This window comes from Sciurus carolinensis, chromosome 1, assembly GCF_902686445.1.
Source record: "Sciurus carolinensis chromosome 1, mSciCar1.2, whole genome shotgun sequence".
NCBI classification, from domain to species: domain Eukaryota; kingdom Metazoa; phylum Chordata; class Mammalia; order Rodentia; family Sciuridae; genus Sciurus; species Sciurus carolinensis.
Window position 1 is genome coordinate 71,292,436 of NC_062213.1, and position 1,153,433 is coordinate 72,445,868.

The window sequence follows — 1,153,433 nt, forward strand, 5'->3', positions numbered from 1 at the left end:
ATCCAAAGTTGGTGCCTGAGGGAGTGGAGGTGTCCTGCCCCTTTTATTCTTTCTTCTTATGCCCCCCCTCCTCCTCTTCTCTTGGCCAAAAGGGGAGAAAGGTGCCTCTCCATATCTGCCCAGAAGGGCAGGAAGGGAGCAGTCCAGGAGGTACTTCATTAACAACTCCTTGTTGAGAGGAACAATTCCCTGAATGCAGGTAAGCTTGGTAACAGATTGGAAGAGGGGAAGTACTCTGGGGGCATTAGCATTTTATTTCCTTTTGAATCAGCACCCATCTTCATGACCCAATAATCGTTACCTACACTAACTGTCCTTTTGCCCCCCCCCCCACTGGCCTCAATGTCCCTTCTGAGAAGGGAACCCTTACTGCTATAAGAGGACATGGATGACTATTGCTCTAGCTGCTGCTGGTGGAGAGGGGGTGACCTGAGGCAAGCAATTTGGGTTTCCCTTTTAGGAATCAGGTCGGTCAAAGGGTCCACAGTAAAAGTTTGGTTTGGAAGCAACAGGTTATAAGATCATTTGAGAGGTGGGTGATCTATGAGGGAAACAAGAAGATATGAGTACTGGAATAAGATTAATACAACAATAAATGCTGCAGCACGTGAACATGCCAATGGATACAATGATGATGACAGAGATTAACAATGTTTTCCATCAGGAGTTACCAGAGAACCAGGAACTAAGAAGTTGTTCCCATGACAAGGCCAGTGAGGACATGGCCTCTATTTGGAAATATAAATCTTTAAGGATATTAGTTTACATTGCCAAAGGTCTGGAATGTAAACACAATACTTAGTTTTTATAATGTCATAGATGCCTCCATAAGATATAGGTAAGATATCTAATATCATCTGATTTTTGTAAAATATCTTTTTATTGACATAATCTCTGTGTTTAGTAGAGATCCCTTTGTTTCTGTAACTTAGGGTTAGATAATCATACTAGCAAACAGAATAAGTCAGTTTATATAGGAGGTTAGGAAGATTTGTAAGCCTCAAATTGACTAAAAGAATTTCTGACTCTGATAGTCCCTTTTGATAGATTTTAGGTACTCCTGTCTAAGAATTCCTCTTTTGTAACCTTCAGTCTTACTCTTGGTGGGGTTAACACATCTGTAAATCTTAAGATACATTAAAAGAACTATTATCTTTTCCTTTAAATGCCCAGGTATGGCTCTATTTTGGTAGTAACTTGTTTTGATAGGTATTTAAGATCAAGCTGGTCAAATTTACTTTGTTTCTATCTATTGTTATGAGTCAGTTGAGTTTCCTCAGCAGGTCACTCTTGGGAATTTGATAGCAGCCTCTTAGCCCCTCTAGTGCCATCTGCCAGGATGGGTCAAAGTCTTGTTGACAACGTGGCTTTCCTTGATAGCATAAGGGACATTTCCTTCTCCAATGACCCTCCTCTTTGCAGCATGAGCACTGACCATTTTTCTGTTTTCCAGGGTCTCATCAATCCCCCTGATTGGGAGGTCATGTGTTCCAGAGTCACAAAGCCCTTAGAGAAGCCCCCTCACTTCCTGAGTTTGAGTTGACCTCAGAGGATAAGAGCCAAATATTGACTATTTTCTTTCTTGATCTTCTTATTTCTTAATTTTAGTCTCCAAGTTTTGGCTGTAAACATCTAGCAAGCCAGTTTCACCAATATAATGTAATAATATTGGATTTTAACTTTAATATCTATAACTTTACAGTTATTTACCCCTTCCATTTAATTGGGGTCAGTATTAGTACTGGAAGTTAGACTTACATCCTCTCTGTCCTAAAGATGACGGCCTATTATCTCAAATTAACTCTGGTTGTTATAGTAGTGTAAGGCACTAACAGAACTATAACTTCTGTTATAGTTCTATAACGTCACTAACTTTCCTTATAAAGTTTCTAAGGAAAATACAAAGTGAAATTAATAAGAGTAAAAACATATTTAGTTTATAAAATAGCTATGAACTAAGAAACACATTTTTTATAATCCCAAATCCTTACTTTAAACTTTAGTTTGAAGAACAACAGCTTGGTAAAATGTTCTTCTAAACCTTTTACTTTAAAGACTTGCATACTTGGAAGATATGAATACATCTAATATGCAAAGAAGCCAATAACAGTACCACGATTGCACTGATATTCTTATATTAACCAAGTTTAGCATTTAAAGAAAATTTTTGACTCAGTAATGCAGTGTAATACTCTAAAGTAACAGTTGTTTAACCAGAGTTGTACAAATCCTAATTCCTCTAAGACTAGTTCCTCTAAAGAATAAAATTTAACATAAGAAGTTATCTTGATAGATAAGAGCAGATTAATATTTTAAGAAATATTTGTTACTTCAACCCATAGAGGATTAAACTTTGTTCTTTATTGTACATTAATATTTGACCTTAGGAAAAGGCCTTAAATAACTTTAACTGATTGTGCTAATTATATATAACCAATTTAGTTACACACAAACTCTTTGAGATTTACTCTCCACAAACCTTCTGCAACTTCCTTAGACATTTTACAACTTTTTACTTTACCATACAAAGACTTTCAGAAACATTTATTTTTCCTTCTACTTTCCATATTAAAATTTATTTCCATACCTAGAACCTTCTTGTATCGCTTTCCTAGTTTTGACCCCTTTTTAAATTCACATTCTGAAAGAATCCTTATGAAATTTCTGAATTTAGACAAATTACTCCAAATAAATAAGATAAAATACTTTTATGTTTTATAGTACTTTAATTGAAACCCAACTTAAACCTCTTATACTCTTTGTATATAAATCACACCTGATAGAATCTTAACTCTTAGTAATCTTGTTTTTAGTGAAGACACAGAAAGAAAGTAATCTCAAACTTTTTTTCATTTACCAAGTTATGAAAACACACATAATATTTAAATATATTACCTTATGGAATTTAAGAAGTCAAGAGTACTTGATTTGATTTTTAGCAGGTGATGTTTTAGCACTTTCATCTTGCAAATTATTCAGATATCTCCTCTAGCAAACATTTATGATTAATCCCATTGTGGTTAAATCTAATTTACTCATTTTTACCTGTAAAAAACAAGATATTAAACAAGTGTAGTTAAAAGTACTAACCATCTCTTCCCTGGTGAAGAGAAATCCTAGAAGCAATGGACATTACATTCTAGACATTTTATAGAAACCAACACTGTTAATTGTCTGACTACCTAGAAAAATTCACATCTTTACTCTGGTCTGTTTATGTAGTTTAAATCGAACCTTTCTCTTTAAGTCACATGAATGTAAAGGTATGTGGATCCATTTCTCATTTAAATTTTAATTTAGGAGTGCTCATTTATCTATGCCAATTTTTATACCATGTACATGATATATGGACAGAAGCACATATGTAGACACAACAATACACAGTTGTGCGCATGTACATAAAATAGGAAACAAAGATCTTGTAATTTTTTGTAGGTAGATCTTCACAAGTAGGAGGCAATGCTACAGATGTTTATTAAAGCCTCTATTATACTTAACTTGTTAGAAATTAAAATATAGCCTATCGTTTTTACATTATGACTTAAACATAGGGCAGGCCTGTACAGTTGGAAATGCTAGGTATAAAGTCTGATAGCCATGGTGGATACTGAAATCAAAGTTTCAGGTGGCCACTTGTCCTTGATGGCCATCAGATTCATTCTCAACATCCCCATGTCTATGACCTTCTTAGGAGTTTGTAACAGAGATTTTTTTCCAATGTATTTGAGAGCTAACTTTTGAAAAATTGGCCTGTGAACAAAGAGTGTATAAACCTCTAGAGTTACATAAAATAAGACCTATCAGAAAAAATATATTAATTTAGGTGCATAGGATCAAATGTGGCTCCACCATAAAACCATGAGCTCAAAAATGGAATTAAAAAGAAAAAAAAAATAAGTCCTAAAATAATGACATGACCATAATCACTCTAGTAAAGGATAAACATCGTTATCAGATCAGAGTTTACTTTTTGGCTCAGATTAGAGTCAGTTCAAATATTCAAAGAATGTGAGAGTCCTGAAATCCTCAGGTAAAGATTTTCAAGGTAAACACTTGTATGTATGAGATCATTCCATTTTTCATCCCTGTGCTATAGTGTTTAGGGAGGAACTTGTTAAGAAATCAGGGTGGTAGAGTAAGAGAGTAGATAAGATAACCAGCCATTTCAGTTCCACAGAGGATTGAATTTAAAGGTGACATGTTTTTTCTTTGGTCTCAAATCTGTTCTCTGCAAGCCTTATAAGTCTTGAAAGCTCTGCAAGCTTGCACAATTTACATTTCAAATGCAAGCTTTGAAGAGATAGAGATCTGGCAGAAGAAAGGGAAGCTACTGTTTTGAGCAAAACCTCATCCATAGGGCATTTTAACCACTTCTTTTCATTTTCCCAAGTTGGCAATCAGACCAGGTTGGATACAAAAAATTACAAGACATCATCTCTCATTACTTTTGTGGACAAGGCTCCCCTCTGAACAACAATATGAAAACGAACAACATGAAGAGAACAGAAGCACTGAGGAATTGTCTCTTTAGCTGGGGGATGTCAACCAGATATTGGAGCCTCTGATTCCTGGAGCCTCTAGCACCCCCACCCCACTCTTTCCGTGCACGACCTCTGAATTTAACTGCTGCCTTACTAGTCTGGTCATAAACCCATGTGCTTTTTCATGGGTAGCCATGAAAAAAATGGAAGCCTACAGATTATCCACACTTACCACGTGACTAGAAACTCTGAGAGAACAGGGGACCCCTTTTCTGAAACGAATCTTGATCTGTCTGTGTTGAGCCTCCCATTAGTTAATGAAATTTTGAAGGGCGGAATTTGGCCTCACTTAGGATGGAGGATCATAGCTGAGTCTAATTTACATTTTTGGTGCAATTTGGGTTTTTAAAACAAGGTCTGAGAAGTCCTTAAGCCTGCACATAGGAACCTCAGACTATTTCCTGCCTTTTTACAGAACAGGCTGGGCTGTAGAATGGTATTAAAGTTTATATTTCCCTCTGATGGCCATGATTCTCTATCCAATAGAGAGTTGGTATTTGAGACCATGTTTCACAGCAGAAGAACACTAGGGGTAAAGGCTGGAATAAGCAGTTTATGCTTGTGGTAGGCCAAAGGAATCTTCAGAGGGTTGTGGGTACAAATCTCCCATTTTTCAACCAAAGAAACTCACAGAGCACACAGGAGCACTGAAACAACAATGAGAATTTCTACAGGCTTGTAAAGGCTTAATATGGAAACAAAGGGAACCCAGGCATTTTCTTACAAACTACTCCGTGTCCCTTTCTCAACCCTAGAGTCTGAAGGGCTAGAGTCTGATCTGTGAGAGGAGGGGAGTGCTCTGGAGGAGTGAGTGCCAGGTAGTGCAGCATGGCTCCTTCAGAGGTGCATGTGTTACTGGTGCTTTCACTCAGTGCTGCTTGATCAACCAGTTGCCACAGGATACCCCATAAGGGTGGTTGGGAGAGGAGTTGGGGAAGAAACCTTTAAGATTCACCAGTGAGCGGCCCTGGCCAGAATCTTACGTTGTTCCAACCCTTTGTCTGTTTCCACACATCCAAAGGCAGACCGGTATTAGACATGGTGTACTCACCCCAGATGCACTCTGAGCCTGGATAGGATAGTAAGAAATGACTTTGGCAGAACCCAATATGCCTGACCTGCAGGACAAGTGATTAGGAAGCACCTAGGCCATGAATTCTGTCACCCAAGTCTTGTAGAATAGCAGCTTGCTCTAACTGCATCTAATTAGCCAAAGGATGCCCATTATTGTCCTCCAGAGAGAAAGAAAGAGGCACTTCAGAAAGATGTGGGGTGTGTGGGAAGGAGATAACTTCAGAGAGTCCTGGCTGAACCCCCATCTGAGACTAGAGATGATACTGGTGTTCCAAGTCCTGTTCCCCGAGTGTTGAAAATTGAACATCTGAGAAATACCAAAGCAAGCACAAAAAGTTTTATTTAAAGGATAGAACGTGAGAGACTGAGAGAGAAAGAGAGAGAGAGAGAGGGAGAGAGAGAGAGAGAGAGAGAGAGAGAGAGAGACTCCTCTATAGAGGAGGAGGTTCAAAGCTGGTGCTTGAGGGAGTGGGGCTGTTTTGCCCCCTTATCCTTTCTTCACATGCCCCCTCCTCCTCTTATCTTGACTATGTGGTCAAAGGGTGGGAAAGGAACCTTCCAGGGGTGCCTCCCCATATCTGCCCAGAAGGGCAGGAAGGGAATCACTCAAGAAGTACTTCATTAACAACTCCTTGTTAGGAGGAAGAATTCCCTGGATGCAGGTAACCTTGGCAACAAGTTGGAGGAGAGTGAAGTGCTTTGAAGGTATTTTAATTTTTTTCCTTTTGAATCTAACCCCATCTTCCTGGCCCAATCATTCATTTTCTACATGAACTCTCTGTCCTTTTGTCCCCCACTCCACCCCATCTCAAAAACATAATGTCATTAAGATACAAACAGGTATTTTAAAATAGAAAGGATTCTCTGGTTTGAATACTGTAGATTGTACCCAGAGATTCCCTCCATCATCCTTTGGGACATCAGAAAATTATTTCAACCTTTTAGGGAACAGACAATGAGGATGGTGGGAACATGAGGTTAACAGAATATTTCTATAAAACGGGCTTGCTGTGCTGACCCCCACATGCTTTCTTTGCCAAAAAACAATTTATCTGCAGCTCTGCCTGGCCTAAATAGACAGGATATGTCATATTCCTTAGCACACTACCTGCTATCTGCCAGGAAATGCAGGCAGGAAATACCACTGGTAAGAGGAACAAACCCTGCTTTGAAGAGACATATTTGTAACCCTTTTCACTGACCAGATTTTAGAAGATAAAGCTAAGTTCTTTTAACCATAAAACCTGTAAAAAAGATCATTGTAGAGGAGGCGGCTCAGCACAGCGCTTGGACTCGGAGCAACCACTGGGGCTCCAGGCAGCTGCCTGAGGAGGAGCTGCGTGGTGAGCTGTTTGGACTCAGAACGACCGCTTCTGAACACTGGGGGGTTGCCTGGAGGAAGAGGAGAAGCGCGGCGGGTCGCTTGGTCTAGGAGTGACTGCATCAGAGCCACAGGCGGTTGCCAGAGGAGGAGGCGAGTGGTGAGTTGTTTGGATTCAGAGCGACCGCTCCTGAACACTGGTGGCCTGCCTGGAGAAGGAGCGCGGTGGGTCGCTTGGTCTCCGAGCTACCGCTCCTGAACACCCGGGGGGCTACCCCGAGGAGGAGGAGGAACAGGGCAGGTCACTTGGACTCGGAGTGACTGCCTAGGGCTACGGGCGGTTGGCGGGAGGAGGAGACGTGAAGTGAGTTGTTTGGACTCCTAGTGACTGCGTCGGAAACCGGGCGGCTGTCGGGAGGAAGAGGTGTGTGGCGGGTCTCTGGGTCTCGGAGCTATTGTACGGGGCTCCAGGTGGCGGCTCAGAGGAGGGGCTGCATAGCCAGGTGATTAGGTGCAGAGCAGGGTCCCAGGACCGGCTTCTTGGTGGAAGAGCCGCACAGAGACACGCCTAGGGGCGGAGGGAAGTTTTCAGGACTGCGGGCAGATTCTCTGAGGAGAGGCAGCCTAAGGAGACTCGTCTGCGAAGGGTGAGGCTCCCAGGCCCAGGAGGTAGGTCCAGGCCCCTGGGAACATTGCAGAGGAAGACAGCCCAGCCCAGGTGGTAGTTGTAGATTGAGGGGAACCTCTAGGAGAGGAACTGACCAGTGAGACGTTCCCACCAGGTGAGTCTTCCCTGCTGGGTGAGGTTTTCCCACAAGGACGGTAAAACCAGAGACACAGGCTCAAACAGGCCTTGCCACAGCCTGCAGCCTAGTTCCCCTTTGGATGACCATTGGTCAACAAGTGGAGACACCTCTGCCCACTATCAGGGAATATACTCCACCTGAGGGTCACCAACCCTAGAGAGGCAGCTTCCTTGTGGAGCACCGCATTATCAACTTCCTCCAAGACTTCAGGCTACTGAAGGATAAGAGGGGATATACTAGCAATCTTCAGGGACATTATAAGTCAATAGAGGAAATCTGCAATATCTTAATGACCCACTGATTCCTGAACAATATGAGAAAACAAGGGAAGAAAATGCCCCAAACAAATCTAGATGTTACATCAATAAAATCCAACGACAGCATGGCAGAAGAAATGACAGAAAGGGAGTTCAGAATGTACATAATTAAAATGATCAGGGAAGCAAACGATGAGATGAAAGAGCAAAGGCAGGCATTGAATGATGAGATGAAAGAGCAAATGTAGGCATTGAATGATAGCACCAATCGACAGTTAAAAGAGCAAATACAGGAAGCAAAAGATCATTTCAATAAAGAGTTAGAGATACTGAAAAAAAACCAAACAGAAATCCTTGAAATGAAGGAAACAATAAACCAAATTAAGAACTCCATAGAAAGCACAACCAATAGGATAGAACATCTGGAAGACAGAACCTCAGATAGTGAAGACAAAATATTTAACCTCGAAAACAAAGTTGAACAAACAGAGAAGATGGTAAGAAATCATGAACAGAATCTCCAAGAACTATGGGATATCATGAAAAGGTGAAATTTGAGAATTATTGGGATTGAGGAAGGCTTAGAGAAACAAACCAAAGGAATGAACAATCTATTTGAAGAAATAATATCAGAAAATTTCCCAAATCTGAAGAATGAAATGGAAAATCAAGTTCAAGAGACTTATAGGACTCCAAATACACAAAATTACAACAAACCACACCAAGGCACATTATAATGAAAATACCTAACATACAAAATAAAGACAGAATTTTAAAGGCTGTGAGAGAAAAGAACCAAATTACATTCAGGGGGAAACCAATATGGATATGAGCAGATTTTTCAATCCATACCCTAAAAGCTAGAAGGGCCTGGAACAACATTTTTCAAATTCTGAAAGAAAATGGATGCCAACCAAGAATCTTATACCCAGCAAAACTTACCTTCAAATTTGACAATGAAATAAAATCATTCCATGATAAACAAAAGCTAAAAGAATTTACAAAAAGAAAGCCAGCATTATAGAATATTCTCAGCAAAATATTCCATGAGGAAGAGATAAAAAATAAAGAAGCAAATCAGCAAAGGGAGGAATTATCCTAAAGGAACTCTCAAATAAAGGAGGAACCAAGGTGTGTCAAAAAAATAAATAAATAAAAATTAAAAAATGAACGAAATGACCGGGAATACAAATCATATATCAATAATAACCCTGAATGTTAACGGCCTGAATTCATCAATCAAAAGACATAGACTGGCAGATTGGATCAAAAAGAAAGATCCAACAATATGTTGCCTGCAAGAGACTCACCTCATAGAAAGAGATACCCATAGACTAAAGATGAAAGGATGGGGAAAAACATACCATGCACATGGACTCAGCAAAAAAGCTGGAGGATCCATCCTCATTTCAGATAATGTGGACTTCAAGCCAAGTTAGTCAGAAGGGATAAAGAAGGACATTTCATACTGCTTAAGGGAAGCGTAAATCAGCAAGATATAATAATCATAAACATCAATGCCCCAAACAGTGGCTCATCCATGTATGTCAAACAAATTCTTCTCAATTTTAGAAACCAAATAGACCATAACACAACAATACTAGGTGATTTTAACACGCCTCTCTCACCACTGGACAGATCTTCCAAACAAAAATTGAACAAAGAAACCATAGATCTCAATAACACAATCAATAATTTAGACTTAACAGACATTTATAGAATATACCATCCAACGAAGAGTGAATACACTTTCTTCTCAGCAGCACATGGATCCTTCTCTAAAATAGACCATATATTATGCCACAAAGCTAATGTTAGCAAATACAAGAAGATAGAGACACTACCGTGTATTCTATCAGATCATAATGGATTGAAGTTAGAAATAAATGAAAGAGTAAAAAACAGAAACTATTCCAACACCCAGAGATTAAACAATGTGCTATTATATGATGAATGGATAACAGAAGATATTAGGAAGGAAATTAAAAAATTCTTAGAGGTAAATGAGAACAAAGAAACATCATATCAAAATCTCTGGGACACTATGAAAGCAGTACTTAGAGGAAAATTTATTTCATGGAGCACATTTAATAAAAGAAGTAAAACTCAACAAATAAACGACCTAACACTACAGCTCAAAGCCCTAGAAAAAGAAGAAGAGAGCAACACCAAAAGTAGTAGAAGACAGGAAATAGTTAAAATCAGAGCCGAAATCAACAAAATTGAAACAAAAGAAACAATACAAAAAATTGACAAAATAAATAGTTGGTTCTTTGAAAAAATAAACAAAATTGATAAACCTTTAGCCACACTAACAAAGAGAAGACTACAGAAAACCCAAATCACTAAAATTCGGAATGAACAAGGAAATATCACAACAGACACGACTGAAATACAAAACATAATTAGAAGCTATTTTGAAAATCTATACTCCAACAAAATAGACAATTTCGAAGACATCAACAGGTTTCTAGAGACATATGAATTGCCTAAAATGAACAAGGAGGACATACACAATTTAAATAGACCAATTTCAAGTAATGAAATAGAAGAAGTCATCAAAAGCCTACCAACAAAGAAAAGTCCAGGACCAGATGGGTTCTCAGCAGAGTTCTACAAAACCTTTAAAGAAGAGCTCATTCCAATACTTCTCAAAGTATTCCATAAAATAGAAGAGGAGGGAACCCTCCCAAACTCATTCTATGAAGCCAATATCACCGTGATACCTAAACCAGACAGAGACACATCGAGGAAAGAAAATTTCAGACCAATATCCTTAATGAACATCAATGCAAAAATTCTCAACAAAATTTTAGCAAATCGCATACAAAAACATATTAAAAAGATAGTGCACCATGATCAAGTGGGTTTCATCCCAGGGATGCAAGGTTGGTTCAACATCAGGAAATCAATAAATGTCATTCACCATATCAATAGACTTAAAGTCAAGAATCACATGATTATTTCAATAGATGCAGAGAAAGCATTTGATAAAATACAGCACCCCTTCATGCTCAAAACACTAGAAAAAATAGGGATAGTGGGAACATTCCTTAACATTGTAAAGGCCATCTATGCTAAGCCCATGGCTAATATCATTCTAAATGGTGAAAAACTGAAAGCATTCCCCATAAAAACTGCAACAAGGCAGGGATGCCCTCTTTCACCACTTCTTTTCAATATCGTCCTTGAAACTCTAGCCAGAGCAATTAGACAGACCAAAGAAATTAAAGGGATACGAATAGGAAAAGAAGAACTCAAACTATCCCTATTTGCTGATGATATGATTATATACTTAGAGGAACCAGGAAATTCCACCAGAAAACTTTTAGAACTCATAAGTGAATTCAGTAAAGTAGCGGGATATAAGATCAATGCACATAAATCTAAGGCATTTTTATACATAAGTGATGAATCTTCAGAAAGAGAAATTAGGAAAACTACCCCATTCACAATAGCATCGAAAAAAATAAAATACTTGGGAATCAATCACACAAAAGAGGTGAAAGACCTCTACAATGAGAACTACAGAACACTAAAGAAAGAAATTAAAGAAAACCTTAGAAGATGGAAAGATCTCCCATGTTCTTGGATAGGACGAATTAACTTTGTCAAAATGACCATGCTACTAAAAGTGCTATACAGATTCAATGCAATTCCAATTAAAATCCCAATGGTGTACCTTACAGAAATAGAGCAAGCAATTATGAAATTCATCTGGAAGAATAAAAAACCCAGAATAGCTAAAGCAATCCTTGGCAGAAAGAGTGAAGCAGGGGTTATCGCAATACCAGATCTTCAACTCTACTGCAATGCAATAGTAACAAAAACGACATGGTATTGGTATCAAAATAGAAAGGTGGATCAATGGTCCAGAATAGAGGACACGGACACAAACCCAAATAAATACAATTTTCTCATACTAGACAAAGGGGCCAAAAATATGCAATGGAGAAAAGATAGCCTCTTCAACAAATGGTGCTGGGAGAATTGGAAATCCATATGCAATAGAATGAAACTAAACCCATATCTCTCACCATGCACGAAACTAAACTCAAAATGGATTAAGGACCTCGGAATCAGACCAGAGACCTTGCATCTTATAGAAGAAAAAGTAGGTCCAGAGCTTCAACATGTCGGCTTAGGACCAGACTTCCTCAACAGGACTCCCATAGCACAAGAAATAAAAGCAAGAATCAACAACTGGGATAGATTCAAACTAAAAAGCTTTCTCTCAGCAAAGGAAACTATCAGCAATGCGAAGAAAGAGCCTACAGAGTGGGAGAAAATCTTTGCCAATCATACTTCAGATAGAGCACTAATCTCCAGAATCTATAAAGAACTCAAAAAACTCTACACCAAGAATGCAAATAACCCAATCGACAAATGGGCTAAGGAAATGAATAGACACTTCACAGAAGAAGATCTACAAGCAATCAACAAACATATGGAAAAATGTTCAACATCTCTAGTAATAAGAGAAATGCAAATCAAAACCACCCTAAGATTCCATCTCACCCCAATTAGAATGGCGATTATCAAGAATACAAGCAACAACAGGTGTTGGCGAGGATGTTGGGAGAAAGGTACACTCATACATTGCTGGTGGGGCTGCAAATTAGTGCAGCCACTCTGGAAAGCAGTGTGGAAATTCCTTAGAAAACTTGAAATGGAACCACCATTTGACCCAGCTCTCCCACTCCTTGGCCTATACCCAAAGGACCTAAAATCAGCATATTACAGAGATACAGCCACATCAATGTTCATAGCTGCTCAGTTCACAATAGTCAGATTGTGGAACTAACCTAGATGTCCTTCAATTGATGAATGGATAAAGAAACTGTGGTATATATATACAATGGAATATTACTCAGCCATAAAGAATGATAAAATTATGGCATTTGCTGGCAAATGGATGAAATTGGAGAATATCATGCTAAGTGAGATAAGCCAATCTCAAAAAACCAAAGGACGAATGATATCGCTAATAAGTGGATGATGACACATAATGGGGGGTGGGAGGTGTTAGTGTTAGGGTTAGAGTTAGGGTTAGGGAGGGGGGCAAGAATGGAGGAAGGAAGGACTGTATAGAGGGAAAAGAGGGGTGGGAGGGGTGGGAGGGAAGGGAAAAAATAACAGAATGAATCAAACAACATTACCCTATGTAAATTTATGATTACACAAATGGTATGCCTTTACGCCATGTACAAACAGAGAAACAACATGTATCCCATTTGTTTACAATAAAAAAAAAAAGAAAATGTTATAATTTATATATCCATTCACTTGTTGGGCATTTGTGATGTTTATAGTTTTAGGTTTCTGTGAATAAAGCTATTATGAATATTCAAAAAAAAAACCTGTAAAAAATGATTAAGAATACAATTAGAACCACTCAGCATGGGCCAAGGTGATACAGAGTTGTCATGGCAGTGGAGATTTGAAAGTCTGATGTCGTCACCCTTCTGTCAGTCAAAAGTTAAGAGGTGGACCTGGATGAGACTCTCTGGAAACTTCCCAGGGATCCCCAATAAAATCAGCATGCAGGAGAAGCACATTGTTCCTCTCTTCTCTGAGAGGACCCACTCTCTCCTTTGAGAGTGTCCCCTTTCCCTTTTTCTATCCCTGCAATAAACTCATTCTTGTTATTCTGATTGACAGGTCTGAAATCTTTCTGACTTGATCGCAAGAATCAGGATTTGAAAGAGGGTCTTCATGCTGCCTCAGTTTCCCAAAAGGCCCCAGCTCTGTAACAAATCCATTAATATATCATTACTGCGTCTTATTTGAGAATCCTAAATTAGTGGAACATAAAAATTGTAAGTCATTGGAAAAACATGTTACTTCTGGTAGATTTATCAACTAGTTTTATTTTTTCTGGAAGAAGATTTAGCAACATGTATTAAAATCTTCAAACTTGCTTGTATGCTTTGACTCAGTAATTCTAGACATCTAAAGTAATAGCTTGAATTACATATAAAGACCGAGCAGACATTGCAATAACAATAATAAAGATTAGACCTGATATTAATAAATAAAAAAATGTAAAATCAAGAAAAAATTTGAAAACAGCATCTGACTTTCAATAATAGTATGGCAGAAGATACCCATTAAATAGGGTTGAACATTTTAACTTAACCAGACCAAATAGACATCCACAAACATATTATACCTGTAACAGTGGTCCACCTCATGCTTTGAATATAGGCTTTGTTCTGCTCTGAGATTTATTTTAAAAGGAACATGTTTGGGGTTTTTTGTTTCTTTGTTTGTTTTTGTTTTTTTGTTTTTCTCTCTTTCCCCTCTTCTGGTCCCTAACCTGGGAGCAGGGAACAGTATTACCTTTTTTTCCCCCCATCCTAGGCTGAATTATCTGTCTTTGAGAACACACAAGAACCAAGTAATCCAGGCATGGCCTCAGAAGAATGGCTATTTCCCAAATTAACAAGTGAATCACAACCCCCACAGGGAACATTTGGAATAGATCACTTCTTTAAAAACCCTCTCTTCTCCTGGAGGGGTAGAATCATAATCTCTGGAAAGGAGAATCTCCTGTGCTAGCAAAGCAATAAATCTTTTTTTTTTTCTTCCCAAAACTGTGTCCTTATTAAATTGTCATTGGGGACAAGGACCAACAAAAGAAAACATCTTCCTCTCAAGAGCACAGTAAGCATTCTTCAGGGTGGACCACATGTTAGTCCATAAATTAAGTAACAGTAAATAAAGAAGCTTAGCCTCAAAATCATGCAAAGTATCTTCAATGAATGTGGTGTTTGGAAAGAAATTTACAGCTGCAAATACTTACCTTAAATATATCAAGAAATATCTCAAATCTATAACCTAAATTTCTATCATAATAAACTAGAAAAAGAGGACCAAACCAAACCCCAAGGTAGCAGAAGGAAGGAAATAATAAAGATTAGAGTGAAAATAAACATATATAAAAAATTAGGATCCATGAAATCAAAAGTTGTTTCGTTGAAATGAGCCACAAAATTGACAAAAGTTTAACTAGACAAAGACAAAAAGGGAGAAGACTCACATTACTAAAAACCAGGAATAAAAGGAGGGGACATTATCACAGATCTTACATAAATATAAAGAATTATAACTCAATGCTATTGTTAGAAATAATGAGGTGCCACATGAAATCCAACATGTGCTCAAAAGTGGGTGGACAAGGCAAAACTATACAAGCACAGGGAAAATTGGTGTAAAATTCTATAACTGTGTATGGTCTCCAACTCTAGCCTAGCTCCTAGCTACTTCTGTTCTATAAATATTAACTATAATATAATAATATAACTCCAGACCAAAGGTGGCTATCTCTGCCTGTGGAGATGGCTCACATTGTACCTTGAATGTGTATTCCTTGCTTTACGCCCAAAGTTTCTCACTTTCAAGATGGCCTGCATTCTCCCTTGAATGTGTAACTGCTGTGTCTCTGGTACATGCTGAAATTTTTTATTTTTCCATTGTGTAAGTCGAGGAACTTACTTGTCCCGAGTCAAAATTCCTCTTTCCAGGAACTCCTCTGGTGACAACATGATCTTGTATGTAGAAAAGCCCAAGAAATCCACAAAAATACTAGTAGAGATGTTAAGCAAGTTTGGCATGTTTGAAAGACACAAGATCAATGTGTAAGAGAATCAATTACACTTTTCTATACTACCAATGGATAATCCAAAAATGAACTGTAAGAACCCAGAAACCACTCCAGACACGGGAACTCACATAAGAGGGTTTATTAAGCAAACAGAGTGTCTCCCTGCAGGGTTAAAGAGAAAATGAGAGGAAAAGAGAGTGTGCACAAAAGAGAGTGTGAAAAGCGAGGAGAGAGAAAGAATGAATGTGAGAAGAGAGAGAGAAAATGGCAGGGGAGCTATCCTTAAGCAGTTGAATTCCACGGGCTAATGGGACCAATAATGGAGAAGGATGCTTGCAAGCTGACTGATGAACCAATAGCTAGCTAGGATGTTCACAGACTGACAAGAAGTTGGGAGGTGGGGAAATGACTGCAGCGTAAAGGGCTGGGGAGCAGCTTCATATTATATTCTATGAACAAAAACATCACATTTTCAACATATATTCCATGTACAATGGCAATAAAAAGAATAAAATGCTGGGTGTGGAGGTTCATGTTTGTAATCACAATGACTTGGAGGAGGAGGATCACAAATTCAAAGCCAGCCTCAGCAACTTAGTGAGACCCTGAACAACTTAGCAAGACCCTATCTCTAAATAAAAAATAAAAAGGCCTGGGGATGTGGCTCAGTGGCTAAGTATCAAAATACACAAAAGTAATTCAAAATAGATCATAGACCTAAATATAAAGGCTAAAATTATAATAACATAAACCCTAGGTATAAATCTTCATCACTTTGGGTTAGGCAAAGCTTTCTTAGATATGACACCAAAAACATGACATTAAAAAAAATAAACTGGATTTCATCAAAATTCAAAACTTTGGTGCTTCATATGATACCAAACAAGAAAGTGAAAAAACAGAAAATGGGAGAAAATGTATACAAATCACATATTGCCTTGGGGACTTACATCTAGAATGTATAAAGAATTTTTACAACTCAGTAAGAAAAAGAGAAATAACTCAATTCACAAGTGAACAAAAGATAAGAACAGGCATTTTTCCAAAGAAAGAGATATGAGTTTCTAATAAGCATATGGAAATTTCCTCAACATTATAATAGGAAATGAGAATCAAAGTCATAATCAGATATTGTTTCATATACAGTAGAATGGATATAATTTTAAAAGCTAGATAATAGCAGTGTTGGCAAGGGTGGAGAAAAATTAGAATTTTCATACGTTGCTAGTGAGAATATAAAATGTCCCATCCCACCTTGAAAAACATCCTGGTAGTTCCTCAAAATGTTAAGCATAATGTCATAAGATATACAACAAATTTACATTAATTGCTATTAACAGAGCATTCTTCTGCCCTCTGTTCTACCTTATATTCTATTCCCCTTCTTCTCTGGTTCCCTTAAATCCTGAAAGGTCCATATACAGGAGATGATGTTGGATGTGTGAAACCGTAAGCTTATTCCTCTACAGAAAGCTCTAGTTGGGGGTCAAATGAAAATCAAATTTGTGGTTTTGATTATTGCATAAGACTACTAAATATTTTAATTCCTCCTCCCCCTCGTCCTCCTCCTTCTCTTCCTCCTCCTCCTCCTCCTCCTCCTCCTCCTTCTTTTAATTCTTTGCTGTGGTGGGGCTAGAACCCAGGGCCTCAAGCATGCTACGCAAGTGTTCTACCAAAGTTACTCCCCTGGGAATATTTAGGGAAATATTTTAATTTCTAATTTGAAGCTATTTGGTTAAATTAAGTGATCATGGGAATTACTTCCTCTTAGTACCTAAGAAGGAGGGAGAAAGAATTTCCTTCAGACTATTAAATTCGCAGTGGGACATAAAAATAAAGTTTCCCTCTGATTAACTTCCATGAATCCTGCCTATCCAATGAACTGATGATATATGTTAAAATTTTTTTCTATTGTAAATTTATTTCTATGATGACTATGGTTTTATAACAATTTTATTGGGATATAATTTACTATGTAACTCATCTATTTAAAGTGTACAATTTTAGCATATTTGTAGAATTATGCAAGCACATCACAGTCCCTTTTCTGACAGGTGTTTAATACTGACTTCTTTTCTCTAGACACAGATCAGGGTTTCTCAATGTCCACACGCTTAACATTTGAAGCCAGATTGTTGTCCTATGCGCTTTTTGATGTTTAGTAGCATACCTGGCCTTTACTCACTGTGCCAGTAGCATGCCACCCCCAACCCAGTGTGAAAACAGAGTATTCTCAGATAATGCCAAATGTCCTCAAGAGTACAAAATCATCCCTGGTTGAGAAACCACTGATGTAGATGAGGAATTTCGAACAGTTGAACTTGTTCAATAGAACTCAGTCTATAACATTCTACTTCTTTGGAAATACGGTCCCGCCTGGAATCTCTCTTGGATAGAATTTAAAGCAGCTCCAGGCTAGCTCTTCTCACAAGTGTGGCCCAAACCTCATTCATTATCTTTTTGTACTGATAAGCTCTGAAGGTGGGAATGCTCAGCTTATCTCCTCTCTCTCTGCCAGTAGAGCTACTTATAGGTCTCTGTCATATTTTTTTTCCTCCCAACCAAGAATAAAACACTAATCTACTAGGTTTCTTTAACTGCAACTTCTATTATCTCTCAAGTGACCCCACCGAAGGGTAACTTGGTTTGAGGAGAACGCTTGTCCCAGCGTTCTCAGGACTCAGCTTGAATCTCTTCAGAGAACTACTCTTTATAAAGTTTTGTTTCATCTCTACATTTTTCTTTCTTTACTTTCTTTTCTGGTACTGGGATTGAACCCAGGGGTGCTCTACCACTGAGCTACCTCCCCAGTCCTTTTATAAGAAATTTATTTTGAGACATGGTCTCACTAAGTTTCTGAGGCAGGCCTTGAACTTGCAAACCTCTTACCTCAACTTTCCCAGTAGATGGGATTACAAGTGACTGTAATCCCATGGTGACCTAGGGATAGGACATTCAAAAATTATAAGCAATTTTTAGAAAATTACTTTGATATTCTACAGAGTAGTTATCTCACAGTTCATTTGGGTATCTGATATCTAAATGTCTTAGGGCTAGAAAAACTTCCATTTTATTATACTATTCTTTGTTTAACAAGGTTATTTATTTATAGAGTATTTCATTGAATATGATGCTATCATCAAAAACTGGCCTATAAAGAAATGTTTGCAGCATATGTTGATTGAAGAAAAGGCTGTAAAATCGGCTTTTGCCTTATGATTTTAAAATAAAAAATATATTCATAGACAAATGAAGACTAGAAAAATTTGGAGACAGGAATAAAATAAACTTAGATATTATTTGTGATTATTTCTAGGTATCAGGATAATTCTATTATTAGCATTTTTGCTTTCCCTGAATTTTCTACTGTAAGCATGTTTTGGTTTTTCAACAGAATAAAATTTTAAAAATATGTTATAAGAAAATAAAATGGAAGATCCACAGAGCCGGAGCCGCTGCCGCAGTCACAGCCACCGGCACTGTGGCATCTGGAGTTACAGTGAATGATGAAGTCATCAAAGTTTTTAATGATATGAAAGTAAGGAAATCTTCTACACAAGAGGAGATCAAAAAAAGAAAGAAAGCAGTTCTCTTCTGTTTAAGCGATGACAAAAGACAAATAATTGTAGAGGAAGCAAAGCAGATCTTGGTGGGTGATATTGGTGATACTGTAGAGGACCCCTACACATCTTTTGTGAAGTTGCTACCTCTGAATGATTGCCGATATGCTTTGTACGATGCCACATACGAAACAAAAGAGTCTAAGAAAGAAGACCTGGTATTTATATTCTGGGCTCCTGAAAGTGCACCCTTAAAAAGCAAGATGATTTATGCTAGCTCTAAAGATGCCATTAAAAAAAAATTTACAGGTGTTAAACACGAGTGGCAAGTAAATGACTTGGATGATATTAAGGACTGGTCAACACTTGGAGAGAAATTGGGAGGCAATGTAGTAGTTTCACTTGAAGGAAAATCATTATAATATGACCATCAAGTGCCATCTGGATCTTAAGGGGGTTTCATTTCTCCAGCTCAGTCCATTGGAATAGCATTAGGTGTTTTCTTGTTTTTGTTTTTTCCCTTTCCCTGGGCCCTTCCAACACAGTGAATGAAGGAGATATCATTCATTTAAGCAGCCTATCAGTGATTGACATTAGACTCTAATATGGTTACTTTTATGTAGAACCCAAGGAATGCCTTCCTATCTTATTTTAGTCAAAACGACTGGTTATATGCCTCCCTTGCAGCAAGCCCTACAATGAATGTGATTGTCAACATGAATAGTCTAAAATACTGCAAAGGGTAAGCAGATTGAATGCCTTGAAAGTATTATCCACTGGCCAGATGGTGAACTTTTTTCAGTATTATTTATAGTTGCACTTGATTGTAGTTCTGTTAGGTGCTGGAGCATTCATACACCTCACCTGCCTTGGCAAGCCTTCTTTTGTGACATGGCAGCACGAATATAACACTATGCATTAAAAGCACTTTTTAAAAAATGAGTTTAATTCCCCAAAAGGAATGCCAATTACGTTTCATTAACTGTCATCAATTTATCCTAGTACCTCAATGTTCATTCCTATTACCTGCAGATGAGGAATTTCGAACAGTTGAACTTGTTCAACAGAACAAGTTAACAATTCTTAAAATTCTTAAAAGAAATAGCTGTTATTAACACCTTTCCATTGAGTGTACACTACCGAATACATGTAGGTTTTTTATGTTTACCATGTGAGTCTTCCAACACTAAAGATATTTTGAATATCAGTCATGATGGCAATTTCTGTATAAAAGAGCCTTAAATGGAACATTGTTTTGAGATCAAACTCCCCACCCTCACAAAAATGGCCACATTGCAATAAAAATTGTGGCATGTTACAAAATAAAATAAAATAAAATAAAATAAAATGGAACTTGCCTATATTTATATCCTCTTCCTCTTTTAATTTAAATATTTTTAAAACTCAAGTTCAAGCTTCCAGGACATTTTATCTATTTCTTCTTTATAAAGCTTCTCAGTGCCTCAACAACGAAGTGCAGAGTGTTTAGCATGGTATTCCAGGCTCTTATCAGCATGGTCTTCTGCATGTCATCTGCCTCTTTGCTCTCTGTTCATATGCCCACTTGTCCCCTCTGTGTTGGGAAATGTCTTTTTGGAGTGGGAATTTTATAAGCTTGGTTTCCCAGATTCCTTTGGCTTCTGGTCAAACTCCAGGTGCAAGGAGAGGAAAATGAATTTCCTTATCATTCCTTCTATAAATATTTCTGCAACAGCAGCAGCAGCAGCAGCAATCAACTATTGAAGAGTATCTTTTAAGTATGCCATTACCTGTGGGCAAAACCTCTTCCTCAATTCCAGGATCAGCACTCAGATCTGGCTCTCAAGACCTGGGCCCTAGCACATGCTAAGGGCCTGTCCCCCATGATCTCTGTGGTAACCCCTTGACCTTTCAGTAGGTCTTGAACCAGCTAAAACACTTACTCAGTGGTTTCAATAACCCAGGTAACACCACTTCTCCTTTCTCCCTCTAGGTTTGCAGGTTGGTCCATGCTTCCTGAAATTACTAATTCTTGATTGCATCATTATATTCCTTTTCAAAAAAAATTATAGTTGTATAAGGGCAGAATGCCTTTATTTGTTTATTTCATGTGATGCTAAGGATCAAACTCAGTGCCTCACACTTGCTAGGCAACTGCTCTGCCACTGAGCTACAGTCCAGTCCTGTGCATCATTATATTCTTTATTTTTTTTATTCTCAGCCTTTCCCACACCTGTGCAAGCAATAATCTCATTAATTTTTCTTTCTTGGAAATGTCTAGAACTATGTCTGTTTTTCTGATTGGCTGCTAACATCACATAATCACATCTGCTTTTTCCACTGGTCAGAATTCAATCACATGTCCCACCCAATTGCAAGAGGATGGTGAACTGGGTCCAGATGCATTTACAGAGGGGAACACAGATATGGAAGGGACCTGTAGTCTTCTCCAAGATGCCCAGTGAGGCACAGTAAGTTGACCATAATGCAAAACTAGCAATTAGGAGATCAAGAAAACAATATAAAAGCAAGACAAACAAAAAAACAAAAGACATGATTGCCTAAAGAAAATCTAGGAATACATAGCTAAAGACTTGAAATAAGCTGATATTTAAATTGGACACTAATATAATTATATTAAATTATCACACAATGCCCTATAAGCATGTACAATTATTATGTCAATTAAAACCAAAAATGAAAATTTAAAAATAAGTAAATTGGACACTGAGTGTGGCTCAAGGTTTCCTGGAAGTTAAGGAATATAAAGACATATAAAGTAGCATATCTTACTGCGGTTTTTAAAAGTGTGTTGGACAGTTTAAACAATGTTTATTCTATAATGCAACAAGCATTTATTCCATTGATCACTCTATGGTAAATACTGGGTTTTCTATATTTATTTTACAGTACTGGTGATTGAACTCAGGGGGGCTGTGCCACAGAGCTACATCCCCATCCCTTGTTTTTTTTTTGGTGGTGGTGCTGGGGATTGAACCCAAGTTTTTGTGCATGCGAGGCAAGCGCTCTACCAACAGAGCTACATTCCCAGCCCAGCCCCATCCCTTTTTAAAAATTTTATCGTAAGACAGAATCTGTCTTAAGATAAATTGCCATGACTGGCCTGGAATTTGGAATCTTCCTTACTCAGCCTCCTGAGATTACATGTGTGCACCACTGTTCCATCCATGTGGTAAATATTAGATTAATACCCACAAATAATATTTTGAAAATATGATTATACATGTGTTAATAAACCTCTTTTCAGTTATGAACATCACTATTTCTACTTTAGAAGAAGTATCAATCATTTAGACATCAAATTTGTATTGGATTATTTTCTAAAGTTCAAAGCATATAGTACAGCGTTTACAGTTAACATAAAATATTCAAAACTCGAATACCTGATATTGTTTACATTTTTTTCTAAGAATATTGGTTAATTGTAGTACCTGGAATTTTCAAATTACTACTATTTCTTTAACTTTTCTTTTAAATTTTAAAACTGAATAATGTGATCTGTACATGACAAAAAGTAATTTGATATGCTATTGTAGTAGGTACTTGATATGTTTGCAGAAAGAAATAGTTGAATCCAAAAATATTTCATCTGTGATTGCCAATTGTATACTCAATAGCTTATAGTTTGTATGCAATTTCTCACCTCTCTAGATTTCCCCTGTTTGTAGATATAGATTAGGTCATATTGTCTTACTACCTGAATATCTAATGCCTGGAAAAACTCCTCACCCTTACGTATTCCCTATAGGTCCCAGGTGTGTATCACCCATACTCACTCATTGCATTATACATGCCTTCAAACCAGATGACCAGTTAGCTTTAATCACTCTACCTGGGCATCTGCCCCCACAGATGAAAGAGCACTCAGTTCATTCTCCAAGGCTTTTCTCCCCCACCATGAATGTCATGTCTTAGTCAGCTCTCCTGTACCTGGAGCCAGGAGGATACCTCCTGTCTCATTTGTCACATTCAGTTAGGGAATCCTGCAACAGAGATTTCAGGCCTTAACTTCAAGTACACCACCTTTTCAATAAACATCCTTGTATGGCATCATTCTTATTGTTATAATTGTTATTATTATTATTATTATTTGGTACTGGGGATTGAACCCAGGGTGCTATACCACTATGCTGTATCTCCAGCCTTTTTTAATTTTTATTTTGAGACAGGGATTCACCAAGATGTTTAGGGCCTTGCTAAGTTGCTGAGGCTGACCTTGAATTTGTGATCCTCCTGCTTTAGCCTGCTGAGTCTCTGCGATTACAGGCATGTGTCACTGCCCCCGACCAGACCTTGGTATTCTTGCTCAATTATTTTCTCAGGCTAAATTTCTGGGTCAAATTGCAAACACTTTGTCAGTGCACTTGATTACACATTGCCAAGCAATTCAACAGGTTGTGCCAATTCACCTTCCCCCTCCCCAGCTGTGTGTTAAAGTATTGGTTTCCTAATGTTTGTATCAACAATCATGTGGATCTTTCTTTTAACCAATCCTAATCTGTTATATTAGAAATAGCATGTATTTCATTATTTTATATATTTGATTACAGTTTATGTAAGTTTCTTAAAGCTGTATGAGTACAGTTAACACAAAAATGAATTTTGGAAACTTTTAAATCATAAAAACACCAATTTTATATAGTATAAATTTAAGTGAATACTATTTTGAAGGATTTGACCTGACTAATAGGATGAAAGTTAATTTGAATAAGTGATTCCCAGAACTAACTCAAAGGGCAAGGCTAAGTAAACACATGCCAGAGTTGGTCTTTGGATATTTACAACACTGGGAGTGTACTAAAGGCCACCACTGAGTAAACAGACTACAGATGACTCATTCCTTCTAAAATCTTTGCATACAGACATGTATTCCTGTTTCCAGAGTGTGACAATCAATAAGCGATTTTCATGTAATAGAATTATGTGTTAACATTTATCTATAAAATATGGCAACTTAGTCTTAATCTGGTGTTAAATAATAACTAGAGCGCAGGAAATGACTTTCCACATATAAAACTTCTTTCTCAACTCTCTCTTTCTCTCTCTCTCTCTCTCTCTCTCTCTCTCTCTCTCTCTCTCTCTCTCTCTCTCGTTTCTTTCTCTGTCTTTCTTACTGGGGCTTAAACCCAGGGCTTTGCACTCTGAGCTGCATACCCCGTCCTTTTAAATTTTATTTTGAATCAAGCTCTCTCTAAGTTACTCAGACTGGCCTTGAACTTGTGATCCTCCTACCTTGAACTCCTGAGTAGCTGGGATTCCAGGCACCATTATGCCTGCCTCAACTCCCATTCTGCCGCCATCCCTCTGCTTGGTGGATGGGGACCATTCAAAGCAATTTTCTTACTATTAACTCTACATATCACAGCCTATAGATCTAGCTAATTAGGTTTATTACCCCCCCACACACACCCCAGAAAGTCTTTCATGACAAAGACCACTTTTATATTTTCTAACAGATATAAGGTTATCTACTAAATGCTGTCATTTAAAACATTATAGGAAAAAAAAGCAAATTTTGGACTGATAGAATTCTCTAGAACTAAAAAGTAGATAGCTAAGAAAATATCTAATCCAGTTCCTTCCTTGAATATACTAAAATTCTGCTGAAGTATGTGTCAAAGATCCAGATTTCTAGAAATCTTCCCTGGAGATTCTGATTAATAGGTCCAGGTGAGGCTAGAAATCTTTGTCTTCAACAAAACCCCAGGTAAATCATTCTGATGTTTGGTCAAGTTTTGGAAATACTGTCTTGATTATCATGTTTTAAGTGGAAAAACTGGGCAAAACTCCTGTATAGATCAGAAATCATCTGGGTTGCAGAACTTATTTCACACCTGAAGCTCATCTATAAACTGTAGAACTTCCATAACAAAACCACCAACAAGCTTAAATAAAAAAGAATTTGCTGGTTCTAATCATCAGGATTTACTAGCATCCATATCCCTATATTGATCTATTTAGAATATTTAAATTAAAAAAATTTTGAATTTTAAATAGAAGATCAATACAGAGCTATGGATACTGATAGGCAGGATTTAATATAAATTAAGACCAAACTAGGAAGTGAACAAAATCAAAAGTACAAGTGAACCTGATTTTAACCAAACTAAGCTGATTTTAGTCAAACTAAGCTGATGAAACCAAACTGTTCATACAAAGACCGATTTTAAACTTAATTAGAAAAGGATTTTTATCATATATAGCTCAATAACTCTTAGGAATACATAAACAAGGTAAGTGCTATATTTTATTGAGTCTAAGACGTGTTTGTTTCACTTTTTTTTTTTTTTAATTTTCTGCGGTACCCAGGGCCTAATACATGCTAAGAAAGCATTCTTACCTCTGAGCTACACCCCCAGTCCTTTCTAAAAGGTTTTTATTTTGAGATAAGCTCTCGCTAAGGTGGCCAGGCTTACCTTGAACTTATGATCCTCCTGCCTCAGCCTCCCAAGTAGCTGGGTTTATAGGTATGTGCAATAGCCTGTTTCACATTATTGTATTGCTGAAATCGGGTATCAGGAGATACCTTATAATCAGAAGTGCCTCAACGTGGTACTATCTTTCAACGAGTGCTATCTTTCAGAACATGTCTAAAATATGGCTTAAGTTTGATTACCCCTGCAAAACACTTTTCTGTGTCCTCATGTAGTATAAGAGGCAAATATGCTCTACTAAACCTCTTTTCTACAGGTACTAATCCCATTTCATGAGGGCAGATCCCCCAAGATCTAATCACCTCTTAAAGGCCCCACAATACTATCACATTGGGTGTTGGGTTGTTAGGGGGTGGGCACCAATACTTAGACTGTAGCATCAGGGGAAAATATTTTTATTTTTAGTGGTCTACATGATTCTTACTGCATAGCTGAAGGATTGTATGCAATGTTCAAAAATTGACAAAGTGGGATGTGGTGACCCATGGCTGTGGTTTCATCTACTTGGGAGGCTGAGGTGGGAGGATCATTTGACCTACGAGTCTTAAGACCAACTGGGGAATAGAGTGACACTCTGTCTTAAAAAGAAAACAACAACAACAAAAAAAAACAACTGTCCAGTCCACACATCTAAATAAGGTCTAGATTCAGAGATGTGGGGTTCCTTGATTGAAGGGGAAATCAGAACCATCTAAGAACTTTTCATGTAACAAGTGTATATTATGAACCTTCTCCCACATCAAAGAAAAACTTACAGCCACTTTTTGCGGTAGCAGAGCAATAAGTAAAGGGAAATACTTACTGATTCTGGGGATCACTAGGTATTATGGAGCTAATCCCCAAAAGACCACCATGGTCTCCTGCCAGAATGGGGTATTTGAAGATCAGGTCTTGGCCTGTTTATTTTACAATGAATTTGAAGGGATGAAAAGACTGAGTTGGTGGTCATTTCTACCCTCACAGAATATATAATGGGAATAAACTCATTTAGTATCTGGCAGAAAACCCATATTAGTCCCTGACCCAGCAAAAACAGCAAGCCAAATGGAGTACCACACTTAAAGGTAACTGAGGAGATTGGCACTCTTTAACTTGTTCCTTTGATTAGCAAAAGTCAGATGTTTTAGGAGTTGACTATAATCGAAAATTTAATCAGACAGTAATGCCAATTATAGCTGACTTTCTAGATGTGGTTTCTTGACTGGAGCATGTACTATTGTGCTAACTCTCCAATTTTTATCATTAAGATAATAAAGTTTTGTCTTTGTGTGGTAAGGACTATTCTTACCTCAGGGCTATAGAGACTCCTGCTTTCTTATATGACAGAGTCCTGATAGACCTTGAGCATTTTAATAGCCTATACTGGTTGGTTAGACAGAGTTCTGACAAGATGCAAATAGAATAATCAAATCGGATAATTAGGGTGGTTTTAACAAAAGCACCATTTACAACTGTGAAGAGATGTGAAACCCAAGGTCCGTACCACACACAGACCTTGTCCTAGGTTAAATAATGTCCTTCCAAAGTAAACATCCTTCCCAGAACCTCAGAATGTGACTTTATTTGGAAATAGGGTCTTTTCAAATATTATAAAGTTAAGATGAGGTCACACTTGATTAGGGTGGGCATCAATCCAATATGACTGGCGTTCTTCTTTTTTTCCCTCCAGGGCAATAATGGGCTATTATTTAACTTTTTCAAACCCAAGAACACCTAATTATTTTTATTATCTATCAAACCCAGAAAAAATTAATGGATTTCATTAGTGTTCCCTGTAGCTACAAAGTTCTGAATGATAAATTTTCCATGTACAGCATCAGCTGACTGACATCAGAAGCAGTTACTAAAACACCTACAGTGACCATTTCCACATGTCTAGCTACTTCTGAGGGTTATCTGGTATGCCATGGGATACTGCCAACAATATGGTAAATGTGCTCCTCCTTTCCAGATAGCAATATTTACTCCAGGTTAAATAATCACATATGTATGCAGTTAGGGTTCAATGTAAGTTTTTTTCCCTAACTGAAATATATACAGAACCCCAATATATAAAAGCAAGTTTTAGGAAATTGCATTGGCAGTGGTGATTGGCTGATGTATATCCTCATTCTGCACACATGCTGGGGAAATTACAGGCTACAGGAATACATGCAGTATGAGGTGGGAGAAAAGAACACACATAAATACAGAATTTGTATAGAACAAGTATAAAAGTCTTCCTCAACCTTTACATGACTGGTGTTGTTACAAGAGGAGAAAACAGACACCCAGACGCAGATATATAGGAAGAAGACAACGTCACAATGAAGGTGGAGATGGGTGTGATACAGACACAAGTCAAAGAATACTAAGGATTGCTGGCAAGGAGCAGATACCAGGAAGAGGAATGTAACAAATAACCCCTCGGAGTCTCTGGGAGTCAGGGGAGAACAAATCTTATAGCACATTGAGTTAGACTTCTTCCTCCAAACTGAGAATGAATTTCTTTTGTTTGAGACACTTGGTTGTGGTGTTTAATAGCAGCCCTAGACAACTAATACAGACATGAATGGACAATGGGTAGGTTGTTACGGACATCTAAAGAGAGAGGAGCTATAGCTTTCAGAAAGGGGATATAGCCAATCTCTGTGACCCCTTGGGGAAGTTGCAAGGGGAATAACACCCTGACCTCAAATTACCCCAATCTCTGGCCAGTGTCTCCTGTTGGCCAAACTCTACTGACATCCAGAAAGCAAGAGAGCACACTAAGGAAATCCATAAAGGTCAACAGAGAAGAAAGGAGAAGAATGGAGAGCAAGCACATCCTGGTTGAAATTAGAAAATGTCTCAGTATCTTGCTTGTTACGTTATCACATGTGAACTGGGCCTGGTGAGTGGGATAGTCATCAATGGGGTTCTTTAGTAAGATGCTACACACCAGAGACTAGATGAACCCCACATTACATTGGGTGCTGCCACATCAATGACACTCTATCAGGAACAAGGTGAGATATTCCCACTAAAGTGAGAGACAATTTGCTGCTCCTGCTATTTCCCACCACAATAAAAATGACAACATTTTAATGATTCCTTGGATTTTGGAGGCAAGATATTATAGATGAGCATCTCTAATCTGAAAATCCAAACCCTAAAATAATTCAAAATCTAAAATTTTTTGAATGCTGACATGATTTCCTCTTGACATGATTTCCACAAGTGGAAATCTCACACCTGACCACATGTGATGGGACAGTCAAAATGCAGGTACACTAAAAATATCATATAAAATTACCTTTGAGGTATGTGTATGTGTTTGTGCATGAAACATAATTTAATGTTTCAACTTGGGTCCCATTTCCAAGGTATCTCCTTATGTATATGAAAATACTATGATTTCATTGTGGTCTGAGTGTCCCTTAAGAGTTCATTGTAATAAAAGCCTTGGTTCCCAGGGTGACACTGTTGGGAAGTAGTAGAAACTTTAGGAGATAGGGCCTAGTGGAAAGTACATAGTTCATTGGGGTTGTGAGGTGATTCTTGTGTAACCACTTGAGGTTTCATAAGAGGATTATTATAAAATGAGTGAGTCTGGTCTTACCCATCCTTTCTTTCTCTCTGCTCCTATTGGAAATATTACCACTTGCTCCTACATAAACTCCTGCTCTGATATGCCAACTTCACCAAAAGCCAAACAAATGGGACCTTCCAGATCTTGGACTTCCCAAATTGTGAAATAGAGAACACTTTTTCTATTTATAAGTGAGCTGCCTCAGGAATTTTGTTTTAGTAATGAAAAACTGACTAATACAATAAATGTTTAAAAATCTGAAATATGAAACACTTCTTGTCCCAAGCATTTTGGATAAGTGATGCTCAACCAGTACCACATTTGTGCATGTTGTCTTAAATCATTTACCATCAAGCTCTTAGGTGGCCAGTGTTAATGGGGCATGAAGTATGAAAGGGATTAGCAGTAGGTTCAGGCTGCAGTACCAACTGCACTGCCATCTGGCTGTGTGATTCACCACAAGGTACTGGAATTGTCTATGGCATTAGGAGAATCACAGTGTAGACTTCTAGGGTTTTTCACTGAGGTCATATATGCCCCATTCTGCACACAACACTCCAATCAAACATCAACTCCTCACTTGCTATTGGACCCTGGTGGAAACTGAATGCCTGACTATGGGACATCAAGTAACTATCTAACCTGAAATGCCCATATTAACTGTGTGTTTTCTGATCTACTGAACCATGAAATTGGATGTGTGCAGCTGGGTAATGTTATTAAAGGTAAAGTTTCTACAAATCCAGGCTCTAGCAGACCAGGAAACACAGATAAATTTCATATGTATGTAGCTTAAATTCCCATAGTATCTACCCCTACTGCTTTGCTACTACCTCTTCTGAAACATATCAGTAGCCTTATGGAGACTCCCTATAACTAGTTAATAGAGGAAGGATGAAATATGGCCCAGTTTAGGAGTAGGTTTACACTGTAATGATACCAACTGTACGTGGAATTCTGCTACATTATAGCCCCACTCAGCGTTATCCCTCACAGGGATGAAGGGGAATCTTCCCTGTGGGCAAAATTCAGGTGGCATGTCTGGTTGTCTGCTTCATGTTGGAGGAGAGAAGGCCTGAGATATAAATCTATTTTAACTGTGGGCAGTGGCTAATGGCTTGCCAGATAAAGGATATGGAAAGACCAATACTGGAGAACTGGCAATCTGGTAGATGGGTAGAAATGTATGTGTATGTACCTCTTGAGATAGGTACAGACTGGGACTATAAATGTCCTTTGTTGAAAAGGATTTATGGTGGAAATGTGAAGATAAAGGGTTACGGAAGGGCTTCACCACAGAGGGGGCTCTTAGGAGTCAAGTGGATAAGATGACCCATTTGGTGGATAATTTGCTTCCTCTCTCCCCAGGCATCTTGTGGCCTCTCAATAGGTTCAATCACAAAGTATTCATAGTGACAGGAATGTAGTCTGTACATGCACTTGAAAATGAGGAATTCCCATTACTAAGTCTGATCTGGCTCTTTCCCAACTTGCCATCAGTGTAAGCCAACCACAAACTCCATTCCTAATATGGCTCCATTCCTTAGAGAGACAATTGAACCACTGGTCCATTGATTATACTAAGCCTATTCCATCAGGAAGGGAGTGATAATACACCTTCATGGAAAAGTTACCTATTTCAGATATAGGTCTAATTTTCTTGCCCAAATGGTTTCATAAATACAAGTACAGGTTGACTTACAGATACTGTATCACTGTGGTATCCCACACATCATTGCCTCTGACTGTAGAATTTGTCTTATAGCAGAGGAAGTGTAGCGAAGGGCTCATACAACAGAATCCATTGGTCTTAAAACCTTTTCCCCAAGCTAGAAACAGTTGAGGGACCTAGAATTAACAATTGAAAAAAAAAAAAAGAAACCTAAAATTCAGCTACAGCCAGCACCACCTGAGAGACAAAATATTCCAAGATTGGTGACCTTTGCTGGAGGATATAGCTATACCATAAAAATACAGCCAATGGGGCTGGGGAGATAGCTGAGTTGGTAGAGCGCTTGTCTTGCAAGCACAAGGCCCTCGGTTCGATCCCCAGCACCGCAAAAAAAGAAAAAAAAAATACAGCCAATGAATCAACACAATTGCCATAATGCAAGGGTACAGGAAACAAGGGTCAGCTATGATCACAGTCCCTCTTACTATTACATTTAGTAACCTGCTTAAAAATGCTTTGCTGCCGGATGCAATGGTGCACACATGTAATAACAATGACTTAGAAGGCTGAGGCAGAAGGATTCCAAGTTCAAAAGTTCAATCCCTAACCAGTACCCACCCCCTGAAAAAAAAGAAAATAAAGAAATTCTTTGCTTACCACATTCAAAACATTTGGCATAGAAAGTTTTAAGGTCTAACATTGAAAAGGAGAATTGTTTCACTAGGGGACACAATTATTATTCCAATAAAATAGAAGAGAAAGCCATTTGGGGCTTTTCTCTCTTCTGAGTAAACCATCAGAAAAGGAGAGTCATGGTATTAGCCAAAGTGATAATTGTGAATGACTAAGGGGAAATTAGTTTTCTGTTACACAACAAGGACAAGAAGGACTGTGCTTGTAATCTAGGGAAGTCACCCAGGAGCCCTTTGGTCTGTGGTAGTAATCAATGAAAAACTCCATCAACCAACCAGTCAGGGTCATCAAGAACCTGGAATTTGGAAATGAATGTGGAAATGCATGTTTGGGTCACCATCTGTCACACTGGTAGAGAAAAAAGGCTCCATGGAATAGGTAGTGGGTGAAGGTAGCTCTGAATACAATGTAGATCAGATGAACAGTGAATCCATTACCTTTCACCAATATCATGTTGCCAAACAAAGAACCACACAATGTTTATTGGTCACATCTCTGTGATTAGCTGAGACTGGCTCATTGGCTCTTGTTTTGGGCTGGGCTCACTCACAAGACTGAGAACGATTTAACTCTTGGCCAATCTGGAAGGACTTCAGTTAAGTTGACAGGGCATGTAGATCTGCTGCAGGTATCCCTCATTCTTCAAATGGGTTAGCACTGGCACATTCGCATGGTGATGGCAGAAATGCAAATGAGCAGATGCACACACAGGCATTCTGATATCTATGCTCAGAACTGGTGATGTAGGATAGGTGTAATCAGAAATAGACAGTAAGGAGACATAAAGGAAGGACAAAGAAGTAAGATTTTAACTCAGAAGTTCTGCATAATTCCAGGCCTGTCACTCTTTAAACCAGTCTCTCTTCTAAGCCTGTCACTTCCAAATTCATGGGAAATCTGCAAATACACCTGTGCACTACTAATTAACCATTAATACACCATTAATACATATATTTAGTAAAGAGAGATTCAATATTTTCAGGAACTTATAATTTAGGAAACTCTCTGGTGCTATCTGCTGACTCAATAATGAAGACCATGTGAGCCTGAGGACCCTGAGATTGACCGGTTTATCATATACCATAATGATATCATTCCTACATACCTTTTCATATCCACTACTTACCAAGTTTTCTTTAAAAGAAGAACAGGGAACCCCAAAATGCATCTCTCACTCTTGAGATGGCCCACATTCTCCTTTGAATGTATACTCTTTATTCCCCAAAACATCTCTCTTGAGATCACTCACATTTTCCTTTGAATGTGCTATATACTTTCGTAAATAAACTTATGTCTATGTCTCTGACTGGTATATGCTGAAATTCTTTTCCAGCGCGTAAGTCAAGAATCGTATATGGATTACACACCTGTAATTCCAGCGGCTCTGGAAGCCAAGGCAGGAGGATCTCAAGTTCAAAGCCAGCTTCAGGAAAAGTGAGGTGCTAAGTAACTCAGTGAGATCCTGTCTCTAAATAAAATACAAAAAAGGGCTGTGGATGTGGCTCAGTGGTTGAGTGCCCCTGAGTTCAATCCCTGGTATCCACCCCACAAAAAAAAAAAAAAAAAAAAAAAAAAAAAAAAGAATCCTGTTGGTCCTGAGCTGAGTTCCCCCTTCTCTTGGAACTCCTCAAATCCTTTTTGGAGACATCTCGTCTCTCATGATACTGACATATTAGTGTTACTGCTCCTTTCTGTTGACAAGCCCAGATATAGGGACATCACATCTTTCATGAGAAGTACTGAAAATTCATATGCTAAGAGACATGGACACAGGATGGAATGGAAATTTTGGGTCATAGTTGAAGACAGTTTTTTCCTTAAAATGTTAGATCTCAATGGATTCTATAATGGGTTCTTTTGCTCTTTTAGGTGAGGGGCAATATTAGATCCCATTGTAGTTGACTCTGTCTCTGCTATACCTCACCTGCCCTTGTTGGTTTCTCTGACTGCTTCTTTTAAGTAATACCCTTCTGTAAACTCTATTCAACTGTCTCTTTTGAGTGTCATATGTTTCCTACTGGGACTCTAATACAGTCTTAAATATGTGAATGAGGAAAGTAAGATATGAATATTCATGCTATGTCATCTTTTCTATTAAAAAAGGAGGAATATCACTAGATATAGGTACTATTTACCTTGAACTCTGTACTACACGCAATAAAAATCTGTGTATAAATCTGAAAACTTAACTGCTAATAGCCTTTGTCAATGGGAAGACTTCCTGATAGTATCAAAAGTTGATTTTCACATATTTTTTATGTTTTATGTATTATATATGTGAGATATGTGAGAACAGGAGATCACTTTTTGCTACAACATACAATTTACTGGAGAGAAAATGTGCTCTCATGGAAATGATTAGCAGCACACAGCATTTTAAGCAGATGTTAGTGATGTTTGTGCTCACCTTAACAGTAATAGGAGGTGGCTACAAAGCTACTACAGTAGAACAATTATGGCTAATTGTATGCACTTATTTAATAATGCATCTTTATGTTTGTTTACATTTCTATCAATTGGTACCACATACAGTCCATGTTTGTGTGTTTAAATTTTGATAAATGTTAACCTTTCATAATAGATTTGTGTATATTTATGGCAGCAAATGATAAAACTATCACATACACATATTTTATGCATCTATATCTTTTTCATATTTTTTCAATATTTCTGGGCTATGTGTTCATCTGTGAGGTTTTTCAAATCATAATCCAAATAAAATAAAATCCAGGTGTAGGTGGAACTGCATAGTTCAAACTCATATTTTTCAAGGGTGAACAGTATTTGCTTTTATTTTCAAAAGGAGAAAACAGAAGCATTAATAAACACTAAATAATAATGAAGGAAGAAAAAAAGTGAAGGGGACAGATATTGAAATCAGATTTGGAGATGAAACCAGATTCTCTGTTTCTGATGGCAGGTAGGGACTGTGTGTTATGGTTTAGATAGGAGGTATCCCCCAAAAGCTCATGTATGAAACAATACAAGAAAGTTTAGAGGCGAAATTATTGAGTGATGAGAACCTTAACCTAATCAGTGCATTAATCCCCTGATAGGGGTGAATTGAGTGGTGACTGTAGGCAGGTAGCATGTGCCTTTGTGTATATATTTTGTCCTTGGTGAGGGGAGCCCTTCTCTCTCTCTCTCTCTCTCTCTCTCTCTCTCTCTCTCTCTGCTTCCTGGTGCCATGTTCCCAGTTGCTTTTCTCCACCACACACTTCTGCCCTGATATCCTGCCCCACATTGACTCTGAAGATTGGATTCAGCCTCTGTGGACTGAGACCTCTGAAACCATGAGTGCCAAATAAACTTTCCTTTCTTTAAAATTGTTCTCATCCAGTCTTTTGGTCACAGCAGTGAAAAAGCTGACTAAAACACTGTGTAAATGAGAGCCTTCAGCAGCCAAGAAAGCCAGTTTTAGTGTTAGCAACTAATCACGGCAGGGAAATGCCTGCCTGTGTCAGCTCCACAGGTCACAGAGGGCAAAGCCAGATTCTCCTCTGCTACAACAGCAGTGGTGTGTCACAGCTGCTATGTGGTAGGCTATGCCTCCAGTGTTGTAGCAGGCTCCAGCAGCTCACTGTTAATTTCTTTCTGGTTTCTTGTCTTATGAATTCAAAGAATGAAATCCATGGACAATGAAGAAAGAGTGTAAAAGAGTAGGATTTATTCCAGTGAGAAAAAAAAAAAGAAGCAACACTCCCTCCAAGTGAGAGCAGGTTTTCCATTTAGGTTTGCTAGTCTAGGGATTAATATAGTTACAGGTAGAGTCAGTAGTCAAAATCTATGGCAAACAGGTATTGGAAAAACTTAAGGCTGTTGGTTCAGCCCATGTCCTTCTTCTGATTGTGCTCTTTTTAGCAGCTTTCCTATAGACTCTATTGAGGCTCACTCCTACTTTCATTTTCCAAGGAAAAAGGGCTCTTTTCCTGTCTTTCTGGGACAAAGGCGTGGCTGGAATATTTGGAATGTTTCTACCAGTTAATTTCATTGAGTGGCCTTTACATTAAAAAAAAAAAAAAAAGCTTTTTTTTGGGGGGGGGCCCATTACCCCAGCTGCCAAATACTATCTATCTATCTTATTTGATATGAAAATACAACTCTAAATATACCTTCACTTATATATTTTTCTGACTCTGGAATCAGTTAATGTTTTATATACTTATAAATTAAAATAAAATTCTAAAAAAAAAGGAGAAGTAATTTCTTTAAAAAAGATGTGTGTGGGGGCAAATAAACATATATATTAAATTGGTTGCATGGTTCCAGGAGAAAACCATTTAAGTAAATTTAAAAAATTTTTCAAGATGGTGTTTTACGATGTTGCCCAGTCTAGTCTTTATTGCCTGAGTTCCAGTGATAGTCCTACCTCAGCCTCTTGAGTAACCAGAACTATAGGCTCATATCACCAACCCTGAGTTTAGATTTTGATTATATAGCCTTGATAAGATATTTTTGGGTTTCTAATGTTCATTTTTATTAATTTTAGTTTGTACATGTGAGGTGTTCTGGGTGAGAGACAAAGTCATTATTGCATACCTTACAGTAAATAAAAAGTGGGTTAGCACCTTTGAATTTACTTCTCCTGGACCCCAGAGTGATTTAATGTGAGTTAAAGAAAAATGTTACCACATGAGTGGCCAAACATGCCCCATGGAGTGGGATTGAGGAAAAATTATTTTTCTCTGTTTATCTTGGTTCTCAGCTTTTACTGTTCTTAGATTTCATTCTTCCTTGAGATGTAAATTCTTACAAGAATATTCATTCTAGTCATCCTGGCATCATGGAAGAGACTTAACCTAAGGACTAAGCTGAAACCTTGTGACTCTCTCCAGGAGACGAGAATAGTTTTACTGTTCACTCAGGTCAGACCCATTACAGTGTTTTAGTCAACTTTTTCATCACTGTAGTCAAAAGATCTGACAAGAACAATTTTAGAGGAGGATAAGCTTATTTAACACAATTTCAGAGGTCTCAGTCTATAAATGCCCAGTTCTATTGCTCTGAGCCAGAGGTAAGAATATCATGTGAAAGGATGTAGTAGAGGAAAATAACTTGGGACATGGCTATCAGGAAGCAGAGGGAAACTCTGCTTACCAGGGACCAAATATATACCCAAAGGCATGCCCCCAGTGACCCACCTCCTCCAAACACACCCTCTCTGTCCACAGATACCACCTTGTTAATCCATTCAGGTTAATGCACCGATTAGATAGAAGGCGCGCATAACCCAATCATTTCACTTGTAAACTTTCTTGCATTGTCTCACACATGAGGTTTTGGGGGATACCTCATATCTGAACCATAACAACTAAACATAGGCTACAAACTTAATTCTCGGCATCTGTGAAGATGTTTCTTGTGAACTGAAACTCTTCTTTATAGGAACACTGGACAACCCAGGAATGTTTTACTTACTCATACATATTCTAAGGCCAAAAAGTGCCACAAAAAACTTTAACAGCATCCAGTAATCTTATATTTAGTAGATTACTGGAAGTATATTGTAATTGCAGGATTAAAGCAAATGAGTAATTATATCACTGTTACGAGGCAATATTATTTTCAGCATAATATGACAAAGATAAAAATATAAAACCAAAAGTGAGAAAAAAAATCTTAAGCTTGATTTAGAAAAATTAGGATGAACTCATGATGTGTTTTTCCTTTTAATAATTCTAATTCTCTCCACTAAATACATCTAGAAATTATGACAATTTAATAGAAATGAGCAAGAAAGAGAACCTTCTTATAAAGTCTCCTTCAAGACACCACCGATAGCATAAATTCTTTTGTGCCTGTAAGAACCCAGAAACCACTCCAGAACTCACATAAGAGAGTTTATTAAGCAAACAGGCAGAGTGTGTCCCTGCAGGGTAAGAGAGAAAATGAGAGGAAAAGAGAGCCAGAGAGCACGCTGCAAGAGAGAGTGAAAGTGAGGAGGAGACAGAGAGAAAATGGAGGGGGAGTTATTCTTAAGCAGTTGAATTCCGTGGGCTAACAGGGGACCAATAACAGAGAAGGATACTTGCAAGCTGACTGATGAACCAATAGCTAGCTAGGATGTTCACAGACTGACAAGCTAGGTTTTAAGTTGGGAGGCAGGGAAATGACTACAGCTTAAAGGGCAGGGGAGCAGCTTTATATTATCTTATAGTGCCTGTCTTCTTTAGTCAACTTCATTTTGGGGTGATGCATCTGCATTATTAATGAGCATTTAGTTTGTTCATTCTCTTCATATGTAGTATTATACTATATGATAATAACAGATGTGAGTGGTGGGAACATGAGGTTAAGAGGATAATTCTATAAACTGGGCCTACTGTGCTGATCCTCACGTCCTTTCTTTTAAAAAACAATTTACCCGTGGCCCTGCCTGACAGGATATGTTGCATTTCTCAGCAAATGATTGGTTATCTGTAGGAGAAATGCATACCAAAAAAACTCCTCCTGACTGATAAGAACACATTACCCTGAAGGGGATTTTTGTAACCTTTACACAAACCCACATCCCAGGACTCAAGGAGATAGGATAATTAAAAACAAAGCCCCCTAGCCATAAAATCTGTCAAAACAAGTTCCAACTAGAACTGGTCAGCATAGGCCAAAATGATCCAGAGTTGCCTTGGATCTCTAGCATGCCATTATAATACAAAATCTCCCCTTCATGGAGTAAGATGATGTGCATGGGGACTTGAACATCTGATGCAATCCTGCTGTCAACCAAGTTAAGAGGTGGACCTGAGTGGGACTGTCCTGAAACTTCCCTGGGTCCCTTTATAAAACTGGAAGGCAGGAAGTGCATGCCATCCCTCTCCTCTCTGACCTCTCTGTTCTCTCCCTTGAGCATCTCCCCTTTTTCCTATTCCTGTCCCTTCTAATAAACTCATGCCTGCCACTCTGAACAACTCATCTGAAATCTTTCTGGCATGATAGTAAGAACTGGTGAGCAAGGACATGTGTGGTCGCGTAGGCTGCTCAGATGGCCTTACTCTGTTATACCACAATTTATCTCTTCTACTATTTATGGACATTTTTTCCTCATTCCAACTTGGGATACTACAAATAGAGCTCCTTTTCTTTTTACATGCCTTTTGTTGAATCTGTGGTATATGCATAAGAGTAGGTAGATGGATAAACATGAGTAGGGGGATGGGGCAAGAATAGAGCTCACTCCATATTGACTGACGAAGATCACTCCATCTTGGGTCTGGAAAACCCTGCCCATAATCCTAATCCTTCAAGCTCAGATGCTATCTTCTTAAATCTAAAGAAACCAGTTATAACCAGTCTAAGGGACTTACCAACTTTGGGACATTTGCAGAACACTGAGGCACTGTCCTCTGGATGATCCTGGGTTCATGGCAAAATCATTTACAGTGTGGTTTTAACTCCCCGGCTCACCTTGTGGGGTTCTCTTAGGGACTGGTGATAAATTTTCCAAACATGGTAAAATCAGTGCTGATGAACTAAGCCATGCTGGGAGACTGCAGTAACTGCCCCAAATACATAATACATGAGGAGGGAGGTTTCCAAGACCAAATATAAAAACCCACCACATGGAAAATTCAAGGCTGCTTCTTCTCTTGGACTGGCCCACTTCATGTTCCCTGAAGTGTACTTTCACTTCCTAAATAAGTCTTTTACAAAGCTTTCTCTGTGTTTCCAAACTAAGATCTTTCTTAGGAAACGACAAGAATTGAGAAAGCTATCACCTGATAATATATGTAGTGCATTTTTTTTCAGCAAATGGTACATATGTTACATGTATGATCACATGTACATATATTTAGGAGTTAAGATTTTAAAAATTAGTAAACATTGCCAATCAGCTAATGAAAACAATCAAGCATTCATCTTTCATTTTCCATTAAAACTGGATTTCAAGTTAACAAAATAGTTGATAAAAAGTTTCTTTTCAGCAAAAGAAACAATCAATTATGTGAAGACAGAGCCTACAGACTGCACCTCAGATAAGGCATTAATCTCTAGGATATGTAAAGAACTCAAAAAACTTATTACCAAAAATAATAATAATAATAATAATAATAACCCAACAAATAAATGGGCTAAGAGACTGAACAGACACTTCACAGAAGAACATATACAATCGGTCAACAAATATATGAAAAAATGTTCAACATTTCTAGCAATTAGAGAAATGCAAATCAAAACTAAAATTTCATTTCACTTCAATCAGAATGGCAATTATCAAGAATACAAGCAACAATAAATGTTGATGAGGATGTGGGGAAAAAGGTACACCCATACATTGCTGGTGGGAGTGCAAACTGGTGCAACCATTATGGAAAGCAATACGGAGATTCCTCAGAAAACTTGGAATGGAACCACCATTTGACCCAGTTATCCCACTCCTCAGTTTATACCCAAAGAACTTAAAATCAACATGATACAGTGATGCAGCCACATCAATGTTTATAGCAACTTGGTTCACAATAGGTAGATTATGCATCCAACCTAGATGCCCTTCAAAAGATGAATGGATAAATAAAATGTGGAATATACATATGATGGACTATTACTCAGTTTATAGAAGAATGAAGTTCTGGCATTTGCTGGTAAATGAATGGAGTTAGAGAATATCATGCTACGTGAAATAAGCCAAACCCAAAAAACCAAAGGCTGAATGTTTTCTCTGATGTTTGGAAGCTAATTCACAATAAGGTGGGTGTATAGGGAAAAATAGAGTTATGCTATATTAGGTAGAGGGGAGCAAAGGGAGGGGAAGAGGTATTGGGGTAGGAATGATAGTAGAGTGAAACAGACATTATTACCTCATGTGTATGTATGACTGCATGACTGACGTGATCCTCAATATGTATAATCAGAAAAATGAGAGATTATACTCTATGTATGATTTATCAAAATGTATAAATGCATTCTATTGTCATGTATAACTAATTAGAACAAATAAAATTTAAAAATTTAAAAATGTTCTTATTTATAGAAAGTTTCTAATAAATGAGGAAATAAGAGTCAGAAAATGACCATTTTGCAACCCCTGTCAATAAAATGGACATAGCTTTGGGTAAAGGGCAAAAGAAAACTTTAAAATGCAAGGATCATGGTTGAAGATGCCTAAGCCAAATCATCTTATTACAGTACTAACATGGTGGGGGTACAAGGACAGCATGTACCTCCTCCTGTGATGCAAAGAAGAGTCACCTTTTAAACACTCTTGCCAGAGTAATTGAACTTAGTCAAACCACTAGATCTAACTATTTCTTGCCAGAAATACAGGGAAAAGAGGAATACTTTCATGACACCAAGAAAAAGCAATCAGATGAATTCAGAATATGGTAAATCCTAAGGAAAATTGACTTGGTTACTCCAAAGAATTAATAGGATTAAAAAACAGAGAGGGGGAATTTTCTTCACATTTACACAAAGCAAAATAATTCAATGTATGGATATTATGTACTTCTTACTTTAAATAATTTAAGAGATATTTTTTAGACAATTAGGGATATATCAATATAGCCTGGGCAGTAGATGATATTGGAAAACTTAATTTTTTTCTTAAGTATAGAAAAGGATATTTTAATGATAACTCTCATTGTTTACCAAAAAATTAAAAGTACATTTTGTTGTATTTACCAGAAAAATGATACACTATATGGTATTTATTTAAAATATTTCAACTTATTAAAAAAGTAGCCTCGTGAAAATCGAAGGAAGACCTGTAAAGTAGAGAAGGGAACCAAGGGGAGGGAAAGAGGAGGTTCTAGGGGAAAAAATTGGTCAAATAATATTCTTCTGTATGCATGTATGAATGTGTAACAAAGAATTCCACCATTAGTTATACCTGTAGTGCACTAATAAAAAAGTTTTAGAAGGAAAAAAAAGTAGGATAGATAGATGAGATTGGCAAAATAGCACTGATTGCTGAAGTAGGCTGTACATTGGTATTTGTTCTTATTTCTACCTATGTTTAACATTTTCCATGATAAATACTTTTTTAAAACATTAAAAATAAGGTTCCCCAAGTGATACAGGGTAAAATTTGTGTTTCAGAGGAAAATTATGCATTGTGTAGACACGAGATGACACTTCTTGGGTTATTGAATTGTGATTCTATCCAAGCTATTTCACAAATCTATAAATTGTAGATAACTGATAGCAAGGGGGCAAATAAGTCCTGTTTAAGAACATGAAAATTCTGTCTTGCCTTTCACTGTGGAAGCAATTTGTCTTGCTTCTATTTTCACATTAATTTCAACATGCTTGGCCTCATGTATATGTATGCTTTTTTTTTTAATTCTTCTTCAAAGTTGGTATAACACCTGCCTGGGTTTTCTTCTTATGAATGGAAAAAAATCTTTAACACATATTCATAATTTTACTATTTTTTGAAAATTTTATCTTTTACAGTGATTAATAACATTCAAGTATTTTCTAGGAATCTGAAAGTAAAATAAATCAATTTTTATAAATTATTATGTGTGAATGAATAACTAATTATTAAATAATTTCAAGAGTTGCTTGTAAACTAGTCAAAATATTTTTAACTGATTTTTTTTCTTTTGTTTTTGCTTTTATTTTTTGATGCAATCTGGTATGGTTAATCTTGGTTGTTGATTTGACTGAGAGATGCCTCAAAAACTGGTGAAGTACACTTTGGGGTGTGTCTGTAAGGGTATTTCCAAAGATGATTGGCATGTGGGTTAATGAATTTAAGCCTATATGTGGGTAACATTCTCCAAGAGACTGGAGGCTTAGATGGAACAAAAAGTGGAAGAAGATAAATCTCATACAAGCTTGATTCTTCTTGAGTGGATATATTTTTTCACTGCTGCTATTGACCACAGACATAAAATTACCAATTCTTCAGTCTTAGAACTCAGACTCATACTAGTGACTTTCCAGGAAGCTTCATGGTGTTTAACTTTGGACTGCATCATTGGTCCCTCTTTTTCTGCAGCTTCTGGTTTTGTGGAGTTAGTAGTTACTGGTTTCCCTGACTCTGCAGACCATAGATGGCCATTGTGGGACAATGTCTCTGATTGGGTAGACCAGTCTAATAAATTGCCACTTATATGTACATTCCACTGGTTCTATTGCTCTAGACAACCCTGACCAATGTACTATTAGTTCCAGAAACCCCTTTGGAATTGTTTGTTTTCCTTTTTTGTGATACTTGGTATTGAACCCAGGGCTACTCCACCACTGAGTTATATTACCAGCCCTTTTTAATTTTTATTTTGAGACACAGTCTCACTAAGTTGTCCAGATTGGCCTTAAACTTGGGGTCCTCCTGCTGTTGTAATTATAGGCATATGCCACCACACTTACTCTTTGAAATCTTTATGTCAGCAGCCTGGATGTATTTTCAGTAAGCATGAGCCCTCACCAGTGTATAATATGAGCATAGCAAATTTCAAAACACTTCAAAACAGAACTGGAGTAATATATCTTGAAAATGTATGCCAAGAATTCAAGTTGTTTTTTTATTATAGATTCAAGAAATATTGTCAAAAGACAGCACATCTGCATTCTTTACCAAAAGTAATCAAGTTTTAATGTAGGAGTGCCACCTTGTATGTCTACGCTACCATTTCTCCAACTTTTTTTCTTTCCCTTTCCCTTAATGGTGCACTCTTTTTTGGAGGTGGGGCAGTGGGTACTTGGAATTGAACTCAGGGGCACTGGACCACTGAGCCACATCCCCAACCCTATTTTGTATTTTATTTAGAGACAGGGTCTCACTTAGTTGCTTAGCACCTTGCTTTTGCTGAGGCTGGTTTTGAACTTGCAATCCTCCTGCCTCAGCCTCCTGAGCTGCTGGGATTATAGGCATGGGCCACTGCACCCAGCTGTGCACTCTTGTTTTACAAGTGGACTAACTGCCAACATTGAAATTGCTTCACATTCTAATTATAAGTCTCTGTTGTTCCCACTGCTATTTCTTAGTGTGGTATTTAGGAGTCTACTGTCACAACCATCTGGACTGGCTCTAGTTTCAACAAGTTTCATGACAATCAATCACTTGATATAATTTTGTGCAGGAATAACAACTTTGGATTCCACATTCACAATATGGTAATGTCTTCAATATATCTTCCTGGAATTTCTATCCACATTCCAAGAGGAAGATGCTATTACTAAAAACAAGTCAGAGTGTGTTTTTGGAAAAAAAAATTTTTTTTTCTTCAAGAGAAGGAAACATGTTATATGAACTCTCCCAATAATTTACTTTTAAATACTTAAAACTTCTTGAGAAGACTGGCTTCCCTTGTCTTGTTAATCATTCAGAGTTTTAAGTAAGGTTTTGCATAGTGTATCACTCTTTACTGGTACTTTTCTTCCTGTCCTCCCCATCTCCTTCACATGGCAAATGCTCCCAATCCAACCACTAAGGCCAAGCTGCTGGGTAATCAGGAGGTCTTCCTCTGTGCTCTCACAGACTGGACTACATTATTCTTTCACACACTTTTCACATTGATTTATCAACCTTTACTCCTTTGTCTCACTCCAAGTATAAACCACTATTTGGAATCTCCATCATTCATCATCATTCATCTCCTCACTGGCATCTGATTACCTCCTTTACTGATGCTCCATCTCCTCCCTCCCAGATACCCCTGGGCCAGCTCCCTAATTCTCTCAGTAGTTTGATAACTACAGACACTTAATTTCCTGCTTCAGTTTGTTTACTTTCCTCATGTATCACCATCTTTATACCATATTTACTGACTTACCTTCTTCATTGTCTTCCTCCCCCCCAACCCCAAGAACAAAAACTCCCCAAGGCAAGAGTTTTGTCTGTTTTGTCCACAGGAGTGTCCCTAGCACCTACAGAGGGCCTAGGTCTTTCTTTAATGAATGAAATGTCAGATTACATCACCACCCTCTGAACTCCTCAAAGGCAAGGATTTGGTTTTGCTTTTGCAAGTCCAGCATTTTCCTGTCACACACTGTACATTTAATAAGAATTGGTTTCATGACCTTCTCATTGGGAAGACAGGTCAATTCTAGGGTAGTTTTAGCAGATAGAAATCAAGAAAAGGTCTGCTTAACAACTGCTCAGTTTTCTGCCTCACTTTCTTGCCTCCTCCTCCTTACCTGAGATCCCACAGATTCTATCTTAGACCATTGAACTAGTCACTGTGAGACTATATGTGCTTTCAGGTCAGTGGTGGTGGAGTTTAACAGAATAGGTTTATGGCATTTAAAAAAAAAAATTTCCCCCCACTTGCTAGGCATTTATTTGCATATGGTCCTAACAGGGCCAGGTGCCAAGAACTCAGAAGGGATTCCCTGTATTGGGAGCGGAGAAACAGGAGGCGTCTGTTATGGTGGCTTTGTGGAACTACATTTTAGAAACAATGTTATAATACAGTTTAAGGCGCCATATGGAAAGACTAGGGCTCAGCAGCGACAGAGCCTTTAAGTAGGTGTTCTAAGGCTCTTTCCAGCTGCAAGATTCTAGGAAGGAAGGAAAGAAAAAGATGTTGTGGTGGTGGTGGTGGGGGGTGCGAACAAAAGGTCCTCTGGCAGGTGATTTTTTTAAACATCCCAGGTAACTTTTGGACAGCATGCTCTTGACGTTGAACACCAGTGACTTCCCTCAAGGAGGAAGGGCTCGAATTACTACTTAAAACTACTAAAGACTCGATTAGCACGCACTGGGACACCACTGGGTTTTTTTAAAAAAGAGGTGGCTCTGACCCTCCCACCGGCCTAGTGGAGAGGCCCGAGGAGGGGTGTGCGCGAGTGGGTGTGCGCTGGCAGCGGCCACCGAAGGAGGGGCTGAGGGTGGCTCGGGGCCCGCGCTTTTCCCCGCCGCCCTGGCAGCGGCGGCGGCGGCGGCGGCCACTGGCATGGCAGAGATGCGGTCGGGGCCGCCAACCGGGCTGCAACTCAGCGCGCTGCCGGACCACTCGCCGCTGCTGCAGCCCAGCCTGGCGGAGCTGCGGCGCCGGGCCCGGGAGGAGGACGTCCGGTTCGCGCCGCTGCAGCTCACCGACTCTTTTCTACTGCGGTTCCTGCGCGCCCGGGATTTCGACCTGGATCTGGCCTGGCGGGTAAGCGCTGCGCCTTGCCAGCGGGGCTGGGCGCCTGAGGCTTCGCCTAGATCCCAGTGGACGCTCAAGGTGCAGGCAGGACCCACTGGATCCTAACGCTATCGAGCGTGGGCGCTGTGCTGTAGGTGTTCCAAGAAATCCCGCGCGGGTCCTTCCAGTTCTTTTAAGTTAGTGGAAAGAGGGAAACTTAGTTAAGTGTTGAAGCCCTTGGGGGAATAGCAAGCACTGGAATTCGACCTAGATAAGTCTCCCGAGCCCGTAATGTTTTGAGGGAAATGCCTTCCTCTCCCTGGAGGAAAAACCTGTGATAGTAAAGCAAACAGAAACAGGCATGTCAGATCTTCTGATCTCCGAGTTGAAAACTACGTGTGGTGAGGAAAATGATATTGCCGGTAAAACTGAAAATCCGAAACCATACCCTAGCAAAATGGTATTATTAATAGTAATATTTAAATGTCAAGACAGTAAAGCAGCCCAGTATATTTTGAATCCAGGGGAGCCATGGGGGCAGTTCTTTTTATGTTTTCAACTGTGTAACACCAATTTGAAAGAAAGGGTGGAATTAGAGAGATGCGACCTTGAATTTGTTACTTGGGGTTCATTGTCCTCATCTGTTAAATAACGGTGAGAATGCTTATCTTGTTGATTGGTTGTGAGGATTGAACATTAACCAGTTTAACGGTTAGAACAAGATGTGCCCAGAACAGTGCCAGGCACATGGTAAGCACTAAGCAATTGGCCGGATCTAGCCCTTTTTCTGAGCGCCTTGCTCAATGTCGTGCTGCTTGGGACTACATTCCTCGAACAGAATTCCAACTTGCCTCACTGAGTTGCTTTTTTTTTTCTTTTTTCCTGTTTTAACAAAAAAATTATTGAAAAAAGTAATTAGTGAAAATATCGCAGATAATACAAGATAGTAAAACGTGCAAAGTAAGTTAAAAACTTACTTTCTGAAAGTAACTTTCTGAAGGAAATTTTTTTTTTTTTTTTTTTTTTTTTTTTTTTTTTACGTCCAATACCCAGGGGCCATGTCTGTCGTCTGTTTCTTGTTTACCTTTTCAGCCATGGTCTACGTTCACATAAGCAGGCACATGTGTGTTTTGCCTTTCTTAGCCGACTTATCAGGGGTATCGTCTCATATGATCAATGTTCACATACATCTTACTCATTTTGGAGCTGATGCTAAGTCACAAAATGGATATATTACATATTAGGTAAGATATTCATTTACCTAACCAGTCCTCAGCTTTTGGATGGGATTTTTCCAACTGATGCAAATGCTGCCTTCACGCTGTGCATTTCTTTCAGTGATTATGTTTTTGGACTTCTACTATTTGCCTAATAGTATACAAAGATGCAATGAGCAAGGCTTCTGTGGCTTCTTTCATCACTGACTGTGCATTCTGGTGTATCTTCATGCTTCATCTTGTGCATAAATAGGGACACACCCTTATTGAATAAATTCAGCTAGCAAAATTGCTGAATGAAGTGAGAAATGCACTTTTCAGTCTTGAGGAATATAAAAAGTGATCTTCCAGAGGGTTTACAACTAATTTTATCAGTCTCATATTACAGAGTAGATTTTGTTTGTTTGTGGTTTTGGGGGTTGAACCCAGGGCCTCACACATAACAAGCAAAGTGCCCTACCACTGAGCTATCTTCCATCCTTTATTTAAAAACAATTATTTTGAGATAGGTCTTGCTAAATTGTTGAGGCTGGCCTTGTATTTGTTAGAAGCCTCTGGAGTAGCTGATATTGCAGGTGTGTACTTCCATGTCTGACCGAGAAATGGCTTGTCATTGTTATTATAACTTGCATTAATTTTGTTAAAAAGTGAGGAAAATATTTAATATAGCTAATCTTTAAAAATTATTCTTACCTTAATTGCCTATTTTGCCGTTTGTTCATTTTTATAACTTACTGATTCATAAAGTAGTCTGTGTATATCAAGAAAAATAGCTTGATGCCTGTCTTTTGACATTATTATACTATTTTCCTTCAGAAGACTTGATATTATTTTTATTGTGATCAAATGTATTGATTGATTGTTTTTTGATTGCTCTTTGTTGTTTTGCTTTTGATGCTGGCAGTTGAACCCAGGGCCTCATGCATGCTGAGCACTTGCTCCACCACAGAGCTATACTCTCACCCGCTACATTTGGGTTTTATAAACTCTTCAATCCAGAATTTTCCCTAGAAAGGATGACTTCTCTTTTTTAGCTGGTATGGTTGATCTACTAAAATTTATTTTGATTTTAGGAGTAAAATAAGAATACAGTTTTCTTTATTTTTGTGAAGTTCAACGGTTATGCAAGTGTCCTAACATCATGAGTAATAAGCTATCGAGTACTCAGTGGTAACTGAAAATGAAGACTTAATCTCAGGTCTTGTGAAGAATGCAGTTTAAATGAGATATTGAACATATATGTATGGAGATAACTGATAATAAAATGCTGTGATTGGCTGATTTCATTTTTGCTGCTTTTTAAAAAGTAATGTCGAAGTACAAAAAGAAATAAAATTTACCTTCATCCTCTGAGACTTAGATATTCTGTCTTCCTCATTTTATTGAATGTTTTTTTATTTCACTGTGCCCTTGAAGAACTGGCCAGCAGGACTGTGTCAGAATCCACTGGATAGTAATCAAGTTTCTGTCTGTGACCTCTTTGTCTTAACTTTTCTGCCAACTGGAGAGGAAAAAGGAAGGGGTAAAAGTGTGAAACTGGCTTTTCTTTTTCCTCCACAGTGTCAGTTAATTCAACTCAAATTCCCTATTCATAATATATAAGTCCTACTGTTTTTGTAGGAAGAAACCTTGATAAAAGCACTGGTTATAATGAAATTTTTCATTATTCTAGTATTTGTATTTGAAGTTATAATAAATAAATAAGGCTTTCTAGTCCTAATAGCTAACATGCTTATGAAATGTCAGGTACTTTTTAGAGTAGTTTTTGCATTATTTTTTCATTCTAGAAGAAATTGAGGTACAAAAGGTAAGTAACTTGTCAAAAATCATGTACCTATTAAGTGGAGCAGGGATTTGAACTTGGGTGGAACTCAGGAGGGCCTATGCTGTCAGTTACATGCACTAGTCCTTTTGGTTTGAAACAATGAAAAAAAAAAATTCATCCACTCCTCTGTTTTACAAATTCTCATGAATTCCTGTCTTTTATAAGTGAATATTTCAGTTCCTTCTATTTTTGCTTTCTATTGTTGTGGTTTGAATATGTTTTGTCCCCTCCAAAACTTATATTGGAGTTTAATCCCCATTGTGAGGAACTTTTAACCAGAGTATGGTGTTTGGAAGCAAGGTCTTTGGAAAGTGATTGGGATTTGCTAAGGTCATCAGGGTGGAGTGCCCATGACAGAATACTGATTGATGGCTTTATAAGAAGAGCAGGAGAGCCTGGCTACTCCAGAGGCCATGACAGGAGAATCTGAAGTTAGAGGCCAACCGTGGCAACTTAGGAAGACTGCGTCTCAAAATACACTAAAAGAAGGACTGGGATATAGCTTAGAAATCGAATGATCCTGAGTTCATTCCCAGTTAAGAAGAAGAAGAGGAGGAAGAGGAGGAGGAGGGAGGAGAAAGAGCAGCAGCAAGAGGGAGAAAGACCACAGTGCACACACTTGCTATCTCTTGCAGTCTGATGTCCTGTGGCCCCTTGAGACTCTGTCAGGGAGAAGGCCATCAGAAGATGTGGCCCTAGGACCTTGGATCAGAACCATGAGCCAAAAAAAACCCCCTTTTGTTTATAATTTACCTAGTTTGTGGTATCATTATTACCAACAGAAAACTAAGATGTGATTTTTTAAAATCCTTTAGTTATCTTCATAGTTTTCCCAAAGATTTCAAAACTTTCAAATTTCCGTGGATTCTCCCTGCTAATTTCCCTCTAAATGTAGCTTCTTTTGTGAAACTTAACCATATCACATGGCAATTTCAGTCTGTACTGTGCTCTTGAGAGTTATTATCCTTAAATGAATGTGTAATTTCTCAGAGCTTTATTTGTCTTATCCATCTAATGGTCTCACTAAGTTGCTAAGGTTAGCCTTGAACTTGGGATCCTTCCGCCTCAGCCTCTGGAGTAGCCAGACTCTCCCACTCCTATTCAACCATGGGGCTCCACTCTGATGACCTTAGTTAATCCAGTAACTTCCCAAAGTTACCTCTCAGGGTAATTGTGAGAACTTGAAGTTACTCTGTTAAACCCTGTAAGAGTGGCATGAAGACAATTATTTTGTTTGAAAATACATGAAAAATGTTAAGAGGAATCTTTACAACAAAGCATGGTTAAAACATAACACTTTAAATATTTTTTCATTTCTAATTTTTAAATTTTTTTTTATTTTTTTATTTTTTTACAAAACAGGCACTTGCCCATAATGAATATCCATTTGCAACCATATTTTGGTTGTCGCGGACATAGGGTAATTTGAGAACTGCTCAATAATAGTTCATTTTGGACATTTATTTAATGTATTTGCATCAACAGGATCTGTGAGTTTATTTATCAGTGGAAGAGTAATAGTCAAAGATCTGGGTTTAGATCTTCCACTTTGCAAAAGTTAAGTGTCAGAGGTATGAAATTTATTTGTGCATCTTTACAGAAGTCAGTTTTTCAAATGTGTGGACTCATCTGATTTATTCATGCATTGATTCATTCTTTTGTTCAACACATATTTTTGTCCCCTGGGAGCCAGCTATCTACAGAAACAAATAAGCTGAGCACCTTGTCCTTATTACCTAAAAGATTTCTTCTAATGAAGCCACAACTGTTATCGTTCCTCAGGAAAATAAAGGCATTATTTTTAGATAGTTACTAATATTCCATTTTTAGCATTTTACATGGATCAGAATTAAAAGTCTTGCTTTTATGTCTGGGGAAACTCTCAAAAAGTAGTGAGCATTGTAAATTGCTGTTGATACCTGTTCTGATACTCCCTAGGACAGGAGAGGGAAGGGAAATTCATCTTATAGAACAGGATGAATATACCAGAACCTACAAAGTGCTGTTGTTCTTTTTGTCTTTGGAAACTGATATTTAGGTCACTGATTATTTCTTGGTTGGCACACTGACTTTTTTTTGTTGTTGTTGTTAACCTCTCTGTTGCATTTAACTCTCGGTAATATTCTTTTTTTCTCTTTTAAAGTTAAGAAGAGTTCATTAAATAACAAGGTGAAAGAGAGGGAGAGGGACACAAAGAGACGGAGACAACATCAGAGGAGGCAGGCAGGGTGATGCTGATAACTTAGGACACAAGGATGCTCCTCTTCTCTAGTCAAGCCAGCCTCTCTCCCTGAGCCATTCCCAGCCAAGGACACTTTCTAGGGCTCACAATTTCAACCTCTACTTGCTATATTATTTGTAGTTTCTCCTCCAGATCATTACTACTTTTTGTGACTACAGGTACCATCTTTATTCTAATGAATTTCAGATATAAAAATCTGATTTTCCTTTTGTCTGAACTGTGATCCCACATTGCTAACAGGTCTCTTTAAACTGAAAAAAAAAAATTACTGTTTTTTTATAAAAATTGAGAAGGATAAAAATCATAAAGAGGAAAATTAAAATAATTTTTAAATGCATCCTTTACTGCAGTATTCTTTATAATAATATGTTGATTAGCCATCTCTGGTTTTTCTTTTGGGGTTGGGGGTGGTGGGAACAAAGTAGGATTCCTTCAAACCATGTTTTGCCAAGATTTTTTATCCAGGTGTACTATTCCTTAGGCTCTCCTAATTCAGTTGATTGATTTCTATTCTTCCTTATTTCAAAAATATACTAAAGGTGGTATTTCAGTTATCTTCTGCTGAGTAATAAACATCCCAAAATTTCTTGGCTTAAAGCACAACTGTTTGTGTTCTCCAGTTTGGGCAGGGCTCAGTGGGGATGCTTCATCTTTGCTAAACATGATACTAGATGGGAACTCGGCTAGGTGAGCGTAGCCAGGATGACCTCTCAACCTCCAGGGCTTCTTTCCACGTGAACTGTTATCATTCAGTAATCTTACATGGTATCTGAGTCTCCAAAAATAAATTCAGTGGGAGGCCAACTCACACACAGGTGGAGGGAACCAAATAGATCCCACTGCCTGCTATAATGAATGCGTGTGTACACCAGGAGGGGAAGACATGTTGGTAGCTGGCTTTAGACCCTAGCTACTCTAGGTGACAACTGAAAATTACTAGCCCTTAAATTTATGATGAACTCCTCTTACCTCATACCCTTGAGGATAGGAGCTTGGGTTCTAAAGAGGGATGCTATGGTGCCCAGCTAAAAAGATACCCCAGATTAAGATCGAGATACAGTGGATTTAATGAATGGCAAGGTTCATACAATGTCAAGGCTTTCTTACTGTTTTCACAAAATGCTTACCAGGTATACAATCTATGGACAGTATTAATTTTATTTTTCAGTTACTAAAAAACTATTATAAATGGAGAGCAGAATGTCCAGAACTAAGCGCTGACCTCCACCCTGGAAGTATTCTTGGCCTTTTGAAAGCTGGCTACCATGGAGTTTTGAGATCCAGGGATCCCACTGGCAGCAAAGTTCTTATTTACAGAATCGGTGAGTCACACACAACTCTTCTTCCGACCTACCTTCCACATCCTCCTGCTCTTCCTTCTCTCTCCTCCTTTTATTTTTTATTGATGAATTGAATGTTTTAGTGTCTGTCTTTAAGAATTAAGGTTTCCATTTATGTTTTTAGGTCTTAACATTTACCAAATATAAGAAAAATGTTGGCAGTTTTGGGAAAATTAACAGAAACTAGTGAAAAATCCTACTTGTACTTTTCCAAAGTCAACTGTATAAGAGAAAATAAAAATGGGAGGAGCAAGAGTGGGAAAAAGTGAAAAAGCTCAAGATAAGTGTTTTAAAAATGTTTAGTAGGAAATGCAAAAAAAAAAAAAAAAAAAAAGAATTCTGAACTATAAGATATAAGCTTCATATAATCATAGATTTTATCTGTTATATTCACTGATATATCCCTAACACTGAGCACAGGGCCTGGTGTATGGAAGACTCTTATTAAGTAAGTATTTGTGGAATGAGTGAGTGAATGACTAGTTCAATAATGCCCAGGGCTGAGGAGCAAGGGACCCATTTCACTGGTTGGAGGAGGGTGCAGTAGAGACCCAGAACTCCGGGGAATTGTTGCAGAAACTGTATTCCATTAGCACCTTTTTCTTTTCACTGCTTCCCTTTTTCATTATCAGGTGCTCCTAGTGATTTTGTGGGTTAGTGTTTTATCCATCCAGTCTTCTATAACTGTCATAAACTGGGTGAACTAAAAAATAGGAATTTATTTCTCACAGTTCTGAAGGCTAAGAAGTCGAAAATCAAAGCACCAGCAGATTTGATTCCTGATGAAAGCCTGTTTCCTGGATATAGACAAACATTTTCTCTCTGTAACCTTGGTCTTTTGAAAGCTGGCTTTGGAAAGGACAAAGGTCTCTCTTGGGCCTCTTTTCATAGGGCACTAATTCTGTTTGTGAAGACTCCTATCCCCATGGTCCGATCATTTCCCAAAGAGCCCATCCTCATGACCTGATCATTTCACAAAGAATTTCCTACTAATTTACTGACCTTGGGAGTTAGGATTGCAACATAAAAATTTAGGAGGTGGGGGAGTGGGACACAAATATTCAGACTACAGCATTTGTGACCAATAACTTCTACTGCCTGTTTAGTTCTGTGTATGATTTTAAAAATGAGGTAAAAGAGAACTCCTACAGCTTGGTTGAAAGAACAGATATAACCAACTTCTCGTGAGTTGAATCTTATGAATTATTATTTTATAGAAGTTTCATCCTTTTAAAAATTTTTTGTTTTTTAAGATGGGGTATTTCTGTGCTCCCCAGGCTAGCCTTGAACCCAGGAGCGTTCAAGTGATCCTCCTGCCTCGGCCTCCTAGTGTAGCTGGGAATATAGAGTGTGCTATGATGCCCAACTAATTTCCACATCTTTAAAGATTTAAATTTTATGTATTTGCCTTAGAGATAAGATACTTGCCTGTAAAAACAGTTTGGTATCTGGGAAAAAGATACTGTATTTAATTCTTGAAAGGGTATCAGATGATCTAATAAGAATTAATCTGGTGGTTTTTTTTTTTTTTTTTTTTTTTTGTCCCAGCTTGTTTGTCAAAGAATACTGAGTTAATCATTAAGCCATGATCTATAAAACAGACAGTAAAATGTCCTTTCTGTTCTTTCATTACTCCACTAGTGCCAGAGACTATCGAATGATTTGTCAGCAATAAGTTCTTGAGTTCCTCAGGGATAGGGTTGCCAGTATTTGTGTTTTATTTAGCAAAGAAACCTATGTATTATAAGAATATAGGGTGTCCAGTTGTTTTTGAATTTCAGATAAACAATATTTCTTAAATATGCATGGGGCATACTTGTGTTAAAAAATTATCTCATATTTATCTGAAATTCAACTTTAACTGTGTGTTCTATATTTTATCTGGCAAATCTACTGAGAGGTCCCAGGAACATAAAACTGAAACCAGCAGCATGTATTTGGGCTCTGCAGTGCGTGTCTGGATTTCTTTCTCTCTCTCTCTCTTTCAGTTTGCTCATGAATCACCTGAGCAAAAGAAGTAAAAATGACATTTGGTGGTGAGAAAGAAAAGGTACTCTTTTGACCATAAGTAAGGCACTTAAATTCTAGCCAGCAATATCTCATTGAATTTTCTATGATGAAATTGTTCTATAGTAGCCACCAGCTACACATGGCTACTGAGCACTTGAAATGTGACTACTGCAACTAAGAAACTGAACGTTAATTTAAATTTATATAGTTACAGGTGACTAGTGACTATATATTGGACAGTGGATATTAGATAATTAAGTCAGTTGACTCAGAAATTTAGGTCATGGAAAATTTTTTAATCTGCAAAGTTTGTTTGGCTCATATTTTTCACCATTGTAGCCATCACTCAGTGTCTGAAGTAGTATAGCATTTTTTGAATTGTGTTTATTTTTCAAATGCTCATCTGAAGGTTTTTAAAAGCAAGGATAATCTCATTGTACCCTCCCAGGAGTCCTGATTATTCTTTATTTTTCCAGGTCTATAGGGCTTTCCTTGCTACTAGATGCTACCAATCAATATTTAAATCTGTTAAGTTCAGTCATCTAAAACATATGAAAAGTCCTCCTCGATCCCACCCCTGCCCAGCCTCTGTCCCATCCATCTCCCCAGCTCCCTCTCCTATTCTGAGCTAGACTTCTTAGGTTGGGATGTTCACCATCCATACTTTTCAATCATTCCTCAGCCCATTCTGCTCTGATTCCACTCCCAGATCTGCTAAAAAGACATCAGTGACCCTTTCACCAAATCTCATGAACACATTTAGTCCTATTTTATTTGGCTTCCAACACAGTGAGACACTTCCTCCTTTTTAAAAAATATTCTCTTCCCTTGGCTTCTCTGATGCCACATTCTCTTTCAGTCTAACTAGTGGTTCCTTCTTCTTCCTCTCCTCCTCCTCCTCGTTCTCTTTCTAAAAACAAAAAATTCAGTCCTGTGGATAGAATCCAGGGCCTCACACATGCCAGACAAGTGTTCTACCAATGAGCCACATGCCCAGCTGGCACTGTTTATTGAGATAAAATAGAAGCATTTTGGGCAGAAAAAATCATAAGTAGGACCATGTCAAAATGATAACTGTGAGTGGGGTGCAGTGGCCCATGCCTATTATCCCAGAGGCTCTGGAGGCTGAGGTAGGAGGATAGTGAGTTCAAAGCCAGCCTCAGCAATTTAGCAAGGCTCTAAGCAACTTAGCAAGACCCTACCTCAAAATAAAAAATAAAAATAAAAAGGACTAAAGATGTGACTCATTGGTTAAACACCCCTGGGTTCAGTCCCTTATACCAAAACAAACAAACAAACAAAAAAAATGGTGACTGTGATAGATCCAAATAGATACAGCTAGAATAGAGAGCACGTTACATGAACTGGATTCCCAATGTTTGCCTCATTCTTTAAATTCTGAAATCCCTTAGGACCCTGGCCTTAGCCCTGCTTCATATGATTCTTTATCTCGACCATAACAGAGAAACATGGATGTAAGACAATCCCTCTTATAGATTGTCATATAAGTGTGAACAACTCCCAAATCTGTATCTTCACCCCCATCTTCTTCTTGGGAATCCAGTTAATGTAACCAGTTCCCTATTCCACCTGTATCTATTTGGATGTCTCACAGTCACCATTTTGACATGTTCCTACTTATGATCTCTTCCACCCAAATGCTTCCTTTTATCTCAAATGGTGCCACCATCCTACCCAGTTGCTCATACCAGAAACTTTGCTTCTTGAAATTTTACCATTACTTCACATTATGAATAATTTTTCATTCATTCTTTTAGGCACTCCATCAACCTTCAGTCTGAAGACTTATATCTTTTTTCAGCTATGGAAAAAATTTCTCTACTATTACCATTCTTCTCTTTTGTTTCATGTCCTTTGCTATTGCTTTCTAGATCTCTTAATAGTAGGATGTTGAAATTTCTAGGTTTACCTGCATTATTTTTTAACTTTTATTCATACTTATCAACTCTTGTGTGCTAAATTTAAGAGAACTCTTCAAATAGATCTTCCAAACCATTATTCACTTACTGCCTCTGTCTGTCATTTGTTCCATCAGTTGAAATTTTTTTGATTTCACCTGATTTTTAAAAATCTTTACCTGTTCTTATGATAGTTTTCAACATCTTCTTCCTGACATATTATATTTCTTTTAATGTCTCTTGCTTTCTTAACTTTCCTCAAGCTTTGTTGTCTTTATCTATTGAGTTTGGTTCCTCTGTTCTTTGCATATATGTGTGTAATGTTACAATTTTTGACAGATGCATATCTTTTTTTTTTTTAAAGATTACCTGCCTGTCAGTCGATTACTGTCATTTCTGCCTGCTGTGTGTGGCCTGTCCCAGGGATGTTAGGGGATGGGTGGGATGTATGAACAAGAAATGTCAGTACCCGCTTTCAGCACAGGTCCTCCCTGTTTTCCCTGGGCGTGTGCAGCTACCTGGGTGTGTGTGCAGCGAGCTGGCTATTTCCTCAACACTTCATTCCCAAGCTCACATTTCCTGCTCAGGCCTGTAGGGACAAGCCTTTGCTGTGTGCTGCTTGTCATTGAGAGTTGAGAGGATCAACCTGTCTGTCTGCTCCATATATTTCTCATAGCAACCTCTTCAGTTACTATTGGATCCTACCTGCTCCTCAGAATCCAGGCCCTCAGTTTTGCCTTGTCCAGCACCTCTGAACCTATAGCTAGCCACAGGCATTCCCATCTTAAGACACAGCTCTCTCCTGCATGTGAAGTCACGATTGCCTTTAACAGTCAAATACAGCCTGCAAGCATTCTATTTTTCCCCCATGCTTTTTTTTTGGCAGTGCTGAGGATTGAACCCAGGGCCTTGTGCTTGCAAGGCAAGCACTCTACCAACTGAGCTATCTCCCCATCCCACCCCCATGCTTTTAAAAACCTTTTCTTTGCCAGGGATTTCAGGAGGAAGGGAGAAACAGATAACCTTGGCCCTTAATTTAGTGTTATTCAATATGCATGATTCCTCATACATAGAATTAGTTTCCCTTTGTAAATCTTTCTGGTTCTTTATACAATGTTGAAATACGATATGCTTTTTTATTTCTTTTTCTTTTCAGCATACTGGGACCCAAAAGTTTTTACAGCTTATGATGTATTTCGTGTAAGTCTAATCACATCTGAGCTTATTGTACAGGAAGTAGAAACACAACGGAATGGAGTCAAGGCTATATTTGATCTAGAAGGTTGGCAGTTTTCTCATGCTTTTCAAATTACCCCATCTGTAGCCAAGAAAATTGCTGCTGTACTTACTGTAAGTGAATATTTTAACTCTTAGTTATCATACTCCCAAATGCTAGTTTTAAGTTTTGTTAGTATATTTATTAAACTTAAATAAAATTTCAAAAATGATTCATATGATTCAAAAATGCTAACAGGAAGTAAAATGGAATTAATTTATGTAAAATATAACAAGCCACAGAAATAAATGTTCAAAATTGCTAACCACAGAATTTGTACATTTAAATAGTAATTTGGTGAAAATCTTGTCCTAAGTTTAAAAAACTGACTCAAAGATGTTTATAACAATGATACAATAAAACGTTACATAAATCTTGGTGCAGGTATAATAGATATGGCTTTTTTCAAAAGTTTTTTAAAATGGTTATTATCTTTGACTCAATAATTCTACTTCTGGGAACCTAGCTAAAGAACAATCTTAAATATAGTAAGGACTTTTTTCACCATCATAATAATATAATAATAGTTTACTGGGGCTGGAGATGTAGCTTGCCTAGCATATATGTGAAGCCCTGGGTTCAATCCCCAGCACTGGAAAAAGAATAAATATTTATTTTAAAATATAAATTTAAAGGGGGAGGGAGGAAGGGAGGGGCGGAGAGAGAGAGAGAGAGAGAGAGAGAGAGAGAGAGAGAGAGAGAGAGAGAGAGAGAGAGAGAGAGAGAGAAAGTTAGCTTTACAATGTGGCAGGTACTTTGCTAAGTGTTTCAAATATATTACCACTTAATGCACTTGCTGGGCCTATGTAACATCTGACCATTATTTTCTCCATTTTACAAATTAATAAACTCAGAGAGATAACATAGCAATGCCCAGGTACAGAGTTTGTCAGCAGTGAAATAAGGATATTGAGTCTGGTAATCTGAATGTACTAGTCATGTTTGTAACCACTATACTCCTACCTATAAAGACAGTTACTACAATATCACATTTTTGTTTGGTAGTACTGGAAATTGAACTCAGGGGCACTTTACTACTGAGGTACATTCCCAGACCTTTCTTTAGTTTTTAATTTTATTTTGAGACAGGGTCTCACTGAATTGCTGAGGATGGCCTTGAACTTATGATACTCCTGCCTCAGCCTTATAAGTAGTTGGGATAACAGGCATGCATCACCACAGTATAATTTTTAATAGAAAAAAAATTTTAAAAACTTAATTTGTCCAGAAATAGGAAAATGGTCACTTAAATTATGGAATATCCATTTGATGGATTATTATAACAATATTAAAACTCATGATGTTCACAGAAAAAACTATTTGAACAATGAAACATGATAGGTTACAAATTATTTAGGGAGCATATTAGCAATTGTGTTTAAAATAAAATTATACATATAAAGAACTTGGGAGAAAAAAATTAATACCACATCCCTAAAAGCTAGGCATGAAAAGAAAAAGAATTCTGCATAACAAAATGAAGAAAAGAAAGAAGAAAAGTCTGTGTATTAACCATCTAACTTTTAGATAGGGAAACTATCTATGATGAGGTTTTTTTTTTTTCTTTCAATTCTTAACTTTTTAAACTTTCTAAATAAGCCTATATTACTTTGATGCTAAAGATGTATCTAAAGTGTTTGTTATGTTCTTTCAGTTTTTATGAACTTTTGATTTTCTATCTCTCAAAAAAAATTTGGCAAAAATGTTAAATTATATTTGTCCAAATTAGTCATTGGTTCCCTAAGAAAACATTTGTATGTGATAGAGTGAAGGAATTTCTAGTGAAAGAGTGTAACTACTTTATAGGCAAACTAATAAGTATTTTAATACTTTACCTAAGCTATAAGGAGAAACCTTGTTTAAGATCTCTTCTTAATCTAGTGACAGTGGAGTATCAACCAGATTTTTGGTTGCTGGAATAAATAATTTTGGAAACAAAATAACACTGTAGTTACTGCTATAAGTTTGGAAAGTGTTTAAAGAACATATTTGTCTTAGGAACATAATTGCAATATTAATTTATGTTTTGTTAAGATGGGTTTTTTTCTTTATTTTTCAAAAGGATTCCTTTCCATTGAAAGTCCGTGGCATCCATTTGATAAATGAGCCAGTAATTTTTCATGCTGTCTTTTCCATGATTAAACCATTCCTGACTGAAAAGATTAAGGAACGGGTGAGTAAAACACATTCAAGTTATTGTTTTTCTAAATCAAACATTCCAAACTTTTCATTTAAGGATTGTTTTATTATCTTCCCCCACACCCACCCATCCTCTCCATTAGTTAAATATCTTGAATACTTATTTATCAATCCAACTATTTTTGTAAATTAAAATTTATTTTTAATTTCAGAAAATCAAGGATATTAGTTATAAGGCCCTGGGAAAACTGGGTCACTCCTATTTCCCTGGCCGGATTGCAAATTGGTATTTTCCCCGTAGAGGGCAGTGTGCCCACAGTTATAAAAATGACAACCTTAGCACTTCTGGGAATTTATCCTACAGATATGTCTGTATATAAACAAAATTACATATATATAGAGATATTCATTGCAGGAAAATGTTGGAAACTACCAAGTGTTCATCATTAGGAGACTGGTTAAAAAACAAAAAGCTACGATACATCCACACAAAGGAATGCAGTAAGTTTTTCAGGATGTGTTGAAAAGTGAAATGCACAAAATGAAAAAACAGTGTTGATGTATCTTTCCTATAAAAAGGGGAGAATAAGAATAGGTCCTCATATTTGTATACAATTATATTAAAAGGATATATAGGAAAAATAAGTTACACCTACATGGAGTAGAATAGAGGTATAGAGCCAAGCATAGATAAGGATAGGGTTGATAGCAAAACATCTCACTGTGTATCTTTTATCTTGTTTTGATTTCTAACCATGTGAGTATGCTATTTGTGCATTTTTATAAAAATCCATATTTTCTTTAATTTTATTTATTTGGATTGAATCCAGGACCTTGTGCGCATTGCCATTCAGTTACATTTCTGAACCAAAATTAGTATTTTTAATTAAATGTGTAATTGAAAACCATAGTACCTGACATATATGACTTAATGTCATGCTAATTAAAGCAAAAAATGTGATTTTTAAAAACATCCTACAGAACTTTATCTCAGATATAAATCTAATAGTTTTAGAATTTTTGAAAGATTGAAAATGGAGTCGAGTTCTCAAGAAAAGCAACCACTCTTGCTGCATTAATCTGTAACATATTTTGAGATCTTTGATTTAGGGTATTGCTGTGTTGCCCAGATTGGTCGTCAATTCTTGGGCTCAAGTTATTTTCTTACCTGAGCCGCCAGAGTAGCCTCAATTATAGGTCCCATCATGCTACCCTGTGTGATCACCAAGTATTTTTAAAGGCTTTGACAAATTAAATCTCAAATTATTTAAATATAAATAGTGATATCATGGATTCTCTTGCTATATTTGAATTTTAGAAACTATATTCTTTCATTTTAAGAAAATGTAACATTTTGTACCTGGTCAGAAAACTATGACCCTAGAGCTTTATCTGATGGGTATTTCTATTTATCTTCAAGAACCATCCCTCAATTATCTGCCCTAGTGATGATGGCTACTTTTCATTCTAGTATTTTTATAAAATCCAATTTTGTTGTTTCTTCTTTTTTTTTCTTTCTATCCAGTGTAGCTTGATAATAGCTGACCACCCTCTTTAACTCCTAAAGATCTAAAAATAAGTATTTCTATTTTAGTTTATGTTCTGAGCAAGTACAATTTTTTTTAAATTGGACCTAATTTTTAAAAGACAAAAAAGCAAGAAAAACTTAAAAATTGAGAAGTTAAGGAAAGCAGTGAAAATCAATGAAAAAACTTGCCAAAATAGGGGAGAAAACTCAAATCTACTTTTTTCCTTTTCAGTTTTTCAGCAACACTTCACTCTTCCTATTTCTCCTTTCCTGATATGACAGAATTTCTTCTCAGTTAACTGATAATATTTTTAAAACTTTGGAGAAAATCAAGAATTGGGATTGTGTGGTTCCTCAATGTGGGATACTCATTTCATTCATTGGTCCTCATATCCTAATGCGGTATACGTGCTTATTAAATGTTTGCTGAGTGCACAGATAAACATTTTGCCTTAGCAATAGGAAAAAGTTATTTATTTATTTTAGCAAGATGTATTCTTAATTTCTACAACTTTTTCTTAACTTCAGGTCATTCATTCGATGATCAACTTTTAAAGTAAAATATTTGAAAATTAAAGGTTCTCAACAATCATAATTACCTACTTTTGAACTAGCTCAGAGTATCCATTGACTATACCACATAAATCTTTCCTCATGAACCTGTGTGCTCGGATGTATGCTTCTATTTGAATTAATACCAGGTAGTACATTTGTGTTATCTTCTAATAAATCTTGTGAGGTTGAGGATGCAAGTCTAAGAAAGTAATAAAATTAATAGAATCACGGTAGCACAATCTAAACATAAATAAAATTCTTAGATCCACAAGCAGAATGATAAGAGTAGTACATACCCTACTACTTTGGAAGTTATTAGAGTATCTTGTTTTATGAGGTTGATTTTTCCCTTGGAATTGCATCCAATTAATGAGTGGCAGAGGGGGCACTTTCTAAAACATTTTGACTGTTTCAGATTCACATGCATGGGAACAATTACAAACAAAGCCTACTTCAGCATTTCCCTGACATTCTTCCTCTGGAATATGGTGGTGAAGAACTCTCCATGGAGGACATTTGTCAAGAGTGGACAAATTTTATAATGAAGTCTGAAGATTATCTCAGCAGCATTTCTGAGACCATTCAATGAGAAGAAGCTATTTCATATGGAAGGTTCCTCATTAAAAATATGAGAGATCCTATCTGATTACATAATGAAAGAAAAAGAACAAATCTTTTAAACTAATTATGCTTGTCTTATCTTTTAAAATGTTAAAATCTCTAATATGAGCAAAATGGGCATGTGGGAAGCTTTTTAATTTTTTAATTGTATTTTTTTAAAAAAACTTAAAAGTAATTAAATGTTAGAATGCCTGAAGGACAGAGAAGAGATTCTTGATTTTTACACTTGAAGAACTAACATAGTTATTTCTCAAGTGACTGTTCATGTGTATTTTTGTATGTTTTTGAAAAGTTCCATTTTAAACAAGTTTTCTGATTACATTGGTTTGGTAATAGGTTTATAAATAGTTCAGTGAAAAATACTATATAAATCAACTAAAGATGAAAACCTATTAACACTTATTTTGGGTGCCAGATTAAATTATAATTCAGATTAAAATCTGAATATAGCTTTACGGCTATTTCTATGGGCCATCTGATGGCTCATCTCAGGGAAATTCTATTTTAGCTTATTTGCACATTAGAAACTTTTGACTGAAGAATTTTTACGCCATACTATTCTAGTTAGCATCTACAGGTTTCCAGGAAATTAATGATGTTGATGTAATTAATGAAACAAATTTAGAAAATACTTCAAACACAGTTGATGACTTTCAATTTATTCTCAAATAAATAAAAAATAATTTTGACTTCTGTTTATGGTTATTCTTATAATGACTACACGGATATTTAGAGAGAGAGTAATATTTAATTATCTTTTACATGGAATGTTTTAGTTGAAAAATCAATAGAACACAAAGGAAAGGAAATGTTTATATTTAAAAATCATTATCAATTACTGCTGTTCAGATTATTCATAAAACAATTTGGGTTTTACTATTATATTAGAATATTCTAAATCTCACAATTTATATTTACTTAAAAAATTTTGTAGTTGGGATGTACTGTTTATATTGTAGTTAATGTCAAAGAGTATTTCAGTTATCAATAAAGAAATAATCTTATTCCTCATATTCAACATAGCTTTTAATTTACCAAAACTTGAAAATGAAAGAATATGGGAGGGCTAGGGATATAGCTCAGTTGGTAGAGTGCTTGCCTCGCAAGCACAAGGCCCTGGGTTCAATCCCCAGTACCTCCCCCAAAAAAAAGAAAGAAAGAATATGGGGTACAAAGTTTCTTGAACATTTGATCAGATGGTTGGGTTTCAACCTTAATTATATAATAGTATCTTTGTACAAAAATACTTTTCTTTGTGCAAAGGTGTTTTTCTTTATAAGAAAATTAGTCTAATCAGGTGAGCTGATACTTACAATTCTCTTACATGTATCTATGATAAACCTGACGGTAACTGCAGATGTTCTTTAGAGAACGTATTTGATTTTGATTTAGCATCGGGAAATTAACACTACATTATAATTTTTATAGAAAAATTAGATTCTACCTGTTTTCTTAAAAAAGTTTAGGTGTTCTTTATAAAATCATATAACTCAAAATTGTATAATTAAAAATATAATAGAAAAAATCACTTGAAAGAATAAATAATAGCAACAACAGAACATCTCTAGCTTATCCAACTGTTATTCCTAGAAGAAGATTTATATCACAGGTTCCACTTCCTTTATATTTGACTATTTAAAACATATGACTGTGAAGGAATGAGTAGTTTAGCACACGAATAAAGAACACTTAAAAATGCCTTTTAAATGTGATTCATCAGTAATATAATCAACAGTAAATGAAAATAAATCAATTGATACAGGTACAATTTATGGATGGGTCTTTGAAATGTTTATAAAATAAAGCAACATTCTAAAGAACATTAAAGAACAATGTGAAATGAGCAGGCCATTTTACAAGGTGCCAAGGTAAATAACTGTGTAATTGTATTACCTTACTGTGATTGTATGAAAAGGTCAACTCCATATGTGCTTATTGTGTTACTGAACTGCACAATAATTTATTTAATATTGTTCAAAAAATTAAACATCTTTCACATAAACCATGGATGTAAAGTTCTTTTTTTCCATTTAAAAATACAAATATGGGGTGTTTTTTTAAAACTGCTTTTCCTTTCACAAAAATTTAAGAAAAAACTTACTACCTTCAGTTGTTCAGTACATAAATGTCAGTTTTTCAGTTTTAGTTGCAGACTGGTTTTTCCTGCTGTGTGGTCTTCCCATAATACCTTTTGGTATAAATAAGGACCACAAACCAATTTTATAAAGTTAAACTGTGAATAATTAAGAAGTTAAAACTCTAAGCAAAAAATTAAAAACAAGTGAATAAAAAGTCCCCCCACTCAAGAAGGGTTTTATCTTCTTAAGTATGCATGACTTAACTTTATGAAATTAATCTGTAGTCCCTTATGTACAGCACAAGGCATTATGGGAAGAATAAGCAGCAGGAAAAACCAGCCTGCAATTACCTATGTCACTTAATAAGGTAATTTGATTTCTTTAAAAGACTGTTTTAAGAGCAGTTTCAGGTTCACAGCAAAATTAAGCACAAGGTAGAAGATAGTTTAGGATTAGAGATGAGGCTAGCTGGTAGGCAATTGACTAATATGCAGAAGGCTCTGAGTTCAATACCCAGCACTGGGTGGGGGATAATTTAATTTTGATTTATTTTTATTTTTGTGGTACTGGGGATTGAACCCAGGACCTCACTTGTGCTAGGCAAGCACTTTACCACTGAACTCTTTCCCCAACCCAGATAATTTAATTTTGAAACAATCTGTTATTAGCCTAGATTATGATTTTGTCAAACCAGATATTTATTACAGAAATAGCACTGAAATTCTATTGGAAATATTGTCTTTTCCACTCACCTAAATTAAGACTTTAGATTTAAAATTTCTGGATATGTATATATTACATATCTGGATATATATTATTTATATATATATTTTATATATATAAACGCTCAGGCAACAAGGAAGATGATGTTTAAAACATTCCTTCTGGGCCCTATATGCTGAATTTTGCCATACTTAGGTGGTCTAGCAGAACTATAAGTTACAAAGGTGGATCTAGAAATGAAGGCCATAAAACTGATTGGCGGGTACACTGCCACTAATTTCTGATTAGCAAGGACAGCTAACATCTTCCTCCCATTCTCATGATTTGCACTTGATGACTGCTTCCTTCTTATCTATCCAATTCGAGATTATTAATGTATTAGATATTTACTTTTGATAACACTGTACATTGAATTAAGTGATAGAGCGAATAGAAAAAATCAGACAGATGCTACAAAGAAGAGAGACAACATCCAAAATAGCCAGATCAAGTGCAGCATAGCATGTTGTAGAGGCCATCAAAGTAATTCCAGTGAAGTGCTTTGGGAGTTAAGCAGAAAGGAAAATGATTTATACCTGTAGTGATTGAGGATTCTTAAAGGAAGCAGTCTGTAAGTAGCACTAACTTTCCTAGCCAGGAATGAGAGAGGAGGGAAGGACATTTCAAGAAAAGAAGTAGCATGAGCAAAGACTTAGAGATGAGAAAGAATAAAAGATGTTTGAGAAATAGTAAAAACCCTGCAATATTGAAAGGAAGAGATAGGTACACAAGAGTGGGTCATTTGCCCAGAAAGGTCCATGTTATATCATGGGAGGCCTTGAATACCATGTGAAGGGCACTAAAAATTACATATTACTTACTTTGTGCAAGGCACTATATTAGATTCACATGACTGCATATTTGATTTTCTTTTTTTTTCTGTGATCATTAACAATTTTATTTTTTTCAAGCAAGGCAACTAATCTATTTTCCAAATTATTTTAAGTCTCTTCTCCTTTATCCCTTGTCCTGGTTCATGCTGATATGTGTAATAAGGCATTCCTGAGAGGTAAACATTTTGAAATAAGTTTTCCTTTTTATATCAACATTGCATTTTGATTGTATTTTTAAAAAGTATTTTTATTTTTACAGACTGCATTTTGATTCATTGTACACAAATGGGGTACAACTTTTTGTTTCTATGGTTGTGCATGATGTTGATTCATACCATTCATGTAATCATACATGTACATAGGGTAATGATGTCTGTCTCATTCCACCAACTTTCGTACCCCTGTACCCTCCCTCCCTCTCATTTCCCTCTATGTAATCTAAAGTTCCTCCATTCTTCTCTCACTCCCCCATCCTCCCACCCCCATTATATATCAGCATCCACTTATCAGGGAAAACATTTGGCCTTTGATTTTTTGGGATTGACTTATTTCACTTAGTATGATATTTTCCAATTCCATCCATTTATCTGCAAATGCCATATTCTTCTTCTTTATGACTGAATGATATTCCATTGTGTATGTATACCACAGCTTCTTTAGCCATTCATCTGTTGGAGGGCATCTAGGTTGGTTCCACAATCTAGCTATTGTGAATTGAGTTGCTATAAACATTCATGTGACTGCATTACTGTAGTATGCTGATTTTAAGTCCTTTGAGTATAAACCGAGGAGTGAGAAAACTGGGTCAGAAGGTGGGTCCATTCCAAGTTTTCTGAGGAATCTCCACACTGCTTTCCAGAGTAGCTGCACCAATTTGCAACTCAACCAGCAATGTAAAAGAGTGCCTTTTTCCCCACATCCACACCAACATCTATTATTGTTTGTGTTCTTGATAATAGCCATTCTAATGGGAGTAAGATGAACATAGGGGTAAATGACATTATACTCATTTTATATTCTTTGCTCAGAATCACAGATAGTAAATGACAGAATCAGACTGAACTTGGCTCATTTATCAACATGAGCTGCACACTGCATGACACCACAATGCTCCTATTAGAATGAATTCTTCAGGTCATGGGGTCAATGGCCCCAGATTCTATCAGTCCTACCTTGAAATGTCTGATTCTGATCCATTTCTTATCATCTTTCATACAGTCTGTGACCATAGCTTCCTCTTGAACTGTTCCTTCCTTTACCCACTTCTTCCATACTGCCAGAATCATCTTACAGCAAGATTCCCTACTTTAATTTTCAAAATGGTAGTACTGTGCGTAGAATAAATTGTAAATTGGCACCCAAGACCCTTCACACCCAGGCCCAACCTTTTTCCAATCTCACATGGCAGGACTTTACTCCAGGCATATCTACCTTTTGAAAATATCTCCCTTTCCACACAAACGTAGAAGACAGAAGGGATTAGATGTATTTTGTACTATGAAACTTTGCTCTTAATGCTTCCTCTGCTCAATGCCTTTTTCCTCTGGTTATTGTCAGTTCAGCCCACTTGGCACCTCTGTGGAGCATTCTCTGACCCTACCCAGTAAGAATTGCTTGCTCCTTTTTGTGTGTTCCCTGAGTTTATAGCTGTTTACCTACCTATGTTCCTGACCTCTTCCCTGTATTTTTTCATTCTCATGTTAGATGTTAGCTATCTTAAAATGACAAGTTTTTACTTATTGGACTTTATTTTTTGTTTACTGGGGACTGAACCCAGGGGCAGTCTGCTCTCTATGAAGTTGTTCAGGAGAATCATAAAATAAATAAAACACTGTTGTAGTTTAGTTCTCCTGCTGCACATCTTCCTCTCCAGCTAACAAAATAACAACAATAAGAAGTGTCTGTTATGTCAAGCTCTTCTGGTGGGTATCTCACAGCAATATTGTATGTCGTGTTTATACCAGTCTTGGATCAGGATCAGGTCCTCATTCCACAGTTGTTGAAGATCAAACACCCAAGAAACACTGAAGCAAGCATAGAAAGCAAGTTTTATTTAAGAAAGAGACAGAACAGAGGATAAAAAAGTGGGCCCAGAGTTGGATGCCCAGGGGAGTAGGCATGTCTTGTCTTTTTACAGATCTTAGATTTACTCTCCCCCGCCCCACTTCCTTCCTAAGCGCCCAAGGGCAGGAAAAGAGCAGCTCAGGGGGTTAATCATTAGCAACTCCTTGTGTTGGGAGGAATGATTCCCCAGAGGTGTAGCAACTGATTGAGCAGGGAAAGTGCTAGATGGAGGTGTTAGCAACCCAGTTCCTTTTCTTTGATAATTAGCATCATCTTTTCGACCTGATCATTCACTATCTATGCTGACTAGCTGTCCTTTGCCCCTGTCTCAATGATGTTCCTCCCTTTCTCAGAGTACCATGCAGCACTTGTGGAGATGTTGGGATCTGGAATGGAGAATGGACAGGCATAGCCCACACTGTACTCTGCCTTCCTTCTCTACTGATTAGTCTCATTCACTTGTGACTCAGGCCAGCCTCCTCTGAGGACTCAGTCACCTCAGACGTGTTTGATGCCCAATATTACCTGAATTACCTGAATTCAGTAGGTAGATGACCTTATCTTCAGCTCAATGATGATTATCAACACACAATGTTTATTTCAAACTCTTGTCCACAGGAACATAACATCTCTACACGCAAAATGCAATGAACTGGGTTGGGGGTGTAATTCAGTAGTAGAACATGTCCCCAGCATGGGGGTGTTAGGGGGACTTGAGTTTTCATGTCAGCACTGTGGGTGAGGAGCAAGCAATTAACAGTCATTAAGTGCTACAACAAATATCCCTGGAAAGAAACACTTCATCCTTTGAAAGAATAGTACCAATTTCTCTTCCCCTAAGACTAAAAGACAACTTTGGCTTTCTAGGATTAGTTGGTTCATTGCCAATACAGGATCCCTGTTTTTTTTTTTTTTTTTTTTTTTTTTTCTGCCATTGCTTCTCCTTTATAACAACAACTAAGGAGATTGTCCCCTTGAGACTCTGGGTTTGCATTTCAGAAATCTCAAGTGCTCTTTATCCTCTTCTCCCACCCTTAGATTCTCAAATTAGTCATTATCCATTTTCTTCTTTTTATACTTGAAAGGGATGAATATACATTACAGATCCTCAAAGAAACACAACTGTCCTCATCATCAGAGTTGCTATAAAATTACCAAGAGCACAACCTTGGGTTCACATTTTACAATTTAAAAAATATAAGCCTTACTTAAAATAGAAATCCACTCAATAGGAAACCTTAAAATGAAGGTATTTCAAGAGTCCCCAGTAGCAGATGATGACCCAGGCAGACTGCTGTCCCAAGAACCAGTGTATGATCCCAAGAAGAAGTCAGCTTCCACCCTAGACAGAAGACCAAGATCCCCTGAGTCCTAGAGTTCCCTCTATATTCTCCCTTTGTATCATTCTCTCTGTCCTTTTTTCCCTACCACTTGTATTAAAATTTCCTTGTGCCATGTCTTCTCTTTTCCTTTTTGCCTGCCACATAATTTTCCTTTTCCCCTATTCCTCATTTATCTACATTTAACATTCCCAAAACTTTTCCATGATTTTTACTGAATTTATTACTTCATCTCAAAGTATGTTAAAATTGTTGCTTTTAATCATCCTTTCTCTCTTGACTCAACTTTCTTTCCTCAAATTCCTCTTTCCATCCTTAAATTCTCCACAGCTATTACTTTGTTTTCATTCCCACAATGTAAAGAAATTCTTCATATATTTTATATGAAAATTAAATAAGTATCCAAATCAAATTTGGAGCACTTTTAGAAAAAGTCATGTTTATTTCTCTAGCAATTTCACAGCAACTTTCTTTGCTCTGATTTCTTTCTATATATCATTTTCCTGTCAACTTTGATTGAATTTGTAATTCTTTGTTTTCACACAGCAAATGCAATTTTTAAAATGTGAAATAACTTTAACATAGGGTACTACCATCTGAGGGGAACAAAATTTTACCAATGGGAAAGTCCCAATCAGGATATTCTCTTACAGCCATACCCTTCTCTCTATCTTGTATGGTAGAAAAGATATCTCTATGGAAAAGGGTTGCCCCCATTTTACTTGGTTAGCCCCAAAAGACTTGAATTTCATTTGGAGTAGAGAAACCCATTAGTATCTCCTAGCACACTGAACAGGTTCATGCTCCCTATTCCATCTTGTTTGCCTTTACCACACGTTTTTTCAATTTCTCTGCCCTCTGGTGCTCACCATTGGTCTTGACAATGCACTAGTCACTGTGTCTCCTGAAGATGCAGAAGCTGAAACCAAAATGCTATTGCATTCTTTTTTCACTACTTGATCTGAACACACTCTTGAAAAGGAAGCTGATAGAGTAGTCAAAGATCTCCAGGACTTCCTGCCGTAGAGAAGACTTTGAACAGTTTCAGAAGGCAGTTGAAACTACATGTATAGTGTATGGGTCCTCAGGTAAAAAGTTGGCATTAAGGAACTCACATTTGAATTGTTTAAGACAAATAGTTGATGTAAAAATTAGAATGGTGTATCTAGCTAGTCAATAGATACAGGGAATTAAGAATTATCTTTTTTGAAGTAGGGAAAACTTTGTCCTAGGCCCTGTCTACTATGGTACTACCATTAGAGTTATTTAAGAAGAACATATTACTGACAATGAGCCTTATTATTTAAAGAAGTCCTTAAACAGATCCAAGAGCAAAAGGTCATTGGGAATCTTTGCTTAGCCACATCTAAATACCAATAGAGTGGGAAGGGTTAGGTATAAGTTGGTGACTGGGATCTCTACTATACTCTTGACAACTGTATTAGATATGTATAAGTTTGTTTGTGGAACTTAGAGCCTCTCTATTTCTATTCATTAGGTTTGTATATATCCTGGAAAACAGACTCACTTCCAGCACTTACTAGATTCTGCTGATCTAAATGAAGTATCTGTCTCAACAATTAAAAATGGGGCTTGTTTTAACCAACTGTCATCTGCTGAGGTCTAGCTTTCAATCCTTAAGTAGCATATCTACCAGGAAACTTTTTATAGCACTTAAAATCTCTTACAATTCCCTCTCAGTGAACTAATCAATGAATTTATTCAATAGTATGTGATCCCTCAAGTTACTCAGTTTTGTTTTTTAATTCTTTGAAATTTCAATTGTGATTATTTTGCTTTCTTTCCTCCCCCACTTTTTAAAAATTAACATTTGATGTGTTTTATTCTAGGTGTTCACTTTAGATTTTCATTTTGCATGAAACTTCATTAAATTTAATAAGGTTTGTCTACCTGTTTTCATTTACTTACAGTGCTTACAGTCTTACAAACAAGAGTATTAATGAAATGGGATTCTCTTAGAGTATAATGTCTGGCAGTTAAAACTATTATAAAAGATAAGGAAATATTCTTCAGGTAAATAGGGAAAACTGTAAAATTTCTTTTTGTAGATTTCCTTTGTTAAAAAAATCTCTCATCCATTTTGCCCATCTTTTTCCTTATTTTCTTTTTTTTAATGTTTTTATTAGTGAATTATAATTATACAAAACAGTGGGGCTATTGTGATGTGTTCATGCACATACATCAAATAATTTGCTCTTGTTAATTCCCAAGAACTTCCCCTTTCCCTTCCCTTCCCCGTTTCCCTGAGCCCCTTCCTTTACTGGTCTCTCTTCTTATTTTTCTCTAAAATTAATCATATCTTATTTTTTATTTTTATTTTTATTTTTTATTTTTTTACATTTACATAGGGTAATGATGTTTATTTTATTTTTCCCCTCCCCCCCACCCCTCCCACCCCTCTTTTCCCTCTACACAGTCCTTCTTTCCTTCATTCTTGCCGCTCTCCTTAGCCTAACTCTAAACCTAACCCTAAACCTAATGCTAGCCCCTCCCACCCCCATTATATGTCCTCATCCACTTATCAGCGAGATCATTCGTCCTTTAGTTTTTTGAGATTGGCTTATCTCACTTAGCATGATATTCTCCAATTTCGACCATTTGCCTACAAATGCCATAATTTTATCATTCTTCATTGCGGAGTAATATTCCATTGTATAAATATGCCACAGTTTCTTTATCCATTCATCAACTGAAGGGCATCTAGGTTGGTTCCACAATCTGGCTATGGTGAATTGAGCAGCAATGAACATTGATGTGGCTGTATCTCTGTAGTATGCTGATTTTAAGTCCTTTGGGTATAGGCCAAGGAGTGGAATAGCTGGGTCAAATGGTGTTTCCATTCCAAGCTTTCTGAGGAATCTCCACACTGCTTTCCAGAGTGGCTGCACTAATTTGCAACCCCACCAGCAATGTATGAGTGTTCCTTTTTCACCACATCCTCGCCAACACCTATTGTTGCTTGTATTCTTGATAATTGCCATACTAATTGGGGTGAGATGAAATCTTAGGGTAGTTTTGATTTGCATTTCCCTTATTACTAGGGATGTTGAACATTTTTTCATAAATCTGTTGATTACTTGTACATCTTCTTCTGTGAAGTGTCTGTTCATTTCCTTAGCCCATTTGTTGATTGGATTATTTGCATTCTTGGTGTAGAGTTTTTTGAGTTCTTTATAGATTCTGGAAATTAGCGCTCTATCTGAGGTATGGTTGGCAAAGATATTCTCCCACTCTGTAGGCTCTCTCTTCACATTTCTGATAGTTTCCTTTGCTGAGAGAAAGCTTTTAAGTTTGAATCTATCCCAGTTGTTGATTCTTGCTTTTATTTCTTGTGCTATGGGAGTCCTGTTAAGGAAGTCTGATCCTGAGCCAACAAGTTGAAGATTTGGACCTACTTTTTCTTCTATAAGATGCAGGGTCTCTGGTCTGATTCCGAGGTCCTTGATCCATTTTGAGTTGAGTTTTGTGTAGGGTGAGAGATAGGGGTTTAATTTCATTCTATTGCATATGGTTTTCCAGTTTTCCCAGCACCATTTGTTGAAGAGGCTATCTTTTCTCCATTGCATATTGTTGGAACCTTTGTCTAGTATGAGAAAATTGTATTTATTTGGGTTTGTGTCCATGTCCTCTATTCTGTACCATTGATCTACCTGTCTATTTTGGTACCAATACCATGCCGTTTTTGTTACTATTGCTTTGTAGTGGAGTTGAAGATCTGGTATTGCAATACCCCCTGCTTCGCTCTTGCTACTGAGGATTGCTTTAGCTATTCTAGGTTTTTTATTCTTCCAGATGAATTTCATAATTGCTTGCTCTATTTCTGCAAGGTACATCATTGGGATTTTAATTGGAATTGCATTGAATCTGTATAGCACTTTAGGTAGTATAGCCATTTTGACGATATTAATTCTGCCTATCCAGGAACATGGGAGATCTTTCCATCTTCTAAGGTTTTCTTGAATTTCTTTCTTTAGTGTTCTATAGTTCTCATTGTAGAGGTCTTTCACCTCTTTTGTGAGATTGATTCCCAAGTATTTTATTTTTTTCGAGGCTATTGTGAATGGGGTAGTTTTCCTAATTTCTCTTTCTGAAGATTCATCACTTATGTATAAAAATGCATTGGATTTATGAGCATTGATCTTGTAACCTGCTACTTTACTGAATTCACTTATGAGTTCTAAAAGTTTTCTGGTGGAATTTCCAGGTTCCTCTAAATATATAATCATGTCATCAGCGAACAGGGATAGTTTGAGTTCTTCTTTTCCTATTCGTATCCCTTTAATTTCTTTCGTTTGTCTGATTGCTCTGGCTAGAGTCTCAAGGATGATGTTGAACAGAAGCGGTGAAAGAGGGCATCCCTGCCTTGTTCCAGTTTTTAGGGGGAACGCTTTCAGTTTTTCACCATTTAGAATGATATTAGCCATGGGCTTAGCGCAGATTGCCTTTATAATGTTTAGGAATGTTCCCACTACCCCAATTGTTTCTAGTGTTTTGAGCATGAAGGGATGCTGTACTTTATCAAATGCTTTTTCTGCATCTATTGAAATAATCATGTGATTCTTAACTTTAAGTCTGTTGATATGGTGAATGACATTTATCGATTTCCGAATGTTGAACCAACCTTGCATCCCTGGGATAAAACCCACTTGATCGTGGTGCACTATCTTTTTAATATATATTTGTATGCGATTTGCTAAAATTTTGTTGAGAATTTTTGCATCGATGTTCATTAAGGATATTGGTCTGAAATTTTCTTTCCTCGATGTGTCTCTGTCTGGTTTAGGTATCGGGGTGATATTGGCTTCATAGAACGAGTTTGGGAGGGTTCCCTCCTCTTCTATTTCATGGAATAGTTTGAGGAGTATTGGAATGGGCTCTTCTTTAAAGGTTTTGTAGAACTCGGCTGAGAACCCATCTGGTCCTGGACTTTTCTTTGTTGGTAGGCTTTTGATGACCTCTTCTATTTCATTGCTTGAAATTGGTTTATTTAAGTTGTGTATGTCCTCCTCGTTCAGTTTAGGTAGTTCATATGTCTCTAGAAACTTGTTGATGTCTTCGAGGTTTTCTGTTTTGTTGGAGTATAGATTTTCGAAATAGCTTCTAATTATGTTTTGTATTTCAGTCGTGTCTGTTGTGATATTTCCTTGTTCATTCCGAATTTTAGTAATTTCAGTTTTCTCCCTCTTTCTCTTTGTTAGTGTGGCTAAGGGTTTATCAATTTTATTTATTTTTCAAAGAACCAACTATTTATTTTGTGAATTTTTCTGATTGTTTCTTTTGTTTCAATTTTGTTGATTTCGGCTCTGATTTTAACTATTTCCTATCTTCTACTACTTTTGGTATTGGTCTGCTCTTCTTTTTCTAGTGCTTTGAGCTGTAGTGTTAAGTCGTTTATTTGTTGATTTCTACTTCTTTTTTTGAATGCACCCCATGAAATAAATCTTCCTCTAAGTACTGCTTTCATAGTGTCCCAGAGATTTTGATATGATGTGTCTTTGTTCTCGTTTACTTCTAAGAATTTTTTTATTTCCCTCCTGATGTCTTCTGTTATCCATTCATCATATAATAGTGTATTATTTAGTCTCCAGGTATTGGAGAAGTTTCTGTTTTTTATTCTGTCATTTATTTCTAATTTCAATCCATTATGATCTGATAGAGTACAAGGTAGTATCTCTATCTTCTTGTATTTGCTAACAGTAGCTTTGTGGCATAAAATATGGTCTATTTTAGAGAAGGATCCATGTGCTGCTGAGAAGAAAGTGTATTCGTTCTTTGTTGGATGGTATATTCTATATATGTCCGTTAAGTCTAAATTCTTGATTGTGTTGTTGAGATCTATAGTTTCTTTATTCAATTTTTGTTTGGACGATCTATCCAGTGGTGAGAGAGGTGTGTTAAAATCGCCTAGTATTATTGTGTTGTGGTCTATTTGAATTCTGTAATTGAGAAGGATTTGTTTGACGTACGTGGATGAGCCAATGTTCGGGGCATAGATATTTATGATTGTTATGTCTTGCTGATTTATGCTTCCCTTAAGCAGCATGTAATGTCCTTCTTTATCCCTTCTGAATCGTTTTGGTTTGAAGTCCACATTATCTGAGATGAGGATGGATACTCCAGCTTTTTTGCTGTGTCCGTGTGCATGGTATGTTTTCCCCATCCTTTCACCTTTAGTCTATGGGTGTCTCTTTCTATGAGGTGAGTCTCTTGCAGGCAACATATTGTTGGATTTTTCTTTTTAATCCAATCTGCCAGTCTGTGTCTTTTGATTGATGAATTCAGGCCATTAACATTCAGGGTTATTATTGTGATATGATTTGTATTCCCAGTCAATTGACTCATATTTGTTTTTCACATGATTTGGTTTCTCCTTTATTTGGCTATTCCTTTAGGCTAGCACCTCCTGTTGCTGATTTGCATCGTTGTTTTTCATCTCTTCCTCATGGAATATTTTGCTGAGAATGTTCTGTAATGCTGGCTTTCTTTTTGTAAATTCCTTTAGCTTTTGTTTATCATGGAAGGATCTTATTTCATCGTCAATCTGAAGGTAAGTTTTGCTGGGTATAAGATTCTTGGTTGGCATCCGTTTTCTTTCAGGGCTTGGTATATGTTGTTCCAGGCCCTTCTAGCTTTTAGGGTCTGGATTGAAAAATCTGCTGATATTCTTATTGGTTTACCTCTGAATGTAATTTGATTCTTTTCTCTCGCGGCCTTTAAAATTCTGTCTTTATTGTGTATGTTAGGTATTTTCATAATAATGTGCCTTGGTGTGGGTCTGTTGTAATTTTGTATGTTTAGAGTTCTATAAGCCTCTTGTACTTGGTTTTCCATTTCATTCTTCAGATTTGGGAAATTTTCTGTTATTATTTCATTGAATAGATTGTTCATTCCTTTGGTTTGTTTCTCTAAGCCTTCCTCAATCCCAATAATTCTTAAATTTGGCCTTTTCATGATATCCCATAATTCTTGTAGATTCTGTTCATGATTTCTTACCATCTTTTCTGTTTGGCCAACTTTGCTTTCAAGATTAAATAATTTGTCTTCAATGTCTGAGGTTCTGTCTTCCAGATGTTCTATCCTATTGGTTATGCTTTCTATGGAGTTTTTAACTTGGTTTATTGTTTCCTTCATTTCAAGGATTTCTGTTTTTTTTTTTTTTTCAGTATCTCTAACTCTTTATTGAAATGATCTCTTGCTTCCCGTATTTGGTCTTTTAACTATTGATTGGTGCGATCATTTAATGCCTGCATTTGCTCTTTCATCTCCTCCTTCAATGCCTGCATTTGCTCTTTCATCTCCTCATTAGCTTCCCTGATCGTTTTAATTACGTACATTCTGAACTCCCTTTCTGACATTTCTTCTGCTGTGCTGTCATTGGGTTTTATTGATGTAGTATCTAGGTTTGTTTGGGACATTTTCTTCCCTTGTTTTCTCATATTGGTCAGTTGTCAGTGGGACCCTGAGATATTGCAGTTTTCCGCTATTGGCTTATAGTGTCCCGGTAGATTTCCAGTGTATCACCTCCCAGCCTTCAGTAGCCTGATGTCTTGGAGGAATCTGATAAAGCAGCTCATCCGAAGAAAACTGCCCCTAGCCCCCTACTGGTTCCACGGTTTGGAACTGGCTCTGTGCGGAAATGCTCTCACTGTGGGCCTGCACCGTGCAGCTGGCCGTGTGGGAGGAGCCCACTGCCGGAGTGTGGAAGGCTACCTTGGGAAGACTCTAGCTGCCCTGCCCGGCTCCAATAAGCCACCTCTATCTGTGCCTGCCACCCGGGCCGAGCTTTACCCAGTGGGCAGACTCACCCGTGGCTCTATTTCAGTCCGAGTCTCTCAATGCCTCCCCTTCTTAACTCCTGGGTTCTGGAGCGACTTGGAGTGCAGTCTCCCTCTAGGCCGCCATCTTGGATCGCCCCGTGAAGAGAGCCTGCAGCCAGAGTGGGCAGAGCCACCTGAAGAGGTCTCTGGCTGCCCTGACCTAATCCCAGAGGCTGCTTGCGGATCGCGGCTCTCCGCTGGTTCGTTGCCGGAGTACGCTGCGCTGCAGGGGCTCCGGGACTCGGAGCTTGTTCTGGTCAGAAAGGCTCTCACTAGCGGGCCAGTTCTGTTCCGAGAACCTGGAGAAGCTGGCTGTGTGGGCGGGGCCCACCGCCGGAGTGCGCAGGGCTGCCTGTGGATGACTCTAGCTGCCCTGCCCGGCTCCGATAAGCCACCTCTATCTGTGCCTGCCACCCGGGCCGAGCTTTACCCAGTGGGCAGACTCACCCGTGGCTCTATTTCAGTCCGAGTCTCTCAATGCCTCCCCTTCTTACCTCCTGGGTTCTGGAGCGACTGGGGGTGCAGTATCCCTCTAGGCCGCCATCTTGGATCGCTCATATCTTATTTAATATAAAAGTCATGTCTTCTAACTCTAGTATTGGAATCATCTATGGGTCTTCCACTTTTCTTTTTAGATACCTTGTTATTTCTGCTTCTTCCTGTTTTTTGGTAATCTTTTACTGTGTGCTGAACATTGTGTCTAACTGTAGAGGTTCAAGGTAATATTTTTCACAGTGATAGTCCTTCCTTTTTTTGCCAGATAGATTGAGAGGCTAGCAAACACAATGAGATCTTGAGCTGGTTTGGGCTGGATGGAAGATACATTAAAATTCATTCCACCTGTCCTCAATCCCCAATCCTCAGGATTGGTCCTCCTGGCTTTTGACTGACATCCTGGATATTCTCTTTATTCTCAGCCTTGAAGGTTGTAATTTTTTCAACTCTTAAACTTATTTCCTATCCTTACAGATGTGAAATCTGACAAATGTCTTGAAGGGAAGACCCATTATATACTACTTGCCAGGTCCTCCTTCTAGTGGGACTTTCTTTCCAAAGCTGTGTGTGACAATTGCAGGTTTCACTGTGCCTTTCCTGCCCAGCCCCTCCAATCTCTGGTACTATCTTGGAACCCAGCACAAGTCATGAGAAAATCAAACCATGTATTTGTCAGGGTCTCAAGCCCCCTTACTCTTCTCGACCAGTGACAAGGGAAGGGGACACTCCCCAACAAGGTCAGACCAGGATAGGTAGGGCCGACTGACCGCCTGCTCCCAGCCCTCAGGGCGGAGGACAATCAGACACAATCAGACATGCCAGAGACCAGTCACAGCAGGAACTCGTTTATTGAGGAAATCACAGAGCTTTTATGTAGGGTGGGGGCTAGGCGGGAACCAATCAGCTTAAAGGTCAGCAAGGCATGGGGGGGGGTGTTTCATGCAGGTGAGAGTTCCATAGGACTATATGGCAAGCACGGGCTGATCAGTTCACGGAAGTGTTGTTAACCAATCCCTAATGGTGGTCCCATTTATCGTCATTAACCTTTGAAACCGCCTTTGAGGCCTTGATCTTGCTCATCCTCCAGGGAGTAAGGAGGCAGCCTGAGTTAGTTAACGTGTCATTAGTCATGTGTTTTATATCTTCCAATACTTTTTTACCAGTACTATATAACTACAAAAACTTCACTAATTTATCTTTTCCCCAGCAGACTCTTTGTGCTAGAATGTATCTCTGTATCTATCAATCATCTATGTGTATGGGTGAAGATATTTATAACTTTTTTATAACTGTCATCCTTCACCCCCATTTTCATAGCTTTTTCTAGCTGGTTGGCTAGTTTTAAATGGCATCTTTTAACTTCTATTATCTATAAACAATTAATAATCTCATTTTCCTTCCCTGTTTCTCTTTCTTTCACTCTCAATTATTTATGTGCATTCTATTTGACAGAGCATATAATGTCCAGTCTTTTTTTGTTGTTTTTTTCCTTTTTGGTGAGACAAGGTCTTGCTGTGTTGCCTAATCTGGTCTCAAATGCCTACCCTCAAGGGATCCTCCTGCTTCAGTCTCCCAAGCAGCTGAGACAACAGGAGCACACCTGGATTTACATTTCATTCTTTGACCCATGTACCCATTCTTTTATTTTGATTCTTCCATCAAATGTATTACATGCTCACCATCAGTTACTTTGCTAAATTTTTCCAGTGATCTTTTGTTTGCATGAAGCTCATATTCTAATCAATTTTCTACTAAAAGATTGTGAATACAGTATTTTCTCCATTTATAGTATGTTCAAAACTGTTTCTGTAGACAGTTTGGTTGTATATGTATATAGAATTAAGAATTTGTTTGAGTTTTTTTTTTAAATGATGCTCCATTATGGCCTTGATTTTGGTTTTGGTCTTGGAAAGTATAAGATTATCCTAATAGCTTTACCTCATAAGTGAATTATTTTGCCTGATGACCTTGATAATTTTTTCTTTTCCTTAATGTTTTATAATTTTATTAGAAAGTTTCAGAATTGATAATTTAGGTCTCATTTTCCAATTTTCTTTTATTTACAGGTATTCTTGAATTATATACAGTCCTGTTCCATTGTTTTGTTTTTTCTCCTATGGCTATCCTAAGACATGTGTTGGATCTTCTTTGCCTGTTATCAATACTTTGTTTTCATAACTGTATGTCATTTAAATTGCACTCAATGCTTCTTTTCTTCATTGATCTTTATTAAATTTCCATTTGAACATTTTCTACCTTGAATAGTGGCAATTTATTCTTTGTTTCTGAGATGTTATATTGTTTCTTTCCAGTTTTTTTTTCAGGTTGATCAGCTCTTGCAATCCCTCCTGGTTTTTGTTCATTTTGGTTTTGAATTTTTGATTCAAGTTTTTACAAACACAAAGATCACTATCACCACACATATTTAATGATGTTGAAGATATTTTAGTTTGGAGCGTTGTCTTAGGTTTTACTTGGTGAGAATAAGTTTTCATTAGGTAAGAAGCAACAATCCATCTTTTCTGTTTCTTTGAGAAGTAGTTCTCCATTTTTTTTAAAAAAATTATGCATTTATTTTTATTGTCCTGTTGTGGAGATGTTTCTAGGTAAAAAGGTTTTCTTCTGCTGGTATAATTGAGTGGAATTGTTTTTTTTTTTTTTATTGTAAACAAATGGGATACATGTTGTTTCTCTGTTTGTACATGGCGTAAAGGCATACCATTTGTGTAATCATAAATTTACATAGGGTAATGTTGTTTGATTCATTCTGTTATTTTTTTCCCTTCCCCCCCACCCCTCCCATGGAATTGTTTTAATAGGTAATTTTGTAGTTGTGGCAGTGGTATATATATGGAGGTGAGGTGGGATTGCTGGCATCAATTTTTAAATTTTGTTTTTCCTTTGGGTTTTTTGTTTTTGTTTTTGTTTTTGGTACCCCCAATTGAATTCATGGGCATTTATCCACTGAGTCACATCCCTATTCCAACCCACCACTGCCCAGCCTTTTGTAAACTTTTGAGAGAGTGTCATGCTAAATTGCTGTGGCTGGTTTTGAACTTGAGATCCTCCTGCCTCAGCTTCCCTAGTCACTGGAATCACAGGCATGTGCCACCACACCCAGTCTTCAGAATCTTTAATTTTCCCCCTTACTTACTTCTTTCCTTTCACTGCCATGTCTTTGAGGGTCATACTTCCTCACCAATATAGCTGATTCACCCTCAAAAGCAATTCTTATCTGCAGCTTTAACCTCTGATTTTACTCACTTCCAAGTCCTTTCTTGTAGCCAATGCTGTAACCTACCAAGATCTAGGATTGTCCAGTGTTTGGGCACTTAATATTTGACATCCTCTTTCAGGGCTCAATTTTGCCTCTTCTTAGTCTATGTAATCTACTCTCATTTTCTTTTTTTCAAGGTTTCTCTAAAGTCTTGCTTCCCCCATGCTTCACATTCAATTTTATAGCAGGGTAGCATGCTTTATTGGAAATCTGTTACTTATCAATTTTTTGGCAATTTAATGTTTGTGGTAGGCTCTTTCTCCTAGAATTGCTTAAGGCATGAATTATGTGTAACTTTATTTGCATTTTCATATACCTCATGGCTTTCTGGAGAAGACGTGTGGAGAAATACTGGTTTAGGCAGTTAATTATCTTCTAGACCCAGGTATAATTTATATTCACTTCTTTTTAATAGAGACTTATCTCTATTAACAATTTCTTTCAATTCATTCATTTCCATGTTACACCCTGATAGCCTGTTAACTCATTTATTAATTTATTCTCTCACTGATGATCACTGAGTTTGCATTAATATTTATTACAAAATGCTACGAAGTACATATTTGCACTTATTTCTTTGTTAACATATGCATGTATTTCACTAAGATATTGTTTTAGTCTGGTATTTTTATAACAAAATACCTCATGCTAGGTACTTTATAACAAGAATAGTTTTATTTAACTCAAGGTTATGAATGTTTAACTGGCATCTACTCTGCTCCGGTGAGGGTCTCATGGTAGATGCTACCACAATGGTGTGTGTGTGTGGAAGTGGGAGAGAGGGCACATGGCAAGACAGGAAGCAAGAGATTGGGAATGTGGCCAGGCTTGCTGTTTTTTTTTTTTGTACCAGAGATTGAACCCAGGGGCACTTAATCACTGAGTCACATTCCCAGTTCTTTTTCTATGTTTTATTTTTAGGTGGGGTCTTGCTAGGTTGCTAAGAGCAGATTGGATTTGTAATCCTCATGCCTCAGCCTCTGGAGTTACTGGGATTACTGGCATGTGCCACTATGCCCAGCTAGTCTTGTTATTTTTATAATATCTCACTCTTCTTCTTTTATTATTTTTTTGTGTTCTTTTTAGTTATACACGACAGTAGAATGTTTTGACATATCAAACATACATGGAGTATAACATCCCATTCTTATAACAACTCTCTTAAAGGAACTGATTCATTGCTACCAGACCATACCCCCTCCAGTTAGCCATGAGACTGGCTAATTCTTAAAGGTTCCACCACCTCAATACCCTCAAACTGAGAACTAAGTTTCCAGCACATGAACCTTCGGTGGACAAACTATATTTAGCTCATAACAGGTATAACTACATCTGAAAAGTGCTAGCTAACAGACTATGTGAATCTTTAAGGCTATTAGGTAATATCCACATATTAAAGATATGTAATAGCTATGTAATAACTTTCAAAAATAATTGTAATACTCTACAATTCTACCACCAGTAAACAATTCTCATTTTGCTATATCCTTGACTTTTATTACTGAAGGCTTACATTTTTGTCAATCTAATGGATGTGACATATTATCTTGTCTTTATATGCATTCTTTTGATGATTAGTCAAAGTCTAGTTTGTTTCATATTTCTTCCTTTCTACTGTACTGATTTTATTTCTTTATATATTTTTCATTATATATTCTAGAAATACATAAAACTCTACATATTGTAACTCTATCTTCCAAGTTTGTGCCTTACCTTTAATTGGTTTAAAATTAAAAAATAACAGATTTTTTTTTTACTTCTCTTTCCCTTTAATATCCTTAAACACCATCCACTTAACATAAAGCCCCTCAAGTACACATCCACATCACTATTCTACTAAATTGCATATAGATTGGATCTTGTATATGACTAACACAATAGTTAAAATAGAAATGTTTTAAAATTTAACATTGTCAAATCTTTTTTTCCCACTAACACATGTTTTGAGGTGGGGTGGGGGAATATTAGGGATTGAACCCAGAGTCTTTGAGCTAGAGTCCCATCATTGTTTCTCTTTTATTTTGAGACAGGTTTTCACTCAGTTGCTTAGGGCCTCCCTAAATTGCTGAGGCTGCCTGAAACGTGTGATCCTTCTTTTAAAAAAAGGTTTTATGAAAATCTTCTGACACCAAGGTTAGAAACTATACTGGGATATTATAGTATGTTGCCTTTTGTAACTACTTTTTACTTCACCTGGAGTAATGCCAGGTAATAATTTAAATTTTTTCACTTATGGATAGTCAATTGCTCCAGCACCACAAATTCATATTTACAAAGGCTCCTCTTCTATTTAATTATGCTCAAAATCAGCTTGGCATTTTCGCAGTATCTTGCATCACACCCTTCGAGGCTTATCTCTCACCACACCCTCTACAGTATCACTTCCTAAACCAGGCTACTTATTCAAATCTTCCTGGAATATGTTGACACTCTGCCCAGTGTTCACTCCACAAGTCACGTTTTCTTTCTTCCTCACTAAATTGTGAAAAAAAGACCCTCTTGTGAAAGAGGCATTGTCCAATTCATCTTTTTATCCTCAATATGATCGAACAGGTTTTCAAATGCTACCCAATTTTAATCTAAATTTAACATGGCCTGTGTAGGTGGGAACTTCTACCTCTTACAAGCTATCCATATATTTAGAAATCTTCAAAATACTTCTGATAAACCAAAGTTGTAATTTCTGCCCCTGCAGGGCAATCCGTGGTAGAGGCAGTGAAGTTTATCAGGACAGACATCGTTTGCAGGGGTGGCCTGGATATGCCCCTTTGGGAACAGATGCCAGGAGTCACCCCTCCTTGACCCATTTCTGAGGTGAGGTGGCGCTTGCACCAGCGAACGTGTTCACATCCTTTTCCTACCCTCTTCTTCACTTCCTCCAGACGCCTGTTCCCCCCCATAAGCGGCCTTGATGTGGCAATCACTTCTGAGGTCACAAGTTCTCCTTACATTGAACGCTGTCGGCATTCTTTGAGGCAGGCCCTGACCTTTTAGGCAGCAAAGTTCTCAGGCGACTTCTAGAACCTCTCGCCAGCCTCCTTGGCTGCCTGGTTACCACACTGGGCCAGGCGGGGACCCAGAGCTCACCCTGGAGGACCCTGGGCGGGCCGCCGCGCTTCGCACTGGCGTTTCAAGGCCGCGGAGACAGACTGCAGAAGAGTCCCAGCAGGAGGAGCCTAGCCAGTGCCCGCCTCAGGCCTTTCTGGAGTCTGGGCGGAAACCTCCTGGTAGCACTGAGTCCGGCCGCGCGCGGGCCAAGCCATGGGTCAGGCGTGCCGTGCGCGCTCCCTGAGCCGCTCGTGCCCGCCCCCCGGCCGCCGCGCGTGCGCGCCGGGACTACATTTCCCATAGGCCTGCGCGGCGCAGCGCCGTCCACGCCTCCGCGAGCCAGCGGCCGTGAGGCCGCTGTGGCTGCAGCGGCGCTAACCCGCCCGGCTGCAGTGGCTTTGAACTGCGGCGGGAGGTGGCCGGAGTGATGGCAAGTCTGGGACGCCTGCTGTGCGTGGTGGGCCTGGTTCTCTGCGGGGCAGCGAACTTGGGGCTGTGCAGACCCCACACACCCACCCCCAAGAATCCTATCATCGGTAAGAAGGCTGTGCGGGGCCGCAGCTGGGTGGTGACTGGGTGTCAGCGCCGGGACTCCCGCTGCTGGGTTCCAACTAGCACGTCCCCTTACATTGAGAACCCCCAGTACTGGGTTACGAGGTGTGTCTTTATTTTTTAGTACAAGAGCCCGGGCTAGCCATCTTTTGAGTCGTACAGTAATGTAGCAGGTGCCTCGTAGATTTCTTTGGACTCAAATGGCTCTTAGGAGCCTGCGGATTTTCCTTTTTTTTTTTTTTTTTTGTATATAGCTGGGCGTTTCTACTAAAAGAAAAAAATTCCTTTTTTCACATAGCTAGGAATTTCTATACATGCATTATTATATTTATTAAAATTTCCCTGGTTGAGGGTGTATTTCAAGATACAGTGCATTAAACATTAAATGAATGGAATAGATTAGATAATCAAGAAATCGACCTTAGTCGTTTTCAGCATTAGGTGGCATCAGTGGTTGGGATGATCCTAATGTCAATTTTATCTAGGGTTAAATTGAGATATGTAATTTTTGTTTCCAGCACGCTTATTTTTAAAGAGTAAAATCAGTGTGCATTAACAGAACAGACATTTGATACAGAGTCAAGCAAAGCTAACTAGGAGATATCAGCCTTGGATTAAAATTTGCCAAAAGAAATTTGTGTGTGGACAATTAACAATAGTTTTATCCCAGTCTGTGTAGGATTATTCCATTCTTATATTTTTCTTCACAAAAATAAACAGTGTATTCTGTAATTAAACATAAAGTAGAGTAGTATTTTTTTCATATATGTGGGTAATACTCAATTTTCAAATGGGTTGCTTACTAATATTTGGTATCTGAAGTGTTTTATTCTGTAGCTACTTGCAATGATGGTCATGGTATTCAAGGAAATTATCTAATTATATGTAGAGAGCTGCATATTGAGCCCCCAGGAGGAGATAAAAAGGAGAGAGGAGATTCATTTTCCTTTTTTGGAATTGGGTGTAGCCCTCGGTCAAATATAGAGGAAAGGGAGTATACTTTTGGTCACCATGATCAATTAAGACAGAATAATTATGCACCTTGGTGTGCAAGACATACGCTCCAGGAAGGGCAAAGGATTTGAAGACCAGGAATTCCAGAAGTTATGACATACCTTATTATATGTGTGGGATTTGGGTCACATGTCAAGAGACAGAGTACATACAGCTTGAGTTCTTTTTTCCAGGGATGGGAAAAGTGAGTATATGGGGGTTATGGGGGCAGGGTGGATGTTGGTGGAATTTATTCTAATGTCCTTTTTTCTGCTTCCTGCACCTTGTATTCCCATGATACCCCGTGATCTCCTTTGTGGCACCTCCCCTGCCTGCTCTGTACCACTCCGTTTCCTGTGGCACTCCCTAATTCTTCTTTTCATAGCCAAATTTAATTTTCCATAATGAAGACAGTCTTACCACCAAGGAGAGAAACAGTCTTACTGAACACATTTTGACATTGACATGTTAACTGAGTACCTGATATGTACCAGTTATTGGAAGAAGCTGGGAATACAGACATGATAATACGACAGGCTCTTCCTGTCAGGTGGCCTACGGAGAAATTGAAAGTGCTCCAAATGAAATGATATAGGAACAGGTACTCACCAGGCAGACTTTTTTTTTTTCCTTCCTTCTCTTTTGGTGCTGGGGATTGAAGCTAGGGTTTTTTGCATGCTTAGCATGTTTTGTTGTGTGCCTGATACCAGTACTGTGCTGGGCTTGGGTTTCAGTGATAAGAGGAGGCCAGAGAGTTGGATGGGACAGAGCATGCAGAGTCTTACATAGTGTACTAAAGTTTAGGAACCCATTGAATGCTTAAACAAAGTCATGGCCCCTACTGATCTGTGTCTCTCTAGCTCAGATCCTTTGCCCGCTCCCTTCCCTTACATGGTTCTAGTCAAATGAACTCTTTATAGTGTGACAGGCTGACTGGTGACCTTTGCTCTTCCTAGGAGGCCCTGAATTGCTCTTCTCCCGGATATTTGCAGGTGGCTTACTCCCTCACCTCTCTGAAGTGCTGGCTCAAATATTTTCTATCTTTTAGGAAGGATTTGCTTGGCCACCCTGGTTAAGAGACTAGAAGTGAAACATCACCACCTTTGCTTTACATTTTCTCCCTGCTCGCACTTAACCACCAGCAATCACACTATATATCTTTTTATCTTGTTTATTATTTGTCCTCCTTTCTTTCTCTCCCACCCTCTAAATTTAAAGCCTATAGGGCAGGGAGTTCTTTTTTGTTGTTGTTGTTGTTGTTGTTCTGTTTTGTTTTGTTTGTTATTTTCATTCTTGTTTCCCTAGTTTGGTGCCTGGCATGTAGTATGATTCAGCAATATTGAATGAATGAAATACTGGTGATAAGGTCAGCTTTGCTTCTATGTGGAAAACTAGCTGGAGTTGGAGGGTTCCTTAAGAAAGAATAGAGACCTTTTAATAGTCTGATTGGGGGAGAAAAGATGGTTGCTTGAATTTAGGTGGTGTTAGAGAGATGTGGATGGAAGATATTTCCACACCGTTGCTTTGTTGGGAAGAAAACAGTTCTTTCTTTTGAGTGTGTATGGGAAGGGATGGTAGATATAGGGATGTGTGCTCTGAGATGGATTCCAAATTTGAGTTTGCATAAAGGATGCTAGTGCTATTGTAGACCTCTCTGGGGGGCCTTTTTGGCCCAGATGTGGTGAAAGAAATGAGGCTGCCTGAAACTCATATCAGCCTCCACCGTTCCTTTCCCAAATTCAGTGGTGGACTTGCAGGAAATGCTTCCTATTTAGTTCTGTGAATTGAAAGAATAAAATAATGATATTTTTAGTTTCAGTTTCTGAGTAAGAAATAAAGGGATTTGCTTGAACTAAAACTTTTCTTAAAATTTAGGAATATTAATGCAAAAATGCCGTAATAAGGAAATGAAAAACTTTGGAAGATATTATATTGCTGCATCCTATGTGAAGTATCTAGAGTCTGCAGGTGCAAGAGTTGTACCAATAAGGTATGTTTCAGTGTTTTTATACTATATATAAAAATTTCAGTGTTTTGTCCTCTAGAATTATTGCTTTCGCTCCTATGATTGTATCACTTAAATGTAGTAATATAGCATGCGTTTTTTCTCCCACAATCCTAATGCCTGAAGTCTTTCGTTAAATTGTTTAATGTATTAAGCTGTTTGTATCTGTAATGTCATTAGAGGTATGTTGAAAATGAGGTGGTAATTTCCTTTGCCCCAGAAAAGATGGTTCCCACAAACATCATGAAAGTAATGGAATAACAGAATTTACAACTTAACCAGCTTTATTCCATGATGTTAGGGTAAGGGAACAATTAGGGAGTAAAGGAGATTTTTAAAAAGTGAATGGTAAGAAAAGTCTTCACGTTCTGATTTAAAAGTTTGTAAGGACTAATGCAGCAGTGTTGTTGCTTCAGTATAAATTAATGGAATTTGCAAATTTAAAGGAGATACATTATTTTTGTGATAAAATAGTTCAGTAAGAAAAAAATGATTTCATCTCAAATTTTCATTTGGAAAGAACAAGCAAGCAAAATCTTATAAGTGTTACATTATCAGCTAAAATTAGTGTGTTAAAATCTCCCAGAACCCTCATCTAATCTGTTGTGATTTCACACAAAAGCACAATTGTTTATTCTGTACAGTCATTTTTTTTGTATAATTTCTCAGTAAAAATTAAAACAAATATTCTGTCTACATATGATAATAATAAAAATCAAAGTCAAATATTACAATTTGGAGAACTATACCACAAAGTGTTATGTTTAAATTCATAAGAATTGTCTTCTTGTTTGATCTTTTGCATTTAAATTAGCTGTCTCTATACTAAGATGAACATTTGCTTTTAACATCAGTCTTTAATCTTTTAGTAGCAAATGGAATTTTTCTTCAAATGAAATCTTACTTGGAACCCAGATGTTACCAGAGTTTTAAAGCTGAGGAAGAGACTCCTGAGAGTCCTCAGCAGGACACAGTATTTTGAAGTTTTGGTTAGGGAATTATTTTAATGCAACTCTTCTTTCAGGATGTTAATACTGATAATGTAGGCAGGAGAGAGGAGAGACAAAAGCAGGTGACCCAGCTCAGAGGCTGTTGTAGGTCTGGGTGTGAAGTGATGAGGACATGATGTAGAGCAGTGGTCCTGGGGTTGACAGACAAGTCCTTAAAGAAGTGAGCCAGACATGATGACTAATACAATAAAAGGGCACAAGGAGAAAGAAGGAGATGAGAAAGACGGAAGTTTTGAAACCAGGCACATTTTGAAACCACATGACTTGCAGAATACTGGAATTTATGACAGAGATGTTGACAGTGTGTCTGTCAGCATATAAGTTAGTCTCCAGTTTGGCTTTTTACAGTTCATCATAAGGTGTATTGCTTGGAATTATAATCATGTGGTCCTGTAGAAATGAGGAAATACGAGGGAGCTAGATTCCCAGACTAGCATATAAAGGATTACCTGATACAGAATAAGAATGAAAGGATCACACCTTTACTCTGTTAGGTTCAAATCTGTATTTTGGTTGTTGGGGGCTTTCTCCTATAGCTTAGAAGGATGGGAGACAGGCAAAATTCAGCAGTTGTTGAACAAGTTTTTCTTTGGTCACCTATCTTCTTTCTACTATCTTCTCTCTCAGGCACAGGTTACTGTCAGGTTACTTCTGATTTAAAAATGGGTTTCATTTACATAGTATTTTAAAACATATACAAGTCAGAAGAGTTTACAAAGTATGAATTTCTGGCTCCTTTTGAAGATAATTATCTGGATTTTTTTTTTTTTTTTTTTGCTGTAGAGTGTCATTATATTGCCCGGGGCTTTCCTTGGTTACCTGTACTCAACTGTGATCCAATATTAAATGAGTCAGGTGCTGTTCATTAGTATTGGTGCCTGCTACTCTTTTTCATGCTGTTGAAACTGCTTGTCATTTACCATCATTACCATTTTCTTTTAGTTAAGGAATTAACTATTTCTCATATCTTGTTGAGAGAGGTTTTTTTTTTTTTTTTTTTTTTTCAAGAAATGTCTGACAATATGCAAATAACATTTGTGTTCAAAAAATGGGACCTGGCCTATTTTTTGTCATAGGCCCCTGGGGCAAGAGAGTTTGTATCATACTCACCAATTGGCCTCCTTAATAGTGATAAGTGGGGCTCAAAGATTCAGTCATGGACATTGTGGGAGCCAACTGTTTAGACTAATGACATGACTGAAACTAGCCTGCATAGCTAGCTGGCAGGATTCCTTGGCATGCACCTGAGTGATCTCCATCCATTCTGATTCCTGATGGTGGTGGTTTACTCCTTCTTATTTAAATATCCATAGGGAGGATTCTGAGTCTTGGCTGATTGGTTCCTTTTTTATTGGCACAATCTGGAGAAATTGGACTGGCACATTACTGAGAACATGTGGATTCACATTTCACCTCCCTGTGACTTTCCAAGGCATGGCCTCCTGCCAGTTTATTCTCCATTTAAGATAGTAGTAAGCACCATTCCACTGTCACTCACAGCTTTGTGATTCTCTGCCAGAGAAGATTTACTATGAACTTCTGAACCGGGACTTGCAGAGCTTTCTTAGACTTAGAGAAGAGCCCAGAGGGGTTTGTGTGTAGAGGGTTTGTGTGCAAACCACAGCCAAATTCTAGGCATCACAGGTGTCTGTTCAATAATGGGAGTGTTCTAACTCCCTATAACACTTGTCCCCAGGTGAGAAATGGACTGAGGTTGGCATTGGATTATAAATCTACTTTTTTAGGAGGTGGAAAGGGCCTCTACCTTGCTATTCTTTTACAGAAATAAAAGACTGCTAAATGTAGGAGTGGTTTTGGAAGAATTTCACAAACATGATGTTCTTTTCCCTTGTTCTTGCATTTTGCTGAATTTTAGGACAACATTTAGAGGTTGTTTTCAATTTTCATAGATTTATTGCATTGGATTTTCTCTGTAGACAGGATAAAATTATCAATAACATACTGATAATTAAAAGATCCTTAAGGGGTATTTGATGAATGGTACTTCAGAATGATTAGGCAAGTCTATAGTGAGCTGTGTGTGATCTGAACTGTTTTGGCTTTTGAATAGATGGTAGTCCCCAGACCATTGCAGTTGGTTGATGAGGATAGGATTTGGCATTTATTTGTATTGTTTTTATCTTTTACAGATATTGAAGTAGTTAAAGTAGGCATGATAATAAAATTCTTTATCTAATCTTTACATAGACTACTGCATATTCTTAGATTTCTTTTACAGATTTTGGCTAACAAATATTACCAGTGTCCATTTGTTATTTTTTGCTTATTAACTTGTGTTTTACAATAATAAATTTCATTAGACCACAGGTAAATCCATTTATCTGTCTGATTAACAAAACAAGGTAATATTGTCTATCATTTAAGAATTATTTTTCATTTGACCTTAAAAAAATAATGTGGTAACTTCATTTGGAGGTAATTTCTTCATTAGGTTTTAGAAATAAATATTTTATAAACTTTTTGTTTTCAGGCTTGATCTTACACGTACAGAATATGAAAAACTTTTCAAATCTATCAATGGGTAAGTTGCCTTGATACTTTGTGTGAGTCAGTCAGTTGGTTTGATATGATGGATGAGTGTGTGCATATCTGCTTTTGCTTTTTCTATATGACTATCTTAGAATGGCATGAAACCATTTTTCTGAACTGTTAAAGCAGATATTTTGCTGGTAGATGTGAAAGTCCTATAAAGAGTAGGAGGCAGGTTAGGAAATATATAATTGTTATATGATATTTTTTACATGTGTAACATCTTTGTTGTTTTAATGCGTATCTAAAATAATGAAGCCACTTTGAATGGAAGGGCATTTTGCTTGCTGAGGGGATTCATAAGTCCTATATCTGAGGATATCAATGGGTTATCTTTCTGAAGTAATTTGAATAGAACTTGGATTCTCTAATTTCACCACAAAAGATATGATTGGGTAACTCACTGAAAAATACTTTTAGTCATTTGAATAAAGGTTCTGCATTACTCTTAATTGAAGGAAGACAGTTAATGAAGCAATTAAAAACCATTTTAATTATCAGGTTGGCAAAGATCAGAAAACTTGCTAATACTCAAAGGTGAGGTTATGAGGAAACAAGTACTCTCATACTTTATTAGTGGGAGTGTAAAGTATATAGTATTTTGGTAGGCAATTTTGTAATATGTATTAAAATTAGAAATAAACATGTCTTTTGATTCAGGAACTTTAAAAAGCCCCCAATTTAGAAGTTACTCAGTAATGCACCAGATGGATATAAAGACTATAAGCATTTAATAGACTACCATGTAGAAGTTAAAAATTTAGTACATCTAAGCTGGTCATGGTGGTGCATGCCTATAATCCCTGCAACTCTGGAGTCTGAGGCAGGAGGATTGCCAAGCAACTTAGTGTGACTCTTCATCAAAATAAAAAGTAAAAAGTGCTGGGGATGTAAGCTTCCCTGGGTTCAATCCCCAGAACCAAAAAGAAAAAAAAATTGATATATCTATAGATACTGCTTTGGGTTGCTATTGTCATATGATTGTTAATGATATATGAAAAACATAAGACACTAATAGTGCATATTGTTTATTTACTATTTGGTTTTGGTTTTAAGATAGTAGTGAAGAGATATACATAGCAATTTCAATCAAATTAACAACAAATTTTGACATTGTTACTTGGAGTGGGGTGGGAAAGAATGTTTTTACCATAAAGCCTTCTTAAAAACAGTGTTGTTTTTACTATTATTACTTTAAGAAACCATGTTCATGTATTGCTTTTTTTTTTTTTTAACAAGTTACGTTCAAGAAAACTATCTTTAGTTCAGTTTGGTTCAGTAAATGTTTACTTTAAAGTCAGTTCAATTTAGTAGAACATTTACAATGCCTATTATGTGCAAAGTACTTTGGCAAGGACAAAGACAAATCCAGACTAGAATACAATGGTAGAACCCTCCAAATATACTTTTTGAATTACTTCATCTTTTCCCACTCTATCCTCAACTGCATTCCTATTTGGAAAGGAATCTGAAATAGTTGTTGTGTAGACAGGAATTAAAAAGGTTTTGGTAGCCAGCTTGTCCACATGCCAAGTGTATCTTCATGGAAAACTAGACAGTGGTTATCTTTTCACCAATATTCTGTATTGACACCAGTTCTTCCTCCCATGTAACCATACTTCCTCTTCAGCAAGGCACTGGAAGCTGGGTAAGAATTGAGGAAAAACAGGGACTGTAATTTACTGTTTCCGAATGTCACCAGGAAAAGAGCAATACTCTAATACAACTTGAGAAGTACCTTTTTTGAGCTCTTTTTGACCCCATACTATTTTGTGGGGGAATACATCAATGAAAAGACAGTGCCCTGCTTTGAAGGGGTTTGTCATTTGAGAGGGAAAATGAGGTTTTCCTATATGAAAGAACTTTAATGAAGTTGGACATACCAAATTTGGTTAAAGGCAACTTTTTAAATACTGAGTTAATAGAAAGAACTGCTAATGTCTTGATTCAGTCACTTTTTTAATTGTAGGGTTTTCCTCATGGTTTGTGACCAATGTCCTACCACATCAATATTTAAAAGTTCTCTACTATACTGTGGTCTTCCTAGCAGCACAAACTGCTCCTCTTTGTCTCAGGATTGTACCGTGCCTGACTCATTCAAGAAGCAGAACATATTTGAATGAACAACAGTCTCCAAAATTATATTTTACATATTTCAAATTCATATTTAAATATTTTCAAAAATTTAATGTTTAGTCCAACTTTTATTGATCAGAGAGGCCAAACCTCTTTTGAATATTCTTAGTTATTTCAAAACCTGTTATAAAGTTTTCGATTTAAAGTCTATTTAAAAAGCTGGTATAAAAAGATGGTAAGTATTTTTTCTATATTTCATGTTTATGGGTAGAGTAAAATGAATCAAATCTTTGTAACTCTTCTCTATTCCTGGACTTTTAAAAATAATATTTGTATTCTTTTTCAAGATTTTCTAATACTCTATTTACTTCTGTAAAGATCTTAGGGTGATAATCAAGAAGTAAAGTCTTTTAGGTATTTAATTCTAGTCTAAATGCATTTTTATTAGTTCTTTGTAGTTTAAAAATTATTTGTGAGTTGAGCAATTGTTTTCACATCTTTAATCACCTTAATTTAAATCTAACTACATATGGAATTTTGTGTCTATTTATTTTCTAGCTCTGGGTACTCTCCTGCCCCTCCCCAATTTTTATTTACTTTTAATTTATCCACACTATTTCATAAATGAATTTAGTTGTTGAAGAAGTTTTGAAAGAATGTGCACTGAAGGGTTGTTAACTGCTATAGTTTCTGAATGGCTAGGAACTGTCAATATTTAATATATATATTTTTCCTTAGTTTTAAAATTTTCTTTGATGGGTTTACTGCTTATAGAATAAGGAAAAAATTGCTTTAAAATGAGAAGATTATTACTGGGCATGTTGGTGCACACCTGTAATCCCAGCAGCTTGGGAGGCTGAGGCAAAAGGGTAGAGAGTTTCAAAGCCAGCCTCAGCAAAAGTGAGGTGCTAAGCAATTCAGTGAGACCCTGTCTCTAAATAAAATACAAAATATGGCTCAGGATGTGACTCAGTGGTCGAGTGTCCCTGAGTTCAATCCCTGGTACCCCCCTTGCCCCCAAAACGAAAAGATTGTTGATTTTGTGTGTGGGGATGTGTGTGTGTATGGGGGCAAAATGCATCTTAATTGGTGTTTCAGAATCCTTTTTCCTGGAGGAAGTGTTAACCTCAAGCGTTCAGGTTATGCTCAAGTAGCCAAAATATTTTACGACTTGGCCATACAGGTAAATATATGTTATTGCTTATCATTCCAGATGGGTTTTGTCAGTTTCTGTGAGGAGGATTCTATTTTTAAGCACATGATATTGTTTCCTTCACAATTACCCTAGCCTCATACCCCTTTCCCTTTGAGGCCCCTGTTCTCTAAGCAGTCAGTGGCTACTCCCACTCATTTTTTTGTGTGTGTTTGTGTTTCCTCTAATTCTTGGCTTCTGTGTGTGAACCAGTCTTCATGTGACTTAATAATTCTAATAATCTCCTTCTGCTCTCTTACCTTTTTATTACTTACTGGGCATCATTCCTATTTTATTAATTATCTCCTCTTGAAATGTGCTTTGCTTCCTAATCCATTCAATCCTATATGACCTTTCTTTGCAGTTACCTTAGACCACATTATACCATGCAAAGCCTCTGAATTTTCCTTTGTAATGTCCCACATTGGGCCCACCTTTGCACCCTAACTTAGACCCTTATCATTTCTCCTCTTAACTCTAAATGCAATTTCCTAATTAATCATGCTGACCCTAGTGTCTTGCCAACTCTTCCTTAAATATTTTTTTTTAAGTGACTGCTTTTAGCATTTGAGACACTTGCTTGAAAACTTTTATAGTTTCTGGATCAAGATATATAATATGTCATAGCTTGCTTTTTTCAGCCCATGTGGGAGTTTGAGCTGAAGACAGACTGATAATTTACTTATGGATCCTGGACAAATCTTTAGATATCCATGTATAAACCTGGTGCTTGCCTGGTAATGACAAACCATATGTGTAATTTTTGTTTGAAAATTTTGAATAAACTTAGTTTTCTTTTTCTCTCACTCTGCAAAGAGTTATGATGATGGAGACTATTTTCCTGTGTGGGGCACATGCCTTGGATTTGAGGAGCTTACCTATCTGGTTAGTGAGGAGTGCTTATTGACTCTCACAAAAAACACTGTTGCAGTGACATTACCGCTGAACTTCACTGGAGGTGAGGAGACTCTTCAACCCTTTTGAAAATATTTATTGAACGGAATTAGTAAGCAGCAAGAATCAAAGCCCAAACTGCTTATTGCCTTGATTTTTAAATTATCTATCTAGACTGAAGATGTGAGTGATGACGTTTGTATTCATTTTTGAGAATGATTTAAAGAATTTTGAATTCTGATACCTCTTGATGCCAGTGATAATCGAGACCATGTGTGGTTAAGAACTCTGAAATTGGTCCTGGTTTTGAGTCCTAGTTTTCTTACTTTGGCATTGGGGAATTGTTTAACCTCTCTCCTTCTTTCAAATTCCTCATTGAAAAGGGGGTTCTACCTGTTAGGGACTTTTCGTGAGAAAAGATGATATTTTTTTTTTTTTTTTTTTGGTCAATGTGTTAAGTGATTTAAATACTACTCTATAAATGTTAGCTATTATTACTATAGTATCAGCATTTTCCCCATGGTTGCCTACTTTGTTTCAACCCCAACTGTGTATACTGTAATTTAATTCTGGCACTAAACATCTGGATTTAGTCCAGACCCCACAAATGAAAGGGCATGGTCCCCAGAAAGAACACCCTATTTCAGATGTGATTTGAAAATCATATCCCCAGGCCACCCACTCTTCTTACCACATTCTGCAAATTTGGGGTTTCTCAGACATCTGATGTTTGTAATTCAGTAGAAGTACTCACAAAATTCAGGGAAATACTGCATTTGCTTAACAACCAGAATATCCGGTGAGCTTTGGTGCCCAGGGTTGCTTTTTGTTTTGTTTTGCAATGCTGGAAATTAAACCTGGGGCACTCTATCCCTGAGCTACATCCCCAATCCTTTTTATTTCTCTTTTTGAGACAGTATTTCTCTAAATTGCAAAGGTTGGCCTTGAACTTGGAATCCTCCTGCCTCAACCTCCGAGTTACTAGGATTGTAGGCATGCACTCCCATTCCTTGCCTGTCCAGGGTTTTTGTTGGCATTTCATTGCAAAAGCATGATTGATTGAATCATTGACCACATAACTGAACTCAGTATCTAGTTTTTCCATTCCCAGAGGTTTGTCCTCTTAAAAGTTACAACCTTTTTATCATGTGGTTTGTCTTGGCAATCAGTCCCATCCTTAGATAATTATGGCCCACCCAGAGTCACCTCATTAGCAATAACAAAGACACTCTTATCACTCAGAAAATTCCAAGGGTTTTAGAAGCTTTATCAGAAACCTAGAATGAAGACCGGCAGTTTCTTTGCTATGTCACTGAGTATAAATAGATAATGATTCTTGTACCTTCTTGAATCTATAGAGCCTCAGAATTGAATGCTACCAACTTTTCTGATTCTCATAAGAATTTTGGAAGGATAATAGTGGTAGGCATACATAGAATTTACAAAATGCTTTATGCTTTTGAAAGCTTTCTTATTATCTCAATTATTTCAAGAACTCTGTGGCAAGTATGTTTTTTCAGACTATTTTGCTTATGTGGCAAAACCCAGTTTGTACAAAAAAGCAGTATTCAAGATACTATTGTTCTCATGGAAGCTTTTAGCTACAGTGAGGTGCCTGATTTGGAACAACTAGCATCAGAGCCTTGTTCATATCATGATTTTTTAAAAAAATTTAATCCTCAGTCGTTATTTGAGTCTGTGTCTGACTACAGAGCCTTCAGTGTACTAAGATATATTGCTGCTTTGATCTGTACCAAATAGAATTTTTTTGGAATAATTAATGTTCTGTTCTACATTGTTGATATTTTTAATCTTTTAAGTTCTAGCTACCTTTGGAAATATGTTGGAAGTTTTGAATTCTTTCCTGGGAAAACAATTATATAAACACTTGGAAAACTCTACAGGTTTTTCATTGATGTCTAGGGAACTCAAGTTAAGATTCTCTTCTTACTCTATGGCTAGCATACAAGTTCTTAGAAGAATTTTACCTATTCATATTAATACTCTATATGAAAAATACTGGAGCTTGAAACATATTTGGATTTATGTTAAACGTATTTTGTGCTTGTTTGGAATACTTCTGTAGTATTGACTATTTTAGTTAGTTAGGTAAGTTGTTTATGTCTTAATAATGACCTCTCTTTGGCTGCAAAATATGACTTAAGGGGATTTTATTTTTCCTGAGTTTAAATTATTTCTCTTGTGCCTAAATTACTTCAGGTACATTGCAGAGCAGAATGTTCCAGAATTTTCCTGCTGACTTGTTGCTGTCACTAGCAGTAGAACCCCTGACTGCAAATTTCCACAAATGGAGCCTTTCTGTAAAGGTATCACATTAGATATATAGGAAATTAATATATTTACAGTATTACAGAATTAATAATTTTGTTTTATTTTATACTCTAGAATTTTACGAAGAATGAAAAGTTAAGCAAGTTTTTCAGTGTGTTAACTACAAATAGAGATGACAAGATTGAGTTCATCTCGTCAATGGAAGGTATATGTCATTGGATCATGTATGCTTTATTTAATTCATTAATTTTCATTTTATGTTTGCCTTACAAATAAAATTAAGTTACTTTGGGGCCTGAAGATGGAAGTAAGGACATTTTTGGAAATAAGAGACATTTTTGTCTATATTTCAGATCAGTTATAATTTAATTGAATATTTTCTAGGATTCGGTGATGAAAAACAAAAAAGCAGGGGATGGGGAGAAGATGAAGAAATAAAGAAAGTGACTTATGTTTCTAGCGCTATTACAGATTAAGTAATTTGATGGCTTCTCCTCCAGACAACAACAGAAAATACTGTTGAGAGAAAAGCATCTTTCTAAAATACATTGATGAAATGCTAAGAAAGTAAGGATATTCAAGCTTAAAACTCTGAGTTGACCAAAGTATATAAACCAGCATTCTTGTTGAATCAGGAAAATGTGAGAGAAAGTTCAGGAACCCCTCCATGGAGAGTACTACATGGAGCAGGACCTGAAAGGCTGCACCTTATATTAAAAGGTGAGCTTAGACTATACCCGGAATTCTGTCTGCACAACTGCTAGAATTTCCCTTCTTGAATATAAATTAAGGGAGTGGAGTGTATGGAGTCAATAGGTTTTGAACACTCTGAATGACAAGTTGGTCTCCTAGTGTTGTCTGTGTTACGCTAACTAGGAAGCTGGACAAAGCTTAAGAATTTTGTTTGAAGTTGTTTGCGATTGGTAGTGTGCACACATGAATGATAGAAGCAAATAGAAACAGTTCTCTTGGGAATAGCAGTCATTCATTCCAGGCTTCAAGGAATGACTTCAAGATTTGAAGGAATATGAGCAGTTCTTAAAAAAATTGCTAATGCACAAGGAAGCAAAGTACCATGTATGAGAAATTGTAGAAACAACAGATATAGAGTCAACTCGGCACAAATCTTAGGTGTAGAATTATGAGGAACAGTGTAATACAATTATATTTTAATTTTTAAAGAAATAAAGGACACTTAAAAACATAAGTGTGAAACAGTCATATTTGAACCAGATTCTGCTATTAGAATGAAGACGTAATTGAAATAATTTCAGAAGACAGGTTAGTCTGAAGGTTAGACAAAGTTAAAGAGAGATTAATGAATTAGTGAAGGTAAATCTGAAAAAAATGTTCAGACTTCATCATAGGCAGAAATGTGCAATGTATTAACAGAAAGAGTAGAATCTGGAGGCTTTAGTTGAAAAATTCTAACATATCCAGCCAGACTTTTGAAGGAAATTGGGTTGGAGACAAACTCTATTTCCATATTAACAACATTCTGGCCAATAAAACATTCTGGCCAATAAAAGACCTAAGTGGAAAGGAAAACTACAACAAGGTTTTAGAGGAAGTAGAAGAGAATATCTTTATGATCTGGTGTAAAGGAAGGAGTTTTCAACACAAAAAAGAAACACAGACCATAAAGTCAAATTAAGAAGTAGTGATAAAAAAATAGAGGAGAAACAAAAGAAGATATGTGTAATGCATATGATAGAGGATCACTATCTTATATAATGTGAAATGATGAATTAATAAGAAAAATCTACTAAAAATGGTTGAGAGGTTTATTTGCATAGGTGCCTTAGAAAAGAAACTTGATTGTCCTGTATGTATACAGCTCCCTGAGATAAATTGCTAGGTATAGTTACTAATTAGAGGAATGCAAATGGAAACCACAGTGAAAAGCCATCTTACACCAGCAAGATGGGCAAGATTAAAAAGTTTGCTGATAGCAAGTGTTATTTGGGATGTGGCACAGTGGGCACATTCATATCGTTGTTGTTGGAGTATAAAAGCAACAATTGTGTCGGAAAACATTTTGGCATTTCTTAGTAAAATTGAACATTTTCTAGTTTTGTTACTAGTTCTATTCCTTGATTAAAAAATACCTAGTTAAACTTTTTATGTACATAGAAATGCACTTGACATTATTGTTCATTTTAGCAAAAAAACCCCAAAAAACAAAAAGGGAAACAATCCCAATGTTCAACAGTGAAAAGGATAAATTAACACAGTAGAATACTGTATAGCTGATAAGATCAATGAGCACACCTGCATGCATCATTCTAAATGAATGTTGAAAAAATTCTAAGTTAAAAAACATGGAAATACATACTATATGTGTTTTCTTTTTTATGATGTTCAAACTTTGACAGAAAGGAAAGAATATATTGACCGGTGGTAAATCGAAGGCAAAAATGAGGTGATGGATAATTTACTACAGCCATTTTCACTGTGTTGAAGGGAGGGGGATACAGCTGGGAAGGGCTTTGGAAGTACTAGTCATGTTTTATGGCTTAGTCTGGGTGATGGATAATCATGTACTCCATTTTGTTTCCTAAGCTGTATGTATACATTTTTTGGCATTTCAAAAAATAAATCATGTTTTTGAGTTGGTAAGACTAGCTTAGAGGTACTTGAGAGGACAGTGTAGTAGAGTGGAGTAAACTCTGGTAAAGTAGAAGTAATACATGCATTTAAAAGACTTGTCATATCTCTATGTTTAGTCTGTTTCTGTTGCTGTAACTGAATACTAGAAACTGGATATTTTATAAAGATTAGAGGTATATTTAGCTCATAGTTCTGGAGACTGGCAAGTCCAAGAGCACATAGTGCTGGCATCTGCTTGGCATCTGGTGAGGGCCTTCTTGCTACATCATAACATTGCTGAGTGCATCACAGAGACAGAGCAAGTATGCTAGCTTGAGTTTCTCTTCTTATAAAACCACTAATGCCATCATGGGGGCTCTGCCCTAATGACCTCATTTAATACTAATTGCTTCCTATCCCATCCTGCCTCAGCAATTTCCACCTTCTACCACAGTCATCTCTAATTGTTCCATACAAACTTCCAACCAGTCACTGGTGATGCTTCTGAAATAACAGTCTCATCTTGTTGCTTCAACAAAACTCAGTGACTTTTTCTCCATGTCTTCCCCCCGCTAGCCTGTGATCCTGTGGGACCTGTTAGGCACGTGCTGCCCTCCAAAAAACAGTGTTTCTCCCTCCTCCTTCTCCCCCTCCTCCCCCTCTACCCTCCCCTTCTACTCCCTCCCCTCCCCCTCATCTATCTTGAAATACTCAAGTCTGTCATCTCTGAGAAGCCTTCTTCTCTACCATTATTCCCCCTCTACATCTCTAGTGCTCCTTCTTCATACTTGCCTTATATTCCTTGGAAATATTTCTTCTTGGACACTTGAATGTTTTCATTCAAATTTTTTCTTCCCCTCTAGCCTAAGAGCTCATAGAGAGTTGGAACTGTATCTAGCCCTGTTTCTCCAGGGGTTTAGGTAAACCTCAAATATTTAATGAATGACTGATCATTTAGATGAGTATTGGGTTGAAATTAGGGATTCAGGTTTCTTATTGGTTTTCATGACTCTGTCATCATACCAGGTTCATATGGAAATTTTATCACCTGAAAATTTTCTGAACCTCTAAGATAGGGAATCTTGGGATGCTCTATTATTTGCATATTTTCTTTCTACTCTGGATACTTTTGTTTTAAATTAGTGAAATAGGGCATGCTTCTTACAATTGCAGGAAACTGTATGGGTCTTTCAGCAATGCAGTTTACTGAAGAAAAGTATTTCCAAATGTTAGTGTGTGTTTATCTATATATCTGTCTGTCTGACAGAGAAATTCTCATTATAGTTTATCACCCAAGGCATATTTTATTCTCAGTAATGCTTTTCACATCTCAGAGAAATACACTAGAAGGAGTGTCTGGTTACAGTTATTTTCCTAGTTACCCAGCCTGTGGATCTTTTGCTGTTACCTTTGTGTGCAGTCCCAAGGCCAGAGAGAAAGTGCCCTCATAAGGAAGTGGGAGGCAGGCAGCGGGAAGGGATGAGCACCGTGTCCAGAGCTGCTTGCTGGTAGACTTTGCCTCCTGTAAACCCCAACTAGGCTGCCAGGAAATGTTTCCCTTCTTGTGACATGCTCTCCAGTGGAAGAGACTGATAGGATGTGAGAGGACACTGCTCTTTTCTCTGAATATCTCTACTTTCAGCTGATTCTCTTCATTTCTCCAGGCACTTTCTGATGGTAGTCGTATTTATAATTACAAAGAAAAAAATTATAGCAGGGAATTTTTTTTTCATTAAAATGAAAGGCACAGGTGAAGAAATACATATAATTTTTCCAGAAGGTAACTATTATAAGTCATGCATGGTGGCACATGCCTGTAATTCCTATGACTCGGGAGTCTGAGACAGTGCGATGGCAAGTGCATGGCAAACTTAGCAACTTAGACCCTTTCTCAGAATTAAAAATAAAAGGACTGGGAATGTAGCTCAGTCCTAAAGTGCTTCTGTGTTCAATTCCCAGTGTCAAGAAAAAAGTATACATTTTCACCTTTTAAAAAATAGTGTAAATTTTTGAAACATGTAAATGTTGAGAGGGTCACTTGAGTCCCAGGGTACCTATCTCACCTTCAACAACTGTTGGTGTGTCCCCATTTTTGTTTCATATCTACTTTCTCTCCACACTGAATTATGTTTCCAGCCTTATCCCAAAGCTCATACCATTTTTAATCTATAAAGATATTTAAGAGTTCTAAAAACAGTTGAATTTTATTACCGAACTATCCTTAACACCAATTTTAAACTTATAAAAACTGTTTAAAAAATTATATCACAAAGTCATGAGGCACACAGAGTTTAGGCTGAGACAAATTAGCTAATGTGAAAGATGCCAGAAGTGCTGGCGTAGTTCACGAGTCATTATGGGATGAAAATATGGTTTGAAGCAGTGGGGAAGAGAGACCTATCTGAAACTTGTGTCACTAATTAAATATGCACTTGAGGCTGGAGATGTAGTTGAGTGGTAGAGTGCGTGCTTAGTATGTAACAGGCCCTGGGTACAATCCACAAAAAGAAACAAAACAAAGACACCATGCATTTGATTGTTGAACTGGTATATATTCCATTACTAAACTATTTTACTTTGTTGTGATTATCTTGAAAAGCAGATCATATTACAAATGGCAAAAAGTGAAATTGAATTGAAATTAAAATTGTGAATCTGTGAAATATTATTGGGAATATTCACATTGACTGAACAGAAATTATTTTGTATCTGAAAGATTAATCATAGTTTTACTTTGTCTTTTGTATTGAGTAATGAAATACTGTTTTACACAGGACATGAAATAATTTAAAAGAATCATCTTGAACCATTCTTAATAATTACTAGTTTGTGTTTTTTTTTTTTTTTTAAGGATATAAGTATCCAGTATATGGTGTCCAGTGGCATCCAGAGAAAGCACCTTATGAGTGGGAGAAATTAAAAGGCATTTCCCATGCGCCTAATGCTGTGAAGACTGCATTTTATTTAGCAGAGTTTTTTGTTTCTGAAGGTAATATGTGAATACATACTCTTATCACTCTGGTGTAGTTTTGAAGGAAATTGCCTTTATCTGGACTTCTGTGTATTCTTTTTGTCTGTAACTGTCCCACAAAGTCTATAGGTTAACTTTAAAAAAAAAAAAAAAAAAAAAAAAAAACAGATACTAAATAATGTTAAAACTCTGTGTTTGAGATGCTAGATAGTCAAATAAAACCAGGACAGTTATTTATTGGTATCAGATGCTATGTGGGCGGAGTTCTTGAACAACAGTTTAAAGAATTTTCTTTTTCTTTCTTTCTTGAATTTAGTTTCTCCTCCATTTTTCTTTTTAGATATACATCAGTAGAGTATATTTTGACATATTATACATACATGGAGTATAACTTTTTCTATTTAGAATCCTGTTCTGTAGCAATAATGCTTTAACAACCTCTCAGAATTAAGATGTTATTTTTCTGAGACAGTGGTGTTAATTGAACATATACCTGCTAGTCTGTGATTGTAAGGCATTTTCACATTGGAGAAAATTAATAAGCTTTGTCTGCTTTTTAATGATGAAAACAGAAATTTTCGTGCTATTTTATGTTTGTGGGTAAAATCAAGAATTTGGTTGTAGATACTTTGGTTTTTTTTTTTAGTTGAGCGATAGGTGTGAAGGACAGAGGTAGGGACACAGCTTGCAAGGAACAGAGTATCACCTAGGTGGGGTGTGGCCACTTGAAGACATTGGTGAACCTGATTTTAGTCTTATCTCTAATCTTGCCCTGTTTTTATCTATATTCCTGTCCTTACTGGGAAGTCAGGTATCCCCTACTGGGTTCATTCTGGTTTAGAATTATGTATAGTTGAATGGATGGTTTCACAAGAGTCTCTAAATTAAAAACAAAAACAACCTCTCAATATGCAGCATTAGTTCAAAGGAACATTTTTCTGTCATGGGCAAAGTGCCTTCACTGCAGTTTTAATCATATGGCAATTGTTGGTTCTTTATTGCCAATGTCCTTCTTTCTGAAAACGCCAGAAGAGCCTATATTTACTTTATCTGGACTTTAGGATAAAGTCTGGGTTCTCACCCCATCACCTGCAAACTTCACTATGCCTTCATGTTTTTTTAGAATTCTGCCTCATCTGTGAAATGCCTCCTTTTCATTGACTCCCATTTTACCTGTGCCAACTTCTTCATCCTTTTTACTCTTGTAGCACCTCAGTGAAGTATACTATAAAATCATTACACTGTGTGGTTACTAGGCTAAACTTGGGCAGACAGTTTTTGCCCTGTTTATATTTCCATCCCCAGGCTCTGTATCAAGTCTTCTACAAAAGTAGCCTCTTTAGTCAGGGTTTGAATGAATTGGGGATCAAGCACCACAGGGATCTGATGCAGGGTAAGTACAACTGCTGCATCAATAGACAACTGCCTAAATCAGGCACTGCTATATTTGGGGGGAAATCCTGAAAACCATTGTCTTCTTATTGTTTTATCACTTCTTCCTGCTGATTTCAGGAAGAAATATTATAGTCTTTTGAAAACCTTATCATACAATCTTTTTTAAAACCAAACTTTCTTTTGCAGCTCGAAAAAATGATCATCACTTTGAATCTCAATCCGAAGAGGAGAAAGCCCTGATTTATCAGTTCCGCCCAATTTATACTGGAAATTTTTCTTCATTTCAGCAATGTTATATGTTTGATTGAAAAATCTTTGATGTGTTAACAAAACACTTTGAATAATTTTGTAATTAAACTGTTACAATAACTTGTTACTAATGGTAATATTAGAAAGCCACAGAGATTCCCTTTCTATGTGATTAGCTCTGATTCTTAATTCAATATATTATTTTTAAATCACATTTAATAATTCAGCAGAAACAGATAATCAGCGTTTTTCATGGTAAACATTTCTGAAAATAGAAAAAAATGTATTGAGAATTCAAATTTTTTTTTCTCATTTACTGATTTTAGAAATAAATACCACCCCTAATCCACTCATCCCATTTTGTTGGGAGATTCTTCATTTTTTATGATTATTATTATAATTTTTTGTGGTGCTAGGGATCAACTTCAGGGTCTTGTACAAGCTGCCATTGAGCTGCATTCCAGCTTTAAGGATTTAAATCCTACCTCTATTCCGTGGGGTGCCTCCCTCCTTTGGGCTCGAGAGTATGTTGTATGTTGTTGGGTGTGTGGTATGTGTGTAGAAAAACATAGATATCTCCTTTTCTCTTCCATTTTAGCATCAGAGTTAGAAGGCACATCTTGCACTTTTATCTTCTACTATGTCTGGTATACAAGGCCCTCGATGAATGTCTGTGACTACTTGTATTTTCCATGCCCATAGAAAATAATTAAAAAACTGTCATACATTTATTTCAGTGCATTTGATATATTTCTCAATCTGTGCTACACTCTTTCATTCCTTATTATCCCATACAGATCCTCAAAAGTCTGAAATTTAGGAATTCCTTAAGGACAAGCAAGCATTTAGAAAAAAAGAGAGGAAGCCAGGCATGGTGGCACATGTCTGTAATCCCAGCAGCTTGGGAGGCAGAGGCAGAGGCAGGAGAATTGCGAGTTCAAAGCTATCCTCAGCAAAAGCAAGGCGCTAAGCAACTCAGTGAGACCCTGTCTCTAAAATAAAATACAAAATAGGGCTGGGGATATGGCTCAGTGATCGAGCGCCCCTGAGTTCAACCCCTGGTACCCCCACCCTGAAAAAAAGGAAAAAGAAAAAAGGAGGCGTTTTTGACCTGTATTTAATAAAATGTGTTTATGCATCTTTTCTTTGTGGTCATTAGAGCTTCAGTTACAGAACAAAAACCTCAGGAAGCTAGTAAAAATGCTGGAGGACATTATGAGTAATATTATTTACAGAAAAATAAGAACAGTAATCTGAAGATACTGAGAGGTAAATCACAATCTTTGGATAATAGGGATGAATGGAATATAGAAATTGAAAGGATTGACAAATTTAGTCAGTCAAGAAAGAACTTTAATAGAAATCTGGCAGATTTAGTTATTTTTTTATTTTTTTATTATAGCTTACTGTTTAATGTGCCATTTCTGGCCAAGCTTACGTCTCCCACCCCTAGAAAAGGTACTGGTACTATTCCTACTCACCATACCAGGACTTTTCCTGTATTTTGTTAGAACCGTATAGATTGGTTTGTCTCTGCAGAGCCCTAATGGCACTTTACACGGACTGCTCATTCATCACTCATGCTGCGTTCATCCTGCCCATGAATATTGACTTCCATTTGTTCCCAGTGGTTCTTTTGGACTTTATTGATGCCCATAAATGCAAGAAAATGTGAACAATTGTTTGTTTCTGCTCATGTTAAATTTTCCATGTACTTTTTTAGAATCTTCATGCTAGAATCACTTTATTCCAAAAATGAGATCTGTTCCAAAGGTAGGTATACCTTGCCTTCCATACTCCACCACAGCAGTAGGTAAGGGTTTGAGGACAAGTGAGAAGAGCAGGCTGTTCAGGTAAAGATGGTCCATTGTTCAGCTGGATGCCACTACATCAGTGGGAGCAGGAGGACATTGGTGAGAAAAGCCTGTTGATGCTTTGAGCAACAGTCTGGAAAGCCCTGGAAGATGGGTGGCCACTCCTGGAGTTCTGCTTTACAGTGTGGAGAGAGCAGAGGCTGAAAGAGTGACTGAAGCAGTGTGTATGGATTAGGAAGAGGCGCTATAGGAAAGAACTAAAGGAAGGATTGGGTAAGCCTGGGCCTTGCTACATGGAAGAGACAGAAGATGTGTACCCTGCCCCAGCTTTCAAAGCCTTTCAATTCCAAGACTTTTTAGAAAAAGGTTTTTAGCTCCAGCATTTCTCATTCTCTTACTTATGTGAAATATCACAAATAGAATGAAAATGTTGGTATTAAGGGTCCATACTCATTTCCATTCAGCTAGATAACCCTAAGGGCCCACAGTTACATATAACTCGAGGCCTGGCACAAGATGTTTTACAAGGGCAGATTAAGTGTCTCCTCATTTTCACAATGCAGAGTAGGGGAATCCTCAAAACCTTGTGCATAGGCTAAGATTCCATGGTTTAGAATGGTCTTGGAGAGCTTCTAAAAAAGCACAGAGACAACTACAGTGGAAGTCTACACGTCCAGCACCTGACACACAGTAGGACCTCAGAGAGTGTTCTTCCTTCATTTCTCTACCTCTCTGTGATAATGGAACACCTGCATATGTGCTGGGTCTCTATTTTTATTCCACAGAATTGTGAGAAAATATATCGTTATGGGAAGAGTTAAGAAAAAAAGAACCATTACTTAGAAAGAGAAGCTTTGTTATTATTTTGTTTGGAACTTTATTCCTCTTAACAATTTGTTTTTCTCAAATGAATTTAAAGTTTTTATTCCATGTGAAATTTTCATTCTAAGAATAGTTTAAAATTAACATTTTGCAATAACACCTGAGAAACACTAGATGTCAGGAGAGAACCAGCTAACCTAATGTTCTGCCTGTTGTGTTTGCATTCAACCATTTACAATAATAGATTTTAGGAAATTGCTAGAAACCTAAAAACAAGGATTATGTTTATTTACATAAAATTATTATGTTTATTTAAGTATTAATGATTGTATAAACATTGACTTATAGCTACAATCTGATGTTTGCCACTGTGATGAATGAGAAGGTCCTGAACAATTCAATAAAAATAAAGTGTCTATTAGGGGCCAGTTGCTTTCATATACATAAATTTGTGTATCATATATAAAATTCCTACTGCCTTTCTCCTGCTGCCAAACTGGAAAAAAATCTAGGCTACAGAAGTTTTTTTCTGGATGTGCAAAAAGCCAGATCCTCATAGGATGAAAGATGTTGCTGGGGGAACCTTTAGAGGAGGCAATAAATTCTTGATCATCTCCTATAAAAATATGAGTGGAGAAGTACTTTAAGTCAACATGCACATGGTTTATAACTTTACCCCTACAGAAATTTTTATCATAAGGTACTCTTAAACATTGTCATGTTTTCTCCTTCAAATTTAAGGAAATTTTTAATTACTAATTTTCCTGTGAAACTTGTTTCTTTTTGCATAAATTTGGCATGATTTTAGATTTTCAGTTCTTTGGCATTTATTATAGTTTCTCATAAACCTAACAAGTCATTATTTAGATTGTCTTTAGAATTTGCAATATCACTTAAACATCTTTTATTATAGTTAATTCAAGGTACACCCCATAACTCCCTGACAGGTTTCCTGGGAGAAACTCAAGGGTAAGGGAATTTAGATAATTATGGTAGGCAATGGGATTTATTATTCCCATTAATGAGTCCTAGACAATATTTGTTTTAGGTTAGTCACATTACTTGCAGATTATGCTGAATTGTTCATAAAGTCACAAGTCTTTCTTGACTAGTTCATGTGTCTTATCTTCTAGCTTCATAGTGGATAGGAGTACTCTTTCCCAAGAGTACCAGAATCAGAATGCCAAAGATCAAGTCCTACTTCTGCCACTATCCAGCTGCATAACCTTGGACAAATCTCATGAGACTAACACTGAGTACTTCAGAGCCTTTGAAATCATCCTACAAGTTTTTAAACTGTAGATATTTTTATAGTCTCTGATAAGCTAAAAAATTATTTCATATACTTTTTATAAGGTTAAATAGCACAATAACAGTTTTCAACTTAAATTAGTGGAGTAATTTTACTTTTCAATAAGTAAATCTTTTCAATTTTGTAAAATAAATTAAGGATGGGCCTTAAGATCTTTTTTCTACTCTAGTCAAAAGAATCTAAATTACTTGGTTCCTCTTTACTAGTCTCTACCCAGGGACAAAGGAGCTAATAGATAACACATGCAGATCTGTTGGTATAATAAAAAATAATGATTCACCCTAGTTTTGAGAGGAAATAGCCACATAAAACAAGTTTTGAACTTAGAATAGACTTCAGAACATTAACAATACAACAATTATATTTTTAAAATATCATTCCTCTGGTTTTCTTTTTGCCTTTGGCATATTTTCACACAGTTTCAAATACAATTTGTGTGTTCCTTCTTTTGTTTAACTTGATCAAAAGCATGTTCCCATGTTGCTGCTTGGCCATCCCAACTGACAAGATCTTTGCCCTTTGGGAGGGTTGGATGGCTGAGATATTAAGGATTGGTCAGTGTAGGAGGCGGATGAGGAATTCTACTTGCCAAGGTCCAAAGTGGGGCAGTGAGGTAGATCTGAGTCAGAGTACACAAGTGGAATCAGAAAATGCAAGAACAAAAGGACCAGAACAAGTTAGGTACTGGACAATGGGGTTGAGTACCTGAATCAAAGAAAGCTTCAAGTATGAAGCAAGTTTCAACAAGCCAGCACAGTCCAGAAGTGGTCACAGGTCATTTATGGTGTTCAGAAGGGTGACAAGTGCGTGTCTCACTGTCTTGGAGATATGGTAGCAAGGCTTACACTAATTATTTTCTGTAACTTCAAGACATCTGTAAATTTACCAGCATTTGTCCATTTTGGGCACATAGACTGGTTATCTAAATGCCAGCACAGATGAACTCTTTAGCTCTTGTTCTCCCAAATCTTAGTTTGTGGGCTATCTGTAGGAATCTCCTGGGTTAAAATTGCTCTGAGTCACCAGCCACTGTGCATGCCCTCCAAACCTCTTTCCTGTTCTCTCTGTCCCTTTCCCAGTGGGTGTGTGGTATGCAGGGTGTTTTTTCTTTGTCTTACCCGGTCTCCTGGGGCATTGGGGCATTGGGGCAGTCAGTCTAGCTTTGTGGTTCATTGCATACTGTACAACATCAGGCTCCAGCTTCAGTCTTGGGCTCAGTCTCGTGGTAGGTGACCGGAGTTGAAAGTCCCCGCATGTGGAGAAGACCACCCAGTCCAGCATTCACTGGACATGTTTAGTAGGAAGAGGCCATTTTTGCCTTATGCTTAAGCTATGATCTCCAGTACAGCTTTAAAGAGTACTAAAGTGATAACCGTATTTTAATCCTTTCCTGTGTGTGGGGGGAAGTTTGAAGAACTAAGCTTCCTCAGATTCCCTAATGTCTACAAAGGCAAATCACTTAAAGCTCTTTGCCCCCTTTTTCGTAGGTTTCTTCTCAAAGTCTCAGAATGAGATCTGCTGCAGTGGTCTGAAATTGCTGCAGCTTCTTGGGGTAAGACCTCACTGCCCACTTCAGAATGCACCTACTGCACTTTCAGATGCTCCCCTGGCCCAGCAGGAGCCTCTTTGCACATACCTATGAAACTCCATATGATGTTTACCCAGTTCTTGCCACAGGAAGTGGTTCCAGGTCCAGATTGAGGGACTCTTAATCCTCTGGGATGTCAGGCAGTGTTTCAGAAGCTTTTATGGTGTAACAACTCTCCGTTCCCCCAATTTGGTGGTTGAAGATGACTACTTTATTTACTTTCTGCTTCTTTGGGTCTGCAGGGCAGGCCTTGTGGTTTGGTGAGGGGATGACCCAGATCTTCCCAGAGCAAGTATGAAAAGTGCTCCATGCATCAAGAGGATCAATTCAATTCTGCATCTAGGAACTGTCTTTGTTCAAGTTTGGGGCCATTTAGATACTGTGGCCCCCTCGCAATGTTGAGATATGTTATGGTTTGCATCTACAATGTATCCCAAATGCTCAAGTATTGAGCAAGTATCAGCTTGATACCCAGATGCAGCAAAAGTCAGGGCTTTTGGGAAGTGATTGGATGGATTATAAGGGCTCTGACTTTGTCAGGGATTAATCATTGATGGGTTCATAACTGAATGTATTATTAGGAGGTGATGGAAGCTATAGGAGATGAATCCTAGTTGAAGGAAATAAGTCACTTGTGGGCATGCCCTGGCAGGATAAATCTTGTCCTTGGTCACTTCTCTCTCTGCTTCTTGGCTGCAATTAGGGGAACATCTTTGCTTCACCATGTGCTCCCTGCCATGCAGTTCTGCCTCACCATAGGCCCAAAGCAATAAGGCCAAGGAACCATAGATTGAAACCATGACCCAAAATAATCTTTCCTCCTATAAGTTGATTTTCTCAGGTATTGTGTCACAGTAGTGAAAACTGACTAACAAGATAGAGGTGATAAAACTTGTCAGTCTAGATGTTGGCTTGTCAATCTGAAAGTTGACAATCTGCCCATCAACCACTGTTTTAAAATTTAAATTCTATTTTTTATTCAGGTAAGAGGAAGCCATTAGATCAGGAGACAAAGCTATTTAAAAGGTACTTTTTTATTCTCAGTTCCTAAGAAGAACTTAGGAGAATGGCATGCCACCCACACAGGTCACAGGAGGGACATTGAGGTGGGCAGCTATAGGCACAGAGTGTTGGGAACTCTGAGGAAGAGCCTGTGGTTTTTGTGGGAAGAATTGGGTGAAGCAGGCTAAGCAGGTTAAGCAGGTTGAAGATTGCCTGGTCTGCATAACCAGTTGGTGGTACCTGGCTCTGGGGAGATTAGATCAAAGGAATGATGTCCCTCATAGCATGCTGATAAAGGGGGAAGTGAGAGTGGGCTCTGAACTGGTTCCTTTACTCATGGATGGCACACTGACTTGCAGGACAGTTTGTTATCTCTAAGAATTAGTTAGCCCTGCGAGGGACAGTCAAGCATCTGATCCAGTCACCTATGCCTTCTAAGCCCAAACCAGGCTATGAGTCATGTTCTGATCTCCAAATGCCCCCCAGGAGGTTGTAACTTGGATTTATTTTCCTATTCACTTTCTCTTATAGTTATGAGAGTTGTGTGCCACCCTCAAAAAAATGGGAGAAGTCAACTCCTAGAGTCCCCACCCCCTCATTCATTAGTAAAATGCCTCCATGAACAGTTCAGACAACTTCTCCTGGCAGTCTTCAGTTTGTGCCTGGATTTTGGAGTCTCTGCTTCAGATCTATCTGTTTATTGATCCTTATTAATAGACTAAAAGCCTAACAGAGCTTTCAGATTCACACCTTCAGCAATGAACACCTCATCAAGCACACGTCCACCTCTCTGTCACCACCAACTCTCCATCACCACGGTAGGAATGGAAGGGCACTTCCCTTTCACAAGAACTGTGGTTTTGCCCTGACTACTTCCTCACTTCCTCACTCACGTATACCTCGGATGGTATACATACCTGCCTGCTGGTCACTGTCTTGGACAGCCACAGGTCACTCAGAGGGATCCTGTAGATACCTCTGACATATCACAGATTGGATATCAACCTTCCTTTTTTTTTTTTTTTTTTTTTTTGCTTTCCAAGTTCTTTATTTATAGCTTTTTCTAATTAATGACTGCATGTCAAAATAGAAGTTGTTGAAATAGTGATTAAAATAACTTGAAGAAATAGGTTGACGACAGAGATACTTTTCAAATTGAATTGCTATTCTCCTGTCTCTGGCTCAAATCCTACCATAATGCCTGCTTGCCTGGATGCAGAACATTGCTGACACAGACACAGTAGCTTCAGTTAAATGTTTGTCTTTTTATGGATGTCTATTTAGTCTTTTCTAAACATGTCAGTTGTTATAGATACCGATATCCAAATTCGATGGTGTTTATTTTTCCTCTCATTGTGTAAAAAGAAGCACAGTCAAATCATGCAAACACGAGCTCATTCCCATGGGATTATTGTTCTTGTGTGACACTTTTGTTGCAGAACAGTGGTGGAGGAGATGAAGTCTTAACTCACATTTTCATGTGGTCCACCTTCTGTTGGGGGCTTGAGGCTGCTGTCTGTGAGACATGCAGATCACAACCCTTGGGCTTATATAATATACTACAAGACAAAATATATAGTGGCAATATGTAATATTTAGTATGTGATATGTGATATATAATAACTGTTATCTCATTTAATCAAGTTATATACTGTTTTATGTATTATTAGTGTATAAAGTATTTATCTTTCCTTTTCTTTCAACTTATTAGTGTTGTTGCTAATCCAAGATTTGATGGGTTTGAAATTATGGATATCCTTGGCCTTGTCTACTTTTGATCCTAATTTGCAGGGTTGGGGAGGTACCGGAGATTGAACTCCAGGGGTCTCAAGCTCTGAGCCACATCCCTGACCCTATTTTGTATTTTATTTAGAGTCAGGGTATGATTACACAAATGGTATAAATCTAAATTGTGCACGACCATAGAAACAAAAAGATGTACCTCATTGTGTATAATGAATCGAGATGCAATCTGTAAAAATAAAAACATATTTTAAAAAATAAATAAAATTAAAAAAAAAAAAGAAATTAGGATCAGTCAGGCACGGTAATACACACCTTTAATCCCAGCAGCTGGGGAGGCTGAGATAGGAGGATCACAAGGTCAAAGTCAGCCTCAGCAGAAGCAAGGCACTAAGCAACTCAGTGAAAACCTTGCTCTTTGTGAACCCAGGCCTTATGTGCTTGCGAGGCAAGCACTCTACCAACTGAGCTATATCCCCAGCCCAAACCTTGCTTTATAATTCAGCATTTTCCTCAGGTAGTGATGCTATTTTCTTAGTGTCAAGTAACACCTTCTTCTGGTTCCTGTTCAGGCTTCTGTAAGATGAAACCTGACTTGGATAGGCAGTTTATGACTATAATAAATTATTTTGTTCTGACATTTTTGTGCCCCCACCCCAACTCTTCATCTTTTGCATAATTTCTTTAGACTCTCCAAAATGGAATTACTGAGAAACTTGGTTCTTGATTCAATTGTCAAATTGCTTTCCATAAGGATCAAGGTAGTTGACAGTGTGTCTGGTAATGCATCACTGCACTAATTTACCAGAACCTTGGTAGTCTCGACTATCATATTTGAATGCTGTTATGATCTGAAGGTCTGTCTGCCTTCTTCTAAAGTTTGTATGTTGAAATCCTTATCTTACAGTGACAATATTAGGAAGTGGATTTTTGGGTGGTGATTAGAGTGGAGACCTCAGGAATAGAATCTGTGCCCTTATGAAGGAGACTGAGAGACGCCCCTGGCCCTTTCTGCCATGGGAGGTTGAAGTGAAAAGACAATTGTGTATGAACCAGGAAATAGGTCCTTACCAGACACCAAATCTGCTGGTGACTTCATCTTGGATTTCCCAACTTCAAAACTGTGAGCGATAAGTTTTTGTTGTTATAAGCCACCCAGTTTATGCCATTTTATTTTTATAGAAGTCCAAATTGACTAAGACTTTAATTTTATACCAATAAATAAAGAATGGTATATCAATACTTCTTTCATTTCTTTCATCATTAGTGATATTGAATGAGATCAAAATTTGTTTATTATGTATGAACCATTCCTTTTGCTTTTTAACTGTTTTTCTTATTTGGCATGTAGTTCTTTTCGTAACATTATTAACCCATTGTTTGTTACCTTTTTGGAATATTTTTGTTGAGTCTTCCTTAACTATGTGATTTTTCCCCCCTTTGATATAAAGGAATTTGCATCATGTGCTTAAAAATGTAGGTAATTTTTCCTTCAATGTTTGTTTCATTTTTCTGTTTCATTAAACCTAGAAATTCCTTCCCTCTTTTTATTTCTATTTTTTTCTCCTGATTTTCTTTTTTCTTTTCTTTTCTTTTTTTTTTTTTCGCGGTGCCAGGGATTGAACCCAGGGCCTTGCAAAGCAAGCACTCTACCAACTGAGCTAAATCCCCAGCCCTCTCCTGATTTTCTAAGGTATAATCTTTAAAAAAAATTTTTTTAAATTTTTTTATTTGTTCTAATTAGTTAACCAATGCTGATATTGGAGTTTTAAAGTTATGTTAGTAGCTAAATTTTTGTTCCATATTTACAGTTTTTCTAGTATAATCTTCCCCTTTCCCAATATTTCAGTGTTTTTAATAGAATATATGAAATTATTGTTACTGTTATCTGTTTTCTGTCATCTATTTTATTTCCTTAATTTTTGCTTATTCTCATGTCAATACATTTAGTTTAATTACAAAATACCCTTGAAATGTATTTTAATATAGATTTATTTTTCTCTTATTGGTTTTCTTTTAAAGAGATTGTTGTGATATTCTTTTCTATTCCTATGTTAAGGTAGATTGGGGGATTATTTTCTCAAATTTATCTTTCCCCAGACATGGAATTTTTTGTAGTATAATAAGCCTATATATTAATTTGAGAAAAACTCACATCCTTACAATATTTAGTTTTTTCTGGTATAGCACTATACAATGTATCTTTTATATTTCTTAATTTAGTTAATTAAAGTTCTTGAAAAACTTTTTATTTGAAAATAATTTCAGTGGTTTCATATACATTTCTCTTTAGTTTTAGTTATTTTATTATATAACCAAACTATCATATAACTAGTTAATTTCACAATTGGATTTATTTATTTATTTAACTTCTTTAATAGAATGTTTTGAATATACACCTCTTTTTTAAAAAAATATATAATTTTTTGGTTGTGGATTAAGCTTTATTTTTATTTATTTATTTTTATGTGGTGCTGAGAATTGAACCCCGGGCCTCACACATGCTAGGCAAGCACTCTACCACTGAGCCACAACCCCAGTCCAACATATACCTCTTGATTCCATCAAAATGAGATCTCTTTAGAAATTTTTAATGAGTTGTATTTGGGGAAGTGGGATAGAGACCTGGCTTCCTAGCATTCTACTCATTTTTGTCTGTGAATTCTATACCTGTTCTTTTTATTAAGCTATTTATTAATTCCAGAAACTTCTTAATTGATTCCTAAGGGCTCATTATATTTTGCTTATCAAACATACATATACATAAATATATAATGATATATATTACATATATATTGTATACCATATATTAGACTAATTAATTCATACTTTTTGCATATGTGCATTTTTCATATTCTATTTGATTTCTTCCCCTAGAAATAAAGGATTGAATGTGCCCATTAATTAAGAGAAGCTGAATCAGTCTGATACTGAACAAGTATAATTAAAATAGTGTGGTTAAGGTTTGCAGATTCTGGCTTCACGTTTCAAGAGGTGATAGAGTAATCACAGTAGGTAATTTTCTGAACTTCCTTATCCTAGCTATTTAGAGGTAGGTTCCATTGTGTGTGGATTATTGCTGCTCTCCTACTATAATTAAGCTTTTACCTTTTCTTTGCTTTCAAACAGAAAGGTCTGAAAAACCAAGTAGTGGCTTCTGGGTATCATGGAAACCACAAAAATTGTGCCCTTGCGTTGAACTCTACCTCAAAGAAAGAACTGATGCCAAGCTAATGAGAGTGTGTCAAGGTATTACCAGCACAGGTCTCATCGCTTCTAATTATGGTCTCCAGAATGCTATGAACCTTGCCAGGACTCTGACTTGGGTCATTTGAATGTGTTTCCATCCCAAAGTCTAGCTGCTAATTTGGGTTTTTTGTTTTTTTCTCTGTAGGATTTCTTGAAACATTATGATATAACATTCATTTACTTTACTTCTTAAAAAAATTAAAGTTCTTGAAAAACTTTTTATTTGAAAATAATTTCATTTTTTTTAGAAAATTCACATATTGCACAAAGAATTCCTTTATACCCTTCATCACAGTACTCAAATATTAACATTTTACACATTGTCATTATCATTATCTTTCTCTATGTGTTCGTGTATGTATGTATATGCATGACCACACACACACACATATTCCTTTTCTTAACCATTTGAGGTTAAATTGCAGATGTATTACCTTTTCCTTCTAAATACTTCAATGTATATTTTCAAAAACAAGGACATTCTTTTCCATTAAAACTGTATCATTATCAATATCAACAGACCTTATTAAAATTTTACCAATCATTCCACTACTGTTTTGTATAGCAAATGAAAAGAAATATTATTGGGTCCAGGATTCAATCAGAATCACAGTTGCATTTAATTATCATGTTTCCTTGGTCCCCCTTATTCTGCTCTTATCTTTTTGTGACCATAACGTTCATGAAAGTGTATTGGTGAGCTATTTTGTGAAAACTTTCTCTTAATTCTATATCTGCAACTGATTCCAAAGGCATGACCTTTAACTTATAATTAGCTCTGGTTAGCTTAATTTTTCCAAGTCTAACCTGAAGACATTAACCCTCAACTTATAACCAATGACCTTACACATAAGGTCAGAAACAAGGGAAGAGAATTGTCATTTGCTGAGCCCCTGCAGAGCCCCTTGTAAAGGCAGTTGATAAACATCCCATTTAATTAGCACATTCTCCACCTTTTCCTCACTGGACTGTGTTTAGTTCCTGAGAAGGAAGGACTGTAAGTTATTTATGACTCCTATGCCTAACTCAAAACCTGGAACTTGAACTTTATTTCTTGAATGAAAGCATTTGAGTGTACAGTCTAAGAGGAGTACAAAATGCATCCTGTGCTCTCATGTGCATATGATCCATATCCCCTGCCTGAGACTGGTGCTATCCCTGTGCCCTGTGTAGGTGGAAATTGCAGCATCACCCACTGTACCATGGCCCTCTCTGCTGTGGGCACTGGTCTGGTGACCTGACATTGTTGTTTGGATTTTGATATACAAAACATTAATTTTTTTCTACCTTATAAATCAGAAATAACCGGGGTAAAGCACATGAATTTCCAGGGACATTCAGACCATAGCAAATCCACAAACTCATATGACTGGTGACCATGTGATTCTGGTGACCACAGGCTCCAACCACTTCTAACACTCTTGCCACCACTGCTGTGGTGGAAACCACCCTCATCACTCTGTGGAGTAGTGTCACAGCCTCTTTACCTATCACCTGCTTTTGCTATTAGTCCTCTGTAGCTCCTTCTCGACAAAGGAGTCAGAGTGATCCTTTGAAAACCTGGGTGCTGTAATATTACTCCCCTGCTCTGAATACTCCTTTTGATTCCAGACTCACTCAGAGTAACCCCCAACCTCGCACACTGGCCTGGGAGTCTTCGGGGATCTGGCCCCTGAAGCTTTTCACTTTACTTCCACCCATCCCACCCTTTCTCCCTCCAGTCCAGTGCACTGACCACCTTGCAATGTGACTTATCCTCCACGTCCATCCCCTGTATTCGCAGTTCTCTCAGACACAAGCAGCCTTCAGCAGAGAGCTGCCTGGCTGTCTCACGCTTTCCTTCCTGCCTTTACCTAAATGTCACCGTCTCAGGAAGGCCTTTCCTGAGCACTCTACATAAAACAACAACTCTTGTCTTGGCAACTGCAGCTCTCCTTCCCTTGTTTCATGTGTCTCCACAGCATATAAAACCATCTGACATCATTTTATTTACTTGCTCATGTAATTATTTTCGGCCTCTTTACCTAGAATGCAATTTACATGAAGACAAGGATTTTATTTTGTCTTATATCACTGCCAGCGTGTGACTGGTGCTGCATAAATAACTAATGAAGAGCTGTATATTCAATGCCAGAGAAACTCCTGACTGGGCTGAATGTGAATGAACAACCAAGTTCATGAGCACTTTACTTGAGGGTGGAATTACAGTATTTTTTAAAGAAAATTTTGACTACACTTAGCTTTGCTTTATGTACTCACTTTTCAACTTATATACTTGAATAGGATTTGACACCGATATAGAAAATGGCTTCCATATGGCCACCATATGACTTCTTTCATAACATAAATGACAACCTGGTGACCTGATCAAGCACTTAGGTCAATGACACCAAACAAACTGGAAATTTGTACTGCATTCAAAGTCTTTCCAACTCAATTCAGTAGCACATGCAGAGAGAAACCAAGAGTATGTTTCCAGAAAGCACTGAGTAATAATATAGGTCTTTGGATGAAATTTTGTTTTATTTTTGATAAGATTATGGAGGAGGGGCAATTACATCATCAAAAATACCCTGATTTCCTAATATACTCTCTAAATATCATTCTTTCTTTTTTCCTTCTCCTCTTTTTCTCCTCTTTCTATATCTTTTCTTCTCTTTCCATCTTCTCCTCCTCTTCCTTCAACTTTTCCTTCTCCTTCTCTCCATACCCCTCCTTTTTTTTTTTTTTTTTTTTAAAGAAAAGAGCCTTCTTATTCAGTACACTGAAAATTATTAATAGCTAAGGTAACACTGCACATGTATTATCTCTCCTTTTCCTATGACAAAGTAAAATCAAATGAGAGGATGTAAATTCCTGATGTTTGGTGAATTATCCCAAATGATAAAGTCACAGCTGATGGATCTGGAACACTAACCTGTGGTTGAAGGATCGAAAGTAACAGCTCTTCTCACCCATGAAGTTATCACCAATGTGACCTTCAGGTGAAGCATAAGCTCCAAATACTATTACCTTGTTTTTCTTCTCATTTTTTAACTTAAACATCTTCAGAATTTGGTATTTATGTTTAACTTTCTATTCATATCCATTGCTATGTCTTAAATTAAAATTAAAAAGAATCTCTAGTTTGTGTTTATTAACCCAAAACACTTCTAGTAACTCTTGCCTGTTCTTATTATCCTTTCTCCATCCAATGATTTGAAAATTCTGTTTGAACTGTAATTTCTGGAAACACTAGTTTCTGGAAACAAATGATTGTTTCTTTGTTTTCAGAGGGGAAAATTTTTAAATTTTCTTAATAAATTTTCTGTTAATGGATTTGTTGCCTACCAAACAAGTCTGTGGAAGACAGTTTCTAGCAATTTTACAACATTTTTACTTTTAGAGGGAATGTTTACACACAGGTCAAGTTGAATATCCTGTTAAGTAGAAGGTGTGGGCCAATGGTTCTCAAACTTGAGAAGTGACTCGGAATCTCCTGGAGGTGCTGTTAATGCACCTCTGGGGACCAGCCTCAGAGTTTCTGACCAGTGTGACTCCGCATTTCTAACAAGTTCCCAGGTGACACTGATGCTGCTGATTAATAGCTACGGTAAAATTTACTGTTTGTAAATTTCTTTGGTCTATTTTAGACTCTATCTTTTCTTCTTTTTAAAATTTATTTATTTTTAATTTTCCAGCATTATTATTACTGACAAGTAGGAGTTGTATATATTTAAGGTGAACAACCTGATGTTTTGATATATGTATACATTGTGCAATGATGGTTCCCTCTTCCTAAAGTTCCTGTGTCACTCCAGTATCCTTTCTTTTCTGCTTCTCCATGCTCCCCACCAACCTTTCCTTCTCCCTTGTCCACGTCCCCAGGCTTCTTTCCACCATGTATGTCCATGACATTTCTAATACAGATCAGTTCAGCTCTTATCTGCTTTTAGTTCAGCAAGAACCCGAGTCTCACAACAGAGTCTGAGAAGTGTGAACTAAGTCCTCCTTTCCTTCTCAAGCCTGCTGAGCAAACTCCACTATAACTTTCATTTGTGTACACAATATGAATTGTCATTCTCTGCTGTCTCCACTGTTAGCCTGCTTAATATCTCCAGGTCTTGCCCCATGGCCATTTGGAATAAACTCCTGAAGAGTACAGAGGGCGAATGTTAGAAATATCCATTTCCCAGGATTAAACATGCAACAGGCTATGCCTCTGCCACACCCATCTAATTGTGGTTTATTTGTTTAATATTAAAATGATCTCAGATCTGCATAAACCGTATGCTTTTCCTCCAGATTTCCTGAGCCCTGCTGCATTAAGCTATTTCATTTTATGTCATTAAGGATGGGAATGTGCTAATGTAAATACCAATTGGAAAGCTTGAGTAGTTTTTTACATTTTTCAATCATACTGTTTGCTGTATTATTATTCTGGATTAGTCTACTTTAGGTACAATTTCACAGTATGATCAAATTCTTACTCCAATATTTAGATCCCAAATGACAAATTTAATGGCCTTAGTTAACATCCCAAAGATGTAAGTTTAATTTTATGGTTCACCTACTCTTGCTGTTTACTTTTCCGAGCTGTAGCCAAGCTGAAGAAACTGTAAGAAAGTAGAGTATGATTATCTATGAAAGAAAATGCTTCCTTTCTTAGTAAAATGAAAACCTAGCTTCTCCTTTCAAGTTGGCTCCTGAAAGAAGGGACTCTCCACACAGGGACAGAGGAAAGGGACACCACAGGGCTCCCATTCTTTGAGGTAATGCCTGAGTCAAACTGGCTTCCACATCAGGCTTCTTTCCTGGGGTATTCCAGCTTGAATGAGGAGCTGTGACTCTTCTCTCCATAGCCAATGTCTGGTGTAAGAGTAGAACATTTAATTCATTAATTACCAACTTGAACTTTCCTGAGTAGGTGGTACAAGGAGAGTCTAAAATGTCTACTTTGATTTACACTCCCACCTACCCAGTCCTCCTTCCCAGAGGCGACCAGAGTAACTGATTTCTTTCATATCCTTCCTGGGACATTCTATACTTAGATAAACAGCATATGATCCCAATTCTTCCTGTTCATGAACATGTGACACACCATGACCGCTGGCACATGGTTTTCCCCTTATTCTGACTTGCAAATCTGCCAGTGCACAGAGGTCCTCATTCTCTTCTGAAGGCAGTGCAATGACCGGTCACATGGCTACATCATAATTAATTAGGAACTTTGTATTGTTTCTAATTTTTTCTTTTCATTCATTCTTTTTCACTTTTTTTTTTTTTTTATAAACTGGGGATTGAATCCAGGGGTACTTAACCATTGAGGCACATCCCCGGGCTTTTTATTTTGAACCAGGGTCTTACTAAGTTGCTGAGGACCTCACTAAGCTGCTAAGGCTGGCTTTGAATTTGTGATCTTTCTGCCTTAGCCTCCCAAGTTGCTGAAATTACAGGCCTGTGCCACCACATATGGCTCTAATCTTTTCTTGAGAAGGCACTTTAATGAAAACAATGAATAGCTTTTTTATACATACGTAAGTATATCTGTAGGACAACTCTCTAAATATTACTGAGTCCAGGATAGATGCATCTTTAATTAATACATAGTATCAAATTTATACTAATATTCCAATTTACCCACAAGTAATGAATGTATTGAGACAAGAGCTTATGAAAGACTCTGGAATACTGTAAGGCATACGTGAGCAACCCAAATTTAGCAACTGTGTTTTATGAGCTATGATGTCCTCTGGTTCGGTTTGTGATAAAATAAAATGTTTTCCCGCCCTGCTTCTCAATTGCTTTTACAAAGCAGATCTCAATGAGGCAGAGTAGTTGTTTTTTCCTTCCTCTCCTGCCTCATACCCTTCCACCTCTGTAAGCCAGAGGTAACATAAAGATGCCTTAGGTAATGGAATTCAAGGACTATAAAGCTACCAAGACTCTTTTAAAATAGAATTTTTCCCATCTCCATCATATCCCCAGTGACAATGTCTAGCCCGAACAGAACTGATGCCAGAGACTGAGCACAAAGGGTGAGTGGTAGCAAAAGATTAAGAAGACCCCAGGCTATGGGAAGATCAAAAAGAGAGGAAGGACAAGGTTGAAGGACAAGGATACAGCGAGGGGGTGGTCTGGTGCCTCATTTCTTCTCCTTGTTGATCTACATTGTTTTTGTAGGATGTGTAGAAGGATTCAGATTAAGACAGGTACTTTTATCCTATGAGCACTTCAAGTTTAAGGACTATTTCTTTGCTACCAATCCTCTAATTTTCTTAAATATAGGTGAATCCCAATATAACAAAAAAATTCATTAAAATGAAAAAACATACTAAATAAAACTATTTGTAATAAAGATTTTTGTGGCAGAGTTTGTTGTATGTTCATCATATTCTATTACTTTTCTTTTTGGGCCAGAGCTAGATTCTATTGTTCTGCTTTCCTTACTGGCTGGTGGCAGCATGTGACTGTGCTCTGGCCTGAGGAAGGTGGGTAAAGGGACATGCACCCTATCAAGAACTGCCCCCAGCAAAGTGCCTAAACAATCACTACGATTTCTCTTTTAGCTTTTGCACACATGGGGAAGCAAATGACTTGGAAGAATCTAGGTAATGGTAAAGCCAAACACAGAATGACATTGGGTCCCTGAGTTCTGCTTGGAGGAGGGCTCAGGAAAGCTGTTTTATACCTTTGTTAATGCATGTTAATTCTTTCTTGGATTGGCTTCCGCTGGGGTTGCTGTCTCACCCAGGTATTTATTCATCTCTGAGTAGGAAGACAAGAAGGCAAGTGTAGGACTCAACTTCACTAGATAGGTTTCCCAAATTAAAAAAAAAAAAAAAAATCCTGTCTTCAGTTAGCAGAGGGGGGTCAGGAAATTATTTTAGAAATCTCTTGAAATAAAAGCAAAGTTTACTCTAAATGCTGATATATGCTGTTGAGCACATTAAACTCTATTCTGGTGGCCCCTTAGCCCTTGCCAATGAGGGCCACAGTGAAGCAAATTAATACTGATTGACCCATGGCATGGGGGGAAGAGGAAAAAAGGGAGGGTTGAAAGAACTAAGTTGGGCGAGGGAAGACAAAGATTTATAGGGACTCATCAGCATTTCTAGGCCTGTTATCTGCTTTACATGCATTTTCTCACTTAGCAATCAAAAGGGGCAGGTGCCTATCTCCTTTTATAAGGATATTCCAGATCTGAGAAACTTCACTGATCAGAATACAAGGAATTAATGAGTGGTAGAACTCAGTACTAAAATAATGTGGAGAGGGGGATCCTACAGAGTGCAGAAAACTTAGAGATGGGAGAAAGGAAAGGTAGAGTGGAGAAAAGAAAGGGAGAGGGGGGCCAGAGTGGGGCGTGGGACGGGTGTCACTCTAAATGGCACCTCTCTCTAGCTACCAATCCTTCTTTCCTCTGAAGCTGTTTGTTCTGTAACTGTATCTACAACCAAGAAAATTGTGTTAGCCAGTTTTTATTCCCCAGGACTCTGTCCCTGACAGACTTGCCTAATTAAGCGTTCTGAAAGGATTGCATTAACTGGAGATATCCAGTCTTATTTTTCATCATCAACATGACAAAGACAGAATCCAGCACCATTAGTGCTGATATTTCTACCCTTGTAAATTCTCATTAAGGCCCTTTAACATAACCATTGAAGGAGACATCAGCTTTTGGGAAAATTAGTTTTTGAAAGCAAACTTGATGAAGTCACTTCTACAAAATGTAAAAGCACAAAATGTCTTTTGTGATTCAATTTCTATTTCCAACATATTGACTAATGTCAGATTATGATGTGGCCAAGTGAGCTGAACAAGCACGTACTTTGTTCTGGGATGGTATTGGTGTGTTCTCAATAGCCTGAGATGACAAAGCAGGAGGAAGGAAATTAAATTTAATCGCTGCTTAAGTAAGGTGCCCTGCTCTGTGCCAACTGTTCTGCTTCTTAAAGATACATACGATTATTAGTATTTGCTGGTACTTATTGCCCAAAGAGGTGCCATTGAAAGCAGTTCATGCCCTCTAGTGGTTTAGTGGTTTCCTAATGAATAAAACCTTAACCTCTTGCCCTGGCATTGAAAAGCTCCTCAACCACAGAGGGCTTCTTACAGTTTCCTGAATGTGTCTGCATCTTTTGCATCTCATGGCCTTTGCACTTGCTCTTCTCTCAGAGCAGAAGATGTCTCCCAGTGTTATTTACATTACTGATCCCTCTTTTTTCAGTTCTCAACTCAGGGATCATTTTTTGAGAGAGGTTGGTCACTCTGTTGAAGGTAGGGTCCCATTGTCCATTCATTCTCTACCACATCATTCCATTAGTTTTTCAGGACACTTAATCATAATAGGAATTAATTCGAAAGTGTTTATTGGTTTGCTCCAGTTTTACTTTTTTAGTGAGTATTACCCATTAACAGTCTATCACATCATTTTTTAAAACTTTTTTATGGCACTTATTACCATCAGAAATTTATTTATATTATATTTACTTATTTAAAGTAAGGAAGGCATCACTAATTATCAGGGTATCTTTGAGTAGGTGCCAGGATAATCTCTGTATTGTTTCAATTTTTGTGTATGTGCTGCTGCTTAAGTAAGCATAGGAATTTATTTTTAATTTGTTTATTGGTTTGCTTCAAGTTACAATAAGGAAAAAAAAGATCTACCTGGTTCCTCAATGCATAATCTTTCAAGGCCCAGAAAATCACTATGTGAGCTTTTTGATTGGATGAATTGAATTTATTTGACTCAAGATAAATGCCAGAGTTCAGTGCAGGGTCTGGCACACCATGGAGGTTTAATAACTACTTGTTGGAAGGTTGAATAAACAGGTAGAATCAATGCTCTTCATGAACTTGGAGGACCTTAGAGGAAGATATAGGTACAGAAGACTAAAAATAGGGTTAACAACATGAAAATTTTCAAATAGTAAGAAGAAAGATTGCACCTACTGTAACCCAGTGAATTTAGAGTCAATCCCAGGACAGATGTTAGGATATAATTTATATCATACAAAAACCAGTGATGGTCTTAGAAGCCAGTATGAATTATCAAAGAATACCTCAGGTTGGAAAAACAACAGGAGGGTCAGTCCTGGAGAGACAAACCCAGAGTAGCTGTCTGCAGTGAGCAAAGACAAGTCACTGGGCAGGTTTGTGGAACATTTAAGCCCTCTTCAGGGTTGTTATGCAATTCTTGGGGAAGAGTCTGAGTTTCTTGTAGTCACGAAAACTTGAGGCATTTGTTTAGGAAATCTGAAATCTGAAGAGTACAAGGACATTCAAGACACATGTTCTGTCCACGTTTACTATAATATATATATATATATATATATATATATATATATATATATATATATATACACTACAGGTCAGGTGTCCCTTATCCAACATGCTTGGGACCAGAAGTGTTTCAAATTTCAGAATATTTGTATTACTGCATGAGGCATCTTGGGGATGGGACCAATGATTAAATACAAAATTCTTTTATGTTTCATATATATATATATATATATATATATATATATATATATAGGCTATACATATATATATAGGCTGGAGGTAATTTTATGCAACATTTTTAGCAATTTTGCGCATGAACCAGGTTCAGGGTTTGGAATTTTTGACTTGTGGCATCATGTCAACATTCAAAGAAAGTTGGGATTTTGGAGCGTTTGGATTTCAGATATTTGGATTAGGGATGCTCAACCTGTGCAATGAGGAAAAACATTAAAGCAATAGTCATTTTCTATTTCAATGTACAGTTTTATTCATAGTTGAAAAGAATAGTCTATTACTGCTAACATTGTAAATTTACTCAGAATCAAAGGGTTCAGAGAGACATAAAAATGTATGCATTTTCTATTAAATAACAATTTCTGCTCACTTTAGAATATGAGTATAATATACAGGAATTATATGCACAAAGAATGTAAAAAGTAATTGTGAAAACAAGTCTCATTACCAGTTTGTATAAGAAAAAAGACATTCATTTTTTCACAAGCTACCAACATCATATAGGATAGTTCTGATCTGACAAGATTCATTCTTCTTCAGTTAATTCATCTGGTAGCTCAAGAATCTATAGAAAAAAATTTATATACAGTGAAGTCACTACACAGTGTCGTGGGACAGTAGAAATTCATATCAGTACAAAATATCATTCAAGAGTTTTACATGGAGTTCCAATGTCAAGTTGGAAAGACATTTTGGTTGGCAAGCAATCTAAGCATTATTGAAGATTGAAAGGTATTTTTAAAAATAATTTCTGCTGGCAAAAATGTCAAAAGTTTAGAAACATGTAGAAGTAGACAGATGTTGTTATGTCCTGGTCTTTTCATCATCTTACCAGCAGATCCTTGCCTTTGAAACATATAATGAAATGCTTTATGTACTTCCAGTATTTTCCATAAGATGGCAGAGTTGGAATTACAAACATGAGAACAAACTCACTTCCATTCTGTTGGTCACACAGCAAGAAAAAGAGCTTTAGAATCATTCTTACCATTTAAATATTGCTATCTTGTAGTCAATAATGGTAAGTTTAAAAGAAGCAATAATAAAGTAACAGTTATGTGTTAGTTCGAGATTATGGCATAGTTCTATGGGAATTCCCCTTTTGAGCACTGATTTTGCTTCTTGAGTGAATTCTTTTAACTGTCAGTTGCCTGTGCTGAGTTTTATTTAAGTACTAACCAACCAATCTATGCCCTATGCACTACTTTCAAATCACTACAGTTATGACTGGAAAAAATGTTGGTATCGATGAAGCAAATAGTGGTCACAACTATTTTTGATTGTTAGGAACTGCAGTCTGGCTATATTTAATGCAAATTCAGAGGTCCTTCAGTCTTGCTTTGATTTACTTTGACATGGGTGACTGATTCAGGAATCTGTTCCTCAGGTCCTGAATGCCAGGACCTATTTTGTCCATTTGCTCTTTTGCAGAGAGTCACAAAAACACACGCAGCACACAACTGTCCAGAATAGGGTGATTTGGGGCTGAGAGAAACTTTAGAATCAGAGTGAATAGATGTTGGTTGCAGAGACTAAACTCAAGGAAAGTGATGCATAGATTGACTAAAAGCTACTCAGATTTCTGTTGGAAACATCTCAAGGAAAAGCTGTGCATGTGATTGTTTTTATTACTCTCCTAGCTTCTTGCACAAAGCAGATGCTCAGGAAGTATTTGTTGAATGTGTAGGGATACAACAAAGAAATGTTGCAAATGGACTTTCCTCCCTTCTCAGCTTGCAGGAGCTCAGAATCTGGAAGAAGGAAAGTCAGGGCATCTCCCAGCAGGTCCCAGCTTGTGCAGTGCACAAGGACCTGGAGCTCTTCACCACTGGACTGTGAACTCTCTTTTGCTTTGTATCTCTAGTGTCTGTCCAGTGCCTCACCCATAGGAGGTGCTTGACAGGGATGTTTTGAAAGAAAGAGGTGGACAAATAAAACTTACCATCAGTGGACTCTGTCATGTGTGTAGCTCGGAGTTCATTGAATCCTGTCTTAGTCATGTGTCTGGTTTACCAAATACTAGTATGGTAGCTACCTGAAGTGAAACCTCCAGATCACTAGTATTTCCTGAGTATTGTCAGTTTTATATACCACAGGGCAAATCAGACATCCATAAATGAATAGGAAACATGTTCTAGTTTGATGTAAGCTGCTACTATCCACAGAGAATACCCAATGCTGACAGGATCAAATTTGATTTGGTGAATGTAGGCAAGATCTTGTGGAACCCAGGAAGAAAACATGCCACACCCATATTTTCTGTACACATTTCCCTTTTCTGTGAAATTTCGTTAGACTCTGAGATCTTTGAAATGAAAAAAATTCAGGGCATTGTATCAGAAGAGACAATTTGGTAACTGCCAGATGGAAAAATCATCAAAGGGGAAAATTCCAGGGAACTAGTTATCAGGGCTCACAATCTTGAAAATATACCCACCCCTCCCATCTGAGATAACTTCTTACTGTACTGTGACTCCTATTCTATACACGCATAGACTACACCTGGGTTGTTACTGATCTTTACTCTTTTAAATACCTAAGTACCTTTTCTTTACCATTTTGGAAGAAGTCTTCCAAAACAAACTTGACATCAATCCAACTATGTAAGAAGACTATAATGACCATAAGGTCACCACATATCACTGGACAGTTTATGCAGGAAGCAGTAATGGTACATTTGAAAGCTTTCCATTCACACTGTAGATGTTGAGAGATGTATGGTCATCTGAAGAAAATGTCCAGTTGATGAAAGTAAATCATCTTATTTAAATAAAAGTCAATAATTAATATAATTTTAAAGCAGAAAAAGTGTCTTCAAACAGTAGTTTCTGTTCCTAATTCATACAAAAAAAGTTCAATGAATAATTTGAATTCATCATAACATGAATAAAATGTTTTGTAAAATGATACAGCACTGCCTTTAGGCTGTGTTAATATTCATTTTTACTTTAAATATTCCCATAAAACTGTGATCTAGATCCTTATATTAGTTTTTTTCTCTCTGTTCTTTTAGAGATAGTGTGCTTAATTACTGTCAGTATTCTTGCCCATTTTACATTGTATCTCCTTTTCCTGTTTCTGCTTCTAATCTTATCTTGAAAACTTTTTTTACTAAGGGACACTAGGACTGTGTATCAATTAAGAGTGAGTAGGAGTTAAGTAGTAGCTGGGAGAGCTTTCTCATGAATACAATTCAGGAGTTTCAGGGTATAAATTTTGTAAAACCTATTGGGATATCAGACGACCTTTTAGTTCGATTTTTCGTTCTTGTTTTGTTGTGGATAGATGAGTTTGCCAGGTAGCAGAGTTCTTGTCACATATAGAGAGTCTCAGAAAACTTGAAAAGGTAAACACAATGAAGAAGATCATTTTTTGGGTATTATTGTTATTTTTACCTACAGTGGCAGAAATTCCTTAGTGTTTTCAGAGCAGAGGTTCTCAGTGGGAGTTCTCACCTACAAGTTACAACCAGAGGATGAGAAACAGTTTTGTTATTCTAATGTATCAGGCATTTTGCTTTAGGAACTTTGTGGATATTAATTCTCTTTGCTTCAGATGTTCCCCCTAAGGATCTAAAAGTATTTTGAAGTGTTAACACCCACATTTCCTTTGAGTTATACTGGATGAAAAATGGAATGTCTATGTTTTTAGAAGAAAAGGAGACATTTGTTATTACAATTATCATTGATGCTAATAATACTCTGGCCTTCTAGCAGCATCTGTCTCATGGCATCTTAGATTTTCAGGGAAACTTTAATGAAAACTCTTCATTTTTTTAAAGGTTGTAATTATTATGCAGCACCGTATTTGTAGGTAGGGAAATGTGAGACTCAGGCAGAATAAAATCAAGGAAGTTTGATGGCCATGGGCCCTGAAACAAATGGGAAAAGAATAAAACAGGAGCAGACTTTGTCTTCCTAATCCCACCCTGAAACCACTGCCCAGACCTTCTTTTTGACAAAGATTAATGGGACCAATGCGACTTAAGCCCAGACATGGCAGGCCTAGGAGCACAAAGACATCTTCATGCAGGGCCACGTGATTTCGATTTCGGGGAGAACTTTAAATAATTTGAGTTCTGTAATCAATGACCTTTCTTTGTGATGTTAGAAAGTCCAACACTAATCAACTGATTTTTAAAACTCCATTACTAAACAAGTGGTTAAAAAGCAATAAAAGGAATTAATGAGTTTTCACTTGTCTTATAGAAACAAATACACCACAGAATTGTCCCAAATTCCATTCTCTGAAGATGTTTAACTTGTTGCTTCACACACTATATTTTGCCTAAAAATGTAATGTTCAGAAAACAGTTTTTCTTATTTAGAAACATGGTAAAATGAAAAGTTATGAAAGAATAAATATTTATATATATTGACTGAATAAATGGGTTAAATAATTACTGTTTATAATAATAAAAACCTTGGACAATACAAATAAAAAATCTACTGGATATGATGGCACATGACCATAATCCCAGCAATTTGGGAGACTGAGGCAGGAGAATTGCAAGTTTGAGGTTAACCTTAGAAATTTACCAAGACCCTGTCTTAAAATAAAAGAACTGGGGATGTAGCTCAATGGTAAGATGCCCCTGGGTTCAGTCCCTAATAATAATAATAATAATAAATTCTACACAGTATAAAGCAAGTTTTGATGAAGGAACCAGAAAACCAATTAGCATTCACACATATAATAATATCCATTTATATTATTATTACCTTAATTCAGTAGTAATGATTGCTATAGTGAGGTTTAGAGTTTCAAATAAGATAGGTGATCCTAGTAAAGTATTTCGTAAAATTTTATGCAACAACTTGCTGTTTTAGGTTTAAAATAGACTTAAGAAGCCAGAAGAGGGAAAGACCACCCCTCTTTAAAAGAGACTTAGAAGAAATGAAACTTTGAGATAGTTAAAAAGTGACTGAAAGCAATTATTTGTAAAATCACTTCCCTAGAAACAGAAACCTTTAGAAGGGTCTTACATCCAGCATTTAAAAGTAAACTTTCTTCATTCTGGCTGACAAAAATCATCAGGAGGCTTTTCTGGGGCATGTGAATCATGTTTAGACACAAAAGTGTAAAGTAGAGAAAAAAGACAACAGCCAGGAACAAGCTGTTCAGTATTTTGGAAAGCAAAGACCATTGATTGGAAGTCTCAGATTTCTTATTTGCCCTGAGAAAATACAAGCAAAAATGAAAATAAGCAAAGACAATAAGCCCATAGAAAGGCCACTTTCTGACACTTATATCCAAGCAGGGGAAAGGTGAAGAGCCAAGGAGCCCACAGCAGGTGACTTCTTGTAGCCTGGATATATGGGGCCAGAGGAGCCTCTACAAACAGCAAAGGCATCAAATTGCAGTCAACAGCAAAGGTATGGTGTAGTAGAGACAGCTGATGCCACCAATGTTGTACTTAGAACTTGCATAGCAGACCTGATAGGTCATGGTATAGACCAACTGCAACTACCAGCCTCAGTCTCTTCATCTGTGAAACTGGGCAAACAAATCACTGAGGTTCTTTTCAATGCAAACATTTTATTTCATAGAGAAATTGCACATTGTTCTAGACACGTTATTTCTTTAAACTTTCACTTCCTAAAATAATCACATACTATTTGTCGTTTAAGGAAATGGATCACATTCTAACAACGTAATTGTGTGGAAAAGGGTACACTCACGTGTTGAAGTTTGTGTGAACGTGAGTGCACAACAGGAATAAGTTACCCAATCATGTTAAAAACATCAGTTAGTCCCTGCTGCAAATTTGGAGGCATGGGGTGTTAGGACAATAGAACTAACACTTTCAGTGACTAAAATCACTTCTTGAGATATTGTTGAATAAGTAGTAGCTTCAAAAAGAGAAGGTCCTGACCAAATAAAATAGCTTAACTTTTATGGCCATGGAAGAATTAATTTATTTATGTATATTTACCCTTCTTACTAAGAAATGAAGCCCCTAAATTGTAGATGGCACAAGGTCATCAAGAATAAAGACTATAATTCCCAGTATTTTGTTGTTGTTGTTGTTGTCGTTTGTTTGTTTTTTGCAACAAGTTGGGGGTGCATCACATTTTGGCCAATGCAATACAAGCAGAAGTAGTATGGGCAAATTCCGGGAAATGCCTTTTGAGGAAAGAAGCATTCTTCCTTTTTCCTTTTTTCTCCTCTGTGACTGGAATACAAAAGCAATGGCTGGAATTTCAACAGCCATTTTGAATCATGATCTGGAGAACAGTAGTCCCTTGGATGAAACAATAAAGAAGGATCCTGGGTCCACATCTCCAGGAAACCCAAATCTAGTACTTTGCTGACTATTTCTAGAATTTAGAACTATAAAAAGGAATAGACATCTTATTTAAGCAATTGTATATTTTTCTCCCTGGTAAGGAAACTTAATCCTCACTAACATAGATAAGTGTTATCTATAATCTTGTTATAGATAACAAGGTTGGTTGTCTGTCAAAGCAAATTCTATGAGAACTAGATAGATAATAGGTTTCCCTAAACTATTTCTTAACAACTCCAAAGAGGAAAAGGAAAGTATGCCCTAAATGGAGAATGATTCAATGTTAATCAAAGGAACAAGAAACAAACAAACAAACAAACTGTGAGTTAAGGATTGACACTGTCCAAATCTAAATTAGGAAGACTATGGATATTGAATTCTTCTTCCTACCTCCTCTTACTCCCTTTCCTTCTCTTTTTTGTCACATTCCTTCCTCTCCTCCCTAGTTTTCCTTTTATTTCCTAGTTTTTAAAAATTATTTTTACTTAACTTGGATCTCAAGTTCAAGTCAAAGAATATTTTGGATTCTTTGAATATTTCATTTTAAATGTTTTACATTTAATTTAACTCTTGCCCTTTTAATGAATGCAAGCTCAATGAAAATGATTAATTTTTCACCTGACACCAAATTTTCTACAAATACCAATATTTAAAGAGTTTGATTCACTTTCTGGAAATGACTTTTTCAGACAGAAAAGAGAGATGCCACCCACAAATTTCTTGTTCTTTTTTTTTTTTTTTTAAATAATTCCTCATTTTTGAGAGATCTTAAGTAAGAAATATATTCTTCTAATACTTAAAATATGTTCTTAAGTTGTGGGCCTATTTATTGAAAATATTTAACCATGACTTGTAGATGCTTCAACAGACCTTCTATCAAAAAACAAAACAAAACAAAACAAAGTTGCAGACCATTCTTAAATTGAAAGGATATGTGTGTGTGTGTGTGTGTGTGTGTGTGTGTGTGTGTGTATTTAAAACCCAGACATTTAAGATTGCTACATTTTGAAGATCAATTATTTGTATTTTTTTTCCTACTTAATTCAACTATTCCTTGAAGGAAAGCAGATACTACCTTGGGCTAAAATGTCAAGTTAGAATATTTGAATTTTAATCAACTCTAACATTTCCCCTAGTTACATATTAAAGTAACTCAGAAATGATAAGTGACTGCTTCAGAAAAAAATCAGTCAGGATATTCTCAGTCTGCAGTGAGTCCTCATTTTTGGACGTCATAATTTTTTTAATTTGGTCTAAAATAAAGGTCTATTTATTCTCGGCAAGATCCCTTTCTAATTTGCAAAGATTGAAAAGAACAATAATGCTTTTTGTTTTCCTCTTGATTTAGCAGAGTCATGATGGTTTTCCTCAGCCCTGCAAGGTGCATTTTAGCTGGTTCTAATGAAGACAAATTCTGCTCAATTGGGAGTGTCCCATTCATTAAGTGAGACAGATGGCAGCCTTGCCACGTTTTGTTAGATTCAGCCACTTGAACATGGCTGCCTCCCTTATTTAGGTCCATAGGACTAGAAGGGCTTATTTTTTTAAAGGAAAAAAGGAGAGGAGTCAATATTTTGCTAAAACAAGATGTCACATTGTCTTCAAAAAAAAATGAGCCGACTACATCCCAGGTTTGGAGAGATACAAACATATGTGTCAGGGACACATCCTCTCACTTTATACGGTGGGTGGAAGGAAGGCTAACATTCATGGGACATACTTGCTTAAAGATTTTCCTAAGAGATACCTGCAATTTCTCTGATGTGAACTGTTCCATGATTAAGGTATTTTTTTGTCCCCTGGGAATTCTGTAACCCTCACTCTCTTGCTTATCTTTGGCGGGCTTTGAAACATGACTAGAAGCTCTGTTAAATGAAAGGTAAACTGAAAGCATTCCAGCTTCTTGTGGTCTCACACAATGCTGGCAGAAAACTCTTCAGGAAGGATCCATCAGTCATTCATACAAGATAGAAGGTACAACCTGGGGAGGGTTGGTCAAGGTTTAAAAGACTTACTAACAAGGTGACTCAGAGAGGAAGAAACACTGGCTGAACATTTTCCCTTTGATGTTCTGCTCAGCACTAGGGGCTCAAGGTGGTGGATGTCCATTTCCTGTTTTACAGAGCTGCCCCTGTGGAGAGCTTTTGAGCCTGGAGACATGCCCTCTCTTAAGATGGTAGGTAGGATTCTGGTAAAAGAGTACAGGCTAAGGAATGTTTTCAGTTTCCCTTACTCTGACCAGATACACAATTACATATGGAAAAGCCAAGATCTGATTTGTCTGTCCAGAACACATATGTAGTGAACAAGTCATTGTTAAAAACCCTGCTGCATAGGTACACAGTGTAGAGTGGATTCTCTAAGGAGGCAAAAGCTAGAACTGAAATGCCAATTCCCAAGGAACAGCAGTCACAGTACTGCCATGTTGGAATTATCCAGATTCATGGGTGAAAGTTGAGTGCCACTGTCCAAATCTCTTTATCCCTTTGTAACAGAGCCTCTAAAGTGTAGCCAGAAAAATGAGCTACCATGAGAGAAAAAGGAGAGGAGGTGGAAGATCATGCTGATTTTTCCAGAATCTGAGAATAATTCTTGTGGATTACTAACAATCCTTTCTAGGGATGGTGATTGAAATAGTTATACCTTCAAGTGAACTGTGGCATATATATACAATGGAATATTACTCCGCAATGAAGAATGATAAAATTATGGCATTTGTAGGCAAATGGACGAAATTGGAGAATATCATGCTAAGTGAGATAAGCCAATCTCAAAAAACTAAAGGACGAATGATCTCGCTGATAAGTGGATGAGGACATATAATGGGGGGTGGGAGGGGTTAGCATTAGGTTTAGGGTTAGGTTTAGGGTTAGGGATAAGGAGAGCGGTAAGAATGAAAGAAAGAAGGACTGTATAGAGGGAAAAGAGGGGTGGGAGGGGTGGGGGGGAAGGGAAAAAAAATAAACATCATTGCCCTATGTTAAAAAAAAAAAAAAAAAAAAAAAGAATCTACACTATACCAACCTAAGGATAAATTGAATACTATTAGATTGCCAGTGAGTTCTGCGTGACTGAAATTCATGAACAGTGAAATAAAATAAACTTTAGGTCTTTACATTTTATCTACATAAATTGCTAAAATAGAGATTTCAGAATAGACTTTAGAATCCTTGTAATCCATCTTGCATCTAAATAAGAAAAAAACACTTAGGTATCCAGATGTAGCACTTAATCCCATGTATCCATTCTTTCTTTCTTTTTTTAAAATTTATCTTTTAATTGTTTTACAGACTGCATTTTGATTCATTGTACAGAAATGGGGTACATCATTTCATTTCTGTGGTTGTATGTTTCCTTCTGAATTAGCTATACATCTTTTATGATAGTGGAAATGTTAGGTAGCAGTTAGACAAGAGCATTGGGTCAGAAGTTTAAGAAAATAAATGAGTTGATCACTAACCATCCTTCTGTGGCCCCTCAAGTTCTGACAAGATAGCTATTTCAGGCCCCTTGCCCTATCTCAACCCTATAAACTATTTCTCTTACAACAGGAGAAATATAGATAAATTCAGGTGGTAAGAACCAAAGGGCAAAGGTATGTTTGTTCAAAAGGGTATAATTGCTGACATCTTAAGCAAGAAGATCCTACACACGCAATACAGACCAGAGATTCTCAGACCTAAGAAAGCTAAATGTTTAACACTAGAATCAACTGACCATAATTTCTGTAAAACCAGTCCAATTAGGACCTGTCAGCATGGCCAAAATTTGTTCGTAGATTGTTAGATAATGTTGTTTGTCAATCTAGAGTCAAGAGAGCTGGTACTTGGGCCAGGCCTTCTATCGTCTCCTTCTTACCCAGACAACAGCTGGGACACAAAGAAGTGAGATTTTGCTTTCTTCTCTGAGAGGACCCATAAGAGAGAGGGGGAGAGAGAGAGAGAGAGAGGGAGAGAGAGAGAGAGAGAGAGAGAGAGAGAGAGAGAGAGAGAGAGAGAGAGAGAGAGAGAGAGAGAATCGAGAGAATCTTTTTCCCCTTCCTCTTTCTCTTCTAATACACTTAGCCTTACTTTTACCATGTTTTGTGTCTTGCTTAAATTCCTCTCATGAATGAACACAAAAGTAGAGATCATAACACAATCTCTGGTACCAGAAAGTGGCATATAATTGTAGAAAATTGACATTTCATCTAAAAATACTTTGATCAGCTCTAACTGAACTATTAATAATAATTCAAATTTCTTTAGTAAACATTCATTTCTATTTCAAGTAATACCAAGCAGTATGAACCTCTGTTGTTTTCTTGCTTTTCACAGGGGGGAAAGAAAAAAAAAAAAAAAAGAAATAGTTATACCTTCAAGTGAAGAAAAGTTCTCATATATGCCACATTAAGTAGTTGCCTACATTTAATATTCCTAGAAAAATCACTAATATAAGAATCTCCTCCTTAAATCTGTTACTAGCAATTAGCCAAGGTTTAGAACTCTGAGGTGCATTTTAGAAGAACTTGAATCCATGTGAATAGAAAAGGAAAACAAAACTCAATATAGGGGCTGGGGAGATAGCTCAGTTGGTAGAGTGCTTGCCTCGCAAAAAACAAAAACAAAAACAAAAAAACAACAAAACTTAATATGTGACTATTTTATGAAATGCTAACTACGTTTTTATTTGAATATGTGGTGAGAATGTAAGGAAATGGCAACTTCAAGTATTTAAGTATTAATTTTATCTTGTTTTACTAATTTTCTACACTTTTGATGTTTTATTAGCTTTTTCAATAAGATCATGTATTACTTTTGGAATTTCAATATAAAATTTATTTTTTCAATTAAAAGTACCATTTAAAATCTGCATTATTTCACACTGCTTAAACATGGACAAATTCTTTCACTTTTTAGAGAACAGAAGAGTTGGTTGTTTCTGTGGACTTTTTATAAACTTGAGTGGGTCTCAAGAGCTCCAGACCTGGCCCAACTTATTGCTCTAACACTACTGATAACAACTGCCTCTTTTAATTATGAGGTGTCTCATAGTTTCTAGAATATTTTTATATTTTCAGTCAAATCCACACCCTTGGAAGGTAAGTCTTATAGTTCCACTTCCTAAATGAGAGATGCTGAGATGTCAAAAGCTGCCCAAGGTCACAATGGTGGACTGGGACCCAAGCCCCAACTTTTGGCTTTCATGTTTTTTTGTTTTTTTTTTAACCACAGTTCTTGCCCCTCTGCACAAATGCAAGGCTCTGGACAAGTCCACCAAAGCCCTTAAACCTTGGTGCCTTCAACTGCAGAATGGTGGCTTGGATTTCACCATTTCCGAGGTCCTCTTTTTTATTTTGAATCTGGATTTATACAGTAGAAATGAAAAATGATGAGACAAGGAGGGTCAGCTAATCAAAAGGGCACAATTCTCAGGCACAGGAGTTAAATAAACCTCTAGGAAGCCCACTGTGGTTATCATGGACTTGGAGGAACCTGGTGATGTTGCATTAAGTTCTGATTTTTAATAGAGTCACATGAAATCTATGGACAGAAGAACTAGAATGCAGAGAAGAAAGACTTAACACACGTTCCAAAATTTGCAATGATTTTAGGTGGTTTTTAGATCAGTCTTAGTTATATGCACGGACCAAGTTAACAACCTCTATACTTAAGAGTGTGCAAATGCACAACTTTGTGACTTAACGGGAAACTTGATTTTGGTTGCCACACAACGTGAGCGAAACTTATTTTCATGTAGAAAATAGTGATTCAGAGATAGCGAGAAAAAAAATGTGAAGAGTGTATACATTACAATTAACAAAATTAACCAACGATGAAAATGAGCACAGTGGTGGTCTATGTTTGGGAATGTGGCAATTGATTAAAAACCGAGCATGAGGGAATTTTCAAAAGTAATGGAAATGTTCTGGTTTTGATGGAGGCATTGGTTACAAGGGTGTGCACATTTTCCAAAACTAATCAAATTGTACATTTAATATCAGTGCACTTTATCATATGTAAATTTTATATCAATTTAAAATAAAAACAGTCATTTTTTCCCACAGTCCTTTTTCCACAGAAGATTGTGGAACATTTCCCATATCATTTTCTTGGCTATTGGGATAAGGATAGGAGAAATAAAAGTTGATGTAGCTCAAACATAAATATTTTCTTTAGAGGTATTTGTGGAGAATTCCACAGTATTTTAATGTTCCCTTTGAATATCCTCGAAGCAAAGTTGATTACAGATTTATGGCCATGATTTCTGTCCCACAGCCCATGAACTGTGTGTTTAGGTCTGACATGAGTGTTAGGAGGGGGATAAAGCATAGCAAATATGGACCTCAGAGAGTTCCTTGCTCTCTCTAAAGGAGAAAGGGGTTTCACAAATCATTTCGGCCTTTCATGTGCCCCTGTGATACATTAATTTTTTAAAATACAAAAAGAACAAGATATCGTGCATGAGTTCTGAAAATTTAGATAGCCATAAGATTTCTCTGTGTTTTGAGAAGTTGAGAACTAGGGAGGACTCCATGTTTTGTCTTATAATATTGAAACAGAGATTCATAATCAGTCTGAAAGCTGGACCCATTATTTGTACCCATGTATGACCTGTCACAGGGTCTGCCTTTGTGTCTGATGACCACAGGCAACAGCAGCCAGTGCAAACCCACTGGGCCTAGAATTACTTCTGCAGCCAGCAGCACTGATCTCACACCTTAACAATACACTGGTGTTTCTCTCAGAAATGAGTGTTGAAGTTTTCACAGATTCCCACCCCCATTTTGCATGCCTCACATTAAATATTATTAAAAAATTAAAAACCATTTTTTTTTTTTTTTTTTACAATTTACAAGGGTTCATATAAGAAGAAAATGACTAAAAAAATACCCACCCAAGCACCTAGAACTCATCTAGCAAACAATGCTAATAATACACAGGCTGTGACTGAAGAACTCCGCGATTGGTGGGAGGCACAGTCCATTCTCTGGAAGGAAGGTGACAAGGTCGGATCCACAGAATGCTGGCTGTCAGTGGTGCTTTGTTCCCTAAGTCAAGTTCAGCAGCCGAATTTCAGAGTTAATGTCATTACTTATTTCGACCTATAAAAGAAAATATAAATTGCTTTAAAGAATTTCAGTATTGAAAGCAAAAATCCTTTCTATTCACTCAGGCCTATTGAATGCAAAATACTTTCTGGGTGTGCCCCAGCCCATCTGACACCTGGACTTTCCTGCTTTTCCAATTACAGTGTGGCAATAAGTTTTCAAAATGTAGGACTGATTTCCTGGGACAGAAATGCTGACACATTGCAGTTGCAAAGTGGCATGGAGTCATCAGTGGCCTTTGAGGTAAAAAGATTAGGGTGGAACTGTGTCTGTACATCACCACACACACCTCTAACCTGATCTTCCTCCAGCATCCTCTTGCTTGACTGCTCAAGAATCACCCTCATCTGGCTTTCCTGTCACCTAACCATGGACCTGTGTCCCTTACATATTTTCTATCTCGTGATGATAAATTTTATGTGCAAACTTGGCTAGGCTATGGTACCCAGATATTTAATCAAACACTAGTGATTTTAATCCAAACATTATAATTACACATGATAGTAGGATTAATTGTGCTGTATGTGTACATGCACATAATATAATTTGGTTGATTTCATTCCCCATGACCTTCCTTTGCTCTCTTCTTCATCCACCTGATTCCCTTCCTTATTCTACTCGTTTACCTTCTATTTTCGTGAGATCCCTTTTTATTCCTTTTTTCTCTTCAGTTTCCACATATAAGAAAAAAAGTTATACTTTTTTTGGGGGGGAAGGAGGGGTGTCAAATGCTAATTTAAGTGTCAAAGTATCCTGTATCTTTTTGATGAGAATGACATTTAAATCAGTAGACTCTGAGTAAAGTAGAATGCCCCCTATAATGTGGGTGGGCCTCATCTGATCAGTTGAAGGCCTCAAGAGAACAAGACTGAAATTTCCTGAGAAAGAAGGAAACCTGCTTCCAGGCTGCCTTTGGACTCAAACTGCAACTTTAACTTTTCCTCCTTGGGTCTTTGATCTGCAAGCACAACCTACAGATTTTGGACTTGCCAGATATCATAATTGCATGCTCTAATTTCTTAAAATCTTAAAAATATCTCCACCTCCCAGTGTGTGTGTGTGTGTGTGTGTGTGTGTATGTGTGTGTATTTATGTCTATCTGTCTCTATTCTTTCTCCCTCTGCATGCACACACACCTCCAGTAGTCTAGCGGTTCTGTTCCTCTGGAGAACCTTGACTATTATACATTCCTGTGTTCAGTCACACTTGTCTCCACACTTTCGGTGAAGTCTGCATATTCTTTGATTTATACTAATTGGTAAGTTTTTAGAATATAAGAGCTCTGATCATGCATCTTTGTACAAAATCAACTTTAGTATAGTCTGCTACACAGTTCATACTTAATGAATATTCGTTGAATACTTCAGCTCTTACTGTTCCTCTCATGCAAAGTCTTAGCTCATCCAAATCCCACTGGCCTCTGAAGGTTTAGTTGAAGTTCTCCCCTGTGAAATCCTTCACTTCTACTCAGCCTTATGGTTTTCCCATCCTGCTAATAGCAACTCTTATGCTATCAGCACTACCCCATGTGCAGCCAATGGCAACCAGTTTCACGACAAGTGGTGCTCTAATTATTTTACTGAGGCATGAAAGTTTTTCCCTCCAACCAACTTATAAGCATTACACTAATAGAGACTATGTTCTACCCTTACTTTATACCCCATCTAGAAACTTTTCTTCCACTAGCTCAGTATAATGACTCTATAGAATGGAATGTAATTTTTAGTCATAATTTGAAATAGTTGAAAAAATTCCAGGTTGCCGCTCTTTCAACTGTAAATCATGTTCCCTCCTGCACAGCTTAGGAGTTGAAGGGCTTCTCTTCTCTCCCACCCTCCTATTGCATTTCCTCTGCTCTTCTATTACTCTGTTCTGAATGACCAGATCATATATCTACGCTTTTGCTTTTTAACAGGGATTTAAATTGAAAGACAAAGGGATGAGAGTATAATGATGGAATTTTATGATTTTGTGCAACCTCTAATTTAAAAGGGAGATCCAATGTCCTCAAGTTCATTTATCTACTCAGCACGTCAATCCTTTCCAGGTAAGAATAAGGTGACCAAGGGCATGTGTTTCTTTGTTAGTAGAAGAGGTTTGGAGAAATTTCAAAATAGCTTCTATGTTTATTGTTTTATTTTTAATTTTTTAATATTCTTTTATTTTTTAATTTATAGCTGCTACATTTATTTTTAATGCCAACTGAGTTTCTAGCAAATATCTTATGTTCTTGGGCTTTAGCAACATGAATTGGTAAAGTAGTGAAAGCAGGTGGAGACTCTTCCTTTGGTGCCAGGTAAATATTCTGGAAATGTCACTTCAGTTGTTAGGAAATATGTCTGTGAGAAATTTTTGAAGAAGACAGTGAAGTAACTTTGAGAGGAAGGATTGAAAGCAAGCCTTTGGTACCATGTGTTGGGCTTTATTAACAAATCGACTTCTACAAATCAAACAGAAGAAGAGAGAGCAGTATTATGAATCCCTATGTATTCATTTCTCAGTTTCAACTAAAATAAAAATTATGGTATTAAACTGTCATCTCTTCACTGCTACTTTTTTTGTGTGGGGGGGTGTTAAGATATTTAAAACCAAGTCTTAAACATTTTGCCATTTTATTTGCATCTCTATACATCTGCAGTTCAGGGATTCTTAACCAGCGAAATTTGCCAATGTCTGAAGACAATTTTGGCTGTCACAATTTGGTAGGGAGTGGTGCTACCGGCATTGAGTAGACACAGAATATATAGGATGCTGCTAAATATTCCCACTGTGGGACCAACCCACTTTGGAGAATTATCTGGTCCAAAGACAAAAGTGAGTTTGAGAGATCCTGCTCAACTGATAAGAACTGATTAATTAATTAGATTTTTACTTATTCATTACCAACAATTTCTTAATACTATTTAGTTTCTAATATGTATTCACAATGTCCCAATTGTCTAGAAACATCTCATTACAATTGGCTTGTTGAAATCAGAATTCAATAAGGTATACATATTGCATTTGACTATTATGTCTTTAAAATCTCTTCTAAATGATAGTTTCTTCTCTTTTTAAAACATTTGCCCCACATTATTAATCACATTTTAGATTTGGCTGATTACTTCCTTGTGGGGAGATTCAACTTATTCTGCTATTTTTGTATTTTCTACACTAACAGTCCAAGGTCAGAACTGACTTTCTGATGAGATGACTGTACTTCTTATGCAGCACACCTAGGAATACATAACTTCAGGTTGTCCCAGTTTTAATGATGTTATAATTGATCCATGGGTCTAGGTTAGAACAGCTTGAGATCTGGGATCCTAAAGGTCATATCTTTAAAAAAAAATTTTTTTTTATATAAGTGTTTGAAGATTTTAGTAGTTATTTGAGGATACCTGACCTGAAGGCAGAATGAAATCAAGTAATAAGATAGTGATATTATTTCAAAGGGTGTCTTTTGACAAGTTTTACTGAAAGGCTTGCAAGTATCTCTAATGAAGTTATTTCTCTAATAAAGTTGTTTGTACTTCTTTGGCTATTGATTAATTTTGGAGGGGGTGGATCATATTTCCATACCACTACATAAATCTACTTTCTTGCCATTGGCATCAATGACAAATGCTAAGGAAAAACCTGGTATTCACATCCCCTCTGGAAAGCATCATTCAGATATCTTCCATTTAGATATGGGCTTCCTTGTCTTGGAAAAGGATCCATGTGCTTGACATGACAGCATGATAACCAGTCTCTGCAAGGTTCTGGGGGCAGAGAGTGAGGTCACATGTCCAAAGAAATGGTCTTTGTGTCCCCCAGTGAGAACAGGATGAGTGACTGACCCTCCAGTCACAGTAGTCACATCAGACTCTTGCATCTGCACTCCCAGCAAGGACAGGGGTGCACAAAGTATTACATTACAGTGAGGAAACTAAACCACACAGGCCATATAGACCCAGTCCTTCCATTGCCACATAATCAAATGGCTACATATTAGCAATGTGTTCTTAGTGTAGTCTCTAAAATGGTGCAACTATTTCATATGATGGATCAAAAACTTATTAATGCCAGTTAAAAATAAAGAATTCCAAAGCTAGGAAGAGCAAAGAGCCCTAATGCTGCTACCATTGAGCTAAGTAGGACAGGCACAGAGCAAGGCCCATCTCTCCTTTGGGACAACTAAGATGACGCTGAGTGCTTTGCAGTTGTGGTGCCTTTGAGACAGCCTCAGAGAGTTAATGCCTCTGAAAGTGCCTCCCATTTCCAAGGGACTGATGGCAGGGCTAGGGGGATGGAATGCCTTCAGTAATGGGAACAGTGAGCCAGCCACGGCTATGAGCAGATCTCAGTTACTTCACTCGGTTTGCCATGGGGAATAGGGGGAGCACAAATGTACACAGCTTGGCATCCCCTCTGCAGAAAACTATTAAAGTGTGAAAGCCATTCAAGGACAAAGGAAAACAATAAAGACAGAGTTATCATGTCATTCATCTTTAGGTTCCTCCAGTCATAGTTTGCTAACACATAGCTTATGACTGTTGGTGTTTAAATTAGGATTTGATCTAAGGGAGACCTGTAGAGTAGAGGAAAGGAATGAGGGGAAGGCAGGAGGGGAGGACAAGGGGAACTACTTGGAAACGATATTGGTCAAATTATATTGTTATATTGCATGCATGTACAAAAATATAACAATAAATCCTGCCATTATGCACAACTATAATGCAGCAATAAAAATAAAGAAAATAATTAGGATTTGAAAGCACATGACCCCCAACTCCTACATACATGTGCATGCACACAGATACACACACAACGTGGACACACTTGATTTGTTCTATCAGCTAGTGCCTGATGTAGGTGCTATAAATGGAAAATGTCCTAGCATGGCACCAACTTACACATGGGGGTACAGAAAGTAAAGAGCTGTTTTGGGGTTCAGACACTCGTAAGCACTTCTTCCTCTGTCCTACAGTCTGATCATCAGAGGTGGGTTACCTGTGGGCCTGGACTCTTAAGAGAACCAGCAGTGAGGACACTGTGGAACTGGCTGCAGTGCCAGTTTGAAATGGGGATTAGCTGCCTCTGTCTTTTAGCACTTAGTGGCAATAGCAACCACTCGATCAGCAGTGGCTACGTAGCATGTAGCAATTTTTGTGAAGAAAAATTAGCCTCCGGCAAAGGCAATCAGACAAGTCAAGATACCAAAGAAAAGTCAAGTTCTCCTTTGGAAGCCTCGAAAGCGATTGCTTAAAAGTGGTGGGGGGACGTCAAGGGTCAGCTTTCTCATCAAGTCTTTTTTAACTGCAGTCGTGGGGCGTCTTCCTCATGGAAATTTCTAACGTAATCAGATCTAGCTCCACCTCTGCTGTACAGCTCAGTTCAGGAATGCAGTTGCTATCTTTCTTTGATAAACTGCCTTAGTCTAATTATTTTTATGTGAAAAATTACTGCTACATGGAGCTTCATTTCCCCACTACCCAGTTGCTAACCATTTTGATGGAAATAGACTAGTCATAATTTTGACAATTGTTAATTTAGTTGCTCACTGTGATGGTCTCTGAAATTCTGTCTTGCTTTCATAGCCGCATGGATTCACACCATGCTATTTTTCTTCCCAACAGTAAATCTGCTTTTGTGAGCTCCTTTCCCTGGATGTCGCTGCTGCCTACACTCTGAGCCACTGTGTAGGGGTTCTTTTCAGTGCCCTGCTCACCACTTGACCTCTTGGCTCTCTGCTCTTAGGATAAGATGATCAGATCCTTGTTCTTTGCCCTATGAGAGATGGGATCAGTGCATGGGAGCAGTGATGGAAGAGATTTTGGTGGAGACCCAACTGCAGCCATAGTGAGTAGCCTCACTAATAGCTGTGGCAAGATGAGGGACCCCAGAATAGGGGTTGTCCCCCAAAAGCTCATGTGTAAGATAATGCAAGGATGTTTAGAGGTGAAATGATTAGATTATGAGAGCTATAACCTTGTCAGTAGACTAATCCATTCCATGGATTAATAATTTGAAAGAACTACTGTACTGGGTGATAACTATAGGCAGGTAGAGTGTGACTAGAAGAAGTAGGCCCTTGAGTTGTGCCTTGGGGTTCCTATTTTGTTCCTGGTGTTTCTCTTTCTCTCTTTTTCTGCTTCCCAGCTGCTATGAGTTGAGCAGCTTTCCTGTGCTGCATCCTACCATCATGAAGTTCTGCCTTACCTGAGACCAGAGCAGTGGAATTTTCTGACCATGGACTGAACCTCTGAAACTGTGAGACTAGAATAACCTTTTCTCCTTCTATTTGCTCTTCTCAGGTATTTTGTTCACCCGTGATGAAAAGCTGACTAACACAAAAGGATACTTCGGACCTGTGTGTTACATGCCCTACACCAGACCCAGATGACAGCCACTGAAAAGCATTTCTATGGTTTCTGTCACAAAGAATGGGGTGGTTTAGAATGTGGAACAATGGTGGCTACAATCTCCTGGTGTCCTCACCAGGAGCTGTCAAGATTCCTGCTCTGCTTTCTTACAGGCATTTGCTTTCTTACAGGCTTTGTTCACTTTTATGTGAGAACTCCAGAAATACTGGCTCGGATAATCGTAAGTTTTGACTTTGCCCTATGTAGAAGGGCCAAATAAATCAACCTCCATGCTGGGGATGCCTGTTCTCTTTGGCTTTTTTCTTTAAGACAAGAAGTTTTAAAGAGAAATTTTAGGTTCATAGCAAAATTGAGAGAAAGGTACAGTGATTACCCATACACATGCACAGCCTTCTTCACTATCCCCATCCCCTAGTAGAATGGTACATTTGTTACAACTGATGAATCTACACTGACACGTCATTATTACCCAAAGCCCATTATTTCTTTACATGTGGATTCTTGGTGTTTTGTATATTATGGATTTGCACAAATATATAATGATATGCATCCATTGCTATAGTATTATATGGAATAGTTGTAATGCCCTAAAAATCCTCCATGCTCCTTCCTCTCATCCTTTCCTCCCCAAACTCCTGATCTGTTTATTGTCTTTTCATAATTCGATTGCTCATTTCTTTTTAGCAATGAATAAGGTCACACTCTCTGGATTGCCACAGCTTATTTGTTCATTATTCTCATCTACTATAGCACATCCCAGTTTCTTCCAAGTTTTGGGTAGTTATGAGTAATGCTACTATAAACATCTACGTGCAGTGTTTGTGGAGACCAGTTTTTCAACTCCTTTGGATAAATACCAAGGAGCTCAATTGCTAAATACCAAGGAGCTCAATTGCTAAGTCATATGGTAAGAGTATATTTAATTTTGTAAGAAAATGCCAAACTGCCTTCCAAAGTGACTATACATGTTCTTTTGATAACTCATCTCCTCCTTATGATGTCAGCATCATCTTCCAGAGGAGCCTTCTTTGCCAAGTGCGTAGTATCCATTTCTTGTTGTATATAGAATGGCTTTGGGGACATTATTTTGTGTTTAGTTGTTTGTATGTAGGTCTTCCCCGCCCCCCCCCCCCCCAGATCATTAGCTTCTGGAAGTCAAACCTTAAGTGTTATTTATCTTTATATCTCCAGCACCCAGGACAATACCTGGTATACACTTTGCAGGTGATCAGTCCATGGCTTTAAATTGAACTAACTTGGCTTATTTCATCAGTGGGACTTGACAACTTAATGTCATTTCCTTAGAGACAGAGCAATGTAAGACCAAACCCACATGTGAGCCACCTCACTGCTATCACAGCTGTACCCCCAGTATATCTATTCACACACAATATGTCATTGGGAAATTTGACACTGAAACATGAGAATTAAGGCTCCCTGTACATTTCTGTTGTGTTACCTATGTCTACTCATCTCAAGTTGAAAGCTATGTGTTCATATATGTGCCTGGGAACATGCCAAGAATTCTTCTGATTCCCTTAGCAAACCTGGCTTTGTACTCCATGGAGATTAAAGAGGCTTAATGAAAGTTAAAAACCAGGGCTCACACCATCTCTAACCCAATTTAGCACAGCAGGTTGGCTTGTTCTTCAAGCTGTTGCAAGGGGTAGGGTGTGATGTGGTATCATGGAGCTGGGTACAATGGAATCCAAGATAAAGGCCTTATTAAAAGAAATCAAGAAGGCTGACAGATACCGACTGGATAAATGCTACAATATTTACCTACTGGTGAGGAACAGATATGGACCTCTTAAATTGTTTCATGCACAATGATTTCAATTCAGCTTTAGTTTGATCTTGCTGATTCTTACTCCCTTCATGGTTGAAAGGTGTTCCATATTCGTCTGACATGATAATATGCATAATCTGTCAAAGCAGAAACTTGTTCTATTACTTTCTGTAGCCTGAGGTTTATGTTACATTCAGCTAAAAGGTGCAAGTTCAGCAGTGAACAGGGATGTTGAGAAAACCCTTTGAGGAGAGAGCAGAGTTGATCAAAGCCTTGTAGGTGATCTGAAGAGGATGTTTTATGCGTTCTTCGTTCACAGAGATGGAAGGAACATCAGAGAACATAACTGGGAGTCACTTGCCCTGGGACATGCCACAGAACACCCTTTTAAGGTATATAGCTGTATGTAAGTCCCTTCTTTACAGCCACTCAAGGAAGTAGATTCCATTATTAACATTAATCAATTGAAATTCTTAATAACCCTCCCTAATAGAAAGATCTCTCTTACATTGCATCATTTTTCATATCACAATTTCTCTGCAGTTATTATTTTTCACAGTAAGATGAAACAAACCATTCATCATCTTCTTATTGCATAACAAATATATAAAGACTTTCCTAGTCACTAGTAGGCATTGTTTCAGTTTTTGCTTCCAATGCACCCATCTTCCTTATTATTGTCACAATCCCTGCTAAGCTCCCCAAATCCACAAATATCAACTTTTAGAGTACATCATTTATGAGCACTCAGAAGCATGAGTAATGTGGTGGTGACTACTTGCTCCTGGAATGTTATATAGGGCCAATGTTTCTCCCAATTGGATTTACTTTAAGAAACCAAAATTTATTTAAACATCTATCATGTGACAGACATGGTGCTGATTTGTGCAGCCTGTGAGCTATGTTTACTTTATATCATTCTTCCAGACTAAAATGAATTCACCCTGGGGAAGTAGAGGAGCCAGTGCAGTCTTTTTAGGTCTTGTATCCCCAAAGATGCTGGGTAGAGTTTGCAGATTTGGGCAGGAACTACTGTGAAAAAGGCAGCAGGGGAAGTCTTTCATGCATGTTTATTATACCAGTGACTGTTTTCCATGATTCCTCTATCACTATGAAATTATAAAGCACTGGGTTTCAAAGACAGGAGGAACATCTAAGCATGTCTACACTATCAAGCTAGGTTTATCACTCAGGAACGATCCCAGTCAACCACTTACTAATGGTGGGACATTGAGAAAGTCATCTAACCTCTATGAGCCCCATTTCCTTTTTCATAAAGTGGGTATATCAGTTACTATGGTGCAGTATTAAGTGAGATAATATAGACAAAATACTTAGCATAGGATAGCTATTGTTATTTAACACAGTTGTTTATTTGCTACTTAGAGTTTTCAAGGAATAAAGTTAAATTTCTAGTATTTTATCAATCAGGTGACCAAGATTCCTTCTTCATTCTCAAGTGATAGTGGTCCAGTTTTAGGTGACATATTTTTTGTTTTGTTGTTGACCTTTTCCCCATGTTCTCTAGGGATGTAGAAAACTTATTTCCGAACTCCTTAGCCAAATATTTGTGTACAAAGAACAATAATATGTAAGTTGCTATTAAACACATTATCCCATTCAGTTCATCCTTCCCCCTGTGAAGTCACATTGTGGCCGATAGAACAATTCTCAGAGATGTCACATGTAGAACCTGTGACTAACCCAGGTCTTTCTCCCTTTTCTGCTCTGCTATGCTGCCCTACAATATATATTTAGTCTTCTCTTATGCAGAATAAATAGTCTCATCTTTTTTCAGTTTCAATCAATGTGATATGCAATCAACTACTGACAAGGAAAAAAGACAAAAATATTTAAAAAATTTAAACCAAGTAACCTACTTCATTCAGTTCCTTTCTGGAATGAGTAATTATAATGATGATGTTGGGTTACATGTGAAAGGTGTGTTTTAGGTATGAGTGAAAAACTAAACCGATGATTAGTAGTAGCTCCAAATTACTTCAGTTTTGGTTAGTTTTGGCCAGGTTAGAAGGATTAATATTTTCTATATCATCACACCTTTACTTACAGGTTTAACAGGCTTTAACTCAACATGATCCTGGTAGTAGGAGTGTGTATCAAGTCCACCTATGAAATCAACTGAAAATATAACAGCCCAAGTTGAATAAAATGGGAAAACAAAAATAAATGTAATACTAAATGTTTAAAGTTGAATACATACAAAAATAGTCACAACATATCTGTTTACCATAAGATGGGAAAATGCACGTTTAGTATAAAGGACTACTGAAAACATTGTCAATGACCAAAAAAAAAAAAAAAAAAAGGAAATTTTAAGTAACACACTAATAACCTGGGTTCTTAGAGTCCCCCCAAATCACAGTTGTATTGGTTTCAGTAGATAATGGAGTAACATTAAATTGCATGAGATTTAAATGACGCATTTGTCCATATGTATACAGTCATGCCCTTTTCCCTACATATCAAAAGAGTCATTTCTTTCTTCTTGTTGTCAGAATCCATTTTTTTTCTTACGACTATCCATTGCATCACAAATGAAGGTTTTAGAGAAGTCGTATAATGAAATCTCTATTCCTTCTGTCCTCAAGCCACCCCGAAGAAGTGGCATCACCCTTTTGCAAATGTATCACGTCCTCCCTGATAGCATGGAAACTGTCTTGCATTCTCTACAGATTTGCTAGTCTCTATAATAGTCTTTCTAATTTCTTTCTGTTTAGATCAAAACCTCAGTCTTTTTTTCCTCAATTCTTTGTTTCTCTTGTTCTCTAGTCTGTTAAAAACATTAATTATTTTAAACGAAGCTTTGATTGTATGGTGACACTTTACTATTAACAGGTATATAGGCATATGAGAACACCGGACTGTCAAGAGTGTGTATGTGTGTGTGGTGTGTATGTGTGTGTAGGATACACAATATGCAAGTATTTTTCCATATCCTCAGTTCAAACTAGGCATTTCAGTAAACTGTGATTTAGAGAGAGATAAATTAACCTAGAATTTCTATTGAATTCTTGATTAGCTGCAGCCTCTCTTGCCAATTCCTCACTCAGTCCATCCCTTTACTTTCTTTGGAGGAGCTTTAAATCAAAGCTTTACCAGCTCACTTGCATGGATGGGAGTTTTGCAAGCCTGTAGAAAACCCAGCGATCAGATGGCAAGGGACATCTCCAGGCTTGCTCCCTATCAGGTCACATAAGTTACTTGGACACCACCTTCAGGAGAGAAGCTGTGAGAAAAGAGCTAATATGAGACAGTGAAAAAAATTTTCCCTAGTCAGTTTGGACTAGGTTTTTCTTAAATTAGATAAGTAATCAAAATCTGCTCCTTTACCCTGTGGATCAATGGGTGGTATTTTAGAAGGAAGTAATGTTGATTAAAAATTGAATGAGGTAATTTACAGGGTCATTTTAGATGTTTTTAGAGAGGGTGTCAAAAATTCAAAAATTCATAAAATTACATATATTTTTGAATAAAATGGTTCAATTTGAAAATTATGTTCAAAACAAAATTATTTCTAAAAACAAAGATAAGAATGTATCCATATACATCAAAGCAAAATGAAAAGAATACATCTCTATGTTGATAATTTGGACTTTAAATTGTAACATTAACAGAATCATTATTTTGGCATTGATCATTTGGACATTAAAATAACATTGTCAGAATCATTTTTTGTATAAATTCATAGAATTTGATTCTTGATCATCTCTGTTTCTAATATAACATATAATTGATATTTTGGGAAATATATATTATATATTTATGCATAATAAATATATATTGTACATAATTTATTTTTATTTATTTATAATTTATTTTATTGTGTATAATTTATTTTTATAAATTTCTTTACAGCTTTAGTCAAAATTTTCTTGTATGGTTAATAAATTTGAAAGTGTTGATACCTTAAGTGATTCTATAAACCTTACTTTTTTTTTATAGTAGTGGTGATTGAACCCAGGGGGGCTTAACAACCCTGAACTACATCCCCAGCCCTTTTAAATTAAATTTTTTTTTTTTTTTTTAATTTTGACAGGTTCTCACTAACTTGTTTAGGGTCTTGCTATGTTGCTGAGGCTGACCTTGAACTTATGATCCTCTTGCCTCAGCCTCTGGAGACAGTGGGATTACAGGTGTGTGCCACCGTGTACAGCTAAACAGTACAATTTTACTGAAGAAATATTCTCTATTAATGCTGGTAAATGCCAACCATGTGTGTTAAATGTAGACTATGTGTAATTATTTTAGTCCAAATATTTTCCCAGGTACAGTCATTTTGCCTCCATACCAGTATCTTTTCTTTGTCAAAAATTTTATAAGACAAAAAAAAAAAAAACAGTTGCATCTATTGATGATTATTTTCAATAAATACAGATGCTCTCTCAAATCATCTTCTTTTCATTCTGGTTCAGGATATGAATTTGTACAATTAAATACAGGAACTCCACCAAAAGATTTTTTTCTCAAGTCAAGTTGTTTCAAAGGAAAATTATAAAAATGAAAACCAAATTGTATGTAACAGTTGAGCTTTTATTATTCAATTTGTCCTCTTTTGTTTTTTGAGTGTATAAAATTCCATATTTTCCTTTTTAAAGCTTTAAATAATAAAGTTTGCTAAAGTCTTTGAAACCTGGCTTTTTCAGGTGCTTTGTTGAATAATTTTTTCAATTGATATTGAATGTAATGCAACTATAGAAATATATAATTATAATTATATAAGTATATGTAATATAGATACATTAAACTTATATAAGTATATGTACATATATGTATGTATAGAAAATTAATTCATAAGAATACTCCCAGGCATTGTAGAAAACAATAATTTACAAAGCAATTCTTCAAAGCCTAAGCGATGAAGAGAAGGTAAGAGAGAAAACGTAATCTTCTATGCTAAAGTCCTTTTGTTCTCATCATAAAAACATTCTAGTTTATTTCTTCCAAATGTATATATGCATATATATATTAATTTTGAAAATTATATTTTGTATGTTCATTGGCAAAATTTTAAATTTTCTGTTCATCTGAATCCCAAATTCACTTTTCATGTCTGAGTCTTAGTTACATGAATGTTTGATTTTAATTACACATATTTAAAATTGATATGTTCTTTGCTTTTATCTTTGAAAAGATGGTTTTAAATTATAAAATACTTCTAATAACCACAAAATCATATAATTCGAAAGAACAGACACCTATGTTTTCATCATTAGGATTAAGTAGATGTAAGTAGTTCGACATAGTTTCTTCAAACTTCCTTTTAAGAAATACAAGTCGCATACACAGGTAAAACTCTTTCCTCCATTCTCTTGACTCAATTTTACATATCAGGCATCTTATTTTAAGTTCTAGCTTTAACACTAAGCTTTTGGAAGTCTGGGCATATTATTCAACTTGTTAATAGCCCATATGGATAAATTGCTCGTTTTACTTATCTATTATGATAAATCACTCCAGGCCATAATGGTTTTAAGCAATCATATCATTTATTTTTCTGATGAATTGGTCACTTAAGTAGAACTTAGCAGGAAAGGTCTATTTCTGCTCCACACTATGTGAGTTGGGGCACTTTGCAGGACAGGAGGAGCAACTTCTGAGATGGCCCTGTCAAATAGCTGGCAAGTTAGTGCAGGTTCCTGGCTGCTGCTCAGTCAGGGATGAGGACTGGAAACCTCCTGGCTCTCTACCCCAGTCTCTGCATGTGGCCTGGACTTCCTTACTATGTGGTAATTGGATTCCAAGGACTAGTGAGGCGAGATAGAGAGCCAAGCAGAAGTTGTGTCACCTTCTATGACCTAGCCTGGAAAGTCACATCGCTTCCATAAACTCATATTGGTCAGGATAGTTACCAAGCCTGATTAGGCCCAAAGGAAGGGCAGAGAGATTCCACGTCTTGATGGGGAAGGTAGATATGAAATGTTGTGGCCATTTTTGGAAAATAAATTTTCCACAATGGTTAATAGTGATTTCTAAAAGGCTAACTATGAAGATTAACCAAATGAATATAGCATATAGGATAAAGCCTATTGGCTCTTGATAGGAGCTCAAATATATTACGTTACTGCTTTTTTTTCACTAGAATTAAATTTTCTGACCTTTGATTTATTTGTTTTTCCAAATTACATCTCCCAGTACCATGGAAGTACTAAGCAATCAGCAAGTGTCTGCTCTATGAATGAAATAGGGGAAGGGGATTAATAATGGTAAGGTTTGCAAGAATTTTGTCATGATCTCTATTGTTTTTAGTATTAGAGGCCTTTTTTATAATTCTGTGAAACTTATGGGATATTTTTGTAAAAAATGCACACTGCTCTATTCATCAAACAATTTCCTTATTATTGCATATGGTTCAGAGCCCTTCGCATTCATGGGCCTCAAATTAAAAACCTCAGATTTGGAGTTTAGCCTTTAGTTTCTATACATCTAATGCTGGAACATGCCATTTATGGGGGGGCACTCAAACTGTCATTTATGTCCTGGGATTAACTACAGTCACCAAATAATTAACCAGAATGCAGGTGTTTTATTTCACATCCAGCTATGTCACATGCTGCCTTGTCACTGAATTGAGGAACGCATAAAGCCCCTGTAACCCTGCATTGAACTCAGAAGACAGACTCAGGAAGATGAGGACCAAATGATACATACATTTCCCCTCCTTTTTCTTCTTCTTGTCAGAGATAAAACCCAGGGTCTTACACATGCTAGGCAATAGCTGTACCACAGAGTTACACACCCAGCCCTGATGCACTTATTCTGGAGTTGCTTTCTGGTCTACCTTCGTTCCTGTTGTGTAGTTGTTAGGCCTTTTGAATAGGCACTTATTTTACAAGTTGCTGAGTCCAGCAATACATTTCTTAAGGAAGAATTGCCTAGGCCTTGAAGGACTCCATGATTGGGCCATTACCTTATGATTTGCTTTTTCTGTGATATGAACTCATATGAAAAAAGCTGGGATGGAATCTCCTCGACATCAACCTAATCTAGGCAGAGAAGATTTTGCAGCACCCCCCACCTGTTCCCAGGAATATGAGCTTTTAGGAGAGAACAGTTATTTCAGAGGTAGCTGCAATTAAACTCTGTTAAACTCTGCTCTGCAGTGTCATTAATCTGAGGCTGTTTCCCTTCCAAAGAATCTGAGCTTTCAGAAGGCCCAACCTGCCATCCAAACCACAGGCCATAGTTGGTCTGATCAGAGCACACTGAGTGGCCACAGGGGCGCCATGATGTGTCTGCTGGGCACAGGGAACTTGACAGCTTCCTAAAACATTGCTGCTGCCCAGAGAGGGTGGCTGGGTCTCTTCTGCCACCTGACTGAAATTACTTTGTGAATCTTAAAAGTCATCCAGGAAGGCAGATGACACCCAAGTGCCAGGTTTATGGATATTCCTTGTAGCACTCTTCATGATTCTGGAAGTTTCAAACAAATCTCTTCCACTTTTCAGCAAGCACATGAAACTGAAAAAAAAAAAAAAAAAAAAAAAAAAAAAAAAGCACATGGCACTGGTGAGATGTGTCTGGACATAAGAACTCCAGCTGGAAGAGTCGAGTAGGCAGTCACAGGGGCTGTGTTATCCTGATTAGAGTTCTCTAACATCTTTACCTTTTACTCTTTGGTAATAATCATGCAAAATGGACTCTTCTTACTTCTTTCTTATTTCTCTCACAGTCCCAGGCACTGAGGTGCAGAACTAATATGGTTCAATTGTCCTTGATGACAATCTGGTATGACAAACCCTGAGAGCAACCACCCAGAGTCTGGAGGTTCAAGAAGCAGCCCTAGTTCTGATGGGGATCCCCAGATCTTTCTTACCCTGGGGATGGAGAGAGGAGGCAATTAAAGACCAGTGGGCTTCAAACTGCGAAAGGTGTACCCCAGGTGAGTGCAGACCTCCCAAATATTGTGTAGGCATGCATTGTGGTTGCTGCTATCACAGAATACCTGGGTTAATCCCACCAAAAAAAGAGACTGGATAATTTGTAAATAAAAGTTTGTTTGCCTCATGGATCTGGACATTGGAAAGCCCAAGGGTGTGGAAGCAGCTTCTGTGGGACTTTTGTGCTGCTTCATAGCATGGTGGAAAGCAGAAAGGCAAGTGAGTGTATGCAGAAGAAAGAGTGCTAGGAGCAGCCCTGCTTCTCTCCAGAAAGATGTGAATCCTTCCCAATGACCTAATCACCTCTAATGGCTCCACCTCCTAACACTACTACAATGGCAACCAAATGTCAACATGACTTCTAGGAGGACAAACCATAGTCAAAGGATATAAGTGGTCAATTTCAAGAGCCTTAATTTCAAAATGTCTGTGTCTTGGAAAAGCATCCATAACCATTCTGCTTCTTGTTTCTCTCATTCCCTTCTACAATCTTCTTCTTCTTCTTCTTCTTTTTTTTTTTTGTACTGGGGATTGAACCTAATTTGTTCTGTTTTGTGGGGACAAGTGCTCATTTCAGCCTCTTGAAATCTTACATTGGTGTATCACCTTGGAGGTGAGAACCTACCAAAGAAAATGGTAGTTTTAATTTTCTATGATGCTGTTGATAAATTAATGGCTACAAAAGACAAGGTAAGTGGTTTTCAATTTTTCACTTCCAAAACCTTTGAAGCATCTGATTCACCAACTAGTAGTACTCTAGATAGAGTTTTTGATAATACATCCCTATGTGGAAGGATCCCTAGGTGGCCCTTCAGGTTCACAGGTTCTGTATTCATGGATTCAACCTACTACAGGTAGAAAATATGTTTTTAAAAAATTTTCTTTTGTCATTATTCATGAAACAATGTAATACAATAATTACTTACATTGTATTAGTTATTATTAGTAATCTAGAGATGATTTAAAGCATGAGGGGGAATGTGCATAGGTTTTCTGAATTACTGTGCATTTTAGGTAATGAACTCGAGCATCTGTGGATTCTGGTATTTGTGGGGTCCTGGAGCCAGTTCCCTGTGAATATGAAAAGACAATTCTAGTTTTTGGAACATGCCTCTGTCAGTCTAGAATGTGACTCCTTTGCACATATTCTGTCTCCTTCCTGCTTTTAGTTTTTCTCTTTGTACTTTTCAATATTTACCATGTGACTTACACAATCTCATTGTTGTCACACTCTCATATTATAATTTAAGCTTTGTGAGACAGGAAATTTTGCCCGGTTTTATCTGTTTTATTCACAGCTGTATCCCTAGCATCTAGAACAGTGCCTTGTACAAGGTAGATCCCCCTGAAATATGAGAAATCAAGGGATTAAAAACATTGTGTAATGTTGGTATAACAAATTCCTTCCCATTCTCATATTTTCTTTCCTGTGAATAAGGTTTCTGTAAATAAAGACTAGCACCAAACATGGAAAGTATATGAGATAGTCTATTTTGTTCTAAAAATAATAATACCTATGAATACATGAACTGATTGAAACAAAATTGTTCTATCCATTTAATTATAAGAGGTTTCTCTCTAGTAAATATTTCATTTAATATTGTAGACTTATTTTTCACAATTTTAAATACATTTATGATTACTCAATCATGTTGATAGCCAAAAATTGCAATTATAACTCCATCCAAAGAAAAATTCTGGTACTGAACTAATTCTACCAGATATCATGACTATATTCTAAATGAATTGTGGTAACCAAGAGTATATGCTGTTTGCACAAGAGGAGGAAACAGGGAAATGAAACATGATGGAGTTTCAAAAATAGATCTACCTGATTCATGGCAAAGTGTCATCATAGGGGAAAGAGGTACTTTTTCTTTTTTGGTATCAGGATTGAACCTAGGAATGCTTAACCACTGAGCTACACCCTCAGCACTTTTTACTTTTTGATACAGGGTCTTGCTAAGTTGTTTAGGGCATGGGTAAGTTGCTGAGGCTGGCCTCAAACTTGCAATCCTCCTGCTTCAGTCTCCAAAAGGCTCATTTAAAAATACATGCATTTGGATCGATTGGATTCATTGCAATATGGAAGAAAAGGAGAATGTTGATTTCTACCGAATATGACATAAAAATCAATAGATCAAAATGTGAAATGCTAAATAAATAAATGGACAGATGACACTAGTTGGGGTCCTTTTCACAGCTCAGTGGATGCCAGCAGGATGGCCTTCCTGCTCCCTCCCAGCACACGGCATCAAATCAACCCTGATCTCAAAATCAGTGCTACAGGGAACCTCACCACTCCTGTGGCTCCTCCTGATCTGCCTGGCAAATCAAGGAGATGGCCCAGTTTTGCATAAGAAGGAAATGCTAGGTCTGCCTTTTAAAACATAACACAAGTTACATTTTTTGTTTTAAAAAAATCATACAAATTATGTACCCCATTTGTGTAGAATGAATCGAAATGCAGTCTGCAAAAAATTAAAAGATAAATAAAAAAATCATACCCACAACATTTGTCTTATATCGTGTTCTCTTACATTGTATTGAGCCAGACTTTAAAATGCAGTCTTTCTGTTTCATTGGATAGCCACACAGAATTTTGCAGCTATTAAAATTAAACATAGTTTTCAAAAATTCGGTTGCTGTTTTCACAATTTTGTAGTTTTTGAACTGGATCCTGAAGTTCTTCTATTCTAATAATAATCTTCATTTATCAAATGCTCTGTGCTGAAAGAGACAGATGCTTTGGAGTGAGTTTTCTGGGTGTGCCTCCCCACATCCACTTAAATTGCATGGGCTAGTCCATTATTTTTCTCTACATTGTGTCAGTAATTTGTATTGTCACTCAATATTTAAATATGAATTCTGGCTTTAATTTACTGTATAATTAATGTCTCTTTTCTTTACCTATTCATGAAGAATTTTGTTATCTTTGACTATTGCATATTAGAAAACATGCACTGTAGTAGCTCAAGTATGGAATCAAATCTTAGTTCCATTTGTTACAAGTTGTGTGAGTTGGAGGAAATCTTAGTTTATTCACTTGTAAAATGAAACAATGACTGTCACAGGCTGTCATTATCCTAAATGAGATAATCACCATGGAGTACAGAGACTATGTGCAGTAAACTGGGAACTGCTAGCATTATCATATCTTGAGCACACATTTTCATCAGCAACTAATTTCCAAAAGTTTTCCAAAATGTCAAAGACTTTGTTTAGGTTAGGTCTACATAATGATTTTCAAAAATTCCTATATTCTCTTCTCCCTGTTTTTCCCCCAGAAAAACTTTCTGTCCTTATGGAAAATCACACTGAATGAGAGACCAGTTTTTCTCATATTTGGAAATAGTAGCTAATTTGGAGGAAGGGGAATGAAATTAGTTGACATTTTGAAGCCTAGAGTTTTTACCTTCCATGGACATTTTTTTTTTTTTTTAAATTCTGGAAAGATAAGTTTGAATGAAGACAGGAAAGAAAAGAAAACTCAGAAATCTTGATATGTCATGTGGGAGGGGTGTGATCCTAGACAGAGGTGTCTAGGACTGCTGCATGTGGCAGAGAGGGCGGAGAGTTTAGCGAGTAGGGAGGCTAGGAGTCAGGAACACTTGACCCTCCCAGATGCCTTTGTGGTGATCTCCTTCACCATTTCTTTAGCTTTCATCTGGCATTGATTTTATTCTCTAGTCTTTTTGCTTTTTTGGCTCTGGGGATTAAACCCACTGCATTCAAGACAAGTAACTGTACCACTGAGCTATCTTCCTGCCCTCTCTACTCCCTGCCAGTAGTATGACCCCTCCGGGGAGTTCTCCCTATCTTTTATTAGTATTTTAAGTCTCTTCACAGAATTTCTTTGTCCATAACACATCCCCTTTTTGCAAAATGCACTAGTCACTTTTCCTAATGTATTCCTTGAAATGTAGTTTTATTCTTATTCTGGTAATTCTCATAGTATCATCCCCTGGACCTTGCTGGTTTCTGTATGTTGTTTTTGATCCTTGCTTTGGGATCTGGTTGCCCTGCTTTGATGATAATAAGTTTCTACCACTACTGTGGCTTCGCTCCTGGTCTTTGTTGAGAGAGTTTGCCTGTCTTTACAAAAAGGCCTATAATACACCTGCTCCCATCCCCTCCCCGTCCCCTAGCCCAACCATTCATATACCTTTTAATGTTGATTTTCTCATATTTGGAAAGGAGCAAGGTTTTTTTTCTTTCGTTTTCATCTTTAATAGTATATTTCTTCTTTTTAAAGTTTCTTAGCTCTGAAAGCTACACAAACAGTGCTGTATTTCACTGGAGTGACCCCTCCAGTTCATCTTCCTCAGTAGCTGGGTAATTGGCTAGAATGGCTCCTTACAGCTATCAACTACAGTTTGGCTTTACTGAAGGCCCTTTCAGAGTTTTTTGTAATTTTTCAATTACTGTCTGTTTAGATTCACTGATGACTGGAGGCCTTTGTGTCAGTATTGCTGGGCTCATTTGGAGGATCTTTTTATTCCGGATGAAACAAGCTTTTAAAAAAATTTTGAACACACTTCCGTTTTCTGTTTTTGGTGCAACACTACATTTTTATTTGGCTGTATTTCTGGCTTTTGCTCCTCTTGTGAGTCTAGATCTCTGGAATCAGAAGTTTCCTATAATCAGCGCTTTTCATTTTCTAATAGGTATGTAATATTCAAATAATGTGATAATTTCTAGAATCTCTTTGGGAGTCAATGAAGCACATAGAATTATAGAAAGGTAAAATCATGTTCAAAAAGGCTTGTAGCTAAAAACAGTTCTGAGAGTTTGTCTAAACAGCTCTAGATAATTTTTTTCCCATGTGACATATTTTTCATAGTTACCCAGTTTTTTCACCCAATACATTTTTATCATTCTAGCCAGTGTTTTACTTAGCTCTATAAATCAAGTGACAAATACTTGTTGGCTTTGAAGTCTCTCTATAATTCCCCTTAAAGTCTGCTTCTATAATTATGGACATTTCCTTTCTGAAATATTCTCTTTTTTTTATAGCCCCAATTGTTACTTTTGTTTCTCCCTTTCCTAAGAAAGAAATGCTATTTTCTCATTGAGAACTCTAAGTCCTTTTCTTTCTATGAATCACTGTTAAAATAAAATTGAATCTGATTATACCATTCTCAAGATTAAATTTATTCACTGACTCCCCATCATCCAGTAGAGCCCCTCAAATAGTATGACCTGTGTGGGTGCAGATATGACAAGATATCAATTCACTCATTCCCTGATACATGCTTTCATGTGTATGCATGCTGGCATACTTTGTGTCTCCGTGTTGAGTGGAGCTTAAGATAGCTAGCCCCCTGGGCCAGTTATTTCTTGTTAGGAGAATAGTAATTTATGTACCACTAGGTGTCTATAAATGTTGGTTTTCTCTGTGTGCCAGTCACGGAAGAGGTTGTAAATCACTGGTGAAAAACAATCCAAGGTCCCACCCTTCACTTAGTAAACTGAGCATACTGAACTACTCAGAACTTCCTGAGTGGTTCAGATATTCCATGGTTTGTCCAAGCTCTAATGTCTTAAGATATACTTTTCTGGTATGTGAAATATGTTTTCTTTGTTCCTTTTCTGGTGATGTGATAGTTTTCAGTATAGGACCATGTTCATGTGCTTCTAGTATCATTTTTCATTCCCTAGAACACAAGTTAGGCTTCACCTATTTTTCCTATGCATCTGATTCACTTACATAGACCATGATCTCTACTTTGCTCTTTGGTACCTACCTATATCACTTATTAGGATGTAAGACCTCCTGGTATCCTTGTGGTCTAACATGCGGAAGTCACTCAATAACTGTTCATGAGTGAGTAAATCAATAAACTAATGAAAGATTATCTATTTAAGCTTTTCTGGACATCTAAAACTAAGTAAGAGTATGTTGGATCTGGACTACAAATACATTGGCATCTGGATAGGTCCATGACCACAGAATAAGAAAAGCTACAAGAAATGCAGCTAAAAAACATTTAAATATCTAATAGAGTTGGCAACCTACCTAAAAAAATGTGGAAAGAAAATACAATACCATTAGGCAATATAGATAAAAGAAGCAAATGAAATCTCAATATAGGGTCTGTCCAGTTAAATGTGAAGACATCAAAATGTTCTATAGAGCTAATAAATATCAAATCAATCAAAGGAAGACTCTTAATAGGAGGGAAGTCTTAATCAAATCTGATGGCATCTTAGTTCTGGTGTGTGGGCTTCTATATTAATCACATTTGAGTGATATGAAATGAGATTTCTCCTTGTTCTAACAACTATGTTTTCAAAAAAGCTCTTTAAGTTTATTAGTGGAAAGATAGAATCCTTTTGAAATTTATATGCTGCTTCCCAGATGAAAATTCCTAAATATGTAGCAATCTCAAGTTGTTTGAGATGCTTACTAATTGGACAGGTTTATTTCTAACCTGGGAAACTGACCACAGGGAGAACAAAATAAGCTAATGTCACAGTGTTAACATTCTTCTGTGAAGTAGAGATTGGGATTTTGTAATCATTGGGATAAGCTGAGTCTGCTCATGTGTAAAATCTTTGTAATTCTTATTTTAATCAGATAGAATATGCTAGTTTCACCCTGTAAAAACAGTTCAAGATTTTAATTGGGTAACTGACTTTTCACATATGGTTTTAGGTTAAGAGACTTGGAAATTTGTTATTAAATTTCTGTGACAGTGAAGAAAATTTAAGTTTTAATTTATGTATAAGTTAATTTTATTAGATTTGTTAAATTTGCTATAATTTAATAACAATAAATATTCTGTTTATTAGGATTAATATTTGAAGGGCATCAAAATGACAATTATGATGAATTTAGTGTAAGTTAAATGTTTAAGTAACTGCAGTTTGAGTTGTAAATGAAACAGATAAAAGATTTAGAGTATTGAATTCAAATAGGTCAAATGGGAATGAAAGTTCAGTGGAAGATTATTCAGTCTTAAAATATATTAGAATGAAATTCTATTATATGCTAATGTGGTGAACCTTGAAAACATGTGGAAACAAATAAGACAGACATAAAAGGACAGATATTATGTGATTCCACTTACGTGAGGTCCCTAAAATAGCACATTCATAGAGGTGGAAAGTGGAATAGAAGTTACCAGAGGCTGGAGGGGTGGAGACAAGGAGTTATTGTTTAATGAGTACAAAGGTTCTGTTTAGAATGATGAAAAAGTTTTGGAAACAGATAGTGGTGATAACTGCTATTGTGAGTGTACTAAATGCCCCTGAATTGGTCACTTGAAATATTAAAATGTCAATAAAAAGAAACAAAAATCCTCCCAAAATGATCATTGAAATTTACTAGATTTATAACAGGAATACTGACATTTCTATGTAGTGTTTGGAGCTTAAGAAAAAACAGTTAAAACATTTGTCACTTTAAGAAATTGCATACTGATTGAAAACTGGAGTAGATGTAATTATGATTTTTTGTGCATAAAATCCTCCCTTGGGACATCAGAAAATGAGAGTCCTAAAGAAACTCTGGTCTCCGCCTATTTCCTTGCAGCTTTGTTATCTTGGTTAGGAAGAACACAGGGTCAGTATGAAGCCCTGGCTTCCAGGTTAGGACTAGTAACTTTAAATTAAAAGAAGACATAAAGGTAATTTGCTTTTCCAAACAAATGTGCAGGTGAGCTTAAATAGAAAATAAGGAAAATAGAGACTAAAGTAAAAGGAATCAAAACCTAAGCCCAGTCTGTGCACCTTTTCTCAAAGCAGTAGAGTGCATCTCATCATATTCATGTAACCTTCCTGCTCAACACAGGCTTTAAAATGAAGTCCCAGATGTAGTTCACCCTTTAATTCACTCCTCTTTTGAGAGGAAGCAGGTCAGGAGAGTAGCTCACCCTTTTGACCCTTCAGAGCAGTTGATATAAAGCAGTTCCTGAAGGCAAATCCTTTGTTTTGCTGGAAGCTTCTCCCAGGAAGTGATTTCCAGTGGGCAAGGTGTTCCTTCTGCCAGGAATGCTCTTCTCACTCATTGCCTCACAGGCTCCTTTTTGTTTAAATGTCATTCCCTCCAAGAGACCTTCCCAGGCATACTTGAACACTCCAGTGCTTGCCGAATGCCTGAAATGCTAAATTTCCCCTTTAGTGACAGAATTCCTACAGTTTTATACTCAGGGGTAGCCCTCTATGTGATCTCTTCCCTTATAGAACCTCCTGGGTTCTCCTCAGTGCCTGATAACCTCAAACCTTTTACCATATGATTCTCAGGTTTTGTGACCAACTGTCTTCTAAGCAGTAACTCAAGAGACTCAGACCACTTGGACACTGTGGCTCCTCCATTTTAAATATGGCTTCCATAGTTTCTGTATTAGTCTGTGTCTTACAGATAGGGAAAGAGTATGACTTGAAAGAAGAAGTTATTTAGGGGCCAGGCCTGGAAACTTCATTCTAGAATTCAATATCATGGGACACCTAAATGCATGGAAGTTGGGATATAATGGTATGGCTGTGTGCCTGGGAAAAGATTTAAAAATCAGGTTTAGTGAATAGCAAGCCAGTCTCTGACACAAGCTCATATATGGCTGTTACAAAATTTCTGACAATGATATTCAATGAATAAGAATTGGGAAACTTTAGACATTTGCAGTTGATTGAACTGGCAAAAAAAGATGTCCTTGAAATACACCATTAACTCTTTTCTGGGCTTATAATCAAAGAGAGAGAGACTGAGAGAGAGAGAGAGAGAGAGAGAGAGAGAGAGAGAGAGAGAGAGAGAGAGAGAGAGAGAGAGATTGAGATTTCTATGAGGAAAATACGGACAAAATAGGAAAACTAGTTAGGTGCAATTCAGAAATTATTTATAATAAATTTACTTTGTACCTCATGCAAATTTCCATGTTTGTATCCAGTCCAGTGAATACTACCTAAGACTTCATGCAGTTTCCAGTTTCAAATATTGCTCCCAGAAAGAACACTAAATTATTATTTTTTCATGGTCAGTAAAGTAGTTGATATAAAGAACATAAGATGAATGTTCCATATATGCCTTTTATTGCTAGCTACTTATACAACATTTCTTAAAAGGAATTATAAAATCAGAACTTCATGACATATCTTAAATATTTGGTCCAAGACTATAGTTTTTGAGACTATTATGTGCCATTTTGTTATCTAAAAGGCATAAATATGTCTTTTATTGTCTGGTCTTTAAACTCTTCTCTTTTATTACCTGATCCTTCTTGAATGCTTTGGTAAAACAGCATGAGTATAAACTACATACTAGGAATGGCTAGTTAACATTTTAAGGACTTAATGATAAATCATCACTTTACATGTAGTTGGAAAAAATGCCTCAATATTTGTTAGCTATATCTGCTTCAGAAATTTGTTTAGCTTGGATAAGGATTTAGAAGTAATGTTTAATTGGTAAAATATGTGTTGTTGAAGAGGTGGCTCTTCCCTGACAAAACTCAAGAGATGTGACTGCCTGGAAAACCAGAAGAGAAAATTTTCAAAGCCAAAGCCTTGAATTATAATGAACCTTGATAAGATCTAAGAGAATTTGACAATTAGAAGGTTGTTGCTGGCCTCTGAGACAGGGTTTTCACTGATAATGCAGGACGGAAGGACTGACAGTAGCAGCTGACAGTGAGAAAGTGAACGCTGTCAATCTGGACTCCTTTTTAGAAAAGTCTAGAAGTGAAAGGAAGAAAATTGAGAGACAGGGAAGTAAAATACATACCAGGTGGGGAGTCAGGGGTCATTTCTCTTTCATTTCTCTTTTTCTGTTTTATGTGATTTTGTTTAAAAGCTGAAGAAAAAGAGTGCAAGAAAAAAACTGGGTGACAGGGGAAGGGCAGAGAGTAAGAGCAAGGTGCCTGCGTATGTTGGAGGGATGGAGGTAAAATCCACAAAAGCCACAGGACAGAAAGAAGTCTCTTATTCTATGTCAGGAAGAAAATAATCATGGAGAGAGCCTGGGAACTTGAATCTGTGCCTACCGTCTGCTATTTTCTCATAGTCTTTATGTTAAGGGTGGAGGAGAAGAAGGGCCAGGAGTCACATTGTCTCTTTGGGCATCCCTAAATCAAGGGTAGGGGACTCTAATGTCTCTAAAAGGTGGGTAGGGTTCTCTAAGGCACTGGGAGCTCATGGAGTTCATCTTTAAGGAATCTGGAGAAGGTGTTGACAGGGAATGGTACCCTGGTGTGGAGGATGAGGCACTGGTATAACCAGTTCACATGGGGCACTGGAATTCCATCAGTGCAGGTGCTGCTTGCAGCACCACTAAGCAGCTTAGAGGCGAGGAGTCTCAGCATACTCCTGGCAGCACTGGCAGAGTCAATTAGTGGGAGGATCAAGAAGGGTGGGAGGAGTGTGGGGATTAGGATACTGAATTTAGATTTAAAATAGAAACACAGGGATTCTGGCAGAATGCTGTTGCCTGCTTTCCCCCCTGGGCTTCTGAATTTTACCACTGGTAACTGGGGTAAAACTTTTGCTTGGGAATTTCATAAAATCCTTATGGAACTTTGTTTTTTCTCCCTTTGCATTTGGGTGTGCCACAAGAGTGTGAATTCTCCCCCCCGCCCCCCTTAATTTGTACTCTGCTCCCGCCTTATCACATCTGGTTTTCAGATCTCTCATCTTCGTTCTGTACCATCTGGATGGCAGATTTTTCATTCTTCCTTCTCAAAATAAGGACTCACTGCACAGCTTGAGGCTGTTGGCAATGGTGAGAGCCTGCTCGCTCCTCCCAGTCTGAAGCGGGGAAGCGGGAGTGGGGCAGGTGCTGATTGAGAGGGCTTGTTTCAGGGTGAGGCTGATGTTCCACACCTCTTCCAGAGACATCTGGCTGTTTTGAATGACTCCTGATGTTGATCATAAGTCAGTGAAGAATAAAGTACGGCACTCCTAATTATACCCTGAAATAACTCCCACCTGTGGGCATCACCCAAAGCATTCCAGTGTTGGAGCTGCAGAGTGCCTTTGGGATCCCCCAAGAGGGAGCATGACCTGTTAACAGTCCCAGGGCCAAATACTGGAAAAGGTATGATTAACTTTATTCAAATAATTTCTAATAGTTGGTTTCAAGTGGAAACAAAAACTTAGAAACTCCTCTTGTGTGTCGGTTTTGTTTGCTCTCTAGTGTCAATCTTCTGTCAAAACAGGCCATTCTTAGGGACCATTATGGCTTGAATCTTAAATCTGCCCCCAAGGTGTATATGCTAAAGGGTTGGGTTCAGGCCTGAGGGGCTATTGGAAAGTACAGGACCACTTGGAAGTGGGGCCTATTGGAAGGAAGTTAGGCCATTGGGGGTGTGCCCTTGGTAAAAATGGGACTCCTGTCCCTTCCCATTTCTCTCTTTGCCTCTTGGCTAATATGAGGTGGGCAGCCTCTTCTACTTTGCTCCTAGCACAGTTTACTATCCAGCTACATTCCCATAGTGATGGGGCCAAGCAACCATGGAGAGAAACCTCTGAGACCATCAGGCAAAATAACCTTTTTCTCTTTATAAGTTGATTATCTTAGGTATTTTGTCATAGTGATGGAAAGCTAACATAGTCATCAATGAAAATAAGGTATAAGGGCAGCATGCTCTGGCCCGCAAGCGGCTTCAGGGACCAGGACAGGGCAGCCAGGGACTTCCCCAAGCAGCCCGGCCCCCTCCGGCGGGAGGTGCCTTTCAAGGCTAGCTCTCAGAGCAGACCACCCAGTGAGAACTTTTCTACACAGAGCCAGCCACAAGTCCCCGAGCCAACAGAGAGCTTCGACCTGCAAGCAGCCTCTGGGATCAGGGTACGACAGCCAGACGCTTCTCCAGGCAGCCCTGCCCCCTCCGGCCGCAGACTCTTTCCACGGGGCAATCCAAGATGGCGGACTAGAGGGTGACTGCATCTCCAGTCGCTCCAGAACCCAGGATTCAAGAAGGGGAGGCATTGAGAGACTCAGACTAAAATAGAGCCACGGGGTGAGTCTCCCCCACCGGATAAAGGTTGGCCTGGGCGGCAGACCTGGATAGAAGTGGCTTATCAGAGCAGGGCAGGGTAACTAGAGTCTTCCCCAGGCAGCCCTGCGCACTCCAGCAGTGGGCCCCTCCCACACAGCCAGCTTCTCCAGCTTCTCAGAGCAGACCCCCCCAGTGAGAGCCTTTCTGATCAGAACCAGCTCCAAGTCCCGGAGATAGCGCGGTGTGCTCTGGCCCACAAGCAGCTTCAGGGACCAGGACAGGGCAGCCAGGGACTTCCCCAAGCAGCCCGGCCCCCTCCGGCGAGAGGCGCCATTCAAGGCTAGCTTCTTGGAGCAGACCGCCCAGTGAGAGCCTTTCTACATAGAGACAGCCACAAGACCCTGAGCCAATGGAGAGCTTCGACCCATAAGCAGCCTCTGGGATCAGGGCAGGGCAGTCAGAGACTTCTCCAGGCAGCCCTGCCCCCTCTGGCCGCAAGCTCTTTCCACGGGCGATCCAAGATTGCGGACTAGAGGGTGACTGCATCTCCAGTCACTCCAGAACCCAGGACTCAAGAAGGGGAGGCATTGAGAGACTCGGACTAAAATAGAGCCATGGGGTGAGTCTCCCCCACCAGGTGAAGCTCGGCCTGGGTGGCAGACCTGGATAGGGGCGGCTTATCAGAGCAGGGCAGGGCAGCTAGAGTCTTCCCCAGGTAGCCTTGCACACTCTGGCTGTGGGCTCCTCCCACACAGCCAGCTGCACAGTGCAGGCCCCCCAGTGAGAGCCTTTCCACACAGAGGCAGCTCCAAGCCCTGGAACCAGTAGTGGGCTAGGGGCAGCTTTCTTTGGAAGCACTGCATTATCAAGTTCCTCCAAGACTTCAGGCTACTGAAGGCTGGGAGGTGATACACTGGAAATCTATAGGGACACTATAAGCCAATAGAGGAAATCTGCAATATCTCAGGGTCCCACTGATATCTGACCAATATGAGAAAACAAGGGAAGAAAATGTTCCAAACAAACCTACATACTATATCAATAAAACCCAATGACAGCACAGCAGAAGAAATGTCAGAAAGGGAGTTCAGAATGTACATAATTAAAACAATCAGGGAAGCAAATGAGGAGATGAAAGAGCAAATGCAGGCATTGAAGGAGGAGATGAAAGAGCAAATGCAGGCATTAAATGATCGCACCAATCAACAGTTAAAAGCCCAAATACGGGAAGCAAGAGATCTTTTCAATAAAAAGTTAGAAATACTAAAAAAAAAAAAAAAAAAAACCAGAAATCCTTGAAATGAAGGAAACAATAAACCAAGTTAAAACCTCCATAGAAAGCATAACCAATAGGATAGAACACCTGGAAGACAGAACCTCAGACATTGAAGAGAAAATATTTAATCTTGAAAACAAAGTTGGCTAAACAGAGAAAATGGTAAGAAATCATGAACAGCATCTATAAGAATTATGGGATATCATGAAAAGGCCAAATTTAAGAATTATTGGGATTGAGGAAGGCTTAGAGAAACAAACCAAAGGAATGAACAATCTATTCAATGAAATAATATCAGAAAATTTCCCAAATCTGAAGAATGAAATGGAAAACCAAGTACAAGAGGCTTATAGGACTCCAAATATACAAAATTACAACAGACCCACACCAAGGCACTTTATTATGAAAATACCTAACATACAAAATAAAGACAGAATTTTAAAGGCTGCGAGAGAAAAGAATCAAATTACATTCAGGGGGAAACCAATAAGAATATAGGCAGATTTTTCAATCCAGACCTAAAAGCTAGAAGGGCCTAGAACAACATTTACCAAGCCCTGAAAGAAAACAGATGCAACCAAGAATCTTATACCCAGCAAAACTTACTTTCAGATAAACAAAAGCTAAAGGAATTTACAAAAAGAAAGCCGGCATTACAGAACATTCTCAGCAAAATATTCCATGAGGAAGAGATGAAAAACAACGATGCAAATCAGCAACGGGAGGAACTAGCCTAAAGGAATAGCCAAATAAAGGAGAAACCAAATCATGTCAAAAAAACAAGAATGAGTCAAATGATTGGGAATACAAATCATATCACAATAATAACCCTGAATGTTAATGGCCTGAACTCATCAATCAAAAGACATAGACTGGCAGATTGGATTAAAAAGAAAAATCCAACAATATGCTGCCTGCAAGAGACTCATCTCATAGAAAGAGATACCCATAGACTAAAGGTGAAAGGATGGGAAAAAATATACCATGCACAAGGACACAGCAAAAAAGCTGGAGTATCCATCCTCATTTCAGATAATGTGGACTTCAAGCCAAAACTAGTCAGAAGGGATACAGAAGGACATTACATGCTGCTTAAGGGAATCATAAATCAGCAAGACATAACAATCATAAATATCTATGCCCTGAACATTGGCTCATCCACGTACGTCAAACAAATCCTTCTCAATTCCAGAAATCAAATAGACCACAACACAATAATACTAGGCGATTTTAACACACCTCTCTCACCACTGGATAGATCTTCCAAACAAAAACTGAACAAAGAAATCATAGATCTCAATAACACAATCAACAATTTAGACTTAATGGACATATATAGAATATACCATCCAACAAAGAACTAATACACTTTCTTCTCAGGAACACATGGAACCTTCTCTAAAATAGACCATATTTTATGCCACAAAGCTACTGTTAGCAAATACAAGAAGATAGAGATACTACCTTGTACTCTATCAGATCATAATGGATTGAAATTAGAAATAAATGACAGAATAAAAAACAGAAACTTCTCCAATACCTGGAGATTAAATAATACACTATTATATGATGAATGGATAACAGAAGACATCAGGAGGGAAATAAAAAAAATTCTTAGAAGTAAACGAGAACAAAGACACATCATATCAAAATCTCTGGGACACTATGAAAGCAGTACTTAGAGGAAGATTTATTTCATGGGGCGCATTCAACAAAGAAGTAGAAGTCAACAAATGAACGACTTAACACTACAGCTTAAAGCCCTAGAAAAAGAAGAGCAGACCAACACCAAAAGTAGTAGAAGACAGGAAATAGTTAAAATCAGAGCCAAAATCAACGAAATTGAAACAAAAGAAACAATCAGAAAAATTCACAAAATAAATAGTTGGTTCTTTGAAAAAATAAACAAAATTGATAAACCCTTAGCCACACTAACAAAGAGAAAGAGGGAGAAAACTCAAATTACTAAAATTCGGAATGAACAAGGAAATATCACAACAGACACGACTGAAATACAAAACATAATTAGAAGCTATTTTGAAAATCTATACTCCAACAAAACAGAAAACCTCGAAGACATCAACAAGTTTCTAGAGACATATGAATTACCTAAACTGAAGGAGGAGTACATACACAACTTAAGTCAATTTCAAGCAATGAAATAGAAGAGGTCATCAAAAGCCTACCAACAAAGAAAAGTCAGGGACCAGGTGGGTTCTCAGCCGAGTTCTACAAAACCTTTAAAGAAGAGCTCATTCCAATACTCCTCAAAGTATTCCATGAAATAGAAGAGGAGGGAACCCTCCCAAACTCGTTCTATGAAACCAATATCACCCTGATACCTAAACAAAACAGAGACACATCGAGGAAAGAAAATTTCAGACCAATATCCTTAATGAACATCGACACAAATATTCTCAACAAAATTTTAGCAAATCGCATACAAAAATATATTAAAAAGATAGTGCACTACGATCAAGTGGGTTTCATCCCACGGATGCAAGGTTGGTTCAACATCTGGAAATCAATAAACGTCATTCACCATATCAACAGACTGAAAGTTAAGAATCACATGATTATTTTAATAGATGCAGAAAAAGCATTTGATAAAATACAGCACCCCTTCATGCTCAAAACACTAGAAAAAATTGGGGTAGTGGGAACATTCCTTAACATTGTAAAGGTCATCTACGCTGAGCCTAAGGCCAATATCATTCTTTTTTTTTTTTTTTTTTACTAGTTTTAGATTTTTTTTTTTTTAATTTTATTGTGAACAAATGGGATACATGTTCTTTCTCTGTTTGTACATAGAGTAAAGGCATACCATTTGTGTAATCATACGTTTACATAGGGTGATGTTGGTTGATTCATTCTGTTATTTTTTTCCCCTTCCCCCCACCCCTCCCATCCCTCTTTTCCCTCTATATAGTCCTTCCTTCCCCCATTCTTGCCCACCTCCCTAACCCTCACTCTAACCCTAAAACTAACCCCTCCCACGCCCCATTATGTATCATCATCCACTTATCAGCGAGATCATTCTTCCTTTGGTTTTTTGAGATTGGCTTATCTCACTTAGCATGATATTCTCCAATTTCGTCCATTTGCTTGCAAATGCCATAATTTTATCATTCTTTATGGCTGAGTAATATTCCATTGTATATATATGCCACAGTTTCTTTATCCATTCATCAACTGAAGGGCATCTAGGTTGATTCCACAATCTGGCTATGGTGAATTGAGCAGCAATGAACATTGATGTGGCTGTATCTCTGTAGTATGCTGATTTTAAGTCCTTTGGGTATAGGCCAAGGAGTGGGATACCTGGGTCAAATGGTAGTTCCATTCCAAGTTTTTTAAGGAATCTCCATACTGCCTTCCAGAGTGGTTGCACTAATTTGCAACCCCACCAGCAATGTATGAGTGTACCTTTTTCCCCACATCCTCGCCAACACCTGTTGTTGCTTGTGTTCTTGATAATCGCCATTCTGATTGGGGTGAGATGGAATCTTAGGGTGGTTTTGATTTGCATTTCTTTTATTACTAGAGATGTTGAACATTTTTCCATGTGTTTGTTGATCGTTTGTAGGTCTTCTTCTGTGAAGTGTCTGTTCATTTCCTTAGAACTTTTGTCGATTGGATTATTTGTAGTCTTGGTGTTGAGTTTTTTGAGTTCTTTATAGATTCTGGAGATTAGTGCTCTATCTGAAGTATGATTGGCAAAGATTTTCTCCCACTCTGTAGGCTCTTTCTTCGCATTGCTGATAGTTTCCTTTGCTGAGAGAAAGCTTTTTAGTTTGAATCTATCCCAGTTGTTGATTCTTACTTTTATTTCTTGTGCTATGGGAGTCCTGTTGAGAAAGTCTGGTCCTAAGCCGACATGTTGAAGATCTGGACCTACTTTTTCTTCTATAAGATGCAGGGTCTCTGCTCTGATTCCGAGGTCCTTAATCCATTTTGAGTTTAGTTTTGTGCACGGTGAGAGATATGGGTTTATTTTCATTTTGTTGCATATGGATTTCCAATTTTCCCAGCACCATTTATTGAAGAGGCTATCTTTTCTCCATTGCATATTTTTGGCCCCTTTGTCTAGTATGAGGAAATTATATTTGTTTGGGTTTGTGTCTGTGTCCTCTATTCTGTACCATTGATCTACCTGTCTATTTTGGTACCAATACCATGCCGTTTTTGTTACTATTGCTTTGTAGTACAGTTGAAGTTCAGGTATTGCAATACCCCCTGCTTCATTTTTCCTGCGAAGGATTGCTTTAGCAATTCTGGGTTTCTTATTCTTCCAGATAAATTTCATGATTGCTTGTTCTACTTCTGTAAGGTACATCATTGGGATTTTAATTGGAATTGCATTGAATCTGTATAGCACTTTTGGTAGTATGGCCATTTTGACAATATTAATTCTGCCTATCCAGGAACATGGGAGATCCTTCCATCTTCTAAGGTGTTCCTTAATTTCTTTCTTTAGTGTTCTGTAGTTCTCATTGTAGAGGTCTTTCACCTCTTTTGTGAGATTGATTCCCAAGTATTTTATTTTTTTCGAGGCTATTGTGAATGGAGTAGTTTTCCTAACTTCTCTTTCTGAAGATTCATCACTTATGTATAAAAATGCATTGGATTTATAAGCATTGATCTTGTATCCTGCTACTTTCCTGAATTCACTTATGAGTTCTAAGAGTTTTCTGGTGGAATTTTCTGGTTCCTCTAAGTATATAATCATATCATCAGCAAATAGGGATAGTTTGTGTTCTTCTTTTCCAATTCATATCCCTTTAATTTCTTTGGTCTGTCTAATTGCTCTGGCTAGAGTTTCAAGGACGATATTGAATAGGAGTGGTGAGAGAGGGCATCCCTGCCTTGTTCCAGATTTTAGGGGGAATGCTTTCAGTTTTTCACCATTAAGAATAATATTAGCCATGGGCTTAGCATAGATGGCCTTTACAATGTTAAGGAACGTTCCCACTATCCCTATTTTTTCTAGTGTTTTGAGCATGAAGGGGTGCTGTATTTTATCAAATGCTTTTTCTGCATCTATTGAAATAATCATGTGATTCTTGACTTTAAGTCTGTTGATATGGTGAATTACATTTATTGATTTCCTGATGTTGAACCAACCTTGCATCCCTGGGATGAAACCCACTTGATCATGGTGCACTATCTTTTTAATACATTTTTGTATGCAATTTGCTAAAATTTTGTTGAGAATTTTTGCGTCGATGTTCATTAAGGATATTGGTCTGAAATTTTCTTTCCTCGATGTGTCTCTGTCTGGTTTAGGTATCAGGGTGATATTGGCTTCGTAGAATGAGTTTGGGAGGGTTCCCTCCTCTTCTATTTCATGGAATACTTTGAAAAGTATTGGAATGAGCTCTTCTTTAAAGGTTTTGTAGAACTCGGCTGAGAAACCATCAGGTCCTGGACTTTTCTTTGTTGGTAGGCTTTTGATGACTTCTTCTATTTCATTACTTGAAATTTGTCTATTTAAATTGTGTATGTCCTCCTCGTTTAGTTTAGGCAATTCATAGGTCTCTAGAAACTTGTTGATATCTTCGAAATTTTCTATTTTGTTGGAATATAGATTTTCAAAATAGCTTCTAATTATGTTTTGTATTTCAGTCGTGTCTGTTGTGATATTTCCTTGTTCATTCCGAATTTTGGTGATTTGGGTTTTCTCTCGTCTTCTCTTTGTTAGTGTGGCTAAAGGTTTATCAATTTTGTTTATTTTTTCGAAGAACCAACTATTTATTTTGTCAATTTTTTGTATTGTTTCTTTCGTTTCAATTTCGTTGATTTCAGCTCTGAGTTTAACTATTTCCTGTCTTCTACTACTTTTGGTGTTGGTCTGTTCTTCTTTTTCTAGGGCTTTGAGCTGTAGTGTTAGGTCATTTATTTTTTGAGTTTTACTTCTTTTATTAAATGCACTCCATGAAATAAATCTTCCTCTAAGTACCGCTTTCATAGTGTCCCAGAGATTTTGATACGATGTTTCTTTGTTCTCGTTTACCTCTAAGAATTTTTTAATTTCCTTCCTAATATCTTCTGTTATCCATTCCTCATATAATAGCATATTGTTTAATCTCCAGGTGTTGGAGTAATTTCTGTTTTTTGCTCTTTCATTTATTTCTAGTTTCAATCCATTATGGTCTGATAAAATACAAGGAAGTGTCTCTATCTTCTTGTATTTGCTAACATTAGCTTTGTGGCATAATATATGGTCTATTTTAGAGGAGGATCCATGTGCTGCTGAGAAGAAAGTGTATTCACTCTTCGTTGGATGGTATATTCTATAAATGTCTGTTAAGTCTAAATTATTGATTGTGTTATTGAGATCTATGGTTTCTTTGTTCAATTTTTGTTTGGAAGATCTGTCCAGTGGTGAGAGAGGTGTGTTAAAATCACCTAGTATTACTGTATTGTGGTCTATTTGATTTCTGAGATTGAGAAGGATTTGTTTGACATACATGGGTGAGCCACTGTTTGGGGCATAGATATTTATGATTGTTATGTCTTGCTGATTTATGGTTCCCTTAAGCATTATGAAATGTCCTTCTTTATCCCTTCTGATTAACTTTGGCTTGAAGTCCACTTTATCTGAAATGAGGATGGATACCCCGGCTTTTTTGCTGGGTCCATGTGCATGGTAAGTTTTTTCCCATCCTTTCACCTTTAGTCTATGCGTATCTTTTTCTAAGAGATGAGTCTCTTGCAGGAACATATTGTTGGATCTTTCTTTTTTATCCAATCTGCCAGTCTATGTCTTTTGATTGATGAATTCAGGCCGTTAATATTCAGGGTTATTATTGAGATATGATTTGCATTCCCGGTCATTTGACTCATTTTATTCATTTATTTGCTTATTTTTGACACAACTTGGTTCCTCTTTATTTGAGAGTTCCTTTAGGATATCTCCTCCCTTTGCTGATTTGCTTCTTTGTTTTTCATATCTTCTTCATGGAATATTTTGCTGAGAATGTTCTGTAATGCTGGCTTTCTTTTTGTATATTCTTTTAGCTTTTGTTTATCATGGAAGGATTTTATTTCGTCATCAAATCTGAAGGTAAGTTTTGCTGGGTATAAGATTCTTGGTTGGCATCCATTTTCTTTTAGGGCTTGAAAAATGTTATTCCAGGCCCTTCTAGCTTTTAGGGTCTGGATTGAAAAATCTGCTGATATCTGTATTGGTTTCCCCCTGAATGTAATTTGGTTCTTTTCTCTCACAGCCTTTAAAATTCTGTCTTTATTTTGTATGTTAGGTATTTTCATTATAATGTGCCTTGGTGTGGGTCTGTTGTAATTTTGTATATTTGGAGTCCTGTAAGCCTCTTGAACTTGATTTTCCATTTCGTTCTTCAGATTTGGGAAATTTTCTGAAATTATCTCATTGAATAGGTTGTTCATTCCTTTGGTTTGTTTCTCTAAGCCTTCCTCAATCCCAATAATTCTCAAATTTGGCCTTTTCATGATATCCCATAGTTCTTGAAGATTCTGTTCATGATTTCTTACCATCTTCTCTGTTTGTTCGACTTTGTTTTCGAGGTTAAATATTTTGTCTTCAATATCTGAGATTCTGTCTTCCAGGTGTTCTATCCTATTGGTTGTGCTTTCTATGGAGTTTTTAATTTGGTTTATTGTTTCCTTCATTTCAAGGATTTCTGTTTGGTTTTTTTTCAATATCTCTAACTCTTTATTGAAATGGGCTTTTGCTTCCTGTATTTGCTCTTTTAACTGTCTATTGGTGCGTTCATTCAATGCCTGCATTTGCTCTTTCATTTCATCGTTTGCTTCCCTTATCATGTTGATTATGTACATTCTGAACTCCCTTTCTGACATTTCTTCTGCCATGCTGTCATTGGATTTTATTGATATAACATCCAGATTTGTTTGAGGCATTTTCTTCCCTTGTTTTCTCATATTGTTCAGGTATCAGTGGACTGCAGAGATGTTGCAGATTTCCTCTATTGACTTATAATGTCCCTGAAGATTGCTAGTGTATCCCCTCTTATCCTTCAGTAGCCTGAAGTCTTAGAGGAAGTTGATACTTCGGTGTTCCCCTAGGTAGCTGCCTCTCTAGGGGTGGTGGTCTTCAGGTGGGGTATTTTCCCTGCTAGAGGGCAGAGGTGCCTCTACTTGTTGACCAATGGTCATCCAAAGGGGAACTAGTCTATGGGCTGAGGCAATGCCTGTTTGGGCCTGTGTCTCTGGTTTTACCGTCTTTGTGGGAAAACCTCACTCAGCGGGGAAGACCCACCCAGTGGGGAGGTCTCGCTAGTCAGTTCCCCTCCTAGAGGTTCCCCTCAGTCCACAACTACCACCTGGGCAGGGCAGCCTTCCCAGGCAACGTTTCCAAGGGCCTGGACCTACCTCCTTGGCTTAGGAGCCCTGCCCTTTGCAGACGAGTCTCCTTAGGTGGCCCCTCCTCAGAGAAGCTGCCCGAAGTCCTGGAACCTTCGCTCCACCCCTCAGCTGGTCTCTGTGTAGCTCTCCTGGGCCTGGGAGCCTCACCCTTCGTAGACGAGTCTCCGTAGGTTGTCCCTTCTTAGAGAAGCTGCCCGAAGTCCTGGAACCTTCACTTCGCCCCTCAGCTTGTCTCTGTGTAGTTCATTCAAGAAAAGGTGCCTAGGTCCCTGGACCAGACCTTGCTATGCACCTAATCGCCTGGCTATGCGACCCGCCCTCTGACCAGTCACTTGGAGCCTCGTACATATGTTCCAAGCCCCAGTGACCCGTCGCTCGTCTCTTCCTCCAGACAGTCACCCGGTGCTCTGTGTGGGCGCTTGGAGACCAAGCCACTCACTGCGTACCTCCACCTCCTCTGGGCAGTCCCCTCCCCGTTGCTCAGGCGGTTGCTGGATCCAAACAACTCGCCGCCTGGGCAGGGCAGCCTTCGCAGGCAGCGTTCTCTTTCTCTGGCAGCCGCTGGAGCCCTGGCAGATCGCTTCAAAACCAAGCGGTGTGTCGCACAACCTCCTTTGCAAAGTTCCCCGCTTTCTGAGTTCACTGCTCCAGCGGGGGAGGTGTGTCTTGCCACCTGGGCAGGGCAGCCTTCGCAGGCAACGTTCCCAGGGGCCCGGACCTCCCTCCTGGGCCTCACCCTTCGCAGACGAGTCTCCTTAGGTTAGAGAATCTGCCCGCGGTCCTGGAAACTTCAATCCGCCATTTTTCGCTCCGCTTCGCTGTCCGTGTTTACCGCTCCGGCGGGGGAGGGGCGACCCGCCAAGTCACTGTACTTCACAAAGTTCTCTGCGTTCCGGGGCTACTGCCCCATCGGGGACGCCTCCCCTATGGGAGAAACTCACCCGGCGGCTTTGAGTTGGTCCCAAGTCACTATCTCCTCTTTTGAATCTTGAGTCCTGGAGCAACATGAAATGCAGTCCTCCTCTAGTCCGCCATCTTGAACCCTCCGCCAATATCATTCTAAATGGTGAAAAACTGAAAGCATTCCCCCTAAAAACTGGAACAAGGCAGGGATGCCCCCTTTCATCACTTCTACTCAACATCGTCCTTGAGACTCTAGCCAGAGCAATTAGAAAAACCAAAGAAATTAAAGGGATACGAATTGGAAAAGAAGAACTCAAACTATCCCTGTTTGCAGATGACATGATTATATATTTAGAGGAACCTGGAAATTCCACCAGAAAACTTTTAGAACTCATAAGTGAATTCAGTAAAGTAACAGGTTACAAGATCAATGCTCATAAATCCAATGCATTTTTATACATAAGTGATGAATCTTCAGAAAGAGAAATTAGGAAAACTACTCCATTCACAATAGCATCAAAAAAAATAAAATACTTGGGAATCAATCTCAAAAAAGAGGTGAAAGACCTCTACAATGAGGACTACAGAACACTAAAGAAAGAAATTAAAGAAAACCTTAGAAGGTGGAAAGATCTCCCATGTTCTTGGATAGGCAGAATTAATATTGTCAAAATGGCCTACTACCAAAAGTGCTATACAGATTGAATACAATTCCAATTAAAATCCCAATGATGTTCCTTACAGAAATAGAGCAAGCAATTATGAAATTCATCTGGAAGAATAAAAAACCCATAATAGCTAAAGCAATCCTCAGTAGAAAGAGCGAAGCAGGGGGTATCACAATACCAGATCTTCAACTCTATTACAAAGCAATAGTAACAAAAACGGCATGGTATTGGTACCAAAATAGACAGGTAGATCAATGGTATAGAATAGAGGACATGGACACAAACCCAAATAAATACAATTTTCTCATACTAGACAAAGGTTCCAACAATATGCAATGGAGAAAAGATAGCCTCTTCAACAAATGGTGCTGGGAAAACTGGAAAACCATATGCAACAGAATGAAATTAAACCCCTATCTCTCACCCTACGCAAAACTCAACTCAAAATGGATCAAGGACCTCGGAATCAGAGCAGAGACCCTGCATCTTATAGAAGAAAAAGTAGGTCCAAACCTTCAACTTATTGGCTTAGGATCAGACTTCCTTAACAGGAATCCTATAGCACAAGAAATAAAAGCAAGAATCAACAACTAGGATAGATTCAAACTAAAAAAACTTTCTTTCAGCAAAGGAAACTCTCAGTAATGTGAAGAGAGAGCCTACAGAGTGGGAAAAAATCTTTGCCACTCATACTTCAGATAGAGCACTAATTTCCAGAATCTATAAAGAACCCAAAGAACTCTACAACAAGAATACAAATAATCCAATCAACAAATGGGCTAAGGAAATGAACAGACACTTCACAGAAGAAGATGTACAAGCAATCAACATATATATGAAAAAATGTTCAACATCTCTAGTAATAAGAGAAATGCAAATCAAAACTACCCTAAGATTTCATCTCACCCCAATTAGAATGGTGATTGTCAAGAACACAAGCCAACAATAGGTGTTGGCGAGGATGTGGGGAAAAAGGAACACTCATACATTGCTGGTGGGGTTGCAAATTAGTGCAGCCACTCTGGAAAGCAGTATGGAGATTCCTCAGAAAGCTTGGAATGGAAACACCATTTGACCCAGCTATTCCACTCCTTGGCCTATACCCAAAGGACTTAAAATCAGCATACTACAGAGATACAACCACATCAATGTTCATTGCTGCTCAATTCACCATAACCAGATTGTGGAACCAACCTAGATGTCCTTCAATTGATGAATGGATAAAGAAACTGTGGCATATATGTACAATGGAATATTACTCAGCCATAAAGAATGATAAAATTATGGCATTTGCAGGCAAATGGATGAAATTGGAGACTATCATGCTAAGTGAGATAAGCCAATCTCAAAAAACTAAAGGATGAATGATCTCGCTGATAAGCGGATGAGGACATATAATGGGGGGTGGAAAGGGTTAGCGTTAGAGTTAGGGTAGGTTTAGGATTAGGGTTAAGGAGGGTGGTAAGAATGGAGGAAGGAAGGACTGTATAGAGGGAAAAGAGGGGTGGGAGGGGTGGGGGGGAAGGGAAAAAAATAACAGAATGACTCAAACAACATTACCCTATGTGAATTTATGATTACACAATGCCTTGACTCCATTTACATATAGAGAAACAACATGTATCCCATTTGTATACAATAATTAAAAAAAAATAAAATAAGGTATAAGTACAGAAGATATAAATACAAAAGTCATTTGTACCTTATTGTGAATTAGTCATATTTTTTCAATAGTACAGGGGTGAGAGGATTAAATTTTCATAAGGACTGAAGAAGAGACATAAGAGATAGTATAAACACATGGAACATTTGTCTTACTATGTAGTTTGTGTAACAAATATTCACCAATTTCCTATGTCATTGCATATACTAAAACTTTCCAAGATCCTAGGGTAGGCAAGATATGATCCCCACTTTCTATGAGTGAGGGAAGCAGAGATATGTTGAGGGTCTATTGATGCACTGAGAAGAAAGTGTGTGTGTGGGAAGAGAGTGCTTTTGAGGAGAATGATAAGAAATATGGAGGAACTGTTAATCACCTGAAGGAAGGTGCTGAGGTCTGAATATTTGTGTTTCCCCAAAATTTAGATGTTTAAAACTATTTCCCAAAGTGACAGAGTAGGGATGTAGAGTCTTATGATATGATTAGGTCACAGGGTGAATTCCTCATAAATAGGATTTGTGCCCTTATAAAGAGGCCCCAGAGAGCTGCTTTGCTCTTTCTACCATGTGAGGATACAGTAAGAAGACATCATGCATTAACCAGGAAGTGGGCCCACACCAGTCTCCAAATCTGCCAGTTCTTTGATCTGCCAGTTTTCAGCCGGGCTGAAAAGAGATCCAATCTATGCTACTCTTTTATAGCAGTCCATAGCACTTCACCATAAGACAGCAGGTGAAGATGTCTTGTTTGGTGACTGGATGAGGGAGGTAAGGGAAGATTCAAGGACTATACTCAGGTTTCTAGCTTGTGTGAAAAGTAGTTACTTATATAAATGGAGACAGAGACTAGAAAATGGAAGAATTTCTCTCTACTCTTTCTCAATCGAAACACGAATCATTCCTATGAGTCCATTTTTTCATACCTTGATTCATTCAGTGCCCACTCACTTAACATTGTATACAGTGTTGTTAAATGTCAAGAAATGAACTTGGCCCTAGTGAATATTTTGACCTTAAAAAATTATAGTTGTGATGACTTTAGAACATCAGCCATGGCCCCCTTCTTCCTGCCGGGAGAAGTCTGTATTATTACCTTTAAATAAAACCTGCTTCATATGCTTTCCTTGGCATGCTTCTCTAGTGTTCAATCTTCAACATTAGAAGGAGCAGAACTCGTCACCGGTAAACGGCGGTATCATATTTGGAGGTCCCACGGAGACTTGTGCCGAGAAGCACCCACCCCCAGATGACTTTACAACCTGCTCTTTCTCAACCAGACTTCTACCTTGGACCCCTCGATGACCTGATTTTTAAAAAAAGGATCTCCAAACTGCTTGCCCCTCGCTGCCCCCTTTCAACTTCAAAGCAGCCAGAATCATCGGTGCCCCCTTTCTTTTCCTTACAGCAGTTAGGAGTTCCTAAAGCTATAGGGGGGAATGAAGCCAGAATTAAGGACAGGTAGTGTAGAAATAGGAAATCAGGTCAATTTGAGGAAATGAAGCCATGAAGCCATCTGCCTCTGGAAATTGGAGACTGCCCCTGGAAGAATGGAATATCAAGGAGCTCCAGAGCCCATTGATTACCAAATTTACCTGCCTTTATCAAGGAGTGCAAGCATGGAGCTGCTAATTAATGTCCCCTGTGCCCTTGCCTGCCTGAATCACCTTGGCCCTCCCCCTGCCCATGGCTTCTCACTTTATGCAAAACCAGGCCTAGTCACGTAAGCAGGAAGGAGAGATAAGGGGGAGAGAACTGGAGAACAAAAGAGACCCTAACCTATAAAAGATGTAGGGTGAGCTCACTTCTTGGGACTTTAGGCCCCCTTCTTCCTGCCGGGAGAAGTCTGTATTATTACCTTTAAATAAAACCTGCTTAATATGCCAAAAAAAAAATTATAGTTGTGTTAAATGTTTCCAAGGAAAATGTGCAATGTACAATGAAGCATATATCACAGTTGTCTTCATCTAGTCTTTGAGGTGGGAGGAAAGCAGCCACCACATTTGGGAAGAGAAATTTAAGCTGGGATTGAAGGATGTAGGTAAGATAGTGGGTCAATAAAGGGAGAGAGCCTCCCTCAAATACCTGGGTATGAAAGAACTTGACAGAATTCAGGAAAACACACTTTACCAGAGATGAGTAAGGTAGGAGAGTAGAATAGCATGACTGGAGATAGTCCCTAGGCAGGTTGAATAATAGGAGTTCTGACTTATCGAAATAAGTGATAGCCTAGGTTCCACTTCACTGTGAGTTTAGTGCTAGCTTGGAACTGGTTTCTAGTAAAAGGGTTTCTCTTATCTTGTGGAGAATTCAGTTTGGTTCACTGGTTTGGATAATTGGATGCTTATGATTTTCTTTGGAGAGACTGTCTTGATAACCTACCCAATGACTGGAATCCTGTGATGCAACCACAGTATTGGGTCCTATTCGGTGCCACGTGACCTTCCCATGTGTGGGCCACCTGTGATAACCATCTGCTGGTCCCCACTCTTTGACAGTATCTCTGTCCCCTTGGTAATAGTTTGCAGATGAATTCACTCCCAGATGTCTGCTTCCTTCTTAGTGTATTTATCTTCCAAGTCTCTGTTTCTCAGCAATGTCTTGTTCCAGAGTCTACCAAAGCAAGCTCTTTTTCTCATGTGGTACTGTGAAGGTTTAATCTGAAGGTTTGTCTCTGTATATCCTGACCTTCAAATCACTAAATAGCTATAAAATTATGTTAAAGAAATTCAGGAACTCCACTTTTCTCAAATCAATATTTGTAAATGCATTGAGCATCTCACTAAACCCTAAACATCTCACTAAATTCTCAACATAAGGTGGAATCATCTTATCAAACTTGAAAACCTTGAAGTGCTGAAATCCATTTTGAAAAAATGAGTTGCTGGCCCAGAGAATCTATGTAACAATATGAATTCAACAAACATTTCTTTATTGCATCCTGTGTGCAAAGAATTTTCTTCTAAGTTGTGGGAACCAAAACAAAGATACTGCCCTCATAGATCTATTCTAGTGAGAAACTTAGTTAGCAATTGTGTAGCTGTTTGGTAGAATCATTGCAGCAAATTACAGAAATGCTTCTGGCTCTCAATCTGAGCTCTGGTTAGGAATATAGGGAAATCAGACTTTAGGATCATTATGTGTGACCAAGCAAAAAGTTGCTCAAAAATAAAATTTTACTCCCTGTGAACCAGTAGATTATTAAAATCATAGTGAGTGAACACTGTGACTCCTTTGAAATGCTGACTATGACTTTAGGGTCACCCTTACTAGGTTTCATGCATTTCTCCATCTTTTTTTTTTCTCACATTTTCCTGTCCTCCCAACCTCAAATGTCCATAAGCTGCAAGTGACACAAAGCAATGAACAGTTTTCCATTCTGAGGACCATCCAGGTCTCCACTGTGTCCTTCTCTAAGTGCTCAATGTTAAACTCGCCTTACTCCTCTGAGTCTTTTCTATACATTGAAAATCAAGGAAAGGACGTTTGAAAATTAACATTCAAGCTAGTAAATTTCATTACTCTTAACTTCTCTAGTAAATTTTTAGGAGGAAACTTTTAGGGTTTAAAAACCTTTCCACCTCTCATTACTATGGTAACATCATTTTATCCTCTCAGAAGGAATTCATGGACAGACTGGCATATATGTGAACATCCAGCAGGATGCCTCAAAGACTTAGAGGTGTGGGATGTTTTTCCAAAAGCCATCTTCGTTCCAATGAGAAGTTTCATAAAGTTATACCATAAGGGTCAAATGGTTCCATAAAGAGCTATTTTAAGTGTATGGAAACTAGATCTCGGGGATTTATTTCCTTTTCAAAAACTATCAGGGTTTTCAATATGCTTTTCTTTCCCACCATTCAACCTACACAACCCAGATTAGACGTTGTGAGTCCAAATAAATGTCCCAGGTGTAATTTGCGTCGTAATATGAAAAGTGGTATTAGAATAGATCTTCTGAAAACAACTGGCAGTATTTACCCAGCTTTTCAGCATATTCTGCCTCCATACTTCTCTGGATTAAGGTGAGTAATAGGCTGGCAAGTTCATTTTCAGCAGCAGGTGATTCATAAACAAGACATAGACAGGTTTTTATGATTACAGATTCCACAGATCCTAGTCTCATAAAAGTATTCACAGAGATTTATAGGTACATAGAAAAGAAATAAAAAACAGAAGAGATATAAATTGGTTTTTGCATTAGAACAAATGATGGACAGCACTGACCACCAACTACCACTCTTTTTGAAGCTTTTATTTCATTGTCTTCGACCTACTATCATAATCTTCATACAAAATAGTAAAGAAACCAAGAGGTAACAAAGATGATGGGTGACTGGAGATGAATGTTTCCTCAAGCATTTATCACCCTTTGTAAGAGATGCCCTCCTAAAATGCTAGTTCCATGGAAGCACTCAAGCAGTGTAGAGGAGAGAAGTGGGGGCTGCTTTTCATTTTTAAGGTCGGCTGACAGCTTTCAGTCCAAGAACAAGGCTTAACTTTGCAATCTGAATAATGCAGACATTTTCATTAGTTTGAATAGGAATGAGAATGATCAATGATATATTGGCTGCCAAAATACAGTGACATTACATTGTATTTGCAGTTACATTTCAGAATAAGCTTTCCAGAAGTACACTTAGACAACTTAGAAATCTACCAGTATTGTTTCTTTATTTCACATTTGTGTTTTAGGAACACATTTCAAAGGATACATCTTCCTGACTGTGAGTTTGTAATGTCATATCCAAAGGGCAGTTCATTATTGCACCTAAAAGCTAAGTGTTGGCACAAATTGTACTAGTCTATGAGATCATTGCTATTGGCCACAGACTTTGCTTTTTACTCAAATCTGCCTTTTGAAGATCCAGAGACAATTTAATTACAGTTGCACTTTTGATTCCTACTTCTTTCAATAAAAATGTAAAATTGCCCTGCTTGAGAACTATCAGACTAAAAGGTTTGTGATTACTTTTCACTGTCATCTCTCTTCCAGCAGATTATCATGTTAAGTTGGTCATATTTACTTTGTTTTGAGCACCGAAAGCTTTCTGACTCTATTATTGGAATTGATGGCAGCAACACAACTACTATCTCCTGATGTCTCCAAGTAACTTAATATATGATCCCAATAACAAACACAAGAATTAAACCATTAATAGAATAGGCTGTTAGCAGCTACTTCAATCCCAGTTTCACAGGCATTAAAATAGCTGATTCAGAGATTTCTATAGAGAAAGTTAAGTTAGTTAAAGTCATCAAAGTCAATGGAATTACAGTATCTGCTAGTAGCAATACAACCCATATATACTGACATTATTACTCTAATAGAAGGCTGTAGAAGGTAAAAGAGTATTTGCCCAGTTTAGATGAATTTTTTATTTTATATATCATTTTGTGTTCCCCACTTTTACTAAAAATCTCAAGTGGTAAGGAAAGATCTTTCGTGTATTCATTCTATTAGATAAAAGGAGACTAATGATCGTTCTGCTTTTTCTTCCATAATAAGGTAAGATTGAGTACTGGTATCTTTTGAGAGCCTCCAACCTGTTCAGTGAGGAGAAAAAGTGAGTTATTATTATTTGTGTGTGTGTGAGAGAGAGAGAGAGAAAGAGAGAGAGGAGCCAGGGTTGGAGTTTACCTATTCAAAAGTATTTCATAAGAGATTCAGTTTGGATTTATAAATGTATCAATTTTTTGTAGTATTTATTCCAATAATTTCCTTTAAGCTCCAATTCCAGTTAAAATTCTCCATGTTCAACTAATTACTTCTGGCTGTGTGGTCCATCGTGGCTGTGAGTTGAAGCATGTTGTTGACTTTCTGGACCTTAACATTGTGAGATTGTGAAGCTACTAATGGAAATCCTAAAACCATAATTTTTAAAGTTAGCCTTGAAGTAAAATGTGTTGTCATTACAACTGTGCATCTGAAGTGTCAAGAACTCTTCGGTTCATCTAGCATTAAAAAAAAATATTCCCAAGTAAGTATAAACTATATGATGCAATGTTTGCATATTTTCTTACTTGATATATATAGTCTCAAGGTTTAATATTTCATACTTTGGGTTAAATAAAATGAAAGGGCATCCCATTGTCACTGGATTCCAGTTTGTATAACAGGCACTGCATCTGTCAGATGGGGAGATCAGACCTGTTTGATCTTGCATCCTGTTTGAAGTTGCATTCTAGAAAGAAGTTACTAGCTATTTATTCTCAATTTGTTAAAGCATTCATTTTATAATTCAAACAATAATTGCAATGACAAATTCAAATCTCTAGTTTGACTAGATATGATTTATCTAAAAAATTATTTTTAAAAATTTCTTTGGTATTATTTGAGCCTGTAAGTGAGTTGTGGGAAGATACCTTACACATTAGCAGGTGCTCAGTAAATGGTATTTGTTCACTTGTGTTGTTAAATCTCTATAACAAAACTTTGGGTCACAATATTTCTTCTTTTGGGGGGGTGGGGGATGTTTTGTTAAAACATGATTTAGCTTCTAAGCATCCCATTAATTTATTTAGCATCTCTATCTCTTTCTTTCTTTTTAAAATTCCACCTTGAAGGTTATAATTTTTAGTTTTGTCATAGTATTTTAGTTTATATGCACATAGATCTTGCCACAATGTATGGTATTGATATTATTATTAGTAGTCACATTCAAAATTCTGCCATCAGCATACTCACAATTGGTGATAGATAAACCTCCCTGATTATCTACTCAGCATATTGTTTTGGTCTTTGGTGGAAAGTCACTCAGAATCAATATGACAGCAATTCCCAGGCTTCTGAGGTTCTATTCACACTTCTATATAACTCAAACTGAGGATTTCAATATTTAGTGACACCTTATTTTTGTACAGTTTAGTTTGTCAATCATTGATTATAACTTTGCTATGCTGAGTCCAATCATTTTAGATTCTAAATATGATAGATATTAGCCCTGTACTGATTAGTTTTGGAAGCTGTATCTCATCCAAAATGAACCCGCAGGGAGGTGTAACAGTACTTACAGGTGTCTTCTTCTTCCATGGAAATGCTGATCACATAACAGGCATACACAAAGCCAACCAACTGCAAAGGAGAAAATATAAGCACCTTACAAATTTATGCCAAATATCCATGAATAGCCTATATAATTTGAGAGGTGGAAATGAAGTATATTTATAAGTAATGTCTATGAATTCATAATTAAAAAGTCTTACTTTGACTATGACTTTGTAATTAAAAAGTCTTATTTTAAAAGAATTGTGATTTAAAAGTTTCTTCATTTTTATGTTACCTTAATAACTTTCCTTAAAGTACATAGGAATGGGGAAAAATCCCTCAATTTCTAGACTTCACTTAGACTTTGATTTGGGGCTTATAAATCAGCACAGCTTATTCATAGTATATATTTTTAGGTTTTTACTATTTATAGAGCAATTTGTACTACACTCATTATTACTACAACTATTTTAATGTTTAATAGCCACAAAAGGAATCAAAGCATCCTGCTTATAAATTAAATAGCAATCATCTATTTAATTATTTAAAATGCTCTGAGAATATAAATTCTATCTAGCTACTAAATTGTTTTGTTAATTATATCATAGGAAAATGCATTAGCTTTCTGGCAATTCGTTAGTGTAAAATGAAATAGAAGAGATAATTTATACTTTGGATACTAGTTGTTCAAAGAATAAATGCAAATGTGGAGTGCAGCATTTATAACTTTTCATATTGTTTCCTGTACTTATTATACTGAGAAGATATTTTTGTGCCACAGAGGCAGAGACACCACAATTCCTGGAAGATGAAATTGTCCATGAATCTAGTCTGGTCTAAAATTACTCTTAAGTTCTTTGAAAAGTATGAAAATTAGCTACCTTGATAGGTGCTTGCCTTTCTTTCCATTGTCAAAGTCTGTTTCCCACCCCTTGCTTATTAGAAAATAACGTTAGAAAAAGAAACTTTTCTGATAGTCTTGGTAGCAAAGTCTGAAGTTTCATGGCAAAGAACTGGAACTTCAAACTTCCTTAATCTGTGGATTAAGACTTGGAGCTTTATATACCCAAAGGACTTAAAAACAGCATACTACAGTGATGCAGTCACATCCATGTTTACAGCAGTTCAACCCACAATAGCCAAGCTATTGAAACACCCTAGGTGTCCTCCAACAGATGAATGGATAAAGAAAATGTGGCACATATATCCTCCCATGCCATGGGGTACTTTCCCCCTCATCTCAAGTCAAGTGAAGGACTGCTTCAGAGAAGCTCTTGGGGAGCTTGGCACCCAACTCACATACAGAAGAGACAAAACACAAGGGGCTGTGGTTTGTGGGGTTTCTAGTTGAGTGTGATGAGACAGTGTGGGTGGGCTTTGCAGCTCAGAGATGTCATGAGTTCTCACAAGACTAGGAACCGAAGCCTCTAAACAGAATTTCCCTTGCTGAACTACATTTTTAGTCTATCCAAGAGGACTTCCTATCAGGAACAGATGACCTCAGAAGAATGATGGTACTTTGGGTTCAGAAGGTGGGTAGGGGCATTAAATGACCTTCCAGGGGTCTGATCATTCACAGAAACAGATGAGGATCCTACAGGAGGGGTGGCATGGGATTCTGAAGAACTCACAAAATCATCCCTCAAGAGGTCAAGAGGAAGTATCAGCTTGTGGAAAGTGTCACACGTGGAGATTATCTCTTGCCAGCTTGTAACAGAATCAGTCAGGTTAAGACCTTATTTCTTACTTCTTCTTCCACTATTTCTTCCTTTCCTTTCATCCCTGGAATAACCTAAAAAAGCAACTGATGACGGGTGGAATGAGAAGGGGAAAAAGCAGGTATGTGTCGCTTGAAATCACAACAGATCTGTAAGTTGAAATCGGGCTCAAATCATGGAGCAGTTTTCAGTGGGTGAGTTTATATTGACCTGGATTGGACAGTTTGTTATCTGCAGGGGACCAAAAGGCACTTAAAATCTGTTTGAAATATCATCCAAAGGGTGAGATAGAACTTCACCATAGAATGTACTTGAAATGGCACTGAATAAAGTTGCCATTTGATGATATTCTACCAAATACAGTTCATTCAACAAACCAATTGCATATAGAAAAAAAAACCAGTCTGTCATCAATTACAAATAATAATCAATCATGAATAACTTTCTAATGAATTTCCTTCCAATATTCTTTCACATAGTTACTATATGTCACAGTTATACTTTTATGACCCAATGTTCTTCATAAGCTTAAGAACTTATTAACTACATAAATTTGGATTATTTCAACATGCTGCAATGTATTTGAGCAACATTCTATTCTTGAAAATTCATTTTCAAATTGTAAACAACATCATGACAAATATCGATGCTTTTTCTATAATTTTCATTATCTGATTCCCAGAGGTATAGTTTTCATAGTAAAAGTGCCATTGGACACTTCTTATGACTTGTTTTCACACATTACTGAATTGGTTTTCAAAAAGTTTGTATCATTCCTCTGTGGTAAAAACATTCAAAATCCTCTCTTCTAGCTATTTAGAAATATTCAATATAATAAATATGTGCAATTACTATGTATCAGTTAAAAACAACAAAAAAAGTTTGTATTATTTCTACAACAGGAGTAACCAACAATACTTGATTTGCTATGCTCTTAATATCACAACATATTTTCATTTAAAAAATGTCAATAAAACAGAGAAAATGGTACATCTTCATTTATTTATTTTGAAATAGTTTTACTTAACATTCTTATATTCTATTAGTCATTTTTGTGAATTGTCTACAAACCTTTGTTTAGCCCATTTATTAGTTTGCTGTTGCTTTCATTAATTTATATGGAGTTTTATGGAGTAAAGCTATATTTATTGCAATTTTTTCCTTTATGTCAGCAAGTGTTATGGTGTCTTCACAACATTAGGACATTTTCTTACTAAATCATACATTGGGAGGTATCTGTTATAAAACAATTTTCTTGTTTTTGGTGGACTTTCCCTTAGGGGTATATGTGTGTTTGTGTGTGTATGTGTGTGTGTGTGTGTGTGTGTGTGTGTGTGTGATTCATCCATGCTATGATTAAAAGCTTTCTGAAATAGTTCTGTTTTTTTTGTACACAGACAGAAATTTAGATTCTGCAGTGCTAATTTCATCTTGGAAGTTGCTTATTGGAGAGTAAGCCCACAGTTGCAGGATAGCTTTTATGTTCCCCGTTTTTTGTTTTTGTTTTTTCCCACATCAAACTAAGGTAAGTTAAAAACAATATTTTAAAATCATGTCATTATTTTTCATCAAGATGGAGAGAGGTAAGAAAAGATACATCAAAATATATTGGTTGACTGATAAAGACTTTTCTAGTGTAAAACCAAGGACTTCATATGATAGCTCAGTATTACAACGAACATTATTTTTCTACCGTTCTAATGAACTACACCTTTTTATTTTTTTTAGAAAAAATAACCTTCTTATCTATACTTTCATGTTGATTTAACAGTGAATTATTATTATTTTTAATGATGTCTTTTGGGATAAGAATGATCTCTAAAGTATATTTTAGCATATTGTTAGTTTCTTTGACAGGGAACACATATTTTGGTATTTTCTATATTGGCTCATTCAGTTTGGCATGCCTGGGTCTTCACATTTATTGGTAAGCCTGTCAGCATTTACTGGTTAGTCTATTGGCATTTACTGGAAAAAAGACTGGAGGATTGATGAAAAGGCCCCTTGAGAGCAAACTTAGTCATGCTGAAACACTATTCTTACATATCGATATGCAGAGATAGTGTGGTTGAGCTGAGTCTGAAAACTCAACACAAGGTCACTTCCGCTTGAAAATGAGATCCCATTCTAATGGTGAAACCTTGACCTGAAACTCAGTATACACAACCCACTTCTAGTTTGCTTTCTTGCTGTTGTGACAGGCATGGAAAATATTAACTACTAATAGTTGATTAATAAGTTGTTTTGTTATATGTTTGTACACTTAAATGCACAAATTTAAGTATCCACTAAGGAAAATCTGTGTAGTATAAAATAAAATATTTTTCCCTCAGGAAACTTTTATATGATTTAAATATAAAATTTCTTCCAAGCTAAACAGAGGGATTGACCAAATGGCTAACATAAAAAAAAAAAAAAAGAGAGAGAGAGAGATCCCAGTTTTATAGTCCTATTTCATTGTTCAGATAGGGGCAGTTGAAATTCAAGGAAAGGTTTGGTAACAGGATGAGATATTGAGAAGGTCAGAAGGTATGAACAAGAAGATCATAGGTGAACATTTATGAAGGCAAAAGAAAGAAAGTTCTTTGGATAATATCTGTTTACTTAAGTTCCTGCAACTTGTATTTCTTCCTTATAATTTAAGGTTATGAATTTATGCTAAAAAGATTGAATTAACTGTTTTCTGAAAATATCCACTGTGTATTGAAGAGAACTGGTCAATATATTTATTTTTCTTTTTCCAACTAACAACTCTTTTGATGGGTAGAAAGTTAAAGTCAGATATTGAATCAGAGTGACAGCACACTGTCCTTCCTATTCAGTAAATATTTTCTTATGAAATGTGGGAATGCATAGTTTTAAAAGAATAGAACATTATATAGCAACAAAATATTTGCCAGATCACATTTTTCATTAATGGGTTTTCTATTGTCTTGATAGATGACATAAAAAGAATTTTGGTGAGGTAATTGAAATATACAGTGCCATTAAGCTGGAAACAATAAAATGAATACATACCTAGAAATATTAGATCATTCTCCAGGCCCTCAAACAGAATTTGCCAGCCAAAATCTCAATATTATTACAAATAGATTAATTAAAATATTTCCTTTTACTTTTTCTTTTTCTTTATTGATGGACATGTTCATAAAATATTTATTCTAAAACTACTTTTGCTATTGTGATTAACCAAACTGCTGTTTAATTAGTAATGTTATTCTCATGAGAACCTGTCTAGACATCCTGTTAATCACCAAATTGTAGATGGCTGACTTGTGTATTTCTGGTTTCCCAGAACATGAATTGAAATAGTCCCTGTAGCTTTCTGCTTGTCCGTAAGAAATGGAACAAAATGCCTTCTTGCCAATAGTAAGCACATGGGAAGTAAATAATATCAGGATTATAATTATTTCTGTTTTCTATAAAGGCTTGAGAGTTATTCCTTTTAAGGACATCTTTTCTCTTTCCACTAAAGTCATCTATTTCTATTTAGTATTTTAAATTATCATCTCCTCTGTGTTATAAATTTTGACAGAATAAATTCCATCTACTTTGACATGTTAATGAATGTAAACAGCATAAGACTAGATTCCAACACCATTTTTTTGTCTAAGAGATTGATTAGTTTTTGCAAATAGTATTTGTACTTGAGAATTATTTGTTTTGACCTGCAGTCCTTATATAAAGATTGATAAGATTGGGTCTCACACATGTAGACACTAGGTTGACAACCATTGGCAGTGTGTCTCCCTAATTGTGGATTTTATTAAGAATGAATCAAAGAATTTAGTCATCTCTGAAATCATGAGAATCTCAAGGAACCACTTCTAGGTGAAATAGATAGATCAGAAATGCTTATATAGGAAATAGAGAGGAAAGTTGTCAGGTAAGGAAATTGGTGGATATGTGGGAAGCCAAAGAACCCCTTCTTTGTATTTTTTGAATTTGTTCTTTTTAGTTATACATTATAGTGGAGTACATTTTGGTATATTTATACACACATGGAGTATATCTTATTCTAATTAGGAGTCCAGTCTTATGGTTATACATGATGTGGAAATTAACTGTGGTGTAATCATATATGTACATAAGATAGTTATGTCAAATTCATTCCATTGTCTTTCCTATTCCTATCTTTCCTCCCTTCACTTCATTCACCTTTGTCTAATTTACTGAACTTCTATTCTTCCCCTCCCCTTCCCTTATTGTGTATTAGCATCAGAGACATTTGACCTTTGTTTTTGGGGGGATTGGCTTATTTCACTTAGCATAATAGTCCCCAAATCCATCCATTTACCAAGAAATGTCATAAAGTCATTAATTTTTATGGCTGAGTAATATTCCATTGTGTAAATATACCACATTTTCTTTATCCATTCATTGGTTGAAGGGCACCTAGGTTGGTTCCATAACTTAGCTATGTGAATTGAACTGCTATAAATATTGATGTGGCTATGTCATTGTAGTATGCTGATTTCAGCTCCTTTGGATATATACTGAGGAGTGGGATAAATGGGTAAAATGTTGGTTCCATTCCTAGTATTTGAGGAATCTTCATACAGCTTTACAGAGTGGTTGCACCAATTTTCAGTCCCCAAATTCTCTCCAACAATTATTGTTACTTGTATTCTTGATTATTACCATTCTGCCTGGAGTGAGATGAAATCTCAGTGTAGTTTTAATTTGCATTTCTCTAATTGCTAGAGATGTTGAGCACTTTTTTACTTATTTGTTGACCATTTGTATTTCAGCTGTGAAGTATCTGTTCAGTTCCTTTGCCCATTTATTGATTGAGTTATTTGAGGGTTTTTTTGGTGTTAAGTTTTCTGAGTTCTTTATATATCTTGGAAGTGAATGCTTTATCTGAGGTGCAGGTAGCAAAGATTTTTTCCCATTATATAGCTCTCAATTATTTCCTTTGCTGCGAAGAAGCTTTTTAGTTTGATACCATTCCATTTGTTGATTCTTGATTTTACTTCTTGTGCTTTAGGAGTCTTATTGAGGGAATCAATTCCTAAGTTGACATGATCGAATGTTGGGCCTATATTTTCTTCTGGTAGGTGCAGAGTCTCTGGTCTAATGCCAAGGTATTTGATGCACTTTGAGTTGAGTTTTGTGCACGGTGAGAGATTTGGGTTAAATTTCATTCTGTTACATGTGAATTTCCAGTTTTCTCAGCACCATTTGTTGAAGAGGTTATCTGCAAAGTATCCTTGAACAGAAGAAACACCCCCAAAACTTTCCTAAATGTTTCATCATTCCCACGAAGTTTGAGTGATGAGAAACTTTTCTACTTAACACAAAGTTCTAGAATGTTCTTTATGAGTTAATTTTTTCCCCCAAATTCAAAACGACTCCATAAAATCCTTGACTAAGGCTGCCTATGGGAGGCAGGTAGAGGCTGACCTACTTTGCCCCAAGCACAGTTATGTCCTTAGGAAAGCTATTAATTTGAACATTTGTGAGTAGAAAGCTTCCCTATGCAGTGTATTTGGGTTAAGGTATTAAATTTCTTATAAGACAAAGCATAGCTACCTAATGTCAGAACTGTGCATGGTTTGGGATTTTGCCCTACTCCTAAATTAACATATGCGCCTGTTATTGTTTCAGAGATGCTGGGTCAGAGACAAAGGACTTAATTACTCACAGAGATCAGCATAAGCTTCAAATATCTTTGCTACAAGCTCCTTGAGTCATGATGATACCTGCACACCCAGAGGGCTGTCTTGCAGGAAGGGAACACTTTCATAGGAAGGGGAAGCAAGTCAACTTTTGCTGGGAATGAGAAGGGAAAGAAGTCACTTCATCTCGAAAGGTTGCTTGATGAAATACTTGTTCAGGCAAATAAAAATTATGCATTTAGTGTAATTTAGATGATACATAGTACAGATAATATTTAAAGACACATTGCTTGCTGGGTATGGTGGTCCACACCTGTAATCTCAGCAGCTCAGGAGGCTAAGGCAGGAGGGTCGTGAGTTCAAAGCAAGCCTCAGCAATGTAGTGAGGCCCTAGGTAAGCAAGACCCTGTTTCAAAATAAAAAATAAAAAGGGCTGGGGTGTGTCTCAGTAGTTAAATATCCCTGGGATCAATCCCTGATACAAAATAAATAAATAAAGCTACATTGCTGAGTTAGATCATTAAGAAAAAGTGAAATCAGAGAAAGGGGTTTGTTTTGGAGTATCATGAAATTTAGGCATTGGAAGACAATAAACCAATATACGAGACTGAAAAGACAGAAATTGAGGACAATCAGCTGGGTCAAGGACACAGGTCCTTGACATGTAAAGGATAATGAGGATTGAATGTTGGCTACTGGATTGGGTGAAGTGGAGAACAACCTTGTTAAGAAGTATCTTGGTAGAGGGTCTGGCAAAAATCTGATCAGAGTGGGTTTATGAGAAAACAGGATGTCAACAATTCTTTCAAGGAGTTTTGCAGAAAAGGGGAGTAGAAAGGAGTAGTGGTAGAGAAAAATGTAAGGCCAAAGGAATTTCTTTCCTTCTTTTTTTTTTTTTTGCGGGGGAAGATGGATAATATCAGTGTGTATTTGCCTTCTACTAGGAATAAATGCTTCCTTAAACTTTGATGCACTATTTTAAGAACTCAATAAAAAAGTTATTTTGTTGATCAATTGTATTTCTTCTGTGAAGTGTCTGCTCAGTTCCTTAGCCCATTTATTATTGGGTTATTGGTTTGAAAAAATGTTCAACATCTTTAGCAATTAGAGAAATGCAAATCAAACTACTCTAATATTTCATCTCACCCCAGTCAGAATGGCAATTATCAAGGCAATAAATGTTGACAAGGATGTGGGGGAAAAGGTCCATTCATACATTGCTGGTGAGAATGCAAAATTATGGATTTTCCATTATGGAAAGCAGTATAGAGATTCCTCAGAAAACTTGGAATAGAACCACCTTTTGACCTACCTATCCCACTTTTCTTGTTTTATACCCAAAGGATTTTAAAATCAGCATATTACAGTGATGCAGTCACATCAATGTTTATAGCAGTTCAATTCACAATAGCTAAACTATGGAACCAACCTAGGTGTCCTTGAACAGATGAATGAAAAAAAATGTGATCTGTATATATATGGGAAGCCATCCTTAGCAGAATCAGACTAGGTTGAGCCATGGGATGCAGAGGACTGACTTCCAGGAACTGCCGGGAAGCATGTGGCACTGCATCAGAGTGGTTCCCTGTCTCCTTCTGGAATTTTCCCCCTAAAAGAATGGTTTCTCTAGTTCTATCCTGTCCTGTCCATCACAGAAGAAGCTCCTCCCCATTCTGGCCCCCTTTACCTGTATGTTATAAATAAAGGAGAGTTGGACCAGTTGTTGTTGTAAGAGACCAGAGCTGGTATGGTCACACCCATCTTGCCCCCTCTCATTTGAAAAGAATACTGACTTTTGTGTGTTTATTGAGTAGATAAGTTTTTTGGGTAATAGAAAAACCGCCAACATCCTCCTCTGGCAGTTAACCTTTTTCTCCTCCATGTGGAATGTGGCAGAGGGGACAAATATATGTATATATTTGCATAAAAATATATTTGCATAAAAAATCATGACATTTGCCAGTAAATGGATAGAGCTGGAGAATATCATGCTAAGTGAAATGAACCAATCCCCAAAAACCAAAACCAAATGTTTTCTCTGATATGTGGATGATAATTCACAATGGGGTGGGGGCTAGGAAAGAATAGAATTACTTTAGGTAGAGGGAAGTGAAGGGAGGGGAGGGCACATGGGGGTAGGAAGGATAGTAGAATGAATCTGACATTATCCCATGTACATATATAACTATATGACTGGTGGGATGCTGCATCATGTATAACCTGAAGAATGAGAAATCATACTCCATTGTATATGATGTATCAAAGTGCATTCTACTGTCATGTATAACTAATTAAAACAAAAACATATTTAAAAATGTTATTTTTCTTGTCTAAGCACTTACATACTTCTCCACTAGCAGACCATCTACAGTCTTGCCTCAACTTGGCTTTGAGGCACATTCTCCACTCTTTTCTGCCTTGTGCCTGTGCTCTGGCTCCCTGAGCACACTCATTCTTTGCTTGCTCATGATCCCCTCACCTCGTTCTCACATCTCTGCTGGCACAAACCCCTCACCCTAGAAGTTCAGTTGTAAATGTCACTTTCTTTGATGTATCCAGTTGATCTACCTCTAGTCTGAACTGTATCAGCACTTTGTTCTTCTAAGTGGCAGTTCCCAGGCACTGCTTTGCCTCACAGCTGTGTGTGCATAGATTCTGGACGGCAGGGACTGCTCTCTGACAGCTGATGCAAAGGCAGTGTCCTCTGGGAGTCCTGCTGTAGTTCTCTCAGGAAGAGGATCTCCTGCTGCTTCTACTTTGACCCAGACCCCCCCATTAAGGCACATCTCTCATATGATTAACCTATCTACTTGTGTGTCTATCTCTACCACTAGGCTCTTCAGAAAAGGTTTTTTTTTTTTAAATCAACTCAACTTTTTAGTTCTGAAACAGTACTTTGTTGGGTAAAAAGAAGGTACTCATCAATTTCTTTAAAATGAATAAAAATGAGAAGTATTGCATTTTGAAGTGAGGTGAGAAATAGGAAATAGTATGTCTGAAATAATGTGGATGAATTTCAAAATTCTAGCATGTTAGCCACCCTGAAGTTCCCATGTGGGTCACCATGTCACTCAGCCAGTATAAAGTCAGCTCTGCCCATGTATATTACAGTTATTGCCTTAATTCAATAAGTTTCCTAGATTGTTGCTGCTTTGCTTTGATACCATCTGGATCACGCCACCATCATGAGGATGAGGTAGTGATTATACCATCTTGGACAGATGAATGAAACATAAACATGTACAAAGAAAAGGGATATTAGGATGTTTTCACTCGTGAATGAATTATTGGTTGGTTTTACATGAAATTGAACATTTGAAAGATATTGAGAAGAGTTACAGTTATTCCAAAATACCCATTGCTTCTTTCACTGGAGAGAGGAGAAATGATATGGCAGGAAGAATTTTTCAGCCACAGTGTTGAACAAGGTCATATTCCAAACCCCACGGCAAGCCTGAGTTTAGCATCCCCTCATGTCGTAAGTAAGGATGACAGACAGCAAAATGCCCACACACATCACATGCAGCTACTAATTTGGGAAATTTCTGACTCCATCTTCTAGGGGGTTGGGGGTTCAGTTTTGTCTCAAGGCGTACCCTCGGTTTTGGGTTGGACAGCTGGCATCTTCTTCCCTTCTAGGAGTTTTATCAGAGAGACTGAAGAACTGGTAGCAGGTGGACAGTTTCATCTTACCGTGCTTTGTGGACACATTTCTTTCTCTATGGCTCCCAGGAGTGCCTTTCTGAGCAACTGTCACCCATGCCCATCTGTTTTCTCTTGCATGCCCAGCATAACAGAAATCTAGGGTCTTAGGATACTCAGGGGAAGAAACCCTGGGAGGGACCATCTTCCTACTTATTTGGAGCACTCTGGGGAGTGTGTGAACCCTAGTAATGCCTAACCTGTTAGTTTTTAATCAAACTACTCCTTTAGGAATCCTGAATGAGAGTTGGGTTTTTTGATGGAGGTGTCCTATGCCAAGTGAAGCCTGAAATTATGTGAAGACATTTGGTTCCCTCTCCTAAGAGTCCCACTGGCACCCTGGACTCCAAATGAATCAATGAATATGGAAATAAGTTGTTTCCTCCACAATGACCATAAAAATGCACAACAGCAACAGCATTCCATTTATTTGGGCTCTGGGGATTTATGGCTCTTACATGTATGGGAGGTACTTGTGTAGACAACTTTAGAATGGAAAACAAGTGATTTGCTGGCCTCCATCAAGGAAGATACAACTTTTAATGACACGCTTTTGTGATGCAGATGCTCTGCACAAACCAGCTCAGCAAAATCATCTAGGACATGAATGTTACTCTTGACTCTCAGAGAATGTTGTCATCAGGTAATGCATTTCTGGTGGCAAGTCACTGAGGTGAGTAGTGTCTAAAACTTCTTTTTAAAAAGGTACTTAAAAAAAAAGGTACTTAAAGGTATTGGATCTATTTACATAGATCATAGGATCTATTTATGAAGATCAAGGACACTTTTCTAAGTGTCCTTTGTGGAATTCAATAATTCTTTAATGGTCTGACATGAAGAGTGTGATGGGATCATTGTATCTGAGTGTTAAGAAGTCATTGGAAGAAAAATGTTGCTATCAAGAAAAATTTCTTCTAATATTTATCTATTTTACAACACACTAAATGGAAATTAAAACAATTGGTAAATGTATGTTTGGCTAAAATAAATGTATTTTACACTTAGAGAAGTATTTTCCTGTTGGTGTCTGTTATGGTTTGGATATGAGGTGTCCCTTCAAAAAACTCCTGTGTTAATGTAGGGGGTGAAATGATTTGATTATGAGAGCTATAACCTCATCAGTGGATTAACCCATTTAATGGATTAATAATTTGAATGGATTACTGGGTGATAACTGTAAGCAGGTGGGGTGTGGCTGTAGGAAGTAGGTCACTATGTGTATTCCTTGGGGATTATGTATTTAATCCCTGATTCCTCCCTTTCTATGTTTCCTGGCTGCCATGATCTGATCCTTCCAGAGAAGACATCTCAAGTCCAAGTACCAGCCTCCATCATAGTGAAGCATGTACATACCTAACGAAACTCCAAAAGGAGATTCCTGAACAGTGTTGGGAGTTGGACTTCTACCGTTCAAAATGGATATGTGGATTGAAGAAAGTGAATTAAAACTATTTTAACCATTTTTCTGGATTAAGATGTTATTTTACTTTAGAAATTAATGCAATGTCTAGATGCTTTAAAGGTCTAAATGATACTTTTGTTTAAAGAAGTCCCGTAGATATACTATATCTCATACAATTCTTGAAATAAAAAAATGGGCTTTATCTTGTGTAGTTGTAAGTGTAAAACAAATGGCACCTCTGATTTTTTATTTCAGTTGTTATAAAACTGAAGAGTTGATTATAGGTCTGACTACTGGTTTCTAGTTTCAGTTCTCCCATGTTTGTTAGGCTGATACTGTCCAGTCACATGGATGGAGTGGAGAGGGCTGCATTAGGCTTGGTTCAGCATAATTAGAACTTCGTCTTGCTGTCATATCCTGAAAGGCAGGAACTTTGTGCGATGAAGCTTTGGTGGCATGTAAACTCAATGGGAAAGAATGGTGTTCAACAAGTGTCAAAGACACAATATCATAAAATGGCATTCAAGTTCTCCAAGACTGTCTCCCTCAGAGTCACCTACAGAAAGTCCATATTCCCTACCAAGTTTGATGGTTTTCATCTTTTCCTCATGGTGGTAGATGAGTTGAGAGAATGTCCACTCATCATAGAGAACTATTGAGAATATCTTCATGAACAGTTCACACCACTATTTTTCCAGCAATAACCTGATACTTCAAGACAGGTTGTATCTCTTTACTATATTATGTTGTATGTTTGCATCTCATTAGGAAAACAGAGTTAAGTATTTTTGAGTTTGCCTGGGGCTACGTATCAGCTAAGTATTTATGTGGAACTTAATGCTAAATCCTTGGTAATTAATATTTACAACATTTTTGTGAGGTGAGCATTATTATCTTTCTTTTGTGGCTGAGGAAACCAAAGGTGAAAATTACTTATTTCATATCCCTAGCTAGTTACTGGTGGAATCAGGAATCAAACACAAATATTTAATTTCCAAAGGCTTATGGCCTTTAACACAGTTCAAACTGTCTCTACAATCACCAGGCAAGATCAAGAAGATGAAGTTTGTGTATTAGTGATTCCGCACCTTAGGAGGTACCTGATGAGCCACTTTATACTGCTGTCCCTGTGGTTGCAGGTGTTCACTCCTTCCTGCTCACTGATGGCCACACCTACCTCAATCCCGATAAAACTTCTGCCTCTGATTTTTTTGTCCCTGCTCTCAGGTCACAGAGGAGAGCAAAGCTACAATGCTCAGGCTCTGCAAGTGAGAGCCAATTAATTTTAACTTTCTCAGCTGTTTCTTATCTCCATTCTCAAACTCACACTTGACCTCAGCCTTGACCATGGCCTCAGCCTTGACTATGGCCTCAGCCTTGATTTCAGTGACTTGGCTTATCCCATCTTGAGCCCTAGCTCCTGGTCTTTGGAGATTCTTCCAGATGATGTTAAGTCCTGATGGCCACTAGATTCCTCAAAACACATCTTGGCAAATCTCTTTATCTTATCCACTCATGATGTCCCATTTCTTCAAATAAAGAGAGTATACTAACAGATTGTTTCCTTCAGCTTTTTCTGTGATAATAATTTTTGAATTAATGAAAACCCTGGGTCTAATTTAAAGCACCCTTGTTCTTGCCTATTACATTGTTGAGTGTAAAACTACTAAAGTGAGCTAATGGCAGACACACCTGCTTGTATTTTGTTTATAGATTTATTTCTTCATTCTTTCTTAATGTGTCTGAGGATGTGGAGTCTTTCCTATTTAAAAGTCACCCTAAGGGTTTTTCCTTATCTTGATTCTTGAAGATTTTTCTTTTGCTCTTTTGGGTTTGTCTTCAATATCTCCTTTGCACAGATTATTTTCTTTTTGCCTTCAAAAATGTGGAGTTCTCCCTTATCTTACAAAAATGTCACTTGATTCTGTTATGTCTCATAACTTCTTTCTACCCAAGAATGTCTGAAATAAATGTTGGCTGCCTCCTTTCTTCTGCTTTCCATTCCTCCCTTAATTCACTGCAATTTGGCTTCTGGCCCCACTTTTCTGCTGAGATTGCTCTCTTAAAGGTTAACAACTTACATTTTGTCAAATTGAATGGCCTTTTTATCTATCCAAATTCACACAGCATTGACACTATGCCCCACTAGACTACAGTATTAGGTTTTACCCAACTTCCATAGCTCCATCCCAACTGGGGCCATGGAACCTACCTCTGTATTTCAGTCTGCCCTCCATTCCTGGAAGCAATTCTTGATGTGATAACAGTGGATTTAAAGAACAGTGGGAAAAAGTGCATACGTGTTAGTCAGCTTTCAGTTACTGTGACAAAATACAGTGGCTGATAAACAACTTATAAGGAAGAAAGATTTGTTTTGACTTGTACTTTCAAAGGTTTCAGTCCACGGTCAGTTGGCTTTGCGACTATTGGGTCTGTTATGAGTCAGGACATCATGGTGGGGGCATGTTGTGGAGGAAAATGCTTTATGGCAACTGGGAAACAGAGAGGAGAGAGAGAGAGAGAGAGAGAGAGAGAGAGAGAGAGAGAGAGAGAGAGAGAGAGAGAGAGAGAGAGAGAGAGGGAGAGAGAGAGAGAGATAGGGGGCCAGGGTTCCAAAGTCTCCTTCTAGGGCGCACCCCAAACTACTTCCTCCAACTAGTCCCACCTCTTAAAGGTGCCACCGCTTCCTACTAGCACCAAGCTGATGACCAAACTTGAATACATGGGCCTTTGGGAACACTCCAGATCCAAACTCTATTAGCAAGTTACTCTTTGATATCAGCAATATGGGTCCAGTGTGAGTGACACTGATTTCCCCATGGGCAAAAGAGAACAATCAGGAACAATCCAGACTTGGTAAAAACTTAGGGTAGGAAAAATCAGGTCAATGTAGGCTGGCCTGACTCCAAAATGAACTTTAGGAGTCTATCACAGTCAGCTGTGATCCTGGTTATGGTCAACAGACAAGTTTTATGGACTGAATGTTTGTACCCGCCTCACTCCCAAATTCCTACGTTGGAACGTTAATCCCCAATTCAGTGGCATTAGGAGGTGAGACCTTTGGGGGTAACTAGGTCATGAGGGTGGAGCTGTCATGATGGGTTAGTGACTTTATAGGAAAAGACAGGAGAGAACTTACTTTCACTCCTCCATCACATGAGAATATAGCAAGAAGCAGTCACCTGTGAACTAGGAGAAGAGTCTTCCACAGAACCTGACTATGCTGCACCCTGACCTCACCCCTCAGAATTGTGATAAACAAGCTCCCCTTGCTTATAAGCCACCCAATTTACTGTAATCTGTTATAGCAGCCCAAACCTAGGGAAACACCAAGGTTGCCCTGACTTGAGAAAACAAGATAAGCCAGAATCCAGGCTTCAGGGTGGTGACAAACTTTCAGAGCACTTGATTTTAAAGTTAAAAACCAGTGACATTCATTTGAGAAGAGTCAAGAAAACTGCAAATGAGGACAGTTTCCTAAAGAAGTGGGAGATAAAATTCAGGAAAAGAGGAGCTGAAGTTGAAAACTATCTTCCTTCCAGTTTGGGAGAAAGGGTTGGGAATAAGAGGAAAGGGTCCAGCCCAAGAAATTAGGGCAAAGTGCTGGCACACCTAGGAATAGGTTAGGGAGTCTGTGGCTCAATGCTCGAGGCAGTCCTGGTTTACACCATGGTTCTCATGGGCACCAAGCATAGAGCATGGAATTGCTTTCAAACCGTAAGAAGTAGTCAGGACAGGGCTCTTGATGCACTGTTAGACTTGTTTATAACAAATCTGGGGCCTCAGAAGGGTTGAGTGTGTGTTCTGCTTCCCAAACTGAGGTCTCATCCACACCACCTGAAATAATATTAAACTGCAAATTCTGATTCAGTAAATTTGAGGTAGGACTTGAGATTCTCTATTTGTAGCTAGATCCTGGTTGACACTGAGGTTGCTGGTTTGCAGGTCACTGTTTGAGTAGCAAGGAGTGCAGGAACCAATGGCTATAATGAGCAACAGAAATAGGGCAGAGTCTGTCTTTTAAAGGAACCGTCTCCAAGTTTGGTCCTTTGATTTTGGTACTACTAAACTCTAATGAATGTACAGTATAGAGTCAAAAGCAAAGTGTATAGTATGCCATTATTTGTTTAAAAAATGTGGGGGAAAGAATATTTACACACTTATACTTGTATATTGTAGGGTTCTAGTTGCCTAGTCAATATCCATTCTTTCTTTATTGTTTACCAACGGATTCTCTATATTTTGGAGTTGCAAATATCCAGCTTAAAATGTACTACCTCAGACAAGACTGAACAATTGGGTGTATCCTTCATCCTGTCTGGAATTTTGATGTGATGGATTTCACTATAACAGCCATATTGTGTTCATGAGGTGACTTCGAGGATGAAAACTGTGACTATTTAATGGCAAGAAAAAAAAAATGACCAAAATTTTAGGAGTATTTGAATCTTATGATCCTTATATGTCTACTTCTAGATCTTTTTATTTGAAAGAAAAATAAATAAATCTTTACTTTCTGAATAACTATTATTGGGCTTTCTTTTACATGAGGCTAAATTCAATGATTGTATGATTCTCTATACTCACAATGTTTCTGGAAGTTTATCCAAAGAACTGATGTCAATTGGTGCCTCTGGAAAGGAGGACTAATATACCCTCATTTAAAGGCCAGAAGGGAAGTTTAAATTTTATAGTATGTCCTTCTGGAATCAAAATTCCAGGGAGATAGCATCCATAAATGAACATAATAATAATGAACAATGACAACACCCAAACAAGAAAAGCACACAAATGAAACAGACACAATAGTAATGTGAAAAGCTCGAGTTCTTGTGAGTATTCAAGAAAAACATACTTTGAATTTTCAAACCATGTTTTCATACCCTTTTAGTGATATTTTCTTTTCATTAAAGATGAAAGTGGACCCAGCTGCATTATATGAATTTAATCAGATATTTGTACATGAATGGAAATTGCCCTGCATAATTGACATTCAGCTCAACTCTTGGTTTTTCTGTTTTGCCGGCTGGAGAATTTTACATCAGGATCATGATCCAAACAATCAAAACTCCAGTATTTTTACCACTGATCTTCCGGATCTGATTTATGATTGGTAACAAGTGAACCAACAGCTGAGGTAGAAATGTATCTCGAAAATGTTATTCTTCATTGAATCTTGATAAAATTCAGTTCATCTATTTAATGAGGTCTTGGGTTTTCACTGTTGGTGTCATTTATGGCAAATATCCTGGGAGGCACAAATTTTTATGAATAATCAAAATGCAATTAATCATGATTGTTCAAGAATCTTCTGCATATGCTGACATCCTCATAGGCCTTTCAAGGTTCTGTTTAACAAGAGTCCATTTTCTCTGTGCTCTAGCTAGAGGAAGTTTCTCCTCCTCTGCCCACACATCCCATACTTTCTCCTTCTCCCAACCCTTGATCATGGACTTTTTCAGGGTCTGGTAGGCTACCTCCCTGTGCACCTGCCCAGTTGTCATATCCTCATGCTTGAGTATCTACACATGTGCACACACACACACAAACACACACTTAAGAAGTAACGTGAACTCTGTAGGTTAATGCCATAGGCTTCCCTTGACTTCTTTGAATCCCTGGAGCAAATGACACAAAGGGGTCCAGATACAGCCCATGTATTTCACTTAGTTCTTACGTTAGTTAGTTCCTTAAAATGTTAAGATGATTGCCAAAAATTAGAATGATATTTTGAAGGTCATTTTGAATGATTTTTACATCAACATAAAAATTTCTAGTTTTCCTAGAAAAACTGGACCTGAATCCTGCATGTCAACAGTTAACTCAAACTGAACAGCAGCCGCTCCTTGCAAAGTTTTCTGGTGACCTCCCACTTACTCTTAACCTCTGAGTCATTTGCCTCTTTATAAGGACTTGAGTGTCTTTAAAGTGGGGCCATAAATGCACAGTTGGGAGGTAAGGTGAAAAATCTGGGTAGGCATCTCTGGAGAAAGAACTATTGCTTTAATCACAGAGTCAGGCAAGAAAAGATTGCACAATTTAGTTTTCCCTTATTAAACCAACCTTTATACTAATACACACTTTTAAGATGAGATGAAGTCATTAGAGTAACGGAATTTCCCCATCCCTGCATTTTGTAGGCCAGGAAACTCCCCACAGGGCTAGTTATCATGACCTAACAAATCACATTGCCATTTCTTAATTCTCATGCCTGTATGACTGACCTTTCCAAATTCATGACAGGCTCCCAGAGGGAGGGACATTATCTTCTTTAATTTATTTGTGAAAAGTTAACAGAAGACCATGCATCAACACATGTGAATAAAACAAGTACTTAAATAATTGCTGCCAAATTAAATCACTGGGATTTGGACATGAGAGTACCTTTTCTTCCTAATATTTATATTTGATGTTTCCTTCTCTTTGTATTTGAATTTTTATTTATTTTCTTTGGAATATATGTGTATCTATATTTTCAAACATCTGGTTTGAGCCTTTCACTAGGGGGCTAATAACCACAGCCTAGAAAGGGAAATGATAAATCTTATTCACACATCATTAGATCAAGAAACATTTTCTCACATCAGTTAATATGATGATAGTTTTAAAAACGTCTGCCTTCTCCCTCCCAGGGTGCTAATGTAAAGTGAAGTTATTCTGAGACTGGTACAGAAGCAGATTTAGAGAGAGATTCTGCAGATGTCATTTGCAATGTTAATCTCCCTATGTTAGACTCTGTGATGAAATAATGTGATCTAGGGCAATAAGCTGCTTCCTTTCTTTTTTGTTTCTGTTTATTATTGTTTTGTAGATTCTGAATGGTTTTACCTAGAGATATCTTTACTCAGAAAAGTAATTAAAAGGATGTAAAACAAAGAAGTATTGAACTATATTTAATTGTTATTAAAATGAATAAAAGTAGCCTCAGGTACCTCAGTGTAAACACACTCGTGTATATTTATCAGTTCTGGATTTTTGTTACTTTGGTTATTGCTAGCAGTTTGCATCCTGCAAATAGAAGAGCTTAAGCCTTATTCCACTGGCTGATGGATTCTCAAATAGTTTTCAGTAGGGACTTCTCTAACATCCCTTCTTGGCTCATTCATTGAACAAGCATTGTATGAGGATTAAAAGGAGAAGGAGCAGGAGAATAAGAAGAGTGCGGTCAAGAGAGAGGAGAGAAAGAAGTTGTATTCTTAAGGCTGAAACCATATCAGAGGGCTTTGAAAGAATCTAATCTGTATCTTAGAAATAGCAAAATTGCCATGTAAATTGGTGAGGGAGGAGGGAATTCTTTTCTCTGTTACAAGGTGAACTAGTTAATAGTGAAGCCAAGCTGACTTTATCTGTTCCCCATCCCTGCCACATTTTCTTCTGCCCCCAGCCTCAGAGAGGTTCAGTGTCACTGCACCCTTCTTCCTTGCCTGCTTATGGATATTCTCAGATGCCTCATTGCTATTAAAGGGTAAAATCACAGCCATCTGGTAGTCTTTGAAGGATGAAACATTACTGGGACCCAGCCATCTATCAACCATAAAGGGATAAAGTCTGGGAAGTGATACATGAGCTAGTGAGTGTGGAAGGACTTTATTTGGTGATGAGCAGGTGGTACTAATGACACATACCAAACCCCAAGTAGGCAGTAGGTACCCCACTCAATGGCACCCCAGTTAGGAGGAAGGAAACGAAGGAGGCTGGAATGACCGATTTTTATGTTGGAATACATTTCATACCTGGGCACTCTTTCTTTCTACACAATTATAAGAGGCAAAGCAAAATGAAGTACATTAACTGTAAGTAGGGAAATTACCTTTCAAAAAATTAGAAAACAACTTCATGAAATGTAAATAGGTTGAAAGGAAGAACTGATCCCAAAAGCCAAGTTTCCACCTATATACTGAATGTCATGAAGCATACATCTGTTGAAAGGAACTAGGATTCAAACAGCAAGGTTTTACTTGCATCCTAAATGTAGCAGTGGGCTTGAATGAGGAAAGTACCTATAGGATATATCCTTTCATCATTATTCAAGTTATCTAACAATAGAAAAAATAGAAGCAAAGACAGCTATCAATCTTATTAGCTGAAGAACTATTTGCTGATGAGTATACATACCAATTTGTAGTCAGAGCATACAAATGTTCCAGTAATCTCCCTTGAAGGGCATCATTTTTTGAAAGTTTAGTAAACGTAAGCCTATTATCTTTCCAAGAGAATTTATTAAAACATTCTAATTATGTTTCAACCAACTGATACAAGAAAGGTAATATGGATTCTAATAGCTAGGATTGTCAGTAAATCTATAGATGTATTCATCTGAAGAATATGTTTAAAAAGAAATTAGTCTTACTGTCATTTCTACATAGCACACTTTAATTGGAAAGACAAATAAGTAACTTGTGCTAATATGTGTTTTCTTTGTCTTGAAACAAATCAAAATCTTGTCAAAGGAAGCAGTTTTTATCATGCTGCTCCACTGGGATTTCTCAACACAGAACCAGAAATATTAATGAGATGATTTGATTTAAAAATCAAAATCTGATTAAAAGTCATTCCATGGTCATCCCTGTGCCAGACTGTTGAACACCAAGTTCTCATTTTTGAATGCAGCCATTGTTGAAAGTCTATCCCAAGTGTTCTGACTGAGGATTTCCTGAGTTATTCTTTGTCTTTTCCAAAATTCCACGCCAAAGTTAATCTATATTTCTAAATTACATATTCCTATACTAGGTTTTCTCAGTTTTTGAGAAACAGAAAAATATTCCATCTCTTCCATGGGTACCTTTTAGTCATTAAGACTGTATTTTTAAAAATGCTCTATATCAAATCCTTAATAATGGTGAGAAGTTATTAGTGGGAAGTGATGGTTTCCTCCTTAGTAGACAGAATTTATGATTTGCATCCCTAGATTATTTATATTGAATTATTTTGGTGTTTTCTTGAGGGATCTCTTTTGATGTTTAGCAGGATTTTAAACTTTATTGTGCATTACTTTATCTTATTTTTCTTTGTAACTCTGTACTTAATCAATTACTGACATACAGCATTTGTCTAAGAAATTCATTTAAAAAAAGTTGAATATAATTTTTTGGAACCCCTTAGATATGTGCAAAAAAGGGTAAGAAAGAATCATTAAAAACTTTCTTGTGGAAAACAGAAAGCAGAATAACAGATAAATACATAACTCATTGCTATAAATAAGAAAGACCAATGTGTGTTAGGAAGAGTATTCATGTTACAAATCACTAAAAATTGATTTATGGACTGAATAATGGAGAGATTCAAATAAATTTGATTAGAAAGATTCGAAAATGACACCAAAAAAACTAAATCACATGAGATATTCACTTTTGAAGATTTCTAAAGTGGGCAAAGAAGCCAAGGTTTTGGTCTGGCATGTACGGATCTTGAGGTCATGATTACATCCTCATGATCATAAAAAGCTGTATATATTGAATAATGAACAACTCTTAGATACATCAGAAAAGTGAAGTTTCAGGGAAAACTCTGCTCCACAAATTGGAGGGACAGAGAGGCAGTTATAGGCACAACTTAATGGAGCAGAAATGCTACTGCAGGAACAAGTAGCAGGGTTGGAAAACCCAAATCATAATCGAGAGTTGCTTGAGGTCCATTCACAGGGGTCCTTCACATTTCATGAGTTTTCCTCTAGGAGCTAGAGTAGGATCTTACTTCTCATTACAGTGAATTCTGGAGGAAAATCCTTTCATACTTCCAACAGGGGGAATGGAAAAGAAGCCATTTTGAAAGACATGAACATTCTGTTCTTAACAAGTTCTACCCTCAAGAAAAGATCTTTAATCAGAACCTAAACTATTAGTGTCTGATCAGAGTCTAACTGTAATGGTTAATTAGAATTGTCAACTTGATTGGATTAAGAGATGCTGATGATTAAGAGGCCTTTGGGTGAGTCCATGAGGGTGTGTCTAGGAATGAATGGAATGTGGGATGGGAACTGAAGTGGAGCCCTTCCCTAAGTGTGGGCAGCACTGCCCAATAGGATGGAATAAAAACTGGAAGAACAAGGAAGCAGATGCAGATGCAAGCTTGGCTCTTCTTGAACGCGTTCTTGATCGCTCCTTCGATTATCTGATAATATCAGATTCTTGCTTCTTCACTCTTCCAAAGCGGACTCTGCTACTACTACTCCAGGTAGTTTCAGAAGCCTAGTCTCCTAGAGTAGCATTGTTGATATTTCTTGTTCTGGGGCTTCTGTGTCTTGGACTGCGCAGCAGTTAGTTCTTCCAGCTCTCTAGCTGCAGACGGCCATTGTGGACTATCCAGCTTCTGGCCATGCAAGCCAATCTAATAAATCGCCTTTTATTATCATATTTACTGTTGATTCTGTTCCTCCAGAGAACTCTAACTAACACACTAACCATTCAACTGCAGTTTGCTATAGCTGTGCTATCTAAGGAGGGTTAGGGAAAACTGAGAAGTACCTGTGAAGTTCCCAGTTCACAGGCCAGAATAGGCTCACAAAACTAAGACTTAATCCCAGGGCTATAGATTGCTTCACTTCCCCTCTCTATCTTACCACGACATTTCAAAACCCATTTATAGTGTTTCCTTCTGTTTAGTACACATATCAGATTATGGAAAAATAGTTACAAGACACAATAAAAGATAAAAAAAGTTCGAAGAGACAGAAAGAATATCAGAACCAGATTTAGAAATGGGAGGGATCTTGGGATTATCAGAACAGGAACTTAAAAGTAGTATGATTAGTATGCTAAGGACTCTCCTGGAAAAAGTGTTGGCAGGCAAGAACAGACGGACAATGTAGGCAGACAGTAGGAATTCTAAGAAAGAATAAAGATGCTAGAGACCGATAACTTTGAAAGAGAAATGAAGAATGTCTTTGATAGGTTCACTAATGGATTGTACAGGGTTGAGGGAAGAGTCTCTGAACTTGAGCATATGTCAGTGGAAACCATAAAAATGGGAAAACAAAGACAAAAAATACTGAGGAGAAAAATAGAGTAAATTGTTGAAGAACTGTGAGATAGTTACCAAAATTATGACATTTTTGTAATAAGAATACTACTAGGAGAAGAGAGAAAAGAACAGGAGAAATGTTTGAAGCAATAATGGTTGAGAATTTTCTCAAATTAATATCAGACACCAAATCATAGATCCAAGAAGTGCAGAGAACACCAATCAGATTAAATGATTTAAAAAAGCTACCTAACCCTATCATATTCAAATAGGAGAAAATCAAAGAAAAAAGTCTTGAAAGAATTCAGAGGCCAAAAAATATTCTGGGGTAGCAGACAGGCAATACAACTGGCTTCTTAGAAATGAGCCAAGTGAGAGGTGAGTGAAATAAAATATTCAAAGTGTTAAGAGAAAAATCCCACCTTCCCAGAATCCTATACTCTGTGAAATTATCCTTCGGAAATGAAAGAGAAGTGAGTAGTTTCTCACACAAACAAAAATTGAGAGTTTGTTGCTGCAGACTTGTTTTATAAGAAGTTTTTTAGAGAGAAGGCAAATAACAGAGGTCAGAAATTTGAATCTATGTAAAGAAAGAAAGAGCATCAGAAAGGGACTAGTGAAGGTAAAATGAAACATTTTTCTTATTCTTAATTGATCCAATTAAAATTTCTTCATAGTAATGATAGCCACAATGTATTTGGTTACATATGCTTATGTATGAATGAAAGGAAAGATGCCATTGATAGAGGGAGTATAGGGAGAAGGATGTTTCTATTGTTACAAGGGACTCACACTACTTGGGAAGTGCTACATGGTGATACCTGAAGGAGGACCCGAGGGTGTTGAGAATACATGATATAAAACCAGGAGCAACAACTAAAAAAGGAAGAAAATAAAAAAAGCATAATTGATTGTAAAGAATATAGAGAAAATAGAATCATATAAAATGCTTAATTAAAGCAACAATAAGCAGAAAGAGCAGAAGACAATAATGGAAACCCAAAACAAGGGCAACAAATAGAAAACATTAACAAATGTGGTAATTATTAATCTAACTATATCAGTAGTCACATGTCATTGGTCTAAACATATCCACTAAAAGATAGAAATTGTCAGAATGGATCTAATGTCCAGCCAAATTACATGTTGTTGACAGGAAATCCTCTTTAAGTATTAAGATACATATAGATTAAGAGAAAAGAAATTTAGGAGACATAAACATCAGAGGAAACAATGAGATTAAAAATAGGAAATCAATAAAGAAAATCAATAAAATCACATTTCCATAGAAAACCACTGGATAGAAATAAAAGAAAAATATCAATAAGACTCATAAGGCTGCAGCCAGGCTTAGGGGAAAAAAAGAGAGAAGACACCAATTACTAATATAAAATATAAAATATATCACTACAGATCCATTGTCATTGAAAGAATAATAAAGGAATATTGCGAACAATTCTATGCCCCCAATTTGAATAATGCAGATAATTCACCATACCTTGAAGGTTACAATATGCCAAATTCATACAAGAAGAATCAGACAGTTTGAATAGACCTAGATCTTTTGAAGAAATTCAATCAATAATAGTCTGCCTATAGAGAAAACACCAAGCTCCAATGTGTTCACTGGTGAATTCTTTCAAAAACTTAAGGAAGAAATAATATAAATTCTCTATAATATTTTCCAGAATATAGAAGCAGAGAGAATACTTTGTAATTCAGTTTAGGAAGCCACATTAGCTGTTAATGGTTTGGATGTGAGTTGTCCCCCTAAAGCTCACATGTGAGACAATGCAAGAAGGTTCAGAGGAGAAATGATTGGGTTATGAAACCTTCAATACAATCAGTGAATTAATCCCTAATGGGATTAATTGAACAGTAACCGAAGGCAGGTGCAGTGTGGTGTGAGCAGGTGGGGCTTTGGGGACATGACTTTGGGGTATATATTTATATCTGGCAAGTGGAGATCTCTCTCCTGCTTCCTGATCATCATGTCATCTGCTTCTCTCCACTACACTCTCCTGCCACAATGACCTGACTCACCTTGAGTCTAGAGGAATGGAGCCAGCTGTCTACGGACTGCAACCTGTGAAATTGTGAACCCTCAAATAAATTCCTCCTCTGAAAATGTTCTGGTTTGGTCTTTTAGTCACAGCAGTGAAAGAGCTGACTAACATTAAACAAACACCAAAACCAGACACACAAGAAAGGAAAACTATAGATAAATGTCTCTCGTTAAATAGGTACAAGATATTAACAGATTAAATTCAACAATGCCTCGAAAGAATTACATATCATGACCAAGTAGGATTTATCCAGGTTGTGTAAGACTATTCTAATGACCATTCTAATATCAACTAATGTAATCAATAATGTCAGCAGGCTAAACAAGAAAAAAAATCACAAGATTGCATCAATACGTACAAAGAAAGCACTTGAGAAAGTCTAATAACCATTCATAACAAAAGAAATCTCAGGAAATAAGGAGTAGTGAAGGAATTTCTTCAACTTGGTAAAGGCAATCTCTAAAACCCAATAGGTGACATCATACTTAATGGTGAGACCATAGAAGTTTTTATACTAAGAGCAGAAGCAAGGCAAAGATGTCCCTTCTCTCCATTCCTTTAAACATTGTATGGGGATTCTTAGTTAACACAATAAGACAATAAAAGGAAATAAAAATATAGAGAGATTAGGAAGGATAAATAAAACTGTTTTTTTCAGAGGTAATATGACTGTCCACATAAAAAAATCTGAGACAACTGACAAAAATAACTCCTGGAAATAATAAGCAATTATAGCAAGGTTACAGGATACAAAGTTAGTGTACAAAAGGCAACCACTTTCCAATGTCCCAGCAATGAATAAGTGATATGTGAAGTTAAAAACATAATGCCAATTATTTTAGTACCCCCCAAATGGAATATTCATATATAAATCTAACAAAATATACACAAGATCTTTCTGAGGAAAATTACAAAACTCTGAGGAAGGAAATTAAAGAACTAAATAAATGGGGAAAAGCATTCATAGTTGTGGCTAGAAATCTCAATATTGTCAAGATGCAGTTGTCCTCAACTTCGATTGTAAGTTCAATAAAATCTCAGTAAAAATTCAAATTAGTAATTTGTGGATATCTGCAAACTGAACCTAGAGTTTGTAGGGAGAGGCAGAAGTCCTGGGATGCAGATACTATGAAGAGGAACAAAATTGAAGAATTGTCTCTTCCCAACTTTAAGACTCACACAGCTACTGTAATAGAGTGTGTATTGGCAATAGACAAATAGACAAATGTAACAGAATAGAAAACTTAGAAATAGTCCCACACAAATACGTCAATTGATCCTTGATAAAGGATCAAAAGTATTATAGTGAAGCAAAGACAGTCTTTTCAATAAGTGGTTCTGGAATAATGGTTCTGGAATATGCAAAATAATGAACATATCCTTCAAAAAATTAACTAGAAATGCATTATAGATCTACATGTAAAATGTGAGACTGTAAAATTCCTTGAAGATTATGTACAAAAAAATCTAGATGACCTTGGGTATTGGTGATGTCTTTTAAAATACAACATCAAAGGCATGATCCATGAAAGAAATAATTGATAAGTTGAATTTCATTTAAAGTAAAAAGTTCTGTTCTGCCAAAAATGATTTAAAAAGAAAGAGGACACAAATCCTGGTCTGATAGGAAATATTTGCAAAAGACATATCTGATAAAGAACTGTTATCCTGAATATGCAAAGAACCCTTAAAACTCAGCAGTAAGAAAATGAACAACAGAGTTAAAAAAAATGGGCACAAGATCTGAACCCGAACAAGGTAAACAGATGGTAAATAAGCAAATGAGAAGAGACTGAACATTATGTAACTAAGGAGTTTCAAATTAAAACAACAATAACTATCACTATGCACCTATTAGAATGACCCAAATCCAAAAACATTAATGACATCAAATTCTAGTGAGTATGTGGTGAGTATTAGGAGTTCAGAAGGACCCCTGATTTGTTGTGTGTGGGAATACAAAGCAGCACAGCTACTTGGAAGAGTTTTGGAGCTTCTTACATAGCAGAACATACCCTTCCCACATGGTCCAGTTATCATTCTCTTTGGTAGTAATGCAAAAGAGTTAAAAACATATCCACACAGAAACCTGAACAGGAATATTTGCAGTAGCTTTATCAATATGTGCCAAGACTTGGAGGCAATCAAGATGTCCTTCAACAGAGTGAATGGCTAAACAAACTGTGGTGTATCCAGACAAAGGAATATTATTCAGCTTAAAAAGAAACGAGTTATAAGCCATGAAAAGCCATGGAAGGAATTTAAATGCTTATACTCAGAGCTGCCAGTCTTAAAAGACTATATACTGTATTAACTCAACTATATAACATTCTAGAAAAGGCAAAACCATGGAGTTATTAAAAGAAAGATGGAACAGGGACAGTTGAATAGGTGGGACACAGAAGATTTTTAGGGCAGTGAAAATATTCTGCAAGATACTACAATGATGGAGACATGTCATTATATATTTGTGAAAACCCAGAGAACATACAACATGAAGAATGAACCTTTACAGAAACCATGGACTTTTGGTAATGATGTTCAGTGTACAATTATTGCAAAAAATTGTACTACTGGAGTGCATGTTTTTAAAGTTAAGATACTCTATCTTTTATAGTACTTTTAGGTTCATAGAAAAATTAAGCAGAAAGTAAAGAGCATTCCCATATCCTCTCGGATGTGGGTTATTGATGGTGTTGGGGGAGGCTGTGCTTATGTGAGCATAGGATATACATGTGAATTTTACATCTTCTGTTCAATCTGTCTGTGAACCTATATTTACTCTAAAAAATAATGTCCACTAAATGAAAGTCATTATGGAATTTGAATATATGGATTAAGCTAAATATAGAAATGATTTTCAATGTGAATCTTCAATTGAATTTTGTTCTATTTCAAATCCCTCAATAGGTTTTATTTATTTTTTTTCTAAAGTTAAATAATATTAATTTCCTTTCTAAATTAACTTTCTCCCTGGATGAAATACAGATGGGGTATAGATCTCTGAGTCCTGATCATTTTCCACAGAAAAACTGGTGGAAGTGGTAATTTTAGTGAAGACATTACCACCACCTCCAGCTGCCTACCCCAGGCCCTGCTCCACTCCCCAAGCCTGAGTTTCCACCCTGCCCTCCTCCCCTGAATCCAGCTGTTTGCAGTCCCAGCACCAGTCCTAGCCTTTCCTTTAGCAGGGAAGTCAGGGGAAGAGTATTTACTTTACCTCTTATATCTATTTGCTCAGCTTTTCTTGACTACTGGTTGAAAAGGCAAAAGTAGATACCATGTCATTAAGGTAAAGTAATTTTCTGTTGTCTTTAGTGTATAGAACCATTCCAAAGCAGAGGGCTGTATCAGAAAAATTACCTCCAAAAATTCTTAAAGAAAGAAGTAAATAGAGGGGATTTCAAGATGGCGGACTAGAGAGGGGCTGCATTTCATATTGCTCCAGGACTCAGGATTCAAGAAGACGAGGTTTTGAGAGACTTGGAACCAACTCAAAGTCGCCGGGTGAGTCTCTCCTGTTAGGGAGGCATCCTGGATGGGGCGGTAGTCCCAGAACACAGGGAACTTTGTGAAGTAGAGATGCCCAATGAGACACCCCTCCCCGCGCTGGAGCGGTGAACTTGGACAACTGGGAGCATTGTAGAGGAGGGTCGCTCAGCACAATGATTGGACTCCAGCTACTGCCCCAGGGCTCCCGGAGGAGGAGGTGTGCGTGGATCACTTGGACTCAGAGTGACTGCACGGGGCTCCAGGTGGTTGCTCAGAGGAGGGTTCGCACAGCCAGATGATTAGGTGCAGAGCACGGTCCCAGGACCTAGGCGACTTCTTGGTGGAAGAGCCGCACAGAGACATGCTTGGGGCGGAGCGAAGGTTCCAGGACTGCGGGCAGCTTCTCTGAGGAGGGGCAGCCAAAGGAGACTCCTTGGAGCAGGGTGAGTTTCCCAAGTCCAGGAGGTAGGCCCAGGCCCCTGGGAATGTTGCAGAGGAAGGTAGCCCAGCCCAGGCGGTAGTTGTGGATTGAGGGAAACCTCTAGGAGGGGAACTGACAAGCGAGACGTCCCCACCGGGTGAGTCTTCCGTGCTTGGCAAGGTTTTCCCACAAGGACGGTAAAACCAGAGACACAGGCACAAACAGGCCTTGCCTCAGCCCGCAGCCTAGTTCCCCTTTGGATGCCCCTTGGTCAACAAGTGGAGGAACCTCTGCCCACTATCAGGGAATATACCCCACCTGAGGGTCACCACCCCTAGAGAGGCAGCTTCCTTGTGGAGCACCGCATTATCAACTTCCTCCAAGACTTCAGGCTACTGAAGGCTAGGAGGGAATATACTAGAAATCTTCAGAGACACTATAAGTCAATAGAGGAAATCTGCAATATCTCAGTCATCCGCTTATACCTGAACAATATGAGAAAACAAGGGAAGAAAATGCCCCAAACAAATATAGATGTTACATCAATAAAATTCAATGACAGCATGGCAGAAGAAATGACAGAAAGGTAGTTCAGGATGTATATAATCAAAATGATCAGAGAAGCAAACGATGAGATGAAAGAACAAATGCAGGCGTTGAATGATGAGATGAAAGAGCAAATGCAGGCATTGAATGATCACACCAATCGACAGTTAAAAGCCCAAATATGGGAAGCAAAAGATCATTTCAAAAGAGTTAGAGATATTGAAAAAAAACAAACAGAAATCCTTGAAATGAAGGAAACAATAAACCAAATTAAGAACTCCATAGAAAGCATAACCAATAGGGTAGAACACCTGGAAGACAGAACCTCAGATATTGAAGACAAAATATTTAACCTTGAAAACAAAGTTGACCAAACAGAGAAGATGGTAAGAAATCATGAACAGAATCTATAAGAATTATGGGATATCATGAAAAGGCCAAATTTAAGAATTATTGGGATTGAGGAAGGCTTAGAGAAACAAACCAAAGGAATGAACAACCTATTCAATGAGATAATATCAGAAAATTTTCCAAATCTGAGGAATGAAATGGAAAATCAAGTACAAGAGGCTTATAGGACTCCAAATACACAAAATTACAACAGACCCATACCAGGGCACATTATAATGAAAATACCTAACATACAAAATAAAGATAGAATTTTAAAGGCTGCAAGAGAAAATAATCAAATTACATTCAGGGGGAAACCAATACAGATATCAGCAGATTTTTCAATCCAGACCCTAAAAGCTAGAAGGGACTGGAACAACATTTTTAAAGCCCTCAAAGTAAACGGATGCCAACCAAGAATCTTATACCCAGCAAAACTTACCTTCGGATTTGATGGCAAAATAAAATCGTTCCATGATAAACAAAAGCTAAAAGAATTTACAAAAAGAAAGCCAGCATTATAGAATATTCTCAGCAAAATATTCTATGAGGAAGAGATGAAAAACAAAGAAGCAAATCGGCAACAGGAGGAACTATCCTAAAGGAATAGTCAAATAAAGGAGTAACCAAGTCATGTCAAAAAAAAAAAAATGAGCCAAATGACTGGGAATACAAATCATATCACAATAATAACCCTGAATATTAATGGCCTGAACTCATCAATCAAAAGACATAGACTGGCAGATTGGATTAAAAAGAAAGATCCAACAATATGTTGCCTGCAAGAGACTCACCTCATAGAAAGAGATACCCATAGACTAAAGGTGAAAGGATGGGAAAAGACATACCATGCACATGGATACAGCAAAAAAGTTGGAGTATCCATCCTCATTTCAGATAATGTGGACTTCAAGCCAACATAGTCAGAAGGGATAAAGAAGAACATTCCATACTGCTTAAGGGAAGCATAAATCAGCAAGACATAACAATCATAAATTCTATGCTTCAAACATTGGCTTATCCATGTATGTCAAAAAAATCCTTCTCAATTTCAGAAACCAAATAGACCATAACACAATAATACTAGGTGATTTTAACACACCTCTCTCACCACTGGACAGATCTTCCAAACAAAAACTGAACAAAGAAATCATAGATCTCAATAACACAATCAGTAATTTAGACTTAACGGACATTTATAGAATATACCATCCAACCAAGAGCGAATACACTTTCTTCTCAGCAGCGCAAGGATCCTTCTCTAAAATAGACCATATATTATGCCACAAAGCTAATGTTAGCAAATACAAGAAGATACACTACCTTGTATTTTATCAGATCATAATGGATTGAAATTAGAAATAAATGAAGGAGTAAAAAACAGAAACTACTCCAACACCTGGAAATTAAATAATACCCTATTATATGATGAATGGATAACAGAAGATATCAGGAAGGAAATTAAAAAATTCTTAGAGGTAAATGAGAACAAAGAAACATCATATCAAGATCTCTGGGACACTATGAAAGCAGTACTTAGAGGAAAATTTATTTCATGGAGCGAATTCAATAAAAGAAGAAAAAATCAACAAATAAATGAACTAACACTACATACAGCTCAAAGCCCTAGAAAAAGAAGGACAGAGCAAAACCAAAAGTAGTAGAGGATAGGAAATAGTTAAAATCAGACCTGAAATCAATGAAATTGAAACAAAGAAACAATACAAAAAATTGACAAAATAGTTGGTTCTTTGAAAAAAATAAACAAAATTGACAAACCCTTAGCCACACTAACAAAGAGAAGGAGAGAGAAACTCAAATTACTAAAATTCGGAATGAACAAGGAAATATCATGACAGACACGAGTGAAATACAAAATATAATTAGAAGCTATCTTGAAAATCTATACTCCAACAACATAGACAATTTCGAAGACATCAACAGGTTTCTAGAGACATATGAATTGCCTAAAATGAACAAGGAGGACATACAATTTCAAGTAATGAAATAGAAGAAGTCATCAAAAGCCTACCAACAAAGAAAAGTCCAGGACCAGATGGGTTCTCAGTCGAGTTCTACAAAACCTTTAAAGAATAGCTCATTCCAATACTTCTCAAAGTATTCCATGAAGTAGAAGAGAAGGGAACCCTCCCAAACTCATTCTATGAAGCCAATATTACCCTGATACTAAACCAGACAGAGACACATCGAGGAAAGAAAATTTCAGACCAATATCCTTAATGAACATCAACGCAAAAATTCTAAACAAAATTTTAGCAAATCGCATACAAAAACATATTAAAAAGACAGTGCACCATGATCAAGTGGGTTTCATCCCAGGGATGCAAGGTTGGTTCAACATCAGGAAATCAATAAATGTCATTCACCATATCAACAGACTGAAAGTCAAGAATCACATGATTATTTCAGTAGATGCAGAAAAAGCATTTGATAAAATACAGCACCCCTTCATGCTCAAAACACTAGAAAAAATAGGGATAGTGGGAACATTCCTTAACATTGTAAAGGCTATCTATGCTAAGCCCATGGATAATATCATTCTAAATGGTGAAAAACTGAAAGCATTCCCCCTAAATACTGGAACAAGGCAGGGATGCCCCCTTTCACCACTTCTATTCAACATTGTCCTTGAAACTCTAGCCAGAGCAATTAAACAGACCAAAGAAATTAAAGGGATACGAATAGGAAAAGAACTCAAACTATCCCTATTTGCTGATGACATGATTATATACTTAGAGGAACCAGGAAATCGCACCAGAAAACTTTTAGAACTCATAAGTGAATTTAGTAAAGTAGCAGGATATAAGATCAATGCTCATAAATATAATGCATTTTTATACATAAGTGGAATAAAGAGAAATTAGGAAAACTACCCCATTCACAATAGCTTGGAAAAAAATAAAATACTTGGGAATCAATCTAACAAAAGAGGTAAAGACCTCTACAATGAGAACTACAGAACACTAAAGAAAGAAATTAAAGAAAACCTTAGAGGATGGAAAGATCTCCCATGTTCTTGGATAGGCAGAATTAATATTGTCAAAATGGCCATACTACCAAAAGTGCTATACAGATTCAATGCAATTCCAATTAAAATCCCAAGGACATACCTTACGGAAATAGAGCAAGCAATCATGAAATTCATCTGGAAAAATAAGAAACCCAGAATAACTAAAGCAATCCTTCACAGGAAAAATGAAGCAGGGGGTATCTCAATACCATAACTTCAACTATACTACAAAGCAACAGTAACAAAAACGGCATGGTATTGGTACCAAAATAGACAGGTAGATCAATGGTACAGAATAGAGGACATGGACACAAACCCAAATAAATACAATTTTTTCATATTAGATGAAGGTGCCAAAAATAAGCAATGGAGAAAAGATAGCCTCTTCAACAAATGGTGCTGGGAAAATTGGAAATCCATATGCAGCAGAATGAAACTAAACCCCTATCTCTCACCGTGCACAAAACTCAACTCAAAATGGATTAAGGACCTCAGAATCAGACCAGAGACCCTGCACTTATAGAAGAAAAAGTAGGTCCAAATCATCAATATGTCGGCTTAGGATCAGACTTCCTCAACAGGACTCCCATAGCACAAGAAATAAAAGCAAGAATCAATAACTGGGATAGATTCAAACTAAAAAGCTTTCTCTCAGCAAAGGAAACTATCAGTAATGTGAAGAAAGAGCCTACAGAGTGGGAGAAAATCTTTGCCAATCATACTTCAGATAGAGCACTAATCTCCAGAGTCTATAAAGAACTCAAAAAACTCTACACCAAGAATACAAATAACCCAATCAACAAATGGGCTAAGGAAATGAACAGACACTTCACAGAAGAAGATGTACAAGCAATCAACAGATATATGAAAAAATGTTCCACATCTTCAGTAATAAGAGAAATGCAAATCAAAACACCCTAAGATTCCATCTCACCCCAATTAGAATGGCGATTACCAAGAATACAAGCAACAACAGGTGTTGGCGAGGATGTGGGGAGAAAGGTACACTCATACATTGCTGGTGGGGCTGCAAATTAGTGCAGCCACTCTGGAAAGCAGTGTGGAGATTCATTAGAAAACTTGGAATGGAACCACCATTTGACTCAGCTATCCCACTCCTTGGCCTATACCCAAAGGACTTAAAATCAGCATACTACAGAGATACAACCACATCAATGTTCATTGCTGCTCAATTCACCTTAGCCAGATTGTGGAACCAACCTAGATGTCCTTCAATTGATGAATGGATAAAGAAACTTTGGTATATATATACAATGGAATATTACTCAGCCATAAAGAATGATAAAATTATGACATTTGCAGGCAAATGGATGAAATTGGAGACTATCATGCAAAGTGAGATAACCCAATCTCAAAAAACTAAAGGACATAAATGATCTCCCTGATCAGTGGATGATGATACACAGTGGGGGGTGGGAAGGGGGTAAGAATGGAGGAAAGAGGAACTGTGTAGAGGGAAAAGAGGGGTGGGACGGGTTGGGGGGGAAGGAAAAAATAACGTAATGAATCAAACACTATTACCCTATGTAAAAGTATGACTACACAAATGGTATGCCTTTACTTCTTGTACAAACAGAGAAACAGTATGTATCCCATTTGTGTACAAAAAAATAAATAAATAAATAACCCTAAAAAAAAGAAAAAAGTAAATAAAATTACTATCTTGAAGAGACTTGCACTCCTATGTTTACTATAGCATTATTCTAGACAGTCAAGATACGGAAACAACCTAAGTGTCAATGGATCAATGGAGAAAGATAATGTGGCAGATACACACAATTGAATATTAACCCTAACAAAGAAGGAAATACTTCCATTTGTTATAGTATAGATCAACCTGGGGGTATTATGCTAAGCAATATACTCCTGACATAGAAAGATAAATACTGCAGAATCTCACTTATGTTTAGACTCTAAAACAGTGAAACTCTGTTCCCACTGTTTAGAAGAAGGGTGGTTATCAGGGGCTGAAGGAAGGGGATAGGTGATGTTGGCCAAATGGTATAAACTTGAAGTTAAAAGATAAATAAGTTCTGGAGACATGTACCACTATAATCGATAATGCATACTTGAGATTCGCCAAGAGATTAGGTATTAATTGTTCACTTCACACACAAAAGTATGGTACTGATGTGAAGTAATGGATATGTTAATTAGTTGTGGCAATCATTTTATGGTGTGTAAATATATCTAAGCATCACATTGTACACCTTGGATATATACAACTTTGTCAATTTTATCTCACGAAAGCTGAAAAACATCAATCTTTGACTCCAGTTTTCTCAGCATGATTTTTATTGTGCTAAAAAAGAGAAATCTAAAACTAAGGCTTTTCCTCTAACCCCTTTTCCAAAGCTAAATAGTAAGAGATGGTTTCATGTAGTGATTTCCATTCTTTCTAGACTCTAATGACTATCTCTATTTCTTTTCAAAATCCTATTTAAATTTTGCATTTTTTTTACCTTGTTGGTTCAAAATACTTTCTTACTCTTCCTTTTATTCCTTTTAAATTGGAATGGTTCTGTGTGATTTGAGTACTCCCTACATGAAATCACTCTCTACATGGAGTCTACCTAGTTTATTTCTGAGGTTAGATATCATTAATCATTCTTCTAAATTAATTTGCCTACTGAAAAAAACACCACCATAAGACAACTTTTTACTCCAATATTTCACCTTAAAATCACTTTTGTAAAAAGTTCCAAATATCTTTTTAGTATTAACATCTCTTTCCCACAGTGTTCTTAGCCAAGTCTTCTCCAAGGACTTGTGGCCAAAGGAATATGGTTCTCCTTATGTAGCTGGCTTCTTTTTCTCTCCTTTTTTATGGCGGGTACTAGGGATTGAACTTAGAGGTGCTTTACCACTGAGCTATATCCACAGCCCATTTTTTAAAAAAATTAGTGTCTTATGGAATGTACATGATGGTGAGATTCACTGTGGTATATTCATATATGTACATAGGAATATTAGGTCAGATTCACTCCATTGTCTTTCCCTGCCACATCCTTCCTTCCTTCCCTTCATTCCCTTTTGTCTACCCCACTCATTTTTCTTCTACTTCATTTTTTATTTTGAGACAGGGTCTCACTAAGTTGCTTAGGGTCTTGACAACCTCAACCTTGCTGAGGTTGGTCTTAAACTGCCTCAGCCTCCCAAGTTGCTGAGATTACAGTGTGAGCCATTACTCCTGGCTTCTACCTGGTTTCAATTATCAGGTTTATAATTCTCTTGTCCTCATCAATTTCTTTCACACTGTCAGTGTCCAGCAATAGAATCTGTCATCAGAAGAAAATTACAAGAACAAGAAGAAAAGATCAAAAGCTAAGCTGCAATTTGTTTTTCCTTTCTTCTGTCTGCACTCTAAGCAATAGTAACAAAGACCTAAATACTAATCCAGATGTCTTCATCCAGCTGTGGAACCATCAGTTGAAGTCTACTGGCCGATTACGAAAATGCTCTATGTGATGTTGTTATGAGACAAAGTACCTGATGATAGCACTCCTAGTCAACAGTATTTAGAAGTGGGGCTTATCAAAGCTTAGAAATGTTGAGCATGTGCACTTTTTCCTTACAAAGAATTTGAGAGTTGAGTAGTGGTGTTCTAATGTAAGCATTCCTGAACATGATTAAGTTGGCGTTTTCACAACAGGGCCTCAAAGCACAGCTCAGACAGAGTGCACTGGATGAATCAAAGTTATAGCACCACAGGTGTCATTGCTATTGTGTGTCTGAATCCAAATCAGGTCTGTGGTTATTCTAAGCAAAAATTCTCTGTCGTCTTCTTGCTCTTCCAGGTATGAATTATTTTTGCCTGAATTACTCAGATAAATGCCTCCTCGTTCCATTTCCCTTTGTTAGTCCTAGCTTGTCATAGGAGCAAATACCAGCTCATGAAGAAAAAGGAAAAAGAAAACACCAAGAATGAATGAGAATAAGGAGAAAACATGAAAAAGAAAAGTACCCCCATGGTTTTGATGACGTAATGATTTTTGCTTTCACTAAAGTTTAAAGTTCTTGTGTTGCACCCCAGAGGGTAATTTAAAGCTGTTGTAAAGCTCAAAATTTTGTAATTTGGCTTTTTATTCTAGTGAGAACATCTGTTTCCTCTTCTAACAGTCCCACTTCTCTTTCTTTTCCCTTAAAGATATTTTTCAAACTCCAGGCACCCTGGTCTCTGAATGCATTCTAGTTAGATCCAGTATCTTTTTTGTGGAATGACATGGGAATCACGAAGAAAGTTTCTTGTCTGTCTAATGAATTAGTTGCTGATTTGCTGATGTTTTAAAGCCATTTATCCTTACACAGCTGGATGGTCTACATTTCTCTTTGCATATGTATTCATGAATATATGTGTGTGTTTTCAGTGAGGATATACTCATGCACATATGACCAAGTGATCTCTTTCATTTCAGGATATGGCCCAATTGTAAAGAAGCTTTTTATTCTGTTTTCAGATTTCTAGTAAAGAATAGGTATCAAAAGTACATAAATCACAACTTTAAGTATCTATATTAAATGCTAAGGAATTTGAATTCATCATCGTCAACCAATATTTCTTGCAATGAGACAGTGCCCTTCAGAATACAATTTACTGTGGAACCTCACAATTCCCATCCTCTAAATTTCCTTTGCACATTGTCAGTGTGATCATAGGCTTACTGAGAAAAAAGCAGTCAGGGATGCAGGGTCCATATTAGTTGAAGCTATAGGTTCCTCTTAATATGTGTTGTTTGAGCTAGGACAAACATGGATCAGTTATGTCTCAGTTCTCCCCTCCTAGCCCCTATTCTTTGCTGGAACTTCTGTTGTGTTTTATTTTGGTTTGATTTCTAGTGTGTTCAACTAAAATAATGATTGTAGCACCTGTTCTTCGGGCTTTGTGTTAGGCTCTATTTTAGGGCTTTAAACATGATCTTGTACAATCATTAAAACAATCTCATGAAGATCTACCATTATTCTCATTTTGTAAATAATAGATTGTGCCATGGGACAATTAATTAAGTTGCTTTATGTGATTTGGTGTGGAAGTGGCATATCAGAATTTGAACCCAGATAGATATGATACTATACTATATGATCATGTTTTTAATCCATTGAGGAATTCTGCCTTCTTTCTGAAAAATAATAAATAATCATAATAGAAAGAGGCCCTGTGGTTACTCTTGCTTTATCTCTTTCAAAACTTGAGACATGTATGATATGATGGACTGAATCATCTAGAGTCTCCATTATCTTCGCACACATACACATACATATTTGCACAGGTGAATACCTGCATGTACATGGTATGTGCACACACTTACACAGATGCATGCATACACATACAAACACACAGATACTTTATTTAATGGAATTTATTATTCCTGCAGCATGAGATGGGAAAATGCAATTATTTTCAAGCTTCTTTTAGAGTTTATGGAAGGAAAAAAACTTCCTTCCACTTTTTTCTTTTTCCTGATCTGAGATCCCAAAACTGCACTTGTATTATCTAACTTTTCTGTAGAATATTCTTATTCTTCTCAGTCTCTGTGTTATTTCTCAAATCTTTATTCTTTCCATTTCCTCAGATCATTGACTTGTATCCTCTCTCTCCTAAAAGCTATAAATCACTCTATATTATTTTATCCAATTCCAAAATGATTTCCAGTGACCTTTAAAAACCTTTAAATGCATCTTATTTAGAACTAAGAATTTTTCATGATTTTATGCACTGTTTTGCATGACAGAAGAGAGATTCAGATATTATAATGAATGTTAAATATTTCTTTTGTCTCTGAAAGTCTTTTGAATTATTTTTCAACTGTACCCTTTATTTCAGGTTTTAATATCTGATTCTTTTCAATAAACCAGTTTTCTCTAATTTCTTTATGCTTAACTTTTGAAATATTTTATTTTTATTTTTTATGTACAAAAAATCATGATTTCCTATATATTATTATGATCTCATTAGTTACATAACATATTTTTATATTCTAGTATTTTTGCAAATTGCTACTTTCTTTCTAAAACTGAATGGCTTTGTATACTGCTACCTACAAGGAAGACTTCTTATCCCATTTAATGGTTTTGCATGATGCATTGACTCTGCCACACAAATGGGAGGCCAAATCATGTTTTTATTGCCTTAAAATTCAGAGAGGCAGCTGTCTGGTTTTATTAATTTTGTTTTTATGATTGGATTCCCAATGGCAAACTCACTTTTTGGCAATCTATATCAATACCCAAACTGAACTGCAGATCAAACAGATTGTAGTAAATACAATATGGTAACTCTAGAAATTTGTTTAGGACTAGCACAGTTCTATAATAAAAAAACAATTGGCGGCCCAAGTGTACCTTAGGAGAATCAAGAAAGCCAGTTGCTTTTACAAGTGACACCAAAGAAAAAATGAAGAAAGTTTCTGTATCTTATCCTTCACATTTCTTAAGATGAATCTGTCTTCTTTTTACATTCCTTCATTTAAAGTGATCTTTAAATGTGAATGTGAAGATGAGGATGCTGATTCAAACTCATCCATTGTTGAATCCTAATATTCATAATCTCAAACATTAATTAAGTGGCAAACTCCTAATGGTAATAACGCTGTAGTTTATTCACAATGAATATGCTAATATCCTAATATAATCAGAAATTATTAAATAGCTTTGTAGTTATATTATTTGGAAAGAAAGAATATGCCATTGCTTTTACAAGGCAGTGACTATGTTGACTCCATCAAAAAAATACAATAAATTGTCATAATATTTTGAAAATGATACAAATTGAGAAAGTATATGAGGTTGTTCTCATTCTGGTCTAAAAGATACCCATGTACTTTTTGTGAGATCATGATCAAGAGAAATGCTCTTTCTGTGATCTTACTGTTGGTTCACCTGGGTAGGTGGAGTAGAAGAACAAGGAGTTTAATACTGAGTCAAGAGCAACTGAAATCCCAGAAGGTTAGTTATGAAAAGGGAGCTTTGACAAATTCAATGATGGGAGTGGAATAGAATTATCACAGTTCCCGGCAAGACCAAAGAGAAAGGTACATTCTCTAATGTTACGGTACATACGTCCAACAAAGAAGATGAGACATTAGTTTTGGTGCAGGGAAAGAGATGCAGTAGAACGGAAGCCCCAGCTACATGTCCCAGACAGCTGTGAGAAAGGGTGGCTCAGAGAAAGATCTGAAGCAAGTCTCTTTTCTATGAGAGTAGTCCAACCAACTCTACTCTAGCATCTGGTATGGCTGATCTAGTTCCCTGACACCAGGGTTACCCTCTCTATCTTTTAGGTCATCTTTGTTTCTATGTCTGTGGTTAACATTATGCTCATCAAATTTGGGTCTCTTAATGGATGGCATGACAATTTCTGCTTTTCCTCAGAGTCCCAATTAGCCTGCTTTCTCTGTGATTACATGCGTTAAGTGTTGAGTGAGACATTCCATATGCAATTCAGTGCCATGAAAGAAGAAATGGGGAACGTAATATGTGATGTGAACCATGACACTCTGTAATTTGGATTTTGTATGCCTGGGACAGACAATATCTGCAAGTTCCCCAAAGTTGTCCTCCCTCCAATATTGTAGTCAGCTCAACAAATGTATATATGCATGACTGTAATTCCAGAAACTTGGGAGGCTGAGACAGGAGGATCTCAGGTTTGTAGGCATCTTCAGCAACTTTGTGAGGCCCTGTCTGAACAAAAAAAAGGTGGGGCCTGGGGATGTGGTTCTGTGGTAAAGTGTCCCTGGGTTCAATCCCCAGTACCAAAAAAAAAAAAAGTATGTATGAAGTGGACCATCAAATTTGATTTCTAATCGCAAAAACTTTTTTAGAGCTTCTTGTAGGTCAAAGTAGTTCTCCTGGGTATGTTTGCATCTGGGCCTTAGAATGGTAAAGAGGCAAAGGGCAGTGGGTATTAAAAGTAACAAGGATGGAATTGGAGATTATATGGCAAGGGTCTTCCTGATGGTAGACGACGGAGTGATTGAAGAAGCTGGCCTCATTTTCTCTGATGGATGGAATAAATTGAATGTGTACATTTCCAAGTATAATCTGTTCTGCTACAATGACTTCCCTGAAAATGTGCATTTGTTCCAATAAGCTTGGTATATTAAGAAACAATCTGAAAATGGCATTTAGAGAAATAATAGCAAACGATTGAACATAATGCAAGTTTTGCATTCTCTTATGCATAATTTCACCTATGAGAAACAACAGGTGAATACAGAAAACTATACCCAGCTGAACTAAAATATACAATAATGCACAAAATGCACACATCTCAGACATTTATCACACGTGTTTTGAGTCATATCCATCCATGTCTAGAGTTCCAATTTTCCATCAAATTTCAGACAATTTTTTAAAAATATATTTTTTCAGTTGTACATGGACACAATACCTTTTATGTGGTGCTGAGGATCAAACCCAGTGCCTTGTATGTGCTGGGCAAGGGCTCTACTACTGAGCCACAACCCCAGGCTCAGACAACTTTTAATAACTTACAAACTACAACTTGTAAGTGGTACACTTACACAAGAAAATTGCAGACATTTTTCAAGATAAAATACCACATATATTGTACTATAAATGTATTTCTCAGTCACCTAATGTGTTAAAACTGTGACATCATTTTTAATAGTTTATTCTTTTTTATATGTCACTGATGAGGTTTTTGAGTGTTGTTCCCCTGACCATTCCCTCCCCCCACCATAAGCCTGGTGGTTTTGACTGTATAATTTTCCAGAAATATGTAGATAACGTTAGAGCAGAATTTATGGAACAGTTTATCTGCTAATCTGATTGGAATGGGTTTAAAAATTTGGAAAAATTATTTCTGATTACATTCTGGGATTCTGATGGAAGAATCCTGCTCTATCATTCTCAATGGCACGATTATTGATTTCTCAGTGGTCACAAATGAAGATGTTTTCCAGTGCTCTCATAAAGAACATGATGGAAACCAATGTGCTTGAAGAGCAATGCAGACACAAGATGTGACTGTGAGAGAGGGGAATGATTGGTGATGGGACCTCACTGCGAGTGCTCCTTTTGGCTAGCAGGTGCTTCCTATCTGCCTTTTGCTATTTTAAAGTGAATGATGCTGAAGTTCTTTGTCTATTCAGGGCAGCAAGATGAACTAAATCTGTGTATACAGCAGGCAATTGATTAGCTGGGTGCCTTCATAGAAATTAAAATGCAAGGGGTTTGGAATTGGCTTTCTGGCTTTGTGTATTGGGAAGGTACTGGATCTGGCAGCAAGAAGTAAAAAGAGGGCCAGTAAATAAATTGGTTCTTGGCTAACTTGTGCATGTCATTGAGGTCCTGCTGATCTGTGCTTTGGCTAATGTGAAGTTTGGCTCCCACCAGAAAGTACTACCAGCACTTTGTGAGTTGATGATGAGGGTTTCATGGAAAATAGCTCATTCTCCCAAGTGATGCAGTTAGACTCCACAGAGATGATACTTAGAGACAGTTCCATTACAACTTGACAGCCTTACCAGTTCCCTGATAGGGGCCATCCTCTATAGTGAAAATAAGTCACAGGACCTAGTTAAGATCAGTTGATATTAAATTGATAAGCGCCAGGCTTAACTCTTGTTAGACCTCTGCAACTGTTGCATACCAATTTTGTTGAAGCATTTTTTTTTTAAAACTGTGTTTTGCTAAGCTTGGTGTTTTGGAGAGGTATCAAGAGAGACAAAGAAGAAAAAATAGAGAGGAGGATGGGGAGAGAGAGAGAAAGAGAAAGAGAAAAAGAAAGAGAAAGAGAGAGAGAGAGATCTTGTTTCTTTATCCCACTACAAGGTAAGCTGTTTCACCTTGTTTTGTATTAAAGATTTGTTATGGGTCAAAATGGTTAAGTCCTGATTTGTAGTACCTGTGAATGTGACCTTATTTGGGATCAGGGTCTTTGTGGAATATCAGATTAAAGCGAGGTTGTTTGTGTGGACCCCAATCCAATAAGACTGGTGTCCTTATGAAAAGCCAAAGTCTGGACACAGACAGAAACACACACAGTGAGAGCACCATATGGGCATGAAGGTGGGGAATGAGTGATGCTTCCACAAATCTAGGGCACTGAAGAATGCTGGCCAGCCACCAGAAACTGGAGAGAATTCTCCCTCACAGTTCTCAGTGGGAGCCAACTCTGTCAACATCTTAATCTCAGATTTCCAGCTTACAGAACTGTGAGACAATAAATTTCTCTTAAGTCACCCAATGTGTGGTACTTCTTTATGGCATCTGGAGGAAATTGATAGAGGCGTCTTGTGAAATTTCATTTGAGGAAAAAAAAAAACAAAAAGAATTTTAAGGTTTTATCTTAAAATTATTGAACTCAAGAGAAATAGGCCAGGTGGAGAATTATGGGTACTTGTAATATAGAGCTATATTCTTCAAAGGACACAGACTTGTGTGTCCCCAGGTCCTACCAAGGTCAAGTCAAATGTATATATCCTAACATGGGTGTCAAGTTGGGATTTCATAGTATAGTTCATACTGTATGGTTTTGAATGAATTGTGAGAGGAAACAAAAACTAAAAATTTAATTGTCATCTAAACATCAAGCAATGCAATAACCTAATAGGATCATGTTCAGAAAAATATGAAGGGTTTTAATGTATATTCTGAATTTCCATAATAAATTCAAAATAGAGCCTTTCATTTTTAAAAGTGGTTCTAACCAGTGCATGTTCTCAGGAATCTCTGTTTTGTATAAACTGTAGCTCACCTGTGCTAACACTGCAAGCCTGAAGTCAATGGAAAGGTATTGATTTTGGATAATGATTTCATTTAACACCTGATGCTCACTGCACAGATGTGCATCCTTGCTTCTTCTTGACAAGGAGGAGAGACAATAGATGGGCAGATGGGGCTCTTTTGTAGATGCCTTTTATTAAATTCTCCATGGGATGCCATCTTTGATTGATCATGAATATATGTATCTGGCAGGAGATCGATACCTCAGGCAGAGGGGTAGAAGTCAGGTGGGTTTTTGGCTTTAAAAGTTCAAATGGATTTTGAAGTTCTGTGATTTCCATGTCTGTAATAGCACATTTGTTTTCTTTTGTACTCCAGTATGTGTACCTGCCTAAGGCTGATTGCTAGAAGTGATGGTGAAATTTTCTGAGCTGGCCTTGGCTTTTGGTGCTTTCCAGTGATAGAGGGTAAGCTTTTGAATCTCCAGAATGATCAGGTTGTATCCAAGTATTTCTGGTGACTTTCAAAATTACTAGTGGATCTGGAAACTCTTTGACATTGACCAAAGATTGGGATTGTCTTTGGATGTTGGTTCATGGTGTTGTCACCCAGCTGAAACAATTACCAATCATGACACCATCTTTTGTGTGTGTGTGGATAAGGCCAGCTGTTGAATAATGGTCAACATCCTTATTGAACCAAAGCAGAACTTTGAGGATTCCCACTTTAATATGTGTGCCCTAATACCCTGCCAGTCCAATGGCATCACCACTAATGAAGGTACACACTTATGCTGAATCTGGAAGAGACCTGGGAATTCTTCTGCATGTAGCTGTCTGGACAGCATGCATGTCAAATCTATTTGCCTTGTTTCAGGTGATTGGATAGGAAGCTGCTAACTCTTATCTGGGAACCATGTTCCACATAAGAGTGAACTTGGACAATGGGTTTCCACTGGCAAGTCAAGGTCAAGCAGTTGGGCTCAGACCACTGTACATCATGTAGAGGAATTTCATCAGATAGCATCACCTTGTAAACTACTGATCTCAAATCCACAAGCAACAAAACATGGGCAAGTACCATTGATGGTTCAGATTTCTTCAGTGTCTGACCAACCAAGAACATGCTCAGTGGAAAAGAGTGGGAACGAGCCCTCTGCAGTGACTTACCGACTATCTCCCAGTCCCCACAATGGCTTTGGACCAAGTTTTCCATCATCCATTGGTATAAATGATTTGCAATGTAAAAATAAAGAGAAGCATGGGAGAAAAGGCAAGCTGGCTTCTGTGGAGCCTGGCACTTTTCATACACAATCTCATTAGTTTTCTCAATAGCTCCACAAGGTAGGTAGTATGCTTCATTGGACAGCCGAGGAAGGTAATGCTCAGACCATGAAAGCTGCCCAAGGTCACAAGAAGGAAGGAACAAAGGTGAGATTGCATTTAGGTCTGTGCCCAGTCATGTCTTCATTCTTAGGGCATGTGCTTCTGCCACATTACATGGCCTTGCTTAAGAAACAGCCATGCCTACCACAGTGCATATTTTGCCTCTTCCAGCTTTGAGCCAGAGTCTCATTATTGTTTCAGACCCCTATCCTAGAGTCGACATTGAAGCAGATTGATAAAACACTCTCACCCATCTATCCAAGCTTAAAGGCTGCCATTGGTAATAATGCTGACATTTCTAAGGTCACCCCTTCTCTTCCCTTCAACACTGAGACACAGTCTGGCTCCACAATTCAAAATGAAAAAGCAAAATGGCAACAAATGTCAAGTGCCAGAGCGATTCTTTCAGTCAACGTACCAAGAGAGCAAAGCTATTAAAAATTTCATTCTCCTTTGCCCTTCCATTTACTGGGCTACATCCTCTTTATGCTACTGAAATCAGCACCATCGGAACCAATATCTACTACCCCTACCCAGGACACAAACACTGTCTCTGTAGATGTGGATCTAAACAGTGAGACCTGCAAACAGTGCATTTAGTACTGAGGATTGGTAGGAAAAATTGAGTAAATCTTTTACTATAATTTGTAAAAGGGATATGAATAGGAAATAGAGGGTTTCTTATTTTATTATCTTTAAATTAACTTAAACATATATGCATATTTATTTGATTTTGGTTAAATGGAACTAGGCTCTTTCCACTAAGATTTTTCTTTTTTTACTTGAAGAAAGGTTAGAGCACAAGTTAACTGGAAAAAGAAAATCTTATGATTGAAAAAGGAAGTGAACTTCCTTTGAACGTTCAAAAAACAGCAAGAAAATTATGGTCTCTTACATGAATTTGACATTTCATCATTGGCAATATCATTTCATAGACTGCACACTAAAACATAATTAGAGCTTGAGACAGGTACTTAAAACATGGTACAGGAAAGATACTAGTTTTTAAAGCACCAATGGAAAAGGATAAAATGAATCATCCCTTTGTTTTTTTTAAAATGGAAAATCCGAACAGCTTACTGCACTTCTTTTGTTTTTGATGGATCTTGCTCCGGTGGTCCAATCATTGATTTCTAAGAAGATTCATTTGTCAAAGCTCTTTAGTTCACGCTTCTCTGTCACACATTCTTCATTTACGAGACCAAAAGCACATGGGCTGCTTCTCCTGCACTTTACACATCATGTTAGTGCTTTTGATCTTCAGTTTTCTTTAATAGTGATATAATTGTATATGGATTTTTAAAAAACTCAAGTGCTGAGTGGGACTCTTCTACCTTGTGGACAACAATCAAGTTTTAGAAATTTAATGTTCTGAATTCACTCTGTCTGTCTTTCTAAAGGTCTGAGGACCCTGGTTTGTACCTAAGAATCACAAAGCCTGTGTATTTTTTTCTTTGATGAAGCAACAGAATACATGATGTATTTAGTAAGATTATATTGCATCTGGTAGCATGTTGGGTATGTAGTAAATCCAAAGGATTAATCTGAACAAAATCTGTCTTTTCTCTTGGTCACTATTTTTTTTTTTTTTTTTTTTTACCTAATTCACTGTCAGAACCTAACTTAAATAATGCCAGTTTCCCTTACTCCCTCCCAGCATTGCCTGCCAAGATATTGTGCCTGGTCAGCACTTTGCATGTCTGCCTCGCTTATTATGTGAATGTCTGTCTGAAACTTTTTTTCCTCTGATTTTATTTCACATCTTCTGGGATAACTGTGATAAGCCCAGGTAATAAATAGAAATGCTACATCAGTCACTTAGACAGTTTTTCATCCTGCAGTGATCTTCCGTTATCATTCCTCATAGGTGCTGTAGTCACTCTGTTCCTGCTCATCACTGTTCCCAGATAGGACTCATATTCAGGTCTCTGGGGATGTGAGGACAAGTGAGCTAAAGAAACCCTGAATCTGCTTGTGTCAAACTTCTTGTCTGAGGAAGGGATGGATGAGGTTTAGTGGGGAGGGTGTTAAATAACTATAGGCCAAATAGTCAGTGTAATTTTTTTTTTTCCATCCTAGCAATTGAACCCAGGGGCACTCTACCACTGAGCTACATCTCCAGGCCTTTTGATTTTATATTTTGAGACAGGGTCTCACTAAGTGGTTGAGTCTGGTCTCAAACTTACCATCCTCCTGCTTTAGTCTCCTGAGATGCTGGGATTATAGGCTTGTGCCACCACACCTGGTTGAAATATATTTTTTTTAAAATCAGTTAACCCAGCAGCTAAAAAAAATCTATGTTATAAAGAAGATTTATAAAACATACCGTTAATTAGGAGAAAGAGAATTGAATATATGTAAGCAATGAAGAATGCCTTATTTGGTATATCTGCCTTTATATTAACACTAAAATATCCAGCACATGATAGATTGGTCATTAGAATTTCTGATAGTATCTAAATACATTTGAAGTCTGAACAATTTTTTTTTGATGAGTTATAGTTGTACACAATATGCCTAGTGGGTAAAATAGACACTGTTTCATCTAAACTTCCTTCAGATGGGGGTCATGAAGGTATATCACACATCAAGACCTTTTAAATAAGATTTCCTCCCCGGGGAGTAGCAGTGTGGTTCGTGGAGTGTCAGAGGTACTGGGATTCATCGATTACCAAGACTCAGTGCTTCTGCCCTTCACAGTCCTGGCAGCGATCATGTTTATGAGGTGGACAAATGGGGCAGTCTCCAGGTGAAACTGGCTCCTTTGGCCATGGATTCTTTCTCATTTGTCTTTGGCTTCAGTATTCCCTTTAACAGAACTTGAAGAAAAAACTCACATTTAATTCTAATGCCTTAGCATTGTGTATTGATAAAACTATTAGAGAACAAGAGAACAAAAAGTTCTCACTGCAACTCAACTGTAAATATCTGATCATATTGAAGTCAGATATCTTTTGAGGTCAACCCGGGGAAAACCTTCTTATTAAGCAAATAGCTCCTCCACTGTGTTCTCAAAGGAAAACTCCAAATTATCATTTATCCCAATTTTACAGGGTAAAGTGTTATAAATGCCAACCTAAAGATTAAGTAAGACTCCCAGAGCTTAGCAGTTGATGTGAAGTTTTTTGAAAGAATTGTGAAATCCTTACCTTCTCCAGAAATAAAGCATCCCTCATAGTTGGACATGGATATAGCTGGTTTTTAAGGAGTTGTTTTATTCTGCAGATACTCTCACTTTCTACCCAACATGATAGTCAGTGGACCTGGAGAATTTTCCCATTATGCCTTTTATAGAATAATGGAATTCTTTTGTTTAACAGATTAAGGTAGAAATGCAGATACATTGAGTTACCACACACACACACACACACACACACACACACGCACACACACAAATCTTTAGGGTCAAAGAGTGCCTGTCCTATAAGGCAGGCCAATGATGTACATGTTCGGGGCATTTAAGTTCATGGTTCAGATTTTGCCATGGCAGTTATGGTTAGTAGGCATTATTTGGCATGCAAATAACCTTTTATATTAAAGTGGCAAAAAGCCTCAACTCCTTCTTTAGTTATTGGTCTTAGAACTTTTGTCATTAAGTGTTGGACCTCTACCAACTAATGAGTTGGTTTTCAATCTTTCTCACTTCTTGGATGACATTTGATTTGCTCAGAGAGGAAAGGGCATGGATTGTATAAACACCAGCAAAGGACAGGAGTGAGACGCAGTGTAGGTTTTCCTCTTGAGGCAGAAGCTCCCCTCAGAAGGAGATGAAGAGCTTTCATGTCATAGGCAAGAATTTTTTTTTTTTAAGGCATGAAAAAATACTCTGTTAGTTTTCTATTGTTGCAACAAATCACTACAAACTTGTTCACAAAACAGCACAATAGTCTTACAGTTCTAGACGTCATAGGTTTAACATGTTATCCTTGGTTGGTCTAAATCCAAAGTATTGGCAAAGCTGTGCTCCTTCTGGTGGCTTCAAGGACAGAATATGATTCCTTGACTTTCCCAGAGCTTCTATAGGATGTCTGTGTTCCTTGTGTCATCCTTTGGACAACAAGAACCACATCCCTAAAGTGTCTTTCCCTGTTCTTCCAAACATAGCCAGGGTAAGGGAAGGATGAAAGTGAGTCTGGGCCAGGAGAAGGTACAAATACATATTTTTTTGAAGGACTCTGGCTTCCTTCCCTGCAGGCCAGGTTAGACATGTATCCTAATGCATCTGTAGAAAGCTGATTTCTTGCATACACACCAAGTTCCTGGTTGTACACTGGGATGAAGGAAGTAAACTGATGCTGCTTCTGTAACTTAACCTGTAAACTCCACCCTTCCTCCCCATAGTAACTGGTATGGATCAGAGCACCATGGAGAGGGACATGCTCAGTTAGCCATCTGCCACTGGCAAAGGGCTGTGGGAAATGGAGATACTATTTTCTGATGAAGCACTAGAGAAACCATTTGAAATGGAGATGCACCTGTTCAACCTATCACCATTGGATCTTCCTTGTAAGCATTTCTCAATAAACCTATGTCTCATGTCCTATCTCCAGGTATCTTCTTTGGTCTCTTAGCAACCTATCCCATTGCCTGCCCGTGTACAACTGGGCTTGCTCAGTACACCTGGTTTCAGGCCATCTACCATCTTTGAAGCCAGCAGTGGCAGCAGGTTGAAGGTTGAATTCTTAAGTCTCTTCTCTCCGACTTACTCACTGTTTTTCCGTCTTTTCTCAATTTTAAAGACTCTTAACTGTATTGGCCTATTCCATATAATCCAGGATAATCCCCCTATGTTGTGGTCCTTAACTACAATCACATCTGCAAAGTCCCTTATTTTATGTATGGTTGCATATTAACAGGTTCCAGGTACTAGAATATACCTGCCACAAATGTTTGGCCACAGTGGATATGTGTACTTTCTAGCTGTCCTTTTCAATTTGAAAATCCCTGGGAAAAAATGTATTACAGCAAGCTTATACACAACTATTCCTGAGGTGTTATGACTATTAAGTGCTTTTTTTACCCGTTTATGTGACTCCTCTTACATAGTCTCACTGAGTCATAAGTTCCATATATTTTTTTTTCTCTCTTTCCTACATCATAGAAGCATTTTTCCCTTTAGGTAGGCTGGGTTACTCTTATGGTTCAGTATCCCCCAAAAGCTCACATGTGAGACAGTGCAGGAAGGTTCAGAGAAGAAATGATTGATTTGTAAGAGTCTTAACCCAAGCAGTGAATTAATCTCAGATGTCCTGCCTCACCTAGAGCCCTAAGGAATGGAGCTGGCCTTCTATGGACTAAGACCTCTGAAACCATGAACCCTCAAATAAACCTTTTCTCCTCTGTAATTGTGCTGGTCACAGCAGTGAAATAGTTGAATAAGACAGTTATCAACTTTTTAGTGTAGAGACTGGAGACTAGACTAAAAATACTATTAGAATGATGACTGAAATCCCTCCAGTAATATTGGCTTTGCTTAGAATTAAATAGCATTTATCTGCATAACATCTTTCATCCCGGAAGGCTGGTTAGCATCAGGACAGTAAAGGACAGATTACCAAATCTGACCCTTTCAGGCACTCTTACCCTCTGGAGGGCTTTTCATAAAAACATTTTTTACCACACATAACGCTGAGAATAGAGAAAAAGGACAGGAGTCAGAAGAAAGAAAATCTTTCTTCTTTGATTTCTTTTCTTTATCTTTGACAGCTTTCTCTCTCCCAGAATCTCCAGATTTAAATAAAATCAAGCCCTAGAGAGGAAGGCAAAGACCACATTTTCCAATTAAAAATTAGTTTCTTAGAAAGTCTGATGGATGTGTCTAGAGTGGAACTGAGCAGATTGTGTTAAATAGCAGTATATACATTGTGAACATTAAGTATGTAATCAGGTTACTAAATAAGTAAACAACCCTTTAAGTTCCCTCTATTTTTTTTTCTCATGTAACAAGCAATTTAAAGATAAAGTAGGTTAGGGATGAGGCCAGAATTTTTTTTCCTAACGATAACAAAAAGGTTTGTCTTCTATTTGTAATATTCAAAATTACTTAACAGATGCCTACTAAAAATAGTCTATGAGATGTCTATGAATGTGAATATGTGTGAATGAAAATAACATTCACTCCTATCAATCTAGTTTACAAATTTAGTGAGAAAATACTGCAACTAATATGTGTTTCCAAGATGTGGAGAAGAATTTTTTATAAGTGTCTTTGATCTAGTCTGAAATCAACTTCTGATTTTATTTATGTGATTCATACCAAGTCATCAAAGATGAGGGCTCTGAAAAAAATTTTTTATTTATAATTTTAAAAAGCTCAAGCATCACTATTTGAGATATGAAACTTTTGATTTTTTTTCTTTAATTTATAAGAGACATTTTAGTGAACCCAAATCCATTTGAGAGAGGCATAAAGAGTCTCTCTATTCCACTTTGTGGTAGAGTGAAAGCCTGTTTTAAAAAGTATAGGCAAAAGACACAATAAATTTTAAATAGGATAGTCTGTCAGGCTTAACATATTTTTGACTGGTTGGAAAAAAAAGTAAGTGTATGCATAAATAAGGGAGATAAAGTTGATGATAGATGAGAAAATTCTTGTTAAGCCAGTGGAAGGTGGAAATAAAGAATCAAAACCAATCTGACATTGAAACCTCATCGCTGTCAGACTTCTGGGTGTTAGGGACATGCAGTGGGTAAGTGTCAGAGGGTACCAAATGCATCAGCAAGGTCCACATCCAGTGGTGCTCGGGAGTGGACTCCAATCCCAACAACACTTCTACTCAGAAGCAAGACACAAGAAGACTCTGGTGTGCATTGAAATATCTCCCCTAGTAATCCATTGCTATCAAAATTAATAAAAATCACTATTTTTGTTTCTATTAGAGGAGCCCAAGTGATCCCATTGACCCCTAAGAATAAAAATGTCATCTGGTTCTTATTGGAGGGCTTCGAGTATGTTTACATTTTTATTCGAAAAATGGAATGACTCCTCAAACACTAAGGAGTTATTCCCTTGAATATGATCCTTGGTTATTTCACGTAAATTAAAATAAATGTGTAACTGTGTTTCTGGATCTTATAGCTAATAAGTGTGTCTTACAAATGAAAAAAATATCCTTATATGTGGTTAATAGTTGCCTGCCAACCAATGCCCTTGTCTGCTCCATCAGAAGGGTGAATTTTTTTTTTGAATTTTATTTTTGTTGTTGTAAACAAATGGGATACATGTTGTTTCTCTGTTTGTACATGGAGTCAAGGCATACCATTTGTGTAATCATAAATTTACATAGGGTAATGTTGTTTGATTCGTTCTGTTATTTTTTTCCCTTCCCCCACACCTCTCCCACCCCTCTTTTCCCTCTATACAGTCCTTCCTTCCTCCATTCTTACCACCCTCCTTAACCCTAACACTAACGCTAACCCCACACACCCCCCATTATATGTCCTCATCCGCTTATCAGGGAGATCATTTGTTCTTTAGTTTTTTGAGATTGGCTTATCTCACTTAGCATGATAGTCTCTAATTTCATCCATTTGCCTGCAAATGCCATAATTTTATCATTCTTTATGGCTGAGTAATATTCCATTGTACATATATGCCACAGTTTCTTTATCCATTCATCAATTGAAGGACATCTAGGTTGGTTCCACAATCTGGTTATGGTGAATTGAGCAGCAATGAACATTGATGTGGTTGTATCTCTGTAGTATGCTGATTTTAAGTCCTTTGGGTATAGGCCAAGGAGTGGGATAGCTGGGTCAAATGGTGGATCCATTCCAAGCTTCCTGAGGAATCTCCATACTGCTTTCCAGAGTGGCTGCACTAATTTGCAGCCCCACCAGCAATGTATGAGTGTACCTTTCTCCCCACATCCTCGCCAACACCTATCGTTGCTTGTGTTCTTGATAATTGCCATTCTAATTGGGGTGAGATGGAATCTTAGGGTAGTTTTGATTTGCATTTCTCTTATTACTAGAGATGTGGAACATTTTTCCATATGTTTGTTGATTGCTTGTAGATCTTCTTCTGTGAAGTGTCTGTTCATTCCTTAGCCCATTTGTTGATTGGGTTATTTGTATTCTTGGTGTAGAGTTTTTTGAATTCTTTATAGATTCTGCAAATTAGTGCTCTATCTGAAGTATGAGTGGCAAAGATATTCTCCCACTCTGTAGGCTCTCTCTTCACATTGCTGATAGTTTCCTTTGCTGAGAGAAAGCTTTTTAGTTTGAATCTATCCCAGTTGTTGATTTTTGCCTTTATTTCTTGTGCTATGGGAGTCCTGTTAAGGAAGTCTAATCTTAAGTAAACAAGTTGAAGATTTGGACCTACTTTTTCTAATATAATATGCAGGGTCTCTGGTCTGATTCTGAGGTCCTTGATCCATTTTGAGTTGAGTTCTGTGCAGGGTTAGAGATAGAGGTTTAATTTCATTCTGTTGCATATGGTTTTCCAGTTTTCCTAGCACCATTTGTTGAAGAGGCTATCTTTTCTCCATTGCATATTTTTGGCCCCTTTGTCTAGTATGAGAAAATTGTATTTATTTGGGTTTGTGTCCATGTCCTCTATTCTGTACTATTGATCTACCTGTCTATTTTGGTACCAATACCATGCCGTTTTTGTTACTATTGCTTTGTAATAGAGTTGAAGATCTGGTATTGCAATACCTCCTGCTTCGCTCTTTCTACTGAGGACTACTTTAGCTATTCTGGGTTTTTCATTCTTCCAGATGAATTTCATAATTGCTTGCTCTATTTCTGTAAGGGACATCATTGGATTTTAATTGGAGTTGCATTGAATCTTTATAGCACTTTAGGTAGTATGGCCATTTTGACAATATTAATTCTGCCTATCCAGGAACATGGGAGATCTTTCCATCTTCTAAGGTTTTCTTTAATTTCTTTCTTTAGTGTTCTGTAGTTCTCATCATAGAGGTCTTTCACCTCTTTTATGAGATTGATTCCCAAGTATTTTATTTTTTTCGATGCTATTGTGAATGGGGAAGTTTTCCTAATTTCCCTTTCTGAAGATTCATCACTTATGTATAAAAATGCATTGGATTTATGAGCATTGATCTTGTAACCTGTTACTTTACTGAATTCACTTATGAGTTCTAAAAGTTTTCTGGTGGAATTTCCAGGTTCCTCTAAATATTTAATCATGTCATCTGCAAATAGGGATAGTTTGAGTTCTTCTTTTCCAATTCGTATCCCTTTAATTTCTTTGGTTTGTCTAATTGCTCTGGCTAGAGTTTCAAGGACGATGTTGAATAGAAGTGGTGAAAGAGGGCATCCCTGCCTTGTTCCAGTTTTTAGGGGGAATGCTTTCAGTTTTTCACCATTTAAAATAATATTGGCCATGGGCTTAGCGTGGATGGCCTTTACAATGTTAAGGAATGTTCCCACTACCCCAATTTTTTCTAGTGTTTTGAGCTTGAAGGGATACTGTATTTTATCAAATGCTTTTTCTGCATCTATTGAAATAATCATGTGATTCCTAACTTTAAGTCTGTTGATATGGTGAATGACATTTATTGATTTCTGAATGTTGGACCAAACTTGCATCCTGGGAAAAAACCCACTTGATTGTGGTGCACTATCTTTTTAATATACTTTTGTATGCAATTTGCTAAAATTTTGTTGAGAATTTTTGCATCGATGTTCATTAAGATATTGGTCTGAAATTTTCTTTCCTCGATGTGTCTCTGTCTGCTTTAGGTATCAGGGTGATATTGGCTTCATAGAACGAGTTTTGGAGAGTTCCCTTCTCTTCTATTTCATGGAATACTTTGAGGAGTATTGGAATGAACTCTTTTTTAAAGGTTTTGTAGAACTCGGCTGAGAACCCACCTGGTCCCTGACTTTTCTTTGTTCGTAGGCTTTTGATGACCTCGTCTATTTCACTGCTTGAAATTGATTTATTTAGGTTGTGTATGTCCTCCTCGTTCAGTCTAGGTAATTCATATGTCTCTAGAAACTTGTTGATGTCTTCGAGGTTTTGTGCTTTGTTGGAGTATAGATTTTCAAAATAGCTTCTAATTATGTTTTGTATTTCACTTGTGTCTGTTGTGATATTTCCTTGTTCATTCCGAATTTTAGTAATTTGAGTTTTCTTTCTCTTTGTTAGTGTGGCTAAGGGTTTATCAATTTTGTTTATTTTTTCAAAGAACCAACTATTTATTTTGTTAATTTTTCTGATTGTTTCTTTTGTTTCAATTTCATTGATTTCGGCTCTGATTTGAACTATTTCCTGTCTTCTGCTACTTTTGGTGTTGGTCTACTCTTCTTTTTCTAGCGCTTTGAGCTGTAGTGTTAAGTCGTTCATTTGTTGACTTCTACTTCTTTTGTTGAATGCGCCCCATGAAATAAATCTTCCTCTAAGTACTGCTTTCATAGTGTCCCAGAGATTTTGATATGATGTTTCTTTGTTCTCGTTTACTTCTAAGAATTTTTTATTTCCCTCCTGATGTCTTCTGTTATCCATTCATCATATAATAGTGTATTATTTAATCTCCAGGTATTGGAGAAGTTTCTGTTTTTTATTCTGTCAATTATTTCTAATTTCAATCCATTATGATCTGATAGAGTACAAGGTAGTATCTCTATCTTCTTGTATTTGCTAACGGTAGCTTTGTGGCCTAAAATATGGTCTATTTTAGAGAAGGATCCATGTGCTGCTGAGAAGAAAGTGTATTCGCTCTTTGTTGGATGGTATATTCTATATATGTCGGTTAAGTCTAAATTGTTGATTGTGTTATTGAGATCTATGGTTTCTTTATTCAATTTTTGTTTGGAGGATCTATCCAATGGTGAGAGAGGTATGTTAAAATCGCCTAGTCTTATTGTGTTGTGGTCTATTTGATTTCTGGAATTGAAAAGGATTTGTTTGATGAGCCAATGTTCAGGGCATAGATATTTATGATTTTTATGTCTTGCTGATTTATGCTTCCTTTAAGCAGTATGTAATGTCCTTCTTTATCCCTTCTGACTAGTTTTGGCTTGAAGTCCACATTATCTGAAATTAGGATGGATACACCAGCTTTTTTGCTGAGTCCGTGTGCATGGTATGTTTTTTCCCATCCTTTCACCTTTAGTCTATGGGTATCTCTTTCTATGAGATGAGTCTCTTACAGGCAGCATATTGTTGGATTTTTCTTTTTAATCCAATCTGCCAGTCTATGTCTTTTGATTGATGAGTTCAGGCCATTAACATTCAGGGTTATTATTGTGATATGATTTGTTTTCCCAGTCATTTGACTCATTTTTGTTTTTTGACATGATTTGGTTTCTCTTTTATTTGGCTATTCCTTTAAGATAGTTCCTCCCGTTACTGATTTACATCGTTGTTTTTCATCTCTTCCTCATGGTATATTTTGCTGAGAATGTTGTGTGATACCGGCTTTCTTTTTGTAAGTTCCTTTAGCTTTTGTTTATCATGGAAGCATCTTATTTCGTCATCATATCTGAAAGTATGTTTTGCTGGGTACAAGATTCTTGGTTGGCATCCGTTTTCTTTCAGGGCTTGGTATATGTTGTTCCAGGCCCTTCTAGCTTTTAGGGTCTAGATTGAAAAATCTGCTGATATTCTTATTGGTTTCCCCCTGAATGTAATTTGATTCTTTTCTCTCGCGGCCTTTAAAATTCTGTCTTCATTTTGTATGTTTGGTATTTTCATTATAATGTGCCTTGGTGTGGGTCTGTTGTAATTTTGTGTATTTGGAGTCCTATAAGCCTCTTGTACTTGGTTTTCCATTTCATTCTTCAGATTTGGGAAATTTTCTGATATTATTTCATTGATAGATTGTTCATTCCTTTGGTTTGTTTCTCTAAGCCTTCCTCAATCCCAATAATTCTTAAATTTGGCCTTTTCATGATATCCCATAATTCTCATAGATTCTGTTCATGATTTCTTACCATCTTCTCTGTTTGGTCAACTTTGTTTTCAAGATTAAATATTTTGTCTTTGATGTCTGAGGTTCTGTCTTCCAGGTGTTCTATCCTATTGGTTATGCTTTCTATGGAGTTTTTAACTTGGTTTATTGTTTCCTTCCTTTAAAGGATTTTTTTCCGCATCTCTAACTCTTTATTGAAATGATCTCTTGCTTCCCGTATTTGGTCTTTTAATTGTTGATTGGTGTGATCATTTAATGCCTGCATTTGCTCTTTCATCTCCTCCTTCAATGCCTGCATTTGCTCTTTCATCTCCTCATTTGCTTCCCTGATTGTTTTAATTATGTACATTCTGAACTCCCTTTCTGACATTTCTTCTGCTGTTCTGTCATTGGGATTTATTGATATAGTATCTAGGTTTGTTTGGGACATTTTCTTCCCTTGTTTTCTCATATTGGTCAGATGTCAGTGGGACTCTGAGATATTGCAGATTTCCTCCATTGGCTTATAGTGTCCCTGTAGATTTCCAGTGTATCACCTCCCAGCCTTCAGTAGCCTGAAGTCTTGGAGGAACTTGATAATGCAGTGCTTCCAAAGAAAGCTGCCCCTAGCCCCCTACTGGTTCCAGGACTTGGAGCTGGCTCTGTGCGGAAAGACTCTCACTGGGTGGTCTGCTCCAAGAAGGTGGCCGTGAAAGGAGCCTGCCACCGGAGGGAGCAGGGCTGCTTGGAGAAGTCCCTCGCTGCCCTGTCCTGGTCCCTGAAGCTGCCTGCGGACTGGAGCTCGCCACTGGCTCCGGGACTCTGAGCTGGTTCTGTGCAGAAAGGCTCTCACTGGGGGGCCTGCTCCAAGAAGCTGGCCGTGTGGGAGGAGCCCACCGCCGGAGGGAGCAGGTCTTCCTGGGGAAGACTCTAGCTGCCCTGCCCTGCTCTGATAATTCACCCCTATCTGGGCCTGCCGCCTAGCCCGAGCTTCACCTGGTGGGGGAGACTCATCCCGTGGCTCTATTTTAGTCTGAGTCTCTCAGTGCCTCCCCTTCTTGAATCCTGGGTTCTGGAGCGACAGGAGATGCAGTCTCCTTCTAGTCTGCCATCTTGAATCACCCCGTGGAAAGAACCTGCAGCCAGAGGGAGCAGGGCCACCTGGAGAAGTCTCTGGCTGCCCTGTCCTCGTCCCTGAGGCTGCCTGCAGGCCAGAGCTCTCCGCTGTCCCCAGGACTTGTGACTGGCTCTTTGTAAAAGGCTCTCACTGGGCGATCTGCTCTGAGAAGCTAGCCTTGAAAGGAGCCTGCCACCGGCAGGAGCAGGGCTGCTTGGGGAAGTCCCTGGCTGCCCTGTCCTGGTCCCCAAAGTTGCCTGTGGGTCGGAGCTCACCACTGGCTCTGGGACTTGGAGCTGGTTCTGTGCAGAAAGCAGGATGAATTTTCTCTAGCTAAAATTTAATGCAGATAGTTCGAAGCAGAACATTTACACATCAAATAAGATGATTATGGAATAACTTGAGAGCTAGCCTAGCTACACAATTTTACTTGTTTGCATCTTCTATTTCTAATTAAGTTTTTACCCAATCCACCAATCTCTTTCTAAATATCCCAGCTGTCTCCTCCTGTGTTCAAGAGACTCTTTGAATAGTGCCTTCCTGTATATATTGATGTCCTTGCACACTTCTATATCCTAGCGCTTAACTACTTTTTCCATATAAATATTGTTTTCATGACAAGTTTTTAAGAGTCGAGAGGGATTATCCTTACTTTCATCATTCTGATCAGCATTAAAAGTGCCTTGCACATTGTGGACGTTTAATAAATACCAGTCACACAGCCAAACCAATCTCAACTAAGTTTGAGGTCTCTCTTGATGTCAAACCCCCAGTCATCCTATAGCTCCCAGTGACAGTATTCCCCTTAGAAAGGGAGTCTATTTGATCTTATTTAATTAAGACAAATTACTTTTTTAAACTCAAATTGTTTTTGGCGTGAGAAACAAAATAAATTATCTCAGCGTCTTTTTTCCAAAGACATACTGAATTTAGAAAATAGTGTGGACATTATTTAATAGTGCACATTATTTTGTCAATTCTACTACCTATTCCAAAAATTACTCTGTTACAAATCAGTAAATAGACGGAAAAACAGAAAATGCTCATATACAGAGTGTTATGATTTGGATGTGATGTGTCCCCCAGAAGCTCACATGTGGGAAAATGCAAGAAGATTGAGAGGAGAAATCTTTGAGTTGTAAGAGTCTTAACCCAATCAGCAAATTAATTCCCTGATAGGGATTAACTGACTGGTAAGTGAAGTGGGAGGGTGTAACTAGATGAGGTGGGAATTAGGGTGTGACTTGGGGGAACATATTTGTATCTGGAAAGTGGAGACCCCTCTCTCTCTGCTTCCTGAACATAATGTGAGCTGCTTTCCTTTGCCACACTCTTCCTCCATGATGTTCTGTCTCACCTGTAGCCAGGAGGAATGGAGCAGCCCTCAATGGACTAAAACCTCGGAAACCATGAGCCTGCAAATAAACTTTTCCTTCTCTACAGTTTTGCTTGTCAGGTCTTATAGTCACAGCAGCAAAAAAGCTGACTAAAACACAGAGTTCAAACAGAAAAAGCATTCTCTGCTCACCAAAAATGCCACTACATCTGGGCATTATAATACAATGTCATACACATTGTTCTCATATGTGGAATTTAAATTTTCACCAAGCAATTAAAAATAACTCTGAGATAACTTTAAAATATTACTGGAATTTTTAGGCATAGAAAAAAGATCCTTTAAGTTGCTCACCAATTGTGGGGGTGTTTCCTTGGCCTATACACTACTAAATATCCATTCTACAGTTCAGCAGTTGTGATCACTATTAAATCATTAATCACTGACTTAAAAGAATCATGAAGTAATGTTTTAACCTTAAATGGAGTTAGTGTTATCTTCCCTATCTCATGAAGATGCACAAAATCAATAGAGTGCAAACATTTTAAATAAATTGCAAGTTTGTGAAGACAGAAAGAAGATAACATTCATTAAAAATAAATGCCAATTCTTTATACATAATGTCATTTGGAAAGTCCTGATACTGGGGAAGCCTTGCTAATGTATTCTTAGAAAACAAATAGTGTAATCTTGAGGGAATGTCAAACATAGGCAGGACTATGAGTCTAGTGTCTTCTGTAAGTGAACTTGACAGAAACTGCATTACACCTTTTAATAATGAATATACCTATCACACTTCCATTTTCCAGGCAAACTCATTTTTGTTTATTAAAAGGTTTAGGTTTCACTCTTCAAACAGACATTTGTGTCTTTAACTCCTTGAATAGACTAAATGGTGCTTAAGTTCACGTACAGGTCCCTGGATCCTGTTTCTTAATTATCTCTGGTTACTAGTTTAGATCCAAGTCATCTCCAACATTGACTCCAAGAAAGATCTTGGGGCCTGCAGAGCCAAAGCTAGACAGACAAGGAAAGAGGCCCTGTCCAGCTCCATTTGTGAGTCAGTCCACCCATGCTGATGGCTTTGTTGGTTTTCTGCTCTCACTGTGGCAGAATAATGCAATTTTAGGTATTTGACAAGAGCAGCTTCTGCTTTGTATTTTGGTTTTTACTAAAGGTGAATCTTAAGGACAATTAGAAAGGACCATATTATCATCATGTCACTTAAATAGTCCTGAAATTTGCAGATAAAAGATAGAATTACATTTAACGAATTTGGAAATTTCTTTCTATTTACTGTTGTGGGATAGCATATATTATATTCAAAATTTAAACCAAAATGATGTATTAAAACATTTATCTTAGACATGAAGGTTGAGGAATAATTTTATGTTATATTTTCTAGCACAGCGTTTTCAGTAATGCAGGTACTTTTTATAGTTGCACATGCATATGAAGTTATAAAACCAAACTATGAGAGTAAGCATATTTTGAAAATCAGAAAAAAATGGACAGAGATTATAAGAAGCAAAAGGAACTAATTTAGCTTTTAGAAGGATTTAAAGCAAATCATATTAACCAAGCCTTTATAATGTACAAGGATCTATATTATTTATTCGCAATACAATTCAATCCCTTTATGAATGTTATTTGCTGTTCAAAACAACCCTTGCGTTCACTGCTAAAACTCTGATTTAATTGTAGTCCACTTTGGCTTATTGAATAGAGGGAAATATTGGGGTTTCATTTCTTAATGGGGAAAATAGTAATAATTGAATATGAATCTTAGATACTACCTGATAAGTAGGTACTACAAGACCAATTGACTCTTGAAAATGTTGTTGCCATGTAACTTATAGCCATGGTGAAACAAAACCAAAACCAATTCTGGTTCTAAATCTATATCTAGATATTTTCTATATTCTGTTGTGAATCTCAGATCCCTTCTTTTTCTGCCTTTCAGAGACTACTTTTATCACCTTAAGTTTCAGACATACAGATCTGCAATAGAAGTCTGGGTTTGCCTTTGATGGATGCTTTTGTTTTTAGCAATTGAAACACAATGACTATTTCTTCAATTTATTTGTGTCTCAGTTCATTTCAAAGTCAATTTGAAGCAGATGTGGCAATGTTTTTCTCTTTCTCTTTCATTTTGTGATGCAAGATGAGATGAATATCTTCTAGGAATCTAGTACGTGTACAAATGCCTTTAATGATTAAAAATAGTATTTACATAAAGAAAGATAAGTGGTTATTTATATTTAAAATTTTTCCCTTTTTCTATTTATCTATCTGATTTAGCACTCATATACCTAATCACTGAACAAAACTATAGAAAAAAGAATTTAAAAAATTAGCATTGTTAATCTTGCTGCCATGTCAAATTATTCTTAATCTGTTAAAAATTGAAGGACTTAAGTATCCTGCTAATATGTGTCTCTTTCATAAATAAACATATTACCCATTTTTTTGCAATGTACCTGGTCTCATTTTAATGTGCTTAGAATCAACCTTCTGTGGGGTTCCATTTTGTCTTGTAGAACAAGTATACTTCAGAAAATTTGTTATAGTATTTTTTTCCCTCACTTTTCTAGTGCTGACATACAGCATCACCCCCTGGTCCAAATACTTACAGTTATACTTTTCAGTGTGGCTGAAATGCTGGGAGTCAAACATTAAGATGAATAAGAATCGCATGGGTAACTTTTTAAAAATGTGGGTGTCTGGATCCCCAGTTCAAGTAACTGACTCATCAGGTTCAGCCTGGTGTGAGGGTGTTTCAGTTTTCAAAATTTTTTTCATCATTCTGATTCAGGTTGTGAAGATTGACAAACAAACAAACTCTGAATTAAAACAGTAACTCATGACCTGGGGCCTACTTTTTCATGAGGAACTGTTTCAGTTTGACACTATTACAATATAACACACTCTTAGTACATTATCTATAACAAATAATTCCAAGTTTAGAAGCTTGAAACAACCACAGCAATTTATTTTGCTCATGAATCTGTTGATTTGGCAAGGACTTGGTGGGGTTGTTTCACCTGAGTCCATGGGTGTTAGCAGGGCTGATTTGCTTGGAGCTGGATATTCAATTCCAACATGGCTCACTCACATGGCAGGCAAATGGCTGCTGGAAGTTGACCGGAAGTTCAGCCAGGAGCCTTAGCCTCCTCATGGGGTTCTCCATGAAGTTGCTTGGACTTCCTCACAGCATGGTGGCTGGGTTTCAAGCGAGTTCCCCAAGAGAAGGTAAGTGGAGCTCTCTATTTTCTCGAGATCTGGCTCCAAAAATTGACACAGAATTGTTTCCTCTGCATTCCATTTGTCAAAGTATACACAGAGTTTTCTCAGATTTAAGGAGAGGCATATAGATCCCAACTCCAATGAGAGAAGTAATTTTTGATTATTTTTAAATTGTCATAGTAACCTAATTATTACAGATTATGATTATCAAAAGGAAATTTAGAGGTTATGTAGCCTCTTGGTTGCCAAATTAAGGTGGGTGATGAGCCAGAGGAGTGCAAACATTTGAACTTGGTTATATTTTTTAATTATTTTTATGACATTATCATATAGTAAAAATTTTTTTCTATGACATTTAATACATTATAGATATGTGTAGCCATCAGTGCAACAAGAATACAGAAGGTTTATCACCTCAAAGAACTCACTCATGCTATCCTTACCATACCTATGCCATTGGCAAGCACTGAATAATTTTCCATAACAATAGTTTTATCTTTTTGAGAATATCAGAAGATAGAACAACAAACTATATTAATCCTTTGAGATTGACTTCTCAGTGTTTTTGCAACTTATCTGTTACATATATCAATAGTTTGTTCTTTTTCACTATTGAGTAGCTTTGCGTTGTATAAATAGACTGCTTTGGTTATTTATCTATTGAAGGACAATTCGCTTATTTCTTGAGTTCAGCTGTCACAAATAAAGCTAATATGAATATTCATGCATAAAACCTCTTTTTATTTTAAAATTTATACTTGTAGGTTTTAAAATGTGCATAATACATTAGCACAGTAATACAGGTTTATAATTTACATATAAGTTTTGTGTGCATGCTCATTAACCTAATGATAAGGGTATAAGACCAAAAAGTGAGCTGCTAATGGAGGAAGCTGGTTGACAGACACATGGGGCTTCATTACATCATGATTTCTGCTTTTATTTATTTTAAAATGTATGTGGCACAAACTTTTTAAAGTCTGTAGACCTCTCTTTGGTCCACTCTCTGCCGGGATAGAGACATGAGATTGAAATGGACCAAGGAGCAGGTGAGAGAGAGATACTCAGATCTTCTGCCTCCTTCCTATGTGTTATCCTTCCAGGCAGTAGCTAATTTAGGTAGAAAGATAACCCATGTGAAAATTTTAAGTTAACTATACATATTTTTTGCTCTCTAGCATTTGCTTACCACATATTTGAAAGAAGTGATGAATACCTTAAAAAAATCACATTATGAGAGCAAACTGGGTCAGCAATGCTGTTCATGTTCATCCTCTGTGGTGTTTGCTCTTGCCACTCTAGACTTATGTACTGGAAAGAAAGCAAATAAATACCTAGAAAAACAGAAGTTCTGGCTCTCTGCCTTGTGTGGAGAAAGCCTACTGCTTCTTAGACTTTATTGTTACTCATGTCAGCAAATAATAGAAAAGTAATGTATAACAACCTTAGCATGGGCAAAGTTTGACAACATTAAAGCAAAGAAATTTAATTTGTCAGAATTCAGCACACGACAAGCTGATACCCCTCTGGTGTCACTGGCCCTTTAATTTGTGCTGGGAAATTTTTTATTTGCTACGTATTGCTTTTTGTCTTTTAGTTTCTTTTGCAAAAGAAACATTAAACCATCCAAACCAACTTGGTTTGGCTAAAACCTGTCAGATGATAGAGTAATTTCCTTTCCACACTCAGACCTTGGTAGTTTATCCTGATGGACCGGGGTAAAGATGGGGACACTAGTAATAGAAGGCCGTATCCAAACCAGCAGGGGAACCCGGATTCAGAACAAATGGCTGTAATGCAATACAATTCAGCCTGTCTCAGCTATTTAAGTTCTCACTTACTTCCTCTGTTTTCCAAGCTATAGGACAAGGAGAGCATTGTATTTCCAATAAATAATGTATAATTAATTAGCATTTCCAAAAGCATGGGACCCTTCACATACAATTGTCTTCTCTCTACCCAAACAGCAGGTACTAATGAGATCAGGTTTTTGTCTTGGAGCAATCAGTGCCTGTTATTTGGTAATTATAGAGTGCTTAGGGAATGGAACTCAATTTCTTCGGGTTTATCCATTTAAAATCAACCTTGTTACTATGGAATGGATAGAATTTTTTACATGGGAAATCTTATTTAACCAAGTTAGAGAAAAGGGACCCTTGCTCTAAGGAAATTTCAATATGTACTGCCTAAGAGAACTTAATCATTCTGAATAAAATAGAATAAAGAAGTCAGGAGAGACATTGTTCGCATGTTTGAGTAGGGCTCTGTCTACTATTGTAATAAATATTTAGCCTTACTCGGGCAAGTTTAAATGAATACAAGTGTGTTCACGTTCTTTATTGAACTAGGCTTTTAAGTTTACACACATGTACACATATACTTGTTAGACATAAGTAAACTCTTATTGTAATATCTATTTTATTTATTCCCTTAGGGCTTCCAATATCCTTCCAGTTCTTTTCAGCGATCTATCCTTCCCTCGAGTTAGGAAATGAGGCTAAAACAGGTCATTGGAGTGCAGTAGCTATTTAGGCAATTTTGAGTATGATGGTGAGGGAAGAGCAGAGGAGGACGTACAGTCAGGCATGATGATGCTCTTGGAAGGGGAGGCCTGAATGAGGAGCATGTATTTTGATTTCAGAGTGAAGCATTTGTTGTAACTCCCTCTCCAGAGTGCTACTGATGTGCATATACAATGTATACTTATCATTTTTGAGTCATGGCTGCTGCTGAGTCCTTTATCCCCTTACTTCTGACCTCTTTTGACCTAATGGGGAGTGTCTGAAGCTGACCAGCAGACAGGGGCAATAAGCCAGAGGGGCAGGGCTGCTTTATTGTCTGTAGCAGTGCCATGGTAGGAATGAACTCTGTCACATCGTAGTTCACAACAGTTTAATTTCTACACCTGGCTGTGCATGAGTGTTACTTGGAGAGCGTCTCACGTGTGGCTCTCTGGATATTGTTTCACACCTAGTCAATGAAGATCTCCAGAGTGGGAAGCAGGAATCTTTGAAAACATCTCTGGGTTGTTCTGATTATCAGTCAAGTTTAGGGACCATTGTTTCATTATGTTTGTTTAAGATGGCTTAAGCTTAGCTATGCATAAAGATAACAGAAATATATACACACATATAAAAATGCTGAAAACTAATTAAATTGATGATTTATTTAAATCTCCTGAAATTTATCTTATTACAGCACTTAGTCCCTTTTGGAGGCAGATTACAGAGATTGGAGAAAGAACAAAAATATTTCCAGTTTCTCTATAGTTTCTAAATTGGATATCCACAATTTATTATGGATTTACCCCAAAGATCTGTTCAATATACAGTAAAGACACTTTTTTAAAATCAAAATGTCTAATAAAATTGAAAAAATGCATAGAAATAATGAGTATGATCACTCAATTTTATTAAATTTGTCTGTTATTTTGGGGGTAAAAATATACTTCCAAATATATACTTCAAAGTTTCTTTAAGTTGTTTAAGACTGAGACTCATGAAGTGTTTCATTGATTGATGGAGAGAGTATAAGACAGTGAATAGAGGCCCATGAACTTGGTACTAATATCTTTGCAAGAAAGCTGTATCTTCTTTTTTGACTTTTTAAACATTTTTTTAAAAAATTTTGGATTCTTGATCCAGATAACTTGTATAATCTCTTTGAGCTCCAGTGGTCCTTAAACCTGACTGATAATTAGAATGATCCAGAGCTTGCCTAGTAAATGTTACCATTTATGTAGCGTAAGATACCTCAGTGACTTGGCATCATAGGTTAACTGGAGTAATGCGAGGGAAAGTCACCAACATCACAAGGTGACTTGGTGAATGGTAGAGTCAGAACTGGTGGTTGAGTAAGAACTGGGTCAGAAAGAGGATCTGAGTAAGTCAGAGTAGAGAAGACATTCCAGGCTCAATACTGACAGAATTTCTCCAGGAAGTAAAGTTCTCCTCCTTTTCAGTTCCATAGCTCATTGTGGCTACCATTATTAGAGCACACACTTCCATCCTTTTCCTGTGATCTTTCTTTTAGATAGCAGAATTGTTTTACATTCACTTTTATATTGCTAAGATCCAACAGATAATCTTGTAGCCAGTAGGCTGGGTAGCTAATAAATATCTATTACATTAATGGATGGGGGAAACAATGAGAACGCTGGGAGACAGTGCTAGTGTAGTGAATGTTGTGGCATGTCACTCTTATTTCCCTGCAGGAGAAAGTACTCATTCCCCAGCTTTTGGAAGTGTGGTGGTTGATGACTATCTTCACTTTTTCAGAACTGATCTCAGATTAAGAAAGTGTCTCACCCAAGGTCATAATACCTACCCAGGTTTATATTCAATGATTCATCATGAAATCTCAGTTTCCTCCTCCAAAGTTAGTATTTATAAAGGAATAACCCAGTTCAGGGGCTCCTATGGAATTGTCTTATGTCTCTGTTGAGATTGCATTGTGGTTGAGTCTCCCCTCTGTTCAATGCTACTTCTTTCAATCCCCCGGCTGTCCAACCAAGGGCATACTTCACTGCAGTCCTCTATACAGACTTTAGAGTTTGTTTCTTATGGAATCCAGTCTAAGGCAGCTGGTATAGGAAAATAATTTTGGCTACTAGAGAAGATGATTCTTTTCTGAGAATTAGAAGGAAATACTCATCTGTCAAAAGTTATCGCCTTAAAAATGCAAACAGTGATTGTGTAGGTTGAAGACATGACTACAGTTGAGCTACATAACAGAAAGTGTTGGTCCTAAGGTGGAAATGTAAATTTGTGCCAGATCCTGAAGGGCTCTGCTATGCAGTCTGTGGGTTTTATCTTCTCAAAGTGACATGCTCATTTTTCTGAGGGTCTTAGTATAATGGTAGGCTTAAAAACAAACTTAAATAATTATTCATTTTATCAATACTATGTAAATTCACTGTTAGGCTTCAACTCTGTAACATCTCTAAAATACATGACTGTGAATTTTTCTGCTTACTGTTAAATGAAATTTATCTGAATAGTCTTCCCTCAGTTTCCACAAGAAATGGCTTTATAACCCCCACTGAGCATGGAGATACCAAAATTCATGCTCAATTTTATACAAAAAGACTTAGCATTTGCATACAACCTACATACATCCTCTCATATACTGTTTTTTTTTTTTTTAATCCAGTACAGGGGATTGAATCCAGAGGCACTCTACCACAGAACTACATCCCAAGCCCTTTTTAGTTTTTATTTTGACACAGGGTCTCACTAAGTTGCCCCAGATGGCCTCAAACATACTATCCTCCTGCCTCAGCCTACCGAGTAGCTGGGATCACAGGCATGCACCACCCCACCCAGTTTATCCTTCTATATACTTTAAATAATGTCTACAATATTTATAATACCTAACACAATGTAAATGCTATGTAAAATAGTTCTTACCCTGTATTGTTTAGGGAATGACAAGAAAAAAATGTCCATATATGTTTAATACAGATGCAATTTTTTTTCAAGTATTTTTGATCCACTGTTGGCTGAATCCATGGATGTAGAGCCCATGGATACAAAAAAGTGACTTTACTTAGAACTGCAACATCCAGGAGGAAATGCTCTATTGTTTCCCTTGCATTTGCATTTTTTTTTTTTTTTTTTTTTTTTTTTTTTTTTACTGAGAAGCATTTCAGCAGAAGCAAGCCCTCTTAAGACTGTCCCTAGGACTTCTGAAGCTACACGTTACAGTGTAAATTGAATGCTTAGTGCAAGCAAGACAAGTAATTTAACACCAGCTTTTCCGACATCAGTGCAGAAAATGTGAGAATTGAGAATCATTTCCCAAATTTGCCTAAAATTTGGTGTCTTTCTTAGATTGTCCTTACTTAATTTAGACGTGAAGGTATTCTATGATACTTCCCTTATGATATGCACTAAACCTCACAACATTAACATATGTATTATGTACATATACGTTATACTGTTAAAACCAAATGCTTTAAAATTAAAGAGCACATAATTTACTTCATATTTGTTTTTTATTGAAACACTCTTACTACATTAAGAAAAATCTTTCACCTGTTTTCTGTTTTCACTTTTACCCATAGAATTTTCCTTTTGATTACTCAGAATCTTTCAAATATTCTCTTCCATTCCAGTGAGAGGAAATAAATTATGCCCTGCCATCAAAAGATAAAATCAGCAATAGGACAACTGCTATAGATCAGTTGGTGCCTTTTCCTTTTGACAATATGCTTCATTTTGATAACAGAAGGATTTAGCCACCTTGCTCAACCCAATTTAAACTTCACACAGGGTCATATACTAGTAATGAGAAACTGGATTTTCACAGTTGCATCCTGGAAGAAACTCCCCAGCCCCCACCCTGAGACTTAATCTGTAGCTTTGGTCATCGGCTTCTATACAATGACTTTTCAGTAGCAAGACCATAGGAGCATTACCTCAAAAAGTAGTTCTTGTGGGTTTCCTTTTTCAATGTTCAGCAAATAAGAAACATTATTTTCCCAAGTTTCCTTTTTTAATGGCAGAGTCACTATGTAAAACTTAACACACATGAGCATATAAATGTAAGGACTTGGCCTGCTGGGCTTCTCAGGTATCTCTCCCCTGTTTTTGTTCTAAAGGAGATGGATATGAGAGCCCAGAAGATTTCTTTTTAGCAATTTGAATATGATATTTTATAATATTGATTTTTTTTGTGTTAAAAATGTGGCTCAAGACATGTAGGTATATGCCCTTTAGTGTATGAGTTAAGAATTCATAACACTTCACAAATAATGACACAACTCAAAATGAACTAAGAAGGAATATTATCTTTCAAATTTGCCATCATGCTCAACAAATTCTACTCATTCTGCATGCCATTACCTATCACACAGATGGAAAGCACCAGCCAGCAATCAACTGCTCTTTCTCTTTCTGAGGTTATATATGCTCCTCTGCACAGAAATTTTTCTTCATGATGGGAAAGTCATTTCAAAGACTGAATGTTAAAGGTGAGCATGGGTATGAAGACAAGACCTCAGTCTTGATGTAATGAAAGAGGAAAGAAATAAGTAAAATAGAAGTTAAACCCCACCATTTTCCAATCTCTGTCTTCATAGATTGTGAAGTACAGGACTTGACCAGACATTATCACCTGTTTGGCAGTAAGATATTGAAGAGTTGGTTTGCCAGATACAAAATAAAAGGAAATAATATTTATAATCATTAAGAAAGGGAAAGCCATTCTAATAGGGATTATTCCTAACCTAACTCTTCAAGTTCAAACTCTTTAGTTTATATTTACAAAGAATATGTAGGCTTCAAATTTTGTGTCTCAAGGTAGAACACAATCAGCATTAAAATACTCTTGCTTATAATTATGCCCATGATAGATTCAGAAGAATATAAACTACCAGAAAACAAATACTACAAAGATAATTAAACAAAAATAAAGACTTTGCTTCAAATTATTTAGCTAAATATGCAGATTCATGTTTAGGTTTGTTTACTTAGGGTTTCTTCTTCATGGATTGTTAGAACTTCATATAATGTGGTTTCTAACATCAAACATTTCTTAAATTCTCATCTACTTCATACAACTTACCTGAAATTACCAGGTAACAATTCTCCATGGTTCGCCTTATCTCTGCCTATTACTTTTTAACAGAAACTCTGTTCATATATTAGTTTGTGGGTTCACTGGAGTTTTTCCTTTGGTCCTCTTATCTTGCTTTACATATTCTTCTTGGGTTGCTTCAAGAAAGGACAACTAACCTCCAGTTCTAAATTGCTATGGTAAGCTCTGTCCAGTTGTCCTGTGGACCGTCCAGGTGAACATATCTAATAGTGTACTCATTATGGCCACCTTTCCCAAATTTGCTATAAATTTTGAATTCTCAAGTGTAACTAATGGGGGGTTTCAAGATGGCGGACTAGAGGGTGGCTGCATTTCATGTTGCTCCAGGACGCAGGATTCAAAAGAGGAGATAGTGAGAGACTTTGGACCAACTCAAAGCCGCCGGGTGAGTCTCTCCCGTTGGGGAGGTGTCCCGGATGGGGCGGTAGCCCTGGAACGCAGGGAACTTTGTGAAGTAGAGTTGCTCGGCGAGACGCCCCTCCCCCCACAGGAGCGGTAAACACGGACAACTGGGAGCATCGTAGAGGGGGCGGCTCAGCACAGTGCTTGGACTTGGAGCAACCACTGGGGCTCCGGGTGGTTGCCTGAGGAGGAGCCGCATGGTGAGCTGTTTGGACTCAGAACGACCGCTTCTGAACACTGGGGGGCTGCCTGGAGGAAGAGGAGAAGCGCAGCGGGTCACTTGGTCTAGGAGTGACTGCATCAGAGCCACAGGCGGTTGCCAGAGGAGGAGCTGCGTGGTGAGCTGTTTGAACTCAGAGCGAGCGCTCCTGAACACTGGGGGACTGCCCAGAGGAAGAGGAGGAGCGCGGTGGGATGCTTGGTCTAGGAGTGACTGCATCAGAGCCACAGGCGTTTGCCAGAGGAGGAGACGAGTGGTGAGTTGTTTGGACTCAAAGCGAGCACTCCTGAACACACGGGGGGCTACCCCGAGGAGGAGGAGGAACAGGGTGGGTCACTTGGACTCGGAGTGACTGCCTAGGGCTACGAGCGGTTGGCGAGAGGAGGAGACGCGAAGTGAGTTGCTTGAACTCCTAGAGACTGCGTCAGAAACCGGGCGGCTGTCTGGAGGAGGAGGTGTGTGGTGGGTCTCTGGGTCTCGGAGCTATTTTACGGGGCTCCAGGTGGCGGCTCAGAGGAGGGGCCACATAGCTAGGCAATTAGGTGCAGAGCAGGGTCCCAGGACCGGCTTCTTGCTGGAGGTAGGTCCAGGCCCCTGGGAACGTTGCAGAGGAAGACAGCCCAGCCCAGGCAGTAGTTGTAGATTGAGGGGAACCTCTAGGAGGGGAACTGACCAGCAAGACCTCCCCACTGGGTGAGTCTTCCCTGCCGGGTGAGGTTTTCCCACAAGGACGGTAAAACCAGAGACACAGGCACAAACAGGCCTTGCCTCAGCCTGCAGCCTAGTTTCCCTTTGGATGACCATTGGTCAACAAGTGGAGGCACCTCTTCCCACTATCAGGGAATATACCCCACCTGAGGGTCACCATCCCTAGAGAGGCAGCTTCCTTGTGGAGCACCGCATTATCAACTTCCTCCAAGACTGCAGGCTACTGAAGGATAAGAGGGGATACACTAGCAATCTTCAGGGACATTATAAGTTGATAGAGGAAATCTGCAATATCTTAATGACCCACTGATTCCTGAACAATATGAGAAAACAAGGGAAGAAAATGCCCCAAACAAATATAGATGTTACATCAATAAAATCCAATGACAGCATGGCAGAAGAAATGACAGAAAGGGAGTTCAGAATGTACATAATTAAAATGATCAGGGAAGCAAACGATGAGATGAAAGAGCAAATGCAGGCATTGAATGATGAGATGAAAGAGCAAATGCAGGCATTGAATGATGAGATGAAAGAGAAAATGCAGGCATTGAATGATAGCACCAATCGACAGTTAAAAGAGCAAATACAGGAAGCAAAAGATCATTTCAATAAAGAGTTAGAGATATTGAAAAAAAGCCAAACAGAAATCCTTGAAATAAGGAAACAATAAACCAAATTAAGAACTCCATAGAAAGCACAACCAATAGGATAGAACACCTGGAAGACAGAACCTCAGATATTGAAGACAAAATATTTAACCTCGAAAACAAAGTTGAACAAACAGAGAAGATGGTAAGAAATCATGAACAGAATCTCCAAGAACTATGGGATATCATGAAAAGGCCAAATTTGAGAATTATTGGGATTGAGGAAGGCTTAGAGAAAAAAACCAAAGGAATGAACAATCTATCAATGAAATAATATCAGAAAATTTCCCAAATCTGAAGAATGAAATGGAAAATCAAGTTCAAGAGGCTTATAGGACTCCAAATACACAAAATTACAACAGACCCACACCAAGGCACATTATAATGAAAATACTGAACATACAAAATAAAGACAGAATTTTAAAGGCTGTGAGAGAAAAGAACCAAATTACATTCAGGGGGAAACCAATACGGATATCAGCAGATTTTTCAATTCAGACCCTAAAAGCTAGAAGGGCCTGGAAGAACATTTTTCAAGCTCTGAAAGAAAATGGATGCCAACCAAGAATCTTATACCCAGCAAAACTTACCTTCAAATTTGACGATGAAATAAAATCCTTCCATGATAAACAAAAACTAAAAGAATTTACAAAAAGAAAGCCAGCATTACAGAACATTCTCAAGTGTAACTAATGATGTTACTATGATCTACAGTCATGTGCTGCATAATAATGTTTTGGTCAGTGATGGACCACATATACCATGATGGTCTCATAAGATTATAATGAAGGTGAAAAATTCCTATCACCTAGAATTTTCACTGTATGGTTTCTCTGTTCAGATACCCAAATACTTACCACTGTGTTACAGTTGCCTACAGTATTCAGTAGTTACATGCTGCACAAGATTGTGGTGTAGGAGCATTAGGCTGTACCATATGGCCTGGCTGTGCAGGAGGATATACCATCTGGGTTTGTGTAAGTACAAAATTGTCTGACATCTCATATTTCAGAACATATTCTTGTTCTTGGTGATGTAGGACTGTTAGCTGATCCTATTCCTCCCTCTTTTCCAACTGAACCTATAAATTTCAATTATATGTGACTCAGAAAGAATTTTCTTCCACTTCCAAACCTGTGGTAGCAAGCCCCCATTGTCTCTTCTCTGGGTTGTAAGAAGCCTCCTTCCTTTCTGACATCCCTGAGGCATGATCTTCCCACCCTGTTCCACCCTCTTCACCATTACTTGACACACATGCAAAGCAAATACAATTCTGTTATTCCCCCATTGCAAAACTGCACTGGTTTTTTTTTTTTTTTTTTTTTTTTTTCACCTCTAATACTAAACACAGATTTGTAAAAAAAAATTTGGGGCGGAATAACCCTGGTCATGTGGTTCCTAACAATCTTTCAATTTCATATCTTCCTTTCTCCCCTATTTGTTTCCCAGTTGACCCTTGGCTCCAGCCAGTATTTCAATATGTCCCTAACAAAAATTAATTTTCCCTTTAAATCAATACTGGTTTCACTGCTTAGGTTGACTTTCCTTTTCTTACTTCATCCAGCAGCCCTATCCTAAACTTTTTAGACTTAAGTTTTTTTTTTCATAAAATGTGATTACAGAGACTAATTGAAGTTTTTAAAAACTTTTGTGCATTCCTTTGAGTAGAAAATTTTTAAGTCCTATCAGTATATTCTCAGGATCAGACTGTGTGTTTACAATTTTAGAGCTGATAATAAAACAGTCATAAGTCTAACAGGGAGGAAAAATGATCTTTTGCTTAGTAATTTCTGTGAAAAAAAATTTGACTTTATCCAATCTATAAAGAGGACATAAATAACTCTAATATATGTGTGTATGTATATATGTATATATATGTGTGTGTATATATATATATATAGATATATATATACATATATCTATCTATATATATATTATCCCTGATGCAATGGTTGATTCCTAAATGGAATACAGAGATTGTGACCCAGAAGAAGGAAATATTACTACTGAGACTGAAGAAATTAATCAGTGTTGTCTGCAATTCAGAATAAATTAAAATGAAGATTAGGTGCTAAATAATCTGAAGCTGTTATGTAAAGCGTTAATAATTGAGGAGATGTTTCACTTTTTATTATGGAAATACCAAACATAGAATTAGCATAGGAAGAATAGTGTTAATGAATTCCTATTCCACATCAACCAGTTTCAACATTTAGTAACTTTGTGTCAATCATATGTCATCTCACCCCAAGTCAATTTTGCTGGAGTGGTTTGAGGAAAATCCCTATTATCAAACCGTTTTATTTGAGCATCTGACTTAAATAATTTTTTATTTTTTAGAAAACAACAATACCATTACTGTACCTAAGGAAATTAGCAGTAATTCCCTAACTACCATGATTATTAACACTATTATATCTTTAAACATATCTGTATTAGTAAGTCATTATTAGCTGTAATTACCTACTACCTTATACAACCTGTTTTCAAATTTCTTTGATTATTCCATAAATGTCTTTCTGTAGTTGTGTTATTTAAATGAGGATTACATATGACATTTTAAATGCATTGAAGTATTTTTTAATCTGTAAAACTTCATGCAGTTCCCTTTTTAATTTTATCATTTATTTGTTGAATGCATCAGGCCATTTATCCCATAGAGTTTTTTGTATTCTGAAAAAATCCCTACTTACCCTTTAAGATCTAGCTCATGTGTTCACTTGGGAATATTGTCACTGATTCCTGAGACATTGTCTCTCTGCATCTCTTAATTCATAGAATTACCAGTTTATCTTGTAGTTGCTTACATGTCTTTCTTTTTCAGTAGATTGGAAGACCCTTGAAGACAGACCCTCCCTTATTCATCTTTAAATTCCCAGGCCTTCATGTAGTGCTCCACTCATAAATGGACCTTCACAAATTTTTACTAATGAATGCATAAATGAATAAGACAGAAAACAATCTTGGAAAGAAAAGTTGGCATAAGAACATAATCATTAGGAAAGAAGATAAAGCACAATTTAATGAATACTTTCCATGCATCGTGTACAATACTGCATGGCTTGTTAGCATGTATCATTTGTTCCTTTCCAGAACTATCCAATTCTTATGATAAAAGTGATTGTGCTATTCATATGACTTTATAACCCCAGCTTTCTTTTATGAAGTTTTTATAGTGAAATAATTACAGTCTTATTGAAAGTTGTAGAAACAGTACATTTAGTCCTGGGAAACCCTTATCCAATTTCCACCACTGATAACATATATAATTGTTGTAAATATCAAAAAAATGAATTGACATGAGTACAACACAATCGTTATGGGCATTTTCAGTTTCCTTCAGTTTTTACATTAACTTATTGTGTTTATACATGTGTTTGTGTGTAAATCTATGCAATATAGAGTACAGGTTTGCATAGACCTGTGCAATTTGATAGAACTCTAATTTTGATGGGCAGATTTGTCTCCCAGTTTGAAATGACCTGAATCATGAAGTCATACAGAATAAATGGTATTAACTCTAGTTTAGATTTTTATCCAAGTGACACAATTTAAATTTGACTGCACTTCTATTTCTGATGTACAGTTAAACCTACGAAAACATACAATTCAAAACCACATTGATGGGTTCAAAAGATGAGCTAGAAATACATAAAACCAGAAATAGGAAAGAAACTCAAAGTGGTGAGTGAAAATGAAGACTTGGACCTGCTGCACTTTGGTCTGGGAGCAGGAATGACTAAGGGTTTTGGTTTCTGAAGAAAAATGTGAATAGGGGCTTTGCACGAAATATCAGGAGAAACTCACTGAAGTCTAAGGATAAGGATGTGGTTTCTTTTTATGTGGGGTAAGGGAAGAATGGTTCAGCACTTGCTGCCTGAAATTGTGGCTTCAAAGGAAGCTCCCAGAGGATCTGGGGGATGAAGGACAAAGACTCACCTCCATAAAGGGAGCAGAATCTAGATGCATGTTGGCTAGGTAACTGAATCTGTGATAGCCTCAATATCTAAGGGAGAGAGGGCTGATCAATCATTGTAGAACTCAGTTCTCAACGGAAAGTCTGGAGTCAGTAAAGAGGGGAAGGAACTGACAAAATGCTAGACCTGGAAAGCGTGACTTCATGAAAAAAAAAAAAAAAGAAAGAAAGAAAAACAAAAGTTTCCAACTAAAAATGAATTCACCAGCTAAAATTCAAGAAATATGGAAGCCCCCTCTCAGAAAGATCATCAACTAAATCAAGTATTGGAAGATGAATTTATTTCAGGTAGAAGAAAGAGGATGAGTCTGAAAATTGATTTAAAGTATGCATGCCCAAGATGCTTTAAAGGATAATTAAAAGACATCCATTTAAAAAAGAGAGGAAAAGTTTATGAAAAAGGAGACAGAAGTAAAGAAAGAATAGTTAGGAGAAAAAATTATTGGAAATATTTAAAATAAGAAAAATCAACCTTTAAAATAAATATTAATGAGAGTTCCAGTTTGGAGAGACAGACTTAAGATATATATATATATATATATATATATATATATCTCATACATAGATCTATATAGACATAAATATCTGTCTGTCTCTCCATATATGACAGAATAAAAAGCTCCAACATACTTTAGTTAATTGACCTATAGAAATAGAGCTAAGTGAGAGAGAAAGAAATAAGGTTTGAAGAGATAATAGTCATTATACATGGCATTGAAATATGTAAGTTTTTACATCAGAATTGTACTTCAGGTGTTAATGAAAATAAATTTAGACCTAGACATGTTGCAGAGAATCTTGAAAACTAACAGAATAAAAACAAAAAACAATCTACAAAGTAACTAGATCAATAGCAGATATCATATTTTCAATTAATAATACCAGAGGTAATGTTTCAATAGCTTTAAAATGTTGAGAAAAAAATGCTCAGTTCAGAATCTTCAAAATTTTCTATTGAAATATTTCAAATATATCTTAGGGTCAATCTAAAATTATATATTCAGCTAACCTAACATACAAGAATGAGCACAAAGAAAAAGTATTCTGTGTGTAGGACTGAGGGAATTTACAATCCATGACCCTCACTTAATAAATAAAAACAATTATTAAAGGTAGTTCTTTAGGGAGAAGAAGTGTGAACTTAGAGGGAAGGTGTAAGTTGACAATAAAGGTGATGAACAGAGATGGATGACATGTCCTGTTTGAATATATAAGGTGTTCCCCAAAGTTCTATGTGTTAAAAGTTTATTTCTCAGGCTGGCATTATTGGGAGGTGGTGAAAACTTTAGCAGGTGAGGCCTGGTGGGAAGTTCCTAGTTTATTGGGAGTATACCCTGTAAGGAATAGTGGACCCTCAGTCTCTTCCTCTTTCTCTGTTTCTTGTTCATCAGGTGAGCAATTTGCTCCACCATACTCTCTACCATTGTCATCTAGTAGCCACATGAAACACCCAAAGTGATAGGTCTTTGCATTTAGAACCTCCAGAACTGTGAGCAAAAGAAAACTTTTACCTTTATATTCATATAGTAATGGAAAACTGACCAGTACATTATGTTAATAGTTTTTTTTTTTCTTTTTAATTTTTTAAATGTGATCTAGATAGTTATATATGGCAGTAGAATGCATTTTGGCACATCGTACACAAATAGAGCACAACCTCTTATTCTTCTGGCTGTATAAATTATTAACAAATTATTGATCCTATTCAAAAAGCAAAGACTATCAAAATTTGTGTGTGTGTTTAAAATAGGTCAAACAATAGTAGGCTAAAGATAAAATTTGGCATGGTCTTGTCATTCAGGGAAGAGAATAAATATATTGGATAAATTTAGACTTAAAAATGTATAATTCTAAATCTTAAAATTAAGGGTAATAAAAAGCATACAGAGAAAAAGGAAGAAATAAAACTGTCTCCATTTTCAAATGGATTAAATGTCTACATAACAAAATTCCATCAAAAACTATTACCCTATGTAAATGTATGATTACACAAATGGTATGCCTCTACTTCATGTACAGAGAAACAAGATGTATCTCATTAAAAAAAAAAAAAAAAACCAAAATTCCAAGGAATAAAAAATAACCCTTCTAGAACTAATTGGTGAGTGCAACAAGACCATAGAATACTACATACAAAAATCAAACTTTATATCCTAATAATGTCAATTTATAAACATGAGCTTATTCTAACATTTATATTGAAATGAAAATACCATAGACTAAGCAAAATATTCTTTAAAAAAGTGAAAGGAATCACTGTATCCAGTATTAAGTTCTGCTATATAGTTGAAATTGTTAAAACAGTGTAATATTGATGGAGAGATGGAAGCAAAAAATCAATGGGACAGAATAGAGAATTCAGAAGTAGATTCACACAAATATTTGAAGGTAAAAAAGTAATTCATCAGAAGAAGGAAAGATCCTGTAAAAGTGGTGGACATCTATAGGCAAAAATAATGTTTAATCTAAATATCATACCTTTTTCAAAAATTAACTCAACATGAATCATGGGCTTAACATATAAAGCTTAAAACTATATAACCATTAGAAGAAAAAAAAAGACAGGAAAACATCTTTGGAGTCTATGTCTGGGCTGACTTCTTTGACTTGACCAAATCCATGATCCATAAAGAAAAATGGATACGTTTGACCTAGTGAAAATTAAAACTTTTGCAATGTGAAAGATCTTGTCAAGAAGATAAAAAGAAAATATGGAAGGAAATATATGTAACCATGTATCCAACTTAGAACTTGAATATAGAAAATATAAAGCATTGCCCAAACATGGTGATAAAAAAGCAAATAACCTAAATAAAAATGGCAAAATGAACTATATTAGTTAGTCAGCTTTCTGTAACTGTAACAAAATACTTGAGATAATAAACTTAAAAAGAGGAAAGGTTTATTTTGGTTCACAGTTTTGGAAGGTTTAGTCCATGATCAATTGGCCCCACTGGTTTTGGGCCTGTGATGAGGCAGCACATCATGGTGGCAACATATGGTGTAGTAAAGTGTATTTTTCATGGCCAGGTATGAAGGAGAAAAAACAAAACAAAGCAAAACAAACAAACAAATAAAAACCCCTGGAAGATGCCATAGTACCACAGTCTCCTTTGAGGACATGTCTCCAGTGATGTAAAACTTACCACTTCCTCCTGGGTCCCAACTCAAAGATTCTATACATGTGAATGGTACCACATGCTGGTGACCAAGTTTTTAACTGAGGGAAACTTTGGGGGACATTTCAGATGTCCCCCAAGACAGGCTTTCTACTGAAAAGGTTATATGGATGGCAAGTAAGCACGCAAAGCATTTGGAATCATTGTCATCGGGGAAATGCAAATTAACACCATACCTACATGATGATTTAGAATATTAAATAATGACAGCACAATGGTACCATCACTCTAGAAAACAGTTTGACAATTTTATTTTAACTTAAATGTGCAAATACCACACAACTCAGCAATTACACTCTTGAGCATTTATTCTGGACAAATGTAAACTATTGATCCCACAAAACCTTGTACAAAAATGTTCGTAATGGCTTTATTGATAATGGCCCAAACCATAAATGACTTAGATGTCCTTCTACAGGCAATTAGCTAAACAATAGGGCATATCCAATCCAGAGGAAGGAGGAGTACTAATGCAACTCCAAAAAGGAAGTATGTATGAAACCACTTGGATGAATCCAGGAAATATATAGAATGAAAAAATCTAATTCCAATCCTCCGTAACCTAGCTAGACTCTATCTTAAAATAAAAAATAAAAAGGGTTGGGGATGTAGCTCATGGTAAAACACCCCTGGGTTCAATACCCAATATCAAAAAAAAAAAAAAAAAAAAAAAGGCAATTCCAAACATTTACATATGGTTAGTTCATTTGCATAACATTTGTGAAATGGCAACATGTACAAGTGGAAAACAGTGTAGTGAAAAATCAAGGATGGAGGAGATGGGGGAAGAGGAGGAGTTGACCATGGTGATAAGAAAGCAATTGAGGAGATTTTTGTTGAGATGGAATTGCTTTGTGACTTGACTGTAACTATCTATTCTGGTTTGAATATGGTACCATACAGTTTTGCAAGATATATTTACCATTGGGAAAAACTGGATAAGGGGAAACAGGTATTTTCTTCATTCTCCTTGTGCCCCTTGTATGTATACTATTGGGGACAGGAGCTCTCTGTGTTGCCCAGGCTGTTCTTGAACTCTGAACTAAGGCAGTTTCCCAGTTTAGCCTCCTGAGTGCTGGGATTACAGTTGAGTGCCACTGTACCTGGCTTCTTTATTTATAATTTATTATACTATAAGCAAATCTATACTTATCTCAAAAAAATTTAATTAGAGTAGAAATGCATTAATAGTAATTTCAATGACATATATATATGCAGTGTCCAAATGAGCAGCAAATACATACATAGAGGCACACACTTGTACATATGGAAAGATTGATAATATTTTTAACTCTCAATGTAGGAGAATTTGGGAAAAGAAAAAAAGCAAAATAATTGCCTACCTGCATACTTGCATAAGTATTTTCTATGAAGAAACAAAAACATAAAAAGATCAAATTTTGTCCAATAAATAGTAATGTATTCAGTTCACATATTAGAAGTTTGACATTTTCTAAAGGAGAAAATTGAAGCCCATGGACCTAAATGAGCAAATCTGATCCAGGGTCCAGACTGAAACCCAATCTCTCTAATTCCCATGTTTGCATATGGTAAATAAATTTAAAAAAAAAATTTTACCCTAGAAATGACCTGCTCTTCCAAGTATATCCCATTAGATTTGCTGGTATGCCCTGAGAACTCTTCAAATCATAAAAGAAGTGGAACATGCCCAAAAACTGAATTAAATTTTCCCCCAGAGTAAAGGCTCTTCTGAATTTCAAAGGTCATTTAGTTTTCAATTTTGCCATTTTTCAATTTCTCAGCATGTGGGTAAGGAAATCTACTCTGAATCTAAAACTCATGAACATGATTATTCAAAGAAGCAGCTGAGCTCTGTCTGAGTCCACAGCCTTCTAAATTTCTGAGGCTTCCCCATCCTCAGGGCATGCTGGATTTTCTGATCCCTGAGGTTGGGGTCTGATTTCCATTCTGGACCTGGTGAGGAAGACTGCATCACAAACTACGTGATGGTTGCGTGAGGTTGACCATAGTCTCTGTATCTTAATACTATTCTCTTCCCTTTCCCTCTCATAAAAATAAGTTGAGGGTACAAAGATAAATATTATTGACCCTAGAGACAACTATACTGGACTCAGATCTAGGTTTGCATGCCACAGATGCCAAGTCTTTGCTCTGTGATCAAAACTAAATTATTTGGCAATCCTGGGTTTTAGTTTCTTAATCTCATTAAAATAATCTGCTAAGATTCTGAGAATCAATAGGTTTAACCTGTGAAGACATAATTTATGAGAATTTGATATATTTTTTTAAAATATGATTTGAATTATTTTGAGGAGATTTAAATATAGTAGTAGTAAAACTATTTAAGTGTCTATTGCACTGTTTTCCTATGACAATTTCGGGTCAAATACTTCTCCCACACATACATTCTTCTGTGAATGTCTATGGAATGAGTGTGATTAATAACACAGAAATAGATATGTGAAGATGATATGCTAAGGAAAATGACTGTTGACCTACAATGACCATGGAGCCAAACTATAGAATGAGGCTGAAGTAATGACACTCAGACTGACGAAGAACTACTAACATGTTCACAAGTTCTTGGTGAAAAAACTATTACAGCATGTACTTCAGGAAGAGGGAAGTTGAACTCAGAGTAAAGGCTGTGACATATGAGAAGCAACAATGACCAAAGAATTGATAAGAATGTAACATTAAAATTATTTCTATGAAGATATTAGTTATTAAGCTGTACTCATTAAGAATAAAGTAGACCTAAAAACTAGATAAAGTTAACATGTGAGTAATTCCATCATCAAATAGAATAAAAACACAAGTAGAAGTCCAAACATCCACCTTAGGGTAATGGTTACTTCTGAGGAGGAAAGGAAAAAAAAATATGCAAGTGTCCTTTATAAAATCGCAAGTATAAACATTTGTTTAATTTAGGTATGAAGACATCTGCAATCATATTTTCTACTTATTAAAATATCTAATAAGATCCATAAATTGCAAATATTCACAGGTATGTGTGCGTACAAATTAACAAAAAGAAAATCTATCTTTTGTGGTAAAAATGTTTGATAAACTAAATGCATGATATATGAAATAGTGAAAGAATAGTATAGTCACATGTCACATAATGATGTTTTGTTTAATGACAGCCTGCATATACAATGGTGGTCCCGAAAGACCATTACAGAGATGAAAAACTCCTATTGCCTAGTGACAACAAAACTGTTGGAATGTCTTGTGATAAGTCTGCTGTAAACACAGTGTCTACACTGCTGGTTGTATAAAATAGAGCACACACAATTCTTTACAATACATTAATATATGATAATGATAATGAACCACCATATTTCTGGTTTATGCATTTACTATTTATCATTATTTTAGAATGTACTTCTACTTACTTAAAAAAAATCCCCAAATTAACCAAGATTAACTTCAAAATAGCCTCAACAGGTACTTCAGGAGGGATTCCAGAAGAAGGTAGTATTATCAGAGATGAGAGTTCCATGGTGTTACTGCCCCTGAAAATGTCCTATGGGATGAGATGTGGAGCTGGAAGACAGGTATGGTCTTAGCCTAGGTAGGCCTAGGATAATGTGTGTATTTTTTTTTTTCAGTTTTTAACAGAGGTTTTAAAAAGTAAAAAATTAAAATTAAAAATTTTAAAAAAACCCTGTCAAGTAAGGGTCTAATGAAAAAAATATATTTTTTACAACTGTAACTGTATTTATGTTTTCAGCTAAGATTAGTCCAAAAAAATCAAAAGGTCAAAAAACTTTCAAAGTAAAAATGTTATAGTAAACTAGGGTTACTTTATTTTTTAAAATAACTTTATTGGTAGGAGGGGTGGGGGGTATGAAAAATGGTGGACAGACATCATTACCCTATGTACATGTACAATTACACGGATGGAATGATTCTACATCATGCACAACCATAGAAATAAAAAGATGTACCCCATTTGTGTACAATGAATCAAAATGCAATCTGTAAAAATAAAAAAATAAAGTAATTTTAGTGCAGCCTCAGTGTGTGTGTTTATGAGGTCCACAGTGGTGCACAGTCTAACCCTAACCCTAACCCTAACCCTAACCCTAGGCCTGAACCTTCACTCATGGTTCACTTATCCACCGACCCAGAGCAACTTCCAGTCCTGCCAGATCATTCATGGTAAGTACCTGGTACACATGTACCATTAAAAAATCTTTTATACCTATTTCTTCTGTAATTTTCCCATGTTTAGCTATATCTAAGACAGTATTTACCAATGTACTATTAAGTCCTATAACATTCACTAACATGCTGTATAGGTTTATAACCTAGAAGCAACAGCTATACAACATAGCCTAGATGTGTAGGAGACTCTATCACCAAGGTTTTGTAGGTATACTCCATGATGTTTGCACAACAAAATCACCTAACAATGCAGTTCTTGAATAGATTCTTGTTAAGTGACACCGAACTGGTTGTATTTTAGGGAATGTTCTAGTTATGATTCTGGACAGGTTAATCAGGCTACCATATTGTTTATCACCCATCCTCCTTCACCATCCTTTCCAACATTCTGAAGACAAGCATTAGTCCCCAGAGAAACACTTGTTTTGCTTAATGTAGACAATTTTCCAATTTCAAGAAATTCATATGATGATTTTATTTTTTTAAAGAAAGGATAGCTTGGTGTGATGGTGTATACCAGTCACTCAGGAGGCTGACTAGAGGATTGCAAGTTTGAGGCTAGACTCAGCAACTTAGTAAGATCCTGTATCAAAATTTGAAAAATAAAGAAGGGCTGGGATATAGCTTAGTGGCAAAGCACCCTGGGTCCAATCTCCAGTACTGCAAGAATTAAAATAAGGACAGTTATACCAAGATTCTCCATAGTGATTTGATGATAGAAAAAAATCCCTTGAATGTGCAGACTTCATGTCTCATGACCTACACCATGATTTTTAGTTCTGTTTACTGTAAACTCTCTTTTTTAAGAATAAATCTGAGATTGAAAAATAATATTTAGTACTAAAGTGGGATTCTATCACAACAGATAAGCAACAGAGTGGTAGGGTTTGTCTTGGGTCTTACTCTGCAGTCCTATCAATTTTAACCACTGTACTAGAATAGTTGGTTCTGAAAACAGTGTTTATCAGAGAGCCTCATAGGCACTCCCTCATATATGCAGTAATTGGTGAAATCAATTACTGACTCATATGAAATAATAACCTAGTTGTATGTGTAGTTTAGTCAATTTAATTTCCTATGTCAGTCAACTTTCTCTTACTGTAACTAAATACCCAAGATAAACAAACTTAAAAAGTGGAGAAGATTTTTTTTTTTTTTTTTTTTTTTTTTGGTTCATAGTTTCAGAGATTTAAGTCCGTGATCACTTGGTGGTTTTTGTGTCTGTAGCAAGGAAGAATATCATGAGGGAGGGAGCTGCTCTCCTCATATCAGCCAGGAAAGAATAAGGAGAGGAAAAAAGAAGGGACCAGGGTTCCAATTTTCCCTTTAAGGGCATACCCCGCAATGATATAGGCTTTACCTACTAATAATTCCACTACCTCCCAATAGTAAGTACCACAGGCTGGGGAACAAGCCTTCAACACATGGGCCTTTGAGGGACATTAAAATATAACAGCCCCAAACATGACATTCTTTTGGGTAGAATGGTTGCCTGGAAACCAAAGGCCATGTCAGTATTTCCTAAATCTCCACATGCACTCTGCTGCACTTCCAGGTCCACATGATCTTGAGGAAGACAACATTTAATCTAATTCTAACTCTGAAATAGTTCTGTCACATAGGCCTTCATGTGTTCCTGGATCTACAATCTCTTTTGGCAGTTCCCTTTGTCTTTCTCCTGAGTCCCCATCGGTCACTACCTGGTATTACAGGCCAGAGTCCTGCTTATCCCTTCCAAAGATTATAGTCCACTTTTGCATCTCAATTAGTGGTGGGACACTCCATCTGGTAGACATGTTTTATTGATAACTCCTTTCGACATTTTTGGAACTCTTCCTACTTCCAAATTCTTAATTGCTTCATGCATTTAGTTAGCTAGGGCTGCTGTAAAGAGTGGTCCCACAAACCGAGTGGTTTAAAAAATAAAAATTTATTCTGGAGGCCAGAAGTTCAAGATCAAGGTGCAAGCAGAACCACACTCCCTCTGAAGGCATTTGGGAAGGATGTGTTACAGGAGTCCCTTGGAGCTTCTGGTGGTTCCTTAATCTGTGACTGCACCACTCCAGACTTCTCACGGCATTCTTGCTGTGTGCAGGTCTGTTATCAAACTCTCCCTTGGTAAAGTGGTACTGGTCATATGAGATTAGGGGCCCACCCCAGTCCACTGTGTTCTCATCCCAGCTAATTATATCTGCAGCAAGTCTGTTTCCAAGTATGGACACCTTCTGTGGCATTGGGGTTTGGGACTTCTACAAATAAATTTGGAGGTGGGGTAGGATGTAATTCAACCAATAACATTGATGGTTTCTTTAATTCATTGAGATACTGCTACTCATTTAAACATTTTTTCATTCATTCATTTATTCATTCATTCATTCCACTGATATTTATTGAATGTTTACCATGTCTCAGAACTCTAGGACAGGCATTAGAAGAAACAAGCAAGGCAGCAAAATCTGAAGGACTCACTATTTGGCAGGAGACACAAGTGAGCCATCTATTCTGGGTCCTTTGTTCCAAGTGTAATAAGGATGACTCCATTTCCGTGATTATTTTTACTGGACATGATCTGCTGGGTTTGGAGAGAACTATCTGTTTAACTTACATGCCTTCAAATTTCCTAAAAGTGCCTGTTACTAAATTTACCTGCAACTAAGAACTCTATTATACTAATTCTCACCACTTTGTAATTTGTAAATTGTATTTTCCTGAACTTTGGCAGGCACAAGGGCTTATTTATTTAAGTTTCAGGGTCTGTAAAATCCATTTACCATGCTGTTGCTTAGCTATGAACACAATTTCTGATAAAGAAATCACTATGAGAAAAGAGTTTTAAGCCTCCTAAGAGGGAATCCTTCTCCAAAACAAAATGTTCTGCCTGTTTCAGAAAATAAAATAAATATGAAGTCAGATGAAAAACATAGAAGAAACAAGTATATTAGTCAACTTTGCATTGCTGTGATCAAAATGCCTAACAAAACAACTTAGAAGAGGAAAGGTTTATTTTAGTTCATTGTTCCAAAGGCCTAGTCCCTGATCAGCTGAGTCTATTGTTCTGGGTGCAAGGTGAGGCAGAACGTCAAGGTTTCAGAGTGTGGCAGAGGAGCTGCTTCATTCATGGCAATAAGCAGAGAGAGGGAAGGGAAAGAGGCCACAGGGAAGATGCACCCTTCCAGGGCACACCCCCTGTGACCCACCTCCTCCAGATACACCCCACCTGTCTACAGTCACCACCCAGTCCATTCATACTAGGATGGACTGATTAGGTTACAGTTCTTAGAATCCAATCATTTCACCACTGAATATTCTTACATTAACACAGGAGCTTTTGGGGGACACTTACTATCCAAACCATAACAAATGGGTAGAAGATATTTCAGTCTAATTCCTGTTATATCACTATGTATGTTTTGTGCTTTTTAATCTTCCAGTCAGATGGAGCAGCTCTGTCCACTTTGCTGGAGACAGTATTGGTTGTCCATTGCTGACCTTACTATCACCATAATGTCCACCTTGATGAGCCTTCAAATAAAGGTGAGAGATGAAAGGCAGTCATTTTGTTGGCTAAATCAGTGCACTTTTTGGAATAGTCTTTGAAAGCGTTTGAAGCTTGGTGGGATCTGGATGTTCAGTGGATTTGTAAATAATCATGAATTCGAAGGTTAGGGTCATTTTATACGTACACATATATTATTTGAAGATGTGACTAATAAATAGTAATTTCAATCAAAAGCAGGACTTGCTGATGTGGTTAAAGTGAGCTCATTATATAATCTTGGTTTTCTGGGTCTAGGGATATTTTAGGTGAATAAGATGATCATGGGATGGAGTGAAAGAAATAAAGGAAGCAGTTTTGAACATGCACAATGTTCCAGGCAACTATGTCACCCTTTAATTTGATAGCATATGTAGCATTATAAAGTTATTAATCATCTTTTGGTTCCATTTAGAGTTTAAGAAATACTAAGGGAAATTAAGTAGCTTTTAGTTAAAGTTTTTACAGATAGTGAATTCTGGAACTGGAATCAAACTTAAGATAACCTTATAAGTAGGTTTTAAAATCTCTGCTTAAAAACTCGCCAACCTGGGATGCAAAGGCATTCAAAAGATTTATCCTTGTAATTCAGGGGATCCACAAACATGATGGGAAGAAAAGTACATCCTTCTTTTCATTAACCTCTCACTAAATGTTAGCATTTATTTCAATTATAAATGCTAGCCAAAACATTAGAAATATTATTGGATGTTTGTTTTTATTGTTTGTCTTACATTTATGAGGGAGGGAAAAGTTAAGGACAGTATTCAAATAGTAGATAGGAAAGATCAAAGAGGACCTTGCTTAGTGATAGGAATTCCTATCATACACGTTTGTAGTCCCAAAGTGGGACTTAGTCATACCTGCCAATCGGCATCTTTGGAGTTTGCTGAATATATGAATTCCTGGATCTTGCTCTCTAGAAATTTTGATATACCTGTTCTAAAGAGAACTTCTTGTCATCACCGTCATGACATACAAACAGAAGGTACACAACAAGAGCTCTGAAGGTGATGGATGGATGGGTGAATACTTGCATAACACGCTAGAAGGGAAAAACAGTGTAAGAAGAGGTGGGAGCCCAGAGATAGCTACATGCTGTGTTCCTGCAGCTGCACTGTTGTTCACTACCTCTTCCCCCAAGGTCCCTTTTTGGAAGCTACTCTGCATTGCCACCAAGTTAGACTCCCCTTGAGTGCTATAAAGACAAATCATACATAGTATCACAGAGCTATAGGCAGATATCTGGAAATCTCACATTGCTGACAACTCTTCCTCAAATAAATAAAAAGTATAAGAGATGGAGAGGAAAGAAAATGAGGCTAGAAGGAGGGTTGAGCTTGGAAGCCCTTCATCTCTCCAGCTCACCACCTTCTAATTCCCCTTCTCAACTCTTCACCTCAAGAAACACTCATTTTAACAGGGGTGAGAACAGTGTTTTTAAGTATCTTTGGCAGGGGAGAGGGTTATAGATTTTCCTATAAGTAGCTTCAGGGTCAAGAACTATTTTGTAAGTGCAATACTATTTCTGAGTTCCACATTTACCTGATAATATTTTATTTATTATTAGCATTTATTAGTGACAGTTGAATGGATTTTTCTTGTACTTATATACCACATTGGAAGTGAAAAAGGGATTTTCTGTGACATTTATCTCATGCTCCATTTGCTGTTTATTGGAGCCAGAGTAGAATCTACACATGTTAAAAATAATCACCTCGTTATGGGGTCATTTATTGCTAGTCAAGCTACCTTACTTCCTGTAGAGAAATGGCATGCTATGTGTGCAAAGGTGACTAATGGTGGCAAAAGGAAAACCAGAGGTGATAAAGAGGATCAAAACTACTGCAAGCATTGGAGCTCACTTGTTCTCCTAGCAGCTGTTGTATTATAAGAATATCTTTCTGTTATAAAAGCCAGGGAGCAGATATTCATGCAAGTCTAATGTGGGTAGGTAGAAAAGGAGTGACTGTCAACTATTGCTTATATTCTCAGAAGGATTTAGTTAATAAAATGGGGCATCATTCTGTTGTGACTTAATTAGCGACTTCTCCCCCTCAGGCTCAAACTTCAGCAATGATAGGAATTATTTAATGCAGAAATGTCAGGTTCTATGAAGATAAGAGATATTCTGAGCAATGATATGAAGGGTGCCTTTTTTAGATATTCTTAGAGCTGAAAATGAAATGTCAGAGATTAGATCTTAGATCTGCAGAACTGACTCAGGGGATCATATACCAATCTTCCTGAGGAAACGGTGGTGCTGCTCATCCTGGAAGGGTCTGCCTGCCACATCTGCATCTAGAGTGACCCCACACACCCCTCCTACCTAGGGTAGTCACCTTATTCCCACAATCACAAATAACTGACCTACTGGTAGTACAGCCAGTTTACAAACTGGTCAGTGACCTGCAGCTTAGTATTCAATGCTGAACTGAACCAATAAGACTCATCTTCTTGGGATTTTAAAACCCGCTTGCAAGTTCTTGGTTGATGGATAAAAGCTAAAGCTGAAGGGTTTTGATCTGGAGAAGAGCTGGGGGTGCTGTATCTTTGGTAAGCTAAGGGCATGAGGAAGAAGAAGCTAAATAGCTCAAAGAAGGCAGAAAAAGAAAGGTGGAAAAGTTCAGTTGAAAGGATAGCAATGTCATGGAGAAGGCAGGGCAAAAGTTGTTTCTACTTCCTGTGAGTTTCAGTTGAATCTAAGTCTTGTTCTTGGATTCCTGAGAGAGCTGTTTCTATTTCCACAGTAAACTACCTTTTATCTGAGGATCATTTAGGTGGGCTGCTTCATCTCACAGCCAAATATGTCCAGTTAAATGCCAAAGTTGAAGGTAATTTAAGAACCCTTAGATCACTTTTAGTATTTCAAAGCTCTGAAATTCTACTATCTGACTCTTGACCTACAGAAATGCTACTTTCATACAGTTCAAACTAAGACACTAGTTCCCTTTTATCCACAGGAAATATATTTCAAGACCTACAGTGCATAAATGAAACCAAAGATAGTACGGAACCCTAAATATACTGTGCTTTTTTCCTGTGTGTATATATACCTAGGATAAAGTTTAATTTGTAAATTAGGCACAGGAAGGTATTAACAATATTAATTGATGATAAAATAAAAATATAACAATATACTATAATAAGAGTTATATGAATGCATGTTATCCATTCTCTCTTTCTCTTGCTACTGATTCGATAAGAGAGATGGCTACTAAGTGAATAATGGGAAGGTAGCACATACAGCATAGAAACATTGGACAAAGGAATGATTCATATTCTGGGAATGATTTAGCTTTTATGTAGTTGTGACCAAAAGATCTGACAATAACAATTAGAGGAGAAAAAGTTTATTTTGTCTCATGGTTTCCTAGGTTCAGTCCACAGACAGCCAACTCCACATCTCTGGGCCTGAGATAAAGGGCATGGTGGAAGAAAACAGCTTAGGATATGGCAATAAGAAAGCAGAGAATGCTCTGCTCATTAGGGACAAAATACAAAGGCACACCCCAGTGATCCATTTCCTCTAGGTACTTCCCATCTGCCTACAGTTACCTCCCAGTTTTTCTACCCAATATCTCTACTCAGATAATTTTGCTGAGCATACTGCTTGAATTATAGGCAAGGAAATAAGTAGTCTGGACTTTGAAATAATGAACTAATTTCACTGAAAATGTATCTACTTTTTGTGTTGTTGTTGAAAGAAGAATATCTTAAGTTAACTTTAGTTTATCCTGGAATCCATTGACACTATTGGTTTGGAATGGATTATGTAGGTAAAATAGAGACATCACCTTTTTTTATCAAATAGAGAAGTTAATAATTGGATTTGTATTTTAGAAACATGCAGATAATAGTCCCCAACTGGGGAGATAAAAGAAGGGAGACCTGCTAAGGATCTGTTCAGCCTAAATTCAGCCAGTGGCTGTAAAGATAGAAGAAGACAGGGAAAGTTTCGGAGAATTGAGAGTGAAGCAACCTAATTTCCATACACATGTAGGGGCAAGGCTAGAGATTTCAGACTACTGTAATATTTTTTGGGGGGGGGATACTGGGGATTAAATTTAGGGGTGCTCGATCACATCCCCAGCCCTATTTTGTATTTTATTTAGAGACAGGGTTTCACTGAGTTGCTTAGAGCCTCACTTTTGCTGAGACTGGCTTTGATCTTGAGGTCCTCCTGCCTCCACCTCCTAGAAGTTGCTGGGATTACAAGCCTGCCCCTTGGTCATGAATTTAACTCAATAGGTGGTAATACATGTAACTATGTGAGGTTACAGTTACGTTAATTAACTTCATTGTGGAAACATTTTATGTGTACATATATTAAAACACCAGTTTGTACACCTTGAACATATCAAAATTTTGTCAGCTTCACTTCAATAAAGCTGAAACAAAACAATTACCATAAAGACAACAAAAACAACAAAAACAAACAAGAAAAGATCTGTTCCGTTATTCTTATTTTCAAGGCCTTTTGGTAAGGTAATACTGTTAAATTTTCTGGAACCTGTGTTACAGATATAGACAGTAGTTTTGTCACAGACCCTTCTTAGGATGAGTTAATTCTCATAAGTGAGGGACAAGCATTTACACTGTTAGGAGGATTGCATTGAGGGATGATGTGAATGCATTTTTCACTACAATTGCTTGGGAACTGAGGGTACAGGAGATTACCAAGAATCACTCATTTGGATATAGCTTTGTTGAAACTATTTCCTAGCAAGTCAGGCATTCATGTTTTGCTCACAAACAACACAACTGAAATAAATCAAGGTATATGTGGAATTTGTTCCAAGGCACCTCCTACAAATAATTCATGTCTTAGTCTTCATATCAAAGAATATTTTTAGCATTTTAAGACCAAGTCAAAGAAAATTTAATAATATTGAAAAATCAGGATTGTGACTCTCAAAATAGCCTGAGTCGTTGATTTACACGTTTGAAAAATCCCACATAATAAAAAAATTCTAAAAGCAAAATTTAAATTCTAAACTGATTTTCAATTCAGGCAAGTTGACTATCCCTTATCCGAAAAGTTCGGAACTACAGGTGTTTCAAATTTTGGAGTTTTTCAGAATGGCACACTTTTCTGTTCAGAATCCCTAATCTGAAATCTTATATCCAAAACCCAAACTGCCCTGAAATAACTGTATAAAGTGATTTGCAAAAACATTCATTTTATTTGCTCTGGACAGAAAATTTGGTCTTGTCATTGGCTTCTCTTTCATCAATTTCCTCGCATGCACTCCAACACTAAGATCTGTCCATTCAATGTTCCTAGTAGTCCTTTCATATCTAATATCTTGTGGAAAATTGCAAAAATGGCCACTGTACTTTGCAGTTCCTCCTTTGAAGAAGTGGAATCTGTTTCCCCATTTCTTTAATCCATACTGGCTTTGCAATACACTTTGACCAATAGAATGCAGCAGAAGGGAGATCTGAGAAGCTCTAAGACTAAGGACTCCATGGACCCTAGAGCTGCTATTATGATCTTAGAACCATGTGACTGCCACGAGAAGCCCTGTTTAATCCTTGCAATAACATAACTACTTAGGATGTAGGCACTATTATTATTTCTACCTTGGAGATGAGGATCTGAGAATAGAGAAAAGCTAAAGTTCTAGGGCTAGTCTGGTCATGGCAGGATTTTTTTTTTTTTTTTCCCAACACTAACACAGGTTTATTCAAGACCTGCTGAGAAGGGGATCAGTAGAGACTGAGACCCATCTTCCACTTACATCTTGAGGATACATAGGGGAATTCTATAACAGCCTTGTGACTCCGAACCTGTGCTCTGAACCAACACTTAGGTGGAGATAAATGCTCTGGTTCATCAGATCAGGTCAAATTTCCTTGCTGCTTGTGGCAAGAGAAGTGTGTATCTACCACTTTGGGTAATGTTTGTCAGAGCTGCAATTAACTATTCAAATCTGTGTCTTTCTCAGTAGCTTTAAGTACCGTGTGGAAAGGACCATATCTGCTTTGTTCTCTCTGTTCCCAGTGCCTGCAAAGGGTGTAAACATGTCGCAGATTCTTGAGAGAAAATTGTTTGTTATTTCCTGTTTAGAATTCCTGTTTTAAAAAATCATAAATCTTCAAATTTACAAACAATCTCCCCTTTAAATGTTAGTAGAAATGTTCATGTTCTCTTTACACACACACACACACACACACACACACACAAGTTGGCTGCTCTCTCCCTGTTGGACATCATCACACCAACACAGCAAGAAAAACAAATGGCATATTGATGCATATTTTGAGACGTTCTAATAACTTTTTAAAATGTGAAGATAATAGTATTCATTCATGGAGCTTTCCTCTTTGTTCTGATTTTGCAAAGGGTGTTTATAATTATCATATTTAATTACTGGATATTTTCTCAGCTAGCAGGTTAATTATTTTTTTCTCTACCTTTCTCTTCTTATTTTTGACCATTTTGTTTTATTAATAGTTGTTTTGAGCCTTTTATCTTTTCTGTTCTTATTATTAGCTGCCTAAATCTTTTGGGGAGTAGACAGGATATGAAAATATCTGCAAAAAATATCTGTTTTTAATATTTGTTCATTCGGCACAGCATATGAAATTGAAAATGGAATATATTGCTTGAGTGCTACTATGCCTTTCAAAGAAAGAATCAGTGTATTTCTTCCAAGCTGCAGTGAAGGATTAATATTATGTAATGTGCACAGATCCAGAATCATCACAGGGAAAGTGTTTCCTTTTTCTGTCTTTCTCTTTCTGTCCTTGTATTCAATCTATTCAAAAGGGATTGATCCTTGTTTCAACCATTCAAGGTTAGGTCTGCTAATCTGTGGGTTCCACATTGTCTTGCTCCAGGTCTGGGAGAGAGCAGCTGTGGGCTCCTGGGGCACATGCTCACAATTGCCCTACAGCAGTGGGCCTGACAACTGCAATCAGCCCATAAACATGTGCCAAGTGCAGGCCAGCCTGTAACATATTAAGAAGTAACCAAATCATCAGGGTTTCATACTTCGCTGACACCATGCATGTTGCGGCCCTTTCTTAAAGGGTAAAAGCCTATGCTGCTTTCTTTAGTTCAGCAATAAATATTTATGGGATTACCAGCCCATTGTAAATGGGATAACCAAGTGCATTCTAATGCAAAACTGCTGGCTGCTTATCTAGCTGTTTGACAGAATGCAATTACAAGACAATTCTCTTTTTTGTGCCCTTCTGCTACTACTCTCTGGATCACCCATGATGGACTCTGAAGGTGTTTTTTCTTCAACTTTGCTAAGTAATTTGACACGCATCCTTCTATATAAGTAGATGTTTAGTGAAGCAGAACTTGGACACTGTAGGAGCAGGTGGCAATCCCTAAGGAGTATGGGATGGGGCAGGGTTTTACTGGAAAATCCTGCTCACATCCAAGATACCCCTCTCCCAATACACAAAAATAGAATGTACCTTTAAAAATATTACCCCACATGGTATAAAGACAATTCAGTACTACGCTATTAAATGCAGCTATTTTTAATCGCTTATTTCTTCCACAATTATTTGTGATAATAGGCTTTAATTATGATTTTTCATCTGTTTACAATAAGTAGCTCTGTAATATTACTAGAATTTTTAGGAGAGATTCTATCTCCATTCCTTGTTTATATGTTTGGAGAGAATAATATTTCTTTCCTGAATTTGAAGGCACTTAAATTCATCTCTTTCTTTCTTTTGGGGGGTAATCAAGATGGAGATGAGAGAGCCCACCTGCCTGCAGATTTGGTGTCTGCCATTTATTTCAGTATTGGCCCCATGGGGGATGCCAGCTGTCCACTTGTTAGGGTGCTGAATTTGAGAGGCAGGAACTAGAAAACCAATTTAGATGCCTATCTAAAGCCATGCTGTTCAACTGAATTTATAAAGAATAAGGTTCATATTCTCATATCCATTGTCTGTTTCCTGTGTTGCCTTCAAGTTTGATTTTAAACTAAAAGAGTACTATCTCTTAAAAACTTTCTAAAAAGATGATAATATCTTTATTCATAGTATCATTAACAGAAAAAAGAAGCATGAAAAGACTGGATATTTGAATGTTAACTAGTTTTGCATTCCTCGAATTCATTTACCTTGGTCAGGGTATATAGTAATCTTTTTGGTGAACAGTTTTATTGGGATATAATTTACATACAACATAGTTCACACATTAATAGTATATCGCTCTGTTACTTTTATCATATCCACAGAATTCTGCAACCATCACCACAATCTAGGACATTCACATCATTCCAAAAAGAAATCACATTTCCATTAATAAGCACTGCTCATTCCTTCCTTTTTCCCTAACCCCAACCACTGAGCAGCTTTCTGTCTCTGTAATTCACCTGTTATGGACAAAGAATATAAGTGAAAACATGTAATGTGTTCTGGTTCTTACTTTATTCTGTGATCTCCAGGTCTTCCTTGCATAAGCATGCAAATACCAGGTCAGTCACAGACGTTTGGAGAGCTTGGGTCTCCTCAGTTCTCCACCGCACCAGGGCAGCCTCCCAGACTGATGTAATGTAAAGTAATCATGGGAGTGACATCTCAGCACTTTTGCCATATAACCTAATATGTCATGGAATGGACTTATCATCTTTGCCATATGATACTGGTTAGAAGCAAGTCCCAGGTGCTCACACTCCACATGAGAGGGGTGGGTTATGCCTAGACATGAATACTAGAAGGGAAAAATTATTGAAGGTCACCTTAGGGTCCATATAGTATGGATACTAGAGAGAAATGTCATTTGGGACTGCAGTGCCTGGATATTCTGTTGTAGAAAAGGAGAAGGTATAAATTGGGAAGAATTTCAGAGGATGATTAAATTCCTAAACTGCTGAGAGGAATCACCTCAACCCTTTTGATTGTCTAGGAATGCTCTAGGAAAAAGGAGATTTTAGGAACTTTGGGTTTGATAACCTGGACAAGACTCCTGGAACTTGGGGAAGAGAGGCCCCATGGATGGCAAAGATCATGTATTTTATGCAGAAGAAAGGAGCAAAGTAACTTATTGATAGGAGATAAGATAGGATGGGATCCCTGGCTTTTTAGACTTGTTTCTATAAACCTTCCTAGACTGTCTGATCTACTACTTTGGAAAAATTTAACTTGTCAATTCATTGATGTAACTTTTTCATGTTGAATTATCTGAGTTGAATAAGTTGAATTAACTGAAGGTTTGAGCGTTGTGTAGATAAAGCTTCTACATGTGATTGCTCATCAAAATTAAAATAAGGCAATTATGGGGTAGAAAAGGCCTTAGGTTGCCCAAGCATCCGTGGATACTTTGAATTAAATTTATTACCAAACAATTTGTTATTTTTCAAGTTACATATATGGATAATTGGGGAATATTATTGTGTCAAAAATCCCAGCTGCTCTAATTAGTGCCCAGCATGAACTTTAAAACTTGTCTTATTTAACTTTTTCATTAGGAAATTTACTTGTAATCAAAAGTTTTTCCACGGACCAGAAAAATTTTTGTTTGCTCATGAGACAGAATTGTCAATTCTTGTGATTAATGATGCAACATAAGTTGAAACAATGAGAAATGAAAAAATAGATTTAGGACAGATGTGCTTTTATTTTCAGGAGAATTAATTTGCTGACATAAAAAACATCCAAATTTAAAAGTATTTAATTTAACTTAGAGGTCACAACATTGCAATGAAAATACTTTGAATATATCAAAACTATAGAGAACAGATTTTTATAAAAATTATTTTTTTTTAGTTGTCAATGGACATTTATTTTTTATTTATATGTGGTGCTAAGAATCAAACCTAGTGCCTGACAAATGCTAGGCAAGCAGTCTACCACTGAGCCACAACCCCCCACAACTTTTATAACATTTTTTCCTTGAAAGATTTGAATTCTGTTTAATCATAAGGATAGGTTTCAAGAACTGGAAACTTGAAGTCCTCATGACATACTGCAGCACTCCATCTTACTTGTTTGGGTTTTTACATTTAAAAATAAAATTAATGTTCTTGGTATTTTTTTTTTAATTTTTTTTTAATTTTTTTATTTTTTTTACATTTACATAGGGTAATGATGTTTATTTTATTTTTCCCCTCCCCCCCACCCCTCCCACCCCTCTTTTCCCTCTACACAGTCCTTCTTTCCTTCATTCTTACCGCTCTCCTTAGCCTTACTCTAAACCTAACCCTAAACCTAATGCTAGCCCGTCCCACCCCCCATTATATGTCCTCATCCGCTTAGCAGCGAGATCATTCGTCCTTTAGTTTTTTGAGATTGGCTTATCTCACTTAGCATGATATTCTCCAATTTCGACCATTTGCCTACAAATGCCATAATTTTATCATTCTTCATTGCGGAGTAATATTCCATTGTATAAATATGCCACAGTTTCTTTATCCATTCATCAACTGAAGGGCATCTAGGTTGGTTCCACAATCTGGCTATGGTGAATTGAGCAGCAATGAACATTGATGTGGCTGTATCTCTGTAGTATGCTGATTTTAAGTCCTTTGGGTATAGGCCAAAGAGTGGGATAGCTGGGTCAAATGGTGTTTCCATTCCAAGCTTTCTAAGGAATCTCCACACTGCTTTCCAGAGTGGCTGCACTAATTTGCAACCCCACCAGCAATGTATGAGTGTTCCTTTTTCACCACATCCTCGCCAACACCTATTGTTGCTTGTATTCTTGATAATCGCCATTCTAATTGGGGTGAGATGAAATCTTAGGGTAGTTTTGATTTGCATTTCCCTTATTACTAGAGATGTTGAACATTTTTTCATATATCTGTTGATTACTTGTACATCTTCTTCTGTGAAGTGTCTGTTCATTTCCTTAGCCCATTTGTTGATTGGATTATTTGTATTCTTCATGTAGAGTTTTTTGAGTTCTTTATAGATTCTGGAAATTAGCGCTCTATCTGAGGTATGGTTGGCAAAGATATTCTCCCACTCTGTAGGTTCTCTCTTCACATTTCTGATAGTTTCCTTTGCTGAGAGAAAGCTTTTTAGTTTGAATCTATCCCAGTTGTTGATTCTTGCTTTTATTTCTTGTGCTATGGGAGTCCTGTTGAGGAAGTCTGATCCTAAGCCAACAAGTTGAAGATTTGGACCTACTTTTTCTTCTATAAGATGCAGGGTCTCTGGTCTGATTCCGAGGTCCTTGATCCATTTTGAGTTGAGTTTTGTGTAGGATGAGAGATAGGGGTTTAATTTCATTCTATTGCATATAGTTTTCCAGTTTTCCCAGCACCATTTGTTGAAGAGGCTATCTTTTCTCCATTGCATATTGTTGGAACCTTTGTCTAGTATGAGAAAATTGTATTTATTTGGGTTTGTGTCCATGTCCTCTATTCTGTACCATTGATCTACCTGTCTATTTTGGTACCAATACCATGCCGTTTTTGTTACTATTGCTTTGTAGTAGAGTTGAAGATCTGGTATTGCAATACCCCCTGCTTCGCTCTTGCTACTGAGGATTGCTTTAGCTATTCTAGGTTTTTTATTCTTCCAGATGAATTTCATAATTGCTTGCTCTATTTCTGCAAGGTACATCATTGGGATTTTAATTGGAATTGCATTGAATCTGTATAGCACTTTAGGTAGTATAGCCATTTTGACGATATTAATTCTGCCTATCCAGGAACATGGGAGATCTTTCCATCTTCTAAGGTTTTCTTTAATTTCTTTCTTTAGTGTAAGGACACGAATAACAAGAAAACCATCTCACCTGTTTTCAGCACCAATCTGCCTCCACAAAGACTGGACTGGAGCAGGTAATGTTAGAAGAGACTACTGTGTGCTGAAATGGGTTCAGAACTGCCTTCCCCTTTTGATAACTGTTTCTTTCTCAGCTCAAAGTCTATGCTTCATTTCCCATAATAGAACTCAGGGCAGGGAATAGCATCCCTGCTGGATAACCTTAACTCCTACCTCTCTTCAAGCGACAGAGGTCTGTGCCTCATCTCTGCTTCTCATACCAATAGAGTCAGGTTTGACATTAGATACAAAAGACCATGGTTAACAAACCTGCCACTATTGCTAATGCAAATACAGGATCCTATCATCAAAGCATCTGTCAAAAATGCCTGTGATGCTTATTACATAAGACTTTGAGAATTGGGTTAAATGAAAATCTTCCAGTAACAAATCAGAAGAGCTGGGTATGAATGAGGAGTAGATCTACACAGGAGACAGAACTATGCCAACAGATGGACATTCCAAATGATGAATTTTTGAATTTACAGGCAAAAAATAATTTTTAACACTTAGAACAATTTAATAATAGATGGAAATGCCCAGAGTGGTAATAAGCTGCATGTTTAAACATGGGTTGCACCAACATTTGTTAGGGATGCCAAGGACTAGCACTGCCTAATAGAAATGTGATGTGGATAGAATATGTGATTCCACATTGTGTAGTAGCCACATTAAAAGATAAAAAAGAGTAGGTAAAACTAATTTTAATGATATGTTGTATGGCATTCAATATATCAAAAATACATTTATTTTAACATATAATTGATAAAAGTAAATTTTTAGTGAGATATTTTACTTTCCCTTTTGTGTACTGTTTTCAAAATTCAGTGTGTATTTTACACTTACAGTACATTTTAATTTGGACCTGCCATGTTCCATCTGCCCTATAGCAACATGTGGTTAGTAGCTGCTACATTACAGAGTACAGATATGCACAGACATCCTACCATGTGAAAAGATTGGGCTAGCTAATTTCAAAGGTCCCTTTCAGTTAAAAATCCTAAGGTTCTAAGCAAGTGTAAAATTAACAGTCAGAAACTAAAACACTGTAGGCACTCAAACATTTCTGATGAAGAAGTATGACTGGTAAGAGAGAAATCCTCTGATTTGAGCACACAGGAGACTTTACTGACTCCTCTAACAGAGAACTCCAAGTGTAGAATTGGGTTGGGAATGAGTGAGCCATCTGTCTGTCTGCCTCTTTTTCTCTCTGGTAGGTGCTCTCTACAAGGTGGCCACCAGCATCTCCAGTGCATGCCCTCCTAACTCAGCAGCCTTATAGAGAAGAGTCTGTCTTTCCTCATAGTTGACAATGATTGAACTAAGTCCCAGGGATCAGTCTACATCACATGACTTTCCCTGAACAAATCATTACATTTAGGGAAGGAATGTGCTGATTGACAACTCCATGTCCAATCTGGGAACTGGAGGGTAGTGACGCCAGCCCCACCCTAACACAATCCACCTTCACAACAGCAGAGGGAGTGAATATGTAGCTCTTCAAAAAGCAATTGAAGTGTTGTTATAAAAAATGGAGGGCATGGAAGCTGGTAGGCAGACTATAGCTTTCTGCTGTTCCATTTGGAACACCCTTCTGTAGCTCTCCATTCCCTTAGTCCACTCGTGAGTTGACATTAAACTATAGTGGGCAGATCTTTTGTATAATGATAATTGCAATCTTAGGCCTAAGGGATTTCTCTGATCCAACTGGAGACTTCTCAAGTGTTGGGCAGGACATCAGAAGCTGCCAGGGATTTAATATTCCCAGGAAGCTCTCAACCAAAGAAAGAAAGGATTTGTTAAATGCTCCAGTTTCTCTGCTTCTCAGTGGGGATGTTCTGAGCTGTACAGAGCACATTCAGAACTGAGGATGAAAAGTCCCAGGGTATGGAGCTCTATCATGATAACTTGCTCAAGAGCCCACCCTTCACCAGCTCTTCACCTTCATTTCTCACTTTACTTCTGAGTTTACCTCCTACATCAAGGATCTGCACTTAAGCCTCTGTTTTAGCATCTGGTTTAGGGAAAGAAAAACTTTGTCTCATCCCTGAATTTCAAAGAGGATTCAAAATGTCATTTGTCTCTCCTTGGAAGACACTTCTGGTAAACTTTATGAAGAAACTCCAAAGGTTTAAAATCTCAGTTCTGCCATTTGTTAGCTGTGTAAATTCAGTCAAGATCTATGGCACTTTCTGGTCTTCGTTTTCTTATTTGTGAAATAAGACTGATAATAAAATTGCCAGAAAGATTAATAAGTTGATATTTATAAAGTACTTAGAATAATGTCTGCATCAGAAACTCCCCCCCCTCTTTTTCTCTATACTATTTTGATACAATAATCATCTGTATGGGACAATGTCAACATGTTTTATATCAGTTATATTGAGTTACTGAATTTACCTGTTTTAGTGCAAGGTGAAAGTAAATTCTCAATATGTGTTGTACGTAACTTCTGTGGCAATAAAGCAGACGATGAAGATTCAAGTCTTCATTGCAAATCAGAATTGAAATATTTCAGAAATAAATGCTTTGACATGAAAGTGAAATTTTAGTCACATTTTCCAAGTATATTTTAAAAAATCATACTGAAATAGTATTACTTGAATTCTAATACTAGTCCTATAAAAACAAGTTCCATATTGGAGTAGAATATAAAATATTGAATTTAATAAAAAAAGTATTTCACATAATGGTGTACATATATTTATATATTTTGTAATTATATATTGATTATACATGAATGTGGTTTAAAGCTTACTTTAATTCAATTAAATCTAACAGACTCATCTACAGTAGCAAGAAGCACATTACAGTTAATGTATTTAAATTCTTACTTAAGTGGTAGTGCATTTTTACTAATTCATTCTTTTTTACAGCTTAGTTCCTATAAAAAGTCTGACTCAATGGTCAAGAAAGATCAAAACTGAATTTACTACACATAGTTCAGGAAGAAAGAATTAAAATGAAAACACACTCTACATTAAAAACAGGAGAATTTGGAGTAGGCAGGGACTTTCCATCCATCTGAAGTTAGATGCTCAAAGAAGTGCTGGCATATCTGTGTGTGTGTGTGTGTGTGTGTGTGTGTAGAGAGAGTGAGAGAGAGAGAAACTAGGCTTTATTGTCTCTGGTATATATCACATTAACTTCTAATAATGTTTCACATTATGTATGATAGCACTTCAAAGGGAGATGCCAGGCACATAGGATATGTTTAATAAATGGCAACTATGGTTCTTGTTATTATAAGCAATGTCTTTAAAGCCCTTTGGAACAGCACCTTACACCACAGTTCCAGTTTATTTGGATTAGTGTAACTCATTAATTAAAAGCTGTTGTGTATCCTGAAATTTTAATTTGTTCATGTTTCATTGTATACAGGACTTTCTGATTATCTTTGCTACTAAGTAATAATTATGCATTACAAATATTTTCTTGAATTTTATATAAATCAATTTTAAATGAAAGTTATTTGCATTTATCAATTTTTTGTTAGCAGTTTTATTCTTAGTTAAATGTGGATGGCTGATACTGAACTAATTGCTTTAAGCCATAATGAAATTACAATCAATTTTGACCTACTGGAATATCGGTGTTTCCTAGTCTGAGAAGGCACACCTTCAATTTCTAGTAGATGTTTCTTTTAGACTGAACATGTAAGTTTCATGATATGTTTAGAGAGTTTTTTCTAATTATTTAAACTACTTTGAAAAATATATGTATATTTTACAAATATATATATATATATTACAAGAAGAGAGAAAAGGTATCAGTAGAGCATAATTCCTGGGCTCTTTCTTTTTAGTTACTATCAGCGTCATCTATTACTCAAATGCAAAACCTAAACTCCAACCTATTTCTTCCTTTTCTCACCAACCACTTTTTCTCTTCCTGCAGGGCCTGTTTAGGCATTTCTCCTTATACTTATACCCATGTCCAAGCTGCCACCTTGTGTCTTGTGGACTGTCATCATAACCTACTCTTTGTTTTTTTGTCTTCTAGTTTTTTTTTTTTTTTTTTTTTTTCTCAGCAGTTTCAGAGTCACATTCACAAATACAGACAATGCCAGTCTCCTAATGGAGACACACTAACATCCCAGTGTCTTGGAACTGAATTGTGTCACCTCTTCTTTAATGCCTATCTGCTTTCCTAGACATGTGAACTGTTTTATTTCAGGACTGTTCTTAGCCTTACTCTTTGAATGACTTCATTCATGTCTCAGCTCAAACGTCACCTCCTAAGAGAAGTCTTTCTGGGCTACTCTGACAAGTATTGACTAAACCAGTTTGATCACTGATAAACCATCAAAGTCTTTTTGGGGAGTAGACATTTACAGGAAGTCAAGGGCCAAAATTTTCCTCTCCTACAACTTTATTATTATTATTATTATTATTATTATTATTATTATTACCAAAAATCCAACGAGTCTCAGTATAAACTCTCTCACACATACCAATTTTTATTAGCAAATAGCATAAGGTCAGTCACAGAACTTGTTCTGTAATAAGCTCTATGAAGCTTCAACTCTATTCTTTTTGGTGCTCTGAAAAGCTGCTTCTAATAATAGTCTAGAAGCAAGATGCAAATCCTGAGGATCCGGAGATGGTCAGAAGCTATACCTAGAGTCCCCTTCCAGAGCAGGCAAGGCCAGGACTCAGATGCCATGTACATATACAGCCTAAGTCACTCCTTCACAGCATAGTTTTATTTCCTTCATGTTACTTTTCAGTCCCTAAACTAACTTGCTTAATTTTGTATATCTATACATAAATGTTTCACATACCAGTAACTGATGCAATGTCAATTGAATCTGTTATGTTCAAAGCAAGGTGTCAAGTACCCTTGGGTAAAAAATGGCAAAAAAATTTTGTATTTTAGGGTAAACCTACAAGGATAAATAAAGAAAGTAAGCAATTGTAGGATGTAATAGATATAAAATGCTAGGCAATATCTCATATTGCCCACTAAGAGAAAACCATCCCTCCACTCTTATTGCTGGGTCCAGAGGCTTCAATCCTTCCCAGCATTGGTGAAGGTCCCTGATTTCCAGGAATCTTTTCCTTAACCACCTCATCAAATTAAACTCTTGTAATGTTTTATTTTGTGATTGATTAAATGAAACGACCAGAATTTGCCTTCTCATGACTTTTGTCCATTATTTCTCTCTTTGTGTAATGCACTGTAATTGTATGTGTTGCCTGGTTTCAAAACCTGAGTATTATATTTGAGAGTTTTCTTTCCATTCATTGCTTTCTAATCTAATGAGTGACCAAGTTCTCCTGATTTGACCACTGTCCCAGATAATTTTAATTCATTTTCTCCCTTGCTATTCTGTCTCTGGCTTTCATTACCTGCCTTCAGGACTGTTCTCTGAACCCTAAATTTCTTCTGGATTCAAGTCCACAATGGCTATGTAATTCAACTTCTGCACACACCCTTCTGATTGCGCTCTGATGAAGTGTTAAATTGGTCTCTATCTTCACTAAGTTAAACATTGTTAAAATGTAGAGAGTTTTAATACTGAAGACTAATTATGTTTAGATGTCTGGAAAAACTTATTCCCCAAAAGTTTTATATAATTATCCCAGTGACTTGGGAGGCTGAGGCAGGAGGATTTCAAGTTCAAAGCCAACCTCAGCAACTTAGTGAGGCTGTAAGCAACTTAGCAAGATCCTGTATAAAAATAAAAAAAAATAAAAAGGGCTGGGGTATGGCCAGTGGTGCACTCCTGTGTTCAATCCTTAGTTTCCCCTCCCCAAAAAAGTTATATATAATTAAATCGTTGTGGCATTACATTGAATAAGTTTTCAAAAAAAATAAACATTTATATGAGAAATAAAAATTTAGAAATGATTTTTTGTGTGTGTATGGGGGGGTGGGTAACCCAGGGGCAATTTACCACTGAGCTACATTCCCAGTTCTTTTCATTTTTTATTTAGTGACAGGGTCTCACTAAGTTGCTTAGGGCCTCATTAAATTGCTGAGGCTGGCCTTGAGTTTGTAATCCTCCTACCCTCAGCCTCCCGAGTAACTAGGATGAAAGTCATCCTACAATGCTGGGCTCAGACAATAATCTTGATGCTTTAGCCATAAATTTGTTATTTTCATTATTTTTAACCTGATAGTTGGTCAGGGAACCTTTCTGACTACTTGATAAAGAGAATACAATTTTGAAAAAAACTTCATTGTATATCTTCATTGTTTTATAGGTACCAGATAAATGAAGATGGGTAACCCTGTCTATACCAATAATATTATGGTGCTAGAATTTGAGGAACCATCTGAGAATCTTCAGGGACCATGTTTAAAGTGGAAAATTCCAACCACTTTAATAATAAGCGAATGTCGTTGTTAAGTTCTGAATTATGTGAAAGAAGAAAATAAATTCATGTTCTCAAAAATTCATATTTTGATTCTCATGAGTTCTTTTGAATAATGTTGCCTCTAATTTCTCTTTCTTAGCTTCTCATTGTAATGGAGAGGTTATACTGATCCAAAGAATAAGAAGGGAGTTCTTTATCACAAATAGGCAATTAGTTATATATATATAACTATATATATAAGAAGAAAAGCTGATTCTGATAATAGTCTAGAAGCAAGATGCAAATCCTCAAGGATCTGGGATGGTCAGAAGCTACACCTAGAGTCCCCTTCCAGAGCAGGAAGGGCCAGGACTCAGATGCCATGTACATACACAGCCTAAGTCACTCCTTCTCTTTCTGTCAACCCAGTTTTTTCTCCCAACTCCTCTATGGATATAAAGTTTCCTCTGTCCTTGCTGGTCATGCAAGCCAAATATTGTTTTGTTCTTTACCTGTCCATGCATTTGGTTGCCAAACCTCAGTAATGTTTTTAGATTTATTCTTTGATTTCCATTCCCACTGATACTTTATGACCTTAAATTTTTTCATTATTTATCAAAGCATTTCCTTTAGAAAATTGTTTGAGAATGCAGGTTTTTAATTATTTAAAATACTTTAAAGTTTCACTTTGAAATAATTTCGGACTTAGGGAAAATTTGGGAAAATTGTACTAAGGATTCTCATATATCCTTTATTCAGATTCCTAAAATTTCAGAATCTTACACAGTCACAGTACAAGGTTTTTACAAAAGAAAACCAGCATTGGTGCAATACTGCTTTTTAATCTACAGATCTTATACAAATTTCAACAATATTCTCACTACTGCCTTTGGTCTAGGATCACGTTTCACTTAATTGTTATATGTCCTCATTCCTCTTTAATCTGGAAGAGTTTCTCCCCTTTTCTTTGTCTTCCTTAAGATTTTTTTATTCAACAGCAGAATTCCTCCAAAAGTTTACTGTGCTAAGTTACATAGTGAATCTCCCAGGAGTGCATAGGACACAGCATTAGTCAAACTTACGTATTAAATGTGGCAGTCAAGCCCTCCATGTTTGTCATCAATCTCTCTCCGGCTTTAAGCCACTGCTTCTGTGCCTACATGCTTCGCTCAACCAAAGTGAACTGCACACTCTTCCCCTAATTTCTTTTTTTACTTTTTCTTTTTTTGGTACTGGGATCGAGCTCAGAGGCGCTTAGCCACTGAGCCACGTCTCCAGCCCTTTTTACATTTTATCAAGACAGGGTCTTATCAAGTTGCTGAGGCTGGTTTTGAACTCATGATCCTCCTGCCTCAGCCTCCCAAAGCACTGGGATTATAGGTGTGTGCCACTGTGCCTGGCATTCCCCTAATTTCCTATTTTTATTTTTCCTTTTCTGTGGAATTCCTTTTCCCTTCTTCTCATCCAAGACAGAACTCTAGACAGACGTTGAACATCAAAATTTCCCTGAATGCTACTTTCCCCTGTGAGTCACAACAGCACTTAGAAATTAATTTTAGTACTTTTACTTTTCATCCAAATTTGGAACCTTTTGATTGCATGCAGGATCTCCATAGTAGAATCAAAGACTCTGTGGGTATGATCATGTCAAATTTGACTTGATTCCATTTATTTCCATCACATCACCCCAACCTCCCAACATAGTGCTTTTTGTGAGTTGTGGCTTATTAAGTATGTTTCTTGGAACCAAGGAAATTTCCTGCTTTCATTCAGAAAGGATACAAGATGTGACATAACAAATTTTATTTCATGGAATTTATACAAAATTTGGTCTTTTAAAGAGAAAGTGTAAATGTTTTTGTATTAATTCTCTTTATGCAAAACTATATTTTTAATCTAATAGTTATTCTAACGTAGGGATAAAGAGGAAAAATCTTCCAACATCTCAATGACATTAAATTACCCTAAGTAAAGTGTCAATAAAATTAAATTTCTTGCCTCTAATATCTCCATAAGCCTACAGTCACAATGTTTGTTTTGATTAATTATTAAACAGATTTCCGATTTTATATATTAATGGCCTTTGTGCTAGATATGGTTTCTAATTAAGTTTCACATTTCTCTGATGAAACTGTATTTAAGTCTACCAAATGTCATAACTCACATATGCATTTAAAAATCAATGTTTAGGAGATTATTTAAAAATACAAGAGCAGCAATAATTTATGAAGATCTGCAAACACGTCTAGGGTAATCATGAGCTTCAGGGCTTAGGGGAATAAATTCCATTGTTTGGAAATGGAATGAGATTTGTGGTTGAAGACACAAATGTCTGTGATAACTTATTAACTTACAGAATAAGATCCAATCATATACATATCGTTACAGAGAATGTTATGGTCAAACAGGAATTTGACCTCTAAATGTTCACATGCTTTTAATTATTAAAATTATACAACACCTATGACAACAATGTGATTGACAACATTAGTTTTAAGTTTATACAAGACCAAACATCTATATAAGAGCTAAGAATTCTATCTGTAATCCAGATATTTCCAGAAGAAGGCTATGTGCTATTATGTAGATGAGTATAAGGGAGATTGTCTAAATTTCACTTAGGGTTTTATCAATGGGAAGGTGAGGGCTACATAAATTTAATTATAATTCTGAAAATTTTGTTAAGTATTGTATGTTTGTTAAGTATTGTATCCATAAAGGAACAAGCATTAAAAGCAAGTGTGATAGAATATTCTTCATCCATATAAAGGAACAAAGTGCTGACATATGTTGCATGGGTGAACCCTGAAAGCACCACACTAAGTGAAAGAAGGAGGATATGAAAGAACACACAGTGCACTTTCAATTATATTAAATGTTCCTTACAGGCAAATCTAGAGACAAAATGTAGATTGGCAGTTTCTTAGGGTTAGACAGGGGACATAAGCTGTCATAACTAAGGGCTAGGGGAAGGGGTTCTTTTCTGAGGTAATGAACAAGTTCTAAATTTACTACAGTGATGGCCATACAAATCTGTGAATATAATGAGAATTACGGAATTATATACTTTTAATGGGTGAACTACATGGCATGGGAGTTACATCTCTGTAAAACTATATAAAAGGTATCTGTATTTCAAAGAAACAGTACTGAGAAAAAGATGACTGAAAATCTCAGTTTGTCAAATAGACACCAAGTCCAAATGATTTTACTGATCAGACATATTCTGGTTCTTGAACACGAAGTATTGCCAAAACCTTTTGCATACAGTTAATGGTAATTCTTCCTCACAACCACAAACTCCTCTGGATATTTTGATTGTCTAATACAGGATTCCTTGGGTGAGTGGAAATTTAAACCAGCTGTTGATATTTTGAGGATGAAACTGAATACACAGTCCAGAGGTGGTGTATAGGGAGTAGCTGTTCTAAATCTTTAATATTTCTATGCAGCTCTGAGAGGTTGCTCAAAATTGGCATAGGTAGAAATCATATATTTTATATAAAATAGATTTTCTGGGTAAAGGGATAATTCTGGTAAGAATTTGGGGGCAGGAGAGGTGAGTGTAATTTCCTTTCTCATTCCAGCACCTAGAAAGCCCAAGCAAGCACAAAAACAAAACAAAACAAAAAAGTGTGGTATATTTAGCATTTTACAAACAGCAAAACCTTATACTATTTAAGCACTAAAAGGTGGAACAGAGATATTTCCAAGGATAATTATTTTAAATTATTCACTCTACACATCTTATAACTCTCAGATAAATATACTCTTATTGTTACTTTCTAATAATGGAACTTCCAAGAAAGCCCCATCAACCCAGCAGGAGATTTAGAACCTTATAGCTCTGAGAGTTTACCACTGAACTCACCCAAGGGCTTCAAGAAAATGGAAAGTTCTCCTTTCCCAAGTCATGAGGATGCTCAGTGATGTGGTTAAGAAGATGAACTGTGGAGTCCATCTGCCTGGATTTGAGGTTCACTTTTAAGTACTAAAAAGATATGCGAACCTGGGAAATTAACCTCTCTGATTCTCAATTTCTATGTCTGTAAAATGAATATAAAAACATTTACTTTGTGGGTCATTTTGAGGATTAAATAAGTTCATACTTTTAAGCACAGAACAGCTTCAAGCACATGCTAGGAGTTCCTTAAATAAATGCAAATATTAGTAGAGAGATTAAAAAACAACTTTTAACAGGATTTACATTTTTGGAGGGATACTATTGATAGCAATTGAAACTTACGTCAAAAGCTTAAATGTCACCATTTTTTGACTTGCATTCTTATACTCCTGAATCTGTGTGACTGAATTAGCAATAGTGTTATCTGCTCCTGTGATTGTGCAACTGATTCTACAGGTGGAAGAAGCAGATGTCCAGTCTTTTGAAGGAAGTATTCACAGGATCCCTGGTGTTCTACCATTACTTTTTATCCTTCTTAATGGAGTTTTAATTTATCATCAGACTGAATATATTTGGTATAAAGGGCAGAGAGAACAGATGGATGAATATCTATGTGGCCAAAGAGATACAATGTGAAGGACACAGGGATGATGGAAAACTAATTGGCAAAGCTCTATGACTTGCAAGGTGACAACCTAGAAGATGTTAAAGAAGAGGTCTGTCACCCATCAGATCTAAGGAGGAATATCTTAATACTAAGGATTCAGGACAACATATGAGGAAAGTTAGCTCCAAATAGAGATCCATGAATTTTATAGTTTTCCAGGTTCCAGAAAGTCAGTGATCAGATTAGCACATTGCTAACATCTCCCAGCAGTAAGCACATACATGATGGGTGGGGCAGAACTGGACCACAGAATATTATTTAGGAACTTAATAGCCATTCTTCAGGTGAGAAATAATAAATGAAGCAGGAAATCTGAAGCTAGAGATGGGGATGCATATCATCTTACAGCTAGATCCTGGAAACAGTCTTTGATTTCTCATCTTCTACATAGATTACATTTTTTTTTCTCCTCTCACACTGTCCAGAACCTTTGGATTCTACACTGATCCTCAACTTGGAGTTGCTGACAATTTGCTGGAGCCCTGGAATAGGATTGAGTGGGATTAGGTCAACACAAACCTTCTCTCAACCTTGTACTCTTCTCTCACTTCTGAGAAGTGAGTGCTTGGAACAGGGGCATGGGCATGAGTGCTGGATTCCTGGGGGAATGAGAGGGTGACAAGGACACTCCCTAATGTTCCTGTGACAGTCCCTTACCAGAAACTCACCCACGGCCACCTTCGCAAGTTCTGATACATACATACATATATATATATATATATATTTTTATTCATTCATTTGCATCAAGCCTGTATACTGTTCCTGTGCAATGCTCATTACTGGGGTGTCTTTTATTCCAATTTTAAGCTCTAGTCTTAAATGCAGAGTTGTTTAATTCACCTGTAGAGTTGCATCCATGAATAAATCATTCGAATACTTCCCTCTCATTTGGTAGAGACCTGATGTCTTGGAACCCCAAGGGACCTTTCCTACCCCACCCCTATCCTCCTGGCCATCTCTGACAGTTCCTCCCCTGGGTTCTTCTAGGCATTTTTGTCCCTCTAGTTAAAGAAGTATCAGAGACTCCAGGACTCTGCCCCATCTCAAAGCTCTGCACTTGCTGGCTTGACTATTGCCTGTCCTACCTTCAACAGGCTGTTAAACATTGTGACCATTGTCTGTTTTACAGTACTAAGGTATTGAATTCAGCACAAATTAGGCAAGGAATACAGGATACAGGAATAATACTTTTTGTCACCAGATTTTAAAAAGTTAAAATTCGTATAATACACAGAATCAGATGAAATAAAAGATAAATATAAGAAACCTGTGTAAAATGAAGCACAATAATACACAAATATTCCCTTCTTATCTGTGTTTTTTTTTTTTTTTTCTTTTCAGGTTTCAACCTCCATCTAAAAATATTAAGTGGAAATTTCCAGAAAAAAGCAAAACACAGTTTCAAATTGCACGTAGCTGTGTTGAGCATCAGGGTGATGGAATCCGGCATTGTCTGGCTGTAACCTGCTCAGATCATGAATCATCCCTCTGCATAGTGTATCCATGTTGTATACACTACCCATGCATTTGTCAATAACTGTCTTGGTTATCAGAATAACCACCATAGTGTGGCAGTGGTTGTGTTCAAGCAATCCTTATTTTACCTAATATTGGTCCCAAGACACAAGAGTAAAGATGTAGACAATTCAGATATGAAAGAGAAACTGTAAAGTACTTCCTTTAAGTAAAATGGTTAAAGTTTGTGACTTAAGAAAAAAATAAAATAAGATCACATGCTGAGGTTGCTAAGATCTGGAGTTTGTTATTGTTTTTAATCTCTTGCTGTGCCTAATTTATAAATAACACTTTGTCATAGATGTATATGTATAGAAAGAAACATATTTCAGGATTCAATAATATCTCTAGTTTCAGATATCCACTGGGGGTCTTTAAATATATCCCCTGAGAATAAGGGAGGACTACTCTAATTTCACAGTTGTGAAACAAATTCAAGATATATTTTATTTTAATATAAAAGATGAAGTATTAAACATGTTGTCTTGCAGGTGTATTACACAAGAAAAGAGCAGTGACTAATCCTTTTATGTCCTGAAGGCTGAATATTATAGACAGACCTACATAAGCAACACTGGCAGCTTTGAATGGTCACTAAAAAACATCAAGGAATTCATTTGTAAGTGAAAAGTACTTTTAGGTGGCAACATATACCCTTTAGGGTATGCGTTATGTGATAATCCAAATCCTTATCAAATACTTTCACCTTGCTGTTCATTTGGGTTGGATTTACTATGGGAAAATGACTTTTTGACTCCATAGCATTCTGTCACATTGTAAAAACTTGGACATCATGCATCATTCACAAAATGGTTTAGCAATTCACTTTGAAGTTTTTTAAAGGAGGATAATTTGTCCACATATGAAAGATTCTAGAAAATGATTTCTAAGAACCTTTAGAGTCTAGTATATGATAATAGAATTCTTTTATTTCTTAAAATAAACTAATAAAAAATTTTAAGGGGAAATTGGCTTCCAATTAAAAAAATATGTACACATGTACAAATTATATATACTCATATGGAACTGCTGATTTAAAGAAAGACTGATGAACCTACATGAACAAATGACAGTATTTTATATGCACATATGTAAGTGTAATTACATAAATCTAGAATAATCTGATTTCCTAACACATGTCAGAAAGGAAACTCCTTAGCATTGATATATAATGCCTTTCTTTGGATTCAGTGTCACATTTGCTCTTTGATCTGGAACACTAAAAGATCTTTGATTCTTTTCTTATGTTAATCTTTGTTCTAGAAAATTGCAATTTGAACATGGTCTAATAAAACACCATTTTAAAACTTGAGACATGCTGGTTAAAGTCCAATAATTTATAGAATAAGCAAATGAGGAAAGGTTGCTATGTTAGCGACCTTCAATGTGACATCCTCCAGGCATTCTTGCCTCTCTTTTGCTCCCTCCCTTATTGAATCTAGGCGTGGCCATATGACCTGCAGTAGTCAATGGGAGAGCAGCAAGCATTTCTCAAGAACAGGCTTGATAAATGCTTGCATCTTGGGGCTTCTCTTAGAACCCAGCTACTTTTCTTTAAGAGAGACTATCAAGTTTCCTGCAGAATGAGAGGCCAAGTGGAGTGGAATGGGAACCAACGGCCATCACTGGGCAGGTGAGTGAGGCCTCTTTGGTTATATCAGTCCTGGCACAGCTTCAGTTAATAAGGCTCACTCATGTGACTCTAGTCAACATCAGTGGAAAAGCAAAACTACCCAGCTGAGCCCTGCCCAATTTCTGACTCACACAACTCTAAGCAATACATTGTTAGTGTTTTAAGTAATTGCATCTTGGAGCAATTTTCTATATAACAGCAGATAATGGATACAGTAAATGATAATAAGGATTTCTCAAAGTACTTTATAGAAGCAATTTCAAGGTACATTCTTTACTCTCATACCCCACTTATATTTCTGATTTGCTTATTATTGAGTCACTTCTGATTGACTATCCAACTGGGTAGAAGAACTGAGATGGTCAGTTTATGTGAAAAGTGTGTTTGATAATGACTATATTGTATTTTGACTCAAACTTAAATGGCAAATCCTAAGTAGGTTTTAAAGGAACACCATTCCTGAAGATGTTGTGCCTTTTCAGTTAATTCCTCTCCAGACTATGGTCAAACTGAGGGTAGGACAGTCTGGTGGACAGAAGTGACCTTTAAGGAATCCTGGTGTATAAGTGCTCTGTGGCCTAGTCAAATCAATTTCCTTTCTTTATTTTTCTATATGGAACTGAGTTCCAACACCAAATACTGTGCATCTCTGGAGGGATTTGATCTTTAGCAATGATTTGAAATGTGACATTTATTAGATGAGCAATCATTGAGTACATATGTTTCCATCCTTTTTCTCTGGAACTAATGCATTCAAAGAAGAATATCTTAGTAGCAGATCCTGAGCTAATGAGCAATGTACCACTTCTCAGGGATGATGACATTATTCCATTGAATAGTGTGGACTGTACCTCAGGTTAGAAACCATAGCAACAAGCTGGTTCTAAACAAAAATGTGGATACCAAGAAGAAAGAGGTGTCACCTTGCCATTATGTATGACTAATGGCACCATAATTGCTGCTATTTCCTCTGTTAATGTTTTCTATGTCCTTAGCTGTGGCATTGTCTACCAGGTAGGTGGATATAAAATACCAATACAGAAGAGTCCTGATCAGATAATGAAGGAAAAGTGACACTTACTGAGAGTAGTATCTGGACGGCACTGTGGATAACCTCCAGGTACTGGAAGTCAAGGACACAGCCTGTAACAGAGACGTAGGTGTAATCATCCATCATGCCATGGGCTGATGGAGGAAGCACTCTCCGGACACAACCAGGTCCATGTTCCCTCCACCATGACCGATGTACAGAGATGTTGAATGTCATCAGGTCTGTATCCTAGGTGAGCAGGACACAAAAGAACAAAAAGGACAATTATATTATATCATACATTTGACTTTGACCTTGAGAAGAATTCAGGATGAATAAAATTGCTGACATAATTTCAGTTTCAAATGAAAAGAAACAAAAGACAAAGTCATGTTATCATGTCTGCACTGTTAGATTATAATTATTCAAGGTAGAAATACAGTCCTTTGAAAGATGCTAATGTTGTAAGGTTAGCATACATCAATAACCAGAGGTGAGACTGTCTGTATGAGTTCATTGAAAATGTATTCTGCTTTCAAAAATCTTTCCACTGTATTTTCGTGTGGGATTGTCATTGATATCACTATCACAGGCTAATTTTTACTGAGGACTTTGTGGCATAGTGGACATTGTTCTAAGGAAATTTCATATACTACAGCTGTTCCTAGGTATGTATTGGAAATTGGTTTCAGGATCTCCTACACTTACCAGAATTTATATATGCTGAAGACCTTTATATAAAATTGTGTAATATTTGCATATAAACTGGGCACATCCTCCCACAAACTGTAAATCATCTCCAGATTACTTATACTACTAATCAAATATCAGTACTATGTAGACAGTTATACTATATTGTTTAGAGAAAGATGAGAAGAAATGTGTACATGTTCAGTAAATAAGCGTTTTTTTCTTATTTTAATCCTTCATTGGTTACACCAATGGATATGGACAGTTGACTATATATTCTTTAATACTCATGTAAGTAATGTTATCAAACTAATTTATAGTGAGCTGAATAATTGATCCCCTAAAGGGGGGATGATGACATTATCTTTTGTGAATCTGTGAATTTTATCATATATGGCCATAAAGGACTTTGAAGATTGATTAAATTAATAGTTGTAAGCTGGGGTGATAATCTAGGTAAAACTTAAATGCAATCACATCTATTACTTCTAAAAGAAAAAGCACAGGGATATTGGACCTGAAAAGGAGACAGTAAAGTGACCATAGAGGCAGGGATTGGGGTCATACAGTCAATAACCAAGAAATGCTATTGACCACCAGAAGCAGGAAGAGGCAAGGATGGATTCTCCTCCAAACCTTGAGAGAGAGCATGGCTCTGTCAACATGCTGAATTCATCTCAGTGAAATTCATTTCAGATTTCTAGCCCTCAGAACTGTGAGAGGAGACATTTCTGTTGTTTAAGTCACCAAGTTTGTGGTAATTTGTTACAGCAGCCATAAGAAACTAAAAGAGTTGAGTGAAGTAAGTCATAGAGAATTAAATTAATTTGCTCAAGGCAGCACAGCTAATTAGCACTAGAATTATGACTTGATCGTATGCAGTTGTAATTTCAGCTATTGTGGTTCTTTCTCACAGTACCTGATGCCTTTCCCCTCCTCTTATCATTCCTCATACCCTGAAGTAATCTAGGCCCTTTATCCTACCTTTCCAGAAAATACTGCCATAGTCAATGGAAAGAACATAGAGGGCCCTACTAAAGTTGTACATATCAAAGGTTTCTGGAATTCTTAGTGGAGAGAACAGCCCAGGATCTTTGATCTTTAAGAGAAGTTAAAAAAAAAAAAGGGGAGATGTTTTTAATATAGGGATGAGCATCCCTAATCTGAAAATCCAAAATTCAAAGTGCTCCAAATCTGAAATAGCTTGAGTGCCAACATGATGTCTAAGTGGATTATTCCACACCTGAGTTTATGTGGTGGGTTGCAGTCAAAGTACAGGTGCACTAAAATTATTGTATAAGATTACCTTCAGGTTACCTTGTATAAGCTGTATGTGAAACCTAAGTGAATTTCATGTTTATATTTGGGTCCCATCCCCAAGATAGCTCATGTTATAAAATATTACAAAATCCACGCCCCCCCCCATATCTTGTATCTGAAGTACTTCTGGTCTCAAGCAATTTGGATAAAGGATACTCAATTTGTGTTTCTGTGATTATAAGCTGCAAAGGACGTAGACCATAATATTGTTGAAATAAACAATTGATTAAAAAGACTGGTTGAGGACCCAGCTCTTGACTTCCCAATATACTAAAGACTACAGTGGCCCAAGAGACGCAGAAAGGAGATGGACTGATGATGAAAAGGGCAGGGGGTACCTGGTCCAGGGCACTGCACGGCACGGCAGCTGTGGATGCAGGATCAGTTAGTTTTTGTTGAGTTCCCAGCCTCTGTTCCCTCTGAGAAACTCTGTGCCTGGGGACCACACTGGAGCAAGCACCATCTAGTGCCTTCACTGAGAGGCCCAGAGGCTGTCTGCTGACTGACCCGGTGATGCTTGTCTGTGCATCCCCAGGCCCTGTAAAGGACAGTCTCCTCCTTGGCAGTCAAGGACCCTCCTAGGTGCCTAAATTAGAGGTTTCAACACTCTGAACCTAGGAGAAACTGGTGGGAAACAGGAAGCCCTTGAACTTATGAATGGTGACCCTGAAATAACCCGTGTAGAGCTCTCTGAGCAGGGGCAGTGGGAAAACCTGCCTCTTACACTCTGGTATAAATGGTTAAGTGAATTGAGATTAGAAATATTCCCAGGGCGTGTTAGTGGGTGTATACACTTTTAGATTTTCCTCAGCTGGAAGAATTCAAAGTACCTTTATAAGTAGGCCTCAAATTATATCAATAATAAAACATTTTATATCTTTTTTTTCAGATTTTGGTTGCTGGTTTGCTATTCAGTTACCTTCACAGTAATAGCGTTTTATTGATAATAAAACATTTTACATCGTTTTGGAGGGTTGTTGATTTGCTACATGTATAATTTGCAGTTACTTTCTGAAGGGAAAATATTATAGAAAAATAATTACTCTAGCTAGTGAATTCAGTTTAGTACAAAGCAATTTACCTGCAGGTAAACTTCAGAGATGCACACTGACTGCTCCCTTTCCTGGTCATCAGATTTAATCTCTTATAGTTAGTTCTGATCACCATACAAGAGCTTTGCATTATTTCATCTTAATAGAATTCATTAGGTTCAGGATGAATTAGCATGATCTCAAAATTCATAGCAATTTCTACTCTTTAAGCATTCATATCCAGTGACCTTTTCTATTGCAGAATATAGTTCTTTTTAATGATTTTGACTCAAATTCATACAATACAAATAAAACACAAATCAATCTATGAACTAGTTGTACTTATTTGTTACACATAAAATTTCTCAGTATATTTCTCACTTAATCACTGGAGCTATAACTATTTATAAACTGCACTATTCTTTGCAATGATGATATTAAAATTTGTGAACACGAATAGCAAAAGTTGTACTTAAAGTTCAAACTTGTAAGTTTGCTATGGAATTTTATTTTTAGTTTGTATCTGGTTTCTATCCCCTTCAGCACTAGATTTTAAATATCAAAAAACAAAACATTTAACATGTGACAACTCAGTTTCCCATACAATTCATGTCAGATCCAATGCAAAACAAAAAACTGCCAGAATTTTATATGAATAAATAAGTAAATAAATGCATAAGATCACTAATTTTGTTGAAGTTTTGGAGTTACTATATCAAGGCCTGTAGATTTGAAACACATAGTTTAATTCTGAACCATAGATAATATTAAAAGTAGTTTTGAGTAACTCAAGTATCATTTCTCTTTCTGTTCTTGGAATTAACATAATATGTGATGATTTCAGCAAACTATGTTTAAGAAACTTGACAACTGATGCAACTCATATCTTTTCTTCAGAATTTAAGATTATAAACATTGGTATTTATATTTATGCAAATGTATGTGAAAGGTACCAGAATATGCCACTTCCAAAGATGTCAGTTCGGAATAAAGACTATTTTGAGTTTAAGGAAAATGAAAAGAAAATTTCTATTGTCTTCCCATTTGCTTAAAATAAGACATAAATTTACAAAGGTGACCCACCTTCCATTTCTACCAGCAATGGCAAAGATTGATTACTGAAATAACCTTAGTCCTTCCCTGCACTGAGGAATGTACACAACAATGTTTACTGACTAACCCTCATCTATTATTAGTTTCCCATATTGGCCTTCTTCACAACCTACTTTCTTTGTTTTTGGCTAAATATGCTATTTAAGTCTGAATTCTAGACCATCTCTTTAAGAATTACTTATTCTCAGGGAATCTCCCATGTGCACATAAAATATGCATTACTGAACTTATCCTTCTCTTGTTAATCTTTTCTTGTTATAAAGGTCCCAGCTAAGAAATCAGAAGATTAGAGGGAAAATAATTTTCCCTCCCCCACTTATATGATTGCTAAAGGACAGTTTGTAGAACAAGGAGGAAGAGAGCAAGCAGAGAGAATAGAAACCTGAGAATGGAACCAAGCAGGAGTGTCTGGGAAGAGTGAGGAGAGTTGGAGAGAGCACACGAGGGCTGCTGGGGAGAGGATTTGGTATTTTTTTTTCATGCAATTTGGAAGTCAAGGTAATAAGAAAATAGAATGGTGGCTTCATGGGTGGACAAGGAGAGTAACCATCAATACATGAGGTATCAGATGTAAGAGAGAGAGCTTCACACTCACAAAGTTGTGACTTAACATAAATTTATTCCAGAATAACTGCTTTTTCTCTAATATCTATTCAAGTAAATATTAACTGTTTATAAGTTCTTTAATCTTATTACTGTGAATTCAAAATTCATTCCCATTTTCTTTAAATATTTGAATTTCAAAAATAAGTTCTGAAATCCGTTGGAATGTTGTTAATTGTGTATGCAGACCTGCCTGTCCATATGTTATTCCTGGTAAGTGTAGTTACAGTATTAGAAAGAATTCACATCCAACCACATTCAATATTCACTTCTTTATTGTATACTACTATACAATTTCTCATTAGTCAAGGTACTATTCTCTTTCTTCTCTGTTCTTTTAATCATCTGCTTTTTTTTAGTATATTTAATTGAACAACCAGATAATCCTCTATGTTTCGGGACATATACTCTGAACTACTAATGTATTTTTTTCTTTCTTCTCAGTTGCAGCTCAAAGGATCATTGAATCCATTTTTATATAGCTATCAATCTCCTTTTCTTTTCATTTTATTTCATCAGAAGACAGCCCATCTGGAAGTGAAAAATGTGATGTTACACTCAGTCCATATGTACCAAAGAAACTAGAATTGGCTTAATTTAGAGAGTTAGCTTTGAGCTTACATTTATATGATATTATTCATGTCACTCAAAGTTTCTTTTGAAATATTTGTTCACCTCAGAATATTTATTAGAAAAACAACAGAACTTTCTCATATTTCTAATTGTTTTCTTTTCACTGAATCACAAATATTTCAGAGAGTACTATGTGTGTGCATATAAAATGGGGATAGAAGAGAACATGCAGATATAGACCAGACCAAAGACACTAAGAGTCTTTCCAATGAGATAGTTAACAGAAAGCTTCCCCATATCAGAAAAGAGATAGACATCTGCATATAGGAGGCATATAAGACCCCACATAGACAAGGTAAGAACAGCCTCTCCAAGACACATTATAATCAAAATGTCAAACACAGAAAACAAGGAAAGAGTACTAAAAACTGTGAAAGAAAAACATCAGTTTGTATTTACAAGTAAGCCAATAAGGCTCATTTCTGACTTCTCAACTCAGAACCTAAAATCAAGGAGGGAATTAAATATTATAAGCTCTAAAATAAAACAATTGCCATTCAAGATTGCTATATCCAGCAAAGTTCTTTCGAAATTGATGAGAAATTAAAACTTTCCATGACAAGGATAAACTAAAAGAATGTATGACCACCAAACCAGGACTACAGACAATACTCAAAGATAAACTGAATACCAAGGTACCTAAAAGCAGAACCCAAAACTCCCAAATACATGAAAAGCAGCCAACTAAATGGAAATTAAGAACGAATTAAATATAGCAAATGAACCATAATGGCAGAAAACTACAAACATATATCCATAATAATGCCAAATTCAAATGGTCAAAACTCCCTAATTAAAAGACAGATTAACAGAATGGATCAAAAACAAGATCCAAGCATATGCTGTTTGCAAAAGACTCAGGAAAAGACACCCATAGGCTGAAGGTAAAAGGACAGAAAAAAGTATTCCAAGCAAATGGAGATTAAAACCAAGCAGAGATAGACATTCTCATATCACCCAGAGCAGATTTCAAGCAAAAATTAACCAGGAGAGACAAAGGAGACCACTACATCCTGGTAAAGGGACACTTGAACAAGAAGATATAAAGATAACAAATATATATTCCTCAAATATCAATGCACTTACTTACATAGAAAACACTTTTTGACATGAAATCCCATATAAACCCTAATTCAATAATACTGGATGATTTTAGCTCACCTTCACCACTGATAGACACGTCTTTCAAACATAAAATCAATAAATATATTTCTGGCCTAAAAAAAATACTATAAATCAAGTGGGTCTAATAGACATCTACAGAATATTTCACCCCAAACAACTGAACTTACTTCTTCTCAGCAGTACATGGAATTGTTTCCAAAACAGACCATATTCTAGATCATAATGTAAGTCTTAACATATACAAAAAAGTGATATAATCCCATGCACCCTCTCAGATCATAATGATATGAAACTAAAAATCAACAGCAAGAGGAAGAATAGAAACCATATAAACCTATGGAGATTGAACACAACTCTTTTAAATGAAGAAAGAACCATAGAAGAAATGAAAGAAAAAAATCAAGAAATTCTTAGAAACAAATGAGAACAGGGATATAATGTATCAAAATCTCTATGATAGTATGAAAGCTGTTCTAAGAGGAAATTTATAGCATTGTTTATTAGAAAGATTCACAAATAAATAAGCTTATGTTCCACCTCAAGGAAATACAAACTCATTCCAAAGCCAGTAGAAGACAGGAAATAATTAAGATCAGAGTTGAAATGAATGAAATTGAGGATAAAAACAATACACAAGATTAATGTACCAAAGTTTTGGTTCTTTGCAAAGATAAATAAGATTGATAGCCCTTTATTCAAGCTAACCAAAAGAAAGAGAGAAGACCCAAGTAAAAAAAATTAGAGATAAAAAAGAGATATTATCACAGACACTTAAAATTCAGAGGATCATTAGAAACTATTTTGAAAATTTATAATCCAATAAACTGAAAAGAAGTGGAAGACATTGAAAAATGTCAAGACACATATGACCTGCCCAATTGAACCTGAGAGATATAGAAAATCTACACAGACAAATATCAAGCCATGAGATTGAAACAGCAGTTAAAAGCCTTTAAACAAAGAAAAACCCAGGACCGAACATTCTCAGCTGAGTTCTATCAGATTTTTAAAAAGGAGTATCATACACTTGCCTAGCTTGTGTGAGGCACTGGGTTTGATCCTCAGCACCACATAAAAATAAACAAATAAAATAAAGGTGTAGTCTCCATCTACCAGTTTCTGGTTTCTAAAAGACACTGTAGAGAATTGGCATAATTTTTTCTTTAAATGTTTCTTAGAATTCATTTTTTAAAAACTCATTTAGGCCTAGTGTTTTATGTTTTAGAAGGTTCTTAATTGTTGATTTAATTTCCTTAATATTTATAAACTGATCCAGATTATCTGTTTCTTCTTGTGTAGCATTTTGAAGATTGTGTCTTTTAAGGAATTGGCCCATTTCATTTATATTATGAATTTATGGGAATAAAGTTATCCATAGTATTCCTTTATTATCCTTTAATGGCATGGGATCTGTAGTGTGTCCTTCCTTTTATTTCTGCTACTTGTAACTTGTATCCTTTTTTCCTCCTTGGTTATCCTTGTTAAAGACTTATCAATATTATTTATCTTTTCAAAGAAACAGGTTTCAATTTCATTGATTTTCCTAATGATTTTGCTTTCAATTTCATTGACTTCTTCAATTTTTACTGTTTCTTTTCTTCTACTTAATTTAGATTTATGTTTTCTTTATTTTCTAGATTCCTAAGTTACAAAATTAGGTTATCTTTCTTTTCTATCATATGAATTCAATGTTATAAAATCTATCTTGCTTTCTATGTATTCCACAAATTTTGATAAACTCTATTTTCACTTTCACTTTATTCTAAAATTCTCTGAGTTTTATTCTTTGCTTCATGTCATTTAGAAGTGAATTGTTTAGTCACCATGTACTTAGGATTTTTCAGCTTTCTTTGCTATTGATTTCTAATTTAATTCCATTGTAGCTTGACAGTAGACATTGTATGATTTCCAGTCTTTCAAATTCATTAAATTGTTTGGTGGCTCAAAATATGGTCTATCTTGGTGAATGTTCCATATGAGCTTGGAAAGAATATGTACTCTGTTGTTGAATGAAATAACCTATGAATGCACATTACATCCAGTTGATTGACAGATTTAACTATTTCTTAAGGATTTTGTTTGCTGGATCTGTATATTTCTGAGAAAGGAATATTTAAGTCTTCAATGATAATAATAGGTTACTCATTTCTCCTTGAAGTTGTGTCAGTTTTTGCCTCATGTATTTTATGTACACTGATGTTTAGGATTGTTATGTCTTTAGGAAGAACTGAAACCTTAGTGTAGTTTTTCACTTTATCCCTGCTAACTTTCCTTGCTCTGAAATAAACAGTCATTCCCACTATCTTTTGATCAATGCTAGCATAGCATATATCCTTTTTTATGTACTTTTACTCTAAAGTGTGTTTATATTTAAAGTGAGTTTTTAGAGAAAACATAAGTTGGTTCTTGTTGTAGATAAATTCTGACAATTTCCATTTTTAATTGGTACCTTCAGAAAACTGTTGTACAAAGTGATTATTGATAGAGTTGAATAAATATCTTCCATATTTTTTACTATTTTCTTTTTGTTGTTATTACTCTTTGTTCTTATTTTTCCTTCCACTCTTTTCTGCCTTTTGTGGTTTCAACTGTGGATTTTATATGATTCTATATTTTCATCTTTCTTAGAATACTTTATATTCCCTCTCTTAAACCATTTTTTAGTGGTTGTTCAAGTTTATAGTATATATTTACAACTAATTCAAGTCTACTTTCAAATAACACTACACTGCCTCATGGGTCATGCAAGCACATAATTTATGACAACAAACTTGTCCTAATTCCTCCCTCCCATCCCTAGAGGTCACTCCTATCATTTATTCACTTATATATAAGCATATATAGGCACAAATACATGCATAAGTATATATAACCAAAGAGATCATTGCTGGTATTATTCTAAACAAATTGTTACTGGTTAGATCAATTAAGAATCACAAAAATAAAAGTTTTAATTTTACCTTCACTTTCTTCTTCATTTATTGTCTTTATTATGTAGATTCAAGTTTCTGAACTAAACTGTTTTCCTACCCTCTAAAGATTTCTTAATACTTCTTGTAAGTCATTTCTACTAGCATCAAATTCTTTCCATTTTTGCTTGTCTGACAAAATCTATTTCTCTTTCAGTTTTAAAATATAACATCTCAATGTATAGAACTGCAGGTTGGAGATTTTTTTTTCTTCCTGCACACATTAAATCAATAATTCCATTGTTTTACTGCTTGGTTTCTGAGGAGTTGGGTATAATTTTTATCTTTGTTCATCAGTAGGAAAGATGTTTTTTCCTCCTGCTTCTTTCAGGATCCTTTTTCTTTATCTTTGATTTTCTGTTGTTTAAATATAATATGCCTAGTTTATCTTTTGTGGTGTTCCCTCAGTTTCCTGGATCTGATCTGGTATCTGATATTCGTTCGGAAAAATCACTCAAACATTTTTGCTTCAAATATTTCTTCTCTTTCTTTATGTAGGAATTCATGTTGTGCTCATGTTACATCTTTTGTAATTTTCCACAGTTCTTTAGAATTCTGTTCTAATTTCAAAAGCTTTTTGTCTGTTTTATCTCTGTTTTTTAGTTTTGGAGGTTTTTGTAGAGGTATCCTCCTCATTCTCAGAGATTCTTTTCTCAGTCATGTTGAGTCTACTAATAAGATCATTAGTCATTCTTTATTTCTGTTGAAGTGTTTTTGATCTTTAGCATTCCTTTTTGGATTTTTCTTAGAATTTCCACCTCTCTGCTTACATTGTCCATCTATTAATGTAAGCTGTCTGTCTTTTCCATTAGATCTCTAAGCACAATAATCACAGTTGTTTTAAATTCCTGTTCTGATAATTCCAACATCCCCTTCATTTCTGAATCTAATTTTGATGTTTGCTTTGTCTTTTCATAAGTGGGTTTTTTTTTCTTTTGGCTTTTTTTTATTTTTAGTGTACTTTGTAATTTGTTCTTGAGAGCATAACATAATGTAGTAGAGAAATGAAACTGAACTTTAGTAAGGTGGTGGTAAGATGTGGGGTAGGGGAGAGTTCTATAGTTCCCTGATTAGGTATTTGTCTTTTAGGATACTTGTTTCTGGACTGTGACTTTCACAAGTGCTTTCCAGTTTTCCCCTCTGAAGTGGGGCAGGATAGCTGAAGGGAGTATTTCCCTCCTCCTACTTGGAAGACTAGAACTGGCTGAAGTTGGGTACTTGCCTTCCTCTAGGTCAGCTAGGCTGTAATAACACTGCGGCAACTTAGGTTATGGTCAAAGAAGTTTCTCTTGATGACAGACCTTGTTAAGAAAAACAGAATGTTTTGCCATTCAGAATGGTTCCTTTTCCTCTCTGCCTGCTGGCAGCAAAAGGGGATTTTCTCAGCTATCACTGTGAGAACTTTGTTGAGCTCTAGGAGGTGATAAAAGAGTGAGATTTCCCTAGTGACTTGATCCCATGTTTTTTAATTCCCAAACTTATCCACAATAGAGTCTCTGGCAATTCATCAGGTATGCGTTCTATCAGGGATTTCTAATCACTGACTTCTACTTAGTATATTGTGATTCTCTGTACTCCTATATCTCCATTTTTGGGGCCGGCAATTTTCCTTGTAATCTCACTTGTTTTACAGATCTAAGAAGACTTGTTGATTTTTCAGCTTGTTGTACTTTTGAACTTCTTGTTAGGAAGGGTAGTTAATTCTAAGGTCTTTATATGGTGAATCAGAAACAAGTCCCATAGCATAAGAAATAAAAGCAAGAATCAAAAACTGGGATAGATTCAAACTAAAAAGGTTTCTCTCAGCAAAGGAAACTATCAGCAATGTGAAGAGAGAACCTATAGAGTGGGAAAAAATCTTTGCCACTCATACTTCAGATAGAGCACTAATTTCCAGAATATATAAAGAACTCAAAAAACTCTACACCAAGAATACAAATAATCCAATCAACAAATGGGCTAAGGAAATGAACAGACACTTCACAGAAGAAGATGTACAAGCAATCAACAGATATATGAAAAAATGTTCAATATCTCTAGTAATAAGATAAATGCAAATCAAAACCACCCTAAGATTCCATCTCACCCCAATTAGAATGGTGATTATCAAGAACACAAGCAACAATAGGTGTTGCCGAGGATGTGGGGAAAAAGGTACACTCATACATTGCTGGTGGGGCTGCAAATTAGTGCAGCCACTATGGAAAGCAGTGTGGAGATTCACTAGAAAACTTGGAATGGAACCACCATTTGACCCAGCTATCCCACTCCTTGGCCTATACCCAAAGGACTTAAAATCAGCATACTACAGAAATACAGCCACATCAATGTTCATAGCTGCTCAATTCACCATAGCCAGATTGTGGAACCAACCTAGATGCCCTTCAATTGATGAATGGATAAAGAAACTGTGGTATATATATATACAATGGAATATTACTGAGCCATAAAGAATGATAAAATTATGGCATTTACAGGCAAATGGATGCAATTGGAGAATATCATGCTAAGTAAGATAAACCAATCTCAAAAAAACAAAGGTTGAATGATCTCTCTGATACGCAGACTGAATAGAAGGAAAAGAGGGGTGAGAGGGGTGGGGGGAAGGGAAAAAATAACAGCATGAATCAAACAACATTACCCTATGTAAATTTATGATTACACAAATGGTACGCCTTTACTCCATGTACAAACAGAGAAACAGCATGTATCCCTTTTGTTTACAATAAAAAAAAAGTGTTTCACTAAATGCGTTTTAGGGATACACATATCTGAAGAAAAATTAAAATGATAGTATAATAAATAATTAATGAAGAAAAGTTGTCATGTCTGAAGATAGGCTGAGAAAGGGGACTGGGGAATAGTAAATGAGAGATGTTTAACTATGTTGAAAAAGTTTCATCTTTTTATTTCAATGGTAAGAAAATGGGTGGTTATTGATTTATTTTATGACTTTGTATTATTATATATAGCTTGAAAATAAAAATTAAGATTGAAAACCTCTTATTTGTTTCTATTACAATTGCTTCTAAACTCAACTCCTACCATCTTGTCTTTTTATCCTCCAATTTATTTTACATCTTACAACCAGAATAATACTTTTTAAATTCTGATATATTGATGCCAGTACATTGCTTCAGACATGTCAAGGGCTTCCCATTGCCAGAGCTCAATGATTACCTCGTTGTTAGAGCTGAAAAGCTCTTTTCCTGCTCTGCTCCTAACCAACTCTCTGAACTCAGTGTTCCTCCCTTCCCACTCCATGCTCTGGTCTTAGTCAACTTCCCTCCTTTCTGTCAGTCTTCAGAGCTTCAGTTCCATCTTTTTTTTTTTTTTTTTTTTTTTTTTTTTATTGTGAACAAATGGGATACATGTTCTTTCACTGTTTGTACATAGAGTAAAGGCATACCATTTGTGTAATCATACGTTTACATAGGGTGATGTTGGTTGATTCATTCTGTTATTTTTTCCCCTTCCCCCCACCCCTCCCATCCCTCTTTTCCCTCTATACAGTCCTTCCTTCCCCCATTCTTGCCCCCCTCCCTAACCCTCACTCTAACCCTAAAACTGGTAGATTGCTTTTGCATTTCCTCCCCTCATCTCCACCCTGTGCTCTACAATCAGCCCTCCCCATCCTGGCTATCTGGCTATCTCCTATTTATTTTTAGGTTTCAGCACACACAACACTTTCTCAAAAGTCTTCCCTAACCCCTGAGTCTGGACAATATAACCCTTCATGTGTTCCTAAGTACCAATTCTTTCATATAATTTTATATTATCATGTAGGGGGATGAAACATTACTTTTTAAAATCAATTTTCTGACTCAATTGACCAGCTTGTAAAACAACTATAACCTGCACCGCTTTCCAAGCACTAGACTCAAAATTACAACGAAATAGTTATTTTTATTCAATAACTGAACTTTCCAAAATGGAGAAGATATAAAATAATAGAAGTCACTACACATTCCTTGTAATGGTGTGCATTCTAGTAGTCCCTTCAGGCAAAGTTTGGTATTCCCTCTGGAGCTATGTGTACCTTAAGACCTAGTAGTCCTTTTTGGCCAGGAGAGATAAGTGAATACATCTATCAACGAACTTTATGAGAATGTTCATGGCAATTTTCAATAGCCAACATCTGAGAGTGGTCCAAATGTCCATCAATAGTAGACTAGGTAAATAAATGTGGTATATTTGTACAATGAAAATCACATGGCAATGAAAAATGATGAACTTATGGTACACAAAAGGATAAGGTTGACCCTGACAGTTCTGAAGCTGAGTGAAGGAGATCAGACCCAAGATTGTAGATGCTATATGATTCCATTCTATAGGGTCCTAGAAGCATAGGACTGATCTGTGCAGAGTGAAGAGGATTGAAACAGATATGGGTATTACTGAGGGGGGTTTTTGCTGGAGTTAGGAGTTGAGAAATTTCTAATGAAGAAAGTTGTCATGTTTGAAGATAGACTGAGAAAAGGGAAGATAGGAATTGGTGTTTTAGGATTTTTTCAAATTTTTACTTCTTCATCTCATTCATTTTGGAATTATCATGAGTCTTATAAAATGCATTTATTTATTTATTTATTTATTTATTTTATGGTACTGGGAATTGAACCCACGGCCTTGTGCTTGCAAGGTAAGCACTTTACTGATTGAGCTCTCTCCCCAGCCCATAAAATGCATTTCTTAAGAAAAAGTAAGTAGAGAGGATCAGCAATCTTTCTCTTTTATAATTAAAATAATTGTGGAACTAGGATAAAAACCCTAGTTTCCTTTCTTAAATTTCCTTGACTGTGCCATTTGATGCTATTGGAAGAAACCTACTAAATCTCTCAATATTCTAATAGTGACTCTGAAGAAATAAGTTTAATTAGAAGAAATGATGTGAATGCAGTCTGTAAAACTAAAAAAAAAGTTAAATAAAAATCCAACAAGATTATAATTTTTAAAAAGTTTAGATACATATTAATAATTAATTTTATGGATTTGTGGGGTGACATTTTGATATATATGTACACATACACAATGTGTATTGATCAGATTAGCATTTCCTTCACTTCAAACATTTATTATTTCTTTATGTTGGAATATCCAAGATCCTCTCTTTCAGCTCTTTTGGAAAGTATAATGAATTGTTGGACACTCCATTCACCCTGCTCTGCCACATAACACTGGAATCTACTTCATTCTAACTGTGTTTTGGTGCCTTATCCTACCTCTTATCCTAGTTCTTATCTGTCTCCCCTCCCTGCTACCATTCCTAATTCTGGTGAGCACTATTCTACTTTCTATCTCTATTAGATCCATTTTTAGCTTACACATGAATGAAAGCATGAGATATTTATCTTTCTGTGCTTAGTTCATTTCACTTAATATAATGTCCTTTAAGCTTATCTGTGGCAAATGACAGGCTGAAAAATATTCCATTGTGTATATATATGCACCACATTTTCTTTATCCATTTATCTGTCAATGGACACCTAAGTTGATCTTGGCTACTGTAAACAGTGATGCAGGACCACCTTGAAAAGGTACAGGGAAGACCAATGAGAAGTTAGCAAAAGTCTGCAATTTGCAGGAAAACTTCTTTTCATTTTTTTTCTTTTCTTTCCTTTTTATGTCTTTATTAGTACATTACTGTTATATATGATAATGGGGTCTTTTAAATGTCAGGTTTCCTCTTCTCTTATTGGTGTTTGCTTTTTAGTTGTCCACTCATCTATGAAGTCTTCCTTTCTGTTGGTTTGTATCCCCTAAGAGGTCCTTGGGGCAGAATCAGGGATGTCCCTGAAAACCGCCTTCCAAAAGCTTGAAGTACTTGAGTAATTGTAAACATTTAATTCCAGTGTTGTTCCAAATGATACTATTATACAGGTGCTGATATAATGCACATTCAGAGATATTTGTGTTACGGTATGTTATTGCTGTACCTGAGTGCACCAAGATTTGCCTACAGATGACTTTTTAAAAACTGTCATACATTTCATTTGTAATACATGAATTTTAAACATCTGTAGTTTACTTAGTTAATTACTATCCCTTTCAACACATCTGGCTTCTCTGTGTTTGTGATAATCAATAATTATTTGATTACAATGTTATGCCTTTTATGCTAATTAGGATTTCGAGACCATAAAAGTGTGCTACCTTTGTGCTTCATGCTGGCACTAATGTGTTACATTTATAGTTTGGTATTTATAGTTTGGTGTATTCATAAACCATGCATGCATATGCATATCTGTACCTGTTTTACCTAATTTGTACAATAGAAATTTTTCTGTTCATATTTGTTTTTTGTTACATTTATGACCAGGAAAAAATATCCTAGCTTTTTTTTTCAATTTAAGTAAAAAAAAAAAATTCTTCATTTGAGAAAAAAGAAATAGATTTTTTTTTTTTTTTGGTACTACGGGTTGAACCCAAGGTTATTTAACCATTGAGCCACATCCCCAGCCCTTTTTATATTTTATTGTGAGACAGGGTCTCTTTATATTGCTTAGGGTCTTGCTAAGTTGCCTAGGCTGACCTTGAACTTGAATCCTCCTGCCTCAGCCTCCTGAGTGGCTGGAGTTAAAGGCATGTATCACCATGCCTGGTTAGGGGTTTGTTTTAATGTGACATAATTCTTAAAAAAAGGAAAAGTCATATAATACTTTTAGTTGCTCTCCTTTTGAAAGGTAGCTAGATAAATAGAATAATATTGGTGTTTTTGATCTACAATTTGGTTGCTAGGGTGGTTTCAAATCTTCTGCAAAAGAAGACTTTTTTTAAAAAATTGCTTCCTTTGTTCAAATAATTATGAAGGCTGAGAAAAGTCTGATTAACTGCAAAGTTGAATGTGGTAAAAACCTCTGGCAGGTTCTTATCTGTCACCATTATTCTCAAGCGCTGATTGGCTACCTTGGATGGCTTTCAGGAAGTAGACTCTTGGGATCCAGAAATTTCAAGACAGTGACTCAAGTACAATTCTTTGGGTGGATTTCCACTGTAGTAGCAAGTTGTACATTAGCTCATTCTTCTTTTCTTTTTTTCTTTTTTTTTTTATTTTTGAGACAGGGTCTCGCTGAGTTGCTTAGGGCCTTGCTAAGTTGCTGAGGCTGGCTTTGAACCTTTCATTCTTTGGTTTCTGCCTCCAGAGCTGCTGAGATTACAGGTGTGTGTCACCACACCTGGCCGCATCAGCTCATTTTTGATTCCTTTATCCTCATTCAAGTCTTCATGGTACCATACAAATCTTGACGTGTATACCCGGGGAGGAAAGGTGCTATTCACTTTGCTGTAGAGAGGGGAGAGCTAAGGTTAAACCTCTACATGTGTTCTCTATGGCCATATTCATTTTGAAAATATTTCTCTTCATTTCTCCATAAATCCCTTGATTCTACTATATGTAATCATACCAAGTGAGGAGGTTCTTCATGTCAACATTAGCTCACTCTTTCTCCTTCATCTGAACAAGATTAAGTTATTACTAGCCCAATATTCCACAGGTGTAAAAAGTCCAAAGGTCACAAAGGAATTACCTAAATAACATTGTTTTACTTTATCGCTATTTAATTATTTTAATTATCATGTGGGTCATTTCTTTAAAAAATAAAACTTAACCAAGGATTCAGTCATGGAAATATCTATTATCCCGGGGAGCTCAGGGTGCTTCCATACCATTAGTTAATTCATACTAGAAAATGAATGATTTCATTACTATTACCTATGGGTGATCCCAATACTTTTAATGTCCTTAATTGAAATGAAGCACTTTTAGGTCTTTTTAAATAGAAGCTTTATTGCTCCCTGAACAATATTTAAATTATTTTCAATTTGCAAATCATGGGGAGCCCTTTTGTCTAATGAGGCACTGGTCAATTTCAGTTTATTTTTCTTACAAATAGTGGTCACTCTTCAAAGAAAACGCCCATAGTTTTCCAAAAGCGTACGTAGCTATACTTTTCATAAGTACCTAGACAAATGCATACTGTTATCAAAAGCAGAAATATGTCTCCCTTATATAGTTCTGCCTCTGGCCACAAAACAATTCTTCTACCATGAGCTGGGATTATTTCCATGGGGCGATTTGCCAGTGAAATCTTCAAGGGATGTTGGGTAGGTCACTTTGGCTACATCTTTCAGCATCTGAAGTGATGACAATAGGAGGCCACCGTAAAGGATGACCAACATAAAGGAAGACATGGCGAGTGAGTGAATAACTACAAAATAAACACCCGAAAGAAAAGAGGAGCTTGACATTGAAAAGAACAAGTTTTCCTACAAGCAGCTGATTTTTGCTAACTTCTCATTGTGCTTTTCCTGCACCCTTCACGGGGGTCCTGCAGCAGCACTATTCATAGTAGTCAAGATATGGAAATGCTTGACTACCTTCTGCCCTGGTTCCCCTTAGTCTACACACAAGGGTCTTCAAACCATGTAGGTTTCCTCCTTATGAAAATAATAATCTCACTATTCAAACAGATCAGTTTAAATTTAAAATCATATTAGGCTACAAGATCTCTGCAAAGGATTGCATAATTTTTTTTTTCTTGCTCATCTCTTCAACAGAATGGCAGTTTACAGTCATTGTTCTCTATTCATAACAGTGCAAAATACTTTTGTTTTCCTAATTAGCACTTCATAGCCTAAGATATATAATCTATGGCAATTAAAATATATTAGGGAATACCGAGCAAAGGTATGTAGAGTTAATTTTATTCAGAGCCATTTATGCATCAAGGGGTTTATACAGGTTAATATAGGCTACAGAGTGATGCTTTGAGTATCTTTTCAACAAATGATCAGGACTGGTGGCATGTTATTTATTGTTTAGGATAAGCATTATGCATCAGGAATTCTGTATGTACTGAGAACCATTGTACTAGAGCCAGGGTTTGGGAAATTGGCAAGTGGTTCTGTTAATAACCAGTATTTGCCACACAGTCTCCATATATTATAGGTCCTACTCTTTCTTAGAATGAAATTCACAATTTTGGGGAATCTGGCATTTTAAAAGTTAATTTGGAGACTACCCAGAAGTACATCAAACCTAAGACTTTTTTCTTTTTACTGTCATTTCTTTTTACTGTCATAATTATTGTTTCTTTAAAGGTCTATTTCTTCCGTGAAGGGCAATTTTCTAAGGGCAACATTTGACTAAAGAAAGACTCACAACTTAAAGGCAAGGCAGACCTCATGAGTGAGATTTAAAAGGCATAGTTTTCCCCACATCCTCAGGGTAGTTTCAATTTTAGAAACAACAACAGAAATCTGTTTTTGTAGCAGGTTATTGGCTGAATATTTTACCTTGAATGGAATGAAAATTAAAATAGTACAAATTACACCCTCTGTATATCCTTTAATTTTCACTTACATGTTAAACATTCTCTAATTTCCAGGTAGCTATGTCATAAAACTTTAAGCAAGTTGCATAAAAGTTCAATTTCAATTTAAATGTTTGTGTAGTTTCCTCATATTTTAGAATTGAGGGTATCTTCCAACAAAGGATTATGGTATCTCTGGTACATCTGCCTCTCTCTAGGGAAAGTTGTATTTTAAATATCTAGGTTTTATATGTGATTCTGATAGGGATCTTTTATACCAGGATGGACTGGGTCATTAGGAAGTAACTGGAATTGGGGACTATGTGTGATGAAAATTACATAAGGGCAGAAATCTTTCCAACTACCTCTTCCCCATGAGTTCACTATTCCAGAGACTAGTACATGCTATAACAACATGGTCCTTGGTAAAGATCGAGGGGATAAGGGAAGGAACAGATGCGTAATGCATGCCAAATATGTTTCAGGTAGTGCTAGGTTGACATTGGGAGATTGAAGAAGTACTATTAAGTGAAAGGTAGTTAAGCACATATGAGACACCTTTTCCAGTGGGCCAGGTAACATGGGAAGGAATAATTTCCCTTGTTTTCTCAATTCCTCTCCTTTGCCCAGCATGGAAATATTATCTTCTTCCTGAGTAATCCAACAAATTAGACCAATTTTCAGTAAGAGGCCAGATAAGGATAGCTTGGGTTATCATAGGCTCTGGGGAACAATGTGTGGAAAAAATGACTAGGAGGAGGAAATAAAGGCTTCTATTATCAGGGGAAGATTGACTGCCAGGCCCAGGAAAAAAGAGAATTTTATAGGAGTATTCAGAAAATCTGGAATCCATGAATCAGACCCGGCATTATATACAATTAACAAAAGACAGAATTCAAATTATGAGTCATCATTCCTTTGGGAATTTTGGCAGCTAATTAATGATGCATGGTATTTTTTTGGTCATTGATTTTACTCACGACCATGAATACTGCTCTCCAATTCAAATGACTTCTAATAGAATATACCACACACAATGCATATTTATTTAACATTGAGAAATAAAGGTGTTTCTGTAATTTAGTGGAAATGCATAAATGTGTTAGAGCCATCATCTCATCATAAAATACCAGGAATTATTATTGAAAACATTATGGCCATTTATATAATGATTCTCATTACTAAAAAAAGGTTTTACCTTGGGATGTATAAATTATACCTTGGTTTGATAAATACTCAATTTGGTCATAATTACACATAAAATGGGGTCTTTCATTTAGTGTCTGTGTCTGAATTGCGCTAATTTATTTGCTAGGTCAATGCTTGCATCCGATGGAAATGTATGCAGAGGATTAGAGGGACTGTAACACAACATTAGTGTGATGGTTGTGACTTACCTATCAAAGTACATGGCAAATGGATTATTTTCTGTCATTTTGCTGAAAACCAATTGAGAACAAAGCTACACTAGTGCTCATGGTGAAAAAAAAAAACCAGATGATTTCAGTTGTTTATAGGACAATGATTCATAGGATTAGATCATTTCGAAAATTTTCAAAGCTTCTCATGGTAGATTAAAGTCTTGAAGGTTAGCTCTCAAGAGAATCTAACTGGGCTCTTAGTCAACATGAGGAGTTGCACATGCATAGAGAGAAAGAACACTAACAGCAAAAATGGGGTCTACTTTCAGTAGGTTAGTTGCTTCTTATGGTTCTTTGATTTTTAATAAAGAGACATATTGCAAAAATTCTGAGGACCATCCTATGCCTAATATTTACCTGGGAAGAAATCATGATATTCCAATAGTTTTGGAATTTATGAGGTGAAAATGGCTGTAACAGTGCTTCTCCAGCAATATACATTATTGTCCTTGTCCCACATTGGCCAGCAATACAAAGTCAGTTCTCAGTCAATAGTATGCCTGCTTTTTATCTGCTAAGGTGAGTTCCACTCTGTTACAATAGTTCACCATGAACTCAGGATTCAGGTACACCAAGAAACAGAACCCTGGTCAATGGAAAAGGACCACCATACTCTCCATTAGCTAGGTGTCCCCTCCTTACTCCTTGGAATTTTCCGTGCTGTAGTGTGGTTTATCTTTCTATACCCTATCTTGCCCACTGATTTTACATTTCTCAAGAGATGGCATGAATTAATCTACGTATACATGTTGTTGAAATCCAGACATATAAGAGGCCTGTGATAAATATTCATTGGATGCATTATTGGTTCTTAAATGAAATTCATAACATGGCCATTTAAAAATGAAATGGTAAATTCTACATGTATTAATAGAGTTAAGCATAAAATATAAACTAAAAAAAGATTTAGAGAAAACAAACGTGAATATTTTCTTTAGAGTGAAGAAGTACTCTATAAACAAAAGAAGCAAAGAAAGAAAACAAAGATTGAATAGAAATATAAGTTTGCTTTAGACGTTAGCTAATATGAAGTGGAATTTGCATTGGAATCCAGAGTTAACTGCTGCCAGACTGTGTTCTGCAAAGCTACTTTGAAAAACGATGTTACCACAATTGAGTATTTTCAACTACATGTAAAAAGGAATATCAGTGTTTATACAGATATATTGGCTTAATAAGATAAGGAAAATGCTACATAAATTAAACAGGATGTGTTAAACTGTCTTTTAAAAACTCATCAACAAATAATTGATTTGATTGTATTTCTTCGAGTTTAGTCAATAAACCTGGTGTCCCATAGGTGTCATCCCAGAGTTAAAGTACTGGAGAATTGCTGAGTGCTTAATATGTAGTTTTACAGCTCCACAAGGATATAACAAGTAAAGGTCCTTCGATTACCACAATCTTTTTTGCTGAGATTGTTTTACAAGTAGTATGTCATGCTAACTGAGAAAATTTGTGACCATAGGTCAAAGAGACTAAGATGTAATCTAAAGAAAGTCATGTTCTAGAAAAGTCATATACTTTATTTTTATACCTATATTTCTGCCAACAGATTCACTACCACAAAGATTTTAGGGAATATTATTATGGTCTAATAAACTTAAAAGGGTTATCATTGTATTTAAAAGTCTTATTTCCTATACTCATAAGACAGATTTATAACAAATTAATAAAGCTAAATACCTCTTTAATAAGAATCTCAATCTGTGTACCTATTAATATTGGATACTTAAAAATTAACTTTACCAATTTTGAATTAAAAACTCATACATGATCAAATTAGCTAGATAATGATTACACATTATTTGATATTGTGTATTGGTCAGGTTTTTGTTACTATAATGAAATACTTTAGGGAGATTATAAAGAAAAGAGGTTTATTTAGCTCACAGTTTTGGAGGCTGGAAGTCCACATTAGCATTGTTTAGGCCCTTACATGGGTTTCCCCTTGGCTGTATCATACCACAGTGGGAACATGTGTATGTGTGTGTGTGTGTGTGTGTGTGTGTTTGTATGTGTTGTATGTGTGATTTCTCTTCATCTTTTTTACAAAGCCATCAGGATTCAATCATGAGGGTTACACCCTAAGGACCTAATTTAATATAATCATTTCAAAAGGTCCCACCTGTAGAATCATTGTTTAGTTAAGGTCTTACCTATTTGGTAAAATTAACACAAGACTTTGGGAATTAAATTTTTGCATATGTTTGTGAGGGGTACAAATCATATCCAAATCATACCAATATTATAAAGATAATTTTAATTATAAGTCATATAATGCACATTGAAACACACAACTTTGGTTTGTGTCAGTCTTACAATAGGTAGAAATCGTTAATTGAGCAAAGCAAAGACAGAAGCTGAGGCAAATAAAAAATAATCACCTTCTAAGAATGAGCTTAATATTCTACTAATGCTTACAGGAAAATGACCAAGGGAAGTATTTGCAAGATATCAAAATATACTTTAGTTAGAAAATGAGTACTCCTTGCATAAATAAATGTGACCATTCACTGATAGAATCCACAAGACAACTTAAGGAGTTCTAATGTCTGTACATTTCTCATTTTGCCCATGACACTTTTTAGTTGTAGCTAAACCCCCATTTATAGTAAAATGCAGTGCTATCTCCTAATCAAAAGTCCTTTTTCTGCAGTAATTTAAAAAGTAGAACTGAAACTTTAATAATTCAGTTGTTGATTTAGCCTCCTTGCTAATTTGGCATATCAGGCATTTCTTTGGGAGCAGGTGTTAATTTTTAGGCAAATTTTGGTTGGACTTCTTGAGATGTGATTCCTAATAGCTGTTTTTCTCTCAGTCTCTTTTTGAGCATTTCAGTTTCCAGGTCAAAGGCAGCAACTCTCCATGTGTGTTAGTGTTCTGATGCCAGCTCTTTAGAATGATATTAATCTCTATGTCACAGATTCATGTATTTTTAATCTACTTCAAGAACAAAAAGGATATAATGGCCCATTAGGAAACATTAAATCCTGATCATTTTGTTAATGTTCTTGCTAATATGTGTTCTATAAAGTTGCTCACTTTTATAACTGAGACGCTGGTGTCATGGGTTAATGATCCACATAGCTTCTAATGTTCTACATCTGCCATTAATCCATTATCAGGAAAGGACTAATCTATTGCCCCAGCAGATGGATCAGAAGTCCTGTAGGGGTAAATTAACCCCCATCTTTTATTACTGTATAGCGTCTTACAGATTCACAGAGCATTTTCACATATATTATCAGATTTGATTTTTTAAACTACTTTCTGAAGTTAGGAGACCATGTATGATGAGTTTTACTTGATTGTAGGGCCTGATTGGGAGGCATGGCATCTGAGAGTACACGCCCAGAAAGAGCCATGGAGGGCACTTTGATTGGGAAGGATATTGGCTGGTTGTGCAGTTTCATTGGAGACACACTGGGAGGAGTGAGGGTGGAAGAGGATGCACATCCAGCCAGTCAAAACAGTCATGGATGCTCTTATCCCTATTTCTGGATGAGGAGCCAGTGTTTCTACCACAGGAGAATTCCATGGCAGAGGTGGGAGGCCAACTCAGGCTGCTGACTAGCCCCTTGATGTTTTCATCTTGTCTTCTGCAAGTTTTTAGGGCACCCCACACTGACAGCCTCTGTGTCATATTCACAACAGATGAGAGAGGTAGCTGCAAGCTTGTTCTTTTTATGCCCCACCCCAGCATGACCCTGTGCCAAAGGAAGGGGACCCTGCTCAGTTCCTAAGTGTCCCAATAGCTGGTGTAGGACAAACCTGTTATCCTATCTGATGATTGTTTCAGGAAAGGGCTTATAACCTGGCTCCTGTCAAGCAGAGATGTAGAACATCCTCAAAGACTAAGAAATACACTTCATATCTGAGAGAAAACCATGTTTTTTTGTTTTTTTGTTTTTCCTGCTGGACATTGTCACCATAATATGACTATTACCAACAACAGTGATGAGCCTGTGTGTAGCACTTACAATGTACCAGAAACAGTTCTTAGCACTTTATTTTATTTAGTACTAGGTCTTGAACCCAGTGACATCTTACCACTGAGTTACACTCCCAGTCTTTTTTGTTTTGAGATAGGGTAGTACTAAGTTGCCCAGGTTGGGCTCAAACTTGCAATCCTGCCTCAGGCTTCCTAGGAGCTACAATTACAGGGGTGTGCACTGTTTGTATTTTAACCACTTTAATTCTCACTGCAACCCAGTGGGTGAGTAATATCATTATGTGGACCTCGTAGACGAGGAAACTGAATGACTTAGAGAGCCTGGAGTTGCTGTGGCCTTCTTATTTTCAATCCTAAGTCAAGACTGCAGGGTTGTCCTTCCAAGTTACTTTGAACATACTCAGGCTCAGAAAAATCTAAATAACTTGTCTTAGTTGATATCCAGCGAGGAGCATACTTAGTTTTGGAAGCCAAGCTGACCTGGCAAAATAATGAGGGGAATACCTAGGTTCATGATGATATTATTGTATAAACAGACCTTGAAACCAGCTCTCTCTCTCTCTCTCTCTCTCTCTCTGGATTTTGTGATGTGAGACATGAAATGCCCTCAGTGTTGGAAGCATTTTGAGTTAGAGTTTCTGTTAGAGCATAAAGTTCCCCAGGGGGTTCAGTCAGCACATCTTAGAACCAACTAAACATTCAACTACTTGGGGTTGAATTTGGCTTCATGATTTTTGAGTCAGTTGCCTTCCCTCTGAGCCTTCCTTGTTCATTTGTAAGATAGGAACGATGATGGCTGCCTACCTCGTCCATGTGGTAAAGATCAAATGATGCAAAATAGTGTCTCTCCTCATCCTCCAGGGATATGTTTCAGGATCCCTGGTGGATGCCTGAAATCACAAATAGTACTGAACCCTACGTATACCTTGTTTTTTCCATCTGAAAATTGAGACTCAATGACAAGTAGCATCTGTAGCATGGACATGCTAGACAGAAAGGGATGATTCTCATCCTGGGTGAGGGAGAGTAGGACCATGTGAGATTTAACCATTCTCCTCACAACACTGTTCAACTTAAAACTTATAATTGTTTCTTTCTAGAAATTTCCATTTAATATTTTGAGACAGCAGGTAACGAAAACCATGGAAAGCAATGGAGAAAAGAGAGGATTATGGTACAGAGAAAGTACCTAAACCAAGCCCTAAGTGTAGCTCATATTCACTGAGGATTACCTACTGTTAATATTATTACTGCATTATTTTAGTTTAATTGCTGGCTTTGGCATTTTTCTAATCTATAAAATGGGAATGACAGTAATTTTTTAAAACTGTTATGAGGAATAAATGAATCTGTAAAAATTATTCAGCAAAATATCTGGCCTAGATAAAATGTTCAATAGATAACGGTTATTTTTAAAAATTATTTTAATTGAAATATGTGTGGTCAAATAAAGGCTAAAGACTTAACAACCAAAAAGAGTAGTCCTATCTTTGAGTTTGCTATGCTAGCATATTGTTTTATTTAAAAAATATATCCATTAAAATAATGCTGCCTTTCTATAAATGTCTGCCATTCAATAAGCTCATCTGAATATAAGCTTCATACTTACTTTGTAAATGAAAACCAATTACAGTTTGTACAAATGGTTACATAAAAATGCCATACTTTTGTGTGAGCAATTGATCTATTTTAAAATGAAGAATGGAGAGATCCATGGCAAATTATATTGCCTGCTGATCCATAAATTTGTATAGTTCAAATATTCAAGTACAAAAATTAAATATCTAATATTATATCCCTAAGGAAATATTATACTATCTGCATAGACTGAACTTGATTTATCAAAATCTACTGGTTTTAAGTATAATTCTGGTTGAAATAAATATTAATAATGGTGACCTGATTCTAACCAAATTCCAAATGCATTATAATTAGCCTTCTAACCTTCTCAAAAACCTGATGAAGCTTTATATGGAAGCAATAAACTAAAACTCCATTTACATTATTACATTTAGTAATAGAATGAAGGAGTCTATATATCAAAGTTGTGTTTAGTGACACATATAAACCATAGAAATGCTTACTTCAATCTGCCCTTGTTTGGGAGCTGACAAATATTAACCTATAAACATTTATTTAGGGAACATTCCTACTAATTGAATGACATCCAATTTATAATAGAGATGCTTTGTATTAAAATGCAAATATTAATCTCAGTGATTATTGGTGACATTGTGCTTGTTCAACAATAGGTATTGAATCAATAGAACATAGGAGTAAATAAATGCTCACCCAAATTAATATGAACTTTCTCTATTAGAGACTTTTATGTAAGGAGCTATGTAAGGAGTATTATCATGGTTGGGTAAGAGATATTTAGTTTTATTAATTTGTCAAATGCATAAATCTATAGTATAAAATGCTATGTTTTGGATATTTTTAAAGTATCCATCTATTTAACTCAACAAATACCAATTTAGTGATTGCTATGGGCAAGACATCATCATATACTATGAGAGAGTAAAAATGAAAACTAAACCATTTTGGTCTCTTACTAAGAGTAAGAGCATACTCACAAAACCATACTAAGGAATATATTCTAATGACAACACACAAAAATAGAGATTATGGGAGCAGCAAAAGGCACACAGTTTTCAGAAACTAGAAAAAAATTGGTAAGTGAGAATTGACATCATTATAGAAAAGTATGGACAGATCCTAGTTACCCTTGCAGAATAACAGAAAGCATTACTTCTGGAACAAAGGTGAGGGGGTTGTTCTGAACTCAGTCAGCCTGCATAGAATATATCGAAAAATAGAGCTCTTTCCAAAGATTCATCACTTATGTATAAAAATGCATTAGATTTATGAGCATTGATCTTATATCCTGCTACTTTACTGAATTCACTTATGAGTTCTAAAGTTTTCTGGTGCAATTTCCTGGTTCCTCTAAGTATATTAAGCATCTCATCAGCAAATAGGGATAGTTTGAGTTCTTCTTTCCTATTCGTATCCCTTTAATTTCTTGGTCTGTCTAATTGCTCTGGCTAGAGTTCAAGGACGATGTTGAATAGAAGTGGTGAAAGGGGGCATCCCTGTGTTGTTCCAGTTCTTAGGGGGAATGCTTTCAGTTTTTCACCATTTAGAATGATATTGGCCATGGGTTTAGCATAGATGGCCTTTACAATGTTAAAGAATGTTCCCACTATCCCTATTTTTTTCTAGTGTTTTGAGCATGAAGGGGTGCTGTATTTTATCAAATGCTTTTTTCTGCATCTATTGAAATAATCATGTGATTCTTGACTTTAAGTATGTTGATATGGTGAATTACATTTATTGATTTCCTGATGTTGAACCAACCTTGCATCCCTGGGATGAAACCCACTTGACCATGGTGCACTATCTTTTAATATGTTTTTGTATGTGATTTGCTAAAATTTTGTTGAGAATTTTTGTGTCGATGTTCATTAAGGATATTGGTCTGAAATTTATTTCCTTGATGTGTCTCTGTCTGGTTTAGTCATTCACAATAGCTTCAAAAAAAATAAAATACTTGGGAATCAATCTAACGAAAGAGGTGAAAGACCTCTACGATGAGAACTACAGAACACTAAAGAAAGAAATTAAAGAAAACCTTAGAAGATGGAAAGATCTCCCATGTTCCTGGATAGGCAGAATTAATATTGTCAAAATGGCCATACTAACTAAAGTGCTATACAGATTCAATGCAATTCCAATTAAAATCCCAATGACGTACCTTACAGAAATAGAGCAAGCAATTATGAAATTCATCTGGAAGAATAAGAAACCCAGAATAGCTAAAGCAATCCTTCACAGGAAAAATGAAGCTGGGGGTATCGCAATACCAGATCTTCAACTCTACTACAAAGCAATAGTAACAAAACGGCATGGTATTGGTACCAAAATAGGTAGATCAATGGTACAGAATAGAGGACATGGACACAAACAAAGATAAATACAATTTTCTCATACTAGACAAAAGGGCCAAAAATATGCATGGAGAAAAGATAGCCTCTTCACAAATGGTGCTGGGAAAATTGGAAATCCATATGCAGCAGAATGAAACGAAACCCATATCTCTCACCATGTACAAAACTCAACTCAAAATGGATTAAGGACCTTGGAATCAGACCAGAGACCTTGCAGATTACAGAAGAAAACGTAGGTCCAGATCTTCACATGTCGGCTTAGGACCAGACTTCCTCAACAGGACTCCATAGCACAAGAATAAAAGCAAGAATCAATAACTGGGATAGATTCAAACTGAATAGCTTTCTCTCAGCAAAGGAAACTATCAGCAATGTGAAGAAAGAGCCTACAGAGTGGGAGAAAATCTTTGGCCAATCATACTTCAAATAGAGCACTAATTTCCAGAATATATAAAGAACTCAAAAAACTCTACACCAAGAATACAAATAACCCAATCAACAAATGGGCTAAGGAAATGAACAGACAATTCACAGAAGAAGATCTACAAACAATCAACAAACATATGGAAAAATGTTCCACATCTCTAGTAATAAGAGAAATGCAAATCAAAACCACCCTAAGATTCCATCTCACCCCAATTAGAATGGCGATTATCAAGAATACAAGCAACAACAGGTGTTGGCGAGGATTGTGGGGAAAAAGGCACACTCATACATTGCTGGTGGGGCTGCAAATTAGTGCAGCCACTCTGGAAAGCAGTGTGGAGATTCACTAGAAAACTTGGAATGAAACCACCCTTTGACCCAGCTATCCCACTCCTTGGCCTATACCCAAAGGACTTAAAATCAGCATAGTACAGTGATACAGCCACATCAATGTTCATAGCTGCTCAATTCACAATAGCCAAATTGTGGAACCAACCTAGATGCCCTTCAATTGATGAATGGATAAAGAAACTGTGGTATATATATATATATATATATATATATATATATATATATATATACAATGGAATATTACTGAGCCATAAAGAATGATAAAATTATGGCATTACAGGCAAATGGATGCAACTGAGAATATCATGCTAAGTAAGATAAACCAATCTCAAAAAAACAAAGGTTGAATGATCTCTCTGATACGCAGATGATGACATATAATGGGAGGTGGGAGGGGTCAGTGTTAGGGTTAGGGTTAGGGTTAGGGAGGGGGGCAAGAATGGAGGAAGGAAGGACTGTATAGAGGGAAAAGAGGGGTGGGAGGGGTGGAGGGAAGGGAAAAAATAACAGCATGAATCAAAGAACATTACCCTATGTAAATTTATGATTACACAAATGGTATGCCTTGACTCCATGTACAAACAGAGAAACAACATGTATCCCTTTGTTTACAATATAAAAACAAAAAAAAGGAAAAAAAAATAGTTAGAGCTCACTTGTCCTCACTGCTATGCCTTCTCTCCCCCAAAAGTCCAGAGATGTGTTCACAAAAGAGGAAAACAGAGATCCTTGAGCTGGGGTAGTAAACCCATTGTTAGGGTATACATACCAAAAAATCAGGAAACAAAGTAAAGCAACTTGGAAAAACATTATGCAGGAAAAAGCAAGTTTTAAAAACTAGCTGCAACAGATGAATGGATAAAGAAAATGTGATATATATTCACCTTTAAAGAAGAATGAAATTATGTCATTTGCAGGTAAATGGATGGAGTTGAAGAATATTATGCTAAGTAAAAAAAAAAAAAACCGGAAGGCTGAATGTTTTCTCTGATATGTGGATGCTAATTCACAATAAGCAGGGGACAGGAAGCATAGAGTTACTTTATATTAGGTAGAGGGGAGTGAAGGGAGGAGAAGGATTATAGGGGAAGGAATGATAGTAGAGTGAAACAGACATTATTACCTCATGTACATATATGACTGCATGACCCATGTGATCTTACAATATGTATAAACAGAAAAACAAGAGGTCATACTTCATTTATGTATGATCTATCAAAATGTATAAATGCGTTCTACTGCATTTACAACTAACTAGAACAAATTAAAAAATTTAAAAAATAGCAATATGCCCAAACTCAAATAGGATGCTACTAATGCAAAACACCCATGATAACAGCAACAACAGCAGCAAAAACGCCAGCAATTAGAAACATAAGGGCATGCATGAAAAAGTTCAGTAGAAGGAATGGAAAGAAACATTTTAAGGTATCTACTAGAAAGTAGAATAAAAGACATAGGAATAGAAAATAGGAAATAGAAAATAGGAGGGAAAAGGCAAGAAACTTAGATGCACATTCCAGAATGCTCAACATTTACATAACAGGAGTTCTCACTAGAAAGGAGAAGAACAGGGAGGGGAGAAAATTTTTGACAAATGATTTTTTAACATTTCCAAAATTTTCCAGAAAGAGTACCTGCTAAATGCCAAACCTGAACTGCTTGGTCTAGAATGTGGCCCAGTCCTCTAGGACTTGTCCATTGCTGGGTCCAGTAATGTCTAAAGGCTTTACAATACCTCAAGCCAGACCGTGATGCAGGGTTCAGTTTGTCTGCTCCTCATTAAACTCTCCCAGTTCCTTGAAATATGAAAGATGAAACTACAGAATTCAGGATATGCAAAATTCCTTGCTAGTATCATCCTATTTGATAAGTATAGTAAAGAAAACAGGAGGGGGGTTTGCCCATATTATCCTATTTATACAATATTTTAGAGCATTCATTACCCACCTCAAATATAATGTGACTTCAGGGCTACTAACTTCTATGAAAAAGACATTTCATGGCTATGAATCTTGCCAGGTGTTTCTAATGAAACATGGGGAATTAATTCTTAAAGTCTTTCATTCCATTTGACAAAATCTTAGTTCTCTCCACCAAACCTGCCTTATTAGGAACTTCAGGTACTTTACAATTGAATTCACAATACATTTTTTTCCTACACAAAGCATTAAAGAAAGTGGCAAGGATAATCCCTGGTTAACATCCAAGACTTTTTCATTTATCTGTTTTCAGCAATTATTTAATTAATGCCTCTTTTCAAGTTGTACTCTAGCGGCTAAGACTATATAGAAATAAAGAGAATCTTGTTCAAGATGAAGGGTTGAACAAACACATCTACTTTGGTTCCCTTCTCAACCCCATTAAAATATGGGTAAGAAAAGTGTATCAGCAAGGGTGAGGCACAGTTGTATCTTCCCAATAGCAGACTAGAAGACATCTCCGAGATGTGTGAGCAGGTGGAGAGCCACACCACACGTGTGGCTCACATAAGTGAAAGGGAGCTGGCCAAGGGGATTTACAGCATGTGGTGGGAGACACTGCTGAGCTGTCCCTCTCCCAACATTTAAGCCAAAACTAAGATTATTAGACATTGAAAACGCCCATTAAGTTGGAGATGGAGAACCCAACAAATGGGAAAACACACAAAGTACTTGGAAGAAACAGATATCCTGATGGTGAAGACAGTTCTCTTTTCTGCAGGAAAATAGGACTATCATTCATATACATAAAAGCAGAGAGAAAATCTAAGTGTGAAGCAAGATTAAGATTCCATGAAAAGGGAAAATTGAGGGGGAAATAATCTTTTAGGTATGAAAATATTAAGGTGTAAATAAAACATTCATTTAGAAAGGTTAGATAATACAGAAATCTTCCAGAAGTCAGGTTTTTTAAAAGATGGAAATTAAGAAACAAATATAAGAAAATTGAGAGATTAAACTAGGGAAGATGTGTACCTAAATATTAGAGTCCTTTCAAAATGGGTCAGTGTCTAACCAAAGCACCCAGAAATTTTACAGCCTATGATCAAAGAGGTGATGCACAACTTAGTTGGGGGAATTAGTCACAGAGAAAAAGACTGGTATGTAAAATGGTTTTAGCCTTTTCAGCAGTGACATTGGGTGCTGAAGAATGTGGAGAGAATAAAAGCAAAAACTTATTTCCTGTCTTGAGGTAATTAACTGACAAATAGTAAATTAAATAAAACACATCAAATTTAAAAGTCTCAAAATGTACTTCCTGTGTATGTCAAGATTGAGCTCCACTAAATGAGGGAGTAAAGCAAGAGAGAGGAAGATGTGAATTATAACTAGAGGATGTTTAGCATAGAAGAGAAACAAAGGAAATCACTGGGATGTTTCTGAATAGAGTTCTGTGTATTTTTTTTGGTGGTGGTGGGGTACCAGGGATTGAACTCAGGGGCACTAGACCACTGAGTCACACCCGCAGCCCTGTTTTTGTATTTTATTCAGAGACAGCGTCTCACTGAGTTGCTTAGCACCTTTGCTAAGTCTGGCTTTGCCGGGATTATAGGAGTTTCCCACAGCACCCGGGTAGAGTTCTATGTCTTAATGCACACTGGACATAGAGGTTAACAAATGCATCTTATGTTACCTCAAAAGATTTGAGGAGTGAGTTCTTAATGAGTGGATTAGAATTAATTTCTATTAAGTAATTAATAAAATTGGAATAAAATTGGTTGAATAGCTGATGTATTTAAATAACTTGAAGAGGCATTTAGGCAATTTGTGGGGATTTTGGAAATAATTTAAAGGCAAATAGAAAGAAAATTAAGCAAACTAAAAACAATCGGGGAACTCCTAAGAAGTTTAGAAGTCCAGGAAAGAAAAATTGTCCATATTTGACAACACATCTCAGAAGATAATACCATTTTTTGTAGTCATAACAAAAATAAACATTGAATAACAAAAAAGTAGAATGCAGTAAAGGAAAATATAACTACATGTATATTTTTTATCTGCAAGAATATAGGTAGAAGTCTATATTTAATGATTCTCTTGCTGAAATGGTCTGTTGGTCTTATAAACCCAAATTAGAAAATGATATTGTTAAAATGAAGATGAGAGTTTGCTTCAGCGAATACCTAGTGAAAGATGACCAAAAACAGTGTATATCATGAGATTAAGCAATTGTATCACTTAGTTAACTGTGGTTTTAGGTAATATATTTTTAATAAATTAAAGTAATGAATGTATGTATTGCTTGCAGAGTAGAAGCAATTAAATTTAGCAGCACTGTCATGGAACAATACCCTCGTTCCCCTACCCCCACCAGTAATGAGCTCCTTTGGAATATATTAGCCTAATGGTGCTCATTCTCATGATGATACAGAATAAAAGGAATGAAATATTGGTGCAAATGGAGACAATCATTAATGCTGACAATTTGATTCACTGCAGTAGAGCTCTCTGTGATTGTTATTTTTAATTCTTCTGTTATATGGCTTCATTGAAGTTTGCATCGACATGTTGTAGGTTATTAGTATTTCTACACTAGCAATTTAACTTGGGAATCAAAATGAAACAACCAGACAAAAATATCTCTTAATAAAATTCCAGAAACAAAATTTTTCATGTTGCTAAGCAGGCTCTAAGACAGAAATATTTGACATAAATTTAAAATTAAGTCATTAGAAATTTTAAAAAATGAATCAGTGAGTAATGATATCACATTGGTGACATAATTTACAAGAGTCATTAAAGTACAGTGCTGGTACCTGACCTCTAAATTGCAAAATGTAAATCATCTGGAGAGCCACGAACATGCTGTTTGTTTCAGTCACTGGTGTTTATCCTTGGTAATACAAACAAAATGATTATTATTATTATTTTTAATTATTTTTTATTTTTACAGGCTGCATTTTGATTCATTGTACACAAATGGGGTACATCTTTTCATTTCTATGGTTGTGCATAATGTAGATTCATACCATTCATGTAATCATACATGTACATAGGGTAATGATGTCTGTTTCATTCCATGATTTTTCATACCCCTCCTCCCTTTCATTTCCCTCTACATAATCTATATTAACTTGATCAGAAAATAAATTTTCCACAAGAATTTTCTTTCTATACATGCTATCTAACTTTCAAGATTATAACAACCAAATCTTTCATTCTGACATATCCAAGATTTCCTTATTAAAATATTTCTCAATGCCTTTGACTCCCCCGCTTGGTAAATTTTGTAATTCTATATTCTCCTGTCTTAAACTTTGGTTTAGGATTTGTATATTCATGTCAAATATAATACAGAGCTGTCATATTTAAATTCTAAAAATGAGCACATGTAGCCATGGAAAAACTGAAAATTGCAGTTTTATGTGATTGTTGACATTCACTGGATTTTCAACATTCTTTGATTACAAGTCTTCAAGGGTAAAAACACCATAGGAATTACCAAGAGGAACAAGGTATGGATGCTGACGGAAGACGCTTATGATTTAGACATGAGGATAGGTGTGTGCTGAACTAAATCATCAGAAAAGAATGAAAACAAAGTGTAATGGGTTCATGAGCACACAGGGCTGCTCTTAGCCCCATAACAGGTATTAGCAGGTAACTAATAGTGGAATTAGCAGGTCACTCTGTGGACCAACATAGCACTGCATGCTATGTACGTAGGTGATGTGTGCAGTAGATGCATTAACTTGGTGGGATTTCATCCCTAGAAGTAGTGTTTTAGAATTGTGAAAGAAAAAACATTTCCCGATGGGCATGCATAGAAAGCTTTAAGGAAGAGGTGGCATTTGGATTTTAAACAATGCCAGCATCTCAGTTAGTAGACAAGTTGGAGAAGTGCAACCCATTTCTCATGCTGGCCCATCTCCAGATGATGGAAACTGAGTTCCAGAAACTCATTTTGAAGAAAGTTAATTGGAAGAGCTGAGGAGATTGCATCCTTATTTTTTCTTTTCACCTGCGACTTGCTGTGTAAGACTCTGCAAGTTTATCATTTTACTTTTATTTCAACACAGACTGAGCGCAGGAGTGATGGTAAATTATGTCTGCGAGGAGTCTCGCTTGGTGTACATTTAACTGCTTGCCAAGTTTTTCAGCTGCCTGTCCATTTTAAGGACCCCCTGTGTTTCCACAACCCATAAAACATATAATGACTAAATCTGAGATTTTTCTAATTGAGAGTTAGGAAGCGTGACTAAAGCATACGTGGTCACACTAAACTATTGGATACAGGCTGTGCATTTTTTCACAAATTGTTGGTCTTGTGTAGTAAAGAGGTCAACATCAGACCCTAAACCAAATGGAGACTCCATTGATCTGATGCCATGTTTTAAAATGCCCAGATGGCTAAATCCTAACATTTATTGCATTATGGTGGCATTATGAATCAAATTGAGAGAAAAGATTCTGGGTCCAAAAAGTGGTTATAGCACAGTGATAAAAAGCTTACAACCTAAGCAACACACGGGGATTAATAAAAGGTAAATCTGGCCAGATTTAATGCTGACCTTCAACAAAATAATTTACTTTTCCGCAACCACAGATGGGTTTATAGGATAAAAGAATGGCTATGTATAATTTTACAGCTAAGATAAAGGATTGAAATGCAAACATAATATTTAGAAATAATTTGTTTCTGGCCAAGGGCATCACGGAACAGTTAAGGTCCATAAAGTAAACGGATGGAAGATAATAGTATAAAAGTATCATATTTTCAGTTTGGAAAATATGGCTAGTGAAGGTTTATTTTATTTTGTGTATAACAGAGAAAGTCTAGCCACCTCAAACTATGTTTTTTGAAGAATCAATTAACTAAACAATACAAAAGTTAATGGATTATTGTTTTAAGAAATGTGCTTCTAAGATAGATTTCTTCTTTTAAATGGAACAAATCCAACGTTTGCTGTGGATCATGTATTTCTGCTTTTTATACAGGGTTTGTTATTTTTCATCTCCATTTTCTTTGCCAGAGGTGGTGATTAATAGGTGATTCAAGGTTTAAATAATACATGTCTATCAAATTGACCATTCTGATTGAATTAGGGGATGAATGGGAAAAGAGATTATATTTCTGGGAGTCTGCACAGTATTTCATAGTTCATAAGACACTTCCACATTTGAGTGGAAATTATCCTGAGGCAATTCAGGAAAATATTATTTCTTCTTCTTCTTTTTTTTTTAAGCTAAGGAAACTGCAATGCTGAGAGTTGTAATGACCTGACCCGGGTTTAAACTGGAATTAGCATGGTCTTCATGCTACTTTCTTTTACCCTCTGCATCATCTCTAAATTAACAAGCACATTCAAGACAAAAAAAAAAAAAAAAAAAAAAAAGAAAAAGAAAAAAAGCCTGATAGATTTATCCCCCCATCCTTGTATGCTTTATGGAGTTGAGATCCAGCCTAAATTAACCAAGGTCATTTTGAATTTCACAATCACTACTAATTAAATAACCAAGTTCTTAGAAACAATTTTGTTGTTAAAATGTCAGGATTATGGGCAGTCATTTTTAGGTTACTCTTTTTTTTTTTTTAACTCTGCAGAGTGGATAAGCTTGAGTAACATAAAATATTTGAATTTACCTTTCTGTGGCGTTTTATCATAAAGACCACAGTTCAAGATTAACTAATCATAACCTCAGGAAGGTTAAGAGCAGCCATGCAAGTTTAAATATCTTCCTTTAACAACACTAAATGATAGGATAAAGATTAATAAGCCATAGTAAGAAGGAGGATAGAATTTGAAGATTTAAAGTTCAACTCTTTTTTCCCATTTCTCTGTACCCCCAAAGCTGGCATAAATGTAAATAGAAGAAAAGCAGATATTTGAAAGAATTCAATATACAGGGTTTCCCAATTAGTTACAGCAGCAAATGCTTAATCAAATTTTTCACAATATCGAAAGCAGTTTATTTCATTAGCACTAATTTCATTTTGAAGGGCAATGCCATTTAAAGATGTTTTTAATTGATCATTATTCATGGTTTAATATGGATTCTCGATGCAATTGATTTAGAATTAAAAGTATAATTACAGAGAAGTCTAGTCATGTGCTTTATAATAATGCAGCATATCCTACTCATTTCCTTGAACCTGTTTGACCTTTTTTGATGAGTTTTATGCAGCTTTATCAAACTAATTTTCTAATTTTCAAAAAAGTAGGAAGAAGAATTATGCAAACTTGATACGTATCTTGAAAAAAGATTTTAGAATAAGTTATCAAGAGATGATGTGTAAGTATCTGAAGAAAGGTCATAGGGAAGCCAGTATCTGTCAAATGATAATAACATCAGGATTTTTTTTTCGATGATAGGTTCAGTAGATGAAGAATGCAAAGGCATAATTGGGACTAGTTCTTAAATTGGCAAACTCTTAGACAATATTCTTATTCTTAAGTTAGAAAAATGTAAATATATGATTTCAACAAGAGATAAGTGACTCAATCATTATACCATAGTAACCCAATGTTGCTTATTAATCATAAAGGTTATTAATAAGGGGGGTTTCCAGTGAATTGTTGCAGCATTATACCTCTTCACATGTCTTTTTTTAGCATTTTCCCAATTATTTACACTTTTAAAAGAAAGAAATAGAATATTCCTCCAAATTTGTAGTTGAATCTAACTTCACAATTAGTGAATACACTGAATCAAAACTGTACTGCCATGATGAGATAGATAACAGACTGAAATCTACCATGCTGCTATTTAGCTGGAAAAGTATAACATCCTACATTTGGTTGAACACAGTGGGGAGTATCATAATCTAACAGTTTTAGGAATTAAGCTTGATAGGATCTCCATAGGAGTCATTAGTACAGCTCCCCAAAGAGCAAACATGATATTAGGCTAAATTAGCAGAAGTGAACCATCTAGAAGTGAGAGCATGGTTGAGTTCTCTGTGCTGCAGGGACCAGGTTTGAGTTTTTGTCCAATTTGGATTGTCACTCTGCAAGAGCAAACATAAGGCACCAAGACCATGCAGGAACTTGAACTTATGAAGTATGTGGAATGGCTCCATGTTTACACTGATTCTGATAGATGAAGCACTGGAGGGATCGTGGTAACTCTCTTCAAATGTGTAACAATCTCATGTAGGGTGTTTAAAAAAGTACTTGGACCTTTTTCTTCCAATAGCAACATCATCATACTAAAACAATGCCTATTCCATTGATGCTATCTATGAAAATGGGGACTTCCATTTGTTCTATTTTCTTTCCATTTTCCTGTGTGAATTGATTTAGTCATCATTTTGGATCCAACTTTTGATTAATGATTTTATGCTTTTTGTTTTCTTAATTCTAACAAATCTAACTACTAACACACATGCCCCATTTCCTACTCTCTCTGTATTATTTCAATAATTATTTTTGATTTTTTTCTTTTTCTAGGGCTTTGAGATGTAATGAAATCCTTAGTAAGAAAAGTGAAGCAGGAGGCATCACAATACTAGACTTCAAACTGTCCTTTAGAGCTATAGAAATAAAAACAGCATGGTATTAGCACCAAAACTGATATGTAGACCAATGGTACAGAATATAAGACATAGAGACAAATCTACATAAATACAGTTATCTCATATTAGACAAAAATGCTAAAAACATTCACTGGAGAAAAGGTAGCCTATTCAACAAATGGTGCTGGGAAAAATGGAAAGCCACATGTAACAAAATGAAATTAAAACTTTATCTCTCACCCTGCATGAAACTCAACTTAAAGTGGATCAAATATTTTAGAGACCCTGCAACTACTTGAAGAAAAAGTAGGCCCAAATCTTCACCATGTCTACCTAGGATCTGACTTCCTTAACAAGACCCCTAAAGCACAAGAAATTAAATAAAGAATCAATAAATGGGATGGACTCAAACTAAAAAACTTCTTCTCAGCAAAAGAAACAATCAATAATGTGAAGAGAGAGCCTACAGAGTGGGAAAAAATCTTTACCACATGTACTTGAGATAAAGCATTAATCCTAGAGGATATATAAAGGACTCAAAAAACTTAACACCCCCCCCCCCAAAATAACCTGATCAATAAATGGGCTGAGGAACTGGACAGACATTTCACAGAAGAAGATATACAGTTGATCAACAGATAGATGAAAACATCTCTAGCAATTAGAGAAATGCAAATCAAAACTACTCTTTCATCTCACTCCAATCAGAATGGCAACTACCAAGAATACAAGCAACAATAAATGTTGGTGAGAATGTGGGGAAAAAGGTACACTCATACATTGCTGGTGGGAATGCAAGATGGTGCATCCATTATGGAAAGAAGTTTGGAGATTCCTCAGAAACTTGGAATGGAACCACCTTTGACCCAGTTATCCCACTTTCGATTTGTACACAAAGAACTTAAAATCAGCATAGTACAGTGATGCGGCCACATCAATGTTTATAGCAGCTTGTTCACATTAGCTAAACTATGGAACAAGCCTAGGTGCCCTTCAACAGATAAATGGATAAAGAAAATGTGAGAAAAAAAAAATATATATATATATATCACACACACTCAGCTTTAAAGAAGAATGTAATTATGACATTTGCAGGTAAATAGATGGAGTTGGAGAATATCATACTAAGCAAAATAAGCCAATCCCAAATAACCAAAGACCAAATGTTTTCTCTGATATGCAAATACTAATTGACAATACCGGGTGGGGAACTAGGGAAGAATAGAGTTACTTTAGATAAGGTAAAGGAGAGTGAAGGGAGGGGTATGGGGGTAGGAATGATAGTGGAATGAAACAGACATTATTACCTCATGTACATGTATGACTGCATGACCAATATGATCCTACAACATGTATAATCAGAAAAATGAGGAATTACACTCTATTTATGTATGATTTATCAAAATGTGTGAGTGCATTCTACGTTATGTACAACTAATTAGAACAAATTTTAAAATTATTTTTGAAATGTGTATTATTTTAACAATATAAGAAATGATCAAGATTTATTCTATATTGTTTTGGTATTGGTATTCAGCCTTAATTCTTTTATACTTTGCCTTTCCATATTATTTTGAGTCATCTCTCTATTGGCTAAAGTACATCTTTGAATGATTTTTCAGAAATGGCAACTTTCTATTTGTCTGACTCCAGAGAGTTCTTATATATAAATTATTATCTTTCACAAAAGTAAAAATTACCAATTAGTCATTTTTAGTCATTGTTTCTCTGGATTCATGAGCATTAATTCATTTGTTTAAAACATTTTACTGAAAACCAAATATGTGTCGGGTACTATCTTGAGAGTTTGAGACGAATCAGTGAACAAAATAGACAAAGATTCCTTCCCTTCAGTAGCATATGTTCAAGCAGTTGGAAGTCTCTAGAGGTTGGGAGGAGGGGAACGTTGAACAACAAAACATAAACATAATAAATAAGCAAACTATGAAGTATGTTAGAAAGTGACAAATGCTATTAAAAAAAAAAACAAGTAGGGGTGACAAATGCTATAAAAAAAAACAAGTAGGAGTAGGGGTGGAGGAATTTTGAAATTTAATTAGGGGTGATGAAGACAAACTCATCAAGAAAGTGACATCTGAGAAAGACTTAAAGAAGAGAAAGCAGATATCTATGAAGATAACTCAGGGAAGAGAATCCCAGGCACAGGAAATGCAATGCAAAGGCACTGAGGCAGAAGTGTTCCCAGCAGGAACAAAGTGGACAAGTAGCAGGTCAGAGGACAAGAATGGAGAGGTAGACTGGAGGTACAGAGAGCAGAGGGAGGCAGTTAAAAGGACTTGGCTTTTCCCCCAAGTGGAAGCAGGAGTGATGTAGAGGGTGGAGCAGAGACCTGCTACAGTCTAACTTTTCTTTTAAAAGGATCACTCTGGTTGGTTACAGTTTTTCAAACAGACTACAGAGGAACAAGTGTGAAAAGATTCTACTCAAGTCTCTTCCATTTAATTCCTAGCAAAAAGGAAGCAATTTAACGTTGTTATTTTGCATTTATTATTATATATTTTTGAATTTTACTAGCACAAAGTGTAACAGAGGATATCACAGAGAAATCATTGAATTTACAGGACTGGAAGAATCCTTGAAAAATTATTCCACTTTGCCTCAATCAGAGAGCATCCTAATAAATGATTTCAGACATATATAAATCTGCTTTATGTTAGAACACTTCTAGTAAAAGAAATTTCACAGCTTCTAATCCACACTCCAGAGCTTCACAAATGTCTTTTTCAGAAATGTCTTCTTTATGTCAAATTATAACTTTTTATCCTGTAAGTTATAATTTATCCTTCTACCTTTAAAAAAAAAATGGGAATGTAAAGCAAGGGGAACTAAATGTAGAATAAAAAATCCAGACTTCTAATCATATTGGATTCTAATCACATTGGCATACAGTATAACCTTTGTCAAATCACTTGGCTTTTATGTATAAATTAAGTAACAGATGTAGACCTTTCTTTAACTCCTAGGAAAAAAATGAGTTCTATAAGTCCAAGATATAATTAGAATCATTGTTGGTATCATTCTCTTCTCATTAGAAATGGAGAATTAATCCAATCCCTTACGAGGATTTTAACTCAGCAAGATGGCGTGTGTTGCCTCCAGATATGAAATCTTCAGGGAGCCGTAAGTCATTAATTCTGAGTCAGGGGGAAAAACACTATGAATTCACCAGAAGCTTTTAATCCAGATTTAGATACATTCTTGCTCTATTACAGTGAGTGACCTTTAAGGGAAAATTCCACACAATAATTTAAAAGAAGTTTAACAGAACAGTTCAGTATAGCTAACATCAATTCCCTTGAAAGATATACTTCAGGTGTTAAAACACAGTAATCAAATTAGATACTTGACTTAGAGAACATTTATCAGAAGACACTTAAAAGTGAAAAGTCAATAGCCTGGTTTCCCATTATAAATAAATACTGTATATTTATTTGTGAGTATAAAATATAATAAAAGGTATGTATACGTAAATCTTTTAAAATACTTCCTTCATTTGGAAGCATTCAGCCTTAATGTGCTAGGAAACAAATCACCTGATTCATAAAAGTTCAACTATCGTGTAGTCTCCAAGGGTAAAGAAGAGCAATGGAAGACAAGTTTTGATCATGACATGTGTTTTCAGACACAGGTCATGCAGTCATCAATTCCTGAGTCGCCCCTGTTCCCTGAGTTCTGGTTTCAAAACTGAGGACTGTACCATGCTGTAGCATACAGCAGTAGCTAACGGTGTGTACAGTATCGAGTTCCTGTTTATCTGAAACTGAGTTCCTCTGCCTACTTTCCAAAAGCTTGTTATTAAAATCATTCATTCTTGGCTCAGGGCAGAATTTTGGATTTGTTGTAAATAGCTCCTCCTGTTCTTTTATGCTTTTGTCCAGTACTATGGATTGCATTTTTCAGAAATGCCCAATATTCTTTGCTCCATCTCCATTGGTAATTTCCTGCTTCATCTCATTGTGATCTTCACCAGCCTGGGTCATCTTGATACTCTCCTACCTGGTTCCCTGCATGGTCATTCTTCATGCTTGTTCCATACTTACTTTCATGATGTTTTGCTTTTATTAAGCATTCATCAGGTGTCACTGAACCACTGTCTGATGCCATGTACTGTGTTAGGTGCTGATAATGAGAAAGTAAATAAGACTTGGTCCTTTCACTTGTTGAACTTGCATTGAAGTTTGACATGGAGACATGTCATTAAGGAATGAAGATAGAGTACGATTGGTCAAACATTATGCACACAAAGTATTGTGGCAATAGGAGGAAGGAGAGATCAAAGCTGCCTGGGGAAACAGGGATTAGAAAAGTCTTCTGAGAGTTATGAAATCTATGTAGCAGGAGATGGATGAACCTACATCAGGCAGACACTATGAAAAAGCTAATTCTAGGCAAAGAGAACAATATTTATAAAGTTATGGAGGTATGAAATATTGTACTTGAAGATCTCTCTCATTTAACTGCTATCACAATAGCATAGGATTGAGTTAAGAAAGAAAACAATTGACTAGTGAGTTTGGCCAGGGACTTTGGTAGGAGGAGTTCTCTGTGCCAGGCTGTGCAATGTGGACCTTTTTCCATATTTCATAGATAATGGGAGATATGGAATAATATATGGTTTTAGGATTATGACTCTGGAAGGTGTTTTATTCATTTATAGGGTGGACCAGAAACTGGCATAGATGATGTGTTAGTCTATTTCAGGAATCCAGTGGGAACTGATTGGGGTAATGCAGATAAGAAGTGGGAGGAGGTTGGAGAGAAAAACAGCCCCATTTGATAGTTGCAATATAGAGAGGGTTATGTTGTAATTAAGAGGGACATTATGGCATTTTTCTGGTCAAGATTCTAAGTTCAATCTCTTCTAGTTTATGAAACATTTTTCTTTTTGTGTGAGTGTTTTCTAGGATAGGTCAGATGTAGCCAAAGTCTTGTGTGTTTCTCTATAAATGACATTTGCTCTTGTCCTAGAACATACTGGTCTTGTGTTTCCTTTAGGCCACTAATTTTTAAGCTGAATTCTTCAGGGAATTTGTAGGAGGTACTTGGATGGAGTAGACAGAGACCAAAGGATGAAGTTCAGTTAGCTCTAAACTCATACTTCAAGAAAGTCACCTGTTTTTATTTGTCTTACTTGAGATTCTCTTAAGATTTTTTAAAAGTAGCTTAGATAACTTTTATGAAATTTTAGTATTCATTATGTTTACTGAAGTCAGACTTGAAGGTTGGACCTAATTCAATTTGTGGCAAGATGTACAGAAAGGTTGAATTGAATCTTCGCTGTGACCATAGAGAAATACTAGATGTCATTTGACTGAAAAGTCATATGAAGTCGATATTTTGAAGGGGTCAAGCGTATATAAAGGTCCAAGTTTGCATTGGCAGGCTTGATCTATCTAGTCCTTCAGGAAAACACACCTGCCTCTTGTAATGGGATATAAATTCTTCAGTTTTGGGGAGAAGTTTACAAAAGTCTTCAAAAAGTTTTTTATTTAAATGTGACTTGATGAAAATATCATTAAGACATCAGTGAAAGCAAGTTTATCTCTGTCCTTCCTTTAGAATTTGAAGAATTCAAAGAATAATAGGCATGACTCATAAGTAGAGCAGTCTAGTACTGATCACATAGGAGGAAATAAAATTGACAGAACCTAGAGACTAAATGTGAGAGTCAAAAGAGAGAGAGAGAAAGGATGTCCAGGACTTTCCTGACTTTGTGACCAGTGCATTTGAATGAATAACAGTGATCTTTAGCTAAAAGGATACATAAAAGAATAAGGAGCATAGAAAGAAGGATAATGAGATTGGCTGTGAGACAAGATGAGAAAGAAATGCATGTGTAATATTCAGTTAGATAAAGAGGCCCACAGCTCAACAGAGACTTTGGGAGGGTTATAGATCTGGGAGCCATCAATATGTCATTAGTGAAAATTAATGAAGCAGATGAAATTGCTAAGGAGGGACTTGTGAATGAGTAGAAAAGGCTGAAGATATGATGTTGGGTGTCCCCAAATTAAGGGAGGACAAGGGAAAAAGAGCTAAAAAAGAAACTCAGGAATGAATGTTTTAGAAATAAGAAGTAAACCAAGGTAGAATAGTTATCATTGAATCTACAGAAGAAGAAAGTTTCAAGAATAAGGGAATGGAGATTAGTATTAAATATATATTCCAAACAAGCATTACTTTGCTATAATTCGTGGTTCCTGTAACTGATCATAAGATTCTGATTCTTCAGTGTGGAATAGGAGAGCCTGTTAAGTACCATTTCAAATCTTTTTCATAAATGTCCAGTGCTCCTCTATGCACACTGCATACACAAAAATCTCCCCTAACAGCAGTTCTCTTTCCCCTTTATAGAACAGATCTTGGGCTTTCTGTTTATTCCTCCTTGTATCTGGAAACATTCTTACACATCTTTGTCTGCTGATCTCTTACTCATCCCTGAAGTTTGAGTGACTCAATTGCAAGAATTGCCCCTGTGTCTTTGCCCCTTGCAATATAACTTTGAAGATTCTTCCTCAAAGAGATGGAGTCTATTTCTCCAATTCTTGAATCTGAACAGGCCTTTTGACATGCTCTGACCAACAGAGTAAGCAATGTGAAACATGCCAGTTCTTACACCAGGCTTCAAGTAGCCTTGAGAGCTTTCATTCTTTCTCTTGGAACACTGCCATGACCTGAGAAGAAGTCCAGGATGGCCTGGTGGAAAATGTCAGATTATGCGGAGAAGAGTCAAATCCTTATAGGCCAGTTAACAGCGGTACCATCCTCAAAGCTGAAAGAGAACTCAGCTAATATCAGCAGATCTGCTTGCCTGACTCAAAGCTGATCACAGACATAGGAATAATTCCGTCAAGATCAGAGGACCTATTAGCTGACCTTTAGACTGGTGAGTAACAATGAATGATTACTATTTTAAACCATTGTGTTGTGGCTTGTTATGCAACCATAACAAATTGATCTGGTGGTCTAGCTTACATCTCATCAGTACCATGAACCTGTCTTGATGAATCTTGTTAGGAAAAGAATAAAAAAAACCAAAGTATCCTCTTTCCTTTTGAATTGCATAGGTGAGTGGTTCGAGATGAGGCAGTAGAAGAAGAAGGGTCCTGGAACATCCAGAGTGTAGTGGGCTTTGTTCAGAATTTTAGAATTTAACATTCTCAAATGCAGTGGAATTTTTTTTCTCCTTACGTGGGGAAAAACAAAACAAAACAAACAAAAACAGAATAAACAACCAACAGGAACAATACATTTTTATCATTATGTTAAAAAGTTTTGGAATCTTGGGACAATTGGAAACCCAGGTGAAAACTCTGAAGAGTCCTTCATTTTTTCTAACTCAGTCTAAACCACTGGCAAGGGGACCTGCCATTGTACTCAGCTTCAGCTGGTCCCACTCTAAGTCACCCATTTGTAACAGGTTAAGATCGGAGACAATGGAATGTCGCGCCTCACTCTCAGATGGGAGACACTTAAAATCATCCAAACCTCCTTCCTGTCAGCTTCTCCACAATAACACCTACTTCATGCAGAAAGCACTTTTACCAAGGAGTAGATAATGTGAGAGAAAGAAGCACAGTTCGTTTTTTCGTTTTGAGAACCTGTAAGGAAAACATTGAACAGCTTGCTTGAAACTGGAAAACTCTAAGATATGCAAAGGTTATGTTGTAGATGGCAAGATTGTGAGTCTGATACTTCCCTGCATTATATCAAGGGAACAAACTGTCTTCGTAATTTATTCCTTGGTTTTGAGTCGGATTCTGAAACACTGGGGAACACTATAGAAATCAGTGAAGCAGTTAACAAACACAGGGTCTCCTTCCACCTGTGCCAGAAGTGGTACCAATGGCAGTGGCTCTTGCATCGTTCCCTTGTAGTCACTGTGAAGCTCATGACTATGCACTTTCCCAGGGTGTAGCTTATTCAGACAAGCTCAAGCTGTCGCCTCATCAGTGGAACATTTTGCTTGCGTGAAATGTGTGCAGCTGTCAGGGAAAACTATCTGCTCTGCAAACTGAGACACTGGCTGGAAATGTCTGTGTCAGGATGGATGCTCCAGCTCTTACCTACTCAGCCACTGGACACCTGTCTCCCTCTCAGTGCTGCCAGTCAGGCAGACTGAGACAGAGACAGAAACTTCCACGGAGGCACTAATGCTGAATACCTCATGCTTTGCAGTAATGAATTTGGAAAACTTCCCAGATTGTACATCTGCCTTGGCATAATAGCTTGTACTTCAGAGAATGAGGCTTTCAAGGGAGACAGTGAGAACAACCACATCTATTCACAGAGGGAGAGTGACATTTCTTCCTTCTTTCAGGGACAAGTGCCTGCCTCGTTACTCTCTGCCCCCGACGTTGTAGCTGCTGGTGAATGTGTATAGTCAGGAAGTGCCCACTTGGCATACAAGCACAACTTGAAGTTCCTGAGATTGGTGCCACTGTCCAGCTGGCTCAGCCAAAGGAAGCTACTTAGGAAGTAGAGAAGGGTGGGTTGGGTCAAGAAGAGAGACAAAGCTGTGCAAACAGCAAGGTTGGGAGACCCTTCTTTCCTTCCTTTCACTTTCTTTTCCTTTTTGCAGTACCTAGGACCTTGCACTTGCTAGGCAAGTGCTCTACCCCTGAGCTACATCCCCATCCCTAAGGAGCCTTCTCTTGCTCCTATCTCCTCTGCCCAAATTGTGGTATTTATTCTTCCATTTTTGTTTTGAGTTTGTGTGTTTTTCAGTGTGATGGACAAGTAGCCCAATGACAACCTTTGGTACCACTTAAGGAAAATAGATTTAATGTATTATAATTTTCCTTAGGAAATGTACAGATCCAATTAGTACTTTGTAAATCCCTTTACTGGATAAATCATCTGACTCAATAATTAAACTACATATTCTAAATTCATTGTAGGTGAAACCAGAGTCTAAGAGACAAAGATGAAGAGGAGGGGATTCTGATGGGAGTACAGGAGTTTTGTGCATGGGTGTGGGGTTAGTAGGAATATTTGAACATTCTTTAAAATGTGCTTTTCTGATAAAAAGATATAGCCAGTTCCCATGAGAAACATTTGATAAAGGGAGAGTATCTTTCAGGAGGAAGCACATCATTTGCTGATGTTTTGAAACCAGTTCTATCAGGATAACCCTGGTTACTGAACATATGTTAATGGGATAAATGTTTTGAAATAATTGGGAACTTCTTATGGGATCAAATCCATGCCTGCTTGAAATGAAAAATGTACAGGTGATGTCCAAATGTAAAGCCAGAGAAAAATGAGCAACGTGAAATCATACTGAAGGCTTCTAAACTGGGGATGGAGGCATGGACCTGGTATCTGAGTGCTGACTTCTCTGATAAGGAGCTTATGACTAGCTGGAGATATTTGGTTTGGATATTATTTGTCCCCAAAATGTAATGGTACTGAAAATGGGCCCCATGGGAGGTGACCTGATCATGAAGGTTTGTGGATTAGTTAGGAAGTGGATTAGTTCACCCAAAGGTAGGGTGTTAGAAGAGTCAGTGGGGCCCTCCCCTCCCTTGCTTCCTTTGATCTTTCTTCCAAATGTACTGCTGCTTTCTATTCTTCTTCCCATTCCCTGTTCATCACCAGATGATGCCCTCCACCTCCTTGAAACTCTGCCACCAAGAAGCCATTGCCAGATGTGGCCCCTTGACATTGGACTAGAACCATCAGCCAAAATAATCCTCTATTCTTCATAATTGCCCAGTCTCTGGTATTACATTTTTGCAGTGAAAAATGAACTAAAGACTAGTGATAAAGGGAAACTTGGAGACCCTTTTTATATATTGTATGAGTAACTTCTAAAGTAAGTTTCCAAAAGGAAATAAATGACAGTGTCTTAAAACTTATTTTCCCCTCAACCTTACAGAAGTGAATCTAATAGCAAATAAAATTGGCACATAGAATGTGCAATCTGTGGAAGGAGTACTGTATGTATTCAGTTACTGTTTTACATGTTGAAAGAAAAAAATGAAGAAGAATTTAAAACAACCTAAATTTTTTACTATTAGACTCAGCATAAGAAGGATTTCTCAATGTTCTATATTTTGATAGGAAAAATGAAGCTATTCTACAACCACACCAAGTGAAGAATGGATGAGGATCTTGGAATGTTTATTCATGATATAAGGAGACTCCACAGGGAAAGTAACACATGCTTGTGTGTGTGTGTGGCTAAGCGATATAATGAAAGTAGACTCATTCCTTATGTTTTTCTCAGTATGTATTCTCAATACTCTGGTGTTTTCCTTTGTAGGATTTCTCACATTTGTAATTCAATGTTAATTTTGGATGCACTATATTTCCTTAAGGCAAGAAATATAGTTGTTTCATTCCTTGTTATATTAACAGAATTTATTCCAGATTTTAGAATAAGATAAATACTTAGTCAACATTTTTTGAGAGCACGAGTGAATGAACAAATGGGTTTGGATCATTACTGGATATTTTAGGGTACACAGAATTAATTATTAGAAAACTGCTACCATGATAAAAACTGTATCAGATATTTATATTCACTTAATTGTTCCTGTGACTCTGAGAGATAGATGTTATCAGATCTGTTTTGGACATGAAGAAGCTGATACTCATAGGAATATTTGAACCGGCTGTGTCTGTTTAGGTCCAAGGCTAATGTTCTGTCCATCATCTTTTCCTGCTCAGAATGGAAACAGATGCCAGTGCAATATAAGGATGGACTTTCTAAGAAGTCCAACAATTCTGGAATGCACTGTATGAGGAACTGAATTTTCTGTCACTGAAATTATGGAGTCTGTTTGACCATCTGTCAGGAACATATAACAGAGAAGACTGGAAAGGAGGATGAATTAGAAACCTCTAATGTCCCTCTAAACTCTAAAACTTTAATTTATTGTCTAGCCATATGCTGAAGTGGCAGAATAATATGGTTCATCCCCCTTCTTGGTATTTCTCTTTTTTTTTTTTTTTCTTTTTCTTTTAAAGCAGATGGTTGCTATTGTTCTGATTGTCCCTGGGGAAGGACATATAGAACAATAATCAGAAAAAGCCTCTTACCTTTTAGCTTTTCTGTTTCAAAAGCCTAGGCCTTCAGCAGAAGCTGGAAACTTAGGGCACAAGCAAAATATTTGAGAGAAAAATCAGAAAAGAGAGCAGGGCTTCCTAGAGCAAGTTTGAAAAAGATAAAATGTACTGGTGAATTAGAATTTGATGAATGATACATAAAGAAAGTAAATAATGCTTTAGAGGAACAGGTTTATTTAGCCTTTTTCTTGGGTAGAGCCATGTGGGAAAAGAACTACTTCAGAAATGGGTTGAGGGGTTTGAGATAAAAAGGCGGTTTACCTATTTTAAGGTAAAACTTTGAGGAGACAGAAGGACCCAGTCGAACACTGCCTGGAAGGAAACAGAATCCAAGTGGACATGGACAGAGAGGTCACTGGAGGAGCCGGGATGAAAGGGAGCCCCCATTTGACCCCCTCAGCAATTCAGGTGGCTCCCCGAGTTTAGACATAAGTTGGAGATGGGAGAAAATCCTGAGAGCACAAGAGTTTGTGACTTGAAGATTAGGCTTGAAGATTTGTTCTGCAACCTGAAAACTTATCAGACAAGATTACAGATTTCCTTTTAATCTCTTATTTGTGATCCTACTTGTGTTTCTGTGGTACTTAACTAGTTGAAATGAAAACACACACATATTCTCTTAACGAGAGCAGTTTTGCATGTGTTCTGAAACACACAAATGTGATCCTCTGATGGAATTCACACTTCCAAGGGATTTTGAGGGATGTCTTCATCCATTTTCATTTATTCTCTTATTCTTAACAGTTAAAAAAAAGAATAAACAATGAAAAAATTCCCTAGATTTAAAGACTGTGTCATATAACCAACTTCTGTCTCCCCCAAAAGGTAAAGGTTTGGTGCAGTAGGAGGAGAGGTAGAGAGTGCCTCTATATTCCTTTTAGTAATGTGCTTTTTCCGTAAATTATGCAGAGATTGTTATGTTAGTTGGGGTCTTTTTTTGAAGAAAAACTAAGTGCAAGAGATTTAATGGAGTTAAAGTTACAGGGGAGTAGGAACAGGCAGGGAGAGCTCACTCCACAGAGGCGGTCTGAAAACTTGGAAAGGAGAGAGGGAAGGAGGATTGGGTGGAAGGGGCCCTGGATTTCCATGTAGCTCTGAGCAAAGGCTGACGAGGAGCCCCAGAGCAAAGATGGTCTGTTAAAGAGGTACCTCATCAGGAAGAAATGGTCTGTCTTTAGCAGCCTTGCCAGGCTCAGTGATTAGCTTGAAACAGCCTGGGGAGAAATTGGCTTTGGCAGAAGACTGTGGCAAGATGCTGAAGGACTGGGGTCTGTAGGCTGTCAGCTAGCTGATTCATCAGAGCAGATTATTTTTTTAACTGAAAAGAGATCTGAGTGGCAAACCACTACGGTTTCCATAATCATTGTTAATTTTTTTAAATATAATTAATTCTTGAAATTTTATAGATATCACTATAGAGTAGGCTCAGGAGAAGAGTTCTGCAGAGGGAAAACATGAAAAAGGGATAGAGTTATAAATACAGCTAAGTGGTACCTGGCTTACATTACCTGTCAATCATCTGAGAACAATTTATCCAGAAGACTTAAAAGTCACACTGTCAGAACAAGTCATTTCCCCCAACCCACTAGTTAAAGAATTTTTACTGTTCATTCATACAGTTTTATAGGCATCCTTTATCTCGATTTCATTAATGTCCTAATTAAACCTCTTGAGGCAAGTATTTGAATGCCACTGAGACCATAAATACCACTGAAGCTTAGAAAAAATAAAATTACTTTTATGAGTAAAAGGATAAGCAAAGAAAAACTGATGTTCCTGAACTTACTTTGTTAAAAGAAAAGAATAAGGGGAGTCTTAGTAATTTATTTACATTGATTGTTATTGATTAATTTTTCAAGGTGAATGAGCCAAGCAGGTGGTTCAGAAGTGAAGAATTATAGCTTATTAAATTCAATTTCTTTACTTTTAAGGAATAAAAGGTTAATGAAATTGAATGAAAGGGAGGATTTTTACAAGCCAGTGACTAGAAATGAGGACTGAATACTTATTCATGATTTTGTTCTAAACCAAGTAGCATGATAATAAAGGCTAACTAGAAGATTTCACTGGAGTCCAATTTGCTCCCTTGAACTCTGCCAAATCTAAACTATATATTTCCCAGACACTTATATATCTCTCTATATTTTTTTCTTTCTACCTGTTGTCTTGTCATAAACCTCACCAATGATAAATGAGGCCTGTGTGGGAGGGAAGTCACACTGGTAGTAAGAGCCTTGACAACAACTTGCCAATACTGTCTTCTTTCCCATTTGAACATGAGGCTGCCAATATATATGTAGGACAAACAAACCTTGTTTTCCTGACTATATGAGGTTATTAGGGCTGCCACAACACATATCATGGACTCAGTGGTTGATAGGACACATAGTCATCTTTTCAGAGTTCTGATGACTAGAAGTCCAAGATCAAGGTATAGACAGGGGTGGGTTCTTCTGAGGACCTCTCTGTTTGACTCACAGTTGCTTATCTTGTTTTGGTGTCTTTACATGGTTTTTCCTCCATACACATCTGCACCCTAATCTCTTCTTATGAAGACACTGGCTATATTGAATTAGGGTCAACTCTAATAACCTCATTTAAAGTTAATTATCTATTTAAAGACATTATCTCCAACTACTGTTATATTCTGAGGTACAGGGGGTTAGGGCTTCAACTTATGAGTTGAAAGGCCATAATTCAGCCATTATATTGACTCTCTCACAAAGGTTGTAAGTAGCCCCACATTCTTCTCTCATAAAACTGACAGAATTAGGGAAGGGCTTGCCTTTCCAGTTTTGCTAGAAGGTTCTGGACCAACAGCACTGGTTTATATCCCCCATTTCAATCTCCACACCACAAACACACCCAGATTAACAAGATAATACAGAGAAGAGGTATCACTTTTTCACAAGAGGAGAATTTAGGAGGGTGGGGAAGGAGGTATATTATTTTCCCAAACATGAGGAATAAAATATATCAGAAGAATAACTCATTTAACATAACTTTAACTCATTAAAGCTCAGTTACCTTCAAAAAGAGGAGATTGATCATTTTTTCCTAGCTAGATATCAGAATTTCTGTGCGGATAGAGCAGGGGAAGAGAGCACTGGGGGAAGAGATGGCATGGCAGCTTCTGCCAGGCAGAGATGGATCCCAGATCACCTTCTTCTTAACCATTCTTGAGTTCTCTGTTCTTGAGAGAGAGCATGGATTCTGAACATGCATATGGGTCTTAAGTTGATTGTGGGTATTTGGTGAGATTTGAGGCTACAGTCTATAATTTAGAAGAAGGCAGTGTAAGGTTGCCAGTGGGGGTTGGGCAGGAGGATGTGGCTAAATTTCACTTGAAACCACCAATATCTGGGAGAGTAGCTAAAGAATGAGTACCCATCAGTGACAGTAATTGACAACATCCCATCCGTCCTCATCAAGCCATATGTGAACCAGGCCAACAATGTAATCATCTATAAAGCAAACTGCCACTTTGCCCTGAACAAGCCTTTAGCATTCTCTCTGCTTTATCTCCTCTTCCTGTACAAACACCTTGAGTGATGTATGTGGGAGAATGCATGTGAGAATCAGACCCTGCTTCCTTCCAGCCCATGCTCTGGAGGACAAGGCAGAATGAAGAAAAGAGTTATGAAATATTTACAAGATTCTGAGTTTTAAGAATTCTAAGTGACTGTCTTAGTAAATGAATGAAGCTAAAGAGCCAAGACACTAGCTAAGATTTCTATTATTAGTGCTCACCTAACAAATAGGAAAGGTGAGATTCTTCAGAGCACTTTTGAGACAGTTATTGACAAATAAAAACATATCTTCATTGTTATACTCTCACACATGATTTCTCAACAAATCAGTTACTGATCATGGAAAATGTTAATACTATGCCCTCTCCTGCTGCATGAGAATTTGACCTTGAATAACTCTTTAACACTCTTCCCCTGGTAAGTTGATTAAACATGTTCCAACTATGTTTTGAAGAGATATTGAGTATGATTAAAAAATGATGCACGGTTGGCAAATCACATCTGGACTGGGACTACAAATGCTGGTGAAAAGTCATGACTTTTGGTTTCCTTGAGCAAGCACCATGTCCCTAGTGGGGATTCTAGAAGCTATATCTACAGAGGAGTTGCAAGAGATATTGGGTCGTCAGATGTCTAAAGTATTTTAAGCTAGTGCAACTCCTGGACCAGTTTTCTGCATAACACTTCTTAAACCTGAACTGCTGCATGGATTGCTTCAAGAACTCCCAGGAAGAAGAATATCTGATACTACCCTGCTGGTAAATTCTGGTTCCTTCTAAATCCTCTGACTACTGGTGCCAAGTGTAGTATAACATAATCTTGAGTCAGAATGTTTAATTAAACCTGAAAAAAAAAAACTATCTGTAGGTGTTCACATATAATGTAAATGAAAAAAGTTATAACTCTGACAATGTGACTACAAGAATACTTGTGTGCACCTCCATGCATGACTTTGGAATATCCTTTAGGAATCAAATTCACTGCTTACTGACCCCCCACCCACCATCACCCCCAATATGGGCAAAAATTCTCCTTTTCTTTCCCCAACCTCACAAAACATACCTCAGCGTTTTCTTTGTGTGGATTCCTTATCTTCCTGCTTGTATTGTTCCTAATTGTTTCCATTTCCAAATTAAAATGACTAATATTTATCAGGAGCTTATGGCAATAATTTCTCCATTATCTACAGGAACTATGCTCCAAGACTTCCAGTAGATGATGAAACCCCAGCTATCTTCCAACTCTATACTGAATATATACAGTTTCTTGGTTTCTCTTCGGCATATTCAAATTGCCAGCATCATCATTCTTACACTCTGGGGTCATTATTAAGTAAAATAATGGTTACTTGAACATAAGCACCATGATACCACAGCAATTAATCTGATCACTGAGATAGCTACTAAGGGACTAATGGGAGGGGAGCATATACAAAGATTTACTGGACAAAGGGATGATTCATATGCAGGGTGGATGGAGGGGACAGTGTGAGATTTCATCACACTACTCAAATAGCATGCAATTTAAAACTTATAAATGGTTTCTTTCTGGAATTTTCCATTAATATTTTTGCATCTGAGTTTGTTGAGATCTGAAACGGCAGAATATTAAACTGTGAGTAAGGTGGTAAAGGGGGATGGGGTACTGAACACTTTCAGTGTTTTCTAAATAAGCACTTTATCTACATTATCTCATGTCATCTAATTCTCACAGAAAATGGTGAGGTAGTTACTATGAGGTAGTGTGATAATTCTCATTTAAAGAACAAGATAAATTTAAATAACTTCTCAAGGTCATATAATAGAGAATGAGGATGGCAGAGCAGATCTAGGCAGCAACTCTTGACCCCTCCACAGGTTAGAAAGGAGCAGTGAAACACAGCTGATCAGAGAGGTGGGTGACAGAGTAAATACTCAAAAATCCAATATTGGACAGTTTGAGACTTGGAGGAACTTAGAGCTTGGTTATTGGAGAAGAAAATAAGAACAGAACTTCTTTTATGGGGGGGAGGTATCAGGGATTGAACTCCGGGGCACTTGACCACTGAGCCACATCTTCAGCCCTATTTTGTATTTTATTTAGAGACATGGTCTCACTGAGTTGCTTAGCACCTCACTTTTGCTGAGGCTGTCTTTGAACTCATGATCCTTCTGCCTCAGCCTCCCAAACTGCTGGGATTACAGGCATGTGCCACCATGTCTGGCAAGAACAGAACTTCTTGACCCTAAACCCTGACAAAGGTAATGTCAGGGAGGATAGGTAACAAAGAGAAAAAGAGGGAGAGGAAAACAGCATAAATTTGCTTCCTTATCAATACTTGGAAAGAAAAGCAAACCATTTTAGTCAGCTCTTTCACTGCTGTAAATAAAGGGACCAACCAGAACAATTGTAAAGAAGGAAAAGTTTATTTGAGGGCTCGTGGTTTCAGAGGTCTTAGTCCATAGAAGTCTGTCTTCATTCCTCAGGGCTCTAGGTGAGGCAGAACATCATGGAGGAAGAGTGTGGCAGAGGGAACCAACCCACATGATGATCAGAAAGCAGAGAGAGTTCACTCGCCAGATACAAATATATACCCCAAAGCCAAACCCCACCTGCCTTCGGTTATCATTTAATTAATTCCATCAGGTGGTTGATTCACTGATTGGGTTAAGACTCTTGTAACCCAATCATTTATTCTCTGAACCTTTTGAATTGTCTTATAAGTGTGCTATTGGGGGACACCTCACATCCAAACCATAGTACAGATCAAGTTAAAGTGGGAAAGGAGCAGCAAAGACAACAAAAGAAATCATGTAATTTATCTCAAACAAAGTACTAAAAACTGTGTTGGATAGGGCAGCCATCTTGTAGAGTCCACAGCTAGCCAACCTCAGTAATCTGTCCCGAAGGAACTTGTATTTGTTGCTAGCTGAAAATTATTGAAACTCCCTCCTGCTCATCACAAAGGGCATGGTGGGAGTAGACCCAAGAGCTAGTCACTACTAAGAAGTGCTAACTCTAATACAACACTCCAAACAGGCTCTGCAGGAACTCAGGAAAAGACTGGCCAATTGATATACTACTCCCACAAAGTGATGGGTGAAACCATGGTGATCTGCACCAGCCATGGCAGAGACTTCTGTGCCAAAAACAGCCCACAGAGAGCCTGCACCCACAGACCCACAGTTGCAGATATCTAGCAAGTGTGTATACAATGCAGCCTGAAAAAATTCTCAGCAGAGGGAAGTGGCAGCCACAATTCACAACTGTGAGCCATGGGAACTCAGATGCAGGGATGGTGAGGTATCAGCCAGGGTGGAGACTTCTGTACCACTGACCACCCAAAAAGAGCCCACAATCACTGGTCCCACACTTGCACACAGTCATCAGGCTCTATGCCACTTTAAAGAAAGCCCAGTGAAGGGCAGCCGGCACCCAGCAACCCACAGAAGTAAAAGTGACATCCTTGAGTCCTGTATCCTGTGCCCCCACACCCAACAGAAACAGCCAGTAAATGCAGTAGAGCACCCTCCAAGCTCATAGGTTTGACCCCCTGGGCTGATGAGCAAGAACTGTCTGGCAAGAAATCTATAGCAATCAGAGAAGTCGCTCCTGTATCTCATCACCTCTAGAAGGATCCATAGCTCCAAGTCCCAGAGTTGCCAGTTAATTCACATTCAGATGCATAAACTCACCAAAGGCAATTCCTGAGGATAACCCCAAGCAGACAGCAGAGAGCCTTGCACATTCAAAATGATACAGCAACCCACAAAGGGGCTTACAGAGGAGGAACCCACAGAACAACTTAAAACCAGTGAGCCCAAATATAAGCCCACTGCCCTGTGAACTGTGCAATCTGCAGAGATAGTGCTGCAAGCTATCAGGGGTCACCTACCATCATATTGAACAGACTATATTACCTCTACCTAAGACCACCACACCCTGCACACTATAAGATGCATGTGGGAGCCCACGTTGGATTTGACTGCACTGGATATACAGGGCTTTTCTTCAGGAGGGCCCACAAGACTATACCCCTAACAGGAAATAACTGCACTGCTAAGTCACAGAAACTAGGTACCATCTCCTCTGACCCAGCAGAAAGTTGGTTGGTATATAGACAGATCAAAGAGCAGAGACGGTCTCCTAGAATTGTATTAGAGGTGAACTGGCATGATTATTTCTATCATACCCAGGGAAACAGAGACAAAGTTGAAGAGAGGTTGTCATCTTTTAAATGTCTCGAATCCTGATGAAATCCCAAACAGGAAGACTTAGTAAGAAGACTCTACCTCCACATCAATTATTATAAATAGCTCTAATGTTGATTTTGGTTATACATATATTACTTTATAATTTGAGTTGATAGTTGTCCCCCTTTTTTGATATAGCACCCTTAACCCATTTGATTGCATTTCTTCTAATGTTTTAAGGCATCAACTAAGATCATTCTTTGTTTTCCTAGTCAGGTTTACACTTGCTCCTCTTAGTTTCTCTTCTCCCTCTTGCATTATCTGCTTCTGTCTCAAAACCTGACACCTATCATTTTCTTCTTTTTACTTTGGTTTGTATTGTTTCTATCTTTTCTTTTCTCTTTCTTTTTTCCCTTTACCCATTTTTCTCCCCTGTTTAAAGTCCTACACAATGTAATAGTAATTTTACAGTCTTTAATCACTAGCTTCTCAATCAATTCCAGAGCATTATTTTTTTACCTTGGATTAGAGGAACTGTGGAGAAGATTTTCAGTAAGTTTCTTCTCCCTAAGTTTTATTCATACATGGCTTTGCTCTGAAGTGATTGAAATTAATAGGATTTAGTATTTTTTTCTCAAAGTGGTGCTGGCACTGGGAACGGCAGAGGATACATGTTGACTGGAAGCATCAGTACCTGGATGTTCAACCAGTGTGGGGCACGTAAGAGAAACAAGCTCACTAAATAGTCACTTACATAAAAGTAGAAGTGATAATTATCCTAGCAGAAGGGTAGATATACAAATAATATAAAATATTTAGGGAACAAGTCACTCCAAACAGCCAACACTTCAACAACTGACTCCAGTGATACCACAATGGAGGAAATGTTGGGGAAAGAATTTAGACAGTTCATAATTAAAATGTTTAATGAGCTAAAAGAAGATTTAAGGAATGAACTTATTGAGAAAATACATTAAGTGAAATATTCTTTTAATAGTGACATAGGGATTCTGAAAAAGATTTAAACAGAAATCCTGGAAATGAAAGCTTCAATACATAAAATAAAATAATTTGGTTTTGAGCATCACCAATAGAGTAGACCACTTTGAACACAGATTATAAGGCCTTGAAGACAAAGCATATAATCTTGAAAATAAAGTGGATTATCAAGAAAACATGGTTAGAGACCATGACCAGAAAATATTCAAGAAATCTGGGCTGATATTAAAAGGTCAATTATAAGATTCATGGGCATAGAAAATGGTATCAAAATACAAACAAAAGGAATGCACAGTTTTTATCAATGATGTATCAGAAAAATGTTCAAACCTTAGGAAGGAGATGGAAATCCAATTATAAGAGTATTTAGTACCCCAAATAGGCAAGATAAAAAAAAAAATCTACTTCAAGACACATTATCAAAATGCTTATTATAAAAAATAAAGATAGAATTTTAAAAGCTGAAAGAGAAAAATGGCAGGTTATATTTAGAGGTAAAAAAATTTAAATTTCAACTGATTTCTCAACCCAGACACTAAAAACCAGGAGAACTTGAAATGATAAATACCAAATCCTTAAAGAAAATGGGTACTAATCATTATTACTATATTCAGCAGAGGTATCCTTCAGAATTGAAGAAGAAATAAAAATCTTCCATGTCAAGCAGAAATGAAAAAAGTTCATAACCACTCAGCCTGCACTATAGAACATACCTACTGAAATATTTCATGCAGAAGAAATTAAAGATAAAAATCAGAACCAGCAAGGAATGAATCCCACTAGAAAAATGGTCAATTAATGGAGAATCAAGTGTGAATTGAACAATAGAAACAGAAAATGGCAGGAAATAAAAATAATTTTTCTATAACACTGAATATGAATGATCTGAATTTTCCAATCAAAAGACAGGTTGACAAAATGGGTTTAAACATACACTATATATTGCTTACAAAAGACTCACTTTTTAAGTGAAGATATTCAAAAGTGAAATGTGAAAGAATAGAAAATAAGTACTATGCAAATGGAGACTTAAAGCAAGCAGGGTAAACTACTCTCAGATCAGACAAAGTAGACTTCAAGACAAATTAATCAGAAGAAACAAAAAGGTCACTTCATATTGGTTAAGGGAATCATCCAGCAACAAAATATAATAATTGTAAATTTGTATGCTCCAAACATTGGCAAACCTAAGCACAAAAAAAAAACAAACCATACTCAATATATAATCAAATAGATCACAAACACAAAAAACTGAATGATTTCAGCACAACTCTCTGATCATTAGATAAGTCATTCAGACGTAAAGACCCTTCAGAATTAAAAAAATACTATTAATCAAATGGACTTAACAGACATCCATTTCTGTAGAATCAGGAACAGGACAAGGATGTTCACTCTCACTAGTCATATTCAACTTCTTAAGATTCTAGCTATAGCAATCAGGCGAGAGAAGGAAATAGAAGGGATAAAATAGGAAAAGAAGTCAAATTCTTTGTTTGCTGATGACATGATCCTGTATCTAGAAGATCTATAAAACCTCCCACCAGAAGACTTCTTTTAGAGCTGACAAAGTAAAATGCAGCAAAGTAACAGGATACAGAATCAACTTACATAAATCACTTTCCAATACTCCATTAATGAATCTGCTTAGAAAGAATCAGAAAAACTATTTTATTCACTATAACCTCAAAACAAAAATTGTCAAAATGACCATACCACTATAAATGTTAACACCGATTCAATGTAATCCCCCTCAAAATGCCAATGACATACTTCACAGAGCTAGAAAAAACAGCCCCCAAATTCATATGGAAGAATAAAAGATCTGAAAGTTGCTAAAGCAATTCTGTGCAAGAAGAGAGATGCTAGAGACATCACAATACCAGATCTCAAATTATACACAGAGATACAATAACAAAAACAGCATGGTAGTGACACTAAAACAGGCATAAAGACTAGTGGAATAGAATAGAAAACAGAAACAAATCCACATTGAAATAGTCATCTGATACTTAATAAAGGTACCCAAAACATACATGGGTAAAAAGACAGCCTTTAAAAAAAATAATGTGGAAAAACTTGATATCCATATGTAGAACACTGAAACTAGATCCCTTTTATTAACTCAAAGTGAATTAAAGACCTAGGAATTGAACCAGAAAATTTATTACTGCTAGAAGAAAACACAAGTTCAACACTCTAACATTGACACAGGAACTGACTTCCTTAACAAGATCCCCAAACCACCAGAAATAAAACCAAGAATTAGTAAGAGGGATGGTATCAAATCAAAAAGCTGCTTATGCATAGCAAAGGAAATAATTAAAAGCCTGAAGAGAGACCCTAAAGAATGTGAGGAGATCTTTGCCAGCTATTCCTCTGATAAGGAATTAATGTCCTGAAAATATAAGGAACATAAAAAACTTAACACCAAAAAAAAAAATAATAAACAGACAAAAGAACTAAACAGACACTTCTCAAAAAGAAGAAATACAAGTGACCAGTAAATGCCTATGAAAATATTCAACATCCCTACCATCAGGGAAATGAAAATCAAAATTACTTTGAGATTTTAGCTCACCCCAATTATAATGGTAATCATGAAGAATACAAAAAATAACAAATGCTGGCAAGGATGTGAGGGATAAGTTAACATATTGTCAGTGGGAATGCAAATTAATACAATCACTATGGAAAACAGCATGGAGATTCCTCAAAGACTAGGAATGAAAGCACCATATGACCCAGCTATTCCACTCTTTGGTATTTATCCAAAGGAACTAAAATCAGCATACTATAGTATTATGGGCACATCAATGTTTACAGTAATACCATTCACAATCAAGTTATGGAAACATCACAGGTGCCTGTCAACAGAGGAATGGATAAATAAAATGTGATACATAAATGGTTATAGCAGTACAATTCACAATACCCAAACTTTGATTCCAACCCATCAACAAGTTCCTGTCAACAAAGGACTTGATGAAGTAAATGTAGTATATATACACAATGGAGTTTTACTTATCCATACAAAAGAATGAAATTATGGCATTTCCTTGTCAATGAATAGTACCAGGAAACATCATGCTAAGTGAAATAAACCAGATACAGAAAGTCAAAGGTCAAATGTTTTCTCTGATATGTGGAAACTAGACCAAAATAAGGGGAAAAGGGGGGGGGATTCAATGAAAATATAAGAAAGATCAGTGGAGAAGAGGAAGGAGATTGAGGGAGAAGGAGGAGGTATGGTATAAGGTAGGGATGGTGGAATAAATCTGACCAAACTTTCCTATGTACCTTTTGAATATACCATACTGCATTTCACCTTTATGTATATCCATCATGCATTAAATTTAAAAATTTTAAATAAATAGAAGAAATATTACTAGTATACAGGAAAAGGAACAGATGAAGGGAAGAGGGGAAGGAAAAAGGGAATGAATTAGAGCAATTTGAGCAAATTATATTCCATGCTAGTATAATTATGTCAAAATGAACCCTAATATTATGTATCACTAAAATGATATAAACAGATTATAAACAAAAATCATCTGTAGATGCATGAATTTACTTTTACACTCTTTATTCTCTAACACTGGTCTATGTGTCTTTATGGCATGTTTTGATTATTACAGTATTGTAGTATATTTGAAAGTCAGTTGGTATGATATTTTCTGATTTGTTCTTTTTGTTCAAAATAACTTTGGCAATTTGATTTTCTTTTTGGTGCCATACTAGTTCTTTGAAGAATATATATATATATATATATATATATATATATATATATATATATATATTTTTTTTTTTTTTTTAATTGTAAACAAATGGGATACATGTTGTTTCTCTGTTTGTACATGGTGTAAAGGCATACCATCTGTGTAATCATAAATTTACATAGGGTAATGTTGTTTGATTCATTCTGTTATTTTTCCCCTTCTCCCCCACCCCTCCCACCCCTCTTTTCTCTATATATACAGTCCTTCCTTCCTCCATTCTTGCCCCCTTCCCTAACCCTAACTCTAACCCTAACACTAACCCCTCCCACCCCCCATTATGTGTCATCATCCACTTATTAGCGATATCATTCATTCTTTGGTTTTTTGAGATTGGCTTATCTCACTTAGCATGATATTCTCCAATTTCATCCATTTGCCTGCAAATGCCATCGATTTATCATTCTTTATGGCTGAGTAATATTCCATTGTAAATATATACCAAAGTTTCTTTATCCATTCATCAACTGAAGTATATCTAGGTTGGTTCCACAATCTGGCTATTGTGAACTGAGCAGCTATGAACATTGATGTGGCTGTATCTCTGTAGTATGCTGATTGTAAGTCCATTGGGTATAGGCCAAGGAGTGGGATAGCTGGGTCAAATGGTGGTTCCATTCCAAGTTTTCTAAGGAGTCTCCACATTGCTTTCCAGAGCGGCTGCACTAATTTGCAGCCCCACCAGCAATTTATAAGTGTACTTTTCTCCCCACATCCTCGCCAACACCTGTTGTTGCTTGTATTCTTGATAATCGCCATTCTAATTGGGGTGAGATGGAATCTTAGGGTGGTTTTGATTTGCATTTCTCTTATTACTAGAGATGTGGAACATTTTTCCATATGTTTGTTGATTGCTTGTAGATCTTCTTCTGTGAAGTGTCTATTCATTTCCTTAGCTCATTTGTCGATTGGATTATTTGCATTCTTGGTGTAGAGTTTTTTGAGTTCTTTATAGATTCTGGAGATTAGTGCTCTATCTGAAGTATGATTGGCAAAGATTTTCTCCCACTCTGTAGGCTCTTTCTTCGCATTGCTGATAGTTTTCTTTGCTGAGAGAAAGCTTTTTAGTTTGAATTTATCCCAGTTATTGATTCTTGTTTTTATTTCTTGTGCTATGGGAGTCCTGTTGAGGAAGTCTGTTTCTAAGCAGAAAGAGTGAAGCAGGGGGTATCGCAATACCAGATCTTCAACTCTATCTACTACAAAGCAATAGTAACAAAAACGGCATGGTATTGGTACCAAAATAGAAAGGTGGATCAATGGTACAGAATAGAGGACATGGACACAAACCCAAATAAATACAATTTTCTCATACTAGACAAAGGGGCCAAAAATATGCAATGGAGAAAAGATAGCCTCTTCAACAAATGGTGCTGGGAGAATTGGAAATCCATATGCAACAGAATGAAACTAAACCCATATCTCTCACCATGCATGAAACTAAACTCAAAATGGATTAAGGACCTCGGAATCAGACCAGAGACCTTGCATCTTATAGAAGAAAAAGTAGGTCCAGAGCTTCAACATGAAGAATATATTTTTAATGAGATTTCATTGACTCTATAGATGCTTTGTGTAATTCCAACATTTATTAATATCAATTCTTAAAATCCATGGGATATATTTCCATTTTTATGTCCTCTTCAATTTACATTGATTTACAATGTAGAAAAACAACAAAGAAAATGAGGTATGTATACACACACAAGGGAGTTTTACTCAACCAAAAAGAAGAATGAAATTATGGCATTTACTGGTAAATGAACAAAACCAAGGAACATCATGCCAAGTGAAATAAATCAGACTGAAAAAATCAAGGTTTAAATATTTTCTTTCATAAGCAGAAGGTAGAACAAAATAAGAGGAAAGAGAAATGGATAATATCAAGAAAATAGAAGGGACATCAGAGGAGTAGAGGGAGGGGATTTGGAGGAGGGAAGAGGATTAGAAAAGGGAGGAACAGTGGACTAAAACTAACCAAATTATGCTATGTACACATATGAATATACCACAATGAATTTAACCTCCATGGGTATCTATGAAGCACTAATTTTTAAAAAGAAACTATAAATGAAAAAAATCATACAATATAATTAAGTATAGTCAAGATTCAAGCATATCATGAGAGAGGTAATTTATAGTGATATTCTAATGATATGTAAGATCGTGAAGATCATTTTCCTTTTGCTGGTTTATATGAATAAACTTATTTATAAAACAAATGCATAACATACGTAGTTTCTAATGCTATATTTTGACAATGTGTCTCCCAATATTCAATCTTCCCCATCATTTTCAATCAAAAAGACAAGTCCACATGATGTGGTTTTTCATCCACCATCCCATAGTTTTAATGATATACTACAATTGGAAAGGAGAAAGAAATTAAATTTCCATGTCTGTGGTTGTAAGAATAATTAATAAATTAGCTGATGTGAATTAACACTATAACACCCTAGAAGAGAGTAAGAACCTGGGAGGAAAACTGACTATAGGAAAAGAAAATGTTCTCCTTAGGAAGAAAAGGGGAATGTGAACTCATGTGCTGTAATTTTTCATCTTAATCTTAAAAAGTTCTACCCCGAACATATTTGGTCCATCTGAGTCATTCTTTAGAACAGTACAATCACTAATGCAATGTTTAAGGAATTTGGCATTTTGTCCACTTTCAAAATGAACATTCAGGGCATTCTGAGCAATTCCATTTATTGGTACATTTAATGGCATTATGGTTGTGCTTATCAAGTAGGATGATTCTGATGTGATAGATCATGTTTCAAGTTTGGGGAGCTAAATGATTACCATAACAAACCAACCAAACAAGTAAAACTTTTCTTTTACTGAAATCATTTTAATTTAAACTTCAATATGTATCGAGTCATTAAAAACATTTATTTTTATTTATAACTTTATTCCAAAGTCCCAATTAGTATAATCTGAAGCAAATTTGTTATAATTAAATGAAAATTAGCAGGAAAAATTTACATAATTAAATGTGTGATTACTTAATTTAATATAAAAATTTGGTGACACATTTTTGTAAAAAGACATTAACGCAAACACACCCCTCCCCCCGGCCAGACTTTCAGGATTTTAACTCAAATAACACATTGTGTTTTACTGAATTTTAGGGCTGAAAACATTGAAAAATCCCATCCTATAATGTCTGACTTCTACAGAGTATGTCTGATGAAAACCATTTTTGTTCCATCTATAATATGGAATGTGCTGAATTCTCTAGTATCTTAAGAATGTAACATTTTTTTTAAAACAGGGATGAAAAGTAAAACAAAGGGCAATAAAATTTTCCTTTTTTAAGCTATTCATTTGTCAACAATTTTAAGTTGCCTTTTAATATTTGTTATTAGTTTCCTTGGCCTGCAATAATAAATTGTCTTAGTTGAACTGACTTAAAAGAACACTCATTTATCTCCCAATTCTGTACATCAAAAAACCATATGGCTTCATCTGAGAACTGAAAAAGCTATACAGCCTGGATCAACTATTTTAAAAATATTTTTGATAGCTTTTTGATGATAATGTAGTTACACCGATGTTATTAATATGCCTGAAATAACTGGGATATGAAGTATTCATCTTGGTAATTTTGGTCATTTTAACAAATGAATTGTATTAGTATTGTAATAATCTCATAAGTTTCTTGGTAATTAGCTATTAGACAACCAAAATGGGGGTGGGTAGCTAACTATGGGTATTGGGTGAAATTGAGTAGTTAATACTCAATTTCTTACCAGACTGTCTCAAATACTATGACGCATCATAAGCTAAATTTACAAATATTTATTTTAAGATTTACTAAGTGCAATTCACTGCAATATAAATAAGAGAGACATAGATTCTTCCTTCAAGGCACTTGCAGCTTATTATAGGAGGTAGCAGGCATCTCAGTATCTGGAATTCAAAGTAGAATATAATGGTGTGCCTTAGCAGGAGCATAGATGAAACATTAAGGATCTGAGAAGAGGAAAAAAGAAATGATTGCACTCACAGGAAGCATATATATCACTTTCTCTAAGGTAGATACTTTGTAAATATTAAGGGATGTGTTGGGCTTCATTTAATTTAACTGTATGTATAGGGATTAGAAAGGGAGTTAAAGCAGCACTCTAGTCAAATGGAGAAATGCAGAGCAGAGCCCAGAGAGCAACCCAGATGGACTGTTTATTCTCACTTTGTGCTCTGCCCACACTATTTTTATTTGGGGGCTACTTTATCTCATTGCCAGTCTCTGTCACTTCCTGTACTGTGTTAGTCAACTGTTTTTGTCACTGTTACCAAACTGCAAGAACAAGTTAGAGAAGGAAAAGTTCGTTTGGTTTCATGGGTTCTCTCTGTGGCTGGCTGACTCCATTGCTCTGGGCTCCAGGTGAGGTAGAAGAACATAATGGTAGAAGGGTATGGCAGAGGACTGCTGCTCAGTTCATAGTAGTCAGGAAGCAAAGAGAGGGAGGAGCCAAGGACAAGATGTAGTCCAAGGCCACACTCCTTGTGACCTGCTTCCTCTAGCCACACCCAACTGTCTACAGTTACAATACATTAATATATTTGAATTTTAAATCTATCAAATGGATTAATCACCAATGAAGTTTCAGGTCATAATTGAATCATTTCACCTATAAACATTCCTGAATTGCCTAACACATGAGCTATCTGGGAGTTACCACACATGAAACTATAACACTTTTTCATCCTTGAAGATTTCCCCTTTTAGCTTCTGTAAAATCCCCACCCTGTGGAAATGATATTTATCCATATTTAGCCTATCTTGACTTTTTCTGTATGTTTCCTGTATCACATTTCATAGTGTTTCACAGTTAGTAAAATTCAAAGCAGCTTTCAAGCTCCTTGGAAAAGGGTAGATGATTTTTCTATTTTATTTTCTCATAATGACTATTAATGTTTTAATAGATGGATTGTTCCTACCATTTTTTTCTCTATAAAACACTCACTTATTATTTGATATTTTCCAATTAGTTGACTGATTGAATGACTATCTTCCAACGCCAGAAAGTATGCTTATTTAAGAGACCTTGTTCCGTCTTCTTCACATGCCCAGCATGTCCTTGCTACTCACCCTAAAATGATGGAATGAATGAATAAATCTAAAAACTTAGGAAATATCATTGGTGTTTCATAAGCAAAACCAGCTTCGTTTGGTGATTAATAATCGATTTAAGAAACTTCCAAAATATTTGTGAGCTGGGCATTCTCATGTTTTTAATGCTCCTAGGTAATTGCATGGGGATACTACCTAAGCTAGAGTCATTAACTTTTCAAGTATATTTACCACTTGATATGTAGAAAGGCATAGCATTCTTCATGATTAATTATTGTGAAACTTGGATATTTTAAAGGTTTCTCAATGAAGTTTAAGTTTGGAAAACAGGAGAATCAGATAATTATCTATTAATATTTCTTACTGCCTGAAAAATTCTAGCAGGATAATTGCTTTAACATGCCTTTTTTGGTACTCTAAACAATAAGACATTCCTCTAGATAGAGATATCACTTAGCGATCTTATGTATGGGCAAGAGTATACTTAACATCTGTCCTGAAATGATAAAGTACAAAATGATAAAATTACTTTCCATTGGAAGGTAGAATTGATGAGACTCTCAGACTATAATCCCAGACACATCTGGGCTTGAATCTAGGCTCAGATAATGCTAGCTGTACACAATTGAACAAATTTTTCCAATACTCATATGTAAAATGGGGATACTAATAGTACCACTTGCTCAAGGGCATGACCCAGACTAAGTGAGATAATGAATAGAGGAACTAATTGCACCTCACGCTTCCCATATGCCCTGTTTAATGGGAATTGCTGCAGTTAATTCTCACAACATCACTACTATTATCCTTATTTTTCAGAAGGAGAAACTGAAGCACAATTTCCTGAGTCCTAATAAATATTTAACAAAAACATGTAGTTAGAATAAGCATTTGCACTGATTGATATAAACTGTTAGCATATCTTTTAATCAGATTTTTAAAGTAATTTATATTTTTGTATATATGACCTGATTAAAATATATGCTAGTGGTAACAGCCAATAATACTTAATGAGCATTGTATTTCAGCTGATTTATTAGCATTTTAGATGATCAAACTTTGCCTTCACATTATGCCTAGGTGATATAATTATTATTTCCAATTTCCAACCAAGGAAACTGAGGCTTAAAATGGTTAGGAAAGAGCCAAAAATTGGGAGAGGGAATATTAGAACCCATAATTTCTGATTCCAGAGCTGATGTGAGGACTCTTACATTTACTATATAACTTCCCGTCCAGCTCCTAAGACTCCCAGAAATTTCATATACAAATGTGAAAGGGAATGGAGACAATAAAGAGCTGGGTGTTGGGATAATACTATGGGTGTATTTATTTCCTGTGACTGTAACAGATCTCCACCAGTTGGGTGGCTTGGAAAAGCAAGAATTTATTCTTTCACAGCACCAAAAGCCAAATATCTGAAATCAAGGTGTCTGTGCCCCAGTCCATGGGGACATCCATCTCTTGCTTCTGGCAATTTCTGGTGGCAGCTGGCATTTTGTGTCTTGTGCCTGCATTGCTTTAACCTTCAAGGTCAATATTTAAACTTTTTTCTCTGCTCCATCTTCACACTTCTTTCTCTACTATATGTGTCTTGTCTCCCTCTTCCTATCTGGTTTGAGGACTCTTGTCATAACATTTAGGGCCCTCTCAGGCAACCCAGGATGAACTCCCACCTCAGGATTCGTAAGCACATTTGCAAGCATTTGACATATAAATAATACTGAAAGTTTCCAGGTATGAGAATCTGGTGTCTTGTGAAAATGAAATTCAATATGCTCCACAGAGAAACCTAGCACTCTACCTGGCATGAAGAGGCAATTTATCTTTATTAGTAGTATAATTATTAGAAGTAATTGTAATAGCAGTAGTAGTAGTATAGGAGATTGAACCCAGGGCCACTTTGGACCTGAGCCACATCCCCATCCTTTTTATTTTGAGACAGTCTCACTAAGTTGTCCAGGTTGGCCTTGAACTTCAGCTCCTCTTACCTCAGCCTCCCAAATTACTGGGATCACAGTCCTGCACCACCACACTGAGTGTAAAAAAGGCAATTTATGAATGTTATTTCCTCTTCCATTTCCCACAAGAGAATAGGAAAACCTTCGTCTGCAATCTTCTTCAGAGAATAATTGCAACAAAATAACAGGGAACAACTTCTTTGTAGGTGGTTACTTTAAATAAATAAAGGCAATACACAAAGTAATAGAAAAACAATGTCAAATAAATACTTTTTTTCTAATTTAAAAAATAAGTTTACATTTCCCTAAGATTCCATCTCACCCTAATTAGAATGGCGATTATCAAGAACACAAGCAACGATAGGTGTTGGCGAGGATGTGGGGAAAAAGGTACACTCATACATTGCTGGTGGAATTGCAAATTAGTGCGACCACTCTGGAAAGCAGTGTGGAGATTCCTTAGAAAGCTTGGAATGGTTCCACCATTTGACCCAGTTGTCCCACTCCTTGGCCTATACCCAAAGGACTTAAAATCAGCATAGTACAGTGATACAGCCACATCAATGTTCATAGCTGCTCAATTCACAATAGCCAGGTTGTGGCACCAACCTAGATGTCCTTCAATTGATGAATGGATAAACTGTGGTATATATATATACTATGGAATATTACTCAGCCATAAAGAATGATAAAATTATGGCATTTGCAGGCAAATGGATGAAATTGGAGAATATCATGCTAAGTACAATAAGCCAATCTCAAAAAACCAAAGGACGAATGATCTTGCTGATAAGCCAATGATGACACATAATGGAGTGTGGGAGGGGTTAGTGTTAGGGTTAGGGTTAGGGTTAGGGAGGGGGGCAAGAATGGAGGAAGGAAGGACTGTATAGAGGGAAAAGAGGGGTGGGAGAGGTGGGGGGAAGAGAAAAAATAACAGAATGAATCAAACAACATTATCCTATGTAAATTTATGATTACACAAATGGTATGCCTTGACTCCATGTACAAACAGAGAAACAACATGTATCTCATTTGTTTACAATAAAAAAAAGGAAAAGAAAAAAAAAAGTTTAAAATTGTAAGTCCATTTGTTATTTCTAGAAGGCATAGTTGGCCTGACTGTGGTCTCTATGTGATCCAGGTGGATTTGAGGAGTCAGAGATGACATTTCCACCTCCTTCCTACCAGATCACTCTCACCTCCCATACCACCAGCATGTCATTGCCTGATGGTCCTGAAAATGCAGTTTTCTACTTTGGGAGAGTGGGGTAGGTAACCCATGGCTACTGACTCAGGTTCACTCCCCTCCTAGCCCATGTTGAAATCCTAGAATCCCTGACCTTCAATGACCAGCACAAAACTTCCACAGGTGTCTAGCACACCACTGGTGCCAGTGCTTTAAACATGGCTGCTCTTCCAGAAAGGAAAATTGACCCTGCTCTTTCTACTTCCTGTTGCCTGTATAAATCAGGCCTCCATGAATTTTGAATAAATGTCTCAAGCCTTAGAAGAAAAATGCTTGAACAGAAAAATCATAAGAAGTGTTAACTTTGATTTCTAGTAAATTATTCGATTGTGTGTGTGTGTGTGTTTGTGTGTTTGTGTGTGTGTGTGTGTGTGTGTGTGTGTGTCTGAATACCTATCAAGGTGATTTGGAACTAGGGATACAGATAATGAAAATGCTGAATTCAGTGATATTTGGTGATGCACAGGGCTTCCAAAACATTTGATAGAATTGACGCAGGATAAAGGTCTTGCTATGGATAGAAAAAAGTCACTTCTCATTTTACATCACTTTGCAGTTTATAAAACTCCTTTGCATACATTAATGCACTTGATAATCCTTTGAGATATGTAGGTTACATATTTGTAACCTCATTTAGCAGACGATCAGATTGAAATGTGGAAACATTAACATGAAAAAAAATATTAACTTCTATGATCCTAGACAATAGCTGGTCACAACTCATTCTATTTCTTAGCACTTCAAGGAGGTGAGGGGAGGCCTGGTCAGAAGCTTTGTGGGGAGACCTGGTCAGAAGCTTTGTGTGGAAGCCTGAGAGTCTTACAGCTGAGCCTAGGATTGGGGGAGGAGAGTGTCCAGGGGGAAATTGGATGCCTGATTTGCATTCTTCTCCCCACTAAATTGCCCTTATCTGGAAGTATGGGGATTGGCAATACTCACATGGAAGGCATAGCAAGAACATCGTTCCCCTCTGTGACATAACAATGTTAAAGGATTCTCATAATCTCATGGCCTTTTCCCTTCACTCACATAAGTCTCTCATTGCAGTATCTTCCAAAATGAGCTAATTTTCCATTTACAGAGGCCTGCTGGGCATCTCCACCCGAGTGTCTAGCTGGTACTTAAAACTAATCTGTCCAAATGGAACTAGTTATTATTCCCATCAAAATTTACCCCTCCACATGCTAAACAAATTGATGGCAAGGCACCAGACACTTAATAGCAATTCAACAGTTAATTTCTTGCTTCCTTGACATTTATTACCTTTTGTGTTTCTGGTGACAATGATATAGTTCTATTTCCAACTCCAAGCATAATTCTTGAAGACATTCATTTAATTAATGTAAATTGGACAGTGCTGGGCACAGTGTGATTGATTAATAGATGGAGCTTGACATGAGAATAAATAAGAACAAGAATGGGAATAAGAGTATACAGAAGGTGACAGTTATGCCTGCTTCTGATGGGGTGAACCCTGACTTCCTGAGCAGGTTGTTGCATCTGTGTCCACCAGGCAGATGGGCCTCTAGACAAAGAGGCAATATAAGCCCAGGCACAGGTCACTTAAAAGTCTGGTTTATTGGGTTAGTTTTGAGTTAGCAGATGATCAGGTTGAAATGTGGAAAGATTAACATGAAAAAAAATATTAACTTCTATGGTCCTAGACAATAGCTGGTCACAACTCATTCTATTTCTTAGCACTTCAAGGAGGTGAGGGGAGGCCTGGTCAGAAGCTTTGTGTGGAAGCCTGAGAGTCTTACTGCTGAGCCTTAGTTTTGAGTACTTTCCTATGTCTGGAAGGAGTCAGAAAGTCAGATCACAGGAATTTTGTCATGCGTTTGCTAAGTAGGCTGGATGTTGTTCTGTAACCCAATACTTAGCCCTGACTGCACAACTGCATGTAGAATCTCAAGGAAAGTTTTTAATAAACAAGAATTTCCCCTTTCTGCAATATACCACCACCACCACCACCACCATACACATACATACACACTCAAGAGACTGACTTTGGTCCTTCTGCTGGAGTTTAGAAATTAATTATTTTTTAATAGTTCTAAGGGTGACTCTCAGGTAAACAGACACTTAGAAAACTGGTTCCCTGCCACCATGGAGTTTATTTGTGAGGGAACCATAGGAAGATAGTCTGCTATTGCTTTGACGTTTTCATCTTTTTGGTCCTTTTCTTTTTCATACTTAGCAAGTCAAAAAGATTGTGCCTTTGCCCTTTTTGAACCACTGCTCTCCTTTCTCTTTTCTTTATTATGCTCTGGTTTAGCACTGATATATTTTAATGCACCTAGCTGATGAGACCCTATACTTTGAGGATGTTTTTATTCAAGTTTAATCCACTCTATACACCCATACAAGTCTTAAATGGTAAATCTGAACATATCTTTTCTCTACTCAGAAACTGTCAATGGTTCCCTATCGTTTACTGAATTTTGTAATCCTCTCAGTCTGCCACTGAAAATCTTCAACTCAGTCCAGTGACACTGTTTTCTATTCCTTAAATGTTCTCTTTACTTTCTTGCTTCACTTCTACTTTTATCTTCCTATCAGAAGATATTTACTGAGTCTCTGCTTGTCCAAATATCTCCAACATGGAGTTTTGAGCCCACCTCATCAGTTACTAGTTGTTTTACATTGAGGAAGCTCCTAGGCCTTGTTGAACTTTAGCATCTTTTTTTTAAATAAAAATTTGGTTATGGCTTTTATGTTATATGGCTATTACAGTATAAAAATAAGATAACATAGGGCATGAAGACCAGAAAATTATAGATACTCATTAAGGATTGTTTCCCTCTACATCTATTAAATTCATAAAGTCAATAAAAGTTGAGTGAAAACTATTGTTTACATCACATATGGAAGCAAAAAATCATACCTTTAACAAATAAGGCTAAACTTTAAATTGACACAGTAATCCAAAATAGATGAATATATTTAAAATACATAGAGTGACTCCTAGACCAAAGGATTTCCTTAATTGAAGGTGTAAGTTTATCTAAAGAAAAAAAAAAAGAGTTATTTGAGAAAAGGTATTGATAGCCAGAAAGCATAGAAATGTGGGAGGCAACAAGGCAAACATAGTTGCCAAACATGGTCCAGCCCTGAGCCTGGCCAAGTATTCACCTGCGCAGATCCTGTGAAGGTGAAGGTATCTGATTATAGTGCCCTGATGCCAAGAATCACTTGAATAATTGAACAGTGACACCTTTTCTGGTAAATAGACTTTCCCCTCTCATCACTTTGAAAAAGGATTTTTCATTTCATTGGATATACTGGTTTTTGAATCATATTACAGAATCTTGTGAGTTCTATCAGTATGGATTAATGTTTCTTACTCCAGTACTTCTGGGGAACTCTTACAGATAACTTTCTGAGACATACAGGTCTTTGCCACATGAGATAGTCTACCCCATTATGAAGCACCTTTATATTTCTTCACATGACAAAGTCTGAGTAGAAAGTAATGGTTTGGAGAAACCTTTCATCTTTCATCAAGCTATAGTTCTTGTTCCCATTTTACAATGTCTAATCAGTTGGGGGTTACTGAGCATTAGTTGGTTACCTGTGCTGTCATTTTCTTTTTCTCTCTTAATGGTTTCTTTTGGGAATTCACATAGTGTTGGAGGAGCTGAACCCACCATTGCTCCAGGGATGAGACACAGGACCTAGATAGACCAATGAGCATATTCCATGGTCCTTACTACATTGGTTGGTTTGTGGTGGGCATGTGCTCCAAACCAGCCAATCAGCACATCCAATAACCCTGATTATAGTGATAGGTTTGTGGTGGCATGCATCCAGTACAGTTAAGTGAGACTGAGTCTTAGGTCATCTTCTTCAAATTGTGAGATAAAGGTATATTACCTTCCTCTAGACTATGTGAAGGTAGAGCCTTCATGCCTGGGACTGCAGTAGCCATTTTTTTTTTTTTTCTATTATAAGGGAAGCTTTCCTAGAAAAAATACCATGGTGGGAGGGAGAAAATAAGAAAAATTTAAATAGGTAGAAATAGACCCCAATAATAGCATCACTTGAACCAAATTGTTGAAGCTGATCCATATGTGACATATATGTTAACCTGTTCAGTTTTATGTTACTTGCAAAACAAAGGACCCTTGTACAAAAACGTATACTAGCACATGGTTATAAATGATTTTTATTTTCTTCATTTGAAAATAAAAATTCTGAAAATAAATAAAATTATAAACTACATAGCATCCCAGTACTAAAATTTCACATCACAATTACTATTTTCATTCTTTAAAAAGGATTCCACTGCACATTAAGCACTTTTCTGATGTGATGAGGGAGAGATGTTTATAGTGCTTACTTACCTCTGTTCTCTAGTCAATAAAAATCCTGACAGTAAATTTTCAGTGTTAAGTAGCTGAATCTGAAACTATTGTCAAGAGCACCTGAAGGATACAACAGAATGTTCTTGGGCAGGAATGCATTTTTTTTTTTTTTAAAGTAAAAAGTTGTCAGGCAGGCTCTCAAAAGTCTCAGCTCATCAAGGGAAGAAGGATGAGAGGAAACCCGTTCTTATCCTGGTGACCTGTCTCCCACAGAGACTTAAAAGTTTCAAATGTGTGAGAATGAACACAGCATACTAATACACTTCAAAAGCAAGGAGAGACTAGAAGAAAACAAGATGAATTTATAGGAAGCCTCTTGATATGGCTCCCTTTTTATGTGAAAACATCTGTCATGCCATCTTTTCTTCACACAAGTAATTGGAAAGTTTGAATATTCAAGTTCTGGGACAAATACCTGACTGGGTTTTGCTTATTTGTTTTATATATTTGTAATATACATCAATATATTACATCATTATAGAGTTATTGGTTACAAACTAGAGAAAGCAATCCAGCTACACAAGTAATAACAGAGCTATATGAAGGATGCCAGTGTGTGTGTGTGCAGCACAAGAGGCCATGTGAGAGGTTTCATATAAAGGGCAGCATGGTAGAGACCAAGCTTATAAACATGTAGGAATGAAGGAAGGAACAGAGGGACAAAACAGACAACAGAATCAGTTTCTATATTTTAACCTTTGTGAGACCGAATCACCACCATTAGGATAAAAAAAAAATCTGCAACGTTGCCACTGTCCAGGCTTTACTGGCTTGTTGACTTTTTTTTTTTTTAATATTCCTTTTTTTTTATTATAAACAAATGGGATACATGTTGTTTCTCTGTTTGTACATGGCGTAAAGGCATACCATTTGTGTAATCATAAATTTACATAGGGTAATGTTGTTTGATTCATTCTGTTATTTTTCTGTTGACTTGTTTTAAAGTACCGATCTTTAGTTTATAAGTAGATAGTAGCACCTGAATGAAGGCAGAAAGGGCCATTTCTAAAAGAAAATTGGGGCCAGTAGGAACGGATGAACTCCTGCCAGCCAAAGCAACTCATATTTACAGTATAGTGTATACAGTTCAGGGATCCTCAGTCAACTCCTGCCTCTTCAGAATGGCAGAGTTAATAGCATGGTGACTGTTTCTACTTTGTGTCAGAAAGTCTAAAGGATTAAGTCTGGTAATATGCTTCTCAAAGATAAAACATCAACACTGTTCCAGGCACAGTCTTAGTAGAAGCCATACTTCAAAGGAAATGTCTGTGGTTAGGTATCATAGGTGAGGAGCATGCCTGAGGACACCAACCCTGTTGCTCCTCCATCAAAGGCACTGAGCTCTAAACTCATACACATGTGATAGAGAATGGCACTTTTAAGAGAGGAGGACTGACTTCTAAAATCCTTGAGCAAGAAACAAGGTAGAGAGGCTTTGTAAGTTTTTATTCTCTGCCTCTCCTCAACAATGGCGATTAATTGTTTTTTTTATAGTTTATAGTGTCGACTTGACGCTAATTGTGTTATCTTTGGTTGTATTATCTAATCCTAGCTTGAAAGCATAAATTCATTCTTAGACTAAAACTTGTGTAGACAAAAGCATTGGGAGTTTGCTTCCATTTTGGTAAGAAGAGCAAAGGAAAATATATCATTTTTTTTCAATCAAATGACTCTGGGCAGCTGATTTCCTTAACATGCAGAAGAACACTCAGAAAAAGAGGCAATCACACTTCCCTGTAGCACAGCTATTTGTAAATGTAATGCACTAATGCAATATCTAAATACTTAGTGGGTTTCTGACAGTCCCATCCATCACAATACAGCCCTCACCATGTCACTGCCTCAGATGGATGAACGCAAAAGCACAGTCATTCTTATGAGCCAAACAGAAGGTAAACAGATTGTGAAGTCACTTTGGTCATTGAAATAACTTTGCAACAAAGTGTCCTTTGCATTTCTTTCTCTTTTAACACATAGTCAAGATTATACATGCCACCATGATTACACACTCTGTATAAAGTCATGTGAAGAAATACATTTCTCCAAAGTGGAAGAAAAGGAATTTAGAAAGCGGGCCATTTTGTTTCTCTTGTAAGCAGATGCTGAAACAAAGTTAGGAGGGTAGGAAGTTTATTAGAGGTCAATGTCTGCAAAGGTAAAAGAAGGAAGAAACAGGATTGAGCATCTGTGATGCAGATCTCAAAAAAACCTAGGTTAGTTGAACAGGGAAGTCTGAAGCAAGAGGTGACCACTGGGTAGTTCAGAAGTGACCAGTCATCTCAGTCATGCTTGGTGATTAGTCTGGCATTACCTGGTGCCAGTGAAATCTGGTCTGTTAAGATGAGACTAATCTTGCAAGAGATTATTAGCTTACAGTACTTCTTGCAAACAGACAAATGTATTCTTGAAGAGGAAGCTCAGTGGCAGGCCTTCCTAACTACTTTGCCATTTTCATGCCTATTATCCAAGAAACAAAATCCTAAGTTTGTAGGCAGATTCAGGAAAAACTTATTAATTGGAACAACTCTTTTATTAAAGGAAAGCATTTAAAGATTTACTATAAACTAATTAAAAAATTTAAAAATGTACTTATATTAACTATAGAAAAGATATATACATACATGCATTTCTTTATTTCTTCATTGTATATGTAATTAAGTGTAATCATATATAAAGTATTTAATTATATATTTATATAAAATTTACATATAAACATGTGTAAAGTTTATAATGTAGTGTAATAAGTATAATTTTACATATATATAAAATTAGTAAGTGTAAAATGATAGCCCCTCCTTCCTTATCTTTCCTTTCATAGGTTTAATTTTCAGTAAATTGTTTAAAAATATACTCAAAAGACTTAAAATCAGCATATTACAATGATACAGCCATATCAATGTTTATAGCAGCTCAACTCACAATAGCTGAAATATGGAACCAACCTAGGTGCTCTTCAACAGATGAATGGATTAAAAATGTGGTATATATAAATATTCCACATAAATATATATATACAGGATGGAAAATTACTCAACCTTAAAGAAGAATGAAATTATGGCATTTGCCAATAAATGGATAGAGCTAGAGTATATCAAACTAATTGAAATAAGCCAATCCCAAAAAACCAAAGCCTGAATGTTTTCTCTGATATGCAAATATTAATTCACAATAAGGGGGCCCTAGGGAAGAATACTTACTTTAGGTAGAGGGGAGTGAAGGGAGGGGTGGGGGCAGGTGGTGAGATAGTAGAATGAATCAGAGATTATTGTCCTAAGTACATATAAAACTATATGACTGGTAGGATTCTATATCATGTATAATCAGAAGTATGAGAAATTATTCTCCATCTACATATGGTATATCAAAGTGCATTCTACTATCATGTATAACTAATTAGAACAAATTAAAAAATATATCAACAATTAGTGTGATCTGGTATTGATTCAGTAATTGTTTTGATCCAGAATTTTATTACAGACTATTAAGTTAATGTGTAGAATCTTGAATAAACATAATCTCACCTAACATCTTGTAGGAAGGCTGTATGCCTGGTATAATGGAAATAACACTAACAGGAAGAGAGAAGACTAGCTCTGATCTTGAACTTTCCTCTTATAATTAATATCTAAATTCTAAGTTTCAAAAATAGTTTACTTTGCATTAAAACATTCATAGTGGATTTTGCTTTACTAGTATTATAGTGGACAGTGCCCATGATCTTTATAAGGTTTTTGTCCTTCTATTCATGCAATAACCATTTACTGAATACAGAACCCAGTCTCTGCATAGTTCTAAGCATTGGACACACAAAGAAAAATTCATGACTTTTTAGAATTTATGCTCTAGGGAAACAGACAATCATTAAGAAAAAAATACAATCTGTGAATAATATTAGTACTGAGAAGAAAATGCAGCATGCTCAGAAGATGGATTGCATATGTGTGAGTGGGTCAGGTTTATATAGGATTTATATAGGATAGTCAAGGTCATCTTCTTCTATCATAGGAAGAGTATGGTGGATCAGAGATCTAAACTATGTAAAAGAAAATGGCAGAGAAGATTTGAGGACCAGGAAAAAGCAAAGATAAAACTGTGAGGGAAAAAATAAACTGAGTTTCTGGAGTTTTCCTTGAAATGGCTATATGTAGACCACTGAGAAAGGGGCTGGTAATAGAAGTGGGGTGGTGAAGGGAGGGAAAGATGAGGCAAGGAATCTCAGGGTCATTCTATGCTGAAGGGAAGTCCCAGATAATTTTAGGCAGGATTTACTTTTTTAGGAAGGTCACTCTGGCTGCCATGGGGAAATCACTGGTATGGTAGGGAGAATGGAAACCAGAAGTTTATATGGAAGCCCGCAGCACAACATAAAAACAAATAAATAAAATAAAGGCTTGTGTCCATCTACAACTAAAAAATATTTTAAAAAAAAGAATAATTCCCAATTGGAGCCACTGTATACAGTGAGGAACTCAAATATGCTGTCAGCCATTTGCCAAAATTTGGGAATCTTCTGTGGGTAAATCCTAATTTGAAGTTCTATTAACATACATAATGAGTAGAAATTTCAAGAAATGGATACGAATAGGAAAAGAAATGGAAAGGGATGTCTTGTCCTTTGTTTTCCATTCATTCTTTACTAAAAATACAGTGCTTGATTATTGATATGAATTGAATTTTATATATATTCAATTGAATCCTTTTTTAGGGAGACACAAGAGGGATTTTGGCTCCATCAGATGAAGGGTTTCTGGTTCTTCCTGTCACCCCTCAGAATAAAAATTATTGGTGGTGATGACAGTCAATCAAATACAACACTTCACTTGAGGTAAGTTTAATGGATATTTCCTTGATATAATACTAAAATGCAAGCTGGTGCAATTTTTAGATAAGAGTATCTAGTAGGAACCCAGTAGCATTACAAGTTCTATTTGATGCCATAATTTAAAATTACCTTTCTAAGAAAGGCATACAGAAAATAGTGACAGGATTTTATTCAGAGAAATAATTTAGGAGAAGGGACCAAGTTTCTTTGTGATATGACACTTAAAGAATTTAGAGAACCTTCTTCAAGGTAAAGTATAATTAATTATGAATACAAAATTAGAATAAGGAATTACCTACTTAATTTATCATAATATGTGGAGCTGATGAAATAATATCACCTACCACACACAATAACAATCCTTTTTAATAAATGAATTACTGACATCCTTCTATAACACTTTCTTATACTTCTTTGATAACATACTTTGATTGTCTTAACACAAAACAAGAAATATATCCTTTTTAAATAGAGAGGGTATAAAGATAATTCTGTTTTTACTCTGGCATAGTTGATCAAATGTTACAAATTTATAATTGAGCAGCTCAAGACATGTGTCTTCTGATATATATGCAGTCTCTGTTTAGATAATTAGGGAATTCTTCTAATACAGGAATTCTGAGTAAGTCTATTTCAAATCATTTTTGTTTGAAAAAATCCAGTGGTTTGATGCTTGAAACAAGCTTGAAAAATTATCTTCTTGTTCCATACTCTTTATATGTTGTTCCTCCTCCACTGCTCATAGACATTTAGGTTGAGCACATAGATACTTTTGCATCATGAGACAGCCCTGGCACTGCAGTTTTGTGTCAGGGGAGTATTGTGGGGGGATAGCACCATGAACCATCAGTATATGCTTGGAAGCTTTTTATACTGGTCAGGCTATGTAAATAATGACCTATTTACCATATATATACATATATATATATATATATATATATATATATATATATATCCTACTAAACTAAAACTGAATGCATTCTCGACTTAATCTCCTTCTAGCCAAATATCCAAATCATTCCAGGGCTACCCTATTACCCTATCACCCAGAAATGTGACGAAAATAGAAGTGGTAAGAGTGGTCTTAATCTGCATAAACTACTGAGGTAAATTATACAGAAACACATGGCTAGGTCCTGTCCCAGCATCCTGGAAGGGGCCTGTGCAGTGAGAAGCCATGAAACACACTTAGTTTTCTTTATGGTAAATCCTCTTTTAGTCAAAAGATATGGTTTTGCTTGTCTTACATAAGTGGTAAACTATAACGGCTTCAGACTCACAGAGGGAAAATTTGACCAATAATATCTTACACTGTTAAGTAGGAACAAAAGAAGAATAAAATGTTCTCTTTGAGGGATATTAAGAGTGAGATATTTTATTCTAATTGTTCTCAAACCTATATGTGCATGTGAATTTCCTGTGGATCTTGTTAAAATGCAGATTTGGACTCATTTTTGAGGTGAGGTTTGAGAGATTACATTTCAAACAAGTTCCTAGGTATTCCCAGTGCTGGGCTGAAGACACTATTTGAGTCTCAAAATTTTACAAGTAGTTCAACTAGAGATTTCAAAAGACTCTAGAAGTAAAAGAGTCAGAGTTAGAAATAGAGATTTTGAGCAACTTCAGCAAGTTGTAAGGGTAATTAGAGATGAGAAAAGAGACAAGAACTGAACATTAGGTCACACTGACATTTACAATAGCCTTTCTCAATTGGAGTTTCTTATTTGAACCTCTGAATACAGAAGATGCTTTGACTTTTCCTATCCCAAGCATGCTGCCTAACTAGCCATTCTAGAACCATAGGCAAAAGGTTATACCTATGGAATCCTTTGGGCATTAGGGCTTCATACTCTGGGGAGTTCTGGTTGACAAAGACTAACTTAAATTATAGGAAAAGAATAAATGACTCTTCATAGTACACTGGGACTACTGGTTGGCAGTTGGAGCAATATTAGGAGCATAGGCCTTCACGGAAACAGAGTAAGAGAGACACATTAAAAATGAAGAAGGGATGAACCATATAAAAAAATTGTTGAAGACCAAAGAAAATAAGCACAGACTACTGATTATTGTCTCTCCTCCCACAACAATGAGGTTGAGATGGCAGTGACGAGACCAGTCTCAGAGGAAAGAAAGAGCAAAGGTTTTGTTTGAGTGGATCCAGGAAAAAAAATGGACGGAAGGAAATTTACATGGTGGGCATAAACTCTCTTTTGAAATGAGGAGGAGAAATGGGTTCTAGTTGTACCCCAAACATGAGGGATTGGGAAGGTTTTTAACTAAGAGATAGGAGCCATTCCTACCATTCAAATAAGTTTTATTTATTTATTTTTGGTATGTTAATCAAAATAATCTAATAAAGAGGAAATCTGGAAATCCAGAATTAAGAAGTAATAATCTTGAGAGTAAAAGCTTTAACTTGGAAAAAAGGAACTTTAACAGGATTTATTAGGAAATAAAGGAGTTGGCCTTAGAGGAAAAATAAATGGTTGCTTCATTCATTATAACAGAAGCAGAAGCAGAATGCATGGTTTCAGGGATAGGACCCAGATATGAGAGTGAAAACACAAGTAAGGGAAAGATATGTTCATTGAGATACAAATTTTCCATGATCTGCTACACTCTTTAGGACCATGCATGCAGAACCATACAACTACCACAATTCTCTTGCATAGTTACAATTCATTCATTCAGCTCTCATGAAGAAACATTTGGGTGTCAAGCACTTTTGTTTTACATGGTTGACTGGATTCATCCACAGTGGTCTTTTTTTTTTTTTTTTTTTCTTCCTCCTCTGTTAAAGTCCCACCATATTCACTGAGGCTATTTTGCAATATACTGGAAAAAAATTTAAAAAGAGCAGGCAGGTGATATTACATGTAAAGTACTGGTTAAGATTAAGATACAGGAGCCTGAGATGTGAGCTCATTATCCCCTTATACATACAAGGAACAAAGAGCCTTAGATTTGTCAGAGCATGATTGTAAGTGAGATATTGGACTTAGTTGAGTGTTTCATAACCTCTCCCTGCCCCAGCACCACCTAATTCTAAGACTTCCTAGCTGGAAAACTCCTGGACACCCTCAATCCTTCCTTCAGCTGTCTGGTGTAGTAATCTTTCAGTAATATCAGTTGAACCTATACCAATATCTTTTATACTTGATCTCTCATTTTTATTTCTATACCTATCTCTGTCTCAGTCTTTCATAATACTGTCTGAATTACCATAGTATTCACCTAATTGGTAACTCTGTTGCTCCAAACAGGTGATTCTTACACTGTCTTCTAAACTACAAGCCAGTTCATGCCATTCTCCTTTCCCAAAGCCACCATTTAAAGAAACCTTAAACTCAACATGACGTGAAGGGCTTAAAAATCTGACATTTTCAAGTTCTTCAATCTAACAAATCATCCTCTGCTTGAGCCACACAAGGCTACCTTCTCCCATTCATTCCCCTCTCATGTACAACTTGTCTTCTTTACTTCTATTTATATATAATAAAACCTTATCTTTGGCCCATATGTCAAGGATTCATCTGGATTTCTACAAGGCCTTCTGGAATATTTAAGTCAGAGTAAATTTCTCTCTCTTTTCCATCTCCATAGGAGTTAAATTGCACAGCCATTATAGTACTTCTCTTGTGCAGTAGATAATGTGGTTTTCTCTGTATATTTCCCACACTTGATTATAAATTTCCTGTGGAGAGGGACAGTGCTTATTCATCATTGAATACTCCCCCAATACATTTACATAATGTCTTCAGAATTGTGTTGTACCTCAAAGGTGTTCAAAGAATTTTTCATGATTGCACCAACCAACTAATCTATTAAGTAATTCATAAAAAGAGTTAAATAAGGACAACTTTTTGCCATTTACTAGATTATGATACAAGGGAAGAACATTGTATCAACTTTTTTATTTCCAGAATGCTATGGTTTGTTACCAAGAAAACTAATGTTATGGCTTAATTCCTTAATGTGACAGCATTGGAAGATGTTTGTGTCACGGAGGAGAATCCCTCACGAATGGATTAAAGCTTTTCTCTCAGTAGTAAATGAGTCCTAACCTTGAAAGTGGGTTGTCAGACAGCAAGTTCACTCCTGGCATTTGTTGCTTCTGCATGTGTGAGTTTTTCTTTTGCTTTCCACCATGAATTGAAATGCCAGGAGGCCCTGAATTTGTGACTTCCCAGACTCCAGAACTGTAAACCCAAATAATGCTCTTTTCTTTATAAAATACCTATTTCTGTTTTGATGATAAAAAATGAACTAAGATACAGTACAAAGAATAAGAATCAACAATGTTTGTTGTATGAATGATTCCAAAGATTCTAAGAATCAGTGCATATCTGAAGTTTGGGGGAAAGAATGACTCTAGTGGGAAAGATAATAAAATTAGAATAATTTCTGAAAAAAAGTGAAGAGAAACAATAGAATGAAGAAGTCAGTCATAGTTGGTTTAGCAACTATTGTGATATTCAGAAATTCACTTCCAGGACAAACTGAGAAAGATGTGGTGAGCATCATCCCTGGCTGGGTGAAAGCTCACAGATAGAGTGAGAATGTTGACTGAAACTCTGAGCTCAGAAGCTTTTGACCATATTCTGCTCTGGACTGTCTGGCAAGACTTGGGTGAAAAGATGCAATTGCAGAATCACAGTGAATAATCTTGGAAGCTCAGTGCTCTATGCAGGGAGAGGCCTGGGTTAGGGCTCTTCAGTCAGTTAGACTCTTGTGTGACACAGAAATGTCCAGAAGTTACTGTTTCCTGTGGGGAAAGGGATAGTTATGAGAGGTGGTTAGCTTTAAAAATGGCTTCTTTTGGAAGGAGCTAAATAACCCTGAGTCAAAGGTTTGCTTAGACTCTCAAGAGTCACACAATGACTTCACACAGTGGATGAAATATACCAGTGAGAGCTGTTGAGGGGCCTCCACAGCAAAAGAAGATACTGGGTCCTCCTGGAGCATGACCTGGCTGAGCTACACAGAAGCTACAACAGTCGGCACTTGCCTAGGAACATAGACAGGAATCCTTAGTGAAGCCTGGATCCATCACATCCCAGTCAGAGAACAGGAAGAGCCCAAAAGCTGGTGCACGAGGCATGAACTAAAGACCTTGCATGAGGTCAGGGTTCCTTCTCCACTGTACATCAGGAGGATAATCTGCTTCTCCTGTAGCCAGCAACCATTTGAGGATGGAGGAGGTAACAGGGAGGGAGAAACAGTCTGTTAGATTGAGGCACTACATGAAGGGACTATACTGACCCAATAGAAAGGACCTGTACTGAATTAGACTGGAAGACTCCTAAGTTTACATCTCTCTCACCCTCTTGGCCCTAGTCCAATGGAAGAAAAGACTGGTGAAGAGGATTAGATCTGCTGGAGAAAAAAAAGGGGGGGGGCTCTTTATTTTTTTTTTATAAGCTCGGTGTGTTAAAACCATGACCTGTTGATCTGGATTTCAAGGGCCTGTGGAAAGGCTGAAAACCAAGTGGCTGGCTTATGGCTTAAACAAAAATAGGCATCCCTATCACCATTCTCATGGTCATAATGGCCCAAGGCAAGCTGAGTCTGACTGTGGAGGGTGGGAAGAAAGAATCAGAAGGAAAATCTAGGCCAGAGCCAGAATTTGCTGACACAGGGAAGAAATCTTACTGGCCTAGAAGAACGATATCCATGCTTCCTGTCACTTATTACTAACTGAAGACTCTTTCCATACTGAACCTACATTTGGAGTTCTGTCTAATCCATGTTGCAAACTGCAAAAGTGGTAAGGATATTTTACCCATGCCATTTTGTACTGGATGCTCCATAGGCAGAATCAGCTGGGCAAAGGTTGAAAAATCAGGAAGAGTTCTGATGCTCCCAGGGAACCAGTAGACAGTCCCTACTGGGCTAACTGAATGGGCTAGAGCCTCTCAGCTGCTGATACTCCTTCCACTCATTCCACCTGAGGGAGGTGGACAGGGCAGGTGTGCAGGAAGGTTAAGAAGATGGGTTCTAGGAGTATTGTAACACTTACTGCTTTCTACCATCACATAATATGCCTCCAGAATTGTGGTCAGGCTGTAAGCCTTTCGTTTGTAATCACCTTTGACGAGATTCCTTTTCCTTGTGAATCAAGAACAACTTAGCATCTTTGCCTTCAGTCCTGACCTATCTGATCTTCCTTTAATCATTTCCCCAGAAGTTTTGGTATCATATTCACCTGATACATGAACGACTTCTCTAACATTATCCAATGGGGCTTTCTAGGTTGTCATCCCTGCTAATATAAGACAGGGCACAATGGGAACCTTCACTCTTTTTAGAAAGAAAAAAAGAAAAAAGAAAACCCAGGGTTTAGTTTTCAAATGTATAATTCTGATACCTCCTCATTACCTACAGACTTAATTATAGATTATAGAACTAATTACGTGCTCTGTGGTGCTCTTCTCTGAAACTGCTGCAGACATTCTACATTCATCTTCACTACATCTTTGTGAGGTGGGACCAGAAATCAATTAATTTTCTCTAATGGAAAGAAGAGGAAGAAAGTGGTTTGCATTTGCCCAAGGTCACTCACTGTTTTAGTCAGCTTTTTTGCTGTTTTGACCAAAAGACCTGACAGGAACAATTAGAGGAGAAAAAGTTTATTTGGGGGCTCATATTTTTAGAGGTCTCAGTTCATAGATGGGTGACTCCATTGCTCTAGTCCTAGATGTGACAGAACATCATGGTGGAAGAGTGTGGTGGAGGAAAATGGCTCAGACATGGTACCAGGAAGCAGAAAGGGAAAGGGAGAGGGAAAGGGAGAGAGAGAGAGAAAGAGAGAGAGAGAGCGAAAAAGCAAGAGCAAGAGCGCTCCCCTCACCACAGATAAAATATAAACCCAAAGGCACACCCCCATCAACCCAGCTCCTCCTGCCACACCTTACCTGCTTGTAGTTATCAGGGGATGAATGCATTGATTAGGTTAAGACTCTAATAATTTAATCATTTCACCTCTAAACTTTCTTGAATTGTCTCACACATGAGTTTTTTGGGGATACCTTATATTTCAACCAAAACACTCACCAAGTTAGCCTGCTGGCACAAAGCCCAAGTCCTGTGATTTGTGCTTCTGTGCTCAGTGCAAGATACCCTCAAGATACCTGTTATTTCTCAAACCTTGGCATAGTCTCAGGAGTGTTTCCATTTCAGTTAAATAGGCAGACCTTGTGTTATGGTTTGAATATGAGGTGGGCCTCAAAAGTTCCTGTTTTAATTCAGAAAATTTCATAATTGGATTGTGAGAGCTGTAACTTGAGCGCATTCTAGTTTGAAAGGACTGACTGGGTAGTAACTGTAGGCAGGTGGGTGGGTGGCTGGAGGTGGGGGTTATCCTGAAAGGGTTGTTCTTTCTGCAGTCCCTTCCTCTCTCTGTGTGCTTCCTGAACTTGCCATGAGCTGAGCTTTTCTCTGCTGGACCCTTTCCCCATGATGTGCTGACTTATATCTTGAACCCATAAACATGGAGTCAGCTGTCATTGGACTGAGACTTCTGAAACTATGAGCTCCAAATAAAATTTTCCTCCTCTAAGTTTTTCTTGTCAGGTATTTTGGTCACAGTGACACAAAAGCTAACTAAAGAAAACTGAAACCTAATCAGTGAATTAATCCATTTGATGGATTAATAGTTGAATGGTTAACTGGGTGGTAACTATAGGTAGGTTGGGTGTGACTGAAGGAAGTAGGTCACTGAGGCATACCTTTGAAGTTTATACTTTTGTTTCTGACACCTCACATTCTTTCTGCTTCCAGGCTACCATAAACTGAGTAGCTTTCCTTAACCATTCCCTTTTGCTATGATGTTCTGCCTCATCTCAGGCCGAGAGTGATGGAGTCAGTCAATCATGGACCGAACCTCTGAAACCAAAAGCCCAAATCAATGTTTCCTCCTTTAAGTTGTTATGGTCAAGTATTTTGGTTACTTGTGCTGACTAACACACTACCCTGAGTTGTTCAGCCAGTCAGAGAGGATGCAACTTATTGCATGGCCAAATCTGTTCTTGCCTTTGGATCAGGAAGCAGTATATATTGAATGAATTACGCAAGACAAAGAGTCTACATTTATCTCCATCAAGGGCAATAGACCATGCTAGGGCACCTCAGTCTTATAAACCCTTTGTTATTATAATGACAGCAAAGGCAGAGTTCCTATGTCCCTGTTGGCTATAACCTGTTAAAAGAAATTTAATGTATGTAAGGCCTTAAGGTAGTTTTCCACGCATCGCCCATTAAACCTTTGCAAAACATCATACGTTACGTATAATAATCCTTTCACACACAGGTAGGAACGAGAAGTGTGCTCTAAACTCAGACCTGTCTAACTCCCACCTCCCATTGTTGGAGCATGAAGCCTGGTCCTTACAGAGCTTGTCATTGCTACTCATGGGGATGGCAGAGACAGACCTGAGTAAATCATTCTTACAGGCTGGCTCAGTAGGCACATGGAAATGAATTGGAATGAGTGTCCCCTGGGTTACCACTTGGTTGTAGTACTAATTTAACTTTGTGACCTTGGCATATTCAAGGCAGTGTCAAAATGATTCCACAGAGATACAAATGATTTCTGACTCAAATAGACACTTGGAGTGGAAAATGATGAATTTCCATATGGAAAAGGGGATTGGGGGCCATGCCTCTGTAGTGGGTTGGGCCTCTCAGTTTTTGTCATTTTTTTCTCTTCATCTGTGCTCCATTTTAAGGGTCTTGAACAACCCCTGAATTTCAGACATATACTCCAGTGTAAATATGCAGAACATTCTGTCACTTAAAAATATGTCCATAGCTAAGTAGGACAGGTTAGAATTACAGTGTAGCCTGGAGGCTAAGGGAGAGAAATGAGTAGGTAATACTTCACTTCCTGAAGTTACAGGGAATAGTTTACCAACCAATTGCTGCATAGGGAGGGTAAAATTATTAACCAAATCAACAAATGCATAGGCTAGAAAACAAATAAATTATTTCAACACAATTTCATAAAACCATGTTTCATCGATGATGAATCACTGGGTAGAAGGGAAGCTATGAAAACTGTACTTATTTTAAAGACTCAATGTATGACTCAATATCTTCATGGTGTGATATATTCTTTTATTCAAAAGTGAACCACTACAATATATGAATGGATAAGCCTCATTTGCATATAATATGCCAAGTAGTGATAAATTAGAACTGTGAGCTTCTACTGCCTCAGTTCCCCAATGACAAACACAACAGATTTCTACCCATTAAAGCAAACAAGTGTACAAAATGAGTGTTTCCAAAGTTTATTGAAAAATCTTGCACAGAATCTTCAATATCAAGTTAAAGTTTTGCTGCAGCGATAGCTGTATTTATGATGCTGACTTCACAATTATCTGCAGGCTGAGCATGTAACAAGGATCCTTAACACATGAGAAGATTAAGAGACTGTCATAAGTTTACCACAAAGTCAGTGCTGTAGAACTGGACCTTAATAGCATGATCTTCTGATTTTGTGCATATATTCTCAAAATGTTATACAGTGCATATTCAGTTTAATTCCAAAGTCTTACACAAGAGCTCAGGATTATTCATGCCTTGGCTGCCGTGCATTATTGCAAATAATTAAAAGCTGACCTTAAACACAGAGGCATATGGACTACTGAGATAAAACAAGAGATCTGCATTCTCTTCAGACATTCTTTTCTCTGTTAGTCTTTTGGTTATTTGGATATTTATAGACCTATACCCATTTGCTCCTGTTAATGCCTCCTTAGAGACAGGATAGGTCATTTTATCGCAATTCCCCAAATGAAGAAGCGCAGTCTCTAAGATGCATATATCTGCCCAAGGTCACCCAGAAAGGAACAAAATCCAGATGAGTTTACAGAGCTACCATCCTAGCATAGGGCTCTTTCTGCTGCATCATCTGCATGGCATATTTTATAGGATGCACCAAGGGTTGGTTCAACAAGAGTTCACTGAGCACACTGTGTATACAAGACTAGTTTAGGTGTGGAAGATGGAATGATGAGAACATAAAGAAACTGCTTTCATGATACTATGGGATTGATAATGCAACATGTAAGCCCCAAAGTTTTATTCTTTTTATTTCTTTAGTATTTTGCCTACAGGGGAAATTAATAGCAATGACAGCATGAACTTTAAACACAGAAGATAATAAAAAGAGAGCTACCTATTTGTGTGAGTTCTGGTGTCCTGCTATTAAGGACTGGCAGTGGACATACAATAGTATATAATTTGCTTTTTGTATAATACATATGTAGAATGGATCTAAATGAATATAATTAAATGTAGAATATTGACCAGCCAATCTATTAAAGTGAGTATTATTGAATAAATGTAATAGGAAATTACCTCAATTTTAAAAACAGATCTGACATCTTAAGAGGTTTCATTGCATGCCTATGAAATATTTACAAAAGTGTTCTGAGTAGTGATAAATAATAGCATGTTTCAGATATGCTTAGATAGCTATTTTGAAAGGTAGAATTGCATATGTAGGCAGACATTTAAATAATGTGTAAGTTGAAATGCTTTGATACTATTTGTAGCCTGAAAAAAAATAGCCAAAATGAAGAGAGTTATGAATAGAATAAACTGTTACATACTTCATATGTTAGAAATTGACATTTCTAATGCTTGAGTTTAGAAAACACAAAAAATACTCTTATTTAAAAGGAATTCATTTCACATAAATGGATTTTAATAAAATCTTCAAGTATTTGGTAACATGTTGATTTACTATTCACTTCCTTTTTCTTGCCTTATACATAGGTTTGTTAATCTGCCCTGAACAGTTTTAGCTGAAGGCAACTTCAGAACTACAGAATGCCATTACGGGGTTCTCTTTAAAATAAGAAAAAGATGGATGGTGACCAAGATTACAAAACAGCTCATAGGAAGAATGTGAACTTTTTAGTTTGGGGACTAGGGGAATTGCTGGGATTGAACATTTTAGAGTAACCATGAAAAACATTCTTATTCCAATTCATAAATTCAGTGTAAAATAACTCATGCTTTGAGGAAATACAATTTTTAAGTATAATTACAGTCTACAAAATAAGGTTCTAATTTATGAAACTTGTTGCCCAGAGCCACTGAAGAATTCCAAACATAGGATTATAGAATTCTATGCACCTTGCTTACTTTGTTTCTTTAATTTGCTGAATGTTTCCTGATGTATGAAATAACAGCTGCTGAAATTCTGCAAGCCAGTGAAGTATTCTCAAACTTAAAAAGCTATGCCCTGATTTTCAAGGCTGAGATCAAAACATGGTGCTGAATCAGATTATCTAAATTGGCAAGCCAGGAGCATAAAGGGAAATCAATAGCAGCCATGGTTCAGAATGGCAGCAAAGTCAGCTTTGGACAGGCACTGGTGTTTTATAATAGGGAGGCTACTGCTCAAGAAGACAGCCTCTGGTCTCCTTTTTAGCTGCCACTTTCTCTCTGGGGTCCCTGTCCTACAGACTTCCTTTTGGTCTTTCTGGGAGAAATGGCCATGAGATTTGGCCAGAGCAGATGATTTTTGGCTAATTTGCATATTTGAAAGAAATGGGACTTATTTGATCTCCAAAATAATCTTTCCAGGGTTGCAGTTATTTCAGTGTTCATCACTTTCCACACCCAATATTTACTCATGACCCACCATAATTTCACATCCTTTTCTTCTTATTTTACATATTCTTCATGTTTGCAGGTAATCGTCTATTGCTTAAGATACCAAAACATACAACTCCACCGGCCTCCTGAATTCCAAGCCAAATACTTTGCTGTCTTCCAGAAATCTCCACCTAGATGCTTCATGTGCACAACAGACACCTTCATCTGTCACTACAAACTGACTCGTTCTCCTGCATTTTCCTTGTATTTTGGCAGCAGTTGCCTGGACTAGAAAGTACTAGGCTACCATCAGCACAGTTATCTGGATGAGAAATCTGGAACCATTAACATTCTTCCTCATCTTACCACTCTATGTTCTATGTTCATTATTTCTTTTTTTTATACAATACTTTGTTCTCTTCTATATTCATCTCGATTCTTCCTATTTGAAATTCAGATTATAATACCTTTTCTGTACTATCACAGTCTTCTAAATGTTTTCCCTTCTAATTTTACTCCATTCTAATCTAGTCTCCACTCTGGGGCCAATGTCAATTCTAAAATTCAAATCTGAGTCTATCACTCTCCTGTCTAAAAATGCTTCAATGATAGCTATAATATAGTGATTTTTAATATTTTTTTGCCAATAAGTGTTTGCTCATATACATGTGAAACGTATCCAAGAGGTAAAGGAGAACCTGTTATTGATTGAGGTGGAGGACCACTATCTGTGGATCCCTTTTCAGTTCAAACTCACTCTGGCCCTCTCTCTCTCTGCCCATACAGCTTACTTGCCATTGTGACCTTAGCCCCTCTGCTTACCCCCTTATCCTGATTTTTATCATTTCTTCCCACCCCAATGCCTGTGTCTTGTTTATTTTTGCCACATCTGATTTTAGAGAAAAGAGAGATATGGTATTGCCTGCCCATGTACTTCCACCCTTGCTTCTATCTGGGATGTGTCCGTGCACAGCAATAATCCTGGGATCTTCTGTCTCCATAATTCTGAGGATTTCCATTGCTTCTATTCTTTTTGAGATCTCCAGTTTCTTGTGTCTCATGATTTCCTCTTTTGTTTGTTTTTAATTAATTCCTTTGATAGAACAGAGCCTCTTGTGTTTCATGGGAAAGTGTGTGTGTGTGTGTGTGTGCGTGCGTGCATGGGAAAGTGTGTGTGTGTGTGTGTGTGTGTGTGTGTGTGTGTGTGCGTGACAGAGAGAGAGAGAGAGAGAGAGAGAGAGAGAGAGAGAGATTGATTTGAATGTTTGAAAATGTTTGCATTATATCCACATTAGACTGATAATTTGGCTTGGTCTATGCTTAAAATAGGAAATAATTTTCCTTTTGCTAGTCAATTTTGGGGGCTCTTTTCTATTATTTAATTTCCACTGTGCCATTAAGAATTATGAAGTCATTCCACATTTTGATCTTTTTGCTTGACCTGTGTTTTCTTCTCGAGAATCTTGTACCATCTTCTAATTGTCCCACCTGCTCTGAAATTTCACTGTGATATGTCTTACTATTGATTTATTTAGGCCATTGAAGATTTTCAGCCTGAAAATTCATGGCTTAGAAATGTTTTTAAATTATTTCCTTCCCCCTCTTTTTTTTTTAATTATTGTTCTTTAGATGTTGGACTTTGTTAATTATTCATTGAACTTTCTTACCTTTACTGCTTTCCCTTTCTTTCTTCTTCTTTTTTTAAAATTTAATTTTTATTTTTTAATTAATTTTTATTTATTATAATTAGTTGTACATGACAGTAGACTGTATTTATACATTTTGATAGATCATACATAAATGGAGTGTAAATTCTCATTTTTCTGATTGTACATATTGTAGGATCACATTGGTCATGCAGTCATATATGTACATGAGGTAATAAATTGTTCAGTTTCTTTTTCCAGTTCTTTATTTCTGCTATAATGTTCCTAATTTCCACAGACTCAGTTTTACTTTCTACATTATTTAAAAGCCCTTTTTCCTGTTTTGGTGTTGCAAAAATCTTTCTTTATTGTTTTCTTAGGATGTTCATGATAGGTCCCCTCCTCCTCTGCTTTATTTTCTTTTTTATGCCTAATCTGTTTCTTCTAAATTTGTTTTGGCAACTTTCTTCATTTTAAAGGCATTTTTGTTGCTGTTATTTTTTTTGTTTGTTTGTTTGTTTTTAGATATCTTTAAGCAGCCATTTGTAAGCAAGGAAAGATATCCTCACCAGAGCCTGCCCTGTTGGAACTGGATCATAGACTTCTCCAAATCTTTAAGCAAACATACTTCTATTATTTAAGCCTATGAGTCTATAACAACTTCTCATGGAAGCTTGAGCAGACTAATACAGTACCTAACATTGAGAACAATCCAACAAAAATCATGAATAAATCAAAGTGGGTCTATTGCCCTGGACACAAATTCATAATTGCAATAGGGAATCTGGTTCAAGCTGCCAAAAGAAGAAGATTGCATTCTCACTGTTCTGGTTTTTCTCCTGTAGGCTGTTTTAATGAATGCACAGTAGTTCTGAGGATGGCTTCAGTATCACACCTGAGTCTTAAGCTCACTCTAATGCTAACTAGTGGAGGAACCAGGAGCAAACTTAGAACTCGTCCATGGCATCAGTTTCCTTTCCTATTAAAGGGTGCAATGACTGTATCTACTTCTAAGGAATGTTTTCAGAATTAAAAATACAGTGTTTATAAGAGCTTAGACTCAGATCATTCGGTCAAAAAATAAATGGCATTTGCAGTACTTGAGCATCCATACTGTTAAGTCAGGGTGAGTCTAATCATTAACTAGTGAGGTGGCATATATCAGACTTCTAATTTACCTCAAATAATCTGCCTCTTTAAGACTTCTTCTGAAAAAGTTTTGCTAACTGTCTAACTGAAAAGGAGACTAGATAGTTTTCACATGTTGTTTATGTGCTTAAAATCTCAGAATGGAAAGCTGTTCTTATCTTTCTAAACACTGTTATTGTTCTTCTGAGAAGAAACAATTGGTGGCATTTATGTCTGTCAGTTCTTCAGCTAAGCTGCAGGATGGCCAGTGTGAGGAGCTCTGGGGAGCTGGTCACCTGATCCAAATGTCAACATCTCTCAAGAGACGGTTTGGATGATTAATATTGAAGATCAAAAATTCTAGATGAAGATAATTCTGTATGAAGTATTGAACGGCATTATTGATCTTCCATGAAATGTGCCAAGTAATAGACCTTTCAAATTGCTATGGTCTGAATACTTGTGATCCCCCTAACAATTCATATGCTGAAATCTTAAGCTCCAGGGTTATGTGTTAGAATATGGAACCTCTGGTAGCTGATTTGGTCATGTGGGTGGAGTCCTCATGATTGGAATTAGTCTCTTAATAAGACAGACCCCAGAGCTAGCTAGCCCCTTCCATTATTGGAGGACATGGCAGGGCTGGGAGTGGGGGCTATAAACCAGATGGCAACCCTCACCAGACATCAAATCTGTTGGTTCTTTGATCATGGACTTCATACCCTCTGAATCTCTGAGCAAAAGAAATTTCTGTTGTTTAAAGTCACTCCGTTTATGTTTTTTTGTTATACTAGTCTGAACAGACCAAGATACAATCCTTCCACAAGGGAAACAATTATTTGCCAATAAGATTTAATGAGATGATTATTAGAGAATAATGCAAATTGCTCTAATATAAGACTTGGAAATTGTTATTCCTTTTTGATTCCTTGGGTATTTCTCTTTAGCAATTCAGACCATAAGAGGTGCTTTAAAAAAGATACAGCACCTTTTATCATGCAAATATGAATATAAAATGTGAATAACAATTAAATCATAAGTTAGAAGTTAAAAAAAAAAAAGAAAATGTATCAGTGTTGTTCTGCAAAAAATATTCATTTTTCCCAAAGGGGAATAATCTTGCAAATGCATTTTCTTTTCTTTTCCAAAATGATTTTTTCAGGTACTAGTGGGTAATCAAAATTATATTCAAATGAAGGTTCATTAAAAAATACACATACATAAGCATTCTCTGAATTTTTAAAAACAGTTTGAAATGATCAATTAAGATCCTGTAGAAGATAAAATAAGAGCATGCCTGTTAGAAAATCTTGCAATGGAAATTTATATTTTTCATGCAAAGAAAATATTGTCTCAGCTAATATAAAATCACTAAGTATTATTTTTATAATGTCCTCAGCAGTGCTTGTGTACTTTTTGTATGTTTAAAGTACATTGAAAATATGACATCAGGACTGACACTGATTTCCATCCTCCCCTGCTCCTTAAAATAATGAGAAGAAAATGCAAGGGAAGACCTCTGACCATAGCCTATGACCTAACAGAGCTCAGTGTTATGCATCATAACTGGATCTTTAAATGGTGACATTGGAAATGTAGAACTCAATTCCCATGTGCTGAACTTTGTATATAATTCTTTATGGAGAATACCTCTTTGTTATTCCATCTGTCTTACCCAATGGGTAAGACCAAATGAAACCATCTGTCTTGAATATAGTTTGTCCATTCTAAAACTCATTCTGAAATTTAATTACCATGCAGTAGTGTTGGAAAGTGGGACCTTTAAGATGATCAGGTTGTTAAGAGGGTTAATGCCCTTCTGGAGGGTGTGAGCACTTGTGCCCAAGGGGTCAGATCAGATTTGTGAGAGTAGGTGTTAGAAAGGAAAGCTGTCCTTATGTTTTATTCTCTTCTGCACATGCCTTCTTGTCCTTCCACTTTCTGTCATTAGTTTGTTGATTGCTGGTGCCAGGTCTAAGACTTCCAACCACCAGAACCATGAGTTCAAATAAACTTCTTTCCTTATAAATTATCCAGTCTCAGATGTTCTGTTATAGAAACAGAGAATGAACAAAGATCTATATTCCAATTTCAAAGAATTTACAATTAAGTCAGGAAGAGAGAGAAAAAGACAAAAATGTATACAACCAATAGTAATAAATGCAGATGATGTGTCCCTCAAAAGACTCTTGTAGGAGAAGTTCTCTACAGTATTTAAGAATAGGGTCTTTTTCTGCCAGTCTTAAATGTTTTGGGGCATTTGATTAATTCTGTCTGATAATAGATAGGAGCAAACAGTAGTTGGAGGCACAAAGATGAGTTAAAGTATTGTTAATTCTATTTAACCCAAACGTGGTGAACACCTGAATTCTGAAATATATTCTGCATAAAAAAGAGGGTTGATACAGGAAACATTGTGAAAAATTGAGACTGTGCTGACAGATATATTACAAGTCTATATGAAGAGATGATGAAGTGAAGAGTTCCATAGAATTGATAATAAATATAACTACTCTCATAGTAATGAGACTCGAACCCAAAATGTAATTTTTGTTTATCAGCCATCAGAAAGATGCTGCTTTCTGTAAAACAGAATGGAGTAACTCTTGTGGACTATTTCTTGTTCAAGAAGGTAGAACCTTTTAAATGAACCCATACTTAATATAAGTGAATAATTTGTTTGGCACAGGCTTAAGTGGTTGGGGCAAATTGAAAATTAAGAAAATATCTTCTATGATTTTATAGTTGTTTAAAATGGAGTGGGGGTCTCTATGGACTCTGGCAACTTCAGGAAGCCCATCATGGTTTAACGCACCTGCTCCTTAGGTGAGGTCCAGAGCAATTTTCTTCTGCTTTCTTCCATAAGTGCTCTAAACATTTACTTTTACTTTCTCCCTCCTTTTACAAGTGGATGAAACTGTGTTTTAAGGTTGAGGAAAGAGAACAAAGAGGCAGTGAACATGTCCCTGACTCCTGACTCCTACCAGGTTTTGCTGACAGTATCCTCCCTGATGGCACCAGCAACCTTTGCCATTGAATCTGACACCTCATTTTCTGTTTCTGTAGTAACCAGGTGTCTTTTCATTACAAGTGACAGAAAAACAACTCAAAGTGATTTAAGAAAAAAGTAAGGTGTTTATTGCTCACAAAATTTAAAAGTTCTAAGTTACCTGCTCTTTCCAGGTGTTTCAGAAGAATCCTTGGAGTTCAGTTTGCTTTCCTGGTGTTATGATTTGAATGTGAGGTGTCCCCAAAAACTCATGTGTAAGACAATGCAAGAGAGTTTAGAGGAGAAATGATTGGGTTTTGAGATCCTTAACCTTATCAGTGAATTAATCCCCTGATAGGGATTACCTGAGTGGTAACTGAAGGCAGGTAGGGTGTGGTTGGAGGAGGTGGGTCACTGGGGGTTTGCCTTTGGGATATATATTCGGTGAACTGAGCTTAGTCTCTCTCTGCCTCCTGATCATCATATGAGCTGCTTTCCTCTGCTACACTCTTCCACCATAATGTTCTGCCTCATCTCAAGCCCTAAGGAATGGATCTGGCTATCTATGGGCTGAGACCTCTGAAACCATGAGCCCACAAATAAACTCTTCCTCCTTTACAACTTTTCTGGTCAGATCTTTTAGTCCTAGCAGTGAAAAAACTGACTAAAACGCCTGGTTCTGGGTCACCACTGTGCTCAGAGGTGTCACACATTGTTTGACATAGTGTGGGTCATATACTAACCCTCAGGACCATTGGCTAATGTTCACTCAACCCAAACCAAATTAGCTGAGCAAGGAAGGACTGAGTCCCCACAAGAAAACTGGAGTACCAGGAACTAAGGAATTCACCCATATGCACTGAAGTTTCTGTCTTCTTTATGTTGACAGAAACGTTTGACACTGATGATCCATTCTAGAAACATATTTTTTATTTTAGTCTTTGACATTGTTTCCTCTCTCTTCTTCCACTACTCTTTAGATTTCTTTGTATGGTATAACAGAACCAATTTATGCACTCTCCCAAATGGTTTCAGACCATTAGTTGCTTGCTCTAAACTCCTAGCAGAAGGAAGTCCATTTTATCACCTACAAAATTCCAGGTCCCAATGCCACTGCTTCATCTCCCATCTGAGCCTCCTCCAGGGGTTATTAACTAAGCTGTGCCAAAGCCTTCATTGTGTCCATGATGGGAAGAATATTAGAAGCCCCAATACCCAGGCTCAACCAGACTGGACCCATGGAGGTTCTGGATTCCCCAGGGACTATCTGGAAGGTATAAGCTCTGAAAAAATAAGAGACACATTTTTGTCAAAATTTTGTCAATAAGAGGCAGGAAGTGGAAAGGAGTCTAAAAAGTATTAAGCACACACCTTTCCACAGTTTGGCAGACTTGTATCAAGGTGAGGGAATAGCTCTTTAAGGTTTCCCTGGAGATATGTCACATGGATGAACACTTTGAAGCTAATGAGGTAATGTTCACTGTGTGTTTACTTTCCTACCTTTCCTGACTCACTTCTGCTTTTCTCTTCTTATTACTTTCCTGCTTTAGGCACCCTCTGGTCAATAAAAGGTGAGCACATAGCTTGGCTTCTCAGGGAAACTGGCCCAAGACACAGTACCATCTTTGTTTTTGTCCCATTTCGTATGCATGGTGTCCCTTGGACTTACTCCTAGGTTTCTTCTCTTCTCATAACACATATTCTCCTTGGCAACATCGCCCACTTCCTGGATTTCTATTCCTTATTGTAGCTTGATGAGACAAAGACTCCACCTCCTTTCCTGGTCACTCGCCAGAGCTCTGGATCCAGGAATCTAGCTCTTACTGGACCTCACCTCTCAGGAAACTCACAGGTACCTCCAACTCAACAAGCCCAAGGCATATCAAACCCAAACAGTTCTTCCATTGACATGTCCTCTTAGTGATTGGCACCACCATATCCTGGTTTCCTAAATAGGAAACTTGAGAACCACCACAAGCCTCACTCTCTTATTCCTCACTCTGCACTTCCAGTGTCACAGGGCCTTGGCAATTCTATCTCCAAATACACCCCAGCCTCATCAACTCCATTCTATCCCCGCTGTCACAACCTCTGTAAGCCATCCTCCTGCCTCCCCTGCACTTTCAGAGTTCATTCTTCATACAGTAGTGCTCTTGAAACAACAATCCCAAAGGGTTTTGTTACATCAGGCAAAACTTTACTGAGGCTTACTCTGACTTCTATCCCCTACCCCTACCTTGAGACAGATGTATTCCTCAATACTACATGGTCTTCATTTTCTGTCCTATTCCATAACTTAACCTCTAGCATTGTTTCTTGCCTCTCAGTAAACTAAGGGATTTAGGATTCTTTTGCACATCTGAGTCTTCGCATGAACTATTTTCTCTGCCTAATATAGTCTTCCCTCTTATCTTGACTATGCTACCTTCTTCCCATCCTCCAGGCCCCACCCTAGTATGCCTTTCTCCAGGAAGTCCTCTGGAACCCTCTAGAACTCTTCCTTAGTCCAGGTCAGTGGTTCTTGTCAAGGCTCTCACTGCACCTTTCTCTTTGCTCTCATAGCACTTAAAGCACTTAATTAGTTTACTGTTAGATTTTCCTTTCTATATAGGGATGGGTCCTCTGCCTACCTTGCTCATAATTGCTTTCCTCAAAACCCGGCACAGTGACTGGCATAAAATTGTAATCCCAGTGACTTGGGAGGCTGAAGCAGGAGGATTGCAAGTTCAAAGTCAATTTCAGCAACTTAGCAAGGTCCTAAGCAATTCAGTGAGACTTTGTCTCTAAATAAAATATAAAAAAGGACTGGAGATGTGGCTCAGTGGTTAAGCACCTCTGGGTTCAAACCCTGGTTCCAAACCAATCCAAACCAAACAAAATTAGCCATTATATTAACGCCTTTATAAAGCCAAAAGTTTTGCCTCTTTGTTTTCTGTTTGTCTCAAGTGCCAGAATATTCAATGTCTTCTCTCAAGAATTTTGGAGAACTGTTATGTGCAGACTTTCCTTCATAGACTTTCAACAAAGCTGCAAATAGCATCACAAGGGGTGGTATCAGAATGATTTTTAAGACAAGGATTCTAAGGTAGAATATAGTATTGATTAGTTCTAAGAAATAACAACACAGAGATAATGCAATTATTGTTATATATTTCAAAACTTGTCTCCTCTCATGCATTCTGGATTTGGTGAAATGAACAGTGTCAAACTTCAGTCTTTAAGAATTGATTTCATAGCAAGAGAATAAATTAAGCACTCATCAAAATTGCTTGCTAGGAACCATGTGTAGGGAGCTGGGGATATAAGTCATTCTTAAATTCAGCTTCTTTGAGCTGACATTCTTTGCTGTTTCTTTCTAGAGCTCTTTATCTTGGAGTTCTTATTTTGTGATTGGTCAAACCTATTGTAACTTTAAAAATATTTTGATTATCATTTTTTATTTTGTTTTGTACTATGCTTTTTACTGTAATCGTGTGCATAGTTTCTGTAATTTTTTTTCTCTGTTTACAGTTTGTTATCTGTTGAACAGAAGATGCTGATGATGATTTTTAGGGTTATAAAAAGTAATATGGGCTCATATCATACAGGAGAATTTTTAAATGGAATAGATTTCCAAAGAAATCAACTGTATGTAAAGCCAAGTCTACTCAAAATGGGTAAATGCAGTGGCTTATTATGAACATTAAAAACATATAAATTAACTTTCATATTTGAGTTTTATATTCAGAGCAAGTTATTACAGGCTCAGTAAGGAAAATTTTATGTCTAAGCGTATTATCTTCCACACTAGTTTTCTTTAGTATCTTAAATGACTTATTTGAAGTTATGTGAGTAAATGGAATAGCTCCACAGGCACTGATCCAAAACCTAACTGCACTGTTTTGCAGTTTTGAATGTAAATGGATGCTGTATACATTATTAGTAAGGACTGGATTAAGTCTTTAAGAAAATCACCTTCTAAGCCTTATTTAAACTGGTTTGCTGAGTTCAATATGGCAGCTGGAAGAATAAAGTCGTTTAATAGACACATAACCAAAGATGCAGCGGTCAACAGTTTGCATGTACTTCACCAATAGGATGAGAAAAAAGTATGCTTTGATTTTTATGCCATTATAACAATTATAGATTTTATATCTCATATTGGCTTCACCCCCTAACCCCAGACTTTGGTGTACATTTCAATGTAGCAAGTTTAGAAATTTAATTGTGAAATGGAAAACATCTTTTGAGAGCAGCAATATTTTTAGAAAGTAAAGTATTAATGTCATTTGAGTTCTTAGATTAACTGAATTGTTTTATGAGATAACCTATTGAAAATGAGAGCCTCCAGATGATTTATATCAAAAACTGTAATAGTGAAAAGAGCCATCATTGATAATAAAATCCCCAGAAAGTCTTTAATTGTCTAAAACAATTAAACCATCAGCAGGACTGACGGTACCTACAAACCCCCACCTCCTCCAGTTCTACTTTAGAAAAGCAAGTCTTCACATTTTCAGAGAATCCATTCCTTCATATCAATTTGGTTAATTTTTAAAATTTATAATTCAGCGTGATATCTAATTTTTAAAAGGAAGGGGAAGACTTAAAAGTTGGTGTATTTGTGGCTGGGTAGACAATCTCTTTCCTTCTTGGTTATTTTAAGTATAGTTGTCCTGGGTCCTATTATGAGAAATAGAAAGTTTGATGGTCCATTTTCAGAATGTAGTTTTTACCCTTAATTGGAATATACAGATCCAAGTGTAGCCATTTTTAACTATAGCCCTTCCCTTTGCCTGCCCCAATTTTAAAATTAGCTCATCGCTTAGATTATCACCCCAAGCTCCTCCTATCAGGGCAAAGGGCAGTGCAGCATTAGGGATAAACATAGGTGTGCTGCCCAGTTGGGTAGCACAACTTTCAGGCAGAAGTAAATTTTGCCTTGTGGAATCACTTCAGAGCACATTTGAATTCTTGTGTCACCTCGATATTTCTCACAGTATTTAAGTAAAACTTCAGCAAACCTAAGCGGTCTCCCTACTGTAGAATGATTTCACTATGTTTTATCACAAGGTAATAAATCAATCCTGTCATTCACTTGATACCTAATAGGATTTTTCTTTCCTTAAAAACTTCAGAACTATTTTGTAAAAATGGGGATAAATGGAAGGTTTTGTTTAAAATCTGAACATGCAATATCTTTTTTGAATTAAGATCCAGCTTCACACCAGACTGTCCTTATTTTTATGCCATCCAACCCTGTGATCCAAATCCACAGAGGACTAGGTTCACTGTTAATAGTCACCCAAGCTCCACTCTTGTACCCCTTGACTTCTCCTGCCCAGCTGGCTCTTAATTAGCATTGGCATCAGACCATCAAGAGACTGCTGTGATTTGACTTAGGTGAATGATAACCTAATCAAGCAAAGTTAAAGACCTTTCTTACAAGTAATATTTGCTACATAATTCCCCTCTGGGTTTTCCTTTAATCTATGTAATGAGAAAATGCAACAAAGTTCACGTTTTCTAGAGATAATGTAACTATGGATGTCCTGCCTGCATACAAAACTACTGAGCTGAATGCAGATAAAGGCATAAGCAATAAATTATGCAAACATATTAATCAGCAACCAGTTATTATTCATCTGCATTGTTTGACACTCTGTTAGCTGATGTGGATGATGAAGAATAAATATCTTGCAAATACATTCATCTTGCTTTCTTTTCCTTCCTTCTTTCTTTCCTTCTCTCTCTCTCTCTTCTCCTCTTCTCTTCTCCTCTCTTCTCTTCTCTCTCCCTCTCTCTCTCTCTCTCTCTCCCTCTCTTTCTTCCTGCAGTGCTGGTACTGAACTTACCTTTTCATACATGCTAGGCAAGCATTCCACCACTGAGCTATATCCTCCACCACATATTAATTTCTGAGGAACCATTTTAAAAACAAAAACATTCATAAAGAGATTGCCAAAATCAATATTTATAATCAATATACAGCCATTACTTAACTTTTGTTCACAATAAAAAATATCTATAGTTGTCCTTTCCACAGACTTTGTTATATTTACATCTGATTCACTTAATTTAAAAAAGTTCCTAAAAGTCATAATTCTGAATTTCTAGGAAATATGATAGGTATATAGGTAGAAATAAAAACAGATTAAATAGAGATTTATTCTTTGGGTGGTCTAAAAATGTCATTTTGAAGAGTTTTTTCTGTCTCTTAGTCTAAAAAAGAAAATTAATCTAGCTATACTCTTAAATCAGAATGTTGATACTGGTTTGTATCTACCAGAGTCCTGAGAGGGAAGAGTTGGCACACTGCACCAGGATATTTTGAGAAGCACTTTATTTGCAAAGGTGATAATTACAAAGACAATGAAAAGATCAGGGAGAGCTCTAATGGATGGTGCAGGAAGCTGCTGGCACAGGCAGAGGCAGGAACCTCAAGAGTCTAAGCCAGGCAAAGATGACCACTCAGAGTAATGTGTGAAGGAAGTTAAGAGGCCAAGCCAGCCTGAGGTACCCTCACAGGGAAAAGGGAGAGTGATTCCTGACTTCACTCTCCCCTCTCCCCTTTCACTACTTAGTGGTTTCTCTCATTTACTAAAACCATTTGGAACTCAGAGCACATGAGAGTTCTTTACAGGAGTTCATAAAAATGTAGTACAAGCATTTATGGGAAAGAGAAGTAGAAAACCAAATGGAAAATATTTGGCATTGCATCAAAAGGAACTTTGCATCACCATGGCATCTTCATTAGAATAATAAGGATCAACTTATATATATATATATATAAAGACAGGAATTGTTCTTTCTCAGGAGGTAAACATGTTTAGTAATATCTGGAGTGCTGCTGGAAAAATTCAATAGGTAATATTGAGCAAACAGAGGAAATAACCCAACAACAAAGGGCCTCCTGGGGCAGTTTTTACTTGGGGAGTGGTTGTGCAGGTCCCCTTCTGCTCCCTGCTTTCGGGGACTTGCAGCACCATCAGATTTAGGGAGGGGATCCTGGAACTGGGTCTTAGGGTTCCTAAGTTGAATAACTGATGTATTAAAAGCTCCTTTCTTAGCATGATCAGGGGCAGGGTCAAAGCTTGGCTCTTGCAGCTTATATGACAAAGGTGGGCTTTTGGCCCAAATAGCCACGTCAGCATTCTTTAAGAATCATGTGCCTGGAACACTGAACTCTAGCCAGTTTTCTTGGAGGCTTGCAGTTTGCCAGCTTCTCCTCCGGGAGACCAGCCTGCAGGGAATCAACCATGAACAAGATAACCTTCACCAATGTAGGTAATGTTTTGTGTCACATTGTTTCTATTCTTACAAGATCAAATTTGTAAAGTAGATTTAACTTGTAGAATCATATTGAACATACCAGGATTCAAAAAAATTTGTGCATTTAAATCACTGTAATTGAACATGGCTCAGTTCTTCATTGTTTTGGTGCTGTAACAGTAAACAAAACAGAAGGGCTGAGTAAGAGGATCTGAAAGCATTCTTTTAGCACGAACATTCTTTAGTCATTTTCATTTATTTCTAGGATATAGAAAAGTGCCCTTAAAACTATTACCTAAACAAAACTGAGTAATAATAATGTTTTGCTTTATAATGCATTTATATTTCAGATTGTAATAGGGAAAAATTTTTATTTGCTCTTTTTAGATATGCATGTCATTAGTGTATTTTGACATATTATATGTACAAGGAGTATAACTTATTCTAATTAGGATCCCATTATTGTGGTTGTACATGAGGTGGAGTTTCACTGGTCATGTATTCATATATGAACATAGGAAAGTTATGTCCTATTCATTCTACTTTCCTATTCCCATCCCCTATCCCTTCTCTTCATTCCCCTTTGTCTAATCCACTGAACTTCTATTCTTTCCTCTCACCCCCTTGTTGTGGTTTAGCATTCACATATCAAAGAGAACATTCGGCCTTTGATTTTTTTTTTTTTAATTTGCTTGTTTCACTTAGCACGATAGTCTCCAGTTCCATCATTTACTGGCAAAAGTCATAAAGTCATTCTTTTTGTGGTTGAGTAATATTCCATTGCATATATATACCACAATTTCTTTATCCATTTATCTGTTGAAGGGCACCTAAGGTGGTTCAATAGCTTAACTATTGTGAATTGAGCTGCTATAAACACTGATGTGGCTTCATTACTGTAGTATGTCGATTTTAATTCCTTTGGGTATAAACAGAGGAGGGGGATAACTGGGTCAAATGGTGGTTCCATTTCAAGTTTTCTGAGGAATCTCCATACTGCTTTCCAGAGTGATTGTACCAGTTTGCAATTCCATCATCAATGTATGAATGTACATTTTCCCACATCCTTGCCAACACTGTTACTTGTATTCTTGATAACTGCCATTCTGAACTGGAGTGAGATGGACTCAGTGTAGTTTCAATTGCATTTCTCTAATTTCTAGGGATGCTGAACATTTTTTATACATTTGTTGACTGTTCATAATTCTTCTTCTGTGAAATGCCTATTCAATTCCTTTGCCCACTTATTGATCAGGTTGTTTGTTTTTTTGGTATTAAGTTTTTTTTTTTTTTTTTTTTTTTTAGTTCTTTATACACCCTGGAGATTAATAGATTAATGCTCTATCTAAGGTGACAAAGATTTTCTCCCATTCTGTAGGTTCTCTCGTCATACTTCTGATGGTTTCCTTTGCCATGAAGAAGTGTTTTAGTTTGATACTGTCCCATTTATTGATTCTTTTTTTTTTTTTGGTACCAGGGATTGAACTCAGGGGCACTCGACCACTGAGCCACATCCCCAGTCCTATTTCATTTTTTTTTTTTTTTTTAAATTTAGAGACAGAGTCTCACTGAGTTGCTTAGCACCTTTGCCGAGACTGACTTTGAACTCACAATCCTCCTGCCTCAGCCTCCTGAACCTCTGGGATTACAGGCATGCGTCACTCTGCCTGGCCCTATTTATTGATTCTCAATTTTACTTGTGCTTTAAGAGTCTTGTTGAGAAAATCAGTTCAGTTCCTAAGCCCACATAATGAAAAGTTGGGTCTACAGGTTTTTATTGTAGGCACAGTGTCTCTGGTCTGATGCTTAGGTCCTTGATCCACTTTGAGTTGAGTTTTGTGCAGGTGAGATCTATTCGTCCTGATACATACGAATTTACAGTTTTCCCAGCATCATTTGTTGATGAGGCTATCTTTTCTATACTAGGAAAATTTAAAATTGTATTCAATCTTGTGATTATAGAATGCATGCCTCTTTTTTGCATTTACTAACAAATTTTTCTGTTAGAATATGAACTAATTGAGAAAAATGGTGGTCAGGGCTTCTAAATCATCTTCATGTAGGAGAGATAAAAAAAGGAGGAAGAGGAGTGTCTTCAGAAAGCTCATCTGTTTTGTTTGTACTTAACATGTCCTAACATAAGTAAACTGTCTACTTTCTCTGTAAGAACAGAGACCAAGGGGGAAGCTACAAAAGAAAGAGACTAACAAATTTTCTTTTGAAAATTATTAATTGTGAATTTAGTGGGATACATTTGTTTTGCTAGGAAAAAAGAGGGCATAAGTTCAGTTATTTATTTTGTTTACATTGTGCATTATGCTGTTTAGCAACAAATAAGAAATAAATTGCAAAGCCAAGACTGTCTTCAGAGAACCTGACAGTCAGAGTTCAGCACCAACATTATCCAACTTCAAATAAAACTAGAAACCTTAATCTTTTAATAACTACTCTATGGGTGTAAGAATGTGCATTGGTAATACATATAGAAAACAATTTGTCCTTATATTAGTATCCTATGGGACTGTATTCATTTGAGAGACACAGGATTCTGATTGAGGTTTCAATAAGTGTTCTGCTATGTCATGTGACATGATCACATGTTGTAATATCAAGCTTACCAATGACAAAGTGGTTTCCATTTTGATAGGAGATATCAAGTGGTTATCTCAGACAGACAGGTATAGGGGTATTATTACCTTATTCTTTGCAAACTTTAAATAATCAATACATACTACCTTTATGAAAAACCTTTCATTCCAGCCCCCACCCCCAGAGTGCTGTGTGGTCCAATTGGTTTCCTCAAACTCCTGGAAGGATGCATTCTAACACTCTCGGAACACAATACTGGTAATTCATTTCTCCTCTGGTTAATAAGGGCCTCCTCTACAACCACTGTTCATTTCTATATGAGACTGAAAATGGATGCAGAATTTCTTAAATTCATCTTCACCAAAAGCTTCATAGAATTATGTGGAAAATAACTCCTTTGAGAGAAGATTTTGAAACAACTTTAAAGATTTGTAGCATAGAATAAAGCTATATCTGATTTTCCAATTATTAATTTTATATCCCATACATGTTTTCTTGAAAACAATTCTGTGATTTATATATTCAAGAGTAGAATTTTCAGATGACTAACCCCTTCCTGAACTTGCATCTTACTTTATCAATGAAGTAATTAACTTGCTAAATATGAAGTTTCCCAAGATTGTTTCTCCAGTTAGGAGTTTCCAGTCTGATTGATATTAGTTTCCTGAATATACTGATGTTGTTTTTCTGAATACCAATTGTCTTCCCAGTCACTCATCAGAAACCTACAAAGAGCAGATGTGCTGTGAAGCATTAATGTATTACTGAGGGCAGTACTGTTATTGTGATTAGATATTTCATGGTCAATTTCCTAGCTGCAATTCACATGGAAGAGTCAGCCTACATTAAACAGAGTTCAGCTTCCCTGACAATTATCAAAAAACCTTTCCATTCCTTTGGTGCAGCAGATATATGGCAATGCAGCATAGTATTAATTTATGAATGAAAATAAAAGTAATGATTGAAATGTTTACATATTGAGCACAATTAGAGAAACTTATTCAGAAGCTTCTCTTACCATCTAGAGAATTCTTATTAACCTTTGAAGGTTTACTATTCACCACAATACCTTGTTAAAGCATGAAATCTGACTCATGGGTCTGGAGTGGATTTCAGATTCTGCCTTTTTAAAAAATATATGATTTTTAAATTTTTAATTGATACATAACAATTGTGCATCCTTATGACTGAGATTCTGCATTTCAAATGCATTTCCAGGTAAAGCTGATGGTGCTGACATAAGGACCATCTTTTGAGAAACAGGAGTCTAAAAGAAAAGAATGAGGTTTTTCTCTTCTGTTTCTAGGGTACAGTCCATGAATTTTTCTACCATAATGCTGGAAATCATTGAGCTTAAAGAACCTGAGCACCAAAATGTGACTGAATGGAACTGGGCCTACTTTCCAACTGGAAAAAAAATCTAGCCATGAATATCTCATACTCATTCTTCTGTGGACTTGAGACCAGATTTGAAGAAGGGGTCTTAACTAAATGGCTGGAGGTTGGACCCACCCCTGAGGTGTGCAGAGGGTTCCCACTGGATCCCTGTAGTGATATGAGAGCTAAACCAGACTGAGGTTGAGGTGTGCAAAGAAATAGCAATAATATCTATGAACATCTGTCTTAATACTGTACAGGGGGAAGGCAAGAGGTGCTAGAAATATTTGCTAAAGTGTCTCATTCACAATTCAATTATTAATCTTAAATTTCACAAATGATTATGAAGTCCTACTTGTCAGAACACTGAAATATGCCCTAGGGAAGATACCAAGGAGTACAACCTTGGAATTCTATCCTTGAGAAACTTGCAATTTGGGGAAATATGATTTTCACATTCAAAATGGTACTAGGTTGTAGCTGCATAGGTGGAATAGCTTCTAATGCTCTGTGGCACAGTAGGAAAGCTATGGTTGACAGAAGTTTATTATTTCAGAATGGCTAGTGGGGAAAAATTTGAATGTTTCCAACACAAAGAAGTTATAAATGTCTGAGGTTATAGATATGTCAATTATTCCAATCTAATCATTACACATTATATACCTGTATTAGAATGTTACATTGTACCCATAAATATATATAATTACTATGTGTCAACAAAAAACTATGTAAACAAACAAAATGGTTACTAAGGTGATACAGTTTACACTAGATGCCAAATTAGAGATCAGGTTAAATTTATGGCTAACACATTTTGAATAGATACTTAGGGGCAGGAATCCTATAGGAATTCCACAGTACATTTCTGTTCTCATTCTTCAAGATGATTATTGATTTATTTTCTTCCTTAAATGTCCAGAAGCCCCTTTTCTCATTCTCAGTTGCACCCTCCCTCATTTTTCATTGATAAAAGATCAGAAAGGAACCACTTCACTTCCTTTCACCAAATCAACTCCAACTTTAACTCCCTGCACCCACAGTCTCCCCTTCTCCCTTTTTGAATGTTTCTGTTCCTGCCCATGTCTACCCTCTCCACTTTTTTCACTTCCTTGAGGCTGCTCAAGGATCTTACTTTTGCAATTTCCCCTCTCCCCTTTGCAAGACCAATTTCTTTTATTCAGTATGAACCTTTACCATTAACTCAAAAAGTTGCCTTAATACTATCTGGAAATTTAAATGAAAGGAGAAGTCAAATTCCATTGAGACTACTTCTTCTGGTCACTGCCTCATTTTTTTAGCTCACTTTCAATACAGTCTTTCACTTTTTTTCATTTATAAATTTCCTTCTAATTAGTTCTACATGATGGGAGAATGCATTTTGACACATTTTACACAAATGGAGCATAATTTCTCATTCCTCTGGCTGTACATGTTGCTGAGTCACACCAGTGGTGTAGTCATACATGTATATAGGATAATAATGTCTGTCTCATTCTACCACCCTTCCATCCCCACAGCAAGTCATTCCTTTTACACTTTCTCATCTATATCTGTGAGTGGGACTCCTCTCTTCTAAATCCTGTGAGTGAATTTTATTTCTTCTCTCTTCATCAAATCTGTTGGTTCATTGACAAATCTGTTGGTTCATTTTCTTCCAGTGGAACTCCCTATAGCATCAGACATGGTGACATGTGACATGGTGACAATCTCTTTTTAGGAAAGCCCTGCTTCTCTTGATTCTACACTCTTTTGGTTTCCCTTACATCTCTTTCCTGGTGTAACATACAGGATTTGAAGTTCCCAGGGCTCAAGTTTTGGCCTCTTTCTCTTCTCTATTACTCTATTTCTACCTACCTAAGTCCACAGGGATCTCATTCAGTTCTCTAATTTTAAATCAACTTAAAGGGAATTGTAGGGAGTTTTGAGAAAAGTGCTGAGATACGACATTGCAGAGAAAAAAGCAATGAACTTCCATAGCCATCCTCTAGGAAAGCCTGGGGACAAAAGTGCCAGAGTTGGTTGAGCAGAATTTATCATGAACATAGATGAATGAGGCAGAAGCTGGTTTTGGAAGAAGCACAGAGATTGTGCTGCACCCAACCTCGTTTGTGCAGATCTGGGATTATACACTTGGTGCTTATATAAGGCTGGGGAAACAAACCGTATTGGGCTTCAGAGAAGTAAACAAGAGCATCTGGCTATAGGATTAGGACTGACAATACAATTAAGGAAAGGCTGCCTTTCGTTACGGAAATAAACAGGGATGGTCTTGAGAAAAAGAAATGGCATAAGAAGTATCAATAGGTATTGCCATTTTGGACATTTGGTGTCCTAAATACACTTGATTCTGCACCTGTCCTATACCTAATCTACTTGTTAAGCATACTCTTTCAAGGGCATGCACACCTGCAGACCCTAAAGTTATCTCGTAACCTAGATAATGGCCAATGTGGCTATAGAAGATTTTGAAGGGTAGATTTGTCATATGTTAATGATACATATAATAATCTCTCTCTAGCTCTGTGTGCTTCTCTGTGTTTCTAGTTTCCAACTACTGATCCCTGTCCCTACTTTCGATTTATAGGATGTAACTTTCAGGATGTGGAATAACTGGTACCTGACCAATAATTAACAGGTAGAATGGAGAAAATAGTTCTTTAAAAATTAAAAAAAAGATGAAATCTTTGAGTTGTTTTAATTTGCATTTCTTTAATTACTAGAGATATTGAACACGTTTTTATATATTTATTAATTGCCTGTATGTCTTTTTCTGTAAAGTTTCTGTCAGTTCCTTGGCTCATTTATTGATTGGGTTCTTTGTATTTTTGGTATAAAGTTTTGTAAGTTCTTTATAAATTTTGGAGATAAGTGCTCTATCTGAAGTGCATGTGGAAAAAAATTTTCTCCCACTCTGTAGGCTCTCTTTTCACATTATTGATTGTATCCTTTGCTGAGAAAAAGGCTTTTAGTTTGAATCCATCCCATTTATTCATCCTTGCTTTGATTTCTTGTCCTTCAGGGCTACTATCAAGAACACAAACAATAATAGATGTTGGCATGAATGTGGGGGAAAAGGTACACTTTTACATTGCTGGTGGAGTTGCAAATTGGTGCAGCCAGTCTGGAAAGCAGTGTGGAGAATCCTCAGAAAACTTGATATGGACCCACCTTTTGACCCAGTTATCCCACTCCTCAGTTTATACACAAAGGACTTAAAATTAGCATACTACAGTAATGCAGCCACATCAATGTTTATAGCAGCTCAACTCACAATAGCTAGATTGTGGAACCAACCTAGATGCCCTTCAACAGATGAATAGATAAAGAAACTGGGATATATATTCACAATGGAATATTATTCAGCCATAAAGAAGAAGAATATTATGGTACTTGCAGATAAATGAATGGAATTGGAGAATATCATGCTAAGTGAAATAAGTCAATCCCAAAAACCAAAGGCCAAATGTTTTCCCTGATAAGTGGATGATGATATATAGTGGGGGTGGGGAGGTGGGGGTGAGAGAAGAATGGAGGAACTTTAGATTACGTAGAGAGAAATGAAAGGAAGGGGGTATGAAAAATAGTAGAATGAGACAGACATCATTACCCTATGTACATGTATCATTACACGAATGATATGAATCTACATTGTGCACAACCCTAGAAATGGTTGATGTACCCCATTTGTGTACAATGAATCAAAATGCAGTCTGTAAAAAATTTTTTAAAAGACAAAAAATTAATTTGTGAGAAAAATAGTGGAGTTTTATTAAAAAAGTCAATCTTCCCCCTACCATGACTGCTTGGTAAGAATTTTTCAAAGGAATTTGCAGACCTTATTAGGAAGGTTCAATCATTCACCTTTTTTTTTGGCAGGGTTTTTGAGCAGAAGTCAAAAATTCCAGGAACACTCATATTTGGAGGAATTCAATTTCCAAGACTTCACATATTTCCACAAAGCAGAACATGTTATTAGATACTGTGAGCTGTCTGTCAGCTGTAGAACATTAAAGCTTTCAACCTTATCTAATCTATTGGTGATTCCTTTTGGAATGAATAAAGAACTGCCATAAGTACATTTCTATGCCTTTCCAGGATGCCATTTATAATACCTCACCTTACAGGAAAGTTGACCCTTACATTTTCCTGTGTGTTCTTTCTCTTCATTTCCCCATGTGGACTCCAACTCTTTTGTGTAGGACAGGGGGACTTTAATTAAAGCCCCCCTGATGCTGGGGCCATCCTGTCAATCCTTAACAGCTCTCTTTCTTTTGTACAATTTGCAGCATCATTATGCATCTTGACTCTCTCCAATGAATTAATGGCAAAAGGCAGCACTCCCCTGAACCAGAAAAATAAGGCCTAGAAGTCATTCAGTAGTGGTTTCAAAGGATTGAGGATTCCTTGTGATGGAACAAGAATTGCAGATAAACAGAACATTTTCTGGTTGGTTTTCTATTCATTGCTTGGTTTCATCATCATCATCACTTTTCTCCCCCCTGGTGGAGAAAATTGCAGGGGAAAGGACTTTCCATTTTTCAGCAGTAATCGGCTTAGTGTCTTCCTGCTGTTTTTTTCTGGTGGGGAAGGCAAACAGCAGAAGCTACCTGGTGCAGCAGGCTTTGCAGAGATGGGTGGCTTAACTGCATGTGCATCCTGCTGCTCAGGTGCTGTGTATCTTCCACAGTTTGCTTGTTCTTCATCTAGAATATTTCCAGGAGCTCTTTGAGCAGCCTCAGGGGTGCTGTTGAAAGACTCTAGGCAATGAAAGGGGTGAAAATGTCTTTTGTTTAAATACTGCCTTTATGAATTAGAGGAAAATATTTGTTTTATGTCTGGTTGTCTGTAATTAGCTTTGATAACCTAAAACTTTTGTCTCTGGAGTCATAAACTTGAAATCACATTTTTTTCCCCCAAAACAAACAAGAAAACTGAATTCACACTTTTTAAGAGGAACCTGACAATTGTTGATATGTACACAAATGAAAACAAAATTTATGTAAAATAAGGAAGTCAATTCACTTCAAAGAAGCAAAAAAAAAAAAAAAAAACTCAACTTGTAAACAATTATAAGTGGAAGAGTATAGTTTAGAGGTAATCATAATGAGATTAGCTAACTATTGTGTATTTTCAAATATCAATTTACCATCGCTAATTACTATCATTTTACAATATGAACATGAGATTAATTGGGATTTCTGAGTTCTCTAATGAGGCCTTTTGAAGCAAAATTTACATCAGTGACATGATTTCCTTTTGTTTAGAATATTGGTATAATTAATTCAATTCTCTGTGTATGAAGAAAGTCCTGACTACAGATGGAAGTTTCATCCATGAAAATATGCTCAAAAAATGCTCTCTTGGAGGGAGTGATGATATATAAGTGCACTATTGGTAACAAGGTAGACAACTTCCGTTATTATTTGTTTGTTTTTGAGTTACCAGGAACATGAATTTTCATTTCTGAGTTGTTCAGAAATATGTATTTTAAAATATAGTTTGTATGTGTGTGGGAGTGTGTGTTTTTTGAGGTTTTGTGTATCAAACCTAAGGCCTTACCCATGGTAGGTAAATGTTCTACCAGTGAACCATGCTTCCCAGCCATGTCATTATCTTTACTATTATGAATTCCATCTTTTGATGGCACAAATAAACTCTAGTCCCTTTCAAACTATTGTGAATGAAGTGACTAGGAAAATTCTAACAGCAGCTATTCCTATATATGACTTTCATGTGTGTCTGTGTGTGTGTACAAGTGCACACATGTGCACATAAATGATTTCTATGATTTTGGAAGCTGTAAAATAACAGGAAAAATTCTCTTTCCTGAAATTCACTATTAGACACTATTATGGAATATTTTGAAGACTGCTGCCTTATCGATTGAGAAATGAGTTTTGTCAATAAATTAATGACCAATAGGATGGGGAATTTGGCCTTCTAAACAATTCTCAACCTTAATCTATTTCAGAAACTGTAAGGTGGAATCAAATGTTATCTTATTGCCAGCTAGAATCACCTTCAGCCTCTGGCACTTTGATTAGAGAGACTTATCATATGGTTCCTTTCTGAACTTGATGCAGATGTCTTGTGCCCACAGACTGTGGGACACTTTTCTGGTCTCTGCAGGCAGGGCAGTCATCACTCAGGAATTTTCTTCTGCATTTTCCCAAATCACAGTGTGGCTTCTGTTAAAATCTGTCACTGATTACTACCACTAAAAGATCATAATATAAGGAAACATTGAAGAGAATTCAAGAGAACACAGGGAAATTTCCTTAGCCTGTTCAGGCTCTATAGCCAAATGCCATAGTCTGGGTAGCTTGAAAATAACAGAAGTTTATTTCTCAATGTTCTGTGAGTCTGAGGTCATGGCACTGGCAGATTTGGTGTCAGGTGAGTCTTAATTCTTGGTTCATAAACGGCTCCTTCCCACTGTATCCACACATGGTAGAAGGAACAAAGAGCCTTGTGGAGTCTCTTTTATAAGGGACTCTAATTCTAATTTCCTCTTTTACCTCTCACTACCATCATTTTGGGATTAGGATTAAAACACATGGATTTTGGAGGGACACAAATATCCTGACCACAGCACTTTCCTAAGCAGATATAAGTCTATGCATGTGTGCTCTCTAGAGGGAAATACCTATGGTCACCAGCTGAGGGAAGGGAAAACCCTTCTCCACAAACTACAAGTTTCCACTTTGTGATTTTTATCTCAAACTATAAAAATCAATCTTTTTATTACCACATCTTTAGAATCTCTTCATGTGCATACATGTTTCATATACTAATTTATGGGACTTTCGTTATAATAGAAAACATATTGAGAGAAGTCAAAATAGACACAACCTCATGTAGCTTGGTGTAGGTTTAAAGCATTTTTTGGTTTTGTTGTTTTATTTGATCATTCATTTATTTGTTTTTTACCCTTCTGATATAATCTGAACCCACTGGTAATGCCCACAATGCCTAAGGGCTCTACAGAGGTGTGTGTGTGTGTGTGTGTGTGGCATGGTTTGTTTGCTCCCTCCCTCATGCCCTGTTCTCCTGGTTTAGCCAGTGTCACCAACCCACAGATAAAACAGAATCTGCTGATTGTCTCTTGTCTGGTCAGCTTCTGAGCTTTTGTCTTTTGCTTCTCTAAGCCTAGCCTCCTACTTAAAACAATATCCCAAGTATCTCAATCCCAATCTCCCACTCTTCCTTCTTTTTGCTCTTTCTTCTCCCATTCCTCCCTACATGCCATCCCAGTCTCCTAACACCATTTGCAGCAGCCAGTCCATTCTTGTTTGGTTTATCCCAAATAAGTAACTCCATTCACTCACCTACCTCTTCCCTCCCTTTATTGAAAGGCAACTATAGAGACATTTGAGCATGAGTCTGTGCTGTCATGTCCTTGCTCCTTCACAGCTCTGTCCTTTCCCTCCAGCTGTTCCTGGAAAACTTGCACCAGCAGCTGCCTCTGAGGAGTACAACCACTACTTACCTTGGACAAGATTTGCAGAAAAGAAAGCACTTCTCTATATACTTGTATTTCTGTGTTTTCAGGTATGGTGAGCATGTATCCCTAAATTCATCCTATATTATTTGTTATTTCAAAGGAGAAAAAGTTCCCATCCCTAAGTAAATACTGATAACTCCTTTTTCTCTTGCAGTGAGTTGCACTCACTCAGATGTTAAGGAAGATAGAAGGGAAGGTAACCGTGAATGACATGTGCTTCTTTTAAGGAGTCTCACGCCACCTCAGTATACTCTTATCTTTGGAGTAGATAAATGCAGGACTGATGGAGTTTCTATCACGTCAGTTCCTGCCAGTGTCCCCTGGTAGGTTGGAATTCTGGACCAGGTGCGTTTGCCTCTCATCATGTGGCTGAGGTTGGAGGGGTCTGTGTCAGAATGTGGCAGCTGTGGTCAAAGACCAGTTGCATTTTTGGCAGTTTTATTCCTGAGGGGCCATGGACATGACTACACCAGGCATTGTCTCACTACTCATTATCCTTCTTTGTTATCTACAGGGTTCTTTTCTACTGTGGGCCACCCTGTGGGGCTGCTGAACAGGTCAAAAATAATTTATGCCAGGGCTGGTACCATGACCACCATTATTATTATTAATAATTATTACTGTGGTTCTAGTTGTGTTTCATTACACAATGGGTTTTCTATTGCTAGAATCCTGGAATTGAGAGAGAAGTCAGGATGACAGATGTATGCCTGAAACCCTCTCCAAGAACACAAGAATACTGGGATGGCAGTTACTGTAAGGATTAGGAAGTTCAGACCTTGCTGTGATGGGAAATGATGCTATCAAAAATGACAAAAAAAGGGCTGGGGAGATAGCTCAGCTGGTAGAGTGCAAGGCTGAGTTCAATCCCCAGTACCGCAAAAAAAAAAAAAAAAAAAAAAAAAAAAAAGTCATATGAAAACTAAGGGGAGGAAGAAGGTCATAAATAATTTAGTTTTCACATTTTCCAAATATTCTGAAATAATAATGCCCAAAACAGCCTTGCCAAATTTGAACCAATCCCTCCCAACTTTTCCAGCCATTTTACAAAAGCAGAAATTAAAGTCAGAGAGGTTGGGTAGCTTGCTTGGTCATGCAGTTATTGGGTCACAGATTGGGATCTGAGAGTCATGAATTTCGGGCTCCACATTCTTTGATCCTACCCTGCATGTCACAGCCTCCCTGTATCTGAGACAAGGAATCTTTGAACCAACCTGTTCCACCTCTGCAGCTGCAGGCTCCCAGCTTCCCTCAGGGTAACCACTGGAGAATCACATTGAGATGGAGCACTTCCCCTAGGTGGGGAAAAATGTCAGGTCTTATTTTTATTATGTTTCCTAAAAATAAGGGTAGGAATTTATTCTCTGATACTGTGAAATGCACAATCCTTCAGGGCCATTTAACCTAACTCTTAATTAAAGAGTTTTGTAAATCAACTGTCTTAGAAGTTCCCTATTGAAAGACCTTTTCTACTGCAACCCCAGAAAAACATTCAGTCCTCTGCCCAGAACTTAAAGGAGAAAACAATTTAAAGTTTGTGTTAATAGATGTGAGAAATTATTAAATCTGGTTTTTCTTACTTATGTGACACTCTGCAAGCCAAGAGACACCAGCTCATGCACCGGGTCCTCATGCTCCTCCTCCTACCACCATGCCAGCCCTACTGACTGCATTTCAGCATTTACCACAAGGGGCATGGTGCTTGTCTTGTAAACATTCACCAGGCCATTGGCATTGACTTATAATTTTATCAGATCCTAACCTGTGTCAAGCCTTGTGATAGGCCCATGATTAAAATATTCGTAAGACATTGCACATATCCTTATGTGACATAAAACTTAGACTTTGATACCAGCCAGGCCATCTTAATGCACAGATGGTAACATTGAGAGAGGGTTGGGGTGCTGAGAGCTCAGAGGAGAAGAGAAATCTTTAGGTTTTCTGGGGGAGGTGGCCCTTGAATTGGGATTTGGGGATACAGGGTTGGGTTGGCATTGGAGGAAGCAGAATTGTTTTGCAGCTATGAAGGTATAGAAACCTGTAGGAGCTAAAGTAAGTTTGGAACAGATGGAATGAAAAATGCCTGTGGGGAAGCTCACAAAGAGAAGTGGAGAATTCAATAAAGGCCAGTACATGAGGGACCTTGAGTAGCTTGTTAAATTTTTGGGCTTCTCTTTTGAAAGCTTCTAGAAACCACTGAAGGGTTATAAATAAAGGATTGAGCAGATCTGATTTTTCTATTAGGAAAATCATTCTGCCATTAGGATACTGTGCTCCTGGAAATGAGAATCTATAGAAAGACCTTTCCTGGTTCTGGATTAGGCAATGGCTGAATGGTGGCATGCTCAGCAAAGTAAGACACGTCAGAGAAGGAAAGGTGGTGGCAGGGCTTAAAAAGTCATGCTCTGCCATGCTAAGAATCACAGAGGGGAAGCTGAGGAATAAATGTCTAGGTAGAGACCCCGGAGTGGAAGTGAGGAAAAATGTCTTTTGGGGGATGTGAATTTGAAAAGAGCTCTTTGGAGTATAGTTGAAAATTTCCAATGCTCTGGGAAGTTCAAGTAAAAAGGGTCCCCACAACTGGGTGGGTGCCAGCTTGAATTGGCAAAGAGAGGTCTTTAGAGACTACAGAGAGAGAAATTCCTTTGGAAGTCAAGGACCCCTCCTTTTTGGGAGTAAATTGCAAGTTTGGAAGTGGAGACAGTAAGAATAGGATTGTTTTTCTAGAAGCTTGACTTTTAAGAGAAATCCAGGACAGGAGCTGGAGAAGAGTTGTTTTTCCTCCTAATATTGCAGAGAGGCTTCAGGTTTGTTTATATGATGGAGAGATTCAACAGTAATGAAAGAATAAAAACATGAAAGAAAGACCTGGTTTCTCGAAGATGAGGGTGTTGGGTAGAAGGTGCATCTTTCTCTGAGTCTTGTTGAAGAGTGCTTTTGGAAAGAGAGTAAGTAGACTGAGGAAATTCATAAGTGATAGCCTCCACTTCTGCTTTTAAATAACAAGCAAAGCCTATGAAGCTTGGGGTGAGGAGGGCAGGCTCTGGACTTAAGGGAAGTAATGGACAAAGAAGTGCTGGGCCAGGTGCATGGTGTTCTGTTTAGAGGAGCGTGGTGCACACTCCATCAGAGTTTCAGAAAAGCAGGTTTTGGCGACTTGCAGAATGTACTTGAAAAATCTATAAATACTTTTTTTCTTTATAGGGTCAGATCTCCTGTCAGCCTTTAAGAACCAAATCCTCATTATTACATGATTACAAAGAGCTACTTTTAATGAAGAGTCTCGGTTCTCTAGCACTAATTAGGTTAAATCCCATTGTAATTGTCTGCTCTCTGGCTTACACCTTATTTTCCTGTAGAACATCATTTGTATTCAATTGGAAGAGAGGGTACCATCCTACAGAATGTTTTCATAGTTCAGACAAGCTCCTGCTCAAACAATTGTCTAATGTAATTGTGTTAGAATTATTAGTATGTACCTTTCAAAAATACAGAATGAATCAAACTTTTAAGTATAGGTTCATATATAAACTTCATAAGTTCAAATGCCAAATGAAAAGGAGCAAATTTGAAATACATTGATTTATTTTACACTCTAAAACGGTATATGCACGCCATAATTGTTGAGTCCATCACAGTCCAACACTTGGACATTTTACTCACTGATGATGAATTTATATTGAACTATTTGTTCTTTTCCATTTCTCTCATACTCAACAGAAAAATATATTAATCTACTTATTTTAGGTATGTTTTTTCGTAACAATGGTGTCTAACATTTATTGAGTGCCTACTATGTGCTAACATTGTTCTTGGTGATTTTATTAGTATAGTTGACCTTCTATCACCATGGGTTCTGCATCCATGAATTCAATCAACTACAGGATGAAAATATTTGAAAAAAAATTGCATCTGTACTGATCATGTAAAGACTTTCATATTGCTATTATCCCATAAAAATAAAGTATGGTAATTATTTACATAGTCTTCACTGTACTAGGTAATATAAGTAATCTAGAAATGATTTAAAGGACATGGGGCAATGTGTATAGATTACATGCAAATGCTACATCTTTAATATGAGGGGCTTAACCATCCATAGACTTTGGTATCCAGAGGTTGGGTGGCAGTAATCAGTCCCCTGAAGATACTGCAGAATCCTATCATCTCACTGAATCTTTCCAGCAACCATATAAGGTAGATATTGTTATGGATGTAAGACCATGAGGGGTAAGGGTATATTCACTGAGTTTGCTGCTGTGTTCCTACTGCCTGACACACAATAGACAGAGAAAACATATTTATTCAATTGACAAACCCCATTTCACAGACGAGGAAATGGAACCTCAGGGATCCTAAATAACCAAACTTATTCTCTAGAGCTATAGTGCCACTAGATGAGCAAGTAGAAGAAAATCACTTAGCATAGGGCAGTGTTGAGGGTGAAGTGCATTCATGAGTGTGAAGTGCTCAGTCAGAATCTGGCCCAAAGTAACCCTGTCCAGATGATTTGTCTGCACTAATTACTGGAATTATCTGTTCACTTTTGTGCCACCCCTCACAGCAGGCAAGGCCAATTCAATTCTCTACTGATAGCCCCTGAGACAGGGTTTTATATATGTTACATAGCACAGAGACATGTTAGGAGTGATAAAATGTTTCCAAATAGATATTTTTGAAAACCTAATTTTTAAAAAAAATAGAAAAGTAAAATGAATCAAAGTCATGTATTAGACATTCATTTAAAAATCAGACTGCTATCTTCCAGACCCATGATTGAGGATACAAAATAAAATGTGGAAGAAAAACAAAGAGATATTGCCTGTACTCAAGGAGGTTGCCATTTGGGGAGGGGCACAGGCAACAATGTATGACTTCTTTTCTTATAATAGGAATAGAAATTTGATTATATCCATGACTTATGCATGAGAGATTGATAAAAACTTTTCAATAGAATGGAACATAAACTACAGTTGTAACTCTGACTAAAGGCATGTGCTATGCTAAGATATTTAGAACACAACATATGTATAGATTAGGGATAAATAATACTGAGAGGAAAGGAAAACTCCTTATTAATATTTGGCAAGGAGTAACAAAACAGAAGCATTCCTTAAAATGATTTAGGATTGCAAAATAAGAAAAACATTAAACAACTCAAAAAATGAAATGTTTAGTTGGGAAATGAAAATAAAACCAGTAATGATAAAGCTGGTGAGATAATGGTACAATTCATCCAGAAACATTACAATTTCAAATACAGGTGATAAAATATGTGCAAAATTTGCCATGCAAACCACAAATTAACACAGCAGGAAAAGGTTAGCACATTAATAATGTATCCTGTTGTATAGCAACAGATAGGAGAATTTAATTCAGCATTGAAATAATGACATTTTGGCACCTGGCTGGCATAAGTGTAGATATTAGCTGGTTTCTCCTTTTCAGCCTTCATCTCATGTGATGCTTCACCAAATGGATGTGTGAGATAGACTTACAGCTTTCATCAGGCCCCTAGACATTCATGGGGACCTTTGGTGGCCCAACTGTGAGACTGGATAATGATCTAAGCCACAGTGAAGAGAATCATAACTAGCATTCATAGATATCCCACAGTGTTTCAGAGGACAAGAAGCTTTGATGATATGGATAGGATAATATGAATTCTGGTTGCTGAGTGCCCTAGAAGTATTGCATGCAAAATCTTATTTAATTCTTACACAAATCTATGAAGTACATGCTACTGTTGTTAGTGGTGAGGAAAATGTGTCTCTAGAATTTAGAAACTTGCCCATATGCACATGGCTGGTAAAGAATAGAATCAAGAATGAGCTCGCTGCCACCTCAGTATCCTTTCTGTTTCCTGTGTCCTGCTGCCTTCTATTCCATTGGCCTTTCCTTTAAATCACTATGAAAACAGCAACCAAAGGATGATGCAGGATGCCATCCTTTCTAGTTCTCTATTTTACACGAGGCAAGGAGCTCTTTAAAATTGAAAAGTCCTGTGTAAAGGTAAGTTTAATTACTGTAAACACCATCATCCTCTTAGTCATCTTGATGAGCAGTTATATTGGTTCCTGCAACAGCCACTTTTCAAAGCATGAGAAACTTGGTAGAAGTCAACCATCTTCCCAGTTCCTAAGTATGCCTTAGTCTTCACTCAATTGCCCACAATCCCTAATCCTAGCCATCTTTAAGAAAAAAGCAGCCTGATTAACCTGGTGAAGTAATTCACAATAACTGCTATACCAGTGGAATCCTCTTAGGACACATGCTTTTTAAGTGAGAGATTGCACTCCATTTATGTAAGATCTATCAAAATGTATAAATGCATTCTACTGTCATGTACAACAAATTAGAACAAATTAAATTTTTTTTAAAACATGAATTTGAATCAATTGATGTAGCAAGTAATTGCTAGGCATTTGCATAGGGCGCTATTGTTCACAAAGACATAAAGCACATTTAATTCTGTGAGATAATGGTATCCATATTTATCAACTAGAGAAATTTATTTCAAATAGAGTCATGGACACAGTTATTCTGTGGCTAAATGTCCCAACCACAACTTAAATACAGAAGTTCTCTTCCAGAATGGTGTGTTCTGTTCATGAGCCATTCCTACTGATCCCAGACATTGTGGGGTAAGAAGGAGAAAGTTTTGCTGAGGCTATTGACCTTCCTCGCTCCCTCCTATTCTGGTCACTAGCACATTCTTCTTTCTGTTAAGCAGTGGTGTTCACAAACCATGTAGTTAGCAATTTGGTTAAACAATCTTGGAAACTTGCTAAACATTCCTTTGTATTTCACTGACATGTTGAATAGGTTTCAGAAGAAAATGAGAACTCTATTGGGAATTGGACTAGAAGTCACTCATAGTCTGCAAAAGAATTTGGTCAATGTAGAAACAGGAGTGGATGTCTTACTGTCTGAATAAGCTCTAGAGAAAGATGCTTTGAGCAAAGTACATTATTATTTCATTGATTCATTTGTGGTATACTGACTTTACGTGTATTATCTCACTTAATACTCATGGCCACCCTAAAATGAACTTTCTATTATGTGCATTTTGTAGATGAGAACTATGAGGCATAGTTAAGTAATTTGCACAAGAACATACAGGTGAGTCTAGGACCTCTCAAAGTCATTGACTTTAGAAAAGATGCCACACTATCTTCCATGTATCTCCTTCTTTTACTCTGTAACATTATGGTTTGGGTATGAGGTATTCCCTCAAAGCTCCTATTAATGCAGGGATTTTCAGAGGTGGAGCAATTTCATTACAAGAGCTATAACTTAATCAGCCAATCCTCATTTGAATGGACTGACTGGATGGTAACTTCTGGCAAGTGGGATGTGGCTGGAGAAGGTAGGTCACCAGGGGTGAGGGCATGACCTGGGAGTTTATCTTCCTTGTGATCCCTTTCCTTTCTCTCACTGCCTACTGACCTTACCATGAGTTGATCAGCTTTCTTCCACTGGGATTACCTGTTAACTTTTGTGCCACCTCTCATGACAGACTTTGATTCATGGGGTCCTTCTCCCACAATATGTTGCCTCATTTTGGGCCCAGAGCAATGGAGTTGGTCATCTATGAACTGAGATCTATGAAACTGTGAGCCCCAAGTAAACTTTTTCTCCTCTAAGTTGTTATTGTCCAATATTTTGGTCATAGTGATGAGAAAGCTGAATAAAACAGAAATTGATACCAGGAGTGGGGTCACTTGGGCTGGGCTGCATAATTCCTATGAGTAGGGAGGTTAAATTGGCACCAGGAGTGGACTGTGATTAACCTGGCCATATGGTTCAGAAGCTTTTAGAAATGATTTGTAGGATGAATCTTGAAAAGTTTAGAGATTCAAGTCAGAACAGATTTAAAATGTTGTGAGTAGAGCTTAATGAGTGAGTCTGGGTGGGAGCTCAGACCAGAATGCTGACAGGAATGCAGAATACACTCATGAGTTTTCAGAAGAAAATGAGAACTCTATTGGGAATTGGACTAGAGACCACTCATCTTTTAGTCTGGAAAAGAACTTGGTCACATTTTGCCTATGTTCTGAGACTTTGTGTTAAGTTGAATTTAAAAGTAATGGATTAATATAACAGGAAATCTCAAGGCCCCTCAGCATTCAGTCAGTGGTATGGATTTTGCTGGTAGCTTTTAGCCAGGTTTACTGTAAAACTCAGAAGCAGAAAGCAGTGCTAAAGAATTCTAAAACTATGCAGTTTGGCCAAAAAAGTGCATGTAAACCTGGGACCAAGGAAGTTAAGTACTTTGCAGAGAATCAATGAGGAAAATGATTAAAGGACCTCTTGGGAACTGGCAATGTAATGCCCATCAGAGACTCAAGGTTATAAAATTTTAAAAAATTTCTCTGAGAAGAGATCATGGAAATTCCCTATTTGCATAAGGTGGGGGTGGTGGCTAGAAAGTTCTTTCAACATACTGAGCCATGAAGGTACTCAGAGGCCACTATATTTACCATTCTAGGAACCCCAGGTACTACATGAGCTGAGAGCAGACCTTAATGCCATCCAAATGGTGCTGGTTCTGTAGGAATGCACAGTGCTTGAGATAAGGAGTCATGGAGACTTCCACTGAGATTTCAAAGGCAGGCCCTGGAAGCCAGGCAAGATGTAGCCAGACCAGAATCCCTGCGAACTGCCCGAGAGGTTGATAAGTGAAGCTATAAAAGTGAAGCTGAAGCTGGAACAGAGAACTGAGGAATTAAGTAATGTGTTGTGTTTGCTGCTGGCTGTGGGTGGAGCCAGGTAAAAGAGAAATCACCTGTGTTGCAAGCAAGGCCAAAAGGGCAGGACTGTCTAAGCCTTTTGGAGAGCACATTTCTATGTGCCCAGATACTATATGTTTATTTAGGGGAACTGTTTGCCCAACTGGATTTTGGTCTCTTCCTTTTTTTATATGCCCCCATTTTTCCCTTTTGGAATGGGAATATTTATACTGCGTCACTGCATATTGGTTATATGTAACTTGCTTTTAGCTTTTATAGGAGCTCACAACCAACAATTTGCTTTGAATCTCAGATGATATATTGGATTTGGACTTTTGGGCAATGCTGAAATTGTTAAGATCATGGGTCTTAGAGATGGACTAAATGCATTTTGCATTGTTACATGGATAGGAGTTTTTGAGACCCAGGGATGGGATGCTGTGGTTTGGATATGAGGTGTTCTCCAAAAGTTCCTGTTAATGCAAAGAAACTTTTCCTTCTCTCAGCATTTCTTGTCAGTGATGAAAATGTGGACTAAAACAATATTATTATTATGTGCATTTCATAGATGAGAACACTGAGTCACTGCTAAGTAACTTGCACAAGAGTCAGCAGATGAGGCTGGGAACTCTCAAAGTCCTTGACTTTAGATGTGATGCCACACTATCTTCCATGTATCTCCCTATTTCATCCTGGTAAGTACTGCAGAAATTGACGTTCAGTAGGGTACCAGCACCAATGTCTAGATTGGTTCAAAGACAACCAGGATCTGGTGCCCATGATGGTTTCTCATCTCTGCCCCATAGGTCACATGATTTTTTGGAGAGAAACTAGTCTGTGGACTCTTCTTTGATCTGACTTTAGCCCCCTTACTCAGGAATTATGCAGCCCAACATGAACCAAATTTATGTCAGGAACAAACAAATCCTTCTTTGCTCCTACCACCTTTTTTGCATGGAAATCACTGGCTTTGAGTGCCTTTGAAGGGTGCATCTTAGATCTTTTATTACAGATACACTGGTACCCCTTCTGTCTATTGTGGTACAGGAAAATATTCCTGGGGGTTGCTCTTCCTCCAGGGATGGGAACTTTGTATAGAGTATAACCTCAAGCGCTACCAAGCCTAAAAACTTGTTACCTTAAAAATAAAGCATATTCCAAATTCAAATTTCACAAGCTATGGATATTGTGCAAGTTATTTAACCTTTCAGTACCTCAGTTTTCTTAATCATAGGACTGTTTCTTTTTTAAATTATGTTGTATTATTCCATGTAAAGTAAGTACAATATTTGACATTACTGTAGTAATAGGTCAGTAATTATTACTAGTCTTTGCTGCTCTGCACCTCCTCTGTGAATAATAAGAACAATGAGAAAACGGTAGTCATGGCTCAAAAAGAGATTTACAGAAATAGACTGGGAGAGGGAAAGGCAACTTCCAATTCTTTATACACTCAACTGCCTTTTGAAAAGTACTCTTTTCTTAGGAGCCCTTTCCAGTTCCATAGGTAAATTGAAGTGCTTCCTCACCTGCAATTTATTTACTTTGTTTCTCTTTCAGAGTAATGATTACCTAACAAGTTGATAAGGCAGGTGCCCATTTTCAAAGAAGGAAACTGAGGTTTGATGTGAATCAACTTTCCTGGGCCACTGGTAAGTGGTAAAGAAAGAATTCAAACAAAATAAAAATGCAATTACTGGTTTTATGTGATTAAATGTGGCACAGTCTTACACAGATTTTGATTCAGAAAAGCCAGAGCTGGAGTCCAAGTTTCTCTATTTTTTAGCCATATGACCTCAAGAAAACCCTAGTTTCTTGATATATTAAATGTAGACAATGGTGCTCATCTCTTGGGACTCTTCTGAGAATTGAAGAACTGGAAGTCTGACTTCCAGTTTTCACTCCAGTGTGTAATAAGGTTGGAAGTCATCATTGTCCTAACAAGTAACCCAATCAACCAACCAAAAATCAACAACTCTTGTTAGATCCATGAAAGAAACGAAGTCACAGGGTTCCCTCAACTGCTAACCCTAAAACTGGAGACCCAGAAGATACAGAAAATAACAACTTACTGGAGCAGAACCATGAGTGGAAGTGTGTACAGAAACCTGTACCAGAGTATGAAAACCTGAACTGTAATTGTTATTGCTAGAGGCTCAATCTGAAATAGTCTGATAATTTAAAACTACTGGAAACTATTGGGAATCTCCATGTTTTTGTGAGTTTAATTCCATGAGACCTGCCATGATCTTGTACTAGGAATGTTAGTTAGCCATGATCAGGTGAGTAAGAGAAAGGATGATAAAGGGCAGACATTAGGCATATGTGTTAATACAAATCCAAGAGTCATAAAACTGATATCCCAAGGAACCTTATCAGAACAGCTAAATATTTGGAATATGAGAACTAGAATGTCTAACCTTCCCCAAGCAGTAAAAAACTATGATCCCTTGAAGAGATTATTACTTAAAACCATGGAGAAACTTACCAAAGTAGACAAGCTTCTGGAAGGTGGGGCCTACTATGTCAGAATCTCCCCAGCAATAGTTAATTATAATCCCTTAAGGAAACTACTGTTTCTAAACCATAAAATATATCCATATTGTCAGGTCTCTTCCTTATCACTGAAACCACGTCACAGCTGCCCAAACCTTATCTTGTGACCAGGACATCAAGACCTTACAAAAAACGTTTGCTAAGGGCTGTCTGAAGGACAATGAACTGATTAAGGGAATATAAGGAATTTAGGCAAGGACAAGGGTACTTGAAAATCTTTAAAAACTTCAGTTCTGTGAAGGACACATTAATCTTAAGGTGGCCCAGTCAGTCTATTCTTAAAGTCTGTAGCTCCTTTCTTTCCCTTTTTCTAATAAACTTCTTCCTGATACTCTGAGCAACTCATCTGAAATTCTTTCAGCATGAATACAAAAGAACCAGTGAGTAAAGGCCTCTATGGTCACTTCAACTCCATAGATGGTCTTGTTTTCTGGAGTAAATATTGGAGAAAATCCCATGTTTCTTGCAAGGAAGGGGAAAAGAATTATTTCAAAATGTGACAAAGTATTCCATTTTTCATAACAAAGCCTGACTTCAGGAGAAACACTCTTTTACCAGTTTAACCTTCTGAGTTTCATCAAGCCTAACATGGGGGAAGGGAAATATCAAATTCTAGCCAACTCTAGTCTTCCATTTGAGGGAGGGAAATATTGAATTTCAGTCCTGTCACCAAATTGGGGGAGGAGGAGACTGAGAAGCACTTGTGAATTTCATGGCCAGGGGTGTACTGAAAGACTGTAGAGTGCTTTTCCTCCTCTACACATTAATTTTATGTTATTAAAGGCCTACTACCTACAGCTCTTTTACCCAGAATATCATAGTTAAAATCACAAATGTCATAAGTGTGGAGGACAAAATAGAAGCAAAGCATTGGAGGAACAAATAGAAAACAGTAACAAATGTGCTAGATGTTTAACTATATCAGCAATTGCTTTAAATGTCCATCATCTAAATGCATCAGTTAATAGACAGATCATTGAAATAGACTTAAAAAAAAAAAGACCCAACTTTATATTGTCTGTAAGAAACACTTAAAACATGTAAAGGTACAGATATACCATGCTAACTCCAATCAAAAGAAAGTAGAAGATATTAATTTCAGATATAGCAGAATTGAGAGCAAGGGAAATAATGGAGGAAAGAATGGAACATTACATAATAATGAAGGGGTTAGTTCTCCACGAAGACATCACAGCCCTTATGTATAACAAAATGTATGGACCTAACAAAAGTCATCAAATGCATGAGGTGAGAACTAATAGAACTGCAAGGAGAAATAGATGAATCCACTATTATAAGTGGAAACTTCAATACTCCTCTAGATAAAACTAGCAGGCAGAAAGTGAGTAAGGATATAGTTGAAATCAATACCATCAAACAACTAGATACAATGGATATCTACATACTATCCAAAAATAGCAGAATATCTCTTCTTCTGGAGCGTGCATGGAACTTAAACAAGATAGACCACCATCTGGGTCAATACATCATAAAGATTTTGAAAGAGTAGGAAACAGAGTGGCTGATTTCAGAGCACAAAAGGATTAAAAGAGAAACTAATTACATAAAGATAGTGGGAAAATCCCCCAATACTTGGAGATTAAACAACACATTTCCAAACAGCAAAAAGGTCAAAGAAGACATCTCAAGATAAATTTTAAAATATTTTGGATGAAATAAAATTTAAAACTTCACTTACCAAATTTTGGGGGGTGGGCACAATAAAAGCAGTGTTTAGTGGAGAATTTATAATATTGAAAAAGGACATTAACATACCATAAAAGAAGAAAGATCTAAAATTAATACTCTAAGTTCCCATGTTGTAAAAATAGGAAAAGAAGGATAAATTAAATCTAAAATAATAGTAAAATTCTGAGTAGAAATCCATGAAATTTAAAATAGAAAATTAGTAAAGAAAAATCTATAACACCAAACATTCATTCTTTGAAAATGTCAATAAAATTCATGAGTGTCTAGTCAGGCCAATTGTAAAAAAGAGAGAGAATAAAAATTACTAACATCAGCCATACATTACTGCAGATTCCATGGATATTAAAAGGATAATAAAGGAACGTTACAAACAACTTTATTCTCATAAATTTCTTATGAAATGTATCAATTCATTGAAAGATACAATGTTGAATTCACACAAGGAGAAATACACAATCTGAATGGGACTAATTGTGAAAGGCATTGAATCAATAATTAATAACCTTTTTAAACAGAAAGCACCACACAAGATAGGTTCACTAGTGAATTCTTCCAGATATTTAGGAGAGAAATTACATCACTTCTGTATAATTTCTTCTGGAAGCCAGAAGCAGAAAAACTACTTCCAAGGTCATTCTTTGAGGTCAGCATTACGCTAATTCCAAAATCAGATGAAGACATTTCATGTAAAGAAAACTATTGACAACAAAAACAGCATGGTATTGGCACCAAAATAGATAGGTAGATCAATGGTATAGAATAGAGAACACGGACACAAACCCAAATAAATACAATTTTCTCATACTAGACAAAGGGGCCAAAAATATGCAATGGAGAAAAGATAGCCTCTTCAACAAATGGTGCTGGGAAAACTGAAAATCCATATGCAACAGAATGAAACTAAACCCCTATCTCTCACCCTGCACAAAAATCAACTCATAATGGATCAAGGACCTTGGATCAGACCAGAGACCCTGCATCTTATAGAAGAAAAAGTAGGTCCAAATCTTCACCTTGTTGGCTTAGGATCAGACTTCCTTAACAGGACTCCCATAGCACAAGAATAAAAGCAAGAAACAATAACTGGGATAGATTCAAACTAAATAGCTTTCTCTCAGCAAAGGAACTATCAGCAATGCGACGAGAGAGCCTACAGAGTGGGAGAATATCTTTGCCACTCATACTTTAGATAGAGCACTAATTTCCAGAATATAGAAAGAACTCAAAAAACTCTACACCAAGAATACAAATAACCCAATCAACAAATGGGCTAAGGATATGAACAGACACTTCACAGAAGATCTACAAGCAATCAACAAACATATGAAAAAATGTTCACCATCTTTAGTAATAAGAGAAATGCAAATCAAAACTACACTAAGATTCCATCTCACCCCAATTAGAATGGTGATTATCAAGAATACAAGCAACAACAGGTGTTGGAGAGGATGTGGGGAAAAAGGTACACTCATACATTGCTGGTGGGGCTACAAATTAGTGCAGCCACTCTGGAAAGCAATGTGGAGACTCCTCAGAAAACTTGGAATGGACCTACCATTTGACCCAGCTATCCCACTCCTCGGTCTATACCCAAAGGACTTAAAATCAGCATACTACAGAGATACAGTCACATCAATGTTCATAGCTGCTCAATTCACAATAGCCAGACTATGGAACCAACCTAGATGCCCTTCAATTGATGAATGGATAAAGAAACTGTGGTATATATATATATATATATATATATATATATATATATACACATATACACAATGGAATATTACTCAGCTATAAAGAATAATAAAATTATGGCATTTGCAGGCAAATGGATGAAATTGGAGAATATCATGTTAAGTGAGATAAGCCAATCTCAAAAATCCAAAAGACGAATGATCTCACTGATAAGCAGATGATGACATGTAATGGGGGGTGGGAGGGGGGCAAGAATGGAGGAAGGAGGGACTGTATGGAGGGAAAAGAGAGGTGTGAGGGGTGGGGGGGAAGGAAAAAATAACAGAATGAATCAAACATCATTACCCTATGTAAATGTATGATTATGCAAATGGTATGCTGTTAGTCCATGTACAAACAGAAACAACATGTATCCCATTTGTTTACAATAAAAATAAATTTTAAAAAATCAGCATAAAGAAAGAGAAAACTTGACAAACCTCTCTTATGAGAGATTAAATGCAAAAAATTATCAACAAAATATTCATAAATTGAATAAAACAATGTATAAGAAGAATTATTTGACATGACCAAGTGGGATTTATTCCTGGAATGCCAGACTGTTCCACAGTGGACAATCAACTAATGAATTGATTACCATGTTAAAGAAATATTATGTGATAATATAAATCTGCACAGAAAACATCTGAAAAAATCCAATATTTATTCATGTCCCCCCTAAAATCTCAGAAATCTAGGAATAGAGGGAACCTTGCTCAACTTGCTAAACAACATCTGCAAAACACCTACAACTAACATCATACTTAATCACGAGAAACTCAAAGAGGTGACAATCAAGTATGAAGTCCCCTCTCACAACTGCTTTCGACTTATTTTGTAAATTACTATGTTCATAGAAAGGCATGAAAGGTATGCAGAATGGAAAGGAAGAAATAAAATTATCTTTGCTCATAGATGGCATGGTTGTCTATGTAAAAATCTGAAAGACCCCAAAACAACAACAACTGCTGGAATTAAGCAAGCAATAATAGCAAGGTTGTAGGATACCAGGTTAAAGTGGAAAAGTTAGTTGTTTTCCTATCTGTCAGCATTCTGCAGGTGGAATTTGAAATTAAAAACACATTATTACCCTTATTGCCACTCACATTAGCTCTCCTCAAAAGAAAATACTTAAGTATAAAACTAACAAAATATGCACACAATCTACATGAGTAAAATTAAAACACTGACAAAATATGTCAGAAAAGTAGCATGTAACTATAGAGATAATCCATGTTCATGGAGGGGAAGATCCAATGTTGTCCAGGTGTCAGTTTTTCCAAACTCTGCCTATAGATTCAACATAATCCCAAACAAAATCCCAGCAAGTTATTTTGTGGGTATCAACAAATTGATTCCAAAATTCATATAAAAGCAAAAGACTCAAAATGTCCATCTTAATAAAGTAGATAAAAGTTAGAGGATTAACAGTATTTGACTTCAAGGCTCACTATAAACCTATGGTAATCATGGAGATATGGTATAGAGTAGACCAATAGGTCAGTGGAATAGAGCAGAGAGCTGCTAAATAGAGAGCTGCATTTCATGAACTGATCTTTCATGAACAAACAAAAGCAAAATAAGGAAGCATAGCTATTCTTTTCAACAAGTAGTGTTGCAACAACACAACATCCAAATGCAATAAAATGAAAGTAGGCACAGACTTCACAGTTCACTACAATTAACACAAAATCAATACAGTCTGAAATATAAAGTACAAAGGCTGTAAACTCATAGAAGATACCATAAGAGAAAAATTAGGTGACTTTTGCTGTGGCAATACTTTTCTAGATAAAATACCAAAGGTACAATTTATGAAAGAAATAACTGAACATGGATTTAAAATTAAATTCTAGATGCAAAAGACACTATTAAGAAAAGGAAAGATGTGTCACCCACTGAGAGAACATATATGCAAAACGCAAATCTGATAAAGGAGTATTATCCAGAATATATAAAGAACACTTAAAACTCAAAAATAATAAAGCAAGCAACACAGTTTTAAAAATGGGCAAAAGAGCCAGGCAGAGTGGTACATGCCTGTAACCCCAGAAACTTGGGAGGCTGAGGCAGTTTGATTACAAGTTTGATCAACCTCTGTAACTTAGCAAGACTCTGTTTCCAACTAAAATATAAAAAGAGCTAAGGATATGACTCAGTGATAAAGCACCTCTGGGTTCAATGTCCACTACCAGATTTTTTAAAATATCAAAAAATGAACAAAAGAGTTAAATAGCCATCTCACCAAAGAAAATAAACAGATAGAAAGTAAGCATATAAAAAATGTTCAACATGTCATTAAGGAATTGCAAAATAAAATAATATACACACTTCTACATCTATTTGAATGATCTAAATCCATTGTGCTAAATCTGTAGACCAAACTGCTGGCAAGGATGTGAAGTAATAGGAACTCTTTGTATTGGTGGAAACACAAATGGTACAACCAATTTGGAAGATAATTTCTTTATATTTACCTATGTGAATTGAAAATGCATGACCACATTAAACACTGTACATGGATATTTACTGCAGCTTTATCATAACTGCCAAAATGGGGAAGAAATCAATATATCCATCAGTATGTAAATGAACAAACTGTGGGGTGTTACTTAATTTTTCATTGCTGTGAAAAAAATACCTTAAATGAGGAAATATTTTTTTGGCTTATGGTTTCAGTCCATGGTCCATTGGATCCTTTGTTTCTGGGCCTGTGGTGATGAGAACATTATAGGGCAGGGAGGGTATGGCATAGCAAGAATGCTTACCTCATGACAGATGTATTCAACTATATCGTTTTCCTCCTAGCCTCAACTTATCAGTGAATTTCTTAGCATAACACACACACACACACACACACACACACACACACACACACATTTTCCAACTGTAAAGACATTAATTCAGTCATAAAAAAGGAATTAAAAAGAAAGGATAAGTATGACAGTTCTCCCTTATCTCTAGGGAAATCATTGCAAGATTCCCAATGGATAACTGAAACCATGGAAACTTCTGAACCCTATATAAAAGAATTGTGGTACCATGATAGTAGATCTGATAACTGGGATGATTTCTAAGTGATTAACAGGTGAGTATTATATAGAGTTGATACACTGTACAAAGGGATGATTCATATTCCAGTATCACAGTGGAATGCTGTAAGATTTTATCAAGCTACTCAGAATGTTGTGCAATTTAAAATTAAAAATTATCTCTGGACTTTTCCATTTAGTATTTTCTGGATCATGGCTGATACTAAAACCATGTATAAGTGGGCACTACTATAATTAACTCAAAATGAGTCTCAGATATAAATATAAAGCAGAAAACTGTGAAACTTATAGAAAAAAGAGGATAAAATCTTTGGTTTCTAGCAATAGATAGAGTTCTTAGACTTGATATTAAAAGTTGTTATCCATAACAAGAAAAGATGATAAATTAGCATCAAAATTAGAAATGTTTGCTCTTCACAGAGCTTGTTAAGAGACTGGAGAGACAAGATATAAACCTAGAGAAAATATTTGCAGATCATATAACTGACCAAGAACTAATATCTAGAATATGTAAAAAGTCTCAAAATTCATCTATTGAAAACCAAATCATCAAATAAGAAAGACACAAGAAGAAATATTTTATTAATGGAAAAGAGTAAGCACATGAAAATGTATTCAATATCATTAGTTATCATTACTTACCTACAAAAATAGCTAAATTAAGTAATATGGACAATACCAAATGCCTGTTAGAATGTAGAGAAACTAGATCATTCACATATTGATAAGGGGAATATAAAATTGAATGCTTAATCTAGAAAACAATTTGGTTTGTTTGTCTAATCCTAAACACGCAAATATAAATGATCCAGTAATTATATCCTTGGACATTTCTCCCTGAGAAATGAAAATGTATTTACACAAAACTTGTAAAGAAGTGTTCATAGTAGCTTTATCCATAACAGACAAGAGTTAGAAACATCCAGATGTCCTTTAATGTGTTAACAGTTAGAAAATTGTGGCACATCAACACCATGGAATACTATTCAGTAATAAAAAGGAATGACCTACTGGTATGTACAGCCCCTGGGATGAATCTTCAGAGACTTAAGGGTAAGTGAAATGAGCTTAACCCTACAGATTACACACTGCAGAATTCTATTTTCATAATATTCTCAAAATGACAAAATTAGAGAAATGGAGAATAGATTGGTGGTTTCCAGGGATTAATGACCAGATGGAAGGGAAGGATAGGGTTACAAAGAGTAGTAGGAGGGATTTTGAGGTGATGGGAATAGTATGCATATTGGCCTCACCTATGTCAATATCCTGGTTGTGATACAGCTCCAAAGTTTTGCAAGATATTACCAATGGGTGAAACTGGGTGAAGGGTACTCAGAATTTTCCTGCAATTTTTCTTGTAGGTACATGTGAATTTACAATGATCTCAGAATAAAAACTTTAATGAAAACATGTCTTTCAATAGTAATTTATGACATAGGAAAATGCTCTTGTTATAATGTAAAACAACAAAATGCTTAACAAATAGGACTACTGAAATACCTTTAGTAGATGAGGGAAGATATTTTTCTTCTTCAATATCATTCAACATATTTTTCAAGTTTTAGAAAAAATTTGTATATTGCATTTATAATCAATAACAACAAATCATACTTGCTTAGTCCATAATCACCCATTCAGCTCAGAATTGAAAACTTCATACCTGTTCTAGTAGTGTGTCAGAAGAAAGGGCAATTTATTTCAAACCTGAATCTTATATTAAATAAATGATCCTTCCTACTCTACAGAATGATGACTTTTATAATTAATGGGCTAATTTAACCACAAATCTTCAAGTCAGTAATATTAATTAAAAAGAAGACATGGAAATGACCTTCTGAAAAGGACTTATCTCTTAATTTGCCCACAAATGAGCACTCGTGATTATTTCTTAATCAATAGCAGGAAGCTGGCTGGAATTAATGCCAGGCCTCTGGTTTCAACCACTCTTAAGAGCACTCAGGATCTCCACACTCAGACTATTCAAGGCCAGCCCTATATTTTCCTTTAATTTACTTGACCTTTCAGGCAGTAAGTGAATTTAAGGCATTTATAGGCTTGGCCTGAATAACTGGCAACTTTCATTACTTTAATCATTGACCAAAAAGCTTTGGGAAATGTCAGCCTTCCTAGGCCATTGTTTAATATGCTAATAAGACAATTAACATCTTTCTTAGCTGAGAAAAGGACTTGTTACATAAAAAAGTTGTAGGTAGCTGTGGGACGAGGAGGCTGAATATAATTTTCTTTTTATTTTTAGGAGAAAATTGGAATTCTTTCCTATCTAACTTTCTTTCACTTAGGTAGAGCATAACCTTCCCTAGCAGGTTTCTAAGAATCAGCACCTAGGCACAAAATGCAGTTGCCTCTTAATGGAAATTTGTGGGTCTAAAGTCAGCATACATGACAAAAATTAGGCAAAATGTATTAAAAACTACCCTTGGCGTCCTTACGTTATCCCTCAAGAATATTATTAATACATAGTTGTACTAATGGCAGGGGGATGACATACTACCCCAAAATACAGACCCAGGGCATGCCAAATGCTTGAAGATAAAATATGAGAAATAGCATGTGGAGGGAGGACTTTTTGACCTTCCCCTGGAGCTGGTCATAAGACCCTTATGTGACAGTTCCCAGAGGAAAAGAGCATCACTGTCTCTGAACACAGTCACACTGAGAGGAATCTGAATTAACAGGGTTTGCTAAGTTCCCCTTAGTTTACTACCATTAGATGGCACTCATTTGTCCCATCATAGTTTTCCACAACTAGCCATTCTTCATCAAACCCAGCTTTAGATATTTTTCCAAGTCTTCATTTCCTTATTTAGCCACATAAAACTTCTATAATACAAATGTGTATGCTTTTCTCTTATTAATATGTTTTTGGTCATAGAAGCCCCAATCAATGAATCTAAGCTGGTTAGATGGAGAAGATGTTTTCCTTCCCTACAGCATTTAGCATATTCTTATAACTTCTTTTCAGAAATAGCCCTCAATTAATTTAATGTTTGTTTCCAAGATGTTGCTGACTGTTTTCTTGGACATTTGTTTTAGCCAGTTTTTTCTCTGCTGTGATTAAAGGACCCAACCAGAATTGTCAGGGAGGAAAAGTTTATTTGAGGGCTCATGATTTCAGAGGTCCATTGAAGGCTGAAGCAGAACATTATGGCAGAAGAATGTGGGAGAGGGAAGCAGAGAGAGAGATTCCACTCTCCAGATAGGTAACCCATAACCACGCCCCCAATGAACCACTTCCTCCAGACACACCCCACCTGCCTGCAGTTACCACTCAGTTAATCCCATCAGAGTTAATTCACTCATAAGATTAAGGCCATAACCCAATCATTTCTCCTCTGAACCTTCCTGCATTGTCTCACACGTGAGCTTTTGTGGGACACCTCATATCTAAACCATAACAATATTTTAACAAGCATTTCAGTAATTTTTCCATGGTTAGGAAGACTTTAAAAACCACTGACTTCCTCTTTCAGTGATTTTACCAACTTGCATTGGCTGTTTCAGGCTTCAATGCTTCCATTCCCTTCTTAATGTTAAGTGACTTAGTTCATTTGCTGAGCTGAATTCAGTTAAGGTAAATAAATACTTCTATCATGCGACTGCAAGGTGAGAAGTAGATTAAGATCAGCCTGTATCTCTGTACACCACAGTGTCATTTCTGCATACAATCACCAGTTATACTTCACTACATAAATGACTATGCAGTTTCTCCAAGTTGGAAACTGAGGTCTAACAAACAAAATTACCACCATATTGGAATGCTTAACTCAATGGCAGCACTGTGGAACAAATACAGACAACTATTTTGTTCTCTCTTCTCCTTCCCTCCCAACCTCCCTTCCTTCCAGGATTCCACTGCAGATATTATGAGAAGGATCACTAATGAATCCAGCAAGTGCGATGGCCAATGTTTCATTTCAAATCCTAATTACAATGCTGTTAAGAATAGAATCTTTCAAATACTTCAGGTCCAAAACTTTTCTGAAATCTGAAAATATGAATGTTGATTTCCAGCCTTTAATGCTTGGGTTCATAGGATTACTATGTTAAGTTTTTTTATGATCTTATGTTATGCAGCTCTGGTGTGAGCTATTTGGACCGAATTTTGTTTATTCATAAATCTCTCATGTCTCAAGCCATCTTGCTGCTTAGATAAGAGAATACTCTTTTGAGGGGTGGAAAAGGAGATATGAATATGTTTGACCTGTTTTTTTTTTTTTCATTTTTTCTTCCATTCCCTGTTTTTCCTACATAGCAGAGGAAACTGTCAATAATGGATATGCTTTTATCCTTGGAGAGATCAGTCCAGGATTAAACACTACATTTGCCAGATATCGTTTGGCTGACCAGGGGTAAATTATTCATCCTATGTACGTTTCCATTTCTTATCTATATTACAGGAGAAAGCACACTTTCTTTGGAGGATTGCTGTTAGTATGAAAAGAGTGAGCTCCCTGAATGAGCTTGCTTGGCACACAAGGCACCTTCAAGTCCTGGTTTCTTTCTTTTTACTTAGCTTTAAGTTCTTTGCATTCAGAGACAGCATCTTTCATCATTCTGATTTAACCTCAGGACTCCTCCAAAAATTTTTTTTACTCAATGAGTTAGTAATTAAAGATGCCATGATTACTATGGTAGAACAAATGTATATACACATAGTTGGTGTTTTCTCAGATTCCTAGCAGAGATCCTAGAACCTTTGGAATTTTCTGAGTAACAGGAGTGTCTTGATGTTAATAAGGAACTCCTCCTGATCTTACCAGAGTATCTTACCAAGGTGACTTTTTAGCTAGCATCCAAATGGGAGTTTGTCACCTGAGCAAAAAATAACATGACTACTGAATCTGACCATCAACCACTCCCCTAAGGGGAGAAGAGGAGGCTAGCAAATGAGTTTAACAACCAACAATTTAATCAATCACACCTAGAGCAGCCAAACTTCATTAAAAACTCTAGGACAACGAGATTCAGTGTACTTCTGGGATGGTGGACACATCGACATATCAAAGTGCTGGGTGGGTGGTGCACCTGGCAATTCTACCTGCATACCTTGTCTTAGCCTCTCTTCCATTTGGTCGTGCCAGATTTGTATCCTTTATAATAAATCAAGCTCATATGTTATAGCTTTTGTTGGATTCTGTGAATCATTCTAGGGAGTTCTCAAATCTGAAAAATTGTCAGCTGGGCACAGGTGCAGGTAGGTTGGAAATGTCCTTTGCAGGTGGTATATGATATAGGGGTAGTTTCATGAGACTAAGCCCTTAACTAGTAGGATCTATGTTAACTAAGTAGTGTCAGAATTTAGTTGAGTTGTTGGATAACCAGGGATATTTGAAAATTAGTTGATGTGAAAAAAATAATCCACACAACTGAAATTTCTCCAAAGACCAAAATGTGGATTTACATGTAATTGAGTGTCATTGAAATGAGAAGAATTTCCAGGTAAACATATATAGCTTGGTAGAATTGACTTTCAGTTTCAAAATTTTTTCCTTTATTTGTTCACAATGTATAAGTTGTCTTTGACAGAGGAAGCAAATATTCTAGATATTGTTTTTTCCCATTGAGGTTTCAGGCATATCTCTCAGAAGTACATCATCTCTTAAGCCAAGGATTTTGATTTGAGTCTAAAAATGCAGGGTGGGTTTACCATGAAACTAAGAAAGGGAGGCTTTGCACCCTGTTTGAGTCACCTTTTTTGCTCCTATGACTAAGAGATCTGACCAGAACAATTTTATGGGAGGAAAAGTTTATTTGGGGGCTCATGGCTTCAGAAGTCTCAGTTCATAGACAGAAGAGACAAGAGACTCAAATTCCCAGATACCAAATGTATACCCCAAAGGCACGCCCCCAAGGACCCACCTCTTCCAGCCACACCCCACCTTCAGTTACCACTCATCTGGTGATTAATTCACAGATTCCATTAAGGTTCTTGTAACCCAATCATCTCCTCTGAATCTTCTTGCACTGTCTCACACATGAGCTTCTAGGGAACACTGCACATTCAACCCATAACACGCCCCTTACTTAAACCATGTTCCAAAACAGAATGTGAAATAAAACATTTGGAGGCCAAGGACATTACGAAATATGATAAAACAAAGCAGAAGCCAGAAACAAAAGGGAAGAAAAATGAGTGTGAAATTAAAGACAATAGAAAATAAGGGGAAAAACAAGATTCCTTGAGAGAGGAGAGACAAGCACAATTTAAAAGCACCCATGTACATTCTGTCCACAGAAGGTCTCAGTATTCTCAGCTACTCTGAAGTCATTATTATTGTCTTACAGGTGAGAAGATTTGAGTCTGAGACAACAGCACATGTGGCAGACACAGAATTTAAATCTTTCCCATACATTCTTTCCAGTCCATTAACAAATCCTGTCAGTTCTGCTTTCAAGCTATATTTTAAGTCTGATTACTCTCACTATTGTCACTACCACTACCCTCATCCACACCACTTCTGTTTCTACTCTAGAGCACCACATTGATTTCTCTACACATTCTCTTGCTTCTACTCTTCTCCCTTCCACAGTGATTTTTGATCCTGTTGCTCTCTGTGTTCAATTCCCAGTGAGTTCCTGCTATACCGGACCCATTCCAAATCCTTACCATGGCTTGCAAAGTACCCACTGATCTTGCCACTGCCCAGTTCTCCAGACAGGTGACCTGTCCTCCTCATATTGCTCACAACAAATGAGCAGCAGGATCCATCATCCCTGCAGTTCCTTGTGCATGCTGAGTGTGTTCCTTTCTTGGGGGCTTTATGCTCCTCCATATCTGGATGGCTTGCTCCCTTCTGCCACTCAGGCCTCTTAACTCCATCCATTTCCATGAAGTCACTCAAAACACAATATTACATTGTGTTACTTATTTATATATCACATCTCTTCCATTAGAATGAGAACTCTGTATGAGCAAGTTCTCTTTTTCCCCCAATTATATTGTCAGCACCTACCATAATACCTGGCACAGAGGAAGATGCTCAATAAATTGAACAAATGTGTCTGAGTCTAAAGCTAAGAAAAGAAAGTGTCTGAGAAAGTTGGTATTCATTTTAAATAAAAATCTCTAAAAAGGATTTTTTCTAATGTAGAAAATGGACATTTTCCAGTAATCATTATGCCTTTGGCACATTTATAACTGTTGTTTCTCACCTTACATACCTGACAAAGTGTTTTTATGGCTGCCATCACGCTCTGTAGAGCACCCAGACTACTGGAAGGAAAATGCAATGTACACGCAAACTAAAAATAAAAAACCAAGATGTCAAATATTTCTAATGAACTATATGAAGTTTTCAATGATTTAGTGAAAAAATGAAGAAGAGTCTCTAAATTCAAATAGTTCAAGTCAAAATCATTATAGTCTGATCCAATCAGCAAGGGCCTCAGAACATAAACCTATCAGGATATAGAACTTAGAGATTCATTTCTGGTTGTTTTCAAAAAACTTTCTTTCTGTAATAATTATGACTACATTTGTTACTTTTATGATGAGAGGGTTGAAGGACATTAGATTCTAGGTTTGCAAGCCTTAATTACAGTGCTTGATACTTCATAGGAGAGTTCAAAGTTGAATGAGATTGTTCATTGCCATTCCAAACCTGTGTTTCCCAAACTGTCAGGAAAATTTATATGTGCTTGCCACAACTGGCAAGAGAATTGTGTGCCACAAATGATCCAACAATGAAGACAACTGAGCCACTTTGGAACTGTGTCAGTTCTCAACATAAAGAATTAAAAATAGTGTCTTCATACGGTCTTTCATTTCATTGTTTTTTTTTTAAGTTAAATAACGAACCTTTTGGGTAAAGTCAGAATTATAGCCTAATACTAACCTCTATTTATTAAACACTTCCATTTTTGTCTTTTATGATCAATTAGTAGTATTTTACAAATTTTGCCCTTAATATTTGACATAGAGAAAAAATAAGTTTGTCAAATGACCATCTTTGCTGCTTTTCACATCAAAACATGTGAGAAAAGAATGATTAAGGCAAAATGCACAAACTGCCGGTTCTTCCTAAAGGAGATAATAGACCCAGCTGGAAGGGTCAATGGAGAGAGAAGAAAAGGAGGAAAAAGGTATATGTCTTAGTTTTCAGACTGATTTTATTGCTAACAAAGGCTTATGTAGGAAGTGTTGACATATTTCTCATTGGAAAGATAAACTCAGCTTTTAAAAAACAGTATTGGGGGGCGATCCAAGATGGCGGCCTAGAGGGAGACTGCACCCCCGGTCGCTCCAGAACCCAGGAGTTAAGAAGGGGAGGCATTGAGAGACTCGGACTGAAGTGGAGCCACGGGTGAGTCTGCCCACTGGGTAAAGCTCGGCCCGGGTGGCAGGCCCAGATAGAGGTGGCTTATCGGAGCCGGGCAGGGCAGCTAGAGTCATCCACAGGCAGTCCTGCGCACTCCGGCCCCGCCCACACAGCCAGCTTCTCCAGGTTCTCGGAACGGAACTGGCCCGCTAGTGAGAGCCTGTCTGAACAGAGCACGCTCCGAGTCCCGGAGCTGCTGCAGTGCAGTGTACTCCTGCAAAGAACCAGCGGAGAGGCTCGATCTGCAGTCAGCCTCAGGGATAAGGTCAGGGCAGCCGGAGACCTCTTCAGGCGGCTCTGCCCACTCCGGCTGCGGGCTCTCTTCACGGGGCGATCCAAGATGGCGGCCTAGAGGGAGACTGCACCTCCGGTCGCTCCACAACCCAGGAGTTAAGAAGGGGAGGCATTGAGAGACTCGGACTGAAGTGGAGCCACGGGTGAGTCTGCCCACTGGGTAAAGCTCGGCCCGGGTGGCAGGCCCAGATAGAGGTGGCTTATCGGAGCCGGGCAGGGCAGCTAGAGTCATCCACAGGCAGTCCTGCGCACTCCGGCCCCGCCCACACAGCCAGCTTCTCCAGGTTCTCGGAACGGAACTGGCCCGCTAGTGAGAGCCTGTCTGAACAGAGCACGCTCCGAGTCCCGGAGCTGCTGCAGTGCAGTGTACTCCTGCAAAGAACCAGCGGAGAGGCTCGATCTGCAGTCAGCCTCAGGGATAAGGTCAGGGCAGCCGGAGACCTCTTCAGGCGGCTCTGCCCACTCCGGCTGCGGGCTCTCTTCACGGGGCGATCCAAGATGGCGGCCTAGAGGGAGACTGCACCCCCGGTCGCTCCAGAACCCAGGAGTTAAGAAGGGGAGGCATTGAGAGACTCGGACTGAAGTGGAGCCACGGGTGAGTCTGCCCACTGGGTAAAGCTCGGCCCGGGTGGCAGGCCCAGATAGAGGTGGCTTATCGGAGCCGGGCAGGGCAGCTAGAGTCATCCACAGGCAGTCCTGCGCACTCCGGCCCCGCCCACACAGCCAGCTTCTCCAGGTTCTCGGAACGGAACTGGCCCGCTAGTGAGAGCCTGTCTGAACAGAGCAGGCTCCGAGTCCCGGAGCTGCTGCAGTGCAGTGTACTCCTGCAAAGAACCAGCGGAGAGGCTCGATCTGCAGTCAGCCTCAGGGATAAGGTCAGGGCAGCCGGAGACCTCTTCAGGCGGCTCTGCCCACTCCGGCTGCGGGCTCTCTTCACGGGGCGATCCAAGATGGCGGCCTAGAGGGAGACTGCACCTCCGGTCGCTCCACAACCCAGGAGTTAAGAAGGGGAGGCATTGAGAGACTCGGACTGAAGTGGAGCCACGGGTGAGTCTGCCCACTGGGTAAAGCTCGGCCCGGGTGGCAGGCCCAGATAGAGGTGGCTTATCGGAGCCGGGCAGGGCAGCTAGAGTCATCCACAGGCAGTCCTGCGCACTCCGGCCCCGCCCACACAGCCAGCTTCTCCAGGTTCTCGGAACGGAACTGGCCCGCTAGTGAGAGCCTGTCTGAACAGAGCACGCTCCGAGTCCCGGAGCTGCTGCAGTGCAGTGTACTCCTGCAAAGAACCAGCGGAGAGGCTCGATCTGCAGTCAGTCTCAGGGATAAGGTCAGGGCAGCTGGAGACCTCTTCAGGCGGCTCTGCCCACTCCGGCTGCGGGCTCTCTTCACGGGGCGATCCAAGATGGCGGCCTAGAGGGAGACTGCACCCCCGGTCGCTCCAGAACCCAGGAGTTAAGAAGGGGAGGCATTGAGAGACTCGGACTGAAGTGGAGCCACGGGTGATTCTGCCCACTGGGTAAAGCTCGGCCCGGGTGGCAGGCCCAGATAGAGGTGGCTTAGCAGAGCCGGGCAGGGCAGCTTGAGTCTTCCCAAGGTAGTCTTCCACACTCCGGCAGTGGGCTCTTCCCACACGGCCAGCTGCACGGTGCAGGCCCACAGTGAGAGCATTTCCGCACAGAGCCAGTTCCAAAACGTGGAACCAGTAGGGGGCTAGGGGCAGTATTCTTCGAATGAGCTGCTTTATCAGATTCCTCCAAGACATCAGGCTACTGAAGGCTGGGAGGTGATACACTGGAAATCTAGTGGGACACTATAAGCCAATAGTGGAAAACTGCAATATCTCAAGGTCCCATTGACAACTGACCATTATGAGAAAACAAGGGAAGAAAATGTCCCAAGCAAACCTAGATACTACATCAATAAAACCCAATGACAGCAGAGCAGAAGAAATGACAGAAAGGGAGTTCAGAATGTACGTAATTAAAACGATCAGGGAAGCTAATGAGGAGATGAAAGAGCAAATGCAGGCATTGAAGGAGGAGATGAAAGAGCAAATGCAGGCATTAAATGATCGCACCAATCAACAGTTAAAAGACCAAATACGGGAAGCAAGAGATCATTTCAATAAAGAGTTAGAGATACTGAAGAAAAACCAAACTGAAATCCTTGAAATGAAGGAAACAATAAACCAAGTTAAAAACTCCATAGAAAGCATAACCAATAGGATAGAACACCTGGAAGACAGAACCTCAGACATTGAAGACAAAATATTTAACCTTGAAAACAAAGTGGAACAAACAGAGAAGATGGTAAGAAATCATGAACAGAATCTCCAAGAACTATGGGATATCATGAAAAGGCCAAATTTGAGAATTATTGGGATTGAGGAAGGCTTAGAGAAACAAACCAAAGGAATGAACAATCTATTCAATGAAATAATAACAGAAAATTTCCCAAATCTGAAGAACGAAATGGAGAACCAAGTACAAGAGGCTTATAGAACTCCAAACATACAAAATTACAACAGACCCACACCAAGGCACATTATTATGAAAATACCTAACATACAAAATAAAGACAGAATTTTAAAGGCCGCGAGAGAAAAGAATCAAATTACATTCAGAGGGAAACCAATAAGAATATCAGCAGATTTTTCAATCCAGACCCTAAAAGCTAGAAGGGCCTGGAACAACATATACCAAGCCCTGAAAGAAAATGGATGCCAACCAAGAATCTTATACCCAGCAAAACTTACCTTCAAATTTGACGATGAAATAAGATCCTTCCATGATAAACAAAAGCTAAAGGAATTTACAAAAAGAAAGCCAGCATTACAGAACATTCTCAGCAAAATATTCCATGAGGAAGAGATGAAAAACAACGATGCAAATCAGCAACAGGAGGCGCTAGCCTAAAGGAATAGCCAAATAAAGGAGAAACCAAATCATGTCAAAAACAAATATGAGTCAATTGACTGGGAATACAAATCATATCACAATAATAACCCTGAATGTTAATGGCCTGAATTCATCAATCAAAAGACACAGACTGGCAGATTGGATTAAAAAGAAAAATCCAACAATATGCTGCCTGCAAGAGACACATCTCATAGAAAGAGACACCCATAGACTAAAGGTGAAAGGATGGGGAAAAACATACCATGCACACGGACACAGCAAAAAAGCTGGAGTATCCATCCTCATCTCAGATAATGTGGACTTCAAACCAAAACTAGTCAGAAGGGATAAAGAAGGACATTACATGCTGCTTAAGGGAAGCATAAATCAGCAAGACATAACAATCATAAATATCTATGCCCCGAACATTGGCTCACCCACGTACGTCAAACAAATCCTTCTCAATTCCAGAAATCAAATAGACCACAACACAATAATACTAGGTGATTTTAACACACCTCTCTCACCACTGGATAGATCGTCCAAACAAAAATTGAATAAAGAAACTATAGATCTCAACAACACAATCAGCAATTTAGACTTAACGGACATATATAGAATATACCATCCAACAAAGAATGAATACACTTTCTTCTCAGCAGCACATGGATCCTTCTCTAAAATAGACCATATTTTATGCCACAAAGCTACTGTTAGTAAATACAAGAAGATAGAGATACTACCTTGTACTCTATCAGATCATAATGGATTGAAATTAGAAATAAATGACAGAATAAAAAACAGAAACTTCTCCAATACCTGGAGACTAAATAATACACTATTATATGATGAATGGATAACAGAAGACATCAGGAGGGAAATAAAAAAATTCTTAGAAGTAAACGAGAACAAAGACACATCATATCAAAATCTCTGGGACACTATGAAAGCAGTACTTAGAGGAAGATTTATTTCATGGGGTGCATTCAAAAAAAGAAGTAGAAATCAACAAATAAACGAGTTAACACTACAGCTCAAAGCACTAGAAAAAGAAGAGCAGACCAATACCAAAAGTAGTAGAAGACAGGAAATAGTTAAAATCAGAGCCGAAATCAACGAAATCGAAACAAAAGAAACAATCGGAAAAATTAATAAAATAAATAGTTGGTTCTTTGAAAAAATAAATAAAATTGATAAACCCTTAGCCACACTAACAAAGAGAAAGAGGGAGAAAACTCAAATTACTAAAATTCGGAATGAACAAGGAAACATCACAACAGACACGAGTGAAATACAAAACATAATTAGAAGCTATTTCGAAAATCTATACTCCAACAAAACAGAAAACCTTGAAGACATCAACAAATTTCTAGAGACATATGAACTACCTAAACTGAACGAGGAGGACATACACAACTTAAATAAACCAATTTCAAGCAATGAAATAGAAGAGGTCATCAAAAGCCTACCAACAAAGAAAAGTCCAGGACCAGATGGGTTCTCAGCCGAGTTCTATAAAACCTTTAAAGAAGAGCTCATTCCAATACTCCTCAAACTATTCCATGAAATAGAAGAGGAGGGAACCCTACCAAACTCGTTCTATGAAGCCAATATCACCCTGATACCTAAACCAGACAGAGACACATCAAGGAAAGAAAATTTCAGACCAATATCCTTAATGAACATCGATGCAAAAATTCTCAACAAAATTTTAGCAAATCGCATACAAATATATATTAAAAAGATAGTGCACCACGATCAAGTGGGTTTTATCCCAGGGATGCAAGGTTGGTTCAACATTCGGAAATCAATAAATGTCATTCACCATATCAACAGACTTAAAGTTAAGAATCACATGATTATTTCAATAGATGCAGAAAAAGCATTTGATAAAATACAGCATCCCTTCATGCTCAAAACACTAGAAAAAATTGGGGTAATGGGAACATTCCTAAACATTATAAAGGCCATCTACGCTAAGCCCATGGCTAATATCATTCTAAATGGTGAAAAACTGAAAGCGTTCCCCCTAAAAACTGGAACAAGGCAGGGATGCCCTCTTTCACCGCTTCTATTCAACATCGTCCTTGAGACTCTAGCCAGAGCAATCAGACAAACCAAAGAAATTAAAGGGATACGAATAGGAAAAGAAGAACTCAAACTATCCCTGTTCGCTGATGACATGATTATATATTTAGAGGAACCTGGAAATTCCACCAGAAAACTTTTAGAACTCATAAGTGAATTCAGTAAAGTAGCAGGTTACAAGATCAATGCTCATAAATCCAATGCATTTTTATACATAAGTGATGAATCTTCAGAAAGAGAAATTAGGAAAACTACCCCATTCACAATAGCATCGAAAAAAATAAAATACTTGGGAATCAATCTCACAAAAGAGGTGAAAGACCTCTACAATGAGAACTACAGAACACTAAAGAAAGAAATTCAAGAAAACCTTAGAAGATGGAAAGATCTCCCATGTTCCTGGATAGGCAGAATTAATATCGTCAAAATGGCTATACTACCTAAAGTTCTATACAGATTCAATGCAATTCCAATTAAAATCCCAATGATGTACCTCGCAGAAATAGAGCAAGCAATTATGAAATTCATCTGGAAGAATAAAAAACCTAGAATAGCTAAAGCAATCCTCAGTAGCAAGAGCGAAGCAGGGGGTATTGCAATACCAGATCTTCAACTCTACTACAAAGCAATAGTAACAAAAACGGCATGGTATTGGTACCAAAATAGACAGGTAGATCAATGGTACAGAATAGAGGACATGGACACAAACCCAAATAAATACAATTTTCTCATACTAGACAAAGGTTCCAACAATATGCAATGGAGAAAAGATAGCCTCTTCAACAAATGGTGCTGGGAAAACTGGAAAACTATATGCAATAGAATGAAACTAAACCCCTATCTCTCACCCTACACAAAACTCAACTCAAAATGGATCAAGGACCTCGGAATCAGACCAGAGACCCTGCATCTTATAGAAGAAAAAGTAGGTCCAAATCTTCAACTTGTTGGCTCAGGATCAGATTTCCTTAACAGGACTCCCATAGCACAAGAAATAAAAGCAAGAATAAACAACTGGGATAGATTCAAACTAAAAAGCTTTCTCTCAGCAAAGGAAACTATCAGAAATGTGAAGAGAGAGCCTACAGAGTGGGAGAATATCTTTGCCAACCATACCTCAGATAGAGCGCTAATTTCCAGAATCTATAAAGAACTCAAAAAACTCTACACTAAGAATACAAATAATCCAATCAACAAATGGGCTAAGGAAATGAACAGACACTTCACAGAAGAAGATGTACAAGTAATCAACAGATATATGAAAAAATGTTCAACATCCCTAGTAATAAGGGAAATGCAAATCAAAACCACCCTAAGATTTCATCTCACCCCAATTAGAATGGCGATTATCAAGAATACAAGCAACAATAGGTGTTGGCGAGGATGTGGTGAAAAAGGAACACTCATACATTGCTGGTGGGGTTGCAAATTAGTGCAACCACTCTGGAAAGCAGTGTGGAGATTCCTCAGAAAGCTTGGAATGGAAACACCATTTGACCCAGCTATCCCACTCCTTGGCCTATACCCAAAGGACTTAAAATCAGCATACTACAGAGATACAGCCACATCAATGTTCATTGCTGCTCAATTCACCATAGCCAGATTGTGGAACCAACCTAGATGCCCTTCAGTTGATGAATGGATAAAGAAACTGTGGCATATTTATACAATGGAATATTACTCCGCAATGAAGAATGATAAAATTATGGCATTTGTAGGCAAATGGTCGAAATTGGAGAATATCATGCTAAGTGAGATAAGCCAATCTCAAAAAACTAAAGGACAAATGATCTCGCTGATAAGCGGATGAGGACATATAATGGGGGGTGGGAGGGGCTAGCATTAGGTTTAGGGTTAGGTTTAGAGTTAGGCTATGGAGAGCAGTAAGAATGAAGGAAAGAAGGACTGTGTAGAGGGAAAAGAGGGGTGGGAGGGGTGGGAGGGGTGGGAGGGGTGGGGGGGAGGGGAAAAATATAATAAACATCATTACCCTATGTAAACATAAAAAAAAAAAAAAAAAAAAAAAAAAAAAATAAAAAAAAAAAAAAAAAAAAAAAAACAGTATTGGTATATGTGATTACAGATTAGTAATAGCAATTACAATCCCAGTTTAGAAGATTTAAACTTTCCAGGAACCCTTACAGGAGTCAATAAATTAAATTAATGTAAATATTGAGAATATATTTCAAAGTATATAAAAAAACAGTTTTGATAAAACTTGGAAAATGATCAAAGGTTACACTTTTTGTGTATAAATTATGAGCTGCTGAATTTCATGAATATTATTCCACTAGCAATCATCCTTTAGGATACCCCAGGGTTTTAAATTTCACTGGGGGCTGAGACTACCTTCCAAATATAAAGAAGTTCAATATAAAGAAATTATTGTTACTGACTTAATACCAATAGGGAAAATAAGTGGAAAGAAATTACACTAATTTCTTTTTTCTTATAAAGAACTGCAAAGTAAACTCCCGGGACCTGATGAAAGTAACAATATCCCCCACGATGGCACAGGACTGAGGAAATATATGGACAACGATTTCTTTTCCAAGAAATGAAAGCTCAACACCATGCTCTCATAAATGCCAAGTGCGTTAGAGCACTGAGCGATGCAAAGGTGTTTAATGGTTCAGAGAGAAGATACATCACCCTTCCCTGACAGTGCTCATTTGCATGCACACGTTTAGCCCCAGCAGGAGGTGTGTGTTCCAGGGTCTCCCACAGTAGAAATATAGACATTCTCAGGGAAAAGCAGTTCTTCACTAAACTTTATAACCTCATTCCCAACTCCAGGTGTCAGTTTACAGCTTTCCAGATTGACATCTTAAATCAAGAAAATGTCATACATGTACAGTAACTGGCCTAATCTTTTCTGTAAATTGCTGCCTGTGGTTTTCAAAAACATAGTAAATTGCTGGCAATTGACAATGTGTCTCTCTGTGCGGCTAACTTCACTTCTGCAGTTAACAAGTCAGTCTTCAATTATTCATGCACATCACCCAATGTCTAGGCTCTCCTGGTTGCCATTGATTTCAGGGACCAGGCTGCCTGCCTTTTATACTGAACTGAAATTCATGCCATGCTTTCTGCATGCAAAATTAATTGTATTTGGGAAATAATAACTGTATTTTCTGTCTCAGCATCTCAGTTAATAGTGAGCACAGCTCACTATATAATCAGTACTTCTGATACCCTATGCTGCCCTGAAGCAGGATAGAGTAATTTCTTGGGCTAATACTTAAAATATCTTTAATATTCCTAATATTTCAAATACACAGAGGAGGTGTTTCCTCCTTTAATTTTATAATTATAGGACAAGAATAAACGAAGAATCTTATCTATAAACTATAACATCAGATGGCTCATTTAGATGCTGTCAACCCTGGTACATTGTTCTGGGAAAAGGGTCAAATCAAGTCCTTAGAGAGTTCAACCAAATTGAATTTTTGTTGCTAAAATAAGTATAGAAATAGAATGCTTGTACTGAAAGGTTGTCTCAACTCAACACCATTTTTCTTTCAACAATGTACTTTCTTAAGGGGATTTTACAGAAAGCATATTTACCTTTCCTTGAAATGCTTTTTGAATCAGTGCTAGCTCTAAGCTAATAGTGGAATTGAGCAGTGAAACAATCTTCTATTTGAGAAGCACATTTATCTGTTCATGCTTGGGAAAATTAACTCCAGATAAACTCAGAAGGACACCCAAGAGACTGGCATTTTTTCCTAAGTGTACCTAAACCAATATTTCCAGGTCATTATTTGAGACCTCCCATATTTAGAACTTATTCCTACAAGACCACCTTCTAAGAGTAGTGCCCTTAGTTCTGACCCACATAATCCCATGGAGTTCTTTCTCCAACATACACTGGCTACTGGAGAGTCTGGGAAAAGAGGGTGGGATGGAGATGAAGGATCCATGCAAGTTCATTACACAAAGTTTTAAAAAATAGTAGCTCAAAGTGCTTTTCTTACTGATGTTAGGTCACCATCTTTGTGAAGGTCAGCATGTCACTTGAAATGCTCTTTTCTTCTGAGAACAACACAATCCTCATCTCATTTTTCTTGAGAAGGCTTCCCCTGATCCTGGTGAAGACTCTGAATGGTATTAGAGTTCTTTTCCCTTCCATTATATCAGCATTCACTATATTTTATTGCTAAAATTTACTCATTGAATCTCTATTTTTACCTCTTATAGACAGTCATGCAATGGTTCTACTTGTGATTTTTATGGTGCAAAATATGCATTCTGAAGAAACAGTAATATCTTGAATTTTGATCTTTTTGTGGGCTGGAGATATGCAGTGATATACTTTTCCTGTCTTAGGAAAATGGCCGCATGAGGGGAAACAGCTGATGTTCCAAAGTGCAACGTGTTGCCAAGTTTTGGGGTAACTAGGGCTGATGTGAAAGTTCCACAGATTTATTAGAGTTCCGGGCTCATTTTTTTTTCTCTCCTGGCTGTTCTATTCTCATGCACAGCTGATGTCTTCAAGGTCAATCTCTGAGCCTCGATGGCTGCCACCCCTGCAATAACAAAATAATGACCCCCAAAGGTGTGCAGGTACTCAGGTTCAGAACCTGTGACTGTCGTCTTACATGGCAAAGGGGATTGTGCAAATCTGATTAAAACGAGGGACCTTCAAATGAAAAGATGGTTCTGCCTTAACCAGGTGTATTGTCTGCTTTGCATTACTGAAACCAGAATACCCAACCAGAACAACATAGAGGAGGAAAGACTTATTCCTGTTCACAGTTTCAGAAGATTCAGTCCATAATCAACTGGTGCCAAGACAAAAACATCATGATGAAAGGACATGATGGAGGAAAGTTGCTCAGATCATGGCTGCTGGGAAGTAAAGAAAGAAGGGAAAACAGTGAAAAGATTAACCCTTCCAGGGTATGACCCCAGTGACCTACTTCCTCCAAATAGGTCCCACTTCCCAGTAGTTCAATTAACTCTCAATGAATTAATCCAGCACATAGATTATGGAACCCAAATATCAGTACTTCTTAATTTCTTATAAGTATAGACACTCTAACAGCATACATTTCTAAGATTTCAATGAGAGGAGAAGGAAAAAGTCAAATGAAATTTTGCAAACTTAAAAAGAACAGAATGCTATCCATTTTAAATAAATTTACATGTGATGAATTAATCTGCTGATGATGTCAGAACCCCCATGATCCAACCATTACCTAAAGCCTCCCCTTTCAACCTTGCTGCAATGGGCACCATAACACAGGTGAGTCCAATCTAATCACCCAAGTCTTTAGAAAATGTTTTCTGGCTGCAAAAAGACAGAGAGATGGAGCATGAGGACTTGGCCATTATTGCTGGCTTAGAAGATGAAGGAAGAAGTTTACTAGCCAAGCATGTGGGCCATCTGGAAGCTGGAGAAGGCCAGGACACAAAACCCAGATCCTTCAACCTGTAGGAGGAATGTAGGACACACCTTGATTGTAGCCCATTGAGAGCTATTTTGGACCTTCCTTCCTACTTCCTTCCTTCCTTCCTTCCTTCCTTCCTTCCTTCCTTCCTTCCTTCCTTCCTTCCTTCCTTCTTTCCTTCCTTCCTTCCTTCCTTCCTTCCTTCCTTCCTTCCTTCCTTCCTTCCTTCCCTCTACTTTCACTTCCCTTTCCTTACTTTTTTCCTTTTTCTATGTTTTTTTAAATTTTCTTTTACTTTTTTTCTTTTTCTCTGTGTGTGATGGGGAGAGAATCCAGGGTCTTATATATTCTAGTCAAGCACTCTACCACTGAGTTACATGTCCAGCACCCATGTTGGATTTGTGACCTACAGAAGAAATGTAAGATGGCAAATTTGTATTGTTTAAGCCACTAAGTTTGAGCCTGCTTCTAATTATTAGCACTTAAGCAGCTTTTCCAAAAGTTACTCAGTATTCATCTATTATACTTTATTGAACTTACTTAGATAAATATACCTACACATATAGAGGCAAAGGCATGTGGCTATTGAACCTTGCCACCTCGGATGAAAGCAGGATTTTCCTAGACTCTTGACTAAAGGGAACTAGGTAATGGAAGATAAGCAGACATTTAGTCATTTATTTAGAGAAAGAATGATAAGATGGATGAGGTTGAAAGCTTAAGACTTAGGAAAATGATATGATTTTTATAGAAAGTTGTTTACCATTTGTAATTAAAAATGGATATTCTTCCTCTTTCTTTCAAGTTTGCAAAATTTCATTCAACCTTTGTTCCTTCTTACCTAATTTAAATCTTAGAAAAGTATGCTTATAAAAATTCTGTACTTTGAGGAAGTTAAGAAGTACTGATATTCAAGTTCCATAAAAGTTCTCAGAGAACTTGAGTCAAAGTGACTCCTAAAAGAGTAAAGTGGAATTACTCTTTTAATGCCTCCATTTTTGAGCTTTATTCTTCGTTCGTGAGATATTTTATCTGGTTTCTGTAGTAGGATGAAAGTTCCCAGATGAAAGTCAAAATTTAAGGGAGTAGACATAGCTAAATGTTTCAACGTGCTGATTAAAAAAAAAAAAAAAAAAGGTACATATTTAGCTGAGTGCAGTGGTGCACACCTGTAATCCAGCAGCTTGGGAGGCTGAAGCAGGAGGATTACAAATTTTACAGTGTGAAAATTTGATGCATGAATACAATGTGTAATGATAAAATCAGGTAATTAGCATTTCAATCTTCTTAAATTTTGCTATTTCTTTGTATTGGGAATAGTCAAAAACCTTGTAGTTCCTTATAACATATATTACAAATTGTGGTGAACTATAGTCACCCTACTGTGTTATAGAATGCTACAAATATTTCTTTCTACCTCACTGTAGTTTGGTACAATGTATCCTACCTCCCTCTTTCTTCTCCCTCACCCTTCCCAGCCTCCAGTGACCACTATCCTACTCACTACTTCTATGAAATCAAGTTATTTTAGTCTCCATATTTGAAACAGAACATGCAACACTATCTGTGTCTGGCTTATTTCACTAATGTTCCTCCAATTCCATCCATATTGCTACAGAAGACAGGATTTCATTTTGTTATGGCAGAATATTCTATTGTATAGATGCCACACTTTCTTTATCCATTCATCTATTGATTGGCATTTCAGTTGATTCCATAGTGCTACAATGAACATGGTAGTGCAGATTTCTCTTTGACATACTGATTTCATTTCTCTTTGACATACTGATTTAATTTCTCTTTAACATACTGATTTCATTTCATTTCATATACACATTTGTGGGGTAGTTGTACTGATTTTAACACGCACATATACTGAAAATTGTTATACACAGAACTAAATGCTGTGTTGTTCCTTTACTTCTGTTATTGTTAAGTCACAAAAACGTGAGCCAATGCAGAGCTTCTCCAAATGTCAAAGAGATGTCAGCTTGTCCCTGATTATCATACTTGAGATGCTTTTCTGCTTTCTCTCTTTAATGCTGTTACTCTGATGCTGCCATTCAGTGGTTTATTCTGAGATTAGCCAGTTCTGCCCATCTTCTGGGCAATCTTCACACTAGGCACTTCTCTGATTTCTTCTCTCAGTCCTCAGGATGTAGAGGGATGGACTCTCTCAAGCTTCCTGACTCCTTTTTGTTGGCAGGTTCATGCTGCCCCCATTACAAGGATTTATGAATTGCCAGGGTGTTACCACCAATTTGCATCAGGAGAAATTAAAACACATCTCCCTTTACATTTCTCATCTTTCTTTTTTAAGACAAATTATTGATTTGTTTTTTTAGCTATACATGACAGTAGATTGTATTTTGACATATTATACATACATGGAGTATAACTTATTCTAATTAGGATCCCATTCTTTTGGTTGAACATGATATGGAGTTACACTAGTGGTGTATTCATATGTGAATATAGGATAGTTATGTCTGATTCATTCTATTCCCTTCGCTGCTCCTTTCCCTTCATTCTCCTTTGTCTAATGCAATGAACATCTATTCCACTCACTCCCCACCATTGTGTGTTAGCATCCTCATTGCAGAGAGAACATTCATTAGTCTTTGGTTTTTGGGGGTTGACTTATTTCACTTAGCTTGATAGTCTCTACTTCCATCCATTTACCTGCAAACACCATAAGTTTGTTCTTTTATAAGGCTGAGAAATATTCCATTGTGTATAGGTACCACATTTTCTTTATCCATTCCTCTGTCAACGGGCACCTAGGTTGGTTCCATAGTTTAGTTATTGTGATTTGAGCTGCTGTAAACATGGATGTGGTTGAATCACTGTAGTATTTTGATTTTAAGTCCTGTGGGTATAAACCTAAGGAGTGGGATGACTGTGTCAAATGGTAGTTCCATTCCAAGTTTTCTAAGGAATCTCCAAATTGCTTTCCAGAGTGGCTGCACCGATTTTCAGTCCCACCAGCAATGTATGAGTTTCCCCAACACCCTTGCCAACATTTATTGTTATTTGTGTTCTTGATAATTGCCATTCTAACTGGAGTGAGACGAAATCTCAATGTAGTTTTAATTTGTATTTCTCTAATTGCTAGAGATGTTGAATGCTTTGTTATATATTTGTTGACCAATTTTATTTCTTTTGTGAAGTGTCTGTTCAGTTCCTTTGCCCATTTATTGATGGAGTTATTTGCTTTTTTGGTGTAAAGTCTTTTGACATTTCTCATCTTTGACATTAATCTTGTGGTCAATCATGTTCCATCTATCTACCTATGCATTTGGCTTGATCTTCTAATCATTCTGCTCACTTCTATCCCCAAACTTGTCATTTTTGAGCTGGAGAACCAGGGTTTTCAAGCTAGGGCAACTTGTCCAAAATCAGGTTTCCTGTGACTGCTGTAACCAGGCAACCCACAAATCAGATGCTCAGATACATTTAGGGTTATCTGTGCTCAAGACACTGTTCAAGTTCAGTCTGAAGTCTCAGACCAATAATTTTTCAGGCCATCACAGTTCATACAGATACTTTCTCTGTGCAAGAAATGCTTTTGTTTTAGATATAATTATTGTTATCTGTGATTCCCCCTCCAAACAGACTGCATAGGAAAACTCAATACAAAGCATTAAAAATGACTTCTGTTTTGCGGCTTGTCATAGATTTGGGGTAGTGCTGAGCAACTGTTACGTTAGGTTCCTCTGGTACTGCAGGGCCCTCTACTTACTTCAGTCAGAATTTGACAGTGTGGTATGATTTTCTTTTATAAGGTTATCCAGTGATATAAATTGCTATTATGGCTTAGAAAGTAAATAACTGCAAGTGAACATGTGTATTGGGCTCTCTTTCATACTCTTGAGAACCACTGCAAATGTCACTTGAAATTCTCCATCACCAAGACTATATTCTTAACTGACCTTTCATGAAAAAAGGGATTGTGTTTTCAAAACAAACTAATTAACATCACAACAAGAAAATCCAAAATCTTAATGGCATTTACAAGTGTTCTATTTGTTTTACCCATTGTTCTTCTACAATGGTCCTATTTTCAATTGACTGCATGGCAAACTCTACAGCAGCATGTTTAAACTGTCTTTAGAACACAAAGCAAATCATATGAATATAAGCTATAAAAGTACTCAATTTTTTTTTAATGTACTAATTTTTACATGGAAATTTGGTAGTAGTCATGGTCTATTCAGAATGACTTAATGCCATATAAAAAGTGGCTTAGTAAACCTTCATGTATTGGAATAATTATAAAATTATTAAACACAAATATTGGTTTATTAAGGTTAGTGGGAGATTTGCCATATTTAAAAATTCATTAGCAGAAGACACTATCATAGTTAGAAGAGTCTCAGGTCAGGTGACTATCTCTTGAAACTACCATCATTAGCTTAAGGTTGCTCTGTAAAATGATGTCTACTTCCTGCCTTTTCTCCCAAAGTAAAATCTGGATCAGGGAGAAAACAGTGTGCAAAAACCTCAAGTGCATCTAGTGTAAATTGATTGGCTTAAGGCCAAGGGAAGAGAACAGATTTTAATCAGATAAAGAGACTAATTTTTCATGATCAACATTGTTACAAGTCTATGCACAATGTATTAAGGACTAGAAGGAGGATTGAAGAGAAGATCTGAGAGAGAATTTACTTATTCAAAGAAATAAAATCATTTCATGATTGTAATGTAATCAGTTGAGACAATAACCTGGTTAGAAAAATGTTTATCTTCTTTAAAAGTTGATCATATTTTCATTAGAAGAAACAATAAAATAAAAATAGCAGAGTCAATGCATCTCTGGTTAGTTATACAATTATATTTGCATAGGCCTGTTCAACATAGTGACTCTTCTCATATAATAAGAGATAAAGTTACTATTGATATATTCATCTGCTAATTTGAAAAACTTCTTGAACCCCTAGAGAAGGGCATAAGATTACAATGCAAATTTCTGTTAAAAATTCCTAATATTATTCATGGTTGTAGCAATTAGATTAGATTTAGATTGTGGTTTCTGTATCACTGGACTATAATATAACCTCAAACTGACTTTAAATTTTCAAAGTGTTTATATTTGGTAAATTTATGAGAAATAAAACACTGAATTCAACCTTACTTATAATTTTCCTTATCATGGAAAAGCTACAAGGAAATCAATTATCTCACCTATACAAAGTGCAATGAGGACTTTATTTTCAGAATTTACATTCACTTAGACCCATGCCAAAGGAAAAAGTACAGCTTAAATTCACTGGAATAAGAAACACATAACTATATTTATTTTGCCTTGCTATTTTTAAAAAGAATATAATTGTTTCATTTTAGACAAGGATTGTATAGAGACCAAACATAGAAATAAACATTTTCAAGCTTTGGGTCTCATTAGATTGATTGCCTTGAAAGTAGGTTGTAATGATTCGTACTTAATAGATTCTTAATAATTGGAAAGATAGTCAACTCCATCCCTTCCAGTCCAGTTGATATTACAGACAATAACATTCTTTCATGGCAATATGTACATATCCACTAATATATATGTCTCTTAAGTTTCTAGTCAATGACAGGGAAAGAACAATGAAGGATGACTGAAAACCACAGGGAGCCTTATCTGACTAGCAAGCTCCTGAAAGATGTGGCCTTGGCATGTCAAAACCTCCCCCAGTCATAATTAATTGCATCCCTTAAGAAAAACCATTGTTTCAAGATTGAGTCACACACCAACAGGTGACCTGGACCCTCCCTTATCCCCAAAACTATGTCAAAACCCCCAGTCACCTTGGCAACCAAAACATCAAGGCCCTCACAAAGTAAGCTTGCTCAGAGCTATTCAAAGGGTAATAAATTGATTAAGGGGGCAGGATATTGAAACAAAAACAGGGGACTCAATTACCTTAAAAACAACTCTGTATCAGTAAAAAAGTTAAAAGGTGGACCTGGGAGGGACTGTGGAAACTTCCCTGGGACCCCCAATAAAACTGGAGGGCAGTCAGAGCATGCCATACTTCTCTCCTTTGACAGGACCAATTCACTGCCTTAAGGGTGTCTTCTTTTTCCTTTTCCTATCCCTTCTAATAAACTCACACCAGCTATTCAGAGTGATGTGTCTGAAATCTTTCTGGCGTGAACAGGGTACATGGGGCCTCTGCAGCTGCCTTAACTTTGTGGCAGTTCTCTGCCCTGTAACAAGTCCAGAACCTAAAATATTTTGTTTTTATAGAGAACTGAGTATATATTTTCCCAAAATGTTCAATGACATAGATATCCCATTTACATTATGAGGCAGTAAATAGGATGTGATTCTTATAGTTCCACTATGTATAGTTTTGCTGGGTTTCTAGGATACCATTTCTGTCTTGCTTGCAAGATAAATTGTTCTTGAATACAGACATTTCATATCCTACCTCTAGTACTCTATAACGTTCATATTTCAAGATTCCTTTAGAAAAATGTTCAGATAGGAAGATATCATCAAAATAAAAGTTAAATGTAACTTCAAAGCATATTAGTAGAATCAGTATGTTGTATTTGTTCAAAAGGAAACATAGATCATTGATTTAGTTTGAAACTGCAATCGGGAAAAGGGCCTCCATGAGATAAAAAATATTCACAAACTAAGCAACAGAAATGGGTTGAGAGTGTTGTTTCTTATGCAGCTGTTCCTATGCAGATCTCTGAATTGCCTGTGTAAAAATTTCCTGCTTGAATGTCTGTCTGCCAAAGGAGATGGAAAAATTCAACCTTGAAGGAAAATGAATCTTGATTAAGAAAGAGAACTTTCCCAGTCAGCACACAGGAACAATTCAGGGTAGGTGGTAATAATGAGCCTTGAACAAGAAAAATTATTCCATTGATGCTTCCTGACTGCCCAGGTGAACTATTCAGCTGATGATTTTCACAAAAGAAGAGGACCCTCATGAACAATGGTGTCAATTTAAGTCAAAAGAGGCCCAGGAGGTGCTATTAATGCCTTTTGGGGAAATGGCTTAGATTTCTTTAAGAATTGAAATACCCACAAGTCAGACAGTAGAGTCATTTAAAATATAACACAGAGAAACAAATGCTGGTGGGTTTTCTTTTTGTGTAGAAAACCATGTGGTGCAATGGAACCATGAAGACTGACATCTTCATTACTGCTTATCTGCCTGGAGCAAGTTAGCCTTTCCCAGCTTAGGTTCCTCATCTATAAAATAAAGATAATAATATCCACTTTTGAGGGAAGGATAAAAGAGAGTCAACGGACAGCACCTGTACAGTATAGGAAATCATAAGTTAGTTCATCTTCCTCTCCTGTCCCTTACCTGTAAGTTTTTAGATCCTTGATCAAAGTTCATGATTAATACAGGATAAATCTTCATAGAATGTCTTACATTCATTTTTATGTCTAATTTATCATAGTCACACACATTCAGATTTCTATGAAAATATTACACATTCATTCAAAATTCTCTAAGATCACTAATATGTAAGTTCCACACATTTTTCAAGAGAAATCAATTAGAAGAAATATTAACCTGAAGTTTCTAAAATTTAGAGTAATCAAAAAGATGCCAGGAAGACTTCATCCTAATTCTTTTGAAATTAAAAAAAGCACAACTTGAATTCTCAATATAACTTGTTTTTCAGTATCTTTAAATGCAGCAAATGAGATGAGTCTTCATATTCACATTTTGAATGTATTCCTAGGGAGGAAAAAAATGACTTCAAGTCTTGTAACTTCCCAAAAGCAGTAATAACTTATTAATTATGCCCTTGGTGATCTTAAATGTGGCATGAAAAACAGCCTCAGAGACTTTCAAAGATGCTTAAAGTACTCCTAAAGGGAGCAGTAAGGACACTAGGAGAATCTGCCTGCAGATGTATATCAAAAACCTATTTACATGTTGAAGGAAAGGATTTAATTAATAGCATTACAGCTGTGAAGTTAATATGCTGTTCTGAGGTCCTATCACAAGGGACCATTTCATATTTTTTAAACAAGTCACACAGTCCTACACTTTTTTCTTTTTACAACTCTTGCATAATAATAAATATGTCCCCAAAGTTTTCAGGATGGAGATCATGATGTCTGTTAATTTCCCCAATAATAATAAAGATGATGATGTTAATGGCAATAAAGAGAGTCACCATTTACTGAAACCTCACAGTACACCAAGATCCTTTCTAAGACTTGTATGTGCATTGTCTTATTTAATTCTTTCAATGATTAAATAACATTTAGTGCTGTGGGTTTTCTCTTTTGTAGAAAAGGAAACTGAGACTACAGAAGATTATACAACTGCTGATACTTTCAGTTACTTACACACTGTTATTACTGCCTCCACCACAGTCCCAGATTCTTTAAATTTAATGTATTCATTTCCTCCAAGTGTGAGAAGATGTGGGGAAAACTAGGGTGCTCAAGGTCACAGTGACAAATGCCTGCTGCAAGCCTGCTTGGCAGGTGAGATAAAAACAAAGGGAAACCTGGGAGCTGTGATCTGGGTCTTCATAATAGAGGTATAATCACTCAGGTCCACTAGAATGCACACTGTAAAATTAATAAGAATGGTGAGGCAGTACTCACGAGGGCCACCGTTGTCTCCCTTTCATGAGAATGGTCCAACTTCCTTTATAGAAATTAAGTTTTCCCCAGAAAGCAGAATTGATTAGACCTCTAATCTCAGATCGTATCCTGCACTGGCAAAGAAGCAGATGGTGGATCCATATGGAGCAATCATATCCTGCCCCATCACACCTCAGTAATTTAAATTGTGGGAGATGAACAATAGCTTGATCTCCTTTCCATCAAAGAGAAGCTTTTGGACTAGACTGTCCCTACTCCTGGGCTTCCTGGGCTTACCTAGCTCTTGGCTGTTACCAAACCCAGTTCTCCAGCCTCTTGGTTTTCTGATCCCTTGTCTTTCCAAGCAGTCTCTAATATACAAGTAAGATAGAGATGATGCCTGTTAAATGCAACCCAGGGATCCTGACACAATCTGTGATTACTAGTTTACAAGGAATCTGATTTTCAAAGCAAACTATCATTTTTATTTATGATTCTCTTTTAGTTTTCATCCTCTATGAACTACTACCAGAAATTGATTCTGTTCTTTAAAACGTTCTTCCTAAATTCTCTACTCTAAAATTTCCTCAATCTTTCCTAAATTAATGTTCAATATAATAGATAAACTAAAATAGGATGTAGGCATATATATTTGAAACACACTTATTTGGAATATCATCTGAAAAAACATGTTATGTGGTCAAGTCACAGAGAATTGGAAAGACTGTATTGGTGGTAGAGGATTCTCACTATAAATAAATTAAATAAAACAAATATAAATAAAATAGTATTGTGACAAAAATGATATATCACTCTAGAAATAGATCCTATAAGAATATATTTATTACATCATAAAAAAGCATTATAAATCACTGAGAAGTCTACTAAGTGAATATTGTTTGCATCATAGGTCAGTTATTGGTAAAAGTATCTTTTTATATAGTTACCTTATACAATCCAGGAAAATTAAGCTCCAGAGGATTAAAGATATAAAACATTGCTAGTATAACATAAAATGTAAAAAGTCATAACTATTTGTTAAAAGAGGGCAAAAAAGTAAATTATTGAGTGTCTTAATGAATTAAAAAGAAATATAAATAAAATCTTTTAACTTTGAAATGAGCCCCTGCCTTCCAAAAACGGGAAAAGGGATTCATTTGTGCTGATGACACTGTGTATACTCATATTTTTTCAGCTCATACAACACTTCTTGGAGAAGAAATTTAGGAAACTAAATCAGGGACCTTTAACATTTCATAATAAGAAAGAGCATACATATAAAAATCAATGTCCACTTGATATAAAATTGTGCAAAAATTAACCAAGAGTTTAATAAAAACATGGAAATATCTTTAAGTTCAATTTTTTAAAAGGTCACTATATAAATTTCCTTTATAATATCAACAATATTAAAAACAACAGGGATGACAAACGAAGGCACTAAAACTTGTTTAGAATAAAGTTAAACCAGAATATTAATGGGATTAATCTCTGAGTGGTTAAAATGAAAGTGATGTTTGTTCTTGACTTTCTAGTTTCTATAATTTTTTTGGATAATATTTATAGTTCTACATTATCATGAGAAAAAGAAGTGTTAACCAAAAGAATCCTTTTCTTTGGGGACAAGAAGAAGGAAAGAGAAAGAAAGAAACAAAGAAAGCCAGCCAGCCAGCCCATCTCAAGTCATTGTCTCTTTCTAATTGAAAAAAAACAAACAAACCAAAAACCAAAAAACAAACAAACAAAACTATTTAAGCATCAATAGTAACAATCACTTTAAAATATAATGAATAAAAACAGTCTTTAAATGCAATTTAATTACAGATGCTACTGCCATTGGAGGAAGTGACAGTTTTCATCTGCAGGGCACACAGTTCATTTTTAAGGATCACATTTGAATGAGCCTTTAACAGCAAAGATCCCTGGGCATGCCCTGGATTGCTGAGGGCAGGAAAGGATAGAGCTGATTTTGATTTTCTGTATAAAGGAGCAGAACTTTCACCTTAGTGAAAGCCTCGGAGAGAGGTGAACAAGTGGTGACAAACCTCGTCAGACACTTGGAGGCACTCTTGGCAGAATGGCTAATGACAGATTTCCTGGGAAGAGGGCCAAGGATGGCTGGGACTTTGGTGTCAACTTGATTTCTGACTACCATCTAGTATCAGGATTATGTTACATCATAAAATTGTATGGAAAATCTTTCTTCATTCTTTTCTGTAAGAGTTTGGATAGGATTAACATTCTTTCTTATATGTTTGATACATTCATTATTATTTTTTAAATTACTTACTTATTGTTTTACAGACTGAATTTTGATTCATTGTACACAAATGGGGTACATCATTTCATTTCTATGGTTGTACATGATGTGGATTCACACCATTTGTGTAATCATACATGTACATAGGGTAATGATGTCTGTCTCATTCCATTTTTACCCCCCCTACCTCTCATTTCCTCCTACATAATCTAAAGTTCCTCCATTCTTCTCTCACTCCCCAACCCCACCACCCCCATTATATATCATCATCACTTATCAGGGAAAACATTTGGCCTTTGGTTTTTTGGGATTGGTTTATTTCACTTAGCATGATATTCTCCAATTCCATCCATTTATTTGCAAATGCCATAATATTATTCTTCTTCAAGGCTGAATAATATCCCATTGTGAATATATACCACAGCTTCTTTATCTATTCATCTGTTGAAAGGCATCTAGGTTGGTTCCACAATGTAGCTATTGTGAATTGAGCTGCTATGAACATCCATGTGGCTGTATTACTGTAGTATGCTAATTTTAAGTCCTTTGGATATAAACAGAGGAGTGGAATACAAAGAACTCAATCAATAAATGGGCCAAAGAATTGGACAGATACTTTACAGAAGAAGACATACAGGTGATTAATAAATATATGAAAAAGTTTTCAACATCTCTAGTAATTAGAAAGATGCAAATTAAAACAACTCTAAAATTTCATCTTACTCCAATTAGAATGGCTATTATCAAGAACACAAACAATAATAAATGTTGGCATGGATGTGGGGAAAAAGGCACACTTTTATATTGCTGGTGGAGTTGCAAATTGGTGTAGCTACTCTGGAAAGTAGTGTGGAGAATCCTGGGCTTGAGGTTTTCTTTGTGGGCAAGTTTTCTAATTAATAATTTATAGTTGTCCATATTTTATATTTCTGAATGGGTTAGTTTTGATAAGTTATTCTGTCCATAAATATGTTAATGCCATTTTTAAAGCTTATTGAAATAGAACTAACTATTCAATTTTTTTTCTGTTCTTTAAATTTCTACAAAATCTGTAGTTGTATCTCTTCTTTCTTTACTGTTCTTGATAAATAGTAATATTCTTTTTTTCTTGATCAGTTCTACTAATAAATTGTCATTTTTTTGTCTTTTAAAAGAATCAGCTATGAGATCATGAGTATAGTTAAATCTTCTTTTTATTTCTTATATCATTGATTTTCAATGTTCCTTCTGCTCTAATATTGATTTAAATCTTTTTTCCTAAACACTGCTTTTGAGACACCCATAAATATTTGCTGTGTTTTTTTTATTATGATCTTCAAAATATTTTTAAAAATTCTCTATAATTTCATATTTGATTTGTGGATTATTTAACACTGCCTGAATAATTTTCCAATATTTGAAGATTTCCTACAGGCCTTAACAATATGTCTTTCAAATTACTGTTCTCTTTATGACTGGAGAACACTCCATTCACAATTTCATCCAGTGGACACTTATTGAGACTTCCTGTGATCTAGAATGCAATTTTGGTCATTGTTCCTTCCTGTACCTTTGAATAGAAAATGTACTTCATAGTTTTGAATGTAATGTCCTATACATGTCAGTTAGACAGGCTGATTATAGCATTGTCAAGATCTTTTATCTTCATTCTATCATGTGTGCTTTCTCCATCAGAAATAAAAAATAGAGTGTTATACTCCACATCTGTTTGTGGATTTGCCAATTTCTACTTTTATTATTGCTAAGTTTTGTTTCATATGTTCTAAAACTTTGTTATCTGATATGGCTTAGGATTTTATGTGTATTTAATACATTGAACCTGATATAAATCATTTCTTCTTTCTCTGTATCAATAACCCATGACTTGAAGAATACTTAATTTTTTTTGAAGTCTGTTATTTCTGACATATTATGATCACAGAGAATTTCTTCTAATTAGTGTTTGACAGCATTTATTTTCACTTTTTTAATTTCAATATATGCATGTGTTTATATTTAAAATATATTTTGTATAAATAGCATTGGGTACTTTTGTTTTTTTTTCAAAGTCCACTGCTCTAATCTCTGTCTTTAATTGGAGTGTTTAGTTTATTTACACTTCATATAGTTCTTGATATGCCTGGGTTTTAATCTGTCATATTCTTATTTTTTTTTATTTGTACCATCTGCTTTGAAGTTTCTCACTGCTCTCACTGGTTGCATTATTTATTTTTTATATGGGTTACTCTAGGGCAGTAACTGTCAAGCTTTTTGGCCCCAGTGCTCATTTTCTTACTCTTAAAAGTTAATGAGTATCCCAAAGAGTTTTTGCTTATGTAGATTAAAATCATCAATATTTATCTTATTAGAAACTAAAATGAGGCATTTTTTAAAACACAAGAGCACAAAAGCACCATTAGACTTTAAGCATTGCAAGGACCTCTTCCCATGATCACCTGCCTGTGGAACTTCTCTCTGCCTTTCAGGTGATACAGAACTGTTCTTACTCCACAGTTGCAAACTGTTAGTCAGAGAGCACTGTGGAGTATGAATTGATAGTGTATAGGCCATGTTTGTCATTGAAATAACTCCAAATCCATAGACATGATGTAGAAACTACCCCGAATTTCAGTTTTTGCAGAAATATTCACTATTCCAGAATGAATAATTAAGGTATAGGTAGTTTCTGTTCATCAGTCCAAGTAGGCAATTGAAAGAAATGTCATATGAACTAGAAGGAGACAGAATTCTAGAAAGTTGATAAGCATTCCAGAACACAAGGTAGAGGAATTTCTTGCATAATGGAATCGAGTCTGGAGGAGTGGCAAAGGCAGTTGTGTTTGTCAAGAGTCCTTATCTCGGCTCTACTTCTCTGATTAGATCCCTTACAGATTCTAGTTGAGGTTGGACTGGGGCTAGCCAGGGCAATGTTAAAGGAGATTCCCACTCCTTAGTTTATGCTCAACGGACTTAAAATTCACATACTACCATGACAGAGTCACATTAATGTTTATAGCAATTCAGAGTTAAACTATGGAACCAGCCTAGGTGTCCTTCAACAGATGAATAGATGAAGAAAATATGGTCTATATATTCAATGGAATATAACTCAGATTTAAAGAAGGATGAAATTATGACATTTGCTGGTAAATGGATGGAGTTGGAGAATATCATGCTAAGTGAAATCAGTCAAACTCAAATGTTCTCTCCGATAGGCAGGATGCTAATTCACAATAAGGCGTGGGGCACTAGGGAAGAATAGAGTTACTTTAGATTAGGTAGAGGGGAGTGAAGGAAGGGGAAGAAGAATAGGGGTAGGAAGCATAGTAAACTGAAACAGACATTATTATCTCATGTACATATATGACTGCATGACCAATGTGATCCTACAACATGTACAATCAGAAAAATGAGAAATTATATTCCATTTATATATGATTTATCAAAAGGCATAAATGCATTCTACTGTCTAATGTATAACTAATTAGAACACAATTTTTTTAAAAAAAAGGAGATCAACAGAAAATCTTTAGGATGCTCTTCTTGGAGTCATCTGTCTTTTTAATGACCAAAGATTCCTGGTTAGCTGACAAATGGCATTTGAATGAATATTAAAATGAGTAGTCAGGAATACTATGCCCATTTTGCTTAACCTTGTACCCAAAGAAATAAGAAAGGGAAAAAAAAAAAAAAAACCCTTTCGAGATGTGCATTGATGATAGAAAAACAGTTACAAAAGGCAGTTCATAAAAATAAGCGCCTGTAGTGTTGGGAAACCAGATTTGTGTGAAACAAATGTCTGGTGTTATTGATTTATTTTTATCACTTTGCAGAGTTGTTTTAAAGCTAACCTGAGTTACCAGTTATGATGTGTGGAAATAGTGCTGAGCAATCCACAAACACGCACTACTCTCATTACTGGCAAAGCTGGCCCTATTATGCTACTGCATGCATACTCAGCAGGGTTAAATGATTTGCTGATGGCCCACAATAAACACTAGAGAAAGATTTGCACTAAAGACTTAGGATCTGAAATTTAATTTTTAAACATATTATATTGCCAATTCCACAGCACAAATTTTCTCTGGTCCAATTTAGTTCAAATCAGTGTATATGGAAGAAAATAAAATATAATTTCTACCTAATAAAATAAAAATATAATTTAAAATAATGTTCAAATCACAAGATAGAAAATGCTAGAGTTTGGATATGCTATGCTTAATTTATTATTCATCATTCTCTTATTCATAATATTTGATTTTAAAATTACTTAATAACCTGCATTTGTAGATTATACCTGGACATATACTTAAGAACTTTTTTCTGTTTTAGAAATTAGCAGTGAAATACAGTCAATAACACAAATATTTCAGGTAGATGTTAGCACCTATATATGAAACTCAGAATTGAAAATGTCATTTCTGGTTCCTAAATACATTTACCAATGTGAGAAAATATTGACAAGTCCTAATTTGAAGGTTATTATAATATAGAGAGAGTAGTATTTTATGGAAGTTCTGGAAAAATCCTTCCATATTTTTTTTTTATTCATCTGAATCAAACAAACTTTGTTATCATGTGGACTTTAGTGGAGTATGATAATTCTAAAAGGATCTATGCTAGTTATGTTTTTTAAGATCTAAACAGCAAATTCAAGTAGAAGACTGTTAAATTATTTAAAATCTGAAAATGTCACAAGACATTAGAATAATATGCACAAAGATACTTGATAATGAGATATTTAAAAAATTAAGAATTGCATTCTCAATTTTTTTGAAATTATTCTGCTGTTTCTTTTCTATGGTGAAAATTTTGCTGTTTATAAGTTTTAAGAAGCACAACTAAAAATTTAACCCATGTTGCTTTCAAGTTGGGTGGCAATCAAAAGACGTCTTTGCTAGAGGCACAATGAAAATTGTGTACTCTTCTGACCGTTCTAGACAGACTGAAATAACATGTGTATCATGCTGTATTAACAACTGACTTCTGTCTGACCAGGATTTCATAATAGGAGTCACTGCACCAATGTCTTTACATGTTAGCAAACGTGGTTCCCTTACATATGTAAGTACTTAATTCCTTATCAATCTCTTCTACTTTAAACACAGAAAGCTCAAAATCAGTTTTCACTTAATATTTGAGGTGAGGTCATTGTGAAATGATGTCTTTTTAAAATGGACGTGAGGACATGAGGATGCTCAAGAAGTCAAGTCCCACTTCAACATACTGAACAAAATCATAAGAAAATTATTTTGAAGTTCCTTCATTATTAGCATACTCTTAAGGTCATTTTTTTTATGGATGGTACCTGAATATTTCTTTGTTTAGTATTCTGTTTATAATGTTTTATTTATAAACATATATGCATATATACACACTTATATATGTATATGAATTGCTACATATAAAATAGCAATTTGATGTTACAATGGTTATTTATAAGTGAACTCTTCAAAGAGTAATGTAAAGGCATCATACACTCACCTTAGAAAGGCCACCTACTTCCAAATAGAAGCAGATAATGAACACATTCCAGGTAATCCAGAGGGCAGTCCATACTGTATACTGGATAGAAGGGGTAGGGAGAAAGAGAAGAAAAATGTGAAGATGAAAGGCAAGTATCCTAAATAAATCAATAGTAAAAATGTTCACTAAGTTTTCAGTCTGCTGGAAACAAATAGGCAGGGCACACACAGAAAAGAGGGCTTCTTTCAGAGTCCCCTGAGATCTACAAATTAAAAATCCAATTTTCCTATGGCTTTCAGTGGATGACAATAAACCTAGATTTATTGTTAAAGCACTTTGCTAGCTTGCAGGTTCAAGTTCAATTCAAGTGCTCACTCAATTTGTTTTCTGAGTATTATCTTTTCCAGAGAACACAATTATGCAAAGTTGTCCTTGAGATATAAAATTAAACTCATATATTTTTAGGAATGTTAGTCAAAATCCAGAGTTTCTATGTCCCTGAATGAAGACCATGCTTGAAAATGAATGTATGGAATCAAATTAACAAACTTTTATTCATTGTATTGTTTTATTAAGATCATGTGCTTCTATAATTATATAGTATAAATATGATCATACAAAATTTTTAAACACAACAATTGATATATGAGATTAAGAATGAGAAAATGAACAATAAATTTCCATATTGGTAAAAATAAACTTTTATTTACATCCAACAAACTCCAACTTGCCTTACTGATTAGTTGATTTCATTAATCTGTTATGTACCAGGAAATACCTTCTCCCAGAGCATCAATCTTATGTAGCTGTATACATTTCCCTTAGTTTCTTATGCAGATATGGAACATCAGAGAACCAACTTAGAAAACAATTTGTATGACTGTAGACAGTCATGCCATGAAATTCAATTAATCGATCAATATTTTGCCTACTCATTTTACTTTACCAGAAAAATCTCTGAATCCTTAATTCATTAAACTGGAATATTAGTTAAATTATTAATTTTTATGAGTGACCACAATAGTTTCATGCTGTACTTAAATTAAAATGAACATTGAAATCATTTCTTTACCTTATTCTATGGTATGTCAAACGATAGAATGTTTAATTTTAGATACTATATAAAATAGTCATGCTCTTATTAGAGACCTTATCCCATGCATCTAATTATTTGTAAAATGCAATTTAGATTTTATGTATTTCTGTTATCTCTTTATTTTTGGTAATGGGGATTGAACCCAGGAGCTCTTTACCACTGACCTAAATCTCTAGCCCTTTTATTTTTTTTTTTGAGACAGTTTCTTGCAGTTTGGGACTTGTCAAGTTGTTGGGGCTGGCCTCAAACTTGAGATTCTCCTGACTCAGTATCCTGAATAATTGCAAGCATGGACCAACACACCTGACTTTATGACTTTTAGAAGTTTGCAAAATAATCTCATGTGTTGAATACTGCTATAAATGGATATATTTGATGTCACATCGTACTTCCTTGGGAGGGATGTTTTGCTTTATTTAAAGGATAACACAAAGCAATAATGAGTTAAAGCTTCAAAATAGTTGGAAATTTATGTTAAAAACATATTAAAAATTAACATAAGTAAAAACATGTTGTGAGGTTTTGAGTATTTGTGAATATTGCTGATGCTGCAATATCTTCCATTCAGAAAGTTTCCTAGTCTGAACAGTTTTTTAAAATGTGCAAAGTGTATTGAAACCCACTTTTCTGAATCACAAAACATTCCCATGAATACTGAAAACAGCTGCTTTACATCCTTAATATTTATTTTTTGCAAGTCACAATAACTAGACCAAATTGTACTGCTTTTGCTAATTGGGTATTATCTAGTCCTGATATTTTGCATTCTAAATAAATATAAGTGTATCAGGATGTAACTGACCACTAAGTTATGAGAAAAAGGTCAGTGACAAGACTTAGGAAAAGAATATTAAATAAAGTAAGACACTGTAAGAAAATAAGAAAATAAACCCAAATAATTATGAATCCATATGATTCTTAATTATTGGAACTCAAATCTAAATGCACAATTATTGTATTAGGAAAATCAACCAATTCAAAGTCCTAACAAAAGTACAATAAAACAAATCTATTTAAAAATCATAGCACAAACTCAGTGACAGAAATGACTCACAAGCTATTAAATGCTGCTTCTGAACTTTGATAGCTAAAACTATCAGACTAAGTAGTTACCAACTGTCAGTTCAACATGTTTAATTATATTAGGGTTATTATTCTGGGGCTCTCTGTGCTCCTGGTACTGTGCTATGCACTTCATACAGGTTATACCATTCAGTCATCACAAAAGGACATCATCTGATTCCCTAAGTGTCAAGAGTTGGCATGTGAAACCTGACTGGCTCTGGAGCTGAGATTCTCAAGTCTTGCCCAGTTGGTTTTCTTTTAAAAAATCTTAGGAAAGTGACTAAAGGTTAATTGTAAGCTAAACTTTAACCAAATTCAACACTTCATTAAATGGCAAATTCACAAATTACCAGTTTAATAAAAACATATTTTACTCTTACAAGTCCTATAGGTGGCAATGTTTGGGGAGTGAGTAGAATCTTTTGTGTTTTGCTCTCTATGTAGCACGCATCATATAAACACCATGGGTTCTTTGGTTTGTTTCCAGTGATATTGTAGTTTCTTCTAATGCATTGTTTGTTGAGAACAAAGAACATATTATTGAATTTTGAATTGCTATGAGACATAAACTATATACTTTGACATATACTTACAATACCAGTTAGATCACAAACATATGGGAAAAGGGATCTCTAGCAATATAAGTACATGCATAAGAATTGACCAAGGCAGAGATATTAGGGAAAATCATTACTAAGAGATGCAATCCATCTCTACCTTCTTTATGAGGTGGATGATTTTTTAAAAATAATTCAAATTAAATGAGAATTAAAATAAAAGATAAAACTCATCATTTTTAACAAATACCCTTTAATTATTATGGTTCTTGTCAATATATTCATTTATCCAGGTAGATTAGGTGTACTTCCTATATAGATTAACTTTTCCAAATAATTGCATAATCTCTGTCTCTGTTTCTCACTCTCTTCTACTTTACTTATGTTCAGTACACATATTTTACATACTCACATAGAAGATGCCTAAGAAGATTAATAAAGGATGTTCAAATGTTCTATGTGGCTTCCTAAATATTTCCTGGTTTTATGAGGATATTCAGCACTTTTTATTTGACTCAAACTTTAGAAGTCTTTTAGTCTTCCATTGAGCAATTAGTTTATAACGAGTTATTTTTACAATCTGAGCTTCCTCATTTTCCAATTATCAGAAAGGCCATCTGGTCACTCATTCTTTCACATGTGTATCAATCAGCCACAGTATTTAGGCACAATATGCTAGAGTTACAATAAAATTAAAAATAGGGTAAGATCCTTAGTATTTAGTTTAGTATTTGTGTTCAGAAGAACGTTAAGTGAAACCTGCCATCCATACATTTTTAATGGGAAGGAAAGCAGAGTTAAGGTCAAGAAGAAAATGACATATTAACAGTTGAATAATTTATCAAGTCTTACTCTCTATTAGGCTATGGTAAGCAAGTCATATATGTTATAGCATTTTAAAAATGATCTGTGATAAGATTTCTACAAATGAGATAGATGTGGCACGAAGAGAACAAATATCTTAAGGCTTCAGAGTCAATAGTTTGAAGAGGGGGATTTAAATCCAAGACCAACTGAATTGAAACTAACACTCAAGTCATATTGAGCAATAGCTCAGGAGAGAGATTTATGATGATGTGGTAGAGAAGGTTTGTTATATAACAATTCAAATCAATGTAAGTTGTTCATTGCACATGAATTTTGCATAAAAGTCCGAAGAAGTAAATTATAGTCTTTGCAAATGTACTGGCTTTTTAATTTTTAAAGTCAGCTTTGAATTAATTCTAACTCCAAAGTTAATCTTTTTTAAAAAAATGTAAAATCAATTAGCTAACTCATCTGCCTTTAAATTAGCGAGCTTGATTAAATTAACTCATCCATGAAATAATAAAAATTTAAATAATTCTAGGGAAGACTCTTATTTTGGAATTCAGAGGTGAATTTTGAAATATTTGGCATAGGAGTAGACAGGAAAAAAATGATTCTACAACAGAACATATGGTTGATAAATATGATTTCACAGTTTCATATTGTCTTTAATCAAATAAATATAAAAGGTGCATTCAAACCTTAACATTGAGCTTGGTATCCCTTAGGAGTATCCCTTTGAGATACCAAGTGAAGGAGAAAAATATGACCAAGTTATTTCTGTGCTCTGAAAATAAATATAGAAATAGTAAACTGCACCTTTTCAGCAGTGGATTGGACTTACTGCACTTTCATTTGGTGATTCGTTTGGCTTTTTCTAGCAGTCTTTGATGTGGGACCTCATTTATAGTGGTGGAAGTCCATGACATATTTTTCAGAAAAAATAGATCTTGAGGAGTAAGTCACCTAATAGTAGGTACAGTTAGGACAGCAGAAACTATTTCATCATGTAATTCCTCAACTGTTTTCAAATTGAGATAAGCAAGGCAGTGAGGCCAATTTCTCTTGCTGAACGATTGCCCTCATGTTCTAAGAAATCACTGTCTAGGTCATTTTTAAAGTCACTTCATCTAGTCACCTTAAATTCACTTATGATGTGTCCAGTCAAGGATTAAGCATTTTTAAAAGTCTCTACATGCAGGAATACACCTTGAATATAACAAGGGGTAGGCACAGTCATTTTTTCCTGGAGTACACTGCTGAATTTGTGAGACAGGCAGGGATACAATGACAACTGAGTGGGGGACCAGGGTAGAGAGTTAACAGGATCTGGGGTAGTAGAGAGCACAAGGCACTTAGCTCTGAGCGGGGTGGTTAGGTAAGGCTTTTAGTGGGTGACAATTTAGTTGAAGGATTATTAAGTGTTTTTCAAGAGGCAAGGAGAATAGGATATCCCAGGCATGTGGTCTTTGGAAACAGCAAATCCTTCAAGATGCCCGGTATGAAGGAGGCACATGGGAGTACAGAAGGTACAGAATAGGTAAGCAAAGGGGCAATTTTCATAAGCTTTGGTTTCTACTCTAAGGGGTTTGGAAGACATTGGAGTTCTTGTTCTGCATGGTCCTTTATCTAGACCATGTTCACAGTGGTAACTAATTCTTTGAATTCAAGTGTGGTAAACCCAGTTTTTTTCAGAAGTGGCAGTGACTTCCCATCTGTGTTTTTGCAAATCTGGATTCTGAGTTCGACTGAATTGTTGTAGTGACAGACATTATATTTTATCATCTCTAGGTGAGCACTTAGGATACTTGGTGCTCCAAACTGTTTGTTAGTTTAAGTGGATTAAATTTAACTGGCATGTATTGGTAATTGTTTCAGCCAATATTAAGAATAGCAGAAGTGATTTGGGAAGAAAATCTGTAGTAAAAAAAAGCTGTTTTCCTGCTCAGAAGTTGGTGTGAATTTCTGATCCAGGTCTCCTCTCACTGCCATTGAAAATTCGGTGTCTCCCAAGACACACCTTGGCTAAAGTGACATATGCTGCATTCATTTTCAGTCTTTTTTTTAAATACTAGAATTAATTAGAGGCCACCAGTTGTAGTATCAAACCAAAGTATTCATGAACAGCTGTCTGTTGTGTACTAAAACAAAACAAATAAACAAATGTAATATAATCACCTTCCCAAATAACAAAATGCCCTTCATAAAAAAGGGCTCTTTTGAAGGCAGATATTCCATATTGTTGATTACCGATTATTTATCATTTTCCCCAAATAGAAAATTTATAGCTAGACTCCTACAAAGGCAATAATATTTGACAATTGACTGAGGAAGTATGGCAGAATAATTTCCTAGATCAAAACTTATACTGACAATGGCAAGATATCATTTCTGATCTGGTGGTGGAAGCAAAGCCCAGATCATGCTAAAGCAACTCCATGATAATAAAATGAGTGAGGACAAAAGATATTCAGCTCTCCCACTTGCTATCTGTGTTCCCTGGGCAAAGAAACAATTCTAACCTTTTTCTTTATCTGTAAAATCAGAGATGCTAAGACAGACCTCTTAGGGTATTTGGAAAGATTAAACAAAATAAAATGTTTGGCATGGAGGGCTTTCCCACCAACTCAATATTTTTTTTTCTCCTCTCTTCCTGGGTGAAAGCAAATAAAATGAGATTTGGTTGGCATAATGCATTAAAAGAGAAAATCAGAGGAGCAATAATATGAATTGCTTATCTTTGTAGATGTTTTCCTTTGATAATTCTGAAAGTCCTAAAACTGCCTTTCTCCTCACACATAAATATGTATGAAGCACCTATTACAGTCCATGTTCTCAATGACTCTTTGCCTACTAGAGAAGGTTCGAATGCCAACAAATTATAAAACATGCTCAAGACACAGAGGCAAAGGAACAGAGAGTGTTTAATCATTAAAGCACACGTAGGGACGTGTGCATGAGAGACTGAGAGAATGTTACTAGAACTGGCACATGAACACCAGGCAAGGCTGTGAGAGCAAGAGGGGGAGAGGCAGGGAGAGCAGAAGGCACATGAGCAGAAAAACACTACCTCTGGGTCTTTTCAAGTCTCTGCACTTGGCTCACAAACTTCCCAGGCCTCTGCCTCATTGCTATTATTCTCATTCCACATTCATGGCCATTCTACCACCTTCAGAGAGCCCTAGACTCTATACCTTGTTTCCTTCACTGCCTTCAAAATGAACTCCTTGAAAGTAGGGACTGTACTTTGCATTCTTCTCTAGTTATCCAGACCTAGTACAACACAGTACTCTATGAATGTTTGATGAGTGAGTGGCAACTAATGCTATTGAGCTCCTTCTCCACATTCAGTCGTGCTCCCTGCCCAGAACCCCCTTCAACTCCTTCTCTGCAGGCTCACACTCACTGGCACCACAAGTTCTTCTGCAGAACACCTTACTCTGTCACCCTGCCAGGGTCAGACTCCTTATTAGGCATCTCTGGCACAATGTGGTCCTCCGTATTACTTGTCACAGTTATAGTTTAACATTTCTGTGAATGTTATTTGCTAAAGGCAAATCTCTCTCCCTAAAATGTAAGATGAGAACCCAAGGAGGCCAAAAATGATCTGTGTATGTTCAACAGCATCCTCAACACCTAACCCAATGCCAAACACATAGTAGAGACTAAACGAGTATCTTTTATAAACAAATAATTGGAAAAAAAGAACAAAGTTAGAAAACAAAAAAGAAAGGAAAAGAGGCAGGAAGAAAGGGAAGTATGAAGAGAGGAAGGGAGGAAGGGAGAAGGGAGGAATTGAGGAAGGAAGGAAGGAAGGAAGGATGACCTTCAGGGACCTTTGGTCAGATACAACAGAAAAGAACATTCTTAGGTCTTGGAACTAGGAAAGGCTTTTAAGTCATGAATTAGGTAAGTGAGAAAAGAAGACACTGGAAAGAAGGCAGAAACCTCAACCAAGGCTATAGTTGAGTTGAGTGAAAGGTAACAAGGGCTAACATTTAGGGGGCAGAAACAATAGGACTAGATAATATCTTTAAAAGGTACTTGCAACCTCATTCTATGCAAGTCATTGTTTTTATAGTCAGCTGGCATTTTGGACCTTAGAACAGCAACAACATAAAATTTTAGAAGTCAGTGAAGAGTAAAAGTGCTCTGTATTCATAGAAACAAACTAGAACATATTTAAGACTCTATAATAGTTTGATATTCTGCATGACATTAAAGCATCTGGTCTAAGTTTGACTCTAGGAAACATCTTTCTAGTAGATTACACAGTGGTCCAGCAGAGGCTATTCTTAAGAGAAGAAAAGTAAAGCAGAAATTGTTTAGCCCTGCAGCAAATTGAGTGATATCAAACATTCCCAGGGCCATGTTGAATGCCAAGTCTGTCTGTGGGCCAGTTATTTTCACCTCTGTGATATAATGGAAGATATCAAAAAAGTCAATTTTGAGATTCAACACACAGAACGAGTGCATTTTCAGAAAAAAAATTTTTTTCAACAAATTGGATCAAATAAAAATTGAAACATGACTTATTTTGTTCCCCAAGTATGGCAACATTAATGCATTGCAGGAACTATTTACCAACTCTACTGAATGCATTTATAAATACATTGATTCAGGCTCAATGAGCACTTTAGAGTATGCTATGCCTATTTAAAATTACTTCTATTATTATTACTCATTATTTTTAGATTCCTTTTTATATATATAGCCAACAATATTGCCTTCTTTTTATACAAAAACCAAATAGTTCAACTGAATAACTACCAGTAGATTGTAGATAACAGCACACACTTCATTAAATTGACCTGCAATGGAGTGTGGATTTCCTGTGTTCTGCACAGTGTGGAGTATGGATTTATGCTTCCAATATATCTTGAAAATTGGAGAAACATATTATAATAAACTATGAAATATATTAGGGGCATGTACTAAATCTTTCGGTACATGCATTTGAAATATCTCAAATTAATTAAAATTAAATTATATTATTATTTTCAGTGATTAAACAATTATGCTTAACAGGATTGGTTCCTAGGGTTAGTGACAGATGTCACTGAAGATAAATGACCCCTGACACCTTATTCTTTTGGTACAAAATAATTAACATACTTTGTATCTCATCATAATGATGAGATCACGACCAGTTCTCCCACTTCAGTCAAACCCATTTTAAGTTTAAAATTTAGGTTTATGAAACCTGAACTCAGTTACACTGTGAGTCACACTATATCATACCAAACTTAAGGGCATATCACTTTGTTCTCACTGCAAAACATTCATCATGTTGTCTGTTCCACAAATTAACATTTCTTAACAGAATTGAATATTAGAGGGCTAGAACAGCAGAAACACATCATAGTAGAGGGGGACTCTTAAAATTATTTCATTCGTCTTTTTATAGAAATTATGTAGCTCTTATATGAAGAGGCATGATAACAATAAGACTTACCACCATGATGTATCGAGGTCTGTACTGAATAGTTCCAAACAAACCCAATATGACAACAATTATATGTAGAAAATTTCCAAGAATAGGTGCCCACTGGAAGCCAAGGAAGTCAAAGATTTGTCTCTCCAATGCTGAGAGCTGCAAGAAAGCAAAGGGAGTTCATGAGTAGCTAATCCAAGCATCAGCTAACCATTTCAATCACTATTTCACTGCTGGAGAAGTGTGCATATTCAATTTCAATATTTGTAGGCATCATTATCACTAGAATTATTTTCATTAATTAATTAATATTTTTACAGTGTTGGAATCAAATTCAGGGCCTCATGCATGTTTGGCAAGTGCCCTACCACTGACTTACATCCCCAACCCTTGTCTCTAGAATTTTAGCACACTTTTCATGTACTGTTTTGTGCAACTTCTCTCAAGAAATATACTGAGATAACTGAATGTTATAAGCATAAATATAAATTTTGAACCTACCTGGAGAGCTAGAGAAATACTCGTTAAGTAATTTTTTACTGTGGAAAATCCAGACAAATAAGACTTAAATTCATCATTGTTTTTAATGAAATAACTAACTTAATACAGCATACTTAGAGCAATAACCATAACTTCAGGATCATGATATGACAACTGGTATCATTTTGAAAACAAAACAAATCCAAATCAAACCCTTAACTTTTCCTTCCTGTGTTAAATATATATTAACCAAATCTGTTTGGTTTCTTCTCCTTTCATTAGACTTCCTATAATGATAATAACTAAACACGTTTTCAAAATGATGCTTCCTTCCTTACTTACTTTCTCTTGGCTCAAGACCCTGATATAAAACTAGGTTAAATATTCTGTTAGAAGTTCATTTTGCTGAGCTTCTATACTTACATAAAAATTTAGATTAGGTGAAATCCTTTTTGAATACCATACCCAAATAAAAATTATGATGGAGCCATAACAATTTCAGAGACACCATAGTTTATTATATTCACATTATATAGATTATATTTTTAAATAATTCTTAAGTACATCAACCTATACACTTAACCACTTATGATTAAACAGGTGAATTTCAGATAGTCCATTATCACTGTCAAATGGTTGTTCTTGTATTCTGTGTCTAAAATTTTTATAATTCTACCTGCATACATGAATATAATCTTATACATTTGAGGCATTTTTCTAGATTTCCTTTGATAAAATAGTAATTCTAATAAAATGATTCAGTGATTAGCTATACTGATGGCACTAGAAACTGTAGCTTTCAGATGAAAATGGCACCCTTGGTATTTTTCCATCATGCGGCAGGTGTATGCCTGAATAGCTTTAATTTCCTTGGACATAAAGAAATGTCCTCCATTCTGCAAGCTGAATTTACCTTGCTTAAGCAGTGAGGGAAAAGAGAAAAGAGCTAATGCCTAAAACAACCACACCAGGTCCCCATTCATTTCAGGGGTATTTTCTGATCATGAAGTGATTTGTCACCATCTTCTGCATCTGCAAATGCACAGAAATGCCAAAACACAAAATAATCAGAGCAATGTAAGTAGCAGCACTGTGTTTTCAATCTCTTGTTCATCTCTGCTTCTGACTCTAATTAGTTCCCAGGAACCTTCCTTTTATTTATTGAACCATCAATGATATAAATATGCACTGTTTTTTTTATGTCCAAACAGGACTGATGGGCTGAGAAAAAAAAGCAACCCTGAAGAGCAGCCTCAGGCAATTCATTCTGAAACAGCAACCCTATTTTAAAGCTGTCGTGCATCACAAAAACCTTTAAAGTGAACTTTTCAAAGAGAGGAAAACCCATTTCCTTTTTCTACCAGAAGATGTATGGAAAGTAGTCTCTTTTATGATATTAAAGAGACAACACATCATGAAAGGGAAGACAAATTTTCAATCCCTCATACCAACCAAAAAAAAAATAGTGTTATTTATTAACATTTATTCTCTAAGAAGTTAAAAAATTAGAGTTGAGTTGAGTTGAAATAAGAGTGCAAATCAAAGGCATCAAATTTGGGAAGGGGGATCTCACCAAGAGTAAGGTTAAGGGCAGCTGTAACAACCATACAAAAGGAAAACTACATTTGAGTATTGTATTTTAAAAATCTAACTAACAACTATAGTAAAATACCATCGTATTTTTATTAACTATTCCATATAATTACCATCTTAAACTGTGTAGTGGTTTAGTTCACTGGTAAATTCCTCTCTGAATGTCACAATCTCTAGGGACATCACTTTTCAACTCCAGAGCATGATATTAATAATAATGTATGTTTCCTCTCATACATGGAAACTAGAGAGGAAAAGGGAAAAGAAAGGTGTGAGAAAAAATCTTATGAAAATCAAATGGATATCAGTAGAATGGAGAAAACAGACCAGGTAGAGATAGGCAGAGAGGAAAGGGGGAACTATGGGGAATGATATTGGCCAAATTATATCATTATAACGTGCACATGCATAAATATGTAACAACATATCTCACCGTTATGTCTAATTATGAGCACTGATAAAAATATGAAAAATAATGATCCAGTGTCACCAAATGAAATTGGATGATATCCAGCTCAGTTTGTTAACTCAGAAAAAGTTTGAACATAATTTAGAAATATCACTGCCAAAAGGGTTCTGATCCTGGTGGGATGCAGCCCTCTGGCACCAGCTGGGAATGTCATCATGTATATCTCTTCCCAACTCCTTGGTCAGTGATGTCAAGTTGGGAACTTGATATTGGCTCTGATGGGAATATTTACAAAATGGAAATTGGGAAATGCTGAAATCAGAGTTTGGTTTGAGAACCTACTGTTAAACTTTTACCTGCACATCACCTGGAAAACAGTGGCTGGGAAACAGCGGTTGTGATTTGAGAGAGCATGGAGGGAAGTCACCACATTGTTAAAGTGGCACACCTAGGAAGCAACTCAGTCCAAAAGAGAACAGAAGAATGTGGGGCCCAGAGAGGGGTCTACAGAAATGACGCAGCAGAAAGAGAAAATATGAGACACTTGAGATTTAAATACAGGTAGAAAAATCCAGAAAACACAAAGGCAGCAAGATATTCCAGGAAAGCAAAACCAACCAGACACCAATTTAACACAGAACAGGAAGCACTGACCTAAATAACAATGGAATCATTCCTAAGTGAAAGCTAAGGTAGGTAAGAATCTGGCAGCTTATAAAGAATGGGATGAAAAAGAGTATGTTTCTTTTCCTAAAGAGTTTAAAAAAAAAAAGACAATTGGAATTTTAATAAAAATACTGTAAAATACAGTAGGTATCCTACTGATTCATCTATTATGATTAATGTTTCACATGGCATCTTGCATAATTGCTCATAATAATTATTCCTAATTATGAAAATTAATTCACACTTAATTTTAAAAAGCTGTAAAATCTTCATCTGGGTGACCAAGCAGGTTCCTGGGCATTTACATAGACTGGGTCTACAGAATTAGCTTCTCAAGTAAAAGCCAAGTGCAAAGGCTCATTCTTAATGACTAAGCACCTTGGAAAATCAGCCTCACAGGAAGAAAAGAAAGCTGCCTTCCCTGTTATTATTCTTGGGCTTTTACCTTACTCCACTGAAGAAATATACAATGAGAAAGATCAAAACTGGGTCACTAGTGTCAGTAGAATCATAAGAAATAATTTTAGAAAGCCACAGTTCTACAAAAGACTATGGAATTAAAGTTTATCACACAACTTGGTATTCTCTTCTGTGTAAATTCTAGCTTGAGAATTAACGTGGCAAATATTTTATAATCATGAAGGATTAAATCTTTTCCTAAAGTGAAGACTTAAAAGCTCCAATTAAAATTTGTATTAGCTAAATCAATATTTGTTAGACTATTTCAAAGAAGTTTTGGGTTGTTAAGGCAGATTTCTTTATGTATGCAAAATCAATAGGACCCTCATCTCATCAACACTTTCTTCCATTTCAATATCTTATTTACTTAGCTGCCTAGGAATTTTCATGCTTGATATTGATGTTATTCATCTTCTGTGTACATATGGCCTATGTCAATGATGGTCTTATATTTTAAACTATAATTTGAGAATTTTATTTCATATCTCTGAACAGAAAAAACATTAATACCATTTATACTATGACCTTATTTCCTAGTGAAATATCATGAAAGTTCTAACAACACAATATTTACCATTATGATAAAGTAGACACTATCCTGGAGAAGTTTTTGTCTATAGTCAGCTAAACAAGACTTAGGATGGATACAAACTGTGAGATGGATCCAGGAAGTCTAGATCTGACTTGCTTATCATATGGTTCATCCAATAAAGACAATAACAGTATTAAAGATTTCAGTGTTTCTGTATGGTTTTGTATTCTTTTTGGTAGAAGTTAGACAGCAAAGTCAGTGAAACCAGAAACCAATGATTCAGTGAAATGAATGAAATCAGATAAAATTTAAAACAGTTTAATATGCCATCTTCTTTTTCCATTACTTGACTTTTAGAACCATCTCTCGTGGTCTAAATGGCCATCAGTGCTTATAAGGTAGGCGAGGTGGAAATGTAAATGCACAGAAGAGTACACTCTGTAATGCCAATTGTGGTTGTCTAAGTTGTTCTTTGAGCTAATTTTGGTAAGTGAAGAAATTCTCTCTAAAACATTTGGAAAGCTTCCTTGAATTCCTCTTCTATGTTTTCAGTCCCTGTATCTCAAGAGCATTTTCTAGTCTTACAATTCAGTAATGAAGGTATAAGCTTCAAGCAAATGACATAGGATTTCAGGAAAGAGCTATATGTAGTACTTCAAATCTACTTTTTGAAGAAATAAGGAACTGAGTATATCATATCATGGAAATTTTCCTGTTGACAGAGGAATGGATGTTGCATTGCAATAGATTGATGGAGGCTGATGAGTTGGAAGAGTGCATGTGAAGGGCATCTATGTACCACAAATTCATTCAGAAAACCCCTTCATCTTGTGCACTGACTCAGCATAACAACTACCAGTATGATAACTAATTTCACCAACTTCTCATTATGTCAGGGAGTGAATTGATGCATCAGAGAAATGCTCTAAAGCCTGAAAAAAAAAAAAAAAAAAACATGGTGATGCTATTTTTGGTATTATTTAATACAAAATTTTTCAGTATTTATTAATCTAATTTCATCCTAACAAAATCAGGATCCATAATTATCTTATTAGATATATGAAAAATTAGCTCATTGGCATCAGAGCTGGGCCTAGTATCTTTCTGTGCACACTATACCACTCTGAAATCATTGAACAAAATGAACTAAATTCTGATATAAGCTTTATCACAAGAGGGAGAGATAATTAAGGAAACATGGGGATGTGTGTCATGATTTAATCCTCTTTCTTCATCCCACTCAATTAAGATTAGACACTCCTCACTCAATCCTCAGAAGAGGCAAGTTGCAACTTTTAGAAACTTACCAGTCTCATTATCCTTCATCAAACTTCAGTTTCTTCCTCAAAAGAAGATAATAATAATCTTTATCTTGCTAGTAAATAGTAAGATAAGCAGATCAAGCACACAGATGATCATTAGCAAGAGTGGTGTGCTAGTTTCCTACTGCTATTTCAAGGCTATAAAGAAATACCAAAATTTATTCTAGTTTTTTATTCTCTGTAGTTTAGAAGTCTAGAAAGGTTCTCAGTGGGCTAAAATCAGGGTATTGGCATGGCTGTACTTCTGGTGGCTCTAGGAAAGAATCTCTTTCCTTGGTTTCTTCAGTTTCCAGAAGCTGCCCAACTCCTGGGTCTGTGGCCCCCTCCTCCATCTTCAGAGTCAGCCACACTAGGTTGAATCTGCACCATGTCATGCCTCTGCTTCCTTCTCACCTATCATCTTCCACCTTTTATAAATACCTTTGTGATTACATTGGGCTCTTCTTGATAATGCAGGAAAATCTCCCCATTCTGAAAATCAGCTAACTACTTAATTCTTTTGACAATGTCAATTCCTCTTAGTCATGTAAGGCAAAATTTTCATATGTCCTGATGGTTGGAATGTCAATATCGTTAGGAGCCAATATTCTACCACATAGTTGTTACCTCTTGTTCTCTCTATTTAGGGTTCTCTTGAGGATGTTACCCTGTCCTGTAGAAGGGAGATGTTAATGTCTCATCCAGGTCCTGATCGGTTTAGGAAGAACTCAGAACTTTCACTTCCTTTTTTTTTTTTAAACTGCAGAAAGCCATATCTGAGACAGGGTCACTATTTATTGCAGCTCCTACTGTGACCAGCCCTACCACTGAGGTGAATAGGACCTCTCCCAATCTATCCTGCACAATAGATGATAGTTTTCAGAAAAATTAATAGCATTATAACTCAAGATCTGTGATATGAGAAATTTGAGGTAAACAAATAGGGCCTTAGCTCCACAAAAGCACTTAGCAAGCTCTATCAGTGGGCATATTGGCAAGGAAATGATAAATATGTTCACTGTATATACTGGAATGCAGTCATGCTTCAGTATTGTGGGCATTGGTTCCAGGACCCCTGTGGATACCAAAGTCTGAGGACTTTCAAGCCTCTTATATAAAATTGCTTGGTATTTGCAAATAATCTACACGATCTTCCTGTTGACTTGAAATCATCTCTAGATTACTTATAATATCTAATACAATGTAAATGCTATGTAAAAAATCATTACATTGTCTTGTTTAGGTAACAATGACAAGAGAAAAAAAGGTTGTACATGTTCAGTATAGACATAATGTGATCCCAAATATTTTTCACTGGAGTTTGGTTGAATCCATAGATGTGGAACCCACCAATATGGAGGGCCACTGTATGTTGTAAATCCTAGAAATACCCCAGTGAAATGAGTATATTATGAATACATCCTTATTCTTTGTCTTGGGAAAAGCACTTGCATGGAATAATGAAGAGAAGCATGTGGGTTATGTCTAGTAATACTTAGGGATCAATGGCAACAGTCAGCATTTACCTAACAATTTTTATACTTTTAAGTAACTGTACTGATATTCTGCAAGTTCAAGATACTATGACTTTTTCCAAGATGAATAAATTGAAAGGAAATCTGAATCAGTCTCTTGAGTCCAAAGCAGTGCTGACATGCTTTGCAATTGGCAAGCATTAGAGAAATCACATGATGCTTACTGATTTTAGGAAATAGAAATTGTATATATACATAAGTATGTGTGTATATATATAATATAGAATGAAATAGTGTATAATTAATGATTAATCCTATGAGGAAAGGTTGAGAGATAATCATAAAGTATTTTTAAAAAACACTTTGAATTCAATCATTAGAAAGTAATTAGCTATTTCTCTCCTGAATCAGTTTTATGGACCTAAAACCATTCCTTTATGTTTTCTTTCTTTTGTTCATTCATTCATTTATTCAGCAAGTGCAATTTGACAATTGCCATGCTGTGGATACTAGAGTATAAAGGTGAGTGATAGAATTCTTGACCTAGAGCAGCCAGTTCACATTCTAGTGGGGAAGAAAGACATAAGTCTACTAATTTTAAATAAAATATTATAGGTGCTGTGGTAGAGGTTGTTCAAGGAGTTAAAAGAGCACAGAGGAGTGCTCTAACCTGTTTTTGACATATGACTAGCCTATTCCAGACATCTTTACAAACATGTGCTGTGTCTGTGTGTGTGATACTAAGGATTTAATCAAGATCTACTATTATTTTTTTCATATAAGGGACTTTGTTAAGCAAACAAAGTGTCTTCCTGCAGGGTAAGAGAGAAAATGAAAGGAAAAGAAAGGGAAAGAGAAAGGGTATGTGCTAGAGAGAGTGTGAAAAGTGAGGGGGAGAAAGAAAGTGAGTTAGAGGAGAGAAAGCAAGAGACCAAGCTCTATTGAGCTATACCTTTAACCCTTTTTATTTTTTGAGACAGTCTCTCTTTAAGTTGTTAAAGGTGGGCTTGAACTTGCAATCCTCCTGCCTCAGTCTCCTGAGTTGCTGGGAATACCAAAGATGCACTATTAAACAGTATTCTCAAGGAATGTTTCGAGGTTTTGCAGCAGAGAAGAGAGGGTGCAGAAGAATTCAAGCTAAGGGAAGAGTAGAGCATTTCCAAAATCCATAAAATATCTGTTGTGCCTCTGAAATAAATGTCAGGGGCGGGCTCTGAGGGCCCCAGAGCCGCACCGTGGCCTGATCTCTAAGATGGCGCCTGGCCCCTTGCCAGACATAGCTGCACTCATAAACAAGTTTTAGGAAGTAACTGGTTGGCTGTTGTACGTGAGGCGATCCTGGTATCTGCCTGGAGACTGTTCCTTGATAGGCTGACTTTCCTGGTAGTCTACTCTCTGATAGGCTGATGTTCTCAATATAAATCAGAGACTTGTGGAATAAAGCCCCTTTTCTTTTTGTTCCTGTGATCAAGAAAAGCGTACGTGTTGTGATCGCCCACCGCCTGCGGGCGGTGGGTGGTCATAAGTGGTGCCGAAACCCGGGACCTTGAGTTATAAAGAAGAAACTGATCAGGTAAATACAGGGAAAGTAAAGTACAGTCTGGCCAGGTTAAATTTCGCTGGATAAGCGATGAGTTAAAATTCGCAGGGTAAGCGATGAGTTAAAGTTCGCAGGGTAAGCGACGAGTTAAGGTTTGCTTGATAAGCCAAGAGTTAAAGTTTGCTGGATAAGTGACGAGTTAAAGTTCGCTGGATAAGCGACGGAGTTAAAGTTCACGGGAAGCAACTAGTTAAAGTTCGTGGGAAGCAACGGAGTTAAAGTTCCAGGGAAAAGTGACGAGTTAAAGTTCGCAGGAAAAGTGACGAGTTAAAGTTCGCAGGAAAAGCGACAAGTTAAAGTTCACGGGTAAAGTTCACGGGAAAAGCGAGGAGTTAAAGTTCGCAGGATAAGCGACGGAGATTGAGTGTTTGTAAGTGCTTTTGCTTTTGTTTTGCTAGTTAAAGTGCTTTGCATTGTTAGTTTAATAAGAAATATGGGCACTGAAATGTCACGAATGCACATGGAAGGTCCCTTAAAGGATTTGCTCCGGGCCAATGGAATTCCTCTTGAAACTAAAACAGCCCGAACCAAATGCAGAGAGGCCATAAAACGAGGGGAAGAGGTTTTGGAGAAAATAAAAGAGGAAAGGTCTAAAGCATCAGAAAGGGCATCAATAAGATCAGAGACAGACAAGGAAAATGAAACTGGGTGTGAGGAACAACTTGTTAGGAAGAGGGAAATCAGTTTAGGGGAGGGTCCCCCATTAGGAGTCTGCCCTACGTTATCCGCCCTTAAGGCCTGCTTCTCTCCAGGACCTCCCAAAGGGGGCTCCAAGTTTCTCCCCAAAGAGTCATCGCCTAAAGAACCGCCGGCTCCTCCCGGTTGCATCTCCTTACAGAAACTCACAAATTCTAACCTCCCCCCTCCTTGTAAGGCCTTCCCGGTAAATGTTAAAATGTTAGTTTGGGAAGGAATGACTACCGATAACAAATTGGCCTGTGCAGGGATGAAAGATGGCTCCATGGGAAGGTGGATTGTGGCTACCAAAGATATTGGCACACAGCTTCCGCAAGCGAGCGGGCAGATGGAAAGGGATTCCTTATCTTCAAGTCTCTTCTTTCTTGCACTTCTATGCTAATTCCTTCTCCTCCTCCAACTTCGCCCCACCCAGCCCACCTAGTCCTCTTGCCATGAGGTCCCACATATGCCAGTGTGGAGGGAGTAACCAGCCCAACCATCAGTGGCATGTCCTAGTAAGGAGTATGATATAGTAGCCCCAGTCCCCACAAGTATTGGGAGATAATTGTTTCATAATTTTCTGCATCCAAACCTGAATTGATTACTAACCAGGATTAAGGGTTAAAATGCCCTAGGCATCAAGTTTCTGCTGGAAAATTTTAGCTCCTTTCAGATCCAAATCTCAGTCAAGGCTTACATTGAAATGTAAATAGAGAAAGCCTGAAGGCTCAGTAGGAGACCTGTCTCAAACCCCAAAAAAAAAAAAAAAAAAGAGAGAGCAAAAGTCTTACCTGAACTCCAGCAAAAGTAAATTTTATGGTGCTTTACTAAAGTAATTAACGGCGGTAACATTTTCCCAGGACTCTTGTTTTTTCTGAATTCTACATTTTTTTTTTTTGAGCTCATGACTTTTTGATCAATTCTGTTTTTTTTTTTTATTATTCAACTAGAGTTTTGAACATCTGTTACATTGCAATGGAGATTCACCTATAAAGTTTCAAGGCCTTTGATTTTGTGTTATGTGTATGTTGTGCTGTCTAATGTCATGTTTTGTCTGTATCAAAATTGAGCACTCCTAAAATTAAAATTTAAAAATGGATCCAAATATTTTTAATTCATGTGATTTAAAGAGGTTCAATTTAAATTGGGTAAACTAATAGAAGTAAAATGTCTTAAAAATAACTCGAGAGTCTCTAGGTGGTCAAACTAATAAAATGTTGATGTTGAGTACTATAAATAACAATATTTAATCTTATTAAAATAGAGTAATTTTTTTTTAATTTAGAAATTTCATAAGAGTTGTTTCAGAATGTGAACAAAAAGGGGTCAACAGGAAAGAGAAAATAAAGGTTCTGGGTATGGAAATATATTTAGTAAAGTGGAAAAGGAAATGTTTCTGGGTAAGAAAGTGCTTGTGTGATGAAATAAATGAGGGTCTAAGTAAGTGCTAAGAAAGTCTATGTAAGAAAAGGGCAAGTTTCAACTAGTTTGCATGTAACTAAGCTGGTTGTATGTATGTGAAACATTTAAAGCTATTTAAGGTTTTTCCTAAGGTGAAATACTAATGTTCTAATATAAACCAAAGTTTAATCTATATGGTAAAATGACATGGTAAAATAACAAGGATTTCTTAGAAACACTAATTTACTCTTAACTTTGTGTCTATTAAGTTTTATTCTTTAGAACAATTAGTCTTAAAAATAGGGGTTTATACAATTATGGTTAAGCAACTGTTAGAGTATTGTACTATAGAGTCTAAATTTTTCTTTAAAAACTAAATTTGGTAAGAACCAATTTCTCACTAAATTTGAAATAACTCTAACCACATGTATACCTTATAACCCACAAGGACTCTTTATAAACAAAAAGGGGGAATAGGGGAGACCTTCAGGTCCGCTAAAGATAAACTTTCTCTTTGCCTCTTTATTTTAAATTTTTTTAACTCTGGATAATGAGGGTCGCTCTGCCGCTGAGAGACATGGCAATCATAAACAACATGATAGAGTGACGGTAAAATGGAAGGATGTTCTCACAGGACAATGGAACGGCCCGGACCCGGTGCTTTACTGGTGCCGTGGCTCAGTTTGTGTGTTTCCACAGGACAAAACATCGCCTATCTGGGTTCCTGAGCGACTAACTCGACCAGTGCCAATGCTACCAACAAGTAACTCAGACCAACATACTTCTGATGACCATGATGCTCGTAGCCCCCCTTGAATTAACTTACAACCTCTTTTTAGTCTCTTAGGATGCTATCTCTCTCAATGTTGGAATGCTTCTAGGTTCCCGCTGGCAGTCTTAATGTGTGTTCCTACCTTCCTACCAGTCCCAGTCTCTGTTACAGATGCGGAATTGCCAGTGTTGGCATCACAGCGGCCATGGTCGCCACGGTAGCAGTCTCTGCAGTGGCAGCCGAAACTGCAGCAGCATTGACACAACCATACAGATAGCAAAAACAATCACTTGGCCGAAAATACAGCTGCAGCCTTACAGACTAAAGAGACCCTAAACCAACATCTAACAGCAGGCATACTCCTTGTAAATCAAAGAGTGGACTTACTACAAGAACAAGTGGATATCTTGCAAGAACTTTTGGGACTGGGATGTGTTTATCCTTTAAGAGCAGTGTGTGTCACCCCTATTGCTTATAATAACCTTAGCTCTGTGGTTATGTTATCTAAAAATCTCTCTACCTTACTGGTAATTGGTCATCTACGTTTGATAATTTAACCAGTCAGCTATGAGCTGAAATACTCAGAGTCAATGCCACCAGGGTTCAAGTTGCATTTATCCGAGATGTTCTCTTTGTTATTTAAAGCCCTGGGATTGACAAAACAGTGGGCTGGAACAGTAGCTGTTCTGATTATTATCTGCTTAGGGATAGCCTATGTTATACGCAGCCAAATCAGAGCTTGCCAAGATACCTGATGTCATCAACGGGCTATAGTACAGACTTTGACAGCCATTGAGACAGGCACATCCCCCCAAGTATGGCTAAGCATGCTGGACCAGTAGTCAAAGACAGGTAAGATCCATGGAAATGCATACCAACCTAAGACAGGGTTCTGACGCCTGGAGGTCAGAATTCCAATGACGGGTAAGGATGTAATTTGCCATGGACAACCTAAGACAGGCATGGTCCCAAGTCATCTTTTCTTTATTTAAAGAATAAGGGGGAGATGTCAGGGGCGGGCTCTGAGGGCCCCAGAGCCGCACCGTGGCCTGATCTCTAAGATGGCACCTGGCAGCTTGCCAGACATAGCTGCACTCATAAACAAGTTTTAGGAAGTAACTGGTTGGCTGTTGTACGTGAGGTGATCCTGGTATCTGCCTGGAGACTGTTCCTTGATAGGCTGACTTTCCTGGTAGTCTACTCTCTGATAGGCTGATGTTTTCAATATAAATCAGAGACTTGTGGAATAAAGCCCCTTTTCTTTTTGTTCCTGTGATCAAGAAAAGCGTACGTGTTGTGATTGCCCACCGCCTGCAGGTATGCGCTAGAGAGAGTGTGAAAAGTGAGGGGGAGAAAGAAAGTGAGTCAGAGGAGAGAAAGCAAGAGACCAAGCTCTATTGAGCTATACCTTTAACCCTTTTTATTTTTTGAGACAGGCTCTCTTTAAGTTGTCAAAGGTGGGCTTGAACTTGCAATCCTCCTGCCTCAGTCTCCTGAGTTGCTGGGAATACCAAAGATGCACTATTAAACAGTATTCTCAAGGAATGTTTCGAGGTTTTGCAGCAGAGAAGAGAGGGTGCAGAAGAATTCAAGCTAAGGGAAGAGTAGAGCATTTCCAAGATCCATAAAATATCTGTTGTGCCTCTGAAATAAATGTTTTGAAACTGTTCACTTTTAACTGCACTAAATTTAAGACTACTTTCAGAATTTTATCTTAATTCCACAAGCTGTAGAAACAACATACATTGGCCATATGAACTTTTGAGGTAGACTGTTTAAAAACCTTCTTTTGCCACTTACATTAGCATGTGATCCTGAGCAATATTCTTAAACTCTATGTCTTGGCTCATCATCTATAAAATCAGGAAAATGATAGAAAGAACTTCACTTTTGGTTTTGCTGATTGAATAAATTAAAGTATAAAATGGACTTAAATCCATGCTTGGTATACACACACATACATATATGTTAATACATACATGTGTACATTTGCTCTTATATAAGTATACTAACAAGTATAATTGGAAAGCAGAATTTTGAAAATGATGTAAATGTCCCATATAATGGTATATTAAAAGTATATGTTGATATATTCATGGAATGAAAAATTACGTTTCCTCAAAAATAAGATATATCAATATGTATTGATATAAAAATCCAATCACAATATATAATGTATGTAAAAAATCACATGTAGGTAAAACGGGATTCTGATAATAAGAAATATATATCTTTATACAATCAATAAACATTTTCAGATCCTTGTAAGTGTATAAAATGTTTGCATAGCTATGTATATAAATCACATGTGTGGTATATATATTAAATCCATCTTTTCAATTATTCCTAAATAGTGGACTATTGATTGTCTAAAACTTATTGCTATTCTAATGTTAAAAATATATTCTTCAATAAATGTGGATTACTTGTATTAAGAAAACAATATGTGTACTTATGGAATATATCTCCCTCTGTGTGTGTGTGTGTGTGTGTGTGTGTGTGTGTGTATTTTATCTGATCTAAATAGATAATATGCTGTTCATATTCTACCACATACATATTGAAATAAAATATCAAAAACAATGTTTAATTTTATCGTGTTACAGTTTGTTCTATTTTTATTTTATTATACTTTGTTATATAGTGCTAACCTAGACTAACTATACTGAGTTTTCAATCTACCAATAAACCAAGAATTATTGTGTGTGAAAACACTGGTATAGAGGACATGCGTACTTGAATAAAGACTATGATTTACCTTGAGTATTTCTTGTATACTGGAGTTTCATAAACAGCACCATGCTTTAGGAAATCCCTCTTGTCAGAGATTTGGAGATGCTTTGTTCTTATTTTGCAATGGAAATGGGAAGGCAATGGGGTGGGGGTGAGTCTTGAACTGAAGGTAGGGAACATAGTAGAACTTATTGCAATCATCAGATGAGAGAAGATGGACAGCTGAATTAAGACTGACCAAGGCAAAGTAGAATAGGGATGGCATGACAAGATTAAAGAACTAGAATCCAAAGAGTAATTATCTGTGAAGTAAGAACAATCATTCATGAGGAATGAAGAATAAACCCAGATAATTTGACTTACATTTTCGCTCCAACCAAAGAGAACTTGCATAGTAGTTACTGTTAAATCATTGAAAGTGGGGAGGAAAATTATAGTTTTGAAGCCCATATATTTGATTCCATTATAGAAGGTCTTGTATAGCATCAGATTACAGATTCCAAATAAGCTTTCATTATCCTTTGATTTAAGGCAAATTAAATTCAAGTGTTGGGGGTTCATCCATAGATTGCGCACTCTGATAGTGCCTCAAAGCAAAAGGTTTTGAACTTCCTCACTGAACCTCATACTAGGTGTAGAAGCTATCTCCTTCATGTTAATGAGTACACCAAAAAATCAAGTGTTTTTCAATGTAAGTTAAACCAAACATAATTAGAATAATTCAAACGATAGGCAAGGGCATAATTTAGTGTAAGGAAAACTACCTACTAAAAATAACTTTTGGTTCGTTCATTTTCAGGGATTATTTTAGTCCTCTCATATTAATCCAATTACCTTAACTAATACAGAAGGTTTCAAGCAGTGGAGTCTAATTATGGAAAATGAGCTTCTCATAATTAAGTAAATTTTAAAATTGTTTCATTTTACCAATAGATTCTCATCAAGAGATGGGTTTTTATACTGGTTTTCAAGTAGCACTAGAGACATTGATATAGACATAAATCAAACAATGCCATAAAAATATAGATGGTAAGACATTTCTCATTCCTTCTTTCATATTAACTCAATAACACACTGGGTAAAATTCTCACAAAATTAAGGCAGGGAATAATCAAGTGATGTTTGTCCAATGATGTCACTTGATCTTTAAAGAGGGACATTTCATCATTTGATTTATCTTCTAAATATTCTGCCCCTGCCAGAAATTATTTCACAACCCAACTCCTCCAACCTAAGTCTTCGTCTTTCTAGCCAGAAATTGACCTTAAGAAATGCAGCTACAGTACACGAACAGCTCAAGTCAGGAGTAAAACAACTATTTTAGCAAAAGCCCAATGTGCCAATTTGTTACAGAACAGTGACTGAAGATTGAATTTCAACCCTCCAGTGGAGCCCTAATGGATGCAAGTGCACTAAAGTTGAACCCCTAGGCTGGGTGACCTATACAATCCTACAAACAGCTGGCAGCAACATGCCTACCATGGCATTTAAGACTCCCATGGTGGTGTTACGTAAATGGCAACCCAGCATGAGAAGACAGAAGAAAGGGTTATGGGTCAAAAGTTTCTTTCAAGGCCCTTTCTCATTTTTATTTGTAGTAAGACCACCTGCAACAAATTTTTTCCTTTAAAAATCACTTTAAAGTTTACATTTTCAGTAAGAACTAAGCATCACTTGGGAATGAAATTCAGCATTTCCTCTTTAAATAATAAAGAATACAAACCTTGAACATGCCAAAGTATTAACTTTAAAGTTAAAGAAGCCATTAAAGAAGCCATTCTAATTTTAAAAATAGAATATACAAGAAACATTTAAGTAAAACACAATTGATAATGTTCAAGCAGTTGGTATTTTCTTCTGATGGCTCCCTTTGCTTTTCCTTTCCCACTCCAAGTTCACTGTGCAGCAACTACTTGAATATCCTTTTTCCTGTTCGTATCCTGGAGGTGGTAAACCACCTGCAATCTCAGTGAATCCCTGATGCTGCGATATGTCCTTGGTTGTAGAACTAGCAACAGCCTGCAACAATGAGGAAGGTGTTTCTCTTGAAACCTTGCATTTTATTTTCTTCTTCTTCACGTTTATCTTTAACTGATAGCTATGGATTATATTGGTGCAATAGTCTTAATCAAGTTGACTTGACGTGAATGTTTTTGGTCTTCAGGTCTCCAGGGATGAACTGAATCCATCTCTTTTAATCATGTTGATACTTGGGGATATCAGAACATTTCTCAAAGAACCAGTGAAGCTTCATCAACCTCTTAGTTTCGTTTTTTAGACTGTAGATATTAATAGGGTAAATAAAAGAGAAGCTATCATGTATTTGTCTTCTGGATCCTCTTCTGGTGACAGGAATTGAATAAAGATTAATTTTCCTATGCAGTTACCCTAGCACTAAAGACAGGCATTGTCCACATTCTAAGAATGTCTCTCAGTCACATCCTTGCCTTGCTTCTGGTGAAGACCTATCTTTGTAAAGTCCTTTATGGGAATGACGGTTTTTCTCACAATTTTAGGTGCAATGAGTGTAATTCATTACTATTCCATGCTTCAGCCCCAAATGATATTAATATTATAAAATATATATTTATTACACTATGATTTATATTTCAGAGTTTCACATCTGAAAGCAAAGAAAGAACCTATATTTCCATTTCTGATAAAATAAAGAGGAAGAGAGAGCTAATTTTCGCTTCACACTTACTTTGTGGTAGGCATCACATATGGTATTTTATTAAGCCAAATTAAGCCCTATGCAGTAGCTATTTTATCCTCTTTTTAAAGAAATTTGAAGATTACCCCAAATACCAAAGAAAACACAACTAGCAATCATCAGAACAGGGTCTAGATCAAGAGTATGATCTCTCTCTGAAGTTTTAAATTAAATCCCACATTGACTAAATATTTAATTAACCTATATATGCAGTTTTAAAGTGTTTTCACATATGCTTTTTATTTGTGCTTCATTCATGATTTTATTTTTTGATCTGCAATAGCAAGTTTATAGGAATAAATTCAACAAAATACAGATATGATGCCCACCTGCAGGAAGATGTAATAAATATATTTTTCTGCATTCCTCTTGCTAAGTTCATCCAAAGGATCGACCATCATGTGAGCAACAAACAGAAAGACCTTGAAAGGCAGACAGCAGAAAGCAAAGCAGCTAGCGTGGAATGAAACTATTAAATCAAAAATGCTAATAGGTACAAACAAAAAGCCCCCAAAAATCTATTTTCTCTAGTCTAATGTCCAAGTGATGCTCAACCTGTCAGGAGCAAAAACGTTTACACAATAACAACTCTAATCTGAACATTATAGTATCGGGGGGCTTTGACCATTCCTTCACTCATGCTAAGGAAGAGCCTAGATTTCCACCCACAAGGAAGATGTCAAAGAAGTCCCAAAAGGGTGCTGGGATTTCTTCCCTCATGGCGACAGCAGAGACCATGTGTTGAGCCAGAGCTTCTGTTCTCACTAGGAAGCAAAGGGACGTTGCTCCCCTCCACTGCCAAGAGGCATAAGATAAACCCAAGTGGAATCAGGAATTTTACCATCACCCAGAGGTAACAAGGCTAGTTCACTATGGAGTCAGTGGAGAACACATGAAGTGATGAGACTTGGTCTCACCTAATAAAAATGATTAGCCCCTTTTCTCAAGTGTCAATGGAGTCTGACTGGGGAATCCATATGTCTACCTGCACCCAGCAGTAGCAAGATGCTTCTCACACTTCTCTTTCTGAAACAGTATAAGAAAATGAAAACAGCTAAAAGAGAAGGTTTATATAAGATCTTATACAACATAATGAGACTGGCATTAAAAGCTCAGTTGTTGGGTTATACAACAGAAAGGGGACAAAGGAAAGACTCAATGAACTGGGAAACAGGACAACAAAAATTATTTAGTATGAACAACATGCTGAAGGGAGAGAGAGAGAGAGAGAGAGAGAGAGAGAGAGAGAGAGAGACAGAGAGACAGAGAGACAGGGAGAGACAGAGAGGTGCTGACTCAGACATATGGGACTATAACAAAATAGCTAACATTGCTATCATTTCTATCATTGGAATTTGGGAAGGAGAGACAGGGTATAAAGTATTCGAGGAAATAATAGCTGAAAAATTCCAAATTTAATAAGAGAAATAAGGTTGTAGATTGAAGAAGCTGAGAGAACTTCAACCACAATAAGCCCAAAGAATTCCTAGGACAAGGAATTGAACACAGGGGCACTTAACCACTGATCCACATCCTCAGACCTTCTAATTTCTTTTTATTTTGAGGCAGGGTCTCATTGATTACACAGGCCTTGCTAGAGGGCTGGCCTGAAACTTGTAATTCTCCTGTCTCAGCCTCCGGAGCTGCTGAAATTACAGGCATGATCCACTACACCTAGCTCATATCACAATTTTAAAGATAAATGACTTCAACAGAGTCCAAAGGAAACAACTAGAATGACAGAAGATTTATCATCTATGGAAGTCAGAATAAAGTGACATAATATTTTTCAAATATTAAAAGACAAAAAATTGTCAACAAGAATCATATGCTGTACTCTACAAAAGTCGACTTCAGATTTGGTTAGAAATCTTGATTCCACAAATAAAAGAATCTAGTCCTTGAGAAACATCTGTCATCAGCAGACTTTTCTATAAAAATGGATAAATTCCATTAAAAGAAATAAAATATCAAAGAAGAAACTTCAGGAGAGAAAAAAGAGATGTTAATAAATTTATGGGTAAATGAAATCGTTTTTGCTTTTCTTCTTGAGATTTCTAAATTATATGTGATGGTTGAAGCAAAATTAACAATGTCTGCTGTGATTTCAAAAATAAAAGGAGGAAATATTTAAAATAATTATATTATAAAAAGAGGGAGATAAAGGAACATAAAATATGGCAAGGTTTTCATTATTTACCTGAAGTTAAAGCAAAGGCACTGATAGAATATGGTAAGTTCTGATGCCATGAGAGAAAACATTGAAAATGCTATGCATGGGGACATGCTGAAAATCACTATAAACAAATCAAAAGAGAGTTTTGAAATAATGTATAAGAAACTCCCAGGAAGAGAAATAAAGAAAGAAGTAAGAACAAATAGAAAATGCAAAATAAAATGTTAGACTTCAGTTCTAACATATCAAGAATCACTAATGCAAATAGTCTATATATACCAATTAAAAGGCAGAAATTGGTAGAATGGATCAAACAACATGACCCATCCACATATGATCTACAAAAAAATTCACTTTAAGTGAGTAGGTTGGCATTAAAAAAACACAAAAAGATATATCATGAAAACATTTTTGAAATGAAAGGAGTGACTATACTAACATCAGATAGATAAAAATTACAATAGATTGAAGAAAATTATCAGAGACAGAAAGGGACAATAAATAATAAGTGTCAATCTACCAGGAAAATATAGTGATCCTAAATATATATGAGCCAAATAAAAAGTGGCAAATATGCAAAATAAGAGCTTATATAATTGACAGGAAAAAAATGAGAAATCCATAGCTATCACTGAAGATTGCTATACCTCTCTTAACCAAAGAATTGATTGAACAGTTAGACATAAAAATCAGAAAGCGTACCAAAGAAAATGAACAACATAATAAAATGATAGAATCTAATCAATATTTACATAATGCTCTCCCCCAAAACAGCAGAATATATATTCTTTTCAAGTACCCATGGAATATACACCAAGGTAGTCCTTATTTTGGGACATACACAAATCAAGACAAATTTAAAAAGACAGTCTCTTCTTTGGTCAGAATAATCAAAGTAGTAATTAATAGCAGAAAGATAAACAAAAAATAGCTCAAAATTTGAAAACCATAAAACATATTTTTAAATATTTCACCAATAAATGGAAATGATACTAGAATTTGTAGGATACAGTTAAAGTATACTTGTAGGGAAATTAGTAGTACTAAATTAATGCATATATTAGAAAGAGGAAAAGTATTCAATCAATAATCTAAGCTCACACTTCAAGAAACTAGAAAAAGAAGAAAAAATAAATCCAAAGAAGGAAATGGTGAAGAAAATTAAAAATCAAAGAAACGGATGAGAGAAGAAAGAAACAAAATGCTACTATAAATTTGCTTAGTCTTGCTTCAGGACTCACTAATGTGAGGAACTTTTATGATTATTCCATATATGATTGAAAAGATTTGTGTCTATAGCCTTTGGGGACAGTGTAAATATATTTTATCTTCTATGTAATTATTCTTACTTCTGTGGTTATTATATTAATTGCTCAATTGCCAAACTATGTGTGGCAAAACAGTCCAATAAAACGGACTTTTAAATTATCTTTCAGTGCTTAAATATTTTGCTTTATTTATTTCATGCTATTTTTTAAGTTCATACAACTTTAATCTATCTATACCTTTGCCAAATTTAATATTTCATTATAATACTTTGTATATTTGTTATAATATTGAATTTTTTCCTTAAATTTTATTTTGCTTGGGATAACTACATCATCTTGCTATGATTTAATATTTGCTGATACAGCAGTTTCCATACTTTCAATAATAATATCTGTCTTCCTACCTAGTATTTCACTGAGCTATAACCTGAGAATCTTTGTTTTATGCCAACTCTTTTACCCAATTTTATTTATTGAAAGTAATTACATAAATTCATTCCCATAATTTTAATTTTGTTTTTCATTTTCTTGCCATTGATAGACTCCTTTTTCTACTTTCTTTTCTTTCATACAGACCAGTGGTTTTCACTTTTTGCTACTTTTATTCACTTCAAGCCGTATATACTTTAAAATTTATTGATATAGTTACCTGTGATATATTAGCACACACAAATAATTAGCAGTATTTAAAATTAATCATTGTCTTTTTCTTCTTCACAAGAGAAACTCTGTAATTCCCCAAATAGGTAATTTTTATGCACAGTATTTTGTGGACATCATTATTATTTAATTTAGTCTATGTTCATATCTGACATCTAAATATGTGTCACTTTCTTGCTCTTCATTTCTTCTTGTATCTCAGATCTCTCTGGAAAAATTTCCTCCTAAAGATTATATTCATTTATTGTTAATTAAACTAATTATTATATATTAATTTTTTCAAATTTGTTGAATGGAGATATCTTGGTGGCAAACTTTGTTTTTCTTCACTTAAATGTAAGCTTATTTCATTCAAATACTGTAAAACATTTTCCATTAGGTTTATTTAACTTTATGTACATTAGGGCTGGGGAGATAGCTCAGCTGTAGAGTGCTTACCTCACAAGCACAAAGCCCTGAGTTTGATCCCCAGTACCCCCCCAAAAAAATAAATAAAATAACTTTATGTACATTAAAAATGTATGGAAAGCAGTGTGGAGATGCCTCAGAAAACTTGGAACGGACCCACCTTTTGACCCAGTTATTCCACTCCTCAGTTTATACCCAAAGGGCTTAAAATTAGCAGAGTATAGTAACATAGCCACATCAATGTTTATAGCAGCTCAATTTACAATAGTAGATTGTGAAAACAACCTAGATGCTCTTCAACAGATGAATGGATAAAGAAACTGTGGTGTATACATACACAATGGAATATTATTCAGCCATAAAGAAGAATAATATTATTGCATTTGCAAATAAATTGATGGAATTGGAGAATATCATGCTAAGTGAAATAAGCCAATCCCAAAAATCAAAGGCTGAATGTTTTCCCTGATAAGTGGATGATGATATATAGTGGGGGTGGAGAGGTGCGGGGGTGAGAGAAGAATGGAGGAACTTTAGAATACGTAGAGAGAAATGAGAGGCAGGGAGTATGAAAAATGGTGGAATGAGACAGACATCATTACCCTATGTACATGTATCATTACACGAATGGTATGAATCTACATTGTGCACAACCATAGAAATGAAAAGATGCACCCCATTTGTGAACAATGAATCAAAATGCAGTCTGGAAAATAAAAAAATAATTTAAAAAATGAAAAAATTCACATGAGCTAGTCAGAAGTAACTTTTATTTATCTTGTAAAGAGATTTGCTTCTTTTCCTCTACTAGGTCTTAAAATTTCTCCATGTTCTTGAAGTTTCAATAATTGAATATAATATCTCTTTGTGTGGAGATATTATACTCTCTATATATTTTAATTTATCTTTCTTGATAATTTTTGGACTTCCTAAATCTGATGCAAGGTACTTTAATAAATTCTGGAAATTTTTCAGCCCTTTCCTTACCAGATATTTATACTTAATCCTACTCTGGGTCTCTGTTTTCCTATAGTACTTAAAAGGAGGCACACAGAAGAATTCCTCATTCTACCCCATGTCTGTTAATCTTCTAATTCTCTAATTTTTATTTTGCTGTAACAACATTCTGTGTAATATTGTCATATATATTCTATTTGTTATTTTCCTTCCAACCTTGTGAATCTATAAAGCCTTTGTAGTGAGTTTTATTTCTTTAAGTTAGACCATTTTGTACTTCTGTCTATTCTACTTGGTTCTTTTTTTAAAAAAATGCTTATTTTGCAATTTCTACATTACAAACCAGTCATTTCTTTTTTGATTATAATAACTTGTTTCATATTTTAAGTCTGATATTATTGTAGGTTCAATTTAGCTGTTATGTTTCCGTTGCCTTACACACATGTTACTATGTTTCTCTGGGTGTTATGAGCAGTTGATTGTGAATATAATTTCTCAGAATTTTTCTTTGGGAATATTTTTATTGTATTCATTAAAGGTATGAAACATCAGTGAAATAATTATTATAGTCAAGCAAACTGATATATCAATGTCTGTCTCCTCCCATAGCCCTTTTTCTTATTTTTTCCTCTATTTTATTTATTTATTTTTTGTGGTAGGACCACCTGAAATCTCAGCAAAGATGGAGATCCTGCCACTTGTAACAACATGGGCAAATTTGGAGTACATCACTCTAAGGGAAAGAAGAAAACAAAGAAAAACATTGCCTGATTACAATTACATGTGCAATCTCAAAAAAAAAAAAAAGTCACATATATAGAAATAGAGGGTGAACAGTGATTGTTACCAGAGCAGGGGAGGTTGGGGAGATATGGATCAAAATGCAAAAAGAATTATAGTTAGGCAGGATGATCAGTCCAAAGATTTAATATATAGCATGATGATTACAGTTAATTATATCTTTGGGAAATTTTGTGATTTGTTTTGAAGTTAATTAACCTTGGATCAGATTTTTGTTTGCTTTTGGATTTTAATTTGTGTTTGCCAAGGTGTCTTAAAGTACAAATAACCTAGTGTCATTTAAAACACACAAGTGCTATACATTTAGCTAATAAATGTATGTGAAGTATTTGTGAGTAGTTAGCATTTTTAAAAAATGTTATCCATCCAGTACCAAAGTTGGAGACACAAAATTTTGTTTATGGAAAGACATTATTATCCCGGCTTGGGTGTTCCTCTGGAATTTCTCTCTTCTCCCCCATTCTTTTAGTTCTGAAAACTGAAGCTCAAGTCCAGAACTACGAGAACTACTTTCTTGTTGGCTCATTGACACAATTAAACACTTAAAAATCTGACATTAAGTTTTTTGTTTGTTTGTTTGTTTGTTTGTTTGTTTTTGCAGTAGGGATGTTCATGAAATTATTCTATCACACTATCAGAAATACCTCTTCCCAAGATTTTTTTTTAGCAAGTACTGTATTTCCTCTATTATATACCTTCATTATGGAGATTAACAAGAAACATTCTTTCTTTTTTTCCAGCCATTTCATCATGCCTTTTTACCCAGGTGTTCTCTGCTTCACTCTGGGTCCAGAGCAATGGAGTGGCTGACCATGAACTAAACCTCTGAACCTGTGAGCCAAAATAAACTTTCCCTCCTCTAAGTTGGTCTTGTCAGGTATTTGATCACAATGCAAAAAGCTGATACACACTGATGTTCTATATCAGGGAACAATAAACATAAATCATTGCTATACCCTGAGATGAAGTGGGAAACTGCACCCATTCAGTTCTCCAACCAGTGATTTTGTCACTTAAAGTTGAACTTTTTTTTTTTTTTTTTTGGTACTGGGGATTAAACAAAGGGGTGCTTAACCCCTGACCCACATCCCCAGACCCCTCCCTACACATATATATTTTATTTAGGGACTAGATATCACTGAGTTGTTTAGGGCCTCACTAAGTTGCTGAGGCTGGCCTTGAACTTGCCTTCCTCTCGCCTTAGCCTCCTCAGTTCCTGGGATTACAGGTATGCACCACCGCACCCAGCCTAATGTTAAACTTTAGATCAAATAAAAGAAGAAATCCTCTTTTATAGTTGTGATTAAAATCTTATTTTCTATTAATAAATTATGCATTTGGGGAAAGTTATGGAACAGAATGTGTTAAGCAGAAAAAAATACTGCATGCTCATTCTCCTCACATAAACATTAGAGGTCAAAATCATTTGTGGCATAAAATACAACTTTTAAGAATCCTGGGACTGGATCAACTTTTATTTTTAAAGAACAACATGTATACAAGGAATTCAACAGTGTTGTGCATATTGTGATTTCACAATAAATAACTGATTTATCTTCAGAGAGAGAGAAGATAACTAGTATTTTTTTTGGGGGGGTGAGCACTGGGGATTGAACTCAGGACTCAGGGGCACTAGACCACTTAGCCACATCCCCAGCTCAATTTTTATATTTTTATTTAGAAACAGGGTCTTGCTGAGTTGCTTAGCACCTCACTTTTGCTCAGCCTGGTTTTGAATTTTGATCCTCCTACCAAAGCCTCCAGAGCCACTGGGATTGCAGGTGTGTGCCACCATGCCCGGCAAAGATAACTAGTTTTGAGATAACTTACAGTAAAAATATTTGTGTGGGAATCTACTTTTAAATCATGATGGATTTAATAAATAAAATGGGTATTGACATGTACTAGATGAAATAAGGGGAATAGTGTGGCAAGCAAGGTAGAAGAGGTAACTCCAGGCTTGGGAAAGGTAGATGAATGGCGTGATGATTTTAATAACATATTTTAGCACTAATGTGATAAAAATATCAATTTAAGCTTTTGAAGTATACACAATGTCTTTCTTTCCTGAACTGCTGAATTCCTATAACTTTTACATGGAAGGAGATTTGGACCTTTCATTTCTTTGTCTCCACCACACCCACCTCCATCTGTTTTTCCTCTTACAGTCATCTCTCCATGGCAACACATATTGATTTACCAGCATGATTGCAATTGTAGCGCCAACTTTGTGTAACCCAGTACTGCCAACCATGAATCCAGCAATTTTCTCTTTATACCTTTGCTTTCAGAGGCACCTTCTCCTGCCTCTATTGCTGCATTTTAAGGCACACCACACACAGGGGAGAGAGAGCATTGTTTAATGAAAGGTGCTTTTTATCACAGCAGCCATCTCAGGGCCAGAACTTTTCCAGCAGTTCTTTTGTGAAAGTTAAGACCTGGTTGGCAACTGAAAGTGTACATACTTGTCAACAGCATTAATTGAGATTTCAACATATTGAACCAGACAAAAGAGAAGCAGGGGAACTGGCATCAAGCTCAGATATAGCATGTTTCTCTTTTCATCTGTTCCACCTAGTACCATTAAGGATGCAGTTTAATAAGAGCTGAATACTCCTTCAGTACTGAGTAGTGACATCCATGACAACAAAAAAAAATGTGAATGAATTGTTCACCAAGATTGGACTTCTTTTGTCTTTATGGTTCAACTAAGAAGAGTCTGGACACGTTGCATGTCAATTGGTTGCTAATGTACATGAATCATTAAATGTTTCATCAAAGGATTATCAGTCACGTTCTGAACAGCTTGGCAGCATTATGAACTGGTGAATTTTCTAATTTAGATCTGGAATTGGAGGATTTTTACCCCCAATAACTACCAAGTTAATTAGAATAAATGCGAAATGATGGCATACTTAGAAAGTAAAACACAGAAAATGTTAGAACTTATGATAACATGCAAATGTAACTCCAACAATATTCAACAAGGTCATCACTATTCTCACAATTACATATGTATTGCACTGTGATACTCAGAATGTATCAAGTTCAACAGTTGTCTGTTGAGGCAAAGGATTGTGTCCTGGATCAAGGAATAAGGAACTCAATGAAAAGACCCACATCTTCAACTATTTTGGTATTTCACATATGGTAATATTTGATGAAAATCATTTGACAAGAAACATGATCATAAAGATGACTTCTCCAGCATATTAGAATAAAGGAATAGCACATATTTCCAGGAGAGAGAATGTGTAAGTCAGAGATGCAGGATCAAATGAAATGTACATGACTAGCTATATCTCTGATATGAAGACTGATCTACCAACTTCAAAAACAAGTGTGCTTTACATATTTCCTACCTTAATTCTGCACATAAAAATCTTCTTGCTGAAACTACTGGAAAAGCAACTGGTTAGATTTTAAAATGGTATATGCTTATTTTCTGTGAATGGAGCTCAATTATCAAATTTTTCCATAGCTCTCAAAACACCTGTTCAAAAATAATAGTTTAACCTCCTTTCTGTCCTTTGTGAGCTAAGTCAAGAGCTCACAAGTTAGAAGTGAGCTCTATTCCACCATCAAATACTCAAATAATGCAACACTGATTTTGTTATTTTTTTAAAAACTTTCCCCATCTTTCCCTTTTAAAATAATTACTAAGGCACAGATGAAGCATCATTCCTACAGTTATTTGGATTTTCCTCTTCATCACGGTTCAACAGCACTTACATTTCAGTCCAAACCAGTCAGTCCATAAAAAACAAGAGCAAAACCAAAACAAATACCCCATGGACATATGGCTTTTTGTTCAAATTACAGAAATCCTAACAAAAAAGCCTCTGAGCTAAAGTGAAATTAGAGAGCTTAGTGTCCAAACCCTTACTCTCCCTTTCCCTCCTTTTATTCAATGCCCTGATGAGCCCTCTATGAACAATATGAAGATAGACAGAGAAATTAAATTCTTACTTTTCAGAATAACCCTGTAACTTAGCACAAACCATACCATATAAGATTGTTTTAGTTCTCTAGTTCCTGTCAGACTAAATGAAGGTCCAGTCACTCACAGCCTGACGAGGAGATAGACAAGTAAATCAGTCACAAATACTACAGTGCCGTAAAGAGGAGGAGTGAGTTGTTGTCAGAGATGTTATCTGACCTCTTGGAGATCATGAACTGGAAGTTCAAAAGTGTTTCTGGCACCTGGGAGTTGGAGTTCATAAATAAAACAAGGAATTTACATTATTCTCCTTGTTTCAGCTTAAGCTATTTTGAACATTTTATCTTACACATGACTCACACCTTCCCTATCCTATACAAGAGATCTATTCCAAGAATCATAAACCAGTACAATGTGTAGCACTGTAACTTTATTAGAACACATTAAATATACCAGTCTCTTTTTATTAATTTTTTATTTTTTTTAATTAGTTGTACATGACTAGAGAATGCATTCATATATTTTGGTAGCTCATACATAAATGGAGTGTAATTTCTCGTTTTTCTGATTGTATATATTGTAGGATCACATCGGTCATACAATCATATATGTTCGTGAGGTAATAATGTCTGATTCATTCTACTATCCTTCCTACCCCCATACTCCTTCCCTTCCCTTCACTCCTCTCTACCTAACCTAAATAACTCTATTCTTCCCCTAGACCCCCCAACCCCTATAGTGAATTAATATCTGCATATCAGAGAAAACATTCAGCCTTTGGTTTTTTGGGTTTGGCTTAGTTCACTTAGCATGATATTCTTCAATTCCATCCATTCACCAGCAAATGCCATAATTTCACTGTTCTTTAAAGCTGAGTAGTATTCCATTGTATGTGTGTGTGTGTGTGTGTGTGTATGTGTGTGTATATACACACATATCACATTTTCTTTATCCATTCATCTGTTGAAGGGCACCTAGGTTGGTTTCATAGTTTAGCTATTGTGAATTGACCTGCTGTAAACATTGATGTGGCTGTGTCACTGTAGTATGCTGATGTTAAGTCCTTTGGATAAAAACAGAGGAATGGGATAACTGAGTCAAATGGTGGTTCCATTTTGAAGTCTTTTTAATATGCATAGAACTCCAATGCTCATTCTTGTCTCAGAGAGGTTTAATAAACATGACATTTTTCTGGAGAACCTTACTGTTTTAAAATAATTTCTACTCTCCATCTCTGGAGGAATACTGTTTAAAGTAACTATGTTCACATTATTCATTGAGAATATCTCAAATTCTAAATTTAACTCAATGTCAGTGACTTTCTAGAAACCAATGTAGGTACTGCCAGAGATTAAAAAAAAAAAAAAAAGAAGAAAAGAAATCAACTGCAACAACAACAAAATAAATAAATTTTTATTTTTCTAAAAGGGCTTAACATCTTTGGGATGTACTAATTCCCCAAATGAAGAAGCAGAATAGGATAAATGATATAAAAGAGTCATAAACCAAGTGCCAATTTAAATCAAAAGAGGAAATGCATTTTAGTCAGCTTTTTCACTGTAATGACTAAAGGACCTAACCAGAACAACTGTAGAGGAGGAACAGTTTATTTAGGGGCTCACCGTTTCAGAGTTCTTAGTGCACAGAAGGTCAGCTCTATTCCTCAGGGCTGGAGATGAGGTAAAATATCATGTGGTAGAGTGTGGCAGAAGAAAGCAGCTCACAGGGTGATCAGAAGCAGAGAGAGCGAGAGAGATTCTGCTCTTCAGATACAAAATATATACCCCATAGCCACAGCCCAAATGAACCACTTCCTCCAGCCACACCCCACCTGCCTCCAGTCACCACCCAGTTAATCCTATTAGGGATTAATTCACTGATTAGGTTAAGGTCATAACCCAATCATTTCTCCTCCAGACCTTCTTGTGTTGTCTTATACATGAGTTTTTGGGGGACACCACATCTAAACCATAACAAAATGGAATTAAGTATTTTTGAATGTTGGGCATTTATATCAAAAGAAAAGGGGGAGCTGGTATGAAATGAAAAGGTAACCACCTTCTAAAAGCCATGGGTTGGCAGCAAAAAGCAATGCAAAGGGGAAAGAGAACTGCTTACCAACATAGCTACATGATTGTAGATAGTAGCAACAGGGAGTCAATGTGGACTTGCAAGTTATATTTGTAAGGTGTTTAATAACTTGTTGGTCTTTTTTGTTGTTGTTGTTCTAATTAGTTGTACATGATAGTAGAATGCATTTATACATTTTGGTAGATCATACATAAATTAAGTATAATCTCTCATTTAACTTGTTGGTCTTCAACACTAGTTCCTACCTCACTAGTAATAACACTCAATCATTTCTTAATATATATGTCCACCGTTTTAGTAAGCATACATGATGTACCTTACCAATATCTGGTTATCTGCTAGACTCTAGAGGAATATAGTAAAGAGACTCCCACCTTTTATTCTCGTGACTTTTGCACCTCTAAAATAGTTGATCACAAATTGATGCCATAGCATACCTGTTTGCATATACTTGTGTGTGCATTTGGGTGTCAATATGATCTCCCAAGAAATTCAATAAAATTATCTAAAAGATTTAAAGGTGCAAATCATTCAGGGAAGAACAAAAGAGAGATGAAGAGAGAAACTTCTAAGGGAAGAATGGGAAGGAGATAAGAAGAGTGTCCACATGGGTAAGAGAACTCAACCAACAGGCTAGTCTAAGGAAAAGAGTTTGTGTACTGCTACTAGCCAAATGATTTCAACCACGACTCATGTCAAATTGTTAAGCAGAACTTTTACTTGTCCGATAAAAATGCAAAATTTAGAACGATATTATCAACCACTATCTGGTTTTACATGGTAGTGTTTTCAAATTTATTAACTGTAGGCAGAAAGATGAAAGGATATACAGGTTACTGTGGCTGCTTTCTACACAGTCTGACAATAGACAATTTTAAATAAAAAAATCTAGCTAAATCAAACAGAGACAAAAACAAAAGGATTATAGAAAACAATTGGATTTGAAGATTTAGAGTTTTGCTACCCTAGATTTGGTAAAGTGAATACCTAAGAGTGGCTTATTAAATTTACGGAGTGTATGGATGACAAAAGAATAAGATGAATAGGACAAAAGTTCTTCTTTAATGGCCATATGAGTTTACACAAATTTTACGACTATCATAGGTTTAAAAGGAAAGCACAACTATCATCTATAAAAACCTATTCATTCACAGTTAATTAAATGTTTTCAAAAATCTTTCTTCAACTTCGCTAAAGAGAGTATTTAGTAGAAGGGGTATTGCAGTTAAGCACATGGAAGCAAAACTTCTACTGATAGTAAAACATTGCTTATTCTGGTTTTTTAAGATACATAATTTGTTGAAAACTGCAATGTAGAAAAGAAATAATTTTAAGCAGAAGCTGAATCATCCATTCTCCATACCTTGACTAATGTTATCATTTTTCTCTATTCTTTTTTATTTGTATGATATCTACATATTATGTTTATGTATAGATATATACATATATAAATATATGTATATGATATTTACCTATATATTTTAAATAAATTGTAAACAGGAAAAATGTCTTGTTATCTTTAGCTATTTTTCACTTAATATGACATATTCAAGTTGTTAAAATTTTCACAATTATTATTTTTCTGAATTACATTTTATTCAACTGAGTTGACATACCATAATTTGCTTTATTTATTTTATTCCAAGATTTCTTTTTCCACTAAGATTCATTGAGCAAACGCAGGTGCCAAGTACTGTTTGGTGCTTAGACACACAGAACAATGTTATAAAAGCTGACTCTCAGGGCAGTGTAAGAACCCCACATGTAGGGGTAGCCTGGGAGCTATGAGGGTATGAAACTTTGGCCCCAAGGAAGAGCTAAAGTGAGTCCTAACAATGAAGTATCAGATTTAAAACTGCAAAACATAATGGGCCACTTTTTCGTCCACACTCCCATTCTTAACAAATGTTCAAAATACTTTATAGTTCAGAAAAATTTAAAATATGTTTTCAACATTAAAATACTGAATATATTTTCAGTTTATTAAAGTTCAACTTTGACTAGTTTACTTTGTGAAGATATGGGAAATAAAGGGTTCTCAGAAAAAAAGTATCAATATCCTTTACATCATTGTAGCAATTGAAATTCTTTGACTGTGTGTGGGTAAGATGCCAAGGAGGGCATGGAGTGGACAGGTCTGATGAGAAAATCAATGCAAAGGGTCACAAGTCAATAGAGGTTGTGTTTATATCTTCAGCTATAAAGGAAAGATTTGAAATACAAGGCCTTGTGTATTCAAATCGTGGACCATCAATATCAGCATTATTATCACCTGGGAGTTTGTGAGAATTGCAGAATTCTGGTCCCCTCTGAAAAAGATATTATCTGAATTTGCTTTTTGACATGATCCTCAGGTGACTAAGGATTTGTGAAGGAGTACCATGGAGGACACTCTCATCTTGATTGCCTGTCATGTGTGTGCCAATCAACGTGGCAATGGAAACAGCAAACCTGCAGTCCAATAATCCCTTATCTTATCATTTCATGTTGTCTTGCTGGCAACTAGAGAAGCAAATCTACCACATGTTGAGACCATCACAGACCTGGTAGACAGGAGCCATTTTACATAATGGCATTTAACTTCTAGTATTTTTAAGCAGATTAAATCTATAGAAGTTTTTGTAATCACTTAAGTCTTAGAATATATTTTTTTTATTGTCCTCATGATCAGATTACTGAATTATGTGTTTTCCATTTTGATCAGAAGAGAATAAATAAGGAGGAGCCCCTGACAGTTGACTAAAGCCACCATAAGCCAAGACCATATTTTTACTAACAATTAATGATATTCTTTCTTAAACAACTGTACCTTTAGCTACCTTTGTTTTTGACAAAAATGTACATGGGAACTGAATGCCTGAGGGCTGGAGGGAGATACAGCTCTCATTAATGATTTGTCTGGAACTACAAAAGGGAGAGGTACCAATGGAGACCTCTGTAAGACAGGGATGAAATCACTGTGCTACTTACGTAAGATAATCCTGGCAGCTCAGATAAAATGCAGATCATTAGGGACACTATCAAGTCATTAAAATTTATTTGATGGTAGCAATTGCCAATGCCTTTTTTGGACACATTTGTGACTCACTAACAACCTCATCCTTGTGTGTGTTCCTCCAGTGAGCCTCTGAATTCATGTTCAGATCCTAGACACTGATCATGAAAAGATTGTCTCTGGTATAGGCTCAGCTGCACCAGATCTCTACAAATCCACTTTCCTCTCTGGCATCACACATGAGGTGATAGAATATTCATTGTTCACATAAAACCATATGCTACATTGGCATAGATCCCATCCTTCAATATTTAAAGCTGTGCTGGCTCTCTGGCACCCTCTGTCAGGAACCCAGGGATGGTATGCTAGGTGCTTGGCAAGCATTCAATCTTCATAACTGCATTCTCTTTTTCATTCTTTCCAATGGTTTTAAAGTTTATGTGTAAATACAAGTGAAGTTATATTGAATATTCCATCCAGAAGCAGTTCAGAGATTGATGGTTTAAAAAAATACCTGGTTCATGCTCATGAGCCAAACTTATACAGTGACAATAATGAAGACAACAAAAGAGTGAAAAATCACAGAATCACAACATAAGCAGTGACCAAGAGAATGCCTTGGGAGGAACAATCACTAATACAACTGGAACAAAAAGCACAATGGATACCCACTTGTGCTTAGTTAGTTGGAAACCAAGCAAGCTTGCTGTTTTGAATGCAAGTCCCAACATGCCAGCCCTCCCCACCACTTCAGCATCTCCCTATGTGCTCCTGAGATTCAAAATGCAGCAACTCTAAAATTAATTTACGCTTTTTTAAGGTAGCAGATGCATTGCATCAGATTTTCTCCTAAAAGTGACTTTTCCTATATCCATTTCAACCATGATACCCCAAAAATGACTGGGTTTGCAGTTGGAATGAAAGGAATGGTTTTGCAGTCTGGTGAAAGTCTCTTAAATTTTATATTCCCATCCTAATAGGAGCACACAGGGAATGCATTAACCTATTGTAGACAGAGGTAGGATGAGGCAAAGCTCTGGAAGCAATGCATGCTGGGAATATAGTTTTTCATTTACTATACAGAATGTCAACCAACCAGCAGCAGAAAGCCTATTTGCAAAAGATCAGGTTTGAATATCGCGTCCCCTGCCCGCAGAGAAACACGAAACCGGATCAGGGCAAGTTCTTTATTTTCCGCAGTCTGCTTCTTCTGGCTGGCCAGCAGCCGCGGGCCGCTCTTGCAAGCGCCTTACATTACATACAACAACCAATCAGCTTATAGATCACGAGGGGAAAGCATGGACAGTAATGGAGCACAATAGTGTGGATATAGCAATCATGCAGTGTCCACGAGGACCCATGGCCAATCACATTAACTTCCTCAAAATACGCCACTTGTTGGCAGAGAGTATTAGTCTGCTGGAGGTACCTGGTTTTGTTCTCAGCACTTCCTTGGCACCTTGCCAGGCGCCATCTTGGCCACGCCGAAGGGCTGGGGGTCCGCGGCACCCCGACATTTGAATAAATGTTCAAATTCAAGGAAATTCATATCAAAATAAGAAACTTCACTTTTATACTGCTCACATTTGCAAAACATTTAGAGACTGACAACATCCAATATTTGTGAGGGTGTGAAGAAATAGAAGTGTTTATATTTTTTTGGCTGTAACTTACATTCTTTTCGGAAAGCAATTTGAGTCTTCCATTAACATTAAATATTCATGAACACTTTGATTGAATAATTCTACTTCTAGGAATCTATTTGACTAAAAAACATTTTGCATACATATGCAAATTGATTTGTATACATAGATGTACATAGCAATATTTTGTGTGATGATAAAAAATTGGAAATATTGTTTGTAAATTTGTGAATTTTTACATAAAGTTTTGCCTATCAATCTCATTCAGTTATTAGAAAGAATGAGACAGATTTTATAGCTTCCGAATTAGAAGATGTACTAACTTTTAACAATCAAATTTAAGGAGCAAGTTGTGGATTAAGATGTATGTTTTCATTTTATTTATGTAATAAACCTTAAAGTTTGGTGTCTATATCCAGTTAAGTTAGAATTTGTCAAATACATTGTAGTTTTGGATCTTAGAAAATATGTACTTTCTGTAAATATTGCATAGAAAGAGGCCTGAGAAAATATATAACAAACTTTAAAGAGCTAATACTTTGATAAATTTTGGAGAATAATAAGCGTGGAAAGAGAATCTTGATATTTATGCTATGTTATAGTATCTGTATTTAAGAATGATTAATTTTTTTGTGATAAAAATAAAGCTGGTCATATATATGTGTACATGCATACATATATGACATGTATGTGTAGATGAGTATATATATACATATGTATGTGTATATAATCCCCACACATGTATACACATTTAAAGTGGTTATATCTGAACAGTAAAATTCTGGGTTTAAATTTCTTTAATATTTGTGTACTTTCCAAATTTTTAATAGCGAACATATACTATTATTATAATAGTAAAATTGTAATCTTTTTAATTTAGCATGTTCAATTTTGTTTCTGTCATTAAAGAGAGAAGATAAAATTACTTGAAAATGATATACAATGTTAACTTGATTAATGAAATACTTGATAGTTCTTTAGCATATCTTCTATTTTACAACTTTAAGATTTTTCCTTAAGTTTTATTATGGCAATAATAAAAAATAAAATAAGCCAATCCCAAAAAAACAAAGGCTGAATGTTTTCTCTGATAAATGGATGATGATATATAATGGGGGTGGGAGGGTGGGAAGTGAGAGAAGAATAGAGAAACTTTATGTAGAAGGGAAAGAGAGAGAGGGGGTTATGAAAAATGGTGGAAGGAGACAGACATCATTACCCTATGTAGATGTATGATTACATGAATGATGTGAATATACATCATGTGCAACCATAAAAACAAAATGATGTACCCCATTTGTGTAAAATGAATCAAAATGCAGTCTGTAAAAATATTTAAAAATAAATAAATAATTTTAAAAAAAAGAAGGTCTACCAGGTAAATTATGCCAAACAATTCTTTGAGGGTAATAGTAGTTAGCAAATTTGACATTAACGCATTATCCACATACCTGTGCATAAAAATAAACAATATAGATTTGATTATTGTTTGATCAAAAGTAACATAAACATTACATAGAGAAAAAAGATGTGACATACATGTCTGGTTAAAAAAAAGAATATGTTAATGTAGATAATTAGTTTCTTGATATTAATGTGATTTGGGTTTAAATTGTGCTGCCATTAATTACCTATACAAAATTACTAATAAAGATTACTTGGAATAAAAATAAAATAAAATAAAAATTTTTCAAACCCTGAAAGATGCAGGTGAAATAGTTATATTCTCCCAAATACCTAAAACAGAAGAAATTGCAAAACTGGAAATGGATGAAATTCAAAACCAATCTGTGGTTTTCAGTTTTTTCTGTACCAAACATGTTATGTATTGGCAAAGATTTTAACAAGTATCCAATAACTAGTAAACTCATATAAAACAGACAAAAGATTAGCATTTGCTCTGGGAACTAAGGGTATGACAGTCATGAACTGTCACACTCTATGCCAATGTGACAGACAAAACAGGGCATTTGTGGGTATCATGCTTAATTCTCTTCCATGTTTTCCATGTTTCTACTAATCCCAATGGTGTTCTGCAAAGTGATTGGCAGTGTCTAGTATGGGGCCCTCAACTGTCATGTCAAAGCTACTGAGCATCACCATTGGTGCCTCTTCTGTGCTGTTATTTATATAAATATTGAAGACATAATCCACTGGAGTGAGGTTTATATTGTTCTCTTACATGTTACTTGTGCAATGGATGAGGAAGGAGAATGAATGATTTTTAAATTCTCTATGAACATTAAATGGGGCATCTTTGACCATGGTGGACCAGTGGGAGACTAGTATCCTGGAGTCTAGGAATAGCCAGCAGGTAACAAACTGGACCTGAACACCATGAGTGTGGAAGTGGCTCCTTCAAGACAGCAATACCAGAAGTCTCAGATAGCAAGGTCACTGCCCACATCATCTGATGCATGCCTCTGGCTGAATAGATCAGTCCTTCCAGAGGGATTATCCCATAGATTATGAAAGTGGGGAGAAAAAATGTGCACATTTAATAACATACAAAATGCTATACAGTCTCTTAGGCATGTGCTCATGGGGTGAAAATTAACAGAAATGACAGGGAGGGAATGATAAGAGAACACACAAGGAATATGTAGATGCACTGAGAGTTCTTTCTTACCTTTGGTCATGGGCACATGAGTTCACACCTGTATCATGTTTAACATATCTCTATGTGTTTTAAATATGCATAAGTAATTAAAAGTCATAAAAATTAGATCTTAAATTTCTTTACTCATTCCATGTATTACAATGAATATCCATCCCTTTCAATTCTAGCATAAGGTGGAATATTTACTCCCAGAATATTTTGATCCAGAAAGAATTTAGACTTGGTAACATCAAGTCTAATGAGGGGGTTCCATAATCAAAACTAGGAGGTTACCTGAAAATCTATAAACTTGATATCACAAATGACCACTTCCCTAGTTCCCTTTCTAAATGGGGTTCCAGAACATGGACAGATGTTCCTTTCCCCACAGAGTAAAAGCCAAGAGTCTTTCTGAGGGATCTGAACAGACCAAGATAAAAGGCGTGCCATTACTGTCTTCTGGATCTTTCCCAGTGAACCAACCTAGCAAGGTTTATAGTGAAACCCACAGGCAGTGAGACCCATTCATGACAGGGAGATTTGTGTTAGGTTGTTAGGGATCTAATACAGGGATGACAATATGCCTTTATCATAAAAATCATTTAAAACATTTTAAAAGCCATGGAGATGAAGGAGACTATATAAGAATGAGTAGGATGCTGGAAGGAAAAAATGCTAGAAGTGCACAAAGGAGCCACAAATTAAAAATATAGCAGTAACGGGAAACTCGGTAAGTGAAATAAAGGTGAGAAAATAACTCATAAAATGGAATTAAAAGCAAAACAAGGGACTGTATAAAAAAGATGGTAAATATGTAAATAATAAAAGTTCTCAAAGAAAGCACAGCAAAAATAATATACTTTAATGGCATCTCTCAGAGCTCAAGAACAAAAGTTTCCACATAAAGTATCCTACCCCAACAAAACACTCAATAAAATGGATAAAAATTATCCCTAAACTACATGATTATGGCATTTGGGACACAATTTGTGGCCACGTATTTTGGGTTACAAAAAGGATTCTACTATTTTTTTTTTTTTGAGGGGAATGCTATCTATATACAATGGATTTGGAATCAGAATGACATTGGACTGCTTAATCCAAAATCGGAAGCTAGAGAACGATGAACTGATATCTTCAAATTTGAGATGGAAAAAAGGGTTTGAATTGAGAATTTTACATTTCTTCAAATTACCAATTACATATTAGGTATTGCTTTCATCCATTTTAAAGAAATCTATTGGAGGGAGAGTTCTACCATTACAAGGAGTAAACAAAAAATACAGCAAAGACGAGGACTAGGCAATAAGAGATATTTTTTACAATAGAGAAACATACACACAAAAAAATTAGAACAAAAATAAACATTCAAACTGATGGTACATGAAGTTAAGAGGGTTCTGAGGCATGTCTCCAAGAGATAACATTGACAGAATAACCTGTGTGTTTGAACATATGGACAGACTTGCACCATGGAGAGGGGCAGGCTTAGTTGGACAAGCAAAAAGATGAAGCCATGGGAATGGAAATCTAGTTAAGCTATACCACTTGGCATGTTATTAATAATGTTTACATTGTCATATAAACATAGAATATTGATCTATCAGAAAATGTGATTTATTTATACTCGGTAAAAGGAAGGAGGTAATTATGGATGGGTGGGTCTGAGATGGGTGGAAGATAATGCAAAAAGCCTTCCCTTCTTTCACAGTGGAAATTTGAAGCTAAAAGATCAAGAAGCACTTAAGCAAGTTATTGAAGGATTTAGAGGTAAACGCCAAAAGAAAAAACTGGAAGAGTTGTGAACTGATTCCTTTTGAGAGCAGGAATTCAGAATGGGGGCGGGGAAGGCAAAAGACTGACATTGTTTTCATGTTTGTCAAACTGATGTTACGTTAATGTACATATGTTATATAAAACAAAATAATTAAATTCTATGTAATGGTGAAAAAGTGCTAGAGCTCTAGATTTAAAACTGAAACAGTATTAACACAAAAGGAAGCAAAGGGAGACTATTTGTTACTTCATGTTTTGAATGTAATTGAGGATACAACACACTTCAGAATGTTTACTTGAGGAAGAAGTGGGGGAAAAGTACAGCCCAGGTCACTCGATTTCTTTGTGTGGCTGATCAGAAGAAAGCCCTTGAAGTATTTTTAAAATCTGCACGTTAGATGTCTTATTTCTGAGAGTTGTAGAAAGCATGTACAGCAATTGATCAATTTTGTACTGCTGTAAAACTGAAGTAAACCCCTCTGTTTTTTTCTACCAGTCTTCAACTGACTTTTCAAGTGCTTCAGGTAAAACTTCTAGTTTCCCTTCATTGTACTGTGTATTTACATTTTGCAGTTCCTATAGCTTTGTCCCTAATAGTGTGAATATTCCTACCAAGTTACCTTTCCAGAAATTAACTCTTCATGGTGTGACATTTGTAAATTGATATTGCTGATTTTGCACTCAAGTACAAAAGCAATTGATGAGTATTTTAGATGACTCCAGAGCCTATGGCATAACATCAGGCATAGACACAGGAATCATTAGGTAGAATATCAGCCTTAAAACTCAGGAGAACTCAGCTCTGCCAATTAAATTTTAATTATTCATTTGCAAAACATTCACCAAATACCTGACATGAGCCAGTCACTGACCTGGATGCTAGGAGGATATTGGGAGGAGATAAACAAATGGGCTAATATTTAATATGTAGGACAGCATAAAGAGGGTAAGGGGATGCAGTGGTAAGTGAGATGATGATGTATATTTTGTTACCCACCTAAAGGAACTTGCATTAATTCAATTTCTCAAAATCAGTGAAATTATTGAAAGTGGAGACCCACTAAAATTCAAGGTAGTAAGAAAAACTATTTGTGCAAAAGGTGCTATATAATGTAGAGAAACAGATTGAGGAGTCAAGAATATAGAAATCAACAGTAATTTCAACAGACAGAATTAGCAATACAGAATATCTGAAATATGTCACTAGAAGAAAATCCTCTTACAATGTGAAATCCAGTAAGAATCATATTTATGTCTGAAAATAACTAATTAATGTGAATTTTATAGCAACAGACACTTTAAATCTACTTCCTTTTGGAGTTCCATTTAAATTTACTTTGTAGGAATACAAAATAAGGAAAATTGTAAAATTATTTTTTCAAAGTACATGTGTAGAGGTCAAGTCAGACCTACAATTTACTGAAGCTCTTCAGGGCTCCGCTTTCCTGCCCCTTCCCTGTGCTCAGACACCTGCTTTCTTTCAGGGGAATTAGCTCCTGGCAAAGACACCAGGCTCTGGGGACATTTTGCTATAAACACAATTGCCATCGCTGTGAGGACAGATGACAGCGTCATCATTGAACTTGGCTTTTCTGCGGTTGTGTCAAGATGAAAATGATCCTGCACAAGGTTCTGCAAACCCAGTGTTGAGAGGGAGCATCTTTCAAAAGCAATCTGATCAAAGTCAACTTTAAAAGGCACCAGCTCCGCTTTGACATGATGAGACTTCCCATGCTTTCAAATAGTGTTTCTTTCCTGAGATTCCTAAAGAAATCATCATTGGTCTTCATGCAATTACATATTAATGCTCAAAGGAATTACAGACTGAGAACTGTGAATGAAAATGATAAAGACACAAACAGGAAGTAAATTAGAGCATTGCTAGACACTACCAAATGCAATTAGGGAGACATGGCTAGGAATAATGGTGTCAAACTTAGGAAGGGAGTTTCTTCCTGGGAAGTAAGACTGGAGATGAATTTGTTCCTGATTAAAACCAACGTGTCACTGTGGCACCTTTAAAAGATCATAGGCACTTTTGAAGAGGCAGCACCAAAGGTGAGATGTTTTAAGTTCCCAATAACTTAATCTGCTTCCTCTCCCAGGCGTCACAAAGAGAGAACTACTTAATTAAAAAAAAATTATGTATGCAATATAAATAAAGCCATATTCAAACTTTGCTGGTATTCCCTTAGTAACATCAGTGCATTTACTTAGCAAACACAGCTTTGAAACAAGCCTCTTAGTTTGTCCTTCTGACTACACTGCTGTCCCTGAAGCCCATCTGTATAGAAATTCTGGAGTAGCCCTGCTTGTTTACACAATGACAAATTACATGAGTTCATTCTAACTCTATTGTCAGGGTGTGCTAGCATTCTGTCCTTATTCAAAATATGCCTCTGCACAAATTTTATTCCAAAGTAAAGGCATATAGGAACTGGTCATTTATTTCTTCTTCCTGACATGCTATAGTACTTGATGCAAATGCCCAAAATTTGATTATATGGTGCCATTTATGCATGTCTTTGTTACCTCATCAGATGAAAGATTCTCAATTTTAATAACTGCAGTTGTCTTTTGGACCCTCTTTCTTCTTATGGGAATGGAGACTCTTGGAGATACTGAAAGGAATCCAAGATCACAATTTCTTCCATCAGGAGCGTCTGGTATATTGCTGGAATGTAGGTGGAGGATCACTTGAACTTCATATAAAAATGTATTTCAGACTGAGGGAAGTGAACTGAGGTTTCTTGGCAGCATTACAATTTAATAGACTATGAGCAAGTAATCTGTTTATACTCTAACTCCTTCTTAAATCTCTAATATTTATTTCAGGAGATAGGAAAAGGCAGCAAAAATTTCAAGAGCCTTTTGTAGATTCTTACAGAGATCCTCCGTGGTCACAGAATTTATCCTTATGTGTCCTGTTTTCTCAGGGCTTCATAGATGTGTCCCTGGCTCTACCAGGTAGGACATCCAGGAAACACTCCACAGTTTTTCAGGTCTCCTGATCCAATTTCTACACAGAACACACTAAAAGCAAATGCCATTTAGTAAATCCACTTGATTAGTTTCTATCCTAATTTTTAAAAAAGGGACATGCATTAGCATCATCGGTAAATTAATATCTAACATGATTGTTTTATATGTTTATGCCTTAAAATATGTATTTTTAGAGCTAATAAGAAAACACCTTAGCACCCTTTTCTTTTTTAGTTACAGTCCTGTCACCCTGGGAGTTTGCCAACATTGTGCTCGGAGGACACTGTTACAATAAATGCCTTTTAAATGAATTTTATTCTTAAAAATGTTATAAACATTCTTTATTCATATCTCAAACAGCCCCACTTACAATAACTCTAAGAAAATACTTGAGAATTATTTTTTAATTTTAGAGTATATTAAGGAAACTTAAAGATTTTTCTATGTATATAATGTATATAAATACAAATTTTAAGAATTCACATATGTGTGCTCTGTATTTGCATATACATATATGTACATGACATGTGTGACATGCATATATTTAGGACTGGAGCAGCATGTATGCTATGCAATATGCCACCAGTACTTCAATAAGACAAACTGTGTATGAATTCATGTCAGTGCTCATATGTTAGCTCTCCCAAGTTTGGATGCAAAGAAGAATCACTTAGTGTTGAGCTGAATGGTAGTAATGTCTCCATAAAGACAGTCCAATTCCAAGTTTTATAAATAATGCTACTCATAAACAAAGCATGCACACAAATCAACTTGAATTCCAATTATACATCTGCAACGAATAGAATGTTATTTGTCTAGCTGTGTTCCACAGGAAACTGATTATGAATGCTTCCTTTGGGACCATCCTGTGGCACTTTCAGAAAGTCAGAAAGTATACAAAGAAGACAAAACAATAAATGTAATGTCATTATATTTCTACAATGAAGAAAAATGCACTTCCCTGACAGGCAGGATTAGCCATGTGAAGAAGTATTTGTTGTACCAGTGGTTCAGAAATGTGGACTAGAAGCAGGAGCATGAATAAGTTCAAATTCTTCTAAATTCTGTTAGGACCAAGGGTCCACATTTATGGAAGGGAAATATGGAGGTGAGGATGGCACCCCACTTTTGCAAATCCTCCAGGCCATTCCAGTGTATGCTGAAGTATGAGAACAACTCTATTAAGCTATCAATGATAAGGAATGACTGGTGACTTTTACAGTTCACTAATGAGATTCAGTGTGTGTTGGTTTTGGGGAGTGAAAAATATATTTAATCGTGAACCAAGTGCTATAATTTCCAACTAACAAAGAAGGATGGGTTCATAGGATTTCATGGTTTAGCAATATCAACACTGCAAGAGAAAAGTGATATTGCAGAGTCAGTCCAAAGAGGGAGCTGTTCTATTTAGAGAAGCCCTGTTGTCTGGTATTCCTCCAGTCAGTTTCAGCTCTTTCATTCCCCCTAGCTTGACTGTAATTAACCAACTCTTCCTAAATTCAGTCACTGTTTAACTCAAACCCAGGCTTACTCCCAGGAACACGGTGTTGGAGTCAGCTTGGTCAGGGCAAGCTTTCATCTGATGACCTTGGAGCTTAATAAAGAGTGGCAGATCCATGGCAGGAAAATCATCAGAGACTAGGGACTCAAAAAATTTAGTATTTGGGCAAAGCTCAGCCTACTCTTCTTATCTCCATGCAATTGTCCTGGTGATTATATGCTTGAAGTCAGGGATGATCATGGCCTGGGGACATGCAGTAGCCTTTGAGGGTCCCATATTCTCCATTGTCATCCAGTTCCCAATTCTAACCTTTTACATTTCTTTCATGTCTAACCTCATGAACAGCTGTTGAAGCAATTTTGTTTCACATAATTTGGCATTCAGAATCTGAAAGAACAATTAAAACATCCAGGCATAATTCCTATTCTTGTGAATATAATAATTAACCAACAATTTATATACATGGACTTTAGTCTCTATATACATTAATTGTATATAAAGCCAGAACTCAAGAAAAGGGAAGAGCAATTTTAAAAATTTAAGAAACTTTTGAAGCCTATATGCAATATAAAGCAGTATAGGAAAGGGAAAACCTTCTCTAGGGCTTTGAAGTGAAGAGAATGCTGTCTCCAAAATGTAATTTATGTTCCTCAGAGACACTTGTCCCAGTCCAAGCATTCAGGAGCCCTGTTTAGGACCATAAGAGGATCACATAAGGAGTCCCTAGCTAGAGGAGTAAGGTTGCACAAGGCCAAACTTTATAAAATAGAAGAATCCTTTTTGGATGTCACCATATGGAACTTTAATCTAGGTTCTCCTAGATTCCAAAATTATATATTTTATGCACTAATTTGATTTATTTTCTGTGCCTAGGATGTAAGAAATGCTAGAGGTTTTTTGTTTGACCACCTGTTGTATCTACCTTCCTAGAAGAATGAGTTTTACAGGGTAGAAACTTATTATGATTTGAGTCTTAAATGGTCTCCTATGGCCCATGTGCTAAAGGCTTAGTCACCAGCCTGTGGCAATATTGGGAGCTGGTGGAACCTTTAGGAGGTAGAGCCTAGTGGAAGGAAGTTAGGTCACTGGGAGAGTGCCTTCGAAGGAAATATTGGGACCCTTGCCTCTTTCTGTTTCTTTTTTGATTCCTAGCCTACCAGGGATAAACAATTTTCTCTGCCATGCATTCCCTGCCATGATGTGCTGCTGTTCCCTATAGGCCAAAAAGTAATAGGGCCAAACAAGCATGAACTGAAACTTATGAAACCATGAGCCAAAATAAATCCTCTAGGTTGATTCTCTTGGGTATTCTGTCTCAGGGACAGAAAGCTGACTAATACAACATCCAAAGATTTGTTGCATGAATAAATAAATGAATATTCTAGAAGGTGATAACATCTAGATGCCAAATGTTGACTCACTAATCCTGGGATATAAAGTACAAAACCAATAAGATATGGAGTGTGAAGTAGAATTTTTCAGTCCTATTCCCTGAAATCTAACTACCTTAATCAATTTGCAAACTTAACCTAGAATGAAGAAGAGAATTCAGAAGCTGCCAGGGAAAGATACCACAGTCTTAGGTTACATTAATAACTTTTCTCATAGAATGGGACTGTATAACAGAGATGGATCACAAAATTATTTCAATAACACTAACTTCTAATCAGACTGACATACAAAAATAGTTTCATTGCAGTGTTCATCTAGATATTGCCAAAACCCTGACACAAACAAACATGCTACAAGGCCACGTAGCATCAAAAAACAAATGCAAAAGGCTGAACCTGTCTATCAGGACCACTAATTCTTAAGAGATCCTCTTTCCAGCACTATGAAAACACAGATAATTAGAGCTTCATGTTTATTATGCTGTGGCTTATAAAGCAGGCATTCATTTTAATGCAGAGTTCTCCCCATGGGGCCTCAGTACAAACATAAATGCTATGTCTTGAGTTGGATCCTGAACATATAAGACTGAGACTGGGGGAATGAGCAGGGGATGCTTTGTGGATCCAGACTACAGTCTTAACCTTGGCACAGATGAGTGGTTTTTTTCCCCTGCCAGGTCTGGATGCCATCTATCTTGGTGCCATGTGGCTGTCATTCACCTTCAGAGAACAGTCCTGATTGTTGTGATGACATGGTACATGCTGGATGATCATCTCCTTTCTCATGATACCACTGACAAACCACAGTGTAAAACAGCCCTCCACCAAAGTCAGCCATGTTCAAGAAAGAAAGCATCAGACCAGGAGTTTTAACCAAAAACACAGATGCCACAGTCAGTCAAAGAATACATCTATTGAGACTCACAGGGAGGTTCTATGTGGAAATACACTTCTCCAGATGTGCTAAGATGAGGTTCATTAAGTCCCTAATTTTTTACTGTCAACTAAGAGAAATGGAGAGTCACAGTAACACTTGGCAGAAATCTGAATCCAGATCTCCTATTCCCCAGAAAGGAGCATGATTTCATGTAGCTGTGAGCGGGTATTGATGCCAGGAGGGTAGGTGGTGGCACAGCTACTTGACAAAACAGAGTGGTGATTTCCCTTAAATGTGGCTGCTTATTGCCAATCAGACCAGGAACCACTGAGCAGGTGTTGAGAGAAATAAGCACCAGCTAGTTATTTGCTTCTGACCATGTCTGTTGCCGTGTCTTAAACTGCATTGTGAGTTGATCTATCCCCTCTGCTTCTTACTCAGATAAAAAAAAAATCTACAAGACACCAGACAGTGGGTTAGAAATACAAAGGAAATCATTTTCCCACTCTTGAAAAGCTCAATCTGGTGGGAAAATGTGACATATGACTAGATCCATGCAACCATGGTCACAGTTCTGCAAGTGTGATTAAAAGAAAGAGAGAATTGGTAGGGAGTCCAAGAAGGGAGCAACTAAGTCTTAAACTAAGAATAAAGAATGCCTTGGGAAAGAGGCAAAATTCAGCTGATGTTTCCAGCACAGAGAAGTTAGTTCTGACCCCTGAGATTGATTAGGTGAAGACTTTGTAGAGTATGGTTTGCTAACAAGACAGAAAGGAAAGAGAAGGACAAGAGGCACCTAATGTTTATAATCACCTAATACTCAGGACTTAGTAAAAAGATATGAGGTACCATCAAGTTCTCAGTGAGCTTGAGGTGTAGCCAGGAGCATCTGCTGTTGTGGCCCATAAAGGCAATACCCATTTTATTTTTTAAGGCTCAGGGTCTTTTTACCTTGAACCCTTGACTCTGATTTTTTAAATTCCCCCATTAGTGAAAAAGGTGGATGTGGCAGAGAGACAAAATACATGAACAAGGCACAAACCAGGAATCTTGGAATATAGTCTCCTCCCCGCCCCCCTTTTTTTTTTAAGAGTAGATAGCTTTTAGAGAGTGGTAATCAGAATTTAAGCAAAAGCTCAAAGCCAGGAAATGTAGAGTAGAGACAAAGCAGAATGCAATATCATTCACATTTTCTTACATTGAGAGACATTTGTTTTACAACTTATTCCTTCTAATCTGAGAACCAATAGCAGCAGTGGGAACAGTGAATATAATGATGCTCTTGGTCGGAATTCACATGTTTCTCCAGACAACCATCAAGATATCAGTTCTTAAGGTCAGAGGATAAAGACTGACCTTTTAAAAAAGTTATTTGAGTTTGAGCAGTGGTTTGTCAACTCATTTACTTAAAGTTGTGTGTGAAATGTATTTATTACAACAACCTGCTTAAGATTTGGGGACAGTGAGGTGGAAATAGAAAATAAACCTTGGGTATGGGCCAGATTTCAAGATCATCCCCTGTCCTGGAGTTTGGTGACTCCTTCAAAAGTGCATAATCATCCTCTCTTCCCATTTTATTGCTGGATTCCTAATTTTCTTTTGCTCTTCTGTTGGTTTTCAGTGATAAGTTCCATGTCAGTCCTGCACTGTGCAGGGCTGACAGCCAAGTTTGACAAAGTTTGGATTGGATAGTATTGGAATTCTTAGGTAAAACATCTAGTACCAGTTTGAGTAATATCAAGTCTTCACAGTCATGTGAAGATAGCAGGAGTTCAGCCTGGTGCTTGTGACCTCTAGTCCTCGTTCCTTATGTGCAACATGACTCATTAGATCTCCTGCATGCCCCAAATGCATGCCATGGTCACCTCTTCTAATTAGCACTGTCTTAGTCCATTTGGGATCCTATAATAGAATATCACAGACTAGGTGTTCTAAAAGCCACAGATATTTATTTCTCACACTCTGGGGGTTGGGAAGTTCAAGTTCAAGATGCAGACAGATTTAGTTTTTGGTGACACCAGGGCTACTTTCTGGTTCATAGATAGCCACATTCTCACTCTCTTCTCACATGGTGGAAAGGGCTAGTTAACTCTTTGGGGTATCTTGTATAAAGGCACTAAATTCATTCATGAGGACTGAACCTTCTGGATCTAATCACCTTCCAAAGGCATCACTTCCTAGTACCATCACCTGGTGTTTAGGATTCCAACATATGAGTTTTAGGTGTATGAAAAAAAAATTCAGCCTATAACAAGCATAGCAAGAAGCAGAAAAGAGCAATGTATCATTGAGACGTGTCTCAAATAATTTGAAGTTAAACTAGAGAAGTCCTCAGTGGGTTTAAGGTAATTTTTTGCCTTTTAAATTAAAGAAATGTCAAGGTTATCCTACAAGAATGCCACTTGAGCTTGCATCCTGATTTGCTTTCCTGAAGAGCAGATAAACAGGTTGAATGATGGGTAGAGGCCAGGAATTACATTCCACTCTAGGTATGCCCATGGGAATGTGTTTAGTGCATGGACTCATCTGCTATGCATGATAAAGAAGAAATAGGTCGAGAGCTGCTGGTCTAGCAGAATGAAAATAGGCCTTGGCTTCAGACAGACCTGATTACAATTCTACTTCTGCCACAATGACTTCAGACAAGTTGCTTAGCTTCTGTGCATCTTGGTTTTCTTATGTGTAAAACTGGGAAAACTCTATATACCATTTAGTAGGTTAAAATTGTATAAAGTATACATATTTGATATGTTACCTCCTACCTCTTTCTTCCCCAAGTGTTTGGAAAAATTGCTATGCCAATTTCCAAACTTTTGGTTACAAAAAATAGAATAAGCTATTCAAATTGGCATAGCCAAGATGAGAAGAATTGGTCCAATAACCGTAAGTCCTTGGGTTTGGGGATGTTGGATTTTCTACCAAAATGGGGTCCCCGGGGAATGTTTCTTTTTACAGTCAGCTTTGCTTTCAAGAGAGCCTAGCTGCCTTTCTGGTTACAAGATGGTTTCTTGTGGCTCTCAGGGCTATGAGCTTCTCAGAGGGACAGATACCACTAGGGATGATGTCAAATGCCAATGTCACTCCAGCAACATGGATGCTACACAGAGGGAGAGTAGTGGAATAGATTAGATGTTGGTGGGAGAAAACCATAAAGACTCCTGCAGTGACATGCTGGCATTTAACATGTTCCTTTATGGCAACAGTCTATGCTACACTTATTCTACAACAAATATATCTATGTATCTATGTATCTATCTGGAGAGTTTAAGAAAAATATAAAGAATGATGTCTTAGGGGCAAGCCCCTCTGAAAGTCCCTTTACCTCCAGGACTAAAGGGTCATGGTCAAGGATTGTGTTGATCTTCTATTTAGCATTTATCCAGTTGTCCTGTTCTTTTCAGAAGATCACACAAATAAATGTAATGGTCAAGAAGCAACTAGATACATTTCCCTCACTAAATCATGCACACAAGCACGTGTGAGATAAGAACACTTTTGAACCCAGTATAAGCAACAAATTTCATATTGCTATTATTAAGTCACAAGTCAGATCTAGCAAGAATCTTTAGGATTCATTATACTCTTGACATTTCTGCAACAGTTTTATACATAAAGCATGAACATTTCTGATTAGTGTTTATTATGGGATCCTGATTGCTTCATAGAAGAGGTAATACATTTTTAAAAACATTAGTTCTTAACTTGTCCATAATGTTCCTAAAACATTCTTTACATCTGAAATGCAGCAAATAAAATTAAGGGGCAGTGAATTAATCCCCAAATACTTAGTAAATACCCTGCTAGTTAAATAGAGACTGTGTGTCCTACTACAAACACTAGCAAATGCAAAAGCCTTACCTTGCTATATCAAGTGGATGTTCTAGTTTCATTATTTTGTAAAGATATGGTTCCTAACAGATAGGATTATTGCTCTCACTGAAAAAGGCTGGACTGGCCTTGAATTTCATTTAACAATAAGTTAATATGTTGGCCTTTAGATTCAACAAACTTATTCTGTTTTTAACAATAGAGGAAGCAGTAAATCTCATGGTCACATTCATTAAAATCCAACTGCTGCATTTGGAAAGCTTCCATCAAGGGTCCAGTCACTGAACAGAAATTCTGAGTCACTGGTTGAAACTAAGTCAGAGGTGCTGGTATTTATTTCTGCCTTGGATGGGGGCTGCTGGACAGATTGGCACACAACCTGTCCTAAGTGAGCTCCTTTCTCTCTGGTTTGGGGACTATAATGGGATTCCAGTCTGGGCACCAGAGACTGAGTTTTACCTCTTAGAGACTCTGTCGTGAGAATACAGAGACAGCAATGGGTGCAATGAGGTGGAGGAAAAATGGATTCATGCTCAATGCAGCATCTGGATTCCAGATGCTGGGGTAAAAGACAGGGATGGGGGGTTCATGCAGGAGGGTGACTTCTGAGATTCTATTGTTGTCATCCTTGGTGCTGTTGAGCAACAGACTGCTTTATGGGTTGAGCCTCAACCAAATGAATGAAAAGTCCAAGAGTGGTTATTGGAGGACAGTGCTCTGCCCATCTGCCCATTACTAACTAATACCTTTAAGAAGGGCTGGGAAATCTCTGGTCCTTTTCTTCTCACCTCTGTAATGAAGTCCATTTTAGATCTAATATTCTATAATTCTTGGGTTGGGTGGTTTTTTTTTTTTTTTTTTTTTTTTTTTTTTTTTTTGGTACAGAGCATTGAACCCAGGGGAGCTTTACCACTCAGCTAAATCTCCACCCTTTTAACTTTTCACTAAATTGCCCAAACTGCCCTTGAACTTGCAATCCTCCTGCCTCAGTTTCCCTAGTTTACAGATGTGTGCCAGCATACCCAGCTACATACCATACTTCTATATTTGCACAGACACAAGGCATCTTATTTTTCTCCATCTAGTCTGTTTTTGAGATTTCTTAATGATGCCACATAATCTTTACTCCTGCATGGTAATCTTAGAAACTGATCTGGTGTCTAGGAAGCATGTATCAAATATAACAAAGAAATTAAACCAGTAATACACTATTTTAAAGGTTGCCCTATAAATGAGTAGATATATAATATTCAGGAGCAATCCAGTTCAGCCTCTACTCCAAGGCAGAATCCATGCCAAAGTACTCTGCACTAAGCTATAGCCAATTTCATGCTGTGATGGAAATTTGCTAGGGAGAGGGGATGTTTCATTTTTAGAGATCTCCAATTAGAAGGTACTTCTATATTACAGCTGAACTCTGTGGTTTTCTGTCAAATCTAAGGATTTCCCTCCCTTTCTCTGATACTCATTCACCAATGTTCCCATTTGTACTGTGTGCTGTGTTATTGTTATTTACATCTGCCTTAACCCTTCCTTTTCTCATTCACCCTCATTTTTATTGTTTCAGTTCTTCTTCCATTCCATAGTTCCTCGGCCTTTCATTCTGCAGGTTTCTCCCTCTGATCCTCTGTAAATTATCAATGCCTCTCATAAAACCTGATCTCCCAGATGGAGTCTGGCCCCCATAAACCTGAATATGACTCACCAGTGTGAACACAGAACTATGATAATGTTATATTTTTTAAAGCCACATTGTAACTTGTAGTCTCAGTTCCAGCTATTTAATGTGAATTGCTCCTTGTTTCTGATTTACAAGTTTAGTGTGAGATACAAACATTAAACTAATCACAGATATCCAGCATGCCCCAACACTGTGTCCAATTCCTGGGATATACCTGAATTCACAGAAAAGATCATGTAATACTGGTTCTATCAAATAATTAACTCGGATTTTTCAAACTTACAGATAGACCAGTAGCAACAATCTTATAAACATCTATGAAAAATTTTAACATAGATTTTAATTGCTTTAAAAGCTTTATATGGTTGATTTAATTTCCTTGAGGATATTTTATTAATTCTAAATAAGAATACTTGCAGAAAGGTTATTATATCTATGTTATTTCATTCTTCTATTTTTACTTTAATTATAAATAGGTATATCTCATATATATGTGTATGTATGTATATATATACATGCATAATGTGATCACTGCTATATTTATACCAAAATTTGTTTTTTACTTTTATCTTTAGCATAAAGCAGCTAACATCCAATAATATCCCTTCCTATTTGTTCTAAAGGCAACTACAATGTGAAGTTGCCACCCAACATTCCCATGTAGGTATATGTAGGTAGTTTATTATGCTGATTTTTTACTGTGTATTTTCAATATTTATATAAATGGTTCATATTATTCAAGTTTCTTTATTCAGTATTTAGTTTCTTCTTTATTTATGTTGATAAATGTATACATAGCTCACTCATTTTAACATATCTATAGTAAATCTCTAGATAATTTACCAGTTTTCTAAAACCTTTAGATAACCTTTAGATAATTAACAACATTTAATTGATGAAATGACCAATCAATCATATGTAAGTTTTTACTATTATATCCAAAGTTGCAATTAATGATTTTTACACTTCATCTTGGTACATATGTGAGTTTTCATAGGGTCTGCCCTTTGAAGTAGAATAGTTGAGTCAGAACATATGCATGTATTCAGCTTTGCTAGTTTTTTTCCAAATAACTTTGCAAATGGTTCTATTTACATTCAAAAAGAAAAGGTACTATGTATATAAAAATTAAATTGTCCTTTTGTTGAGCAAACATAAACACCTGAAAATTCCAATAAACTTATTGGTAAATTTCAGGATATGATAATAAAATATAAGAAGGTAATTTTAAAGTGTAAGTCACTATTGGTCAAATGCATGCACTTAGAAACAGTACAAGAAAGGATCTTTTGAAATGCTCCACTGTACCACCTAGGATGGGAAGAAAGGCGGTGAAATTGTTGGTCATGTCATTATGTGGCTCCTTTTTTCATCCTATGGGAACAATTACATTATGGGGACTGTGGGAAACTGTACTTCTTGATATCTGGTTTTACTTTATCCTATGTACTCTGTAAATTTCATAATTGTTGGCATCTTACTCTTTGCTTAGACCAGTGAAAACTTTGAGCACATGATCAAATGTGTGACCCAGCATTAACAAGAATGCAAAACAAGGTAGCAGAATTAAACCATGTGGCACTATTTTCTTCATCTGTCTCTCCAACCAAATTTTCCAGTTAATTTATTTTATTCAGTGGTAGCACAAGTATTTTTGTGCACTGCCTCAAATCCCTTTGGAATGAAGTGAGGTGTGTAAGAATAAATAAGTCAATGAAACAACAACAGAAAAGCGAGTAAATAAATCCGTCATCAGCCTTGAGTAGAATCTGAAGCTTTGTCTTGATTTTTAAACTGCCTTCCAGTTGGATGACCTTCAATTGACTGAAAGTCCAGAATAAAACCTAACAACTCGATCCACTTTGATTTGACTTTGGTGCAGGGTGAGATATAAGGATCAAGTCTCATTCTCCTACATTTGGATATTCAGTTTTCTTAGCACCATTTGTTAAAAGGCTATCTTTTTTCAAATATTTGTTTTTGGCAACTTGTCCAGTATCAGATGATAGTATTAAACCACATCCAAATCTTTGCACCAACCTTCTCAGAAGTTTAGCAAATCTCAGGATCATCTTTGACCCTTCACCATACATACAGCATTGTCTCATGTAATAAATTCTTTTGCACTGTCTTGTATTCTTGTATAAGCATCGCTACTCACAGTTCTTAGAGCAGCAAGAAGCTAGTGTACAAACCAGAAGAGAAATAAGTGACAATCATGTTGGCATATTTACCAAGAGCAAGGGCTCTTTCCAATATACCCTCCTTGGATTATGGAAGGGCCTTTTCTTCTATTGCCTCCTTCTCCTTTTCCTCTTCAATATTTGTTTCATTTCAAATGAAACTTTTGAAAAGGTTACAATTCACTCTTAAGTATGTATCCCTGTACAAGCATTTGGAAAAAATGTAATCATCTTTCATTAGGGGTTTCTATAGTAGGATTCCTGGTACACAGCTCCTCCATTAAAGCTAATCTGAGTGTACTTGATGGCTCACAGCAGGAATTATAAAGCTCTTGCTAATTAAAGAAATGCATGTGGAATCATCTAATCTTTTCAGGGTTTCTCCTCACCACAGTTGCCTCTGTGAAAAACAAATTGATGGAACAATGGTTCTGTGTTGGCTCTTTCTCAGGGACCCTTTGAAAAAATCAATTCTGATGTGCAATTAATACCTCTTTAATATGACCATATGCAACACCAAACCAGTGCAGCTATTAAACTAGAGTATCTCAAGAATTCACTGGAGACCTGTATTCATTTATAAAATGTCAAGATGTACTCACTAGAGTAAGCAAGGAACTAACATGGACGGACAGAGTGCTCTCAAGAATAAAAAGTGGAAATATCACAGCTATTCAGTTTAAACCTTTGCAAAGAAAGCAGCAAAACAAACTTGAAATGCTCTGGGTAGCTAACTTAGAAGGATGGGGTGTGCCTAGAGAGCTCAAATAATTGAAGAATGTCATGAGGGCTAATTGATGTCAGTAGGGCAAGGCTGAGGAAACCACTCAAATGTGAATCCAATGATGGCCTTCCTTTAATGTGACTTTAATTGATGAAAACACCACGCTAAAGTTGACATGATGAATTCAGCCCATACAGACAGGGTAGCACCCAGAAGGATGAAGAAAGAGAGAAGACATGAGATTTCTGCTTCCAGAACTTTCAATGAATTATCATATGAGAACTTTAACAAGCAAACTTTTCCTCCACTTTTTCCTCAACATTTAGAAATACTAGTCTCTTGTGAATTCATTAATATATTAACACTGTCAGGAATTACCTACATTGGTATTAGAAGCTCCATGAGGGCAAGAATTATATCACCAACTTACTTTGTGTGTCCTAATTCCTATTATGTACCTGATCTCTATAAAGTTCAACATGAAATATTGTGGAGTATTTTGGTTTTTCACCTTTAGAGAAAATATGTTCACTTCACACATTGTAAAAGCTATTCAGCATTAGAATCTGAGTGCTAAAATTACTTGAAGAGATTGCTTCATAAATCTTCATGGTAGAAATGACAAAGCTAGGACCTAAGCATTAATGCCACTTCTAAATTCTACAGCTAGTTAGCAGAAAGCAGAGTAGAATCCAGGTCACTAAAAGATCTGTTTCCTTTTGCTGTCTTAGGAACAGCTGGGCTTACTTATGAATAACTCAAACACACAGACAAAATATTTTAAAATTCATTTTTGTCTTTCCTTTCAACTTTGGAAAAGTCATGGTATTAAAAACATATTCACTGTGTTTTTAGAGAAATATTTTAAAATCTTTTGATGCCTAATGTGTTTGATGCCAAAAGTAAAAACCAAGTGTTTAAAACATGATGAAATCATATATCTTTAATACCCAGAATAATTTAGCATTTACTGTGTCTTGGAGACCTTGCCAAACACTTCATACACATTATATTTTTTAATCCTCCAACATTCCCTAGGATGTACATACTACTGCCACTAGTACTTTGCAATGGGAAACTGTATAAAAAGAAAAATCACCTAAATAACTCCAAAAGACACATCCATTCAATTGACTCAACTGGGCTTCTTCAGGTGCTGAGTTACATGTGAGTCTCCGACAGAATATGACCACAGTCAAGTGAGCTCCTGCTGTGCTTCCCAGGTCATTTGAAATGGAACACAACACACACACACACACACACACACACACACACACACACTCCTACAGCTATATCTATTTATCAGCATTTATTTCTCCTGAATATGTCTCCATTTCTCATAAAATTTGGAAAAAGGAAATAGAAATAGACCCATCTTGAATAAACTGTAGATCATCCTATCTCAGAAAATCATAAAATCCATAGCCTTGAGAGAGCAGAATGTCTACATCACAGTATGTTAATGTTGGAGGAAACATGAAGGACATCAGGTTATGAATGAGGAGATTCACTTTCCTTTCTTGGGCACAAACCTTGTAGGGTGGAGACTACTGGTACTTTCCAACATCCCATCTTCATGTGGGATGGAACTTCCTGTCCCTTTTTAGTTAGGTGTAGTTTTGGACAATGGCCCATCAATAGAAATGAAATGTTTCATTTTCATTCAAAACTTTTTGTAACTGATGAAAGATTTTACAGCAATCTCTTCTCCTTCAATGTCAATGAAGAAGGCTGAACTTCTTTATATTGCTATAGGATGGAGAAGAGCTCATTCACCTGTATTCCTACAAAAGTGTATGGAGAACAGTTGCCCTAGAAAGTTGCTCCGACCCTCAGGAAGCCTTGTGTAGTAAGAAACAGACCTTCAGAATTTGGAAATACTTGATTCTATGGCACATTTTAGTCTATTCTTATTAATAACCACTACATTTTGAGAATAAGCATATGATAAAAACAATTTTTCTTGTGACAGCATTTTATGTTTAAGCAAGAAAAATATTGCTGCTACAATCTAAAGTCATCATTAATCCCTACAATCAAAATACTATGCTCATTTGTTCAATCAATATTTATGTGCTAATTTTGAAAAAGACTACTCATAAATAATTTTGACAATAAAGTAGAAATTAATGATGGGTTAAATGTGATGGTGAGAAGGAGAAGCATATAGACAGGAGATCAGTAAAGGATTTATGATTATATGATGGGAAGAAACTGAAGGTGTTACCTATTATCAAAATGTAGATGACTGAAGGGGAAATATCTTCACTATGAGGATGAGTTCAAAAACTTAGTTTGGTATCCAGGAAGTTTTAGATAATGAGAGATTTCCAACATGGAAATATCAAGTTGGCAGTTTGGTTGTATACATACAGAATGGATCTCAAAAGAAAGATGTGAACTTCTGTTGTAGATTCCCAGTAACAACAAAATTATTAAGTTTCTAGGAACTACACAAGCAGCCAGAAGATGTGTCTGAGCACATTTTAAAAACTGGTAGAGGATATGTAAGATACCTAAGTGAAAGGAGAGATAAATATTGTTAATGGATGAAAGAGTTTCACACTTTATACATACTTATTTTCCTAAAGTTTATGTCAAAATTTGATAAAATGCCATTCCCATTTGCCGAAAACCTTTCTGAGAACCTTGGAAAACTTACTTAACAGTGACATGAATGAAACAAGCCAAGGTCATTTTGACAAAGTAGAACAAACAGAAGGATATTGTATCAATCACACATGAAGACACATTTCAGAGTCCTGCTAGCACAGAGATGTCCAGTGCAACCTAGAGGACTAGAAAATACTACCTATACTAACTTGATGTATTATATTGCTGGCACTAGTGATCAAGGCAAAGTAGTTTACCAGAAGGTATCAGGGGAAATTTGGTTCCTAATTTTAAAAAGCAAAAACAAAAACAAAATACAATGCTGAATTCTTACCTTATCCATCCAGAAGGAAAATTAAGATGGAACAGAAATTTAAATGTGGCTAGTAGAATTATGGGATTAATAGAAGAATATATAGAAGAAAATTTGATTGCTATTTACCCTAGCAATCAAATTAATGCAAATTAATGCAAGATATGACTTCACTTCCATCAGATTAGCAAAATTTCAAAAGCCCAAATAATACCAACAGTTGGTAAAGACACAGGATTCCTTGTGTCTTTATTTAGACTATAAAGTAATGTAGCCATTCTGGAAAGCAACTGGGCAGTCCTTGGTATAACAGATTATTCATGGAACCTGTGCTAAAACAGAGCAATTCCTAAATACATTTCTTTTCTGAAAATAGGAGATGTGCATAATGATACACTCTATGTTGTTGTTTATGACATGGGAAAGATAGAGGCTCTTTAGGACAGTGGAAGTAAAATTTTCAATAGAACACCAAGAAGACATGAAAAATGCACTAAAATGTGTGTACATATTATATATATATATGTATATATAGAGTATGCATATATAAATATATATATATATATATAATATGTTTGTGTGTATTTTCCTCAAAACGTCACATTGCATCATAAATACATGCAACTTTGTGAATTAAAAATATATAAATAAATACAGCAGCTTGCATAGTTTTAAAATAGTCTTAAAAATAAGATTAAGATTAGAATGACCTTTTCTCAAGATTTTTTCTTGATATTTAACATAATCCTTTTTTCATTTGGAAACATGCACAGAAAACAACCCAATATTATCATAATACATTCATACCCAAGGAGATATTCCTTGTTATTATTGCAAATGCCTGTGGAAGAGGATAGCGGCAAGGGAGTTGAGGTCAGGAATGACTGGGAGAGAAAAATCAATTCTGGGAACTACGAATTATGGCTATTTCAATAATTAATTGTATACAATTTTGGGGTGGAATGGGCATGAAATTTGAAGAGGAAGTGAGATTATGGTGGATTTTTAGAAAAGGTGTGAGATGTCACTTTAAGTACAAATGTTGGTAGTTAAAGAGAGAAAGAGAGGGGGGTGGGTAAGCAGACGATCTCCATTCTCATCCCTGAGGTGGAACTTCTATCTTGTGCTTTTAGATGTGTCCACATCATTAAAAGTCACCAAACTGAGGGGGCAGGATGGTGATGCATGAATTGTTTAATTACCTTGCCATAAATTATGTAAAACATAAATTTCCCAAAAAAAGACATTTAGATTGCAGTTGAACTACCTTCATCCATCATTTAAATGCATAACTGTTATTAATGGTAAAGAAATTATGTGGCTAAGAAATTTATACTCATTCCCCATTTCATCCATAAAGTATCTAAGAAATGTGAGGAAATATAATAATATTTTATAATTATTATTTGACCATTACTATTTCAACTTAGTCTCCCTAATATGATCTTGCATGTAATTCCACTTATTTATATTTAGTATTTCTATTTTATTGCATTTTCTTCCCAATTTATATCCTAATGCACATTTTATAAGTTGACAGAGAATTTCAGAGGCAAAAAAATGATTATATTATTTTAACAACAATTAAGAAACTAAAAACTCAAAGTTACAATTTTATACATAATAAACATGTTTGAGGAGTAAGACAAATGATTGCTACTAATGCAGGTATAATTTCCATTTCCCTTTTATTTGAACTCATACACTCAATATGTTTATACAAAAAATAGGCAAACCCCTACCACTGAGCTACATCTCTAGAAATCTTTTTTTAAAGGAGACAACATTTTATTTTAACTCCCAAAAGTAAAATATTTTATTTTCTTAGTACAGCTAAAATTTGATGAAGGGTTGAGAACCTTTTGCTCTATGGTTTGAATGTGTCCTTTAAAGTTCATATGTTGGCAATTTAATCCCCAGTGAAACAGTGTTGAGAAATGGAACCATTATGAGGTATTTATGTTAGGATGGATCTGCACTTATGAATGGGTTAATGCCATTATTGCAGAAGTGGGTTGACTGTCATGGGAGTAGATTCCTGATATAAGAATGAGGTTGTTCCCCTTTCCTTCCCTTTGAACTTTCTCATACTGTCTTGTCCTTCAGCTCTTGCTATGGGATGGTATAGCAAGAAGGCTTTTGCCAGAATCAGACCCCTTGACCTTGGACTTCCCATACCCAAGATCTTTAAGAAATAAATTTCTGTTCTTTATGAACTACCCAGTCTCAAATACTCTGTAATCACTGAGCAGAACAGACTAAGATACCATATGTAGCATTATCTATATTCTAATAAGGAAATTTGATTTAGAAAAGCAATACTTAAAAGTTCAGAGTACAGAGGTAAAAAATGGATGTATACTGTTGTTCCCTGACATTAACAATTTTTGTGCTAATAATTCTGAGGGAGCAACCTGATGCCAAGCATGAGCTGATGTTATAGAATATAGATTTGCAGACATGTTGCCTGGAACTTCTTCACATTCAGAAGCAGTCAATGACCTCACTATGTTTCTTTTTCCCTAGAAAGGTATAAGGCATCTGTTTTCATAATGCATGACCACTGCTTAACTCACATGAGGCTAAACAGGACTGCTGTCTTTTAGGAATACAAATGTTAAATCAAAAATTATTTATTTATCACAACAATGGTAATACACAGGAAAAGAAAATGATGCTGAGCTGCCCAAATCAGTTATTTTTAATATTTTTATTTATTTATTTATTTATTTGCAAAAGTATATCTTATGGTACTGGTTGGAAATTAAATAATGAGATAAATTTATTTACTTACTGAGGTTCCCATACACCCTGCTGCCATATATTTTGTTATTAATTTTATTCTGATCTAAATACTATTGGAAAGACAGTTATTTGTCACTTGCTGGTGATGTACCATCTGTTCAGAGAAAATTAAAATCATGATGAATACAAGTTTTCTTGATGAGAAAGGAAAGTCAACATGAGAAGAAACTGAGGATTCATTTGAGCTTAAACATGCAGTTCTGTAAAGTTTCCCCCGGTAAAAGATATGGCTTTCTCTGTGACAGCAGTTGACATACAGTTGACTAACAAATAACGTGTTCATTACCCAGTGAAAATTTCCCAGAATTGGTAACTATGGTGTGGACACTTGTTTAGGATCTGGGGCCATGGAAGTGCTGCCAAATGCCTGTTCCTCCAACATGATGTCTATATGAAAGAACTGTGTGAGAGTAATAGTGGTATTCGAGATCAAGGGAGGCAGTTTGGGGTATTAGACAAACAAACAAATAGTAAATAAAATATAGAGAATTGACTACATAGTACAATGCAGTGATTTGTTGAACAAAACCAAGGAAATATGGGGGATTCCAAGGATTGAGGATAGAGTGAGAGAAGACAAGGGTCAAATTTGTAAATGAAGCCAGACAAAAGTGAGAGAAAGCTATAATGGTTTGTGCTGAAGACTTAGAGGAGTAGGCATAAAGCTGTAGGTTGATGTGGATTCCCTTAGGAAGCATGAGAAGAAGAGAGAAGGCAGAGAAATGCTGGAGCACCTTCTTTTACGTAGGAAACAGAGGGCAGGAAACAGTCAACCACACTGAGAAGGAGCAACCAGAGCCATTAGGAAGGGAATACAAGGGGAAAAATAACAGGAAGGCGAGTCAGCAGGATCAAACAAAGCAGAATTCTGACTATGATGCTTGGAGTCTTATCCATAATGTTCCCAAGTATCACCCAAATCAATCTCACTGTGCCCCTAAAACTCAACTTTTAGTTCATTTCTCACCACCCTCTTCTCCTACCTCCTCTTCAGTCTTGTTTTTATATTTCTCCTTCCTTCTTCCCTCCTTACTTCTTCTTCTTGATAAACAACCTATTTTATAAGGTATTCAATCACAATTGGTCTAAGACAATCAGCAAATCCATTGCCTCTCCACAATTGTCTAGAAATGGACATGAGATTTGGAACTGACCTGCATTGTCAGGGCAAGCTGACAAGATGATGCATTATGATGGTTAGTAATTGTTCTTTCATTTCTTGATGTAGAACTCCCTTATGTATTTTTGTAAGGCTGGTCTAGTAGTGATGAGTTTCCTCACTTACGGCTTTTCTGGGAAAGGCTTCATTTCTGAAGAATAGCTTTGCTTATTTTTCTTAAAAGTTAAATGAAATAAGCCAGGTACAAAAAGACATGGCATGTTCTTCCTCATATATGGGGTGCAAAAATGTTGATGACATAGAAGTTGAGAGTGGGATAGAAGTCACTGGAAGTTAGGGAAGAAAAATGGAGGAGTCATAGAAAAAGGATGGAAAACAAAATACAGTTAGTTGGGAAGAATAAGGTTTTGTGTTCTATGGCACATTAGGGTGACTACAGTCAACAGTTTCTTACATATTTGAATACATATTTCTAAGTAGCAGAGACAATTTGAATGTTCCCAACATAAAGAAATAATAATGGATGTTTGAGATGATGGAAATCCTGATACTCTGATTTGATCTTTAAACATTTATACATGTATTGAAGTGTCACACTGTACTGGTAAAGATGTATGACTATCATGTATCAGTTAAACATTTTTTTAAAAGATCCAATATACTAAAGATGGTGGAGTCAAAGGAGAAGGCCAACTCCTTGATGACAGAGCTGACCCTGAAAGCATATGGACTGAATACGGTTGTGTAATAAGACTTGAATGTCTTTTCAACTTTAGCTAGTTTAGTAGTTGTTTCTGTTGATGTCTCTTTTATCTAGTGGCATTTCCAATATACACAGCACCTAATTATTGACTATTTCTTGTACTAATTCCATTTTTTGTTCATTTTTCTCTATATTTATTCAGATTCCACTATCAGGATATCCTTTATGCAATCTTTATACATTGTAAATAAACCTTACCTTCAACACCCTTTTAAGCATTCACTTGCTTCATGACATTTTCTATCTTCCTGCTACTTTCAAGAAATTACTCTGCCTTTCCCATCTCTGAACCATCCATATCACTTTCTGCAAATCCCTTTGACCACTTAAAATATAAGAATTTATATGCATGTTCTATATTCCTTGTTAGTCCTTTATTTATTTGAAGGCAAGATACATATCCCAATTATTTGCATTTCCTGGCACCTAATATAATTCTCAATCTGTAATAGATGCTTTGCCATGGTAGGTGTTTATGGAAAAAAGAATAAAAATAAGATATATATAACAGTCTCTACAGAAATAAGGTTAGTAACAAATATGGATAATATGATATTTAGGAGAGTTATGATAAGAAAGAAAATTCCTAGCAGTAGAAACAAAGTCTAAGGAAAGAGTTAATATCAATTTCAGATACCTGTTCATGGCAAATGGCATATTCCTGGAATTGAGGGTCTGTGTCTCATGGCAATTTAGTGATCATAGTATTCTCCCGGCATTTGGATGCTTATGGTGTTTAGAGATAAGGATGCAATCACTGCTGCATTTTATTAATAGCCCATAGATCAGAAATACCAAACCCAAGGCTGTTTTTGTTAAGCCAGGGACACACAATATAGGCAATAAAGCAAGGGAGCATATGGAGCACAGCTGTAAGTGAAAGTGGCAGATAAATGACAAGAAGAACAAGGGCCACAAATCTTACTGGATGGGACCCTTCCCATAGGTATATGGTATGGTGGGTGCTCAGAGTTATTGTGAAATAACAAAACAGGGTCTGGGTTACAAATTCTAAAGTGAGTTGAGTATAAGTGACCTTCTCCGCCTTAGGCAACATTTTGTTTGACAAACCCCTCCCCTAGGCTTTCATCTCCCACTCTTTTGGATCAGTGTCTTAGTCTTTATATGTAAAGTTTATTCTTGTCTTGTGTACATCTTTCTCTTAATCTAGGTGTGTTCCATGGGCACATTTGTTTTGTGAAAGATCATGCCACAGTATGCTTTAAATTTTGAATTTTGATCTCTTCCCAGGCTAGCAAAATGCAGTACAATATGCTTTTGAGATGTCAAACTATGGGCTAAACTGTTTTGCAGGCATGGTTAGGTGTATTTTGAACCTCTTATATTTTCAACTTAAGATGCATTTTCAGGATACAACTGCATTGAAAGTACTCCAAACAAGTGGAATAATCATATCTTACTGGTTCCCAGTCAATTATGAACTTTACATGTTACTCTGTTGTCACAGGAACCATAGTCCAAAGTGATTGTAGACAGGGTTTCTATGACACACAGCAAAAGGAAACTGGTAGTTGTGATTTGAATTGAGTGAATGGGAAAGTAAATAGAAGATCCAAAAGGTAAGGACCTAGGTGGAGGAAAAAGAGGGGCAATAATAAGTCTAAAGCAAACAGGTGACACCAGAAAACCTGGCTCATAGGTGATGAGAGCTTGATCTGGAGTGATTCCAATTCACAGGTTGAAAGGTTCACTTCCTCATCCTTATACTTCCTCTCTGCCTTTGCAGGAAGCTTCCCCACTCTCTAATCAGATTCCTGCCAAGTTTCACAGACAGCATTCTCCCTGGTCCAGCACACAACATTGAATGGCTGATTAGGGAATGCTGCGTGTAAGGAATTATTTTCTAAAAGTAATAATGTACTGTCTTCCCTTAGGAAGCCTGATCATGAAGTTTGACAGATGTGTGTCTTAGTTAAGACTGAAAAACCACATGAAAAGATGTCTTTCAGCGCTTTTTGTACAGTGGAACTAAAAAATGGCACCTTCTGTTACCGATGGCATGAACTTGTGGAATCTCTCCAAAGGTTACTGAGGCAGTATTAGCCCTGTCTCTTTTTAGTGTCCTTTCTGCAAGCCCTTACTCTTACAGCTGCTGTTGCAGTGAACAGTGCATACAGGCATCATTTCTTTTTACAGATCCCACAAGGAAAGGCTTTTAATCTGTTGAATAATTTGTTCCAGCTGTGGGACTTAGATGCAAGTTTGTAACAGAAAGGAAGAAAGAGTCATCTTAATAATGTCTCCTTCATCTATCCTGGGACACGATTTTTAAAAAAGAGAAATGACAGCAGCTTTGTGGTTTTCAACTAACAGCATAATTATAATATGTCTGGGAAGGTAGTAGGATATAGCAAAAAGCCTGATGTTGTGTATTCCAAAACACCATGTCAAGAATTTGGGGGTGGGCATTAACTTTAGATGTGGGATTGGCATTTAAAGTATGAGCCTTTAACCTGACTGCTATGTAAAACCCTTCTACTTGATTCAAAGTAGGTTGACTAGAAGAATACAATAAACTCCTTTTGAATACGCAGGAAAGGTGAAATAGGATTCTCTTATTCACAAATAAGCACTTGTTCAGTGCTTGCTGTGTGCAGAACTGGATATTTGCTGAGGTACTGATTACATTGGTCTTAAATAAGTCCGAGTGAATAACTCATCATCCTAAGCAACATTTTATGCTTTGTTCAAGTTCTAGACGCAAATCAAAAATCTTCATCCATCTGGTTGCATCCACAATAACCAAGATTATTTCAGTTTTGTATAGTGGAACTGGCAGATACATAATAGAAATATTTTTTCTAACCACTCATATAGTTTGGAAAACAATAGAAAATTATTCACATAGTGAAATAATTACCTTTATTCAGAAGATCACATAAGCAGCATATTCACAATCAAAAGCGTTTTACATTAGCAATAAACTCCAAACATTTAAGCAGTAGCTTTCCAGAGATGGTAAGATATTTTTATTACTTCATTTTGCTCCAGTCAAAGAAATGTAACTCATTATCAATTCTACATCAGGTGCTGAGAAATGCAAAGCATTATAAAAGAGGTAGAGGGATCTCCAATGTTGCTTACAGAGGTAGCAGATTCTCATATGGTTATCACAGATACCTGAATCTTCTTCTTTCTTCTTGTTACCTTTTTTTTTTTATTCTTTTGCAGTGCTGGGGCCACACATCCTCTTATAATCCCAAAGTCTAACCTTACAAAAGCAGAATAAATTGCACTGCACCCATCCTAAATCATACATGCACACATATCCTTACACAATTACCTGTGGATTTTAAGAAAATATAACTTTTGTTGTTTCTTTAGAGAAAGAGTATAAAATTACATCATGAAATTTGCACTTTTGAACAATTACTTGGGAATTCACAATCATGTCTAAAAATTTGAACACACCAGGAAGATGGTGTGGCAGGAGAAAGTTATTTTCCCCAAATCCCCTCACACTAATTTCTGAGACCTGTGAACATATGACCTTATATTGCCAAGAAGTATTTTGCATAAGATAATGTTTTTGGTTATGTTAAGCCATTTATTTTGTGGTAATTTTTTATAGAAGTGTAATATATGTAGGCCATCACCTATAGGTAGGTGACAGTTTCTCAAATAAATGTATGAAGCCATTTGATTGAAATGTCAATGATACTGTTGTAAATAGATCTGGCTTTCTTTGATAAAAGACTGACGAGTTCAGAAAACAGTCCTTGATTTCAACAACCATTCATCAAGTCCCAATATGTAAAGGCATTTGATACCTTATAGTAGGCACAAGGAGCTCGCCCGCAAATTATGGGACAAGTGGATAAATGATTGACTAAATCTGGGCTGATAACATGTTTGGAGCTCAATTTTGTGCATAAGCATAGTAATTGTCCTTATTGTAGTATTGACCTTATTGTTGGAATAATTACTTTTCTCGGTTCTTTCTTTGTCATTTAAATTTCTTTTATACTAGCTTTATAACATTTATCTTTTCTTCTCTAAAAGAACTTAGCTTGTGGGGGAAAAGAGCCCTTGTGTACTAACTATAATAATACAAAGAATGAAAAATCACTGAACAGATATTCAAACAAGTGTCATAGAAACCAAAGAAAGAAGTGACTAAAATTAACTGACATGTTCAGGAAGAAGCAACAGTCCAAAGTGAGGGGATGTCCTTAAACTGGATACTTTGTTTGGGGGAACATAGAACAGTATGATATTGCTAGAAGAGAGAGTTACTTAAAAAAACAGTGGGAAACGTATCTGTAAAGACAGAATAACTACCAAGGTCAATGACAGTTAAGCTAAGGAATTATGACATTGTACTGTATGCAGCAAAGAGCTACTGAAGGATTTTAAGAAGACTAACCTGATTATTACTGTGTTTCAGAAAAACAAAAGCCAGAGCAAAATCCTGATAATAGTACAATGGGTGGTTTGAAGAAATGGCAAACTGAGAGCAGAGAAATCAATTTGAATGCAATTTCAACAATCCAAATAGCAAATATTAAGGCACAAAACATAGACAGATGGGGATAGATTCAACAGAATCTAAAGTAGAGTCGACATGACATGAGCAGTGATTGGATGTGAAGCTGGAATAGAAGGGAAAGGAAAATGACTAAGGGATGATACTGTGATGACAAGCAACAGGAACATAATAGTGGGAAGAGGCACTGCAGAAAAGGTACACAGCAGAATATGTCCTGTGGATTGAATGACAACCCTTTGCCAAGTTCTATTTCAGATAATGTCCATTCATAAACATTCTGCAAAGTAGGTTTTATAGCTTTCATTGCATAGCCACATGAACAGTTTCAGAAGTTTCTCCAAGGTACTACAGTAACTAAGAGCAAGAAATCTATTCCTGATAAGTCTTGTAAGGTTATTTGTGGCAGGGCAATGGAGAGTCTGCTGTGAGTGCATGGGTTGCCACATGGAATGCTGTAGACAGAGCTCTCAACAGCTTTCTGGCATACTGAGAAAATCAGCATGTTAGCTTTCTATCACTGGGACAAAATACATGAGACAAACAACTTGAAAGGAGAAAGGGTTTAGTTTGACATATGGTTTCTGAGGTTTCAGTCAACCATTATTTGATCCTGTTGCTTTGAACCTATAGTAGTACACTATATCATGGCAGAGCTTATGAAGGAGGAGGCCTGTTTACCTTATGGTGTGACTAGGAAGCAAAAAGAGGAGATAGGAAGGGAATGGAGTCCCAATATTCTCTTCAAAGCACACTCAGAATGATCTAACTTCCTTCCACTAGACCCCACCTCTGAAAGGTTCACCAACTTTCAATAGCATCATAGACTGAGAACAAGTCTTTAACACATGGGCCTTTGGGGAACACTCCAGATCTAAATTATGGAAATTGGGACCACTTAAAACCTCTTTAACTCACACATAATATCCAGCTAGGTTCTATTGGTATTTAAAAAGCATCCACTGAGAAAAATGCTATATCCCAGACATGACTCATCACTTAGCATAGTTATATTGTTAGCAAATACCAGGGATAGTCACTTGAGCTTATGATTTTATTTTGCATACATATAGTTGCACTGATTTTGAATGCTTACACACAAGAAATGTAAGTCCAGTGTTTTATGTTTGCTACAAAAATTAATTTCAGCTTTTAAGAGAGTAATCATAAAGCAAGCATTTAGGGTACTATCGGAAGAGTATCTGTGAAGGTCATGAGCTATTTGATCTAGCCCAGGTTGTACAGAATACACAATAGCAATAATGCACATTTTGCATAATGGTTAGACATAGAGGATGGAGAGTAGAATATACTTTGACTCTGTAAGAAGACCAGCAAGAACAACAAAAGCTTTGGAATCTGCAATAAATATGAGAAATGAGACCAGGAAAAGACACAAAGCTTTGTGACTTGTGGGGAACTGAGATAGCCAATGAAAGACAGTAAAAGAAGCATACTGGGCCTAAAAAGAAAATCCAAAGGGGACAAAATAAATGTTGTATTCTCAATTACTCTATTCCAAGAAGAGTGATTTTGAAGAGAAAGATGAGGCAGATGTCAGGATTTAGTAGGGTTATGGGGATGGGGGTAGAAAATGCAAAATCCAATAGGCACTCCTCATGGAGAGCAAGGATGTGACTTCCTCCTCTACCTTCCATTCTTTCATAGGTTCAATAAATTTTCATATTGCATCCATAAAATAAGGTAGTAGATTTGGGAATAATGTAGTTATAAATCATCTCTGGTTTTCCAAAATGTACAAGTCAATCCAGTTGGAACTATAAAGAGGAGTAATGATATAAATGAAATAACTAGAAAATGCTATGTGTAAGAATATGCTAATGTGAATATAATTAGCATAATCAAAGAATAATGGACGTGTTCTAAAATTTTCCTAAGAAATTACATGCTTTACTTTGTTTAGCAATCATATTTGACATAGCAAGCACCAGTTTCCCCCAGATGAAGGCGTGTGAGTCACCCCTGGTAGCTCCCTGGATGAACACTGATCCAGCTACTTTTCCTTCCTGGTGCCTTTGAAATTTCTGCCTTTTCCTGTTCTCTGTGATGACCTTCTTCTCTGTCCTAGCAATACCCCTTGCCCTCCCTGTCCAAATCCATCTTTCTTCATGTTGACATCAAATACAGCCTGTTCTGCAAGTTCTAGCTAAAGAGTCCTTTCCTTGATGAAATTCTACCCCATGCTGAGTCCTTCTTCTCAGTCCTCCCCAACTATATGTGTCATGGAAGTTACATCTAATTACTCTCTTATATCCTTCAATGTTTTTTAGAAGAAAGTCTAATACTTCTTTTCTGGAAGCTAAACCCATAGCATTCGTCCTTGGTTTAGGAAGATATGATGCCATTATCTAAAGCTTCCATCTGCTGAAATTCATCACCAAGAAATGTGATAAGACTCAAAGGGCGAAGATTAGAGACAAAATGTTTGGGTTCAATCCCAGGTTCTGCCACCAACTCATTGTATGTTTGGAACCAGGACCCGCTGGTCTTGCTTAGTGCCAGGTGGTGCACAGGTTCAGACCATCCGCACACACTCAGGGGAAATGCTTTGCTAAGTTTGGTGCCAGCCTTGCAGACTGAGGTCTAGTTTTCCTTCTCAAATAAACCTTCAGTTCTCCCCTTCTGTTATCACGTCTTAGAAGGTGCTTCAACCATGACAGACAAAATAAAAATGAAGATTAATTAGTGAACTGACAAATTAATTAGTGACACTGACAAAGACACAAAAAGGAAAAAACATTCAATAAGAAAGAAAAAGAAAAAAACCCCAGCACTGCATTCTTTTGCAGTTCATGCTTATCTCAGGTTTCAAGGTTTTATTAGCAGGATGTTCAGCTTCCATCCTTAAAAATATGCTGCCTAAATTGTTAATAAGAAGAATATTTAAGTCCCATCACTAACTAACTTTGATTATGACACCTGTTAAAGTGACTTTTAACTTCTTACAAGATTTGACACTGTATTCTCTGCCACTTTATTTCATCTCCACAGTGCCACATTAAATATAATATCCCTCTAATTGGCATAAATAAAAATTTAATTTTCCTTGGAGGCTTTCAGTGGAATGCCCCTCTAATAAATTTGAGAAATCATGAGCATTGATGTTGGTTTTAAGAATCCTTCAATGGCATTGTGTCCTAAATAGGCAGCAGAAAGCACAGAAAACACAGTTTGTATCTCCCAAGAATGTAAGATTTGCAGCTAGCTTTTTTCAGGTCTCACGATGGGCTGGGGAATACCTTTTCACATTCACAACAATTCTATGACTAGTCCTAGGTATTGGAGCCACTAGTACCTCCACTGTAGTTATATTTGGACCAATCACATGGCAAAATCTGACAACTACTGCAGAATTTTGAATCAACAAGGAAATCCTTCACTGCACTAGAGAATCTAAATTGATAAAAGTGAGAGAACATGGATTAAAAGGGATTATAGTTGGAAATCCGCTTACTGGAGAAGGTGACATTTGATTAGTTTTGAAACTATAGATACAAATAAATGGTTTTGGGAAAGACATGCCACAAAAGAAAGGAAAAAAAAAAAAAAGAATGGTACATGTCAAACAAGTCAAAAAAGGTCTCATTCTGGTTATTATCCCACCTGTAATTTGCTTCTTCTATATCATTTTTAACCCTTGTATTGTAAGATACATGGGGTCTGAGACTCTGCTTGCTAATGGCTAAAATTCCAGGTTCTAGTATATACTAAAATAGGTTCAATTCAATGGAAGCAAAGACATGTATCACTTGATTGATTAAATTATTGGTCTCAATTCTTCATTCAGCACGTATGTATGTATCTAAGTCCTTTGCATGTAAATTTTTAGTTTCTCCCTAAGAATTTAGAGTACATTTTCCCATTTATTAACTTTACACTTGGAAATGTGATTTTCTTTGGCCAATAAGATTATAATAGATGTGATCCAAGCCGATGATTAAAATGTGCTTGTGTGGCCCTTGAGCTCCTGCCAACACTACAAGGAACAGGCAGTAGAGTGCCTATCATTGTGAGTGTGGGCCCTGAAGAATGAGTTGAATAGAGGCATAGAATTAAGTTGAAGCAGTGCAGTCCTGTATGTGTCAGAGGGAGTGAAGGTGAAGGTAGCAATAAATCAAAGAAAAAAAGTTGATGGATAGTCTTAATAATCAATCTAATTATTTAAATTTCAATAGGGAGTCTAAAGAGAAAAGCAATTGAATTATAGAATGTTTGCAAGAGTGTTGACCAAGATACACCAGAAACTAGAAAGTACAGAAGAAAACCATTCTTCACCCAATTCTGCCCTGTTCAAAAAGTGTCACCATCCACTATTTTAGGTCACCCTCTTGGGCAAAGCAACCAGAGAACTTGTTTCACAATGTTACAGAGCAATTCTGACTATTACTTTCAATTCATTCAATCCAAAGATTTGATTGATTACTAATCTTCCTTACCTGTGATGACAGTCTATAAACTTAATACACATTTGTAAGCACATGCACAACTAGAATCTTTCTAAAAACAAACAAAAAAGAAGAAGAAGAAAGCAAAAAGAAATAAACTAAACATCAAAAGGATTTTAATTCATGGATATAATATAGAATAATTTAGGGAATTTCTCCTTCCCCAGTGAGTCCCTTTGTTGGTCCATGTCATCAGGTAAACTCTAAGACTTTTGCAACTGATAAACCCAGCTGGCAATGCCAAAAACTCAGACTGCAGAAACTGATAAACTTAACTCCTTAAGGCTAGGAACCCAGAGAGAATTATATACCCAATGTCACCAGAGAAAAACACTGTACAGCAGGACCCCTGAACTTCAATGTCAGGTTCAAACTTGGCTCCCATGTATTTCGGTTTAGGAATGTTTGGGATCTCTACTCAATACTTTGGGTCCTCTCCTTACTGGAATCAGCCGAATAAGGTCATTTTCTGAAACAGGATGAAATTCTCTGGTTTCTCCATTAAAAACAGGTCTGGGACCAAGTAAGAACTTGTAGCCAGGAAGGCAGATAGGAAGCTTGGAAGTCCTAGCAGAACATTTTCATAGTGCCCTAAAAGGAGTTTATTCTAAACTGAACTGCTTGCAAGGCTATAAACCCCTCTATGACTCTTTGGAGCTTGCTAAAAATATTTGAGGTATATTTAAAGTCACAACCCATATACCTCACATTCCAGTGAATACAGCTTCCATTACTGCTTGCTTTTATTGCTAAGACGATACATTGACTGTCTTCTTCTATTGCTTGTTTCAAGTCTACAATAGACAGTCTATGTTTATTTTAACTTCTAAAATTTTCATTTTCTTTCTTTACCATATATTCTATGTTTTTTTTAAACTAAACCTATTACTCATTTTGATTTTTTTTTTTTGTAGTAGCAGTCAAAAAAGCATATCAAATACTTGGAATTTTGTCAAGGTAAAAAAACACAAAACTTTAGCCTTAAATCAGGAGAAACAACTTCTTTTCCAGATTATCAACTCCTTTGATGGCAGTTGTGCCATTAGGGAAATCTCTCTTTTTTTTAAAGACCTTGAACTTCAATGCCTTCTTAATTGTGAAGCACTTTAAGTGTTCAGAATGGCATTATTCTTTAAAGCTCATACCCATTAGCAGTGTATAGCCATTGTAGTTATTAAGATACCAGGGAATCACTGTGCCAGTAAGGAGGCAGGAAAATAGGAGGCCACAGACTAAAATTAAAACCTTCCCACTAAGAAACTAATTGCATAAACAAAGCAGAGCAAATGCAAGCTCTGCTCCCAGAACGGGGTGTGAAAGTCAATTCAATCTGCTTTAATCGTGTTCTACGATACTTTTTAATGCCGTTTTTTAAAAAGTGGGCTCTAGTAGTCTTTTAGAACTCTTTCCATATATCCCCTGTTACCTTTGAAACCTACTCTACATATTATCTCTATAAGAAAGTCTGTTAAAGAAATGCTGATGTGAATAGCTGAATGACTACATGAGACTAAACTTAGAATAAACAATACTGGAGCAATTTCCTACTGGATTTAATGCGGCAACCAGATTCAGAGAGGAAGATGGAGACCCGTGAAACTCCTTATTTTTTTATCACTACTGTTTTCATAGGACCTACATCAGTCTCTGATAACCCAGCAAGAATACTGTAGAAAATTCTTGAGACCCAGTGCTGCCGACATCTTTTAGATAGGACAAAGGTGGAGGCCAGAAACTCATGGGAGTTATTAAAGCTTGCAATTTTTCCCCACATAGTAAAGATACAGGAAGAATGTTGGCTGTATCTGTTTTTCATACAGATTGTAAGGCAATAGGAGAGGAGTCTTATGAGCAGTCTAATTTAAAATAGTATATTCCTTCCTGTGTGCATTTACAATTTTCTGCCTTTCCTTTTATGTTTAGACATTATGGAAAGTAAACACATCATTAAAAGTTGTTCAATTAGTAGAGGGCATGATGATCTCAATAAAAGTATCACTCACAAATTGTGTTTACACATAAAAAGTGCTCCTAAGTACCCTGTTTTTCTACTCCAAATTCCTGCTTACACTAATTCACTGAGAGTAAGTTGTGGAGAAATTTTACTGATGAAATCCCACCTGTGCAGTGGAATGAGCAGTGGACTGAAATCAGTACAGGTGACTCCATCACCAAACAACTTTCTAGTAGGAACCAGTGGGTTTGAAAGTCAGTCCTTAGCTGTGCAACCTTGGGCAAGTCACCTAACCCCTCTGAATCTATCTCTCCTATCCAAAATTTAGTGCTCTTCATTCAAAGTGGCTGAGATATTATATTAGGGAAAGTATCTTAGTATAGAATAAGTCAATAAATGATAGTTTAAAATATCTGTATTTTTGTTAATTCTCTGTAATTCATCATTCTTCAGTCTTTTTCATTTATTAAAAAACTCATATTTTTCTGGTCACATAAGCATATAATTTTTACATAGTTTTTAATATATTATCTATCACAGTGTTCCCCAGGAGCAGAAGGCAATTCTACTTTTGTATTCTCCGTAACACTTCAAATGGAGTCTTTACAAAAGCCAATTTGCACTGGAGATATATGCACAAAAAAGCCTGTACATCTCAGGCATAGCACTGTTTTTAATATTTAATTCATATTTTATACTCCTTTATGTATGTATCTACTTCTGGTTCTCAACTGTAAATTTCCTTTCCTTTTGCTAGTATAGTGTTCATTGTTCTATATAACCATATTCTCATTCTAGCAATTTCAATCCCTCATTCAAGCATATTCTTAGCTTTTGATTCAAAAATATTTAATGAGGATTTGTTTAACCTCTATGTGATTGGGTCTGACACAGTTATAGTGAAACTGTAGCACAGCAAGCAGTTTTAACTATAGCTGCTATAGCTAGATAACATGATGGAGAGTGGGAGACAGGAAGTAACCAAGTGTAAAGTGCTTTTGATACTGGATGGAGAGGTTTCCAAGTAGCCCTTAGACCAGACATTGGACTTTCTCTTCAAAATTGCTCCATTTAAATTACTGATAACTGAGCATTTTCCATTATTCACATGAATGTGCAAAAAGCATAATTGCAAAAGTGGTTAAAAAAATTATATTTCTGACATTTTCACAGATTTGCAAAACAACAAGCCAGAACATCTGAACTACCTAGTATGATAGAACAATAGTTGGAAGACATGTTCATATTAAAAATTTGAGCAATAGTATACAGTTAGGTAACACTGTATGATTAGTATTTTAGCTCTCATATAAAGAAGAAAGCAATCCAATATAGTGGGGCATGGAAAATAGATAAGGTGCCTAGTAAGATAAGAATTAAACCAGAACTGAAGAAGTCTCACTCCACCCCTGAGCTATTGGTTGAGTAGACAACTGGGGCTATGGGAATCTATGTTTACAAAGTTTTACAGATAAATCCAGTGTACCACCAAGATCAAATGGTCTCATATCTCAACATTATAGTTGCTAAACAAAAAATGCATTCTTCACTTTTGAAGAAAACCAACTGCATTGTATTATTTGTGGAACACCAAGCAAGGTCTACTGGATTCCCTGACATGGCCCTCTCTTTCCTTCTTAGGTGAACCTATTGGAAAAGTTTATCACAATTTTCCATGGTTCCCTCTTCATCTACCATTCTTTGGCTTATGATACTGCAATGCACCTTTTATACTTAAAACTGTACTAAAACTGCTCTCATCAGTTATTGGCGATATCTTAATAGATTAATATAACAGGTAATTTTAGTTTGCAATTTTCATGACTTTTACTTTCAAGATTAACTGACATTACTGACAACATCTTTTTGGAAATAGTCTCATTTTTTCATCTCCTCTTTTGGCCTTTTGCATAGACTTCATTTTTACTTCCTACAAGTTAATATCTGGTATTTCCCTGGTGGCCATTTCTAGTCCTCCTGTCTCTCCATTCTAGATTCTCTAACTAACCAAGGATATGTCGATAATGTTCAAATAATTGTCTTTAGCTTAGACATTTATTTCCTAAGTCATTCAAAAACAAAACTTAATGCCCAACATGGAATTATCTCCACTATCCAAGCACACTTCCATGGCATGACACCTGCTCAGCCACCTCTTTCTGTGATTTTCAATGCTTTTTATATTCTAAAACAGTAAGCTGCTAATCCCTGCCAGTCTTGTTAAGTCCTTAAAGGCCATTATTTGTGCTAGCCCTCTATCAAGAAATAAGGAAAGGAGAAAAATCTAGAAGAAAAGGATTGAAAGTCTCTCCAAAGACAATTTACAGGGAGTAGTTTATTTGAGAGAGCCAGGGAAGCTTCTACACTCAATAACTTCCAAAGCAGACTACCTTGAGAATTGACATAAAAAAAAAAAATCAACCTATGTGAAATAACAAAATAGTCCACATGGACAAAGTCTAGAACAACAGCTAACCATTGATTGGCCTGTTGGATTTATTTATGGTGTACTTATAATTCAGAGGGTCTGGTAATGTTGTGGAAGAAAACATATATTACCAGTAGAGGTGCACAGTGGTCCATTACTCAGGAAGAAATACAGTGAGGTTTATAATAAATATTTCTGATGATTTCTTCTTCTCTTTCTTCTTCTCCCTTCTCCTCTCTCTCCCCCTCCACCTCCTCCTCCATCCTCCTCTTCCATCCTCATCTTCCTTCTCCTCACATTTACTGTTTCTCCTTTGTTATAGCATAATAGAGAGGACATGTTAGTGGTAATAGCAAACTGTTACCACTACTAAAGAATCAGTACTCACTCTTAGAAGTTCAGAAAATTAGTAAAGGTATAGTGTGTTGAAAATTCACAATCCCAAGGGAATTCTATTAGCTGCTACTTACTGTGTTTATTTTCTGCTGCCGTTACATATATATTTATCCTTTGATTCTCAAATCATCCTTGAGAGAAAGGTATTATTATGACACATTTACATTAAAAACTAATATACCTGAACTTGAGCAAGATGAAATAACTTTTCCAAGGTCAGGTAACAAGCAATGATTCCAGTCCAAGTACAACCTGTGTTCTTTCTGATGTGGTTTGATACGCTACCTCTCCCATAAAAGCTTTGGGATTTGATTGATGGGTTGGACCTTCATGTAGTGCCTATGGATCAATTTTACACTATATGGGGCTCACATAAACATTCATGAATTTTTGTTTTTTAGTGAATAAACATTTTCTTATAATCCTAAACTTCTTGAAGAATACTTGTTTTCATAATTTCCCATGACCTTCCTCTCTGTCAAACCTTCAGAAGAAAGTTTCTATTATCTCCTATACTTCATATTATTTCATCCTCTCATAGATGATAGTCATGCAAACTGCTACTGTCAACTAGAGAAGCAAAACCAGGAGGTAGACTGTGAAGAGATTTATTAAAGAAAATTGGTATATATAATTTATGGGTCCCAGTTGAGCAAATCTGAGCTTCATATGGCTGGTCATCAGGAAGTTCGGTTAGAACAAATGGCACATTTTCTCCCAGGGAAGTCTTATCCCTGCTTTTAAAGCCTTTCAACAGGTTGAATCAGGTTCAGCTATGTTAATAAAGGTGAAGTGGTTATATGCTTTAATTTTTTGTTATTCCTCAGAACCTATCACATCTACAAAAACAATTCACAGCACTACCTAGACTAGTGTATAATTACTAAGGACTGCTACTAGCCAAGTTGACACTGCAAAGAGACTATCTCAGTTACTTTTGATAAATGCTAATATGAATAAATAAAATTTATAATAGTGTTTTATCTATTTAAAATTATGTAACATCTGATACTCAAACCTGCTGTAAGAAAACCAGATAAGGCTAAATTGTGGCAATTTAAGAAAAAAACTGAGACTCAGATATATTGAATTAATCTAGAGTCACACATAAGAAAACAATGGAGATGGATGTGAAACCAGTCCTCTGGTGTCATGTCCCACTCTTGGCAGCACAACTTAATGGAAGTCACTGCTCCAATTATTCACCAAAGACAATACAGAGTATTCATGAAGGGATAATGTGGGAATTTCAATTTGCAAGGTAAGATGGTTTTGACACAGACAACTCTTATGAGTTATATCAAACACAGTGTATTAAGTACTTGCTTTATTGATTATCTCATTGGTATTTGTTATGAGCAAGGAACACAAAATAAAATGCAAATTCACACCTCTTTTAAATATCTTGTGTTTTACCATCATTTAAAAATTTGTTATTCCTAATATAGATTTTTATTTTTTTCTAAATCATTGTTATCCATATATTAAAAGCAAAGCACGGAGGAGCCTTGGGCTGCATAGACCTTCAGAGATCAGTTTTCATTCATTCTCAGATACATCCTTATATAATGTATGACAGAAAATTGATAAGGCTAATGTGTTTCTATAATTTAAAGGTATAATAATTTTATAAATATGAGGTTATTTTAAATTAATAGCAGTGAGTGCATAATTCATTTTAAGATGGACTAATATATGTTTTTTCAAATCTGATGGTCATTATATAATAAATAGAATAATATTAATAACTATCATTTATTGAACACTTAGCATGCATTCCATTCTGCTAGAATATTTTTATAAACTAACATTGAATAATCCCATCAAATTTAGGTGGCAGCTACAGTTATGAAGGAGGTGTAAGAATATGTACCTATGGAGTGATAGAGACACAGTTTGTATCAAGAACCTACCAACTGCAGGCCTTGAGTTCTTAGCCTCTTTACTTAATGCAACTTATCTGTAGTTTTACTCCAAATCCCAAGCTTTGCAAAGATTTAGTGTTGCTCACAATAACTAGTTGTTTCTTTTCTTCTATTAGTAGCAGCTCTGCTTATAACCTTAGCTCCTTCTGCTGATACCATTTTACTATTTATAGGCCAGCAATAGTCTTGCTCATAACAAATACCAATGAGACAATCAATAAACCAGTACTTAATACACAGAGTTTGATATAACTCATAAGAGCTATCTGAGTTAGATCCTTCTTACCTTGCTTATATATGCTGATAACTTTTACCATAAGTTTTCCAGGAAATGAAAAGGAGAACAGAAATGAGAGTGAATAATAACATACCTTAGTCATGAACTCTCATCTGCATTCATTCATATCAAGATGATGTGCTGCCCATTAAGATAGGCAACGGTGGAGAAGAAGGTGAAAAAGATGGAATGTTAGATCTCAAACAATTTGCTGCCTGGGCAATAGAGCAATTTTATAAAACAGTCAAGTGCAATAATAAAGAGACAATAGTCTTTATAAAATCATGGGGAAATTGACCCTTAAATCTTCCTTGATGGGCAGGTCAGAATTAGGCAGAGGTTAAAAGGAACACCTTCAAAGCACATAGAACAATATGTAAGGTGGCACCAAAATAAGGAGACATTGGAACACTTGCAGAACACTGAGTTGTTCCCTGTGGACAAATAAGGAAAAGCCAGTAAGGAGGTCATATATTCAGGATGTGAGGAAGTTGAACTAAAACTTGATTGGGTTATTGTCAAGTTTATTGCACTGGATTCTCTAAAGACAAATTGATCTAACATACTACGATTCAGTTTCAAGAGGCAATGTTTATTCAAAAAATTAAAAATTAGATTTTGAAAGAGAACATAAACAACAATAAAATGGACTAATAACACTCCCACCCAGTGATCTAGTTGCCTTCCTAGATATCTAATAAACTACCAAAATGAAGTTCTCACGTTTATTGTGACTGTCAAGACTCCTCAAGAGATTACCCCTTTGTCATTTTTCTGGTATGCTACCCCAAACTCTATTCTCACTTGCAATTTGTAGCTGGCAATGAAATTGGCCTAAATGCAAATGGACACATATCCATAGAATGTCGTAGATTGAAAAGATGTGTGGTGATATTAATAGCTTTAGGCATATTCCCTTCTACCTGGTAATAATTTGCTGAATTATCACATGTATTTCATGATCACATTGACAATGCAGTTATTCAAACTCTTAAAAATATTGAATTTCAAATGAGAGTATCACTAAAACATGAAAGCAGTATGGTAGCCATTGAGCCAACATGGAAATTCTACCATGCCTCTTCATGACAATATCACTGTTGCACGTTATACCATGCAAATACCAACCTAACACATAAGAACAAAAACAAGAGTGGATTTCCATTTTGGTCATCAATCTCCAAAATGTTAGTGTTCACATTTCCCTTATCTCTTTGCTTCAGTGTGTCATATTTCCTCAAGGCTTTTTCTACTGCTGTCATCCATGAGCAGTGCTGTCCTTTATCCAGTGAGCAACCCTCATAATCTTGAGTTTTTCCCCATTACAAAGGGAGCACAGAGTCTTCCAACTCCTTAGACAACCCTTACCACTTTGGAAACTAACCACTATCAACCTCTCCAGCTCATCAGTGCACCCTCACCAGTGACCACCTGAACTGTGGAGGAAGCAGCTTGGTGCTCAGTGCAATGACAGGTAATTAAAACATTTTGGACATTTGAAATGTTCAAGTCTTTGATTCTGGTAAATTCTCTGATCTAGCATGGTCAGAGAATCTGGCATTCCAATGAAAAGTCCCACTGAAAGAAGGAGAGAGTAAAAGTGTACTAAATATCAGTGTCTGTGAGATGGAGGATGAGTCTGCCTGAAATGACTGACTGTCAGTGTGCTTGCCCTAATTTCATTGCACCATTAGGTATCTAAACAGCAGCAAGGAAACTTGCAGACCCATATCTAAAACCTGTTTTAAATAGTCGTCTTCAAGCTCCTTTCATTCTTCTGCTTTGCAGTCTTTCCTCAGGAAAAAAAAAAAAAAAAGGATACAGAATGAAGTTGTTTCCAGTTACCATCACTGAGCCTTAAGACAATTGCAAGCAGTAATAAGTATAGCAGGAAAACTGCCCTGGGAAGATTAATAATGTCTTTCTCACTTTTCCAATCCAAAGAGTGTGTCAGAGTTTCCTGTGTGTTTGGGAAACTGTAATAAAGGATATTACTTTTCACATTGCCTTAGGTCAAGGATACCATGTCAAAAATCAAAGAAAAGTGAGCAAGATGCACCACTCATGGCTAGCTGTGGCTTAAATAAAACTTTCTTCCAAATTTAATTTAAGCAATATTTCAAATTATCATGGGGAAACATTGCATATATCTAATATATTAACTATTTGAGCACCAAATATTCAGTTGGAAGAAGAATTTACACAAAGATTTATTTTTATTTATTTTAAAGTCAGTAATTTTATTAGCGTCATTTTCTTTAATTATTTTTATGTGGTGCTGAGGATCGAACCATGTGCTTGGCAAGTGCTCTACCACTAAGCTACAAATGCATCTGTATAAAGTCAATAAATTTTTATTTATGGAATTTCCCATTGTGATTTCTTTTGTTGTCCATCTCAAGACTGTCCTAAAGAAGAGACTAGACATAGTTTGCATCATAAGCATGAGTGGTTAAATAAATGTTATCTCCCCAGGAAAACACGGCACTATTAAGTGTCTATGGGATCCTATGGAGAACCACAGAGATTTTTGGAAAGGAAGAAATACTGTGGCTCTGAACTAAACACCCAATGAATTAACTCCTCAGAAGACTCTCTCAGTCTTTGAGCTAAATAGATGCTAAATTATTGAGGTCTGACTCATCCTGGACTTTGATGTCTACCTGGTTTCTTGAACTCTGTTTGCCCTGAGCTCCCATTCTGTCACTCCCAACTCGTTCTCCACTTTCTGACTTTCTCAGTCTCCTTTATAGGATCATGTTATTTTGCCTCCTAAATGTTGGTGTGCATGGCATTTTCCCTTTATATTTTGTTGTTTGGGGTATTTTAATCTCTCACAGCTTTAAGTAGACACTAATAATTTCCCAATTTTTTCCCTCTCTAGTTCTGGTTTTACTCCTAAGCTGATACTTTCATTTGCACAGATTCCACAAAAAAAGCTTACAACTATTATCCAATTAATGTGGACTTATTGTCATCACTCAGCCCTGCCCCTACCCATATTTCTGAAATCAGATAATGCATTATCAATCTTCTATGCACTCAAGCTAAAACACTTTCCTGCAGGCTTCATATATGATCTGTCATTAAATCTCTCAAGTCGACCTCTGGATTCACTCTCACATCCATTCCCTCTTCTTTTTTTTCCAGGATAATTGCCCTGTTTATATTCTACTCTCTTCTCCCTGAATAAATCTGCAGCCTCTTAACCGATCTCCATGGCTTCCCACCTTTCTCCCTCTACCTCATCCTCAGCATATGCTGCCAACATCATGTACATGCAGAAGTTATAGTCTATCATACCTGTGTGCTTGGTGCCACACTCTTGTAAAATAATGTTCAAATTTCTTTTGATTCAAAATATGTACAACTTAAGCTCTATTACGTGTTCTCAAGCACAGCAGAACACCCAAACACACACTGAAGAGCTACTGAATGAGTAAATGAATGGGTGGTTTTTTAATAGAATTGAACACGTTTGTGCTATAAAAAGGTTCTCTTTTTCTCAACATGGTGAAAAAAAATAAAAAAAACACACTTATCCTGGAATTATACATATGGAGACCATGTAGTTTTCCAAAGCCCCTTAAAATGCACCTCAAGATGATATACCCCATGACCCATGAATTTGCACTGTCATTGCTACCGATGTTCTCTCTAGGGTTTTGTTTCCAAAGTGTTGTTGGGAAAATGTAATACAGGATACTGTGTCAAATCAAAGGCAAAAGCAACAAGCAAGCAGGAAGAACCCAAATTTCACATATTGTGTGAAAAAGGTTTCTGTTCTTGGGATAGACATGATGATTCTTCCCTAGGAGCGTGTAGGAGTCTGTAGTCTCTGCCAGCCAGGAACTATGCAGTTTCTGGTGGGCCAAGAGAAATAGATAATTATAATGTGATAAGGGAAAAGATGGAATTATGCACTGAAGTTTATTTATCCTGACTGGATGGGAGGGACTGCTGCTACTAAATTCACAGTCCAGTGAATGCCTACAGGGACCATTATCATGTTGCCCACAACATGTTGTCTGATTTGCTATGACAGAAAGCCCCTGGTGCACCTTTGTCCTGAATAGGTGACTGCATCAGAGCGTGATGACTGAAGATCAGGATCCCTATTCTGGGTGCCTAACTACATTTGAACAGAGAGGAAATCCCATGGAAAATGAGAAGGAAAGGAATACATCTTAGCTATAATTGAGAGTATGTTTTCCCATTCACTACATAAGTGCCATAACAATAAAAATTGTTTCATTTTTGGTCACGCAACTTGTACTGACTTGGAAAGTTTGCAAATAAAGATTTAGAATTTGATCCCAGAAAACCCAGTTCAAAGTGTTCTAAAGCATGATTCCACACTGCCTGTCCATTAAAAACCCTGTCTGCTTCATAGGACAGACATCTGCACAGACCAAAGCCTCATTGAGCAGAAGGCAGAACCAGTTCAGGTGCATTCTGGTGACTTTTCTTCTTTCATTTTGCACTATCCAGGGTACACTTGAGTTAGTTTCTCCTGGCTCATATATATATAGCAGCTTTAAAAAAAATTAAAACAGAATCATACACACAACATCCCTGTTCACCCCCAAAAATGTTGTTCAAAGGGAAGCCCAGTTCTTTTATAAAACTTTAAATATTTCCACATTAAAAAGTCTGGGCTGGGTGGGTGGTGCATGCCTTTAATTCCAGCAGCTTAGGACACTCAAGTAGAAGGATCACAAGTTCAAAGTCAACCTCAGCAATTTAGCAAGGCCTTAAGCAACTTAGTGAGATCCTGTCTCAAAATTAAAAAGAAAAAAGGGAAATTGGGGAGGTGGCCCAGTGGTTAAAGGGCCCCTGGGTTTAATCCCCAGTACCAAAAATGAAAGAAAAAAAAAAGTCATAAAATTCTGATCAGTTGGACAAAGTCTGACATCCCTGTGTGACTGAACAGCAGCCCAACCCAGGCAGAGTAAGCAAATCCCGCAATAAAGGTCTGGGGTGACCCCAGAGGAGGTCCTGGAAATACTGTGCATTTATGTGCTGAAAGTTTTACCCAGCAAGCCTCCCAGGGCCAATGGTTGAAGTAATTTAAGATCTGCTGGTCACTGTAGGCAAAACAAAAGCAAGAATATTCACTTCATATTGCAAATTCTTCTGTCACCAAATTCTATCTGAACATGTCACCAGCCTGTCTTCAAATCCTTAGTGTGGCAGTGCCACTATAGCCTTCTCTGGATATTGTATGTCCTTTGGTGAGACTGGGATCATTGAGGTCCCTGCTGTCCCCTTCCTTTGGAAAAACTACCAACACCCCAAAGAACAAGATAACCTTCTTTTTTCACTCAGCTTTTGCAGAGTGAAGTACCAATTGAAGCTCGCTCAGCAATAGCCTTTAAGTGTGTTTTGCATTGTTTTGAATGTTTTTATAGAAAGAAATTTGACCTTAGAATTTAAAAAAAGAAAATTAAAAAATGTGTGAAGGGAACAAAAAAGAAGAGTACAGAAAACTACACTGAACAGAGAAGGGTTTTGTATGGGAATGGAAATTCTCATTCCAGAAGTGAAATGGGGAATGGGGATAACCGTCAAGACCTCCAGATCCCGTAATGTGTTCCAGTGGACAGAAACAGCAGAGATATAGTCTCAGGGGACAGAAACTTAGCTCCATTATGGGTTACATAGGATTTTGTGGCCTGATGGGCTGATGTGGGCACCTAACCACCATTCACAGCACAGATGTACTCCATAAATACATTCTATGCTTCAAATGAATGAGATCTTCAATTTAATGGACCATAATCTATTCACAAGTTAGGAATTTTCCATAATATATAATTTTGTCACATCCAACCTTCAACTGTATGGGAAAGCATCTGGTAATTTCTTTGATTAACAGATGTATTATCATGTATTTGGCCTATTCATAAGGTAATGGTGGAATTATTGTTAAGCTTCAATTATTTCTGTCAATTTGTAGATCACCTTTGTAAAGCTGTCTTATAAAGTTTCATTTTTTTCAACTAGTTATTCAATCAGTGCCAAACTCCATAACTTTGGGGATTTAAAGAAAAGCATGATCTAATCTGAGCCCTTAAGGAGTTTACAGTTCTAGTTGCATTGAGAGAAATAGATAATTAATGTATACTGGGGTAAGTCCAATGGTAGAATTTGGAAAGGAATAGATATGTCTATATAAGATAGATACATAAACCAACCTGAGAGTTTTCTCAGAGAAAATGCCATTTGAGAGGTGTTTTAAAACATGAATAAGATACGGCTAATCAAATGGAGGTCAGGTGTGGAGTGGTATTTCATATCCAAATGTCCCACATTCATGGATTCAACAAACTGCAGACTGAAAATATTTGAAAAAAAAAATTGAATCTATTTGAATATGTATAGAAACACAATATATATATGTATAGAAAACACAATATAATAACCATGATCATAGTGCTTGCACTATATTCATATTAGAAGTGACCTAGAGTGACCTAAGTATACAGAAGATGTGCCTGGGTTATATTCAAATACTACATCATTTTATTTTATTTTTTAGAAAGGACTTGAGCATCCAAGGATTTTGGTATTTACAGGTGATCATGGAGCCAATCCTCTACAGACATTGAGGAATGACTATTTATATAGGAAATGCAGTAGAATAAATCTAACAATTTTCCTCTGTACACATATGAAATTACCTAAGGAAACCTCAACATTGGGACCCACCCACCCACCACAACAAGGTCCTAATTAGAATAAGATAAATTTTATGCTCGTATAATTTTATCAAAATCAATTCTACTGTCATATATAACTAAGAAGAGCCAATTAAAAAAAAAACTTGCAAGAGATGAGATGCTGCTGAAGGATCAGGTATAAGACAAAGCATATCAGAAGAAGATATTTTGAGCAATTACTAACATCCTTTAGGTAAAGGAAATTAAAACTGAAGAATCTGAATATGCAAAACAAAGAAGAATTCATCATTACATCACACAAAGTCAGTTACTAAATTTAAAATAACAATGATGTGGTTATTAGTAATATGAAAACCAAGGGAGGCATTTTTGCCCCATCATGTAGGCTTTATCCTGTCAGTCAGTCCAGGCAGTGAACCCTGTTGATATTTTCTTGGATTGAGGTTACTGTCCTATCAGGAACTCTCTTCTGCCTCTTCTTGGATCCTTACAGAATGATTCCATTCTGAGCACTTCTCCAGTTTGTCTTTGCACCTTCTGTGCTCCACAGACAGTGAGAAAATGCATACTCCACCTCCCTTTCCCCCCCTGGGGGGTCTTTTGCTCATCACTATTCTGTGGGCACCCTAAGTCCTTGACTCTGGTTTCCAACTTCAAAGAAAGACCAAGAAAGACCCAAAGTTTGACAGAAAATTATTTTCTGGATACAACTCAGAATTCCCATTTAAATAGAAACTTGAGACCTTTCTTCAATCAGCCCTGAGGCATTCCTTCCCTAGGGCCATTTTGAAAGTGTTTTGGACTAGACTTTTCTCTCTTTTGGAAACCTCTTTTACTCTGTCCCCAAGCTTCTCTATCTAAACCTTCCTTACTTATTAACTAACTTTCTTATTTAATTAATTCTTCCCCAATCTTATTCTTAAAATACCATAACATGACAAGCTATGGAGTGATTCTGTTCCCCCAGCTTTACTAAGGCATGGTTAGCAAAAATTGTATATACTTAAGATATAAAATACATTTGACATATGTTTGTATACATTTTGAAATGATTACCAAAGTCATGTTAATTGACATCACATAGTTAACAATTTTTGTCTGTTTTTTGGTGTGGTGAAAAAACATGAGGTCCACTCTTAGCAAAATATCTCACTCATGTAGAATTTAGATGAAATTGAAATCACCTTGATAGAGGTAGAATGATAGGTATCAGGGACTGAGGGAAAAGGGAGAGATTTGTCAAAGTATATAAACTTTCAGTTATAAGATGAATAAGGCTGGAAAACTAATATACAGTGTGGAGGCTATGCAGGGATTAGATTTCCATGTAAGTTTCTGTGAAAACAGATGTTACATGAAAACAAAATGTTGCTTTAAGTAAAAACAATCTTTGATTCAAAGTAAAATCAGGATAATTCTAGAATATTATGGAAAGACTGGATGGACTCTTTTCATCATCTCTTTTCTTTTACACTTAATCTTCTATTTCTTTGTTATTTAATATTCCACCAGGACAGGTGGAGGACAGAAACATTCAGACCAACATTGCAAAGATTGAAGCTTGTTAAATAGCATTTCTAAAGTTGATTCACTTTTAGACATGTACTTCAGACTCCTGACTGGATATTCTTTGTCTTTTCTCCTGAATCATAATTTTGAAGATCAATGAGACAATAAATATCTTCATCTCCTCCCTCACCTTTGAGAAAGGTTCATATTGGGGACATCCAGCGTTTCAAAATTTCTCATTACTAAAGAATAATTTGGCGGCGGGCCAAGATGGCGGACTAGAGGGCGGCTGCATTTCACGCTGCTCCAGGACGCAAGATTCAAAAGAGGAGATAGTGAGAGACTTGGGACCAACTCAAAGCTGCCGGGTGAGTCTCTCCTGTTGGGGAGGCGTCCCGGATGGGGCGGTAGCCCCAGAACGCGGGGAATTTGTGAAGTGGAGTTGCTCGGCGAGATGCCCCTCCCCCCGCTGGAGCGGTAAACACGGACAACTGGGATCATCGTAGAGGAGGCGGCTCAGCATAGCGCTTGGACTCGAGCAGCTGCTGGGGCTCCGGGTGGCTGCCTGGGGAGGAGCTGCATGGCGAGCTGTTTGGACCCAGAGTGACCGCTTCCGAACACCGGGGGGTTGCCCGGAGGAGGAGGAGAGGCCCGGCGGGTCACTTGGGTCTAGGAGTGACTGCATCAGAGCCAGGGGCGGTTGCCAGAGGAGGAGCTGCGTGGTGAGCTGTTTGAACTCAGAGTGGGCGCTCCTGAGCGCCGGGGGACTGCCCGGAGGAAGAGGAGGAGCGCGGCGGGACGCTTGGTCTGGGAGTGACTGCATCAGAACCACAGGCGGTTGCCAGAAGAGGAGCTGCGTGGTAAACTGTTTGAACCCAGAGCGAGCGCTCCTGAGTGCCGGGAGGTTGCCCGGAGGAGGAGGAGGAGCGCGGCGTGTTGCTTGACCTGGGAGTGGCTGCATCAGAGCTGCGGGCGGTTGCCAAAGGAGGAGCTGCGTGACGAGCTGTTTGAACTCGGAGCAGCTGCTCCAGAACACTGGTGGCCTGCCTGGAGGAGGAGAGCGGTGGGACGCTTAGCCTGGGAGTGACTGCATCAGAACCACAGGCGGTTGCCAGAGGAGGAGGCGAGTGGTGAGCTGATTGGACTAAAAGCAACCGCTCCTGAACACCGGTGGCCTGCCTGGAGGAGGAGCGTGGTGAGTCACCTGGTCTCGGAGCCACCGTTCCTGAACACCTGGGGGGCTACCCCAAGGAGGAGGAGGAGAAACAGGGCGGGTCACTTGGACTTGGAGTGACTGCCTAGGGCTACGGGTGGTTGGCGGGAGGAGGAGACCCGAAGTGAGTTGTTTGGATTCCTAGTGACTGCGTCGGAAACCGGGCGGCTGTCCGGAGGAGGAGGTGTGTGGCGGGTCTCTGTGTCTCGGAGCTATTATACGGGGCTCCAGGTGGTGGCTCAGGGGAGGGGCTGCATAGCCAGGCGATTGGTGCAGAGCAGGGTCCCAGGAGCTAGGTGGCTTCTTGCTGGAAGAGCCGCACAGAGACACGCCTAGGGGCGGAGCGAAGTTTCCAGGGCGGCGGGCAGATTCTCTGGGAGAGGCAGCCTAAGGAGACTCGCCTGCGAAGGGTGAGGCTCCCAGGCCCAGGACGTAGGTCCGGGCCCCTGGGATCGTTGCAGAAGAAGACAGCCCAGCCCAGGAGGTAGTTGTAGATTGAGGGGAACCTCTAGGAGGGCAACTGACTAGCGAGACGTCCCCACCAAGTGACTCTTCCCGGCCGGGGGAGGTTTTCCCACAGGGACGGTAAAGCCAGAGACATAGGCACAAACAGGCCTTGCCTCAGCCCACAGTCTACTTCCCCATTGGATGACCATTGGTCAACAAGTGGAGGCACCTCCGCCCACTAGCAGGGAATATACGCCACCTGAGGGTTACCACACCTAGAGAGGCAGCTTCTTCGTGGAGCTCTGCATTATCAACCTCCTCCAAGACTTCAGGCTACTGAAGGATAAGAGGGGATATACTAGCAATCTTCAGGGACATTATAAGTTGATAGAGGAAATCTGCAATATCTTAATGACCCACTGATCCCTGAACAATATGAGAAAACAAGGGAAGAAAATGCCCCAAACAAATCTAGATGTTACATCAATAAAATCCAACGACAGCATGGCAGAAGAAATGACAGAAAGGGAGTTCAGAATGTACATAATTAAAATGATTAGGGAAGCAAACGATGAGATGAAAGAGCAAATGCAGGCATTGAACGATCGCACCAATCGACAGTTAACAGAGCAAATTCAGGAAGCAAAAGATCATTTCAATAAAGAGTTAGAGATATTGAAAAAAAACCAAACAGAAATCCTTGAAATGAAGGAAACAATAAACCAAATTAAGAACTCCATAGAAAGCATAACCAATAGGATAGAACAGCTGGAAGACAGAACTTCAGATATTGAAGACAAAATATTTAACCTCGAAAACAAAGTTGAACAAACAGAGAAGATGGTGAGAAATCATGAACAGAATCTCCAAGAACTATGGGATATCATGAAAAGGCCAAATTTGAGAATTATTGGGATTGAGGAAGGCTTAGAGAAACAAACCAAAGGAATGAATAATCTATTCAATGAAATAATATCAGAAAATTTCCCAAATCTGAAGAATGAAATGGAAAATCAAGTCCAAGAGGCTTATAGGACTCCAAATACACAAAATTACAACAGACCCACACCAAGGCACATTATAATGAAAATACCTAACATACAAAATAAAGACAGAATTTTAAAGGCTGTGAGAGAAAAGAACCAAATTACATTCAGGGGGAAGCCAATACGGATATCAGCAGATTTTTCAATCCAGACCCTAAAAGCTAGAAGGGCCTGGAACAACATTTTTCAATCTCTGAAAGAAAATGGATGCCAACCAAGAATCTTATACCCATCAAAACTTACCTTCAAATTTGACGATGAAATAAGATCATTCCATGATAAACAAAAGCTAAAAGAATTTACAAAAAGAAAGCCAGCATTACAGAACATTCTCAGCAAAATATTCCATGAGGAAGAGATAAAAAACAAAGAAGCAAATCAGCAAAGGGAGGAATTATCCTAAAGGAACTGTCAAATAAAGGAGGAACCAAGATGTGTCAAAAATTTTAAATATGAACCAAATGACTGGGAATACACATCATATCTCAATAATAACCCTGAATGTTAATGGCCTGAATTCATCAATCAAAAGACATAGACTGGCAGATTGGATTAAAAAGAAAGATCCAACAATATGTTGCCTGCAAGAGACTCACCTCATAGAAAGAGATACCCATAGACTAAAGGTGAAAGGATGGGGAAAAACATACCATGCACATGGGCTCAGCAAAAAAGCTGGAGTATCCATCCTCATTTCAGATAATGTGGACTTCAAGCCAATGTTAGTTAGAAGGGATAAAGAAGGACATTTCATACTGCTTAAGGGAAGCATAAATCAGCAAGATATAACAATCATAAACATCTATGCCCCAAACAGTGGCTCATCCATATATGTTAAACAAATCCTTCTCAATTTTAGAAACCAAATAGACCATAACACAATAATACTAGGTGATTTTAACACGCCTCTTTCACCACTGGACAGATCTTCCAAACAAAAATTGAACAAAGAAACCATAGATCTCAATAACACAATCAATAATTTAGACTTAACAGACATTTATAGAATATACCATCCAACCAAGAGCGAATACACTTTCTTCTCAGCAGCACATGGATCCTTCTCTAAAATAGACCATATATTATGCCACAAAGCTAATGTCAGCAAATACAAGAAGATAGAGACACTACCTTGTATTCTATCAGATCATAATGGATTGAAGTTACAAATTAATGAAAGAGTAAAAAACAGAAACTACTCCAACACCTGGAGATTAAACAATATGCTACTATATGATGAATGGATAACAGAAGATATTAGGAAGGAAATTAAAAAATTCTTAGAGGTAAACGAGAACAAAGAAACAACATATCAAAATCTCTGGGACACTATGAAAGCGGTACTTAGAGGAAGATTTATTTCATGGAGCGCATTTAATAAAAGAAGTAAAACTCAAAAAATAAATGACCTAACACTACAGCTCAAAGCCCTAGAAAAAGAAGAACAGACCAACACCAAAAGTAGTAGAAGACAGGAAATAGTTAAACTGAGAGCCGAAATCAACGAAATTGAAACGAAAGAAACAATACAAAAAATTGACAAAATAAATAGTTGGTTCTTCGAAAAAATAAACAAAATTGATAAACCTTTAGCCACACTAACAAAGAGAAGACGAGAGAAAACCCAAATTATTAAAATTCAGAATGAACAAGGAAATATCACAACAGACACGACCGAAATACAAAACATAATTAGAAGCTATTTTGAAAATCTATACTCCAACAAAATAGAAAATTTCGAAGACATCAACAGGTTTCTAGAGACATATGAATTGCCTAAACTGAACGAGGAGGACATACACAATTTAAATAGACCAATTTCAAGTAATGAAATAGAAGAAGTCATCAAAAGCCTTCCAACAAAGAAAAGTCCAGGACCAGATGGGTTCTCAGCCGAGTTCTACAAAACTTTTAAAGAAGAACTCATTCCAATACTTCTCAAAGTATTCCAGAAAATAGAAGAGGAGGGAACTCTCCCAAACTCATTCTATGAAGCCAATATTACCCTGATTCCTAAACCAGACAGAGACACATCGAGGAAAGAAAATTTCAGACCAATATCCTTAATGAACATCGACGCAAAAATTCTCAACAAAATTTTAGCAAATCGCATACAAAAACATATTAAAAAGATAGTGCACCATGATCAAGTGGGTTTCATCCCAGGGATGCAAGGTTGGTTCAACATCAGAAAATCAATAAATGTCATTCACCATATCAATAGACTTAAAGTCAAGAATCACATGATTATTTCGATAGATGCAGAAAAAGCATTTGATAAAATACAGCACCCCTTCATGCTCAAAACACTAGAAAAAATAGGGATAGTGGGAACATTCCTTAACATTGTAAAGGCCATCTACGCTAAACCCATGGCTAATATCATTCTAAATGGTGAAAAACTGAAAGCATTCCCTCTAAAAACTGGAACAAGGCAGGGATGCCCTCTTTCACCACTTCTATTCAATATCGTCCTTGAAACTCTAGCCAGAGCAATTAGACAGACCAAAGAAATTAAAGGGATACGAATAGGAAAAGAAGAACTCAAACTATCCCTATTTGCTGATGATATGATGGTATACTTAGAGGAACCAGGAAATTCCACCAGAAAACTTTTAGATCTCATAAGTGATTTCAGTAAAGTAGCGGGATATAAGATCAATGCACATAAATCGAAGGCATTTTTATATATAAGCGATGAATCTTCAGAAAGAGAAATTAGGAAAACTACCCCATTCACAATAGCTTCGAAAAAAATAAAGTATTTGGGAATCAATCTCACAAAAGAGGTGAAAGACCTCTACAATGAGAACTACAGAACACTAAAGAAAGAAATTCAAGAAAACCTTAGAAGATGGAAAGATCTCCCATGTTCTTGGATAGGAAGAATTAATATTGTCAAAATGGCCATACTACCAAAAGTGCTATACAGATTCAATGCAATTCCAATTAAAATCCCAATGATGTACCTTACAGAAATAGAGCAAGCAATTATGAAATTCATCTGGAAGAATAAAAAACCCAGAATAGCTAAAGCAATCCTTGGCAGAAAGAGTGAAGCAGGAGGTATCGCAATACCAGATCTTCAACTCTACTACAAAGCAATAATAACAAAAACGGCATGGTATTGGTACCAAAATAGAAAGGTGGATCAATGGTACAGAATAGAGGACACGGACACAAACCCAAATAAATACAATTTTCTCATACTAGACAAAGGTTCCAACAATATGCAATGGAGAAAAGATAGCCTCTTCAACAAATGGTGCTGGGAGAATTGGAAATCCATATGCAACAGAATGAAACTAAACCCCTATCTCTCACCATGCACGAAACTAAACTCAAAATGGATTAAGGATCTCGGAATCAGACCAGAGACCCTGCATCTTATAGAAGAAAAAGTAGGTCCAGAGCTTCAACATGTTGGCTTAGGACCAGACTTCCTCAACAGGACTCCCATAGCACAAGAAATAAAAGAAGAATTAATAACTGGGATAGATTCAAACTAAAAAGCTTTCTCTCAGCAAAGGAAACTATCAGCAATGCAAAGAAAGAGCCTACAGAGTGGGAGAAAATCTTTGCCAATCATACTTCAGATAGAGCGCTAATCTCCAGAATCTATAAAGAACTCAAAAAACTCTACACCAAGAATGTAAATAATCCAATCGACAAATGGGCTAACGAAATGAATAGACACTTCACAGAAGAAGATATACAAGCAATCAACAAACATATGGAAAAATGTTCAACATCTCTAGTAATAAGAGAAATGCAAATCAAAACCACCCTAAGATTCCATCTCACCCCAATTAGAATGGCAATTATCAAGAATACAACCAACAACAGGTGTTGGCGAGGATGTGGGGAGAAAGGTACACTCTTACATTGCTGGTGGGGCTGCAAATTAGTGCAGCCACTCTGGAAAGCAGTGTGGAGATTCCTTAGAAAACTTGGAATGGAAACACCATTTGACCCAGCTATCCCACTCCTTGGCCTATACCCAAAGAACTTAAAATCAGCATATTACAGAGATACAGCCACATCAATGTTCATAGCTGCTCAGTTCACAATAGCCAGATTGTGGAACCAACCTAGATGTCCTTCAATTGATGAATGGATAAAGAAAATGTGGTATATATATACAATGGAATATTACTCAGCCATAAAGAACGATAAAATTATGGCATTTGCAGGCAAATGGATGAAACTGGAGAATATCATGCTAAGTGAGATAAGCCAATCTCAAAAAACCAAAGGAAGAATGATATCGCTAATAAGTGGATGATGACACATAATGGGGGGTGGGAAGGGTTAGTGTTGGGGTTGGAGTTGGGTTTAGGGAGGGGGGCAGGAATGGAGGAAGGAAGGACTGTATAGATGGAGGGGAAGGGTGGGAGGGGAGGGGGGAAGGGAAAAAATGGCAGAATGAATCAAACAACATTACCCTATGTAGATTTATGATTACACAAATGGTATGCCTTTACGCCATGTACAGACAGAGAAACAACATGTATCCCATTTGTTTACAATTTTATAATAAAAAAAAAAAAAAAAAAAAAAAAGAATAATTTGGGGTAAGTCCAAACCTGATAAATGCTGCTAACTCATTGAAACAGACATAGCCAGGACAATACCTGGTGGAGAGAGCAGGGCCTTGGGAGATCAGATCTAGGTTCCAGTGCAGTTTTAACCACTTAGAAACCATGTGAGTGATTTGACTCTGTATTCATTTCTGCACCTGTAGAATTTGCATAATAAAACACCTATCTTTCTGGGTTATTTTGGGTTAAATGATAAGAGTGTATGTTTAGCACTTGTCAGGGAACCTGGGAGGTAGAAGATGCTTAATAAACTATAGTTCTAATAATCATAATAATATAACAAAATTAATCCATAGAGATTTGTCACTTCCCACTAGAAAACCTTCAGACTCAGGAATGAATCATTTAACTCTCACAGTCAGTGAACAATGAGTCTAAGCATCATACTAAGGGCAATACTGCATCTTACGGTCTCCTATAAAGCTTACATCTGCAAAGTGACACCACGTTCATTGTAAGAGACAGAAACATTGAATTGGAAATTGAAGTGGTGTAGGTGCTTCCTAATCTCAGGGTTCATGCAATAAAGTTCTATGCTTTGAGCTTTAGCGGGTACAATGCTTCAGCCTAATCATTACCTAGCACACTACCACATCCAGCACACTGCCTTGAAGGTTCTGTGAGCATTAGGTTGTTGATGCAAATCTTATTCCTAGCTTTACTTCAGAAATATTTAGACAATTTAACAAAAGTACTGATGAACAACCCCTTCCCCTTAAACCCCCACTGTTCATATGCAGGCTTTATTTGTTATAGTGTATGGCTCAGGAAATAAGCATTTTTAGAACCTTTCCAGCTGATTTTAAAGGACTACCAGGCTGAGAAATACTTACATAAATAATAAAGATTATTGATAATAATGGTAATACTGATAACACTAATAATAATACTCATCAAAGGCTTGCTTCATATGCTGGTGACTTGGCTCTGTGCACCATCACATAACTACACAAATTGGCAGTGGCAGATGGTAGTTAGGACAAGGAGGTAGGGCTTTTTGTTTGTTAGTTTGTTTCTTTGTTGTTGTTGTTGTTGTTGTTGTTGTTTTTGGTGGGGCATACCAGGGATTGAACTCAGGGGCACTCAGTCATTGAGCCACTTTACCAGCCCTGTTTTGTACTTCATTGAGCCACTTTACCAGCCCTGTTTTGTACTTTATTTAGAGATAGGGTCTCACTGAGTTGCTTAGGGACTCACTTTTGCTGAGTTTGGCTTTGAACTTGTAATCCTCCTGCCTTAGCCTCCCGAGCTGCTGGGATTACAGGCATGCACCACTGCGCCCAGCTGAAGAGTTAGGTTTTAAAGACTTTAAAGTCTGTACTTTTAACCAGTATCATATCTAATTCTTCTGTTAATTCTATATTTAATGGGGCCATTCATAAATAGCAGTTGTAGCTGAAATTACCTTACTGTGTCACTTTACTTTCTTCCAAGGTGAAAGACAACCACTTTAGCAGTGGCCACTGAAGCTTATGACCTGGGTTTCGTATACAGGCATCACAGGCTAGTGGTTAAAAGTCTGCATGGACTCTGGATCTGGATCACATTTGTTCAAATACTGACTGTACCACTAACCAGATGAATACTTGGCTCTCTAAGTACCCAGTTGCTAAACTCTCAGTGTCTCAGTTTTCTTATCAGTAAAATGAAATCATAATAACTATACCTGTTATGGAATGCAGGACTGTGTTCTTCCTTCCAAATTTATATTGATTCTCTAATCCCTAAGATGAGGTTATTTGCAGATGAAGCCATTGGGAGGCAATTAGTTCATGAAGGTTCAACCCTCATGATAGAATTAGAGCCCTTACAAGAAAAGGTAGAAGACACTCCCTCCTTTTTTTATCATGTGAATACACAAAGAGAAGATGACTGTCGGCAGACAAGGGTCTCACCAGACATCATATCTGCTGGCTCCTTGGTCTTGGATCAGCCTCCAGAACTGTAAGAAATAAATGCTTGACATTTAAAACACCCTTTCTATGGTTTTCTGTAACAGCAGCCTGAACTGGCTAAAACAGTACTTCCTAAGCATAGAGAATTAAATTACTACATATGTATATTGTTCACAATACTGGCTGACATATGGCAAGAATTATATTAGTGTTTTTTAATTATTACATGTTTAATTGAGGCAATGATAATAGTGGAAAGTTTAGACATCTTGGAAGCCTGTCAGAGGAGACATTTTAGATGGTTAGCCCTTTGTCATATTTCTAGGATTATACCATGTCTGTGACAATTTGATTCTAGATGTTTAGCACAGTGAATTACATGTTAGTGATTCTCAAAAGAATGATAGTGCCATCTAAGAGAATTTGTGAAATTGTAGGGGCATCCTTATTTGTTATAAAGAGAGAGGAGCCCTCTTAGTAGAAAATAGGGATTTTTAAATATTTGATTCAAAGGAGAATTATCCCAACCATAATAATAATAATACCCCCTTGAGGAGCACTGAGAAGATAGAGTGATATGTAATCACAAATGAATGTGTAGCCAGGTGCAGTGGTGCATGCCTGTGATCACAGCATCTTGGGAGGTTGAGACAAGAGGATTGCAAGTTCAAAGCCAACCTCAGCAACTTAGCTAGGCCCTAAGCAACTTCGTGAGATCCAGTCAGAAAAAAAGAAAAAGGAGAAAGATTTGGTTTAAGAAAGTTAAGTCATTACGTCAGAAGAAAAGGTCAATTACAAGCTTCCTTTTAATTTGAAAAGGAAAATGAGGTGGGGAATGTTTGCAGAGTAAAAGTGGTAGTTGGGGAAACCCAGGATTGCAGCATGGGATAAAGGGATCCTCAAGGGTAGAGTGTGCAGACTTCCGTGCAAATATGCTAAGTCCAGAATTTCAGGGCTGCAGGCTGTGGCTCAGAATATATTTTTTAAAAATCTATGCTACAGTTATTATTGTGCCAGAATGTACAATTGTATAAGCAAAGTAAAGTTGAACAAATATGAAAATTGTTAGAGGAATAGGACTACATATGATCTTTATTTTTTTAAGAGTAAAAACTGCAAAATTCATAAAATGAAAAGTTGACAAACTTATGATGACTTACTAACCTTAGTGGTAGGAATGAAACTAGTGTTAAAAATAGACATTCTTGTCTATGATGAGAGATTACAGACAAGTCAAAGCAGGGCTTTAGCTTCCTCATTTTAGATACAGAACAAAATCTGTTTTGGATGGTTTCAGATATAAACCGATTTTACATTTTTGTCTTGGCCTTCCAATTAATCAAGCACAATTGCCTTTTCATATCTTAAAGCTTCTACAGTTCATAATTCTCTGGGGAATTCAGTTACCTACTAGCTCTTGATTTCATAACTTTTACAGTAATGAGAATTAATTTAGGATCAGTGAATACATCTGTGGGTTCTTCAATTTTCAAGTTCAAAATCAAGTTTTCTTTAGCAAAGACATCATTTGAATAAGCTAGAGTTCATCCTAACTGGAAATCTTGTACAATTTAGCCATTTCTGATTTTATCTTCATTGATTTCTGAATTGTTTATATTCCATAAAGCTGACTACTTATCCTGAGAAAATATCAAACACTGGACAATATCAAATACTCTGAGGAGATTATATCCTATTGAATTTGAAACGAACAATGCTAAGAATAACACAGAAATACACACTCAAAAATTCAATATTCCCGTGATATTGATGACTTTAATTTGCATTGTTTCTTCAGTGGTTATATTTTCCTGTAGGTTAACTCTCTAAATTTTTCAAATATTTGGTTTGATGATATCTGTATCTCTAATTTCACTACTTAAAGGAACGAATTCTGAAGTTCCTTTTTGAACATCTCAGGACTTTACCATATTTTATTTGAATTGCCATTTTTTTTCTCCTTGTGCTAACTTCTTATTTGTGTGTTTCTAACTTCACCTCTTGTTTCTCTTCTGCATTACTCTTTTACCTAGGCATCTTTGCTTTTTCCAAAACACACAGTCTATGGCTTCATTTCATGAACTAACTTTTCTGTTTTGCCATATTTTTCCCCCCATGGAACATTTTTTTTGTTTTAGGTCCCAGGAACATCATGGGTATCAGATGTAATGACCCCCAAAGCATGATTATTTTCCAACCTTTTCCTTATTGTATACCCAAAAAGCACAACACTACATAGAGTATTCCTCCATTTCCCACATCTGCTTGTCAATTTTCAGATTTTTGTTGGTGCAGTAAAAAACAAACAAACAAACATGATTCTGAGTTTTTTTTTTTAAATAGAACTTTCTTTTTTTAGGTGAATATTAAAATAAAAAATAACTCTGGTTCACCTATTTTTGTAGAAGAGTTCTGTAGTTTCTCAAGACATTTACATTAAAGTTTAATGTATGACCAGCAATTCCATTCTTAGCTATCTATTTAAGAGAACAGAAAACACAATATCCACACAAAAATTTGTATACCAATGTTGATGGCAAATTATTCATTACATCTCCAAATGTAAAAAAAGTCAAGAAAAAAATCCTGTTAATAATTTTAACTCATAAACGTTAATTTGCTCCCTTAGGTTCAAGGTAGTTCTGGAAACTATATATTTTTTTCTAATATTCCCTTAACACACTGACTGTTTTAAGTAGGATTGCTTCTCTGTTTACATCCCAGAATGTCCTCTTTTTCTCAAAGGGCTCTTGCCTTGTTAATTATATTTCAGTAGGAGTCACAAAAATTGCTTCTGTTTTTATGCTGAATTCTTCTTTTCCATTTTCTTTCTCCATGTTACATTTTATGTCCTGAAATACACACCTCCAAGAAAACTCACTTCATATAATAAAGCAAGCACTCTCATCTTCTAGCAATATTATTTCTATCACCCAAGGAAGCTCAATATATCCCAGTATAAAAGGGAAAGTCATAAGAAACCATCCTGTGATGGAATTGCTTCCTGGGCTCTGTGGCTAGTAAGAGAGAGAAGCAGTGCCCTTTGAGAGCCATAAAATCAACGAAATAACAGGCTTTGCAGCCCTGGTCCAAGCAGAGAAAGTCTACAGCTGTCCATTCATTTTCTTCACCAGGGTACCATTTCTCACTGCCAGTGGGGAAAAGATGAGCTATTTTCACTGTCCTTGGAAAAAGACTCCAAAGTCATGAGTTTGTGAGTGTGTGTGCATGTGTGTAGATGTGCTGTTACAGTTTGGATGTGAGGTGTCCCTAGAAAGCTCCTGTGTTAATACAGGAATACTCAGAGGGGAAATAATTAGATTATGAGAGCTGTAACCTAATTAGCACATCCTAGTTTAAATGGATTGACTGGCTGGTAACTGTAGGTAGGTGTGGTGTGATTGAAGGAGGTGGGTCAATGGGGCATTCCCTGGAAAAATTTACCCTCCCTGGGGTCCCTTCCCTTTCTTCTTCTTCACTCTGGCTACCATGAATGGATCAGCGTCCATCTACCATGCCCTTCCCCCATGATGTTCTACCTCACTTTGGGCCCAAAGAAATAGAGTCAGTTCACTATGAACTGAACTTCTGAACACATGAGTCCATATAAACTTTTCCTTCTCCAAATTGTTCTTGCCTGGCAATTTGGTCACAGTGACAAAAAACTGATTAATATGATGGATTAATATGTATATTTCTAGCCCATTCTTGCCCTCATTTCAGCCCTGGCAAGGAGTCTGCACTGTCATTTGGCTCAGATCCATCCTATCTCTTAGCAGAAATATATCTTGCATTGACTTTTCCTCTGCCAAGGAGATCTATCAGAGTTTCCCCTGATTGTTTTTGTACCTTTCCTGTTTCTCACAATCACAGGTGTGTATGTGTTTGTAGTCTATCTGCATCTCTTTCCATCCTGAAGTCACAGCATTCTCCCTGGCCTCTCATTTTCCAGTCTTACTGTAGTAATCCATTTAAAATTCTGGCCACCCTATTGATTGTCAGAGAAGAGCAATGCATTAATTCTGAAACAAGGAACAGGGGTAAACAAACAAAAAATTAAATTCCTCAAAAATGTTGTATAAGGGAAGGGCACAACGGCTGTGAATTACTATAGAAACAGACACTAACTGTGCTTATGGGTGCTTGTAGCAATTCTTTAACAGCAAACAATATGGTTGTAGTCAATGCTTCTATAGTGATAGTTTAAAAAATGTGCAGACCCAACTTTTCTTTCTTTTTTTTTTTTTGTGGTGCTGGGGATTGAACCCAGGGCCTTGTGCTTGCAAGGTAAGCACTCTACCAACTGAGCTATATCCCCAGCCCCAGACCCAACTTTTCTAAACTCCATTTGAATAAGATGAACAATTTACTATCCTGCAATTTCTTTTGATGTTTTCATGTATCTATTTATCAGTGATGACTTTGTCCTAAAATAAGTACCACTGTTATAAAACTTGTCTTGATCATGAAGTAGAGCAGTAAAATGCTTCAAATTTGTCTTCACGCAACCCAAACCTGAATTCCTAGCTACAAACTATAGCAATAATAATTAATATGTAGGGAGTACTTAGTATGTGTGAGGTATGTTTTCAAATAATTTACTTTCACTTTTTTCCCATCATAATCTCATGAAGAATTGTTATCACAGAGAGGGAAACTGAGGTTCTCTGAAGTTGAATAACTTGTCCAAGTATGCGATGATAGGAAGCCATAATGGGTTCACATTTCAGTGCTGTGCTGTGTTTTAGTTATATAAAAGGTGTGTTCATATTCTTTAGGAAGAATATTTCATTTTAATTCTACATGAGTTCACCTGTAGTTCCTAGGCTGCACCATGCCAGGGAGCCCAAAACAAAGCACATGCCCTTGGAGTTGGGCAGTGCCAGAACCCCAGTATTACCAATTTCAAAGCGATTATTCTCACTATTGAATAAGAACATATTTATGAACTTCCAGATCTAACAAAAAGGCAAAGTAAAACAGATTTGGTGCGAACACAGCAGTATTACTCTGGTGGTTGTGAAAATTTAGTGTTCTTTAATGCCACCTGAAGGAATTGGTTAAATGTGGAGCTATTTCAAGTCTGCCAGCTGGGATCTGAGGTCAGGAACTTAAGGGTACAACCCAGGATTCATCCCAGAGGAATGGGAGAATAGGGCTAACTGGTATAAGATTTCTTTGGGAATGATGGAATATTCTAGAAGTAGGTGATTGTGACAGTTGCAAAACTGTAAATTTTTTAAAATATTGAATTGTCCCCTTTAAAAATGTGAAGTATATAACATGTGAATTGTACTGCAATTCACTATCAAAATCAGATAAACATAAATGACTACAGAGGCAATGCCAAGCACCTCTGTCTGCAGCCTCACAGAAGACCCAAGAAAGAATAATAGGGTTGGAATGCACAATTTCTGTAAGCTGGAAGTGTTAAGATTAGTGGATTCTCACAAAGGTAGAGGTCTACAGAAGAATGCCTTGTCTTTATTCTCTTTTTAGTGGTTTTCTATTTTTTTGTTCCTTTGTTTCTTTTATCCATTTTGCATATTTTTTTGGGGAAAGAGTCATGTAAATATGTTTTAATATCCCTCTATTGGCTTTTCAGTTATGACATTTCATCGTGTATATGGTCATTGCTATAGGAATTGCAATATGAATTCCTAATTATTTATAATCTACCTTAATTTAATATTATGTTTTTCCATGCAGAATATGGAAACTATTAATTGGCTTTTTAAAAATGTAAAAGAGTAAATAACCTTTTATATTTACACTTTCATTTGTTATTATCAGGGTTCTTTATTCCTTACTGTGGATCTGCAAATCCATCTGGTACCATCTCCCTTCAGCCTGAAAAGCCCTCATTAGCATTTTTGGTAGTGCAGATATGCTGGCAACCATTTGTTTCATCTTTTACCTACCTGAAAATGCTTTTATTTAATCTTAATTTTTAAAAGGCATTTTTATTGTATCTACATTTGAGATGAACAATACTATTTGTTTTTTGTGTTTTAGCATTCAAAATGTTCTGTTTTAGTTTCTTCTTTCCCTATTGTTTCTTAATGTCATTTATTATTCTTCCCCTGTAGATATTTGTGGGTTTTTTTTGTTGTTGTTGTTGTTACAAGTTCATGAGCTCTTTTTATATTTTCTATCACAGCTCCCGATTTCTGTTTACTTAGTAAAATTTACATGGAAAGTGAATATTTAGGCTCTTTCAGATTCAAATATGACATGCCAGCCCATGGATTTGTTCAGCATTTGCTGGTTTCTGTTTGTCAAAACAGACTGTCCTTCTCTGGCAGGTGGCCTCCTCTGAGCTCCCCAACTAGTATTAGGTATAAATCTCACCTCCAGCAGTTTATTTCTCTAGTCTTTAGTACTTTAAAATTCTTTGCACCAACAACTCTGTAAGTCTTTTAGGAAAATTATGATTTTTTTTGTTTGTATGTCTTTCTGATTATTTCTGATTTTCTTGCGGTACTGGGGATCGAACTCAGTGCCTTGTGCTTACGAGGAAAGCACTCTACCAGCTGAGTTACCTCCCCAGCCCCATGATTATTTCTGATTTTCTAACACATGAATCAAGAACCTTCATGTCCTCTGTATCCTAAATGAAAGTGAAATTCCCAGCTGTCTCCAAGGAGCTTAAAATCTAGCTGAAAATATACAATGAAACTAGATTGGAAATGCCAAGTAACAAGTAAATTATGAAGGCAATAAATCTCACAAGCATTCTGAGAAAGAAGCATATTTGCCATATACAATATAGTTCTCATTAAAGCTGATTTTCACAAATACAAGGAGTATTTATTATTTATTTATTTATTTATTTTTGTGTTGCTGGGGATTGAACCCAGGGCCTCATGCTTTTGGGGTCAGCATTCTACCAACTGAGCTATATCCCTAGCCCAGGAGTACATATTTAGTAAAGTATATCCCAAATACTGCAGGATGTGTTAGTTAGCTTTCCATTATTTTAACAGACACCTTAGATAAATCAACTTGAAAAAGAAAAGTTTTATTATGGCTTCAGTCCATGCTCAGTTAGCACCATTAACTTTGGGCATGTAATATAGGAACACTTCATGGTGGGGAGCATGTGATGGACCAAAAAATTGCTTACATCACAGTGGCCAAAAAGTGAAAAAGGAAGAGGCCAGGATCTCCCATGACCTAAAAACCTTCTGCTAGTCTTGTTATGATTTGGATCCTTAATGTCTCCATGCAAAGCTCATGTATTAGACATTTGCTGGAATATTCAGACAGAAATGATTAGATCATGAAAGCTGTATCTTGATCCATAAATGAATCCACTTGAGGGATTAATAATTTGAATGGGTTACTGGGTTGTAACTAGCGGATGTAGGTCAGTGGGAGCATGTGCTTGGGAACTTTTTTTTTGGTTTTTGTCTCTGTATCTTTGTTCTGTCTGCTTCCTGACTGCCCCAAGCTGAGCAGATTTCCTTCAACGTTTTTTTGCCATGATGTTCTTCCTCACCTCAGGCCTAGAGTGATGGATTTGGCCAACATGGACTGAACCTCTGAAACTGTGGTCCAAAACAAACTTTTATTTCTCTATGCTGTTCTTCTTAGGTATTTTGGTCCCAGTGATTAAAAGCTGATTCACGCAAAACCTCACCTCTTAAATTTTCACCACCTCCCAAAAGCATGAAGCTGGAAACAAATTCTTTTAATTCATGAGTGTTTGGGAGACACTTAAGATCAAACTCAAACTCTAGCACACGGAATACACTTACATTAAGAAATTATTTCTTGTTTATACTAAATTCAAATTTAACTTAATATTCTATAGTTTTAATTGAAATATTTATCCCTAGGAGGGAGAGACCATTCATACAAAGAAAGGACTCAGGAAGAAAGTAAATATTGAGTTAGTCCTTATGGTCCAATGGAGATGTTCAAAAATTATTACATAATGTATATACAGATAAGTATCAGGAGAAATGATCAGAGAAAGATGTCAAGTTCAAAACCTCTGGGGATTCTGAATGCTAATCTAAGAAGAATGGACTTCACTTTGCTGGCAAAGATGAATAGGAAAGATTCTCTGTAAGTCTCCCATTTTTGACCCCTTTAAAAGTAACAGTAGCAATAAGAATCAATTTTATGGTATAGGTCTTCCATAGAGGAGCCCTTTTTAGATTTTACGGGGCTTTTTACTTCAATAAGATCCCATTTTCCTTTTTATGGTTTTTCACAGGTTTTTACAGTCTTCCTTTGTTCAGGTATAGGAAATGATGATGACTCTACCTTCAGGAATGTGAAACAAATACGATTTTCTACTGCTGCCAAATAAATGAAAATCTAGCTGGTGTAGAAATTGATGAATGCCAAACAATAGACTTTTAACCACGTTTATGTGAAGCAACTTGCTGTACTTCAGTGCAAATTACAAATCATCCTTTGAAGCTCTTTAGAATCTAAGACCTGCCAAGAGCTAATTAACTGCTCTGACAGCGGGAAGATGTAGCAACATAAGGCACGGTTTCTGAATGACTGCAAGGTATTTAATTTGAATAAAAGGAGAATTACAGAGCAGCAGTGAGCAAGAACAGCAGCAGATAGGGAATGCCTATATTAAAGAGTCTTATTTGATTTCAGAATACTCCACTGGAAATGTATATTGAGATGAATGTTTTAAAGTATAAGACAGCCTTGCAGAGCAGAGAACAAAGACAAGTGGTGATGATGTATGCTTGTGGGAAAACTGAAGTCTCTTCCCTAAGCATCTTTCCTGCACTTTGCATCACTGGTCACAACATAAAGGAGGGTGCTTGGTGTTATGGTCAGAACTGTCAATCTTCTCCTATACCTGCGTAACTGAATGGAGTGGCTATTGTCTGCTAACCAATTTGAAGCATACCTGATCTGGTCTAACCTAATAGGCACCCTCTTTGTTCACTTACAACTCTCTTTGGTCACTGCACAGCTTAACTCTTCACCCCAACCCCACTGTCAGGTCTGAGGAGTAGCAACAGCAATAGGATTTTTCTCTGATCCCATTGGAGACAGTGCTTCAGACAACTGCTTCTGTTTATCTCCTCCCTGCCTCATTTCCATTTATTTTACTTCAATGAAAAAAAGTGAAACTCACTTTTATGGAGGTGTAAAGCACTTTCTTATGTCATTTCACTTAATACTCATGAGAGTATCACTCTGGTCGTGTTGCTCCTGCTTTTGTGATAAAGAAGGTGGAATATGTTGCCCATTGTGGAGGCCTGAGTATGTTGACTTCACCTCCTCCATTTTCCCAAAGTCTCATCACAGAGCTTTGCTGTCCTGCCTTGTAAGGTCTGAACTCTACTTTGCTTTGTTGCTTAACCCTGATTCAAATCTGAATTGCTGTGGAATTTAAGGCCACATGCTTCCCTTCCCCTGGAAGGCAGAAGTCTTATCTATAACTGAGTCTGGTTCATTCCAGGATGCAGACTGGGCTATCCTTTTCAGGTTGTAAGTGGATGAGCTCCCTGACACTGGAGATTTCTAGGAGCCTTCTTCAGCTTACCCCATGCCCCAGTGACTTGAAGTAGGAAGTGCTATTTACGTTCATGGTCATGTGAATCCTGCTAGGTGGGGATCTGATAATTTGTCACAGCTGGCTTTCTAACTCATATATACCTCCTCCTACAGGCGACAGCTGGATATATGCATAAAAGGCCTTTTACCAGTAACTCTTAATGTTTTTACGGAAAGAAGACTACAAGATTTTCCTTTTTAAGAGAGCATCTCACAACATTTCACAGAATTTAATTTTCACAGAACTTATGAAATATTTCAAGCATATTTTAAAGTATAAGAAAAATGCAACATCTATATAATTATCATAAAATCAAACAGATGTTAACACATTGCTATTTGCTCCAGATCATTTTTTTGAAAGAAATAAACTCTGATAGATTTTGCCAAGGTGTTACTCTTATCACTTAGCAAGTTCTCCCTTGAAGAGGTCACCCTCCTGCAAGTGAATGATGAGGATCATTTCCATGCATGTTTTTGAACTTCTAAGGCATGAATCAGTTCATCCATAAATAATGTGTGAGTTTTTAAAAATAATATAATTGGGCTCCTACTGCACATCTTTTTACAACTTGTTCTCCATTTTCTGGATGTCTTTCCTAGAGAAACTAGATGAGTACAGGATATATGTACTAGGATCTTCACTGAATCACTGTGCAGGCTTGTGAAAACAAGAATTGAAAGCAAGCCCATGGTCCTGCTGATGTGTAATATTTACATAAATGTGATTTATTCATTCAATGGAATGCTATCCAGCAGTTAAAATGGATCAAGAAGATCTGAACATATTTATAGAACTTAAGTTTCCTTTAAAATGCATTTCAGTCAAAGAAAGCAATGAATATAAAGCAAATAGGTTTTCTGTTTGCTTCTTTCTATGATTGATCCCTTGATAATATAAAATATTGAATAATGTAGTACATAAAAATTCTTTATGTTATCAGTGGTGGGAATGAAACAATGTTTCATTATTTTCTTTCTCTAAATCTCTGCTCTACCTTTAGCTGTGTGCTGAATTCTACAATGCAGTTAGAAAGACACAGGGTATGGACATTAAATTAAGCCAACATGTTATCAAGCTCTGATTCAGTCTCTGTCATTGAATCCACTGAAAAACTCAAGATCAAGAAAGATGTGTCTGTTTTTCATTTGTAAGAAATCTATAATAAGTAAGAAATGTTCCCATTTCCCATAGTTGTGTATGGAAATTACATCAGGAGTGTTTTCAGAAGCTTGGTCCTTCTTCTTCTCTTCTTGTCTCATCTTAGCTCTGAAAAGACTTTGGATAGCTCATTTGTATGCAGACCAGAATTTACAAATTGGCAGCTCTAACTACCACAGCATTTGAACTGCCATCTATAGATGACACTAAATTACTTTCAGTATTACCTCTAGACTATTAAAGCTATAGTGGTATGCGAATAATGCATGTGTGCATATTGCTACCGTCAGTAGGTACTCAATCAATAAAACAATATTGCTCAGTATTTCAGCAAAGCAGAGGTCTGATAAGGTAATGGTAGCTTGAAATATGTTAATAAATATACTCAGTAAAACCTCTATTAGAGAAGAAGGGACTGCTATGAACTCTGAGCTGCAAAGCATCCTGGGACCTCCTCTACTCAGAACTGGGATTCTGCTGAAGAAACTCTGTTGTGCTTGAATTTGGAAGGGAAGTAAAGTGTGAATCAGGCAAAAAAATACTGAATCGTTCAACTGAGTCTACAAGAAAGCAGTCATTCTTTAATCTTCCAGAATAGATCAGGTCATCCTGTTGTAGAATTTTTCTTTTGTAGGGTTTTGTTGTGTGTGGCAATCTTTTTTTGAGGTAGGAGAGAAGACATAAAGAGGTAGAAAAGAGGCATGTGGGACAAGATGAGTGGCCGTGATTTAAAGTTCAGATTTCAAGAGGATTAAAAGTCCAGACTTAATGGTCACTTTCACATTTCTTGATCATAAACAGCACTATTAAATCAATTATTAGACCTTACCCACAGGTACACCAACACAGTGTTGTTTAAATTCACAAAGCAGAACACATCAAAAACAAAGGAAAAAAATGGCCCTGGTAATGGTCAACATGTCAGTAAAGGACCCTGTTCATGTAATGGTCAACATGTCCAGTGACTAACACAAAGGAGGACTGAAAACACCTTCTTACATCATGTCCCTGTATGATTCATCTTAACATGTACAGATATGCCTAAATAAGACGAAGCCAGCACTTTCCAAAGCCCAGGCTCTATCCTGTTTCTCAGGGTGTACTTCTTTCCTTCTTTCAATAAAATCACTCTGTACCTCTCTTTGACCTGTCCTTACATTGCTTTCTGTGATGATATCAAGGACTCTAACAGCCTGAGATGAGATCCACCTCTCTTTTGGGGGGATCTCATCAGGACTCCTGACCTGGTGACACTGTAATAAAGCATATCACTACTCTAAATATGCAAATCTTTTAAAATTCTATGGTTAAGGTTTCTTTCCACCACTAGCCACTGAGGAAAGGACTGTGCCTGTCTTGTTCTTCACATATCCTAAACACCAAGCAAAGCTCATTGTCCACATTTCAAACAGGTCCTAAGAATACAGTAGTTACCCTTATTTGGAGCTTTACTTTTTGAGATCACAGTGACCTGACATCAACCATGATTTGAAAATATTAAATGGAAAATTCCAAAAAGAAACAATTCATGTTTTGTATTTTATGCCCTCTAAGTAGAAGTATGATAAAATTTTATGCCCTTCAATCCATTCTTCCCAGGATGTGGGTCATCTGTGCCCAGTGTCTCCATGATATTCATGCTACCCACCCACTAGTTATGCATAACTTTCTCAGTTTTCAGATCTACTCTGACCCTGTTGCAGTGCTTATGTTCAAATAACCATGATTTTGCTTAAGAATGACCCCAAAACACTAGAGCAGTGATGCTGTCAATTTGGGTATGACAAAGAGAAGGTAGAAAGTGCTTTCTTTAAACAATGAGCTAGAAGTTTTAAACTTTAGGGCATAAAAGGAATAGTATGGCGAGGTTGCTACGATCTACAATAACAAAACATAAAATTCTGTCATATAAGGCACACACTGGGGGTCTTGAAATGTATCCCCCATGGATAAGGAGAGACCTTTGTAGTAAAGTAGCATGAAGGTCAGAGGTCCCAATGTCAGTCTTCCGTGTCTCCACCCAACCTGTGACCAATCCAAATGGAGTAGAAAGTCAGGTGGTCCGGGGTGTAGTGGAGTGGCAGGTGCATGTAAAGCCTGATGGTGCATATTTGACTGCATTTTTGCCTGGGAGTGACTTTGGGTCCTAAGCTTTCTAAGTTCCATTCTTCCAGCCACAAGATGGGAAGTGGTTTTATGCACTGTTTTAAAGGATGATGTCATTCAGGTACTGCCTATGAACATACAGTGTGTTCAGTGTATGTTTTCTACTACTGCCAGTATTATTCAAGATTAGAAAATAATGCTCAGGAACTTCCAGAGTCACCAAGAAATCAGAGGACATGACGCTAATCTCCAGTCATTGGTACTGGTTCTGGAAGGATTACAGTCTTAGATATGTGAAGTCTCAGAATGCTCATTAACATATTTCAGAAAAGAACCCAGACTTACCACCCAGGTTCACACAGAGATGATGGGCCAGGAGGATATTAAAGACCTAGATACTAGAGACTTGAGGAAAAGCAACAGAATGTTAGATTGGACGAGAATAAATTTGATTATTGGAAATAATGCAGAAATTCAACAGATCTCTACTAGGTGCTGGGATAAGGGCTGCATTACTCACTTACTTGATCCGATTTTTGAAAAGTTGGCAAAAATAAAAGAAATAATCCAGGGGTTGATAAATTTTCTGTGATGATACCAGTTACTCTCAGAGAGTTTATCTAGCAAATATGACATCAAGAAGAACTAAACTTAAAAAGGTATTGTAAAATAGGAGTGGCAGGCACACATTTATAGTACATTTATTGAAATTAAAACATGAGAAATCTATAGATGGCAGATGTGGATTTTTTAAATTGTACAATGAGAAATTGTTACAAAGCAGGGAGGACACTTAAAAAGCAACACTGACAACTGTAATCTCGTCTGGGAAATGCCAATACAGAACACATCTGCTTCCATTTCTGAAGCCTGTGTCCTTAGCAGACCTCAAGGAACAAGGAGCCTATGCATGACCTCAAGATGATTCATTCCACAATGCAGCAGTCTGTTCTAATCAAACCAGCTTGCAGAGAGGACTACTGCCTTCCTTTATCTATATTAACCCCTTAGTACTTAAATAAGAACCTGGGTCCTAATGAGATCAATAGCTTTCCTCCTAAAATCCCAGAGGTATTTATTGCACCTCTCCTTGTTAGTGTATTTCCCATTATATTGTCATGATCCTCATTTCTCTCTATATTTTTATTTGAATAATGTTATTGTTTTATCAGATACATTTAAGCAAAATATCAGATACAAAGTAAGTAGCTAAAGGAAGAAATCTTTCTGGATATCACATAAAGAGTTTCTCCTACAGTCAGGACTCTCTGGTCGAATATTGAGTTCCTGTGGCTAAATTCATGAAAGAAAAGATCAAAGGAAAAAATGCTGAGTAATGTCATTAAACAAAAAACATCTTTACAATGGAAGAGATAAAATATTTATTGAGCATCAGAGTGACTTTCCCTGATATAAATAAAGTATCTGAGAGAAAAAAACTTAAAACATAATCTACTCTAGAAGTTTTTAAGAGAGATCTGAACCTTCCATATTCCCAAAGTCTTCTAAACTCTAAACTGTAAAACTATCAGGTAATGAAATGTTCAATGCTTTTTATAGCTTTTATATTGACTTCAAACAAATTTAAAACAGATATTTATATTTTTTATCAAGTGTTTTTTATAGAGTATATCGATCAAAAAGAAACAGCAGTTTCCAACGTTTTACAATAATTTAAACCTGTCATGCATGATTAGGTTGGTTGCTGTTTTTTTCATAAGGTTGCTGTTCATAACTGTGATTTCATTGTTACAAAATCCTTCATTCACATTTCTCCAATTTCTTCTTTTCTAAGACTGTATATGAGCTGTTATTGGGAAGCAGTTTCTAAGAAATACATAGACATAATATGAAAGAAGCACTGCCTAAAGTCTCTGACTTGAGCGGGGCTTATAGTAAGAGAAACTTTCCAGACAGCAGAAATAAGAGCAGGGGCAAAGGCCCTGGGGCAGATATGATTTAGGTGTCTTGTAGGAATAAAACTGTACCTCCTGTGATTACTGAAGAGTAGAGTTTGATAGCAGGGAGAGAAGTGAGTTGAAAGATCAGAATCAGATAGTATAGAGTCTTATAGGCCATGGTTAGGAGTTGCATTGGAATTAAAGCCCAATGGAAGCTATTTCTGTCATTTAAGCAGACACATGCATGATCCATTTACCATTTTAAATTGAGGGTATGTCTTATTCTTGGAATTAGCATCATTCAAATAAATAGACTCAAGATGGAAACTAATTCTGCTTCATTGCTGATAACTCCACATCATCCAATTGTTAACACTGAGAAGAAATGTTTTACTGAATGAAAGAATTATTAAGTGGCCTACTGAATGAAGAAGTGAATATGGAAAAATAACTCATTGTGGATGAAATTCAAAGACACACTGAAACAGTTCTGGACATATCTGAAGTCTCAGAGGAGAGAAAAGGATTTTATAATTGTATGTATTTATGATTTATTAGAAGAAATGTAATTAGCACTGAACTTGTCTTTCTTCAGATGTTTGTTGCTGGTCACAGTGATGCATACCTGTAAGCCTAGCTACTTGGGAGGCTGAGGCAAGAGGAAAGTACATTCAGGGACAGGCTGGGTAACTTACCAAGATCCTGTCTCATGATATCACCTTACATAGTGCTGGGGATGTAGTTTAGTAGTAGAACACTTGCCTTGCATGCAAAGCCTTCAGTTTGATCCCCAGTATCATTAAAGAGAAGGAAAAATTGTTTTTATTTCAGTTGTTTTGTTAACATTCTTGTTTAATTCAGATATTTTGTGGCTGATTTGCATTCATATATGTAGCCAGAGTAATTAGGTTGAATTACATCAACTTGAAGAGGTTAAATTATAGTAATTATGCATTTACAACTTATAATTATATATAAATCTGATGATGGTATATTAGTTGCAATGTATATGATAATCTAAAAAGAAGTAAACTTAAGATTCCTGATATTACTTCTGTAAGCAATCCATTCAGTCTATAAAAATGGTTGAGCTCAAATATTCTAAAAAAAGAAAACTGGAAAATAAACCCTTCTAATTTTATAGTTTAAAATGTTATATAATATCTATCTTTGAAATGTTTTCTAAATATGCAGAACATTATTTAGGTGATGGCATAAAAAAAACAAAAATTCCTATGTTCTAAACTCAGTATATTGAAACACTGATTCTATCTTCATATATTAATATAATCCCAGATATTTTTTGTAAAATAATGTTATTTTGACTATTTATTAACTCTATGATAATGTATTAGTCAACTTTCTGTTACTGTAACAAATGCCTGAGATAAATTTATTTATAAGACAGAAGGCTTATTTGGGCACATGGTTTTAGAGTTTTGGGTCCAAGATCTACTGCACTGGCTCTGTTGCTTTGGGCCTCTTCTGTTACTTCATGGTGTGAATACATGGTAGAGCAGCCCATTCACCACATGGCTGGGAAGGAAAGAGAGAAAGAGACCTTGATGACACAGTTCCCTTCCAGGATACAACTCTAATAACCTAAAACCTTCCACTAGGCCTCACCTCTTAAAGTTTCCACTACCCACTAACAGCACCTCCCTGGAGTCCAAAGTTTTAATACAAGGGTCCTTGGGAAATGTTTTTAAGATCCAAACTACAGCAGATAGATAATTCATGGGTATGTCTCTGTTTCAAGGTGCAAATAACTAAGTGATATATTTAAGTATGTGAAATGTCCTTGATATCAAGAAAAGATTCCACATCTGACACTTTCTAATCAGGACTAAATAACTGGAAAATTCAAATGACAATAAAAATTTTGTGCTTTCCCAAAACAGCTATACCTGAGGGCCTCTCTGACCCATCATGGCAGACTTTTTTGTTTTGTATTTTTTAGTGTTACAGATTGAAACTAGGGCATTATGGTTTAAATGTGAGTATTCCCTAAGAATTTATATGTGAGATAATGCAAGAACATTCAAAGGCACAATGTTTAGATTATGGGAGTTTTCACCTAAAGCAGTCAATTAATCCACCCACACAGATTAACTGGGGGTGGGGAGGAAGTAAGTCACCGGAGGTGTGCCTTTGGTGATTATATTTTGTCCCTCATGAGTGTAGCTCTGTCTCTGCTTTCTGAGTGTCATGTCCTGAGCTGCTTTCCCCTCTAGACCCTCTGCCTTGATGTTCTGCCTCACCACCAGCACAGAGTGATGGAGTCAGCCGACCATGAACTGAACCTCTGAAACTGAGCTGAAATAAACTTCTCCCCCTTTAAGTTGTTCTTGTCAAGATTTTTGGTCACAGCAACATAAAAGTTGACTAAAACAAAGGACCTCATGCATGCTAGGCAAGCCCTCTACTACTGAGCTAAACACCAACCCTGAGACTTTTCTAATATTTGAAGATTTAGACCGCAATGAGGATATATCTTTCAAGATATTCAAATAGCAGCTATGTTTCTGACCATTACACTTCTAACAGGTATTAAAATGAAAACAGTTTCACATATTCACAATTTTTTAAATTTTTAATTTATTAGTTTATGAGTTCAATTATATTAATGACTTTCTTCCTAAATTGCTTCTATGTGAGTCCAAATATACATATACATGTGCATTTATACTTAGAGTGATTACACATTAATAACTATTTAATAAAATATGCAGTTATTGAAAGCAATTCTGACTTCATGTTCTCTGGAGAGTTAGGAGATATACTAGCTTTCTGAGTTTTAATTTGATAATATTATCTAAACACCACGCAAACTTTCACTTATTTATTTTTAAATAAATTTTGGAACATCATAGACTTACTAAAAATTTGCAAAGACAGTACACAGAATCCCCTATACCCTTCATCCAAGTTTTCTTCATTCTTAATATATTATCATGTATATTTGTAAAAATAAAAAACCAACATTGTTATGTCATGTGTAAATTCCAACCTTTATTTGTATTTCATTAGTTTTTCAGGTAATATTCTCTTTCTATTCCAGGATACATATATTCTTAAAATTTTTTGTAAGCATGATAAATAGACACTAAGCAAGAAAAATATTTTATATGAAATAGTGTATTTAAGAGCAAAGATTCAGCTTTAGGGCAAGGAGAATAAGCAAATAACTAAGACTTGGTATACTTTTTCAGATTGTACAACATAATTTTTATTTTTTTTCTTCCTTTTTTTTATTATTGTATACAAATGGGATACATGTTGTTTCTCTATTTGTACATAGAGTCAAGGCATACCATTTGTGTAATCATATGTTTACATAGGGCAATGATGTTTGATTATTTTTTTTTCCTTCCCCCCTACCCCTCCCACCCCTCCCACCCCTCCCACCCCTCTTTCCCCTCTATACAGTCCTTCTTTCCTTCATTCTTACCGCTCTCCTTATCCCTAACCCTAAACCTAACCCTAAACCTAATGCTAACCCCTCCCACCCCCCATTATATGACCTCATCCGCTTATCAGCGAGATCATTCGTCCTTTAGTTTTTTGAGATTGGCTTATCTCACTTAGCATGATATTCTCCAATTTCGACCATTTGCCTACAAATGCCATAATTTTATCATTCTTCATTGCAGAGTGATATTCCATTGTATATATATGCCACAGTTTCTTTATCCATTCATCAACTGAAGGGCATCTAGGTTGGTTCCACAATCTGGCTATGGTGAATTGAGCAGCAATGAACATTGATGAGGCTGTATCTCTGTAGTATGCTGATTTTAAGTCCTTTGGGTATAGGCCAAGGAGTGGGATAGCTGGGTCAAATGGTGTTTCCATTCCAAGCTTTCTGAGGAATCTCCACACTGCTTTCCAGAGTGGCTGCACTAATTTGCAACCCCACCAGCAATGTATGAGTGTTCCTTTTTCACCACATCCTCGCCAACACCTATTGTTGCTTGTGTTCTTGATAATCGTCATTCTAATTGGGGTGAGATGAAATCTTAGGGTAGTTTTGATTTGCATTTCCCTTATTACTAGGGATGTTGAACATTTTTTCATATATCTGTTGATTGCTTGTACATCTTCTTCTGTGAAGTGTCTGTTCATTTCCTTAGCCCATTTGTTGATTGGATTATTTGTATTCTTCATGTAGAGTTTTTTGAGTTATTTATAGATTCTGGAAATTAGCGCTCTATCTGAAGTATGGTTGGCAAAGATATTCTCCCACTCTGTAGGCTCTCTCTTCACATTACTGATAGTTTCCTTTGCTGAGAGAAAGCTTTTTAGTTTGAATCTATCCCAGTTGTTGATTCTTGCTTTTATTTCTTGTGCTATGGGAGTCCTGTTAAGGAAGTCTGATCCTAAGCCAACAAGTTGAAGATTTGGACCTACTTTTTCTTCTATAAGATGCAGGTTCTCTGGTCTGATTCCGAGGTCCTTGATCCATTTTGAGTTGAGTTTTGTGTAGGGTGAGAGATAGGGGTTTAATTTCATTCTATTGCATATGGTTTCAACATAATTTTTAAATACCACAAAATATAGTCCAAAGTCACAAATTCCTAACAAATTTGCATTTAACAGACCATGCATTTTAGAATGTCTTTTAACTTTTATGACAGGACTTAGAGAGCACTATGTTGCAATATTATAATGTAGAATGAAATATGAATTGGGCATGCCTGCTAAATGCCTGTGCATCTCAAGATAAACAGCATTTATTTTTAACATTTTCTTGTGGTAGTTGCTAATAGGCATTGTACTATGCCTAAAATACATTTAAAATTTACTAGTCTCTTTCACTGAATTATAATATACTCAACTTCTATTCATAGCACATTTTATACAGAAATATTAGCTCTTAGTGAATGATTAAAATGCCAACTCTCCCTTTGAGGAGCTCAAAATCTAAAAGGAGTGAGTGACAGAAAGGTAGAATAAACAAGATTTCATAGAAGGATAAAATGTGTGCCATTTGCAGCTCTGCACCAGGCAATTCCTCTAAATCTGGTTCCTCAGGAGAAAGTCAGGAATCAAAAACTCAGCAACTTGGATTTTAACCTAAAAATCCCTTGATTTTTTTTTTTGAGTATTGACAATGATTCTTTGTTTTAAATGTTGTGCACATCAAAAAATATGCCTCCTGGGACAGGTATCCCCTTGTGATCTCCGATCATGTGATGGTGAAGTAAAAAACAATAATTAAAGAAGAGTAAAATGGACTTTGGCAGGAAATTAATCTTCCTATAGTAAATAGGATGAACACCAGTACCCAAAGTTCTGACATTTTAATATTTAGACATTGAAATTAAGGTAAAACTGATAGTGTCAATCATCATATAATTAGCTAAAGAGGAAGCTAGCTACCCTATGCTATTCATTGTTAATGACAATGAAGAAATGAATGTGTTCTGAATTATAATATTGATTTGACCATGGTACTGATTGACTGTAAACAAAAATTACTGTTTTTGTCTCCATATTTCCTCCCTACTCTTCCCCCAAATCTGACTTGATTGTCTCACACCTAACATTATTGAGGAAAATGGTAGTATTAGAAGAGGAAATTACATGTTCCCACCATAATTTCCACAGAAGATAATATTCCACAGAAATATTTTTCTTTCTCTGGTTCATTCACTTTGCATAATGTCCTCCAGCTCCATTCATACTGTGGCAAATGTCAGGATATCTCTTTGTTCTGTGTATGTGTGTACTAGGGATTAAACCCAGGGGCACTAAGACTCCAAGGTTGACCAACCTCAGTATCCCCAGTTGCTGGGATTACAGGTGTATACCATCTCACCTGGCTCAGGTTCTCCTTTTCTAAGGCTGAAAAATACTTATTCTTTGTATATGATATTTCACAGTTATATATGTATATATTCATGTATATATAATATTCCACAGAAGATAATATTTCACAGATTATATTATATATAATGATACATATGTACATGTAGTATATATATATCATGTATACTGATATATATGTATCATTATATTATATATACAGTGTGTGTATATGTATATACATATATACATATATATATATGTATAGTCTTTATCTATTCATCCATTGATAGATACCTAGATAAATTTTGATCTTGACTAACATGAATAATGCTGCAATGAACATGAGATTGCAGAGGACTTTATGAGATGATGACTTCATTTCCTTTGGGTGTATACCCAGAGGAAAGAGTTTCAGGTGGTCTGGTACTTCTATTTTTAATTTCCTTAGAAATATCTGTATTATTTGCCCATAACAGGAGCATCAATCTATATCCCACCAACAGTGTGCTAGGTTTCCCTTTTCTCCATACTGTCATTAACACTTGTCTCATCATTTTAATAATAGCTATTCTAACAGATGTGAGGTGTTTTCTCACAGTGGTTTCAATATTGAATACCTTATCATTTTCTTCTTGGTCATTTTTGTCATTCTTAGAGAAATGTCTGAGTCCTTTGCTCTTTTTTAATAGGGTTATGTATTTTCTTGTTACGGAGTTTCGTAAATATTTATAAATCTTGGATGTTAACCCCTTATCTGATGCATGGTTTTCCAACATTTTCTCCCAACCTGGCAATTGACTTTTATTTTTTTTTATTGTTTCCTCTGCTATGTAGGAACCCTATAGTTTGATGTAGACTCATTCGTTTTTGCTTTTGAGATTTTGGTGTGATGTCCAAGAAATCACAACTTGCTAAGGCCAATATCAAGGAGCTTTTGGTATGAGATCCAAGAAATGACTGCCAAACCCAATGTCAAGGGAGTTTCAGGATATTCTCCTTTTGAAACTTCCATTATGAAATTAATAAGAATTCATGGTTCATGGTGTTCCACAGGCATTGGAGGCTCGCTTCAGTTTACTTCACTCTTTTTTCTATTTTTCCCACTGGATAATCTCCATGGACTAATTTCCAATTGACTGATGCTTTCTTTTTTCCACTTGCCCAAATCTGACCATGTGAATTTTTCTTTATTATGTTATTATTCTTTATTTTGTTATTATGCTTTTCAACTTCAGAATTCTATTTTTATAATAATTTCAATCTTTTTATTGACATTATTGTGAGCTATCAGTCACTTTCTTTTAGTTCTTTAGGTATGATTTTCTTCAGTTCTTTGAACATATTTAAAATAGCTGACTTAAGTCTTTTCCTAATAAGTCTACTATCTGAACTCAAAAAAATAGCTCCTAATTAATGGCTTTTTCCCCTGTGAATGTGCTATCATATTTTATGCCTTTGAAAGTCTTGTCAGTTTTTGCAGAAAACTGGATATTTTAAGTAATACAGTCTAACAATCTGGAGACCCAACTACATGTTCCCCCAGGGGGTTTATCATCATTTATTGTAGTGGTTGTATTTCATATCTGTAAAGCATGCATTCACCATGGGCAGTTACTGAAAGTGCTTCTCAGATAACTTTGTGTTCAACTCTTTCAATCAATCTTGTATTTGCTGAAGGACTCTATATTAAAGTGTTGGTTGAATAATATTCCATTGTATATATATATATACCACAGTTTCTTTATCCATTCATCTGTTGAAGGGCATCTAGGTTGGTTCCACAATCTAGCTATTGTGAACTGAGCTGCTATAAATATTTATGTGGCTGTTTTACTGTAATATGCTAATTTTAAATCCTTTGGGTAAAAACCAAGGAGTGGAATAACTGGGTCAAAATGTGGGTCCATTCCAAGTTTTCTGAGGATTCTCCACACTGCTTTCCATAGTGGCTGCACCAATTTGAAACTCTACCAGCAATGTAAAAGTGTGCCTTTTTCCCCACATCCATGCCAACATCTGTTATTGTTTGTGTTCTTGATAATAGCCACTCTAATTGGAGTGAGAATTAAAAAAAAAAGTGTTGGGGGTGCCTTTAACAATTCTCATGATATTCTATAACTCTTCACTATACTTTACTTCATGTCTATGCAGAGTCCCAATTTTTTTCTGAGAATGAACACACACCTAGACATGCCCTCAGCCTTACACTTGACTATGACCTTCCAGATACTCAGGGATATTTTGAACCTTTTTAACATTCCTGTGGACATCTTGTTTTCAACTTTTCCATTGTAAGTTTTCTGTTTATTCTAATCTTTACTCCAATTCCTGTCTATCGCACTGCTTCTCAGACAAACAATCCTCTGAGTAAAGGATTTTCTTACTTGGTAACTACGACAGTCTTGCGAGTGACCTCTTGCAGAGAAGCAAGACAAGCCACATATGAACAGTTCTTTGGGCATTATAATTTGAATAGACTCCAGTTTCATTCTTCCCTCCTCTTGGGTGGCTGGCAGGCTGCATGGGGAATGTAGGTCTTTAATCCTTAAGATGGAGTTAGAGAGCAGGAACAGGACAAGGGCAACTTAAACTCTATAAAACTTACTGTCCTAATCAAGATTTGGCTGTTCTTCTTGGATAAATGCTCCCTGATTGCTACAATCCTTTGCATAATTTCCAGACTGCTAGAAAGATATATATTTTTCAGACTAATTTTTCTAGATTTCTCATCGCTGTTTCGAAGGATAGAATTTTACACATCCTTATTCCACCATTTAATTAATGTTCCACCACATTCTCTTATCCATTGTATTACAAAAACCTTCCAACTTCTCCTGGTACAAAACTGTACTGCATTGTAGTCTATTCTCACTACAGCATATAAAGTCATATCATGTGACTCTCCTCAAAATCCTTCAATGACCTTCCATATAACTGAAAGTAGAACACAAGTTCCACCTATGACCTATACATCTCACATAATCTTATCTCCAGCTACTATCTAGACTCACTGCTTACAGTCTTTTCCTTTTTCACGCTATTTTGGACACACTGGTCCAGGTGCTCTGAGCATAACTCACCTATGCATATTGCTGAAATGCTTTCTCAGATATCATATATATGTGTGTGTGTGTGTGTGTGTGTATAGTGTGTGTGTGTGTGTGTGTGTGTGTGTTCCATTTTTCTTTCAGATTTTGGTTCAAATATCAACTTATCAGAGAAACATTCTTTGACCATATCTAAAATAATATTAAGTGTATATATCCCTCCATTCTGCCTTTTCTCCCCTATATTGTATTTATAATCACCAGACATTATATGTTCATTATTTGGCTTCTTCCAGCAGAATGTGAACTGCATAAGAATAAAGACCGTTCACTCCTATCTTCAGAGTACTTAGAACATACTATGTAGTAGGTACTCAGTAAATATTTATTGAATAGGTAGTGAATGGGTCTATAGGGGAATAGTGATCTTGTCCAGAATAATGACTCAGGTTAGGATCTATCTTATCTAAAGACTGAGAAAATTCAGCAAGACTGGTGTGACTTCACAGATTTAAATTACAGTTAAAACTTCACGCTGCTCAGGTACACCTAGACAACCTGACTTCTGGGAATGTCCTGGATCTCTGGGGCAGAATCCATCACTGCTGCCAAGACTAGATTGAATTTCTATTCCAAGTGGCCTCTGAGATCCTTATCTAATTTTAAAGACTGTGTTAGATCAGATAAAGATTCCTCTTGACCAAACACTGCTAAAGACAGGGACTTGCCAGTTCAGAGTCCCTCAGCACAAACTCATTAGGGTTTCCTGTGTTTGACAAGCGATTTTTTCTCCTGCCACTGAATCTAAAAATGTGATCTTTCATCCTATCAGCTATGGTACTTACATATCTGCCACTATCCTTAGAAAATCCCACAAGAGAGATGGGGAATTCTGAAGTATTCCAAATCTACCAGTGTTGATTTGGTCCAACTCTGTCCCCATAGAAGCGGAACTTCAACCAATGAACTGGATGTGCCCTTTTCTTTTTTCAATACCTGTCTCAGAAGCTCCATGAACTCTGATTATATACTTTAGGGATTAAGATGTTACCTCATACATAATGAGTATTAATTAAATGTGTCAAATTTTGGTTAAGGTTTTCCAGTCCTTATTTGTGAAATGTATGGAAAATGTTTTGAGAGCATCAAAAAGACCAACAAATGAATTTTGTTGGGTAAAGATAAATGCTTGGAAAACGTCTAACTCAGCTATTTTTCCAAATCAGGAAGAACAGCAAGACATGCTTTCTTCCAGGCCTTCACAGTGACAGCTGATTCAGGGTCAGGCAATATTTTATCAACAACCATTATTCATGTTGTGGGAAGGTTGGGTCACCTTCAAACCCAACCACACAGCATTCTCCGGTCTCCTTTCCAAGAGTTCATATGTTTTGACATGTTTATATTCTTTAAGCACCTTATTCCTTTTTTTGGAAACATTAATTCATCTAGCATTATTGTTTACACATGCTCCCTGTCTGTAATATTTTCTATGTCTTAGGTTTGGCAACTAAGTTCTTATAGAGAAAACACTGGGACTAAGCCTGAAGCCAACAGGCTGAGATTCAAATGAGGGCTCTTTCAGAAGCAGGAGCAACTAAGAAGCAGAAGAACAGAGAGATCAGTCTTGACAGTCAGACTTGCTGATACTCACACAGGAAGCTGGTTATATGCTTAAAGTTGTCTATTAAATGCTATTATTTTTGTTTCACATCAAACTAGAGCATTTGAAGACCAGATGAACCTGTACTGTGCACTAACTATTCCCCTTGAGAGGTCCTTTCTATAGACACAATCCAAACAAAAGAGACAGCAAATCTGTAGGCGATCGATAGTGAGGCAATTACAGTAGAGTGGCTTAAGTAATTTTGGCCACAGGCCTATTTGATCTACTTGGAAAAGACTTGAATAAACCCTCTCTGAATAAAAATTAATTGAGCACTAGCAGATGCTAATGGCCATGGTATGAAAAAAAGTAATTTACAATACATGGCAGATTCAAATTTTTTCTGAGTATACAAACATATGTCGAATTTAATATACTAGAAAATGAAATATAAATTTGAACCTGAGATAGAATGTAATTAAATCACACTTTATTCAATATTTTTACCAATCATTATCAACCTAAGAAAAAGAATTCACATATCAAAAAAAATGAGAAAATGGATTTCAATTGAAATTAGAAAGCATCTTTAAAAGAAGCAAAATAAGAGTGACAAATGCAAGTGGAAATCAATTAGAATGTTCACACATGAGCAAAGAGAGTTATCTTGCAAAGTACTGAGCTCTCTGCCACCTGTTGTGTCAGAGATGAGATAATCATCTTGCAGTGGTGAGGGACAGAACAGATGACCTCAATCTGTTGGAGGGTGGGATGACTTTCAAATCATCTCCAACTATGATTATGCAACTTTAATGTAATTGATAATTGAAAATGTGATGAGGGGGACAAAGGCAAAGGTCATGAACATTTTTGATAATGTTCTTTAAAGGTAGTGCCTGGAACTGTACAAAAAACCACAAAAATGGTTTTAATGGAGCTCGGGTACATCAGGATGTATATATCACCTTGTTCCAACTGACAAGTCTTTTAATTTGGCTCAGACTGCATGAACTCCAAATCACACTGCAGTGGAAAATACTCATACCAAGGTAGAAGTAAACTGAAAATCTGGTAGTTAATGGCATCTAGTATTTCCTGTATCTACATCTATCTATCCCAAAAGAAAGTGAAAACTATCCTGAAGGAAAGCCTCAAAGGAAACCCTATGCTTGAATAAGTTAATGACCAATTTAGATGAACAACATGCATATGGAAAACAAGGTCCAAAGAAGATTGAGAAAGGTTTCCATTTCTTAAGACTTCTATATTCAAAATAATGAAGAATATCCAAAATGAAATCCCCAAACTATTTCCTGCTAATAAGCTACAATATTAAATCAATGTAAAGGTTATTGAATGTATGATCAGATTACTTGGAAAACCTTCTGGAATTTATTCCAACATTCCTGCAGTTTCATACTGTCCAGATACAGGAGTCATCTTTTTGTGATTTTGCTTATTTAATTTTATTTATTTATTTTTTTGAGTGTGAAGATAGCCAATGGTGTGTCTCAAGTAATGAAAAAAAGCCTTAGCATTCCACCTATGTTGGCTGATGCTACTTTACCTGAACTGACTCACAGTTATGTGGGGTTTTTTGTTTGTTTGTTTGTTTGTTTTTTATAGAAAAGAATTTTTACAACTTGGAATTTTTAGTCACAGATTTACACCTAGTTTCAAAATTTGTTTCATCTTAAAACCAGAAATGCTTTGGACTATATTTTTCAAGACTGAAAGTTCTTTAATGATAATGAAGACAACAATGTTGAATATGCTATTGAAAAACTGAAATGATATTTTAAATGTTAGAAAGGAGATTAACATTATTTTATAATTGCTTAATTAGTATAATATGCAGCATAATTTGTAATTTACATATAGTATGAATTATTAAATTAAAATAGCACTTAATACACCAAAATTTATAGTTACTAAAGTCTCTACAGCTGAGGCAAGTAGCAGAAATTGGGTGCATTGGGCTGAAAATATCCTTTACTAAGAAACTGCATTTTCTACCACATGTAAACAACCCTGTCAGAATGAGCCATTATGGGATATTAGAACAAATTAAAACTTTTTTTAAAAAAATGTAAAAAAAAAAAAAAATGAAGCTGAGAACTAGGAGGAGATTGCCAGGAAGTAGTAACATATAGAATGAAAAAAGGAGAAGATACTACAGATAATACTATAGAAGAAAGAGAAAGTGTTCCAAGAAAGCAGACTTTTGGCAATAGCAGACAAAGTAGTAAGAAACTAGCTAGGGGAAGTATTTCTGGAGGTTGTGGAGGAGAGAATTTTAACATTAATATACATATGCGATCTAACACCCACTCATACCATGACTCAATTATTTTAAGAAATTTGCTATAATAATCTGGGTCTGATATTGATGAAAATAGCCTTGACTTGCCAATTGACCTTCACCAGGTAGTGCTAGTATTTTCTTACCCTGTTTTTGCATGGCTCTGTCCTCATCTGGTTAGTTCACAGTTATGTTTATACAAACCCTAAACTAGGCTATTTCAGAACAGAAAACATTGTTACCCCAGTGTTGCTGCTGGCTTCTGCAAATTTCATTTCATTTCATAATTAAACACCTCAATTCTATTTTTATCATGGAATTTGTCTTTATTAAATAACATTTGACTATTTTCCCCCAGTGGTGTATGTATATAAGGATCAACTGAAAGTAAGATTTGAACACATATATGAAAAGGCTTGGTGTTTATTTTTGTGTAATAATTAAACTTAATCTTCAAGGGTAGTTTGCTATGTTTTTCATATTTCTAAATATTTTTTACAGACTGCATTTTGATTCATTGTACACAAATGGGGTACATCATTTCATTTTTATGGTTGTTCACACTGTAGATTCATACCATTTGTGTAATCATACATGTACATAGGGTAATGATGTCTGTCTCATTCCACCATTTTTCATACCCCCTCCCTCTCATTTCCCTCTACATAATCTAAAGTTTCTCCATTCTTCTCTCACCTCCCATCCTCCTTTCCCCATTATATATCATCATCCGCTTATCAGGGAAAACATTCGGCCTTGGTATTTTGGGATTGGCTTATTTCACGTAGCATGATATTCTCTAATTCCATCCATTTATCTGCAAATGTCATATTATTATCCTTTATGACTGAATAATATTCCATTGTGTATACATACCACAGTTTCTTTATCCCTTTTTCTGTTGCAGGGCATCTAGGTTGGTTCCACATTCTAGTTATTGTGAATTGAGCTGCTATAAACATTGATGTGGCTGTGTTACTGTGTTACATGTTTATAAATTTTAAAATGTTGAGAAAGAAATAGTGCTCACATTTCCTTAAACGGCAGAAAGTCTTCATTAATTTTTATGGGCATGAATTCCAGTTTAAATTATAGCTGTGTCTTCACCCTGTAAAACTGATAATAGCATAGAATAGGATAAGAGTTATAAACTGGTCTGAGTCTCTGTGCTTACTCTATAGCAGGTAATTTAAAATATAGATTGTGGCAGCAGGGTGTCATGGAATGGAGTCCACAATACTGGGTTTTAGGACACTTTGGCATTCAATGGCTGAGCAACTTTGAGCAAGTCAAGCCATCTCAGCCTCAGTTTCCTCTCCACACAATAAGTGTGCACTACATTATCTATGATGTCTTCACTTTGAAATTCTCACAATCAAGTTTTACAGAATCCCTTAATCCTTCTTTTGAGACAATTTGATATTCTACTTGAATTTTAATTCATGGCATTTCAAAAACTATAAAGTTTATGATCTAAATTTTTCTATATAATAAGCGAATAGAACTGCAAGATTATAAAATTTCTATAATTGCTTAACTTCAAGAAAAACTGAAATACTCAGTAATACATAAAAATAATGAAGATGCATATTATTTTATTCAGTTTGTAAATACTACATATGATTCGGTTTAGGTAGTCCCGATTTTCAGATATTCAAGTCAACATTTTTCCTGATTTGCCCAAACTTAATTTGAGTGTGCTTTGTCACTAATCTGTTATTTTGAATGAACTATACTTATAAAAATCATATTAGATGAAGATAAGCACATAAAGCATAGTGTTTTCAGAAATTCTTATCCTGAGTTTTGGAGAACTTCAAGTTATATAAAAAATTGGCTAGAATATTTATTTTGTTTTAATTAGCATTTTTGTCATTGTGATCAAAAAGACCTGAAAAGACCCATATAGAGGAGGAAAAATTTATTTTGGTTCACAATTTAAGAAGTTTAGTTCATGGCTAACTCCATAGCTCCAGGTCTATGGTGAGGCAGAACACCATGGCAGAAAGGCATGGTGGAGGACATTGTAATTAGGAACATTGTAATTAGAAAGCTGAGAGAGCTCTACTCACCACAAACAAAATATAAACTCTAAAGACATACACAGATGACATATTTCTCCCAGTCACACCATATTCAAGTGATTTAATCCTCTTTTAGGTTCCAACTTTCATAATCTGATCATTTTATCTCTGAACATTCTTGCATTGTCTTGCATATGAGCCTTTAGGAGACATATGATATCTAAAACATAGCAATTTCAAAACAAACATGTAAAATATCCATTTAATACTCTAAAAATGTTTCATATACTAATTTAGTAAGAATATTGGGTACGAATTCCAAATGCTTGAATTCAGAACTGTCAGTTTCTTTTCCCTCAACTGAGAGCTCACAAGTTCCTTTTCTGAACTTTTTCTCATAATTAGTGTGTGCCAAAGAACACTTTCAATATTAAAGCCTCTCATTAGAAATAAGTTAATTTGCTCAAACCACTCCCAAGAAAGGTGTCTGTAAATGGGTTGCATTACGCTACTGGGTAACCTTGCTATTGTGTTCAAGCATACTTCAATACTAATTGAGGTATCTGGGAAATAAAGTAATCATGAAGTGTCTGTATAATAGAGTTCTACTAGGAAGTGATGTCATCTTAGCTTTTTGGCCTCAATATTTTTGCCTTCTAAAAAACAGATCATTTCTGAAGCTTTCATGGTTGTTTCCAGATTTAATAATATATGAATCTGAATATTGATCAATTACATTCAGATGAGTTTCATATCAATGTTTTCATCAGGTGTGTAAAAACAAAAAACAAAACAAAACAAAAAACCAAAAAATACCTTTGGTAATTAGGAAACTTACCAAAAAATATTTTAAAAAACAAACATTAAAAGTCTCTGGAATATTGATTATGAATGATTTTACAGTATCTAGTTCAAACGAATATTCAGGCCTTTGGATTCTATAAAATGTCCTTATGACAGATTTGCATATAGAATCTCCCATTAAATGCCCACAAAATAGCACTAATTTGGAAATGGATTGCTCATAGGTGTTTATTACTACTTTGCAGTTTCTGGATCAGTTGTTGTCTGTCTAGTTACGTCAACTGCTGCTTGAAATATTTTGAGAGTAATAATCAATCCAGAAAATGCAGATGGTATGGTTACTGGTGTTGCATCATATATCACTTTGACATTTATTTTAACTCAATTTTTGTTTTGCAAACTCAGTAATTCTTCTTTAACCTCTTGCCTAGACCCAAGTGTTCTTAACATTTCTTAGTAAGTAATCAGATATAAGTAGTGACAAAACTGGCCAAAGAAAGAAGGGAATTGCTCAAGTCATTCTGGGGCTGGGACTATATATATAAGAATATATCTAGCCAGGCATGAAGACACAGGCCTGTAATCCCGGCAGCTTGGAAGGTTAAGGCAGGATTGTTAAGTTCAAGTCTAGTCTCAGGAACTTAGCAGGACCCTAAGCAACTTAGTGAGACCCTGTCTTAAAAAATAAAAATGTTTATGAGTGTTGATTTTATACCCTGCTACTTTAATGAATTCATTTATGAGTTCTAGAGGTTTTCAGGTGGAATTTTTCAGTTCCTCTAAATATAGAATCATGTCATTGACAAATAGAGATAGTTTGAGTTCTTCTTTTCCTATTTGTATCCCTTTAATTTCTTTGGTCTGTCTAATTGCTCTGGCTAGAGTTTCAAGGACAATGATGAGTAGAAGTGTTGAAAGAGGGCATCCCGGCCTTGTTCCAGTTTTTAGGGGGAATATTTTCAGTTTTTCTCCATTTAGAATGATGTTGGCCTTGGGATGAACCCTATGAAAGAGAAATTAGGAAAACTACCCCATTCACAATAGCCTCAAAAAAAAAAATACTTGGGAATCAATCTAAGAAAAGAGGTGAAAGACCTCTACAATGACAACCAAAGAACACTAAAGAAAGAAATTGAAGAAAACCTTAGAAGATGGAAAGATCTCCCATGTTCTTGGATAGGCAGAATTAATATTGTCATAATGGCCATTCTCCCAAAGGTGCTATACAGATTCAATGCAATTCCAATTAAAATCCCAATGATGTACCTCATAGAAATAAAGAAAGCAACCATGAAATTCATTTGGAAGAATAAGAGACCCAGAATAGCTAAATTAATCCTTAGCAGAAAGAGTGAAGCAGGTGGTATCACAATGCAAAACCTTCAACTATTCTGCAGAACAATAGTAACAAAAAAGGCATGGTATTGGAACCACATTAGATAAGTAGACCAGTAGTATAGATTAGAGGACACAGAGACAAACCCACATGAACACAATTATCTCATCCTAGACAAAGGTGCCAAAAACATACAATGGAGAAAAGATAGACTCTTCAACAAATGGTGCTGGGAAAACTGGAAATTCATATGCAGCAAAATGAAACTAAACCTCTGTCTCTCATCATGCATGAAAGTCAACCCAAAATAGATCAAGTACATAGGAATTAGACCAGAGACCCTGCACCTAATAGAATAAAAAGTAGGTCCAAATCTTCCTTATGTCTGCTTAGGACCAGACTTAGTTAACATGACTCCCAAAGCACAAGAAATAAAAGCAGGAGTAAATAATTGGGATAGATTCAAACTAAAATGCTTTTTCTCAGCAAAAGAAACAATCAACAATGTAAAGAGAGAGTCTATAGAGTGGGAGAAAATCTTTGCCACACACACTTCAGATAGAGCACTAATCTCCAGAATCTATAAAGAACTCAAAAAAATTCACACTAAGAATACAAATAATCCAATCAATAGATGGGCTAAGGAAAAGATCAGACACTTCACAGAAGATCTACAAGCAATCAACAGACATATGAAAAAATGTTCAACATCTCTAGTAATAAGAGAAATGCAAATTAAAACTACTCTAAGATTTCATCTTACCCCAATTATAATGTCTATTGTCAAGAATACAAGCAACAATAGGTGTTGGTGAGGATGTGTGGAGAAAGATACATTCATACATTGCTGGTGGGCTTGCAAATTGGTGCATCTACTCTGGAAAGCAGTGTGGAGTTTCTTAGAAAACTCAGAATGGAGCCACCATTTGACCCAGCTATCCCACTCCTTGGCTGATACCCAAAGAACTTAAAATCAACATACTACAGTAACACAGCTACACCAATGTTTATAGCAGCTCAAATCACAATAGCTAGATGTGGAACCAACCTAGATGCCCTTCAACAGATGAATGGATGTATGTACAGTGGAATATTATTCAGTTATAAAGAAGAATAAAATTATGCAGGTAAATGGATGAAGTTGGAGAATATCATGCTAACTGAAGTAAGCCAATCACCAAAAACCAAAGGCTGAATGATTTCTCTGATAAGTGGATGATGATACGTAACAGGAGTGGGGGAAGGTAAAGGATGAATGGAAGAAGGATGGATTTTGTAGAGGGAAATGAGGGGTGGGCAGGGGGTAGGATGAAAGAAAAATAATAGAATGCGACAAGCATCACAACCCTATGTACATGTATGATTATGCAAATGGTATGACTACTTCATATGCAACGAGAGAAACGATAGTTATACCTCATTTGTGTACAATGAAACAAATTTTAAAAAAATTAAAAACAAACAGGATTAGCAATGTGGAAGAGTGGTTAAATGCCCCTGGGTTAAATCCGCAGTACCCAATAAATAAATAAACAAATAAAATGTACTGAGGATGAGATTGGCTAGGGAAATAAAGAGAATTTGATTTTTTTCAAATACTAATTAGAAATATTTATTTCCTTTAGATAGTATAGCAATATATGTATCATTTAGAAAATGTGTGACAATTTTTTATTGCATATCTTTTAAAGATCTCATAAGAAAAGTGTACTTCTGAGAATTCTTAGTTATTTGTCTGTCCTATCCATATCATACATATCCATATCATACATATGTATGTTTTGTATAAACAGTTATAGATTGAGCTGAGGAATATTTTAGCCTCATTATATTGTTTTGCTTCAATATCTATATTGGAATGACTACTGGATTTTTAAGATAAACAGACTTTTCAGTTTCTAGGACTGTTTTCAAGGGAGAACAGAAGGTGATCACATAGTGACTTCCTGTTTCTTAGTTCATTGTTTTTTATGATAAGTTTATGAATCTTTAAAAATTACTGTAAAACAGTCGTACATGAAAGCTACCTCATATCCAAAGAAATGTGATTCAAAATCAATATAAAGATGAACATGGTTCTATTCTATATTTTCAAAACTTAAACATAATTTATCTACTCATCAATGCATAATGACCTTGTGGAAAAAAATCAGTGTACCACACACTGTTCACTGAATCTATTCCCTCATCTATGAGATGGATTAGCTATCTCTGACAGTCCTCTTCACAAGGTTACATGCAGTGAGGTTCTTTCAAAGCATACCACAGTGAAATAACATAAGGTGTTCTTCCCAGCATCTTTAATTATTTAGGAATTGGATCAATATTTCCTCCATAGAAATCCAAGGTTCTGGTTTTTGATTCTTAATAACATTGAAGATCACATGAACAGAAAACATGAAGAGATTAGAGTCAAGGGTGTGGAGCAAGACTGCCTGGGCTCTATCTCCTGATTCTGTAGTTAACTCACTATGAAACTGAGAGAAGCTCCTTATCCTTCCTGAGTCTCAGTTTTTCATATGCAGAGTGAAGATACCAATAGCAACCCCACACTGGATTGTTTTAAAGCAAAAATGAATCATTATTTAAAGTGCTTACTTGTCTCCCATATCACAAGCCAAGTGTGTAGCCATATATATTTTATATTTATTTATGCATATATATATATATATATATACACACACACACACACCTGATTGGATTAAGTGGCATTTACTGGGGATTAGCCAGTTTAAGACAGCTACAGATGTACCTTAACTTGCAATGGGGTTCCATTCCAATAAACCCATTGCAAACTGCAAATTCTGTAAGTTGAAAATGCATTTAATTCACCTAACTGATCAAATACCCTATCTTAGTAACACAGTGTACTGTATACAATCTGCTTTTGTCCCTCATGATGATGACTTACTGGGAGCTGTGGTTGAGAGGTACTATCTTGCATCACAGGAGAGAATAGGATTGCATACTGTTCGTCAAGGAAAAGATCAAATTTCAAGATCTGAACTGCAGGTTTTATATTTTTTGCACAACATTGTTAAGTCAAAAAAATCATTAAGTTTAACCAGCGTGAGTCGGTAACCATCTTTATTGTTCTATTGTAGAATTTTAAGTGGATGTGAAATACAATTGAAGGCAGAATTCCAGCAATTGTTCCTTTAATTCATCTGGGTCTAGGAAAACCATAATTCTTGCCCCTCTTCTACTTTCTTTTCTGTGCTCAGACAACAAATCTCATGCTTACTTCACATTAATTAGCATTTTTTGAAGTATAGATATTAAAGATTCAATGAAAACTAAGTAGCATTTGTTGAAGATTTGGATTCAAGTTAATATAAACATCATTCCTTAAAACACCAATGTCAGATGATTTTAGTAAATCTAGACGATTTTCTTTCTCTTCTGTGCTCTTGTGAATCCTTATTAATGAAATAGACAAGAGTAAATGTTAAAGATTTAGTTCATTCATTTATGATAGTAGCAAAAAGATCTTTGGTCTAAAAACCGCATTGCTTTTGATAATACCAGTATGCATCAGTTATCCAATTTATGAAGTTGGTAACTGCAGAGTAAGTGGAGTTTTTAAAGTATAATATGGTGTATTTTAATAAGATTTACCCTAAGATTTTTGACTTGCAAAGACACAAAGTTCTCCATGGTTCACCAAAGGATATTAAGATGGAAGTCAAGAAGGAGTTAAAATACTGAAAAAATAGACCAGTCAGCAGAAGCACAGTAAAACTAACCCCTGAATCCAATGTATGGGGAATACTAAATAAGAATACAGCCTCTGGCTGGGGATATACCTTAGTGGTCCAGCACTTGACTAGTATGCATAACAGCCTGGGTTTGATTCCTAGTACTCAAAATAAAATAAAACACATACATAGACTCACTTATAACCTAAGCACAAAGAATGTTGAACTTAAAAATATATTATTTTTATCCTCCTAGGGCTGTGGTCTTAAATATTGTGGATACATCTTGATAAGATGCATCTCAATCAAAGTCATTTTATACCCACTATTGACAAATAGTGCCAGGCACAGTGGCACATGCCTGTAATCCCAGCAGCTCAGGAGGCTGAAGCAGGAGGATTACAAATTCAACATCAACCTCAGCAAAAGCAAGGTGCTAAGCAACTCAGTGAGACCTGTCTCTAAATAAAATACAATATAGGGCTAGAAATGTGGGTCAGTGGTTGAGTGACCCTGAGTTCAATCCCTGGTCTCCACTCCCCCCCAAAAAGACAAATAGTGATACCAGCAGGAAAGCTACCTGCTGTGGCATTCCTTGTGGTCTCCACCCTCCAAAAAAAGACAAATAGTGATACCAGCAGGAAAGCTATCTGCTGTGGCATTCCTTGTGGTCTCCACCCCCCAAAAAAAGACAAATAGTGATACCAGCAGGAAAGCTATCTGCTGTGGCATTCCTTGTGGTCCTTGCCAAAGTGTGATGTGTTTAATGTGGCTTATTATATTTCATTAGAGACAACTTTGACAACTCAATAACACAAATGCCTCAGGAAGAAAAGGGGTAAAATGGGTAATGCTTGGTAGTTGTTCTGTCTAAACCATAAACAGACCTTTCAGTACTTTAATGTTTAAAACTCATCATTCTGAAAAATTCTCTTTTACTCAGTTTTGCATTGCTAGGACCAAAAGACCCAAGAAGAACAACTTGAAAATGGAAAAGTTTATTTAGCTCATTTATTATGCTAAATAAAAGTTTATTAGGCTCGGACCATGGTTGGCCAACTCTTTCTCTGGGCCAGAAGTGAGACATAACACCATGGTAGAAGAGGGTAGAGGAGGACAGCAGCTTAGGACATAACAACTAGGAAGCAGAGAGAGAGAGCCCCACCAGGGACAAAGTATAATCCCCAAAGGCATATCTCCAGTGACCTACCTTCTCCATTCACACCCTACCTGCCTGCAATTACTGTCCAGTTAATCCATATCAGTGTATTAACCCACTAACTAGGGTAAAGCTTTCTTAGCCTAATCATTTTCCCTTTGAACATTCTTGCATTGTCTCATACAGGAGTTTTTGAGGGATACCTCATATCCAACCCATGACAAATTCTACCTCCCTCAATCAGATATCCATGACCTGAAGGCTATAAAAGAGAAAAAAAGAATCAGGATTTCAGATACTTCTCAAAGTTTATTGTTGGTTTTATGACAGAACTCAATGAAATATAAAAAGCAGCAATTGTAGTTATATTTGACATAAATGGACAAATATGTCTTAAAAGTTCCAGCATAAGGCCATGTATGTGAAAGAGATCATTTTTACAGCCCTGAATGCTTTATGGGGTTTAAATATTTTATCCCTTCCCCATTTGTTATTGCTTCCAGCCAAATACAGATACAGAAAAGAATATGGTAGGTTGACAATCCAGGATATCAGACACAATATTAGTATACTCTGACTTCTAAACTTAGGTCTGTTTTCTTCACTTAGAATCTCAAAACAGTATTTGTAAACACAGTGATGCACAGTCTTGGAAAAGTCTGTGGAACAGCAGCTCTCATAACTTTTTAAACAATGCTTTGTTTTTCACTTCAATGAAGCTGTCTAATCCTAGATAAGAGAAGCATGTTGAGATATCTTGTGCTTCTTAAATATTCAGGGTTTCTTTCAAAGATCACATTACGAACTTCTTCACATAGTAAACTACTGCATTAGCAAGTAACACCCTATAGAAGAAGGACAAACAAGGAAGTTTGGAAATCCTAAAATAACATCTACGACTTCAACAGATTTTGGAAAACACAATGGCTGTTATTATTATCAATAGCAGCAAAGAAGAGAGGAAGCTGAAATGACACATTAAAATGGATCTGAGGACTCTCTGCATTTTAAAAATTCACACTACATCATTTACAGTTTATCATCTTAAAAATTGATCTCAAAAGTTCAGTGACTTCTCTTTACTAAGATCTCTGAGATATTCATAACCAAAGCCTCCCTTATCTTTCATTATTGACTGACAGAGCTGCCTCTTCTCCTTTCGCTGTCCTTCTTCTTCAGTTTTTCTAATGTTTTTATTTCCAAACAATCCTTGAGAATATCCACATCTATAATATTAGTAGAATAAAGCAAATTACAAAATTATATGTATTGAACCATCTCAGTTGTGTTATATAGACACAAACAGCTACTAAATTTCATCTCCAATGTGGGTGTTCTTTTTTCTTTATATTTTTCTGCATTTTTGAACTTCTAAATGTGTTAATGTTAGTATATTTTCTAGAACTCCCCAAATGTGATTTTTATTATATTGTTTTATAATTCTAATAATAGGCATTATTATAAGGCTTTAACCCATCCTCTGCATATCCTAAAACTAAAACTTCTCAAGCAAAGGTTTTTCATAATTTTGGTACTCTTTGATTTGGTAGTATAAACTGACCTGACTGGGCAATGAGCTATGAGCTATACATTGTTTTAGTCTTCCTTGTTAGAGTTCTGATCTGTTCGTCTGTTGAAACATCAATGTGCATGGTGTTGTATCTCAGACTCTACTAGATTGGTACAAAATTTACTGCATATGCATCATACAACAATTCTAAAAGCTGAAATATTCTGAATTCTGAAAAGAATCTTATACAAAGCATTTTAGATGAGAGATTGTAGATGCCTAGTAAATTCTTAAAATAATATCTCCCTTGAAACTTCAATACTACAGATGAGATTATCTTATTTTAATACAATTGGGAGTTCAGATATGGTTTCACAGACATTTTAAGCCATGATACAAACAGATCATATAGCAAAGAAGATGCCAATGGCCATGCCTTGTAGTGCAGCAGAAAGTTCTTCTTGCAGTAAGATCCACTTACTCTTTATTTTGTCCTTTTAATTTTGAAAGTGCTATAATTGAACAATATTTGAGACTTATTATATGGAATTAACCTAGGCAGGCTAGACAAGCACAAACAAATACTGATGCTTAGAGAGGTAAACTGATTCGTTCTGCTAATATTGGAAAACTCAAGTTAGAGCAAGTTCTTCTGATTCCTGTGATTATAGATTTAATTTTTATTTTTACAACATTCCATCCTGTCACATACCTTAGGCAAAAACTTTCTAAAAAAGTGTTTGTAGTTTGTTTGCTTTTAACTTTCTTATCTTTCTAAATAGGTAATATAAGGAGAGAAAACACTGAGTTCTGAGGTTAGACCAAAAATCAAAGGTCTAGTGCATATCTAGGCAGTCAGTGAATACTGGTTCCTTTTAGAGTTGGTTTTCCAAAATAGTGTCTAGTAACTCAGGGAAATCAAGTGACATGAAATTTTTAAAATGAAAACTTGTTTTATTTTACTAAGGATACTCTTAAGGTTAGTCTGATAATTTTACATTTATTAAGTTGAACATGAGAGGCTATCGGCAGATTTGGGAAAAGCAATTTCATTTTAAGCATCAGCATATATGGCTAAACCACTGTAAAACTTACTCACTGATTCACAAGTTCTGCTTTCTTCACCTTCTTGTTCAATAGTCAAATAATTCTCTTTGTGTTATATATGTGTGTGTATGTGTGTGTGTGTGTGAGTGTGTTATTTTAACCTTTAAGGTATGATTTAGAAATTGAAGAACTATATGCACATATATTGGTGTGTATGTCTATCAATTTATTTATCTATCCAGGTTCTATGTATATTAAATTATTATATATGTATATACATATATATACACATATACATATGCATATGTATATATACACATATACATACACATATATATACACATACTTATATATACATATATATGTATATATATACATGTGTTAGCCATTTTTTTGTTACTATGACAAAGATAAGCCAAGATAAGCAATTTAAAGGAAGAGAGATTTACTTTTGCTAATTATTTCAGAGGTTTCAGTCCATGTTCAATTTACCTTGTTGGTTTGGGTCTGCGATAGCACAATACATCACGGGTAAAGCAAGTGGCAGAGAAGGCCACTGACCTCATGACAGCCAGGAAGCAGAGAGAGAGACTGGGAAAAGCCCCTAATGATACAACTTCCTTCCACTAGGTCTCAGTTTTTCAATGTTCTACCACCTCCCAGTAGCATTGCAAGCTGGTGACCAAGTCTTTCACACATTGGACTTTGTGGGACACTTATGATCTAAATTATAACAACAAATAACATATTCGTATGTATATATGGATATGAAAAAGAATATGTATATGTATATGTATATGTATATATGCACACACATACACACACACACACACACACACACACATGTATAAAATCTGTGTGGGGTCTTTCTTTATATATACAGAAAGAGAAAGACAGAGACAGAGAGAGAAAATGAGAGTCCTACATAATTTCCTAAACTTAGATTTTAAGAGAACAGAAAAGTCAGGAAAGCGTTTGCACCTGTGTTTTTTTTATCAACAAAGTTTTAAGAATTCACAGGGAAATTTATTGAAAAATGGATAACTTCCTCTTACTATGTGCAATTATTTTATTCTCATGGAATATTTGTATTGATTTCTGATCAAAGTGCTTTCAGTGGAAAACAGAGAACTCAGCTACACATACCTGCTCAGTGCGGACTGAGCATTTCTTCACATAACAACAGACTATGTTCAGTGGTTAGCTTAGGGAAAACAGACAGATGTGACTTTAATTAAATAGAATCCTAATAGTTTAAAATTAGTAATGTACTTTTCTAAGAGGGAGACACCCACTTCCTCAATGAGATTAAGGAAAATGTTTTAATTTCACAGATTCCAGTTACTATAAATAAAAGATTCTATTTATTTAACCATCTTTCAAAGGAAACAGACTACATGGCATGTTTTGCTGGGGAGGATTATTTTCTCTAAACATTGGCCATACTACTTTTTATTGTGAAGAGTATTCTGATTTGGATAATAATTTAAATGGTCACTGTAACCATAACTTACATTCATTCATAAAATGCTTCAAAAATTTCACATGAAATAGCATCCCAGTAACATCAAATATTGTATTTCGAGTGTCTTATAACTTTATTCTAAAGTCTAGATGATTTTGCTTTTTATACATAAGTTACATTTATAAAAGGAAGCTTTGTACACCCATGTCCACAGAGGCATTATTCACAATAGCTAAAAAGTGAAATCAATTCAAACATCCATCCAGCAGATGAATGGTACTGGTTTCAACGCCCCCTCCTTGTTGAAATTTAATTGACATTGGAACAGTATTAAGGTGTAAAAACTTTAAGAGGTGATTAGATCATGAGGGCTCATGATACCGTTTTCACGAGAGTGGTTTAGTTACCCATGGGATGGGTTCCAGACATTACCAATGTGTGCAGCTAAATTCCCTGTCTGGTACATGTTCATTTGCCTTTCTGCCATGGAATGATATAGCAGAGATCCTCTCCAGATGTTGGAGCCATATGAACTTAGCCACCAGCCCGATAAGCCAAATACATTTCTGTTGTTTAAAAATTACCCAGTCAGTAATATTCTGTTATAGCAGCAGAAAATGAATAGATATAAGCAAATATACACATACAATGAAATAAATGTCACATACATTCCTGTGGATGAACATTGAACATGGTATGCTAAATGAAACAGGTCAGACTCAAAAAGGACAAATATATGATTCTAAGTATCTGAGGTTGCCAGAGTAGTTAAACTCATGGAACCAAAAGTATAATGGTGGTAACCAGGGTATAGAGGGAGAAGGGAATGAGGAACTACTGCTTTGTCTATGCTGTTTATAGAATTTCAGTGGAGGATAATGCAAACATTCTGGATGTGGACAGAGGTGATGATTGACCAACAATCCAAATATTAACTAGTGCCATTGAAGGGTATACTTAAGATTACCTAAATTGAAAATATTATGTTATATACATTTTGCTACAACAAAATCATGTGTTAAAAATATACTCACAAGACAGATTTATAATTAATTTTGACATATATTCTAACCATTTCTTATAACTCTTCTCATTGAAAACCAGTAAAACATAATTATGTATCAAGATATTAAAACTACACAAGTATTTTAACAAAACTAGTTGTCTCTAGTGTCATAATCACATCTATGGTCAGATACCTAAGATCTCTTCATTGTGCTATTATTATTGTGGGGATCAGTACAACCACTTCACATAAGCTTTAGTCAGCTGACTTATCAACTATGAAAAAGGATTTTCTTAATTTAATTTAAACTTATTTGACTCTGAGAGGAACTGAAGTTGGTAATCAAATTGCATATATAGGCATTTTCACTCTAGGCAAAACAAAAAAAAATATATATATATATACACACATATATATGTGTGTGTGTGTGTGTGTGTGCAGGTATATATATGTATGCATGTGTGTGTGTATATATATATCAAGATATTCAGTTGTTAGTGTCTAATGAGTTAGCAATTGCTATTGCTTTGAACAAGTTGCCGTCAGTTCTTGCCACTCTAAATTACTTCTACAGTTCTATTACTCATCTCTCTAAATGTACAATTTATAATCTGTTATTTAGTTTCTTGCTTATCAAGCACAAATCTCTGTAAGCCTAAAATATTCTAGTCTATAATTTTTCTCTAATGTAGTCTCTTGCCTTTAGTTCCAGAAGAAAAAAGTATCTCACCATGCCCCACACTTCAGAATAAGCAATTTTTTAAGCTTTTTTAAAGGTAGATTTTCATTTGATTAAGGGAAATTCTGAAAGGAAGATCAGAGTACCAAAGGAGAGGAGGGCAAGATCAAAGAGGGAGGGCCAGCATAAAATGGGCCTACCACCAGCTCCAAACACTGTGTTACTAACTGCCTTTTCTGTGTCATTCCCTCAATTTCGTGGTGTGTCCCTAACTTATATTTCATCTTCTCTCCTCTGTATAACTGTGTAAGACAAGAAGTAAAGCAAATAGGATTGTGCACTGAGGAACCAGAATATTTAGGTTCAAATCCCTGCCCTAGAATTTACTGTGTAAACTGGGTAACCTACTGAACTTCCTATGGGTTCATTTTCCTTATCAGAAAAATGGGTGTACTCACAGCACCTATTTAAAGGGTATATGCTTTAAGGTACCATTTAAGAGTGTTGATAGAGCCAGAATGCCAACTCTTGCTTCATGACTTGTTTAACAATATGAGCTTTGGTGAGTTAGCTAATCTCTTAATACAGAATTTCTAATGGGCAAGATGGGGATACATTTAATACCTATCTATTAAGACTGTGGTATGTATTAAATCAATTAGTTCAATGCCTATTAGTAGTGCATGATGAAAAACTATCTTGGTGAATGGAAAACATTAAGAAAATGATGTCTTTAGGAGGAAGAAGAAATAATAGGGGACAGATGAAATAATTTTTAATAAATGAAGAAAACTCTTCGAAGATGTAAGGGTGAATAACAGAAACACAAGTTAGGAATAAACAACTTAAAAGAAGAAGCAACAGAGGATGTTAAGTGTGAAAACTGAGTAGTTGAAATAAAGACCAAACTTGGTGGATTGAATGGTAAAGTGAGTATTGCTGAAAATGACCAGCTGACCTAGAAGACTAGATTGAGGAATGATAATAGAAAGCATCAGGAGTTCAAAGAGATGAAAATAGATAAAAAGATGGGTAAGGATGGCAAACCACATATGAGAACACCATAAAAAACAGTATGAAAAATAAGAAAAAAAAAAGTAATGGAGAGGTATAAATATATCAAGAAATATATTAATTGTCAGTTATCAGTCATTTCCCAAGATAAAGAGGTAAAACCTCAACTGACATGGTTTGTACATCGATAAGAAATTAATCCAATCAAGTCATATTATATTTTCAATATGACACAAAAAGAAAATTCTAAAAGTTTGTACATCATTAACAAAATGAAAAAGTAATTCAAATTGACACTACCCCTCAAAATAGTAACAAAAGATGAAAAACCATAAAATTAAATTTCAAAGCATTGGAGAAAAGAAAATTTAATCCTAAAATTTATAAAATGTAACTTGAAATTTAGAGAGTTAAAAGTAGTCATTCTCAGGTATAACAATTTAATTACTTCCCCCAATCACTTGTTGAAAACAATCTTGAAGAAAGAAAACCAACAAGAAGAAAAAAAAATTAGAGAAATGAAGGTTAAGGATAAATTAACAAATTCATTGCTATCTAAATAAAAATTTTCTCCATCTGTCCAGGAGGAAAAACTGTACTTTCAAATACCCACAAATAGCCTTTTCAGTATGTTACCTATCATAGTAACCACTGGCCACAACTGGAAATTAAATTGAATTATATTACATTAAAAATTTAGTTCCTCAGTCACATTAGCATACTTCAAGTGGTCAGTAGATCTGTACCGGTGAATATGGTGTTGGGCAGCATGGTTGTAATTATGTCCATCATCAGAAATTCTGTTAAATGGTGCTGTTAAATATGATGTACTCCACGATGGCCAAGGGTGGGGCTAGGAAAGGAGAGGAACAGAGGTGAGAGCCTCAGGGATGTATCTTCATGGGGAAGATATAGATACTGACACACTTGGGACACTGACGAAAAACAAAAAAAGAACTATCAATATGGTAGGACTAATTAACAGAAAGGTAAGCATAAAATATAGTTCTATTGAAAACAATTTTCAAAGTTAAGAAAAGAAAAATACTTTTGTGTAAATAGAAATTGTGATATAATGTAGCTAATAAATTAATCTAATAATATTTTGTTACCTATGAGATATACATTAGTGACAAAAAGGTGCAGAAAAACTTAAAGAGAGAATAGAGAGGAAATCACAAAATAAGAAAATACATCATATGAACTGAAAGATAACTGGGGTGGAATTTAAAAATAGCAGACAAAATAAAATTTAGGAAGAAAAGTAAATCAAAATTAATAATGAAGGATAATATTAATGAAAAGGATTCTAGGTAAAATGGTCGCACTTGTGATGTGTATGCCTAAATTCATCTGGCAATATAAAATTCGTCAATTATCATATCTATAGGGAAATAAACGAAAGAACAATTGTGATTGGGGTTTCAAGCTACAGTGCTGCAGCAAACATGGGAGTACAAATAACTTTGATACACTGAATTCATTTACCTTCTACTTATACTCAATAGTAGGACAGTTGGATCATATGGGAGATCTGTTTATAGTTTTCTGAGGTGCCTCCAACCTGTTCCTCCTAATGGTTGTACTAATTTATATTTCTACCCACCATCTATAAGAGTTATCTTGTGATATCTCATTGTGGTTTTGATTTTTTAATTTTAATTTCCCTGATGATTAATGATGCTGAGCAATTTATTCACTAATTCTTCAACATTTATAATGATTTTTTTCTGAGAAATTTCTACTCAGATCATTTGCACATTTTAAACTTGGATTTTCTTATTGTTGAGGTTTTTGAGTTTCTTAGTTGGCAAATATTTTCTCCCATTCTGCAGGTTGTCTGTTCACTCTATTGATTGTTTCCTTTGCTGTGTAGGAGTTTCTTAATTTGATAATCTCATTTGCTTATTTTTACATTCATTGCCTGTGCTTTAGGGGACTTACCCAAGAAATCATTGCCAATACCAGTGTCCTAAGTGTTTCTCCTATGTTTGCTTTAGTAGTTTCATTATTTCAGGTCTTACATTTAGGTCTTTTATCTGTTTTGAACTGGTTTTCAGAGGTTAGTGAAAGGGATCAATTTTCAATTTTCTGCATATAGATATTCAGTTTTCCCAGCACTATTTATCATTCATCAGTAAGATTTTTATATACCAATAATGAAATATCTCAGAAAGAAATCATATAAACAATCTTATTCAAAATACTTAGATAAATAAATATCTAGGAATTAATTTAACCAAGGAAGTTGTTACGGTTTGGATGTGAGGTGTCCCCCAAAGCTCACATGTGAGACAATGCAGGAAGATTCAGAGGAGAAATGATTGGTTGTTAAGAGTCTTAACCCAATCAGTGAATTAATCCCTAATGGGATTAATTGAAGTGGTAGGGTGTGGCTGGAGGAGATTGGAATTTGGGCATAGCTCTTGGTTATATATTTTGTATCTAAAGAGTGGAGTCTCTTTCTCTGCTTTCTGATACCATGATGTAAATTGCTTCCCTCCACCATCCTCTCCTACCATGATGTTCAGCCTCACCTTGAGCCCTGAGGAGTGGAGCCAGCTTTCTATGGACTAAGACCTCTGAAATTGTGAGCCCTCAAATAAACCTTTCCTCCTCTATAATTGTGCTGGTTGGATCATTTAGTCACAGCAGTGTAATAACTGACTAAAATAGAAGTGAATGACTTCTACAGTCAAAATTACCAAACACTGATGAAAGAAATTGAAGACCCACATGTGGGCACACACGTATGCATGTGTCCAAAGAAATGAACTTTCATGCACATGGATTAGAAGAACTGATATTGTTAAAATGTCCATACTGCCCAAAGCAATGTACAGATCCATTGTAATGCCCATCAAAATCAAATACTTTCCAGAAATAGAAAAATACTCCTAAAATTTGTATAGAAATGCAAGAGACTCTGATTAGTGGAAGCATTCTTGAGCAAAAAGAACTATGCTAGAGCCAGGGCACAGTGGCACACACCTTACAGCAGCTTGGGAGGCTGAGGCAAGAGGATCACATGCTCAAAACCAGCCTTAGTAATTTAGAGAGACTCTGGCAACCTAAGAAAACACTGTCTCTAAATAAAATTTTAAAAGGGGCTGAAGATATGGCTCAGTTATTAGTGCCCCTGGGTTCAATCTCCAGTACCAAAAAAACAAAAAACAAAACAAACAAACAAAAAAAACAAAACAAAACCAGGCTCTGGTAACCAAGATCATATGGTCCTGGCATAAAACCCAACCAACATATAGACCAAAGATACAGAATATAAATTCTAGAGATAAAGCTACACATCTACAATCCACAAAATCTCAACCAAGGCATCAAAAACATATCTTGAAGAAAGGATAACCTCTTAGCTCACATTCAATGAAAAAATAGAAAGAAGTGAAGAAAATATGTCTATCAGGAGTTATTAAAAGGCAAGGAATTTTTTTTACTTTTTTTTATTTTTGTGTTTGTTATGGTTTAGACGTTAGGTGTCCCCCAAAAAGCTCATGTGGGAGACAATGCAAGAAAGCTCAGAGGTAAAATGATTGGGTTATGAGAGCTTTTAACAAATCAGTTCCTTAATCTTCTGATAGGGATTAACTGGGTGGTACACATGGGCAGGTAGGGTGTGAGGAGAAGAAGCAGGTCACTGGGGTGTGCCTTTGGATTATATATTTTGTCCATGGTGAGGGGCGTCCCCCGAACCTGCTTCCTGGTGCCATGCTACCAGCTGCTTTGCGTCACACCTTCAGCCAGGATGTTCTGCCTCACCTTAGCCCCTGAAGAACAGAATCAGCTGTCTACAGACTGCGCGACCTCTAACCATGAGCCCCCAAATAAACTTTTCCTCCTCTAGTTGTTCTTGTCAGGTTTCTTAATCACAGCAGTGAAAAAGCTGACTAAACAGTATTTTAATAACAAAACTTAAGCATGAAGATGTGTCAAGGTTGCAGGGAAGCTGGTCAGTAGCAGGAATTTTAAGATGGAAGGAGAGCAGTGACAATGAAGGGGAATAGAAAAGGCCTGGGTGAGGAACAGAGTGGGAGATAATGGCCAACAAGATGAGAAAACATTTTTTAAGTCTTAAAAGTCACATAGGTGCCAATTAAAGGGCCAAAGTATTTCCTCCTATATTTTCTGACATAAAAGCTGCTTGTCAGCTGCTCATTTTATCTGAATCAGGGCAGCTTTTCATTCCCATTGAATCATGGACAAGGATACTTTGATTTTTAGTAATCCCTAAAAAGAAGCAAAGTAACAGATCCACACGAAGGGCACCTTGGGTTTGGATTGGGCGTTGGGTATTTTCCTTCTAGGTTCTCTTCCGTTACTTACGGAAGGTAAAAAAGAAGACTCTGGCAGATCAATAGGAGAGATAATGATGTTTTTCTAATTCAACAGCTACCCTGACCTTGAAATTGTATTAAGAAGTAAATAAAATGCACACGTTAGACCATCCAGCATTAGTTAAGAAGAGACAGACTAAAATGACATAGTAGGCCCAGAATATTTTTCCATAAAATCAACATCCAAATGCAAATTAAAAAAAAAAAAGCTTTTATCTCCTATTAATATCTGCTTCCCCAGTGGCAATAAAAAACAATATGAAAACAAGGATGAAAAATCAGTATCTCTTGGGCTGGGACTGTAGCTCAGTGGCAGAGCGCTTGATTAGCACATGTGAGGCACTGGGTTCGATCCTTAGCACCATATAAAAATAAACATAAAATAAAGGCATGCTGTCCATCTACAACTACAAAAAATTAAAAAAAAAATCAGTATCTCAAAGAAGTAAAATGCTTCCTCAATATAAGAACGTGCTTATTTTGTTAGTTTAACAGCTAACGAAAAGAATGCTTCTGCAATGTACCTCACATTGAGTGGCAATGGTTGTTCTATGCAAATGAACTGAGGAAACTGTGAAAAGAGAACATCTTTGATAACATCTGCCTGCAAATGTTCAGAACACTCAGCATTTGAATCCATGTGGCTAAGTACAAATGTTAATGACTCTGAATTAGATTGGATGGAGTGTTGAGACTGCCAAGTGTGACACAGAGAGCGGCACTGGGGGGGACAATCTGTGTGCTGGACACATTTTTTATTCAGGATGAACACTGAAGTGCAGAGACACTTGAAGGAAATCTATTCGTTAGCCAAAATGATGCTGGTATTTTTAATTTGCTTTCTTGCTTCAAGGCTCAAACACCTGCTAAGTTTGGTCTTTTTAAGAACTAAAAAACATGGGTTGGCTGGGATCAAAATTATGCTAACAGAGAAACTGAAGCTGCATGATAATTGTCTTCACAGTCTTAAAACGTGGTTACCTCCCTGACAATTCGCAAACTGTAAGTTGTGCTTAACACAGCTTTCTCTGTTGTTGTTGAAAGGGTCTCATTTCATCATTCAAAGGACCTGAACTCTCACCCTGGTATATCTCCCTCCCTGGTTTATTTCCCACCTACTGAACCAGCATGGACTATATCCAGAAGTATTTACCTTTCACATTGGATCTTGTTACTTTCCTACTTAAAATCTAAGAACTACCTGCAGACCCTTGAGTAAAGCTAAACATCCTTAATTAACTTAGCCTAGAAGGTTGGGCAAACTTGGTGCAGTCTAAGCTTTTCTCCAGCCCAGCTTATTTTTTGTGGGTTAGCCACATTTGTCCCTTTCAATTCCCCACTGCTCCAGCACCTGAAGATCAGTACCTCAGAGGGTATTAGAGCCCTCAAGAAGATATTGGCATTTTTATGGTGGCTACTCCTGACACTGCCTCAAAATATCTTTTACAGGTGGTAGCCAGATGACACAGTAGCTGACCTGCTGTGATTATGGACGACAGACTAATTTATGAGCTGAGAGAAAAGTATACCTGTTTGTGGGGCGGAATCCACAACACATTTTTAAAATAAGGGGGATTTGTATCATACAAAGGGATTTTGTTTTATGAAGTACACAAATAATTGCTATATGTTCATTATAGACCATGAGATTCATACATAGCAAAACAAGTCATAGTAAACATCTGCTGTGTTTTCTTCCAGCCACTCTTGACCATAGGTAGTTTTTAGAATTATTTTTAGGTTTCTACATAGTTGATAACCCACCCCTTTTATAGCAATTTCCCAAGCTATCATAAATTCTCCCCAAATTTCCATTTAAATAACTACATTGATTCATTGGGAAAATGGACCATTGCATATTTACCCAATTTCCTTATATAGATATTAAAGACATTTCTTTCTTTTTTGGTATATAAATACTCACTGTGGCAATTATTTTTGCCATCACGCGTTTCTGAGTTCACAAGATCTAGGCATACCTAAAGAATTCCAAAATGTTGTCTTTACTACTCTCAGGGGCAGCCATAACTTAAAATTTCATAGACTCTTCCTTGCACACAGCGAGAAGGAGGACTTATCTTTGCAGCGTCTGTAACTCACTGCTAGAAATGACAGAATATCCCTAGCCTATCATCAGTCAACACTGCAGGACATCCATAGCCACAACAAAAAAGGAGACTGTGTAAATAAAACATCTAAATACCATACTATGTGTATATCTATAAGCCTGGGGGATTCATTTTGAAAAGCAAATTTAATTTTCCTTGTCTTTAATTCTTTGTCTTACAGTTGTATGTTTTCATTCAGGAGAAATTTTATGATGATTCCTTAAGGTAAACTCAGATAGGCTAGCCCCACCTATTTTCTTGTTTCAGTGGTTATTCTGAGTGATACTGTAGACCTCTCTCTAATGTGTCTTTTAATATGCTTTTAGCTTTCTTGTCAAAAGAAAGCTAGTCTCTTTCTTTCATACTAATAACCTGAAAAGTTTCACAATTAGAAAAGCCAATCTATAAACAAAGCATCTAACTCATTTGCTTAGATTTTAACCTCAAGAAACGAAGCAACATGATTAGAAAAACAATATGTTGAAGAATCGTGGCACATTTTCTTTAGAGTTAAATACAAGTATACTTCATTTTAATACACAGCTCTCCTTTTGGTGTGTACACATCAAAATTAAATATATTTTTTTCACTTTGTAGGGATCTAATGTAAATTGCCAAGTCAAGTGGCATGTAGCCTGAGATAGCACATTCACTTCCCAATTACATGAATTTCTAATTCTATTTCATGTGTATGAAGTTATTTATAATATTATTATTTGAGGAAATTGACCAACATGTAAGAACTCCTCGTTAAGTGATCAAAACCAAGATTTATGAAAAAAAAGAGATGGTCTCTAATTTCTATGTTAACATAACTACTTCATTATGTACTTAACAATTAATAACAGCAAAAAAGAAGATGGGACTCTATTGATAGTTGAGAAATTTCTTCATTCATTATGCTGGTGCTCACAGATGTTTTATAACCTCTTAATATGACAAGAAAGCATTTGGTGGCTTTATTATACCCATTCAAAGACTCTATACTAAATACTATTAAATAAATGAAAGATGTGTGAATGGTTTAGATTTTTCTCACAAACACTAGCTTTATATAAAATTCTTAGCCATGAATTCAAACCCATTCGAGAGCAAGAAAGACTTCTGATTACCCAGCATTATTCAGGGTAGATATCAGTGAGAGAAGACTTAAGGAACTCTTTGGGGCACTTTAAAATTCTCAGAAAGTAGTAAAGGTGGGGAGATTCTGTCTCTTCCACAAACTCACCCAAGCCCCTGCAAGACACATAATATCTTAAGGGCAATTTGAAAACTAATTATAGTTCTAAAAGTGTCATATACTGTGACCAAGCATATGGCTTTTAGGAATTTAACTTAAAAATATCAAAGAGCAGTGAAACAATTTACATATCAGAATATTCATTTTGGTATTTCTTTATGAGAATAAGACAGAGGACAATTATATGTGTTAAAGAATTAAAGTATTCTCATATAAAGGCATACTGTGTATAACATATAACAACTACTGAAAGTACTGAATTTATGTTTTCGAATGAAAAAAAAGCCAACAAAATGGTTTGGGTAATATGATATGACATGACGTTTGAAAAGCTGTGCTTGCTTAGATGTATATTTTTGAGAAGTAGTCTTAAAATAATATACATTAAATATTATTATCTATCACAAATGGGTGATTTTTATTCCTTAAATATTTTGTGTATTTCTAATATCTTTGTAATCTTTGATAACATCACATATTAATTTTTAAAGCATTTTTGGGACCAAAAAGCAAAAAATTTATCTTTGAATAAAGATATTCTGTCTTTAAATGTAGAGACTTGTGCAATCACAAAACAAAATAATCACCATAGTGATTTTTAGCAACAACAAACACTCTCTTGTGAAAATTGCGAAGGGTTGAATTTTTTGTTTTTTTTTTTTGGCTCCATATGTGTATTTAAGTTGACCAAATACTTTTAGTTTTTACATAAACCCTTGCTCAGCAGTCTAACCCCCACCTGCTCATGATAATCCTGTGTTTATATATTTTGGTAAGTGTACAAACAAAGGAAGTCTGGGCTGGAGAAATTTTACTGTGTTTACAATCTTCGGGTATTTGATCTGATGCTGCTGTAAGAAACTGGGTTTTGGGCCCCCAGGAGAATGTGCCATGAGACATCGTGAAGTCTAGCCCTGAGACCTTCTGAAGTCTCCACATTCCAGGAGCTGAACATGGTCACAATGACCACAAATCCCAGACAGCATTTCAGGATCTAAATAGACTCCCCTCAGTCATCAAGTACTGCCAGGATAACCAGAAAATTATTCACTTACTCAAAATTTCCACCTTAGATTCATCTCCTTCCCTTTCTTCCCCTTTTCTTCCCTTATCCCTCTCAGTGTCTTCTTGCACATTCCCGGCTCAGCTGTGCTATTGGGAAAGAAATCATGCTGTGCTATTGGGAAAGAAATCATGTCTAACTGTGTAAAAATTATTAATATAGCAGCTCAATTCACAATAGCCAAGCTATGGAACCAACCTAGGTGTCCTTCAACAGATGACTGGATAAAGAAAATGTGGTATATATACACAAGGGAATATTACTCAGCCTTAAAAAAGAATGAAACTATGGCATTTGCAGGTAAACGGATGGAGCTGGAGAATATCATGCTAAGCGAAATAAGCCAATCCCAAAGAACCAAAGGTCGAATGTTTTCTCTGAAGTGTGGATTCTGATTCACAATAAGGGTGGGCAGTTAGGGAAAAATAGAAGTACTTTGGATTAGGCAGAGTGGAGTGGGTATTGAGGTATGAAGAGTAGTAGAATGAATCAGACATTACCCTATGTACATATATGATTACATGACTGGTATGATTCTACAACATGTACAATCTGAAGAATGAGAAGTTATACTCCATTTATGTTTGATGTGTCAAAATGTATTCTACTGTCATGTATAACTAATTAGAACAAGAATAAAAATGAAATCTATTGTCATGTATAACTAAAAGAACCAATAAAAATGTCTATCACCTCTGAAAAAAATGATTGTCATATCTCCAAGCTTTTCCAATGTTCATGGTTGTTCTATAAAAAAATCAGGGCAGGAGAGGTGTTCCAAAGTAATTTAATTAATTTATTCTTTAGTGCAGTATTTTACACTCCATAATACATATGAGTATGGTTAATTTTCAAGAAAAGGTCACAGATTGTGTTTTCTAAATTTAATTACAAAAAAACCCCTTTTTAACACAAACATACCCAGGACTTATGTTTTTCAGGAGACTGTCTGGAAAATTCTAACCAAAATGCAGAAGCACTTCCTTTTAAATAGAGTTTGAAGCCTTTATGGGGAGAAATGACTTGCCATGATGTCATTTATTTCATTACCTGTGTTAGGAGTACGGGCAGAGACGGGAGTGAAGAAGAAATCCTTTCATAAACATTTCCTCTAATCATTAGATCCCTTTCACCTGAGTTTGCCACAAAATAAACCCTGTTCTGGTAAAGTCTAGAATCCAGTCCTTCAGAATTCAAGTAACTTATTCTTCCATTAGGACTATTCAGGGTTCAAAAGTCTTAGCCATATCTGTAGCCAACTGCAATGCCACTATAACTGGGAAATGTTTCCTGACTGCCACAAATAGGAATAAAATTCCCATCTTTTTCATTCTCATCCCACATTTTTGCCTACCACATTTTATGTTTTTGCCCTCATTTTATGTTCTCTCTTTCTCAGTTTTTTGAGATTGGAGGGCAGGGCCTTTCATTCAGCATGGTAGCATTCATAGCATCCAAAGAAATGTTTTTTGCACCTTGGGACATTCAAAAGTAATTGTTGGATGAAGAAAAACTGAAGAGACACAAGGTCAAGATGTCCATAACTCGATGATAGCTACAGGGCCTACATCCTGCTCAGTTTTGAGACTGCATTCAAATGCCACCTTCAGAAGGATACCTTTGGTGACCATAAGAAGGGTGGAGATCTTCCTCAGTAATTCAGATACAGATCTCCATCAGAGTGCTAACCCCAGGTTGGAATTCTTGATTTTGTATGCATTTACTCACTGCATCTTGCCAATTTTTACCTGGGAATGCTCAGAACAAGATCACACAGAATAAAATCTCCATAATGATAGACGGTATATCTGCCCCACTTACATCTGTACCCCTAGGAATCAGCACAGACTCCTGTACTTGGTGAATGCTCAATAAAAATATTCTAGATGAGTGAATAGAAAGTTGAAAATCAAAGGAAGAAAATATTAAGGAGTTGATTACATGCCCTGGCCTGACTTACATATTCATTAGTTAAAGACTTGGTTTCAAAAACTACAGAAGAGAAAAGCTCTAGATATTTCTACAGGGACATTTTTAATCCCTACTAATCCAATTAATTTAATTAATGGGATTTAATGTCAAATGATATTTAAGGTAATAACCCAGAAATTTGAGACTTGATTAAAGAAAAATTTCTATGATATGATAAAGAAAAAGTATAACAGATATCCATTCCTAATAGAGGTTTTTAAAATTCTTTCATTGCTCAAAGTAATTTAATTTTTCCATTCAGGATGAAAGGTCAACAAATTACTCTTAAGAAAAGCTGGTGGTCTCTCATACACTCTAGAATGAGACACTTCCCTAGTTCAGAATATATCAAGTCACTAGTAGAACAAGTTCAGTTGTTCTGATGCAGCTGATAAGGATGACATCTCTGCTTTGGGATCAATAAGATTGAGGAAGTGTGAAATGCATGGTGATCTTCTCCTGATAGATCAGGTACTAAGAGAAAAAAACTGTCTCCTGTTCTTGGACTTACTACTTCAGGCACAGTTTGAAAAAATATCAAATGCTTGGAACAAATATGAAATCCATATTCAAATTCAATTCACATAGTTCAGGCTATGGAATTTAAAAGGGGATGCATCCTCTTTGCCTCACACTTCAGACAGGTTATTTCTTTTGACACAGACTCAAGAAAGACCAGACAGCATGAAAAAAGGAAGACACAGAATAACAGACAGCAAATATCATGCTAATGTACAGCTTGTGTCACAGACTAATTTGATGCATAAACCCTTAAGTCACATCACTATTACACAGGATTGAATGGGTCACAAATCTAAGTAATTCCACATTCCTCTCTGCTAACACAAAAATCCTTCATTAAACTGATTCTGTAATTATAAAGACAATTTGGGGTGGAAGAGATGGTTCCTGATTTTATGAAGTTCCTTCAAGTAACAGAAGCCCTGAGGTTGACAGAGCTTTTTCTTTGGAAAGGCAGTACTCAGCTGGGAGATTTAATAAAACTACATCTTCAGGGATTTTAGTCTCTGATGATTTCAGAATTTTGAGGAACCATCACATGGATTCCATTTTTCCTTTATATTTTTATATTTTTATAAAACATCAGAGAACTTCTACGTGTATTTTTATAGATCATTTCAAGTAAACTATGTTTTAAGGAGAAGCAAATTGAAGAGACTATAAAGAATGATCACATTAGGAGATTTGTGAGGATAAACCAAGATAATTGTTTAGTTGCTTATTACATTCTCATCATTATTATTTTCTTTTGCTAAAAATGATTCCAGAGGACAGATTTTAACATCTAAAAGGTTACAACATGGGATTACTACAAATCAATTGTAGTTAAATGGAGTAAATACAGTTCTTAGAATAAGTTCATTAATTTTTATTTTTTATAAGTCTCTCTTCAGTTGTGCTTGGACTATCTCAACAGATAATTAAGCATTCTGTAAGACACTTTTACAATCCTTGTTAGCATTGATTGGTAACAAGACTTAGCAGAAAATAAATCACCTTCTTTTCTCCAGGTTACCTGAAAACATTTATAAAAAATCCTTTGTAACTTTAGAATACAAAAAAATCAATTGTTATAGCAATAATGCTTTTCAGCTAAAAGCCTTGAGTAAGAACACAAACAAAAACATTATTTGTTTCATCGTGTGATAGTCTGATTTTTATTTGTCAAAAAGACCTTTTACCAGAAATTATGGTTGTTTCTCTAACCATTCACATTTCTACATTCATAATTTCAAATGCTATATTGGTTTACTGTCAGCCAGATATCTCAGGGAGTTTTCCCCAAATCAGTTCAGCCAGAGCTCTATGAAAATATAAGAATATGGTTGAGAGGAAAATGCTATTAATACGCTTATTTTGAATTTGAGTGAAGTTTAAGCAAAAAAGCAGAGATAAAATTGAAAATCATCAGGTGAATCTTAGATCTTTGTGAGGCTCCTTGTTAAATGAATGACCTTCGTCAAATATTAGTGTAATTTAGTTTTCATGTTTTTAGAATATCTGCTTTCAAAAACAAAACCTGATTCACGGCTAGAATTAAAGTAACCCAAACAGAAATCATTTTTTTATTCTGACTCTTTGAATGTGATATAAGAATACTCCCAAGTAAAAGGAAAAATGGTTTCTGAGTAATACTAATATAAAATACACAATGGTAAATATATTTGTAAAATGCTATAAGTTATAAAATGTTATAAATGCTATAAATCCTTTATCTCCCTTATAAATGTTTCTCAATTCCAAATGTTGCATCATTTCTTAGTCAAGCAGGTTCATCCCACCCGCACTTGTCCCACCTACGCTCATGAGCCTGCCTTCCTCTTCAGGGTGTGCAAGAACTCGGCCAGTTATTCACTGTCCACATGGACTCCTATCCCATTCACGAGGCCTTACAGTTGCATCTTTCAAAACAGGGCCTATTCTGAGGTCACCTTCATAAGTACTTAATGCTTCTACCAGGTAGAACTTATTCCTAACTATCACATTGTAAATTAATCATCTGAGTCAATTTTCATAGTAAAGAACTTACAGCCCTTTTCCCATATTCCCAATTTAGGCCATTTTTATATCTATTGTCTTATTTCAGAATAAAACTTTTCGCAAATGAAGTTCCTATTTTGTCTTCTTTTAAGGACATGTGGAAAATAGATGCACAAGAAATGTGGAGAAATTAAAACACTTCTGTAAAATGGTACAGTCACTGTGGAAAACAGTATTATCATTCTTCAAAAGACTAAAACTGAAATTGCCATATGAACTAGCAATTCTAATTCTGGGTAGGTTCCCAAAAGGATCAAAAGTAGTATGCTGAGGAGACATCTGTATGCTCATGCTCATGGCAGCATTAGTCATAAAGGTTACAGTGTGGAATCAAACCCAGTGTGTACTGATATATGAATGGATATGCCAAATGTGGTATACATCCATACAATGATATATTAATCACACAAAAAAAGGAAAGAAATTCTGTAGTATGCTATAATATGAATGAATCTTGAGGAACTTAAGGTATGTGAAATAAGGTGAGCTGCCATTGATGATATTATTAGCTAATGGTTATTCTGTACCTGGTGTCAGTAACATGATACATATTACCTCAATTCTTCAGAAAATTCTTGAAAGTGTAATTAGCTATACTCCCGATGATGAAACTGAAGCTGACTGATGACAAGGACTTGTCACAGCCAGAGACTTACAGAGCTAGTCCACATCATAGCCTCAGGGGCTTCGCCTGCCTGCCATGGAATCTTCCAGCTACTGTTCAACTTGTGGACAGAAAGACCTCCTAGATACCCTCAGAGGTGCCACAAATTTCCAGATTTTAAGGATCTTATATTTTGTTTCAATGCCAACAACCTTCCCCCAGGTTTCCAAAAGTGGTGATATATTTAAGACATTATAATTTTTATATGAAAGCAAATAATGTAAAAAGTCTATATGTTTATTTTCATTTTGCTACATATAGATTTCCAGTTTTCCCAGCCCCATTTGTTGAAGAGGTTGTCTTTTCTCCAATGCATGTCTTTAGCAATTCTGTCTACTATAAGATAACTGTATTCATGTGGGTTTGTCTCTGTGTCTTCTATTTCTGTACCATTGGAATACATGTCTATTTTGGTGCCAGTACTACAGCTCTGTAGTACAGTTTAAGTTCCGGTATAGTGATGCCTCCTGCTTCACTTTTCTTGCTTAGGATTGCTTGGGCTATTCTGGGTCTCTTATTTTTTGCTTTTTCTATTTCTATAAAGAATGACATTGGGATTTCAATACAAATTGCATTAAATCTGTATAATGCTTTTGGTAGTATGGCTCTCACCCTGCACAAAACTCAACTCAAAGTGAATCAAGGGCCTAAGAATTAGACCAGAGACCCTGCACCTAACAGAAGAAAAAGTAGACCCAAATCTTCATCATGTTGGATTAGGACCTGACTTCATTAACAAGAGATCTAAGCACAAGAAATAAAATCAAGAATCAATAAATGGGATGGATTCAAACTAAAAAGCTTCTTCTCAGCAAGGGAAACAATCAATAATGTGAAGAGAGAAACTACAGAATGGGAGAAAATCTTTGCCACATGCACCTTAGATAGAGCAATAATCCCCAGGATATATAAAGAACTCAAAAAACTTAACACCAAAACAACAATAACCCAATCAATAAATGGGGTAAGGAACTGAGCAGACACTTCACAGAAGTAGATATGCAATTGATCAACAAATATATGAAAACATGTTTAACATTTCTAGCAATTAGCTAAATGCAAATCAAAACTATTATAAGATTTCATCTCACTGTAGTCAGAATGACAATTATCAAGAAAACTAGCTCTAGTAAGTGTTGGCGAGGATGTGGGGGAAAATGTACACTCATACATTGCTAGTGGAACTGCAAAATGGTGCAACCACTATGGAAAGTAGTATGGAGATTCCTTAGAAAACGTGGAATGAAACCACCATTTGACCCAGCTATCCCACTCCTTGGTTAATACCCAAAAATGACTTAAAGTCAGCCTACTACAGTGACACAGTCACATCTATGTTTATAGCAGCTCAATCCACAGCAGCTGAACCATGGAACCAACATAGATCCCCTTCAAAAGATGAATGGATAAAGAAAATGTGGTACATGTACACAATGGAATATTACTCAGTCTTAAAGAAGAATGAAATTATGGCATTTGCAGGTAAATGAATGGAGCTAGAGAATATCATGGTAAGCAAAATAAGCCAATCCCAAAGAACCATGTTTATGGTTCTATATATATGATATGTAGATGCTAACTCAAAATAAGTGTGGTGGAGGGGCTAGGGAAGTATAGATACTTTAGATTAGGCTGAGTGGAGTGAAAGAAGGGGAGGAGGCATAGGACTGGGTAGGATGGTGGAATAAGATGGACATTATTACCCTATATACATGTATGATTGCACAAATGGTGTGCCTCTGGATTGTGTACAGCCAGAGGAATGAGAAGTAGTGCTCCATTTGATATAAAGAGTTGAAATGCATTCTTCTGTCATGTATAACTAACTAGAACAAATAAAAATGTTTAAAAATGTCTATATGTTCAATTTTTTTGATTGATAAATGAGCCAAATAGCTGTCTTCACCTCCTTTTGACAAGCTCTATTGACAGCAACACTGCCTGTAGCTCCTAATCCAACATGAAAGTGCTACTGGTGTGTACCAACATATACAGAAGTCCTTTATGTAGGACCATCCTTACTGCATGGTCTTACCAATACTTCCATCATATCCACATAGTGGCCAACCTAGCAGATAAGGGAGACACATAATTTCTTCTTGCCAGTCAGTAGTCTCTGCAATAGTATCTTAAATTTAGTAAAGAAGAAAACAGAGTACCAAAAATTTTGGAAAGCAAACCAAGGAAAACTGAATTTATTCAACCTTGTTCCTATGAAATATCTCCAGGAATTGCCCACTTAAGGCTTTTTACTGAAGTTCCTGATACATGAAATGTGCTCCACTCAACCATACACAAGGAATCAAGAGGAAATGGAGTGAGTTTGGAAAAGCACTGCAGATATGCACGTCTCTCAACCTCAGATGGCTAATCAGAAGAGCTATGTTGCAAGGGAAATGGGTTTTGAAAAGGCGATATAACCATTTGTAAGATACCACTTACAAGAGTCATCATTATGGCAATGGCTCCCAAACACTACTGAGTTTTCATAAATACATCACTGGTTTAAAATTATTTTATCTTACCACCAAAGACACAGATTCTCACTCTAAATTGTATACCTTACCTCAATGATTAGTGGAATGCTTTTCTGGTAAGGCTCACTTCAGGAAGCGAACAAAGACTTCATACAAAATATTCACTGCCAACATTTTCATGTATACCTTTGTCCTCACCACATTGGAAACTGGGAAATTAAGTCACTGTGTGTTTCCAATGGTGGATTCACCTGTTCTCATCACTATCCTTTCTAAATGCTAAGACTTTTATTTCAGATCTCCACTGGGATGAACAGATATTGACCTGACATTTCAAATCTCATTAGAATGCTTGTGATGATGTAAATAAATTTCTGGAGAACGTGAAAGACTGCAGTAGCTGTAAAATTGATCAATCATCAGTTGATCAAATCCATCAAAGTAAATAGAATGTAAAATGCATATCCTATTCAAACACATCATTTATCATAAAATTAAAATATCTGACTAAGATCTATGTAACTGCATAGAATAACAGTAAATATTCAGGTAATACTGTATAAGTAAAATAGGCATGGAATATGGAGGCAGGGGATAATAGAGAAAAACAGGCTACTCAGTGAAAGCATAGGTTCAAGGCACTAAAAGTAAAATTGAAGGTCAAGACTTTTACCTTGAAGCTCATAAGCATTCCTTCTAAGATACCTAGTAGAAAAAGAATTTTTAACATTCTTTTTTAGTTTAATTTTATTTTTTTTTTCTAATTAGTTATACACGACAGTAGACTGCATTTATACATTTTGACGGATCATACATAAATGGAGTGTAATCTCTCCTTTTTCTGATTATACATATTGTAGGATCACATAGGTTGTGCGGCCATATATGTACATGAGATAATAATGTCTGTTTCACTATACTATCATTTATCATTCTTTTAAAAATGACTTTTCTGGATTGGATAAAACTATAAGTAAAGGAGAATGTTTAAAAGTCAATGAGAGTACTATGATGACAAAGCTACACAGAATAAGTATTAATGATAGAAAAGGGCCAGGTGACAATGGTGTACAGCTGTAGTCCCAGCATCTTGGATTAGGGTGGCTGGCTAAGGCAGGAGTATTGAAAGTTCACAGCCACCCTCAGCAACTTAGTGAGGCCCTAAGTAACTTAGTTAGACCCTGTCTCAAAATTAATTTTTTTTTTTTTTAAAAGGGCTAGGGATGTGGCTCAGTAGTAAAGCGTCTCTGGGTTCAATCCCAGTATCAAAAGAGAGTATAAATTCATGCAAATTTGAGAGAGATGGGCAGCTTCAAGTTCAGACACTACATGTGTATATATGTGTGTTTGTAGATATATTATGTATAAATATGTATACAACGAATGTTATATAAATGACCTTAGAGTTTTTTAAAAGGACACATGCTGCTGGAGATGAAGAACTTGAAAATGAGCACAGGGGAATAAAGTGTTCATTAGATGATGAATTTCATGACTATGCCTAGTTAGCTCAGAGTTTACTAGCTGCCCACTGAATCATTCAGACAATCCTTCCTTCCAGAGTTTCACTTAGGAAGAAGTGTAATCAGTGACCACATTCTTCACTTGGGTGAGGCAGCGTGACTTCTTCTGGCTAGTGGATGTAAGGACAAGTCATTTTTGTCATTTTCAGGCTGGATATGGTAGCGCTGCCATTGAAAGGATCCAGAGTTCTTGGGTCACTACTGTAGGACAGATGTTCCATGGAGCCACTCAACCAGTGATATTTGCAATGAATTTCCCACAGGTGACAGGTTTATTTGATGAAGTCATTGAGATGGAGGGAACATAGCCTACTGTGAATAAAATACTGTTTTATTTTTATTTTTTATGGTGCTGGGGATTGAACCCAGGGCCTTGCAAGACAAGTACTCTATCAACTGAGCTATCTCCCCAGCCTGTTTTATTTTTAAGATTATTCTACTCTCATTGTTTAGCATATATAAAAATAGTAAATACTTCCATTTTAGCTGTATATACCACTGTTGTAGAGATGATAATATATGAGTCAGAGATGGAAAACTAAGTAAGCTTAAATACCTGTATAAAGTCTAGTCAACTGAAAATAGCTGCCAAAAGTTCTGTCTTGAAAACTTTCTGAGATAACATCCAGTTTCAATGGGAAAGAGAATGTGATTGATTAGTAATGTCTCACGTAAGATGTAGTCACAGGATACCAATCTGTCATTTGTGATTTTCTAGGTCACCAGGGCAGGATACTCATAACCAAATAAAAAGTTTTGTTCTTACCTATTCTCACAGTTACTAGAGACTTCAATTCCTTGCTGTTGTATTCAGAACATTTTTTTTCATATTACATATATTATTGATTCAAACCACACTGCTTTGCTAGAAAAGATAGCAGAGACTTAGGAAAGGATTGTCTTGACAGAACATTTAAAGATATCACTTCTTTAAATGCTTAATAATATATTCTATTCAACATCAAAGTCAAAAGAAACTTCACTATCATCAAACAAAATAACTTCTCATGTAGTCTTCCATATAAAACTGTAGATTTGATTTTCTCTACTTCTTTATTTTCTTCTTTATTCAGTTTTTCTACTTACTTCTTGTGATCTTATGGAATGAGAAGACCACCATACCCTCTGACTAGTCAAATAGCAGTATCTCTGAAAACACACAGCAGGTACTGATATAGATTTCAACCCCTCATGGCTCTTCTCTGCAACACTCTGTGGCCATGAAGAGTCAGAACGCTGAGGCTTATGTTTGAATCCCAATTTCTTCACATATGGGAAACTATATGACTTTGTGGTGGTTATATTTGATTCCATTAATCTATACTTAACTTTTTCCCCTATGCATAAAAGTGGTCTATATCAAGTACTTACATGGTTTCTAAAAGGATTACATTATATTAATAAAGCATCCTGTAAGCATTGAATACCCATTCATTTCAAACAATGAGGAGATACAACTTGGTTTCCTGTAGAGAATTGATCCACAGTCACAGCAGGTACCTGCACCATGCACACATGCAGAAGCACTGTGCAAACACGCACAAACACTCTCTCTCTCTCTCACACACACACACACACACACACACGTGTGTGTGTGCACTCGCTCCAACTTGACAGCCACGGCCTCCCACAGACTTTTCAGCTGATAAAGAAAAATAAACTCCACCTCAGGCAGATGTGCGTGGTGTTCTCCAAATCAATTCTTCCCTAGAGAGCAAAGTCATGGGAGTCAGGTTTTCCTGTACTGCCAAAGCATACACACACTTAGACTTTAATTAAGAAACACCATGTCAGGAAGGATATAGGGAAACAGTATTCTCAGGAACTGTTGGTAGGAGTGGAAGTGGGTGCACACTTTCTGAAAGACATTTGAAGTGAAGACAAGGATCCTGGCAGGGTTGATCTTGCAGCAGTAGTGTGTGTATTCTCCTATCTGCAGCACCTGCCTGGTTGGGCTGAGGTCAGAGGTTAGTACTAGTAAGCTCAGGAGAGTTCATACTCTCTGCTTAGAATCAGGTATCTGGGAAGTTATGAGCTAAGGAAGACAGAAGAGAACTCCATGGCTGCTCTGGTTTATAATCCCCACTGTGAATCGTGCAGCAGTTTGGATATTTAAACATGATGAGTGAATCATTTGCATGTTTAAAACCTGATATAGTCATCTGATGAAGTGAAAAAAGAAAGTTTTCCCTCTGATGTTTATGCCATTTTTGTGTAGTACAACTGTCCAGTCTCAGAACTCTGTTGAATAAAAAGTGGACATTACACAAAAACACATTTTGGCAACATTTTTGAAAGGATCATGCAATAATTAAATTTGCTGAAATCACTTTTAAAAATTAATTTGTGGTGATATATTTAAACAGATATGAAAGATGAACTAATTACTAGTTTTGTCCTGACTTTAAAACACAGTTCATTTTTTTCTTCTGGTAATTCAGTTTACTACTCATATAAACATCTGGTTATTATTCATTTGCAAATTTGCAAATTTATTCATCCAAAATATAATTGTTTGGATGAATGTTTGGGAAGATTCTGAGAATGTAGTGCAGCCTAAATTCATAAAAATTTATATACTTATTTTCAAAAGGCTAAATAAACTCCATATTTATGTCATTTCAATACCTTCTATATTATTGATATACTTAAAGTCAGGGCCTTCAGAAGGAAATACAAAATTTTCATCAAAAATAATTAGTTAAGGCTGGATCTCATTACTCTTATATTTAGGCATTAAAATGTGTAACATGTAAATACCAATTTTTATTTTTAAATTGAGTGTCTAGCTATGGAATATAAACTAACTATGCAATTCAATCTAGCCTGTTAAACTGCATACAATCAGATTTGCTAAGATATAAGTTCAGGTGAGCACAGCAATGCTTCATTGCTTGATTGATCATTCATACATCTTGGACTAAATCCAAGAAGATTCAGAAAGCATGAGTAAATTACATAAACAGGTAAATAAAACCCCATTGCTAAGGTCCTTTTTTCTACTCACACTTAGGACTCATAACAAACTTCTGACAACCAAATAATAAAGAAGAAAGAACTTTGGTCTGGCACATTGATGACTTATAAATACTAATTAAAAGTTAACAGCTATTGCATGGATAGCTCTACTCAGGTACAACCCTAAAATTCAGTAGAGAACAGATATGCTCTAAAATATAGTAGGGAAAAGATATGCTCTCAGGTGACATGGCTGAGGTCTGTAAACTTGGCTATCTACTACATAAGTAACAAGAAGTGTCCTTTAATTATAGAGATACATGTACTTTGTGTAGTAGCAATGTCTTGGTTGAATACAGACCTCAATAAAACAAGACTGGAAAAACTGGGGTGAACATCTGGAAATAGACTGGTTGGATCTATAGGAAAGGGTGCAAAGCATTTCCATCTTTGGGTCACATATTAATGTCTACCAGAGTGAGCTCTGAACAGACAAGTGACAGGAAGATTCATCCTACGAATGCAAGCCAGCATTTCTTGCTGGTTATCTCTACAATGAGACCATGAGCAGAATGTTCATGGTAATAGAGATGGTTTCATGATCACACTTAACAGTTCAAACTCTATACAAACCTTATCCATTTTGACAAAGCTGAATATCAACCTATTAGCAGAAAAAACACACTGACTCCATTATTTGAGAATACCACCTGGTCATTTACAAGCAGGTCAATTACATCAGAACCTTTGTACCAGGGAAAATGGTAATTTGTCCTTATTAAAAATAATACCTTTTCCAGATTTCTTTCCTGAATTATATAGCCCAGATAGGATGACTTTCCAAAGATGTATCTGAACTATCAATGCGATATTGCATGCAGAATTGTTATACTTCAAGTGTCCTATTTTAAGGTGGAGGAAGTATATCAATCATGACATACCCAAGGGGTTCTTATTCCCAGTCATCTAGAAGCAGTAAGCCTAAAGATTGGTAAAATGACCCACAATAGTCCCAGTTAAAGTACAAGCTCAAAACTAGGGTTTTCAGTGAATTCCTGGTATTGACCTCCAGAATGCAGTACACACTCTGAATCAATAGCAAATATATAGTCCCGAGTCCCCTTTAGCTAGACTACTTGGGTCCTGACACCAATGACAGAAGTGGGATTGACCCCCTTTACCATTGCTGTCAGTGACCAATCTATAGACTATGTTCCTTTCGTCATTGCAACTTGGGTGGGAAATACTTCTGCTAGGGAACATATTAAAGCCACTATTAAACTTGGAGCTATGAAGTCCCATGGTTCACATAGTGTTCCTCTTCCAATGATCTCAAGAAAATGAAGCAGCTATGGTACTGTGTAAAGCAAACATCCATAACCACCAGGAAGAGTTGGGGCAGAGAGGAGCATGGCAGAGACCCAAGGGATTCAATAGGATATCACTTAGTACTCCCACATCTAGTTATGAGAGCAACTTAGAGAATAACCACGACCAAAAATACCAAATAATCTAAGGATTTAGACAATTCTGAAATAAGGATTTAGGTCATTAGGTTTGCCACTCAATGTTGGCTAAGGATGAGGGGAATCTAGAATGAGTAGCGGAGAAGGAGCTGATAAAAATCTATTAGTGTCAGGACCAGCTACCACCATGACGACTATAGCTGATTTCATTAGCTCACGTGTATTGAGCTTTTCAAAGAGTGCAGATTACTACTCTCTTAAAGGGATTTCTCTGACATGACTGATTTGTTCCAACTAAAACAAGTACTATTTTTTCCACTTTATTATGAGACCCAAACATGAGAACACTGAAGTAGCTGAATAATGCAAAGTACAGATTGTACACCTCTTAGTCACCATTTTGTGTCTCCACAGACACACCTGTTTCTTATCCGAGCTCCTATGACATCTGACTGGACTAACTATATGACCCTTCATCTCCTGCTCACTTGAGTCCCTTACCTCCCACGCTCATACATATGCAACTCCAAAATACAAAGGAGTTAGTAACCCATGAAATGATATTTAAATCAATGGAAACAGAAGATTGTGGACACATGCTTCTCCTTTGTCCCCACCAATGGATGACTCCATAACTTAATCTATGTGTCTTAGGCAACATGTAGTCCTAGGGTCAGACTATCAGCTGCACTTGTCTGTACCTGCCTTGAAAATGCATCTCAACCAGGGTTGTAACTGGGGTGAAGTGACTGTGCTTCTTGATTTGAATGAAAATTTAAGGGTACATACAAATTTCAGTACTCAAGAAAAGAATAATTTTAAATTGTTTTTAAAATAAAAATTAATTTAAAGATCCATGATGGACAAAATACATGAATTTTATACAAAGACAGGATCTGGTACAGGCTCTTTTCTCCTTTAACTTCCTTTTTCTTTCTGGACTGTATTTCTTAATAAAATTACAGCCACTCATTTTCTTTGTCAAGGTTTGCTCTCTGGGAAGGACAGGGTAAGAAAATACTTATAAAAGTCATGTGTTCAAAGGATGTTCTAGGATAAAATGAAAAAAAGAACCTTCAGTAAAGAAAGGGAAAGAAAAGGCAAAGAAAGAAGATAATGATACAAGATTTACTTGCCATGATCACACACAAGTTTGAGAAAAATTCAATTCCCCTTTTTAGAATGTAGAAATAGAGAAAGGAATACCTCGTAGTAAAAGGAAAATTTTGAAGTCTTTATTGTGCTTAAAGATAGTCACCTAAGACAGTGCAAAATGATTAAAAGTAATTTTTAGATCTAAATTAAAATGATACAAATGATATCTTGTTCTGTGTGAAAACAGTATTTGGAGTATGGTACTTTACCATCCTGGTTACTGGTCTATCTCAAAGCCAGTATTAAAGCAAATTTTGAAGCCCAGAAAACAATGACTTTGGAGTGTAAATTTATACTCTTTTAAAATAACAGTGGCTTAAAAGTATTCTAGTTTTCCTTTTATTGGGAACAAACAACTTTAGACTTATACCTTGAGCAACATATCATTTTATTTTCCTATGTTAGAAAAACAAATCTTAGGAATCATATAAATGTTATGTATTGTTTTTTTGCCAAAGAAACTTTTATTTCTTATATTCTGGTATCTCCCCACTTCCTGGCACATAATAAGTGATTAATAACATCTGTCAAATGAATACATAAAATAATAAAGTTACTTACTGAATACTTTAGCTTTTCAACTCCTTAAAAGGGATAAATTATTATGAATTAACATAATTGGAAATTATTTCATGATTCAAGGATCAAATTTTGTACTAATTATTTTATAATACAATTAAGATACATTTGGATATCCTACATATACAAATATTCTAAATACTAAAGGGTACAGATACGTACACATATATAACTGAGAATTGAAAATATCTTCTTTGAGGTAGGATTTAAAATGTGTATGATACAAGCAACTAAATATTTAAGTAAGTTACCATAAATCAATTAAAGCTAAATGCTATAGAGAGTGTGAGGAAGGGTGAGATATAGATGATTAAGGGAATGTAGCAAGGCTCTATGTCTTCGAAGAGGTGGTTAGTCATGGCCTTGAAAAATAGTTGTTTGTTTTTTAATGCTAGGTCTCTATTCTTACCAATCTTTCTTTTCTGACCCAGGCAACAGAAAGTTCAAAGAATTACTCTAACAACTTCTCTAGAGTCTGCAATGCTGTGTATTCATCAGACCCTATCCTGTATTTCTTAAAATGATGTAAGGTCTGCATTCTTAGGAATTCACATACTAGTTCATATGTTGCCACAAACACAAAATCTACTGAGGTGTAATCCTTTCCATTTGAAGACATTGAATATGTATGTAATCAGATTATATACATGACTTAAATATTTGTTAGTTGCCCATATCAAGTCAATAAGCTATTACTGAATACCTTTTAGGTATTCAGTGGATTTAACTATTGAGGATACAGTCTAAGTATAGGTGTGACTTCCCTAAGAAAGATTTATGGAACAATATTTACTTAAATATTGTGTTGTCAAAGATAAATAATCTTCACATACACTCTATTAAGTCATACTTATCAAAGAACTTATGGTTCTTTTGGAGAAAAGAAAAGCAAATGAATATTTGTTAAAATAGTTTACAGTGAAGAGATAATTGGAATGGTATAGCTTTTTAATAAATAGTTTGTTAGTTAAGAAAAAGAAATTGGTGGGTTTATGAAGGGAGAAAATTTCATCAAGACCACTTGAATTTAGGCTTAAAACATGGAAAAGATTATAGTAGATGAAAGGGTGGAGATTATAGCTAGAAAAATGAGTACAAGAAAAATGGTCTAGAAATGGGACTGGCCAGTATATGTGCAAGGCAATGAAGTTGAAATTGGGAGATTCATAATTATAATAGTAGAAGGAAGAGTATGACCATAATAAGAGCCAAATATATTATCTTATTTTCATTTTCTAGACAAATCTATATTAGTAATTTGTTTCAGGATCATTGGAGAATATGCAAATATAATCTAGAACCACCAGTCATGTGCTGATTAACATGACGATGGGAAAATGAGCAAATATTCTGACTAAAGAAATGAAACCTGACTGAGAAAAATAACTAGGCCATAGCAAACACAAATACTCTATGAAAAAAACATAGAAAGCCAAAACTATTCTTTGGGATTAGCTTTAGGGAAGAAAACAAAAGAGGGTGGAAAATTCTTAATAGTCTTCTAGGACCAAACAAAAAATATCAGGACAGATCTTAAGATGATCCCAGTGATCACAAATGTCCCCTGGCATTCACAAATGGTAGTCATCTTTTCTTTTTAACTATAATCTAGCCAAGAGTTGCTTCGACTCAATAGAAAATGATGAAATTGTTGAGATGTCACTTTTGTGATTAGGATACATAGGGTTGGGATATCAGTCTTAGAAGACTGTTTCCTGTGGAACATGCTCAGGAGATCATGTGTCAAAGGCGAAGGCCAGCCAACAGTCAGCCAGGAACTGAGTCCCTCAGTGCAACAGTGCTGGAGGAACTTGTACTCTGATAATGCAACATGAATTTGGAAGCAGATCCTTCTCCAGCAAAGTCCTCAGATGAGTCCTTATTCCATAGTGACATTTTGGTTGCAGTCTTGTGAAATCCAGTGAAGCAAAGTTCTGACCCACACTCAGATTTTTTTTAAAAATGCACATTAAGTTTTTTTGTCTTCTCAAAATACTTGAGAATTTTTATTTTTTGTTACTTTCTTTCAGTGGTTGGCCTATATAGTTTTTATACTGGACCACATGGTTTATGTTATTCATGGGGCAATACAATATAGGCTCTAGTTTTCACTATGGCATTAGCTGGAGGTAAATTAGAGGTTAATCGATGTCAGTGTTTGACTTTGTGAGAACCCTGATCTCCAAAGGATTTCCCAGAGTGTCCTTCCTCCCAGAGGTACAGGAAAAGAGTCAAGTCCTGATGGATTAGGAGACAAGCCTAGAGAGGCCTATGGAAAAAAACCTCCTCCATAGACTTCCATGGACCAAGTTGGGACCTCAACATAGATAAGGTAAAAATGTGACCAGCAATTGGGGTATCAGCATTTTTAAACAAATTAAAGATACTGATCTTCAAGACCTAAAGTAGATGGTAGTAAAATAACTAACATTAAAAATATTATTTATCTGAGATCATTAAAAACCCCATTTGTGTACAATGAATCTAAATGCAGTCTGTAAAAATAAAAGAAAATTTAAATAAACAACAACAACAACAAAAATTACTTATGGCTTAAGTTTCTAAGTGTTATATACATATTAACATATTTAATTCCCAAAGCAGTATGTATAAATTCTATTATTTCCATTTTATACATGAGGAAAGAGACAAAGAGATATTAAATAACTTGCTTTTATTTAGAAAGTTACTTAAGGGGCAAAAACAGTTTACAAATCTAGGCAGTTTAATTTCAGAGTTCCTAATCAATGGTAATAAATATTGATTGTTTGATGAAAATTTAGGAGAGATTGTCACTAGCAAGTTTAGTAGGAAAACACAGTACGTGCTTCAGAGTTTCAAGTATGGTTCAACTATTAGCATCTCCCTCATAATTGCTGCAAACAATTATGACAAATGGATGGTCGCTGGAAGTTATCAAACCAAAGATTTGCATGAATCTCCAATTGAGGCACTAAGATGCAATAAAATATTTAGAGAGTTCTGGTATTTTGTTTTTTGTTTTACCTGTTATATTACACCTTCAATCTATTAGCAAGTCTTGCTATCTCCCCCAAAAGATCCTGAATCTAACCAAATCTTATTGCTAAAGCCTAGTCAGAGACTCATCATCTCTTGCTAAGACTGCTATAGCATCACTCTTCTAATTCCTAATTTATCTCCCTATTTTTCATTTTTTCAGTAATAACAATAGTGATTTATTGAAACATAAATTAGATCAAGCTCAAACAACTCCCAGGGCTTCTGAGAGTAATTCATGCAAAATTGAAAAATGGCACCATGATGTACAATGTTCCACAAAACTATCTCCTGCCCCCTTTCAGCCTTCTCAACCTATCAGTACTTGGACACTGTGCTCCAGTCACAATGGTCTTGTTTTGTTCTGTGAGGGTACTGAGCTCTTCTGTTCTCAAGGCTCTGCACATGCTAGCATCTCTTACTGGCAAGCTCTGTCTTCTGAGCATCACAGGATTGTCTCCTTTACCCACATAAAAGTTAACCTAAATTACTTCCTGAGTATCTCACTCTCTCCATGATTTATTTTATTCACAGGGTTTATCACTTTCTCAAATTATTTAATATTTTGACTCTATACATATTATTGGATCCATAAGGAGAGGTGCTTCTCTAATTTCCCACTCTGTTCCCCAGGCCTATAGAAATGCCTGGCCTTTAGGATGTTCAACATATTTTTCTTGAATGAGTCAGTGAGTGAGAGAATGAATAATATTAGCAAGTTACTGTGTTGGGGGGGTACTAAGGATTCAGAGGCTAACTAAGAAATACACAATGCCATGCTCAGTTCTCATGATCTAATTTGCCCTTCAATTTGCAAGTAGGTAAAGTGTAAACAGAAGTAAAAAGAACAGAAGTTAGTCAAGTAGAGAGAGCAGGGATGAGTTTACCAGGAAGAACTGGAAAACACCAAAGCCAAGAGTTAACAGGGAGTTGGAGCTGATAAAGGCACTGTAAGAAGAGCAGGCTGGTTATTCTGGAGGTAGGTACAAGGAGACCAGAATTGAGGCTGGAGAGAAGATACTAGATACCTAAGGCTGCAGAGAGAAATCTCATTGAGACATTTTCCATGAGGAAATATGGAATTCTACAGGGGTTGTAAATAGGGAAATGATATGATTATATTGATGCAAATGGCAGGTTCCTAAGAAGGTTCATAATTGCTTGTTCAAGATCACAATTCATCCTAAACAAATGAGGATACAATGACTCAACTCCAGCCAGAGGCCAGGGGTGAGTCAAATGTCATTTTCTTGATGTTTCTATATTTTTGTAATCAAATTCACAAATCTCAGAAGCACTTTAATTTTTGCAAGTAAGACTATTTCTCTTGTGTAAATTAATTCCAATTTTTATATTTTGCCTCTACAGGAAGGACTTAATATTATTTTTTCTTTTTATTCATAAGGGATATAATTCACACCTATTAAATTATATTTCAAGAAAGTACATTGACACGATTCCATGAGAGCATTCATTCCTTTGAACAAAAGTTTCAGGAGTTATTTTTTATTCTTGGAGTTATTTTTATTTAGCTTAGATTTTGTATTTTATTCTTTCTTTGCATAGAACACATTATTCTCTGAATAAACACTTTATGACATAGATATCCAATGTTTTTCATTCTTCATTATGTTTCCTGATTATATTAAAATATTTATAGAAATCCTACTGTGTATGAAGTTCTGTAGTTATAGGTATATGAAACAGGGAGATCATGATTATTTGAAAACAAAATCAAAACTAAGATTTCAGAATCTGTAAACAATTGATCCATATAATTCACATTTTTTGAAATGTGTGCATAATCCATAAATCAACTCAAAGTGGAGTAAAGATCTAAACGTAAGACCCAAAACTCTGAAACTACCAGAAAAAAAAAAAAGGAGAAACATTTAAAGACGTTGCCAATGATTTTTTTGGATAAGTTCACAAAAGTCTAGGCATCAAAAGCAAAATTAGACTAATAGGATTATATCAAATTAAGAAGTTTCTGCACAACAAAGGAAACAATTAGTAAATAAAAAGACAACCTACAGAATGAGGGAGAATATTGGCAAACTATTCCTCCAACAAAAAATTGATATCCGGAATACACAAAGAACTCAAAATATGCAACAGCAATATAAACAAATAATCCAATTAAAATGGGCAAATGATCTGAATAGACATTTCTCAAAAGGAGATATGCAAATGTCCAATAAGTATATGAAAAAATGTGCAACATCACTAATCATCAGGGAAATGCAAATTAAAGCCACAATAAGATAATCAACTCACTACAGTTATCACAGCTATAATCAAAAAGACAAAAAATAACAAATGTGGGCAAGGTTGCAGAGAAGAGGAACTCTCATACACTGTTGGAGGGAATGTAAATTAGTGTAGCCACTATGAGAAACAGCATGGAGATTCCTCTAAGAACTAAAAATAGAACTACAATATGATCCAGCTATCCCACTACTGGGTATATATCTGTTATGGTTTGGATGTGAGGTGCCCCCAAAATCTCATATGCAAGACAATGCAGGAAAGTTCAGAGGAGAAATGATTGGGTTGTAAGAGTCTTAACCTGATCAGTGAATTAATCCCTGATGGGGTTAATTGAAGTGGTAGGGTGTGGCTGAAGGAGGTGGGAATTGTGGTGTGGCTATAGGGTATATATTTTGTATCTGGAGAGTGGAGTCTCTTTGATTCCTGATGATGCAAGCTGCTTTCCTCTGCCATGCTCTTCCTCCTTGACCTTCTGCCTCACCTCAAGTTCCAAGGAATGGAGCCGGCCTTCTACAGACTAAGACCTCTGAAACCATGAACCTCAAATAAACCTTTCCTCCTCTATAATTGTGGAGGTCAAATCATTTAGTCACAGCAGCGAAAAAGCTGACTAAAACAATATCCAAATAAAATGGAATCAGTATATCAAAAAGATATCTGTTATTCCAACGGTTCTGGAGGCTAAGCCAAGGAGGATCTCGAGTTCAAAGCCAGTCTCAGCAAGAGCAAGGAGCTAAGCAATTCAATGAGATCCTGTCTCTAAATAAAATATAAAATAGGGCTGGGGATGTGGCTTAGTGACTGAGTGCCCCCAAGTTCAATCTCCAGTACAAAAAAAAAAAAAAAAAAAAAAAAAAAAATATATATATATATATATATATATATATATATATATGCCACCCCATGTTTGATACAGTACTGTTCAGAAGAGCTGAGGGAAAGAAACAACCCGGGTGTCCATTTACTCAATGCAATGCAATGCAATGATCTATTTACTCAATGCAATATTTTTCAGCCATATAAATGAACAAAAACCTGTCATTTTCAGCAACATGAATGAAACTGGAGGACATTGTGTTAAGTGACATAAAGCAAGCACAGAAAGGTAAATAGCACATGTTTTTATTCAGGGGTAGAGGCTAAAAGTCAGATATGGGGGAAGGGAGATAGAAGGAGATTGGATGACAGGTATCAAAAGGCAGTAACATGGGAGGAATAAAGTCTAATGTTCCACAGCTCATTAGGGTGACTATAGTTCACAACACACTACATATTTTATAACAAACTAGAAGAGAAGAGTTTGAGGGTTCCCAATACCAAAAAAATAAGGAATGTTTAAGAAATGTGAAATGCTAATTACCCTGATAGGATCCTTATGCACTGCAAACACATATCAACTATCACCCTACACCCCATAAGTTATACAATTGCTGTGTCAAAAAAGTCTGTATAATCATTTGCCTATCTTCACAAGTATATGAAACAAATAATTTGATTATTTTCTTCATTTCCAGTTTGATCAATCAGGTTTACTTAAAGCAATATGTGCTATATTAGGGAAAAGTAACTCATCCATAACTCATTCACATGAAGCCAGAAGTGTGTCTTCTTTATTAGTACTTTGTGCTGTGCCCAGCACATAGTCAGTTGTCATTAAATATTTACTGACTGAGTAGAGTGAGATGATATTGGCATTTGTCTGGCATATTTTCCTATTTGCAACATATTTGAGTGTCTATGAACTTTAATATTGCAAACTAGTTCCATATTTATGATGCCCTTACAAGTTAGCAACCTGTGATACTTGAAAGTCAACTTTTCTGTTATTTTCTTTTGCATTTGTATCCTACTCAGTTTGTTTTTATCTCACCTATACCTGTGATTCCCAATAGCCTGCTTTTGAAGAATAAGAATGTTCTTGTTTTGTATGTGAACAATTTATTCACATTTTGTTCCACCCACCAATTTTACTGACATTGAAATGTGGCATAATCTTAGGCATATTGTTATTAATATTAAAGCCATGTAAAAGTAGGGCAGAAGTCTGTTTTGCATAAATAAAAGTCCTTATCAATGCAAAATATTTTCACATTACCAAATTAGCAATGCAGAAATGTAAATATGGTTCTCCATGGGCTCAAGAACTTGAGTTCACTGGAATGTAGGTATTCCTGGGACTCCTGTAAAACTTTGGTTGACTATACTGATATAGCAGATTTGTAAACTTTGAAGCAATCCTTTTATGGTTTTAACAAATGTGAAAATTAATTAACTCACACTTGAATTTGTTGAAACCATCTCTAATTTTTCTTCCTTTTATTCCCTAAACAATTAGTACAAAACAACTGGAAGCTATATTTTCAAGGATAATATTATAAGGTTATTGAAAAAACAGTAACCAAATAACTTTGAATATTAGTATTTGCTATTGCATATCACAAACGGCTATAGGTAAATATGAAGAGTGTATTCTGATACAACATTCTGAGCTCAAGTGCAGGATCATTTACTTATTATAAGACTCATAAACAGGAACATGGTGATTGCATTAGTAATCTAAGCCTATAATAATTATTGTTTGTACAAACAACTACAGCTTAGATTCTCTTTCTACTTTAATAGCACTCTACTGTATTCTTACGAGTAATTTTGCACATTTTTCTGATATATCTATATTATGCAAGGAAAAGTCAACTGAAAAAGACAAGTATTTATAATCAAGAAAACAAAGTAGGTTGACTAGAATTGGAAATATTTTTGGGGGTTATGATCTGTTCTTGCCTGAATATTTAATTAAACTTTTTGGACTCTACATGCAATTTTTGCCACATAAGTTACTAATTCTCCTTGTCTTTGTTTCCTATTCTCATTATTGAGGATTGCTAAATAGTCTTCATTGCCATCTACAATCCCACCATTATCTAAGTGAAGTTAGTGGTTGAAGAACTCCGCAGATGCTGTGCCTGCTTGAACCACCTCTCAATGGACCCCTCTTGATCTCCTCCTGCACACTTTTTCCTCTCCTACTGAAGCTCTGTTGATTGTGACATAAAGAACTCGTGTTCACTTCTTCAAGCAAGATCTCACATTCTCTGGTATACTCTAGAATACACGCCCCTTGTCCACACCTTCCTCACATCCCTAAAGTGACTACTTCTAGTCACTCCTAAGATCTAATAGTAGAAAAGACATCAGCCATCAAACAGAAACTCTCTCAATGGACCAGTCTTACTTGTGGTCTCTCCTTTTCCCTTCATTACTAAATGAATAGAAGAAGTGTTCTTCTCTTTGGAGCCAAACCCTTTACTTCTGCTTTAAGACCTATTCAGAATTGAGTCAGGAACCTTGTCTTAACCCTATTCCTCTCTCTCCTGTTTTATTCCCTGGCTTTCCCACAGTAGGCCTATTCTTGCAGTTTATAATAGTGTTAGAAAATCTTGTCCATCTACTAAAACGTTCTTATGTCTGCTTTACTCCAAGGTTGTTAATTGATGTTTTGATACTTAACTCTCCATCTCTCATCACTGCTCTGCACTCTGTGACTCATTGTAAAGGAGCTTTTCTAGATCTTTTGTTTAGATACTGAGAGCTGAGCCTGCACCAGGCAGCATTGTGGGGCTGGGGATAGAGCAGCTGATGAGAAAAACACATTCCAGTTACCAAGACTCCACCAAAATCCCCTTTAAGAGATCATGAAAGGCATTAATATTTTCTTCAGACTTAACATCTTTGTATAGTGGGACATTTTGTACAATTATCATTAGCACACATAAATCTTAAAAGTAAATCTATATCTCATGCCTTAAGTTTATCTTCTGAAAAAATATTTAAATGCCTCCAGTGAAGAGAATAAATATAATTTCTTATATTAAATAGCACAAGCAATTCTGATCAAGAAGATAGATTAGAAAACACAGAGAAATCAAAATAAAGATAATAAACAGCATAGTGACAGTTTACTCTGCTAATAGTAAGCATGCTTCTATTTGTTTCACTAAAATATCATGACCAAATTACCACTTATGTAAAATGCAAACAAATAATCTCTCTATTGAACTTTGTGATATGTTTAATTGTCATTATTTCCATTTGGAAATCTCTACATCACTATCATATATTTCCAGTTATGTTATTCCTTTGATACTAGAGACTCAACCGCTCAGATGAAATCTGCCTATTCACTGAAAGGATAGTATCCTTGAAGAACTGCAAAAACTCTGGTATCAAATGCTTGCTTAATCTGTGGTTTAGATTTGCCCCTATGTTTATTTATTTCCATGCTTACCTGTGGAAACACATATGTGTATTCCACCTCAAATCATATCCATCTGCACAAATAGAAGGTAGGATAGTCTAAACCATCTGAGTCTGTAACTCTTTTTCTGTTCCCACAAACTTTCTAAGTTATGCATTTCTCAGATACAAGATTGTTTTTAGTCAGCTTTTTAACTACTATGATGAAAAGACCTGGCAAGAACAGTTAGAGGAGGAAAAGTTTATTTGGGATTCACAGTTTCAGAAGTCTCAGCCCACAGATGGCCAATGTCATTGCTCTAAGCTGTAGGTTAGGCAGAACATCATGGTAGGAAGGTATGGAGGAGGAAACCAGCTCAGGATATGGCACCAGGAAGCAGAGAGAGTTTCCACTCACCGGGTACAAAATATACACCCAAAGGCACTCTGCCCCAATGACCCACCTCTTTCAGTTACATCCTACCTGCCCACAGTTACCACCCAGTTAATCCCTGTCAGTGGATTAATGCACTAGTTAGGTCAAGGCTCTCATAAACCAATCATCTCACCTCTAAGCTCTCTTGCATTGTCTTACACAGGAGCTGTTGGGGGACACCCTAAACCATAACAAAATTCCTTTTGCTTCTGTATCTGTTTTCCTGTCTGCCTCTCTTCCTGAATTTGCCACATAGCAGCAGCAAAAAAGCAACAAGGATGTTGCAGACACCCACAGCCCACTGAACAGCAACCATCTGAATGTAAATTAGGATCTGTAGATGTGCATTATAAACTGTAGGTAGTTGAGAGTTAGCCATATGTAAAATCTATCATCTATTTCCAAGAACTGAAGAGCAGGGAGTGTGATCCAGTGGACAGGGAACTAATTGGGAGTCAGGAGACTCAGATTCCATTCTGAGTTCCATCATAGCTGTGCTCTGTGACTCCCAGCAATTCAAGACATCTCTCTATTTCAATTGTCCTCCCTGTAAATTGGATATACTACTTATGGCCTACAACTCTCCCCAGAATTTGAAAGGTTTAAGTGAGTTATTACCTGTAGAGTGGCTTGTGCTCCTGAGGAAAAGAAAGTACATAACTTTGGGATAGAAATGCTTCAATTTCAACAAAATAACTAATACTGTCTCAACTCTGCTCTGCAAAACAACAAAGGGAATTTTAGAATTTTGGGGTTGACTTTCTCTTTTCATTTTTTTATGTATATAAAGCAACAAAAAGCACAAATGGGATAATAAAGGCTTTTTTTTGTACTTTAATTAAATACCAAAATGGTAGTAAGGATCAATGTGTTTATAGCAATTGGGTCAACAGCATTCCCATTAAACTCTAAAATTTAAAGTGAGTAAAAGGAGTCTACTGATAACACACATGCCTGTTTTAATATGATTCCTCTAGAATACCCCAAAGAATACTCCAAATACCCCAGTGCCCCAAATTATATGTAGTTGATATCTGTTGTGCACACCATTAAATTGCAAACAACTCTATAGATCTCACTGCCCATTGGAGGGCTTCAGTTTTTTCTCTTAATGATAAACCAAGGTGAAAACAATTTAAGTTTCACAATTTTTTGGTACAGCAAATGCCAAAGTAAATTATTATAATCTGGTGCCCAAGAGACAAAGTCACATTGAGAAGTTTCTCTGGAGAGGAAGTTGGAAGATATATTCCTAATGGTGATCAACACAAATCACACGTGCAAAATAAATGGACTTGTTTTGGATGTAAATGCGAATTAATTTCGTTCAGTTTCCTGTGTAATAGAGCAAGTAGGGCTAAAATGTTCAGATGATTACGCAGTAGAATTTGACAGATTTCAAATGTATTCTGCTACAAATTAGGAGTCATTGTTGGTTAAACAAATAAGGGAAGTGAAAATACTGAGATAAACATGTTAATATCTTAAACTAGGATGTGTTCAGCAAACATGCTTTAAATGATTAAGGATTAATTTCTTCAAATTCATTTATATTCCAGTGTAAATTGCTTTTGTAAGAAAAACATAATATTTTCACTGAATGAGTATCTTAAAGAATAAAATAAACTAAGAACAGAATGGGCTTAAGCACCAGGTCCTAGTTAAGCCATGTAAAAATTGGAATTCCAAAGGCACTTCTTGTTTAAGCTCAGTTTCTTCAGCTTATAGAAACAATCACCCTTGTGCATTAGAGTGTTGTAAAGATGAAAATAAAACAGCTCTAACAGTGTGTGGATTTTCTCTTTATTCTTAACATTAGCCCTTACACTAAAAGGTTTAAGGTTTTTTTGTAAGCACTAATTTCTGCATAATATGCTATTAAAATGACATGATTCTACATTTTTTAAAAATTCTGCTTTTTTTTCAAAGTAAATTGTCAATTTTCTATAATTAAAGTACTTCATGAAGTAATACATCTGGATACTTCAGATTCACCATATGATGATTTTAATATACATTTAAGAATTTTCTAATGTGAACATTCATTAGTTTGAGAGAATATTCAAAAAGATAACTACTTTTTTTATTTCGATAGATAGGATCTCTACTGATCAATTGCTCAAATATTTCTATCTTATAAGGTAACTGATCTAAGATACACAGCATATACATACATACATATATATGTACATGAATATACATGAATGTGTGTGATGTGTGTGCAAATGTGTGTAGAACGTTGGAAGGCTTTACTACAATTGATGATTATATCACAGAATTTACATCTAGAAAAATAGGAATCCTTTGAAGTCAAACTTAAAAAGTCGAGTCCCTTGCTTAAAATTATTTTAAATCTTTACAAAAAACCAGTCTCAAACATTGTTTCATAGACATATTTTAAAAAGTCCTTAAAAGATGGGCAAATCTACCTATAAATTTACCTATGAATAATATTATATATGTGTATGTTTAAAATAACTCACCAAGAACAACCATAATTTCTTCCATGAACTCAAAGCTGGTTTGGCCTCCACAGATTCATAAACAATAATACAATATTTAAACATAATAAAGGGAGAAACTATATGATCATCTTAATAAAAGAAGAAAAAGACTTTCACAAGATTCAACACCACTCATGGTGTTGAATTCTTAGCAAACTTGGGATAGAAGGAAAATTCTTCAACCTAATAAAGGGTATCTGTGAAAAGCATGGAGCTATCATTATACTTAATGGTAAAAACCAGTGTGCTTTCCCCTGAAATTGATTAAAAAAATAAGGATGTTCACTCTCACCATTACTACCTGTTATAGTAAGGTAAAATAAATAAATAAATAAATGAAAGACACATAGGTTAGGATGGAAATAATAATAATAATAATCTATATGTTTGCATATGACATGGAATGTATGTAGACAATTCCAAGGAATCTATTAAAAAGTTACTAAAACCAAAGAGTTTAACACAACTCAGGATATAAGATTAATATGCAAACATCAATTCTATTCCTATATTAGCATTGAACAACCTGAAAATGAGTTAAAAATCTGATTCATAATACCAAACATCATTAAAAATACAACATTTAGGAATTAATTTAACAAAAGATGTTAAATGAAAGCAATTCATTTTTGTTAAAAAAGTTTACGGTCTATGTAAATGGAGATGTATATTATTTTTATGGATTTGAAATTGTTAATTCTTCCAAAATTTACTATAAATTCAATGCAGCCAGAATCAAAATCCCAACATATTTTAAAGAAAAAAATGATAAACTAATAACAATATTTTTACAGAAAGAGAAAGAACTTGGAATAATTTGTAAAATAAAGATTGAAATTAGAGTAATCAAAGTAGCTCATATTTAAGTCACATAATAAAAACATACTAAGACAAATGGGAGTTGCAAGGATAGACATAACGATCAACAGGGAAGGATGTAAATCTAGAGATACACCCACAATTATTATATTAAAAATTAATTCTCAGCTAAGATAATAAGGAAAGGCAATTGGTTAAGATAATCTTTTTAATAAACAGAATACTGTAATTGGATATGTGTTTGGAAATAAAAAGAGAACTTTGACCCTTTCTTCACATCATACACAAAGAGTAATACAAAATTGATCGTGAACCTAAACACTAAAACTGAAACTTTAAGGACAAAACTTAGAAAATCTTTGTGAATTTCTTCAGCTGCAACCACAGAATATTGAATTGTATTACACATAAAAATGTGTTGTTCCTTCAAGGAAACAGTGACTGCACACCACTTTGGAATCTGTTCCTAGTCATAATGCTTCATTTATCTTTTCCATGAACTAAGAACACTGATTCCATTGACATCTAATGCAGTGTCCTGCAGTGGAATGATCATTCTTAACCTGTCACTTCTTTCAACCAATAAACCAACACTTTTGCCCATTGTCAATGTGAAGATCAGTGCTGCGGGGATCATTTGAGAGTGCTGAATAAAAAATCAAGTTTTATTCTGTTCTTGTAATATACTTTATGTCTAATGTTTCTGAGGACTACAACTAGGACATTTTTATTTAAATCTAATCTGTTGCTTTTAAAGATGATAACACATGAATTATGATGATGAGAATGAAAATAATTATCAAAAAAGTTGCTTCTCTGTTCATCTTGACAGGCAGATGTAACACTCTGACAGCTAATCAACATAGGTTTTATTTTTTCTTGCTCTGTCTATCCTGTCCCTGGATGACCTATTAATTTTAATGGCTCACTGGACTCCCATTTAATGGTTTCATGAATATAATACACTTGTGATTTTCTTTGAGTAACAAAATGGCCAAGTAAGCAAGATAACTTTTTGAAGTTAAAATAACCAGAGGTTCTCAAAACAATTCAATATTTCAAGTTCCTATTCTGATTATAAAATTTGCATAAATTCTGTCCTCAAATTTGCAAACTAGCTCCGAGAGCTTCAAACAACACTATAACACACTAATAATGCACACTTTTAAAGGATAATATTTAACTAAATCATCTTTATAGTGATGTAATAAATTTATCTCCCTGTTACATGTTTAGTTTTGAATTATTGGAAATTCAGGAAATTGCCAATAAATTTCACTGTTCAGAAAAAAGTAACCAGTAGTAACAATTTTCAAAACTATACACTTTGTGTAAAATTTTTCTTAATCTTAATTCTGTTACAATATTGAACTATTCAGCACCTCCTAGATCCCACTTACCATCTTTTATTTTCTCCTAAATACTTTTTTAGGAATTTAATTAGAACTTTCTCAGGTTGTCTTGGCAGGATCGAAACCAGCTTAAGAAACTTAGTGAGGCCCTAAGCAACTTAGTGAGACCCTGTCCCAAAATAAAAAATAAAAAGGAATAGGGATGTGGTTCAATGGGTTCAATCCCCAGGAATACCTCCCCAACACACACACACACACACACACACACACACACATACACACAAAATCAAGTTGTCTTGAATATTTTCCCATTGTTTTCTCTGAAAGAGGGTCAAAAATAATGGCCCAAGAGAAATTATTTAAGTTAGGACAAAATGAGCCAGGTACAAATTCTTCATGAAGCATGAGAAAATGTGACATCTGATACTATGTTTATTTCATAAATAAACCTTACATTCTGTACACACACACACACACACACACACACACTCACATACACACTCATCTTCATACTACATTAAACAATGTGAAATCTTAAAAACATACCTATCATTTCATATTCTCTATCATATCTGTAAATTATCTCAAAAATTGGCATTTGCTCTTTTATCATTGCTTTATTTGTATTTAAATCTATTTTTAAATTGTTTTACATACATTTAACATTTTTATCCTTCCTGTTTTATTCCATTTCTATTTATCTCTTCCCTTCTGCCTTCATCCTGTCCAAATAACTGTTCCTCATTTAAATGCTGCCTTCCCTTTGTGTTCCTCTCTTCTTTCATCTATTCTGTCTTTCATCTATTTTCTAATTTCTGCTATAATCTTAGATGCCCATCCCTTTTGTTTAATGTTGTTTCATGGCATTGACCTTATTTCTCTGTCTGATTATTTTCATCAACCAAATTAATGCCATTTCTTTTAAATGTCCTTTTTAAAGGCCTGTTTTAAATAAACACAGGCCTTTTTTTTTTTTTTTTTTTTTTTTTTTTGGTGGTGCTGGGGATCGAACCCAGGGCCCTGTGCTTGCAAGGCAAGCACTTTACCGACTGAGCTATCTCCCCAGCCCTAAACACGGGCCTTTGATTGCAGGGACTGTGATAAACTTTTCCTCCACAAAGCAACCCAGTAAAGTTCCCAGTAGGTCAATAGAAAGAGGTGCATGCACCTTCATGGGTGACTTGTCATTCCCAGGACTGCGTCCCTGGAAAAGCTAGAAGGCAAAGGTTGTTCTTCTTAGACTGAAGTGAATGTCCTTTATTCTCAAATGCAAACAAACAACTAAACAACAAAAAGCAGTGGCAACAACAAAACCCTTTGTGTACCCACAAAGAGGGCAACCTAGAGAAGAATTCCCTCAACTTCTCTGGGATGGCCAGACTGGGACACTTTGGTCCATTTTCAGTTCCCACCTTGACTTGAATATTGAAGTTATTTCAATCAGTACATCTTTTCCTCATTAAAATGCTAGGAAGGGCATTTCTGCCTTTATTTTTTCCCCTCTTCCTGTTTTCCACAGGATGATGAAGCAAGTATTAGGTTAGAACCCAGCATTTCATGCCTCTCTAGTGAGTGGAGTTAAGGTGTTAAAATGCGTGTTGACCAATGTCTTCCTTTTCCCTGTTGACTGCTCTGTATTTCAAATTCATGTAAAAGACAAGATTTTAAATGCTCTCACAAAAGCATCAGTTAAAAAATTGAAGATAAGCATTTGTGACAGATACGCTAATTAGCCTGACATGATCATTCCACTATACATACATGTATTGAAGCACTAAATTGTGCCCCATAAATATATACAACTATTATTTGTCAATTAAAAATAAAATAAAGCAATATAAAGTATATATGGTCCCCTCATAGCTCTCATTTCCTGTAGATGAGGTTGTGATCAGTTTGGGTTTCCATTGTCCATATAGCAGCCATCCTTCCTCTCAGACAGGCTGTCCATCTGTCAATCACTCTATCTTTGGCCAAATCAAAAACAAGGCCAGTGGCAGCTGGGATCTGGAGAACCTGTTCTGGTCTTCTCTTTAGTTTTACCAAATAATCCCATGTTTTCGAGTTGAAGTACTAATAACTCAATTGATCACTTGACTATAGAGTTTTTGGTCACCTAGAAATTGTGTTATACACGAACAACTAAAACCAAACAAGGGGATGGTGAACCTTATGCCAAATAGTGCTAACCACATAATGGAAAGGCCAGAGGCCTGAGAGCAGTCTAGTTAGCAGGCAAAGTAATTAGGAAGGCTGTATAATCTCACTGAGCTCAGGGCTCTTAATTTTAAAATTAGAACAATACAACCTTGATGGTCATTTTAAAAATTAATTTAGATCATGATGATAAAGTGCCCAAAGTGGCATGTGTTGTGAAACATGACCAAGCAGATACTAGTCAATCATGTGTGAACTGCAGTTAGTATACTTCTGCTTCAGAATTTCTCCCCCAATACCTGAATTTGTTTGTTACCACCTATTACCTTTTTGGGGGCCAGGATAGGCAATGACCAAGTATGTCAACCATATTTTTCTTAGATTTTTTTAAAAAATCAGGAAATAAGTCCATGCCCAAATGTTAATCTTCAACAATTGCATTGGAGATAGCTAAATTTTAAATAAACGAAAATAAGGGAATCTAATAGATTTATATATTAGAAACAATCGTATACATATTACTACTCTAAAAAATAAAATCACTTTTGGAGGTCCCAAAATACATTTATAAAAATCAAAGCATTTCTTCCAACATTTTGAACCTTTACAATAATGTTCAGGATGTAAATAGTAAGTTGCAAGAAATAGATATTACATTTTCAGTGCCATTTTAAAAAATGAAGTTCCATTACTATTTAAAATCAAACATTTTGGAAAATTATTTAATTATGATAAAAATACATTGTTCTTTGGCAAAAGATAATAATTTACTGAGATAATCCATGATACCATTAAGAAGTAAGGCAAATGACATGAAGTTATTCTTCTTAATGGCTGAATAATACTCCATTGTGTTTATATATCACATTTTCCTTATGGGGTCCTCTTTAGAACAAGATAAATTCCATGTGACATACAAATTAAATTTACTCATGACTTAAATTTACCCATGGTCTTAGTTATTGAATAATATTTTGGAAAGTGACTGTTTTTATATAAAAGGAAAGTATTTTTCTTGACAGATATTTACCTAGGCAAAAATGTAATAGTAATTATTTGCTTCTCCTCTTTTAAGATAGAAAAACTCACTGAAGAATGAGTTTAAAGTTATAATTACTATCAATTTCACTATGAGCTCATGCAATAGTAAAGGTGGAAATCACTGTAGATATAATCTAGTCTAATGCCTTCAAATCAAAGATAAGGAAAGTGGCTCTTTGACTTTTTCAAAATACCACAGCATCCCCAGAACATGTACCCATCTGGGGGAATGTTATAACAGTGGAAAGCTTAGGGCTCTTTGTCCTCCTAATTGGTTAGTTCAAGGAACAAAGATGATGAAGAATAGTGATGTATTCACTTGTAAGTGTACTCCATAAAACTATGGGCCCTCTCTCTCAACATAAGCACTAATGCTGAAGGCAAGATGAATGGCTGAACCTGCTTCATATGGCAAGTTCTATGTGGAAGTGTATTTAATAAAGATACAGAAATAAGCTGACATTGACTTCCTCAATCAGAAGTCCTAGAGAAGTCAGCTTGCTGAATCTACCATGCTGAAATACACCTATTTGATCAGCTCCATGATTGGGACCTAAACCCTACGAAACAAAAATCTAATAATTCTGTTTTATTGAAAAATCACATGGGCCTTTTTATCATCTGGTCCACATAACCATGTAGCAACCGTCATCTCATTAAACTAAGTAGTAGCTGATGGTTTCCTGCTTTTGATGGGCAAGAATCCCCCACTTACTACAGAATCCACCATTTCTGCTGGTTTTCACTCAGTTCAATCACATCACCTGCCTGACCTGACCTGGCTGAGTACTTATGACAATAGGTGATGATGATCATATACATTAATAAAACACGTTACTGATGTCAGTATGACCTTTCATGTACATCCCAAGCATTTGACAAATATAGTCTGTGATCACATACAGGAGACCTGTGGTTTATTATTTTCTCTCTCCGCTTCAGTCACATGTTGACCTGTGAGGTCAGGTACATGAATTCTATAAGCCACATTTAACATATGAAAAAACTGAGACTTAGGGAGCTTAAGTAATTGGTTCAAGGCCACTCAGAAAATGAAAGAGCTGATGCACAAGTCTGGTCTTCCAAGACCAGCTGGCTTTCACCTATATCACACTACCTTACAATGTTAGCCACTCTAATAACGATGTATATTTTAATAATGCTTTTAATTTTCCCTCAAAAACACATTAGGTCAGAAAGAAAGAGTTATAAATTGATTCATGTATTTATTATTTTTATTGTTCATATCTATAATTTATTTTTAAAATTAGTCATAAATCAGATAATTAAAATCACATATTGAAGTGGCTGAAAAAGCAGAAACCAGCATTTTTATAGGAAAAGATCCAAGTTTTTTTTGTTTGTTTTTTGCCTAACAGTATCCCTTCAGAAATCCCAGGGATAATTCTCATTATCTTTTATCAAGTGACTACCCCCTATTTGGAACTTTCCATTTAAAGAGAAAAATTCTATCTGACGTGCATGTGGAAAAGATTTTCTCCCACTCTGTAGGTTCTCTTTTCACATTATTAATTGTATCCTTTGTTGAGAAAAAAACTTTTTAGTTTGAATTCACCCTATTATTGATTCTTACTTTGATTTCTTGTACCTTGGGAGTCTTGTTAAGGAAGTCTAATCCTAAGCCTACTTGATAAAGATTTGAACCTACTTTTTCTTCTATTTGGTGTAGGGTCTCTGGTCTAATTCCTAGGTCCTTGATCCATTTTGAGTTGAGTTTTGTGCAGGCTGAGAGATAGAGATTTAGTTTCATTTTGCTGTATATGGATTTCCAGTTTTCCCAGCACCATTTATTGAACAGGCTATCTTTTTTCCATTGTATATTTTTAACCACTTTATCTAGTATGAGGTAACTGTATTTATGTGGGTTTGTCTCTGTGTTTTCTATTCTGTACCTTTGGTCTACCTGTCTATTTTGGTGCCAATACCGTGCTGTTTTTTGTTACTATTGCTCTGTAGTATAGTTGAAGCTCTAGTATTATGATAACTCGGGCTTCACTCTTTCTACTCAGGATTACTTTGGCTATTCGAGGTCTCTTATTCTTCCAGATGAATTTCATGATTGCTTTTTCTATTTCTATGAGGTACATCATTGGAATTTTAATTGGAATTGCATTGAATCTGTGTAGCACTTTTGGTAGTATGGCCATTTTGACAATATTAATTCTGCCTATCCAAGAACATGGAAGATCTTTCAATCTTCTAAGGTTTTTGTTAATTTCTTTCTTTAGCGTTCTATAGATTTCATTGTAGAGGTCTTTCACCTCTTTTGTTAGATTAATTCCCAAGTATTTTATTGTGAATGGAATTTTTCCTAATTTCTCTTTCAGAGGAGTCATCACTTATGAATAGAAATGCATTAGATTTATGTGTATTGATTTTATATCCTGCTACTTTGCTGGATTCATTTATTAGTTCTAGAAGTTTTCTACCTCAGATTTCTGTGTCTTCTTAAAATCTGCACTATAGGTTGTAAGGAGGTGAAGAATTGGGGTTGAGATTAAATAGAAAATGTCTGGCACAAAGTAACCACGTGACAGAGGGAAATCATGAGGGTGTAGATGATTACAATAATGACAGTGATAACTGCATTAGATGAACACTATATGGGTGAATCGGTGCCTCTGGAAAACTGACTCGTGTGGGTTCTGATTTTAAACTTAGACTGTGTTATGTATTTTCCCTAGAGATCCTCACGTTCCATGGGTAATGAAACCTCAACAAATGGAGTCTTCTATGATGAATGAATTCATTAGGCAGCTGTTCATTAAAGTAACTTTTATACACAAAACACCATTGAAGAGGTGTTCTATGTATTAAATTACAATATCTAAGAGGTCTCTTAAAACAACTACAATATCTGGCCAACCTTTGATTTGCCCTTGATTTAGGAGGTCCCACTGCAATTCTTGTTCTAAGGTCATTCCTCCTTTAAGAGCTACATGACATGAGCCCTGAAGCTCTGTGGGATTCTGGAGTCTCTGCATCTATGTCTTATGACGTTTTAGTGAATGTGATTCAGTTATTTTGGTTTCCTAACCTACATGAAAATTCTTAGAATCAAGAAAATGATCTGAAGACACTGAATCATTGGATGTTTAATGTTCAAAATAACTAAAATTAGGTGTGTTCATCTGAATGCACTGCAGTCCCTAAAGATAGAGGGCGATACTTCACTGGCAGGAGCAGGGAGGAGTCTCCAACCCTCTTGTAACAAAATTTCTTAACTTGGAATTGATGGAGTTTAAACAGAAATTAGAAGAGGAAAGGGGCAATGTGCATGTGCAGATTATAAAAATTTTAAGAAAATATTCAAAGCATGAACTTGTCAATATTGTCCAACTGTCATAAACTGAACAGAGTTCCAAAGTATGAGTCAGGAGAACTGGGCTCTTGTCTTGCTGCAGATCAAAGACTCTTTCCATCTATCAAAATCTTAGATTGGAATGAGTCCATCCAATTCAGCTACTTGGATAATTGACTGCGTCACCTAATTTAGGGCAGGCATAGGGAAAAGATATGTCTTTATACTGCTAAACGCCATTTCATTTCCTTGTTCTGTGTATGTATGCATATAAAGAAAGCACCGTCTAGTCAAACTACTTTGTAAACTTAAAAGGACTGTTTGACTTGTGGTGTAAAGAAGGAAATACTAAAAGACATCCTTACATAAAGTGCTTTCACATATATTTAATTCTTTAGGCTAAGAGTAAAATTTCAAGATGAATTTGACAAGGCAAAAATGTCATAGTGAGTGAGAAAGAAACTGATCTTCCGTATTCTAAAATGTTCTCTTGCAAAGAAAAAATAGGTAAAATTTTAACTACAGGAGAAATTGTCAATACCAAGGGGAAGAAAAAGCAAACTAATTAAAGTTCTACACATTCAGAAATGATAAAGGGTCTTGGAAAGTATGAAAATAGTACTTTATTCACCTTTATGATTCTAGGAAATGCAATATGGAACAAAGCATTGTTAATTTATGTTTTTAATTGCAAAACTAAGGAATTGATATTTTTTAAAACACGGATATTCAGAAGCAGATCACCATGTTTTTTTTTTCAATAGACCCCATAAGAAGTAAATTAGAAAGTCCCCATTTGTGCCTCACAGGGGAAAAAAAAAAAATCCATTACATTTGCTCTTTATTGGCATAATAGTTCTTCAGAATGGCTTACAACCGAGCTTATATTTCACACATGAACGTTTGATTGAGTTCACCTGTTGTGATCCACTTTAAGTGCCCACATTTTCAGTAGCAGCTACAGATTGCCAAAACCAAAGCTTTTATAATGTTTTAAAGTAATGCAAAAAGCTTTCCCTTTGTTTTGTTCTCACTTGAACGTTAAATAGAAATTACTCCAGTTTGGAAACTCTGAGTTGACAATGGAAGCTTTTGTATCTAACAGATTTTACAACAGCTTTCCTACCACTTCCCTGTGACAAGGCTTTCCCAGGACTAGCACAGGGGCCACTGACCCACATTCGTTGTTTCCTTTCTTAAAACCCTGGCACAGATACCTGCTTGGTGGTTAGAGGTCTGGGTACTGAAGACTAGTGCTGGCAATTGGGGATTGCTCAATAACAGTCAGGGGATATTGACATCTCAAGAATATTTTAGTCCTTTTTCTCAATGGCATCTGATAGGAGAAGCTGATGGAAAAGTCCATTATATAGATGCAAGTGGTATCTAAGAGACAACTATAATTATGACAAAAGAGACTCCAGAGGTCCAAATGGTTGTCTTTGTTTTCCTATTGAGGCAGGAGGATGAGTTGATTTATCTATTGGAAGTGCAAAATATTTCCAATTTCAAAATCTTCTCATGATAACTCTCACTCACATTAAGACCATGTGGCCTTATTTTTCACTCTTGAGGCACAAGACAACCTAAATCACTTCGAACAAAAAGATTTTATCCTGTTTTAAAATCACTCTAAAATACTAGTTATAAAATCCCTTAACCAATCTAATTTTACTATTTTTACAAACTTAGCTGCAAGCTTTTTCACCAAATAAACTAAATTGCCTCTGACAGTGACAAATAATGACTGGAAGACTCCAGCAAATTCAAGTCCCAGCTCTGTCACCTGGTGAGTCCTGCCTAAGCCTTGTTATCCTCATCTGTAATATGAGAATGTAAACAATGCCTGTCACCTGGAGTCAGTTTGAGAAGATAAGCTATGCAGGAGTCCCTAGTGGAGAATCTGTATTGAAAGAAATGCAGGTTCTTTTTTTCCCACACTGCACTCCATGTCCATCACGGTTTATGTTTTCCTCTCTAAAGGCAATAACAGAAAATAACACATGGACACCCTTCACTCACTTGAAAATGGCTGGCATTTCCAGCCATTCCCTCCTGATCTCTCCTCCTGCAGAGTCCATGAAAAATTAAAATTGTGATATGCTCAATGATTGAACAAAACTTTTAAAAGAAATTGCTGTTATACCGAACATGATTCTGAGACACAAACCATTAAAAGAAAAATAAATCCTTTCTCATCTCTAAAAGCCTAAACAAGGAAATTCAGGGAGTTTATTTTGAAGAAAGGATAAAGGCTAGTGAAAACTGATGTTTACATGCATATGAAACTATGCATTTCAGGGTGTGTTTGTGTGCACAGATGTATATGTGTGAAAGACAGAATAATTTTTAAAGTATGTACATTTTTCAGTAGTCAACATTTTTTTCATAGCAGAAATGAAAATTCTTTTAAGTAAATGCTAATTAGGTAGCAAAACATGTTTTTATTCTATTGTTAATTTTCCATTACATTAACCTTCTCATCAAATTTAAGCTTATATACTAAAGTTTTCTAATGATTGAACTTCATGAAAAAACTTTAGAAAGCTTTATCGGCATAAAATGTATGTCTTTCAACAGGGTTATTATTTCATGCTTTAGAGAGAAAACACAAAATGTACATAAAATAAGTATAAAATTGGCTATTGTGATTTAAGTATCTTCCAAAGAGGGTTGATTCTAGATAAGGGAATAAGACTGCATGTAAATTTACCAATATCTACAGAAAATGGTTTTCCATTTTCTATTTAAATTATCCTAGAACTTCAATTAAAAGTAAAGTTTAAACCTATTAGCACTTTAAAGACCCATAACAGGATCCCTTTTCTATTTCATATGTAACTTCTCACTTCTCTGACAGCATGGTCAACTTACACTCCAAGCACTGAGGAGGGACAGAGGACATGGTGGGCTCTTGGTCAAGGTATTCTGACGTCAAAAGGCCAGAGATTTACCCACTGTCCTCCAGGACACATGCACCTTTTCCCCTCAACATTTATACTCCCAAGACCTTTGTCAATCAGAAAAGCCATCTCATTTTCTTCTGCCTATTTCAGCTAAATCTGTTTTTAAGGACCAAGTCAAATATCACCTTCTTCATTTACACTTGCATTTACACCTTAGAAATATGAAAAATGAAAGTCAAAAGACTGACAAACTCACAAAAAAGGAAGCAATTGTGCAAATGCCACCACAAAATTGTGCAAAATATTTAAATTTGCATGTGAGTTTTCATTGCCTCTACTTTTCCTGCAGTTCAGTGTCCTGTGTTCAAATGATCCATTTCATTCCAGACAAATGGAATAGGCAGGTAATATGTTATAATTTTACAGACTATCGTTAGGTTACAATAACTAATTTTAACACATATTTGCTGAATCTCCATTACTAGAGCTTTGCTGGATTCTATTCAACCCTCTAATCCTCCACAAGCCCCCCAACCTAGAATTGCTTAATGTGCCAATATATCCTTTAGTAACTAAAAAGAAATGTGAAGTTATAAAGTAAAACCACAAAAATAACTATTTTGATGTGCAATTTGCCATTAAGAAGACCGAATTTCATGGTTCAAACTCACAGCCGAAAGCTACAAACAATCTTCCTTGGAGGAGAAATAACTATTTTGCTAAAAGCTTCCAGACCTTCAGAAACTGGACTCCTGAATTCTCAGGCACCTGATGTACTGAACACTACTGGTGTCAGGGTTTTGATCTAAAAATCTTTGATCTCCCAAAGAGCTCATGTGTTGGCAATGCAGCAATGTTTACGCTGTAATGATTAGCTCATGTATCTCATTGGTGGATTAATCTATTTGATAAATTAATAATTTGAATGGATGACTGTGGTAATTACAGGCAGGTTGGATGTGGTTGGAGGTATCAGGTCATTGGGGGCATAGCCTTGGTCTGTATCTGCCCCTTCCTGTTCCACTCTCTCTGCTTCCCACCTTCCATGAGCTGAATACACATTTCTGCCACGCCCTTCTACCATGGAGCTGTTGACTGACCGTGGACTGAACCTCTGAAACCAGGAGCTGAAAATAAACTTCTACCCCTGTATGTTGTTCTTGTCAGGTATTTTTTCATAGTTCGGAAAAGCTGACTAACATATGTGGGGGATGTGGGGGAAGCCAAAGTACCTTCATCTACCAATGTAAGATAACTAGAGTTGGCCTGCTATTTTCAGGATTAAAGGAATGTACTCAGTCTTTGCAGAAGATGTAGAGTCTAGTCTAGATAATACTTTAAATTCAATTTTTAGTGAATAGGAGTAGCCAAAGTGATTTGATATCAAAGATGGCCACTAATATCATTCTCATTTTGAGAATTGTATTTTCAGGATGGCTGTGGGGTTAAGAAGCATAATTTCTACAGAGGGCATCAGGACTCATATTTATAACTTACTGAAGTGACAATGAACACCCTTGTGATAAGAAAATGCCTTTGTGGACAGATTGTTGACAATTAATGGCAACTCATTTCCTCAGTGCAATAAAAGTGTAACTTAAATCTTCATGTAAGTAAGTTTTTGACTTGCTTTGCTTGCTTTGCAACCTTACATCAAAAGATCCATTATTTCAACTGTAAAGGTGCTTCATGTGAACTAAACTGGAAATCTGAAATAACTTATCCTAAAAGCCTTGGCTTAGAAAGGTTCTAAATTTCCAAACTGGCAGAAGGCAATAAGACATGGGCATAAAACACATCAGAATAATCTCTCCTCACTAAGAATAAGGGTAGCTTAAAACATCAGCAAGTTGTAAAACTTCTAATATTTGCTAAAAAAAATCTCTTAACACTTAAGAAATTATATTTATTTAAAATTAATATTAGGGGAATTTGGTCAGGCATGGTGGTGCACACCTCTCATCCCAGTAGTCCTCTGGAAGATGAGGCAGGAAGTTCTTAAGTTCAAGATCAGTCTCACAACTTAGGGAGGCCCTGTCTCAAAATAAAAGAATAAAAAGGGTTGGGGTATACCTCAGTGGTAAAGCACTCCTGGGATCAATCCCTAGTGCCAAAATATATAAATAATAAAGTAAAAATAATGTTAGGAAAATCACAATATAGAAATCTCTCTCATTTACATTTTATTTATTTAATGAGAATTATCAAAATATTTTATTTTCTCAATATTTATCTAAACTTTGATGATATATAGTAATTTCTATCTGGACAAAAGAGATAATATTGGGGATGAAATGCAGCTCCTTCCACAGATCCTAGGATATAACTCTCATAATACCTCCAAACCAATTCCCTTTCTAGTACTATTTTTGAAAATTCTGGAATTTTTTCCTAAGTTAATTTTCTAGGAGAAGAATTTCTGAGACAAATGAAATTCATGAATTCTACAATTTAAAAAAAAATGTTTTGTTGAATTGCTTTTCAGAGTGTGCTTGTCTTACCAGCAAGTATAAGGATGCTTTTTAAATTCCTAAATAAAGACCAACAATTAAAAAAAAAGTTTGAGAATGTCTGCAAAATGAGAGGAAAAAAAACACTAAAAGGTCTATTTCATGATCGAAAGGTGAGGTCAGTAAAGGCAGAGAAAAAATAAAAAGTTATTCTTCTGCATCTGATTATCTGCTCTTTTGATTAATTTCTAATTATAAAGAAAGTGAAGGCCAATCATCCAAGTAAAGACTAACATTTTATAAAATTTTCTAGTATATTCTAGCTAAATTCCATGATTACTCAAATGGAGTCATATACTACAGTACTTTTAGCTCACACATCACTAACAAAAACATGTAAGTACTTAGAAATCCAAAAGGTAACCAAAACTTACATGAAGGTCCCTGTTATACCTGCTACTGAAAGATTTGTGAGAAAAAATAATATGTGCATAAAAGTGGGAGGAGAAAAGAGAGAAGAAAATTACAGTGCTGTTAAATTCTCCCTCAGTCATTTTAGGAATTACTTTGTGTTTCTAAGTACTGAGGGCCACAGCAGTACTTTTTCAAGCCCAATGGTACTAACAGTCAACTAAGGGTAAGGAACAATATTCTACAGTATAGTTCCATGAGTTGTCCTTATTTTAGCTACACTGAGATTTTTTTGATCATTGAAAAATTTTCATTTGCACTCAAGCAAAATTGTAACTAAACCACCTTGGGAAGGTAGACAATAGAACACATACACTTTTTTCAAAGTTACCATCTCTTCCATATTTAAAGATGATACTAATTCAAATAAATGGGCATATGTTCCCAACAAAGAACCTGTATGGAACTTATTGTCAGGTCATTAAAAAAATCTGGCACTAGTGAATGGAAATACATTTGACTTTGCTTCTATGTCTACACTAGCATGTGTGAGACGTTTCTCTCACGGAAATGTGACCAGAGTTCCTTTAGTCTTCCTGTAATGTTGAAAATGGCATCTTTGTACCAATCTGAGAGCCACATTATGTTGTTTTAAAATTATATGTCCTCATGGAAATTGGATTTAATAAAATATTAACTACAGCTCATACTTGAGAGATACTATTACAAAAAGTGGTCTATCTATGCCTTTATGTATATTCTGTTTTTTTAGTAAATACTCATAAAGTTGTAATTTTATGAGACTGTAATTGGTTTCCATCTTCATAAAACAACCTAGAAACATAAAATAAAAATGAATTGAAAACAATACAAATTTAGAATGAAGTTAGCATATAAATAAGTACATAAAACTCAAATTATATCTATCAAAGCTATAAACAGATATATCCCTTGTTAATTCCTATTGTTCCAGCTACATGGGACACAAAATGTGTGATGTGAATATCCTCAACTATAGAAAATTCTAGAGATGTTTATTCACTGATGGCTCTTCACAAGCGATTCCTAGGAATAGCCCACCCGGGGCTCTACTAGGAAAAGTCCATCACGGGCTTCACATAGACAGCTCATGCAAGCCTATGCAAAATAGCCCTATCAAACACCCCAGAGTTAGATTTCCCTTGCCCTCTCTCATCTTTTTGAGTAATGGCCTTTGTCAGGCTCTGGCTGGCAAATAAACCTTCTGTGTGTGGATCTCTGTGCCTGGTTTCTGAGTTGCTCACCTGTTTCACTTTCCTTTCACCACCTGCTGCTGCTAACTATTTTTCTACACTCTGTTTCTATGAGCTCCACTTTTTGAGATGCTACATATAAGTGAGATCATACAGTATTTGTCTTTTTGCATCTGACTTACTTCACTTTGCATAATGTCTTCAAGGTTCATCCATATTGTAAATGACAGGATTTCCTTCTTTTAATGGGCAAGTAGGATAATATCCTGTATATATACCAAATTTTCTTTATCTATTCATTCCTTGTCAATTTGCTGTAATGAACTTGAGCATCCAGTTATCTATTCAAGATCCTGATTTCATTTCCTATTGATATATACCCAGTAGTCGAATTGAAGGATACTTTGGTAGCTGCAGTTTTAAGTGTCTGAGGAAACTCCATACTATTTTTCATAATGTCTCTACCAATCTACATTCCCACCAACAATGCACAAGGATTCTCATTTTTTCCATATTCCTACAACACTTGTTATCTCTTCTCTTTATAATAATAGCAACCTCATGACTCTGAGGTGAAAGATCATTATAGTTTTAATTTGAATTTTCCTTATGATTAGTGATGACCATTTCCCATACACCTGTTGGTCATCTGAATGTCTATTTTTCAGAAATGTATACTTAGGTTTTGTCCATTTTTTAATTAAATAGTTTTCTTACTATTAAGTTGATATGCATATATATAAAATATCAAAAAATATAATAGTAAGGGGGCTGGGGATGTAGCTCAGTTTGTAGAGTGCTTGCCTCACATGCACAAGGCTCTAGGTTCAATCCCCAGCAAAAAAAAAAAAATAAAGTGACATATGGGTTTTTTAACATATGTGACTGATGTGATCCTACAATATGCATAAACAGAAAAATGAGAAGTTACACTCCATTTATGTATGATCTATCAAAATGTATAAATGCATTCTACTATCATATACAACAAATTAGAACAAATAAAAAAATTTTAACATGTTATATATATGTAAAACAACAGTAGTAAAACCATATAAAATATAGTTATTTATAAATATTATTTTTTGAATATTCTCTATTTTCTATTTATAGCATACACACACACACACACACACACACACACACACAATCTATATATTTATATTCTCCCAATCAATAAGGTTTTCATTCTGTAGATTGCTCCTTTGCTATGCAGAAGACTAAAAATTTGATGCAATCATTTGTCTTTTACTTTGCTGCTTGTGATTTAGGGATCATATTCAAATACAACATTTTTCAGACTAATATCAGGAAACTTTTCCCCTGTTTTCTAGTAATAATCTTACAATTTAAGCATTAAATTTAACTTTTTTGTTGCTTTGACTTTAATTTTTTTTATCTAGAATGAGATAACACTGCATTTCATTCTTTTTTGTGTGAATATCTGGTTGACATCAGTCATTTCCCAACACCTCTCCTCACTGTGTTCTTTTTCTCATGTGTTGTTCAGGCTGTTCTCAAACTGCTGAGCTCAAATGGTCCTTCCACCTCAGCATTCTGAGTGTTGGGATTACAGATGGGTATAGTGGTACCTGACTTTGAGTTTGGTTTTGTTTTTTTCCTAACTGAATGGCTTGTTTTATTGCTATTGAGTTTGTAGAATTCTTTTTTTATTAACCTTTATCAAAGATCAGTTGACTGTAAATACACGTATTTACTTCTTTAACCTCTATTCTATCCATTGTTTTTATGCCAGCACCATGCCATTTTGGTTATTATAATTTTGTAGCAGATTTTGAGATCAATTAATGTTATGCCATCAGGTTTATTTTTTGTGCTTTGGCCTTAAGTTTCTTTGGCTATTTCCAGTGTTTTGTAGTTCCACGTGCATTTTAGGATATCTTTCCATTTATATGTGTTTTCTCTTTCAATGTTTTATAATAGCCTGTGTAGAGGTTCTCTACCTGATTAAATTGTTTCCTAAGTATTTTATTAGATTTTTGCTGCTACTATAATTAAGGTGTGTTTTTATTTTTTTTCAGACAGTTCCTTATTAGTGTTTAGAAACACTACTGAATTTTTTATGTCAGTTTTATATTTTGCAACATTACTCAATTCATTACTATTCTACCCATATTTTTGGTGGAGTTTCTAGGGGTTCCTTGTATATTAAAACATGTAGTCTTTAAATAAGGACAACTTAAGTTCTCCCTTTACAATTCAGGTGTCCTTTAAGCTTCTATTGCTTCAATGCTCTGGTTATGATTTCCAGCATCATGTTGAGAAGAAGTGTGAAGAGTGGGCATCCTTCTGAATTCCAGAAAAAAACAAAGCTTTCAGATTTTTACCACTGAGTACATGAGAGCTGTAGGCTTGTCATATATAGCTTTATTGTGCTAAGATACATTCCTTACAAACCTAATTTGTTTGTATCATAAAAGTATGTTAAATTTTGTCTCATGCTTTTTCATATGATTTTTGTTCTCCCTTCTATAAATACAGTGTATCACATTTATTAATAAAGCTATATATAAATGTCCTTGCTTCCCAGGAATAAATCTCATTTGATCCTTTTAATGTGTCATTGAATTTGTTTTGCTATTATTTTGTTAAGGATTTTTAAATCTATGGTAACAGAGATATTTCCCTACAATTTTCTTTTCCTTTACTGGCTTTTGTATCAGGATAATGCTAGTATTACTTGGTATTATGCTAATACTCACAAACATACAGAGAACAGTCCATCCAACAGCAGCAGAATAAACATTCTTCTTAAGTACATAGGAAATATTCTCCTGGATAAATTATGTTAGGCTACAAAACAAATTTTTACAAATTTAAGAAGAATAAATAATATGAAGTATCTTTTCTGACCATAACAGTATATAACCAAAAATCAAAAACAAACTATAATTTAGAAAATTAACAAATATATGGAGATTAAACAGCATGTTCCTAAGCAATCAATGGGTCAAAGAAGAAATCAAAAGGAAAGTCAAAAGGCACCTTTAGACAAATTCAAATGGAAGCACAACATAAAAAAACTTAAGGGACACAGCAGAAGCAATTCCAAACTGCTAGAAAGAGATATAAGCAGTCATACATGCCTACGTTAAAAAAGATGAAAGACCTGGAATAAATACCATGGAAATAGAGAAAAAGGTATAAATTTAGTCTGAAGTTATCAGAAGAAAGGAAATGATAAAGATCAGTCCACAAATAAGTGAAATTGAGACTAGGACAATAGAAAAGATCAAAAAAAGAATTAATTTTTTTAAGATAAAATTGTCAAAACTTTAGCTAGGTAAAATGAGAAAAAAGGAAAGAAAACTCAAATAAAAGAAATCAGAAATGAAAGGATAGACATTACAATTGATACCATAGAAATATGAAAGAGCCTAAGAGACTACTCTTAACAATAATATACCAACAAATGGAAAATGTAGAAGGATAAATTCCTAGAAAACACAACCAACTCAAACTGAATTATAAAGAAATAGAAGACCTGAACAAACTAATAACAAGTAAAGAGATTAAATGAGTAATCTAAATTTTTCCATCAAAGAAAAGCCTAGCACCAGATGGCTTCAGGGTTGAATTCTACTATGCTTTAAAGAACTAATGCAAGTTCTTCTTAAACTCATCCAAAATAATTGGTCACAAGGATATACTTCTAAATTCATTTTATGCGGCCTGTGTTACCTTGAATATTTTTAAAAAAATACATAAAGCAAATTTGCAAAAATGCTCAAACTCACACTAATCAGATGAATGCAAGTTAAATCGACAATGAGATACCACTTCATATTAAAAGATAAGCAAACACTGATAGTGAGAAAGTAGTGCATGATGATATAATATACAGTCTCTATCTTTCAGGGAGAAATGAAAATGGAGAGATTAGAACCTGGTGAATTTGAAGCTCTGTTCTTAATCTATCATTTAGCAATTTTACCCCTAAAACTTAAAGAAATTCATGTAGCATGTGTACAAAGTAATATGTATAAAATGACTCATCATAAGAATTTTTAAGAATAAAAACTGGAAGTAACAGAAATATCTATTCTTCCATATGGAATATCATATTAACAATTAAGTGATATGGATAAATCTCAAAAGCATTAGGTTTAGCAGAAAAATCAATGATAGTGTTATATTGCTATATTACAAATATCTAAATTCCATGTACTAATATTGAAATAAAGATTAAATATGCAAAATGTCATTTTGTCTATAGGCCCATAAATATAATGTATGAAAATATTTTTGAAAAAAATACCAAATGCTGCTGTGTGAAGGACAGAAGCTACATGAAACTGGCAAGAGTTTCACAGGTCTTTGGGATTTCCTGTACTTTTCTGTACACAAAAATGTATCAAAATGATAATAATGCACTCTAATAATATAAAATCTTTTAAATTTAAACAACCTTCTTAATAGTAAATTGAAGGAAATACAGGGTACCAAGATTTTAACTGAATTATAGATTCTTCATCTCATGTTATATTTAGAAATTACAAATCAGTTACCTATTAAATCTGATCTTTTAACAAATCATCTTTAAGTTCTTCTGATTTGCTTCAAATGTAGTGGCATGCCTATAATTCCAGCAACTCAGGAGGATGAGGTAGGAGGATTGGAATTTCAAGGACAGTTTCACTATAGTGAGGCCCTAAGCAATTTAGAGAGAACCTGTCTCAAAATAAAAAATAAAAAAGACTGGGGTGTTACAAAGGGTCACTGGGTTCAATCTCCAGTACATCATCATCATCAGTTCTCCCAATTTGTCTTAAAGGACTGTTTGGACAATGATTTTGCAAATAAAGCTTTTTAGTACATGTATAACTGTATTTTAATTAATTTAAGCTAGAAAAACTTAAATATGCTATAGAATTTAACTACTGCATAGATGATTTTTAGGAAAAAATATTGGTAATAATAGAAAGATAAAATTTCCTGTAATGACTTTTATAAGGCCATGGAGGAAAGAAATCATTATGCGGAAATATTGAAACCTATCATATGTGCTGCTTTCTTAAAAATAAATACAATTCAAACTCTGATTTCATTCAATAACTAAAATCACAAGGGGCAAAATAAAGGACCAAGCTCAGTTTAAAAAAAAAAAAAAAAGTACACCAGACTTATAACCAGATTCCAGAATTTTATAAATTTTCTAAGTTAGAGAAGTTGAACTATTTGAAGAAAAAAAAAAATCTTTTACAATGTTACAATCACCTTTCAGGCATTACTAAAAGTCTTAATTTAGTAATTGACTTTTTGTATGTTAATAGGCTTGAACCAATTAATATTCACATTAAGCAATGCCCTAATTTGTTTTAGTACTTTCATTTAATGGAACTACAACAGAACACATTCAGAAAACCATTCATTCACTCATTAACATGGCTAATAAGCATTCAATTTTTCTTATACTCCAATGGGTTTTAAAGAAAAGATACGTGGAACTTTTTAAACTCATATAAACCTGTATATAGAGTAGGAAAATCAAATGAGAACTATCCTGTGAGAAACCATTTCCCATTATTATGACACAGTACATTATTCCACATTTTAAAAAATTATTTCTAAATTTACTACAAAATACAAAGAACTGGTGAAACACTTTTCTAATTTTAAACCAGCAATTCATAACATTATTGAAAAAAAGAAACTACCTCTTTCTCTCAACTAGAACTAGTCATTGAAAGAGCAGATTCACCAGTGATTTCTGGTGTCGGTTTGCTCAGGAGTTAATTTATTGGACAGACACAAATTAATTTTCCTCTAATCCCTGGAAATCACTCTAGGGTAAAAATAGTTTCTCCCTTTTCTGACAATTTAAGTCACTTGTAACATGCAGTTTTGATTTGTGGTTTTAGAATAATGTATTTTAGCTAATCCAATAATCCTGTTTACATTTGGGTTGCACTTCAACATATACCTTCACAAAGCATATCCACTGGATGAGGCAGAACTGCAACTTCACCCAATCTTCAAGAACAGCTGCAAGAGGACCATGAAGTTCCTGTGCTTTGAAGACAAAGACTAATGCTTATGGCTCCAGACACAGCCAGGGACCCAACCATTGTACCCACTGTAATTGCTCAGGTGAGATGAAATCTGGGCTTGCAGACGACAAGGATAGAGGAAGAGATATTCCAAGAAATGAGCTCCAGTGACAAGCCCCTGGACATTCTCATACTGACTCATTAGCAAGAGAATCCAAAGTCTGGGAAGCTGCCACAGGTGTGCACAGGGGCAGATGAATGGTATCAGCATTACCAGTTAAGTGCTGTAGGGTACCTCTCCTGCTGTCTGCCATAAAATAGAGCTCAATTACACCTGTTTCTTTCATAGCTTTACTTCCCTCTCAACATATTGCTATTCATACTCTTTGCCTTCCTACAGGAATCCTTTATTTTCACTGTTCTGTGTCTTTCACTCAGTTGTCATAATTATCTTTTCACTGTATATTTTCTCTTTCCTTCTGCAACTTCTCATGCTATTCTTACAGTTTCCCCACCTACATGGGAACTTTTCCTGAGTTTGACACACTATGCTCTTCCTGCAGTTGCTATTTCCTAAGTATGGTCTATCCATTTTTCTCAGTGTTATGGTCTATTTCCTTGCTTCTGGAATTGCTATAGAAGGCTGAGAAAAATATGGCAGGAGTTGATAATGCCCAGTTCTTTAAAAGCTGGAAAGCATTATGACCATTGAGTGATGTAGAACAGTCTGAGTTATCTTTGTGATTCCTGACTCCTACTCATATTTGTTATCCATATCAAGTTCTGTTGAGAATAATTCTAAGAGCATCCTCAGTTGTGTAGCCCTGGATACTCATTTGTTCGCTCAATGTATTTTTTAAATGATAAGCTGTGGCAAACCCTGCTATAGGTACTAGAGTAATTCTCAACAATATGGTTCAGTTGAGGGAAACAAATAGAGAAGACCAATAGTTTCAGTGTATTGTGAAGGGAGTCAGATTAGGTAACTCAAAATGTATATTTGGCCCATCTTGAAGGGCCTAGGAGGGCTTCCTGGAGGAGGAGACATGGAAGCTAATACCTAAAGGACAAACAGTAGCTAATTAAATAAAAGGTGAAGAAAAGGGTATTATGATAGAGGAAACTATGTGACTAAATCCTAGAGGCAAAGGAAACATGCATAAGACTGCTGCTTACTTGAAGGAAAAACTTTATTTTTAAACATTTAACTCTTCACTGACCATTTCACTTTATATCAATTAGAAATAAATAAGTACATACTTAGTTGAGAATATGAATCATTAAGCACACACTTGTATTAAAAATGAGTCACTATTTCATTTAATAAAATCATGGAACTTATAAGGATTTTCAATAAGCCATTTGTCTCATCTCTCTAAAATATTGGAGTTATTAACAGTTGTTCTTCCTATGAAAAATATAATAAAGAAATTGGGTGCAGTGGTACATGCATGTAAGCCCAGCAGCTCATGAGAATGAAGCAAGAAGATCACAAGCTCAAAGCCAGCCTCAGCAACTTCGTAAGGCTCCAAACAACTTAGCAAGACCCTGTCTCTAAATTTAAAAAAGAGGGGATGGAGGATATAGCTTAGTGGTTGAGTGACCCTGGGTTCAGCTTCTGGTACCAAAAAAAAAAAAAAAAAAAAGAATATAATAAAGATAATGGGCCACTTTAGGCTAAATAGCAATGGACATTTTATTTCATTCATTCAATTATTATATGCATATTTAATGAAATCCTATTTTTCCTGTGCACTTCTTTCACGATGCTTACTCTGCTAGTAGAGGGAAGGAAATAAACCCACAAAAACAAATAAACAACTAAATAAATTATGTAGCACTTCAAATATAAACATCAAAGGCAAAGCCAAGCAAATGATCCAAAAACCTAACAAAATCAAGACATATAAAAATGTTCATTTAGTAAAAATAGTGCTGAAATCAAACCAGACACTAAAATTCCCTTCAAATAAATGCCATCAACTATATTTCCTTTACAACTTACTAAACAACCACAAGTCACAGATTAATTTTCTAGAATTGAACTCAGTTTGTTAGTTTGTCATGATTCTGTTGCACTGGTGGGAAGCGTGTAACAGTGGGGTTGTGTGCTCTGCCTGCAGAGATGGGCTCTGAATCTTGCTCCACCATTTTTTAACTGGGATAATTTCAGGAGATGGTTATTAACCTCCTAAGAATGACTCTTTCATAATAAGGAGCTTAAAGTGATAACAATGATAGTACCAAACATAGGCTACATTGAGGGTTACAATAAGTTAATTCACTTTAAATTAGTTCTTAATGTTGGGCTCTCAGGACAGCGTCTGGCACTTTCTAAACATATTAGCAACCTGCATTATACTTCATTAAGACAGACTCTTGCTATTCAGAACCACATGCACTTTGTGAACTAGTTCCACTTTCTTATGCTTTCAATAGCTCTTATGAAAGAGCTATTTATTGCTGTACTGCACCATATTTCAAATGGTAAAAAGTTGATTTCCTCTTTTTCTTCTTAAACAATTCCTCCTGGTTATGTCATAATTGCAGTTTTCTTTGATATAAAATAATCATTGAGACATTCACAGGAAGAACCATGACTGCACACTGTGATATTTACCCAGTGACTCAATAATCAGGGCAGACACTTCCTCCTCTTTTTTCTGACAGGTCATCCCCCAGCGGAGGCTGCACAGCATGTTACCTGGAAAGGACTTCAGGATCAGTGCATTTGGAGTGAGCCTGTTTTATACAAGTGAGTTTTTTTTATGTGTAACATCTCTGAGTAGGTCAGAGACTAACATCATGACTGATGTTACCAGTGGAGGTAGGCTCCAGGACTCTTCCTCCTTTTACAATTATATCACGAGAGCTTTAGACTCAACTTCTGTCCCCACAAGGTGGACTATTACCTTCAAGCTCCACCCACCTTTATCACAAGGAAATATACAGCAAGACATACTTGTCTCCAATTGTTGCTTTAAGAGGATACAGGACAGTGTATAAACAGAGTATACAGAGTGTATATACAGAGTAGTGTGCAGAATGTGTGCCACTAACATAAGCTACATGTGTTAGACACATCAGGAAATTAAGTTTATGAGCATGAAAGATGCTCACTACCACTCCTCTGGTTTCCAAGAAAAGAACTGTACTGGATCTTGCTTCATCCTGACTACTCTCAGATGAACTCTTAGATTATAGCTGACATTAGTGGAGAGAGACATCAGTTGGTTAATGACAGCTACTGGTCCTCTTGATTGGGTTCAGCATTGCTTTTTACACGTCCTTCTCTTCTGCACAAAGGGAGGCAGCAATCCTGGGAAATGTTCTAGGTTCTGCAGATGCAAACCTCCCTCTGACGTACTGGACCCTGATCTGTTCTGGACATCAGGAAGTGTGGTAGGCTCACTTGGCTTGCCATTAGCTCCTTATCACTTAAAAACAAAAGTGACATTTTAATCTCTGTCTGCATGTCCAGGTAAGTAGAAAGAATGATTTGTATTGATCTTTTCCAATCTCAAAACTTAAAAAAAAAATTAATTATTTAAGGAAAATCAATTGTAATAAATAAGACTCTTATCTAATATAAATGGAATTCAGTAAAAGACTTAAAAAGCATCACTAAGACAATGCAATCTTGACCAGAAACAATCAATGTTTTGGTACAATATTAATACAGAAGAGTGGGTTTCACTGTGGCATATTCATATGTGCATATAACATAATTGGATCAACTTCATTTCTCATAAACTTTCCTTGCTCTCCTCTGCTCCCTCCTCTGACACCTTTCCTCTAACTTACTGTCTTCCCTTCTTATTTTCATGATTTTTCCTTTTTTTTTTCTCACTAGTTATCACAAATGAGAGCAAATATATAATTCCTGGCTTTCTAAATCAGGTTTATTTTGTTTAACATGATGCTCTCCGTTCCCTTTTCCTGCAAAAGACATGATTTTGTTCTTCTTTTTGATGGAATAAAACTCCATCACATATATATATGTACATCACATTTTCTTTCTCTTGTACTACAATTTGCATTACTTTGTTGACCTATATACATCAGTGAAATCCCTAAACCTAATGTAAATAAGACAATCAACATAGGGAAGCTATTTTATACTTTGTAATGAATGTGAAAAAAATAAATGGAATAAGCCATTTATGCAAGCAGTTGATATTATGGAGCATTTGTCTAAGGATCCTGAGGTGCACAGTGTGAAGGGACACTGGCTTTGGCAATGCCCATCTCTCACAAATTACCCATTCTAATACTCATATCTAAGAGGAAATGTTAAATTTGGGGACTAATGCATGAAAATGCAAATGTGAGCTCATTTATATCAGCACTTAACATATAATGGAATAAAACTTTTTCGTTTGGCTTACGTAGCATTTTGTACCTTATCAACCACCATTAAAATGCATTAAATGACTTTAATAATGATGAGCAATTGACCTGCCCAGTGCTTCAGTGTTCCTAATCATGTCTAATTTCTGTCTGAAAATGAAGAACAGCCTAATTATCAAACTACTAACTTCAGGTCTTTTGAGTACTAAAAAAATGAATAAGGACATTAACTAGCATCAATTCTCAATTTTACAAATGTACTGTACTTCTTGGTGAAGCTATCAATGACATAATTCAGGCCTTTCCTCCATATGCATGCCTGAGATATGAACAATTCCTAGACTTGATAAGTTAGACATATCTTATGCTGCTTTTTCATCCATTATTTCCATAGTCTGAATTTGTAATGGTTCCAATATACTTACTCTTAAAATATCAACCAAATTTAGAAACCTAGTATTTTCATCTAGTCTTTTAAAATGTCTATACTACCTTCAAAGAACAAATAGTCTGATAATGTCAATAAATTTCAAAGAAAAAAAAACTAGGTACTATATCATCATCTAAGAACACTTTTAAATATAGGTTTGAATTAACACATAATAAATCATTAGGATTTTAAGCATAGACTATATCTCACTTTTTAATTTGTTATTAGGATGCTATGGATTGAACCCAGAGCCAAGCATGTGCTAGACAAGCATCAAACTGCTGAGCCATACTCCAGGCTCTATGACACACTTTTGACACAAATCCAATCTGTCTCTCTCTTGCAAGTTGTGTGGACACTTACCAGAAATAAGGACATGGGGCACAGGGCAGGTGAGAACTAAGGTGGAGAGGAATTCAGGACCAGTTCATGGTAGGAAGGCCCTGGGCCATGTTTCAGATTTCACCTAGGACTTATAGGCACCTTTAATATGCAACTAAGCATATTTCACTGAGATTTTTTTGTGCTAGGAATTGAATCCAGGAGCTCTTTACCACTGAGCTATATCCCCTGCTGTTTTTATTTATTTATTTATTTTGAGACAGGATCTCACTAAGTTGCTCAGTCCTCACTAAATTGCTCATGCTAGCCTCAAGTTTATGACCCTCCTGCCTCAGTCTCCTGAGTTTAGGCAAATGAAACTCATTTGGACATTTTCACATTAGAAGTGAAATAGTTTGATTTACATTTCAGATAGATGACTCTGAAGGTCATGTGAAGAAAGAGTCTCAGGTGATAATGGAAAAGTCAAGACAAGAGTGAGTAAGGTCAGAATAAGCCAGTAGTTATTAGGAAAAGAGGAATATAGAGATGAGGATATACTAAAAAATATTGCCAGGGTTTGACAATTGGATTAATGGAAGTAGAGATCAAATATCCCTCTCACATCTGAAGTTCAAGTGCATGTGAGTGACAACCATCAAGATAAATGATAGTGAATAAATATCATAAGTAAATAAATATACAAATTATGGTTTATTAAATTCTTTCATACTTTGTATTTTATTCAGCACTCATAACAACTTTAAGACAAGGCAATATATAGATATATATATAAATGATGAGAAAATGGGATCAGAATTGTCAATTTCTCAACTAAGGTAATCTAGAACGACATGAATACCAGGGTAAAGATTTTCTTCCACCCCTCTGATCCTGTTAGTAAAGAGGGAATGTGTCTCTATTCATGATCTGAGAAAATGTCTGACATACGTTCCAAGGCACAGTCTGATTTTTTTTTGAAGAATTTAGCTGAAATGTCCTCTATCAATTCTAGCTGAAATGCTTCTGGAATTCAGTCAAATGAATTGATAAAAAGGGCAATAAATGAATGCACTTAGATGTACTTCTTAGGATTATATTCTGCTACCCTCCACTATTCTATTCACAAGGTTTTAAAATACTGCCTTGAACAGTCATAGCCTATGTTGTTCCATTTTAGAGAAAATGACATAACACAGATGTAAAAAAGAAACTTCCCTGAGTTTATGAGTTAAGATGAAATTTGTATTAGTGACATGAGACACAGAAACAATAGCTGCTTGATTTGAAAGACTTGTAGTAGAAATGATGGTCCTATAACACTGCATTAGATAACCCAAAACTGGCTCCAAAGTCTTTGAATAACAGTTTCAGGAAATGTGAGAAAAAGTGATTTTACTAACATACCATATGATTTCATATGTGATTGAAGTACTATCGGTAATCTAAAATTTAAATTAAGTGATTTCAACATGCTACAGATTTCATCTACAACTCCTTATAAATCTGAATGTTCAAAAAATATTAATTCTCACTGAGAAAATGGGAGGATTACGTTTTAGACTGAATCACCTTATATTAAGACTTCTTTGACACTTGGGTCTCATTCTTCACCACAAGCATCTCCATCAGCCCAAGTGATGCCACACCAGATACTCTGCAAAGAAAACTTAGAATACCTATGCTGATCCTAGAAGCAGAGGAGGCAGTCAAAAACTGTGGTCATTGAGGAATGACACAGACCATACTATCTTTTTATACTTCGTCATGAAGTTGACAAAGTTTACTTATCCACTTGGAAGAAGCAGGATGCCCAAAAAATAATAGTCTATATATCCTGAAAATGCTAGTGAGATGTGGTGTTTGTGGGCAAATGGCATGCTTATATTTATTCATTTATTATTCATAAATTCATTCAGGTATCTTTCAAAATTTTTTATTAATGTAGGAATAGCATATTATCAGTTTATCACTGTTTTATAGAATTCCACTATATAATACAGTTCCTGGCACGCAGAGCTGGAAGACAATTTTGTGGTCTTCTACAAGTGACTCATTGCTGTTGGGCACCATGTCTTCATACACATTTCACATTTCTCCACATCTTGGCAGTGAGGTGCCAACTGTCCCTTGTTTGAACTGTTTTCAAAGATATTAGGATAGCAAATAGCCCTGGAAGACAGAGACAACATCTCTATTTAGAGAAAAGGGCTGGCATGTTTATTCTCTGGAATATAAAGATATGTTCCTGGCAGTTAAAGGGCAGACATGCTGTCCTGCTTGTTGGAAAAGACCCAAGTCCCTAAGCTCAGGGTTCTGTAATGCTTCCCACTGTGAGTGCATGGGTCCCTTCCTGTCCCCTGGGGCAGCTGGTGCTTAGGGGCCAGGTGCAGGGATGCTGACACTTTGGACACTATCATTACTGTGTGTTGATAAACTGCCTTACCTTTTAGCCAGCTAACTTGTCATCCAAGCTAACTTGCCAGTTTGCAGTTAACCATGAAATCTGACCTTTTGAGGTTCTTGCAAACCTCTCCATCCCTTCCTTAGTCATTGAGAAAAATAAAAATCAGGCTCCATGATCGTCAGCTCCCTTTCCAGCTTCATAAGTACATAGAATTTATATAAGATTGTTAATATTGTTATGGCAAGAACAATGCTTATGCTTTGCTTTTATTGTTAAACAGCTCTTAAATTTGTTTTTTCAAAATAATTCCACTTCTAAAGCTCTGAGATATCCATGGACCCTTTTCCTGAACAATAATGACTATATTTTCTTTTTTCATTTACTTTGAAAAACAGAGCTGCTCTATTCAGTTAAAACTTTCAGACTTAAACATCACAGATAGAGCTGTAACCAACTCCTCTTTCCTCAAATTTCCTTTACATCCTCATTTCTTCTAGGGAGCCATTCACATATAGCTTCAGTTTTGAAAGTTTTCACAGAACCTAAAAGTGTCTATTAATATCATATCTGTGAAATCTTAAACCAGCTCATCTATTTATCCCTAAATTTTGTCTTTATTACTGTTTCACTTGTGATGATATTCACCACAAGGTAACATTACTCTTTACATTTGATAAGAAAAATTAATCACTCACATCGGACAAAAAAAACTCTATAAAAGTAAATTTATTTATTCATTATTAAATATTGAGTCCATACTGTGTGCCAGGAACTGTATTATATAGTGGAATTCTATAAAACAGTGATAAACTGATAATATGCTATTCCTACGTTAATAAAAAATTTTGAAAGATACCTGAATGAATTTATGAATAATAAATGAATAAATATAAGCATGCAAATTGAAGAGAATTTAGGCTCTGTATCAAATATATGTTTTGGCAGCTTGAGGATTTCTGAAATCATTTCAAATCAGTAATGCTAATGAAAACTCATTATTTTACAGAAAGTAGAATTTAAATTCTAATTGCATTAAATCCCAGGACTACTGCTTCTTACAAAGAATGCCCATAAAAACTATCAAACTACACTTAAATTAACCCTAAATTAGGGTTGACTATTTTTTTTAATTTCTTTTGAGTCAGGCAAACTTTCACCTGGGTTTATGCAACTACCCTCTGTATCTGCTATGGATTGGTTCCATGAATACCTCAGATAGCAAAATCCATGCAAGTTGGAGTCCCTTACATAAAATGATGTAGCATTTATACATTTATACGTTCCCTGAATACTTTAAATCATCCCTAGATGACTTATGATACTCAATTCAATGTAGATGCTATGTAAATAGTTGTTACATGTATTGTAGAGGGAATAATGACAAGGAGAAAATGTCAATACTTGTTCAGGACAACCATCAGGGGTCTAACTACTTAGTACACAAATGAGACTTGAGGGGAATTATGCTTACACACTTTGCTTGAGAGAGACCAAGGGTCTGTGAGCTGGTCAGAGGTTTACACACTGTGGCATTCAAGAAGATTCACTGTAGTGCTTGCCATGCAACAAATTCAAGTTCTGCTTTTTTGGAATGTTCTGGAATTATTTATTTTCTCAAAGTTTTTCATCCTTGGTTGGTTAAATCATGAATGCAGAACCCATGGATTCAGAGGGCTGACTGTATATGAAGGCATGACTAAGCCCTGTCACAGATCTTCTATAGCACACTGAGGCTTTGTGAGTTTAAGTCTTAAAGACACAGTCTGTGTTATATCTGTATTTGCAACCTGTTGCTTTGATCTGATGGTGGATAAAGTAATAAGAAGGCAAATGGACTATTGTTCTTTCCACTGGTACAGACCCCCAAAGCCTCAGTCTTTCTGACCATACTGGGACTAGGAAGCCTGGTTCCCTGGAGCCATACTAGGGATGGAATTATGCAGTGGGTATGTGTAAAATACTGAATCCTTGAGCTTTTGGCAATAATGTATTCAATCCAAAGTTGCAAATTGCTACCTACACTATTTCTTCTGGCTACTACACAGGGAAGGAAGCCATGGGAGTGCCACAAAGATGAGTACCATCTTTGTGGACCTGAGGAATCTGGCATGAGGAGGGAGAAAGACCCTGTTCACCCATAATTATAACACATTTTAGGAGTTCTGTTAAGGTTCAGACAGTGTATGATAAGGTACTCTCACAGGATAAAAAAAAATGAACATTTTCTATATGATTCTTTCTGATCTAGATCAAATGCCAATTGCCTGACTCTTGGGAGGGTTTTAGAGAATGTTGCTCAGCTTAGTTCTTTTTTCTCAGAGAATTCTCTGTTTCCTGGCTGCCATGAGCACAGCAGCACTCCTGTCATGCCCTTTGACCGTGATGTTCTTCCTCACCTGGGGTCCAGAGCAATGGAGTTTGCTATGGACTAACACCTCTGAAACCATGAGTCCCAAATAACTTTTTTCTCTTTGAAGTTGTACTTGTCAGGTATTTTGGTCACAGCAATGCAAAACGAACAAAAACAGAAATTGGTACTGAAAAGTGGAGTCATGCTGTGACTAACCTGATCACATGGTTCAGAAGCCTTTGGAAATGGTTTGCAAAAGGAATTTAGAAAAGTTTGGAAATGCAGGCTGAAAAAGTCTTAGAATGTGGTTAGCAGAGCTTAATGGGCAATTCTCCTGAGAGTTCGGAGGACCAGAATGCCATTAGGATATGAACTGTGCTCATGAGATTTCAGCACGTTAAATAATCTATAGGGAATTGGACTAGAGACCAGTCATGTTATTTTCTGGCAAAAAATGTGTCTAATTTTTTCCATGTTCTGAGACTTTGTGTAAAGATGAATTTAAAAGTGATAAAATAATTAAGATAGGGAGAGGGAGAAAGAGAGTGAGAGAGGTGGGGAGGGACCACAGAGAAGATGTATCCTTCAAGGGATTGACCTAGTGACCCACCTCCTTCCAGCTATACCCTACTTGCCTGCAGTTACCACTCAGTCAGCCCATTCAAACTAGGATGAACTAACTAGGCTACAGCTGTCATAATTTAATCATTTTGCCTTCATACTCTTGTATTAATAGGAGTTTTGCGGAGATACCTGATATCCAAACCATAACATTGAAAGTAATCAAATTGATAGAGACAAAAAGTAGAATGGTGGTTACCAGGGGCTGAGAAGAGGGAGATAAAAGGTATTGGCAGAGGAAATATCAAGACAGCAGAACATTCAATCAGTGACACGAATATGAATATTGCTAGCATCTTTTAGCTAGGTTTACTGAGAAAACTGGGAGCAGAAAGCAGAGCTAAAGGATTTTTAAAACTTACAGCTGGACCAGAAAAGTGCTTAAAACTGGGGTCAAGAAAAAATGTGCTTGTTAAAGAGATTATAACTACTAAAGTGATGCTATGTACTTTGCACATAGACAATAGGAAATTCGCCTTGAGGACATCTCAGGAATTTTCAAAATCACACCTACTTCAGGTTCCAGGGAAAACTTCTTGGAAAAGACATCATAAGAGCCCCCTGTTTGCATGGGGATAGGAGGGTTAAGAAATTGTTTTATCGTGCAGAGATGTGCAACCTGATTACAGGCAGGCCAGGCATTGCATGAGATGACAACAGAACTTGGCATCATACACAAGGTGCCAGTTCCACAGGAATGCAGGATGTTCAAGTCAAGAGGTCATGAAGGGCCATTTCAGTGAAAAGTCTGGGAGGCCAGACCAAGTGTAGTATGGTTAAACTCCCTGCAGGCTGCTCCTGAGAAAATAATATATGAAGCTGTGAAGGTAAACTGAAGCTGGAATGATGACCCCAGAAATTAGAAATGCCAGTAATATGAACTGTCTGCCAAGAAAAACTGCTGGCTGCAGAGAGAAACAGACGATAAAAGAAGACATGTGCTTCAACCAGCAAGGCCAATCAGGCATGGTTATCCTGTTTCTTTGGAGAGCACATCTCACAGTCATGTGTCCCAGATGCTGTAGATGAAGTTATGGGACCAGATGGGTTTTGGTCTTGCTTTGGTCCTATCCCTTCTTTCTATGCCCTATTCCTACTTTTGGGGATGGGAATGTTTATTTTGCCACTGTAAATTACATATATGTAACTCGTTATTTTATTTCTACAGAGGCTAACAGCCAAGAGTTTGCCTTCAGTCTCAGAAGAGTCTTTGAACTTGGACTTTTGGGCAATGTTAAAACTAAGACTATAGGACTCTTAGACAGGAACTGAATGCATTTTGCACTGTGAGATGGACATGAGCCTTGGGGTATCAGAGGTGCAATATTATGGTTTGCATATAAGGTATCCCACCAAATCTCTTGTGTTAATGCAGGAATATTCACTGTTAACATGACTAGATTATGAGAGCTTTAACTTAATCACTGAAGGGGGTTCCCTAGAAAGGTACATCTTCTCTGTTGGCCCTTCCCCTCTCTGTTTCTCTGCTTCCTAGCTGTCACAAGGGGAGCAGCTTCCTTCCAGCAAGCTTTTCTGCCATGATGTTCTACCTCATGTTGGGCCCAGACCAATGGGGTTGGCTGTCTATGGACTGAGATCTATAATACCATGAGTCAATATAAACTTCTCCTCCAGTAAGTTGTTCCTGTCAGGTATTTTGGTCACAGTGATACAAACCTGACTGAAATACTCACATAACTCAATTCAGACAATGTTTGTGTCTAACTTATTTCATTTAGCATATTTTCAACACATCCATATTGTTTCACATATCAGAATTTCATTCCTTCTTATAGTTGGAAAACATTACATTATATGTATATATCATATTTTGTTGATTTATTCATGTGTCAATAGGCATTTGGGTTGTTTCTGCTTTTGATAATTATTAATAATGGTGTCTTGAATGGGAATTTTCAAATACCCATTTGAGTGCCTGCTTTTAAAACTTTTGTATATATACTCCAAAGTGGAATTATAGGATTATACAGTAAATGCTGAATTTTGTTAGGAATTGCCATACTGTTTTCCATAGCAGTTGTACCATTTTACGTTCACACCAGTTATGCACAACAGTTTCATAAGGTGATATATTTTGGACCACATAAAATTAAATACAAATATTAATTGGGCAAGAGAAGTGGGCTCCTTCCCAGACAACCCTGCACCTCAGAGAAGAGTATTGGGAGTACCTCTTTGAGTCCTGGGAGAAGCAGAGGAAGATACAGGGTAGGGAATTGCCCAGGACAGTCTTAATATTATCCACCCTCACTCTTTGAGATGGGGCAGGCTTGAAAGTTTGTCTTCTGAATGGAAATAGCCTGATGGGCAATGTGCTTTTCATCTTGCTTTAAGATAGACTTCAATAGCTTTGGGGACTGAGACTGTTGATTGGAACAGATAGATTCTGGATCATATTTCTAGTTCAGTATTAATGTTTGGATGAGACATGAGTGAGTAAAATTATTTTTCTTGTATTCAAATGCAATCATCATGCTTAATCTTTTTCTCATGAATATATCTATTTCAATATATTATGATTTTCAGTTTCCTCAAACGAGGACATTCCTATTTATTAGGGTCATTTAAAACTCATAGCTACATACTCCAGATAAGGACTCTCAGTGTAGAGTTCTGTGAATCACAGCTCTGCATTCCTGTAGAGCAACCTAAAATTATATGAGTTCTTTTATGATTCAAAGAACAGATGAGTCCCCTACAAATTGTGAGCAACTGAAACTCTATTTTTACATGAATGTTGTTATGTATATATTCCTCTATCCTGTATTTGGGAGGATGGTTTCTAACAAATTATATCATCTTGTCTGTTTCTTTCCATCATGCAAGCCAACAGAAATATTTTTCAATTTGAATAATGTCATTAAATTTATTGGCAATCCCTTACAGACTGTGTCATCTACAAATAAAAGCATGTTTCCTGGGATAGTAATCTTTCAAAACATAAAAAATACTTTAAGTCAGATGATTTTGCCTTAGTGAATTCATGAGGCTTTCTAGTGAGTACAATATTCCTTTCAAAGTACATATAGTATCTGTTTATTAGCACTTTTCTGGTGATTAATAAGTATAATAATTGATAGTTAATGGAATTCATCTTTTCCTCAGTTTTGGAAATTGGGATCCAGATTTCCTGTCTCTGATACTCTATCATATTTGTGGACAAAGAGATGTCTAAAAAATATTGACAATGGTTCTAAACTCATTTCAAACACTTTTAAGACTTAACAATTCTTTTGTTTGAGATCTGACTTATTTCAGCACCAATCATGTTCTCATTTTCTGACCCTCTATCTGAATGATGGAGTCTCTTCTTCCAATTTAAAGTTCATTCTCTTACTTGAATAAAGTGGAAAATGCTTTCTCATTGTCATTTTGTGAGCTCATACTTTTCAGTGCCTGTAATGAGCCTGTCACATCCTTCTTGTTATTCTTGCTTTAACAAGCTTTGCAAAAATATCTCTTAAATTATTAACTTTTCTGACAACATCACCCCTTTGAGGCTTTAGTCTGGTACTATTCTTACATGTTTATTCATCTTTTATTTCTTTTTTAATCCTTGCTTAGTAATGCTTCTTTCCTTTGGTGTTTTCACATACTTCTTGTCAAAAGGTGGCTTTATTAAAGAGCTTCTTATATTTCCAAGGAAATGTTTACTTTTGATCTTTATCAGCATCATTTGTAATTGTATAGTCAGGATTAGCTTTTTCAAAGTCTTCAATTCATTCTCCTGATAAACTCTCTTTTTCAGAATCTTTGAACATGGAAATTAATCTCTTTTTTTCTAGACTGTTTTGATATCTTCTTTAGAAAACCTGGATGCATACCTATAGATGCCTGACATTTCCCTTTCTCTTCACTGCAAATTCTAGTTTGATAGCACCACGGGTTTCTGAGGTTCCCATAAGATCTAAAGCACCAATGCATTTTCCTCTTTGGATAGAATAAATTCAACAAAAGCTTTTATGTTCCTTCATAAATATGCAGTTTTAAGTTATACAGCAGATAGATAAGCAAAGGGCTCTGCCTTTAGTGAGCTGAACTAATAGCAGATGTCTTCCCATTATGATCCTCTGTTGTTCCACCCTCCAGAAGCAGTTTATGGTTTGTCTCTGTGTCTGTCCAGGGGCAGGTCTTTATGTTCATTCTTCAGGAACATATACCATCATTCCCTTATTCACTGCTCTACTTGTCCTCAGTTTACCTACTCTAAATTTTCATTTGTTATTAAGATTTTCAGTTTAATCATAATAAATGAAAAGTAAAGTGGAGATAGTATGTCATTCATTCGAAGTACTACGTGGTGATCACTGAATTATTTTATCTGTGATTTCCCTGGATCTCAGAGAACTACTTCTGTTTCACTACCGGCAACAGCCCTGGAAAGTTGTTCACCTGGAATAGCTGGACTCAGATTGAGCTCTCTGGTAGTAGGAAGAGCCTATGACATCTACAAACCAAAGCTCATGGCAAGTTCAACAGTAGCCAAGGCCTACAGTCTCCTCCCTTCTAAGTTAATGGGGACTGATTTTAGATTCTCGCAATAGGAGGGTTATTCAGCCCCTTCACATGAGAATCACTCACACATTCTGAATGTGTGTGATTTTAAATCTCTTATAATGCACGTGTAATTATTTCCAAGATCATTTTAATGAAAGAAAATAGGGGGAAAAAGAAAATAGGTATTGTTATTTAAATAGTTAAATACAGTTTGCATAAAAATTAAGTCTCACAATTTGTTGGCTAACAGAGTACACTACACAATTCTACATTTTTTAGTTTTAACAGTATACTACCTACAAAGCAAACTGGAACACTGACAATAGTCGATACCTATCGCAAACTGGTCTGCAAGATCAAACATACAGCAATTAGAGGTAGAAAGTACTTACTAGGTGACATGGTTCACCCCTTCCCATTGCCAGTTCATAAAAATCATAACATGGAGAAAAGAAAATACAATGAACCATTTGTTGTTGAAAAGCTATGTATAAACATTATCTAGCTAAATAAGTGTAATCAAAAGTGCTCATTTTAAAATGCTTTTAGGAGTCCCCTTCCTCCCACATATAGAACTTTGAAATACCACAAACAAAGCATTATTGTGATAAAAATAATTCAAAATATAGACACCTGGAAATTTCATGCATCTTATGCACTTACGTATAATAGGTCCACAGGTACCCAATATGTTTATGTACATTCTATTTACCATTTACTTCGACTATTCTAAATAGAAATCATAGAGGTTGGACTACTTGATATTTGAAGTTCCTATAAACTACCCTCAAGAAAGTGAGCTATTTACTTGGTTGTCATCCATTGAGATGCAGCTCAAGCACTCTGTTGCCTCAGATGCCACCACAATAACCCTCCACCCACCAGCCTGGCTGTCAAGTATATTTCTGAATCCCTGCAATCAATCCAAACTTTCATGTCAAGATGAAATGCTTTTCCAGTTTTCTTTCTTCTACTTGCTGAGATAATCCCCTGACGTGTGCCACATTAATTTTTAATGTGTGAAGCAACACTTGGATACTAATTATACATTGACCATAATGACTACATGTTGATGGGTAAAGAACTGAGAGGTGGTCTCTAATACCACAGCAATTCCACACTCACCCTCAAAAGTCCTATTCAGTTTTCTTTTATTTGAAAATACACTTTAATTTTTAATTCGATTTTTTAAAGAACAGTTTTAAATTCACGAACAATTGAGAGGAAGAAATTTCCCATACAGTGCCCTGCCTCCCATCAACATCCTCCAGCAGAGTGGCACATTTACTAGAGCCAGATGAATACACTTTGACATATAATCATCTCAAGTACAGAGATAACATGAGGAATCAGTCTTGATGGTATACACTTTATGAATTTTAACAAATGTATAATGACATGTATCCATCATTTCAATATCTATACAGAATAGTTTCACTGATCTAAAAATACCCTGTGCTCTGCCTATTCATCCATCCCTTCTTCTCACTCCTGGGACAGTCACTCATCTTTTTATTTTTTACATAAATGAGGTACTAAGTAGGCATTTTTAAACATTTGGGAAACACGAGGTTTCATGTTACTGTAGAACAGTAATAAAATTTTTGCATACGTTTTATGTATATAATGAGAGAGTAAGATTTTAGAAGAAAAATAATTGATCACCTGAATAAACAGGATAACTTATCTGAAGATAATAATAACTACGCAAATAATGCTGACACTATGTGCCAGGCAGTGTTCTATGTGAACTATAAAGATTATTAAACTTGACTCCATTAATACCCACAACGATTCTATTCATCTGCCCCATTCTGCAGATGAAGGGGTGAGGCAGAGACAGGTTAACTAAATTGTCCAGGGTAACTCGAAGTTATGTCACAAAATCAGGACTTAGATGGGGCTAGTCTGGTCCTGGAATATATACTCTTATGGAAGCCACAAAGTGATTTTTAAGGGATTATTAATAATTAGTAACATTATTTGTTTGTGCACTGCAGAAATAATAATGATAAAAAAGGAAACATGATGTGTAACAGCCAGAAATCCAAAATAACCTTCCATGTATGTGTCTTTCACTCTGAGTCCTCAACAGACATGTTTCTGGTAAGCAAACTTTCCCCAGTTTTTTCCCCAATGTCTATGTTGGCACATTAATGTTTATATTAAGCATATCTTGCACAATCTTCCTAACATCTACAATGACTCCCACTAGATTCTATGAAAGCAAATTTTAACCTCTTGAGAGCAGTTCCTTCTGTGATTGACAGTCTGACCCAACTTTTGACATTATTAATACATTCTTTTCAGAGAACATAACAAAGAGTTCAGCAGCTGTGCCACACTGGCTGCAACTGCTTTGATAACTCTTCCTCTATTCAGCACATCAATGAAAGAGCAGCCCTATAATTTGGTGTCACCAGATGAGAAACATCAAGAGCTCTGAGAGTACCTTTGTATAGAAGTCTCAGGCTTTCTTGCTATGGGGCAACCTGAGGATCAGCATATGTGATTGGGTGAGATTCAAGGGCCATTAATGGATTCAGGATCAAACACTTTTGTTACATTGGAAAAGCTTTATTTAAAAGGTTTCCATGTCACTGATTTTTGTAGAAATAGCCAAGTGTAACACAAACTGCATTGTGAATATACAGTACAGTCATTTCTAACAGAACTGCAATTTTGAGTGAAAAAAATATATATACATATATATGTATATGTATATATACACTTCCAAATTTCCCAAAGCAAAAACAAACAAAACAAAAATATTTTCTTCTTTTCTCCTTTCCTCCTTCCTTCCTCTCCTTCCTTCCCTTCCCTCCCTCCCCACCTCCTTCCTACTTCTTTTGCTTGACAGTTGAGAGTTGCAATTGTTAAGTTTTGAAATTGGAGCCACAGCATCTCTTTTGTTCTCTGTCTCCATTTTTTGTACAAACATTGCAAACGTTTTTCTCTAATGGGAAAAAATTTTCAGATATATGAATGCTTTTCCAGTCATGATAGAATGGATTGAAATTTGCATTAGGAGATGGAAGGTCTGAATTGTAGTCTTTACTTTGTCACTATGCATTTACTTCTGAATAATTTATAGCTCAATAGCTTTCAAAAGGCATTTGTGAGGTGGCTTGCAATAAAAACCTACATTTAAAAGAACATAGGAGGGTTAAATGGGAAGTAAGAAGCAACACAGAGTAGAAAAGGAGAAAATTTCCTAAATGCTGTTTCACCCAACTTCTCAGGCACTGGATACAAATTAAAAAAAAAAAAAAGAAAAGAAAAGAAAACATGACAGACCTATCTCACAATGGCTGAAGGAAAGTCCAGCAATTCTTGACAACTGGCAATTCCTATTTGTTGTTCTGTTTTCTGGCACTGTTACGATATAGATATGAGATGTGTGTGAGACAATGCACAAAAGCTTAAAGTGGAAATAACAGGGTTTGAGAACTTTATCTTAATCAGTGCATTAATCCACTTGACTCAATTAGCTGAGTGGTAACTGTAGGCAACTTAAGGTGTGGCCAGAGGAGGTAGATCACTGTGGGTATGCTTTTGTGGTATATATTTTGTACCTGGTGAGCAGAGGTCTCTCTGCTTCCTTGTTGCCATATCCTGAGCTGCTTTCCTCCACCATACCCTTCTGCCATGATGTTCTACCTCATCTCAGGCCCAAAGCAATGGCGTTAGCTGTCTATGTACTGAGATCTCTGAAACCATAAGCCCCAAATAAACTTTTCCTCCTCCATAGTGTTCTTGTTTGGTCTTTTGGTCACAGTAGAGAAAAAGCTGACTAATACAGGCACTAAGTTTTCAAGAGACATTTTTTTGTGTTTCTTTATATAAAAAAAATATCAAGTTAGATTCTTCATCTTGAGAAATGTAAAAACTCTGGAGAAAAGCTAACAGCATTTTATTGAATTGCACTTGAGCAAAGATAATTTCTTTGGAGAGTTAACTCACTGTAGTTGAAGTAAATTGCTTCTGATGCTCTGCCTTGACAGAAAGAATCATGAAGTAGTAATATGACCTCTCTTGCCTCTCAGTTGGTAAAATGAGGATTTTGATTAGATGAACTTCAAGGTTTCTTCCAGCACACGTATATTATTTGTAAAACGAATTTCACTTAGAGTTAGTGTTATTATTAACATGTCATCTAAGCCCAGATTCTCACAATATAGGATTTCCATCACTTTCCTATTTTTCATAAAATTAACATCACAAATATAATTGGAACCAAATCATGTACTTTAAGTAAGAGACAGAGTCTATTATAGAACCTGAAAATACAAGGCCTGTTGAATTCACAACCACACACAGTTATGTACTGTGTAACAATATGTTGGTCAAGGACATTGCATATAATAGCAGTCCCCTATGATTATAATTGAGCTGAGAAGATTCCTTAGAAAGCTTGGAATGGATCCACCATTTGACCCAGCTATCCCACTCCTTGGCCTATACCCAAAGGATTTAAAATCAGCATACTACAGAGATACAGCCACATCAATGTTCATAGCTGCTCAATTCACAATAGCCAGACTGTGGAACCAACCTAGATGTCCTTCAGTTGTTCAGTTGATGAATGGATAAAGAAATATGGTATATATATATATATATATATATATATATATATATATATACACAATGGAATATTACTCAGCTATAAAGAATAATAAAATTATGGCATTTGCAGGCAAATGGATGAAATTGGAGAATATCATGCTAAGTGAGATAAGCCAATCTCAAAAATCCAAAAGACGAATGATCTCACTGATAAGCGGATGATGACACATAATGGGAGGTGGGAGGGGGGCAAGAATGGAGGAAGGAGGGACTGTATAGAGGGAAAAGAGAGGTGGGAGGGGTGGGGGGAAGGAAAAACATAATGGAATGAATCAAACATCATTACCCTATGTAAATGTATGATTACACAAATGGTATGCTGTTACTCCATGTACAAACAGAAACAACATGTATCCAAAAATAAATAAATAAATAAATAATTGAGCTGAGAAATTCCTATTTCCTAGTGACGTCTCAGCATAGTAGTGATGCTGTGGCACAGTGTTTTTAATATCTTGGCTGGTGGAAACAAACCCAGTGTGCTGCCGGTCATATAAAAGTATAACACAGATAAGTAAGTGTAGTACATGTATTTGATAAAGATAATGAATGACTGTATTACTGGTTTATGCATTAACTACACTATTGTTATTTTACACTGTATACGTTCTACTTATAAAAAATAATTTTACTGTAAATCGATATGTCAGGACTGGTGTCATACATGTGCAGTTTACAGTATCTCTTGATTGCAGCAAGAGGCCACATGAAGTGATTGACCTAGACCGCTTAGGTTTGTGTAAATGCACTCTGGGATATTCACACAATGACTGTGCTCTTTTCCAAGCTTATCCCCATCTTTATGTGAAACATGACTGTACATAAATACTTCAGAGTTCCCACTGCCACCACTTTTGTCTTTAAAAGGCTCAGATTAATGACTAACAAGTGAGCTGTCTGTATGTCCTATAAATTTCAAAATAAGCTACACAGAAACCTTGCCATAACCAAGAGAGGCTCCAAGGGCAATCTAAAATCTCCAAAGTATATAGCTGCAATTTCTAGATAAATAAAAATGTAAGTACTTTAATGGGCAGCACATAAAATATAACCATCAATCTATCATGTTTTGTAGCATCTGTATCTCAAGTCTGTTTTAAAGAATGAATGCATAATGACAAGACTCTTCCTAACCAAACTTTAGTCAAGCTCCTCCAAGTCCTCTTCTTGACAAAGTCTTGAACTCACCTCTCCCTACAGTCCATCCCTGCCAGACCTTGCTAAGCTTTAGCAAAAATCCTGTTAAGTCACCCTTGATATCTGATGTGCCTGTTCTGCCTTCAACGTAAATACTGTTACATCAGTTTAACAAGATCCCCCCACACACATGCTATCTCCCCTTCCTAATTTCTACCCACTGTCCCTCAATCTGCTCTGTGGCTATTGTGGGAGCTCTGAACTTGATATACCAAATAAACTGCTTTTGAATGCTGAGTACTTTGGATTCAAGGATACTGATAGGGCCAAAGAAATAAGAAACTATCTCTGATCTTCTTTCTTCCCTCATTTCTTCTACAAAGCTAGTTAGTCCTAGAAACTAGAATTGCTCTTTCTTAAAATCACCCATAAACCTAGAAATTTCACTATGTCTCCTCCTCCCACAAGACCCCAATGTGAGATGGATCTTCTCCATACCCAGTGAAAGGACTGCTACATAGAGAGACCAAGAAGAAACAGGTAAACAGACTTTGCTATATTCTCCTGTTGAGTGTATTATCATTATACCATACCCTTTTTGTCCAATACCATTTCTACAGGACTGTCCATTCTTCATTGAACCAAAGCATAAAATACAGTTTTCCCTAGGTCTTTGGGTCTAAAATCTGAACTCTCCCATGCCATGTCAAACTTTGCTATATAAATGTGTTATTTTTTTTCTTGTTAATCTATTTTTCAGTGGTGTCAGTCAAGACCTTTGTGATGGGTGAGGAAAAGGCCCTATACCTTTCTGCCCCTGCAGTATGAATCCCCATTTGTCTTTGTGTGTCTTGATGTTCAAAGTTGAGCTCCATTTCTCTCCCCTATTGTGTTCATCTTGACACCTGTCGCAAGGACCACAAATGAAGTCGTCCTTATCACTTGAATAAGTAAGGGTTAGGAAATATTTTGTTTAATTAAGCCCTCAGTTCTTATTTACTTTTGTTTTGTTTTCATGGTACTGGAGATTTAACACAGGGATGCTTAACCACTGAGCCACATCCCTAGTCCTTTTTATTTTGACAGGGTCTTGCTAAGTTACTAAGGGTTTCACTAAGTTACTGAGGCTGACTTTGAAATTGCTATCCTCCTGCCTTAGCTTCCCAAGTAGCTGGAATTACAGGCATGCACAACCATGCCCAGCTTCTTCTTCTGTTTTTAATGGCAGTACTGAGGCATGAACCTAGGGCCTCAAGCATGCTAGGCAAGCACTCTACCTCTGGGAGTATAGTTCTTGTTTTTATGATCTTCTCTTTAGAAAATTTTCACATTATATTTTTTATATGAGATTCAAGGCATGTATAAAATTGTGTCACTTGCTGAAACCTCTTAGGAATTATTATTATCATTTGTATACAGGAAGTTATATTTATATTTAAAGAAATGTATATGCTCTTAGAAGAAAAGCAAAAAAAATTAATATCATCTTGAAAATTTAATATTATTTACAAGCTGAATTTGGGGAAAAAAAAATGAAAACCTGGTCTTTTTAATTTAAATATAAGGTGTCCTATGCTTACACAGGGAATTAAATTTTTTAAAATCAATTATTTATTTATTTATATGTGGTGCTGAGGATGGAACCCAGTGTTTTGAAGTTGTTAGACAAATGCTCTACCACTGAGCCATGACCCCAGCCCACAAATGAACTTCTAACAGTTTCATAGATGATTGTCAGTGCAGAAAGTGAACATTTACTCCTTGATGTTTAGAAGGCAGAGGCCCATGTTTTCCTGCTTCCAGTTTTTGCTCTATCCCAGTTCCATTTCCACATAGCTGTCAATTTGATCTTCTTAAAGTTTAAATTGGATCCTACAGAGACACTTGAATACCTTCTATTGGACAAAAAACAAAAAGAAAAATCCAAACTCCTTGAATATGACCTGCTTAGATGGGTTCTTGTCAGCTTCTCTGTCTCATCTTAACACCCTCTCCTAACTCCCTATATACCACTCATTCTGGGATTTCACTCCCCCAAACACAGCAACCACCTTCTGACCACAGAACTTTTGCAGTGTGCTCTGTCCCGTCTCTGGAATGCTCTTCCCACTGATTTAACCACAGGAACTCCTTCTCAATCTGCAGTCTGTTCTTAAATGCACTGCAGAGAGAAGCCCTCCCTGGCCACCCAGGGTCAAGGGCTAACCTCAATATTTTCTATTTTAGTTCCTGTATGCTCTTTCCATGATGTTCATTACAACCTACAATTATTTAATTTGTCTGTTGGGATGTTTTTCTCTATTGGTCCTTGCAGAACAAAGGTTCTCTGATGAAAGATTTGTGCTGCCCTGTCACCATTGCATTTCAAGTAAAGTAAATATTCATTTAGTGGATACTAAAGAATGACTGTATGCTTTATAGTTGTTACATTAATATTAAAATCAAATTCAATTCATGGTAATGCTTTCCATTTTTTTTCCATTTCAAATCCTCAGCATGAAAATATAGTTTCTACACAAGCTAGAAAAATTATACACCTTTCTTATCATAAACTGTGATGACTTCTACAAAGATATAATGATATTTTAACAACCTATCAAAGTTAACAAGGACACAAACACAACATTGGCAGAGTCAAACCATATATGTCAAAAGATACTGGGCATGTTCTGTTTCATCCATGAAACCACTAGGCAAAGAATCAATGTGAAAAGTTCCTTCATATTCCCCTGCTAAATCAATTTCCAGACCTTCCTGTAAAGAATAAATTCTAACAATAACTTATTGTACAACCACAAACCACAAGACTCTTTGTCCTCTGCCTCCCCAAGCCAGTTGCTTTTCACACTTCAGTTAATGAAATAAAATTGCAGTTATGAAACCAATTTAATGGACAATGGTCAGAATTTCCTAAAACTAAAGTGTACAGGAAGGATAAAAAATAATAAAGCATGTGGAACAGATTTATTTGAAGAAACTTGTTTTAGTTCTATATTTGAAAGTGCATGTATACACCTGTTTGTGCATGTGTGTTTATGCATGTGTTATATATGTATGCACTTGCATGTATGTGTGAGAATCCTGTGTGTTGTGTGTGCATATTCTGGTTCACACTGTAAATTTTGGAATGCACAAAAACAAACTGAATATCATTATATTCAATTTGACAGTGAAAGAGAAAAAAGAGCTAGTTATTATTTGTAAAACACATGTAAATGTCCAAATTCATTATGCTATTATGAGAGTACCTACATGGATAATTTGTTTTTGTCTTTGAAGCACTTCATTCTGCCTCGTATTTTAGATGATCATTTTCTTATCTGTTTTGAACTATAATGTAAGTTCCTTGAAAGTAAAAAACCAGTTCCTCAGAAATGAATTAAGGTCACGTATTGTGTTAGATTAAATTACCTAACATGTTTCTATTAAAAATGTCTATGAAGAGTCCATATCTCTTTTCTCTAAATCTGGGAGAGAGGAACCCATGATGGAATTGACCAATGAAAGTGGCAGAAATTACACAGTCTGCATATCTAAGCCTGAACCTTATGAGACTGGCAGTGTTTACTTTCGGTCTCTTGGAATACTCATCCTTCGAGTTCATTTCTCCACTTGAGAAGTTGGGTTCCCTTGCTGGAGAAAATATGTAGAGAGGACCTGCAATCACCTAGAATAAGAGAGAATGCCTGCTGAACCCATCTTGCTGGCTGTCTTCATGAAAGGAAAAGGAATATGTAAAGCCCTCTTGGATCTTCTACACCAGACACTAGCAAATTATGAATCCCAGGGCAGTCACCTCATTCATTTAATGACAGGGCTGAGTAGCTGTAACAGACAGTACAGCCCACAACACCAAAACTACTTACTATATGGTCATTCACAAAAAAAGCTCACTGACCCCTTTTCTAGACTATCCCAGCCAACTCTGAATGATTACTAATGACAGTATGTAGAGCAGAATAATCTCTCTGCCAAGTTCAGCCTGTGCTCTGGTTCTACAAAAATCAAAGTATAATAAAATGGTTGATGTTTTAAGCTACATGTTTTCATACAACAATAGAAAACTGGGATAAAAATCATTGCCAGGAAGTATGGTGTTGCTTATAAAGCCGGTCATGTGTGTCAATGGCTCTGGAATCAGGCAGTGGATAGAAGCTGGAAGGGGCTCAGAGAGACCATAACTGGAGAGAAGAGGACTTCACAGAGACTATTAGTAAAAACCCACAGAACATTGAAAAGACTCTTGTGAAGCCTTAAAGGCCAGTGAGAATATACTATTAGAGACTGGAAAATATGACATACTTTTTCTGTATTGTCCAAAAGTTTGGCATTTGTGTTACATGTCAAAGCAAAGAAAATGTAAAAGGAACCTAATGAGTTTATAGGTCTGGCAAGGAAAATTAACAGGAAGAATAGGAAAAATGCCAAAAGACTTTCTAGCTGTCTAAGGAAAGATATGAGAAGATAAATGAACTAAAGAAGGAACTGCAGAGATTGTGAGCAAAATTTATAGGAAACAAAGAAACCAGGATGTTCTGGGTATGAAAAAAAAACTGTTCCTCATTTCCAGTCTCTCCCAGCAATAAATGTGCAAAGTCAGAAATGAGCCCAGGACAAAGGTGAACACAGGCTGCTATCTGTTTAACATGACCATGTGGTTAAACATCTCAAGGGTGTTCCTTTGTTGAGATCTTAAAAAGATATGAAGGTAAGCCTAATTGGTTTCTAGGAAACCTAAGGCTATGTCTAGTAATCCCTTTCAACAAGAACAGTCCTTTGTATCATTTTCCCAGAATACCCTGAATCTCAGCCCCAAAAATGAAAAGGACTATATCAGAAACAAATGTGTATGGATCTCATTTGGTAGACTGAATTATCATTTACTACATAGGAGTCTCATAAAAACTTTTTATGCAAAAGAAAGATGACTAGGTGGAATAAAGTCATTGTAATTATTTTAGGGCACAGAATTGAACCCTGGTCAAGGAACTGGTACTGGTTGGATCTCAGCATTTCTGTGGACCAACAACTGCTGCTTTTTGAGGAAAAAAGTATGGTTATCCTATCCCTATCTGATCATTATATCTTACAAGGAGGGAAGATAAATTGTCCTGAGAGTTCATAGCTCTTCGGATGGGGAGAAAACATGCTCAAATAGTTCTTCTGTATATGGACAAAATTTATAACATCAGTTTCTTCAATTCAAGGCAATACTGTAAAAGGGTGAATTTTTATTTAATCTGAGGAATGTAAGTAATCTTTGGTCCAAAAGTGGACAAGAATCCTCCCATAGAGAGTTATTATACCTCACCCCTTAAATATAAGGGTGTTGTTGACTACAGTGAGCAACAGAATATGATAGAAGTTATAGTTTGGGGGCCTGTCCTTTAATAGACTAGAAGTTTCTCATTCCTACCTTTTGCATTACTTGCTCTTGGAACCTTAAATTGTCAAGTTAGATTGTAACTTTCTAGAGAAAGCATGTGGAAAGGTCCTGAGTTCAGATAGCTATTGAGAGGCATAAAGCAAATTCCAGCCCTCCTGCTCTAATAGAACCATTTGTGACTATCCCACTGAAGCCCTTGTCTCCCACAATTGCAGCTGAGAGAAGAATCGCCTGTCCAAATCCTGCCCAAATTTTGATCCAGAAAATTCTGAGATACAACAAAATGATTATTATTTTAAGGTACTAAGTTTTGTGATGATTTGTTATGTAGAAATAGATAATATATTTCATACTTATACTAAAAACATGAAATTCTACTTTGAATATTACTAGCTTCCAAAGTCATTGAGTTAGGAAATATATAGTCTCTGTTAAATTGGGAAAAGGTTCTTTGCAGATGAAATCAGGTTCAGGAAAATCTGTACTGAGGCATGATGGACTCTAGCCCAATGCCTGGTGTCCTTATAAGAGGAAATTTGAAAACATTCCAACAGGAGGGAGCCATGAAGATGAAGGCAGAGATTGCAGGATAGATCTATAAGTCAAGGAATGCCCCTGGTTGCTAGTAGTTGCCAGAAATTAAGAGGAGGTCTTCCGCTAGAGTCTCCAGAAAGAACATGGTCTTGATCACACTTTGATTTTGGACTTCAATTCTCCAGAATCAGAAAGTAATAAACTTCTGCTATTTAAATTCTCCCAGTTTGTGGACAGTTTTAGTGCAGCTCTATGTAACTGATCAACTCAATTCCAGCAGGTAGCTTAGGGTAGAATTTATATGCTTACTACAAATACTATTGATAACATGCAGCACAGGTTTTGTAATATAATTAATCCTGGGTAGTGATCTTCATATGGCCCAGCATATATTGTGCCAATGCCATTTTTTATGCTGCTTCTCAAAGTCATTCTAGGCCTCCAGTACTCCTGGCACTGCAAATTCACTTAATGGCTTATTGACCTTATACCTGAAGAAGGGCCAGAGTCATAAAAAGGGATGAAACCCAATAAGACAATGCCATTACTTGCCTATAGTTTGGTGACAGATAACTGTAACTATTCTCTTAAATGGGACTAGGAAATTTTCTAGGGCTTTTAGTTACTATTTTTAAATACTTCCAGATAATGTCACTTGGACTCTAAACAATGGGCGAAGCATTTAATAATGTTTGTTTATGTCCATATCAATACTTCAAATGCCTATCACTCTAAAAACAGAAAGTGTATGCCGCTTTTGCTCACAGAAAAATAATAAGTGTAGCTAAGAAAAACAATGAATCAAATGAACACTTATTAGACCCTAGTCCAAAGTGGTTGTTTACATGGTTTCATGAAATGAAGGATCAGATAACTGTGACTATCACATTATCACCGGACATTACAGCATTTCTTGATTGACATTAAATTTCACCTAAGTAGCCCCTGGTACACCTATACAGAATGCAGAATTATTGCTTTATTATTATTAAAAATACATGTCATATTTTCAAATTGAATTCATTTGGCCAATGGGACATGCACTATAATGAGCTAGTATCAGATTCAGCTGAGCTATAAAAATAAATAGTAACTACATGATAATCTTTTGATGTACAGCCAAGAATCATTTAATTTCTGGAGTCATAAAAAGGTGAAATGAACCACAAATTTAAAAATGCCTCAGAGTACTTCAGGAAAATATCCTTCAGAGATAGGTAACTCCAGCTCTTCATTCAATAAAAAAATTGATTTCTTAAGGGAAAAGATGATAGTAAAATAACACACTTCGATAGTATAATGGAAAATTAGAAAATAGTGTCCAAGTATTATTTTGTATATTTTCAAAAACATTCTTGCAAATTGTGCTAGAAAGAATTATTTTAGAAACACATAATGAACAAAAGCCGCAGCACTATCATACCACATCAAAGGAACAGGGTTTGTCACTGTAGACCTAGTTTCACATCACAGCCCATCCATAGGTTAGTAGAATTACTTAAGTAACCTAACCTCCTCAGGCCCCAGCATCTTCATGAATAGAATAAAACTGCATTATTACCCAGAGCATGAGTCATTATGATGAGAATGGAGAAAAGTGGAGTGAGATTTTCCTTGTAAACTGAAAAGCATTATACAGATATTGTGCTATTCATTGGACTAATTGGGAAATTAACCCCAAATTACTGTACAAATTTTCATGTACATTCCTCTCTAACTTGAGGCCTTGAAATTTAGATTTTGATTTGTTTTATGCACAATTCATTCTGATGATGGGAACTGGTCATTTATTTGCAATGGATATCTGGAATGGAAATGATATATCCTTGGGAGTATAATGCATATACAGTTAAAACAATCTCACTGATCTTTAGCAACATCTGCTAGGCAGAAATAAGGAGTTAAGATGGTAATAGAAGAAGAGGCGTTTTCTTCCCTCTGAAGTATTTATGATTTCACAAATTCCTTTTCCCAAGTTTTTAGCAGTTCTGACATAGCCTCCATTGAAGTTTCAGCAGGAATGCAGACAGGTTGAAGGGTATACAAGTAAAAAGCCTTGTTATTAGAATCAAGATGGGAATAACTCACTAATTGTTCCCTTCAAATTCAGATTCTGATCATTCAGTGCATGTTTCTGCCCGGATCATCTACCTGGGGAGTTCCCCACAACTTCAAAGAAATCTCTGAGAGAAGACATCAGCTGAATCACATCTAAAGGCAAAGTTATACATGAAAAAAATAGGACTTTTTTGTCATTCCAAATGTACCATTACAAAGTACTCTTTAACTGGTCTTGCACAAACACAAAGACACACAATAATCTATTAGTCCTGGAGTTATAAATTAGTTGTCAACAGTTGAGGTGAGAGTTGTTTGCTTCTTACAACTTGACAAATCAGTTCCCAGTTGATCCAGAATAAAAATAAAATCCCTTGCTAATAAGAACAAATAACTCAAGCCTTCCCAGCTCTTGAACAACAATGAATACTTAAGCTCAGTACGTTCTTCTTTGAATTATATTCTTCAGGAGGTGGGGAAAGTGGAATATTTGAACATACTATCCATGTTCACCCAGTGTCTTTTTATTTTCAGACTCTATGCTGATGATACCAGGCACACAAGTGATGATCCCTGCCCTCAAGGAGTTCACCAAACTGTGGGAGAGGCTGCCATGTGAATCACAAAAGGAGTAGAGTAGGATGAGAGCTAGAGTAAATGAGGACCACAGCCACAAGGTTATGTGTCCAAGACTAGGCAATACATGATTGGAGTCTTCAAAGATGTGTAGGAGCTGCTGGGGAAGGAGAGGTGGGGATGAAAAGAGCTAACTGGAAGTTCATAAATGACCCAACTAGTTTGCAAGATGACCAGGAAATGGAGAGGAGGGAGGAGAGTGAGATAGGGAAGACGGGTGGAGGAAGAAAAGAGAGAGGGAAGAAGGGAAGGTAGGAAAATAAGTAGAGAATTTAGAACAGTGATTTATGTCTAAACCCAACAGTGTGGACTGTGACGTCAATGGTACAAGAAGCAGCCCAACTCTCCATCATGTTGGCTCAGGAACAAACTTCTTCAGTAATACTTCTAAAGCCCAAGAAGTAAAATTGAGAATCAATAGCTGGAATGGTATCAAACTAAAAAGCTTCTTCATAGCAAAGGAAACAATCAAGAACATGAACAGAGAGTCTACAGAATAGGAGAAAATCTTTGCCACCTACAACTCAGAAAGAGGATTAATCTCCAGGATATACAAAGAACTGAAAACAGCTCACACTAAAAAAATAAAAATAAAATACAATCAATAAATGGGCAAAGGAACTGAACAGGTACTTCACAGAAGAAGAAATAACCAGCAGTCAAAAAATATATGAAAAAAAATGTTCAATATCAGCAATTAGTGAAATGCAAATTAAAACTACATTGGGATTCCATTTCACTCCAGACAGAATGCATATTATTAAGAATACAAAGCAACAATAAATGTTGGCAAGGATGTGGGGAAAAAGGTTCACTCATACATTGCTGGTGGGACTGAAAATAGGTGCAACCACTCTGGAAAGCAGTATGGAGATTCCTCAGAAAACTTGGAATGGAACTACCATTTGACCCTGTTATGCCACTCCTTAGCATATACCCAAAGGATTTAAAATCATCATACTACAGTGGCACAGTCACATCAATTTTATAGTAGCTCAATTCACAATAGCTGAGCTATGGAACCAAATTAATGGCCCTTCAACAGATGAATGGATAAAGATAATGTGGTACATATGCACAATGGAATATTACTCAGTCACAAAAAAGAATGAAATTATGGCATATTCTGGTAAATGGATGGAACTGGAGACTATCATGCTAAGTTAAATAAGCCAATCCCAAAATATCAAAGTCCAAATGTTCTCTCTGATATGTGAATGCTAACACATAGTTGGTCGGGGGATTAGGGAAGAATACAAGCTCATTGGGTTAGAGAAAGGAGAATGAAGGAAAGGGAGGGGGGATGGGAATACAAAAGACAGTAGAGTGAATTGGACATAACTTTCCTATGTTCATATATGAATACATAACCAGTACAACTCCACATATGTACAACCACAAGAATGGGATCCTAATTGGAATGGGTTGTACTCCATGTATGTATAATATGTCAAAATGTACTCTACTGCCATGTATATCTAAAAACAAGCAAAAAACAACCAAACAAAAAACAACTAGTGAGTACATCTGAGCAGGGTGGATGAGCACACAGGCTGATGCTCATTTGTTCATTCGTATTCATTTATTCATTCGTTTGTTTTCGGTGGACCACTAGTAGTGCAGGGCATGGCTGGGAGCAGAACTGAGAAGCTGACACAGACACTGAAGGAAGAAATCCTAAGGGTTTGCTTAGCATTGTTTAGATGGGGAAAGAGGGGAAGGGACAAACCCTCAAGGAACATTTTAGACTTTGGACAGAAACTGAATTTGGTTGCTGATTGGATAGAGTTGAAAGGGAAAGGGAACATGTTTCCAAACATATTCAGGTCTTCCTCTTGAGCAACTGGGTCCTGTGTAGTGCCTGTAGCCCAGACAGCTATACCAGAGGAGAAGTCTGAGTCAGGTGTCCTGAGCTCTTAGTGCAGACACCGAACAGTGAGCATGCCTAATTATACATTTTAGCATTAAATTCTGCCAAGTCTAATACCTTAACGTGCCTCAACCTGCTTGCTCTCCTTCCACCTTCAACTGTTTTCTAATAAGCTCCTACATGTTTTCTGTTCCGTGGGCAGCACCTCCTTGCACCCAGATTTTCCCTGCCATATGCTCTGAAGGGCAATCATGTTCTCCTTTCAAAATCTCCAGCAACTGTCTCTAATTTCAAAAACAGACACATTTCTTCCTCATCTGTTCCCTGCTCACCTCCCTATTCAATCATTCACAGTTCCTATTGCCCACATGAGCCTTGTCTCTTGGATCCCTCAGACTGACCTCTTCCTGTCCTGGGTCCTTGCCCACTCTCTCCCTTCTATCTGGAATCTTCATGCTTATTCTGTTCCAAGCTTCCTTCTGGCTACCTCTTTCTTCTCACCCTTTTTGAGCCACAGATTAAGCATTATTTCTTTAGCTATTCCTGGCCTCAGTGGCTGGAGTAGTTGCTGCTGGTGTGAGCTCACTAGACTTACCTTTGTCTTGGTAGTAAATGAACACATCACCATTTTTTCTGAATTAGAAACTTCTTGAAGAATAGTGCCTTGCTCATCCACATGCCTGTGTGTCAGTTAACTATTGCTCTGTAAAAAATTGTGCCCCAAAATTATTAGGATAAAAAACCAAATATGTATTAGCCCACTATTCCTGACCCAGGGATTCTAGAGTCTTAATTTTAGGAGTGCTGCCCACAAGCACCCCTCACCATGAGGCTGCTGTTAGGCTGTCAGTTATGGCTACAGTCATTTGAAATTTGATTGAGCTAAGAAGATCTAATGCTCAGCTCACTCGCCACCTGGACCATGCCATAGGGCTGCTGATGACACGGTTTCCCCAGAGAGACTGATCCAAGAGAGGTAAAGCCCCATCTGGAAATCCTGGTGTTCATTTTATAATGTTAGAAGTAACACGCTAACATCGCTGCAATATTCTGTTGGTCATACAGACCAACATTAGTACAAAGTGGGCAGGATGACACGAGAGGGTGAGTCACAGAGGAAGATCTCATGCAGTACCATTTTGGAGACTGAATTCCACAGTCCCAAAATGCAAGCAATCCAACTAGCCTATAAGGGTTGTTGAACAAATGTTTGAGAATTAATTAATAATTTAATTAATAAAATTAAACAAGTTTATGCAAAGTCTGGGATTTAATTGCTATGAAAAATTTACAAATATAAAAGATTTTTTTCTACTCTTTTCATACATTTTTCTCCCAAGAAAGTATACACGTGTACGTGTACATCATAATCTTTGGGAAGTCTTTCTCTTTTTTTGCATAAGACAGCTGGTGCACTGAGGATTGGTTTAATGGCATATGGTTCTTCATTCCCTGATGAATAAGCAGACAGGAAATCTTAGTGAGATAAGATCAACATCATCTTTTACTTTCTGAAAAGAAAACTAACAAATTTTGCTACCCACGGATTCTCATGTTTCACTTGTAATATGAATTGCCTCATTATTGTATTTTGAAACATTTAAGTTGATTAAAAGCTAAAACAAAACAAAGTTTGTAATAATGGGTCCGTTAAGTGAGAAAATGAAAACCATAAACAAGATGAAGGATATTAGACTATTTTACCTTTCATTGGACTTGTAAATTTTGTAGAGAATCACACTAAGCTGGATGAGATGTAATGCAAAAATGATACTATACTAACAGCTTTGTCTACTGGTATTATTTTCTATCTATACTATATTAAATATCATTTAACATTTTTAGTCCTCAAGTATGATTGATAAGCCTTTCTCTGCCTATAAACAGTGTATGCTGGCAGTACAGACAATATGTAATGCAAGGTTATAAATGTTTTGGTAATGTGCTAAGGACTGCACCAAAAAAAATAATTAAATTATTTTAATAAAATAAAACTTTTAAATACTGTACAATGAAAACTTCAAAATGCTGCTGAAAAGTGTTTAAGACTAGAGTAAATGGAAAGTGATCTCATGTTCATGGATTGGCAGGCTAATTATATCAAAATGTCAATACTACCCAAAGCAATCTACATATCCAATGCAATCCCTATCAATATCCCAATGATGTATTTTGAAGAAGTAGAAAATTCCATCTGGGTCAAGGGATCCACAATAGCTAATGCAATCTGGGGGGAACAAATGGAAGATTAAGATTTTCTGATTTCAAAAGTTCCCACAAAGCTATGTCAATCAAAGCAGTACAGCAGGTATAAAGACAGCTATACACCGGATGTGGTAGCACACGCCTGTAATCCCAGCAGCTCAGGAGGCTAAGCAGGAAAATTGCAAGTTCAAAGTCAGCCTCAGTAATTTAATGAGGTGCTAAGTCAGTGAGACTCTGTCTCTAGGTAAAATACAAACTAGGGCTAAGGATGTGGCTCAGTGGTCAAGCTCCCCTGAGTTCAATCCCCAGTAATACTCCTCCCCCTAAAAAACGAATGCTATAAAGAAAAATGCAATCCTTTGCATATATGCTCAAAGGGTTTTTCATCATTGTGCCAGGACCATTCAATGAGGAAAGAACAGTCTTCAACAAATGATGCCAGGAAAATGGATAACCACAGCAAAAGAACTAAGTTGTACTCTTATTTAATATCATACACAACAGTCAAACAAAAATTGATCAAAAACCTAAAGGTAAGAAGTCATGCTGTACAACTCTTAGAAGAGCATAGGACAAATGTTTCACAACATTGGAGTTGGCAATGATTTCTTTGACATAATACCAAAGACACACAGGCAACAAAAGAAAAAAGTAGACAGACTGAACATCCTGAAATTTAAGCTTTTGTTCATCAAAGAAGCATAACTTCAGAGTGAAAAGGCAATCTACAGAATAGGAGAAAATATTTGCAAATCATGTGTTCTAATAAAGAATATGTAGAGCACAAAAATCCTAATTCAAAATTGGTAAATACCTTAAATAGACATTTGTCCTCAGAAGACAAACAAATGTACAATAAGCACAAGAAAAGATTTTCAACAGAACTATTAGCAAAGTGCAAATCAAAAACAAATGGAGATACAACTTCATGCTCATTAGGACGAGTACCATTTAACATCATTAAAACTAATAAGTGCTGGGAAAGATGTGAACAAATTAGAACCATGTACCCCATTGGTGGGAATATAAGTGCTTCAGTCACTGTGGAAATCAGCATGGCTGTTCCTTAGAAAAATAAACCTAGAATTAGCATATGACTCAGTGATTCCTCTTCTGGTTATATACCCCCAAAGAATGGAAAGCAGGAAGCAAAAGAGATATTTGCGTGCCCATGTTCATAGCAGCTTATCCACAACAGCCAGAAGGAGAAATAACCCAAATGTCCATGGCAGAATAAGTAACATAGGAGCAATCTTTTCAAAGATGTAAGAAATACATACATAAAGTTTCTTTGAACCAACTTCATCTGAACTTTTCATAATATTATATATACTTTAATAAGTAGCTTTGAGAGTAAGAAATATTGTAGGATGACATTTATTCTTATATGGTACCTTTTTTTTTTCTTTTTTTAGATACAAAACATAAATGTCCAAGATTTTCAAGCTTGCAGTCAAAAGAGAGAATAACCAATTTTCCATTTTGTACTATCAGCAGAATAGAAAACTACATTTCATTCTTGAGGGTGTGATACTGAGACTTATCAAATTGTTAATCTTCAAAAATCCCATTTCTCTTACTAGTGAGCAGTCAAAATGCTTTACGTGAACCTTGTAGATCTGTTGACTTTTCTGAAATTTAATGCTTTCTTTCTGCTTTTCCTGGAAAAAAAAATTTTTTTTTATTTAACTTAAGGAGACTTAAAGGATACTGGCACTCTGAGTTTTAGCTATCTCTTATAACAAATGCTTCCTAAAAACATAAGCAGTATATAACTACTGACAAAACAATTCATCTCCAGGATACATTTCATTAATTCGAACCATCATTAGTGCCCTGAAATCAAATCCATCTTGGTTTTAAAATTGGTTATTCTCTCTTTTGACTGCAAGCTTGAAAATCTTGAACATTTATGTTTTGTATCTAAAAAAAGAAAAAAAAAAAAAAGGTACCCTATAAGAATAAATGTCATCCTACAATATTTCTTACTCTCAAAGCTACTTATTAAAGTATATATAATATTATGAAAAATAGAAAAATCAGTTTGAATTAGAGATTATGGAATAAAAATTTTAAAATGTAATTTTGTTTTTCAAAAGTATATCTTTTAGATTTTAATTTTTATTAAAATGTTTCCATTTAGAAAGCTGATTTAATAAAGGTTCACATTACCCCTTTTTAAATGAACTCTATGGATTTTTTTAGCAGCTTTTCGTTTGCAGAAATACAGAGTTCTCTTATACCCTCTTCTGCCTCCTCAGAGTCCCCCATTATTAACATCTGATATTACTGTGGTACATCTGCTTCCATAGATGAGGCTAACTGATTCATTATTAACAACTAAAGTTCATAGTTTACACTAAGGTTCATTTGGAGTGTGCAATCTATGACTTTTGACAAATGTATAATAACATGTATCCACCATTAGAGTATCATACAGAATAATTTCGCTGTCCTAAAAATTTTTGTGCTTTGCCTATTCATTTTACCTTCTCCCTGCAAATCCCTGGCAACCTCTGATTGTTTTATTGTACTCCTTTTTATTGTACTCCTAGTTTTGCAAAGTGTTGGAGAGTTCAAATCCTACAGTTTGTAGCCTTTTCAGATTAGTTTCTTTAACTTAACAACATGAATTTAAGTTTCCTTCATGTCTTTCCATGACTTAATAACTCATATCTTGTTACTGTTGAATAACATATTTCATTGTCTGAATATACCCAAGTTTATTACACTTCACTCCTTGATGGACATCTTGGTTGCTTCTAAGTTTGGGATATTATGCATAAAGCTGCTGTACACATTTGAATGTCGTTTTCATATTATTATGCTTTCACTTCACTTGGGTGGATAAAAAGGAATGCAACTGCCAATTCATACAATGAGAGCATGTTTACTTTTATAAACTGCCTTTCAAAGTGGCTATTCCATTTTTCATTCACACTGTGATGGACTGACAGATCTGGCTCCATGAGAATGTTATAGGTCAGACTCTAAGGGAAATGACTAAACAGACTCCATTTTGCTCTGAGACTCCATGTTATGTAGGAAATAAGTTTCTCCCAAGAGAACACCCCGCCTCTGTGCCCATCATCAGTTACTTAGTGTGACCTGTTTAATAATATACAATGGCAACTCCTATGTAGTAACCAATGTACCATGTAAACGGTAATTGTATGGATGTTAGCAACCATTCTTTAGTTTGTACCTAGGTAAGGGTCAGTTTGACCCACTTCCCCCTCTATCGATGATCTCATGTTAGTTTGTAATTTTGAATCATAGCAACAGACACTTATGATTGATGTGATTTTTGGTATAAAAATCCCTACAATCCTGTGGTCAGGGCTGTTCTCCCAATAGCCATTTTTTGGGGCATTGTGTGAGACAGTCAGCTGGCCAGCTTAATAAAGACTCTCAAGTTTGGACTTCTCAGTGGTGATCGGTCTGTTCTTAACTTGTGCCCCATAACATTTGGAGGCCCCAGTGAGATTCTTGTTGCCTGGTGAGCAATCACCACTCACCACTGACCTGGGAACTCCTGCGGCGGGGAGAGGCCACAACGTTGCTCCTAGGGGAAGGCCTCTGAGAGACGTTCCTCAGCCCCAGGCTGCACGGTCTGTGGAGCCCCACCCCAGGACTGAGTGAAATTCTCTGAGAGTCACCTGTTTCTGCACCCCTGGGGGACTGGTAAGTCTGTTTCTGGTGGATCCACATCTGGGGACTCTGAGGAAGGCTGGACGCAGCATTACTTCCCGAGTCCGGGGCTGGCAAGACGTTGCTCAGTCCCTCTGGTCTGGAGTCTGGAGTGGTCACTTGTCCGCATCTTTGGTGTTTTACCTGTTCTGTGTTTGTTTGTCCTTTTCTGTTTTTTGTTGCCTTTAAGTGTAAGCATGGGTCAGTCTCCCTCACATCAGTCATGTACTCCCCTCCAGTGCATGTTAACTAATTTCCAGGAATTCCAGAAGAGAGCCAGTGACTATGGAACCCACCACGATGTCTTTTCTCTCTCTAAATTCTGTGAGAGAGAATGACCAAATTTTGAGGTCAGATGGCCCCCTTAGGGGACCACCAAATTGTCTTTGGGCAGCCTGAACAGTCTGATCAAATGTTTTATAGTCAAATTTGGGTAAAAAAAAATGGCTAAAAATGTTTTTTACCCATGTTCGCTGAAGCTTACATTAAAATGTAAACTGCTGCCAATAGGAACTTCCAACTATTGGAGTTGGTCCACCAAAATGCCAGGCTAAAATTTTGATGGCTGCTATCCAAGGGACCAGAAAAACCAGTTTAGAACAAGACCCCAACCTGAGGGGGCTCTCCCAAGGAGGTCAATGGAAGCAGCTCCCTTGCTGTCTCTTCAGGAAACTTCTTCAGGGAAGGATAGGGCATAACTTTTGTCTATATTCTCTTAATTCATTTTCATCTCATTCTTTCAGGATGGAGGCCAAAGACTTTTAAAAATTCTATTTTTTGAGTTCATAATTTCGATCTGGTGAGCCTAAGTTAATTTTTTATCAGACCTATTTTATTCAACTATAAGGTTTTCTTAATGCTCTGTTTCATTCAGAGGCCAGTTTACAAGGGTTAACTCTCAATCTAATGGGTTTTAAAAAATAAGCTATAAGGCCTTGGTTCATCTGTTTATTTTATGTATATGTATACCAGTGTATTGTCATGTCTACATATATTTGGTACCAAAATTGACATGTGAGCTCATAAATTAAAATTTTTAAAAATGGATCCAAATGCTTTTGAGTTACATGATTTAAAAAGTTTTTCAATTGGGTAAACAAAAATATGGCTTTCAAGTTACTAACACAGTTTTGTTTTCAGGTGGTCAAAAAATAAATAAAATGTTAATTTTATAAAATGTCTAATATCTATTGTTTCTAGGGTTTTCTTCAACAGGAAAGAAATGACTGATACCGTTCAATACAATTCTATAATATCTTGGTTTTTAAAAAATAACTAAATTAGATTTAACATATATGGCATTGATCATGGATGTGTTTGTTAGAGACATCTGATTGGTTTAGAGAGTTAAAATGCTAACTGTTAAATATAACAAATATTCTTAACTCCTTAAATTCCACAGGGTAACATACTTAAAGCATTTTGGTGTTTTCATAAAGTGGTAAATAAAAAATGATTTAAATTTACTTTGTGTTATCACTGAAAACATGGTTACTAAAAGTCTTAACAGGTATTATTCTATATAAATGGTTCAAAAGTTTCAACTGTATTTAAATAGAGTTCTGAAAGTAACAAAGTATTTTATCAGAAAAAAATGGAGTAATTTATCTAAATTCAGAAATTTATAAAGGTTGTTTCAGAATATAAGTTTCTTAAAGGGGATCAACAGATTAAAACTACAAGATTTTAGATATAAAAATATGTTTTAGTAAAAAATGTTTCTAGATAAAAAATGTCTTTATGTGATAAAATAAGGCTGTAATACATCAAAGTAAACAACAAGAGTGTCTAAGTGATTAAAAAATGTTAATTAAGAGTAAATTTTAAAAGGTTTACGTGTATATGTAAGTAACACAACAGTTAAAACTATTCAAGGTTTTTCCTAAGGTCAAACATTAATGTACTGATATAAACCAAATTTCAGTCTATATGCTAAAATGACCAATAATTTGAAAGCATTAATTTACTCTTAACATTGTATCTGTTAAGTTTTATTCTCTAAAACAGCTAGTCTTAAAAATTGGGGGTTTGTACAATTCTGGTTAAACAGCAACTGTTATTTTAGAGTATTGTACTACATTACAAAGTCTAAATTTTTTTTAAAAGTTAAACATGGTTAATATAAAAACATCAGTGCAATTATTATTCTGTTACTCTTTTTTATATATTAAATGTGTTCATATCTTCCAGGTGTACAAGTCTTTAAAAGGTTTAAAAAAACATTTTATTAAGCTGGTGTTCTCCAACCTAAAGTTGTAATTTTAAACTTATCAGAATAAGAAATTTTATTAGGGATTTATTTATATCATTTAGTGTTCTGTAACTGGACCTGAACCTTATGTTACTTCTGCACTGGGATAAAAATGTAAATGTATTTCTAAAAGAGCCTGATATGTTTAAAAGTTAATATCATAAAACAGAAAAAACATTTTGCCAGTTTACTAAACAAAAGGAAAGTTAAAAGCTCTCTTGGCTTTCTTTGATTCATGTTTTAGGTGTAATATCATACTGTGTTAATTAACATTCATATGGACTTAGAAAACAATATATGTAAACTTTATAAAATGATATTTAAAAAAAGATAAAGATCAGCTTCAGAACTAGACTGCTTTACCTAAGATTTATGAAGAGCCCCACCTTACCTGAGATAAGGCTCTGCTTCCTACCTTACTACATGTTACAATGGCTCCAAAATAAGTCAGACTTCAGCTCATAAGTTATATTCTAAAGATTGATTTTTTGTTATAAAAATTACTGTGATCTCAAACATGGAATATAATATATAGCTCAGCCAAAATTTAAGATAGCTATTACACAACTAAATATGTTTTTACTGTTGTTAATTCCATTTTGTATTTCCCTTGTAACTCTGTAACTGTTGACTGATTAATGTTTTACAGAGGTACAGCTTCAAGAACAATCTAAATTAATTTGAGATAATAAGACATCACCTATAGGACAGATAATATAGATCCCAGTTTAATAAAAGTTGGTAAATAACTGTAAAGTCATAGACATTAAAGTTAAAACCCAGTACTCTTACTGTATGACTGGTGAAACTGACTTGCTGGATGTTTAAGATCAAAGCTTAAAGATTGAGATTAAAATAAAGGGGTCAAGAGAATCAATATTTGGCTCTTGCCCTCAGAATCAGTCTAAACCCAGGGAACAAGAGAACTTCTCTAAGGAGCTTTGCAACTCTGGGCCACACAACCTTCCGATCAGGGAGAATGATGAGACCACTAGAGGATGAAAAGTCAATCAGTGCACCTGCTGCAGAGGAGGGTCCTTGGAAAAGGGAGCCATCCCTAATGCTTCCAAAGGAAGCCACCTCATCAAGGAGACCCTACCAGGTGAATGGCACTAAAGGAGCTAAGAAGTGCTCTCAAGTTCCCCAAGAATGACCCCTGTGGGAACTCAGCTGACTCTTAACAGCAGATAGGAACAAGGTCAATTTGACAAGCTTGGTCTTAAACACCTAGCAAAACAGTTAAAACCAAAACAGTCATTCCTGGACATTTTAAAAACAAAACAATAGTTATTTTCATGTAACTTAGGATATAAACTTGTGTTAGCCCCCAAAATAAATAAAACTGGAGGTAACAAAAAATATTCTTAGACAAAAATGCCTGATAACTATCAAGAAAAATTGTTAGAGTTATAAGTTTTTAGTCAGTTTAAGGCCTACAGATCATCCTAACCTCTAGTACAGGTAGATTTAATCCATGTTTGCTGGTATGATTCTCTAGCCCTGAGTAACAAAAAAAAAAAGGGATCTCTACTAAACAGAAAGATCATAGCAGTAAAAAGATATTTTACAAAAATCAGATGACAGTAAGTAACTTAACTAAATGTTGTATTTACATTCCTGATAACTCCAACAGTGTTAAGATTACATTCCTGAAAACTCCTTATCCTCTCCAGCCTTGTTAAGCTTTGTTAGGCTTTTTTATGGGAACAACCTCTCAGCTTTTCCACCTCCTGGTAAGAGATTATTAATTTCTATCAGCTTCATGATATTCATTGACATGTTCCAGATGCTATTTATTTTGTACTCATGGTTTTTTGTTTCTTTCATAGAACAAGAATTTTACCCCTAAAAGGGAACTTTTTACTGCTTGCCCCACCCCACATCGCCCCCTCTCAGCTCAAAGCAGCAAGAGCGGTCATCACCCTTATTCCTTACAGCAGTAAAAAGCCCCGAAAATTAGAGGGGTAATAATAAAAATTTTAAAAGACAGTCAATATAGATAGGTAAATTGGGTTAAATCACAAAAATAAGGGCCAGTTTGGGTCCAGAAAGTTGGAGGCAAATGACCTCTGAGAGATTAAAAGTTTAATGCTTCCAGAGCCCTTCCTCCACCCTTACCAAGAACCTGCTCCTATTCTAACCTGTTGTTAAGTCTCTCCAACAGGTTCAACTTATGAGAAAAACAGCCCCAAGAGACCACTGATTTCCAACACCCATATCAGTCAGAAGACTATGTCTACATCAAATTGTTCCAGAAAGGACTATCACCTGGCTGAAATGGAAGGGACCTTACTCACAACATGGGCTCATCACATGTGAGTCAAGACAACAGAAAAATGGACAGCCCTCAGAGACCCCAACCACCATCTAAAGATAAGACTGAAAAAATGTTAATCGTATTTTTTCTCTTCCTTGGACTATGTCAGGAATAACTCTGTGCTTAACTGTTCAACTTTTTGAGATTACCAAATGGGCTAAATTCTGTATACTATTATGATGGGGAGGGATAAAAGGAACAGATGGGGCTAATATCTAAACAAACAGCCCCTGTCTTAGTTCCCCTCCTAGTGGAAATAGGTATAATGGGCTCCACAGCTATAGGATCCGTTGCAGTGATTACTGGAAATCGGAATTTCAAAAGTTTAAGTAGACAAATAAATTTGGACTTAAATATGTTAGAGATAAAATCCAGTCTGTTAAGCTAATGGTGTTGCACACTCACTATAATCACCTATACACTACTAATAAATCAATGATTTGATTATGTACAAAAAACCAGTGGGGAATGTGATGGACTGACAGATCTGGCTCCATGAGAATGTTATAGGTCAGACTCTAAGGAAAATGACTAAACAGACTCCATTTTGCTCTGAGACTCCATATTATATAGGAAATAAGTTTCTCTCATGGGAACACCCCACCTCTGTGCCCATCGTCAGTTACTTAGTGTGACCTGTTTAATAATATACAATGGCAACTCCTATGTAGTAACCAATGTACCATGTAAACGGTAATTGTATGGATGTTAGCAACCATTCTTTAGTTTGTACCTAGGTAAGGGTCAGTTTGACCCACTTCCCCCTCTACCGATGATCTCATGATGTTAGTTTGTAATTTTGAATCATAGCAACAGACACTTATGATTGATGTGATTTTTGGTATAAAAATCCCTACAATCCTGTGGTCAGGGCTGTTCTCCCAATAGCCATTTTTTGGGGCATTGTGTGAGACAGTCAGCTGGCCAGCTTAATAAAGACTCTCAAATTTGGACTTCTCAGTGGTGATCAGTCTGTTCTTAAGTTGTGCCCCATAACAACACCAGTAACTAAAGAGAGGGTTCCCACTGTTCCACATTCTTATTAGCATCTGACATATCCAGTGTTTTGGATTTAGACATTTAATAAGCACACAGTGATATCGTGTTGTTTTAACTTGCACTTCCCTAATGAAATATGTTGTAGACATCTTTCCATATGCTTATTGTTCATCTAAATGTACCTCTCAATAAGGTTCATGTCTTTGGCCTATTGTTTTTTTTGAAGAGTTTGTTATATATTTTGGATACTACTTCTTTATTAGATGTGGAATTTCTTTAAGTTTTTCAAATATTTCCTCTCTATCTGTGCTTTGGTCCTTTTATAAAGTAACTTCACTAATTTTCGTTTTTCCCTTTATATGACCTCAAAACTTAAGTCTCTCACATAGTATTTATTCAACAAGTTTTAAAGATGCCATTTAAAGTGCTTTTGCATTACAAAATGGGTCACATGAAAAAATTGTTCGGCACAGTCATATTTCTACCACAGACATTGACAATCGAGGCTGATAATACTTTTACTCTATCTTAAAAAACAAAATTTGAATATGTGGACCAGGGAAAAGCTTGACACAAATAAATTGTCTTTCAAAACTTCTACTCATTTCTCAAAGAGTTATTTGAATTTAGGAAGAAAATTCATCATTTTTAAGTGCACACCAGCTCCCAGAGTAGAAAGATTTAAACCATTACATTTAAGCCATTATTTTATTAGACCAAGGTGGTCACATCTCTGATTTCTGTCTTTCCCCTAGCTAATCATGCCTGCTACTCTCAAGCACATTTATACTTTAGGTATTGGAAGCTGGGTTGCCCTTTCATTCCAATTGTCCAAAATCAACAACTTTTACAAATTTTTCTCTTGCTAAATCAACTCTAGTGGAGTATTATGAACAACTGGCTCACACCAATAGAATTTTTTAAACACTCACCCTTAGTATTTGCAGCAAGTTCTGAGGAATCTTTGGGGCTACCCTCAATATTGGAGTGAAGATATTTAATTGGTAGGTCCTAGGCTGCAAGTCCTATGAATGAGGAATGGAAATCAATACAATAATACTATCCATGGTATTAGGTCTGCAAGTCCATTTGTGCTGGGGGTGAACTCTGGAAACTATGTAAAAGCTTCCTATGAATTTCATTTTAGATAATATTTTCATTTCTAGTTTGTTTTCTAGATAACTATAATACACAGTTAAGTAATGACTGTTGCTTAGAGAACGTGTGCTAAAACAGATTTGCTATTCTTGTTAGAAAAACAAGAGATGTGTCCTGTATAATGGCTCTGACTTAAAAAATCGATTGGGTTTTGCTCTGAAATCTATTTATAACAAACAGCAGGTGATTCTATGCCCCCATGAAGTCTTACAAGCTGAGCACAGCTAAAGCAAACAAACAAACGAGGCGAATCATCTCACAATTCCACAATTAAGAACTCTCAAGATTTAGACTCCTGAAACAGAATTTTTCTTCACAAGAGATGTTTGGGTTTGGTATTCATGATTATACATTTTTGTCACATAAGAGTTAGATAGTTTCAAATACAGTGTAAAATGTATACAGATATCTGCTACAAGTAAACAATGTTTTGATTATTGGCAATCATATTATTTAACAAGATATAACTTTGCTAACAGGGGTAACTCACATGGACCGGATTCTCTTCAATTCCAGATTGCCACTCAAGAAAGTTCCAAATCTTAAATTGGCACAAGTGAGGCAACTAATTCTTAGGTTCACATTTCTGCTTAGCAGAAGTGTGTGGTACAGGTTAACCTGGCAACTGGAGGCAGTAATGATATTTGAAAGGAAAGTTCCTTTCACAAGGAAAGACTGGTTTCCTATCAAAAGACTGAAGCCTGTCTTTCCAAGAAAACACTAATCTAAGCCCAAGAAAGAAGTCTGGTTTCCTCACATACACTGAGCTCTCAGAGCGAGCTGAGGACTTCTCAGTGGTGTGATTTGGATGGGCAAAGGAGAACCTGAGTGAAGTTAGACAATGGTGCACTCACATTATGCTCAGTCAGCATAGTCAGACTCTGGCTTAAGTCAGCAGAATGACAGTTGAACACAGTAGGAGCACTCTCCAGAGTGCTATCAAATACTGAAGGAGTTAAGCTTTACCTATATAATTTAACAAATAAATTTTTTCCATCCTGCTTTGTGTTATATATTTAATTCAATATTTTATTAAAAGCAGAATATTTGAAATCTTACATTAACATATGACCTTATTCTAAACGTCTGGGGAGGAATGTAAGAGCCATATGATTATTCAGAAGATGGATTCATCCACCTCAGGATGTTCATAACAGTTCTAATGTAAGAAATGAGGAACATAAGCAATAACGATAAAAATACACATGTACATTCATTTTATTTCACTTCTCTTTAACTGAAAACATTATGACCATCCTTTGCACACGGATGGGTTTAACTTATTTACTGCAATGTCTCCAGTGCTTTGTACATAGTAGATCCCCAGCAAATACTTTGTAAATGGATTTATGAATGTATGAAAGAGTGTGGAACATTCAGTATGGTAAAAAATATTTGGTCTGAATGCAGGCATAATGAATTGTGAACAGTTGTGCTAATTTATGTATACTTGGGCAAAGTTACTGGAATTCTTATAGCAGTTTCTGGAAAAATAAACTTTTATACCTTTTGGAACATGTGAGCAAAATACTTAGAAATTTCCCCAAATACAACCAAACCTTTTTATACATTTAGCCCTTGTGTGTGTTATTCATGTCAGTAATAGCTACTATTTCATCATGAGTTGCTTGTAATTAATAGTAGCTTCTTCAATATTGCTAATATTTATGCCCTTATCAGTTGTTTTTCCAAAGAAATATTTAGACTTACATCTCAGGGAATTTTATGAGCCAGCTATGTGTCAATACTTGCATAACTGCAATATCTCTTCCCCCTAGTTTTAAGGGGAAAAAATAAAAAAAGAGAAAATAATTCTACCAAGAATTCTGTAAAAATAGATGAGTATATTGGTCTTTCAAAGACACAATTTTCATTGTTTAAATGACTAAGTATAGTGAGTTCACTCCATTCTATCTGTAGAACTCACTTCCTAAGGGAAAGACTCAATTATCTATTTGATCAATAAGGTAACACTTGAGTGAGAAAGTTTACACAGTTAGGGTTTGGCAACAATTTCATGGATTCAAGTCACACATTCATCAATAGCTTGAAATAGAGACACAGAGAAAATGTAAGTGGTTCCTACTTCTTTGTTGGAAATTATAGTTGGTAATGGTATGGGGGACTGGAGTTGCTAACTTAAACTCCTCATTTCTTCCATAAGTTGAGTAATTCAACTTACATATGAGTTATTCAACTTACGTATGTCATTTATTTTCATACATCTTTCTTCATGCCAACTAGTCCCCATTCCTGGAAACTAGAGACATAAACATATGCAATAATTCATTGGGAAGGAAGTTTGAATATTAGCCTCAAATACAATTTTCTTCTAATAGTTTCTTGGGGATCACAAGTCTTGTGATTATAAACGCAGAATAATTCTCTTACCCCCATGTGTCTTTAAATTGCATTTGCAAAAGTAACACTGGAAAAGGAAAGAAAAGTGGTTGGATCCTTGTACAATTGCCTCTTCCCTTTTTTCCCCAAAGTTGGTTCTGTCTAGCTTAGTTATAAAGATGTTAGGGGCTGCTTCATTTGATCCAAAGGTGCACAGAATAGATGATACTCAACATTTTTTGATTATACCTTATATTTTTCCTCCAAATACTCACACATTTTATATGACTGACATCTAAAAGATTAAATACTTGCAAAAGTGTCATTTCCATTGTCCAACAGTTCATTACAGTGTAAATAAGACTGCTATATAACTGTTCTAAATAAATCCACTGAATAAAAATAGCAGTGAATCCAACATTATCTATTTCAAAAACATGAACAAGCTCTTTTTTAAGGCTAGAAATTTTACATAGTTCCTTTCTCTCCTCAATTCATGTGGGCATCTCACTTCCCCAAAGGATTTCATTCTGCTCTCTAAATATTTTTTGTCTAAACTTCTGCTCTGCTGATCATACTTCCCTGAAACAATTGATCTGTAATAAAGAATTTTATTTTCTGTCACTACCAATCATTTGTTCTCTCAATACAAGCATCACTCTTTTGAAAGCTCTCTTTGGTACTCCAGTAGTTTTTGCTTCTCAGGACAAAATACCACAGTAAGAACACAGATGGGTGGGGAGTGAGCCTTTAAGTTGCATGGTAGGAGAATGAAACCTATGGTGTGAAAAAGAGACTCCATTTCAACCACAAGCATATTTCAGGCAGATTGACTTTTATTTAAAAAAATGATGCAGAAGTCAAGGATCTGATGCCAATCCTCCTAAAAGTCCATGTGAACAGGTCCACCTTGGCTCCCCATAGGACCACTCAGTGCCATGCACATTACCATCTGAAAATTGCCCAACTAAAGCTCACTTGGACTCCCATAGCACAAGAAATAAAAGCAAAAATCAACAAATGGGATAGATTCAAACTAATTAGCTTTCTCTCAGCAAAGGAAACTATCAGCAATGTGAAGAGAGAGCATACAGAGTGGGAGAATATCTTTGCCACTCATAGAGCACTAATTTCCAGAATATATAAAGAACTCAAAAAACTCTACACCAAGAATACAAATAACCCAATCAACAAATGGGCTAAGGATATGAACAGACACTTCACAGAAGAAGATGTACAAGCAATCAACAAACATATGAAAAAATGTTCACCATCTTTAGTAATAAGAGAAATGCAAATCAAAACTACACTAAGATTCCATCTCACCCCAATTAGAATGGTGATTATCAAGAACACAAGCAACAATAGGTGTTGGAAACGATGTGGGGAAAAAGGTACACTCATACATTACTGGTGGGGCTGCAAATTAGTGCAGCCACTCTGGAAAGCAGTGTGGAGATTCCTCAGAAAGCTTGGAATGGAACCACCATTTGACCCAGCTATCCCACTCCTTGGCCGATACCCAAAGGACTTAAAATCAGCATACTACAGAGATACAGCCACATCAATGTTCATAGCTGCTCAATTCACAATAGCCAGATTGTGGAACCAACCTAGATGTCCTTCAATTGATGAATGGATAAAGAAACTGTGGCATATATATACAATGGAATATTACTCTGCCATAAAGAATGATAAAATTATGGCATTTGCAAGCAAATGGATGAAATTGGAGAATATCATGCTAAGTGAGATAAGCCAATCTCAAAAACCAAAGGACGAATGATCTTGCTGATAAGCAGATGATGACACATAATGGAGGGTGGGAGGGGTTAGTGTTAGGGTTAGGGTTAAGTTTAGGGTTAGGGTTAAGGAGGGTGGCAAGAATGAAGGAAGGAAGGACTGTATAGAGGGAAAAGAGGGGTGGGAGGGGTGGGGGGAAGGGAAAAAATAACAGAATGAATCAACCAACATTACCCTATGTAAATTTATGATTACACAAATGGTATGCCTTTACTCCATGTACAAACAGAGAAACAACATGTATCCCATTTGTTTACAATAAAAACAAAGTTCAAAAAAAAATTAAAAAGCTCACTTGGTACCAAGAATCTCTCATAAGTCATCAAAATGGCCTCAAGGACTCAAGGTCTCCTACCCTATCTCTTAACTTTCCATGAGGACACAGTCTCAGGCAATAAATCATCATGGAGTTTGGAGTCAGACCCATATGAGTTGGAAGTATGAACACATCAGCAGGATGAATATAGTCAAAACAGGCACCCGTTGCAGTCTCTCTGCAAAGTGCACAGCAGAGTGGTCACTTCCCTGGTTGATGTAAGTCTAACAGAACCAGCTAGCTCAGGGCCACACAAGGGCACACTCCAGATCCTTACAGATTATGAAGTCCTCAAGGGTGGGCAATAACCAGCTCCTTTGCTTATATAGAGCCTGATCAATCACTTCAGGAAATGGCAGGTCTTAATATTATAAGACCTTCAGAATCTTAGATACTCAGCAGTTGACAGCATAATAAATAATTTTAAAACTTAAAGGGGAAGTCTTATGTACTATAGGCACACACCATGTTGCAGAAACATTTCTGTTATGGAAACACTTTCCAAATACTTCATAAGCATGATAAACTTCAGATAAAATATTTCGTTTTCACAGTTAAAATTATTATCTGGAATTTTCTTTGCAAAACCTTAAGCAGAGCCACCACAGATCATACCTTGTTTCGATATTTTAAAAAATAGCCAAAATTGTGCTTTTGCTTATATGGTAATGACTTCAATCCTATCTCTTCTCTTCTTTATACCTTTAGGATCAATTGTTTTCAATTTAAATTTCACTTAAAGTTCTCTCCATGTAGTATGTAATTTCTCTTACACTGAATCATTTTTATAAGACTCAGTAAAAAGAAGGGAGTCTGAAAATAAATTATAGCCTATTTTATGAAAGCGATAAACAAAGTACATTGCCAGGTCATGAGGTTGACATAGTATCATTAACCATTCTACTCTATGAAATATCACCTTTGCAATTTTTCTACCTCTATCAGAGGTTATGAAATTAATTTACAGTTGAGGTAGAATGCAATATATATAGTTCCAAGTAGAAATGTGGAAGTTAAGTTTCAGGGATATTCCACCTCATCTATTTTAGGGAATGCAACTTACATATTCCCTGGAGTTTTTGGAGAGCTATGGATACCTCAAGAGTTTAATAACACATGACCACACCCATGTGTAGAATATTAAAATGGTTGATCTCATAGAAGTGAGGAGTAGAATGGAATGACCAGAGACCAGAAAGAGTAGTGGGGAAGGTGGGATGGAGAAGGTTGCTCAATGGATATCAACTTACAGTTAGGAGCAAGAGAGTCTGAGGTGATATTATTGTACAATAGGGTAACTGTAAATAATTATAATGTAGGATGTATTTCAGAAAACTAGATTATAAAATTTTTTACTATAAGTGATCAACATTTAAATGATAAATATTTGAAAAGTTAGAACCATTTACACTGATTAAAACATTATACAATGTGTGCATACACTGAAACATCACATCTTACTTCATAAATATGGAGAATTTTTACATATTTTGTATCAGTTGATACATTAAATTTTTTAAAAGTTTCATGATACTTTGGCTTCTTCAATAATCTAAAAGAACTTCTTGGCTTCCTGTAAAACTGTGACATAGAACACATTTCTATTTCAGACAATTTAAAAACTGAACAATCACACTTACTGACATTAAACTGAAAAATATAACAACACACACTAGATGTGTTTGAAACCCCATAGCTGGACATTCTGGAGGCAACATACCTAAGGGTTTGGGAAAGTATACATGCAGGATCAACATTCATATTGCATATAACTCTGGTACTTTTCTCTTAAAATATATCCTAGAATCTGTTGACTGCCAACTTCCTGGAACATGCCCTGAACAAGATGAGTGACAGTGTTATCCTTTGCCATAAATTAGATTCTAGCTATATCTGCAGATCTGTGCTTTGCAAACCCTTCTGGATGTGACTTATACAAGTATTATCAAGATAGGAAATATTATAGTAGAGTAGTTTTCCTTCTCAGTAAACACAGAATGCTTCTTCCAAGCATATGTGAGTTAAACATTCAAAATAAACTTTATTTTGATGATTTGAATCCTTCTTATGTTACATTTGCAACTTTTTGATTATGATTAAACAAATGTTTCAATTTGACTACATAACAGAGGTGCATATACTATTTTTATTTTATTAAACTGAAACTCCAAATGAAAATGAACACTGTTTTTATGAATCAAAACACCTTTTGGTATATGGCTTTAGTATAGATTCATAATGATTGGGTATTAGAATCTTATTCTGCATGCTACTTTTTTTTTTGATAAAACAAGACATTTTTAACCATTCTGAATCTCACTACCTATTCAAGATAGCCCATGGCAAATAACATGCCCTTTCAAATATCAATGCATGGCTCAGTGCATGAGTCAGTTTTCCAAGAGTGAAGTAAAATACACATATTTTATATGAAGATAGCTGGAATATCTCCTTCTATGCAAAAGGAGACCTTCAATTGTGAAATGCCAAGATTGCTCAGCACATCTTCTGCCAACTTCACATCTCTGCATGAACTTGCTTATTTTCTTACTTCTGTCAATGTTACCTTCTTTCTTCAGTAGGTGGTTTATCACCTAGACTCAGGATCTTTGAATCTCATGATTCTTGCTTCTCACTGCTTCCTGCAGTCGATTCATTGCCAGAATCTGTTGATTTTACCTCCACCATGACACATAAGGTAGAATGCAACCACCTCAGTTCCTCATATCTTGTCCCAAGACATTGCCATATGCCCATAAATGTGTCCTTGGGTCCATATTTGCCTTTGTAAGAAGAATCTCTCAAAAACATAGCTCTTGATCTTTGCCTTCCCTAATAAACCTCCAAAGACTTCACATTGTCCTATAAATTAAGTTCCCATTCCTTAAACTGATTAAGGCTGCTCTAGTCCCTACAGATAGACTCAGCCACCTTACCAACACTCTTTATTTATGTCCAACTTAAATGTCATGCATTTCACTTCTCACAAATACCAAGTCCTGAAGTTACCTTATTATTTTCATATATGAAGGGTAAGGGGATAAGAGGGGAGTCAAGTAGCTAAAGACTCTGTCAAATGAACAAACATTTGAGATACAGCTCCCTAGACCACTCAGGACCATCTTCAGAAAAATGTATTTAAAATACTTAATTTTCTTTCAGAGTCAACAATCAGCTTCTTTTGTAGCTCTTCGAAGAAACTGTTTTTGACTCAAACATTGACCTAGCTCTATAGCTAGCCTGCCCTGTCTTTGCATCCTAGACCATGGCTTCTAACTTAATGCCATACTTTTTTTCTTTTTTAAAATTTTTAAAATTTTATTTTTCTGATTAGTTGTGAATTTTAATAGATCATACATAAATAGAGTATGATCTCATTTTTCTGATTATACATATTGCAGGATCACATACATGGTCATGCAGTCATACATGTACATGAGGTAATAATGTCTGTTTCAATCTACTATCATTCCTAACCCCATACCTCTTCCCCTCCCTTCACTCCCCTCTACCTAATACAAAGTAACTCTATTCTTCCCCTCCCCCTCCCCCCAGCTAATTATGAATTAGCTTGCACATATCAGAGAAAACATTTGACCTTTGATTTTTTGGGTTTAGCTTATTTTACTTAGCAGGATATTCTCAACTCCATTCACTTACCAGAAAATGCCAGAATTTCATTCTTCTTTAAAGCTGAGTAATATTCCATTATATATATATATGCCACATTTTATTTAATGTCATCTTATTCTGACCTATTACACCTGGAGAGTTCCATTCTTCCAGGAATGGTGTCTCCAAGGCTTACCATCTCAATCACTCCTGAGTAAGTTATTTTTGGTGGTTGTTCTTTTTTAAATATACATGACAGTAAAGTGCATTTTGACACATTATACATAAATGGAGTATAACTTCCCATTCTTGTGGTTGTACATGATGTGATCTTCTGATCATGTATTCATATATGGACTTTAGAAAAGTTATTTCTGACTCATTCTACTGTCTTTCCTATTCCCATCCTCCCTTCCCTTCATTCCCCCTTCTCTAACTCAATGAACTTCTATTCTTTGCTTCCTTATTGTATGTTATCATCTGTGTATCAGAGAGAACATTCAGCCTTTGGTTTTTTGGGACAAGTTTATTTCACTTAGCATGATAGACTCCAGTTCCATCCATTTACCAGCAAATATCATGATTTCATTCTTTTTTATGGCTAATATTCCATTGCATGTTTGTACCACATTTTCTTTATTCATTCATCTGTTGAAGGGCAACTAGGTCGGTTCCATAGCTCAGCTATTCTGAATTGAACATTGATGTTGAACATTGCTGCTATAAACACTGATGTGGCTGCATCACTGTAATATGCTGATTTTAAGCATATACCTTTGGGTATATGCTAAGGAGTAGGATAACTGGGTCAAATGGTTGTTCCATTCCAAGTTTTCTGAGGAATCTCCAAAATGCTTTCCAGAGTTGTTGCACCTATTTGTAGTCCCACCAGCAATGTATGAGGGTACGTTTTTCCCCACATCCTCACCAACATTTATTGTTGCTTATATTCTTGATAATTGCCATTCTGACTAGAGTGAGATGAAATCTCAATGTAGTTTTAATTTGCAATTCTTTAATTGCTAGAGATATTGAACATTTTTTCCTTATATTTGTTGACCAATCATATTTCTTCTTCTGTGAAGTGTTCTGGCCAGTTCTATTTGCCTTATACAATCTTCTCCACAACCTACCTTGACCCTCAACCCCTGATTTAGCTTCTCATTCAATTTAACTTTAGTCAGTCATCCTAGCAAACACTCTAATACCACTCACCTTCTCCAAGAATGCTTTATCAAGAAGTACTCTCTTCTTATCTGCAAAACTATTTTGTACAATTTGCATAAGACTTCTCACATTCTGCTGAGAGTTTTCCTCTTTTACTTCTAAACATTCAATAAGATTTATAGGATATAAATAATTTCAGGTCAAGCCTTCTCATTTTTTCATGCTCCTCAAAACAAAACAGGGTTGGCACACAAGAGAAGTAGAATACATATCTGTGGAGCTAAACTAAATTTATATCAGAAATGAAAAATATATTCATTTATTTTTTAAAATGTCCTTTGTGGTGGACTATAATAATAGAAACAGTGGGATTCATTGTGACATATTCATACATGCAAATAACATAATTTGTCAGCTTCAATCCTGAGTACCTTCCTCTTTTCCTTCCCTCCTACCTCCTTCTGGTCCCTTGCTCTACTCTATTCTTTAGCTTCTTTTTGAATAATATGTTTTAATTTTCTCTGCAGAGTCTGAGTCTATGGACAAGTTTCTTCCCACAAGATTATAAGAATTTTGTATCACCTAGTACTTAGTAAAATGTCTGGCAGAGTGGTGCTCAAAAAAAAGGAAGTGGGAGAGAGGAAGAAGGAAAAACAAATAGAAATAGAGTGAAGAGAAGAGAACAGACAAGAGGAAGAAAGGTATGGAAAGAAGGAACAAAGGAGAGAGAGGGGTAACATATTTTATGAAGACTTTTAAATTGTTGGTTTTCAATGATTTTACAAAGAATAAAGGTAGTTATGCAACAGTGTTACTAGAGAGTGAATTCAACTCCAAGGAAAAAAAAAGCTAGATGTTTTCTTAAAAGCAATTAGGTAAGATGGCATTTAAGATAGCCACTGTGTTGCTGTAAACCAGCTCTTAGCTACCCATGGTCTCAAGGGATGGCCTCAGACTGTTCAGAGCTGACCCCACAGCTCCAGAAGCTCAGAAATTTGAGCATGCTACAGCAGTGAACCATTTCTCAGGAAGGGATTCAAATGCCCCAAGCTCACAAAAATTAAAGTGACAGAATGGAATGCCACCTGACTCTTCTGATGTATATTGAGAAACAAAACCACTGAAGAATTGAGGGGCCATGCCCAGCCCACTGTCTCCCTGTCAACACACCTGCAGAGGCTGCTAGACATTAAGGTTAACACTACTTGGTACTCATGGAGATCAGAACTCGGCAAGTTTGTTTCATGATTTCAAAGGGTGATAGCATTAGAGTAAGATGATCTTAGGTGTCCACTTGTTCAGAGGTCATTCATCCTGAATGTGGAATTCTATTGCTGGGTCTTTGTCTAAATCTGTCATTCTGCTAAAACTATCAGTGGACACTCTGACTTTGTGCTTAGTGTTCTATCGCCAACCATTGCCTTTCTCTGATCCCTTTCCCTCCTACACACACACAACACACACACACATACACACACACACATCCTTCTCTTAACACACTTTATTATGTCTTTATTATGTCTTGTGAAGACAATCATTTGGCAAGGCACTTCTTTGATTGGGAAAACTATATGGTTCAGATTTCCATAGCTCTGCCTTTACTGCATTTTGCTTTAATAGTTTAACTTTCTGAGCTACCTTACTGCCCTTAATTCTAAACTCTTGGGAGGTACCTAATCATTGCCCACCCATATCCCTCAGGTAAACTAAAAAGCCACAGTTACCCTTTCAAAAACTTCTTAAGAATTATAAAATTTGGTTGTCCCCCCACCATAGGAAATTTCAGAAATATGAAAAGGAATACCAAAAAATGTAAAAAGTATTCAAAGTAATAAAAAAAGTAAGAAAACAACTGTCAGCCCTTAAGATAGTAGGGAATTTAACAATACTAAGAAAAAGTATACCCAGAGCTGAATTATTAATAGGCATAAATGAAATCTTTTAACATTGAAGTGGTTTACAACCAAAAAGCAAAAAGGAAATTATATCAAAATATTTGGTTATAGGTCAAAGTTCCTAAGATGATATTAACAGTTATGGAGCTGAGTACATAGGCAGGGTCAGGATAGGAGGTGTCCCACTCCTCCACCATTCAACACATCTCCACTAGAACACAGGGAATGGCTGAGGGTCTGGATATCAGATGCAGAAAGCCCAGGGCTCAGAATTGTTCAAATTCTCCATTTGCCAATTTGATAAATAAGAATGAGTCAAGTTCCTCAAAACCTTATCCAAAGACCATAAACACTCAGAACACAGGAGGAGAAGGTAATCAGAGACCACTTAGTGCCCCTGGGCAAGGAAGACTGGAGATGCTATCGGGCTTAGACCTCCAGGGAGATTTACAGAACCCTGGGTGGCATTTTAAAGAACACACTGGGAAAGAAGGATGGCTTTCATAGTCTCCAGAAAGGAAGTTGAAATTTGCCTTTTAAAAATAGTGGCCCTCTAAGAGTACCTTTATCAATGAGAAGCTAAAAAGTTAGTGTGTGCTTAATGAAGTTTACTGGTATATGTTTATCCTAATTAATAACCATATTCTGCATCACAGTGAGTTTTTAAGATAGCTGCAATATTTGCAATAGTCCTTTGTCAAAAGATCTCGCCCCAGTGAAGGAGTTGAGCACATTAGCAAAAATGTACATTACTAATTTTGGATTTTCATTTTCATGCTTTATTTTGTAAATTTTATCTGATGTTTGGAGCTTAAGTATACAGAATATAAATGTAGTTCTTGTATTTGTACTAATTCTGATTCTTTTGCTATACATCCTTAAAGGTGCAATGCAGACAATATCTAACCTACATCATAGAACTATTAGTGAACAAGGTAAAAATAATAAATATACAGCCAGTGCATCAAAAAAATTACATCTGTATACATTATGGAGTTCTCTAGCTCAAGTTCTATTTTGTTCTCTTTAGAATCCAATTTCTGCTAGATTATCTATAACCATTAACACTTTAAAATCATATTTAATAGAAATGTGTTTTCAAAATAGCTATCAACAATTAAAACAGCAATAAAAATGGATATGTATCTGAGGGTTGAAAGATAAGAAAACACTACTATAAATTTTTTTTATACTAAAGGTGATGTGATATGATAAATCTCATAAATGCTTAAAATGAAGCTACTGCATACCTGGCAATATGCTATTTCTCTGGCTCTTAAATAAATCCACAATTATTCTCACTTTACAAATAAGGTAACTGACTGACCCCAGGTCATATAGTAAATGGAGCTTAAAACTGAGATTTTGTCACATTTGCCTCATATATCTTGCTCTTCCCATTATAAATGAGCCTTTCCAAAGCAAGCGTTGTTCCACACAAAAATGCATTTTCCTTTCTTTTTTATTTTATGTTTGGGGATCACACTCAGGAACTTTCAAGAGTTCTACACTAAGTTACACCCCAGCCCCTGGATTTTCCCTTTTCATATTGGATGAGTTTCTGCTGAACTTTGAACTTCATGGTGGACATCCATTTACCAGGAACTACCACAGTACAGTGCTGTCACCCTAGAAAAGTCAAGTTAGAGCAGAGACTACATTACCTGTACTTCCCGGTGGTGTTTAAACTCTAGACTTGTGAAACAGTTACATGATAGAATACTAGGCTGGTGTGTCTAAATAACTGCCCCAGAATACAAGGTCAGTTAGGAAAATACTGAGACTAGTACTTCAGATCTGCTGGTTCTCAATTCCTTTTTTAAAATTGTTTTTCATTCTATGCGCATATTTCTGTGGTCTGAATGTCCCCTCCAAAATTCATGTTTAAATTTCTAATTATAACACTATTAAGAAGTGTGACCTTCAAGAAGTGTTTAGTTCATAAGGGCTCGGCCCTCATGAATGGAATTCATGCCTTCATGGCAGGAATGAGTTAGTTATCATAAAAAGGATGAGTTTGGCCCAGTTTCTTCCTCTGTTTCACATGGTGCCTTGCCTTCCACCAGATTATAACACACACCCAGCTTTTGCAGATGCTAATGTCACTCGATTCCCATCTCCAGAACCATGAGCCACTGAAATTTCTATTCTTTATGAATCACCAAGTCTGCAGTCATCTGTTACAGCAAGAAAAAAATGGATGAGGACACACATTTATATTTCAAGACATTTGTGGAAATGTCTAACTCGACCTAAGTAAAATAACTTAGAATACTGAATTATGCATTAGGAAGCATCTTCTTGGGCACAAGGGAAAGTGAATTGGAGCTTTACAAAGAACAATTCCATCAAACTATACTACCTTTCTCTGTCCCTACTGGGGCCCATGGAGCTCTGAGAATTTCTTGCAATGGTTCCCTGCTGAAGGATGGGGTCTAATCCTAATGAATTGAGACAGACACATATCCCTTCATAGGACCCCTCATGATGTATTTCTGCTGAGGTTGTGCCTGTTGTATTTCAATTTAAATATAAAAATTGGTGACTTGCCTAGGTTCCCATGGCTCTTTAGGGACAAGATGAAGTCTTATTCCATTTTCTACTTCCTTGTTCCTAGTAACTTTCAAAAAAGACTGTTCAAATCACATTTTTAAGAAACTGAAATTATAAGTAGATGATTGTTAATTATTCCCTTGGAAATAAAACCTACAGAATTGTAAAAACTTTCACAATCTGAGTTAGAAACTTTAATTCTATGTATTTGTAAACTTATATAATACTATGACAGGAGGTTGTGGGTTGAGGGACTATAGTTCTTTTATGAATTAGACAATATTTTCATTATGTGGTTTTAAAGACTACACACTTGCAACAAATTGACTTGGAACTTTTATGAGGCTTATTTTTCAAGTTAAAACTTCCAAAAAAATAAATGATTCCTACCTAATATGTATCAAGTTCAATTTGAGAGGAAAAAAAACAATAAAGTGAAGTGCCTATCAATGTTATTCTCTGATAACTCAAATTTTTTAGAGCGTCTGTATTACATATGCAAATCTCTTCACCACATTAATCTATAATTTCAAAAAGGGACCTCATTTTAAGGCAATCTATTCTGCAATTAGCATAATTTGGTCCACATAAAGCTCACTTGGATACTCGGAAGTATAGCAATGTATTATTAGCAAGCAACTTTTTTGGGAAAAATCTTAGAAATACATGAGATAAGAAATGAGTAGACTGGAAATTAGAACCTCAGTCACTGGATATTTGTCAAGAGTTCTGTGATAATCCTCAGTAAATTAGAATGGAGCGCTTTTCTCACACTGTGAAGCATTTCCAGGGTGATTAGGCATTTCCAGGGATCAGTCTACAGTTTCACACATTTCATTTTAATTGTCACAGAATAAGTAACCAAAGAGGGCAACTGTTTTAAAAAGAAACAATAAATCAGCCCCTGGAGAACACATTTTCCCAATTGTCCCTACTCATTTGAATTCTATAGCTTGCTTTTAAAAGTCCCATGGAATCCAAAACCATGACTAGGGAGCTAGCTTTACACTGACTCCACCCATTAGAGCTCAGGGATGCAGCTCAGGTGATGTGCAACAGGAACTTTTAATATATCATCGTGTTCTTGAGTGACACAATTGGGAAGGCATTAACAGTTCAAACCCCTATAAAATGTAGTTTCCTGAAAGAACCACCAGGGATGGTGAGCAAACATAAAACATGAATCTTTCAAGAAACAAGTCCTAAATAATATTTTTTTTATGACCAGTTAAGACTCTGTCATCATTATTCGTATGGGTTTATTTACTAAGAAAATAAACTCGAACATTTTCTCTGGAGATCAACCTTTAGCTCTTTTCTGAAACAATGTGGGATAGGATTGTCTCTTTATAAAAGAAACATTAATTGAGTACTCTCCTGTGCCTAGCATTCTGACAAAAGCCAGAAATCACTCCCAAATCTCAAGCTGGGATACTGACAACTCTACGGTCACTAACTTGGGCTAGTCTGTTGCCATAACAAACCATAGTGTTAAAGTGATATTTTTAAATTAATGTTTATACTTTCCTTGTTATTGTTTCATTCTCTAAAGGGAAACTAAAGGGAGAATAGCTTTCCTGTAATAAACTTTAATTATTTTTCTGAACAGCACTAGAAACAGAGCCTGCTCTGAAATACTGACCTGTACATTTCCCTTTGATGAAAAGAATTAAAAAAGGAGTTCGGAACCCAGCTGATGAAAGAAGAAAGGGTGTCTTTAATTCATGTGGTTTAGGGAAGTAGAAGAGATTAATGAGCAAGGATAGAGAAGGGCTTTCTTCCTTATGAATAGGTAACCCACATGAATGCCCTGGTTTACCCATTTGGCGAACCTGAAATAGAAAACACTGCCAAGCCATGCCCCAGTGAATAGCTTCACTTGAGAATTCTGAGCATGGATGGGGGCAGTTCTAGATTTAACATGTTTTTATTCACTTTGAAGCCTTGTAGGGTAATTAGAAAGTGAGAGCACTCAGAATGAAGGAGTGGTATTCAGGCGACTTTTAGGACAGCTTTTGGTGGCCACTGCTGTAAACCAAGAAAGGTACAGGGTAAGAGAACAATCAGTGGAGCTTTCTAAGATGAAACCCAAAGATTAAAACCCTACTGACTTCCCTGGTTTGATTTCAACTTTGGTTGTGTAAAAGGTAACAATACCCATATCAACTTTTGTTGCTTTTTTATATGCTACCTTAAAAGTCTACTCAAATTGGAAAGACTTTTGAGTTGCCTTTTTTTTTTTTTAATTTTTCTTTTCTTTTCTTTTTTTTTTTTTGTCATATTAAGGTCAATAACATCCACAGAGTTTATGCATATGTGTGTGTGTGAGTGTGTAAGAGACACAAACAGAGACACAGAGAACAGAGAAAAATGCAGAGAAAAAGAGATATACAGAAAGATAGTAAAGCAGAATTGGCCTGAAATTGAGAAGTCTCTGTATCTTCTCATTTCCCTGTTCAAGTTGAACAGTTTCAGTTCTATTTCAAGTTTAGCTCAGCCGTGGTGAGGACTTAATGAAGTGACTAAATCAAGATTCTGCTCTTACTCCCCCAGTTCCATCCCTTCCTAGGAACTTACTGAGAGGTCATAAATTGCTTTAGGGAGGCACCAGGCAGACCCTAGCTTTCCTGGGAAAGCTGTCCAGGCAGCTATCAGAGGATGGGAAAGTGTCTTCTTCATGAGGACAGCATTCATGCATTTCACATCTTGGCTTTGGTGGGGAGACATGTGCCCAGCTCCTAGGAGGAGGACCTGGACAGAGAGTTAAGAGAAGCATGGTGCACTTCACAGAATACCAGAGTGTCCTTTCTGACCAGATATCAGCCTCACTGCTCACTCTGCCAATGGAGGAAGCTAGAGTCACAGGTCCACACTGTGAGCCTCTGAGAGTTGCAATCACTATAGGCTGAGCCACAGAACCATGACATGTAAGTCACTTGCTGTTTTGCCTGCCAAGTCTAGCTGTGCTTTCCAGCATGTGTATATTAGAGGTCCCTGTACAAGTATTGGTAAACATGAGGAATCTTTCAAATACCTACTAATCCAAGGATCCCTGCTTGCTTCCTGTGCTTCGCCTCATACCTTATGTTCCTAGTAGGTTTTCTTTCCCCCAGTTGCAACTCATCTCCTGATTTTATTCCTATCATCTGTGATTTAATTGAAAGTGGTTACTGTGATATTCACCTTTATAGAATTTTAATAGAAATAATAAATGTCATGACACAGTCATACATGTCCCACAAACATTTTGCAGAATAAATAAAAATGAATGAATAAAGATTAAATCTGATTTAGCTCTTCTTAAATACTGCAGTCTCCAAAAGAACAAATGGAAACTTAGTGAGCCAGGTTGAGTTTCTGGCAGAGAAAACAACACTGCAGTGTTTGAAAAGATTTGTTTCATGGCAAAGCTGTGGAGTCAGACCTACATCAGCTCAGGTTTCAACCCCACCACTGCTAGTCATATGATCCGGAACTATTTACTTAACTTCTCTGAATCTTAGCTTACAAATCTATAAAATGCCTACCATACAAAATTACCTGAAGTTTTAGAACAGATAACATTAACAAGACATGTTGCAGTGTCTGCATACAAAAAGTCACTCAATGAATAAAGGATGTTGCCTAAAAGATATTTGAACATATTCAAAGAGAAATTCAGCACAACATCATGTTTTGTGCCTCAGTCTCCATGATAAAGAGGAACCAGTTATTCCTTTGAGACTATTACTGACTTTGACCAAATGACCAGGCTCCAGAGTCCAAGTGTACTGACCTTCTAAATCTCCTCTAAAAGGAGAAGATTAAAACTAATTTGTTTGTAGAAAAGGTTGCAAGTAAATTACTACAAGAATTATAGACATCCAGAATTTCACAGAGACAAGCACCATATAGATCCAGTATGATTCAAAATGAGCATCATATCTGCATTCATTTATTCATTGATTTATTACTTTTTTTCAAGTATTGATCCACAATACCAGGGATGGGCAATACAACAAAGAATAAGTCAAGACTGCCTATAGTGAGCTCTTGTTCAAGGGAGGAAAACAATTTACATTCTATAACTCTGTAGCCTTATTCTATGTGGTAAGTTCATTGTGGCCACCTGGTCTCCCTCTGCAAGTTTCTCCTTTCTCCCCTTTTCATCTAGTCAATTCAACTTTCAGGTCTCAGCATGAACATCATTTCTTAAAGAATTCTTCCACATTCCCCACAACCTACTGTGGGTCCCTCTTATTCCCACAAAGTCCCAATATTTCTCTTTTGAGTCCTGAGTCACATTCCCCTTCTCTAGGGTCAGTCTTCACCACTTGAATGAAGATTTCATGAGGTCAAGTGCCATGAGGCTGGAACACAAGAGCTGTTCAATAAATGTTGGGTAAACACGAGTCAAGAGTCAGGGAAGGGAACTCAGCGTACATGAGAAGTGTCAAGGACACCTGAGTCATCAGCAGTGGAAAATGCTCCAGGAATTTCAAATAAGACCAAATTAAAACACACACACACACACACACACACACACACACACACACACTAAAACTACCTGTCGTTTACCAGTGAGAAAGCCTTTGTTAAGGCCAGTTTTAGAAGAATGAGGGGGATAAAAGAAGATTGCATCTATTTCAGGAGTAAATTAGATTTGAGGAACTAGAGATGGCAATCGGAGACAGATTTTAAGAAAACACAGATTCACATCTATAAAAAGTCAGGTGAAGGAGACAGTAGGAGAATGGAGAGGACGACAATATAGGAGAGGGAAAAACAATTAGGGGAGTAAAGGTGCAAGCCACACATGGGAATAAATACTTAGAGCATATATGAGTGTCAAACAATTTGCAACTGTAACCAATGAAGAACAGCTTGGGAGTTTGATTTGTTTTTCTAAAAAGCAATCCAATAGAAAAGTCAGAAAAAGATGTTGTTGCTAATAGGCAGCACACAAAAGAAAAATCACAGAGCCAGTAAATATATATGAAGTCTCTCAGCTGTGTTAATAATCAGGGAGGTTCACTAAAACAACAATGAGGTACTACCACCAGAAAGGCAGTCAAAAGGATTGTGCATGTAGATGCTGTTGGAGGTGCGGGAATAGTAGAGAGTTCAGACCTGTCTTTCATTAAGTGCAAGAGAAGATGATAGTAATATAAGGACTTAGAGTGATTCATTAAGATTTGGAATAATCACAGTTCAGAATGGGAGCACAAACTCTCCATAAGAAGAAAATAAATCCCCTAAAAGTTGTGTACATCTAGTTAAATATGTACACTCCAATTGTATATCAGCAACGAACTATACAACTGTACTATTCTCTTCACACTAAACAAAAATATGAGTGTGGAGGGGATGACTAGATTCATTTAAGGTTAAGAATTTGCAGAGCAAGTATGACATATCAGTAAAGGGCACTGAAATAATTGACATAGAATAATTAAAATATGGATCACGAGGAATATTTTATATAGAAAAGGGAAAAAATCCTAAAAGGAGTAAATAAATTAGAAAGAAAAGAAGGTGACAGGGATGTATTGTAGACATCACAATGAGTTTGAGAAGCTGGGTTGTGGGAGTTGGGATTCAAAGAACAGAGTATGTGATTTTAGAGTACAGGAATTCCCAGTAGCACTCAGGATGTGGGTAAGAGCCAGGGTGTCCAACAAGAGCAGAGTTGGTTCCCAGAAAAGTTTATCTTGGGTCCTTGCATAAAACATGGACTTGCCCCATGGTGTTGATCCTGCTTCTCTCCGTGGGGCTCTCTCAGGTCTCCTGCTGCACAGGTCTCTGTCACCATCACAGCTCTGCCCCAGTTGAGAGCTCTTGGTTCAATCATTTCTGGCTCTGCTGAGGTCAATTCTGCAATACTGGGACTTTATTAAAGGTTCAGGGATACAAACGTGAAATTGACAGGATAACACCAAAGTCAATCACTCTTTTCTTTCCCCCTTTGTCTTTTGGGATTTGTTCTGTTTTGTTTTCAATGTGACCTACTTGTGCCAACCTGAAGACTCCTTCATGGAGATCCTCCTGGCTAGTTCTCTGCTCCAAGCAAGAAACATTGGCTCTCTACACCTGGGTACCATCATTATAGAACATGATGATTGGATTGTGCCTGTCATGTCTATTCCACAGCACCCTGAGATCAGCTCAATGAAATGAGTTCAAAAGCAAATACAAACTACTATTGCTATACATGAGCTATGCTATTATTAATTTATGACATATCTCATTTAAAGATTTTCCTAAAACATGCTTTTTGCAAGAAAGTGGAATGTTGTTGTTGTGTTTTTTTTTTTACCTCCTAGAAAACATGGCTGATACGCTCTGATTTGCTCCCCAAGCTTTCAGTAAAATTAAAAGTCTTCGAATCACACATTTTTCCCAAATGTGCAAGCCTCAGAATCCCCTCAGTGTACCATTTTAAATAGGTGACTATTTTAAGTGAGTAGTTAGTGCAACTTCATACTCCTCCAGGGTTGGGGGAGTGGTTAACTTTACATTCCCCCAACCTCTCCCACTCTCAATGAAAAGTGACAGGAAGGAGAAAGGTGAAATGCTTCTACTGGACAAATAAGTCATCTGGAATGCGGCTACAGTTCTAGTCACCATAATTAGGGTCATCACTGGGAGTCAGGGCTTGGAGGTATAGCTAATATGTTTAAAATAAAAAACCATAAATCTTGACCACAGGCTGATAAGGAAAGTACTTAGGATAGTTCATACAGACAAGGATGGGATATGGCAGAATCAAAGTGGGTGGCACTTTAAGATGCCATAATTATTAATGATTCCCCAAAATTGTACACTAAGAGTTCTAAAGAGTTAAGTCACCAGAAATGAAGAGTAGTTAGCTAAACTACATATTCCTTAGGTCTTAAAATGCTAACCAGTGTGAAATACCAAAGCTTTTGGTCATTTCATATCTAGTTCATCTCTTTGAACTGATGGCTCTCTGTGAGTCTGTGATTTCAAGTTTCCCCTTTCAACCTGTATTGTTTTGGAAAATCTCTCACGAGGCACAGATGTAATTCAGGCTGAGGATCATGAATCACCATTCTCCCTATTTGATTGGCATATCTTATTGTAAAGGATACTCCAGGAAAGTGCCATTGACCCACAACATTGCTTTCCTAGAAAGTATTCATTGAAAGAGAAGAGAACAAAGTTCCTTGAAAGTCAGGAATTAAAAAGACCTTTTTGCAATAGTGCATATATAAATTGCATATATAAATATTCACATTCTAGTACTTTAGACATTGTCGGAATATGATGGTAATTCTGTCATTGAAATATAGAAGTTCCCAGCATGCTTTCCAAAGATAAAGATGGACTTTATCTTTTATGTCAAGAAATCTTTTTCTCCATTCCTAACACAAACTTTTAGTGCTATCTTAACTTTTCTTTAAAAAATAGAGGCAATCACAACACACATATGACCAGGTCCACTGCCACATGTGCACGACCTACCTAACACAGAAAATTTAACTACTCGTTCACTCAAAGAACAAACACTTTGCAGGCTCTCACACCCTATCACTCTGTCCCCAGTCCTGTATAGCCTGTGCCCAGAGAAGGCAATCGATCAACAAGAAGTTCTTGTGAAATCAATGAAACCATACATACAGATTCTTGAATTCTCCCTAGGTCCATCCTTCTTTTTTGATTCAATCTATTTCTTCACAATCTCATTTTCTAGTTTTTTAATCTGTATTCAATTTTTCATTTTATTTCCCAAACACCTTTTTGGGATTTAGCCTCTCCCTGACTCATTATCCTACAATTTTGACTTAGACTCCCTTACCTAGTTTCTGACTTAATTTGTACCCTAAAGAAACTGAGTCCAGCTCCTTGACTCTGCAGACAGGAATTTCCCTGGCCCAGCACCCAGAGAAATCTCATGACTTGTATGAAAAGGAAGAAAAGGAAAATAGCCAGAGTCCATTTCAATGATTCTGTTCTATTCAGATACGCCAAATGACACTGAAAATATATAGCAGTTTAAAGTAGACCCCCAAAGACAACTGTGGGGTTGGTTCTCAGAATAACTAGATGGGGTCTACATGGGGAGTGGTTTCTGAGAGGAGATCCTAGTTTTGCAAAAAGTACAATAAAACAATGGCAATAACCATATTTTATACCAATTACACTCTACAAGAAAATCCTAGGAAAAATAATCTATTCATATAATACTATAGGATAATAGTTTAAGGGAAAATCAAAATGGTAATTCTGTTGGTGTTAAAAATATATTTAATAACTTCTATCACCCATTCATAAAAATATCATTTGAATTTTCTTAGATAATAAAAATGTATATTTGGAAATAATTTTAACATGATATTCAAGTGGAAGATATAGTTATATGTATGATAAAATCTTTCAGAATAAAAATAATAAAATTTTATTATTATTTTTATTTACTTACTACTTTTAGAGTACAAGAACTTTTCCAAATTCTTATTTTTAAACCATCAAAGTTTATCCTAAAATGAGGGCAGTTTTTCAAATAGAGTAAAAAGAAAACATCCTATTGCCTTTACACAACTTTTATAATGTGTACATATTCCCTTCTGATATTTTTAGACAATTTACCCTATTATAATAACATTGCAGTAATCTGTGTTCTGCATTTTCACCAACTACTAAATCTAAGCATTTAAATGTGTTTCTTTGTGGCAACTTAATTTTCTTTACCATTTTCCTAAAGGGTTACATATTTTCATTAAGATGATATTCTATGATTTACATGAGTATCCCTTTATTGGTTCATAATTGTCTCATTTCCTGTTTTTAAATGTTTTGATGGACTGTCACAGTGAATAGTTTCAAGTATTAATCTACTGAATTTTAATGTTTCTCTTATTAATTTTATAAACACTTCTTTAAAACTACTGTTGTTGGCAATATTAATCTTTGCTTGACCTTATTTATTTTACATTTTTTTAACTTCATTAGTCTACTTATTTATTTTTTATGTTATTCTGAGAATGGAACCCAGTGTCTCACACATGCTAGTCAAGTACTCTACCACTAAGCCAAAACCCCACCCTCTGACTTTTTATTTTTGTCACAAAATGTTACTCTTCATGGAATCAAAGTTTTTTCCTTTCTGATTTCTATATCTTAAAAAATAGAGAATTATCTTTCTGGCAAAAATTGTTTACAGTAATAATTTCTAATAATATCAGTTATTAATTAATCTTTTCCTACTTTCATTATTTGGCAATACTTCCTTTGATACTGATTAAATTCCATCATATAAAGAACTATTTCTGGGAAAACTATTCTGTTTCAGAGGTCTATTTTTGTACCAAAACTTTAAAAAAATTAGTTTTATTAAACTTGTTTTTTAATATGTCTGCATTAACCATAGAGATGTCCCCTGTAACTTTTTCATGTTTTGATTTTCTTCAACTACTGTTTATATCAAATGAACATTAGAATGATGTCTTTGAATGATCAGAGTTACTGCTTTGGATTTTACTAATTTCACTTAACTTATGAATCACAGCAATCATTCTTTGTCTGTGCTTTGCTTTCCATGGTTTCTGTAATCTCCAGCCAACTAGATCCAGTACTGTACAAGCCATTCCTAGAGAAAAGCCATATTCACATAGCTTTATCACTGTATATTGTTATCACTGTCCTACTCTGTTATTACTTATTGTTACTCTATTACTGTGACCAATGCAAAATAAAACTTTATCATAGGTATGTGTATATATGGGGGAAAAAACCTAGCACATAGAATTCTACACTCTCTGTGGTTTCAGACATCCATTGGGAATCTTGGAATGTACCTCCTCCTGTGAGTAAGAGAGGACCATGGTAGATTGTAGAAAATTGATACTTTTACTACATTGAATATAATTGAATATATCCAAAATAGAGTATTACTCAATGTCCTTAAGTACTCATAAAATCATCATTCTTTATGTGAGGTTTAGTAGTCTGCTGCTTACTACTATCATATTATACTTGTTTTGTTTTCTGTTAACGTACTGGTTTTTTTCACTACAATTTATCTTTATAATGGTTCATGAAATAAAGACTCTAGCTAAGAAGAAAACAAAGTACACATTTAAGAAACATAGAAATGATTCAATGGACCAAAGCACTGGACATGCTTCCCAGACTCACTGAATACACTATCCTCCACCAAAAACATCTGCTGCTGACTGTGGCTACTTTAAATTTTATGAATAGTTTGGATGAAATGAATTTTCCCACTTGACATCAAACATTGAAATGTAAGATAATGCCTAAAAATCATTATTAAGAGTTATTTTAGCTGAACAGAACACTTTTGAACCTCTTATTTATCTCATCTATTTTTTTTATTTCTTGACTTTTTCTTTTAAATTGTTAGAGCTAAATATTTGAAACAGTTAAAATTGACTATGATCTTTTACTTTTAATAATTAGAAATCAAACTTTTTACAGAAACCTATTTTTGCTTTTTTCATTTGAGTGAACATGTCATTAAGATCTATATTTATCTTTATTTCATTAAGTTCCCCAGACACAGATGAGTGACATATCAGTGGAATTATAATATAACTGTTGCTTCTCCTTTAATTTTATTTATACATGTGTTCAAAAAGGGTTCTTCTTATCTACTTTGAAGTAGAATGATATGATTATGTTTCAGGTTATTGAAAAACATGCACTTTTCTTTCATTTTTATTGTATGGTCACCTCTAAGGAGGGTTCCCCCCACACTCACACACTCACACACTCACCACACCTGCCCCTATCACACATACAGCATGAGATTCAGTTGGGAAGACAAGTGTTGCCTGTAGTCCGCAACACCAACACATTATAACTGCTCCAAGATGTGAAAATTCATTAGCTACTCAGAGTATACGAAAGAAAAGGAAATGGTTATTTTTCTGATCATGATTTTTAAAATACTCCCATTGCATTGGTCAGTTTTCTGTCACTGGGACAAAACACCTGATATAAACTACTTGGAAAGAGGAAATGTTTACTTTGGCTCATGGTTTCAGAGATGTCAGTCCATGGTCAATTAGTGCTGTTGGGTTTGGGCCTGTGGTGAAATGCATCATGGTGTTTGTGTGTGGTGGATTCAAAGCTGATCCCACAAGGCAAAGAGAGAGAGAGGAGCAGGTCAGAGTTCCAATACTTCCTTTAAGGACACCCTCCCCCAGTGACCTAATTTCCTTGTAGTAAGCCCACTTCTTAAATGTTGTACCACCTCCAAATAGCACCACAGGTTGATTAACAACTAAAAATTAAGCACATACACCTTCGAGGGACATTTAAGATCCATGCTATAAGAACCACCATTCACCACATTTGTAATTTAGAACATTAGAACTCAAAGCGGCCCATCAATGTTTAAAATATCATTTTTTTAACCGACAATATGCTGGGAATTTGGTAACAATATTCTTTACTTTTAAAGAAGAAAAAATGTTGCAAAAGCAATAAAAATAAGGTTTTCTATAGTTAAATACTGTTAAAACTATGTCATGCTTCAAAGAGTAACTAAAAACCTCATTTAATATACCATATGTGAACATTACCATAAAAGTCTGCTTGATAAAGGAAGCAAGAAGATTTGTGGTGATAGATTTTCCTTTCTTGAGTAAATACCAACCCCTAAATTCACAATTAAATGTTTCTCTAAGATTAGTTTTAATATCATTATTGCATAGGCAATAGATGTCAAAGGGGAACATATAATGATAAAATCTGAGCTACACCTGTGCCTTCATTCCTAAGAGTTCAGTGAGAGGAACAGAATGAGTGGTCTCCTGTCTCCCTGGGAGACAGACCTATGTGACAAGTGAAGAAGTGGTTTCAAAGTCCGTTATCAGGGCTCTTACTGGTGAGGTCACTGAACCAAGTCTGGCCACATTTACTGTGAAATGGACCTGTGACCCTGCCTTCATCTGAGTACCCATCACACTAAAGTTGCTGCTCTATGAAACAAACAGGCATTTCATAGCAACCATGGGCAAGAGGGGAGCTGGTTCTAAAAAAAATCTAAAAATATTTTCTTAAGAGATAAATGATCAAATCCAATCAATTTATGAGCAACTTAATGTTAGTACAAAAACACTGGTTGTGTAGCCCTATAATACAGCATTTATTTACGTAATTAGACAAACAATGTCTTAGAATACAGAGAAACTCCACATGTGGTGGTGCATGTCTATAATCCCAGGGATTTGAGAGACTGAAGCAGGAGGATTCCCTGTTTGAGGCCAGCCTCAGCAACTGAATGATGAAGTCCTAAGCTTCTTAGCATTACCCTGTCTCAAAATAAAAGAAAGAAAGAAAGAAAGAAAGAAAAGACATACAGAGAAACCATTACCTTCTGATCTCTAAACTTCCCATTCATTCATTCAGAAACATTTCACTGAATATCTATTATGACTCAGGAATTCCATGAGTAGTTAGGTATGAAGCAGGGGGGGAACAGAGGCAGTTCCTATGTACATAGATCTCTCAGGGTATAAATAACACTAGATTTACATATATCTATAGGTTATAAAAAAATTCCATGATGGACCAAAAAAAAAAAAAAGGAATATGGTGAAAATAGGTGGGAAAAAAGAGATTTCTCTTTTAAAAGATACATTGTAATGATCCCTAATAGATGGGAAGGGAGACCAACCGGCAAGTTTACCTCAGAAGAGTCTCATGGGGAAAAATCTGTAACGGACTTGGGGACTTTGCAAGTACAGAAAAACAGACAGTGTGGCTGCAATACAGTAGAACAAGGGAGACTTGGGCTTGAGTAGGAGACAGAGGTCAGAGTATGCTCTGCTGTGGACCCAGTGTGCAATTTTAACTGCAATGGGGAATCACTGATAATGAAACATGTCAGAAATCAGACTCTGAAAAATCATCCCATGGTTACTGCATAAAAAACATGAAGAAGAGAAGCAGGTCACTGCAGGGGTCTAGCAGGAAGTGATGGTTTATCATTGGCTAGTGGCAATGGGGACAAAGAAATCCAAATTCATTTAACTACTATTTGAAGGCAGAATCTAAAAGATTTGGTGATAGGTTTGAAGTATGTAATGGTTGTATTATCAACTTGATTGGATTAAGAGATGGTGTGTGTCAATGAAGGCATGTCTAGGAATGACTGGAATGTGGGATAGTGAATTGAAGTGGAGACCCTCCCTAAGCATGGGCAGAACCGCCCAAAAGGATGGAATAAAAGTTGGAAGAACAAGGAAGCATATGTAAATGCAAGCTCCACTCTTCTTGAAAGGGTTCTTGATTGCTGCTTTGATCATCTGAGGATATCGAACTCTCATTGCTGCTTCTTCACTCTTCCAAAGTGGACTCTGTCAGTGTTTTCCAGGGAGTTTCCAGAATCTTTGGTCTCAGACTAGGGTAGCACTGTTGATCCCTCTTGTTCTGGGGCTTCTGCCTCTTGGAATGAGCAGCGACTGGTTCTTCCAGTTCTCCATCCTGCAGCCGGACATTGTGGACTATCCAACCATTGGTCCTTGAAGCCAATCTAAACACAAATCTGCTAAATTTAGAAATCTAACATAGTTTCTCTTACGTTGAACTGTGAAAACTTAAGATTTCAATCAGTTGAACTTAATCTTGTTTTTTTTAAGCTTTTTTGAAGATGTTAATTGCGATAATTAAAATATCTCCTTTTTGTTTACTCCAATAAATGTACAATACCCTGAATCTAAGATTATGTACTCAAAATTTTTCAAATATAAGGCAGACAGAACTTTCTTCTAAATGCTTACTGGGATAGCATTTTTCAGTACCTATCTTATTGTATTTCCATACAAGTTAGTGGTGGGTCATGATAAATGGTTGCAGAGTCCATAGTGACACATTTAATGGGTTAGTCAATCTGCTTCCTTATGCAAGTTATTTCAACTTCTATATTTCATCATTTCCCACCTTGAACTATATCCCAATAGGAAATGGAAGCAAGTATTCCAGTATCTATGTCTTTAATTTCTTTATAAGGAAGTCTTCAAATAGCTTCCTTTGTAAAAAGTCTTCTCTTCTCCACACACACACACACACACACACACACACACACACACACAGAGTTTTAGCTCCAAAGGGAATTACACAAATCATAGCAAACACTAATATGGAATGTATTGTTCTAGCCAAAGTCAGCAATGATATTTTTTTATAAGATGTGATGAAGTCTTGCAGATCAGACAAAAATATGTATTAGCTGAATCCCTGATCCTCAAGCTGATCTTGGCTAATGCAGAGCATTTACTCTGGGGTATAGGATTACTAGAAATGCAACTCCACGGAGACAAAAATTTATCTGTCTTGTTCATTGCTGAATCTCCAGCATATAGAATTTTGATGGCTCTATTAGTCTGTTTTCTGTTGTTACAACCTAACACTACAGATTGAGCAATTATAAAGAATAAAAGTTCATTCAGCTCATGGTTCTGGAGGCTGGGAAACCCAAGGTTAAAGGGCAGCACCAGATGAGGACACTTGGACTGAGACCCATCCTCTGCAGAGTCCAGAGGCAGCCCAGGTATAACAAGGTAAGAGATACATCCAAGAGAGAGAGGAATTTCTGGGTCCCACTTAAATTCATTGAGGCTCTTTCATTAGTTTTCCATCTAAGCAGAAGGAAATGTGAGCATAAATTCTGAACTGGTATTTCTTTGCTGTGCTAGAGGAACATCAAGAAGCACATGTGGTTGAAGCAGAATGACAATAGGGAAGGTGATAACATGGGAGAGAAACCAGGGAAGGATTAGGTCATGCAGGATGCAGGTTTTTAAAGGAATAGGATGTTTTCCTTCAACCTTCCCAAGGTAAGTTTGACTTCCTTCCCATGTTTTTCTGTTTTCAACTCTAATGTCTAAACATAGCACTTAAGATAGTGTTGCCCCATCATGTACAATTTAGTGATCTTGCTTTTTTCTTCACATTTATTATGTTTTCTGAAAAAAAACTACATGAAATGTAAAAACAATCCACAATAACTTTCTAAAAGGATACTAAACCAAATAGTAGTAGAAAATGCAGTCTATAAAAGTAAAAAAATAAATAAAATAAAATGTATTTCTGAGTGTCTATATTCTAAATATGAATAAATGCCATTAACTTGCTCCCATTAGCTCTCCAAAACTTCCCCTGCAGCTCACTCTTGCACTTAAATAAACTTATTTTCTTCTGTCCTGGTAAGAACACAAGCTAGGCTCCTAAACCAAGACCATGAAGGTCAACCTTGCCTCTTCATACTGAGATTTTATTTCATTAAGCAGAAACAATGACTTACCCATGACAAAGAATCATAAGAGTCCTTGGAACTTGACAAGTATACTAGTATTGAAATGTGGCATTTAGCAGGAATCCATTCATTTAAATCATACAAATTCTATGATTAATTATAACACAATCAGGATTCCTTCACAATATTATCACTCATCCATAGAAAATTCCATCACGGAAATATGGTTTGGTTTTGTGCCTTCTGGGTTTAAGAGTGAATATATAAGAATTATTCATTTCAAAAAGCATTTCTGCATCTTTTTTTATATTAATAAAAAAACAGTCAAGGATACTAACCACTGTATTTTACCATTTCTTTCTGTGAAGTCTGCTGAAATTATTTTTTATATTCTTTCACTTTTCAAGGAAAGGTTCATATGTTCTATTTTTGTCAGCAACTAAATCTTAGACAACTTATAAAGGGAATAGTGTGCCAAATTTAGGAAGCTCAGAGTTGAATTAATGGCCCAGTGATAATCTTATGTTGCCTTCAGATGTCTGCTATGATTGCTTTCTTCCCTTATCCATCTTCACTCTATTTTAAATTCAATTTGATTTAACAAACATTTATTGAGGACCTACAATATACCAAGCGCTTGGCTAGACATGCCTTTGGAATGCAGATACAAATAAATATCTTATCTTGCTCTTTAAAATAAACATGTGAGCCACCACAAGTAGATACTTCATAAATAAGTATGCCCACATGCATAATACAGACTCAATTGTCTAGTAGAAAAGCTATGTATAATTTAGTTTTTTTCTAATTACAAGTAGAGAAAATTGAATTGATAAATCTTGTAAAATTCTAAGTGAAGAAAAACTGTCCTTGCTTTCAACCTGCCTGGTTGTACATATTTCTGTATGAATAGGATACCCTAGTCTGCCAAGTTCAGACAGAAGAAACTGTACAGAGATGGAATCTGAGAGTCTCAGAGTGTCAAATTTCATACAAATTTCAGATTGCATCAAAAATGGGCAGGGGATCAATAACAGCTGTGCCACACAGAGAGCTTTAAGAGTTACTGTGAGGGAAACTCTGTCCTAACAGAGCCTGTTAGAGAGCAGGGGAGGACATAAAAAGGTACAGAACAGGGCTCAGGGACTCGCCCAAGACTTTTCTACTTAATCTGATCTGGCCTCAGCTGGCTTTAAGTTCAGCTTCCTAAGTTTCAGCTCTCATGCCAGTGACCACTGAAAAGAACACCACAGCTCTTGGATAATCAAAGCTAGAATTTTCCAAACAAGCAGACTCTATCTTTGCAGGTGAGCACAATATACAGCTGTGTAGTCTGTCAACTTTTCTCCCTCATAAAATACACAATTCAGTGGAAACATTATTTTGCCAAGATTTTATAGCTGGCAACTTCAGATCAATGGTTTATTTGCCATCAATTCTCAATTTTACAGGGACTTTTTCTTCTCTAGTGGAAGTTATATTTGGGGGACTTTAGCATTTGTGAAGTGTGAGATATATCAGGGTAAAGATTAAAGGAGACATTTTATGATGCGTATTGAAGGGCACTAGGACAGTGCCTCTTTATTGTCCAGAAATAGCAATATACTTGAAATGAAATCATAGAGTAATCCTTGTGCACTCCTAGACCAATACTTTAAAATGCAGCTTTGCCACTGTTCGCTAAAGAGAATTCGAAAACTAAAAGATCAGTTTTCCCCAGCAACTTGCTCATGAATGTGTGTTGAAACCACTGAACAGAGAAGTTCTGAAGACCACCTATTCCACACTTACATAGAATGTCTCATTGGCTTCTATTTAGGTATTTACATGTGTGAGAGTCTCCAGGTTCAGTTTATTTTTGCATGTCATTTAAACCACATTCATGCTTTACCCCTCTCTTATTGTGGAAATGCTGCCCACTGTGTTTTGTTACTGCTGGATGTGAAATGAGCTATCCCCCTGAAACTGAGCACAAGGAGGTCTACCATCTTCACCTGAACAGCAAGGAAACCACAGAAGAGAGGAGGAAGTAACTGAGTGGCCACCACCCTGTCACCACCATTTTCCATAAGTTGTAGCCACAGGGGTCACAGTGACTCTAAACAACTACCTTTCTAGAGTCCCACAAACACTCTTCAGAGGTCATCCATGCCCTGCTGGCTCACCCCAACCCAGAAGGGACTTTCTTCTCATCCTCTTTCAAAGACTATGGTATCCTAAGGGAGAACATATGTATGTGGGCATTCTGAGATGTGCGGTCCCAAGGCCTGAGAAAGGAAAAGTTGAAGAAGGAGATCATAATCTGCAGGAAGGGAAGCATTTCAGTTTTTCCATGTATAAGAATAATATTTCCAAACTGATTTTGACATGCTACCTTCAGATTTTTGGCCACTTTTTGTGCTGCCTAATGTAAGATTCCCTTCAAATCAGTACATTACAAAAGTAGTAAATATATACTCAAAGAAATCAAAGAGTTTCTTGTGCCTATTATATTTTTTCCTCTACTACATCAAATACAAAATGTCTTGAAACAAAGTGTGTGTCCAAGAGTCAGCTAAAATGACCTTGAGGACCACATTCTGGGTAACAGAAGTGCCCTAGCACACCATGCAAAGGAACAGATGAAAGAGAAGTCATCAAGGTTTGCAGTTTATAATACTACATTATTTTTAAAAGTACAGGAATCTCTTGACACAATATTAGATCCTAGATGAAATACCTAATATATTTGAACATTTAGCGATATTATATACAACTTCAATATTGAGAAATACAATTATATATAAATGCAATTATATAAATACAATTTCATATACAAATATAGTTATATACATATAACTGTGTCCCAGTGTTGGACATATATAAGCAACACTGGGATATACCAAGGACTAGAGAGTTGCATGATAAGGGATCCTGTGGGAAGACCTGAGTCTGTGAATAAAGCAAGGATACAGTTTAAATTTTCTTTTTGCTTAATTTCCTTGTTATCCCTGACTCTAGACTAACATTGTATTCTATGAAACAGTCCTGTCACCATGACAACTTCAAGAAATTGAAGAATAGGTCTGTGTCCACAACTAAGGCAAACATAATCAGGGGATCCAAAAAGACAGGTACCTAAGCGAAGATGGTGTGAAGACAGCAAAAGATAACCATAAGAGAACAGAGCAGTCAGGTGAAGTGACAATGACAGAGCAGAGATGTGCGGAGAAGGAGCACGCATGTTATTTTGTCCTTTCTTGCAATATTTGTCATAGGGACTCAGAAAATGCCTAGACTCTGACGTATGCTTAGCATTAAAAGGAAATGTAAACTCTCAATGCAATATATCTGGATTCAAAACATATTTTTATGTACATATATAAGCATACATTTAACCCATCTAAACAACATATATAACTTGAAAATTACAAAGAAACAATCTAATATATTAACTGTTTAACCACTCAGGATAAGATTGCAGTTGTTTTTAATATGTCTCTATACCTGCCTTTATTTTCCAGATTTTCCACACATCCAAGTTATATTTATCATCAGCAAAGGAAGCATAAACAAAGAAATACATACTGCTTTTGTTAAACAAAATATTTCCCATGAAGTCTCCCCTGATCTTTGCAGGAACTAAATTGTCTCAACCCGATGATCCTTACCATGGTCTTACAAGCATTTCCACAGCTATGTCACTTCTCACATCCTGATGGTTACACAAACCATGGAATGCTCATTTTGGAATTCCCAACAGAATCAAGTATCTTGCATATTTGATATTTGCTAAGTGGGGCTTCTATTTGATGAGATTCCAGCAGTGCTATTTTATACTCCATCAAGGGTTCTCCTCCTATTCTTGCAATCTGCAATCATTAATGCTTCCCACATTCCTTCCTTAAGCAGGTTTGGGCCCATGACTGTTCTGTGAAACCATTGGTCTAATAACAAGTATTTGAAACTCCACTGGGGATTGTGTGTGTTTATTCCCAGCAGCCACAAAACCTCAAAATGAAAGAAAAGGAAAAAATAAACCTTGAAATAAAATATTCCAATTACCTGTTTTTTAAGGAATTCAAGAGACATTAACAATTACTTGGTTGTTCCAGAGAATGAATAAAATGGGTAACGAGATGGAAGAAATGGTGTCTTCACAATCTTTTAAATGAAAGGACAAGATGCAGAATGGCCTTATGACCACTGCCAGTGTGGTGCCTGTGGCCATGAGGATGAGATACGGGAAATCTAACTAGGAAGTGAAAATCTACAACACATAAGAATGATTTTTATTACATGTGAAATCTCCAAATATTCAAGTTCTCAGAGAATTGAAAAGGAATGTACAACTGAATATTTTTAAATACTTTTGATTGAGGAAAGATTTATACCCAAGTGATACATAAAGAACTTACTTATATAGTTCAGTGAGTTTGAAAAACTAAACACATTCCTATGGATACCACCCAACTGAGGTACAGAACACCTCCACCATCTCAGAAATTGCCCCTTCGGTCAACTCCTCCTCCTCTCCACAACCATAAAAACCCTCCACACATCTTGTATAACAATAGAAGTTCCTGAACTTCATATAGATATATTATACAATAAAAACTCCCTGTTTTCTTCTAGGAGACTATGTTTGGTTTCTTTCTCTCAGTATCATATTTTTGAAACTCACCTATATGAGTTAGAAGTTCATTTGTTGTCTTTGGTCAACAGGACCAATTTTTTTTTTTTAACTCATCTTTCCATTGATAAACATTTGGGATGTTTCTAGTTTGGGGATATTGTGGATAAAGCTAACTATAAAAGTGGTATATATCATAAATACAATTCAGCTTTAAAAACTAAGGAAATTCCATTTTGCAACAATGAATCAAAATACAGTATGTGAAAATAAAAAAATTCAAAAAAAAAAAAAAAAAGAATATACCCTAGAAGCTGGGGTTATGGCTCAGTGGTTCAGCACTTGCCTAGCATGTGGGAAGCACTGGGTTTGATTCTCAGCACCACATATAAATAAATGAATAAAATAAAAGTCCATCAACATCTAAAAATCTTTTTAAAAAAGAATATATCCTATTAACCAAGGAACTGAGCTTCAGTCAATCTCAGGCTGAAGGTTGCCAAATTATATGCTCAAATAAGGCAAACAACAAACTGAACCAATAAGGTAATCTATGTGCATCATTTCCTGGTTTTCTGGCTATAGATACAACTCACTACCTCATAGGTAGGGGCATTCAGGATCATGCATGATATGGCGTATTATCCTATTTCTTGCTCAAATAAATTTTGTTAAATTTGAAAAAAAAAATGAATGAGTCCTGGGGGAGACACTGTGTTAAGTGAAATGTCAGTCAGGAAAAGATAAGTATTCACCATCTCACTTAAATAGGAATCTTAAAAAGTTGAAGTGATAAGAGTACAAGAATGTTTATCAGGGGCCAGGGTTGCAGGGCTTGGGGAGATGTTGGTCAAAGATTCAAAATTTCAGTAAGAGAAAGTTCATGAAATCTATTGTACAACCTGGAGACTATAATTAATAAGAATGCATTATTGTAGTCTTGAAAATTACTAGAACAGTAGACTTTAAGACTCCTCATTCCAAAACCTGATACGTAATGAATGTACTTGAGCTAATTATCTCCATTTAGCTATTCTACAATGTATAATTAGCTTAAAACATGAATATAAAAAATTGATACCATTTTTATTTGTCAATTTAAAAATATTAATTAAAAATTTAAAAACTGTATACAAAGTTTTGTTCTTCAGAGTGGAATCCTAGGTCACAGAATAAGTATTTGTATAAATTTCTGAGACACTGACAACATTTTTCAAAGCATTTGTACCATTTTACATTTTGCTAATAATGTATGAATCTTCCAGTTGCTCCATATCCTGGCTATCATTTGTGATGTCAATCTGTTTAATGTTAGCTATTCTAATGGGTAAAGAAATATTTTTATTTCCATTTTCATCCTCCTAATACAGAATAATGGTAAAAAATATTTTTCATATGCTACTCTAATTTGTTATTTTCCTGTGTGTCTCAAATGCTTTGCCCATTTTTAAATTGGGCTATTTGTTTTTAACTATCAGTTTATATTAGTTCTTAAAACTCTGTAAACACAGGTTCTTTATCAGGAAAATGTATGCAAATATTCTCTGCAGTGTCTTGTCTTTACCTTGGTAAAACTTGTTTCCTGATAAACAAAAGTTTTTAACTTAGATGAAATACAGTTTATAATATCTTTTTTAAAAATTTATGGCTAATACTTTTGTATACTTTGCCTTTTCCAAGGTTACAATGACATTGTCCAATACTTTTTTCCTAGAACTTATGGGTTTAGTTTATGTCCATGATCCATTTCAGATTAATTCTTCTGAATGCAAACAGGGGTCAAAATTCAAATTTTTCCATATGTAATTTCAGTATTCCAACACCATCAGTGGAATATATTTTCCTTACACTGTTAAATTGTCAAGAAAGCCCCTTTATCAAGAATTAATAGAACAACTGTGTATAGAACAATTGTTTCACTCTTTAAATTCCCTTAATCTGTGTCTATTCATATGCCTAGTCACACTGTTGTGATTACTGTAGGTTTATAGTCAATCTTGAAGTGAGATAGTATGAGTTCTCCAGCTTTCTTCTTCACCAAAACTCCTTTGGATATTTGGGCTCCTTTACAGTCTGTATACAATTTAGAATCAGTTTAGCAATTTATAATTCCCCCCAATGCATTTTGTGTTGCATTTACATTCTGATATTTTTTAGCATAATGTTATAAAATATCAGCTATGTTAATTTGATTCAGTGTGGTTTAACTTTACATCCTTACATATTGTCTTCCTGTTTGATTTTTCTACGGATTACCAAGCATTGTTAAAATTACTGATTTTAAATTTATCTATATTTTCCTCCGGTTCTTTTGGTATTGCTTAACATATTTTGCAAGTCCATTAATAGTTAAATGCATATTATAATTTTTTTGAATTTCTGATGAACTGATCCCTATCATATTGTGAAAAAGTATCCCAATTGTATCTCTTTAGCAACACAGTTTTTATGATTTCTATCTCTTCTAAGATTCATAACACTAGTTTTTTGATGCATGTTGTTGGCATGATATACTTAACTGCATCTTTGATTCTTTAAGAGCATGTTAGAGTTTTGATTTTCTTATTTACTTTGAAATTATACATCTTTTAACTGGGGTGTTTAATACATTTATTTTATTCAATTACTGATGTGTTTAGAATATTCTGTAGCATTTTGGCATGTATGATAAATTATTGCTTATGATTTTTATAGTATTATTCCTTTTTTGCTTTCTTTGGGGTGTGTTAGTAGTAGTTGTTGCTTTGTATTCTCTGCCAGCTTCAAAGCTACTTCTCTTTCAACTGTTTTCTGTAGGGAAATATGCATCTTTAATCATAGACTACTTAGAAATTAATGTTATACCACTACATGTAAATTGTAAGAATTTTACAGCAATATAATTTCATTTATTCACCTCATCTGTTTTAATGTATTTTATATCTATATGTGGCATAATTCCCTAAAATAATGAGCTATTAATATTTTTACTTTAAATGGTTTGGTGCCCTTAAAGAAATGAAGTAAAAAAGAATCTGTGTATTTATAAGCTTGATACCATTCTTTGTGGAACTTTCTCTCTATTCCTATCAAATCTGAGAATGAAGAACTTGCCTTAGCATTTCTTACATTATATATTTGCTGGCAAAAGATTGAGATGTTTAAATCTGAAAATTGTCTTTATCACAGTTGATTATTTTTGGAAAAAAATCCTGGAAAAGTTTCTGCCATTATTTTTTCAACTATTTCTTTTTATTCTTTTTATTTCATACTGTTCCATATAGTAATGAGCCTCTCTTTATCTTCTTTCAATATTTTCTCTCTTTTCTTAAGGTTTTACATTTTTAATTGATTTGTCTTTCATTTCATGAAGTTTTTCATCTTAATATCCAATCTTCTGTGAAGTTCACTAAAATTATTTTTTCATTTCCAACATACGACATTCAAGTTTCAGAATTTCTGTCTGGTTCTGTTCTCAAATCATTTCCATATCTTCCCTTAAATCTTAAATACCAAGTTATAAATACTTATAACCAAGTTTTTAAAGTCCCTTCCTGTTAATTCCAAAATCATGGTCATTTCATGGACTGTTTGTATCGAATATATGTCTTAAATTATAGATCAATTGTTTGTTATGCTGGTTTTTTTTAATATCTAATAATCGTTTTAAATTTTCTTCCACACCATTATGTATTTTATAGATTCCTATAGAGTCTGGATTATGCTGTTCTCCTTTAAAGGACATTTGCATTTATTCTGGCAGCTAGTTAAATTAGTGGCAATATCTCTGGATCATCAAGCATGGTTTTATGTTTTATGGGTCTTTTTTATTTCGTTCCTTAGTTTTAGTGTATGATCTTTGCTCTGGAATGTCATGAATGACATCCTTATCATGACCTTTAGTAGTACCAGTTGCCTAAGGGCTGCTTAGGTAGGACTCTACCTTAATTCAAAATCAAAGCACTAGGACAGCAAGATCCATGTCTTGCTGTTTCCTGTCACTCCCCAGTAGCCTTGATGAGTTAGGCTTCAGGACTTTCTCTGAGCATGTGTCACCTAGATCACAGTCATCCTTTTTCTGATGGAACACTGACTCCTTGCTGTTCTCTGTGTCACTTCCTCTGTCACCTGCTCCACAGAATCCTGATCTGATCTCTGGTCACTTACTTTTCACATCAGCAGATGGCTGTTCTCTGGCTAGGCTCCAGGTTCTTGCTCCGCACTGGCAAAGTGCTCTGTAGTGTCACCATTATCTCAGGATCAGAGTCCCACACTTCCTGAGTGCTGGTCTGAAAATCACTGCCTCATCTCATTCATCTCACTTTCCAACTGTTTATTCCAAAGAGTAAATTCAATACGAGTTGTTACTTCATGCTTGCCAGAAGTAGGATTCTAGAGGTAATTAAAGGAGGATTTTAAAGATAAATAAAGTGAACTTTATTCAAGGGCATATCCTAAGTCCTTGTTAACTTGCCTTAATCCCTTTCATTGTAGAAAAAAAAATTAATTCCCCTTTTTTTGGAATTCCTAAGTAGAAAAATAGCTTTACATGAGTGGATTTCGTCTTAACTCTAAGGATGACGCTCTATCAGACAGTTTCAGAGAAGATGATGAATTTCAGTACCACACAAGTTGTGTCATATAAAGGATAATGACTCATCTTTCTTTCTGATGAGAGATCTGTCACCATCACAGCCCACAGAGGGAGAAATGACAACACTGGGCAACTCAGGGGGGTCAAGAGTGTAAGAGATGGTCATTAACCGTCATCAATAAAACCAGTCCACTCTCACCCCTACACATCTCCACAAGTCTGCCAACGTCTAAGTTTAACTTAGGAGAAAGCCAGATGCTCAAAAATACAAACCTGCTTTCGTTCAATTACAAACCAGTAATTACACAGATTCTGGAAAATATTCAAAGAAAACAGTAACTTGCTTGCATAATTTTTTCTCTAATAACCCTTTCGACAAGTTTATTAAAATGGAGATAAAAACACTTGTTCTATAATAAATTCTATTAATTTCAATGACATTCATCCTTGACTTGAAAAAGTAGGTAGTTTGGGGTATCTTCAGGAAAAGGCATTCCATGCATCACTACTAATACAGAAATCCACTGGCTAATACAATTTAACAATTATTAACAGTTAATTCAAATTATATATGTCAAACAAAGAGAACACACAAGGTAAATATCAAATGGTTTGAATCTTGTGTGGTACAAGTATGGAATACCAGGAAAACTAAATTCAGAAAAATAATGAAAATAAGCATTTCATCTACTATTGAAAATAAGCATAGAAATAATAGATTCTAAAAAGAATCAGAATAATTTAAATGTGATGATTGATATAAAGAAAATTGGAACTATCCATATGGAAAAAAAAAAAAGCATTGAATATTGCCATTCTCATGAATGTAAGCATGATTGCTATATTATGCAATTCTGGCCTTTTAAATTTATCCTTTGTTAATGCTCTATTGAATATTTCCTGTCTCTATCTTTAAAATAATAATATTTTAATAATATTATTTAATAATAATAATAATATTTCCAATTATAAATTGGAAAAGTTTCCAACTATTTTTTAAAGTAATTTTCATATACACACTGAATATGTAGGTAAATTCACAATTAGTATGAAGCATACATGTATTTTATTGTACATCATCTCATTTTAATAACTGGTTATGAGGAAAGAGTTTGGGGTCATCAGAAGTACTATATCTGCTTTATTTCTAGTATGCTTTTCTCAAGCCTAGCAATGTTGCTTAGCAATGCAGTGACTTTCCTCTACTTTAAAAAAATTTTTTTAAAAACTTCTCAATTGTTAATTAAAAAATAAAAATCAAAACATAAAAGAGCAATACAAGTAACCTACTATGCTCTCAGATTTAATTTTTTTCTACATTTGCAACTTTACTGGAATTACTTTTTGGGTTTAATCTAGGAAGACTCTCTAAGTTTCTACACAAGAACATTATAGCCTCAATAAGTTCATTTTTCTACCACATCTAGAAAAGCTTGGGCAATTCCAAGAAGGAAATGAACAGCAATCTTCAAATTCAGAAGAGTGAGTATTATTCAATATATTACCTTCATTAAGATAATTAATGGATTTACACTGTGGTATTGAAAGAATAACTTTCTAATATATACATATCATATTTCAAAAATCATAATATGCCAAATGTTATCCAGTAAATTATACTAAGTAATCCTTTAGATATAAATTACAAAATATTCTTCTGTCCCCTAAACATACATAATATTTGGTTCAGTTTCACAACACTTAGATTTACTCTATTAGTTCTTCATTAAGACTGGTCTTTAATCTGAAAAAAGGATTTGTATGATTTAAAAATAGAAATTGTGGTTGGAGGCACTGCTCAGCAGAACAGCACTTGCCTTGTATGCACGGGGTCCTGGGTTCAATTTCTAGCACCACAAAACAAAACACACACACACACACACACACACACCCAGGAATAAGTTTATATTATGGGAGTAACAGGCTTACAACCTGGGGAAAAATGACAGAGTAAACCCGGAATTATATAATTCCTTCCTCCTACTTTGTAAAAAATTTAAGACAAAACATGAACTGATATTTTTAAAAATCTTAAAAGGAGTTTGAACTCAAGAAATGTGTAAAGCAGTCAGAGACCCTCCCCAGTGCCTCAGATGAATTCTGCCCATACCCAAATGAATTTTATCTCAGTGCAGAATCCCAGTGTTATATTACGATGGTGACCCACAGGAAGCACAGATGGTAGACAGTGCCTGACCTCACTAGAGATTACCAAGGGTATGGGTAACAACAGGCACAAATACAAGTGAAGAGACCTATATGGTCTCTCACAACTCTCAGCAGCTAAAATCTCAAATATTCTTCACATAAAACTATTCATATCCTAAGTTTTCATCATTCTGTACCAGGGATTTCTAAATATTTTTGATAAGGGATCATATAGTAAGCACTTTATTTCTTCTGTTATTGTTGTTTCCTTTTTAATGGAAGGCTATTTGGTTTCAGAATAACAGATTAGTGTGAACTGTATATGCAGTGTTAAGTTATCTTAGGAAAAAAAATAAGTTTAAGGCTTCTTGTGTTTTATATTTCATTACTCAAGCAGAAAAACAGTTCATTTGATGAACTTCTACTTTCTAACCACATGCTTCCATACATTTCAGGTTTATTTAGTATAACTAATCCCATAGAGAAAAGAATACTTTATGAGAAACACTCATAGATATGAACCTTTTAGATTACCATGCTGCTAGGAAACCTCCCTGGAATGTTTACTATAGGTTCAGTGGAAGTCAGCATGTGGCCCAGGCTATCCTTGAGAAGAGTGGGAGGGATTTACAGACCACTGTTTAAGGCTTCCCCTCCCACATCCTGAGCTAGTGTGCCGGTACCATGGATCTCAGACCCAGTCAGACATTAATGCAGTCATACTACAATGGTGCAAAAAACTCATTTAGGCAATATCTTAAAAGGGAAGGATGTGGGGCTGGACTTGAAACATTTATATCTCTCTTCAGCAAACTGCAAGAATACATGAGCAAAGAGATGATTTCCTAAAAGTCTTTTTCTAACTGACCAATGTCGGATTTGTTGGCATTAATGCAATGGCATGACAAGAATTTGTGGTAGACATCCATCTTAACATCCAGAAAAAAATACAGCCACTTAATAACTTGTACAAAAAGGAGCAAGTGTCCACACTGACAGAATTTTGGTGTCACTTCATGAATTAATTGATGTTTAGAGAAAAACATGTTCACCAATTAGACTACTCATCATCTCAAACTAAAAAACTCAGTATGTGGCATAGGGCCTTTTTAAGGCATTTTCTGTTCTTATATTAAGTGACACAAAGTTGAGAAGGAATCCATTATTTTTTATTATATATCTGAAGCAAAATAATTAGAATTGAGAGGTTTTCAGCTGATTGGAACAATTGGCTAAAATCAACAACATACTATCATTAGATAATAAAGAGATATAACATTTAAATTTGAATCTAATGATATTTTAAGCATAGAAAAAGGCTATCAATGGACCTGTGAAGGCTAAAGTATTTACTATATGATCCCTTATCAAAAATGTTTAGAAATCCCTGGTACAGAATGATGAAAATTTAAGAGATGAATAGTTTTATGTGAAGAATATTTGAGATTTTAGCTGGTAACAAGCTGATATATATATATATATATATATATATATATATATATATACACACAAGTGTATATATATATATTATATATAAATACACAAGTGTATATATATATAATATATATATTATATATATATATTATATATAAATACACAAGTATATATATATAATATATATTATATATATATATATATATATATATATATATAAATGTGAAGCTCTTAGATGACACTAAGAGAAATTATCACAGTTACTACCATGAAGGCCACACTGCGTGGGTGGGTCCCTGCAGGAGGGCTGGTCAAGTTCTGATTGCACAATGGAATAGTGACAAAGACAGCCTGGACCTAGCAAAGTAACTAAGACCAGGGGGTAGCAAAAGAATTGTAGGAGCAACATCACTAGACCCTGACAGGTCTTCATGTTCTTGGAGGACAGAGATGTTGTTGGTAGAATTCCTGAGGTTCAGTTAAGTATAAGGAAGTCTTTTTCTGAATGTTCTACTTGAGGAAGTGATGACTGCTGTGTCTTTAACCTTCTGAGAACCTACACAGAGTCTCACTATTTCTGAGTGGGTTGCTATTTATTGTTTTAGATGAGAATTCCTCATTGCACAGGAATTCCCACTTATTGGAGAGAATTAGCATCTTTGCCCTTTAAAACCTGACTGCCAGAGCACCTCATCCTCCTCACCATCCCTGTTCCTGTAAAAACCAAAATGTCCCTACACAGATCCAAATGCCTTAGGTGAGTAGAAAGATAAAACAATGCCCTGTGTTAAGAACAAAACTGAGATGATTTTTTTGTTGGAATTGCAAAGTAATGTTGAATGAACTACATCTAGGATCCACCTCCATTCCAAAATCCTATACATTCATTCCCTCATATGTTCCTTTTTGCAACAAACGTTTTACTGAGCACCTCATCCATGCCAGGCACTGTGAGTTAACTGTTTCACTGGTTGGAGGGCAGACTTCTTTCTATAGTTTAGTCACCAGTGCCTTCCTCTCTAGGAGCCACATATTTCCCCATGAACTACTCAGTTGAGCTAAGCAAGTAGAGCCACACCTTACCCAGCAATCCTGCCTCTAGCCACAGTGGTCAGCAAAGGCCCTCTGGCTCACAGCAAATCCTTATGACTTAGCCTAATTGTTAGTGGAAAATAAGGCTAAAGAACCACACTCTTTCAGAATTTTAGGATGCCCTCTGAAGAATCACAAAACTTGTAACCAATTATGTCCTCTTGGATGAAAGGGATTTGTGGTAGATTATTTCTAAAACACAAGTGAAAAAAAATATGGAAAAAGGAATAAGATCCTATATCCTGTATGGTGCTATTGTACCAATGGAATTCTCAGTATCCTGAAAGAATTAAAACAGCTAACATTGGCAAGTGTACTCCTGGTGCCTTTTACTACATGGAAAATACAGTATTAAAAAATCACTACATTATTGGCTCAAATAAAGTATAATTGAAATTCTCAGGTCTTCCTACCTTGCAAATATCCTAAAATTGTCATTCCAGAGCTGGTGTTTATTTGTATATCTCCACTCTTATGTATACTCTGATACTTTATCGCAGACAAGAAAATCAAGCTATTTTCAATTCTCTGCCTTAATCAGTCCCAGGTAAATTTTTTTTTTTTCTAAAATTCCCAATTTCTGGGCCTACCACAAATCTTGATCTTAAAGAAAAGAACAGACAAGTAAAAGAGCATCTTGCAAGCTTAACAACAACAACAAAAACAAACCCTCCTATCTCTCTGTCATAAACTATTTTGTTGAGAGTTTGGGTCACAGTAAATCTGGCATGCACTGCATTTCAGTCTTGGCAGAGATGATAGAGATGGTACACTTAGATGTACAATTTGAGTGTTTGCTCTCTAGATGGTTTCCAACTAAAAGTTAAGTATGCTGCAAATACTTTGAATATTTTTAAAATAGAATATTCCATGTTTCAAATTCTAAATAAATGTGAGAAACATGTTTCTATCAGTGACATCTAAAAATATTAGTTGTGTTTTTAACACCAATTTTTAATCTTTTCACAAATTTCCAAAAGAACAGAAGAATGGATTATTTCTCAAGACATTCAAATGTCACTGTAGCCACCCATTCAGAATTATAATATTGATATTATAATATATTCTCAAAGATAAAATTGAGTCATAAAATAGTGGAGGAAAAATGTAGGAAGACCTCCACCTGAGCTAAAGTAAAATGAATAAGTACATTTATTTTCACTTTTCATTGATTAACCTCCAGACAAATTACTAGTTTTATTTTACTTAAATACATGGAAATTTCTAGATGACAGGTGGACTCATTTTGACCCAAGTGTTTTTTTAATGACTTCTCAGGAAACCATGAATTTGATGAGAATGTTTAATTATTCATTATATACTAACTGAGGTTTTCTATCCAAAGGCAATGTCAGTAACATTAGTGGGAATTGTGAAATGCCACACAAGTCAAAGTTGCTGACCTGACAAAATTTACAATTATCATTGACAATCTATGATCGTGACAGAAAAACAAATACCTTAAGCCAAATTTCATGGTAGCTTTATAAAAATTGATAACATTTTCATAAATGTGCTGATAAAATCTACATATCTGGACATCAAAGATGAATGTTCCAAAGTTTATCCTCACAGTCCCATAAATTTTGCTAGGCATCATGTCTTAGCTAGAACCAAATATCACCTGCAGAAAGGAACAAAATCAAAAGATAATTAGGATTGCTTGCCCAGCTCAGCAACTGAATGAGAGGGGGAAAAAAAGATCTTCTCCATAGATACATCATCTAACCTTTCTCAAAACCAATTTTCTTCAGAATCAGAATATGAGAAACTACGGAACAAAAAAAGGATCACATAAATAGGCAATTTTCAGTCTACCAAAAGCTATGCTGCAAAGAAGTATTAGAAAATTTATTTTGCACTCTTTTCCATTAGAAATGGTCTTTGAAAGCCTACAAAAGCCTAAGTAAGCCACAGTCCTCTTAATAGAGAGTACATAAAATATTAGGCAAGTAGCAAGCCCAACTTATCCACCATGTATAGGAGTTGTATTAAACAAAGTTCTTCTGGATTCCAGAATTACAGAGGATACATCTTCTACACATTATGTCCAACCCCATGATAACAACAGGGACCTTTGACCCCTGGGGTAGTAATGACAGATGCTGCATCAGGGAAGGCATTTCAGAGAGCAGGAGAAAGGGTTACATTTAGTGAACTGAAAAGTCCCATATGTCAGAAATGCAATACTTGTGCTCCAAAAGGTTAAGCTATTTCAAAGTACCTACCTAAGAGAGACCATTTCTCAAGCCAGTTTCCCCAAATCAGACTTTCCCAGATCTCCGACAGCATGTATTCCAGGACTAACCAACTAGCACCACATAAAATAGCCTTTGTGGCACAAGAGAGAGAACATTCGAGGGGTAGAGTTGGAATCGCAGCTCTGCTTAACTCTCAGCCACGTGACCTTGGGTAAAAGCAGATAATAAACATCTCTACATTTCCTTTCTCTATATATAAAAATAGAGATAACATTGGCCATGCATAGGATAGTTGTATGAAATACAAAGAATTATATCAAATAACTAACAATTACATAGATAATTCTATGAAGTTGAACTATCACTTTGTCCCCCCACATCGAAGCATCATCAGTAGTTATGTCAATTTCAGATTATGTAAGGTCTTTAGAGAAATATGCAGAATAGTTATTGTTGTGTGAGAACCCTGGCTCTGGTCATGCTGCGAGGTGTCCAACCCAGAGGGGGAATTGTGCTGGACTTCACATCTTTTTCAGATTAAAGTATTTAGAGAATTTGATCATGCCTGTCATTTGGCAGAAGAGAATAATTATAGAGTAGTCATGTCAAGCTTTACTATGAGAGTAAAGCAAATGGAGTGATTAAACAAAAAAAACAAAAATGCATCTACTCTCAAGCCCCAGGTAACAATCATAAATGAAAATTTGGGAAGCAGACAGTTAATTGTTGATCACTTCTCTACCTAAATTAACATCAACATTTTTCTGTTAATAGCACTTTCTGTGCACCTGTTTCATCCATGATGTACACCATAAGGAATGGGTTGCTGACACCACTTTTCTTTTCTGTCAAGAAAGTGGTCAGGCTGAAAATGTCACATGGCTCCTCTCAGCTACAGGGATGGAAAAAGATAGATGGTAAAACACTGCTCCAGGTGGTAGCCTCTGAAGAGAGAGACTCATGGTGTGACATGGCTGGCATATCATTGTCACAGGAGGAGAGTTACATGCACCAGGCATCTCAAGGGACAACTGGACAGATCAAGTTGTATCTGGCATTAGCAGGGTGAGGATGCAGGATATAAACTTCCTCTGCCTCTTTCTCAACAGGAAGGCACTGATGCAGAAAGCACAAGAGGCAGGTGTAGCTACCTATGATGCCAGGTTAGCCTCAGTGGCATCTTATTATACCTACATGCCCAGTCCAATATCATAGGGTAGAATCACTAGTTAACAGTTGCCAAAGCCTTGGGGACCACTGAAAAAACTTGGGAACCAAGTGTGCAAGGAGTGACAAGGGATCACTTTTGTTAGGTGAAGCAGGAAGAATGATAATCATAATTGTTTGAGATGGTATCCAAGTTTCTCTAGTAAACCATCTCAAAAATTGATGATTATCCACTCTTCCTGTTTCTAAGAAAAAGATTCAAGAATACGATTTAAGGTCTTAACAGAAAGTAATCAAAGAACTAAGAATAATATACATACTACCTGTCTCTGTCAAAAATGACTTAGTCATTAGGAGAGATCAGGACACACAAAGTGGGACAATGATTCCAAGGCATGAAAAAGGGACAAAAGCAAAAGGGAGAGAGGAATATTTTCTTTCATCATTCTGAGACAGTTTCCTATGATACAAATAATCTGTTAGTCTAATCTGAATTCCTTCATTTTTCCTTCTGAACTACATGTTTCTAAATTAGTTTTCTCTTTGACGATATATTCTGCAAAACACTATAAGAAAGATGAAATTATCACATTTCTTTATTTAGATACATCTGATCAATGTTGAGAAGAATGAATTGCTACATGACATGCTTGTATTTTTGCATTCAGATATTTACTGCTTATAAAAAGGCTACATTATTGATTCATCTTTTGTCTATATTTTATTAGTATTCAGATCTTTCTTGCAAGTTTTTATCACTGCACACATTGTATTTATATACGAATATGTAATGTAATCCTGCCCAAAATATCATTTCCCTATGCTTGAATGAAATAGAAGACAGTGAGTCCAAATACCAGGGATTTCTACAAATGTTCAATGATTTTATTCCTTGGGTTTATAGATGAAGCTTATTAAATTTTTCTGACTTACTGAGCTATCTTTTCACTTACTTTTTTATTTATTTTTTTTTTGTAATAGGGATTGAACCCAGGTATGCTTAGCCACTGAGCAACCTCCTGAGATAGTTTTATTTTTTATTTTGAGATAGGGTCTGGCTAATTTGCCAAGAACTCACTAAGTTGCTGAGGCAGGCTTTGTGATCCTCCTGACTCAACCTCCTGAGTTGCTGGGATCAGAGGCATGTGCCACTGCTCCTGGCTTACTCACATTTAATTCAACAGGACAACCTATTTCTAATGTCATCAGTCTACTTCTGTTTTTATCATACACCACAAATTATATGGGTTAAATTATATCACAAGAAATATTGTTCTTATAACTCTAGTCCTGCCATGCAGGTGTGATTCCCACGCACAAAGGCAGCTTCCAATATGCACTTAAACTCCTTGGATAAAATCATGACTCCCCAGCAGCTAACCATCCATCAACATAAGTCTGATTCCTATGGGATAATGATTCTTCACTTGTATTTTCTTTAATTCAAAGTCATGGAAAGCACATAGGCACAGCAGGTGAGACCTAATCTAAATCTAAATGTCAGTTTACCTCTTAATTAAACATAATGCAAAAGACTAAAGAAGTATATTTCATTTTATAAAAAGGACTTTGTCTACTATTCCCCTAAAAGCAAAATGAGAATTAATCAACATTTTGGAATCAAATTTTTATGTGATAATTAAAAATATAAGATAAGAAAAAACTAAAAGTGTAGGATACATAAAGTATAGATATCTGAAAATATATCTAAATATAATAATCTCTTTACCTTAGTGTGGTCCTCCAAAATATGAAAATCATTATTATTCCCTAAACATAAGGGGACAAAATAAAGCATCTTGAATTAAAGTTCATGTAAATTTTTGCAAATACCAAACCAGTTTGTCATCAATAAGGAAAAATATACTAAAAGAAATCAATATTCTGTGCTTTGTTATGTCCTGAAAGAAAAATTGAGTTACTGAATCATAATATTGCTTGTGTCTTTAACAAAAGCCCCTAAAACCTCTGCTAATAACAGCAGAAGAGGTAATGAAGGAGTTAAAAAGTATGTATGAAGGCACTTTTAGTCAAGACAAACAAATATATGAATAATAGATGACCAAAGTTCTTCCCTAAGATGTAGGGCCTGTGAGATGTTACAAAACATTGTCTCTTACTTGTGAAATGCTTCAACAAAGTCCACATGTGTGATGAACATATCCCTGAGGACTACTCCATCTGTTTATTTCCAACCACAGCTCTCTGTGAGATGAAAAGACCTTTAGGGGATCTTTTCAGGCCTCCTAACAGTTTAGTGGCTTTATCTGAAACACTCAGTCCACTGTGTGGTTGCAATATCCAGATCTTTGGCAATCATACACTCCAAGGCCAAACAAGAGCATCCCATCAAACAGCAAAAACAATTAGTGGCTGACCTCTCATATAGAGAAAAAAGACTTGTGAGTACAAGTCCCAAAGGTATGAGCAGATTATATTTGGACAATGAGAAAGCATTGTCAGAAGTGGTCCATCTGCTGAAGAAAACAGCATGCAAAAAATGCAGAATCCTTGGTCTACAGAAAGCCTGAATTTCATTCACTTCAAGAAGAATTGAGCTGCTTCCTGCGGGACCCTATAAATAGATATCTAGCAAGAGGAAAGCTACCTTCTACCAACAGAAGTGGTAAAACAAAACAAAACAAAAAAGCTGCTTCCAACTATTTTAAGAGTCACCTGGATCACACTGAAAATCACATTTCATGTAGAATATCCTGTTGATATAATTACTTTTTGTAACAATTTTGGCCTAAACTCAGAAGAACAACCTTTTTTTAACATACAGTCACAAGCTCTCACATAAAATTTTGATGTTCACATTTCTATATTCCTCATGCTTTAAGACATATCATAACATGATTTCAATGTACTGCTTAATTTTCCCCCATTTTTGTTTTATCATCTGTAAATGGGAATATTTTCACATCCACCTCATTAAGATGTTATGGAATAAAACAGAGAATTTCAGATGCAGTAGGACATTGTCCCATATTGTAGTAATGATTTTTATAATTTACAAATAAATATTTTGAGCTAAATACTGTTTTAGCATGCTCCCAAATAAATCATATTTTTACATTCTCTTTGAGATTGAATATGTAGGGTTTCAATGTGGGGGCAATGGAAACTGCAGCTTATCCCAGTCTGGAAGAACTAGTCATAAGTGTAAAAAGGGTATTTGAATGTTTTTGTCATTGATTATTTGACATCCTTTTGGAAAGAATTAATTAGGGCCAATACTGCAGACAGGTGACTGGGTATTGGAGTGAGTATTTCCTTGCTCATGGAAGCCAATCAACACATAACAGGCAGACATGAATCTCCCATAATGAGGGACTTTAGAATCTCATCAGACACCTAAAGCTGAAACCTATGAACTATTGTCAATTCTGGACCATTTAGTCACAAATCAGTTATCAACTGCAATGTGCATGAACACTTCAGGAAAATCCTTAACTGTACAAAAGGACTTAACATTAAAATTTTTTAAATAAAAACTTCATTATGTTTAAATTATATAGATGAATTCAATAAACAAAATCAGGTAGGTTATAAAATATACTTTTTATATACGCATTAGTTAATGGATTAATTAGTCACCTGCATAATTATTAAGGGCTTATTAACCACTTCCTACTTGTATAAAAAAGAAAATTGGCCAACTTCTGATGAAAGCCCCTGCCTGGTGGCATGCTAGTAAATGTTTAATAACTCTCTGGCTCTCAGGGAACTGGAAGAGGGCCTGACTTGTGACAGTTGGGTATTTTCATGATGTAAGTACTTCTTTCATAATAGAATTTTAGCTACCAATATGATGTCACTGTATGCAAGACTGGGAAGAGATGCTCAATAAATAGCAGAATTTCTACGATACAGATACTGTAAATGTATATAGCCCCCAGAGCACACATAGTAGTACAATGCAGTAAAACAATTAGAAGCATTACTTTTGAATATTTAGGATCTTTGTTTTCCAAAATAATTTAAACATTTACATAATTAATGTTTAATAAATCTGTATTTAAAAACTGGCTGAAAAAATTCCTGAAAACCTAACCATAAATTCTGCCCATCTGCTATTCACCATTCAGGTAAAAAAGCAAATGTATAGAAGATACAGTAGAAATTGAAGCAAAGTTTTCATTTGATATTTAAGAATCAACAGAAGAGTCTCCAGTATTGAAGGGTCACACACAGTCCTGCCTTGGAGCTAAAGATGACTGTAGATGATTTCTTGAAAAAGTCTCACATCTAAGATATATTACCTTTACTTCCAAAAACTATATTTTGAAGGATGTCCTTCTTATATTTTAAGAATTTGACTATTTTCAATAATGAAAATTTTATATTCCCCATTACCGTAATTAAGGTCATTTGCAGTTAGTTAGTGGTACAGAAAATGCAACTTGAGAGTACAGCATTCTTCTTTTTACCTTAATTAACCAAATTAACCAATCAACCTCTTCCATAGATGGTGGTTTCCCACATGCAAGTTCTTATTCTACTATATATTAATCAATACCAACATATAACTATCATATGTCTCTCATTACTAGAATAGAGAGAAACTGTCAGCAAATAGTTGCACTTACATCACCAACATTGAGCTCATAATCTCTTGAAAGAACCTGATTGCTACAAATCTGTTCCAGTACATCTAGATAATAAATGAACTGAACATCTGCCTGAACCATTCAGAATGCAAGGATCTGTGGAGAGAGTGGAAGGAAGGTGTACAACTTTTAATTACACTTGATGATTCAGGTATACAATTAGGAAAATCATTCTAATGAATGATCCTCTAAGGAGAAGAGAAAAGGAAAAGGGAAAAAAGTTTAATAAAATCATTAGCTCTGTCATAATTTCCCCCTTGCTTCCTTCAAAAATCGGTTATCTGATTCTTGCATTTGGAACTCTTATCAGCACCCCAAATCCTGTTGCCCACCAGTCTTCACCCTCATCTCCCTTTGCCAATGGATAAACAGCCCTCCTTCAAATCAATGAACCAGGGGCTCTTTCACTAGCATCAAAGAGAACAGCAATTTACAGCTCCGGGGTTTCACCTTCTCTATTTTATGTCAACACTTTCATCTGCACTTTTTAAAAACTTTTTATTTTGCTCATCTTAAAATATCCATTCTATACTCTACCTAGACCTAGACAAGAATATTCCATCACAGGGTATTCAGGGCTTATCTCCCACTTTAGTATCATTGTAAAACATGTAAAATTAAAAATGTAAAATTGATAGTTTGTGCCATGTGTCAGTTGCATGTACTACTATTTAACTGACATTTTGAATACTAATCATTGATAAAGTATTATCTTTGAGTGCAAAGTGATATTCAGTTATCGATGCATGAAGATTCACACACATTAACACCAGCTAGTGTTAATGGGGATTTAAAGTGTGAATTTTTGATGCAACTAAGAAAGAAGCTACACTTAACCTTATCAAGTATTTGTCAAATAGTCTCCTTAAAATTATATTCAAAACATTTTCAAAATTAGGTTTGAAAAATTTTCTCTTTTATTCAAACTTAATATTAAAGTTACTTTAAAGTATAATACTGAAAGTATTTTAAGAAAATCAAAATAAGCAATTGCATAAAGAATCATTGTGGTTTCCTTTTTAAACTTCTTATTGTTTTCTAAATACTAACTTAATCAGTCTTACTTTGCTTCTTTAAGCAAGATTATTTCATGTGATAAAAACAAATGATCAACAGCAAAATAAACATGCAGATTTATTTTTCCTGTTCATTCGTCTAAACTTTTACAAACAAGACAAGCAAATTTTATGTCAATGTGCATTTTGTCTTTAATGCCAGTATCTTAAGTAAGATCAACTCCAAATTTTATGTTTACTTATTCAAAATTCCTTCTTTATATAATCTGAATAATAATTCAAATCTTCAGGAGACTTTATATATTGCTACAACACAAATAAAATTTGCAAGTTATTTTTTAAAAAAGACAAAGCAGCTCATGTTTTAATAGTAAATGCTATTGAAGTTCTGAGGATAGAAAACAATTTATTTCTCAAAATCCTATAATAAGGATTATCCTCTTAGAAAAAAATAAAGAAAAAATGGGCACAACAAAAATCCATGTGTAAGTGACCAGCATAAAAATGATTTGATCAAAATTGGGGCCATTACTCTAAGATCAATAGCACTTTATGACAAATAAAATTACACAGGTATATATAAATATTTCCATTTCAGTGAACTTTGTTCAATTCTATCTTCTCAATTTTATGACCTTGAAATTCATTTCAGAAAAGCTGAACTCCATGTATTCAAGGATCCAAGAGTATGAACACAGGTGGTTTATAGAATACTGAGATGTATCTCTATGGAACTGCGGATGTAGATTTGAAGAAGTGGGAAATAATGCCATATTGGTAGAATATTTAGGGCAAATGTTTGTTTAAATAAAGACATTATGTTTTTTTAAAAAGGAGTGACCTGATGAAAATACCATTTAAGGAAGATTAATTAAGCAAACTTATTGAGGGAAAATATAAAAAGTCTGTGAGGACAGGGCAGAAATGTAAAAGAAAGGTTTTAGGACAGGAAGAATCATACATCAGGTTTCAATGTGAAGAATCTGAAATTTTATTCAATAAAATGAAAAGAGAAATAAGTGACTGAAGCTTAATAGAGAAAAGATCTAAGTGTATAAATTTGACAGTGTATGCCAAGGAGGGTTAAGCCATGAAATCTTCAGAAATTGCTTATAAGTATGCACTAGAAAGACATATTCAAATTAATATCAGTCAGGGCTACAAATATAAGGACCTTGGTCTGAGATCTATTGCCCAACATAGTGACTATGATTAACTGAAATGTACTGTGTATTTCAAAATAACTGAGAGTAAATTTCAAACATCTCACACAAAAAATAGGGTAGGTGATAACTATGATAATTAACTCATTTTAATTATTCCATGTTGCATAAATGTGTCAAAATATCACATTATAGTCCATAAACATGTGTGATTATCATTTGTCAATTATAACAATGATGATAATACAATTAGGACTTTAAAAAGTCAAACGGGAACATTTTAAACTTCACAAATAAGGTCTAGAATAATTTTAGTGTGTCATAGAGAATAACTCTTGAAACCATTTACTCCAAAGAAGCTTTAAAATCATGCAGTATGAGCCTCAAGTCACATTTTATAAAAAGCAGAATGAACCAGGGCTAAGGAAATAGAGGCAATATCCAAAGATGGCCACAAGGGGGCACCTGGTTCAGCTCCTCCTGGGCACTCCTCTGGACATCCTTTCTAGTCCAAAGGATGAACTTGACCAGGCCTACTTTGAGAAAGAGCATGGAGCCTGGTGCAGATACATCAGATACCCCATGTCTTAGTGACCGTTCTATTCAGGAAAGGAAATGGCTCAGCCTTCCAACAGCACAATTCTCAAGGATCCCATTAAGATGATTCCATGTTTTCAGAGACATTAAGCTTACGGAATAGAAACAACACAGCTGGAAAAGGTAAAGAGCTGAGGAGATCCAGAGGGTCAACTCAGCTAAGCTTAGGTCTGAGTCATCCTAGGAGATCAACCCTCTTCTCACCATTTACCTTCAGAAACTTGAGTATGTCCCCAACAGCCTTAAGAATGATCAGAAGTTCTTTTTAAGTTCTTTGGAACCACATGACTCTCTTCATTTGAACGTATCCCATAATCATTCAAGGAGTCTTCAATAATTTAAAATTCCCGAGTCTGTCTACAAAATATTTCTGCTGGGTGGAACTTGGTGTAGCTTGAGCCACTCTCTCTCAGAAACCTCTCAGGTGACTCTCTTATCACCAATTCCATGACCCCCATGAGGAAACCACACACTAGATAAAAGTTCTCAAGCCTTAGCCACCCTACCAGGTAGTTTTAAACTACAGAAACATCTTGTCTCACAGTTCTGAAGGCTAGAAGTTCAACATCAAGTGGTCAGTAGGGTCATGCTTCCTTTGAATCCTCTAAAGGAGGGGGTTTCTTGCCCCTTTCTAGCTTCTGGTGGTTTTCCACAATCTGTGGCATCCCTTGGCTTGTCCGGCATCATTCCATCCCAGCATCAAATGGCATCCTTTGTGTCTTCACTTCTCCTCTGAGTTTACCTGTCTTTGTGTCCTCATTTCCCTTTTTCAAGGCCACCAGTCATAATGGACTAGGACTTAGCTTAATGACTTCATTTTAACTTTACCTTTATAATAAACCCCATTTCCAAAGAAGATCAGACTCTGAGGTGCAAGGAGTTAGGACATCAACATATCTCTTGAAAGAAACTATTCGTCATCCCTCAAGACTCTCCTCAGTCCTTTGCCTTTAGAGTATTCTCTTAGTTACTCATTTCCTCATAACAGCAAAGCACTCTGCTAACTAAAGGGTCCATGACAATTGTAATCCATGTTAATTGTATTAATGACAATGCTAATTTAAAATTGCTGTTTAGCAGTTTTCTAAAGGTTTAATAAAATTATTAATTAATTCTCACAAAAGAAAATGTCTCTGTTGCTACATATACCTTGAAACATGATGGAAAACATTTCTCATATTGACTCTGGCATTACAAACCTGCCTTAACTGGGACAAAATACAAAATATAAATATTTTTAATAACTATATGTATATCAAAACTACAATCTTAACCTCACAGAAAAAAATAAAAATTTTCATCATCATCATTTCTTGGCATACATCTTTATTATTATTGTTGTTAAATTCAGTGGTTAGTTTTAACTTTTATCTTGAAATACCAGCTATTTTTTTTAAGCAAGTTGGCTATTCTGTATTTTTTGCTGGTTCCTTGTTATCTACTCATCCTATATTGAGTTCTGACTTCACTACTATTCTCATTTATCTCCACAGTCTTTTCCAAGGTGATCTCATCCAGGGTTTTAAATACCAATTTCGTTCAGGAGTTCCAATTTTGGGCGTTCAGTACAATCTTGTCCTGAGTTCCAAGCTCATGTGCCTGGCCATCAGTCAGAATCTTAAAGTGTCCAAAACAGAGCCTTTCTGTCTCCAAACACTTCTGCTTGATCTGCACACATACACACACACACACACATACACACGCACACCAATCTTCCCACTTTTTGTGAAAGCACAATTCTTTCTGCTCTTCAAGAAGTGTTGGACTACCCCTCAGCATTGGCCAATGCAGGATGACTTTAACACCAGTCACATTATAAAGAAATTCTCATTATTAGCCATGATTTTAATTTCCCTAACCTTTTCTAAGTTTCATAGGTTGAACTAGAGTATTGAAATACAGAGAATGGAATCTCAGTGATTAAGAATTACATTGCACAGGTGAAGAAAAAGATCTATTAAAATTAAAACCAAGTAAAAACAAAAGTATCATATCTACATAATAAAAGAAATGTGTTCCTGCATTGGCTGTTCAATACCTATGACAGAGAGCTACGTATTTCATATGACTTAATTAAAAACTTGTTATCATAACTACACCACCATCATTCAAACACCTCCAATATGCTTCATCTTAGCTTTAGAGTGAGGTGACTTTACTCAAAGATGGTTTGCATGCAGTAGAGAGAGAAAGAAAATGAAACTTTTGTTTCCACTGTGAGAAAAAAAAATGCTAGTGTTCTCTAATTTGAAAGGATGTTCTCTAAAATGAAAATATACATCCCATGCACACGGAAAATTCTGATCATTTTTATGCATCTTTTAGGGTTTCTGTGATATGTCAAGAAACAGATTGGAGATTTGTTGCACTGATTATTAGTCTAACAGTAAATATGAGTTTCAGTTTAAAGTGATGCAAAGTATAATAAATCTTCCCTGGTAGCAACATCCCAAAACAAAGTTTTTGTTGAACATGACTTAGAGCCTAACCTCTCTGATATTGGGAAGATATCCAAAGCTTGGGGGTATACTACCTACACCACAATATGTTCAACACTTCTCTGAGGAAGCTGGGAGAAGATGGCTTTGAAATGACATTTGAAGTTAATGTTAGACTTTAAAAACTTGCAATTGAGGTTCATTTACATGTGGTGAAGAGCTGGGCACAGTGGCACATGCCTGTAATCCTAGAGGCTTAGGATGCTGAGACAGGAAGATCGTGAGTTCAAAACCAGTCTCAGCAAAGGTGAGGGGCTAAGCAATTCAGTGAGACCCTGCCTCTAAATAAAATACGAAATAGGGCTAGGGATGTGGCCCTGAGTTCAATCCCCAGTAATCGCCCCCAAAAAATAAATAAATAAGATAAATGTGGTGACCAAAACAGCTTCCTAAAGCATATTCTCAGGTATTCTTAAGTCTAAACTAACCTAACTGATGATAGAATACATATTATTTTTTAAAAGCAATCAAAACCAAAAATATCTTTACGTAAAATGTATTTAAAAGTTCTTGGATGACTTGTTTGATCTGTGGCACTGCAATGAATCACTTTTTCAGAAAAGAGTCCCTTCACAGTTTTCTATCGTCATGTATTTATTCTTTTCACTTTCTCTTTTATTTCATCCAGTAAAATCATGAGTATGAATACAAAATGTGGGGCAAATACATACATTTGCTTAGGGATAGAAGCATGGAGAAAATGCAATAATGGAAAATAGAGCAGTGCAAGGAAGAAAGTAGAAGACAGATTTTTTTAAATCAAAGCTCTTGCACAGATACTAAACTAAAAATGATAGGTTATCTCTGATTAGATATTCCTGTCCGATTTTTTTTTTTTCACTACAAAGGGTACACAGTTCAGATGAAATAGGAATAAAATAATTACAAAAATCTTTCTTTCTTTTAACTTTTAGGAGGCGCTTATGTACCATCTGTTTATTGATCTTGCAGTTAAGTCTTAGTCACCAGCATGGAGATTCTGTTCAGCAAATGGGATCGCTGAATGCCACCCCTGTCAACACCCACACTTGTTTACTGCTTCATAACCTCCAGGTTCGAACAGTTGGTGGAACAGAGAAAAACATGAAAGGGAAAAAAGAAAGACAGCTTCAGTGGAAAGAGTACCAGATCTAGGAAGCATAGACTTCTATTCTGCAATATACTGGAGCAGGCTTACAGGGCTCAGAGAGTTGGTTTGTTAAATTTTCAGGAATTTTGTGAGCCAGTTGTTAAACACAATGATTATTAACAATTAAACTATACAAACCTAAATTTAAATAAATCATTTAAAAACAGATACTAAATATTTAAAATCTACCCTTTCCTATTTATCACATTTATCTATGTTTTTGAGGTTATTGGTGCCTATTTCATCTGTATGCTAAAAACTGTACCTTAAAGTGTACTTGAAATTGACCAAGATGGAAATTTGAACATACTACAAATCAGAATGTGACTCATCCATTGATGGTCTAAACCCAAGAAAGTAATGGATAAGTATTTTTCAATAATACACATTAAACCTTAAAGTGTGTCATGTATATAATCAGTCTTGTCAATAGCACAAAAGAAATTGAATTAATTTTCCAGTATTTGGAAACTATTATCCAATTCAGAAAAATATCTGTTCATGTCATTGATGAAATTCCAATGTATCTTCCTTGCTTTATTTTCTTTTCTTCTTAAAATAAATGAAAATATTAACTAGCATTCATATCAGAACTACAGAGCCAAGAGTTTTATCAAATTTGACAAAAGGATTCTGCTAGATTTCATTGGTCAGGCAAAATTTACATAAGAGTATTACATTTTTATTAGTATTATGCTTATCAAATGGAGGGCTACACACTAATAAATATTACCATATACAACATAACAATGTAATATATAAATTCATGTTTTGTTTTATTTGATACAATTGTCAAATGTTTATCATCATCCCACCAAATCATCATCCCAAAACTCTCAATGTTGAAAAAAAATTATTTAACTCTATGAATATCAACTTCCTCATCTGCAAACCTACTAAATGGGACCTTTCTCAGAGAACAATTTTAGGAGACAAAAAAAATGTTTATGCCAAAATCACATATGGAATGCCAATAATAAGTACTATCATAATTTCAGCAAATATATTTCTGTTCCTAATATGAACACTAAGAATTAGCAATTGCAAAAATGAATAATGTTCATATCCCCTACCCTCAAGTTGCTTATAATCTAGTGATGAGCGATAATAACTTAATAACCTGAGATAATTGAAAAGAGGATGAAGCTGGAAAATATTATGTTAAGTGAAATAGGCCAAGCCCCAAAACCAAAGACCCGATGCTTTCTCTGATAAGTGGATGACGATATATAACGGGAGGGGGTCGGTAATGGGGGGGAAGAGAAGAATGAAGGAACTTTGGATGGTGTAGAGGAAAATGAGTTGGGAGGGAGTGGGGGATGGAAAGATGGTAGAATGAAATAGTATTAACCCGTATATATGATTACATGAATGGTATGAATCTACATTGTGTACAACCATAGAAATGAAAAGTTGTACCCCATTTGTGTACAAAAAAGTGACCTAAAATTATAAATGGAGGGAAAAAAGGATACAAATGTGTCAGAAAAAAATGGCTGAGATTAAATGAAAAGAAGTGATTTCACATGATGTAAGAAGCAAGAACACAGAGAAATGGAATTTTTTAGATAAGGTTTGAGAATAAGTTGCATTTAATCAGTTCAAAAAGTGCACATGAAAAGTGGAAGCATTCTGGACTGATGAACGATACCTCAAAGTTGTTAGCATAACTATCACAGCAGTAATTAAGAAAATCATAATTGTATTGACAAATCTGCATAAATAACTATGTTATTTCCATGTAAAATAGAAATTATGTCATTATGGGTTATACAATCCAGTGTGCCTATCTACAGACTTACAGAATCTAGTGTTGACCAAATATTCAGCTTCCCAATTTACAAGTCTAAAAATCAAATACAAATCGTCTCTTGGCCTATTTTCCTTAGTGAAAAAAGGCATTTCTGTTTGAGTGAAATTTTTAAATTATTTTTTAAAAATACTCTATAGAATATGTTCTGCCTAAGTTTTGGCAGGACAGAAAGGACTGTCCAAAGACTTAAGTCGTAATGAATTCCAAACCAATGAATATATAAATAATGCAAGCATTATGTAAACAATGGGTATATCCAAAGTGAGGTTTTCATGGAACATTGAAGCAAAAAGAAAGTGAAAACATGTTAAAACCTTCAGGGAACAAGACTAACTACTAAACAGCATTATTTCATCTTTCAGTTAATGAGTTTTGCAAGAGTTGACATTACTCAGTAAAGTTCATTGAAAGCTTTTTCCGGCTGCTTGTCAAAATATGCTAGTTACACCTTTGTGGTTTGTGACAAGACAAATGCAAGGCTTAGAAGAAAGAGTGGAGGAGCACCTACAGGATCTGTGTTAAGTGCAGTGAAAGGTAGATGTCTATTAATCGCTCCCACACCAAAGTCTGACACAAAAGGTATGTGGCCTTGACCTCTAGTGATCACGGAATAGACCGCAGGGTCAATCTAGTTTCCAAAGGGATTAAGAGTACTTGTTCTAAATCGAACTGTCTTTTTCTCTCCACTCTGTTTTTCAACTCCCCATTCTACGCACTTCCTCCGCAAGGGCAGCGGGCCAAAAAAGCCAGTTTAGTCTGTTCTCTCCCTGATGACAGCTGTCAGTCTTTCGCTAATCTGCGGAATTGAAAGAGAAAGAGCTGGAACTACTCTGTTTAAAAGCACACAGCTAGATCTGCTGAAGGTAAGAATCACCTCGTTCTTAACAGAGTTGAGGCAGCTGCTGTTTCATCTGACCCTGTGTATTCCCAAAGCCCATCCTAATTAAGCAACGTTCCTGGAAATCATCCCAAGAAGAAAGAGACCACAAGCCCCTGAGTAACTTCAGCAGGAGTGCGGAGGGTGCTAAAGCCAGGTGTCCGAACAAGGGGCGGAGAAAACGCTCACTCCTGGAGCGCCTCCGCCGCAGCCCCTGGACCGCGTGGCGACGCCCGGCAGGGGCGCAGTGAACCCTAGCGCGTGGGACCCGAAGTGAGACCGCGCCCTCCCGTGGGCAGGGGAGACCCTGTGAGTGCCCGAGGCTGTAAAGCAGTGTGAGTCCAACGAAGCGGCAGGGAGGGTTGGGGCCCGCAGGAGCGCCCAGTTCGCCCTCCCGCCACTTTCCCCGAGCTGGGGATCCACCGAGAGAGCCCGAAACACCGATTCCCGAGCAGCGGCCGGTCGCGGACGGAAACCAGTCTCAGGGCGGGGACGCGCGGGACACTCACCAGCTGCAGAGCGCAAAGGCAGATGAGCGAGCAGCGCCCGGTGCAGCAGCCCATGGTGCCTGTGGTGTCCGAGTTGCTCGGGCGGCGAGATCCACGTTCTCCGGTGCTGCCGCTTCCTGACTCCGGAGCAGCACCCCGCCTGGCGCTTGCCCGGCCCGGCCCAGGCACGCCGACCCCGCGGCCGCAGCTAGCCGCTTGCCGCTCTCGGGCTCAGGGCTCGCGCCCGCCTTTGTTAGTTTCCCGGCGGGGCGGGCCGAGGTCAGTGAGGCGCGCACGACCCGAGCGTCTGGCGGGGGTCTCTGCCTCCCACTGTGTAGGTCTGCTTCTTGGGTAGGGGGAGCCGGCTAGGCGGGCGGGGCGGGGGGCGGAAGGAGGCTACAGATGGTGAGTGGGTGAATGTCTCTTTAGGGGAGGGGAGTATCTAGGAGGTGGGCGTCTGGAAAGTGCAGTGGGCTGTCTGGGTCGGGTGTGTGGGGGGTGTGTGTGTGTATGCGCGTGTGTTGGGAGGGGATGAATGAAAGGGAGTGCCACTGGGGAGGATCAGCCTGTCTTGTTAGGAGTCTTTGGGGAAAGAGAAAGAGGGACAGAGAGAAAGAAAGAGAATGAATATGAATGAGCGTGAATTAGGGCAGCGGGTGGTGATGGAGCCCCTCTGAGACCAATATAATTGGGGAGATGCGAACTGGGCTTTTTGCTGGAGGCTGGGAGAGTGGTCGGAGGCAAAAGAAGGGAAAAGGTTTAGCTGATCTGCCCTGGAAATGGAGAAAATTGGGATGATTTGGCGTCCGGGGAGGAAGGGTCCAGAGGCGAGAAACCAAGGGTGGGCACGGGTCACAGAACCCAAGTCAGATGTCCGGAACGTGCCCGGCTCCGAGCGCTGGCAGCTGAAGGGGGACCGGCGGCGCAGTCCGCTGTACTGGGCGCAGAGCGCGCAGCTACTGGTCTCCAAGCTGAGGTCGCTTTTGTCCGCTGCAGTCGGTTGCTGGGAGGGCGCCCCTGCTGGAGTCTGCGAGGGAAAGTTGGACAGACTTGGTTTGCTAGAAGCGCTGCGGAGAAGAGATGCGTTGGTCCAGGGCACAGGGACAAATTGCGATGCTGGGGGAAATGGCTTAAGGTTTTCACCCCAAGGAGTCTCTGAAATCCTCATCCAGGAGTGGGAAGAAAGAAGTCGAAGAAGAACAGTATGTGTAGCTCTTTGTAGGAACGGAGCATGTTTGCAGAATAAAGATTAGTAAGATTTCTTCCTAGAGAGAAATAGAAAAGGACTTGGAATTAAGACCTGCCTCTTGATACTTAAGATTCTGGACAAACTCTCTATGAATCCCAGGGAAACTCTGATTCTCTTCCACCTAAAAGAATTGAGCAGAGTTGTCCTGTGGAGAATTAAATTTTATCAGGGCTCAGAGTCAGATTCATGGGTGCATTCTCAGTACCTAGTGGAACTGCCAAGAACAGTCAGAACAGGGAACTAGCCTCCTGGCCAAGCCTCTTCTTTGGCGTGGAAACACTGCTTCTAATCCAGTGCTGCACTCCTGGGTTCTCCGTGTTAGGCTGATTAAAAAAAGAGAGAGAGAGAGAGAGAGAGAGAAGAAGGGGAAGAAGAAGAAGGCAGAGAATCTTTGCATTTTTAAAACATTTGTTCCATACCTGGAATCTGCTCATTCATTCAGGCATTAAAGGGACTTTAGTTTTTATTTGTTTTGCAATTAACTATTTCTGTAACATTTCTTTAGGACCTATGTTTATAATTTTAGACAGTTTTAATTCCCAGGAAAATCTTCTCATATCTTTGTAATTCTAGCAAGGCCATATGAATAACCTTATGATTTGAGTCAGTAAAACAGTCAAGAACATTCATTGTTTAGAAACAGTTCTGTTTCTTATCATGGAGAAGGGAGAAATGGAGTCAGAAACTTTTTTTAAAAACAAATTTTACCCCAACCTTTAAGACATCCATGATCAAGAATTATGTGGACATGCTACCTTCATGTACAATAAACACATCCATTATTGTTATCTGGGTATGAGGTGACCCTCAAAAGCTCCGTGTTAGTGAAGGAATGTTAAGAGGTAAAACGATTGGATTCTAAGAGGTATAACCTAATCAGTCCATCCTAGTTTGAATGGACAGACTGGGTGGTAACTGTAGTTAGGTGGGGCATGACTGAAAGATGGGTCACTGATTGCAGGTCCTGGAAGGGTTTATCTCTTGTGTAGTTCCTTCCCCCTTCCTGCTCTCTTCCTGTTCTCTGCTTTCTGGCTCCCACAAGATGAACAGCTATTCTCAGCTGAATCCTTGAACCATGATGTTCTGCCTCACTTTGGGCCCAGATCAATGGAGTGGACTGACCATGGACTGAATCTCTGAAACTGTCAGTTTAAAAAACTTTTACTCCTCTAAGTTCTTATTGGTAATTTGGGTCACAGTGACACAAAGCTGACTTTAACACCTATCCTAGTAGATGAAAATAATACAAAAAACAGACCCAGAAAAATAATTTAACATATGAAAAAGGCCACTACAGAAAGTCATGAGTCATTGACTTCCCTAAAAGTTGTAAGAAGCAATTGAAGAGTGAGAGCACATGAACCAGTCTTTTCTCCATAACTTCCAGAAATTACCATAGTCTCTTCATCTCCAGAGACTGATAAAAAGTGGCATAAAGATATTACCTCCTCCTCCTTGTCAAATTATATATGTTAAACCAGTATACTTTAATCACGATTGTACATATTTATTTAGGAAGTACTATACAGCAACTAGCATGTATTGGGTTCCAGACACCAGGTTCCGATCTAAGTGCTTTGGGTGTATTGATTTATTTAACCCTCACAACAGCCCCACGAGATGGGTGCTGTGAGCATCCCCAGGGAAGGAACTCAAAAACCCGAGCGAAAAGTTCTTGTACTACCAAATGGAGGAACAGGAGTGCAAGGACAGGCAAGTTGACTCCATATTTACTACACTGCTTCTGAAACAGAAGACACAAGTGGCACTTACCAACAGTGGAATGAACAGCTCCTTCAGAGGTAGTCATAATAATTTGCATTGATCTAACCTCCAGAATTAGTATCATCCATGTGCTATGATTTTAGGAGACCAAAACAGTCCCCTGTATCTCTCCCTTTCCCATTGCACTTCTTTCCCAAGAGATCCAGATTGGAGCTTCTTTTCTGTGTAATTTAAGACCATTAAACTGCATTTGTCTTAAAGGCACTTAAAGATCCAAAGATAACACAATACTAGCAACAAATCTAGAAATTGTGTAAAGCTGCCTTTATTTTTCTCTGTTATTCTTGTCTTCTAAATTGTACTAAAATTGAAGTAAATATCACCCCCCCCCTTCCCCCATTTCCTCCCTTCTTCCATCCTTCCCTCCAGTAGCTTCTACTTGCATTGTCTCTCATTTCTCATGATGTGAAGGGTCATGATAACCAGGTATTCACAGGTAATGATATGACTTCTTGCCCTCCCCTCAAGACCCTGCAGGTGGGAAGGCAGAGCGGACAACAAATAAGGTAGCGCCTCCTCTGAAGGAGGTTGATGCCCAGTACTGTCACTGGGATTTTTTCCTATGAGGGTTAGGGAAGATTTAAAAGAGGAATTGTCTATCTCCTGGGAAGAGAAGAGAGTAGAAAATGACAGAGCAATGAAAAGAGTGGGACCTGGAGAGAAGATTGGAAAACTGAATTGAAGAAGAAATAATAATCCAAGTAGAATAGCACATCAGATATGTGGTTGTCTATGCTACTTCCTGGACCTAGAATCTCAAAACAGCCATCTGGCTTCCCTGAGAATCCTTTCTTCCTGCGTATGAAGTGGGTGCTATGATGTGACTTGCCCGGAGGACTGAGCTTCCGCGTGTGCTCCTTATCCTCTGGCATCCTGGCCCGTGTGGGTCTCAGCCTCCTTCTCATCCCATGGTGAACTCCACTGTCATGCCATCTGAAATAGCTCCCTGGCCATTCCGTGTTGTTTTGCTTCAGGTCACTTATGCTCCTACTTTATGATTTCCTGTTTTCCCCATTCAGATACAATGCCATTTCCTTAGTATTTATAACTATGGATAAATGATTGAAAGATGAAAATATATGTATATTTTTAGACTAATAATACAGGCATAGTGTTGAATATTGCTATAGTTGGAATGTATCCTTCAAAGTTATGTTGAAAGGTGTGACAGTGTTAAAAGGCAGGACTTTTAAGAAGTGATTAGATCATGAGGACTCTGCCCTCATGAATGGATTAATGCCATTATCCACTATCTTATGAGTGGATTTGTTATGAAAGGAGGGTTTTCCTCTTCTTCTTATCCACTCCTTCTCCACCCTTTCTTGCCATGTGATGCCTTCTACCATACATGGCATAGCACAAAGTCCCTCACCAGATGTGGCCCTTCGATCATGGACTTTTCAACCACCAGAACCACAATCCAAACAAGCTTTTTATTGTTCATAATTTTCCCGGTTTGTCTCACTCTGTTACAGCAGCAGAAAATGGACTAAAACAAATACGTATAGCCATACAAATAATATATAGTAAGTATTCAACATACATAAATAAACATGTCCACACATACCTAATGCCATTTGAGTCTATATGGGTTTTTGTTTGTTTTTGTTTCACGTCTATCATTTTCATTTATTTGTTTCTTGGTAAAATTGCTTTGGAGAACCTCCAGTTCTGTCTTTCTTAAAGTTGAGGTGAGGGTGAAGAGATTTTCCAGACTACTGGATAACTGGGAGAAGGGGAGACAGCACACCTAAAAGACTACACTGGAAGTACATACTTATGTATTTATAGGATCCCAATTTTGGGGGGTCGGCAGGACTTTTAAACACAGGTTCAGTATCCCTTATCCAAAGTACATGGAACTGCTGGTCTTTTGGAGTTTTGAAATATTTGCACAGACATAATGAAATATTCTAAATCCAAATTTAATTTGATTCATATGTACCTTACACAATGTGAAGGTGATTTTATGCAATATTTTTAGTACACTTGTGTTTTGACTAAAATGCGAAGTCAAGTGTAGCTTTTCCACTGGTGGAGCATTTTGAACTTGATTTTCAGATCAGGTACACTCAACCTGTACTAGGATGTGTGATACCAGTTCCTCCTCAAATGAAAGTTTATTTTTAATTAAAATTATTTTTCAGTTATTTCACTATTTTGTTTCTTTGTTTAAGCCTTACAGTTCTATATTTTTGTTTGAATGGAATAATTTATAGCCTGATTAAATTTCTTATCTTCACTGTAAAAATTTTTAAATGTGCCCCTAAATATGTGCTTTCTCTTTGATACCTGTTAATATTGAGCCTCTCCTCAGGACCTTGTTGGAGCAAGTCAAATATAATCCTTTATACCTCCTCCTACAAATGGCTTCATTTCATGGTTATCCGACAGACATTGCAAAAACAGGTTGCCAGTTCAGTTGAAGCAAAGATAATACTTCCATTGCTGCAAAATGTGGACACACATACAGAGAATTCAAAGTTTGTCCTTGAAGAGCTTCGATATATTAGGGTGCTGTTTCATGCCTGTTGAGGCTGCTCGTTTTGTAGAATTGGTTTACTAGTTATGTGTAAAAGTGTAAATTTAGAAAGGAAAATGGGGAGAGGTGGCAGTTAAAATTTCTGTATATTCTTACACCCTAAAAAGAAAGATGCTTCTTGCTATTGTAAGTGCTTTCTATCTTAGCATTTAAATACCCCCAAGCCTGTTATTTCATTGGGAGATAAGAAGAGAAAGAAATTGGGAACTGATATGTGATGTGAGGTGCTTTTAAGGGAACTAGAAAGCCTGAAGAGTGAGAGATTTACAAAAGGAGAAAGGATAAGGAAAATTCTTTTGGTATATTGATTCAAGAAATATAACTGGTTTTGTAATTTGAAAGAACCAAGCACCACCTTTTAAATTTCTGTTTGGGTTAAAACAAAAAGACTTCAATAATAATTCTATTTTTCAATGTTCTAATGACACTAATCTGATTATCATAATTAGTATTGCAATGATATGCATTAAGCAATTTTCTACTATCATGCACTGAGCAGCCCCAAATGACACCAGCAAGTCCAAGCCTTTCTCAAACTGTTTTATTGCTGAGTGTCAGCATCTATTGGAGATTCTGGGCAGCAAATATTACAGCATTCCTACTATGTGATGTGGGAACCACAAGTCAGAGTCCTTGTATCAGGGACAGAAACACTTCATTAGTGTCATTAAAATTTAGCTGGGCTGCCCTCTGCTTTCCTCAAGATTCAGAAGGTCAGTCAGACTAATCCTCACAGTGGCTTAGCTAGGTTCTCAAGAACTGACAGTAACAAAGGAAGGGAGGAGTTAACATGACTGAAAGTGAAAAGAAACACTAATGAGAACTCTCAGAGAATGCAGACGCCACCCCAAACATTTTATATGTGCTTGCTTATGTATCTATGTTGTTGATTACATTGAGTGCTCCAAAGTAAAGATAAAATCCACTCCCCCCAACGCTACCATTTTTAGCCAAAGTAAACACTCCATATCATTTATGACAGAGTATCACTGTCAGATGATAAACTTTGGGGCATATTTCCTCAAATGTGTCTGGCTGAAGAATCCACCCTGTATTATTGCATTATACTTAAGAGGTTACCATTAAGGTGAGTGAAAGGTAATGGGGTTTTGGTGTATGACTTTTGCAACTCTATCATAAGTCTAAGATTATTTCAAAGTAAATAAAAATAAGAAAATCATGTAAAATGTGGTATGTGTATACAGTAGATGTAAGCAATACTAAACAAATTACTGATCACAAATATAATACTTGTATCAACTCAGGCTAAAATGGAGAAAGCTGTTTCTAACATTGAATCAGTTTTTATTTGTTCATAATATTTAAATATGCATGTAAAATTCCAAATAACTATAACAGTACACATAAATATATAATTTATCTCTTCTTTTCCTCTACTGAGGATCAAACTAAAGGCCTTGCTCATGCTAGGTAAACTACTACTGAACTACACCCCTAGACCGCATTTGTCTTATTTCTTAAATCACTTAAATATGCTTATAATTTAGAATGAACCTAACTCTATTTTTTCCCATGATTTTATTTTTGTGTTTTTGATTCTAAGGATCTAACCCAAGGCCTTATGCATGCTAACCACAAGCTGTACCACTGAGTTACATCCCCCAACCCTCAGCTCCACACATATTTCTTCAAAAAATTGAGAGAATTTTTAAGCAACCATTAAAATAGTAAAATCACACTAATTCTCTCTATGTTCTTAAATGAGAAAATAAGATAATGAAATGGGTAACTAGGGAGAGTGAGTAGTCATTTGTAAAATAGTTATAGGATGAAGCTGTTTTGAAAATTAGAAGTGGCATTCAAGGTCACATTGCATAGATTTGCTTTGCATTTATTATCTCCCAAACCTGCCTTCAGTAAAGCTATGATTTCACCTGAAAGAGGTACATACAGCTCACCACAGGGGAGCCCATTTTATTAGCTGGTGTCCCTTTACCTCAGTTTTATGTAGTGTGCTTATACTAAGCAGTGTTAAGGAATTGATGGATTTTGACAACTCTTGGAAACATAACTCAGTTTTGACTCTAAGTCATAAATTTACTAAGCAAAAACTAAAAGGCACAAAACCCCAATGTTTGGTTAAAAACAACCCTGAGCACCCACAAACAGATGCTCAAGTCAAGTCACTGATGTTGTAACAGAGTGAGAAATGCACAAAAGTTATTTTACCAAGTCGCAGATTTTCTGTGGAAAAAGCCTTCTTGAGATAGCATCCAACAGGAATTAGACCAGAAATTGTACAATTACTAACAGTCAAGTTAGGGTTAAACTCCAGCATATAGGCACAGGCAAAGACTCTCAATAGGACACCTACTGCCAAGAGTTAATGAATGGGATGGCATCAAACTAAAAAGCTTCTGCACAGCAAAGGAAACAATAATGTGAAGAAAAAACCTACAGAATGGGAGAAAATCTTTGCTAGCTACTCTTCAGACAGAAAATTCATACCTAGAATAATAAAGAACTCAAAATCTTAACACCGAAAATATCCAATTGATAAATGGACAAATGAATTAAACAGGCACTTCTCAAAAGAAGAAATATAAATGGGCTACAAATAAAACAATTTGTCAACATCATTAGCATTCAGGAAAATGCAAATCAAAACTACACTGAGATTTCACCTCACACCAATCAGAATGGCAGCCATCAAGAATACAAACAATAATAAATGCTGGAGAGGATATGGAGATAAAGTAACATTTTTACACTGTTGGTGGGATTGTATATTAGTACACCCACTATGGAAATCAGTGGTCCCTCAAAAGATTAGTCATGGAACCATCATATGACCCTGTTCTACTACACCTTAGTATTTATCTTGAAGAATTAAAGTCAACATACTATAGCAAAACATTCATACCCACGTTTATAGCAGCACAACTTATAATAACAACTATGGAACCAGCCTAGGTATCCATAAACACATGAATGGATAAAGAAATGTGGTATATATACACAATGGAGTTTTATTCAGTCATAAAAAAATGAAATTATGTCATTTGCAGGAAAATGGATGGAGCTAGAGAAAATTATGTTACATGAAATAAGCTAAACACAAGGCCAATGGTTCTATGTTTTCTCTCGTGTGGAAGCAATGCATCTCATGAAACTTAAAGGAAAATTAGTAGAATAGAGGAAAGGAAAGGTAGGCGGGCAGAGGAAGGAAGAAGGAAGTGCAAGAGAGTGATAATGGCCAATTATATTGTTGTAAGCACATATAAATATCTAACAACAAATCCCACAATTATGCACAAGTATAAAGCACCAGTAAATTGTGGGGGAAATTTTTTTAAATTAAAATTAAAAAATAGCTTCCAGTAAGGGTTTGCAATAGATGCATTGAATAGGGGTTGATAGTAAATTCTTTCATTGTTCTGCCTTCATTCCATTAGCCTTACCATTTTAGTACATAGGGGATCAACTTCCTCTTGCCGGTGATAGAATTTCACTTGCAGGGCAGGGTGCAGTTCTGGAATAACACTCAATCTACCAGTGACAAGAACTCCCTGGACCTTCAAGAAGATGACTCTGAGGTGCATATATGGTCCCATTTCCAGAGCTACCCAATTTGTGTGGCCCTTAGTGAAAATTTATTCACCTTTTACTGGTCCTTCCTGTAGGTGGACCTCTTACCTCTACTGTGGTTCACAGAGATTATCTTCTAAATAAACTTTAGTTTATTTCTTGTCTTGGAGTCTCCTTTACTAAAAACCTTAATTAACTAAGACATGGTTGTGTTCAACTGTTCTGTCCATTCATGGCATCAGGATCAAATAAATCAGTAGGACCTGACCAATTTTTAATATATGAAAACAGCTTGAAGAAGTCTTTGAATGTGAATTTTATAATGATAACAAAAAGATTGGGGGATAGCAACTATACCCACAATATAGGCTCAAAACCTCATACAATTCATGAGCACTAACTTACACATCAAATATACTACAAATTAAAGATTTTATCCAGTAAGAGTGTTGATGTGAACTCTCATCCTTACTCTCCATATACTTAGAAAGAAGTAACTAGGACTAAATGTTTAGTCAAATGATTTTCCCTTCTGGTACTGGTTCTGCCAAGTCTACTTCTGTGTATCTTCCTATGAAGATCTCTAAAGAAGCAATTCTATGCTCATGTCAAGACCCTTTTTATAATTATGTGCCAAATATCCCCAATCTCTGCCTGTGTGTGACTCAAATTCATTTTTAGTAAAGGTATCATCTCTTGTATTCAGAAAGTGTTGCTTCTGACCAGGGCTTCCCCTGCCTACCAGTCCCTTACATCACCAGTAAGGACTCATTTCTCTATTTAGCAGAGCTCAGCTCTTTTATGAGTCTTCATATTGGAAAAGAAGGAGTAGGCCTTATGTCTCTACTCTTTTTGACAGGAAGAATAACTCGCAGATGGCATCTTCCTCTGAAATGGAGCAGAAACATACACATTATGATACTTGCCCTGGCTTCAACTCAGAGGTTTCACTGCTTTCACTATTTAATTTCAGTCATGTGATGACATACTGATTTTTAAACTGAGCTTTTTCTTTAATTCTTGTAGACAACAGATACTTCCAAGGATGAACAATGGAGAGGGGGGAGCTCACCCCACTAGAGTTAAACAAAGATCCATCCTTTGTGGTGGTTGGGGGACACACATCAAAACATAAAAATTAGAAAGCTACCAGAAGAGCAGCAGCATTGTGACTTACCTGTCACCAGTGCAAATTGTGAGTCACTGTGCTGGACACAGTTTCGGCATTTTGAACTTAACCTTTAAACTGTGCAAGATTGCATATAATGTTTTTTTCAGAGTTATAACTAAGGTGCCATCATATCTTTTAATTTTTATGATTCACAGAATAAATCCAGAGGTTTCTGGAAAAAGTTCACTAATGCACCTAGTCAGTGGTTAATATTTTGCTCTCCCTTTTTTTTTTTTCTCATTTCCATTGCTAATCATCAAAACACATATTTACTACATGAAAAAGTAATATTAGCTGGTATAAAAATTATCCTAAATCTTAGTGGCTTAAACCAATGCAATTTTCTCTCTCACTCACACTAACATTCCTAGTTGCCAAGGAGGGCTTTCCATATGGCAGTCCAGTGATCCTGTGCCTTCCATCTGTGGCTACACCCTCTTTCCCTTCAGCTGATTGAGGGGAAAATGGTTAAAGGATGTAGGTTTGCACATGGGAAATTTTCTAAAGGCTAAACCTGGAAGAGCATACATCATTTCTGGTCTTGTTTATAGACCATAATCAGTCATATGGCCCCTTCCAAATGCAAGGGAGGCTCAAAAATGTGATCTATCCCTGGGACTCAGGAAAAGGAAACAGATTTGGACAGCACATGACACTCTCGGTCAAATTTACTATTCTGCTTCTAAACTCCCCATTTTGTCCCATGATTTCCTCTGCCTAGCTCCCCTTCTCTTCATGCACTAATTATCTCTGGAAAATGTTTAACCATCGTGGTCAACAAGCTCAGATGCTGCCTCCTCTGGGAAAATTTCTAAGTGCAAAGTGCCCATTTTCTTATTCCATTTCTGTTCTTAAATATCCTCTGTTATTAAATCACTTGAGTTGCATTAACAACTTCTATCTAATTAACATTTCTATCTAATTTTGTACTGTGCATATTGGTGACTTAATACATGTGTGTTGTGTTCCTGAAAGATTAGAGCCCATCATTCCTCATATTATGACATATTCAATTGGCACCAAAATGACAATTCTCCAATCCAACAGGTGCAGGATTGACTTCAAAAGACTCGTATTTAGAAAATTTTACATCTAGTGCCTCAGCACAAACCCCTGTTAGTTATGCCATCTCTGCAACCCTTCAGGACAGAGTATACTGCCCAGCTGCATTCACCTTGGGTTTGGTCAAGTGAATTTATTTGACCTGTGGAATGTGGACATTGTATGTTTTCATTCATCTTTCGTCACACTCCTGTCATCTGCCATGAAGAGCACAGGTCCCAGGCAGCTGCTGTTCCTTCTGTCTATCTTCTAGAAAGAGACACGTGGGTAAAATTGAACCCAAGCCTAGCCAGTTCTCTTAGTCCATTTGGACTTATAAACAACAGAAATTTATTTCTCCCAGTTGAGAAATTAAGTATAAATTCATCAGAATATCCAGTGTCTGGAAAAAGCTCATTCCTCACAGGCATGCCTTCCATCTGTGTTCACACATAGGGGAAGGGACGACTTATGTTCGCTGGAGGTCTTTATAAGGGCACTGATCCCACTTATGAGGACTTCACCCTCATGACCTAATCATCTCATCAAGTACCCACCTCCCAACACCATTTCCTTGGTGATTAGATTTTAACATGAATTTGGAGGAGACACAAACCTTCACTTCATATCACCATCCCGCCTAAGCCCCAACCATATTCCCAAATGTGAACAAGAGATCAGTGTAAGCCACTGAGCTTCTTTGGAGTCTTTGTTATATAGCATAACTGAACCAAGGTGAGGCCCAGAGATCTGCACATTAAAAACAACTCCAAGTTGTTTGAGATGCTCATTCAGCCATTTGGAGGAACTACTGAACACACTGGTCCCTTCTCTAACAGGACAAACCCCAACAGTTAAGCCATGAGTCAGTTATCTGTGAAGACATTGTAACCAGTCATTCCCCAGCACATGGCAGGTTATGGAATCCCCAGCACTTCTCAGATGGCATGAACACAGTCACAGTGAGGGATTTGGGAGGAAGAGGAAACCTGGATGTGAGAAATTTTCTAACCCTCCCACCTCACTTTGGGCAATAGCACTGTATGAATATATGCAGGGTGTAGGTTGGTGCACTTTTTTCTTTCAACTTGAATTCATTATTTCATCACAGTATTAAAATGTGTTAGCTTATCAAATTATATATGATCCATTAAGTCTCTCTAATCATTCAATAACATAATTAAAAGGTAAAGTAATTATGTTCTGCATTTAGCAACAATAAATGCTACAGTTGACTGTGAATATAATAAGTATTATTTCATATGCCTATAAGTTTGGGTTATTTTTTCTACATATCTGGCATGTAGAATGCTAATTGCTAGATATTTCCATTTTCAAGATGCCCAAGTGGATTTTCTTTTTCAGGAAAAAGAACACAAAATTTATTACATGCCTAAGGCATGGGTGTATTAGGCTCCTCAAGTGATATTTTTATTCCTCTTTTTTTAGTCCTGCTAATAACACTACCTACTAGTTCTCTAGTGATATATGTTCTCTGGGCATGAATAACAATTGAGGATTTCCAATAGGCATTAAAGTACCTGGCTCCAAGAATGCTGTTCCTATGTGCCAAAGAATAATAACTGACGGAGAATCTGACTTGCTATTTCTTTGCTAGAGTAGCGAGGGTGCAGGGAAGACAAATATGTTTAACTCTGTAAATACTATGGTTCATTTTCCTTTATAATGGTAGAAAAAAAGAAGGAATCATCATAAGAATCCTGAGAAATTTTTCACATTCATGAATTGCATTAAGGAAATTAGAATTCTTTTTCTTTTAATTTTCTTTTTTCTTCTTTTCTTTTTTTTTTTTTTAACAGATGACAGCATCCTTCACTTCAAATACAGAGGTATAATCCCAGAGGAGAAGTGAATTATGTCAAAATCTACCAGGATTCCTTTAGAACTTGTCACAGTCAGCGGTCCTGGCTCATCCTTCATGCCTACCCCTGCTCTAGCACAGATGAGGGACTTAATAAATGTAAGGCAGATGGACAGTGTAAGGGATGAGAGATTTCTCATGAATGAAAATGGTATTTATGGAAGTTGTTAATACAGCAAATTTTACATGTCCTTAAGAAAATATTTGCAACCAGAAAGTTCATACTTTTGTCCTATAAGGATCCTATAAGGATCTCGTTTCCTGAGACTTCTCAGAAAGCTCTCCCAGAGACATCCTTAGGTGTGCCCAATACCTCTTATGCTGCCTGACCCTAAGTCTGATATCAGTGCCTCAAAATATTTTTACCTACAGTTATCTTTGGTCTGGATACCATTGAAGTTTCTGTAGTAGCATTGAAGATTTTAGCAAAAGAATCCAATTTTCAATACAATTGCCCCTTGGTATCCAAGGGGTGTTTATTCTAGAAACCCCTCATGGGTATTGAAATCTGGCTTTAAAGCATAGTGTTTGAATATAACTTAGGCACATCTTCCCAAATTTAAATCATCTCTACATTACTTATAATATCTAATACAATGTGTAAATAGTTGTTATAATATATTGTTTAGGGAATAATGAGAGAAAAATTGCCCTCACATTCAGTATAGACACAATATTTTCCATTATTCTTGTTCCTAGGTTGAGTGAATCCAAGGATGTGAAATCCACAGAGAACCATCTGTATATTCTTTAAAAGATAGACATAAATATGTTGTAATTTTAAATTCATATAATTCTATCTTGTTCTATTGAAATTGAAATGGTTGAATCAATTTATTTAAAACTACTAAGTTGTTATTTATAGAAAACTGAAGAGAGTTTTATTCAAATGTTTTGAAAAAGGACAGTTCAAAAAAAAGCAGTCTTATAACCAACATAACCTACTATTAATATGGGTAGATTTAACTTATTCTCAGAAAATAAGAGTGGATTTTCTGGTCTTCATCTAAAAGAAGATGGACAAATTTCTCTCAGTGTCATTATGTTTAAGACACAATAATTCAGGCAAAGTTTTCTCTCATTAGTATTTAGTCTAAGCCATAGGAGGAAAATCAATGTAAACAGAGTAAATATTCTGTGCACATCACGACCAATTTAAGCATGCACATCATTAGACAGTCAAAAAAGAAAAAAGAAAATGCAGATGGCTTAATATTCATGTTGGAAAGCAGAGGGTGGCACTAACTTTGACCTTAGATGACAAAGGACAGCTCTATGCACTCCAAACAAAAGTCTAAGTACATGTTTGGCCTCAACCCCTGGCCAATGGTGACAAGAAGTTGTACCCAGAAGCCAGTTTATTTCTAAAACTTTTAGCTAAAGATGGTCTGGATTTTTCTTCTTTGTTCAAAATAAGCAGGTAGTTCTCAACCCTGGGAGACTGCTGGATGACTCAGGGAAGCATGTTTCACCAGAGAAGTCCTGGTTAAATTTTGTCTTTCTACAGGAAATTAGAAATTGCACTGTCTTTGGAATCTCCTTTGGGATCCAGGGCTTTTCACAGGCTGGCTCCAGGCCACTTATCCAAACATAGCTACTACTCTTTGCTAATATAAAACAGTAAAAGCTACTATAATAAAAGGTCAATGCTTACTATTCTCAGAATACATATTATCAAATTTACCTACTAGTTAAAATTTATTTGTAATCCTTAAATTAGTACTTAGCAACATTTCACAATTATTTTCAGACATGCAGAGTAGGAAAATTCAAGCATATGACACATGCCTTCTCAGTTGAGGTCAAAGTGACATTCTACCTGTGAGGCTTTTTTTTTTTAAACTAATTCTACTTATACTCAAGGTGCACTACTTGTTTATACATATAAAATTTAAGATGATTAGATATATACTGTGTGTGTGGATATGTGTACACAATGTAACATGATTTTCACAATCAATCTAATATCCAACATTTCACAGAGTTGTCGTTTTTCCTTTATTATTCTTTTATATTTATGTTGATGAAAACACTTCCTTCTTAGAGAATTTCAAGTACTCAATGCAGCGTTAGTAGCTATAGTCACCATGCCATACATTAGCTCTTCAGAATTTATTCACCTTGCCTGACTGAAGCTTTGTGCTCTTTGACCAAATCTCCTACTTCCTCCTTCCTCTGATCCTTGCTAACCACCATTCTACTCTGCTTCCAAGAGTTTGACTTTTTCATATTCCACATATAATTGAGTTTTTGCAGCATTTGCTACACTGTGGTCCCCCTTGTTTCATTTAGCATGCTATTATCCACTTTCATCCATACTATTGAAAATGGTAGGATTTCTTTTGTTTTTAAGGTAGAATAGTGTTGCATCATATGTTTTCTTTATCATTTCATCCCTCAATAGACATTTTAGAATTGTTTTTCCTATTTCTGCAAGAATAGAATTGAAATTTTGATAAGGATTACATTATTTCTATTAGTGATTGTATGTATCTGTGTGTGTGTGTGTGTGTGTGTGTGTGTGTGTGTATGTGTGTGTTTATACTGAATGATCTAACCCAGGGCCTCATATGTGCTAAGCCAGTACTCTTCCACAAAACTACACCCCAAGGTCAATGACTACATTTTGAAATGCCATTATTACTTTGGGTCATGTGGCCATTTTAACTATATTAATTCTTCTAATACATGAACACAGATGTAGTTTTATTTATCTGTCTTCTTTAAATGTTTTCATTATTATTTTATAATTTTCAATGTCAAATCTTCAGTTAAATTTATTCCTAACTACTTCATTATTTTTTTGCTATTGCACACAGGATTATTTTATTTTCTGGTGGTTTGTTGCTTGTACATAGAGACATCACTAATTTTTGTATATTGATTTTTGTATCCTACAAGCTTATGACATTTTTTGCAAGTTCTAGCAAAACATTTTTTTGTTGCTGAGTCATTAGGAATTTTGTTATATATGGTCAGGTCAACTGTAAACAGGTAATTTTCCTTTTTTTCTCCCTGATTTGGGTGACTTTTGTTCCTTTTTCTTGCCTAATTGCTTTGATGAGGACCACAGTACTATATTGAGTAGAAGAGTTGGCATTCTTCCTTTGCTCCAACTTAATATGAAGGTTAAAAGACAAAAATGTAAGTGGTTTTGCAGCTATTGTTATTCTTAATACTGTTAAGAAAAATGTATAGATCACAAGAACACAAAGTGGGGAAGGAATTAAAAGCATGGAGTATGCAACTGAAGTTGTTATTAAAATAGATGGTTATATGTACTAGATATTTTATGAAGACTCAATGAATCCATGGACTTCATAGAACATAACTACCACAAGTAATAAGAATAGAATATATGTTTATGTACTCATTATAGAAAAATATATGTATGTTATATAAGATACCCTCCAAATCATTTTATTTATTTATTTATTTTTATTTATTTATTTTTTTTGTGGTACTGGGGATCGATCTCAGGGCCTTCTGCTTGTAAGGCAAGCACTCTACCAGCTGAGCTATCTCCCCAGCCCCAAATCATTTTAAATCACACAGAAACTTCTTGTCAGGGTTAAATATTTTTTCAGATGGGCACACATGAACATATCATCATGAGTTGGTTTAGACAACTCAATTATTTCCTCATGTTGTTTGTTCACAAGCCAAAAATAAACTTATTGTTGAAAATAATTCTAAGGATAATATAACCTTTTGGATTTGCAAATTAATTTGGTGAAGCTTCTTCTGCTTGATAGGTACAAACATATTCAATGTTCTCACCAAAATATATAAAAGGCCAAATAAAGACTATACCAAAAAATTCCAATAAATTAATGCTCATCCTCAAACAACAGTCAGTAAGATAAAACAAATTAAAAACTCTAAAAAAATTTTAATGACTAACACTTTTTGTACTAAAAGCCAAGGAACATGAATAAATTATCCCTTATTAAAAAAAAAAGATAGTACACTTGGAACAGGACCTGAGCTTTCACTAGTTTTTACTCTCATAATATACTCTTAATAAAGAGTATCATTCTAAGCTATTTTAGTATTAGTAAATTTACTGATTATTTATCCAGTGGTATGCAAATTCTATTAATGATTAGTTATTTTTTATTTTTTTATTTATTTTTTTTATTGTAAACAAATGGGATACATGTTGTTTCTCTGTACATGGAGTCAAGGCATACCATGTGTGTAATCATAAATTTACATAGGGTAATGTTGTTTGATTCATTCTGCCATTTTTTTCCCTTCTTCCCCACCCCTCCCACCCCTCCCCTCCCTCTATACAGTCCTTCCTTCCTCCATTCCTGCCCCCTCCCTAAACCCAACTCCAACCCCAACACTAACCCCTCCCACCCCCCATTATGTGTCATCATCCACTTATTAGCGATATCATTCTTCCTTTGGTTTTCTGAGATTGGCTTATCTCACTTAGCATGATATTATCCAGTTTCATCCATTTGCCTGCAAATGCCATAATTTTATCATTCTTTATGGCTGAGTAATATTCCATTGTATATATATACCACAGTTTCTTTATCCATTCATCAATTGAAGGACATCTAGGTTGGTTCCACAATCTGGCTATTGTGAACTGAGAAGCTATGAACACTGATGTGGCTGTATCTCTGTAATATGCTGATTTTAAGTCCTTTGGGTATAGGCCAAGGAGTGGGATAGCTGGGTCAAATGGTGGTTCCATTCCAAGTTTTCTAAGGAGTCTCCATACTGCTTTCCAGAGTGGCTGCACTAATTTGCAGCCCCACCAGCAATGTATGAGTGTACCTTTCTCCCCACATCCTCGCCAACACCTGTTGTTGCTTGTATTCTTGATAATCGCCATTCTAATTGGGGTGAGATGGAATCTTAGGGTGGTTTTGATTTGCATTTCTCTTATTACTAGAGATATTGAACATTTTTCCATATGTTTGTTGATTGCTTGTAGATCTTCTTCTGTGAAGTGTCTATTCATTTCCTTAGCCCATTTGTCGATTGGATTATTTGCATTCTTGGTGTAGAGTTTTTTGAGTTCTTTATAGATTCTGGAGATTAGCGCTCTATCTGAAGTATGATTGGCAAAGATTTTCTCCCACTCTGTAGGCTCTTTCTTCGCATTGCTGATAGTTTCCTTTGCTGAGAGAAAGATTTTTAGTTTGAATCTATCCCAGTTATTAATTCTTGCTTTTATTTCTTGTGCTATGGGAGTCCTTTTGAGGAAGTCTGGTCCTAAGCCAACATGTTGAAGATCTGGACCTACTTTTTCTTCTATAAGATGCAAGGTCTCTGGTCTGATTCCGAGATCCTTAATCCATTTTGAGTTGAGTTTTGTGCATGGTGAGAGATATGGGTTTAGTTTCATTCTGTTGCATATGGATTTCCAATTCTCCCAGCACCATTTGTTGAAGAGGTTATCTTTTCTCCATTGCATATTTTTGGCACCTTTGTCTAGAATAAGAACATTGTATTTATTTGGGTTTGTGTCCATGTCCTCTATTCTGTACCATTGATCCACCTTTCTATTTTGGTACCAATACCATGCCGTTTTTGTTACTATTGCTTTGTAGTAGAGTTGAAGATCTGGTATTGCGATACTCCCTGCTTCACTCTTTCTGCCAAGGATTGCTTTACTATTCTGGGTTTTTCATTCTTCCAGATGAATTTCATAATTTCTTGCTCGATTTCTGTAAGGTACATCATTGGGATTTTAATTGGAATTGCATTGAATCTGTATAGCACTTTTGGTAGTATGGCCATTTTGACAATATTAATTTTTCCTATCCAAGAACATGGGAGATCTTTCCATCTTCTAAGGTTTTCTTTAATTTCTTTCTTTAGTGTTCTGTAGTTCTCATTGTAGAGGTCTTTCACCTCTTTTGTGAGATTGATTCCCAAGTATTTTATTTTTTTCGAAGCTATTGTGAATGGGGTAGTTTTCCTAATTTCTCTTTCTGAAGATTCATCACTCATGTATAGAAATGCCTTAGATTTATGTGCATTGATCTTATATCCCGCTACTTTACTGAATTCACTTATGAGATCTAAAAGTTTTCTGGTGGAATTTCCTGGTTCCTCTAACTATACAATCATATCATCAGCAAATAGGGATAGTTTGAGTTCTTCTTTTCCTATTCATATCCCTTTAATTTCTTTGGTCTGTCTAATTGCTCTGGCTAGAGTTTCAAGGACGATATTGAATAGAAGTGGTGAAAGAGGGCATCCCTGCCTTGTTCCAGTTTTTAGAGGGAATGCTTTCAGTTTTTCACCATTTAGAATGATATTAGCCATGGGCTTAGCGTAGATGGCCTTTACAATGTTAAGGAATGTTCCCACTATCCCTATTTTTTCTAGTGTTTTGAGCATGAAGAGGTGCTGTATTTTATCAAATGCTTTTTCTGCATCTATCGAAATTATCATGTGATTCTTGACTTTAAGTCTATTGATATGGTGAATTACATTTATTGATTTCCTGATGTTGAACCAACCTTGCATCCCTGGGATGAAACCCACTTGATCATGGTGCACTATCTTTTTAATATGTTTTTGTATGCGATTTGCTAAAATTTTGTTGAGAATTTTTGCGTCGATGTTCATTAAGGATATTGGTCTGAAATTTTCTTTCCTTGATGTGTCTCTGTCTGGTTTAGGTATCAGGGTAATATTGGCTTCATAGAATGAGTTTGGGAGGGTTCCCTCCTCTTCTATTTTATGGAATACTTTGAGAAGTATTGGAATGAGCTCTTCTTTAAAGGTTTTGTAGAACTCGGCTGAGAACCCATCTGGTCCTGGACTTTTCTTTGTTGGTAGGCTTCTCATGACTTCTTCTATTTCATTACTTGAAATTGGTCTATTTAAATTGTGTATGTCCTCCTCGTTCAGTTTAGGCAATTCATATGTCTCTAGAAACCTGTTGATGTCTTTGAAATTTTCTATTTTGTTGGAGTATATATTTTCAAAATAGCTTCTAATTATGTTTTGATTTCAGTCGTGTCTGTTGTGATATTTCCTTGTTCATTCCAAATTTTAGTAATTTGGGTTTTCTCTCGTCTTCTCTTTGTTATTGTGGCTAAAGGTTTATCAATTTTGTTTATTTTTTCGAAGAACCAACTATTTATTTTGTCAATTTTTTGTATTGTTTCTTTTGTTTCAATTTCGTTGATTTCAGCTCTCAGTTTAACTATTTCCTGTCTTCTACTACTTTTGGTGTTGGTCTGTTCTTCTTTTTCTAGGGCTTTGAGCTGTAGTATTAGGTCATTTATTTTTTGAGTTTTACTTCTTTTATTGAATGCGCTCCATGAAATAAATCTTCCTCTAAGTACTGCTTTCATAGTGTCCCAGACATTTTGATATGATGTTTCTTTCTTCTCGTTTACCTCTAAGAATTTTTTTAATTTCCTTCCTAATAACTTCTGTTATCCATTCATCATATAATAACATATTGTTTAATCTCCAGGTGTTGGAGTAGTTTCTGTTTTTTACTCTTTCATTTGTTTCTAACTTCAATCCATTATGATCTGATAGAATACAAGCTAGTGTCTCTATCTTCTTGTATTTGCTGACATTAGCTTTGTGGCATAATATATGGTCTATTTTAGAGAAGGATCCATGTGCTGCTGAGAAGAAAGTGTATTAGCTCTTGGTTGGATGGTATGTTCCATAAATGTCTGTTAAGTCTAAATTATTGATTGTGTTATTAAGATCTATGGTTTCTTTGTTCAATTTTTGTTTGGAAGATCTGTCCAGTGGTGAGAGAGGCGTGTTAAAATCACCTAGTATTATTGTGTTATGGTCTATTTGGTTTCTAAAATTGAGAAGGATTTGGTTAACATACATGGATGAGCCACTGTTTGGGGCATAGATGTTTATGATTGTTATATCTTGCTGATTTATGCTTCCCTTAAGCAGTATGAAATGTCCTTCTTTATCCCTTCTGACTAACATTGGCTTGAAGTCCACATTATCTGAAATGAGGATGGATACTCCAGATTTTTTACTGAGTCCATGTGCATGGTATGTTTTTCCCCATCCTTTCACCTTTAGTCTATGGGTGTCTCTTTCTATGAGGTGAGTCTCTTGCAGGCAACATATTGTTGGATCTTTCTTTTAATCCAATCTGCCAGTCTATGACTTTTGATTGATGAATTCAGGCCATTAACATTCAGGATTATTATTGAGATATGATTTGTATTCCCGGTCATTTGGTTCATATTTAAAATTTTTGACACATCTTGGTTCCTCCTTTATTTGACAGTTCCTTTAGGACAATTCCTACCTTTGCTGATTTGCTTCTTTGTTTTTTATCTATTCCTCATGAAATATTTTGTTGAGAATGTTCTGTAATGCTGGCTTTCTTTTTGTAAATTCTTTTAGCTTTTGTTTATCATGGAATGATTTTATTTCATGGTCAAATTTGAAGGTAAGTTTTGCTGGGTATAAGATTCTTGGTTGGCATCCATTTTCTTTCAGAGATTGAAAAATGTTGTTCCAGGCCCTTCTAGCTTTTAGGGTCTGGATTGAAAAATCTGCTGATATCCGTATTGGTTTCCCCCGAATGTAATTTGGTTCTTTTCTCTCACTGCCTTTAAAATTCTGTCTTTATTTTGTATGTTAGGTATTTTCATTATAATGTGCCTTGGTGTGGGTCTCTTGTAATTTTGTGTATTTGGAGTCCTATAAGCCTCTTGGACTTGATTTTCCATTTCATTCTTCAAATTTGGGAAATTTTCTGATATTATTTCATTGAATAGATTGTTCATTCCTTTGGTTTGTTCTCTAAGCCTTCCTCAATCCCAATAATTCTCAAATTTGACCTTTTCATGATATCCCATAGTTCTTGGAGATTCTGTTCATGATTTCTTACCATCTTCTCTGTTTGTTCAACTTTGTTTTCGAGGTTAAATATTTTGTCTTCAATATCTGAAGTTCTGTCTTCCAGGTGTTCTATCCTATTGGTTATGCTTTCTATGGAGTTCTTAATTTGGTTTATTGTTTCCTTCATTTCAAGGATTTCTGTTTGGTTTTTTTTCAATATCTCTAATTCTTTATTGAAATGATCTTTTGCTTCCTGAATTTGCTCTGTTAACTGTCGATTGGCGTGATCATTCAATGCCTGCATTTGCTCTTTCATCTCATCATTCAATGCCTGCATTTGCTCTTTCATCTCATCATTTGCTTCCCTAATCATTTTAATTATGTACATTCTGAACTCCCTTTCTGTCATTTCTTCTGCCATGCTGTCGTTGGATTTTATTGATGTAACATCTAGATTTGTTTGGGGCATTTTCTTCCTTTGTTTTCTCATATTGTTCAGGAATCAGTGGGTCATTAAGTTATTACAGATTTCCTCTATCGACTTATAATGTCCCTGAAGATTGCTAGTATATCCCCTCTTATCCTTCAGTAGCCTGAAGTCTTGGAGGAAGTTGATAATGGAGAGGTCCACGAAGAAGCTCCCTCTCTAGGGGTGGTGACCTTCAGGTGGTGTATATTCCCTGCTAGTGGGCAGAGGTGCCTCCACTTGTTGACCAATGGTCATCCAAAGGGGAACTAGGCTGTGGGCTGAGGCAAGTCCTGTTTGTGCCTGTGTCTCTGGTTTTACCGTCCCTGTGGGAAAACCTCCCCCGGCAGGGAAGACTCACTCGGTGGGGACATCTCACTGGCCAGTTCCCCTCCTAGAGGTTCCCCTCAATCTACAGCTACCGCCTGGGCTGGGCTGTCTTCCTCTGCAAAGTTCCCAGGGACCCGGACCTACCTCCTGGGCCTGGGAGCCTCACCCTTTGCAGGCGAGTCTCCTTAGGCTGCCTCTCCCAGAGAATCTGCCCGCAGTCCTGGAAACTTCGCTCCGCCCCTAGGCGTGTCTCTGTGCGGCTCTTCCAGCAAGAAGCCACCTAGCTCCTGGGACCCTGCTCTGCACCTAATCGCCTGGCTATGCGGCCCCTCCTCTGAGCCGCCACCTGGAGCCCCTTACAATAGCTCTGAGGCCCAGAGACCCGCCACACACCTCCTCCTCCGGACAGCGGCCCGGTTTCCGATGCAGTCACTAGGAGTCCAAGCAACTCACTTCGCGTCTCCTCCTCCCGCCAACCACCTGTAGCCCTAGGCAGTCACTCCGAGTCCAAGTGACCTGCCCTGTTCCTCCTCCTCCTCCTCAGGGTAGCCCCCCGGGTGTTCAGGAGCGGTGGCTCCAAGACCAAGTGACCCACCGCGCTCCTCCTCCAGGCAGGCCACCGGTGTTCAGGAGCTGTCGCTTTTAGTCCAATCAACTCACCACTCACCTCCTCCTCTGGCAACCGCCTGTGGCTCTGATGCAGTCACTCCTAGACCAAGCGACCCGCTGTGCTCCTCCTCTTCCTCCGGGCAAACCCCCCCCCCCCCCGTGTTCAGAAGCACTCGCTCTGAGTTCAAACAGCTCGCCACGCAGCTCCTCGTCAGGCAGCCGCCCGGAGCCCCAGTGGTTGCTCCGAGTCCAAGTGCTGTGCTGAGCCGCCTCCTCTACGATGATCCCAGTTGTCCGTGTTTACCGCTCCTGTGGGGGGAGGGGCGTCTCGCCGAACAACTCTACTTCACAAAGTTCCCTGCGTTCCGGGGCTACCGCCCCATCTGGGACGCCTCCCCAAAGGGAGAGACTCACCCGGCGGCTTTGAGTTGGTCCCAAGCCTCTCACTATCTCCTCTTTTGAATCCTGTGTCCTGGAACAACGTGAAATGCAGCCGCCCTCTAGTCCGCCATCTTGAAAACCCTTAATGATTAGTTTTTGTTGTTTCTTTTTCTTTGTTTTGTGTGTGCGATGTGTGTGTGTGTGTGTGTGTGCGCGCGCGCGTGTGTGTGTGTGTGTGTGTGTTTTTAAACTCGGAATCAAACTCAGGGCCTCAGCATGCTAGGCAAGTGCTCTACCACCAAGCTATACCCCCAGAAGAGTGAGTACTTTATAAAAGTTTATGTTTTCTCCTGGAGTCTCTACAGAAAACAATTCTCATTTTATTTAATAAGGGGAGTCCGGGAAACTTCTGGGGGTGATTTTCAAAAAGGAGGGGTGAAGTAGCAGCACAAAATGACTTACAAAGGCCATTATACAAATCTGAGGAAGACCGATAAGCATTCTTAACAAAGTCTATTTCTAGTAAGGATTCATGGATGGCCTACCAGAGGCTCAGTTTTTAAAGCTGAATGAATCTGGCTAATGTAAAAATTCAGGTCCTAATCTTGGGAAGGAATGGCCAAAATCAAATGTAGTGGAAGTAGTTAGAAATCAAGTTGTGAAAGAATTCTGGTTCCCCAAAGTGTCAATTAGGATAGGGAAAAACAACAACAAAAAGAATCCATGAACAATGCTGTCAAGTTCCTTCTAAATGTAAAAGAGTATTCCGGAGAGTGATCATATAAGAGTGGGCAGAAAATGGAATTATAGCCTGATGCTTTGGGCATCAACATGTTTTTATTTAAGGATGGAAAAATAATTGTTTGAAAATAGGGTAGATTGCGCTAACGGTCAAAATAGGCAAAAACAAGGGAAAAGCAGTTCTTATCTTTGAGAACATCTCCATATCCTTGGGAATAGAGTGAAAGTGCTTGAATATTGTAGGATGATGAAAATGTAGAATAACTTGTTTCTGACTAGGTACTGACTCAGGGGTAAGGATAAAGACCAAATAGTAGGTAAGATTAACCCAAGGGTGGAGGAGGAGAACCAGTGGAAGTGACCAGAGAGGCCAGACTTCTGGGTTAGACACAGATTCCCAAGTTTTCCTAAATTTGATATAGAGTATATTTTAATGCCTGAGTTGGTGGAAAGTCTCCAGTATTAACAAGTTCTGATAGTATGCTTTGTGGCATACTAAATGTCTTGTAATGTGGAAAGATTCTGGCAAGCTCTGCCTTCCTGATTGCTAAGCTGTGGTCCAGGTGTGGGGTGACGTCCTAAGCACATTGACAAGACCCTTTACCATCTATCTTCTTTGCCTATTATTTCTCCCTGGCATGACTAAATTTCCAATGATGTTCCTCCCTCATAACCAAGTTGCAGATGGGCACAATGTTCATGCCTCTCCATCTCTGCCTGGGAATTTAATAATCCAATTTGAGGCTCAATTGAATTGTCAACTTCTATGAAGTCTCATCCAACTGCTTCTCCCTTCCTCAGGTAACAAAACTCCTCTAGTTCAAAAGTTCCGAAGGCACTTCAAACTAAGGGAAGGTAACATGGAAGGGCAGAATTGGGTGGAATTAAAATTAATGTGCACAGAGATCTCCAAAGACATAAAATGTCCATGTATAATGGAAAAAGCATTGGCAAAGTTTAATTGTAAATCAAGAGGTCAAAGTATTTATCTGGCAAACAAGAACCAGCAATATGTAGTTGCTGAAAGCTCCAGAGCCAGATTGTCTGGGCTTGAATCTTGAGCTGCTGTGGATTAACTCAGCACCTTGGAGAAATTTTCATTTTTTCATGTCCATCTCTGTGAAAGGAAGAGAAGGATAAAAGTATTTAACTTACATAAGTTTTATGAGCACTAAGTAAATTGATAAAAAACAGTTGGAACTGCCCCATATCCATGGTGAATGTGCAGTATTATTTTGATTAGAACAACTTTTACAATTCTCTTGATTATAATTGAATATCAATGTTTAATTTGACTACATAATATTTTTGTGTGTTTTTATTCATTTTCTTATTCTTTTTGCTCTTCTCTTTTTATTTTTTTTGAAGAAATCAAGCAATGAAAAGTAAATTAAATTGTTAGGAAGCATTTCAGTTTTCCCCATCTAACATAAATGTGCTTATTTTCAAATTATGATTTGATATTTTTTACGCATAAGAATATACACACAATAATCATTTTTAAATAATTTTAGTTATTTAGTTATTTCTTAACTAAAATAATTTTAGTTATTTTAAGAATTTATCTCATTGTATTCTAGACATATCTTGACAAGGAGCTTTCTACAAAGTATTTTAAATGAATGAAGTAGAATAGGAATATGTTTAGAAAATATTTGAATTAGCATGAAATTAATTTTTTCTTACCAGGTCTTGCTTTTAAAAATCTGTCTGTTGGTGTCGTGGCTCCTTACTTGTATTTCTTATTCGAATCATGTGGGGACTGTAAATACTGGTAGCTTTTCAGATGAAACTGCATAGTGATATGTATTCTGTGCTTCATTGGAGCTTTACTCTGCTCTTAAACCAGTAAATGGATGATTCGGAGACTGGAGGTCCATTTATTAGCTAACAGGCTGCTTAGGACAGTATTGGTGCTGTCCTTTCCTGGAAATCTTACTAATGCAACAGTGGCCAATCCGTCATAGCTTCACAAAGGAGGCGATGAAAAGCAGGCCTGTCTCCTGCACTTAAAATTGAAATTAGCCTGATTGGATTGCACAAAGAGTCCTCTGCAGTCAGCCCTGGTCGACTTCAAAGGGCTTCATATACATGGAAGGGGAAAAAAAAAAAAAAAAAGAAGCTACAGAGAGTTGAGAATCTGGCATAAACAATGTCATCTTTTACTTAAAACCTTTAAAGTAAAAAAACAAAAACAAAAACAAAAAACTGTGCTATTGCAGAAGTTTTCAAACGCTTAGTTTTAACATTGTATTTATTTGATCAGACTTTATTTTTAAAATAAATATAGGTGGTTCTAAATATTACCTCTCAAATTGAAGTCTATTATCTCTATATAATATCTTGCCTAGGTGAATAAAGAAAGAAATAATATTCCTGAAAATCTGCTAATTTGGTTGACCTATTACAGTAAGAATGATGAAGAGAAATGCATGCAGGGTGAGACAGGAGGGTGTGACTTGGGAAGCAGGCTGAGAGGCCACAGAGAACAGGGAGGAGAGTCCTGTTTAAAGAGAACAGCCATTCCTCAGCGCTGCCAACTGTTGCTTTCCAGGGATATGAATCAGTTCTGAAGATTGTCAAGAGAAGGCTGAAAACTTTTTTTTGTTTGTTTGTTTGTTTTTTGGGTTTTTTTTTTTTAAAATGTGATCCCTCCAAATTTTCCACAATTGTAAAAAATTAAAAAAATTAAAACACACTGTGGGTCAACAAAATCAATGAGTCATATTTATCTTAGGAACAATTATTTAGCTGCCTGCCTTGAGCAGTTTGCTTCATAGTTCAAGTTCTAGAGAATATCTTGGATTTTTGTTGTTTCTTTTTGTTCTACTACAAAACTTTCCGTCATCCTTGAGGATATTCTGACACAATGTAGTTCCATAAATATCACTCCATACTCTTAATATCTAGGCTCACCAAACTGGTCTCCATAAAGACTTCCTCCTTCTCCTTTATTTTTTCTTTTAAGTAAGATTCAACCCCCAATCATTAAAACAAGAAAGAGAACTCACATTTATAAGTGATATGTATGCCAGACTTTCCTCTTACATCATTTAATCCTAATGAAACCCTTCAAAGAATAGAGATAAGTAAGTCCTATGTAGAATAAATAACATATGCAGTATTAAACATCCAAGAGGTAAGATAGAAATAATTGACACAAAGATCAGCTGACAGCAAAGCCCAAACCATTTTCTTTGATGGACTTTTTCTGGGAATCAAACCCAGAACCTCACATGTTAAGCAAGCTATACTAGCGTCCCAAGTCATTTTCATTTTGACATGCTGCCTCAGAGTGAAACATTTCTTTTGTAGTTTATTCCACAGGTAATTCAATCAATATGTCACTCTTTGACATGCTGTAAAACAAATAACCAACAAGAGAGAGGGTATCAATGCTAATATTAATTTAAATCTGATGAACTCCAGAATTTCTAATCTGAAGGTAGAAGCCACAAACAAAATGAAAACAAGAACAAATTTTCTTTGATAAATCCAAAGGACACTAAACCAAAATATAAAAGGGGATTCCCCAAAGTCATTATGAATATGCATAGCCAAATCTCAGGAAAAAATATTATGTACACTTCCAAGGTTGAGGAAATCCTTTTAGATGCTAACAAAAACTATGTTGTTTGTAACAGGGGTAATAAGGAGAATCTGCTATAGCAGAATCTGTCCTGGACTGAGAGTGATTTTAAGAACAGAAGATGTGAGCCATTGAGAAATAGCAGACAGCCATATTTGCATAAAGCAATCCATCCAAGCCAGGAAGAACAGGTATTTTTTCAAAGCGAATAGCATTAAAACAGCTTGTCTCTTTTCTGTGCCCTAGAATTAGTGAGGTAATCCTGTGTTCTATGAATTGTCCTCTTTGCCCCATTGAATAGAAAAACCCAATTTCACCTTGGTTATCTGCAGATTGATTTCCTCTGTCAGTGCATTTGCCCCTTTATCTTTTATTTCAAGAAGTGCCAAATTTGGCCAAATGTTGTTTCAACTTGCACTTCAATGAAACCTGTCCTATAAGGAAGCGCTCCCACCCCTTGATTTTCAGATTCATATGTCTTGTTTATAGAAGAAATAATACCATATATTTGTCACTAATTCAAAGGGCAGAGGACATAGCATGGACTACAATTCATTCTTGCTGTGCATTATATACCAACTGGGAACATTAACTAAGATACATGAATTCATTCCATCATTTCAGATTCTTCTGGAAAATGAGATCGTGTAATGTAATGAATTTCATAATATGAACCCATCACCAATTTTTTTTTTTTTTTGGCAGTAAAATGAGTTGCTTATTCAAAAACAATGTTGTGTGAAACACCATGATGACCAACAGCAAAATAATTAAGTTCATGCTAGTGCTCTGGCAGAAGAATTGTAAAGGTGAATGGTGAATTTGTATCCAGACTAATTACTTATTTCAATGAAGACTAAATCCATTATGGATGAGTTTCAATGTCATCAATCTCCAAGTTGTCTGGCTACCTACCTGGGGGAAAGTTGCCATCTTGGGATGAATTGTTCTACATCGGTCCAGATACAATTTCATGATGTGAAGTCATGACTATACTTCCTTGCCTTTCCCTCCTTCCCTCCCTGCTTTCCTTCCCTCCCTTCCTTCTTTCTTTCCTTCTTTCCTTCCTTCCTTCATTTTTCTTTTCTTTTTCTTTGTTTTTTTTTAAATATTCAAAATCATTGACTTTATTTAAGAACATTAATTACTCAGTACTCTAATAATATAAAGAGAGAACTATTTGTAAATTTTAACAACTAGGGAATTACCACAGTGTGTACCACAACCAATTCCAAAAATATTTCTGCTTTGTATTTAACTTTGTGAAGTTTTGTTGTTAACCATGGCACTGTAAGTATATCCTGTATCATCAATTTACCACAAATAATTTTGTTTAGTGTTGAACTTAACTGGATTTAGATGGTGTTTACAATAATATTTGATGTTTTACTTTGTTAGAATGGCTTCCAAAAGTTTTTCTTTAATTCTATCCATTGGATGAAAACATTGAATCATTATTAAAGTTAACTGACATTCTATTTGAAGTACCTGATGGAACTTATTTATTATTTATTTAACTGCAAGGCTAATATTTTGCCAATGGAATGACCATAGTAAGAGATGGTACTTTATATTTTTATAAAGACAAGAAAACTTGTTATTAAAGATGAATAAAATCAATTTAGAAGAATGTAGATAGTATAAAAGAAAATTTAAGTTTTCCACTGAACTCCCAGTCCTGGTACAAATGGTGACACTACACAGTCTTGTATTTATCAGTAGTTTATAACCACATATTCATATTTTGGGTTTGTGAGGGTAGTTCTTTACCAGGTTTTGATATGAATATTATATAATGGAATAATATGCAAATGTACCCCTGCAGTTGAACCTGTTAAAATGTAATTTTTGGATAGTTTTCTTCAAATAACACCTAACTTTGGAAATAAATGTTTATCATACTTGGATGTTCTGGCTTCTATTCTGGTTTTCAGTGATATTATCACAATGCTCATGGTGGATGATAAATATTAACATATTTTGGACAAATTACTTATACATTGATATTCTTAAGAAAAATCCTTTTTTATTTCTCTCTTTGCTACCAAAAGGATTTAATGCAAAATACAAATCTTAGTAAACAGTGAAACAAACATTTGTAGATTTCTGGTTACACAAGTGATCACTATTTCAAATGACTGGCTGGAGTAGCAGTAATAATCATTTTTTTCAACCAGAACCTAAACCCAAAATAAATCAGAGACCCCTTGCTCCTCATGTATGCATACATTTTATAAGTGAATAGGCGGGTGCTCCGTTGAGTTACTTCTCTTCAACAGATTCAATGTCAAGGTTGTTAACTTCACGGCCATGAATTTTTTCAATATATGTGTCTTTGTTTAACTCCAGTCTCAAAACCCTATGTGTAGGCTCCACTCTTGGGAAAAACACCAGGTCCTCCAAACCTGCCCGTCACACAGACCAAAAGTCCATCATCAAATTTCCTCACACAGAATTGAGCACTGGAACAGTGCCAATGACAGAACATGGAGGCAGAGCTGTCCTGTCTATTTCTAATACCATGTCCACTTTGTCCATGATCCTATTGAACATGTATTATTTGATGAACACCTACAGTAGAAGTCAATTGTGCTTCTGATTACTGAGATTATTTTCTAATGGATTCTCTTTAGTGAGAGTTGGGAGTACACTCAGATTCTATTTTAAGAGATTTATTCAATCTCGTACTTTTAAGTTCTTTGATGATCTAGCCAAGTCATTACCAACAACCCATGACTCAGGACACACTTCTAATAAAAATCATCAGGACATTAGGTAGATCAAAGAGCCAAGTTTGGAAGTTTGTCAATTTCCAAATATATCACAGAATGGATTCATATCATTCAGTCAATTTTGAGACAGAATCAATCTACTACTCAGTTATCATGTGACCACTACAAACTTTAACTCTTTCAATTTTTATTAGAGAAGATTTCAAACACATACAAAAGCAAGATATATAAAATCCCCATATATTCACTGCACAGCAACAAAAATTTTAAAGCATGTGTGAGCTCATATTTTGAATAACGGGATTCAGAGGACAATAGAGGCCCCAAATATTTGTGTCACCTCATGTTCAGTGTCTAGTAATGTAAAAAATGTTCAGATATTTTTCTTCCCTTGATCTACCATTAACCTCTGCTGCTTATCGCTGTTCTCTAGACCCACTTTCTACTTTTCTCCACTCTATTTAGTACCTGAGAAGACTGAGTTGGATACTTCAGAGGTCCCCATTGTCCTCATGCTTCCATCAGGGTTCAATGAACAGAAGTGAGAGACTGGAAGAAAATTAGAGAGAGAAGAGTGAGTGTTTATTCCCGAGTTTCTCCCCTACAGCATCAGAGCAGGTTGCATCCCTTTGTTGAAGGTCGTAGCTTCTGTCTCCTGCTTCTTCTGAAAGCTGACAATCTCTCTGGGTTCAAATGTTGTTCTTCTTGTCCCTCATTTTTTCAGGAGAAGGGGTGAAACTAATGAACTATCATTGCAAGCTCCAGGCTAGAACACAGTTCTTTCTGGGTTTTCTATGCCTGATCTACCTTGCCATAAGTAGTTCCTTTATGAAAATCTTTTAAAACTACCCAGTATACAGGAAGAAATAGATGGTCCCCTCACTATTGCTTTCCCTAGGAATCAACTAACGTTCACCAAAGATCACTAAGGGTAACATGTCCACCACTATTTTCTTAGAACCTGATTTTAAAAGTTACACTGAAAAAAATCAAGGAAAAGAAAGAGACAGAATTATTTTGAGAAAAAAAACTTACCAAGTATTAACATTTTATAACTAAAATGAAACCTCTTTATACTGAGTGATACATTAATCAACTACACTTTTGAGAAAAATTGATCTAACATCAAGAAATAGATACATGGATGTGATGAATTTTTGGCCTAAAATGAAAAATACAGAATAAAAAATCAGTAGGAAAATCATACTATTCTACAAACAATACTAGAATAATTGGTTATCTTTATACAAATAAATTCTTTATTTTACACCATACACAAAACACACATAATTATTCCGGTTAAAGACTTAAATAAAAAACTAAACCTTTGAAATATTCAAAAATACATATGGAAAACTAATGACTTTGGTTTAATGAATGATTTATTAAACAAATACCAGAACATGTGAAGAGTAAAAGAAAAGACTAATAAATTAGACCACATTAAACTAAAATTTCTAGGCATCTGAAATAAAAGTTAAATACAAGCCAGAAAATTGGATGAGATATTTACAGAATATACAATTAAAAAGATCATACCTATTATATAGAAATATCCCTACAAATCAATGAGATAACATGAATTCGATAGAAAAAAATTAAGTACTATAAGAGAATAATCACAATGGTGATGGAAATGAATGGTGAATTATTATAGAAATATAATTTTAAAGAGTAGGACACAATTTAACATCTATAAGACTTATTAAATATTAAAATTCAAAATTATGGCAATGGCTTTGGGAACCAGGAACTTTTAAGGAAAGTTTAAATCTGCCACTTTGGAGAGTTATTTGGAAATATATGATGAAATTTTTTTTTTTTTTTTTTTTTTTTTTTTTTTTTGTGGTGCTGGGGATTGAACCCAGGGCCTTGAGGCATGCACTCTACCAACTGAGCTATATTCCCAGCCCCTGATAAAATTTTTAAAAATATAATATATATGTAACACATACACACATATCAGAAGTTCCACCATATTTACCTGGTTCCTTGAGAAATTCATACACATCTGCAAAAATGACATTAAATATTTGTTGCATCATTATTGGCAATAGTTAAAAATTCAAAATAATCTAAAAGTCCATTACTGGGGAAATGAAAAAATAAATTTTGATTTGTGCATAAAATAGAAAACTATACATCAGTTAAAATTAATGGTCTGAATGTACATGGATAAAAATGGGTAAACATAGAAAACATTGAGTGAAAACAGCAAATTGAAAAAATATGTAAAATATAGTGTAATTCATGTGAACTGTAAAAGCACATATTGTAACCCAGACTGTTTATGGTTACACACATATGTGAACACAAAAACTGGTATATTTGGGAACTGGATGGGAATAAGAGCCTTAATTATATTTGTAAGATTTATTTTTCAAAAAGGAAAAAAGATTCTGAAGCAAAAAATGGTAAATATTTTCTTTAAATATTTTAATAAAAATACAAGGAGGAAGACATGATTTAACAAATTTAATATCAGGAGTGATTTATTTTTGTATTTTCTTCTAAGTTCTTATTGCTGGTCACAATGTCAGTTCATATTATTTTCTAAGCAATTTTCAATATATAGAAATTAACACAATTGGGTTTTTTCTCCTTAAAATTAAATTCATTACTTCTTATTTATTTTGATCTAATCTAGTCTTAAAATTTTAAGTGTTTTTCATACACAGACCAAGGTTTTGCCTCCCAGAGTCATAAGGGCATAACAAAAAAATAGTAAATCAAAGGAAAATAGCTCGTTTATTAGACATTTTCTGGTATTTCTTCTTGCTATCCTGCATTTTTTTTTTTTTTACTGGTACCCAGTATTCATCCTAGAAGAGTATAAAGAAAGCTAATATGTCATTTTCAGTGCTTCCTCCCGGTCTTCCTTTTTGGTATCATTATTTTTTCTAAAGGGGATACATTCCCTTGGTGATTTACTCAATTGTGCTTTTTGACTTAAGCTGTATGTGTCTCTCCTCAAGTAAGACCTTCAAAGAGAATAAATTTGTTAGAGTCCACCTGTAGACTTTCACCATGTAAAATAACTAGATGCTAACACACATGCACACACACGCGCACACACACACACGCACGCGCGCACACACGTGAAGTACCTGTGTTGCCATGTACAGTCAGATGGCTCAGCTTCACAGCCTCTGATTTCTAAAGTCTTGGAAAAATAAGGATGCCTACTTTTGGTATTTTGATGAAATTGATCACTTTCACCTGAAAACTTGAACCACGAAAGTGAGATATCAGTCATAGGTAATAGACACTCCATTGGAGATGGAACCATACTTCTTCAAAACGCCACTATGGAGTTGAAGTAGCACAGGGAATGAAAGCATGTGTATCCTTACTCCATAGATCTGAAAACTGTGGCCTGGTGGGCTAAGGGACTTCCTGGCATACACAGGAAATTTAAGGCAGAGGCAGATTTCTGGTTGTTTTAATGCATATTTATTTTTTAATTGGAGAAATTTACAAGGTACTAGGTGGGGATTTGATACAAATAAACATTGTGTAATTTTCAATTGATGTTAAGTATCTCTATCTCCTCAAACATTTATTATTTATTTGTGGTGAAAACATTTAAAATTCATTCTTCTAGCTCTTTGATTTTTTTAAAATATACAAACCCTGTTGTTTGAGATTGGTCACAAGTCCTAAGATGCAGTGAGATGGGAAAAGTAAGTTTTGGTGCTCTGCTTAGAGGCATATCTTACATCCAGATCTTCCACCCTTCTACAATTTGGGATAGTACAGCATGATTGAGTACTGACCCAAAGCTGCAACCCTAACCCCATGACAGAATCAATTTTGGAAAAAAGCTGTCAGGTGAATAGTTAGAAAAGGAACAATTTCACAAGTTCTGAAAAATGTTTTTGCATCAGATTTTATAAACTGGGGACTCTTAAGAGAATCATTTGGTAAATAATTGTAAAGCAGATCCTTTTATAAATACTTAAATGGATCTTGTTTCAATGATCAAATCACAAGTTCTTTAATGGGGTTAGAGAGAGAAGAGAGACCATTTTTAAATACAATCTCATAATTTCCTCCAGAGTCAGCATGTGTTTTGTGTGTCCAACTGTAGCATAACACTGACTTATTTTATTCACTGCTGGTCCATAACCCATTTAGAAGTACCAAATGTCTTTATGACCACATGAGTAATTAACCAAATGAAATGCAATATATGATCTGATTCTTCCAGGACATAAATTTCTCTTTGGAAGGAAATTTGATACTTAGAAAGATTTTAATCCACCTTTTTTTTAAGAGCATCAAACTCATTCCCAAATGAAATCTAATCCAATAATGTGATTTGAGCAAAAGAATAGCCTTCTTAAGAACTTTCTAATGAAGAAACTTTTTAGTCTATTTTAAATATCAAAATTCATTCCCAAGATTTCTATGAACTAGCAAACAGGTAAATAGTTCTTTCAAAGGGGTTATGTGATAATGATTCCATTTAATAAACACATATTTTGCATACTTTTCTACACATAAATTCTTCAAAGAAAATAGAATGTCTATTAACAGAGGAAAAACACTTAAATGGAATAAATAAATTTCTTTTCATCCTTTGAATAAAATAAATGGCAGTTACTTGGCCTATCATATACAGGGTTAAATACATAGGAAAAAAGAATGCAATTGAGAGTCTTATTTGGTGCATTGTTTATGTATTCCATCTTGATGATAATGTACTCAAACACAATTGATCACTGATTTTAATTTCCTTTATTGTGCTACAGGCAGATGAAAAGGAAAAAAAAATAAAATGAAGGAGTTGCTCAGCCTGGCTGTGCATCATCTCAATCCAGATGGTGAACACATCCTGCATTCTGTGTCACATGAGTGTAGTTAAGCAGACACGTACACCTCACCCATCCCCATGCAATTCACAAAGCTCTGTGTCCAGAGATGGACAAGACTCAGACAGCTGAATCTGGATCACTTGCTTTTCACATCTGAGAGGGAATCCTAATGTAATTAGCTTAATTTTTATGAAATATATAAAAAATAGTCTCATGTTCTATATGTATTAAATTTTCTAAAATTTATAAGGTTAACTGTAGGTGTTTTTTATATTATCAAAAGCATTTGACACAATCATAGAGTGTATTTGCCAAAATTTTTAATTATAATATGATTGACAGTTTCTGACTTATTCTTTCTCTATTCTTTTTCTCTTTTATAACCATACAAATGTAAATCAGAATTTATAGCATGAAGTGAATGAAATTATTATGTAACATTTAAGATTATCATCATTATGTGATGTTGAGCTGACAATTTTTACAGGAGTATGTAGTAAAATTGAAAGGCACAATCTATGATTAAAGATCTGAAAACATTTAAGCTCTGTGTACCATGAGAACACAGGATTTTTGAAGCCTTTTATTCAGCATCCAGCCTCATTCCCCAAACCCCATCATTTCTAATGTTCTTTAGCTTATGAAATTTCTTCTTCAAGAAGTTCCTTCAAAATGCTTGAGTTTTCCTGGAAATTGCTCCTTTTAAAAACACTAAGCCTTTTATGCTGCTTATCTGTTACCACGACTGGTTAAAACAACATCTTTGGTAAAACCAGGATCCCTTCTTCTAGACGTATTCAAAGGAATATGATCCTCCCTTCTTGAGCCCCCAAGTTCTCCTCCTTTCATAAGCACAAATACCTCGAGGACATTTATTTGTTTCTGTGTCTCTTCTACAATTAGCTGTGCACTCCTTAAGTGATGGAGTCACGTCTTCCCTATCCCTGTGTCCCCCAGGGCTAATCTCTTCATCTGGTACAATGAAAAGGGCAGTTGAAGAATCTTCATATTAAAAGCAAATCCATTTTTGTACACCATGTCACTGAATTTTTGGATAGTCCAGAGCACATTTCAAACTTCTCATACCCTCATGGAAAGTTTTACCCAAGATCAGGAAGCTGGCCAGGTGCAGTGGCACATACTTATATTCCCAGCAGGGGCTGAGGTAGGAGAAATGAGAGTTCAAAGCCAGCCTCAAGAACTTAGTGAGACCCTGAGCAACTTAGAAAGACCCTGTCTCTAAATAAAACACAAAAAAGGATGGGGATTTGCTCAGTGAATACCTCTGGATTCAATTCCTTATACAAAATAATAATGATGATGATGATGATAATAATAATAATGATAATAATAAATTTTTTAAAAGAGATCAAGAAGCTGGAGAAAAGAAATGTCTGCCATAGTTTTCAGAATCATGATGCCCGGCACCTTTGCAGATGTCTGCTTTTCCTCCCCAGGATGAAATCTCATAGTACCATCTCACTTATTCCATAAAGATGGTGCATGGGTGACTGTGAATAGCAGGGTCAGAGCTGTGCACCATCACTGCAGTGTGATGTGATTTATCAGTGATGCTAAGATTTGGTGTAGGTACCTTGCATGGGAGTAGAGAGGGATGGGGGATTTAAGTTGTAAAGCTTTTTCCATCTTGTTGATGTCACAACTCTGTTTTTCTCTACCAATACCACCTGTAAAAGAAGTAACATAATATCTATGAATGGGACTGTCTCTGTGCTGAAATCCCACTGGGTTCCCAGTCCAGGGCTGCCAGCAGCATGGAAAATGGAACCAGTAGAGTTGATTTTCATATTGTCACCTGTTCAGGATTCTCCCAACTCTTTTTCACCCCTTAGGACTTTCTGCAGAGACAGGTCAGCAAGTGCAGGGACCATCTCCTCTATTCATGAACTCTGGTGAATGCCCCCAAAGCAAGTCTAGACTTAGACAATTCTATGTATGACCCAATGCTTCTCTGACTGCTGCTGCGGTCTTATCTTTCACTTTCTACAGCCACAGCTGAGGGGCCATGAGCCACCCCTGCTGTACAGAAATTCTCATTAATATAATGTGTCAGCTAAGGGAAATCAGCCTTGTTTTCCTCTTTGAGGATTATATGCAACAACAATTGTTTCTTGATGGCTACAATTCAGCATTTTATTCTATTGCAAGGAATTATATCACATCATAGAACATTAGCATTCCCAAAAGCATTATAGCAATCTTTATTTTTGATCTAATGAATGTATTCTACATTGAACTGGAACAGAGAGTAAATAATAAATGCCTATAAATAAATTCTGACTATTTTCTCTTTTCTTCTGGAATGTTTTTATAAAATCTCCCAGCCTGAAAATTCTTTCCCTGCAGCTCTTTGTCTGAGCTACCATATGTGATCTCGGGAGTTGGTATAGACCACTAAAGCCTATTCCAATTTTAAACTCTTAATACATTGAGACTACCAGCCAAAGAATATTAATCCTGAAGAATTCTAACTTGTAGGAGGCAAAATCACCATGAAAAATTAAAATTCACTTCAGTGAACATAAAACAGTTAGAAAAGACTTTCTGTAGCTCATACTTCAAGATCAAATAGTAGGAAAGTAAATAGTAAAGTCCAAGGTCACAGGAACCTTATCCATATCCACTGTGGACCCTGGATACTAGGTATAGAATGGGACTAAAACCGATTGCAATCAATAATAATAATCATAAAAAGTGTGTCCCTCTAAGTCTGTGGAAACTGCTTTCCATAAATTTTCACTTAATGGAATTGAACTGAAAGTGGTTCTGAGGCACTCATAGTATTCTCTTTGTCATGTGGGGACACAGTGCTCCCTTACCTATCAGACCTCAAGGTCAAGGAGAGAAGCCTGTCTGCTTTTCTGTTTCCTCCAGTCCTGAAAAGTGGCACTGTGCTAAGTGGTCACACGGATGGAAAGCAGGAAACAAAGATACAGAATAGCAGATGTTGTCCCCAAGAAAATCAGGCAGAACATGCATTAGAACAAAATAAAAATGTATCCGGGTAGAGGGTACAAAGAGAGAAGCTCCTTTCTCTTGCCATAAATAAGTAGAGTAAAATAGCTAGCAGAAGAAAAGTGAACATACAATAGAAAGTACATGTAAGGTATGTCTTTTTAGCCATATATTTTTGTCAGTGACACATTTTTCTTTGATTATGAATGCCAGGCAATTGGTAACTGATTAAAAATGAGTATATACAAAAGTAAAGATGAGAACCAAGATTACATAGAATGATCAAATCATGGGAATAGGTAGGCACCAACAATTCTTTTTTAATGTTTTTTAGTTGTAGATGGACACCAATACCTTTATTTTATTTTTTTATTTTCATGTGGTTCTGCAGATTGAACCCAGTGCCTCACACGTGCCAGGCAAGCGCTGTACCACTGAGCTACAACCCCAGCCCAACAAATTCTTTATATCACTATCAAGACTTCATTGAGATTATAACTTTCTGCTTCTACTTCCTTTTCTAACTCACAAAAGGGATTTGATAAAATGAACTGCTGTTTGTGAAACACTTACATCCTTAAATAATGATTGTGTTAGGAAGGCAGATAATGGTCAAAAGAGGAAGTGCCCTTCTCAGAGCCAGTTTTATCCAGTGACATTATCTTTGAGAATTTGGCTGCTTATGCTGGGATGGTATTCTAACACTTGGACCTCATCATTTGGAAATCAATGAAGAGTTAGTTATCCGTGACCACTCACAGACTCTAAGCGCTTGATCTCCCTATCACATCAAAGCTGCCACTCTCAACTTTCTTTGGGGAGATAAAATCAAGACACAATTGTCCATCCCCACACCAAATATTGACTTAGTTAGCTAGGCTGCCCCTTCTGAAGAGAAAACTCATGGCATTCAATTTGCCATGGTGTAGGATGTTGAAAAGATAAAACCTGTCTAACATCTTGGTTGTCAACAAAATAGATAAATTGCAACTGACTAATACTGGAGTGCTAGAAGCCTCAAAAGTGCCAGGTTGTTTATATTTTCTGCAATGCTTTTAACACTAAATTAGAAAAGATACTAAATAGCATTGGAAGTGACAGGGTGTAGAAACTGATATCAATAAAACTACTCAGAAATGGAAGGAAGTCTCAGCTTAAACGTCAAGTCCAAATTGATCTGTAGACAGAGAAAGACTCCCTCCTGGAAAAAAAAAATGCAGGCAGAAGCTCATCAATAGAGACAAAAGATGAGCTTGGCAAACTCATTATATTGCCCGTTGTCTGATAAACCGCAGGAAAGAGACAAAGCTTTCTGTTAAAAGAGCAGTCTGAGGCCTTCCCTTCAACCTGCCAAGAGAGGCCTACATGAACATCTCTTAACAAGAAATGTGCAGAGCATGGGGGAATAAAGGAGCGATTCACTGAATGAGACAGAAGGTTGTGGATCAGTCAAAGGAATTGTCTAAAATTCCCAGAGTTGGTCATATACCAAAAGCCAATGATGAAGCAAAAAAATAAAAAATAAAAAAATCTGCAATAACCTGCTGAAATCAACGGTGGGCACAACCAAAATTTAGTTAAACATTCATTTAAAATCTTACACATCTAGGACAGAACAGGTCTGAATGGGTTGAGCCAAATGTCATTCATGGGTGAAATAATCTGTGCTGAATATCATCAGAACAACAATTTCTTCCTGTTTACCCAAAATCTACCTATTTACCTTGCATGTTATGTTGAATTCAGAGCACTATGTAACTGTTTTTTTTTTTTTTTTTGTACCAGAGTTTGAACCCAGGGGCAGGGGTGCTTAACCACTGAGCTACACCCACAGCTGTTTTTATTTTTAATTTTGAGACAGGGCCTCCCTAAGTTGCTTAGGGTTCGCTAAATTGCCAAGGCTGACTTTGAATTCATGTCCTCTTGTTTCAGACTCCAGAGCTGCTGGGATTACAGGCCTGCGCCACTGTGACCTCCCACTTTGTAACTTTATGTGGGATCTAAGTGTGCAGATTTACACATGCTGGGTCTCCAGCCATTCTGGTTAAAGACTCAGTTCAGTAAGGTGACTGCACACAGGACTCCTAACAGATAATCTTTGCTTGGGGACATCCTGTCAAGTTGGTGAGACTATCTCAGAACTACACTATGATCTGGGACCCTTGCTCCTCAATCCTTTCTCTCCCCACCCCTCTTAAACAGGCCACACCTGCATCTTAATCTAATGTTCTTTTCTCTCACTCATGCCCCTTCAACTTTATCCTCCCTGGCATGTCCCCATTAAATATCTTACACATCTGACGTTTTCTTGGCAACAGTTTCTTTGAGGACCTGAACTAGCACAAACTTGGGTCTATTAATTATAGATGACCACTAGTCTGATTCTACCAACTATAGGCTGTACCTATGGAATGATGGAGAGTGAGTTGTTAAAAATTTGGCAAGAGTTAGAAAAGTATAGCAGGAGTATTCTAAGTATAAATCATTGAGATTTAAATGACTTTATTTTTCAATAGAGTTACTAGATGGATGCATGAGGAGAAATGCAGAAGATACTTTATTTTCTCAAGGCATCTGGCAATGTTTCAGATAAGGTTATGTTTACGTGCATATTATTGGACACTGAGCAAAGAACAACTCTGAACAAGCACATCAAATGATTCTTTAGAGGATGCTGTGAGGGATGCCTGGGAGAGGTGCATCCTGGAAAGTTGTAGAAGACTGGGCAAAGGCCCAGGGGCTAAAACTCCTGTCCCCTGAGATACTTACAAAGCATTGATTATACACCAGCAATGTATAAAACACTTTAAATACTGTATGTATATGAACACATAAAATTAAAATGTAATTCATCTGACATGTCTGTGAAAGAAATGATGTCCCCTTGTTAAAGAGAAGGCAGTCAAAGCTTGGACTGTTTGCCTAATTTGACAAAGAATGCACAGTTGGTTGAGAAACAGGATGTAAACCCTGACCTGTCACTCCCTTAGTCATGTGCTATTACAATCCCCTGCCTTTGCCACCATGTGCTAAAAAACTGTGAAAAAGGATATCTAGTTCTGTATGACCAGATTTTTATATGCACTGAGAAGAGTGGTGAGAGACAAGAGTCCCCTCTGTGCAATGTGAAATCAAAATTTTCCAAAAAGGCCTGCAGGCCTGTTTTATATGCACTCAGCATCAACTGTGGAGTGGTACACAAGAGTGAAAGAGAATATGCTATGGGTATTTGGATGCTGTCCAAGCAGGAGCCTTAGGAGCCTTATTGATGGGGTGGTGTTTGGGAAGGATGGCTACCATGCCAGTGTTCAATGGAAAGGTAAGTCAGGTGAAAAGATTATGCCTTTCCTTCAATGCCACATCAGAGCAGACATCTCATATTCACTTCACAAAAATTTGGACCATTTCTGATTTCATTTTGACTATGGTGGACAGTTCTCATGAAACTCAGCCTGCTTTGTTCTGTCAACATCCCAACTAATCAAACACTTTGGACTTTTTGCCATTTTCTCTCATGGACTTATCTAAATTAGTGAGATTTCTTTTCAGCTATTGCTCATGCACAGTCTGGCACTGCAATGAAATTGAGTATCTCTATGGGGTAAAGGTCATTGAGTATTCCTGGGAGCATACTCTCTGCCTTTGAGCTGTTCTAGAAAAACTGAGCTACTGTAGCCTACAGCATATTGATAATTCACACTTACCCTGTCTTTCTTTTCTCAATTTCTCTATTTCCCATTTTCCTGTGATCTTATCAAATTAAATTCAGAATCGTGGCATTCTGACTATTCTTCTAGGCTCTCCTATCAGGAGACCCCAAATTAAGAGAGTTGGTACAGGATGTGATCCAAGAAAACAGTCAAGATGGGAGGCTAGAACTGGGTCTATCATGGATCCTCAACCCAATAGAGAGCAGGGATAATCCTTGGCATGTCTACCATCATGATCCAACACTAAATTGTACTGTGAGCTACATGGGGGCAAGAGAAAGGAGAGAAAGATATGCGCTGGACTGTCCAGAAGTTCTTACATATAAACAGTTTAGAGCAGTGGTAAATCTGAAAGTCGTAGAATTTATAGGCTTTTGTTAAATGTCTCGGGATCCTGGAAGAAAAAGAGCATTTAAGGCTCAACTATCAACCCAAGTAAGCTCTAATAGCCAAAAGTCCTCTAGGCCTTAAATATCTCCTTTAATTCAGCCAGAATTGAATTACAAGTGAAAGTGTTCAATGAAGACTGCATATACAATCTTGAGAGGTATCTTTTGCTTAAGGAAGGGAACTTACCAGAAGTAATAAGACCTTGAGACCTGACATAGGGACCTGTAGATGTCTGAAGCAAATAAATGTGTAAGTAAAATTGCCTCTCTCCCCATCACTTCCAGCAACACACCTGCAGAATATGTGCAATGCAGGTCTTAGACTCTCTGGATTAGATCAGAGGGTCATGATAGTCTCTTACCAAGGGACAGTACTGGGACTCTGATCTGTTGCTGTGGTCTTGTTATTTTAATGTAAAATGGAGTTGTGCATTTGAGTGCTATTTCAATTACCCTCAGGAACTGAGGGAGTGTATCTGTAACCTGAGGATCTGCTGGGTGTCACCTAGTACTTGCTATGCCTAATGGTAACTGTGGAAGAGACAATGGTAGCAAGCATGACACAAAAAGACCAGGGCAAGCAAGAAATTGAATCCCTCAGGTATGAAGGTCTGTAACACTGACAGGTAAGCAATTTAGTTTTACAAAAGTGTTGGTTGAGAGGGAAATTTAGAGGGAGTGATTGAAGATGAAGATGATAAAGTCAAATTATAGTCTTGACGCCAATTGCAGCAGAGATGATCACTGCTTGTTCTACTAAATCTTCCAAGACAAAGTTTTTGGATGCAAATTGTAGCCATTTCCCACTTTGAAAATGCAGTGGCAAAGAGATCTTAGTGAGGAGCATGAGGCAATCTGAACAGTGTAATAGGCAGAATCACAGCAAATGCCACTTGGCCTGTATCATTATTGCCTTACCTGTGGTAGGAGGTAGTTTGGGGTATGTGAGGTCTGCCTCACCTTGCTGTACCCTAAATGAGTGCAGCTTTAATCAACAAATTGTGTTTCTGTTACTCAGAAAGCGTAACAGAGCTGGTTTGGGCCATTTAAAAAAGCAGCCTGAAGCCAATACCCTTGGCAGTGATATTCTTCCAATGGGAGATGGGTGTCAGTGGAAAAGCTTTTACCTCCTGACTCACGAGGACATTTCTGGGAAATATTCTATTCATTTCTCAGTGGTTCTGGATGAACTGAACCCGACTGCCTTTAGCAGTGTAAGCGATAATGTACACTTATATTGTTTTTTTTTCCCCCTTTCTGTGTTTTTCTGCCTCCATCTATATCTGACTCTGCTTTCTGAGATCATCTCTCAAACAAACAGCCCAAATCCCCTTCTCAGTCTCTACTTTTAGTGGAAACTGAACTTAAAAAATACAGAGTATCTCTCACATCTTCTCTTTTTTCTTCCGTATGATAAATGTGCTGGCTCCTGATGAAAGGGTGGTCGAATTGAATATCGGATAAGGAATATTTATTATTTAGAGCACCTGAGCCACATGAGTCTGGGGTATGTGCCAGATTTCAGATTTCTACTGCTTTGCAGAATCTTCACCATAAAACTTGGCAGAGATGCTGAAAAGCTAACGTCACAGCCAGACAAGTTATTGCTATTGGAATTTGTAACAGTCACTCAGATACCATATTTTTAGAGAAAATCCACCCCAGAGCAAAATTGGAACCATTGGAGGGAATACACCTCATAGGCCTATAATTTTTCACCTTCCAGATCCCCTTACATATCCAGCACATGCCATCATTAATACTGCTTTAGGGGCATTCCAAGTTGTCCCTAGTGAGCAGTCTGCTACTAGTTCTAACCACCTCCTAAGAAACGTGAAGTTCAAGAGTGTCTAAAAGCTTAGATCAATGAGTCATGAAGAAGCTAAATGGGATGGCTCGCCTTCACAGGACTCCCAGACCCCGAGTGCAGCATGGGATTGCTGACTGATGCTCTCTGAGGCACAGCAATGAAAATAGCACTTAGCACTTAGCGAATTCCAGTCACAAATTACTTACCCAAGTTTTTGTGGAATCTGTACTCAGTCTTTGAAGTATGTGATATTGCCCTTATCTTTCTAAATAGGCAAAATTGGACTTATTTTCTAATACAGCAGTCACAAATTCAAAATTGGAACTCCAGAGTTCTGGAGTTCCACTACAGCTCTCCCTGTTTAATTTAGAAGAATTCACACTGGACTCATGAGTCATTCAAAAGGGTAATTTTTTTTTTCTCTTTACACTCTTCCTTGCTGTGTCCCAAAGCAAATGAAGTCACTGAGTTCTTCAAATGGGACACTTTGACTTTAAGCTCTTGAGAGTAAATGATGTTTTTGTTCTACATCATGAGCACTGATATTTACTAATCCTTACTTATTTCCAATAGATAACAAAGAAGGTACCACATGGAAGGACTGGATTGAGAGGCAGAAACAGGGAGTGGAACTGACATCTTGCTTGGTGCCACCCTTATCTAAAATTAAGGTGTTATTCCTTTATGATGCTTCAGAGTTGAATCATTTCCCATTTAACTGGTGCAGGATATGAGTATAAGGAAGTCATATTGTATACATTACAAAACTTACTTTGAGATGTAAATGAATATATTCCTGAAAATGAATATATTAATTAAATTATTTTAAATTTTATTTTCACATACATATAATTCCAAAAATTCTGGGTATACCTGTATCTCTGAATAACTAATATTTTATCAGCACAAATGAATCTAATGAAAACTAAGGAATTTAAAAGAAGAGAATTGAAATAATGTGCATAAATTTTAATAATCTTTAAAACTAAACACTACCAGCTAATTATCTGTTTTTCCTTAAAAAATTCCTAGGATGCTTATAAAAATACAATTTCTAGACCTCACTTTGAACTGCTCAGTCAGACATATTCTGAGGTAGACCTCCTGCCTGCCCCTCCACTATCATGTGACTTAGGTAACTATGTCCTGTGAATGTTGGAGAAGTAGACTTCTGCATAATGTATTCTTTATCCCAAGGTTTGCACAAGAGCAAGTTGCCTGACAACTGATTTATAAAAGCATACTGGACTTGGCATTTTTTTTCTTTATGTGTACTTACATGTTTTAATATTTACATGTAGATCTTCATTTTTAATTTATTAAATTGGACTGTATATGGTATTATTTTCAAATTACCTTATTTTAAATTGCTGTTTAGGATTTCCAACACTAGTGACTTTAAAAGTCCATCTTTTAATCAGGTATTTAAGACCACAACATTATCAGGTAAAAACTTTCCACCTATTTTAGTTTTTATCAGACTCCTATCTTCTTTATTGGTATATCAACCTGACTTTAAAGTGTTTGTGTGTGTGTGTGTGTGTGTGTGTGTGTGTGTGTCTTATGTATACATTATCTGAATTCAATCATTCATATTTTTTTATGATTTTCAAAATACTTCTTAATTATTTTTAATATTATTTTTTAAATTATTCTGTGTATCTCCAGATTGAGAAAATAAAATTAAATATGTTGTATTATGCTGGTATCACATTAAACATGCACATTAACTTGGAAAGTATGACATTTTTTGGTTGAGTTTTATTTTTTTAATCCAACCTCATAGAACATCTTTACATTAGACTGAGCCCATTTTCTCTGCAGTTTAAATGGCAGTTTAATTTTTTCTCATTTAGACTTTGCATATATCATGTTGAAAATATTCCTGGATTTGTGGTGATTGTTACTATAAAAAGAGATATTTTTCTTTTACAACATATCTTATAACTTTGTATTTTGGGGTTAAGAAAAGGCTGTTGACGTTTGTATTTTAACTCTTATAACCTGCCAAATTACTGATTCTCTCCTTTGTAGTTTTATATGAATTGCCTTTAGTTTTCAAGATATAATATCAGATAATCTACAAATAAAAATATTTTTGTCCTTCCTTTTAACTTTCATGTCTCAAATCATTGCTCAGAAGGATTGAGTGGTTCCTCCATTGTAATATGAAGTTAATAAGGTATGTTATACTTATTCTTGCCTCATTCATGGTTTTCTAAGAATGGGGAAGACATTTCTCTGTTAATTGAGATGCTGAAGTTGATTTGTCTTTATTTTCCTGAGATGAATTCCACTTAGTGATGATGCATCTTTCAAAATATATTGTTAGATTCAATTTGCTAATGATTTATCTATAAATTTTCATCAATATCTGTAAGCAAGTTTAGTCTGAATTTAGCCATTTGTGTGACTGTTATTGCAATAATTGCCAAGTATAGGGATGTAGTTTATAGTACCTTCATGAAATTAGCTTGCAAATTTGTCTTATTTCATAAGCACTGGAATGATTTGAATAACAATAGCTTTATTTGGTATTTGAATATCTGATAGAAGTCCTTGTGAAAACGTCTGAATGTTTTTTTTTAATAGGAATATAACAATCCCTCCTTTCTACATATCTTCCTTCCTTTATCCCCACCTCCCCTCCCCTCTTTCCCTCCCTCTCTCTCTCTTTCTCTTTCTTCCTTTTTCTTTCTTCCTTCCTTCCTTCCTTCCTTCCTTCCTTCCTTCCTTCCTTCCTTTCTTTCTTTCTTTCTTTCTTTCTTTCTTTCTTTCTTTCTTTCTTTCTTTCTTTCTTTCTTTCTTTCTTTCTTTTTTCATTCTTTCTCTCATGGTGCTGGGAATCTAAACCAGGGCCTCCTGTATGCTAGGCAAGCATTGTATCTCTGAACTATATCCCTGTATAAGGAGCAGAACATATAATTTCTCTTTTTTTCTAGGATTGGTTTAGTGAAAATTTTCCTGGGAAATAATCTTTTCCATGTAGGTTTTTAAATTTATGTACAAATAACTATATAAATGTTTTCTAAGGATTTAAAAATTACATAATTCAAAAAGTTATTTTGTCTGTCATTTTAATTTTAGGTTATGTGCATCTATTTTCCTTTTCTTGGTTATGTTAGCTAATGGTTTTCCAGTTAGATTTGCTTTTTGATTTTTTTCAAATAATCAGCTTATTTTTATACATTAGCTATACTTTTTTGTTTCCTAGTTCATTAGTTTCTGCTTTTAGCTTTGGTCTTTTTTTCTTTCTGCTTCTTCATATTTGTTTGGTTGCTTATTTCTTCTTTATGAAATGGGTACTCCTCAATTTTTATTGCAATTTGTATTAAGTGTACTTAGTTTCTTCTGAATATTGTTTTACTTTGATTCCATAGAGTATCTTTTTTACAATTTTAATTATTCCTAAAAGGAATTCTTCAATTTTGATTTGCTTTGTCTCAAGAGACATTCATAAGGAAACTTTAAAATTCTGGTTGTACAGACATCTCACCCTCGTTAAAAACTAATTTGTAGTTTAACATATCACCACGAGAATGTGTTGTTTTTCACATTTTATTAATGAAACTCAATGAGATTTGTTCCATTCTTACTTATTAATTTTTGTCCCAAATACTTGTCTCTGCTTACTATGTTTTGTTCTACTCTCTTTCTAATGGTGGGATTCTGTTTTTAATTTATTTTCTATAGTTTTATGAGATATTGCTATAATTTTTTTCATTTATATTCATAGATTTTCTATAGTCAATATGAGGTCCTGACCTTCTTTACTAAAAGCATCATTGGGCAACATTCCAGACATTCTAAACTTCAGAGGAGAGTGTAGTGTAAGCAACTTCCTAGTATTTGCCAGCTGATACCTTGGCTTTGCTACTGCTTAACACAAGACCAGTTTTGTTTCATTTATACTTCCACACACCCTATACCTGCACCCCTTGCACTGTTTTGAAGCAAATCATAAAATGGAACTTAACATTTTTCTCTTTTTTATGCTCTCAAATAGTTCAAATACTATTTGAATTACGTAATTATATTGTCAGAATTCCCCTTGAAACCACGCAGACCTGGTGCATTTTTTTTTTGGAAACTCCACAAACATTTTTGTTTCTTCTTCAGTGAGTATTGTAACCTACTGAGGTTAATTTTGGAGAGCTGCATTTTTTTCTGGACAATTATGTATTTTATTCAGTATATTTCAAATATACAAGCAAGGTTGTACAACATTGTCACTCATAAATTGTTTTAAACTTCCTTTATTTTAATGATTAATTCTCTTTATATAAAGGTTTATGATTTTGTCGGGGCGGGGGGATACCAGGGATTGAAATCAAGTCACACCCCAGCCCTATTTTGTATTTAATTTAGAGACAGGGTCTCACTGAGTTGCTTAGTACCTTGCTTTTGCCGAGACTGACTTTGAACTCGCAATCCTCCTGCCTTAGCCTCCTGAGTGTGCCACTGTGCCTAACCAATATTTATGATTAATTCTTTTTATAAATGTTACTCTTTTTTTCTTTTAAAAGTCACTCTTAAAAGAATAAAAATGCAAACTTCAGGCCATAAGAAAATGTTTGCAAATAGTGTATGTGACAAAGAAACTTTTATCTAAATATACAAAGGACTGCCAAAAGAAGAAAACAAACAGTTCAATAAAAATTGACAAAAAATTTTAATAAGCAGATTGAGAAAAAAGAGATATAAATGGAAAATAAACACATGAAAATAGGATCAACATCATGAGTCATCAATTATAGGAAAATTAAATCACAATAAAATATCATTTTATAGATGCTAGAATGTCCAAAACAATAAAGCAAAACTAGAGAAAATGATAGTACCAAGAACAGACAAGGATGTGGAGCAAATGAAATTCTCAAGCATTGTGTAAGATGGTTGCTTAATATTACAGTCACTTCGTAAAGTAAAACATCACTTTCCACATCATCCAACAATCTTACTAAAACTGTGTACAAAAGCTGATAGCAGCTGATTTCATAATCATACCAAATTGGGAATATCTCAAATGTGCTTCAATTGACAAAAGAATTAAAAAATATATGGTATATTTACACAATGAAATATTTCTTAACAATTGAAAGGAACTATTGATACACCTAACATGGTTGAATCTCAAACATGCTTTGTTAAGGGAAAAAAAACAAATTTCAATAATTCTGTTCAGATAACATTTTGGAAGAGATGAAACTACAGGGAAGGAGAACATATCCTTGAATGTCAGGTTGGAAGTCAGAAGAAGGGTTTACTGTAAAGAGATTGCATGGGGCAGTTTTGGTGGATTGGTGGTGGAAAAGGAATGAATCTTGACTGTGGTAGTAGCTGTGCTTATTTAAACTTGTAAAACCATGTTCCAAAAGGGGTGTATTTATTCTGTGTAAATATAAAAAGTATGCAGAATTTGGGTAGGAAGCAGAACTAAATATAGAGTAATGATAAAAATTAATTCAAAGAAAATAAAATACATATGTTGTCTATATTTTTTTCACTACAAAATTATTCTCATTCCTTTTGCACACCCTTCTGTGATAGGATGACTGACTGTGTGTGTGTGTGTTTGTGTGTGTGTATAAAAGACAAATTAAATTTTTACTTTAGCTAAAATGGAAACTGCACAAAAAACTGCACAAAAAGTATGAAGTGAGAGTTTCAATAAATGGCAACAGGCAGTGTGAGACCATCATTCTGAAGGAAGAGAAAATTCATGATGTTACCCCACTCAACTTTTCATGACTGGAGACAATTTCCAGATTGTAACACAAAGAAACAAATTTCAAGCAGACTACAAATCATATTTTATGTAATTATTAGAATATGCTTATGACATACACTCTCATGTCTTTTCTGCTGATTCCACCGTCATCTGGTTCAATTCGAGTTCAGTGTCTATCACCAATTTTTAATTTTCTTGATTATGAATCATGATTTCACAGTTTTTCTTAAGTCTATCAATTTTTGATAGAACAACAGACATTTTGGTTAATATATTGCAGAGGTTCTGAGTTTGGTATTTTCTCATCAATAATTTTATCTCTGGGTATAGTAGGCAGTCCAAATATTGGATTAACAGTTTGAACTTGTGTAGTCTTTTTTTCTTATGTTCTGTTTCCTAAGCTCCTCAACACTTGTTAAACTAACTTGTAAATTTGTTAGAACTTAGTTTTAGGTTTTGTGAACACAAGACTGGGATACATAATTTCTCTCTATTCAGCTCTGTGGGACATTTGACTGACTTTTTTTAGGCTCCACAATATGTTTTCAAACCATCAGCCTTTTAAAGGTCTTGGACAAATGGGGCCTGTAATGGTTAATTTGAATCGTCAACTTGATTGGATTAAGATATCATGATGATTAAGAGGCTGCTGGGTGCGTCAATAAGAGCATGTCTAGGAATGACTTGAATGTGGGACAGTGAACTGAAGTGGAGATCCTCCCTACGCACGGGCAGTACCACCCAACGGGAGGGTGGCTTGTATGGAATAAAAGTAGGAAGAACAATGAAGCAGATGCAGAGGCAAGCTCTACTCTTCTTAAACAGGTTCTTGATTGCTGCTTCAATCCTCTGAGGATATCAAAGTGGAGTCAGTGATTCTCCAGGTAGTTTCCAGAAGTCTTGTTCTCAGACTAGGGTAGCACTGTTGATCTTTCTTGTTTCTGGGGCTTCTGCCTCTTGGAGTGAGCAGTTTACTTGTTCTCCCAACTCTCTAGCCTGCAGAGGGCCATTGTGGACTATCCAGTTTCTGATCGTGTAAGCTGATCTAATAAATCCCCTTTTTATAATCATACTTCCTGTTGCTTCTGTTGCTCTAGAGAACCCTGACTTATACAGGATCCCTATGGTGAGATCAGAGAAGGAAGAAAGGAGGTGTTCGGGAACTGATTCTCCTGGCCCCTCCTTATGGGTTATGATCTTCTGCCAATTATCAGTATGTCTCTGGTCACGCCATGAACATCAATCTCATTTTTCATTTTCTAGTATCTACTTCTTCCCCTGACCCTTCTTGTTCTAAGGATGTTAGCAGTCTCCACATATACTGATCTTTGGGAATTATGCTATCTTTGGTGGTTTGTTTTTTTACCTCTGTCCATACTTTTGCAAGCATGTGTTTATTAACATCTCTCAAATTATTCAATGTGAGTTTGTAATCCAGTTCTTGCAGAAATCCTCACTAAGAGGGTGAGTTTAGGTTCATATATGGGAATGATTCTGGCACCTTCACAGGAGAGTGAGGAGGAACCCGTTAGAACTGAAATAAGAAGTCACTGTTTAAATAAGTAAAAAATAAGGTAAAATTCATAAAGGGAGGATATAATGGTTACCATCAAAATACCTAATCTGTGGTTAATCTTATAGGTGAGGAAGTAGGAAGCCATTGGAAACTTTTGAATAGAAAATTACTACTGTTAAAGCAATGATTAACAAAGATTTGCTGAAATATGCAAGGTACATGAGAGTCAAAACCATGGAGTTCACAAGACCAATGAAAAGAGTGGTACATGACCTTTACAAAAAGAGAAACTATGTAATAGTTACAGAGAGGAAATGATAACCCACAAAAATTAGATCTCAGATAGTGAGTGCAAGATGAGAAAGAATAAGATAAGCCCCAAATCCCTTTGCTATTTGAGGTCTGAGGAGTGAGTTTACTAAAGGGTGAAACTCATTGAGTGGACAACTGATTTGCAGGAAAGGATGATATCTGGAAGGTGAGGAAGTCCCACCCTAACTTCAGCATCTGATTGAAACTAGCCGTGGCTTTCAGCCTTGTTTGAAGAAAAATGTTCTATGTTGAAGAAGTTCCCAGGTTAATATTAATCTCCACTGGGAGTCACAAGATGACTCACTATGCAGTGCTCAAAGAATCTGATTCCCAGGATTGTTGGGAAGAGAAGCTCCAATTACAGGTACAATATAGAATAATGTTTTGTATGATTCAGTGCAAGATAGTAACTCAAAGAGATTGGTGGCTGGAATCAGAAATGTTCCATATATTGGATTTGTGAAATGGAAAATTTATCCAAACAGAGAGAAAGACTAATAATAAAAGCTTGTCTGACAGATGCTGTACAGTATGCCTGGCAAATCAAAGGACTCATTTCACTAGACAACTTATTTAATTAGTAGCTTACAAAGCAGACTATGGCCAGTTACTTATATGAATTTAGTCAGCCTGGTAAAGAGAAAGTGTTTTGATTCATAGACCATGAAAGTATGTAGTGTCAATTTTGGTTCTTGCCGCTGATGCACAGCAGTGTGTGGGAACTCATCCATGGTGATTAGACTACTAAGTCTGACATTTGAGGGACACAGTTTAATAGAAAGTTCAGTTTCCTTGTGCAATTACTAATATTCTTAGTGCACACATTAAATTGCTTGAGAACTGAGGAAAGAGTGAAGAGGAACATAGAGGTTATCTTTTAACTCAGGTGAAGGAAAAGAAGCTCAGAGAGAATGTTCTACACTCAGCCTGGTGGGAGAACTGTGATTTTGCTTGTTAGTTTTTGTTTTCCCAGTCTCCTACAAAACCTGACACAATGCTGGATTTGGATGTGCATTAAATGGAATTTAACTGAACTCACCTGAAATAAAAGAAGTTCTACATCCAAGGTAGAGTATTATGGCTTGAGGGGAAGAAAAAAGCTACATGATTCAGAAACCCCACTATGATGCTTAAATTCTGCATAACACATAATACTTCAGGGAGTATCAACGGGGATCCCCAAATTTGTGAAGGCAAGCAAATATATTTTTAGAAATGGAGATCCAATTTCATGAAAAAAGTATCATGATAAGACAATATGTTCAGTGCAACAAATACTGAAGTAATAAGAATGGAGAGTGAGAATGACATAATTATTTTGTACATTTTCAAGGAAATCCCAGTGATAATAAAGAGTAGAGTTAAGAAAATACATATCAGAGAAGACTCAGCAAATAACTGATTTCTCTCACTGAAAATTGGAACAAGCACAGTGTGGTAGAGAAATTCACATTACATACTTTGAATTTCTTTCATAAAAATTGATCACATCAGTGTTAAAGCTTTCATTTCAATAGCATAAATTCATTAACTTCCAAATGAGCAAAGGTACTGTATAACTAGTGTGCCTATAAGGATCTCTTCCTTTACTCAACTCTTCCTGGAATAGTATCTCCTAGTAGTGTCTCTCAATGATCAGAGCTTCTAGATTCAATGTTCACCAGGAAATCTTCAGTCCACATTTTATCATTGAGTCAGAAAGTTCAAAAGAAATTTTTCTAAGAAAAGACCCGATGAAAAAATTTACCCACATTTCCTGAATTTTTTGTTAGTTTACAAGACAATATACCTTTGCTGATGGATTCTTCAGTTGTAAGGCTATGACCATCTTAATACTTTGTCCTTAAGCTTCCTTTATTGCTAAATTTGTCCTTGTTCATGAGGATTTTAGTAATGGCACATAGGCATTGGGACTGAAGGGCATCAGAAAAATTAATAGAATAATCTTTGAAACACATTTATTAATTGTTAATAGTATGTCACATTATTTCATAAATTTATACACCAGTATCCTTTGAGACACTTGCTATTAAGTATCACTGTTATTTTAATGATGGTGAAAAAAATAAATATTCTCAGAATATATATTATATGCCTGGAACATTCTTATTTGTTTATAGTTTTACTGATGACAAAACTGAAGCCTACATATAAAGAGAAGAGCCCAAAGTTACACAAGGTAGTGCCCATACTACTATAAACAATAATCAGATGTGCAAACTCATTTTCACAAAGTATATATCAGGTAATAATAGATTTCATTTTTCCATCATCAACAAAGGTAAACAGTTTAGCTACATAAAGGGATTTAAGATTCACTAAAATGTAACTAAACTGTATCTCTCATTATCAAAGCAATGTAGCAAAATAATGAGGTAAATTTAAAGTGAATCAGTGGGTAGCTGCTTTATTCAGTTCTTGATACTTTATCAAATTGTTCAAATCAGAGAAGTACTACCAATAGATTCCTGACAGAGATAGAATACATAAAGAACCCTGAAAGAATGGGTGTTTCATTTTAAAGACAATTATGCGTTGTCTTATTTAAAGGTTTATTGATAAAAATCTGATTTGGTTCTTTGCACCAGGCATAGAGAAAAGTGGAAATTCCCTTGGGAAATTTTCTCTGCCTTCCTCAAGGCTGAAGAACTTGGTTTTATATAGATTAATAATTCTAGAGTTTTCTCCTCACAAGAAATGTTTAATAGCCTGATGGATTTTGGTGCAGTACAAATGATTTGTATGAAATGTTATCTTTTACTTGTTTTCAACACAGCAAAAAAAAGACACCTCATCTATTTGTAGTCTTCCATCCTTAATGTAGTTTCCATTACTCTCTGAGTTTATCATAGAGAAGAATGATGCTTTGATTAAAAAAGGAACATCATCACTGCTGCAGTCAGATCTCACCAAGGGCAAGCCTACACATCTTTCTTTTTCTCTCTTCCCTGTAAATGTGACAGAAAGCAATGGTAAAATACATCAGATTATGACAATTGTGCAGGGCTGCTATATGTCTTCAGTTCCTCATGAAACATTCACAAAACGTTTCTAACCATTGCTATACATAGGCTCATTAATCTTTACTCCTTAGAAACATATAGAAATGTGCTAAAAGAGGTAGGATCTAGCTGCCTCTTCCCCATCAACCCAGTTACTAACTCATTAATGTGAATTTAAGTTTTAAGTAGAAATGGCAAATAAGAAATTTAATGTATCCTGTCTTTCAGGATATGTTTTCCCATCCTCAGGATTACTCCTCTGACTCAGAGTTTCATCATGCTTAACTTAATATACTGCAATGGTCTTCCAGTTGATCAACCTGCTTTCCATATCCCACCACTGAAATGAATTCTTCATATGGTCCCAATAGTCTTTCAAGTTTGCTTTCAGCTCCTCATGCCCTGGATTTTAATTCTTTTGCAGGGTTGGCACTCCTGCCCCAAGCTTACAACTCCATCCAAAGGGAGAATGCCCTTCACCCTCTTACTCTACTTCTGTATTCCTATACTCCAAGGCTGCCATTGTTTTTTCCACCATTCTGATTCTGGTCTTCCTGATGCTTGCTGTCCATGTTATACGATTATGATTTGACTCCCTTCAATGATGATTCTTGATGAGTTTCCAGGGGGTTCAATTCATCTTGCAGAAATTTTCATGCAAGTCTGTATTTTAAAATGTTGGGATTTATCCTCTCTAATCTTTAATGACATTTCTTTCACATTATTCCAATGAGATAATTTCTGATACTTTTAGGGCTACCATTCTTTAGTAATTTCAGTGTATAAAATCCTATTTGACTATTTATAAGATGTCAGAATATTTTGAACACCAGAAGTATTTCTAAGTAAAGTGAAACACATTGTTCTCTCAATTGACACTGGTCTTCCTTTTAACATTATTACTAACATGAAACATTGTGAATATCTTCCATGTATGAGTCTCTACACAAAAACTTGAGAGACAGAACATGTAGAATTATTCATATGGGCATTTTACATAGAACCTATGTTTGGATATATTCTGTGAGAATGATAAAATAACATTTTTTGTTGTTGGAGGAAACAATGGACTGTTATAATTCCATCAATATTATTTACTAATTTTAGATTTAAAAAGGTGTAGACAACAGTCTGAGCCAAAACTGATTTTCCCATACCTTTGCAGTTTTATCTCATCAAAGCAAAAATTTGAAAGCCTTTTAGGTACCTTCACTAAGTAATGTAGAATTGGTATCCACCCTGCCCAAGAACAAACACCAAACTAGATGGTATCTGTATCCATCCCTTTATCCAACCCTTGGGACCAGATATGCTTCTCAATGCAAAAAAAATTTTTTTCAGATCTTACAAAAGTAAAACAGTGCATGCATCTTCTATTACAAAGTAACCCCAAGGGGCACCCTTAGCAGAATCCTATAATCAAATACATTAATGTGTCAGCAGTGAAAATCATGACTATTCACTTAGGAATAATAGAGTTTATAAATGGTCTCACTTCAACAGAAGTCAGGTTTTGCAGCCAAATGAATTACAAAGACAATTTTTGTTGTTGTTTTCAACTTTTTAGACTTTGGAATTGCAAATAAAGGCTTATGGATCTGAAGTGTTTAATGAATAATCAACTTATAAAATGTCTGTACTTAACTAGTTCATATTTATAGGGACATACTGGTGTTAAAATATTGAAAATTTCCTTCAGTCACTAAAGCCCCAGTGATTCAGTGGCCATTGCTTGAAGCCACCTGAGGACCCCCCACCTCAGCCCTTCTATCCCCTGGAACCCTAATACCTTCCATGTGTCCTTCCCCTATTCTAGCAACTGATGGAGAAATGCCTGACTGCCTGGCCAGCCTCTTTGGTGATTATAGCTGGGTCAAACCATTTGTTAAAATTGTTGAATACAACTCCTCAATTTATTGTTTCCTTTGCTATGCCACAGATTTGCTTTTGTGCCTTGTGCTTTGAGCATTATATTCAGAAAATTACTGCCAATGCTGATGACAAAATGTTGTTTTTTCCCCCACATTTTCTTCTGGGGGTTCTATAGTTTCATGCATTACATCAAAGTCTTTAGTTCATTTGCACCTGATTTTTTTTTTTTCCTTTTGGGGTGAGATAGGAGTTCAATTTCACTCTCCTGAATGTGGATATCCAGTTGTCCCAAACCTACTTATTGAAGAGACTGTCCTTTTCCCCATTGTGTGTTCTTGACTCTAAATTCGTGGATTTATTTCTCAGCCCTCTACTCTGTCCTCTATGTATCTGTCCTTTATATACTGTCTTTGTGCCAGTACAATGCTGTTTCTGTTACTACAGGTTTTGAGATCAGGCAATGTATCAACTCCAGCTTTTGAGGAGAATATTGGCTTGTTGTTTTCTTTCTTTTCGTTTTCTTTGCCTGGCTTTGGAATCAAGATAATCCTGGACACAAAATTGATTTGGGGGTATTCCCTTCTTTTAGAAGAGTTTCAAAAGGTATTAATTCTTAGAATGTTATAATTTACCTGGGAAGCCATCTGGTCCTGGACTTTATTTTGTTGCAATGTTTCTAGTAACAGATTCACTCTCCTTGTTTGTGATTGATCTATTCAGGCTTTCCATTTCTTCTTGACTCAGTCCTGGCAGGTGGTATGTTTCCAGGAATTTATTCATTTCTTCCAGGTTATACAATTTGTTGATTTATAATCACTCGAAATTTCTTTTGATAGTTTTTTATTTTATGCCATTCATTGTAATATCTCCTCTTTATAACTGATTTTATTTGAATTGACATTTTTGTCTAGCTAACACTTTGTTATTTTTTCATTTATCTTTTTTTGAAAAATCAACTTGGTTTTGTTTTTTTCTATTGTTTTTCTGTATACTATTTCACTTATTTCTACTCCAAACTATTATTTTTTTCTTCCTTTGGCTTCCTTGTGCTTAGTGGTTGTTTATCTGGTTCCTTTTGAAGTCAGGTTGCTTAAGAGAGTTCTCTTCTTTTTAAATATCAAAATTTAACAACACAGCCTCTCAATAATACTTTTGCATCATTCCATAAGTGTTGGTAAGTTGTGTGTGTGTGTGTGTGTGTGTGAAGAAACTTTTAAAAATATTATCTTAATTTTCATGTGTTTGTGAACCTTTATATTTTCTTTCTATATTTGATTTCTATTTTCATTCTACTGTAGTCTAAGAAAACACTGATATGATTTTAATATTAAATTTGTTAAGACTTGTTTGTTGAGAAATGATGTATCCTGGAAAAAAATTTCCTGTTAGCTTAAGAAGTATGTGCGTCTTGCAGCTCTTGGGTGGAAAGTTCTGGATAAGTCTGTTAGGTCCACTTAGCCTATAGTGTTGCTCAAGTCAGCTGCTTCCTTATACATTTTCTGCCAGGACATTCTATCCATTATTGAAACTGAGGTATTTGAGGTTGTTCCTTTGTAATTGTCACAAGGCTTACATAAACTTTCTTATAGGTGTAACTTCTATTTTAATTGTCGATAATTACAGTTATTAACTCTATACTTTTGTCATTCACAAATTTAATCACATTTCTGTATCTATATCACAGTTTACTGACAATCTTCAGTTTTCCCCTCCTGTTTTCCAATGCATATTCCTCATACATAATTATAAAGATGTATTGTTATGGCCACAGTACTTCAGTGGCAAGCAAAACACATCAGAATTCAAGGAGTAAAAGGGTTAAATTTATAGGATGGTATGTCTCAATATAGATTTTAAGCCAAAACTTTAGATAACTGAACTATATTTTAGAATAGCACACTAGCTCAGTACTAAAGTTATTACCCTTACTAACTTGAATTTGTATTGGAAACCTTGGCCTCCTTGACACCATTTCAACACCAAACTTTGAGAATAATTACCAAGAAAATAAGGGAAACTAATTTAGGGTTTCCCCTGGTCCCTTATTTCTGTTTTGTCCATGGATTTTCAAGTAACAATGACTACTTTTGCTCATGTTCTCCAATCAATGCAGAGGATTTATGGTAGCCTATGACTGAGTTAGTGGTCATGAGGCAAAGTGGTGTTGGAGGCAGAGATGCAGTGATGTAGCCAGGGGGCAGAGAATGCTGCAGTCCTGGAAGTGTCCAGAAGGAACTTGCCTTGGTGACATGTTGACTTTTGCCAGGAGAAACTGATTTTAATCTTCTGACTTCCACAAGTGTAATAGAATAAATGTGTGTTGCTTTTAAGCCACCAAGTGTGTTCTGAATTTTTCAGTACCATAAGTGAGGTGCTACTGTCAAAAATACCTAAATCATCATGGAGACTGTGGTTAGAAGTACAGACTTTAAAGTCATTGCTGGTGAGGCTTACAAGTTAGAATCATGGTACAGAACGTCCATTTTATTTCATAAAATGATACAGAATGTCAAATAGAAACGTTGGTAGGGCAAGTATCTTGTGAAAAATGTTTCTGCTTCCTCTAATTCTTCTATCAGTACTAGTGTTATTTTCCATTATATATAAGCATATATAAGATCGTACATACACGCAAACACACATACACAAAATTGTGTACATTATTGTGTTTATTATTTTTAGCAAACTTTTATATTAGATCAATAAAGAATAAGAAAAATAAGTTTTATTTTAAATTCGTTTATTCCTTCTTTGATACTCTTCCTTTATGTAGGCCAGAGTTTCCTTATCTCTGAAGATCTTCTTATATTTTTTGCAAGGTATATGTCTTGGAACAAATTCCTTGTTATGGTTTGGATATAAGGTGTCCCTCAAAAGCTCAGTGTGAGACAATGCAAGAAGGTTCAGAGGGGAACTGATTGGGTTTTGAGTCTTAGCCTAATCGGTGAATTAATCCCTGATGGGATTAACCAAGTGGTAATATGAGGCAGGTGGGGTGTGGCTGGAAGAAGTGGTTAATTGAGGACATGACTATGGAGTATATATTTTGTGTCTGGAAAGTGGAGTCTCTCTCTGCTTCCTGATAGCAATGTGAGCTGTTTCCTTCTGCCACACTCTTTTGCCATAATGTTCAGCCTCACCTCCATCCCTGAGGAAAGGAGTTCACCTTCTATGGACTAAGACCTCTGAAACTGAGCCCTCAAATTCTTCCTCCTCTACAATTGCTCTGGTCAGATCTTTTAGTCACAGCAGTGAAAAAGCTGACTAAAACATTCCTTCAATTTTTGTTTCTCTGTGAAAACCTTTATTTCTCCTTCACTTTTGAAGAATAACAATACAGAATTCTAGGTTTTTAAGGTTTTGTTTTACCCTCAATACTTTTAAAACTTTACTTTCTTCAGAGGAAAAGTCACATGCAATTCTTATTTTTGATGCTGTAGAGATTAGTTTTTTTTTCCTCCAGCTTCTTTTAAGATGTTTTCTTTACCTTTGACATTCTGCAGTTTAATCATATTCAAACCTAGCAGTGGATTTTTTTGGGTATTCTGTGAATTTCCCAGATCTGTGGTTTGGTGTCTGAAATTAATTTTGGAGAATTGTCAATAATTATTGCTTTAAATATTTCTTCTGATCTTTTCTCTGGTATTTCTGTTACACATACATTATATCTTTTGTAGTTGCACTATAATCTTTGCATATTCTGTTCTAGAATCTTTTTTCAGTCTTCCTTCACTTTGCTTTTCAATTTTAGAGGTTTCTATCGAACTATCCTAAAACTCAGAGATTCCTTAGCCCTGTTAAATCAGCTAAGAAGCCGGAGGAAGGCACTCTTCATTTCATTACAGTTTTTGTCACTAGCATTTCTTTTTGATTCTCCCTTAGGAGGTCCATTTCTATGCTTTACATTACCTGTATGTTCTTATACATTGTCTGCTTCTTTTTACCCCTGTTATACTTGCATATAAATTGTGATTATTTAAAATTCACAGCATGGTGATTATAACATCCTACCATGCCTGGTTCTGGTTCTGATTCTTGCTCTGTCTCTTCAAACTGTGTTTTGCTTTTTTGTATGTCTTATAAATTTTGTTGAAAACCAGGTTTCATGTACTAGATAAAAGGAACTGTGGTAAACAGGTCCGTGGCACCATGGGAGAGGAAGTATTCCCAGTTCTATGATTAGGCTGCAGTGTTTCAGAGAATTTGTGGCCCTGGGCTGTGAACTGCTCAACTGTTTTTCATCCCCACCCCCAATTTTCTCAGGCTTTACAGGATGTCCAGAGTGGTTGGATTTGGGTAATCTTTCTTTCCCTGAGATTTGTTAGTCTCTGATAAACCCCTCAATATGTTCATCTGGAAAACTTCTCATTAAGTACTGCAGAATGATCTAGCATCTTTGGAAGTGGTTACTTTCCCCCTCTGCTTGCTGGAATCCTGAGGTGATTTTTTTCCCCAAAATTCACTGTGAAAACTAAGTGGAGATCTGGATAGCAAACCTCACAAAAGTGAGGCCCCTGTGACAGAGTCCCCTGGAGTTATCATTTCTCAGCCTTGTCTCTGAGCCTCCGTCTATTTGTCAATTACAGTTCAGATTTTCCTACCCTGATGCTGGTTTCCCACAGAGCTGGCTGGCTGCTCACAGGTTTCTGCTCCAGTAAATTGAGATTCTGGGTATCTAACTGTCTGTCTCTTTTTCCAATTTTTGAGACAGCACTTTGTTCTGTGCTCTCATTTCTCTGCCAGATCCAGGAAGAGTTGCTGATTTTTCAGTTTGTTTGGGTTTGTCCTTGCTGTTAGGATGAAGAAGAGACTCCTAAGCAACTTACATGTTATAACAGAAGCTAAAAGTCTCTCCATCTCCTTTTTAAAGTAACACAATTAGGGTGTGAAAGAATATATGAAACATGAATGATTAAAGGGATTTATTCACTTTGCTTTAAACTTGAACTGCACAGAATGAGTCAAATGATGGGAGAGGCAACAAGGAGAGAAAGGAGGGAGAATATGATGGAAAACCAGGCAGAAGATGCTACAGTTTGGATAGTGTCCCCCAAAAGTCATGTATTAATGGCTTGGTCCACAGGTAGGCACTATGTGGAGGCAGTAGAACCTTTAGGAGGTGGGTCTAGTGAGAGTTTTTTAGGTCAATAGGGGCATTGTGACCTGGTCCATCCAGTCTTTCTCTTTGCTTCCAGGTTCAGGATGTAAGTCAATCTGTCTGCCACAAGCCTCCCTCATGATTTGCCATCCTCATTTGAAGCCCAAAACAATGGACTTGGAACTCCAGACCCATGAGTCAAAATAAATTTTTTCTCTTTACAAGTTATTTGTCTCAGCTATTTCACGATAGTTACAGAAAGATGATTAATACAGTCAGAATAATGTCTTTATTATGGGTATTATTATTTAGTATGGGTAAGGATGCTTCCTCAAAAAGGAAAGTGAAGCCCTCCTCATTATTTAAATGTAGTAAAGCTTAGTGTCCTTCTCCTTTTGAGTGGATAACTGAAATAGAACAAATAAAGTGTTTCTGTGAATTCTTGAGAAAGACTAATAAGGTATGATGTTCAGAAAAATATGTAACAAAAGATCTCTGTTATATCACAAACTATTTGAACTTTGAATGTTGTCTTTCATAGCTTCCTCATACCTAAGCCCTTCCCCGTGAGATTAATTTAAGCTTACTTTTCTCTATACCTATATCTATATATATTTTGTATTATAATGAGTCTTTTCCTAGGTTTTGATGGGAGTGTTAATTGACAAAATTGACAAATATTTATTGAGGACCTGTGCTTGCCAGACAGGCCCCATATCTCTTCTTACACTGATCAAATTTGGCTTTTTTTCTAATTCATTCTTGATTCCACCAAGGGTTTCTACTTATGTAGATGTTAGGTGAAGACTTAATTAAAAACAACGTATTTTAGGGTTAGCATGTTCATGCTCATATACATTAACTGACAGAAATAATAATGATGAGTTCTAAGCTTTTCTCATGGAATGTGTCATTTAGTCTTCACACAAACTTGTGATGCTGATATAATTATTTCTATTTTACTACCGAAGGAACTTAATTTTGAAAAGTTTAAATAATTTACCTTGTTACACAACTAATAAGGTCTTGAAACCATGACCAGCTAACTCCAGTGCCTTTTTCCATCTGTAGAATGAGCTGACTAGTCATATAAAACCTGGACCTTTCACCATTGAAGCTCACCAGATGCCAAGGTCAGATATGAAGCAACAAAGTTTCATTTTGTTTTGTTCTTTATTGTAATTATTAATGTATATTAATTGTGCAAATAATGGGTTTCCTCTCTCACCACACTACCCTCTCTTCCTTTCCAAAATTTCCCCCCTCTATTTTCAAGTTGTCTCTTTTCCCTGCAAGATTCCATATTGAGAGAAAACATGTACATTATCTTTGTGTGTGGCTTATTTCACTTAACCTGATGATCTCCAGTTGCATCCATTTTCCTGCAAATGGCATGATTTCATTCTTCTTTATGATTGAATAATACTCCATTGTATATATGTACCACATTTTCTTTATCCATCAAATGAGAGTCTAGGCTTAATCCATGACTTGACTATTGTTAATAGTAATGCAAAAAATATGGGTATGCAGATATCTCTATAGCATACTGACTTTAAATTTTGGTGGCTATACATTCTGGAGTGGTTTGACTGGATCCTATGATATTCCATTTTTAGTTTTTTGAGGAACTTCTGTTTCCATAATGACTAAACTAATTTATGATCCCACCAACAATATATACAAGTTCCTTTTTCCAGCATCCTTGCCAGCATTTGTTATTTTTCTTTTTTAAATTTTTTATTTGTTCTGATTAGTTATACATGACAGTAGAATGCATTTATGCATTTTGATAAATCATACATAAATGGAGTATAATTTCTTATTTTTCTGATTGTACATATTGTAGGATCACTTTGGTCATGCAGTCATGTTATGTATGCACAGTAATAATGTCTGTTTTCACTCTATTACTTCCCCATACCCCTTCCCCTCCCATTACTCCCCTCTACCTAATATAAAGTAACTCTGTTCTTCTGTAGTGCCCCACATATTGTGAATTAGCATTTAAATATCACAGGAAACATTCAACCATTTGTTTTGGGGGTTTGGCTTATTTTGCTTGGCATGATATTCTCCAATTCCATCCATTTACCAGCAAATGCCATAATTTCATTCTTCTTTAAAGCTGAGTAATATTCCATTGTGTGTGTGTGTGTGTGTGTGTGTGTGTGTGTGTATCCCACATTTTCTTTATCCAGTCATCTGTTGAAGGGCACCTTTTTTGGTTCCATAGTTTAATAATTGTGAGTTGAGTTGCTGCAAACACTGAGGTGGTTGTGTCACTGTAGTGAGTTGATTTTAAGTCCTCTGAGTAAAAACTGAGGAGTGGGATAGCTGGGTCAAATGGAGATTCCATTTCAGATTTTCTGAGGAATCTCCAAACTTCTTTTCATAATGGATGCACCATTTTGCATTCCTACTAACAATGTATGAGTACCTTTTTCCCCACATCCTTGCCAACAATTATTGTTGCTTCTGTTCTTAATAATTGCCATTCTGATTGAGGTGAGATTAAATCTTACAGTAGTTTTGATTTGCATTTCTCTAATAATTGCTCTTGATAATAGTTATTCTGACTGGATTGAGATAGTATCTCAGTGTCATTCTGATTTGCATTTCGCTGATGGCTGAAGATGTTTCATATATTTGTGGGGCATTTGTATTTCTTCTTTTGGGAACTGTCTTTTTAGCTAATTTGCTCAGTTGGATTGCCTGTTCTTTTAAGCTTTCTGTGTTCTTTATATATTCTGGTTATTAATCCTTCATCACATGATGGCTGGCAAAGATTTCCTTCCATTCTGTAAGTTGTCTCTTCACTCTGTTGATTGTTTCCTTTGCTGTGCAGAATCTTTTAAATTTGATGTGATCATATTAAATCACATTTGTCAATGCTTGCTATTAGTTCCAGAGCTATTAGTGTCATGTTTAGTAAATCATCAGGCAACATGACTTTAAAGAATAAGCAAAAAGAAAGACTTCTAATTGAAGATGAGTTTGTTGTGCAGTCACAACTAATATAGTGGTGTTATGAGGGAAATAAAAACCACAACTGGAAAAAGAGTCTTTGTGTTGGAGTCCCTTCTTGCTCACAAGACACTGATATGCACAGTACCCCTGGCTCAGCTTGTCATCCCCTTAGACATGTGTTCACTGAGAACAGCATGCAATGCCCATTCTCTCAGAACCTTTCACACAGTCAGCTTGACCACAGTTGGTCTGACTTCTTGCCATAGTTCATCTTCTGCTTTCCCTTTTAACCCTGGTGTTGATACTACTCACAGGTGTCTGCATAAAGGGCTGCACCATGACATTTCAGGACAATCATGCAGCTTACCTCAGCACCTCACTTTGTGGAGCTAGGATACTTGATTGAAAAATCACTTATTCCATTCTTGAGAAGTAATATTTTCAGTTTATTTGACATAGACAACACTTCTTCAAATTCAGAGTTGGTGTCTGTTTCCATAGCAGAAGTAATTTATTCTAGTTACTTAAGATTGAATTCTAAATCCATGTGCCATTGGTAATTTAGGATGGATATAAGAAGAAATTTCCTAAGAGCCTTATGGGTTATTAAGCACTGAAGTGTGCTACAGAAGAAAACTGAAGTACTCTCTTACTACAAAAAGTCTTTAAAAAATGCAATCAAAGAACATTATCCAGTGTGAGTCAGTTTGGACCTGTATGTTCATATGTGGATGCAGACAGAGATATGGAATACATGCCTTCTCCAGGTCTTTTCCAGAAATGACATTCAATGATTCATACTTTAAAATCAATAATATCTGTTATAAAAATTATATCCTATCAGTATGTGAAGAAACCAAGCATAAAATATTCTAAAAGCAAGTATATATAGCGTACTAAAACTAATACTGCAGCTGCCTTAGAAGATATTTACTATTTCATTGATTTCCAAGGTTGCAATGACTCCGCCATACTATGGGGGTGGGGGTCCTGAAGTTTTTAATGTAGCAATTAAAACTTACACAGTGGAAAAGGAGAGTATTCTCTGAAAACATTAAATTTATTTACTGTTTGCAAACAGTAAACAGGAGAGAGGTTAGAAACCTTCCCAAATGCCCTCCCTGCATTTATATTGTAAAATAATTTGAAAATATAAAGTAAAAAAGTACACTATGCTGTTTTTAATTGTCATATAACTTACTTTTATATTGTTGTGTAGATGGGAAAGAGGATATATATATATATATATGTACATATACACACACAGACACATATATATGCATATATGTATATAGAGATTATATATATGTATTTATCTCCTAGGAAATAGGAAAGATATTATATATGATATGTATATATGTCCTAGGAAATAGTTACATATATATGAATATACATATACACACACACATTTTTGTGTATATATATATATATATATATTTATTTATATACGTGTATCTAAAGATATTTCCTATTTAAACACTCCTTCACTTAGTAGTTGTGCTCTAAAACTTTGGACTATGAGAAACAAGAATGCATTTTTCTTGGTGAGCTTTGTTGATTTAATTGCCTGTTGAGCTTCTAAAAATTTATTGAATCCCACAAAGAAAATAAATTCTGCTTTGACCTTAATATTTTTTAAAAAGTGAGTACATTGGAGATAGGTTTTATGTGTTGCATTTCTTCATCTTCCATGTCAGGGGAGGAGATAGGAGAACTGCTGTGTTTGGATATGAGGTGTCCCCCATAAACTCCTGTTCATACGGGGGCTTTCCTCCACAATGTGCTACCTCACCTTGGGCCTAGAGCAATGGATTCATCTGTTTTGGTCTGAGATCTCTGAAACCATGACTCCAAGATAAACTTTTCCTCTAGTAAAGTCATTCTTGTCCAGTGTTTTGGTCACAGCAATAAAAAGTTAACTAAAATAAGAACATTCATGTGAAAACACCTCAAAAGATTCTGGGGCATTTTCATAGGCTTTCATAATTGGGGCAACTCCAACTTAGACAATTTTATCTGAGTATTTTTGACTTCTTTTCTAGTGGAAAAGGACATCTTTATTGCTATTTTCCATTTATTTTTTATAGTTCTCATTGTTCTTTTCCACTTAATTTTGATAGTATTCATATTTCTGATTACTTATTGAACAAAATAATTCTAAGCACCAAATATGCATCAGTTACTTGGCTGGATGCTGGCATACAACAGACTAAAACACACAGGGGCATTGCAGACTCCATGGAATTTGCAATTCACTGGAAGAGACATATTGACAAGATGATCACAGCAGATTATTTCACATAGCCACACTTGTTTTAGTAGAAAGATCCTCCAAAAGTCAAAGCACCATTTCAGGAATTCAAGGGCAAAGGGGAAAGATGTTGAGGATGGGGCTGGAGGTCAGACTCTAAAAGCAAGAAAGACATGTTGGCAAGTATGACACAAAGTATTTTATCTAGCAAATAGAACATAGTGAGTTATGGATAGATTTTCCTGGTTTGATTAGGGTAAAGTAAGAAAAGAAAGAAATGGGTTATGTATGTGAGAGTTGTACTGATTATGGACAATGGAGGAGCAGGGGATGGAATGAAATTGTAACCATTAAAAGCTTTTATATTGGTACAAAAACTTTCAGTATTATAGGCTGCTGACACCTTAAGTATAGGCCTTTGGAAACTCATTTCTGATTCACATTGAGACCTCAGATTATGGATGTGAACAGCATGAGAAGAACAAGATCACGGGCTGTCAATCTTTTTTTTTTTTTTTTTTTTTTTTTAGTTGTTGATGGGCCTTTTATTTAGTTATATGTGGTGCTGAGGATTGAACCCAGTGCCTCACACATACTAGGCAAGTGCTCTTCCACTGAGCCACAACCCCAGCCAAAGGGCTGTCAATTTTTAATACTCCTTCCACCAAGTCTGGGCTCTATTTCCTTTTCTTTTGAATCTATTCTGACCGATAGAGTACAGTGGAAGTGATGCTGAACTGAGTTTGCTTCAATCCTTTAAGAAAACTATGTTTGTGATTTTTGACTTTAGTAACTAATCTACCACATCAGAACTCTTACAATCCTTCAAGAAAAACCACATGGAGAAAGGGCTCTGAGGATACACAAAGAGAAAGAGTGCCTCTCTAGCCCTCCCAACATCCTCTCCAAGGTGCCAGGCATTGAATACAGCTCACTTGGACCCTTCGGGTATGCCTTTACCCTGGGCAAATGCCACTAAGTGATCCCAGCTGATGCTGCACAGAGCAGCAAAATCACCCAGGTGAGCCCTACCCATGTTCCTGACTCATGAAATTGTGGGGTTTATGTAAACAAATATTGTTTCAAATCACTAAGTTTGGGTACTTTATTACAGAGCAACAGAATACTGGATCAGTATTCATGACTACAAGTGAGACATTCTTATACAAAAATCAAACTGAAGATACTGGCATCAGGAGTAGGAATAAAGAAGCTGAAATTGTCTCAGGGGAAGTTTAAAGAAAGCTGGAAGAGCCTTGGGAAGATCCTATTCATTGCTCATGAATACTTGAAAGAAAATTAGAAGAATGCCACTGGTACTAAAGAAAAGAAATATTAATTACACAGTGTCAAGAAGTTTGGCAACAATATGACTTGTAGTAATGTAGCTGCTTAATTCACAGTAGATAAATTGTGGAACCAACCTAGATGCCCTTCAATAGATGAATGGATAAGGAAACTGTGGTATATATACACAATGTAATATTCTTCAGTCATAAAGAAGAAAAAAATTATGGCATTTGCAGGTAAATAGATGGAGTTGAAGAATATCATGCTAAGTGAAATAAGCCAATTCCCCAAAAAACAAAAGCCTAATGTTTTCTTTGATAAGTGGAGGATGATACATATGGGGGGAGGTTGGTGGAAAAGTGGCAGAGGGGTAAGAGAAGATGGATTGTGTAGAGGATAATGGGGGTTGTGGGGAATAAGAGAAGAATGGGGGAACTTTAGAATATGCAGAAGGAAATGAGAGAGAGGGGGTATGAAAAATAGTGGAATGAGACAGACATCATTACTCTATGTACATGTATGACTACACAAATGGTGTGAATCTACATTGTGTACAACCAGAGAAATGAAACGTTGTACCCCATTTGTGTACAATGAATCAAAATGCAGTCTGTAAAAATAAAAAAAGAATGATTTAAGAAATAGGATTAATACAAATTCACTTAAGAATACTACTTCCAATAATCCCTGTACTGTTTTCAGTGTGAATATAAAATCCTTCCATCAGGGTCATCACTGGTAGGAGGTGTGTGGAGGGAGAGGAGTGCATGAAGCAAAGGCATACCTGCAGAGTTATTTATGCTGGCATCAGTGCTTTCAAATACCCAGGGCAGAACCTTACACCATGAACCTTGTACTTACAATTCAACTGAGGATATAAAGAGCTTATCCCTGGAGGAAAACCTCCCTTTTATAAGAAATGTTTTCCTTTATCTGAAATAATGTTTCCATTTTGGGGAAACCAGCTTTCTTTATGTGTATGTTTTCTTCAAGTTCTTATTTTCAAAACCTGTCTTTATACTTAATGTTAATCTATGAGAAGTTGAATACAGGTTTGGTGTATGCTTTTAATTAAATCCTCTATTTTGCAAAAAAAAAAAGAAAGAAAAAATAAGAAATGCAACTAACTAGGAGTAATCTGACTAAAGGAATTTCAAAGCAGAAACATTTGTGGAAATGTTGAATGGCTGAAATGTTGAATATTATAACCATGGTAAAACAGTCTGTGAAAAAAATATGAAAAGGGTCATGGGAACTGCTCACTTTCTGAGTAGGACTTGGCTGATATATAGAGTACCCAGGACACACTTTCTAACCAGATAAAGATTCTCAGAAATATCCTTGAGGTAAAAGTTGAGCCCAAGACATTTAGACTTCCTCTCTGGGAAAGATATTTTGAAATCAGAACGGGGCTTTAGGGTCCCTTGTTAAGTACATCAGAAACATATAAGGGATCTTCACGGATCCTCTTTGTCAGACAATAGGGTATTTTAGAATCTTAAGAATTTTTTTTTTCCCCAAAGCCTCCCAAATTGCCCAAGGCCTGTCTTGTGAAATAATATAGGTGTGGCTTTAGTCTAAGCAAGGGAAAGGTAATTTGATATATTAGGGATGTTTTAGGAGATTTGTACTAGCTGAAAAACTGTCAGTTTGAACAAAACAGACAGTACAAAATGGAAATAAAACTTTGATATTTGACCTCGTCAACTCCAACAGAGAGGAAGTACAAGTGAGAAAGTTACTCAGTTGCAAACCTGTTGCATTTCTGATAGAAAGGTAAGGATGACATAAATCCAGAAAGGGTGCATTCAGCTAGGACTGAGAATATTTCTTTCAAAAATCTGGTTAGAGCCCTGATCAAGGAACTGGCAACATGTTCCAGATGGATGCAGCATGGACCATAATAAGCAGGATTAAGAGTTGCTGTAATCTGTATCTGCTGTGTGCCTCCTCTTTTCCCACAGTTTGAAGCAGAGTGTCTATTCTAGTTGCTCTAACTCTGTCTCACATTGCCTGCTGGATACGTAGGGTGCAGATGACTCGTACCTAGATTACTGGTGTTCAGAGCAAGAGAAGCCATGTTCACAAAACTTCTCTTGAGAAGATTCAGCCAAACCTGATCCTGATTTAGATAGCAAAATTCTGGATTTTGAGATGCTACCACAGTGGGATTAAAGTGTGAGAATCTTGTAGGGGACAAATACATTTTTCATATAGAGTAAATGTACATAGTTTTTGGCTATAGGACAAATGGTAGTAGGTAGCAATTCCTGCAAATTCTCTGCCATTTCCGCCATTTGGAGGTTTAATCTGTTTTCCTTCCTGTTGAAGTGACATTGACCTAAGGTTTCTTTGACCATGGCATGGTGGAATGCAGTGGTACTCTGTCAATTCCAGAGTTTGACTTTAAGGGAACTTGAAGCTTCTGCCTTGAACTCTTAAAGCTCTGAGTTGCTATTCAAAATCCCACCCTCTGCAAAATGCCCCATGGAGGAGACCCAAGACTACATGGGGAAATCATGGAGCCCAGATGAATCTTGCTTTCCAGGCAGTACCCTCCAACTTCCAGACATAAGAGTGAAGTTATATGGACTTTCAGAATAGTACAGCTGAATACCACTGAACAATTCCAGTCAAGCTCAAGTCAAGAAAACACCTTAGCCCAGTCTGTCCAAGTTCTAGTTAACAAAATCATGACTATAATGAAGTATATTTTGTTTTGAGTTACTATAGTTTTAGATAATTAGTTTTGCAATAAGGAATAATTAGAATTGGCATGCTCTCTGTATTAGTCAGGGTTCTCTAGAGGAACAGAACCAACAGGATGTGTGTATATATATACATATGTCATATAAATTATAATAACAGAATTATGAAATTTGTTTATAGGTTCAAAAACCAAATAATCCCACAATGGCTCTCTGCAGACTAAAGAACCAGAACTGCTCAGTCCAAGAAGCTGGAGCTTCAGAAGAGGAGGGACCAATGATGTAACCAGTCTTTGATTAAACGCCTGGGAACCTCTTGGAGAGTTGCTGGTCAGAGTCTGCTTTGGAAAAGCAAAGGAGCTGGTTTCCAACATCCTCAGGTAATCTCAGCAGCAATTGGATCAACCACATATGGGAAATCAGTGGCTCCCTGTGTCTTGACTTTCTTCCTCTTCCACCATTCTTCTGTCCTTCCAAGCCCTCAGTCCATTGGACTATATTTCCCAAGTTCATGGTGGATCTCTCCTCTCAGTTTGCTGTCCCACATTCAATCATCTCTGGAAATACCCTGAACAACTCTCCCAGAAGTATCTTAATCCAACCAATTTGACAATCCAGATTAGTCATCACAAGTCCACCCCTTGTCAACTTGACACACAAACATATTCCTTTAGATCACACTTAACCTTCAAATAAACACATGAACAAGATCATAATTCCATCTAACATGATATAACTATCCTTTGTACCACTGAAATCACACTATTTTCTTTTCTATGGTAAGAGACAAAGTTTTGAGTGATGTTTACTCTTCTGCCATCCCACAACTTAAATAGTATATTTAGATTTAAAATCACTTTACTGACATTAAGTCAATCAAAATCATGTTACATGATAAAACAATAAGTAAGGAGAGTAACAAATATATTGCTTAATATACCTATCCATATATACAAATATATTCTTAACAAAACATGAAAGAATACTCATAATAATTATAATCCTCATTTCTGTATTAGGTCATACAGCCATAGTTGATACATATAACTTCTGCCTTCTACTACCCATTCTGTATTCCTCTGCCTTCAGCAAGCTCCTCAGCATGTCTTTACCTTCAGGGATGACCCACAACTTCCTTCCTGAAGGGCCTGAGACACTTGTCCTCCTGCCTAGATTGGGTTGTTTTAATTTCCATATATTTCTCTCTCAGCTTTTCATTGCTTTGAAAAAAAGAACAATTTAGAGGAGGAAAATTTTATTTTGGCTCATGATTCTAGAGATTTAGTCCAGGTACAGCTGATTCCATTGCTTTTCACCCAAGGTGAAGTAGAACATCATGGTGGATGAGCATTGCTCCATTCATGGTTGGCAGGAAGCAGAGAGAGGGAGAGGGGGCAGAGAGGCATAGAAGATGAACCTTTCCACAGTACACTCCCAGAGACCCACCTCTGCCAGCCATGGCCCACCTGTCTACAGTTATCACCCATTTAGTCCTTTCAATAGAGGAATACCCAATTAGGTTATTTGACCTCTGAACATTGCTGCATTAACACAGGAGCTTTGGGGGGACACCTCACATTCAAACCATAACAGTCCCCTACACACTGAAATAGGAATAACTGAGTATGAATATGTATGTTGTATGAGCAGAAACAACAAATGAACAAAAGATGCTTTGGTGATTGGAAAAAGGATGTAGCTTTGATGAGAGGGCATAGTAATTTCAAGATTACTAGGAACATTTATAAGTTTTGAGCCACATAAACAAGTAGGTCTCTGGTTGACCATGTGAATAGTACAAACTGGTATGTAAGTATGAGTGTATCCATTATCATAAGAACTTAGAATTGGTAATGGACCTGGAAGAACTAGATGGGTTTGTGAGAGTTCAGACAATAAGGAGTCAGTGAAATTCAGACTTCTCTCAAATGTTTTCTGACATGTGCTGAAAGTTATTAATTAATTACATTCAGCAAGATATATTTTATCACCTGCTTATGCAATTTCAATGCAAGTTTCTATTAAAGAAACAGGAAAGAGATGCTATCATTGTGCTCAAGGGACTTATAGTAGTGTAGAAAGGATCAGACAAAACTGAAGAAATGTTAACACAAAAATGACAATAATGATTTCTGGCACTTTGGGAGAGTTGTCAGAATATAGATTTTTTTGGAACCTGATCAAGGAACTCCCTAGGAGTAAGATGCAAGAACTCAATCCTTGAATAGGCTGTGGTATCAGACAAAAGTAAAGGAATAAAGCAAACATTCATTTTCTGGAAAACATTTTACCAATATCTGTATGATATTTGCAAAAACATTGATTGTATCTTGAACTTTAACTGTGGGAACTTCTAGAACCAGAAACATACCAGAGTCAACATTAAGGACCCACACATGATCATGAAATTATTTCATCAGAGAAAATTGGACGGTGGCCTGACATTAGAACCAGTAGCATCAAGCAAATTGCTTACAAACACATGTTGATGTCATCACCCAAAGTTCCAATGAAATCTCTGTTGGATAGAATTTGTCCAGGACCCAATGGTAGACACTGCTGATTGAACCCCAAAGTCAATATTTCACTTGCCTTCACTTCAGTTTTGTTTTCATCCAGTTCTTCTCTGCTTACTGATTGATCTGATCCTGCATCACTCAATTCATTGAAAGGAGTGATCTATTGGTCTTCACAACTTTACCAGCTTCAGTGATATTCAGATTCAATAACATACGTACTGTAAAAAGGTTTTACTAAATTTTGATAGAGACTATCTCAATACTCACAGTCTCAGATAATATTGAAGCTGTGGTTGACTTTATCAAATCATTTTCTCCAAGAAGTGCTGGGAGCTATACTTGAGTTAGTTATTAAAAGTAGTTTGTTTCCTTCAAGAAGAGATTTCTTCAGCTGCCTCTTCCTCCCTTCTTTCTACCTTGAATATAGAAGTGATGGCTGAAATTGAAGCAGGTATTTTATAAACACTAGACAACAAACATGAAAATAAAATGTCAACACATCAATATGACAGAGATAAGAAAGAAATATCAGGGTCATTGATAACATTGAGTTTCCAAATCAGTCATGAGACTTCTTGCTAAGAACAAAGTAAGCATACTTATTTAGGGTACCATTGGGCAGGTTTTCTGATTATAGCAAAATGAAATGCTAACTGATGTAGTCATCACTTTTTTCTTTCAACATATAATGCATTTGATTGTAAGTTATAGTATTATTTAATATAACAATGAATGAAGCAATAAACTGCAAATTACACATAATAGAATGTTTATTACTTACAATTTTGGTTTTATTGTTCTTAAAATACATCTTTTCAATTAAAAAAGACATGCTTTTATCACAATGAGGTTAAATAAATTTGTTAAGTGCCCTAAAACTTCTTCTCATTCAAAGAGCACCTGAATTTCATGCACTCATAATGTGTAATTTCCATGATTTTTCTACATAATAACTAATCTGTCATCAACACTGTGAATGATGCAGCATTTTAAACTTAATAAATAAAATAATTAATGCCAGTTTGGGGTGCTTGAATCTCCTTTCATGTGTGCAAAGCAGATTGATTTTTAGACCTTCATTTTGAGAATGCTGTTGAACACATAAGATTGACAAATTTAACACCCCCTCCCAACCTATATGACCTCTAGGTATTAAAAGAGTCTAGAAATATTGTCCCTGTAATTTTCTCCCAAGTCCCTGTCACCTGTTCTGAAATTTTTTACTTGCTCTTTGCTGATAATTACTCATTTCAAGCAAGCTATGAGTACTTTGCTAGGAAGGCATCTTTCCTCCAGCAACTGGAGCGTCCACTACAGCATCCACTATAATGGATGTACGATCCATTCTTTCTTACATCCAGTTTTTCAGTAGCAGAACCTGAATTGAAGTGATTTATTGAGGGAATGCTCTAAGGAGAAGGGGAGGTCTGATAAGTGAGTAACAGAGGAAAAATATTATAATTGCGTCTCAGTTGGAGACTAGATTCAGCCTGGATTGGGATCTTAGAGAACAAATTGTACCACAGAGTTGGTTCTATATTGGGCAAGAGGGGTAAACTCTTGCCTTCTTTTATTTGTGGTTCTTGACTGAGGGCTAATATGAAAAGTAGAGGGTGTATGGTTCCTAGGTGAAGCATGGTGGGCAGAGGTCAGTTCTCCATAGAATATGTTCACCATTAAACATCTATTTGCAACAAAACTCCCAGAAGCTGGAGAATGGGTGTCCCATCCTAGAAAGTGGAACTAGAGTAGGTATCAAAGGAATCCACTGTAATCTACCCATTTAAAAATTCAGATCCTTGTTTTTCTTATATTACATTTATTCTATCCAAGTGCAGTATCTCTAGTGCTGTGATCCGTCAAAATTTCTGGGGACACTTACAAGAGAGGACAGTTAATGGAACAAATTATGACAATGCACATGCAGTTGATCTTGAGTCTCTATCTCCTTCATCAATAATTCTGTATTTTCCTCCTCATCAGCTGGCTTTTATTACTGGTAAGGGTGGCATTTTGTGATGACCTAAACCCTAACACTTGAGGGGTCTGAGAACTCAGTTATCATATCCTTATCAGATCATGGTTGCTCTACTTTCCCAAATACAGACCTGTCACAGCATAGGAACACACCATGCAGTGCCAATAGGGATCACCTAAGTGTTGCTCAATGTTTCTTGCCCTCATCTTATAAAGGCATCCTCATGATGTCTAGAGTCATTTAGACATGTCATGTCACCATGGTAACTCCTTTTATGACTGCTCCTCTATTGGCATAATAAATAAAAAATGACTGGGAGCACCTACATCTTTACTATTCTATATTTAATGGGTGCTAAGTTTTCTGCAAAACTTTCCTTTTCCTAATACTAATTTCTTCTGTATCATGCCTATAACTTGCCATATTCTTCACTTTTCCCTGTCGAAAAGAAACATGTCTTGGAATCCCCTCAATTCATTCATTATTTGACTCATCCAAGAAATAGATATTGTGCTGAGCACTGGATCAGGGCTGGAGTCCTCCTAGCCTTCTGTTTTTTCTCATGCCTTGGAATTCCTAAGGGAAATCCCAAAAGTCAGTATTGTGAAAGTGGTGATACTTCATTACTCTAATTCTCTCTGACTTTTGTTTTTCATTACCCAAAATCTGCCACAAAATGTTCATGAGTCCTAAGGAAAATTTATACTCCCTTCTTCCACTCCAGTCTTAGACCAAGCTATTAATATCATCATCTTTATATATTTCATTTTTAAAAAAATATTTTTAGTTGTAGATGGACACAATAACTTTCTTTCTTTCTTACTTTATTTATTTATTTATTTTTATGTGGTGCCAAGGATCGAACTCAATGCCTCACACATACTAGACAAGCACTCTACCACTGAGTCACAGCCCCAGCCCTACATATTTCACTTTGAATATAAAATATTGACAATAGCTATCAAGCTTTCTTTCCATTTACTTTCAAGTGAATATTACTTCCAAGAGGATGTTACTTTGCCAAACTCCTTCATTCATTTATAAGAGATGTTCACAATAACAATGCTCTTATGATTACATGGCAGTATAAATTGTCCTGTTATAGCAATGTCTACTAACACTAAAAACTGCATCTGTACAATTTTCTCATTTGTCTCTAATAACTAAGTATAAGTGTTAGTTATATTTGTGAGTACATGGTTTGGACATAAAAAGGATACTAAAAAATATAGATATAGAATGATAAAAGAAAATCTGTTACTCCCTAGAATTTCTAGAGTTGAACATCTGAAGAAAACTGATTTGCTCTTAGAGGCTGGCCTCAGAGAAAACAACTGGGCATTCTTGGATATTCATGGAACCTCTGTAGTTCCAGTTGCATTTTTAAATCTTAAGTGAGCCTTTGAAAATGGAGTCCAGAGTATAGAAGGTTAAGGTGAGTCTCTGGAGCAAAAGTGGTCTGGAGCCTTGGCAGAGAGCTCATCTTTTAATTAGCATTAATGAAAGGTCCAGGTCTGCTGAGATTTCAAGGGTGAAATGCATGAGTACACAGTTCTCAGTTCTAGAGTGACTCATGGAGAGCAAGAAGGGTCCTTTGTTCTGGAAAAGATCATGTCTCATCTGGGTTTTACACATTAATTACGTTGAAGCAGTGCAGACTGGGAAAAAGTTGGAAGGGCAAAGAAAAAATGAGGAGAATCAGTATTGGTGAAGAATTGGACTTGACCTGCATTTACAAGTGGTATCATAGATGAAGGTAGATTTTAGAGACCAGAAAAGTAAAATTCACAGGGCTAAATTCCTGAAGAGATTTGTCATGTAGTGAACCCACTAATGATCGGTAAGGCACTATGCAGGACACTATAAGGTATGGAGATGAAATTTCACAATACAAAGTCCCTCAAGATAATAAAACATGGTAGTAGATAAAACCTGGACATATGTAACTCTATTCAAAGGAGTATATAAAATATTCAATGGTGCAAAACATTATAATTTCCCTTGAAAAAGACTAACTCTTCTCTGGCCACAATTACAAGTAACTCCCAAATCTGCTATTAAACAATCTCAGCTGATCAACAACAACTTTATATCAGTAAACAAATTTCTGGTTGCTGGGCATTTTGTGACAGATCTGTACTTTGGGAAGTCACCTAATTTTCAACAACTATACTTTAATAATCATCTCTGTACAGTTGAAAGTCAACACATTCCTAACAAGCCTTGTTTGCATATGTCCACCAATCCTGAATTTTGTGCTTCTCCAAACCTATACAAGTTTGCATTTTGCTTTATTTAAAGAAAATGCATTATTGTGGTTTGAATGTGAGGTGTCCCCCAAAAGTTCACATGGGACAATGCAAGAAGGTTCAAAGAAGAAATTATTGGGTTGTGAGAGCCTTAACCCACTCAGTGAATTAGTCCCCTGATAGGGATTAACTGGTAACTAAAGGCTGGTAGGTTGTGGGTGGAGGAAGTGGAACACTGGGGCATGACTGTGGGGTATATATTTGTATTTGGCAAGTGGAGACTTCTTTCTCTCTCTCTGTTTCCTGATCATCATATGAGCTGCTTCCCTCTTCCACACTCTTCTGTCATGATGTTCAGTCTCATCTTAAGTCCTGAGGAATGGATCCAGCCTTCAAAGGACTAAGACCTCTGAAACTGTGAGCCCTCAAATAAACTTTTGCTCCTTTACAATTGTTCTGGTGGGGTCCTTTAGTCACAGCAGTGACTTCTTCCTTTGACATCATTACTTAAATTCAATGGGTCTGTTTTGCCAGGTATGTTTATCCTGGAGTCAAAAGCTACCAGGTAATGAACAGCCCAGACCAAACAATTCTCAAGTCTAGACTGATAAATTCTTTCTTTAGTATTGCCATCACCATGCCTGGTTTTCTAGTCTAGTTTTTAGCATGTTGATGACACCATGGACAGAGTTTTCCCTGTATAAGCAAGTTGCTGGAAAGTTTTGGCATGATGACTACAAATGATAAGGGATGATATCCCTAACTTATGGGTATTAGAATCAAAATGGGAAAACTATAAAATGAATTCCTGGGCCTGTGAGTTTGATCATTATCTGCTACTCCTCCACCCTACCTACCAATAATTAGGATTAAAATGGCCAGGGCCCCTTCTATTATACTTTGTGTTTTCTTTGTAACTAGATAGTAAAGAGCCAAAAACAGATTTGGTTTATCAAAGAGAGGTGTCCCTTGCAGCATTGGGGTTGAAGTTACATGGGAATATTCCAGTCCAAAAGGAAAGTTAAAGTACCTAAAGTGTTGCAACCATGTTAGCCACTGGGAAATTCAGTCTGGTAGTCTTTTTAGTATCAACATGACCCACTGCTTGTTCAGGGATACCAGAAAGTGAAGCTATGTAGCTATGACTCAATAGATGTCACTGCTCATTGGAAATGACCTGATGCAGGTTACAATATCTTGTGTCTACCCAATCCTTTCTGGTGCAAAAGTCTTCCTGCTTCTAAACTGCATTTTATTTGGAGATACATGGCAAAATGAAGTCAGCTGAGGAGCATTATCATATAGAGCTCTCACCTGATATCACCTGACTAACAACAATGCAGATAATTAAGAGTCTAGAGTCCTATAGATGAAGTGGGATTTGGAGGAGGTATATATTGTGAATCAGAATGGAAATTGTCATCCTGTGGTGAGGTTGGAAGCACAAAGAACTGACAGAGGGAAATCTGTTAGACTAGGACCCAGAAGGAAATAAGAACATTCTCCATTATCAGTGGTAGGTCAGTGGGATCAATTTCCCATATGATTTTTGGCTAACTTTGTAAGTAGACAAGGTTTGTTTTAAATAATAATAATAATAATAGTAATATAATAATAATAATTTCTTTTTTCTCTTCTTTGCTTGGTACCAGAGATTGAATGGAGGGGTGCTCAATCACCGAGCCAAATCCCTAGCCCTTTTTATTTTTTTAAATTTTGAGATAGGATCTCACGAAACTGCTAAGGCTGGCTTTGAAGTTGTGATCCTCCTTTCTCCGCCTCCTGAGCCACTGGGGTACGAGCATAAGCAATCACAGCCAGCTAAAAGGTGCTAAAATGTAAAAGAATACAATATGATCAAAATGTAAAAGAATACAATATGATCAAAAAAAACACAAAGTCAATACAAAAAGACTAGAGCAAAGAAGCAAATGAACTAAAATGAAAAAGTTAGATGACAAAATATGAATCTTCAAAGAATTAATACTGTGGACAGGTGTACCTGTCTTCATAACGAGACACCAGAACATACCACAAAATGTTTTTCTTTTACATTCATTGTGCTAAAGGCCTTACTTTTCTGTTTTTTTTTTTAAATCATGATTTTCTATGTTTAGAAAGTAAAAGAGTTCCAACAGATGCATAAGCATTTGTTGACTTACTGTATTCACCACCTTGATAATAGTAAAATACCAGAAACGTTTAGTAAAAGCAAGTTTGTTAAGGATAATGTGGCCTCAGTGGTCAATACCTCCTTCTGTCCTGGTTCCCACCAACTACTGCTTGCTTAAATGTTTCTTGCAGTTCTTGCTTCTGTATTTTTAATCACTAAATTATTCTCATCAGTATAATACATATAAGATTTTCCATATCTTAAAATATACTTTTCCAGTAACAAAGTAAACTACAAGTAATTTACACATAAATTAAAACAAATAATTTTATGAGTAAATTACTTGTAACCAAAATGTAAAATACCCTATAAATCTATACTGGTTTGATTAAAGAGACAAATGAGCAAAAGACTTGAATTGACAATTCCCAAAAGAGACTACAATTGGTTCAACTGGTCAATAAACATATGAGTTCATTGGTCATCACAGAGATGCAAATTAAAAGCCCATCACGATGTATAAAATGAAATTTACATAATGCAACTAAATATTGACAAAAGTATTCACTAATCGAAATGCTTTTTAAAAGGTTTTAAAAATGATGAATTTTAGATTTCTTTGACTATAATTACTTAATATATAGTGCTCAATGATCCCACAATTCTCTTCTTTGGTATAGCCCCAATGAAATTCTAATCTTCATCAAAAGTCATATACTAGAAAATACATGAACCATAATCTAGAAAATTATGAAAAGCAGGTAGCAACACTATTCATAACAGTCCCAAAGTAAGCCACCCAAATTCCCTTCAATAATATTATAAATAATTAAGTTATTACATATCCAGACATAGGGAATTAAACAACAGTGCAAAAGAAAAACATATAATTCCTCATAACAAGATCAACATTTTTCATAAATATAATGCACAAGGGAAGTCAGACTACAAGAGTAGTATCTAACACTACAGTGGTAGAAATTTGTAGAGAGATTGCTCTTTAGGGAGTAACTTTTGATTGCATGGAGAACTGCTCTTTTCTTTGTTCTATAGACTGCAGTATTTTGAAAATTTAAGGTACATTTAGAATGAGTGCACATTTTTTTAAACACAGGCATCCCCACTTAGCCACAGGGGATGCATTCCAAATCCCCTAGTGGGTGCCTGAAACCAGATAGTAATGAACCTCATATATATTTCATTTTATTCTATTGTACATACCTATGATAAAATTTAATTTATAAATTAGGAACAGTAAGAAATCAACAACAATAACAAATAATAAAATAAAACAATTATAATGATATGCTGTATGAAATTTATTTAGAACTTATGAATAATTTCTTTCTACAATTTTCCATTCAATATTTTTGGATTAGGATGGGCCACAGGTAACTGAAATTATGGAATGCAAAACTATGGATAAGGGAGGACTACTTTGTGTGCTTAAGTGAAAAGTCAAAACAAACAAACAAAGTTGATCCCATGTTCTAACTTGCACACATGTATTTGAACTTCTCAAATGAATGTCCCATACTTGCTACATTCACTACCCACTTTCCCACACTCTCTCTGTAGAATGCATTCCAATAGACCTTTTGTACTGGTGACTCAGCCGCAGAATTTTTTCAAGGCTGTCTAAACCTTGGGTTAGTATTCAGAATTCAACCTTCTAACAGCACTTGACATATGGACCCTGCCCTTATTCTTGAAAAAATCTTATCTCTTAGCGTTGTGACACTCTATTGTCCCTATGGGTACATTTTGCTCCTTATTACAAATGAAACCAGGAAATAACCAGAATTCAGAGAGCATGAAAAACTTCCAGTTGCCTATAAATAGAAGAGTAAGTACTGATTTTCAGCAGAGCCATCTCTCAAGTTTTGCAGGTGGGGGGTGGGGGTGGGGATGAGAGAATGGATAGTGGATGCTAGAGAAACTGCTTGGGATAGAGAATAGGAGAAAGGGCTTACCATGATCTAAAATCACCTCTGCATACACAGCCCACTATAAATGGGGAAACATTGAACAATATTTCAGGTAGATCAGAGAACCAGCTGCAGAGAAGGGATGTAATAATATGTGGAATTCCCCAGGTCAAGACTGTGTAGCATTGCTGAAGGATGAGAGAACAATTAAAAAAAAAAAAAAAAGGAGAAGCACCCTTTAAAAACTGAAGGAGGAAAGGAAAAAGGCCACAATTAGGTAAAATTGTATTCTACTAGAGACTGGATAAGAAAATAACCAAGGATATTCAATCTTTTCTCACAATAACCAAACACAACGAGGCAATGATTAAAAATGTGCCTATTTGAGCATTAATATTAGAATATGTTCTTGAGAAGGAAACTTGTAACCCATCCCCCACAAATTTCATAGATGTAAGGGGCTTCATCTACACACAGTTACTCAACAGAAGGCAGAGAGTGAGAGTCAAACCTTTAACCCAGTGAAAACTCTCTCTTAGGAAGCCACCACCAAAGCACAAGAAAAGTCTCACACAATACTAGTAACTGATTCTGAACTAAATATCCTCAGACAAGCATTTGTGTGTGTGAGTGTGTGTGTGTGTGTGTGTGTGTGTGTGTGTGTGTGTATTTAAGAAATTCATGTTAAGGAAGAAATGAAATAAAAATCAATTGAAATGATCATTGCAATATTTAATCTCAGTAATGAATTTCAACTCATTGAAATAAGTAACAATGTTTCTATATTGATAAAAATGTATAAAGTTTTTAGAATAAATTAGTTTCAAATGATCTCTTTAAATTAATTATGAAAGAATAAATACCTGTATAATCTGAGTATAGACACATTTTTCTAAATAACACTGAAAATCTAGAGATGATAAAATGATAGCCAGTAAACTTGATTTAATAAAACTATTGAAAAAGTACTTTTGCATGCCAAGATCGCCATAAGCAAAGTTAAAAGATGAATTGTAGCTTTAAAGAAAATATTTGACTTTACATGTAGCAGATTGAAAACCAATATTACAAATATAAAGAATGTTTTAACATGAGGGAAAAGGGAATAAAATACCAATAGAGAGTGAGCAAAAAGTTGAAGAATTTCCAAAGCAAAAATTAAAAATTGTCATTACGATATATTAACTTTTACTTGTAGTAAAAGAAAGAAAATATAATTACACTGGATCTATTTCTCAGCTATGGAATTGGCAAGCATTTAAAGTCTTCACAATTTGCTGGTCAGGCATTGGGAAAATGTGCATAAGAATGAGAGATGGAGAGAAAGAGAGACAGAGACAAAGAGACAGAGAGAGAGAAAGAGAGAGAGAGAGAAGGGATACTGAATGAATGACAAAATCTTTCAGGGCAAAAATAATAAATGACCAGTTTTACAAAGAATCTTGATAATAGTAAACATGTATTTTGTATCATTCTTGCAATTCTGTAAATTTAAAATTATAACATAATACATTTTTGAAAAATAAGAGTAGCTCTTAAAATTGAATAAATTAAACTTATTGAAAATAAAGTCTAGAATGAGTAATTATGCAGTAGTTTAAGGTGTTCTGATTAAAAATACTCCTTCAGAATGTAGTCTTTCCAACCATGACTATATCTATGTTGCAAAAAAAAAAAAAAAAAAATCAAGTTTGAAAGAATGACTGAAAGTTAGAACTGTTAGCTATAATATTTGATGACATTTTTGTCTTTCTCCTTTTGTTATTTCCAAAATTCTTATCAACTAGCTTGATCTGCTCTTCAAATAGTAAAATAAAATTAAATATATGTAATTGATATATGTATATTAAATATATAAAATGCTTGAAGAGAGAGCTTGTGTTACCAAAGTCAAGTGGAGCAGTTTCAGTATTCCCACTCCATCTGTTATGCAATGTGTGACTGGGTGAGGATGTTAAACCTCTCCAAGCTTCAGTTCCACCACCTATAAACTGGAGCTCTTGCAAGAACTTTTTTTTTTTTGGTTTTCCTATGAAAATTTAATAAGGTGATATGCTTATGATGATGCTGGGTACATGTTAGCAGTTAATATATAAATCATGTTATATAAATATATCAAAACCAATATACCAACATGAATACACAGAATAAAAACAATTAAGATGTGATTATTCATTTCACTAAACTGACCTTCAGCAAGATCTTGAATGATAAGTTACTATAATAGGTTTACTTTTTATTAACACATAATCCCCCAAGAAGCTTTTAATGAGCATACAAATACATAAAAAGAGAATCAAGCAATTAAGACTCTTATACATGAAGAATATACACATCGCCATTTACATAATGTCAACCCCTCTTAATAACATATGGCCATTGAGTGTCTTATGATCTGTGTCAGTGCCTTACATGCTAGAGTCTAATCAGCAGCACAACACACCATTTATTCCGATATAGATGTCAACTATCTGACTAGATATTTTCCCAAGTAGCTCAAAACCTCTTTTGTTCTTTCAGTGTACAATGCAGAGGGAGAGACAAAACAACAACAAAAAAAACAATGTTTTTTATGTTACTCTCTCCTTCTCCCTGTGAGCTCCAGGATAGCACATTTAAGTTCTTTTCCTTAGGGAACTCTGGACAAGGCTGTTTTGATTTAGAGAAAGCAGCATAACCACCCTGTGGTTTAGGAAATCTGGGTGGAGGAATAAGAGAACAAGAATAATGGAAAAGTGCCTCGCCTGTTTATTTGTATGCTTGGGTAAAAATGGTTTTGATTAAATGAACGCTTGGCCTTTTAAAAAATATTCAGACACTAATATACTTTTAACCTTAGGAGAGAGAAGAGAGGCAAAATTTTCTGCCAAAAAAAAAAAAAAAAAAAAAAAAAAAAGGATTTGAGGGGAAATAGTAGGTATTGCTAGAGAATGAGATTGATCTAATTATGTTATATGCATGTAAAAAATTTCATAGTGAATCTGACTATTATATGTAATTGTAATCTACCACCTAAAAAAAAAGTTGAAGAAAAAAAAATAAATAAAAGGCAATTGTAGAGGTTCTTCCTGTTCTCCTAGCAGCATAAGAAAAACTGACAGCATCTGCTGAGTTCATAGCCCTTCACCTCCATGCTCTTATTTAGGAGAAGTCATTATTTCCCATAAGTGGAAAAGCATCCCACCTAGAGAAAATCAAATAACAATGGGGAATTTAAAGGGTTGCAAAACAATTCAAAAGGCCAATTGATCCACACAGTGTGGGTGCCAGAGATTACAGCCCCTCAGCATTAGCAGTCACAAAGAGTTGTGGGTCAGGGCAGATTGGAAGAAACTGTCATGGAAAGCAGTTCTTCCCTCAGTTCAGTAGGTTCATCTCAACGCAAAGAACTTTAAGAAACTCTTCCCTGTTCTTTGCACAGTGTTTCTTTTGATTTTTTATCAAATAAGACTTCGCACAATGTCTTTTTTAAAACATGGAAATGATTAATTACATTGGTATTTTGAGGCTAGAATAATTTCTTGAAAAATTTCTTTTAGAGGATGGAATTATAGAGATCTTATACAGGCTAAAATAAAAAGGTTCAGATGTTAATATCTAGCCATTAATGAACTACATGAATGAAACAATACACACACACAGAGACACACACACAATGTATTTGCTTATTTCTGTAGGCTACATGTCTATTCTGGAATATAAGGACTGTGTTTTTGTTATATTTTCCTTAGAGACCAGCTCCAGCTAGTATGGTTCATGAGGCCCCAGCTTAATAATTTCTGAATTTCCCTTCCAAAATTTATAGTGGCCTCTTCATACTATTTTCTGCTCTATTGTGGATTACATGAAAAAATTAACTTATACTATGCAAAGTGGGATTAAGTCTATTTCTGTATGTACTTAGGTGTGAGATTGGTTATATATAAGGTCCTAAATTCTTTGTAGGTTAAAAAATCATGAACACCTAGAACCTAAAGCTTAAAATGATGCTTTTAATTTTGTATCTTTATCAATGATTTTATTTGATTTTCAAGGTTATTTTGAGTTCATGGTAAATTGTTGCTTTTTCCACAGTACTTGTAATTCCACAGAGGAGAGAGATGAACCAGAAAAGAAAATGGGTAAGGTTAGGGAAATGTCCACAACAATGGAATATTTAGATTAAGAAAATGTATATTGCTAATTATTTTGCTTTCAAAATATCTGCTGAACTTTAACTGTAATACAGTACACACATTTAAAACACACTTTGTATTCCCCTTAATTTTTTAGTTTTGGGGGAAAATCTTTTAATTTATTTTTATTGTTGAAAAAGTGTAAATGAGTAATCTAACACTATACAGTAGAAAGTCAGAAGATTTAACTAAAAAAAAGTCAAAATATTGCAATTTAATATCTTACAGGGCTCATAGCATGGAAAATAGGATCATTCTTAGCCTGACCCCTAGTGTTAACAGCAAATAAGTGTGGTATCCAACTGCATGAGGGAAAAAAAATTGCTTTAGGAAACAAATAACAATATTTTTTCATATTAAAATAATCCACCTTTAGTGAGTTAAATGCCACACACACACGCACATGCATGAATGCAGAGAGTGTTCAGAGATTATTATTTTCATTTAATAGAAGGGAAATCTGACCGGTTTTAGGGTCATAGAATTAGTTTGAATTAGTTTATGAAGCTGCATTACTGCCAATGCATCCTTTTCGCTGGCCACAAATCTATAACTTCTGACTTTTAATCCTTGTCATCTGTATCCTCTGAGGCTGTCACCACTATGACTTTGACATACTCCTTGTCTGTTCTGCAGTCAGCAAGCAGATTCAAATTATTTGAGCAAAACATACAACAGAAATGGGCATAGAGAGTCTGTTGTGCTATTCCTGAGTTTAGAACAGTCTGACTTTTTTTTCCAATCAGCTGAACACATCTCTGAGGAATTATCCAACCATTTATGAACCGTTCTTAAAAACAGCGCCTCGTATTGCAATGGATTCGAGGGAGTTATTCTTTCTTCTGGCAAAGGGAATCTCTTCCTATAGCAGAAACTCTGAAGTTTTGTCTGGAGAGTTTTCTTGATGAGGTTATATGCCAGGAGGTTAGTTTTATCCACCACTGCAGGTGGTATGTCTTTGGCAGTTAAAGACAGGGAGAATTCTGCATGGTTCTTACTTTTCTGAAGATCTGGCTGTAGGATATTCCGGTATCCTTTACTCCTTATATACTGTCCTTGTTTTGATTCCCTAAATCTATACTGTTCATTTTTTTTCTTATTTGCAAATATTTCCACTTCCTTTGATCCTAAACTCAATCAGTTTATACAAATCTTTCCAAAAGTGATTGCCTAGCTCTAGATACTGGATGACTCAACTTGGCTTCTCATTACCAAACTAATGAAGACATTTGCTTCCTACACCAGGAAATTGTGCCCAAGGTATTCCAAGAGAGTTTTAACAAGACATAACCTACAAGCTGATTTTCCAGCAGAAGTCTAAGTAGCTAATGTCCCAATTACCACTCACTTTATTACTTGGGAAATGTTTATAAGCCGATAAAACAAGGTCACGCTTAGAGGTAGCCTAATTATTATTGTTCCTAAAATAACGCAATTCTCATTCTCTTAAATGTTTGTTCTCTTCTCTCTTAGCATATCAATGGAAGCATTTGAGTAAAAAAAAATCTTTTCAGAGAAGTTGTCAAAATAACTTCATAATAAAACCTTGCAAAAATTTTGATGGAGCAAATGCTAATGGTGCATACTGTTTATAATTTAATTTATTATTGTGTTTAGAAGTCTACCAGGATTAAAGAAACAACATATATGATAATCAGATTCTCCTGTCCCTGTGTTAGCCTGTCATCCTTTTTCTCAGTCCTCCAGAGCTCTTTGATTCCAAATACGGAATCCAGCGACTTAATTATTCCATGAGCTTATCCAACTGTGTTCTAATAAATCTCTCTTTCTGTTGCTTGCACCTACAAACCCTAATTGACTCAGGTTAACAACAATACAAGTAACAATCCTGTTTTGTTTTACTTAAGTCAGAGGAAGCTGGAATTGTCTCCAAGCAATGACAGGTGGCAGTGACAATTCCTATTGGCAAACCCTGGAAGGAGTATATATACATGGAATGAAGTGGCTAGATTAATTATTTAAATCTCCACCTGTGTTCGCCCAAAATCAAGTTCCTATTCTGGCAATGCTGTGGGAAATTGCACTGCTTCTGCCATGAAGAATAAGAGATGTTCCAGACCCTAGGGTGACAGATGCCAAGCCATCTTACTCTCTGAGGCAAACATGGTTATCACAACAAACAGTAGGACTGGTATAATAAATACAATATTTGGACTCACAATATTGCCATGGTCAACTGAGCATGAGTTTTCCTTGAATCAAATCAAAAATAAAAACACAAATTCAGGTCTGGGAACAAAACTCTGTCTTGAGCTGCCATAATAAATAGTTTTGGTTCCCTCTCAGTTCCCAATTCTGAAATAGTTCTCAGTTCTTGAATAAAAGAAGGTGACTTCAAAATGAACCCTGTAATATATCTCTACGTATGTTCTATGAATTTTTTAGCTATAAACAAAAGATCCTAAAGCTACTTGCAAGGGTAATTCTTAAATAAATTGGAAATATCAAATCCTTTATGGACAAATAGGCACTGTTCCTAAGCTAATTCCTGGGTCCCCAAAGCATGCTGTATACCACCAATTTTATTTAGAGCTTATAAACATCAGGAAAAAAGTGTAATTTTATATTAACTTCCTGACAAAGCTAAATTTTTAATTCCCATTTTAAGGCTATTTTGATGGTTAGAATAGACATTTTTAGGAAGAGGAGGCAACACTACATTGTTGCCACTGCTTATAAAACCAAGAGCAGTGGTACAAAGAGCCCCGTAGATATCCCTGAAGCCCTCCCTTGCTACCAAATGCACATCATGAATCTCAGTAGGGAGAACAGCAGGGATTACGGTAACTGTATTAGTCAGCTTCATGCTACTATAATGAAATAGCAGAGATCATTAACTTGCAAAGATAAAAGGTTTATTTGGCTCCATATTTTGGTAATTAAGATTGGGTGGACTCATTGCTCTGAGCCTCTGGTGAGGTTACTAGATGGTAGGGAGCACATGGTGGAATAAAACCACTTATATCATCAATCAAAAAGGAAAGAGGGAGATGGGATTCTATATCCCTTTTGAGGGTATGATACCAGAGACATAAAGAACTCCCATAAATCCCCATCTCCTTATTAGCGCCACTCTGTGGACCAAGACTTTAACATGTGGGTCTTTGAGGGACATTTGAGAACAGAGCCATTCTATAGTGGGAACCATTATAAATGTAAAAGACACAGGGATAGTGATTCTTCTGTCTTTCCCATTTAATTATGCAATTTAACTGATGTAAAAATGAACAAATCCTAGAGTAGCAGATTTTTCAGAACTTTGCTTACCTGAAAAAATACTCCTTTGCCTAGATTATTTATTAAAAAATTTTATCGGTACATTATAATCATACATAATAGTGGGACTAATTATGTCATTACCAATGACTACAGAGCAAAATGGAAGCTTCTGTTTGGATTCCAATTTGTGGCACCACATAGAATGACAATCATCAACCCCGGTCACCAACAGAAACCTGTACTACAGAAGCCCAAGACTGAGTGCCCTCTGACATTGAGAATTCAGAATTCAGACCAGGCAAATCTACTTTCTGTTTTTGGAACACAAAATATGGAGCCACTGGGAATTTTTTCTTCTTAATCAAGGTGACTAGAAAGTGATGTATATTAAGACTATTTGTTCCATTTATACCTCTGCTTCCTTAAAATGAACTATAAATCTGTAAACTTATTACTACACAGACATGTGCCCTGCAAACACTGGAAAAAAAAACAAGAATATAAAAATAAGGGTGATGGTAGAAATAGAAGGTTCCTATGTTACTAAAAATAAAACAAAATTAACAACAACACAAAAAACTCAGTAAAATTACCTTAAGCAACGTACTGTCTTCAATTTACCTTATGAAAATAACTTAAATGTGATTGACTAAATTTGTTCAAATTAAGACTATTATTTTCTTGGTTAATTTAATTTGAATTTTGTAGGTAAATTATTGTTAAAATGTAAGGGCTTTCATTTATGGTAGTAAAAGAGTACCATTTGTTAATTAGAGGTTCAGTGTTAAATTAGGTTCTTTTTCTCTACAGTAGGAAAGACATCAAATGAGAATGGTGGGTGTCTGTTAAGCATGTACATTAAAACTGCCTAATTATACCAGGATTCATTTGAGTGGATGTTCTGAAAGGCAGTGGAAAACAGTTTTACTTTCATAGGAGATGGACACCCACTTGGGACTATCTCGGCATGGTAGAGGGAACTCAGTGCTCATGTAGAACATATACTGGTGGCTTCTCAGTATAATTTCCTACAGTAGATCACCTGAGCACCCGTAATGAAGGTGTTGTTCCCTGTCTACCTCAGGAAAATATTGCAAAAGTTCACAAGGCAGTCCAGAAACCTTTGAGTATTCTGCAAGTAAGTATCATGGGAACAGAAGTTCATTTGAGTTATTGTATTCTGAATTTTAATATTGAAACAATTCACATAGGTTTCCTTTGTGCCAACTGACTGCATTGCTTAGTCCTTGTTTTCACAAAGAGGATAGTTGAGATGTTATAAGATTTTAATGTTTCAAATCTGGAAAGTTCATAATTGAATAGATGGAATCTGCTAGTCACTGTCACTCAATTTCCTCTGTTCACTCTATGATGCCATGCTTGAAGGACTAATTATGGGCCACACAAGCCAAAGAAGGGAGAATCTGAGCTGTTTAAGAAACAAAGTGCATGCACAAAGAAAGGAGCTTTGGATCCAGGTTTATTCTGTGTGTTCTCCTGTCCTTTGTTGCCTCTCTGTCTCTTTGCCTACGGCTCTAAATTTCTCTATAATCAGTTTCTTCCTAAGAGTCAGGGAATTACTCCAAACTCCTAACCTTCCTCTGCTCAGAATCCAGTCAAAATTGCCAATTTTCCTAAGATTCTGCACCTTTGATTCATATCTGGACTTTCTCTGTCTGTCTGTCTCTCTCTCTGACAAATAAGCTGGTTGAACAGTTTGCCTGAATTTCTTTGGAAAACTTCCCCATCATGTGTTGTTTAATGATGGGGATTTGTTCTGAGAAACATGTCTTTGTTCAATTTCATCATTCAAAGATCATAGAGCATAATTTCACAAAACTGGATGTTATATATGTCAATCACTTAACATGTCCCTTGATGCCAAGAGATGTAGTAAACACGAGATATGTAGGACTGCTATGGGTATAATGCAGCATTCTGTTTTATAGTAAACATATTTTATAAGTAGGATTACACTTTAAAATAACAAGAAGAGTTGGGGTTGTAACTCAGTGGTAGAGTGATTGCCTAGCACATGGGAGGCATTGGGTTCCATTCTCAGCACTGCATATAAATAAATAAAATAAAAAAGGTCCATTGACAACTAAACAGATTTAAAAAATAATGACAAGAAGTATAGTACAGTAAATACATACTATTAGTTGTTTATTACCATGTGTTGTGAACTGTAAATAATTGTATGCATTATACCTTTATATGACTGGCAGTAGAATGGGTTTATTTAAACCAGTATCACCACAAACACGTGAATAGTGCATTGTGCAATGATATTACAATGGCTATAATGTCACTTAGGTGAGAGGACTTTTTTGGCTGCATTATAATCTAAGGAGTCCACCATTGTAAAAGTCGTCTTTCATTAACCACAACTTTATGCAGCACATGACTATATGTGAGTCACCCCCTCCAGGTTCCATGTAGTGCCACCCACAGAGGACTGACTCCTTCTCCATAGATCCCACCTTCTCATTGAACCTGATCACATGCCTGGGCACAATGTGTCCCTGCGTTTTTAGTAAGGGGGTTCAGGTAACACCTGTATGTAGAAATATTTTAATATGGGACTTTTGGAGGCAGTATATGGATTGTTGGTAATAGTTGGACTAAATTATGCAGCATTACTTTGAACACAAGGCATATCCTCTTCTTTAAGTTCCTCCAGGGCTGTTCCTATGAAAGGTAGAGAGTTCATGCTCAGTCTTTCCATCTGCAGCGGCTCAGAGTAGACACCTTGGAGGATCTTTACCACTGATTTGTTGTTGTCTTAGTCATCCTGTGAACGACCTCTTCTGTTTGCTTGGTTCTGTAGTGATTTTCACAATCGGAAAACTATTTTAACTTTTTCTTTTTGTTTATTTGTTTCTGGATGGTTTCTTTCTGTTCCCAGCCATTTCATGACTGCAGTGTCTACAGCTGCGATGCCTGTGGCAGCAGGACTTTGCAGGTGGCCTGTGTGGCCACTCGTTCATGCCATCTGTCCTTTGCTAGTCACCTGCTTTGCCTCTAGGCCAAAGGCTGTCTCCTGTATGTTCAATCATAAAATGAGATTGGGATTCAGTCTCTGACTTGATTTCTAAATTTTCATGTGGCCTGCGAAGACTACTTCTCTCCTGAGGAGGAATAGGGACTGAGAAATTTCCTGGGAATGTAAGAATGCATCAGTGGTCTAACTATAGAGAAATCACACTTTTGTGCCAAAGGTAAAGGAATGACAATATTTTCCAATATATTCAATAAATTGTTGAAAGAAGCCAACAAGCATAGTCCATAAGTATGGTGTAAATATCAACATTGAATTACCCTGAATTTAGAATTCTGTTGTATTCCATAATGACAGTGTTTCTGATCATCAACTTTTCAATAAGTGTCCTGACTCCAGAACAAACCAAATTTTAGGAAATATAAGAGAGAAAATGAGAGAAGGAAGTTTTTTTTCCTCTGTTGTGAGTTGTATTGTGTCTCCTATAAAATGTATGTTGAAATCTTAACCCTCCATATCTCAGAATATGACCTTATGCAGAAACACAGACCTCACGGATGGAACTAATTACAATGAGGTCATTTTAGAGTAAAGTGGGCCACTAATCCAACAAGACTGATGTCCATATAAGAACATTACCATGTGTAAACAGACACATAGGCAGAACACCATGCTGGGACAAACACAGATATTATAATGATGCAATTTCCATGCCCAGTAATGCCAAAGTTTCCAGAAAACTTCAGAAGCAAGGATGAGGCAAAGAAAATTTTCCTGACAGTTTTCAGAGGAAGTATGTCCATACCGATATCTTGATCTTAAGACTCCAGCCTCTGGAACTGTGACACACACAAAAAAATCCCCATTGTTTTAAACCAATCACTCTGTGGAGTGTTGTTAGATCAGCCCTAGGAAACCCATCCATCTGCCTTCCCCCAAGCCAGAGCAGGTGTAGTATGATCCCCATCAGTACCTGCCTACTCAGGAGCATTAGTGCGGGGAAGCAGCACTGGGGGAGGCACAGCAGAGAAGCTGCAGCTAATACTTGTGAGAGTGCCTGCTGGGGACACTGGAGAACTCATCCTTCAGGAAGTTTAGTACTTGCTGAGAAACCAAGACTGAAGGAGAATAAAAAGAGCAGGGTTTTAGAGTTGAACAGATTTGTGTTCAAATTTGCCCTTGCCACTTAGGATCATGGTTATAGGCCATAATCATTTTGGTCTGCAGTGTCCTACTGTTTGCGATGTAGTTAATAATTCCTACTTTACGATGTTGTTACAGGATTTGTATGCAAATGTGTATAAATTTCTCAACAATTGCTACTCTAGTAATTGCAAAGAGTTCAAATGATTGATAATTCACAAAATCAAATGTATTAATTATCATTGATCTACGTTTTTTTTTTTTTTTTTTAAATGATTCTCTGAGTTCGTCTGGAGTATTTTCTACAATGTCTACCTCTCAGTCCCCTGTAGTTATTGATAACCCATTTTTCCTACAATAATATTTAGATATTAGCTAGGTCTCTACAGAATTAACCTGGTTTTGTGGCCAGGATTCTACTGTAGATTGGACTCCACTTATACTAAAACCAGATGCAAAGTCATATTACTCCATGAAACACTGAGAAATATTCTAGGACTTTCCTCTTCTATAAAAGAATAATGACAGTAGCAACTGCCACTGGACACAGATGATGGTTCAGGCACTATAGTGAGTTTTATGTTTATTTTCCCCTCTTGTTCTCATAACAACCTTCTTAGATATTGTTATCTTCATTTTCATATGGTTAATTTGAAACTGAGTTAGGTTAGGATGCCTAAGTAACTGCCAAGAGAAAGTGGTAGAGCCAAGATTCTAACCCAGCTCACTTTAAAACCAAATTAGGCTTTTAAGCATTAGATTAGTCTTTCTAAAACTTTTTAAAAAGAAACAACACATCCCCTTTTAAAAAAAATCAAAGTATTATCCTGATTCTTTTTATCAGAATGTTTCCCACATATCATATTCTCCAGATCCCTAATAATGAAAGTATACAAAACTGGTTGGTTTGGTTTAAACTCAGAAATCTGGGTCATATGGATCAAGAGGAAAAGCACTCAATTTAGTGTAAACTGCTTTCCAGGAACTACTTTGAGGAATGAAAAAGAACAATGCAATTGTCCCATGATGTTTCGTTTAACAGATATTGAAGTGTCAGTGGGTCATGGTGTCCTGGAGCCTGGCAGTTTCCGCACTGTTGAGTTTTGTCACTTTAGTCAAGCTCATGGTACCATTTCTACTGGCAGCAGAAGCTCTCTTCATCCAGTTGCTGTGGATCTTGATTTCTCTCTGGTGAGCTAACATGAGGAGACTGGAGGAAGCAGGAAGCAGTGAATGGCAAATTTCAATGCCTTTTCATGTTATTAATTTATTTCTTTGAACCGACGATGTTCTCCCTGTCACATCACTACACACATACATAGGATATCTCACAAATAATTCAGCACATCAGAGATGGCTCTGTCTCCAGCTTAACCTGAAGATTGCCAGGGATTTCCAACTGTCTGTGCTCATGCGCCTTGCGCCACAGAGACCTCAGTTTGATGCTACTACTTGGTGTGATCTCCTGGGGCATTTTCAACTTTTTCATAGTTCTTTGTTCATTCTGTTTTTTCTCTGGGATCTAATTCAGTCTTTGTTTTCATTTTCACTGTTTTTTCCCCTCAACTTCAGCATTTCCAATACTCAATGATGAAATGATTTTTTTTTAATAGCTGGAATTTACTAAATGTAGCTGTGTTTAACATATTCAGTCCTCTGCTTCCTAGCAAGTGCCAACAGGATCTGGTAGTTCCTTGGTGATTACACGAAGAGGTCTTTCCTCACCTCTGATGACCACAGCTTGCTTGTAAGGAAAACAAACAAAACACAAAATTATTAAACCCGAGTTCCCAAGAAGGTAATGACAATTACTTTCTATAACTGTGTTGGTACCAATAGTCCTCAGTTTAGTGAAACTGCTGAATTTCCATCCTGAATGTTAAGATTTGACCCAGAGTGACTTAAGTGATCTAAATCCCAACAACCCATGTGCAGATTCACTTTATCTGTTTTTCTCTAATTTGTTTAATTTAAAGTGACAGATAAATCAGAGATTAGAAAAATAAAAAAAGAAAAATACAATCATAGTTTTGACAGTAACCAAAAAAATATAACCCGTATGAAATACAGGTTGAAACCTTCTGCATGGGACTCAGTTGTCCACATACTGATGATACCGTAACAGTCAAATGAAGCTTTTGCTAAGAGATTTTAAAGTTAGAAGAAGAAGATGGGGAAAAAAGTGTACAATAAAACTTTTATATTTTTAATAGCTTTGAAGCTGCAACATTAATTATTTTTAAACTTTAAGACTAAATCTCTTGGGAACTCTCAGGAGTTGCTTAAAAATCATTTCCATGTACCTTGAGTGGGAATTATTCCAAAATGTTCTGCTCTGCTTACTTATAACCCACATCTGCTCTGTAAACAATTATGGCTGCTTGCTTGAAAAATAAGTACCAGCTTGGATTCTAACATAACTAAATTATTTTTATGAGAAAATGTTATCCTTATGAAGGGAAATGACAAGTCTGGTGAAAGTGTTATGGGGCCTTTTTAATTATTCTTTTCCTCATGGGAAAGAAAAAGATTTTTTGCTCTTGAAAACTATTAGTTAATGAGACCTAAAATTCTTGCTCTTATGGAAAACAAACAAAAAAAAATTATTAAACACAAATTCCCAATGATTAATTTAGAAAGAGTTGTTAACATCAGGAAAGTATAATAGACTTAATTTCAGTTTATAGGACATTTTAAATATACAGATTTTATAGTACATAAAGCATTTTTTAGTTTCTAAAAATTAAACCTACACATTATTCTATTATTGTTTTGAGACATCTGTACTTCAGTGGTGAGAATGATGCATATTTTTATCAATATATTTGCCTTTGCTAATCTATTTGTATTACTGAATGTTAGCATTCTTGTATGATTCATCCTCACAGAATACTGCCAGAGTGACAAGAAGGTTGTGCAGTATCAAGTATCAAATGTTCTTTGGTGTAGATCTGTGTTAGTCAGCATCCTGTTACTATAAAAATGCCTGAGATAATCAACTTATAAAGATAAAAGGTTTATTTTGGCTCCATTATAGAGGTTTCAGTCTACAATTTGTAGGTCCTATTGATCTGGGCCTGTGGTGGCACATCTTATCCCATAGCCAGGAAATGAGAAAGATAAAGAAGAAGGGATCATGGTCCCTCTTTAAAATTATTCTCCCAATAACCTGAAGATCTCCCTCAAGTGCCTGTCTCTTCAAGTTTCCACCTCCACCCAATGGCTCCAAGTTGGGGGATCAAGCCTTTAATACATAAGACTTTGATCCAAATTATAGCAGAGTCTTCTGTGATAAATACAAATTGGTTTTTTAGGTCAATGTCTGCATAAAATAATCTATTTGTTGAGGTATGTGACCATTGACATCATTCTCCACTCCCTTAATTCCTTGAATTATTTTTTAAAAGTTTTAAAAAACATATTTTCTTATTTTTGAGGAAAAAACACCCTCTATTCTAAAACAATTACAAAGTATGTTTTTAAACAGAGAAGTGCTTACTAGTGACTTAAATTTTTCTCTTTGATAACATTTTATCTTAACATTCTCTTATTTTATTAGATTTAAATTACTTAAAATTTCTATCAACCGTTCCTAAACACATAGGCTGAGTTCACTGAGCAAACTGAGTGGGCTATCCAGTTATCAGGGGATCTTTCTGCTTTAGACCTTGACATGCATTGGACATCAAACTCTGATTTTTGGAAGAACAACACATATTCTCTCCTTGGATCTGAAGTGTTTAAATAGCCTTTTAGGACCTTCTCCAATCACTAGAAATATAAATATCTATTAGATCACATTGTAAGATTTGCAGAGACTAGATATTTGGGATGATTTGTTAGTGTTCCTTCTTTTTTTGGACTTACACAATTGTTCTTACTGCAGTTAGTAGGAATCTACAGTTATTATTATTACAGTTATTATTATTATTATTATTACAGTTATTATTTCTCTTCAGTGTACAAAAGAAAAATAGCACTTTGAAAATTTGTCTTTCATCTAAAATTTTTGATTTTAGAATTTTTATAATTTTAGAATTTTAATTCTGCACCATGGAAATAGTTAATAGTACATAAGATATTCAACAGACAATATATCTTTTGTGTACCATGCTTCTGTGATATGTGTTTCTGATTGGCCTAACCTGCATCCAAAGTAGCCAGGAGATGACTGCAATTATCTCCATTTTACCAATGGAAATATAGGATCCAGTCAATGAGTTGAGTAGGGAAAGATGGAATGTCTCCTTTTAAACTCCATTGTTCTTCTTCCTATCATCTGGTACTTCTTCTCCAGCATTGTTCTATGAATGTTAGCCTACAAATTATTTTGAGAGTTTGTTCTATAGTCAAATATGTTTTGAAACAATGAATACTACAATTTCCTTCTGAAGTTTTACTAGGCATACCAGCTTATTATAAGCATTGAAAAGTTCTGCAATAATGAAACATTAAATTTCATTGAACTCAGCACTTCTATTATGAATTTTTTCTAGAATAAATATTTGTTAATATCCCATGGAAGAGTCTTCAAAAAACATTATTCTTAGAGAGGTTATTCTTGCTTACAAATCATGTCCACATTTCTCTTATGCTTGATAATTAGTCCATAGATGTGTTACAGACCGGAGTTGTTTAGAGTCCAAAAATTTATTTTAGCCTAGCTTCCAAACAATGTGCTAACATAAGTGTGATTTGTAACCAGGAATTGAATAAACATTGATGCTAAGAATTTTATTACCTGCATTAAATTCTACTAATTATATATGTATTAAAGAGATAGATATTGGTAGAAACGGGAGAAGCAGCAAATTGCCCTTCTTTATAGGATGCACATCCTGTGTTCAGCCTCTCCCCCTTCCACAGGGTACAACACAGCACAAGACAGAGAGGAACCATCTCACATGTGGTATATGCTTTAGTTCTGTGGAAGGCTTAATATGATCTAATCTGAGAAATTTTCTTGATTCTTTTAATAGCAAGAACATCATGTTTTGAGCATCATGTTTTATCTTCTTATAGGGAATGAGGGTAGGGAAATCAAGGGAGTGAACAATAAAGCAGAACATTAGATAATAAAGAACCACTGCCTGACCCCACAGACAGGGTGACAGTACTACTAGAGTGGGTAGCTGAGGTGATCTTCCACTCAGCATTGCCCTAGATGAACCCAGAGCCAAGAACTGGCCAAGGCAGCGAAGGACAGAAGGAAGCTTCCCTTCAGTGACTGTAGTTACAGCTCAATCTTCCCATCTCAGTAAGACTATCATGACAGAAGTGGGAAGCTTCAAGACTGTGAGGAAAGTGTGTTGGGGGCAATAAATTCAACCATGATACTATTAGACTTTAACTAACATGTTAATTGTCTATTACTGTGTTTCAGCGTGGTGTTTCCACACATATATAGCCTGCAACGATCAAATCTAATCTCCCTTAACCTATCCTACAACCTTTCCAATCTCTATTAAACACTATTCTACTGAGGTGAACTCCTTTTAGCTTCCACCTTTGAGAGAGAACATGTGGTACTTTATTTTCTGTGTCTTTCTTCTTTCATTAAAAAAAATAAAAAAACAAATCCCCATTTTGTAGCAAATGACAGGATTTCATTCTTCTTTATGTCTAATAGTATTTGGATACCAAATTGTATGTGGAAACCAAATTTGCTTCATATTCATTCATCCATGTATGCATACCTTGACTGATTCTGTATCTTAGCTATTGTGAATAGTGCAGCAATAAACATGAGCATGCAGAGATCTCTCTGGTATGATGATTTCACTTTCTTTGGACATATTCCCAGAAGTGGTATAGCTGAATCAGATTGTAAACCTAGTTTTAATTTTTTGAGGAACCTCCATACTACTTTCTATGGTGATTGTCCTGATTTACATCCCTACAGAGTGTAAGAGTTCCTTTTTCTCCACATCCTCACTTGCATTTGCTATCTGTTTGTCTACTTTTTTCTTTTTTGATAACAGACACTCTGGATGGATTGAGATGGTATCTCATTGCTGTTTTGAGTTCAATTTCTTTGAGAGTCATTAGACTGTGACCTCCGTTCTCTAATTTGTTGTCAAATTGACCTCATTGAACTATGAATAAAAAGATGATGAGTTTAAAAAAATTTCATGAAAATTGCTTGAATTAGTCAATTGTCCAAACTGCAAAAAATGCCCTTAAAGTATGACTTTATAAAAGTGACCTAATTTTCAAACTGAAAATTACTTTTCAACCTGAGACTGTTTATCTTCTAACAGACTCCAACCTTTCTGAATTCTTGGTGTTTGCTGACTTTACTTCTGCCACAGTTGAAAAATCTCTCTCCCTGTCCTAGCACACAATCAAAACTTTTCTAGATTCAAACCTGGGTGAAAAGTCATGCTTTCCTACCAGGCCTTTCTTATTTCTCTTGTTCAGAAGGAACCATTTTGTCTTTATATTCCTATAATATTTGTACTGTACTTTTTAAATGGCATTGAAAAACCTTTAATGTTGAATTATATTTGTCAACTTGATGATTCACTTGTAAACAGTAAACTAGAAATCAATAGGGTTTTAGATTCTCCTTTGTTTTCTATTTGTCCCTGAAGCAAACCAAATAATTTACGCACACACACACATGCACTGATATGTGTGTGTGTGTGTGTGTGTGTGTGTGTGTGTATGTGTGTGTGTGTGTTTAACCTAATGAAAGCCGTGCTTTGCCATAGCTTGCTACTATGGTGTCATCTCTTGTATAAGTTTATTCTTCATAGGCTAACAAATGCTATTTTATTATTTAATGCTACTCAGTTATTTTTACTTCAAAAATGTTCTTTAGGTCTAAACTCTAGAAATATCTACAATATGAAATCAAAGAATCTCCACAAAATGTCCTTGGCCCACTTTGCAGATCTTTTCTCCCATTGTGTGATTCCTGAACCCCCTTATCACAAGCCCAGTGGATTCCTTACCATTATTCTTGAGCATCTTGCCCTTTCCTACCTCTTGTGTCTTTCTCCACCTTTGTATGTCAAAGTCGTTTCAGCTCCTACTTTTCTGAGAAACCATTTCAGGCTGTTTCAAACACAATGGAGCCCTGACTCTGAGCTCTGACAGCTCTCTGTGCTTCTGCTGTAGCACTTACCAAATGCACTTGACACAATAGCTAAGTGTGGATGTTTCTGCCATGTCCATTAAGTTATTGAAGACAAGATTGATTTTTTAATTCAATGACATATAACATCCATAAGGAATGTAACACCTTGCAGAGAGAAGAAGTCCAGTGAATATGGTGCTTTAATTTATGGAATGGTGTGGTCTAACTAGCTCCATGGACTTGCATGCCAGTGGGGGAAAAACACTCATGAAAATTATTTTAAAAGCAAACATCCATTTAAAGTCTTTTCAAGTTTTCCTAATAACATACTGCAATAAAGCAGGATTTATTCAAAATTTATTCTTAGTCTTATTAATAACTGTATCTGTAGCACTTGAACCATAACCCTAAAGCTTCTCCCCACATCTCCTAACTCAGTGTGAGGGAAGCTCCACTTCAGCAGTGGCCACAAAGACAGGGACCTTCTCTCTCAGGTTCCAAAGATAAGGTAACTTTACAGGAAGGGCAGCTGCTAGAATTCTCACACTCCCCAAGCTCTTGGGTTGTAGAGATTTAATTCCAAGTATGGCTGGGTATGGACACCCTTCCTTAATACATTCAATATTTATGGGACTCTCTCTAACCCATGTATGACAATCAAGAAAGGATCCTCAACTGCTTTTGCCTCAGCTAACTTATAAGGATGAGACTTCTTCACGGAGGAGGAAAGCCAAAAAAACCAGAGGCCACAACTGTCGCCCAGTGTTCTAGTGCTCTGCTCATGGAACAGGAATTCTACTCCAACGAAAAAAGTCACCGCCCCCAGCCCTAGTTTAGGAGCACTGGCTCAGAGAAATCGCTCTGGGAAAGAGGTTGGCCTTAGAACAGAGAGTCCTGAAACTTTTGTCAAACGAATTGACTTTATTAGAACATAATGTGAAGAAGTTCAAATCCAAGATCCTTCTCCTAAATAATGGATATTTTGGAGATATGCGATTAAGTGGAGGCTGGGAGCTTCATTAGAAACAAGCTGAATCGGAGAAAAGAAAAAAGAATCTAAATTTAAGAGGCTTGGTCTATAGAGTAATTTAAGCCCCTGTGGGCATTGTCTGAAATAATGGAGAAGCCATCTAAGCAATTAGTATAACCTAAAAACTGTGCACCACACTATCATAAAAAGATGATTTAACAAAGTTGACTGAGATAGATAGGGATAGCCCTGCTAAACCCATTGTCATCTAAGAGGGACCCTCAGTAATTCTCTGGATGTAACTTCTGAAGAAAGCATAATAGTCTTTATGCTGTGCAAGAAACAGCTTTCACTATAATCATCCAGCCACATAGCAAAACAAATAAATAAACAAATAGCAAAAACATGGTGAAGAAAGTGAATCAACATTCAGAGTTGATATTGGTATTGTCAAAAATGATTCTACATCATATACAACCAGAAGAATGAGAAATTATACTCCATTTATGAATGGTGTGTTAAAGTGCAATCTACTGTCATATACTCATTAGAATAAATGAAAAAAATGTCCAGTTAGCAACAACAAAAAAACAAAATAAAACAAAACAAAAGAATCAAAAACAAACAAAAAAAAAAAACCCTGAAAAAAAACAGGAAAGAGTAAAGAGGAAAATGTACTAATAGAGGGAGGTGGGGAGGAGTCAACAAAAATTGCCTTTGAGAGGACCTACGTGTTGTGTTTCTGCAACTGACATTACAGCAGCTATTAAAAAAAAAATCTTCAAAAATATCCCATCAACGGTATATGAGAATTCCTTTTTCTCACTTTTTCAACAACATTTACTGTTATTTATATTCTTGATGATTGTAATTCTAACTGGAATAAGATGAAATCTCAATGTTGTTTTTATTTGCATTTCCCTGACTGCTTAAAATATTGAACATTTTTTCATATATTTACTGGTCATTTCTAATTTTTTCTCTTAAAAAAATAGAAATGCTTAGTTCAACTGCTATGGAAACTAGTATAAAGTCTTCTCAAAAGACTAGAAATGGAACCACAAATAACTCAGCTATACCATTCCTTGGAATTTATCCAAAAGAGTTAGTGAGTATATTATAGTGATACATGCTTACCTATGTTTATGTAAGTGCAATTAACAATAGCCAAGTTATGGAAGTAACTTCAGTGTCCATGAACACATGCAAGGATAAAAAAAAAAAAAAGTCTGGCTTATATGAGTGGTACAACAGAGTTTCACTCGGCCATAAAGAAGAATGAAATTATGTCATTTTCTGGGAAATAGATGAAACTGGAGAACATCATGCTAAGTGAAATAAGCCAGACTCAGAAAGGCATGAATTCTATGTTTTCTCTCACATGTTGAAGCTAGAGAAAAAAAAAAAAAAAAAACCTTTAAAAATGAATCTCATGAAAATAGTAGGGAGACCAGTAGAGAAGAGGAAGGGTATCAAGGTAGAGAAAAGAAGTGAGAGAAAATAGAGGTACTGGGGAATTAAATCAACCAAATTATGTTATATACATGTATGAATACAACACGTGTATAAAACTTTTATGTATTATTTCATTGCGCCAATTTAAAAAAAAACTAGAAAAAATATTTTCAAACACTAAATAAAATGATGATTCAAGAAGCAAAAAAAAATATGGTGACAATATTTTATTAAAGAGAAAATATCAATAAAAAGAAGTCATTTAAGAGAAACCAAATGGAAACTTTTGAATTGAAAAATATGAATCTGGAAATGAAACATTCTCTAGTAGAATCAGCATACCTGAAGTTGATCAAAAGAAAATATTCAGTACAAAGAACACAAAGAAAAAAAATGAGTCAACAGTATCTCAAAGAAATATGGAATATTATTAAGCACATCAAAAGATGTGTAATGAGTATAGAAGAAAGAGAGGAGAAAGAGAAAGGAGCAAACATATTATTCAAAGCCATAGTGACTAAAAATTTTCTGAATTTGGCGGAAGTCAATAACCTACACACGCAAGAAACACAAGATACAAGTAATGCAAAAAGACTCACATTTAGTCTCATTGTGATAAATATTTTAAAACAGAAAGATAAATAGAATTTTTATTTTTGATACAGGAATTTTGAACTCATGGTGGTCTACCACTGAGCTATAACGCAATTCGTTTTGTTTTGTTTTCTTTTCTTTACTTTTTTGAGACAGGTCTCACTTAACTTGCCCAAACTGGCCTTGAACTTACTGTCTTCCTGCCTCAGGTGCCTGAGTCCCTGGGATTACAGGTATGTACCACCATGGCTGGCTGAAAGTGGCATTTTTTAAAAAGTCATTAAAATAAGTAAGTGAAACCTGATATGTGTGACTCCAGCAGCAATTTCAGGTATTTTCTGGGGCTGGCATGTAGGACACAGATAGCAGACCTCTGCTGAGATTGTTATACTGAAGCCACCTACAAAGGAGGGCCAGGAGCATCATAAGGTGACCAAGTCAAAACCTGGGAGGGCAGGAGGGAACTGGTCAAGTGTGTCAACACGTCACTAGGGTGCATCAGTGAATTTTAGATCATCCCAAATAGGCTTTAAGATGCACTTACTATTATGCTTCATGTATTTATAGCTAGCATCTAATGCAAACCTTGCTGATTCTGTTGTTTAAGAATCCCTTAAGGAAGCAGGGCTGTGTTGATCCATCCATCAGAGATGGCATAAATGGTAGGTAGGCTACTGGCATGGGATTGGTCTATGATTAAGATCAGGAATATTAGGAACAAAACTGGCAAACTCTGTCTTACACTGAAAATTTCCCAAAGTGTTATGTTTTGCTAAAATCCTTAAAGTTCTTTTTTAAAAATGCCATGTGATGGTTTTGTGAGAAATGATACATCTTGGTATAGAAGAGTTCCTGCTGGAAAACTGGAGTGAGTTGAAATATTCATTTGCTCAAGCAAATATAGGGCTGGAATCCCCATCTATATATAAAAAGAAAATAACCCTGAGGTACAGGTATTTTGAGTATATTTTTTCATCACAAACTTAGAAGCAAAAGAATTAAAGAAAAATACTGTATCATTTCTATTTTTTTTTATTTTGCCTGTGCAAATACAATTTTTTAAATGACTGTGGTATCTTATATTACATATTATTTTCTTTTTTAATATTTTTTAATTTGTCCTAATTAGTTATACACCACAGTAGAATGCATCGATGCATTTTTATAAATCATACATAAATGGAGTATAATTTCTCAATTTTCTGATTGTACATGTTGTAGGATCACATAAAGTCATACAGTCATATATGTACATAAGGTAATAATGTTTCATTCTACTATCCTTCCTACTCCCATACCTCCTCTCCTCCCTTCACTCCCCTCTACCTAATCAAAAGTAACTCTATTCTTCCCTAGCACAACCCCCTTATTGTGAATTAGCATTCACATATCAGAGAAAAAATTTGGCCTTTGGATTTTTATTTCCCCTTTTACTACTTGAAAGAGAATTGTTTGCATTTATTAGTATACTTTTATTGTTCCAAAGGAATATTGTGAAGGAAAATTATTAAAAATTCAATTTGGGAAATATTTTTAATACTCATTCTACTCCGTACTTCACAAGGAACAAGATAGTATTATTTTACAGTGTTTCTCATTTTGTCCTAGTGATTTTTAGAAATTTATTGTGTATTTATCTTTCTACAACTGTAGTCTACTTACTCTTTCCTTAGAGAAAAAAAGTAAAAAGGTAGATCAAGGAGTATATTATGGTAAATGCTTTGCAACTATTTTCAGTTTTTTGAAATATAAAATACTCTGAGATCATAATCACAATAAAGATGGAATAGTAAACTAAAAATGAGTGGTGTTTATTAACATGAAATGCACAAAAGCAGGTAATCAGCAGAACTGATTCTTGTGAAATATGGAATATTAAAAACAAAACTATGAGTATTTGTGTGTGGGAAAAAGAGACAGAGATGGACAGAAAGACAGAGTGATGAGAAAAGAGAATATCATGAGTTAATATAAGAAATAATAACTCTATTTTACAAGAAGAAAGCAAATGTTCTCTTTTACCAATAAAACACTTTCATGACAGTCAGGAGCCTGGCTTGCTCATTTTATAAAAACTTGTTCTTGACAAAATTAACTCTCTCCTTGAGACCTACATTAATCCCTTCTAAGGTGATTCTCGATGACCTAATTACCTTCCACTAGATCCCATCTCTTAAAGGTTTCACTTCTTTTCAACACTGCCATAGTGGGGACCAAGCTTCTAGCAAGTGAACCTTTGGAGGATGCACTCAAACCACCTCCAAAACAGCATGGTCACAGATTACAGGGTCAATAAGCATGAATGAATTTTTTTATATTTTATCTGCAAAATATTAGGAAATAAAATGTAAGGAAAATGATATACAATAGTGTCAATAGCAGAAAATGCTTATATATGTAACAAATCGGGCAATGCTATGTACTGAAAACTACTTGCTTGGAGAATCCCAAAAGACTTACATAAATGGAGAGATACCATATTTATGGATTTAAAGACAATATTATTAACTTCAAATTTAGGTATCAATTAAAAAAATCCCAGTCATGTTACCAGGAAGTGTTTTACTTTTTTGCTTAAACTTTCTTCCTTTCCTGCACCCCTTCTCTTGCTTCTAAGATTGGCAAGTCAAATTTAAAATTTATGAGAAAATGCAAACAAACTAGAATATGCCTAAAAATATTCCTTCAAGAAGAAAAGTTAGAAAACTCATATTATCTGATTTTAAGACCTACTGTAAAGCTACAATATTCAAGAATGTATGGCAGCAGTAGTAGCATAAATTAAAGATAAAGAATAGATGAATGAAATGCAAAGGAGTAGCCAGAAATCCACCCACACTAAACAACCCACCAATATTCTATGCCACCAAACCAATAGGATGAATAAAAGAAAGAAATGTTAAGAACAAGCATCTTGAGTATCTGCATGTGTATTTTAAAATAAAATTAGAAGATATTTTAATTGAACTAAAATGATAACATAGGATCTCAAAATATGCAGGATGCAATTAAATAAGCATTAAAAGGAAAAAGATCATATTAAAGTTTATGTTAGAAAAGAGTAAAGATGTTAAATCAATGATGTTACTAGTACTATCCATGTGCTTTCTTCTTCCTGTGCAATTTTCTAGTCAAAAAGTTGATGCTGATCCTTTGCTCAGAGTGGAAGGTGACGTTTGAGTGACCTAGAATCCTCAGTGATGGAGATCACATTTACCCAAGTAGCTAATAATATAGGGGTTCTGTAGACAGATTGAGCTGGTTTTGCATCTGGGATCTGTACCTATCAACCCTGTGACCTTGAACTGTGACTTAATCTCTCAAAGATCTGGGTCTGTCAAACTTAAAATGGGACAAAGATATAACCAATATCCTCACATGTACCTCAGGATTAAGTACAACAAAGCATGAGAGATCCCATCCAAGGGCTTTCACCTCAAGTGGGTTTGTCCTGTGGGCAGGTACCATCATTCATGGAGCAGCTGACCACTGGAGGTCAGGACTCCTCAGGAAGTTCACTCACTGGGACACTGTAGTGCAGGAATTTCAGTTGAACCTAAAGTCATGCATGGCACTTGATGAACACAACCTAAAGTCTTCTGTGTTCTCATCTTCTAAGGTGCTGAGCAATAAGATTGTGGCTTGCAATTAGAAACTAATGAAAAGAGATCAGAGAAGGAAAGCCTAGGAATAGGTAACTGGGGCCTTCCTACTTTTCTTGTTGCTTTTACCTGTTTTGCCCTTGATTTGCTCTCGCATCAGTCAAGGATTTCAAAGAGTCAGTGTTTTCAGATAAAAGAGTCCATTGACTACTCTAAAACTTACTGGCTAAAAAGCTGATTAAATACTTTGATTCTTATTTTACTAATCCATAACATGGGAGACAGTAGTTATAAAGATAGTTATAAAGATAATAGAAAATTAAAATTGAAATTTTTAAGTTATGGCATTTGTAAAATGAGATTAAAATTAGTATACCTGACATCATAGATAATTTGCAAAGTTATAAGTACAATAGTACATTTCAAACTTAGAGAAAGGGAGAGATAGAGACAAAGAGAATATCATGTGGCTGGTTGTGTAGGATGACAGGTTATATTGTGTAGTTTAGGGTGCATTCATGAAACAAAGGTAAAATGTTTTGTTTGCTTAAGTGACAAGTATTTTTATGTATGACTGCATAATAAGCCATCACTAAAACTCTGGCTGAAAATTATAACAACATTTATTCTGCTGGTGAATCTGTAACTTGGTCAGGACCTGGCAGGGATAGCTCATATCTGTTCCATTTGGCAGCTTAAAGGCTGAGCATGAAATTATTTGACGATTACTCCCTCACATTTGTGGCAGTTGATACTGGATGCCAGCAGGGACCTCAGCTGGGCTGTGGACCATATTCATATAATTGGGCATTCTATGTGACTGCTTGATTTCCTCATATCATGGTGAATGGTCCTAAGGGCAAATATTCTGAGAAAGAGAAAATCAGATGGAAGTTGTATTGCTTTTTCAAACTAACTCCTAAAAGTCATGTGGTGTTATTTCAAAGTACCATCATGCTTTTTATTCATTAAGCAAGTTACTCAAGCCAGTTCAGGTTGAAGATGAGAAGAATTAAATTCCATCATTTGATGGATCTGTATCCACAAATCTGCTTACATCGGTATTCACAGACTGCCCTGTGGTTTTCTGGAGCCTCTTTTATAAGGGTGCTAATCCACCTTCATCAACTGATTACTTCCCAAATGCCTCATCTCCCAATAACCTCATGCTGGGGCAGAGGTTGTCACCATTTGAAATAGAGTGGGGCACAACATTCAATTCAGAAAGCCTGCCTCTCAACAATCTTAACAATAACTTCAAGATTTAGTTGTCCCATGAAAAGGAATAAAAATGTGAGCTGAAGATGAAGGTTTACTCTGTCTGGAACTAATCTTTATAGGCTGAGGTATAAATTAAGAAATGCAAAGCAATGGCTTTTTAAGTTTGTCCAAATTAAGATGCACAAAAGGCATCTTTAACTCCTTTTGTGCATCTTAATTTGGACAATCTCTGGTATTCAAACCATGGCATAATTATCTAGAGACAATTCACATTTAAAGGCAATATTCATTTTAGATTTTAGGGTACAGGAAAAACACAATATTACTGAATAAGAAACCCATCCCTTTATTTAAATTTTCATGTAATATTTTTACAAAGGGGAAATTTTGTATACATTCCTATATATGTATTCCATGAAATGATATGCACTCGAGTAATGAAGGATAATTATTCAAGGTCTTTGCTCTTCCATAAAGCAGAATATCTTGTTTATTGAGTTACTTCCTGATAAAATTTTATAATTGCAGGGAATCCAATTAAGTTTTCAGGCCCTTTGGAGATCATTTAAAAGCAACTTAGCAACATATTCTGAGAGGATTAATGTTATTTTTCAAATCCTTTCTCTCAGAATTAAATGGACATTCAGTTTAACCTATGAGTAGTATTGTTTTTAGAGTCCCTATAGAGATAAATACTATGGGAGCAATAATTATCTACCCAATTGCATGAATATTTTCTCTTTGGGGGATGGACAAGGAGAATCATTGCTTCTGCCTCTAGGGGTGCCACATGGAACACCAGCATCCTGGTAATGTTCTGGGCTATCCTTGGGAGGACAAGCAGTGTTCTGTCTACTCTGAGGATCTAATGTATGTTTTCTGAAAGGATGGCAAGTTTATGTAGACCTTAAGAAGGGAATAAAATGACACCATTAACTTATGATAGAAGTAAGGATATAATCCTGCCTATGAATCATGCTAAGATTCCCAGAGACCAGGTAAAATTAAAGGGATACCTTAAATCAGAAAATAGACTAAAATGAGAGCCAAGAAGTAAGCAGATAAAAAAAGAATTCAAATGTAAAGAAAACTTATTTGAATATGATGAAGGAAAGAAGAGAAAAGATTGAGCATGACATAAAAGGAAAATCCATAAAATCCTATGGATAAGAAAGGAAAATGTGAAAGTAGTATTTCTAAATATATGTGAAAACCTATTTTCTAAAAAGAGAAAATATCAACTTTAAGAAATGATTTTAGTTCCCCAGTAAATACAGAATAAAAATAAGAAATAAACTTTAACTCCAAAATATTAAGTGACACTCACATACTGACTATCATGCACTATGTGTATTTCTTGGAAGGAAATTACTCTTCAGAGTTGTGGCATGATTCGTAATTTTATGTGTCATCTGGTCTAAGGAATTCCCAGATATCTGGTGAAACATTTCTTCTGGATATGTCTGTGAGGTATTTGCAAACAAATGATTCAGGATCCGAATCAGTAGACTGAATAAGAAATATCCAGACTCACCTATGTGGGCAGTCATCACCCAGCCCTTTGAGAGACCAAATAGAACCACAACCACCACCACAACAGCAATAAAATACAAGAAGGGAGAATTCTCTTTTCCTCTTCTTGAGCTAGAATATCCTTTTTCTTCTGCTGTAGGCATCCTTCAGACCTTGGTACTTAGAGCAGCCCCATCCTCTACAGCTCAGACTCTGAGTTACATCTACTGGTTTCTCTGATTCTCAGGCCTTTGAATTAAATTATACCACAGGTTTTCCCAAGTGCTCAGGTTTGCAGATGAAATGTCACAGGACCTCTTAGCCTCCATAATCATATATGCAAAATTCCATAATAAATCTTGTATATAAATATAAATCTTTTTGGTTTCATGTCTCTGATAAAAACTAATATAATTGATTATTGATGATATGAGTATTGGAGACACATAGTAAAGCATTTTCCTAATTTCGAGAGTGAAAATAGGAGAACTGAAAATGGAATTGGTAAATTAGCCATCTGTACAAACAATTAAAATCTTGACCTTAAAGGCACAAGCCATTTTGAGATCTTTCAATTTCCATATTTCACATAGATTTTTCTATGGGTAAGTATGGGCATCGAGAAAATGTCAATGTGCTGAATCCTGTGATCATTTGAGACTATTTATGTAAGTTTCCATACATAGGCCACCTGATGCATACTGGGCTTTCATTTACTGAGTCCTATTCAGGCTTGATTATTGTAGAAGCACTTACGACTTGCAGTTAGCCAGTTTGCCTGGCTGCATGTCTTCTCTGGTTTGTTATTGGTGGCAGTAATATCCTTGTTATCCATGTCTTTGAAATGTATACCAGTTGTGTTTACCCAAAATACCTGTTTAAAACACTCTAGTTTATTTTGTCATTGTCTTTGACTTTCCCATCATTTATATGGTGTGTCCACAATTGTTCCAATTCATAATGTGATCATTTTTATTTTTGGGATATGAATGTGAAAAGGAAGAATGTAAAAACATTGAGTAACCTAATAAAAATAGCAGTAATTTATTAAACACTCTGGGATGCATACTTCGTGTAGCATTTCTGATTGTTTATTTAATAGTGTTTGTAGTGGTTATTATCTCTATTTAAAAACTTAAAACTTGAAAGAAAGAAAATATTAGGTTAATTGGGAAATATATGTATGTCCTAATTATATTGTATATGCATGTATACATTGTGTTTTTATATGGTGACAAAAAAGTCCTTAACATGTTTTTAACAAATTGTTTATTTTAGTAAAACTGTTAGCTGACATTCTACTCACCTGCTTAATATCTCTTCTAATCATTAATTTCTGACCTTTTCTATGTTTTCGAGTAAAAAATGTAACAGACATATCACGAAAATTATAATATGATAAACTGCACAAAATTTTTTGAAGAAACTAAAAATGTTGTTTAATAATCATGACCTGCCTAGTATTTCATTTTTTAAATGTGTAGGCTTTGAGAAACTTTTTAGAATATACAAGCTTATAATAATATTTGCTTTCCTAAATAATTTTAACCTAAGTGTTAAACTTCAAATGTGAAGTAAATATGTAATGTAAACAGAAAAATAGATTTATTCCTCTTTGGAAGTTAATTTAGCTTGCTGTATAATCTTTTTAAAAGTGCATACATTTTTAAGGAAATTAATTTGGTGGATTAAGGCACATGTTTAGAGAAAATTTAAAAGGTTACCGAATGTTGAATGCAATTTTATTAATAATATTAATAGATGTGACATATATGAATTGATTTGGGAGTCTCTGAATGTATTAACTTCAAAAAGTTATTTTACTTACCAGACCACTTACTATGGAACAAAACCCAAATGTATTATATTTATTGAACCATTAAATGAGAGTCTGGTGTGCCAAGAAAATTAGTTGGCCATACAGGAGTAAGGTGGATAGGAGAGCAGAAAATAAGCAAACAAAAACATCTAAGATTACCTATCCAGTTCTGCACCTGTGTGCTGGGGTTAGCAGGAAGACGGCAATTTTATTTCAGCCTTCCTCTAATGTATGGTTGTCATCTTTAAATGATGCTGATTAGAAATAAATGAATGTTTTATAATTATCTTTTTCAACAATACCACTAATAAATTATATAACTTGACGCTATGAAAATTGATTTCATATTTAACATGGTGTTTCTCCTGAACCATAGCACTAAAGGGCACAAGAAGTTACAAGCATCCGTGTCCTGGCAGCACAAGCCGAGGCCGGAGTGGGCAGGCACCCAAAGCTAAGTGAACACAGAATGAAGACAACCCTTTCAAAGTGCTGAATCCTGTGTGCTTTTTCATAAAACCATGCTTGGAGAAAACACACATTTAAAGAAATATTAGTTATATGTGACAGTAGAATGCATTTATGCATTTTGATAAGTCATACATAAATGGAGTATAATAACTAATTAGGACAAATAAAAATTAAAATATAAAAAAGTCAGACTTACAAATATCCAATAAACATCAAATGTTGTTCAATTGTATTAGTAATAAAAAAAATTAAAAGTAAAATAAAGTCAATACTATCCTTCCATTGTTGAATTTACAAATTTTAAAATATTAAATTTATCCTAGTGTGTATGGGTGGTCAAGATGTGGCGTAAAGGATGTACCATATTTAGCTATTAAAAGCACAAATTAGAAAATTTAGAGATTAAAGTGGCATCAAATATCAGAATATGCATGTGCTTTCCTCCCCAGCAAATCTCCTTTCAAACACAAATCCTAAGAACATAATCACAATATGCATAATTGTTTACATATTTTTAATACCACAGGAGGAAAAGTAGAAACTACCTGGATAGCAAACAGTAGAATTTTAAGAAAATTGTAAAGTATCCAAGTCAAGGACTACCATGCAGTAATTAACAATAATGTTCCTAAATAATATTTATTTACATTTGCAAATGTCTTTCCATAAAAGGGGTGTGTTTACTTATATTTACATACATAATGTTTTCCCATTTGTAACTATATATCTAAAATATTTGCACTTTGAAAGACATAGTCAAATATGCCAACAGTGTCTAGCTTTGAATGAAAATGTTATAGATGCTTTGTGTTTTGTTGTTCTGGGCTTGCCTGATTCCCAGTTTCTTTGCAATAAGTATTCTTTCAGAAAAAAACAGCAAATGAACAGTAAAAAGTTCTCTAAAGTTAAAGAAACAAAACATTGACCAGTTAGGGACATCCCAGTAATGTACTCCTGCTCTTTTGTTTGGTTTTTGTTTGTTTGTTTGTTTTGAGGTGTCGAATATCTGAAACATAGTCCAATTTTCTACAGATGGAATTTAAGGCAATTTATTGGTCTCATTGTGAGCTATTTGTTTTAGGCCTTCCTTAATTTCTTCCTTTCCTATTTTCATTCTTTCTCCTCCCACCCCTTAATTTTTGACTAGGAAAAATTCCCTTCTTAATATGATTTAACTTCTTTAATAAGAGTTATAGAATTTATTGTTTCCAATTTTATATGCATCATAGAAATTTGTAAAAGGAAGACTATGAAAAAACCAGTGATTGCAGGAAACCATAATGCACAGTGACTGAACTCTCACTAACTTACTTAAGCCACAGTCACACAGACCAAAACAAGTATCAAGGCCTTTGTGCCTGCAAGGAAGCATACACAATGCATATCCCACACTCCCACAGACAGCATTAGACACACAAATGTGAACGAATGAGAATAGCCAGTAATTTTTTGTGATTTACACAATAGACTTATAGAACTCTCAGATACTTAGAGAAGCTCAAAATGAGAAATGATACATGGATAAATACGTATTATCTAGTTGTTATATATTTGTAACCTATATAGGGAAATATTATCTAAATATAGATATTATATAAACTGCAAAAAATCAAAATATATGTGTGTGTAGAACTTATATAGTCCTTGTTCATATATTACATGTAATATATATATCATTCCTCATCCAATTTATGTTTTTAAACTCAAGCAATTGTAAGTTCTGCCATCCCTCCCCCATCTTCCCACTGTTCTTCAGGGTGACCTAGCTCCTGGTTCAGGGTTCTTGGTGACTCTGTCCTCCATAGGCATCCATAAGCAGAGTTTTTGAACTTGAAACTGCATCAAAATCTCTTGGAGGGTTTGTTAGAACACAAACTCTGTGCCCCACTTCCAGAGTTCCTGATCTAGTAGGTCTGGAATGGAGCCTGGGACTCTCCCTTCTTCCTGGTTTAGAGACCACACTTTGAGAATTGGTGCACTATGACACACTTGGCATGTACTAATCTTGTGTTTGTTGAACTTGTTGCTGAAAACAGTTCATAAGGTTAAGTGCCATTCAAATCCCTTGTAGAGTCTTAGGAGACTTTCCTAGGTTTTCTCTTTACTTTCTGGGGACCTGGAAGATTTAGAAGATTGACATCTTCTGCCTGGCCACATCTTACCACCTGTTATGGTTCGGATCTCAAACATCTCCCAAATGCTCATATGCTATAAAAGGCTTAGTCACCAGCCTGTGGCACTATTGAGAGGTGGTAAAACCTTTAAGAGGTTGGGACCCAGTAGAAGGAACTAGGTCATTGGGGCCATACACTTGAAAGGAATACTGGGATTCCAATTCCCTCCTCTTTCTCTCTCTCTCCCTTTAATTCTCAGCCACTGTGAGGTGAACATCTTTGTTCCATCACAAGTTCTCCACCATGATATCCTGCTTTACCACTGACCCAAAAGTAATGAAACCAGTCAATCATGGATGAAAACTTCTAAAACCATGAGCCAAAAGTAAACTTATAAGTTGTTTATCTCAGGTATTTTATCCCAGGGACAGAAAGCTAACACACCACTTCCTATTTTTCTGTTATTTCACCCTCCTGCTGCAAATTGAGGCTTCACTAAGAAAATGGGACCAAATCTCATCTAATTTTAGACTTGCCCTACACTCTTAAAATATATCTAGGGGACCCTGTATTATCACCTCTGCCCACTGGAGCTTTGCCCAGAGGAGGGGGAAGAAAGCACCCATTTCTGCTTTCCTCAAAGTCCCCTTGTTTTCAACTGAGCTTCATCTCTGCAGAATCATCCATTCAGCTCAAATGTTGTGTCTCATTTCATAACACCCATAGCATTTGGGGGTCCTAGAAATGTTTCTCTCAAGAAAAGCCTAATTATTAAACTATTAAAATGTTTTACCTGATATTGTTCATAAGGACTATTTTATAGATTGAATATGCAATTTTTCTTATTTTAAGATTAAGAAAAAGACACAAGGAAACTAGTCAAAACACCAGTTAACTCATTAAATTCCAGGTTTTTAATGTAATGAATATTTTCAATGAAATTGACACATGTAGATTAGAATAGGTTGGAAAACATTGTATAAAATGTTTTATATGTTTAAATATAATTATATTAATTAATGTTGATCAATATATGTAATTATAATATAAATTTATATCATATATTTTTATTATTTAATTATATGCTATATACTGTATTTAAATTTTTATAAGATGATAGGACAAAATGTATACAAATGTTAAATTTTAAAATACTACCCAGCATACATTCATTTGGTCAATTTTCCAATGGAAAAGTACACTTACTGTATTTCTTTTTTGGTTAAAATAATTATCGATGTCCATTTAAAGTAAAACAATGTACTTTCATGGGCCACTGCTAGATTTATTTTGTCATTTTAAGAGACATACACAGAAGGCCTGACCATAAGTATGTCAAAGGTGACAAGATCTCATCTCCAAAGACATCTTTGGATGCTCAGGTGGTCATACTTGGCTCAGGACCAGATTTCTCATGCCTGGACAGAAGGTTCACATTCAGATTCTTTCATTCCTACCTTCAAAATCCTTTACTTTGATCCTTGAATGAAGGGTCTGAGGAAAATAGAGGCTGTAGGTATATTTGAATGAAATTATCCTGAATATAAGTTCACCCTATGCATCCAGAAGTACAAACACTGCCAATTACACATGAACATTGTGCAAATTAACATATACACTTACAAAAGTCCATGTAGTAAAAAGGACTACAGTGTTCAAGGAATTAGAAGCTAACTTTATTTCTGCCTCAATTCTGTCTAATAGAGGAAAATAATAGATTAAAATTATTAATGAACAGAGAATTAATAGGGTAACAGTGAGGTAAGACAGAAAACTTAAGGTTAGAACTTCTGAAAGAGTAAACTGTTGGTAATTAAAATTCCGTGAGCATATATTTGAACATAAATAATTATGACACATACATAGTTATATGTAATGTATATATAACCACACTTATCCTTTTGTTCCTTTTTTATGTTAATAGCTATCACTTATTAGTTTTATATGTTAAAATTTCAATGATGTGTCCTTAATATATTATGGCTGTGAAACAGAGATTATTATCCAAATTTCACAGTGAAGGGAACAAGCTCAAAAGGGCTAAGGAAAATTTAAGTTGAAAAAGTGACTAAACATGAATTCAAATTAGATTTGTCTAAATCACCAAATTACATAATTATATTAATTCTGATTTTTTAATTTATCCAAGATTTTTACATTAAAATTTAGTATTCACTCAACTGTTCTAAATGGTAGTGAAAAGATGTCACATGCAGATTTGAAGGAGTTACAGTACAGGCTAAGATAAAAATCCAAGGTTAAATGAGCAAGGTCAAAATATTAGCCTCAGCTATGATTTGGGATGCAGAGAAAGAGTGGGCTAGGAAACAAAAGAGTTACCAGAGAATACTGACATTCTACATAAATACCAGGAACATAAGTTCATTACATGCACTGATCTACAGAGGTCAGGGCTATCCCTTGGTGTGGAGAAGGTTAATTGTGTGATCAGTTCATTGCCACTGAAATCACCCAGATTCCAAGCTAAACATGGGTGGACAGGAATACTATGAGTCAGTAAGAGAGTTTTCAACATACAGGGAACAAAGAAAGAGGAATAGAAAATACACGAGGTGCCAAGGCAACTTGTTGATGATTTATAAGGAAGAGCACTAATTGAAACTCTCAGCAAATGTTTTGATGTTTTTCCTGATCATAGATAGTTGTCTTTTTAGTCCTTTTCTCTTTATAAATGAATGTTTGAAAAGTACAGCAAGATTATTCTTATGGAACTAAAATTTTGATATCTAATTAAAGAACATCTAAAATGTCCTTAGTTTAATGCACCAGAGGTACATGAGCAAAATAATTCATTTCAAAAGAAGACATGTGTACAGAGAAAACCAAACATACTCTCTATGTAGCCTAATAATTCTAAATAATCATATAATACCAAATACTAAATAATAGTACATGTATACATAATATAAAAGTCAAATAAATCTTTTTTCTTATTAATTTTTTTTGTTTTTATTAATTTTTTTATTTGTTCTTTTTAGTTATACATGACAATAGAATGTATTTTTACATATATATATAGAGTATGACTTCCCATTTTTGTGGATCTGCCCTGTCCAGTCTGGTGAAACCCCATCCACCCACCATCCCTATTGCCTATTGTAAGTCAGCATCCGCATATCAGAGAATACATCTGGCTTTTGGTTTTGGGGGATTGGCTTACTTCACTTAGCATGGGTCTCCAGTACCATTCATTTACCTGCAAATGTCATAATTTCATTCTCCTTTATGATGAATAAATCTTAAATAGATATTGTGACTATTGTCTTATTAATATCCCCGTGGTATTATTATTTAAATGTGGGTTCAAATAAGTCATTTCTTTTAATTATTTGATGAAATAAATTTTCAAAAGTAAGCTTTTTGTGGACTTTGGAATTTTGGAAGTTTCCATTTTATTTTGTTCTTTTTTATTCTGACTCATTTTTTTCCACATCTGCTTAGCCTAGATTTTAAATATTACTTCAATGTTTAAAAGTATGTTAAGCATACGTGTTTTCATTTTCAGTTATTAAAGTACTGACATTGCTATGTATTCAAATTCATGAGTCCTTGGCCAATGAAGTTTACATTTCTGCATTACTAATTTGACAATAGGATAATAGTTTGCTTAAAGTCTCCATTGGTGTAAAACAAACTTATTTTTAGATTCACATTACTTTAATATTAATAACCATATGTCTTCAATTGTCTACATTTCAATGTCAATAAAATTGATACGTGGAACAAGATGTGATTATAAATTATTCACATACAAATAAGCATTCATGTTTTTACAAAAGCTCATCATTGGGGAATCACAGGACTCCCTGAGATGAGAACAGCTGACCAGGATACTTATGCAAGGGGAAAAAAAAATGACAATAAACTCAACCTTAAAACTACCAAATGTTGCTAGCAGGAGTGATGAAGTAATTAATGTGGAATCAGTTTTCAATATGAGATTTCACAGACATTTAAATAAATTGCCCAATAGTAAAATTTAGTAGCCAAATGATTTTCAGGGGGAAAAAAAAAAGACTATTACCATTCTGTTCCATTCAAAAATACATTTACATCTATTCAGTGTTTAGCTCTGTGCTAAATACAGAGACCATAAAGAAAAGACTCAGTTTCTAATTACAAGACAATGACAGCTATCATACCTCAAAGGTTGATGTGGTTTAGATCTGGAATTCCCCCATGACTCATGTATTGAAGGTTTGATCCCCAAAGCAGCAATTCTCAGAGGTGGGATTTTGGGAAGTCCTTGAATCTTGAGGGCTCTGATCTCATTGGTAGATTAATTCACTGATAAGTGAATGGACTATGGGAGGTGGAAGAGACTATAGTCAAGTAGGGCATGATCGGAGGGAGTAGATCACTGGGCCCATCCATCCCTTTGGCCTGTCTCCTTCCTCTCTCCCTGCTTCCTGGCTTCCATCAGCTGAGCAGCTTCCCTTTGTTGCACCCTCCTTCTTGATGTTGTGCTTCTTCTCAGACCCAAAGCCATGGAGCTGGCCAACCAGTGACTGAAACCTCCAAACCATGAGCCAAAAACATCTGACCTCGTCTAAGTTTTCTTTTTCTTTTTTTTTCAGATATTTACCACATTGACAAAAAGCTGACAAACACATAGACTAATTCCAACCAAATTAAAAACATACTCATATGAATAATCTTTCAGTAATTTTGGTCTACAAATTAGAAGATTTGAATAAAATTATTTGATGTCATTTCATTGATACTTTAGTGAAGGTCAAAACCAATTACACAATGCCCCCCAAATTAAAACTGAGCTTTAAATTATCTAGATTTTTAAAAACACATCCAAAAACTGTTTAGCTTTGCATGTTGCAAATAATCATTATTTTCTTGCTTAGTGTGTCCTCGGTAGAAACACCTGCATATAGTACAATCTATTAAATAGTGTTAAACAAATTAAATAAACAATTTATAATCACTGAATAGTAATATTTTAAAATATTCCTCCTGAGATCTTGGCAGAATGATACAAAGTGATTTCATTATGTAAATGGAAAACAAATTACAATTATCTGATATAAAATATAATTACTCAGAGCACTGGCTTGTGTAAATGGTCTGATTGAATCTGACCACTCTATCTTTTTTGAAATATAATTTAGCAGGTCTGTACCTGAAGAGAAAAAAATGAAATCAATTTATTTAAAATGGATAATTCTGGAATAGTTCACAACTGAAGTAGTCTTGCTAGTTAAGAAAAAAATATGTCTTGGAAAATTAGTGTAATGTTTAAAACAGAAGAGTGTCTTTTGACCCAGGGTTTGTCCTTTCACTGACACTGAGCCATCTTATAATTCATCCAGTGTGAGTCCTAAATGAGGACATGAGCAGGATCCTCCATTCATTAGCAACCCTTATATTTACCCAAATCACATGCTCACTGCTTGCTCTAGACATGGGGGATGCGATACCAAAGTTAAGACATTTTTCCTTCCTTCTGAGGCTTACGCACTTGTAATCAATACTCGATTGAGACCTAGAAACACAGGATGATTCCATAAAGTGACAAATACTATGAGGATAATAAATTGTGGGTCAGGGTTAAGGTCTCTTGCACAAAGTTCCCTTCGAGCTGAGTCCTAAAGAATGAAAAGGTAAAGCCACGCCAAACTCATATGAAAGAGCATTCTTGTCTGAGAAAATGCAATGGAGCCCTGAAAAAGGAATCAACGTGGCATGTCTGGGGGACAAGGAAAGACCAAGGTACCCTGAAAATAGCAATGAATGAACAATGAGAACTGAACTTATGCAACAACCAAACCCTGTGGCATACAGCAGGTCATGGTTTGTAGTGAATTTTATTTTAAATTGAAAAGGAAGCCATTGGAGGGTTTGGAGCAATTGAGGGTCATGCTCTTATTTAGGCTTTGGAAACATTACACTGGTCCAAACCAAATGGAGGAGGAACAAGGATTGAAGCAGAAGTGATGATGGTTTGACCATGTTTTAGAGTGATTATTGATAGGATTCAGAACCAAATTCTGAAAATAGGGTCCTAGAGTCATTAGATAGTTTGAATATAAATGCTAAAGCAAAAAAGAGAAAACAGTAAATATTCATTAAAATTTATTTTACTATTTTATTTTTTTTTTAATGCAAAGAGCAGATTTAGATTGTATCATGGTTTCTCAACTGCAGTGCTACTGACTTCTGATCTGCATAGTCTGTTGTGGGGCCTGTCCCGTGCTTTGTTGGATGTTTAGCAGCATCCTTCACTGCAAACCACTAGATACCAGAGCACCTCCAGATTCGAACAGTAGACAAATGTCTCCAGATATTGCCAAATGTCCCTAGGGGCAACATTTTTCCCTAATTGAGAACTTCTGTATTACAAAAAATGTTGCTTCCTTTATAAAAACATTACAAATATTAGGCAATGTTTACCGAGAGGAATAAAAATTTTTATTTTTAAACTTTCAATTAATGACATGTTTGTAACTTTTTGTGACAATCTCATCAGATGTATCATTTATCAATAAACAGTTATTATATTTAGATAAAAGAATCTGTAGCCAATTAACTGGTCAGAAATCCTACTATGCCATTCACTGGGGGGTTCATGACCATGCTAGTAGATCTTTTTTCATGGTGTTTATTTTGCTTGTAAAATCTGAAATGCATTTAGACAGTTTCCCAGAACATAGTAGGCACTCAATAAACAGTATTTTTGGTAGAATTGTCTATTCAGAGAGTATCTCTGTTCACCTTTTAAGGGGGGAGTTCCATAAAGAAAAGTATTTACCTCTTTTACAAGTTTCGTACCTGTATTTCCTGTTAAATAACAGTGATCAAACAAATAAATTTATGGTGTTTTAGTTTGAGGTCTCTGCCAGGCTAAGTCCCAGTCACAATAGTGGATATTTATACAAAGGCTGTTCTGGGCGGGACTCCAGGGATCAGAGACATATCTACTTTCCTTCATTCCTTTTCCCTTCTCAACATAGGGACATTTTTCTGTCAGAGTAATTGTGAACACAGTGGGAGACATTGTAAGGTGTGGAGCATCTGAGTCTTCTTCCAAGATGAGGGGTGTAAACAAGCTCAATGGCAATATTAATTTGCCTTTGAATTTGTGATATAACAAAAACAATATTCATTTTCTTGTAGTAAATATCACATTAAAAAACTCGAGCTTTCTCTTTTTGATTCTACTAACATCCTGAGTCATGTAGTCCAATCTTAGACCAATGCTATAGAAAAGAAGTTGCAGACCAACAACTGCAAGTAACTACAAAATAACTCAAGTAATCTTTGTATTTTCTTCAAACCTTGAATAGTGAGCATAGTTCATGGCAATATTTAACACTTCTCCTTTTCTTTTCCATATAAATCCTTATCCTTTATAGCTTATATCTACCACCTCTAAAATTTCTTCCCTGGTCTAATTCTACCCATCTCTTCTATTCTGCCCTCCAACCACTTCTCATTTTTAATCTGAAACATAAAATTCAAAGTGATGAATGGGATAGGGAATGGGGAAAAAGATTAGGGAGATCAACATTCTTATTGGTGGACAAAAGGCACAAAGTATGAACTGATGGAATCTTTTATCTGATCACAGCAGAATGGGATTTTTCCAGACTATTTTCTTCATTCCTGAAGATATTCCCATGCCTTGGATCTACCTCCGGGTCATATCAAGAGTCACTGGGTGCATTTGTGCACCCTGATTCCAATGCATTCTCTTGATTTGCTCTCTTTTGCCAGACCTTCCACTGCCCTTCAGTGATCTCCAGATAATTAGCATATGTCCATCCATCACAAGTCACATTTGCAAATACCCATAATTTGTGAGCTAAACAGTTTTTATACAGGCTAAGTTCTTACAATAAGTATGCTTAGATTATGTAGCTATTTCATATAAACTTATGTAATTAAACTGTTCAACCACTCTGAGCCCCCATCACTCTGTCTTCTGCTCATCTTCATCTCCATGACATTTCACTGACATGTTCCCCGCCTGCAACCCCCTTTATCCATCTTTTCCTTTCTAACTTTATACCATTATACTCATGGTTAGGGCTTGATTTAAATATTTCTATTGAAGACTTCCTATTCTTTTAACTCGGGATAATTCCTCTATTCTAACAAAGGAAGCATTAATAATTTATACTGTACAAGATGTCACTTCACTATAAATTATATTGTACTAATTACAAATTGTTTCTACTTTATAAGCCTCATTTCCTCAATAAGATTGTAAGATCTTCAATCAGTGGGGCTCACTAGCGTACAACTAGGGAAGATTTATCTTAGTCACCACTAATAATAAATGAAATGTCATTTTGATGTCTTTCTTATAGAAGTTATATTTATTCTTACTCCATGTCCCATTAATGCCTGTTATTTCCATAGGTACATATAAGATATTCAATAAATACCTGTTAACTTGATATGCCAAATATGTAAATAATTTTATTGCTAATACTTTAAATATACCCCTTTCATTATTGGATACATGTGATACATGAACTATGTACATGAACTCTTAAGAAAATGAGCTCTATGTGACTTTTAAAAATGTATACTACTTAATTCATACTAAAGATTTTATTTTCCTAATCAAGAGAAATAAAATTGTAGGTGCTCAAGTTAGAATTTAAGCAGTGGTTCTCAATCTTTAGCATGAATCAGAATCACTTGGTGAGGGTGTTAAACCCCAAGAGTTTCTGATTCAAGAGGCCCAGGGTAGGACCCAAGAATTTGCATTTCTTGGTAATACAAATACCGTTTTTCCTAGAAATTCACTTTGAGAACCAGAAGAGAAAAAACAGCTACTTCAGTCACAATACCACCATGTTCCAAGAGCATGAAGGAGGAAGAGAAAAAAGCCCAAGGAGATAAAATATTCATGGTCATTTTATTCAAGGCAAGATTTTCAAACAAAGGAGTCCCGTTTTCACAGAAACAGGAGGGCAGATTGTTTTCATTGGCTTGGGAGAATTAGTATGACTCACTGGTCTCAGTTTCATCTAAATGTACCCAGATGTCTCTATATGAAGTCTCAGGGTTCCACAAGTTCCCAATGATATTTTCACTTTCACATGAGAAACTTAGCAAAACTGTGAATCCAACTCATGTTGTAGCTCTGAAAGCTTCCAAATTAAAGTCTGTGTTTGTTTTTTTTAAAAAAATGTTTCTGATGTTTCTGTGACTTCAAAAATAAGACATTCTTCTAGGGATAGTTTCTGGTTCTCCTGTCATGATTAGATATGGGACTTGACTGTAATTTTTCTTCATTAATTAAAAAAAATTTTTAATTAGTTATACATATGGTAGAATGCTTTTTGATATATCATATATAATGGAGTATAATTCCTTATTCTGGTTACACATGATGTAGAATCCCACAGGTTGTACAGTTTTATATGTACACAGGGTAATAATGTCTGATTCATTATGCTATCTTTACTCTCCTCTACCCTTCACCTCCCTTCAGTCCTCTCTACCAAATATAAAGTAACTATTCTTCCCTAGACCCTCCATTGTGAATTAGCATTCCCATGTCAGAGAAAACATTTGACTTTTGACTTTTTTGGGATGGGCTTACCTCACTTAGCATGACATTCTTCATCTCCATCCAATTACCAGCAAATGCCATAATTTCATTCTTCTTTAAGACTGAGTAATATTCCATTATATAATAAATATATTATACATATTATACATATTATACAATTATACATACATAAATATATATATATATATATACACACACACACACACAACCAATACTTTTTAATCCATTCATCTGTTGAAGGGCACCTAGGTTGGTTCCATAATTTAGCTAGTGTGAAATGAGCTGCTATAAACATTGATGTGGCTACATCACTGTAATATGCTGATTTTAAGTCCTTTGGGTATAAATGGAGAAGTGGGATAGCTGGGTCAAATGGTGATTCCATTCCAAGTTTTCTGAGGAATCTCCACACTGATTTCCATAATGGTTGCACCAGTTTGCATTCCCACCAGCAATGTATGAGTGTACTTTTTCCCCACATTCTCGCCAACATTTAGTTGTACTTGTATTCTTGATAATTGCCATTCTGACTGGGTTGAGATGAAATCTTAGAATAGTTTTGTTTTGCATTTCTCTAATTGCTGGAGATGATGAATATTTTTTCTTATATTTGTCAATTAATTTTGTTTCTTCTGTGAAGTGTCTGTTCAGTTCCTTAGCCTATTTATTGACTGGGTCATTTGGGTTTTTGGGGGTGTTAAGTTTTTTGAGTTCTTTATATATCCTGGAGATTAATGCCCTATCTATGGTGCATGTGGTAAAGATTTTCTCACATTCTATAGGTTCTCTCTTCACGTTATTGATTGTTTCCTTTGTTGAGAAGAAGCTTTTTAGTTTGAATCCATCTCATTTTTTGATTCTTGATTTTATTTCTTACACATTCGGAGTCTTATTAAAGAAGTCAGATCCTAGGCTGACATGATGAAGATTTCGGCCTACTTTTTCTTCTATTAGGCACAGTGTCTCTGTTCTAGTGCCTAAGTCTTTGATCCACTTTGAGTTGAGTTTTGTGTAGGGTGAGAGATAGGGGTTTAATTTCATTTTCTTACATGTGAATTTCCAATTTTCCCATCACCATTTTTTGAATAGGCTTTTTTCTCCAGTGAATGTTTTTGGCACCTTTGTCTAGTATGAGGTAATTAATTTTATGTGAGTTTGTCTCTGTTTCTTCTATTTTGTGTCATTGATCTACATGTCTGTTTTGGTGCCAATACCATGCTGTTTTTGTTATTATGGCTCTGTAGTATAGTTTAAGTTCTGGTAATGCAATGCTTCCTGCTTCACTTTTCTGTTAAAGATTGCTTTGGCTATTCTGGTTTTTTATTTTTCCAAATGAATTTCATGATTGCTACTTCTAGTTCTATGAAGAATGTCATAGGAATTTTAATTGAAATTGCATTAAATCTATATAATGCTTTTGGTAGTATGGCCATTTTGACAATATTAATTCTGCCTATCCAGGAGCATGGGAGGTTTTTCCATCATCTAAGGTCTTCTTCAATTTCTTTCTTTAGTGTTCTGTAGTTTTCATTGTAGAGGTTTTTAAGCTCTTTTGTTAGATTGATTCCCAAGTATTTTTATTTTGAAGCAATTGTGAATGGGATAGTTTTCTTAATTTCTCTTTCAGTAGATTCATCACTGATGTAAATTTTTATTAAGAAATCCCATGCAGCTGTGTTGGAGCTAACTCTTACCTTCAGGCAGAAGATGATGCATATATCTCTTCCCAATTCCATGTTCAGTGACATCACATTTATAGCGTGATACTGGTCATTGTGAGACTATTTACAACAAGGAAATTGACCATGCTTACCTGGTTGTTTGTATTTTTTAGATTCAGTTGTTAGACACTTACTAGCCCAACAATGTTTCAATGTGTTTGCAGTCAGCATTACAATAATAAGATTCAGTGCAGAAATACTATAGTCTTCCAGACACCCATGTGAGAAAGCAATTCAATAAAATTAACCCCAAGTAATCACTCATAATTCTACAGCATCCTATACTTAATTACCACTCCATTTCCCATTATCAAGGAGCTGGGGTCTCTGTTGAAGCTCTGAGGCCTACCCAGCCAATCCCCAAATACCATCCTTGAGAAATGGTTTCCTGGGATCACTCCTGATAGCAATGTCACTATCATTCAGTGTCTTGTAAAGAGAAATTACAGCTGTTATTCTAACAGAGAAATTCTATGATGAATTCTTAACTTGGTGCTGTAGTTTAAATATAAATTTTCCCTGTACAACTCACGTTAAGGTTTAATTGCTCAATGCAGCAGTGTTGGGAGGTGGGGGCCTATCTGGAGGTTTTTGAGTCATGGGGGCAGAACCTTTGTGAAAAAATTAATGTTATCTTGGATGAGTGAGTTATCACTCTAGCAGAAATGGATTGTTATGAAAGTATGATTGCCACTCATGTTTTTTCTGTTCCACAGGTGACTGCTTACCCTTCTGTTTTTCCGTCATAAGTTAAAAGTGGCATGTGGCCCTCATCAAATGTAGCCAATTGCTTTTGTACTTTGAACCTCCAAAATTATGAACCAAAATTAACCTTCTTTTTTTAAATAAATTATCCATCCTGAGGTGTTCTGTTAAAGCATCAAAAATGGTGTAAGACACTTGTTATACAGAATTGTTAAGTAGGGAGGAAATGCACAAATATATTGTTATTATAGCAATATATCTTATATTAGGCATATTATATACACATACCTATATATGGGGAAGCATCTACTATCATGAGTAAAGGTAAATTGAGGGAAAACATTGAAACTCTTGAATATCAGAATCTTGAGAAATGAGCCCCACCAATCTGAATCTCAGATTTCTGAGAAGGAGGCTGATTCTTGTTGGCTGGTTGGTTCGGGTGTTTCTGATCTTGGAGGAGGGAACTGAGACTCTAAAAACTAAGCGAGTGATCATGCTCTGCTGGTGTTGGTATTCCCATATGCCCTAAGAGAGCAAGTACAAATTCTGAGTCAGGAGGAAATAACTATACAACAGAGACATTGCAAAAACACAGGAAAAATGCATTTAGTAATTGATTTGAGGGTATTAAACAAAGAAAACACAACAAAACAGTGAATAAGACCAAAATTGCTGTGGGTGTGCTTTTTAGAAATTTTAGACTTAATGTGTCTTGAAGGATGGTGGACCTGTAAAGATGTTGAGATATACTGGAGAGAAAGGAATGCTAAAATATTGCCAAGAGGAATATGAGAAACCACAGAGCTGTATCTCTATGTGTTAGAAAAACTGACCCTGTAATCTGAAAACCAATTATGTATATGAGAAGAGCATGATCTTCATGTTTGCAGATTTAATTCTCACACAGTAAATGATTTTAAAAGTGTCATCAACTCCCAGGATGTATAACAATTTAGATTTGAGTAGAAAACCAGGACTTCAATTTCCTAATGTAGCATATTTTTTTTATTGTAAACAAATGGGATACATGCTGTTTCTCTGTTTGTACATAGAGTAAAGGCATACCATTTGTGTAATCATAAATTTACTTAGGGTAATGTTGGTTGATTCATTCTGTTATTTTTTCCCTTCCCCCCACTACTCCCATCCCTCTTTTCCCTCTATACAGTCCTTCCTTCCCCCATTCTTGCCCCCCTCCCTAACCCTAACTCTAACCCTAAAACTAACCCCTCCCACCCCCCATTATGTATCATCATCCACTAATCAGCGAGATCATTCTTCCTTTGGTTTTTTGAGATTGGCTTATCTCACTTAGCATAATATTCTCCAATTTCATCCATTTGCCTGCAAATGCCATAATTTTATCATTCTTTATGGCTGAGTAATATTCCATTGTATATATATGCCACAGTTTCTTTATCCATTCATCAATTGAAGGACATCTAGGTTGGTTCCACAATCTGGCTATGGTGAATTGAGCAGCAATGAACATTGATGTGGCTTTATCTCTGTAGAATGCTGATTTTAAGTCTTTGGGTATAGGCCAAGGGGTGGGATAGCTGGGTCAAATGGTAGTTCTAGTCCAAGTTTTCTAAGGAATCTCCATACTGCTTTCCAGAGTGGCTGCACTAATTTGCAGCCCCACCAGCAATGTATGAGTGTACCTTTTTCACCACATCCTCGCCAACACCTGTTGTTGCTTGTATTCTTGATAATCGCCATTCTAATTGGGGTGAGATGGAATCTTAGGGTGGTTTTGATTTGCATTTCTCTTATTACTAGAGATGTTGAACATTTTTCCATATGTTTGTTGATTGCTTGTAGGTCTTCTTCTGTGAAGTGTCTGTTCATTTCCTTAGACCATTTGTCGATTGGGTTATTTGTAGTCTTGGTGTTGAGTTTTTTGAGTTCTTTATAGATTCTGGAGATTAGTGCTCTATCTGAAGTATGATTGGCAAAGATTTTCTCCCACTCTGTAGGCTCTTTCTTCGCATTGCTGATAGTTTCCTTTGCTGAGAGAAAGCTTTTTAGTTTGAATCTATCCCAGTTGTTGATTCTTGCTTTTATTTCTTGTGCTATGGGAATCCTGTTGAGGAAGTCTGGTTCTAAGCCGACATGTTGAAGCTCTGGACCTATTTTTTCTTCTATAAGATGCAAGGTCTCTGGTCTGATTCTGAGGTCCTTAATCCATTTTGAGTTTAGTTTCGTGCATGGTGAGAGATATGGGTTTAGTTTCATTCTGTTGCATATGGATTTCCAATTCTCCCAGCACCATTTGTTGAAGAGGCTATCTTTTCTCCATTGCATATTTTTGGCCCCTTTGTCTAGTATGAGAAAATTATATTTATTTGGGTTTGTGTCCGTGTCCTCTATTCTGTACCATTGATCTACCTGTCTATTTTGGTACCAATATCATGCCGTTTTTGTTACTATTGCTTTGTAGTATAGTTGAAGTTCTGGTATTGCAATACCCCCTGCTTCATTTTTCCTGCGAAGGATTGCTTTAGCTATTCTGGGTTTCTTTTTTTTTTTTATTGTAAACAAATGGGATACATGTTTTCTCTGTTTGTACATAGAGTAAAGGCATACCATTTGTGTAATCATAAATTTACATAGGGTAATGTTGGTTGATTCATTCTGTTATTTTTTGCCTTCCACCCACCCCTCCCATCCCTCTTTTCCTTCTATACAGTCCTTCCTTCCTCCCTTCTCGCCCCCCTCCCTAACCCTAATTCTAACCCTAAAACTAACCCCTCCCACGCCCCATTATCCAGATGAATTTCATTATTGCTTGTTCTATTTCTGTAAGGTACGTCATTGGGATTTTAATTGGAATTGCATTGAATCTGTATAGCACTTTTGGTAGTATGGCCATTTTGACAATATTAATTCTGCCTATCCAGAAACATGGGAGATCTTTCCATCTTCTAAGGTGTTCTTTAATTTCTTTCTTTAGTGTTCTGTAGTTCTCATTGTAGAGGTCTTTCACCTCTTTTGTGAGATTGATTCCCAAGTATTTTATTTTTTTTGATGCTATTGTGAATGGGGTAGTTTTCCTAAATTCTCTTTCTGAAGATTCATCACTTATGTATAAAAATGCACTAGATTTATGAGCATTGATCTTATATCCTGCTACTTTACTAAATTCACTTATGAGTTCTAAGAGTTTTCTGGTGGAATTTCCTGGTTCCTCTAAGTATATAATCATATCATCAGCAAATGGGGATAGTTTGAGTTCTTCTTTTCCTATTCGTATCCCTTTAATTTCTTTGGTCTGTCTAATTGCTCTGGCTAGAGTTTCAAGGACGATATTGAATAGGAGTGGTGAAAGAGGGCATCCCTGCCTTGTTCCAGATTTTAGGGGGAATGCTTTCAGTTTTTCACCATTTAGAATGATATTAGCCATAGGCTTAGCGTAGATGGCCTTTACAATGTTAAGGAACGTTCCCACTATCCCTATTTTTTCTAGTGTTTTGAGCATGAAGGGGTGCTGTATTTTATCAAATGCTTTTTCTGCACCTATTGAAATAATCATGTGATTCTTGACTTTAAGTCTGTTGATATGGTGAATGACATTTATTGATTTCCTGATGTTGAACCAACCTTGCATCCCTGGGATGAAACCCACTTGATCATGGTGCACTATCTTTTAAATATGTTTTTGTATGCGATTTGCTAAAATTTTGTTGAGAATTTTTGCATCAATGTTCATTAAGGATATTGGTCTGAAATTTTCTTTCCTCCATGTGTCTCTGTCTAGTTTAGGTATCAGGGTGATATTGGCTTCATAGAATGAGTTTGGGAGGGTTCCCTCCTCTTCTATTTCATGGAATACTTTGAGAAGTATTAGAATAAGCTCTTCTTTAAAGGTTTTGTAGAACTCGGCTGAAACCCATCAGGTCCTGGACTTTTCTTTTTTGGTAGGCTTTTGATGACTTCTTCTATTTCATTACTTGAAATTGGTGTATTTAAATTGTGTATGTCCTCCTCGTTTAGTTTAGGCAATTCTTATGTCTCTAGAAACTTGTTGATATCTTTGAAATTTTCTATTTTGTTGGAGTATAGATTTTCAAAATAGCTTCTAATTATGTTTTGTATTTCAATCGTGTCTGTTGTGATATTTCCTTGTTCATCTCGAATTTTGGTGATTTGGGTGTTCTCTCATCTTCTCTTTGTTAGTGTGGCTAAAGGTTTATCAATTTTGTTTATTTTTTCGAAGAACCAACTATTTATTTTGTCAATTTTTTGTATTGTTTCTTTCGTTTCAATTTCGTTGATTTCAGCTCTGAGTTTAACTATTTCCTCTCTTCTACTACTTTTGGTGTTGGTCTGTTCATCTTTTTCTAGGGCTTTGAGCTGTAGTGTTAGGTCGTTTATTTGTTGAGTTTTACTTCTTTTATTAAATGTGCTCCATGAAATAAATTTTCCTCTAAGTACTGCTTTCATAGTGTCCTAGAGATTTTGATAAGATGTTTCTTTGTTCTCATTTACCTCTAAGAATTTTTAATTTCCTTCCTAATATTTTCTGTTATCCATTCATCATATAATAGCATATTGTTTAATCTCCAGGTGTTGGAGTAATTTCTGTTTTTTATTCTGTCATTTATTTCTAATTTCAATCCATTATGATCTGATAGAATACAAGGAAGTGTCTCTATCTTCTTGTATTTGCTAACATTAGCTTTGTGGCATAATATATAGTCTATTTTAGAGAAGGATCCATGTGCTGCTGAGAAGAAAGTGTATTCACTCTTCGTTGGATGGTATATTCTATAAATGTCTGTTAAGTCTAAATTATTGATTGTGTTATTGAGATCTATGGTTTCTTTGTTCAATTTTTGTTTGGAAGATCTGTCCAGTGGTGAGAGAGGCATGTTAAAATCACCTAGTATTATTGTATTATGGTCTATTTGGTTTCTGAGATTGAGAAGGATTTGTTTGACATACATGGGTGAGCCACTGTTTGGGGCATAGATATTTATGATTGTTATGTCTTGCTGATTTATGGTCCCCTTAAGCAGTATGAAATGTCCTTCTTTATCCCTTCTGACTAACTTTGGCTTGAAGTCCACATTATCTGAAATGAGGATGGATACTCCAGCTTTTTTGCTGAGTCCATGTGCATGGTATGTTTTTCCCCATCGTTTCACCTTTAGTCTATGGGTATCTCTTTGTATGAGATGAGTCTCTTGCAGGCAACATATTGTTGGATCTTTCTTTTTATCCAATCTGCCAGTCTATGTCTTTTGATTGATGAATTCAGGCCATTAATATTCGGGGTTATTATTGAGATATGATTTGTATTCCTAGTCATTTGACTCATTTTATTCATTTATTTGTTTGTTTTTGACACGACTTGGTTCCTCTTTATTTGAGAGTTCCTTTAGGATAGCTCCTCCCTTTGCTGATTTGCCTCTTTGTTTTTCATCTCTTCCTCATGTAATATTTTGCTGAGAATGTTCTGTAATACTGGCTTTCTTTTTGTATATTCTTTTAGCTTTTGTTTATCATGGAAGGATTTTATTTCATCATCAAATCTGAAAGTAAGTTTTCCTGGGTGTAAGATTCTTGGTTGGCATCCATTTTCCTTTAGGGCTTGAAAAATGTTATTCCAGGCCCTTCTAGCTTTTAGGGTCTGGATTGAAATATCTGCTGATATCCGTATTGGTTTCCCCCTGAATGTAATTTGGTTCTTTTCTCTCACCGCCTTTAAAATTCTGTCTTTATTTTGTATGTTAGGTATTTTCATTATAATGTGCCTTGGTGTGGGTCTGTTGTAATTTTGTGTATTGGAGTCCTATAAGCCTCTTGAACTTGATTTTCCATTTCATTCTTCAAATTTGGGAAATTTTCTGATATTATTTCATTGAATAGATTGTTCATTCCTTTGGTTTGTTTCTCTAAGCCTTCTTCAATCCCAATAATTCTCAAATTTGGCCTTTTCATGACATCCCAAAGTTCTTGAAAATTCTGTTCATGGTTTCTTACCATCTTCTCTGTTTGTTCAGCTTTGTTTTTGAGGTTAAATATTTTGTCTTCAATATCTGAAGTTCTGTCTTCCAGGTGTTCTATGTTATTGGTTGTGCTTTCTATGGAGTTCTTAATTTGGTTTATTGTTTCCTTCATTTCAAGGATTTCTGTTTGGTTTTTTTTCAATATCTCTAACTCTTTATTGAAATGATCTTTTGCTTCCTGTATTTGCTCTTTTAACTGTCGATTGGTGCATTCATTCAATGCCTGCATTTGCTCTTTCATTTCATCGTTTGCTTCCCTTATCATGTTAATTATGTACATTCTGAACTCCCTTTCTGACATTTCTTCTGTCATGCTGTCATTGGATTTTATTGATGTAACATCCAGATTTGTTTGAGGCATTTTCTTCCCTTGTTTTCTCATGTTGTTCAGGTATCAGTGGACTGCTGAGATGTTGCAGATTTCCTCTATTGACTTATAATGTCCCTGAAGATTGCTAGTGTAACCCCTCTTATCCTTCAGTAGCCTGAAGTCTTGGAGGAAGTTGATAATGCGGTGCTCCCCAAGGAAGCTGCCTCTTTAGGGGTGGTGGTCTTCAGGTGGGGTATATTCCCTGCTAGTGGGCAGAGGTGCCTCCACTTGTTGACCAATGGTCATCCAAAGGGGAACTAGACTGTGGGCTGAGGCAAGGCCTGTTTGGGCCTGTGTCTCTGGTTTTACCGTCCTTGTGGGAAAACCTCACCCGGCGGGGAAGACTCACCCAGTGGGGAGGTCTTGCTGGTCAGTTCCCCTCCTAAAGGTTCCCCTCAGTCCACAACTACCGCCTGGGCAGGGCAGTCTTCCCAGGCAATGTTCCCAGGGGCCCGGATCTACCTCCTGGGCCTGGGAGCCTCACCCTTTGCATGCGAGTCTCCTTAGGTTGCCCCTCCTCAGAGAAGCTGCCCGCAGTCCTGGAACCTTCACTCCGCCCCTCAGCTTGTCTCTGTGCAGCTCTTTCACCAAAAGGCGCCTAGGTCCCCGAACCGTTCTTTGCACCTAATCGCCTGGCTATGCGACCCCTCCTCTGAGCAGCCACCTGGAGCCTCATACATATGTTCCGAGCCCCAGTGACCCGACGCTCGCCTCTTCCTCCAGGCAGCCACCCAGTGTTCTGTGTGGGCGCTTGGAGACCAAGCTACTCACTGCGCACCTCCACCTCCTCAGGACAGCTCCTCCCGTTGTTCAGGAGGTTGCTGAGTCCAAACAGCTCGCCACCCAGCTCTTCCTCTGGCAGCTGCCAGAGCCCTGGCAGGTTGCTCCGAAACCAAGCGTTGTGCTGAGCGGCCTCCTCTGCAAAGTTCCCCGCTGTCCGTGTTCACTGCTCCAGCGGGGAGAAGGGTATCTTGCCGCCTGGGCAGGGCAGCCTTCCCAGGCAATGTTCCCAGGGGCCCCGACCTACCTCCTGGGCCTGGGAGCCTCACCCTTCGCAGACTAGTCTCCTTAGGCTGCCTCTCCTCAGAGAATCTGCCCGCAGTCCTGGAACCTTCGCTCCGCCCCTCAGCTTGTTTCTGCAGCTCTTCCACCGAAAAGCAGCATAGGACCTGGGACCCTATTCTGCACCTAATCGCCTGCCTATGCAGGCCGTCCTCTGGGCAGCCGCTGAATCCCAGTGGTTTACTCTGAAACCAAGCACTGTGCTGAGCAGCTTCCTCTACGATGTTCCCAGTGGTCCCTGTTTACCGCTCCAGCGGGGGGAGGGGCGTCTCACTGGGCAACTCTACTTCACAAAGTTCCCTGCGTTCTGAGGCTACCGCCCCATCCGGGACGCCTCCCCAACAGGAGAGACTCATCCAGTGGCTTTGAGTTGGTCCCAAGTCACTCACTATCTCCTCTTTGGAATCCTGAGTCCTAGAGCAACATGAAATGCAGCCGCCCTCTAGTCTGCCATCTTGAAAACCGCATATTTTTATTAAAATATAATTTTAGCAGTCTAGTTCCAGGATTTTATTTTATGTTTGTTATTAATAACTCCATTACCACACAGGATCCATGCAAAGGAAATTCCTCTGAAGGATGAAATTCTCTCCTCGGCATAACCAGGATCACTCACCTAATAAAGACTGGGGATAAGTGGTGTGAGCGTCTTTACAAGTATTAGGATCCTGACTTGTCCAACACTAGTTGTATTCCAAGTCTTCAATTGCTTTCCTCATCAAACTCATAGAAATTCATGGTAGAAAACTGAGAAAATGGTAGCGGTGCCAGAAAAGAATCTGATGTCCCGTGGATTTTCTTTTTGGAAAAGTAAGTCTGGGTAACATTGCCCCATCTGTTCTGAAGTTGGGTTTAATTTTTTGGAGCAACTAACAAAATTTCCAAAGGACTTTCTCTTCATGGGAGTCTTTTTCTCTCTTTGAATTTACCTGTGGACGTTGTTCTGTAGAATTCCTCTATTTAACAGCTAATGTGTGTTAAATATTTCTGATACTTTTTAAATTTAATGCTTAGAATCAACTTATCACATAGCTGCTATTATCATCAATTTCCAAATTAGATAACTGAAGCAGAATGAAATTAAATAAATTATAATCTATTGAACCTAGAAAGTGTTGAAATTAAATAAATTATAATCTATTGAACCTAGAAAGTGTTGAAACTGAAATTTAAACTAAGTTAATCCAGAAATTGGAACACTTATACACTTTTGGTGGGAATGTAAAAGGTGCAGTTATGGAATGTGATATGGTGGTTTCTCATGGACTAAAACAGAGCAATCATATGAGTCAGAAATTCCACCTTTATGTGTATGTTCAAAAGAATTGAAATCAGATGTTAATGAGGTATGTGAATTCTTATGATGTTTATAGCCTTATTAGTGAGAGCAGACATGAAAACAATCTATGTGTAATCAATAGATGAATGAATGAAGTCAATGTGGTGTGTGTGTGTGTATAAATGTTTTTTCAGCCTTAATAATGAAGAAAGTCCCACATGTAACAATATAAACTTGAAAAATATTATGCTAAGAGAAATAAACTAGTAAAAGAACAGATATTGCATGATACTACTTACAAAAGGTACATGAAAGATTTCAAGTCAGAAAGTAGAATGGTAGTTGCCAGAGGCCATGGATGAAAAAGAGGAGTTACTGATCAATAGTTTTAAAGTTTCAGGTATGCAAGATGAATAAGTTCTAGAGATCTGCTGCACAACATTATGCCTGTAGTTAATACTGTATTGTATCCTTAAAAATGTGTTAAGGGAGTAGATCTCATGTTCGGACTTCTTACCATAATCAGTGAAAACAAACAAAACTAAATTGGCACAACCCCAGAATGTCCATTCTTCATTGCTTAGTAATATGACTACCAAAAAGAGTAATGATGAGTGGAAGTTTATAGTTTTGTCTGACATTTATGTGTATACACATAGAAAATATATGAATTTATATGACTAATCAAAGACAAATGTCATGCCATTTCCATGGAGATAAAAAAAGTTCTTTGGTTTTTGAGAGAGAGAGAGAGAGAGATAGAGATAGAGAGAGAGAGAGAGAGAGAGAGAGAGAGAGAGAGAGAGAGAGAATGATCTGTTTTACTGTAGATGCAGAATGTTCAGGGAGAATTAATGAATTAATGAATGAAGTAAGCTTGAGCTCAGGCTTGAAGGACAAATGTGCTTGTCAGTTAGATATGATGTGGTCCAAAGATTTTAAAAGGCCTTCCAGGAATAGGGGCAGCTGAGCAAAAGCATAAGATGTTAAGCAGTAGATGACTCAACCAGGTATGAGCGCAGGTAGCTGGAACTTCCCTTGTGGGTGTGGTGCTCTAGCGTCTGCCTTATGTCTCTTCTTTAGGATAAAAACATGCATAGTTTGAATGGCTGATACAGAAATTTTCTCCCATATGTTATTTGATAAAAATTTCCCAGAGAGGGATAAAGAGAAGAGTCTGTTAAATGAATGCCTTTATGCATTCAAATATAGGGATTGCCTGGTTAAATAAGAAAATAGGAAATTTAAATCTGCTCTTGATTTGATTTAGAGACAGGTAAAGGGAAACATTCTACCTTATCTAGATGTTTTTCTGGTCCTTGCTTATAAAACATTTCTTTTAAATTTGCTTACATTTGAATTCAATCAGCCAAAACAATCATTTGCAGCAGGACCATGAATTAATATGAATGTAACAAGTAATCTGATCTTACAGTTAAATGTAGCTTATATACAATTTGAAGTAAAAATATTAATCCTTTTTTTCCTGTGGCAATCATTATATTTTATATGCCAGGAGCTCAGGCTAAACTGATTTCTGGTAAGTTTATTAACATAAAACTTAAAGTAAACCACTACTGTATTTGAATTTGGGAGTTCTGAAATATGAGTTAGTGGTGTGGAAAAAATTTCATGTATGAAGGTCAATTGATAGGCTGAAATATAGTAAAATGAAGCAGAGGGCATCTGTGTTTTTTCTAACTCCAGCTTGTCTCTGAAAAGCATTACCGTAGTAGTTGATGTTATCATACTCAAAAATAACAAAGGTTTTTAAAAAATATTCTGCTAACGTGACAATAAGTCAATTATTTTCTGCTACCTTGTTAGCAATCAGGAGTAACAAAGATGGTAAAAATGCCTTAGAGAATGCTTAATTATCTTTTTGACATCCTCTGAGAACCTCTGAAAGAGAGGCTTTTAAAAAGGAGTTAATTAACTTGCCCTAAGAACTATACTCAACCAATTAAAGTATAATTAAAATATTGTTAACTCACTGTCACTAGCTTTAGGTGTAGAAGATAATTTATGCAAAAGAAGAAAATACATAAGAGAAAATATTTTCGAGGCAAATAGTTACTTTACATTACCTGGTTTTCTTATGATGCATATTCTCTATTTTTATAAGTATTCTTATTTCCATTTAAAATATTTCTCCTTAGAATATAGCCAGATTGCCCCAAATAATCCACAGGAATGCATTAGAAGGTTTCTGCTGTTGCAAAGACACTCAGGAGAAACAGGACATTGTGACAGTCATTTGCAAGTCTGAAATCATTGCAAACTACTGAATGTGTCTGTGTAGACATTTTGTTTAACTTCCCAGCCCAGAATCACCTTAAGAGGAGAAAAACTTGGTCTGTGTGCACTTAAATAATTTTGAGGCCCTTAAACCAAAAAACTTGGGAATACCATTTTGTAAAATTACATATTAGTATAGAATGATTTTTTTAATCATTCATTTTTAAAATTTTTTTACAGACTGCATTTTGATTCACTGTACACAAATGGGGTACATCATTTCATTCCTGTGGTTGTACACGATGTAGATTCATACCATTCGTGTAATCATACATGTACATAGGGTAATGATGTCTGCCTCAGAATGATTTTTAAAAACGTGTTCTATATAAGAAGAAAAAATTGTCACCTAGAATACATTCTTTGACACTGACGTGAACTAAGGGTGTATGCTTCAAAATAACCTAAGAATGACAAGGTACTTGTCAAGGTACGTTCCTAGGTACATGACAATTTGTGCCTTGTAGTACTGTGCATGTTGTCTTGTGATATCTCTGATGTTTTCATGGGGAACTGTCTGAGACCTAACTGAATATGAACCCCTCCAAATTCAATTTGATTTTAATATGAGTATGCAACAATGAATCTATGAAAGAATGTTATTCTTTGATATTGCTATTTAGGAGATTGCAATGTGTTTTAAGCTTCTTGGGCACTATTATGTCCACAGTGTTTTCACACTTGATCAGAGATAAATATTAACCACTATTCCATGCCCTAAGTTTCATATGATGTCTAGGCATATAGGTAACTAGAGGATTAATCTTTCTCTCTCAGAGACATGCAAGAGACCACTACCCATTCTTAGAGCATACTGATATAACCATGGTGAATATGACTTCATTTACAACTTGATAGAAGCTTTCATAGTTTCAGGAGCTTTAAAAATAGTTTAATCCTGATTTCTAGATCTTAGAAGAAAGCAAAAAGACTCAGGAGACTGATCCTCTAATTGTAATAATGAAAACATACCAGGAAATCTGCAAAATCACAGTCATATTGAAGTAACTGGTATTAAATTTTGCTTCCCAGCATCAAGCACCAGAAAAACCACTGGAGAAAAGGACTGATTTTGCATATTGGACAACAGGCAGTTCAGGACTGTGATCCCTGAGAAAATTAAATTAACAAAAAAAGCTTATAAGAGGCCTGAGGTTTTTCATGGAGACTCTTTGACACTCAGAATATAGAGCAGACCAGGGAAGTTTTGCTGAATTCAGGAGAAAAGTTGCATTTTGATGGGACCCTGGTAGCTGAAATTTTTAGGTCAGAGTATTAGACAGAGGCAGCTATGCAGAGAAAATGTTTCAGAAATCTACCTACAGTGCCACTTTATTACTGAATATCAATTTGTGCATGTGTGGAATAAAACCTTGGGCAAGGTAAAGACATTCTCTTTTGTTATAAGACAATTTCCAGAGCTCACCCAAGGCTAGATGTTCAGGTTGCAACCTGCCATAGTGGAGATAATTCAGTGGACACTTAGAGCACTTGTAGAGAAACCAGGAGGATCAGGTCTCAGCAATGAGACCAATCTATGTTTAGAGTAACTATGGTCCAGTCCCACCCTAAAAAGTTTAAAAAGAAGTCTCAAAAGCATCAAACTGTTCTACAAATCACTTGTTGTTGTCTATCAACTCACACTTTCATGTTCTTTAAAGAAAGATTAAACACACCACATAAAAATGCAATAAACAAAGTGAACAATACCCAATTAAAACTTATTAGCATGTCAAATAAAAAGGAAAATATTACCCATAACAAGATGAAGGATAAGAATATAAAAGCAACCAAATATGATAGAGATGATGAATCAGGTGAAGAGGTCTCTAACACAGCAATTACAAAAATAATGAAGGAGAAAAAGTTTATTATGGCATTTGGTTTCAGAGTTCATGGCCAATTAGACCCATTGCATTTGAGCTTGTGGAGAAGTCATACATCACAGTTGCCATGTATTATGGAGGAAGTTGCCCACCTATGGTGTCCAGGAAGCAAAAGAGAAAGAGAATGGGGCTAGTTCCCAATATCCCCTTCAAGGTCATGTCACCAGTGACGAAAAGTGCTCCCACTAGGCTCCACCTCTTAGAGATTCCATCACTTCCTATCAGCACCACAGATTGAAAACCAAGACTTAACCCATGGACCTTCGGGGTATATTTATCCAAATTATACTAACCCCTTAAAAGATGTATGGTTTGAAGACACACTCCACAGGTTGTCTCTTTACTGTGTTGATTGTTTCCTACAGTCCATCTGGTCTATGGTGTTAAGTTCCATTTTCTTATTATTCTGTCTGAATGTTAAATTTGGTACTAAAGGAAGAATATTGTGAAACCTCCTATTATATATTGTATTACTATCTAGTTATCCCTTCAGTTCAGTCAATGTTTGATTCGTACATTTGGGTGTTCTGGTGTTGAGTGCATATATATGTATGTGTGTGTGTCTGTGTGCATTTAATTGTTATATTTTCTTGGTGTATTAACCGTTAGCATAAGGATGATGGGATAAAATTCTAATTATAATGTGAAGTTTTTCTTTGTTTCTTGTGAGAAATTTTTACTTAAACTCTCTTTTATTCTCATATAAATTTAGCTACTCCTATTCCTTTTTGCATCTCATTTACATGGACTATCTTTTTCTACCACTTCATGTTTTTTTGTGTGTGTAAATGTGGTGCTGGGATTGAACCCAGGGCCTTGAAAATTTGAGGCAAGTACTCTACCAACTGAGCTATATCCCCAGTTCACCACTTCATTTTTAGCCTACATGTCCTAACTTCAAAAGCTAGTTTCTTGCAAGTGACATACAATTTAATCATTTTTAGTCCATGCAACCTACTCTTTGTCTTTTGATTGTGGAACTTAATCCACTTACTTTTAAAGTAATTAGTATAGGGAAGATTTGCTATTGTCATTTTGTTCGTGGTTTTCTTTTAGTCTTGTGACTCTTTCTTCTGTTGCTTTTTTCCTGCTCTCATATCTTCCTTTGTGTTTTGTTGATTTGTTTTGTATCGATATGCTTTAATTCCTTTCTGTTTTCTTTTGTGTATGTTTGATAGGTTTTTATATGGTTATCTTGGTACTTGTAGAAGATATCTTATACTATTAGTTTTAGTTGATAATAGCATAAGTTAAATTATGTGGAAACACTTTCCACTTACCTCCCATTTTATGTTATCATTGTAATTTGCATAGTATGTATCTTTAAACAGTTTGATTTTAGTTATTTTAATAGTTTTGTCATGTAACTTTCTATTTGATTCAGAAGTGAATTATTACAACAATACAGTACCTATATTTGTCTCTGTACTCCCCATCACCAAGGAGCCACCTGTTTTTATTGTTTGTTTAGTACCCTTTAAACTTGAAGAATTTCTCTGTGCATTTTTCAAAAACAGATCTAGTTATAACAAACTCCCCCTATTTTTGTTTGTCTGAGAATGTAATTATCTCTCCTTCATTATTGAACAACAGTTTTTCTGGGCATAGTATTCATGAATTGCAGGTTTATTTATTTATTCATTCATTTATTTTTCTTATGGCACTTTGAATAATCGTCCCATTCCTCTTTGGCCTGTAAATTTTCTGCAGAAAAATCGGTTAAAAGTCTTATGGAGGAGTTCCTTTGTATGTGACCAGTCTCTTTGCTCTTAGAAAATCCTCCCTTTGTATTTGACTTTGAATTATTTGATCATAGTGTGCTTTGGTGTGGTTTTCTAAATTCATTTTACTGAGTGAATTTTGTAATTCTTGGCTCTAGATGTCCATTTCTTTCCCCAGATTTGTGAAATTTTTAGTCACTATTTCCTTGAATAAGCTTTCTGGTCCCTTTTTACTCTCTTCTCCCTCTAGGCCCTCCCAATGTGTAGATGGGTCCACTGATGGTATCCTGTGATTCCTGTAAACTCTCCACTTTTTTGCGTTTTTCTTTTACTCTGATTGAATCATTTCCAAAGATTTTAAATTTACTGATTCTTTCTTCCACTTGATGTATTCTGCTGTTAAACCCCTCTAGTGAACTTTGGTTTAGCTATTGCTTCCTTCAGCTCCCTAGTTTTTTATTTGGTATTTGTAAAAGCATATTTTCTAAAAATTTCCTACAGGTGTCTCAGTTTGTTCTTGCATTCTCATATTCACTTCAGTAAGGAATTTGATGGCAGCTGTGTTGAAGTGTCTATCAGGTAAATTCAGATCTTTTACTCTTTTTCATGTGAGTTGGTATATGGGATTTATATTTTACCTTTTGTTTGATATATCTTTGCTTAATTCTTAATTTGCCTTGATTGTGATTAGACAAAATAGGCGTATCTTGGTCTTTAGAGTCTACTTGCCTAAGCTACCATCTCCATTCTTCTAAGGCTTTGGTGGACCTGTAGATGCTCCAAGACAGGTAATATAGAGGTCAATCTTCTGGAAAGACCCTCAGGAAAGCTAGGTCAAGGTATGCATGGACCATCCTCTCCTATCTCCTGAAAGAAGCTAGGAATTGGAGGTCTCCTGATCATATATCACTGTGCTGGGGACAGAGATCCTGGTGTGGATGTGTCCAAAATCTCCCTACTGATTTTAGTGAGTCTGAGTTCAGTGAGTATGCAATGCAGGAGATTTCTGTAGTTTCTGGTTTTCTTTCAAAGTAATTTTGTCCCTGAATTGTTGCTCACTTGGTGAGTTTGTGGAGGGAAGAATGGTCCACAGCTTCATATGTGACCATCTTGCTAATACCACTCTCAGAATTTTTATGTTGATTCGAATAGAAATTTCCATAGCTCAACTTTATACATAAGTAATGCAGTTTCAAATTATAATGTGCTTGAAGGATTATAGTGTAAATGTACTATAATCTATAACATTATATAATGTATAATATATAGGTGTATATATAATATATACAAGTAGATACATTAATAAATTATTCAAATTCATAAGTTCATAATATAGGCCATCCAAGTTCCAAGAGTTACAGGAGTGAAGTGAGACCTCTAAATCTTGTAGTCTGAAAATTTGGGGTGCTGTATATGTACTTCTAATCTTTCCCTCACAGAAGGGAAGCTTGGAGCTGGGCTTTTTATCTTCTTGTTCAATTATTTATTTTTATAAATAATACATTCAACCTTTTGAAATACAAGGATAATGGTAAAGGAAAGATGCAGTTTATGAGAACAATATTTTTTCCTCAAAATTTTAGACAGCTTATAAATGGTATGAAATTAAAATACCTTAAAGATGAAACTTTGATGCACAGGATTCATGAAGAAGTGGGTATGTATTAATATACATGCGTATGTGGTAAAGGAAGCAGAATTTGTCTTAGACTGATCTCACATTGTTTTTCTTATGCATTTGAGAAAAACGTGCACCCTACTCTTGTTGGCTACCATGTTCTGTATATGACTGTTAGGTCAATGGGTCTGTAAAATTCTTTAAAGTCCTACTTCTTACTGATCTTTTGTCTGTTTATTCTATTATTGAACATGATATATTGAAGTCTCCTACTATTATTGTAAAACTATATATCCCTTCAATTCTTTAAACATTTGTTCCATATGCCTAGGAGTTCTGATGTTTAATGCACATATAGCCATCACATTTTCTTGGTGAGTTTATCTTTTCTATATAATGTCCTTCTTTGCTATGGGATTTAACTTAAAGTCTGTTTAATCTGATATTACAATAACCACCCTTGGTTACTACTAGCTTGGAATATCTTTTTCCTTCCTTTAAATTTTATTCTGAATCTTAGACGAGTCTCTTATAGACTACTTATGGTTGGATCCTATTTTTTAACCCATTTATGTAACTTATTTCTTTTGACTGGGGATAAACCATTTACATTTAAAGTCATCAAGACAGGGAAGGACTTTGTATTGCCTTTTCTTTCATTGCTGAGGATTGATTCCAGAGCTTCACAGATTCTAGACAAGTGCACCATTGCCATTCTGTTCATTGTTGGCTTATATCTTGTGGCTTATTTGCCCCCGTTTTCTCCTTTACTACCTTCCTTTATATTTCATTGATTTTTAAAAAATAAGATATTTTAATCCCCTTCTCATTTCCACTGTGAATCTTCTATAGATAACTTTCTAGTGCTGAACTGGACTTACATAAGTGGAACAATACTTCATTTGTTGTGGTATATAATTATTTTTTGTATTATTGAATTTAATTTGCTAATATTTTACTGAAAGACTTTGCACCTGACTTCATGAGAGATGTTGTCCTGTAGTTTTCCTTTTTTTAAAATTCACACATAGGGAATGCTAAATAGAATGAGTTAGAAAGTAATCCGTTGCTTCTATTTTCTGGATGAGAATGTGGAGAATTTTGTCAATTTTTCCTTAAATATTCAGTAGAATTCAATAGTGAAACTATTTGGGCATGGGGCTTTATTTTGTGGGGAATATATCTTTACCTTAAGTATGTTCTTAAAATCTTATTTTGCTTTTATTTTTCAAAAAATGTAGATTATTTATTCAATGTATTTTAATAAGAATATTCAGAAGATTTATCCCTCCCCATGTGAATTTTGGTAATTTGTGTTTTTCATGCAATTGGTCGATGGCATCTACGTTATCAAATTGTGGGACATAGAATTGTTATAGTAGAACTTTATCAACTTTCATAACATTAGTACTGTTAACTCTCTCACATTTTTGGTATTTTTTGTTGATATCTTTCCTTTTTCTTTCTGACAATGTAGCTAGAAACTAAACAGCTTCTTTTTTTGGTCTTTTTAAAATAAATCATTTTTGGATTTATTGATTTTTCTCTATTGTTGTCCTCTTTTCATTTTTATTGATCTCAGATTTAATAGTTATCATTTATTTTCTTCTGCTTGCTCTAAAAACAAATTGCTCTTCTTTTCTAGTTTCCTAGTATGCAAATAAGTTATTGGCTTTAGATCTTTCATCTTTTCTGTCATTTGCATTTAATTCTATAAATTTCCCTAAAAATACTGCTTTCACATTGTCATGTGAATTTTGACAAATTGTATCTTCTTTTATTTTTTTCCTCAACATATTTTTATCTTGAGACTTCTTGAATTTATTATTTAGGTATGTTGTAAATTCTCCCAAGTTTTTGGACCTGTTCCAACAATCTTTCTAATTAAATTCCATTGGTCTAAAAACATATTTTGTACAATTTCTATTCTTTTAAATGTGTCATGCTTTTTTTATGGTTCAGAATGATATCTGTCTTAGATGAACACCCCATTCAAGATGGAGAAAAATGTTTATTCTGCCAATGTTCAAGGCAGTGGTATATAAATGTCAGTATGATCTGGTTGGTTAAGAGTTGTTCAGTTCATTTATATACTTAAATATTTTTTGTCTATTTTATCCGTCAACACTGAAACTGAAATATCGAATTCTCCACATTGTATAGTATGAGCATCTATTTTTCTTTATATTTTGTGGGTTTTGCCTCACATATTTTTACATTCTAATTTTTGGTACATATTAATTTAGGATTGTTAGCTCTTCTTAGAGAATTGACTTGTTTATTGTTATGTACTGCTGCTTTTTCTCTGGAAATTTTCTTTGCATTAAAGTCTTATTTGCCTAAAATTAATAATTTCTTTAGAGTTATTGCAGTGTATCTTTCTGTATTCCTTTATTTTGAAGTTCTCTGAGTCTGTATTCCCAGTTGAACCCTATATATATTTCAAAACAAATTGTTTTTAAACTGTTATATTATGACCATTAACATTAAAGCACTTTCAAATAGTTGGTTTAATATTTGTCCTGATTATTACCTTCATTTGTTGCACTTATTCTTTGATTTTTTTCCCCATTCTCTTTCTGTCTGATTTCAATGGAGCATTACATATGATGGACATTTATCTCTTCTTGGCAGATTAGTTTTAGATTCTTTTTAAAATTTTTATTGGTTTCCATAGAATTTGCAATATGTATTTGTTGCATGGTGCTGCAACAAGGGAGGGGACCCACGCCTGATGCTGGCAACAGCGAAGAAAGGACTCAATCTTGCTACCAAGTTCTGAGAAGAGCTTTATTCGAGAGATATGGGGCACCTGTCACATAGGAAGCTGCTTTTGCCTTTACTGCATATAACAGTGTCTTTTGTATACTTGCAGTTAAGCTGGCCATACATCTCGAAGGTCAAGCCTTGCATAAGATATTACTAGCCTATTAGGCAGATTATCAGTCGGTAACAGAAAGTAGCAAGCAATTCTGTGAACCCAGGAGGTGACAGGCTCACAAGCCAGAGAAGAACTATTTTACCCAACCACAGAAGAACATCCTGTTCTCCAAGCACAGGAAAAGACCATGAAGCCCCAGTCTCTGAGTGGCCTGAAAGGCACAAGCCACACAGGCCTCCTTCCAGGGGACAGGTCACAAGTGGCCTGTTGGGCATGTCTATCTCCCCACAGAATGCCACATAGGCCCACATATATTAATCCAAATCTACTACATATAATATTCGGCCACTTCACATCACAGGTCACCTAAAACAATATTTCTGGTTCCTCCACCCTACCCCTATCACATTAATGTCACTTATTTCATTTCTTCTATTTCTATAATAATCTAATACTCTGTTGCCCTTTTTATTTTAAATGAATATCATTTAGGTGAATAGAGAAGTAGAGAAATGAAAGATTTTATTTTACCTTCATTTATTCTTTCTTTGAAACTCTTCCCTTTTTTTTTTTTTTACAGTTATCTGAGTTTCTGACCTATGCAATTTTCATTCTTCCTAAAGGACTCCTTCCAACCACTTCTTGCAGAAGCCTTATTGTAAGACATTTCCTCTGTTTTTATCTGTTTCTTCTTGATTTTATGGGATAATTTCACTAGATAGAGAATTCTGGTTGGTGATTTTCTTCCTTCAACATTTAAAATATTTTACTCTCTTATTACTTGTATAGCTTCTGATGAGAAATTCACTACAAATTTTCATTTATCCACTTATTTTTTTTACTCACCGAGGACTATCAGCATTTAGTGTAATGTTTCATGTTAATTCAGCTGGAGTCAAGTGTTTATTTACCATTTAAAGCAGTCTTTGATGTCAGAGGCTTCATTTCAGCTGGGATCTTGCTGCCTTTAGACCTTCCTACAAAACTCTTCTTTGACAGACTTTATGAGAATTTAGAGAAGTTCTGTCAGCTGTAATTCACTGTTACTATAATGAAGTCCTATTGGTATATTGATAAACCAGGGGAGGGCTGTAACCTATACCTCTAAGACTCTCTCTGTTTTTTAATAGGATTCTGTCACTGGAACATGACTTTTACATGTGGCTCTCAAGTTTTTCTTCCTGGTAGGACTCAGAAATACCCTTCTCATAGGTGGAGTAAGAATCAGTCTAGGCTTTCCCCCTAAAAAGGATAGCCTTTGTTTTTGAGGTAGTTAAGCTCATATTTTACCCTGGTTACTCTTCTCCTTCCTCCCTCCTTCTGCCAGCACCTACTTTATAAAGTGTTACAAGGCCAACATCAGGTGTCCCTCTGCTGCCATAGATGGCCATGGCCATTATGAGAAATCAACGCCTGTTGTAAGAACTTACAAGGTTTTCTGTCTTTAGAATGCCAGAGAAGTGCTGAGGTTTGGAGAACTAAGAGACTTGTGTGACTGTGTTGTATAGCCCAAGGTAGACTAGAGAGTGAGGAAAAACCTTGTAGAAAATATCACAAAACCTCATTAGGAAGCTCTGGGAAGGTTTTAAATTTTAAAAGGGTGGCATCTTTTACTGTGCATTTGGTCAAGTATCACCAAGGTAGCAAAAGATAATGTAAGATTTTCATCCTAGATTCATTGTTTGCTAAAATATATTTCTCTTTCCACAGGAGAAACTTACTTAAGTATACTGTAGTATTCATAAACCTAGGAATAAGGGAGTTGGTGAATTTTGGGATACTGCTAGGACAGTAAGTACTATGCAAACCTAATTTCTCTATTAATGTTATTTTGATTCCATGCAGCACATCCTCTTCATTCCAAAGACAGACCAAACTTAGAATTGTTTGGGCATAAAACTAAAAATCCAAATTAAAACACTAGCACTTCTGCCTGGCTAACACACACATTTCCCTCAAAGTTCTTTGCATGCAGCATTTATCCTGATGGGGGAAGATATGCAGTGCACAGATTGTATCTCCCTCACGTCACACCTTCTATGTCAGACTCCACAGTCATCCGCCTCCTCAGTCTAACTCAGAAACATGAACACTTGTTCTTAGCCGTGTCAATTCAAATATTGAATATGCTGAATGTTTTCAGGCAGATGCTACCAAAGAGATTTTCTTGTTATCATTTCCTTGTAAATTTGCATAAAGCAACCATCATCACTGAAAATGAGGTGTAGTCAACAAAGAAACAATTTGTGTTTGTTCTTGAGATCTGAGAATTTACCTCCCCAGTGGAAGAATTTTTCCTTTGCTACACTAAAAATACTTTTAACATTTAAAAAATGTTTTTAAAACATTCCAGTAGTATTTTCTCATGTAATCATTTGTATACATATATATGCATGTATATATATATATGTGTGTGTGTGTGTATACATACATAAATACATATACGCATATATATAAAATCACCTCAACTTTTCCCCTTTAAGCTCCTCAATTCTTCTCTAAACAGCATATTATCACTTTCATTTCCTTTTCTCATCCAAAGACAAGAGACCCATGGTAAAACTTCCACCTTGTGTTTAGTATTTAAAAGATAAAAAGAGGCCCTAACCTCACTATAACAATAAATTTTTTCAATGAATTTTAAGAGTCATAGTTTTTAAAAAGTTCATTTGAAACTCAAATTTGAAAAAATGCAAAATAAAAAATTTAAATGAACTTAATTCCAAGGAGAAATGAATAGGTCCCAGAAGAAAAGAAATTACTAATTTATTTTATGTCACAAAAGAGAGTAGACAGAGGAAATCACCTTCCATAGACAAGAGATGGAGAAACTTTTATGAGCACACATTAGGTGGCAAGATGGATAGATTACAAAAGGCCCCCAAAGAAAAAAGTATTTCTTCAACTGGTCACAAAATTTTTCACAGAAAAACTCCAAACAGAAGGAAATACACTGAATGTTGGAGCCCAAACCAGAAGGCAGGGAGAGATCTCCAGAGGGGCATAATGCTGGACGGGGGTGGCTGGATACCCACTAGTCACCAAGGAGCTGTCTGAAAAGCATAGATCTTGAGAGTTTCACAATATTTAGATCTCAAGTACTTCTGATATTAGGAGTCCTGACCTTACCTCAACAACATCTGAAGCCAAAAGTGAACTCAGGTGAACAAAGTTGCAACTCAGACCAGACCCAATTCACCGACAGCTGAGATCTGGCAGGGAAAGAAGTGCTCTTTTTTTGAAAATTAAGTAGCACCAGGTATGGTGGTGCATGCTGTAATCCCAGCTATTAGAGAGACTGAGATATGAGGATCACCAGTTTAAGGCCTAGCAAGACTGTCTCAAAATAAAATAGAAAGGGCTAAAGATATAGCTCAGTGACTCAGTACTTGCCTAACATGTCTTAGAATATGTATCCATCTCCTGGACTGCAAATCAAGGCTGTAATCCCAGGGGGATGGGAAACTAAGGCAGGAAGATCACAAGTTCAAAGCCAGTCTCAGCAAAGACAAGGTGCTAAGCAACTCAGGGAGACCCTGCCTCTAAGTAAAATACAAAATAGGACTGGGGATGTGACTCAGTGTTTGAGTGCCCCTGAGTTGAATTCGTGGTACCCTCCCCACCATCCCCCCAAAAAAAACACCCCCAAAACTAAAATTTCCTTGCTTATTTTTATACAGAAGATGTATATAAAATAAAAAGTTATACAGAAGATGTATATAAAATGAACGGTACATGTCAAAAATCCAAGTTGAAAACTCAGAAAACTATGACAAAAAAATCAAGGAAAAAGTTGTTCCAAAGAGTAGAACCACTTATCAGAGAAAACATGGGGGTGGGGAGGTGGAGGGTAGGAGAAGAATTTAGGAACTTTAGACTACATAGAGGGAAAGGAGAGGGAGGAGGGGGCAGGAGTATGAAAGATGGTGGAATGAGACAGATATCATTACCCTATGCACATGTAGATTACACGAATGGTAGGAATCTATAATCTATATCATGCACAACTAGAGAAATGAAAAGTTGTACCCCATTTTTGTACAATGAATCAAAACTCTGTAAAATTTTTTTAAAAATTAAAATAAAATTAAGTGAATAAAGAAAGAGTAGAACCAAATTTGAATCAAGCATTAGCTTTTGCAAGCAAAGACATTAAAATAATAAATGCAAAGTATATTATTTTTAAAAAAAACTTAGTATATTGTACTTATAACATACATTAATTGGAATTTCAGCAGAAAAAAGAAAATTCTACAAAAGAAATAGAAAGAAAACTTAAAAGTTCTAAAAGATAATATCTGAAGTGAAAAGTTGATCAAATGTAGCAAACAGCAGACTGGATAGAAACTTACCCTTCAAAAAAAAAACAAAAACAAAAACAAGAAAAGAGGATCAATAATCCTGAAACAAATTACCCAAAGACATAAATAAAATGGAAGCAAAAGAAGAAAACCCAAGTGACAGCAAAAGTTACAGCAGAACAACAGATATATGTGTTACAACATCATATGATTGACCATGCTTATAATGTTCTAAAGGAAGGAGATTGAGAAAAAAAAGGAAGAGAAAATTATTTGAAAATATAATGGCCAACAAAGTTCCAAAACTGATGAAGGATATTGACATGCATATCCCAAAACTTCACCATAATTCAAGTAGAGGAAATAGAATTAAAATCACATCTAGATAAATCAAGTCAGACTCAGAAAACTTACAACTAGTAAGAATGTTTTAAGGTACTCACAGAAGCTCAACTTTTGGAGTGGCATGTGGAGGAGCTTAGAAAATCCCCTACCAAACAAGCAATTATTAAAAAAAAACAAATTCAATATCCACCATTTTAGAACTCCAGAAGCTGAACCTCTGGGGAGGTACAGAAATCTGTTGCAGTTCATCCTTGGGAAGTTCCCATTTGCCTTTTTAGCTCTGTGGTGTAATAATTCCATACATCAATCAATCAATCCATCCAGCCATTAAAATAGGATGTGGGGGAAACCAAAATAGAATACAAATAGTAACAAATATCCAAACATCAAGTTTTTGGTTTGTCCTCAGTCTAATTAGGAGAAAACATCAGAGAAATTTAAATTGAAGAATGGTCTATAAAATAAGTGTCTAGTGCTCATAAAAAGTGTCAATGTCTTGAAAGAAAAGCCAAGAATGAGGAGCTATAACAAATTGGAGGAGATTAGAAACACAATATTTAATGTACTCTGGGGTTCTGAATTAGATCCAGAAATAGTACAAGAAGTCAACAGGGGGGGAAATTGATTAAATTTGAATAATTTCTGTAGTTTACAACTTCATATCAATGTTAATTTTTATTCTGCATTTAGATTCTAGTTTTGCACATAAATAACACAAGAAGAAATTGGATGAAGGGCATACATGAGATTTCTCTAGTATTCTCCAACTTGGATATATGTCTAAAATTAATTCAAAATAAAATCTGAAAAAATTATGGACTTTTTTGGCCTAATATGGAAAACTATATAAAAATGTAAATGAAAACCATCAATTTCCAAAGCAAAATTTATAACAGAATTGCTTTATGTATACATCTAACCCAGTAGAAATTTTCCATTTTTAATAAAGATGGTATAATCAAATCCTTCTCCATACTTAATCTTGGGAACTATTAGTCTGCTCTTGTTTCATATGATTTTTTCCCAAGATATCACATAAATGGAACCATTATATGTAGTCTTGTAAGTATGGATTCTTTCACATAACATGATACATTTGAAATCATCCATGATGTTGGGTGTGTCAATAGTGTGTTTCTTTCTACTAGTGATTATATTACATAGTGGATGTCTATATTCCCTAACTAAAGGACATTTGTGCTATTTCCAGTTTTTGGCAATTACAATGAATAAAGCTGATACAAATATCTGCATACAAGTTTTGATGTGAAATTGGGTTTTCTTTTTTTATTTATACTTTTGTTTCATGTATTTATTTTTATGTGGTGCTGAGGATTGAACCCATTTCCTCATATGTGCTAGGCAAGTGCACTACCTCTGGGCTACACAATCCCAACCCCTGAAACTGGGTTTTCATTTATCTGAATGGGACTTCTGAGTCAAACAGTAAGGGTGTGTTCAAATTTACAGGCATTTGCCCAATGTATTACATATGAATGCATACATGTACAACTAAAAGTATACATACATACATTTAGCTTCATATGTATATTTATATCTAAAAAGAACAAATAGGAAAGTATTTACTTATCTTAAAATATATATATGTATACATATAACATATAACATATGTATACAGATATAATGTTTAAACTGACAAGGATAAATCATGTCACTGATTATTGTATTCTTTTTATATCTTTATAGTCTTGTTATCTTTTTAGTCTCTTTTCTCTCAAGGTATTATATACAACTTGAATAATGTAATTTATTCCCTAATTTAATCACTGTCAGAAGTTATTAAACAAGATGGAATGTTAAGGAATTGTTTTTAAAATCCATCCTTAGGAATAAAACTGTTCCTAGACAGTGACTGTTGTAACAAAACCTAATCCCATGTTATAATGAATGCTAATTTTGTGAAAGCGAAAATATGTGTGTGTGTGTGTGTGTGTGTGTGTGTGTGTGTATGTGTGTCTGTGTAAAGAAGCTGTAACACCATATACCAAATTGTTAATTGACTTTCTGGGCATAAGAAAGGAGTTGGCAATCAAAGAGGTCTTGCACTTTGGACTTTACATATTTCATATCTTTCTGTCATGTTTGAATTTCTATAAGGTTCATTGTAAACAAAATAATGAAGGTTTAAAATTTTAAAAAAATAATATGTTTAAAATAAGTTACTCAGAACCAAGTTTTATCCATTGTCCATTAAATACATATCTGATTTCCTGAGCTGTAGTTTCTGCCAGTATGCTGTATTCCAATTTATATCCTTGTTTGACCAGGAACATTAACAAATAGGAAAGGGATAAAATATTTAAAGCCCATGGAGCACTTTGGACTGTCAGAATGATCTACTTCACCCACACACCCTATGCTATGGCGTTTAGGTCAGATTTGCCCGTTTATGTTTTCTGTAGCTATAGAGTTGCTTCCTTATATTTCAATTAGGTCTATCATAGAACTAACAATAAACTTTGATACATCAATACTTTAAATTCCTTTTGTTCTCTAAATCTTCAGGTTAGATTTAGAGTTGCAGATTATGTTTTCCTCAGGAGTAGTTTTTAAGTGTTAAAAACATCTAGAAAATACATATATAGTGTAAGGAAGAAAACTTCCTTCCTGTTACTGTCATTACCCCCATACCTAGAGGCCCATTTAATTCTTGCTGATGTGATGTTTTGCTGAGTTGTCAGAATAAGCTAAACTTGTGTTTATTCAAACTTCTAATGAGGTGCATAAGGTTATTCAATCTCTGTATGAACCATAAGTAAAGTCATCATCACTGCCCACATGGTCCTACCCTGCAGCAACTGCCACCTGTCAATCACATAATCACTGTGACTTTGGCTGAAAAAGGAAATGAATGGGCATTCATAGTACCTTGAAGCAGAGTCTCCAAAAAATAAAAAATAATATAATTTTAGTTTCTACGTTCCTTTTATTTAGATTTTTGGTGAGTTTACATGCTTATGGGGATTTCATTTACAATAACCTCCTGATTTGTGTATCTCTATTTTTCAGTCCCTCATTTAGAGTCATGTCTCACCACCCCCGCCACCAACAAAATTTGGTAATTCAGGAAGAATATCATAAACTTTCAAATAAAAGTAAACCTATGAAATAGTATTTTGATAGAATAGCAATTTGCAGTCTAACATTTTCATTTAATCTATAGTCATTCCTTTTGCTGTGTTCTTGTTTTGTTTTGTTTTGTTTTTTGCAGGGTTAGGGATTGAACCCATGGACTTACAAATGTTAGTCAAGTACTCTAGAATTGAGCTACATCACCAGTCCCTGAAATAATCAACTTATAAAGAGGAAAAGTTTGATTTTGTTCATAGTTTTGGATGTTTTGATCATGGTCAGATTTCCCTGTTGCTCTTAGGACAGTGACAAGGTATATAATGACAATGTATCATTACAAAAGTATGTGATTAAAAAAATTGTTCACATCATGGTGTTAAGAAGCAAAGAAAGAGGAAAAGGGATCAGAGTTCCGACATCCCCTTTAAGGGTTTGTACCCAGTGAAAAAACTTCACCTCTTTGAAGTTCTACTACTTTCCAATAGCACCATGGGTTGAGGACAATGCCTTTAGCATATGAGACTTTGGGGGACTTATCAAAACCACATCGTTCCACCCTTGAGCCCCAAAGGTTCATGTCCACCTCATAATACTAAATGAATTTGGTTCATCTCTAAGTATCCCCAAAGTTTAACAATTCTAGCATAATTCAAAAGTTCAAGTTCAAAGTCCCCTCTAGACTCAAGACAAATTCAGTCACTGTAAAAAAAACAAACAAAAACAAACAAACAAAAAAATCCAAAAAACAGGTGTGTATTTCCTAGATTTTTGCACGAAGTAAACATTCCCATTATAGACACAATTGCACAAAGTAAACATTCCCATTATAGAAAGGAGAAACAAAGACATAATAAGGAAACACTGAAAGAAAGGAAGAGTGAAACTCAGCAGGAGTCCTGTGTCCATGATGGGCATCTGGGGCACATTCTAGCAGAATGTGAGCTCCCGAGGACTAAGACAGTACACCTCTATGGCTTTACTGATTGAAACCTACAGGTCACTCTCTTGGGGAGGTTTTGCACATGGGCTTTAGCTTTCCTCAACAGGTTTTTCAGACTGCTGTCATTTCCTCTCTTCTGCCACCCAAATTGCAACTTTGGCTTCAGTCTCACATCTGCAAACATTAACCTGTCAGGGGCTCTTGCAAGGATGGTGACTTTGCCACATGCCACTTGAACTTCAGGCATTCCTTTGAAATTGTGGTAGAAGCTTCCTCCACCCCAAAATTTTTGCATTTCCCATGCCTTCAAAACCAGCATCACATGAATGGTTCCAAATTTGCTGCCAAGATGAATGTACCAAGGTCTTCTTGAGCCATGGCTGCAGCCTCTGAGTGCCTTGATGACTGAACATAGGGAAACAACAATAGGGAAAAAAATTCCCTAAGTGGCCCTGTGCAAGCAGGGTGACCCAGGGATCTCTTTCCAAATGAAAGTTTTTGAAATAAGTTTACAGTTTCACACTTTTGAGCCTGTGATGAATGGGGACTTGCCAAGTCCAGAGAATTCCTCATGGCATTTTCCTATCATCTGAATGCAAAGTACTAAATTTCTTTTTCATGGCTCTATTCTCTTTTGCAAGTGCATCATCCTTGGAAGCACCTTTAAATTCATTCCCTTTCTGGAAAAATTGCAAGTGTTTCAAGATTTTCTGCTCTGTTCCTGATTCTCACAGTAAATTTAGCTAAACATGGTCGATAATACCCATGCATTTGCCTAAATGCTGTGGAGCCTTGAAATTTCCTCCACAAGATAAACTAGTCCATCATCATTATCTGGACTTCTCACAAGGTCTTGGGGGTAAAGATACAATGCATTTAATTTCTTTGCCACAGTGTAACTAGGATTGTCTCTAGTCTAATTTCCAAAGGATTCCTCATTCCTATCTGAAACATCATGAGCATCACCTTTACCGTCTGCATTCCTGTTAGAATTCTGGTCTTCTGAGTTCTCACCAAAATCATCCATTAAATTTGGCTTTCAACATTCTAGGCTTTTTCTAGTTTGCTTTTCAAAACTTTAACCAATTCTGCTCACAAACCAACTGTAAAGGTTCTTCCACATTGTTTCAGGTGAAGTCATAGTAACGACCCTATTTTTCAGTACCAGTTTTATTTAGTCAGCTTTCCATCACTGACAAAATGAGATAATCAACTTACAAAGAAGAAAAGTTTATTTTGGCTCAAAGTCTTGAAGGTTTCAGTCCATGGTCAGTTGACCCCATTTACTTTTGGGCTTATGGGGAAGCAGTATATCATGTTTGGAATTGCTCACCTTATGGGGGCCACGAAGGCAATAGAGACCAGAGGAACTGAAAGCCCAACATTCCCTTTAAGAGAATGCGCCCAGTGATATAACTCCCTCCCACTACTTAAAAATTTCACCACCCCCCAATAGTTCCACTGGTTGGCATGTAAGCCCCTAACACATGGGCCTATATTTTATCTTGAATATCTATATTCAAGATAAAAGTACAGTAATTATGATTCTCAGTTTAAAGAATGTGTTTGTGTTATTGTTATTAATTTGAGCTAATGATTGTGGGTATTGAAAGTACAATAGTTCTTACCACTTAGAAGAGACTAATACATGGTTTAGCAGAGTCATCAGAAAAATGATGTGATGAAGACAAATTCTTAAATAAATTTAACAAGTCACCATAAAGAACTACTTTAAATTAGGGACAAACTTGATCTCAATCCCAAGACTTCTCCAATCCATACAAAGATATACTTTAATAATAATATTACTGTAAATTTAAATACCTTTTCTTTGAAAAATTGCTTAAGGGTTCAGGAAGCTTCTTGGTACCTAAATTCAACCAAAAGTATTCCATACTGTATGATTTGGTTTGGATATTGTTTAATTGTGCACCAGAAAGGCATATGTGATTGGAGGCTTGGTCCCCAAGGTGGCCCTTGGGGAAGTTATTTTAGTTAGCTCTTTCATTGTTGTGACAAAAAGACTAGACAAGAACTTTTTATTAGAAGTTGATTTTGGCTCATGGTTTCAGAGTTTTAGTTCATGGTCAGCTGACTCCCTAACATTGGCCCTGAGTTGAGGTAGAACATCACGACAGAAAGGCATGGTAGAGGAAAGCAGTTCATGATATGGCAACAGGAAGCATAAAGAGTTCCGTTCATCAGAGACAAAATAAATACCCAGAAGCACACCCCCAGTGACCTACTTCCTCCAGACCACCCTAGCAGCCTACAGTTACCACCCAGTTCATCCGATTCAGTGGATTAATCCACTGAGTAGGTTACAACTCTCATAATATAATCATTTTACCTCTCAAAATTCTTGCATTATATCACACATGAACATTTGGGAATACCTCCTATCTAAACCACAATGACCTTTAAGAAATGAGGCTAGAGGAAAATTTGTAGGCCCTTAGGGGTATGTCTTTGGAATGCAGTTCTTATGTACCATCTTGTTATTAAAGGAGCAAGCCTGATCCAATCAGCTTTCTGCTCTGGATTCACTTTCTTGTTCCCATATGCATTCCCATCATTGCTACCTACCATGAGGTAATGAGGTCAAAAGAGGCTCAGTGAGCCAGCATTATGTAGTTTGGACCTTGATCCTCCATAACCATAAGCTAAATGAACCTATTTTAGCTGGTGTATCTTGCATCAGGTATTTTCTTTTAGTGATGGAAAACTGATAATACACTAAGGACGAACATTTCTGAAGATCTTAGGCTATCATTTTTGGGTTTGCTTTCCTTTGTTCTAACTTAGAGGCTAGCAATCTTTTTCTGTAAAGGGATGGAAGGTCTATAGTGGTAATACTGTTTTTGTCTCAACGGCTCATCTCTACCAAAGTGTAAAAGAAGCCACACACAATACAAAAATGATATAAATGTGTCCAACAAAGATTTGCTGAATTTGATCCACAAAACATCATTTGTACATTAATACATTCCTATTAAAGTACAACTGAATCAAATTAGAACAAAAGCTATACTTTGTATAATAAAAGCTATACTTTTATGTATACTTTCATGAATAATAGTCTTTATTCATAATTAGAACAATTAGAACAAAAGTTATACTTTCATGGGCACTCATGTAAAATCATATAAGTCCAAGAATCTATTTTGAAGTGGAAAACAGAAACACTTATGTGTATGTGTTTTAAAAAGACTTTGGTCACTAACCTTCAAGTTGACATACTATATTATAAAATAATTAAGGCAATCAAAAGCTTTATTCTTTAGAAATGAAATACAGACATTAGAAATCATCTGGTCTGACACAAGTCTATTACCTGTAAGGAGTTATAGGTTCAGCTGGCATAAACTGCACAGTCTCATAGCTAGAACTTGCCAAGTTAAATTCCAAACTTTATGTCCTCTGCAGTTGTCTTCCTTGTATATTACAATGCTGTGATTTAAATATTAACCTAATTGCTTTCTGGTCTCTGAAGTACTTATACTTTAAGTCCTTTGTAGTAAAATATCACCCCAAATAAATTATATTGAAAGTTCTGTGAAAATGAACTAATAAAAGTTCCACTGTGACTAAGTAATACTGGCACTTTTCTTTTCACAAGTATTTTATCATAGAATGTGAAAATGTAACAAACTGAAAATTAAATACAATTTTTAAAGAAAACTGTCATTAAAGGTTAAGTATCATGATTAAAGAGAACAAATCATAAGCCTAACGCCAATAAAGAATCTTACTTTTCAGTTAATGTTTGAGTTCTAAGGCAAAGATATAGAGAAGAAAAATGTAACTCTCTTGAACAAAGTAAAACCACCTCTATGACGAAAACATGAATGCCAGAATAACAAATGATTATAAAATAAGGCAAGCCATCCCAGGTAGAAATGGGATCATCAATGACATTGGCTGCTCATGGTCTCCTCTTGCAATACCAGTCTGACTTGTGTAGCTGTTGGAAATGAAGGACAGCAAGTCCAACCCTTGCCAATGTAGGCAGAGACCCAGGGCCTCTCTCATGTGTGTATGCATTAAGGGCCTGACCACTTGCAAGGCACACATGCCACCATAGCATAGAAGTCCCTTTCCTTCTCTAACTAAAGGCCTCTCTCAGTGAACTCCAGGAGTTCTCAGACTGGGACCAGTGTCCTAGACACAGCGTCCTGTACTTCTGTGAGCTAGTTGATTTTTATGTAAAATTCCCAATGGCCCCAACTGAAGTCACAGGACTTAGTCCATTCCTTGTAATATAATTACAGATATTATGGGAAATTGTGCTTTCCCTAAGTCCACAAATTCATCCATCTTGCAAGATCTTCCTACAATGTGCCATTAATATTTCTCCCTGTAAGAGGGAGACTTGTGATCCCATTCTTTGGGATCTGGATGGGTCTCCAACTGTGGCAGAAATGACTCCAATAACTCACAAAACTAATCATCAAAAGGCAATAGACTCCCTCCTCCATAGTCCCTGTGCCTCCATTACAGCCAGCTGGGCACCCTAAGCTGGAATCTCAGATCCTTAAGCTGAGTAGGACCATTTTTTTCCCCCATAGTTTCCATCTTCCTGTACTGGAATCCAAACAGCTCTCCAAGGCAGAAAGAAAGGCTATTTCACCTCCCACCTCATGGGCTTTCATTCTATGAACTCTCTGGGTCCTGAGCTTCAGGCTATCCAATGCTGAAAACAGTGTAGTTTAGTAGTTTGATATGAGTTCATTGTGAGAAGGTAAGTCTAATCTCCATTGCCTCATCGTGCTGAAGTGAAAGTTTGTTTTCTTTCATATGTACAAAATGCTCAGTTTAGTTTTAATTTTAAATGACACATAACTGTATAAATTTAGAGAATATCATATGATCTTTTGATACATGTGTACACTATGTAATGATAAATCAGGATAATTAACAAATTTCTCACATCAGACATTCATCTTACTTTTTGGGAATATTGTCACAATCCTCTCTTCTAGCTATTTTGAAATACAAAATACAACATTATTGATCATGGTCACTATATTGTGCAGTACATCAGAATTTTCTCTTCCTATAATGATAACTTTGTACACATTGACCTAAATCTCCCCAGTTACCCCTTCCCCCTATGCTCTTCAGCCTCTGGCAACCATTATTCTACTCTGTACTTCTGTGAGATCAGCCTATTTTAGTTCAATGCATACAAATAATGTGTACTGATCAAATCATGATAATTAACATTTTCATCCCCTAAACACTATGTTTGTGTGTGTGTGTTTGTGTGTGTGTGTGTATAATAGAAAACTTCAAGCTCCTCGTTCCTGTAGTTCTTTATATAATGTATTATAAATTCCTAGTGAACTATAATCACAGTTCTGTCCTGTAGAACATTACAACATATTCCTTCTAACCTACATTTTTTTATCCCTTATCCAACTTTTCTTTATCCCTGCTATGACCATTGCCTTCCATTAGTGACCACTATTCTACTTTCTGCAGCTAGGAAATCAATGCTTTTAACTTTCACATGTAAGTGGAAGAACATGTGGTATTTGTCTTTCTGTGCTTAGCTTATTTCACTTGACATAATGTCCTCCAGGACCATCCACATTGCTACAAATGACAGTATTTGATTATTTTCTGTGGCTGAACAACATTCCATTGGGCATATACACCACATTTTCTTTGTCAGTTATTTTGTCGGTTCCAAATCTTGGCTATTATGAATAGTGATACTTATTGCTCCTATTTTTTTTAATCTAGAAATGTAATTATCTTTTTAATAGTGATTTCATTTTCTTTGGACATATACCTAGTAGTGGGATGGTTGGTTCATATTGCAGTCCTATTTTTAGTTTTTTTGTGATTATTCCTTACTGGTTCTCATAATTATTCTACTAATTTAATTCTCCAAAAGTGTAATAAGAGTTCCCTTTCTCACTATCCTTGCCAGCTTTTGTTATAGTTTGTCTTTTTTTATTATTCTAAGTGGAGTGAGATACTATTTTGTGGCTTTAATTTACATTTCCCTGATTATTAATAATGTTGAGCATTTTTTCATATACTTGTTAGCCATTTATATATTTTTTAAGAAATGTCTATTCAGATCATTTGTCCATTTTAAATTGATTATTTGCTGTTGAGTGATTTGAGTTCTTTATAAATTATAGATATTAATCCCTTGTCAGATTAATAATTTAGAAATCTTTTCTCCCATTCTGTGGGTTATCTCTTCACTCTATCATTTCCTTTGCTGTGCAGAAGCTTTTTAGTTTGATGCAATTCCATTTGTCAGTTTTTGCTTTTATACAAAATGTTTGTTTTATGTCCCCTCTTAAAAAACAGAGATTGTTACTTTATAGTTAGCGAACTTCCTGTTATGTTAGCAAGATGGCTAAGTTTGCACTTTTGTAGAAACTGAGCAATTCCTCTAATTAATGTTGAATTTCCCTCATCTGTTAAAATTCCTTTCATCTTAAGCTGAAGAGAAAATAAAACTCTTCTGGAGCTCAGACCCTTCTCTCTATTAAATGTGAAAAGCAAAGAAACTGGGTTTAAATGAGCAGGAGTCCATCCTTGGAAAGTTAATTTGTCTTTAAGTCTCCATCTCATTCATTATCAGGAGTCTCTGCTTCAGAAAACTAGTGGTTCTGCTTAGATCTGAAGCCTGCACTGACTCTGATCCTTTAAACTGGGAGTGATCTCAGATCACTGCAGATTTTTCCTATTCAAGCATTACTTTATAGATTCCATATCTTTTATTGAGTTCTTACTGAATACCAAGGATCTGGTAGTGAAAAAACAGACTATATTCTTTTGGGGTAAGCTAACATTAAATAAATATATAACTAATTAAATATATAATCTCTAATAAAGACATAATTCAAAGTAAAATAATAGATTCCAACATTGAGCATTTTGAAAGGCAGGAAGCAGAAGTCGCCAAACACAAAAAGACTTATTCCCTTTTCTAATTCAGAAGACTGACCAGCTTCAAGTAGGAGGAGGAACAGATTCCAGCTTTTGATGGAGGATGACAAAGAGAAGTTGTGGAAGAGCATATGGAATGAAGAGCATTCCTGAGGGGCATCCACCTTTGGAAAACACACATTATCAAAGTTTCTATGCCTGTATAGGTGAAGTAATCATGCATAAATAATAGTAAAGATGCATTTTTGAATTATCTGTCATAGCACAGTTGATCAGGAAAAATCAAATTTTTTAAAAATCGAAGCATTTGTACACATTTGAAAATGTAATGAGACTACTTTAATGTAGTGATTTATCATGCAAAGGAATTTTTTAAAAAACTTTCAAATTATATTGTAGCCATTTGGAAAGCATTTACACAGAGAAAATACAGTATATTCAAAGAGTTGTGTGAGAAGTTGTAACTTTTGTTTTTGATAATATTTCAACTTAAATCAACAGCACTCAATATTCCAAGATTTTAATGTCTCATTACATTGCCACTATCCTATCCATTGTCACTCATAAAATATCACCATGTTTATTTTTGTGTGTTATAAATGTTAAATTGCTATAATTTAACCTCTTTCTGCAGATATAATTTAACAAATTATCCTATTTAAAGTCACAGTAATCAGGAAGAAATTACTTAAGTAAACTAAGAAAATTAACACAATAATTAGAAAATAACTTCTGGAGGAAGATAATTTCAGAGACTAATTGCATCTCTGACAATAAGTCACAAGTGTAACCAATTTAAAGGCCTTTCTTTTCATTCAGAATTTAGATGAGGCGAGAATGGGTCCAATGTTTATTTTTAACTCCCTCCACATAATACTTCTGTCCCCATATTCAATTATTCATTCAGTAATCCATTTATTCTCTCATATGATATGATAGATGTTTACTCCAGGTCATAATTCTGTCATGAATAGTTATAAGTGGAAAAGTCAGGGATTAATCAAAACCTGTTCCTGACCTTGAGATGCTTACTGGCTAGTTTGCAAGGAGTTATTTACTCAAATAACAGTAAATCAATGTTTAAAGGGCTGTGATCATTTAAAAAGATGAGTTAGGTCAGTTCACTTGAGCACTTATAACTCAATCATGTCTTCCCAATAGATTTATATTAAAATCCAAATTCCTGGCTGTTGCCTGGCAACTTGTTCTTGTTTGGGCCCCTCTTTCCCTCTTTGATCACCCATCTTACCTCCTGTCCTTCTCCACTACTGGAGCCAGGGTCAAAGTGTTTGTTCTGAGAGACATCAAATTCCTTCTTGTCTCAGGATCTTTGTCCTTGCTTTGTTCCCTTTTCCTGGAAGCCAGATTCTTGTCCTCTTGACCTCCAAGACCCACACAGTTCAGATTCTAGGCAGCACTTCTTTGTAAAGTTTTCTATATATCTTTTCTTTCTTATGTTGGAGTCACCTTTATTTGAAGGGAAATAGTTGAGATTCCACTGGTACTTGTCAAAAACTATTTCTAAACCCTGCCCCCAATAATTTTGATTTCTTTACCCTGATAACTGTCATGACTTTTATTAGACCTGATCCTCAGATGTTTGGGCTAGTGAATTTTCCATTTCTACCTTTAGTAGACAATGCTTCTTCAGGAGTATTTAGTCCCATAAGCAAATATTAAGTACTGTATGCCAACTACTCTAAATAAGATGCTGTGAATAGCCCCTGTCTTCAAGTATTTCACTCTTCAGAGGGGAAAATAGAGAGTAAATAAGAGTGCAATGTGTAATTATTTAAGGATGGTGCACACCATCCTATATATCTTTAAAAAAAATCACATTATAAATAAACCATAACTTTTCATAGAAAAATAATCAAAGTATTTATGACCAAGAATTCCATAGCAACTAAATTGTAGTTATGACTAAAAATGTTATAAAAGCAACAATCTATCCATTATCAGCCCCCATAAACATTTTAACTTATGCTGAAATATCACTAAATTGCAACTACTTGTTTAATCAATGTATAAATGAAGTGCTCCATACAAAAGTATATTTACCTCTATAATAAGCCTGATTCAGATTCAACCAGGAAGCTAAAAATCAGCATTTGGCATCAATTATCTATTACTGATGTTGTTTCAAATTTATAAGAGTTTGCAAAAATGATTTGGAACATTCAGATCTTTTTTTAAAATGGTGCTAACGGTATCTTGTGCTTAGGACTTCACTTTCATTAACTTTCTTGCATCAAGAAAAGATAGTGAGGATTCTCAAATGTGTTTCTCCCATCAAGATGAGTTTTTGTAAAACAAAATTGATTCAACATTTTTTCTTTCATACTTGCTTCTATAATTAGCTTATTCAAAACCACAAATCCAACTGTGACTGGTCTCTTGATATACTAACAACTAGTTATCTGGCTTTGAAAAGATTATACTTATATACTTAATAGTTAAAAATTTCTTCCATATATTCGAGACAGCTTATAATAAAGCTTACAATAAAGTTAACTCAATAGAAATACACGTAGAAATCAGTATCAGAAACAGAAGGGAAATACATTGTGTTTAATGGCTTTGCATAATTGTGATTAAAATACCTGAGCATACCAATTTTGAGGAGGAGAAATTTATTTTGGTTCTTGGTTTCAGATATTTCAGTCCATGATCTGGTCAACTGGCTCCATTGCTTTTGACCACAATGGAGAGGCCGGGCATCACATTGGGGGGATCATTTGATGGAATAGGATACTTACCTCAAGGTGGTCAGGAAACAGAGAGAGAGAGAGAGAGAGAGAGAGAGAGAGAGAGAGAGAATGGAGAGAGGAAAAGAAAGAGAAAGAGAAAGGAAGGGAGAAAGGGGCCAGAGAAAAGATTTACTTTCAAAGGTACACTCCCAATGAGCTATATCCTCCAATGGCCCCACCATCTGAGGTTTCCATTACTGTCCAATAGTGCCATCCAGCTGGGGACTAAACTTGCAACTCTTGAGCCTATGGAGGACATTCCAGATCCATGTTATAATGTACACTAACCAGGAGAGATGTTAAAATGAGCTCTGAGTTTTACAGGAAAAGGGAAGTTTGCCTCTTAAAGTCTGTTTTCTCATTTAAACACAAGAATGGTTGATTTTTTTTAAGAATGGAGAGTAGGTTGTATCTTTTGTGCCAGATCTGATTGGTCAGGAGAAGCCACTGCATTGCATTGAGGATGGTCTGAAGACTGTGTGGGCTCACCAGGGCACAATGCTCAGATCATTTCCAAGGTCGGCCAAAATCACAGTAGTCAGAGGGGGCAGCAGATGTGCCATGTAGTGACCATTTCTGGACAAAATTATGGCTACCAGTGACTCTGGTGACTGGTTTAATTGTCTTCACTCTGTGCATAAGTTTTCACTTGTAGTGACAAACCTTATGCAAATAATGAACTATGATATTTTATGCATACTTATTAGTAGCACTTGTTTGAATTAGTTTTAGGAAATGTGTTTTCATTATTTCCATTTTCAGATGTCTTGAAAATCCTGAGCATAGCCCTGACCTCATCCAGCCAAGTGCCTGGTAGGGAAAAGTGTTAGCCAAGGTATGAAACAAATAACTACATACTTGCTGTAGGTAGTGAAGTTCCATCAGGGGAAGACATAGCAAGGTTGACCTGGTCTTTACTGGTAGGTCCAAGAATCACCACTGTACTTCATGAATCTTGAATAGGGGGGCATCATACTTTCTCTCTGACTCCACAGGTACTTGCTTCCCCAAGTGAGGTGTTTCTGAATGTTTATATACTAACATTTCAAGCTACCATTACCTATCAGATCTCTGCTCTATTGAAATACTAGGAAATATCATTTTATTGTGTATTACTGACAGTAGCAATATGCTCACATGCATTATTCTCATACCAATATAGCTTTAATAGTCTGGAGGTAGTTCAGAAGATAATTTACTGTTGTCTACATATGGCAACTCTACTACAGTTATAGCTGCCAATTTGGCAATGCACACAAATGAATTACCTAACGCCTTTGCAGAAGTCAGTTGATAAATCAAGATCTAAGAGAGTCCATACTTCTGTAAAGCATCAGTGATACAGTTACCATTCACAGCTAAATGGAAACTATTGGAAATCAAAAGAAAATTTCTTTACTTTTCTTAGTAGAGTCAATGACAGGGGATGGATGAGGTTTTCCTAACATATTGATTTATTACAATGGCTAAATTCAGCATCTTGCTGCTGATTTGAAAGTGGAGATCAACACATGAACTGAAGGGTTTTCACATATTCAGACAGAGATAATAGTCATAGCTGAATTATTTAATGTTTTTTCAAGGAAAATATTTTAAATACAGAGAATTTAAATAAACCATTTTATGCCAGGATTATTTGTTTAGTTTTTAAAATTTAAATTCTATAGGTCTTGTCCATTCATTTTAGTGGCTACATAGCATTCCATTTAATTGATAAAATGTTTTTTTGTTTATGTGTCCCCCTTTGGCATGATAAGCTTGTTTACAGTTTTTCCACTTTTACATGCAATACTATGATAAAAATTCTTGAACACATCTTGCATGCAACTAGTTTCTCTAGGGTGGATGCTAAAAAAAAAAAAAAAAGAATAGAAAAGCAGTTGGAAAATAAAAGTCACAGTAGGATACAATAGACACAAATTTTTATAACACTGAATTTTGTATAGATACAGTTTTTGTTAAAGAAAGCAAAAAATGTGTGTGGAATTATTTATTCTAGCTTCAGGATGGTCACCTTTGGGGAGTGAAGAAGGAGGACAAAGGAATGATACAAAGTTTAGCTATGGTTTTCCTTTTTCTTCTTTAAGAATAATTTCGAACAAATGAGAAAATGTGAGGATGTCTACTTAATCTTAGTGATAGCTATATAATATCTTTTTTTTTTTTTACTTTTTAACATAAAATTGACTTGAATAACAAGCAACAATCTTACATTCTATGCACAGGTTTACAGTTCTCTTTAAGAAAATGCTGCATGTTACTAAGTCTATGAGGGTTGCAGATGAAAGGGTCCATGACATGCACATACCTGATTGCACTGTTTCAAAGGAGTTAGCGTTAAGTTTAAAAATGCAGCCATGAAAACATGATGGATTACAGGAGTGTTCATACAGTTAAGTGTTCATACCAGGTGAACAGTATCCCTGCAAATATCATGTCTACCTGGACCCTCAGAATGTGACCTTATTGAGAAATAGGTTCTTTGCAAATGTACTCAGTTAAGATGAGGCCATGCCAGACTGAGATGGGCTTGAAATCCAAAGCTGATGTCCTCATAAGAGGAAAGGATACATGGAGACTTAGACGTACTAAAAGAGAGGACAGCCAAATGAAGCTGGAGGTAGAAACCAGTGATGCCACCAGTTAAAAAAATTCACAGATTGCTGGTAAATACCAGAAGATAGAAAGAAGCAAAGAGAAATTCTCTCCTAGAATCTAGGAGGGTACATGGCCCTGTCCATAATGTGATTTGGGGATTTTTTTCTCCAGAACTCTGAGAAAAACAATTTTGATTGTTTTGAGATACCCCACTGTGGTAATATGTTTCAACAGAAACAAATACAAGTACTTTCCACTTTAATCCTCTGGTGATTGGACTTGGGATCCAGGCAGCACATAGCAACCTATGTTCAGGCAAATGGCCCCCAAATTCCCCTCAGTCACCATCCATCTTCTCTTCAAGAACAGCTGGACAGGTCAGAGGCAACACTCAACTCAGGTGGGGAGGCAGCTATACATGTTTTTCACTCCATGTGAAATGAGATATGGGGCCAGCATATGATATAAAAAAAATCAGAGCCATTCTGGTAAGAAAGCAATGAAGTCCTGGGAGACAGTGTTGTGATGGAGAACACCCATGCAGTTGGGTTGGAGATAGCTAACTGGGATTTGGAATGTGACTGGACTTTTCTTCATAATGAATATATTCTCATGGGAATAAAACAAAATAACATATGGAAAGATCTTGGCACCACACAAAACTTAGGTTCCTTTCAACACATAAAAGGCACTAACATAGGAGATGAAATGGGTGTCCAGGGCAGTGAATCAGTATTGAATCTTTATCAGAAGCTCTCTGTCCATTGAATTCAATAAATGCTTGAAGTGAGTTGCAGTTTCTGAGGCCAGGGAGTGAGGTTGATGTGCAGTATTCATAATTACTGATGTAATAAATTAATGAATCCTAAGTAAGTTCCTCAAATTTTCAAGATAGTCATTGGCAAGTGGGTTGATCTTGTCATTTACTTCAGTCCCATAAGCTTAGAGGAAGGCCTGGCTGTTCACAACCTACACCATAAACCAGTTGTTCCCATGCGGTTGTAATTATTTACCAGAAATACCAGGATACACTTTCCAAAACAGACTTTTATAAAGGGATATCCTCTCTTGCTGCTATCTGCAAAAATAGACCATCTTAATGTTTAAAAAAAAATCCCAATATAAATCTTCAGGCAAGCAATTTTGAATTTGAATAGGAGCCATTTAGGTAGGCATACTCTATCTGCTGATACTCTTGCTAACTGCTGCCCTTTAATTCATCTATTGTTCAAATTAAATACCTTGCAGCCATTCAGCCACCGTGAATCACACTGCCACATCTTCCCACTGCCAGAGCAGTTAATTAGCTCCTGGCAGGTCTGAATGTCTGAGAAGATTGCAAGGAGGATTTATAATTGTGCACTGAAGTACAGCAACTTGCTTAAATGTCTTTTGTTCAGCATTTACAATTTCTACACCATTTAGATTTTCAGTTATCTGAGAGGAAATAGAAAACTTCATTAGTTTCCCAATACCCATGGTGGGATCAGCATCATTCCTTTAGCTGGATACAAGGAATTAAAAAAAAAAAAAATAGATCTTATGGAAACAAACATCTCTGTAAAATATGAAGAGGACATCTCTAAGGAAAGTCCAAAGCACACATTTTTTTCTGTGATCTATTGAAAGGGTCAAAGTTGAGAGATTTACTGAAAAAAAAAAAAAAACCAAAACAATAAAAAAACCTTCTTATTGTCCTTTGACAATAAAATGAAGTTCACTGCAGTTCCGTGTGACTTATTAACCAGAAAATATTGTGAGAAATGTCTTAGAAGTTGATCTCATCCTTGTGCGAACATGATAGAATGAGCTTACGTGAACCTAGATGGCCTTCAATAGAGTAGAGGAAAGCGATGGAGAAGAACATCTCAGAATTTTGTTTCTAAGTTATTGTTATCATTAACAGCCCAACTCAATTTTTGTCCCCTTTTCTTGAATTCTTTCTGGGCAAGTTAATACTTTTTATTTTTATTTGTCAACTCCATTAGAATTCTGTGGTGCATAATATCTGTATTTGTCATTTGTTTCCTCTTATTTACAAATTAGTTAGGGTTTATCCTCAGTCAGACCTTTCATCACATGAAAAATAGAAATCATATCTTGTCTTCTCTTTGGAATATACTCTTTTATTTTTCATTGGTGAGTAAGAAAACCATCCTGTTTTTCTAAAACCATCTTTCTACCTAGAGTGAGCAAACTTCTAGAAAAAGGTGCTGTCTGAAATCTTCTTTTTAATTTTTTTTTTCAGCCATAGTCCTTATATTTCCTTGTATCTTGCATCTGTCACTAGGCAGCCAACTCAATTTGTCTATACAAAAATAGTACAAACAGAAATCTAATAAAAATCAGACTTTATTACTTATGGACACATTGGTGGTGGGGATACTGGCTCCTTAGGTTGTCTGTCTTCCAGAGGAACCACATTCAGCCATAGTAATAGGAGGAGATACTTATTGACCAAAAGCAGAGCCTGGCACATTAGACAAAGTGTAGGAGCAAGAGAATCAAAATGACATGGCACCAGAAGACACTGGAAACTAAGAATCTGGTTCAGAAATCTGTGTATTTGACTGGAGTTGGAAAATCACCTCAACTCCTCTCTCTTCTAAGACATTTCATTTTCTTTTCCCTCTTTGTTAGACTTTAGAAGTTCAGAAATATTATGACATGATGACACTGCCACAAATTTCCCAGGGCACTGAAGGCCCTACTGAGGGCACTGTTCGCAGTGTGTGTATGTGTGTGGTGCCCCCTAGTGTTGTACAATGTGTTTGCCCTGGATGAACTAAGGTTTAATACACTGAAAAGGCAAAGAATATCAGTTTAATTTATTGAAGAGTTACACAAAAGTGTTGCTGAAAGCAGTAGTTCTGTGGTTTAATGCCCTGCAGGCAATTTATGTTTCATCTCTTACTGAAGAACTGAGGCAAATTAATCAAACTCCTTGTGCCTCAATTTACTCAATTGTAACAATACATACTTAGAATACTGCCATGAGACCTAGATGAAGTAAAACAGGAATGTGCTTAGACAAGCCCTTGGCACATTGTGAGCACACTGTTGACATTTGTTATTATGATTACTGTAGATTACAGTTATGAAATTGTCTATTAGGCTTGTACTCACAATAAGTTAAAGCATTTTGTTGCTCTGTGCCAGTTTCAAATAAGAAGGCTTAAATTTTCATGGCTAGTACCTTGATACATAGTTCATGTGACTATTGGGCCACTGAGAAATAGATTTATGAAAGCACCAAGGGTAGTATCAAGAAAGCAAATCACTCATTTTCATTTGATGGGATTTAGAACCGAGAAGTCTGCACAGACTATAGAGACTTATGCAGAGGAAGATAGGAATGACTTCTGCATTTTTATTGTTTAAACATTGCTATGAGTGTGCACATTGATACAGTAGGAGTATGTTTCTCTAGTAGCTCTAAAACTATATGAAATATTCCCCTCACCTTCCCTATTGTTTTCTTTTTGGCAATTTATATTTTACTTTTCTCTCTTTGTCATTATCTCCTTTCTCCAACTTCATAAATAATATGCTGCTTTTCTGTGTCATTCTAAAGGAGTAACAGGGACTTTAAACTAAATTGATACAGTTGCAAAGGAGGAAATGAGAGGCAAGGGAATATGTTTTGACTTTAGGATGAAAAGATATGTTGTTTGACTGCAAAGGTGGAGGCAGCTTTGATTGAAGTGAAACATGGGGAAAGGCAAGAACAGAGGGAACCATTACGGATCTCCTGGGCTGAGGAGAAAGTCAGTGGGGGGAAACAGCTGGTTAAAATGTTAGAGTATCAGTTATGTGGGAAAATAAAGCTCATTCCTAGGCCTGGAAGGAGAGCAAAATGGGCTTGGATTTATATCTTGTTTCACACCAAGGCACTCAAACCTGCACATACGCAAACAAACATGCACATGTTTTAAGGGTCCTCTGATAGTGTCAACAGCATATCCATGTTCCCCTGGCAATGGAGAATGTGAGCTTGAGAATGGGATGAATTGGAAACCATGGGCATTCTCTGTGTGTGCCATGCTGAAGCAACTGAGCCAATATTTTCACCGTTAGGCAAGTGAGCCCCTGAAGGATTGTCCCTGAGTTCTGCATGTCACCCTGCCCCGTGTTTTCTGTGCCGCTCCAGATCACAGTCTCTGAGGGTGAAGATCCACAGTCTGGTTGCTGCCACCAGCACTTGGACTCATTTCTTTGCTTCCCAGGGCCACCATGGCACACATACTTGCCTCCAGTCTAGGAAACAATTTGCGTATGTATGATTGGTTAAAGTGATCATTTTCACACTCCACAAGCTCTAGTATTTGGGGTTCCAGAAACAGCATTACTTGTAGAGGAGGTTGCTGGCTGCAACAGTAAGAGGTGCAGGAGGGCATCTTACAGGTGTTTCTTATAGTTTCTAGGCAATGCCACAGAGGAACAGAGGGTGTAGAGATGAATGAATGCCCTGGAGGATAAAAATGCAGATAAGCATGGGGAAGAACATAACATCTGATGTACATAAAGGGGCAAATAATGATACCAATTGAAGGTAGTCCAAATATTGTAGAATAAGAATGTATAGAGGACCAGGGTAGAAGAACTCCTCACTAGTAAATCAGGGATGAACTAATACTGAGTAAAAGTGCCAGTATTGCTTGCCTAACATGAATCTAGTCTCAGAAATGAACTAATGTTCATGAGTCAAGAAGAAAAACATGATTCTTTTTTATTTTAATAGAAAGTTCTAAAGAGGGAAACCATAAAATAACAGCCTCATACATTTCACTATATTAAGGGAAAAGAGCATTGACAGGAAGAAATGGTAAAAGAAAAAAGAGTGTAAGTTTAATTGTGGTTTATGTATAACATAATGTGACAAGAGACAGGGAATAAGCTGGTTTTTGTAAATATAAGATCTTACTGTATTAAAGAAACACTTGTGAACTGCAAAAATGTCTACAAAAGGAATATCTCATTCGATATGTCTGCACACTGCATGTTTTTTGGGAAAAGATACCATGCAAAAATTAAATCACATTAGAGGCATTAACTAAAGCATAAACCGACACCAGGGTATTAAGTGACACAATGAAAAAAATCATAGAATGTACATTTCTTCAAGGAAGATATAAAAACAGTCAAACAGCATGGGAAAAGATTCTAGATATCTTAGTCTTTAGAGAAAACTCCCAACAAACATCACCTTTTGCCCCCTAAGAAAACTGAAGTCAAGTAATTAGATAACAATAAATGTTGGGAAGGAAAAGAAGAAATTGGTACCTGTTTACTTTATCAGTAAGAATCTAAAATGATAAATTGAATTTGGAGAATGGTACAACCATTATGCAAATGATTAAACAGAGTTACCTTTATAAAAATCCCACTCTAGTACTTCAGTTGTTTGTAGATCTAGAAGATAAACACAAATTCACCTTGAGTTACCATTTAACTTAGACACATCCAAGAGAAATGAAAACTTGTATTCATACAAAACCTTGCACATAAATGTTATACCAGAAATATTCTTTATTATTAAAATGTGGAAACAACTCAAATGTCCATCAGCAGTCAGATGAATAAACAAACTGTGCTATCTCCGTACAAGTGAATATTACTGACTCAAGAAAAGGAATGAAGTACTGATAACAGCTCTATTATGGATGTCTTGGAAACATGCTAAATTGCAGATGCCTGTCATAAAAGATTACATACTATAACTCCATTTGTGTCAAAGTGCATAAAAAGTAAATCTATAGAAACAAAATATATTAGTGGTTGCTTAGGGCGAAGGGTGAGAAAGGGGATTAAAGGATATGGGGTTTCTTTTTGAGATATGAAAATTTTAAAAATTGACTCTGGTGATCTTTGTACAAAATAGCATATATAGTAAAAGCCATTTAATTGTACACTTTAAGTGGGTGAATTGTATGGAATGTCGATTATATCTCAATAAAGTTCTAAAAAATAAATAAAATTAAAAATTGACAATGCAATAGGAAAATAGATGATGCAATTAAAAGAGCATTCATTCTCAATGATATTTGTGCTTAAAGCATCAAAAACAAAGGCAATAAAAGAAAAATGAAAACCCCTAAATATATCTAGGCCAGAATGGTTATATTGGAAAATTCTTCTAAGATCCCTTAGCTAAGAAGAAAGATAAGAAAAGGAAATCAAATTAGATTACATAAATTTTTGATGTGTCATTGAAGTTGTGTGAAAGAGAATACTAGTAGAAAGCAGAATTGAAACAGAGAGGATGTGAGGACAATAGTACTTCAGAGACAAGATGAAGAAAATGAGTCAGCAAAGGACATTGAGAGATCCAGGCAGGTGGATGATCAACTGAGAGTAGTACTGTGGATTATGTAGGAGGACTTTCTTGAATTGGAGGTGGTTAAGAGTCAAAAGGACAGCAGACTTCTGTAAGTCACCACCTTACTCATGAAGGAAGATAGTTCATTGCAATCTTAGCTCAGGGTCACATATTTTTAAAACTACATTTTTAAAAACCTTTGTGGGTACTTTTTCAATATGGTACACAACTAATATAATTGATATTTGGAACAGGGCACTTGATATACTCCACAAATTAAACTCGTAGAGGAAGATTTATTTGCACTGCTAATCAGTATGTGTGCTTGGCCTCAGGATTGAACTCACAGTGCTGTACAGGCCAAACAGGAGTTCTTCCACTGAGATACACCTCCAGCACCCCAGAATGGGGCACCTTGATCATTTCAATTTGATTTTTGACATGGAAACTTTGACCTAAGACTACAAGAAATGTAATGTTTCATTAAAACTTGAAGGATACATATAGAGAAAATGCTGTAGCTCGCATAAATGGAAAAGTGAGAAAGGGGTGTACCTTAATTTTCACACAGCAGTTTCAGTAATAGGAATAGTAGTACTCCTATTACCACTTCCGATTGTCTCAAGGCTTAATAAATTGGTGACTAGTAACAACTTTATCCCACATCCTTTATCTGAGGAAAAACTGTAAATTAGAGTTCCATACTGTATTTCAGGACATCTAAACTTAAATTTTCTCTTTTGATTTAACCATTAACTAGAACACTCCATTCCCTGAACCGTCTAGCTAAGATATTTCTCTATAATTAACTATAATAAGAGTTTAATTATTTAAAATATCTTAAAAAATATAATTATCTTCATTGCACTGAGGACTCACCTGCATCTTAGGCAGTGGACAATGTAATTGGGACTCAGCTTAGTATTTGATGAGCTGGAGATTGGAAAGCAGGGTTTCTGACATACACATTTAGTTTCCAAGGTGACACAGAATGTGCTAAGGAATTGAAAAGATCTATGCTTCTCCTTTAAGCAGAATAAACTCAGAACTATGGAGGTTAATCCAAGGAATGAAGAACAGCAATGGGTCACTCAGAAATGATAAGATGGGAAAGATTTGATCAGGTGTCTCACATTAAAATAGTATATCCAATTATAAATGATTCCATTAATTTCCTTAATTTTAATTTTTAGAAGATAAATTGACCTTTCATGCTTAAAATGACATATACTTTTTGAGGATACAACAGCATTTTACATTGTTATAGGTCAAAATAATGTTGCAAATGCAGAGTCATGGATAAATTTCCATGTGGTTTTAGTATCTCTGCTAGTCTCAGTTGAATTGACTCTTTCAAGACAAAGGATATCTGCATTACCAACTGTGATGATGAACAGGTACGCTTTTAGTTCAGTAACTCAGAAAAAACTTATAATATGGGTTATTTTAAAGCTATTGATGTTTGTATCATTCTCAAACTTGTTATTACATCTTATAAATCCAGCCCATTTTCTTTTTTTTAATATTTTTTTAGTTGTCATTGGACCTTTATTTATTTATTTATTTACATGTGGTGCTGAGAATTAAACCCAGTGCCTCACACATGCCAGGTAAATGCTCTACCACTGAGCCATAACCCCAGCCTCAAGCACATTTTCTTGATACATGCAGTGCACCACTGTTAACTCACATACAGTGCTTGGTCACCAGCCACAAACCACCCAAGAGAATAGTTACAGAGTAAAATTGGAGTAAGACAAAAATTAAAAATAAAAAATGATAAAAGGTAAATTTCTTGAAAGTTCAGTAACGTTAGCAAAAGTGATAACTTCATTTTATTAGTTTATAAATTTCCTAGGAACTTCCTGAATCACTGTTATGGTTTTGATCTGAAATGTTCTCCAAAGGCTCATACATTGAGACCTTGATCCTCAATGCAGCAATGTCAGTAGATGGAGAATTGGGGGGGGGGGGGGCGGTGATTGGATCATGGGGATTCTGACCTCGTTTCAATGGATTAACCCATCAATGGCTAAAAATCTGAAAGCATTATTGGGAGGTACTACGAACTACAGGAGGTGGAGCCCAGTTGGAGGAAGTAGATCATTGAGAGCATGCCTTGGAAGGAAATATCTTGTCACCAGTTCCTCCCTCCCTGCCCCCCACCCTTCTATCCTGGCTGCAAAGAGCTGACCAGTTTTTCTCTGCCACACTCTTCTGCCATAATGTCCTGACTCACCACAGACCCAAAGAATAGCCTCAAATGAGAATGGACTAAAATCTCTGTAACTCTGAGCCAAAATAAACTTCTTTAAGTTGATTTTCTCAGGCATTTTGATCATAGGGTGAAAATGAGACTAATATCATCACTAAAAAATCCACCACAAGTTTTCAAAGGATTTATTAGACCATTAAATTCTTGTCAATGTGTTAGGATAATTTTGATTTTTTTTTCCTGTGCTACTGGGAATTGGACCCAGGATTGGTCTATCACTGAGCTATAGCACAGCACTTTTTACTTTTTATTTTGAGACAGGGTTTTGCTAAGTTGTTGTGGTTGGTCTCAAGCTTTTGATCTTCCTTCCTCAGTCTCCCAAGTCCCTGGGATTATAGGTGTGTGCAATCACACTCAGCATTGATCATTTTTTTATGTCTTAAAATATTGCAGTTTTACAAAACTTAAAGAATTTTAGCTGTAATGGAACACGGAGATGTCATCATTTGTCAATAATCCATCCTACTGCAAACTCAATTTCCTGCAAATCCAAAGGCATCCCCTGCAGTCATTCAGAAATTTCATCTGCTGGTGATTTTTTTTTTTTTTTTTTTTGCTCATATAGGAAGAGCAACTACTACTCAGAACACAAATCTTCATGGAGGTTATTCCGTCATTGCTCATTATTTTGCCTAATTATACCTTATCCTTCAAAGACAAGTTCAAGGATGTCACTTCTCCAGAAGAGAAGTCTTTCTATATTTCCTTAGTTATGATTCTTGATCACTTGCCTCCCCATTCCCATGGCATGTGATTGTGCATTTATCGCAATGCTTACTTATCAAAAAACATAATTGGCTACTCCCCAACATACCTTCACCAGATATCAAGTTCTTTGAAGGTAGAGATTCTTTCATATTCATCTGAAGTACTTACCTGAGTGTGACAGTAACTCAATAATGTTTGTCATAAATGAATTAATATGTATGCAAATAATCTAAGAGTACTATGTAACCTAACTCAAAGTAAAAAATTAAAAAGGGCTAGAAATGTAACTCATTGGTTAAGCACCCCTGGGCTCAATAACAAAAAAATAAAAAACAAAAATGAATGCTATATGTTAGTTCTGTTCTCTTAAATTTTATAGAGACAGCTTTTGAGAAAAGTTATAAAGGTATAGGTGTGTCTTAACATACAGAACATGTTGAAAATTGATAACATAAGAATAGATAGAAGATATAAGAATGTGTCAGTTTTCTGTTACTATAATGAAATACCTAAGATAATTTACTTACAAAGATTAAAGATTTATTTCAGTTCACAGTCTTGGAGTTTCAAGTGGATCAAGTGACCCCACCATTTTGGGCCTGTGGCAAGGTAACACATCATGGTAGGAGCCACTATGCAGCAAAACTATTCACCTCATAAGCTAGGAAGCAAATAAAAAGAAGAGACCAAGGACCCATTAGTTCCTTTAAGGGCACACCCCAAAGATCTAAAGACCTCTCATAGGCCCCACTTTTAAAAGTTCTATCACTTCCCAATAATAACACCCTGAGTAAAAAGCCTTTAAAATGGTGCTTTTGAGGTACACTCAAGATCAAGATCCAAATTATAACAGTAACAAAAAGGGCTGCACTTGTAGCCTAGCAAGAACAGTGGAACCCCAAGAACAAGACAGAAATTTAGAATCTGAGTTTTTGAATAAGTACATGAAAGGCTGTGTTGATTAGAGATCATGGGTTAGAGAAGAAGATGTAAGAATAATTGTATTAGTCATCTTTTCATAATATAGTGGGGCTTAGAATGTTGGCCTTGGAATTTATTAAATCCTTAAAGTGTAGCTCTGCTCTTTACCAGCAAAGTTAATTTTTAACCTCTCTAAGTCTCAGCTTCTGCTACAAAACTAAACTTGTAAAGTATTGGGGATAAGAGAAATATCATATGAAAAACTTGTAAAAGTGCCTGGAACATTCTATCTCTTAGACACTAACTACTATTCTTTTTATGAAGAATTTTGCCTGGCATTCTATTTCTGCTCATCTGAGTTTCAAGTTAAACATGCTTGTCTGGGACTTAATACTTGTATCCACAACCACTCAATGAAAGATGTGTTGTGAAATATGCTGAAAAACAAAAACTTTAGAAAATTTTAGTAACATATCAACACCATCTCTTAAGTATATCATTGGGAGAGCTACGAGAAGGACAATGGACTAGACCAAAATTAATGGTCTCTGAAGGCCTTTATAACTGTAGCACATTTTACCCCATTTTCATTATCTGAAAACCAGAGATAAAAATCCAAACTTGATTACAAACGGTTGTAAGCTATAGCAAGTGGGAAAAGCAACAATAGAGCACTTAGTCTTTAAAGAATTGCAAGGTGATGTCATATTTTATGCCCTATTTTCAAAAGAAATAGTAAGAGGTAATCAATAAACCCAGGGCATCACTGAATTTGAAAGTGGCCTAAATGTATGGTCTGCAGAACGCTGAAAATTGAAGCTTTCGCATCACTCCTTTGTGAATATTCCGCAGTGCGTCAGGGAATCATTAACACAGTGACCCTCAGAAACAGTGACTGTAGAAGTAGATACGGCATTCACTGTTGACTCATTCTGGGACTCTGAGTATTTTATCTAAGTCATCAGACCCTCAGTATCTTCTTTGGTTAATTGAGGATAATCAACCCTCTTCCAATTATCTCAAGAATTAAAATGAACATGGTACTAATGAATTATTGTTACTAAAAATAGCAATAGAGCTTCACTCATCTGCCGCCTTTGTAGATACAGCAATGATGGCAACCCTAGATGAAAGCAGAGTGAGATAGAGGATTATGAAGGATGGATACATAGAACCTCCCTGAGAAATTATAGAGTGGGACCACAAGGGAAGACTGTGAAAGCAAGGGATGATGAGCAGTTCAGCTATGTGGCGCTGGGCTCAGCCACTAAATAACAGATGTGCACAATATTTATCAGGTGATCCTGAAGGAAGCCCAGTCTTTTTGTCCAGCCATAAGGCTGGTGTCATGGGTTATTGTCACATGAAAATTGGTGGCTTGAAAGCAGGCAGTATGACTAGGGATCCTGCATGGGTATGTTATTATTAGCTGTCTGCTCTTGCTGCATGCCAGCATCTTTTTCAGTAAATTTGGGGAAGTAATACATAATTTATGGGAGGCCATGAGAATTGAAGGCTATAATGAAGGCATAGGGCCTGACATAGAGCAAGTACTCATCGTCATGAGTAAACTCATTGCTGCCCTGTAAGCCCAGGCACTGTCTATGCACTACTCTTTCGCATTGCTTGTACTTCTAACCAGGTCCCTGCATGGGTTGCTCAGTTATTTTTGTAATGCTTATCACTTCTGATACCATCAGTCACATTTTTCCTACTTATTTTGCCGCAAAAGAAGGAAAAGTTAAGTATCTAAAGAATAGCTTTTTCAGAATTAAAAAAAAAAGAATCTGTTGACAGAATCCCTGACATCATCACTAGTAATGTTCTTACTTTTCCGTGCTTTACAAATGCCCCCTATTACTAGTAAAGTCTAGTGAAATTAATGGGTAAACAAGAATGTCACCTCCTTTCCCCTCTCTTTTGTGTGTTCATAGCAGAGGATCTTGTGGGCTTATGCTGATTACAATAATTTATAATATTGGAAATGCTGTTCAAATCATCATACTGTAACTTTAATGGTAGAATCTTATTCAAATTTTACATCTATGGAAATTCACTTAAATTTTCAAATTGTTATTGTGTGAAGATAATTATACATCTTAAAACATTAATCTGAATAGGACCTTAATAATTTTCAAGGTATGCCATTTCATATAGTCTAAAATCCTCAAATAATAAGTGAATTTTTGATTTGTTATACATTAAACTTATAAGGGTTTGGCTGAGCCCGTTCCCCACATGGAGGTCAGACCAGCACTGAGCTCACCCCCCACACTGAGGTCAGAGGTCTCTGAGCCCGCCCCCCACACCAAGGTTGAACTGTTGCTGAGCCTGTCCCTCACACTGAGGTCAGACGTTCACCGCTGAGACCGCCTACCCACACCGAGGTCAGAGGCCAGTAGCTGAGTCTGCCTGCCCACCTGCCCCCCTGCCCCCCTACTGCTGAGGGACACTGCACCTGCTTCCGTGCTGACTTGGCACACCCTTGCTGGGGCTCCCAAGCTTCTTTGGAGGGTGGTGTAGGCACTTTGAATTATTCCTGAGGGCGTGGACATCATCATTGGAAGGGCAACTCCTTCCTGAGACACCAACAGGAGAATGGAGGCCCTTTGACAGGCAACTCATTTACTCACTTATATCCTACACCCTTTCCCCATCCTCTTGTTCACAACTAGAAATATTGTAAATAGTAATTGAACTGATCCTGTTTATTTTAAAAATGTTAAAGTCTTTATAGGGGCTATCTGGTTCAGGGCTACATTTTCTTTGTATTGGGTGCTATTGGTATTGATCTCCCCTTCAAAGGAGAGGTAGTGGAAAACTGCAGGGTCATAATAAGCCTGCAGGGGGCAAACTTCAGTATCTCTGATCTTCACTGCTAGAGGGGAATATATAGAAACAATATGAAAAAACAGGGGAAGAAAGTGTCCCTGACAAACCAAGATGCTATTGTAGTGTAATCCAATGACAGCATGGCAGTAGAAATGACAGAAAAAGAGTTTAAAATCTGCATACTTAAAATGATCCATGAAACAAAAGACGAGATAAGACAGCAAATGCAGACAATGCATGACCATTTCAGTAGACGGTGAACAGAGCAAATGCAGGAAGCAAAAGAACACTTCGATAAAGAGATAGAGATTCTGAAGAAAAAAAAAAAACCAGAAATACTTGAAATGAAAGAAACGATAAACCAAATTAAAAACTCAATAGAAAGTACCGCCAACAGAATAGACCTCGTGGAAGACAGAATTTCATACAATGAAGACAAAATATTCAATCTTGAAAATAAAACTGAACAAACTGAGAAGATGTTAAGAAGACATGAACGGAACCTCCAAGAATTATGGGATATCATGAAAAGACCAAATTTAAGAATTGATGGAATTGAGGAAGGCACAGAGATACAAACCAAAGGCATGAAAAACCTGTTCAATGAAATAATATCAGAAAATTTCCCCAAAATGAAAAATGAAATGGAAAATCAAATACAAGAGGCTTACAGAACACCAGGTGCACAAAACTACAACAGATCCACACTAAGACACATTATAATGAAAATACCTCACATTCAAAATAAAGATAGGATTTTAAAGACTTCTAGAGAAAAGCATCAGATTACATATAAGGGGAAACCAATACGGATATCAGCAGATTTCTCAGCCCAGACTCTAAAAGCAAGAAAGGCCTGGAACAATATATTTCAAGCTCTGAAAGAACATGGATGCCTACCAAGAATCCTATACCAAGCAAAACTAACATTCAGATTTGACAATGAAATAAAATCTTTCCATGATAAACAAAAGTTAAAGGAATTTACAAATAGAAAACCTGCCCTACAAAACATTCTCAGCAAAATATTTCGTGAGGAGGAAGTGAAAAGCAACAATACAAGTCAGCAAAGGGAGGAACTACCCTAAAAGAAAAGTCAATCAAAGGTCAAGTAAAAAAACAAAAATAAGCCAAAATGAACAGGAATACAAATCATATCTCAATAATAACCTTGAATGTCAATGGGCGAAATCCAATAATCAAAAGGCATAGACTAGCAGATTGGATTAAAAAGAAAGACCCAACAATATGCTGCCTTCAAGAGACTCATCTCATAGAAAAAGACATCCACAGACTAAAGGTGAAAGAATGGGGAAAAACATATTATGCACATGGACCCAGTAAAAAAGCAGGGATCTCCATCCTCATATCAGATACAGTGGACTTCAAATCTAAGTTAGTCAGAAGGAATAAAGAAGGACATTTCATACTGCTTAAGGGAAACATAAAACAGCAAGATATAACAATTTTAAATATTTGTGCCCCAAACAGTGGAGCATCTACATATATCAAATAAACCCTTCTCAATTTTAAGAATCAAATAGACCAAAAAACATTAATAGTGGGGGACTTTAACATACCATTCTCACCACTGGATATATCCTCCAAACAAAAACGGAACAAAGAAACTATAGAACTAAATAATACAATCAATGATATAGACTTAATGGATATTTACAGAGTATTTCATCCATCATTGAGTGAATATACTTTCTTCTCAGCAGCTCATGGATCCTTCTCCAAAATAGACTATATGCTATGTCACAAAAAAGCAATTAGTAAATACAAAAAAATAGAGATCCTACCCTGTATCCTACTAGACCATAATGGAATGCAATTAGAAATGAATGATAAAATAACAAATAAAAACTATTTATATACCTGGAGACTAAATAATATGCTACTGAATGATGCAATGATAACAGAAGACATCAGGGAAGAAATAAAAAAACTCTTATAAGGAAATGAGAACAATGACACAACATATCAAAATCTCTGAGACACTATAAAAGCAGTACTAAGAGGAAAGTTCATTGCATTGAGCTCATAAATCCAAAAAATAAAAAGTCAACAACTAAATGACCTAACATTACACCTCAAGCCCTATAAAAAGAAGAATAGATCAACACCCAAAATAGAAGACAGGAAATAATTAAAATTAGAGCTGAAATCAATGAAATTGAAACAACAGAAACAATTCAAAAAATTGACAAAACAAAAAGTTGGTTCTTTGAAAAAGTAAACAAAATTGATAAACCCCTAGCCACCCTAACAAAGAGGAGAGAAAAAACTCAAAGTACTACAATTCGTGATGAAAATAGAAAGATCATGACAGACACCATTGAAATACATAACATAATTAGAAGCTACTTTGAAAATCTATACTCCAAAACAATAGAAAATATCGAAGACATCGACAAATTTTTAGAGACATATGATGCTCCCAAACTGAATCAGGAAGATGTACACAATCAAAACAGATCAATTTCAAACACTGAAATAGAAGAAGCCATCAAAAGCCTATAAACCAAGAAAAGTCCAGGACCAAATGGATTCTCAGCCAAATTCTACAAGACCTTTAAAGAGGTACTGATACCAATACTCTTCAAAGTATTTCAGGAAATAGAAAAGAGAGAACCCTTCCAAATTCATTCTATGAGGCTAGTATCACTCTGATACAAAAAACCAGACAAAGACACATCAAAGAAAGAAAACTTTAGACCAATATTCCTGATGAACATAGATGCAAAAATCCTTAAGAAAATACTGGCAAATTGAACACAAAAATATATTAAAAAGATAGTGCATCATGATCAAGTGGGGTTTATCCCAGGGATGCAAGGTAGGGTCAATATCCAGAAATCAATAAATGTAATTCACCACATCAATAGACTTAAAATTAAGAATCACATGATTATTTCAATTGATGCTAAGAAATGATTTGATAATGCAGCACCCCTTCATGCTTAAAAGACTAGAAAAAATAGAAATAGTAGGAATATACCTCAACATTGTAAAGGCTATCTATGCTAAGCCCATGGCCAACATCATTCTTAATGGAGAAAAACAAAGCATTTCCTCTAAAAACTTGAATAAGACAGGGAGGCCCTCTTTCACCACTTCTATTCAACATCATCCTTGAAACACTTGCTAGAGCAATTAGAAAGATCAAAGAAATTAAAGGGATACAAATAGGAAAAGAAGAACTAAAGCTGTCACTATTTGCCGATGACATGATCTTATATTTAGAAGATCAAAAAAAACTCCACTAGAAAACTTCTAGAAATAATAAATGAATTCAGTAAAGTAGCAGGATATAAAATCATTATGTATAAGTCTAATGCATTTCTATTCATAAGTGATGAGTCCTCTGAAAGAGAAATTAAGAAAACTATCCCATTCATGATTGCTTCAATAAAATAAAATAAAATATTGGGAATTAATCTAATGAAAGAGGTGAAAGAACTCTACAATGAAAACTACAGAACATTAAAGAAAGAAGTTGAAGAAAACCTTCAAAGATGGGAAAATCTCCCATGTTCGTGGATAGGCAGAATTAACACTGTCAAAATGGCCATTCTACCAAAGGCACTATACAGATTCAATGCAATTCCAATTAAAATCCCAATGACATTCCTCATAGAAATAGAGAAAGCAATTGTGAACTTCATCTGGAAGAACAAGAGACCTCAAATAGCCAAAACAATCCTGAATAGAAAAAGTGAAACAGAAGGTATCACAATACCAGACATTAAACTATACTACAGAGCAATAGTAACAAAAACAGCATGGTATTGGCACAAAAATAGACAGGCAGACCAATGGTACAGAATAGAAGACACAGAGACAAAATCACATAAATACAGTCACCTAATACTAGACCAAGGAACCAAAACCATACAATGGAGAAAAGATAGCCTGTTCAACAAATGGTGCTGGCAAAACTGGAAATCCATATGCAGTAAAATGAAATTAAACCTCTACCTCTCACCCTGCACAAAACTCAACTCAAAATGGATCAAAGACATAGGAATTAGACCAGAGACCCTGCACCTAATAGAAGACAAAATAGGCCCAAATCTTCATCATGTTGGTTTAGGATCAGACTTCCTCAGTAATACTCCCAAAGCACAAGAAATCAAAGCAAGAATCAATAAATGGGATGGACTCAAACTAAAAAGCTTTTTGTCATCAAAGGATACAATCAAGAATGTGAAGAGAGAGCCTACAGAGTGGGAGAAAATCTTTTCCACACGCACTTCAGATAGAGCACTTATCTCCAAAATTAATAAAGAACTTACAAAACTTTACAACAAAAATACAAAGAACCTAATCAATAAATGGGCCAAGGAACTGGACAGACACTTTACAGAAGAAGACACACAGGCAATTAATAAATATATAAAAAAGTGTTCAACATCTCTAGTAATTAGAAAATGCAAATTAAATCATCTCTAAGATTTCATCTTACTCCAATTAGAATGGCTTTTATCTAGAACACAAACAATAATAGATGTTGGCATGGATGTGGGGAAAAAGGCACACTTGTACATTGCTGGTGGAGTTGCAAATTGGTGCAGTCACTCTGGAAAGCAGTATGGAGAATCCTAAGAAAACTTGGAATGGACCCACCTTTTGACCCAGTTATCCCACTTCTCCGTTTATATCCAAAGGACCTAAAATCGGCAAACTACAGTAACACAGCCACATCAATATTTATAGCAGCTCAGTTCACAATAGCTAGATTGTGGAACCAACCTAGATGCCGTTCGACAGATGAATGGACAAAGAAACTGTGGCATATATACACAATGGAATACTATTCAGCCATAAAGAAGAATAACATTATGGCATTTGCAAATAAATGGATGGAATTGGAGAATATCATGCTAAGTGAAATAAGCCAAACCCAAAAAACCAAAGGCTGAATGTTTTCCCTGATAATTGGAGGATGATATATAATGGGGGTGGGAGTGGGGAATGAAAGAATAATGGGAAAACTTTAGAATATGTAGAAGAAAATGAGATGGAGGAGGGTATGAAAAATGGTGGAATGAGACAGACATCATTACCCTATGTACATGTATGATTACATGAATGGTATGAATCTATATTGTGTACAACCATAGAAACGAAATTATGTATCCCAATTGTATACAATGAATCAAAATGCAGTTGGTAAAAAATTAAAAGCTAAATAAAAATAATATAAAAATTTTATGAGGGTACATACAGAGCACTTTAGTTTATAAAAATCCATGTATTTTTGGGGGGAAATTTAGGCTTGACTCTCCACTCCCCCAGTGAACACTTGCTTTTGTGGCCACGTAGTATCCATTCCTCTTTTGTATTGAACACCCTTCCCATAACTGTTTTCCTTTTGAGCAATTGCTCTTTGTCTTTATATGTAGTGTAGTGGAAGTGTCCATTGGGCTGGCCTGGTATAGACATGTGACCCAAGGCAAAACAATTGAAAAACGTTTCTTATAATTTTGAAACACGAATAGATTAATGTCAATATGGGAAAGCAAAAAAGATAAAATTGGAGTGGTTTCATCTAAATGTAGGTGCACAGGTTTGGTAAGTCAGTACCAGTTATGACACAGAGGACCCAAGATCTTTATACTTTATCTCTGCCTTCTTACAGTCCCAAGGTGGTGATTAGTCCTAGGCATCTCTGTGTGACTCACAAGACTGGCAATTTAGTCAGGGTCCACCTGGACAGCAATGGTGTGAGCTGTATTTAGTCATGTGATTAGATAACTGCACAGCAACTATAATTATATATCTCTTTATTTTAAATATTCTGATTTCTTTTTTCACAAATCTGTGAAAGTGTCCCAAATATAATATTCTGCCAATGTCCAGTTATGCTTTGTGAAATTGCATTTGAGTGCCAGAGCCCATGTTCAGTATCTTTTTGGTTATAACCTTGGAGGGAAAAGAAAAGAAAAGATTTTATTTTCTATTACTCAGAAATTCTTTACACTTACTTTCGGTTTCTCACTGTACAGAATGTCCTCCACTACAGTAACGGCTACAGCTGGAGCTAAAACTGCTTGATGCCACACTGGGATTTTGCTTTTTCACTCCCTTGTGCCCACTTACACCTAAGATATGGTGATCATCATTAAATGTTTATTGAATTAATAATTGAGACTATATTAAATGAGGAAATAAAAGTATTATGATAAAAGCATGAGAGAGTAGTTACCATAAACAAGAACACTAAAATGGACATGATTCTGGCAGAGGAAAAAGAAACTTAGGGCTGAGATATAGAATGGGAGACAGAACATGAGCCGCATGTCAACACCACTATCTTGGGATTCACAAGATTTGACTCTGAGTTGTGAGAATCACTCAGGCACATATTCTTGACAGTAAACAACTGACATTGTTTTTGTATTTTTTGTTGGTTATAAAATTTATTTAGTCCACACTGTCTCTGGGAACAATATGAATTAGAAATTGTCTCTAGGTGTACAACATAGTAAGAAGTATTGAAATTTAGAGATCTTTAGGATTAGAAAGATCAACAAGCACTTTTCCCAATCAAACTTGTGCATTTTATCAATAAAAAGATTAAAGGAGGGAGAGGTTTCACTAGTCTACAATCTTTTTAATATCATCTAACAATCACTTATTCTGTCATCTTGAATTTTTTACACACATTATCTTATGTAATGCCCTATGCAATAAGAGTCTCAGTTTATGAATCAGGTAACTGAAATTCAGCAAGTTTGGGTAACTTGTCCAACATCATATTACCATACCCCCATCCCTGATGGGGTTCAGCTTCGTTGACTCCTGGCCCAGTGCTCGCTCCATGAAACAGATGGCCAGTGCTAAATTTCTGAAACAGCCTCAGTGGGGATTCAGAGCTCAGTAATCAGGCACAGAGGTTTAGGTGGCCTTTATGTGCATAACGTATGATTATGTGCTTTTATGTTCTTAATTTTTTTTTGGTACTGGGGATTAAACCATTACCACTGAGCTGCATTCCTAGGACTTTCTTTTTTTTTTTTTTTGAGACAGGGTCTTACTGAGTTACTGAGGCTGGCTGCAAACTTGTGATTCTCCTGTTTTGCTTCCTGAATCATTAGGATTATAGGCATGTGCTACTACACCTGGTTATGGTTTTTTTTTAATTCAAGATCTTTAGGCCCAATTAATTTAACAGCTTTTAATAATGTGCTTACTGTTTACAAATATAAACATAAATGAAAAGACTGATAATCATCAAAATGTACTTAAGAAATAAGTTATTTTGCATGAGAAGACCAGGTGCCTTTGAATAGCATGAAAAACTGTCATCATTCAACCAAGTTGAGAGGAGACTGAAAGTTATCATGATTAATATCTTGAATGACACAAGTTTCTATTTCTGCCTAAATGATGTTGAGAGTACACAGCTTTAGTGCATGACCAGAATACTGTTAAAAGTTTGTGAGATATTTAACAGGGTTTTTGCAAAAGGAAAAACAATGGTATGGAAGAGTGTTCTCTCACTCACTTCTCTGGTCAATGCACAAAACATCCACAAGGAGTCCAGCAGGAGACACCCCTGTCCTTCTGCATTCAAAACTAGGACTATTCATTGATTCATTTATGCTTGCATTTATTCCCTATGTCATTATGATTGAGATCACAGGACTGATAGCTTCCAATAGTGGCAGGAAATATGGGAGAAGTTCTATGAGTCTACTGGAGACCCCCTTTCAAAGAGATGCAGTTAAAACTTTAGGTCACATAATTACAGTAGACAAGACTAACCTCAGCTCCTCTTCTTTGTAAAGGTAGAAGTTTCATGTCTCTACATAGTTTTATGTAATTTGTTTCCTAGGCAGGAAATGATATTTTAGTTCTATGACCTCATTTTCTGGCTTCTTTTTCAGGGCAGCAATTCCTACTATCTTAATAACACAATGGAATGGTTATTTCTGCTTAATGGATATGAGCTTTAGAGAATAATGTCATTTATGAACACTTAATGAGTTTAACAATTAAAAAGGTGTTGAAGTTCAAGGTCTTATTTATAAGAAAAAAAAAAAAACTACCTACATAATGTTGCTGTCTGAGCTGGTATTCTGAGTACTCTTTTAATTCTGATTGAAGGCTCGAAGGTATTGGTGTATTCCAATTTGTCCTTAATCTTGATGTAATAATATGTGAAACGCTGCTTAACCGTCATCACAGAAAACTGCTTCCCAGTTGGCCTTCCATCTCTGCAGGTTCTGCATCCAGAGTCAACCAATTGGAATTGAAAATATTCATAAAAATATTCCAGAAAGTTCCAAATTGCAAAACATATTTGCTGTGCTCTGATCTGGATGGGGAATCCACTTGAAAGCAATGATGTGTGGATGTGTTTCCCTGCAGCCTCCAGCTTCTCATGGAACCTCAGTCTCCCTTCAGCACTTGCTGGATGAGCGTTTTTGACCTCACATCTCCTTTGTTTGCTACTTATGTTGTATGCACCTTTGTTTCTGTGAGGAAATAAAAAGTCTCTTGAAATTCATATAACAATACAGGTCCCTAAAAAGTAATTACGTAGTCAAGGCAATCCTTCAAAGTTTAAGAGGGAGTATAAAGTGCTGTTTCTCAGCAAGAAAATGAAAATCTTAGCTCCTTGAAAAAGTGGCATGATGATGTTTGTGTCTGTACTGAACAAGTACAGGCTTTTATTCTTTTCACCATTCCCTAAACATAGCAGTATAAGAATTAGTTACATACATTTACATTGTATTAGGTATTATGAGTCATCTAGAGAGGATTTAAAGTATGTAGGAGAATGTGGGTAGGTTTTATGGAAATACTGCTCTGTTTTACATGGGGGATTTGAGCAACCACAGATTTGGGTATTCCCAGAGATGCTGCATCAATCCCCAATGGATACTGAAGGATGACTGCATGTGTGCTTTTGTGTGTATGTATGTGTGTGTATAAAATACTCACTTCTCAGTTTATACCCAAAGAACTTAAAATCAGTATACTACAGTGATGCCACCACATCAATGTTTATAGCAGCTCATTCACAATAGCTAAACTATGGAACCAACCTAGGTGCCCTTCAACAGATGAATGGAAAAAGAAAATGTGGTATATGTATATATATATATATATATATATATGATGGATTACTACTCAACTTTAAAGAAGAATGAAATTAGGGCATTTGCTGGTAAATGGATGGAATTGGAGAATATCATGCTAAGTGGAATAAACCAATCCCAAAAATACAAAGGCCGAATGTTTTCTCTGATATGCAGATGCTAATTTACAATAAGACGGGGGGCAGGGGCTAGGGAAGAATAGAGTTACTAGGTAGATGAGAGTGAAGGGAAGGGAGACAGTATGGGGTAGAAGGATAGTAGAATGAAACAGACATTATTATCTCATGTACCCATATGACTGCATGACTGATATGATCCTACAATATATATAATCAGAAAAATGAGAAATTACACTCCATTTATGTATGATTTATCAAAATGTATAAATGCATTCTACTGTCATATATGACTAGTTAGAACAAATAAAATTATATTTTAAATAAAATAAAATACTAAATATAATATAGCATAATGTATATGATATGTATTTATATCTAGACATATATATGTAGTATGTATAAAATACATACACATATTTAGTAGCTATTTTGATGATTCTCAGTCATTCCACATAGTGAATTTTAAGTGCCAGAATGTCTACATCTGTATTAGATGTACATAAAATAGCATCTATATCTACATATTTTATAATATGTAGTATATTTGATAGTATGTATATATATATGCACACATTAATATATAAACACGCTTTAATTGTCAATAAAATTTAATCTAAGGAAGGAAAAAGTGACAACCTTTAAAGAATAAACCAGTGTATGTAGTCCAGTTAGACTAGGATTATTGATGGTGAAAAAGCTTATTATATTTATTCCCTTTTTGAGAAATAAAGAAATTGAAGCAATTCTTTCAATATTATGCTCAGTGGAATGTGCATTATGTGGGCAGTTACCATGAGCATGCTCTGAATTTCCTTCCTTTGGACCCCAAGGGATTGCAGAAGTCTGTCTCTATCCCTTCAAGCAGTCTGGTTGAAAGAGTCTCATTACAGGAAACATCCTATCTACTCATCCTAAATTTGCTGCCAACCTCTAGGGTTGCTTGGTTCTAAATCTGTTTCAAATAAGGAGTCTTATCTGCAGGAGTTGTCCTGCTATTATAAGAGAACTTTCCCGATCTGCAGATCATCCTAAATATGTAATCCAGGCCAAATATTTTTGCTGATCAAAATGCTCTTAGAGATCAGTCTGAACTTCAGCTGATGTCTGGGTGTCCTCCATAGTAGACTGACAACTTTGCTCTTACCTCCGTGTGCTTTCCTTATGTGCAGGTCCTCAGCCAGCTTGGGTACATGAGAGGTCTACAGACCTCTCTCTGGACATGCCCTGCTCAAAGCGGTTGTAGATTAACATGATACATGGCTAATACCGTTTACTCTGTGCAGATAATTGCAGTTCTCTACTGCTGCTTGATTACTTTTGCATGGTTGTTAGAATGGTGACAGTCACCTAGTGTACTTTTAAAGAAATGTATATTGATGAGGATAGTGACTGCCATCACTATTAGAGAAGTTGGACTGTCATTAAGCTTTCAGGCTGAATTAAATGATTAAAACATGTTGCCAGCATCAATTTTGGAATAATAAATGGTTTACATGTGATAATGGAGGGTTTTGCCAAGATGACTGAACGAAAGTGAATTAAAATCAGTTTTTTCTTGAGCATTGCAGTATTGTATAAAATACAGTTCATTCCTGCAGCCTCTGGTTTCTGACCTCATCTTACTCAACTCCATTTTAAACAATTTGTTTTTATTATTTCATTCTTTTTCTTCACAGATTCTCAATATATAAAATTTTCAACTTAGTATCCAAGACCATCCCCTAATTGCTCTGCCTTTGCTCCATTCTGAAACTTCCAACACACACACAAATACAAACACACCATCAATGACTTCTTTATATTCCTTCCCTAAATACTGCATCAGTTTTCACAGTCAATCTGTTCTATATAGACAGGCTGTCAGTGACTACTGTATAACAAATAGCCTGAAAACCTCAGTGGTGTATAATGATGAGCACTTGGTTTTCCCTTCTAATGTAATAGGTTAGCAGGGATACCTGGACTTCAGGATGCTGTCACTGTGGTGGCTATTTCCATGTCTCACATCTTGGCCTTGGCAAGATATTCTTCTCATACCTGTAAGATATTCTTCTCATCAGATGAAATACTCTCATAATTGCAAATGTCCAAGAAGGCAAGCCTGATTATGCAAGATCATGACAAATCTCTGCTTTCATCCAAACTAGAAGCACCAGCTTGAACAAAGCAAGCCACATGGCCAAGCCAAAGTTCAGGAAATGGAAAAGTACCCTCATTAAAATGGCCTAAACCACAAAGTTACATGACAAAGGAGTGGAGAGAAAGAGGAGTGGAGAATTGAGTCCGATATTTGAATCTACCACAGAGGATGAGATGACATGTGACCTTTCACATACTCAATCTTTATTTGCTGTCTTCTACTATTTACTGGTTCTTAGAATTGCAGCAATGAAAAAAAACCTGCTCAGACAATATGACTGGGACAGCATGTTTACTGTAGACATGGCTTATTTAGCTTCATATGGGAGGAATTGTGATTTAGAGTATCAACTCATGATAAAGGGAAAGATGAACATCTTCCTTAATTTTAAGAAAAATTAAGAATTAATATTTCAATAACATTGTCAGTAAAAACATGAGTTTCTTGATGTTGTTAATTAATAACACTAAAAAATGCCATAGGTTTTCTTTTATTTCCAGCTAGATTGTAATTATGAGATTGTGAAGAAAAGAGCATTTTTGTTTTACCTTTCATCATCTCCACATAACTCAGTTTTATGTTATAAATAAAATATTAAATGTTATACACACTTTATGTATATAAGAAAGACTGTTTTAAGATCATAAAAAATGCCAAGCACTCTGAGGATACAGAGTAAACGGACCTCTCATACACCACTGGTGGGTGTACAAAATGGTTCAGCCACTTTGAAAGATTTCCAGTTTCTTATAAGGTGAAACATACACTGTAAGGAACAGCAACCCCATTCCTAGGAATCCTTTGCTATCTTTTCTAGGATGCAACAATTCTTTGTTTGGGGGGGTGACTTCTATTTTGGACTTCCATGTGACAAGTCTATTTTGCTATATTCTAATTTTCTCTTTCAATTTCCTGTAAATTACTAGGCATTCTGTTTACTCATTTTTTTTTTTTTCTGTTCTCCTCATTTCTCAAGATTTTAAAGTTGCTGATTCTAAAGTCACTGTTGTAGCTTTTTCTTTGGAGTTCCTTTCTCCATATTTCTAATTGTTATGCAAAATTACTGCTATTATGCATAACATTTAACATCAAGGAGACCAAAAAGCTCTGACTTTCCCAAATAGTTCTCTTATAGTGCTTAATTCTTTTTATTCTGATGTATTTGTTTTGTGATCACTTATTTAAAAGATGAAATATAGAGACATCCATATCAAATATAAATTTTTGGATTTTGCTCTTAGATATCAAAATAAGTGCTATTATATGTGTGCATAGCACAACCATCTGCTTGCAGAAAGCATCTTCAATGTTTTCTCATGGTATAAATATGCTAAACACTGAGTCATGTCCGAGAGACAGAATTTCTCACAGTAAATGCAGTCTGCATGCCAGAATGCTTAATTAGATATAATGTCTAAGTTAAAGAGGGTTCATGCTGTTCCAGTTTGCTGAATTTGTCATTCAACTGCCACACAGCTCTGTCTGAAGCCTGTCGAGATAGAGGCCAGATTGTATAGTATAGGTTAATACATTTTCCCTCACTTCCTTTATCTCTTTCTCTTTCCTTCCTGTTCTTGATATCTTCCTCACCATTTCTTTCTTATACATCGATAGCTTTCGTTGTAGTCAACAAAGAAGGAAGAAATCAAAGTAGTTCTCAATAGAACGACTCATAATGATGCAGCTACCCTCAGTCTTTTCTCCATCTCTATTTTCTAACCACAGCCCAAAATCACAAATTAAGACTTCCATTCCTTATTGCATTTCCTTCCTTATTACCTTGGGGACTTAATTTTGGGTGTAACAATCCTTAGGACCTGGATGATGTTACTCATTTAGAGTCTCTAATGAAGTCCTCTTTGCAAAATGCAGGTGCTTCTTCCTGGATCTCACCATCCTGTGGCTTTCTGCAGTATTTGACACAGCTGACTATTCCTTCTTCTTGACATGCTTCTTTTGGGCTTCATCTTAATCTCCTCTTTTTCACTCTACAATGGACCCTACCTGCCTTTTGGGTTGTCTCAATCTATTTTGTATGGTTGCAACAAAATACTTAAGGCTGAGTGAGTTATTTTAAAAATAAATTTATTTAGTTCACAGTTATCGAAGTCCACAAGCATGGCACCAGCAAATGGGAGACTTCTGGTGAGGGACTCATGGTGGATATCATCACATGACAGGAAACACAAACAAAACTGGAAAGCAGGGGCATACAGACAAGCTAATAACTTGCTTGATGACAATCTGCTCTCAATGTTCCTAATCCAGCTCTATGAGCTTAAATCACTTCCAAGAGACCTATTCCAGTCTCTTGAGAAAGGTACTGGACCATTCGAGGGTGGAGCTGTCATGACCTAAAGGACTCTTAAAAGCCCCACCATCTCTCAACAACATTACACTGGGAATCCCTATTTCAGCATGCGTATTGGTGGATACAAACATTATCACAGGTGTAACTTTCTCAGGGTTGATGTCTTTGATCTCTCACATGCTCTTTCTAGTGAATCAGCCACTACGAAGTGTCAATCTTCACTTCCCTTCAAACAATTCAAACTCTGTCCTCCAAGTCTCATTCTCCTAGACAATGCACCTACATTCAAAGCCCTTCACTAGACAAGGAAGCTGCACCTAAACCTGACTTCAATCCATTCAAAAGGAAAGTGAATAGTTAGGTGCCCAGAGTATGGTTTTTGAACTCAGACACACCTAAAGTAAACTTTGTCATGGACACTTGTTGGTTGTGTGCCTATGGTAAAGACCCTTCAAAGGTATACACAGCTACCATTTGGGGGAAGGAAACCCGACTCATAGAATTATAGTGAAGATTGAAGATCTAGCAAAGGCCTGAAATATGGTAGCATACAATGTTTGGGTGATAGTCTGCAAAGTCATCTTTTCATTGTCTCTTTCTTTATTGTACCCTTATATCCTTAAATAGCATCCTTACAAATCCATCGTGAATTCCTTTCACTTTGTATCCTGTTTGTGGTCAAGTCCCATTGATTTTGGTTTTGCATTTTCTTGGAATCCACACCCATCTTCCCTTGTATTAGCCCTTATTATCTACAACTTGTATGACTGAAAAACTTTCTGATTGTTTCTTCTGCTTTAAATTTCCAAATCATCTTTCATACTGACATTAAAGTTATTTTTCCAAGGAATACTAATATTGCCTTTATATTTTCCCTCAAAAAAAAACTTCAGTGGCCCTTACTGCACAGCTTAACAACCAAACACTTAAGCTATCACTCACCATCCTCCCAAGCCTCTTAGTTGTCTGTTTGTTTTCATCTCTTACTACTTCTTTTTATGAACTCTCTGCTTCAGCAGATAATTAACTGTCTCCCACATAGGCAGTGAGTGCTCAAGACATCTCCTGCCTTTGCCTCAGCTTGCTTCCCTTAACAAATTCCAACTATACTTGACTGCTTCTTCCTCAGGGATTATGTAGCACACTGCTTGTATATCTATTAAGAAGTTTGTATTTTCCTTTTCTCTTATATTTTTGTTAGGTATGCAGGTATTTCTCTTCACCACAAATTGAGCCCATTGGTAACAGAAATGAAAATGTTATAAAGCCAGTAAAATAAAAAAGGAAATAGAAAATAGGTAATGAGAAGAATAAATATATGCACATTATGACCCAATATTACTGCGATCATTGCCAAATCTAACTCTAAACTCCTTAGTAAATAAAATTCAACCATTTATTTATTAATTCCCTTCACAAATATGATTTGAATGCCTTTCCTAATTTGTGCACTATGCTAAACCCTCAGGATATAAATGCCAAGTTCACAGGAAACATAAAATGGCAAGTTATATACCTCAAATTTTCCAAGAGAAAGAAATATGACATTCTTCATAAAATGGAAAATTTCTCTCAGTAGTATTGTTTGACAGAAATTTCCTTTTTGGAACCTTATGAAGAATTGAATAAAATAATAAGGAAAATCCTTGATGATTTTCTCACAAAAATATTGAGACAAAGCTCTACATGATTATTAAATGGCAATTTGTAGCTTTGTATTATCTATAATATCGAATGGCACTGGTGTCTTAGTGCATCAGAATTACCAAATCTGTTCAACTCAAATAACAGTATCTTTGACACATTAGTCAAATTGGTTCTATACATTTACTTGATATTTAGCACTAAGTGATCCTTAAGATTCTTGTCAATTCACATGGAATTTGAAATCATATAGATGACATTAACTCTGACAATTGGATCAATGATTATCACGATAGTTATTTGTGCCATCTCTGGAGCGAATACCCACACTAAGACATCCTTTCTTGTTCTACAGAATACAGCATGCTAGAACATTATCTAAATGCTGTCAGTATTATCACCCTCTTTAATAATGTAATTTCATGCTGCCACTTGAGAATAATAAGCCTGAAATAGTATTTCTTTTTGTGTTTTGGTGTAGGGAGGGACTGGTCACCATTAGATGAAGGTCACAATTTTAGTAGATCTCTTTTTTATTTTTGCTACATCTTATGTATGTATATATATATGTCCACATTTGACACAAACTAGTAAGTAGATTAAAAACTTGATGTGATCTTCAAAAATCATGCTATCTGTACTGTACTTCCCATCACAAGTGTTGGAAAGGAATAATTTGCAGGCAGATCTATGGGAAAAGATGGGAGGACAGAGTGGAGATGAAGGTGAAGAGATCCTTCCATCTCACTCATTGGTGTCAGAAAATACCAGGTTTCAGTTTCATGACACAAAGAATGCTAAAAAGATATCTTGACATGTACAAGACAGGAGCAGCTGAGACGAACACCTCAGATACAACTTGGTTGATTGGGCTTGCTAAGGAAAATGGTATAGCATTGCTTCCAGAGAATGATTTCTCACATATCCTGTTGACTAGGAAGCCTTTCTTCAAATTCATAAGGTCACATGATGTTATGGTTTGAATGTGAGATGTCCCCCAAAAGCTCACATGTGAAAAAATGCAAGAAGATTCAAAGGAGAAATGATTGGATTGTGAGATTTTTAACCCAATCAGAAAATTAATCCTCAGTTAGGGATTAACTGAGTGGTAACAAAGGCTGTTAAGGGTGTGGCTGGAGGAGGTGGGCACTGGGAGGCATGGTTTTGGAATATGTATTTTGTATCTGGCAAGTGAAATCTCTCTCTCTGCTTTCTGATCATCATGTGAGCTGCTTTCCTCTCCCACACTCTTCCACCATGATGTCCTGTCTCACCCTGAGCCCCAAGGAATGGAGCAGGTATTCTATGGTATTTAAGATATTTAAGAAGTGCCCTGGACTCCAATCCCAACTCTACCAACTTGAGTAAGGAGCCCTAGATTCCAATCCCACCTCTACCAAATAAGATATGCCTTTTAGCAAGTCACTTCATATTATTTTGGGCAAAATAGAAATCCTTACAGCCTTCTTAATATCTGAATTCTTAATATCTTTCTTCCACTCTTGGATTTCTCTTCCAACATACCACAAAAGGAACTTACTATTTGCTCTGTATAGTCTTCCATGTTGAGGATTCAGTTGAGTTTTCTGAATCTGTATACCCCCTTTCTACTGCCAACTTGCCTTGCTTGTCGTCTTCTCTCTTGCCCACTGCCCACCTCTAACATCTACTGAAAAGTTTTGTTACCACCAAAGGGTGCTAAGTTCATTGTCTTCAAACAGTAACAAATTGAAGAACAGGACACAGAGATAGCAAGCAAGAAATACATTTATTGAAAAGAGGTAGTGATAACAGAGAGAGACTTCTCCAAAGAGAAGGGGCCCCAGAGCAGGAATCCGGTGGGGAGTTTGGGCCTATTATTTTTATGGTCTCTGGAATTTATTCCTTTCCTTATCTCCTTCCCTGTCCATGCATTTCTCACTATTATTGATTATTGCCCCTTCTGTTCATGCATCTGTTTTTATTTTTCTATTGGATCCCTCACTTAGGATCACAAGTATGGAGGTGTCTCTCTGGATGGGTTTCTTGCTTGTGTCCTCAAGCACTTTCATAAGCAGGAAGCTGACCTTATCAGAAGACCTTCTCCATGATCCTTTATTCTGGCCCTGGCCCTGATCTCCTCACTTGCCATCTTGCCCTGGCTGCCTAAGCTTTTCTTTATCTCCCTCACCTACCTCCCTTTGTTCTCATGTAGTGGGAAAGTTTTATGTGGTTGAATGCCTTTTGGCATGTACACTTAAGAGGATGTGAAGGCTGTGGAAGAACAGATTTTCCTTATTTATTTATTTATTTATTTATTTATTTATTTATGTATTTATTTTGTGGTGCTAGGGATTGAACCCAGGGCCTTGTGCATGTCTACCAACTGAGCTATATCCCCAGTTCCAAGAACAGATTTTTAAAAGTCAGGCAGCCATTGTAAGAAAATGACAACCAATAAGTGAGGGAGTTAGAACAGAGTATCTCAGTTTCAACAGAAAAGGCTTGTTTTCCCTCAATGGCAGAAGGTACCCCTTGAACCAAGGACTTGATGAAGTGAAGAGCAAGCTCTGTGAACATTTGTGGTGGGAAATTCAGAAAAAGAGAACAATAGAGGGATCCAGGGTTAGAATATGCAGGGGTACTTGAGGAGACTAATCACAGAGACCACTATGCCTAGCTTGTGTGAAGTAAGCAAGTGTGACCATGTTGGGAAATAAGGTCTGAAAGTTACCTGGACCAGGTTAAATAGTCTTGAAGGTCCTGTTGAGGACCTTGGATTTTACTCTGAGGGAGACAGGAACCCTTTGGAGGGTTCTGTGATGAAGTCCTATTCTCAGTTTTACAAGGAGCACTGGCTAATAGACTCTTAGCAGAGTCTACTAAGAGTCAAGAGCAGAAGCAACACAGGTCAGTTAGGAGGTTATTAAAATATTCAAGCAGGACAACATGGTATCTGGGACTAGAAGATTGTATTTTGAAGGTGGAGCTGATGGATAAGACATGGGATGTGAGATAAAGACAGGAACCTGGTGACTCGAAAAAATTTTGTTTATGTTACTGTTTTTGAAACAGGGTTTACTGAGTTTCCCAGGCAAACAATCTTCCTGTGCCTCAAGCCTATGTTATGGTTTGGATTTGGTATATCCTTTGAAAATTTCATGTTTGGCAGCATAATTCCAAATGTAGTGAGGTTCAGAGGTGAGGTTTGGAAGCAATGACTAGGGGTCTGATCTCACAGGTGAATTGATCCATTTGCTGGATTATTCCATTAGAAGCTAAATGGACTACTAGGTGATAACTGTAGGCAGGTGGGAAATGGCTAGAGGAGGTGAGTCACTGGGAGTGTGGCCTTGGGAAATAGGTCCATCCCTGGCCCCCTTCCTCCTCCATTCTCTCTCTCTTTCTTTCTTTCTCTCTCTCCCTCTCTTCTTTCAGGCTTCTATGAGCTGAGGAATTTTCCTCTGCAACATCCTGCCATCATTATTTTCTGCCTCACCTTGGACCCAGATCTATGGAATCAGTGGGATTGGCTGACTATGAACTGAATCTCTGAAACTGTGAGCCCCAAATGTGCTTTTCCTCTAAGCTGTTCTTGTCGTTATTTTGGTCATGGGAATGAAGATCTGACCAACAAAGCCTGACTCCAGGGTTTTCATCTGAAAAATAGAGCGAATTCTGTTCTTAATTACTGAGATGAAGAAAACTATTGGGGCAGTGGATTTTTGGAACAAGGAATCCAGGGACTGGCTCCTGGAAATGTTAAATGTTAAATGTGAGGTGCTTGTTGGCATCAAGGCAGATGCAGTCTAAGAAGTTGGAAGCATGAATCTGGAATTCAGGGGAGAGATCCACCCACATTAATTTGTAAGCTAAAACACAGGGATAAATAGTTAACCTGTGAACGGAATGAGATCATCTGGTTAGTGGAGTAGACTGGAGAAGAGCTCTGGGTACTCCAATATTTAGAACTCAGGAAAAGGTAGGAGCATTAGCAAAGAGGAATGAGATAAAGCAGTGAATGTAAGAAGACCAGATTGTTGTGCTATTAACTCCCTCCCCCCCCAACTTTCTATACAAATTGATTATAAGCATGCATCAAAAATTTTGTGTTAAACTTGCTTCAATGCACAGGAGTTGGAGCTCAGTCATAGTGCACATGGTTACCATTTGAGCTGGGGGAGGACCAGCTACAAGGATGATAGAGGTCCCCCTGAAGTCAGAATACAGTCCAGTTGAAAAAACTTTCAGAATGTATCTTGCAAATTATGGAGGTGTGTTAAATGTTCACATTTCTTGACCCAAAATCCAATCACTGGGATGCTATTCTAAGGAAATAATTGGAGACACAGGTAAAACTCTATTTACAGGAATCCTTATCACGATATTGTAACAGTGAAAAAGATGAATCAACCTAAATGTGGTGGCTCACAACTGTAATACCAGTGAGTGGGAGGCAGAGGCAGGAGGATGTCCAGTTCAAGGCCAGCCTCAGTAACTGAGTGAGACCCTATCTCAAAATAGGAAATGAAAGGATTGAGGATGTAGTTCACTGCTAAAACATCTCTGGGTTCAGTTTCCTATAACAATATCTATATCTATACATAACTTTTTCTTCTTGATCATTAACAATCACAGTATAAGACTTTATAATTCTCACTACATTGTTTACCTCTTGATTTGAGAATCATGAAGAAAGCATGTTCTCTTATTTATAGAAACAAGAGAATATAGTTATAATAGTGTGGTCACCAGGGAATTTTTTTTTTTTTGGGGGGGGAGGGTGTTCTTATGTTGTCCAGGTTGGCTTTGGAATCCTGGGTTCAAGTGTTCTTCCTGCCAGCTTCCTGAGAAGCTGGGACTACAGGCACATGTTTCTGTGCCCAGCTGACCAAATCTTTTACATTTTTCTTCTTTTTTTTTTTTTTTTTTCTGTACTGTTAAACCCAGTGCTGAGACCTACATAGCTATTAATTCAGAAAACTGGCAAGAGGCAATGGGGGAGTAAAAAAGACAGACATACATAGAGAGAAAGCTGAGACCAGGTGGATCATTACATTCTGATGGAGATGTAATGACTCAGACCTAACTTGGCACATTTATGATATAGGTTTTAACATCAAAAGAATTTTCTGTGAAAAAAATGTCTTCAAAGTAAGCAAGACCAAGGTTGAAGACTAGTGGCCCAATTATAATTATCAATTTGTGCTCCTAATTTGTTACCCCCAATACCTTGTATCTGAATTAAAATAAGAGCTGAAATCAATGAAATTGAAACGAAAGAAGAAATTCAAAAAGTTAACAAATCAAAAAGTTGATTCTTTGAAAGAATAAATAAAGTTGATAGACCCTGAGTCATGCTAATGAAGAGAAAAGAGAGAGAAAAATCAAATTACTAAAATTCATGATGAAAAGGGAAATATCACGATGGACACTACTACATTGTGCACAACCATAGAAGCGAACAGTTGTACCCCATTTGTATACAATGACTCAAAATGCAGTCTGTAAAAACTGAAAAAAATAAACTATAAAAACATTTAAAAAAAGAAATTTAGAAGATAATTAGAAACTATTTTGAAAACTTATACTCAAATGAAATAGAAAACTTTGAAGACATTGGCAAATTTCTAGAGACATATGACCTACCCAAACTGAATTGGGAGGACATACACAATTTAAACAGAACAATGTCAAGCAATGAAATAGAAGATGCCATCAAAGCCTACCAACAAAGAAAAGCCCAGGACCAGATGGATTCTCAGCCAAGTTCTACAAGGCCTTTAAAAAAGAATTAACACCAATATTTCTCAAATTATTCCATGAAATAGAAAAGCAGAGTACCCTTCCAAACTCATTCTATGAAGCCAGTATCACCCGGATAACAAAACCAGACAAAAACACATCAAGGAAAGAAAACTTCAGACCCATATCCATGATGAACATAGATGCAAAAATTCTCAATAAAATTCTGGTAAATCATATACAAAAACATATTAAAAAGATAGTACACCATAATCAAGTGGGGTTCATAGTAGAGATCCAAGATTGTTTCAAATTACAGAAATCAGTAAACATAATTCATCTTGTCAATAGATTTAATCGCAAGAATCATATGATCATCTCAACAGATGCAGAAAAAGCATTTGATAAAATACAATATCCTTCAATTTGTAAAACACTAGAAGAACTAGGGATATTGGAACATACTTCAACCTTAGAAAAGCTATATATGCTTAACCCAAGGCCAAGATCATTCCACATGGAGAAAAATTGAAAACATTCCCTTTAAAAGTGGAAAAAGACAGGGATGCCCTCTCTTACCACTTTTATTAAACATATACTCCTTGAAACTCTGGCCAGAGCAATTAGATGAAAGAAATCAAAGGGATATGAATAGGAAAAAAAGAATTCAAACTATCACTATTTGCTGATGACATGACTCTATATTTAGAGGATCCAAAGTATTCCATCAGAAAACTTCTAGAACTAATTAATGAATTCAGCAAAGTATCAGGATATAAAATCAACACTCATAAATCTAATGCATTTCTGTACATCAGTGATGAATCCTCTGAAAGAGAAATTAGGAAAACTACCCCTTTCAAAATAGTCTCAAAAAAAAAATACTTGGGAATCAATCTAACAAAAGGGGTGAAAGACCTCTGCAATCAAAACTATAGAACACTAAAGAAAGGAATTAAAGAAGACTGTAGAAAATGAAATGATCCCCCATGCTCCTGAATAGTCAGAATTAATTTTGTAAAATGATCATACTACCCAAAGCATTATATAGATTTAATGCAATTTCTGTTAAAATCCAGTGACATTCTTCAGACAACTAGAAAATAAATAATTAAATTTATCTGGACAAACAAGAGACCCAGAATTGCCAAAGCAATCCATAGCAAGAAGCATGAAGGCATCACAATACCAGAAGTTAAACTATACTGTAGAACCATAGTTACAAGAACAGCATGATATTGACACCAAACACAAAGTTAGAAGACACAGAGATGAACCCCTATAAATACAGTCATAGTACAGTCTTTGGTACAGACAAAGGTACCAAAACCATTCACTACAAAAAAAGATAGCTTCTTCAATAAATAATGCTGAAAAAATTAGAAGTTCATGCATAACAAAAAGAAATTAAACCGTTAACTCTCACCCTGCAATGGAATATCACACAACCTTAAAGAAGAATGAAGTTTTGGCATTTGCCAGTAAATGGATAGAGCTGGAGAATATCATTCTAAGTGAGGTAAGCCAATTCCCCAAAAATCAAAGTTCCAGTGTTTTCTCTGGTAGGTGGATGCTAACTTACAATAAGGGGTGGGGGTACTAGGGAAGAATAAAGACTTTTTGGATTAGGAAGAGGAGAGTAAAGGGAGGGGAGGGTGTATGGGGGTAGGAAGGGCAGTATAATGAATCAGACATTATTACCCTATGTTCATATATGACCACATGATCTGTGTGAATCTACATTATGTACAAGCAGAAAAGGAGAAGTTATAATCCATTTATGTATGATATATCACAATGCATTCTACTGTCATGTATAACTAGTGAGAACAAAAACAAAAAACAGAAAAAAGATAGTTCCTTGGAAATTACAGAACCTCCTTTGAACATGGTGTCATCATATCAATTGGGCATTCTCAACTCCTCCTGCCTTTGCACCAGGAGTTCCCAGTTCAGTTGCAATCCTGTCACTAGGCAATCCAAGGACATGATTCAAATCACTGCTCCTGACACTTGCACATGATAGGGAGTACTCTGCCACTGAGTTATGGTGAAACTGGCCTTGAAAATCAGGATCAGGTCCTGTTCCCCTTGGTGTTGAAGATTAAACACACAGGAAATGCCAAGGCAAGACTAAAAACTTTTATTTGAAGGATAGGAGTGGGGTGAGGGAGGGGAGAGGGAAGAGGAGAGAGGAGAGAGGGGAGAGATTCCTCCTGAGAGGAGGGCATCCAGAGCTGCTGGTGCCCAAGGGAGTGGGGGTGTCCTGTCTCTTTTATAGTCTTCAGGTTTCTTTTCTTGTCATGTCCCCCTCTTCCCATCGAACTTATGTGGCCAAAATGTGTGAAGAGAGCCATCCAGGAGGTACCTTTCCCTTTTTTGTTTCTGCCCAGAAAGGCAGGAAGGGAGCCACTCAGAGGGTACTCATTAAAAACTCTTGCTGGGAGGAATAATTCCCTGGAGGCTGGTAACCTTAGCAGCATGTTGAGGGAAGGGGAAGTGCTCTAGGGGTGTTAGCATTTTATTTCCTTTTGAATTAGCTCCTGCTTCCTGACCCAATAATTCATCATCTACACTGACGGCCTTTTTGCCCCAGTCTCAATGTCACCAGCCCTGATCTATAATCAATTTAATTGTCTTGGCCAGGCACATGCCTGTAAACATAGTGGCTTGGGGGGCTGAAGCAGGAAGATCATAAGTTCAAAGCCAGCCTCAGCAACTTAGTGAGATCCTGTCTCCAAATAAAAAGGGCTAGGGATGTAGCTCCGTGGCCCTGGGTTCAATCCCCAGTCCAAAAAAGAGGGAGCACTACATATGGGCATCTGTGCAGTTGTTGCTTCTCAGCACAGACTTCTTAGTCAGTGATAGAAATTTCAGAGTGAAATTAATGTCACCGGGATCACAGGATGCTATAATCACTGCAGGAGAAACCACAAGTATTTGACCATTTTCAGCTCCAAGTGGGATGGGAAAATGATTTCTACCTCTCACTAAGAATTATGGTGGGAAGAATCCTCTGAACATAGAGGGTTTCAGTTGCTCAGGGGCCAAAACAATGACACATGTCAATACAATAGAAACCCAGTTTTTTTGTCATAATAGGAAGCTCAGGGGGAGGCAGTTGAAGGATAGGACAGGGACACAACAACATCACAAGTTGTGTCTGGGTAGCATGACTTGTTGCCTAATGGGTCCCTGTTGGTACCCCAGCCAGCAGGAGTAGCTTTAAGACAGAAAGAAGGGGGCACAACTCTGCCAACTCTGTCATCTTCCCTTTTATTGAAAAAGCAAAAGCTTTCCCAGAAATCCTCCATAGACATTTGAATGCATCCCTTTAACCAGAATTGTGTCATAAAGCCCACCCTGGAAATGAGGGAAACTGGGAAGTTATTTAGTTGGGCAGATTGCTACCTCCTTCCCCAAACTGGTACTCTCTTACAACAAAAGGAAGAAGTAGAGATAGGATAAACAATGAGCACGGTCTGTTTTGATTAGTAATGGGCCTGACAGTGTTTTAAGCATCACCAAACTTCTTATGCCATCTCCCCAGAGACCATATTATATGGTATTAGCTTATTAACAAAATACCGGAGAAGGAGTAATTTATAAAGAGATGATGTTTATTGAGCTCAGAGTTCAAGATTTTGCAGCCCCTGTGACTGGTCTTTGATGAGGGTTTGATCATAACATGGTAAATGTCATCATGATGGGAGGACATGCAAAGGATAGAGATTGCATGTTTGGGGAGGGACCAGTCTTGTTCTTTTTATAACAATTCATTCTCACAGGAACTAATGGGGTCCCATGAGAAGCATATCACTCCCAAGGGATCTCCAGTGGCCAAATTACCTCACACTAGGCCCCACATCTTACATGTTCTACCATCTCAACACTGCCACACTGAGGACCAAGCCTCCAGCCTTTGAACCTTTGGCGGTCAAGCCACATTCACATGGCTCCATAGAGCCAACATAGTAAGAGCAGGATGTCCCAGTCTGCAACAAGTGTGTGTGGGGGTGGGAGACTGCTCTCGGAAGTCACCAGAAGCAGCTAGAGCCCCTATTCTGGAAACTCTGTAATGTCACTTAATACTTCTTCTCCTCTCTGCCATAGTTATGGCACTCTGGATGCCATCCCAAAAGAGGGAGCTGGTGGCTCTCATTTCTCTGAGAACAGGAGGCGGCCTAGCCAGGCCTTTCTCAAAGGACATCATGCCTCCGCCTCTGGTGGGATATTCCTGGTTTCTCCCAAGCTGGTTTGCTGCTTTTAATGTTGTGCTGCTAGTCAATTTCAATGACCTCTTCTTCACCTTTCTGTGAGTCTCCCATGCAAGTTGTGAGGTTCTTACAAAGAGAGGGAAGGGAAAATAGACAATGATAGTGAAGAGGCAGGGAAGTGGAGAGAGAGGGTCAGGAGGGGAAAGTAGGATATATAGTTAAGAAGCACAGAGATCTAGAGTGCCTGATGCATTTAGGGAATTGTAGGTGGCTGCAATCCTGGCGACATTTGGTGGAGTCTCCGTGTTCTGTCTCTAGTCTGGATATTTAGGTCTGTCCTTTAGGTCTATGAACCCTACCTCAGGTGAAACAGGACTTGTGGGGAACTCTGGGTTGCCCAGATTAGAACTCAGTCTGGCTCTGGTTTCCGATGCAGATGGCTGGCTCAGAATGGGCCTTCTATTTGTCGTCTCCTCCTGCTGTTTGATTTCTCTCTATATCTCAGACCCTGGCATCTTGCATCAAGGTAAGGCCTCAGACCCATGGGAGAAGGAGGTGACACCCCAAGAGCTGATGCCTATAGGGGTAATTTCTAAAGTGATAACCCCACCTATGGCTTCAGGACCCCTTTTCTCCATGTCTTCATTACTTAGGCCCTGGCATTTCATTTCCCAAGTCACTGAGGTGTGAAAAAAAAACAGAATCCTGGAGATTTTCCAATTACTTTAGAAGGGAGGACTAGGCAGGCTGGCAAGAGAGGCCAGCAGGCTCTTCCAAACCACACAGTTCACTCTTCCTCCTTCCCATTTCACACACAACTTCAAGCACTGATCACTATTCCAAAGGAAGAAGTTCTATAGAGAACTCTTCTGGCTGGAGAGCCCCTTCTCTTTGACTGCTAGCCCACCTGAGTGGTCAGCTTGCTTAGCAGGGATTGGGATTCCCCTGTCCCATACCTCCTACCCACCCTTCTTCTTGCTCAGTGAGGCTATGGAGCTGCCCAAAGCAGCCGAATGATGAAGATTCTCCTGCCACTGCCCAAATCTCTTCCCATGTCAGGATCCTTCGAACAGGACCCCAACATGCCATATGTGGCATGGATGTACTGCAGGGCCTTCCAAATGCCATGGTACCCAAAGTGCTGCTTCCACCACCTGCCCCGACCTTCCACTGTTTTTGGTGCAATATCTGTGTGGAGGCGAGTACTTTTCTTCCCCATCCACTCACCAACCTATCCCCAGGCACCTGCCCTGGACCTGGAATCACACAGCATAAGTGGGCCAGGGGTGGATATAAGACCATCTTCCTAGACTGCTAAAAGTGGCTCTCAGGCACTCTTGGTCACTTCCATGTGTCTGCACCTGTCCTGAAAGGCTGGCCTTGCTTTCACAGGTGCTGACAGGCAAAGGGCATGACATCTGTGCTGAGCCTCATGGAGTCAGGCAGAAGAAAGGCAGCACCTAGCCTGTCCTATCCCCTGGCTTGCCGACCCTGTTCTGGGGATCTTTGCTTGTCCACCTCTGGGTGTCCAAGTTGGAGAGGTTCCTGGGTTCTGAGTGCTCTTCTCTCATGTGCACACCCTGTGCAGGTTTCCAAATGCTGAAGACCGGCTGGGCGACTGCTCTTTTCATCCTTATCCAGTATCTGAGGAAAAAAGAGACCCAGAGTTATTCTACACCCTGTTCAAAGTGACACCAGGCAAGTCTTGTCCCTAAAGACCTCACTAATGACAGGTGACCTGATGAGCCATGGCGTCCTAGCTGTACTCTAGCAATGGATATGCCGGTTTTTCTCTAGAGATGGGAACCAACGTTTAGGGCCAAGAGCAAGCAGTCTCGAAGGCTGAGTTGGAGGAGGCATCAGGATTTGGGGGTGATGGAGACTGGACTCGATAGAATGTTGCGATTTGCCTCCTCTCTGCTAGGAGTTTGACCGCCATTGGAAGCAAATCAACAACTGCACTTCCACATCTTCCTGGTGCTGCTCACGTCACTTTGCCTTTACCTGGGTGCCTTGCTGGCTACCTGCATGATAGTCCTCCTGGGCACGAAACACATATCCTTCTCCATGGACAAAGTCATGCGTATTCTATCCACACAGTCCCAGAGCCCAAGTTGAGTACTGGTTGTGGAGAGGGAGGGACAGATGGCCAAGCGGCGGGATAACGGAAAGCCTGGCTGACGTGGTCAGGGCTAGAGGAGAAGCCACTTGGGAGGACCTGTGAAGGATATGTTGAAGCTGAGTGGGGTCAGGGAGATAGGCAAGGTAGAATGGACTGTGGAGTTAATAATCTAGCCGGCCACGGAGAGAAGTAATGAAGGTTGAAAAGGGACAGGCCAGATGACAGCGCCTTGGAATGAGGTTTTGTTTGAGTGTACGGAGCGAGGTTGTTCAGCGCACCCCTTGTTTCACTTAAATGTAACAGTCCAGTGCAGCGAGGATAAGTAGGTGGGCGGGGTTAACTGGGGCGGGGCCAGGGAGGGCGGGGCAGGGTCAAGGGGCGGAACCAGTGACGAACCCTTTGGCGTCTTGGCTTCTAAGCCACGCTTCATTGGAGCCTTAACTGTCTTGGACCTCTTGTTACCTTTCATCCTACTGCTGCTGCTGTTCCAGGGGGTGACGGTGAGCCCTGCCAGGCGCCCGTCGGAGGCGTCCCTTGGAGGGCCCAGTGCATGTACCACCATTCCCAGCTGTGTGGTGGCATCTTGTACCCCTGGGACTAAGTACTAAATCGCTTTCTCCATTGCCCTTGGCCCTGATGATGCCTCGTTAGTCCTTCCAGACCCACCTCTTAAGATGTGGCTCATATCTCTCCTTCCCCTGAAGCTCCGTGCTCATTCTCCCTCCTGCATGCATTGCATGGAGATCCTACTGTGTGCTAGGCTGCATGTTATTTGAGGGATGGTTATAGAGGTGAGTAAGTACATCCTGCACTTGTGTTGATAAGAAGCCTGCAATCAGAATAACATTGGCAGACACCTGGGAACACAGAGCAGGTCAGTACTGACTGGAAGAGACTGAGAGTTTGGCAAGGCCTGCATTGTAGAGTAGGACATGCCACTCGAGGCGTCCTAGGTGGATTTTGGAGAGGCCGAGGGCAGGAGGGCCTTGCCTGTTAGAGTCACACCTTTGCAAAAAGACAGGGAAACCCAAAAGTAGTATGTTAGTTGATGAGGAAGTGACTCAAATTGAAGCACAAGGTGGTAGGGGCAGTGAAGTTGATCCTCTGGAGGTCAAGATTAAAAAGGTTCAGAAAGTCAAGTGTGGAATTTAACTTTGATGAAGTGGAAACCTGGGAGCCATGATGGTAGGATTTTTTTTTAAAGTTGTTTATTGAGGAATAATTTGCAAACAGTCACTTTCACCTGTTTTAATCTATAGTTAGGGATTTTGACAAATGGATACCGTACTGCATTCTCCACCATGATCAAGGGTAGACCAGTTTCATTACCCTAGAATATCCTTTCATGATCTGTTGTCAATTTATCTCTGTTCATCCTTCTGTTTTTATCTTTTTCTACAATCATGTATAAATGGAGTCATGGGCTTCTTAGTCTGGCTTCATTCAGTCAGCACAATGCATTTGAGATTCATCCATGTTGTTGCTCATATCAGTAGTTTATTTCCCTTTATTGCTGTGTAGCATTGTATGGATGCCCTAGAGATTATTTATACATTAACCAGTTGAAGGATTTTTACATTGTATCTAGTTTTTCACAGTTTTTGTTTGTACCAGGGATTGTACCCAGGGGTGTTTAAATACTGAGCTACATCCCCATCTGGGGAGAGCAAGTCACAAGTGGGTCAAAGGAGGTCACTCTTCCTAGGAGCCTGGGGAGACAGGAAGCCCTGGATCACCCTTTGGTTTCCCTGCCCTTGGAGTCTTGCTACAGGCCTGGGTTGAGCCCTGGCTTTAGCTGAACTACTTAGAGAGGGTCACTGGGAGATGGCCTTACCCAAGTCCTCCTGGTTCTGAGCTCCTCTTGCCATCCCCATCTCCCTCCAGGGCAAATTCCTTCAGGGGGATGTCCCACTTGACCAGGGTTGTGCCTGCAACTGCTATTTAACCCTCTATGCACCACTGGGACACAAGTGAGTTGGTAAACCAAAGGCTCAAGTGGTGGACTCTGGGGCTGGTGGTTTAGGGTGAAGCTGGGCCTTCTTTCCTGATGTCTTACCCCAGCTTCTAGACCCTGACACTCACTGTTACTTTCCTTTGGAGTTTTCTCCAGGGAATTCTGGAAATCTCTGGGAACTTCCCTCTCCTTGTCTTTCTAGGTTCTTACACCAAGAAAAGGGGTAGAGGGGAACTGCAGCCTGGATGAGGTTCTTGAATGAGAGCCCTGGCCTCTGTTCTTTCCAAGTTGAGGGGTAAGGGTTGTCAGGGGCACCAGGTCAAGGTGGGTGGTGACTCCTTGCATTTGGTCTGTCGCTCCCCAGGTATATGTCTCAAGCAATCTGGCTGCAGAGAGAGGAAGGAAATGAGTGAGATCTCATGGAGGCCTTGATCTCTCTGAGATATTCCCCTGACACCATCCCAAGACCTCTCTGGGCCCAGGTCTCAAACTATGGTTTTTGACACATGTGGGCAAGGTCCCCCAGGGAGTGGCAAGGCTGCAGCTTTCCAGGAGGTGAGGAGTAGTGGGTGTGCATTGGAAGAGGGGCGTCTGTGAGTTGCACTTGTGTAGGGGGAAGCCCCTGAGATTGGGTTGACCCTGAAGTTGAAGCACCTGGAGATTAACGAGCGGCATCATGGACCTCGAGGATTCGGGGTCCAGGTCACATGGCTTCAGAGCACACCCAGTTGTCCCTGGATAGACAAAGAGAAAAAACTGCATCACTAAATTGCTGGTTGACCTCAGGCCAGTCCCTTACCTTTCTGGGCCTCAGTCTTCTCAGTTATTAAAGAGAAGTGAGATTAGTCCAGTAGTTTATGATGTTTTAAAACAGATTCTTTTTTTAAATGGGAATTTTTCTTGAAGTTCCACGTGAAACATATGGAGTGGAGCATTAGCAGTGGGGTGGGTAACCCACAGTACCCTGCAAGGGCCTTGTGGTGACTTGTGCTGCAAGTCCTCTCCTTTGTCCTGCCTCCAGGGACCCCAAGACTTGACTGTTAACTGCAGGGTGGAGTTTAGAGGGAGCCCCCATTTTCTGATTCTGTGTTTATTTTCCCATTAGTCCAATGCTGCAGAGGGAGGCCCCCAGGGGAGGCTCAGCCTCACATTCATTCCTTCACACCCAGTGATGCCAGGACATGCACCTGAACTTTATTTCCTGATTCCCACATGGAGGCCTCTTGTGCCTGAGCCCTCCCTCACTTCTCTGTTGGGAGTGCCATGACCCCATACCTATTAAATATTCATAAATATAGTCTGCTGCTTCCTACAGCTGCTCTGTATGTCTGTTCTAGATTCAGAGACGCATGTTTCCTGGGGGTGTGTGGGAGGCTCTGAGGGGCTGGGATGAATCCCTACCGTAAGGGAAGAGCATTGTTCTCTGGAGACCCAAGCTCAGGAACAAAGACTGTCTGGTTCTTCGACCTTGGGCAAGACCCGTAGCATTTCTCTCATCCTTAAAATGTAGCAATAGTAATAATCACAGTGACAGACCTGGTTGCCTTCCTGGCAAGCTCTGGAGATGAGAGGAGAGAAAATCCACTATCCTAGTAATACCAAATGCACCTCAACTAGAAAGGAAACTTTTATTATTAGTTCTAATTGTCTGTGTGCACATGTGTGTATTCTTTAGGATTGTGTGGCAGAGTTGGGGAGAGAGACAGGGAGAATGAAAGAAAGAGAAAGACAGAGAGAGAGAGAGAGAGAGAGAGAGAGAGAGAGAGAGAGAGAGAGAGAGAGAGAGAGAGAGAGAGAGAGATTGAGATTGTGTGTGGTCCTGGGGATCAAATGAAACCTAGGACCTTATGCATGACAGGCAAGCACTCTATCACTAAGCTACATCCCCAGCCCTTTATGATAGGTAAGCATTCTGCAACTGAACTACATTCCCAGCCCTTTTTTATTTTGAGACATAGTTACACTAAATTGACCAGGCTGGCCTCCAACTTGTGATCCTCCTGTCTCAGCCCCCCATGTAGCCATCCCAAGGTGTTATAGGAGTTCACAGCCATAACTGGCTTAGGGTTTTCTGTATGCAAGTTCTTGCCAATCAATATATCTGCAAATAGTTTTTCTTCCTTCTTTCTCAAATGAATACTTTTAAACTTCTTTTTATTGCCTAATTTCAGTGGCTATAATATTTAATAAATGTGATGTTAGATTTTAATGTATTTTAATAAGTGTGATATTACATTTTTTATAAATACCCTTTATCAGGTTGAGGAAGTTTCCTTTTTTCTTTATTTGTGTGTGTGTGTGTGTGTGTGTATGTGTGTGTGTGTGTGTGTGTGTGCATTTCTTTTTTAATGGAAAGGGATTAGATTTTGTCAAGTGCTTTTTCTGCATCAAATGATCATTTTGATTTTTTTTCCTTCACTTTTAATGTGGTGTACTACACAACTGACATTATTCCAAGTTTTAGTGTTTAATAATTTATTACACTACTGACCAGGTCAAGACAAAAAATACTCTGTTAAAGAAACTGGGGGGAAAAAATCACTGTATAAACTAACTACATAGTATGTGATAAGAATGTGCATTATAATAGAAAACCTTTCTACACATGGTAGTTAACTGCAAGAAACCATTCTTAGTTTAGGAAAATGGTGCTCCAGATTTCAGTGTACTACTAGCAACCTTCAACTCTTCTGTGTGGCAAGTATCTTATTTCTGCTTTCAAACTTCCACCCCAACCTGAGTTATGAGATCTTGAGCGATTGTCTCCAATCACTGACATGATTACCAATATTGTCAATTCTTGCAATGATCTGATAAGATGTGGTCTGAAATGTATCTTGCATTCAGGAGCATATGCCCACAAAGCTGAGATCCTGCATGATCTTAGTCAGTCTTGGCCATCTCCCCATTTCCCAGTTTGGTGATGATATCTCAGACTACCATCTATTCAATATTTTGGGGGGTCGGTATACCAGGGATTTAACCCAAGGAAGCTTTAACACTGAGTTTCATCCCCAGTCCTTTTTATTTTTTATTGAATCAGGGTGTCATTAAGTTGCTGAGGACCTGACTATGTTGCTGAGCCTGCCCTCTAACTTGTGATCCTCCTGTCTCAAGCTCCAGAGTTGTTGGATTTATAGGCATGTGCCCAGCTATACTCCATTTTTATATACTGAATCATTCTTGCATTCCTAGGATAAATCCCAGTGGCAATGATATATAATGTTTAATATGCTACTGAAATTGGATTGTTAGGTTTTTTTAAAAGGATTTTTGCATCTATACTCATAAACAGTTTTTGTTTTTCCTCTTAATATCTTTGTCTGGCTTTGGTATCGGTGTATTATTGGTCCTGCTAAATGAATTGGGAATTTTTCCTTCCTCTTCTACTTCTTGGTAGAGTTTGAGAAGGAAATGGTGTCCATTTAAAGGTTTGGTAGATTTTACCAGTGAACCCAATCTTCTTTAGAAGAGTCTGCCAAGTTGTCAACTATGTCGATTTTCCCCTTTTCAATTTTTAACTGTTTTGGACTAGATTCTTATTAGTTGTTGACTTTTAAGTAATTTAAGTGCAATTCTAGTATCAGTTCTATTGACATCATGAAATACTGCCTCTGAGAAGAATTTTAATTTCATTTTGTAATAAGTTGTCATTGTAAAAATGTTTTACACTGTAGCTGAGATTGATAGGAAAGGAAGATGTTTGAGTGAGTTGTTGTTTTGCTTTGTTTTTGTTATCAATATTTTTTATTTGTTTTTTAGATATAAATGACAGTAGGGTATATTTTGACATGTTATACATACTTGGAGTATAACTTCCTATTCTTGTGGTTGTACATGATGTGGAGTTTTATTGGTGGTGTGTTCACATATGAACATAGGAAAGTTATGTCTGATTCATTCTACTCTCTGTCCTATTTCCATCTTCCCTCCTTTCCTTTCATTCCCCTTTGTATAATCCAATGAACTTCTGTTCTTCTATCCCTCCTCCCTCTTATTATATGTTAGCATCCACATATCAGAGAGAATAACTGGCCTTTTGTTTTATGGGATTAATTTATTTCACTTTTGCTTTGCTTTTTAAAAAAATGTGTATATATTTTAGTTATAGATGGACACAATACCTTTATTTCACTTATTTATTTTATGTGGTGCTATGGATCGAATCCAGTGTCTCACATGTGCCAGGCAAGTGCCCTACCACTGAGTTACAACTCCAGCTCCTTATGTTTTGAGATGGGGTTTCACTATGTTGCTCAGGCTGGCCTTGAACTTGCTATCTTCCTACCTTAGCTATTGATACAGCTGGAATTACAGACCTGTGCCACCATTCCTGACTCAAGATGCCAGTTTTAAATGAAAGAAGATGTTCGAGTGGAGACTCTTAATTGAGTTAATAAGTGAATATGTTTGTGTTATCCTGTGTGTGTGTGTGTGTGTGTGTGTGTGTGTGTGTGTGTTTAATGTGGTACTGGTGATCCAACCCATAACCTTGCCTCATGGGTGCTAGGCAAGCCCTTTACCACTGAAGTACACCGCCAGTCCTTGTATAGTGTTTTGTTTATTTCACAACATCAAAAGTCTATAGATCCAGATGATAACAACTAATAATGCAAAAAGTTCCTTGTATTTGAAAACTACAAAAAACGTTCAAAATATGTGGTACTAAAATTAATAGATTAATGAAACCAAATGTCCATACACATCTAGAGATCAATATGCAGGATGTTTACTGGGAATGATTTGGGGATAAACATGCTTGGAAGGAAGAGAAGGGAAGGGAAAGATGTAAGACTGAGCAGAGGGGAGTAGCCTGAGGGAGGGGCCCAACAAAAGCTCAGCAAACCCAAAGGTCATATGACCCTTCAAAATTGTCCTGCTTTGAGGCAAAATGGCTGGGCTTTCATACCCTGTAGTGACCGCTCTGGGGATGCAAGCTGTCCTTGGAAGGAGGGGAGGCAGTCCCAAATTTGGGGCTGTCTCCCACCATACTTCAGCAGTTGAGCAGGCAAGGTCTTCATTCCTGGATGGGAATCTGGGAGGCAAGTCACAGGCTCTACTCTGCAGACCTTAGCATATATGAAGAACTCAGTGTCCATTGTAAGTGGTGGCCATGAATCAAGGAAATGAAATCTTACTTGATAAGTGATGCTGGAATCATTGATTACAACTATGGGGAACACACATGGATTTGACTGTTATCTCATCTCATCTTACCCTACATTAATTTCAGATAGATTAAAGAATTGAAAGATAAAGGAAATAATATACCTAATGTCAGCTTGAAAGAGAGGGAAACAAAAGTAAATGTAAATGAAAATAATAAAATGATTAATAGATTTGATTACATAAAATAAAAATTTTACATTAACTATTTCACACAAAATTAAAAGGCAAACAACAAAACTGATAACTAGTTTGCAATAAACACACATAAAACATAAATGCCTATTAATTTATATTTGATTTTTTTATGTTATCTTATCCTTCCCTCCCCTTTTCCCCTTATTTTACTCTAGTTCCTGCATTCGAGAGAAAACATTCAACCTTTGAGTTTCTGAGTTTGACTTTTTTCACTTAGCATGATATTCTCCATTACCATCCATTTATCAAAAAATGCCATCATTTTATTCCTTTTACAAAAGTGATCCTGCATATAAAAGAGAAACTCAACACTTACATCAAAACTACAATGGGTCATCACTTCACACCCATTAGGATGGCTATTATAAAACAACAAGAAACAACACCAGGAAACAAAAAGTGTTATCAAGTGTGTGGAGAAATTGGATCACTCAGGCATAGTTGATGGGAATTTAAAATGGTACAGCTATTGTGGAAAACAGTATGGCAACTCCTCAAAGAATTAAGTGGGTAATTACCATACGATCCAGTAATTCCACTCCTGCAGATATATCTAAAAGCATTAAAAGCAAGGAATTGAAAAAATATTTGTACATCAACATTTACAGTAGCATGATTTATAGGAGCCAAACTGTAGAAGCAATTGAAATGTTCATTGACAGAAGAATGGATAGACAAAATGTGCCACAGAATGGAAAATTATTCATTTTATACTTATATAGAGGATGAACTATTGTTCAGTCTTAAAACGAAATGAATTCTAACTCATGCTCTGATATGGATAAACCTTGAAAATATTACTATGCTAAATGAAATAAACCAGAATGAAAAGAATATATTATGTGATCTGCCCATTTATATGAGATACCTAGAATAGTCACATTTATAGAGACAAAAAGTATAGCAGAGGAGGTAGAAGGGAAGGAGGAGTTGAATAGGCACAGAGTTTCTGTTTGGGATGATGAAAAAGTTCTGGAGATGGATTGTGTTGATGGTTGCATGACAATGTGAAGGTCTGCAGAACCAGACACTTAAAAATGGTTAAAGAGGTAAATTTTATGTTAGATTATTTACCATTATAAAAAAAGAAAGAAAACCCCAGAATATCCACAGTGAACGTGAACAGCCAAAAATATATAAACAGGTAACTCACAAAACAAAACAATATAGTGATATAGATATATAAAATATTAAATTTCATGAGTAACAGCAAATCAAAAGAACAAGTTACCATTTTTGACCTATAAAATTGGAAAAAATATTTTGGACTAATATTCAGTTGCAGTATTAATATTATAAGTATTCCCATAACAGGGGTAAAAAGTTGTACAAGCTTTCTGGAATACATTTTGCAAATTATGCAAATGTATTCTATTTTTATTAAAGTTTTATAGTTATACATGGTCGTTGAGTTCATCCTAACAAACTCATACATGCATGAAAATTGATTTCAGTTTATCATTCACCCTTTTCCATGTCCCCTTGTCCCGCCCGTTCTCCCTCCCACTCCTATTCTCCTTCTCTACTCTACTAGACTTCCCTTCACTTGTCTATTAATTTATATTTGATTGTTTCTTTATGTGATCTTATCATTCTCTCCCTCTTTTGTTTATTTTACTGTAGCTTCTGTATATGACAGAAAACATTTGACCTTTGAGTTTCTGACTTTGATTAATTTCACTTAGCATGATATTCTCCATTCCCATCCATTTACCAGAAAATGTCATAATTTCATTCTTTTTTATGGCTGAGTAGAACTCCACATATATGGAGTTCTTAATTCATTCATCTGTTGGTGGGCATCTGGGTTGATTCCATAACTTACCTATTGTAAATTGTACTGCTATGAACATTGATGAGACTGTATCACTGTAGTATGCCAATTGTAGATCTTTTGGGGAAATATCAAGGAATGGGATAGCTGAGTCATACGGTAGCTCCATTCCCAGTCTTTTGAGGAATTTCCATACTACTTTCCAGTGTGGTTTTACCAGTCTGCAATCCCACCCACAGCCTTGCCAGCATTTATCATTGTTTATTTTCTTGATCATTGCCATTCTGACTGGAATCAGATGAAATCTTAACGTAGTTTTGATCTGCATTTCCCTGATTGCTAGAGATGTTGATCATTTTTTCATATGTTTGTTGGCCATTTGTGTTTTTTCACAAAAGATGTTTTGAATAAATTCATGAATCCAAAATCCAATCACCAGTATTGCATTCTAAGGAAATAATTGTTGATACAGGTAAAAAATATATTCATAAGAATACTTATTACATTATTATAGAAATAAAAAGATGAATCAACCTAAATGTCTATTACCAGGACTTGCCTTGTATGCAGGCACCTTCATTCATTCTCCCACTGAACAAATGTTTATGAAGTACATCTTATGTGCCAGGCACTATTCTAGGGAAATCAGTAAAATAAAACACACCAAGTTCCTGCACATGTGTGCATATGCAAGCACATTCTTGTGTGTGTATATACTATAATGGTGTTGGAAATACTGGGAGCCCCAGTCCAGGATACAAAATAAACACTTGGAGACTAATCTGCTTTGTTAGCAAGGCAAAAATTTTAGGTCTATGGGCAGAAGGGTGCACAGCAATCAAAATTGAAAGCAGAAGCACCCAGGAGGCAGTCAGTTCAGATTTTATCCCTGACAAAAGGGTGCTTTGCCACTGCACATTTGATCCAAACTGACCACACAATCTTTGATATAAATGCTACTGAGCAAAGGGACACTTAGCCAGGATTCCTTGGTTGGGACTGACTGTACTGTCTCTATTAGGTTATTTAAATAAATATATGTTCAGTTTTCCCCACCTCCCTTTGCTGTCTTGTGATGGGAAAGTCCTGTTGGGTTGGATGCCTTTTGGTCTTGGGTGCTGGGTTCATTGTCCCAGTTCAGCAAAGAACTGAAGAACAGGACAGAGAGTAAGCAAGCAAGTAGTACATTTATTGAAAAGAGATAGAGATACAGAGATAGACTTTTCCAAAGAGAAGGGACCCCAGAGCTGGGAATCCAGTGGCCTGTCCTTTTTATGGTCTCTGGAATTTCCTCCTTTCCTTGTCTCCTTCCCTGTCACACACTCCTCACTCATTGATTTGTGCTCCCTCTGTCCACACATCTGTTTTTGTTTTTCTACTGGATCCTTCACTTAAGAGCAGAAGTATGGAGGTGTCTCTCTGATTGGATCTCCTGTTTGTGTTCTCAAGCACTTTCATCAAACAGGAAGCTGACTTTATCAGAAGACCCTCTCCATGCTCCCTTGTTCTGCCCCTGCCCCTGATCTCCTCACTTGTCACCTTGCCCTGGCTGCCTAAGCCCTTCTGTATCTTCCTCAGCTTTATTTTTATGAGAAGCAAAGTTTTGCTTTGTTTTAAGTATCAAATCTTGTCTACTCCCTAAGTGGTCATAGCACCTGGAACACTAGCCTGAGACATTCCTTAGGTGCCTTGTTTGCTAGAGAGATACAGGTGGACATGCCTATTCCATGGACATATCTGTGTTTGAATATGCTTGTTAACCTCTATAGCAGTTTTGTTGGGCTTAATCACCCAGATTCATTCAGTGATGCACTGATCTGGCTTCCTCATTCTCCTCTCATTCAATTTTTTAATAGGTTTTAGTATATGTATATACTATATACATATATATTTTAATGTCTATATTTTTCATATTATGTATTATATTATATATTTTATATGTGTACATATACATATATCCATATCTGTGTACACAAATGCATGATTAATATAATTAATATATAACATATAAAGTATTTACACTTCATCATTTGCTTTTTAACTTACCTATGCTGTTGAACTTTAAGTGATATTTCATGAACGGTATAATAAAGTCATGTTTTTTGTCTGTTCTGCTAATCTGTCTTCCTTTAGGTCAATTTAGATCATTTATACCAAAGGTAATTATTAATGTGAGAGTTAAGTCTGACATTTCATTATTTGTTTTCTGTTATTTTTCTCTTCTTATTCCTCTATTTCTTTTATCTTTCTTTGGGTTTCTGAGAAGACTTAATATTCTATTTTGATTTCTTTGTTTTGAGCGTATCTCTTTATATAGCTCATATAAGAGACACTACAGCATACATTTTGCATCACCTTCTACTGGTAACATATTTTCATTTCAAGAGAGTTTGGGAACCTTACTTCTATTTGGTTCCTATTTACTAATCCCTCATTTAAATATTATTGCCTGGAGTATCAGATAGTGTGACTATTTTTTTTTTCAATTATCAAATCAATTCATAAAACCTGTGAGGATAAAGATGGTCAACTGTGCAGATCCAGTACTGCTCCTTCTTCTTCCTTATTCTCTAGGAGACTTTCCTTTTGGAGAGTCTATCCAAAGACACCTTTAGCCAGTTTTCAAGGTTAGATCTGCTAGTAAGAAATTCTTTGTTTTTCTTCATCTGGAAATGTCCCTATTTCCTCTTCACCCCTCGAGCATGGTTTTGTCTCACACAGCGCTCACAGTGGACAGTTACTATCTTAGCATTTGAAGACTGTGATGCTGAATGTGGTCTCAGTGGTTTCAGAAGAGAAACCCATTACCATTTGAATTTGTGTTCACTGTGTGGGAAATGTAGAGTTTTTCCATTCAAGATTTTTCTTTTCTTTTTAGAATTTTAATTATGGCATTAATCTTTAGAGGTTTATCCTTTTGGGCATTCATTAAGTGTCTTGATTTTGGAGGTTTGTATCTTTTACTAATTTTAGGCAGTTTTTAGAAATTATTTATCTGAAGATGCTTCCAGCTTCTATCACTCTGTTTTTATTCTTTTCTGAGATTCTGATGATAAGAACAGATCTTTGCCTATTGTTCTTCAGAATCCTGATGTTCTGTTCATTTTGAGTGGAAGAGGGCTGTCTTCTTCTCTTGTTCATACTGGGAAAATTCTATTGATTTGACTTTAAACTCACTGTATCCTCTGCCCTCTCCACTTTGTTATTTAGCTAATTTAGTAAGCATTTTAAAAATTTTAATTATATTATTTTCCTTATATAATTTCCATTTGGGTCTTTTTAATAACTGTTCTTTCTTTGCTGAGAATTTTGTGCTTTACATATGTCTCAAATTCTTTTTAAAAGTGCTGTGTTCTTCCAGCACTGTGTTCCCAAACCATTCTTTTTGCCGTCTTTCAGAGTTCCCATATGGTTGTCTGTTGAATTATTTCCAGTGTTAACAGAGTACTTATCAAGGAATGAAGAGGAAAGAGTTGAGACCACCTTAGTCATTGGATCAGAGTATGAAGAGTTCTACACTAGACTTGGGGAGCAGGGGTTTTCCTACACAGCAATTGAGCTACACTTGGTTGGTTTGCAGTATTATTCATGAAGTCAGTGACACCAAGAAACAAGAAAAGAAGGATAAAGAGGACAAGTAAAACATAATATTATTGAATAACTATGTGTACAAGATCATCCTGCACATGATAAGCTGTATGGAGGGAATGAAACATTCATCAAATGTTATAGGGCTGTAATGGAGTGGAAAGACTTAGGTAGACCTGGAAAGACTTAGGTAGACAGCATTAAAATCAGATAGAGAAGGACATTGTTTGAGATCTTATCTTGTAATTCATGCCCAGGCTATGCTTGGCATTGCCTGAGTAACTCTGACCATCCGCATACCATTTGTCCTGGGGAAGGGTCCCAGCCAGTGAGATCTGTGGCCCTTGTCCTTCATATCCTTTACCTGTCACTTTTATTTCTATGCTACATAAGCCACATTCCCTTATTGTCTTTATTACGTGTCTATGACTGGGCAAAAATTATCTTGTGTTTGATTATTTTTGATCTGTGAACCATTAGTGAAATACAGCAGTAACTTTGGTTCACATTGAAGCACTTGACCCATTTAAGGGCCAATGGCATAATATAAATTACGAGTTTGCCACTGAAAAATGTTCTCATGTAGCTTTACCTGGTTCCTCTGATCATAAGGGTTTTGACAGGAATTTCTTTATTATGATAGTTTCATATCAGGAAAAACAGTCAGTATCTGTTTTTTCCTCTATTACTAGCCTTTTCAATATACAAACATTTCTAGACATATAATTTTGGGCATTTAATTCATTCACTAACTGAATCAATATTTATGAAGGACTTGCTATATGTAAAGTACCTGAGTGTAGGCATCAGATAAAATTTATACATGAATTCAGTTATCATTCTACTACTGTCCAACAATAGGAGTCAGAATATTTGCATAAATATTATTGTTTTAATGTGCAAAAGAAAATTCACACAAAAAGTTATGGGTATTCAGAAGGAGGATGAATTTACTTGAAATGGATGAAGGATGAAAGACTTCACAACAAGGTTCGTATTTAAAATGGGTTCTTAACTCAAAAAACTTAACAACAAAAAAGCCACAGATAACCCAATCAATAAATGGCCAAAAGAACTGAACAGACACTTCACAGAAGAAGAAATATTAATGATCAACAAATAGATGAAAAAATGTTCAATACATCTCTGGCAATCATAGAAATGCAAATTAAAACTACACTGAAATTCCATCTCACTCAAGTCAGCATGGTAATTATCAAGAATATAAGTAACTAAATGTTGGCAAGGATGTGGGGAAAAAGGTATACTCATACACTGCTGGTGGAGCTGTAAACAGGTGCAATCACTAGAAAGCAATATGGAGATTCCTCAGAATACTTGTAATGGAATCACAATTTGATGTAGTCATTCCACTCCTTGGTATACACCCAAAGCACTTAAAATTAGTATACCAAAATGATGAAGCCACATTGATGTTTATAGTAGGTCAATTCACAATAGTTAAGCTATGGAACTCACCTAGGTATCCTTCAAAAGATGAATGCATAAAGAAAATGAAGTATATATACACAATGGCATATTACTCAGCCATAAAGAAGAATGACTTTATGACATTTGCTAGCAAATGGATGAATCTACAGACTATCATTCAAAGTGAAGTAAGCCAGTCCCAGAAAACCAAAGGTCAAATATTTTCTGTGAGATGTGGAAGTTAACCTATAATAAATAGGGGGAGGTCAGGGTAAGAATAGAAGCGCAGTTGATTAGACAATGGAGAATGGAGTACAGAGAGGGGAGATAGGCAAAAGAAAGACAGTGGCATGAATTTGACATAATTTTCCCATGTACATATATGAAAACAACAGTGAATTCCACAACTTTGTACATCCATAAGAAAGGGACTCTAACTAGAATAAGATATGTTTCATGCTTGTAAAATTACATCAAAATGGATTCTGCTATCATGTAAAATTAAAAAGAACCAATAAATAAACAAAATGAAATAAATAAAATTGGTTCTTAAATATTTTTTTTCATTTTGAGCATGTGAAGATTAAGGGAAAGACAATATGTTGAAAAAGAAAGATATACTTAAACTGAAGTGTGGGGACCGAACATAAATGACTAGAATATGAGTTAGGAATGCTTTTACCTGTAAGTGACAGAAAATCTAAATAAATGTAGTTTAAATAAAGAATACATATACTATATGCAAAAGATGTCTGAAGGTAGTATGGCTCCGGATAATTTTCTTTGCCTGGGAATATCATCAAGAACTCAGGTAATCTACACCTTCCTCTCTTGCATCCTTACCCTCTTGGTTTTTATCCTTGAACTTCCCCTTGTATCTCACATTTTAGAACTGGAATGCATAAACATTTCCAGAAAATGGGGAAGAAGGAATAGAAATGCCAAATGCCATGTGATAGATTCCCTGAAGCTAGACATGTTTCTCTCCATAGAGTAGGTTTATGTTAGGAAAATCAAAGAGCACATGTCTGCGGGTGAGTTGGCTTAAACATAGGGTCTCCAGTACTTTCAGGGGTACATTGGTGGAAACTCTGGAAGAGCATTTTGAGACAGACCAAATTAATGCTCAATTCAGAAGACATATTTCAGCTTCTCCTCACCTGACCTCTTTGTGCCTTTTGACTCTGCTGATTCTTCTTTAAGCTCTCTCTTCTGTGACCTCTGTGTTATTCTTTCTTCCTACTTCCTACTCTGTCCTTCTTCTTCAGTTGCCCCTTATCAATACATTTTTCTGGTGTTCTTGCCCTGCTTGCAACAAAAGTGCCAAGGGTCTTCTCACTCTTCCAAATGGAATCCAAATACTACCTTATATACATTTGCTGCTATCTTGTTTCTAAATTTTTAGCACAAATCCCAAGCTGCACTTTCTGCATTTGTACTCATTCCTTCCTTTGGAATTGGTCCAATCTATTTCATAGCCCTGGCCATAATTAAAAGTGCCCCTTCTACCTGATATACTGTCTTTTCCCTTCTCTATAAAGTAAAATGATTGTCACTCAGACTGTCATTCAAGTGATGTCTCCTTTGGGATGTCTGCTGAATTCTAATGATGCTCCTCTCTGCTACCTGATACTTGTATTTTCTCACTATAGATAGATCTTATTTCATTGACTACTTCTCTTCAAATCTCCTATAATCTAAATTTGCCATCATCTCCTACCAAGATCACTGCAATGACCTGCTAATCTCTGCATTGACTTTGGTCATCCTGTAAGCTTTTCTTAACATTTGAACAAGCGCAGATTAAATGATGTCCCTGCTTTACTTAAAAACCAGGTTTCCTGTTATCTTTAGGATAAAGACCAGGATAATCATGTAGCTAAGACTGCTCTTTCCTCTCTGAACTCATCTCATATCTGTACCCTCTCTTTGACCCACAACGTTGTGAAACTTTTTTTATTTGCCCCACAGTGAGAAGTATCTTTCCTGTGGCCTTGGAATCTTTATAAATGCCTTACTTTCTTCCTTACATAAACTCCTACTCATCTATATCATCACAGCTCATGGATCCCTTGGTAAGAGCCTTCCTTACGTTGTAGTTATGTGGCTTCACTGAGCCATGTGCAATGCACTCATATAGTGTGTTTCATCTTTGAAATTGTGCACCTCTTTGTGAAAAGCATTGATTAATGTGTTTTCCTCTTGAAAAGCAAACCCACAAGACTAGTAACTGCGTCTTCATGTGTTCACCTTTTTATTCAATACCTCCTAATTTTACTATCATCTACATGTTGATAAAAAATGATTATTCCATAAATTTGTGAAACAAATCATAACCAATAAATGGCTTTCTTTTTTCTATAAAATTCAGGACCTTACACATTATTTACCCACAAAAATTATAAAGGCTATTGTTGAATGATTAAAGAAAAATTACCTTGAATATCAGTCTGATAAATCTATAGTTAAACAAACAGAACGAGAATGTTTGGAAAGTTTAGAATTCCGATTAGTTAATCCCTGATAATCAAACATACACCTTCTCTCAAGTGCTACTAATATGTATCTTTTAACCTCAGTTTTCCTTCCCAAACTGTTATTGGAGGACCAAAAGGACTTTTACGCCTCTGCCTTTTGTAATCAGATCAAGAAAACAGCCCTCCAACATATGATGCTACTTTGACTGAATTTTAAGGAATTTGATTGCTCTGTTATCTCTTCCAACTTTAGAAAGTTTGTATTTGGTTTGCACTGTGCCAAAGTTAATCCAGAATCATATTTCCAAAATTCTTCTTGTTTCTGTAGCTCCAAATTTAAGTGGGCCATAAAGAAATTTGTGTGAAATTTGGAATGGAAGGCAGAAGGTAAGCAGTAGCTATTATTCTGTGGTGAATGAAAGTTTCAGCTTCTTCCCATTCTTCTGTAATTCTCCGTAACTGCAGTTCTCTTTAACTTTCAGCAGCTTCAGGTCATTACACAAACATTTGACTTCACAAAGACAACAGCTTCCCAGTAACCCTTTTATATCTGCAGCAACTGGGCATGCCTGCTTGGTGACAACCCTGTTCTCCAACTCTGCCTTTCAAATCTTTCTTTACAAGCTCATGTAAGATTCAATTCCTATAGTCAAGGCCCCATTACCCATGTAATATAATTGTTTTGCTTTCACATTGAGCTCTGACTGATATAGAAATGCATATCTAGAAATTAAAAAAAAATTCCTATAACAAAATTCTAAAAATTGTGGCAATGACTCTGGAACTTTGGCAATAACAAAGACAGTAGGAAGACTTGTAGAGTATTAAGAAAAATCATGTTGTAGTTTGGAGAATGGAGGATTCCTCTTTGTATTGGTGGAGAAATGAATTAACTTCTATCTGCAGTAAAATGAAAGACAATAAATTCACCATCTGCCTAAAGAAATTTTCTAGTGGAATATTGAAAGGGTCAATTGACTTCTTACAGTGGATATGGTGAAGAATTACAACAGAGAGGAAAGAAAAAAAAAACTAGGCAGATTGCAAACAAAATACATACAGAATTTATTGTTTTTGAAATTAAAGTCGTTGTCACTGTCAACATCTCTGACAGCAAAAGATTTTCAAAATAAGCAATGTCCTGGAAGTGAAGACCAAATCCAGGATGCTGAGAGAAAAGTAGGTCCTACAGGTCAAGATCAAATAAAGAATAAGTTTGGATCTCAGAATGTTTTGAGATGCAGCATCATAAATCCTCTCATCCACCACCATGCTGACGCTGACTCATACCCAACTAGCATTCCATGATTTTATATTGGTACATTTAAATTGGTGGTGGTAGAATTATTTACACTGCTCACAGGAAAAACCCCCAAATTAATCTTGCCTCCACTCAGAGAACTTCTAGTAAAATGTTTAACATGACATCACTGCTCTCAGATAAAGTGCCTATAACACCGGAAACATATTGACTGCTTTATGTATTGTTTTGATTGTTGTAAGTTCATGTGCAGTGTAGGAAATACTAGGGAAAAAACCCACATCCCCTTACTTAGTTCCTACAATGATAATGTCTTGTTAATGTGCCATAGAACAATGTCATAACCAGGCTGTTGACATGGTGGCAGTCAGGATACAGAACAGTCCCATCACAGTGGGATGCCTCATGTGGCCTTTTCAGAGTCACATTCAGCTGTCTTCCCACTGCTCTCAACTCCTTCTAAAGCCCCTATAAACCACTAATCTGTTCTCCATTTCTAAAATTCTATTATTTCATGAACATTGTATAAATGGATTTATACGGCATGTAAACTTTGAATATTAGACCTTTCGCTCAGAAAAAATTCTCTAAAAATTCACTCAAGTTGTTGTAACTATCAATGGTTGATCCTTTTTATTGCCAGGCAGTATTCTCTGGAGTGGATGTACAACAATTTGATTACCTTTCACCCATCGAAGGACATTTACATTGTTTCAGTTTGGGGACATTACAAATAGGGTAGGTATGAATATTTGTGCACAGGTTTTTGTGTGACTCTTCTAGCCAATATGATAATTTTATGTTATATTTATGTAAAAAAAACTATTTTGCATAATGGCTGTATCTTTTACATTTCCACAAGCAAAATATGAGTGATTTAGCTCCTATGCATCATTGACAGTACTTGGTAGCATAACTGTTTTTTTGTTTTTTGTTTTTTTTTAATTTTAGCCTTTCTGAGTTATGGACATTTCCCTAATGGTTAATTGATTTTGTATACACATTTTTTTTCTATGTATTCTCTCTGGTAAATTGTCTGTCTTGTTTTTTTTTTCCCCATGTTCTTGTTGCTTTGTATGAGTTTTATAGAGTTTTTGAGAGTTCTTATGTACTGGAGATACTAGTCCATTAGCAGGTATGTGGTTTTATTTTCTTCTAGTCTGCAACTTGTTTTTCCATCCTCATTACTAGGTCTTTTGAAGAAATGTTTGTTCAATTTTGATCAATTCTAATTTTCCTTTGAAAAATTTTGCTTAGCACTAGATTCCAAATTTTTTTGTTCATATTTTTTTCTAAGGTTTATAGTTTCACATGCTACGTTTAAGTCTGTGATCCATCTTGAGTTAATTTTGAATAAGGCATGTGGATTTTTTAAATTAAAATGATTTGATTCATATCTATAAAATAAAAATTTTAATGAACATCTAACCAGTTGGCCTAAAATAAGAACAGTAAATTCAAACTGAAAAGAGACTTATGAGTCTCTATATGAGTCAAAAGTGCACTTAGATTTTTAGTCAGTCAAAAGAACTGCAATTATTTTATAGAAATGGATAATGATTATGAAGCTAAAGTCAGTAGCCCAGAAAGTGGATTTGAGAGCAGTAAAATTCTAATGTAGGGCTCAGAACTGAGCCCTAATTAAGCAATAGTTTCCATTCTTGATTAGGGGTTTTAGCAACATTTTCTTGTGGAATCTTGATAGAGTTAATATGAAGCAAAAATCAGTCATCAGCTTGGATGTTCTAACCCTGGATGACTGTCCCACCATATTTAGCACAAGAATGATGTCATTCTACAACACATGAAAGACTATAGCCCATGTTCCCCCAAAATCACAAGAAATTATAAATGAGGTTTTAGATCATTATATTATGTAGTGGTTATACAAAAGATAATTAAAACCATCCTATGAATTAATTGTATTTTTTAATCCTCACAAACACATCCACTATTCTAAAATTCCATTTTGTTATTGTTCAGATGTAAGGTGTCCCCCAAAAGCAAGAAGGTTTGGAGGAGAAATGATTGGGTTAGGGCCTAAACCCAATCAGTGAATTAGTACCTGATGTGATTTACTGAGTGGTAACTGAAGGCAGGTGTGGTAACTGAAGGCAGGTGGGGTATAGTCAGAGGAAGTGGTTCATCTGGGGCTAACTGTGGGGTATATATTTTCTGTCTGGAGTGTGGAGTCTCTCTCTCTGCTTCCTGATCACCGTGTGAACTGTTTCCCTCTGCCATACTCTTCCGCTATGATGTTCTACCTCACCTGGAGCCCTGAGGAATGGAGCCTGCTGTCTATGCATTGACTGAAACTGTAAGCCTCCAAATAAACTTTTCTTCCTCTACAGTTTTGGTCGGGTCCTATAGTCACAGCAGGAAAACCAACTAAAACCCATTTTTATACTTGTTCCATTTTTATGTCCAGAAAGCACAGAAAATAAGGCACTATTCTACAATGCTATGGGTACAGATTCATACTACAGAAGTACAATAGATTTTTTTTTCTATTGGAAAGTCCTTGGTTTGCAATGAACAGCCTGTGTGTACAGTCAAAATGCTCATATTTGAATTGTTTCTTCAATTACAAATGTGGCTTCACTTGGGTAGTCTATTTGAGTAACCATATGCATAAGTTTGGATAAATATTTGATTGTCATCTCTTTCTGGCTTTCTTTTTTCATTAGGAAAACTTTGTTAATATAATTTTTCATTTTCTCTGAACACATAGTACATTATGAGCAATTATTTAGAAATAAGTGTTTAAAAGCTCTTGCAGCAAGGCCTATAAAATATCATTAGAATACCTTTATCACATCATTGGTTTCTATCGACTTCATAAAGCCATAATGGAAAAGTACAAAATGTCAAATGAAATTGATTTGAGATTTTTTTCCAAGACAATTAATGAAGGAAAATAATCTTTTCTTTTTGAAGCATTGGTACACATGGGTAAATATTTGTAATACATTATGATAAATAGATGGTTCATTACAAGAGAAAAAGCTAAATAATTTATTGCAACTAATTGTAATGCAGATTTTTCACACTTCTAAGAAATTTTATCTATCATATCAGTTCACATAGCATCAAACTTAGCAGAGGCAGGAAATGAAAATATTTGCATTTAAAGTAAATTTTTTATAGTGTATTTCATTTCTATTTCTTGAATTTGTATTGATATCGCCCCTCCCTACTATAATATATCAAAGTGTCACATGGTTTGCTCCAGAGATTCCATCCAATACTCTGTTATTATGATGAGGATGGGTAAAACCAGGTAGAATGGTTAGTCTTATTCCTTACATTTGATACCACCTCACAGTTCCACTAGGATGAGCAGATTAACATTTTTTTTTCACAGCATGTTCAGTGAAATATGAGCTCTTGGAAGGCAAACATCTTATGCTCTTTTTATCTTTATATGCCCAGGAATTGGTATTTAGAAAGTTTTGATCCATACTTAGCATGAATCGACTGGAAATTTTCAATATATTGTAAACAATTACTCAAGAGTAATTTTAAATTATGATTAAATGCTTTTAATGTCTTTAAAACTTCAGTGCACTGTGATTCTACAATAATATTGGAGTTCATTTTGACACAATCATATATGTCTAGAATATTATTTGCTCCATTTCAATCCCTAGTATTTTCTTTTACCCTCCACTCCTCTCTCTCCCTATTCCACCTTCTCTACTCTCCTGGCCTTCCTTCTGTTTATTTTTTAATTGGTGGTTTAGAGATATACAAGATGAAATGCACCTTAGTATATTCATATATGTATGAAGGATAATTTGGTCAATTTCATTCCACAGTTCCTCCCTTTCCCAATCCCTCTTCCCTCTCTCTTTATCCGCTTCCTCAACTCCAAGTATCTCTACCCTAATTTTATGGAATTCCCCCCACCATTTATTTCTTTAACTTCCTCATATCAGAGAAAATATTTGACCATTGATTTTTCTGAGTCTGGCTTATTTCACAGCATGCTGTTCTCCAATTCCATTCATTTACCAGCAAATGCTATTTATTCTCTTCATGTCTGGGTAAAACTCCATTGCGTATATATACCACATTTTCTCTGTGGATTCATTTGTTGACAGACAGTTAAATGGTTCCATAACTTGGCTATTGTTAATTGCTATAAACAATATCACTGTAGTATTCTGATTTTAGTTCTGTTAGATAAATTCCAAAGAGTGAGATAACTGGGTCATATAGGTGGTTCCATTCCTAGTCTTTTGAGGAATCTCCATACTGCTTTCCAGAGAGGTTGTAATGATTATCAGTTCCACCAACAATGTATGAATGTATCTTTCCCCACACCCTTGCTAGAATTTATTATTTATATTCTTGATGATTGCCATTCTAATTAGAGTGAAATGAAATCTCAATGTAGTTTTATTTGCATATCCCTCATTGTTAGGGAAGTTGAAAAAATTTTTAAAATATATTTGTTGGTCATTTGTATTTCTTCTTGGGAGAAGTCTGTTTAGTTCTTTTGCCCATTTATTTTTTGGTTTATTTGTTTTTTGTTGTTGTTGTTGTTGTTAAGTTTTACGAGTTCTTTATATATCCTGGATATTAATCCTCTGTCAGAGGAGTAACTGGCAAAGATTTTTTTTCCATTCTGTGGCTCTTTCTTCATGTTCTCAGTTGTCTCCTTAGCTGTGCAGTCTTTTTCATTTGATGGCTTTATATTTATTGATTCTTGGTTTTACTTCTTGAGCTCTAGGAATTTTATTAAAGAAGTGGGTTCTTGAACCATTATGTTGGAGCATTGTACCTATATTTTATTTTAACAGTTACAAAGTTTCTGATCTGCTGGGCATTGTGGTGCGTTCCTATAATCCCAGTGGCTAAGCAGGCTGAGGTAGGATGATTGTGAGCTCAAAGTCAGCCTCAGCGACTTAGCGAGGTTCTAAGCAATTCAGTGAGACCCTGTCTCTAAATAAAATGTTAAAAAGGGTTAGGGATGTGACTCAATGGTATAGTGTCTCTGGTTTCAATCCCTGGTACCAAGAAAAAGTAATTAATTGATTAATTAATTAAAAAAATTAAAAGTTTCTGGTCCAATTCCTAGGCCTGTGGTTTACTTTGAGTTGACTTTTGTGCATGGTGAGCGATAGAGATCTAATTTTATTCTTCTGCAGATGGATATCCAGTTTTCCCAGCATCATTTGTTTAAAAGGCTCTTTCCGTCATTGTTTTTCTCCAATGTTTTTGGCACCTTTGTTCAGAATTAGATGACTGTATCTATGTCAGTTAGTCTCTGTGATTTCTATTCTATTCCATTGGTCTTCATGTCTGTTTTGATGTCAGTGCAATGCTGTTTTTGTTATTATAGCTTGGTAGCATAATTTTAGTTCAGGTATTGTAATTCCTCCAGCATTGCTCTTCTTGTTCAACATTTCTTTGGCTGTTATGGGTCTTTTATTCCTTCAAATGAATTTTAGGATATTTTTATAGCTTTATAAAGAATGTCATTTGTGTTTCTATAAGAATTGCATTATATAACACTTTGTAGTATGTACATTTTGACAATAATAATTCTGCCTATCTAAGAACATGGGAGGTCTTTTCATCTACGAGGATTTTCTTCAATTTCTTCCCTCAATTTCTTTCCTCAATATTCTATAGTTTTTATTGTAGATGTCTTTTACATCCTTTTTTTAGATTTATTCTCAAAAGAAAATTTTAAGTTATTGTGGAAGGGATAATTTCCTGAGTTCTTTCTCAACATACTCATTATTGGACTATAGGAAAGCTATTGATTTATGCATATTGATCTTTTATCCTGCTACTTTGCTAAATTTGTTTATCAGCTCTAGAAGTTTTCTGGTAGAATTTTTGGGTCTTCTAAATATAGGATCATGTCATTAGCAAACATGGTTAACTTGATGTCTTCTTTTCCTATTTGTATCTCAATTTTCTCTTCTTGCCTGATCCGGCTAGAATTTCAAGAACTTCATTGAACAGGAATAGTTAAGAGTGGATACCTTGTTTTCCCCTTATTTTAGAGGAAGCACCTTCAGTTTTTCTGTTTAGTTTGATGTTGACTTTGGGTTTATTATATGTAGCCTTTATAATGCTGAGATAAGTTCTTTCTATCCCTAGTTTCTCCAGCATTTTTAACATGAATGGATTTTGGATTTTGTCAAAGGCTTTCTCTGCATCTCTTGACATGTTCATGTGATTCTTTGTCCTTGAGTTTATTTTTGTGGTGAATTACATTACTTGATTTGCATATGTTGGACAAACTTGTATCTCTGAGATAAAATTCACTGGTCATACTGTACAATTTTCTTACTGTGTTTTAAAATGCATTTTGCTAATATTAATTTATTTTTGCATTCATGGTCATCAAAATATTGGTCTAAAGTCTTCTTTCCTTATGTGTTTTTGTCCAGTTGGGTATCAGGGTGATATTGGCTTCATAGAATGAATTTAGGAGGGTTCCTTCCTTTCTATTTTGTTTAATAATTTGAGTATGGTTGGCTATAGTTCTTTAAAGTTCTGCCAGAATTTGACTGAGAACGCATCTGGTCCTAGGCTTTTGTTTTTTTGTTGGTACACATTGTTTTTGGTGGGGGGGACTGTTAAACCACTGAGCCTCATCCCCAGTTCTTTTTTGTATTTCATTTAGAGACAGGTTCTCCCTAAGTTGCTTAGAGTCTAGCTAAGTTTCTGAGGCTGGCCACAAACTTGCGATCCTCCTGCCTCAGCCTCCTGAGGTGCTGGGATTACAGGCATGCACCACCATGCCTGGCTTTTTGGTATATTTTAATTGCTACTTCAGTTTCATTGTTTGATATTGGTCTGTTTAAGTTTCTCATATGCTCTTTGTTCAAATTGGTAGATCATATATGACTAGATAGTTTTCAATATCTTCTAGATTTATCAGTTTATTGGAGTATACCTTTTCAAAGTAGCTTATACTAATCCTCTAGATTTTAGAAGTACCTATGATCATATTTCTTTTTTCATCTCTAATTTTGTTAGTTTTGGACTTCTCTCTCTTTTGATTAGTTTAGGTAAGGGTTTATCAATCTTATTTATGTTTCCAAAGAACTAATTTTTCATTACTTTTATCCATTGTATTCTTTTTCTTTATTCTCAATTTTATTGATTTCAGCTCTAACCTTAATTATTTTCTTTTTTCTACCAATTTTTAAATTATTTTGTTTTTCCTTTTCTTGGGCCTTGAAGTGTAATATTAGATTATTTGCGGGGGGGAATCTTTCTATTTTTCTAAAATGTGGGCACTCAATGCTATGATTTTTTTTTTCTGTAGGTACTACTTTCAGATTTTGATATTTCATATCTCTGTTCTTATTTGTATCTAAGAATTTAAAAAATTTCTACCCTGATTTCTTTATTTTTTATTAGAGCTTTATAGTTATACATAGTAGTTGGGATCATCTCAACAAACTCCTATGTGTATGGGATTCTATTTCAGTTCATGACTGCCCTCCCCTGATTTCTTTTTTTTTAAATTATTTAATTTGTTCTAATTTGTTGTAAATGCCCTGATTCCTTCTATGAGGCCTTCCTCATTGAAAAGTATATTATTTAATCCTCAGGTATTAGAATGTTTTCTGTATTTGTCTTGTCACTGATTTATAATTTCATTCCATTATGATCTGATAGGATCAAAGGAATAACTTCTATTATTATTATTATTATTATTACTTTGCATTTTCAAAGACTTGTTTTTGTCATAAAATATATTCTATTTTAGAGAAGTTTCCATAAGCTGCTAAGAAGAAAGTTAATTCAGTTGTTGATGAATATTAGAATATACAAATGTATATTAGGTCTATTTGATTAAAGTATGATTTAATTTTGAAGAGTTTTCACTTAGTTTATTTCTGGATGACATATCTTGGCATGTCCTGAATGGCTGTTTATTCAGGTTCCCAAACCATGCAGTGAAGAGATAGGTAAAAGACTAACAGACACACAAATAGAGAAAAAAAGCAAGGGCTCAGTGGGCACTAACAACACTGGTAGGAAAGCAGTGAGCACAAGCAAACATATTTATTATATAGGTTTAAACATCAAAAGGATTTATTGTGAGAAAGTTTCTTCAAGATAAACAGAACTGAAGTTCAGGGTACAAATAGCCCAATTAGAACTATCAGCTTGTACCCGTAATTCTCTAACCCCAAGAGACTGGCATCTGAGCCCTAGGTTAAGAAGTGATAAATTCTGTGGCTGGCACAGAATCTTCCTTTGAACAGGGCATCACCATAGCAACTAGGCAATCTCAAATCGATACCATCACACTGAGAATTCCCAAGAAAGATATCGCCTGTCTCTGGATGGCTCAAAATCCATAATTCAGTGCCACTCCTGACATCTTCCCCTTTTTTATTTTTAAGCACAAGTGATGGGTTATTACTTGAAGTTCTCAAATGTATTCTCAGAAGATGCAGCCTATTGTCATAACACAAAAGAGATTCAGCAGCAAACATAAAAATCCTAAAGTGTACCATTTTGAATGTTTTAACATATTCCAAGGATTAAAGTCATTTAAATTGTTGAGTATTTGTTCAGCAAGCCATGCATGATTCACAGGATCATTCCTGCTTTCCTGAATATCCTGGATATGATGATGTAACACCATAAGTTTTCTAGACTGTCATTATTTCTTTGTAAAATGATATTTAATTTTACCCAGTCCTATTGGGAAATGTTATATTTGTTTTTTTTATTGTTTGTTCTACTTAGCTATTCATGACAGCAGAATGCATTTTGATTTATTGTACACAAATGGAGTACAACTCTTCATTTCTCTGGTTGTACACGATGTAGGTTCACACCATTCATGCATTTCTCTTATTACTAGAGATGTTGAACATTTTTTCATATATCTGTTGAATGTTTGTAGATATTCTACTGTGAAGTGTCTGTTCATTTCCTTAGCCTTTACAATGTTGAGAGATGTTCCTACTATTCCTATCTTTTCTAGTGTTTTGAGCATGCAAGGGGTTCTGTATTTTTATCAAATGCTTTTTCTGCATTGATTGAAATGATCATATGGTTCTTAACATTAAATCTATTAATGTGATGAATTACATTTATTGATTTCCAGATGTTGAACCAACCTTGAATTCCTGGGATGAACCCCACTTGATCATGGTGCACTGTGTTTTTAATATGTTTTTATATGCAATTAGACAGAATTTTGCTAAAAGTTTTTCTATCTATGTTCATCAGGGATATTGGTCTGAAGTTTTCTTTCCTTGATGTGTCTTTGTCTGGTTTTAGTATCAGGGTGATACTAGCTTCATAGAATGAGTTTGGAAGGGTTCCCTCCTTTTGTATTTCATGGAATACTTTGAGGAGTATTGGGTATTAGTTCTTCTTTAAAGGTCTTGTGCAATTCAGCTGAGAATCTGTCTGGTCCCAGAGTATTCTTGGTTGGTAGACTTTGGTTGACTTCTTCTATTTCATTGTTTCAATTTTTCTGTTTAAATTGTGTATTTCCTCCTGATTCAGTTTGGGTGGATCACATGTCCCTAGAAATTTTTCAATGTCTTTGAGAGTTTTTATTTTTGTTGGAGTATAGATATTCAAAATAGCTTCTAATTTTTTTTTTTATATTTCAATAGTGTCTGTAATGATATTTTCTTTTTCATCACAAATTTTAGTAATTTGAGTTTTCTCTCTTCTTCTCTTCATTAGTATGGCTAAGGGTTTATCAATTTTGTTCATTTTTTCAAAGAACCAATATTTTGTTTTGTCAATTTTTTCAATTGTTTCTTTTGTTTCCATTTCATTGATTTCAGCTCTGATTTTAATTATTTCCTGTCTTCTCCTACTTTTGGTCTTGATCTGTTCTTCTCTTTCTAGGGCTTTGAGATGTAATGTTAGGTTGTTTATGTGTTGACTTTTTCTTCTTTTATTGAATGAACTCAATGCCATGAATTCCCCCTTAGCACTGCTTTCATAGTGTCCCAGAGATTTTGATACATTGTATCATTGTTCTTATTTACCTCTAAGAATTTTTTAATCACCTTCCTGATGTCTTCTGCTATCCATGTATCATTCAATAGCATATTATTTAGTGTCCAGGTGTTGGAATAGTTTCTATATTTTATTTCATCATTGTTTTCTAATTTCATTCCTTTATGATCTGAAAGAATGAAGGATAGTATCTCTAGTTTTTTTGGTAATTGCTTAGAGTTGCTTTGTGGCATAACATATGGTCTATTTTAGAGAAGGATCCATGTGGGGTTGGGGAGATAGCTCAGTTGGTAGAGTGCTTGCCTTGCAAGCACAAGGCCCTGGGTTCAATCCCCAGCACCACAAAAAAAAAAAAAAAAAAAAAAAAAAGAAAGAGAAGGATCCATGTGCTGCTGAGAAAACAGTATATTCACTCATCAATGGATGGAATATTCTATATATGTCTGTTAAGTCTAAATTATTGATTGTATTATTGGGTTCTATGGTTTCTTTGCTTAGTTTTTGTTTGGAAGGTCTATCTAGATTTGATAGAGGTGTGTTACAGTTATCCAGTATAATAATTGTATATTACGTTGTATACAATTGTGTATTGTGTTGTGGTCTATTTGATTCCCCAAATTAAGAAGGGTTTGTTTGATGTGCATAGATACTCCATTGTTTGGGGCATAAATATTTACAAGTGTTATGGCTTGTTGATTTATGTTTCCTTTAAAGCAGTATGAAATGTTTCTTTATCTCTTCTGACTAAATTTGGCTTGAAGTCCACTTTATTTGATATGAGGATGGAAACCCCTGCTTTTTTACTGAGTCCATGTGCATGATATGTTTTTTTTCCCATCTTTTCACCTTCAGTCTGTGAATATCTTTTCCTATTAGATAAATCTCTTGAAGGCAGCATATTGTTGGGTCTTTTTTTAAAAATTCAATTGCCCAGTCTATGTCTTTTGATTAATGAATTTAGGCCATTAGCATAAAGGGTTGTTGAGATATGATTTGGATTCCTGGTCATTTTGGTCTATTTTTGGTTTTTAACCTGACTTGATTTCTCCTTTAATTGGCTTTTCCTTCAGTGTAGTTCCATCCCTTTGCTGACTTTCATTTTTGTCTTTCATTTCTTCCTCGTGGAATATTTTGCTTAGAATGTTTTGCAGTGCAGGTTTTCTATTTGTAAATTCTTTTAACTTTTGTTTGTATCATGCAAGACTTCTATTTTGTCATCAAATCTGAAGCTTGATTTTGCTGAATATAGGATTCTTGTTCTTTCAGAGCTTTAAATATGTTGTTCCAGGCTCTCCTAGATTTTAGGGTCTAGGCTGAGAAATCTGCTGATATCTGTATTGGTTTCTCCCACTCAGGGCCTTTTAAATTCTTTCTTTATTTTGTATGTTGTGCATTTTCATTATAACATCCCTTGTTGTGAATCTGTTGTTACTTTGTACATTAGGTATCCAGTAAACCTCTTGTATTTGATTTTCCATTTCATTCTTCAGGTTTGGGAAATTTTCTGACATTATTTCATTAAATAGATTTTTTTATTCATTTGGTTTGTATCTCTGTGCCTTCCTCAATCTCAATAATTCTTATATTTGGTCTTTTCATATTATTCCATAATTCTTGGAGGTTCTGTTCATGATTTCATACCATCTTCTCTTTGTGGTCAACTTTATTTTCAAGATTACATATTTTTTCTTCATTGTGGTTCTGTCTTCCAAGTGATCTAGTCTGTTGGTGATTCTTTCTATGAAGTTTTTAATTTGGTTTATTGTTTCAGTCAAGGATTTCTGTTTTTTTTTCAGAATCTCTATATCTTTATTAAAGTAATCTTTTGCTTCCTGCATTTGCTTTTTTAACTGTTTATTGAATTGATCTTTTGTTGCCTGCATTTGCTCTCTTACATCATCCTTTACTTAGAGGATCATTTTAATTATGTATATTCTGAACTCCTTTTCTGTTATTTCTTTTACTGTGCTGTCCTTGGATTCTATTAATATAGCATGTTGGTTTGTTTGAGGCCCTTTCTTCCCTTGTTTTCCATGTTGCTTTTGTATCTTCTCCTCTGGCAATGCAGATTCGAGGTATTACAGTTTCCCCCCTGTAGATTTATAGTGTATCTTCAGGTTTCTAATACCTCACCCTTAAGGGGGAGATCAATATTAATAGCACCTAGTGCAAACAATATGCAGCCTTAAACCAAATAGCCCCTACTAAGACATTAACAGTATTGTCTTAATAAGCAGAGATGATGTGTTTGGTTATTATTTACCACATAAACAATAGGTTTGCAATAAGGTGTACAATTTCTAATGGTGGACCAAGTGAATGGGAGAGTGGTGTAGGACAAGGTACATTGAATCAAGAAGTGAGAATGCAGAGGTACTAGATCATAGGAAGAATGAATGTGGAATCAAAAGAATTTGATTGTTAGCAGGAGAAAGAGGAGAAAGAAACTCAGAAGAAATAGATAAATAAGAGAAGAATAGAGGAAGAAAATAAATAAATAATTAAAAAAAATTTTAAAATCTACAACAAAACTGTAATATACTACTTAAACCTACCAGTCTACAGTTGCCTAATGCATGAAAGGTACTTGATTTCAAAGATGATGGGGATGTGAAAGCAGGAAACAAATAAAGAAAAAAAAATGGAGAAAAGAAAAAGAAAAAAAAAGAATCTTGAAGGAAAATTGAACAATTTTTTTTTTTTCTGTTGGTGTTCAGTATATTCTCTGCTTCCCTTCTCTTCTGATAGGTGGGGTTGTCTGGAATTTGCTGGTAACTCCACCATCGGGATGATGACAGTTTCTAAGGTGGAGTGATTAGATTTGGAGGCAGGGTATAGCAATTGCCAGTCCCTCTGGAAGACTGTACTCTGGGACTGTCCTTTGGGGTCCACTCATGTCACTCTGGAGCCTGGTTTTAGCCCCTTCCTTCACTTTTGGATCCCACAATTCCTGGTCTGTAATTTAATCTTTAAATTGTATCACTCCTGCCTGTGCCATTTTGATTTCTCAGTCAAGGAACCTCTCTCCTTGGAAGGCCTAAGAACAAACGCTGGGACCTGTGCAACTGTCTTAGAAAGCTATTCTGTATGGGCAAATCAGGACCAGGCATTGAAGTCTGTGGGTCAGTCACATAGGTACAGGTACTAATCTAGTTGGTGGTTAGGGGATTGTTGGGACACTGGGGATTGAGGAGCCAGAGGGCCCTCTTGATTGCCAAACCAGCAGGCCCAGGTGTTCAGTGGAGTCATGGACCAGGCTGATGTTGGGTCCCAACAAATGCTCCCGAGTTGTCTCTGGGATCCCAGTGAGTGCCAGGTTGGTTGGCTGAACAAGTCAGAATCAAGATGCCCTCACCCCCCGTTTCCCATCTATCAATCTCTTTCACTGTGGCAAGATGGTGTCTATTAGTATACCTAGATGGGATGCCTCAGATGCAACCAAACCTGCAGGGCCCTTGGTGATGATCTTATAGGTACTGGCTGTTATTATTAGATATAAGTGGTCACATCCCAAGTTGATGACAACAGCAGCAGCTAAGCTGTAGGAACCTTGATAATGAGCTTCTAGTCTCCAGCAGGTATCCCCAGATGTAAGCTTGTTCCAACTAAAGATGGTGGCAGTGGCAGTGGGGATAATCCAAGATAACAGCAGAGGTGTCCCAAGGTTTTGGTAGGTAGGGAGCCATAGAAAGACCTGTGTGTGCAGGAGCATGGGGTCCAGGTGGGTCTGACAGGCCAGCACTGGAGATCCGCTCAGGTGAAATGTTATATTTGACTGCTGTAGCACAAATTTATAACTACAAGGCAAAAGAGACACTGTTTAAATTTAAGCACAGCAAGCTTCTCACCTATACTTATGACAGTAGCTTCCATAGCATTTAATTTAGTCTCAATTTTTTTTTCATTAACATTTACCTGATTCTGTAGGGTTTTGGAAGTATTCTGAACCAAGTTATTAAGAAAATCAACATTTTGAATGCTTTCAGACAAGACTATGGTGTGTGTCATGGCAGACACCAAAAGAGATATCAAAGTGACTACCCCAAATACAATAAGGCCAATAGCATTCCTGGGTCTATTCAGCTGGGTATGCATCTGTTAAGGACTTGAACTCCAGCATCAGAATACCAGGGCATTGAAATGTTAGCTGGGGTCATAATAAAAGAGGGTTGGTATAGCACAAGTACAACCTGTCCTCTATTATATCTAATAATATATCTGTGACAAGTCACTCAATATTTTTCTCCAGTTCTTTTTACTTTTATATTTCCAGAAATTAAAGCATAAGGAGATTTGATACATGCCTGCAGGCCATAGTGAGAAGTCACTTTATAGCTCCTATCTATAGGTATGGGGCCAACTGTATAATTGATGAAATCTAAGGCAGCTATTAGGTACCACAGACCTTTTTGTGTGCCACAGACCTTTTTGCATGCCCCCACCACTAAAAGTCAGGACAATACTAACAAATCCTTCAGGAGTCATGTAATCCTAATGTAACTATCTCTTATCAATTCTGGGAGACCAATCCAAAATATATTTAGTACTGCCAGGAACTTTATGCCACAGTGGCAAGATATTTGCACATTTCATCCATTTAGGAAAGGTACCAAATTCTATTGTAGAATGATTAGGGCAGTAAGGTATTGATGAATGCTCCATAGAAAATACTGTCTTGGGGCTGGGGATATAGCTCAGTTGGTAGAGTGCTTGCCTTGCAAGCACAAAGTCCGGGGTTCAAATGCCCAGCACCACAAAAAAAAAAAAAAAAAAAAAATACTGTCTTGTCATCGGGGAGTCCCATTTTTGTAACTGTCGACGTAAGATTTTAAGTCCCAGGGACCAGTGGGATTGACTGCCCTGGCTCACCCATATACTGTCTTTGACTCTGAGGCTACTTTTAAACATGCTTATTATGTGACCAACATATAGGTAAATTCCTACTGTATCCAGTATAATTAAATACAATTGAATGAGCAGGTGTAATGTGTTTATCTGAAAAACCTCCCATCATTTGTGTATCATTAATAAATCCTGGAATGGATTCTTTAATCCACACAGTTGGTGTACTAAAGGTGGATCTGGGAAATAGACCTAGTAAGTTTCCTCATGAACTTAACTTACCTGACAGCTCAATAAAGCCAGCATAGCTACAAACATAGTGGTTGGAGACTTAGTGCCTCCCTGCTGTTTGACTCTGTGTTCAGCTTGATGCGTCAGGTTCGTCAGCAGTCCCCACTTTGGCAGTTGGGCATTCTGGGTCCTCAGGGTCTTCTTCACCTTCCTCCTCTTCTTTCTCACCTTCTCATTCCTGGTGGAGATTGGGATCAACGCCTCCAGTTCAAGCCTCAGTCATTTGAACTGTGACTCTAGATCCTGCATAATGGTGATGAACAGCACGCTCAGGAACTCAGATAGGATGAACTGCACCTTCTGGAAAAACACAAGCATGGCCTCTACCCAACATTATCACCAGATCTTGTCCATTCCAGTGTCCTGTTTATAAATCTCTCCAAAAGACTAGGCCTGACAGGCCTATTGCAGTGGGTGTCATGTATCAATAGTAGTGTGACATTCAGCATCACAATTTAAAAAAATGAAAACAAAGACGGCATAATTCGATTTCATGGGGTTCTATCTCCCCTGTTTTGTGTTTGTAATTGTAATTTAAGGAACAAGTGAGTCCATTCTACAATGAATTGGCCTTGGGGATTATAAGAAATACCTGATATTGATCACAAAATTGTTGAAAAGAAGAACTGCTGTAGTCTGGAGAATTATTGGTTTTAATTTGTAGAGGATGGGCCAGTACTGTGAAAGTAGGTAAACAGTGGGAAATGACTTGATGAGTATATTTTACTTGGCCAGGAAAATTATCAAAAGTCACCTGTCAAGCATGTGAGGATTGCCAAAGTCAATGTTGTTGTTGAACTAAAAAAGGGCACCATAATGAAAGAAGGCTTAGCTCCCACCAATAGTATGACTCGACTTTTGTCTTTAATAATAAGCTCAGCAATGAAATTATGAAATGGGGTCAGCATAAATATTGGAAGTCAGCCTGACATCTTGTCTGTCCAATAAGTGATGGCTTATTATTTTAAATTAACTCAGGTTGTTATGTTATGGCAAGATCACAATAAATCACCCAGTTGATATTAAGGCAGGGGATAGAACCATCTTTATTCACCAGCTGGTGATCCAGATTCACCAGCTGGTGGAACGGAGGGACAGGCTACGAGTCTGCACCCTTCAACCCCCTCCAAATGTTAGAGTACACCTTTTATACCATAAGTAAAGCACGTCAGCACATTAATCATAAGTGGTTGTTGCCATGACAATCAGAGAATGGTTACAAACATTTAAACAAATATTAGGGTAAGCTGCTCCAGAAAAATCGAACCTAGAGGGAGAACAATGTTACATTGTATAAGAATTGCCATTTTGTGTTGCCAAACCTGCTGTGCTATGGCACAGAGGTGGAGTTCTCTCAAGGGCCAAGCATTTCCTATTTAACATGGAGTCTTAGGGTAAAATGGAGTCTTTTTGGTCATTGCCCATGTAGCCTGGCCCATAACAGTTATATTAGAAATTGTACTTATGTAAGACATTAACAGACAATAATTATGAAATTTGCAAGGAAAATAGAAAATTAAATTAACAAAAATAAATACATATTTAATCCATACAATAACTATGAACCAAGAAGTATAATTTTTTGTAATCTCAAACTTTTACACACACATATGTGTGTGTGTGTGTGTGTGTGTGTGTGTGTATAATGTATATATATGTGAATATATGATTTTAAGGTTACAGTTATTTTATAACAAAATCTTTTATAATTTATGACAGATTATTATTATCTAATTATAAAATATTAAATGACAAAAATAAATTTCCAAATAAATTTGTTATTTTTGTATAAGTCTGTAAGAGACCACTGTTACAGAGAACTTTAGTTTGGAGAACACCAGCTTGGTAAAACATTTTCTCTTAAATTTTATACTTTAAGATTTGTGTATGAATACTTTTAGAATATAAGGAAGCTAGTAACAGCACCATAATTACACTGATGTTTTTATATTAACCACCTTTAGTTTTTAAAGAAAAACTTTGACTTAGTAATGTGGTGTGATATTCTAAAATAAGTTGTTTAATCAGAATTGTACAAACTCTGATTCTTTTAAGACTAGTTTCTCTAAATAATAAAACTTAACAGGCACAAGAAATTATCTTGTTGGATAAAAGCAGATTAATGTTTTGAGAAATCCTTATTACTTTAACACTTAAAGGTTTAACTTTGGTTTATATTTGTACATAAATTTTTGACTTGTGTCTGGAGTGAGTCAGTTTTTGCTTCCTCTCTCACCCCTTTTTTTAGGAAGCCTCTTGAAATGTAACAGATGTCGGTGAGAAAGAGACACTTTTTCTTATCTGTCTCTGTAAGTATGCCCCATGCCAGGTCTTCAGTCTTGTAGATTAGGAACTTTCATTATAAAAATGAAAAATTACCTTTAATAACTTTAGTTGATTGTGTTAATTACATATAGCCAATTTAGTTACACACAAACCTTTTGGAATTTATCCTCCACAAATTTATTGTAATTTACTAGATATGTTATAGCCTTTACCAGACAAAAGACTTTTTTTTATCCCAAAACATTTTCCTTTACTTTTTATATTAAAATTTATTTCCATACCTAAAACTTTCTTGTATATCTTTCCTAGGTACTAACCTCTTTCCAAATTTATATTTTGAAACAATCCTTATGAAATTTTTGAATTTAGACAAATTACTCCACTTTAATGAAATGAATTACTTTTGTTTTCATAGTACTTGAAACCAAACCAAATTTTATAATTGAATTTAATAATTGAAACCAAACCAAAACTTCTTACAATCTTTGTATATAAATCACATCAGACGAAAATCTTAACTCTTAATAACCTTGGTTTTAGTGAAGACACAGAAACAAAGCAATCTCAGAACTTTTCCATTTACCAATTTATATAACACAGCCAATGTTTAAATATAGATGCTCTTTAACAAATGTACTTATGATTAACTACATTTATGTTAAATCTAATTTATTCATTTTTAACTGTAAAAGTCAAGATATCAAACAAATGAAGTTAATACTATTAACTATCTCTTTCTTATTAAAGAAATAACTTAGAAGCAATGGATATTACAGTTTATCCATTTTATGAAAACCAACACTTTATTGTCTGACCAGCTAGAAAAACTTGTGAATTTGTGGTTTTAAAGACATCTTTATTTTTATCTGTTTACCCAATTCAAACAACTTATTTTTTAAGTCAGGTAAATTGGAAAATATTTGGATCCATTTCTTACTTTAACTTAGGAGCACTCATTTATCTATATGTTAATTTTTGGTACAATGTACATAATATATAGACACAGCAACATATAGACACAACATATGTAGACACAATACAATATACAGGCATGTACACATACACAAAACAAAAACAAAGATTTTGTAAATTTTGTAAGTGGAACTCCGCAGGTAGAAGACAATATTAGAGATGTTTATTAAAGCCTTGATTAGATTTAACTTGTTAAAAATTAAATAGAGCCCATCAGATTTTTACATTGTGACTTAAATACAGGGCAGGCCTGTGCAATTGGAAATGCCAGGTGTAAGATCTAACAGCCATGATGGACTCTGAAAACAAAGATTCAGATAGTCAGTCATTTGCCCTTTGATGGCTATCAGATCTATCCCCTAGAAAAACTGGCCTCTGAACAAAGACAGTGTGTAAAAACATCTTTAGTTAGATAAAATCAGACTGATTAGGCATGCAAGATCAAATGTGAATTCACCATAAAATCATGAGCTCAAAAATACAGACTCTTAAAAAACAGGAGTTCTTTTTAAAAATTACATGGTCACAATACTTTAATAAAAGAGCATGCCAAACATCTTTTTCAGTTCAGAGTTTTCTTTTAACTTAGACTAAATCAATTCAGATATTTAAAGAATGTGGGAGCTGTAAAATCCTCAGAAAATGGTTTTGAACATTTGGAATCTTTCCTTTTTTTTTTTTTTTTTTTCCCCATGCTGTAGCATTAGGCAGGAATTTGTTAAGCAAGCAGCATGGCAGAGTGCCACAGGAAGACAAGATAGCCAGCTAGAAATGGCTTGAATTTAAACATGACACTTTTTTCCTTTTGTCTTAACCCTTTATTTGAAAGTCTTTTTTTTTTGAAATTTAAAAGTGACACCTTTATTTCTTCTGTCTTAACTGGTTTTTTGTAAGTCTTTCTTGCAAGCCTGTGCAATTTACATGTTAAATGAAAGTCTGAGATGGAGATCTAGCAAAAACTAAGAAACAAAGAAGGCTGTTGTTTTAACTATTTTTTTTTTTCTTTTGTAAATTGCTCTCTTAAAGCATGGTGCTATAATTTGTTTTCTCTGGAGAGCCCCTTTTTTTCTTTCTCTATTCTTTGGACCTTAAGAATTACATTAAGCAGGGCACCAATTGCCCATATCTCTACATTTACTGCTCCATCTTTAGGGAAACTGGGGAAAGTTTTAATAACAAATCTTAAATACTGTGACAACTGTACCTTTCTTGGTTTAAGCATAGACTTAAGCATAAGCATAGAAACATAGGGATCCCTTTCTTTTTGATCCTAACTGTCCCATGTTTTAGACTGAGCTATAAGTAAACTTGCTCCTTTCCTTCCTTTATCTGATGCACATCTTTTTGAGGAGTGTCCCACTGACCTGACAAATGAAAGTTCCCACAAGGTGTGTGTCCCCGTTTCAGGTGCCAACTGCCGAATCCTGCCTGGCTGTTTATTCAGGTTCCCCAACCAGGCAGTGAGGGGTTGGGGAAAAGACAGACACACATGTAGAGAAAAAGTTGGGTCTCAGTGAACACTAACATCTCTGATAGAGAAGCAGTGACCATGAGCAAGCTTGGCACATCTATTATATAGGTTTAAACTTCAAAAGGATTTATTGTGAGAAAGTTTCTTCAAGATAAACAGAACTGAAGTTTGTTGGGGGCTATGCCATGCAAACTCGCTGAAGATGGCACCTGGCAGCCAGCCAGAAGCTGTTTTGATCACATTGGAGATACCCATGCACAGGTGTTCTCAAGTGCTCCTGCTTGAGCCTGCTCCTGATTAGGCAGCTGGCTCCTCGCCTGATCTCAACTGGTGTGGCTCCGCCCTCCGCCTCTCGGCCGGAATATAAGCAGACAGTAGGTAGAAGAGTAAGGAGCAGCAGCAGGCAGAGAAAAGTGGCAAGAAGTAAGGCGCGACAGTAAGAGGAGCAGCTAGCAGAAAGAAGCAGAGAAGCCATTAGCAGAAAGGAAGAAGAAGCGGCAAGCAGATAGAAACAGCAAGTAGGGGCAGCGGCAGAAAGCAGATCGCAGAGCAGAGAAATGAGAACACATCTTTAGGTTGCAGATAGGCAGATCACAGTGCGCGGGATGCATCATTGGGAAGCACCTCATGATAGACGCACCCTTAGTTCACAGGATGCAGGATGCACCTTTAAGTAGAAGCAGCAAAACTAGGAAGATATGGATCTCTGAAAGTGTAGTCTCTCTCTCTTAAGCAAAATCTCTCTTTCTCTCCAATAAGCAAAGCCTCTCTCTCTCTCTCCTCTCAAAGCAAGTAAACCTCATTTCCTCTATCCTCTATAAACAAGCAAGGAAGTAGCTCAGAGATAGAGGTAGCTCAGTTTCCAGTCCACCACCCATAAAGACCTGCCCAAAGTGTTGCTGCAGGCAGTGACAAATACCCGTAAATTTGGCACCGAAAAGAGCCCGCGAAAAGTTGAGGGAACAAACAGCCCAATTAGACCTACCAACTTGCACCCATAATTCTCTTCCCCCTGGGAATCTGGCATTTGATCCCAAGGTTAAGAAGTGATCAATTCTGTGACTGGCATAGAATCTTCCTTTGAACAGGGCATCACCATAGCAACTGGGTAATATCATGTCCACACCTTCACACTGAGAATTCCTCTTAAGCGCTTGTCTCCAGACAGCTCAAAACCCATAATTTTGATCATCATTCCCGACACTATGTGTTGGTAAGATAAGAGTGTTTAAATAAACCAGTTTTATTGTACTGGGGTATATTTGATTCTTTGTTTTGGCTAGGGTTTGTATAGGAGCATCAATATTTGGGGCATAAATATTTACAATCATTATGTATTGTTGTTGGATGATTATCTTAAGCAGTATGAAGTGACTTTCTTTGTCTCTTTTAATTTTTGCTTAAGATCCACTTTGCCAGATATGAGAGTAGTTACTCCTGCTTGCTTTCAGTCCTCATTGATGTGGCACATATTTTTTTCATCCCTTTGTCTTTAGCTTGTGAATGCCTTTATCTATGAGTCAAGTTTCTTGTGAAAAACATGTAGATGGGTCTTGTTTTATAATCCATTTTGCCAATCTGTCTTTAGATTAGAGAAGTTAGATCATTTGCTTTATAATTATAGAGAGATAATATTTATTTCTTGCAATTTTGACTTATTTCTAATGCTTAATTTAGACTTCTCTTTAATTGACTATTCTTCTAGTGAGGTTCATCTATATGCTGGCTCTAACATTTGTTTTTCCTTCTGTTTGAAATATTTTATTGAGTAAGCTTTGTAGTGTTAATAGTTACAAATTCTTTAGTTTTGGCTTATTGTAGAAAGTTTTTGTTTCATCTTCAGTTCTGAAGAATAGTTTTGATAGATATAGTAATCTTGGTTGACATTCATTATCCTTCAGAGCTTGGTATATATTGTTCCAAGTATTCTAGTCTTTTAGGGTCTAGAATGAGAAAACAATAGTAATCCTAATTGGCTAAACTTTAAATGTAACCTGCCTTTCTTTTTCTTGTGGCTTTTAAAATTCTATCCTTATTATGCATATTAGGAATTTTAGTTGCTATGTGTCTTAGAGAGGTTATTATTTAATCTTGCTTATTTGGGGTTCTAAATGCCACTTGTATTTGGATTTCCATCCAAATCCTAAGGTTTGGAATTTTTCTGATAGTTCATTAAAAAGCTTGTGCATTTCTTTTGTTTGAATTATGGTGCCTTCTTTTGCACCAATGATTCTTAGATCTGGTCTCCTACTATTACCCCAGATTTCTTGAATATTCTGGTCATGGCCTCTTAACATTTTTTCATTATTGTCAACTTTATATTCAAGATTATATACTTTGTCTTCAAGTCCTGAGAATCTGTCTTGTACATGATCTAACCTATTGATGACTCTTTCAACTGAATTTTTAATTTAATTTATCGAGTTATTTCCAAGATTTGTTTCTTTTTCAGAATATCTCTTTATTGAAATGAGTTTTCACTTGTATTTTCTCTCTTAGTTCATTCCTTACATTTTTTTTAGCTCATTGGACATTTTAACTATAAGCCTTCAAAATTCCTTTTCTAACATCTCTTGTACTGAGCTGTCATTTGGGCCAGATATTAAAGTGCTGTGGGTTGTTGGGGCATTTTGTTCCTTGACTTTTTTCATACAGTTTGTTTACCCATCTACTGGAATGATTATCACTTCTACTTTATGCTACTGGACTATTTACTGAGCTGCTTCTTCTGAAGTGCCTCAGGCAGGGTGAATAACCAAGTATTGATACTCCCACTTGACATGGATCCTACGTTGTTCTCAGTATTAGCAACACTTTGAGCGAAGATACTAAATCCTATTAACTGCAACCACTTCAGAGAGAAAAAAAATAATTAAAAATTATTTCCACAATTTCTTTAATTCAAGTATAAAATTGTAATAATCTTAAATAGGTATGAAATTAGTTATTAAAGATAGCAAAATGACTCTTATGCTATATAGTGGTTAAAAAGGGGAGGAGAGAAAAATGGGCAAAGGAGAAAAAAAGAAAAGATAGAAAAGAATAATAGGGGTGGAGAGGGTTTTCATGATCTTCATCCAGCTACACTCCTTCTACAAGTTCTTTCTGGATAAATTACTGAGACAACCCATTTCAGAGACATTCTTCTGGTTTTATTTGTTACTGTCTGTAGGGAGATTGTATTGATTTAATTTCTTCTAGAGAAGCTGACCGTGGACTCTACAAAATGGCTGTCCTGCTTGGCACAGCATTCACCCCACAATTTGGGCTAATCTGTATGATCCCTTTCACTGTCTTTGCTGCTCCTTTCCCATTTTAACTTGGAATGCTTCTCTTTCCAAGTGTTGCTAAGGAAGTAAGCTTATGTACTTTGCTTCTCCCTTTCTCTCATTCTTCCCCTCCCCCAATGCCCCTATTCTGGTCAGGGTTCAGGGTCAAGGATTTGTGACCTTATTTTCTGATCTGGTAACCAAATTCCAAGTTCCTCCAAGTCTCAAACTGTCCAATATTGAGTTTTAGAGTATTTGCTCTGTCACCACCTCTGGATTATGGAGCAGTCTAGGGTTTCTGCTGAAATCTACTCTGCTATTTTCTCTCCTTTAAATTAATGTTTTCATTAAGCATATTAAAGTCAAATAGATTTGGAGGTCAGGCAGAATTACTAATTTTCACTTGTTACACTACTTACTCAAATATATTAATTGTACTGTTTGCTGCTCTCTGCTCATTATTCATTGATAATGCTTTCAATCCCTGTTCTCCAAAATATTCCACTTGTGTTGATTGTCGAAAGTTATCCGAGCCCCATGATCCCAAAAGGCAGCAGTGTTCCTGAAAACAAATAACCATAAAGAACCCCCTTTTCCTACTGCACTCAGTCCACCTTGCCTTGGTTCTCCCTAAGACTCTATTCATTCTTCCCCATGACTGTGTTCTTTGGTTGCTTCTGTAAGGAAAAATGCAGCTTAGCTCAGGACCTGCCATGGCTCCAGCTCTTAAATCCTACGGAACAGGCGCTCCATATGCCCGGTCTGAGTTGTGGTCCAACAGTAGCACCCAGAAACCCACAATGGACACAGGACCTCACGCAAGAGACTTTATTATGCAGACGACTAGCGCATCCCCTCTGGGGTTGGAAAGAAGGGAAAGAGAAAGATGACGTGGAAGCTTCTCCCAGATATTGGAATCTCCCGGGCTGGAAGGAACCAATAGCAGAGGAGAATACTTGCAAGCTGACTGATGAACCAATAGCTAGCTGGGATGTTCAGACTGACAAGCTAGGATGTAACATGGGAAGCAGGAAATGGCTGTAGGGTAGGCCGGAAATTCCTGCAACGTAAGGGGTGGGCAGAGCAGCTTTCAGACTAGCAGGTTAGGTTGTGGCACAATGGAAGGGGCAGGAGATCAGCTCTGTATTACAGCTTCCCTAAGCCCCCTAGGCTTACCTTCTTTAACATTCTACATTATTGAACATTCTTTTTATTACAGTAGTCTGAATAAAATCATCCCCTTAATGCATTTCACTTACATATGAGCAATGCCTTAGAATTAAAATAATGACTTAAAAAAAGATAAGATAGATAAAATAAGGACATTAAAAATTTTGTTAACTGTAGATTTTATTTTCAAATTATACTTTCTCTCTCTCTCTCTCTCTCTCTTCTCTGAAGATATTTAATAATGTATCTTAGAGGAAAGGTGAAATTCAACAGGTTATTGAACTAAAATTATCTTGATACTAGATCATTTTATCTCCTATTTTAAATAATTCATTGCTAAAATTAAGAAAAATGATTTTCAATTGTTTGAAAAATAATCAACTATTTAAATATATAGTAATAATATTTCAACTACACCTTGAATTCTTTGGGGTAATTAATTCTTTTGTATTGCTGCTGGAAAAAAAAATTACCACAAAACTAATGACTTTAAACAAACACAGTTCTGGAGAACAGAAATTCAAAATGGGTCTCATTGAGCTAAAATCAAGTTGCTAGAAAGACTATGCTCCTTACAGAGGATCTAGAGATAATCTGTTTTCTTGCCTATCCCAGGTTCTAGGGGGTGTCTGCATTCCATAGCTTTGAAAATGAAGGAGGGTTTTGACCCACTCCTGCGTTTTCAAAACCAGCAGCAATGTGTGAAGAACTTCTCATTTACTTCCTCTTCTATTTCCCTCTTTCACTTTGAGGGACTTTTTTGATTATATTAGACCCAACCAGAAAACCAAATTAATACCCCCAATTAAAGGAAGGTCTGTTGATTAGCAACTTTACTTACCCTTTGTTTCTTACACATTGACAGGTTCTAGAGATTTGGGGTTGGGCATCTTTGGGTAATCATTCTGCCTACCACAGGTATAGAATATTTATGTTTTATGTAATTGGAGAGAACTCAGTCCCCCTGGCAAGAGCAGTCCTAGGAAAATGTGCCATGGATGTTTTTCCCCTCTTGTTGGAGTATTTTTCTTTCTTTAACCAGTTTTGCTCTGCCCCACCTAGGCTTTTTGCCCAGTCACTCTTTCTTTGCACTAGGTCTATAAACTTGTTCTCAAGAAAAAAATCTAAGTAATTCAGTTCAGGAAAAGTTGTAGTGTCTCTGGCAGACTAATTCATTAGAGATTTTTCTCTCCCCACATTTTATAGTGTAATAGGTGTATATATAATATGGGAGATCAATGTAGAGACAAGGAAGTCATCGTGCTCACGAGTGCTAGGGTCCATACAAAACCAGATGTGTTAATGAGATCACTAGTGTTATGGGGTTCTTTTTGTTTTCTTTGAAGTTCCATGAGGAAACAGAAACTTTAGTTCTGGACTTAAGTAAGGTTCATATTGTATGATTCCATTTATGTGAAACTCAAGAAAAGGCAAAATTAATTAACTTATGAGAATAAAAAGTAAAATAGTTGTCCTATGGGGAATTAGTACTTATTGGAAGAGAGAATGAAGGAATATTTGTGGGTAATTGAAATGTTCTATTCATTCAGTGGTTATCCGGATGTATAAATTCATTAAAACAACAAATTTTACACGAAAAATCTATGCATTTCAGTATATGTAAATTTGATCTAACTATTTTAAAAACCATTATATAAAGATCATAATTAGAAGCACAAAGCAAAGGTTAAACTTCAGATAGTTGTAATCATGTATTTGTATTGCTAACAAAAGTCCACCCATATAATCTTAGGTAACACTAAGAAACCTCCCTAGCCTTCTGATTATTGGCTCATTTTTAACTCTAATCTCTGAGTTTGTGACTTTGAACTCCCAATCCTCCTGTCTCAGTCTCCTGAGGCACTGGGATCACAGTCATGTACCACTACACCCAGAAAAAGATTCTTTTTTGTCTTCTTATGACTCTCTTTGAATGCATCAAATGTTCGATGGCCCCTCTGTGATGGTACACATGCATGAATAATGGACTTGTTTGCATGGATTCTGATTTGTGAAAGTTTCCCAAACTTTCAAGCATTTGTAACTGAGATTCTAGCCTTACTCTCAATGCTTACTAGTTTAGGGATTTGGGAATGGTCTAACAAGCTCAGACCATAGCACTCCTGAAATTTAACTAGGTCAGCTCTAGGATTCTTTATAGTCTCTAATTCTAACATTTAATTGCAACCTCAAAATGCGCAGCGAAAAAATTTTCTCCTACGCTAAATCTTAATACTCCACAGAAAATTTCATAGAAAGTATTGCTATAGCACAGATAATAAAGACAATATTATTTTTAAATGAAATATATTTTAAATTGAAGGAAAATGATCTATAGAATTAGGGACTTATGGGAAAGAGCATTTAGGAATATTTTGGGGTGTAGTAAATATTCTGTATCTTCATAGGAGTGGTTTCTGACCTGAAGAGGTTACAGTACCTATATGGTTAAGACCCCTAATTGCTGATACATTTCAATGTAAAAGGTTGATAATATTATAAAATGTCCAGGAAGAAACAGGGCCAAGTAGACTTACTGAAGTTCCCCACATGATTCACTTACAGAACTGGGGACAGAAAATTTACACCTCTGTTCAGTCCTTCTGATGTACTTCCTATCAGAAGGGCCAAATTCAGTTCTTCAATCCTTAACATGGTGCCATGATGAGAACAAAACAATGACAACTTCATACCTATCATTTCACATTTTATATTCACCACAAATTAGAATCCATGCAAATAAGTCCATTATTCATGCATGTGTACCATCACAGAGGGGTCATCTAACATTTGATATATTCAAAGAGATTCATAAGAAAACAAAAAAGAATCTTTTTCTGGGTGCAGTGGTACGTGACTCTGATCCCAGTGCCTCAGGAGGTTGAGACAGGAGGATTGGGAGTTCAAAGTCAGCCTCAGCAACTTAGTGAGGCCCTGTCTCAAAATAAAATATAAAAAAAGGCTGAGGATGTGACCCAGTTAAATGCCCCTGGGTTCAATACCCTGTACTGGAAAAAAAAAAAAAAAAAAAAAAAGGAATTTTTTACACGTAATGATGGAAGTGAATGTCTTCAAAAGAGCTCCACATTGCTCAACCTGTCTCTGCCTGATCATCTTGTACTTGCCTGTGTGTGATTCTGATCATGGACCCATTTTCAATACTAATCCATGATTTGCCATGAAGAAACAAATTTGTTTAAACTTTTAAAAGTTATATTTGCTACTAATATTTTCAGAGTCAGATTGATGCTTTCAAAATTACTGTCTAAATTTTCAGTTAGTGAGAAACTAGTTGTCAATATGGATTTGGCCTTTGAGTCCCAAGACACAAGCCAGAAACTGTTTCTTTATGTCACACTCATTATGGCCTTTTGCAGAAATTCTGAGTTCTATAAACCTCCCCAGACTCACCAGACATCCTGGGGAATCCCAAGGTCCTTTCTGTTATTCTTTTATTCAGAGTCCACCTTCTGTTCTATCCTTTTCAAAAACTGAGCCCAAAAAAAAAAAAAAAAAAAAAAAGAGGAAGAGAAGGGGAAGAGGAAGAGAAAAAGGGAAGAGAAAGGAAGGTGAGAAAGAAGGAAGGAAGAGGAGTGGGAAGAAGGAGAAAATCATGAAGACATCATACTAACTGAAATCATCCAGATGTAAAAGGGCAAATACTGTATGCTTCCACTTGTATGAGGTACCTGAAATAGCCAAATTTATGTAGCGTAAAAGTAAAATTGTGGCTACTAGAGATTAGGAGAGAAAGAATGGATAGTGATTATTTAATGGGTAGAGTTTAAACTTGAGATAAGGAAAATGTTCTAGAACTGGTGATGATTGCATAATATGAATATGCTTAATGCCACTGAATCATACATTTAAAAGTGATAACAATGATAATTTAGGCTATATATATTTTACCACAATAAAAAGGAATATATGTGTTTATGTTTGAATACATTAAATGTCCTACTGCCTTAGAATGCTTTAAGGTAATTTTTATTGAGTGACATCTTTATACTACACAGTTTATATCTGGATACATTTTTATCACTCAGAAAATGAAAAAAGTTCATGATATAATATGATCAGTAGTGAAAATGTACACAGGATGATTATGCATTGTTTTTGTGCTAAGAAAACAAGTGAAATAATGAATATAGACATGACTTAAGAGTCAATAAAGTGTTATATAGAGTTTCAAGTATGCACCTTCCAATTATTCCATCTACAGCCAACTCATGAAAATAAAAATGCCTATATATAGAGAAATATACCATTTAAAATACAGACTGTCCCCCTCAGCACTGATTAGAGACCTACTGGAAAATAATATGTATGTATAGGGTCCTAAATGTCCCCCACAAACCCATGTATTAAATCCTTGGTCTCCATAATGCTGCTATTAGGAGCTGATGGAAACTTTAAAATGTGTGGTCTAGTAGATGTCTTTGGGTCATTGGAGTGTGGCCTTAAAAAGAATTGTGGAACACAGACCTTTTCCTCTTTCCTGTTTGCTCCCTGCCTCGTGATGAGGTGAGTGAGTTTGCTCGCCATGCATCTCTCATTGTTGCCATCTGACACCCCCTTAACAGAAGCCTAAGTATAATGGGTTTATCTAGTCATGGACTGGAATCTCTAAATTCATGATCCAAAATAAAGATTTTCTCTATGTATGTTAATTATTTAAAAAAAATTTTAGTGACAGAAAGCTGACTAATGTAATGTATTTCTAGATTAGAAATATTAAGTCAATAAACTCTAGAAAGATGAGAATCCCCATCACAGAGATTTAAAATTGTTTAAAGTGCTTTAAAGTTTTGGAAAACACCATCAATGAGGAAAGAATGGATTTAAGTTTGAGTGGAAAGAGTATGTGACAGAGCATTATAGAGACCTTTCTCCTTCTCAAACAACAGCCAGACACAGATGAATAGACTTTGGGTCTAATGGGAGAGATTGTTTAGCTGTAAGAAAGGATTTCTGTCTGTTTAGAATAGGAAGTCTCAAGAGCTCTGTCCCTGGAGCTTGTTAAAATTAGGGCAAATGTGCCTCTGTCTGGGATGATTTAGTTGCAGGCCCTCCTGGAGGATGGGGGATTGCATCTGTGTTCTCTCCAGGTCTCCTCCAGCTCGGAGTCCATGATTCTAAGATCACCCATGGGTAAAAAGTTCACACTGCCAGCTGCTTTTAAATGTTGCTGTGAAAGCAATCAATTTATGTGATTACATGACTAGAGCTGCAGGATTTCTTGATCTCCCACCCCAAAATATGCCAATAAAGTAGAATCCTCACTATAAAAGTGAGGAAACTGACCTGGTAGGAAGATTCCTTTATATAGAAAGAAATTATGCTTGTATTTAATAAGCATTTAATGCCAAATCTGCCTTTAGGGATATACAAACATTTAATTTAAATGACCTGCAGAGAATTTCTAAAGCCAAGGACAGCATCCGCATTGAATTCATTGCAGAGGGCAGGTCCACAGAAATCACACATGGTCATAACTTGCAAATGACTGCAAAGGACCTATGGCATGTCTGAATCACAATAAAAAGGAGCATCTTAAATCTGCACCTGGGTTACAACATCTGGTTCTTTACCCCATAATTTTCAATTTATATCAGGGGATGCATTAATGAAAAGTCTGTAGGGGAAATGAATCCTGGAAAGAGGGATTTCAGAATTGAGAAAATATCTCTGGTTGATATTATATAAATTTCAATTGTATACTATGACCACAGACAAGGGTTTCATAACTCATTGGGTTTATAATGTCAAAGAGATTTTAATTCTCAAAAGTTGTTGTTGTTGCCTTAAATTGCAAAACAGGAAACAAGAACAGCTTACTGTATTTGTTAGGTTAGACATGAAGTCCCAGGACCAGCCAGGTGTTAGAAAACAATGATAGGAAAGGCAGGAAGGTCCACAGTCTAAACTTATGCCATTCTACTCAGAGGTGAAACAAGATAGGAGAAATTATTTGGTAGTCATGTGGAAGTCACAAGGAGTTAAGACAGTGGCATTCAGCCTCATGGTGTGCACATGTGAAATAGTACTGTGGGAAAGGGTGGCCATGCCAGTGCTTGTTCCAAAACCTAGTTCTTTGCTGACCTTATACAACACTTCATTCTCACCTTTCACAGTATCCCTTCTCTACATAATTAAATCCACAAAACACAGTGAAGTTGTTTCGGGGAAACTAGATATCTTCCTGATAAAGACCATCTAAATATGCACTAATACGTACTGTTACTCAACAGAGATCTGCATGGGGAAGGGTTTATATAAAAAAAAAAAAAAAAAAAAAGGGAATAGAAATTTCCACACCTTTTGGAGTGCCCAACCTGAGGCACAAAACCTGGTATCCCCAAGACACCATAGAGAGGATGTCACTGTTTCCTTAGGTAATAGAGGACTAGTTCCTTATTTTTGTGTTTGATTGTTTTTTAAGCCTTATCTCTCTTTTTTGTCCTGTGTACCATATCTGGGAAAGAGAATAAGAAAGATGAGGCACTCATTGAAATACTTCGGGAGATTCAAACTCTACAAGCCCCTTGTGCATCCACATGCACAAACCCTCATCAGTTCCACCAAATGCAATAAAACTGCCTCTCTCAAGTCATTTTCAGACCATCTTTGAAAGCCTGGCTGACTCTGCCCCCAAAAAGTTTCATTATGTAAATAAGAAACTTTTTCATGTGCTTTAGGTTTGGTGGGATTGGGGGAGGCATGATCAGTTTTGATATCCAAGTCAGTTTTTAAGTGGGAATGCATCCTGATTCCTCAGGTTGCCACACCAAGAAGCCATAAGGGCCCTAAGAATCTAAATACTGAAAGTAGAAAGGGGATTAGAAGCCAGTGAAAGGTTTGTGTAAGTTTAACTGTACTTGGGAATGTGCAGTGGAACAAAAAAACAAAATGTACAGATCTTGAATTAGATGCCATTGCTGCTATGCTTAAGGCTGAAACTATATTTTGCTCTTTGGACTGGAAGATCAAGTAGAATTTGGTGGACTTAATCTTTGGTACACAAAATATTACAATAACTTCACAGAGTTTCTCATGTGGGCTTTGATCATCAGGCATGATGATGCGTGCTGGCCATGGTAGCACACAGTTATAAACCCAGCCACTCAGGAGGCTGAAGCAGGAAGATCACAAGTTTACAGTCAACCTTGAAAACTTAGTAAGACTCTGTCTCAAAATAAAAAAAAAAAAAATAAAGAGAACTAGGAATTTAACTTAGTAGTAAAGCTCCCCTGTGTTCAATCCCCAGTATCCACCCCCACAGAAAGAGTGATGGTACCAACTGCCCAGTAGGGTGACAACAGCTCACAGAAATATGAGGCACATTTTAAAAAGTTAGGAAAAAGGATTTTGAAATTTTTCACAATAAAGAAATATTTGAAAAGATGAATATATTTTGCTTCATCTAAACTTTACACAATGTATTTACAATGTAATTTCCTGCAACACTCTTCTACTTTTGGGTGCCCAGATCAGATCCATAAATCAATTCTTGGCATGTCAACACCATGTCATTTGGGAACTCCATCCCTCTCATGATAAACAAGTGATATAACTTTGAATTTTCTCTATTTAAGTTTCAAACTTCCCCAACTTAAAGCTTCAACTAATATTAAAAATATAAATAGCTTATTTAAATGTTATAACTATTGGAATAAGATAAAAACATGAAGTCATATCTCATTACTATGTTCAACTTTTGTCTTTATGTATCAGTTCAAATAAATTAAATTAGAATTTTAAAATAGAGTGATACAGTTTTAAAAAACTAATCCCCTGAGTTTATGAATTTTTTCCTGAACTTAGTAAACATACACAAAGACAAGATCTTTTTATTAGCAATATTGAGAAACTTATGAGTAAATAAGAGAGCCTTGTATACATATGAAAAACAAAAATTGAATAAAAATTTTTAAAGTCATTAGATTATATCCGTTCAATTAAAAGTCCAGTGAATTTACCCTCACCTCAGAATAATGTAGATACAATTAGGACTTGATGCTATATCAGTATGTTTGCTTAAGAAAGACAAAGATAGTGCATTCCTTCTAGATATTCCCAGTTCTGCCTTTAGTATTTCACTCTGAAACTTCCAGTTGGTCTAATTATGAATTAATGATTAGATTCATCTAGAGATTCCTTTGAGTAAAAAGAACATTCATGAACAGAAATTGTCAGTGATGACTAATTCATCTGTTGGTGATCGGAAAATAGAACTGAAAGAAAAATATTGTTCATCTTCAATTCACTTTTAACTTTATCCCACTGACACTAACAAATTCTCTTGACATTCTTCAATTATTAACACTTTCACACACTTCATATATTTATCCAGAACTTTTCAAGTTTGATTTCAGTCATTCCAAAGGTTTTATCAGAACAACTATGATATTTAATAACTCTTTTATATTTAAAATTTTATTCTTAAGAGCACTTTCTCCAAGTTCTTTGAAGCTTCTGCTCATGACTGATGACATCTTGACATTTTGAGAATGAATACAGGCCTCTGGAGAATGCCCAGTTTACTCAGGTTTAGCAGCTGCTCTCATTTAATGATGTATATGGTCGTATTAAAGATGTATTAATTGGACTTCAGGATTAAATGTGACTGAAGGGTCTATGAAAAAGAGCTCACACATAATCATTTATTGCCCTGTCATCCTTTGTAGAGACTCCTCTTGGGAGGTTGGAAGTGATAGCTAAACTGATAAAGAATAAGCAAACTTATGCATTTTTAAAATCAGCAACAACTTTATAATCCTTTCCATGAGCCATCAACTATACTCAGATTAACTTGAATGGGGAGTTGTACACCAAGAATTCTCCCACAGAACCTTCTAATTAGAGCTGCTCTTGATCTTTTTTTTCAAATACTTGGTGAGAAAAGCATACTTAATGGTGAATTATGACCTTTAAAAAATTTAAAGGTTTCAAAGAGTGAGAGAAGAAAGAGGAGGAGTCAGTAGAAGAAGATGTAGTTTCATAACTAGACAAAAGAACATCAAAAGCTTGTAAACTTGGGAAGGCATATTACAGGGTAAGCATCTCCTTACCTTCTACTGTAGACTTTAATTTCTTACATGTTTTGAGGACACATAGAATCTGGAATTAGTCTGAGTTATTTATATCAGAAGTCTATAAAATCTATAGTGTTTCTATAACCATTTAGTATGTGCCTTTGTAAAAACTTTTCATTTCATTTGTTATTTGTCCTACAGGTTGTCTATTAATAATTTAGTTTTCTTTACCTTTAAACTTAGTCAATTTTAAAATCCTGTGGATAATTTTATTTTTTTAAGTCAGGTCCATTCTCAACATTTTCTTTATGGCAATACATATAGAAGATTATACTCACTTCTATGTTTGGGTGCCCAGATCAGACCCATAAATCAATTCTCGGCATGGCAACACCTTGTCATTTGGGAACCTCATCCCTGTCATGATAAGCAGGTGATATAACTTTGATTTGCTCTATTAAATTTCAAAATTTCACAACTTAAAATTTCAACTAATTTTAATAAGATATATATAGCTTGTGAGTATGTCATAACTATTAGAATAATACATGAAGATAAAAATTTATAAAAATGTCAGTGAGTAGTATTTGTCCCATGTGGAAATGGAGAGACGTCACATCAGTAGTCATCTGCTAATGGTCCTGAGCACTCCCTGCATAACAGCTTTGGTGAAGGAAATCTCTACCTTCAAAAAGCCAAATTACAACTGCCAATCATGTGTCATCTTCTCAAATAGGGATCTGAGCAGTTTTCCTAAAATAATAAGATTCCTTACACTCTACTTACATGATCCCAGTGATATTCCTCTGCTTGCCAGAGCTGTAGATATGGACTTGTCAAAAACACATTGAAGTGCAAGAAATAGTACATCATAGTCTTGACATTTTTGAAGATTAAGGGCCATTTATTTTGTGGAATCTCCTTCAATTGGAGTTTTGCTGATGTTTTTTCCTGATTATTTTCAGTTTACTTATCTTTGGCAGGGATATCATGGAAATGTTGGTAATTTCTCTCACTGTATTCTACCAGTGGACACAAATTTTACGTGTGCAATCACTGATGATATAGGCTCTGCATGGCCATTGCAGGCTACTTCCTCTTTTGGTAGTTCATTAGCATTTTGTAGACAAGCAGGTTAGTTTTGTATGTCAACTTGCCTAGGTTATAGTACTCAGTTATTTAATGAGACACTAATCAATTGTTGCTAGTTAAGCCTTTCAGAGATATGGTTAAAATCTAAAATCAATTGACTTTAAAGTAAAATAGATTATTCTAAATAATGTGGGTGGGCCTCATTCATTCACTAGAAAAAGTCTTTAAGAGTGTGAACTGAGGAAGAAGAAAGTCTGCTTTAGAACTACAGCATCAACTCTTGTCAGTTTCCTCCCTGTATATCTGAACTTCACATTTTGAACTCCCACGGTCACCAGAGCCAATTCCTTGAAATAAATCCCTTAAAATATTTGTATAATAGATTGATAATTAATTATTAAAATAAAGATATAGAAATAGATGATGGATGGATGATAGACAGTAGATAGATAGCTTGATTTTTGGTTCTGTTTCTCCAGAGAACCAGAGTTTCTTGACTGATAGATATTTTACTGAGCTTATTTCTAAAGGAAGAGAATCTTAAGGATGAACTTTCTGAATTAATTCTATGGAGATATTTGACATAATGAAAAGTCCAGTTCCTCATAGAACTATGAATTTACCCATTCCTTCATTTATATCAGTATGAACTCCTGGTTTCCTAATTTATTAAATGACTTACAGTCTATTCTGTGATAGTTTAATTGAGATACAATGCACACACTGTACAATCCCCCTCATTTAAAGCATAGAATTCAATAGTTTTGAATCCGTTCCCAGAATTGTGCAAGCATCACCACAGTTGGGTTTTGAATGTTTTTCTGATCCTAAAATTAAGTCTTTGCAATTAGTTTTAAAACCTCCTTAACTACCTCATCTCTTTGAGGCCTGGCAACCATTCACCTGTCATCTGCCTTTATTGATTTGCCTATTCCAGACATTCCATATAAGTGAAATCAAATGCATTTGTGTGCTGCGTAATGACATTTCAGTCAACCACAAACAACATAAACAGTGGTGGTTCCATAAGATTTTAATGAAGCTGGAAAATCCCTATTGCCTAGTGATGGCGTAGCCATTATAACATAATACAAGGCCTTCCTCACACATTTGTGGTGATGCTGGTGTGAATAAGCCTACTGTTTTGCTTGTTGGTTGTATAAAAGTGTAGCACATATAATTAGGAACAGTACATAGTACTTAATAATGATAATAAATGACTATATTTTATGTATTTATATCTATATTTTTTATCATTAGAGTATACCCCTAAAAATTGTAATTGTAAAAGAGGCTCAGGGAAGTTCTTCAGGAGGTATTCCAGAGGAATGGCACTGTGGCCAGAGGAGGTAACAGTTCCATTTGTTCTTTCCCAGGAGACCTTGAGATGGAACAAGTGGAGGTAGATAGTGATAGTGACGCTGCTGAGCCTGAGGGGGCCTAGGCTGATGTGTGTGCTTGTGTGTTAACAATAACAAAAACATTTTAAAAGTTAAACAAATCACAAAAGCTTAAAGAATAAGGATACAAAGAAACTATTTTTGTACAGCTCTACAATATATTTGTATTTTAAGCCAAGTAACATTATAAAAGAATCCATTAAAAATTAATTTTTAAAGTTCATTTAAAGAACTTTTAAATTTTTAAATAAGTATGTCAAACTAAGTTTATTTGTTGTTGAAGAAAACATGTAAATAAATTTAGTGCAGCCTAAGTGTACAGTATTTATAAGGTCTCTAGCAGTGTTTAGTCATGTCCCAGGCCTTTATAATAACTTCCTACTCACTAACCAACTCACCCTAACCCATGAACTCCTGTCATGGTGTGTGCATATTCATGTGTACCCTATTTTTATCTTTCATATCATATTTTTATTGTACCTTTTATATGTTTAGATGTGTTTACATAAACAAATACTTACAAATGTGTTACAGTTGTTTACAGTATCCAATCTAGTAACGGTGCTGTTCAGATTTGTGCTCTAGGAGCCATGGATATTTCATATAGCCTAGGTGAGTAGTAGGCTATACCACTTAGGCTGGGGTAACTATGCTTTATAATGTCTGTACAAGAACCAAATCGCCCTTTCTCAAAATGTGCCCTCACTATTAAATGATACATGATTGTAATACACAATAATTGTGATTGGTTTCTTTCATTTTGCATAATGTTTTCAAAGTTCATCCATGTTGGAACACATAGCACTCTGTCATTCCTATTTATGGTCCAATAATATTCCATTGGATAGAATGCCATATTTCATTTATCCTTTCATCAGTTGGTGGAAATTTGGATTGTTTCCACCTTTTGGCCACTAGGAATAATGCTGCTGAATATATTTCTGCCCAAATTTATGGATAGACTTACGTCTTAGATTCTCCTGGGTTTACATCTTAGAGTGAAATTAATGGTTAAATGGTAATGTTCATTTAGCTTTCGAAGGAATCCTCAGGCTGTTTTCCAAAGAAAATCCATTTTACATTGTGCTTACAATGTTTGTTGATTCTGATTTTTCTGCAATCTCATTAACACTTGCTATTTGGTGCATTTTTTATTGTAGTTATCTCATCACCACAATGAAAATGTGTATAGCCTCCCACTGTTGTTTTGATTTGAATTTCCCCAATGATTCATAATGTTGAGCATCTTTCATGTTCCATGGTATCTTTTTGGCCATTTGAACTTAGAGAACTACCTTTTCAGGTCCTTTGCTCAATTTTTTGTGTAATTTGTATTACAAAGTGTTCTTTATGCAGTCTATGTAAAAGTTCCTCAGCAGATGTATGTGTTGAAAATATCTTCTCACATTCTGTGAACTAATGTTAATGATTGTACCCCTCAAATGCAAAAGTGTTTCATTTTGTAAGCCCCATTTACCTGTTTTTTTTCTTTTGTTGATTATGCCTTTTGTGTCATATTTAAGAATTTTTTGCCAAATTCAAGATCTCAAAGATTTACTTCTATGTTTTTGTCTCAGAATTGTATAGTTTTAGCTCTTACATGAGGTATAATTTTGAGTCCACCCTTATATATTGTATGAAATAAGGTTTAACTTGATTCCTTTACATTTGGAAATCCAAATGTCTTAGCACCATTTACTGAAAAGTCTATCCTCCAAACCCACCCCTTCCTCTGAGTTTAACCATGGTGTTATGGAAAATGGAGGTGTTGGAAGCTCAAAGAATCAGTGCCTCAACTAAAAAAGCCATTAAGCAGGTGAAAACTGATAGAATCAACATTTGGGGTGTTTAGAAGGGAAAAAGACGGTAGGTTTCAGCAAGAAAACATTTGGTTACTTTTGCTTAATGCCAATCATTCCTTGTTCTCCAGTTCAGTGGGGGCTATACAGACATGTTACTGGTTAGACTTGCTGATGGCAAGGGGACATGGGGGCAGTGCAGACCTTATTCTCAAAAAATTGTGTTTATGAATTTTGATCTGTCTAATAACTCCCTAAAAGGCTGGCACAGAAACTAAACTTTCTTTTGCATGACTCTAACTGGAGCAGATTTCCAGCAGAAACAGTATCTGTCAAAAGCATTTTAAGATATACATTATCTGTAGGGACTGGGACAAGCAGTGGCAGATGTGGCAAATAGCAGATAGACTTGAAAGCCTGAGAATTAGGCTGAGGAGAAACATTCTCAGGAGAATAAGATCTTCAAAGTGCTGCCATGTATACTAGGGAAACCAGAGTGCAGAGCACTTGCCCAGAGTCAAATGTTTGCTCAAAAAATACCTGAGAGGAACATGACCAGCTCCTCTGGATAATCTGTGGTTTCCATACAGGTAGGAGGTAAAGCATAAGCAGAGCTGTATATAGTCTGGCTTAGAATTGAAGAAATGCCCCAGCTCAGAACCAATCTGTAAAGACAGGAAGAGGGTTTTTTGCATTGTTGCTGGTTGTTTTGTTTTTGTTTTTGTTTTTGTCTTTTCTTCCAGATAGTCGGTAACCTGACATCTGAAAGATAATACTTTAACTAATAGTTGAGATAATAGAAAAGACACTTCAATGACTGCACATAACAAGGAATATAATTTTTGCAAGATAGTATGAAAATAATCACTGTGAACAGTTGAATATCTCCAGCCCTCAATAATCCACAAGAGCAAATCCAGAGAAGGGGGAGTACTTTAGCATATGGAATTATCCAAATTGTTATACTCAAAATACCTAGCTTTCAACAAAAAGTTAAAAGGCATCTAAAGAAAAGTATTACCCTTTGAAAGAAAATAAAGGGGGGAGTGAGGAAAGGAGGGAGGGAGAGAGGGGCAGAAAGAGTGAGAAACAAGAAAGGAAGGATAGAAGAAAGGAAGGAAAGAGAAACTTTTTGAGGAAGTTTAAGCAATTTTTAATCCACCATGGTGTGAGATGCTTAGATAATACCATTAGCAATAAATTTAATTATAGGTTCATGGTAAAAAATTTGAGACCTTATTTTCATGAGATTGACAATGCTTTATATTTTTAATAAAGTTCATTTTCTATTTTCTGTTGCTCCCTGTTCGGCCTTGAATCAAAATCTTCAACTTCTCCCTTGCTCCAGACAAGTGAGAAAGGGTAGTTCTCTCTGCTTTACTGTGAAAGGCAATGCCAGGTATTCTCTAATTGAATCATAGAAAAGCTATTGGTCTATGGAGAAAAATGCCAATGCTACTAAGCCAGTACAAGTTAAAATGCTGGCCACTGGTCTGTGTGTGCACTTGTCCACAAAGAGGAAAGAAATTGAGAAGTATTGTGAACTCTTTTTATTTCAGAGAGTATTTCTGGATCTGTTGAATATAGTAATAAAAAATTAAGTAGTGTTTCAAATGCTTTCTATTTCATTTTTCTTGTCATTTGTTTTTATTATCCTTCATAGAAGTATTGATCCACAACAGATTGGGTGAAAAAGTTGAACTACTCCTTCATTATAGTTTGAGAACCACTGTACCAGACAACTTCAGTAGGCCTGTGAGTTAGGTTTTATTTGGGATAAATATAATAATTCCTAAAATGCAAAACCATACCTTTATCTCATTGCAAGAACAACAGTAACAAACCATTAGCTGCACATACAAAGAAAAAGAGAGAACTCAGAATACTAATATCAGGAATGAAAGGAGCAACTTTTATAGAACCCAAGGGCTCCTTCTTTTTTCAATGAACCACTGTTGATTCTGTTGCTTCTCTTTGTGATATTCCATTCTCTATTCTGTCTGTGCTGCTGATCTTGATTATTTCCTTCCATTTACTTCTGTGGATTTAGTTTACTCTTCTTTTTGAAGTTTCAATGTAGAAGGGAAGTTTATTGTTTGAAATCTTTTCTTCTCATAGGCTTTTAAAGCTATCAATGTCAAGCTGACCACTCATTTTGCTGTGTCCCATAAGTTATAGTATACTTTTTATGATGCTATTTTTGTTTGTCTCAAAATAGTTTCTAATTTCCCTCATGATTCTTCCTTGTCACACTAACTATTTAGGAGTTTTAATTTTCACATATCCCTAAGTATTCCAAATTTTATTCCCTGATTGACTTTTCAATTTCATTCCACTGTGATTGGAGGATATACTTTGAACAATTTCTTTTTTTAAATTTTTTAAAAATTTTGTTTTAGTTGTAGGTAAACAATACCTTTAATAAATTTAATAAAATTCAATAAATTTAATAAAATTTAATAATAAATAAATAAATAAAATAAAATATCTTTATTTTTTATGTGGTGCTGAGGACCTAACACAGAGCCTCATGCATACTAGGCAAGTGCTCTACCCCTGAGACACAACCCCACCCCTTTGAAAATTTTTAATATTTTAAATTATGAACACTTATTTGGTGACATAACTTATGGTTTATTCTGGAGTTTGCTCCATGTGCACAGAAGGACATATAGTCTGCTGATGTCATTGATGTGGGTTAGTTGATGTACCTTTTTGTTCAAGTCTTTTACATCCATGCCGCTTTTCTACATAGTTCTTTACTTTAATTAAAATGGAATATTATAGTTTCTAAATTTCCTCTGTAACCTGTAATTTCTCCATTTTATTCTGTCAGTTTTGTTTTGTGTATGTTGTAGCTCTTTACTTTAATTAAAATGGAATATTATAGTTTCTAAATTTCATTTGTAACCTGTACTTTCTCCATTTTATTGTCAGTTTTGCTTTGTGTATGTTGTAGCTCTGATGTTAAATGTATATGTTTTTATACTTCTGATAGCATCTTAATAGACTGATCCTTTCATCATTATATAATGTCATTCTTTGTCTCTCATAACAATTTTTTGTCTTACAGTCCCTTTTGTCTAATATTAGTATAGTCATTCCATCTCTTTTGGTTCCCTGCATTTTAAGTAGAGTGTTTAATAGTTTTACATTTATGTGACTTCTGATAAAGAAGGGGTTATTTCTGCATTTTTGCTATGCATTTTTCTATGTCTTAAACCTTCTGTTTGATCTTTCATTTTCTCCATTTCTCCCTTTTTGTTAAATAGACATAATAGACATTTTCTAGAGTATGGCTTTAATTCCCTTGTCATTTTTTACTACAATTTTGAGGTTTTTTTCTTTGTAGTTGCTCTGAAATTCAGATTCTATTCTATTGTTTATCTTTTTCTCCTTTTTTTTTTTCTTTCCCTACCATGCTGGCCAAAACTTTCAAAATGATGTTAAATGGCAGTAAAGATGTTTGTTACCCTTATTTTGTTATAATCCATTGATTTTGAATGATGAGTCACAATTTAAGTCTACCATGAAGTAGTACAGACAAGTAGTGGGTCCTGAATAAACACACACTCCCTGCCAGGCAGAGTGTACCATCACTGAATACCTGTGACGCGACAGCAGATTCTTTTGTGTGTGGTGTCGCCATGACTTCAGTTCTTCCACGTTGGCACAGGCCCTTCTCCTCATCCTCAGCTGATGCTCTCTCATGCCACTCTTTCATCTCACTATGCTTTTGTATGTGTGTCGTGGCCTGAAACATGTTCTTCCTCAACCCTGCCCGTGGAGTTATCACTTAACCCTATAAAATTGTTCAATATCGACTCCTCCTAAAACTATTATTTAAGATCTTTCTTGAGAGTAAGACACCCTTCCTTGTTCCCTCTTTATTACCCCAGAGTACTTATTTTATTTATAACACCTCATGCCTTATATTACAGGGATATATTTAGACTTCTGTTACGTTGCAAGGATATATTTATCTTACTTTTCCTTCTTTGCCTTGGATTATAAGGTGATTTATTTGCACATTTTTTTTCTCCCACTAGACTGTGAACTACTTAGGGGCAGAGAGTAAGATATTACTTGCATTCATTTTTTAAGCATAGTGTGTATTCTATTGGTGGGTGTATTGAATCAAAAGAGAAAGCGGTAATTCTATTCATCATGGGCTTTGCATTGTAAAGGACCCAGGGATGAGCTGGAGTAAATGACTGACAAATATCTGATGGTTAGTTTTCCTAGAACACTGCAATGGTGGAAACTTGTTCTGATATCCAGCTGGAGATGGAAAAAATGTTTTGGTAAAATAGCCAGGCCTTCCTTACTGTTCTGCAGTACCACTACCACTGTCCCCCCCACAACAAGAATACTGGCTCTCAGGTGCATAAGGCTACATATATGTCACTTTCTAACTACTGTTATCATGATTGACCACTTCTCTCAGATGATAGTAAGAAATCTTGGATTATTATACCAAACCTTTACGTGTCCGAGAAATCCCATTATCCTTAAGAAACATGTGCACACCAACAGACATGCTCCTTTTCACGAGCCTTGTCATCTACACTCTTGGACTAGGAATGGCACAAAGTCTGGTAAACCAAAATTCATCAAGGGTGTGCATGCTAAATTAGACAAGTAATTATCATGCAGTATGTACCTTATCATAGCTGGTTACTTGAAGTAGAAGGAGTCTCATGGTACCAGGTGATATAAGTAAAAACTCGAAGGCCTGGTCCAGGGAGGCAGAGGGCTCTGTCTCTGCCTTGGCTGTAATCTGCTCCCATTCAGCTTCTCCTGTTATCTCCCTGGTCTAAGGCTTGAGGATTCATGATTAAGCTCCTAAAAGAACATCTATACTTATTCTGAAGACTTAGGAGGAAAAACTGTACCATAACAAATGTGTGTTTTAACATTAGCCAAAGCATAATAAATATGATGCTACAGTTATCCATGTTTCCATAGATCTTAATCATTTTTTAAAAAATGAGTGTCCCTAACACACAGGCTCAGCATTTTACCTTTGTTTTTATAATGAGGCATGGTTTTGCATTATATTTTTTGTAGCAGCATTATACCAGCATATAGCTTAACACTATACTATGATTTGTCTGATTACTCTATTGTTATCCATATGAAAAGAAGCAAATAAAAATAAAATCATAGCTCTTCCAACTGATTCCACTCTATGCAAGTGTCACAATGTAGCCAACAATATATATGTTAACCTTTCTCATCAGTGTCTCTTTCCTCTCCTGTCCCCATTCCAGATAGTTTATTTGTCAACTCATGTTTTGAGGGAATAAATAAGACAAATTCGGCCCTTCTATTCGTTGTCAAGTATGATTTTGACATTCTAATATTACTGAGTGAATGTTTGCCACCTAAATGATTTTATCTTCTGTTTTCTTCATTCCACAAATGTATATGAGTGGCTCAATTTGAAAGGCACTCTTCAAAATACTGGAGATAAACCAGTTCACTATATAGAGATATAGATGATATTTATGTTCCTATCACTGCAATGGAGCCTGCATTCCGTTGAAGGAAAGCAGACAGAAAATCCAAGAAATTTACACACATAATGACTTTACACAGTACTATAAAAAAAGATGCAAGGAAGAGGAGTAGAGGATAGAAAGAGGTTGGATGTAGAACTTAACTTTATTTTAAGTTATTTAGTCAGGAAAGGTTCTAGTGAGACTGTGACAATTGAATGGTTATTCAGTTAAAACACAATTGCCTAATTATCTTAAGACAAACCCTACTTTTTTCATATCAGGAATTGAACCCAGGGGCACTTAACCATGGAGCCACATCCCCAGTTCTTTGTATATTTTATATTTTACTTAGGGTCTCGCTAAATTGTTTAGGGCCTCTCCAAGTTGTTGAGGCTGACTTAGAACATGTGATCAACCTGCCTCAGCCTCCCAAGCCACTGGGATTACAGGTATGCACCACCATACCCAGCTAAGACAAACCCTATGTTAACCCCTTTTAAGAAGTAGCCATAAAACTCAAAGTGTTTAATATTTTGATCTAGAGTCAGTTTAGTTCCCATCCTCCTTTCTCTCATACCAGTTTCCTCATGTATGAAAGGGATATTCTCTGGTGACCACACATTACTGGTAAATTGCAAAGTTCCCTCCACTTGGATTTCAGTAATGTCTTCCCCATTAACCCCAAACATATTTTTTTCCTTTGTAGAGGAGGTGGCCACTTAATTCTAATTTAATTCTAATTTTTATAACTGACCTCATTTTGTCCTAAATTCTGTACCATGAAAGACAAAAAATTATGGGGATTAAATCAGAAGCATAGATTCACATTCTTCATAGGAATATGAACTGCACTTGGATTTCTTTAAGTCTTTTTCCCTTTGGACTCTGAGTCAATAGAACTCCTCTATCATGGAATTACAGAAAACAATATCACCCTGACTTGCAAGTTTTGGGGCATGAAAGAAAGTCACAGACTGGGAAGGTGGGGTGCATAGGCTATAATCAGCCCTGACTTCCAGTGCACAGTTGCCATGGCAACTTCATGAAAACAGGAAGGGTAGACTGAATTTCAGAGGGCTACTGGTATATGTGAAAGTTTATCTACAAATCAGGTGTAACTCTGAAACATGTGACATTTTCCCTACTTATTGATCATAATGGTCATGAAATGAGAGTTGGATCATTGAGTACATTACAGTCAACTCAGTACCAATAAGAATAAGCACCAGAACTAGGCTCCATGAGAAACCCAAGTCATCATGGGCCAGATCAGATCACTGTCTTTGAAATGTAGACAAGACACATCAGAAGGAGCTAGCACAGGATGGAAGCCAACAGGTGTGATAGCTTTTCTGTTATTATTCATGTCTCCCCCACAGTTCTGTCTCACTATGTGAGATCATGGGATGATGAGACCAGGAGCACCTATACTTTATCACTTGTAGTTTTAATCACGGTTAAATAGAAAATTTTTCATCTTCTTATAAAGGTAGGCTAAATCTCTCATGTGAACTGAAAATTTTAACAGACTTTCCTTGTGGCTGATACAGAAACAATGCCCACTTCTCATTATGTGTGAGCTTTCATGTGGAGGGCTGTCATTTCTTGCCTGGCACAAGATATTTTCCTTCATGGAAGAGTATTAGCAACATTCCCATTGTTCTTCTCTGTTCAGAGTCTTTTCAGTTATCTAAATGTGACACAGGTGCTTCCAAAGGAAAAGTTCAAAAAGAGCTCCTATAATAGCAAGGTAGATGAAATTGCTCTACCTATAGGCACATTTATACGTGTGGTATCTATATCCCTCTTCCTCTCCCTCCTCCTCCTCCTCCTGCTTCTTCTTCCTGAATTATATTCATTTGGTAAAGGAGGCAATTAAATTTCAGTAGGCAACTTCCCTGGCTTCTGTTTAATTGACATTACCCACAATGACATTATATCTCAGCCTAGGACTCATTACCTAAAAGCAAATAGAACCTTCTCCACCTAAACTCTGATACCTTCCAGTCTCTCATGTCTGGATGAATGTGATGGTTCACTCTACTCGGCATCATGGAGAACCTCTATTTTCCATATGCTTAATTCAGAGGGAAGAAATCAAGACACGAGCATAAAATTACTTATAGACACAGCGATAGAGTATAGTTAGATTTTTTTATGGTAAGTACTTTAAAATTTTTTTAAAAGACAAAGAAAAGGCAGTTATCTCTCACTTTACTTCGAAATGAGTTCTGAGTAAAGGCACATTTCAGTGATGGCACATGCTATTACATCCTAGCACTTATGTACTCTTTTTATAACAGCTATTGTTTAGGCATGAGCCACTCAAGAATTTCTTCAAAGGCACAGCGTGGAAAGAACAATCTGCATGGAAGGAGATGCTAAGTGGTTTCTAACATAATGTGCTATTTTTACTTAGGGCATACTAGCAAAGTTTTCTAAAGATGCTGTATTTAGAGCTTATAGAATATTTTTATATATAAGTAAATAATATAAGTATTTCATCTTAAAAATATTAAAGCATATACATTATATGTATTTTCCAGATATATATGCATTTTGTAAATGTGTGTGTGTGTGTGTGCGTGTGTGTGTTTTCCCCCTGTGAGGAAGCTAGGGATATTAATGGAGATTATTTGGGGAAATAAAATTTTCCCAAAGCCACCCATGGTTTTACTATTGTGAATAAGAGGATACACAGTTGAGTCAGGCTTCTATTCAGCACTTACTAAGTGCCACAATAGAAAGGATGGTTCCAGGAGATTCAATATGGCAAATTAGAGGAAGACAGCAATTCCCGTTGCTACATGGTTCAAGATTCAAGCAGCAGGCGTACTACTTCTCTGTGAGGTTGATAAAAGTGTTTTCATTAAAATCCACTTGTATATAGACAGAGTATCTCAGAGACTCAGAAATTCAGATGCATTGAATAAGGAACAAGCAAGAGTATATTGTGACAGTGGATACTGTACTGGTTGACCAGAGGGGAGGGATAACAGAGAAACACAATGAAGAAATTTAGCATGGAAAAACCTATAGATCAGAAAAGCAGCCTGAACTTAGCTGATCCCGTGGCTGCACTGTGAATTGATGCTTTAAAAAAGTGCCCTGCTTCTCAACTGGAAAGTGGAAGACTGAGGCAGGAGCCATCTAGAAGAGGTCATGCTGCAGTTTACTACTGCAGGGGCCAAGGATATCACAGCAAACATTTCCATACTGCCTGGCAAGCACCTAACATGTGGACTAGGGAGAAGCTAGCAGAATGTGAATGAAATAGATGTAAAGAAGATTTTGTCCAGGGGGATTCCAGTCAGAAAAACAATGGGGAGCACAACTTAATTTCTCTTTGATTTTGGTGGCTCCCATAAGCTGGTGAAGAGGTTTGGGGAACTGAACAGGCAAGTGTGAATACACTCAGATACTAAACCTGAAAAGACAGTATTTGTGGGCTCAGGAGTATGTGAGGATTAGTTCCCTTACCCCATGAGTAAAATTTCTGGGAGGGTCCTGAGATCCAGACTCTTAGTAGAGGTCAACATCTTCTGATCTCTAGGGGTATATTGATCTTGCCTCTCTAGAGCAGATACCTCCAAAAAAAATCTGCTAAATCCTAAGTAGACCTAAGCCCCAATCACCAGAACTCCCCTCATAGAATGCTGTAGCAGCCCCAGACTGACAGTATATCAGTCTCTTCTTTGCAGACAAAATTCCAATTGGTAGTACTTCCCCTTTCATCCTACCTTATACTGGTAAGGAGGGAAGCTAAGGACATTTTCAACCAACTTCAGTTTTGGGCAGTTCAGTGAACAACATGTAAAGAAGAAGGGATTAGCAACCTACAACCCTTGCTCACTCACTTGGCATGTGTGTGCATTCTCTCTCTTTCTCTCTCTCTCTCTCTCTCTCTCTTTCTCTCTCTCTTTCTCAGTAGGTAGCCCTAGAAGAAATAGGAAGAAAAGTTGGGCATAGGTAATTATTATGTGCTCTCATCAACTGTTGTTTCTTGCGGGTAGGGGGTATACCAGGGATTGAACTCAGGGTCACTTGACTACTGATCCATATCCCCAGCCTAGTAGTCTGGATCTCAGGACCCTCCCAGAAATTTTACTCATGGGGTAAGGGAGGTAACTCTTCACATACTCCAGTATTTTATTTAGAGACAGGGTCTCACTGAGTTGCTTAGCACCTCAGTTTTGCTGAGGTTGGCTTTGAACTTATGATTCTCCTGCTCAGCCTTCCAAGCCACTGGGATTATAGGCGTGTGCCACTGTGCCCAGCTCATCAACTGTTTTGACCATGAGTTGAGAAGACTCTTTCATTTGTCATTAAGAATCTTTTGTGTGTGTGTGTGTGTGTGTGTGTGTGTGTGTGTTGTGTTTTCCTGCTATGCCAATTGGTTCATGGACAAATATACATATTTGTTTCTTTCTCATTTTTACCATTTTTATATGATAATTATCTTTACTTGCTTTGTCTTTTGAGGGATAGAGTTTTTGGTTTGTTTATATTAGTCTTGTTTTATTTATTTTTTTGTCTTTCCCTTCTGCTTTCTCTGTTCACATTTTGAACATTCTAAACTCTTTTTTTATGTTCCTATCACTTTTTCTTTCATCTTAATGAACTATATTTTTATCACCTTTTAGAACTATTTGCTTTATATAACACCTGCTCCCACCATTCATGTCATGTAATTATTAATGATGGACATAGTTGACACCTGCTATTTACTTTAATGTCAGATCTAGTTTATGGTTATTCATTGCTTTTGCTATTGGTAACTGCTGACCCCACAATTCCTGTTTTTGTGGTAGTTAGTGTTGCTGATGTCATAGTAGGCACAACATACTTATTTTAATGCTGAATATAATTTGCATCAGTTGCTGCAATTATTTCCCCCTTTTCTTTGAGGTGCTGGGAATCTGCAAGGACATTACACATTCACTGCTGCTGAATGAACCCAGCTAAAAGATAGTGAACCTTGCTTCATATAGAAATTAATCACACTCAAACATCAGTTATAATAAAATACAAAGAATAGAAGACATAAAAACCTGAACTAAATACTAGACCCCAACAAAGAATGACTAGGAATAGATCCTCAGGTCATACTCATGGACATTCATTCTTATATCAAAAACAGGGAGAACTGACACAAAATCACTGAATACCACACCTATGAGGGGGTGTCAATATAGATCACTCTGGGATACTTGGCAAGAGAAAGTCATATCCTAAAAGGCCCACACATAAGAGTAGAAGAGAAATCCATGTCAATATATGCATAATACCCAACAAAGGAATATAAGAAATATCAAAAACCATGATGCCTTGTAATTTTAATAATTTGCCAGAATCTGACTCCAAAGGTATTGAAGTGGATAAAATACCAGATAAATAATTCAAAAAATGATTCTATAAACAATCCATGAATTCCAAAAGAACACAGAAAACAATTAATTAAATTAAGGATGTCAGTATAATATATGAATGATAGATGCAGTAAGGAAATAGAGGCATTAAAAAAGAACAAATGGGGGCTGGGGTTGTAGCTCAGTGGTGGAACACTTTCGTAGCACATGTGAGGCACTGGGTTCAATCCTCAGCACTAAATAAAAATAAATAAATAAAGGTATTGTGTTCATCTACAATTATAATAAATATTTTTTAAAAAGAACCAAACAAATCTTAGAATTGAAAGGCACAATAAATCAAATAAAATGTTCAGTTGAAAATCTCTCAAACATAGTAGGCCATGCTGAGAACAGAATCTCAGAACTGAGAGACAAGGTGAATGGTCTTCAACCTTCAGAGAGTATTCAAGAAAAGGAAATAAGTAAGGATGAGCAGAATGCACAGGAAATCTGCGACAATCATAGATATCAGATTTAAGAATATTGGAGTTGAAGAGGTTGTGATGTGCAGACTAATAGAATGGATAGCCTCTTCGGGGAAATAACTGAAAATTCTTCAAACCTTGAGAATCAGATGGCATCCAGATAAAGGAACATTCAGAACCCCAAATGTACAAAACAAAAAAGAACCTGCAACACATTATAGTTCAAATGCCTAACATAAGAGAGCAAGGATAGAATTTTAAAAGTCTCAAGAGAAAAAGTCAGGTCAATTTTAGAGGGAATCCAATCAGATTTACTTCCTATTTCTCAGCACAAACTCTAAAAGACAAGAGACTTGGAATAATTCTATTCCAAATTCTAAAAGAAAGTAAAGGTCAACTCAGATTGCTGTATCTAGCAAACTTATCCTTCAAAATGTAAGGAAAATAAAAACTTTCCAAAATAAGCAGAAACTAAAAGAATTCATGATGACCAAGTTGGCACTATAGAACTCAGTTAAAGAAATGTTCCACACAGAAATAAATCAAACTCAAATACTAGAGCTCACAAATGCACCAATCTCTATTTGAAGAATAGCTAAGTAAATGAGAAACAGGACCAAATCATACATTAAAAGTAAATCAAAATGGCAGGAATTAATAAATTTCTCTATAATAGCACTGAATGTAAATAGTCCCAACTCTACAATTAAAAGATGTAGGCTAGGAGAATGGATTAAAAAACAAGACTCAACTATATGTTTTTTGGAAGAGACTCACCTTACAGGGCTAAAACAGTCATAGGATGAAATTGAAAGATTAGAAATTTTATCCCATACAAATGGAGCCCCAAGCAAACAGTAGCGGCTACTCTTATATACAACTTTAAGCAATCTTTAAGCCAAAACTAAACAGAAGAGACAAAGAAGGTCACTTCATGCTGGCAAAGAAAATTTCAATAATACAATACAATGATAATAAATATTTATGCCTCAAATGTTGAAGAACCTCATTTCCTAAGAGACACTACTTGAAATAAAGCCTCTGATAATCCCCAGTAAAATAATACTGGGTGATTTCAACACATTTCTTTTACCAACAGAAAGGTTATTTAGACAAACTCAGTAAAGACTTATTGGACCAAAAAAAAATATATAAATCAAATGAACTCAACAGACATTGATAGAATATTTCTTTGAACAACTATTTCGTTGTAAAAACATTTTTACTTAGTATCTTTTCCAAAATAGACTATATTTGAGGCCAAATAAAAAAAAAAGAAAATATAATTTCTTGGATCTTATCAAGTCATAATGGAATGAAATTAGAAATCAACACCAAAACACTGTAGAAACTCTATAAACACATGGAGATTAAACAATAGACTTTTAAAATTTGTTCTAATTACTTATCTATGACCATAAAATATACTTCAATACATTATACATAGATGGAGTATAATTTGTCATTCTTCTGTCTGTACATGATGTCAAATTCCAACAGTTGTATAGTTATATATGTACATAGGATAATAATGTCTGATTCATACCATCTACCCTCCCTTCACTCCCCTCTACCTAATCTAAATTAACTGTATTTTTCTCAAGCTGCTCCTCCCCGCTCATTGTGAAGTAGCATCCATGTTCAGAGAAAACATCCATCCTTTGGTTTTTTTGAGATTTGACTTATTTTGCTTAGCATGATATTTACTTTCCAGCTACATCAATTTATCAGCAAGTACCATAATTTCATACTTCTATAAGACTCAGTAATATTCCATCATATATAAGATATTTATCCATTCATCTTTTTGAAGGGCAACTAAATTGGTTTCATAGTTTAGCTATTGTGAATGAGCTGCTATAAACATTGATGTGGTTGCATCACTGTAACATGCTGATTTTAAGTCCTTTGGGTATAATCTGAGGACTGGGATAACTGGGACAGATGGTGGTTCCACTTCAAGTTTTCTGCAGAATCTCCATAATGGTTGCACCAATTTGCTTTGCCACCAGCAATGTATGAGTGCACCTTTTCCCTCACATCCTCGCCAACATTTATTGTTACTTGTATTCTTGATAATTGCCATTATGACTGAAGTGAGGTAAAATCTTAGAGTTGTTTTGATTTGCATTTCTCTAGTTGTTAAAGATGTTGGACATTTTTTCATATATTTATTGATCGATTGTATTTCTTTTGTGAAGTGTCTGTTCAGTGCCTTAGCCCATTTGTCAGTTGGGTTATTTGTCTTTTTGGTGTTAAGTTTTTTGAGTTCTTTATATATCCTGGAGATTAATGCTCTCTCTCTCTGAGGTGTAGGTGGTAACTATTTTCTCCTATTCTGTGGGCTTTCTCTTCACATTATTGTTTCCTTTGCTGAGAAGAAACTTTTTAGTTTGAAACTACCCCACTTATTGATTCTCAATTTCACTTCTTGTGCTTTAGAAGTTTTGTTAAGGAAGTCAGATCCTAGGCTCACATGGTGGAGATTTGGGCCTACTTTTTCTTCTATTAGGTGTGAAGTCTCTGTCCTAGAGCCTAAGCTTTTGATCTGCTGGGAGTTGAGTTTCATGCAGGGTGAGAGATAGAGGTTTAATTTCATTTGAACAACATACTTTTGAATGGTAAATACTTGATAGAAAAAATCAAGGGTACTAGGTATGGTGGCATGCACCTGTAATCTCAGCAACTTGAGAGACTGAGGCAGGAGGATCACAAGTTCAAAGTCAGACTCAGCTACTTAATGAGGTCCTAAGCAAGTTAATGAGACCCTATCAAAATTTTTAAGAAAGTGGAGGGTGCTCAGTGGTTAAGTGCCCCTGGGTTCAAACCCTGATACCAAAAAAAGAAAAAAGAAAAATCAGGGGAGAAATATTTTAAATGTTTGGTATCAAATGAGAATACTGATACATGCTAGACCCTATGATATACTATGAAGACAGTTATAAGAGGAAAGTTTATAGTTTTGAATGCCTTCATGAGAAAAAAATCAGAAAGACCACAAATAAACAACATATGATTAATTTCAAGGCCCTTAAAATGGAAGAGTAAACCAGTTCCAAAAACAGTAGAATGAAGAATATAATTAAGATCAGGCAGGGATAAAATCAATAAAATATACAATAATAAACAAGTTCAGTGTAGGGAACATTCCTTAAGCTTAACTGACAGCAGTCACTGACACCATGGTCTAAGTAAGCCAAACAGTCTGAACGGAGAAACTGAGGTAATGGTAAAGACTCCCCATGGAATGAAGGTCTTTACAGTTGTTGCAGCTGAGTTTGAACTGAGGGGAGGCCTCATTCTGACATGCATCACAGAAAGCTGTGATGTGAGCTCGCCCATGCTGCCTTGCCTCATGCTGTGTGCTGGAGCTTGCCATTCCCCCAGTCCTTTGTCTCAGACCTGTTGCTGGGCAGAATTGCTTAGGCATGCTTGGTTTGTTTACACTACCTGGACCCTCGACGTTTAGTTCACCTATAGGCCGACTCTGTTGTACTTTAACAGGCATGTTAACCTGATTGGATAATGTGTCTATATATATCCTGTGCAACCCTAAATAAAATTAGATCTGTGTCTTCAGAGCTTGATCTCCGATGCCTGGGTAAGCGCGCTGGGTAAGAATAGGCATCGTGGTCCTCACCCTCAGCAAACCCGTCTCTGAACATCTACAGTTCAGCAAATTAATAAGTTATAAAATCAACATACAGAACTCAATAGCTTTTTCAGTAGACTTTTAATGACTTCTTCAATTTTATTACATGAAATTGATCTGTTTAAATTTTCTATATCCTCCTGGTTAAATTTGGATAGCTCATATGTCTCTAGGAATTTGTAATATCTTCAAGATTTTCTAGCTTATTGAAGTATAAATTTTCAAAATAGCTTCTGATTATCCTCTCTATTTCAGTAGTGTCTGTGGTGATATTTTGAATTTTATCACAGTTTTTTAAAAAATTTGTGTATTTTTTCTCTCTTGATAAGTTAGTTAAGAGTTTATCAATTTAGTTTATTTTTTCAAAACAACAACTTTTTCATTAATTGATTTTTGGAATTTTTTTTAAATCTCAATTTCAGCAGTGATTCAATTCATTATGTACATCCACAAGAATGGGGCCCTAACTAGAATAAGATATTTTCCATGCTTGAATAATTATATCATAATGAATTCTACTTTCATGTACAACTAAAAAGAATCAAAAAATAATTAAAAAAAAATAAATCAAGAGCTTTTCTATATACCAATCATGAATATGCAGAGAAAGAAAGTAGGAAAACAATCCCATTCACAACAGCCTCAAAAATAAAATAAAATACCTAGGAATAAATTAAACCAAGGAGCTGAAAGGCCTCTATAACGAACACCATATAACATTGAAAAAATAAGTTGAAAAAGACACAAGAAAATGGAAAAATCTCCCATTTTCATGAACAGGAAGAATTAATATTGTTAAAACAGGAATTCTACCTAAAGTAATATACAGACTCAATGTAATACCCGTCAAAATACCAATGACATTATTCTCTTCACAGAATTTTTTAAAGGTTCTAAAACTCATTTGGAAAAATAAAAGACCCAGAATAGTCCAAGCTATTCTAAGTTAGAAAATCAATGCTGGAGGCATTACAATATCTGACTTCAAATTGTACTTCAGACCTATAACTACAAGAACTATATGGTACTGGCATTAAAACAATACATAAGCAAATGGTACAGAGCAGAGGCACAGAGCAAATCCACACAGATACATTCATCTGATCCCTGACAAAGGTGTCAAAAGCAAAACTTGGAGAAAACATAGTCTTTTTAACAAATGGTGCTAGGAAAACTGGTTATCCATATGTAGAAGAATGAGAGGGTAGATCTTATGGAAATGAAAGGGAGATCACTGAAGTAGAGGAAAAGGACCAGTTGGAGAGGGGGCAGAGGGAAAGGGGAAAATACTGGGGAAAAATATTGATCAAGTTATATTGTTTTGTATGTATTTATGAATATGTAACAACAAATCTCAGCATTATGTACAACCATAATGAACCACTTTTTAAAAATGGGAAAAAATAAAAGGATGGTTTAAATCCCAAATCTTCTCCAAACTTACTGTCAGAAAGATTCTTCCTAATTTAACCTCATTATTCCTGACCACTGCTACCAAATGGAATCTCATTATACTTCATAATGCCTAAATTCCTTTATCTATTTTTCTACTTATATGTTTAATACAAAAGCTCTCTATGTGATACTTAAAAATATACATACATATGTATACATGAATATATATATAAATACATGAATTATATATATAATACATGAATATATATATATATATATAGCATGTGTGTGAGAGAGAGAGAGAAAAATATTATATTTTATTGGATTACTCCTTTTAACTGTATAAAGTGGTGTTCCTTGTCTCTTCTGATCAAGTTTTGCTTGAAATCTGCATTGTCAGATGTGAGAATAGCTACTCCTGCTTGTTTTGGGACTTCATTTGCATGAAATATATATTTTTTCTCTTTAACTTTCAGTCTGGGGATAGCTTTGCCTATAGTACAAGTCTTGCAAAAATCACAGGGTAGGGTCTTGTTTTTAATCTAATATGCCAGTCTGTCTTAATTGGAAAGTTGAGTCAATTTGCATTCAATTTTTATGGTGAGATGCTTATTTCAAGTCATTTTAGTTTCACAGATTTAATTCATTTTCAATTTTTACTTGCTTACTTACTCTACTGGATAGTTTTATCCTTCTGAGAGCTCTGCGGTTCAGCTTTAAGGTTCGTGAATTCTTTTGGTTTACCATTATAATGGAAAGTTTTTGTTTCCTTTTAGATTCAGAATGATAGGTTTGATGGATATAGAAAACTTGGTGGTGGGCAATTCTGATTTTTGTTTTTAGTTTTTTTGTTTGTTTTCTGTTGTTGTATTGTTTTTTTGGTTTTTCTGTTTTGTTTTGTTTGCTAGAGCTTGGATTACCTCATTCCAAACCCTGCTGCCTTTTTAGAGTCTGAGTTGAGAAGTCTAAAGCAAGTCCTGTTGATTGACCTACACATGTTATTATCTATGATAGGCATTTGATTCTGATGTGTCTTGGAGAGGTTCTTTTTCATCTTGCCTATTTGAGATTCTATATGATTCCTCTATGTAGGTATTCATCTTGTTCCTAAGGTTTGGAAAATTTTCTATTATTTCACCAAAAAGTTTCTTAATGCCATTAGTCTTTATAGCTATACCCTCTTCTATCACAATGACTTTTAAATTTGGTCTCTTAAGACCAGAGTTCTTATATATTTAGTCTTCCTCATTGTCATCATCATCTTCTTCTTCTTCTTTTTCTTCTTTTCCTTACTTAGTTTTACAACTCAAATGCCCTGTCTTCAAGGCCTGAGGTTCTCTTTTGTACATAATCTAATCTGTTGGTAATATTTTTCCAGTGAATTTTTTATTTGATTTGTTGTGTTTTTCATTTATAGAAGTTCTGATTGATTTTATTTTATATTCTCTACCTCTTTATTAAAATGGTCTTTCACCTTCACAATTGCTCTCATAATTCATTCCTTAATTCATTTCTTAGATGTTCTTTTAACTCATCAATAAGTTTAATAATCAAAAATTTAATGACTTTCTTTTGAATTTCACCCCTTCCATTTCTGTTTGTTGGGGTATTATAACTTTTGAGGAAAGATTTGTTTACCTCTTTCCTCATGTTTTCAGAGTTCTTGGGCTTGCACATCTGTTGAAATGGATTTCTCTTCCTTCTTTGCTAGGATGTCTTTCAGAGTGTAGTTGTCTCTTCTGTAAAAATTCTGTGTTGTTAGTATCTTTTATAGTCAATATTTAGACTCAGTATAATCCAATTGTCTTAGTTTGTCAGCGCAGAGATGCTGATTTAAATCACTCATAGAATTTCTGTACTACTGCAGTTTTCTGAGCCATCATTTTCAAATGATTTCAATATGTCTTTGATTTTGCTGTAGGAGTATATCTCTAAGAGAGGGCCGTGAAGTCCCTTTCTAGTTATTCCTACTGTGGGTCTCATCACTGGTTTGTGTTTTTTCTCTCCCCTATTCTAAGTGTTAGTCCATTGTTAAGACTTGAGTTTGTGTATGGAGGAAGGTGTGTTGTCACTTTGCTGAGTTGCAGTTATCATACCACCACAGAGTTTCTACCCTGTGGTCTTTTAATAAATCAGTAACTTCCCAACCCTTCTCAGAGAAAGAAAAACAAGTCTCAGCAACAACAGCAGCAATCAATATATAGCATTAGAATAAATGTCTGGCACATATTGTATATTGCATCTATGTAATTAATTACTACAAAAAGAGGAATGGTGGGTTCAGCATTTAACAATAATAAACAGCCATGAACTAGATCTATTATGGAAATATATAATGGGTGTCAACTATGTCTTCCCCAGTACTAATAACTATGGTTACATGAATGGTGGGGGTAGGAATTATATTAACTAAATTGCTATTAAAGATAGTAAAATTACAGTTCATCTAGAAGAAAGACAATGTGGTGGGAAGGCAAAAGAAAGTTTTAGATATTGAAAGGCAAAGAGTGGTAGAGAAGGAGAGAGGAAGCAAGTGACAGCTATAAAGAAGGAGTAAAAGTAGTAAAAGTTAACTAAAAAGTTAACTAAAAGAAAGAAATAATGAGAGGCAGAGAGAGAACAAGTGAATTTGGCTACTGAAGGTGCAAGAGAGGGGAAAAGAAGTAATAACAGAAACAAAACAAAAAACAAGAACTCAAACAAACAAAACATCAAATTAAAACACATAAGCAATAAACCTTATCCCTGTAAGGTCAATACAAATGACCAAAGAAAGAAAAAGTAAAAAAAAATAATAATAATAAGATGAGAAAAAAATGATAAAAGTGAATGTGTGTGTGTGTCTGTGTGTGTGTGTGTGTCCACAAGCCAATTAAAACAGCTAAAAAACACCCACCCATACATATACACATATACATTCAAGCATGAGGCAGAAAGGAGAAAGAAGAAAAGAAAAAAGGTAAAATGTCAATGAAACATGAAGAGGTTGTCTCTGCTGAGGTGGTCAAAACTGTTGATAAGTATGGATATTCACTGTTAGGGCTATCCTGTTCTTGAACTGTATACCCTTAGAAGGAACAATGGCTGGAGGTTCTTAAGCTTGTCTTCTTTGAGTTGCTCACTAATCTGTCAGTTTGAGTGGCCTGGAGCCAAAGCTGGTTGCCTTTGTTCAGCTTCTCTTCTCACCATTTAAGTTAGGACAATGGGAAGCACAGAAAATTGGAGTTTTGTCCATATACGAAGTAGGTAAAGTACTCCCAGCAAGGGGCTGAGGCAGAGTTCTAGAAGTGAAGTTCAGGGGACAGCATTTAGTTCTGACCAACCTTTCAAACCTGTTTCCAGGGTCTGCCCATCCTATTACCTGGCAAATGCTGATTACTATGGGTGTCTGGATATGGTGCAGAGGGAAGCTGCCTCCAGAGAACTCAACTCTTAGGACAAAGAAACCAATTCTCCACTCTTCTCACACTCCACCACTCACAAATGTAATCTTCCCAAAATCAAACTGCAACCACAAATGTGATAGCCTGTTCAGTTTCTGAGATCTCTCTAGCAAATTCTGCAAACCTCTAAATCCCAAAGGAAATGAATCAACTCTCCACTCCCTATCCCCAGCCCAAATCCCCAAACTCACACTCCCCTCTGTGCCTACCTCCATCACCCCAGCACCAGAAGCACTCTACATCTCGTGATAGGCCCATGCCAGGACAGTCCCCAAATGCTTGCTATGTACTACTTGTTAGGAGGGTAATTGTTATACATTTCTGGGCTGTCATTGCAGAAAGCTGTGGTGTAGCTGCCTCCATTAGTTTCCATCTCTCCAGTTAAGAAGTAGGAAGCACCCCTCACAGGTTCACTTACTACACTAACTCTAGGTCACTCAAGTTCAGATGGCCCTTCTATTCCACAGGTTCCATTGTGCCAAATTTTCTTCTCAGATTCAGTCGTTTTACCTGCCTGAGTGGCAGGGGACTGGCATGGCTGTGATATCACTTGGATTCCAGAGGTATCTTCAGTTTTAAGTTCAAAGCACCTGGATTTCTGTCTCTGTGATTCCAATTTTGAAATTTGGTATATTCCCTCTGACACCCACCTCACTGGGAGGCAGTTTTCCTATTGCTTGAATCCTGAGACTAGAAAACATACCCTTCCTCTACTCAGCAATCTTTTTTTTTTCTTTTTTTTTATTGTAAACAAATGGGATACATGTTGTTTCTCTGTTTGTACATGGCATAAAGGCATACCATTTGTGTGATCATAAATTTACATAGGGTAATGTTGTTTGATTCATTCTGTTATTTTTTCCCTTCCCCCCACCCCTCCCACACCTCTTTTCCCTCTATACAGTCCTTCCTTCCTCCATTCTTGCCCCTCTCCCAACCCTAACTCTAACCCTAATACTAACCCCTCCCACCCCCCATTATGTGTCATCATCCACTTATTAGCGATATCATTTGTCCTTTGGTTTTTTGACATGGGCTTATCTCACTTAGCATGATATTCTCCAGTTTCATCCATTTGCCTGCAAATGCCATAATTTTATCATTCTTTATGGCTGAGTAATATTCCATTGTATATATATATACCACAGTTTCTTTATCCATTCATCAATTGAAGGACATCTAGGTTGGTTCCACAATCTGGCTATTGTAAATTGAGCAGCTATGAACATTGATGTGGCTGTATCTCTTAGTATGCTGATTTTAAGTCCTTTGGGTATAGGCCAAGGAGTAGGATAGCTGGGTCAAATGGTGGTTCCATTCCAAGTTTTCTAAGGAGTCTCCACACTGCTTTCCAGAGTGGCTGCACTAGTTTGCAGCCCCACCAGCAATGTATGAGTGCACCTTTCTCCCCACATCCTCGCCAACACCTGTTGTTGTTTGTATTCTTGATAATCACCATTCTAATTGGGGTGAGATGGAATCTTAGGGTGGTTTTGATTTGCATTTCTCTTATTACTAGAGATGTTGAACATTTTTCCATATGTTTGTTGATTGCTTGTAGATCTTCTTCTGTGAAGTGTCTATTCACTCCCTTAGCCCATTTGTCGATTGGATTATTTGCATTCTTGGTGTAGAGTTTTTTGAGTTCTTTATAGATTCTGGAGATTAGTGCTCTATCTGAAGTATGATTGGCAAAGATTTTCTCCCACTCTGTAGGCTCTTTCTTTGCATTGCTGATAGTTTCCTTTGCTGAGAGAAAGCTTTTTAGTTTGAATCTATCCCAGTTATTGATTCTTGCTTTTATTTCTTGTGCTATGGGAGTCCTGTTGAGGAAGTCTGGTCCTAAGCCGACATGTTGAAGATCTGGACCTACTTTTTCTTCTATAAGATGCAAGGTCTCTGGTCTGATTCCGAGATCCTTAATCCATTTTGAGTTTAATTTCGTGCATGGTGAGAGATATGGGTTTAGTTTCATTCTGTTGCATACGGATTTCCAATTCTCCCAGCACCATCTGTTGAAGAGGCTATCTTTTCTCCATTGCATATTTTTGGCCCCTTTGTCTAGTATGAGAAAATTGTATTTAGTTGGGTTTGTGTCCGTCCTCTATTCTGTACCATTGATCCACCTTTCTGTTTTGATACCAATACCATGCCGTTTTTGTTACTATTGCTTTGTAGTAGAGTTGAAGATCTGGTATTGTGATACCCCCTGCTTCACTCTTTCTGCCAAGGATTGCTTTAGCTATTCTGGGTTTTTTATTCTTCCAGATGAATTTCATAATTGCTTGCTCTATTTCTGTAAGGTACATCATTGGGATTTTAATTGGAATTGCTTTGAATCTGTATAGCACTTTTGATAGTATGGCCATTTTGACAATATTAATTCTTCCTATCCAAGAACATGGGAGATCTTTCCATCTTCTAAGGTTTTCTTTAATTTCTTTCTTTAGTGTTCTTCTACTCAGCAATCTTTATCCCTCAATTCCTTTTATGTAGAAATAAAGATAGGCAACAGCAGATGACAAAATGACACTACAAGAATTAATTTCTTGCTTGACTAATTGAGTAATCATGAGGAAATTTATAGGAAATAAAATGCATATTTATAATATTTATTTATAATATATAATATATATTTAGAATATATATCATATATAAATTAATACATAATATATATTTATACATTATATTTATTTATTTATAATATATAGTATGTATATTTATAATATTTGATTTAGGGAAGCTGAAATTTTAGCACTGAAATAGATATACTTCCAACATCTGAAAGGCCAACCTGTAAGACAGGCAGAAACTAGAATAATGATTTTTTTAAGTTACTAGTAACACAAAATCAGTCATCTGTCATGGACTTACTAAAAATCTCTCAAAAAATCTTACTAAATACATGTTGCACAGATGATTACAAACTAGAAGAGTGACTTCTGGCAGAGTCGCAGGAAGGGGTCCGAGCAAACTCCTCACTCCTCTTAGGGGAGGGATTTCAATCTGTACTATTTATTCAGTCAAGCACATGCAAAATGCAATCAACAATTTTTGCATTGCTCAATTTTCTGTTTATAAATATTGAATTCACTTCACCTTGGGAGAAGCAATTACATACTCTCGAGTAGTGTCTGGCATTTAAGTTTTAAGTTCCTGTATCAAATACACTTATATAATTTTAAAATTTTAATTTAGTGGTTTTAGAAACCACTTCAACAATATTTACATCCCTTGACCAAATTTGTTCCCAATCTTGCTCTCCAAAAGAAGCAGTTTATGAATTTTTTTTAATATTTAAGCATATTTACAAAATAGCTCTATTGCATTGTTCAATTTTATACTTTTGTCATAGGTGTAGGCTAGGGCCATATGAAATTTGCTCATTGTTTATACATGGAACTCTTTCCACAGTATTTCTTAAGAAAATATATAACCAGTTTGTTCATACTTTACCTTAAAGTAATATTCTATGCATTTATCTGTTTTGCTGTTTACAGACATTTGGTTGTATTGATTTTTTTTTTTCTTGCAAACATCACTTCTGTACATACTCCTAATCATGTCTTCAGGTGTATTTATTTTATGACTCTTCTAGGCTGTGTACACAGGAATAAAATTACTGAATCATAAAATATACAAAATTTGACTTTGTAAATATTGACAACTGTTTTCCAAAGTAGTTGCTTCAATGGGAACAATGCTAATCCCATTAACAGCATATAGATGTTTCTTTGCCCCCCTCTACTTCAAATACTTGATAATGCTTGGTGTTGTCAGAAGTTTTCCTTAACATTTTTAACTCCTTTTTTCTGCCTGGCCACCTTCCCAGATCCTCCCAGAAACACCTGATGTCAGTTCCTGAGCATTTCTGAGGTTCTGTTGTGCAGGTCGGGTTACATTTCCTTTTTCTCCATTGCAGTTTCTTGCAGATTCATTCATTATGTCAGTTTTTCCTTGTGTTTTTGCTTTCAAGCTTATAATATTTGGTTGTTATCTCCACTTATACTTTTTTGCCTTTGTTTTTATTAATCTCTAAGATTTCTTTTTTATTTTAGTAGAAATTCAAATAGGGTTTAGCATATACAACTTTTAAAATGTTGAGGAGTGTTCCTACTATCCCTAGTTTTTCTTGTATTTTGAACATGAAAGGGTACTGTATTTTATCAAATGCTTTTTCTGCATCTATTGAGATAATCATATATGTTTCTTATCTTTAAATCTATTGATTTCTGTATGTTGAACCAACCTTGCTTTCCTGGGATGATCCCTATTTGATCATGGTACACCTTCTTTTTAATGTTTTTGAATGCAATTTGCCAGAATTTTATTGAGAATTTTTGCATCTATATTCATCAGGGATATTGGTCTGAAATTTTCTTTCCTTGATGTGTCTTTGTCTGGTTTTGGTATCAGAGTGATAATAGACTCACAGACTGAATTTGGAAGGGTTACCTCCTTTTCTACATGGAATAATTGAGGAGTATTGATGTTAATTATTGTTTGACAATTTTTTAGAACTCAACTGAGAATCCATCTGGACCTGGGGTTTTCTTGGTTGGTAGGTTTTTGATAGTGTCTTCTATTTCATTGCTTGAAATTCATCTGTTTAAATTGTGTATGTCTTCCCAATTCAGTTTGGGTAGGTCATATGTGTCTAGAAATTTGGTGATGTCTACAAGATTTGCTATTTTATTGGAGTATAAATTTTCAAAATAGTTTCTGATTATCGTCTGTATTTCAGTAATGTGTGTCATGATATTTCCTTTTGCATCATGAATATTAGTAATTTGAGGTTTCTCTATCTTTCTCTTCAATAGCATGGCTAAAGGTTTATCAATTTTATTTTTTCAAAGAACCAACTGCTTGTTTTGTCAATTTTTGAATTATTTCTTTTGATTCAATTTCATTGATTTTAGTTCTGATTTTAATTGTGCTAAACCCAAGGTCAACATCAGTTTAAATGGAGAAAAATTGAAAGCATTCTCTCCCAAAACTGGAGCAAGACAAAGACACCCTCCATCACTGCTTTTGTTCAAAATGGTCCTTGAAACTCTAAGCAAAGTGATGGGACAGAAGAAATTAAAGGGGGATGAATAGGAAAAGAAAAACTCAAACTGTACATCTTTGCCAGTGACATGATTCTATATTTAGAAGACCCAAACAATTCTACCAGAAAGCTTCTAGATCTCATAAATGAATTCAGCAAAATAGTAAAATTAAAAGGACACCCATAAATCAATTGCATTCCTGTACATCAGTGATGAATCTATTAAAAGAGAAATTAGGAAAACTACCCATTCACAATAGCCTCAAAAAATATTGGGGAATCAATCTAACAAAGGGGAGAAAGCCCTCTACACTGAAAACTACGGAACACTAAAGAAAGAAATTGAAGAAGATCTTAGAAGATGGAAAGATCTCCCATGGTCTTGGATAGGCAGAATTAACTTTGTCAAAACGACCATACTACCAAAAGCTCTATACAGATTTAACACAATTCCAATTAAAATCCCAATGACATTCTTCATAGAACTAGAAGAAAGCAGTCATGAAATTCATTTGGAAAAATAAGAGGTCGAGAATAGCCAAAGCAATCCTTAGCAAGAAACATGAAGCAGGAGGCATCACAAAACCAGATTGGTATAATTATAATTACACAATTATGCTACAAAGCTACAGTAACAAAAACAGCACAGTATTGGCATCAAAACAGACACATAGACAAATGATACAAAATAGAAGACACAGAGCCAAACCCACATAAATACAGCTATCTCATACTAGACAAAGGTGCCAGAAATACACATGGGATAAAAGATAAGTCTGTTCAAAAAAGGGTGCTGGAAAAACTGGAAATTCATATGTAGCAAAATGAAATTAAACCCTTATCTCTCACCCTGCACAAAACTCAACTCAAAGTGGATCAATGTCTTAGGCATTAAAACAGAGACCCTGAGCCTAATAGAAGAACAAGTAGGTCCAAATCTTCACCATGTTGGCTTAGGATATGATTTCCTTAACAACACTCCTAGCTTTTTTCAGGCATTGCAGCCTGAGTAGAGGTAGGTTAGAAAAGGGTATCAGAACGCTCTGGCTGACTCCAAAAGCCTAAGTCATGTTATACTTGAGCTCATGTCTTAACTGGGCAACCACAACTGAAACGAGGACCTGACTCTCTCTTGAAACCAGACCTTGGCTGGTTTCCAAGCAGCAAGCTCAGGTAGGACACAAGTTGGTTTTAGTTGCATGAATCCAAGAGAGTCTCCATTGTAAAAAAAACAATATTGACATATAAAATTAATTCACAATATACATTTTATGTACATATATCAGTATATAGGTATATACATCTATATATATTCATATACATGCATATGCTCACATATATGCACTTGTATGTGTTTCTCCATAGTTTCCTAAAAACAAGAGTAATTTCAACTTAATTAAAATATTTGTTCAACAAATATTTATTTAATATTTGTGTACATTTAATAAAATAAGGTTTTATGTTACAGTGGCTCAGTGAACTGTCAGGGGCTTCCTGCTAAACCTGCTCACTCATTCCTGGTCGATCATGTATCCTGTACATAGCCAGGAACAGAATCTCAGAGACTAATCATGAGGAGATACAGCACAAACCTGCATTGTTCTTCTTTCTTTTCCTTTTATGATACTGGGGATTGTACTCAAGGGTGCTAAAACCACTGGGCTATATCTCCAAACCTTTTTCTTTTCTTTTTTAAATTTTGAGACAGGGTCACACTAAGTTGCCCAGGTTGACCTTAAACTTGTGATGCTTTTCCCTCAGTCTCCAGAGTCACTGAGATTATAGGTATATACCACCATACCCATTAAGTCTACATTGCTTGACCTTTGTGCCTAGAGAACTTCTGTTTCCTTTTGTTTTAAAATATTTGAGGAATTCCATGAATATTAATTAGAAAGTCCCTGAGCACTAGCTCAATGATGATCTTAAATTGAATAAAATTGCTATTCCAATTACAAGCAAGCAAAATCCTGTGATGAGGTCCTGTCTGCTTGTCCTCTGGCTGTTGGGAAAGTCATGAGTTGCATCATCAATTGGCATATAACTGGCATGGGATGAAAGTGAGAGTCCTTTGAGATCACAGTGCTTAAATTCTAATACATATACAAATCACCTGTAATCCTGTTAAAAGGCAAATTCTCATTCACTAGGTTTGAGGTAGAGTCCAAAATTCTGCATTTGTAACATGCTCCAAAGTGAGGTTTATGTTGCTGGGATACAACCTACAATTAGAGCAGAGAAGTTATTTGGAAGCAATGGTCCAGGGGAATAATGTATCCTGGTGCCTCATTACTTACTGAGACATGGCCCTGGATCACTTAAACTGGTTTTAAAGACAAATTGGTTAATGGAAAAGCAACATAAATATGTCCTCCTACGCATTGGGTGTGACTGCCATCTAGCTTTCCTGCAAGTCTGTTTCAAGTGTTGGAAGCAGGTCCTCCAGATATACAGGTTACTGTGCATTGTTGCAGGAAGAATACTGCAGAGTCTGGATGCTATGAGGCTTGACAATTTTAAAAACCTGATATCTAGGTGAAAATATCAAGTCATTTGCATTCTATGATCTTGTGTTACAATCTCATAATCCTTTAATGCATCTAAGTTTTTTCACCTCTAAAAAAGTGGTAAAAAAATCAATCTAAAATCATTCTAAAAAATGCTTAAACAGTTTTGTTTTGCCTTTATATATATTTTGAAATTATATTATTATAACTATGAATAAACTTTTTGTGGAATACATATTTGAATCCAAATTAATCAGTGAATTATAAAAGCAACAATATGTTTATCACTTTCATATTCAGCCATTCAGTCCCACAGATATTTGTAAATCATTTACAATGGACAAAATTCACACTAGGACCTACAAGCAAACATGTAGAAATAAAAAGATGGATAAAAAGTTCTTTTGCTCAAAAATAACAGGCAATTTAACCAGCAAATATAGCACATTTTAATTAGTATCATGTCAGAAAAAGAACAGATCTACGTGAGCCCATAGTTAAGCAACTAATCCATCTTGTTTTCAGCAATTCTCTGTCTAAAAATTATTTATCTCTTCATGCACTAGATTCACTAGGTTCTTTAACATATAGCTGTATTTATTCTAAATTTCCTATCTTGTAATTACAATATCAGGTATATTTCTGAGTCTAATTCTCCTTATTGTCTTATATCTTAATTGAAGATTATTTTCTTTGCTTTTCTGTACATTTTGTAATTTCTTGATTGAATGCCAAACACTATGTGAAAAGAATAACAGAGACCAAGATAAATAATGTTTGCACCTGAAATTAAGCACACCTTCTCTTTCAGGCCATTAGTGTGAGGAGCTGTGTTAATCTGGTCAGGAGTGAGCTATGTTTCAGTTTGGTTGTTAACTTTAGTTAACTTTGGTGCATCATAAACTTTGATTGTCTCAGTGATGGGCTGCTGTTACCTTGGACTTCCTATGGGGCCCAAGTGTTCAATTTTCAGCTGGTCCTGAATGACCCACTGCCACAGAATTCTTGTATGCTCCATGTGTTTTTGCTCCTTACGGAAAACTAATCATCTCTTGGTTGCTTGCTAATGGGATCATGGTGCGGGACTGGGGAAGGGGTCCTTTGGTCTGAGCTGTGTAAGTGTGACTTTCTCAGTGTCCCTACACATTCTTCGATAGTAGGGCAAATGCTGCAATGAGACCTGAGAGGTTCCCATCACTTTTTGACCTTGTTTGTAGTTGTGCAGAAAGATGAATATGAAAAGATTCCCTGCTTCCCCAGACCACCAGAAAAGGATAACTTTTGCCTCCTTTCCTCACAGAAGTAGATCCTTGATGGGACTCTGTTCTCTCCTCCAATGCCTCAAGTCTTATGCTTCTTGTGAGACAAGGGTACAGGGAGGAGGTAATCTCAGAGACACTTGTTCACCACTAGTATGCCAAACCTGTTGAAGAGGGTATACTCTGCTTTTTGTCCAGGTTTCAGTATTTCATATAGATATTCATTGGTGATATTGGAAAAGAGGTTGCAAGTTAGTACAAATTTCCATATGCCTATAGCTCCAGTTATTCTAAACTGTCAAGCTAACCCATTCTTGGTCTTTAAAAATCAATAAAACTTTAGTTGATTTCTTCTCTCTCTGTCTCTCTCTTCTGCTACCTCTTCTGTGTTCAGGCAACAGTGAAACAGTTCATATGTTCTTTCTCTTAGGAGAATTATTACCTTATTATTTAGCTTGACTACCTTTCAAACTCATCTCTCCCAAAGAGTTTAAGAAAAGTTATGATTTTGTAGATTATCTTTTCTTTCTGGTTATTAAGGTAGGAGTGATATTCTCTATGACTTTATGCCTTCTAAATGGAAGATGTACAAAATTAGTTTGAAAGAGAAAGACTGAGCATGCTGAAAAACATTACTATTGACTGCAGATAATGTAATAATAGGACAAAAACAAGAAAAACATACCAGGAAGGGACCAGTATGAGAAGATACCTTAGAATAAGGAGAACATGCTACTGAAAATTCAGTACAGTCTGTAAGTCATGTTATGGATGTGCAACTTTATATGAAAATGCATGAGAAGGCCTTAAAGAGATTTAAGAAGAGTTATATAGTGAGACAATATTAAAGAGATCTCTCAACTCATTCTGTCAAGAACGGAAAAGGTTAGGGTAAGAGTGGGAAAACCAGTTTAGAAGGTATACAGTAGCCCAGATATGAATGCAAGCAATTATTCTAGGATGATGACTATAGGAAGAGGTTCATGGATTCAAAAGAAACTTGAGGGATGGAGTCAGTGTGGATTTGGTAGATAAACTAGCATATACTTTAAATATTAAGGAGCCAAATAAATTAGAATTTTAGCCTCCCCCCAATAAAAAAAATATAGGTTCATGGGTAGAAATAAAGTAACTGATCATCTAATAAGATTGGTATAGTTTGAGTTAGAAAACAGGAATGAAAAATTAAATATATAATTATCTCTTATACATCCACAATATTTCTCAAATATGAAGAAATTTAAATGTGAGCAAGTTCTCCCTAGATACTTGAGTAATATACAAGTAGGCCCCACACTGACTAATGCCAACTCTTACTGCTCAGATTTTTAGATTCCTTTCTCAGATTCCAGAAGCCTTATCTCCTGGTACATCTCTCCCCTCCCTGCCTTTCTGTCTCCCTCTCTTTCATTTCTGCTACTCCCCACTTATAAGCAAATATGTACAAATTTATTTTTATTTGAGTATTAGAGAAATCATAAACATATGCAAACTGCATATATTTTGACATTCATTCTGTGCCTTTATCTTCATTTTTGAAGTGTGCGTTTCATAAGACTAAAGACCAGGTGTCATTTTTTTTATCCCTGTATCTGTATTGCCTTGAATGGCTCTACACACTGAATAGGTACTCAAAAATATTGCTGAATAAAATAAGGAAATTGTGAATGGATGCAGTATTTTATATTTTTACTGTAATATCCAGTAACTTATTCCTCAGTTCTTTGCTGGTTTATGTTCTTGTTTCTCTTCTGCTCTTCTGCTTGCTGTCAAAACTTGGTCTTTAAAAGAGAATTTCCTTATATTTTTCTTTCATTTTTTCTCTTTCCTTTGAAATACGTGGACAAAACTATAGCAATTTTAATTCCATCCTCTTCTTGGGTCCATGATTGCACATGACTTATACTATTCTTTTTAAAATTTTTATTAGTTATACATAAGAGTAGAATGCATTTATGCATTTTGATAGATCATACATAAATGGAGTATAATTTCTCATTTTTATGATTGTATATGCTGTAGGATCACATCAATCATGCAGTCATACATGTACATGAGGTAATGTCTGTTTCACTCTACCAACCTTCCTACCCTTGTACCCCTTCCCCTACCTTCACTTGCCTCTACCTAATCTAAAGTTACTCTATTCTTCTCTAGTGCTCCCCCCCCTTATTGTAAATTAGGACCCTGCTGATATTCTCAGTTTTCATGTCTCTGGCAGTGCTGAGATTAGTCCACAAAACCCTATTAAACCCAGAGCTTTCTCTAGGTACAGTGAAACAAGGAAACTTCAATAGACTTAAACTTACTTTAAAATATTTTAAGCAATGAAGAGTAAAAATTATTCTCATGACATTGAAGTTTCACGAAATGGTCATATTAATTAAACTTCTTTGAGACAAAATAAATATCATGTTTATGCAATTAAATACTTGGTGCTTTGGATCATATTTTATACTTTCAGATTTTTGTATATTCCAAATGATTTCAGAAGAGAATTTACATTTTTGAGAAGATGGGGAAGGGAAAAATTAAATAAATAAACATAAGAATTTAAATTTCTTTCACATTATTAACTACAGTCAATTGTCATCATGTAGAGTTTTATGCGCCCTGAAGTCACCACAGGCACTGCATGGCAGGGCACTCTACCACTATTCCTCATGGAAACACAGTGTTGGGTTCTGTGAGACTCTGGTTTTCATCAGTGAATTGTAAATAAACATGCTTTTATGCATACTTTTGTTTTCAGACACCTTATTTTCTCCATAAGCACATCACAACCTTCTGTGCTTAGGGACACTAGACATCCCTATAAACCATGCTTAGGGACCAACTTGAACAGCAAACTCATCGAGACAAATCACAGAAGAGTCCAAAATATCTCACTAAATAGACTTCATAAGGGTACTTTCCAATTTAGTGTAGAGTACATGACTATTTGGTAAATCAGAGTTTTGCCCTTTCTGTATCTATCCACACATCACAACAAAATCACAGTTAGTACTGGTTTTGGAGTTACAAACAAAATGTAGCAAGAAAGAATATTCACAAATATGGAGTTCACAACCAGTGAAGAATGATTTCACTGTTTCTGATGATCTGAAAGATCTTTGGAGTTCCTAAGGACGGACTTGCCCTGTAGCCCTAGACTTTCTCCACAGCACGGTGTTGTTGAGCATGATGAACTTATCCATATCCTCACCTTTCCTGCAAGCTCTAGGTAAACTCAGACCTGGGTGGAGACAATAAATAAATGAATTATTAGTTTATATAAAAGTAACACAAACAAATAAAGTTATGAAAAGAAGTCCATCCTAGAGAGAAGTCCATTCAGAGCTCTCTCTGGGGAACGCAGTGACATATGGGAGGATGGTAGAGAAGAAACCACAAGTGTGGGGGACTTGGGCTCTTTTTACTTTTCATTTTAGTTCACTTCAGTGTGTTTGATTTACATTGCATTTCTACAAGATTTATTTTATATTAAAGTCTTACGTCTACATTTTTAAAATAACTAAATACCTAATCAGAGATACATTTCAATTAATGGGGGATAAAGCAAATGCTTATACATCTGAAATGCCTAAGGGATGTTAAGTAACAGGGAATTGAATCAGAACTGTAGTAATGTTGGAAGTAAGGTGAGGAAGTTTAAGAAAGTGTAGAAGGACCGATAACCATGGTTACTACTCAATGACTTAATACTGAGTCTAATTCCATTACATTGGGTCCTAACTAACCCTAATGCCAATTTCCTTCTTCTCCTTATTACTTACCATGTTAGAATTCCAATCATTGCTGTTTACAGTCTGTGCATTTGTAGTTGCTAGATAAATGTTGACTCATGAAAAGCACTAATAACTGATGCAAAATTTGTGGCCCTGAAATTGCCCCTGGATGATGTCATTTTCCCCTTAAAATCTGCTTTCTGTCCTCTGGTGGTATGCTCTAAAACATAGTAACACAGTCACTGAATTATAATTCTAAAAACAAGAAAAAATTACAAAGCCTGGATTTTTGGTTGATAGTATGAGGGTTAAAAAAGTATGATAAACAGTTGCAAATTGTGCTGCTAAATAGGGATGATGGCCAAGGAGAGATGATGAGTAAAGATACAATGAAGGAGGCTGAGTAAAGGCAAAGAATGAATGGTCTCCTTCACTGTAAATGTTATATAGAATATTATAATATATAGAGGAGCTTCGTGCATACTTAGGAAGCTTACATAACTGTATTAATCATGTAACTTCAGAAACAAACTAGTAAAACTGCCTTACTATTCATCACGATGCTCAAAGACATTCTTGAGGAAATGAATTTTCCTTTAGCACATTTCTTGTCAAGATCTTGCCTTGAATATTAATAATACCTTCCCATGTTTGAAGATGTCAATGTTCACCCCTGTTTCAGTTGTGGCATAATGTGTTTTATGTCTACATTAATAATTCAAATTCCACTATAAATTCTTTAGAAAACTTCCATGAAGGCCTCTCCCTTTACAAAGTAGTTTTGGGTAAAGTATGGGACACTTCGTTATGGGACTTAGAGTTCTGAAAAAACAGTAAGTGATTGTAAGAGTTTACTTACCTGAGGAAACTGATTTCCTATTCCCAAATTCACTGAGTTTGGACCTCTGTCTATTGAGTGATGGTAGCTGTAATACCAAGTAGCAGTTAGACACCAGCTATGGGTCAGGGGTTTAAGAAAATATTTAGTGCAGAACAAATCAGTTAATCAGCAGCCCTGTCCTAGTCACACCACTAGGCCTGACATAATAACTACTGCAGGACCCTTGCCTGATCTTAGTTCTATAAACTATTCCTTTTACATCAGGAAGAAGATAGGTAAACTTAGGGGGTAATAACCAACAGGCAAGGGTATGTTTGCTCAGAAGGGCCTAATCACTAAAACATCTCAAGCAAGACCCTGCAAAAATAGTGCTGACCAGAATGAGGTCTAAGATAAACACAATGCAACTATGTAACTCATGTTTACCACAAGACCCCTGAGTCCCTGGGAAAGCAAGGTATGAGATAAATGTCAATTGAATAGAGTAAGTGGATCTGAGTGCTAAAGACCATGGAAAAGTTCGCCTTAAATCCCAATAACACTGATTTCACCAAGAGAAACAACTGCTCTCCTTTCTGAGGTGACCCAACTTCTCCCTTGAAAATGTTTTTCCTTTCTCCTCTAATAAAATTTTCTGTACTTTAACTATGGTTCATGTCTAGCTGAAAATCTTCTTTTGTGAGAACACAAGAGCCAAGAACACAAAGCAACCCCTGATAACAGTAATACTAGAGAAGTACTGGTGAAAATTACCTTGAATAATCCAAAATTATAAAAACCTAAATCTAGGCCATAATTTCCTGATAGGGTTCTTTAGGTCCACAAATGATTATTTATTTGAGACTTTCTATTTGCTTATCAAAAAGTTGCAATGCACTTGGCATCTGAAAGCAGGTATTAAAAATAGTAGAGGGTTAGGACTAGCATGAAGCAGGATGTTGAGGCATCAATTTCAGCTTTGAGAATTTATCAAAGTGGACTATTTACAAGAGATTTCAAGTGACTCTAAACAAAAGACAGGATGCTCAGAAGTTCCTTGGGTATTTAATGCTGTATGCAACAACATGCTCTCATCTCTCCTGGATGACTGCAAAAGTTACCACCATTCCCTATTTCCAGTTCAAACTCTCCTCCAGCAAAGCTAAACTAAAATAAACCCCTTAGAAACTGTTGTGAGAGTGATATTTTTTCCTAATGCACAATTTTGATCATTACAGTCCCTTATTAAGATTTCTGAAAGCTGTTTCACCTGCACCCTAGCTCTCAAACTCAGGTTCACAATACTCTCAGAGTCTGCTACCAAACCACCTGCCCAGAATCATGCCAAAGCATCAATGTATTCCAATCTGTAATTCACAAAGCATCAATGTGTTCCAATCTGTAATTCACAACTCTAAAGTTTCTAATATTGAATCCATTACTGGGGATGAGGGGAATAGACCACATCCTGTATATTATGGTTTAGATATTAGGTGTCCCCTCAGAGCTCCTGTTATTGCAGGAATGTTTGAGGTGAAATGATTAGATTATGAGAACTGTAATCTAATCCATCCATCCTAGTTTGAAAACACTGAGTGATAACTATAAGCTGGTGGGCCTTAACTGGAAGAGGTGGATCACTTGGAGTATATCCTCAATGATTGCATCTCCCCCGAGCCCCTTTTCTCTCCTACTCTTTCTGCTTTCTGATTCCCGCATGAGTTGAGCAGCTCCCCTCTGTTTGGTCCATCCACCATGATGTCTTGCCTTAAGGTGGACCTAGAGCAATGGAGTTGGTCTTCTATGAACTGAGACCTTAAAACCATGATCCCCTAACAAACTTTTCCTCTTCTAAATTGTTCTTGTAAGGTATTTAGGTCACAAACACTGAAGCACTGCATAATAATATTCATAAGTTAACAGCAAATAAAGCAGAAAATATATTCATGACCATTAAATATAGCAGCAAAAAAGGAAACTACTTAGATACTTAAGTGGAAATGACAAAGTAAATTTTGGTATGTACATACAAAAGAAGTAGGAAATCACATGAGCAGTAAGAATCATTTTTAAATGTTACTTTTGAATGTTCTCATCTATTACTAAATAAAATATCAGAGCAACAACATAGACATTCATTGTGATCATATTTACAAATAATCTACACACTATATATATAAACTCACATACAATTAGTATGATACATAAGCATTTTAAAATGTGAATAAATTGATTAACTGTTGATAGAGTCAATTTATGTATAATGAAATTGGGAGTGATTTCTATGATTTTGTTTACTCGATATTTCTTTGTATTATCACTTTTTGACTATAAACATCTATTACTTTTATAAGTGATAAATTTTACCATTGACATTGTCTTTAACTGCATAAAATGGTGTGGCACCACATGATTTTCGTGAAATCTCTGCTTCTACAACTCACATCCTGGAATCTGGAATGATGAGCAAACTGCAACTTTTCATTCCATGGATTTTTTTGTGAGAAATGACAGCATCTTGAATTTGTTTAATGCCAGTAAAGTGGTTTGAAGATGAAAATTACTACATAAGTGCTAAGTGTTATTATTGATCATTAAGAATCACTCAACATAGCACAAGTGATTCTGTTCATTACTGGCATGAAAACCATTTTCTCTAGGCAAGGAAGGGTAAGGACTTTTACTCATAATATTGACAGTTTTAAAAGTATGTTAGTAGGAGACAATTAAGCCCTATTGCTAGAATGTTTCTATTTTGTGGAGTCAGGTCTATGTTTACTTGTCAATTGCTAATATTGCTGTATTATGAATTTTGCATAGAACTGCTACATCAATGAAATTTTCAAGAAACAATGCTTGTTTTTCACAAGATTGTCTTAGGTGCAGATAGATTTTTGGTGAAATACTGGTCTACTCAATACTAGACTGGTGATAATTACAAAATACCAGTGTCAATTTACAGTTTTAGGTCAGCAGTAATATACTCAGAGAAAGGAGAGTATGGACAGTGTGGACTGATGTGCACCTGCTGAAGACTGTTGTCTGACTTATTTCCTCAGATTTATTGGCATCTGCATGTTTTATAGTCATTCAGGTACTAATGATTACCTTAAAGGCAAGGAATATTCTCAGATAAATTTCACAATACATATAGCAGAGATTAGTTATATAATCAACATTACACAGATTATAAATTTTCTAAGAAGTTCCATAGTACTCTTTGAGAAGATAGGTATATTTGCATAGCCCCACCCAGGAAATACGGATCAAACTAGAAAAGTGAAGAGGCTCAAATCAGAAAAACCTCCACCAGGCTTTCTATATTATTTCTACTTCTGGTGATGAAGTTTATCTTGAGAACTCAATCTTTCTAAACAAGAAGCGCTTTGTTGCATGATTTCAAGGTGGTATGATGAAAATAATAGGATCAAAAGTAAAAATTCTCACCAGTCTCAGTGGCATACACCTGTAATCCCAGCAGCTCAGGAGGCTGAAGCAGGAGGATAGCAAATTCAAAGTCAGGTTCAGCAACTTATCGAGGCCCTACGCAACTTAGGGAGACTCTGTCTCAAAATAAAAATTTAAAATGGCTGGGATTTTGAGAAAGGGCTGTGGATATGACTTAGTGGTTAAGTGTCCCTGGGTTCAAACACTGGTACAAAAAAGAAAAAGTAAAAATTCTCTATTGGATCTTTGTTTCCACCTACCTCTCTTTTGTTGTTGTTGTTGTTTTTTTGTTTTTTTTGGAGTGCTGGTTGAGGAGGTGGGCTAGGGATTGAACCTAAGGTCTGGAACATGGCTAGGCAACCACTCTTCCACTGAGCTATACCTCCAGCCCAGGTCTTTCTTTAATTAGGTGATTGAAGTTTGTCATTTACCAGTAGCAATAATAATAGTAATAATAATATAGTCCATATTACTATCAGCATCAGATGAAATGAGCCAATATGAAAATTTTGAAGTGTTAACTAATTTCCTATCCATGGCATTGCTATTTTGTCAGAATTTAGAACATTTCTTTTGCACTCTGACTTATTTCCTGACATATTGAGCAAGTGATGATGAATTTGTGGTCCCATGTCTCTAACAAAATTTGTTGATTGCCAAGTCAGTGCACGGGATTCGTGGCAGAAACTTTTTGAGTAGACATGCCTTGTACACTCTTTCAGATCCTCAGCCTCCTTAAATTTGTTCAGTCACAGTGAGAATGCAATTTCAATGGGAAATCTCTTTCAATATGTTATTTCCAATTTCTATTTCCACAGAAAGGAAATTTGTAAAACTCCAGTAATATTTCCCAGGTTCCAAAATTGGTAGCAGGATCAAGTGGGTTACACTTTTAATTGGTGATTAATTAAGTTCCAGGAGCAGGATATATATAACCATATAACTCTCTTAAGATATGTTATAGAAAGAAGATACAGGAACCTATCTCAAATAGTCTAAGGTGATTACTTCACCTAGTAATGAGACCTGGTGTGAAGAACAAGTTATGCAATTATATTTGGTATTGTAAAAAATTATCTCCTCAATCCCCCTGACTAATGATCATTCAGCCCCACTGGAGCTGATATAAAAAGTCAAAGAACCAGAAAAAAAAAGAGATAGTAAATTAAGATTTTTCATTTATTTGCTTTATTCAGTTTCACTCAATGTTTGAGTCCTATTTCAGTGACAGCTTTAGTAATTAAATAGAGCAAAAAACAAATCATGGAACCTGTGAAGTCCTTAACTCTATCATTACATTTACTGTGGGAATAAAACGAAGAAGAGCCCAAACACAAAGTAAACGGCTACCTAAGGAAACATAGATAGTTCTTTAGATATGGGTCCACTGTAACACCTTCAAGTAATATCCAATTCAATAATACTACCAGTGGCAATGATAAGACAGTCTCAGAGAGTACAATATAAGAGTCATTGATCTACTGTTTCTTGGAGCCATAGGCAGTATTCACAGAGGCACAAATTACCTCATTCATTGTTCTAGACCATGATTGCACAGAAACCAGATACCAGACCTGAAAAAATATTTTAGAGGGAAGGTTAGATGTTAGAAAACTTGAGAACACAAAAGGAGAGAGTATGTGGTGGAACTGAGGGTGGACCTGTAGACTACAAGGGTCTACCAAGTCTAAATACACACTGTATTAATAACCCAAGACGATCAGTTGAATTTGCCTAGGAAAATACTAGCTTAATAGTTTATAATATTTAATTCTCATTTTGAAGAAAAATCATGTTTTATAGTAGAGTGATTACAAAAATGTTTTTTGATAAGAGTTACTAAGCCAGTAACTAGGGGTTGTTGAGGGGAAAAAGCATCAATTCACAAAATACATTTAAGCTTCACAGTTTGATGCATGATTTTCAATGCAGCCATGAGTGGCCCTGTATTGATCCTCAGATTGCAGTCATTTTATTGCTTCTGCTTCTAGTCAGCAGAAAGAATAAGAATAAATGACAGCACAGTTTATTTATAATGAAGTCAAGTTTCCAAGGATAGGGTACTCAATTCTTTAGAATAAACATTCTTACCTAGTTTATTTGGCCAAAACCCATTCTATAGATCCAGACTAAGTAGACGTTCAGGAACATGCTCTGTTATCTAGAGTTTTTATAACTAACTACATAAATAAAATTCAAATTTATCAAATACAGACAAAATGCTTACTGTGTACATCTGTGCAAAATACTATATTAAATATTTCATGCAATGCAAATATTAATTTTTAAAAACTACATTCAAGAGCGTACATGAGTATGTATGAATATATATGTGCTGCATAACTTGGATAAGACATGGCAAAGTAGATATGTCTCCTGCGGTATTTGAGTTTATTGAGTGATATTAAGTCAAAATACATTGGTATCCTATGGGAGAAATCATTGTCACCTTGGTGCCAAATGAGAAAATGCCTAACATTTTGAAAGATTAAAAACACCTTCCTCTGGCCATAACATGTAAGGTACAGCACAGAATTTTCAGCATCTCATGGCTTTCAATTAATAGACTAATGGTTTTAAATGCTTTTTTCTGTAGGCTGATTTTAAATGTTATAAACAAATAATGCATTTATTTTGTAAAGATATATTTATTAGTCAGTTTTGCATTACTATAATGAAATGCATGAGATAAGTTACTTTATAAATAAAAGAGGTTTACTTAGCTCACAGTTCTGGAAGCTGGAGATAATGGTGCTTACTTCAGTTTAGCTCTGGTGAAGGCCCTCTTGGCTATATCAAATCATGGTGGGAGTATATGAGAGTAAAGAATAAAGCACACATTGAAGTAGAAATCCATGAAGGAATTAGATTCCCAAAATCTTTTCTGAGAACACACTCCTAATTAACCTAAGGATCCTTCACTAGGCCCTGCCTCTTTACAGTCACATCACTACATCCCAATACCAGTACCACGGGGACCAAATTTCTAATACACGAGCTTTTCAGGGAAAAATAGCATCCAAACCACAGCAACATAAATAACTACTTTATGCAGAAGCAAGTAATAAACTAAAGGCAAATAGCTTCTCTCCATTCCTGACATTGTGTACTCCACATTCTTACATTACAAAATATGCCGATTTTAATATGCTTTTAATGTAAATTGTTATCTTTCAAGAAACAATTGGCTTAGTGCATTTTCTTTATTCATTTCTTCCCCTTTTTCTTTTTGTTAATGCATGATTTCCCTTCATTTGTTTATCCTAATGGTTATTTGTTCTATCACATAGAAGTCATTCCGATATCATTGCTTTATTCCTTTTAAGATCCTACTTCCTGTTCCAACTAAGACCAAATGATGGTTTTGTATTTACTTTAAAAAAAAAAAAAAAAAAAAAAAAACTTTTGTGCCTAATTGCCTCTCTTTTCTTATGAAACTCTGAGTCTTATTGTATCCTCAAATCTTTCAGTTGTCCACATCAGGGGAGTGGGACTACACCATCCCTGTGTGTGGAATCTTCCATATCATTCCTATCATCCTTCTCAGACCTTCCCTTTCTTCTGCTCTGGAATTGTGATGTCTTACCAGGTTTGATTACTAGTCACCTGTGACTGTTGTTACTGGCCTCCTGGGTTAGAACCATTATTTTGTGGTGTTCCTATCTTCATTACTCTTGGTTTGCTCCTTTATATCATCAGGCAATAACTAATAAAAGCACATTTGTCATTTTTCTGACTCCTCAATTATCTGAAATATCATTAATCTATGTATACTATTTGATAATTTATCTAAACATTGAATTTGAGGTAGAATATAATTTTACCTCAGAATTCTGACATTTATTTTGATACGTTGTTGAAGAGAAGTTCAAGTTTGGACTAAAGTTCTTTTTTTCTCACTTTTTTCCCTTGGACAATTTCAGAAACTTCTTTTTATGGTCAGAGTTCTGGGATAATACAATGATGTGTCTGTGTGTGGATCACTTCTATTCAGACTGCTCCCTGCTTAGTAGCACATTTCAACTTGTAAGCTGTGTCCCTTTTATTCCCAGAAAATCTGTTTTAATTGATTACATCTTTCTTTATCTTTTTGGAACTTCTATTAACAGAAAATGGAATTTTTTTATTGTTGCTTTAAATTTCTTATCAGTTATCACAACATCACAATCCCTATTTTTTTGTGTTCAGGATGATTTCTACAACATTAACTTCCAAATAACTGAATTACTTATTTCAGCATATTTCTGTGGCCCAAGAGTTATTTTGTATTTCCCAAATCGCAGTTTCTCATACTACCTTATTGTTTTTATAAGACTGAAATAGATTTCTAGTACTCTCTGAAGATATTAAACGTGATCTTCAGTGACCTCTGTGCTTCCCCATAGCTATGTTTCTCTGCCTGGACTTGGTCTGACTCTTTCCAAACTTTCCTCCATTGACTGGTGAACCCTGATTGTTTGCTCAGTCCTATACAATGAGGCCACAAAGAAGCAGACAGGGAATTCTGCTCCCATGGGAAGGATCTGTCATCTGACATCACTGGCTTGTGGATGAGTGTTAAGGATATGGTCATTGCTGTAGGAGGATGCGGGTGAGCAAATGTTTGAACATGTGGAGCTGTTTCCTGGGACACACCATCCACATTGACCATTATAGTTCTTATCATTTAGTTCTTCTGATTTGTTTAGAGAACAATGTGTGTGTGTGTGTGTGTGTGTGTGTGTGTGTGTGTGTGTGAGAGAGAGAGAGAGAGAGAGAGAGAAGATATAAACAAAGAGAGAGAAGTAGAAGTAGTTAAGGGATGCTACCTGCTAGCATCCTGTATGCAGCCCGAGGTGTACAGAAACATATGCCCAACCCATGGATCACTGAGCCCCTGTTTCCTCTCAGGCTTTCTCCTGACCATTTCTATGGTTACTTGCTGTTTTAGGTCTGAGGCACTTAGGGGTTCCTCTAGTCAGGTCTCGTCATCCGTGAGCCCACTTCTATCTGCTGTTTTCCAATTATTTGATAAAATTTCTCATTGCAAATGGGCACCCCTATCCTTCTCTCTATTACTATCCATTCCTTTTCAATTCCTCCACAAAGTTTGGGGGAACTTAGTATTAACCTTATGAAAGGGTAGGCTATGAATACACATTCTCAATGAATACCGAATGGGAACTCTAACCAGCACTTCTAAGACTGAAGAAAGTATTCACAGTTTATTCTCTTAAGATCAGTCTATTTAAATGCCTATTTCCCACATCTCTTAAATTTTATGAGGTATATTTGGAATCATTAACCAATATGGTATGTAGAAAATTGGTATCTCATTAACTGTCTATAAGTTATAAAATCCACTTTGTACTCTAGAGTATCATTCCTTTCAAGATTATTCTGAAATTATAAAAATCATTATGAACTAATTCTTAATCTACTAATCATGTGTATATACACTGATGAAATCAGGAAACCTGAAATACTCTAATTTTTTCTTCTCTCCTGTGTACCCAAATAGATTCTTAATAGTATCACAAAGACTGAATATTTTAAAAAAAAATTTTTTTCAGTTAGTAGTCTTTATGTTATAGAATCTGGGTATTATTTTTACTTGCGCATGTACCAATGCACTTAAAACAGCCGAGGTGTTTCTCTATTTGCTTTTAAGTCTAAGTTGAATTTTAGAAAAAGTGGTTTTGCTGTCAATTCATGGCATAAATACATTCATTTCCATGGAAAATGGGTTTATCTACACTAGCACTCATATTTTTTTCTTCTAGCATTTATCAACACAAAATTCATGTCTAAACTTCAATTGTTTTCAAACTTTTTTCCAGTAAGTTTTATCTATTTTCCTTAGTTTCTAGCACAAGAAAATTGAAAGCCCAAGAAATACACACATTTCAAAGTCAGCAGAAAATTGTTTTTCAGACTCCTCTGTCCTACAGGTATATAAGTTCACCTTTACTTAGGTGGTAATTAAAGTTTTGAAATTTTATTTTAGTTTCTGATCTTATTACATTCTCTTTTTCTAGTGATACTGAGTTAGAGATTGAAAATATGTGTTCATGGGAAATATTTACTTGTCACTAGGAAACTTACAGAAGAAATCCATATTCATCATTGATATGTAATCAGTTGATGAATTAGTTTACCTTTTATTATGGTTTAGAGCTGAGATATCCCCCCAGACTCATATGCTCCAGGCTTGGTCTCTAATGCAGTAATACTCAAAGGTGGGAAGTGATTGGATCTCGAGGGCTCTGATCTCATCAATGGACTACTCCATTGAAAGGTTCATAGGTGAATGGGAGGTAAAATAATCTATAGGAATTGGAACCAAGTTGGAAAAACAAGGTCACAGAAGGTATGCCCAGGAAGGAGGTATTTTGTCCCCAGCCCATTCCTTGATTTCTCTCTCTGGTTCCCAGCTGTCATGAGGTAGGCAATTTTGCTACAACATGCCTTCTCAAACATGTTGTTGGGCCACATGAAAAGCCCACAATGATGGAGCCTAGTGGCTATGGACCAAAATTTTTGAAACCACGAGGCAAAATAAGCCATTCTTTTCTTAAGTTGATTTTTCTCATGTATTAGATCACAGTGACACAAAGTTAACTAAGATACTCTTTTTTTGTGTATGTGTGTGTGGTCAGTGCTGGGGATCAAACTCAGGGCCTTGTGCTTATGAGGCAAGCACCCTATCAGCTGAGCTATATCTCCAGCCCACTAAGATACTCTTGATAGGAAGTTAATCTTGTTCTTTGTCTGGTGGGATTTATTCATTCTAATTAGTTATACATGACAGCAGAATGCATTTCAACTCATTGTATACAAATGGAGCACAACTTGTCATTTCTCTGGTTGTACTACATGCAGATTCACACCATTCATGCACTTGTACACTTACATAGGCTAATAATGTCCATCTCATTCTACCATCTTTCCCACACCCAAAACCCCTCCCCTTCCCTCACTCCCCTCTGCCAAATCCAATGTTCCTCCATTCTTCCCTTGCCACCCCACATTATGGATCAGCATCCATTTATCACAGAAAGCCGTTAGCTTTTGGTTTTTTGGGATTGGCATGGTTTGTTTAGTATGATATTCTCCAACTCTATCCATGTACCTGAAATGCCATAATTTCATTCTTCTTTAAGACTGAGTGATATTCCATTGTGTATATGTACCACATTTTCTTTATCCATTCATCTGTTGAAGGTTATCTAGGTTGGTTCCATAGTTTAGTTATTGTTAATGAGCTGATACAAACATTGATGTGGTGGTGCCACTGTAATATGCTGATTTTAAGTCCTATGGGGATAAACCAAGGAGTGAGATAGCTGGATCAAACAGTGGTTACATTCCAAGTTTTCTAAGGAATCTCCATACTGCTTTCCAAGTGCTTCCATGAATTTTTAATCCTGGCAGCAATGTATGAGTGAATCTTTTCCCCCACATCCTTACCAAAACTTATTATTGTTTGTATTTTTGATAATTGCCATTCTGATTGGAGTGAGATGAAATCTTAGAGTAGTTTTGATTTGCATTTCTCTAATTGTTAGAGATGTTGAACATTTTTTCATATATTAGTTGATTGATTGTATTTCTTCTGTTAAGTGTCTGTTCAGTTCCTTAGCCCATTTATTGATTGGGTTGTTTGTTTTTCGGTGTTAAGTTTTCTGAGTTCTTTCTATATCTTGAAGATTAGTGTTCTGATGTGAATGTGGTAAAGATTTTTCCCACTCTGTAGGCTCTCTCTTAACATTATTGTTTCCTTTGCTGAGAAAAAGCTTTTTAGTTTGAATCCATTCCATTTATTGATTCTTGATTTTATTTCTTGCACTTTAGGAGTCGTTATGGAAGTCAGATCCTAAGTCGACAGTGAAGATTTGGGATAACTTTTTCTTCTATTAGGTGCAAGGTCTCCATTTTAATGCCTAAGTCCTTGATCCATTTTGAGTTGAGTTTTGTGCATGGTAAGAGAGAGGGGTTTAATTTCATTTTCTTACATGTGAATTTCCAGTTTCCCCAGCACCATTTGTTGAATAGGCTATCTTTCTCCAGTGAATGTTTTTGTCTTGAATGAGATAACTGTAATATGTGGGTTTGTCTCTCTGTTCTTCATGTACCATTGGTCCTCATATCTATTTTGGTGCCAATGCCATGCTGTTTTTGTTACTATTGCTCTGTTGTATAGTTGAAGGTCTGATATTATGATACCTCCTGCTTCACTTTTCTTGCTAAGGATTGCTTTGGTTAATCTGGGTCTCTTATTTTTCCAAATAAATTTTATGATTGCTTTCTCTATTTCTATGAGGTATATCATTGGAATTTTCATTGGAATTGCATTGAATCTGTATAGTGCCTTTGGTAGCATCACCATTTTGACAATATTAATTCTATCTATCCAAGAACTTGATAGATCTTTTCATATTCTAAGACTTTCATTAATTTCTTCCTTTAGTGTGATGTAGTTTTCATTGTAGTGGTAGTTCACCTATTTTGTTAGATTTATTCCCAAGTATTTTATTTCTTTTTTTATTTGAGGCTATTGTAAATGGTAGTTTTCCTAATTTCTTTTTCAGAGGATTCATCACTTATGAGTAGAAATGCATTTAATTTATGGGTGTTGATTTTATATCCTGTTGCTTTGCTGAATTCATTATTAATTCTAGAAGTTTTCTGATGCAATTTTTTGAACACTCTAACTATAGAATTATGTCATCAGCAAAGAGTGATAGTTTGAGTTTTTCTTTTCCTATTCATATCCCTTTAATTTCTTTGGTTTGACTAATTGCTCTGGCTAGTTTCAAGGACTATGTTCAATAGCAGTGGTGAAAAATGGCACACCTATCTTGTTCCAGTTTTTTAGAGGGGATGCTTTCAATTTCTCTCCATTTAGAATGATGTTGGCTTTGGGCTTAGCATAGACAGCTTTTACAATATTGAGATATTTTCCTATTATCCCTAGTCTTTCTAGTGTTTTGAACATAAAGGGGGCCTGTATTTTGTCAAAAGCTTTTTCTGCATCTATTGAGATGATCATATGGTTCTTATCTATAAGTCTGTTGATGTGATGGTTTACATTTATTAATTTCCATGTGTTGAACCAACCTTGTATCCCTGGAATGAACCCCACTTGATGATGGTTCACTACCTTTTTCATATGTTTTTGTATGCAATTTGCCAGAATTTTTTTGAGAATTTTTGCATCTATGTTTGTCAGAGATATTGGCCTAAAGTTTTCTTTCCTTGATGTGTCTTTGTCCAGTTTTTATATCAGGGTGATACTAGCTTCATAGAATAAATTTGGAAGAGTACCCTCCTTTTCTATTTAATGGAATAATTTTAGGAATATTGGTATTAGTTCTTCTTTGAAGGTCTTGTAGAACTCAGCTGAGAATTCATCTGGTCCTGGGTTTTTTTTTAGTTGGTAGGCTTTTGATGGTGTCTTCTATTTCATTACTTGAAATTGATCTGTTTAAATTTTGTATGTCCTCCTGATTACGTTTGGTAGATCATACATCTCTAGAAATTTGTTAGTGTCTTTGAGATTTCTAATTTATTGGAGCATAAATTATCAAAATACTTCCTAATTATCTTCTGTATTTCAATAGTATACACCATGATATTTTCTTCTTCATCATGAATTTAATAATTTGAATTTTCTCTCTCCTTCTCTTCATTAGTGTGGCTAAGGGTTTATCAATTTATTTATTTTTTCAAAGAACCAATGTTTTATTTTTTCAATTTTTTGAATTATTTCTTTTGTTTAAATTTCATTGATTTCAGCTCTGCTTTTAATTATTTCCTGTCTTCTATTACTTTCGGTGTTGATTTGCTCTTCTTTTTCTAGGACTTTGAATTGTAAGGTTAGGTCATTTCTTTATTGACTTTTTATTCTTTTATTGAATGAACTTAATGACATGAACTTTCCTTTTATCACTGCCTTCATAGTGTCTCAGAGATTTTTATATTTTGTGTCAGTGTTCTCATTTACCTCTAAGAATTTTTTTTTTTATCTCCTCCCTGATGACTTCTGCTATCCATTGTCCTGTAAATAGCATATTATTTAGTCTCCAGGTATTAGAGTAGCTTCTATCTTTTATTCTGTCATTGATTTTTAATTTCATTCCATTATGATCTGATAGAATGCAGGGTAATATCTCTTTTTGTATTTGCTAAGAGTTGCTTTTTAGCAAAACATATGGTCTGTTTAAGAGAAGGATCCATGTGCTACCGACAAGAAAGTGTATTTGCTTGTTCATGGATGAAATATTCTATCTTTGTCAGTTAAGTCTAAATTATTGATTATATTATTTAGTTCTATGGTTTCTTTGTTTAGTTTTTGTTTGGAAGATCTATCCAGTTCTGAGAGAGGTGTGTTAAAGTCACCTAGTATTATTGTGTTGTTGTCTATTTCATTCCTGAAATTGAGAAGAGTTTGTTTGATATATTTAGGAGCTCCATTGTTTGGGGCATATATAGTATGATTGTTATGTCTTGGGTTTTTAAAAATATTTTTAGTTGTAGATGGATACATTGACTTTTATCTTATTTAATTTTTTTTACATGGTACTGAGGATTGAACCCAGTGCCTCACACATGCTAGGCAAGTGCTCTATCACTGAGCCACAATCCCAGTCCCTGTTAGGTCTTGATATGATTCCCTTAAGCAGTATGGAATGTCCTTCTTTATCCCTTCTGACTAACTTTGGTTTGAAGTTCACTTTGATATGAGAATGCAAACCCCTACTTGTTTACTCAATCCTTGTGTGTGTATATTTCACTCAGTCTATGGATGTCTTTTCCTATGAGATGAGTCTCTTGAAGGCAGCATATTGTTGGGTATTTTGTTTTTTAAATCCAATCTGCCAGTCTATGTCTTTTGACTGATGAGTTTAGCCATTAATATTCAGGGTTATTACTGAGACATGATTTGTATTCCTGTTCATTTTGGTTTATTTTTGGTTTTTAACTTGACTTGATTTCTCCTTTGATTGGCTTTCCTATATTGTAGTTCATCCCTTTGATGACTTTCATTGTTGTTTTTCATTTCTTCCTCTTGGTATATTTTGCTGAGGATGTTGTATAGTGCAGGCTTTCTATTTGTAAATTCTTTTAACTTTTGTCTATCATACAAGGTTTTTATTTTGTCATCAAATCTGAAGGTCAGTTTTGCTGGGTATAAGATTCTTGGTTGGCATTCATGTTCTTTCAGAGCTTGAAATTTGTGGTTCCAGGCCCTCCTAGCTTTTAGGGTCTGAACTGAGAAATCTGCTGATATATATATTGGTTTCCCCCTATATGTAATCTGATACTTTTCTCTCACAGTCTTTAAAATTCTATCTTTATTTTGTATGTTGGACATTTTCATTATAATGTGACTTGGTGTGGATCTGTTGTAATTTTGTACATTTGGTGTCATGTAAGCCTCTTGCATTTGATTTTCTATTTCATTCTTCAGGTTTGGAAAATTTTCCAATATTATTTCATGGAATAGATTGTTCATTTCTTTGGTTTGTATCTCTGTGCCTTCCTCTATTCTGATAATTCTTAAATTTGGTCTTTTTAAGTTATTCCATAATTCTTGGAAGTTTTGTTCATGGTTTCTTACTTCACTGTGTGGTCAACTTTATTTTCAAGATTATATATTTTGTCTTCATTTCCCAAGATTCTGTCTTCTAAGTGATCCAGTCTTTTGGTGATGCTTTCATTTCATTATTTGTTATTTTTTTCAGAATCTCTCTTTATTGAAGTAATCTTTTCTTCCTGCATTTGCTCTTGTATCTCCTTATTCAAGTAATCTTTTGTTGCCTGTGTTTGTTCTCTTATATCATCCTTTACTTTGCAGATCATTTTAATTATGTACATTCTGAACTCCTCTGACACTTCTACTATGTTGTAAATGGATTCTATTACTGTAACATCTTGGTTCGTTTGGGGCACTTTCTTCCCTTGGGTTTTTTTTTTTTTTTTTTTTTTTTCTTTATCTTTCCCTCTAGCAGTGGGGATCCAAGGTATTAGACTTTCTACCCTATATACTTAACATCCCTGCAGTTTTCCAATACCTCACCTTTAAGGGGGAGATCAATAGTAACAGCACCCCTTGCAAACAATATGCAGACTTAAACCAAATAGCTCCTATTAAGACGTTCACAGTTTTGTCACAATAAACAGAAATGATGTCTTTAATTTTTATCTATAATATATACAGTAGGTTTGCAAAAGGATCTACAGTTTCTAATGGAGGACAAAGAGGGAACCAGGGAGGGGTGTGTAGGATGAGATGTTAATGAGGTAGGAAGTGAAAATATGGAGGTATTAGATCACAGGAAGTATAAAAGAGGAATCAAAAGAAGTGGGCTATTAGCAGGAGAAATAAGAGGCTCCGCAGAGACAGATAAGCGGGAGGAAAATATAGAGAGTAAAAAAAAAGAAAGAAAGAAGAAAGAGAAAAACATAAAAATAAAAGATAAAAGAATATATAGCAAAACTGTAATATACTATTCATACATCCCAGTCCTTATTAGCCTGATGCATGAAAAGTACTTGGTTTCACAAATTTGGGTATGTGAGGGCGGGAATAGAAAGAAAAAAAAAATCTTGAAGGAAAGTTAAATGATTGTTTCTTTGGAGTTCAATATCTTTCCTGTTTCCCTTCTCATCTGATAGGTGGGGTTGTCTGGAGTTTGCTGGTATCTCCACCCTCAGGATGGTGAAGGTTACTAGGGTGGGAGGGTTAGTCTTGGAGGTAGAACTCCTGGAATCGGGGTTTAGCAATTTCAGGTCCCCATTGGAAGACTGCACCCCAGGAATCTCCTTTGGGGTCTACTCCTGTGATGTGGGAGCCTGATCTTAATTTCATTCATTGCCTGTGGACCCCACAAGTCCTGGTTTCTAATTTAGTCTCTAAACGTTATCTCTCTCACCCCTGGCCCTTTCTACTTTCCAATCAGGAAACTTTCTCTCCACAGGTCCTAAAAGCTGAGCACCAGGACCAGTGTGCCTGTCCTGGAGAGCTGTTCTGTATGGAGTAGATAAGGACCAGGTGTTGAGAGCTGCGGGTCAGTCATGCAGCTGCAAGCACTGGGCTGGGTTGGTGGCTCGGAGTAGGGGAGATTGGGAGACTGTAGGTACCTTATGTCGGGTTTCTAGGCCCCAGTTGGTGTCCCAAGATGGAGGTGGCCACTTTCAGAAAGGGGGCAGCAAGGGTGAGCCATGTGGTGGTGTTAGGTGACCTATTTGGAGATACAGCAGTGTGGTGTCTGGTGCTACAGCGAGTAGCTGCCTCCAAGTCCTATTCGATGTCCTCAGATAGAGGATACCTGGTTGAGGGGGCTATGTCGGCAGTTGCAGTGTCCTAAGATGGAGGTGGCCAGGGGAACCCCACGTTGGCAAGTGGTAAGCCAGGCAGGAGTCTGCGCTGGTGCAGGGGTTGGAGGTTCGGCCAGCTGTATGGGTTTAAGTCACTGTAATCCCAGCAGCACAGGAGCCTGAGGCAGAAGGATCTTGAGTTCAAAAGCCTTGGCAACTTAGTGAAGCCCTAAGCAACTCAGCCAGACCCCGTCTCTGTCTCCTAACTCTCCTGCAGTTGACTCTCAACAAGTTTGCCAGCCACCTTGCATTCTTAGCATGGATGGTGGGGTCCTTTGGAGAGCCAGGTCTGCTCCAGGAAGCTGGAGTGGGACTTCTCTAAGGTCTGACCTGGGTCCCCAAATTTGTTGTCCAAAGCTCCGTCCTCGTCCCTGATGTCAATCGAATAATGAGAACACAGTTTTGAGAAAAAGGAAAAAGAAGGTTTTTTGCTTTGTGAGCAAAGGAGAAACACAAGAAGCCTGTGATTCTTTAATATTGTTTTTTATACTTTTTATTACAATCATTTAGACAAAGATTTTTCCAATATATAATTCAAAATTAATTCTTCATAGCTGACAGCAGTAGAAATATATTTTTTAACTCAAATGTAAAAAAATGTCATTAGGTTAGGAAATATGGGGATATATTTGCTGGGAAATTACATGAATAAATGATGCAAAAAATTTTAAGATTTTTACTTGTTCTTTTTTTTAAAGTAGTTTGCATTTTAAGGAACAGCACTCAAAAAATAATTTAGTTATGGTAGTAGCTATTATAGATTTTCTTCAATCAACCTTTTTTTTTTTTTTTTTTTTTTTTTGGTACTAGGGATTGAACCCTTAACCACTAAGCCACATCCCGACTCTATTCAATTTCTATTTTGAGAATTTCTAATTTGTTTAGGGTCTCATTAAGTTGCTAAGGCTGACTTTGAACGAATTATCCTCCTGCCCCAGCCTCTGGAGTCACTGAGATTACAGGCATGAGCCACCACACATGGCTAAAATGTGCTGAAATTTAAAAGGATACAATACAGTCAAAAAATAATACAAAATGAATATCGTTAAAAAATGAGAGCAAAGGAGAAAAGAAAATGGACTAAAAAGTAAAAGTTAAAAGAGAAAATGGCAATCTTCTAAGAATTAATATCACAGACAGGTGGACATATCTTCCAAATAAGAAACCAGAACACATAGCACAAAATATTTTTCTTTTACATTCATTGTGTTGAAAACCTGAATTTTCTTTTTTAAAAAACATTACTTCCTATGTTTGTTAAAATTTAAAAGTTTCAACTATATAAAAATTTGTTGAATTACTATATTCACCACATTTATAATAGTAAAACTTGTGATCCTCCTCCCTCAACCTCCCAAGCCACTGGGATTACAGGTTTGCGCCACCATGCCTGCTCAGGCCACTTCTTCATATGATTTGCTGCCTTCATTTTCTATCATTTGGTCTCTTATTATACATGAATTATTTTAGGGGTTCTTATTTCAACATACCCCAAATGTATTTTTGTAATGTTTATAGAGTACATAAATGAATGATAGATAATACATGGGTACATAGAGGAAGATGAAAATAAATAAATAAATAATAGATGTCTTCCTCGGTAAAGAATACAAACATCCTGATAAGTGCTACTAACATGGAAACTTCCATCATGTACTTTTTGTTTAACAGCATGAAATGAAATGTTACTCATGCATTTCTGACAGAACAGAAAATTGTGTTTTTATCTCTCTGAAAAATTTACCTTAAATGTTTTGTCCTACATGACAGCTTTAAAACAATGTAGGTTTTCAGAATGTATTACCTGCTGTTGCCCTTCAGGGATCACTCTCTCTGTCTGAGCAGACTTTGTATTTATACCTCATGCTGCATATGGATTGAGAAACAATTGTTTACACTTTTAGTGGATGTTCCTGGGAACTAGTTACAGTCACAAGCAAACAGACAGGGAACTGCAAAACTTCCCTTTTACCTACATTAGTATTTTGCTTTGTCATTACTCCTATGCATCTTTCAATATGTGGATGCAGGAAAAGGTAACAAATCACTACATAATTTTGGAATTCTCATGAAATATATGTCATTCAGAAATGATCATCTTCTAACATTTTCTCTTCTCTCCTCCACAGCTTACTGAAGGTGAATCTTGACTGAGGTACATTTTTCCGGAGGAGATTAAAGCTGTTCAAGCCAAACACCTGCCACATATCTAGCATAATACTTCAGATGCCATTTTTATTCTTAATCCATGGTTCATTCTGCTATCAGCAGAGCTAGCCATTGATTCATTAATTGGAATCATTACTTCATCAATGTAAGTCTAGGGAAGAAACATACCTGAAATATTTCAGGTAGCCCTGCTTCGTAGGGGATTTTTAAATTACAGATATGAAAATTTATACGTAATAATGATCTTGTTGGTAGTCATTGAACTTGATAAAATTCAGTTGCATCTCCATACATGATTCAAGTACATATTTTAGTACCTTTCCTAATCACTTCACAATGTTACACATATAACAAAAATGCACTAACCTGACATAGCTAAAAATGCCTATGGCTCTGTATTTTCACTGTACTCTTTAAAAAGAATTTTATTTAATCTAAGAAAATTTCATACTGTAAGCCTTGGGTCGCAACAAAATGTGCTTCAAAGGAATTGCTATATTCCACATTAGCATTAGGACATGAAGCTATGGTAAGTAATAGGGAATTTTCCTTTTAGTAAATAGTGCTTATTGAAATTGCCATTCTTTTAAGACAACAAGAAAGACAAAGACAATGTGTATTTTTACATACTGAGAAATAATTTAGTCCACATAGGATTAGGTTTATTATTACAAGCCTGAAGTTATTATATTCACAGAATATAAAAAGGTAATCTTTTTTAAGCATAGTAGTAGTTAAATAATGCTTTTCTAGAATTTACAATATGAATAATCACTTAAGCACATATCTATTTCTTCATATAGTTACATCTATCTTATACTCAAAATCACAATGCTTACAAGGTTCTTGACAATTCTGGGAAAAGTTGTATAAAACAGTACATGAACTTGGTAACAAAAATTCATTTTTATGAGACTTTTACCAGAGTCCTGGGCCAGAAGGAGAGACTGAATATTATGTGATCCCAACATACCAGGTCCAGTCACTCACCTCGAAAACCAAATAGAAAAAGTAATAGTGATGTAGGGAAAAATTTTATTTATTCATTTTGATCACACTGGGGAACATGGGGAGTAGAGTCCTAAATCCTGCCCTCTGGGAACTAACAAATCTTTAGGGTGTACAGGGGAAGGAACAAAAGTGGGGTGGCGGGGGACAAGAAGTACAGACTTGTTAAAACTGGTCTGACTGATCCTTATCTCAAAATGCCCATGAGGAGCCTTGCCAGCAAAAAGAAATTTGCTGTCACCTTAAATAGCTTCAACTCTTGCCACAAGATATTTACCCATCAGACCTGTTGCTCCAAGAATCCAAGATGACTGTAGGAAAAAATGAGTCAGAAAGAATAAGTTGGAAAGGCAAGATGGAATTAGTTGGGACATTGACTGAATCCTCCTTTAAGTGTCAGACAATAACTAGAGACTTCTAGGTGTTGCTCTGGTGGCCTAGAACAGAATGTTATAAATGCCAGTAGCTAATGATCTGTTGATTATAGTGTCCCTGCAAATCTCGATAATACATTAGCTACTCTTATTTCAGTGTTTTCAGTTTTGAAGGGGGGAATTATTACATTTAAATGAATACTTCTTAAATTAATAACCTATTTGCAGAGTTGGTTGGGACTCTGAACCAAAGTTTAAAGTAGCAAAGGAGACAGGTGTGCCTTGAACTTCTTCATAGCATTGTGGCTAGGGCCAAGGAATACTATCTAAAGATTAGGAAAAATTGGAAGTCATGTAACCTCACATTCCTTCAGCAACATTTTTGATTCATGCTCCTTATCAAGGCAGTCACAAACGCTATCCAACTTCAAGAGGAGGAGATATAGACGTCACCTACTGATGGAAGAATAACAAGATTCAGGAAGAGCAGGTAGGATAGAAAATAATTTCTGTGGTCATTTTTGGAAACTGTAATCTGCCATACTAACCATGAAAGAAATGTCAAGATAGCATGAGTATACATGAATTAAGCACTACCAATTGTCATGGTGGTTTTTCCCTAACTGAAACTTTCAGCTTCTTTAAGAGTCCATCTCAGATTTTAGCTGGGCTCCTAGTATAATTTTCAACATGTAATAGTTACTACAAGGGTTTGTTTGAACTCCATCTGTATAGTTCTTGACACAGTGGTTGAAAGCATCTTATTTCTATCATGTTTTTTCATAAAATCACTATCAAATTTTTACAAGATGATGAAATAATTTGGTATTCAATTTGGCATGCTATTATAGAATTCCTGTTCTGATTTCAAATATCGAATTATAATAACAAAGGATTATGTGTGAGAAAGATAATGATGGCTTGCCTGGACTATTTTACAATGAGAACAAAGCAAGATTTCACCCAGCATAAGGTGGAATAGTTTTCCTCACAATATGTTTGAATTTGCAGTTTGCCTGGGAAATTGAAAATGGAATGTGACTAAAACAAGAAGTCAGGCTTGGATCCTGAAAACAAAATGAATATGGTGTCAATAAGAATATGAACGATAAATGTAATTACTGAAAAACCTATTTAGAGTCACTCCTTTTGACTGAGATAACAATATAATTCAGTCTTCTGAATTATATGCTGAGATATTATTACATCTACACAGTACATCTTATCCTGTATATATTATTAATCCTTTCTCCAAATCAATTTAATGTGGAGGAGAAAAAAAGACAACCAAGAACTCTGTATGTAAACTTTCCCAAGCATGATTGATATATATTTTCCTCCAAGCTAATATAAAAGACATATATTATGGACCACAATCTAATAAAAGTTATTTTTTATACTTCATTTCTTTTTCTATAAAGTTAGCCTTTAAGATTGTTCATGCAAAAAAAGGATGTTACATAAAGTATCACGTCCTATAGAGGAACATAAATTAAATTCTCAGTAGTTATTTAAACATATAGTACAGTTTTGTTTTAGAATTAGTTTGCCTTGCAGTACCATGAACTTAGAGAATACAATCGTGTCTCTCCCTAAAATGTGCCAGTATTCAGTTGTGATTTACATTTATCTCCATCTCTCTAAAAATAAAATGTCAAGTAATTGTCTAAGAACAGCAATTTCCTCCTTTGATACTCAAAATAGATCTTATTTTCTATCACATCACAGAGGTGAAGATAATTGGAACCATAGAATAATCATTGGGTTCAAAATGCCTGTCACTGGCACTCTGGAGATTTTGGTATCAGACAACTTTTTTCCTGATTAAACAACTTCTGCCTTTTTTCCCCTTCTGCTAAATCTGGCCTTTGCAGTCCTCTGCATGACCTGCTGCAAAGGTGTCCTATGGCATTGCATTTGTCAGCATGATGTTGCTTTTTAGGATACCAAACTATCATTTAAATTTGAATCTGTTGTAATTTGTTACTAGGAGCAGAAAACACTTTTACATCTTAGTAATTTTATTTTTTAATGGTTACATAGTGTTAATCACGAAATGACAAATGATCTGAAACCAACTGCTGCTATTGGGTAGCACATACATGATAGTGTTGTTTTCTAGTCTTATTGCCTTTACCCTCTAAATATCAGCAGCTTGTTTTTTGCTTGCTGCCTTGGATTTTGCTTCTATTGCTAATTGTCTAGGCTTTCACTTACTGCTTTCAATTCTTAGTTGCCTACAATGTATATTCTACAATGTTTCTTAAATTATGTATTGCCTTTGCTTAAAATTGTTCATTGGCTCCTTGTGGTGAGAAGAATAAAATAAACAAAATAATAAAATAGTCCACAATACTCTCTCCTGGTCCTTTTACGTGATAGAAACCTTTTCATACCATTTTCCATCCTTCCTTTCTCCTTCTGTCCTTCCTTCTCTTTCTTCTTTCCTTTTGAAAACTGATTCATTCTAGAAATATGTATTGCTATCTTATTATGTAGACTCTGGAATATATTCATTATTTTAAAAAGACCAAGATTCTTTTAGGTATATAACCGAGTGAAGAGAAGCAAATTTAAAAAAAGCTAAATTGCATTACTTTGTGCAATGTGGATATATAGTGACAGGATTTGACCAAGGACAAAGGAATCATGCAGGATGATTTTACCGATTTTATTCTACCACATGGCAGAGAACAAAAAGTCAGAAACAGTTTTCATTCATCCCCTAGAGGATGTAATGTACTATACTACTTCTGGAGAAATAGCAGAGAATACAAAATATAGGGCATAACTTTATTTTTAGTAGCCAGTTATTCAAATTAGGAAGATAGAAACTGAGTCTAGGGCTCTCTGGAGGAGATGAAAGTAACAGCTGAGCTGGGGTTGGAAAACATAACAGGAATTCAAGGCTGTAGTTAACAGAGTGGGAAGAACATCTGCAAGACATAGAAGATGAGACAGCACAGTCTGGGTGGCTCTGCAGTCAGAAACACAGTGCACCTGCTTGTACCCTCTTCACTCACTCCTACCTTGTCTCATCCTGCTAGCCAAACCTGGCTTTTGTCATTAGCAACATTGCCCTGTGAATTGGAATATCTGCATGATCATATGATAGGTATGTATGCTCCATGAAAGCCAAATAGTGAGTGAGGACAAGTAGAGTCTCTATTTTATTATTATTTTAATAAAATTGTAAATAACAATCACTTTCAAAATGAATGTAGACAGGATTCATAAGTTTGGTTCAGGAAAAGTCAAGTCTTCCATGCCATGGTAGAATCAAGCTCTTCCTTTACAAGTCAATTGCTTATGGAGGTCTTTATAACAGTGGAAATTTGCATTTCTTCATTTTGAAGAAATGTGGATATTATGTTCAAGGAGATAGATTTTATTTCATAAAACCCAAATTCTGCATTAGAGGTGTTTTGTTTTTTATTCAAACATCCTTAGATCAGTTTTATTCTTGGAAGCAGATTGGTGCATTAGAAGAGCAAACCCACACGTAGATTTATAGTCTCCTTGATATTCACAACAGGTATGTTCCATGAAATTCAAAATACTATAAGAACTATTATTCAAACACCAGAATAAATATTGGGTAACACAAAATGTAAGAACCCAAACTGCTGCAGGTTGAGCATCCTTAATCTAAAAATCCAAATATAAAAAACTCCAAAATTTGAAACTACTGAACACTCACATGATGCCACAAGTGGGAAATTTCACACTTGACCTCATGTGGCAGGTTTATTCAAAATTCAGACACACTAAACATGTACAAAATGACCTTCAACTATGTTTACAAGGTGTGTGAAACAAGTGAATTTTGTGATTAGATTTTGGTCTTCAGAATATCTCATTATGTATATAATGCAAGTATTACACAATTGAAAATCCAAAACACTTCTGGCCCTAAGCATTTCAGATAAGAAATATTCAACCTGTACAAATTATAATTATCAGAAATAAGTTTTCTTAGTATTGCATATTGGTCACAGCAACTTGCTAAATTCGTAAAGAGTTAATTCACAGACTATACTCATTATTCAAATCCCATTTTAATAGAAACAGATTGTAATAAATAAAAATACTGTATCTGGAGCCAGACTGCCCAAGCTGTACTACAAATGGCTTTTAGAACATAAATTTTAATATGATTTTTAGATAATATATATATATATATGAATACACACACACACACACACACTCACACACACACACACACACACACGTATATATATTGTGTTACTCATAGTGCAGTTACTCATAGTGCAGTCCTTGGTATACAGGAACAGAAGAGAGCAAAGTAATGAGTGAGAGAATAACATTATGGTTAAGGAATTTAGGAATTGGGGGCAAAAATGAGTCAACTCATGCAGGAAATCTTTGATTTCTTTTTAAATATAGCACTGGGGATTGAACCCAGGGTCTCATGCATGCTAGGCAAGTACTCTACCCCCAGTGCTCCCCAGACCCTGGCAATCTTACTTTGAAAGTGGTGTGGACAAATGTGTTATTGTAAACATGTCTATGAGAACTCCTGTATCTTTTAGGTAAATGCAATAATTTTGAGATAGCTTTATTATATGATATGAATGCCATATCTATGAATTGTGTCACTCTTCTAAGACAAACTTAGAAGTTCATGTTGGGGTTCTAATATTTAGGAGTGAGAAGATTTATAATTAATTTAATTTCCTTACCTTTCTTGTTTCCTTTTATCTACTTTCCTTTTCATTTGTTGTCTGCTCTTTTCTTGTCAGTATTTGGTTGTCTGTGTTTGTTTTCTCCATTCCATTATAATTACATTTATTTTGCATAGAGAATATCAAACTCTAGACAAAATCTTATGAGTAATAATCACAAAATTTTGTGATGAAAGTGACTTGATTATTTTGTAAAATTGCACTTAAGGATGTTTCTTAGCTGACTTCAAGGTCCATTCAAAGACTTTTTGCTTACACCAGTCTGCTTTAAAGAGTTTAACACACTTCTTGAAAGAATGTAAATCTACCAATTCCAGGAGACTTTATTAAATAGATTAGTATCAGCCATATTTGCAAGGATCAAGGACAACACCAATTTTTTCAGCTCATTTTGAATAAGCATTTTATTTTAGAATGATTTTAGATTCACAGAATTATTGCCTATAAGACAGAGTATTTCTATGTTCCTTACACTGAACTTCTATTATTAACATTTTATTAATATTGGCACATTGGTCATAATTAATTGCCATTATAACAAAAGTGAATACTTTAACTAGATTTCCTCAATTTCCCCTTAATGTCCCTTTTGCTATTTCAGGATTGCATCCAGGTTTACAAGACATTTAATAGTCATGTCTCCTTCAGTTCCTTAGGGCTGTGAGGGTGTCTCACTCTTTCCTTGTTTTTAATGACTTTGAGCTTTGGTAATGTTCCCCAGTGAGTTCTCTCTATTTTTTTTCTCATAACTAGATGGGAGTCAGGAGTTTTGAGAGCTTAAGTACTGCTCTTGTTATACCATATAGAGGCACTTACTGCAGTATGATTATCCACCTGCATGTTAACCTTGACCACTTGGTTTCAGGGTAGTGGTTGTCAGATTTCTCTCCAATAAAGTTAATCTTTTATTTCTCCTTTTTTCCTACCATGTTCTTTAGAAAAAATTCATTAGACTTGGCATAGAATTAAAAAATGAAAGTTATATTCCATCTCAATAATGTTAGAACACTTACATAAATTATTTGGAATTCTTCAAAAGAGATTAATCTCTCTTCTCCATTTATTAATTTATGCAATCATTTATTTATAATAATGTCTTGAATATTTTTATGCTTTAGGTTATAATCCAGCATAATTATATTAATAATTTATTAATAGCATAGTTATTTCAATTATTAATTAACTTTTTGCTAAAATTATTCCAGTTTCTGTCATTGGAAGCTCTTTCAGTAAGCTCCTGTGTCCCTTTAATATAGACCCATCATTGTGTTTTAAAGTTTTTTTTTGTTTGTTAAATATCTTTATTTTCTGATATTACAAGATGCTCCAGGCTCATATCCACAAAAATAGCTTTCTAGAAGTTTGGGATTACAGAGTCTACAGATCTAATTGGAAATAAATGACTTCTTAACAATATGCAAATTATCCATGAACATGAAATATTTTTCCCTTTATTTCAAGTTCTTTTAGTTTTTCACTGAGAGTTCAGTTGTAGATCCCAAAATATATTGATAGATGTATGTCTTAGTATAAAATCAATAGATTTATATTTAAGAATTCCATTACTTAGGTATTATTATAAATGATATTTTAAAATTCCAAATTATAATTGTTCTATGCTGTTATATAGAAAATCAATGGACACAAGTATTAACATTGTATTCTTATAATCATGCTATGCTCACTTATTTTTTGTTCCAAGAGTTTGTTTTTAATCTCAGAATTTTCTAAATACTAATTATGTCTTCTGTGTATAGAGAAAGTTTAATTCCTTCTCTCCAATGTGTATACATCTTATTTCTTTCTCTTGTCTAATCGTACTAGCTAGGACTCTCAGTACTACATGAATAAAATGGTGAGAAAGATCATTCTTGCCTTTTTTATAATCTTAAAGAGAAAGCATCCAACTTCTCCCCATTAAATTTGTTAGCTGTAGGTTTTCTGTAGATATTCTTTATCAAGTTGAGGAAGTTCCCCTCTATCCCAGTTTGCTCCATGTTTTTATCAGGCATTGAATTTCATTAAATTTATTTTCTGCAGCAACTGATAAATTCATGTATTTTTTTACTTTGAATTTGTGGACTATGTTTACTTGGAACTATTGAATCAATGGTACATATCTGGAATAAATCCTGTGTAATTGGAGTCAATTTTCTAACAGACTTCAGATTTTTTTGTCTATATTCATAATAGATGTTAGTCAGTAGTTTTCCTATCTTCTAATATCTTTGGTTTTGGAATGACCTTACAGAATGATTTAGGACATGGTCCTTCTCTTTCTCTCCTTTGGGAGATGCTTTTTAAATGACAAATAGAATTGACAAGTGAAACGATGTTGACCTAGTGCTTTATTTTTTGAAAAATTTTAAATTATTTATTCAATTAGTTTAGTGAACAAAGAAATCTAAGTAATTTGGTTATTTTGTGGAGTTTTAACTTGTCTTTTAAGCTATTGTTCCATTTCACATGCTTCATCAAAGAAATGTGTTGATATAGCATTGTTCACAGTATTCCCTTATTATTATTTAATGTCTGAGGGATCAATAGTGATGACCACTCTTTCTGATATTGATAATTTGTAGCCTCTTTGCTTTTTTCCTTTGTAAGCCTACCAAGAGATTAATCAATTGTACTCATCTTTTCAAAATACCCACTTTTGATTCCATTGACTTTCTCTACAATTTTTTTTTTTTTGTTTATACTGTATTTTTAAATTATTTCCTTTCTTCTGTTTGCTTCAGGCTTAAATTGCTTTTCTTTCTTTAGTTTCCTAACAGGGAAGATTATATTATTGGCTTTAGATTTTTTTCTGTTATATGAATTCAATGCTACCAATTTCCTTTTAATCATTGCTTTTGTTGTATGAGAAATTTAACTCATTTGAAGTATTTTAAAACACTTCTTGAAGTATGTTCTTTGACCCATGTGTAATATAATATAGAATTGCATTGTTTCAATTCCCTAATATTTGGAAATTTTCTGTTATTAACTTCTAATTTAATTCCAATGTGGTCTAAAAAACCTTTGTGTGCTTTTATTCTTTTAACATTTTTAAGTGTGTTTTACGATCCAGAAAGTAACTTAATTGGGTGAAAACAAACTTGGAAAAAATATATATTCTTTTATTGGATGAAATTTTCTAAAAATGTTAATTAGATCAAATTGACTGATAATGCTGTAGGCTGTCACTGATAACACAGGTCATCTATATCCTTACATATTTTGTTTTTGCTTAATGCTACTGGCAGAGAAATGTTGAAATCTCTACGATAGTGTTTTCTTTTCTTCCTTCTTTTAATTATACTGGTTTTTCTGTTATGAATTCTGGTGTTCTTTTTTTAGGCTCATGCACATTTAAGATTATTAGGTATTCCCTTTAGGATTACAAGGTATTTCTTTGTTCATTTGTTAGTATATAATGCTCCTCTGTGTTTTAATTTCTGCTTTGGCTGAAATTAATGTAGAATTTGTATTCTCCTGGTGTTTTATTTTCTACTCCTTTATATGAAACTTAACTCTGTTTTATATTTGAAACAAATTACTTATAGATAAGATAGCTGAGTCCTATCCTTTCTGACAATATCTTTTAATTGGCATTTTTTAAACCATTCTCATTGAAGTCATTATTAACATCATTAGAATAATATCTATCATCATTAGAATAATATCTCTGTACATAACTTTTTTTATCCATTACATTTGATCTTTGTTTCTTTCTCCCCACATGTTTTGCCTCTCATAAATTTAAGTGAGAATTTTATAGGTCTATTTACTTTTAGTGTATCAGTTATGACTTTCTTAAAATAGGATATCTCTAGTTTAAAATGTTTTTAATTGATCTAAATCAACAGCCAAATAGCATCATATGACTGCACATGAACAGTCCCCTAAAATGAAATATCCACAATTCCTCCTTGTACTTTGTGACATTACTGACATTCACTTTACTTAACCACATACTAATTGCATTGTTGTTATTATTATTTCTTGAAACAGTTACCTTATATTTAAGTGAAATAAACAAATCCTCCAAAACCAAAAACCAAATGTTCTCTCTGATATGCGGATACTGACACACAATAAGTGGGTGGGGAAGGAACAGTAGAAATTCATTGGATTAGACAAAGGGGAATAAAGGAAAGGGAGGGGGCATGGGAATAGGAAAGACAGTAGAATGAATCAGACATAATAACTTCCCTATGTTCATGTATGAACACATGACCAGTGAAACTCCACATCCTGTACAACCACAAGAATGGAATCCTAATTACAATTAGTTATACTCCATGTATGTATGATATGTCAAAATACACTCTATTGTCATGTATATCTAAAGAGAACAAATGAAAAAAGTAAAAAAAAAAGAATAGGAAAAACAAAAAATAATATTTAATACCCCTTTATTCTTTCTCTTTGTGTGGTTATTTTTCTTTTTTATTTAGATACAAGCTTCTGACATAATGATTTTCCCCTCACCTGAAGAGCTCTTGCATGGCAGGTCTGTCTTCATTAATTTTGCTCAGTTTTTATCTATCTGGGAAAGCATTATTTCTTCAGTTTCTAGGACTAATTTCACTGGATGAAGAATTCAAGATCGGTGGTTCTATGTTCCACTTTATATACTTCACCCCACTATTTTGCTTGCATGCTTTCTGATGAGAAGTCTATCAAAATTCTTATCCAGTTGCACTATAGGTAACATTGGAATTTTTTTTAACTTTGGTGGCTTCTTTCAAAAATGTGTAACTTTCGTTGTTTGAATGCAGCACACCTACAGGTGTGCGTATTTTTTCAACTAAGGCTGTTGGTATTCTCTAAACAAATTTTCATGTTATGCCTTTTGATATTTTCTCATAGTTCTGGAGTGTGCTGATCTGATTTTGTTTTTACTTCCATAGCATTTCCTTTGTGTTTTAGTTTGGGAAACTTCCATTAACCTATCTTTAATCTTCTTAATTCTTTTTTCAGGAATTTCAAGTTCCCAGAAAAAGTCCATTGAGGTATTCTTTATTTATACTACTGTGTTGCTATTGTTGTTGTTGCTTTTATTTTTTTGCATTTCCTTTAGAGTTTCTCTTAAAATCTCTTATCTTTCTATCCATCTTACCCATCTGTTCTTGTATGCTATCTGCTTTTACCATTGAAGTCCAGAATATATTAATTATATATTGTATTAATTATATTAATTAACCATATTAATATTAATTAATTATAAAGTAGATATTTAAATTATCCAATTTCAATATGGAAGCCACACAAGAGTCTGAGTCTGACAATTGTTTAGTCCCTTCAGAGAGTATTTTCTTGCTTATTGCATGCTTTGTGAATTTTTTTCTTTCAAAAGCAGGATACAATATTATTCTATCATGTAATAGGAAATAAGATAAATAGATTTTCCATGTAAGGATTTCTGTGACTGTCCATGACTTGGGCTGAGCTTAATGTTTAATCCCTAAGGTACTTGAGGATTCAGATTTCTCTAGTGTCTTTGTATCTCCTCTCTTAACTTTGGCTCCTATATATAATCTGTCCTGCAACTTGTTCAGCTATAAATTCACTGTCACTGTCCTGGAGAGCTATTGGTGTGGTGGAAAGGCATGGAATGGGGGATATATTGAAATAATCTTTCAACTAAATCTCAGTCTTACGTGTAGCCTGTCTGAGGACTGGGACCTTCAGAAGTGTTTCTCTAGTTGAAAAGTGCTCTTCCTCCATCCACCTTCCTATTGCCTAATCCCCTCTCTGGATGCAACATTCTAATATAAATTTCTTCAAAGACCTGAACTCTGTGAATGTGTTTTACTCTTTAGTTGAGGTTGAAATCCTGATGGGAGTTACATTAGAGAGGAATCCTCTTCCTCTGGCTGGGTTAATGTTCAGGCAAAGTTCTCTGCCCCAGACCAGGCTTTGTTCAGAGAAGACTGTGCATATTGCACAGTGGGTGCTCTTCCCTACTCCCTCATTTCTGCAGAACCATAGGGCATCTTCTCAGATTCTCACATGAAAACTTGGTGATATTTTTAAAAGAAAAGCCCATGGGGGTGTGGGATCTCCTATGGTTGTGTGGAATTTCTCTCATTCATGTTATTTTACACTCAGCATCCAAAAATCCTTCCACATTGCTATGTCAGTCTTCCTACTAGTTTATGGCTCCTGCAGCTTCTGCTCGGGGTAAACAGACATCAGTTCTGTCCCTATGGATGTGTTTGTCCCCCAGTTTTCTGATGGGTTCAATACAAATCATCGATGTTCAGTTTGTGCCACTTATTTGATAAGAATGATGAGAGTGAAGACTTCTAATCTCTTTTCATGTGAAATCTGAACTCATGAGTCTCTCTCTCTCCTGTTTTTGATTGTGTTTTAGAACCAGAAATTGAACCAAGCAGTGCTTAACCACTAAGTCATATCCCCAGCCTTTTTTTTATATCAGACAAAGGGAAGCTTTCTTGTCTGTGTGATGACTATATGTTTCATATAAATTAACATTTTTTGACATTCCTGAATCTCATGCAAACCGATGCCTATTTTTATTGGTGATCAATGCGTGATCACCTGGTACTGCCAATAATGAGGTTCTGAGTCTCTAAGGAAGCAGGCCTCACGTGAAGGGACCAGCAGGAGAGAGAGATTTTAAGGGACATCAATGAGGCGCCTGGTTCATCTGCCTTACATCATGCTGACACTCATTCCACCTCTTCTCTGTCTCTCAACTTCCACTGGTTTCATGTCTCCTTCAGAAACAAGATACAATCTTGAAACAAGTAATGAGCTGCATGTTTCTGATCTCTATGTTCAGATGACTCTGAATGAAATTCATTTATTTACTGAACAGATCTGCTTTACTCCAGAACTCCACAGCCAAATAAAAAGACAAGAGAACTTTTCCTTGTGAAAATAAATAAATAAATAAATAAAGACAGGGTCTCCCTAGGTTGCTTATGGCCTGGCTCAGTTGTTGAAGCTGGCCTTGAATTTGTGATCCTCCTGCCTTAGCCTCTCCAGCCACTGGAATTACAGACCTGCTACCACTACGCCTGGCTCCCTCTCCTATTTTGAACTTTTTGTTTACATTATCTAGCTTGTTTAAATCTCTAGAGTCAGGAGCCCTAACTCATTTTTGCAGTTGTTTGGTTCTTTAAAAATAAATTGTACTAGGAAAATATCCACTCCAAAGGCAAGGTGAGACACATGACATCAAATTTTAGTCCCATTTTGGGACTAAGGTTTCATTTAAAAAACTTCATGAATGACAAAAGACTCAGGGATGTAAATTAAATTTTATGACTATTATGAGCCACTGACAGAATATAATTACTATGACTATTTATAGGCATCATGGACCATGCATAATTCTATTATTGGGTGAAGTATAAAATTACTTAAAGAAATAAATTTGATAAAACAAATCTACCTGTATAATTTTACTTTCACTAAAAAATCATTTATCACTGACAGAAAATAATAACTGGTGTGCCTCTAGAATGAAAATTAAGGAAATCAAGAATTCATGGACTTTCCTGGTAAAATAAAATAAATGAGAAAATTATCATGTTTAATGTGGTGACTTTTTTCCCAAAGGAAATAGTTATTCATTGTCATCTGAGCTGTTTTGTAGTTACATTCTGTGGGAACAATTTCTTTGTCTGAGTCTAAAAGTGACTGGATTAGGTGAACTCTAACATCTCCAGCAAAGGCTATGCATTTATAAAGGCAGCCCATTGCCATTGGCTGGAGGTGGAGGAAATGAGGAGATGCTGTTCAAACATACACATTTCTACATATAAGACAAACAAGTTCTGGGAGTCTAGTGTACAGCATGGGTGCTTATGGATGTGTTAATTAATTGGATTGTTACAATCATTACACAATGTATGCATCTATCAAATCATCACCTTATATACCCTGAATATATTATATGTCAATTAAATATTTTTAAATTAAAAATGAAGTACTTAAAAAAAAACAGCATTAATAATTATGACATTTTCTAATATAAAAGTCATTAATAAAAAATAATTAACCTGTGACATCAACGTATTCACAGGTTGTAGGATGTGTCAGTCAGGTTTTCATCAGTATGGAAAATACCTGAGAAAAACAACTTAAAGGAGGAAGGATTTATTTTGTAACAAGGTTTCAAAGGTTCCGGTCCGTGATTAGCTGGCTCTGTTGATTCTGGGTCTGTGGCAAGACAGAGAATCATGGCGAGGAGAAGAGATGATACAAAGCCTTTCAGCTCAGGGTGGCTAGGAAGCAGAGAGAGAGGAAGAGGAAGGAGCTGCTGGGGAGAGGACATACCCTTCCAGGGCAACCCCAGTGTCCCACTCACTCCAACAACACCCCATCCCACAGTCTTCACCACCAACCAATAGTCCACTTGATGGCAAACTCATCAGTGGATTAACATGCCCATGAAATCAGAGCCCTCAAAATTCAGTCACTTCCCAAGCCCCACCTCTGAACATTGCTGCTTGGTGACCAAGCCTTTAACACATGAGCCTTTGGGGAATAATTCACACCTACATTGAAAAGCATGGTTTCATGGAGTCTTTCCCTCATTATGAAAATGTGCTCTGAATCCGAACCTTTTCATAAATATTCTATACCCTTTTTTATTGAATATTTTTCACTCTACAATTTACAGATAGCCTTTTTTACTGCTATAAAACGGGCTAAGAAAATCAACTTTACTTACTTTAAGCCACACTCTGCTTTGTAAACTAGCCTTCTATCAGGATTCGAATGTGCTGTCATTACTATTTCTAGTCCTGACAGTTTGATATTACAATATTATAATTATTATGATAATTTTGATATTATGGTTGACCTTACAGAAAATTTGTATAATGTTATTTGTTACAAAATGAGATTACTCAGAAAATAGGAGTCAATTTAGCATTCAGGAAAAGTTATGTCTTCAAGCCAGCAAAACACTTTAAAAATAAATCTATTTTTATTGGCAGGTACTGAAAGTGGTAGGAACTCTTAAAAATTTTAAAGATCTCAGTAGACCTTGTAAAGAGCACACATTTCTGAGCATTCCCTTTCTCTTCCCCCTCAGAAGATTTATGTTTATGGACATTTTTATTATTGACCTGTTTCCTATATATACCTTTTTCTCATCTCTGTTCTCTTTTTATTTTTTGCATTTGTGCCTCTGCCCTTTAAGTCAACTAAATGTTTTTATTATCTATTTTGATCTACAAGAAGGTAGTCTCTCCATACTAAGTTTATTAAACTATTTACCATACTGGTAATATGAAAACTGTATAATTATAAATTATTATACATTATTATGAATACAACAATAAAAATAATATAGTTTTCTGGGTACAGTGGTCCACACCTGTAATCCCAGCAACTCAGGAGGCTGAGGCAGGAGGATCACAATTTTGAAGCCAGCTTGGGCAATTAGAGAGACCTTGTCTCAAAATAAAAAATAAAAAGGGCTGGACATATAGCTCAGTGGTTAAGTGCCCCTGGATCCAATTCCCAGTACCAAAAAAATCTCCAAACATGTAATCAAATAAGTGCTGATTAAAATGCAAATAATGACTTTTGAAATATGTTAAATATATTGAAATTCCAAAACAATAATAGCCTTATGTTTAATTTTTAAGATGATGTGGTTTTTGGCTTTCAGTGTAGCTTTACAAACATTTTTAAATGAATAAAGTCAACATGACCACAACTCTGAATTCTTAAGTGAAAAATTGTTTTAGATATTCTTGTCATTAAAGCAGGAAAAAGGATTGACTAAGAATATGAGCACAATAATATACATAGCAAATTGGTATCAGTTTGAACAACAATTCTGAAAAATATATTACAAAGGATGGCACCTCTACATATTGAAGAGGAATATCTATTCACAAATATACATTTTAGTGTGGTGACAGCTAATTCTAGTCCTGATGGAGGGCCAGAATTGTCTGCAGGAGTCCTCTATAGGCAGAGCATCATCTATCTCAAACATGAGTCAGCAGAGCACAGGGTTTTCATTATGATTCCTGAAGAAGCATGTTTTGATTGCCATAGAAATAGAAGAGCAGCTTGTGTTGAATTTTTACTTAAGTGATTTAAATATTTTCTTGTACACAGCATGATTTGTTATTATAAAGAAGAACCTAAACAGTATGATTAAATAAAAAGACACATCTATTTTTGTTAAGTTTCTCATTTGCAACTTCAGTTTTCAAATGAATGTTGTTTTAAGTCACTCTCAAATCTCTCTGAGCACCATTAAGAGCTTCTACTTACCTTTATGGTTTACATTTTAGGAAACCTGCCTGGCCTGCGCAGATTCTTAAAGAATATGACAAAGACTCTAGCAAGGTCCATCGTGTAGTAAAGGGCATTTGGGTCAAACAGTGGAAATCCTCAAGGATTTCCTAGAATCTCCAGAGACCCTCTAATCATTGTTCGATCCTACAATCACTTTATGGTGAAAACCAGACTTTCTCACATCTCTCACATCAATCAACATGTGAGAGAACTAGACTAGGCATTCTAAGTTCAACATCTGTGCACAACTAGTTCCCTTTAATAATGTGCTGGTATTTCAGTAATTGCTCAACTCTCTTTGTTCACCTGCAAATTAAAAATAATTTTGGATTTAAAAATAAAATTATTGAGCCAGGCACAGTGGTGCACATCTGTAATCCCAAGGGCTCCTGAGGCTGAGGCAGAATGATCACAAGTTCATATCCAGCCTCAGCAAATTAGTGAGGCCTTCAGTAACTTAGTAAGACCCTTTCTCAAAATAAATTTTAAAAAGGGCTGGGGATGTGGCTCAGTAGTTAAGCACTGCTGAGTTCAATCCCTGGTACCAGAAAGATAATAATTAAAATTAATTATGAACATTGTTTTATGTTGTCTTTCAACCCATTTTGTGTCTTATAATTTGAAATTTTTATAAACATTCATTTACAGTGTTTGAGATAGATGTAGATTCAGCCCAAGAAGGTGTGTGCTGTGGAGCTGGCCTTTGGTGGCCTGCTTTCTGCTGTGCTTGGGTTCTCATTGCCACTTCAGTGTGCTGGGATGTCCTCTGTCCTCCAGCTCACTTCTTGGTTTTCGAAGAGCACATAAACACAGGGCTGGTGTGTACAGCAGAGACTTATGGAAGGTGTGATTTTGAAAGAGAGAGATGACAGGATAGCATAGGAGCAGGCCTTGAGCAGACGTTCTCAGGGTCTCAGTCACTGTTTCCTTTGCAGGGGGCTCCACATTTTTCATGTTTTTCCTTAAAGCTTCCCATGTGTGGCTATTTCAGATGTCCCTTTCACATTTCTCTACATTTATCTGATTTGGGGGCTTCCTGCTTCTTGTCCAGACTTTAAAAACAAAATGTCTGCCTGTTTCATAAAACAAACAAAAAAAGCAGTTTTTTTTTTTTTTTTTTTATCTTTACCCTTTTAGACTTACCTTAACCCAAGACATATCTAAACGTGGAACATTCCACCACACAGATACTGCTGGTGTCCCCAGAAGGCAGAAGCAGCAGTATACAGATTTTATTAATTTATTGCTCTCTCCCACTATAAAATGATAGGTGTTACTGATGCCTTCTCCACCTCCAGGCACCTCTTTAATGGAAGAGTTAGATAAACAGGTGCCTCTGTAGATGACCTGATCCATATTCAAATTATCCAAAAACCATGGCCATATATATTTTAAGTCATTCTATGTATTTGGTTCCCATGTACATTTTTAAAAAATTTTCCATATTTAACCTAGCATTTGAATATTTCAAATAAAATTCCTGAGTATCCACATATCAATCTGATTTTCTTTTCTTCCTTTTGAAAATTGTCTTTAGTATTTCTTTTAGTTTATGTCTATTGACAACATTCTTTTGTCTACATTTCTGTTAAAAGACTTTACTTTCATTCTCATTTTTGAAGGAAACTTCATGAAATGAAGAATTCTGGGCTGGCAGGACTTTTTCTTTGAACATTTTGAAGAGGTTGCTCCATTGTGTTCTGGCCTACGTTGTTTTAATCGGATCACTCCTGAATTTATTATCATTTCACCCATTCATAGTGAAGTGGTTTTCTTTCATTTCTTTCTTTAAGATGCTTTTCCTTTATCTTCCTTTTGCAGCAGTTTGTAGTATATCTAAATGTGTTCACTTTGCACTTACCCTTTGAGGTTTGTTTCACTTCTTTGATCTATAAGCTGATGTGGTGCACAAAATTTAAGAATTTTTAGCCACTATTATTTTTAATACAAAAATTCTTCTCTAGGGTTCTAATGGCATGTATGTCAGATGTCAGAAAGCTATGTATTTTCTATATCATCACTGAGGCATGAGCCTTTCTGCAACCCCTCAACATTTCCCTCTGTTTAGATCAGATAAAATCTATCAGTCTTCAGGGTCAGTATTGCTTCTTTCCGTAGTCTCCACTTTTTCCTAAGTTGTCCAATTAATCTATCATTTCGGATATTGTACTATTCTCCTTCCTGCTTTTTGTATTTCCCATTTTTCTGGTGAGATTTTACATCTCTTTATTCATTATTATTTTTCATTTTCTTTAAGTGCTTGAATATATTTATAAAAGTATTTTAAGAACATGGTCTGAAATGTGTGTATTCCATCAAAAATAAGTATACCATGTGCTGCATATGTTAATTACCTTGATAAAATCATTACATAATATGGATATGTATATGTATTTATCAAAATGTCACTTTGTACCCTATGACTATATGCAATTATTATTTGCTAATTTAAAATAATTTTTTAAAGGACAACACCAACAAATGAGCAGCTAAAAACTAACTAAATAAATAAGGTCCTAGTTTGCTAATTTTATCATTTGGGTCATCTGGGAGGTCTTTTATGTTTCTTCATAGTGGGATCATATATTCACATTTATTGATGTGCTTTTAACTTTTAAAAAGTAGAATAGCACTGATGATACATTATAGGGAATTTAAATTGTGTTGTCTTCCTTTACAAGGTGGTGAGTGTTGTTTGGGCATACATACCTTGGAATCCCTGAGTCTACAGCTAGATAGAGAAATGAAAGAGATATCCATGGACAAGCCTAGCCAAGTACCAGATATATGTCACAATGATCCCAACCTTAGCCTTCCCTCCTTTCTAGCCAGTCAAAACTGAATAGAACAGGGACCAGTTATACCCACAAAGTCTTGCCTAGATAACGGATTAAAAACAAAATAAAATTGTTGGTATTTTAAGCAACTAAGTTTTGGATGCTATTCATAGAACCCAAAATAATCTCCATTTGCAATTTGCTTAGTGTTTATTGTATTTTACTTCTGTAATAATTAAGAAATGATTGGCAGAAAGTTGTTTCATAGAACCACATAGAAATTAAAAATAAATCTATTTTAAAAAATTAAATACTATGGAAAAGAGGGTTAAGCAACTTAGACTGGATCTTGTGAGCAACCATTCCAGATAAGAATTAAACCAGTCACACAGTTACAAGCACTCTTGCCGTCCATTCAAAATTTTATTTTCCTTTTCTTCCTTGCTAAGAGAATCCTAATTTTTTCAGATGTCATCTCTCTGCTAGGTAACCTAGTTCTGTATAAAATGGGTAACACCAGGGTGAACCTCTGAAGACTCCGGGCATGAATCTGTCTTTCCTTAAGTTAATCCTGGCCTCTTGTATTTATTTGGCCTGCTTAGGAATGGGTCCAATTCTAACTAAGCAGACACAGTATCAACTCTACCTAGAGAAGGTTTTAGGGACAACTTTTAGTTTATAAAAATAAAGGGAAAGAAGAGTTAGTTCCTTACTCTTTTTGTTGCTACTGTACAATGAAGTGAGGAAAGATATGATGGCTGGATTTATTTAGCCACCTTGAGATAATGAGAAAAAAATGTCAATTTGGGGCAACAGAGTAGGAACTCAGAAAGACTCTGGATCTTTATTACTTTATTAGCATGTGTAGTACCTCAGAATTGAACAAACCCCAAACCACTGACCTCTGGATTCCTTAGTATAAGAGATGATGCATTCCATATTGTTTGAGAAGATGCATTTATTTAGGATTTTCTGTTGCTCTGTGTTAAAGCCATACCAGTTGATATAGCTCAGTTACTTCTTCATGTTTCCTGCAAGTTCATTATTTATCCTCCTGTATATTCTTAGGATGAAGATTAAACTCCATGTACCCTTCCTAACATCTATCCCAATACAGAACACAAAACAGTCAACAGTTTGTGGAATGATTACTTCCTCTACCTTCTTCAACTTTGAGCTGCTCTCACAGCAACCCCAGGAATATGTCTGTAATGCAGTATGATAGACTGGTTATAAAATATGCCAGACATGCATTGAAGTCTCAAACTGAGCAGTTTGATAAGTATATTACTTAGGTATTTCTTGGCCCTTTGTAAACTAGATCCCAACCTTAAATAACCCTCATTTGGGAAAAATTTATTATTCACAAAACCCGAAGTCCAGAGTTAACTCAGTGACTCAGTAATTTAAGATAATTTTATCAGTTCCATTCTTCTGCATTCAGCAGTCTCCCCTATGGCAGGCACTGTTCTGGGTGTATATTTAGCAAAATATGCAGATGTTATACATGCTCTTGTGGAACTTGCACTGTTGCCAAGGAGAAAGAATTTAATTAATAAAATTATTTATGATGATATCTGTAAACAATGAACATTACAATAATATATGTAACACACATATATACATACAATAAATATTTTAAAAATGAAATTCTAGAACATACTAAATTGTGATGAGTTTTGTGGGAATATCTAAGTGCAGAGTAAGAGGTATTGGGAATGTGGGGTTGGGTTTGGGCTGGCTTGGGATCTTTTTCTTCAGTTGTCATCAGCTTCACAACATGCCAAGAATGTTGCTTCTTTTGTGTTTTATATTTATATATATATATATATATATATATATATATATATATATATATAAAAAGGGAGAACATTTTCCCAGAAGTCATGGAGTAGAAGTATCCCCCCAAATTCCTTCAGAGATATGTGCTAAACCTCATCCCTCAATCAGTCACAGGGGAACAAAAGAATTGTACTGAAATAAAACTGCTCAAGATTCAGTCTCTGTATCTGGAGAAGGACTCAACCTCTTTGGGTATTCAAATGCTTGAAAGAAATCAAAGTTCTTTGTCATGGAGTAAGTTTTGCAGGTGTGATAAGGAGCGACCATTGGCTATTTAACCAAGAATGCCCTCCATAGCAAATTACTTAGACTACTAAAGTCCTAGTTTCCTTTTCTTCATTATAGAGACAATGATAACATCAGTTCAGTGGGGTTGTTGAGAGAAATAACTGGAATGATGCTTAAAGAATGCTTAGCAAAGGACAGCATATTGTAAGCCTTCGATAAATGGTATCTATTACCATGTTCGTTACTATCATTATGAGTAAGAGCCATCAAAATATTCAGCCAACACTCTAGGATGTATATTTATTACTATGCATTAACATAAAAGGAGAAATTGTAGGACCGAGTGACATGTTAAGTAAATATACCAGTCCCTTGTGAAAAGACCTCAGGTCTGCACATTGACTTCACAGCTGTAGCATCATTAATTAAATCCCCTCCCTTCAAGATGTAAATAGCTTTTCGATACACATCTGCTGCCAGATTCTCTTGGAGTGTCTACTGATCCCACGAGGAGTACTTCGGGCATCTTTGGAAGTCTCTATGGCTATTTTTCATGCTATACTTTAAGATCAACAAGGGCACAATTAGGTTATTATCACTTTCTCGGAAATTACATGACATAGAATCATTTTCCTTCCAAGAAATAAATGCAGCACATAAAGATGAAGCTTGTTTCATTGGGCACATTTAAATTACCAAGAAATATATTAAATATTCAAACCATACTTTTATTTCCCATAGAAATTAGTCTGACATATATTAAAATTACAGGCAAATTTTCTTTATTATTTGATTTTTTGTGAATTGTGGCATTATTTTGTTCTCAATGTTTCAAATTCTCCAAGTATTCATCACATGTGTAATTATACATAAATTTACACTAGAAATAACAGGCAAATGTGAAGAAATTTATGGTGACTTATCTCATACTAATGTTGAACTTTGATTTGAAGTCTTCACAAGCAAAGATAGGAAAGATGGCTAAAGTTTCCTGATTGCCTACTCCGTACAAGTTATTTTACACTTACATTTTTTATTCAATTCCTACAGCAGTTCTTTGAGGTAAACATTATTTTCCTTATTCCATGAAGAACTTCAGCTCAAAAAAACTCAGTGATATGCCAAGAAGACATATGTACTCAACAAAGAAGGCAGAATTTACCCTCAGGTCTGGAGTATCAGATATTCCCTTGATATACCACATGGTCATACAGACAGACTTACTTCATGAATTATACATTTTATCAAATATGGGTTTCTGAGTATGTACTGGGTTTTTAAAATTCTGTTATGTACAATATTTGTGATTGTTTTTCTATAGTAGTCTGGCTGTTAGTAGTTTGATTCTTTAAAAAAACTTAAGCAACTTTTTGGAAATATCAGCAATAGAACTTTATTTCCTTATTTTGACTTGATGTTCTTGCCTATGAACTCTTTTTCCTGTGAAATACTTCATCAGTACATTTTATTGGTAAGGTCAATGAATTGAGTCTTTTTTTTTTCAAGTCATTCTTAATACTGACTTTAAATTCTTCACATGAATATTTCAGGGGAGACAATTTTTCTTGCTCAAGATTCAATTTTTTTCCTCTTATTAAGATTTGCTGTTTTGTTGTCTTGGGTGTAGTATTTTGAATTGGAACCTTTCAGAAAGTCAAATTAGAGCTCTAAAACCTAGGAAGTTCATATCCTAGTTTTCTCCAGTTGGTTACAAATCATGTTATTATTTAATAAAAAGTAATTAACTTTTTACCTCCCAATTTTTTTTTTTTTTTTTGCAGATGAACTTGGTCAACTCTACCTTGGGATTTACATTTTTATTTGCACAGATACAACTTCTTTAATCAAGTGATTCATTTTTAAATTACTTTTATACTTTCCTGAGAATGATTTCTTCCCACATGGGCAATCATCAAGAGAAATTCTGAAATGTGATATTTATGAAGTCTGGGAGCTGCTAATAACTATATTCAAGGATTATGTCTCAAGGAAATGATCTAGAAGCCTATAGAAACAGCATTCTAGAAACCCACAAATCCATGCTTTCTTTGTGAGCCACAACAGTGCCCTCTTTAATATTCTCATATGTGTCAAATAGGCAGTTTAGTGGAGAGATTGGGCCTGTTTAGCATATTAGTTTAATTTACAATCTTCCAGGCAAAGACTTTAGTTTGTCTGTCCATAATACTATAAATACTTACAAATAGTACAATTAAGCTTTTTGTAAAAGGCATAAACATTTTAAGACCGTCATAAGAAACGGAAACTTTGTTTATATACCATTTTTCTGTTTCAAGAAAGACGTTAAAGAACAGAGATGATGTAGGTGTTTGTTCAGAGTTTGAAGATCTTTATGCGTAAACCTGCCTTTGAGTCTTCACTCAAAAGAACCTAAATTGTCATAGATAGTAGGTTTCATGTTTTATTTTGTCACACTTTTCTAAGTGATGCAATTGTATTACAGAAAATAGAACAAATCTGCTTAGATATATTTATGTTTTGTATTCCAAAGTCTTTAAAGGTCTAAACAAAATAATTATGAAAAATAAAGTTCTAATATTCCTTCATTGGTATGTTGATCTAATTTTTCCCTCCCTAGTTTTTCCACAATAAAGGGCAACTACATAGTTTGAAAACTATTGCATTTTGTCATGCTCTTTAGTGCAAATACAAAGTTTTTTGAGAATCTTTCCACAGGAAACAACCAGAAAATTTAATTTATTGCTAAGTTACACAGTCTAGTGACAGAAACCATCTAAACTTTTAAGTAATCACTGTGGTTGGTGTTGTATTAGTAGCTATTATCAGAAATTTATATAACAGTCATGTACCTCTACAAATAGGTAGCAAATAGATTTTATTATTTTCTAGTTCAGTTTATGTTAATATCTTTGAGAGTACTTGTATTTATTATTCTTTGTTTTGAGTCACTGTATTGAACAAGACTTGCACAAAACTAATTGAACCTACACAGAAATACATGATCTCTACCATTTTTGTTTTATACTATATTTGCCCTCTAATCAAAATATGAGAATGAATAAATTCTTTTTTTAAAGAGTAAATATTTTACTAGAATCAGTAGTTTATTTCATAGTTTTCATTTAGGAGCATAAATATAAAATGTTTTATTTTCTCCAATAACTCCCTTCCTAACTCTTTTGTGATGAATCTGCCTTTCCAGTTTCTGAATATGTGCTTCTGTACCAATATTCTCTGTTTAAACTGAGCTGTTAACATTTGGTCTCCTGTTTCCTTCCCTGGCCACAGCAAGTCGCACTTCGTGGCTTGTGGTTGAAGGTTTCCTGCCCTTCTCATACTCTATCTTTCAGGTGGTACTGCATTGATGAAAGAGACAGCAGCCTGTAGTGGTCACTGTACTCTGCCCCCCAGAAGCTGGGGGGAGGCTGGGAGGTCCTCTGCTCTCACTTGACTTCTCTGGGTCCCTGGGAACCTTGCTGAGGTGATGGTCTTCAAATTTTTCCAGTTTTCTAACATGTTTTGATAAAAACATCACTCAGTTTAACAAATCTAAAATCATTTTAATGAGAGTTCCTTGGACCACCCATTGAAAAAATTAAGCCATTAAGAGTACACCATGGTTATTTAACTTCAACGAAAGTAATTTGGACTTCAGAGAAAGCAGCTTGAATAGTTTCTTGTGAAATGTGCTGCTGTGCCTTTTTAAAGGAAATTCAAATATACAGGTGGAGTTCTTGATGGAGCAAATTGAACATAAGGTCATTCTAGAACAACAATATGTAGAACAAATAGAACACCAGTAAATGCAATTAAGATTATGGATTCTCTTGCTGTGAAGTTAATTAGAGCACTTAATGGATACAATCTCATGGTTGAGAAACTTCGATTAAGCGTGAAATTCAAATGATGAAGAATTTTAGGTGGTATTTACGATGAGAGTCTGATAAACAAATTTATCTGCATTTTTGTCACTTTTGGTTTTTCTTAACAGAATGGCAATTTATGCCTTTGGTTAGTTTTATGCAATAAAACAGAATAGTACCACACAATTTAATGATAATGAATGAATATTTAGCTGAAGGGTCTTGCAGGAAAAGAGGAGCTTACAATAATATAACTATGCAACACTATCTTCTCTGATGTTATAAGGGGAAAACAATCATTGAATTGCTACACAAGTTTGCCACTGTAATTTTTTTTTGACAAAAAAATCACATTTAAGCATATCTGTAAATATTTCTCTTTGCTCAGAGAAATTTTATTGTTAACTTCATGGGAAATTGGGGGTTAAATACTTTGGAGTGGCTTTGAACATGAGAGGCACTATCATGGCCCTGTATTTAAATATGATTTGACTGGTGTGTTCATCACAGGATGCTCACAATGCTCCCTTAAGCTTAGCACAGGAATTATAGATCCCTTACTTGAAAAGAGGAAGTTTTAGAATGCAGGTTAAGCAGAATGGTGAGGACAGCAAAGCTACTATACAGGGAAAAATGGGGAAAAATTGCTGGAGCTCAAATAACCAGCTGGTACTGTAAGATAACCATGAACAGGTAAGTCATTGATTAGGATGATAGTGCAGAAAGATAGGGAATCCTAGGACCTCATATTTTTGTAGAGCTTTTGTTTCAGCCCTGATTTGCCTAACATTGGATTTCTTCTCTCATAGAATATCCCTTTAGCCATTGCACTGGGGATATACAATCAGCCTAATGTGAACTGATATACAAATTTCTATTTTGAACTTTTGACCATGGCATTTCCAACATAAGCACATACCAGATAGTTCTGTTCTCACAAAATTTTTCTACATATTATAAAACATAGACAATTTAAATAATAATAATAGAATATGAAACATTTGGATAAAAGGTTTATTTTAGAATTCTGAATGTTTAACACTCATTGAGTAAGCTAAGGTCTCCCTGGAAAAATATGTGATGGGTTTACACTTTGAGAACCAGGAGAATGAAGCCATAAAATTTAATTCATAATGCTGATAATCACATATGAGAATCATGTGAATAAAGAACTTTGCTTTTCTATCTCTTGCAATGAATTTGCACTTAACAGCCTGTCTCCATCCATGCTTTATTCCCAAATCTACATGCAGTTTACATTGTGAAAACACCATCATGAATCAGAGCACAGGTCACTGTCCTTAGATTTGTAGAGACATACTCTAAATAAAGCCACTAAGCTGCAGAGTTATAGACCAGAGCAATGGTGATATGCCTTCCCCCATAGGGTTCCTTTTAAGATGCCCCAAAGGTATTTTTCCTATGCAAACCCAGACAGATGTGCTTCTCAAATGTAAGACTACTTTATGGTACAAGAGTATTGTTTAGTTTAGACTCAGTAGATTCAAAAAGTGTTTTAGGAATAGATAGGTGTTCTTCAAGAAAAATCTCATTTCTGAAAATATCCTGCTAAACTATAGCATTAAGAAGTCTTTTCAGAACAAGTACTATACCCCCCATTTATTTGAGGAATAAAAATTCTATTCCATTGAGCCATTTGGGGAAAATCATCTAACCTTGTTTTCAGAAAAGTGTGCTACAGTGTAATAGTGCCATTTCTTAATGGACCATCTGATGTTTTCATTTGTACATATAATTAATCATTTTATTGTTCTCCTGGAATTACAGAATTAATGAAGGAAAAAACTAGCTCTGTATATTTGAGTTATTAGAGAACATTTGAGTTATTAGTCTGAGAAAACAGCCTGCCCTACTTCAGAGCAGCACAGGACAGCAGACCCTAAATGAATAGTGATTTGTGCTCACCTTTAACTGAGATACCGAGACAAAGGGTATAGTTAATTTTTTCTGCTCACAGTTTTAATTTTACATATGAGGAAAATGGAAACAATCAGGTGACAAATTTTATTTCAGTATATAAGAATTACAGGTCCCTAAAATCAATAGCTGTCAATCAAAGCCTAGACATTGGGTGATGTGCATGAATAATTGAAGACTGACTTGTTAACTGCAGAAGTGAAGTTAGCCATGCAGAGACACATTGTCAATTGCCAGCAATTTACTATGTTTTTGAAAACCACAGGTAGCAATTTACAGAAAAGATTAGGCCAGTTACTGTACATGTATGACATTTTCTTGATTTAAGATTTCAATCTGGAAAGCTGTAAACTGACAACTTGAGTTTGGAATAAGGTTATAAAGTTTATGAAGAATTGCTTTTCCCCAAGAATGTCTATATTTCTACTCTAGGAGACCCCCTGAATGCACACCTCCTGCTGGGGCTAAACATGTATGTGTATGCAAATGAGCATTGTCACAGAAGGGCAATGTGTCTGTCTTCTCTGGAGACCATTAAACACCTTTGCATTGTTCATGCTCTGATGAGCTTGGAGTCCATCAGAGAGCATGGTGATGAGCTTCTATTTCTTATAGCTGATGTTATTAAAAGGAAAACACTGTAAATGCATTTATTTATTTCTACACCACCTGGTGGATATAATTACTTTAATCCTGCACCAGAATTATGTTTTTAGTTGCTTTTCAAAAGAATATGGTAGGAGTTAAGCGGAACATCATCACTGAAGAATACAGAAATAATTGCTGCAGACACAAGATACCTTGAAGAAACGAATGGGCAGAAATTTAAGAACAATAGGTAACCTACATAACTTCAAAGTACCCTTCAAAATATTTCTCAATTGTTGTATTGATTTTTACTTATATTTTCCAATTCTTTGATATCCTTTCCACACAGAGGTTAAACTTAATTCTCCTTCTTTTCATTGTCACTGGATTTAGTGACCTGTTCTCAAAAAATAAAGCATAGAAATGTAGCACTTGGTAACTTTGTCTAGGTTAAGTAGCATCTTAACCAAGGTGTCAAGATTAGCATCACCAAGACTAAACCACATTAGTATCATATATCCCTGATATGGAGTGAAGTACAGGGCATTTCACTTCTGCTATATTCTTACCCCAAATTCATAATCCCAGTCTGATCATGAGGGAAAAAAATCAAATGAAGACATTTTACAAAATACCTGTCCAGTATTCTTCCAAATTTTCTATGCTAAGTTCATGAAAACTATGCTAAGTTCAAAATTGTTACTGATTAGACATATAATTAAGTTGACTAAATGAAACTTGATATCCTGAGTTGAATTCTGGGACAAAAAGAAAAAAAAGAAGTGGCATTCATAAGAGAAATTAGTGAAATATAAATAAAGTCTCTTAGTAGAACTCTATCAATAATAACTTTTGAATTTCAAACAGTGTACCATAGCTGTGAAAGTTATTACCATTAGGAGAATTTGGGTAAAAGGTGAACGGAGCTGGGGCAGAGGTGTACATCTGTAATCCCAATAGCTCTGGAGGCTGAGGCAAGAGGATTGCCAGTTCACAGCAGCCTCAGCAACTTGGCAAAGTCCTAAGTAACTTAGAGACCCTGTCTCAAAATAAAATATAAAAGTGGGGATGTGACTCAGTGGTTAAAAAAAAGGCATATGGAAATCCTCTATATGCCTTTATGCTCTTTACAAACTTTATGCACATTTAAGAAATTTTTATTTATTTTACAAAAAGCAAAACAAACACACACACACACACACACACACACAAAATGGTCAAATAATGTTAGGTTGAATTGTTCCCCAAAATAGATATGTTGAAGTCTAAACCTCCAGTCTTTCAGAGTGTGACCTTATTTGGAAATATAATCCTTGGCAGATATAATTAGTTAAGACATCATACTGTAGTAGGGTGGACACTTAATCCGTAAGAATGTCTTTAGGAGAAGACATGCAGACATACCCAGAAAGAAAGTCTTGTGACAATGGAGAGATTGAAGTAACAGCTCCAAGCCAAGGAATGACAGGGATTGCAAACCTCCACCAGAAGTTTAGGAACAGTAAAAAAAAGAGTTCTTCCATGTTTTAGAGTGAGCATAGCTCTATTGGTACTTTGATTTCTAACTTCTGTCCTCCAGGATTGTGAGACTGTTGATTGTTGTTTCAAGCTACCCATTTTATGGTACTTTATTACATTAGAAAACAAATATAATTGAGAACTTCTATAAACTTTCATCTGTATTTCTAATTAGTAAGTACTATTTCAATTTCTCTTTTATTTATATTAAAGTTAGAAACACTTATTTTTTCTTGAATTAAAAAAACAACAAACATCTACATTTACAGTAAAATTGTAAATTCTAAGATATCCTGAAGGATGTGATTACTTGAAGAGAATTTCTGGGACAAAGATTCTGTAATTCAAAAGCAATGGGGTACAGTCTGTGGTTGATAATTTCTCTGTACTTTACAAAAAAAGAGTACATTTATAAATTTATTCTCAGCATTTAATTTATTAAACTCTTCAAAGTTTTCCTGGAAGTTCAAACTTCATAAACGAGGGATTTAATTGTAATTTCTACTCTAAAAATTGCATATCATCATTTAAAATACCAGTTGATGTTTTCTCCTCCATCTGAGAAACTAGGCAACCTGTCTTTTTGTTCAGTAATAAAATAAATCTGAAGACTAGAATCTACAGCTTCTCTTTTGTGCAGTTTAATATCAACACTACTGACTGGCTTCTACCATTCTTTTCCTCTACATTTTTTTCTCAAAAGGGAAAATAATGAAGATTATTTAATAAATTACTTATCTTTTAATTGATGTTTTGAAGATAAAATGTAACATGGCATAATTCAATGATAGAAATCAAACACTGCAGTGGTATTTTAATGGAAGTTATTAGACTATTATCCTCACTCACTCTGTTCAGTTTTGTTTTTGTTTTCATTTGGTATTGCAAGAAGGGGCAATTCTTTATTTTAAACAAATCATCAATGTTAACATTACACTCTTCAACTGTATAAAATGGATTATATACCCAGATAGACAAAACAAAATTACAAAATGCATATGAACAGGTGACCGATATTTAGTCTCTCTGAAAACACTATTTTGAAAACAAATTCAGCTCTCAGCTATCTTGGTTGTCCTTTGTATTTTTCCTTATAGAGCTTATATACCAGAAGGCAAGTGGTAATTACTGTTACATTAGATTGAATCTCAACAATGGTTCTAGAATAGCAACTGGCAATACTATATAATCTTTCTAAATAAACTTAATAACATAATGCCAAGCATCTTCAGTGATAGGTAAGTGAATTTTTATTTCCATTATCTTAAACATTTGAGTCACCTAAAAATAATAAATGTATTCAAAATTATTAAAAATAGAAATGTATTCCAAAATTCTTTATGCAAACCTGACTTTAGAGACTAATGGGTTCAATCATGATTTTGTCTATTCTTTCTATAAAAATTTAGTAGCCCTGCAAGTAACTCCTCCAATTATCCAAGGTTATGCTTTTCATGATTTCAATCAGTGGTGATCATAACCCCACAAAACACAATCTCAAACTATATAACTTCAGATGTTGGAAACCTAAATGCTAAAATCCCCCCAAAAAAGGGAGGGGTAGAAAGTCAACTTCTGGGGTACATGTTGGCCACTCAAAATGACAACAAAATCTTCAATTTAAAATCTCTGAATTGTCTGCAATGACATTCCTTCCAGTTGAGGAAATTCCAGGAGCTTTTAAGGAATTAAAGCTCAATTTGCCTGAAGAAGCCAGTAAAGTTACTGACTGGTTCAAAAATAATTACATGCATGATAAGATCAGAAGACCCTTATGTAACTGTGCTGTGTTGATCATAAGTTTTGTTTCTTCCAAGTTTGTGGTGTGCATAAGAGCATACACATGAAACTTGCATACCCAAAACAACACAGAGGAGGCAAAGAAGTTGGGGAGATTAACAGGGAATGCTTATTTGAGAGTATATTGAATCAGAGAAGATTTTCAAAATGAGCAGCACCACATTAAAAATTAATGTGAAACTATTCTCTGAGGAATGCCATGCCCTAAAAGGAAAAACAAAAAAAGCAGCTACCATCACAATGCAAAATTTAAAAATACAATGAATAACCATAAAATTCAGTCAACTTTTATAGACTATCTATATATGGTTACCTTTAATCTACCCCATAAAATACTTTTTCATATGTTGAATTTGCTTTTTAGATATTTGTCTGTTTTCGGAGTTTTTATTTTCCTCCCATCCCCCCAACACACTACTTGCAGAATTGCTTTCTAAAAAATACTAAGCTATATATTTGATCTATCATTTCCAGTACTAGAGGTCTTACATGTTTTGCAAACTTGACTTCACAAAAGTGCAATATTAAATGAACTTTGTGTGTAAGTATTGTGTGTATGTGCATAAAGACATTGAAACTTCATCAATATTGAAGATACATCCTTTTTGGACACCTGCATTTGTGAAAGATAGAATTTCTCAAAAGCTTGATTTTGGGGGCAATTGCATATATGTTGGTAACTTATGGCAGTTTTAGACTGATCTCATCAAAAGGCTTAAGTTGCCCAGCATAGTATTTCGGATAATCACAGTTATTATAAAGCTAGATGCCCACAAACATCAACCATAATGCAACATGTTTATATATTTCACTTTTTTATCTATCTCTTCATTAATAAGGTTCATCCACTCATAACTATTAAACCCCCGTGGATATTATTAGTATACCTGAGTACTATTACCTATTTTATTGTGTATAATAGCCCATGAAGCATTGTGTTGTGCTTGCATATTTTTTTCTATTTTATGTAAATCACCTTTAAAATTATCAATAAAGTATTTTGGGGATTGGCTTATTTCACTTAGCATGATATTCTCCAATTTCATCAATTTATCTGCAAATATCCTATTATTCTTTATGACTGAATAATATTCCATTGTGTATATATAACACAGTTTCTTGATCCATTCATCTGTTGAAGGGCATCTAGGTTGGTTCCACAGTCTAGCTATTGTGAATTGAACTGCTATGAACATTGGATGTGGCTGCATCACTGTAGTATTCTGATTTTAAGTCCTTTGGGTATAAACCGAGGCGTGGGATAGCTGTGTCAAATGGTGTGTCCATTCCAAGGTTTCTGAGGAATCTCCATACTTCTTTTCAGAGTGGCTGTACCAATTTGCAACTCCACCAGCAATGTATGAGTGTGCCTTTTCCCCTACATCCACGCCAACACTTATTATTGCTTGTGTTATTGATAATAGCCACTCATTGGAGTAAGATGAAATCCTAGAGTTGTTTTGATTTGCATGTCTCTAATTACTAGAGATGTTGAACACTTTTTCATATATTTATTAATCACCTGTATATCTTCTTCTGTAAGGTGTCTATCCAGTTCCTTGGCCCATTTATGGATTGCATTCTTTGTATTTTTGGTGTAAAGTTTTGTAAGTTCTTTATAAATTTTGGAGATTAGTGCTCTATCTGAAGTGCATGTGGAAAAGATTTTCTCCCACTCTGTGGGCTCTCTTTTCACATTATTGATTGTATCCTTTGCTGAGAAAAAGCCTTTTAGTTTGAATCCATTCCATTTATTGATTCTTGCCTTGATTTCTTGTGCTTTGGGAGTCATGTTGACTTTGGGCATCCTAAGCCAACGTGATGAAGATAGACCATATGCTATGCCACAAAGAAACCATTTGTAAATTCAAAAAATAGAGATACTACCTTGTATTTTATCAGACCATAATAGAATGCAATTAGAAATCAATGATAAAATAAAAAACAAAAACTACCAATACACCTGGAGACTAAATAATATGCTATTGAATGATGCAATGACAACACAAGACATCAGAGAAGAAATAAAAAATTCTTACAGGTAAACAAGAACAATGACACAACATATCAAAATCTCTGGGACACTTGAAAGCAGTACTAAGAGGAAAGTTCATTGCATTGAGCTCATATATTAAAAAAATAAAAAGTCAAAAACTAAATGATGTAATGTTACATCTCAAAACCCTAGAAAGAGAAGAACAGATCAAAACCAAAAGTAGGAGAAGACAGGAAATAATTAAAATCAGAGATGAAATTAAAATGAGAAACAAAAAAATTGACAAAACAAAATGTTGGTTCTTTGAAAAAGTAAACAAAATTGATAAACCCTTAGCCATACTAATGAAGAGAAGGAGAGAGAAAACTCAAATTACTAGGATTCATGGTGAAAAAGGAAAGATCAAGACAGAAACCATTGAAATACATAACATAATTAGAAGCTACATTGAAAATCTATACTCCAATAAAATAGAAAATATCAAAGACATTGACAAATTTTCAGAAATATATGACCCTCCTAAACTGAATCAGGAAGACATACACAATTTAAACAGATCAATTTCAAGCACTAAATTAAAGAAGCCATCTAAAGTCTACCAACCAAGAATAGCCTGGGACCAGATGGATTGTCAACCAACTATAAGACCTTTAAAGAAGAACTAATACCAATACTCCTCAAAGTATTCCAGGAAATAGAAAAGAAGGGAATCCTTCCAAATTCATTCTCTGAAGTTAGCCTCACTCAGATACCAAAACCAGACAAAGACCCGTCAAGGAAAGAAAATTTTAGACCAATATCCCTGATGAACATAGATGCAAAAATCCTTAACAAAATTCCGGCAAGTCGCATAAAAAACATATTTAAAAGATAGTGCACCATGATCGAGTGGGTTTTATCCCAGGGATACAAGGTTGGTTCAACATCCAGAAATTAATCAATGTAATTCATCACATCAATAGACTTACAGTTAAGAATCATATGATTATTTCAATAGATGTTGAGAAAACATTTGATAAAATACTGTACCCCTTCATGCTTAAAACACTAGAAAAAATAGGGATAGTAGGAACTTTTCTCAACATAGTAAAGACTATCTATGCTATGTTGGCCCATGGCCAACAATATTCTAAACAGCAAAACTGAAAGCATTCCCTCTAAATTCTGGAACAAGACAGGGATGTCCTCTTTCACCACTTCTATTCAACAACATCCTTGAAACTCGAGCCAGAGCAATTAGACAGACCAAAGAAATTAAAGGGATATGAATAGAAAAAGAAGAACTCAAGCTGTCACTATTTGCCAGTGGCATGATTCTATATTTAGAGAATCCAAAAAACTCCACTACAAAATTTCTCGAACTAATAAATGAATTCAGCAAAATAGCAGGATATAACATCAATATGTATAAATCTAATGCATTTCTATTCATAGGTGATGAATTCTCTGAAAGAGAAATTAGGAAAACCAGTCCATTCAGAGAGTCTCAAAATAATAAAATACTGGGAATCAGTCTAACTTAGAGGAACCAGGAAATTCCACCAGAAAACTTTTAGAACTCATAAGTGAATTCAGTAAAGTAGCGGGATATAAGATCAATGCACATTAACCTAATGCATTTTTATACATAAGTGATGAATCTTTGGAAAGAATAATTAAGAAAACTACCCCATTCACAATAGCATCGAAAAAAATAAAATACTTGGGAATCAATCTCACAAAAGAGGTGAAAGACCTCTACAATGAGAACTACAGAGCACTAAAGAAAGAAATTAAAGAAAACCTTAGAAGATGGAAAGATCTCCCATGTTCCTGGATAGGCAGAATTAATATTGTCAAAATGGCTATACTACCTAAAGTGCTATACAGATTCAATGCAATTCCAATTAAAATCCCAATGATGTACCTTACAGAGATAGAGCAAGCAATTATGAAATTCATCTGGAAGAATAAAAAACCCATAATAGCTAAAGCAATCCTCAGTAGAGAGCAAAGCAGCGAGTATCACAATACCAGATCTTCAACTCTACTACAAAGCAATAGTAACAAAAATGGCATGGTATTGGTACCAAAATAGAAAGGTGGATCAATGGTACAGAATAGAGGACACGGACACAAACCCAAATAAATACAATTTTCTCATACTAGACAAAGGTTCCAAAATTATGCAATGGAGAAAAGATAGCCTCTTCAACAAATGGTGCTGGAAGAATTGGAAATCCATATGCAACAGAATGAAACTAAACCCATATCTCTCACCATGCACAAAACTAAACTCAAAATGGATTAAGGACCTCATAATCAGACCAGAGACCCTGCAGATTATAGAAGAAAAAGTAGGTCCAGATCTTCAACATGTCGGCTTAGGACCAGACTTCCTCAACAGGACTCCCATAGCACAAGAAATAAAAGCAAGAATCAATAACTGGGATAGATTCAAACTAAAAAGCTTTCTCTCAGCAAAGGAAACTATCAGCAATGCAAAGAAAGAGCCTACAGAGTGGGAGAAAATTTTTGCCAATCATACTTAAGATAGAGCACTACTTTCCAGAATCTATAAAGAACTCAAAAAACTCTACACCAAGAATGCAAATAATCCAATTGACAAATGGGCTAAGGAAATGAATAGACACTTCACAGAAGATCTACAAGCAATCAACAAACATATGGAAAAATGTTCAACATCTCTAGTAATAAGAGAAATGCAAATCAAAACTACCCTAAGATTTCATCTCACCCCAATTAGAATGGCAATTATCAAGAATACAAGCAACAACAGGTGTTGGCGAGGATGTGGGGAGAAAGGTACACTGATACATTGCTGGTGGGGCTGCAAATTAGTGCAGCCACTCTGGAAAGCAGTGTGGAGATTCCTCAGAAAACTTGGAATGGGACCACTATTTGACCCAGCTATCCCACTCCTTGACCTATACCCAAAGGACTTAAAATCAGCAGACTACAGAGATACAGCCACATCAATGTTCATAGCTGCTTAATTCACAATAGCCAGATTGTGGAACCAACCTAGATGTCCTTCAATTGATGAATGGATAAAGAAACTGTGGTATATATATACAATGGAATATTACTTAGTCATAAAAAATGATAAAATTATGGCATTTGCAGGCAAATGGATGAAATTGGAGAATATCATGCTAAGTGAGATAAGCCCATCTCAAAAAACCAAAGGACAAATGATATCACTAACATAATGGGGGGTGGGAGGGGTTAGTGTTAGGGTTAGAGTTAGGGTTAGGGAGCAGGGCAAGAATGGTGGAAGGAAGGACTGTATAGAGGGAAAAGAGGGGTTAGAGTGGTGGGGGGGAGGGAAAAAGTAACAGAATGAATCAAACAACATTACCCTATGTAAATATATGATTACACAAATGGTATGCCTTTATGCCGTGTACAAATAGAGAAACAACATGTATCCCATTTGTTTACAATTAAAAAAAGAGGTGAAAGGCCTCTATAATGAAAACTACAGAACACTAAAGAAAGAAATTGAAGAAAACCTTAGAAGATTGTCAAAATGGCCATTCTACCAAAGGCATTATACAGAATCAATGCAATTCCAATTAAAATCCCAATGACATTCCAAATAGAAATGGAGAAAGCAATCATGCACTTCATCTGGAAGAATAAGATACCTCATATAGCCAAAACAATCCTTATCAGAAAGAGTGCAGCAGGAAGTATTACAATTCCAGACCTAAAACTATACTACAGAGCAATAGTAGCAAAAATGGAATGGTATCAGCACCAAAATAGACAGACAGACCAATGGTACAGAATAGAAGACACAGAGATGCACCCACATAAATACAGTTACCTCATACTAGACAAAGGAGCCAAAAACATACAATGGAGAAAAGATAGCCTGTTCAACAAATGGTGCTGAGAAAACTGGAAATCCATGTGTAGTAAAATAAAATTAAACCTGTATCTCTCACCCTACACAAAACTCAACTCAAAATGGATCAAGGACTTAAGAATTAGTCCAGAGAGACTGCACCAAATAGAAGACAAAGTAGGCCCAAATCTTCATCATGTTGGCTTAAATAAATGTATTTTAAAGAGGTGCTTCAATTATTTTTCCACAGCTATATTTTTATGATTTTAATATTTTGAGATTTTGACATTTGTAATTATGGTGTTCAGGATTGCATATTTTGGGATTTGAGCACAAACCCATTTCAGTTACTTTCTGTCAATCATAGTCCAGAAATATTAAATGAAAAAATTCCAGAAATATACATTTTATAAGTTTTAAATTTCCTGGGACATGAATCATTCATCCCTTTGTCCAGTGTATCCATGAATTATATGCTACCTGCCCTTTATTCACTTAGTAGTCATCTTAATTATCAGATGAGCTGTCCCATTATCACTGTGCTTATGGTCAAGTAACTCTTATTTCACATAATAATGACCATCAAACATAGTAATAGTAAAGCAAAGGAGATACCTAGAGCATAAAACGTGGAAGGAAAGATTAACTCTGATACAATGTGGCAACACTGCAGGATATATAGGAAAAAAAATAGTACAATACATATAGGTATCATCTTTATGTCTTGGAATGCTTCTCTCACAAAGGCAGGGTTATAGTAATGTACAAAAGAAGAGATTTCAGAAAAGACATGTTCGTTTATTTAGAGACATCCTGTGCTTCTTCCAAGCTTAGCTAATTTCTTAACTTTCCAAAACTTCTCAAACACCACTTTCCTGAAAAGGCAAATGAAAACCCATGTCTGCCAGAGCACCCCGTACCTACCTGCATGTCAACACCCATGATGTTCTGCTCTAATGCACATTGACTCCCTTCTCTCTCACCAGTTGGGGGTTCTGTGGGCAGCTACAATATCCTGTATCTTGTCTTCTATTCCTTGGTCCTACCAAGTGATTGGCACAGGGAGGACATCAAATAAAGTCATAATTGTACCTTAAAGTGATATGACAAATGCATAACATAATTGTATGGTCACAGATATACAAACACAGAATAAAGCCAAGCACAATGTTACTCTTCAAATGTGCAAGAAAGTCTGTGTCATGTCTGGAGAACCTGGGACATTCTCATTAGAATTTTCAGGGAATGCTCCAGTCACAGCACCTCTTTTCTTAGAAAGGAACCCCATTGCATACATTTTGTTAAAATGCAAGCTCGCTTAGTGGTTTTTAAACTTTTTTTTTTAGTTGTCAATGGACCTTTATCTTATTTATTTATATATGGTGCTGAGAATCAAACCCAGTGCCTCACGCATGCTAGACAAGTGCTCTCTACCAGTTACAACCCCAGTCCTTGCTTAGTGATTTGTGTGTGTGTATATATATATGTTGTATATATATATATTTTTGTATATATATATATATATATATAAAATATTGCTAGCATATTTTTTTTCCAAATGAAATTACTATTACCTATTACCTATTAACTTCTAGGAAACACTAGTGTGCCCCAAAGATACATTTTGTGAAATGCTAAGCCTGGGTATAAAATTAAAATATCAAATTTATTTTTACCAAGTTGAATTTTAAAGTGCTGTGCTATTTTCAGTTCTATATGTTTGAAAATACATTGTTACATTGAACAGGAGTTTGAACAGAACAAAGTACTCACTAGTACAAGTTCAGTACAAAATCTTTACCTCAATGATAGGACTTAAGTGGCCCCAAAGGATTGCAAAAGAAAGAATAAATTTATACTCCAACTGCAATGTAAATTCTGTTTGAATTTAATTAAAATACATCTTTCTCAGGATTTTTCTACCCAAGGGGAAATGTTTCATTTCTTTCATTTTGCAAGGGGAAAACCAGAAATGGAAGCAGAATGATCATCAACTACAGAGGCAGGCAGGGTAGCGCCAAAAACTTTCTCAGCTTATATGCAGAAAGGCTATGAAGTCTGTGGTAAGAACAGGGCTCCAGAGCCTGAAACTCCTCACTCCAGACCGTCCCTCTGTGGCCTCATGGCTGTTACCAACATCTCTGTGCTTGTTTCTGCTTCTGTAAAAATTACTTCCAACCTCACAGGCTTGCTGTGTGCATTATTTGAAGGATAATTTCATTACATGGTAAATCTTTGTTGCTTTTATTTTACAATATTTTAAAAATTAAAAATAAAAGCATTCAAAGGGGTTATGCAGTCTCCATGTAATTATCCACAATTATTTCTTCAGTGTTTTTATTACTAATTGCACTTGTCACTATTTCAGTGACGTGAGTTGCGTAATAAACTCTATACTCTCTATGCTGAGAACCTCACATTTAAAATAAGGGTTCCACATACAAAAAGTGAAATCTACATCTATGATTCTGACTTTTCTCTTGAGTCACACAGTTCTTGCAACAGGCAAAATAAATACATTTGAATTTCTTGTCAATGAAACAAGTGGACACTGGCTTTGCTGTGGTCCATCTGCCCTCTGCTGTTGGACAGTTTGAATCATTTATAAATTCCAGAACAGGAATTCCACAGTTTTCATCTTAATCCCTGGGCCTAAGCATAGTCATTGACCTGTGATAGGAGGTCAATAAACAATCGTTGAGTAAATGAGTACACAGGTGGTGGAAGAAAGAAGAATTTCTCTCAGATTGGATGAGGTAACCACAATGGAAAGCGATAGGAAATAAAATAAGGATAAAAGGTCTCTGTAGTTGAATACCAGGGCCCTGCAATATTATTTCTAATGTATTTCACATCCCCACAGGGTAGATATCAGTGATCTGTAGTAGAAAGGGACAATGCAGTTACCAAAGAGGGATAGTTAGCCCTAGGGCGAGCCATAAAATGCCAGTGTGGTCATGCTCACGGACCCTTGTGGACAAACCTGCTGAACATGCAGCTTGTCTTTGATCACATTCTATCTGCAATGGCACCCTCCTCAGTCAGGTGACTGCAGACAGATGGAGCCTGAAACCAGAACAACAGCCTGGTCATTCTGGGGACAGCTGGTAGAAACTCCCCCTGGCAAAAACTATATCAGGCCAGCACTTAGCTAGTTGAAAGTGAGAGGATATGGAGAGGGTGTGAGCCTCCTTACCTGCTCTTCACAGCTGCCTCCCCTACTCTGTCACTTAACATCTCAGAAGTGCAACTACTACAGACAACAAGCAGCAGGATGCTTTGTATACACATATGGAATTCAGACTCTCTCCCCTCTTCTCCCAGAACAGGAGGATGGATGAAATGAACTATATCCTGCATGACTGAAGTCAAGAACTTGGGATTGTAATTACATGTGAAGTAATTCTCTGCACATTCCTTTGCCTCTCTACATGGAAAGAGGCAGTCCCTGTTGAGAATATGCCAGGGAGAGTTGACAGGGAAAGGACAAAACAGGAAGAAATATGACCACACCAGCATAAATAGACTTTAAAAATTTTCCTACAAAAGAAGAGTGAAAGAAAGAGAGGTAGAAAGATAATCAAAAAAGACAAATGAGCAAGAACTGAAGGGCTGCTGTAATGGTCTATGACTGCTTGCTAAACAAGGTAGAACCAAGAAGATAGGGGAAAAACAAGTAGAGAAAGGAGAAGAGAGAGGAAGGAAGGAAGGGAAAGCCAGGGAACTCAGGGCATTTTAGTGTGTAGGAAGCTCAACTCAGGGAAGTTAGAAGACAGAAAACTAAAAATTCAGACACAAACCAGACAGCCAATAAGAAATCTTGATTTAATTGTTGAGGAATTGGTATTGCTTAAAAATAGGAGTCTCAAGGGGAAAAATATCCTATAAATACACCTTGATCTGCAGGTAGAAGAAGAAGAGCTATCTGGTAAAGATATTTTGTTACCTTAAATGCATGGTAGGTTATGTAACATGAAACCGTGTTATCTTGTCATCAGAAAAATAAATGTTTTATGCTATTTTAACTTTTAATCTATTATTTTCACAAATTATATTATAAAAATTCATGTATTTAAAGAAATTTTTAGAATACATAATATAAAGTTTGATTGAAAAAGGTCAATGTCACAAACTCAGGGTCATCCCAAGATGGTGAGGCCAGGAATTTGCTTCTATCAAAGAAGGATAGAATAGTTTTAGATTTGGGAGCTGCCTTAGGATGACTCTACCATACACATATATACCATATACATCTACCTTGACTCTTTGTTGATACAAATTGGAGATAAAATTACAACAATCACATGGCAGTGTGGATTAACACATCTAAAAGACAATACCTGAGTTAATATCTATCTTCATCTTCATGCAAAATCAACCTCCCTGAACATGTCTTGTGCTTGAGATACATGTACAGATTCATTCCCTAGGGCTGCTATAGCAAATGATCATCAACTAGGTGGCTTGAAACAATAGAAATGTACTCGCTCACACTTTTATAGGCCAGAAGTCTGAAGTTTACATGTGTTGACAATGCCACATCTCCTCAGAAACTCTCGGGGAGAATCTTTTTCTTGCTTCAGGGTTTTAGGTGGCTCCAGATGTTCCTTGGTCAACCTCCGCTTCCATCTTCCCATGGCCTTCTCTGTATCTTAAGGCTCCTCTACCTTTCTTTTAAAAGAGAACTTGTGGGAGCTGGGTATATAGCTCAGTTGGTAGCATGCTTGCCTCGAATGTACAAGGTCCTGGGTTCAATCCCCAGCACCACAAAACACAAACAAACAAACAAAAAAGAGTACTTGTGGTTGGATTTAGGGCCCATCTGGGCATTTCAGGATGATCTCATCTCAAGACCCTTGGATGATTAACATCTGCAAAGACCCTTTTTCTGAATTAAGTCACATTTATAGGTTCTAAGTGAACATATTCCTGGGGAGGAGAGCACCATTCAACCTCTTACATGTATAAAGAATCTGTTCCGTTAATAAGGTGATGCAGAGTGAAAACACTTTTAGACTGCAATTTTGTGTTGTTTATTTTCTTCTTAAGCCAAAAAAAGTCTGAGAGTGGGAATTATGTTCAAGAGTGCCAAGTTTTCAATTTTACTAATAATCAATTGATCTCAAGCACTCATTTCCCAGTTCATGGTACATCTATCCCCCAAATATTCTATATCAATATACCATGATCAAAATTTCTAGAAATATAAGATTTACATATTTCAGTAATTCCACAACTAAAATAATCTAGTCTCTAACGTGTCCCAAGGACACCTGTACACACATGCACACACATGTTATTGTACACTCCCATTGCTCTTTATGATGTTCTCATTCCCTGCCCAAGTAGTCCTCTGGTGAATACCTGCCAACCTCGAAGGATGAAATATACAGTAGCTCACACCAGCTTTTAAAATATGAATGTCTCAGAAATTTAGAAAAGTGAGGTCCTGAGCAGTTCTGAGAGAAAGGTCTCCACTTGAACATAAAACCCTCTCTCTAAGTCTACCCAGACATTTGAGTACATGTAAATTGTAGCTGCCTAGTGACAGCACTTCAGTTAGTGTCCATCAGCAACTTCACTGACACTGATTGAATCCTTTCCTCCTCCAGGCCCTTTCTCACATGCTAGATTGCACTTATAAAAATGTGGCTGACAACTGCTAGAGAAATAAATTATTTATACATTTTTTTCAGTGCATTGATTTTGTAAATAACAGGAAACCATCCTATAGCATAAATTGTGCTACAAAGAACTGCTTAACTGGACTAAATATTTTAATTAATCTAAATTCATATTAAATAATAATAGTAAATAATTATCATTCTTTATAACTTTTACCACCATTAGCAGATATAAAGTGTGCACAAAAAGTAAACAAAGCACAAAAGTACTCTCTTTCAAATTTGATTTGTAATGATGTCTTCAATTTTTAACAAAAATATAAAATGTCCTATTTTTATAAACACCATCAAAAATATTTTTAAAAAATTAAATTCAGTATTTCACTGGGAAAGTGTTGCTTTAAGTTTATTATTCTAGTCAAGATTATTTTAATGACAAAAATTAATAGCAGATGAAGCCAGGCATCAAACAAACTTCTCCCTCTTTCATGGTTGGAGTTCTGAAACATGTCCCTGAGGCTGTTCAAAGACTTCCTGGAAATTATCACCTCTTTTTTATTGACATGAGCAAGCTTTGGGAGATGCCTGCCATCCTGTGCAGTAGGATGCACATGTGAATGAACTTCCATAATCAGCCATCCCTGCTAGACCGGGTGATTTCAGTCCATCTTCCAGCTGTAGGAGAACTCCAACTGCAGGACACTCCTGAGCAGTGATCTTATTAGTGGAGTTTCCTGTATAGGAAGAAAATAAAGAGATCCACCAATTGGCGGACTCCACAGGTAACATTCTTCATAGATACATTTAATGGTTCATCTGAAGGTCCTCCCTGTCCACCTTTGTTATCTTTTGGATTCTTATTAGTTGAACCTAAATGGACTTTCAGGTTTTCCAATACCTACAAAACGTAAGTGCTATAATTTTTGAGTTCATGATGAAGTCCTTTTAGAGGTCAAAATGGGTAGGGACAATTCAAATAGTAGAACATAAGGAGGTCTTCCACAGCTTGGGCACCAAGGGTTGGAGGAGTCACATGGGCCTGGGACTGAGGTCCTCCTCTCTTGGGTCAGACGGTAAGCACCAAAAAGAGGTGGGAAGAACAAGAATGCATAGTGCAACAGGAAGATCAGATTTCCTTGACTCTCAGCCCACGTCATTCATGAACACCATATTGGAACATGATGGAAATGTACTTATGGAAAGTTTTATTCAGTCCAAAGAAAATTACCAAGTACATTTCATTAACTACTGGTGATTCCACACTATTTTTAAAAGACAAGACATCACTTAGAATGGAAATAAGTTCTGTGTTTTCAACATCATATAAAAGTCTCAGAAATATGCTTCCCTACAGATGAGTGAGTCCAGAAAAACTTTGGGTGATGACCCACGCTAAAAGAAGCTAAACTTTACAAAATAAAAAAGCCACATTGAGTTTCATAAAGTATTGATGAGTGTGGTAGGAGGTTGATTTTACCAAAAACGGAAACAAAAACAACACAAACAGAAAAACTCATCTGAAATACTATCTCACATTTCTTATTTTAAAAAGTACTTTTCTCTTTCATTCTCCTTATACATCCATAGTATATACTAGAGTCCATTCAGAGTAGATACTTAAGTCTTTCTAACCTCTTAAATTCCAGGGACTGGAGGTAAAAGAAGGGTACCTGGAAATGAGAGACACAGACCAGACAGAGGGTGAGATAGATTATGAGATGTGTCATAAACATGTCAATCATAGCCCACCAAAATATTTCCTTGATACAGAATGGTTATAAGTTTCCTGAAGGGGCCATCTCACCTACAGGTGAGAGTGACTGGCTAAATCCCTGGAGTAGTGGGTTTCCTGGGTAGAGCATGTAACTGGACTCTGACCACCAAAAAAGTCAATTCCAGTGAATCTTTCTTTATCCAAGTGAAGACGCCTTGCAAAAAGCAGTCAATTTTAATTGTTTCACATCAAGCTATGTGTTAAATACTACTGGTTCTATCTTCATTCCACAATCAAATGTCCTCTGCCTGTTCTCCAAAAAGTAGAACCACTTTTCAAATGGAGACAATCAATCACCAGACCCCACATAATGGGACCCAGATACCTGTAAATTCATATGTAAGAGTGTGGTTGCCCCATAATCCCTGAATTCCCCCAAAGTCAACTTCTTTTTCATTCTTCATTTTCTTTGGAACTTTCCTGATGCTAAAAGTGGTTCCAACTCTCTCTTCCCTGAAGCAAGGCATCATTTCAAACCAGAACTGGACTTGCTTTGAAACTGGCCCTGGAGAAGATAGTAACTTTATTCTCAGTAATGTTCTCTCACAAATGAAACCTCTGCATCATTCAGTCACCTCCAGAGGCAGAAAAAAAATCTCATTCAGACTCTCACACCACCCTATTTAAGATTGTATTTAGAGTCCAAAGACTAGATGAGATCATCAAAGTTTTCAGGATGGATAAAAAGAGAAAGAGACCCAGGATAGCCTGGCAAATCTAACATGCAAAGACTGATAAGAGAAAGGGAAGGATTCAAGAAAGAGGCTTGAAACAGGGAAGCATGAGACAGGCAAAAAGGTGAGGCTATAGAACAGGAGAAAATGACTCAAGTTGGGGACACAGTGAACCAGGTCATGTGCTACTCAGGATCCAGGTAAGATCCAGGTGACTGAAGACAATGCTTCCAGATTGCTGCTAAGGTAAATTGAAAAACAAAGTAGCAACTGAAGGAAGACAATCATTCAAGGATGTATTGGAGTTTTGTTTTTTTTGTTCAAAATATAGAAAATATGGAAGCATATTTTTATGTCACTGGGAATGATTGATTTGGACTCAGAAACTTTTTGCAGGAGATAGGGGATAATTTAGAGAATGATCTTGAATAGATCAAAAGTGAAAAAGTCAAAAGCACAAGTTGAAGGATCAAGTAGGTACAAGGATTTTGATAGAGAGGAAGGAAGAGAATGTAGGTGCAGAGCATGCAGGGAATTTGATTTAGTGATAGGAAGATGAAATAGGGTTCTTTTTTTTTCCTTGCTTGCTTTTTTAAATTTAATTTTATTTTTGATTCATTGTACACAAATGGGGTACAACTTTTCATTTCTCTGACTGTACATGATGTAAAGTCACACTAGTCTGAAAGATAAATGAGAAGATGTCAACATTAAAGAATGAGATGGGTACTTGGAGATTTTTAGCAGAGAAAAGTTTTTAAAAATATTTATTAGGGAATCTTAAGATTGCTAGGCTACGGTTTATATCCCAAAAGAAATTTGGGATAAAAAGTGAAGGCTTGTGCTCACTTTGGCAACACATACACTAAAATTGGAATGATACAACGAATATTAGCATGGTCCTTGTGCGAGGATGACATGTAAATTCCTGAAGCATTCCATATTTTTGGATTCTACATTATGTATAACCAGAAGAATGGGAAATTATGCTCCATTATGTATGATGTATCAAAGTGCATTCTACTTTCATGTATAGCTAATTAAAACAAATACATTTTTTAAAAAGTGAAGCTTTTGTCTGTGCTTTCATAATTATGAGTTTCTAAATTGCATTTGATATTAAGGTCAGAATTTTATATAGTTACTCTCTTTGGGGAACACTGAGACCTATCAGTGTTCATGTAGGTCATAAAAAGATTCCACACTTATTTCCTTCTTTGGAAAGTGGTCAGTTCAACAACTAAGTCCTTCAATGGCATTACCAGACAAGCACCTGTCATCTTTTCAACTCTGTCCTAGTTATTAGACATCCAGGTTTATACCTTTTAGGTGAATCAGACATTCACCTAATAAAGTTAGAGGATTGAAAAACTATAAACTGGCATTGTTTGTCATTACTAAAAGCAAAATAATGGCTACATATTGATTTTAACTATCGATTCTGCCTTTTTCTTTCTGAATGATTTTATGATGTTTATTTAAAACAGCTTCCCAGAAATCAATATAAATGTTAAAAGCCTTTACCCGCCTTGTCCACAGCACCTAAACACAGTGTTAGGCATTAGGCAGGTGATTTGTTTCCATAATTATACTTGCAACTGTCTTCATTCAGCTGCAAGTTGTACATGCAGACAAACATCCATAGCTTCAGTATCTTTAAAAATCTGATTCTAAAAAATTTCTCACTAAATAGATTAAAATAGCATCCAGAGAGGATCTGTGTGGCAAATTCTACTTAAAGAAAGACTGCACATTCCTTCCATCATGATATATGCATCTAACTTAAATCACGGTTGAGTGTTAACTACTCCCAAAACTAATTAGGAGCAGTTGGGCAAGGAGAAGCAGATCAGTATGAGAGGAGAGCCTGGGTAGCCCCTGTTCATGTCAATTCCCTCCCTAATTATTTTGCAACACAAATTTGGGTTTCACAAGTACAAGTCTGCCTGGAAAAGGGAGACTATAAATATTGAGGATGTTGTTTGCTTTAAACTAAGTAAGAATGCACCCTAAGGCCCTGCATGTATTCAAAATTATTTCTTTATTTTATTTTTGTTGGCTGTGCTTTTAGGGTCCTTTAAAAAAAATCATTGTACAAATGTCTTGCAGTATTTCCCTTATGTTTTCTTGTAGTGATTTCGCAGTTTAAGATTTAGGTCTTTGATCCATTCGAGCTGATTGTTGTGTGTGGTGAGAGGAAGGGATCCAGTTTTACTCTTTTGCACATGCCTATTCACTTTTACCATCACCTTTAATCAAAGAGACTGCCATTTCTCCACTGGATGTTCTTACAAACTTTCTCAAAAGTCAATCAACCATATTAGTCTGGATTAATTTCTGAGTTCTCTCTTCTGCTCCATTGGTCTATACGTTTTATACTCACACAGTGCTGGTTTAGTAGTAATAGCTTTGGAATATGTTTGAAGTCAGGTACTCTGATGCTTTCAGCTTTGTTGTTTTTCATTTGTTTGTTTATTTGTTGTTTTTGTTTTTGTACCTGTTTTTCTGAGAATCAGTTTGGTCATTCTGAATCTTTTGTGATTCCATATAAATTTTAGGAAGAAGGTCATTGAAATTTTGATTGAAATTACACTAACTCTATAGATTGCTTTGGGTAGCAAGGTCATTTTAAAAATGTTAATTATTCTGATTCATGAACACAAGATATCTTCCCATACTTTTGTGTGTTTTCCTATAATTGTTCTCATCAGTGCTTTAAAGTTTTTGTTGTGGATATTTTTCATTTACTTGCTTAACTTTCTCCTTTTTTTACTGTAAACAAATGGGATACATGTTGTTTCTCTGTTTGTACATGGAGTAAAGGCATACCATCTGTGTAATCATAAATTTACATAGGGTAATGTTCTTTGATTCATTCTGTTATTTTTTCCTCCTCCCCATCCCTCCCACCCCTCTTTTCCCTCTATACAGTCCTTCCTTCCTCCATTCTTGCTCTCCTCCTTAACCCTAACCATAACCTAACCCATCCCACCCCCCATTATATGTCATCATCCGCTTTTCAGCGAAATCATTCGTCCTTTGGTTTTTTGAAGATTGACTTATCTCACTTAGCATGATATTCTCCAAAATATTTTTTTTTAAATAGGATCCCAAAGCAAAGGCAACTAAAGTAAAAATAGATTATATCAAACTAAGAAGCTTGTGTACACCAAAGGAAACAATAGGATTCAGAGACTACAGAATGGGAGAGAATGTTTGCAAATGGTACATCCACAAAAAGCATTTAAATATATAAGCAACTCAAAAAGATGAACACACACAGAGACACAAAAACCATAAAATCCAATTAAAAATTGGATAAAGAACAGAATAGACACTCCTAAAAACAAAAAGACAAACTAATGACTAATAAATACTTAAAAGCAATGCTCAATTTTACTAATAATTAGAGAAATGTAAATCAAAACTACAATGAGAAATCATCTAACCCAGGTTAGAATATCCATGAACAAAATGACAAGAAATAACAGATAATGGTGAGGATGCAAAGAAAAAAGGAGCTAAACGTAAATTAGCACAGTCCCTAAACAGTATGGAGATTCCTCAAAAATCGAAAAATAGAACTACTATATGACTCAGCAATTCCACTGCTGGGTAAATGTCTAAAGGAGTTGAAATCATTTTTCCACAGTGATACTTGAACCCCCTTGTTTACTGAAGCATTGGTTGCAACAGTGAAAAGTCAGCCCAGATGCCCTTCAACAGACAAATGGATAAAAAAGTGTGTTCTGTTTACATAATGAAATACTACTCAGCTATAAAAAGAATGGAATGCTGTAATTTTCGGCAACAAGGATGGAACCTCAGATCATTATGTTGAGTTTAACAAGCCAGACACTGGAAGACTGATGCACACAAATGATTTTAAGTCAAACTTATAGACATGTGGAACAGAATAGGGGTCACAGAGATGGGGAAGGGCAAGGGCGAGTGAGGACAGGAAGAAATTAGTAGAGACCTTCAGGGACTGTGAAGAAGAGGTGTGAGAGAATTAGGATGCGTGACATAATCAATGCATGATTTGTGCATGCCTGAAAGTATCACAGTGAATCCCAGCAATTTTTACAATAATATGTGTTAATAATTATAATTAAAACTTTCAAAAATTATTACTTCATATCTTGAATTTTTAAGAGAAACTGAGCTAAATTCTTTCCAAATATGTCAATGATGCTGCTTATTCATTTAGTAAATGATGTATATACTTACTGATAACTATAATGAAGTCATGCTAATTTTTTTGACTTTTTTATAAATTTAATAATTTTTAAATTTTTAAAATTTTTTTGCAGACTGCATTTTGATTCATCGTACACAAATGGAGTACATTGTTTCATTTCTATGGTTGTGCATGATGTAGATTTGTACTATTTGTGTAATCATACATGTACATAGGGTAATGATGTCTGTCTCTTTCCACCATTTTTCATATCCTTCTCCCTCTCATTTCCCTCTACATAATCTAAAGTTCCTCTATTCTTCTCTTACTCCCCACCTCTGCTCCCCCATTATATATTATCATCCACTTATCAGGGAAAACATTTGGCCTTTGTTTTTTTGGGATTGGCTTATTTCACTTAGCATGATATTCTCCAATTCCATTCATTTATCTGCAAATATCATAATATTATTCTTTTTTATGGCTGAATAATATTCCATTGTGTATATATACCACAGTTTCTTTATTCATTCATGTGTTCAAGGGCATCTAGGTTGATTCCACAATCTAGCTATTGTGAATTGAGCTGCTATAAACATTGATGTGACTGTATTACTGTAGTATGCTAATTTTAAGTCCTTTGGGTAAGAACATTCTAATTCTGAATATTTGTTAAATATAGAAAAGATACTGAAGACCTAGATTCTTTGAAAGCTCAAAGATCTCCTCATCTTAAAATCTACTTTAAAATTTACTGTAAAATGTGTTATTGCTCTTACACCTGCTTTAGTTTCTAAAATTAAGGAACTATTGGAATTTTTACTGTATACTTATGTTTAGGAACCATAAGACCAATTTGTTGATATAAAATCAGTAACTCAGATTTTGAATGTGAAGATTTTGCACCAAAACAATTTTTTAAATTATATTTCTCATCTGAAGTTCATTTACATAAAAAAGTAGCATTATAATTTCCAAAGATGTTGTTGTTCTCTAAAAATTTTCTTTGTTTTATAATTAATTCTTGAAAATTCCTACTTTGAATAGGAGTATCTTTTGGGATGAATCAACTTATCTGTTAGACACCGTTCAATCAATCCAAAATAATCACAAGAGAATGAAATAATAAATCAATGGCTTCACAGTGGTTTATATTTGAAAATACATATGACTATTCTAGTAACTTCAGTCTTTGCTTTCTTAGTAAATAGACTTTAAAGAAGCCTTGATAATTGTCAACTACTAGTCAGCATATATTCATTGATTTTCAACAATAGGCCTAGCACTATGTTAGACCAGATCTACGAAGGAAATAAATATTGGAGAGAGGTGTGTGATTACTGCTACAGAGACATTCCCAAGAGACATGGGGACATGAGGTACTGAACCTGCATGGAGAAGGAAATGGGGTGGGTTTATAGAAAGCACAACAGTTGAATCATAATTGTGTAATTTTATTTGGAAACAGCTCACTTCTAGAAGACGAAGCTGTTCTCTCCAATTCCTAGGGCAGTCTTTAGCTTTTTCTATAAGACATTGTTGAGAGTTAGAAGTGAATTTCCAATACTGTCTTATTACTTTGAAAAGAAGTAAATTTGAAACAGACATTCACAGTTATGTTTCTTCATGCTCCAGAAGAAGTTGGATGACCCCATAAACATACTTTGGAGAAAAGATAGCCTCTTCAATAAATGGTGCTGGAAAAACTGGAAAACCAGATTTGCAGAATAAAATTAAACGGTTTTCTCTCACCCTGCAAAAACTCAACTCAAAGTGGATCAAGAACCTAGGCATTACACCAGAGATCCTATGCCTACTAGAAAAAAATGAAGGCCCAACACTTCATCATATTGGCTTAGGAACTGACTTCCTCAACAAGACTCCTAAAGCACAAGAAGGAAAATGAAGAATCATTAAATGCAATGGTATCAAACTAAAAAGCTCTTCACAGCAAACAATCAAGATCAGGAAGAGAGCACCTACAGAATGGGAGAAAATCTTTGCTACCTACACCTGAGATACAGCATCTAGGATCTATAAATAACTCAAAAACCTCAACACCAAATCCAAATAACTTAATCAAAAAGTAGACAATGGAACTGAACAGGCACTTCACAGAAGAAATATGAATGATCAACAAATATCTGAAAAAATGTTCAACATCTCTAGCAATTAGAGAAATGCAAGTTAAAACTACACTGAGATCCCATCTCACTCCAGTCAGAATGGCAATTATCAAGAACACAAGTAAAAAGAAATGTTGGCAAGCATGTGAGGATAAAGGTACACTCATACATTGCTGGTGGGACTGCAAATTGATGCAACCACTCTGGAAGCAGTATGGTGATTCCTCAGAACACTAACACTTGGAATGGAACCACCATTTGACCCAGTTATCCCACTTCTCAGCATATACCCAAAGGACTTAAAATCAGCATGTTTTTTTTTAATTTATTTTTATTGTAAACAAATGGGATACATGTTGTTTCTGTTTGTACATGGAGTAACAGCATACCATTTGCATAATCATACATTTACAAAGAGTAATGATGTTTGATTCGTTCTGTTATTTTTTTCCTTCCCCCCCATCCCTCCCACCTCTCTTTTCCCTCTATACAGTCCCTCCTTCCTCCATTCTTGCCCCCCTCCCACCCCCCATTACATGTCATCATCCGCTTATCAGTGAGATCATTCGTCTTTTGGATTTTTGAAATTGGCTTATCTCACTTAACATGATATTCTCCAATTTCATCCATTTGCCTGCAAATGCCATAATTTTATTATTCTTTATGGCTGAGTAATATTCCATTGTATATATATACCACAGTTTCTTTACCCATTCATCAATTGAAGGACATCTAGGTTGTTTCCATAGTCTGGCTATTGTGAATTGAGCAGCTATGAACATTGATGTGGCTGTATCTCTGTAGTATGCCGATTTTAAGTCCTTTGGGTATAGGCTGAGGAGTGGGATAGCTGGGTCAAATGGTAGGTCGATTTCAAGTTTTCTAAGGAATCTCCACACTGCTTTCCAGAGTGGCTGCACTAATTTGCAGTCCCACCAGCAATGTATGAGTGTACCTTTTTTCTCACATCTTCGCCAACACCTATTGTTGCTTGTATTCTTGATCATCGCCATTCTAATTGGGGTGAGATGGAATCTTAGTGTAGTTTTGATTTGCATTTCTCTTATTACTAAAAATGGTGAACATTTTTTCATATGGTTGTTGATTGCTTGTAGATCTTCTTCTGTGAAGTGTCTGTTCATATCCTTAGCCCATTTGTTGATTGGGTTATTTGTATTCTTGGTGTAGAGTTTTTTGAGTTCTTTATATATTCTGGAAATTAGTGCTCTATCTGAAGTATGAGTAGCAAAGATATTCTCCCACTCTGAAGGCTCTCTCTTCGCATTGCTGATAGTTTCCTTTGCTGAGAGAAAGCTATTTAGTTTGAATCTATCCCAGTTATTGTAAAATCAGCATGTTAAAGTGACCCAACCACATCAATATTTACAGTAGCTCAATTCACAATAGTTAAGCTATAGAACCAACGTGGGTGTCCCTCAACAGATGAATGCATAAGGAAAATGTGGGGTATATATACAATGAAGTGTTAAAGCCATAAAATATGACTTTGACATTTTCTGGTAAATGGATGGATCTAGAGACTATCATGCTAAATCAAATAAGCCAATCCCAAAAAAACCAAAGGTCAAATGTTCTCTTTGATATGCAGCTTCTAACACACAACAAGGTAGGGAGGGGAAAAATAAAAGTTCAGTAGATTAAACAAAAAGGAATGAAGGAAAAGGAGGAGGGTTAGGAAAAGAAAAGACAGTAGAATGAAATGGACATAATTTTCCTATGGTCATATACAGATACAAAACCAGTGAAACTCTACATCATGTATAAGAATGGGATCCTAATTAGAATAAGTTATATTCCATGTATGTATAATGTATCAAAATATACTCTACTGTCATATATATACTGTAGTGTATATCTAAAAAGAATTTAAAAAAAAGAAGTTGGATGAACTGACTCTAACTTGAACTCTCCTTAGGAGTCTTGGAAGGGACACACTGAACACCTTTGGTGACACAGGTGCCCCTGGTACAAGTCGAACCTATGCTCTGGGTATGTGCACAGCCTCACAGAATAATATAGCCAATTGCATATTCACACAGGCATGTCCAGAAAGAGCACATGAAGTCCTGGAAACATTTTTAGTTTTGTCTTCACAGTAGGAAGAGGAAAGCAATTTATCTGCTGTTTTTCCCCGAATTTCCTATCCCCTTATTGATCAAATAATGCCCCCTGTGTGTTAACACTATTTCCAGGTTCTGGTATCCTGTCCTTTTAATTAGCTGCTTGGAAAGACACAGTTTCCAGAGTTCTATTGAGTTAGATGGGGCATTCAACCTACTGAAGTTCCCCCATGGTAGGTTCTGCCAGGGAAGGCAGAAACAAGAATAGGTACTCAGGTGGCTGGAATCGAAGTCATGGCAGGTGTAGCCAAAATTTCACAACGTCTGCATTGATATGAGCTACCATTGAACTTATCTAATGTGATATCAGGGTACATATACTACTGAGACTAAGGAGGGAGGAAAGATTGAAACTCTCAGGGCACTGATGTATAAACTATGAATAGAACATTCTACAAAGAAGTCTGCCCTTTACAGGGGACAGGGGGTGAATGCAAACTTAAATGATGTCAAAGAAATGAAGAAAAGAGTCTTTCATAAAGGGATTCAGTATAGTCAAACATTTCTGACAAGTCAAAATAGAAATGATAGTAGAACTGGATATGGTGGTGTGCACCTATAATCCCAGCAATTTGGGAGGCTGAGGCAGGAGGATTAGAAATTAGAGACCAACCTAGACAATTTAAAAAGACCCTGTCTCAAAAAATGTTTAAAAGGGCTGTGGATGGCCATAAAGGGAAATGAAATTACAGTATTTGCCAGTAAATGGATGAAACTGGAGCCTATCATGCTAAGTGAAATAAGCTAATCCCAAAAACCAAAGACCAAATGTTCTCTCTGACATGTGGAGGTTAACACATAATAAAGGGGTGGGGTAGGAAAGAATACAAGTTCATTGGATTAGAGAAAGGGCAATAAAAGGAAGGGAGGGAAGATGGGAACAAGAAAGACGGTAGAATGGATCAGACATAACTTTCTCATGTACATATAGGAATACAGGACTAGTGTAACTCCATATCATGTACAACCACAAGAATGGGAAGTTATACTCCATGTATATATAATATGTCAAAATACATTCTACTGTCATGTAAAACTAAAAAGAACAAATAATTTTTTTTAAAAAAGGGGTGCCAATGTAGTACAGTGGTAAAACACCACTGGCTTAATCCTTAATATCACACACACACACACACAGACACACACACACACACACACACACACACACACACACACAAGTGGATTTTAACAGATTGTCCCTCCTCCTGCAGAGGCTCTTTAGTGCTTTCCAGAGGGAAACCAAGTTTCCTCTACTCTAGGCTCGTGTGCTCTGGATTGAGATATATTTACCTATGGTCCCAGAATTGGAACATGATCCAGGTACACACTATCAGAAATTTATTCCGGTCATCACAGGGATGCAATATCATCCTGCCAAAGCCATGAGGCAAAATCTCATAACTTTCACAGGAACTGGGAAAATAAACTGTAAACTCAGATTCTTCAACAAGGTAATACAAAAGCTCCTTTTCCCCTAAGTCAGTTTTACCTGGATTTCTATCACATGTAACTGAAAGACTCCTGGTAACTTCCAGGATGGTGGCAAGGTGTCTGGTGACTTCAGTTCCACAGTCAGCGGTGGCCTTGGGGCAAAGGGCAGCAGTGGGTCAGGCTGAAAAAAGGCAGGATTACACTGATTACTTCTTTGTTCTCTTTTCAACTCTTCAATCTAGTTCTTCTTCTAGAAGAGGACAAAGAAAGATGTTTGAAGCATCTGTAGGAGGAAGCATTCTTCTTGATGTCTCTGCAGAACCTCTTTCTGTTAACATCTGAAACACCACCTTTCAGGTCTGGGAATGGGAATAGCTCCACTGCTTCTGGGTTCCGGCTCTGTCTGCTGTGGTTCCCTAGGGGAGCCCCGTGGACTGTTTCCTTTGTAAATAAAACCCTTCTTGAAATATCCTAACTTAATGATGCTGCCTCTTTCCTCTGGGGATCTTGACTGGTCCAAATGTCCACCTTATGTTTAAAAAGAATTGAGAGAAGAATGGAGGAACTTTAGATTACGTAGAAGGAAATGAGAGGGAGGACGGGGCGGGGGTATGAAAGAAGGTGGAATGACACAGACATCGTTACCCTATGTACAAGTATGATTACACGAATGGTATGAATCCACATCGTGCACAACCACAGAAATGAAAAATTGTACCCCATTTGCATACAATGAATCAAAATGCACTCTGTAAAAAATAAAATAAATAATAAAAAAGAATTGAGAAACATTCTGGTAAAGGAGTACAGCTAGGTTGTTGTTGCTGCCATATTGCTATCCTGTATTATTTCTAAAGAAGCATTTGAAATAGCCATAACCCTTTAAATGGTATTATTAAATAGGCAGAAGAATATATCACCATTTGTCTTTCTGCCTAAACATGCATCACCCACCTATACCCCACAGTTTCTAAAAAATCAGTGTGTGATTTTTAGAACTATTTGTAGTATTAAGTAAATCAAATATTCACCTAATTCAGTAAGTAGAAAAGACAACTATACAACAGTTGAAAATTAGATAATGAATATTGACTTTAAATATCAATTTTTCTTTTTTTCCAAGAAAAAACAGTCCCTTAGAAGTTAATATGTGTTTATAAAACCTTTATTCTGCATCATTCCAACCACATAGCACACTGATAGTTTACAGAACTGGTGATTAATTAACTTGGTTGACTAATTAATTGTTTATACAGTTGTCTACATTCAATTCTATAGTAATAAATGCAGGCAGGCCATCCTTACTTTTAAGCCCTCTGAAAAATGTAAATGTTTTGCATTATCTCCTAGATGGATTAAAGGAGACTTTGGAAAGGGTCTATGTAGCAAATACTACTTGTAGGAAAAGTCTTTTTTTATTATCCTTTTCTCACCCCCATAATCAACTCAATTCGCATATTTTAATAGCTTAATACTTAGAAATGATTTTCAGAGACTTAATCCAATCCAACTAATAATAAGAAAAAATCAGTCTAGAAGATAATCTGCTTCCACATAAAATGTCTTTATTAAGCCTATAATAGCTTTTTCTGAACATAAAATGGAAGGTGAATGTTAATTTACATATTTCTAATGTTTATTAAAAGTCAATGTAATATGCATTTTTAACAGAACTTTTTTTTTAAGTTGATTTCTTTGGAAAACTCCATTTTTCAAATTTACATTTATGATCTGAGCCCATATTACATTTAATAATCCTAAAAATTGCCATCAGCAACTTGAATTCAACAGATGGTAATCTACATAGCTTTTACAGTTATTCCAGAGCCACAAATGTAACGGAAATGATGTTCTCATTCACCGACAGTTACACAGAATCACACACACATATGCTTACAAATAATGGACTGTTAAAACTAAGGACAGGGGCGGAGCAATGGGCAGGAACAGTGAGGACTGGACCACCTGCTGCAACCGCCTAGAACTCCCGTTAGAAAGGCAGGGGTTTAGCAAGCTGTTCACATGAGGCTTATTTGTGAAGATGTTTCAGACCCTATGTCCTTGGTGGATTTAATACAAATGATACTTGGACTACACTGGTCAGTAAGCTAAATATTTATTCGGACTTCTGTAAACTGAATCAGTGTGGGCAACTGAATCTGAGGTGTCCTCTGAAAAACTCATGCATGAGACATTGCAAAGAAGTTTAGAGGTGAAAGGATGGGGTAATGAGAGCATTAATCTAATTGATACATTGATCCATTAACTGGATTAACTAGGTGGTAAACTGTATGTGGTTAGTGGGTAGCTGGAGGAGGTAGGTAACTGTGAATGTGTCTTTGAGATTTATATTTTGTCCCTGGTCAATGAAACTCTCTTCTGTTTCCTTGTTGCCATGTCCTGAGCTGCCTTCCTCCACTACACTCTTCCCCCTTGATGTTCTGCCTCACCTTGGACCCACAGCAATGGAGTTGGCCATCTATGAACTGAGATCTCTGAAATGGAGAATGTCAAATAAACTTTTCCTCCTCTAGGTTCTTCTTTTTGGAACATTTGATCACAGCAACAAAAAAGCTGACTGAAGCAATCACATGTTAAATGTAAAATACTTTAAAGATAATTTCATTTAAAAAGCCAGACAACATTCATTTTGGTAAAATTATTTACCTCTCGTCTCTGCCCCAACTTTCAATCAGTATGTTGATACAAACTAAAACTAGGGACATATGCAAAATCTCTATGTCTTGAAATGTAATTCCACATGGGAGTATGGAGGGATTTTTAAGTGCTTAGTACATACTAATTCATTAAATAAATACATACATGTTTCCTCTAAAAGTGTTCACTGTTCTTTAGTAAAAAGTTTAAATAGTGGACTTCCATGTAGTCCAGTGGTAGGGCACTTCTCTACCATGTGTGAGGTGCTGGTTTGATCCCCAGCACTGAAAAACAAAAATTAGATAGAGATAAAGAACAAAAGTAGAGATAAACAAAATTAAATAGAGATAGCTATAAAGACAATTAAAATTCAAATTAAGGAGCTTCTCACTGTTGAAAATAAGGGAAGAGATTTCTTCACCTTGCCTTTTCTTACAACATTTACTTTAGAAAACATAAAACTGTAAGTAATTTTCTCTGGGTCTTTAAAATATCTGTACATCTTAAGAAGCTAAATAACCTCTTGCCAGTTTTCTGAAAGATATGTCTTTCTCAAGGACCTGGGGGCTATCTCTTTGAAATGTAAACATCAAGGGTAAACCCATCTCTCCCAGTTTCTATGAGAGGATAAGAGCTACCTACTCTCATAAAGATAGTGTTCATCTTCCATTGCTACCTACTCTCATAAAGACAGTATTCATCTTCCATTGCACAAAATAAATTAACACAGATTATCACCCAATGGCCAGATAAATTTAGTATGAGCAATATTTAACAAATGGCACAGATAAGCTCTCTTATTGGGGGATTAATGCTTGCCAATGTAGAAGGGTCAGATTCCCTTCTGTCTTGGCAATTTCAGTTTGCCTATCGTGTATCGAATTCTGGTTGAATGCTTATTCAATAATACTATTGCTTGTTTTCTCTATTACTTTCTTGGAGAGATATTATGGGTCGATAGGAGGTGCTGCTTTTAATTATATTGCCCCAAGAAAGCAAAATCCCTTTTTATAGCATGCAGAATTATTTTCTATTAATTATATTATCAATGAAAAATTTTATCACTTTCAAGAATCAGTTGACTGTCTTATATAACCTAAAAAACCAAAAATATATTCAAGTCTAATGGAGCACATAAAAATGGATGTCTTGAGAGTGATATTTTCTTCATTAACTTTTAGAAAGAGAAGATCTTTCTCATTAGTATGAATAATTTTAGTACAATCTGAAGACAAAAAAGTTGTGCTCTAATGTTCTCTATTAACAATAGATATGTGTATTCTAGGGCAAAGTATATGGATTAATGATCAGGTTTTTGTCCCAGAGGTTGATTATTTACTATTAAATACCTTAAAATCTAAGGACCTTTTTACTATGTTTTAATTCAAAAGTAAATCTGTGAGCAATATTTAATATTTTAAAGATAAGACCTTTGGATTGAGCATTGAATTCCCTAACTGCTCAATTTATCATAACAAGTATTATTTGTTTGGTGCTATTTCATAAGTTGAGTGCTATCAATAGCCAAATTATGGAACCAGCCCAGATGACCACAAATAGATAAATGGATTAGGAAAACATGGTATATATACACAATGGAGTTTTACTGAACCATAAAGAAGAATGAAATTATGGCACTGGTAGGTAACTGGATGGAAATGGAGAACATCATTGCTGAGTGAAATAAGCCAGACTCAGAAAAATCAAGTGTTGAATACTTTCTCTCATATGTGAAATCTAGAGCAAAATAAGGAAAAAGTGGGGAAAGGAGATTGGATACCATAAAGGCATAAGGAAGATGAATATGGTAGAAGAAGGAGATTGAGAGGGAGGGCAGAGGGACCAGCAGGAGGAAAAAATGCAGAATGGATTGAACAAAATCATGCTACATGAATGTATACATATACCACAGGGAATACCACCTTTATGTATATGCAGAAAACACCAATCAAAAATAGAGATAACCGTGCCCATGCTGCTGCTGATCATCTGTCAACATGTGGAGGCACCTTGGCCCATTGGTTGGAACTATGCCCCACCTGGAGGCCACCATCCCTAGAGAGGCAGCATCCTTCTTGGGTCACTGCATTATCAAGTTTTTCCTAGACATCAGGCTACTGAAGACTAGTAGGTTTGAACAGTACTGTATAGTTTTATTACAGAATTTTTTATTAGTAATAATAACATGATTATTCCAATTGTACCTACTATTATTCCTACTTTTCTTTTCTTTTTTTTAAATTATTGTATACAAATGGGATACATGTTGTTTCTCTATTTGTACATGGAGTCAAGGCATACGTTTTGTGTAATCATAAATTTACATAGGGCAATGATGTTTGATACATTATTATTTTTTTCCCTTCCCCCCCACCCCTCCCACCCTTCCCACCCCTCTTTTCCCTCTACACAGTCCTTCCTTCCTCCATTCTTACCACCCTCCTTATCCATAACCCTAAACCTAACCCTAACCCTAACCCCTCCCACCCCCCATTATATGTCCTCATGCGCTTATCAGCGAGATCATTCACCCTTTAGTTTTTTTGAGATTGGCTTATCTCACTTAGCATGATATTCTCCAATTTCATCCATTTGCCTGCAAATGCCATAATTTTATCATTCTTCATTGTGGAGTAATATTCCATTGTATATATATGCCACAGTTTCTTTATCCATTCATCAACTGAAGGGCATCTAGGTTGGTTCCACAATCTGGCTATGGTGAATTGAGCAGCAATGAACATTGATGTGGCTGTATCTCTGTAGTATGCTGATTTTAAGTCCTTTGGATATAGGCCAAGGAGTGGGATAGCGA

General features: G+C 36.2%; 4 protein-coding genes and 2 non-coding genes across 7 annotated transcripts; 5 read left to right on the forward strand and 1 right to left on the reverse strand.

Moving 5' to 3' along the window:
* Positions 1-19,092: 19,092 nt before the first annotated feature.
* Positions 19,093-19,587, forward strand: LOC124963176 (cofilin-2-like). Its single transcript, XM_047522730.1, has one exon. It carries the CDS (start codon positions 19,138-19,140, stop codon positions 19,585-19,587), a length of 450 nt encoding a protein of 149 aa, XP_047378686.1. The 5' UTR covers positions 19,093-19,137.
* A 25,679-nt stretch (positions 19,588-45,266) lies between these two features.
* Positions 45,267-64,208, forward strand: Ttpa (alpha tocopherol transfer protein). Its single transcript, XM_047522843.1, has 5 exons — positions 45,267-45,559; positions 51,982-52,135; positions 57,239-57,432; positions 59,421-59,531; positions 61,996-64,208. The coding sequence occupies exons 1-5, from the start codon at positions 45,356-45,358 to the stop codon at positions 62,167-62,169; spliced, it is 837 nt and encodes a 278-aa protein (XP_047378799.1). The 5' UTR covers positions 45,267-45,355; the 3' UTR covers positions 62,170-64,208.
* On the forward strand, positions 63,270-63,342 carry Trnaa-cgc (transfer RNA alanine (anticodon CGC)). The gene has a single exon. It is a non-coding gene; the product is annotated as a tRNA-Ala (tRNA).
* Positions 64,209-84,242: 20,034 nt separating the features above from the next.
* Positions 84,243-105,655, forward strand: Ggh (gamma-glutamyl hydrolase). 2 transcript variants are annotated; one of them, XM_047567638.1, is made up of 9 exons: positions 84,243-84,472; positions 87,357-87,471; positions 90,988-91,038; positions 94,221-94,305; positions 95,131-95,272; positions 97,429-97,535; positions 97,615-97,705; positions 102,941-103,078; positions 104,642-105,654. In XM_047567638.1, the coding sequence occupies exons 1-9, from the start codon at positions 84,364-84,366 to the stop codon at positions 104,761-104,763; spliced, it is 960 nt and encodes a 319-aa protein (XP_047423594.1). In that variant the 5' UTR covers positions 84,243-84,363; the 3' UTR covers positions 104,764-105,654. The 2 variants fall into 2 exon arrangements, with proteins under 2 accessions (XP_047423594.1, XP_047423603.1); XM_047567647.1 differs by lacking the exon at positions 84,243-84,472 and adding an exon at positions 85,911-86,082 and having other exon boundaries at positions 104,642-105,655.
* Positions 105,656-136,831: 31,176 nt separating this feature from the next.
* On the reverse strand, positions 136,832-779,559 carry Nkain3 (sodium/potassium transporting ATPase interacting 3). The gene is made up of 7 exons (XM_047563541.1): positions 778,624-779,559; positions 478,678-478,815; positions 469,716-469,796; positions 301,214-301,411; positions 186,960-187,020; positions 149,316-149,386; positions 136,832-139,105 (listed from the first exon to the last, which is right to left on the reverse strand). Exons 1-7 carry the CDS (start codon positions 778,675-778,677, stop codon positions 139,052-139,054), a joined length of 657 nt encoding a protein of 218 aa, XP_047419497.1. The 5' UTR covers positions 778,678-779,559; the 3' UTR covers positions 136,832-139,051.
* Positions 779,560-1,138,923: 359,364 nt separating this feature from the next.
* LOC124968363 (U6 spliceosomal RNA) lies at positions 1,138,924-1,139,030 on the forward strand. Its single transcript, XR_007105688.1, has one exon. It is a non-coding gene; the product is annotated as a U6 spliceosomal RNA (small nuclear RNA).
* Positions 1,139,031-1,153,433: the final 14,403 nt, after the last annotated feature.

Bases quoted from the DNA above. Each gene is read 5' to 3' on its own strand.
- LOC124963176 (XM_047522730.1), top strand. From the start codon at position 19,138: ATGAAAGTAAGGAAATCTTCTACACAAGAGGAGATCAAAAAAAGAAAG.
- Ggh (XM_047567638.1), top strand. From the start codon at position 84,364: ATGGCAAGTCTGGGACGCCTGCTGTGCGTGGTGGGCCTGGTTCTCTGC. The intron at 95,273-97,428 runs GTGAGGAGACTC...AAATTACTTCAG, and splicing joins ACCGCTGAACTTCACTGGAG to GTACATTGCAGAGCAGAATG. The intron at 97,706-102,940 runs GTATATGTCATT...TTTTTTTTTAAG, and splicing joins GTTCATCTCGTCAATGGAAG to GATATAAGTATCCAGTATAT.
- Nkain3 (XM_047563541.1), bottom strand. From the start codon at position 778,677: ATGGGCTGCTGCACCGGGCGCTGCTCGCTCATCTGCCTTTGCGCTCTG. The intron at 478,816-778,623 runs GTGAGTGTCCCG...GCTTTCTTGCAG, and splicing joins GCCTTTGCGCTCTGCAGCTG to CTCTCAGCATTGGAGAGACA. The intron at 149,387-186,959 runs GTAAGTACTGTT...TTATATTTTCAG, and splicing joins CATGGAAGAAGAAGACACCT to TTGATTTCATAGGTGGACTT.
- Ttpa (XM_047522843.1), top strand. From the start codon at position 45,356: ATGGCAGAGATGCGGTCGGGGCCGCCAACCGGGCTGCAACTCAGCGCG. The intron at 45,560-51,981 runs GTAAGCGCTGCG...TTTATTTTTCAG, and splicing joins ACCTGGATCTGGCCTGGCGG to TTACTAAAAAACTATTATAA. The intron at 52,136-57,238 runs GTGAGTCACACA...TTTTCTTTTCAG, and splicing joins AGTTCTTATTTACAGAATCG to CATACTGGGACCCAAAAGTT.